At 40.8% G+C, this 1,153,433-nt stretch overlaps 1 protein-coding gene and 1 pseudogene across 3 annotated transcripts; one reads left to right on the forward strand and one right to left on the reverse strand.

The window, feature by feature from the left end:
* Nucleotides 1-166,847: 166,847 nt before the first annotated feature.
* On the forward strand, nucleotides 166,848-972,570 carry TAFA5 (TAFA chemokine like family member 5). Of its 3 annotated transcripts, none has more exons than XR_012242834.1 (5): nucleotides 166,848-168,047; nucleotides 547,592-547,741; nucleotides 811,780-811,907; nucleotides 833,058-833,198; nucleotides 969,001-972,570. XR_012242834.1 is itself a non-coding variant. In XM_073619719.1 (5 exons), the coding sequence occupies exons 1-5, from the start codon at nucleotides 167,810-167,812 to the stop codon at nucleotides 969,007-969,009; spliced, it is 570 nt and encodes a 189-aa protein (XP_073475820.1). In that variant the 5' UTR covers nucleotides 166,852-167,809; the 3' UTR covers nucleotides 969,010-972,569. The 3 variants fall into 3 exon arrangements, 2 of the variants coding, with proteins under 2 accessions (XP_073475820.1, XP_073475821.1); XM_073619719.1 differs by lacking the exon at nucleotides 833,058-833,198 and adding an exon at nucleotides 821,635-821,679 and having other exon boundaries at nucleotides 166,852-168,047; nucleotides 969,001-972,569; XM_073619720.1 differs by lacking the exon at nucleotides 833,058-833,198 and having other exon boundaries at nucleotides 166,862-168,047; nucleotides 969,001-972,569.
* LOC141134502 (lamin-A-like) lies at nucleotides 876,215-877,728 on the reverse strand (annotated as a pseudogene).
* Nucleotides 972,571-1,153,433: the final 180,863 nt, after the last annotated feature.

Genomic DNA, 1,153,433 nt, shown 5'->3' on the forward strand with positions numbered 1-1,153,433 from the left:
TACACATATAAGTTCATTGATAAAAACGGCATGGGATTTCCCCACAGGGGAACCCCAAACCAAAATTATAAAAAAAAATGGCGTGGGGGTCCCCCTAAATTCCATACCAGGCCCTTCAGGTCTGGTATGGATATTAAGGGGAACCACGTGGAAAAAAAAAAAAAAAAAGGCGTGGGAGTCCCCCTCAAAATCCATACCAGACCCTTCAGGTCTGGTATGGATTTTAAGGGGAACCCCGTGCCAAAATTTAAAAAGAAATGGCGTGGGGTCCCCCCAAAAATCCATACCAGACCCTTATCTGTGCACGCAACCTGACAGGCCGCAGGAAAGCACCTTGTCCCCATGTTGATGAGGACAAGGGCCTCATCCCCACAACCCTTGCCCGGTGGTTGTGGGGGTCTGCGGGCGGGGGGGTTATTGGAATCTGGAAGCCCCCTTTTACAAGGGGACCCCCAGATCCCACCCCCCCGTGTGAAATGGTAAGGGGGTACAAAAGTACCCCTACCATTTCACAAAGTTTTAAAAATGTTAAAAATGACAAGAGACAGTTTTTGAAAATTCCTTTATTTAAATGCTTCTTCTTTCTTCTATCTTCTGTCTTCTATCTTCCTTCGGTTTCTTCCGCCATCTTCTTATTCTTCTTCCTCCGATCCTCTGCTTCTTGCTCCGGTGTTCTCGTCTGGCATCTTCCTCCGCGGTATCTTCTTCCCTTCTTCACGGTGACCCCACCCCCTCTGATGTCACGTGGAAAGCCACAGGGAAGTCCCCATCAAGTCCCCCTGCCCTCCGTTATTTATTAACTGTCAGAAGACGAGAAGTGTCACACAGCGGGAGCCTCCCATCATGGTTGCGGAGCGGCCTGAGAATGAAGAAGGGAAGAAGATGCCGCGGAGGAAGATGCCAGATGAGAACACTGGAACAAGAAGCAGAGGATCGGAGGAAGAAGAAGAAGAAGATGGAGGAAGAAACCGAAGGAAAATAGAAGACAGAAGATAGAAGAAAGAAGAAGCATTTAAATAAAGGAATTGTCAAAAACCGTCTCTTGTCATTTTTAACATTTTTGACACTTTTTTTGTGAAATGGTAGGGGTACTTTTGTACCCCCTTACCATTTCACACAGGAGGGGTGGGATCTGGGGGTCCGCTTGTTAAAGGGGGCTTCCAGATTCTGATAAGCCCCACGCCCGCAGACCCCCACAACCACCGGGCAAGGGTTGTGGGGATGAGGCCCTTGTCCACATCAACATGGGGACAAGGTGCTTTGGGGGGGCATGTGGCCTAGTACGGTTCAGGAGGGGGGGCGCTCTCTAGTCCCCCCCTCTTTTTCTGCAGCCTGCCAGGTTGCGTGCTAGGATAAGGGTCTGGTATGGATTTTGAGGGGGACCCCCAAGCCTTTTTTTTATTTTGGCGCGGGGTTCCCCTTAATATCCATACCAGACCTGAAGGGCCTGGTATGGAATTTAGGGGGACCCCCACGCCATTTTTTTAAAAATTTTGGTTAGGGGTTCCCCTATGGGGAAATCCCATGCCGTTTTTATCAATGAACTTTTATGTGTATTGTTAGACCGACAATTCATATAGCCGCAAGTACTTTTAAATTACTTTTTTTCTTTGAAATGTCATTTTGCTGTCAGACTGTTCTAAACACGGGAAATATGCACCCCTTTACAGGCATACTATAGACACCCCCCAGGTACGAAATTAAAAGGAATATTACACTTTTATTGTTTCACTTTAAGCATTATTAAAATCACTGCTCCCAAAAAAATGCAGTTTTTTTAAAACTTTTTTTTGCATTGATCCATGTCCCCTGGGGCAGGACCCTGGTCCCCAAACACTTTTTTATGACAATAACTTGCATATAAGCCTAAAAAATTAGCACTTTTGATTATTCATGTTCGGGTCCCATAGACTATAATGGTGTTCGCGTGTTCAAACAAATTTTTTGCCTGTTCGCATGTTCTGGTGCGAACCGAACCGGGGGGTGTTCGGCTCATCCCTGATGATCTGTCACTCCTGTCAGAACAGAACAGGGAAGTGTATGTTTACACAAACTCGTCCCTGTTCTGTGTCTCCTTGTCACGATCACTCGTGGCCGGCGGTCATCGTGACCATTGGCCACAAGCATCGGCAATCCCGCTGTGCAGCGGGCGCGCGCACCCGCTATCTGTACCCCGTGAGATCACATGCAGTAATGTGATTGCGCGCAGGGGAGCCAACCTGCCACAGAAAAACTGCAGCGGCTGGTCCGGAAATTAAAACTTCTCGCGGCTGTAATGTATTGTCGGATCCTGGCAATATAGATAAAAATACCAAAAATACCAAAAAAAATGGCGTGGATGTAACCTCCAAAATCCATACCAGGCCCTTCAGTTCTGCTATGATTATTAAGGGGAACCGAATCCAAATTTTTTTAAAAATGGCGTAGGGGTCCCCCAGGCACTATATACTCTGAACAGCAGAATATATACTATACGGCCTGCCCTATATACTCTGCAGAAAATTGTATCTTAGGTGTTGGTGGTACCAGAACACTGTAAGCACTCACAGTTACACTTGTTGGGTGCAAGAACAGGCCCTGCTGTGAAAAGTTGTATCAAAAATTGTAATTACATGCCCCTGATAAACAGGGGCAGAAAAATTGGGCCTTAGGCAGTGGTGGTGGTGCCACAACACTGTAACCCCTCAAAGATACTATTGTTGGGCGCAGGAACAGGCCCTGCTGTGAAATATTATATAAAAAATTGTAATTACATGCCACTATTAAACAGGAGCAGAAAAATTGGACCTTTGGTGGTGGTGTTGCCACAACAATGTAACCCCTCACAGATACTGTTGTTGGGCGCAGGAACAGCCCTGCTGTGAAATATTATATCAAAAATTGTAATTACATGCCCCTATTAAACTGTTAAACAGGGGCAGAAAAATTGGGCCTTTGGTGGTGGTGGTGTTTCCACAACAATGTAAGACCTCACAGTTACTCTTGTTGGCTGCAGGAATGGGCCCTGCATTGAAATATTATATCAAAAATTGTAATCACATGACCCTGTTAAATAGGGGCAGAAAAATTGGGCCATTGGTGGTGGTTGTGGTGGTGCCACAACACTGTAACCCCTCACAGATACTCTTGTTGGCTGCAGGAATGGGCCCTGCTGTGAAACATTAGATCAAAAAGTGTAATTACATGCCCCTGTTAAACATGGGCAGAAAAAGTGGGCCTTGGGTGGTGGTGCCCTAAACCAAAAATATTGTTGGAAGCTAGCATCATCAAGATTGAGGAGGAATAGGATAGTCAGCATAGGCAGTCTTCAAGGGATCCCACATCCATAGCAAATTCTATCAGTTACATCAGTATCAGGTACTTGATAGCTGCTGTTCCAAGATTGATTCATTTTTATGAATGTGAGTCTATCAACGGAGTCTGTGGACAGATGCACTCTTTGATCCGTTACAAACCCTCCAACAGCACTGAATGTGCGTTCAGAAAGCACACTGGATGCAAGACAGGCCAGTAGCTTTTTTTGGGAGCAGTGAATTTAAGAATGCTTAAAGTGAAACAATAAAAATGAAAAATTCCTTTAAATATCATGCCTGAGGGGTGTCTATAGTATGCCTGTAAGTGGCACAGTTTTCCCATGTTTAGAACAATACCACAGCAAAATGACATTTCTAAAAGAAAAAAGTCATCCAAAACTGCTTGCGGCTGTAATGTATTGTCAGGTCCCAGCAATATACATGAAAATCATTGAGAAAAATGGCATGGGTCCCCCCCAGCCCATTACACGGCTCTTTGGGTCTGGTATGCATTTTAAGGGAAACCCTGCACCCAATTTTTTTTTTTAAATGGTGTGTGGGAGCCCCCAGGCACTATATACTCTGAACAGAAGTATATATATACACTATACAGCCTGCCCTAAATACTCTACAGAAAATTGGGCCTTAGGTGTTGGTGGTGCCAGAACACTGTAACCCCTCACAGTTACTCGTGTTGTGCGCAGGAACAGGCCCTGCTGTTAAATATTATAAAAAAAATTGTAATTACATGCCCCTGTTAAACAGGGGCAGAAAAATTGGCCCTTAGCCAGTGGTGGTGGTGATGTCACAACACTATAACCCCTCACAAATACTCTTGTTGGGTGCAGGAACGGGCCCTGCTGTGAAATATTAGATCAAAAATTGTAATTACATGCCCCTTTTAAACAGGGGCAGAAAAATTGGGCCTTAGGCAGTGGTGGTGGTGGTATCACAACACTGTAACCCCTCACAGATACTATTGTTGGGTGCAAGAATGGGCCCTGCTATGAAATATCATATCAAGAATTGTAATTACATGCCCCTGTTAAACAGGGACAGAAAAATTGGGCCTTAGGCAGTGATGGTGCCACAACACTGTAACCCCTCACAGTTATGCTTGTTGGGCGCAGGAACGGGCCCTGCTATGAAATATTATATCAAGTATTGTAATTACATGCCCCTGTTAAACATGGGCAGAAAAATTGGGCCTTAGGCAGTGGTGGTGGTGCCACAACACTAACCCCTCACAGTTAGGCTTGTTGGGCGCAGGAACGGGCCCTGCTATGAAATAATATATCAAGAATTGTAATTAAAATCTTTGGGTCTGGTATGGATATTAAAGGGAACCCTGCACCCAAATAAAAAAAAAATGGTGTGGGGGGGCCCCAGGCACTATATACTCTGAACAGAAGTATATGGGCACAAGAGCAGGCCCTGCTGTGAAATATTTGATCACAAATTGTAATTACATGCCCCTGTTAAACAGGGGCAGAAAAATTGGGCCTTAGGCATTGGTGTTGGTTCCTTAAACCAAAAATATTGTTGGAAGCTAGCATCATCAAGATTGCGTAGGAAGTCTTCAAGGGATCCCACATGCATAGAAAAGAATTGTAATTACATGACCCTGTTAAACAGGGACAGAAAAATTGGGCCTTAGGCAGTGATGGTGCCACAACACTGTAACCCCTCACAGTTATGCTTGTTGGGCGCAGGAACGGGCCCTGCTATGAAATATTATATCAAGAATTGTAATTACATGCCCCTGTTAAACATGGGCAGAAAAATTGGGCCTTAGCCAGTGGTGGTGGTAATGCCACAACGCTGTAACCCCTCACAGATACTCTTGTTGGGCGCAGAAACGGGCCCTGCTGTGAAATATTAGATCAAAAATTGTAATTACATGCCCCTTTTAAACAGGGGCAGAAAAATTGGGCCTTAGGCAGTGGTGGTGGTGGTACCACAACACTGTAACCCCTCACAGATACTTTAGTTGGGTGCAAGAACGGGCCCTGCTATGAAATATTATATCAAGAATTGTAATTACATGCCCCTGTTAAACATGGGCAGAAAAATTGGGCCTTAGGCAGTGGTGGTGGTGCCACAACACTAACCCCTCACAGTTAGGCTTGTTGGGTGCAGGAACGGGCCCTGCTATGAAATAATATATCAAGAATTGTAATTACATGCCCCTGTTAAACAGAGACAGAAAAATTGGGCCTTAGGCAGTGATGGTGCCACAACACTGTAACCCCTCACAGTTATGCTTGTTGGGCGCAGGAACGGGCCCTGCTATGAAATATTATATCAAGTATTGTAATTACATGCCCCTGTTAAACATGGGCAGAAAAATTGGGCCTTAGGCAGTGGTGGTGGTGCCACAACACTAACCCCTCACAGTTAGGCTTGTTGGGCACAGGAACAGGCCCTGCTATGAAATAATATATCAAGAATTGTAATTAAAATCTTTGGGTCTGGTATGGATATTAAAGGGAACCCTGCACCCAAATAAAAAAAAAATGGTGTGGGGGGGCCCCAGGCACTATATACTCTGAACAGAAGTATATGGGCACAAGAGCAGGCCCTGCTGTGAAATATTTGATCACAAACTGTAATTACATGCCCCTGTTAAACAGGGGCAGAAAAATTGGGCCTTAGGCATTGGTGTTGGTTCCTTAAACCAAAAATATTGTTGGAAGCTAGCATCATCAAGATTGCGTAGGAAGTCTTCAAGGGATCCCACATGCATAGAAAAATCAATCAGTTACATCAGCATCAGGTGCTTGATAGCTGCTGCTGATCCAAGACTGATTCATTTTTATGAATGTAAGCCTATCAATGGAGTCTGTGGACAGGCGCACTCTATGATCCGTTACAAACCCTCCAGCAGCACTGAATGTGCGTTCAGAAAGAAATCTCGATGCAGGACAGGCCAGTAGCTCAATTGCATATTGAGCAAGTTCTGGCCAGTGTTCCATCCTCAAGACCCAGTAACCCAGTGGATGGTCTGTTGGAAAGGTCTCCAAGTGTGCTCTTACCCCAAGATACTCCCGCACCAAGTAATGCAGATGCTGGTGATGGTTGTTTGAACTGATTAGACCTTGGCGCTGAGGACTGAAAAATTGTCTAAAGGCATCGGTCAGCCAGCCACCTTCTCCACCGCTCTTTCTCTGACTGAACGAAGCCTCAGCAACACGTTGTCCAGCATCAGGAAATGGTAACCTACCAGCGTCTGGAAACGCATTGCACAAACCTTTCTTCATGGTCTCCTGAAGATGTTTGATCCTCTGCTCCCTCTGTGAAGGCAGGATGAGTTCTGCAACCTTACCCTTGTAACATGGATCAAGAAGGGTTGCGAACCAGTAACTATCCCTCTCCTGATACCACGAATCCTAGGGTCCTTTCAAAGGCTTTGCAGAATCAGGGAGGCCATGCAGCTTAAGTTTGCAGCAGAGGCATTCGATTCTGAGTCCTCTGGGTCACTAAGAATCACATGATCCATAACTACCTCCTCCCAGCCACGTACAACTCCTTGGGTTTCTGGGGACTGAAAACCATCCCTTGAAGACTGCTGCTGAGTGTTATCCTCTACATCCATGCTGACACAATCCTCCTCCTCTTCTTCCTGTGTGTTTGGTGGGCCTGCAGGAATGCTATCTGGATAAAGGGGGCTTTGAGAGGTAAGGAAGTCCTCCTCTTCCTAACAGGAAAATTAGAGGGACAGTGTCACTGATGCATGCATTGTCACTGCTCACCATCCTTGTGGCCTCCTCAAATGGTGACAGGACAGTGCATGCATCTTGATCAGTAGCCACTAGCATGGCGAAAAGAAATGACAAATCACAAATGAGGTGGTTGGTGGGTAGGTTGCATTCCTTTTGAATATCAGCCAGCCAAGCACTGGCATTGTATGACCGGTGGAAATTACCACAGACTTTTCTGGCCTGCCTCAGGAGATCCTGTAAGCCTGAGTACCTGCTCAAGAACTGCTGCACCACCAAATTCAGGATGTGTGCCAAACATGGAACATGGGTCAAGTGTCCCTGTCGGAGGGTGGAGAGAAGGTTGGTGCCATTGTCGCATACAACCATTCTGGCTGAAGCTGGTGTGGCATCAACCATCTCTGAGCCTACCCCAAACCAGAGTGACAATCTTGGAGGGACCCCCAGCCATGGCCATCCCTGACACGGTCACAGTGATGGTCCCGACACCCCTCCTGCAGGTACGACAGGGAAGAGTTCTACTATCTTCCCAGCCAACTTTGTCCCAGCCAGCATCAGGAAGGACATTTTGGACAGCAAGGACGTCAACATTGCTTCCCTCCTCATTTCGGTTCATGACCTGGCAGAGAATAAATCTTATGCCTGGGGCGACGTATCAGTGGTCCTCAAGGCCAAAGACCCCAGGCTTAACCGCAAATTAACTATTGCAGAGTTTTCGTTGATCTTTGGGATGGTGAGGGATGTCCTGTGCTCAGCCAGCCTAAGCAGGAGGGAAGAGCTGGACTTATATCTCCACACCATGGTGGACCTGGGCTATAAATATGGGGGGTTCTCATTTTATGATTACCACTGTTCATTCTCAGCCAAAGCGGTAGCCAGGCTCACACAGTTCCAAGCAAGCACGGATTGGAGCTTCATGGACACAGAATTGTTCTGCCGCCACTTTGCCGGTCTACACTCACCACTCTGTGCTATCTGCCAGTCCTCCACCACCACTGCGACCTGGTGCACCAACATAGCAGTTAGATGCCCTCTCAGCTTGTTGGCCGCAGCTCAGACGCCTCAGGTGGACAAGTTCGAATGTCCCATTCTGTCAATAGGGGGAGCATCCATCTGTAATAACTTTAATTTTGGATAGTACAACTACAGCCAATGCCGGCTGCTCCATATCTGTACCATATGTCATAGAGCACATCCTAAAGCCCTATGCCAGATCAAGCAGCAGAAAACTTCCTGACTAGGCCAAGTAGATGTCCTATGGCTGAGGTTTTATCTAACTTCACACCCCACTCCCTCACTAGCCACCTTCCTTATCCAAGGATTTACATCAGGATTCCATACCGGCCTCATCACACTGCCCCACACGACTCAAGAGTGCGGGAACCTCCGCTCAGCGGCCACCAATGAACAGGCCATAGACCAGCTGTTAGAGGCCGAACTCGATCGAGGCTTCACCATTGGCCCCTTCGCTCAGCCCCCTTTCAACATCTGGAGAGTTAGCCCTATTGGGCTCATCAAGGGCAAGTTTTCGAATAAAATTTGTTTGGTGTACGACCTGTCTGCACCTCATTCTTCCCACATCCCGAGTTTGAATTCCTTAATAACTTCAGAGGAATTCTCCCTGAAATATGCTTCAGTCGACATGGCCATTCAGGCTATTACTAAAGTAGGTACAAACAAGGCCAAGGGTAAATCCATGGAAGAAAAGCTTAATTTACCACCAGCCCGCAGACAACCAAATAACCAGTATGCCTTAAAAGCAGGGGTTTAGTCTGCACACATTTGCAAATGCATGCGTAAGCCACAGAGCCTCGTCAAGGCACCCAGGTATCTGTGGTACCTAACACTAAAATATAAGTGTGAGAGCAGGTGGATTGAAAGGGAGCCACCCCTTCTTAAAGGTGCAGGGGCACACTGAACACCCAGCATGTAGCACAATGGCAGCAAAGGTAGCTATGAGAATCATTCCCCAGGGTTGATCTTTTATTTTGCGCCTCTTGGTCTTCCTCTCTCTCACCCTGATCAGATTCTTAGATTAGACACAGCAGCAGTAGCGGATTTGTCTATGTGGGATGAGAAGCCATATATATATATATATATATATATATATATATATATATATATATATATATATATACACATATACACACACACACACATACATATATACACACACGTGGTGATGGAAAGTATTCAGACCCCCTTAAATTTTTCACTCTTTGTTATATTGCAGCCATTTGCTAAAATAATTTAAGTTCATTTTTTTCCTCATTAATGTACACACAGCACCCCATATTGACAGAAAAACACAAAATTGTTGATATTTTGCAGATTTATTAAAAAAGAAAAACTGAAATATCACATGGTCCTTAGTATTCAGACCCTTTGCTCAGTATTTAGTAGAAGCCCCCTTTTGATCTAATACAGCCATGAGTCTTTTTGGGAAAGATGCAACAAGTTTTTCACACCTGGATTTGGGGATCCTCTGCCATTCCTCCTTGCAGATCCTCTCCAATTCTGTCAGGTTGGATGGTAAACGTTGGTGGACAGCCATTTTTAGGTCTCTCCAGAGATGCTCAAATGGGTTTAAGTTAGGGATCTTGCTGGGGCATTCAAGAACAGTCACAGAGTTGTTGTGAAGCCACTCCTTCATTATTTTAGCTGTGTGCTTAGGGTCATTTTCTTGTTGAAAGGTAAACCTTCGGCCCAGTCTGAGGTCCTGAGCACTCTGGAGAAGGTTTTCGTCCAGAATATCCCTGTACATTGGCCGCATTCACCTTTCCTTCAATTGCAACCAGTCGTCCTGTCCCTGCAGCTGAAAAACACCCTCACAAAATGATGCTGCCACCACCATGCTTCACTGTTGGGATTGTATTGGACAGGTGATGAGCAGTGCCTGGTTTTCTCCACACATACCACTTAGAATTAAGGCCAAAAAGTTCTATCTTGGTCTCATCAGACCAAAGAATCTTATTTCTCACCATCTTGGAGTCCTTCAGGTGTTTTCTAGCAAACTCCATGCAGGCTTTCATGTGTCTTGCACTGAGGATAGGCTTCCATCGGGCCACTCTGCCATAAAGCCCCGACTGGTGGAGGGCTGCAGTGATGGTTGACTTTCTTCAAGTTTCTCCCATCTCCCGACTGCATCTCTGGAGCTCAGCCACAGTGATATTTGGGTTCTTCTTTACCTCTTTCACCAAGGCTCTTCTTCCCGATAGCTCAGTTTGGCTGGACGGCCAGCTCTAGGAAGGGTGGTCCCAAACGTCTTCCATTTAAGAATTATGGAGGCCACTGTGCTCTTAGGAACCTTAAGTGCAGCAGAAATTTTTTGTAACCTTGGCCAGATCTGTGCCTTGCCACAATTCTGTCTCTGAGCTTTTCAGGCAGTTCCTTTGACCTCATGATCTTCATTTGCTCTGACATGCACTGTGAGCTGTAAGGTCTTATATGGACAGCAGTAGCAGATTTGTCTATGAGGGATGAGCACCTTACAAGTTGGAATGCATATCCGTGTTCATACCATCAGTATTGCCTCTATCACCGCAGGTAGTAATGGATGCCGCAGCCTCCACGGGCTTTGCTGCAATTTTTGGTCATCATTGGTTTGTAGGACCATGGCCTCCAGAGATACTTCTCATCCCCAGGTTCATCCAGTCTTCCTCACTGTTCGAACTATACCCGTTTGTGGCAGCCACTCAGGTCTGGGGGCCATAACTGGACTGGACAAACAGTGGCCTTTGCCACCGACAACCAGGCCACGGCCAATATCATTAATAAGGGCAGGTCCAAGTAACTCTCTATTATGTCCTTCCTACGCAGGCTGGTACAATTATCCCTGCAACACCAGTTCAATGTCCATTGCACATTCTTTCTGGGCAAGTGCAACATCACAACAGACACACTGTCTTGTTTTAACTTTATTTATTTTTTCCAAAAGAAACCCGGAGCCGACCCAACATCATCTCTTATCCCACCTTGGTCTCAGCTGACATTGGATTAAAGCAGCACCTTCACAGCGCGACCCAGCTCATCAATCATTATCCCGCAACACACTCAAGGCCTACCACACAGCTTGGAACACCTTCTGCAAGTTTCTGGCATCCTGCCCTGCAGCAACGTCAACAGACACTAAGCACATACTACCTTTCATTTCATATTGCCACACTCAATTGTCTCTATCACACAACACCATCAGACTATATTTAGCCGGAATCCAACACTTCCTGGCCTTACAGGATCCCGCAAAGTCAACTTTGTTTGCACCCATGCGATCCAAGCCATCCTGCGCGGCATTCAGGAACAATAGCCCATAGCCAACCCCAAACGCTTGCTCATCACGAGTACCATCTTCAGAGACATATCGACCATCCTCTCTCGTTCCCTGTTGGGCCTTCTTGGTCCAGCTTGGTCATTCAAGTGGCCATCTACCTGGCCTACTATGTTTTTTGCGACCTAGTGAGTTTACCTGTAATAGCCCTGTCAGCCAGGTACTGGCTCGCTTCCAAGGTCATTTCATTCTCGTAGTATCCAAAACCCAGCAATCTGTCTCTGGGGTCGACATCCAACTTATCAAGACAAACAATGTCTGGTGCCCAGTAGCGATACTTGACCACCTACTGTCGCTCCTACCCAATCAAACTCTAGTCCCCTACTACCTTTCCCGACCAAACCCTTGAGTGGCTGCCAGTTCATCAAGCATGTCAGGATCCTATGCGCAACCTAGGCCTTGACCCCAGTTGGTACTCTAGACACACCTTCAAAATTGGAGCAGCCCTGTACGCATCCCAGCACGGGGTTCCAGACAATATCATCAAGAGATTGGGCAGGTGGAAATCTGCCTGCTTTGCCCGGTACATCCCAAATCCTCAGGTAGAAATGCCGCAAGCATTTACCAAACTTGCTCTCAATATATAACACTAAACCAATAAAGAGCTTTCACCCTTACCTGAATGTTTTTGCCCCCTTTTTTGATATACCGACCAGCAGACCAGGGCACACTTAAGGTCCATTTCATGTTGTAAGTCTTGTGGTGTGTTTATGTGGTTCACATCCATCCCAGTTGAAGGGCTTCGACCATAAATAAGAAGGCCAGTATGGTGGCCTGGATTTATGAGAGGAGTCCGGGGGGTATTTAAGCAGCCCACACAGCTGCGTTCTTTGTCAGTTCCTGTGTGCAATACCCTCCCTCCCATCCCCTTTTTCAGGACATTTCTCAAATTCATTTCTCTCCACAAACATCTATTACTTATCTTGGGTATGCCCCTCTTTTTGGTATACCAACCAGCAGACCAGGGCACACTTCAGGACCATTTCATGTTGTAAGTCTTGTGGCGTGTTTATGTGGTTCACATCAATCCCAGTTGAAGGGCTTCGACCATAAATAAGAAGGCCAGTTCATCTTTCCTTCGATTGCAACCAGTCATCCTGTCCCTGCAGCCCTCACAAAATGATGCTGCCACCACCATGCTTCACTGTTGGGATTGTATTGGACAGGTGATGAGCAGTGCCTGGTTTTCTCCACACATACCACTTAGAATTAAGGCCAAAAAGTTCTCTCTTGGTCTCATCAGACCAAAGAATCTTATTTCTCACCATCTTGGACTCCTTCAGGTGTTTTTTTAGCAAACTCCATGCGGGCTTTCATGTGTCTTGCACCGAGGAAAGGCTTCCGTCGGGCCACTCTGCCATAAAGCCCCGACTGGTGGAGGGCTGCAGTGATGGTTGACTTTCTTCAAGTTTCTCCCATCTCCCGACTGCATCTTTGGAGCTCAGCCACAGTGATATTTGGGTTCTTCTTTACCTCTTTCACCAAGGCTCTTCTCCCCGATAGCTCCGTTTGGCTGGACGGCCAGCTCTAGGAAGGGTTCTGGTGGTCCCATCTCCCGACTGCATCTCTGGAGCTCAGCCACAGTGATATTTGGGTTCTTCTTTACCTCTTTCACCAAGGCTCTTCTCCCCGATAGCTCAGTTTGGCTGGACGGCCAGCTCTAGGAAGGGTGGTCCCAAACGTCTTCCATTTAAGGATTATGGAGGCCACTGTGCTCTTAGGAACCTTAAGTGCAGCAGAAATTTTTTTGTAACCTTGGCCAGATCTGTGCCTTGCCACAATTCTGTCTCTGAGCTCTTCAGGCAGTTCCTTTGACCTCATGATTGTCATTTGCTCTGACATTCACTGTGAGCTGTAAGGTCTTATATGGACAGGTGTGTGGCTTTCCTAATTAAGTCCAATCAGTATAATCAAACACAGCTGGACTCAAATGAAGGTGTAGAACCATCTCAAGGATGATCAGAAAAAATGGACAGCACCTGAGTTAAATATATGAGTGTCACAGCAAAGGGTCTGAATACTTAGGACCATGTGATATTTCAGTTTTTCTTTTTTAATAAATCTGCAAAAATGTCAACAATTCTGTGTTTTTCTGTCAATATGGGGTGCTGTGTGTACATTATTGAGGAAAAAAAAATTAACTTAAATGATTTTAGCAAATGGCTGCAATATGCAGTAACAAAGAGTTAAAAATTTAAGGGGGTCCTGAATACTTTCCTTCCCCACTGTATATATATATATATATATATATATATATATATATATATATATATATATATATATATATATATATATATATTATAATAGACCGTCTGAAGTGTATTAGAAACAGTACACCATGGAATACACTGTAGATATAGACTACACTGGATGCAGAGTATATATATTTAACTGTAAATATATATCAATACACTGCCTGCACTGACTGAATATCGAATAAACACTAATTATATATAGTCTATGCTAAATGTGGAGTATATATATATATATATATATATATATATATATATATATATATAGCGGCAAAAGGCGTCCGCATCTACCATTATCCATGCGGTGGGTCCTTTTGCTAGTTCTCCCGCTTGGCAGAGTCACACAGGAAAGCCACTCCAGATGTGAGCTAGGAAGCCCAGACGACTTGCGCCCTGCTTCTCCGTTCCACTCCAACACCCGGAGTCTGACGTGCGACGTGCGGTGTGCAGCGTGCTGCGTGTGCGGGTAGAAGCCACCTGGAAGTCCGGTTCCCCTGGTGGGTCACAAACCAGTCAGGATAATAATGGTGCTATGTGGGTCTGCTGGAAATGCCCACTTCACATCACCTCCGCATCACAGCCTCTCCCCCTCAAAGTAGTATACATTTTTAATATAATTTTATACATTTTTTAGAGTAAGGTCTTGGCCAACTGCCCTTTTCTAAATAGAAATGTAAAGCATGTCAAATTTCCCACAGGACATTACTCTTAAACAGATGCTAAAAAAAACAATAGATCTACCGTTTAAAGGCTCCAAATCTACACTAATATTACAATAACAGTCTGAGATACGAGTATAGCAAGTGACCCGCCAGAAAAAACAAAAAAGGAGCACATCCCTCAGAAAGTCGGTTAACTCCAGCTTGCTGATGGACCAATTTGGAGTTGAATTCTGGTCTATTAGTAAACTAGCCATCAAGAACATCCAGGTGCTTCTCTTTGTATCAGTATCCCCCTTGTGCAATATATAATTTCATACTTTAGCAGGTCCATGCACCACCTCAATATGTGTGTATAGATGGATGCATTGTATCACCTTTCTCTTATGCAAATTTGAATTTAACAAGCTAAAAATAAAGCAAACCCAACCAGTGGTTCTGTTGATGTCTTGAGTTCTATAAGATTATTCAAATTAGTTGCTATTAAGAAGGTCCAGCAATATGTTATGTAATCCATCAAACCATACACTAGATAATTAATAGGAGGAATGACAGCGTTAGAGTAATGGTGATGGCCAGCAGGTGATTAAAGAGATTGCAGTGATACAATCTTAATTTGTTGGGAGCTTTATGCATTAGTGATAGAACTTAAAAAGTAATTATGGTGTGTCATGTGAGAAACAACACATGAATAACTATCCCATATGTGAATTAATTTCTCAATAGTGTTGGAGATTGAAAAAGGGGGATTCTATTAGAAATGACCAGTTAAGGCAGGTAACCCATATTTATTGGTGTTGAGGAAATGAATTCATGACTGAGACTAAATCACAATTTTTATACATTTTTTTTTATTAGGAAATTGCTATCCAGCACCTTTTCAATAAGGTGGAAAAGGGACATTTGGCTCATGCCCACCAGGACAAAAAACATTTCCTTGAGGAAAGAGGTTTCAATAACTAAGAAGTTACAGTGTTACTAAACCCAGGAGCCTGCATTCACTATATCTGGTCTCCCACAGTACAGACAAAATGGAAATGCAATTATTTTAGTAAAAGATCTCCATATGACTAACAACTAAACATAACAAAAATTAAAAAAAAAGGTTTAATATAAGGAACATTATTGGTTGCCATGAAATTATTTATTACACTTTATTGGTAGCACTGAAAATTATTAGCTTATTTAGACATATTTCTGAAGATTCTGTAAAGCCATATTAGCACCAAGCAACACCAGAAAGAACACAGAATATAACAAAAGCAAACACTTATTCACATTTAAAACAATATATTAGCTGTGTATCCTATGGTAATGTATTTGGATATCCGCCAATCAATGTTCCCAGGGGTCAAGTCCTGGGAAAAAAAAAGTGTGGGAATTCACCCAATATCCCCCCCACCTCAAAAATAAAAACGTATGTGTGTGTGTATACATATAATACATACTCCTTTTTTAACAAATAAAGTGCAACATTTGTATGCCATGTACCTCCACAATGTATCCCCATCCCCGCCCAGAATTCTGGAGAGGGATGGATGATGCTGGGCAGGGATGGGGATACATTGTGGAGAGGGATGGATGACTCTGGGTGGGGATTTGAGTTACATAGTGAAGACAATTTAACTCTCATCCCCACCCAGAGTCATCCTCATCCATTTTCACAATGCAACTCCATCATGCCAGCTTGTCAGCCCCAGGTGTCCCATCTGAGGAGTTAAAATAAAGTGTGTCCAATATGCTGCACACACACTAACTCTGTGACTTACCCTCCATGCTGCTCTCTCACATCTGCATGCACTTGAGAGGGCTGGGTCCACTTCCACCACTGACAGGCTGACCACAACCCCTGCCCAATCAGATTACTAACAGGCTCCACCTCAACAGAGAAGGAAGTGAGTGCTGACCTGTATCACCTTTAGGTGGGGGTGAAAGGAATCAGGCGGCAGCAGAGGCTTGTATGATTCTCGTATTCTCTATTGCAGGCACCGCATGGGCCAGCGGCTGCCTGCAGTGCTAACAGTTTAAATTCATCTGCTGCTGAAGGGGGTGCAGGCAGGCCCTTGGGATGCTCAGGCCCCTTAATGGGAATGACGTTCCTGCTGTGGAAAAAGTACAGAAATGCTGTTCCCATGCATTCCTGCAGGACTCCAGCCTTGAATGTTCCTCATTTAAGAACAAAACATTGAGAAATTCAGTAAACAAGAAAATCTACACACCTCTCTGATTTTCCCTGTACTGTTATATTTCTATTATGGTGACTGCCTTAAAGGAGTTGTAAAGTATCTATGCATTAAGGTGAAAAACCTTCTGTGCTGCAGCTGCCCCCCAGAGCCCCCCCCCTTTTTCTTAATTGAACCCAATTGTTCCAGCGATAAGCATGAGCCCAGCAGCTCCAGCCGCTGTCTCGGGTCCTCATTGGATAGATTGATAGCAGTGGGAGCCACTGGCTCCCGCTGCTGTCAATCAAATCCAGGGACCCGGGAGGCGGGGGCGGGGCTCAGTCCTGCTGTCTGTGTCAATGAACGCAGCAGCAAGACTCGGGAGCGTGCCCGCACAAGTGCCCCCATGGAATGCGGCTCTCCGTGGAGGCACTAGATGAAAAGGAGGAGCCAGGAGAGCTGCCGGGGGACCCCAGAAAATGAGGATCGGGGCCGCTCTGTGCAAAACCTTTGCACAGAGGAGGTAAGTATAGACATGTTTGTTACCGGTATTTAAAAAAAAAAACCCTTTACAATCACTTTAAATTATATGCACTGGTAATGGAGATAAATTATATAAATAACTTGCTGTGCCTAAGCCAAAGATATGTAAGGCTCTAAAGCCAGTCGCCCACAAATGTGCAGTGAGGCAAGGTTGCCAATTGTCAAGTTGCTGTATATGCTGCAGGGCTATCATAAGCAAAGGCAGTGTGAAATGTGGAAGACATTGCCTGAGATCTCTTTTTCTTTTTACACCTGTTCAGGGAGTAGAGGAAAAGATTACACTGAGAGTGGGGCATTATGTAAAATTAAAGTTATTATTTAAACTCAAAGTCGCACACAGTACATTAGGGATAAAATAGATTTATACATGTACCACCAAAAGTGTCAAAAAACACATACAGTCAGGGACGTAACTAGAAATAGCAGGGCCCCATAGCAAAATGTTGTATGGGCCCCCCCCCCACAGCTGCCCTAGTGTCAATGCAGCGTGACCTGTGCCACATACAGCGTGACCTGTGCCCAATGCAGCGTGACCTGTGCACTATACAGCGTGACCTGTGCCCAATACAGCCTGGTCTGCCTGTGCCCCATACAGCCCCACCTATGCAGAGGAAGAGGCAAGCTACCCGGATCAGCAGAGAGCGGGATTGCCCACTGTAATAGCTTTCATTTGAATTTCCTATCTGCCCGGGGTTCATCGTCACATAGCCCCACCTCTTGGCCCGACGCCTTTGATGACATCACATGCCCCGCATTGGATCGGCGTTCTGTCTATCAAAGGCACCGGGCCAAAAGGTGGAGCTATGTGACGTGAGCCCCGGGAACACTGGAAGTTCTAATGAAAGCTCTTACATCGGGCAATTCAGCTCTCTGCTGATACAGACAGCTCACCTCTTCTTTTCCTCTCTCTTCCCCTGGCTGGGAGACTGTGCCGGCGGTGCTCTCATCCTCACTGGACCCCACTCGGCTGCGGGCCCCATAGCGCCCGCATGGGTCGCTATGGTGGTAGTTACGCCCCTGCATACAGTACGGATATCATATCATTTTGCACATAAACACATTGTCAGAACATTATGGGTTCTTTAACCACTTAAGGACCGGAAGGATATGCCCCTTAATGACCAGGCTATAATACATATTACCCAATTTAAAAAAAAAAAAAAAAAAAAAATGTTTTCATCAGTTTAGGCCAATATGTAATCTTCTAAATATTTTTGGTAAAAAAATTGCAATAAGTGTATATTGATTGGTTTGCGCAAACGTTATCGCGTCTACAAAATAGGGGATATATTTATGGCATTTTTATTATCATTTTTTTTTTTTTACTAGTAATGGCAGTGATCAGCGTTTTTTAGCGGGACTGCGACATTGCGGCGGACAGATCAGACACTTTTGACACTTTTTTGGGATCATTGATATTTATACAGCGATCAGAACTAAAAAAAGCCACTAATTACTGTATAAATGTCACTGGCATGGAAGGGTTAACACTAGGGGGCGATCAAAGGTTTAAATGTGTTACCTAGGGAGTGTTGCTAACTGTGGGGGGATGGGACTGCCTGGAGGAGGAGACCAATTGCTTTTCCTAATCAGCAAACCTGTCTTTCCTTCCCTGATAGAACGGAGATCTGTCTATTTACATTGACAGAGCTCCGTTCTGTCTCTGTCAGGAGTGATCTCAGGTGACCGGCGGGCGTCACGCCCGGGCGCACGTGCCTCCTAGAGCTCTTAAAGCGGCCGATATACATTTACAGTGCTTTGCCCAGGGGAGCCAACCTGCCCCAGTATAACTGCGGCGGCTGGTCCTTAAGTGATTAAAGGAAAAAACTTCTCTGCCTTGAGGAGTACATGGCATGGCTCCCTCTTTTGGCTGGTCAGCTTTGCTCTAATAAGGAGTACAGAATGCCTGTGAGCAGGAGATTTTGACTGTTAAAAAAGTGACATTTGGAAGTTTGAGCTATTTTCTGGTGAAGACAGCGATATACATCTTCTGCTCTATGCTTTGGGTGATTAAATGGTTAGTTCACCTTTACTAAAAAAAAATGCCAATGCAAATATGGGGTTTCTGTGGAAAAAAAACTGTGTAGCTTTGACTAAAGATGAATATTGCTATAGGTGTAGTCCATTTACCTACCTCACGAAGCCTGACCTGAAAACTTCCAGGACACTGCTAGGACATTGCGAAGCTAGGCCCAGCTATTGCTGTTCACCTCCACCATCACAGGAGTGAGCTCTTTCTCTGATTCAAACCCCCTCACATGCTCTTTTTCTCCCCTGATACAGTAGCTCTGAGCTCAGCATTTGAATGTAATAGCCAAGCCTCTCTTACCAACATCCTAAGGGCCCTTTCACACGTGCAGACTGTTCAGATCCGCCTGTCAGTTTTTTCAGCTGACTTGAACGGTCGCTCCATACATCTCTATGGAGCGAGATGGATGGAAACCCTTTTTTTTCTATCCGTCTGGCGGATCGGATGAAAACGGACAGGCGGTCTGTTTTCATCCGATCCCCCCACAGAGGAGCATGGAGATCTGACAGGTCCGTTTCTGCACAGTGTGCAGAGACGGACTTGTCATCTGCCGGCACAGCGGGATCAATGGAGCAATCTCTGCTGAGCAAGCGGATGTCTGATTACTGATCCCCACATGTGAAAGGGGCCTAACAGTTTCCTGGGAGTTTTCAGGTCAGGCTTCATGAGGTACGTAACTGATAAACTCCTATAGCAAGGACATTATTCAACTTTGGTCAAAGCTGGGCAGCGCAGTGGCTAAGTGGTTAGCACTTACGCCTGGCAGCAATAGGGATTTTGGTTCAAACCCCAACCACAACACTACCTGCATGGAGTTTGCATGTTCTCCCTGTGCCTGTGTGGGTTTCCTCCCACACTCCAAAGACATGCTGATAGGTTAATTAGCTCCTGTCTAAATTGTCCCTAGTATGTATACGTGTGAATGTGAGTTAGGGACCTTAGATTGTAAGCTCCTTGAGGGCAGGGACTGATGTGAATTTATAATAAATATGTAAAGCACTGTGAATATTGACAGCAAAATATAAGTACCTGTAATAAATGGCCATGGCAACCGGGCTCCATGCTGCAGGGGGCCCTTGAGGGCCCCCGTATATCTCGATAGGAGAAGCGGCAAGGGCGGCTGAGACCTAGCTCCCCGATCCTCAGCTGAACTGTAATCGGCACTGCAGGGAGCTTGTCACACTGATTAGATGTAAAGTGAAAGCAGTGTGTGCTGTGCTCTTTGTCTCCCCCTACAGTGCATTACCCGGCAGGAAGAGGTAAGGTAAAGCACTGCCAATTTTTAAAATGCTATCTGTATGTATGTATGTGAGTTTATATGTGTTTGTATGTGCATGCATGTGTGTGTGTGTGTGTGCACATGTGTTGCCCCTTCCTTGCCCCCCCCCACAGTGTGCCCTCCCCCTAAATTGGGCTGCTGGGCAGAGGTGGGTGCCTGGGTCCCGGCACCGCAACTGCCTGAATTCCTGTGGCGCTTTGGGAGATGGTTCAGTCCCCGCCCCACTTGTCAAACATGTAGCACAGAGCCAAAAGTTCTGAAACTCTTCCTTAGCTCTGTGCTACACTTCTGATAGGTGGAGACTGTACTGTGTTGGCTGCACTGCTCTGAAGCTTTTGTGAAAGGGAGAGGTAAGAAAGAGCTGTGAAAAAGTGAGGCGTAGTTATGGAGAAAGGCAGCTGTGGGGAGGTTGGAGGTGTAGTGAAGAAGTGGTAGCTGGCCATCCTAATGCACGGGCACTCTTGGGCACAGCCCAGGACTTCATGTGCATGGGGGGCCCCTGTAGTTCTTTCTGCCCTATCACTGTCATCTCTTTCTGTCCTCTCTCTCCCCCTCTCCCCTCTCTCTCTCCCCTCTTTCTCTCCCCTCTCTCTCCCCTCTCCCTTTCTCTCCCCCCATTTCTCTCTCACCTCTTTCCCCCTCTCCTCTCTCACCCGCTCTCTCTCCCCTCTCTCTCCTCCCTCTCACCCCTCTTTCTCTCCTCTCTCTTCATTCTTCATTAGTGACATATTTAACATAGGGGATTGTTTACACAGCCCTGGTGTATGCTGAAATTGCTTTAACCACCTCAGCTCCGGAAGGTTTACCCCCTTCATGACCAGGCCATTTTTTGCGTTATGGCACTGCGTTACTTTAACTGACAATTGCATGGTCATGCAACACTGTACCCAAATACAATGTATGTCCTTTTTTTCCCCACAAATAGACCTTTCTTTTGGTGGTATTTGTGCTATAAACTGAAAAAAAAAAGGACCGACAATTTTGAAAAAAAAATTTTTTTTACTTTTTACTGTAAAACATAAACAATAAAAAATGTAAAAAATCTAAATGCTTCATCAATTTAGGCCAACGTGTATTCTGATACATATTTTTGGTTAAAAAAAAACCCCAATAAGTGTATATTGGTTGGTTTGCACTAAAGTTATAGTATCTACATACTATGGGATATTTTTATGGAACTTTTATTGATTTTTTTTTTTTTTTTACTAGTAATGGCAGGGATAAGCAACTTATAGTGGGACTGCAACATTGGACACTAAGTGACACTTTTTTGGGGACCAATGACACTAATAGAGTGATCAGTGCTAAATAATATGCACTGTAACTGTACTAATGACACTGGCAGGAAAGGGGTTAACATAATTTGAAATCAAAGGGTTAAATGTGTTCCCTGGGAGTGCTTTCTAATTGTGGGGGGTGCTTGTACTGTAGGCAGGCAAAGATCAGTGTTCCTGCATAGCAGAAGCACAAGATCTCCGTCTTCTCCTGTCACAGAATGGCGATCTGCCTTGTTTACATAGGCAGACCGTCGTTCTGTCTGCCTCGGGAATGATTGGTGGCTCCCGATGTGTCCAATCACAGCAGGAGTGGGCCGCCATTGGCACACACACCCCAGACCCGGAAGAAAAAAATCATGTACAGGTACGTGATTTTGCACTAAAGGGCCTCCCTGCCGCAGTATATGTAAGTGGTCCGGTCCTTAAGCAGTTAAACTATAGAGAAAAGCTTTTGAGGGTTTTCCTCTCTTTCTGAGGTCTGAAGCAATACCTCAGGAAGATAGGAAAGCTCTTGAAAGCTTGTCTTTTAAGTGTTAGGTTAGTATTATAAAAATGTATCATTGCAAACCCAATTACTCTCGTATTCTGTAATCTTATTTATATATATTTCGTTTTTTCCAGTGGTATGATTTAGTGGTGAAAATGATTAGTGTCCCTCCAGTTTTGACTGTGGTATCTTATGTGGCCCCCCTATATATTGTTCCTTGAGTCGCCACTGCTGATGCCAAGTCAAATTCAAGTACAGGCAATCCCCTGGTTACAAACAAAATAGGGTCTGTAGGTTTGTTCTTAACCACTTTAAGACCAGCCTCGTTTTGGATTTTAGGTGTTTACATGTTTAAAACAGGTTTTTCTGCTAGAAAATTACTTAGAACCCCCAAACATTATATATGGTTTTTCTTCTAACACCCTAGAGAATACAATGGCGGTCATTGCAATACTTTTTTTTGCACCGTATTTGCGCAGCGGTCTTATAAGCGCACTTTTTTGGGAAAAAATTCACTTTTTTGAATAAAAAAATAAAAGAACAGTAAAGTTATCCCAATTTTTTTTTATATTGTGAAATATAATGTTACGCCGAGTAAATTGATACCCAACATGTCATGCTTGAAAATTGCGCCCGCTCGTGGAATGGCGTCAAACTTTTACCCTCAAAAATCTCCATAGGCGACGTTTAAAAAATTCTACAGGTTGCATATTTTGCGCTACAGAGGAGGTCTAGGGCTAGAATTATTGCTCTCGCTCTACCGGTCGCGGCGATACCTCACATGTGTGGTTTGACCACCGTTTTCATATGCGGGCGCTACTCGCGTATGCGTTCGCTTCTGCGCGCGAGCTCGTTGGGACAGGGGGGTTTTAAAATTTTTTTTTTAATTTTTATTATTTATTTTACAATATTTTATTTATTTTTACACATTTTAAAAAAAAAAAAAAATTGTGTCACTTTTATTTCTATTACAAGGAATGTAAACATCCCTTGTAATAGAAAAAAGCATGGCAGGACCTCTTAAATATGAGATCTGGGGTCAAAAAGACCTCAGATCTCATATTTACACTAAAATGCAATAAAAAAAAAAAAAAAAAAGTCATTTAGAAAAATGACATTTGAAAAAATATGCCTTTAAGAGGCGTGGACGGAAGTGACGTTTTGACGTCGCTTCCGCCCAGCAGTGTCATGGAGACGAGTGAGCGCCATCTTGGCCTCACTCGTCTCTATACACACCACGGCAGAGGACGCGATCGCCTCCGCCGCTACTGACGGCTCCGGTAAGCGGCGGAGGGCACCGGATCGCGGCGGGAGGGGGGGCCCCTCTCCCGCCACCGATAAAAGTGATCTCGCGGCGAATCCGCCGCAGGGACCACTTTTATCTGAAAGCCGGCCACCGCACGAAAACGGGGATACCGGGGTTATGGCAGCTAGCTGCTGCCATAACAACGATATCCCCATTCAAACTTAGGACGCACATAGTCGTGCGGCGGTCGGGAACTGGTTAAGTTGATTTTGTTTGTAAGTCGAAATGGGTAAATTTTTTAAGTGTAGCTCCAGCCCAAAACATTTTTTTTTTTAACGGTTTTTGGATAGCATAGGGAAGGGTTAACACCCCTGTAGAATTTGTTCTGCTGTCTGTGCCCCTGTTCAGAAGATTTTTTCTCACTTTATTTCCCTATGACAACTGAATTTTGAAAATTTTGGATTGTTGTGGAAACAAGGTTTGGTGATAAAGCTCCAGTGAAGACACCTTTTTTTTCCATAATAACTCTTACAGGAGTGAATTTTGCTTCCTAGGGGTAGATTTCCTCTCACTTCCTGTTGTCTCCCTCCGTTTGTAAGTAGGAGTCGTTTGTAAATCAAATGTTTGTAACCCGGGGACCATCTGTACTTACATTGTGTGCATACAGTATACAAATAAATACACAGTAATTATGTGTTAATAATTACAGAGCTGCAATAATTTGTACTTTTATATTTGCCTAGAGTTCAGCTTTAAGAAGGTTGATTTTCGATTGAAAATTGTATATCTCTGACAAATAGAATCCACCTTTAGTCTGTTCAAGCAAGGGGCATATTGAAGATGTGAAGATTTTGTTATAGACTCTGACATTTGTTCCTTTTTTTGGCCAGAATTAATTTCTTGTTAAAATAAAGGTATTTTTTTTTCTATGCAATAGTCATATGAACATCTGGTAACTGAAATGTAACCTAAAGAGAATCTGTATAGATTTGGGACAGATACCATTAAAGAAGAAAATAAGTGAAGGATGTTGTGAATGTGCAAAGGAATGGTCAATTTCCACAAGATGGAAGAGGGGAACCTGGGACTAAAGCTGTAATGAGTTGGTAAGCATGTCCCGCCTATGTTATGTGTGGAGGGGGGCTGCAGTATATGTATGTTTGGAAGGGGCTGCATTGTGTGTATGTGTTAGAAGGGGAACTGCATTCTATGTATGTGTCTGATGGAGGGGCTGCATTGTATGTATGTATGTATGTATACAGTGTGTGTGTGTAGAGTGGGGCTGCAATGTATTTACGTGTGAGGAGGGAAGCTGCATTGTATGTTTGTGTAAGGAGGGGCTTCAATTTATGCATATGTGAAAGGGAGACTGCAGTGTATGTATGTGTGAAGTGGGGCACTGGCGCTGCAATGTATGTGTGTGGAGGGGGGCTGCAGTGTATGTATGTGTATGTATGCGTGTGGAGGGAGGCTGCATTGTATGTTTGTGCAGGGAGGGGCTTCAGTGTATGCATGTGTGGAAGAGGGCTGCAGTGTATGCATGTGTGAAGTGGGGCTGCAATGTATGTGTGAGGAGGGAGGCTACATTGTTGTGTAAGGAGGGGGCTTTAATGTATGCATGTGTGGAAGGAGGCTGCAGTGTATGCATATGTGAGTAGAGCAACTGCATTATATATATGTGTGTGTGGAGAGAGGTCTGAAGTGTATACATGTGTGAGGAGGGAAGCTATAGTGTATGTATGTGGATGGGGAAGAGTTGCAGTTTATGTATATGTATATGTGAAGGGGGGGGTGCATTGTATGTATTTGTTGTTTGCTTTACAATAAAGAAAAAAAAATCTTTAAAGTTGTGGGCATGTTCTGTAAATTAGTTGATGCAAATCCTCAAACAATCCATATTAATTCCAGGCAACAAAACACGAAAAATGCCAAGGGGCTGAATACTTTTGTAAGGCACTGTATATATATATATATATATATATATATATATATATATAATATACACACACACAGGCACACTCACTGTTATACTGTAAATATATGTAAGCAAACATTGTAAAATGTATTAGGTAGGTCAGTAGAGCAGAAGTTGGTGTCAGTGAGATAGTGGATGGTGTCAGTCAGTAGAGCAGTGGATGGTGTCGGTGGGGCAGTGGACGGTGTCAGTCGTTTTTTTATTTTATTATTTTATTTTTGTTATTATCTTCTACAATTTTTATTTTTTGCAATATTTTTTTTATTATTTACTTACAGTTTTTTTTAGGAGCCCTGTTGGGGGGCTTTGGTAAATTATCAGGGCTATAAACAGACCCCTGATGACTCACTTTTGAGACAGAAAAGGGACTAAGGACAGAGATCCCCCAGTCTCTTTCTTTGCAGCCTCAGGTGCACTGGGCAGTGAATGAATGGGAAGTGCTCTCTGCTGAGTGGCATTCACAAACTGAAGCATAGTAAACACAGTTAAATGAAAATGTGAAATATTGTCTGTTTTTCAATTAATGTATTATTGCTTTTAACCACTTCAATGGCGGGCACTTTTACCGCCTTCCTGCCCAGGCCACATTTCAGCTTTCAGGGCTATCACACTTTGAATGACTATTGTGTTGTCATGCAACCCATATGACATTTTTATTGTTTTTTTTCTCACAAATAGAGCTTTCTTTTGGTGGTATTTAATTGTCACTTTTTTAAAAAAAATAAAATTTGCAAAAGAAACAAAAGCATTTTGAAAAAAAAACACTTTTTTCTTCGTTTCCATTATAAAAATGTTGAAAATACAGTAAATACTCTTTCTTCCCCTTAAATTAGGCCATAATGTATACTGCTACATTTTTTTGATGAAAATAACTAAAATCAGTTTATATTATTTAATCTGTAGGAAAGTTATAGAGTCCACAAACTATAGTACAATATATATATATATATATATATATATATATATATATATATATATATATATATATATATATATATATATATATATATATATATATATATCTTAAAATCGATCAATCCTAATTTCTTGAAGAACGAAAATGCCAGTACAGTACAAATAACTCCTTTTTACAATGTAGACAGCCCAAGGTATTTAGTAAGAGGCAAGGGGAGTTTCTTAACGTTATAATTTTTGTGTCACAATTTTTTGGAAAATGAAGAAATTAAAAAAAAAATGATTTTATATTTTTTTTTACATCCTTTCACCAGTGCAGTACAGCGTTATCATATAACTGATGTGGCGGTGATCAGGGAAACTGACTGGTGACAGTAGGTAAAAAAATAATAATAATAATAATATTTTTTGTTACATTTTTTTTTTTTTTTACATACAGTGACCAGAGCAATACAGTGTTACCATAGTAGGAGGTGTGGAGATGATCAGGATTTTTTTTTTTACACAGCATGGTTGCGTATAAGCAACTTTTTTTTTCTGAATGGAATCTACTCATTCAGTTTTTACTATTGTGATTACCTGTGATTGGCCACAGTTAATCACATGGTACAGATGGGCTCTGATTGGCCCTGTGTGTACCATGTGATGAGTGTGATCAATCACAGAGCTCATCACAATAAAGTCTTTCATTGTGTACAACTGTCATGTGATCTGCTGTGATTGGCCACAGTGGTACAGTGATCTGTCATTGGGTGTGTCCGGTAGACACGGCGGGTGACAGATCGTGCTGGAGTGTAGCCCATGAGGTGCATGTGAGGCATGATCCTGGGAGAACATCATATGACTTCCTTCAAGAACAACAGTGCTCCCACCTGGCCATCATTGCACAATAGGCCAGTGGGAAGGTGTTAATAATGCACTGTATGTGACACTTGAACTTTTAACCATCTCCCACCCAGCCTGTTATAATAATATGGCAAGGTGGGAGTGCCATAATCCAAGGAGGATGTTATATGATGTCCTCCCACTTGTGTGCCTCCCGCGCCCCTAAGGGGTGCACAGCAGCATGATCTGCCACCCACTATATCCACCGTGGTACAGCGGAAGACAGATTGCTGTACTGGGCCCGTCCTGGTACCATGTTGTTGCTGTGACTAATCACAGTGATCACATGTCAGTTGTACACAATGGCTTTCACTCATAGCCCTTCATTCCAAACCTATACCATGTGATATCTGTGGTCAATCACAGCTATCTATCCCTACAGTCAAGCATGAAGGTGGGAACATGATGCTATGGGGCTGTTTTTCTGCTAAAGGTACAGGCAGACTTTGCTGCATTGAGGGGCCAATGGACAGGCAATGTATTGTAAAATCTTGGATGAGAAACTTCTTCCTTCAGCAAGAAAACTGAAGATGGGTCATGGATGGATCTTCCAGCATGACAATGACCCAAAACATGCATCCAAAACTGCATGTGATCACTATGTCAGCGCTGACATTGTGATCACATGTTTAGAAATCACTGTGATTAGTTCCTAATTGTCAGTGGGGATTCCAGCTGCCTTTGACAGATATTGAGAGGCAGCCGTTATTATGCCCCGTACACACGGTCGGATTTTCCGATGGATAATGTCCGATCGGAGCGTGTTGTCGGAAATTCCGACCGTGTGTGGGCGCCATCGGACATTTTCCATCGGATTTTCCGACACACAAAGTTGGACAGCAGGAGATAAAATTTTCCGACAACAAAATTCGATCGCGTCAATTCCGACCGTGTGTGGCCTGTTCCGACGCACATAGTGCCACGCATGCTCAGAAGAAATTCCAACACGGGACAGCTCGTTCTGGTAAACTTAGCGTTCGCAATGGATACAGCACTTTCGTCACGCTGCAATGTTAAAAATGGTTTAATACAGCGCACTCTCTTCTTCTTTATAATGTGACAAGAATTAAGTTGTTTTGCTGCTCGTATTCACACACACTTCTCACAAACTTTTATTTGTGTTGTTTTAGTGGGATTCCCTGAATATATTGTTATTAGTTGTCACATCTGACAGTTTTATATATTTTTTTTTTTTTTTATTTTGGATTTTAAGCCTTTTATTTTTTTTTTCATTTAATGTTTGGATTTTTTCCAAGGCTGATCTTTGTTCAATGTTATTTTTATTTTTACTCCAGAATATTTTTGGGTGTGTTTTGTGTGTCAAGTTACCCCAACACCATTGATATCTTTTATTATTTAATCTCAAGGAGATTGTTTGTTGTTGGTGTTCCTTGTTCATTTCACATTGTATATTTGAAATGTACCTGAATCCTCACAAACAAACTGTCATTTTTGAAGTAAAACACATAGGAGAGTATAATTCCAAACAAAAATCCTTTATTAAGGGATCAGAACCAAACAAAGAGGAAGGCAACACTGGATCAACAAGAGAAATTAGCGAAGCCTGGGACCCCCACGGCAGACATCAATTCTTCAACATCAAAATTGGTGGCCTGAGGAGTCCATATGTAAGGGAGGGCAGTCTGGTCCGGGATTCACAGAGACTTGGATAGCAGCAGATGACATCTGTGTCCGCAGGCTGTGGTACCACAAGAGGCTGCATTTTTTTGCCCAACAGACTGGATCCAGGGTCCTCACTGTCTGGTCTTCCTTCCATGCTTCATTCCTGGCTGTGGCTGTGCAGTTGTGGCAGGAGGAAGAGTAGGACCTGGAGGAGGAGTAGGACCTGCAGGAGGAGGAGGAGGACCATCCCAAAGCTGTGTGTGAGGTGTAATTTGGCCCCTCATACCTTTCGCCAGAGCCTCCGATATGAGGGCCTCACACATGGCTTTTTGGCCCTCCTCCATCCTCTGCATTTTATAGGCTATGAATGCAGCAATGTTCTCCTGCCTGGTGTGTGGTGCTCCCAGGACCTCTGTAGCCCTCCAAAAGAATCTGATAGCCGCCTCCTCTAGGCCACTCGTCCTACTGCCACTTTCTGTTTTCAGGGGGGGTGGAGGGACCTTGATATCAGCCAGCCGGCTCGGCCCAGCCACCCTGGCTGAGACTTCCCTGTGTATGAAAAAGGGACATAGTTGTAATGTTTTGCATCATCAATCACAATCCTTAATTAGTACTCCCAACTAACATCTAGTTCACATCATTGATTGGACAAGCAGAAATATTTAGAGGAATGCTATACCTGGCTCAATCTGGGCTCCTCCACATGTGGCCTGGAAGGCCCAGGTTGGGCGTCAGAAGCCTCAGCGGGGGGGGGAAGGAAGCGTGGAAGGAAGACTGGAGAGGGATGGCCTGGGTTCAGTCTGGCCTGCCAGAAAGTGCAGCCTGTCGTAGTACAACATCCTGGGGACATAGATGTCACCTGCTGCTCCGGATCTCTGTGAATCCAGGACTTTATTGCGCTCCCTCAGATATGTGCTCCTCAGGCCACCAATGAAAATCTTTAAATAAGTGATGTCTGCCGTGGGGATCACCTGCTTCACAATTTCACACAATTGCTCCAGTGCTGCCTTCCTCTTTGCTTGGTTCTTGTAATGGGGGTGGGTAATCTCCCACAGACAGGGCAGCTCCCTTAGCATATCTATGAAGACTGAAATGAAGTTCTTATCTTTCAGTACCATATCCATGTTCACTGCAAGACACAACACAAGACAAAGCCTAATGTCACACAAAACTCTCCTAATCTTGTTACAATATAGGCCTCAATCTAGAAGCAGTATAGGCACAAGTTTGTCTCTTACCTTCGTTCTTACGATCGCCGCGTCCAATGCTCCTTCCTCCGCTCACAGATCAAACGTAATACGCACGCGCGTTACGCTTTATATACACTGCGCATGCGTGTAACTCCGCCCGCCCCTGACGTTCTTTCTAGTGTATTCCCCGCCCCTTTTCATTCGGCGCAGTGGGGGAAGAGCATGATGGCGGACATACAGCAGGTGCGGGCTAATTGTAGCAACGAGGAGGAGGAAGAGGAAAGCCCGGATCCAGGCACGTCCCGATCCAGAAGGAGACGTTTTAAGGCCACAAATATGTCATTTGGGGAGATGTTGGAGATGATCGACATCATGAGGAAGTCCGACTATGACGGAAAATATGGGCCTTACCCCAACCCGAACATCCGAAAGGCCAAGATCATGGCGAAAGTGGTCAGGAGTCTAGAGCGGAATTTCGGGTACGAAGGTCTAAAGATCAGCTCAGGAAGCGGTGGTCGGACCTCAAGTTGAGAGAGCCAGAGCAGTACCGAAAGATCCGGAGAGTGCTGCAAAAAAGTAAGTAGTTGTGCTGTGTTCCTATTCTTTCTGTCTTTATTACGTTTGTTCTGCTCCATATGCTTTTATTAGTTGTAACGTTTCAAAAGGTCAACTTTAATGTTCATGGGCACATTATTAGTTCGTATCAAACATTTTTCTTTCGGCCTCTAGAACACCATTGTTTAGGCCATATGCATTTTCACACATTTTTGGGGGCCTACTTGGATGCCAAATATTTGTTTGTGTAGATGGGTTTGTTACTAGAATGAAATGCAAACTAGATTGTGTGTAAGGAGAGGACACTGAGCAGCTGTTTTCACATCTGGACACTGGAGCACTAGTGTGGGACACAAGAACACCATTTTTATTAGGGGGGGCCACACAGGTGCTCCAGTGTATACTATAGGGGGGTCTCCATCTGTGAAGCTTGTACCAAACAGGTAAAGTATTGCAGCTTGACAAAGGGCAATAAAAAATATACATCTTGGAACTCTGCTAAAATAGACAATTGTACCCCACTTCCGAGCAATGTTTCCTATTTCTAGTTCTGCCATCAAATATCTGTGTGCTAAGTATACCATTTTTGTTTTACATAGGGGAGAAAAGACTCGGACACCCCTCATCCCAGGAGACCAGAGACCCCCCCCCCCTTTGGAAGAAGGGGAAATACCAACACAAGAAGAAGAGCAGGAGGAAGAAGAAGACGTGGTGGAGATTGGCACCACAACAGGTGAGTGTCTGCGACCACAGGCTCAGGTAAAAGAGATGGATGGTGGCAGATTTTTGAGACCTTTTTTTTTGTTCTTTATCTCTTTTTAGGTGATCGTGATCCAGAACGCTTTACATCTGAAAGTGCCCAGATACTGATCGGGGAGATTATGGGGTGTAATCTCCAATTGCAAAACATCCAGCAACAAATCAGTGATGTTATTAAAAAAAATAATAACATCATTGATGTTTTGGGGCAAATTTAAACCCCACAAAATCACCTGTTTTATCGTACCAAAATTTTTTAAATGTTTAGAAAAGCCAAATTTGGAGGATGCACACAGTGTGCCAACATGTGCTATCTGCCATCACGGGAGATCAATGGACGCGTTTTGGGGGTGCAACCCCTTCCTCAATTATAAAGTAGCGTTGAGGAAGGGCTTGCTCCCCCAAAACATGTCCCTTGATCCCCCCTGATGGCAGATAGCACATGTTGACATTCGTAAATTGGTGTGCATCTTCCAAATTTGGCTTTTCCAGGGGTGATTTCCCCCCATCTGAACGCTATATCAAACACAGTTCATAAATACTCATGTCTGATATAGCCTTCAGGTTTTACCATATGTGAACTTTGTAAGTTCAAGTTTTTTGGCTTTCTTGTTGGTTTTACACAGGCCTGTTTTATCTAAAATGGATATTTTGATTTTTCATAATGCTACTGCAAACATTGTTATACAACAAACATGTTGGTTTGTTTTAAAAACCTTTGGGAAATGCACATGTGATTGTGCAGGTATAAAAAAGTGCCTTACTCAAGAATGTGTGGATTATTGTCTCAACACTACAACACTTTTGGGGTGATGTAATTGCTGTTTTATGCAAAAATGGGGGTTATTTAATAAGGGCAAATCCTCTTTGCACTACAAGTGCAGGTTCAGTGCAGTTGCAAGTGCACTTGTAGTGAAATGTGTTTTTGCATTTAGGAAGTACCAGCCAACACTGTTTTTTATAAGGTTACCCAATCACGACATTTTCTGCACTCAACACATTTCTGTCAGGGTCAGCTAAAACAAACACAAGCAGTAAATGTCCACAAAGAATTTCTTTTGGTTGTTTTTTATTTGAAAAAGGTGTCACAGATTGTCTGGCATATTGATAGCCCCCCTACCCCGCAAAGAACTCCAGGTAGCGTAACCGGTCATCACGGGCATTCAGGGAGGGCAAGCCAGGACGGCCACTTTCAAACGCCGTCAGTGTTGATGGATTAGGGATTCCGGCCTCAGGCCCAACTGAGCCAGCATAGTTGGCTGAATGTTTTCTTAAAAAATTATGGAGAACACAGCAGGCAAGTATTATATGGTTCAGTTTATACTCCGCCATATGGATGGGTGTCAGAAATAATCGGAACCGGCTGGCCAGGATTCCAAATGTGTTCTCCACCACTCTTTGGGCTCTGGCCAGCCGGTAATTAAAAACCCTCTGTTTCGGGGTGAGGGTCCTCATCGGGAATGGCCGCATCAGGTGGTCCCCCAGCGCAAATGCTTCATCAGCAACAAACACAAATGGGAGACCTTCAACATTGTCCTCTGGAGGTGGCAAGTCCAAGCTGCCATTCTGGAGACGCCTGTAGAACTCCGTCTGGGCGATCACTCCACCATCGGACATCCGGCCATTCTTCCCCACGTCCACATACAAGAACTCGTAATTAGCCGACACCACCGCCAACATCACTATACTATTAAACCCCTTGTAATTATAATAGTACGACCCCGAGTTGGGTGGTGGGACGATGTGGACGTGTTTCCCATCAATTGCCCCTCCGCAGTTAGGAAAGTCCCACCGCTAGGGCAAAGTGGGAGGCCACAGTCTGCCATTCCGGTGGCGTTGAAGGAAACTGTTGAGGAAAAAAAATAAACATTACTATTTTTTCACAGAAACATGGCAAGCAGATTAGACACAAACATTATGGGGCAACCTCCAGATAGCATTTATTAAGGGGAATTTAACAAGGCCAAAGTATAAGGTACACCTATCATATTCCCCCTCCCCCCCTCTCATGGGCCATTTCTAACATTATAGGGGGGGGGGAACTCTTGGACAGGTAACCCTCTTCACTTCATTGAGAGATGAATGCCTAAATACAGGGTATTACTTGGAACAGCCCCTCCTTAGTTACACTATTGGCAGCCCACTGGACAGGTAAGAAGTGTCATAATACAAAGATATAAATACACACTGTACACATTTGAGGACATTTGAACATTCTGCTATTACCTATCAAGATAATAATAGGATACAAAAACTTTAAACAGTACCATTGAAAAGTATACAGGCAGGCCCTTGCACTACATGCTTTGGGGAATTCATCCATAAATCTGACCAGTAAAGAGATGGGTATAGTGTGTATGGGTTTGGCAAAGTCAGCAGATAGATGATTGAGGATAGAGAATTGGGATCAGCTGACTTAGCAGTTGGGGGAGGGAGGGTTACAAAAAATTTGGGGACACCACAAAAAAAAGCCTCTGGCACTCTGCCTGAATTTAAATCAAAAATAACATTTCAAAACATTTTAGGGGGTGTTTGGGGTAAAGCACTACTATGGAGCTGATAAAATACATTGTTAAGTGACTACATGAGGTGAATATAGGGCCAGGAAAGACCATGCTGGGGAGGTTAGTGAAGGGCAAATATGTATGAAGGACATAAAATAATAATGACATAAAAATCCAGCATGCATGAGAACAAAGGGGACATTCACAGCATATTACAATCATGGTAATTAGGGAATGAGGGAAGAAATACAATATATTATCAAACATTCAATACAATAAAATGTGATATAAAAGGATAAAAATCTTACCTTCATATACTCCTTCTGCAGGACCTGTATGATGGCAGAACAGGTCTCTGGGATAATGATCCCCAGAGCCTGGGGGGAGATGCCTGTCGAGAACTTCAAGTCCTGCAGGCTTCTCCCTGTGGCCAAATACCGCAAGGTAGCGACCAACCTCTGCTCCGGAGTGATGGCTTGCCTCATGCAGGTATCCTGCCTGCTAATATAGGGGGTCAGCGAAGCCAACAAACGGTGAAACACGGGGTCCGTCATCCTGAGAAAGTTCCTGAAATCATCAGGATTATTCTCACGGATCTCAGGGAGCAAAGGCATATGACAGAACTGGTCACGCTGAAGCAACCAATTCTTGGTCCATGAACTCCTCCCCACCCTGTTCATGGACTGGACTTGTGTCAAGGTCAGGACCCCAACACCAAGCCCCCGCACAGCACGAACTCTACGAGGAGTACGCATACGAAACATGGCTAGAAAACGGTCGGCTGCTCAGAACGCAGTAACAGAACGCACTGAAGAACAGCAAGGCCTGTGAAGAGCGACCTGAAAAACAGCAACGAGCAGGCAAGATCACACAGAAAACTCTGATACGAACTGACTGCACGCACTGAAGAGCAGATACAAACCCACAAGCACAAACTGAACGGCAGAAAACGATCTGAAAGCCACGAGTCTGAAAAAGCGCGAATCGTCTCTCACCAAACTTTTACTAACACGAGATTAGCAAAAGGAGCCCAAAGGGTGCCGCGCTTGGTTCTGAATCGGCCTTTTCTAGTCTCGTCGTACGTGGTGTACGTCACCACGTTGTTGGCGATCGGAAATTCCGACAACTTTGTGCGACCGTGTGTAGGCAAAACAAGTTTGAGCCAACATCCGTCTGAAAAAATCCTAGGATTTTGTTGTCGGAATGTCCGAACAAAGTCCGACCGTGTGTACGGGGCATAAGTGTTAGCTATTGGTTTTCAAAGGTGGAAGGTATATTAACAAATCCTCCACACTGGGCATCATGGCTCGAAATGTTAATATACAGATTAATGTGCAAGAAGAGGTTAAAGGATAACTATACGTTTAGTAAAGTAATCCTTATTAAGGTCAAATATCCTTCCCAAATTCTAATTCTGGAATAAGTATAGTGACCCTTGAAAATTAAAGCAAAGTCCCCCTGTTTACAGGCGTGTCGGCAAGGCTGTGATCCAAGTCTGTAATCTGTAGAGTGGGGTGCACACCCTGTCATTGCTACAGAGACCAGGATAAATAAAAAATCTGGATGGCCGCACTCCCAAAAATAGTAAAAAAAAGACTGTATTTAGCAAAAAGTTAAAACCATTGCAAGATAGGCATACAGGCAGGGGAGGAAAGGAATACTGTAGGTTGACACGTTTCACGCGATAAACGTGCTTTGTCAAAACCACATTTTTGACAAATGGTTTTAACCTTTTGCTGAATAAAGTCATTGTGTACAGTTTTTGGGAGTGCAGCCACCCAAAATTTTCGTTGACCCTTTACAATTAATTTTGGTAATATTTTACAGAAAAACAGTTGATTTTTGCCCATAAACACATTGGGGGAGATTTACCAAAACTGGAGCATGCAAAATCTGGTGCAGTTCTGCATAGCAACCAATCAGCTTCCAAGTTTTATTGTTAAAGCTTAATTGAACAAGCTGAAGATAGAAGCTGATTAGCTACCAGATTCCGGGTGCTCCAGTTTTAGTAAATCTCCCCCATAGCCAAGCATGGGATTTACTGTGTAACTAACCTTCTTCTTTAACTGAATGGATCTCATTAATAAACCTATTGTACCATATAAATAGGTCTGAGCAATAAAAATGTTCTCTGGAGTTTCAGAAAGTGTGTGGCAAATAGAATAAATGTAGCAAGATAATCTATCTGTCTTAATATAAGTGATAGTATCCCTCGCGCTATTGTGAGTATAAGGAGCGTGATGACAACCAAACATCAATTAAAATAATAATAACAAGCGTGAGTGAGTAGTGATGATGTCTATATAGACTGCAGCAAAATCAAAAAGTGTTCACATTACACTCTAAAAACTATAAAGATAAAAAGATTTTGCGCTTCAAATCTATCACATGATAAGTAAAGGAAAAACTAACATATAATGTGAAACTAGTGCATGGATGTGCAAAGAAAAATAGTCTACACAAAATAGTCCAAATGAACTAGTATCTAAATTTCCATCGTGTGGTGAAAAAGTTCATAATAAGTGCATCACATCAAGTGGGGTCAGATGTAGGGAAAAAATACGTGAATAATGATGATAATCTTCATATAGAGAGTGCCGGTCTTACCAGGCTCTCAGAACTCTCACCTTAAGAGAAGTGAATTCAGGCATCAATGGGTATCTTTTAATGGATGCTGTGTATTGTAGCGTAATGGTTGTCCAAGTTTAGCATCTGTGATGGCTGAATTATCTTCTCAGTATGTAGATACCTATCAACAAAGAGGGGGTTGCCCGCCTAGGCTTCACCAGCCCGGTGGCATAGAAAGGGGGGAGGGGAGAGAGAAAGGCCTCCAATAGTGTAGTATTTTGAGTAAAAGTATTTTATTTAACTTCTAAAAGTGGTCTCTTACATTTAAAACAATTAAAAACAGCATGAAACAGCATGAAACAGAAGGAGCGGTGTCTGAGGTGCCTCCTTACGTGACTTCCGGTTACGTCTGCTCTCTGCCACGCCCTATGCGTTACGTCACCGCTCGTGACTTCTTCTGGGGAACCAGATTGGCCCAAGAGGGATGTCATTTATATTGTGTGACCGGAAATAATGTGGCGGCCATTTTTGTTGTGGTCAATCTATGTGTATTATCACGGCCATCTTAAAGGTGGCAATCTGTACGAGACGGCGGCCATGTTTTGAAGGATCAAGCTAGATACAAATCTATCTGTCTTACTTTAAATAATATATGTTTCACTCTCAAATTGAACCTTGTTATTTTTATATTATTATGCTATTATTATAATATTAGGCAAAAGATATCTCCCATGGGACTTTGTTGCAGCAATAGAAACCACACAATTACAAATTGGTGTATAAAAAGTAACAGAACTTTTATTGAACAACAGGTTTAAAATTGGCTGGTCTAGACACTTCATGTCCTGATCTTATACAATTCCTACAATATACATATACTGCACCCCTGGTGCCCAATCACATCCCCAACGGAAACGTGGATGGCTGCTGCTGCTGACATCATGAGCTCCTCGTGCGAGGTTACCAACTATTTTGGCTGCTCTGTTTGGAGTGCATGACGTCAGCAGCAGTAGCCATCCATGTTTCCCGGGGGTGGGGGGGTGGGTTAGATGACTGGGCACCAGGGGAGATCAATGACAATGGCTTCAGCTGCAGCCAATCAAGCAGACCTGCATCACCATATATATAGAGCTCCCCTGCCCACATTCACCCAGTGGAGTCCATGCTGGAGGTGAGTATGAAAAAATCCTTTTTCTCTCAAAAAAAATACATTTTTAATGTCCCTCTACAGCTTTTCTTTTTCTTGTTTGACCATAGGGCTTTATAGTGATTGCTCTCCCCTTGCTATGGTTATCTACCATCCAACTCCACACATACATTTTGTGGCTTCTTACTCTTCCATTAGGTATGTTTCATTTGTGCATTGCTAGACTTGATACACTTTATTGGATGTTTGTTTCAAATTTATACAATACTACATCCATCCTGATTTGTATAATTAATAACAAATGCCTATAAGAACCTATAAATTTTAATTCCTTTCAAAAAATGTTATGGATCAGCTAAAGAGTGTCCCCATCCTTTGATTCAACTCAGTGAATGCGAGCAAGCCACCTCTGTTGCCTTCTCCTTGATAGCCATTGATCTTCTGTGGGGCTTGAGGTCTGGGTTGGGCTGAGACCCGTGTGGTCTGCACCACCTGTTGGTCTGGACATCCAGTCACGTTTATATCTTTGTAAGTGTATTATACTTCCTTTGAATGTCATATGAAAATAATAAAATCATGTACTATCTGGAAAAATTTAATATACATTTCATTATGCATTTTCTTTTGGTTTCTTGATGTATGTAGGATTGCTTCCACTTCCTTTATCCTGATGAAGACTTTATATAAGTTGAAACGCGTTGGGTTGACTTGGTGGATATGCACTTTATTTTAACTACTTGCTGAACGCTGCACGCCTATATACGTCAGTACAATGGCAGCAGTGGGCAAATGGGCATACCTGTATGTCCCCTTTATATGGCGGGGCTAGCCGGCGGCTCGCACGTGCGCCTGCCGCATACAGCCTGACCGTGCGGATTCAATGTCTGCCGGTGTCCCGGCGATCATGTCACGGAGCCACAGAACGGGGAGATGCCTATGTAAACAAGGCATTTCCCCATTCTGTCTAGTGACATGACAGAGATCACTGCTTCGTGTCATCGGGAACAGTGATCGCTGTCATGTGAGTGGTAGCCCACTCCCCACAGAATCACTCCCTAGGACAAACTTAACCCCTTGATTGCCCCCTAGTGTTTAACCCCTTCTCTGCCAGTGTCATTTACACAGTAATCTGTGCGCTTTTATAGCACTGATCGCTGTATAAAAGACAATGGTCCCAAAATAGTGTCAAAAGTGTCCGATGTGTCCGCCATAATGTCTCAGTCATGATAAAAATTGCAGATCGCCGCCATTACTACTAAAAAAAAAAAAAATAAAAATGCATTAAAACTATCCCCTATTTTGTAGACGCTATAACTTTTGTGCAAACCAATCAATATACGCTTATTGCATTTTTTTTTTTTACCAAAAATATGTAGAAGAATACATATCTGCCTAAACTGAGGAAAAAATTTGTTTTTTTTTAATATTTTGGGGGGAAATTTATTATAGCAAAAAGTAAAAAATATTGCTTTTTTTTCCAAACTGTTGCTCTTTTTTTGTTTATAGCGCAAACATTAAAAAGGTGATCAAATACCATCTAAAGAAAGCTCTATTTGTGGAGAAAAAAAGGACATCAATTTTGTTTGGGTGCCACATTGCACGACTGCGATTAATTGTCAGTTAAAGCGACACAGTGCCGAATTGCAAAAAGTGCTCTGGTCAGGAAGGGGCTAAAATCTTCCGGGGCTGAAGTGGTTAATAATTTCACATATTCCTGCAGTATATGTATATTGTAAGAATGGTATAAAATCAGGACGTGAAGTGTCTAAACCAGCCAATTTTAAACCTGTTGTTCAATAAAAGTTTCTCACTTTTTATACACCAATTCGTAATTGTGTGATTTCTGTTGTTGCAACAAAGTCCCATGGGAGTTATCTTTTGTCTAGTGTATCAGGGATGGAGCTGCCTTCTTCCCATGATATAATTGCTATCAAGATTGGAATTACAATACAGGCCAGATTGATACATATATGTTTGGGGTGGGACTGTAATGTGAAGTGGGGCGGTGATGTGAAGGGAGGTTCTGATGTGGAGAGGGTTGTGATGTGAAAGGGGGCTGTGATGTGAAGATGATACTCTTATGTGAAAGGGAGGGAGGGGGGTCTGATGTTAAGGGGAATCCTTATGTAAATGAGGGACTCTGATGTTAAAGGGGGAGGTTCCAATGTTGAAAGGGAATCCTTATGTTAAAGGTAGGACTCTGATGTGAAGGGGGGGGCTTTGATGTGAAGGGAGGCTTATGATGTGAAGAGGAGCTCCTGATGTGCAGGGGGGATCCTCTGAAGCACCGAGGAGATGGTGACATACTAATTCAGTGCAAATGTCAGTGTACTTCAACACCTTAATTTCAGTACTTGCCATGGGTGCTATTTTTCATAAATACTCCTCTGGTGTCTCCAGAGCTGTCAGAGCTGCAGAATGAAAAAGCAGCTCATCTGCACTAGTGTTACAATTGTGCAACTTTGAAAGGAGTCTCTCCAGAGATGTATATAAGCAGAGACTCGGGAGCTGATTCATACCTGTGGCAATGACTGCACCCCCCTGCATAGATAATGATAATGTAGAGGTTAAAAGTAGGAGCCCCCTGTCAATAGAATGAATGAACAATTTTATTTTTTTATTCCGTGGAGAGCTCTGGAGAGACTGACAAAATACTGTTGGATCAAAATACTTTTATTCATTCATACTATGAGCAAGGAGCCTAATGCCGCGTACACACGAGCGGACTTTCTATCCTACTTGGTCCGGCACACTTTCCGACGGACTTTGTCCGCCAGGTGCGCCGGACTTTAAAACGAACGGACTTGCCCACACACGCCGGGATTTTCCGGCGGGCTAAGTCCGCCCGTCTTTCCGACGGACTTTCGCCGGAGTTCCGGCGGACTTTCAGAATGAACGGACTTGCCCACACACGGACAAGTCCGTTCATTTTGAACGTGACTCAGGTGCGACGGGACTAGAAAAGGATGTCAATCTTGCCGCTTTTATCGGCTAGATTGACACCTTGCGAGCCCCGTCGCGGGGCATACCAGGCCCTTAGGTCTGGTATGGATTATAAAGGGGAACCCCGCTACGCCGAAAAAACGGCGTGGGGCCCCCCCTAAAATCCATACCAGACCCCGATCCGAGCACGCAGCCTGGCCGGTCAGGAAAGGGGGTGGGGACGAGCGAGCGCCCCCCCCCCTCCTGAACCGTACCAGGCCGCATGCCCTCAACATGGGGGGTGGGTGCTTTGGGGGAGGGGGGCGCCCTGCGCCCCCCCCCCAAAGCACCTTGTCCCCATGTTGATGAGGACAAGGGCCTCTTCCCGACAACCCTGGCCGTTGGTTGTTGGGGTCTGCGGGCGGGGGCTTATCGGAATCTGGGAGCCCCCTTTAATAAGGGGGCCCCCAGATCCCGGCCCCCCACCCTATGTAAATGAGTATGGGGTACATGGTACCCCTACCCATTTACCTAGGAAAAAAGTGTAAGTAATAAAACACACTACACAGGTTTTTAAAATATTTTATTAAACAGCTCCGGGGGGGGATCTTCCTCCGGCTTCGGGGGTCTTCTTCCGGCTTCGGGGGTCCCTCCGCTTCATCTTCTCCCGGCGTCCGGTTGGTTCTTCTCCGCTCTCCGGCCTCTTCTCCCGGTGTCGCAGGTCTTCGGCCGGCCCCTCCGCTCTCTTCATGTAGCTCTATTGCGAGTGGAGGTCCGGACTTCTGGGCTTCTTGGCTTCTTGGCTTCTTGGCTTGGCTTGGCTTCTCTTCTCTTCCCCCAGATGTTGACACGACGCTCTCTCCGGCTGGACTGGTTTCTGAGGGCTGCGTTGTGACTTATATAGGCGGAGACCCCGCCCCCATATGATGTCACAGTCCCTGGGCATGCTGGGACTGTGACGTTTTAGGGGGCGTGGTCGGGGGGCGTGGTCGACCACGCCCCCTAAAACGTCACAGTCCCAGCATGCCCAGGGACTGTGACATCATATGGGGGCGGGGTCTCCGCCTATATAAGTCACAACGCAGCCCTCAGAAACCAGTCCAGCCGGAGAGAGCGTCGTGTCAACATCTGGGGGAAGAGAAGAGAAGCCAAGCCAAGCCAAGAAGCCAAGAAGCCAAGAAGCCAAGAAGCCCAGAAGTCCGGACCTCCGCTCGCAATAGAGCTACATGAAGAGAGCGGAGGGGCCGGCCGAAGACCTGCGACACCGGGAGAAGAGGCCGGAGAGCGGAGAAGAACCAACCGGACGCCGGGAGAAGATGAAGCGGAGGGACCCCCGAAGCCGGAAGAAGACCCCCGAAGCCGGAGGAAGATCCCCCCCCGGAGCTGTTTAATAAAATATTTTAAAAACCTGTGTAGTGTGTTTTATTACTTACACTTTTTTCCTAGGTAAATGGGTAGGGGTACCATGTACCCCATACTCATTTACATAGGGTGGGGGGCCGGGATCTGGCGGCCCCCTTATTAAAGGGGGCTCCCAGATTCCGATAAGCCCCCGCCCGCAGACCCCGACAACCAACGGCCAGGGTTGTCGGGAAGAGGCCCTTGTCCTCATCAACATGGGGACAAGGTGCTTTGGGGGGGGGGGGCGCAGGGCGCCCCCCTCCCCCAAAGCACCCACCCCCCATGTTGAGGGCATGCGGCCTGGTACGGTTCAGGAGGGGGGGGGCGCTCGCTCGTCCCCACCCCCTTTCCTGACCGGCCAGGCTGCGTGCTCGGATCGGGGTCTGGTATGGATTTTAGGGGGGGCCCCACGCCGTTTTTTCGGCGTAGCGGGGTTCCCCTTTATAATCCATACCAGACCTAAGGGCCTGGTATGCCCCGCGCTCGCCGCAATAGGAAGATTTGTTTTTCCTATTGCAGCGAGCGCGAGATGCAATACCATCCCCTCGTGTCGTATTTGGTCTGTCGGACCAGCCTACACACGAGCGGGCTTTCCGTCGGACCAGCACACACACGAGCGGACTTTCCGCCCGAAACTGAGTCCGACGGAAAGATTTCAAACATGTTTAAAATCTAGGTCCGGCGGGCTTTTGGGAAGAAGTCCGCCGGAAAAGTCCGCCGCCGCCCACACACGGGCGGATTGTCCGGCACACTCTGGTCCGCCGGACCAAGTATGCCGGAAAGTCCGACCGTGTGTACGCGGCATAAGCGTTATGAGCATGAGCTGCGACAGCTGCAAGAGGAGCTGGACAATATTTGGATCTGATACTTCAGGAAGTGTTTGATTACTATTTATTTTTCAGAGCTTAAAACTAAAGGAAAAGCAGCCAATTAAAAAAACATAGCACATATGTATTTGTTATGTGTGTTTTATTAAATGCTCTGGAGACAGGGTCTTTTTGTTACTTTGCCAAAAAAGAAGGTTTCACAGACACATATAAACCTTCATGCAATCATTTAAAAAAACTGAAACTCTTCCATTGCAAATACTTTCTGCTATATACTTTCAGACTATAGACAGAAGTATAACATTTTGCCTGAGCCTACCTCAAAAAAGTGCATTAAAATAATCAGGAACTACTAGGAAGAACACAATAAACACTTTGGTAAGGAGTATATAATTACGATTGACATATACTGTAGAGTGTGGGAATCAGGAGTATTTAATGTGCAGAATGCAGTGGTCAGGAGTATGTAACATACAGTCCAGCATAAAGAGTACAGTGACCAGAGTATGTAACATTCAACACTAAGGTGTATGTGCCGTACAGCACAGAGTACAGAGTATGGTTGTCAAGAGAATGTAAAATACACTGTATGCTACAAAATCCTAACTGCTTAACCCTGTATGCTGTGCCATATGCTGTATGCTCTTAACTGCTGCATTACCAGCATATGGAGTGCAGAGGTCAGGAGTATTTAACACACAGCATTATGGCTTTCGAACAAAGATCCCCCTGATTGAAGCACTCCCCCTGTAACTCTCCCCCCCAAAAAGCTGCCCTACCTACTGCAAGCCAACCCCACCAAACCCGCAAAATCACCTCCCCAAAGGAAAATCTCTCCACCAAGCAAAATATACCCACCTCGAGCAAAATTATTTTTTCAAATGCAAGCCCTACCAAAACCACTGTCCACAGCTTTTTTTGCACCCCTCACCTCTGCCCTCACTGCACCCCTCATTCCCCTCTCACTTCTGAACCTCCTCATTCACCAATCACCTCTGCACCTCCACACTTCCGCATTCATTGCTCCCCTCTGCATCTCATCAGCTACTGCTCACCTCTGCACCACTCTTTTACTACTGCTGACCTCTGCATCCCTCCTTACATTCATAAATAATGCACCCCCCTGCCCCCCACCTCCTCAAAAATACATACAAGGCAGCACCCTGCACCCTTCCTCCTCACACTCATATACAATGTGACTCCTGATTCCCCTCACCTCATACTTATATATATTAGTGTGCCCTGCCCTGTTCCCCTTCATCACACACATATATAATGAAGCCTCTTGTCTCCTTCACACTCATATACAGTGCAGACCCCCTACCCACCCCTCACTCACAATACCGCCCCTTCCCCCTCTCCTCACATATAAATACATCGCAGCCCCATCTCACATATACACTCAATGCAGCCCATCCCCCTAAACATATAGTACGTACAATGCAGTTTCCATCCTCACATATACATACACTGGAGCCCCTTTCACATACACATACATACAATCCAGTCCTCCTTAAATATACATACACCTGAAGCTTCTCCCCCTCAACTGCATACACTGCAGCTCTGCCTTCTCCACATACATATGCTGCAGCCCCCCACCTGCACACATGCATACACTGCAGCCCCCCTTACACTTACATACAATGCATCATCCCCCCCTTCCCCCCAGCCACACGCATACACTGCTGCCCTTTTCCAAGCACATAGGTACAATGCAGCCTCTTCTTCCCCACATACATACAATACAGTCCCCTCCTCACACATACTGTATATACATACTTGCCAACTGTCCCGAATTTCCCACGACATTCCCAGGATTTAGACCCTTTTCCCAATTTTGTTGTGTCCTGGGAAATGTCCCAGGAAATCCGTTTTTTCCTGATTTTTCGCCGCTAGAGGTCTGTGGCTGGCGGAGACAATGTCTCTGCCGGCCGCCATTTTTAAGAAGACCAGAAGAACATGGGTGGCTACAATAGAAATTAAGCTGCGGGCCACCCACCCCCTCCCCGCTGCCGGTCCATCTCTGACCTGTTATGGAAAGGGGTGGGGGTGGGCGGCGCAACAGCTTAATTTCTATTGTAGCCACGTGGCCGGCTCCGCCTCTATTTTATTCGCCCTCAGAGAACAGGGAAACCGTAATGGCGGTGGAGACACCGCTATACCTGATGTAAGGGGGCTCCAATTGGGGGAATCATAATGTAAGGGGGGCTCCAATATGGGCATGCCTGATTAAGGGGGGCTCCAATGGGGGGACACCTGATGTAAGGGGGCTCCAATGGGGGGATGCCTGATGTAAGGGGGGCTCCAATGGGGGGACACATGATGTAAGGGGGCTCCAATAGGGGGACAGCTGATTAAGGGGGGCTCCAATGGGGGGACACCTGATGTAAGGGGGGGCTCCAATGGGGGGACATCTGATGTAAGGAGGGACTCCTCTGGGGATGCCTTATGTAAGGAGGGACTCCGCTGGGGACACCTGATGTAAGGAGAGACTCTGCTGGGGATGCCTGATGTAAGGAGGGACTCTGCTGGGGGATGCCTGATGTAAGGAGGGACTCCGCTGGGGACACCTGATGTAAGGAGGGACTCTGCTTGGGACACTTGATGTAAGGAGGGACTCCACTTGGAATGCCTGATGTAAGAAGGGACTCTGCTGGGGCAACTGATGTAAGGAGTGACTCTGCTGGGGGCACCTGATGCAAGGACGGACTCTGCTAGGGGCACCTCATGCAAGGACGGACTCTGCTGGGGCACCTGATGGCATCTGGTGGTAGGTGACACGCCCAGGGGTCCCACTGATTATGCAATATGGTGAGTTGAATTATTTCTTTTATATTACAATGTAATAATAGAAATAATGTGCTTCAATCATCCTGACACCATAACAACCATGGTGCCGGGATGATTGAAGCGCTAACACCAGGTGTTTGGAGTATCTTTATCTGCTGATTTGTTAAACTCTGGAATACACATTTCTATTGTGGTGTAGGATCTGAGCCTGCTGTCCCTCTATCCCTCTTTCCTTCCTTCTCTCTCCTTCCCTCTCTCCCTCTTTCTTTCTTTCTTTCTTTCTTTCTTTCTTTCTTTCTTTCCTTCTCTCTCCTTCCTTCCTTCTCTCTGCTTCCCTCCTTTCTTTCTCTCTCTCTCTCTCTCTCTCTCTCTCTCTCTCTCTCTCTCTCTCTCTCTCCCTCTCAGACTCTAACCACATCCCTTTGAGCCACACTCATTTAAGCCACACCCATTATTTCATGTAAACCACGCCTATTTTTTCTGCGGCCCGCCACATTTTTATTTTTTCTATGCCACGCCTACAAATACATGCCCCGACCCTAATTATAATAAGACTCCGCCTACAGCCAAAAAAGTGTCCCTATAATTTTTTTTTTACAATGTTGGCAACTATTTATATAAAATGCAGTCCCCTCCTCACACATACTGTATATACACAGCACTCTCCTCACTCATCTATACACTGCAGCCACTCTCCCCACTTATCTATATACTGCAGCACTCCTCCACACATGCTTACACTGCAGTCTCCTACTTGCACATACATACATTGCGGCCCCCTCACCACACACATACATACAATGAAGGCCACCTCACATATACTAAACATACACTGCGGCACCTCCTCCACATACATACATACACTTCAGCCCCCTCTCCACACATACATATACACTGTTGCTTCCCATTTACACATACATACAATGCAGCCCCCTTCACATATACATACACTGCAACTCTTCCCCATCCACATACATACAATATAGCTTCCCTCCTCACACATGTATACACTTCAGCCCTCTCTCCACACACATATATATAATGCAGTTGCTCTACTCACATATGCATACACTGCAGCCTCCTTCCACACATGCATACATTAAAGCCCCCTCCTTACACAACAATGTAGCCTCCCTCCTCACACATACATTGCAGCCCCAGTTCACACATGCATACACTGCAGCCTCCTTTCACACATGCATACATTGAAGCCCCTCCCTACACAAACATACAATGCAGCCTCCCTCCTCACGCATACATACACATACATACACTGCAGCCCCCCTCCACACACATACATTGCAGCCCAACTTCAAACATACATACACTGCAGTCTCCCTTTCACACATGCATAGATTGAAGCCCCCTCCTTACACAAACATACAATGCAGCTTCCCTCCTCACACGTAAATGCATTGCAGCCCCACTCTACACACACATATACATTGGGGACGGAAAGTATTCAAACCCCCTTAAATTTTTCACTCTTTGTGATATTGCAGCCATTTGCTAAAATCATTTAAGTTCATTTTTTTCCTCATTAATGTACACACAGCACCCCATATTGACAGAAAAACACATAATTGTTGACATTTTTGCGGATTTATTAAAAAAAACCTGAAATATCACATGGTCCTAAGTATTCAGACCCTTTGCTGTGACACTCATATATTTAACTCAAGTGCTGCCCATTTCTTCTGATCATCCTTGAGATGGTTCTACACCTTTATTTCAGTCCAACTGTGTTTGATTATACTGACTGGACTTTATTAGGAAAACCACACACCTGTCTATATAAGACCTTACAGCTCACAGTGCATGTCAGAGCAAATGAGAATCATGAGGTCAAAGGAACTGCCTGAAGTGCTCAGAGACAGAATTGTGGCAAGGCACAGATCTGGCCAAGGTTACAAAATTTTTTTTGCTGCACTTAAGGTTCCTAAGAGCACAGTGGCCTCCATAATCCTTAAATGGAAGAAGTTTGGGACCACCAGAACCCTTCCTAGAGCTGACCATCCAGCCAAACTGAGCTATCGGGGGAGAAGAACCTTGGTGAGAGAGATAAATAAGAACCCAAAGATCACTGTGGCTGAGCTCCAGAGATGCAGTCGGGAGATGGGAGATGGGAGAAAGTTGTAGAAAGTCAACCATCACTGCAGCCCTCCATCAGTCGGGGGTTTATGGCAGAGTCGCCAGACGGAAGCCTCTCCTCAGTGCAAGGCAAATGAAAGCCTGCATGGAGTTTGCTAGAAAACACCTGAAGGACTCCAAGATGGTGAGAAATAAGATTCTTTGGTCTGATGAGACCAAGATAGAACTTTTTGGCCTTAATTCTAAGCGGTATGTGTGGAGAAAACCAGGCACTGCTCATCACCTGTCCAATGCAGTCCTAACAGTGAAGCATGGTGGTGGCAGCATCATGCTGTGGGGGTGTTTTTCAGCTGGAGGGACAGGACGACTGGTTGCAATCGAGGGAAAGATGAATGCGGCCAAGTACAGGGATATCCTGGACGAAAACCTTCTCCAGAGTGCTCAGGACCTCAGACTGGGCCCAAGGTTTACCTTCCAACAAGACAATGACCCTAAGCACACAGCTAAAATAATGAAGGAGTGGCTTCACAACAACTCTGTGACTGTTCTTGAACGGCCCAGCCAGAGCCCTGACTTAAACCCAATTGAGCATCTCTGGAGAGACCTAAAAATGGCTGTCCACCAACGTTTACCATCCAACCTGACAGAATTGGAGAGGAACTGCAAGGAGGAATGGCAGAGGATCCCTAAATCCAGGTGTGAAAAACTTGTTGCATCTTTCCCAAAAAGACTCATGGCTGTATTAGATCAAAAGGGTGCTTCTACTAAATACTGAGCAAAGGGTCTGAATACTTAGGACCATGTGATATTTCAGTTTTTCTTTTTTAATAAATCTGCAAAAATGTCAACAATTCTGTGTTTTTCTGTCAATATGGGGTGCTGTGTATACATTAATAAGGAAAAAAATGAACTTAAATGATTTTAGCAAATGGCTGCAATATAACAAAGAGTGAAAAATGTAAGGGGGTCTGAATACTTTCCGTCCCTACTGTACTTACATACATACAATGCAACCCCTCCATCAGACACATACATACAATGCAGTTCCCCTTCTAACACATACACAAAATGCAGCCCCCTCCAAACATGCATATACTGCAGCCCTCCTCCACACATAACATAGGAGGGACATGCTTACCAACGCATTACAGCTTTAGTTCCAGGTTCCCCTCTTCCCACTTTTATCTTGTGGAAATTGACCATTCTTTTACACATTCACAACATCCTTCAGTTATTTTCTTCTTTAATGGTATCTGTCCCAAATCTATACAGATTCTCTTTAGGTTACATTTCAGTTACCAGATGTTCATATGACTATTGCATAGAAAAAAATGTACCTTTACTTTAACAAGAAATTAATTCTGGCCAAAAAAGGAACAAACGTGAGAGTCTATAACAAAATCTTCACATCTTCAATATGCCCCTTGCTTGAACAGACTAAAGGTGGATTCTATTTGTCAGAGTTATACAATTTTCAATCTGAAATCAACCTTCTTAAAGCTGAACTCTAAGCAGATATAAAAGCACAAATTATTGCAGCTCTGTAATTATAAACACATAATTACTGTATATTTATTTGTATATTGTATGCACACAATGTAAGTACAGATGGTCCCCGGGTTACAAACATTTGATTTACAAATGATTCCTTCTTGCAAACGGAGGGAGACAACAGGAAGCAAAATTCAGTCATTATGGGAAAAAGGTGTCTTCACTGGAGCTTTATCACCAAACCTTGTTTCCACAACAACCCACAATTTTCAAAATTCAATTGTCATAAGGAAATAAAGTGAGGTAAAATCTTCTGAACAGGGGCACAGACAGGAGAACAAATGTTACAGGGGTGTTAACCCTTCCCTATGCTATCCAAAAAACGTAAAAATAATTTTTTGGGCTGGATCTACACTTAAAAAATTTACATGTTTCGACATACAAACAAATTCAACTAAGAACAAACCTACTTAAGATACCACAGTCAAAACTGGAGGGACACTAATATAATTTTCACCACTAAATCATACCACTGGAAAAAACAAAATAAGTACAGTGCCTTGAAGAAGTATTCACCCCCTTGGCATTTTTCGTGTGCCAGATGAAGTGTGCCAGCACCTCTCCTCCCTTGCTCAAGTGGTGGAATCTCTCTGGGACAGTTACAAGCATCTGGAAGAGCGAGTGCAACTCCTGGGTACCCCAGCTAACCCTGCTATTGACCGGTCACCTTCAGAGACCTTCATCACGCCTGCAGCAATGGTGTGTTCTCCTGAACCAAGGGTCCCTACGCCGGAGAAGTTCTCTGGGGACCGGAATAAATTTTGGCCATTCCGCAATGCCTGCAAACTGTATTTCACACTACAGCCCTGGACATTCACCCAAGAGACCACCAAGGTGGAGTTCGTTATTTCTCTGTTACAAGGAGCACCTCAGTCCTGGGCCCATCATCTGCTTGAGGGTCCCCATGTTATACTGGACTCTTTGCAAACTTTCTTCAACGCCATGTCCTTACTTTATGACGATCCACAGCGATCTTCCACTGCATAGGCTGCCCTTCATGCGCTCCAGCAAGGCCGTCCTCCTATGTACAGATACTCCAGTCTCTGCTGTGGAACTCTGCAGCTCCTCCAGGGTTGCCTTAGGTCTCTGTGCTGCCTCTCTGAAAAATTGCCCTCCTTGCCCGGTCCATGAGTTTTGGTGTGCTGCCGGCTCTTGGCAGGTTTGCTGTTGTACCATTGACGTACTGCGCATGGCTCTGCAACTGGCCACGAGCACACGGGTCCATTGGGACATGTTCCAGTCCATAGGCATTCAGCAGTGACTAGACACGCACCAATGCACATGCACATGTGCAGATCATGGACGCGCGCACAGTAACACAGCTTTGGCGCCTAGTGATCCTTAAAAGGGGCCTCTTCAGAATGCATCCTTGCTGTTTGATCTGCAGCTCATCCTGTACCCGATCCTGAACCCACATCTGTTCCAGTGTTACCCGGCTTCTCCTGACCTCGCTGCTGTCTCCAGTCCTGACCCCTTGGCTTGCTTTTGACCTGCTCTGTGTTCCTGTTTGTTTGATCTCCTGTTGCCGATTCTGCCAGGACTTGACCATTCTCTGCCTGCTGCTTCTGTCTGATTGATCCGCTGCTGTGACCTGTCTTGTCTGACCCTGCTTCTGTCTGCTGTCCTGTGCCGGTGCACACTTGCCTACAAGTCCTGCATCCGTGTGCATCTGCCTACAAGTCCTACATCTGTGCGCACCTGCCTACAAGTCCTGCATCCGTGTGCATCTGCCTACAAGTCCTGCATCTGTGCGCATTTGCCTACAAGTCCTGCATCTGTGCGCACCTGCCTGCTACTTCTCAGCATTCCTGTATCCGCAGCAATCAAGCCTGTTCCTGTCTCTGCCAAGCTGACTTCATTTTCAGTCAAGCGGACCCTGCAGGCTCTCCTACTCTGCTGTGCTCCGAGGGTCACTGTTCCCACTCCAGTGAACCCGGAACCAGAGCCATAAGAGAGGTCTCCCTCTGCACGTCAGGCTCACCTCCAAGGTACGTGTCAACCATGTTCTTTCCATTTGGTTATGATAGATTTGATGGTGCTCCTAGGGATCATCAAAGATTTGGATATTTTTTTATAACCTAACCCTGACTTGTACTTCTCAACAACATTGTCCCTTACTTGTTTGGAGAGTTCCTTGGCCTTCGTGGCAGTGTTTGGTTAGTGGTGCCTCTTGCTTAGGTTTTGCAGCCTCTGGGGCCTTTCAAAAAGATGTGTATATGTAATGACAAATCATGTGACACTTAGATTGCACACAGGTGGATATCATTTCACTAATCATGTGACTTCTGAAGGTAATTGGTTGCACCAGAGCTTTTTATGGGCTTCGAAACAAAGGGGGTGAATACATACGCACATGCCAATTATCAGTTTTTCATTTCTGAAAAATAGTTGTATGTATATATTTTTCTAATTTTACTTCACCAAATTAGACTATTGTGTTCTGATCCATCACATATAATTCAGATTAAAAAAAATTGAACCAAAGGCTGTAAAGTAACAAAATAGGTAAAAAGCCAAGGGGGTGAATACTTTTGCAAGGCACTGTATGTATGTGTATATATATATATATATATATATACAGTATCTCACAAAAGTGAGTACACCCCTCACATTTTTTTAAATATTATATTATATCTTTTCATGTGACAACGCTGAAATGACACTTTGCTACAATGTAAAGTAGTGAGTAGGGATGAGCTTTCGAGTTCGAGTCGAACTCATGTTCGACTCGAACATCAGCTGTTCGCAAGTTCGCCGAACAGCGAACAATTTGGGGTGTTCGCGGCAAATTCGAATGCCGCGGAACACCCTTTAAAAGTCTATGGGAGAAATCAAAAGTGCTAATTTTAAAGGGTTATATGCACGGTATTGTCATAAAAAGTGTTTGGGGACCTGGGTCCTGCCCAGGGGACATGGATCAATGCAAAAAAAAGTTTTAAAAACGGCCATTTTTTTGGGAGCAGTGATTTTAATAATGCTTAAAGTGAAACAATAAAAGTGTAATATCCCTTTAAATTTCGTAGCTGGGGGGTGTCTATAGTGTGCCTGTAAAGGGGCGCATGTTTCCCGTGTTTAGAACAGTCTGACAGCAAAATGACATTTCAAAGGAAAAAAAGTCATTTAAAACTACTCATGACTATTAATGCATTGTCGGTCCGACAATATACATACCTTTAGAGTACATCTAAGCTTTTGGTGTTAGTTGTTTGTTACATAACTTTCACTGTGTCTAACCACACTTATTTATATATTTTTTGGGGTTTATAGCGCTTCACTTTTTTAATATTTTTTTCTTACACTTGGGTTTATAGTCGTGTTGACTGCTATTTACTTACCAAAATTTTTTACCCAGCGTCGAATATATTTATAATTTATAATCATCACATCTAAGAATTGATTAGCTGCAATATAATAAATGTTTGCTTTTGGGTTTACTGCCACCTTAAATTCACCAATGCATACTGACACTGCCAAACTTGGCCTGGGCATTTAGACATCTGTAGCGCTTACCCCCGAAGGAGCGGCTGATATTATATCCATAATTCACGTTTACCACTTGACCCATTGCAGCCCATACAACCAGACACAGTCCATAATTGCTTTTTCTCTTGCTTTTATTAAGTAACATGAACTGGTGAACTGGGATAGGAGAAGGGTTTCTTTTGAGATGCTCTTTTGTTGCTTTATCATCTTTTCTCTGCCTCACATGCAAAGACCTAGCATCATTGCGGATAATAAGAAATCACTGTGATGTGATTGTGATTTCTTGATGTGAAATGTGATTTCTTCATCAGGGAAGATGGAAGTAGATTTCATAGAGAATAATCGATGAAGAGTCACTCTGAATAACTTCTTCATCTGCAGAACTTTTTAAGGACAGTCTGTATCTCTATATGTGTGCTTGCAGCTTTACCGCTACCTTTTTACCACTACTTCCCATCTGCATGGTACTTCCAAGTTGAGCTAAAGAAAAGTCACTCTGAATAATTCCTCCCGCTTGACTGATTGGCATTGCTGAACCCAAAGTCACAGGCTATCCTGTCTCACTGACTTGCGTACCAACATCCCTCAGCCTCTGGCAGTACCCTTCCCTTGGGCTTTCACTCACGTAATCAATAGTCCATGTGCCACTCATAAACGATCGATCGCCCAGTTTCCTTCCGCTTTGTTGCTACTTCTTCTGCAATGATTCTTTGTTCCCTTTCCACTTTTATGGCATGCTCCCTTCCCCGCAGGGGCGGCCAACGACACCAGCGACTAAATGCTGTACGGTGTCATCTACTCCTCTATGGGTGCCAGTTCCCCACCCTCCTCGCAGGGGGGGTCCGTTGGCTCCCCAGAGGGGGAAACCTCTCCCCTCCAGGAACCAGGCTGGCTTCTCCAAGCTCGAACTGGAAGACCCCTCTCTGACCATGTGACCCGGCTTTTATATGAGAGTCCTGGGACATTGCCCAACAAATTAATGATTGGCAGAGACTCGCATACAAACTACCTGCCACTCAAATCCCAAATGAACAAACAGGCCTGCTGTAATGGTACAAGCCTGCCTAAATTTACCTGAAACTATAATCTAACAAAAAAGGTCACATACTTAAAAGTAAGTGCCCGCTACACATCAATTACCTATGTCATCTTTACAGACATGACAACTAAAATACAGTGGCACAAAATATATTATCAAAAAAGATCAAGCTGAAAAAACGTATAAAAACATTGTGATATTTCAGCTAATTGTTTTAATTAATGAATATGGAATGATAGTTTTGTTTTGTTTACCTTTCTTGAACTCCTTTGGTTTCTTACAACACAGCAGGATGTTAAGTAACAGGGATCAACAGCAGAAATAAAATCAGATGGCTAAATGAATCACATTTACATACTGTTCTTTATTAATATATTATTTTATTACAAAGGTATTTCACAGTGGTTCTTCAGGTTCAACTCTGATAATACAACTTCCATGATATTTCCTATTATCAGGGCCAAGTTTAAATGATGACCACTGTCGTTTAATGTATATCAATTTAACATACACATTTTGGTTTACGTATCAATATGAATTAACTATAAACTGCATACATCAAAGAAGATATTACTAAAACAAAAGGGAAGCAACACTGTATATACTATAGTAATGTCTAAATAGTTAAGTTACATCTAAAAGTATTTGTATATTGTAATTACACATTCTTCTTTAGAACATTAAATTGGAACTATTGGCAAATTGTCCACTGTGCATGCTCAAGCTACGCTGCACTTTGCAATTGGTCCCACAGCCTTCTGGGACCTGTGATGTGTCCCAGGAGGCTCTGGGCAAAGAGGAGGGGGGGGGGGGCTGAACTTCAAAAACAGCTCCTCACCCAAAAAAAAGTGTCCAAAAGTGATAGAGGGGAGGAGGAGTTGGAAAAGCAGAACTATTTTGGATGAAGTTCTGCTTTGAAGAGTAATTCCACTTTACCCATGTGTGCAACTGTGCTTCAAGACAAACCTCTCATTTCTTCTGTTTGTTTTGCTTTTTACTGAATAAAGCACCTTTTACTTTTACTGGACTGTCCCTGAGCCGGCTGTTCACCCCTCAGATCCCTTACAAGGAGTTATTTATACTGTCCTGGCATGAAATGAGGCCATCAGTACATCAGGATTAATCAATTTTAAGGTATATATTCCATAGTTTGTGGACTCTCTTATCAAAGAAATGTAGCAGTGTATGTTTTGGCCTAATTTAAAGCGGGGTTCCACCCAAATTTTGAACATTATCTCTATGCATTCTCTTCCTTGCCTAGATGCTGACATGCTGTGTAAAAAAATTTAAATCGCCGTAATTACCTTTTTTTTTTCTAATCTTCTTAGCACTTCCTGGTTTTCCTCCCATGGGAGTAGGCGTGTTTCTAGCCTCTCCCAAACCTCCCACAGTCCCCTGGGAGCTAGTCTCAGGCTTCCCAGCATGCATTGTGCAACAGCGTCATCACAACATCTCGGTGAATGCTGGGAGCACAGCATTCACCGCATCCAGGAAATACATGCTTGTGGGCTTCAAATGCCCACAATGAAGATGGAAACCGCCTTCATTGAATTTTATAAGTTATTCTTTACAACAAAATCGGACACAGGTGGACTTATTACACAGAACATGTGAGTAGATAATCATGAGAAGAAAAGTTTGTGAATGAACGCCAAAAAAAAAAAAGATAGATAGGTGGACCCCCGCTTTAAGGAGAAGAAAGATTAATGGAAATGAAGAAAACCTTGTTTTTTTCAAAAACGTCTGCCTTTTCTTGTTACTTTTGCAAAATGTCTTTTTAAAAAAAGCACCCCCTCACACAAAAAAGTGTCCAAAAGTGATGGGGGGGTTGGAAAAGCGGAACTGTTTTGCTTTAACCTCTTGCCGACCAGCCGCCACAAGTGTACGTTGGGCTCATACCTGGCTTTCTGTGGGTGCGCGCATGTGCTGATTGGCCAGTAGGGGAGCCAATCAGTGGAACAGGCGGACTCAATGTCCTCTGGCCACCCGATATCGTTCCCCGCAGAGACAGAATGGGGATCTTCCAAAGTAAACAAGGCAGATCTCTGTTCTGTCAGGGGATGACACAGATATCCTGTCTTTCTTTTATGCAGAAAGATGGATCTGTGTGTTGTCCCAGGCAGCCCATCCCCAATACAGTTAGTAAACACGCCCAGGGAACACGTTTAACCCCTTGATCACCCCTGATATTAACCCCTTTCCTGCCAGTGCCATTAGTACAATGTCAGTGCATATTTTTATTTATATGTTCACTGTAATAATGTCACTGGTTGTCATGCACCTTGGTGTCTTCGAACTCGGGTGTTCCTGGTCCAACAGCTGCAGTCTTACCTGTTGTGCCACGGATGAACTCTGGAGTTATTGCAATGTTCTCCCAGCTTGATGCATTGGATTGGACTTACTAGCCCCACCTGCTGCCAGCTGCAGACAATGTACAATTTCAGCAGCCCATAAATAGCAGCACTTCCTGTTACTCAGTGCCCATTTGTTTGGACTTGTTCCCTGGATGTATTGATAGCTCTGTGATTTTGATTACCATGTATTGAACCTCTGCCTGAATTCTTGACCACTCTCCAGCCTGCTGATTTGGTACTCCCCCACCAGCTTGTATATGACCTCCGCCTGCCTGACCATTCTTTGGATTTTGTACTGTTTTGCCTGATCTGTTGCCGACTTGAACTGCCTGACTGCGTTTTTATCTGAATCGTCAGCATACAAGCTCCACTTCAGACACTACCTACCACAGGTACCTTACACTGATTCCAAAAAAAGTGTCAAAAATGTCAGTTAGATGCCCAATCTGTCTGCCACGATGTCGCAGTCCTGCTAAAAATTGCAGATCACCACCATTACTAGTAAAAAAAAAATAATAATAAAAATGCCATAAATCTATCCCCTATTTTGTAGACGCTCTAACGTTTGCGCAAACCAATCAATATATGCTTATTGGGTTTTTTTTTTTTTTTTACCAAAAATATGTAGCAGAATACAATTGGCCTAAATAGATGAAGAAATTAGATTTTTTTTTTTTTTTAATTTATTGGGTATGTTTTATAGCAGAAAATAAAAAAAGTTTGTCTTTATCTTTTTGTTTATAGAGCAAAAAATAAAAACCACAGAGGCGATAAAATACCACCAAAAGAAAGATCTATTTGTGGGGAAAAAAAGTGACATAAATTTTTTTTAGGTACAGCGTCGCGCGACCGTGCAATTGTCAGCTAAAATAACGCAGTGCCGTATTGCAAAAAAATGGCCTGGTCATTAAAGGGGTAAATCCTTCCGAGGCTGAAGTGGTAAAGAGTAATTCCACTGTTGAGAACAAAATAATCCCCTATGGGTGATCTGTGTACATTGCAGGGATTTTAACCAACTTTGTATTGTATTCTGACCTTTTTTCTGTGAAGAAATAACTCTTTGTTTCACCAGACGGATCACATACTCATTCTGAATGGGAGTGACTGGTTCAGTATAAATCAGCTGATGCATTTTCTGTCTTCTAATGAGGAAAGCTGCAGTGTCTGCATTCCCTGCATTATTAACGCTTGGGAAGTAGTTCACCAAAACTTACATTTTTGTTGTGGGGGTGCCTAAAATCTGACTTGTGTCTTAGTAAGCTTAGTGGGAAAATCAGTAAGCCAATCACATTAGCAGAAAATTACATTTCTGGGGGGTTGTGCAGCAAGTGTATATTATATATATATATATATATATATATATATATATATATATATATATATATATAGTTGTTTAGCTCAGTGTAGAGCTTACCAGTGAGCGGAGTCCACGCCAGATATGCCGTTTAAGGGCTTGTAGGCCCACTTTTATTAAAGAAAGAAAAGGTCCATCCAGAATTCCCATGCAGGGGTTTCAACTTCACAGCAGTAATGCAGTAATAAACAAACAATGCCAAGCCACCTGGCTCTCAAGCAGCACCGCTGTTCAGGCCTATGCTTCAGCACTCTTGGCTCTATAACGGAGTTCCTGTACAAACCCTGTACCTCAGCACTCTTTTCCAGCTTCCTTGCTGTTCCAGCCCACCGGCTTGGACCCACGGTCTGCTCTGACAGACAGAACTGTGCAGACATGCACACTTCTACCTTTCTCGCCTGGACTCCTTGGGAGGGTGGAGCCCAGAACCCTGGTCCTGGCTCTGCTATAAGCCCAGGACCCACCTGCACAATCAACAAGCCAGACTCCTGGCTGTTCCCAAAACCCGGTCCCAGGATTGGAGATTCCATCCCACCCAGATCGCTGTGAAATCTCCAGGTTCTAGGTCCCCAACTGGATTTTACCAACCACAGAGGAAACTGATAAAACAGTCTCCCCAAACCAAATAATCCTCCTGGAGCCTCTCAACCTGCCTATTTGAGAATCCTGGGTGACAATCACTAGGACAGGGATCCGTACTGTCACTATATATATATATATATATATATATATATATATATATATATATATATATATTGTTCTTATTTTCTTTTCCACCAAAGTGAAGTTACCCTTTGAAGTTCATTTATAACTACATGTCAATGTAAGACTATCCTTTTCACAGGGTGACAACACTGCTGTGTGATTTCACTGCATAATGAGCCACATTGTCACCCTGTTATAGAAAGTGGGAAAAGCAGGATGAACAGGCAGTAAAACTATGTTATGCTTGAACTCTAATGTGTCAATGATTATCATTGTTATCATATATTCAATTTTTTTAACTTTTTCTATAGTTATAAGTGTGAGGTGGAGTTGCGGAAAAAAATGTGGGTTTGTATGTGTGATGCATGTATGCACCTTGCTGTTAGCTACTTTTCCAAATATAACCTTCTACAAGCTGCTCTGTTAATAGAATAAACAGGATGACACTCGTGTCCACATTTAAGTGCATGACCTAAAAAAAAAAAAATTTACTAATGGCCCTACATGTCTAAACTGTGTTTTATCTTTGTCGTGTCACTTTTTTTCCCCCTAAAATAGAACTTGGATTTATTATTTATATGTAAACAAAATGTTTCTTAGCATCTTCCCCCTTGAGTTTACATTATTCATACATTTTAAGATGCAATTCTCTTTTCAAGATTTCATACATATATTAATGAACTTGGCATGAGTAGAAAGAATACAGAAGATAGTGTGCTATAACCTATAAAAAAAAGTTACTTCTCTGTAAAAGGCAACAGAGGCTAGACATGAGATAGTATGAATGAGTCATTTTCATTGTTTGTTTTTAACCAAGTTATGTATGTTTTCCAGGGCAGAGCATTAAATTGCCTATTATATGGGTTCTTATAAATATGTAGTTGTATTCATGTAATCTGTTACCTTCTATATTGCTATGCTGCGCATCTCTGTATTCTGACACCGAATACATCTGGTAATTTCAGCACAATTGTTTTTTGTTATTTTTAGAAGTAAGAGCTGGCATGGGCCACAGTAGCCAATTCCAACTTGGAACATTTGTAATCTGGGATGCTAGGTGTGTATCAGAATCTGAATTCTCTTACCATACTACCCTGATAGTACATGCTAGAAATTATTTAGTAAGGAAGAGTAATGAGTATTTGCAAAGTGCAGCAACCAATCAGATCTCAGATCTGAAGAAATGATGGCTTGCAGGTTGCTTTGGACATTCATTTGCATTTTTATATTTATTTATAAAGAATACATTAGAAATTGGTCCTTCTAAAGTTAATCCGGGGCTATTTATGGTGCTTCACCTCAATTCTAATTCATGCTTTAGTATCCTTTAAGAATGATAGTGCAGGTAGATGGTGTTTAGAGATCAGCAAAGTACTGTCACGTGAAGGTGGGAGATAGTCCTCAGCCCTGTGTAAGCTCTGACTGAAGCAGCTCAGGGTTTACACAAGGCTTATTTCCTCTCTCCTGGCAGCTGAACAGAATAGCGGATAAGTGAAGGAAATGTGGGCATGTTCTGCTGGTAAGTAGGCATTAACACAAACCCTGTTAAAGCTTTTCTATGCTATGGACAAAACACAGGTTTGTTTAAATATGAAATTCCAGGTTTGTTGAGAAAAAAAAATGTATTTCTTCATTAATTACACACATAGCAAGAATGTTAGAAAAAAATGTAACTGATTCACAGGTCTTGCAAAAAAAAACAAAAAAATCACATTCATTTTGAAGTTGTATAATGTAATACACTGATCAAATATATATGTTTTTGCTCTCTCTTTGTTATGAGAATTAAAAGGAAAAATAGAAAAGCCACTTGCTGAGCTCAATGCATATATAACTTTGTGAATCGAGGAAAAAACCACAGTGTAAAAGGCATTGGTAAAGCTGTCTACATAAAATAATAGAATCTGAGTGCAGGTACGATCTGAAACATAGGTGAATAATTGTGATTAACATAAAGTCATGCCTGAAGTGTATTAAGTTTAGGATGTAAAGATTACACTAGAAGACTGCAGGCTCAAAGAGCATAGCCAGTTTCTTGAAGTTTGCTCATCTTATAAAAACAATTGATTTACCAACCAGTGGAAAACTGCATTATTATTGCTTCCATTTTATATGTGAAAATTATCTGGTACAATTTTCCACTGAATAGACTGTAGAATGGCACAGCCAAGTTACTATAAATTAAAATGCCATAAATGGATTTTTGCAGCACTAATATGCGGAAAAAACACAGAATCAAGGGAAACTGCAGTTACTGTGGAGCTACTATTTAAAGCAACAAGAAAGATTTCTTGTTACAATTACCAGTGGTAGATCAATTTTGGCCATTAGTCTTTGCTTGGGTTTTTACTCACACAATAATTTTTCTAAGCATATAATGTATGGGAAGGCAAGGTGGTTAAAAATAGTGGAGTAAAGAAAAATAGGGAAAAGGTCAACTAGATGTCCACGTTAATAAATTAGATTTAAATTTTAAATAAATCAATAAACCTGTTAGTAACCACTTCCCCAATGTTGCATTTGTTTTCTTTGTTCTAGTGCTTGTAATTTTGGCCAGATAAGAGTAATACATGGCCAATGGTCCTTAAACAATTACATCTGCCATGCTGGCCATTTAAAAACCATGTGGTATCTTTCAGTCTGTGTGTGTGTGTGTGTGTGTGTGTATATATATATATATATATATATATATATATATATATATATATATATATATATATATATATATATATATATATATATATATACATATATACAGTATCTCACAAATGTGAGTACACCCCTCACATTTTTGTAAATATTTTATTATATCTTTTCATGTGACAACACTGAAGAAATGACACTTTGCTACAATGTAAAGTAGTGAGTGTACAGCTTGTATAACAGTGTAAATGTGCTGTCCCCTCAAAATAACTCACAGCCATTAATGTCTAAACTGCTGGCAACAAAAGTGAGTACACCCCTAAGTGAAATTGTCCAGATTGGGCCCAAAGTGTCAATATTTTGTGTGGCCACCATTATTTTCCAGCACTGCCTTAACCCTGATGGGCATGGAGTTCACCAGAGCTTCACAGGTTGCCACTGGAGTCCTCTTCCACTCCTCCATGATGACATCACGGAGCTGGTGGATGTTAGAGACCTTGCGCTCGTCCACCTCCACTGAAGAAATTACACTTTGCTACAATGTAAAGTAGTGAGTGCACAGCTTGTATAACAGTGTAAATTTGCTCTCCCCTCAAAATATCTCAGCACACAGCCATTAATGTCTAAACCGCTGGCAACAAAAGTGAGTACACCCGTAAGTAAAAATGTGAGGCGGACTGAAGTTGCACTTTAAAATGCGTGTATAGAAATTTTGGGGGTAATAGGGTAAAGGGAGAGTTTTAACCGCTAATGGGTTACTTTTGCTGGGAACATTTCCTTTCACTTTATGTCATAGAGACACAAGAGGAAATGAGAGGAAATCTATCCAAACTGAGATACATTCTCATTTTAGATTGTTGACACCAAAGCATTTGTTCCTATTGGAATATTCCTTCTTGCCTGTTGCTCTGGTGAAAACTCTAAAGCCGCGTACACATGAGCAGAATGTCCGACAGAAAAAGTCAGACGGAAGCTTTTCATCGTCTATTCCAATCATGTCTATGCCTCATCTGACTTTTTTTTTTCAAAAATTCTGATGGACCTAGAAATGGAACATGTTCTAAATATTTCTGCTGGAACCAATTCCTATCGAGAAAACCTCTCGTCTGTATGCTGTTCAGACGGACCAAAAAGGACGCATGCTCTGAAGCAAGTACGAGACGGAAGCTATTGGCTACTAGCTATTGAACTTCCTTTTTCTAGTCCCATCGTACTTGCTGTACGTCACCTTGTTCTGGATGAAATAATGTGGGATCCTCCACTCAAAAAAGGCTAAACCAGAGTGCTTGTGTCTCATTACCTCCAGGAAAAGAAGAGCCCCAAGTGCTGCCTAAATGCTGGTGCAAGTAGAAGAGAACAAGAAGACCTGGACAGCCGCACACCGGAATGGATAAATTAATCTTTTTTATTGTTCAAAATACAGGATCATGGGGTACACAAGACACGACTGTGGGGTGGTACAAAAATACTGACGCGTTTCGCACTTACAGCAAGTGCTTACTCATAGCTAGCTAAAATGGGAATGAAAAGCCATATATATTAAAAATATTGGAACATGTGACCATGCAATGGTGAGAAAATACAAAACAGCTGAGAAGCAGCCATATGGGATTTACACACCTGTTGCTGGTAAGTAAATCTAAAATGGAAATCCCCATAACAAATAGGCATAGAAAGAACAATTTTTAGATGTAATGAAGTAAAATAAAAAAATGAACTGAGATAAGAATAAGTGTAAAAGTAATATGATATCCATGAATGTATAAGAAAAGATATACATATAATGAATAAACACATGTGAAAAAATATATGTGGTGATATGTGTTATAATATGGACAAATGAGGTAATTTATGACCCGGATGTCCAGGGTCAAAAGAATCAAAATGTGAATGTGCATCGTTCTGGACAGTCGGACTTTGGTTTGACCGTGTGTAGGCAAGACTACTTGAATGGAATTCCGTCAGAGTTCCGTCGGGGAAACCTTCGGAGTTTATTCCGACGGCAAAACCGGTCATGTGTACAGGGCTTAAAACTTCCCTTCACTTTTTAACTTGATAACACAAGAACAAATAGAGAAATAAATGTCCCCAGCAGGGCCACAGTCAGAAAAATAACACTTAAAGTGGAGGGCCACTCTAAAATAAAAAATAGCATGAAAAATCGTAAAAAAAATTAAAAAAAAAAAAACATTTGAAAAAAAAAATTTAAACTTACCTGAACCCTTGTTGCTAGGCAGTCTTCCTAATCTGCCTTTTCCTATTCTGAGGCATGTCCTGCTCCTTGGTGAGCGGCCCCGTTGCCTTCTGGGAACTGTGTGTGTTCCCAGAAAACCACGGGGCCATTCACAGCGTGCTGCGCTGCTCACGCATGCGCAGTAGGAATCTGGCAGTGAAGCCGCAAGGCTCCACTGCCTGTTTCCCATAGTTAGGATGGCGGTGCCGGGACCCGAGAGCCGAGGGACGGGTCGGCCTCGGGCGGCTGACATTGCGGGCACCCAGGACAGGTAAGTGTACTTATTTAATCTCAGCAGCTACAATGTTTGTAGCTGCTGACTTTTAAAAAAAAAAATTCCTGGCCGGAATCCCGCTTTAACATTGGGCTTTACCTTTCCACAATTAAAAAAACAATATACTTTATATAGAATTTTAGGTTAACTCTGCAATAATAACTCTTTAGTTTCCCTGTCAATGAAATTATGAACTACTGTAAATAGCAAGCAACTACAAATACTATTTTTACTTTTTATTGAGCCCTATATATTTTTTTTAAAGATATAGATTATACTGCTCCTTTTATAACTATTGTTTTTATTGTCTATAGAGTGCAGTGCAATTCTTATATTTATTGAAAGGCTTTCACAGATTTTTACAATCTTTGTATAGAGAAAGAATACTGCATCATAATAAGGATTATAAAACAAATGAGATGTATTGCCCACAGGCAATTTTTGTTTCAGTAGATGTATTGCTCATAGCCGGCTTTGTGTGACCTGTAAGACTGTACAGAGGTCCATCCTGTAAAGAACATCCACAACTCAATTTTCATAAGTTTTATACACTGATTAAAATGTATTATATCATTTACATTAGCTTTCCTTCAACTGAGCTCACCAGTTTTCACTTGGGATAACTGTGTCCTCACTTTCTCGCTGTTAATATCCTCACGTTCTCAATGTTTAAATCTAATGCCCCGTACACACGGTCGGACATTGATCGGACATTCCGACAACAAAATCCTAGGATTTTTTCCGACGGATGTTGGCTCAAACTTGTTTTGCGTACACACGGTTGCACAAAGTTGTCGGAATTTCCGATCGCCAAGAACGCGGTGATGTCAACCACGTACGACGAGACTAGAAAAGGCCATTTCAGAACCAAGCGCTGCACCATTTGGGCTCCTTTTGCTAATCTCGTGTTAGTAAAAGTTTGGTGAGAGACGATTCGCGCTTTTTCAGACTCGTGGCTTTCAGATCGTTTTCTGCGGTTCAGTTTGTGCTTGTGGGTTTGTATCTACTCTTCAGTGCGTGCAAGCAAGCTACACGTGACTTGGATTAGTCATTGTGTTCTTGTTCGTTCGTTACTGTTTTTCAGGTCGCTCTTCACAGGCCTTGCTGTTCTTCAGTGCGTTCTGTTACTTCGTTCTGAGCAGCCGACCGTTTTCTAGCCATGTTGCGTATACGTACTCCTCGTAGAGTTCGTGCTGTGCGGGGGCTTGGTGTTGGGGTCCTGACCTTGACACAAGTCCAGTCCATGAACAGGGTGGGGAGGAGTCCATGGACCAAGAATTGGTTGCTTCAGCGTGACCAGTTCTCTCATATGCCTTTGCTCCGTGAGATCTGTGAGAATAATCCTGATGATTTCAGGAACTTTCTCAGGATGACGGACCCCATATTTCACCGTTTGTTGGCTTCGCTGACCCCCTATATCAGAGGCAAGCCGTCACTCCGGAGCAGAGGCTCGTCGCTACCCTGCGGTACTTGGCGACAGGGAGAAGCCTGCAGGACTTGAAGTTCTCGACAGGCATCTCCCCCCAGGCTCTGGGGATCATTATCCCAGAGACCTGTTCTGCCATCATCCAGGTCCTGCAGAAGAAGTATATGAAGGTAAGATTTTTATCCTTAAATATCACTTTTTATTGTATTGAATGTTTGCTAATATATTGTATTTCTTTCCTCATTCCCTAATTACCATGATTGGAATATGCTGTGAATGTCCTCATGCATGCTGGATTTTTATGGGGTTTGTTTTAGTCCTTCATACATATTTGCCTTCACTTACCTTCCCAGCATGCTCTCCTGGCCCTATATTCACCTCATGTAGTCACTTAACAATGTATTTGATCAGCTCCATAGTAGTGCTTTACCCCAAACACCCCCTAAAATGTTTAGAAATGTGATTTGTGCTTTAAATGCAGGCAGAGTGCCAGAGGCTTTTTTTGTAGTGTCCCCAAATCATTTTTATTAACCCTCCCTCCCCCCAACTGCTAAGTCAGCTGATCCCTATTCTCTATCTATCCTCAATCATCTATCTGCTGACTTTGCCAAAGCCATACACACTATACCCACCTCTTTTGTGGTCAGATTTATGGATGAAGCATGTAGTGCAAGGGCCTGCCTGTATACTTTCAAATGGTACTGTTTCAAGTTTTTGTATTATATGATTATCTTGATAGGTAATAGCAGAATGTCCAAATGTGCTCAAATGTGTACAATGTGTATTTATATCTTTGTATTATGACACTTCTTACCTGTCCAGTGGTCTGCCAATAGTGTAACTAAGGAGGGGCTGTTCCAAGTAATACCCATTATTGAGGCATTCATCTCTCAATGAAGTGGAGAGGGTTACCTGTCCAAGAATTCCCCCCCCCCCTATAATGTTAGAAATGGCCCATGAGGGGGGAGGGGGGGGATATGATAGGTGTACCTTATACTTTGGTGTTGTAAAATTCCCCTCCTCCTCCTGCTGCCACAACTCCACCACCAGAGCAACAGTGTGGAAGGAGGCATGGAAGGAAGACAAGAGAGTGATGGCCCTGGGTTCAGTCTGGTCTGGCAAAAGATGCAGTCTCTTGTATGACCAAAGCCTGGGGACACAGATGTCATCTGCTGCTTTCCGGATCTCTGGGACTTCTGGACCAGACTGCACTTCCTTAGATAAGGACTCCCCAGGCCACCAATTTTGCTTGAAAATAATTGATGTGTGCCCTGGGGGGCCAAGGCTTCACCCATTTCTGCTGTTTCTCCAGCGTTGCCTCCCTCTTTGTTTAGTTGTGAGCCCTTAATACATTTTTTTAATTTTTTTATTATACTCTCCTATGTGTGTTTTCATTCAAAAAGGACAGTTTGTTGGTGACGATTCAGGTACATTTCTAAAGTACAATGTGAATTTAACAAGAGACAACAACACCAAACAATCTCCTACGGATTAAATATAACAACATATCAATGGTGTTGTGGTAACTTGACACACAAAACCCACACAAAAATATTCTGGAGTAAAACTAAAAATACAAGAAAACAAAGATCAGCCTTGAAAAAAATACAAACCAAAAAAAAAAAAAATTCTGCCTTAAAACAAAAAAACAAAACAAAATACAACACCAAAAAAATTTTGTCAGATGTGACAAATCAAAATATATTGAGGGAATCCTGATACATAGTAAAGAAATAAGCTTGAGAGAAGTCAGTGTGAATATGAGCAGCAAAACTACTTCATTCTTCTCACATTATAAAGAAGAAGAGAGTGCGCTGTATTAAACCATTTTTAACATTGCAGCGTGACGAAAGTGCTGTATCCATTCTGAACGCTAAGTTTACCAGAACAAGCTGTTCCGTCTCGGAATTTCTTCTGAGCATGCGTGGCACTTTGTGCGTCGGAACAGGCCGCACACGGTCGGAATTGACGTCATCGGATTTTGTTGTCTAAAAATTTTATAGCCTGCTCTCAAACTTTGTGTGTCGGAAAATCCGATGGAAAATGTCTGATGGAGCCCACACACGGTCGGAATTTCCGACAACACGCTCCGATTGGACATTTTCCATCGGAAAATCTGACCGTGTGTACGGGGCATAAGCATCATGGAAGTTTGTTAAAGCTGAACTCCAGACAGTTATAAAATAACAATTCCAAAATATGAAGTTGTGTGTGTGTTTTATATGAAGCTAGCATAAATACTTGAATTTGATTTAGTATTAGACTCTTGTAATCCTTTATACAGCAGTTCTAGAAGAGAGAGAGAGATAGCACTGCAAGCCAATAACACTTTGCTGCATGCACATGCTAAAAAGGGACATACTTGTAAGAGTAGAGTGAGCCTTCATTGTCCAGTCACATGCTGGAGCCAGGGAAGTGACTAGGTTGAGTAATTGCAGTAGAAAAAGTCAAATCACTAATCTAAGTCTACATGGATCAGTTTTTTTAATCAGCCAGTGTACTGATCAAAAAAAGCTGAACAGTTTCTCTGATCAACACAAGGGAGATGTGTTATTGTATTCTGCCAGTGGGGAACAAAAATTTTCCAACAAGTCCATTCTTTTTTTTTTTTTTTTTTTTTTTTCTTTTTTTCTTTCCACCTCAGTGATTATAGTTGGAGACCTGATCCACTTAGTCAGTGTCATCTATGTCTCTCCTTTTTTTCACATCATTTGTAGCTTACTAATCACGTGTGTATATCTTATATTCAATTCAGCAAAAACAAAAGGAAGAGAATCCCCAACCCCTCCCCTCCCTCCTACATCACCCCTCTCCCCCCCCCACCACCCCGCCTCCCTCCCCCCCCCCCCCGCACCTCTTGTGTACATTAGATGTTATCTCTATTTTTAATCAATTCTTGACCTCAAGCCTTCAGTAATACTCCATGATTTTTTAAACTCCTTCCAGTTTTGCCAGTTGTTCCTCCCTTCTGCTGATTCAACTTCTCTTACAGGTCCTCCTTCCTCCATGTACCGAATCCCTTCTACTACATCGACCCACTCCCATATTGATGGGCCCTCTAACTTCTTCCAGTTCTTTGCAATAACCTTTTTCGCCGCATTCAACAGGTGTGGTACTAGGGTGTTTTTATAGATTTTTACCTCCCCATTTATCCCGTGATGTAACACTATCCAGGGGTCTAGTTTAACCTCGATCTTAGTTATCTGCTTGATGTATCCCAAAATTTTTAGCCAGTACCGTTTAATTACGGGGCAAACCCACCAGATGTGAGCCATATTTCCTACACCTTTACATCCCCTCCAACACTCCGCAGTTTTATCTTTTTGATATTTACTTGCCCTTTCCGGGGTAATGTACCAGCCTGTTAGAATTTTGTAATTCATTTCGGCAACACTAATATCAGTTGACGAGCTGTGGGTGAGCTCCAGAGTTTTCTTTAATCTATTACTATCTAACTGTACTCCTAGTTCATTTTCCCATTTAATAATAAATGGTGGTTTCTCCCTGCTGCTCTTTGCCAACCCCAGTTTATAGAGTTTTGATATTATACCTTTAGTATTATTTGATGTACATATCTTTTCCAAGTCTGATAGCTCCTCTCCTGATCTTATTGGATGTGGTAGGCGGCTGATAAAATGGCTTAACTGCAGGTATCTCCAGCGATCTAATACCCAAATATCTGTTTTGTGCTTTAATTCCTGAAACGTGACTATCTTCCCCTTTTTAATAATATCTCTCAACTGTAGTGTACCCTTTTTTATCCAACTCCCCCCAATGTCCTTTTTGCCAGGTGCAAAATAATCATTCTCTGAAAGTGAAATTAACGGAGAATTATACGTGTTATTTACTTGTTTATAAACTATATCCCAAACTCTAAAAACCACCTTTGTCAGTGGATGTGTATTTACATCTAATACCCTATAATGTGGAGGGTTCCAAATCAAATGTCCTAAGTGCGCCTTACTCAAACTATTCTCAATATTTACCCATCTTTTCTGTGTGTTTTCTCTAAACCACTCTATCGCTCTTGTGACCAGTATTGCCCTATAGTAACCCTGAATATCAGGAATCGCCAAGCCCCCTTTTCTTTTTTCCTGTTTTAAGATATCAAAAGATACTCTAGCCCTTCTATTTTTCCAAACAGCTCTCATAATGATAGATTTCAATTTTTTAAAATAGTACTGAGGGATATTCAGTGGAAGCATCTGTAGTTTATAGGTGATCTTAGGTAGTAAAATCATTTTTATGGCGTTAATACGTCTAATCCATGAAAGTGGTTTAGTTGTAATCCTTTTACTCTCAGATCTTATTTCATCCAGAAGTGGGATAAAATTTACTTTATAGATCTTTCCTAATGAATTGGCCAGTTTTATGCCCAAGTAATTTATTTCTTTTTTCCATATAAATTTAAATTCCTTTTTCAACATTTTTTCCTCCCTCTTTCCCAAGTTGATATTCAGGATTTCCGATTTTGCCAAGTTGATTTTAAAGTTTGATACTTCACCATATTGCCTCATAACTTCGAGGAAATTAGGCATCGAAATTCTGGGGTTGGTCATGAACAGCAGAACATCGTCGGCAAAGGCCGCGATCTTGTGCTCCTCATCCCCAACCCCTATACCCCAAATGTCCGGATCCGCCCTAATCGTCGACAACAGTGGCTCCAAGGAGAGAATGAAAAGCAGGGGGGACAAAGGGCACCCCTGCCTCGTTCCATTTTCCATTTCGAAAGCCTCTGTAAGGGAGCCGTTAATTTTTATCGAAGCAGTAGGGTGCTTGTACAGAGCACGTATCCTATTCATCATTTTTGGACCTATACCCATTGATTCCAGTGTTTGGAACATGAACCCCCAGTCTACTCTATCAAACGCTTTCTCCGCGTCTATAGACAAGAGTAGACCTGGGGGTCCCCTGTCCTTGATATGCTGCAGCAAGAGGAGTGCCCTTACGCCATTGTCTCGTCCTTCTCTTTTTGGAATGAAACCCACTTGGTCCGGGTGTACCAGACCATTGAGGCTCTCTTTTAGTCGATTAGCTAAAACTCTGGCATATAGTTTAACATCGGTGTTGATCAACGATATTGGCCTATACCCAGAGCATAGCGTCGGGTTTTTCCCCTCTTTTGGGATAACCGTGATCTCTGCTCTAAGAGCTTCTCTACTCAAGTCATAGTCTCTACCCAACCCGTTCAAGTACTCACATAGTCTGGGAGTCAATATTTCTTTAAATTTAGTATAATACCTACAGGTAAATCCGTCGGGCCCCGGGCTTTTACCTGAAGCTGATTCTGACAAGGCTCTATCAATTTCTTCTATCGTTATGGGGTTTTCTAGGGTTTCTCTGTCTATCTCATTGATCTTCGGGAGGTTGGCTTTATTCAAAAATTCTACTGTTTTCCTATCCTTTGCACCTCTTGGCCTTGTATTTTTGGCTACTGAGTATAACTTACTGTAATATTCCTTAAAGGATTCCCCTATCTCTTTTGTTGTATGGAGCATTTCTCCTTTACTATTTTGGATTTTATCAATATAATTTCTAGTTTTTTTCTTTCTTACTATTTTGGCTAGCTGTCTACTGCTCTTATTCCGACTCTGGTAATTTTCTTTCGCCACCTTATAGAATGCTTTTTTTATTTCTAAATCTGTATGCTCCTTTAGCTCTTCCCTTTTTTTAACCAATTTTTGATAGACCTTCTTTCCTTGGCCCTGGCCCCCCTTATGTTCTTGCTCCAGATCATGTATTTCTTCTGTTAGTTTTTTAATTTTTTCCCTTATTTCCCTTTTCCTCCTTGCCCCTAACTTCATTATTACTCCCCTTATGTAGGCCTTATGGGCCTCCCACAAAGATGATCCTGAGATCCCTACTGTATCATTCGTTGAAAAATATTGTTTTAGTTCCTGTTCTATTTTCTCCACATTAGATACTTCTTGTAAAAGATCTTCATCTAGTCTCCAAGTTATTGGGGTTCTCTGATTTCTCGGTATCGACAATCTCATGCTAACTGGGGCGTGGTCTGATAAGGTAATAACTTCTATCTTAGCCTCCCGGACTCTTTCCAACAATGAGTGTTCCGTCAATATATAATCTATCCTAGAGTACGTCCCGTGCGCAGAGGAATAGAACGAAAAATCCCTCTTATTTGGGTTCATAATCCTCCATACATCCACCATTTGACACGAATGCAACTTCTGTTTTAGTTTCTTCAACTTCCCGTTCATTATCCCCTGCGCACGAGACGAACTATCCACTCCTGGAACCATACAGACATTGAAGTCACCCATCATAATCAGGTTTCCTTCTTTAAATTCTATTAGTTTCTCTAATATTGTAACTAGAAAACCACTCGGCTCTTTGTTTGGGGCGTAAATGTTTGCAAGTGTAACCTTCCATCCCTCCAAGGAGCCTCTCAGGAACATATATCTTCCTCCCTGGTCTATTAACCTCTCTTCCACCCTAAAATTTATCCCTTTTGCTATCCCTATTGCTACTCCTCTCGCTCTTGATGTTGTTGAGTCTCCATAAAACCAAGTTGGATACATATTAGACTTTATCTTAATCTTTGAGTAATATGTTAAGTGGGTTTCTTGAAGGAACACAACCTCAGCCCCATATCTCTCTAATTCCCTCAAGATCTTATATCTCTTAGTGGGCTCGTTGAGACCCTTTACATTATAAGTCATAAACTTCAATTTTCCCATCTCCTCACCTTTTTTTTTTTTATTTTTTCCCTTTGATTTGGTTGGATTCGTATTACTGAGCTATTTTGATTTCTATCTTTATTATCTTGTTTCTTTTCTCCTTCCCTCTTACTTCCTTGTACACCGGGTTCCCCTTTCCCCTCCCTTCTCCCTAGCCCTCCCTCCCTACCCTTCAGCCACCCCCTGGCTCCCCATTCGCCCAGCGCCATGGATACCATGGAACCTAACGAATCACTTATTTGAGGTGGGAGCCCGAGTTGTGCCCTTTACCCCCCCCTGCCTGGTGTTGTAAAGCAGAGAGGGGCAATCCGGATACACACAGAACCACTCCTCCTCCCTCCCGCCGCCCTTCCACTCCACTAATCTAATTTAACCCCCAAACCCATCCACCCCACCCCCACCCCCCCCCCACCACATACAGCCGATCACCCCCCTACCCAGCCCGGCAACTCCGGTACTTCCATATCAAGCCTATCGCAAAAGTCCCTTAAATCCTCTGGGAACCTCAATCTTGCCGATCTTCCATTTCTAAAGCCTCTCAGACATGCCGGGAAACCCCAGCTATACTTAATATTTAGTTCTCTCATCTGTTCTAATAAGGGCTTCAACAGCCTTCTCCTAGCGAGGGTTTCGGGGGCAAGGTCCGCATAAATTTGGAACTCTGACCCTTCAAATTTTTCCGGGGGTTTGCCTCTCATTTTGGATAAGATTCGAGCTTTGTCCTCATAAAACCTAAAACGAATTATAATATCTCTCGGCCTCTGGTGGTCTGAGTTGAGTAATTTTCCAACTCGGTGTGTCCTTTCTATTTTTGGGAATTCCTTATCCTCCTCTCCAACCAGAGGCCCCAGTATTTGGGGAATCATCCTTCTCAGATCTTCTCCTTTGTTTTCTGGGATATTACGCAGTCTTATATTTTGTCTCCTATCACGGTTTTCCTGATCTTCGATCTTATATAAAATTATCTTCTGGTTTTGTCCAGAGATTTTAATTTGTTCTTTGAGGTTCATTATCTCCTTTTCCAATTCCTCCGTTCTTTTTTCCGTTGTTTCTACCTTCTCCAATAAGTTTCCCAGGTCTGCTCTCACCAGACCTATTTCAACTTTTATTGAAAGCTCTAGATTTTTAAGCATGTCTCTCATTTCCTCCTTTGAAAGCATTGGGGCGCTTGTACTTCTCCCTTCTATCCGGTTTAGATCTCCTTCACTTTCAACACTTTCCGCTATTGAGTTTTCTTTTGATTGAATCGTTTTATCCCCCTTTTTGTCTGGAGTTCCCCCTCTTCCTCCTTGGGCTCCCTGCTCCCCTCCTTTTGGACTCCCGCCTTGGGACATAAACTGTTTTATTGAGCTACCAGCTGTCCTATCCCTCGGCGTTTTAGGTGCCCCTCCTTTTTTTGTTGTCGTTTTATTCATTCCTCCTTTCTTCCTCTGACCCCCTATTGGTTTCCCCCGGATTTTCTGAACTTCTTCCCCCCTCTTATAGGAATGGATCCTTCAGGGGTCTCGGCCCTGGGGGTTATTTCCTGAGTCCTACTCCAGATAGTACCCCACCTTTATACTATTAAAATATTCCATCCGTGGGAAGGGGGGGTAAAACACCTCCCAGAAATGACCCAGGCCCTCTCAGGACCGGTGTCTCAAAGGTGCATCACTCTTGTCAGTCCCCAGTCTGAAATTTCCACCTAAGGACCCCTTTTTTGTTTTTTTTTTTTTTTTTTTTTTTTTCACAGGTTTAAGACAAGTTTCATTGCTACGTCGGGGGAAGGTACCATCCCAAAACCGAAACCTCAGTCAGTTTACTTCTGTCCCCGATAAATCCAGCATATGTTGACAGATATTAGTAATGGCATTAGCAATAACACCCAGGCTAAGGGAGTCAATCAGCACACCTGCTCCGGACACATTATCAATCATTAACCACTCAGACTGTTATAGTAGGTTGTAAAGAGAATTTTTCCTATATAATCATGTCTGCAGGCTTCCAATACATCAATAGCTTTAGATTTTATCCTCCTTCAGATATCTTTGTCGTATAACAGATATTATGATAGATCCTGCTTACAATCCCAAAGCTAAGTGAAGTTTCAGATAGGGACAGCAGTTTCAGCTACTATCTTTAGTCATTAGCTCAACCACCGTTATATCAAGCTGTTATAGTGAGATGACACTGAGACATAAAAGCTGGTACATATGGACAGGTGTTGTATGCAGATATTATGTTCATTATATGCAGAGTTATTTCTACATTACCACCACCGGACTCTGCCGAACTCCAACGGGGTCACCAGTTGCCTGGAAAGTCATGAGGAGTGACCGAGGGGGGGGAAAGCCGGAGGGGGGGGAGGAGGGGAGAACGCCGTTGTGTGGAGCGGCGTGTGGAGCGGCGTGTGGAGCCTCCGAGTTGTCGCCCTGTTGGAATCAGGGAGCCTCAGCAGCAGCGCTCGTCGCGGCGAACAAGGATCTTCCTCCCCTCTTTAGCCACGGGCATGTCCTGAGCGGCGGCTGGAAAGACGAGCTCCGGGGATCCTAGGAGAGTCTGCTTCTCCTTCTGACACCCTCACCTCCCTCCCTCCGTGATGCGCGTTACGTCATCACGCCCCGCGGCAACAAGTCCATTCTAATGATCAAATTCTCATAACCAGGAACAGCTATAGATGGATAATACAAGAAGTAACTCTCCTGCTCTCGGATGTTATGCTCAGAGGAAGAAAGTGTATCTTAATCCTTATTCCTTAATCCTTATCCTTAATCCTTAGAGTCTTGCTGCCCTCTCAGGGGACCCTGGGTATCCAAAAGTATTAGAAGACAATGAAAACAAGAGAAGGGTGCACCGACCCAGTGTAATTCCATTATAAACATTTATTTCAAGAAGTGTGTCACTTTTTATTGTTGAATTAAATGTTTATAATGGAATTGCACTAGGTCGGTGCACCCCTCTCTTGTTTTCACAGCCATAGATGGATCGAAATTTGGCTAGTCCAGAACTGGACAAATTCTGGTCCATATTTGCCCAGCTTATCTTTTTCTGTTTGGCTTGATGGTATACAAACTAAGCTCCAATATGCACATCGTGTCTTTGGCATGTGAAAGGTAACCCACACAAGCACAGAGAGAACATGCAAACTCCATGCTAGGAACTGCATGCTGGGATTTGAATCAAGGGCACTAGTGTTGAAAGGCAAATATTCTAACCACTAAGGGGCTGTGTTGTCCATATATCCACATTTTTAAGATACATTTGTTAACTGGCTTACTTGCCAAAGTATTTGACGTTTTATTCTGCTACTATTGTGATTAATATAAGAGTAATCTGAAATTCCCTGGCTTTGCCTTACTGCTTATTGCACATAAATGATGATGTTGATGCCGATGCAATGCCCAGGCAGACAGGAGACAGGAAACTGCAAAGCTGACTCCAGACAAACGTGTTACCACTTGCATGACTATATAGGGGGCAGAGGTATGTGTAGCAAGACTGGCTAAACAGAATTACAACGCATGTGGCAGGTAAAACAACAAACAACTGTGTAATTCAATTATGTAATTAGCTATTTGCCTTGAGTTCAGTATCAGCACTATGTGAACAAGACTCCTCATGGGAGGAGTGCAGCATTTATTAACATTTATTCAACCCAAAGCAGTTTAAATATTTCAATTTCAGATTATAGCCTCCTAAAATCTCCTGTACAGCAGAACTTAGACTAAGGCCAGAAGAAACGATGCAAGGCAAATAACATAGGCCAATGTTTCTCAACTCCAGTCCTCAACAGGTCATGTTTTCAGGATTTCCCTCAGATGAAATGGCTGCTGTAATTACTAAGGCAGTGAAACTGATCAAATCCCCTGTGCAAAATAATGGAAGTCCTGAAAACATGACCTGCTGGGGCACCTTGATGACTGGAGTTGAGAAACACTAACATAGGCTTAAGTAATCCAGCTCCAGCTTGACCAGTCACAAAGCCTAAGCACTGTGACGCCATGGCAGGCAGGAGGGGTAGTGAGCCACATTCTCCTCATTTAACCATAAATTTCTCTATGATGCTGAACCATGTGGTAAGGAAGGTGAAAGAAGGTAAGGGAATGAAAGTATGTGCAGGGAGTTAAGCAAATCTACATGGGCAAAGCACTAGTTCACTGCAAGGTCAAGCTTTATAAAAATCACATAGGACATCATGCTGCAAGTGTGTGCAACACAGCAGTTTTCATAAGCAAGCTTTATGTACAATTGACAACATATGAACAGACCAGAAACCTTTAGCCTTCTCAAACGTAAAAGCAACGGAAAGCTACTTACCACTAAACAAGGTTGGTTGCTACTGGAGTTATAAATAAGCAAATGATTTGAAATAACTTATTTCTAGCAGTTTGTGCCATTGAAAGACATTTATCACATGAAAAGCTAAACTGTCACTAAGCAAGACAGTGCCAGATTGCCAAGCCAACTATACAACATAGGGTTTCACTCCAGACGCTTTAGGTAGATTTAACAATATGCAATTACAAACAACTCATTATAACTGAGCCACTAAAATGCATGCGCCTCTAGAAAAGGAAAAGTCATGCAAAGATGGTGTCTACTTGCCAAACATGCTACACAACAGGGTTCCACTAATCCATTTTGAGGTATTTTTTTTTTCACAAGAGACATTTTGAGGTATTAACATGATACCTTTAAACAATGTTTATTATATTAATATTGAAAGTCATTAACCCCAAATATAAAGGTTGCAAGTAAAATGAAACATATTGGAAATCACAGTTGGCTTGTCTCCAGCTTGAGGATTTGAGAATCATACACAGTGCTGGCTCAGAATCTACATTTACTGGAGTGTGTTAGCTGTAGTTTTATATTCACTTTTAAAGAGTATTTCCACTTTTGTAGTAAAAATTTTAGAAAACCCCACTATGTGTTATGTGTTCCCATTCATACAGCATGACTTACGTTTTTTTTTAACAATGTTAGAGTGAACTTCTCCCAGGTGTGTCCCCATTAATATACAATGCAAGAAGCCCAGCATCTACACCTTTAACCTTTGTTAGAACAGATAGTGGTCAAATCTAATTACAATTGATATTGATACAGTACAGACAGGGTTAATTATCGCAAACAAAGACCCCTTATAAATAAAGATTGCTACCTAGGATTTTTTCCTTGTTGAAGGGTCCAGAATAGAGCATAAAAAAAAGGTAAGTTGCAGTTTTTCTTTTTTTTTATTAAGTTATTATATGTATTTTATTTATTTTGTTTTATTATATTGCTTTTTTAATAAGTTATTGTATGTGAATGGGGACATGAAACAAATATAAATTAACCCATTTATTAGGCTGTCTTCATAAACTTAAAAAATCAATCCACCTGTGTAATGAGGTTTGAAAATAAATCTCTAATGCCGCGTACACACGAGCGGACTTTCTATCCTACTTGGTCCGGCACACTTTCCGACGGACTTTGTCCGCCAGGTGCGCCGGACTTTAAAACGAACGGACTTGCCCACACACGCCGGGATTTTCCGGCGGGCTAAGTCCGCCCGTCTTTCCGACGGACTTTCGCCGGAGTTCCGGCGGACTTTCAGAATGAACGGACTTGCCCACACACGGACAAGTCCGTTCATTTTGAACGTGACTCAGGTGCGACGGGACTAGAAAAGGATGTCAATCTTGCCGCTTTTATCGGCTAGATTGACACCTTGCGAGCCCCGTCGCGGGGCATACCAGGCCCTTAGGTCTGGTATGGATTATAAAGGGGAACCCCGCTACGCCGAAAAAACGGCGTGGGGCCCCCCCTAAAATCCATACCAGACCCCGATCCGAGCACGCAGCCTGGCCGGTCAGGAAAGGGGGTGGGGACGAGCGAGCGCCCCCCCCCCTGAACCGTACCAGGCCGCATGCCCTCAACATGGGGGGTGGGTGCTTTGGGGGAGGGGGGCGCCCTGCGCCCCCCCCCAAAGCACCTTGTCCCCATGTTGATGAGGACAAGGGCCTCTTCCCGACAACCCTGGCCGTTGGTTGTCGGGGTCTGCGGGCGGGGGCTTATCGGAATCTGGGAGCCCCCTTTAATAAGGGGGCCCCCAGATCCCGGCCCCCCACCCTATGTAAATGAGTATGGGGTACATGGTACCCCTACCCATTTACCTAGGAAAAAATTGTAAGTAATAAAACACACTACACAGGTTTTTAAAATATTTTATTAAACAGCTCCGGGGGGGGGATCTTCCTCCGGCTTCGGGGGTCTTCTTCCGGCTTCGGGGGTCCCTCCGCTTCATCTTCTCCCGGCGTCCGGTTGGTTCTTCTCCGCTCTCCGGCCTCTTCTCCCGGTGTCGCAGGTCTTCGGCCGGCCCCTCCGCTCTCTTCATGTAGCTCTATTGCGAGCGGAGGTCCGGACTTCTGGGCTTCTTGGCTTCTTGGCTTCTTGGCTTCTTGGCTTGGCTTGGCTTCTCTTCTCTTCCCCCAGATGTTGACACGACGCTCTCTCCGGCTGGACTGGTTTCTGAGGGCTGCGTTGTGACTTATATAGGCGGAGACCCCGCCCCCATATGATGTCACAGTCCCTGGGCATGCTGGGACTGTGACGTTTTAGGGGGCGTGGTCGACCACGCCCCCCGACCACGCCCCCTAAAACGTCACAGTCCCAGCATGCCCAGGGACTGTGACATCATATGGGGGCGGGGTCTCCGCCTATATAAGTCACAACGCAGCCCTCAGAAACCAGTCCAGCCGGAGAGAGCGTCGTGTCAACATCTGGGGGAAGAGAAGAGAAGCCAAGCCAAGCCAAGAAGCCAAGAAGCCAAGAAGCCAAGAAGCCCAGAAGTCCGGACCTCCGCTCGCAATAGAGCTACATGAAGAGAGCGGAGGGGCCGGCCGAAGACCTGCGACACCGGGAGAAGAGGCCGGAGAGCGGAGAAGAACCAACCGGACGCCGGGAGAAGATGAAGCGGAGGGACCCCCGAAGCCGGAAGAAGACCCCCGAAGCCGGAGGAAGATCCCCCCCCCGGAGCTGTTTAATAAAATATTTTAAAAACCTGTGTAGTGTGTTTTATTACTTACAATTTTTTCCTAGGTAAATGGGTAGGGGTACCATGTACCCCATACTCATTTACATAGGGTGGGGGGCCGGGATCTGGGGGCCCCCTTATTAAAGGGGGCTCCCAGATTCCGATAAGCCCCCGCCCGCAGACCCCGACAACCAACGGCCAGGGTTGTCGGGAAGAGGCCCTTGTCCTCATCAACATGGGGACAAGGTGCTTTGGGGGGGGGGGCGCAGGGCGCCCCCCTCCCCCAAAGCACCCACCCCCCATGTTGAGGGCATGCGGCCTGGTACGGTTCAGGGGGGGGGGGGGGCGCTCGCTCGTCCCCACCCCCTTTCCTGACCGGCCAGGCTGCGTGCTCGGATCGGGGTCTGGTATGGATTTTAGGGGGACCCCACGCCGTTTTTTCGGCGTAGCGGGGTTCCCCTTTATAATCCATACCAGACCTAAGGGCCTGGTATGCCCCGCGCTCGCCGCAATAGGAAGATTTGTTTTTCCTATTGCAGCGAGCGCGAGATGCAATACCATCCCCTCGTGTCGTATTTGGTCTGTCGGACCAGCCTACACACGAGCGGGCTTTCCGTCGGACCAGCACACACACGAGCGGACTTTCCGCCCGAAACTGAGTCCGACGGAAAGATTTCAAACATGTTTAAAATCTAGGTCCGGCGGGCTTTTGGGAAGAAGTCCGCCGGAAAAGTCCGCCGCCGCCCACACACGGGCGGATTGTCCGGCACACTCTGGTCCGCCGGACCAAGTATGCCGGAAAGTCCGACCGTGTGTACGCGGCATAAGCATCAGTAATTGGTTGTTTGCAAGTTCCACCATTTCTAATGCCTTTAAAATATCCATTTAATTCATGTGTTTGCAGATACTCTGAAACTGATTTAGCAAGATCAAAAATTTAGTCTTTCAGGAAAAAAGAAAAATACATTTTTACCATATCTCTGCTTTAAAGGGGAGCCTAATTTTTGGGCTTAATTGATTTAAAATTGTTATGCTTGTCTCAAACAAAGGCTCCACATTTCTGGAGGAGATCTCTGTGTTACATCATGCTTGGCAACCATTGACCTGGGGATATCATCTGAAACGGGGCACTGCTGCTGGAGTACATCACTGTGTTACATATTGCTTGGTGCCAGTTGACTTGGGAATAGATTCAGGAATAATTCTGTTGAAAATTCTGATGAAAAATTATGATTCCAAGTACAGTTTTAGACATTTCAGGTTTTATGTGGCAATACATTGCAAAAAAAAAGGTTAGGGGAATAATAAAAATACAACATTAGCTATACTACATACTGACTATTTTAAGTGTACATGCAAAATTTAAAATGGTAATTAAATTAACTTACAGCTAGCAGGTGGAGCTCTTAGCTCCCTGCCATAAGCTTTATGGCCTGGGTCCATTTCTGCCTGAAATTGTGAATTAAAAATTAAACCAGCAAATGGAACTCTTAAACTGGGTACACACACACCCAAAAGTTAGGCAGTTCAGCAAGAATGTTCAACAGAAGCTGGTCTAAGGACTGGCTTATGAAATCTCCTGGTCATGCAGGAAAACCAACATTCAATCAACACTTGCAGCCAATGGCTGATTTGTATATTCTGACTTGGGGGAAGCCCTTGCTGTCACAATATAATAGCACAGTAGGGAAGATTGCTGCATCCAAGATGCTTATGTGGATGTGGGAATCCATCGTTTTTTTTTCCTTCAGCATGAAGATTGAACAATAAAAAAACTGTGCTTGTATACCCTGCTTTTATTCATCTGATCAGTGAATGACAGAATACCTCCCCTACCCACCCACACTTCAGATCACAAATCCACCTCAAATAAGCCATCCCCAAGCAAGAAGCATAACTTTCACTTTGGTAAATTGCTAATTTTTAGATCACCTAATCCCTCAGGTCTCACCGTAAATCCTCAATATATGATCCAATTACCAGACAGTCCCATTAAGTTAAGTTTTTTTTAGTCAGTAAATTAGATATGGTTAGGTAACATGCCTCTCCCTTTGGTACTTTGGTCATTTTCGATTTATAAGCACCTACCTTATGTTATTAACCCAATTCCACAAATTCCATTGAGTGACACTGTGACCCTCCTAAATGAAATACCCAATTCCCAGACAGAGTCCCATTAGAAAGATTTAGTCAGTACATTGGAGAAGTTTAGGGTGGGTAATGTTTTTCACTTACATTGCAGAGTAGAAAATAGACACCTGTTTCCCCAATGCTGTCACATTGCTTTTTCTGCAAACCCAGCTGGTCCCAAACAAAAAAGACCAAACAGCAGGCAGATATCAATCATTCCTGACAAAGACAGCCTCCACTCATAGGTTTTTAGAATTTTTTTTTGCCCCTTATACTTCTGTCTCCTCCCTTGCTCTCTTTCATAGTAGATTGATGTAAATCTCATAATTGGATGGATGGAAATAAAACATCTTTTGGAAGGTAAAACAGCTCCACTATATGTTTCATCTGTCCGCATAGCATATATTGGCAAACTATTATCAAAAAGGGTGTAAAGATCTATTTACACATTTATTCTATTTATATATACTGTATGTATGGGGATGATAGCACTGAGAGAGTAACTGTATTGTTTTCAGTTTCACACTATTTTTCTTATTTTCCTCCGAAATAAATATTAAAGTATATTGTTTGAAAGATAATAGTCGCACATATTGTACAAAGGTGGAACAGTATGTAAGCAGCTTTGTATGGCTGCAACACAAGAGAAATGTGAAGCAGGTTTAATTTTAAAATAAACATTAGAAGCACCATAAATTAGCAGTGAATACAAAATATCTAAGAAGCTTGATTGGGTTGAAATGTAAGAATGAAAGATAAGGCAGTTTTTTTATTGAAAAAAATATTAGCGTGTATTTTTGAGAAACAATAGCCACAAATACTGTTCAGTTACTGTAAAGTATGCAAGCAGTTTGGTTAGAATGCAATATAAGAGGCTGAGACAAGGCAGGTTTTATCTTGAAAAAAATAGAGTGTATAATTTGAGAAACAATTGCCACAAATATTTCACAGCGGCTGAACAGTGTGTAAGCAGCTTGGTTAGGCTGCAACATAGAAGGGAGAGATGCGACGGGTTTTATTTTTTTTAAAGGGGTTGTAAAGGTAAAATTTTTTTCACCTTAATGCATTATATGCATTAAGGTGAAAAAACTTTTGACAATACCGCCGCCCCCAGCCCCCCGTTTTACTTACCTGACACCTTGAATCTCCGCTGCTCGTTCCCGTCATCTCTATTGCAGCTCAGCCTGGTCGCTGATTGGCTGCAGTGGATGGATTGAAAGCAGCGCAGCCATTGGCTCGCGCTGCTGTCAATCACATCCGATGACGCGGCGTGCCGGGGGGCGGGGCCGAGTGATACAGTGAGCGGCTATAGCCGCCGGCTGTATCACGGGAGCGCGCCCGCAATAACTAACCACCATGCGAGGGAGCTCGCATTAAGGTGGTTCGTTCTTGCAGGGAGGAGCTGAAACAGCCGCCGAGGGACCCCAGAAGAGCAGGTTCGGGGCCACTCTGTGCAGAACGAGCTGCACAGTGAAGGTAAGTATGACATGTTAGTTATTTTTTAAAAAAAATAAAATTACCTTTACAACCCCTTTAAGTATTATTATCTAAAGGATGAAAACCAAAAATACTGCTCAGTGACCGGACAGCCAATTGGTAAACAATCTGGCTAGGCTGCAATATAGAATGGAGAAAAGAGGTAGATTTTATCTTTAAGTAAACATTAGTGTGTGTCATCTAAGGGGCAACAGATACATATATTTTAGAATGCTTCCCTGCAGCTAACATTAGAAATTTGTCAACTGAAGTCCAGCTGAATAAACATTGTGTGGCACGTTTTCAGTGTCAGAGTATGGGAATAGGCCAGGGGAGGTGGAAGGAGCTGGTAATGGTGGCAGGTACCATTTTGCTTGTGGGGCTGGTGACAGTTAAAATCTTAGTCCGTAGCATTAGCACTGGGGTTTTGTAGCAATTAGTAATTCAAGACTAGTTCATTTTAATGAAAGTGAGCTGGTCCACATTGCTAGGGGTCAAGCAGATTAATAAAAACTCCTGCTGCACTGAAGACCCTCCCAAATAGTACACTGGCTGCAAGGCAAGTCAGAAGCTCAACATTGCGCAAGCTCAGGACAGTGGTCCAGCCAGGATACCCTACAGTGCTCTCTTCTGAAAGTGTCCACATTAGCCCTAGATCAAATGAAGCAAGCAGTCACATGGTTCAGGTGCTTTCTGTGGGTGCTGCCTGCAGCCAAACTTCACCACTATGAAAAGAGGTGCTGAGGCAGTCACCCCGCTTCTTATTTCAGGGATCAGCGAATCAGAAGCATGCTGTTCATAAGGGAGGATCCTACCATCATTGGGAAATGCTGCAAAGAGGTTCTTTCACAGCAACTTACCTTCAGCTCCCCTCCTCTATAATCTGGGGCCCGTTGCCCCAGTGACGACGCCTCTTATGACAAAACGTATATTGGGCAGAGGACATATCGTTGACGTTAGCACACTCGTTGGGGCGATGGATGCTAATCTGTATTGAATGCCTGTTTTTTAACCAGTCTTTTGTAGTTTTTTATTAAATTATTTATATGAGTGGATGTTGCACAATGGGGGTTTTCTTTCCTCTCTTTATATACATCATGCCCCATATGATCTTGTTGGGTTGATATTTGGCAAAGTGATCCTGTTATGTACCTGGTCGGAGGCCAGAGTGCTGAGAGGGCTCCCCTTGCAGCTGAGTGCAGAGCACCCCTTAGATTGGTACAGGAGATGCAGTGCCCAGAGAAGCACGGGCTGCCAGCTGTGGTAGCCTGAAGAGCTGAGGAGCTGATCACCAGATAATGGCAGGAACAAGTAGAATGCACTGTAGGGTAGGTCTCCCTCAGAAAATCCTGATGGCCAGGATCAGGAGCCAGGCCAGGGGTCATGCACAATTGATCAGTCAGGAGCAGAGGCAGATAGCAGGATAGCGGGTCATACACAGGGCAACAGCGGCGTCAGTAGTACAAGCCCAGGTCAAACACAAGTAATCAGGCAGCAGCAAAGTTGGTAGTACAGGCCAGGGGTCAGAGCCGGGGATGGAGATGAGACAGGTCAGAGGAAAACCGGGTCGGTAACAGGGAATCCAAGATCAGAATACACAGAGCACAGGCTGATGATCATCCAGCAATTTAGTGAGCAGAGCAGCAGTCTTTTACAGGATCGTGTGTGCCAGCATGCGGCCATGTAAGGTATTACCAATATTGCCAATATTTCCAATATTGCAAGTTTTCCTTTGGCCATTCTCCTGACAGATCCAGAGATTGTGTTCAAGTGAATAATGGGACTTATGGACCTTCTTAATGGGAGACACTCTCCATACTTACAGTAAGGGGTGTGCTCACTAAAGCGGCTACTTTATTCATCTTGGAGTAGAGTACGATTGGGTGATAACCTACAGCACTAGGACAATAGGATGTGCTAATGTTGAACACCATCTTTCAATAATTGCTTGTATTTGGGATTGATTGTATTTGATCAATTTTCCTTGTCAAAATAGTTTTATGGAGTACAAAGATTATGCACAAAACACATTGAATAATTAACATACATTCAATATAAGGAAGCTCATTTACATTTATAAAATAATTAATTCATTAATAACAACATAGAACAAGACAATATTTTCTAAAAGGAAATAAAGAAGGAGAGAAAAAGAACTTTGGAGTCCTTATCCATTTAGAAAGAATAAAATTAACAGAGTTATGTAAGTTCTGCTACAACGTTTGTCTTGTTTTATATCTAGGCAATAATAGAGATTATTATTTAAATATCAATTAGAGCTTCAAAATCATAGAATAAGATAGTATAAGAAAAAGAAAGGAAGTATATTAGGGAAAGTGGAAGAGAAGAAGAAGATTAAGAGAGAGAGTCCGCGAGGTCAGGCAGAAAGCCAATACAACAACCAGAGCTGAAATATAGCCCATGTCTTGTTATCACAACTACCATGGCAGTAGAACACTCTTGTCTAGGGTCGGCATGGCATATGTAATCCAAGGTTGCCATATTACCTCAAATCTGGAGATCGTGTCCAATTCTATAGCTATCATCTTGGCATGAGTCATATAGTAATTCATTTTAGCTTTTGCTTCATTTATATCTAATGTTGGTGATTTCCAAGATTTTGCTAAAGTTTGTTTAGCTGCTGTGAAGAGATATACCAACAATTTGAATTGGGTATGCGTTATAGATTCAGGTTTTAGGGTGAGAAGGGCCATTGCTGGATCGAAAAGGGATTGTTTTCTCAAACAGGTTATTTGCAATGTTAAATATTCCCTTCCAAAATGTTTGAGCTAATGGACACGACCACCATATATGAAGGCATGTGCCAGGGTCTACACATTCTCGAAAACATTGCGCCGATTAGTTCTGTACATATTTTGCTACTCTAGTAGGTACTAGATACCAACGTGTCAAAACTTTATTATTAGCCTCAACCGCCAATATATTAGGGGAGGCTGTTTTTGTTGTTGACCATATTTGTTTCCAATCTGAATTATCTAAAGTACGCTCGAGGTCCTCCTCCCATTTCTGAACATAGGATATTTTGTCTTTACTGGAATGAACCAGCAAGTGAGAGTATATAGTAGATATTGTGCCTCTAGCATGCGGATCTTTCTTATAAACTTCTTCGAAACTAGTCATGTGTGTTTAATGTGGATGTGGTAGACACTAGGGGTGTGAAGAAATTTTTAATTTGGAAGTATCTAAATAGTTCAGTCTGCGGTAGACCATATCTCTCGCAAAGGGTTGAAAAAGGAATAAATTATGAAGAATGTACAAATTTATACATACACAGTATGTCTCTAGACACCCATTCTTTAAAGGAATTAGGAAATATCCATGCTGGATAGAAAGCAGGATTTTTATAGAATGACAACAACGGGTTATGAGAAGATTGTAAATGGTTATTCTTTTTGAGTCTATCCCAAAGGGAAATGTAGTGTTTAGTAATGAGATTCTTTAATTCTATGCAATCTTTTGGTGAGATCCATAGTAAATTAGAAATTGGAATAGGATCACATTCTGTGGCTTCAATATGTACCCATAACGGGGTCTCCTGGTATGCATGATATTTAGCCAGACTTGCTATGTGCGCAGCCCTATAGTAATAAGCAAAATTAGGGCAACCTAGGCCTCCACTTAGCTTTGGGAGATATAGTGTATGTAACTGTATACGTGGTTTGGAGGAACCCCATATGTATGACAATGTTTTCCTTTGTAATACTCTGAGGTGGTAAGCTGGAATAGGAGTTGGTAGTACTCTGAATAAATACAGTAGTTTCGGCAAAAATGTCATTTTAATCAAATTGATTCTTCCGAACCACGATAACGGAAGATGAGACGATGATTTCATTAATTTTGATAGTTGTTTTAAAATTGGAGGGTAATTAACTGAAAATAGATCTGCTAACGATGCTGTAAGATGTATGCCTAAGTATGGGATTGATTTGTTCGACCATGTGAAAGGAAGACTAATTTTAGCTGAAGTCAGTTCAATGTTAGAAAGAGATATGTTTAATGCTAAACATTTTTTAGGATTTATGTATAAACCAGAAATGTTAGCAAATTTATTGAGAATTGGGATTAGGTTGGGATTACAGAAATAGGAGGATATCATCTGCAAACAAACAGAGCCTATGTTGAAATCCTCATATTTCCATACCTGTTATAGTGGGGTCAGATCTAATTGCTAGCGCGAGTGGTTCTATTAAAAGGGCGAACATCAATGGAGATAGGGGACATCCTTGTCTTGTGCCTCTCTCAATGTTGAAGAAGTCAGATTTATAACCTGCATATTTGACATATGCTTTAGGTTTGTTATATAGAGCCGTAATCCAATTTATAAAATTTGGACCGAATACCCCATTTCTGCAAGGTATATTTCAAGTAAGGCCATGCAATAGAAACAAAAGCTTTCTTTATGTCAAGTGAAAGAAAGCAAACAGGAATGTGACGTTTTTTAGCTATGTGTGCCAAAAGGGTTGCTCTACGTATATTGTCACCTGCCTGTCTGGAGGGCATGAAGCCTACTTGGTCACTTAATTTACCTTTTTTACACTTTAATGTCCATATTCAACATGGATATGGGGTGATAATTTGTACATAGGATATCATCTGATTGTGGTTTAGGAATCATGCAGATGATTGCCAATAATGATTCTTGTCTAAAGGATTTATTATTTAATAGGTCATTAAACGCTTCAACAAGCATGGGTGAGATAATGTCTGTTAAAGTTTGATAATAAAGGGCTGTGAATCCATCTGGTCCCGGCCTTTTATTTATTTTTAATGTTTTAATAGCCTCTGCTACGTCATCACTAGTTATTGTTTTTTCTATTGACAATATTTGGGATTCAGTCATTTTGGGTAGTATGATATGTGAAAAGAAGGCATTCGCTGCCTCAATGTTAATTTTATTTGTCTCTGCGTATAGGGTTTTCAAATTATGAGCTAAATTTCTGTACGATTTTAAGAGGATTACTGGTGTATACGTTGTCTGCTATTTTGAGTCTAATAGGTTTATAAGATTTGTTGATAGATTTTAATGCCCTTGCCATGAGAGTACTTGGTTTATTGGAATTCTTATAAAACATATGCTTAGTTTTCCTGAGGGATTTGTCAGCAGATTCAGTTAAGAAAAGGTTATACTCTAGGCGTGCATATAAATTATTGCGGCGCTGAAAAGTTGAAAAATGAAATTGAAGAGTGGGAGGAATCCAATCACCAAATATATTGTGCAGATGTAGAAAGAGTCACTCGTCACCACGTGGTAATGTAGTCTGCTTACCAGAAGGTATTAAGGATTAGGCATAGATGATAAATACTCAAAAGCATCCAGCAAATCCAGCCCACTGGAACCCCTCGTCAGACCACAACATCTGTGGGATTTCCTTCACATATAAACTTTTTTTTTCTCGTCACCTGTTCATGCTTTTCTGGCATTTTTTTCAATTTTTCTGCTCACTGAGAGATAGGTTAACCAATGAGGTGGCACTGTGTCATCTGTTGCTATCCTCTTTTTGTTCCTATCCTCTCTTTTTTCTGATTGGCCGCTACACGAGACACACATCTTACCCAGCTGTTAGTGATGAGTTTGATCATATCCCCTCTGATCCACCCACTAACCATACCATATATATAGCGTGCAGTTGTAGCTGTAGCCATGCCTCTGAAGACATCTGTTATGATGAAACATGTCAGGCAGGCTGACATCCGTACGCTGATTGCTGCAGCCGTTTGTGCCTATCCTTGATGCATGCTGTTTTAAGCTTCAACTGTAAGTTACTACAATAAACGTTTTTTATTTATCATTACGGGCTTCACTATGGGTCCTTCATTTTCTTTTCTCGGATATATGATGACTACATGCCTGAATGCCTAATTCTGAAGTGACCATTGGGAGAAGTTTATATGTGAAGGAAATCCCACAGATGTTGTGGTCTGACGAGGGGTTCCAGTGGGCTGGATTTGCTGGATGCTTTTGAGTATTTATCATCTATGCCTAATCCTTAATACCTTCTGGTAAGCAGACTACATTACCACGTGGTGACGAGTGACTCTTTCTACATCTGCACAATATATTTGGTGATTGGATTCCTCCCACTCTTCAATTTCGTTTTTGAACTTTTCAGCACCGCAATAATTTATATGCATGTGACTTTTTGTTTGTTATCTATGAACTTTGCTGGCCGCTTGCTTTTTTCAGTTCAGCGCGAATTTTTACTTGTTTTATACTCTAGGCGTGCCTTCTCTAAGCGAATTTTCCCTTTTTGATTAAGATGGTTTTGAAAAGCTACAAATGATGCATTAAATTCTCTTTCTAATTGTCAAGCCAATTTTACCCAATCCTGTTTGAGTACACCTGCTTGTTGCTGAAGTATTCCTCTCAGAACTGCTTTGTGTGCCTCCCAAAGTGTAAGTGAGGAGATTTCGTCACTTTTGTTATGTTCGAAGTATTCATTTAGAGCCTGTTGGATTGTTAAACAGTGGGAGGGGTGTTTAAGTAGCACATCTGGGAGATACCATGAAGGATCATGCCCCTTGGGTATAGTAGAAGCCACCGAGGTATAAACTGCATTGTGATCTGACCAGGGTATAGGGATAATTTTAGATAAAATCACTTCAGGAACCATCCCTATTGTTAAAAAGATATGGTCTATGCGACTAAATGATTGATGTGAATTAGAAAAGTATGTAGAATTTCTTTTAGTTGGATTAGATTCTCTCCAAGAGTCAATCAAATTATGTTTAGAAAGAAGTTGAGATAAAGATCTTGTATCTTGTGCTCGTGGTGGGGTATACGGGGTTTTGTCAAGAAATAGAAGAAGGACCTGGTTGGAGTCCCCACATATAAAAATTGATCCCATTTTTTGGGTGCTAATGATATTAAATAGGTGCGATAAGAAGGGTATAGGACAATAATTTGGTGCGTAGTATGAGACCACCGTTACAGCTGTGTCCATAATGTATCCCATTAGAATTAGGTAACGACCCTCAGGGTCCTTAATTTCTGAATGTAGCGTAAATGGAATAGAGCGATGAAAAGCGATTAGTGTACCATGTTGTTTAGTGAGTGCCGAAGCGGTGTAAACTTGGGGATATGAAGTACTAAAAAATTTAGGGGTTGAAGTCGGGGTAAAGTGAGTCTCTTGTAGACATACAATGTGTGCTTTTTTGGACTGGAATGACCGAAAGACTTTTACACATTTCTGAGGTACATTAAGACCCTGGACATTCAGAGATAAAATATTTAAAGGAGCCATGGCAATTGAGATAAGAATATATGCTTACCAGTTGTCTGAGTGCAGCGACTATTCGGCCTAACTTGCACGGATTTGAAACAAAGAGATAGATAGCCAGATCCATAGTGGATTAACTTAAAGAAGAAATAAGAAACAATAAAGATTGTATAGCATTTGAGTATAGTACAAATATAAGTAGATTCGAAGAGTACCCGAGTTGGGGTTAAGGACTTCCCAACTGGGGATAGGAGGCCTTCGTCCGATCCCCACATATTACTATGGGAATCCGAGGAAGGCATGGTGAGGCACATGTGAATTCCGTGCATGGGGAATCCGCCTTAAAAAATAATATTTATTACATAGATATGAAGATTATAAAGTATAAAATTATAAATTTATAAATTTACGAGCCCAAATTTCATAAAATTGGTAATGTCAATTATTTTGAAGGGTATATATTTATAGTAAATATAGAGCGAAGAGAGAAAAAAAAGAAAAATGAATAGGAAAAAGGAGTGTAGTAATATAAGGAACATATTTGAATGTCCAACCAATAGAAAAAGATAGTAAGCCTATTCCTTCCTATTGGGGTGACCAAAGAAATATAAATTAAACCGTGGAATTGAGACTGTCCAAAAACTATATATATATCAAATTAATGAAGAATTTGAAAAAACTTCAGTTGAAGGAAGATTTTCTTCCTTGGTTGTTCCCCCACAATTTTACAGAAACAAAAAAGAAGGAGGAAATATAATAATAAAAAAATAAATAATAAATAAAAAATGTACATCTATATATATATATATATATATATATATATATATATATATATATATATATATATATATATATATATATATATATATATATATATATCTATATAAAAAATAAAAAGATATATATATCTATCTCTAGCAAATAACAGTGTATAACTCGGCCTATAATACACCACTCAGAACCACAGATCCCCTAACAACACTCATCTGGAACCTTCAGTAGACGAAATGACATTCATAAAATATCTACCAGACCCTTTGAAATAAAAATAAAAACCAAGGGTATGGAGAATAAAAGCAGCTGTTTAAAAAAAACACAATGTAATATAATAAATAGTATATAGGACATATATATGGTAATAAAAATAGTCATATACTAAAACAGCGCTATGTTGAGCACATAAGACGAGAGTGTGGCCAACTACACACAGATAAAGTCCATTAGAATAGTGCAATATCAGTAGTGGTACGGAGGGTGTTCAAGTAGATCATAAAGTATGTCACAGTGTGCACCTTCCACCGATCACTCCAACTCCACCATATGTGAACACACTCCCCTCAGGGGGTCAAACTCACCAGAGCTTAAAAGATAAAAGCCTCCAAAATAAGGATAATCTGGACCACCTTAATACAGCACTTCTCTAGGTCATAGGGAGATGTAGGGGCTCCAAAGCATTTAAAAACGAGAAAAAAGCAAATAGCGTAATTCCGTTTTATTAATACAAAGCACCCATTACATTAAAACTCCCCCATTACTAACAACGTACCAGATTACACAGTAAACATAGCAGATCAAAATAATATCACCGTGCACTGCAGCGTGGCCGTCTGGAACCAGTCACTGTAATCATATAGCGAGAGTGATTTCCTCGTTCCGGGTCCGACCTCGTGCGCTCCATCGAGCGACCTTGAGAAGTGCTGTATTAAGGTGGTCCAGATTATCCTTATTTTGGAGGCTTTTATCTTTTAAGCTCTGGTGAGTTTGACCCCCTGAGGGGAGTGTGTTCACATTTGGTGGAGTTGGAGTGATCGGTGGAAGGTGCACGCTGTGACATACTTTATGATCTACTTGAACACCCTCCGAACCACTACTGATATTGCACTATTCTAATGGACTTTATCTGTGTGTAGTTGGCCACACTCTCGTCTTATGTGCTCAACATAGCGCTGTTTTAGTATATGACTATTTTTATTACCATATATATGTCCTATATACTATTTATTATAATATATATATATATATATATATATATATATATATATATATATATATATATATATATATATATATATATATATATATATATATATATATATATATATATATATATATATATATATATATATAATCAGTCCACCATATATTAGGGACTATTTAGGTGTTCAAAAAATAAATATTATCTGAACACTTACCATACCAAAAAAAATAAATAAAAAATGTGATCATAGTTATGTTCAGTTGCTCACTAGTGAGCTGGATGGAGTATTAGTTTTTGGTTTAGGGAGAATATTCAGCAATGTAATTACAGTACTGTTATCCCAATAGGTGCTGTCATAGCTGAATTGGATATATTATGTAAGGATATATTCTCAGTCCATGGCATCATCTTGTTCTTGTTGTGAGGATGCGAATTGTCCTCTTTTGTGTATATGATGGTTTCCATTTTTTGTCTCAGAGGAAGATGTTTTCTGAATGGAGGAGGCAGAAGCAGATCTCCTACGTGAGGTGGAGGCAGAAGCTGTAGGTGGTCCATCGATCAAATTGAGGTCATGGAGTACATGTTGTAGTTCTTCAGGAGTTTTGCATGCAAATCTTGTTCCCTGGTGGGTGAATTTTAGGGAGAATGGGAAGCCCCATTGATATTTGATGGCATGATGCTGAAGTTCCAGTAGATGAGGTTTCATTGCATGCCTCTTAGAAATTGTTAACTGGGATAAATCAGCAAACAGTTGATAACTATGTCCCTGAAATGTTAGATTATTTTTCCCTCTAGCCGCTTCTAGAAGTTGTTCTTTTGATCGAAAAAAAAAATTAATTTTGCTATAATATCCCTGGGGGGGCCATCAGTTTTTTTGGGCATAAGTGCCCTATGTACTCTGTCCATTTCAAGCCTTTCCACCAAAATGCCAGGTAGTAATTCCTGGAATAACGCTGTGATTGTTGATTGCAGATCTGTGATTGATTCTGGTAAGCCTCTGAATCGCAAATTTGATCTTCTGGCGCAATTTTCATAGTCTTCCAGTCTATTCTGTAAAGTAATATTTTCCTCTTTGAGGACATCTATTTTAGAGAAAGAATCCTGTGTAGAATTTTCTATATCTTCAACTTTCATTTCCAATACTTCAGCGTCTCCCCAATTCTCTGATCTCTCTAGTAAGATTACTAGTAATTTGCTCTGATGTTTGCTGTAATGCTTTATGTAGCATTTCTTCAAATTGTTTCAAAATGTTAGAAGGAATATCAGAGTTTTGTTGTGAAGAATGTAACATATTTGAATCAGGTTCAGAGTCAGAATCCCCTGAGGAGATAGCTTTTGGCTGCTTGGATTTGATTTTCTTGTCTGAGGTAAAATTACCTGAGACTGGCGCCTTTTTCATAGTATATCTTGCCTGGGTGCCGCTATTAGAGCTAGATTTGTTTCTATTCCTGGCACCTCCCAGTACCATTATTCTTAAATAATGTCCCCCTCACCTCTAGGGTGAATAGTAATACGGTTTTTACCGTTTCTGTGCGTTATTTGCAGTTTTATTCCCCTCACGGAGCGGAGCTCTAGCCTGGCATGTCAGTTGCGCTAGCCTCCGCGCATGGGCCCTCGTATTTGATCAATTTTCAATAATTTTTCTGGATTTGCACTTTATTTTTCTTGCATGATAGCACAGACTTTATGAATGTGGATTGCACTAATTGGATGAATTTTATTTATATTACTGGCTTGAGGCACTATAAGCACTTTATTATTGTTTGCTGGTATGCATTTATATGAATCTGTAAGCATTTTTTTTTTATGACAGCACAACATTTCTTTTTTTTTAATTGTACACAATGAATGGCTTTGTTTGATGTCATTCATGTGTACTATTGTGATGAGCTCTGTGAATGGTCACAGTGATCACATGGTACAGACAGGGCCAATCACAGTCCATGTGAAACATGTGATTAGCTGTAGCCAATCACAGCTAATCACAATAGTAAGGATATTTTAGCTTGCTGTCCTTTTTTTTAGCTATAAGAATATGTATCCATCTTAGAATAATATGTATATGTGACATCTATCAAAAGTTAGTTTCAAATCCTTGTAAATAACATGATTTCCCCAAAATGACGCATGAAGGTTTTTGCTTGTTTATAGTTTCTGTATGAAGAAATCATGTCTCATTTTTAGGTGTTTTTTAATCATCTGATGTATACGTAATGTCTGTATATTAATGAAAGGGTTGAACTTTTTTTGTGATGTCGTTTTGATTATATAAGTGATTATCTACGGAAGTAAAAAGCAGAACATTCCAGACATTTGACTGTTGTGTCATTATTTTCTCACTGGAATGGTCTCCGGGCCTGATTTGGGTTTGAAAGAACACTCTAGGCAGATATGCTAGAGAAGAGGTTCACTTGCTCCTAGAAGAAGATCGTTAGCCCCCTAACAGTAAACACTGAATAAATAGTTTTCATTCAAAAACGGTTGCTTATAACTGTAAAATTCACAAGTATAAACAATCATAGTGTGAAAAACTCCCCAGAGTAGTACAGCGTTACTATAGGGTGGTCACTGTATGTATAAAAAAGTATAGAAAAATGAGAAGAAAATACATGTGATAAAAAAGGAAAAAATTGTTTAAAAAAAATGAAGAAAATTATATATATATTTATTTTTTACATACTGTCATCAGTCAGTGTCCCTGATCACTGCTACACCAGTTATATGATGAAGCTGTACTGCACTGGTGACATTATGTAAAATATCTTTAAAAAATTGTGAGAAAATGTTTTTTTAAAATGTCTTAATTTTCCCCAAAATGGTGACCAAAAATGTGTCATTGGGGTCATTTGGGGTTATGTACTGTCCTGGCATTTGTTGGCCTCAAGAAATGAGGCTGTCTGTACATCAGGATTGATTGATTTTCAGATATTTATACCATAGTTTGTGGACTCTATAAGTTTCCTACAGACTAAATAACATACAGGGATTTGTATTATTTTTCACCAAAGAAATGTAGCAGTATACATTTTGGCCTAAATTTATGAAGAAAGATTATTTATTTCTAAGATGTTATAACAAAAATGAAGAAAAACACTTTTTTTTCAAAATTTTTGGTCTTTTTCATTTACTTAATTAAAAAAATAAATAAATAAAAAACCCAGTGGTGATTAAATACCACTGAAAGAAAACTCTATTTGTGTGAAAAAAAAAATATACTAATTTCATATGGGTACAGTGTTGCATGACTGCGCAATTATCATTTAAAATGTGACAGTGCTGAAAGCTGAAAATGTGGCCTTAGCAGGAAGGGAGTAAAAGTGTTCAGTATTGAAGCCGTTAAAAAGACTTGAAGTAGCATTATTCTCAGAGAAACAAAGTAGGTAAACTTTTAGCCTTTAAACTTAAGGCTAGACAAATGAAGACCAAATTATCATCTCTAATTGATCCTAAGACTCACCCAAAGATATTGCCAAGACTTTTTACTACCAACATTTGTACAATCTATCTGAAGATCCGGCCATTACCAAGCCCTCTGATGAAACTATTTCTGACTTTTATGTAAGGTGGACCTCCCAGTAGAAGACACACATTTGCTAGATCCAAGAAATAAAGACAGTAATTACATTCTTTGCTACTGGCAAATCACAAGGTATTGATGGCTCTTCATCTGAATATTACCAAACATTCTCAGATGTACACAACCCTTATCTTGAACCTATATTTAATGCAGCTGCGTCCTCCAGCATTCTCCCAGCTGAAATGCTACAAGCTGTAATTGTAACTTTGCCCAAACCAGGAAGGAGCCCGACTACCCCCAACATGTTAGACCAAATTTGCTTCCTAATACCGATCTGAAAATTTATGCTAAAATTCTGGTCAACAGAGTAGCCAAAGTTACCCCTACTCTCATCAAACCAGACCAGGTAGGTTTCATTAAAGGCAGACAAGCATCAGCTGGCACCAGGAGGATGCTTAATCTCATTAGGTATGTGGAATCCCATAAAATAACCTCTATTTTTTCATCACACTAGATGCCAAAAAAGCATTTGTATTGGGGTTATTTGAGTGCTACCATATTGGCCCTTTGCACGAAACCTTCGCCACAAGTCTGCACCTCCAATGTACTTTCAAGCAGATTCTTAATTACTAATGACTCCCACCAAGGCTGCTCTTTATCACCTTTAATTTTCTCTCTACTAATGAAACCACTCGCAGCAGCTATTAGAATTAATTATTTCACTCATGTAATAAAAGGTATTGCTATTGCAAACTACTACCATAATATTGGGCTGTTTACAGATGATGTGATACTTACATTGACCAACCCAGCTTCTTCTTTGAATGAGGGGCAAAGACTAATTACTGTATTTGGAATTGTGTCCTACTACAAAGTAAATGTTTTGAAATCGGCAGTTCTGCCGGTAGGCGTTGACCGTTTTTATCCTAGCTTTCTTGAAATGCAAGTTCCCCTATGAGTGGAATTTCAGTATAATAGCATTCACTTGGGTTTTTATCTTACTTCAGGTCAGGTTAATTATACAAGTTACTAACTACTATTAAGCAAGATATGTTACATCTGGAGAAGTTTGAAATTTCCTGGTTAGGTTTGATTGCGGTCTTTAAAATGCTACTTTTCCCAAAAATTAAGAAACAAAAATAAACATTAGTAACAAAAAATAGTTTAGAACTCTGCCTATCATAATGCCCTAACATGACCAAGCAAAAACAAAAACAATCAAGCAAGCAGAAATAGAGAAAATCTTAAATTCACCACAAATCATAGAATCCTCTAGATAGCTAACGGGATCTAGAAGTGTGCTGACCTAACTTCCCATCAGTGTTATATATCTGCTCCCATGTTGACTACCCGGTGTGGAGGCAACACAGGCCTTTAGAGATATAAGCACAAAATTACTCAGGGTTAAATAGAATAGTGACAATGTATACTACTTCTGAGATATTAGGAGTGGAAGTAGCCTTACATCTGTTGGTAATAGTTAGCCTTGTAGCAAATAGAATATGGGATACTAAAGTTCTGTACTGAATAAGGTAAGTATTAATACATAAACTTAATCAAGCAGAGTGGGTGTGTCTGTTGGCACCATTTTTGACAGGAGAACCTCAAAAGGCCTACTTTGATCTGGAACCGGATAAGGATCAGGACTATGAGACTCTGAAAACAGAGATTCTCGCACGCTTGGGTGTCATAATGGCAGTCCGGGCCCAGCGCGTGCATCAGTGGACCTACTCCAGTGACAAGCCACCCCATTCCCAAATGTTTGACCTGGTCTACCTTACCAGGAAGTGGTTGCAGCCAGAGACCTTGACAGGCCCTCAGATTGTGGAGCGTGTGGTAATGGACCGGTACCTGCATGCGCTCCCTGCTGCTCTGAGGAGATGGGTCGGACAGGGGGACCCCAAAACTGCAACCCAATTGGTGGACCTAGTGGAGAGGTACACTGCTACTGAGGACTTGGTGAACCCATCTACGCCCCACTTTGGTGTGTGACTTCAGTGTATCTAGGTGTGCAAGATCACCCAGCGGTTCTGGTAAGACTGTTCCAGTGTTCGAGCATGGGGAAGATTGATAAGACTGCTGTTACAGCTAATAAGACTGTGGGTCCTAGACCCGGAGACTGGCCAAAGAAGGCAGAAAGGTCTTTGGGACTGTGAGGGGGACTAGTGGTAGAGCACATACAGTGTTATAGTTGCCATGCATTAGGGCATATTGCTGAAAACTGTCCTATAAATGATGAATCTATGCAATGTGATTATGCTTATTTGAAAAGATGCATATCTCTTTTTGCACAGGTCGCATGTAGTGCATCATGTCAGAGTCACATTGAAAAACAAATGTGTGTTATTTCAGTGGATGGAAAGCCACTCACAGCCCTGGTAGACTCTGGTAGTGTGGTGACCCTAGTCAGAAATGATTGTGTAAACCCCACAAAACTACACCCCAGTACTATCGGGGTCATTTGCATCCATGGGGACACTTGGAACTACCAGACAGCGGTGGTTGAGGTTGATACCCCTTGGTGCAGTGTGACACATTCAGTGGGGGTGGTACCTTCACTGCTTTATGAAGCTTTAGTGGGGAGATTTTCCCCATTTTTGGAGATTATGGGAGAGCAAAGAGGCTGGTAGATAGAGCTCCCCCTGCTGGGATAGGACAGAACTCTCACCAGGCCCTTTTTGCCAAAGGGAAGGGGAGGCTGTTGGGAGGATCGAGGAAGCCGGAGATCCTCTTGCTTTCCCTGTCATGGCTGGGGAGCCGGAGGACCTGGAAGCTAGCTCCCAGCCTGAGGGTAATGAACAGAAGAATAATTCTGACCCTGACAATGAGAGTAGCCAGAATGTGGTACCCGAGGTCAGGAGAGAGGATTTCTGTACCGAGCAACAGTGAGATGTCACCCTGATTAGAGCCAGAGAAAATGTTAAGATGGTGGATGGGGAACCAGTGGATCCTAACTGGGGGGTGTCTTTCCCCTACATGGGCCTTAAAAATCATACTGTATCAGGTGATAAAACGTCGAGAGGATGAGGTAGAACAGCTACTGGTTCCCAAACCCTTCCGCAGGGTGGTGCTAGACCTGGCCCATGGTCATGTAATGGGGGGACATCTCGGTATCAAAGACCAGGGAGAGAATTGCCTAGAGATTTTTCTGGCCCGGTTGTATGCAGATGTCAGGGAGTACCGTGAATCATGCCCTAAGTGCCAAATGTCGGCACTGTCGCCCCATTTTCGCAGTCCCCTTGTCCCTCTACCAATAATCAAGGTCCCTTTTGAGAGGATTGGCATGGACCTGGTGGGGCCGATAGTAAAGTCTGCCCGGGGTCACCAGCATATTCTGGTAATCCTGGACTATGTGATGCGCTATCCTGGGTAAATACCCCTTGCATAACACCTCTGCTAAGGCTATCACCAAGAAGTTAGTCCAGGTGTTTAGTCAATTGGGGATCCCATTTATGTCCAGGGTGACCAAGGAACTGTGTAAATTATACAAAATCGTCCATCTCCGTACCTCTGTCTACCACCCCCAAATGGATGGTCTTGTGGAAAGATTTAATAAACCTTTTAAAAGTATGCTGAAAAAGGTGGTCGACAAAGATAGGAGAAATTGGGATTTTTTGCTACAATATCTCATGTTTGCCATACAAGAGGTTCTGCAGGCACCAACATCCCAGGGGGCTGCTAGATGTTGCCAAAGAAACGTGGGAAGGAGAGGCCATCCATATAGAAGCATTATAGAGCATATCTCCTTGATGCAGGATCAAATCACAGCTGTCCTGCCCCTTGTACAAGAACATAGGAGGCCCAGAGGAGGGTCTATGATCAGGGTGCCAAGGTTCGTACTTTCAGCCCCGGGGACAGAGTATTGGTACTGGTTCCCACGGATGAAAGTAAGTTCCTAGCTAAGTGGCAGGGTCCCTTTGAGGTTGTCGAAAGGGTAGGGGAGGTCAAATACAAAGTCTACCAACCAGCAGGGCCGATCCTAGGTGGGTGCGCAGGGTGCAGTTCACCCGGGCGCCACAGAAGTGGGGGCGCTCAAGCACCAGAGTGCTCCCCTCCCTCCTCCTCCTCTCCTTGTTGGTGTCCAGAGACCGCTCTCTCCACCGCTCACTGCCGCCGCTGTGTTTCCTGCCCAAGTCCGTTCCCCCTCCATCTTCCTGTCAGAAGAGATCAGAGCGGCTGTCTCTGTTCAGAGAGAGACCCATGCAGTGACGTCGTTGGGGGGCAGGGCGTTCCATGCCGTGCATTGCCTGTCATTTGTTCTTCTCCTCCTCTGTCACGATCTTCTCCACCCGGGTGTCGCGGCTGCACACTGTCCTCTCCACTCCAGCTGCCGCCCGGGTGGAGTTTGTCCTGAGGAGGGGTCTGTACTAATGGAGGGGGGTGGTTTGTGGGGGGGTCTGTACTAATGGGGAGGGGGTGGTTTGTGGGGGGTCAGTACTAATGGGGGGATGGTTTGTGGGGTGGTCTGTACTAATGGGGGGAATGTACTAATGGAGGGGGGGTGGTTTGTGTGGGGGTCTGTACTAATGGAGAAGGGGTGGTTTGTGGGGGGGTCTGTACTAATGGAGGGGGTCTGTACTAATGGAGAGGGGGTGGTTTGAGGGGGGTCTGTAGTAATGGAGGGGGGTCTGTACTAAAGGAGGGGGTTGGTTTGTGTGGGGGTCTGTACTAATGGAGGGGGTGGTTTGTGGGGGGTCTGTACTAATGGAGGGGGGTGGTTTGTCTGGGGGGTCTGTACTAATGGAAGGGGGGTCTCTACTAATGGAGGGGGGGTGGTTTGTCCTGAGGGGGGTCTGTACTAATGGGGGGGTGGTTTATGGGGGTCTGTACTAATGGAGGGGTGGTTTATGGGGGGTCTGTACTAATGGAGGGGGGAGGTTTGTCCTGAGGGGTGTCTGTACTAATGGAGGGGGGTGGTTTGTCTTGGGGGGTCTGTACTAATGGAGGGGGGGTGTTTATCCTGGGGGGTCTGTACTAATGGAGGGGGTCTGTACTGAGGGAGGGGTTTATACTTAGTGGGGAGTCTGCACTGACAGAGGGGGGTCTATACTTAGTGGAGGGGGTGTCTGTACTAATGGAGGGGGTTCTGTACTGAGGGAGGGGTTTATACTTAGTGGGGGGATCTGCACTGACGGAGGGGGGTCTATACTTAGGGGAGGGGGTCTGTACTGAGGGACGACTATAGTTGGTGGAGGGGGGGTGACACCAACCCTAGTGACGCCACTGCAACCGGGGGCTTGTAATGGATGTGGGAATGTCATGATGAAATGTCTATTCCAATATATATAAGTACATGCTTTATAGTCTGACATATAGTCTGACATATATATCAGCTTCTGCTTATCAACCTTAAAAAATATTCAGCAGATATTTGCAAAGCTTATCCCTCCCTTGCTGTGGAACTGAAGAGTTAACTGGACAGTTAACAGAAGAATCGCACCTCTTCTAAAAATACACTCAAAGATACCACCAATTTTTCAGAAGGAGCGAGAACATTGCAAGAACATAGTTACTTCCTCATATGGAAGCCTATATTTTTTGTCACAATGAATATATATATCTTGTGGTTGTTTTGTGGTTTGCATGCGCCAGCCTTATCTGACGTATCTTAATCTTAACAAAATGGTATATAAGTCTTGAAAAGAGGAAATGTTAAAGAGCGACTCAGTGTAATTACTTAGAGTGTGCACGCTCTATATTCAATTTGACCAGGGGCAGAAATGATAATACCGGACCTTGGCTGGTTCTGATCCAAATCATTCTGGTGCCCGACGTGGGGCAAAAGTTAGAAAGGCCCAAAGAAAGCAGCCTGGCCTGTGACTTGGTGCTAGAGTAGGAAGGAGAGGGTGCTTTTAAAAAGGGGAAAGGAATTGGCAAAAGTGTGTGGGGTCACCATGCATTTGGGTGGAAGGCTAGAGCCATGCTATTTTGAAAAGTAAAATGGTCTGTTGTCAGATCACGGACTGCTACGAGCAGCAGACGCTTGGTTCAAAGTTGCAAGCTATTCATGAGGAAGGGTGGACAGAGCAGGAATCAAATCAAAATGGTCATTTTGTATATGTATTTAAAAAAACAGGAAAGAGGAAGATAAGTAGTCAGCTACCACCCTATAATGGCGTCTGGTCCCCAGGAAGTAGGTACCACCCTTTGTTTCCCCCCCATCTGTTCCAAGTGACACCTCCCCCTACCGCCCCTCTGCTACAATTGACCGAGGAGCCTCTGACACCTCCCCCGCCGTGCTTAACAGTAGACAAAGCACACTTTGTACAGCTTGGGTGGTTGCTGCCACATACGCCTGACCTAATCTGTACAACCTGCAAGACCGCCCACACCGGAACCTACCCACATGTATCCGGTGATAGACCAGTCCTCAGGATCATATTACAAGGCCCACCCCACCCCATTAATGACAAGTGTTACTGACGACGGCTCTGTGGAAAGGGGGGGGACCCAGGCCCCTCCCCCACCCAAGTCTCAGGAGGCTCCTGCCCCAACAAACCCGGAACTAGGGACTCAGACTCAGCCCGATTCCTCCCCTCAAAGCCCCGACCAAAGTCGCGCCCGCCCTGTGAGGGTGCCTGGAGCTGACATGCATGCCGGAACAGGTACAATCCCAAAACGACAGACTGTTACATTTCAAGTCACACATTGAATCCATTCCCCTGTATGACTCACAAGCTGAAGGCCCAGTGTCCGGTAACCCGTTTGACAGCTTGCCAATTGACAACCCACTCTGTCTGGCCATTTAGTAGTGACTCACTTCCCTTGTTACGTCTCTCACAGCAGCCTATGGTCCCTCGGGCTGGAAATGAACCACCTCCTGCGCCATCGAGACCCTCACACCACCAAAGACAACGGCCCCAATACGGCCCCTTCATTTCACCCCTGAGAGGAATACCCACGGCACAAGGGGCTCCCCTGATGTATGTAAATTTTACCCCCTCTCAGGCTGCATCTCTTGTCGCGAGCCTACCAGACCCTGAAAAACAGCCCATGCCATTTTACAGAAGTATCACCCAAATCCAAAAGACATACGCAGCTGCGTGGCGGGATTTGGTGAGCCTGTGTGAGATAAAGGCAGGAGATGCCTATTGGCCAGTGATGGAGAAACACTTTGATCAGTACTACTGTGATGATACTTATGACTCAGGATGTGACTTCGTGAGTCAGTTAAAAATATGTGCTCAAGACCACTTGGCAGACCAAGCGACTAGTATACAAGAGGTCACACAAGAAAAAGGCGAATCTGTTGAAAAATATCACAATAGAATAGCACAAATGTTTACTGATTTGGGTTTTAGCATGCTGAACAAAGCACACAGACATATGCTAGCTCTGCATTTGTCTCAGGTCTTAAAGAGTTAATCTGAAAGGGTCTGATCCTATCACGCCCAGAGTATAGAGTAATGGAGCTTGAGACGTTGTTATTAGTAGCAAAAGGTCTAATAATCCTCACAGAGCAGTAGAAAGGTAGCTTCTCTCATGATGGCCTCTGACACACCGTATCTGCACCGTATCCCAGGAGCCTCCCTCTTGATGCAACCTCTCTACGACGCCTTGAAATCTGACCCCTTCTCGCTTTCCCCAGAAGCTGTGGACAATTTTGAAATTTTGAAGGAGATCCTCTCAGCAGCCCCTGCTTTGGGCCTCCCAGACTATGAAAAGACTTTCAAACTGTTTGTCTCAGAGAGACAAGGACATGCCACAGGAGTTTTGGCTCAGGCCCATGGCAACAGACTCAGACCCATTGGGTATTACTCCTGTCAACTGGACTCAGTGACCAGGGGAGGACCCTCTTGTCTTAGAGCCATCTTTGCAGCCCAAACCCTTTTGGACAAGACCGCTGACCTTGTGTTGGGCCACCCTCTGATCCTCCTTGCCCCTCATTACATAACTGCCATACTAAACTAAGTACAGCCCAAACACCTGTCCTCGCAGAGGCACCTCAGACTCCAGTGTGCCTTGCTTCTCCCCAACAACATCACTATCCTCTGATGTGATACCCTTAACCCATCCACTCTGCTTCCTCTTCTCAAGGGGGGAACCTCTTTGGAAAATGACCCTCATCTCACCGCTCATGACTGCTTCGAAGTGATGAAGATGGAGACATCACACCTACCAACAGTCAGTGAAACAGCCCTTGAGAATCCTGACTTGACAATTTTTGTTGATGGTTCCAGGTATGCAGACAGCACTGGACAGTACCACACAGGATATGTAGTCACCACCAAAGATACAGCTTCAGCATTACCCCCCTCCATGTCTGCCCAGGAAGCAGAACTCCAGGCCCTAACTATGGCATGTAAAGAGGCAGCTGGCAAAGAAGAGAAAGAAGTGTAGAGCCACAGAAACTGAAGGAATCATGGAATTAAACAAGAGACCGTGTCTGCCACTTGTCCCATTTGCATGTTCTCCGGATGGCCCGAAGCCCGAATCCTATCCCATTACCAACATGACGGCAAAGACCATAGCAAAAAGACTTCTAATAGAAATAGTGTGCAGATATGGTGTCCCAGAGGTCATAGAGAGCAATCAGGGGCCGGCTTTCACTGCCTCAATGACCAAGGAAATATGGGCAGCTTTAGGGGTCACACTAGCTTTCCACACCCCATACTATCCTCAGAGCAGTGGGAAGGTGGAAAGATTAAAAGGCACAATAAAATCTAGAATGCTAAAAATGTCTCAGGAAACAGGAATGAGTTGGCCAGACAGCCTACCCATTGCCGTATTCAGTGTTAGGTACACTCCAAGTGGAAACCATGGCCTGTCATCCTATGAGATATTGTTTAGTTCAGCCCCCAGACTGGGTTGTTATTTCCCACAGCAATTACAGCTCCAGTCTGATGTATTGACTGATTATGTGACTACTTTATCTCGAGAATTAACCCGTATCCATTTGCAAGTGTTTTCTTCCATTCCAGATCTTGAGTTACAGGAACACACAAGCTGGTTCCCGGTGATTGGGTCCTGGTAGAGAAGTTTGCGAGAAAACATACTCTTGAACCCAGATATGATGGTCCTTTCCAGGTTCTCCTAACAACTGCAGTCTGCAGTCTCTGACCATCTCCTGTATTATATCTACAGTCTCTGACCGTCTCGTATAATATGTCTGCACTCTCTGACCGTCTCCTGTAATATGTCTGCACTCTCTGACCGCCTCCTGTAATATGTCTGCACTCTCTGACATCTCCTGTGCTATGTCTGCAGTCTCTGACCATCCCCTGTATTATATCTGCAGTCTCCGACCATCTCCTGTGCTATGTCTGCAGTCTCTAACCATCTCCTGTATTATATCTGCAGTCTCTGACCATCTCCTGTGCTATGTCTGCAGTCGCTAACCATCTCCTGTGCTATGTCTGCAGTCTCTAACCATCTCCTGTGCTATGTCTGCAGTCTCTAACAATCTCCTGTGCTATGTCTGCAGTCTCTAACCATCTCCTGTGCTATGTCTGCAGTCTCTAACCATCTCCTGTGCTATATCTGCAGTCTCTGACCATCTCCTGTGCTATGTCTGCAGTCTCTGACCATCTCCTGTAATATGTTTGCACTCTCTGACCGTCTCCTGTAATATGTCTGCACTCTCTGACCATCTCTTGTGCCATGTCTGCACTCTCTGACCGTCTCCTGTGCTATGTCTGCAGTCTCTGACCGTCTCCTGTATTATGTCTGCAGTCTATGACCGTCTCCTGTACCATGTCTGCAGTCTATGACCATCTCCTGTAACATATCTGCACTCTCTGACCATCTCCTGTAATATGTCTGCACTCTCTGACCATCTCCTGTAATATATCTACACTCTCTGACCATCTCCTGTAATATGTCTGCACTCTCTGACCATCTCCTGTAATATGTTTGCACTCTCTGACCGTCTCCTGTAATATGTCTGCACTCTCTCACCATCTCCTGTACTATGTCTGGGGGCTCTTTCTAACAGACTCTCTAATAGAAGCCCTCTCTGTGTGCATCACAGAGACTCCCCTCCAGGTCTCATTAGTGTACGCTCTTCCTGTATTTTTTTTATTGTTAAAAGATCATGGGAGGATCCCAGGGTAACAAAGACTTCATAGGGGATCATCTCTGTGTTTGAGTCATTGCCATAGAAACATGTGTAAAGGGGAGGAGTTTGTAAGATGACCACGCCCATGTGGGGGCTCCAGAAATATTTCTACACCCAGGCATCTGTGATCCTAGTATCGGCCCTGCCAACCAGCCAAAAGGAAACCACAACAAATTTATCATGTGAATCTTTTAAGGCCCTCGAAGGACAGAGAGACTTTATTGGCCGCATCCCCGCCCCCAACAGACCGGGTACTGGTGACACCTGATGTCCCCATAATGGATTACCTGAAAGTGGCACATCAAAGTGACGTTGGGGGGTTTGTGTGCAAAATAGAGACTTTTTCTCCCCCTTACCCGGACTGACCAACGTGATCCAGCATTAAATAATGACAGAACCAGGGGTTCACATAAATATAAAGCTATATAGAATCCCAGAGGCCAGGAGAGAGGCAGTCCCAAAGGAAAAATATGTTATGCCGCGTACACACGGTCGGACTTTCCGGCATACTTGGTCCGGCGGACCAGAGTGTGCCGGACAATCCGCCCGTGTGTGGGCGGCGGCGGACTTTTCCGGCGGACTTCTTCCCAAAAGCCCGCCGGACCTAGATTTTAAACATGTTTGAAATCTTTCCGTCGGACTCAGTTTCGGGCGGAAAGTCCGCTCGTGTGTGTGCTGGTCCGACGGAAAGCCCGCTCGTGTGTAGGCTGGTCCGACGGACCAAATACGACACGAGGGGATGGTATTGCATCTCGCGCTCGCTGCAATAGGAAAAACAAATCTTCCTATTGCGGCGAGCGCGGGGCATACCAGGCCCTTAGGTCTGGTATGGATTATAAAGGGGAACCCCGCTACGCCGAAAAAACGGCGTGGGGTCCCCCTAAAATCCATACCAGACCCCGATCCGAGCACGCAGCCTGGCCGGTCAGGAAAGGGGGTGGGGACGAGCGAGCGCCCCCCCCCCTCCTGAACCGTACCAGGCCGCATGCCCTCAACATGGGGGGTGGGTGCTTTGGGGGAGGGGGGCGCCCTGCGCCCCCCCCCCCCCAAAGCACCTTGTCCCCATGTTGATGAGGACAAGGGCCTCTTCCCGACAACCCTGGCCGTTGGTTGTCGGGGTCTGCGGGCGGGGGCTTATCGGAATCTGGGAGCCCCCTTTAATAAGGGGGCCCCCAGATCCCGGCCCCCCACCCTATGTAAATGAGTATGGGGTACATGGTACCCCTACCCATTTACCTAGGAAAAAAGTGTAAGTAATAAAACACACTACACAGGTTTTTAAAATATTTTATTAAACAGCTCCGGGGGGGGGATCTTCCTCCGGCTTCGGGGGTCTTCTTCCGGCTTCGGGGGTCCCTCCGCTTCATCTTCTCCCGGCGTCCGGTTGGTTCTTCTCCGCTCTCCGGCCTCTTCTCCCGGTGTCGCAGGTCTTCGGCCGGCCCCTCCGCTCTCTTCATGTAGCTCTATTGCGAGCGGAGGTCCGGACTTCTGGGCTTCTTGGCTTCTTGGCTTCTCTTCTCTTCTCTTCCCCCAGATGTTGACACGACGCTCTCTCCGGCTGGACTGGTCTCTGAGGGCTGCGTTGTGACTTATATAGGCGGAGACCCCGCCCCCATATGATGTCACAGTCCCTGGGCATGCTGGGACTGTGACGTTTTAGGGGGCGTGGTCGACCACGCCCCCTAAAACGTCACAGTCCCAACATGCCCAAGGACTGTGACATCATATGGGGGCGGGGTCTCCGCCTATATAAGTCACAACGCAGCCCTCAGAGACCAGTCCAGCCGGAGAGAGCGTCGTGTCAACATCTGGGGGAAGAGAAGAGAAGAGAAGCCAAGAAGCCAAGAAGCCCAGAAGTCCGGACCTCCGCTCGCAATAGAGCTACATGAAGAGAGCGGAGGGGCCGGCCGAAGACCTGCGACACCGGGAGAAGAGGCCGGAGAGCGGAGAAGAACCAACCGGACGCCGGGAGAAGATGAAGCGGAGGGACCCCCGAAGCCGGAAGAAGACCCCCGAAGCCGGAGGAAGATCCCCCCCCCGGAGCTGTTTAATAAAATATTTTAAAAACCTGTGTAGTGTGTTTTATTACTTACACTTTTTTCCTAGGTAAATGGGTAGGGGTACCATGTACCCCATACTCATTTACATAGGGTGGGGGGCCGGGATCTGGGGGCCCCCTTATTAAAGGGGGCTCCCAGATTCCGATAAGCCCCCGCCCGCAGACCCCGACAACCAACGGCCAGGGTTGTCGGGAAGAGGCCCTTGTCCTCATCAACATGGGGACAAGGTGCTTTGGGGGGGGGGGCGCAGGGCGCCCCCCTCCCCCAAAGCACCCACCCCCCATGTTGAGGGCATGCGGCCTGGTACGGTTCAGGAGGGGGGGGGGCGCTCGCTCGTCCCCACCCCCTTTCCTGACCGGCCAGGCTGCGTGCTCGGATCGGGGTCTGGTATGGATTTTAGGGGGACCCCACGCCGTTTTTTCGGCGTAGCGGGGTTCCCCTTTATAATCCATACCAGACCTAAGGGCCTGGTATGCCCCGCGACGGGGCTAGCAAGGTGTCAATCTCGCCGATAAAAGCGGCAAGATTGACATCCTTCTCTAGTCCCGTCGCACCTGAGTCACGTTCAAAATGAACGGACTTGTCCGTGTGTGGGCAAGTCCGTTCATTCTGAAAGTCCGCCGGAACTCCGGCGAAAGTCCGTCGGAAAGACGGGCGGACTTAGCCCGCCGGAAAATCCCGGCGTGTGTGGGCAAGTCCGTTCGTTTTAAAGTCCGGCGCACCTGGCGGACAAAGTCCGTCGGAAAGTGTGCCGGACCAAGTAGGATAGAAAGTCCGCTCGTGTGTACGCGGCATTAGAGTTGAACGTGATAGAAGAGTCCCACAGTGATTGGTTGACCCCCATAGTGTTGGTCCCAAAACCCGATGGCACTATCAGGTTTTGAAACTAAAGAGTGTGTCCAAGTTCGATGCATACCCGATGCCTTGGGTCGATGAACTCATGGACAGGTTGGGACAGGCCCGCTACATAACAACCCTAGACCTAACTGAATCGTCCAAGGAGAAGACTGACTTGAGGGCTTGTTTCAGTACAAGCGGATGCCTTTTGGTCTGCATGGGGCCCCTGTATCATTCCAGCAAAGCAAGTTTTGAACAGGATCGCAGAAGAAGGGAGCGCCCCTTCGAAACACATCAGCTGGTAGTGATGCTTGTGTGTTCCTCCATGACCCTTGGAAGTTTTCGCTCATCATAGGAACTGTCTGCTGCAAATTGGCACAGCTTTTATATTGCGCCTCACTCAACCTTTGTTTGTGAGTAATTTCTTTTTATCACTTTAATAAATACGTTTAAAAAGATAATGCACATGGCTGGTGCACCCTCTTTTTCTTTTGTTCCAGTTGTTTAATAGGATTCCCCATCCTTGAGGGCAGCAAGGCCTGTGTCACTTTATCACTTGTCTGGTCATCCTCTTGTGCGCAGGAGCTATTATGTTTTTCTGCTACCTATAACTGTGGAGAGAGATGGGAGCTGGCAATTGGCCAACAGCTGAGCAGCCAGCTCAGAGAAGGAAGGGCTAAGCCCAGCCCTGACAGTCATGCACTCCACAAATCTGGCCTTTATGGAATAGAGGCAAGAAGAAAGCCATTGTTGAAAGAAAGCCATACAGCTTGTATAACAGTGTAAATGTTCTGTCCCCTCAAAATAACTCAACACACAGCCATTAATGTCTAAACCACTGGCAAAAAAAGTGAGTACACCCCTAAGTGAAAATGTTCAAATTGGGCCCATTAGCCATTTTCCCTCTCCGATGTCATGTGACTCATTAGTGTTACAACGTCTTAGGTGTGAATGGGGAGCCGGTGTGTTAAATTTGGTGTTATCACTCTCACTCTCTCATACTGGTCACTGGAAGTTCAACATAGCACCTCATGGCAAAGAACTCTCTGAGGATCTGAAAAAAAAGAATTATTGCTCTACACAAAAATGGCCTAAGCTATAAGAAGATTGCCAAGACCCTGAAGCTGAGCTGCAGCACGGTGGCCAAGACCATACAATGGTTTAACAGGACAGATTACACTTAGAACAGGCCTCCCTATGGTCAATCAAAGAAGTTGGGTGCACATGCTCAGCGTCATATCCAGAGATTGTCTTTGGGAAATAGACATATGAGTGTTTTCAGCATTGCTGCAGAGGTTGAAGTGGTGGGGGGTCAGCCTGTTAGTGCTCAGACCATACGCCGCACACTGCATCAAATTGGTCTGCATGGCTGTCGTCCCAGAAGGAAGCCTCTTCTAAAGATGTTGCACAAGAAAGCCCACAAACAGTTTGCTGAAGACAAGCAGACTATGGACATGGATTACTGGAACCATGTCCTGTGGTCTGATGAGACCAAGTTAAACTTATTTGGTTCAGACGGTGTCAAGCATGTGTGGCGGCAACCAGGTGAGGAGAACAAAGACAAGTGTGTCTTGCCTACAGTCAAGCATGGTGGTGGACGTGTCATAGGCTGGGGGTGCATGAATGCTGCCGGCACTGGGGAGCTACAGTTCATTGAGGAAACCATGAATGCCAACATGTACTGTGATATACTGAAGCAGAGCATGATACCCTCCCTTCGGAGACTGGGCTGCGTGGTGCAGTATTCCAACATGATAATGACCCTAAACACACCTCCAAGATGACCACTGCCTTGCTAAAGAAGCTGAGGGTAAAGGTGATGGACTGGCCAAGCATGTCTCCAGACCTAAACCCTATTGAGCATATGTGGAAATCCTCAAACGGAAGGTGGAGGAGAGCAAGGTCTCTAACATCCACCAGCTCAGTGATGTCATCAGGAGTGGAAGAGGACACTTTGACACTTTGGGACCAATTTGGATATTTTCACTTAGGGGTGAACTCACTTTTGTTGCCAGTGGTTTAGACATTAATGGTTGTGTGTTGAGTTATTTTGAGGGGCCAGCAAATTTACACTGTTATACAAGCTGTACACTCACTACTTTACATTGTAGCAACGTGTAATTTCTTCAGTGTTGTCACATGAAAATATATAATAAAATGTTTACAAAAATGTGAGAGGTGTACTCACTTTTGTGAGATACTGTATATCACCACACTAAGCAGAATGCAGCAGAATACAGCATGAAGATAGCTACAATGCTATAATAGTCAATTTACTAATTAACTTGAATAGTCAATAATCAGAACAGTTAAAATATAGTATAAAAATGTCACTAATTGACCAGAATAATAAATATATTTTAAAAAACAAAGCCTGATTGAAAAAAAAATGATTAAACATTTTAAATTAGTATGCTTTACAATCAGGGTGACAAAATTGTCGTTGACCAGAGCAGTGAGTATGATATGATGATTATCATTGCTAATTTCAAATTACATATTTAACAAGATTAATGAATATACATTAAAACCTATTTTTATAATAAAACTTGTATTAGGCTTTTTAGAAGTTTTAGCTTAGATTAGCGAGTCGCTAGAAGGCTCTGAGACACTGATCTTATTCAGATAGTACAGCATTATTGATAAACACCTTTGTTTGTCATGGCTCCTTGTCAGGATTGATGCCAGCCTCACATGCTAGCATCAGCAGAACAGGTTGTCCCTGACTAATTTCATCACTAACCTTAACTGTCAGGCAATATCTATAATAGCTAATTAATCATGACATGTCAATGTTGGCTGATGCTTCAGATAACAACCTATCAAGATCCTGAATACAAAAATATTCCTAGTTCATTTCATATAAGTAGAATATAAATATAGTCTCCTAAATAAGTTTAGATAGTAGTAGTATTTACTTTAGAAAATAGGGATGGATGGCAAAGATCATTTAGGACAGTTACAAATATGTTGAGCTGTTGAGAAGAAAGTTTGGGAACTTGAAATGTTGTTAAAGCACAACATCTTGTGCGGTCCCTTAGGTTATCGGCTGACACATTTGAGATAAACAGATTCTCTATGTCATTTTCTTTATATTTTTTCAAGTGACTTCCATCTCAGTTCTCTCCCAGAGCATATCACTGAGCTGTTCATGAATACAACCTTTGGTGGCACTAGAGATTTAGAATTTGCTGAGCAAAGGTGGTTATTACTGGAAAGACAAACAGTTGAATGGGCTATGATTGAAAACGTTCCTATGAAAACAAAATAATGTTAGAAATATAAAAATACAGAGAAACATTATTTAGAAGCATATTAATTTATACAATTATGTTCATTGGTAGGTCATATCAATTCTCATTTGTTCAATCCTTTTTAAAAAAAATCTCTAGTATCTTTTATATTTATTATAAAAGTAACCCATCACCACAAGCCATTTCGTAATTTCTTAATATTACAAATTACCTTCCCATTTCTATTTTCAGCAAGACATGATTTACTAAAACTTCCTAATGAAATAATTTCTTTTTTTTTTTTTGTCTTGGCATGGTGATAGTTTTCGGTTAGTTGACTGGATTTTCCAGAATTTTCATTCTCAGCTCCAGTAATTGGCTCAAAGTATTTCCGAGAACTCTACAAATCTAAAGTCAAATTGCAGGCATTGCTTGTAATGTCCATAGGCCTCCTGCACTGACATTTTCTTTTTATTGAGATACTGGCAGGAGGTATTGTACATCTAGAGGGCTGCCTTGGTCCTTTCTAAAAGTTCTGAGATTAAATAACCGCTTTTAGCAAAGGCTGTCCATCCTACTTCATAATGATTAAATTGGTCCTACCGTTAATTTTTCTCTTTTACCTCAATGCATTCCCTGATCAGATTCAGGTCTGGTGATAGCCTGTGTTGTGTTTTAAAGCTTCTTGCAACAGAAAAGCACCATAGCTTTCTTTACAGTTCCAAAAGTAAGTACACAAATATTATATGTTTTATTAGTACATGTTGTGCTTTGTGAAGGGTTTATTGTTGTTGTTTTGTTATTTTTTTACATAATATTTGACAGATGATATTTCCTGTTGGCCTGAAAAATACAAAATGGTACATGAACTTTATTTTCTCTATTCAAGTTTCATTGGCAGCAGACAACATTACACCCTTTTTTTAGTGGATCTTTTTTTGTCTTGTACACATACTTTAAAGCTGGCTACAAACATTAGATGATGGACAGATGTGCTTGTACTGTACAAACTAACCAACGAACGTCTTTCAATTGTTTTTGCTGCATGATAAGCATTTAAACCTAAAAGGTCTCACACCATTTTACCTCTTTATCGACCTTTACCCCTGCAAGTTATGATTTTTTACTGACCATTTCTTTGAAATTCTTTATTTTATTTTTCTCAGTACAAATTCTGTTTCCCAACCTCTTGCTCCAGTGCTCTGTGCTGGCAGAGCTTAGTAACAGCCACACCTTGTAGCAGAAGCTTCCTCACATATTCATGCTGAGAAGAGGAAGTGGTGTGTCTGACCAGGTCTGTGTGAATTACTGAATGCAGTGGGTCTATTCTGGTGCCCTTTTGTCTGCACAGCCATATTTGGACTCCTTGTATAAATACTGTAACAGGAAAAGTAAAAATATTAATGTGGTTGTAAAACATCACATTGAGCCAGTGAAGTGATTAGCCTCAGGTGATACACCGAGATGAAACAAATCATCCCACATAAGTTGTATCTGTTTATCTGCAGCCCACTTTTCTCTACAGCCTTTTAAAACACACAGGTCAAATGCTATTTTTGAGCTCCAGTAGGCAGGGGACAGGGATCTGATGTCACAACTGCACAGCATACAGCAGGGAGCTAATTGTCATCAGAGGCCTTACTGGAGGGAAAGAACACACCCCCTCACCCCCTCTACACAGTCTCACAGGGAAACATGCACAACTGAGGCTGTCAATCTCTTTCTGTGTGCTGGAGTGGGGGGATGGTCATCTCCCAAGATTCTGTTCTGAATAATCTGCCAGAGGTGACTAATGTAGACAGCAGTGGGAAGAGACAGGAGACAGAATTCACACTTGGTGCTTTGGACTGAGGCTAGTATATACTGTAGAGAGATATGCTCTGGTTTAATTTCAGAGGTGTACAACCACTTTAACCTCCTCACGCCGACTGAATACATATGTGCGGCCTCATTGGACTGAGCTTTTTGCTGTGGGGCTGCATGTATGCATATCTGTCTTTGTGCTGGGAGCACACTGCACAGTGCCCTCCTAGCACAGAGACTGGGGTTTCTCCAACAGCCACGAGTCCTGTACAAATGATCGAGACCTGGAACTCCCAATGCTGGATCACCTGATCACTGTGGTAGCCTCTGATTGACTACCACAGTGATCAGTCATTGTGAAGCCTGCCCCTGTGTTTCCCTATAAGTGAGTGGAGACCATTACATTGTATCTTTCTCTCGCCTTGCAGAGAGAAAAAAAGTGTGTAAAAAAAAAAAATAATAATAATAAAAAAATAAAGAAAAAATATCTAGTTTTGATCTAGGTCAGTGCCAGGGTTAATGTTTGGGTCAAGTAAGAGTCAAACGTCAAGGTAAGGTCAAAGGTCAGGGTCAGTATATTTTGGGCAGGATTTTTTTTTTAATTAGTATTATGCCCCGTACACACGGTCGGACTTTGTTCGGACATTCCTACAACAAAATCCTAGGATTTTTTCCGACGGATGTTGGCTCAAACTTGTCTTGCATACACACGGTCACACAAAGTTGTCGGAAAATCAGATCGTTCTGAACGCGGTGGCGTAAAACATGTACGTCAGGACTATAAATGGGGCAGTGGCCAATAGCTTTCATCTCTTTATTTATTCTGAGCATGCGTGGCACTTTGTCCATCGGATTTGTGTACACACGATCGAAATTTCCGACAACGGATTTTGTTGTCGGAAAATTTTATATCCTGCTCTCAAACTTTGTGTGTCGGAAAATCCGATGGAAAATGTGTGATGGAGCCTACACATGGTCAGAATTTCCGACAACAAGGTCCTATCACACATTTTCCATCGGAAAATCCGACCGTGTGTACAGGGCATTAGTGTCAGTGTGTTTTAGGTAGGACAAAAAAAGCAAAATGCGCACTATTGATTCTGGGCCCTACTACAGGTAGAAACAACAAATAACATACACATATGTGGTATCACTGTGATCGTCAGAAGCAGGAGAAATTATTTTGGGTTGTTCTTTGGTGGTAGGTTATGGTAGTAACAAGAAATATATAGCTACATTTTAAAAATATTTTTTTTACTATTTTGGGCCAGTTTTACTTTGATAATAATACATAAATAAATAAATAAAAAACAGGAGATATCCATTACCATTTACCACCAAATCAAAGCCCAATTTGTCCTGTCCTGTTTTACTAACATAGTCACAGTTTCAAAAGTGTGCTTAGACATTCATATTTGTTTTCGTGTTTAATGATTTTATTGAAGTTTCAAAGAAAAACAAAACATCTGACATATATAACTAAAAGTGAGAACAACCGCATTAGTGAGAATAGTTACAGCAATATATATATATATATATATATATATATATATATATACATTCAGTTGGAATTGGGTGCTGAACCAGTAATGGCTTATGTGTAGTAGGGAGTTCTGTGTGGGATAGGGAGAAAAAGGAAACTGTGAGATCAGGCACGTGTGATCCTAGGGGATGGCAAAAGAGGTCTCTCTCTACCTGTCCACCCCTAATGGGAACATGCTGTGGACAGGAGGGGTCTCTTCCGGTCTTACCCAGGAAAGTAAGGTTAAGTGCAGGAGCTAGACCTCAGGGGTAGGGATGTATAAGGCACAAGAGGTCCCATACTACATGAACTGTCAACATAAGTTCGTGTCATGCATAAATTGCGAGCAGTCACGAGTGAGGGTTCACCCTGATCCGAACTTTAACATCAGGGGGTCCAACGTAAGATGTCTCAGAGATATCAACTTTAGCCTTGCGGGAGGCTTCAATGTGCTGAGTAGAAGCAAAGGGAGAAAAGGAGAAAGGAAAAAAAAAAAGGAGGAGAGGAATGAGGGGGGGTGGGGGTTCCATGGCACGGCAGGATGGCTCCCAACTGGGGGATCTGCCAATTCGGTAAGAAAATAAAAAAAAAATAATAAAAGTAAAAAGTGAGTAATGCAGGAACAGGAAACAAGGCTTGCATATATATATGGACTGTACTACCAAGGCATAAGTAAAGACTCATCAAAGTCAGGGGGCAGATGGTGTTTTACCCAAGGGTTCCATACTTTCTTGAATTTCTTGACTTTATTAGTTTCGATAGCGGTCATTTTTGCAAAGATAAGGGCCTTATTCATTCTGTGTTTTGCTTCAGCTACATCCAATGTCTGGGTTTTCCATGCCTTAGCAATAGTTTGGCCGCAGTGGTGAGTTGGATCAATAGTCTGAATTGATTGTGGGAGAGCTGGTTTTAAGTTTAAGAGGACGGTAGCCAGGTCTATTATGACATTGGTCTCAAGAGCTTTAGAAGCCATTGTGAGAATTTTTTCCCAAAACTCCTGAACTATTGGGCATTGCCACCAAATATGCATGTGGGTGCCTGGAGTTGCACAGCCTCGGAAACAATTTCCGGGATAGGCCTGAACGTATTTTGCGATTCCGGCAGGCACAAGGTACCAGCGAGCTAAGACCTTGAAATTCGTTTCTACTGCTGAGCAGTTAATGGAGAACGATTTGGTAGCAAGCCATATAGCAGACCAATCAGCTGTTTCGAAAGTGCATCCCAGATCTTGCGCCCATTTGGTAGTGTAAGCAGGAAGTGAATTGTCGGAGTTGTTGGTTAGATGTTGGTATAATGTTGATATTAGACCTCTGATGTGTGGGTCACTCTTACAAATGTGCTCAAATTGAGTAAGCTGGTTTAACATAGATCCCGTCTTAAGATGTGGGGTGTAGAAGTTTTTAATTTGTAGATATCGGAATAGTTCAGATCTGGGGAGACCGAAAGTCTTGCATAAGGTGGGGAAAGTCAAGAGTCTATCGTGGGAGGATAGTTGGTGTAGTCTAAGTAAATTTGCTTTGGACCATGCGTTGAATGCAGCCGGGGATTCCCACGCTGGATAGAATGCGGGGTTTCTGAGAAAGGACAAGGGAGGATTATGGGGGGACTGGAGTTTGTGAGTATTTTTAAATCTATCCCATATGGATAGAGAGTGTGTAGTGACAGGATTTTTAATGTGCGTTCTATCGTCAGGTTGAAGCCAAAGCATGGAAAAGGAGGCGCCTCTGGTTGCATACTTTAAAACAATTTATTATAAAAACAGCAACAGCAAGATTTGCACTCACATTTGAGAGGAAGTTTTCAAGCATAAAATAGTCCCAAAGCAATCCAGGTGGTCCGTGGAGTCATCTCTCTCAGCTGGTGGATATGTAGCCTCTGGGTAGTCCGAAGCGCTGGATGTATGCCGGCCGACAGCGGGGACAAAAACCAAAACGAGGCTTGAATGGCAAACAATATCCAGGCGAGGGATGATGATGTCACACACTGTGCGACGCGTTTCCTGAGCTGGCTCGCCGTGAGTGACGTGATGGCGGCGCTCCTGACGTGACGGCGTCACGTCACTCACGGCGAGCCAGCTCAGGAAACGTGTCGCACAGCGTGTGACGTCATCATCCCTCACCTGGAAATGTGAGTGCAAATCTTGCTGTTGCTGTTTTTATACTAAATTGTTTTAAAGTCTGCACCCAGAGGCATCTCCTTCTCCTTGTTTTACAGTGCTTTTGGGATAATGGCTTTCACTCCCACCGGAAGGCTGCCGTGAATGTGGACTATATACATCACCCTCATCTTTTAAACTTGTTGTGTTACATCACAGACTCTACCTCCTATTTCCAATGTCATTTTTTTATCCCATTTAGAGTTCATTTATGTACATCATTACATGATTGGGTTTTCGTTGTTAATTTCGTGCGCCGAATACTTGTTTTTTTTTAAGCCAAAGCATGTTCGCTATTGAAATGGGGTCGCTTTCCACCAATTCAATAGCAACCCATAACGGAGTTTCAGTGCTTGTGTGGTACTTGGGGAGTTGGACTTGCTGCGCAGCATTATAATATGTGGAGAAATTGGGTATGCCTAGGCCCCCATGCAGTTTATGGCGAAATAGTGTAGCTTTTGAGATGCGAGGCTTTGTGGGCCCCCAGATGTAAGACATTATTCTGCGCTGCGTTAGTCATAGAAAGTAGGCCGGTAATGGGATGGGGAGGACTCTAAATAAATAAAGAAATTTTGGTAAGATGATCATTTTCGTGGCATTGATCCTACCGAACCAGGATAGCGGTAAGGCAGACCATTGTGACATTAGTGCGGTAGTATATCTAAGTAGGGGCAAGTAATTTGCAGAGAAGAGTTCGGTTATTGACGCTGTAAATTGTATCCATAAGTAGGAAAGTTTGTGCGGTACCCAAGTAAATGGTAAGGAGGTTTTGGCTTGGTGGAGATCCGAATGCGATAAGGAGATGTTGAGTGCATTTGATTTCTGAGGATTGACCTGTAAGCCGGAGATTTGGGCAAACTTGTCTAGTATTGATAAAAGATTGGGGGCAGAGATGTGGGGATGTGTCATGAATATGAGGATGTCATCCGCGAAGAGACAGAGTTTATTGTGGTGGCCTCCTAGGTCTATACCCTTGACATCAGGATCCGACCTGATCATTTGGGCCAGTAGTTCTATGAGTAAAGCAAATAGCAACGGGGAGAGAGGGCAGCCCTGTCTGGTGCCTCTTTTGATGTCGAACATTGCAGATTTATAGCCTGCATATTTAATATATGCCTGGGGATCGTTATATAAAGAAGCAACCCAGGTTAAGAAATGGCCCCCGAAGCCCCACTTCTGTAGAGTGAATCGTAGGTATGGCCATGTCACTGTATCGAATGCTTTTCTGATGTCAAGGGATAGAAAGCAGGTAGGTATACGTCTAGTTTTAGCTGCATGGGCGAGTAGGATAGCACGTCTTATGTTGTCACCAGCGTGTTGTGAGGGTATGAAACCTGTTTGGTCATGGTGGATCAGATGTCCTATAATGGGGTTCAGTCGGGTCGCAATTATTTTGGCTAGCAGTTTTATGTCCATGTTGAGGAGGGAGATGGGTCGATAGTTGGTCCAGGATGAGAGGTCAGATTTAGGTTTGGGTAGCATGGTGATTGGTCAAGGTTTTAGTTCTAAAAGAGTGTCCGAGCAGCAGGGCATTGAAGGCCTTAGTTAATAGGGGGGTCAAAATAGGTGAAAAGTTCTTATAATAGGCTGCCGAAAACCCGTCAGGTCCTGGTCGCTTGTTGGGTTTCAGCGCTTTAATGGCAGTTGAGACCTCAAGGTCTGTGATCGGGTCCTCTAATAGATCGAGCTGCTCTTGTTGGAGAGATGGGAGGGTAATGCGAGAGAAAAGGGTTTCCGCTTTTATGGGGTTGAAGGTCCGTGAGGGAGAGTAGAGTTTTGCGAGGTTAGACCAGAATACCTCTAAAATTTTAAAGAGATTGCTTGTATAGGCATGATTGGCCATTTTTAGACGTATGGTCGATTTGGGGTGCTGAATTGCCCTCAGGGTGCCAAGGGAGTGTCTGGTTTGTTTGAGGTAGTTACGATGTTGGCTTTTGCAAAGGGTTTTCTCAGTGGAGTCAGTAAGAAACAGGTCAAAGTCCAATTTGACTTTTTCTAGGCGTGCATTTGTAGTAGGATTGGGGGAGGTTTGAAACGCTGCATGGCATGCATTAAAGGTGGTTTCAAGTTGATGGAATAAGAGTCTACGTTCAGGTTTGAGGACTACTGCCTGCTGTATTAATTTGCCGCGGATGACAGTTTTGTGGGCTTCCCATAGTGTCAGGGCCGATACGTCATCTGTCGCATTGGTAGCGATATAGTCTTTAAGGGCTATTTCAATATCCATACAATTAGAAGGATGCATGAGGGTAGTGTTGTTAATGCACCAGGATGTATCATGGGTCCTAGGAATGGGGGAGGATATGGTGGTGCAGACTGCGGAATGATCCGTCCATGTAAATGGAGTAATGACCAAGGAAATGACTTCTGGGAGCATGCTGTAGGACATGAATATGTGATCGATGAGTGAAAAAGATTTGTGCGGGTGTGAGTCATGGGTAAAACGTTTGCTGGTAGGGTTGAGTTTGCGCCAGGTGTCTGCAAGGTTGTGTTTGGAGATCAGGTGTTGGAAACTGCATTTAAGTGGAGTAGAAGGTGAGGTAGGAGGAGATTTGTCAAGGAAAGGGAATATAGTTAGATTGGAATCTCTGCACAAAATTATAGTACCAAATTTGTGATTATCGAGCACCTGCATGAGGTGTGAAAGAAAGGCCAACGGGTTCCGATTGGGAGCATAATATGATATTATCGTAACTGCTGTGTCTGAAATATGGCCAGTGATCAGGAGGTATCTGCCTTCCGGATCTTTGATTTGTGAGGAAAGGGTAAATGGTAGAGAGCGGTGGAAACCAATAAGGGTCACTCTCTGTTTGGTTGTGGCTGAAGCAGTGTAGAATTGGGGGTAAGAGCTGCTGAGATATTTAGGGGAAAATGAATCTGTAAAGTGGGTCTCTTGTAGACAGAGTATGTGGGCCTTGGCAGCTGCAAAGGAACGTAGCACCTTGGTGCGTTTTTGTGGGATATTGAATCCTTGAACGTTCAAGGAGAGAATGTTTATGAGGGCCATAACATGTTCGGGGCTGGTAGAAATATGTAGAGGGCGGGTCCCGCGGGGGGGAGCCACCACCACCTTGCCAGGAAGGAGAGAAGGGGAGGGGAGAAAGAAGAAAGAATGTGACAGAAATAGAACAAAATGGGAGAGCAAAACCCAATGTGTTACAAACAAGAATGAAATATTAGGTTTCAAAAACAGGGTAGGAGAACATCCAAGGGGGGTGGTTAGCGGCCCTGTGGAGGCTCCAAGGTTGCCGTTGGGTACCTGCATAATTGTAGCAGGGGTCCAAGGGCAATAACGGAGGAGCAAGTAGTTCCGAATGGGGAACAACACCGGAGAGAACAATGCAAACCGAAAAAGGAATGACTTATAAGAAGAAAAAACAAGATAACAGCATAATTAAACAAAACGTTAACGAGCATAAATGAGCGGAGGGACTGCCAGGATTGAAAGGACTGGACAGTTTTGAACCACAGCTGCAAAATTTGTTAGGGAGTGAAAATCCAGTTATGAGTTACAAACATGGCTAACATCACCTAACCTCCGAGTCACTAATAAGGTAAGGAATGTCAGGGGTATAAAGCAGTGGAGGGAGTGTACTTGGGACAGTACTCGGGACAGTTGGGAGCAAAGTTAGACTGCCAAGCTGAACTTTAGTCCCACTGAGCCATTGGGATGAGCTATTAGTGCAGGTCGTCGAGAAAAAGGCTTGGGCCTAAAAGGTACAAAGGAGTGACCTTAAAGGATGGATCAGGTGGATCTGAGAAACCTGCTGTATATCCCAGGCCTTAAGATGTCTGTGGGTGGACTCAGTAGTAATGGCTGGATGCAGTACAGTAGCTCCAATGGGTTGGTGCCCAAGAGAGTCTCATCCATTCGGGCAGGTCAAAGTTGGGACCCGGGTAGCAGTTGTTGGATTAGCATAAAAAAAAAAAATATATAAAAAATAAATCACGGTCAGTCCATCGGATCTTCGATGGAAGGTGTGGGGTTGTCGAACCGTCCTATCTTGAAGAGATTCTGGCGTGTTGAATTTGGTTGTTCAGGACCGCCTGTTCTTTGTTTGTGGGGTGAAAAAGAAGCTGAGCGTCTGCGGGAGGAATCTTTATGCGGGGTTTCTTCAAGGAGGCCCAGGTCTGCTAGGGCTGATTGTAGCTCTGCATCCGTGCGGCAGACATATTTGGTTTCCAAGTGGGTGAACCGAACAGAAAATGGAAACCCCCAGTGATAAGCAATTTGGTTGCATTGAAGCACCTGCAGGTGGGGTTTGAGAGCCCGGCGTTTAGATATAGTGAGCTCGGATATGTCCGCAAACAGTTGATATGTATGGCCTTGAAATGATAGGGTGTCTTTGCCCCGTGCCGCTGCCAGCAGCTGTTCCTCAGTTCGGTAGTAGTGGAACTTAACGATTATGTCTCTTGGCGGGCCATTAGGTTTGCGTGCGGATAGGGCCCTGTGTACCCTGTCCATCTTGAGCCTTTCCACTGGGATGCCTGGCTGCAGCTCTTGAAATAAAGCTAACATGGTGGCTCTCAAATCAAGTACTGTCTCTGGGATCCCTCTAATCCTTATATTCGATCTGCGGTCTCTGTTTTCCTGATCTTCAAGTCGTGACTGCAGAATCAGGTTTTCCTCTTTGAGGTTTTCAAATTCTGCCGTATAATGCTGGGTATGGGACTCTAGTGCATCCACTCTGACCTCCAGTTGTGCCATCCTCTGCCCCAGCTCCCTGATCTCCTGAGTCAGTTTATCGGTGATATGATCAGATGTTTGTTTTAGGGCCCTGTGCAGCATTCTCTCAAACTGCTTAAACATGGAGGATTGTATTACTTGTGTGCTGCCTGTGTCAGACTCACCGTTGCCATCCAGTGTTTGCAGACTGTGGAGCTGGGTCTGTGCTTTAGTTGAGCGCGGCGTGCATGGCTGTGACTGAGAGGAAGAGGCGGCCGGCGCCATCTTGGTGGTGTGCATGGACAAAGCGTCTTTAATGTTTCCCGGTTTAAACTTCGATTTGGGGCCCCCTCCAACTATAGTTGTGTGCGTAGCAGTCTCTGGGAAGTCTGGGTAGCTCGCGGGAATCGTTGTGCGGCTGCTATCGCGGGTAGAAGCTCCGGTGTGGTTCCCCTTGGAGCGGGCATAATCGCTCGGTCAGGCTCTGCAGATGCGCCTGGGAGAGGGGGTTCTTTGATGAGGCCTATAGCTGTAAGATGGCCGCTGCATGTGGCCATAGGGACTAGGCCCTGGCCTCTACCTGTGTTCCTAAGTGTGCAGGCTCCACTGCAATCCCCGACCAGGGTCACACTCTGTATGGTCGGGATGTATTTGATGTGCCGTGCGGTCAGGATTGGGCCCATGATAGAGGAGGAGACTGCAGGTGTGTTGAAGGGTGTACAAAGATGACCGTGGCTCACCTTTTAAGTGCAGCCTGGAAGGCTCAGGATCAGTTTATGTAGAATCCGCCAGCCGCGGGTATAAGGCTGAGCAGCCTCGGTCCATTAGTGAGGAGGGAGACACGGGCAGGAGAGTCTGAGGTGCCTGGATTCGACTGTGGTGTTGCCACCGGGTGTAGCAAGATGGCCCCCGCTCCCTGTGAGTAGGCTGGAGCCATGGATTATCCCTCGGATGGCTGGAGCAGCGATACGCTTGGTGTGGATGGCAGCCGGTGATCACCTGGCAGGCTGAGGAACACAGAGGACCACACAGAGATCCAGGTAAGGCTGTTTGAGGTTATAACCTATTCTCTAGGCCTCTGGAAAGCTGGAGCTATTCTCTTGTACGTCTGCTCTGCACAGCGTCCGGCCACGCCCCCCATTCATATTTGTGTTATCCTTCGGTGTGAAGGGGTTAACGTGGAGATAGTTAGTACAATGTCTATCTGACTGCATATGTATTTCTATACCTTTAATCAGACTTCAATATGAGCATACTCGTTTACATTGTTCAGATGCCTAAGTCTGCAGAAAAAACAACCCCCCCCCCACACACACACACACACACACACTCCATATCAGTTAATTCAGAAACTTAGTCAGCACTGGGTGATGATCATCTCATGTATTTAGCAGCCCTAAACATCATACAAGGTGACAGGTCAGCTTTAGTAAAATGTTGTTTAAATCATTCAGTTGAGTTTAAAAAGTGTCTGAAACCCCAGCTAGAGTCCAAGTATACATTTCTGACTATTTCATCATTAGGATGAAAGCAGTGGCATATTTCCTTCTGTATGTTTCCTCTTTGGTAACTTCTCAGGTAAAACACCTTAGGAACAAAGTGCTTGTTTGTTTTGTAACAATGCTCATGAGAGCAGCACAAGTTTTTCTGCTAGCAGTCCTGTGTCCAGCAAGTCCCAAACCTTTTAAAGTGCTGCATTAAAGAAGTCACTTTAGCAATGCATTAGTTCCACTTGGGCAAGGCAGCACATTCCTACTTATTTGTATATGTGTTGTGTATTCCCCTGATGTGTACTTGCTATACATTTTAAATGAATACTATATTATGAACAAATGTTCAGAGTGACAGTGAATGTGTTTCAGAGCTTTCCCTTTGCAGAAAACCTTGTATGTGCTGTCATTTGGGACTATGCCATTAAAACAACACTGTCAGCATTTAGACAACTGTGCAGAAATATGCATTGTAAAAAGCAACATAAAGAATGCTAAAACATAACTTTAAGGTACAATTTTAGGTATGTTAATTATACGAAATTATAATTACCTTTTTGTAACAAACTGAAGTCTATTTCTAACATTATAATTGTGTAGGCATAAAGATAAACACTGCAGCAGAACAATTTATTAATCTGTTGCCATTGTCTTTTAGCTAGTTGTAAGCTTTCAGGCTAGCTGCATGTAAGAGTAGTCATTCACTATATTTTTAAAGGTAGAAGCTCTTGGGCTGTCATCGTTAAGGTTTTTATATAGTCAGTTAATGAATCAGGGCAAGTATGCAGACAGTGAAACTGGGACTTCTGATATGCGCTCCTGTCTAGGTCAGAGACTCATCAGTCATCATGTAGAATGCATTTTGGGTAAAGCAACAGTGTTACCTAACATCTTCCCCATTCACACACAACATGTGTTCACCTTTCCTTTGTTTCTCCACAGATTCATCTAGCTCTCTGTAGTAAACAAATATAGTTGGTACTTCAGAACATGGAGGCGCATGTGACTCACTCCCCTTCTCCCATGTGACAGCACTGGTGCCTAGTGATTGGGGCAGCATTGTCATATGGGTAATATGTAAACTCCAACTAATCATCTACAAGCTTCAGGCAGCTGTGGGATTAAAGAAAACAATGCTCATGAGAGCATTGTATACCAGTAGTACATACCAGTATGTACTACTATATGGGGGAATGTTAAGTAAACCTGTTGCTTTGCCCTGCTTGAGCACAACATAGACAACATAGACAACAGGCAATGTCAGCTTCCTATATTTCTATCCTGACAGGCTCCCATTAATTTTCACTTTGCTGTAACTATTACAATCACAGCACTGCCATGTAAACAAATTCACAGCTGCTATAGCAGACAAGAGTTTATTTAAATGTTTTCAACTAGCCACCAGCTTCCCTGTTAAAGAGTTTTGGGAGACTGTAAAGACAATAACTTCAACACTGTTCGGGAGGTACCCCACCCCCACCCCAGTGTGTCCAATGCTTACATGTTCCTCCTAGGTTCTTAGGACCTCCTTGACAGGTGTCAAGATAGAGGGCAATTGAATACCAGCAGACATTTATCCATTGATCTTCCCTGTAAGGTATAGACCCAGAAGTACTTAGCTCTGCAAGCTTTGAACACCTAAGGGTTCAGAGCTGTTCAACCCCATCTGTTCTGGTGGGGAAAGCAGATGATAGTTCAATCAATTTCAGCACATTCTGTGCCCAATCAGCATCAGCAGAGTGCAGGGAAACATCAGGGTCTAGTAGATCCCTGATGTCTCCTTGAAGCGTAAGATCACCTTGTCAGAAATAATTAAAAAGGTAACTAACAGCCTACATGCTTTTCACCTCCCCCAGTCCCTGCTGTACTTACCTCCATAGGTGATGAGTTTTTAGTGCAGCAGTCTGGGAATTTGAAATCCCTGCTCTTACCCCCCCCCCCCCTATACTGTATTTGCAGGGCTTCAAGGATGGAATAGAGTCCTTCTGATTGGTCAGTACTGCAAGGAGCATCACTCTGATCTGTCCCAGAAGCCCTGCATAGGGAAGAGGGAGAAGAGCAGGGATTTAAAATCCCTCAACCACTGCACTGGCTGTGTGGGTACTGACAGCTCATCACCTATTGAGCTAAATACAGCAGGGGCCAGGGGGGGTGGGGAGGATGAAGGGTGTTAGTTCATATTTAATTTTTTTCTGAAAAGGTGAACTAACCTTTAAAGAGAACTTGCACTATGCTGTCACATAGGGGGTTGTCAGTCCATATGTGATAAGTTACGTAAAAACATGCAAAACATGTTTTAAATAGTTAAAATGTAATATAAATAAATAAAAACAAAATAAACCCAAAATATTAAAAGCCCCACCCCCTGATATTCATATACAAATGCAAACACAACATGTGCAAGTGAAGCATACAAAAGCAACAGTTGCTCTGCATATATTGCTATGAATGCCAGAGTAAAGGGAATAACTCTAGGGCCAAAATGCATGGTTAACTCTAAACTAATGAGCTGTGAAAGTTTTTAAAGCATTGCCTATGGACAACTTTGTACAATCGTTTTTCACCATTTCAAGGATGTGGGGATTTTTGAGGGTTGACATCTTTAGTATCTGTTTACTCAAAGCAACCTAATGCTTTATATTTTAGCACAAATTGGGGATTATATTGTTTGTTTGCACTAAAAATTATTTGAATGTATTTTTTTATGAAAATATAGATGTGATAAACAATACTGCACATATCATGTGACATAACGAATTAAAACTGCCCACAATTTACTCTATAGGGTCATGTCCCTGCTTTCAAACAAATATATCATGTTTGGGGGGTTTAAGTGCATTTTTATATAAAACAAAATTAGCATTTTAGTATGCGTGCACAAAAATTAAAACAATGGCTCTATCAGTGAAATGGTTAAACTTTACAAAAAAAAAATCATAAATGAAGAAATATCATAATGGAAAGTTTCAACAAATTTTAATAGCTATGGTACATGGACTGTAAAAACCATGAAAGAAATAATAAAATGCATGCCAAGTATCCTGGAATCCTTATAAAATAATTATTCATACTGATCATTAGGTATTATCCTACACAAAGTTTGAGCTATTTCAACCTCATCACCATTATGAATACAGAGAAAATTTTCTGAATCATTTTCTTTGCCTGAAACATATGGTTGAATATCTGACATATGGTGCAATAGCTAATAGACTAGAATTCCTGGTAATCAGATAATTAGGAATATAGCGCCAATCCTGATGAACTATTTGGAATGAAGGAGAGTGTAAAGGTTACAGATTAGTAACACAGTCCCTGTATACTAAATCTCTACTCATCACAAGTTACCAAGAAATGGATAGGTGATGGTGTAGAGGCAGAACACTGTCAATGAGTGATTAGCATACTAGCTCACTGCATATTAGATGCTCTGTACTGTAATGTAATGTTCTGCATTAGATTTCTTATAATATCTAGCCAATTAACTAACCTTTCACCCACTTATGACATGCACACTCCAATGTTTTCCAGATGATTAGCTAGAATTGGGTTATGTCGCTTCTCCTTTCCAATTCAGTGCTTTGCAATGCATTGTCTACATACTGGCCACAGTAACAGGAGCTGTATTCAATGAACTATTCCTGGAATAGAAGCATTGCTGAGCATATGATTTTTATTAGCGGAGCCAAATGGTGCCAAGGTAGTATTTCCTCATTACTTATGCCCTATTGTATTGAATTAATGTAAATGCTTTCCTCGCCACGTAGTGTGGCTTCAATAACTAAAGAGACAAATTACCAGTAATTTTTACATGAAGCAGTGGAAATGTAATGAAGCAATGTCACAGTAAAATGTGTTTGCTATGCAGGAAACATTTAACATGTAATGTCTGTCCTACACATGTATAAAAAGGACAACCCGTTTTATTCTTTCAATATCCATTTTACATTGCAAGAAAACCAATGGATGCACTATGGATTTTTCTTCCAATATTTAATTTGCAACATATATTCAGTCTTGGAAAAAATAAGAGTAAACTTAGGAAAGTAATAAAAGTGATATAGCACACGTTCAACATAGATTCTACATATATTGATCTACATTTTATTAACTGTCTAGAGCAACAAAACAGATGTGAGCTTTAATCTTCTTATTTATAAAGGAAAACTAAAGCATAGGATCTGTATAGTTGTTTTTGGACAACAGCGCACTCCTTAGCATTCTTAAAGTAAACTAAAGGCAAACCCTTTTTTACAATATGGATAGTGTAAGGGAAGATTATAATCCCTGTTTTATTTTTGCTATCTGTGTCCCATTGGGGTGATATTTAGCAGTCATTTCACTTGAGATTGTAGGGGTGGTTAGGCACACAGTTGTGTTTGAGTTTATTACCAATGGGGAGATATACCTTAATTTCCTGTTCCATAGTCAAAACAGGAAGTGAGGAAAATTCTGCAAAGTGAGGGAATCCCTGGCTGTCACCAGAACTAGTGTCCCCACAGGGAGATTTCTCCTCTATGCCGTTCCAGATGGAACCAAACCAAACATTTGGGATTTTCTTTCACTTTGGGTGGTGACGTCAACAGGAATAATAGAGAGGGCAAATCTCCCTAACAGGGCCAAAGACAGCATTAAAGGTGTTCTAATACCTCTCAAGAGTGTACAAGTACACAATACATACAGCACTCCTAAGAGAAGTGCAAAGTCCCTTGGTCCATTGAAACTTTCATCTTTATCTGTAGACGATCAACAGGGTAGAGGAATAGATAAGGCAACTGGATGGATGGCTGAACAGGAGAAGGGACTGAGACTGGAACCTCTGCAGCTCTCACAGAAGATCTGGGTTGGATCATCTCAATGTAAAAGAAAACAAACAGCAGGGTGCTAAGGTCAGTATCAAATTAAAAAACAAGCAATCAGCAGCACACTTCCATGGAAGTTAACATGAAGCAGCATGGTTCGGGAACACCTTAGACCAAACAGCAGTGCGAGGCTGTAGGCTTCACTAAGCAAACAGAAACTGAGGATGGCAGGGAGCCAGCCAGCTCAAAGTGTGGATATTAGGTGCGGCATTCTAGGCTGCACACAAGGATGACAGCTGTCAAAATGCATGGTGGATGTCAGGAGAGGGAGGTGTGCATGACGCGTTTCCAGGGACTTTACCCTCTTTTTCAGATGCGTCATGCACACCCCCCTCTCCTGACATCCACCAGGCATTTTGACAGCTGTCAACTTCTAATGTAAGTGTGCTGCTTATTTGAATAAAGTGTTTTTTATTTGATACTGACCCCAGCTCCCTGCTGTTCGTTTTGTTCTAATACCTCTCCACTATATCCATAGCTAAAAAAAAAATTGCCTTTAGTTAAACTTTAAATCAGCCCAAAATGATGCAACAGTAGTGTTGCTCTGTAAAATGGATATTACATTTTGGCTCATTGATCAGCTTATTGCCTTGTATCCTTTACTGTACATACCATACAGTAATTAACAAAGTAATGCGTAATTCTACTAAACAATATTTAATGGAGGGAGGAAGTGCATTATGGAAATGTCACTCATTCCTGACAAACAGCAACAAACATGGTTGAAATACATAAATGGTATACTTACTGCTTTAATTTAAAAAGGGGCCATACAACATAAAGTTTGAGCAAAAGTCTCATATTGACCATTTAGGACAAAGTGATAGATTTTGTGTTAACAGCCACAACCCCCTCCAGACCTACTGATACTCACCTCTCCATTGATCCTTCACTGCTCCTTCCACGCAGTGTCAGCTGGTGTGGATGTCTAGACAAACCTGGGATGTCTCCCCTCTATCATGTGACAGCACTCAGGCCTTGCAGTCGGCCCCTGTGACAAGGGACATATCCTCCATGTTTAGAAGCAATGGGTATTTTGGGTTGGCTGAGGTAAAAGGAGGGGCACCAGAGCATCATTAGAAACGTGGGTGGTAGATTTCCCATATATATAAGCAGGGCAGAGCATAGGCAGAGAAGCAACCCACTTTGAGCACTGTGTTGTTGGGGGTATAGCTACCCACCCCTTATTATCTCTTAGTAAACCCCAATTTGCATTTAAAAAAATCTTTCATTTCCTTCTTCCTATGAAATTATCATATCATTTGCATGTAAGTTTTTTACATTTTTGTTTCTTTGTGCTTGTAGCGTTAAATATTAAAGTAAAAATCTTTTGTACCAAAAACATGAGTCTAGTGCCAAAGGGACAAATTGCGGCAGAAAATTTATAATTACCCCTAATTAGTTCTTTTAACACTAAAATGTGTAGGTTGTGTTTTCCAACACAGTGGAAATCCAGCTCACCCCCTAAAATTTCACAGTGGATAAAACGGGATGAGGATCAGGGAGATGGGCAGTCCCAAGATTTATTTTAAGGATGCAAATGCTTGACACACTGCTACATGGTTTTATCGGATGAAATTCACCCATACAGATGATTTTACATGGTTGCTGTTTGACTGAACAGTTACCCTTTATGATAATATCATCATCCTGTCTTGGTGGATGCCCCTTGTCTGACCCACCCTTCTTCCTGCCCCCTCTCCCCTCCCCCCCATTACACATCTTACCCCCTCCCTCCTTCTCTTATCTGACTTTGTCTGACTTTTCTTTGCTTGCTCATTTTTCTCCCTCTATGTCTTTTTTTGTCTTTCTTTATCTGTATTTTGTTCTCTCGGTGACAATCATATTTCCATATTTCCTATTTACAGTATCTACGGCTGTTGAATTTCACACAATTTTCATTATGATGCTTTTTTTGGATCATTGTGTTGTACAAGTCTTAAATATACAAGATCAGTTTCACTATTATATATATTTTTTTTCTGGTGTTTTCTACTTCCCTTCTCTAAACCGTTAAAACCAGACTGATGACACTGTTTTGTACTCACTCCTGGAATTAAAAAAAAACCTACTGTAAATGTATTGTACATAATCCTAATTAATGATATTAATCCCATCAATTCCTTCCCGTAGATTTTTATCGTTCAGAATTAACATTTTATTTTTGTGTTAGTTTTTGTAATGTCAAATTCAATAGCTTAGAGGGGAAGAAGCCCTTTGGTGTCATCACCTTGGGTGCCAGAGGACCTTTCCCAATGATGGATATCAGTAGGGAAGAGAAGAGTAATGCCCCGTACACACGGTCGGACTTTGTTCGGACATTCCGACAACAAAATCCTAGGATTTTTTCCGATGAATGTTGGCTCAAACTTGTCTTGCATACACACGGTCACACAAAGTTGTCGTAAAATCCCATCGTTCTAAACGCGGTGATGTAAAACAAGTACGTCGGGACTATAAACGGGGCAGTGGCCAATAGCTTTCATCTCTTTATTTGTTCTGAGCATGCGTGGCACTTTGTCCGTCGGATTTGTGTACACACGATCGGAATTTCCGACAACGGATTTTGTTGTCGGAAAATTTTATCTCCTGCTCTCCAACTTTGTGTGTCGGAAAATCCGATGGAAAATGTCCGATGGAGCCCACACACGGTCGGAATTTCCGACAACATGCTCCGATCGGACATTTTCCATCGGAAAATCCGACCGTGTGTACGGGGCATAAGAGTCAAAGAATGTTTACATGGCAATGAGAAGGGGGGGGAGCAAGGAGATGCAGCTACTAAAAGCTGTACACATGCTGCAACCACAATACTTTGCCTAAAAGGCTGCAACAAAAATTAAATAGCATACTGCCAATGAATGTGACCCATTCAGGAAAAGGGGAAGTGAAGTTGCAATTTTCAGGGCTAAAACAAGCAGTAAGGAGGCAATCTATCATCCCCTCACTGCCTGTCAAATTTCCTCTGAAAAGTAATCCACCATGGATCACTTTTTCACAGGGGCAGCAATGATACCCGCATAGGAAGCACTCAGAGTAGGATCTAAAACAGAATTATCAATTTAACTGGTGTGTTTACATACTGTTTGTGCTTTCCTCCCCTGTTTTCAATGAATGGCCAATGCCATACATGTATCAATTTGTGAACAACTTAGTTATGAGCAATTGGAAATAAGCAATTCATTATCCCTTTAAATATCAAAAGAGGCAACGCATACTGTTTTAATTGAAAATGCGATCTATTAGAAATGATCTATTAAATGATAATTTAATAGGGCTGTTATTGATTGGTTCTCTGACACACCCACAGATATTCGTTCAATTGAACAGAAATGATCATTAGAGTTGCCAGCACCAAAATCGATGTAAAGCCCTCTAAATCAACTAAATGGAGAGAGTCGGCAGTTTCAATTTGATTCTATTAGTCTCATTGAATGGTCAGTTGAATAATCATATTGATATGTGTGGCCACCTTAACATCCTTGAATTTCTAGCCAAGTATTGCCATTTCACAGCCAGTGTTGTTACTGTTCAGATATACTGTATTTTATACTGCTTTATTATATAAGATTGTCACATATTTCACTGCCTTGCTATGCAATTCTGATGCAAACATCATAACTAACCCAATAAATATAGTCTACATTGTGGACTCCTATAAGATTTATGATTAATACTTCTTTGTTTACAGAGATGGCACTTTATCCCAATTTATCATGTAAATTTCATATATTATTTTGGCACCTTACTGTGGGTGAGCCCTGGGGCCAAGTGAAATAACATTCTGCAATAATATGACATTATCTCTAAAATTTGAGATATCATCTGAGAATTCGACTATATTATCTTTTTTTTGACCCAGCAAGGAGTTGTCTGTACCTTAAGGATAATCTCGTTTTCTTGTACTGTTACATAGTTAAATTGAGGGATTTAATATTTTCTAGGATATGTTTTTTTTGCATATAAATTATCTGACGTGTAAGACAAAGAGAATGCGATGAACAGAAAGCAATTCCTTGTTGAATATACCCACAGCAGGGCATTTCACAGCTACAGTTCACTCTATTTAAATTGTTCCTCTGCCTGCTGCTTAATTTAAAGCTCCAGTTTTCCTGATGCAAAGTGTTTGTTTCTGTTATTAGTGTTGCTTTTAACATCTTCACAGTTATTGTAGTTAGGAGTGTAAATGATTGTGTACATTGTGTAGTTGCAGATTTCCTGTTATATTGTGCCTGGAAATAATTAGATGTGGCAGAAAAGGGCTTTTGTCAGCTGCTTTGTGATAATCACAGCTGTGACACATCAGCCCCTTGATGACATTTGCTACTTGTTACTTCCACTGAATATTATATTAGACAATATCTAACATGTGGGGTTAGGTATATAATAACATGAGCACTCAGCCTTTGTTTACTGCAATTTTTTATTCAGATTATGGATTGTCCAAGGGTTATTTCATAATCTGGTACTAAGAGCAATAATGTTACTCAAAAAAAACAACTTCAACCATCAACCATCAGATTTCTTCGACTTTTTTAAACATGAGCAATTAAAATGATTGCTGATAGCGTATTATAGTCAAGTCGGCTTTTTTCATGTTCCTTGTATTACTGAAATAAATTACTCATTACAGTGCCTTGAAAAAATGTGTATACCCCTTGAAATTTTCCACATTTTGTCATGTTACAACCAAAAAGGTAAATGTATTTTATTGGGATTTGATGTAATACAAAGTGGCACATAATTGTGAAGTGGAAAGAAAACGATAAATGGTTTTCAAAATCTTTTACAAATAAATATGTGAAAAGTGTAGCGTGCATTTGTATTCAGCCCCCCAGAGTCAAATACTTTGTAGAACCACCTTTCACTGCAATTACAGCTGTGAGTCTTTTTGGGGATGTCTCTACCAGCTTTGCACATCTAGAGAGTGACATTTTTGCCCATTCTTCTTTGCAAAATAGCTCAAGCTCTGTCAGATTGGATGGGGAGCATCTGTGAACAGCAATTTTCAAGTCTTGCCACATATTCTCAATTGGATTTAGGTCTGGGCTTTGACCGGGCTATTCTAACACATGAATGTGCTTTGATCTAAAATATTCCATTGTAGCTCTGGCTGTATGTTTAGGGTCATTGTCCTGCTGGACCTCCGCCCCAGTCTCAAGTCTTTTGCAGACTCTAACAGGTTTTCTTCTAAGATTGCCCTGTATTTGGATCCATTCATTTTACCATCAACTCTGACCAGCTTCCCTGTCCCTGCTGAAGAAAAGCATCCCACAACATGACACTTCCACCGCCATGTTTCACGGTGGGGATGGTGTGTTCAGGGTGATGTGCAGTGTTCGTTTTTCACCACACATAGTGTTTTGCTTTTAGGCCAAAAAGTTCAATTTTGGTCTCATCTAACCGGAGCACCTTCTTCCACATGTTTGCTGTGTCACCCACATGGCTTCTCGCAAACTGCAAACGAGAATTTTTATGGCTTTCTTTCAACAATGGCTTTCTTCTTGCCACTCTTCCATAAAGGCCAGATTTGTGGAGTGCACAACTGATAGTTGTCCTGTGGACATATTCTTCCACTTGAGATGTAGATCACTGCAACTCCTCCAGAGTTACCATGGGCCTCTTCGATGCTTCTCTGATTAATGCTCTCCTTGCCCAGCTTGTCAGTATAGGTGGATGGCCATGTCTTGGTAGGTTTGAAGTTGTGCCACACGCTTTCCATCGGATGACAGATTGAACAGTTCTCCGTGAGATGTTCAAAGCCTGGGATATATTTTTTTATAACCTAACCCTGCTTTAAACCTCTCCACAACTTTAGCCCCGACCTGTCTGGTGTGTTCCTAGGTCTTCATGATGCTGTTTATTCACTACGGTTCTCTAACAAGTCTCTGAGGGCTTCACAGAACTGCTGTATTTATACTGAGATTAAATTACACACAGGTGGACTCTATTTCCTAATTAGGTGACTTCTGAAGGCAATTGGTTCCACTAAATTTTAGTTAGGTGTATCAGAGAATTGAAAACCATTTATCATTTTTCTTCCACTTCACAATTATGTGTTCTAACTTTGTGTTGGTCTATCACATAAAATCCCAATAAAAATACATTTGTTTTTGGATGTAAAATTTTTTTTAGTAGGTGAGGTTGAAAAAAGTCACAAGTCCATCAAGTCCAACCTATGTGTGTGTGATTATATGTCAGTATTTCATTGTATATCCCTGTATGTTGCGGTCGTTCTGGTGCTTATCTAATAGTTTTTTGAAACTATCAATGCCCCCCGCTGAAACCACCACCTGTGGATAGGAATTCCACATCCTTGCCACTCTTTCAGTAAAGAACCCCTTACGCAGTTTAAGGCTAAACCTCTTTTCTTCTAATTTTAGTGAGTGGCCACGTGTCTTATTGAACGCCCTTCCGCAAAAAAGTTTTATCCCTATTGTGGGGTAGCCAGTATGGTATTTGTAAATTGAAATCATATCCCCTATCAAGTGTCTCTTCACCAGAGAGAATAAGCTTGGTGCTCATAACCTTTCTTCATAACTAATATCCTCCAGTCCCTTTATTAGCTTTGTTGTCCTTCTTTGTACTCGCTCCATTTCCAGTACATCCTTCCTGAGGACTGGTGCCCAGAACTGGACAGTATACTCCAGGTGAGGCAGGACCAAAGTCTTGTAGAGTGGGAGAATTATTGCTTTATCTTTGGAGTTAACCCCCTTTTTAATGCATGCCAGTATTCTGTTTGCCTTGTAAGCAGCAGCTTGGCATTGCATGCTATTGCTGATCCTATTATCTTGTCAGGGCTGGGCTCAGCCCTTCCTTATCTGAGCTGGCCGCTCAGCTGTCAGCTAATTGCCAGCTCCTATCTCTCCACAGTTACTCAGCTGTTGATGATATCCTGCTCGTCAGTCCTGCCTACTTAAGCCGTTCAGTCCAGAGGAGCTCTGCCTTTGCCTTGGTCATCATCGCAGAAACTATCCCCTGCGATCCTGTTCAAGGCTTGCTTTGCTGACATCCCTTCTGGCTGCAGATCCTGCTTGCTGTTCCACTACATTAATCCCTGACTTCTGGCTTGGCTGACTATCCGTTCTGGTTACTGAACTTTGGCTATGTTTTGACTACATTGTGCTTTTTACTTTTATTATTAAACTAGTGTGATTTAACTGTACTTCTGTCTCGGCCTGATTTCATGGTTTCTGACACATCTACTAGGACCCCCAGATCCTTTTCCATCTTAGATTCCCCCAGAGGTTCACCCCCTAGTGAGTAGATTGCATTCATATTTTTGCCACCCAAAAGCATTATTTTACATTTTTCTACATTAAAACTCATTTGCCATGTAGTGGCCCACCCCATTAATTTGTTCAGATTTTCTTGCAAGGTTTCAACATCCTGCTGAAAAGTTATTGCCCTGCTTAGCTTAGTGTCGTCAGCAAATGCAGAGATTGAGCTGTTTACCCCATCCTCCAGGTCGTTTATGAACAAGTTAAACAGCATTGGTCCCAGCACAGAACCCTGGGGGACCCCACTACCCACCACTGACCATTCCGAGTATTCCCCATTTATCAACACCACCCTCTGAACTTGCCCTTGTAGCCAGTTTTCAATCCATGTACTCTCCCTATGGTCCATACCAACAGACCTTACTTTGCACAGTAAACATTTATGGGGAACTGTGTCAAATGCTTTTGCAAAGTCCAGATACACCACATCTATGGACCTTCCTTTATCTATATGGCAGCTCACCTCCTCATAGAAGGCTAATATTGGTTTGGCAAGAACGATTCCTTATGAATCCATGCCGATTACTGCTAATGGTTCCGTTTTCATTACTAAAATCTGGTATATAGTCCCTTATCATCTCTTCCATGAGCTTGCATACTACTGATGTTAGGCTAACTGGTCTGTAACTCCCAGGGATGTGTTTTGGCCCTTTTTTAAATATAGGTGCTACATTGGCTTTTCTCCAAGCAGCTGGTACCATTGCGGTCAGTAGACTGTCAGTAAAAATTAGGAACAATGGTCTGGCAACTACTTGACTGAGTTCCCTAAGTACCCTCGGGTGCAAGCCATCTGGTCCCAATGATGTATTAATGTTAAGTTTCCCAAGTCTTTTTCAAACTCTGTCCTCTGTTAGCCATGAGGTGCTTCTTGTGATGTGTCATGAGGACAAACACTGCAGTTTTGGTTACTGAAGCCCCCAATTCCCTCGTGAAGATTGAGGAGAAGAATACATTCAACACCTTCACCATCTCCCCATCCTTTGTAACCAGATGTCCTTCCTCATTCTTTATGGGGCCAATATGGTCTGTCCTCCCTTCTTTACTGTTTATATACTTAACAAATTTTTGTGGATTGTTTTGCTCTCCTCCGCTATGTGTCTTTCGCGTTCTGTCTTAGCTGCCCTAATTGCACCCTTACATATCTTGTTGCATTCTTTGTAAAGTCTGAAATCTGATGATGATCCCTCAGCCTTGTATTTTTTAAGGCCTTCTCCTTTGCTTTTATATGCATTTTTACATTAGAGTTAAGCCATCCAGGACTTTTGCTCGCTCTATTATATTTATTTCCCAATAGGATGCACTGGCTAATGCCCTTGTTTAATATGCTCCTAAAGCAAACCCATCTCCCCTCTGTGTTCTTTGTTTCTAAGATTTTATCCCAATTTATATCTCCTAGCAAGGTTCGTAGTTTAGGGAAGTTGGCTCTTTTGAAATTCAGTGTCTTTGTGTTCCCCTTGTGTTTACTATTTGTGTGATTTATACTGAAGCCAATTGACCTGTGATTACTGTTTCCTAAATTGCCCCATATTTCCACATCCGTGATCAGGTCTGTATTGTCTGTATTGTTGGTAATCAGTAGATCTAGTAATACCTTGTTTCTAGTTGGTGCGTCTACCATCTGACCCATGAAATTGTCCTGCAAGACATTTAGGAACTGGCGAGCCTTAGAGGAATGAGTGGTTCCCTCTGCCCAGTCTATGTCTGGATAATTAAAATCCCCCATTATGATAACACTTCCCATCCTTGCTGCTAATCCAAATTGTGATAGGAGGTCCATCTCCCCCTTCTCCCTCAGGTTAGGGGGCCTATAGCATACTTCCAGTATTATTTTCCCCTTAGATTCATCCCTTTGGAGCTCTACCCATAAGGATTCCACCTCCTCCATAGTTCCCTTATTGATGTCATCTCTCACATTCACTTGTACATTATTCTTGTTATATAGGCATACCCCCCTTTTTTTTTACCCTCTCTATCCCTGCGATAAAGGGAATAACCTTTGATTGGTTGCCAGCCAATCATGAGAGCTGTTGAACCAGGTCTCTGAAATTCCCACAAAATCGAAATCCTCCTCATTCAACAGTATCCCTAGTTCACCCATCTTGTCTGCCAGGCTCCTGGCATTGGTGAACATACCACATAGTTTAGACCAGTCGCATACTGTCCTTTTATTGGGTGTTCCAAGATTGCAAATAGGACTTGTTACTATACTTACCTTGGGTTTATGTGCTTTAGTCAACCTACCACTAATGCCCCCTACCGTGTACGTTCCCAGCTCTCCTTTAGCATGGAGGGTCTTCTCAGTGCTTACAGTTGCTACCCTAGATTCAGAACCTGGGCTTCCAGGGAAACAATGTGCTTACATTTTGCACAGCAGTATTTGCCCTCGATCAGATGATCAAGGAACGCATACATGCCGCAAGAGGTTCACTGAGTCGCATCTCCACACCCGCTGAGCATTGTATCTACTAATTTAATCAGGATTGGGGATTATACCCGGTCCAAATTACCTAATAACTATCTTCCTGACACTAACATGCAACAATACAATACACAGGTACTCAACAAGACAATACACAGGTACTTGCCGCCCACGTGCACTCGCAGATCACATACACTCGCAGCCTACGTGCACTCACAGCCTACTTGCACTTGCAGCCTATATGCACTCGCAGACCATGTGCACTCGCAGACCACGTGCACTCACAATACACAAGTACACACAATACACAAGTATACACAATACACAGGTACTAACGATCTACACACTACTCAGACAACACTCAGGTACTCTCACTACACAAGTACTTTGACCCCTGTTATAACCTCCTGTTTTTAACTCATCACTTAGTCCTGTTCCACTTGATCTAAGTTCCAGCAAGCAAAAAGGTGGCAAGCTCAAAGATGAGCAGGCTCAAAATGAGTTCTACAGAAGTTATATAGGCTTCAAGCACCTGTGACCAATTAACCACTCTCCTTAATTAGCAGGCTGAAGGAAGGAAAGAAAAAAAAGGTTGTTTAAAAAGTGACAGAGAGGGTGTTAAAAAAAGCTACAAGGAACCCCCCCCCCAAAAAAAAAAATTAAAAATGCAACACAGCAATCACCAGCAGTCAAAAGCAAAACTTGTTCACACTCTCCACTCAAGGTCTCCACTGTTCAGCTTCCAACCAACAAGTCATGAAGTGACAAAATGTGGAAAATGTGGAAAATGTCAAGGGGTACAAATATCTTTTCAAAGCACTGTATATGGCCTCCCTTTTGTACAAGGAGGACCTGACTTATTTGAATTATTATTAAAGAGAATTATAGAGCCCATTCATTTTGCAGTAAGCTGGACTATGAGCATTACACAGAATTTGGAAAATACAATTTCTGGCATGAATTAAGCTAAGATTCCATAGGCTTCAAAAAGAAGGAACACCTGCCAAATACCCCCACTCCCTCTCACCACTAATTGCCAGGTCCATCAATATGAACTGAGTAGGTTTCATTACACAAGTCTGTGGTAGTTAACCAGTGTGTCACTTCAGGCTCTGGCATCCCATTAACCTCCCCTAGCTTCACTACCAGGAAAGCATTTTGTGTGGAGTGTTTGGTAAACTTGAGCACTGGATGTTCTTCTTTTGCATCCAGCACATGTGACGACTTAGTTTAAGAGCTCATATCATATACAAGCACTCAAGAGGATGCCCTTAAAGCGACCTTAACACTTTAAATAAATTCAAACAGCCTCAACCTGGAATAGACGTGGATAAATACTTACCTTTCCAGGGACAAGCAATCCAACATCTCTGGGTGTGTGAGATAGTGTATCCCCCACTGGAATTGTGGTTCCTCCCACATCGGCCCTGAGTCCGGTAGTGATCTAGTAGTGGGCTAGAGTAACCATGATTCACAGTGGGGGACATGCTATCTGACACACCTGAAAGGGTTGGATTGCAGTAGTGCTGTTAGCCTTGCAAGAGAATGAAAAATGGACTCACCACCCATGGGAGAGGTAAGTATTCATCCTCTTCTTTTACAGGGTGCAGCTGTCTAGGGATAGGATTGCTTTAGGTGTCAAGGCTGAATCCTTACCCCTGACATGATATAATTTAGCAAGCCACATATCAGTCACATTGCAGCAAACAGCATATGTGAGTATGATCCAAGCAAGAAAGGTGTACAGCTCAACCTCTCATTATGTCCAACCCCAATACTTGGAGCATAGACTTATGCCCTGTACACACGGTCGGATTTTCCGACGGAAAATGTGTGATAGGACCTTGTTGTCGGAAATTCCGACCGTGTGTAGGCTCCATCACACATTTTCCATTGGATTTTCCGACCCACAATGTTTGAGAGCAGGATATAAAATTTTCCGACAACAAAATCCATTGTCGGAAATTCCGATCGTGTGTACACAAATCCGACGGACAAAGTGCCACGCATGCTCAGAATAAATAAAGGGATGAAAGCTATTGGCCACTGCCCCATTTATAGTCCCGACGTATGTGTTTTACGTCACCGCGTTTAGAATGATCGGATTTTCCGACAACTTTGTGTGGCCGTGTGTATGCAAGACAAGTTTGAGCCAACATCCGTCTGAAAAAATCCTAGGATTTTATTGTCAGAATGTCCGAACAAAGTCCGACCGTGTGTACGGGGCATAAGGCTCGGTTCACACTGGGGCGACTTGGGATCCGACTTGTACGCCCTCAAGTCGCCCCAAGTCGCCCCAGAAATAGTTTTAATGGGAGTGAACGCTAGCGTCTTAATAGACGCTACTGAAGTCGCTCCGACTTCAGAGCGTACTCCCTGTACTACTTTGATCCGTCTTGGTAGGCGACCTGTACCATAGAAATCAATGGAAGTCGCCTCCAAGTCGGATCTCTCTGTAAAGTCAAGCGACTTTGCAGGGAAAACCCCTCCCTCCCCCCCTCCCTCCCAGAGAGCTGATTGGCCACAGGCGAAGTCGCCTGTCATGGAGGCGACTTCAAGTCGCCTTGTAATTTGCTAAAGTCGCGTCGAAGTCGCGTCGAAGTCGCGTCGAAGTCACGTCGAAGCCGCCGTGCAAAGTCGCGCTGAAGTCGTGTTGCCCCAGTGTGAACCGACCCTAAGGCTGTATAGGCAGAAATGCTTCAGCAGTTTTCCTGTGCACAAATGGCAAATTATAAAAAAGAATTTCTGAGGAGACACTTGAGTGGCTGTAATCGCGTGTGTATGACCTGAAAAGGAAATAATTGAACACATTCTCTCCTGAAAAAGATACACTTTTAACTACTTGGAATGGTTCTAACTAAAAATAGCCATCATGATTTTGCACATTTTAACTTGTCCACATTTTCAGCTGTAGCAATTTGTTATTTTTACTGGAGATCATATTCTTAATTCTAGACTACTAACCAAGTGAGTTTTTCATTTTCTTAGGGCAAAAATGTTTTGATCTTCTGGAAACTGACACATTAAAAAAAGTACATTATAACGTCATTGTTTCTAAATATAGGGCTAATAAAATAGCACAATTTCTGAAATACTCACCTCCCCAATTTAATAAGATGTGTGCCCCTGTACACTGTGCAGCCTATAGCACAGGGAAAGGGCCAATATTACATAACCACTTCAGCCCTGGAAGGATTTACCCCCTTCCTGACCAGAGCACTTTTTACAATTTGGCACTGTGTCGCTTTAACTGCTAATTGCGCGGTCATGCAATGCTGTACCCAAACGAAATTTGCGTCCTTTTCTTCCCACAAATAGAGCTTTCTTTTGATGGTATTTGATCACCTCTGCCATTTTTATTTTTTGCGCTATAAACGGAAAAAGACCGAAAATTTTGAAAAAAAATGATATTTTCTACTTTTTGTTATAAAAAAAATCCAATAAACTCAATTTTAGTCATACATTTAGGCCAAAATGTATTCGGCCACATGTCTTTGGTAAAAAAAATGTCAATAAGTGTATATTTATTGGTTTGCGTAAAAGTTATAGCGCCCACAAACTAGGGTACATTTTCTGGAATTTACACAGCTTTTAGTTTATGACTGCCTATCTCATTTCTTGAGGTGCTAAAATGGCAGGGCAGTACAAACCCCCCCAAATGACCCCATTTTGGAAAGTAGACACCCCAAGGAAATTGCTGAGAGGCATGTTGAGCCCATTGAATATTAATTTTTTTTGTCCCAAGTGATTGAATAATGACAAAAAAAATAAATTTACAAAAAGTTGTCACTAAATGATATATTGCTCACACAGGCCATGGGCATATGTGGAATTGCACCCCAAAATACATTCAGCTGCTTTCCCTGAGTACAGGGATACCACAATGGTGGGACTTTTTGGGAGCCTAGCAGCGTACAGGGCCCAGAAAACCAATCACCGCCTTCAGGATTTCTAAGGGCGTACCTATCACAGTTTTGAAGGCCATAAAATGCCCACATGGCACAAACCCCCCCCCCCCAAATGACCCCATTTTGGAAAGTAGACACCCCAAGCTATTTGCTGAGAGGCATGTTGAGTCCATGGAATATTTTATATTTTGGCACAAGTTCCGGGAAAGTGACAAATTTTTTTTTTTTTTTGCACAATGTTGTCACTAAATGATATATTGCTCACACAGGCCATGGGCATATGTGGAATTGCACCCCAAAATACTCACTATACCTCTCAGCAAATAGCTTGGGGTGTCTACTTTCCAAAATAGGGTCATTTGGGGGGGGTGGGGTTGTGCCACCTGGGCATTCCATGGCCTCCGAAACTGTGATAGGCAGTGAAGAGTGAAATCAAAAATTTACGCCCTTAGAAAGCCTGAAGGCGGTGTTTGGTTTTTGGGGTCCCGTACGCGGCTAGGCTCCAAAAAAGTCTCACACATGTGGTATTCCCATACTCAGGAGAAGCAACAGAATGTATTTTGGGGTGTAATGGCACATATTCCCATGGCATGTTTGAGCAATATATCATTTAGTGACAACTTTGTGCAAAAAAAAAAAAAATTTGTCTTTTTCCCGCAACTTATGTCACAATATAAAATATTCCATGGACTCGACATGCCTCTCAGCAAATAGCTTGGGGTGTCTACTTTCCAAAATGGGATCATTTGGGGAGGTTTGAACTGTCCTGGCATTTTTTGCACAACATTTAGAAGCTTATGTCACACTTGAAGTCCTTTCTGACACTTTTTGTTTACATGAAAACATTATTTTTTTTTTGCAAGAAAATTACTTTGAACCCCCAAACATTATATATTTTTTTTAAAGAAAATGCCCTACACATTAAAATGGTGGGTGTTTCATTTTATTTTTTTTCATACAGTATTTGCCCAGCTATTTTTCAAATACATTTTTTGGGGAAAAAACACACTTTTTTCAATTTGAATGCACTAAAACACACTATATTGCCAAAATGTTTGATGAAATAAAAAAGATGATCTTAGGCTGAGTACATGGATACCAAACATGACATGCTTTAAAATAGCGCACAAACGTGCAGTGGCGACAAACTAAATACATTTTTAAAAGCCTTTAAAAGCCTTTACAGGTTACCACTTTAGATTTACAGAGGAGGTCTACTACTAAAATTACTGCTCTCGATCTGACCTTCTGATACCTCACATGCATGGTGCAATTGCTGTTTACATTTGACGCCAGACCCATGTTTGCGTTCGCCTTTGCACGAGAGCATGGGAGGACAGGGGTGCTTTTTTTTTTTTTTTTTTTGCTTTTTTATCTAATTTTTAAACTGTTCCTTTCATTTTTTGTAATTATTTTTATTGTTATCTCAGGGAATGTAAATATCCCCTATGATAGCAATAGGTAGTGACAGGTACTCTTTTTTGAAAAAATTGGGGTCTATTACTAGATCTCTCCTCTGCCCTCAAAGCATCTGACCAAGATCGGTGTGATAAAATGCTTTCCCAATTTCCCAATGGCGCTGTTTACATCCGGCGAAATCTAAGTCATGAAATGCTTGTAGCTTCTGGTTTCTTAGGCCATAGAGATGTTTGGAGCCACTCTGGTCTCTGATCAGCTCTATGGTCAACTGGCTGAATCACCGGCTGCATTCTCAGGTTCCCTGTTGGGACAGGAGAATCAGAGAAAAACATGGAAGACGGTGGGGGGGGGCATTCCCTCCCTAGGATTGCTTTTACATGAAAACCGACCGCTGGCTGAAAAGAATGATACCAAGATGATACCTAAACCTGCAGGCATCATTCTGGTATAACCACTCAAAGTCCAGCAACATACCAGTACGTTGCTGGTCCTTGTTGGGCATATATTGTAATCTTTTTTTTCATGCAGCCTGTGGGCTGAACGAAAAAAAGAGATTGATCGGTGGGGATGCCCACTATCAGAATACCTCCCTTCATCCACCCACTATTAATGATGGGCGTACATGCACCGTTTATATATGCCGAAGCATGGGGGCATCCTCCCGCAAAAGGTAGGAGCAAATTGCTCCTCCACCCCTGCTGCACCCATGCTTCGGCATATATCACCTCCGCTGGAGTCACGGCTTTATATATCGTGGGAGCAAACGCTGTTGCTGTCAAGATAAATAAATCCGCACTGCAGCTGAATGGCGTACCTGAAGACAAAAAAATGGTTAACATTAAAACACAGTAAACGGTAAAGTATAAAAAATTGCATACCTGAAAAGCAAACATGATAAAACATAATAACAATAAAACATTGCAGAATAGAATACAGAAAAAAAGAGCAGAACAATAGAGAGAGAATAGAGAGAGAGAACAATTAAACAACAACTATTTTTTTTTTTATTTTATATATTTTTTTTTTTTACACTGTAACTTTTGTAACTGTAATCGGTTCCAGGTTCAGGTCTCTCAAAATGCGATGGCATCTTGGGAGACCCTGTGAAAGTATTCCTAGTCTGTGCAATGCTGTACGCTAATACTCAACTAGTGTATGGTAGCGTTCAAAACATTCACCAATGCAAAGACCAGGATTGTCAGCACAGGAGGGACAATAATAGCGGGTGTCACGCCTATATCCGCGCTTGCTGCAGACACAAAATCTTTTTTGGGGGGCTCTTTGGGTAGGGGCTTATTGCATTTGGTTGGGGAAGGTGAGGTGGAGCACCGTCTGGAAACAGAATGGCTCTGACGATCTCTTCCTGGAATTTAAGGAAGGATCCAGTCCATCCTGAAGCTCTGTATAGCACATAAGCGTTCAGCAAAGCCAATTGAAATAAATAAACAGACATTTTCTTGTACCAGCGTCTGGCCTTACGGGCAACTAGGTACGGCACCAACAACTGGTCGTTGAGGTCCACCCCTCCCATATTTTGGTTATTCATGGACACAGAGGGGTTTCTCCACAACACCAGTCGCCGTAGTAATTTGGACCGTTGTGTCTGCATGAAGGGAGGTCAGAACGAAAACATTCTTATTATCCCTACACTTCATAGCGAGCAAATTATTTTTTTTGGGGGGTTCATTGGGTAGAGGTACTCGGGAAGACATAAAGAAAATGCCTCTCATGCATCCGACTGCATTTGGTTGGGGATGTGAATGGGGGAAGTACAGGCGCTGCAGAAGTGCTGGGTTCCCAATTAGGATTGGCGAATGCTGCAAGAAGGGCATTATGGGCACGACGGGCCTGTGTTTGTCTTCTTGGTGGACACTACTTGTGCTTGCCACCTCACCAACTTGAACTGCACTTATGGAACTCGCCACATCACCAAGTGTTACTGCAGTGCTGGTTTGACTACGACTGGGGCAAAACGCAGGTGCTAGCAGGTATCTGGGCTGATCCCGCTAACACTACGTTTTTGGGAACCCTAAACTGCTGGGGATGCTAGTATAGATCTGATCGGATCAGATATTGATCCGTTCAGATACTATACCACTAAGGGAGGTGTATGGTGCGTGCGTGGGTGTTAGCGGTACTGGCACTAACCTGACGCTGCCTGGGGCGACGCAGACCCTATCTGACCCTAAAACCTAAGTTATATCACCGCCGGGTGATCAGGGGGCTAAACCTTTATTCGGTAATAAACGGCGGGTGCCCTGACACTATAAAAAATAAACTAACTAACCAGCGTCACCCGTAACAGTTATACGGTGATCACTGGTGAAAGGGTTAACTAGGGGGCAATCAGGGGGTTAAAACATTTATTAGGTAGTATATGGGGGTCCCTGACGCTATAAAACGCTGACAGCGAACCTAAATATTTATCTCCCTAACTAGCGTCACCAGTGACACTAATACAGAGATCAGAAAAATGATCGCTTAGTGACACTGGCGACGGGGGGTGATCAAGGGGTTAAAACTTTATTAGGGGGGGTTAGGGGGGTATCCTAGACCTAAAGGGAGCCTAACACTAACTGCCCTACCACACTAACTGTCACAAACTGACACCAATGCAGTAATAAAAAAAAAAAAACTGCTTGGTGTCAGTGTGACAGGGGGGGTGATTGGGGGGTGATCAGGGGGTGATTGGGGGGTGTACAGTGTGCCTGGTGTGTTCTACTGTGTTTGTAGTGTTTGTGCACTCACATCTATGTCTTCTCTCCTCGGCGCCAGAACGGAAAATACCGAGTCGAGGAGCGATGACATCACTTCCACCGTTTCTGTTTACTATACAGAAGCCGAGGAAGCATTTCATTCGCCAGGAGCGATCGCGAGGGGGGAGCCACGAATGAGTGGCCTCCCCCTCACCTTTTAGAATATAGGGGATGGCGCTGTGTAAAAAACAGAAAATGTGAATGTGAGTGTTTTTAAAGTGACAAGTGCTTTAGTGCGTGATACAATCCTTCATAAATGGAAAAAATAAATTATAAAAATCAAAAATGTGTACTGACCACAAATTAATAAATATAATAAAGTGACAGATCCTTATTTGAGTTGCCAACAATTATAACCCCATACATTAAACAAACTTAATCCTTTAATCCTTATATTATCTAAATTATAAAACATGTGTTGGTAAAATCCACTGAAAAATGTAAAGTGACAAGTGCCAAATCTAAAAGAGGTTTGGTTGGCAAACCACAGTGCAATACACTCAGTGCAATTCTGTGTAAAAACCGTTGAGAATTAAGACCAATCTATCAAATATAAAAAAAGTGCATCAAAAAATATATATATAGTCCCATATGCTATTTAGTATAAAAGTTCATAATAGTGATGCAATATGCAGTGCAATAAATCTTATAGCGTATTTCCCAGAAGATTCTTCTTTGTTAAATGGAGATCCATACAATAACTCTTAGGCCCCTTTCACACGGGACAGATCCATGTTGATCCGCCCCGTGTTTATCCGCTGCTCAGCGGGGATCGCTCCGCTTTCCCCAGCTGAGCAGGCAGATGACAGGGCGGGACCCGCACACTGTGCAGGGACCGCCCTGTCAGATCTCCGCTCTCCCCTATGGGGGATCGGAGGAACATGGACCGTCTGTCCGTGTTCCTCCGATCCGCTCTGCAGACGGATAGAAAAATAGGATTTTCTTCCGTCCGCAGAATCGGACGAGAGCGGAGGCGGACGACATCGGGTGTTAGCGGATGTACATTATAATCTTTTTGATACCAAAAATAATTGCTTTCCATCGCTAATTTTAAGGCCTCCAAAATAAAGCTGATCTGTTCTTGTTTGAGATTCCCATCTTCATGTAATGCTTTTTCGACCCCCTTGATGCCGATTGTTTTCTAAAACCACTGGTGGTGAAAGGAAGATCATATCTAAGGGATAGTACGCTAATTAATTAATGATTTGAAACATGTAACTGAGGTTAATGATTGCATTCTTGCAACAATAGATGTAAACTCCCTTTATACTAGCATTATACAAAAATACGGCATCAAGGGGGTCGACAAAGCATTACATGAAGATGGGAATCTCAAACAAGAACAGATCAGCTTTATTTTGGAGGCCTTAAAATTAGCGATGGAAAGCAATTATTTTTGGTATCAAAAAGATTATTATCTCCAGATTAAGGGCGTCGCCATGGGGGCAAGATATGCCCCGAGCGTGGCGAATTTATTTATGGACATGTGGGAAGCTGAACATATATATAAGAGATTACGCCCAGAGATAAAATTCTACCGTCGCTATATAGATGACGTGATCATCGTATGGAAAGGCACGACAGATTCCTTCCAGGAGTTCCTAGGGATGATGAATTAGAACCAATATGGTATTTCCTTCAGTGGGAAATGCGATTCTCAAGAAATAGAATACTTGGATGTACAAATTTTTAAAGAGAACAATGGACTACATACTAGAACTTTTTTTAAAACAACAGATCGCAATGGTTACATTCCAATCTCCAGTTGCCACCATCCTAAATGGAAGGAGAACATCCAGAAGGGCCAACTGATGAGACTGCGAAGGAACTGCCATAAAATGGAGGATTACTACACACAAGCTGATAATCTGATCGAGAAATTCATTGACAAAGGGTACCAAAGGGAATCCCTAATGAGGCAAAAAATGGAGATAGGTGATTTAGACTGGGATTCCCTATTGAGAAAAAAGGAAAAGGACAACAACTCCTCTGGGATGGAAACGGCCTTTATTACGGGATTCAACAATCAATACCACACAGTTGAACACATCATCAGGAAATATTGGCCGATTCTAAAATCAGACAGGGTCCTGGCGGGGTTACTTTCGAAAAAGCCAAGATTTATTTACAGAAAGGCTCCCAATTTGAGGAACCAACTGGTACACAATGTGATCGACCCACCCAAGACAATAAAACTGTTCCCTGAAATGAAGGGATTTTTTTAGATGTCAAAAATGTCTTCCCTGCAGGGTAAGCAGAAAACAGCCAAGGAAAAAACTATCTTTTAAATCTAGATCTGGGAAGGAGTACCAGATTAGGGAACTGATCACTTGTGACAGCACTCATGTAACATATGTGATCGAGTGTCCTTGCCGATTACAGTATGTGGGAAGAACCACTAGGCCTCTGTATGTTAGGGTTAGAGAACATATTAACAATATTAAAAAAGGATTCCCAAAACACAATCTTTCGAGACACTTTGATGAATTTCATAATAGGGACCCCACGGGACTGATTTTTTATGGTATTGATTTGATTAAAGATTATTGGAGGGGGGACAATAAAAGAATAAAAGTGTCCCAGAACGAAACTAGGTGGATATATCGCCTAGATAGCTTGGTTCCGAAAGGGCTGAATGTGAATATAGATCTCAATTGTTTTTTGTCTAATTTTTAAAAATGAGTGATAATCAGGTCTGATTTGTGATAATCGGATCTTTCAAAAAATGAGTGATAAGTATCACCATTAGTGAATCAGGCATTTTTTCAAGCCCTTTCTGGCCTCATGTAGATTGTTTACACGTCAAAGAATCTCATGCCCTCCATATATATCCTCTTCCTCTTATTCATCAAGTTTACTTAATATACCAGCTTTTATATAATAAAAAGATTTTAATATTCCTCAGTAATGTCCTAATACACGTTCATATATATTCCTCTTCTCTTATTCATTAATTTTGTTCAGTATACTGGTTTCTATATAAGAAATAGAATGTTAATATCCCTCAGTTACATCTTTACTGGTTTCTATATAATAAATAGAATTTTAATATTCCTCAGTTATATCCCCAATACACTACATAGGATTTTTAGATACTAAAATTATGTTTTTTTGTTTTTTTTAATTTTATTAATGTTTTCAATACATTATACATGATTTTTAGGTGCTAAAATTAAGTCCTATATTTATATATTCTAGTATTCCATTTACATATTAGTGAGCCAAGGTCACTTTATTCACACATTCCATTCAGCCTAAGGCCAATTTATTTTTATTTTTATATATTTTCTTTTATTTAATTTATATTGTCCATTAGTAACCACCTACTTCATGATAATTTTTAATTTTATTTTTTATTTTTATTTTTGTATTTAATGAAATTAAAAGTTTTTTATTTGATGTTTTTTATATTTTTTATTTTTTATTTTATTTTTTAATATTCTTTCTATTTTTCTTACTTTTAATTTAATTTATTTGCATATACATTTATTCCATTTCTCTTGGGACTACTAGAATATACAGTGTTCATATGGAAGGTTTTTTACAGCTATTTTATTGCAATCGAATGAGATTGTATGATATTAATTGTTGTTACATTATTAAGGAAGTTTGTCGTCGTTGCTGCTGCAAAAAAACGCTTCTTGTCTTATACCACTAGAGGGCCCTTATAGGGATTCGACATGTCCTTGCGATGTTGTCCCCTTTTCACCTATTTGGTTTAGTTTTAACTCTACCTAGCAACAGAGGTGCTAATTCATACCGCTGGATTGTGATTGGAACATCCGGGAGGTGATTGGCCGCAGCGACGACTACACCCTGAATATAAGACGTTGGGAGTGCCAAGATGGCAGCGCCTCCGATGACGTCCGTATGACAAAACGCGTAAGGCGGGACTATCTTGGCACGCATAACGTCACTTCCGTGTATCGTGGTTCCGGGAACCAGACCGGTGGAACGCAAGCGGTAGTTTTCCAGCAGCGCTGCGTCCCCGGGCTGTGTGGAGAGACAGTGAGCCTGTGAGCTCCCTCTCTATTTTCTAAAGCTGTTCTATATACTTTTTGAGTGGATTCAGTCGTGGTGTTGGACTGTATTACATAAATAAAACATGAATTCTAAACAAAGTTACGCTATGGAGGAATTTTTGTTTTTTATCTAAACGCATGAAAGTGGATGCCTGGCTGGGATCTGTGCTACAGCAAGGGGCAGTGAGTCCTCCTCCACGAGTGATTCACCCAGATTGGGCCTAGTGGAAGGATACATCAGAGCAATTAAAGGCTGAGGATCACCATCACACGCTCATACCCCTGCAGGGGCAGGGAGCTCCGGTGAGTGCAATCAGATTGGGGGAAATTGCTAAGAGTTATTGTATGGATCTTCATTTAACAAAGAAGAATCTTCTGGGAAATACGCTATAAGATTTATTGCACTGAATATTGCATCACTATTATGAACTTTTATACTAAATAGCATATGGGACTATATATATTTTTTTTGATGCACTTTTTTTATATTTAATAGATTGGTCTTAATTCTCAACGGTTTTTACACAGAATTGCACTGAGTGTATTGCACTGTGGTTTGCCAACCAAACCTCTTTTAGATTTGGCACTTGTCACTTTACATTTTTCAGTGGATTTTACCAACACATGTTTTATAATTTAGATAATATAAGGATTAAAGGATTAAGTTTGTTTAATGTATGGGATTATAATTGTTGGCAACTCAAATAAGGATCTGTCACTTTACTATATTTATTAATTTGTGGTCAATTCACATTTTTGATTTTTATAATTTATTTTTTCCATTTATGAAGGATTGTATCACGCACTAAAGCACTTGTCACTTTAAAAACACTCACATTCACATTTTCTGTTTTTTACACAGCGCCATCCCCTATATTCTGACTTTAACCTCCTTGGGGTATCACTGAGGTGTTCCCCTTTCACATAGGGGGGCAGCAGTGTTTCAGAAGTCTGAAGCGCGGACCCATTGATAGATTCGTTTTTTCCCCCTCACCTTTGATTGCCCCTGACGAGAATCCGACCGCCGCAGGCACTGGGGGGGTCCAATCATACCCCCCGCCCGCGGGCAGGCAAGGACGTATAGGTAAGTCCTTATGCCTGCCCGTGCCATTCTGCCGACGTACATCGTCGTGCGGCGGTCGGCAACTGGTTAAAGTATATTTTAATTACTGTATAGATAACTAGGTTATTTCTGCTTGAAGAAGCTTGTGCTTTTTTGTGCTCTTTTGCACATTTTTATTGAGCTTCTTCAAGCTTCTTTTAGCTGCTTTGAGCTTTTATGAGCTTTTTTGAGCATACGCTTTTTTTTCACAAACCCTCCCCTCAGCTCATTTTATCTTATTTGTTGTGCAGTTTCAAGCTTCTCTGAGCTTTTTCGTGCATTTTTGAGCACTTAGGCATCTTTTCTGCTCGAAAGCTCCTCCAAAAACATTAGATTGGTGGGGGGTTTTTTCTGCCTGTAAGAGCATATGCCTGTAAAATCCTGAAAAAGCCATAGTGTGCATGGACACATTGGCTAACATGGAGGGGAGTTTCCAGGCAGAAAAAAATGAGAGCTCAAAAAAACTCAAAAGCCTGTAGTAGCAGCTTCTTTGAGATGCAGTGTTGCCTGTGTCCACATTGGGGTGATTTCCACTTAATGCCAGTGTGATTTCCAAAATGGAAAGTAATAGGACACAGAAAGTAAAAAAAAACCTCATAGCCAATCTAAGCCTCCGCCACCTTTTCAAAAAAATAAAAATGCCTGGGCTAAAGTCAAAGAAGGATACGTAAAAGTATATCAAAAGAATGCCTAGTAACCAAGACTAAATTAATATGGTCTACATTTTTCATTCACTGTTGTTGAGTATCCTTTTTTCAAGGCAGTTATTCCTTTACTTGGTGTCTTTTTCTTTTTTAACAATAAAAGGGCATGCACACAACATGGGGCTTATATGCAATTAGCCTAAAATTGACACATCTAATGAATCCATGCCACTGTCCAATGCTGCTGTTTTACCTGTACGATTATTTTAGGCAGTTGTCAAAAGTAAACCCAACACTAAGGCTTAATGTACACGGGACATTTTTACAACCTTTCCTGAACGATTTAACTTGACAGATATTAACCCACGTTTAAAACGTCTGTTTTGCCGCATTTACATGCCACATTTAGCCGCGTTTGCTTTTAGAAGCGTTTGAAAAAACTAATTTTTTTTTTCAAAATACCCAAAAATGAAAAATAGCTGTAAACGAAAGGCGTCTAAATTACTGCGTTTGGCCGCACTTAGAGCTTGAAATGCCTCTAAACTCTGAACTCGTCGCTATTGGATCCATCCTGATTGCGCAGCGAATGTCGGCAGGATATTTTGTAAACATGTACGTACAGCTGCATACCTACCTCAATGGTGGGGTCATCTTGGTCAAATCTGAACATATGGGTCAAATTCCAATTAAAAATTTGATACAGCAATGCCAGTGGTGTATTGCATTGCATCAAGGGCTATATATGGTCTATGAATCATCGCAAGTAATTAAAACATTTTTAACTATTTTTTTAATGTTTTTTCATTGTTTTCCATCATATCTTTGTCTTTTCAGGTCTTAAATATAGGGTACCTTTAAAAACGCTTATAAACGAAAACGTGGCTAAACGCGGGCGTCTGAAACGTGGAAATCTTCTGCGTCTGAACCCATTTTTTTGCTTCCAAAGAAACGCTGTTAAACGCAACTGCAAAAGAACGGCAATAAACTAGACTGTGTACATGGTCACATAGGATAACAGTGAATGAGTTCAGGGGCAGTTGAAAAAAGTGTCCAACTGCCTCTGAACGCATGTTTAACAGCGTCCTGTGTACATGGGGGCTTACTCTAAAAACAATGCAGACATTTAGCTAAAATATGTGGTCTGGGAATATTGCAGCACAAGAGATGATACTGATACACACAAAATGACAGGAATTTTATAGCCTCAATGCTTTTGAAAGAAGAATCACAATGTATACAGTATATGTCCATAGTTGTTTTTTTTTTTTTTTGTGGCAAGAAAAGAAATAAAAATGCTATCTGCATTGAAGATCTGATCCTTTTTCTCTTCCGCAGTTAATCACATTTAATAGGAATTTAATGTTAGTTTACATGCCAGCTAGAATTAATAAGCAGAGATCTAATGCAAGCTCTTAAAGTAAACAGTTCATAAACCTGAATACACAATGAAAAAAATAGATAAGCCGAGGTTACACCTACATGTCATTACGATCAGAACTTTCAGCAAGGCTATGGACCTGTTAATGTTAAAGTCAGCCTCGCTGAACAATACTAATTAGGCTTGGAAGGTAGAAGGCAGCCAAGATTTGCATGCAACTTTAAAGCAGACCTTGCACTCATGCAAGGATTACTTATTCAGTGTGGGTTCCTTCTACCATCTCAACCCACTGCTCAAAAACACCTGATAGAGAAAAAAGTTAATATACTCACCTTTCTCCTGGCTTCCTAGTATTCTCTGGGATTTCAGCAAGCTTCCTGAAGATGCTGACAAGCAAAATGCTTTGTGGCTGCGCATCCGCCATACATGACGTAATTTCTGGCTTGATCTGGTTAGGACATTCGGCTGTTTGGAATGCATGCCGGCTCGGACCAAGCGGTGTGCAAGACAACATAACCAAGCTGTTTGTGTTGGTGCTGACTATAGCACCATTAAATGTAAGTGGAAAATCCTATTTCATCCTTGCTTTGGCTTTTAATAAAACGTTATTACACTATCTTGGATAATTATTTGTTTTTTCCCTGGGTCTCGACCACTTATGCCTGAGGAGAAAAGCTGTTGGCAATTTCCCATATATCACTACCAGGGTGGTGTCTGTGAATACAACATGCAAAAGGATGGTACCCTAATGCCCTGTACACACGGTTGGATTTTCCGATGGAAAATGTCCGATCGGAGCGTGTTGTCGGGCATTCCGACCGTGTGTGGGCTCCATCGGACATTTTCCATTGGATTTTCCGACACACAAAGTTTGAGAGCAGGCTATAAAATTTTCCGACAAAAAAATCCGATCGCGTCAATTCCGACCGTGGGCCAGTTCCAACGCACAAAGTGCCATGCAGGCTTAGAAGAAATTCCGATACGGAACAGCTCAGTCTGGTAAAATTAGCGTTCACAATGGATACAGCACTTTCGTCACGCTGCAATGTAAAAAATGGTTTAATACAGCGCACTCTCTTCTTCTTTATAATGTGAGAAGAATGAAGTAGTTTTGCTGCTCATATTCACACAGACTTCTCTCAAACTTCTTTCTTTATTATTTATCGTGATTCCCTCAATATATTTTGATTTGTCACATCTCACAAAATTTTTTTTTTTGTTGTTTTCTTTTTTTTTTTTTTTTTTTAAGGCTGTTTTTTTTTGGGGGGGGTTTGTATTTTTTTCAAGGCTGATCTTTGTTTTTATTTTTTTTTGTTAGTTTTACTCCCTAATATTTTTGTGTGTGTTTTGTGTGTCAAGTTACCACAACACCATTGATATCTTATACTGTTTAATCTCAAGGAGGTTGCTTGGTGTTGGTGTCCCTTGTTAATTTCACATTGTATTTTTGAAATGTACCTGAATCCTCACAAACAAACTGTCCTTTTTTCCTTTTTTAAGGAAAACACACATAGGCGAGTATAATTGAAACATAAAATCCTTTATTAAGGGCTCAGAACCAAACAAAGAGGGAGGCAACGCTGGAGAAACATCAGAAATTGGCGAAACCTTGGACCCCCAGGGCAGACATCAATTATTTAACATCAAAATTGGTGGCCTGAGGAGTCCATATCTAAGGGAGTGCAGTCTGGTCCAGAAGTCCCAGAGATCCGGAAAGCAGCGGATGACATCTATGTCCCCAGGCTGTGCTACTACAAGAGGCTGCATCTTTTGCCAGACCAGACTGGACCCAGGGTCATCACTTTCTGGTCTTCTTTCCACGCTTCCTTCCTGGCTGTGGCTCTGGTGTTGGAGATGTGGCAGAAGGAGGAGTAGGACCTGGAGGAGGAGGAGGAGGAGGAGGAGTAGTAGGACTTGGAGGAGGAGGCGGAGGAGGAGTACTAGGACCTGGAGGAGGAGGAGGACTATGTGTGAGGTCACAAATGTGGGTAGCAGATGTTATTTGGCCCCTCAACCCCTTATTGAGAGCTTCCAAAATTAAGGACTCACACAGGAGTCGTTGGCCCTCCTCCATCTGCAGCATTTTGCAGGCAGTTATCGTTGGTCCTCCTCCACACTGTGGGGGCTTCTCAGGGCCTCTGTAGCCTTCCAAAAGAGGCCTATGGCAGCCTCCTCCAGGTTACTCCTCTTCCTGCCACTGTGTCTTTGAAGGTGTAGGGGAGTGACCTGGATATCAGGCAGCCTGCTTGGCCCGGCCACCTCCTGGCTGAGACTTCCCTGTGTATGAAAAAGGGACATGGTTTTAGTTTTTGCATCATCAATCACAATCATAAATTAGTACTGCAAACTAACATCTAGTTAACATCATTGATTGGACAAGCAGAAATATTTAGAGGAATGCTATACCTAGCTCAAGCTGGGCTCCTCCACATGTTGCTGCCTGGAAGGCCCAGGTTGGGTGTCAGAAGCCTCAGCTGGGGGGGAAGGAAGCGTAGAAGGAAGACTGGAGAGTGCTGGCCTGGGTTCAGTCTGACCTGCCAGAAAATGCAGTCTGTCATAATACCACAGCCTGGGGACATAAATGTCATCTGCAGCTCCTGATCTCTGGGAATCCTGGACCTTCTTGTGCTCCCTTAGATAAGTGCTCCTTAGGCCACCAATTAGGATCTTCAAATAGGTGATGTCTGCCGTCGGGATCACCGTCTTCACAAATTCCAGCAATTGATCCAGCGCTGCCTTCCTCTTTGTTTGGTTCTTATATTAAGGGTGGTTTATCTCCCACAGACAAGGCAGCTCCCTGAACATATCAATGAAGATTGGCATAAAGTCCTTATCTTTCAAGATATCCATTTTCACTGCAAGACACAACACAAGACAAACCCTAATGTCAGCCTAAAGTCTTCGAAACTTGTGCAAATACAGGCCTCAATCTAGAAGCAGTATAGGCCCAATGTTAAATCTTACCTTCGTTATCACGATCGGCACCTCTGTTACTCCTTCCTCCGCTCACAGATCGTACGTACTACACACGCGTGTTATGCTTTATAGACACTGCGCATGTGTGAAACTCCGCCCACCCCTGACATTCTTTCTAGTCTATTCCCTGCCCCTTCTCGTTCGGCGCAGTGGGGAAGAGCACATGGCGGAGTCAGAGCAGGTGTCTGATATTTACACCAACGAGGAGGAGGAGGAGGAAAGCCCGGAGCCTGAAACGTCCCAATCCAGAAGGAGACGATATAAGGCATCAAATATGTCCTTTGGGGAGATGTTGGAGATGGTCGACATAATGAAGAGGGCCGACTGACGGAAAGTATGGACCTTACCCCAATGTCTGTAAGGCCAAGATCATGGCGAAAGTGGTCAAAAGTCTGCACCGGAATTTCGGGGTACGTCGATCGAAAGATCATCTCAGAGTGCTGCAAAAAAGTAAGTAGTTGTGCTGTGTTCCTATTTTTTTGTCTTTATTACGTTCGTGCTGCTCCATGTGCTTTTCTTAACTGTTAATCCAGTTTAAAATGTCAACTTTCATGTTCATGGGCACATTATTCGTTCGTATCAAATATTTTTCTTTCGGCCTATAAAACACCATTGTTTGGGCCATATGCATTTGCCAACATTTTTTGGGGCCTACTTGTCTGAAAATAATTTGGTTGTGTAGATGTGTTAATAGAATGAAATGCAAACTAGATTCTGTGTAAGGAGAGGACACTCAGCAGCTGTTTAGACATCTGGACGCTGGAGCACTAGTGTGGGACACAAGAACACCCTTTTTTATTAGGGGGCCCACACAGTTGCCCCAGTGTATACTATAGGGGTGTCTCCATCTGTGAAGCTTATACAAAACAGGTAAAGTATTGAAGCTTGACAAAGGACACTAAAAATTCTATATCTTGGAACTCTGCCAAAATAGACAATTGTACACCACTTCCAAGCAATGTTTCATATTTATAGTTCTGCCATCAAATATCTGTGTGCTAAGTATACCATTTTTTTTTTTTTACATAGGGGAGAAAAGACTCGGAGGACACCCCTCATCTGAGGAGACCAGAGACCCTCCACCTCTGGAAGAAGGGGAAATCCCCCAAAGACAAGAAGAACAGGAGGAGGAAGACGTGGTGGAAATTGGCACCACAACAGGTGAGTGTCTGTGACTGTCTCAACGCTACAACACTTTTGGGGTGCTCTAATTGGTGTTTTCTGTGACAATGGGTGTTATTTCCTAAGGGAAAATCCACTTTGCACTCCAAGTGCAGTTTCAACTGCACTTGGAGTGCAAAGTGTCTTTGCCTTTAGTAAATAACGCCCAACAGTGCTTTGTATAAGGTTACACAATCACGCCATTTTCAGGACTCAACACATTTCTGTCAGGGTCAGCTAAAACAAACACAAGCAGTAAATGTCACCAAAGATTTGCTTAATGTTTTTTTATTTTTATTTGATAAAGGTTTCACACATTGTCTGGCATATTGATAGCCCCCCTACCCGCAAAGAATTCCTGGTATCTTAACCGGACATCATGAGCACTCAGGGAGGGCAAGCCAGGGCGGCCGTTTTCAAATGCCGTCAGGGGTGGTTCATTTTGAATTCCGGCCTCAGGCCCAACTGAGCCAGCATAGTTTGCAGAATGTTGCCGTAAAAAGTTGTGTAGAACACAGCACGCCAGGATAATATGATTCAGTTTATACTCCGCCATATGTATGAGTGTAAGAAATAGGCGGAACCGGCTGGCCATGATTCCAAACGTGTTCTCCACCACTCTTCTGGCTCGGGCCAGCTGGTAATTAAAAACCCTCTGGTCCGGGGTGAGGGTCCTCATCGGGAATGGCTGCATAAGATGGTCCCCCAGCGCAAAGGCTTCATCCGCAATGAAGACGAATGGGAGTCCTTCCACATTGTCTTCTGGAGGTGGCAAGTCCAAGCTGCCATTCTGGAGATGCCTGTAGAACTCCGTCTGGGTGATGACTCCCGCATCGGACATCGGGCCATTCTTCCCCACGTCCACATACAGGAACTCATAAGTAGCCGACACCACCGCCAACATCACAATACTATTGAACCCTTTATAATTATAATAGTATGACCCCGAGTTGGGTGGTGGGATGATGTGGACGTGTTTCCCATCAATTGCCCCTCCGCAGTTAGGAAAGTCCCACCGCTGGGCAAAGTGGGAGGCCACAGTCTGCCATTCCTGTGGCGTGGAAGGAAACTGTGTAGGAAAACAAAACAAAATTGCACATAAACATGGAAAGCAGATTAGACACAAACATTCTTGGCCAACATCAAGATAACATTTATTTATGGGAATTTTTAAAGACCAAAGTATAAGGTACGCCTATCAGTTTCCCCCCCTCTCATGGGCCATTTCTAACATTATAGGGGGGGGAGCTCTTGAACAGGTAACCCTCTCCACTTCATTGAGAGATGAATGCATAAATAATGTGTATTACTTTGAAAAGCCCCTCCTTAGTTACACTATTGGCAGCCCACTGGACAGGTAAGAAGTGTCATAATACAAAGATATAAATACACACTGTACACATTTGAGCACATTTGGACATTCTGCTATTACCTATCAAGATAATAATAGGATAAAAAAACTTTAAACAGTACCATTTGAAAGTATACAGGCAGGCCCTTGCACTACATGCTTTGGGGAATTCATCCATAAATATGACCACAAAAGAGGTGGGTATAGTGTGTATGGTTTTGGCAAAGTCAGCACATAGATGATTGAGGATAGATAGAGAATTGGTATCAGCTGACTTAGCAGTTGGGGGAGGGAGGGTTCCAAATGATTTGGGGACCCCCCAAAAAAAGCCTCTGGCACTCTGCCTGAATTTAATGCACAAATCACATTTCAACACATTTTAGGGGCTGTTTGGGGTAAAGCACTACTATGGAGCTGACAAAGTACATTGTTATGTGACTACATGAGGTGAATATAGGGCCAGGAGACCATACTGGGGAGGTAAGTGAAGGCAAATATGTATGAAGGACAACAAAAATAATTACAGAAAAATCCAGCATGCATGAAGACAAAGGGGACATTCACAGCATACTACAATCATGGTAATTAAGGAATAAGGAAAGAAATACAATATATTAGCAAACATTAAATACAATAAAATGTGATGTTAAAGGATAAAAATCTTATCTTAATATACTCCTTCTGCAGGACCTGGATGATGGCAGAACAGGTCTCAGGGATAATGATCCCCAGAGCCTGGGGGGAGATGCCTGTCGAGAACTTGAGGTCCTGCAGGCTTCTCCCCGTCGCCAAGTACCGCAGAGTGGCGACGAGCCTCTGCTCCGGAGTGATGGCTTGCCTCATGCAGGTATCCTGCCTGCTGATGTAATGGGTCAGCAAGGCCAACAAACTGTGAAATACGGGGTCCGTCATCTGGAGAAAGTTGTTGAAATCATCAGGATTATTCTCACGGATCTCACGGAGCAAAGGCATATGACAGAACTGGTCACGCTGAAGCAACCAATTCTTGGTCCATGAACTCCTCCCCACCCTGTTCATGGACTGAACTTGTGTCAAGATCAGAACCCCAACACCAAGCCCCCGCACAGCACGAACTCTACGAGGAGTACGTATACGCAACATGGCTAGAAAACGGTCGGCTGCTCAGAACGAAGTAACAGAACGCACTGAAGAACAGCAAGGCCTGTGAAGAGCGCCCTGAAAAACAGTAACGAACGAACAAGAACACAATGACAAAGTCACGCGTAGCTCGCTTGCACGCACTGAAGAGCAGATACAAACCCACAAGCACAAACTGAACAGCAGAAAACGATCTGAAAACCACAAGTCTGAAAAAGCGCGAATCGTCTCTCACCAAACTTTTACTAACACGAGATTAGCAAAAGGAGCCCAAAGGGTGCCGCGCTTGGTTCTGAACTGGCCTTTTCTAGTCTCGTCGTATGTGGTGTACGTCACCGCGTTCTTGGCGATCGGAAATCCTGAAAACTTTGTGCGACCGTGTGTACGCAAAACAAGTTTGAGCCAACAATCCGGGCCAGCTGGTGTCTAGCTGTTTTGCCGCCCCTCATTGTGACATTATCAGGTTTCTGAAGTCTTCTGACCCTGTGAGCTCCCAGATGATGGACTACCAATGGGGAGTATTGATATCACCAGGGAGTAACATTGGCACCCAAAAAAGGAACCTTTCACTCTGCAGTTCAAAACAAAGAAGATGTAAAACCTGATGTGTCATGTGACTGCTGATTCAGGTATCCAAATTGGACTTTTAGGTAGATTGTAGTAGTGGGTACTTTAGGTAGTTAGGTGGTAGAATAATTAAAGGGGGTATTGCTGGACTTTAGCTAAGGTGTCAGACCACCCTAAACTATCAGTACGCAATTTAATAAATGCTACAGAGTTAAACTGTTTGGTGACTACTGGTGACTCTATTGGTAACATATACATTTGACTTCCTCGGTATGGACACTTACTGTGGCCATTATAAAGGGGCCCCACTATGCCTGCTAGATTTTTAATTGTATTTTACATTATAAAGAATGCAATAGAAGGTCCTAGAACATGCAAAGACGGAAAAGAACATCCAAAAGTCAGTGACGGGGATCTCATTAATGGGGTACCCAAGTCATATAGAGAAACCAGTGGCTGAATCAGCTTGTCATGCTCCACCTTTAACTAAAGCACCACTTTTGGATGGAATATCTCTTTAAATGCTATTCTCCAAAACAGGTCCGTTTATAACTAATTTTGCTTGCCTTTTGTAATGAGATAAATATCTACGTTAACATTACGTACATTTTGGGCACATTTAATGTGCTACCTCAAAGTGCAGTATCCTACAGCAACCATCCATGTTTTAGTTGTCATCAATAATTGAAACAATGAAAACTACAGTATGTCTAAAGGATTGCAGACAGATGCTGCACTAAACATATCACGTATAACAGAAGATATACTTACCTATACTTAATGACCCAGTCTTTCTTAAAAATGTGTTTGCTGACATAGAAAACGATTGCACCCTGTGTAATTTTTCCAAGCAGTCCTTCCCATTCAGGTGCTATAGGATAATGCTAGAGATCCAGTTATTCTGCCTGGCTGGCCTTTCATTGTTGCTCATCAGTACAGCACCAGCTTCAGTGGACAGCTCCGTCAGTAGCAGTTCAGCAGGGGAATTGCTACACCCTGTTATACCTCCAATCCAGTACACATCACGTCCAGGTCAGCCAAGCGTGGAGGAACTGCTAGAGCTCTACATTTTCCCAACTGAACGTCTCACACCAACACAATACAAGTGACAGCGTGTTCCTATAATTGCAAAATGAATTTATTGTGCCCCTGAAGGCTCAATAAACCAGGAAGTCGTCAGCTCTGTATTTAAAATGTTCACTTGCTTTAGCAAGCTGCATAGAGTATTTTCTTTAGGTGCCACTAAACCATAACAGAATATACTGTAGATTTGTTAATGCAATGGTTAGGTGTATGAATGAAGCTCTCCTACATGATGCCTCCATAAATATTTGTGGATGTTTGAAGACATGGAAATTGATATACTTAAATTGGATTATTTATTATCAGTGGAATGGAGCACACAATTCCTCCTAGGATGAACAGCAAAGAAATATATATAACGTGATCTCTTATTCTTAATAACAAAGCAAGAACTTTTCTAAAATTTTTTTTTAGAAATTAATTTTATTACATCTTGCTACTTATTTCTGGCAGTAAAATGGGTCACAATGATTGATTTACTAAAGGAATACAGATAGTTCCCTTTGCAAAGAATATTTACTGAGCTTAGCCAATAAGGTGAAGCTGTGTTTACCGCAACCAAGTATTTATGCTAGCAAAAAAAAAAAGAAGCTTACCAAGACTGACTTTATTTACTAACTTTCGCCATGCAAAGTGAGTATTCCTTTAAAGCTAAACTCTGGGAATTACACAAAAAACTCCCTTGCAGTGCTCCACATCCTCCCATGCAATGGTTAAATGCTTGTGTAAGTCTAGGGCTGTATAGGTTACCTTATTCCTCGTTCCATCAGTCTCTCTCTGTCTGAGCCTCCAGTTCACCTAACCCTTATTTTTAAGGCACTCTGGCCAGCAGTCACATGCTGACTATGTCAAGTACAATGCAGGACCAATAAACCCAGAAATATTTAGGATGACCCACGCACAACCCAGAGAGTCTGGGAGATGAGGAGGGTGCCAGAGAGAGGGATAAGGTAAGTACTGCACATTGTTCAGTTATCCCTAGACTTAACAAGCATTTAAAGTGGAAGTTCAGCCAAAATCGCTAATGATCGATTCACATATATGCGATGCAGGAAACGCAGCGAATCCTGTGCATTTCCCACACTGCATTGAAATTGCACGGCATTCATGCGATCTGCTGCAGGTGTCAATGTTAAATTAACGACACCCCATCATTTTAAAGTTGAACACCAAGAATTGCACAAGACTCTGTTATAGCCCCCATCCCCTGCAATGCAGCAGTTAAAGTGGAAGTTCAGCCAAAACTATGCTAAACCTACTCTCAGCCACGTTCCAAACCTAATCTATCTAACCCTGTTAAGAAAAAAATTGCCATACATACCTTTTCTAAACCCATGTGATCTGATTCTGGTGCAGCAACAGACATCACATGTGATTTGCACAGGAATGTGGTGTGATGCCTGTGTGAATCACATGCGATGTGCCGCATCGTGACACTATGAACCTACGCTCAACCTACTCTCTGCCACATTTGAATCCTAATCTATCTAGCCCTGTAAAGAAGAGACTACTTTCCTATTCAGCAGCTGCTCCGTTCCGGCCCTACTTTGAGCTGTCAGTGATGGCTTCAGTGTGCAGGAGAGGCAGCCGGCAAGGGAAGCCCCTTTGTGACTCAATAGGTGACTTCACTTCCCAGGCATTTCCCAGCCATTGTCGGCTGTCTCTCTCTACATAGCAGCCGCAGCTGGAAACTGTACTGGATCAGCTTCAGAAAAGGTATGCTTAGCAATTTTTTCTTTACAGGGTTAGACAGATTAGGTTATGAATGTGGCTGTGAGTAGGTTTAGCGTTAGATTTTGGTTTTGGCTGAACTTCCACTTAAACTACTTCATTACAGGGGATGGGGAGTGATGACAGGGGTGTGCTTTGTGCAATTCTTGGAGTTCAACTTCAAAGTGAGCCAGTCACCACAGAAAGAAAATGAAAAGGAAGAGCATACTAGGGAGAAAGTGTTATACTGACCTGTCCAGCACGAGGTCAATTACATTTCTGATCTATTGAAGAGCTCTGTGTGCCACTGCTATCTGACCCTTTGATGTGTGTGAGATAAAGAGAGTGGACTGAGAGTGTGTACTGCAGTGTGCATAAGCCATGACAGTGAATATACAAAAAATGCTAGGAATAAGGGTACAGGGTTTTTTGGAGGAGAAAGAGACATACAAAGTCCCCTCATCCAAAACAAATCTACTCCCTAGCATTTTTTTTTTAAATTTGCTGTGTACAGCCTCTGCACTTATACTACATGCCCACTCTAATTTGAAAAAAAAGTAGAAGGTCAAGTAGCCCATAGCATAGTAACTTAAAGTGGTTGTAAAGTCAGAAGGTTTTTTATCATAATGCCTTCTATGCATCAAGATAAAAAAGCCTTCTGTGTGCAGCAGTCCCCCTTTAGCCCCTCTAATACCTACCTGAGCCCCATCTTTATCCAGCGATGTTGTAGGATTGTCTCAACTGCCCAGGACTCCCCTCCTCATTGGCTGAGACAACAGTGCATTGGCTGTCAGCCAATGAAAAGGGAAAGGGGGTGGGGCCGGGATGCAGCTCCATGTCTGAATGGATACACGGAGCTGCAGCTTCAGCTCGGGTGCCACCACAGCAAGCTGCTTGCTGTGGGGCATTCGTCAGGAAGGTGGGGCCAGGAGAGCCAAAGAGGGACCCGAGAAGAGGAGGATCTGGGCTACTCTGTGCAAATCCACTGCTCAGGGTAGGCAAGTATAACATGTTTATTATTTAAAAAAAAAAAAAATAACAAAATTTTACAATCACTTTTTTATATTACTTAGTTCCTGGTGGGACAACATACAAGTAGTACTTTTCCCCATCTTCCTAAGTGCCCCTAAACACTAGTCAGACACTGCACAGCCCTTGGTGCAAAGCTGACCGACACCACAGCTAGCAAGGAGACAGCTGTCTCCAATCCCCAGCACTTGCCAGGGGAAAACATCAGCATGGGGAATGTAAAAAGAAGTGATTTGTGTCAGCCTCCTGTCCCTCTGCATTTCTTGTGCCAGTGCTTGCTGTGAGCAAGAGCTGAGAGCCAGAGCCAGCCGCGAAAAAGGAAAGCAGCTGTTGCCTTAAAATCTGCAGTGTCAGGCAGCTGTGTTCCGGGGGGGCTACTGCCTGCCATTGGGCACCCAGAAAGGTAGGGATAAGTACTACATGCAGTTTCTTCATCTGTAAATTCTTATCTATGTTCCAGTTTAAGGTGGTGCTCAAGGTTTCCTGTTTTAGGGTGGCTCTTTTCTTTGTAGCCACAATTGCATGCAGGGACTAGAGTTGTGTCTCCCTACAATGTGTGCATCAATAGAAACACACAGAATCATAGCCTAGGATGGCAAGGCTTTCCCCTGCTCCTCCCTCCTCCTCCTATCTTCTCCAAGCTGTTCCAAGCACCAAGTCCACTGTTAACACTTTCCTGTGAAGAATGGAAGTTCAGGGAAACCACATTGAGACAACAGGAGCCAGCAGCATTTAAAGTTGTAAACTACAAGTGCTAGGGTAAGAATATCATTATATAGTTTACTGGGAAATATTTATTGTGCTCAGTGTGTTAAGCTATTATTGCTGGGGGTAGATGCAAACCAGATTTAGTGGGATAGTGTTGGGGGTTATTCCAGCGCCAAGAAAATGCAAAATGTGTTGTGGTGGTGTGTGGGCGGTGTGCACTGAAAAAAAGTACTGCGTGTAGTAATTTTTTTCCAGTGCAGTGCAGTCACTGCACGCCGGCTGATAGAGCTTTATGAAATGTCACTGTGTAAAATAACAATAAGGTTTATTTAGAAAAAAGTGAACAGTGCGATGCACTGGGATCGGCGCATCAGCACTGCTTCCACCAGAGCACACACCAGCCATTGTATTGTAATGCTGGTGTGCACCACTCTTTACTCTCCTCATGTGTTTTTTGGCAGGGTTTTCTGCTTAACAGTCTCCTCCTGCTAGCAAAAAAGCAGTAAATATGAAAATGTGCATCAAAAATGGACCAAAGCGCACTACAACATATTGAAAAATGCAAGATTACACAGCAAGTGCTGGTTTGAAACTAGGCTTACTATATACGTCCAGGCAACAGTGTATATTTGATCTGTAATCCTAATGACAGAATCCCTCTTCTGGTGCTGCATGGGTTAATACCAGTGGCTGAACATCCAAAGTGCGGACTATTCTCACCTTTTCTGCTCCCCACCCCCCTCATGATCAGTTCATAGAAGCATTACTATTGCTTCCATGAACAAAACACAATATTAATGGAGGATGAATGGTCCTTCATCCATAGAATGCTTTTTATTATGGGGAAGGGATAATATGGCTTCAGTGATTGGAGGATAGAAACAGATCACATGGGCATAATCAGCACTTTTGACAAGTGCCTATGACAGGTCCAGCGGCTCATAATAACCCCTGCAGCAACAGAATATCACAGCTGTGGGGGGGAATAAAGATTTCAACCTAACACAGCAGCCACCAGCACACAGGATGCTTTTTTACAGAATGAAGGTGCTGTCCGTGGTGCTGATTTAAGAAAAAAAAAGTAACTAAACTTAAACTTTAGTTACTTTGTGACTTTACATATATTCCCTCTGGTCATGCTACCATTCACTACAGTGGGGTTTGTTTTTTTTACAAATGAAAAGGCTAAATCCCTTTTGTCACACCACAGCTACGTGGTCATGTAATACCCCTGTGCTGCCCGATCTATGGAGAGAAGCGGGGCCGAGATTCTCCTGTGATGTCAGCCGGCCACACTGCTGTCTGCTGCCTATTAAGGCTTGGGGGGCGGGGAGGGGGGTAGTTGATAGGTGGCAAAAACGTGGCTCAACCGTGTTTTGGGCGTTTGAGCTTTTTTTTCTTCTCTGCCTCCTCCAGCCTCCCCCTACTACTTACCTGAGCCCAATCTTCCTCCAGTACTGTGCACAAGAGCCTCAGCTCTCCGCGGACTCTCTCTCTCTCTTCATTGGCTAAGACAGCTAGAGCCAATTCAGTCACAGCCAGTGAGCCAATGAGGAGAGAGAAGGTGCGGGGCCAAGCCCCGGCTCTGTGTGTAAATAAACATGCATAGCTGCGGCTCGGGAGCCCCTATTGCAAGCTCCTTGCTATGGGGGCACTCGGCAGGAGGGAGGGGCCAGTAGCACCAGTGGGGGACCTGTGCTGTCTGTTTAAAACCACTGCACAGAGCAGGTAAGTATAACATGTTTGTTTTTTAAAAAACACCACATCTTCGATCACGTTAAAGAGCCTATGACATAGGCTCTTTACCACGTGATCAGCTGTGTCGAATCACAGTGTAAATAGGAAGTGCCAGTTATCGGCAATCCTCTACTCATGCTGACAGCGCGTGAGTAGAGGAGAGCTGATAAGCAGCTCTCCTGACAGTGGGGGTCTCCACTGATAATCAGTGCATTGATTAGCAGTGCAGTCCCATCAACGATGCCTGTCGATGCCCACCTGTGCACACCATTAATGCCAATCAGTGCCCACCAGTGGTACCAATCAGTGCCCATCAGTGATAACAATCAATGCCTATCAGTGATGTCTTTCAGTGTTCATTAGTGATGCCTGTCAGTGCCTCCTCATCAGTGCTGCCTATCAGTGCCCATCAGTGCTGCATAGCAGTGCCGCCTATCAGTGCTGCATAGCAGTGCCACCTCATCAGTGTAGCCTATCAGTACCCATCTGTACGGCATATGAGTGCCGCCTATCAGTGCCCTTCAGTGCTGCATATCAGTGCCACCTATCAGTGCCCATCAGTGCTGCATATCAGTGCCACCTATCAGTGCTGCATATCAGTGCCCTTCAGTGCTGCATATCAGTGCCCATCAGTGCTGCCTCATCAGCGCCCATCTGTGTGCTGAATATCAGTGCCGCCTATCAGTGCCCTTCAGTGCTGCATATCAGTGCCCATCTGTGCTGCCTATCAGTGCCCTTCAGTGCTCCATATTAGTGCCTCTTCATCAGTGCCGGTCAGTGAAGGAGAAAAATTACTTATTTACAAAATTTTGTAACAGAAACTAAAATTTTCGTTTCTTTTTCATTTGTTTAACAAAAAAATAAAAAACTCAAGTGTTGATTAAATGCCACTAAAAGAAAGCTCTATCTGTCTAAAAAATATGATTAAAATGTCATTTGGGTGCAGCGTTGCATGACCGCGCAATTGTCATTCAAAGTGTGACAAAGGTGAAAATCGGCCTGGGCAGGAAGGGGGTGAAAGTACAAAGTGAATTAAAAAAAATGGACTTTAATTGAAATGTAGCATAACAATCGAATAGGTGGTTGCCTAAGGATCGATTATGGATTGGAAAAGCAATTCCTCCACCATAGCAGAGACTGTAGAGTGTGAGCGGTGACCTCTGCAGCAGGTGACTCTGTTGGGGAAGCCCCATAATGACATAGATAAAGATAGAGATAGTATATTCCAGGAGACCCCCGGCCCTCAGCAGTCCTGGCAGGACCCGGGGAAGCTGCACCGTCACTGAGAAACTTCCTGCCACCCTTAGAACACAACACACTGCTCTCTCTTCAACGTGTCCAAGACAACCCGAGCAGCGTGCGTGTTAATGACCGAGCCGCGGAGAGGGCGAGCTGTGCATTTGCCAGGCCCGCATCATTAAGCAGTGCTGCACACTGATTGGACCCGCCGCGTGGTTGCTACGGGCAACTCCCGCCCGTGATAGAGAGTGTGTAGAAGAAGGTGGGGGGGGGGGTCTGAGGAAAGAAGGGGGGTGCACTGTGACGTCACGGAGAAAGTTGCACCGGGCTCGGGACTGACAGACGTACACCTCTATTACCATCCAGCAAACGCAGCGAGGGAGGTCAGATTTCCTCCCAGAAAAAAAAAAAAAAAAAAGAAGAAGCAGGAGGGGGGAAAAAAAAGGAGGCAGCGCAGCCCCCGCAATCAGCAGCAGACAGGGAGCCTGCAAAGCTGCAGCACTGCACGGACCTCAGCCCTTCCTTCCTTCCATCCTTCCCTCCATCCTTCCCTCCATCCATGGAGCATTGCATCGGAATGAGAAAATAAAAAAAAAGAAGAAGGAGGAGGAGGAAAAGCGTTCATCCCCAGGGCGGGCGGGAGCCTCTCCTCACTCACTCCTCACTCCTCACCATGGTGCAGAGCAACACGTAAAGAAGAAGAAGAGGAGGAAGAAGAAGAAGCCGCCGGACTCGGTGCACCTGACCCCCCGAGGAGCGCCCATGGGCGCCGGGCTCTAATTCATGGCCGCCGCTGTCTATTGCGCAACTCTGAGGAACAGAAAGCTGATTCATGGAGGGGGCCGCCTGACCATGCCGCTGTGTGAGCCCCGAGGAAGGCTGTGCTAAGGGCGGCCGGGGAGCCCCTTATATATATATGTGTGCTGGGGAGCCCCTTATATATATGTGTGCTGGGGAGCCTCTCATATATATGTGTGCTGGGGAGCCTCTCATATATGTGTGCCGCTGCCGGGGAGACCTTGATTTGTGCCGTTGCTGGGGAGCCCCTCATATATGTGTGCCGCTGCCGGGGAGACCTTCATGTGTGCCGGGGACCGTTCACTCGCTTTACTTTCTGCCTATTCGCTGACTTGGGAAGCGACATGCAGCTCCTGAAGGCTTTATGGGCACTAGCAGGAGCGGCCATCTGCTGTCTTCTCCTATTCCTCATCCACTCGCACTTCCTAAAAGAAGGTAAATGTCTAGCTCTGTCTGTCTGTATCTGTGTGTGTGTGCTGGGTGGGCTGCGGAGGAGGAATGCAGTGCTGAGCACTAGACACTCTGTAGCCGCAGGTGAGCTTAGGAACAGAGGATGGGGGGGGGGGGGGGGGCAGATCTATCAACTACCCCCAACAGGTCATGGCTTCAGGACCAGGTGCTTCAAATCTTCCAAAAACCAGATGGCTGCCAACTTCAGCTTGCCCACTAAAGCTTCCTAAGCTGCCAGCCATGCCCAGATAAATGCCCATCAATGGTTTTATTTGATCCAAACCCCCCCCCCCCCCCAAAAAAAAAAAAAAATGGCCTGTTGGAGAGGGGGGACTTAAGGACGGAGGCTCTGGCTTGTTTGGAATCCAGATCAATAGGTGCCCTCATCCCCCCCCCCCCCTTTTTTTTGATTCAGCAAGTTTTCAATAGATGGCACCAAAGTTCTATGGAAAGGGCAAAGAGGAGCGCTCAGAGGGCCCACCTCCGTTCTATAGAGCCCCAGCAACTCGCCCAAAGGAATTTGGGGTGGTGGATTTTTTTTTTTTCTCTGTGAAGTCTTTCTGCTGGAAATGCACAGTTCTAAAGGTTAAAGGAGTTAAATGATCTCCTCTTTATGTACATAGAGCCCAGTCTGCAGCTTGAAACGTAACCTGCATTGAGCGCCGCGTTTCTTTTCTGGGCTCCCAGTGGTAAATGTTCACGTTCGCTTACTGCCTAGTGATCATTATTATAGGTTCCAGCCTTTTCAAAGCAGCTCTACATCATAGCCAGCTCTAAAGTTATGGAGGCTCTCCCACCTCTGGTAATGCAACGTGGTCCATGGAGACCAGGCATCCAAAAACTCATGTGTAGCTCTGTCATTGATTTTTTTTTTGCTCCAGTTTGCTAATTATGTGTTTGCTTCCTATAGTAATGATAATGTTATAAGCAAGTGGTAACCCAGAGCAACCAATTAGACTTTCATTTTCATCAGTTTGGAGCAGGCTAAACATAGCTACTATTTCTCTTACACCTTTCATCCATGTAGCACAGGCTAAGAACAGCAGATGCTGTAACCCATAGCAACCAATCAAATTTTACCTCTCATTGGTTTAGAGTAGGCTTTAGATCAGCAGATGTTGTTACCCTCAGCAACCCATCAGATTTCACCTCTTATCAGTTTAAAGCAGGCTAGAACAGCAGATACTGTAACCCATAGCAACCAGATTTCACCTCTCATCAGTTTAGAGCAGGCTGAGAACAGCAGATGCTGTAACCCATAGCAACCAGTTAGATTTCACCTCTCATCAGTTAAAAGCAGACTAGAACAGCAGATGCTGTAACCTGTATCAACCAGCTAGATGTCACCTCTCATCAGTTTAGAGCAGGCTAAGATCAGCAGATGTTCTCACCTATAGCAACCAGTCAGATATCACCTCTCATCAGTTTAGAGCAGGCTAAAAACAGCAAATGCTGTAACCCATAGCAACCATTCAAATTTCACCTCATCAGTTTAGAGCAGGCTAAGGGCAGCACGTGCTGTAACCCATAGCAACCAATCAGATTTCACCTCTTATCAGTTTAGAGCAGGCTTAGAACAGCAGTTGCTGTAACCCATAGCAACCGGTTGGCGTTCACCTTTCATCAGTTTAGAGCATTAATACCTAAACTTGACAGGGCCATGGGGGTTGCCTTGGGATATACTGCACTTATTAGCATGCAATCTAGTGTTTTTGGAAGAAGAAAATCCAATATACATGTAGTGGGGTTTATTTTATTGGCTTGCTACTTGTGGTGCATCACAGTTTTTCTATAAAGACTGCTGCTACCGAGGAATGACAAAGCTCACATCTGTTGCTATAGCAGTATTTATTAGCAGGGCATATTGATGTAAGTCCGGATATTCTGGTATGTTCTGAACAAACATCAGAGGAAATTGCTCATGGCTTTATTGTCCTGTGAACGTGATTTTCTGTCACTATAGGCTCAACACACAAAGCTTTAGCGATAAGAGAAGGTTCATTATTTTAGCCATGTGGCCAATTTTGAAATCTCACTGGACCCCGCTGACAATAACTGTCACTTTTTTTGTGGTGTGTTATTTGTGGTGTGTAAATTGAATCTTATGTGTGTAGAAGAGATCACAGTGTATTGCCAAATTGAAATAAAATATATAATATCTATTTTTTTTTTTTTTGTCCGTTGGAGGAGAGTGACGTCTATGAAAATGTGTCAGTTAATGTGCTGGTGGTTAGTTAAGTGTCTGGGAAGAGAATATGATGATGAGCTGAGGAGGCTGCATACAGAGCCTTGTTGGGCTGTTCTGCTGCTTCACCATTAGACAGCGTTCCCACGCTGCACTTAACATAGGCTACTTTCACTGCCATCGACTGATCACTGCAACCTCTTTCCGGAGACTGGCTGCTCTTGTGTAGTCTTCTACTGTCTTCAGTTCACCAACAATACATTGTGAAATAAAAGCTCCCCCTTTGCATATGTGCTTCCCATTGCTTGTCTGGGGGGATGACTGTTGTGGTGCTGAAATTGCGGTCTTTGAAAAATGACAATATGCAAAGTTCTGGAGGAGAGTTTTCTTCACTGATCAGACACCATTTTAGTCTGGATTGCATCTGTTTTTCAATAGCACTTTTAGAGGACATTTGTCTGCTTACAGCTTTAACGGGAAATGTACAGTGGACTTTATGATGTGTTTAATGATTGCAGTTGTTGTTTAACACATCATGCATATGAAATTGCTTCTCCTTTAGAGTAGTATTGTCTCTATTGCTTAACACCTTAGCAGACCAAACTGAATTATGAGCTTCTCACTACAACATAAATGAGCCAGTATTATTTTGTTGTAAGGTATCATATTTGTAAATATTCATACTTTGCTTACATTTCATTAATGTAAAACCACTTATCTGATTATTAAATTTTGCAGAATGTCTGGAAATGCATGTAAATGAATACAGTAATTAAAGCCTAATGTTTTTATTCCACCAAATTACACAGTAATCCAGAACATTTACTTGGCATAAACATGTAGAGCCATGCTTTCAGATAAAGGGACGTTCTCTTCCTAGCCGGTAATTCATTGGTCTTTATGCATTACATCTCTATCTCAATAATATTAAATGCCATGCCTAAAAGAAGCAGCACATGTGTCTAGGAAGTTAAATGGCTGTCAGTGTGCAATTTTGCTTAACCCTCTACATGTTATACCCGACTTTTAGTAGGGTAAGGCCTGTATGCTTTTTTTTTTTCTTTTTGAAACACACAATCATTGAGGCTTGTTTGGTAATTAAGTTGACTGGGTGATAACATTGCTTGGGTATAAGCAGGGCATACAATCAAGGCTTGTTCTGAAATGAGTGGGAAAAAGCTGTTTAAATGCCCATTTTCATGAATATGTTTTCTTCAGGAAGTGAAGAATGGGTGACACAGGGTGCCATTTTTCCACACTTACGCTTTTGTACTGAAATACAGGTCGTCCTGTGGCTAATCAGTTCCCTTATGTCCGATCTGTCTCTCAATGTTTCAAAAAGATGAATAGAACTGTGAACTGGGGAAAGGGCATTGTAATTTATAATTGCAATTCCAAGGCTGCCTATGTTTTATAGAGAACATTGTAACATGTTTAGTCTTAAGGTTTTCTCTTAAGGCTAAATAAATAGCATGGTATACGTGCCTGAGATACAGCTGTCATTATCTTTCTCAGCATTACATCCTACCTGTAGACTTGAAATATAGTGATAATGTAAGAATAATGTCAGCCAAATACCATAGAGGATGCATTTCAGTTATATTCAAGAATAAGAATTGAAGCATCTGTAATTGAAAATACTGATGTAAATCTTCTCAATGTTCTTTTGAGCAGACGTGTACTTGTAAGATTGTGAGTTTTGCAGTGCTGCCACTGAGCAGGACATTCTCACCAGGTCCTTTGTGTTTGATGTCCCTGCCTTGAAATATCTCTATTAAATAAAAGTACTCTGGTAGCTAATGGCAGAAAATATGACACACATCTTCAAGTCCATTAGTTGTATGGCTTTGTTGTCAAATGTTTTTTTTTTTCTTTATCTAGTTTATTTTGAGCAACATGTTCAGAAGATGTTTGGAGACTATGCCGATAATTTAATTATATACCACGTGTTGTTTTGTTATTAACTTTTGTGCACTTGTCTGTATACTGCAATCATTTTGTAGCACAAAAATTGTCTTGGTTTCTGTTGTTCAAGAATTGGATTATTATGTAGAAAAAAAGCACAACACTGTTGGATGTGTCTCCTTCTGCTGCTTTATTTTTAATGAATGCTTCTTGATTAACATATGATGCGTGACTAATTATGTGTTGAAGCCTGCTTACAAGGGATACACTGCAGAAAGATCAGAACTGAGGTGTTTACTCACCAAAATAAACTCTATTGCCATTATCTTGACGTATGTTAATATATTCAAGATTTCTAAGTCTTTGTTGTATAAAGAAAGTTACATTATAAGTTAGTTTAATGGCGCATTACTCTTAACAAATATAGCAGCTGTTAGTAGCTTTTCTTTAACTAGTTGGTCCTAAGTTTTCCCCAGTTTAAACCCACTGTAAAGACGTGCCAGGTTTTTGTTTTTTTTTTGTATAATGGTATTTATTGATGTTAGCTATTTGATGACACTGCAACATTCCTATTATATTTTATAAGCTTTATAAGCTTCAGAACAGAAGGAAAGTTGGGGACAGTTTGATAAGCTGACAATGTTTTAATGCCTTACACAGCATGTTGTATTATATTAGGTAGATTTTATCATATAAAACTGGATAGATGGTATTGATCTCTATGATAGATACTACATGATAAGTACTTCCACTGAGAATGCTCAATGTCCATTTATCAACCAGGGCTGGTAGTTATTGCTTAATTCCAGTTCATTTTCAATATATGCAGCTTTGTTTTTATTTGGTTAGTTTTATGTGATATCTTTTATGTGATGCTGTGGTTACCAAAACAGTTCATATAGCAACGTAAAATGTGTTTCTGAAAGGACATAATAATCAGAAGTAATTATGTTACTTTTGAAAACATTCTGTAAATCTGATAATTGTGCAGTATTGTAGGCTGTGACTAGTTATAGACTGATTTATTAAACACCACGTGACAGCAGCTGGTATGCAAGGATTTGCACCTTTTATATACCCATCCATTATCATGTGCTGAAGTTATACAGTGTTTTTCTAATCATTCTTTCCTTAAGAAAGCATAACTAAATGTTATGGCTAAAGTGTACTTTAGCAAATTCACAGATCACTATGAAGGTTAGACTTATTTCATTTGCACTTCTATTTTCTGAAAGACTACTTTGTAAAATATGTGACTTTCAATGCTATATCTAATACGAGCATGCACATATTCTTTTAATGCTGTATTAACTCATGCTGCCATTAAAGTGGACATGGTTGCCAGCTTTGTTGTAGAAAGATGAGTTATTTTCTGATTTGTTCATTTATTCTTCTATTGCAATCACATCCTCATTAGTTACTTCTTTGCTGTTGACTGCAGTTTAATGAGAGGGCATAGCCTTTGTTTAGTGTCTGATGAGATTACATGACAGGTGTTTGATGCTCACATGTTACAGGGAAGCAATTTCACATTTACACCATCGACTATTACCATAATTGGCCATATGAATGACTTCTCAAGCCTGTAACCCAACTCCAGAATGTAAAGTGACATTGCACATTTTATTGGGAGGGTTAAGAAGGTGTTAGTTAGCTTTTAGACTGCTCTCCTGGCTGTCGATTATAATGCAGGTAGTCTTTAAAAAAATTTAAGTTAATTCGCGTACCTAGCTATTTTGACGAACTATGTCTCACTAAGAATTCTGAGAATATGTGGTCCTTCTCAGAGATATAACAAACAAACATAATGACTGGGGAAAGTGTGTGCCTGTGTGTATATATATATATATATATATATATATATATATATATATATATATAATATATACCTTGTCTGTTGTGCAGGCTATTTATAGTGTAGGTCTTTGAAGGCATGACAGTCTTTCAAATTCAAAAGACTACCAAAACCTTACTTGCAGTGTATAGGGGCTGACATTTACATTTTCCATGACATGTCACATGTACAATTCTGCCCCTCTTTCCAGTTGTAAAATTTGCAATGTTATATATGTTGATACAGATGCATTTACTCAAATTACTCTACTGGAAACTATTCTAATGTTATACAAGATTTTTTTTTTTTTTTTTTTTTTTTGTAGTACTAGGAGCATTGAATGACAATGACCATAATCTCTGTCAGTAAATTAAATTACTACAGTGTCATGATAACATGTGATCATTTTTATCTGCCTAACACTCTCCGATACAATTATAGAGGGAACTATACATCTATAACATACAGTGTAACATTTGTTTACGTATACAGTTTTTTTCAGATATATAGGTCAAATGTGCTGATAAAAGCAGGTGTAAGGCACACTGGAAGGAAAAAAACAAAAACAAAACATTTGGGTTGATCTATTAAAGCAGCAAATAGAAAAAACAAACTGGTATCACTTAGCGCAGGGAATGTTCATTCAGTTTAGCAAATAGGGTGAAGCTATGTTCATTTTGAATATCTAATCTTGTCAAGTGTATTAAAAATATACCTTGATTTTAATTCTGCATGCCTGGCTGAATTAGGTAGAGGTAGCTTGTTTTGCAAAGTGAAAATTCTTTATTCCTTTAGTAAATCAACCCCACTGTGCAAGATTGTACTGCTAGACAGGGCATGGACAATGCAGAGGCAGGAAATTCTTCTACTTTGTGTGCTGTGATGGTGGTGGGGTGTAGCCAGGGCTATGAGCACTCTTTAGGATTCGGCTGTCAAACTAACAGCCTGGCTGCACATATTATGCCAGTGCAGAGGCGCTCCAAGTGTAAGCTGCAAGGTTAGACTGTAAAGCCGGTGTCATTCAACAGTGATGACAGCCACACTCAATACATAGAGCATGAACAGCTGAGAGCCCAACCCCATCATTTTCCACAAACTGCAGATTACACCTGGAGAGCCAGGGTTCCATTTAATTTTTGTTTTACATTTTCCATTTGTGTCTGTTCGTGTGTTTATTTTTTTGGTTCTGCATTAAAGATACATAAAGCTAACAAAAAAGCCTATATATCATTTGCAAATAATTTCACAATGCTTGGTATCAGATTATGATTTTTGAGCTCTTATTTAAAAAGATAAAATGCAGTTAGTTCCCAGATGGTTATCAAAATGTTAATTAAAACTTGGATCTGTTATAGCATGCTTGTCTTTAGCTCACACTGGTGCTGGTTTTACTATGTCATAAAACCTCCAGCCTATTCAACTGTCCGTAGAGCATACAGTAAGGTGGCATTTTGCTAATGCTGGTTATACATATAGCAATTTTAGTCAATTTCATCTATATATAATCAGCTTTTATTTAAAAAAAAAACAATTAATTGAGTTAAGGAATCTTGCCACCAGTTCGGAATGTTTAATTGTTTTGATAGCAACCATTAGTGAAAGTTTGCCCTTTGCCAATTTTTCTGATTGATATCTGGTTACATTTGCTGTAAATTTCCATGTGTGGTTAGCAGGTGACCAAAGGAAAGTGGCTGTCATTTTGCCCCCTACACTGCCCTCATCACAGTATGTGCTAGTCTCAGTTTGAGAAGGAGTGTGTCGGGGGGGACACTTTGGCATCTTCTCCCTGGGTGCCAGAGAACCTTGTCCTGCCACTGCTGATAAGTCCATATATTTCATGTCTCATTAATTAATTGTACTCTGACAGTTAATTGGGCACAGTTATTTACTTAGTAAACAGTTATTTCTGTATATGTAAATGTATATAGTAAGCAGTGAACAGAAACGCAACTGTCCAGGATTTTCAGGAAATGAAAAAAAGTATGGATATATATTAGTGTAAAGGCCTGAACAGCTACCAATAAGTGTGTTTATATGTGATCTCCAGAGGGTACATTGCATTGTCACATCCATTAGGTACTAATAGGTTGATCATTTTGTGATTTTGTAATTACATCTAATTCATTTCTGTTTCCTGAACACACTATGCAAGGTCTTCCAGGAAAAATGTAATCAAGTGTCCAATATTTAGTATTGATCAGACTTACAGCAAACTTAAAGATAACAGTTTTTACATCTCCAATAGAGCATTTGCAACATTGTGTGCAACATTGTAACCTTCATTACATTAGTCAATAAATAATGCTATATTGTAAGCTGTTAATATTCACATTGAAACAGTAGAAAATCAAATTTGACCATTTTAGGACAGGCCTGGATTACAGTATTTATGCAACTTCCGCTGTTTTTAAACAATTATCTATAAGTTAACAGAGAATGTGGACTGACCTATTTGCAGCAGTGTCTCAAAGATTTAACCAAACGACAGTACAGAAGTGCAGAAGGTGATAGGTATTTATAAACTAGTTAAAGTCATACCAGACCATACAATGCAGTACATTTTAAGCTGAACTCCCAGCAAATAGCCAAATGCAGTTGAAATACATTTATAGGAATGGTTTGCCAATGAATGTGTGATTTTTTTTTCAGCCAGTCTTGTATTCTAAGAACTTCTTGAATAAAGCTCACCTAGGTCCGACGCTTCCTATCTCCCCACTACAGACTCTACCACAATGTAGTAATACAGCCTAGTCTAAGATCCACCCCAGATTTAATTGGACAGTTAAGTAGTAGCAGCATGCTGATGAAGATATCACTCTGCTCTCTCCTACTATCAGTGTTAGATGCACAGTACTATGAGGTGCAGTAGAGCATGATTGGCTAACACTAAGTTTTTTTTTAGTAGCTGTCAGTAAAATACAACTGGTGATTTCAGAGAGTCGCTAGCAGGATAATGGTGTGTTCATAGCTCCCTGGAGTTCAACATTAAGGAATTGTGTTTTACTGAAGTTTAGTTAGAGATGTGTAACACTTTTTAAAGGTTCTAGTTTAGTATTCTGTGGATGCTAATATCTGTTGTCAATAGCAACCATTGAACGTTAAACTGTTATTTCAACAGTCCAAAGTTAAAAATGAAAAGATGTGCTATGGGCAAGAAAAAAATGTCTTGTTAACATGTATTTTATACATAAAGGCCTCTAAGGGTACATGATTACATACACAATCACATATTCCATCTAAATACTGTATTTATTGGCATATAACATGCACCTTTTCACCCTGAAAATCGTGTGCATGTTATATGCCGATACTGCAATTTGGGCTGCCTAGGAGGGAACCGGGAGGGGGGTGGGACGAGCGCCATCAGATTACATACAGCGAGAATCTCCTGTTTACTCAATGGCCTCTGTAATAGGAAGTCCCTTCTCCTGGGCCGGCAATGGACCAGTGTTCTGTCTATCATAGGAGGCGGGACTTTGTATTAAAGAGGCCGCTGATTAAACAGGAGATTCTTGCTGTATGTAATCTGACAACGTTCGTCCCACCCCCCTCTCTGTCCCCTCCGAGGAAGCAGTAATCTGAGTTGAGGCTGCATATGGGCATTGATCAGGCTGCATTGCTGGGCAATGGTGAGGCTGCAGATTGGCAATGGTGAGGCTGCGTTGATGGGCACTGACTCTTATTTTGCTTCAAAGTTCTTTATTTAAAATTTACATTTTTTCCCCAAAACTTCCCTCCTAAAATGAAGGTGCGTGTTATATGCCTGTGCGTGTTTTATGCCGATAAATACGGTAGTAATTCAGGGTAATTAGACCACGCTTTTTTGTAGGATTTCATGTACTGTACTACCTTTTCTTAGTAATTACCTGCCCTTGCACCTTTTACTTCAAGTATCTGTCAGGATTTGCTGCTCCTTTTGTCTTCTATAAGAGGTCCCCTGCGTATTTACTTTCCTGGGACTCTTCCATAGGCCGCTTGCACACGGATGAACAAAACTCTGCATTTGTTTGTGGATCTGAACACAGGCGCATTGTTGTCTATGGGACCATGCATACAGCTCCGTAAAGATCTGTAATGCAGTGTATATGCAAATTTATATAGGCGTATATGTTAAGATTGAAACAGAAGAGTTTTATATGTGTATACACATATGAGAGTTTAGGCACTCGTAAATATGTATACGCAATGTCTATACAGAACAGAACTTGCGTTTTTACTGATGATCTTTCTAACAGGCTATGCCAGCAAGATCCTGCATATAAACATCAGTAAATTATAATGTCTGTGTGCAAAAAGTGTACATAAAGTGCCAGGGTGCCCACTGCGGGATTAAGGGTGTGGCTCAACAGACCAGCAATAAATAAAGGCATATACTTCATGCATATCAAGAGCTTATTTCCTACTATGGGTTTATTCATTATTATATATTATTAGAGATCTCACAAATGCAGAAGATTTTGGAGAATAGCATTCTTATCAGATGTATGTGATAAAATGTTAGTTTCCCAGAATGCTATGATTTGTGGCAAAAGTGTTTCTCATAATCACCTACAGAATGAATATGGAGAATAAACTCTTAAACAACATTGAGCTACCCCACTGAGCTGTTTATATTGAGATGGTAAACAACTCCTTTGATACCTTAGTAATCTTTCAAGTTATCCTGAAATCAAACTCTTTGCTAGTATAACAGCTGAAATGAACTTCATACTGCATAATGAGGTGCAACCCATGATCATTTGTTAAAAGGAAATCACTACCCTCTATTAGTCTGGCAAATGGGGTATAGAAATTATTTTGGCACTTTTAACTTTTGCAAGTGTTCCATTATACAGATTTTCAGATGAGGAAGATTCATCTTATTGAATACATCGGATCACCCTTGATGTTCCCTTGATATAGCGTCTTTTAATCTGCAAAGCAATTTAACTGTTTGAAACTCCAGTTCTCCTTCAGATGTCTTTTCTAACATTTATTTTAACTAGCACTACATGTTTACAGTTATTAATAATTGAAGTAGAAAGAAACTCTCACAAAAATATACCATAAGCCCCTGTTCAGATCGGTGCAACTTTTCATGCGATTTGACTGATCAAAATGGCATGACAAGTAGCACCCTATTTCTGACTATGGAACTGTTCAAATTGGTGCAACTCTGACTTGCACTGCCTTTGAAAAGGGTCCTGCGGTATTTTTGTCAATTTCATGTGTGACTTGCATTGACATCTGTATATTAAAGTGGGGTTCCACCCAAAAAACAAAAATACCTGTAAAAATTCTAAAAAAAAAACAAAAAAACATTTGGATATTTTTTTTTTTTTTATTACCTCTAAATGCCTGTTGCTAGGTGGTCCCTCGTAGTCTGCCTGTTCCTTTGCCTGGGCTGGTGACATCACTTCCCCCCAGGCACAGGAAAGGCTCCGCTCTGCTCCCTCCCTCCTGTCAATCATCTGGGACCCATTACAGGTCCCAGGTAATTGAGCGTCCAATCACGGCGCGCGGCGCCGCTCACGCATGCGCAGTGGGTGCCAGGCTGTGAAGCCACAGCTCGGCGCCCACAGTTGAAATGCCGACGAGCGGAGGGGGGGGGGACGAGCGGGGCTTCGATCCCCCGCATCGCTGGACCCAGGGACAGGTAAGTGTCCAATTAAAAGTCAGCAGCTGCAGTATTTGTAGCTGCTGACTTTTAATTTTTTTTTTATTTGACGGCCCCCCTGGGTGGAACTCCTCTTTAGGTTGCACAGATGTCAGCAAGCCGCACATAAAATCGCACTGACCGGTGGTTATGAAATCGCACTGAAGTTGCACGACTTCAAAGCCGCATTCGGTGTGGCCCGAGGCTAAGCGTAACAGGATTCCATTATTTGTTAGAAACAAATACATGTGTACCCGTGCACACCCTGTAGACTCTTTGCATGAGATTCCTATGAATTTGTGCACCCCCCAGCAGTTAATAAATATCACAATTGTACTGCGATATGGCAGATTGTGCCTTTGGGTGTTGGCAGCTGCATGTAGTCTAATTCAGCAGTGTGCAAAAACAATACTGTAGACTGTAGTCAGGGCCGCTCATCTGCAGGTAATTGCTTAATGCCCATTACATGGGAACAGCCACAAAAAACTAGGGGGGGCTGTTAGCCTCCCATTGTTTTGAATGGGGTTTCCTGCCTGCAGCTATTCGCAGGGAACCCTGCTGAGTTTTCTGTGGGCAATCGCATTCTGCCCCATTATGGAAACATGTGTAACAACATATTTGGCCTAAGCGTTTAGGTTTAGATGTACTTGAGGTATATCTGATTTACTATTACACTCCATTAAATTTGAAACACAATTTTGTGCAGATTTAGGATGATAGGGTTCAGATTAGTTTGTTACATGTGCATTTTTTTTTTCTCATGCTGTGAAATTTTTCCGCTATTAATTTCAGGAAACATTAGAGATGTAGAGTAAACTGCAACATACCTAAATAAGAAATATTAGCTATTTCCAGCACTGTATACAGTTGTGACCCTCTGCTATCACATAGTTCAAGCCATAAGCTGCTTTTGACACACATAATTACAAATGTAACCACCTTTAAAGATTTAACCCAATCTTTGCAACTGTGTTTACTTAGAGTTAAAGGGTCAAATGTAATATAACAGTTTGTACTTTAACCCCTTAATGCCTCCTCCCAGCAGCCCTTTCAGTGGGTTTTATTGCCCAGGAACCAGCGTGGCTTCTGTATCGTGTGAACACTGTGAATGGCTCTTACAGCAGTCACATGATTAGGAGCCCATCCTGCTGGCTGCCATTAAAAGTAAAAGCTGTGACAAAGAGCTGTTGGTGAATGGTGACAGCTTACTCAGTGTTCTAAGAGTGCACTCTCAGCACACATGCACCTGCCAGAATGAGCACATGTTTGCTGTGGCTTGAAAAGCATAAGATATGTATAAGGAGGAGGGGGGAGGTTGTGGGGGGCACTGTTTGCATAAGGTTTTTTACCCTAATGCAGAGAATGCATTAAAAGAGAAGTATGGAGGTTTTTTTTTTCAGAATCATACTTACCTAGGTGACTTTCCCCCGCCGACTCTAACACTGAGAACTGAGTGATCAAACACCACCAATCTCTCAGTTCTCAGGGCTCTCTGAGCAGAGAGCTGATGACTGTCAGTCACTACGGTCTGCTCATTCCCCCCGTCGCTCATTGGAGCACTGAGCTGTGGAGGCAGAGGGGGCGGGAAAGGCAGGCTCAGGCTCTCAGCAGTTCGCTAAGAGGCTGAGCCAGGTGCTGGCCCAGGCATGTGGACGATTCCTAACTTCAATGTCATGATCTTGCCTGAGCCTGGACTGGCACTGTGACTTCAGCCAAGTGCAGAAGGAACTACATTCCTGTGATCCACAGGAGAAGTACAGCCAAACAAGTTTTGGCTGTACTTCTCCTTTAAGGTAAAAAACTTTCTGCCTTTAGAACCAGTCTTTTTTTTTTTCTTCTTACTTTAAAGTGGATGTAAACCCTCACATTTACCCAGTGAAGTGAACAGCCTCAGATGATACACAGGGATGAAACAAATCCCCTTACATAAGTTTTACATGTATACCTGCTGTCTTCAGCTTTATATATTCTCTAGAAAGTTCAGATCGTGTTAGGAGATTTTCTCTTCCTTTTCAGCACTGCAGTGAAGCCTGGGCATACAGCCAAGACAGCTGATTGGAGGAAAGGCACACACCCCCTCTCCTCATAGGTAGAAACTTTCAGAGCTGATCATTGAATAGTTCAGGGCTCTGCTAATTTATTTATAGCATCCTCCCCAACACAAAACTCAGCCTGATTTTATCATATGTGACAGGGAACTTGTCAGGAGTTATCAGACTGATAATAGAAGAACGGAGCAGGAGACAGCTACAGGACATAGTGCTTTGAAGAGAGATGAGAAAACACTGCAGATATTTGTGCCTAGCTCAAATTTCATGAATCGGGTTTCCATCCACTTTAAGAGTCCAAGCTGTCCAAACAAAGCAGCAGTTAGGGGGTTGAGACAAACCATTTAACATTGACAAGGGTGCTTAAAGGAAAAAAACTGTTTGCTGTAACTGCCTATAAAGTGTTAGCTGAACTTCAGCTTCAATTTGTTAGTCATGTCCATCCTAATCTGCTGGTCTAATACAAAGCTCTCCCAAGACTGACAATATTGCTGTCCAAAGGTGTCTGCATTAAAACTTCACCCAAAATGCAGACACCCTAGGACAGGAAGCATGTTACTGGCATGATCAGCAGGTGAAATAAAAGAAAAAAACCGAATGCAGCTGCCTCATTTAAAGAGGAAGTAAACCATGATGGGTTTTACTTCCTCTTTTGTTCCCTCTAAAGTAAAAGCATAATGGGCTAGTATGCATAGTAAGCCTTATTATAGGCTTACCTGTAGGTAAAAGTGGTATGTAAGGGTTTATAACCACTTTAAGGGCTTTTAAGCTGCAATATACTACATGTTTTAAGCTGCAATATACTACATGTTTTAAGCTGCAATATACTACATGTTTGTTTTGGCGTTTAATACCGATTGAAGCCATTTGAACAGTTGTCTCTTTAAAACAATATACATAATTTTAATTAGCCAGGTGTTTAAAGTCTATTTATTTATCATGACATGTAGAGAATTAGATTCCATGATTTTACTGCTCTAAACTAACCTTTTTTTCTTTACAAGTTTATATGCTATCCATCAGGCTGTCATAAATCCTCATGTATTTTCTTCCATTTCCTAAACAATAGCATTAGTTATATTGTTTGATTCCATATCACCACTACTTTTAGATGGTTTTCTTTTAACTCAGAGATATAAATGCACATATTTGAGATATATTTGCATTTTGTATCTTGGGCTGTGGAAGGTCTTGAATGTATTTTGAAAAGCTTTGCTTGTTCACTTTTCTCTTTCAAATCAAGAGAAGACAGATGCAGACAGTTCTTAATGATGAAGGACGTACCCCAAACAAGGCATCAGTCTTTTCTCCAGTTTTGTTAGGTTAATTTAGGCTAGCCCTGATGACCTGAAGATGAGAGTTTCATTTTTTTTTCCTGGAGAAAAATATAATGTAAATGTATAAACTCATTTAAGACTGTGGAGCTGTATTTCATTTCATTGTTCAGTGGAGCCGATCCAAATTTCTCTCCACGGAAGCTTGCCATTTACTACAGTTACTGGATATACAGAATACATATATATAAGATCTTTTATTTTGGAAAATATTTTTTTTTTCTTAAAAAATAATCTAAAAGAAATGTCAATTTCAGAGCCTTTTTAAATTCTTTTCATATACCCTATAAATTATTTCTATTTAGTTTTCTATTTAGTTTAACACAAACCTGTGTTTAAAAAAAACCTTTTGTGCATTTGCTTAACTTCCAACTCCAGGAAATCCCTTTTGCAACCTCTTATAACATTCTGAGCAGGATCTGACCATATACTGGTGGCAGGCATGCCTACACTCCCCAAGTGAGAGTGTTTGAGCTTGCCAATTTTCTATTCAAACACACTGCATTGAGGGAGTTGACTAACTGGAGTTTTTTTTTACTACATATTTTAAGGTATACTTTGTGGATTTAATTTTCAGCATTTTATATTTTAATTTTAGATGTAATTTTTATTTAATTATTAAATGCACATTTTTCCAAAAACAATATTCTTTTAGACTTTCACTTAAAATTTAAAGCTTAGGCATAGGTCACATTGTCTCTGGAGATATGGTTGATAACATTCTGGATGCAAACAATGTACACCACACCCCCATTATTGTCAAGCTTTCTCTGGTTACAGGGATGTAATCTTTGAAAGTTTCGGCAGTTATATCAATACACAGCTATCTTCAATTTGAAATAGAAGGGTTATTTTTAGTTATTTTTAGTAACATTAAAGTACAGTGGATTGTTAATATATTTCTTTTTTGGCCTCGTTCACACCATGGTGCAGAGACATGAGTTTTTCTGCACGTGTTCTTCAAGGGCACAAAAAACAGTTGTTCTTTATGTGCCATGTTCACATCACAACACTGGTATCTGTGCAGAAATCTGGGACATCAGTACTGTGGTGTGAATGGGGCACATAACTGATGCGCATAAAAATTGATGTCAATAAGCATAAAAACTGACTGAAACGCGTATGAATGATGTAAACTGATGTGAAACTGAGTGAAATTGCAAGATTTCCCCATCAGTTTTCATGCATGTATGGTGTGAACAAGCCCTTAGTGAAGTGCCCTGCAAGTGAAAGCCCTGGATATTGTTTTTGAAACATTACATGCCTTTTTACTGAATCAAAATACCAAATAGTTGACAGTACTGTTTTGGCCTATGTGGCCATATCAGGAAATGGCCAGTATTCCTTGTCAGTGAGTACAGATAGTGATACAAACAGTCCACAAAGCAACCCATACATATATAATGATGTGTAAATAAAAATTAGATGTCCACAGTTGTGCAAAAAACAGATGATGTTTCCCGAAGTGACTCCAAGGATGATAGACAAGCAGGTTAAGGCTCCCCAAACGGCCAGTGGAAGGTAAAAATGACTGCTTGCCAAAAGTTGTTGGCTTTTAAATGAATGTAAAGCCAAAAAACACTTTTACGGGGTAAACCCCAAACAGATCCACACTGATTGGAACAGCCTCAGGCACGCATGGCTCCTTGGCTCCACTACCAATATAAGGGGGCATTTATGACATAAAGACTCATGGGGGTTATTTACTAAAGGCAAATCCACTTTGCACTACAAGTGCAAACTGCAATTGCAAAGTGCACTTGAAATTACACTGAAAGTGCACTTGGAAGTGCAGTCACTGTAAATCTAAGGGGTAGATCTGAAATGAGGGGAAGCTCTGTTGATTTTATCATCCAATCATGTGCAAGCTAAAATGTGATTTTTTATTTTCCTTGCATGTCCCCCTCAGATCTACAGCGACTGCACTTCCAAGTGCACTTTCAGTGCAATTTCAAGTGCACTTTGCACTTGTAGTTTGCACTTGTAGTGCAAAGTGGAGTTGCCTTTAGTAAATAACCCCCATAGTGTAGTATGCAATAGTAAAAATGTATTTAAAAGCACAACATATTACAATCACATGTCTGAAGATAAAAGCAAACGTTTCTGTGTTGTAAAAGCTGTAGCTTAGCAAAGAACTCGGCAACACAGTCCTTCCAGCTCATGGCTGCTGTATGCGGTGATGTCACGTTAGGTACTACCCAACACATTTCATCATACATTTGATGTCGTCAGGGGCATGCATTAAACCAGATATTATCAGAATTTTTAAAATAAAAAAGATGATACATTCTTTTGCCCTCATTGTGATGGCTATGCACCCAGACAAAATCTTCTTAAAAATGTTGAATTTTTTTTTTTTATTCAAAGTATGTGGATGGAAGGAGGGTCATTATTTTTTATTTTCAAGCTCCAAGTACTGTTGATGATCTCTTCGAGCAACAGGACAAAGGAGGCTGTTTATACAAAATTGCTGTCTGAATGTCTCAGCATTCACACTGCTGTCGTGAATAATTCCTGTAATGTGGCTAATATGTGTGAATGTCATTTTCTATTTATTTCTTGTGATATTCAACTCTATCTTGTGGCCATAATGCAGTATTTTCCCAATTACGGTCTTTCAAGAAAGTATGACACTGACCATCATAGTAATTAAATAAAAAATTACATTTCGCCTAAAATGCCTACACTGCACACATAATTTGTGACAGCTGTGCAAATGCTGAGACATTCACACGGCATTTGTTTTATAAATAGACCCCAAAGTTTTCTTTCTGTTAACTGCTACTTTTTACTTGCTTGGTAACATGTTTATACCCTCTCTAAGGCCAGCCATAGACATTTTGAATCTCGGCTGGCTGAGATTCAAACCATGTATAGGCAGGCTGAATTTACCAAGTTGATTGATCGACAACTTCCCCTGATACCCACCCCAATACAATTTCAGCCTGTGGTTGCAGGAAAGAAATTCACTCCATGTATGTGCTGCTTAAGGTGCATGTTCTTCTTTGGTTAATGGTAATTTCCTGCCCTGGGAACCAGCCACTTCACACCACTTACTAACTCTGTAAGGACTAGTCTCCTGTGTAGCTCCCCATGTCACTGAAGATTGATGTAATTGCCCTAGCAGGCAGGAGAGTGAGGCAGTGTCATTCTACTGCCACTCTCTGCACACCATCTGCAGTGTACTATCGCCTCCTCCCATCTTCCATCACCAGTTTCATTCAGTAAAAATTAAATTCATTGGTATAAGCAATCATACAAGAAAAAAATCCTGATCACTTCCCCAGAGTAGTACAGTGTTATTATGGTAACACTGTATTGCTCTGGTCCCAGTGTTATAGAAAAAAAATGTAAAAAAATAAAAAAAAATAAAGAAAAAAAAACTTTTGAAAACAAAGAAAATGTTTATAAAAATTGAAAAAGTTTTTTTTACATACTGTCACCATTTAGTCTCCCATATCACTGCCATGCCAGTTATATCACAACACTGTACTTCATTGATGACCGTATGTAAAAAAAAAAAAAAAAAAAAAAAAAAGTGAAAACATTTTTTTTTATTTCTTCATTTTGCAAATAATTGTAACAAAAAATGCCAACTTCAAAAAATTTGCCATCTGTCTTATTATTCACCTTGGACTGTCTACTTTCCAAAAAGGGATAATTTTGGGGTATTTGCACTGTCCTGGCGTTTAGGGCCTCAAGAAATGAGATGGGGTTTCAGTATATCAGGTTTAATCAATTTTCTGACATATACCATAATTTGTGGACTCTATAACTTTCCTACAGACTAAATAATAAACACTGATTTGGGTTATTTCTACCAAAGAAATGTAGCAGAATACTTTTTGACCTACATTTATGAAAAAAGATTATTTATTTGGAAAAAAATTTAACAGAAACAAATAAAAAAAATAATAAAAAATTGGTCTATTTAATTTATTTAGCAAAAGATAAAAAACCCGGTGGTAATTAAATACCACCTAAATAAAACTCTTTTGTGTGAAAAAAATTATAAAAAATTTCTTATGGGTACAGTGACCCCGCAATTGTCATTCAAAAGTGTGACAGTGCTGAAGGCTGAAAATTGGCCTGAAAGGTGGTAAAAGTGCCCAGCATTAAAATGGTTAAGTAAATTGCTTGGTACAACCAGAGAAGGGACCAGAGATGGCTTTTAACAGCCATCATGGGCTGTTAGTGGGCTTGTATGTTTATGATAAATTTCATTTTTGCAGATTAGTGCAGGTCAACTACTTTTGTGGACACTGTATACATTTTGTGTCCACCAGTGTATGAACCTGCTATGACATCTAATATGTTCTGCAATCATCTCTGTCTATTATAGAGATGAGGAGGGGTTCTCTGACAGCTGTTGATCATAGTCAAAGTTAGCACAGGACTGCAGCCAAGAAGGCCACTGATCTTTGCATTTTTTTAAAGACATTCGTGTTTTGTATGATTTGTATAATAAACATTTTTGAATTTTAGAATGATTATGGAATGATTATATAGGCTATTATAGATCATTTGTGAAATGTAAATGTCTTCAAGTAGTGAACTGTAGCTTAGAACTGCATATATTTCATGTCATTTTTTGGAGATCCTTAATAATAATTTACAGGCAAAGTTAGAAATGCTGGAGAAAACTTTTCCTCTTGCAAGTCATATCATGTGTAGACTCATAATATAAGTCCACTACTGGTAAACATATTCCAGCCAAATAGCGTTAGTTAATATTAATTTCCTATTTAATTGTACATGCACTTATTTAGCAGTCACTGGAACCTGCTGTTGTGCAAGACAACTTTAATGTACAAGTAGCTTTTAAAGTGCATTGATCAGGAACCCTTGCACTGCTTTGCCTTGTGTTTTTTATTCATATATTTTTATCTTTCCTAGTTCGTTAGCGTGGAGTATTTATCCTTGACATAAAAAGGTTCCAGTCTCAATTCCTGTGCTTAAAAAACATGTAGTGCAAGGCAAAGCTAGAAAAGAAAACTGCAACTGGGCCATTTTCAGCTGCTGCTTGATGGTAATGTTGAATAAACTCCTTGCCAACTAGGTCAGCCAAATGTCGGATTCTTCTGGCAGAAATGATTGCAAGTTTCTATTTTGTGACATTTTACAAAGAAGACAAAATGCATGTTTCTTATAAAGAACACATTTTTTATAGAGGGCAACATTTTCTTGATGGGGACAAATTATGAAGGCTCTGCTAAATATCGAAAATTTGAACAATACAAAGAACAGAAGGGGAATAAACATTGAAATAAAAACTTACTACAGCTCACTGTTTCTTCATCTTGTTTTATTTTATAACCTTTTATTATATTTTTGTATTCCCCACTGGTTTGTGTTCATTTCTCTGAAATACATGCCAACATATATATATATATATATATATATATATATATATATATATGTGTATATATACATATGTGTTACAACTACTATATTTCCCCTATGGTTTTAGATAACAAAAACATTGCAGTTTGGTTTATGTCATATTTCTTATTGGTTAATACAACATAATATTGGTAAACCTTTACATATGAATTCCACTTAAATTTAATTTAGCTATTTTAGCTTGAAATATGTCTGGCATTTAATGTTTTTTTACAAACAATGCTTCCATCTGTCATCGTTTAAGACTTTTATTTGCATCAAAATACGTGAACAACATGATAGAAGTTAAGGTCCACATTGGTGGGTAAATATTTTCACTCCTTTCATTGTTTGGTGAGCTATGGAGATCTATTGTGGGTGAGATTTCCCACCCTATATAATGTAATTGATCAAATAAGGAATCACTTAATTCTCAAATTAGGTTCTACCCTAGAAAAAAAAAAACTGGATCCCAAATAAGTCCTGTTCGTGCTTTGACCAGGTACAAGCCTATGAAATTTTTATTGAAAGTAACTAGGTGCTAGGTAACCTGTTAAGTTTACAAAGCATCCCTTTATTATGTTGCAAAAGTATGGATCATTTCACTCACTAGGCATTATTTATTGAAAACTGTTTTATGTTTATACTATTCTCAAATATTAAATGTAATGAAGACTATTTAAAGTGGATGTAAACCCTCACATATACCCAGTGAAGTGAACAGCCTCAAATGACACACAGAGATTAACCACTTCAGCCCCGGAAGGATTTACCCCCTTCCTGACCAGAGCACTTTTTCCAATTTGGCACTGCGTCGCTTTAACTGCTAATTGCGCGGTCATGCAATGCTGTACCCAAACGAAATTTGCGTCCTTTTCTTCCTACAAACAGAGCTTTCTTTTGATGGTATTTGATCACCTCTGCCGTTTTTATTTTTTGCGCTATACACGGAAAAAGACCGAAAATTTTGAAAAAAAATGATATTTTCTACTTTTTGTTCTAAAAAAAATCCAATAAACTCAATTTTAGTCATACATTTAGGCCAAAATGTATTCGGCCACATGTCTTTGGTAAAAAAAATGTCAATAAGTGTATATTTATTGGTTTGCGCAAAAGTTATAGCGCCTACAAACTAGGGTACATTTTCTGGAATTTACACAGCCTTTAATTTATGACTGCCTATGTCGTTTCTTGAGGTGCTAAAATGGCAGGGCAGTACAAAACCCCCACAAATGACCCCATTTTGGAAATTAGACACCCCAAGAAAATTGCTGAGAGGCATGTTGAGCCCATTGAATATTCATTTTTTTTGTCCCAAGTGATTGAATAATGACAAAAAAAAAAAAAAAATTACAAAAAGTTGAAACTAAATGATATATTGCTCACACAGGCCATGGGCATATGTGGAATTGCACCCCAAAATACATTTAGCTGCTTCTCCTGAGTATGAGGATACCACATGTGTGGGACTTTTTGGGAGCCTAGCCACGTACGGGCCCCCGAAAACCAATCACTGCCTTCAGGATTTCTAAGGGCGTACATTTTTGATTTTACTCCTCACTACCTATCACAGTTTTGAAGGCCATAAAATGCCCAGATGGCATAAACCTCCCCCAAATGACCCCATTTTGGAAAGTAGACACCCCAAGCTATTTGCTTTGAGGCATGTTGAGTCCATGGAATGTTTTATATTTTGACACAAGTTGCGGGAAAGTGACACATTTTTTTTTTTGCACAAAGTTGTCACTAAATGATATATTGCTCACACAGGCCATGGGCATATGTGGAATTGCACCCCAAAATACATTCTGCTGCTTCTCCTGAGTATGGGGATACCACATGTGTGGGACTTTTTAGGAGCCTAGCCACGTACGGGGCCCCGAAAACCAATCACCGCCTTCAGGATTTCTAAGGGTGTAAATTTTTGATTTCACTCTTCACTGCCTATCACAGTTTCGGAGGCCATGGAATGCCCAGGTGGCACAACCCCCCCCCAAATGACCCTATTTTGGAAAGTAGACACCCCAAGCTATTTGCTGAGAGGCATGGGGAGTATTTTGCAGCTCTCATTTGTTTTTGAAAATAAAGAAAGACAAGAAAAAAAATTTTTTTTTTCTTTTTTCAATTTTCAAAACTTTGTGACAAAAAGTGAGGTCTGCAAAATACTCACTATACCTCTCAGCAAATAGCTTGGGGTGTCTACTTTCCAAAATGGGGTCATTTGGGGGAGGGTTTTGCCACCTGGGCATTCCATGGCCTCCGAAACTGTGATAGGCAGTGAAGAGTAAAATCAAAAATTCACGCCCTTAGAAATCCTGAAGGCGGTGCTTGGTTTCGGGGTCCCGTGCGCGGCTAGGCTCCCAAAAAGTCCCACACATGTGGTATCCCCGTACTCAGGAGAAGCAACAGAATGTATTTTGGGGTGTAATTTCACATATTCCCATGGCATGTTTGAGCAATATATCATTTAGTGACAACTTTGTGCAAAAAAAAAAATTGTCTCTTTCCCGCAACTTGTGTCACAATATAAAATATTCCATGGACTCGACATGCCTCTCAGCAAATAGCTTGGGGTGTCTACTTTCCAAAATGGGGTCATTTGGGGGGGTTTTGAACTGTCCTGGCATTTTATGCACAACATTTAGAAGCTTATGTCACACATCACCCACTCTTCTAACCACTTGAAGACAAAGCCCTTTCTGACACTTTTTGATTACATAAAAAAATTATTTTTTTTTTGCAAGAAAATTACTTTGAACCCCCACACATTATATATTTTTTTAAAGCAAAGGCCCTACAGATTAAAATGGTGGGTGTTTCATTTTTTTTTTTTCACACAGTATTTGCGCAGCGATTTTTCAAACGCATTTTTTGGGGAAAAAACACACTTTTTTAAATGTTAATGCACTAAAACACACTATATTGCCCAAATGTTTGATGAAATAAAAAAGATGATCTTAGGCCGAGTACATGGATACCAAACATGACATGCTTTAAAATTGTGCACAAACGTGCAGTGGCAACAAACTAAATACATTTTTAAAAGCCTTTAAAAGCCTTTACAGGTTACCACTTTAGATTTACAGAGGAGGTCTACTGCTAAAATTACTGCCCTCGATCTGACCTTCGCGGTGATACCTCACATGCATGGTGCAATTTCTGTTTACATTTGACGCCAGACCGACGCTTGCGTTCGCCTTAGCGCGAGAGCAGGGGGGACAGGGGTGCTTTTTTTTTTTTTTTTTTTTTTCTTTATTATTTTTTTGATTTTCTATCTTATTTTTAAACTGTTCCTTTAATTTTTTTTTTTTTTTTTAATCATTTTTATTGTTATCTCAGGGAATGTAAATATCCCCTATCATAGCAATAGGTAGTGACAGGTATTCTTTTTTGAAAAAATTGGGGTCTTTTAGACCCTAGATTTCTCCTCTGCCCTCAAAGCATCTGACCACACCAAGATCGGTGTGATAAAATGCTTTCCCAATTTCCCAATGGCGCTGTTTACATCCGGCGAAATCTAAGTCATAAAATGCTCGTAGCTTCCGGTTTCTTAGGCCATAGAGATGTTTGGAGCCACTCTGGTCTCTGATCAGCTCTATGGTCAGCTGGCTGAATCACCGGCTGCATTCTCAGGTTCCCTGTTGAGACAGGAGAGCCAGAGAAAAACACGGAAGACGGTGGGGGGGCATTCCCTCCCACTGCTTGTAAAAGCAGTCTAGAGGCTAATTAGCCGCTAGGATTGCTTTTAAATGGAAGCCGACCGCTGGCTGAAAAGAATGATACCAAGATGATACCTAAACCTGCAGGCATCATTCTGGTATAACCACTCAAAGTCGTGAATGGCATACCTGAAGACAAAAAAATGGTTAACAATAAAGCACAGTAAACGGTAAAGTATAAAAAATTGCATACCTGAAAAGCAAACATGATAAAACATAATAACAATAAAACATTGCAGAATAGAATACAGTAAAAAAGAGCAGAACAATAGAGAGAGAATAGAGAGAGAGAGAACAATAAAACGACAACTATTTTTTTTTATTTTATATTTTTGTTTGTGTTTTTTTTTTTTTTTTACACTTTTTTTGTAACTAACTTTTATAACTGTAACCGGTTCCAGGTTCGGGTCTCTCAAAATGCGATGGCATCTTGGGAGACCCTGTGAAAGTGTGCCTGGTTCGTTGGGTAGGGGTACTCGGGAGGACATTAAGAAAATGCCTCTCATGCAGCCGACTGCATTTGGTTGGGGATGTGAATGGGGGAATTATGGGCGCTGCAGGAGCAGTGGGTTCCCAATTAGGATTGGCGAATGCAGCAGGAAGGGCACTATGGGCATGACGGGCCTGTGTTTGTCTTCTTGGTGGCAGCGGGACACTACTTGTGCTTGCCACCTCACCAGCTTGAACTGCACTCATGGGACTCGCCACGTCACCAAGTGTTACTGCAGTGCTGGTTTGACTACGACCGGGGTGTACTAGGCTGCTGGTGCTTGCCAGTTCACCAAAACGCTACCAAAAAAACTGTTAGCGATCGCAGGGATCAGGCCTGACTCTGCGAACGCTGCAGTTATGCCTTTAGTGTTTTGTAAGTGACAGTGATCGATCGATACTGCACTTGGGTGGGCTGGGCTGGGCCGGGCGGAGGGGCAAAACGCAGGTGCTAGCAGGTATCTGGGCTGATCCCGCTAACACTGCGTTTTTGGGAACCCTAAACTGCTGGGGACGCCAGTATAGATCTGATCGTATCAGATATTGATCCGTTCAGATACTATACCACTAAGGGAGGTGTACGGTGCGTGCGTGGGTGTTAGCGGCATTGGCGCTAAACCTGACGCTGCCTGGGGCTGGTGCTTGCCAGTTCACCAAAACGCTACCAAAAAACCTGTTAGCGATCGCAGGGATCAGGCCTGACTCTGCGAATGCTGCAGTTATGCGTTTAGTGTTTTGTAAGTGACAGTGATCGATCGATACTGCACTTGGGTGGGCTGGGCCGGGCGGAGGGGCAAAACACAGGTGCTAGCAGGTATCTGGGCTGATCCCGCTAACACTGCGTTTTTGGGAACCCTAAACTGCTGGGGACGCCAGTATAGATCTGATCAGATCAGATATTGATCCGTTCAGATACTATACCACTAAGGGAGGTGTACGGTGCGTGCGTGGGTGTTAGCGGTACTGGCGCTAAACCTGACGCTGCCTGGGGCTGGTGCTTGCCAGTTCACCAAAACGCTACCAAAAAACCTGTTAGCGATCGCAGGGATCAGGCCTGACTCTGCGAATGCTGCAGTTATGCGTTTAGTGTTTTGTAAGTGACAGTGATCGATCGATACTGCACTTGGGTGGGCTGGGCCGGGCGGAGGGGCAAAACGCAGGTGCTAGCAGGTATCTGGGCTGATCCCGCTAACACTGCGTTTTTGGGAACCCTAAACTGCTGGGGACGCTAGTATAGATCTGATCGGATCAGATATTGATCCGTTCAGATACTATACCACTAAGGGAGGCGTATGCTGCGTGCGTGGGTGTTAGCGGTACTGGCGCTAATCTGACGCTGCCTGGGGCGACGCATATCACCGCCAGGCGATCAGGGGGCTAAACCTTTATTCGGTAATAAGCGGCGGGTGCCCTGACACTATAAAAAAAATAAACGAACTAACCAGCGTCACCTGTAACACTTATACAGTGATCAGTGGTGAAAGGGTTAACTAGGGGGCAATCAAGGGGTTAAAACATTTATTAGGTAGTATATGGGGGTACCTGTCGCTATAAAACGCTGACGGCGAACCTAAATATTTACCTCCCTAACTAGCGTCACCAGCGACACTAATACAGCGATCAGAAAAATGATCGCTTAGCGACACTGGCGACAGGGGGTGATCAAGGGGTTAAAACTTTATTAGGGGGGGTTAGGGGGGTATCCTAGACCTACAGGGGGCTAATACTCACTGCCCCACCACTTCTAACTGTCACAAACTGACACCATGCAGTAATCAGAAAAAAATAAAAAAATAAAAAAACTGCTTGGTGTCAGTTTGTGACAGGGGGGGGAGGGGTGATTGGGGGGCGATCGGGGGGGATTGGGGGTGTTTTGTGTGCCTGGCATGTTCTACTGTGTGTGTTTTGTGCACTTACATGTCTTCTCTCCTCGGCGCCGGAACGGAAACTGCCGAGCCGAGGAGAGATGACATCACATCCTCTGCCTGTGTGTACTACACACAGGCAGGGGAGGATTCCCATTGGCTGGGAGCGATCGCGAGGGGGGGGCCACGATCGGATGGTCTCCCCCTCGCCTCTCAACGCTCCCAGTCACAAGCCGACCGCCGCTGGCACCGGGGGGGGGTCCGATCGGACCCCTCGCCCGCGGGAGGCAGATCACGTATGGGTACGTGATTCTGCCTGCCCGTGCCATTCTGCCGACATATATCGTCGTTAGGCGGTCGGCAAGTGGTTAAACAAATCTCTATGAGTTTTACATGTATAACTGCCATCTTCAGCTTGCTATATTCTTTAGAAAGTGCACAACATGCTTTCTTCCTGTTCAGCACTGGGTGTGAATTCTTGGCATACACTGTGTAACAGCTGATTGGAGGAAAGGTACACACCCCCACTCCACATAGGCAAAGGGAGGAAGGAATGTGCAGAGCTGTGCTGTGAATAGACAAGCTATCTGCTAATCTATTTATAGCACCCACCCTGTCACAAATTTCAGGCTGACTTTATCTCGGTTGTCGGAGAACTTTTCAGAAGTTATCATGTTGATAACAGAAGAACAACATGGGACTTAGGGCTTTGGAGAGAGATAAGAAAACACTACAGATATACGTGCTTAGGTCAAATTTCATGAATCAGGTTTACATCCACTTTAAGTATATAAAGGAATATGCCACAGAGAGTCAGTCTTTGGTTTACCTGATAGTAAGGCTGAATAGGTTCCATACATGTGGCCAGTGGGTCATGCTCACTAGCCACATGGAGTGACTCAGTCACAAAACACATGCCCATGAATCGGAGACTCATAGACATGTGTTTTGTGATGTTTTTAATTTTTTTAATATGCACTATTGTAGCCACAAGACGATGTGATAGAAGTGATTATGTAAAAGGTTGATAAAAAGGCAAAAAAAAGACATTTTAATCCAAGACAATTTGTTGTTTGGCTCACTTTTTGTAATGCTCATTCTTTAAAATCTGAGTTGGTTCTCCAGTTTTCTATATTCTTTTATTCTTCGGACTTTGACCACCATTTACCAAAAAAGCAATCATATGTAAGTAGAATTTAAAACAATATAGAATAAGAAAAAACAGACAAAGAAGGCGCATAAGAATTCTTGGGATATAGAAAACCAAATTACTGCACCTGAAAAACGTTGGAATAGCCTGAAAAATTCTAAACATCAACACATTTTTCATGGTTATCATCACAAATTGCATATTTTTTAATTTGTCATAGTACATAAAATTGTCTGAAGCGCTTCACGATAAGAAAATTAAAGAAGTCTTTTCTAGGCCTTTACTATCATTTGCTTTAGGACTCCAGAGATAACAGTTTGCATTGTTATAAAGTAATTTGAGTGAGTTAAACAGAACTTCCCCGGTTCTTAGGACTAAAAAAGTACAAGTTAATTGATACGTTTGGGCAATTCCAAACACATTTTGGCAGATAACTAGATATCAGTTTGAATAATAAGAACAAACACCATATAAGTAATATGCTGTGAGTGAAAATTAATCAAAATATGCTTTATTATCTGATAGCCTACTCAACTTTTCTTCTTGTTTTCAAACATAAATTTTAAAGTGACACTAAACTCACATTTTTTATAAAATGAATTCAATATGTTTAAATATAAGTAGAAAGAACCTTCTATATCTCTCATCCTTTGTTTCATCTCTCAAATGGGAACTTTTTTTCTGCTGTTTTCCGAATTCTTGTTGTAGGGTAGCTATGTTTATTTTACATGCCCTCCTTGTGTATCGCCGCCGAGATAAACGGCACATCTATGTTCTGATGCAGTCAGTGCTATGGGAATTGAAGTACGTATAGAGCGCAGCATGTGACCAGAAATAACAGACTCTGCTCACTCTATACTTACAGCAGTGAGTGGTTTAGGAGAGTAAACAGGAAAACAAAAAGCCTAAAAATAACAGTAAGAAAAAAAAAACAGAGCCAAGGTATAATTCATAATTTAGAATTATTGATGTAAAAAAAATGTGAGTTTAGTGTCACTTTAAGTTTGTCAAATAAAGCTTAATTTCCAAAATGTTGCCAATATGCCTACAAAACTTTTATGATAGTAAATAGCCTCAGGTACAGCTGATTTGCCTCCCATGTCGAAAACTAAATGGGGGGCTCAGGCATGAACCCACCACTCATGTTGTGCAGAGATAAGAGGAATAAGCAACTATACAGGCTATCATATGTGGTTCTCACGAATGAATCAGTTCAGTAAAAAGTTTTCATAACAATACAAACATATAAATTGAACATACAAATCAATCTATCTATCTATCTATCTATCTATCTATCTATCTATCTATCTATCTATCTATCTATCTATCTATCTATCTATCTATCTTTCTTCTAAAGTGGCAAGTATATACACATATGAGATGAAGAGCCATGTGTGTTTGAACCTTTACAGAAATTTATTGCAGAGTTGACACAAGTTTAATAAATGCTTTTATGAAAAATCATAAATTTGCTTCAGTGTTCAATAAAAAAGGATTTGTGGATTTAATACAAAACACAATGAATATTGGAGTCTACATTAAACTACTGGGAGTACTATTGTATAACCTATGCATCCACCATTCCCAATAGCTTCCAGTAATTTGAAACTGAAAAGTTTACCCACCCATAATGAACCCCTAGCCCCTAGCTAGCCATAAGGAGAGCTAATTTTTTTTTTAATATACATGTCTTTAGCTAAATATCTGGCACCACTACATTAAACATTCTGGTTTAAAGATATATTTTATTCACTCCTATATTTTTTAGACATCTGGCTGACATTTTCACACACCTACATTTTTTTAATAAGTATATTATATATTTTGAACTGCAGTTAATTTAGTGTTTTAGAGTGAGTGAATTGTCAGAGTCTAACACATTAGAAAGCAGTGTACATCTATAAAGTACTATATGTGAGATGCTGTAATATGTACATGTAGGGCATTTTTTGCTATTCAGCACTGCACTACTTTTACTGTCACTTGCGTGGTCATGCAACACTGTACACAAATTACATTTTTATTATTTTTTTTCACACAAATAGAGCTTTCTTTTTTCTTTTTTCTTTTTTTTTGCTGTATTAATAAGAAAAGACTGAAGATATTGAAAAAAAAAAAGATAATTTATATTATAAAACATATTCAATAAAATCAAACTTCTTCATACATTTAGGCCAAAATGTATTCTGCTACATGTCAGTGGTTAAAAAATCCCAATAAGTGTATATTAATTGGTTTGTGTGAAAGTTATAGCGTCTACAAACTATGGCATATATCTTTAAAAATGTATCAATTCTGATGTTTTTTGAAGTTGTAATTTGTTGTCACATAACATTTTTTTTACATACTGTCACCAGTGCAGTACAGTGTCATCATATGACTGGTGTGGCGGTGATCAGGGACACTAACTGGTGATGATATGTTAAAAAAAAAAAAAGGTAAACATTTTGTTTCTTTTTTTCATTTTCTTTTAATTTTTTTACTGTTTTTTATATACTTTCATCAGAGTAGTTCAGTGTCACCATAGTAACACTGTACTGTACTACTCTGAGGGGGTAATCGGGGATTTTTGATTTTTTTTACACTTTGTTTGATGTTACAGTAAAGATCATTGTAACTGCAAGGTTTTAGGTTACATTTATGATAGCTAGAATTAGTAGGGATCTGTAATTGGGTACAGCTAATCACATGGAACAGGTTGCTTTGATTGGCCCAGGTACCATGCCAATCACAGCATAGGAAACAGCTGTTATGACTGAATTCATTTGTAACAACTTTGTTGACATTGTGATCATGTGATTGCTATCACCAGCCCCTGGGTACTGGGATTTGTGGTTGCAGGAGTGGGGCGCTGCGCACCCCTAACCCGGAGCAGGCTGGATGACGTACATGTATGTGATCCAGTCTGCCTGTACCGGCTGCCCGCAGTAAAAATACTGTGGGCGGTCGGCAAGTGGTTAACCAATGGAATAAATAAACAGAATGAATAATGAAATACATTCTTTCCTCACCATTGACATCTACCCCTAACCTTCTTTCGACTTTGGAGCAATTTGCATCACTCTCAGGCTTAGCTGTGAACCCACAGGAATCAAAAGCACTTAATGGCTCTCTACCCCAACCTATAGTATCACATCTTCACCATACCCTTCCATTTTCATGGTCACCTCACTCAATCCCCTCGCTTGGAATTAAATTGACAGCTGACCCCGCTGCCCTGTTCTTGGTTAACTACCTACTGAAGCTAACCCATTTAACCAGCCATATGACTGCTTGGTCAGCCTTGCCCCTGGCATGGTTGGGTAGCCTCGCTGTGACGAAAATGACAACTTTACCTGAAATTCTGTACCTATTCCAGGTCCTACCGCAGAGTCCTCACCTAGATATGGGGCAAAACTAGGCCCCAAGTAGCTAGGACAACCCTGTACTCACCTAAGCTCCAGGGTGGCCTAGGTCTCTCACACTTCACCAAATATGATCAGGCAGCTCACCTCCTCCAACTGCCCAAATACCACGCCCTCCACAAAGTACCCCTGTGGCTAGCATTAAAGTCTGTGGACTGTGACCCACTCTCCATAGCCAATCTTCTATGGCTTGGAAGAGTAGAGGCTCATAAGGTCAGTATCATACAGCTTATCTCTATTAACCACTATTCTTAAAATGCCTATGTTGAACTGTATTAATATTGTTAATTAATACAATAAATAAAATGAAATATGTGAGATGCAAATAAAAACAACAACTCATAGATGTATCACTGACTGGAATATTACATGGCATAATAACAAAAGTTATTATACAGTATCTTGCTGCTTCATTAGGAACTGTGGGGTTGATTTACTAAAGCTAAAGAATGCAAAATCTGGTGCAGCTGTGCATAGAAACCAATCAGCTTCCAGTTTTTTGTCAAAGCCTAATTAAACAAGCTGAAGTTTGAAGCTGATTGGCTACCATGCACAGCTGCACCAGATTTTGCACTCTTCAGTTTTAGTAAATCAACCCCTGTATTTCATAGCTATTGTATATTGTACCTTCTTTCCTTTTTACATCTATTTATGTGAGGGACATAACAAAAAATGCCTTTTTGGAACTTCTGCTGTATACTTGATGTAGATTCCATAATGATTTGCGTTCTCTAGAACTCTGATTAACTTTGATTGCTGCTATTAAGAATTGTGATTATCTGCAGTGTTTAGCATATATTGGCACCTGTTCGTTCACATGTAAATGGATTTGTTTCATCAGTGCTTGAAATCTTGTGATTAACACAGCAATACTGTGTGAATAGTTCCATGTATTTTCAAATATTGGGCTACAAGCTATAGTTTTGCGTTGACTTAATACTATTGCTAGGCTTAGTTACATTTTCATCATAATATTTCAAATAAAAAAGAGTATATCTAAAATTTGCTTTACAAAGAACACTAGCAAAAGGGTGACCATTTATTGAACAAGCTAAATACTGAAAAGCAGGCATTGGTGTAGTGGCAAGTTAAGTAAGGACATATGGGAGAGGTGTTGAGAACACGGAGAGAGCAAGGGGCTTAGGTGCAGTGATCAGAGGGGGGTTTGGTATGCAGATGTGGTGCAGATAGAGGAGGATGAGGGTTAGTTGTGATAGTGAGAGTGTAGGAGAGTTGACATGAAGGTACAGTGGTGGGACAGTTTTAGGCATGACAGTGAGAAGAGAGGTGCAGACACAGTGATGATGGGTGGTGGGGTGGCGCTGTGGTGCTGAAGGCGGTGGTTGCAGATATAGTGATGAGTGATACCTCCATTAGGAGCTGTCAGCTTTAACTCCAGATGCTGTCTTCCCTGCCAGCGTTTGGGTGGGGTGTTGGTGGCATGAGAAGGAAGTGGCACCAGCACTTTAATCACTTAGTATCAAAAAATAATAAAGCAACGTTTCGGAGCCACACAGGACCCTTTCATCAGGCTTGCAAAAGTTTTGGACCCAATTTTGGAGACTCTGGTTTCTTCTCATGACTTTCTTCTCATGATTGCAGTCTGTTCTAGCCGTTGGTCATTTCAGCACCCAATCTAAGATACAGCCATTTGTGCAGGAACGTGTGCGTTGGGAGTATTGCATTGGGGGTTGGTGGCAGACTCACTTAGTACAGGGAGGGAAAGGATGAGGAAACATTCAGAAAACGCTGTTTGAAATTCTGTTCTGCACAGAGATACCATGTGACACACATTTTCAGGACTAGAAATCTACCTTGGCAACAAAGACCATGGCATAGGGTAGTATGCCCAGAAAGGGCTGTTGGTCTGACAGTTTATTTAACCACTTGACCTTTGGAATGTTTTACCCCCTTCTTGACCAGACCATGTTTTTGCTATTCAGTGCTGCGCTATTTTAACTGACAATTGCACAGTCATGCAACACTGGATGCAAATGAAATTTATATAATTTTTTCACACAAATAGAGCTATCTTTTGGTGGTATTTGATCACCACTGAGCTTTTTTTTCTTCATAAATTTAAGCCAAAATGTATTCTGCTACATGTCTTTAATAAAAAAAAAAAAAAAACATGAATAAGTGTTTATTAACTTCTTCGCTCTGACCGTACACAAATTTGCATTCATGATGTGAAGGGGTTATACAGGGATCATGCCTGCAGCTGCAGGCATGACCCTGATACCATTTTTTAGAGCAGGCGGTTGGCTCTTTAGTGATAACTGATGTGGCTAAAATCTGCTCGGCTGTTATCCTAAAGGAGCAGGAGGGGATACCGATACCTTTGACCGCGCCTCCCGTTCCACCGGGTGACCCGAGCCACCAGCCGGAACACCTGCTGGCTAGGCTGAGACCCGAACAAAGCTGGATTCGGCTCTGATCGGGTCTCCGATGTAAAATCCCAGAAGCAACATCACAATGTCACTTCCGGTCTACTCGGCTGCCAATGGCGCCGATTTAAAAAAAATTACAGTATTCAGAATCGCCAATTTTGGTGATTTGAATACTTTTAAGTGCAAAGGAGGGATTTAGGGTCTTTTAGACCCTGTTTCCTCCATAAAGAGTACCTGTCACCATCTATTACTGTCACAAAGGATGTTTACATTCCTTTTGACAGCAATAAAAGTGATCATTTTTTTTTTTAAAGGGACCACCCGCCACACTTGTATGTCGGCTGTTTGAAGTGGAATACCGTTGTTATGGCAGCAGATAGCTGCCATAACCCCAGTATCCTTTTCAACGGTGGACGGTCCTCTTTTAGATAAAAGTGATTTCAGCGGCAGATTCACCACGAGATCACTTTAAATGGGGGCGGATGAGGCCCCCCTACCGACGATTGGGTCCTCTCTCCTCAGGCTGGATGCTGAGTGAGGGAAAGATGGCCCCTGCTCGGCTCCACACCATTGGATGGCAGAAGCGACGTCTAATTTTTTTTTTTTGCAAAAAGAAATGACATTTATTTATTTTATTTTTTTTATTCCATTTTAGTGTAAATGTTAAATCTGAGGTCTTTTTGACCCCAGATCTTACATTTAAGAGGCCAGAGGCCCTGTCATGCTTTTTTCTATTACAAGGGATGTTTACATTCCTTATAATAGGAATAAAAGTGACCCAAAATTAATTTTTTAAAAGGACAGTGTCAAAATAAAAAGTAAAATAAATAAGAAAAAAAAATTTAAAGCGCTCCATCCTGCCGAGATGCGAACACATACGTAAGTCGCGCCAGCATAAGAAAACGGTGTTTAAACCACACATGTGAGGTATCGTTAGAGTGAGAGCAATAATTCTAGCACTAGACCTCCTCTGTAACTCTTAACTGGTAACCTGTAGAAATTTTTAAACGTCGCCTATGAATATTTTTTAAGGTTTAAAGTTTATCGCCATTCCACGAGCGGGCGCAATTTTGAAGTGTGACATGTTGGGTGTCAATTTACTTGGCGTAACATTAAAAGATTTTAACGTGTAAACACCAAGTCTGAAAAATAGGCATAGAACCTTAGGTGGTTAAAGCGCCCCCTTCCCCACGTGCTCACGCAACAAAGAAAACACATACGTAAGTCGCGCCCGCAAATGTAAACAGTGTTCAAACCACACATGTGAGCTATCGCCACGATCATCAGAGTGAGAGCAATAATTCTAGCAAAATACCTCCTCTGTAACTCTAACCTGGTAACCATTAATTTTTTTAAAACATTGCCTATGGAGATTTTTAGGTACCGTAATTTGTCGCCATTTCATGAAAGTGTCTTTTTTCCCCAAAAAATTGTTTAAAAGACTGCGCTGTGCAAATACCATGTGACATAAAATATTGCAATGATCACCATTTTATTCTCTAGGGTCTCTGCTAATATATATATATATATATATATATATATAAATATATATATATATATATATATATATATATATATATATATATATATATATATATATATATATATCAGTGTTTCTCAACTCCAGTCCTCAAGGCGCCCCAACAGGTCATGTTTTCAGGATTTCCCTCAATGGCTGTGGTAATTATTAAGGCAGTGAAACTGATCAAATCACCTGTGCAAAATAATGGAAAGCCTGAAAACATGACCTGTTGGGGTGCCTTGAAGACTGGAGTTGAGAAACACTGATATATATATATATATATATGCTTTAATGTAATGGTGGTGATCAGTGACTTATAGTGTAAATGTGATAGGATGCCCTCTAGGTAGTTCCTTATATTTGTTTTTTTGTATTTGCCATTCTACATTCATACACTTACAACCAAATAAAATATTGCAAGGGGGCGGCTCTCCTTATCCTACTCTGTTAGCAGTCCATTTACAGTGGAACCTCGGTTTGCGAGTAACATGGTTAACAAGCGTTTCGCAAAACGAGCACTGTATTTCTAAAAATCCTAACTCAGTTTGCGAATGTTGTCTTGCAAAACGAGCAGGATTCAGGCCAAAAGCGGTGTGCAGTACCGCTTTTGGCCTGAGGCGGGGGGCGCCGGAGCCGAACAGCGCCGATCGTCGGCGTTCGGAAATGCATGGAAAGGCCCGAGGACAGTTCGCCTGACCTCGGCAAACCTCGGAAAGGCTCATAAACGGAGTCTTTCCGAGGTTTGCTGAGGTCAGCCGAAGTGTGCTCGAGCCTTTTCGGCCATTTCCGAGGCTCTCCGGTGCCCCCACCTCTGGCCGCATGCGCTATTGCATGCCAAGATATCACTGGAAGTCAGCATCACCCCACCAGCACAGAAAGATACAGGATTTTAGGGAATGCTGAAAGTGTTTCATATCCTGTAAAATTCTGTTCATAGTGTTTATCATCGAAGATAATATAATTTCATGCAAGATGTAAAAAAAAAATAGTTTTTCACCTGTCCCTTTACAATCTTTAATGCTGAATGCCAGGAACAATACATTCATATTAATGTATTCTACAATAGCCAGAAAAAACATAAATTCACTTTGTATGCATCAAATGCTTTTGCAAACCCAGATTTTACCTTGTAAAAATAGCAGTGACTTGCTGTGCTGTCTGAAGGGTGGGTGGTGTCCCAGCAGGCCCCACCCACCAAGCCCCACCCACCACAGCCTGCCTGTAGGAGACTACAGGATGGTGGATACAAGACCAGCCACCCTGCCCAATGGGAGAGAGCAGTAGAGAGCAGTCTTTATTACAGGAAGCTTCTGAATAGAGGCAAAGTTTGACACTGGATGACTGCACAGATCTGGAAGAAGTACACAAAGCACACCAAGATTCAAGTAAGAATAAACATACCTCGTGTATTTAGACAGTATTTACTTATCCCGGAGTTCAGCTGTAAATGAAAAAAGTTGGGATGGAATGATTAAATGAATGCAAACTTTATAGTTTTTAGAAAATAATTATTATTGTGTATCTTTGAGAACAGACTTCTGTTTATATAGCAAACAGAAAAGCTTCATAGCATTTCAATTTCTGTTGTGTCTCTAAAAGACAAATCATTTAGTTAAAAAAAAGTTAATTATTCAGTGCAAATAGAGTGAAACATGCTTTTCTCTGCATTTGTTAACATGCAAATGTAGTAAATGATTGTAACATTTCTGGAGGAAATAGAATTGCTCCTTAGGTTTATGTTATTTAATTGCAGCTAGCTGTGATTTCATAAGGCATGCATTACTACTTCTGTACCAAAAGAACAGGTTTAATCTCAGCACAGTAAAATGTACAATGAATATACCTGTGTCTAAACTGACACTGGCAGTCTAACATTGTCAGTTTATTTTTATGAATTTTGGAAGGAATCAACTATTTTTTGGTGGGAAGTAATAAAGCCCTATTAGTGTTTATGAATAGAAATGGGCTTACACATTGCTAAATTCAATGAAAAATATGAGCATGGGTACAAAACTTTAGGGAATAATAAACTCTAGACTGGTCACTTAGCAAAGTAAATGTTGACTTTGTAAGGGAATTTTCCCTTAGATTAGTAAATGAGTTGAAGCTTTGCTGACTTTTTATCCAATCCCGTGCAAAATGAAAATACAGTTTTTATATTTCTTGTGATTGGGTATTCCTTGCACTGTGAATTTTCACCACATTCACTAAGGTAAGATAAAATTCTTTTGCAAAGTATCTTTGGAAAAATAAGCAATATGAAATAATTGTGTGCTTTTCTATGCTCACAAAAAAAAATCAACAGAATTTGCACATCATTTGTAGATTTAAAGCAACCTTTTTTATATTATCAGATCAGGTTTTTATTTTTTTTTGCCAGCAGACTCAGCAGAAAATGAGAGGATATCTTTCCAAAATGAGAAAAATCCCCTTTTAAGGCCCGTACACACGATCTGACTTTTTGACAACAAACATGCAAATTAGCTGTTTTAAGGCAATATCTGACCGTGTGTATGCTCCATCGGACAAACTTTTTCGGTTTTCATCTGACTTTTGTTGGCTGTGCGAACGGACAAACTTTTCGGAAACAAAAGTTTGATGGAGTAAAGTCCGATCGTGTGTACACAAAACCATCGGACTTTTGTACAAACTACAAACACACATGCTCAGAACCAATGCAGAAGATCAGACAACAATACAGAAGTTGACCAAAGGGTGGCGCCGGAGAATTGAACGTCCACTTTTGACATCTGTCATGGGAACAAGTTTCTTCACTGGTAGATTTCCTCTCTATTTCTGTTTTGGAGACAATTTAAAATCTTGGATTTACCTTCTGTTTTATTCCCAGTGACATTCGTGATCAGGACAATTAGAGAGAGTAAACCTCCCTTACAGGGGCACAGACAGCAATAAAAACCTGGCAGTGGTTCTAACCCCCCACCAGATATAAAAAATAGATATGCTTTGTTCAATTCAGAACTTGGGGGAGGGGGGTTATTTAAAGCATTGTTTGATCTATGAATATTCTTATCATTTGGGTACGCTAGTCCAATTTTCAAGTTTGTGAATACAACAAAGGAAATTGGATTACATGTAAGGACATTGGTCATGCAACTTTGATTACATGTGTGAAAAACTGCATAATGTTCTTTCCCCATAAGAGAAAGCAAAATCCTTCCCGCCACACTACATGAATACAGCAGGGTGTATATAGAGACACTTACTAGACAAGGGTGAAAACTCAGGGCTCATTCACACCACACTGAATACAGTAAAGCATGTTGCTATTGTTGGTGTGCTGCAGTGCCATTCATTTTGAATGCCACCCAATGCACCTTCAAAACATACATGTACTGCAACTCAACACAGTGTGGATCATTGCACAGTGTCCTGTGCGTTGTGCTGTACTGTGAAAAATGCAACCTGCTCCAGATTTTCATGCTTTGAGGTTTGTTTTAGCCCATTCATTATTGAATAGGGTTTAACACAGCATGCCACAACACACATCACTGCACAACAATGCGTGTGTTGAAGCGCTTTGCTTTCTGGCATGAATTGACCCTAAGGGAAAGTGTAGCCAAGAGTCAAAGACAAATCTTAAAAAAAAAAAATTGCTTTGGCTGGAGTTCCACAAGAGCAATTGATTGACAATTTAACATTTCAAAGCACAACTGTTTTGAGCAAAATTGTAAAACTATCTTGTTTTAATACATTAAAAGGTTAGTTATAAAATCTGATGAGTTGTGGTATTTGAAATTGATGTGCACAAATATGCAGCTCTTGTAGCTCTTGTTTTGGACGTTTAAGCTACAGTAAATTACTAGTTAATAAACAAAATTTCTATGTATTGCACAGGGATTTTGTTTAGTTACCCAGATCAAGAAACCCACAAGTGAACTTCTTTTTTTTCTGTGTAATCTATTTATAAGTCATCCCTAGAAGAATCCATCTCATATTTACCTGCTCACACCTGATAATTATACATAGCTTGCTGCAAGCCTCACAATTAATCACATTCTGCAGAGCATGGGACCGTTAATCATCTAGCAGATTAAGTCAGTCAACACTATTGAGAGCATTGACTCTTGTTACAAAAAAAAACATGTTTTCTTCTAGTATGGAATAAATAATATGTCCTTCACTATCCTAAATTGGTTCAGGAAGAATTTGTTGTGCTTTTTAAAGGATAACAGTACTTTTTGTCAATGCTAAGCCTATCATTTTCCATCACTACCTTACACTACTTACATCCACAATTACTAACCTTAGATCAGTGGTGATGTGGGCTGCATGCAGACGTCTATTCTATTGCAGGAGGCCGATCTTCAGTGCTATGCATATGTGCCCTTTTCTACACAGGCCCTAATGGAGAATCTGTTTAATTGCAGGCCTGCAAGGAGACAACCTCTGTAGGTTGGGGAAATCACAAACTTATTCACAATACAATGTGCTCAGAAGATGGTGAGATTACCGCCTGGCCCTGCCATTGGTCACTGCTGCGGAACCACTTTAATCTCAAATCTGTAGAAATAAATAGTTTTGCAAGGTTGCTGTTGAGCTTAACATTATTTAAAATACTGTTATCCTTTAAAGCAGTGGTCATCAACCCTGTCCTCAGGGCCCACTAACAGGCCAGGTTTGCAAGATAACTGAAATACTTAACAGATGATATCATTTGCTGCTCAGTAACTGCAGTAATCTAGTCTGCATCTCCCCAAGGTAATACATAAAACCTGGCCTGTTAGTGGGCCCTGAGGACAGGGTTGATGACCACTGCTTTAAAGTATTATGGAGAAAAGCTTTTAAATACTTTAGAAACATTTGCGTTTTACTTTTTATATAAATAAAGGTCCAAAGAAAAAATTAAATTGTAGGACTATTTAATCAAAAATGTTTTTTTTCTATTTTTTTTAAACTGCCATGGTGTGTAGTAACAATTAACATGATGACTGTTGTAAAAAATAAAATAAGCATCTGGTAAAAGTCACGTTCTAGATGAAGCCACATTAATTAATTATATTTTCCTTTCAAAGCTTTAGTGAAGCTAAATGATCAATTTAAAAGAAAAACTATATAAGCTTTTCTTTTTGATATATATCGGGGCAGTGGTGTAGTGGGTAGCACTTTCACCTAGCAGTAAAAAGGGTCGCTGGTTTGAATCCCAACCACGACACTACCTGCCTGGAGTTTGCATGTTCTCCCTGTGCCTGCGTGGGTTTCCTCCGGGTACTCTGGTTTCCTCCCACACTCCAAAGACATACTTGTAGGTTAATTGGCTTCTGTCCAAAAATTGGCCCTAGTATATGAATGTGAGTTGGGGACCTTGGATTGTGGGCTCCTTGAAGGTAGGGACCGATGTGAGTGTGCGATGTATGTGTGGAACGCTGCATAAATTGACAGCGCTATATGGGTACCTTAAATAAATAATAATATAATAGATGAGCATCTTAATGAGACACAATGTACAGGGATAGGGACAATTGTAGACACACACTCACTCAGGATGGACTGGTGTCTTTATTCAACCTTACTAACTATGTAACTATTTGTGAATGTAGACAGCATGAGGCACATAATCTCAGCCATGTGTGATAATGTATACATGGAGTAGCTATATTCTTTTTACATTCCCAGTCTGTGCTTTCTGCCTTGCCCTTACCCATAGTGCTGCACTATGACTATTTTGCTTTCTAAGTGCAAACCTATCAGTTGCTCAGACAGGTTAAAAACTAAACAGTTTCCATTGGCTTATCATGTTGATGGTTTTCTCCCTGAAGTTGCTGAGAAATGTTGCCAGTTGTAATTGTGCTAGCCTCTAAAGTAGAAGCTACAATCTGTAGAAATGCATTGAGGATATGCCATTGAAAACAAAAGTGATAATAAACTATTTTCAGGTCTCCTTTACAGCAATGAGTACTGAAAAAAATCACCTCTGTTTAAGCTAAAACCATTGATGACGAATATTATAATTATGTTTTTTTTTTTTTTGTTTTTTGTTTTTTACTAAATGGTAGCTATATAATTTTACAGAAGTGCAGGAATGCCTGGCTCAGTTAGAGATTATTCAAAGCAAACAATACTGTCTGTGCAAAAAACGAAATACACATATAAAATACATGAGTTATGTTTTACCTGCCAAAGGATTTGTTTTTCTGACCAGTTCTAAGTATTACACCGCTCTTCCAAACACCACAGTCTTGCCTTACCTTTCTGTGCTGTAGTTTCACTTCCATCCCACCCTGGGGCTGGACAGTGAAAGGTGAAGCGGCACATTGATAAGCTCATCGCTCTGCAATGCTGTTCTCTACTCCTATAAGCATGATCCTTGCACTGCAGCACACCTGATTGGCTCATTGTGCTGCTTCACACTCCCCTTATCTGAGCTCTTTTGTACAGTAAACTGCAAGAGGCCAATACCAGGTCAAATTCAGAGGATTACAGTTGCTTAATCAATAATTTAATCACAATTACATAACTGAACTCATGTGTGCCTTTTATACTGTATATCTACCTAGAGTTAAACTAGTCAGTGGAATTGTTAAAGAAAGAAATATATGACATTGATCACAGAGATCTTTGAGCAACCTGTACAATCTTTGCAACCCATGGGAAAGGATGTGGTCTTATTACTGTGCTTTTGTTGTAAAGGGAATTTGAAAAAACTGAGGCTGAATTGGGTGTCTGATCTCCTAGCAGTTACAAGACTGTCTGTAAACAGATATTTGCACATTATCAACAAGAAATAACATACCTGTTCATTTACAGGGAGTTTTTGTCCAAGAAATCATGCCAGTGTTTGGAGAGCATACAGATAAAATGCAGCCTATTACATGATAATATAGAACCATCATCCTTGCATAGTAATCACATAATTCAATTTCTTTATTTTACCCAACAATACCAATATTGATATATATTGTATTGCAGCCTTGTGAATTGCATTAAAAATCTTGTCAATAATCTCCAAAAGGTATAAAGATAAAATTAAGTTGAATTAGGGTTAACTATCAAATGATTATGTGGGAATTCTGTGGAACATGACCAAGTGATATGGAATATAGATAAAAAAACAAGGCTAAACAGAGAAGGATAACATGTCACTTGAATGTCAGTCATTTTTATTGTGCTGCATAAGAGGCATGATTAAAATAATTTGCTCTGAGCAAAATATGATTATTTTTACTTGCATTTAAGTCATATTCCAAGGATTTTGGATTTAGTATAGCCTCAAACTATAGCTAAATTAAATTTTGTGCAAATTAAAATGTATAATGCATTATATCTTTTCAACCTCAATAAGTGCCGAGATTATGCAGGGAATATCTAAGTTTGTTAATAGATTTTTTTGTCCAATTTGTTATAGGACAGCTGTTATCTGAGAGGGTTCTAAGAGACAAGTCATGCTTTCACTTTGTAGCATTATTGCAGAAATCCATTTTACCTATTTTTTTCCATTTTTAATAGAACATTCATTAGTTTGCATAATGTATCTTCAAAGCATATTTGAAGCCAGAGCACACCAAAAAGAAGAAAAAAAATAATAACATCTCATTTTCTTAAAAGTGCAGCTTTGGTTGTAATGCAGAATCAAATTAAATGGAGATTATGTGGCTATTATAGGTAAGACCTGGGCATTCAGCTATTATGGACTTCTTTTTATTTCATTTTCTGTTTAAATACACATAATCATATGTACAGTAATCTTCTTGCAATATTGATTTATTTTAGTATCTGCAATTCTGACTTTTCTCCCATATGGTATTGATTTTTGCTGCTTACAACCCATGGTCCAGACTCTCAAGCATACTATTAAAGGCCTCTTAAAACAAAGATTTAATGTGTTTCAAAGTACGAGTGTAGTGCTTGTTGTGGGAAAGTCTACTAAGTGGTCTAATGACGCAGGATGTATTTTCTGTGTCACTGATCTTTGTCAAACATTTTTGGAGAAGGATGACCCTTGTAAAGAGGGAATGAAGTATACATCAATGGCACGTCTGTTAAAGAGCTCAGAAGTTATTTATATAGAAGGAGTCTCAAGGGAATAACGCCTCTTGAAATACAACATCGTATTTCAAAATTTCTTAGTGTCTGGACGACATTTTAAATTAGATATCGGATGCTATGAGTGAAACAGTCACTAGTTACATTTCAGTGTTTTGTACATATATTTTTGTGACAGCACAGAACATACAAAGTATCATAAGATTGTTATTAAATAGAATTATCTCTAGCAGGTTAGATGGTTACTGTCTATACACAAAGTTTCTGTAGTATTCATGGAAGTCACAGAAACTATGTGCTATGTAGGCTATGTAGGTAGAATGTAAAACCTACATGACACAACACAAACAAAAAGGGTGCCCTCACTGGGAAGGTCACATCTGACCCAAAAAGCCCTACTCTCCGGAAAAAGAAAGCCCTTTTAAAAATAAACGATACCACTGGGAATTGTAGAATAAAGGTAAAGTGTTATAAAAATTAAATAATCTATATCCTTGCAGCTCCACAAATAGTACACAAGAGAATTATAGAACAAGTAAACAGTGAATTGAACGGGATAGTGCAGGCAAACCACTTAGTGGCAAGGGCCACCAAAACTTGTCAAACTCCACCTAGCCAGGAAAAACCAGAGCTGAAGAAATATCCAGTACTGACAGTGCTTCACTGGTTATGCCCACACTATGACATGGCCAACTCTGTCCCCCATAATGATGGGCTGAAAGAACAACTAACAATGTAAACATAAACACATGGGTGATCAGAGACGTGACAGTGTAGTGGGAGAGCAATGGTGACAGCTCAATGCCAGGGGATGTTACAGTTAGAAGATGCTAATTATAAAGTGCAAGATGCAATTCACAATCACAGGGTTTTTACTAAAACAGGAGCAGCGGAATCTGGAGCAACTGTGCATGACGTGGTATCTGTTCCAGTCTTAGTAAATTCAAATAATAATAATAATAAAAATATTATAAACATAGTATAAAATTGATAATATAATATTAATAGACCTAACAACTATACAGGCATACCCCACTTTTAAGAACACAATGGTTTTTTTTTTACTAAAGCCGGAAAGTACAAAATCAGGCTCCCCTCTGCATAGAAACCAATGAGCTTCCAGGTTTTATTACCAAAGCTTAATTGAACAATCTGGGGTTAGAAGTTCATTGGTTTCTATGCAGAAGTGAGCCTGATTTTGCACTTTCCAGCTTTAGTAAATAAACCCCATTGTGTACTTAAAAGTGGGGTATGCCTGTATCTATATAAAATGCATTACTAGAACCAGATAGAAAAAAACAGGTAGACAACCCACAATATTTAAAAAATAATAATAATGTTAAATATAAACATTAAATTAAGAACTAAAAATACACATATATAAAAATTTCTTTAAAAAAATACAATTAATGCAAAATATAAAATGCATTTAAAGATTCATCAAAAAGATCAGGACAGGACATACATTTCAGTGCTTTTGTTAAGATCAAGCGGAGACAAAATATTTACAATACAACCAAAGGCAAAACTTTTTTTTGTTTTGGATAGATTGGAGATTATTTAAAACAGCTGTCTTTTTTTATTACTGTCTGTACCCCCCCCCCCCCCCCCGTTAAGGAGATTCACTCTCTTTATTTATGTGTTTATTTGTTCACTATTTTTATTGAAGTGAAAGTAAACAAAATCCCAAATTTTGGGTTGTCCCAGAAAAGTAATACAGGGGAAATCTTCCAATGGCGTCCCTAGTTCTTTTGTCCTGGAGGTCTCCAATGCAATCCCTTAATTTGCAGGCATTTCTTCTCACTTCCTGTTTTGGCTTCGGGAAATGAAGTAAAGAGAATTCTCCACAGAAGGCAAAAATAAAATGATGGGTTTTGACCCTCCCTTACTCTATCCAAAATGAAAAAAAAAGTTTGGCTTATAGCTCTACTACAACACAAAGACTCAGGTTTTTCTTTCACAGATCTTTCTAAATCTTTCCCCTATTAGCAGAACAGATTGAATTGCTTCAATACTGAATAGAAACAACTTAGTGGGATCAGCATTATGTTTCTCCATAAAATGCCAAAGAACACTATGTTTAACTCTTTTTTAACCAATTGAGGCTATCCAGTCCTTCTACCCCACTGCCATGTTCCCCCCTACCAATTGCAGGCAATCCTGAGCTCTAAAAATGAAGCTGGAAGTTGCTGTGCACATTTAGCAGCAGCCACAGCTATCAAAAAAAGAATGTCTGACTTTAACAGCACTGTTCAGAAATAGAGAGATACAAAGTAACATTGTTACTTTTCTCTCTACTCTGTTTTGTTCATCTGCAGCTCAGTGCAGATGCTGTCAGTTAAAAGAAGCTGACAAAAGAAGCTAACAAAATCTAACCCCTTATAAACCATTAGTTAACTCTAAACAGCTCCAATTGTATTTTATTTGATCTCATTATAATTTTTCAACCCGATTTTAGTCACAGAACAGTAACCAGACAAACCATACAGTTACACATGTAACAAAAGTTACATCAGGGATGGAATACAACAAGACTCTGAGGTATCAAAGTAGTAAATACTATTGAGAGGTCAAGTCAAAGATATTAGGCATAGGTCCTCTATGAGCATATGTCTAATCAGCACTAATTAGCTCTTTTTTCCCCTTCTTTCTTCACCTATTAATTTTGCTGCTGTTATTTTTATTTCTATTTCATTAACCATTAATATTTAAACATTTGTTTTTATTTGTTTTGTTTGTTTATTTTTAGTGTCACATTTAAAAAAGCACAACATTAAAAAAATGTCTTTTATTTCATTTGTAAATATCTTTGCAATATTTTGTACCAAATTCATAATTTTAGTGTAATTTTAAACAGCACACATGATAGAATAAAATGTATTACCCAGGTCCTGCCCCCCCCCCCGAGTGAATGAGTATGGGGGTACATAGTACTACTCATTGACAAAAGAATTAAAGTGTAAATAAACACACAACACAGTTTTAACAAGTCCTTTATTTAAAAAAAGTCTCCAGATATAGATCCATCGCCAATCACGGTGTCCAGTACTGTAGATCCACTTCAGTTATGATGAATGACAACTGTTGACCCGCATAAAAAATGAAAAACCTGCCTCCAACTGAATCCGACTGCTCCTGTCGCTTGCCAGCCCCCTTATGATGCCATATATGGTCAATGACATCAGAAGTGGGCAGGAGCTCTCAGTGACTTCACTGGGTGACCCCGTCCTTTTGTTGACTTTATCAGCGGGGAGAAGCGGCAGTTTCATTCAGTGCCAGCAAGCAACAGGAGTGGTTGGGTTAGGTGGGTGGTGGATTCAGGTGGGTGGGGCACACAGACCAGAAAGGCTTGGTATGGATTGGAGGACCTCATGCCATTTTTTTTTGACTGAGTTCCCCCCTTCCAAGATCTGTACCAGACCTTAAGGGATCTTGGAAGACCTAATGCCTTTTTTTGGGCGTGAAGCCCCCAAAAACATTATGTTGTCAGTGGGGAATCCCCCTAGGGACTGCAGGGATGAGTCATGATTGTTATGATTGTTAAGAACGTCAGTGGGTGGATGTAAAAAATGGAGGAAAAACTGATGTAAAACTGATGTAAACTGAATCTGTTTCGTCTTTGAAAAAAACATGACTGAATGGATGATGTCCATATGAAAGAAGCCTACAGATCAAGCCATACACAATAAACGTGATTGTGGGGCATTTGTGGCACATCTCCATTCAAGCTTGAATGGGTCATGTTCTGCAGTGGTACTGCCCACTGAATGTGGCAGGAGTGATCATTTTTGTTACAATGAGTAAGCTGCCTTTTATAGCTTAAGAGATGTTGTTGGGGTAGTGGAGCTCTACTACGTGTAGTTTTTAGTGTCCTCATGGTACGCTCTTAAAACATCAGCCCACGGGTACAAATCAAGCCATATACCACAAACTTGGTGGAACAGGTGATAAACTGATTGATGGTGAAAATTACACCCCATATTGGTGAATTTTTATGATGTACCTGCTGTTTTGTGGTCAGAAGAAACAAGTCAGTAGTATGGGGCATAATTTCACCATCAATCACTTCATAGTGTATGATTTGGCCTATATCTGTGGGCTGATCTATGTAGGGGGTACCACAAAGTATTAACATCTATTCAAATTTCAGCTGATAAACCTTGCTTCATATTCAGTTTTATTGGCTTTGTGAAGCATTTTTTATTTGATATGATACCTGTTGAAGAGCTTTCCAGGAATGGCCCATGTGGTTCAGTTTTCAGGAATCGTCCCTGTGGAGTAACTTTCTGGAATGTTTCCTTTGGAATAGTTTTTTATTGACTCCCATATTATCATCAAATATGGCCATCAGCAAGCTTAGTTGTCATGGCAATCTGCACAAAATATAAGACGTGAGGTGCACCAAGATGGCGCCGCCTCTGATGACGTCTGATGACGAAATGCGTAAGATGGAGCTTGGAGCGCAATCACGTCACTTCCGGTTTTGAACTTTCGGTCTGTGGAACACACTCCATCCCAGACCTTTAGCTGTAACATTGTTACTGATTCTCCAGCACTATTGACAGTGCGTGTTTTAAAGCTACTTTTTTATGGATTTGTGCAAAATTATAAAATAAAGAATAAGGCGCTATAAATGTTCATATAAAAAAACTGGCACAAAGAAAACACTGCATCAAACTCAAATGTGCACATTAATGAGAAAATAAGCAAGCATAAAGTCCATAAGTGATTAAATTCCAACACCAAAACAAAATACTCTGAGCTAAAGCTTCTAGATCTTCCATCACGAGTGCTCAGTATGAAGATGGCCTTTCACCAGCACTGTTTAAACCCTTTTTACAGGATTGTCAAAAAAACTTTGGGAACACCGGATTGGTTCAACTAATGGCATGAATCCACTCCAATGGCCACTCAGGAAGGAGCTAGAATGTAAAAAATTACTCCACAGGAGACACGGATGAAAGTCTCATAGTGTAGTAATTTTTAATAAAGTAAAAACAGCAGCAACAATAGCAGTTACACTCACATGTGATAGTGTCTGGCTCTAGAGAGCATTGGTGCACACACACTGCCCACACTGCACATAAGTAGCCAACCTTACAAAGGGAACAATGAATAAACTAATACATAAAGGTATTTGTAGTCAACCATCACCTAAACAGTGATAAATGAACTATTTGGGTGCATGGATGCAATTTAGAGCTAAGGTCATATGGGTGTATTGCGGCTTGAAGGAAATAATTAGGACATCGCGATCTAGTGGTGAATATCCAAGTGACCAAAATAACCAATACAACCATGCCTCTAATCTTCTATATGAAGTAAACAATTAAGACAGCACCATCTAGTGGTGAATATCCAAATGACTGAAATAACCTATGGATTTATGGATTTACCCCATGAGTATCAATCTTTTCCATCTATCTTTATGTGAATGCACCATATGATCCAACCCACCGTTGAGGAGGCAACCTCTGCTTGAATGTGCTTTACCCCTGCAGGGGTGCATCTTTCCAGTGAGTGTGGAACTGAGAGGGGAGCACCAGTCGAATTCACCTATTTTGCACTTAAGTTGTATTTTATTCAGGCACAAGTCACTTTGAAAGCTACGTTACATAGACACTATTTTTGTTGCTTTTGGACTGTGAATTACTTGCACCTAAGCCTTAATATTTTTACTTTATGAATTTATTTCAGCTTGATTATTGGAATTATTTGATGGTCACCTTTTGCACTTTTTTGTGCACTACAAAGCACATTGCACTTTTTTATATATGAATATTTGTATTTGATGATCTTTTACCTTTAATCTTTTATCAATTTATTTCACATTGAGTATTTATATGTAAGGCAGGCACTATACACCATTTTATTACATTAATTGGCAGCGCCACTTACCCCTCGTCCATCTTCCCACATTACATACTATTAACTCCACTTAGTGAGGTTTTTGGGGTATGCAGCAGCCATATATATTTATATCTATACACTTTTAGCATAGCGTGGGATTTACATTTTTAAAAGTTTTTTGTAATAGTTCCTATGAAGTGGTCTTTTGGAATGTTCCCTGCATAGTAATTTTCTGGAATGGGCCCTGTGGAGTAGTCTTCTAGAATGGTCCCCATGGAGTAGTTTTTTTTAAATGTTCCCTGTGGAGTAGTCTTTTGGCATGGGCCCTGTGGAATCTTTTGGAATGGTCTCTGTAATAGTCATTTGGAATAGTCCCTGTCTAGAGGTCTTCTAGAATCATCCCAGAAGATACTATCTATAAAGAGGTTGCATGTTCTCCCTGTTCTGTTGTGACTCAAAACTAAAATCTTTTTTTCAGGAGGACTTTTAAGATCAAGTCTATAACTTCAGTGACAGGTCTTTAAGGTCTTTAAGGTTTTCTGTTGCTTTTAGTGAAACATAGAAAAGTGATGACTGAAAAAAGACCAGGTGGTCCATTGAGTCTGCCCTTTTTTTAAAAAAAGTTTGTATTTTTTCGTTAACTTTTTTTCTGAGTATAGATCTATGGTTGGCCTAAGTGTGTTTGAAACCATGTACTGCTGACTGACTTACTACCTATGCTGGAAGTCTATTCCAAGCATCAACTACCCTTTCAGTAAAATAATACTTTCTAAGATTAGTTTTGAACTTTCCTCCAGTTAGTTTGAAGTCATGTCCCTGTGGCTTGATTTTGGTTTCATAATGAAAATACTGCCTTCTTGAACCTTATTCAACCCCATTGATGTATTTAAAAGTTTCAGTCATGTCTCTCCTTTCCCTTCCTTCCCATTAAAGTGTAACCAAAGGCAAAACTTGTTTTCTAGTTTTGGATAGAGTGCAGAGGGATTAGAATGCTTGTCAGTTTTTATTGCTGTTTGTGTCCCCATTATGGAGATTAACCCTCTCTATTTATCCTTTTTACCATTCTCATTGAAAGAGAAAGTAAAAGAAAATCTCAAATTTTGGGTTGTCCCTGAAAAGTAATAGAGGGGAACTTTTCCAATGGGGACACTAGTTCTGGTGGCCTGGGGATCCCCAAGGAATTCCCTTAATTTGCCAGGATTTCCTCTCACTTCCTGTCTGGCCATGGGACAGGAAGTGAAGGGACACAGATGGCAAAACAAAAAATCTGACAGTGGTTATAGCCCTTCCTTGCTCTGTCTACAATGGAAAAAAAAAAGTTTTGCCTGTACTTCTACTTTAAGTACCTGATGTCGCTCCTGATATGTTTTATCCCTCATACCTTTCACCATTTTTGTTACCCGGGAGGGGGAACAGTCAGTGCAGGCTCTGAGCTGTATGAGAGAGACGCTCTCAGCTCAGAATCCTGCTGAGGAGGCACTGATAGGTGGCAGTAATGGGCACTGATAGGGGGCATTGATAAGCACTGATAAGTGGCACTTATGGGCACTGATGGGGGAATTGATGAGTACTAATATATGGCACTGATAGAAAGCACTGATGGGCATTGATTGGCAGCATTAATGGGCACTGATAGATGGCTGTGATGAGCACTGATAGGCGGCACTGATGGGCACTGATAGGAGGCAATAATGAGCACTGATAGATAGCCCTGATGGGCACTGATAGGCAGCACAGATGGGCACTGGTAAGTGGCATTGATGAGCACTGATAAGCACTGATAGGCAGCACTGATGGGCATTGATAAGTGGCACTAATGAGCACTGATATGCAACACTGATGGACACTGATAGGCAGCACTGATGGTCACTGATAGGCAGCACTGATGGTCACTGATAGGCAGCACTGATGGGGCTGCAATGATAATCATCAGTGCCCTGATTATCAGTGTAAACAATGCACTGACAGTCTTGCTGGTTAACGGCTCTCCTTTCCTCAAACAGACACATCGTGGGAAGAAAGGACTGTCGATAACTGGCAAGTCTGTTTACATGTAATCAGCTGATCACATGGTAAAGGGCCACTGTGGTTAGCCCTTTACCATGATCTGTGATCAGCTGTGTCACAGACCGCGCTGGATGCGCTCCCCAGGCCACACTCAGGAATACTGCCAGGGAGGTTAAAAAAAGTGAGGACTGATAAACCTATAGTATGTAATGATTCTGTTTCAGAGATTTGTGTGCATTTTACCTATTAAAAAAAAATAGTTATTAAACATCAGCTCTAGATTAGAAGTATGAACATATATTCTTACTTATGAATAATGGCTTCTGAAGTGCTTCAACTTGTGTTCATAAGGACTTTTGTAACTGTTTAAATCGCTTACTTTTAGAAAATAAATTAAAAAAAAGGTATTAAGGTAACAATAGCTGTATATCTTTTTAAGGCACCAGAATGTTTCCATGCCAGATCAAGAAGCATTTTAGTTGCAGTTTTAGTTTTCAATGATGGATGATGCAAAGGCTTCCTAGGGCGATATTTGTTGCAGACGTCTGTCTCTGCCAAGATGTGCCAAGTTTGTTAACACATTTTTTTTACATATTTAATCAGGAAAGGAATCAGGTTGAAATGTGTCAAAACACCTGAGGTACATGTGCAAAAATTTAGAGGGTGAGGTATATCAGTAATTGATAATGACATGATTTGTAAAAATAACTATGTTTGCAACATGGCAAAGAACAGAGAGCAAGCAGAATGTAAGATTCAGTAAAAATAAGACCCTAGCAGGGTGTGGGAAGTGACAGAACTCTTCATTCTATTGTAAATATATTTGTATATGTTTGATGTTGCTTTTTGTATTATTAATGACTGTATTAATGGACATCAACTTCAGGATTTTATTTCTATTAAGTATTATATTTTATACCATGTATTGAATTATGGTGGTGACAGTTATAACATAAATAGAAGTGAATTCAGCATTGTCTATAAAACTGCATTCATACCTGCATCTCTGACTATTTTATTCAACTAAAAGTCACCAAGTTTATTGTACCATTAATTGCACAATTGGGCATTTTTTTTTGTTATATAAAGGGAAACTTGGTTCAATTATTTTTGATAAATATATACAATAGATCACTGTGATGTAAGTATTTTTAACCAACGTGTGTATAAAAAATAGTGTGGAAACGCTATTTCTTTTGTGTGTATAATTTGTAATTTAACAGGGAGTAACCTAATTTATACATTACATTATGGTTATGTTTTACCACAGCTCCTTCGCAAAATGCAATATATGAGACAATTCTTTGAAAACCATACACTCACTATGTGGCTGATACAGAGGGGTTGATTTACTGAAGGAATGGAAATTGTTCAAAGTGAAGGTTACTTTTTTTATATTACCTTTCCACTTTTTGGGGTTATACAGACATTTCAGGGGTCCTCCTTCACCTTTTTGTTATGCATCTTAATATGAGGCTTCTGAAGTTATTTCCAGTGCTTCTTTATGTATAGGTACATAACAAACTATACATTTTCAAAGCATTGTATTATGCATTCTGTGTGTATTCAGACCTGATTCTCTTCAGTACCTTTGACTCTATATAAGAGAATACTGAGGAGATGAATTGTAGACATATCCAAGTGCTTATGTTGTAGTTGACAAATAAATTGTGGAAAATCTAATTGCATCCTGGCAGCCAAAGTGTTTTTCAGTTTCACATGTGTAACTAAGTGATGTCGTGAATGCAGTAAAGGAATACAAAACGCAAAACACTGGAAATGTTCATGCTTTTGTGAATGTAGTTTAGCCCAGTTATGTGTTTCCACAAGAAGCTGTAAAATGTGTGTATAGGGTAGAAGATAAAAACAGTGATATTATACTATTTATGTATTTAAGATGTGGCTTTCCTATAGAAAGAAGTATGTGTCTTTTCAATAGGTCTTTTGGCTAAAAAGTCAGATGTCTTCATGGATTTTTGAATTCAATTATTAATAACAGACTTGAATATTCAGATACTTGTTACATTTTTTATAGCAATGTAATTATGGCGAATGCTGAAATTGATGACCATTAACTTCAAGGCATTTTTATACTCTAACAATAACTGGAAGTGAAATCCATGTAATTTGTCTCAGGTTCTTTAATGAATTTTTGCAATATTATATAGACTCCTTATTCCCATTAGGCTTAGTAAATATTAGCATTTAAAATCTGTCCAAGTTGGTGAAAAATGTTAGCTATTTATACAATATGTTTTCTAGTCAGACTATATATACAGTATATACATATACCGTATATACTCGAGTATAAGTCGTTCCGAGTATAAGTCGAGGCCCTAATTTACCACAAAAAAATGGGAAAAACTTAGTGACCCGAGTATAAGACGAGGGTGAGAAATGCACAGCTTCTGTAAGTGGAAAAGAGGATCAACAATGCCCATTTGCAGCCTCACTTTGCCCATTTGCATGCCTCACTGTGCCCATTTGCAGCCATAGGTCCCCCGAACTTCAAACTCGGTAGTTAAGGGTTCCTAGATGCCCCCTAGCTGCAGCCAAAATTTGGGGTCTCTGAACCCAAATGGTCCCGAAAAAGTGGCCCTGAGATATGTGGCCCCAAAGTTGGTTCAGAAAATGTCAAGCACTTTTCTGCAGCAGAGAATGACATTTTCCGAACCGATTTTGGGGCCCCGTATCTCAGGGCCACTTAGTGATAGGAACCCCAGCTTTGGATATGTTGTGGTACCAGTTCCACTGGGTTTGGAGTTCCTAGCACAAAGTGGCCCTGAGATACAGGGCCCCAAAATCGGTTCGGAAAATGAATTTTTTTGCTGCAGAAAAGTGCTTGACTCGAGTATAAGTCGAGGGGGGCACTTTCAGCACAAAAAAATGTGCTGAAAAACTCGACTTATACTCGAGTATATACGGTAAGTTCCCTTTAGTTCAGGAGTACGGTGTGATTACAGATCCCTCAGGGGGCTTGCAAAGAACAGCCAGGACTTACAGGAAGTAGGTTAAAGTGTTTGTTATGCCAGCATTTCATATTCCTGATATGTGCCTGCTGTACCATGTACTTGTATGGAGAAGTCTCCTGTTCTCTTTGTATGCTTCCTTTGTGTGAAATCCCTGATGTTCCTGCCAGTCCCTCTGCTTTCCTATTAAAAACTGACCATGCTAGGCATGAGAGCACAGCATGTTCAGTTCTCTAGCCTGCTTTCCTCCAATGATTGGACTTGTCCTGACATGCCCCCCCACACAGCCTTTTACTGGGAAGACCAGTGTACTGTTGATTCTCCTCCCCCCCGGCTCTTATGCAGCTGAGAACAGAGGGAATGTGATAACTTATAAAAAACGTATTGATGATTTTTTTTTATCTATACACAGATGTTTTGCCTTTCATTTCGATTTTAAACATAATGGGTTGTTTTACAAGGTGATCATTTACAATCACTTTAAATAATGCTGGGCATAATTTAACCCAAAAGAGGGCCAGTGCTTGATAATAGAATATTAAGTCTGGGGGGACAGTGTCGCAAAAGGTGTATATTGTAGCAAAGATTGCATTCTTTTTTCAGTTGTGCTATGCTAGTTATGGAAAAAGTGAAAAAGTGAAGTTGGGTCTTGAATTGATGCAATTCCCAGGACAACAATTTTGAATTTGCTTTATCAAGAACATGAATATTTTTAACTAATACTTAATATCACTAGTGCAGTGTAGAAGTTATTTGTCAAAGACTTTTACATTTGTTTAACATTTTACTGACTCCAATAGCAGTTGCATTCAATAGCATAACGTATGTTGTTAAGGTATTTTGCATATTTTTAAACAACACAAGTGTCAGTTTAAAAAAGTCTGATGCATATATCCGCAAAACGAATTAGGTGCACTCATTGCAAGCTGTTTGGGTGAGTGTTTTAATGTCAAATTGTGACCCATTGTAGTAATAAAGTGATCTATCCCTACTCTAAACCTTTTTGTGTTCTTCCTTAATCTGGAGACTGCAAAATCTGTTCAGTAATGTCAGTTTAGTATTATATGAGAGGTTTCTGTGGTCAGATAAGAAGATTCTTTGGGGATTGCTCATGCTGTTACACAAATCATTGGCTAGATCTGCAAAATAATAAAATGACTCCCTTCCAGGTGAATGCAGTACAGTACAAAAGTGATTTAATCTCTTTTTGTGCAGTTTTAGTAAGACCTTTGATAATAATTTGCTTTACTGGGCATCAATTTAACATACTAATCAGTAACATATTTATGGAGTCCCTAGCACAGTTAAGCATGTTTTCTATAGTCAAATCCATATTAGAAAGAGCTGTAGAAAGTCTTCTGGGAAGCCCAGATGCGTAAACAAGACCACTGGGACCATTTGATAGTATAGTACTAATAGTGATTATGTACAGTAATCCATAGTTACAAGCCACACTATACATAAGGGGAGAAGACCAGTGACACCTTTGTTTCTTTTTGCACTTTATTATTAAATCATGGCTATTACTTTTATTTATATATTTTACAGCATAATTATTTACATTGGCTTTCTTATTCTAGCTTGAACATCCACATCTTTCACATTTCCCTTCTAATAAATGGAGACTAGTGTATAGTTGCAGTGGACACAAGTAGACACTTTTCAAGTTATTATTGTAGTTGATTTTTAAGTGGTCTTTTACACTTGTTTTTATATTGCTCTTCTTATACAGATTCAACGTGACATGCTTAATTTTTTTAATGCGGCTCAGATGGCACCAAAGGTCACCGCACTGCAATGCAATGCGCAGAGACTTGAATGGAGTGTAGTTTTGTACACTGTCAAAAAAAAATTAAATGGTGAGATGCACTGAAACAGTGCCTGTCTCACCACATGGCATAATGGACACCAGCCTGCACTCTAAAACATTACATTTTAGTTTGTGGTTAGTGTAAACAGCTCCTAAAGAATAACTGTACTTTTACAAGTAATAATTAATAATGGTTACTGTATAGTTTCCCCTAAAATGAATTTCAGCCCAAACATTTTAGTTTTGGACAGAACTGGAGAAAATAAATACTTCTGTCAAGTTTGTATTGCTATCCATTTCACGTCATTCCTGCCCTTCTGATAGCTTGTCAGCAAAGAACTAGAAATTAAGGGACGGGTTATATATCACTTCTGACAAGATGTAAAGGGAAAAATCTCAAATTGGAGCACGGACTGTGGTTAAAAACCTTACAGGAGTTCTATTCATTCCACACTGTGCCCAAGTCTAAAGAAGAAAATTTTAGGTTGGAGTTGATCTTAAGCGGGAAACGATATGTAGGAAGGCCAGTATGGTGGCCTGAATTTATGGGAGGAGCCCGGGGGGTATTTAAGCAGCCCGCTCACCTGTGGTGCTTGTCGGTTTCCTGTGCGCGATATACGTCACTAGGCCGACTATTCGATATACCAGCGTTCGCAAGTTCTTGCCTCGCAAGTTCCCGTATTCGATATTCCGTACTCAAAACCTTCGAAGTCCGCGTTTTTCGTTCGTATTTTGTACCACGCGTCTGGCTTGGCTGTCGCAGGTAAGGTCCCGTCGGACTTTTTCGTTTTCATATCATGTCACTAAACCGTGATTTCAAATTTTCGTTTCACTCGCATTTCACAAACTGCAATGTATATCGCTCGTACGTTCGATATGTTACCCTTTCGACAGCACCGCGACGCAGACGTCGCTTCATTTCTAGCATGTCGGTATTCAAACGAAAAAAAAAAAAAAAAAAATATGTATATGCGTCGGTAGACAGCCATAGCGAGTCGCAAATTGCAATTTATCAAGTCAGTTCGATACCAACCATTTCTCATTTCTGAAACATTTCTAAACTCATTTCTGACATTTCAAATCATTTCTCATTTCAGTCACTTACCGCGCTCCGATTCGAATCCAGTCGCACCAAAGGTGCGCCGATTCGTTCCGGTGTGCCCCAGTTATTACGGCCTCATTTCTATACATGCACCAGAGTTACGTTATTGTCAGTCAATTGTACCTCTGTCATGGTTATCATTTCATTTCCATGTATCACGTTCCGACATGAATTCAGTCGCATGAAAAAAAAAAAAAAATGCACCGATTCATCTCGGCGTGCCCCAGGATTGGCCTCATTTCTATACATGCTCCAGAGTTACGTTTATCAGTCAATTGTACCTCTGTTATGGTTATCATTTCATTTCCATGTATCACGTCCCGACATGAATTCAGTCGCATGAAAAATGCACCGATTCGTCTCGGCGTGCCCCAGGATTGGCCTCATTTCTATACATGCTCCAGAGTTACGTTATCAGTCAATTGTACCTCTGTCATGGTTATCATTTCATTTCCATGTATCACGTCCCGACATGAATTCAGTCGCATGAAAAATGCACCGATTCGTCTCGGCGTGCCCCAGGATTGGCCTCATTTCTATACATGCTCCAGAGTTACGTTTATCAGTCAATTGTACCTCTGTCATGGTTATCATTTCATTTCCATGTATCACGTTCCGACATGAATTTAGTCACATGAAAAATGCACCGATTCATCCCGGCGTGCCCCAGGATTGGCCTCATTTCTATACATGCTCCAGAGTTACGTTATCAGTCATTTGTACCTCTGTCATGGTTATCATTTCAGTCCCACGTATCACGTTCCGACAGGAATTCAGTCGCATGAAAATGCACCGATTCGTCTCGGCGTGCCCAGGATTGGCCACATTTCTGATACATGCTCCAGAGTCCGGATCATAGCTAAATCGTAGACATCGGGGGATTGACCCATATCTCTGTCATGCAATTTCTACCATTTCACTCCCACAACGCATCACCGTTTTGGAACCAGTCGCATCTGAGGCGCACCATTCGTCACGGCATGCATCACTGGTTCCGACCACATTTCATACCTACACCAGAGCTCGGTTAGTTGCCAGTCGCTAACACGGCACAACCAATTCGAGCCTCGGTCAAAACAATCATTTCTCTCATTTCATTAATACTGCACTCCTATTCGAATCCAGATGCATCAAACAAGCACCGATTCGTCCCAGGAGCACCAATATTTTTAGTTGCCTCATTCCAATACACGCTCCAGAGCCCGGTCCACGGTCGAACAAATCGTGACACGACCAGGCCGCACCTCTGTCATGCAGTTCATTCATTTCACAATCAAGGCAAAACATTTCGAATCATTTTCATTGTCACAAAATTGCAAGCACCATACAAATCATGGCTTCAAGTTACTTAGCAATCCCTTCACGAATTGTCACCTTTCATCTTCCTCAGGTCAGTCAAAGTTCAGTAGGTCCACCCTGCACCAGGTTGGACGATATCCCCCCAGGTAAAAAAAAAAAAAAAAAAGGGAGAATAAGTCGGGTAAGTATGACTCAGCGGATCAAAGAAAAAACTTGAAATTCATCTCACCCCCAATAGGTTACAGTCAACCAGGAAATAAAGCTCGAGAGATCCTCACCGGAGCAACCATGTCCCAGGCCGGCAGTGAAGACTTCACGGCCCCTCTATCACCTACTCCGGTCTCAGAAAGCGGCAGCGTGCAATCCCTCAGGGGATGGACTATCCCCAAACTGACGGCAGAGCTCAGACGCAGAGGTGTCCCCTTCCCCGCCACAGCGAGGAAAGGCGAGCTCTTCAAACTCCTCTTCCCCCCACCAGCAGCAGGACCCAGTACCCAACAGGCATCCCTCCAGTCCATATCATCGGCCATCTCACAATTACACACGATGGTGTCATCTCTATCCACCTCAGTTGCAGACGTCCAAGCCAGGGTGGCACTTCTGGAGGCCCGACCGGCCACGGCTGTCCCCGACCCAACTGCAACTCAGACCTTGACACCTCTTCCTACAGGTACCTCAGGCTCAAGCGCCATTGTCTACCCCTCCCACCTGGTCCCAACCAGTATCAGGAAGGACATTTTGGACGGCAAGGACGTCAACCTGGCCTCTCTCCTTATCTCCGTGCATGATTTGGCAGAAAATAAGGCCTACTCCTGGGGCGACATATCGGTGGTCCTTAAAGCCAAAGACCCCAGGCTGAACCGCAAGCTATCAGTCCCCGAATTTACCCTGGCCTTTGGCATGCTCAGAGATGTCTTGTGCTCAGCCACCCCTAGCAGGCGGGAAGAGCTGGACTTATACCTCCATACTGTGGTAGACTTGGGCCACAAGTATGGAGGTTTCGCCTTCTACGATTATCATCGTTCCTTCTCAGCCAAGGCCGCCGCCAGATTCTCACAATTCCAGATCACGACAGATTGGAGTCTCATGGACACAGAGCTCTTCTGCCGCCACTTTGCCGGCTTACGCTCACCTCTGTGTGCAATTTGCCAGTCTTCCACCCACACTGCCACCTGGTGCGCCAATACGGCGATCAGACGGCCCTTCGAGTTCCCCTCTACCTCAGGTACAGTACAGGGCCAGTCGATCCCTGAACCAACGCCTCAGGTGGACAAACTCGGACGCCCAGTCCGAACCGTGGGAGGGGCAGCCATCTGTAACAACTTCAATTATGGGTCCTGCAACTTCAGCCAATGCCGTCTACTTCACATCTGCACTTTATGCCAAAGAGCACACCCTAGGAATTTGTGTGAAGTCAAGCAACACAAGAGGGCATGACTAAGCCGAATCAACATCTTATGGTTAGGACTGTATCTCACTTCACACCCCACCCCTTCCCTGGCCACCTACCTTATCCAAGGCTTCACAGTAGGCTTTCACACCGGCCTCATTGCACTGCCCCACAGTACTCACGAATGCGCCAATCTTCGTTCGGCAGCCATCGACGAACAGGCCATAGATCAGCTCTTACAGGCAGAGGTAGTTCGAGACTACGTAATAGGCCCTTTCACTTGCCCCCCTTTCAGCACATGGAGAGTCAGCCCTATTGGGCTTGTCAAGGGCAAATTCTCTAATAAATTGCGTTTGGTGTACGACTTGTCTGCGCCTCATTCTTCGCACATACCCAGTCTCAATTCCCTGATCCCCTCCGAAGAGTTTTCCCTAAAATATTCCTCCGTTGACATGGCAATACAAGCGATCATCAAAGCAGGCACAGGTGCCTGGCTCTCCAAAGCCGACATCTCAGATGCTTTCAAGCTCCTGCCCATCCACCCATCCCTTTGGTGCTGGCACGGCATCAAATGGAAGGAAGCGTATTATTTTGCCACGAAACTCACCTTCGGTTCGAAGAGTAGCCCGTGGCTCTTCGACACGTTCGCACAGTCCCTCGTTTGGATACTATTACACAAGGGTCAATGCCATGAAGTCATCCATTACCTGGATGACTTCCTACTGATAGAACCGCCCAAAAAGCCCCCAGGAGATCTCGACAAACTTAGAGCAATTTTTGGAAACCTCAATGTTCCTATCGCCGAGCACAAAGTCGATGGTCCAGCAAACATCATCACCATTCTCGGGGTCAGCTTGGATACCTGCGCAATGCAGGCCAGTCTCCCCCCTGACAAATTAACACGCATTAGGGCAGTCCTTCACGACTTTACACACACCAAGGGCTGTACCAAAAAACAGTTGCAGTCTCTCCTGGGTATGCTCAACTTCGCTATGCGAATTATCCCACAAGGCCGCACATTTGTATCACGCCTGTTTAGATTTCTGTCAGAAACTCAAGACCCTGATCAGATTTTGAAATTAGACTCCGCAGCTATAGCGGACCTAGCAATGTGGGAGGAATTCTTGTCCGCCTGGAATGGCATATCTCTATTTATACCTATGGTTTCGATCCATTCACCCCAGGTGGTGACTGACGCTGCAGCCTCCACAGGTTTCGCGGCAATTTTTGGCCATCATTGGTTTTCAGGACCCTGGCCTCAACAGATACTGTTGATACCCGGCTTTTCCCAAACATCTGCCCTCTTTGAGCTTTATCCCATAGTGGCAGCCGCACAACTCTGGGGCCACCACTGGACAGGACAAACCGTAGTCTTCACCACCGACAACCAAGCCACGGCAGACATCATCAACAGAGGCAGGTCCAAGTCCCTAGCAGTCATGTCCTTCCTGCGCAGGTTGGTACAACTGTCTTTACAACATCAGTTCAACATACACTGTGAATTTATACCCGGCAGATACAACTCAGCAGCTGACGCACTATCACGTTTCAATTATCCCTCCTTTTTCAAACAGGTTCCCGATGCCGATCCAATGTCGGCCCCTATCCCCGTCTGGTCACAACTGACCCTGGACTAGTTCAACATCTACACGGAGCTACGCAACTCATAAATAATTCCCTCTCCCGCAACACACTCAAAGCCTACCAGACAGCTTGGAAGGCTTTTAATAAATTCCTCACTTCCTGCCGCAAAGAACCAACAGATATCAAACAGGTACTGGCCTTCACGGCACACTGCCACACGCAGCTGGCCTTATCCTACAACACCATCCGGTTATACCTAGCCGGCATTCAACATTTCATGGCACTTGAAGACCCGACGAAATCGTCACTGTTCTCATCTCACGCTATACGAGCCATCCTAAGGGGAATACAGAAACAACAACCAGTCATCAGCACTAAGCGCTTGCCCATTACAGGGCCCATCTTTAGGGACATGTCAAATATTCTGGCTACATCGCCATTCGGTCTGCTCCCCAGCACGGTCTTACAAGCAGCCATATATTTAGCTTACTATGGGTTCTTGCGGCCTGGCGAATTCACCTCTAACAAACCCACAGACCAAGTACTATGCAGACGACACTTGCTTCGACACCAAGACCACTTTATCCTGCACCTCGAGGTCTCTAAAACCCAGCAAACGGGCTCGGGAGTGAACATCCACCTCTACAGAACCAACAACAGCTGGTGTCCAGTCGCTGTACTCAACCGACTCCTATCTCTCCTGCCTGAGCAACCAGACAGCAGTCCCCTTCTACCATTCCCAGTCAAACCCTTAAACGCCTCTCAGTTCGTGAGTCACATAGGGATACTTCTCCGCAATCTTCACCTTAACCCTAGTCAGTATTCCGGACACTCTTTCCGCATCGGAGCAGCCTCCGCGGCGTCCCGCCACGGGGTGCCAGATCACATCATCAAAAGACTAGGCAGGTGGAAATCAGCCTGCTTCGCCCGGTACATCCCCAATCCACAAACAGAGATGGCACAGGCATTCTCCAAATTGGCTCAATAAATAACTGAAAACCAATAAAATTATAACCCTACCTGAATTTTTTTGCCCCCTTATTTTGGCATACCGGCCATTAGACCAAGGCACACTTTCAGGTCCATTTCATATGGTAAGTCCACACTTTTAGGTCTATTTCCGATGGTAAGTCTTATCTTTACTATAAGTGTTATCTATGTCCATATCGGACATAGGGCTCCGACCATAAGTAGGAAGGCCAGTATGGTGGCCTGAATTTATGGGAGGAGCCCGGGGGGTATTTAAGCAGCCCGCTCACCTGTGGTGCTTGTCGGTTTCCTGTGCGCGATACCCACCCTCCCATCCCCATTTCATAGCATTTCTCAACTATTCATTTCATTCATTTCTCTTACAGAATAATCATTTCTTAAACCAGGGTATGCCCCCTTATTTTGGCATACCGGCCATTAGACCAAGGCACACTTTCAGGTCCATTTCATATGGTAAGTCCACACTTTTAGGTCTATTTCCGATGGTAAGTCTTATCTTTACTATAAGTGTTATCTATGTCCATATCGGACATAGGGCTCCGACCATAAATGTTTAAATGCCACTACCTTTCCTGTGAGGCAATAAACAAAATAAAAACATAAATTCAAGCAAAAGGCAGTCTGTTTTTGCTCTCCCACAAGGTTGTCCTTGTAGAAGATCTGCAGGAGGGAACTAAAATTCTGTACATACATTGCACAAACTTTCTTGTTTTAGTCATACATGTAAAGAAAAATATGTGACAATATAATTGACATCTGAGGTGATCATATAAAGAATCTAATACCACCAAGTATCCAAATATCACAAAATACATAAACTGAATCTCCAAGTGGCCATACATGAAACAATCCTTCTGTTTATTCCTCATGCACACTGTATGTTTTTGGACGTTTTTACAGCAGCTGTTTTTGGCTTTGGATGTTTTTTTCATCAGTCAATAAACTCCCCATCATGTTATCCTATGTGTCCATGCACACATAGGCTGTTATGAGCAGTTTTTGGCTGGGGCGTTTTTTGACTTTAAAAAACCCCTAAAACTAGTGGGTTCTGAGAGGAGTTTTTCAGCTGTTTTCAGCTGTAAAAACGCTCTAACCTCAAAAAAAGCTGATAAACGTTCAAAAACACAGCTCACCATTGGTTTCAATGTTTTTGATCCATTGAAATAATAATAAAAAAAAACACACAAAAAAACGCTGACGAGGGAAAACGCTAAAAAATTCAAATAAACGCTAAAAAACGCTATTGCACAAACATTAAAAAACGTTGAAAAACTCACTGCAAAGCTACCGCCGTTTTTATATCATTATTTTAACGTCAAGTGTGCATGAGGCCTAATGTGTGCTCTTCCATGTGCCTAGTGGCAATACATTTTTTCCACCTAAAAGCAGACCCCCTAAATTTTATAAGGAATTCAGCTGTGTCCATCCATCTCTCAAAGAAAATGGTCAGACGGGTACAAGGCATGTAACAATCAAGTCAGATAGCATCAAAAATGTGTGGCTCCTCACGGATAAAAAACACAGGTTACTTAGCCGAGACAGGTGGGGAATAGGATTAGTATCATCCTGAAAGTGTTCAGTTTTGTGAATATGGTTTCATTGGAAATACATTCAATATAGAATGGCATGAATCGTTAAAAAAACAGCCAGGCTACAGCAACATCTGATACAGAACTCTGTTGCTCAAAAAAATGGACAATCAGTTCATGATTCTCTTAATGGGGCTTATTCCCTAAAGGAGCCATAAAATAATGTGAAACACTGCTAAACTAGAAGCAATACATTTATTTTACAAAGCATAGATTATAACATTAAAGTGGTTGTAAAAGCAGAAGGTTTTTCATGTTAATGCGTTCTATGCATTAAGATAAAGAGCCTTCTGTGTGCAGCAGCCCCCCTCAGCCCCCCTAATACATATCTGAGCCCATCTCGATCCAGCGATATTGCACGAGAGACTCGACTGCCCGGGACTCTCCCTCCTCATTGGCTAAGACAGCAGCAAAGCGCCATTGGCTTCCACTGCTGTCAATCAAAGTCAGTGAGCCAATGAGAGAGAGGGGGCAGGGCCAGGCCGCAGCTCCTTGTCTGAATGGACACTGGGAGCTGCAGCTCAGCTCAGGTACCCCCATAGCAAGCTGCTTGTTATAGGGGGACTCAACAGGAGAGAGGAGCCAGGAGTGCTAAAGAGGGACCTGAGAAGAGGAGGATCGGAACTGCTCTGTGCAAAACCATTACACAGAGCAGGTAAGTATAACATTTTTGTTATTTTTAACAAAAAAAACAAGACTTTAGTGTCACTATAATAGCAATAGGGAGATATAAGTATGTATTTCTAGTGTACAATTGGTGAGTTTGTATTTGTCCTTGTTTATACTGAATGTATTGAAATCTTCAAACACAGCATTGATACTACTACAAAAAAAGGCTATTGGAGAATAAAATCAACAATGGAAAAAAATGATATTTCTAAGTCATAGTGAGAATATTTATACTCTGAGATAGAGAAAAACAAAAGATGTAAATCTGTTTTTGCTGGGCTTAAATAACTTCTAAATTATTTACATCAAATCTTGTAGTATTGCTTCTCTAAGGGCTAGAACAGAATAAGATGTTGGCTAAAGACCTTCATCTGAAGCTATCCCTTAGAGTATACAGCTTTTAGCTTGCCATTGGATGAATCAGGGAGATTACATTGAACCTGAGCTAGAAATAGTACTGCAATTTTGAAGAAATTAAATGAGTTCAAAGCCAAAACACATCCTGCCGCTGGCTATGAGGAAAGAGAAAAATGTATCTAGTGTTGTGCAAAAATTGGCACACAAAAGAAGACAATGAGCTGTCAGAAGAACAGCAGTACATATTCTGTCTAGAGATTGTACACCCACCTTCTACATGGGCTGAACCTAAATTGCTATTCATTCACTATATTCTGTTCACAAAATCAGAACATCACAAAAATATTCTAGTTCAATGAACATCTTCTGTTTTTTTTTTAAGCTACAGCATAAGTTATCTGTAGGTGAGGTTATGTTAGATGATTGGATATGTTAGTCATTTATACTACAGTTATATTTTAAGTTGGTTGTAAACCTCAGACATGAAATATGAAAAAGAGCATGTCATTCTATACTGTGTAGTTGCCTCAAAGCACTGAGTGTCATTTCTCTCTGCTGCCTGGTTCCTCAATTATCAGCATGAGTCAAATCTGGCAGCTTTTGCCTACAGTTAAACAGATGATGGGAAGGGATCCCTAGCACTCATTATCACAGCTGTGCTTGTTCTCTGCACTGTGTGAAGGGTGGTGTGGCCCTTACCAACAATCAGGGTACAAAGCAGCTGGCTCTCTGAAGACTTCAGATCCCCACCCTCTTCTCCTAGATCGAAGAAAAAATCCTTTCTTCTTTGAGTTTTCAGATTGATCTACAGAAGAAATGGTTGCAGATACACAGCTACAACTTATTAGGGCACATTTGTTTCATCTCTGTGTATTACCTAATGCTAGTCTCTTCTGGGTGTGTGTATGGGTTCACAACCACTTTAAGTCATTTTAGCAAAGATGTGCAGACACCTGTCCTTTGTGATCAACAGTGAATGAGTTGTGTTATGTACAGTAGATGAAAGTGACAAAAGCTAAGCAGTGCTAGGTGAGGATAACGATTTAAACAATTATTACTTGCTACGTGACATTTTAAAGTAAAAGTCAAGGGTATTGTAGTCATTCTCCTTGATAAACCTATAGGGGGTGGACATTGATGGCCCTACAATATTCAGTGTGCACAATTATAATGCTGTAGCCCAAGATAAGGTTTAAAGAACAAGAGAACAAGGTCACAATAAAGCAACAGTTCATCTAATAAATTATTCTATACCAGAAAAATATATATTTTGCCAGCTTTTGCAAAAAATACCAGTTGTTCTAATCATGTAACTCCATTCACAAAATGTGTATCTTTTCTTTTTTCCTACATTGGTTTCCAGTCTCTCCCATTCCTCCAGGGAGCCCAGGACTGTGGAAAGTGGTCGGAACCTACAGAGATCTCCTCTGTGACAAATGCTGCAGGAAGCAAATGGAATTTGTCACTTCCAATTTCAGAGCCATCATTTCCTGGCTGTTACATCCAGGGAAGCATCTAACCAATCACTATCTGTGTTTGGTTTGTTACTTTGGAGTGTAGGGGAGACATCAGAGGTCTAATAGACTCCTGATGTCTAATAGGGTTCTAATAGACCCCTGAGGTTTCCATAAAATGTACTTGGCCTGCTTTTAAAACAAATGTAAAAGCACTCCTCCCCCACGCATATATGCCATGGAAAAGTGCACATAAGTCCAGTATGCATATGTAAATGGTGATTGCACCACACATGTGAGGTATCACCATGAACTTGGGAGTGAGAGCAATAATAATTCAAGGGCCATAATCACAATACTAAAGTGATAACCTGTGAAGGTGATTTTAATGTGTCACCTATGGACAGTTTTAAAGTAATTGTAAAGCATTGTTTTTTTTTCTTTTAAATAACAAAGATGTCATACTTACCTGCTCTGTGCAGGGGTTATGAACAGAGTGGTCCCGATGCTCCTTTTCTGGGGTCCCCCAGTGGTGCTCCTGGCTCCTCCTCTTCTCAAGTGCCCCCATGGAGAGCCACTTTTCATGGGGCACTCATGCGAGCGCGCTCCCAAGTCCTGCTTTACGTCCATTGACACCGACAGCAGGACTTGATTGACAGCAGTGGGAGCCAATGGCTCCTGCTGCTATCAATCTATCTAATGAGGACCCAAGCCGGCTGGAGCTGCTCTGCTCGTCCCCATCACTGGAACAATCAGGTTCAGGTAAGAAAAGGGGGGGCTGGGGGGGTGCTGCAGTACAAAAGGTTTTTCACCTGAATGCATAGGATGCATTCAGGTGAAAAACCGTGAGGCTTTACAACCACTTTAAATACCTTAATTTGTCACTATTTCATATCTGTGCACAATTTTAAATCTTGACATGATGACTATTTACTTGACACAACATCTTTTATGCTTTACCAAAAATTGAGTATTATATTGTATTTGCTTGCACTAAAAATGATTTCAGTGTGTTTTTTTCCTAGCCACCGTTTTATTCGCCAGGGCTTCTACTTCCAGTAAATGTTCATTATTTGGGGGGTAATTTTCTCCCTTGATTCCCCTATCAGCAGTCAGTGTTTATGGAGGATGCCTCCCGCACTATTGTGTTCTGCCACTGGGATGGGGGAGTGCAAGGAGCCTTCATGGCCGGGATAACACAATGACTATTGCTAGCGGATATAGCTGCCGGCTGTAATCATATGAAAAAAATCTGACAGGCTTCTATCCCATACATAAATCGAATCTCGGCCGGTCCCTGGTAAATATCGATCCATGTATGGCCAGCTTTCAAAAAAGCTATGATTGGGGCCACTATGGGTTACTGTTCACTGTGTTTTGTTTACAAACCTGTGTGAATATTTATAATACTTTTTTCTAAGGACTAGCACCATGTGCATATCTTACCTTATACTGTTGTATCATGTGCCACAGGAGTCCTGAAGCAAAGTATCAGCACTTTATGAATAGTGTGGACAACAGTAGTGTATAATCATCAGACAAGTGCCCGAAAGTGGTAAATGACAATGATAATTAGGCCCCAAAATCAAGTATTCACAAAAATAGAAACCTTCCTAAAATTGATTATTTGCTAAATGCGTTAGGTTGGTTTCATAGGTACTTTAAATATCATATTTTAAATTTTAAATGTATTATAAACTTTGTCTTTTGTTTAGAAGCCTGTCTTTACTATGGAGAGACAAGGCAGTATAGGCTTGTTTTGTGTTGATGGATACCCCCTCAAATCAGCTTAATCTTCCTGCTAACAGAAATAAATCTTTTATTCAGCTTCATGTTCCTTCCTCCCCTCTTCTATTTAGTCACTGGATGTTTCCTTATCCTAGGGGTAAGGTCTACAAATCAAACATAATCATAAATCCACAAGGATTGCTGAAAAACTACATGGTGCGATGTCTTGCAAATGTGCACAGTATATAATTCAACAGATAATCCAATTTAGCAGATAGATAGATAGATAGATAGATAGATAGATAGATAGATAGATAGATAGATAGATAGATAGATAGATAGATAGAATGTATATTGTCCTACACTTCAGAACAAACAACTCATGCAAAAAAAAAATACAAATTATCTGTGTTCTGAAAAAAAGTCATATTGATATTAATGCAAGGGCTCATATAGTGTTTAGTTCATGCCCAGTTAGAAAAGGGCAAACATCAAAGTGTAAGAGTACAATATTTGTAAATAGTTATTACACAAAATGAGTCCTTTATCTCATAAAAATGTATTGGGACTGGTAATATTGAAAAGCAAAAATAAGAATATGAGGCAGTCATAGCAAAAAAATATTATAATTATTCATTTTCTAAATTCCCTGTTTTGAAAAGCCATCTCTATTGCTTACACCTGGGTTTGACACAATTATATATCTCACCTTTGGATCCAAAAATTATTGCATAAAGTATTTTTAAATGTATATGTATTTCAGCTACTGTTGTAAATGTGATATGATGATCTTGTATACATCAACATTTTGTGTGTCAAATTTGTCATTTTAAATATAATGTTTACAGGAAATGTGCTTTTTTTTTTATTTTGTCTATCAGTCTGTATTACGAGGGGTAATATATGGAAAGATGTACAGAGAGTTTCTATCTTTCTTTCTTTCTTTCTTTCCTTCTTTCTTTCTTCAACCTTTGATTAAAAAACGTAAAAAAAAAAAAATATATATATTTTTTTAAATTAACAAATACTTAGCCAACATATAATGAGTATAGTATAACAAGCCATTTTCTAAATTACAAGTCCCAATTCTAAGTATAAGAGAAATCTAGAGAAATCTAACATAACAATTAGACAAAATTGTATTATTCTTTTTTCATAACAAACTTTTTTCAGTGGCTAACAACCAGTAAACTATGTAAATATATGCAGACAGAAAATAAGCCAAGTAGAAACTGATGATAACAGTGTGTGAATGTGAATGGATTTCCCAAAGGACAATATATTTTTTGCTTGCATATTATTAACGTTTACCTGTTTTAGCTGATTTAAACACGCTAACATTTTTTATGAATAACTTGGCTCAGTTTTGCTTGCTGCTAAGATGTGACCTTTATATACAGTAGTTATTTTTACCTTTTAGCTGATTTTGTTCAAATATGGCTAAATGCCTGCAGTTGTCATATGTCAGTGTACCACATATGCACTGGTAATGTGTCAACTATCATCACCCTTAACAGGATAACTGTATGGCTTACCATCGTCCCCTTATAGTCATTATAAAAAAAAACCTCTCTGTCAAGCCTTCAAAATTATTTATTTACAGTGTGCTCAAATAATTATGTAACCGTAGTTCCAAACTGTCCCTTATTTTGCAGGACTGGCCTCTTTTTCTGGTCTAATGTATACATCTCTATAAAAATGTGCTATTTGAGTGCCTAAGTGTTAAACTACACTAAAACTTGCATTACCCTCTAAATGATTTCATTTGGTAAAAGTGAAAAAAGCACTATATCAAGTTGGGAGTTATATCTTTTCTGCACTTTGATGTTGAACTTGATTGGTCTGTAAGTCTTTAAGTTTAGGATGGCCATTCAGTTTGCAAATAAACAAAAACACCAAGCGCAATAATGTTCTAGCGTGACATATACAATCAAATAAGTGTAAATCAAATGTATGTGAATGCACGTGCAATTAATTAAATAAAAAAAATTTGTTGGATTGACAATGATATCAAGCTGCTATCAATTATATAGTGGTCAGAATCCCTTAAAAATTAAAGCATATAACATAGATTGATGCGCTCTGATACAAAGTTCAATCAATGTGAGAAAATAATTTTTGTGCTAAAAAACCAATGTGAAAAAAATTGCTACCAAATCGCTAAAAAATCGCATATATATAAAATCGCAAATATATGAAAAAATCGCAAATATTTAAAAACTGTGTTCCTCCAGTTATACAAATCCACTGGAAGTGGTGCGATATCTCCAAAGTGAACTAAGCAACAATTGTGTATAAATATACTAAAAATGCGTTTACAAATAGTAATCAATCCAAATTAGTGCCAATAAATAAATAAATTAGATATATTCCCTGTGATAAGAGTTGAATCCTCCGTAATAAAAAATAAATAAATGATAAACTTATAAAGGTGCAATATATATACAATTGATGAGTATAAATAGATAAATAGTGCCAATAGAATCTGATTAAATATAGATGATTAAATTCATGAGATAGGATAAGTAACAGGCGACAGTTCAATCCTCAGTAATCTGGGATATCTGGATTTCTGCAGTACTTATTTGTTCACCCTCTGAGCTATTTCTTCCACAGCCACAATGAATGGTAATTTTCTCAGTATCAAGTGGTTTTATGTAAAATAAACAAAGAGAGAAAACATTACGCAATATTGTTACAATTAAAGTTCACAGGCAAAACAGCACAGTGATACACTCACATGTGCCTGACTTGTTTTAGGCATGCAGATAAGCAGATAGGCAGATCTCAGCTGGCTTGTAAGGACAAGGCTTGCTACGCCTTGAGAAAGTCACGTGTCAGTGATGTAACGCGTGGGAGGAGCCTAGGACACAGTCTGCTGAATACATTGTATCAAGCAGCAGCAGCTTGTGTAGCAAGCCTTGTCCTTACAAGCCAGCTGAGATCTGCCTATCTGCTTATCTGCATGCCTAAAACAAGTCAGGCACACGTGAGTGTATCACTGTGCTGTTTTGCCTGTGAACTTTTATTGTAACAATATTGCGCAATGTTTTCTCTCTTTGTTTATTTTACATAAAACCACTTGATACTGAGAAAATTACCATTCATTGTGGCTGTGGAAGAAATAGCTCAGAGGGCGAACAAATAAGTACTGCAGAAATCCAGATATCCCAGATTACTGAGGATTGAACTGTCGCCTGTTACTTATCCTATCTCATGAATTTAATCATCTATATTTAATCAGATTCTATTGGCACTATTTATCTATTTATACTCATCAATTGTATATATATTGCACCTTTATAAGTTTATCATTTATTTATTTTTATTACGGAGGATTCAACACTTATCACAGGGAATATATCTAATTTATTTATTTATTGGCACTAATTTGGATTGATTACTATTTGTAAATGCATTTTTACTATATTTATACACAATTGTTGCATAGTTTACTTTGGAGATATCGCACCACTTCCAGTGGATTTGTATAACTGGAGGAACACAGTTTTTAAATATTTGCGATTTTTTCATATATTTGCGATTTTATATATATGCGATTTGGTAGCAATTTTTTTCACATTGGTTTTTTAGCACAAAAAATCTTTTCTCACATTGATTGAACTTTGTATCAGAGCGCATCAATCTATGTTATATGCATTCAGTTTGCAGTATTCTACATGCTAGATCAGGGGTCTTCAAACTACGGCCCTCCAGTTGTTCAGGAACTACAATTCCCATCATGCCTAGTCATGTCTGTGAATGTCAGAGTTTTACAATGCCTCATGGGACGTGTAGTTCTGCAACAGCTGGAGGGCCGTAGTTTGAGGATCCCTGTGCTAGATGTAATTCCAGCTACAGCACTAATCTAGTTTCAAAATACCAACCAAGTCACTGTTTTCATACCTCCCAAGACCTCCTGATCTCTAGCTCCCTTGTCATCTCCTCCCATGCTCGCCTTCAGGACTTCCCCTGAGTATCCTCTGAAACCCCCTACCCCAATCTGTCCGATCATCTCCTACTCTGTCCACTTTTAGGCTATCTCTGAAAACCCTTCTCTTTAATGAAGCCTATCCTGCCTCTACCTAATAACTGTACTTTTAACCTGTATTTATACTTGTAACATACTTGTAACATTTCTAGAATTCAACCCTTAACAAACAACACCACAAAGTTAATAAGTCATGTATTTGACATGTTGGGTATATTTATATTTTACCAAAAAAAAAAAAAAAACAGACAATATATTGCTTTGTGTGTACTAAAATAACGTTAGTGTAGTTTTTACTGAAAATGTGTACTTGATAAACCATTGCGCTACTATCAAGTGACATAAAAAAATGTTAACTATTACTTTTTTTATTCTTTCATGGTCTCTGCTTTCAGAAAATATATTTTATATACAGTGGGGACGGAAAGTATTCAGACCCCCCTACATTTTTCACTATTTGTTATATTGCAGCCATTTGCTAAAATCGTTTAAGTTCATTTTTTCCTCATTAATGTACACATAGCACCCCATTATTGACAGAAAAACACAGAATTGTTGACATTTTTGTAGATTTATTAAAAAAGAAAAACTGAAATATCACATGGTCCTAAGTATTCAGACCCTTTGCTGTGACACTCATATATTTAACTGAGGTGCTGTCCATTTCTTCTGATCATCCTTGAGATGGTTCTACACCTTCATTTGAGTCTAGCTGTGTTTGATTATACTGATTGGACTTGATTAGGAAAGCCACACACCTGTCTATATAAGACCTTACAGCTCACACTACATGTCAGAGCAAATGAGAATCATGAGGTCAAAGGAACTGCCTGAAGAGCTCAGAGACAGAATTGTGGCAAGGCACAGATCTGGCCAAGCTTACAAAAAATTTCTGCTGCACTTAAGGTTTCTAAGAGCACAGTGGCCTCCATAATCCTTAAATGGAAGATGTTTGGGACGACCAGAACCCTTCCTAGAGCTGGCCGCCTGGCCAAACTGAGCTATCGGGGGAGAAGAGCCTTGGTGAGAGAGGTAAAGAAGAACCCAAAGATCACTGTGGCTGAGCTCCTGAAATGCAGTCGGGAGATGGGAGAAAGTTGTAGAAAGTCAACCATCACTGCAGCCCTCCACCAGTTGGGGCTTTATGGCAGAGTGGCCCGACGGAAGCCTCTCCTCAGTGCAAGACACATAAAAGCCCGCATGGAGTTTGCTAAAAAACACCTGAAGGACTCCAAGATGGTGAGAAATAATTAATTAATTTTGGCCTTAATTCTAAGCATGTGTGGAGAAAACCAGGCATGGCTCATCACCTGTCCAATACATTCCCAAAAGTGAAGCATGGTGGTGGCAGCATCATGATGTGGGGGTGTGTTTCAGCTGCAGGGACGAAACGACTGGTTACAATCGAGGGAAAGATGAATGCAGCCAATTACAGAGATATTCTGGACAAAAACCTTCTCCAGAGTGCTCAGGACCTCAGACTGGGCCGAAGGTTTACCTTCCAACAAGACAATGACCCTAAGCACACAGCTAAAATAACGAAGGAGTGGCTTCACAACAACTCCGTGACTATTCTTGAATGGCCCAGCCAGAGCCCTGACTTAAACCTAATTGAGCATCTCTGGAGAGACCTAAAAATGGCTGTCCACCAACGTTTACCATCCAACCTGACAGAACTGGAGAGGATCTGCAAGGAGGAATGGCAGAGGATCCCTAAATCCAGGTGTGAAAAACTTGTTGCATATTTCCCAAAAAGACTCATGGCTGTATTAGATCAAAAGGGTGCTTCTACTAAATACTGAGCAAAGGGTCTGAATACTTAGGACCATGTGATATTTCAGTTTTTCTTTTAAATAAATCTGCAAAAATGTCAACAATTCTGTGTTTTTCTGTCAATATGGGGTGCTGTGTGTACATTAATAAGGAAAAAAAATTAACTTAAACGATTTTAGCAAATGGCTGCAATATAACAAAGAGTGAAAAATGTAAAGGGGTCTGAATACTTTCCATCCCCACTGTATGTGTTAATGTATATATAATTTGCACTTGATAAACATTTGCACTAGTATCAGGTGACATAAAAATGGGAACATCCACCATTTTATTCTCTAGGGTCCCTGATTGTAAATTATCTATAATGTTTGAGGTTAACTAATCTTCAGGCCTTAAATGATTATATTTACCATGTATACCACAACAAAAGAAAGATATGGCAATGAAAGGGTTAAACTCAAACTAGTAAACTGCTGGTTGCTGCAGGGTTTGTTCATGTTATAACTAACACATGGCAATGTTCATGGCACTAATGTGTGTTAACATGCCATTTTAAATGCTCTGTGCTGAGTTTTGAAATAATCTTCTAAATGGGACCCAAAGAACATCCAAACTGGGGTTAATCAGATGCACCACATAGATGAGAATGTTCCCTATGTGAATGTAGCAGATTCTACATTACCCTGCATTTTGTCTACATTAAAAATGAACCCAAAACACCATAAATTCATTTTAACATGAGTTAAATTTAAAAAAGGAAAGAATATAGTAGAAGTAAATATAAATTGCACTGAAGCAAAATGTTACATGGTTTAATACAATTATAAGGATGTTATCAGGATTTCAGTTTTGACATAATATGCTCTTTTGTTATAAAGTCCTTATTGTTCCTCTATTCAAAATATATTATTATTAACCTTTACCAAGTGCCTGCAAGAGCTGTTTGAAGTCCACATTAAGATTAGATAATGTTTAATTAATCTGCAACCTGGTTTATTTTCATCATCTCCTGTTGTCTTCAGTAAGTTGCAGTTGTAAATCAAACCTGAGCTTAAAATATGTAATGATATTGCAAAGCAGAGGAAATGATTTATGAAATATATTATAGCGCTTTATCTGAATCATATAAAGTTCAGCAAGAAGTACAAGCAAAATGACTTTTCTTGGAGGAGACAAATTGATTTTCTTTAACCCTCGGTCATTGGTTCCTTGTTTTCACCTGTAAAGGAGCTTGTAGTAGTGTGTTGTGGGTGCATGTGTTTACAGCCATATTGCCTAAGGAGGACATTGTAAGATGTTGCCGTGGTCATTGCAATTTGTCCACAGAGTGTACATATAAGACCCCTTTCACACCGAGGGCGTTTTGCAGATGCTTTAGTGTTAAAAATAGCGCCTGCAATCCGCCCTCAAACAGCTGCAGCATTGTCTCCAGTGTGAAAGCCCGAGGGCTTTCACACCGGAGTGCTGAGCTGGCAGGACATCAGGAAGAGTCCTGTCAGCAGCTTCTTTGGAGCGGTGAAGGAGCGGTATGTTTACCACTCCTCCACCGCTGCTCCCCATTGAAATCAATGGGGCAGCGCTGGGATACCGCCGGCAAAACGCCGCTATTGCGGCGCATTGCGGGCGGTTTTAACCCTTTCTCGGCCGCTAGCGGGGGGGTAATAGCGCACCGCTAGCGGGTGAAATGCGCCGCAAATCCGACGGTAAAACGCCGCTATAAATAGTGGCGTTTTACCGCCGATGCTATAGGTGGCTCGGTGTGAAAGGGGTCTTACTGTAGATCAGTGGCGGTCAACTTGTTAAATATTGAGGATCACACAGTAGAGCCTGTACTTAAATAACAGGTAAATTGTTAGCATAATATTAAGATACAATCAAATTAGGATACATAAATGAAAATTAATAGGGTGGGGACATTTGATTGCAAAAGTTTTCATGGTGTTACATTTGCTTAAAGTGGTTCTAAAAGCTCAAGGTTTTTTACCTTCATGCATTCTCTGCATGAAGGTAAAACACCTTCTGTGTACACCAGCTCCCACAGCCCCCCTTATATTTATCTGAGCCTGATCTTCCTCCATAGATGTGCAAGAGAACCTCAGTTTATTGGCTGAGACAGTAGCAGAAGCTGTTGGCTCCCGCTGCTGTCAATCACTGGCAGTGAGCCAGTGAGGAGAGCAAGGGGACGGGCCAAGTCGTGGCTCTGTGTGTGAATAGACACTCAGAGCAGCAGCTCAGGGGCGAGCCTGCCTGAGTACTCCCTTTGCAAGCTGCTTGCTCTGGGGGCACTTGGCAGGAGGGGTTGCCAGGGGCGTTGGCGGGGGGATCCGAGAAGCAGAGGACTGGGGCTGCTGTGTGCAAAACTGCTGCACAGAGCAGGTAAGTATAACATGTTTGTTATTTAAAAAAAAATTGCCTTTAATATTGCTTAAACATACTTTTGCACAGTAAATGCACATGACATCCACAACATGTTTTCATTTTTAAGGGACTTCAAGAATTTCTTTTTTTTTGGGGGGGGGGGACTAGATCTGGTCAGTGGCATGCTGATCCAGACTCCATGCAGCTCTGCAACAACAGATAACTTTTAATAGAGATCTATTGCTGGCTTGCTTAGCTCTGTTTTAGCTACCATATTGACAAGAAGTGCCCTGATGTCACATGTGATGATGCAAACAGCACTGAACTCTAATGCAAACTGCTGACTCCATAGGCTACAACACATACTAATGAGGTACAACGCATTGAGGTGATCTGTCTCAGGTCCAGTTGTTGGTGTGCTGTCTTAACACAATGCCCTTTACTGTGCATCAGCTTGCATGCAATAATGGATTGCAAAGATGAAAAGGGGACCTAATGCACAAAATAGTTCTACACTCATAGCCAGAAAGTGTAGAGTTTAAGTGGTACTCTTAAACTTGAGTTATTAAAGATGCAAATGTTTGGGCTAACTCAGATTCTTTCATTAGACTTTATACATTTCACAACCATTAATGTAAATGTGTACTTGTAGTTGTGAATAAAATTAATCTTAAATTGTTATTAAACCCACATCATTAAAAACTATCTGTAAATACTGTATTGCATGGTGTTCATACCCATTCAGTCACTATGGGATTTGTTGTCTGTATTCTACAAAAAAAATGGTTGATCCTGCTGTTCTCTATCCCTCCCTCCTGTCCATGTTCCCACTGCACTTGGGGATTCTGCACATGCTCAGTTTTCAGTGTTTTTTCTATGCTGAGCATTTCCTCCTTGATCACATCTCAACAGCCCATGTGACTATAGAGTCACACATGTAGGCGTATACACTCTGGTAAATGACAGTCCACTCCCTCCCTCCTCTTGCATGCCCACCAACCAGCTAAACACAATGGGGATGGGATATTACATCTTGATTGATGGAGGATTCACCTCCCTCTTATTCTAAGCACATACACACAATAGACACAGGCTGGAGGGGTGCGACACAGCCTGTAATTCTGTAATTGGCAGAAATGCACTCACACAATGTTATTGTCAATAATAAAGATTTGATTTCAAATACATATTTGTATTACAATTTAAAACAGTTTATTGATAATTTATTTTTTCTCTGTATTCCGAAGGCCATTTTTTTGTGAGGGGGGGGTTGAACATGTGACCAGCAGCAGAGGACTAGAAGCTCCTCCTGCCACTGCTTCACTGCAGACTGGGGAAGAGCTGGGTCATGTGACAGCTGTAAAAAAAGTTGTTTTTTTTTTTTTAATAATTACAGTGCCATCATCCATATACAGATAGAGAAGGGATACTGTATAACTACTTGCTGACCAGCCTCCACCATTATACGGTGCAGGTTGGCTTCCCTGCACAAATCGCTGTAGCTGTACGGTGGCTGCTTTAAGGGCTATAGGGCTGCGCGACCCTGGATCCGATGCATTTGTCCGGTGGCCGCGATGTCTGCCGGCCACCTGCGATCGCTCCTCAGAGAGCCAAAATGGGGATCTGTCAATGTAAACAGACAGATCCCCGTTCTGACAGGGGGAATAGAGAGAGATCTGCTGTTCCTAGTGATCAGGAACAGCGATCTCTCTCCTCCTCCAGTCAGTACACTGTCCCTTACAGTTAGAAACACCTCCCATGGAACACATTTAAACCATTGATCACCCCCTTTCCTTGCCAGCAACATTTATACAGTAACCAGTGGCTATTTATAGCTCTGATTGCTGTATAAATGTCAATGGTCCCAAAAAAGTGTCCGATCTGGACATGCAAATACTAGTAAAAAAAAAATAAAAAGGCCATAAATATATCCCCTTATTTGTAGACGCTATAACTTTTGCACAAACCAATCAATATACACTTATTGTGATTTTTTTTTTTTTTTTACCAAAAATATGTAGAAGAATACATATTGGCCTAAACTGAAGAAGAGTTATTTTTTTTTGGATATTTATAGCAAAAAGTTAAAATACTTTTTAAAAAAAAACATTGTCGCTGTTTTTTTGTTTATAGCACAAAAAATAAAAACCACAGAGGTGATCAAATACCACCAAATGAAAGCTCTATTTGTGGGGAAAAAAGGACATACATTTTGTTTGGGTACAACATTGCATGACCGTGCAATTGTCAGTTAAAGCAATGCAGTGCCATATCACAAAAAATGACCTGGTTATTAAGGGGGAAAATCTTCCGGTCCTTATGTGGTTAAACAGTTTGTGTTTACCATCACTTTAAATAAACTTACATTCACTGTGATCTTATTTTCTTTTAAATGGCTTCATGTTCTTTAGCAATCATTTTCCATCAGCGGGCTGGGAGCTTCCTACTTCAGATATCACTCCCAGCACTACACATGCAGATCACTACCTGTGACCAAGGCTGTGCAGGAGGCTGACTTCTCTCACAGTTGGGAGCTGGAACAGCTTGTTTGGAAGCCCCTGCTGCTTCTCGCATATGTACTCTGATCTGAGGTTCTGCTGCCATGTTTGCTGGTAGGGATTGGGCTCAGCACACTAGCAGCCTCTCTCCTGCTAGACAGGGCTGTGCCGTTGAGCAGAGTTGTGCAAATCTTGAGACCGGATGCACAGAAATGTACATTCTTTGACAGGTAAAACAGATCTTATATATGTAATTAATCTATGTATGTAGCTGGTTGCCTGAAGTTCAGCTTTCATGTACCCAATTGTATCCTCAGGATCTGTATATCACAGGAATAGCTTAGTGCAGTTCCACAGCCTAATCATAATGTAACTAAGTGACTTAAGGGTGATCTCTTCTGACTAGCTTAACTAGTCAACCATAAATTAATTAAAGTTCATTCGCAAACCCCTAGTGCCCCCCATGGCGCAAGGAGCACATGGTAGGCCCTTTAATGATAACGCGTTCAGACGACAGTGGCAAATTAATCATGACATTTTACTTTTATGACAAGCTCAGGGTTCCCATGTCTATATAAAGTGTATAAATGGCTTTGCAACTGCTTGAAGATGTGAATATCTTTACAACACAAGAAAAAAGCTCCACATTTTAAGAGAACAAGGAAATCCAGTACTAAATGGACTTACTTCCTCGAATAATCTAGGAATAAAAAGCACCTGGCCAACTGCAGTCAGATTTTTTTTTCATAACACTGTGATGAAATGTGCTACTTAGAAGATTAAGATTTGAAAAATAGAACATTGTTTTTATTGATCATGCAATGTCTTTCATATTAATAAGAAAAAAAGCAATTGGGTTGACAAAGAAAATTATACATTGAGCTAATAGCAAGAAAAAATCTGTGCAAATGCGAGTGCAGATATGACGTGGCACAGCAAATCCTGCAATAATGAGCCTTTCAAACTGCAGATGTGACAGCGTAAGCCATTTTCATATGATTGCAGTACAAAGGAGTTTGGATAGAAAGCTATTAAAAGAACCCGCTTCTGCTACCAAAAGTGAAACCATACTCTGGTTTTTTTTTTCATTCTTATGTATTGAGTTTGTCTCCTCTAGACCCTTGAAAACAAAAACAGAAATTTTTACCAGTTATGCATTTTGGTGATTTGAAAGTAAAACCCAGCAAGAAGGTATCGATTGTTAGTTTTATTTTTACAGTGATATATATTGATAGGACCTCTAGTGGACAAAACAAGTTAAGCAGCTGTAAATATTTAAGCTGTTGTTATTGACTCATTAGTTTCTTGAATGTATGCAAAAAAATATGTTATACTCTATTGGGTAAAGTATACATTTCCCACTTCTGTTACTGTTTTCATGTAATACTTGCATGTCTACTAGATTCAGCTCTGCGTTAAGTACAGATTGAATCTGATTTACTAAGACAAAGGAACCAGAGCAGGGATAAATCATTAGAACATTCTTGCATTTGGGGTTTGGCATATATGAATAGATGCCTGCATGTATAGTGATCATGTCTCTAGAAGATCCTATGCTGAAGTTCAATGTTCATGCTATTTTCCTAGGTTACCATGCATGTTGAACATCCAAAAAATGGTCTATTGCTGCTTATGTCTGTATAAAAGTAAGCTATGAAATGCACACATCATCATTACTACCTAAAGTATATGTGAATTCTTATTCTGCAAAGCAACCCAATCAGTTTAACCACTTCGCTTCCAGGCCAATTTTGATATTTTTCACATACATGTTAAAGTTAGTTTTTTTGCTAGAAAATTACTTAGAGCCACCAAAAACTATATATTTTCTGAATGCAGAGGCCCCGGAGAATAAAATGGGGTTTGTTATACTTTTTTATGTTGCACAATGTTTGTGCAACCATTTATCAATTGCAAATTTCAGGGAAAATGTTAGTGCACACAAACACAATACAATACACAATTTTTGGTAAAATATAAAAGATGATGTTGTGCCATGTAAATAGATACTTAATATGCCAAAATTTTAACATTTCTCATGCATTGAAAGCATGACAAACTATTGTACCTAAAAATCTCCATAGTCGACACTTTGAATGCCTTTGCAGGCTACCAATTTAGAGTTAAATGTGAGCTCTGTTGTGTGCAGGACCTACCTGTACATTCACATTTGCATGTGAGCAGGAGGGGAAGGGGGTGCTTTAAACATTTTTTTTTTGTTCAACTTTATTGCTATCACAAGGGATGAACAGCATTCCTTGTGATGGCCAGGGCAGTACCAAGTCCTTTTATGGAGAGATTTGGTATCTATTAGACCCCTGGTGCCTCCTCTGTCCTCCAAGGCAGCTGATAAAAGAGAACAGTTTGATCAGTTGCTTCACTGGCATGTATTGGCCAGGTAAAAAAAATTTAAACTGGAAGTGACAAAATCCTCATCACTTCTGACTTTTTGCAAGGTAAAATGTTAATGTATGTGTGTGTGTTTGCTGTAGGCAGTAGGAGTCATGCAATACTGAAAAAAAAAAAAAAAAAAAAAAAATATATATATATATATATATATATATATATATATATATATATATATATATTTTTTTTTCAGTATTGCATGACTCCTACTGCATAAGGGGCTTGGAGAGGTGGGGGTGGAGACTGCAGAAAGGTGTGTCAGCAGGAAGCAGAAAAACAACAGTAAGCTGATCTTCTCTGTGTGCACTTGAGGCAGTTTTTTTTCACACAGAATCAAAAAAAATTTAGAAAAATTATTTCAAGTATCCCACTACTAAACGGGCATATGCTCAGACTCTGGAGTGTACGTTTCATAGCCAAACAAACTTGTGCTGAATCCCGCAAATGTATGCTGTGGCCTGTGAGAGCACATCATAGGTGCATAGTAAATCTGTGAACATATCATTTGCTTGTTTGTTCATAATCAATGCATCGGTATATGCCATATATAATTTAGTAAATTAGCCCCTTTGTCATTGTCATTTCTGTCTGCTCCCTTGTTCCTCTGCCCTCTGCTATCTACATGAGTCACTTATGACATGTTTTCCTGACATCAAGGGGTAAAAAGGTGATGAGTGAGGAGAGCTCTAGCACATTGCATGTGATTGACAGCCTCAGCTTTGTTCCTGTGTACTATATGATGGGGGCTTTGTCCCTTCCCTCCAATAAGCTCTCACTGAGCTCTGCAGATTGTAACTTCATTGTAACCCCCCCGCTTTCTGAAGGCTCAGACAAGCTGTGTAAATTCCGGAATTCAAATGGATATAGCAGAAAAACGAAACAGATAAACAGGTAGAACTTATGTAGGGGGATTTGTTTCATCTCTGTGTATCACCTGAGGATATTCACTTCACTGGGTATATGTGATGGTTTACAACCACTTTAAAGAAGTCTGATGCAGTGTGGTTAAAATAAGTTTTGCATTTTTTTTTCTTTTTGCTATCTCCTCTCTTATTCTTCTTTCCTCTTTATTTTGCTCTTTGTTTATATTTAGCAATTAACATAACTTTTACTTTGCTCATACCAAGATGATTTAATAACATATGTATTTTTGTAAGGTTACCCCCCTGTCCCCATCAACTTATTAATGATACAAATCAGCAGTCAATAGCTGTAAATAGGAAATGTTTTAATTGTGCCAAACTCTTCCAACGTATCTTGGTGATTGACAGTACGCATTTTGTAAAATGGGAAACTCTCATTCCATCATGGATGCGGAGCCTTGTTTCTTGGTTTAAACTTACTCATTATGACATGCTGAGCTGTAGCTACACAAAAGAGCTAAGATTCAAATCCCTGCATGTATGGATGCCATGTGGAGAGCATACAAATGAGTTGCATTTAAAGAAACAATTTTATTTCTTACATTTTAATGGGCTTATGTGGCCATTTCTTTCTAAATAGTGATTGCCACAGTTCTTTATTGGTTTTTTTTTTTTTTTTTTTTTTTACTTTTAAAAGTAAAAGTTCTTATGCAAACACCACAAAATAAATGCTGTTACCGTTATTATACAGAAAAGTCAATTTGCTTTAGGCCCCTTTTCACATGGGTGTTCCATCTCTCCATTTTGGAAAACGGACAGCAATGCATTCCTGTGGGCATATGGATGTACACAGATTACATCAGTTTTTCATCTGCTTCCATTCAGGTATGCTTTTTTAAACAGAACAAGTCTGCATTTTTCTTCCATTTAAAAAACAGAAGCAGACAAAAAATGAATGTAAACAGATGAAAAACTGATGTAAATGGAATCCCTTTTTTTCTTCAAAAAATGTGACTGAAATGCGAATGGCGCTCATGTGAAAGGGGCCCTAGATTTACCTAGGATCTGATCTTCTGTGATAAATTTCTCCAACTGTTACCTATTTTCTGATGAATGTGTCCTTCCTGACCCATGAGGAAATCTATTTGGACAATAAAATGGTAACTGGCATGAATTAGCCACAAAGTCAAGGGACGTCAGATCACAATAACAAACTAAAACCAAAAAGCATGGGTCTCTCAGGCTAATATTGGTAAGAGCAGTTATCCTTTAGTCTCTGCTTTAGTGGGTACTTTACTTTTAGTTGTTTAGGGTGAAATACAGAGTCACTTTAATGCTTTGGAATTTTTTTGTGCTAAGGTTATTATTATGTATGCAAACAACAACCATTAAGGCTAGGTTCACACTGATGCAGTGCAGGAACCAGCGCGATTCCAGTGCGGGTTCCTCGTCACATGTCACTCACAGGCAGTTCACACTGCCCTCTGCGAACAACTGTGGGTGTCAATGTAAAATTAACCACTTACCGACCGGCTTCTGTACATATACGTCAGCACTTTGAAGGTGCTGCTGCCACAACCGAGGTATCCACCTTTACAGGAGCCGGTCGTGTTTCCGATAATGGTGGTCTCTGCGGCGGGTTCGCCGTGAGATCACCGTTATCAGGGGCAGGAGAGGTGCCACCCCCCTCCCGCCGCTCTCCCGCGCCCTCCGCCACTTACCGGAGCCGTCGGTAGCGGCGGAGGTGATCGGGACCTGCCACTTCCTCAGTATGGACGAGTGAGGCTAAGATGGCCCCCACCTGTCTCCATACCATAGGAGAGCGGAAGTGACATCATAACGTCAGCTCCGCCCATTTGCCTTAAAGGCATTTTTTTTGTTGTCATTTTTTTTTTTTTGCATTGTCCAAATATGAGATCTGGGGACTTTTTGACCCCAGATCTCATATTTAAGAGGACCTGTCATGCTTTTTTCTATTACAAGGGATGTTTACATTCCTTGTAATAGGAATAAAAGTGATCCAATTTAAAAAAAAAAAAAAACAATGAAAAAAGAAATTAAATAAAGTAAAATAAATAAGCAAAAAAACATTTTTTTTAAAGCACCTTGTCCCGACGAGCTCGCACGCAGAAGCGAACGCATACGTGAGTAGCGCCCGCATATGAAAACGGTGGTCAAAACACACATGTGAGGTATCACCATGACTGGTAGAGCAAGAGCAATAATTCTAGCCCTAGACCTCCTCTGTAATGGAAAACATGCAACCTGTAGACTTTTTTAAACGTCGTCTATGGAGATTTTTAAGGGTAAAAGTTTGACGCCATTCCACGAGCGGGTGCAATTTTGAAGCGTGACATGTTGGGTATCAATTTACTTGGCATAACATTATATTTCACAATATAAAAAAAAATGGGCTAACTTTACTGTTGTCTTATTTTTTTTAAACGAAAAAGTTAATTTTTTAAAAAAAAGTGCGCTTATAAGACCGCTGCGCAAATACGGTGTGAAAAAAAGTATTGCATTGACCGCCATTTTATTCTCTAGGGTGTTAGAAAAAAATATATAATGTTTGGGGGTTCTAAGTAATTTTCTAGCAAAAAAACCTGTTTTAAACATGTAAACACCTAAAATCCAAAATGAGGCTAGTCCTTAAGTGGTTAATGACACCCCCAGATCAGTTCGTAGATTGCAGTGCAAACTGTCAAATGGTACAGGAATCTGATCGCCCATGCGATCCGATTCCAGTGCGGGACAAAAGAGTCCTGCAGCATTTTCATGAGAATATGATTCGAGTTCAGCCATACATCTGTATTCGCATCGCACAGACATCTTATGTGATGTCCACAGATATGCAGTGCAAATTACATGCAATGTCTGTGTTCACACAAGTGTGTATTGCGTGAGGAGGGGAGACTGTCCAGTTTTGTTTTTGTTTGCTATCTGTGTCCCTATTGGAGAGATTTCCCTCCCCTTTCTGCGAGAACAGGAAATTATGAGAAATTTCTCCAACAGGGACAAAGAAAAGAATACAAAAACAATATGTGTTTTTATTGCTGTTTAGTCCTCCCTTTCTCTGTGCTTGCATGGGCGTTACGAGAAGAGGAAGTGAGTAAAAACTCCCCAGTGGGGACATCGAGGGAAATAAAAACCAGGCAAAAATAATAAATCATCCCCACATCCCCACTTAACAAAATTCTTTTGGAATTGAGCATTATTGTTGTAATGATAAACTAACAATAAAAGCCTCCAGTCTTAGAAATACTGCTTGGTACAGCCTTTAGTAAAGACAAAAGTATTTATATATACTTCATCACATATTCACAAATGCAAAAATTTAGCTTTTCTCCCATTTCAGTTTGTGTTCTTTGTGCCTAAGAGCACAGCGCCAAAGAAATTGAATAATGTGCATGTCTTTCAGATATCAGCCCCTTGGAGAAGGTTTAATCTCCATATTTTTAAATTAGTGAAGAAGTGGTAATATCAGAATACTTTCTGTAGTAAAAAGGCAATATGTAATGTACAATTTCTGTAGACATTTTCAAAAAGCCCATGTTGTGGAAGTCAGACATGTGCTTTCTACTTTCTAATTAAGCACTTACAAAAATGAAGCATTTTTTCAAAATGCTATATTAAATCTTCCACAAAAAATAAATTACTGAAGAATTACTGAATATTTCCTTCAGAAACAGGGTGCTTGAGAGCACAATTAAAGTGATTGTAAACCCACAATAAAGAAAAAAAAACCTGCAAGACACAGGCATAATGAACTAGTATGCATAGCATATTAGCTATGCATACTAGGAGCTCCCGGAGTTACGTCCAGGTATCGTGGGCTCCGACGCTGTGATTGGCCGGAGCCACGATGATGTCACTCCTGCTCATGCGTGCAGGAGCCGCCGCTAATGGCACACTAGCTGAAGCAATGGCACGGACGTGCCGTCGCTTCAGTGCGCATGTGCCGATGACATCGGCACATGCTGATACAGGGGATATCTCCTAAACTGTGTAGGTTTAGGAGATATCTGGGGTAGCTACAGGTAAGCCTTATCATAGGCTTACCTGTAGTAAAAAGTGGTTTGTAAGGGTTTACAACCACTTTAAGCTTGATGCAGATTTTGCCAGTGCTAAGTGTGACATATACAGTATCTCAAAAAAGTGAATACACCCCTCACATTTTTGTAAAAATTTTAATATATCTTTTCACATGACAACACTGAATTATTTTCCAGCACTGCCTTAACCCTAGCCTTGGCCATCTTTATGTAGAGCAACAATTCATTTTTTCAGATCTTCAGAGAGGATCTGAAAAATGCCATGAGGTGCCATGTTGAACTTCCATTGACCAGTATGAGAGAGTGAGAGCGATAACACCAAATTTAACACACCTGCTCCCCATTCACACCTGAGACCTTGTAACACTAACGAGTCACATGACATCAGGGAGGGAAAATGGCTAATTAGACCCAATTCAGAGACTGGGCCGCAGGGCAGTATTCCAACATGATAATGACCCCAAACACACCTCCAAGACGACCACTGCCTTGCTAAAGAAGCTGAGGGTAAAGGTGATGGACTGGCTAAGCATGTCTCCAGACCTAAACCCTTGTGAGCATCTGTGAGGAATCCTCAAACAGAAGGTGGGGGAGCGCAAGGTCTCTAACATCCACCAGCTCCGTGATGTCATCATGGAGGAGAGGAAGAGGACTGTGAAGCTCTGGTGAACTCCATGTCCAAGAGGGTTAAGGCAGTGCTGGAAAATAATTGTGGTCACACAAAATATTGACACTTTGGGCCCAACTTGGACATTTTCACTTAGGGGTGTACTCACTTTTGTTGCCAGCAGTTTAGACATTAATGGCTGTGTTTTGAGTTATTTTGAGGGGACAGCAAATTTACACTGTTATACAAGCTGTACACTCACCACTTTACATTGTAGCAAAGTGTAATTTCTTCAGTGTTGTCACATGAAAAGATATAATAAAATATTTACAAAAATGTGAGGGGTGTACTCACTTTTGTGAGATACTGTAGATATTACTGAGTAAAGTATTTGTATTTGCAAAAAAATCTACAGAACTTCTTCTCTTTCCATTACTCCGCAAAGCACTTTGAAACACTTTGTTAAAGGGTTTGTTGACTGTTTAGTAATAGAAAAAACATTTGTATATTTATTAAATATATTGAAGAATGTTTTTATTATTTGTGCAGAGGCCTAAAAACCCGAAAGTATATTACAGTCAAAATTAGAAATTTGTAAAGACATTTCATAAGGACATTACCGCAGCCAATAAGATCAGTGGAAAATGTAACGCCATTTGAAAAATTGCTACAGGAGGTACGAAAGCACTGTACTTCCCAAGTCTAGTAGTTCTGCCTTTTGTGGAAAAATGAGTAAGGGAACTTGGTGCTCCCTGGAGCGAGCAAGAAAAAGAGAAAATACTGAAATTGGCAAGTGGTATAGCAGTAGACATAAACATGATAGAAATGATTTATAAACGTCTATCAAGATGGTACATAACACCTACCAAAGCACATAAATACCAACCAGAGAAATAATTGCTTTGTTGGAGAGGTTGTGGGAGAAGAGGAACAATGGTCCACATATGGTGGGAGTGTCCAAATATATAGAATTTCTGTCAGGAGGTTATACAACATATAAAGGAAATCACGGGAATAAGTATGCCTAAAGACCCAGGAATTTACATACTACATAACACAATAAAGCAATATAAGAAACTGGTGATACCTCAAGTAAAAAATGCAGTAAAATAGCTCATTCCAAAATATTGGCAATTACCAGAGAGTCCAACAATAAGAGACTGGGTTAAGAGAGTAGAATGCATTTACAATATGGAAGAACTGTATCATAAATGTGAAGATCACATAGAAACATTTCTAAATGTAGCAAAGTCCCAGGCCTCCTTTAGTCTAATGAGAACCTCCAGAGCCAAGAGCTGCTGACATCCTTCCATATAGAGTGGGTTGCAAGGCATAGAGGGTGTAGTGTAAAGTAGATTTATGGGCGCCAGACACTTCTTGAATGCAAAGAGATTTTATTTCTCTTAAACGGAACTGTGGGAGAGAGAGTTTAGGGCCAGGACACCCTTAGGTAGTTGCAATGTTAATTGGCAGACTCTGAGACTTCTACAGGTAGACAGCCATTCAGGGAAAAACATCCAGCAAGACACCACCTCTGCATGGGTAGGAATGCTGTCTCCTATGGCAACAATCTTAGAACAGTTCCCAACACAAGTTATAACAAACTCCTTCACTTTCTCTATAATCACTTCTTGTAAGTTCTCAACTCACTGAGCTCCCAGTCTCTCTCACTAGACTTGCTGATTCACCGCCACCGAATTCCTTGAGCTCTTCCAATCTTCACTTTAGTATCTTCCTCAAGCGTCACCCCTGCTTCCCTGCTGGTCCCTAGCTTGGAACTCCAGATACTTCTCAAGTTTTATCCCACTGGCTTGCTCGGTCCCTGGCTTGACACACAAGACTTATCTGCAAGCCTCACCTCCACTGTCTGGGTCCCTGGCTTGACACCTGCTGAAGTTTCCCAATTCTTTACCGTCCCTGGTTGGTGAGAATACTGCTCCGGTACTTGCTTCAGCTAATCACTATGGTCCCTATAAAAAATATAAACAGTTATATGTTAAAGTCGAAAGAGGGATAATGAGGGGAGGGAGGAGGAAAGGGAAAATGGGAAGATTTTTATTAGTGACAGAAAATCTGAATGCGGAGGGGGTTATTTACCAAAGGGAAATCCACTTTGCACTGCAAGTGTACTTGAAAGTGCACTGAAAGTGCACTTGGAAGTAAAGTCGCTGTAGATCCAAGGGGGACATGTGAGGAAAATAAAAACAGCATTTTAGCTTGCACATGATTGGATGATAAAATCAGCAGAGCTTCCACTCATTTCAGATCTACCCCTTAGATTTAGAGCGACTGCACTTTCAAGTGCACTTGCAGTGCAAAGTGGATTTGCCTTTCATAAATAACCCCCAGAGTGTATATCCAGAAAATTAATAAAATTTGTAAAAGTAAAAAAAGAAAATACAACGTAAAATATGTGTTACTTATATTTCAAGAAATTCAATGTACAGAACTATACATATTTAATTACTCTGTGCATTTGTATGTTTGAAAAAAAATAATGTTGTTCATTTTGAAGTAAAAAAAAAAATAAAATTTAACTTTGCATGTAGAACTTTGATATATACAGGAAGGACACCTATTCATCTAAGCCTTACTGTAATGCGGCAGTCCATCACACTCCCTGGAATTCATAAGTAGTGTCGTAGGCACTCATGAATTCTAGTGTTGGTCTATGTGAGACTTTTTTGGGGGGAAGAATTCATGTACCTGTCATAAACATACCATGTCATCTATACATTTCTGGTTACAAAGTTTATTTTGATGCATTTTTCTTTATTTCAAATCAGTTACATACATTTGACTATCATTATTTCTGGAAGACAGTGAATTGCACCAGATGATCATGCAGGTTGTGTCCAGTGGTACAACTATGTCATTTGCATCAAAATATGTAGATGACTATGTAGGGGAACACATTTTAATTATAGCTTATTACTTACTGTTTGTTTATATGAGGTCAACACTTGCATAACTGCTTATATCTGGTAGCTAGGAGTTGAAAAGTACTTTGTTTTTTTATTTGTTTATATTTTTAGAATCTGGACTAATTGGTAGTTTTTTTTTTTTTTTTTTTGAAGCAAACAAGGTGCATTTTAAAATCAATAACCACTGATGCATAAAGTACTTGCCTGTTCTATTTACCTTTATTCAATGCTAAGGGCTTTACCACTCACTGGTATGTCAATGATATTCAGTAAGTGATCTGGCCACTTTTAATTAACACGCTTTGAATAGTATTCTCGCATCTGGTATAGAAAATAGTGGTTGTTCTTGAGGTCCTTAGTATATGTAGATGCCAAATAGAGTTAGATTAAAGGGAGATAGCAGCAGATTATTCAGATGAATATGTTTCTTAATGTCAACTTAACACACAGACTTTTATTATTAGGCAGTTCTGCTATCACAAACCAGTGCACTGCGTTTAGATATGCATAGCTGATTATAGCCAGGAGTAAAATGGATGAAGCAGAAGCACAGCAGAGCTAATTTTAGATATGTTTCTTGCAAAAACACAGCTAAAGGAAAACAACTAGCATTTAGTCATTTTGACTAATATTTAGAAATGTTAACTAAATTGTCACATGGTATGCTTACTATGTCAGATCGAATATATTTATGCATAGAGACCTATTTATAAAAGGTCGAAATAGATATTTGCTTTTTTTCATGAACATATAATTTCTGACAAGTTTGCGCCTGTAAAGCTGTTCTGAGAAGTATCTGCACATATTTTCATAGCATTTCAGCAAAGGTGGAAAAAATGCAATGAAATATGTTTTGTTAATAGATTGCTTGCTTTTTAATTGAACTGTTTGATAATACTTTTTAGCACCCAGTTATTTTCAGTGGAGGGAAGTTGCGTAATGGGTGACCCCGCCCCCCTCTGATGTCACGGGGAATGCCACAGGGAAGTCCTCGTCAAGTCCTCGTGCGTCAGAGGGTGACCCCGCCCCCCATTATTTAAGAACCGTCAGAAGAGGAGAAGCGTCACACAGCGGGAGCCTCCCATCATGCCATCATGGATGAGAAGGGAAGAAGACGCCGCGGAGGAAGATGCCGGACGAGAACACCGGAGGAAGACCCAGAAGAACCAGAAGAAGAAGAAGATGGAGGAAGAAACTGAAGGAAGATAAAGAAGATAGAAGAAAGAAGATAGAAGAAAGAAGAAGCATTTAAATAAAGGAACTGTCAAAAACTGTCTCTTGTCATTTTTTAAATTTTTGACAGTTTTTTTGTGAAATGATAGGGGTACTTTTGTACCCCCTTACCATTTCACACAGGGGGAGGGCCGGGATCTGGGGGTCCCCTTGTTAAAGGGGGCTTCCAGATTCCGATAAGCCCCCCGCCCGCAGACCCCCACAACCACCGGGCAAGGGTTGTGGGCATGAGGCCCTTGTCCCCATCAACATGCGGACAAGGTGTTTTGGGGGCTACCTCAAAGCACTCTCCCAATGTTGAGGGCATGTGGCCTGGTACAGTTCAGGAGGGGGGCACTCTCTCGTCCCTCCTCTTTTCCTGCGGCCTGCCAGGTTGCGTGCTCGGATAAGGGTCTGGTATGGATTTTTGGGCCATTTTTTTTTTTAATTTTGGCGCGGGGTTCCCCTTAAAATCCAGACCAGACCGAAGGGTCTGGTCTAGATTTTGAGGGGGACCCCACACCATTTTTGTTTTTTAAATTTTGGCCGGGGTTCCCATTAATATCTATACCAGACCTGAAGGGCCTGGTATGGAATTTAGGGGGACCCCCAACGTCTTTTTTTTTTTTTTTATTTTGGTTCGGGGTCCCCTGTGGGGAATTCCCATGCCGTTTTTATCAAAGAACTTTAATGTGTATTGTCGGACCAGCAATTCATTAATAGCCGCGAGTAGTTTTAAATGACTTTTTTTCCTTTGAAATGTCATTTTGCTGTCAGACTGTTCTAAACACGGGAAACATGCGCCCTTTTACAGGCATACTATAGACACCCCCCAGTTATGAAATTTAAAGTAATATTACACTTTTATTGTTTCATTTTAAGCATTATTAAAATCACTGCTCCCGAAAAAACAGCCGTTTTTAAAACTTTGTTTTGCATTGATCCGTGTCCCCTGGGACAGGACCCAGGTCCCCAAACACTTTTTATGACAATACCATGCATATAAGCCTTTAAAATTAGCACTTTTGATTTCTCCCATAGACTTTTAAAGGGTGTTCAGCGGCTTTCAAATTTGCTGCCAACACCCCAAATTGTTCGCTGTTCGGCGAACTGGCGAACAGCCGATGTTCGAGTTGAACATGAGTTCGACTCAAACTCGAAGCTCATCCCTACATATGAGTATAGAAAATCCTTTCTTCTAGAAGAGGGGAGTTCAAAGTACCACTTACCAGTTTACTACTGGCAGTCTAGAAAGCACAATATTTGAGTGATGTCTGGTCTCCTAGCTGGTTCCAGTGGGATTCTAATGCCACAAGGGGTGTGGTTTTAGTATTCCTGCCACCTTTGAGATTCATGGCCTAATAAGGAAGTAGTATACTTCCCAATAGGAGCTGTCCTAATAGGAACAGATTTCTAGGGTGTTGAATTCCGAAATGAAGGTAAAACAACATGAAAGCAGAAATTGTGTATTATCACAGGTTTAAGATATTTTCAAACCATGAGAGTGCTTTTACAAAGGCACTAAATGCAGAAGAACAATGTCCATTGTTTTGTGGGCTCTGTTTAGTTTGTGCCGAAAAATGTGCATACAATACATACAACATGTTATCTCATTATATGATGCCATATGGGTTCCATTGTATAGCTGTTCTTGTACTACATATACAAATGTTGTTATTCAAAAATGTAACCCTATAACTGATCACAATGTTTTTTTTTTTTTTTTATCTTACCTGACATTTAAACTATCATGCACAGGAAGCAGGTATTTTAGTGGGCAGATGTTTTATCTGTAATATTGCTTCTCAGCTTGTCATTCACATCTAAAGGATGTCACTATCAACATTGTTTAGTGCCATCATGGTCATGCCTTCTTTTAGTATAGAGAAGATTATAATGTGATTGTATGACTGCTGGGGAAAAGTATTACTTCAAGTGTCACACCACAGAGTGCTCATACACAACACACGACCCCGCTACACCATCTGCCTACTAAGAGGCATGACAGGCATATAAAGCCCAATACTGGATATTTTCTAAGCAATACACTTGCAAAAAAAGCTGTCAAATACATTTATTTTCCTAAGGCTGTAGTTCTGCTTTAAGCATCATTTTCAGTAGAGAGGGATAACATGCTTTTGTGGTTGCTTTAAAACTTTACAGGATGATCAGGTACACTTATTAATTATGAAAACATGACAGAGAATAACTAAAAAGCACATACATTCAAAGTTTAGTTTTCTTTATGCTTCTTTTCTACAAGCAACAATCATAGAACTCATATGAAAGAGCTGCACTGTTATTATGTTAGTGATATATTGTAGGAGTCTACAATTAGGTTTTCCGCCAATGAAATGAAAACACACTACAGTACATAACTTAAGCCTAGAGCAACCAGTTTACTATATGGTTTAATTCAAATACTAATACTAAGACAAAACTATCAGTGCAGATGCACTTATAATTCAGTTATACAGCACATTTTTTTTAAATGGGAGTCTATAGTTCTGCTTTACAGGGTAACTCCACTTTTGTAGGGGGAAAAAAAAAACTAATAAAAAAAAAATAATATAGCGTATACAATTGCGACACAAGTCATATTGTAATAAAATGTTATTAAAAATTAACTTTCCTTTTCAATCTGCAGCTCTGTAATTTTCTGAAAATGCAATGCAAAATGGCTACCTGGAGGTGTTCTGTACACAGAATGTGTACAGGACACCCCCCAGATATGTCATTTCCTTGCTTGTGTGATTGGCCCACCAATTTTCCCAGAAGTCTGCCCTAAGATACAAGTCAGATTTCAGGCATCCCCTGCAACAAAAATGTCATTTTTGGTGAGATACTTTCAATAGGAAATCACGTATAAAGGGATGCAGGCCCAGCAGCTTTCCTCATTAGAGCCCTGCAGCTGCACAGCTGATTGATAATTGTGAAACCACTCCCATTAGACACCTTTCACACTGAGGGGATTTTCAGGCATTTTAAGCTCTAGAAATAGCGCCTGTAAAGCACCTGAAAAGCGTCTCTCATGCCTCCCCAATGTTAAAGCCGGAGTGCTTTCACACTGGGGCAGTGCGCTTGCAGGACGGGAAAAAAAGTCCTGCAAGCAGCATCTTTGTGGCAGTGTGGGAGCGAAATGAATGAATACCCACCGCTTCAGAAGCGCCTGAAAAGCACTTCAGAAGTGCCACATCACAGGTGCTTTTAACCCACTTTTTAACCCCTTCTTGGGGGTTATAAGTGCCCAAAAAGTGGCACCAAAGCGCCGCTATAACAGTGGTAAAGCGCCGCTAAAACGAGCCGCGCTTTACCACTAACGCCAGCGCTGCCCCAGTGTGAAAGTAGCCTTAGACTCACTTTCCCACAGACACAGACAAACACACAGGGATTTCTTCAGAATAACAAAAGGTAGGGATCTGCAACAAAGTTTGTTAAAATCCTTGTACTATGTACATAGATCACCCACAGGGGGATGTTTTTTTTCTCAACTAAAGTGGAGTTATGCATTAAAGAACCTTTCAAATGAGGAAAACAAGAGCAGAAAATAGTGCATTTTAGCATCAGATGTCAATTATGTTTTAGCACGTGGCCTGGTGTCCAATGTGTGGTGAAGGGCGGGGACTTGCGCCATTACAATGCAAGACAGTGTTTACCATTTTTCCTTTTCTTTTTTACTTCATTGCAATGTCACAAAAGTATGTTTTAGTCATATCTATACACCTGGACATAAGATGCAACATGTTTGCATTTTTATGCACCTTATGCACCTTATCACAACCCAACCAGCTTTACCTTGTGGTGTGAACAGAGCACATAGAAAACAATTGTTTTCTATGTGCCCTGGTCGTGAGCTTGTGTTGATCTGTGCAGATTACCATTGATGCATATGGTGTGAATGAGCCCTTAGGGTGTATTCATTAAGTTTTTATGGGGTTGATTTACTCCAACTGGAGAGTGCAAAATCTGGTGCAACTGTGCATAGTAGCCAATTAACTTCTGAATTCAGTTTGTTCAGTTAAGCTAACAAATAAGCTGATTGACAAAAAAATGGAAGCTGATTGGCTACTATACACAGCTACATTCAATCTCATGGACTGTTAGGATTCAAAAAAATGTCATAATAAACCATTCTAATGCCAATACAGGAGTTATTAGGTAATACTAAAATTGTGAAAATGCTTATAAATGAAACTAAATCAGTTTTGTTTTAGATATGCTTGCTACCATATTGCCATTTGGTTGAACCACAGTCAGATAAAATGAATCAAAGGCACAATTAAGCAAGCAAATTAAGGAAAACAGTGGGTTAATATTTGCATGTTTTCCTTCTCATTTTATAAATGACTTGGATACTGCCAGCTAGTTAATTAGTCATGTTTTCTTGGCCGGTCGGTTTGAGATGAAGCATGCATTTACTGTTTCCAGAAGCAGAAAATAAGTGCTGAAATGGTTTCTATATTTTACTTTTCTTTCAATCTTAAATCAGAATGGGCAAACTGCCGGAGATTTGAAATTATCCCTGCTTCTTATCAAATATGAATTGCAGAGAAACCGGGTATTAACTGACTGCATAGTATATAAGGACATGGCACAACTAAGTGTAGCTATATACACGCATTGAGGTGATCTTAGACAAAACAAATACACAAAGTAACAGTGAGTAATGGTGTCTATTAAATTCTTTATAGTCCACAGTTCGGTTATGTATTATGTAAAAAGTTTTTTTACACAATTATTACATATTTTTTTCCGTCCCGGCCTCGCTGCGGCAAGGTAAGTCATGTCCTCTTCTTGGCTCTGCCCCTCCTCCTTCCCCCCGCTGCCTTCTGGGACATGTGTGTGTCCCAGAAGAGGACGGGGCCATTCAGAATGCGCCGTGCGACTCGCACATGCACGGTAGGAAATTGGCGGTGAAGCCTGAAAGGAGTTGTAAACCCTCATTTTTTTTTAAATAACAAGCATATCCTACTTACCTCCACTGTGCAGTTTGTTTTTCTTGCAGCTCCTCCTCACATCGGTAAACCCCCTAGGAGAAGCGATCTCCCTGGAGGTTATCTTGTGGGCATGCTCCCGAGTCCAGCATTTGCGTCCATAGACACAGAATGCCAGACTCGGCCCCGCCCCCCGGTGCCCGCGTCATTGGATTTGATTGGCAGCGGTGGGAGCCAATGGCTGCACTGCTATCAATCTATCCAATCAAGAGCCGAGAACCCTGGGCAGAGAGGTAGAGCGCGTCTCCACCGAGGGAACAAACGGGCTCAGATGAGTAAAACTGGGGGGGCCGGAGGGCTGCTCAGTGACAGAAGTTTTTTCACCTTAATGCAGAGGATGCATTAAGGTGAAAAAACACGAGGGTTTACAACCCCTTGAAGGCTCCACTGCCAGTTTCCCTAGCTATTATGGTGGTGCCTGCACCCAATCCTTTGGACGGATTGGATTGGGGAGGCCGACATCGTGGGCTCCCTGGACAAGTAAGTGTCCTTATTAAAAGTCAGCAGCTACAATGTTTGTAGCTGCTGACTTTTAAAAAAAACTTTTTTCAGGGTGTTTTACACTAAAGGGTTTAAAGGGTGTTTTAAACTAAACTTTAAGCAAAACAAAATGGATATATTTGTTACAAACTTTAGAGCCTGCAGGTTTAAATAAAAGAAAATGAATTAGATGTAAACTGCTTCATTAGGGATTATTAAATTGTATAATATTGAGTGTGGAGATATGATTTTTCATGATTTTTTATTATTTAGTTTTGATCCTTGTTTTTTTTTTTAAATATATAATATGTCTATATATTTTTTTTAAATGTCTGTATATATTTTTTTAAATATATACTATGTCTATATATTTTTTAACCACTTCAGAAGATTTCCCCCTTAACCACTTGCTGACCGCTGCACACCGATATACGTCGGCACAATGACAGCAATGGGCAAATGGGTGTACCTGTACGTCCCCTTTATTTGGCGGGCTAGTGGGTGTGCGCCGCGTACATCGTGACCATGCCTGCGGGTCCCACGGACTCGATGTCTACCGATGTCCCGCGATCGTGTCACGGAGAGGCAGAACGGGGAGATGCCTATGTAGACAAGGCATTTCTCTGTTCTGCCTAGTGACATAACAGGGATCTACTGCTCCCTGTCATCGGGCGCATTGATCGCTGTCAGTGTTAGCCCACCCCCCCAGTTAGAATCTCCCTAGGACACACTTAACCCCTTGATCACCCCTAGTGTTTAACCCCTTCCCTGTCAGTGTCATTTATACAGTAATCAGTACATTTTTATAGCACTGATCGCTGTATAAATGACAGTGGTTTCAAAATAGTGTCAAAAGTGTCTGATGCGTCCACCATAATGTCGCAGTCACAGTAAAAATTGCTAATTTACTAACTATTAACTATTACATTACTAATAAAAAAAATTATAATAAAAATTGCCATAAATCTATCCCCTATTTTGTAGACACTATAACTTTTGCGCAAACCAATCAATATACAGTTATTGCAATTTTTTTACCAAAAATATGTAGAATACATATTGGTCTAATCTGAGGAAAAAAACATTTTTTTATATATATTTTTTGGGCCAAAAGTAAAAAATATTGTTTTTTTTTTCAAAATTGTCGCTCTCTTTTTTTGTTTATAGCGCAAAAAAAAACACAGAGGTGATCAAATACCACCAAAAGAAAGCTCTATGTGGGAAAAAAAGATGTCAATTTTGTTCTGGTATAACGTTGCACAGCCGCGCAATTGTCAGTTCAAGCGACGCTGTGCCGAATCGCAAAAAGTGCTCTTGTCAGGAAGGGGGTAAAATCTTCTGGGGCTGAAGTGGTTAATGACCAGGCCATTTTTTGTGATGCGTCACTGCGTCGCTTTAACTGACAATTGCACATTCGTACAACGCTATACCCAAACAAAATTGGCATCCTTTTTTTCCCACAGAGCTTTCTTTTGGTGGTATTTGATCACCTCTGCGGTTTTTATTTTTTGCGCTATAAACAAAAAAAAGCGTCATTTTTGAAAAAAGAAAAATATTTTTTACTTTTTGCTATAATAAATATCCCCCCAAAAATTTTAAAAAAATTCTTCATCAGTTTAGGCCAATGTGTATTTTTCTACATATTTTTGGTAAAAGAAATCACAATAAGCGTATATTGATTGGTTTGTGCAAAAGTTATAGCATCTACAAAATAGGGGATAGATTTATGGCATTTTTATTATTTATTTATTTTTTACTAGTAATGGCAGCAATCAGTGATTTTTAGCGAGACTGTGATATTGCAGTGGACAGATCAGACACCTAACTGACATTTTTGATACTTTTTTGAGAACCAGTGACATTATTACAGTAGTCAGTGCTAAAAAAAATGCACTGTTATTGTACTAATGACACTGGCAGGGAAGGGGTTAACACCAGGGGCGAGCAAGGGGTTAAATGTGTTCCCTCACTGTGTGTTCTAACTATATGGGGGACTGTGTCACTGGGGAAACACACAGATCCATCTTCCTGCATAGCAGAAAGACAGGATCTGTGTGATCATCTCCCCTGTCAGAATGGAGATTTGCCTTGTTTACACGGGCAGATCCCCATTCTGTCACTGCGGGGAATAATCGTTCGTCACCGGCAGACATCGAGTCCCATGGACCCACTGATTGGCTCCCCCGCTGGCCAATGGAAGTGCGCGCGCCACACACAAATCTCCATGCATGAGCCAATGTACACCTACGGCGATTTGCGGGATCGAGTCACATTGCCTACAGTCAAGCATGGTGGTGGGAGTGTCATGGTCTGGGGCTGCATGAGTGCTGCCGACACTGGGGAGCTACAGTTCTTTGAGGGAACCATGAATGCCAACATGTGCTGTGACATACTGAAGCAGAGTATGATCCACTCCCTATGGATGATAACGACCCCAAACACACCTCCAAGACGACCACTGCCTTGCTAAAGAAGCTGAGGGTAAAGCTGATGGACTGACCAAGCTTGTCTCCATACCTAAACCCTAGTGAGCATCTGTAGGGCATCCTCAAAGGGAAGGTGGGGGAGCGCAAGGTCTCTAACATCCACCAGCTCCATAATGTCATCATGGAGGAGTGGAAGAGGACTCCAGTGGCAACCTGTGAAGCTCTGCTGAACTCCATGTCCAAGGGGGTTAAGGCAGTGCTGGAAAATAATGGTTGCCACACAAAATATTGACACTTTGGGCCCAATTTGGACATTATCACTTAGTGGTGTACTCACGTTTGTTACCAGCCGTTTAGACCTTAATGGTTGTGTGTTGAGTTTTGAGGGGACAGCAGACTGAAACTGTTATACAAGCTGTACACTCACTACTTTACATTATAGCAAAGTGTCATTTCTTCAGAGTTGAAAAGATATAAAGAAATATTTACAAAAATGTGAGGAGTGTACTCACTTTTGTGAGATACTGTATATTCAATACACATTGCATTAACACTTGTGTAATTATATGTTTCTCTTGCCTTGAAATCCAAAGAATTCCTATGAGCCTTTTAGGCATACAGTATATATCTTTTAGGAATGCTTAATAAATACATACCAGAGTTTTGCATGGCCACTCTTGCCACCTCTCCTGTTTTGCAAATTCTATTGATTAGCATATTAATTGCAATTTTATCTGTAGACTTGCTCATTTCCTTAGCCGTTAAATAGGCGGACAAGATTTCATACATTACAGACATTTTGCTTTTTGAAGTTAAACTAGTCGACAGCAAATTTAAGAAAGATGAATTAGAATTTGGTACAGTATATGTTCTTCTTGATGAAATGACTAATAACAAACTCCTGTGTTATGATTTTCCATTGCAGAATGCTGATTCTGAACTTTTTAATACAATTTCATTAAGGACACAGAGTAGTTCACTAAACGAAGTATGCACTGCATACTGATGAACAAATAAATGAGAGAACTAGAATTCTCGAAATATTTCCTTAATTCTTTTATAAATTAAAAGATTGAAACAATGTAATAATTATACTAAGAAAAACATTATCATAGTAAGAAGAAAAGGGAACATATCTTAGTATAGCCGAAGTTAAAGCGGAGTTCCACCCAAAAGTGGAACTTCCGCTCATTTGTCGCCCCCCGTGCCACAATTGCCACCTTTCCGGGGGAAAGGATACTTGTCTTTGACAGGTATCCTGTTCCCACTTCTGGGAGCCTCAGCTGCGGGTATTGACATCATGGCTTGGCTCCCTCCTCTTCCCCGTCGCCGGGCCAGTAGGAGAGAGGAGCAGAGCTTCATGCATACGTAGTAGGGTTCCCGGCGTGAATCTGTAAGGCTACACTGCCGGTTTCCCTTACCAATGGCAGCGGCAGCACCCGACAGCTGATGGAAACATCAGCTGCGATGCCAACATTGGTGGACTCCAGGACAGGTAAGTGTCCTTTTATTAAAAGCCAGCAGCTGCAGTATGTGTGGCTGCTGGTTTTTAATTTTTGTAGCGGTGGGTGCACCTAAATAGTGTCATTCATAGACAACCAGATTTTTCTTGACGATCCAGGATCTTCTTGTCAAAACATCTGCTAAGCAGCCCAGTCATTGCAAAATCTAACATAAAAAATGTTTTCCAACGTATGTGCAAGGTAAAGAGGTTTCTTTTTTTCTTAGGAAAAGGGTAAAGGCTGTATAGTTTCATTTTATTATTTTTGTAATCAAATTATTTTGTAACTGACTCTACATTTTCATTGCTAAAGATGTGTGCTCCAAGAACTTGTATTTATTTGCCTCTCACATGATTGGAAAACATGGGATATTATATAGCCAGCAGAGAAAACAAATCCTTTCATAATTCCAGGACAAAAGCTGTTCTTTACAGTATTGAGCTGTTAGTTAATGCCATGCAGTAATTAATCAGCTTGCTGTAGATATTGCTGTGATGAAATACATGTTGCATTGTTATTAACACTTTATTACTCTTAGGGCCTGTTTACACTAGCCGAATGCAAAGACTCAATTTTAGCATGCAGGCTGGTGTTTGTTTTGCTATACAGTGAGGGAGGGGTGTTATAAGCTGTTTCACTGCACCACACTGTTTAATTTTTTTTTTTACTTTGTTGAGAAAGTTTCTAGTCAAGTCTCTGCATGTTGTGCTGATACACTGTTTAAAGTGGATGTAAACCCGAAATTTTTTTATCTTTTTATTTTTTGATGTCATAATGTAGAGTATAAGATTTCCTATCAGTTGAGCCCAGTCTTGCCACACAGAGTTAATCCATCTCTGAGCAATCCTCTTTTATTGTTCAGTGAGCTAAATCTTGACAAACAGAGAAAAACTTTGTCAAATCCTCCCCCTTGCTGTGAGTGACATGTGATTTACATATCTCGTGCACTAGCCTAAGACATGCAATATTTTTTAATTCCCACCCCCACTCCTTTCTTCAGCAGCTCTGCAAGGATTGGCTGTTCCACACCTCAGCATGATTTGGCATGCTGAAGTCATGTGGTTACTTTCCTGTCTTTTCACTGGATGTTAGAGATCATAGCAGAAGTTCAGTGTAAGAAATACACAGGAGAAAATGCATATTGACAAGGGGAGTATAGAGGTGGGCGGGGAGTCTACTGACATCACGACTCCACCCACCGAGCTCCAGACAACAGACCCACCCACAGAATCTGCAGTTTTTCAGGTCTAATAACAGACAGAGGGGAGACATTTGACAGGTAAAGATACATGCAGGAGGCATGTATATCCTTATAGATAACCCCTATGGCAGTAGTTTAGAAAGAATGACATTGGGTTTACATCCACTTTAAAGAAATACAGACAGTGTGTTTTTTGTGCACTGCAAATCACACCAGAATTAAGATGTTAATAGGGTACATAACCAGCAACTGTTTTCTATGTGCTCTTGCAGTGACTGGCGTTGATCAGGTGCAGAAAAGCACCAGTCATTTCATAGTGTGTATGGGAACCTATTAAGGTAGTATGTTGTTTTGCCCCCATTATATATTGAAAACTAGTAACAAGACAAAAAAAAAACAAGACAAAGGTAAATTAATTGCTAAGTGTTCTTTTATAAATGGCAGATTTTGATTTGCTGACAGATGAGCATAGTACAGATCAGCATTGTTTGCTCTACTCTTATGATGTGATTCACAGTCTATTTTTTACATTATTTTACTATGTTTACAATGTTAAAAATGTCCTTTCTGAGCTGTGTTCTTTGGACCACTTGCTTGTTAAAACAGATTGGATTGCAGGCGTGCATAAGGGTGAACAAATTATAATTCTACTTAAAGTGATTGTTTTATAATTTGGTAATTTTCTTCATATTGTCATGGGGTGGCAGTCATCTTTATTACATCAGATGTCTAATCTCCTATGAGGCACATGATTTAGTGATGATTACATGCTATCAGAAGTGGAGGATGGGGGAGGGGCAAATTAGAAGGTGAACTGGTAAAGGTAACGAAAGACCCATTTACCAGTTTATGTGGGGTAGAAGATTGGACCGTCTGGTGGACTGAATAGAATAAATATGTTTACCCCAATTCTGCCCAATTGTTTGAATTTGCAAAACAATCTTCATTTGTTATTCATGATAGATAAGACAACATATTGGTAAAAAGTAGAAAACCTGCAGTTGTTTGTTTTAACAATAATTTGCTTTGTAATAAATAGGTAAGCAGTTTAAGCAACAAGAGAAGGTAGCTAAGGTAACTGTTTCACTGCCTACTAAATCATTTTCCTCTTTTTTCTTTCTAAATTATAATGGAATTTCAATTCTTTTTTTTTTTTTTTTAATGTTCTCATACTACTATAATCATCACAAACACAAAGAGAGAATCTGTCTTTTAAACCCCACATTAGGGAATAATTTCAGCAAATATTCTGTAGTTTCTGGTAAGATACAAACACATTAAAAAGTTTAAATATTTTTGTTAAAATCACTGAAATTTTATTTTGAGTAGTTTCCTGTACTTGGGTATCATATGATTTAGTAATATTTACCTATGTGTATTTTATCCATACAAGCTTTGGATCTTCCTACTAGGGTTTCAGAATTTTAATACAGTATGCTCGCCTCAGTTGACCTTTCCTGATTCCACTGTTTTAAATTATGCTATAATTATTTCAAGGCATTATCACCTCTCACACGAGGGCATTGCCACTTGTCATTTGGCAAGAAATGGCCCATATGCTCCTTTTGTAACATCAAGATAAATGTCCCTTCCCCCACCCAGTTTGTTTTTTTCAAGATAAAATAGACTTATTAAATCCAAGCTGAAAATCCTGTCTTTGGTTGATAGGGAAAACGCACAATAGCTAGGAAAGTTGTGTTTGGGCATGGTTATTATTTATTATTATTATACAGGATTTATATAGCGCCAACAGTTTGCGTAGCGCTTAATGGAAGTGCATAGCAAGAATAAGATATGGGGCATTTGAACCAAAAGCTGAAGCACAACTTTTTCTCTAGTCTTTTATTGTTATAGGATACATGCATATTTTTGGTTAGACTTTGCCATATATTTTCTTAACCACTTGCTTACTGGGCACTTAAACCCCCCTCCTGCCCAGACCAATTTTCAGCTTTCAGCGCTGCCACTCTTTGAACGACAATTGCACAGTCATACAACACTGTACCCAAATTAAATTTTTATAATTTTTTCCCACAAATAGAGCTTTCTTTTGGTGGTATTTGATCACCTCTGGGTTTTTTATTTTTTGTTAAAAAAAAAGACAGAACATTTAGAAAAAAAATACAAAACAGTTTTATATTTTATTATAAAATTTTGCAAACAGGTAATTTTTCTCCTTCATTGATTTACGCTGATGAGGCTGCACTGATGGGCACTAATAGGGTGCACTGATGGGCACCGATATGCTGCATTGATGGACACTGATAAGGCGGCACTGGTGGGCACTGATAGATGGCACTGGTTGGTACTGAGAGGTGGCACTGATGGATGGCACTGATGGGCACTGATGGGTGGCACTGAAGGATGGCACTGAAAGGCATTAATAGGTGGCACTGATAGGTGGCACTGATAGCTGTCACTGATGGGCACTTAAAGATGGCAGTGATGGGCACTTTTAGGTGGCAGTGATGGGCACTGGTAGGTGACACTGATAGGCATCACTGCTAGGTGGCACTGATAAGGCAGTGATTGGCACCACTGGTGGGCATTGATAGGTGGCACTCGTGGGCATTGATATGTGCCACTGATTGGTGGCACTGATATACACTGGTGGGCACTGATTGATGAAACTGATATGCACTGTGGTCACTGGCAGGTGGCACTGGCAGGGGGCACTGGTGGGCACAGATGAGGCGGCTGTGCCTCTTCCTCTTCGGGACCGATATCCCTTACAGAGATGTCGGTGATCTGCTTTTTTCTCCTCACGCTGTCAACGTGAGGAGGTAGAAAAAAATGATTACTGATCTTCTGTTTACATCATTGGCTGACAGCTGATCATGTGGTAAGGGGCTGGGATCGGCCCCTTATTCCGATCTGTGATCATCTGAGTCTTGTTGACTCAGTGATCACAGAGCGCGTGCGGGGAGCATTCAAAGGGGAGGACGTCGGCCTCCCGGCAATGTAGGTCTGCGCTGTAGCTGTCATTCGGCTATAGCGGGGACGGGAAGTGGTTAAACTCAACCAGCCTAGCAAAAAACAAATATAATGGTTACTATTTGACTGCATAAGTAAGTCACATATCCCCCAAGGAATATTTTGTCATAAATTTGCTTCAAGTTGCATCATTATCCCGCAAACTGAAACTGGACCATTGTTATGGGTTGTTACCCATTAAGGTTAGTCTTAGCAAATACCTGTAAGTGTTGCTGAACTACTGCAAACACAAATCAGGCCTCTTCTCCTGCCAGACAGGGTTATGTGGTGCTGTAAATCTCAGAACTGGATAGACGCAGATACAAATCTTTGCATTTATCTGTTTGCCTGGAGTATGTCTGTAAATTGTCAATAGCATTGCACACAAGTGTTTTCATTGTACAAATACATATACACACTTCCAAAATATGTTAAGGTATGTATAAGGGATGTAAGAAAAAAAAAATGGGAAGACAAAATACACCCAGAGTTACCTCCACAAGAATGTATTACGCATAAATGGTGACACATCAGCACATAAAATCAAAAACGCCAATAAAAACTCCACCGCCTCACCCTGCAGACAAAAACATCTCCCGTATATGAAACCCTCCCCAGACCCACCCTCAATAGAATCCCCTCACCTGATACAGGGAGGAAAAAGGATGATGCAGCCCCGAAGAGGGAGCTGGGCCTACCCTCCTCAACAAAGGCCCCCCAATAAGCCCTAAAAGCCACCCAACCAGGACCCTATAGTGTTACCACAACCCTGCTTTGAGAAATGGCACACCTTAAAGCCACAATGGGTGAATGGGGCACTGCACCAAAGCATGGCAGGGGTACATTGGTCTATAAAACCAGCCCGTCTCAGCTGCCTGACCCAGTCACCTGGGATGCTAAAGAGCCAGTAATGGTCAGTCATACAGTCATGGTCAGGGCTAATTCACCCAGAGCAGTAGCAGGTATGGAATATGGCCAAAGCCACTAAGATGAAAATCAGGCAATGTCTGCTAATCCAAGCTTAGAGGCAATCTCAATCTAAGGCAGGTGCTGTAGTACTGGGCAGTCCATCTGTAATGAAAAAATGCCATCAGGAATTGAAGGCGTATAAGCTTGGATAGGATAGCTCCTAGTATATCGGCTGAGTACTGTACTGTAGAAACTACCACATGATAAGTGTGAGACGGCTGATATTGCAGGGAAAGTCCAACACCTGTTAGGTAACTCTCCACCTGTAAATCATGCAGCCATATGGCCGGTATCAGTTACAGTGTTATTGTACGTACTCACAGCCCTCCATACATGATAACTTCCATAAAGACCTCCTGATGTGTTAACATCGGACATGTATAAGGGATATATGGGCTGCAAGAAATGTACATAATCTAACAGTAGATCTGTTTTAAAGATTTTGAGATTGAATATCTGTGTCACAATGGGTACAATTTGCCTTTCCACACGGCATTTAGTTACGTTTAGCCTTTTTCCTAATTCCTCTCTGTAACTTTTTAGCACACATTTGATCTGATTGTTTGTAATAGGGCAATAAAAGTAGCTTGTACTTCAGATGCTTATATTAATTGCTTTTCACATTTAACTATTTAACGGCTCAGTATAACTGTTGATCTTTTAGTTAGTAATTATTACCATACCGTTTGCTAGTGGTAATTTCCTGTTTAGGGATGAGCCGAACACCCCCCTGTTCGGTTCGCACCAGAACATGCGAACAGGAAAAAAGTTCGTTCGAACATGCGAACACCGTTAAAGTCTATGGGACACGAACATGAATAATCAAAAGTGCTAATTTTCAAGGCTTATATGCAAGTTATTGTCATAAAAAGTGTTTGGGGACCTGGGTCCTGCCCCAGGGGACATGGATCAATGCAAAAAAAAGTTTTAAAAACGGCCGTTTTTTCAGGAGCAGTGATTTTAATAATGCTTAAAGTCAAACAATAAAAGTGTAATATCCCTTTAAATTTCGTACCTGGGGGGTGTCTATAGTGTGCCTGTAAAGGGGCGCATGTTTCCTGTGTTTAGAACAGTCTGACAGCAAAATGACATTTTGAAGGAAAAAACTCATTTAAAACTACCCGCGGCTATTGCATTGCCGACAATACACATAGAAGTTCATTGATAAAAAACGGCATGGGAATTCCCCAAAGGGGAACCCCGAACCAAAATTAAAAAAAAAAAATGACGTGGGGGTCCCCCTAAATTCCATACCAGGCCCTTCAGGTCTGGTATGGATATTAAGGGGAACCCCAGCCAAAATTAAAAAAAAAAATGACGTGGGGTTCCCCCTAAATTCCATACCAGACCCTTCAGGTCTGGTATGGATTTTAAGGGGAACCCCGCGCCAAAAAAAAAAAAAAAAACGGCGTGGGGTCCCCCCAAAAATCCATACCAGACCCTTATCCGAGCACGCAACCTGGCAGGCCGCAGGAAAAGAGGGGGGGACGAGAGTGCGGCCCCCCCTCCCTCCTGAACCGTACCAGGCCACATGCCCTCAACATTGGGAGGGTGCTTTGGGGTAGCCCCCCAAAACACCTTGTCCCCATGTTGATGAGGACAAGGGCCTCATCCCCACAACCCTGGCCGGTGGTTGTGGGGGTCTGCGGGCGGGGGCTTATCGGAATCTGGAAGCCCCCTTTAACAAGGTGACCCCCAGATCCCGGCCCCCCCCCTGTGTGAAATGGTAAGGGGGTACATAAGTACCCCTACCATTTCACGAAAAAAGTGTCAAAAATGTTAAAAATGACAAGAGACAGTTTTTGACAATTCCTTTATTTAAATGCTTCTTCTTTCTTCTATCTTGCTTCATCTTCTGGTTCTTCTGGCTCTTCTGGTTCTTCTGGTTCTTCCTCCGGCGTTCTCGTCCAGCATCTCCTCCGCGGCGTCTTCTGTCTTCTTCTCCTCGGGCCGCTCCGCACCCATGGCATGGGGGGGAGGCTCCCGCTCTTCTCTTCTTCTCTTCTTCTCTTCTTCTTTTCTTCTTTTCTTCTTTTCTTCTCTTCTTCTTCATTTTCTTCTCCGGGCCGCTCCGCAATCCATGCTGGCATGGAGGGAGGCTCCCGCTGTGTGACGGCGCTCCTCGTCTGACAGTTCTTAAATAACAGAGGGGGGCGGGGCCACCCGGTGACCCCGCCCCCCTCTGACGCACGGTGACTTGACGGGACTTCCCTGTGACGTCACGGGGAATGCCACAGGGAAGTCCCGTCAAGTCACCGTGCGTCAGAGGGGGGCGGGGTCACCGGGTGGCCCCGCCCCCCTCTGTTATTTAAGAACTGTCAGACGAGGAGCGCCGTCACACAGCGGGAGCCTCCCTCCATGCCAGCATGGATTGCGGAGCGGCCCGGAGAAGAAAATGAATAGGAAGAAGAGAAGAAGAGAAGAAAAGAAGAAAAGAAGAAAAGAAGAGAAGAAGAGAAGAGCGGGAGCCTCCCCCCCATGCCATGGGTGCGGAGCGGCCCGAGGAGAAGAAGACAGAAGACGCCGCGGAGGAGATGCTGGACGAGAACGCCGGAGGAAGAACCAGAAGAACCAGAAGAGCCAGAAGAACCAGAAGATGAAGCAAGATAGAAGAAAGAAGAAGCATTTAAATAAAGGAATTGTCAAAAACTGTCTCTTGTCATTTTTAACATTTTTGACACTTTTTTCGTGAAATGGTAGGGGTACTTATGTACCCCCTTACCATTTCACACAGGGGGGGGGCCGGGATCTGGGGGTCACCTTGTTAAAGGGGGCTTCCAGATTCCGATAAGCCCCCCGCCCGCAGACCCCCACAACCACCGGCCAGGGTTGTGGGGATGAGGCCCTTGTCCTCATCAACATGGGGACAAGGTGTTTTGGGGGGCTACCCCAAAGCACCCTCCCAATGTTGAGGGCATGTGGCCTGGTACGGTTCAGGAGGGAGGGGGGGCCGCACTCTTGTCCCCCCCTCTTTTCCTGCGGCCTGCCAGGTTGCGTGCTCGGATAAGGGTCTGGTATGGATTTTTGGGGGGACCCCACGCCGTTTTTTTTTTTTTTTTTTTTGGCGCGGGGTTCCCCTTAAAATCCATACCAGACCTGAAGGGTCTGGTATGGAATTTAGGGGGAACCCCACGTCATTTTTTTTTTTAAATTTTGGCCGGGGTTCCCCTTAATATCCATACCAGACCTGAAGGGCCTGGTATGGAATTTAGGGGGACCCCCACGTCATTTTTTTTTTTTAATTTTGGTTCGGGGTTCCCCTTTGGGGAATTCCCATGCCGTTTTTATCAATGAACTTCTATGTGTATTGTCGGCAATGCAATAGCCGCGGGTAGTTTTAAATGAGTTTTTTCCTTCAAAATGTCATTTTGCTGTCAGACTGTTCTAAACACAGGAAACATGCGCCCCTTTACAGGCACACTATAGACACCCCCCAGGTACGAAATTTAAAGGGATATTACACTTTTATTGATTGACTTTAAGTATTATTAAAATCACTGCTCCTGAAAAAACGGCCGTTTTTAAAACTTTTTTTTGCATTGATCCATGTCCCCTGGGGCAGGACCCAGGTCCCCAAACACTTTTTATGACAATAACTTGCATATTAGCCTTTAAAATTAGCACTTTTGATTTCTCCCATAGACTTTTAAAGGGTGTTCCGCGGCATTCGAATTTGCCGCGAACACCCCAAATTGTTCGCTGTTCGGTGAACTTGCGAACAGCCAATGTTCGAGTCGAACATGAGTTCGACTCGAACTCGAAGCTCATCCCTATTCCTGTTAACACATGAAAATTGTTTTGTGCATTACACTTTTATTTTTTTTTTATCATTGTAGAACATTTGTAATTTACTTGTAAGAAATTTAAGCTAATTAATAACTTGTCAGGCAGTATTCTCAGCAGGATAACTCTAAACAAGAGCTCTATGTTATCTAGAAGGTGTTTTTGGTAACGCTTTAACTTTTCACTTCTATGTATTTTTTAACACTGTGGTATAGATTCCTTATCAGTTATCACTTAACATAACAACTATGTTGCACTTTTACTGTCACTGCTACATTTGAATCTTGCACATGGAAATTTATTTTCATTAGATTATATTTTATCTGAATTCTATCTGTTGACAGTTGAAAGTGGAATTTCAGGATTTTTGAATGCTGTCTTGCATTTGAAAAAAATAAACAAACAGCAATACTCATTTTTAGGGTGAATTCACACTGTAACTGCAAGGACACACAGGAAACAATTGTTTCCTATGTGTCTCATTCACACTACAATGCAGCCTAGGGCTGCATTAAAATGCAGACATGCTGCATTTTATCGCAGTGCATAGTGCCAAATCACATGGCAATGTACAGCACCGCAGCACATTGTGCTGCTGTACATTGCTATGAATGAAATGTATGTTTTGTACACTTCACATAAATCTTGTATAAAACAAAAAAGGGAGCCGTGTGATGTGCTGAATTATGCACAACACGGTGCCCTACCGACAGAAAGCTACCAGAATGGTAAAGAGCTGCAGTAGCTTTCCATCCCAGTGTGAATTCACCCTTAATTTGGAGCAATATTTCTCCACTACTAGATATTGCAACTCTTCTGAGTTACATGATCCAAACTACTCTTAATGAGCCCAGGCTGTCAAGGATCTGCCTCCTGGAGCATTGTCATCACATAGCCTCTGTGGGCTCACAGTAATGATGTGCGGGAAAAAGGTATGTAGCAGGTGTTTAAGAGAAAGTAGATGTGACAGGGGCTCCAGAAGGGGTAAGGACAATTTAGGAAGCTAGAGTTTTGCATAGGGTTGTGAACTCATCCCTTTAAACCCGAACACATATTAATTACACAGGTTCTGAGGCTAAAATAGGTGGTAATTAAACTTGGTGCCTTATTTACATTAAATTAGCCTCAGAACCTGTGTAATTCATATATGTTCAGGTTTAAAGGGATGAGGTGGCAACCCTAGTTTTGCACTTAATATGGGTTTTAATTTTGTTTTGTATTCCAGTAAATTTTTTGTGAAAACTTGAAATTCATTAATCAATTTTTATAGATGAAAAGTAACTAATTCCCCAATAAATGGTTAAAGAGAATATAATTAAAATGGGTATAAGCCAAATGTTCTGATTAGACCAAAATAACATATAAAGTACGTAATCACACTTTAGAGATACCACACAAAAATGTATATAAATAGAAACGGTTACATTTTACTATTACCAACATTCATTACTCAAAACAAAACATGCAATACATCATCATTGGCACTATGTTCCACACTTGGTGAACCTCAAATGAAACACTTTTGGACAGGAATGCATGTCCTGGACTACTCAGTTATCATGATCAATGTTCCCATAATTGTATGCATGACTCTTTATAAATGAGTTTATAGATGATGTTTCTAGACACTCCTAAGACACTTATATTCTTCATATTTCTGGATTCAAAATGATCAATTGCAAAGACATAGAAGTCTTCAGTGGTTGATCTCACAGCCACAAAATGCAGGATCACTTTGATAATACTTTATGATAAAAAAAAAAAAAAAACACTCAACATTTAAGAAAGTCTGGGATCCATGGATATGCAATATACAACTTTTCACCTAGCCTGACAACTAGAAATAGATAGGGTAGAACCCCAGATGGGTCACAACTATTTCTTCTTTGCTACATTTCTTTCGAGCTGCACAATTCTGGCCAAAATGAGAATCACAATTTTTTTGCTCAGAATAAAAAGATCACGATTCTTGCAATGTAAAATCTTTCACATTATACAAAAAAATTCGCTTTTTTTTTTTTAATTCATTAAAGTAATTTTTTTTTTAAAAAATTGCATGTGAAAGACCGCTGCGCAAATACAGTGTGACATAAAATATTGCAACAACCACCATTTTATTCTCTAGGGTGTCTACTAAAAATATGTATATAATGTTTGGGGGTTCTAAGTAATTTTCTAGCAAAAAAAATGATTTTAACTTGAAACCAACAAGTGTCAGAAAAAGGTTTAGTGTTATGCCCCGTACACACGATCAGAAATTCCGCCAGCAAAAGTCCGATGAGAGCTTTTGGTCGGAAAATGTGATGGTGTGTATGCTCCATCGGTCTTTTGCTGGCGGAATTTCAGCCAGCAAAAGATTGAGAGCATGTTCTCAATTTTTTCGGTCAGAAAAAGTTCCGATTGGAAATTCCGATCGCTTGCACAAATTCCGACGTGCAAAATTCCTACGCATGCTCGGGAACAAGTTGACGCATGCTCGGAAGCATTGAGCTTCATTTTCTCGGCTCGTCGTACTGTTGTACATCACCGTGTTCTAGACAGTTGAAAGTTCAGAGAACTTTTGTGTGACCGTGTGTTTGCAAGCCAAGCTTGAGCGGAATTGGATGTTTTTTTCTGACGGAAAATCCGCTCGTGTGTACGCGGCATAAAAGCGATTAAACTTTTTTCACTTATACACAAAGTTTATTCCATTGACAAATTGTTACAATGTTTATACTTAAGTTCAACTATAAAGAATGTTTTGATTCTTGGCAGACTGCCCGTTTTTTTCCTTCCTTTCTTTTGATGGCTGTGGCTTCAGAAGAGCAGATCGAATTCTTTGCATAGAAAGAATCGGGAAACACTTTATTTAAGATCGCAATAATGATTCTTGACAATTAATCATGCAGCTCTACTCTGAAGCAAGCTGATCTTCATATTACCTGGTGTATGTCAACAGAACACCAAGCTGCGCTAATATTTTAACATCTGAAGTAAATGTGTATTGAGCCTGGGCAATCATTAGTATTAATGATTAATGGTGATTACAGAAAACTTTGCATACCCTTTTTATATATTTGCTAACTACTTTATGATCCAGACCTTGCTATTTAAATCTGTGATGGACCTACTGGGGTTTACTTACTAAAACTGGAGAGTGCAAAATGTGGTGGCGCTGTGTATGGTAGCCAATTAGCTTCTAATTTTAGCTTATTCAATTAAGCGTTGACAAAAAAACCCGGAACTGGATTAGTTTCTGTGCAGAGTTTCACCAAATTTTTCACTTTCCAGTTTTAGCAAATCAACCCCACTGTCTCTCCTGTAATGATTTACGGAGATACTTCTATAATGTATGTTTGGACAGTGCTTGCCAAATAGCTTGTGCACTTTGCATGGGAATTTGCACCTTGTCATAAGATAAAGCTGTTATGCTGACCCACTTGCTTCAATACCTTTTAAGTTTGGGCTTGGAGAAGTGTGCAGATCAGGAAAGAATTGTGTACATGACATGTGTAAATGATATGTCTTGCATGTCTGATTTCATTAACGGTGCTCATGCTCATTACGATCCAGTTATACAAATACCAATGTAAATAATATTTTTAAAAAATTGTCATGGTATTTCTCCTTAAATGCCATTGGAACCTCATGATCTAATCATGTAAAAATTTAGCCAAATCAGGCAATTACATTATAAAAGTTCCTTCAAAATTAATAAATTAATAATAGCAGTGTGAATACTGTTGGGTGCAACATGCTCCAGCCATGTAAATAATCAGAAAGAAAACATAATTGAAATAAATATGAATAAAATAATAAAAGCAACCATTTGGCTTTCAAAATACCATGTCCCCTGGTTAGTTTTAAACCTAGAAGGTAACAAAGAAATTGTGTCTTACTTTCCTTGTCTGTCAGTCTCCAAGCATGGGAAACATTAGATACAGCTATTACTATTGTGATACAGACATTTAAATACCTCAGTGGTATATTTATAGGCAAGCTAATAAAAGAAATGCTAGCAGGAAAGGTCAGGTACTAATGCGTAAATGATTTAGCACTGGAGAGTATTTCTTTCCTGGTACATAAAATATAGATGAGCATTGTGGTGTTCAGTGATACTTTTTTTTGCTGCAGTCTTTTGGAAGGAGAAGCTTCTTTTGTCAGATCCGGGGAGATACAGATCAAAGAATTCATGAAGATACCACACTGACATTTAAAGTGGACATGCTGGGAGGAATTAACATTTTATGATTTTACAGTACATTACAATGTACCTAGACATGTTGTAAGCTGTCTACAGAAACTCAGATTTTGTAGTTGTTTTCTTTGTAATGTTTGTGACATCTTAAAATATGTGGGCATTTATATTTGGAAAAGTGACTAAAGTAACATTTCAAATTAAGTAGAGCACCTGTATATTCCCTTTGAGTCTGCTGAAATGACTATAGTGCCATGGGTAGAATAAAATGTATATAGTGCATATAGTACGCTTTTACCTCTGATCACTGTCCTTTCTGCCACCTCACCAATGGTTGATGTAACTGGGTTTCTCCAATTCTGTACGTATTATGTATGGTTGAAATGAAGGTAAGGGTCATAGGTGCAAGATAATCAGAGTAAAAACATTTCCACAGTGAAGACACAATGCAGTGCACTTGCCAGATTAATAAATAAACTTCATATAAAGTTATTGCACTAAATTCAGGGATAGAATTTACAGAGCAACACTATTGTTTACTACAGAAAGCAATGAAATTAGCAGTAAGTGCTCTGACCAATCAGCTCAGTTAAGTAATACTTTAAAAAAATAATACTAGTCACCTACTCCTTTCAAAAAAGTGTATACAACTTCACTTCAAAACCAAATACTCCCTGTGCAAATTGTGCAGCTAACCTCTTAAATGTGTTAGCACTTTAAGCTGTAAACAACAAATATTTTGGGAGCTCCTACACTATGTCCATTTTCAATCATATAGAAAATATATGAGTATGGAGATCAAATAAACAACATTCCGTTAATTATTATAATTAAAGTCCCATCTACCAATGTGAGAAAAGCTGTGCTGAAATCTCTCTCCACTTCTTCTTATTGTAGCAATATGTCACTCCAATACACGCAACCAACACAATGACATGACCCCCTAAACTAAAGGAAAGATCGTCAGATCTTAAAGTGGATGTAAACCCGATTCTTGAAATTTAAGCTGGGCATATAAATCTGCAGTGTTTTCTAATCTCTCTTCAAAGCCCTGAGTCCAGTGGCTTTCTCCTGCTCTTTTCTTCTGTTATCAGCATGATAACTTCTGACAAGTTCTCTGTCAACTGTGATAAAACCAGCTGAATTTTGACTCAGGATGGGTGCTATAAATAGATTAACAGAGAGCTGGTCTAATCACAGCATGGCTCTGAAAGTATCTGCCTATGTGGAAGGGGGTGTGTGCCTTTCCTCCAATCAGCTGTCTTCCAGGGTAATCCAAGACTTCTCTCACTGTACTGAATGAGGAAGTGAAAATTCTAATAGGATGTGCACAGTATATAAAGCTGAAGACAGCAGATATATATGTACAACTTACGTAGGGAGATTTGTTTAATCTCTGTGTATCGTCTGAGGATGTTCACTTCACTGAGTATATGTGAGGGTTTACATCCACTTTAATCCAGAGACTCAGATGCACTCTCCAAATACTTTGGCCAATTGGCAGTAATCCAGCAACAGAAAATTATTCCCCACAATGTTGTTAATTCCCCTCAGAGGATATATAATGCACAACATAAAATATGAATGATCTCATAGTGTAGTATGTATTATGCCCTGTACACACGGTCGGATTTTCCGACGGAAAAAGTGCGATCGGATTGTGTTGTCGGAAATTCCAATCGTGTGTGGGCTCCATTGGACTTTTTCCGTCGGAATTTCCGACACACAAAGTTTGAGAGCAGGCTATAAAATTTTCCAACAACAAAATCCGATCGGTTAAATTCCCATCGTGTGTACACAAATCCGACGCACAAAGTGCCACGCATGCTCAGAATAATTTAAGAGACAAAAGCTATTGGCTACTGCCCTGTTTATAGTCCCGACGTACGTGTTTGACGTCAATGCGTTCAGAACGATCAGATTTTCCGACAACTTTGTGCGACCATGTGTATGCAAGACAAGTTTGAGCCAACATCAATGTCCATGGATTTTGTTGTCAGAATGTCTGATCAATATCCGACCGTGTGTACAGGGCATTAGATATAAGTGTCCATACAATTAAAAATATGCATAAACACTCACATATTGCAGTGCCCGATTCCTCTGCACCAATGAACTCCTGTGTTTGCTAATCCTCTTTGCCAGTTGGTGTACATTGTAAACACTGGAACTGGGAGTGACGTCACCACTCATACTGGATATGATGATCGTGTTATCGATTCTACATGTTTTACTGATACAGGGCGGACCAGAAAGCTTTCGGAACATATTCATATTTATTGTTTTCAAGTAATGAGCTTCTGGACATCCTCCTAAATTTGAAAAAACTGAAGAATGCTGTTGTTAAGTTTTAAGTTGTTGCAGCATTTAAATTGTCACTAAACCCACATCATAAAAAACTATCAATAATAGTGCTTAATGGTAAAAAAGTGCTGCATGTAATAAGTGTGAATATACATAAACCACTCAAAAAGAATACATAAGCTACAAAAATACAGCTAATCCTCCACCAATGAAGTAATCTCACCCTGTGTTGCCTCCACCTTGAGCAACAATGCACACTCACTCACTAGTATATAGAACAGCAAACTCGCGTGTTAAAGATAGTAAATGGTTGTTTCATACATATAGCCACCTAGAAGTCAGACTTGGAAAGAGCTCCTCTCATATAGTAAATAGTAGTTCCATCCATATTACTTCCTAGTCCGACTCAGAAAGATCTCATATATGATCTCTGTAGGTGTTACGACCATCATCCTCTCCCATCAAGCAAGAGACTGTCCATGTCAAAGATGGTGTGTGGGATAGGCTGAGGGCAGCATGGCCCCCAGCCCTCAGCCGATAAAGTAAAGTAGTAAAGTAGTATTAAGCCCAAAGCGAACATTTATTATATTGCAGTTTACCAATTCTTATGTGATGGCTGCATTTGTTTTCTTTTTAGTCTTTCTTTCCTGTATTTTCACTTGGTGATCCAGCCAGTAAGTCTGTTGTTTTTGACAAGAAAAGGCTCTCCTGCAGACGTAGAACTTACAGGGATGAGACAAGCCTTTTAACACTGACAGGGTTGCTTACAGTGATCAGCTTTTATTTATTTATGTAAAATCTTTATCCCAAAAAGAAAAACAAATGTTGCAACAGCAACATTGTTGCTGTTGCAATGTTAGCTGGGGTTTGGCTTTAATTTGTTAGTATCTAAATCTGCTAGTACATCTAACACTCTCCTCTCCCCCAGACTGACAATGCAGGTGTGCAAATGTTCATCCAGAGTGGGGGCACTCTAATACAGGAGGTGTGTTACTGGCCAGATCAAAAGGTGAAAACAGGAAAAAAGCCAACAAAAACACAAACAGTACAGCAACCACATCTAATGATTGGTAGCTGCAATATTTTACAGTTTTGGTTTTAGGTTTAATATCACTTTAAGATAATCAGTGTCAAGCATTTGTATATCTCCTAAAAATCTGATCAATAAATTCAAGATCAAGCGCCATAGAATTACAAAATGTAACCCTGACGTAAAGGCAGAGTCTTGCACTTTTAAGTTACCACTATGTGCATAAAAAGAGAAAAATATATGATAATGATGGTAGCAAAAATGTTGAGGTTTTTTTTTTGAGAGAGAGCTGTAACATTATATTAAACTGCCAACGCCATACGTGTTGGAGATCTCGCAAGTATGATATATGCGTGGGTCCTATCAGGTAGATATGACTGACAATTGAAGAACCACAAGCTCTACCACAGTCAAAGATGGATAAGAGCTCAGGTGTGTCACCACTTCATTTTGAGAAGGTTTGGAGCTCCTTTGTAAAATTTTAGAGGCTCACGATTTTGCTATTTGCAACCATAACCAGTAGTATCCCTGTGTGCATGAAAAATATGCAGAGGCCCCCACTATGAAATATATGATATCATGGAGCTATGGCAAAGTAGGGAGCTTAAAACCCACAGGACAGGTCCCTGCCATTCAAAATACACACCACTTGTCTTGCAAAGTAAGAGCAGTTGCTGGATGAGTGGAGTAAAAGCATTGCTAACTCATAGTGGATATTTGTTGAAAATGTATTAGGCCTTTAAGTCAACTGATATTGTAGGGTCTGTAAAACGTAACAGGAAGGTTTTAAACTTAAGGAATCTTGTATATGAAACATAATTTTCAATAGGATTGCATGTGAAATAAACATGCATGTAAATGCAGCAAGCAAAGTTGTAAAATTTTGTAGTTAAAAATAGTTATAATGTTAGAAAACAAAGAAACCTATAGATGTTTTCCAGCATAATACAAATAGTAGTGGATCAGGGGCTGATGTATCATACAGCAAGGAGTCGTGTGATTTCTGATGATGGCTCAGGTCCAGTGACAGAATACATTTGTAGAAAGTTGACACATAGTTTAGCAGGCTTACAATTACAAGTACATGCACTATTCACTAGTGCATCTGTATCTAACTGTGTCCAGCCCAAGCGTTTAATACTCTGTTATATGTACTAAAATGTGTGTTTTAAGAAACATGCCTAGAACAGACAGTTTTTTTTCTGCTTCTACATGGATGTGTCTTTGGAAAATGAAAATAATGTTTCAAAGATTTTTAGGTTTTTCATAAAATAAGTCTTTTTTAGTCTACATCCAGAATAATACCTTTCCCTTTAGAAAATTGGGGTTGCTGTATTGAAAAAATAATGACATTATTTTATGTCTTGTGAATGATTTATGCCCTGCCTAGTCCACTTACAATTACATGACACACATGCTAAAGCTAGAACTGTAAAGTTTCACACATTTTGTTTTGCATTGAGGCATTTTTTAAACACTTCACATTTACACTAAATGTGTGACTCTTATAAAAATGTGAAAGTACTGCAAACACTTTTCAGAAAGCTATAATTGATTCTCTTATAACTGCAAACCTTCCCATTTCTTATGACTTATGAGACTGAGCCCCAAATAAGCATTGAAAAGTATTGTGCAGGTATTGTGGTTGGTAGGTGAGACAGGGGTTTACATCTTTTGACTCTATAAACTCAGAGTGTTTGAAGGCAGCAGGTTTCCCCTAAATAAACAAGAGTGTATAAACTGCTCTTGGGGAAGAGTTGATCAGATATTTGAGTTTGGAGTTTGAGAGGCCTCAATAAACAGATAACTTTTTTTCTGTAGAGGTAAGGTTTATCCCCAAAAGGCAAAGGGGTCTCCTCCCCATTAATGTAGACTGTCTGGGTTCAGGAGGTGGCCATGAGGTGGATTGTGGTGCTCCCTTGGCTGCCCTCTGTGTGTTCATTTTACCATTGCATCTGCTAAATAAGAAACAAAGGCAGCCAAAGATGAACAGTATATGAGGACACCTCAGTCTGTTGTGCTGTCCTGAACAACAAAGCAGAGAGCAAATGATGAAGCTAAGTACATTTTATGTTATAATTCCCAGCACTTCCTGTGTAAGTGGAAAATGATTTCTATTGATTTAACTTTGGGTAGTATAGGGGTTGATTTACTAAAGGCAAATATACTGTGCACTGTGCAAAGTGCAGTTGCCCTCTGCAAGTGCAATTGCTCCAGACCTTAGTAAATGAGCAGAAGCTCTGCTTATTTCAATCATCCAATCATGTGCCAGCACAAAAGCATTTTTTTTAATTATCCTTGCACATGATTGGGTACTCTTTACAAAGTGAAGCTTTACATCATTTACTAAGCTCTGGAGCAACTGCACTTGCAGAGGGCAACTGCACTTTTCAAAGTGTACAGTATATTTGCCTTTAGTAAATCAACCCCTATACTACCCAAAGTTAAATCAATAGAAATCATTTTCCACTTACACAGGAAGTGCTGGGAAATATAACATAAAATGTACTTAGCTTCATCATATTTGCTTTAGTAAATCAACCCCATAGAGTTGAGAAACAGGTAAAGTAACAGAGTGGCAACCTAGTGACACTGTGGTGAAGAAGAAGGTACCCTTCTTCATATATTTTGGGCTTGTCTCAAACGCTTTCTGGAAGTGATGCAGTAGTGCAACAATTTACTGATTACAATGTACCGCAAAAAGCATCTTTTTTCCTGCTTCACCGCAATACAATACCGATAAAACATACAAAAAGTCTCTACTCAGTACCCTGGTAAATACTGTCAGACACTGCAGCAAACCAGGGAAAGCAAGATGCTGTAACTCTGCAGTTATAGTTTATCCAAATAAATTATACTAAAGCCAAGAAGAATCTCTTCCACCATTAATGGGAAGGAGAAATCTCTGTAAGAAATAGTTCTGTTGGAATGTTTTCAAAACACATCAGAATACCTGTAAATCTTTCCTTCAGCTAAAGTGAATCAGTCTAATCAATATTAGTAGAGGGAGACAGCAACTCCTAAATCCTTAGGAAGACTTTATTTATGGCATGACAGTGACTTTAAAAAGCAAGCTAATGCGTTTTGGTGCTTTGCCTTGTTCACAGCTTCATTTGCACAACCGATATAGAAGTGCGATTGTTGGTCCCCATTGCAAGACTTGACAATGCCCCTCATCCCTCTGACCCTGTTGCCCTTCCTCCCCCCATTCCCTTCTCACCTGCTTGTACCTCACTACCTTCCTTCCCAACCTTCTTTCCATCTCCTAATTATCCTGACATGGTACTATACAGTATAGTAGGAATGTCTGCAATAAAAGGAGACACTTCTCTACTATGTTAGCTATTCCATGTTTACCTATCCTATTATTTGTAAATGGTTGATGGTGATGAGACGTTTCTGCCAATTTTAAGTACAAGGGACATTCCATCTGTCTACCTCTTGAGAAAGTAGGAAGGAGATATTGTTAAATTTTATCAAATACTAAACCAGTTTTAAAATGTTTTTTATATATGCCATTGTGTACTGACCTGTCCTGTCGCCGGAACTCTGTATTGTGATGACAGAGGATGCTCTGTTCTCATCTGCTGTCAAGTCTAAAAATATATAAAAAAAGTAACAGTGTGGTATATTTCTAGTAAATTATTATTAGAATATTTACCTTGGTTAACCATTTGGTCATTTTTGTTTTTTTAGGGCAGGGGTAGGCAACCTTTTGAGCACACAGTGCTAAAAAAGTTTTCAAAGGCATTGAGAGAGCCGGCTACATAAAAATAAATGTCAATTCCACACTCTCAATCACAAAAGTAATTTTTATAAAGTAAATGCTGTAAACTACTTAGTACAGTAATAAGAAATGAAGACACATATAAACAGATCCAAATGCAGATAGCATTGCCAAAGCTACCTTTACCAATTTTTTCACTTTCACACCTTGGATCAGCCCAGATCCTGTACTTTCATGTGAGCTATCCATGCGCTTTCACTTGTCAGATCATCCCCAATTTCTGCACCGTCACACCTCAGATCAGCCCCAATTTTTTCACCTTCACACCTCAGTACCGCCCCATTTTCTGCACCTTCACACCTCAGACCAGCCCCAATTTCTGTACCTTCACACCTCAGACCAGGCCCAATTACTGCACCTTCACACCTTAGACCAGGCCCAGTTTCTGCACCTTCACACCTCAGACCAGGCCCAACTTTTGGACCTTCACACCTTAGATCAGGCCCAACTTCTGCACCTTCACGCCTCAGACCAGGCCCAATTTCTGCACCTTCACACCCCAGACCAGGCCAAATGTCTGCACCTTCAGAACTCATATGGGGCTCAGTTCATGCACTTTCACACCTCAGATAAGCCCTGATTCCTTCACCTTTACACCTCAGATCAGGCCCAATTTCTGCCTCATTCAGATCTCAGATCAGACCCAATTTCTACACATTTAGATGTCTTGTCAGGCCCAATTTCTGCACTTTCAAAACTCATGCGAGCCCCAGTGCATGCACCTTTACACTTCAGATCATGCCCAACTTCTGCCCCTTCACACCTCAGAACACACCCAATTTCAGCCAGCACCTCAGAACTCAGATCAGGCCCAATTTCTGCACCTCCGGATCTCAGATTAGGCCAAATTCTGCTAATTCCAGATCCCCGATTAGGCCCAATTTCTGCACCCCCAGATATTATATAAGCCTCACTGCATGCACCTTCACACCATCACTCAGGACCAATTTCTGCATCTTCAGTTCTCAAAGGAGCCCACAATTCTGCACCATTAGACCTCAGATCAGCCCCAATGCAACTGAACCTCAGGAAACATTTTTATTGTAACTAATGGTAACTACTACTTTAGAACAGCTATTGGTAACTACGGACTACATTTCCAGTAGGAACATTATAGGAACATGATAGCTTCTTTTTTTGGGATCCTGTAAAAAAATATTTTCGAAAATAAACAAATACAGGAACTTAGCCCTATTAATAAGTACAAGAGCGTGTATGGCTGCTGTTTAATGAAGAAGCTATCTAAAAGCTGGCTACTACAAAAAAAGCCATGTTTTCAGGTGCTGTGGGGTAAAAGCAGAAGCTGCAACAGGGGAACCCCCTCCCCCACACTACTTGTACTTATTAATAGGGCTAAGTTACTGCACATTTCCACTGGAAATTTAGTTAGGACTTCTATAATAATATAGGACTGGTTCTCACAGGATTTCATGGGAATGTGTGGGTTCTCTTGTGATTCTAACTCGTATGTTTTAAAAGTCTATTCATTTTAATTTGATTCAAATTGCACCAGACCACGCAAAAAATAGTGCAGTGGATTGCACAACAACACTGCACCAAAACCACATGGTACTTCGGCATCTGCGTTTGGGGTGCAGTAGGCACCCACATGCAGAGTGCAAGGGCAGCATGTTTCTGATGCAGCCTGGAGTGAGGCGGGCCAGAGCTGAAGTGGGCAGGCCAGCGGGAAGCATCCCTGCTGTTCACTATGCAGGTGGGCAGAAGCTACAGTGGGGGGGCGGAAACTGATGCTGGCAGAATCCATCCACGCTGCTGAAGAGGGCAGGCTGGAGCTGAAGTGGGCGGGCGGGAACTGTGGCCAGCAGAAAGCATCTCTGCTGGTTTCTATAAAGGTGGGCGGGATCTAAACAGGGGGCACGAACTGAGGCTAGCAGGAGCCATCCGCGCTGCCTTCTATGCATAAAACCACAGTCACCAATCTCTGTGTTGGATATTGGTTTCCCAAGTTTCCCTTTGCATGCCATCATAAATTCAGCTGCGTGCCACCTCTGGCACGCTTGTCGGGGGTTGCCAACCATGTTCTATGTTGTCGTCCTGATGCTTGTGCTTGCTTCAGAATCGTTCTTTTGAGGAAGGCTGAATTGACTAATATAGGTGGCTTATCTCCTGTGTGAACACTGTGAAAATCAGTAATGTAGATTGGTTATAATACAAGTTTTCCTCGTTTTGATTTAAGAAATGGAATTAGATTTCCTACCATATTTTTCTGTTATTATTAAGGTATGTACAATATCAATACTATACAATAATAATAATAATAATTGTAGCGCTGGTAGATCTTTCAATCTACCGCTTATAGGTAAATTTAGTGGGTTACCTGTTCATACATAGTCAGATTTAGCCTCTGTTCCAGTTTGGCTGTGTTGCATGTAGTTTCACACTGTGCCTGTGGGTGTCGTTGTCGCCATGGGTCGGTGCTGGAAAGGCAACACGTTAAAGTGTATAAGTGCTCCTCTGTCCCGGAGATAGCTCGGTGGAGGTGGTCCTCCGAGTTGCATTCTGGGAGAGGGTATTTATGGGAGAGATACCATGTTTTAGGGTTCGTTTTTTGTTCCACCTGCTGGCCCTCCTGGCTGACAGGTATGTGTTAGGAGTACTACCGTGTGGTCCTCCGACCGGGAGGCCCACGCTGCTGCAGCGTGTGGGTGGGCCCAGAAGCCTGTCTGGGGCCTACCACAGCGGCAGGTGAATGGTCCTGGGCTGTCTGTCCTACGGGAAGAAGCTGGACAACTGTGAAGATCCCAGGGGAGGACCTGTCATGGAAGGATCATGCAGAGTGCTGGTCTGGAGAGGGGCCTGGTGACTCAGTTGGAGGACGTATCCTAAAGTTAACCTACCGCATAGTACTGCCGGGTCGGCTTAAAGGTTCTAGTGCTGTGTTTGATATCCATTGTGTTTGATATCCATTGTAAACCATTACATTCTGTGGCGGAGGATCGTATGGGTTTCTATTCCATTCAAGTCTGTGGCAGAGACTTTGTTCGTGCTGCGTGCTGGCTGCTAGGTTAGTGAGAGAAACCTATCCAGGCGGGCAAAGATTGAACTCTAAGAGGAAAGTACATTCATCTACAAGATTCTAATTTCTAATACTACATTAAGAAAAGGTATTTAAACTTCCCTGCAGCTCTTCTTCTACCTCATTCCTGCTACTTCCTTCAGTTACGTTTATTAAAGCATTGGAAAAGATACTCAAGTGTCCGGTGCCTACATTGTCTGGTATTAAACTCAACGGGACCCTAGACCCGGTTCTGGTGAAATTGAGGTAACGAAGGTGACGGTAACAGCCCGATTTAAACCAGCAGCTCCACCGTGAGTTATTGCTACATAATAATAAAACATTGTACTGCTAGCTCTTCACTATAGGTACACATAAGTCAAATTATTTTTCTTGGTTTGGCAACTATAGCAGACATGCCCTGATTCTGCTTAAAGTAGCATTGTTTGCCATCTATACTATATGACACACTTTGAGGTTCTCCAGCTAACAAACAACCCTTTATCCCTAGTTACACAGTATACTAATATGTTAATAAATTAGTTGTCAGGCAAATAGACTTGTAATTAATAATGAAGCATGACTTAGCAGCAGTCATGAAATGTTGTGATTAAAAAAAGGTAGGTGGGGGTAGGCGCATAGTTATATTTTAATTACTGAACTGGGTTATTATAGGAGATAACCCTGAGAATCCTGATTAAAGATTCATTGCAGTTTCCCCTGTGACATTTTAAACACATTAATTATTCGAAGTGTATAACATATACTGGTATAACTGTACTGTACCTTTTCATTTTCCCTTGTTATTTTCTATGACTTGCTATGTGTGCTTTGATCCATGTGTCATAAATTGAGTGCTGCTTATACAGTGTGGAATCCTGAATGCTCTCTAGAGATATGGCATTTGTTTAAAGCAACGAATTGGTTGGCATATAACTGTATGTATATGACATTAGATAGTGTCATTAATTCATATTGAGCTTCATTAACTGCAAATGTGGTTTCATTTTCCCCGTTTGAGAAAGATTTGGGCTAAATCATTATATTGCTTATAAATACTAAGTACTTCCTCAATCAGTCTGTTTATGTTGTACAAACTGATGCATTAGCCAGAGTAGTATTTTTTAACATGAATTTCATGAAGCACTGCTGGCATCCAAACTTGTCACACTGCATAACCCCAATTAAGTTTTAGAAACACAATAACCCTTTTTGTGAAAAATACACTGAGCACCCCAGTATGTGGATGTTTTAAGACACATCAAGCTGATGCATCTTTCTGGCTGCTGCAGCAACGCAAATATGTTAGTGCCTTCCTCTACATGATCAAATATGCTGTGCTAGGATATGTGTCCCATGTGTATTGCAGCCTGTGTTTACTATTCAAGTAAAAACTGACTGGAGACACATTTAAAATTGCATCTCACAGCACTTTTATGATGATGTAGCACTGGTTGGAAAGATACATTTACTTTACATGTAAAAAAAATGGCATGCGAAGGGAGCCTTATTGTTGAATGCAATGCTGTCCCTCTAGCAGTTGGACAAATGTGTAACAATTTCTGAAAGTAAGAATCTGTGTGTGGATACCTTTCCTCTTCAGCATCTTGTAGTAGCTGGGTCAGTGTAAATGTGTACAATTTGCACTTGCATGATGCAGGATGTGCTTCCTTTCAGCTGCATTTAGTAAATAGGGCTATAAGCCACCAAGATGTAGTAGATGGAATAGGCATAGTTTTTTAGATTGTAGGACACTGGGCGATATATTAGCTCTTCCAATTGCCTAGAAGAAAGGTAAAAGTGCAAATTTAAGCTGCCATATACTAGTAGATCTTTGAATGAACAATCATATGAAAATTTGTATGAAAAATTCTCAGTACATGAAAACCACATTCCCTTTAACCGCTTCCAGACCGCCCACTATACATATACTGCGGCAGGGCAGCCCGGCTGCACAAAATCACGTACTTGTATGTGATTTCTTGCATGCAGTGTAGGGTGCACGTGCACCACTCCCGCTGTGATTGGACACAGCGGGAGCCAATTAGCAGGTCCAGCAGCCACGATGACCGCTGTGATCCGCCGATCGTTCTGTGAAGAGACCGATCAGCGATGTGCCTATGTAAACAAGGCAAACCGCTGATCTGTAAGGGAACAAAGGAGAGATCTTTGGGTCTCAGCTAAGCTGAAACACGATCTTTCTTTTCCTCCAGTCTGTCCCTCTCCCACACAGTTATAAAACACCTCCCAGGCACACACTTAACCAACTGATTGCCCCTGGTCTTAGCCCCTTCCCTGCCAGTGTCATTTATACAGTGATCAGTGCATTTTTTTAGCACCGATCAATGTATTGGTGCCATTGGTCCCCAAAAAGTGTCACTTAGTGTCCAATTTGTCCTCCACAATGTCACAGCCCCGTAAAAATCTCTGATCACCACCATTACTGTAGACGCTATAACTTTTGCACAAACCAATCAATATATGCTTATTGGGATTTTTTTTACCAAAAATATGTAGCTGAATACATATTGGCCTAAATTGATGAAGAAATTTGACTTTTTTTTTTAAAATGGGAATGTTTTATAGCAGAAAGTAAAAAATATTGTTTTTTATTCAAAATTGGCGGTATTTATTTATAGCGCAAAAAATAAAAACTGCAGAGGTGATCAAATACCACCAAAAGAAAGCTCTATTTGTGGGAAAAATTGTATTTGAGTACAGCGTTGCACAACCGCGCAATTGTCGGTTAAAGCAATGCAGTGCCATATCGCAAAAAATGGCCTGGTCAGGAAGTGGGAAAACCTTCCAGAGCTGATATGGTTAAGATATTAATTTGTTAAAAAAATAAAAAATTCTATCCAGAAAAATGGAGTGTCATAAAAAATTATATGTACTGTATGTATAAAAGGAAGTAAATACATCCTGTCAATTTATAGAGAGAAATTTTGGATTGAGGCTACAATGGACTTTAATGTTACCATACAAACACTTGGGATACACAAAAATAGATATACATTTTTAAAATTTTATTAAATTTACAACATATTAAAAACATACATAGTATATTTAAAAGACGAAAGCTCTGTAGGTTTAGACATATAGGGTGTAGCTGAAAAGGCTGATATTACCAATTCACCCTGTAACAACTGTATATTTGCATGCTCGACATGTTTCGCTGAAATATTCCCTGCTTCTTCAGGAGCTTTTTTGCATACATATGATGTTATAGAACAGAGATCATATATCATACTATGAATAGAAAGAGAGAAAAACATTAATCATGACAATAACAATAAGATATTTAAGGTCATTGATTAAAATGAGTATATAACATGCATGGTGTCACCCCCATGAGCCACCTTACCCTGAGCCGAATCATGTGCAGAAGTCCAAAAAAGGGGGAGCCCCCCACAGACAAAGGGGAAGGGGATGTAGCTTGTAATCTGATAAAGAGATTTAGTAGAGATTATTACAATAGATTTGGCTCTGATATAAACTACTAGAGCTGACACGGTTAGATCAGTCTAAAATAAATAACTGGTAACACACCATAGCAGTGGATGCAGCAATCCTCTCAAAGATAGAGCTCTATAAACATCTGGAGGGCCTTGACAACAGCCACCATACACTGTAAAAAAGGAAGAAAGTGTATTTCTTAGGATGATATAGGTATATACCTCATATATATCTATTTAACTGGTTCAGATTCGAAAAAGCAAAACCATGCCTTTTCCTTAAAAATCCAGTTCGCCATATAGATATCTGTAATAAGCTATGCATGTATATACCCTGTTTCCCCCAAAATAAGACCTAGCGTGAGTGTCAGTGATGGCTGCAATATAAGCCTTACACCCCAAATAAGCCCTACCCTGTTTCCCCGAAAATAAGCCCTACCCTGAAAAAAAGACCTACAAGGACTTCAACTAGGGATATTTTGGGGGGTAGAGCTTATATTGCAGCCATCACCGACAATCACGCTAGGTCTTATTTTCGGGGAAACAGGTTATATATATATATATATATATATATATATATATATATATATATACACATATACACACTTCCTTAAAGATGTTTTTGCCAAAAAAATCGAGCCTGAGCCAGGTGTGGCGGAAGCCATTGGGTCCTATGAAAATATAGGGTGCAAAGAGCATGCATCAGTATGTATCAATAAAACATAAACACTATGGTTAGCAAATAGACTCGGAAAGCTCACCTTATAATGAGTATAATAGGAGACTGAAATATCATCCCAAGAGGATTAGATAGATGTCCACTGCATCCACACAGAAATGATCCCCTAATTTAGAAAACATATAGGATCCTGGTAAGCCAAACCCTTACAGATAGTTGCAATTTTAGTGTATATGTAAGTAAGATCTTACCATCAACGAGGGGAGAGAAATCCCAGGAGTGCAGCAGTAAAATCAGTATGCAGCACAGCCCACATTTGTCTGTGTAAGGCTCCTGCCCCGCAGAGCGCATGCGTTAGAACAGTGCATGCACAATGTCCCAAAAACGGCCATTCACACCATGCAATATGTTGCCAACGGATCACCGAGAGGAAAGGCCGCAAGCCCGCAGCCTCATTCCCCCTACTGAGACACACACCCGCCAGAAAAGACCAAGACCGGGACCGCCGCACAGGAAGTGACATAATGGGTGGGCAAAACCCATGGCAACCATGATGGATAGTGGCATATCCGGCTGAAGAGGCCAGAGGGCAAACCCTAGTGGCCGACATGAAAAAAACATTCTATTCCTCTCTTTTGAAGTTTCTCATCACTGTGGTTGAAAACAAATGTCAATTTAACCCCACTAACAATTATAAAATCAAGCTAACATTTTTAAAACAAAACATTTAGAACAAAATTCTTCTATTGTATAGTGAGCTTAGGTTATTGCATCTGCTAATACTTTTTATAGCCATATCCTTCTTAGTTTTAAGAAGCAGTTTATAACTTCTTAGACAGAATTTCTTCTTTTTAATGCCCAACTCTGGGCACTATTGACCCCCTTCTACTCTACTCTAACCCATTCTGCGTGTTTTATTCCTTGCCTTGTCAAACAAGATATACCCACCTATGTCCAACATCAGAGTCCTTCTCAGGTGCCATTTCCAGGTGCAGGGAAATCCTTAACCAGCTTTGCACATGTGTATATGTCAGCTGATCCCCAATGACGCCCGCATACTAATGTCACTCCTTGTCTGGATCCTGAAAGGTTCCTCCTGCTGGTTTGCCAATAGAAAATGTCATTATGCAGATGTTGACATGGATACCCAAAGAAGACACCACATCTTGTAAACAGAATAGGAGAGACCTGGAGCTGGAGCATCACATGACCATTGAGTAAAATTGGCAATTTGTTTTTTTTTTTTTTTTTTTCTATTGCCAGTGACCAGTTAGAGGAGTTTGGGAAGGAGGTGGGAGGAGGGTTAACAGTTGCCCAGTGATTGGCTTTACCTAAATCTCAGAAAAAGTTATAACCTAGCTACATCAATCAGGGTTGTTTTTCCCATCAAAATAAATCATGAAGACATGGATATATGGGCAAGTTTACTTTGAGAATTAAGAACAAATTAAATATCATTTTCAGTTTGTCATGTTCAGATACAGTTAAGTTCCATTTTAAGAGGGTGGAATGGGATTTTAGGTGCTCACAGTGTGTGTTGCTTTGAAGTAAACCGATGGCGGGCCACTGCAAAACACATTTTTTGAAGCAAAAAAGAAACAAAAACATAAAAACAATTGTAATATATTTTGCTCTTATGCTTTATATGGGCTCAGAATTATTGATTAATAGACAAACAGGATTTTCTAATGAAATAAATGACTTACTTAAAATATAATTATATTTCTATTTTAACAAAGAACAACTATGATATGTAAACAATAAATCTTGCCAATATAAAGATGTACATGGCTATAAAAATTGTTATGAGTAAACATTATCTGCATATTTATTTGTTGGGTCCTGTTTATAAAAACTGGGAAAAATATTCTGGGAACACAACTGGAGTTACAATTTTAGCGAGTGCAGCGCTGGACTAATTAATATATATAACTAGTAAAGTTTGTAGACTACTTATTATGGATAAATAGTGAAAAATTCTGTTAGTCAATATAACAAAACCTAACAAGATATAACAAAATAGTGACAAAATCGCAATCATTCGTGATTAAACAATATATAAGAAGTGCTCCACGGTACTTAAGCACACAAACTGTAAAAAAGTGAATAAAAGTATAAAAGTCCAAATCAGTGTGTTTGTTGTATAAATATTCTATGCAGGTTTCAGGGATGAATCTTCACCATTCAGTGTTTGCCCACCACCGGATAGATAAATTGAAGGCTTACCAGAAAGCCTGTGACCGCCCTTATTCAGGGGGGTCAAAACAAGCTTAGTAGATGTAAATAGACCACCACAGGGATACTTCAAAGGGCACCGCTAGGCCAATACAACGGATCCCTTCCCGGGCAGCCAGCCAACAACAGCTATGGATGCTATGGATGCCTTCCACGATAGTATCCTGGGATATCCTCTCATAGGGCAAAACGTAGTAACACCCACGGATCCAGCAAAAAAAAATGTGGTTATGATGCCAAAAAAAAGAAACAGAGGGAGATGCTCCACTGGTGCAAATAACTTTTGGCTTGTTTATTTAGCAAAATAACACAACTGGAGTTATCGTCTATAGAAACCAGTTTCTTGACTCCATGTTTGAAAATAAACAGTACAAATAAAGTATATATTATAACACAAAGAATAACAACAACTGTTTGCAAATTTAAGTTCAAATTATTATCACAAATTACAAATGTTCATCGGTTATAACAGACTACGAGTTGAACATTCCATACATAAATGTAGTAGCTTAACCACTTCCCGACCGCTGCACGCCGATATACATTGGCACAATGGCAGCAGTGGGCAAATGGGTGTACCTGTATGTCTCCTTCAATTGGCGGGGCTAGCGCGCACGCATGCCCGCTGCGTACAGGGTGACTGTGCCCACGGAATCAGTGGACTTGATGCATTTCCCCGTTCTGCCTTGTGTCATGACAGAGATCACTGCTCCCTGTCATCGGGAGCAGTGATCGCTGTCATGTGAGTTGTAGCCCATCCCCCCACAGTTAGAATCACTCCCTAGGACACACTTAACCCCTTCATCGCCCCCCCCCCAGTGGTTAACCCCTTCCCTGCCAGTGTCATTTGCACAGTAATCAGTGCATTTTAATAGTACTGATCGCTGTGACAATGGCCCCAAAATAGTGTCAAAAGTGTCCAATGTGTCTGCCATAATGTTGCAGTCACAATAAAAATTGCAGATCACTGCCATTACTAGTAAAAAAAAAAATTAATAATAAAAATGCCATAAAACTATCCCCTATTTTGTAAATGCTATAACTTTTGCGCAGACCAATCAATATACGCTTATTGTGATTTTTTTTATCAAAAATATGTAGAAGAATACATATCGGCCTAAACTGAGGAAAAAAAATGTTTTTTATATATTTTTGGGGGATATTTATTATAGCAAAAAGTAAAAAATATTGCTTTTTTTCAAAATTGTCGCTCTTTTTTTGTTTATAGTGCAAAAAATAAAAACCGCAGAGGTGATCAAATACCACCAAAAGAAAGCTCTATTTGTGAGAAAAAAAGGACGTCAATTTTGTTTGGGTGCAATATCGCAGGACTGCGCAATTGTCAGTTAAAGCGGCGCAGTCCCGAATCCCAAAAAGTGCGGGGCTGAAGCGGTTAATAAGGGCATTGTCAAAATGACACTTTCTGTAATACATTTAGAAAATAATGCTGAAAACAAATTTATATATATATATATATATATATATATATATATATATATATATATATATATTTCTACAGTCAGCCTGCTTGTGCAGTAATCATTTTTTTTTTCTTAGCTAAATGCTGCAGTAAGGGTTAAAATAATCCTATGCTAGCAACACTAAGAGGATCACAGCAGCACAGCTGATCCGTATATTTTTTTGAACACTGCTCCAATCAACAGCTCTGCTAAAGGAGTGAGAGCAATATTGAGTAGAGCAGAGTTCAATAGGGTGTGTTGGAGTGCAAAAAAGCTTGTGTGTGAGAGCTGCAGTGGAGTCTGACCCTGCTATGCGCTGGCAGCACAAGGTTTTCTGCATCACTTGGCTGATAAACCAAGTATAAAAAAAGCCTATTTCTTATTGTATATGCATTTATGTATACATACTTTAGGAGTGTTTCTATTCCTCAAATCTCAGATCATATACTGCAGCTCTACAACGATCAACAACTACATTCCCTGCAAGACAAGGCCTGGAAGATTGTATTAACGTATACAGTACTGATTTGCGTCTCTCAAATTAGCATGAGAGATCTGGTTCTAAAAAATCTGAAAGCATTTTAACAGATCTAATGTGTTACAGATTAACAAATCTGTATGTTAAAAAAAAGATATGACATTTTTTTTTAATTTAAAATAGCTCCAGTGACCTTGCTGTAAAGGTTCACCAGATCAGTGGACCTGTGTTCAAAATCACATACATACACATAAATGCACATACATAAAATGTATATATAACTAGAGTGGAATGTGAACCAACATGTAAAACGTTTGCTGGTTGATGGATGGATAGAGAAGATGTAGTAATTTGTCATTTTTATGTTTGACATAGACAGCTCTGCCCACAGATTTTTTAATGTCAAGAATTTCTTTTGTCATTATCAGAAACATTACATACACCTAATGTCATCAACTTTTAAGTTTCTGGCGGCAGATCAGTGTTCATTAAGTGTGAATTTTTAACATGGTCTGTCACATTTGGCACATGGACCCTTGATTAACTAGATATCACTTGGAGATGCCTCATGGTGCTGTAAGCTATACTTTGTATAAAAAAATAGGATCTATGAAGTCCTTATTAACATGTATGCTTTCCTTAGCAACATGCACTACATTATTTTGCATCCAATACACAAGTATATCATTCTGCAGGGATGCTACCTTAGTGCTAGGCTTGTTTAACATGTTTTTAAATATAAACATTAAGTAAATCATAAAGATATTGTTTGAAAGAGTAGCTACTTCAGAAGCACACCTTTCTTTTTAACCATCCAAGGCAGGTCTTAAAGTGAACCTATACTCACAATATGCACATTAAAATATTACCATACAGTTCTTGAAATAAACAGTAATAGAACTTTAAAACATCATTCACCTCCTGTATCTATAGACATTGTTGAAAAATTAATCTTCAACGTTCACAGCAAAGACTTGAAAATCACAACCTATCTCTTTTTTTTTTTACAGAGATTAGAATCTTGGCAGCCTGCCAGCCCTCTAATGTAAACGCACAGCAGATGTTGATAGAAACTGACTTTATAGTGTCTGTTGTGATCCTTGAGAATGAATATGTACAAGCAGCTAGAGAGGTCAGGTGACTGTGTCACTATTTGGATGATTAATTAACTGTCAGTCTGATGGGCAGACTGGAAGGACAAACCTTCCCAACTGGGACACAGACAGCAAAAAAAAAATCTATTTTTTATAGAGCTCATCATGGATGGGTTAGAACCTCCTTCAGGTTTATTGCCAGTGTTCTTTATTGTGTCCCTTTTTGGAAGAATTCCCACACTTCCTGTTGGGTGAAGTGTGTAAGCTGAAGTGAGTGTTCTTTACCACTTTAGTAAATTAACATGTGATAATCTTACTGATCAGTGGGACGGCTAATGTCTCTATTTTTTCAAAACTCCAAAACTTATAATAGGTTGAAAACCTTTCACGCAACAAGACAGTTAAAACTAACATATGATCCCAAACATACTGAACATAATTGTGCCAAGATGTGTTAGCATTATCCTTATAAAGAATTTAACATTGTTTTATCTATTTAGTCAGTAAATTTGGACAAATGGTAAATCTGTTCTAAAACATATAAATGGTATATATATATATATATATATATATATATATATATATATATATATATATATATATATATATATATATATGAAGGCTCTATATATACAGTTGTATAGGCTTTGTTGCCAATGTTTTTAGCAAACCTGACAGGTATTACCCACTTAATTATGGCTAATTTTGTTTTAATTGGGCAATAAAACATTTGGATTTGCTCTCTGTGCATAAATAATAACTTGTTTGCATATATATCTATATATATATATGCACATTAGTCTTATATAAAATGGGGAGAGCTATAATTTTGCTACACTAAAATAGAATTTAAAACAGTGTATTTATTCAAACTATATACCTCAAGAGCTGATATATTAACAAGAGTAATGTGAACCTGCAATGTTAAAAATACAGTTGCTGACTTTTTTAGATTTTACTTGCCTGTCATGTTTATGTTTCCTATTTCACTATTTAGATAGTCACTAACCTATAACAAATATGTCTAAGACTGGGTTCACGCTATTTCGAATTGGATGCAGGTTTCCCCACATCCAATTCGTATGACAAGAGAATGTGACCGGCTCTCAAAGGAGCCGGTTCACACATCTCCAGGGCGGCTACGGAGCACACTGCAGAAGAGTCCTGTGCATCTCTGGCTCCATTTCATGTTCAAATTCAGCTAAAAATTTGGACCTAATTTGGACCTGGAATGGTGAGCAGGGAAGCAATATGGGACAACTTGGGATCTAGCAATCATAGGATGACCACATTTAGTGTAAATCATAGAAAAAGGAGGCACTACGTTTCAAGCTAGGCAATTTTTCTGAACTGCAGTCATTACTACATGACATCAATTGGGTCCAAATCCTAGAAACATTGAACACAGATGAAAAATGGGAATGCTTTAGGAGCAGCTTAAACAAAGGTATCACACAGTGCATACCAATGGTCAATAAATATAGAAGAGCGAAGGTTAAACCTGGGTGGCTAAACCGTAATGTAAAAAGGCTCATTAAAGAGGAAAATATGGCCTTTAAAAATTATGGGGAGTGTAAAAACGCAGTCAGGGTGGCTAAAAAAGATTACGAGAGACACATGGGGAGGAGAGTAATAAAAATCCAAAGAAATGTTTTAGATATATTAACAATAAAAAGGCACATTACCAAGACAAGGATGGGAGGATGGTTATAGATGACACAGAGAAGGCAACTGTACTAAATACCTTCTTCTTCTCAGTTTTTACGCAGGAAAAGGAGGGGTATACTGACTGCGACAGTACTGTTAGTGACACATCACAGGATGTAACCTTGTGGCTAACAGAGGCCAGAGTCAAGGAAAGACTAGATAAATTTAATACAAATAAGTCACCAGGACCAGTTTTCTTTCACCCGAGAGTCCTCAGAGAACCCAGTCAGGTTAGAGCCAGACCATTGTTCCTAATCTTTGCAGACAGCATACTGACAGAAATTGTACCAGCGGATTGGAGAAAAGCCAATGTGGTACCAATATTCAAAAAAGAGACAAATCCCTGGAAACTACAGACCAGTCAGCCTAACACCAATAGTGGGTAAATTATTGGAGGAGATGATAAGGGACTATATCCAAAAATTTACTGAAGAAAAAAGTATCAGTAGTAATCAGTATGGGTTTACGAAAGGTTGTTCTTGCCAGACCAATCTGCAAACATTCTACGAGGAAGTAAGCTACTATCTAGACAGGGGAAGGCCTGTGGATTTAGTGTATCTAGATTTTGTAAATGCATTTGATACAGTTCCCTATAAGCGCTTAATTTACAAGCTGAGGTCTGCAGGCATTGACCATAAGGTTTGTTCTTGGGTAATAAACTGGTTACAGGGGCATGTCTAAAGGGTGGTGATAAATAACGTGTACTCAGACTGGTCTGGAGTGGTAAGTGGGGCACCCCAAGGTCTTGGGACCAATTCTATTAAATGTATTCATAAATGATATAGAGGAGGGGATAAATAGCTCATTCTCAGTTCTTGCGGACGACACAAAATTAAGCAGGGCCATAACCTCACATCAGGATATAGAAACTTTACAGAAAGACCTGAATTTGCATAATATTCTCTTTTGTTCTCACACCTGTTACCCCCTATGTACCAGACCATATTTACACATTTCTGCTACAGTATGTGTCTATTCGTGAGTCTATGACTTTGAAATTACTTATGATACAGAACTGATACATATATCATTTTTTTTTTGGGGGGGGGGGGCAAATTGGGCTTTCTTGTGATCCTAAGGTCTTTTGAGAATTTTTTACATTTATTTGCATGTTAAGGGGAAAAAAGATTAAAAATGACACACGTACCGTCTCTATGGGGAAAACATATACATTTTATTCTGCTGCTTGTTCTATTTAGTGGAACATTAAAATTACATGTTTGGTACAAAGCATGTTAAAGTTAGAAATAAAGTTTTTTTGTTTTTTTTTAACATTTTTCTTATATTTCATTTTTCATCAGTAATTTAAAGTTCTTACTGATTTCAAATAATCAGATATACCCTAAACCACATATTTTTTAACAGTAAACCCTTAAAGGTAACAAAGTACTGTATATACAGTATGTGCTTCATAATATTTTTTTCTCCAACAAATAATTTAAAATAGAAACATGGAACAGGAGATGAAACTGGTAAATAGTGCTTATACAGAGTGATTTATTGAAATTAATGAGTTAAGTAGTAAAATAAAAGTTAAACAAGGGCATGCCCTGGTTAATTATGAGGTAACTAATGCCCTGTGCACACAATAAACAGTTTTTCTGTGTTAGCTGCAGCTCTCTCACTCACAGATCACTGTCTGTCGGGGGAACTGAGCAGATAAGACAGCTAGCTACCTTACTTTTGTTATTGTTTACAAATGTTACACTGAATGATCACTGTGATTAGCTGTCACAGTGATCATTCAATTAGGAAGGCTTCTCACTGGCTCCCAATCAGAAGATCGGTAGCTCATCTTTCTACAGACACCCGGTCTCATGGGGCTGTGCAAGGGAGGGAACCAGGGAGAGGAGAAACTTCAGGCAGTTTCCTGGGTGTACAGGAGACACCTTGTGTACAGAATAGGAGATTTTTTATGGACATGTGTAACATGCCGAAGGTAGGCAACTGCATATATAAAAATCTAAGAAGGATTTTTTTACATCAAAAGGACATTTTGAGGAGAGCAGACCTGCCATGAAACACTGAGATGTGCCCACTGCATCAGGTCCCTGCAAGTTTCACACCAGAAAACAAGGTAGTTCCTCGAGTAGAGTTCTGACAATTTAACAGGTATATGTATTCCCAGATATGTTAACGTGTCAGATAAAGGAGGAGTTTTACAGAGTGAAACTTGGTTTGTAGGAAGAGACACATTGAGGACACTAGACTTAGAATAGTTTATTTTTAGGTTGGACAGTTGTTGAAAACGTGCTAGGTCTTGAAGTAAATTAAGTAGAGTGAAATGAGGATCTGTCAGAAAAAGCAAGCTATCTGCCGCAAACATGGCAAACTTGAATGTGCGGTCCTTGACCCTAATGCCCTTAATATCTATTTTCAAGCAAAGTCTATTTAGGAAATACTCAAATGTCAAAATGAAAAGCAGGAGGGATAAAGGGCAACCCTGCCTGGTACTGTTGTGAAAGCTGAAGACATTTGACCATTGACTCTCACCCTAGCTATCAGATTTTGATAGAGCGCCCAAATATATGCACACATTCAGGGCATAAGGCTGATGGAATGAAGGACTTCTTCTATAGAGTCCCAGGTCACCATTTTTTGAAAGCCTTGTCGGCATCCAAGGAAAGAAAGAAGCCCTGTTGTACTTGAGAGGTCAACCAATGGTGCAATTTGAGAGCTTTGTCATGTTGTCACGGCCCTCCCTGCCTGGTATAAAACTAACCTGGTCCAGTAAAAAAAGGAAGAGGAGCAAGGGAAGTATTATATTTGCGAGTATCTTAACATAGATTTTAACATCAGCATTAAGGAACGAAATCAGATGATAATTGGAACTGAGTGTCTCATCTTTGCCCTTTTTTTTTTTTTTTTGGCATCATAGCTATGTGGGCTTCCAAAAGCTGGGAAGAAGGGCAAGCTCACACACAGTTTTATTATTCCAGTCATTGAATTACAAACATGCATTTTATTTGCCTTATTAGTTAGATCAGATGCCAAGGCAACCAAAGATTAGCAAAACTACTTTAGACTTAATCCCTTTCCTAAATTGCCCTTCTTTGGAAAAAAAAGTATACTAAATTTTACGCTCTCTAGCAGATGCAAACAAATATTCATCTTTGACAAAAAGTATCTGGATATGCTTTAGAAACACACTTTATCCTAACTTTACCAGAATTAAAGTAAACAATGCTAATGTTTTTTCAATGTGCTTAGTCCTAGGTACTACCAGGCACCTGAATTTGGTATGATGGTAATGGAATCTCCTTGTGGTAACTGTGAGATCAATACCCTTTGAATCATATATACCACCGTGTGACTTTATTAGCATAGTCATATGCCGTGTGTTCTTAAACACTTATTATGTATCCATACCCTTGCATTGGACTTCATTATTGGCTTCATTATGTAATGTATAAAGAACTTTGTGCTGACAACTAGTGGTACTCCAGTGTAATTTTAACTTGTAATGTAATGTCTGTAAAATAGTAATTTCCAGTTTACCTGCATGTTTGGATTAGTTGGTTTAGTCCTTAGCTAGACCCCTCCCTTTTTCTTGTTACCTCAGTTAATTTTCAGCCTTTATGGTGGGCACAAAGTGTAGAAGTTCATTAGCTATTTACACCACTTCGACATGACATGTTAACATCCTTGTACAGCATTTTCACAAATAAAACTATATTGGATTAAACTGCTATGACTTATTGGGAAGTAGAGCTGTCTGTGGAGGGTGCTTATTCAGCAGGTGATCATATTGGCTGGATAGACCGAGATCTAAGGGAGGTATGTCAGTGCATAAAGAGATGCTTGAAACAGAACACTCTTGCTATAGATTGAACATATATACAACTTAGTGAAACATATACGGTACGTGCTTGGGTATATTCCCAACACTCTTTTCATCTGAGGAGGCCACTTGGATGAGGGACAAAATGTCTTCATCATTACAGAACAATGTGACTAATTACTACTAGCTACAGCTTGCTGAACTTACAATGTTGACGTATGTGATAGACTGAAAAATAATAAATCACATGATAAGCACAATATACTGTATATTACTTTGACTGGGTTCCAGTGCAGCTGGTTAATGTTTAGTAACTCTGAACATCTACATAACATTCCTGAACACAGGGAGGCAGTTGATGATATCCAATCATAATTGGATTTATGTCTAATGAGCCCCATGCAGTCTGGTTAATTGAGTTTATTAAGGAAGAAATTGTTCACAGATGTATATGGGTGAGTTTTATTTGTACACCAGTCAGACTCTAGAGCTTGGGAATGACCAAAATATATTATTGTTGCAGCATTTTCCCCTGAGGAAATGTATCACTGTACACACACACACACACACATATTGTGTATACAACTTCCTGATGGTGGTAAATGAAAAAGGCCAAATCATTAGGAAGCAAAATGAGTCATTCCTGGTCATTTTTACAAAGCAAAGATGAATTAGTTAGCTTTTAAAATGGTTTATTGTTTAGTGACTTGATACAATCTGAAAAGTCTCTCAGTGGAAACAAACCGTATTTGTCTGATACACAGAGCAACATTTGTTTTCTTCACAGAAAATGTTTTGCAGTAATTCCTTTTTAACAGTATGTAGGACCTTTGTAACTGCATAAAACAGATGTATTTCTTTTTGTTACATTGTCGCATTCACAGGTTATTGCAGTTAAAATGAATTTTCTATGCAGAATACATAGCTATGAGTTTGAATTACTCATGAGAGAAACAATATTTATAATAAAAACAACAATGCAAAGAACTGTACTGATGTGAATACAAATGAGTATTCAGAAGATCCAAGATAATTTAGGTATATTGTAGTAGATTGCTAACACTAATTAATTGTACATTTAACTTTTTCTCTGAAATGTAACATTTCATGGCTTGAGATTTGATTTATGAAGGTTCGGATGATAGTCATTTTGGTGCCGAAGATATGATTGTGCTTTGAAAGACAATTCTGCTATTCATTAAGAGTTTATTGTTAGATTTGAACTAGCATTATGAGATTGGTGAACAAAGTCACAGAATATAAAATACTAGCCCAATATTGCAAACTTAATTACAGTAGAGGCAAGTCTCTGTGTAAGGAAGTATATTGATTTGTGTGCACCGCTCCACTTTTGCAGACTTTCCATTCTATTGGAATTCCTGAAGGTACTACAAGCCTTCTGTCCCAGATTCTTCTATGCACCCACTATTTTCTAGCTGGTAGTAAATTAGACAGAGAAAAGAACAAGTACGGGACACTATTATTTTAAACAATTCAAACTGCCTATAGTAACAGTAGCTTTACCGTTAGGGTGATCAAATATACACTAAATGAATGAAAACGTCTGGTGAAGCAGATAAAAAGACATGATAAAAAAATCAAGGAATTCTTGCTTTAGTAGAGGAAGCAATCTTTCACTGATTGCCCTTGCCCCTCTTAAACCACAGTCAACAGTGGCAGCTTCCATATTTCTCACTTCACAGGATTCATTTAACTCCTTCCCACCCATGCTATAGCTGAATGACAGCCACAGAGTGGGCTTACTTTGCCAGGAGGTCGTCTATGTGTGGACGGTACACTCAGTTATCACTGAGTCCTTTGGACTCAGCTAATCACAGAAGTAAACATAAGTCTATTATCAACAGCATGAGGAGAGAAGAAGAGAGATGATAACCAGCTTGTGTTAAAGGGACATCAGCACTATTAATCAGGGAACAGATTTTCAGTGTCCTGATTGCCCTTACAGTGCCCACCAGTGCTGCCAGTCAGTGCCCACCAGTGCTGCCAATCAGTGCTCATCACTGCTGTCAATTAGTGCCCATCAGTGCTACCAATCAGTGCCCATAAGTACCTCCTCATCAGTGTCCCCTATCAGTGCCCATCAGTGGTGCCTATTAGTGCCCTTCAGTGCCACCTGTCAGTGCCCATCAGTGCCACCTATTAGTGCAGCCTCATCAGTGCATCCTCATCATTGCCACCTCATCAGTGCCCATCAGTGCAGCCTCATCAGCGCACTGATAGCAAAAAATAAAAAACCTAGTGGTGATTAAATACTACCAAAAGAAAGCTATTTATGTGAAAAAAAGTTAAAAATTTCATTTGTGTACAGTGTTGCATGACCACGTAATTGTCATTCAAAGTGTGACAGCGCTGAAAGCTGAAAATTGCCCTGGGCAGGAAGGGGGTGAAAGTGCCCTGTAGGCAAGTGGGTAAACTGGAACTCCAGCCACAACTTTTTTTTTACTTTTGGAAGAGAGTGCTAAAAGTTTAGAACTTCTATCAGAAATGAATTGCTGTGCCCACTTCCTGCAACACAGCAATTGATTTGAAATCTACAAAATGTTTAGGGAAATTTTACAATGAAACAGTTGTCCCCATTGGGAGATTTTCGCCTACCTCCTGGTATTGGTGAGAGCTATCAGCAGTGGGATTTCCCCTCACTTTCAATTACTTTGATAACTGTTGAAGGTCAAAAATGCAGTGATTTAACTCCCATATGTATAATCCCTTGCTGTAATCAAAGGTAAAGGTGAAACCTCCCAGCATGGACAGAGACATTAATCAAAACCTGAAAAGTGGAAAAAAGGTGAGGTGCTGGATCTCTTAAAGGGTAACTCCACTTTTGTGGGGAAAAAATAGCAAATAAAGAAAAAATAATATAACGTGTACAATTGCGATACAAGTCATATTATAATTGGTAGTTATTAAAAATTACCTTTCCTTTTCAATCTGCAGCCGCTGTAATTTTCTGTAAATGCAATGCAATATGGCTACATGGAGTTTTTCTGTACACAGAATCTGTACTAAAACATAAGATACAAGTCAGATTTCAGGCATTCCTTGCAACAAAAATATAATTTTTGGTGAGTTATTTCCAATAGGAACACATCTAAAGGGATGCAGGCCCAGCAGCTTTCCTCATTAGTGTCCTGCAGCTACATAGTTACATAGTTACATAGTAGGTGAGGTTGAAAAAAAGACACAAGTCCATCAAGTCCAACCTATGTGTGTGATTATGTGTCAGTATTACATTACATATCCCTGTATGTTGCGGTCATTCAGGTGATTATCTAATAGTTTCTTGAAGCTATCAATGCTCCCCGCTGAGACCACCGCCTGTGGAAGGGAATTCCACATCCTTGCCGCTCTTACAGTAAAGAACCCTCTACGTAGTTTAAGGTTAAACCTCTTTTCTTCTAATTGTAATGAGTGGCCACGAGTCTTATTAAATTCTCTTCTGCGAAAAAGTTTTATCCCTATTGTGGGGTCACCAGTACAGTATTTGTAAATTGAAATCATATCCCCTCTCAAGCGTCTCTTTTCCAGAGAGAATAAGTTCAGTGCTCGCAACCTTTCCTCATAACTAAGATCCTCCAGACCCTTTATTAGCTTTGTTGTCCTTCTTTGTACTCGCTCCATTTCCAGTACATCCCTCCTGAGGACTGGTGCCCAGAACTGGACAGCATACTCCAGGTGCGGCCGGACCAGAGTCTTGTAGAGCGGGAGAATTATCGTTTTATCTCTGGAGTTGATCCCCCTTTTAATGCATGCCAATATTCTGTTTGCTTTATTAGCAGCAGCTTGGCATTGCATGCCATTGCTGAGCCTATCATCTACTAGGACCCCCAGGTCCTTTTCCATCCTAGATTCCCCCAGAGGTTCTCCTCCCAGTGTATAGATTGCATTCATATTTTTGCCACCCAAATGCATTATTTTACATTTTTCTACATTGAACCTCATTTGCCACAGCTGAATGATAATAATGAAACCAATCCCATTAAACCCACTCAGAACAGAGGCACAGGCAAACACATGGATTTCTTCTGAATAACAAAGGGTAGGAATCTGCAACAAAGGTTGTTATAATCCTTAAAATGCATAGATCACCCAGGGGGAATGTTTTTTTCCCAACAAAAGTGTAGTTACACTTTAACCACTTAAGGACCGGAAGGATTTACCCCCTTAATGACCAGGCAATTTTTTTGCTATACGGCACTACATCATTTTAACTGACAATTGCGCAGATGTCCAAAGTTGTACCCAAACAAAATTTATGTTCATTTTTCCACACAAATAGAGCTTTCTTTTGATGGTATTTGATCACTTCTGTGGTTTTTATTTTTTGCGCTATAAACAAAAAATGCGTCAATTTTGAAAAAAAAAGCAACATTTTTTACTTTTTGCTATAATAAATATCCCCAAGCAAGTATAAAAAACAAATTTCTTCCTCAGTTTAGGCCAATATTTATTCTTCTACATATTTTTGGTAAAAAAAATGTGAATAAGCGTATATTGATTTGTTCGCACAAAAGTTATAGTGTCTACAAAATAGGGGATAGATTTATGGCGTTTTTATTATTATTATTTTTTTTTACTAGGAATGGCAGTGAACAGCAATTTTTAGTGGGACTGCGACATTGCAGCGGACAATTTTGATACTTTTGTGGGAACAGTGACATTTATACAGCGATCAGTGTTATAAAAATGCACTGATTACGGTATAAATGACACTGGCAGGGCAGGGGTTAACACTAGTGGCGATAAAGGGGTTAAATGTGTTCCCTGGAAGGTGTTTCTAACTGTGGGGGGAGTGTACTTACTGGAGGAGGGGAGAGATCGCTGTTTCTGATCACTAGGAACAGACAATCTCTCTCTACCCCACTGTCAGATTGTGGATCTATTTGTTTACATTGATAGATCCCTGTTCTGGCTCTCTGCAGTGCGATGGTTGGTGGCCCGACACGCACATCGGCTCCAGCGCCATGCCGCGGGCACGCCCACTGTATCTATTGCACGAACTGACGTACAGCTATGGTGATTCGCGCAATAGAGCCAACCTAGAAGAGAACAAGAAGACCTGGACAGCCGCACACCGGAATGGATAAATCCATCTTTTTATTCAAAATACAGGATCATGGGGTACACAAAACACGACTGTGGGGTGGTACAAGAATAGCTGATGCGTTTCGCACTTACACCAAGTGCTTACTCATAGCTGTGGGTAAGCACTTGGTGTAAGTGCGAAACACATCAGCTATTCTTGTACCACCCCACAGTCGTGTTTTGTGTACCCCATGATCCTGTATTTTGAATAAAAAGACGGATTTATCCATTCCGGTGTGCGGCTGTCCAGGTCTTCTTGTTCTCTTCTACTTGCATCAGCATTTAGCCAGCACCTGGGGCTCTTCTCTTCCTGGAGGTAATGAGACACAAGCACTCTGGTTTTAAGCCCCTCTTTGAGTGGAGGATCCCACATCATAGAGCCAACCTGCCACAGTATAATTGTATTTTTTTTCAAAATCAACAATTATTGTATACAGAAGATAAAATACACGATAGTTATAAAATGTATAAAGTGTAATACAATGCTTTGTTACAAAGTATTAGATATGGCATTGGGAAGAGCACATTATAGGTTAGTAAGGTGTAACATGAAGAGAGTATAAACAAAAAACAAAAGTTGAACAGCAGGGGCGTATAGCCCTGAAATTAACCAAGTGGTTGTGTAATCAGCACGGTTGCCCTGTTTGGATCTGCCGCAGAATAATGATGGCGAATGGTCGGAAAGTGATTAAAGCAGAAGGTGCTTCCAGTCAGGAGTGGTGACTGAAGGTTGGCTATTTGCTTGAGTAAAGCCTGTTTGTGAAAGGGGACGAATGGCAGAATAATGTTTAAAGTCTAGATTTGATTTTATTCAGGCTCTTATAAACATCCAGAGCATTTTGGAGGTTCAATGAGGTACTTCAGGTACTGTTGAAAAAAGGGGTAATTATTTTAATTGCTCAAGATGCTGGTTTTAGGCTTAAAGTTGTTCTAATGCCAGGACATATTTTACCTTAATGCATTCCCGGCATTAAGGTATAAAATGTCCCATTAGACATATGGCCCCCTCACCTCCCTAAATACTTACCTGAGTGTTCTCTTGATCCAGAGCCTTGCCCGAGTGCAGCAGTGCTGCTGTCTCTTCCTCTTATGACAGGACTCAGTGAGAGCTGTAGGAGCCATTGGCTTCTGCTGCTGTCAATCAAATGCAGTAAAGAGGAAGCAGGGGTGGGGATTAGTTGCACTGTGTATGTCAATAGAAGCAGCTTCCTATGGTGGCACACCTAGAAGAAGAGGAGCTGAGAGCACTGGTGGAGTATTCGATTGGGGACCATTGCACAGAGCAAGTAAGTATAACATGTTTACTACTTTAATAAAAATTTCATAATCATTTTAAAATAACATGTGAAGTGACCATACTAACTGCTCTTCAGGATCCCTTCAGTTTTATTAGTCCAGTGTGCAGTTTCTTCAGCAGTACCAAACCCTAATAAAGGGGGACCCGTTGAAACCCCAAACATATTTAATTTTTATGAAATGAATGAACAGGACTTCAAATCTGAACCTTATCTGTCAAAATCTGCCAGAAGTTCTATAACTTCTACACTCTCTGCAATGCAAAAATATGTTTTGCCTGGAGTCCTACTTTAAACATAGTCATTATCATTGCTCTTGGCACAGCTCATTTTAATTAACCCAATTTGCGCTGAAAAATGCTGTATGCCAGATTGTGTGAACAAACATGAAAAACAATCTGTAGTTTCTTTATGCAGAACAAGATAACCTAGTGAAGTTTGATCCAAAGTTTTTGTCATGGTTCACTAACAGGTCAGGCTTTTTATAATTCAGGTTGCTGCACAAGTATGTTGATGATTAACATTTTAAAAGAGCTACACCATTTATTTCACTTGTGATCATTGTGAGGAGAGCTGAAAAACGTACAGTAAGTGGTCCAGAGTTGAATATGCGGAGAAGCATACATCAGTATACATTTTCTGCTTCATTAACTGCACTCGGTATATTCACATTGATAATAAAAAATACTATCCAATTTGTGAGGTTTAATATACAAACGCAAACTATCATGATTAATTTGTACATTCATTTCATTTTCAAATTCCATTTGATTTAACCCTGCTGTATGCTCCATGTTATTTGGTAACAAAGGAAATATTTAAACAGTACAGCTTGAGTTAGGATTTCAAAGCGCAATCTATCTGCACTAATGTTTTTGCACAGCACAGCTTGATAGTTTTATTACACATGTAGTCCCATTTAAAATAAGTAACCTCATGCTGCAGAACTTACTATTTCTATTTTCCACAGGGCAGCCTGAGATTGAAATGTAATTTGCAGAAAAATGATGCATTCTTGCCCTTTGATTGAATGGCTTGTATTGTTTCTAAAACACATCAATGAAACTGCACTTTTCTTATATGTAGAGATATATTCAATATATTTATATTCATGTAACCTAACTCTATTCCAGTCTGATAGCTATCATGCCAAAGGTACAGTGAACAAAGTACTTTTATTTTCCAATGGAGTCTTTGTATGAAGCACAGACTGTCAGAGTATGTTGCTGTAAATTACTGATGGTTCAGTTGGTTGCCTAATCAGTCTTAACTGACAGCCTGCAAGATAAAAATCACTTCTCTGTTAGCATAGTAACATTTGGTATTTGGATGCCATCTTGTTCCTTCAGGCAAAATTACAGTATATGTAGAAAAACAGCATATTATTCAAGTGAAGATTAAATGAATCTCATATGTTTTGTGGTATCTTTATTCTTTATTTCTACACCAAGTAGGACATTGATTTACCTAGATACATATTATGTGTTCATATAGTGCATTTACAGTATCTTACAAAAGTGAGTACATCCCTCACATTTTTGTGAATATTTTGTTATCTCTTTTCATGTGACAACACTGAAGAAATGATACTTCATTACATTGTAAAGTAGTGAGTGTACACCTTGTATAACAGTGTAAATTTGCTGTCACCTCAAAATAACTCAACACACAGCCATTAATGTCTAAACCGCTGGCAACAAAATTGGGCCCAATTAGCCATTTTCCCTCATGTGACTCGTTAGCGTTGCAAGGTCTCAGGTGTGAATTAGGAGCAGGTGTGTTAAATTTGGTGGTATCGCTCTCATACTGGTCACTGGAAGTTCAACATGGCACCTCATGGCAAAGAACTCTCTGAGAATCTGAAAAAAAGAATTGTTGCTCTACATAAAGATGGCCTAGGCTATAAGAAGATTGCCAAGACACTGAAACTGAGCTGCAGTACGGTGGCCAAGACCATACAGTGGTTTAACAGGACAGATTCCACTCAGAACAGGCCTCGCCATGGTCGACCAACGAAATTTGAGTGGACGTGCTCAACGTCATATCCAGAGGATGTCTTTGAAAAATAGATGTATGAGTGCTGCCAGCATTGCTGTAGAGGTTGAAGGGATGGGGTTCAGCCTGTCTGTTCTCAGACCATATGCCGCACACTGCATCAAATTGGTCTGCATGGCTGTTGTCCCAGAAGGAAGCCTCTTCAAAAGATGATGCACAAGAAAGCCTGCAAACAGTTTGCTGAAGACAAGCAGACTAAGGACATAGATTACTGGAACCATGTCCTGTGGTCTGATGAGACCAAGATAAACTTAATTGGTTCAGATGGTGTCAAGCTTGTGTCGCGGCAACCAGTTGAGGAGTACAAAGACAAGTGTGTCTTGCCTACAGTCAAGCATGGTGGTAGGAGTATCAAGGTCTGGGGCTGCATGAGTGCTGCTGGCACTGGGGAGCTACAGTTCATTGAGGGAATGAACATGTACTGTGACATACTGAAGCAGAGCATGATCCCCTCCCTTCAGAGACTGAGCCATAGGGCAGTATTCCAACATGATAACAACCCCAAACACACCTCCAAATAACCACTACCTTGCTAAAGCAGCTGAGGGTAAAGGTTATGGACTGGCCAAGCATGTCTCCAGACCTAAACCCTATTGAGCATCTGTGGGGCATCCTCAAACGGAAGGTGGAGGAGCGCAAGGTCTCTAACATCCACCAACTCCGTGATGTCTGCATGGAGGAGTGGAAGAGGACTCCAGTGGCAACCTGTGAAGCTCTGGTGAACTCCATTCCCAAGAGGATAAAGGCAGTGCTTAAAAATAATGGTGGCCACAGAAAATATTGACACTTTGGGCCCAATTTGGATATTTACACTTAGGGGTGTACTCACTTTTGTTGCCAGCGGTTTAGACAATAATGGCTGTGTTGAGTTATTTTGAGGGGACAGCAAATTTACACTGTTATACAAGTTGTACACTCACTACTTTACATTATAGCAAAGTGTAATTTCTTCAGTGTTGTCACATGAAAAGATATAATAAAATATTTACAAAAATGTGAGGGGTGTACTCTTTTTTTTGTGAGATATTGTACATGTGCACATAAGAAAACCATGTGCATATGATATATTGTATTAAAAGGGATTTGTGCTTTTCATTTCAAAACAATACAAAACAAGTTCTACCAAGCTGTAAAGAATGTTTTATTTTTTATTATTGCATTATGTTTGATATTTTATTATTATTATTATTATTATTATTATTATTATTATTATTATTATTATTATTATTATTATATTATTATTTTTAACTCCAGCTGCATGTCTTTATATTTTGCATAATGGTATTGTTGTGTAAGAATAATGCTTCTAAATAAAAAAATGAATTAATATACCACCAAGCCACTGCAAATTCAAAAGTTATCCATAGTCATGGAAGTGACTAGTATGGGTAACAATCTTATGTCAGGGGGGGCGTGGCCTGGCAGCTCATGGAGTAAGACGTGGGAAGAGAGAGCTCCCTCTCCCAGCGCTTCTAACAGAGATCCTGAGATAAAATCCGGGGCTAAAAAGTTCCAAATCTACCTTCCTGTGATCCAGGCTGGTGAGGAGAATGTCTCCACCGAGGAAGGCTACTGGAGCAGCTGACAAGCTGGCACAATATCGCCGGCATGAAAAAGAGATGCAGTCTGAAGATGGCGCCGGCACATGTACGGACACCGATCCTCCTGCTGACGGCACGGCTAAAGTGCTAGATGCTATAGCGGCACTGCAGGCACTCTAACAGCTAAAATCGACGAGGTAAAGATAGATATATCCCTGCTCAGACAAGATCTATCCAAAGTGAAGGACAGAGTCACGGAGGCGGAAACCCGGGTTGGAACAATGGAGGACATTCTATATCCTATGCAGCGCGCTACATAGGATATGCAGAGACAAATTCAGCTGCTGCAATCCCACCAGGACGACCTAGAAAATCGTATTCGGAGGTGTAACCTCCGGTTCATAGGCATCCCGGAAAAGGAGGAAGGCACTGACCCAGTCACATTTCTGGAATCTCTCCTTATCGCACAATATGGCAGAGAGGCCTTTTCTATGATGTTTGCGGTGGAGAGGGCTCACCGCATCCCAGCAAGACCCCCCCCCGCCTGGAGCGCCACCTCGTACATTTATTGCGAAATTCTTGAACTTTCGTGACAGCGATAAAGTTCTCTGTTTGTCAAGGGAAAAGGGGAATATTCAGCTAGGAAATACTCATGTTGCAGTATTCCCAGATTTTTCCAATGCAGTACAGAAGAAGCGAGCGCAATTTCAAGACGTAAAGCGACGCTTGCGAATATTACATCTTAAGTATGCTATGCTATTTCCCGCCAGGCTGCGGGTGGAGGAAGATGGGCGCGCACAATTCTTTGAGGATCCTAAGGCTGCAACAGCATGGCTAGATCGAAGAGGACGTCCAGCAAAATAACCGGAACCACAGCGAAGATTGAACAGATGGATAGACTCTTTTGTTATGCGGTGGGAGGTAAGGAGGAGAACCGAAGCTGATGTGCATATCCTAACAGTGACATACAGGGCACAAGGAAGTGCTTTCTCCTCCCCTGACTCCATTCCCCATAGTTATATTTCCCCTGTTTAGTATTCCACCGCAGGTATTATTGCAAATTATATGTTCTCATTATGGACAGCACTCTGAATCTTGCAATATTTCCCCCCCTTCCCTTGATTCGAACTGTACCCTGGCGGAACACATGCAAGGACCTAAATATGGCATTGGAAAATGCGTATCACACTTTTTTATGCAGACTCGGAACACGAGGTGATCCTGACACAAACATGTTCCTGATTCACATGGAGGTGCTGTGGGGGGAGCATGGTAATAACTTCGCTCCCCCTCTTGCCACCTTGCTTCGCAACTGTCAGTGAAAACTCTTTTTTATTTTCGCCCCAAAGTAATGGTTATACAAAGCAGACCACGGTTAGTGGATGCGTTAAGATTTGTGCCTCCAGCTGGTTTAAATAGCTGAATGTTAACTCTCTTTTTGAAAGTTCGGGACTACATGCTCACGCCATGTTGGGGAGGCGTGCAGCCGGGAGGGAAAGGATGGGTTCAATTCTGTTATTTTAGTTTTGGGAAATGTAACATGGATATAATCTATAGATATATTAATACACATACTATCAATAGAAATGCAGATGAATGTGATATGCAGAAAGGGAGCTGGAGTACTGGAGATATCAATGTGGATTTGATCTTATCCTGCTGGTCCAGTTATAATAAGGCTTACCCTTTGATAAAATGACCTCTATTAAATTTGTAACGTGGAATGTGAGGGGCTTGCGGGATAGGGTCAAGCGAACTGCGGTTCTAACATACCTAAAATCACAAAAAGCTGATATTACTGCTTTGGTAGAAACGCATATTACAGGACATCTGCAGACGACTTTAAAAAAAACGTGGGTGGGATGGAGCTATCAGTCTAGGGGAGTTTCAATTATTATTGCTAAAAAAGTTCAATTCGAGTTGGTATCCTTGGAATCGGACCAGCAGGGAAGATTTTTGTTTCTAAACGCACTTATAGGAGGGAATCCACTTCTGGTGCTGGCAAGCTATATACCTCCCCCATTCGCGTTGGAAGTGGAAAGGAAGGGGTTGGCATTTTTAGCCAGAAACCCGTCGACCCCGGCCGTTTGGATGGGAGACTTCAATATGGTTATGAACCCAGCATTGGACAGGCCATTGCAAGAGGGTTCCCCCAGAAGTTCATTGCAACATACTAGATTGAGCCGCCTGTTGACAGAATTTGCCCTCACGGATGTCTGGAGGTGGCATAACCCATCCACTAGGGCATATACCTGTCATTCAGTGGGTCATCATACGATGTCACGGATAGACTATGTGTTAGTGACAAATACTCTACTACCAAAGGTTACTGGGTCTGGAATTGCACCTAGAGCTTTATCAGATCACGCCCCGTGCTGGATAATGATATCTCTATTAAAATCAACTCCCACTCCTGTGTGGTGACTCAATCCCTTCTGGCTCACAGTCCTACCAAACCTCGAGGGCTTAGCGAAAGAACTACAATATACACTCAATGACAAGTGTAATAGAGATACAATAGGCGCGGAATGGGACTCATTTAAAGTACATACACGTAGACTACCGTCCTCCAGGATAAACAGATTTAAAACTTCTTCAAAATTTATTCTACAAATGTCAACTGACAAACTGGCAGAACTTGAAAGAGAATACACGTCAGACCCTAACTCTGAAAATCTCCAAAGAGTCAAACTACAAACCAGAGTAGTTAGCCATATACATATAGAAAAAGCTAGACAACAAGTCTTTTTCTGCAAACAGCGAGTATTTGAGCATGGTGAACAGGCAGGTAAACTCCTGGCGTATTTGGCACATTTGAATGATAAACCCCCAGTAATAGTCTCCCTGAGTACACCGCAGGGAGACATTGTTACGGATCCCCCTCAGGTGGCGGCCAGGTTTCAGTCATTCTATGGTGAATTATATACATCACAGAGCAATTACTCCCAGCAGGATATACATGCCTATCTACACACAATACAGTTCCCCAGACTCAACACAGAGCAAGTTGAGATGCTTGAAGCTCCCATAACACAGGAAGACATTGCAGAAGCTATATCCCACCTATCTAAATCCAAGGCACCTGGGTCAGATGGTTTACCTTTAGAATTTTATGACACCTTTTCAGAGATACTCATTCCTAAGCTCAAACAATTATACCATAATATTTTTGAAACGGGAATACTCCCCCCATCTATGCAAGAAGCACAAATAATAGTTTTACCCAAGGCAGGGAAGGATACTCGGTTCCCTGAGTCATACAGACCCATTTCTCTACTCCAGGTAGATATTAAGCTACTAGCCAAGATACTTGCCTCACGCCTTAATAAGGTAATTTTATCCTTGATACACCCAGACCAAACTGGCTTTATGCCGGGCAAAAATACGGCCATGAATATTAGGAGGTTATTTATGAATCTTCAAGCCCAACACGACAATCACAGAACCAGGGTGGTGGTGGCCTTGGACACAGCCAAGGCCTTCGACTCAGTAGAATGGTTATTTTTATGGGAGTGTTTAAAGGAATTTGGTTTTGGCCCACGTTTCCTCAAATGGGTCCAAATATTATACCAAACTCCAAAAGCAAGAGTATTCGTAAATGGGTGGCTATCAGATCAGTTCCCCCTGGAAAGGGGCACATGTCAGGGGTGTCCCCTCTCTCCCCTTTTGTATGCATTAGCAGCTGAACCGCTTGCAATTGCTATTCGAGCAAAACCAGGAATAGATGGGCTACGTATAGATAATTATACAGAAAAAATAGGCTTATACGCAGATGATACTATCCTATATCTAGCGGACCAGGGCACATCGCTTCAAACAGCATTAGGAATTATTGAAAAGATGGGAAGCTATTCGGGACTACGCATAAATTGGGATAAATCCCAGATACTCCCCATAGATCATTCTCCCCCTCCGCCTACATGCCCGGAACTCCCCTTAACTAGAGTAAACATGATTAAATACCTAGGGGTAATGGTTACGTGGGATTTAGGGGACTACATTATCAACAATGTGGAGCCATTGTTCTCCTTGATAAAAACCAAGATACAGGCCTGGTCCAGATTGCCCCTGGGGGTAATGGGAAGGATAAACATCATCAAGATGATTTTACTCCCTAAAATCTTATATATGGTATGGCATGCACCCCTATACATTCCTCTTAAGATCTTTAAAAAAATGGAAGCTATTCTTAATTCATTTGTTTGGGGGCATGGAAGGCATAAACTGGCCTGGCATATTCTTAAAAATCCCACATCTATGGGGGGAACCGCATTGCCAGACTTGCAGGAATACTACATTGCGGCACAATTATCCCACCTGCACCATTTCAACAAGACTGAAATGCAGCGTTAAAAAATGTTAGTGTGCGAGGATCCAAGGAGTCCACTGTCGACCCCCTTACAAGCTATATTTAGAGGGGGACAAATGCGTAAAGGAACCCCCAGATTTAATGTAGGAATGCTCTCACACCATCGAAAAATATGGGAAATAACTTTGAAAAAAAAAATGGGACATATACACTCCCATTCTCCCCTATGGCTCAATAATAACATGCCAGAACTCAAAAATATACCAGACCCAAATGTGTGGGCCAAGTACGGGATAATATACCTTCACCAGGTTATGACTGATATGCGGCCCAAATCCTTTCAGTCTTTAAAAGACGAATACTCAATTCCGCATCACCTATTGTTCAGGTACCTGCAGCTTCGCCATGCTCTACGTTCCCAAGCCAGAAGCATAACAGGCACTATTACTCACCCTCAGGTATTGGATATAATTCTGGGAGAAGAATCCCAGAAATTAATCTCAGGTCTATACTACACTATTCGTATACCTAGAATTTTGTCAGTAATTCAGAAAGCCAAATTATGACGGGAAAGGAATGTGGGAACTATTAATGATGCAGACTGGGATGAAATACTAGAAAATGTAAAAATGACCTCACCCAAACTGTCAGACAGGCTCACCCAGCTGTATATAGTCCACCAAGCATACCTGACACCGCAGAGGCTGGTAAAATTCCAACCTTCACATAGCTCAACATGCCCCTTATGTACCTATGGGCCAGGCACCTTCTACCACTTGATATGGGATTGCCCCATGATACAAGAGTACTGGATACAGGTGATAAAATTTCTGCATGACAACATGGGTTCCCCGGTAGTTTTAGACCCAAAGCTATGTATATTAGGGCTACTACCTGACACAGACTTAGATAAATTTCACACTATTTTCATTTATGAAACTTTGTTTATAGCCAGAAAAGCCATAACCCGCACCTGGATGCAAACCACACCTCCGAATATATCAACCTGGAAAAGGGATGTAAATAATACCCTTCCTTACAAAAAATTAATTTATATCCACAGAGGATGTACCCAAAAATACTCGAAGGTATGGGATAGATGGGTGGAAGACGGAGAAACCTGTACATGAGGAGTTCAAAACCAAACACTGCCCGCTCTTGTAGTGAAGTTCAGTTGGGTACAGGGTTTACAAAATATGACAAACTTGGGAAGCTCACATAAGCTTAATTTAGAAAGGATACACCTCAAATGCTAAAGGTCTCTCTCTAACTGTTATTCATGGTAGGCGATAGAATGTAATCACATGCATCTGTAATAATTAAGTTTGTACTTATGTACTAGGATACGTCAAATGCTAACTGTAAATCTTAAATCTATGTTCAATAAAGTTGGATTTCCCAATTAAAAAAAAAACAGTCTTATGTCAGACATTGCTTGTGTCCTGTGGAAGTGGATGTTAGTCTAGTCTAGACTAGTTAGAAGCAATTGGTTGTTAAAAACCTTCTGTGCTCACCATTGTCTTCATCTGACTAGCCATTTCCCATAAGTGACCCTCTGCATAGGCTAAACATTAACTGTTAGCTAAATGAGTAACCCATCCAGAGGGCCTTGCTAACTGAGCACCCTCTGTAACTTGATGTATGAAAGCACTAGATGGAACCCCCCCCCCACACACACACACCCTCCACTTCATGTATGCTATAACCAACTAAACTGGATATTTTATTACCCACTTGCCAACCCGCCACAGTACATATATGCTATAACCAACCAAACTGAATATTTTATCAACCACTTGCTGACCTGGTACGTGTACATCATGTGCCTGCATTGAGTTTAGGAGCGTGCAGAGTGCCCTCCCCCACATCCAGTTTTGCAGATTTCAGTACTCAGGGCCCAGTGATCATGTGATTTCTATATGATCACAATGTCAACAAAGCTGTTATGAATGAATTTGTTCATAACAGCTGTGTTGCCTATGATGTGCTTGGCCCACAGCTATCACATGGTACCTGAGCCAATCACAGCACCCTGTACCATGTGATTAACTGTAGCCAATCACAGATCACTAGAGATCACAGCTGTTATGAATGGTTAACCCATTCATAACAGTTAAAAATGTTGCTATCTTCATTGTAACAACAAACAAAATGTAACAAAAAAAAAATCCCTGATCACCTCTCAGAGTAGTACAGTGTTACTATGGTGACAATTAACTACCCTGATAAGTGCTGAATAGCAAAAAATGCCATGGTCATTAAGGGGGGTAAACACTTCTGGAGCTCAAGTGGTTAAATTAGCTTACAGGATGCTTTCTTAATGTGTGTGGTAACATCAAGCTAACAACTGAATAATGTCAGAAAATAGAAGCTAAAGTGTTCTCTGTAGGTCAGCTTCCCTGTTTCTTCTAGGATACTAAACCTCAAATTTAGTGTTAGAAAGGTTAGCAATAGATTGTTATCTTCATTGACTAGAAATGCACATTCAAAAGAGTTGCTGTGTATGACAAGCTCATACTCTTCAGCAGATATTGTGATAATCTATCTGTACTTTTCACACCAGCTGCTGCATCACAGCACAGCAGCTGGTGTGCAAGGAGATCCGACTGAGCTCGGTGCAGTGACACCATTTCTTTTTTTTTAAGACAAACTTTATTGAGATGTCAAACAAACATATCATAATGTTCAATTGCCTGCCTACATGCAGTACTTTTTTTTTCACCGCACCGTGCCCGTACACCACCGCAGTGCAATGGTGTGGATAGGAGACAAGGCATTTTGCTTTGTCCATGTGGTGGGACTGCACTGGAACGCCCAACGCAGTCCTACCACATCTGGTGTGAACCAGCCCTAAAGGTACACTGGCTTATAATATTGGGAAAAAACATTTGTTTTTGAGACCCACACAAATTTTCATAGTGTGTAATATTGCCGCTGCTGTTATACTTTGGAGCTGTTCTTTGTAATTTAAAATAAGTTACATTGCATGGAAAATTGTAGGTAGCATACACAAAGCAATGGTGAATAATACAATTCATGAACACATCAAATTACAAATATCTATGTGACTGACTGTAATGTGCATATTCAGCATAGGTATCCCACACACTCAGTTGCGGGTTGGATGCCGGAAGTGTAAGAAATATATATATATATATATATATATATATATATATATATATATATATATATATATAGTGGGGACGGGAAGTATTCAGACCCCCTTAAATTTTTCACTCTTTGTTATATTGCAGCCATTTGCTAAAATCATTTAAGTTCATGTTTTTCCTCATTAATGTACACACAGCACCCCATATTGACAGAAAAACACAGAATTGTTGACATTTTTGCAGATTTATTAAAAAAGAAAAACTGAAATATCATATGGTCCTAAGTATTCAGACCCTTTGCTTAGTATTTAGTAGAAGCACCCTTTTGATTTAATACAGCCATGAGTCTTTTTGGGAAAGATGCAACAAGTTTTTCACACCTGGATTTGGGGATCCTCTGCCATTCCTCCTTGCAGATCCTCTCCAGTTCTGTCAGGTTGGATGGTAAACGTTGGTGGACAGCCATTTTTAGGTCTCTCCGGAGATGCTCAATTGGGTTTAAGTCAGGGCTCTGGCTGGGCCATTCAAGAACAGTCATGGAGTGAAGCCACTCCTTTGTTATTTTAGCTGTGTGCTTAGGGTCATTGTCTTGTTGGAAGGTAAACCTTCGGCCCAGTTTGAGGTCCTGAGCACTCTGGAGAAGGTTTTCCTCCAGGATATCCCTGTACTTGGCCGCATTCATCTTACCCTCGATTGCAACCAGTCGTCCTGTCCCTGCAGCTGAAAAACACCCCCACAGCATGATGCTGCCACCACCATGCTTCACTGTTGGGATTGTATTGGACAGGTGATGAGCAGTGCCTGGTTTTCTCCACACATACCGCTTAGAATTAAGGCCAAAAAGTTCTATCTTGGTCTCATCAGACCAGAGAATCTTATTTCTCACCATCTTGGAGTCCTTCAGGTGTTTTTTTAGCAAACTCCATGCGGGCTTTCATGTGTCTTGCACTGAGGAGAGGCTTCCGTCGGGCCACTCTGCCATAAAGCCCCGACTGCTGGAGGGCTGCAGTGATGGTTGACTTTCTACAACTTTCTCCCATCTCCTGACTGCATCTCTGGAGCTCAGCCACATGGATCTTTGGGTTCTTCTTTACCTCTCTCACCAAGGCTCTTCTCCCCCGATAGCTCAGTTTGGCCGGACGGCCAGCTCTAGGAAGGGTTCTGGTCGTCTTAAACGTCTTCCATTTAAGGATTATGGAGGCCACTGTGCTCTTAGGAACCTTAAGTGCAGTAGAAATTTTTTGTAACCTTGGCCAGATCTGTGCCTTGCCACAATTCTGTCTCTGAGCTCTTCAGGCAGTTCCTTTGACTTCATGATTCTCATTTGCTCTGACATGCACTGTGAGCTGTAAGGTCTTATATAGACAGATGTGTGGCTTTCCTAATCAAGTCCAATCAGTATAATCAAACACAGCTGGACTCAAATGAAGGTGTAGAACCATCTCAAGGATGATCAGAAGAAATGGACAGCACCTGAGTTAAATATATGAGTGTTACAGCAAAGGGTCTGAATACTTAGGACCATGTGATATTTCAGTTTTTCTTTTTCAATAAATCTGCAAAAATGTCAACAATTCTGTGTTTTTCTGTCAATATGGGGTGCTGTGTGTACATTAATGAGGAAAAAAATGAACTTAAATGATTTTAGCAAATGGCTGCAATATAACAAAGAGTGAAAAATTTAAGGGGGTCTGAATACTTTCCGTCCCCACTGTATATATATATATATATATATATATATATATATATATATATATATATATATATATATATATATAATAATGCATACAACACATCTCTGGTAGAACTGGATGGACCAGTGTCTTTATTCAACCTTACCAACATTGCACAGATTACAACTGCTTGTTGTACAACATAATTTGGAAATGAACACTTTATCATATACAGTATAATACAAATGACTGGTTAATATGCCTGAGACATTGCGGCTTCAATTACCATTTGTAACAGAATCAGTGAAACTATCTTTGTCACAAGAATAAACAATAATATATGCAAATTATAAAAGAACAAAGTCAGACAAATGGAATTAACCAAAAGAAGAGGAAAAATAAGGTGTAAATGATACAAGAATAAACAAACAAGCCTCCAAGCAAAATGTAAATGAATATAAACACAATCTAAAAACAACAGCAGTGATAATCAAAACAAAATCTGTCTTTGAAGGATGAACATTCAGGTGAAAAATGAATGTAGTAGTAATAGTAGTAATAAATAAATTAATAATATGGAAACTAAGAGGAAATAAGCAAAATATTGATCTAAATAACTAATGTCATGTGTAGGCACAAAGGTAATATAAGTTTATAATATAAACTGTCAAGAGTAGGGGTTTTATTTTGTGCTGGAACTTGCTCGTATGCCATACCAGCATCTCCTGCAACAGTCATGTGCCCTGAGAGCTGTTGTATGGGTCTTTCTAATGACTTCTATATATGGATCTACAGTACTTCTCTTCTGCCAAAAAACACATGGTCGGATTTCACTTGCTCTTCGCTATGGCATCACTATAAACCCCAGACCCACTCTGCATGGTTTCTCTCCCATGTAGTCACCATACCCAGATACATATCCTCCTTTATATGCTAATATGAACCATTTTATTGCAGCTGCTGTACTCTATTTTTTGTTTCCCCAATGCTAGCAAATTTATCCTCATTGCTGGATCAGATCCACATTGTACTATTCACCCCAACTCCTCCCCTCCACATACTCCACTGATGATCCTCCATTTTGTCCCCTTCATGCCCTCCAGTGTCCTCACTTGATCTTTTTCTCCCCTTCTACGATTTCCTCACACATATTCTCTCTCATGAACCCTTACATTATTTTATTATGTAAGACTACATACTTCTGACAGTTGCACATTGTTTTTCCCATTCAGAGCAGCACCATTTGTTTTTGTTTCTGGCTCACATCTGCCCAACACAGTTTTCTCCCTTTAGTCCTTTCTGTGCATAGTGATGTCTAGCTCCTCACTCAGTCCTTTACATCTAAGCACCCTGGTGTCACACAAATGCACCTCACATAAGCCTCAGTTTCTACTTCCTCATCCTTTGTTTTCCCTAGCCCCCTTCAGCTTTTCTTCAATTTAGGTCCAACTCAATTCCATGCTTCTCCCTTACTCCATTAGCTTACCTCTCTGATTTCACAACTAGCTTCACTAACTCCTGCACATTGATTTTGTTTCTTTTATTACACTCAATTTCATACAGCCATTTTATGATCCACACTAAGATATACCCAAGTTTTTCCCTTTATGTTTGACCTTCTCCATTCCAGTCCCTCTTCCCCTTTTTGGTGCATGCGGAGCTCAGTGTAAGCATATTTGCAATGCTGGGATGACTGAGCTCCCATGCATGTGCGAGAAGATGTCATCTTGGCCATGTCAATGGAAATAGCCAGGATCAATACAGAAAGCCACCGGGTTAAAGATGTCAGCAGCTGGCATGGGGACATTGCAGCGCTAGAGAACAGGTGAGCATAGTTCCACTTTGAGAATATCAGGATATTACAAAATATCTCTTCTCACCCATAATTTTAAACCATGGTAGGAAAAGTGTTAAAATAGATGCATTTTTAAGTCTGTATGCTGCCTTACATCCTTACACCTCATCTATACTAATTCTCATCATGACACCTGTCTCTGGATTGTGAGAAATATTTGTGTGTCCTCGTTGCTTAGCAACTACTGACAGTGTTAGGATTACTTCTTTTGTAGCTGTTATGTAGCTGTTATGTTGGTTTGAGAGTTTATGCAATGTCTTTATCATATTTTAAACTATTTATTCAGTTGGTATGTAGTCAAATTAAATAATATTTAATAATGCTTTTCCACACACGAAAAACTCAACTTCTCATATGGAAACATGTGCTGTTAGGACTGTCTTTATTGCTCGATTCTGACAATCAAACTACTTGATTTTTCAATTGTAGTTTCTTGTAATTTAGAGAGAGGAGAGAGGCACCAAAGAGCCCAATATGGTGCAGCATGCTGGTTTATTAAGTGGGAAGAAATTATAAAACACTTAAGGTAATACACTCACATGGTGGAAAACATTATATGCATATCAGGATGAAATGCAGTCCTCTGTCCCAGCCAGGTGGATGGCCTAAGCCGCTGGCCGTTAGAGATGACAAGCCAATGGGAAAGTCCTTGTGAGAGCAGGGAGCAATGCTGGGAATGGAGCTGTGATGGTAGAAGCCACAGCCACTGAGCCCACTATGTTGTCGAAGTGAGCCAGAGTCATGCTGGGAGGAACTACCATACAGGTGGGACCTGACAGCCTGGAACAACCACCAAGAGAGTGTGTATCAATGTCAGCAGGGAACACATTTTGGAAGAACCACTACCTACATCAGCCTGCTGTCATTTTCTTGTATAAGCAGCAATTTGATTGGTTGCTTCCACTTTGTAAATATTTGTTACAACATATATACTGTAAATGCCACTAAAGCCATTTTGTACTTTTAAAGTGGTAACGACCTTCCTATAAGACCACTGAAATGACTAGCCTACAATGATGTAGCAAATCAACCCTTAAAAGCTGTACCTATTTATCCGCAATGCTTTCTCCTCCACTGACCTCTAAAATACATAGAGATGTTAATTTGTATTTCTCAGCTTCCAGGAAACAGAAAGCAGCAAGGATCCACACCAGGCACTACTAATAGAAACAAGTGCACACTATATGAGAATGTTTTTTTATTTTCATTTTGCATTTAAAATGGTTACACTTTAACTTTGCATTTTGATCTGTATGCTTGTGATGCATGCTTGTGATGTAAAGTCACTTCCTTCCAGTATGGCAACCTAGGGTATTGGTGTTCAGAATTCCCCCAGAAACCTAATTTCCTGCGTTTGTGATTGGCTCAATGTTTTTTCTAGATATCCACACTGAATGAATAGTCAGACATCCCCTGTACAAAAAAAAAATATTTTTGGTGAAATACTTTATGAGGCTCATCCACTTTTAAAGGAATACCTCAGAAAAAAAGGTTTTCTCATTACAACAATCAGATTTGCTAAGGTGTCTATATTAATGATAGATCTTCTTATTCAAAAACAATTTTAGATATGGCAATTTGAAAATGCCTTTGCTAAAAGATTTCAGATTTCACCCTTAATTCTTGTACTGAGCTTTTCTGGGTTCAAATCCAGCAATCAAACAGTAGTCCTGAGAGACATTCTTCTCAATTTTTTGTCTGCTATTAGCAGAAGTATTAGAGATCTCCTTAAACCCTAATATTTAAATAGATAGAAGCAACTTAGGTCACTTGTTAAAATTATTTAATTTTGATTTTATTTCTAACCTAATGTAAAAAGCCTGTCAGGGTCCCTATACCTGACACTCATTTAATCACACTCTGCATTTAGAATATGGTTTTAGTGTTCTCCAGTGATTTGCCATACTGTGGGTTATACTGGTACTTTTGAAAAACACACACACAAAAAGTCAACTGGGTAGAAAATGTGGATAGAGTCATGGCAGCAACAAAGTTAAATTATATAAAAAAATATATCAAAGATCTCTGTCTTAGTGACTTCCTACCAATAATAAAATCTTTAAATTCTGTGGACATGCTTCTCAAAATTGCTGTAGGATAAAGTTCTTGTTAATTATTTGCCATGCATGACATTTTTACTAAAAAGCAACAATTATTCATAATCTGGTTTTCAGAATGTCAGATCTTTATGCATAGCAGTTTTTTTATCTATCCTTAAACGTGGAAGGTTTGAGCTAAAGCATAATGCTATTGTAGGCAAAATTAAACCACATATAAAGGCATCATTTTAAAGTGACTTTAGGTTATTTTGAGGCACAAAAGTGCTTCATTTATTCATCTTACTCCCAATCCAATAAAAGAATGCAAGTACCAAGCGCAATGACGTTCCAAGGGGATATGTAAATAACCACAGTAAGGGCAGCTCCAACTACTCATCCAACCAACAAAGAGACACTAGCACAAAACAACAAATAAAGGAGCTTTTCCAGCCCTGTGGAAGTCAATAGAGCCACGCGCCCAGGAATAGATAAAATCAAAATTCACTTTAACCGCTTGCTGACTAGCTTTCGTCGTTATATTGCAGCAGGTCAGCTCACCGTAGCTGTACGGCAGGGGCAGGTCACGCAGGTGCGATAACGGGTCGGAAGTGTGCAGCCGGCAGCGCGCAGCTGGCAGCGCATGTTTTACCCATTGCACACTGCAGGAGCGTGCATGCGGGCCGGGCAGACCGATGTCCCCCGTGACCCGCGATCGCTTATTACAGAGGCAGAGCGGGGAACTGCCTTTTTAAAGAAGGCGATTCCCCATTCTGAGTGACATGACAGAGATCCACTGTTCCCTGATCGGGAACAATGATCTTTGTCATGTTCCAGTAAGCCCATCCCCCCTACAGTTAGAACACACCTAGGGAACAGGTTTAACCGCTTGATTGCCCCCTAGTATTAACCCCTTCCCTGCCAGTGACATTTACACAGTAATCAGTGGCTATTTATATATGGTCCCAAAAAAGTGTCAAAAATGTCCATTCTGTCCGCTGCAATGTCACAGTCCCGCTAAAAATCACAGATCGCAGCCATTACTAGTAAAAAAAAAATAATAAAAATGACATGCATCTATCACCTATTTTGTAGACGCTATAACTTTTGCGTAAACCAATCAATATACGCCTATTGCGGTTTTTTTTCCAAAAATATGTAGAAGAATATATATCAGTCTAAACTGATGAATGCATTTTTTTATTTTTTTTTTTGGATATGTATTATAGCATATTATATTTTTTTTTCAAAATTGTCACTCTTTGTTTATAGTGCAGAAAATAAAAACTGCAGAGTTGATCAAATACCACCAAAAGAAAGCTCTATTTGTGGGAAAAAAAGGACGGCAATTTTGTTTGATTACAACGTCGCACAACCGTGCAATTGTCAGTTAAAGCGACGCAGTGCCGTATCACAAAAATTGGCCTGGTCATTATGGGGGCAAATCATTCTGGGGTTGAAGTGGTTAATGTAAAGTGACATGCAGGAATGCCCAGATTGATACATCACCAAGCCAGTGGAGAGGAGAAACACATAATCCCAAAAGATGAAGGATGGCACATGATCCTGGACCCAACAGTAGGTTAAACCAGGAGCCTCAGGACAGTGGGAGAAGTGTGTGGATTACGGCCTGCTGGGGTCATTGAGATGGCATGTCCACCAGAAGTCACGTGTCCGGAAACCAGATGTGATGTCATACACCTGATGGCAAGCCCTTGAAACATGTTATCATGGTGACTGGCATCTCTCCTTTGGTTTGACATGGTTTGGGTGCTCTACAATGCCATGAATCTCTGTAGATCAGGCAGCTTTACATGCAACTATCTAGGCTAATCAAAAATTGTGCATTGAAGATTTTCTGGTTTGATTTATACCAATATTAATCTGCTTTTAGTAGTTACATTTGCAATACTTCAAAATCAGGCTGATGCAAATACATTTATTGGCAACAAATGACACAGTAGGGAGAGTTTGCAGTCTCCCATGTATCATAGAACTTGTAAAAGTCAAAGGGGACAAATAAAAGGTTTCTTTTTGATTCCTTTGTTTTATTATCATTTTAGATTGTACAATATGCAATGAACAAGGTGCAAATCATGATGCCCATAACAACTGGTCAGAAATGTTTCCACTGGTCCACTTTGAGTTGACTGAATACTAATTGGTGGCTGTGGATTTATTCCCTTTTTTCATAGTTCATTTGTGTATCTACTTTTTTAATGCTATTGAATATCAGAACAGTAGAAGGATTGTATCACTACGGGGCCAGTCACGGTTGCGCAGGTTATATCTGTTGTGAAGTTTTTTTCTGGAAGATTTCTGTGATGGATGTGTTTGGTTTTCACATTTCAAATGTTTAAAATTCCTTTAAGGACATGTAGAAATCCTTGTTGTAATTAAAGAAAGTACATTTTAAAAGTACCCCGTATTAGCAGTTAGTATATAATGCGGTTATACTCTTTTACTCTTTTTACTTTTAAAAATTAGCAGGTTGTTTAACTATTTACTTTATTTAGTTTAAACAAAACATGGTAAGTGTGGTTCAAATAAAATATTAATGCAAATCCAGAATGCAAATTGCGTACATTTCTTTGTAGGCTTCATAAATTTATAGAATATTTTCATATCTCACTGAAATGTGAAATTGGGATTATTTGTGTTCTACCAGTGGCATGTTTGACATATTCTGAATTATTTTAGACCATGAAAAGATGCCTTTGGGATACTATTAACTTTTCACATGCTCCCAAGTGAGGCAAACAACCGTGTTGTTTGAGATATACTGTGCTGAAAAATAGTGTCATAAATTATAAAATGTAATCAATTGGTTTTGAGCTTTGTCAACAAATGCTGCAATATGCCTTAGTTTTACAATTAAATAGTGAAATGGTACTAGATTCAGCATATTATGTGTTATCATCTCAAGGGTTTTGCTGTAATGGTGTTGCCAAATATGATGCATGTTGCAATATGTTTTGGTATGTAAATTATTTTCTGTGCCAGTCTATGACATGCAGTCATAATGATAGATCAATAATGGAAATGCAGCAAAAGAATGAAAATATCTTTTTAAACTGTTACTGGTGATAACTGCATTTAGAGAGACTCTGCAAAAGACAATAAGTAATTAAAAGCCTCTCAAACAAGATGTTGCATAATGATTTTGATGTGCAGTTCATTGTAGAAGGATATGTTTTTATTTCAAGGAAGTAAAAAGTGTCAAAAAAAAAGATTCCTCTAGGTGTTTTAATGACCATTCTTTTTCTACATGCCTGTCATATCAAGATCAGGATAGGCTAACATTATATCTCTGTCTGAAAATGAATGAACTGATGTCTTAAACCAGGCTAAATTAGTGTATGATTTAATTAAAGGAGAACTCTGGGCAAAAATTTTTTTCCATGTACTTGTTGCTGATCTCCTACCTTTACCGACTATGTCATCCATCTTCTTCTGAGCTTAGTAGTTCCTCTGTAGTAGACTGATGATTTTAAAGTAAAACCATTAATGCCCTGTGATTTCCTATTTGTAAGACCGGTGGCTGCTATTCCACCTGTACTCCCAGCCACCGATCTTGGCACTTCTAATTTATAGTTTTCTCCAGCAAGCAGGGACTCGTACCTCCATCCCTTCTTGCTGTAGTGGGCGGAGGGGTTTTGCAGACCCCCAGTCTCAACCACCCATGGAGGTGGTATCCTCCTCTGCTCCCTGTCAGCAGGCCAGTCACCGCTCCCAACCACTCCACCCACCACTGGCCACCCACCCGTCATCTGTCAGTGCAGCAGGGATCGTTAGGAGACACTGGCCAGATGACAGAGCGGGGATCTCCCGCTGTGAGAGGTCTTGTATGTGAAATGCCGGTTGCCATAAAGTCCCACCTCCTGGACCGGCTTTGTAATAAACAGCACCATGGTCCCAATGCTGGTCCAGGAGGTGGGACTTCACAGCGATTCACATACAAGATCTGTCACAGCAGGAGATCCCCCTCTGTCATCTGGTCGGCCAGTTTCTCCTAACAATCCCTGCTACACTTATGCACACTGATGGGTACAGATGAGACAGCACATATGGGCACTGATGGGCACAGATGAGACTGCATGCATGGGCACTGATGGGCAAAGATGAAACTGCACGCATGGGCACTGATGGGTACAGATGAAATTGCACGCATGGGCACTGATGGGCACAGATAGGCTGCACTGATGGGCACTTAAAAGCTGCACTGATGGGCACAGATAGGCTGCACTGATGGGCACTGAGCTGGCACTGATTATGCTGCATTTATGGGCACTGATAAGCTGCACTGATGAGGCGGCACTAATTATGCTGCACTGATGGGCACTGATGAGTCTGAACTAAGGTAGCACTGATGGGCACAGATGAGAAGGCACATATGGGCACTGATGGGCACAGATAAGACTGCACATATGGGCACAGATGAGACTGCACTTATGGGCACTGGTGGGCACAGATGAGACTGCACTTATGGGCACTGATGGGCACAGATGATATTGCACTTATGGGCACTGATGGGCTGCACTTATGGGCACAAATAGGCTGCACTGATAAGCTGCAATGATGGGCACTGATAAGCTGCACTGATGGGCATTACGTCGGCAATGATAAGGCTGCATTTATGAGCTGCACCGATGAGGCGACACTGATTAAGATGCACTGATGGGCACTGATGAGGCTGCACTGATAAGGCAGCACTGATGGGCACAGATAAGCTACACTGATGGGCACTGAGGCAGCACTGATGAGGCTGCACTTATGAACACTGATAAGGCAGCACTGATATGCTGAACTGATAAACTGATGGGCACTGAGGCTGCACTTATAGACACTGAAACTGCACTGACGGGCACTGATAAGGCAGCACTGATGAGCATTGAGGCTGCACTTACAGCGATGATAAGCTGCACTGATAAGGCTGCACTGATATGCTGCACTGATGGACACTGATGAACCACACTGATGGGCACTGAAGCGGCCTTGATAAGGCTACACTGATGGGCACTGATGAGGCTGCACTTATAGGTACTGATGAGGCTAGACTGATAAGCATTGGACACTGTCCACTGCTTTACTGACACCGCCCACTGCCAAATATCTGTAGGAGAGGTTTCCATCACCCCTGCAAAGTTTGCAGTCATGTTCTATGTCTTATTTTCAGTTCAATTTGCATTATATGTGATGTTACATATCACAGAGACAGACATTGTGGTAATATTGAAGGTCATTGAGATTATCATACATTAGAGGGTTCCACCATTATTGTATTATTGATTAGTAAGTTAGTGCTGCATTTTTTTGCAGCACTGATATGCTGCACTGATGGACACTGATAAACCACACTGATGGGCACTGAAGCGGCCTTGATAAGGCTACACTGATGGGCACTGATGAGGCTGCACTTATGGGCACTGATGAGGCTAGACTGATAAGCAGTGGACACTGTCCACTGCTTTACTGACACTGCCCACTGCCAAATATCTGTAGGAGAGGTTTCCACCACCCCTGCAAAGTTTGCAGTCATTTTCTGTGTCTTATTTTCAGTTCAATGTGTATTATATGTGATGTTACATATCACAGAGACAGATATTGTGGTAATATTGAGGTTCATGGAGGTTATCATACATTAGAGGGTTCCACCATTATTGTATTATTGATTAGTAAGTTAGCGCTGCATTTTTTTGCTTTGTTCTCATGCCGATATTTACGTGTTCCACATGCTGATGTAAAGCAGCATGTCCTGGCTCTTTCTTCCTGTGTTGCAGCTAGAGATGTGATCATATACACCATACAAGCACTGATTATATAATTTAAAAGCCAAGTTCACCTTTAAGTAAAACATAATAAATGCAGATAATGTGCATTTATTATTTTTTCCACAGGAGCCTGCAAAGCATTGAACCTGCGATCAGTGGATCATGGGTGCAATGTCAGGCTCCTGCAGACTCCCTGCATCTGTAAGAGCTTTCAGTTAGAAAGCTGGAGGAAGAGTGAATGGACTGTCAATGCACTGATCACTGCACTCATAGTCCATTGAAACTATAGGCCTGTCTGCTGTAGTGGCAGCCAGGACTTGTAGTTTTGTTTTTTGTTTTTTATTTTTTTAACATAAATATTTTATTTTGAAAGAATACAAAGAAGAGTTACAAAGAAATAGGGCACATGATAAGCTCTCTGTGAATGAATGATGCAGCTGTTTGGGCAGAGCCCCACACAGCCGTGCTTATTTTAAATGTGACTGGCTGTGGAGGAGAGGAACCCTTGTACACTGTCACAGGAGATGGAGCTCGGGGAGTGGTGTGAGGGTGCTTAGGAACATGTTATATTTTACACCCCATATTTTACACCCCAAATACAGGTGTAACATGTTCCTATTGGTGAACTTAGCCATTAAGTATTTGCTGCTGGGGATGATAGTATTCAAATGAACCTGTGGATCTGCATGGGCAAAACACAGGTTCACATAAAAAAAGCATTTCCACATATAATTAAAACCATCATCACTGTGAACATTCATCACCACTCAACAAAATCTGCAGCTGTGTCAAAAAATCTGCGTAGGTAATCTTAATCACATGTGTTCACATGTGTTGTATTATAAAAGAAAAGAAGTCTTGCGAGCCACAATAACCTTATGCCTTACTACAGAAATAAACGATATGAAAAAAATCTATATATGCATATCCAGCTGCAAACGCAGGTCACGTATTCATAGCCGTGCATTAAGTATAGATAAGGAAATACGCTGCGCTTAGATATGAAACTATATATGCATTCACCTTATCAATATAAAAGTGCCTAGTACCTGTATTTCAAATCCCAAAACCAAACCATATACCCAAAAATTAGTGCTATTATATATCCCATCCAAAAGCACAATGTGCCAAATATTGAATGGTCCTGTATAATTAAATATATTGTGCTACTGAATATCACTCCAAATATATTGCGATTATGGTAAGCAATCTTAATCATACATGAAAAAATATAAATAAAAAGTTCATATACTGGTAGATAAATAAGAAACTATAAAACGTGCCTAAAATTTATATCAAAGTGTCATATATATATATACAATCCAAAGTGCAATGTGCTAATAATAGTGATGAGTAGCGAAAAAAGCAAAAAATTATAGTAAGTAATCCTTAAGGTGATTACTTAAGGCGACTTGCTGTGGGTTGGATAGCAGCACTTGGTTTACACCCTGCTTTTTACTGTTTGGTGCACAGTAAGCACCTGCACAAGATCTTCTGGTGTCCTGATACTGAGCCCAGGGGTGGCTCCAAAGCGTGTTTGGACACAGCTAGACCCTGTGTCACACGCTCTGAGGTGAGCGTAACCACTTTGGGGGGTCACCAAGGCACATCTGGGCACCGTGGTTCAACGATTTGGTTTTTATAAGCACTGTAGTTCACCTTTGGATTTTTTCCCACTACACATCGCTGTGTGACACAGTCTTGGAGGATTTTTTCACATTTAAAGGACTATTATCACCTTAAGGATTACTTACTATAATTTTTTGCTTTTTTCGCTACTCATCACTATTATTAGCACATTGCACTTTGGATTGTATATATATATGACACTTTGATATAAATTTTAGGCACGTTTTATAGTTTCTTATTTATCTACCAGTATATGAACTTTTTATTTATATTTTTTCATGTATGATTAAGATTGCTTACCATAATCGCAATATATTTGGAGTGATATTCAGTAGCACAATATATTTAATTATACAGGACCATTCAATATTTGGCACATTGTGCTTTTGGATGGGATATATAATAGCACTAATTTTTGGGTATATGGTTTGGTTTTGGGATTTGAAATACAGGTACTAGGCACTGTTATATTGATAAGGTGAATGCATATATAGTTTCATATCTAAGCGCAGCGTATTTCCTTATCTATGTGTTGTATTATGTTTGCTTCCCAAAGACTTTTTCTCTCTGCTTGATCAAATATCACAATTTTTAACACAGGTTTGAATCAAAATGGTGGGTGTGAAAGACTTTTTCATATTGGCATATTCACATATTAGGCTTTCTGCATGTGAGAGACATCAAGGAGCCTGTAGTGCTTGTGTTTAAGAGTATCTCTTGTGCACCACAAGCAGGTAAGCATGAGATTATTGATAAAAGGCAATATGGAGGACTGTTGTTTTACATCTATGCTGGGATGAACAGCTGAAACCAGATTGGTCATATGCCCTGTGTGTATTTCAAGGGTTAATATTCAATCTTGAATGTACCATTAATGGCATAATCCTTGTTGACGTTTGAGATATCAAAGAGCTGTGACCACAGTTCATTAACCCTTACTGCTGCAGAAGGGCTAAAGTAGAGTGACAGAGTGAATTCCTCGTCTAGAACCAACAGAGTGACAACCTCTTTAAGAATAACCTTCTTGATTCTCTTCAGTCTGGATTTCACCCGAAACAATTCACAGAAACTGCTCTTTTAAAACTCACAGATGACTTACTAACAAAAAAATTCTGTACTCCTACTTGTGGACCTTTCGACTGCCTTTGATACGGTTGACCACCCTCTCCTCCTCAAAAAACCTTACTCCTTTGGTCTCGTGACTGTTCTCTTTTCGCTCTACGCTGGCTCTCATCCTACCTATCCAACCGCACCTTCAGTGTCACTTGCAATTCTACTTTCTCCACTCCTCTTCCTTTCTCTGTCAGCGTTCTCCAAGTTTTCGTTCTTGGACCTCTCTTATTTTGAATCTACACCTCCTCCCTGGGTCAACTTTATTTGGCTTTCAATATCAGTTCTATGCTGAGGACTCCAAAATCTATCTCTCCACCCCTCAGCTCACCCCATCGGTCTCATCATGCATCACTAACTTACTAACAGACATATCTGTCTGGATTTCACACCACTTCCTCAAACTCAACTTGTCCAAAACCAAGCTTATAATATTTCCTCCCCCATGTGCCTCTTTCCCTCACTTACCTGTCAAGAGCAATGGCACAACCATCCACCCATCCCCGCATACCAGGGTGCTAGGTGTTATCCTGGACTCTGAACTCTACTTTCAGCCCCATATCCAATCACTTTCCAAGGCTTGCCGACTCAACATCTCGAAAATACGTCCCTTCCTAACCAATGAAACCACAAAGCTCCTGATTCACTCCCTGGTTATCTCTCACCCTGACTACTGTAATTCCCTCTTTATAGGATTACTTTTAAATAGGCTATCCCCTTTAGTACATCATGAATGCTGCTGCCAGACTCATCCACCTTACACACCGCTCAACATCTGCTACCCCTCTCTGCCAATCCCTCCATTAAAACGTTTGTGAAATGTTCAAAGCTTGGGATATTTTTTAAACCCCAACCCTGCTTTAAAATTCTCCACAACTTTATCCCTGACCTGTCTGGTGTGTTCCTTGGACTTCATGATGCTGTTTGTTCACTAAGGTTCTCTAACAAACCTCTGAGGGCTTCACAGAACAGCTGTATTTGTACTGAGATTAAATTACACACAGGTGGGGGCGTGGCCAGAAGCGTGATGTGAACAGATGTGCCTTGTTAGAGCTCCAGGGAAACCTCTGTTATCATGCATAATCCTGACCGATTCTACGGATTTTCACTGCCTATAGTTAACCAGCAGCCTCCCGGGAGTGCCTGGCATCGGATTCTTCTATCCAGGGGCACGTTAGTGGATGGGACGGTGGAACAGAAAGCAGCCTCTGGCCAAGATGAATGGCGTTATCACACGCTCTTCCTAAGGTGGCCACTGCTCTACTGTCCAGCGTCCGTCTCCTGTCTCCACGCCGGAGCTGTTTGATGAAGCTGCAGATATTTTACAGCCTGCATCTCCATCCACCACAGGGCCACTGATGATTCTCTCTAAAATGCCTGCTAGCTCCGAGGCTCCAGAGGAGGTACAGGAGCTTACACTGTCTGATGTGCTCAAGACTATTAAGGTAAACCACACAGTTATTGCTATCCTACGCCAAGATGTACACAATGTAAGAGAGAGGGTTACTGACACTGGGAAATGGATCAGTGACCTGGAAGACACAGTTAACCCTCTTGCCCCTAAAATGGTGACGTGCAATGCCAAGCGCCAATCCCTGGAAGATAAGGCAGATGATTTGGAAAATAGACTCCGCCAGAACAATTTACGGTTGGTGGGCCTGTCTGAATGGGTGGAGGGTTCTGATCCTGTGGCCTTCTTGGAGAGCTGCTTGATACAGGAGTTTGGCAGGGACTGCTTCTCTACATGCTTTGTTATTGAACGGGCTCACAGGGTCCCCGGCAGACCTCTCCCCCCGGGTAACCCCCCTCGTCCAATTTTAATTCGCTTATTGATCTATCATGACAGGGATGCAGCCCTGCGTGCAGCCAGGGTTAAAGATTGCCTATACATCAATAATGCCGCAGTCTCTTTGTTCCCAGACTACTCCACCAACGTCAGGAAGCTTCCGGTATTGCGTGATCATTCCTTACCATACGCCATGTTGTTCCCTGCAATATTGTGGGTGACCCACCAAGGGAAAGCACATTTCTTCACGACACCCGAGAGTGTCCTTACCTGCCATGAATCTGTTCACCGTACCCTGAGGTCCTCCGCTTCATGTCCACCCACCTGATTTTTTCTCCTTTCACAATGTTTTGGTTTTCTTTTTTCTCCTTGTTAAGGGATTCCTCACTGCTTCAAATGGAGGTTCGGTGTGTTGCTGATATCACAGTGTAGGTTACCTTCACCTACCTAGTGGGCACTTTGAATCTGGTCTGTGGTTACTCATTTGATGGGAGGTCCCCTCTCCCACTCAGCTCATGTTGACTAATTTGTATTACTGTTTCTAAGTTCATTGTATGACTGTGGTCACAGTTCCCGCCATAGAAGATCGTTTCGGGATGAAGCCTGCTCTAGTTTTTTTTTTGAGTTGGGCAGGGGGTTGGGATTTTTCCTCCCCATATCAGTGTGGTGTTTTTGCTATTCTTTTCTTTCTTTTTTTGTTGGGTGAATGCGTGTTTGAATGACTGTGTATGAATGCTGTATATGATTTCTGTGTCTCTCTACTGGCAAAGCTTAGACATTGGCTCCGCCCTACTATGGATGTGGTTAAGTGCTAAGGTGGTATCCTATGGTTACTATGTTGGTCTCCCTTATGGCTATTGAACTCCAAATTCAAACATGCAAACCTTTTTAATTATCTTAAGGCACATCAACCACATGTTTTATGTCTCCAGGAGATGCATTTGATGGGCTCTAAGATAACGGCTCTCAAGAAGTACTGGGTAGCATGGGCAGTACATTCCATGTATTCTAATTATACCCATAGAGTGTCAGTGTTGATCCGCAAGGGTCTTCCATTTGTTTTCCTTTGGGTCATTTCTGACCCACAGGGCAAATACGTGATTCTACATGTTACTGTACATGCCACTCCGCTTATTTTATTTGGGCTGTACGCCCAACCTGTGCTGGTGAATGCGACCCTTCTAGAGGTGTCCGTACACTTGACCACTCTCCCTCACTGTCCTACACTCCTGTTAGGGGATTTTAATGCGGTGATGGACCCCAAGCTGGACAGGTTGTAACTCACGTCAAATGATAGTAAAAGTTTAGCTAGCTGGTGTGTGGCTTATGGATATGTTGATATTTGGTACCAGATATTTCCTGACACTAGGGAATATTCTTGTCAATCCATGACATATCGAACCATGTCCCAGATTGACTATGGTCTAGCCTCTTCTGATGTACTATCCTGGGTGCTGACCTTTTCCTATCTGCCTCAGACTTTATCGGACCACTGTCCTATGAAGTTAGAGTTGGCACTGGGACACAGACCTGCCTTTAGGGTCTGGAGGCTGAGCCCCTTATAGGCCTCTTCAGAGGAGATTATCGAAAGAGTGAGGCAGGACCTGGATGATTATTGGAAGCACAACACAGATTCAACCTCAGTAACTAACGCCTGGGACGCCTATAAGGCGGTTGCCCGTGGCTCGTATATTAGTCAGATTGCCTCCCATCAAGCATCTGTTCGGGCCCACTTACACTCATTGGAGATGGAGTTGGACTCTGCCCGCTCAAAATATGTTAAGTGTCCATCCCCCTTCTCTCACAGTGCTCTGGTAGCGGCCCATAGGACCTTTCAATTGCATACAGTAGAAACAACCTGTTAACAATAACTTTATCTAGCTGCCCGGCTCCATGAACACAGTGGCAAGAAAGGGAAGCTTTTGGCCTACCTGTCCTATTTGGATTGCCCAGACACTACTATACCTAGAATTACACTATTAGATGGCTCAGTATCCACTTATCCTATAATCATTAATGAAGCTTTTGCGTCCTACTATCAAACCCTGTATGCTGATCCCTCTCCACCTCTCAAGGAGCTGTTTGATTCCTTTTTTTGAATCTCTCAATATCCCACAGTTATCTGACACTAACTGTCAACTTTTGGAAAAGTAATATTAGAAGAGATTACGGGTTACGATCCATTCCCTTCCAGCTAATAAAACTCCAGGCCTGGATGGTCTCCCCGCTGAATGGTACCAGCTACATGTAGACCTTCTGACCCCATATTAGCTTAAACTATATGCTGGTGCGCTGAAGGAGGGTAGACTCCCACATTCTATGTCTGAGGCACTTATAGTATTGCTCCCAAAACCTAACAAGGATAAGTTGCAGTGTGGCTCCTATCTCCCCATATCGCACCTGACCTGTGATATTAAAGTTCTGGCTAAACTGTTGTGCATCCTGACCAGTCAGGCTTTATGTCAGGCAAGAGCACATTTGACAATATTAGAGGGCTGTATCTTCATGTCTTTGGGGCCGCACATCATAAACAGAGTGGACTGGTGTTAGCCTTAGATATCAAGAAGGCTTTTGACACTGTTAAGTAGTCATTTTTCTGGGAATCCCTGTCCAGACTAGGTTTTGGACCCAACTTTAGAAGATGGTTTCAACTTCTCTGTGTCAATCCATGTGCAAGAGTCCGTATGAACCACAATGTATCACCACTTTTCTCCCTCCAGTGTGGCAACCAACTGGGATGCCCCTTTTTGCCTCTTTTATTTGCCTTAGTTATGGAGATACTGGCTATCTCTATAAGACAATCCCCAGAGATTGAGGGAATTTGCTGGGGCCCGCTGGAGGAGAAAATTTAATTGTATGCGGACTACACTTTGGTGTTCTTTAATTATTATTATTATTATGCAGGATTTATATAGCGCCAACAGTTTACGTAGCACTTTACAAATTGAGGGTAGACAGTACAAATACAATACACTTTAATACAGTAGGAATCAGAGGGCCCTGCTCCTTAGAGCTTACAATCTAAGAGGGAAGGTCAAGAGATACAAGAGGTAATAACTGTGGGTGATGTGCTGATTGAGAAGATAAATGTACAGTTGTTAGGTGGGGGCCAGATCGGCTTCTCTGAAGAGATGAGTTTTCAGGGATCGTCTGAAAGTGGATGAAGTAGGAGAAAATCAGACAGATTGTGGTAGAGCATTCCAGAGGATGGGAGAGGCTCTGGAGAAGTCCTGAAGGCGAGCATGGGATGAGGTGACAAGGGAGTTTGAGAGCAGGAGGTCTTGGGAGGAGCAAAGAGCACTGAGGCTTCGTTCCGAGGGGCTCATGCTGGTGGTGGAGGAATTTGGAGTGGTCTCAGGTCTTCAAGTTGGCTGAGACAGATCCATTGCTTTCCCAATAGGCCCCCTACACTGTACGATTATTTACAATCATCTGATTTCCAAATCTCCCCTAAATTTAAGTACTTGGGGATTAACGTTAGCACTGATTTTCTAGAATATGAATCCCTGAATATCTCCCCAATAGTGTCCTATATGGAAATAAGACTTAATGTGTGGAGGTCCCTGCCTCTGAACCTCATTGTTCGAATAAATGTAGTGAAAATGATCTTCCTCCTTAAGCTTCTTTATCTTCTACGAGCCTCCCAAATTTTCCTCCCAAAGAGATTATTCTGACACATAGATTCTCTGATTGTTTATTTGAAACAAATCACATCCACGGATTGCTAGGGCCTCCCTTCAAGCCTCCACTGGGAGGGGCGGTCTAGCCTGTCCTAATTTTTACAGTTATTTCCTAGCATTTCAGCTGACTTATGTACATAATTGGTTCCACCTGGGTGCTCCTGATCCTTTCACCACCTTCCTATTAGCTCTTCAGGGTAATTCTAGGGGGCTCAGGGATGAAGTCCACTGTCAGAAGCCATTGTTGTGTGGGAGATTCTCCCCCATGGATGTGTGTTTTTAAACATGATCTGCGGCGGGGAAGCTCCTATCTGGGGGTGAGGATCTCCTTGCATCAAATGCACCACTATGGTGCAACTCTAATTTGAAGGAACTTTACAACCACCCAGATACATCTTAGTGGATGGGTAGGGGCATCATTTATTTGTCCCAAGTGTTTGAAGGTACCTTTATCTCCTTTGATGCTCTGAAGGAACGAGCGGCTATCTCCAATACATTTTTATTCAAATACCTATTACTACATCATGCAGTACAAGCGCAATTTGGACTGCTGGGTGTGGACTTGACCACATCTCCTTTACAACATCTTATGGATGACCCTTATGCTGATAAACTGGTATCCACGTTTGCTCTACAATCTGCTGGTCCCCATCCATTTGCATCTTCTTGTGTCAAGTGGCAGGCATTCATTCCTGACCTTGCAGATCTTGCAGACGAAGATTGGGAGGAGGCCACCGAAACCTTTATTCAAGATGTTAGTAGCACAGCAGATAAATTCACACATTTTAAATTCATTCACCTACTGCATTATACTCCCACTAAACTGAATTGTATGGGATTGACAGAGCAGGTTTCCAGTCCTAGGTGTGGAGAAGTCTTGCCCAATGTCATGCACATGTTTTGGTCCTGCCCAAACCTGGCCCAGTTCTGGGCTGACTTTTTTGACATGTTAACAACTAAAGCTGAAACTAACGATTATTTTCATAATCAATTAGTTGGCCGACTATTGTTTTGATTAATCGGTTAATAACCTTGAAAAGAGTGTGGTGTATAATTTAGTTAATATGTAAAGTATAAAAAAAGGCAATTTATTCTTAAATATATGCAGTGGTAAATATAAATAACCAACTATATAGTTAGGGAGTAAAATATTGAATCCACTCTGAGAATAACAGACAGAAGAGATATACTGTATATACTATTAGAGGATATATACTGTATATACTATGAAAGGGTGAATTTGTTAAATATCATCAGACTCAGAGATCAATTTTTTTTTATTTAAAAAAAAAAAAAACAATGTCTTCCTTCAAAAAAATGTAATTTTAAGAACGTTTGTTCGATTTTCTAATTAGTGGGGTCAAATCGACATTCATTTTCAACCACAGTAATGGGAAAATTTGGAAATAATAGAAAACTTCTTGGTCAAAGTAATTTTCAGACAGTGTATGTGGTTTTCGTTCAGAAATGTTAAAAACATTCATGTTAAAAACAAGTGAAAATTTCAAACAACATTATTTCATACAGCGAATGTACAAAGATTTTTCGTCTGAATATTCTCGTCTGAAAATTGGTCCATGTGGCCAGCTTAAGGCTCGGTACACACCTATGCAGTTTGCTTTTGATTTGTTTCTGCAGTGCTTTTGCTTGTGCGTTTTGACTTCTGTGCACGTGATTTTGCTGCGATATGCATTTTTGCAATTTTTTTTGGACAATTTGTTGTTGGGCAGATTAAAAAACACAAATTGCTACAAAAACGCATTACATGCTTTTCTGCAGCTTCTCTATTGAAGTATATTGAACCAAAGAAGCGCCGTTTTGCGTTAAAAAAAAAAGTCCCTGACCCTTTCCAAATACGCAGTGGCTAAAAAAAGCATAGATATGAATGTGTCCCATAGGAAACCATGAAAATGAACTGTAGTGCGTTTCTGCAAAAAACACCAAAAAAACACATAGATGTGAACCAGGTTTAAGACGTTTAGTAACATAATGGGGTTAAAAAAACTAAAATGAGCCCTTTATAGTACAAAAAAAGCAAATAATCACTACTGTAAGGGGTTCATTTTTTTTACTGTAGAACTGTGAAAGTAATATTTACAGTAGCGATTATTTGCTCTTTTTGTACTGTAAAGGGCTCATTTGAGCTTTTTTTAACCCCATTATGTTACTGGCCGATTAATCGATTATGAAAATAGTAATTGAATAATTTCATAATCGATTCGTTGTCGATTAATCGATTAGTTGTTTCAGCCCTATTAACAACCCACTTTGATCTGCAAGCTCCTAAAACCCCGGAAGTCTGTTTACTTGGGGTCTTGGATAACTATGTTGCTCTTACATGCAAACGTATTATGTTTCATTTAATTTTTTTCTACGCCAAAAAGGCCATCCTGCTACATTGGAGAACTTCAGCTTCCCCTACCCTGTCATATGTGTGCTGACTGATCAACCTGGCACTGCCGCTATACAAGCTAATCTACAAGGGGCGTGCCTGCCCAAAAAAAATTACTAAGGTATGGCAACCATGGTTGGACAGTACGGTGAATGGTGAGTTTGGTCTCCTCTTGAATGTCTCTTTAATGGGTCTGTGGTACATTCTATAAGGTAGCTGGTGAGAGCAATGTCTGTGTGTGTGTGTGTGTGTGTACAGTGGCTTGCAAAAATATTCACCCCTTGGCTTTTTACCTATTTTTCTATATTACAGCCTTTAGTTCAATGTTTTTTTAATCTGAATTATATGTGATGGATCAGCACACACTAGTCTAAGTTGGTGAAGTAAAATTAGAAAATATATACACAAAACTATTTTTCAGAAATAAAAAAACTGATAATTGGCATGTGCGTATGTATTCACCCCCTTTGTTATGAAGCCCATAAAAAGCTCTGGTGCAATCAATTACCTTCAGAAGTCACATAATTAGTGAAATGATGTCCACCTGTATGTAATCTAAGTGTCACATGATCTGTCATTACATATACACACCTTTTTGAAAGGCCCCAGAGGCTGCAACACCTAAGCAAGAGGCACCACTAACCAAACACTGCCATGAAGACTAAGGAACTCTCCAAACAAGTAAGGGACAATCTTGTTGAGAAGTACAAGTCAGGGTTAGGTTATAAACAAAAATCAAATTTTTGATGATTCCTAGGAGCACCATCAAATTTATCATAACCAATCATAACCAAATGGAAAGAACATGGCACAACAGCAAACCTGCCAAGAGACGGCTGCACACCAAAATTCATGGACCAGGCAAGGAGGGCATTATTCAGAGAGGCAGCACAGGGACCTAAGGTAACCCTGGAGGAGCTGCAGAGTTCCACAGCAGAGACTGGAGTATCTGTACATAGGATGACAATAAACCGTATGCTCCATAGGGTTGGGCTTTATGACAGAGTGGCCTGAAGAAAGCCATTACTTTCAGCGAAAAACAAAATGGCACGTTTTGAGTTTGTGAAAAGGCATGTGGAAGACTCCCAAAATGTATGGAGGAAGGTGCTCTGGTCTGATGAGACTAAAATTTAACTTTTTGGCCATCAAAGAAAACGCTATGTCTGACGCAAACCCAACACATCACATCACCCAAAGATTACCATCCCCACAGTAAAACATGGTGGTGGCAGCATCATGCTGTGGGGCTGTTTTTCAGCAGTTGGAACTGGGAAACTGGTCAGAGTTGAGGGGAAGATGGATGGTGCTAAATACAGGGATATTCTTGGGCAAAACCTGTACCACTCTGTGTGTGATTTGAGGCTAGGACAGAGGTTCACCTTCCAGCAGGACAATGACCACAAACACATTGCTAAAGCAACACTTGAGTGGTTTAAGGGGAAACATGTAAATGTGTTGGAATGGCCTAGTCAAAGCCCAGACCTCAATCCAATAGAAAATCTGTGGTCAGACTTAAAGATTGCTGTTCACAAGCACAAACCATCCAACTTGAAAGAGCTGGAACAGTTTTGCAAGGAGGAATGGGCAAAAATCCCAGTGGCAAGATGTGGCAAGCTCATAGAGACTTATCCAAAGCGACTTGGAGCTGTGATAGCCGCAAAAGGTGGCTTTACAAAGTATTGACTTTAGAGGGGTGAATAGTTATGCATATTGAATTTTTCAGTTATTTTGTCCTATTTGTTGTTTGCTTCACAATAAAAAAAAAATCTTCAAAGTTGTGGGCATGTTCTGTAAATTAAATGTTGCAAATCCTCAAACAATCCATGTTAATTCCAGGTTGTGAGGCAACAAAACACAAAAAATGCCAAGGGGGTGAATACTTTTGCAAGGCACTGTATGCAATGTGTAGTGTGCGGTTGTGTTGATTGGCTGAGGTGGGGGTTGTTTTTTTCCTTTGTTCTTTTCCTTTTTGTTTTTCTCTAGTTGCTATAGCAGGCCCAATACATTGGAAAAATGACTTGGACTTTTTCAATTTACACACAATCGGATTTCCAATGAAAATGTGTGATGACAGCCTATTGGCGAAAAATCCGACCGTTTGTATGCTCCATTGGACAATTGTTGTCGGATTTTCCGCGGACAAATGTCAGATAGCAGGTTTTAAAATTTTTTAAATGTCTGTTGCCGGATTTTCCAAGCGTATGTACACAAGTCCATTGGACAAAAGTCCAAAATACAAACACGCATGCTCGGAAGCAAGGACGAGCCAGAAGCAGTCTGTCTTGTAAACTAGCGTTCATAATGGAGAAATAACTAACATTCGTGAGGTAGCAAATTATGAAATCTCAAAATGCAGCGCACAATTCTAGTGATATCAAGAAAAATATTATTATGCTTTTTTTCTTTTATTTGGGCAAGTTACCACAACACCATTATCCCATTGTTTTTAAGATCAAAGATACGTTGGTGTCCCTTGTCAATTGTATTTTTTTAAATGTAACTGCCTACTCCCAAACTGTCATTTGAAGTAAAACACATAGCCAAGTATTAGTTTACACAATTTTTTTTATTGTGCATTAAAAAAAGAAAACAAATAAAATTAGACATGCTGTCTGCCAATAGAACTTAACCAAAAAAGTGCATTCTATGCATCCAAAAATGTAGAAAATATACCAAATTCAATCATTATACAACCAAAAAATAAAATAAAAGCCTCATGCATGTGTCCTGCTTCTTAATATAGGGGGTCAACAATGCCAAGAGTTGGTGAAAGCAGGGGGTCCGTCATCCGGAGATAATTCCAAAAATCATCTGGATTACTCTCCCGCAACAATGGCATATGACATAATTGGTCACAATTAATAAAGCAACCGATTTTTGGTCCAAGAACTCCTCCTCCTGTTCCTGGACTGGACTTGGGTCAAAGCAATAACTCCAATTCCAATAATAAATAACACATTATCTCCTCCAGTTCCACAACATGTCTGGTTGACGAATGGCCGTTCAGAAACAAACTGAAAAGCACGAAATGAAAAGCGCAAACTGAAAAGCGCAAAATGAAAAGCGCGAATCACCACTCACCAAACTTCTACTAACACAAAATTAGCAGAAGGAGCCCAAAGGATGGCGATAAAGAGCTTAAAAAACACGTAGTACGTGAGTACGTTCGTGTTTGTGGCCGACAATTCCTTGCCGTTTGTATGCAAGACGAAATCCAGGCACAAGGTTTTGTCTGCAGAAAATCCGATCGTGTGTATGAGGCTTAAGTTATCCTGATTTGTGTCTTTTTGACAAGCTCTGCGTAGCTAGCATTACCACTGCCATTGAAGTGTAAATGGCATGTTCTTATTTTCCGTTTGGTTGTTTATAAATTTACAAATAAACACCTTTAAAAAAAAAATAAAAAATTACACACAGGTGGACTCTATTTACTAATTAGGTGATTTCTGAAGGCAATTGGTTCCACTAGATTTTAGTTAGGAGTATCAGAGTAAAGGGGGGGAATACAAATGCACGCCACACTTTTCAGATATTTATTTGTAAAGAATTTGGAAAACCATTTATCATTTTCCTTCCACTTCACAATTATGTGCCACTTTGTGTTGGTCTATAAAATAAAATAAAATACATTTACGGTTTTGGTTGTAACATGACAAAATATGAAACATTTCAAGGGGTATGAATACTTTTTCAAGGTACTGTATGCCTTTTAAGGAAGGGTAACAGAAACAATGCCAGGCCACTAAAATATAACTTGTGTTGTCCAAAGTGTTAGCTTTCTGAGGATAAGCTCTATAGGAGTCCACCTAACTTCAACATATCAAGACAACCAACTGTGCTGTACCTAAAAAGATGTCCATGTATGCTACATGACAGTTGGTGCATTGCAGGCTGCAGTCAGAAAATGGAATCTGTCACACAGCTTATAGAGAAAATGGGGTGCCATGAAAACCAGAGGTTCTCTACATCTTCCCCAAGAACCACCATTCAGTGCTTAAAGTGTAAGTCCACCTATAGAGAAAAATCTGTACGTCCTCCTCATCCCCGTCAGTCCCACAGACCTATTGTGTAGTGATCTCCCGTTCTGAGCACCAGTATAGCCGTTTCAGGGATCCAGGTCTTAGAAATCCCCTCAACATTCACGCATCTTCTTCCCTGCTGACAAGACGGGCTACGCGGGTTCTGATTGTGACAGCGCCGACCAATTAGAATGCTCCGAAATGTCCCTCCTGATGGGGAACATTTTGGAGATTCAGCTGTAGGGATTTCTAAGCCTCAGACCCCTAACGCGGTAATACCGGGGCACAGAGCAGGAGATCGCTGCAATCCAGGTCAGCGGGACTGGGGGGGTGGGGGGCGGGTCCTGTGTAACTTGTAAGATCACCTTACAGATTTTTCTGTAAAAGTGAACTTACCCTTTAAAGTAAAAGGAAGTAAACCCCAGTGTTTTTTTTTCCTTTCCTCTTCCCTGCAAAGTAAAAGCATAATGTGCTAGTATGCATCACATACTAGCACATTATGTGACACTTACCTGCAAACAAAGCTTGCGCTGCCTCTGCTGGAGACTGCGTCCGTGTTCACCTCTCTACCTACCGGGGCCGCGGACTCCGACTCTGTGACTGGCCAGAGTCGCGTTACGTCACTCCGCCACCAGTCACAGCACTCGCTAGTGAAGAATCGGCATGGAGGGCCATCTCTTCACAGCTCATGCACCGATGACATCATCAATGTGGTACAAAGTGAATATCTCCTAAACGGCGCACGTTTAGGAGATATTTACTGTACCTATAGGTAAGACCTCATCTGGAATATACAGTTCAGTTTTGGGCACCGGTTCTCAAAAAGTATATCAGGGAACTGGAGAAAGTGCAGAGAAGGACAACCAAACTAATAAGAGGCATGGAGGAGCTCAGCTATGAGGAAAGATTAGAGGAACTGAATTTATTCCCTCTTGAGAAGAGGAGATTATGGGGGGATATGATCAACATGTACAAATACATAAGTGGTCCATATAGTGAACTTGGTGTTGAGTTATTCATTTTAAGGAAAAAAGATTTCATCTCCAAATATAGAAAGTTTTCTTCACAGTAAGAGCTGTGAAAATGTGGAATAGACTCCTTCCAGATGTGGTTCTGGCAAGCTCAGTAGATTGCTTTAAAAAAGGGTCTGGATTCTTTCCTAAATGTACATATTATAACCGGGTACTGACATTTATAAATAAAGTTGATCCAAGGAATATCCAATTGCCTTTTGGGGGATCAGGAAGGATTTTTTCCCCCTGCTATAGCAAATTGGATCATGTTTTGCTGGGGTTTTTCGCCTTCCTCTGGATTAACTGTGGGTATAGGATTGTGTATATGGGCTTGTATTTTTTTATCTATTTTTTTGGTTGAACTGGATGTCTTTTTTTAACCTGACTAACTATGTAACTATGTAACTATGTAAGCCTTATTATAGGCTTACCTATAGGTACAACTTGAAAATGGAGGTTTACAACCTCTTTAAGCTGCCCCACATCTTCTTTTTGCACAAAGAGGGGTGAATGTTCCCCTTACATATATTATATTATAATGTATTGAAAAAATAACAGTAGGATACCACTGTCTGTTTCTGTCTAAATTCTAAAACTTCATCTAAATTCTCTTTGGTTAATTTTACTTGAAAGACTTATCAACAAATCTTTTATGCCCTTGGGAATTTTCTGTACTTTGCTGTAATAAAACATTTAAAGGTCCTGATACATATGTTACAAAAAGAACAAGTCTAATGAAACATGCGTTGAAGCATGGGAAATCTAACATTTATTTTAAATTAGAGCATCTTGGTAGAGCAACATAATAAATATTTTTATTTCTATCCTCATTTTAACTAGAGTTCACAAATGTATAAATATTTTAATGCATTATGTAATATGGCCAGTGTGCACTTTTTCAGTAAGCAAAATTGGGCTGACAACCTACTTGATAATGAGCGGTGAACAGAATAAAACAAAAAAAATTTTAATACTTAAAGTGTATGTATAGTCAAAACTTTTTTTTTCCACTTTTTCATATGGTTATGAAGGGTTAGAGACCCTGTTAGGGGGGCTTTGGTAGAGATATTTCTACTCACTTTCTGTTCTGGTGACGGTTTCCACAGAGAGGAAGTAAGGGTTAACCTCCAACAGAAACCCAGGCAGAAATAAAAACAACTTTTATGGGAAGGCTAGAAACCCCATTAGATTTTTTTCCTTCTTGTCTGCTGAAATTGTCAACAGGACAGAAACTGAAGATAATCTCTGTAAATGAGCCACAGATATAAGGTAAAATCTCACAAGGGTTCTGCACTGTTTCCAAAACTAAAAAATACTTTTGGCTGAACCAACACTTTAATGTATATTGTAACAAGTTATTAGCATGTATCTGTGTTTTCTTCTCAGATGTTACTTGTAGATGTTCCTGAATATGTTATGTCATTTTTTGTCTTTCTAACAACATATGGATGCATTTGCGTATAGCAGACATGAGGTAGCCATTTTACTTTATACAGATTCTTTAATAGACTTTATCCACAAATGTAGAGATTGCAAATACTCAATTGACTACCAAGGGTTAACTGACTTGCGCATCATCCGATTTATCTTTATTGTCCTTAATAGAAAACCCCAGAACTAAATCCCCCAAAATTATTGGTAAACAACAACATACAATAATGATTCCAGTGTCAAACCAATGCTTTGTACTCATTAGAACATCTGCATTTATATTGGTCTGTTTAAATTTTCTCAGACCTTATTATACACAAGGTATTCAAATTTCCCTGCTTTCTTTAATATGCTATGAGTTTGACAGATGAATATGTATCACCAGCAAGAATAAAGCCCTTGTGATTGGATTTGTAGCAAACTTATGAAACAATTACATCTGTGTTAAAATGGAGCTTGTGTTGTCTGGTTTGTAAGAAACCAATATAACAATATAAATTGTAATAAAGGAGAGTGGTTAGAATCCTAGTGGAAATGGAGTTTAATAAACACTAAACTGTTATCTGGTTATTTATTTGCTACAGCCGTATTTTATGGGCAATTACAAAAAGCAATTATATTTCTTGTGAAATCATAAACCTTCTATTTTCTATTAATAGGAATGATTGTCTTTCTGGAATAAAAATTAAATTAATTGAGTATCAGCCTTTTTTCAAATTTTGTTTTCACCTGACATTATAACAGGTAATAACCCATTTTTCTATACTGAAATAATAAAAAAAAAATGTTTTAACTATATATATATATATATATATATATATATATATATATATATATATAGTGACCTCGCTCTGATTTATGTTTATTTTGTTACTGGAGCCTAATCTTCCCTTGCCAAGCTTCTCCAACTGCCACTCCCCTGTTCAATAATACTATTCTTGCTGTCACTTCAAGACATCTCATTGGGAAGAGGAAAGGCTTAGTCACGAAAGCAGGACCCAGTAACAAAGTGAAATACACTTTTCTGGCTAATAAAGGTAACATATAGAACATTGCAATCTCAGCTTTTAGGTGGGGCTTCACTTTTCATGAGGTTACATATGTCTGTAAAAATCGATTTAAGTATTTAACCAAAGTTGTGTGAATGAGATGCTAGGGTTTTTTATGACATAAATATAGGGCTAAACAAGAATGCACAGACCATATTTTACTCCAGATACTCTTATACACATCAACAAGAACATCCAAGTAGTCCAGACCTGAAAGTCCAGCATTTTGCTTTTCTAAAAAAGAAGGCAACCGTTCCTGTATCTATATTTAAAGTTATTTTTGCTTATATTTGTATCTCTTAATATAGAAATATTTGAACTGAGCTATTTATATTTACTATGCTACCTTTTGTTCTCCCAGTTTCTTTCATATGTTATTTGCTATTTACACCATTGGTATAGAAGACAGCTGGAACACATTTTTTTTCTTTCTTTTGTTTTTTTTCTTTTTTTTAGTTTACACACTATAAAAGAACACATTACTAGCTGGTATCATTCTAGTGAAAAGAGAATAGAAAGACAATCAGCAATAGACAAGTTACATTTCCCCTATAGCTACTGTAGTTCACAAATAAAGAAACTAAACATAAGAATACAAAAGACTTGTGGCTGCAAAACAAAAAAAGAATTCTTAATATTATTAATGAGGTTAAAATTAAAAAATATTAAAAACGGAGTATTTTAACAATGAAATTGCTACTGTTATTGAACAAATGTGTTTTGCATAACTGTATTTAAATCTCCAAGAGCTCAACATGGAAGTCAGCTTTATAATGAAATTCATACTGTATCACAATAGGTAAATGGGAGAAAAAAGGTTTAGACTCAAAGCAACTTGACAATTAAAGATGTATCACGTCTGTTTAATCCTTTAGTGCTGAGGGGAGTTAGAGCATATTGCCAGGCAGTAAACTATAGCCCCCGCAGCACTGAATGGCTTAATAAAAGAATGTACATTCTCTGCTACAGACTTTGCTGCTATAGAGGCAGACTTTGCTGCTGTAGGTGAAAGTCTTGACTGATCTTTAGAAAGACAGGTCTGTAAATTTGGACGTCAGTATCCCTTTCCATCAAAAACTTGTAAGAACATCACCATTTAAGTTTATCTTTTGACTTTGCTTGTAATGTAAATCTTTTGCTTCTAAAGGTTTGCTCATTGCCAACTTTAACACATTGAAAGACTTCAAGGTATTGGATTTTATTCTTGCTTTTCAAACACTCCATTGGGAATAGTGACCTGACTCCAGTGGTGCAGTAGTGGTACTTGTTTCAGTTCAAACACAGAAGGTCAGGCAGAGTGTTTTAACAGCACATGAAGTTAAGAGAATTTTTTTCTCAGTACATCAGATGTTTAATTCTACATGCAATCCAATAACTTTAACTGTGTCAACATGACTGAATCTTTCATTCTACATCAGTTTTTAACATCTTCTGAGCCTGGATGGCAGATACTATTTCATTTCTAACAGTCTTAATCTGTAGTTATTGTTATCAAATATGTTTTTCACTTTAAAAATGGATTCTGTGAATTAGTTTAAATGTATTTGTGATTTAGGTAACTAATCCTTTTCACAAACAAGGTTTTTGAATACTTTTCCTGGCCTGCATGGACATCATTCCTACACACAAAAATAAAATAAATGAAAGGTTCTCATGCAGGAGTTAATGTATATTGGTGTGTGTATTGCATATTGCTTTCTGAGGGCCTGTAAGAGTTTCACTAACAGAAAAACTTCATGCATTTAGGGCTATCTCTATTGTTAGAGACTCTCACAACTTCTTTGAAGATGAGACTGAAGATGAGACTTTTAGCACTGGCTTCCCTCAGGTGCACATTTTATTTATTTTTTTTACATTTTCAACATTTCCTTATTGGCTGACACAAAATATGGCAATGGCTGACAGAATATAGTGCAAATAATCACATTACCAAACTTTGGGTAAACAAATTAATTGACAAAAATGATCCAATCGCTTCCATACCTCCAATGACCAAGAGGAAATTAACCACTTGCCACCCAAGCCAATTTTGCCACCCAAGCAATTTTTCAAACACTTTTTTTTTTTTAGTTTTTTTTTTTTAAGTTTTTAAAAAAAAACTTTCATGAATAAAAAAAACACAATATTTACCCCAATTTTTTGTATAATGTGAAATATGATTTTTATGCAGAGTAAATAGATACTTAACATGTCATGCTTTAAAATTGCGCACACTCGTGGAATGGTGCCAAACTTCGGTACTTAAAAATCTCCATAGGTTACGCTTTAAAAATGTTTTACAGAATATTAGTTTATGGTTACAGAGGAGGTATTGTACTAGAATTATTTCTCTCACTCTAACACTTGTGGCAATACCACACATGTGTGGTTTGAATGACGTTTACTTATGCGGGCGCGACCTACGTATGCGTTCGAGGGGATGGGGGCACTTTAAATTTTCCGGCTTCTGGCCACCGAGGGTCATAGAGATGGCCGGGGACAATCTGGTCCACAGCCAGCTCTATGGTAAACCGCCGCCTCTGGTGAATTCATTCTCCGGATCCTTGATCACACGGACGAGCGCAGGGAAGCACATGTCCCCCCGCTTGTAAAAACAATCAAGCGGCTAAACAGCCTCTATGATGGCTTTTACATTGCAGGGAATTGCCAGATGAAAAAAAAAAAAAGATATCTGGATGATGCCTGTAGCTGCAGGCATCATCCAGATATCTCCACTTAAAGTCCTCAACGTCATATGATGTCAACCCGGGGAAGTGGTTAAGGAATTAAAGATGCAAATATGGCAAGTTGCTATCCTACCATTGTAGGTATAACAAAACTCCTTAAAAAGTGTTATCAAAGACTAATCCTACAAAATCCCTGACTTTTTGCAAGTGTACAAAGTGTGAAAGTGTAAGAATTGACACTGGTATGAAGCCAGTGGTAAGTCACACCAAATATTGATTTGATTTAGATGTTTCTTCTGTTTGCTCACTTTGCATTTTGTAAATTGCTAAAAAATAAACAATTAAAATACATATTTTCTAAAGCATTCTTACTTTACAGCATTTTTTTTACACCTGCCTAAGACTTTTGCACAGTTATATATGTACAGTACCTCACAAAAGTGAGTACACTCCTCATGTTTTTGTAAATATTTTATTACATCTTTTATTGTGACAACACTGAAGAAATGACACTTTGCTACAATGTAAAGTAGTGAGTGTTCAGCTTGTATAACAAAGTAAATTTGTCCCCTCAAAATAACTCGACACACAGCCATTAATGTCTAAATCACTGGCAACAAAAGTGAGTACACCCCTAAATGGAAATGTCCAAATTGGGCCCAATTAAGCCATTTTCCCTCCCCTGGGTCATGTGACTCGATACAAGGTCTCAGGTGTGAATGGGGAGCAGGTGTGTAAAATGTGGTGTTATCGCTCTCACTCGCTCATACTGGTCGCTGGAAGTTCAACATAGCACCTCATGGCAAAGAACTCTCTGAGGATCTTAAAAAAAAGAATTGTTGCTCTATATAAAGATGGCCTAGGCTATAAGAAGATTGCCAAGACCCTGAAACTGGGCTGCAGCACGGTGGCCAAGACCATACAGCAGTTTAACAGGACAGGTTCCACTCAGAACAGGCCTCGCCATGGTCTACCAAAGAAGATGAGTGCATGTGCTCAATGTCATATCCAGAGGTTGGCTTTGGGAAATAGATGTATGAGTGCCGCCAGCATTGCTGCAGAGATTGAAGGGGTGGGAGGGTCAATTTGTCATTACTCAGACCATACACCGCACACTGCGTTAAATTGGTCTGCATGGGTGTCCCAGAAATAGGCCTCTTCTAAAGATGATGCACAAGAAAGCCTGCAAATAATTTGCTGAAGACAAGCAGACTAACAACATGGATTACTGGAACCATGTCCTGTGGTCTGATCAGACCAAGATAAACTTATTTGGTTCAGATGGTGTCAAGTGTGTGTGGGGGCAACCAGTTGAGGAGTACAAAAACAAGTGTGTCTTGCCTACAGTGAAGCATGGTTGTGGGAGTGTCATGGTCTTGGGCTGCATGAGTGCTGCCAGCACTGGGGAACTACAGTTCATTGAGGGAACCATGAATGCCAACATGTACTGTGACATACTCAAGCAGAGCATGATCCCCTCCCTTCGGAGACTGGGTCGCAGGGCAGTATTACAACATGATAATGACCCCAAACACACCTCCAAGATGACCACTGTCTTGCTTAAGAAGAAGCTGAGGGTAAAGGTGATGGAATGGCCAAACATGTTTCCAGACCTAAACCCTATTGAGCGTCTGTGGGGCATCCTCAAACGGAAGGTGAAGGAGCGCAAGGTCTCTAACATCCACTAGCTCTGTGATGGAGAAGTGGAGGAGTGAAAGAGGACTCCAGTGGCAACCTGTGAAGCTCTGGTGAACTCCATGCCCAAGAGGGTTAAGGCATTGCTGGAAAATAATGATGGCCCCAGAAAATATTGACACTTTCGGCCCAATTTGGACATTTCACGTAGGGGTGTACTGACTTTTGTTCTCAGCGGTTTAGACATTAATTACTGTGTGCTGCGTTATTTTGAGGGGACAGCAAATTTACACTGTTCTACAAGCTGTACACTCACTACTTTACATTGTAGCAATGTGTCATTTCTTCAGTATTGCCACATAAAAAAGATATAATTAAATTATTTACAAAAATGTGAGGGGTGTACTCACTTTTGTGAAATACTGTATATATATTAAATGCAGTTATAGGGGCTCCGTCAGGACTCCTGTTATAGAATATATGTTGATTTCTGAATTTGTTCCATAGTTTTATTCCTCTGTTCTATTGAAAGGGTCATACAAGGCATCTGAGATCTCAGCAAACAGCACAGATTTCTGTTTTATGAATGCCTCCTGGTAATTTCCCTGCCTTGCATCCAGAGAATGGAGCCACTAATCATGATGAATTGCCTTTTTATAATTCTCTATATATTCTTCTGTCAGCTTTTTGCATAGTTTTTCAGAAAGATGGTACATTTAAGACATTACATTTCTTCTCTTTGTAATATGTTATTGTTAGCTCTTACAAACCTCATATGTAAATGGCAAATGTGACTAAGAGCCTTTTGCTCTTTAACTGGCTTCAGCAATGCTTACACGATATAAGACTATTCACTTTTTACTGTTGCGCAAATTAAATTGCAGACATGGTGGCCGCATCTGTTTCTTACAGATATCCTCTTAGACTTTCCAAAGCAAATAAAACATGACAGTCAGGTACTTTAAGTCAGAATTATGCCACTATCACATTGTAAAGCCTTTTAATTATTCTGTTTGATTCTGGGCACACTATGCCCTAAGATGTGCAAGTAGTATACTGAACACTAGCTGGAATACATTAACATATTTCCAGAATATTTATTGTTGCTATAGATATAACCTGAAATCTTTAAACACAATTACCACTTCCAGATATTAGCAACACAAATGAAGATTCATCCATGTCTCCTAGATTCATGGATTAGGGATTGCTGATTATTCAGACTGTTGACAATTTGTTCACACGTAGACCAAAAAAAGTGATGTTTTCCTTTTTGTTTTATACTGTCTTTCAGCAGGAGAAACCTGTATAAATGGTGCTGTGCCATTGTTTGCCTATAAAACTTGCTGAGCACCTGGCTTCATTAACTGAGCGCACAGAATATTCAATTATAACTGAAATGCTGACTACTGATTTTCTATTTTATAACATGCTATATAATGAAGAGAAAGATGTAAAATAAGTCTGGTGAGTCATCTCAAAATTACAGTAGATGTAGAAGAGTATTGTAGTATAAGATAAGTCATACTTAAAATGAGACATTAATTATAACTTGAAAAACAAATCATCGCAAGTCAATCATATCAGATGTTATTTGTAGTCTCAGGTCAAGAAGATTTTACAAAGTTTTATTCTGCTAAATTTCTTAAATTTAAACAGATATAATAGATATAATGAAATAGATATAGAAAATATATATTTATATATAGAATAGAGTATAGAGTATATTAAAAAATACAGAGTGGAAACCACGCGTACTTAAAATTTTATCAATCAGAACCTACACAGACAGGTAAATTTTATTCTATCTAGTCTATTCTATATTATTATGTATTAATTATATATTATTCTATTATATGTTATTACTATATATATATATATATAAAGTAATAACATATAATAGAATAATATATAATTAATACATAATAATATAGAATAGACTAGATAGAATAAAATCTACCTGTCTGTGTAGGTTCTGATTGATAAAATGTTAAGTACATGTGGATTCCACTCTTTATTTTTTAATATACTCTATTTTGTATATGCTTTGAAAGTCTGCAACCTGTACATGCATCATTGACAGTCATTTGCTGTATTGGTGAATCTTTCTTATAAAATAGAAAACAAAAAGAAAAAATAGAATAGTAAAAGATTATAAGCTGTACTGGATTTAGATGTGTCAGTGACAGCATTACAAGTACAATATATCTCCTTAATTCCTGTCCTGGATAGAGGAGGTTACCAAGTAAGACAGCGAAGTGAGGGAACTAAAGTCTTCCATGTGACATTCTAAATGAGTACCAAATCCAGTTCTTATGTAATGCATAAGCCTCAAATTGTAAAAAACGTTTGTTTTTTTACCTTTCCTTACCAAGCCTAATCCCTCTTCATTTGCTACCTCTGACAAACACTGCAGCTCAGATGTTTTCAGCAGCATAGTCAGTTCTGACCAATCCATAAAGTAGAGGGCGGGACTAGGTGTTGCCACAAGCTATACATGCTTGGATAATTGAAGTCATTATAGTTTCACTTTATCAATTTATCTAAGTGAATGTTCACTTTGCAAAGTAAACAATCTATATTTTTTTAAATCAACTCCAAATATTTAAGCTTTTGTTAATACAAATATTAACCTTTTGTAATTCCTTTCAGGGTAAAGGTTGATCGCTAGGCAAGTAGAGGTCTGTAATCTTCCTAAAGCTGGCCAATACACTAACTTTTGTTTGGTATACAAGTGGTGAGAAGATGAAACAAGAATAATACAGGACTGCCGGGAATTCTTGCCTGGAAAGTTGTCTTATATCAGCTTGGAGGGTCTGCATCTTTGGAGATAGAAATCCCTTCTGGTCTAATATTAAACTGTCCTGTCAGTATATAGATGATCTGCTGTTTATCTGCTCAGGGGATATTAACAACTTGGATGAGTTTTTGGATTATTTTAATGACAATGAGTTAAATTTGCGATTCACTCTGGACAGATGAGCAATGGATCAATCCCTTTCCTGGACGTTTCCCTCTCACACAGAGAGGGCAGGGTAGTTTCTAGTCTATATAGAAAACCCCTGTCATGGAGCACACTTCTCCGTGCTGACTCTGGACATCCCTGTGATGTCATTCGTGGCATACCATGGGGGCAGTTCATACAGCTTAGGAGAATATGCAGTGAGGATGTGGACTTTGGTAATGAAAAGATGGAGATGACTGACAGGTTCCTTTGACGGGGGTATTATAGAGGCGTTATCCATAGGGCTGTAGATGCCGTGGATACTATCCAAAGAAGTGCATTACTACAGGATAAAAAGAAAAAATGGTCGATCATTGGGATTCCAGTGTTCTCTACTCCCTACAGCCTCAAATTTAGAAAGATTAGGAGGATAATAGAACAGCATATACCCATACTGAATGATGATGAGACCTATGCCAAGATTTTGTCCAAAGGGTTTAAAGCTGTATCTTGCCAGGCACCTACTTTGGGTAACGTTTTATCACCAAGCTATTTCAGCTCGTGCAACCAAAAGAAAACATGGTTAGATTTTGTAGGCAACTATAAGTGTGAGGCGACCAATTGCCCATGTTGTCTTCGAATTATTAGAGGGGATAGTTTTCGATCCAATATTGGTGGTGGGGTTTACGGTGCCAAGACATTTTTCAATTGCAACACTAAGTTTATCATTTATTTAATAACATGTAAGGAGTGCGGTATCCAATATGTTGGACGCACCACCAGCGGTTAAGCGATAGATTGCATGATCATGTTTATGACACCGTAAAAAACCACACCACCAATGTTGCAAAACATTTTAATGAGGCTCATAATGGGGTTATGTCTTTTAATAAAGATCCAGGCTATAGAGAAGATTTTGACACCCAGGAGGGGGGGTGACCATTCTAGGGTTCTGTGCAAGCGTGAAGTCTTTTGGATCTTCACTTTGCAGACCGGAATTCCGAACTACTTGAATTTTGAGTTGGACTTGACACACTTTTATAGATGAAGGATAAATCAGATTGGATTCCAGGTGGTAATACTGTGGTTTTCTTGTCTTTCTCCCTCCTGTTTTTGTTGGTTTGATTTATTTGTCAGTGCATGCCCGCGGGGGCACGCAGCACGGCGATTGTGAGTGCGGCATGTCAGTCTGACATGCCACATCTCCGATCGTGGTAAAAAGCCTTTGACAGAGGCTTCTTACCACATGATCAGCTGTGACCAATCACAGCTGATCATAGCATGAACCAGGAAGTGCTGGTACACGGCATTCTTTGGTTCGCGCTGACAGGGAGAGCTGATCGGTGGCTCTCTCTCTCAGAGGGGAGTCTGTGCTGATAATCAGCACATTGATTATTAGCACACCCCCATCAGATGTGCCACCACAGCTGACAAAAATGTGCCCATCAGCTGCCAGTCAATGCCCCATCAGAAACAGCTATAGGTGCCCATCACAGTGTCAATCAGTGCCCATGTCAGTGCCAATTAGTGCCCACCACAGTGCCCATCACAGTGCCAATCAGTGCCCTACAGTATCATCAGTGCTGCCCATCAGTGCCACCTGTCAGTGCCAATCAGTACCGCCTATCAGTGTCAATTAGTGCCGCCTGTCAGTGCCCATCACATCCGCCTGTCAGTGCCCATCACAGCCGCTTGTCAGTTCCCATCAGTGCTGCCTGTCATTGCCCATCAGTGCCACCTATCAGTGCCCATTAGTGCCGCCTATCAGTGCCCATCAGTGCTGCATATCAGTGCCACCTATTGGTGCCCGTCAGTGCCACCTTTTCAGTGCCAACTCATCAGTGCCCATCAATGCCACTCATTGGTGCCTGTCAGTAATGGAGAAAACAAAATTTTATAATGGAAACTAAGAAAAAACTTTTTTCAAAAAATTCTGTCTTTTTTAGTTTTTTTAGCAAAAAATAAAAACCCCAGTGGTGATCAAATAACACCAAAAGAAAGCTCTATTTGTGGGAAGAAAATTATAAAAATTTTGTTTGGGTACAGTGCTGCATGACCGCGCAACTGTCATTCAAAGTGCGACATTGCTGAAAGCTGAAAATTGTTCTGGGCAGGAAGGGGTGAAAGTGCCTGGTATTGAAGTGGTTAAGATAAATATAGTGTTTCAAAAGCTTAAGTGGCGGATTAGGTGGCACTATGGTATCTGGCACCTCATCCCTATTAAATTGAGAATAGCAGCAATGGGATTGGGCTTATAGCGGTGACCACAATTAGAAAAAATACATTTTGTAAAAAAATAGACCGTTTATTAATAAAATAACAAATATTGCGTTCAATAAAGTTTGAGTATGATACAAATCACAATAATGGTCACTGGTATCCACATATAGAGGGTGATCAGTACTTGATGTTATATCCCAACATGTTTCGCCAACATTGGCTTCTTGGGGTTTTCTAAGGATCACAAATTTTCATAGAGCTCTAATAAGGGTAAGATCATGTACATAATCAATAGTTATTCAAACAATTGCAACAAATTTAATATTCACATATTATGGTTCATTCTCTCCACTCCCCTATCGAACGATAGTGTTTCAAAACATTTTAAGGAATTTCAGACAATGGGATCCCACAAGTTTTATGGTGTTGATACAATTTTCAACCTCTAGAGAGGATCTAATATAAAACAAGAACTATCTAGGAATGAAACAAAATTGCTATTTTTTATGAATATGTTGTATCCCAGTGGGTTGAACATTGACTTGGACCTGAATTGGTTAATAAGTATTATGGACTGGTTGGACCAGGGTTCAGCCCCATTCTCTGTCTCAGTCACAGGTCTTCTATCAGTCTAAATGATATGAAGTTCTATTTAGGCACAGAGGTTTGATTTTTTTCTCTATTGGGACCATCTAATGATATACAGGGCCTTGCAAAAGTATTCACCCCCTTGGCTTTTTACCTATTTTGTTACATTACAGTCTTTAGTTCAATGTTTTTTTTTATCTGAATTATATGTGATGGATCAGCACACAGTAGTCTAAGTTGGTGAAGTAAAATTAGAAAAATATATACATAAAACTATTTTTCAGAAATACTGATAATTGGCATGTGCGTATGTATTCACCCCTTTGTTATGAAGCCCATAAAAATCTCCAGTGCAACCAGTTACCTTCAGAAGTCACATAATTAGTGAAATTATGCCCACCTGTATGCAATATAAATGTCACATGATCTGTCATTACATATACACACCTTTTTGAAAGGCCTCAGAGGCTGCAACACCTTAGCAAGAGGCACCACTAACCAAACACTGCCATGAATACCAAGGAACTCTCCAAACAAGTAAGGGACAATGTTGCTGAGAAGTACAAGTCAGGGTTAGGGTATAAAAAATATCCAAATCTTTGATGATCCCTAGGAGCACCATCAAATCTATCATAACCAAATGGAAAGAACATGGCACAACAGCAAACCTGCCAAGAGACGGCCACACACCAAAACTCACGGACCCGTCAAGGAGGGCATTAATCAAAGAGGCAGCACAGAGAGCTAAGGTAATCCTGGAGGAGCTTCAGAGTTCCACAGCAGAGACTGGAGTATCTGTACATAGTATGACAATAAGCCGTATGCTCCATAGAGTTGGGCTTTATGGCAGAGTGGCCAGAAGAGAGCCAGTACTTTCAGAAAAAAACAAATGGCACAGTTTGTGAAAAGTCATGTGGGAGACTCCCAAAATGTATGGAGGAAGGTGCTCTGGTCTGATGAGACTAAAATGGAACTTTTTGGCCATTAAAGAAAACGCTATGTCTAGCGCAAATCCAACACATCACATCACCCAAAGAACATCATCCCCACAGTGAAACATGGTGGTGGCAGCATCATGCTGTGGGGATGGTTTTCAGCAGTCACTACTGGGAAACTGGTCAGAGTTGAGGGAAAGATGGATGGTGCTAAATAAAGGGATATTCTTGGGCAAAACCTTTACCACTCTGTGTGTGATTTGAGGCTAGGAGGGAGGATCACCTTCCAGCAGGACAATGACCCCAAACACACTGCTAAAGCAACACTTGAGTGGCTTAAGGGGAAACATGTAAATGTGTTGAAATGGCCTAGTCAAAGCCCAGACCTCAATCCATTAGAAAATCTGTGGTCGGACTTAAAGATTGCTGTTCACAAGTGCAAACCACCCAACTTGTAGGAGCTGGAGGAGTTTTGCAAGGCGGAATGGCCAAAAATCCAAGAGGTAAGATGTGGCAACTTATCTAAAGCGACTTGGAGCTGTGATAGCCGCAAAAGGTGGCTCTACAAAGTATTAACTTTAGAGGGGTGAATAGCTATGCACATTGACTTTTTCAGTTATTTTGTCCTATTTGCTTCACAATAAAAAAAATATATATATTCAAAGTTGTGGGCATGTTCTGTAAATTAAATGATGCAAATCCTCAAACAATCTATGTTAATTCCAGGTTGTGAGGCAACAAAACACAAAAAATGCCAAGGGGGTAAATACTTTTCAAGGCACTGTAGTTTAAATTAGTTGGAACTGTTCACAGTCTCAGAGGGTACAGGAGTGGCACCTATGTCTATATGGGAGATCTGAGTTTGAGCATCTGGTCCAAACAATTCTATTTTAGTCTTACAAATAACATATTTAATATAAATTATTTAATACTTGTGTATACAATATAACATTTGAATATAGTTTATTTGGTTTGCCAATTTTGTTGTGTTAATTAATTAATAAACAATTGTTGGAAAAAAATAACTACAAATGCTTACCAGATGTAAATGGCTAAAACATGTTTGGATTTGCTCCTTTCTAGGTAGGAATTGGTTATAAGATGCTCTTTGAATGTGACGTAGAGCACCAATAAAGTTAGGTCTTGGCACTTTATAAGGAAGCTTGTCTGGTAGTAAAGGGGTTAATATAATATTGCTGTAGGTTGGCTGTTTCTGAAGTCAATCAATCATTAATTTTATTTGGCATAGCTACACACAGTAACATCATCAGGTACTGGAGGGTACATGCATTCTGGAGAGATCTGTACTTTATGGTGTCCTGTTCCATATGCAGACCTTTACTGTCATATCCTCAGTGCTGGGTAAAGCACTGCTGTGCACTTTGGGACACAGTAACCAAATTAACTTGTGTGTAATTTTTTGAACTCATTTATCACATGTTGCATGTATACACCAGGTTTTACATAACTCATTTATTAGCACTTTTTTTGCACAATATGGTTTTTGAGTTGCACTTGGCATAATTGTATATGTTCTACATATCTCATATCATCTTATGATACTTCCAAAGCTGCTCGTGTGATAAGTTGAAAAGTTTTTTACTTTGCGGATTGGAGTTTTAAATGACCACTGATTATTGGTCATAGCTAGTCCAATGAATAGCAAGAATGATGTCTGTGAAGTAACTGGCCTACTATTTCTTTACTGAATAACACAATCCCAGGTTTAAATCATCTGTTACTAATGAGAAGCAGATTTATATAGGCATAGGCAATTAGTACTCAGTTAACATGAACCATATATAGAACATTTTACATTTCAGATTACTAAAGATGCAGAATCTTTTGTAATTATTATTCATTATCGCTATATCTGTTTAACTTGAATGAATGGATTTGACAGTTATGTTTGAAATCGTGCAACTCAGTGGTCCAGACAGACATTGAATTGTTTGCCAAGTGTTTCTGAAATAAAAACTAATCATCTATAAAGGCTAAAATTGGGATGTCAATGCTCATTTGTCTCTTTAGACATATTAATAAGTCTCAAATGTAACTGCATTTTGGTACCACTAGCTGAATTCAGTGGCATGCACAAACAAGTTGCAATGATCTAATGAATATTCCATGCAGGGTGAAGCAGTTTATCAACTTATTGAGTTGGCTAGATGAAGATTTGAAAAGACATCTCCAATGTTGTGTTATTTGAAAATAAATTGCTAATCTTAATGTATTGTATCTTTCTGACAGCTTTGATTATTGGGGGAGAGGCTATGGATGCTTGTATTGCCATGTCAGTTACAAAGGTGATATTTTATATACCAATAGTTGCCTAAACAACCAATTATTGCAAATATAAACTACAATGACCATCTTAAATACACAAATATTGATATGGTACGGGTTCACCACTACCATGAATTTTAGGTTCACATTCTCCATGAAGGTTATGTTCAGAGTCACCCAGAATAATATTTTAAACCCTAATGTACTGCATGACTTTTACTCTATGGCCAGAAGACCCAGAAGAGACAAAAAGGGGACACTTGGTTAAGCCAGACCCTTCACAATAAAAGGGGTGCACAGAGCAGCCATGGAGGTTGATTTACTAAAGGCAAATAGGCTGTTTATTTTGCAAGGGAAGTTACACTTTGCCGGGACATTTTCCCCAAATATGAAATTTTAACACATTCATAAAACTCTGGGAAAATGTCCTTTTGCAAAGTGCAACTTCCCTTGCAATGTAAACAGCCTATTTGCCTTTTGTAAATCAACCCCATGGTGCAATTGAATTGAAACCTGCTGTAGGGAAAGCTGACAAACTACATAGGTAGAGATTAGGATCAGATAAACAACTGTACTTTGTTTCCAATTGCTAGCTCCACCCCTTTGCTGCTTTCCTGTTTTTATCGGAGTCCTTTTTTTATCTTTTACTTAATTTTGTGGTTGATTTGAGGATAAAGGTTTTCATTGTTGTCCCATTCATAGAAAACTTTAGGCATTGGTATTCGTAACAAAAGGTATTGGTATTTTGGTATTTTTGATTATTTTGGGGGTATATTGGGTTTTGTTGATAGGGCTTTTATTTTTGTTTTTGTTTTTTGTTTTTTTACTGCAAGGCAGTTTCTTTTGTCAACTTGTTTATTTTCATTTGCTTACATCTGGGGTTCAAGTGTTACTGACCCTGGGACTGATTTACTAAAGGCAAACTTGAGTGTTAACTTTGCAAGGACAGTTGCATTTTGCAAGGGTTTTTTTCCCAAAGTTTAGTAATTAGGGTAAATCTCTGTCATCCAATCATATGCAAGCACAAATATTGTTTTCTTATTTTGCACATTAATGGGTATTCTTTGAAAGTGAAATTTCACCATATTCACTAAGCTCTAGGGATAATTCTCTTGCAAAATGCAACTTCTCTTGCAAAGGTAACATCCTATTTGACTTTAGTAAGTCAAACACTATTTGATAGCTTTTGTTTGCAAAAAAATAAGCTAAGGGCAACAACAGTGTGCACTTAAACCACCTCAAAATTTATCAATCTCATTTATCATACACCCCTATTCCCCCTCACCCCTAAATAGAATAAATATTTGGCATACACCAGCTAGGCCTCCAATTCCTAATTAACCTCCCTGGCGGTAATACCGAGTGTGGCTCAGGGTGAATTTCTGTTACCAAAAGCGGTAACCCCGAGCCACACTTGCATCGCAGTATCCTGGGACAGTTAACCTTGTCCCCAGGATCCTGCGATGTCCCCCTGCTGTGTCTGCGTGCTGTGTCCCTTGCTCGATATATTAATGTGCCAGGCTCCGTTCCCTGCAAGCGCTGTGACGCATGGGGACGGAGCCCGGCGGCAAATTCAAAAAAAAAAAAGTGAAAAGAAAATAACACATACAATACACTGTACTCTTCAGATTACATTACAATATCAAATCATTTCACATCCCTTTTATCCCTAATGCTTTGTCTAGTGCTCTGCCTGCAGTTTTTTATTATATATACTGTTCTTTCTGCCTGAAAACTTGAGATTGTCTATGGCAACCAAAAAGCGTCCCTTTACGTCAAAAGTTGTTTTAGACCAGCTAGAAAACAGCAATAGTGAATTAGAATCACTTGCAGAATTGAGTCATAGTGAATCATGGGGAAATTCGCCATCAAACACTGAAAGTAATGACAGCGACAATTCTGCAATTGAGCAAATTTCAGTGTTCTTGATTTATTTCCATTATTATATTATTATTTGTTATAACTATTTATAGTTTTTTATTATATTATAGTTTATGATTTTGTGTTTCAAACTTTATCATACCCGTGATGTGTACTAGACTCTTGTTTGAACAGATTTAAGTGAGTTATTCCTAAGTATTACAGGCCTACAATATAAAACGCCAACTTTCCATGCAAAACAATGTACTGCTTTGAGACGCAAAAATCTGACATAATCATACCGCCAGGGAAGTTAAAGCTCTCTTGCTGCTGGACAAATTTACAGTATTGTATCCTTAATTCTTGTAGAATCCTTAATTCTTGTAGAAAAACCACAGCCTGTGCTATTTGGTAAACTTGATTCTAGCCTTGCTCACTAAAATCATTCTGTGGCTGGCCAGTTTTACAATACTGTAACATCAGCAGTCTCCTAATTCTTGTTAAAAACCTGTCTGTACTCTTAAGCCTGCTATACATGGATCCAAATTCAGACAGTTCTGTAGGTAACGGCTACATTTGAATCCATGTATGGGCAGTCTGGTTGTATAGAAGATGATGTTGAAAAATTTCTGCACAATCAGCACCGCCAACTATAGCCAGAAGCACTAATCAGTATTTTCTAATGGCGGGGAACTTTGCCCATTGTCAGAATACAATGACTCAGCAGGAGTGATTACCTCATCCGCATTGAGTGTGTGAATGGGGGAATCGGTTCATTTATTTTTAAACAACTTGCGGTTGAAGTTAAAAAAATGACTAATGCATAGGCTGCTTTAATCTCTAATATACTTTGGCGAATTATTCCCAAATAAAAATCCTGCTATTGGCCAGTTTCACACTGCTGTATTCTATGCAGTATCCTAATTCTTGGGATAAAGCCCCAGCTTGTGTTCTTTACCTCTAGTATATTAAGACCTAGTCTTGCAATTTTAAAATCTCCTGTTGGTAGCCAGTTTTCACTGCTGTCATCTAGAGCCTCTTAATTCTTGTAGTAAAACACCTGCCTGTACTCTTCTTGTTTAGTACAGTTCAGTAAATTCCCTCACATTAGCAATGCTGCACTGTTGGCCAGTTTTACACTGCTATATCACCTGTAGTCTTTTAAATCTTAATGAGATCTTGATAGAAATTGTCCAACGGCAGGACAGTTTACCATCAGCAAGAACAGGGACAGCTACAGTACAGCAAACTACTGGGAAATTTCTTTCTGCCAGTCAAAGAAGATTTATTATCTTTTGATGAAAAAGCATGTGTCACTTTCCATGGGTACCAGAAACAAAGCAATATTATCTTTATATATGATATTTTATGTTTTTATACTACTTAATAGTTTATTTCATATAGAACAATAGTGTCCAATTCTAATACTCATGGACAGTAAATAAAAACAACCCAGCCGTAAACAAATTGTGATGTAGTTCATTAGGCAAAATAATGCTGCTTAATCAAAAAAGATAATAGCATAAAAGCAAAACTAAAGGATGTAATTGAGCACCCTTGATATAAAACATTATTTCTATTTTTTCCCTTTTGAAATGATGTAAGCCTCTGCTTTACTGCGTTTTTACATATGTACAATGCCCTGTTACCTACCAGTAGTTTATTTCTGTATATCAGGACTCATGGTTCTTTAAATTGTACCCTATGCAATAAACATTCTTTAAAATATGAAATGAATTGTATTTCTCCCTTAGATGCTATACCTTAAAATAGTTACTTTAATAGTATCTGTTTTCCAGCATTAGTAATAGAACATGTACACATAGTAAATCACTATCATTATTATAAGTTGCCATATTTCTTCCAAACAGCGTGGTGCCTTCCAAGAGTATATACTCATGATATACAACATGGTATTCTTTGTATTTAAAGGGAATAAAAGATAGGCCATTCAAAAGATTTAATGCATGACTGTAATTAGCTACTGTGAATAAAAAATAGGATGCAGTATATCATAGTTATGTCACTATGATACAGGTGTGCAGTTATGTGTGACTTGTTTATTAAAAGCTTAGTTCTTAACAGCAAATGAGAAGAATATTCATTATTCAGAATGATTGAAGGCCTTACAATGAAATAATCATGAGATAATACATGACATAATACATTGTTTTGTATTGGACATTCAGCAATTCTTTCAGGAAATTCACAAACACTGAACATGGCTCTGAACCCAACTGAAGTCTTAGGGAGCTTTAAGTTGCCTGAGAAGCGCTCTAAGTTGCTAAGGGTCTTGGTTAGGATGCAGGGTCTGAATGTTTTCTTTCAGGAAACACACTTTAAGAGGTTCAGGATTCCATGTCTCATAAACAGATGTTTCCCCACTGTCTATCATTGTACAGCCCTGCAGTCTAAGGTAAAAGAAGTTAGTGTTCGGTTTCTTGGTCTTTTATTTCTCAATACATGGATGAACAGAGCTGTTCCTTGTTAGTCAAAGGCAAGATTGGCGAAGTATTGGCCTTGTTTATTACCATGTATTTTTCCAACTCTGGTCATTGGACTTTCTTGTGCCGGCTTTCCCAAGCTATGATACTGAGGGTGTCTCCCCTCCAATGATGTGGAAGACTTACAAATGTCTGGTCAGAGGCCTTTTCATCTAACATGGTGCCCAACTAAAGAAGCACCCATTTCTTCAAATGTCAGACCCTGTTCCAGCAAATTCGCCACCTGGAATCTGTTCATAAAAAATCAATTGCAACTTTGGTGTGTCGTGGTTTTCTTGACCTCCAAGAGAGATTTAACTCTCTCAAACTTCTGTTTGACGGTGTCAAATAAAAACTCATGAAAGTACGCCGGTCCTTCTTTGAATTTTCAGACAAGCCCAGCAGAATTCTGGCGATAGGCTTTTGGGGCCTCTCCTCTATCTCATCTCCAATAGGGGTTAAATATGTTATATCTGGTTCCATAGACTGCAAACTCGTATTATCGTCAGCTTTACAACTTGCATTCATCCTCTGCACCACTGCACCATCCAGACAATCTTCCATAGTGGCATATCTCTGTGCCTTGGGCCTCCTGAGGTCCAAGAATCTTGTAATGGAGGCTACATCCCTCCCACTGGATTCTCTCTTTAGGCGCATATTACAGTGTTTCCCAAACAAGGCAAGGATCTTTCCCAATGCAGTAGTTATAGGCCCATAGCCCTCCTTAATGTGGATCTTAAGCTATTCAAAATTCTTGCTGCCCTTTATGGCCATTGTTCTCCCTGAGCAGGTTGGTTTTATTCCTCAATGTGAAGCAAGCGACAACTCTACTAGGGTCATTGACCTCACTCATTCATCTGGCCAGGTCAAGGGCCTCCCCAACTGTGCTCTTAAGGCCTTAGACCAGGGCAATTTACAATGTCTTTGGTCAGCTTTATCCTATATCTGCTTGGGGCCCCATATGCTTAGTTGGGTGTTGGCTCTTTATTTCAACCCACAAGCAGCAGTACAAATCAATGAGACACGCGCTGACTATTTTTCTCTATCAAACGACGCTACGCAGGGATGCCCACTGTCTCCCTTGTTTTTTTATTAACCCTGGAACTGTTGTTCTGTTGCGTGATCTGGGCCAAACCTAACATTCAAGGACTCCTGAGCAGGTGGACCACCATTAGGTCCTGGCCTATGCAGATGACCTTCTTTTTCTGGTCCTGAGGTGACTCTCCCAATCTGATGTCCTTTTTTCAACAATATGGGGCTCTATACAATTACAAGACTAACTACTCCAAGTCAGAAGCCCTCAGCATTTCACTACCAGTCGATCAAGTCGCCAGATTGAAATTAGCATTCCTATTTTCTTGGTACCTGGGACTTACTCCTTTTCCAGATCAATTGTTTAAGGTGAACTTCCTTCCCATCTTGACCAAGATACGCATGGATCTATAGAAATGAATCTAACCTGATTTGGGTGGTGCTATTAAGATGGCTACCTTACCTCAGATATTGTATTTGATTCCAGCTCTCCCTATCTGGATCCCTGCTACCTTCTTTGCCCAACAGATACTTCAATTCATCTGGGGAGACAGTCAACCCTGGTCCGCCTTTAACCACTTCCCTACCCAGCCATAGTAATATGACGTCCACAGATGGGATCTCCCATCCTGGGTGGACGTCATATGACGGCCTGGGATTCCCGGGCCGTCTAGGGGGCGTGCGCTCCCCCGGCGGCGTGCGCGCCCGCCGCTTTGCTCGGGACCCGGTGCGTGTGCCCAGCGGCCGCGATGTCCGCTGGGCACCCGCGATTGCCCGTTAACCGGGCCGGACCGTGGATCTGTGTGTGTAAACACACAGATCCACATCCTGTCAGTTGTGAGGAGAGCGATCTGTGTTCCTAGTACAGCGGAACACTGATCGGTCTCCTCCCCTTGTACGTCCCTGCCCCCTACAGTTAGAAACACTCCCTTAGGAAACACATTTAACCCCTTGTGTCCCCCTAGTGGTTAACCCCTTCACTGCCTGTCACATTTACACAGTAATCAATGCAATTTTATAGCATTGATCGCTGTATAAATATGAATGGTCCCAAAAATGTGTTAAAAGTGTCCGATGTGTCCGCCATAATGTCGCAGTCACGAAAAAAAACGCGATCGCCGCTAAAAAAAATAAATAAATATATATTTTTTTAAAATGCCATAAATCTATCCCGTATTTTGTAGACGCTATAACTTTTGCGAAAACCAATCAATATACGCTTATTGCGATTTTTTTTTCCAAAAATATGTAGAAGAATAAGTATCGGCCGAAACTGAGGAAAAATTTTGTTCTTTTTTTTTAAAAATTGGGATATTTATTATAGCAAAAAGTAAAAAATATTGTGTTTTTTTCAAAATTGTCGCTCTTCTTTTGTTTATAGTGCAAAAAATAAAAACCGCAGAGGTGATCAAATACCACCAAAAGAAAGCTCTATTTGTGGGGAAAAAAGGACGTCAATTTATTTCGGGTACAATGTCACACGAAAAAATGCGACAGCGCTGAAAACTAAAAATTGGCCTGGGAAGGAAGGGGGTGAAAAAGCCCTGTATTGAACCGGTTAACTCTTATCCCTCCCTAAACTGCAGGGTGGCTTGAGACTAACTGATACATTGTTGTATTACAAAGCTCTTCTTTTGGCCCGCTTGGTCAGTTGGTGTACACAGTAGTCTAAAACGTGGGTCATGGTTGAGCAAGAATACTCCCCAGTTCTTTTGTCCTGTCTCCCTTGGCTTTCTGTGCCATGTTCATCGTCTCTTCTAGCACACCCAACTGTTGGATGAAGCTGAAAAACAAATGCACTGCAGCTGCAGCTATCATTTAAGTGTGTTCCTACACCCAATAAACAATCTAAAACAAAAAAGTGCCACTGTACAGGACAGCTAAAAATATACCAAATCTATATCAAATTGCATAAACACTTACTGTGTACGTAACATAAACTCTCGTTGGAATACCAACTGCAGATTGAAAAAAGTCCTAGTGCTGTAGCAAACTTCATAAGCTTAATGCAAAACAAACAATGTTGCAAGCATAAAATAGATCTTCACACACTTAAAGAGGAACTGCAGACTGCTCTCATAATTTGTAATAAAAACATTTTTGTCATTCTGAAATTTCCCTCCAACCACTTAGCATATTATATTATATAAACTGTGATTCTGTACTTGCCAAATATGCTGCAGAAATCTCCCTCCACTGAGTCTGGCTGCAGCCATTTTAACTGTGCGCAGCTGAAACTGCTGCCTGTTCACTTCCTGGATTTAAATAGACACACAGAGGCACACCTCCAGCTCTGCAGCTCTCATTGGTCCTCTTATGACTTAACCCCCTCCCTTCCTGGCAAATGCTCACAATAGTGAGAAAGAGAGAGCTGTGCATGATGTCATAAGCCTAGGCTTTTTACCAGGCAAGAAACAGGTAGTGGGCTGTATAAGGTATTTACTGGCAGAAAAAAAATGTTTTACTATCCAAAGTTAAAGCAACAAGGGCAGAAGATTTAATAGATAGAGAGTTGAAAAAATTACTGAAGTTCCTCTTTTAAGATGTAGAAAACACAAAGTCCCAGCACTGTTAACCAAACTTTCTGCTGAATACTGTGACCACAACCCCAATGCTGGAAAAGAGCAGATCCTTAAAACAATTCCACTTTTGTGTCACCGCTGTATCACAGCTGTGTTAAGGCTTCCAGATGGTAATTAGGTTACAAATTTTGATTCTTGATAGTTCCACTTCTGTTAAATGAAAGATCCTTGACAGCTTCTGCTTGTAAACAAACTGACCAGGGATCCTGAGTGATGTCATTGGCCAAATATGATCATAACCATATTTAGACAACAATGACACCAAGGTACCCCAGCCAGTTAGTTCACATACAGAAGCCTTATTGGGATTTGTCATTTTCAATGAAATAGCAGTGAACATCATCAGACATTTAATGAAAGATTAACAAGGGGTACTATGTTCCTTATACTCAGATTTTGATACTCTAGATTCTAATAAATCCCCTGCAGACTCCCACATCCTTTTAGGAGGACAGAATGTGGTAATGAGAGCCTTGTCCCCCTCAACATGGGGACAAGGTACCTAGCAAGGGGGAGTCTAGGCCATTTCACATGACAAGGTACATTGCAAGGTAGAGTGGGGGGGTCCCTCTTAAAATTACTCATTAGTATGGGGTCTGCATTTAATTAATAAAATATATTTATATTTTCATTAAGCCTAGGATGCCAGTTGAAGGAGCCATGAGTTTGTTCCCCTTATGAACCGGCCGGACTGCAAATCTTCAACACTGAGTACCTTGCAAAGGAGGGTGGCCAACGCTTCCCCATTATAAGACGCTGTGTCCCCTCATCCTACACCCAAAAGAGATGCAAGGGTCTGTGGGGTTAGAGTAGTTGGAGTCTGGAAGCCCCCTGTAGAACAAGGAGGCTCCAAGATATCTGGCTCCTTCAGGTGAATAAGTACAAAATACATAATACTCATTCGTGAAAAATAAGAATGTAAATAAAAACACCCACACGCTGTCATAATAGTAATCACACCATTCATCAATTAACATGACTTACCACCCAATGATGTTGACCTGCCACACGACGATGTTCACTGTAGACAACTTCTGTTGCAAATGATAGATCCCCAGCCAACTTCTCTGTGTAAACAAACTGTCCGTAGATATGATCATGACATATTAGGCCAATGATGTCAACCAGGATGCCCATATGTTTTGTTTAGCAAACAGCAGCTGGCCAGGGATGTGTCATTTTGAGAGGATAGTGCTACTACCACAGACTTTTGGTAATAGTATGGCTAGTTTGGTCACCTGGTCCACAGACCTGGTCTGCAAACAGGCTGGGTTTGAGTGGAACTCATGTAAGCTCTCACAAGCAGGGCACTCCTCACCCACTTGTCTTCAAATGTAACTGCACTATCTCCATTTTTACAGTATGTATTGTGAAATGCTACTCAAACTGTTGATACAGTACTGAATAAATCATGAATGTTAATATATAATAAGTAGGGTTGTCCCGATACCGATACTAGTATCGGTATGGGTACCAATACCGAACATTTGCCCGAGTACTCGGGCAAATGCTCCGATGCTTCACCCGATACCTGGACAGTCAGGGTGATCGGTGCGGAGGGGGAGTTACAAGCACCAATTTCAATAAAGCCGACAGCCGTTTCTCCACTTCTCTCCCCCCTCCCCTATCAGCTTCTTTAGTGAAATATACACAGCGGTGATCAGTGCTTGTAACTGCCCCCAAAGCCGCACCGATCACCGCTGACTGTCCCTGTATCCTCCTTCAGTCCCCTTCTGTTTTGCTGCTGTCCCCCTCAATGTCCCCCTCCGTTCTCCCCCGTGTCCCCCCCTCCGTTCTGCTGTCCCCCTCTGTTCTCCTCCATTCTGCTGTCCCCCTCCATTCTCCTCTGTGTCCCCCTCCCCCCTCCGTTCTGCTGCCTCCCTCTGTTCTCCTCCGTTCTGCTGTCCCCCTCTGTTCTCCTCCTCTGCCCCCTCTGTTCTCCTCCGTTCTGCTGTCCCCCTCCGTTCTCCTCCTCTGCCCCCTCCCTTCTCCTCCGTGCTGCTGTCCCCCTCCGTTCTCCTCCTCTGCCCCCTCCGTTCTCCTCCATTCTGCTGTCCCCCTCTGTTCTCCTCCTCTGTCCCCTCTGTTCTCCTCCGTTCTGCTGTCCCCCTCCGTTCTCCTCCTCTGCCCCCTCCATTCTCCTCCGTGCTGCTGTCCCCCTCCATTCTCTCCCTCTGTCCCCTCTGTTCTCCTCCTTACTGCTGTCCCCCTCCGTTCTCCTCCTCTGCCCCCTCCATTCTACTCTGTTCTGCTGTCCCCCTCCATTCTTCTCTGCCCCCTCTGTTCTCCTCCGTGCTGCTGTCCCCCTCCGTTCTCCTCCTCTGCCCCCTCTGTTCTCCTCCATGCTGCTGTCCCCCTCCGTTCTTCTCCTCTGCCTCCTCCATTCTCCTCCGTGCTGCTGTCCCCCTCCATTCTTCTCCTCTTCCCCCATCCGTTCTCATCCGTGCCTCTGTCCCCCTTGTTCTTCTCCTCTGCCCCTCCATTCTCCTCCATGCTGCTGTCCCCCTCCATTCTCCTTTGCCCCCTCCATTCTCCTCTGTGCTGCTGTCCCCTTCCATTCTTCTCCTCTGCCCCCTCGATCTTTTAAGATGGAGAGCGGAGGTAGGAGCCAGCAAATCTGGCTCCATCCTTCTCCGAATAAACAGTCAGCGATGACTGACTCTGTCCATTCACATAACTGAAACATCGTAACCTGTGTTTACGATGCTTCAGTTTATGAATGGAGAGGAGCCTCTGTCTCCTCTCCATTCATTTTTAGTGCAGCTGAGGCTGCTGAGAAGGGGACTGGGAAACATGTGTCCTCAGTCCCTTTCACTGTCTCAAAGGGGAGATGTCAGGGGTCTATTAGGACCCCTGATATCTTACCAAAGCCCCCAACAGGGCTAATAATAATTAAAAAAAAAAAAGAATTGCAATAAATATAAAAAAAATTAATTGTAAAAAATAATAAAAAATAAAATAAAAAAACACACTGACACTGTCCACTCTCCCCCCCTCCCCTTAAAAAAAGAAAGCATTGTAAAAAAAAAAAACATAACAAAATAAATTGTAAAAAATAATAAAAAAAATTAATTGTAAAAAATAAGATTGTAAAAACAAAAAACTACTGACACACGTGCCACTGTCACATGACATTAAAAAAAGGAATGGTAATCGGTAATGGGGACTACTTGAAAAAAAGTATCGGTACTTGTACTCGGTCTTAAAAAAGTGGTATCAGGATAACCCTAATAATAAGGTTAAACCCCGATCATCCATAGGAACAAGTTTAGGACACTCCAAGTCGGCATTCCTTTGCAGGGAAAAAGATGGGGAAGATGTTTCCATTAGCATGTTGTCTGATGGTAGGTGGGTCTTGACTCAACAAAGAACATATTTTGACAGATTAGAAGGGCAAAGGTGTTTTCCTTTCTATGTTAAGGTAAATGTTTTTGAAAAAAAAATTGTCTTAACTATCTACGGCACCACTTTACTTGCTTGACAATCATATTATGAATCTTACATTTTTAAAGGCTAAATCTGGTACATTTTATGGGCTGAATTACTTAATAGCATACATTATGTCAATGGGCCTCCAAGAACATCCCACTGATTTATTTAGTTCTTTCATCATCACCTTTATAGAGACCTTTATAGAGACTTGCTTCTCCTGTTGTAAAAGTCATTAACTACTGGTGTACTTTTTGTAATATAAAATTCATGAAACTTCTAACAAGAAGTGTGAGTTCCCTTGACAGATGTAAAAAGTCAATAGGTGTCTTAACCTGTTGCATCCACTCAAAACTGAAATATCACCTTGGAGTTGAGTAACCCTTTAAAAGGAAACTTTATAATATTTGTTTAGCTTTTATTCATGTTTTTATGCTTGCTGAATTTACTCATCTTTTAACATTTAACGTTATTTACTATTAGACAATTATTTGTGCTGATGTAGCACTCTATGAAACTATTTTTCATTTTACAATACATATAATTTAATGAATGCAGATGTTGCACAGTGCCAGTATGTTAATTCTTATTTTCCTGTCAGTGTCTTTTGTTTCTTGGTTTGTAACACACAGTGGATTATATTATACTGTTGGTTTGAGATAAGCTAGCTGCTTATTTCTAGCTGTGCTCCGATATTTCCACTAACTAAAAATGTTATTGTTCATTAATGGATGGCAAAAGCAGTTGTTCCTTGCATCTTGAATGTTTTAGTACAACAGTCATATACTGTACAGTGTTTGTTGTAAAAGACCTCAATGCTTTTTTTAGGGGATATAAATAGGTTGTAATGCTTTTCACAAAATATAAAATGACCATAAAGTGTGCATATCTTGTAAAATGTTTAAGAAATTTTTATAAATGTGGTGATACGCACTACAGAATTATGTAAATATTGTATACACATATAAAGTATACTTCCTTATTGTTATTGGGTGCCTGTTGTGTATTTTTACATACACAGAAGTGGTGCCGCAGACACTGCAGCAAAAGAATTGAGCTGCACCTAACACTATTGTCCCTGGTCTCCTACAGAGTACACATAAGATAGCTGCTACTTTAAACTTTGACCTTCTGTTTTTTTTTCTGATTGTGGCTAGCGATGCATACACTGTACAGCTGGGGAAGGATTGTTCTGACCAACATGCAAGTAGCATCATAGAGGCCAGGTTCACACTGGTACAACATGACAGTTGTACCACTTTGGATCTGAATTTGCCCTACGACTTGAAGTCCGACATGCGTCGGACTTCAATAAACAGGGATGTGACTTTGATCCCGACAATACCAGGCACTGTGTCTGGTATGGATTTTAAGGGGAACCCCCATGCCAAAAAAAAGGCATGGGGCCCCCCCAAATCTATACCAGACCCTTATCTGAGCACACAGCCCAGCAGGTCAGGAAAGGGGGTGGGGACGAGCGAGCGCCCCCTCTCCTGAACCGTATCAGTCCGCATGCCCTCAGCATGGGGGGTGGGTGCTTTGGGGCAGGGGGACCCTGCACCCCCCACCCCAAAGCACCTTGCCCCCATGTTGATGAGGACAAGGGCCTCTTCCCAACAACCCTGTCCGTTGGTTGTCGGGGTCTGCAGGTGTGGAGCTTATCGGAATCTGGAAGCCCCCTTTAATAAAGGGGCCCCCAGATTCTGGCTCCCACCCTATGTTAATGAGTATGGGGTACATTGTACCCTACCCATTCACCTAAAAAAAGTGTAAAAAATAAAACACATTACACATGTTTTTAAAGTAATTTATTATGGCAGCTCCGTCGTCTCTTCCGACTTCTCCCCTCTCCGGCTCTTCTACCTCCTCCGCTGATGTCTGCCGGTTCTTCTCCCCTCTCCAAGTCTTCACTGCTCTCTCTCTGGTTCCTTTCAATCTGTCCGCTGTCTTCTTCCTCTGTCGAGTCTTCTCCACTGTCTTCTCACTCTTTTGCTGGGTCTTCTCTGCTGTCTTCTGCCTCTGTTCTACTTCAAATGTTGACTCGACACTCTCTCTCACTCTAATGCTGGGTGTGCGGTGTGCCACTACTAATTGACATAGGGCGGGGTCACAGGAGGCCCACCCCTTATAATGTCACCGCCCATCATGCCCCGGGAAGTGATGTCATAAGGGGCAGGGCCTCTGGATTACATCACCCGGTGACTCTGCCCCATGCCAATATAAGTAGGGGCACACCGCGCACCCGGCATTAGAGCCGGAGAGAGCATTGTGTCAACATCAAAAGAACAGAGCCAGAAGACAGCGGAGAAGACCCAGCAAAAGAGCGAGAAGGTAGCGGAAAAGACATCGCAGAGGCAGAAGACAGCAGACAGAGGGAGAAGAACCAGAGAGGGCTAGAAGACATCAGCGGAGAGCGGAGAAGACCAGGAGAGGGGAGAAGAGCCGGCAGAGGCAGAAGACATCAGCGGAGGAGGCAGAAGAGCCGGAGAGGGGAGAAGAGATTGGAAGAGATGACGGAGCTGCCTTAATACATTACTTTAAAAACATGTGTAATGTGTTTTATTTTTGACACTTTTTTTAGAGGAATGGGTAGGGGTACAATGTACCCCATACTCATTCACATAGGGTGGGGGGCCAGAATCTGGGGGCCCTCTTGTTAAAGGGGGCTTCTAGATTGTGATAAGCTCCCCGCCTGCAGACCCCAGCAACCAACTTCCAGGGCTGTCGGGAAGAGGCCCTTGTCCTCATCAACATGGGGACAAGGTGCTTTTGGGTGGCTGTGTTTGGATAAGGGCCTGGTATGCTCTTGGGGGGGACCCATGCCATTTTTTTATTTGGTGTGGAGTTTCCCTTCAAGATCATCAGAGCACAAGTCGCATGCCAAAGTTGGATCAGTCAGGATGATTATCCGACTTTGATCCGACTTCAGGGATATTCAATGGGCTGAAGTAGGATCGAAGTCGTACCAAAGTAGCGCAGGGAGCATTTTCAAAGTCGGACCAACTTGTGTCGAAGCAAGTTAAGATGGCTCCCATAGGGAAACATTGATTTTCACACATGAGCTCCCAATGTCGGAGCGTTTGTCGTACCAGTTTGAACCCGGCCAGAAGGCTTTTCTGTGTCTATAATGAGGGGAGGGGCCATTAATCATAAGTGAAAATAATAGTGATCAACTGAGAAAATCCATCTCAGCCAATTAATTGTTTTGCCAAACTGATCTAACTAGGATGCATTGAGGGAGGCCTACATAATACTGAAGCTCTATCATGTGCATGCAATGGAAATAAAAGATACAGGATATGCACATGATTGAATTGTTCAAGTGAACATAGCTTCCACCTTTAACATTCATTCAACTTACATTTTTTATTAATTTATTCCTTTGACAGCAATAGTGTGCTGTTTTTTTTTTATTTTTTGATTCATAGCTGTAGTAGGATCTGCATATCAAAGAGTGGACATTACAAACTATTTGTGGCAGCTCAGAATATGTCTGAGTTATTTGGGGGAAGTTCACTGTTATTTGTTATAACTATTTTGTTGATTAGAACTCACAGAAGTATTACGTCAGAGGTATACTTTAATTATTACTACAAGCTTAGGATTTTATGGTATTTTATTTTACCTGCAAATGAGACATTCAAAGACAAGACATAAACATGGATAAATAGCTATCCAGTTTGCATATTTATAACTGAAATCATGTTTTAGCTGGACTTTAAACACAAGAGGGTGGGGGCAATTGTCATTTCAGAACAGCATCCTACAATATCCAATTGAACAACAGTCTATAAATATGACGGCTTGACATGGTAAATGCCACTGTTAGACAAAGTCCATAAATTGGTATGGAGGAATTCACTGCCTTATCAAGTATACCCTCTATGCATATAACTATTATATATTATCTGACATTCATAGTAGAAGGCATACTTTACACAAATATAGATATCCATTACTGCCACATATATTGACGAAAGATCCCCTTTAAGCCAATGCTGCACTTTAAATGAACTGTACACAAGGCCATGCAAGTACAAAGATTTTACTTTAATATATTATGTCTATCATCACAGTAATCATTTTCTCTTTTCTTTGTAAATCAGTGTTTCACATTAATAGTGTTTAGCTGATTTTCATGAGTTATTTATGAGTTGATCCTTGAGTAAGGCTGTATACCATAATTAGGAATGAATTGAAATAGATGAGACTATATATTTCAAAGGTTGCTGTCCTATATTGAAAATAGACAAACTCTGCACAAGGTGATTTTTGAGCATCTTTATTGGTAGTTGTAAAATAGTTTTAAAAAGTTTAGTGATGCAATTTCTTTTGATTTCTCTCAGGCTGTCATTATGAATTCAAAATACATATTGTTGTATTTTCACACTGTGTTAAGCAATATAATTGCTTTATGTAAACATAGAATACAATTGACTGGTAAATGGAGGGAACACTTTGTGCTCAAGAAAACAATTTCTTCTAGGGTCTTTGCTGTTCCCTATTGGCACCTTATATGTTAGCCAGCCAACAAAGGCACCATTTAAACTTAACCTCCCTGGCGGTATGATAATTTCAGATTTTGGATGCTGAAAGCGGTACAATTATTTTGCATGGAAATTTGGCGTTTTATATTGTAGGCCTGTAATTCTTAGGAATAACTCACTTAACTCTGTCTAAACAAGAGTCTAGTAAACATCCGGGGTATGATAAAGTTTGAAAATCAAAATCATAAATTATAATATAATAAATAACTATAAATAATTATACCAAATAATAATATAATAATAATAAAAATTATTCAATATGTAATCACATCAAAAACACACAAATTTGCTCAGTTGTAGAATTATCACTGTCATTACTTTTCAGTGTTTGATGATGGATCTCCCCACAAATCACTATCACTCAATTCTGCGAGTGATTCTAATTTATTAACGCTGTTTTCTAGCTTGTCTAAAACCCCTTTTGATGTAAAGGGACGGTTTTGGTTGCTATGGACAATCTCCAGTTTCCAGGCAGAAAGAACAGTTTTTATAATATAAAACTGCATTCAGGGCACTGGAGAAACCACTAGAGACAAAAGGGAGGTGAAATGATTTGATACAGTAATGTAATCTGTAAGATTACAGTATACTGTATGTATTGTGTGTGTTTCACTTTTTGAATTTGGCACCGTTCTCCGTCCCTGTGCATAGCAGCGCTCGCAGGGAATGGAGCTCGGCTCCGTAATGAATCGAGCAGAGGACGAGCCACTCACACTGCGGGGAGACATCGCAGGATCCAGGGGACAAGGTAAGTAAGCTATTCCTGGATACTGCGATGTGATCCCAAGTCTGGCTCGGGGTTACCGCTTTTGGTTCTGAAATTCCACCCCGAGCCAGACTCTGGAATACCACCAGGGAGGTTAATGGGATTGTTTTACTAAAGGGAAATAGACTCTCTGCAAGTGCAGATGCTCCAGAGCTTAGTAAATGAGCAGAAGCTCTGCTAACTTCCATATCCAATCACATGCATGCAAAAATTTTGTTTTTTTTAAATGTCCTTGCACTTGATTGGGTATTCTTTGCAAAGTGAGGCTTTTCAATTTACTAAGCTTTGAAGCAACTTTGAAGCCTTTAGTAAATCAACCCCAATGTATTACATATTACTGCCCTGAAGTTCATAAGCTACTAAACCCTTTTATTCAGCAGCGTGTAATATTTATTTGCTTAACCGCCCTGGCAATATGATTATGTATGATTTTTGATTCTGAAAGCGGTACAATTATTTTGCATGGAAATTTGGCATTTGATATTGTAGGCCTGTAATTCTTAGGAATAACTCACTTAAATCTGTCCAAACCAGAGTCTAGTAGACATCCTGGGTATGATAAAGTTTGAAAAATGAAATCATAAATTATAATATAATAAATAACTATAAATAATTATAACAAATAATAATATAATAATAATAATAATAATAATAATAAAAATTATTCAATAATGTAATCAAATCAAAAACAATTAAATTTGCTCAGTTGCAGAATTGTCACTGTCATTACTTTCAGTGTTTGATGACGAATTTCCCCACAAATCACTGTCCCTCAATTCTCAATAAGTGATTCTAATCTATTATCACTGTTTTCTAGCTGGTCTAAAGCCACTTTTGATGTAAAGGGACACTTTTTGGTTGCTATGGACAATCTCCAGTTTCCAGTCAGAAAGAACAGTATATATGATATAAAACGGCATGCAGGGCAATGGAGAAACCACTAGGGACAAAAGGGAGGTGAAATAAATTGATACAGTAATGTAATCTGTAAGATTACAGTGTACTGTATGTATTGTGTGTTTTTACTTTTTGAATTTGGCGCCATTCTTCATCCCAGTGCATCACAACACTCGCAGGGAACAGAGTATGGCACTGTGATAGTTCCGGTGGAGGACGGCTCACACATAGAGCGGGAAGACATAGCAGGATCCTGTGGACAAGGTAAATAACCTGGATAATATTCCTGGATCCTGCGATGCGATCCTGAGTGTGGCTCAGGGTTACCGTTTATGGTACTGAAAATCCACCCTGAGCCACACTCAGGAATACCATCAGGGAGGTTAATATAGAATAAATAGCATGACGGCACTGCTGTCTAAAGGAGCACAAGATATGGTTAAAAGAATAGTAAGATAGTACTTGATATGTAGTACTGCTAGTAAACTACCCACAGTGCATTATAATGTTATATAACGCTGTGATCACGTAGTCACTGAGACTCGGGTGATCACCGATCCAAGTCCCGGCCCCTTACCATGTGATCAGCTGTCAGCCAATGACAGCTGATCACATGATCAAAACAAAAGCTCTGTGATCGTTTTTTTTTCTCCTCGTGCTGACAGTGCGAGGAGAAAAAAAGCCAATCACCAGCTCATCAGCAAGGGACATCGGTCCCGAAGAGGAGGAGGCAATAATGCCTCATATGTGCCACCAGTACCCCCTGCCAGTGCCACCTGCCATTGCCACCTGACAGTGCCCACCAGTGCCACCTATCAATGCCCATGAGCACCACCTATCAATGCCTACAATTGTCACCTATCAATGCCCACAAGTGCCACCTATCAATGCTCCCCAGTGGTGCCAATCAGTGCCACCTAGCAGTGTTGCCTATCGGGGTACCAGATCAGTGCCCATCACTGCCATCTATCAGTGCCCATCAGAGCCGCCTCATCAGCGTACATCAATGTAGGAGAAAAATTACCTTTTTTAAAATTTTATAACAAAATACAAATTTTTTTTTTTTTAATTCGATCTTTTTACACTTTTTTTAACAAAAAATGAAAACCACAGAGGTGATCAAATACCACCAAAAGAAAGCTCTATTTGTGGGAAAAAATGATAAAAATTTCATTTGGGTACAGTGTTGTATGACCGTGCAATTGTCATTCAAAGTGCATCAGCACTAAAAGCTGAAAATTGGTCTGGATAGGAGGGGGGTTTAAGTGCCCAGTAAGCAAGTGGTTAATAAAATATTCTGTAACTGTATTGTTAAATCTTAGTGCCACAGTCATCATTAACACACTTCCGGTCTATAATGAGTGTTCTGTTATAAATAAAGAAGCATTTGTTTAATGTTTACTACAAGGACTTTTGGGAATCAGAAGGATTTTGTGTTAGGAGCTCTAATTATTTTAAGGTGATACAACACAGAACATGGAAGTAATTAGATGTTACTGCAAAAATCTGTCTTGCCTGAAGATTTCTTTGATAATGTTTATTCTTCTGTGTATTATTATGACTGTGTTTTTCTTTGTATCACTCTGATCATAGCTTCAAAGTCTGGTCAGGGTCACATAACTGGAGCAAAGTCGCTGAGGAAAGTATTAATTAAAGTAATCTCCATGGTAAACAATCTAGAGCTTTAGATATCAATGGTTTAGATTGAGTGGACTTTTTTTCTGCTCTACTGAAAGAATTGTAAACCATAAGCTCAAATTTTCTGCACATATAGGACTCACATCTTTTGCTTTGTTTTTTTTTTTTTCGGGGGGGGGGGTGTTATGGAGGAAAGTATAGAATGCTAGCCTGTGATAAGTTCAAAGCATTTAAGTAAACAAAGGCTTTGATGTAAATGACCCATTTAAACAAATCTAGACTTTCTGACCTCAACTGCCAACCCATTCATTACAACCCATTTTACTAATGTTTCCTCTCTTTAAAATAAAATTCATATTTACTTTGTTGCAAAGTAAAATCTGAACTTCTTAGCACCTTCTTGTGAAGCTTACCAGGTAACTAATTGTTTGATTAGAGTACTATAACAGGTAAATGTGTTATTAATTGCCCCATTTCTGACATTTTTAGCACCAAGTATCAAAAAATGTTTATGCAGATAACATAGAAGGTGCAATTAAAAATCTTCACGAAAGAAGATTAAATTTGCTAATGCACTCTGTATTATAATCATATGTTTTTTTTTAACAATACTTGTTATATCTCAGTGCTGCTGATTTCTTGCATCTTATTTTTAGGCACTTAATTTTTACATGCATTCAGGGATGACTGCATGACATTTTTTATTTGCATGTTTTCTCATGGTGCACAACATCTGTGTAATGTTTGGTGAAACACCCATTGGTAGTATCTATCGGTAGTCCATGTGACAGGGAGAGAACACAGGATCACAACTGGGTGACAGGGACAGAACATTTCCTTCTAAAACAGATGAAAAACGGAATTACGTTTAATATATTAACATGTTAACAATTATGTGAGATTTAGTCATTGACTTAGTCATAAAGTATACATTAAAAGACTAGGTGATTCATATTGATAAAATCCAGGGCACCTTGAGGGATTTTTTTCCTGTCTGGATTCCTCTAGATCTGACACAAGTTAGTTGGCAACATTTATAAACTAGCAAATATTGTAACCAGAAAATGTAGGCAAATATTCAGCAATAGAAAGAGATATCTCTGCAGGGAATATGTGGTACATTTTCAGATCTTGCAGGACCCTGATCATTTCCAGTGGACAAATATTCACAGATAATAACACTATCCAGTGACTGATTTCTTATTATCGCATTGTTAGTTTAATAATACAATCTGCCAAGATCAGATTGGTGAGCATGAATCCTCATCCGTAGAGGAAGTAAGGGAATCATTTTGAATGTGAACACAGAAAGAAGTAGAAGCTGGTGGAAGAACTTCTATGACTTTAATTACTGTCTGAAAAAAACTGTGAGAAGAACGTTCCCCAAATTGGGACACAAACAGCAGTAAAAACCATAGTTCTAACTTTTCCACTCTATCCAAAATTTGGATAAAAATGTTCAGATATCCACTGAACATATGGAGATCATAAAGTAAAAGTTGTCTACCGGGGCATATAGTAGCATTGTAATTCTAGTAATAAATTAAGGTGGATATAAAAAAAAATCTTACCTCTAATGAAAAAAAAAGATTACAAATTCAGAAACAGTTATAAATTAGGCAAATTATGATTATTTGTAAAACTGTTAATGCATCTAAATGTAATATGCAGCATATTGAATTTTCAGTAGGAACTGAAACACTGTTGCATATTTAGACTCTATTGTAACACAGCAGTGCATATTAAGTTCCATTGGTTTTCTTATGCTTTCTAATTAGATCACTTTAATTATTTAAAAAAACACAACCAACTGCTCACTTCAGTAAAGCAACTAGGATAACTACAACCAATTTAATTTAGCCTTATGATATACATTTTTTGCATTTTAATTTTATACAAGTACTCATTTAATTGGGGATTTATCCACATTAACATCTAACTAATCATGTTTTGTCTTTAAAAAATGCTGCTTATTAAAACAGAAGGCTCTTCCAGATTCTATTACTTAATATATGCATTGTGGATACAATAAACAAAAGTGAAAAGACATGTAAAGGTTGATTAATTGATACCAGAAAAAAGAAGAAGTGAAGTTGTATAGGTAATTATGAGGTTTTCTATATCAAACAATACGCCTTGCGCTCAGTGTATGTAATACAGTAACAAACTATGATACAATGAAAAACAGTAATGAATAAAAATAAATTGAAATTACTATTATTACTATTATTATTATTAGGGGACAGGGAGGAGGGCGGGACGATTACAGCCAGTGAGAATCTCCTGTTTACTTGGCGGCCTCTGTAATAGGAAGTCCGGTCTCCTGGGCCGCCATTGGACCACTGTTCTGTCTATCATAGGAGATTCTCACTGTATGTAATCTGTCGGCGCTCATCCCGACCCCTCCCTGTCCCCTCTAGGCTGCAGATGGGCATCAATCAGGCTGCATTGAAGGCAATGGTGAGGCTGCTGCATTGAGGGCAATGGTGAGGCTGCTGCATTGATGGCAATGGTGAGGCTGCTGCATTGATGGCAATGGTGAGGCTGCTGCATTGATGGCAATGGTGAGGCTGCTGCAATGATGGCAATGGTGAGGCTGCATTGATGGCACTTGTGAGGCTGCAGATGGGCATTGATCAGGCTGCATTGATGGCAATGGTGAAGCTGCAGATGGGCACTGAACCTTATTTTGCTTCAATGTCCCTTATTTAAAATTTAAGTTTTTTTCCTGAAACTTCCCTCTTAAAATGAATGTGCGCGTTATACGCCTGTGCGTGTTATACGCCGATAAATATGGTAAATCAAAAGGAAGCTGCACACTATAAAGTCTCTAGATACCAATCACAAATACAATTGCAATACAAATATAGATGCACTGTTCCTTTAAATTATATCTCTCAGTGCAAAATAAACATACATTATTCCTTGAAATGATATCACACAGGATATAACAGATGTAATGGCACCATACAGTAATACAAGTGCTCAAAACAAATGTCGCAGTGAATAGTCTGCACTGATGAATAAATGAATATTGTGACACAGTTTTATAGCCGGTGAACTACAGTCCTCAATGCAATCCCAGTGTTGCCTCACAATAGATCAATTTCTATATGTTTACTGGAGAAACAGACTGCATATTCAAGAGGTCAATGGTGCCTGGATATGGGGTAAAACTCAAAAATAAGCCCGGTCAGTATGCAGCAAGAAGCACCAAATCCTCTGCTCCTCTACTTCAGATGTTGGATGTCATAGTGATAGCAGCCTCAAACCAATAATGGTCCCAGTGCAGTTTCCAGTTCACCATAAAATAGATAAAAATGGAGGAACTGTAGTGCATTGACTTTTTTATTTCAAATCAATTTTATTAGGCTCAGTTGTACTCACAAGGGATTGAGATTGTACAGCACAAACAATATGCTGATCGGCCGAGTGCACATTCATTGACACAGCATTCAGATTGGCAACCAGTCAGGCTGTTTTACACTAACATTTCTGTAACATTTTGTTACATTTTATTTCAGCATCACTTTAGGCAGTGAAGCAAATCATATTCTATGCTAAAAATATGTACTATTTAAAAACCTAATTTATATTCAGTAACTTGAGTTCTGCTGTATATTTGGTGTTTTACTTTGCATTGTGAAACTATATTAAAATATTATCAAAAACAGCAATTACAGGTATATAGGTAGGTTAGATTAGATGTGTTTGTTTTAATATTTGCTTTATGTTCATTCATAGCCAAATGTATGGAATGTGTTTCTCAAATCTATTTTATTAGCCTTCCATCGACTATTGTGACCTTGTGTCAGAGATTATCCACACAGTTACATATGCAATACTTTGCACATACAGTGGATAAAGAAGAATGCAACTAAATCACCCACTATATTATTGCACAATGTACTGTAAAAACCTTCTTTGAATTGGTTGTTAAAATATAAACAACCATAGAAAACAAATATCTAAGGCTATTATAACGCATCTAAAGGCACGCTTTTTTTTTTTTTTGCAAGCAAATAGTTCACCTAAATGGCACCTAGTTTCTGTGATGTATCAATAGAACTATAAACATTGGCATGCCTTTTTAATGAAATTATATTGATTTGCAATTGAGGTTTCTTTGATGAATCTCTATAGCACCACAAATAATTGCTTTGAGACGTCTTAGTAGAGAATCTGGTTGGAATTCCATTGTAAAAAACTGAAATATGACTTCCCTGCAAACTATCTAATCTGAGCTGCAAAATTTGCTGTGTATTTTTGTGCTTGGATGGTAATGACAATGCACAGCTTAATTAAAATATCCTCGCTTTGTTTTATTGAAGGAGGATTTCTGTTGTTAAGAATAATTGGTTTGGAGAAATACTTAATAAGTAGCAGTGTTTACTACATAGACTGGGCTTATGAAAAATATGTTTTCATTAGGTTTGATAGTCATGGATATATTATGGCTGTCCTCATATTTATTGAACAACATGCTGCTAATAAAACTTTTATGCTTAGATTTTCCTCATAGTGTAAAAATGGAAAATCCTTATGAAGGAAAAAAATCTGTAAGTATTATATAAGACAATCTAAAACTGTCATAAAAAGCATAAATATAAAGGTATAATTAGAGCTGTTATCTGTAAGCAGAAAAGAAAGAATTGTGATATTCAACTTTTATGTTGTGGCGATAATTTGTCTAGTGCTTTCTTTCTATTAACATGTTAAATCTATACATTAATCACAAATGTACTTCCATTTTAGCTAAAATATTCTACCAGCATAGCAAGTCACACATTTTAGCCTAGTTCTCACAACACATACAGTCAATGTATTTCCATTTTCAGGGAAGGAGAGAAACAATGAGTAAATGTAATTATGTAAGGAACATATCTATGCTTGTAATTAGTGATGAGCCAAACACACCTGGGTTCACCCTTTATATATACTCCTTACTCATTCATAGTTGTAGAGAGTTGTATCTTGGACCCCTTCTTTTTGTTAAAGGGCCTGGTATGAATTGTGGGGGAACCCCATACCAATATTTTTCTTTTAACTATTACTGTCTTCTGTGCTTACATGGCTGGGGATTCCTTGCCATGTAAGTGCATGGGGCCAGGGGATGTCACTAGTTGTCAAGGATTCAGCAGGGTCTGCACCCACTGGTATCCCTAACAACCATTAGCAGCAGGAAGTTGTCATGTATAATAGTGTAAGTAAGACTGCTATCATACATCATGTTCGGCCCCAGCTGAACTTGAATTCCGACTGAGATCATCCCTACTTGTAATGCCCGGCATTACAGTATGTTATTTCTAGTCTGTATTAAAAACCTACAAACAGAGAAAAATGATGGCAGAAAAAGAACAAGTGGTTTCCATCTAAGTGTAGATATATGTGTGTCCCAGTATGTTTAAATATACTTAAAGCGGTTGTAAACTCTGTTACACCACTTTTACCTACAGGTAAGCCTATAACAAGGCTTACTTGTACGTACCGTGAATATCTTCTAAACTTGCACAGTTTCGGCCCTCGCGCAGGAATGAAATCATGCGAGGGAGTGACATCATCGCGGCTCCGACGCTCTAATTGGCCGGAGCCGTAAACCAGGAAGTAACTTCGGTGGAAGATGTCAGCCCTATATTCAGAGTGCCGACTCCGATTCAGGGCATCGTTCTGAGGTAAGTATTTCATAATGAGCTAGTATGCGATGCATACTAGCTCATTATGCCTTTGTCTTGTAGGGTTTTTTCTTTTTTTTTATTTTCAAGGTTTACAACCTCTTTAATACTGTCTCTGCTGGATGTCTGTTTCAATCATGCCCTACTGTTTCTAACATTTCTAAAGTCAGTTTTTTAACCTTTGTTTTGCTGGTGATCCCTCTAGTTCTACACCCCAGAATTGTATTTGCTTTCCCTACTGCTTACTTCTTAAACATTCATTAAACTTCCTAAACATTCAATAAACATTCTTAAACTTCATTTTTTGTGCAGTTATGTAAATAGCTTGATAACTATTCTTTTTTTTTAACAGAAGATTTTTTATTAAACAAATCACTATTGTTTAGAAGTGCCAGTAATTAGGTTTTAGCTTGAAACATTTATTGAACAGTTGCTAAAATAATGCATGCCATAAAAACAGCCCCTATATTCATACAGAAAATCAAAGGAGGTTATTTACTAAAGGCATATACATTTTGCACTACAAGTGTACTTGGTAGTGCAGTCTCTGTAGATCTGAGATGGACATGCAAGGAAAATGAAAAAAAGCATTTTTGCTTGCACATGATTGGATGATAAAATCAGCAGAGCTTCCCCTCATGTCAGAGCTCCCCCTCAAATCTACAGTGATCTACGACTGCATTTCCAAGTGCAGTTTCAAGTGCAGAGTGGATTTGCCTTTAGTAAATCAACCCCAAAGTATGTTATAACCCTATAATAATGTGTTCAGTTCCCTTATGGAATGAGGTGAATATATGTTAGAACAATGAAATACCATTACATGAGCTACAGTATAGTGATGCCTCATCCACATGGAAGTCACAACACAACCTATACTTTTCAGTGGAAAATGAAGAAGAGACATTTCTATAGCACACCATTATGCTTTTTAACTAAAAAGATCTACCATCTCAGAAATTGTTAAATCCCTTGCATTAAAAATATTTGCTGTCTTTTTCTACTGAGGTAAATGACCAAATTGGACAACAAATTTATGACTAATAAATCTTGAGAATGCAGGCCATTCTGGGCAGAACAATGATGATTACCTGTTGCACATGCATAAAACATGAAAAAAAAGATGCTCCAACACCAGCTTACAAATGTTGTAATCAGCAATCCACACAATGTTTGGGACTGGTGTGCCATTGTTTTACTATTCAGTTCCAAGGCGAAGAGTGCTTCCACCAAGATGTGTACCCAAGGAAAAATAGAAAGTTTATGTCTATATCTTTTGTGTGATTACAGTATTCCCTTTGTGTTTGGGACAAATCAATACACATCTGAAAACATTTGACCTGGTGCTTAATCACTTAATCTGAGCCTGCAATGATAAACATGCTCACCTAATATTAGTGGCAGAGAATCAAAAAAGCTGGCACTCAATTACAGGCAAGAAATCATAGTTAAATATCTGAAGACACTCAAATTGTGATCCTATAAACAGAGTGATATTGAACTGAAAACTTTAAATCTAAAGCTTATCAGCCTAATTGTCCCAGCAGGAGGCTCCTTAATATGTAAATAAGTATAAGAAACCAGTAACTGTGTATTTATGGGCTAAGCTGATCAGTATTAAAGTGTTTGTTAACCCCCCCAAAAAATGGATCCTGATCCCTTAAAGCATGTTATACAGCACAGTGCTTGTGCTGTGTCATTTGGCCCTCTGTATCACCTGAAATATCTGGCTGATCCTGCCAGTTTCTACCCTCCCCTCTGTACAATAACAATGATATATCATGGCTGCTGAGCCCTGACACTGTGGTCAGCGTAGTGCCTCCATCATCCGCTGCTATCTGCAGCTCTTTTGTGTCTCCCTGTGTCCTCCATCCCCCTCATCCCAGCTCTCACTAGCGCTGCTCTGCTCCTCTCCCTGCTGATGCAAAACTACCTGACCTTTATATCATCCCCTCTGTCAGATAAAAACCTGTATCCTAGCACCTGTGCTTTATTTTAAAAATAGCTGATTTCTACCTGTTTTAACAGCATCTCCAAGCAACCGCGTGCCTCCAGGCTCTCTCCTCCTCTCCTCCCTACCTCCCCGACTGACATCAGCAGGGAAATCTTGGCCCCGCCCGCTGGAGCTATCAGACGGGGAGAGCAGAGAGCGCGGAGTCATGTGATCAGTGGGAGATGGTGGTAAAACAGGTAGAAATCATCTTTTTTTTAAATTAAAGTACAGGCATTAGGATACAGATTTTTATCTGACAGAGGGGATAAAATAAAGATGAGATAGTGGCTTAACTACCACTTTAAAGAATAAGTTCACCTTCAATACATGTTACATGTTATACCCGTATTTAAACTATAACATGTTTGACATCCCCCTTCCCTATGCCAGTGGGCGGGGGGTTCCTCTCCTCCATATTCACTGTCAGAAATATAAAATCAGCATGGTTCCACCCACACAGCCATGTCATTCACAGAGATCTGTGTATGAATAAACTATAAGTCCTGTCTGTCCATACAGAGGTATAGGCACAGAGCTGTAAGAAGAGTCTTCAGGAGTCTGACATTGCACCCACAATCCACTGATTGTGGGTTCAATACTCTGTAGACTACTGAGAAAAAATAAAATGATGGGCACTTTTTTTTTTAAAGATGAACTTACCCTTTAAATGCTTCATTAAATGTGTTTTGTTAGCCTTTCATGAAAAAACTGTCTCTTTGTTTAATTTATGCTAAGTTGCAGCAAATATTCTAATGTTGGCTGTTTAGAGCTAAATATTGCCAGTCTAGTACACATCGAGTGCTGTTCTTTGAAGTGTTGGAAGCAAAGACTTTATGGAAGATGTGAACATGGGGAGGAGGGACTGGCACATACCCCCCTGAAAGATGTAATTTTGTAGACAGCCAATGAAGTGGAGATTTGTCAGGAAGGCTGGCACTACTCTGCTAAAAAAATTCACAAACAAAAAGAGGTTGTCAAAAGGTTGTGCAGAGTAATCTATGAGTCTAATGCCCCGTTCACACCGTTGGATTTTTTGACGGAAAATGTTCTATGGGAGCTTGTTATCGGAAATTTCCGACCGTGTGTAGGCCCCATCGGATCTGGATCTCAAATTTTCCGACAACAAAATCCGTTGTCCCAAATTGTGTGTACACAATTCCGATGCATAACGTTCCATGCATGCTCGGAATCAATCAGAAGAGCCACACTGGCTATTGACATTTTTCTCGGCTCATCGTATGTGTTGTTCAGCACCGCGTTCTTGACGTTCGGAATTTCCGACAAGATTTGTGTGCGTATGCAAGACAAGTTTGAGCCAACATCCGTCGGAAAAAAAAACATGGATTTTGTTGTCGGAAAATCCTATCGTGTGTACAGGGCATAAGGGAACAAGTGTAAGGACGTGTGGTGAATCATTTGAAAATTAAGGCATTTAGCAGCATGGCATTGTATCAGTCATGATTGGTGTAGTTGAACGGATATGGGTGTCTTAGGAAGGTGAAAATTTTAAGAAGAGAATACGTGTTTTGTATTATGTAATACAAAAATGTATTGTGCAATCATAAGATGGTATATGCAAGAAAATACTAGATAGGAGCAGAGAGGTATTGGTAAAACAGTTCCAGTGCAAATAATTCATTCTGAACCTGTATGTAGGATAAACTGTAAGCTGTAAATGTTTTTGGGGTATAGGCTAAATGTACAGAAATTTCTGTCGGAGCTTTGTATAACTTTGGTGGAAAATACAAATTTAGGAAAAAGGAAAATGAGAATAAATCAAACACTCTGCACTCTACTTATACTATAAGCAAGGAATTGTAGAAGACTAGTGTGTAGTGATTTTATCCTTACAAATTGTTGCGCTTGGAATATTGTAATTAGAAATGTAACAGCTTCCCTTTGCACCCCATACAGTTGTACACACTTCTATACTTAGACACTATCAGCAGTTGTAGCATCTGTTAAAATACTGTGCCATAATTTCACTGTGTATGAGGTTGGAATGCCTTACTCAGGAGACCAGTGTTAAAATCCTGTAGAATAAAGACCCCTGAATGTTTGAGCTGTTCCAGTTATCCATTATTGACAATACTGAACTATTCCAAAATTGTAATTACTTACATGGAGATGGTGTTGCATTCAGTAATATGATTTTCAATATCAAGTAAAAATGTATAAAAAAATGTAAAAAGTTTTCACTTATGATGATTATGTTTTGGATGCAATAGAGTTTGCAAAGTGTTTAAAGTTCAAGCAAATATTCTCAAAATAAAGGATCATTTTAAAGTGAACCTGTGCTCACTTAATGCACAATAAATTATTTCTATTATTGGATCACACAGTAAAAGCACTTTAACCACTTGACCTCTGGAAGATTTACCCCCCTTAATGACCAGGCCACTTCTTGCGATATGGCAATGTGTTATTTTAACTAACAATGACACGGTCATGCGGCACTGTACCCAAATAAAATTTGTAATTTTTTTGCCACAAACACATCTTTCTTTTGGTGGTATTTGATCACCATTGCGTTTTTTATTTTTTGCATTATAAACAAAAAAAGACCGACAAGTTTGAAAAAAATATATATATATTTTTTTTACTTTCTGCTATAAAACTTATCCAATAAAAAAAATTAAAAACTCAAATTTCTTCAGAAATTTAGGCCAATATGTATTCTGCTACATTTTTTTGGTAAATAAAATCCCAATAAGCGTATATTGATTGGTTTACGCAAATGTAGCATCTACAAACTATGGGATATATTTATGGAATTTTTTCTTTATTATACTAGTAATGGTGGCGATCGGTGACTTATAGTGGGACTGCAATATTTTGCAATATTTTAATAGACACTTTTGACACTTTGCAGGAACCAGTGACACTAATACAGTGATCAGTGATAAAAATATGCACTGTCACTGTACTAATGACATTGGCTGGGAAGGGGTTAAACATTAAGTGTGATCAAAGGGTTAACTGTGAACCTAGTCAGTGTTTTTGTGTACACTGTGTGATGCTTTCACTAGGGAAAGAGACCGATTCTAATCTCTGGTTTGCAAAGAAATGGGATCGCCCCCCCCCATCAGAACTGAGATATGCCTGGTTTACATAGGCATATCTCAGTTCTCTGTGTTTTACTAATGATCGCTGAGTGCCGGAGGACATAGAGTCCCCAGGACTCCCAGATCAGCTTCTGTTGTGGATTATCACAGCAGAAGCATCCCGCCGGTGGCGTATGTATGCTCCCTGCAGGCAGAAATGCAGAATAGCGTATATATATATATATACGTGATTCTGCCCAATGTGCTGCCCTTTAGCAGTAAAAGTGAGCCCTTAGTCACCTGCCAGCCCTCTGATCTAAACAACCAGCAGGTATGTCTAAGCTTTTAGAAACTACTGAAATCCAACTTTTTTTTGGACCTTGTAAATGAAAAGGTTTACATTAAAAGTAGATAGATCAGGGGTGGCTTCTTTTAGATCTTGATCACATGGCTGTGGAGGGCAGTAAAAACAGGTGGTTTATTCATGCTTCTACCACACCCTTGCAATGATTGGAATATATAGTATATATTTTTGAGGCCATGATGCTTTGCTTCGCTGCACAGCAAATTTATACATCATGTTATATTTGACAGGCAGTACCATCACCAAATGTGACCCATGGAAATAAATGGGGCCACACTACAACTGTGAGCCAAGCGCCCAACTCTGCAGACAGTGTTAAGTTTGCCTCACTGCTACTAGAATTCAGGCAATTGGGAAGTGGCAAAACATTGCAAAAAATACAGCAAAAACTCCTGTTTTTGATGCCTGTGTGAATGAATCCTTACTGTTTGATAAAATATGTAAATAATTTAATGTCTGGGCACAGGTGTACTTTACAGAACATTTTGCAGGTAACATCCACAACCCACACTCCCAGACTTTGCCTATCTGCCTAAAGACTGTCATTACTGCTACTGTGGCTTACAATGCGTGATGAGCATATTGATTGTCAAATCAGGTAAAACAATTACAATATATATATATATATATATATATATATATATATATATATATATATATATATATATATATATATAAATAATATTTTTTTTTTCACTTTGTCAGATGATATGCATGCAGATTTGGCCAGTCTGCAGAGATTCATAGAAAGCACAAATCATTACTCCATGGGATTCCTGAATTGTATGAGTTGTCACAGTTCTCTTGATTTCATCATCACTACTAGGATCCCTGCAGAACCTTATCATACTCTGTCCAGAATGTATTATTCTATATAGCACATATTTATAGGAAATGTTTTCTTTTTGCACTTACGGAACAGAAATAGCAAAATAGTTTCAGTTATGTGTTTAACAGATCAAAATAACAAAGATAAATCCATTGTTAGAGTTTACATACACCTAAACATATACATTCTTAAAAGGTAAATAACAAACTAAAGATACATTTATTATAAGATCTTTTAAAAAGTCACATTTTCAAAAACAAGACCTAAATGCAATATGTAGTCTACATTCTATATTTAGAATTTAAGTATAATAAGCAAATTAGGTATTGTGCTATGGTGTGTTGGAAGGATGTTCTGTTAACTGAGTTACAGTAACCTCAGTCATACAAGAACATATGCTCACTTACCCTAGTGGGGTTTCAACCTGCTAATGACAATAGCCTCAAAGGGCCAGTTAATGTGAAAGTCATGTTTACAGATGTATAGAAATAACCAGCACAAACAGATGTAACTAGACGAAGATCACACAATTTACATAAGAAACAATATGTTTCACAATAAAATATATTGTTTGTAGTTTAAGCTTTTGCGCTGAACATATGTATAGTGACATAGGCAGGGGAAAAAAATAACATAGCTTTTAGTCCTCCTCCACTCTAACCATATGTAAAAAAAAAAAAGTTAGGAGTTGAAAGTAAAAGTGCACATGCCTATAAACCCTTAGGCTACTTTCACACTGAGGCACTTTACAGGCGGTACAGCGCTAAAATTAGTGTCTGCCTGTAAAGAGCCTCTCCTGTCTCTCCAGTGTGAAAGGCCAAGGCCTTTCACACTGGAGCGGCACGCTTGCAGGACGGTAAAAAAAGTCCTGCAAGCAGCATCTTTGCAGCGCTGTAGGAGCGGTATATACACTACACCACTAAAGCACCCCTGCCCATTGAAATCAATGCGCTAATCCATTTTACATGCCTGCTTTTAACAGATATTTTGTAAGTACCCAATCTTGTGTAGAATACATTTTTTAAACAGTACTTTCACTATCAGCTCCTTTTTTCATCTCCCTTGGGTACCTGGCATTTGTACTGAGAACCTTCATTAAGAATTTCATTGATCTGACGTGTACTTCACTTCTCCCGAACACCTTTGGTTATCATCATTTAAGCCTGAAGCGACCCCCAGATTGCAAAACTGGGGGTCATCACAATCTGGTGAGTGGGGACACATAAGGGGGTGTTGACTTGCACCTGAAAAGCTCTGAAGCATCCGTGTTTATTTGCACCTGAAAAGCTTTGCAGCATTTGTGGTTCTTTTTCATTATGGATTCAAACACTTTTGAACACTTTATTACTTCATTAGGACTTTATTTTGTCTAATATTACCGTATTAATCGGCGTATCACACACACTTTTTCCCCCTTAAAATCAGGGGAAAATCGCGGGTGCATGTTGTACGCCGACCCCCCCGCTGACTGTCAGCGGAGTGAGCGTCGGCCGCCGATATACATAGATAGCCGAGTGTATTCGGCTAGGTTCGGCTAGCTCCGCTCACAGTCACACCAGTCCCGCCCTATGATGGACACAGGGACTGGGCGTGACTGTGAGTGAAGCTAGCCGAACCTAGCCGAGGCTATCTATGTATATGGGCAGCGCTCGGCTCCGCTCACAGTCACGCCCATCCCGGGCGGGATTACAAGAGGAGCCAAAAGCGTTAGAGAGCCGCCGAGATACACAGGACCGGCTCTGTGTACTCGCCATTTTCAAACTGCAGTGACACTGACATGTCACTGCAGTTTTACTGCAGCCTGGGCAAGGCTGCAAATGGACACTGACAAAGCTGCAGATGGGCACTGACAAGGCTGCAAGGCTGCAAATGACTGCAAGGCTGCAAATGACACCAAGGCTGCAAATGACTGCAAGGCTGCAAATGACATCAAGGCTGCAAATGACACCAAGGCTGCAAATTACACTGACAAGGCTGCAAAGGCTGCAAATAACACTGGACAAGCATGCGGATAGACGCTGTGCAAGGCTGCAGATGGACACTGATAAGGTTGCATTGATGGGCATTTAATGTAAGTTTTTTTCCTTAAAACATTTTTTTCCTTAAAATTCTCTTCTAAACTTGCGTGTTATACGTCGGCACGTATTATACGCAGATAAATATGGTATTTATAATTATTTACATCTGCGAGTGCCGCATTTATATATTTTTACATTTGTCTAGTGATTTGCACTGCTTGTGGCAGCTGCTTTTGTTTTTTATTTTCACTGTTTTTTTTTCACCATTAGTGCGAGTATTTACTTCAGTATACATTTTTTTCAAATTTTTTTCTCAAATTTTGAGGGCACTCAGCAGCTATGGATATTTGTAATTTTGTCACTAATCGTGTTATTAATGCAGACAAATTTTTCTCATACTCCAATGTCAGTTCTGATCTTAATCATGATTTCAAGGTTCTTAAAGCACTCTGGATAAGCAAATCAGAACCTGGTGGGATGTGTTCACTTTGGCTAAATATGTTAAAGATGGCATCACCCCCAGGAGATTAAGATGGGACGTAGCTCCCAATGATGGTATGGTTGGTAAAGAATTAGAGGATGAGTGGTTCACATTTTTCAACCTTACTGAGTGCAAACTATTAGAACTTTTGATTTCACAGAAAGATAAAAAATTTAAAAATCTAGACACTAATATTAATTTGGTTAAAGCCAAATTGGCTCCTTTTGAAGGTACACCAGAGTTTAAAGAAAAAATGAAACATTTACAGGACTTTGTTGGTAAAGTCGACAAAGAAACCCAAAAGAAAAAGATGAAAAAATATGTGAGAGATACGAATGACTACAAAACCAACAAAGTATACAAGTGGCAAGATGCCATATTAACTGAAGAGGTCACTCCTCTAAATCCAACTGAGGATAGAGAGACCATTCCTGTAACCTTCGTATACCTCACATAATGTATCAGCTCCTCAGACATCTCAACAGAGCAATAGCAATGCTAGGTCCCGGGTTGATTCCAATGTCTATGGAGTTTCCATTTATAACAGGTATGAGCCCTTACAACAGGATGAATACTTTGCCTCTGATGTTTATTATCAGCAGGACTATGGCAATAATCGAGGTTGGAACAGCCCTGGTTGTGCTCCATCCCACTCCAGGGGGGGTCCGCCCTCAAGAGCACAAAGAAGACACCCTAGTACCAACTATAGGGGGGATTTTCACAAAAGGGGGTTTGGTGGTCTCCCATGGAGGGGGATAGGATCCACACACCCCAGAGGGAGAGGGAGAGGCCCACACCCTCAGGAGAACGGTGGGGGGATTGGAAACTGTGGTATCCCATGGGACCCCCCAGACCCTATGTGGCAGAACCAGGTACAACAAATGGAGAGGCTGCAGATTAGGTAAAAGGAAAAAAGAAAAAGAGAAACCTAATGCAGGGCATTTTCAATCTAAGTGACGCCACCTTTACATCAGATGAGTTAAAAGTTTTAGAGTTGGGCCTTAAATTTGCCCCAGATAGGGATCTTAAGAAGTTTGACATTTTTATTGATCTTCAGAAATTCATGAGAAAAGTTAATAGGGATCTTAAGAAGTTTGACATTTTTATTGATCTTCAGAAATTCATGAGAAAAGTTAATATTAAGAAACATTTTAGTAAAGTAGCACCCACAATAGGTCAGGAATCATCTATTTACAGTCATACTGATTTGAGGAATAACTCAGTTTTGAATCCCAGAAATCCTAACAGCCACTTTCTAGAGGTTTTTAGATCCTTGGTTCAGCAGGACCTAGAAGGATTGTCAATTAAACCCAGCAGGCGTAAAACAGACATTGAAAGTGGTATCAAATCCCTAGAAGAAAATAAACCGATTGTCATTGGAAGTGCGGATAAAGGGGGGGCTTGTTTTCCTTAATAAATCTGACTATTTAGCCGAACTTAACAGACTAGTCCATGATGCTGACACATATGAAAAACTAGGAGGTAACCCTATCAATAAATTCAAAGCTAAACTGAGACATCTGGTAAAGGATGCCCAAGATGAAGGCATTGTCACCAAAAAAGAGGCAAGATATTTGGTACCAGATGCCCCACGAGTGCCAGTCATCTTCCAATTGCCCAAAATCCATAAGAATCCAACTAAACCAACCAGTAGACCCATTGTAAGTGGGGTGGATTCTTTGTTTGCCAGAATTGGTGAATACTTAGATTTTCTACTTGTTTTCTACAGCCGCTGGCACAAAGTTGTCCAGCCTACCTCAGGGATAGTAGACACCTTACTGAATTACTACAGCAGGTAGAAGTAGATGATGGCCATATATTATCTAGTATTGACATTAATTCTTTGTACACCAATATTCAACAGAGGCATGCTGTTGAAGCAATGGTTTGGGCCTTAAACAATACAAAAATGAAAAATAAACAAAAGGATTTTCTTATTCATGCCCTGGATTTAGCCATGAGTCATAATTTTTTCTGGCATGATAAGCAATATTTCAGGCAGAAAAAGGGTGTTGCTATGTGGGCCAAGTATGCCCCCTCAGTGGTGAGCTTATTTATGAGCTTTTGGGAGAAAGATGCCATTTTTGGTGCTAACATTCCTCAGCTTAAGTTTTACAAGCGTTATATTGACAATATTATTATTATTTGGGCAGGATCAAATGAGTCATTTTCCCAGTTTTTGTTGAAAATTTGTGAGAACCAGTATGGTATATCATTCTCGACAACTTCTGACAATTACAGCATCAATTTTCTTGATTTAGTTATTTTCAAGGATAACCATTCACTGTCCACTAAAACCTATTTTAAGGAAGTGGACAGAAATGGTTATATTCCTCAGGGGAGCTGCCATCACCCCCAGTGGCTTAGTTCCATCCCTAAAAGCAAATTTTCGAGTCAGGCGTAACTGCGCAAAAATCAAGGATTTTGACTTATAAGCGCAGGTTCTGTTTGACAGATTTTTGGAAAAAGGTTAGGATACACGTAAGTTAAGCAAAACCCTATCCATAGTAAGAGGTATGAATAGGGGTGATCTGCTCAAAAAGAAGGATATTGTCAAAAGAGATTTTGGTATAGCTTTTATGTCAGGTTTTACCCGCCAACACGTGGAACATATCATTCGCAAATATTGGCATCTTTTGTTGAAAGATGACAATTTAGCCAGTTTGCTACCCAGTAAACCACAGTTTATTTACACTAAGCCCCCTACACTACGACTCAAGCTGGCACCCAATATTGTTGGCCCCCTGAAAAAGCTATGCACCTTTTTAGACCAGGTGGGTTTTTTCAGTTGTGGGAGATGTGTTTTGTGCAAAACATCTAAACACAGGGTAAGGAAAACAACTGAGTTCACAGCATACTCCACTGGTCAGTCCTTCAAAATGAATACATTTATCACATGTGGAACTACCCACGTTAAATACTTATTGTCCTATCCATGTGGGTTACAATATGTAGGCAGGACTACCAGAGCACTGGGAGTTAGATTGCAAGAACATGTCAATAGGATCAAAAAGGGTTTTAAACACCACAGTTTATCCAATCATTTCCGACTAGTTCATGGAAGGGACCCCAGTGGCCTCACCTTCTGCGGTATAGACAGAATTGAGGGACACTGGAGAGGAGGTAACTTCAAGCGAGCCATTTCTCGCAATGAGACCCAATGGATCCATCGTTTGAAAATGATGAGCCCTCAAGGGTTAAACATTGAATTGAATCTGAACTGTTTCCTGTTGAATGTTTATAATAAAATAGTGCTATTAATTTTCTCGATTTCCTTGTTATATGCATTTTTTGACATATTTTTTCTTATTTTTTCTTTGTGTTCACATTTTTCCTTTATCTTTATTTTTAGTTTTTAGTTTTATTTTTATATTTATTTATTTTTATTTTTTATTTTCATTTTCATTATATTCTTTTCATCATTCTGATGTTTATTTTTATTGTTAATTTCATATTTATTTTTATTTATTTTTATTTGTATTACTTTTTATTTTTTATTTTTATTTCTCATTTTTCATTTTTATGTTTATATTTATATTTATTTTCATTTTTATTTTTTAATTTCATTTTTATTTTTTATTTTCATTTTTATTTTTTATTTTCATTTTTATTTTATTTTATTTTATTTTCATTTTTGCAGTTGAATCTTATTAGTCATAAGATTGAGCTGGAACTGACGTCTTCAAATATTTGTGGTTGTGTGCTCTGCCTCTGGGTTTGACCTTCTTGCTTCAGCGTTGGCATGGTTGCCATGTCAATTGTGATTGGTTTTCTCTTTGGGGGAGGTTCTTATCTCCACTCTATTTAATGACAGTTCAGTGGGCCAGTAACTAGGTCTTTGATAACGCCCGGTGGGAGGATGAAATGCGTCGACGCACGTCTGGAGGCACTGACGCCATTTCCAGCACTGTGGAATACATTTCCTGGTCTGTGGAATGCACACTGCGAGCAGCACCCGGATACATCTGCTAATCCATTTTACATGCCTGCTTTTAACAGATATTTTGTAAGTACTCAATCTTGTGTAGAATACATTTTTTAAACGGTACTTTCACTATCAGATCCTCTTTTCATTTCCTTTGGGTACCTGGCATTTCTACTGAGAACCTTCATTAAGAATTTCATTGATCTGACGTGTACTTCACTTCTCCCGAACACCTTTGGTTATCATCATTTAAGCCTGAAGCGACCCCCAGACTGCAAAGCTGGGGGTCATCGCAATCTGGTGAGTGGGGACACATAAGGGGGTGTTGACTTGCGCCTGAAAAGCTCTGAAGCATCCGTCTTTATTTGCACCTGAAAAGCTTTGCGGCATTTGTGGTTCTTTTTCACTATGGATTCAAACACTTTTGAACACTTTGTTACTTCATTTAGACTTTATTTTGTCTAATATTATTTATAATTATTTACATCTGCATTTATATATTTTTACAATGGGGCAGCGCCGCCAAACCACTGCAGCGGCACTTTGTGGGCAGTTGTAACCCTTTTTCGGCTGCTAGCGGGGGTTAAAAATGCCCCGCTAGCGACCGAATAGTGCCACTAAAACGATGGTAAAGCGGCGCTAAAAATAGCGTCACTTTACCGCCGATGCTCGCCCACCCCAGTGTGAAAGTAGCCGTACAAAACAAATCCCTTGTAAGGAAACTATTGCCAGACTGTTCTCTGGACTTTTTATGAATGGCCACAGTTTTGAAAGTAAAAAATGGATTTTTAACTAAACTAAAAATAATGTAATTTATCAAGGAGCATATTGAATTGGCATCTTATAGCATATCCTATAAGTATACAACTGTTAGCACAGTATGTAGTTTATAATCTAATTTACCATACATTTCACAATATTACTGCAGTTAGTCATCAGTCATAGCAATTCTTATCTAATTATAGAGAGATAATACTTGGCAGGAACATTTTTCCATTCTATGTTTTTTTTTTTAGATTATTAATATCTTATTCTTCTGATTTCAGATCCTAAAAAGGTTTTCTGTGTAAGGAATCTGCATGCTGTAGCAGTCTGACAGCTGGATGTTGTAAAATAACATCTCAAACTGTTTTCAGAGTGCTACTCAGAATGATTCAAATCTCAGTATCCATAGACTGCCTGTAACATAAGGACTTGTGGGCTGCCAGAAAATATTACAGTCTGTGTTGAGATGAAGTCCTTGACCTGTAATCAAAGTTGCAGGATCTGGGTCACTTCAGCTAATTTAAACTCTTAAAACTACTTGTGACTAAAGTGACTGGTTATAATAGAAGAAGGTTTAGCAAAAGTACCCGCTCACAAAATAGGTATCTAAATAAACATGCAGAGAACTTCTAACTCATTTCTTACTTTAAAATGCTGGAAAATGCATTTCTACATTTTTTAAATAAATGTGTACTTTCTTAAAACCAAACTGGTTATGTCCCGTAAAGTTACCAGATTATCTTCCTACATTAATGCATATTAAATCCCTTAACAGGGCAAAAACCAGGATGTGCTATTGCTTCTACAATTAACACCCTAGCCACACACACACACACGCACATAGAGTACTTTGGCAAGACAGAATACTTTTAAATCCCTCTACAATCTCCCATACACATTATGGTAATCCCCTTAAATTCCTACCACCTACAAGAGCACCAATACACACAGGACTGGAACAACATTGAGAAAAGGTTAAAGGTAAATAAGGGGTTAAATAGGAACACTTTTTTTTTGTTGTCAGGTTGCTTTAACTGATGTCATATACAGGTCAAAGATCTTCTTAAACTACATATGAAAGAAACATAGTAATTTGATGGTAACAATACAGTGCTATATCGCACATCCCAATGACAAATGCAGAAACTGTCTGCAAGTATCATTTTACATAAAATTGGCTACATTTGACAGCCAGGATTTGCCAGCAATATCAGCTGTAAAGACACGGAAAGGAACAGAGATCAGGGTGTAGGAGTTGCACTCTAGAAATTGGTTGACTTTTTTTTAGAGCAGATCTCCCATGCCCAAAGTCCTAAAGTGGTGGAAGCAATATATTGGTTAAGTAATGTTCTTTGTCTTGCCCTCTGCTTAAAAACAGACTTTTACCAAAAGAAAGTGGACATACAGTGAGAGAAAAAAGTATTTGATACCCAGCTGATTTTGTATGTTTGCCCACTGACAAAGAAATGATCAGTCTATAATTTTAATGGTAAGTTTATTTTAACAGTGAGAGACAGAATAACAACACAAAAATCCAGAAAAAATGCATTTCAAGTACTTAGTACTTGGTGGCAAAACCCTTGTTGGCAATCACAGAGGTCAGACATTTCTTGTAGTCGGCTACCAGGTTTGCAAACATCTCAGGAGGATTTTGTCCCACTGCTCTTTGCAGATCCTCTTCAAGTCAATAAGGATTTGAGGCTGACATTTGGTAACTCAAAGCTTCTGCTCCTACATATTTTCTATGGGATTAAGGTCTGAAAACTGGCTAGGCTATGCTTCTTCTTGAGCTACTCCAAAAAAAAGAAAGAAGAACCCCCTGATGGGGCTTTAAAGCAGCCAATAAAAAACAAAATGAATGGTCAAAACGTAATTTTATTAGTATAAAAAAGATAATGAAAATGAATAAATAAATTCTGACCTATAGAGTCAGGACATGAACTGGATTACAATATTAAATAAGCAAAAATAGAATAAAAAACACACACAGCGGACGGTGCCCGTTGTTGGGAACAATGTGCAATACAATGTATTATTGACCACAAGATCATAGATATTGGAAAACTGACGCGTTTCGACCCTGTTTGGGTCTTCTTCAGAGGATAATTGTTAACTGTGGGAATATAAGCATGTATCAAACCAAATATAAAACTCAGCAATAACAGGCTTGCATATGTAACACAGCATATCTACCAAGATTGTATAATTACCAATCACAAGGTTTCTGATAGTTCAAAGTGTTCATGACCAAAAACGAGTATAGTCACTCCTGTGTCTTCTGTCTCCCCAATAACCGGTCAGCTCCTCAGGAAGCAGATGGTAGACCAACACATGCCTTACGAGGGATCACGCATATATTACCCCCCACAAACACGTGGGGGAGGAAGAGTAGGAAGGCGAACAGCGAAGGCATACACTGCACCCAGGGTGGAATGACGGTGATGCTAAAATCGAATTAAAAGCAGGAAAAAAATGATTTTCCTAGATAAATGATGGTTCCCTTAATACAGAACAGTTTGTTGATATTGGAGTGTGGATGCAAAGGCATGCAGGGGAGCAGAGGTATGGCAAAGATAGAGAGAGGAACGAAAAGGGAGGGGGAGGGGGAAAGGGGGGAAGAAAGAAGTGGGGGGGAAAGGAATGGGAGGGAATGGGGGAGGAAAGACAAAATAAGGTAGGTGAAGACAAAGAAGTGGAAAAGAAAAGTGAGATTAGTGAGAGGGTGACATGGTGAAACAGACAAACACCAGATCCCCTGCAACCCCTACAGAGGCATAAAGTAACGATGTTAGAGATGTTAGTACTAGCCATGCACCAATGTGAAAAAACCAATATACAAGGTGAAGGAGACCAGCCTAGGCTGGAGAAAAAGAAAAAGAAAACAAAAAAGAAAAGGAAAAGAAAAAAGGGGTGAAAGTGGTGCAGTGATAGGGTAGAAAAAGAAGTGAATGGAAGTGAAGTGATAGGACGCAGTTATGTAAGTAAGACCCTACAGCAACAACCACCCACAAGATATTGTGAAATAAAATCAAACAAAACAAAGTGAAACAAAAACAAAACCAAAAAGTGCAAAGTGTATAGTGAAATGAAGGGGTGCATGAGGTGACAGCAGTGCTTGTTACCTAGTACTATGGACCGGGAAAGCTTGAATTAATTAGTCCGGTTCTGAAACATATAATGTCAGCATCAGACATCAATTGGATACAAGAGGGGGTATAATGATACAGTGCTCCTAATGGCGGTGGTCTACACCACACCTGAGGGAAGGCAATTCCAAACATTTCAAAAGTACTTACCACTCAATATGAGCGGTGGTTGTGTGCCTGCATATGCCAGGGTGAGGAGAGGATCAATTAGCCTCCCCTGTGCCTGGACTGCTTTATAAGGAAGTGCTAGTTAATTGACTCGTCAGGTGCGGGTGCCTCGCCGATCCCCTCCCCCCTCCCCACCCACCTATTAAGGTGAAGAGCAACACAGAAGTGTGCTCACCGCGTGACCCACCGGCATTCCGGAAGAGCGATAACTCTTGGGTCCCCCGTCGCTTCCGCCGCAACAGACGTGCGCACGGGGTCTGGAAGGGATCCAGGATGCCGCTGGCAGGCAAGAAGCGCCCAACCCAGGTGCTGACACCTAGTGGGCGCATTATATAGACGCAGGGCCCAAGTGTCTTCTCTCTTGTCCTGCCAGGAAGGCATGTGTGGCGTAGCTCCGCCCCCTAAAGGAGAACACAACCCCTCAAGGGGAGATAAAAGTATATACAGGAGGAAGAAAAAACAAGATGGTTATAAATAATATTCAAAAACGTCCACACCTGCCATCGTCAAAACATTAACTGGGCATCTTGTGTGGGATATACTAGGTCCTTATTGGCCTTAATGATATACACCTTATTGCACAATATTACAATCGCATTTGAGAAAATTACATAAACTGCAATAACACAGATCATTATAATGTTAGATAGAAAATAGAAAAAACAGACATAAGAAACCTTTCAATCAAATAATGGAAGAACTGTAAACTGTTTTTCCAGGGCTGTATCGTATAGAGAGTGGGAGGATTGAACCAAGACAAATACCTGCTTTTATACATTATGCTTCGAACGGGAGAGTATATCCCACTATCATGGATATTGCGAATGTTAGTGGTCAGATTGTGGTTATACAGTGGCCCAACCACGGGTAAACCATGAGATGAAAAAAGCATGGTTTCTCCTGTTGGGGAATTAACGCCAATATTAAAGGGAATTTTGGTGAAAAGAGAAAGGAAAAAGAAAAAGAAAAAATATGTACATATATAAATATGTATATGCGCATATGCACATACGCATACACATCCATACATATATAGTGGTAATGTGATCCATAACACCCATAAGGACAGTAACCTTGGAGATTGGAAATGAAAGATTCCTTCTAGTTAGTTCATTGTGTCTTACCAGAGGGGAACCCCTGAAGGAAGGGAGCGAACGAAATGGATTCATTGAGGCCTGGTGGGGAGGTGGCCTGTAACTGGAATATCCATCTCTGCTCTTTCTGTAGCAGAGACTTATTCCAATCGCCACCTCTGGTTGGAATATGCATTCTGCATAGGGCCACAAAAATGACTCTTGGGGTCCTATAATTGTGTGTTGAGATCATATGTCTCCCAATGGGGAGGTATGGGTTCCCCACTTGCATACTGTATACATGTTGGGAAATACGCTTCCAAAATTCCTGCCTGGTCTTTCCCACATAGTAGGCGCCACATTCGCATTCCATGAGATATACTACTCCCCGTGTATGGCAGTTCACAAATTGTGTAGGAGTAAATGTATTTCCATTGGGAAGAACAAAGGTTTTGTCTTTTTTGATTAATGAACAATATGAACAGTGTCCACAGGGGAAGGAGCCCACTACGGAGCAGTGTTTTAGTCTCCTATTCTCATTGGTGTATTCGCTCTGGACAAGCTTATCTCGTAGTGATATAGCTCTTCTATAGGTTATGGTAGGATGCGTATGGACAAACTCACGCAGTTTGGGATCATCCGTGAGGATATTCCAGTGACGTTTGATAATTTTATTAATAGCTCTGTGTTGTCGCGAATAGCGCATAATGATACGGGTCATATTGCCCTCAAGGCTCTTAGGGGGCTTTGATTTAACCACTTGACCACTGGGCACTTAAACCCCCTTAATAACCAGACCAATTTTCAGCTTTTGGTGCACTCACATTTTGAATGACAATTACTCAGTCATGCAACACTGTATCTATATTAAATTTTTGTCCTTTTTTTCACACAAATAGAGCTTTCTTTTGGTGGTATTTAATCACCGCTGGGTTCTTTATTTTTTGCGCTATAAAAGAAAAAATACCGAAAAATCTGTAAAAAAATACATTTTTCTTCGTTTCTGTTATAAAATTTTGAAAATTAGTAATTTTTCTTCATATATTTTGGCCAAAATTTATACCGCTACATATCTTTGGTAAAAATAACCCAAATTAGTGAAAATTATTTGGTCTTTGTGAAAGTTATAGCGTCCACAAGCTATGGTGCCAATATCTGAAAATTGATCACACCTGAAGTACTGATGGCCTATCTCATTTCTTGAGACCCTAACATGCCAGAAAAGTACAAATACCCCCCAAATGACCCCTTTTTGAAAAGAAGACATTCCAAGGTATTTAGAAAGATGCATGGTGAGTTTTTTGAAGTTGTCATTTTTTCCCACAATTCTTTGCAAAATCAAGTTTTTTTTTTTTCCTTTTTTTTTTTTTCACAAAATTGTCATATTAGCAGGTTATTTCTCACACACAGCATATGCATACCACAAATTACACCCCAAAACACATTCTACTATTACTCCCGAGTACGGCGATACCACATGTGTGAGACTTTTACACAGCGTGGCCACATACAGAGGCCCAACATGCAGGGGAGCACCTTCAGGCGTTCTGGAGCACCCAGGCCAATTCTGACATTTCTCTCCTACAAAAATCATCATTTATTTGCTAGAAAATTACATAGAACCCCAAAACATTATATATGTTTTTTTTAGCAAAGACCCTAGAGAATACAATAGCGGTCATTGCAACTTTTTATCTCGCATGATATTTGCGCAGCAATTTTTCGAACGCGTTTTTTTTGGAAAAAAAACAGTTTTTTGCTTAAAAAAAAACCAAAACAGTAAGGTTAGCCCAATGTTTTTGCATAATATGAAAGATGAAGTTACACCGAGTAAATAGATACCTAACATGTCACCTTTCAAAATTGCACACGCTTGTGGAATGGCGCCAAACTTCGCTACTTAAAAATCCCCATAGGCGACGCTTTAAAATTTTTTACTGGTTACAAATTTTGAGTTACAGAGGAGGTCTAGAGCCAAAATTATTGCTCTCGCTCTACCGATCGCAGCGATACCTCACATGTGTGGTTTGAACACCGTTTTCATATGTGGGCAGGACTTACGTATGCGTTCGCTTCTGCATGCGACCACACGGACAGGGGCGCTTTAAATTTTTTTTTTTTTTTTATTGTTCATTTTACTTTATTTATTTTAGTTTGACACTTTTTTCCCCAAAAATTTTTTTTTGATCACTTTTATTCCTATTACAAGGAATGTAAACATCCCTTGTAATAGGAATATGGCATGACAGGTCCTCTTTACAGTGAGATATGGGGTCAATAAGACCCCACATCTCACCTCTAGGCTGTGCCTGAATTAAAAAAAAAAAAAAGATCCTGGCTTCGATCGTAGCGGTGAGTCGGTAGAAGCACTGGAGGGTGGCAGGAGGGGGGACGTCCCCTCTCGCCTCCCGTAAGAATGATCAAGCAGTGTAACAGCCGCTATGATCATTCTTATGGTGTAGGGAATCGCCGGCTGAAAAAGCTGATATCTGAATGATGCCTGTAGCTGCACCCATCATTCAGATATCCCCACACAAATTCAAGGACGTCGTATGACGGAAGGCGGGAAGTGGTTAAAACGCTTTTTTTTTTTAACACAAAGTTGTCCATTTATACAATATTTCTAACACATAGCATGTACATACCAAAAATGACAACCCAAAATAGATTCTCCTACTCCTCCTGAGTATGGCGATACCACATGTGTGAGACTTCCACAGCCTGGCCACATACAGAGGCTGGGTATGGCTGAGCATGGCAGGGTATGGCTGAGCATGGCTGGGTATGGCTGAGCATGGCGAGTATGGCCGAGTATGGCTGAGCATGGCCGAGTATGGCTGAGCATGGCCGAGCATGGCTGAGCATGGCTGGACATTGCAGAGTATCGCTGAGTATGACTGGGTATGGCAGAGTATGGCTGGGTATCACTGAGTATTGCAGAGTATGGCTGGGTATTGCGAGGTATTGCAGAGTATGGCTGGGTATGGCAGAGTATTGCAGATTTTTGTGGGGTATTGCAGAGCATGGCTGGGTATGGCAGAGTATTGCAGAGTATGGCTGGGTATCACTGAGTATTGCAGAGTATGGCTGGGTATTGTGGGGTATTGCAGAGTATTGTGGGATATTTTGGGGTATTGCAGGGTATGGCAGAGTATTGCGGGGTATTTCGGGGTATTGCAGAGTATTGCGGGGTATTGCAGGGTATGGCAGAGTATTGCGGGGTATTTCAGGGTATTGCAGAGTATTGTGGGGTATTTCAGGGTATGGCAGAGTATTGTGGGGTATTGCAGAGTATTGCGGGGTATTGCAGGGTATGGCAGAGTATTGCAGGGTATTTCGGGGCATTGCAGGGTATGGCAGAGTATTGTGGGGTATTGCAGAGTATTGCGGGGTATCGCAGGGTATGGCAGAGTATTGCGGGGTATTGCAGGGTATGGCAGAGTATTGCGGGGTATTTCGGGGCATTGCAGGGTATGGCAGAGTATTGCGGGGTATTTCGGGGTATTGCAGGGTTTGGCAGAGTATTGCGGTGTATTTCGGGGCATTGCGGGGTATGGCAGAGTATTGCGGGGTATTTCAGGGTATTGCAGGGTATGGCAGAGTATTGCGGGGTATTTCAGGGTATGGCAGAGTATTGCGGGGTATTGCAGGGTATGGCAGAGTATTTCGGGGTATTGCAGGGTATGGCAGAGTATTGCAGGCTATTTCGGGGCATTGCAGGGTATGGCAGAGTATTGCGGGGTATTGCAGGGTATGGCAGAGTATTGCGGGGTATTTCGGGGCATGGCAGGGTATGGCAGAGTATTGCGGGGTATTTCGGGGCATTGCAGGTTATGGCAGAGTATTGTGGGGCATTGCAGAGCAGTGAGGGATGGCTGAGCATGGATGGATGGATGTCTCTGTGCAGCTCTGTGGGCACTACAGATGCAGCCCACAACGCATCCATCCCCCTCTCCGCTCACCGTGTACCGATCGGTACACAGGAGGGGAGGAGAGGAACCGGCGTCATCAGATGACGCCGGTTTGTTTACATGTGATCGCTCCGTCATTTGATGGCGCGATCACATGGTAAACGGCCGCGATCAGAGGACCCGGCGGTCACGGATGCTCTCGAGTGCGCGCCCTAGGGGGCGCGCAAGAGCCGAATTCTGGGAGGACGTCCCTGGACGCCCTCCCAGAGTTAAACAACCGCACTGTAGCCGTCATTTGGCTATGGGCCGGTTGTTAAGTGGTTAAATAGCAGCTGGGATCTAGATTGACCTATGGCTTGGTTGTATGCCTTCTTAAGACAAGAGCGACTGTATCCCCTTGCTAGCAGTCGGCTTTGAAGCCCCTGGGCTTCTTTTTTAAAAAGAGCGTTGTTCGAACAATTGCGACGAAGGTGCAAATATTGTCCGTAGGGGATTGAGGACTTAAGTGGTGTCGGGTGGAAGCTGTCTGAGTGGAGAACCGTATTGCCCGTGGTTGTCTTTCGGAAAAGGGTGCTAGATAACTTTCTTTCAGCATTGACAGAAACAGAGACATCTAAAAAGGTGACACTGGGGAGATCATATGTCATCGTGAATCTCAGATTGCGTTCATTTGCATTAATCCGATTCAGAAATTTGATTAATTTGGCCTCGGGTCCCTCCCAGATGACGAAGACGTCGTCAATATACCTCAGCCATTTGGTTATATGGCTGGTGTATATGACAAGGCCCTCATCCTCCAGGAGGGACTTCTCCCACTCCCCCAGGTACAGGTTGGCGTAGGAGGGGGCACAACAGGTCCCCATAGCCACACCCTGTACCTGGAGGTAGTGGGAGTTGTCAAAGCAAAAATGGTTGTGGTATAGTATATATTGCAAACCATTCAAAATGAACCCGATCAATGCCGGATCATACTGAGATTGTTGTTGCAAGGCCCTCTGTACTGCAGCCAGGCCCAAGGAATGGGGAATGCTGCTATACAGTGCCTCAACGTTGATGGTCACCAGAATGGCATTGTCTGGTATCCTTAACTCGTTGATAAGCTGTAAAAATTGTATTGTATCCCTCACAAATGAGGGCAGGGACAGAACAAGGGGTTGCAAATGAGCGTCGATGACCTGACTTAAATTCTCGGATATAGCCCCATTGCCGGAGACAATGGGACGACCTGTAAGTTTTGTAGAGTTTTTATGAATCTTGGGTAGGCTATAGAAAGTAGCCACCCTGAGGTCCTCTCTCTATCTTTGCCATACCTCTGCTCCCCTGCATGCCTTTGCATCCACACTCCAATATCAACAAACTGTTCTGTATTAAGGGAAACATCATTTATCTAGGAAAATCATTTTTTTCCTCCTTTTAATTTGATTTTAGCATCACCGTCATTCCACCCTGGGTGCAGTATATGCCTTTGCTGTTCGCCTTCTTACTCTTCCTCCCCCACTTGTTTGTGGGGGGTAATATATGCGTGATCCCTCGTAAGGCATGTGTTGGTCTACCATCTGCTTCCTGAGGAGCTGACCGGTTATTGGGGAGACAGAAGACACAGGAGTGACTATACTCGTTTTTCCTCATGAACACTTTGAACTATCGGAAACCTTGTGATTGGTAATTATACAATCTTGGTAGATATGCTGTGTTACATATGCAAGCCTGTTATTGCTGAGTTTTATATTTGGTTTGATACATGCTTATACACCCACAGTTAACAATTATCCTCTGAAGAAGACCCAAACAGGGTCGAAACGCGTCAGTTTTCCAATATCTATGATCTTGTGGTCAATAATACATTGTATTGCACATTGTTCCCAACAATGGGCACCGTCCGCTGTGTGTGTTTTTTATTCTATTTTTGCTTATTTAATATTGTAATCCAGTTCATGTCCTGACTCTATAGGTGAGAATTTATTTATTCATTTTCATTATCTTTTTTATACTAATAAAATTACGTTTTGACCATTCATTTTGTTTTTTATTGGCTGCTTTAAAGCCCCGTCAGGGGGTTCTTCTTTCATTTTTTATGCATCTTTATGGGGTGCACAGCCCATTGGTCTGTACTCATGTGAGTGTCTCCTGTCGATCATTCTTGAGCTACTCCTGTGTTGCCGTGGCCATGTGTTTTGGGTCATTGTCATGCTGGAATACCAATCCATTACCCATTTTCAATGCCCAGGCTAAGGGAAGGAGGTTCTCACCCAAGATTTGATGGTAATGGCTCCGTCCATCATCCCTTTGAAGTGAAGTTGTCCTGTCCCCTTAGAAGAAAAACACCCCCGAAGCACAATGTTTCCACCTCCATGTTTGACAGTGGGGATGGTGTTCTTGGGTCATAGGCAGCATTCCTCTTCCACCAAACACAGCGAGTTGAGTTGACACCACAGAGCTCAATTTTGGTTTCGTCTGACCATAACACTTTCACCCAGTTCTTATAGTTACATAGTCAGGTTGAAAAATGACACAAGTCCATCTAGTTTAACCATAGAAAAAAAAAATTCTACAATCCCATATACCCAATCCTATACCCACAGTTGATCCAGGGGAAGGTGAAAAACCCCAGCAAAGCATGAACCGATTTGCTACAGCAGGGGAAAAAAATCCTTCCTGTTCCCTGCGAGGCATGTTAGAACCCAGTTATTTCTTGTACATTTAGGAAAGAATCCATGCCTTTCTTAAAGCAATCTACTGAGCTGTCCAGAACCACCTCTGGAGGGAGTCTATTCCACATTTTCACAGTTCTTACTGTGAAGAAACCTCTCTGTATTTGCAGCCAAAATCTATTTTCTTCTAGGCGTAAAGTGTGCCCCCTTGTCCTCTGTGTTGACCGTAAAGTGAATAACTCAACACCAAGTTCACTATATGGACCCCTTATATATTTGTACATGTTGATCATATCCCCTCTTAATCTCCTCATCTCAAGAGAGAATACATTCAGTTCCTCTAATATTTCCTTATAGCAGAGTTCCTCCATGCCTCTTATCAGTTTGGTTGCCCTTCTCTGCACTTTCTCCAGTTCCTTGATATCCTTTTTGAGAACTGGTGCCCAAAATTGAACTGCATATTCCAGATGAGGTCTTACTAATGATGTGTACAGGGGCAAAATGATATCACTCTCTCTGGAGTCCATACCTCTCTTAATACAAGAAAGGACTTTCTCACTTTGGAAACCGCAGCTTGGCATTGCATGCTATTATTGAGCTTATGATCTACCAAAACCCTTCTCTACTACGGATCCCCCCAGTTTTACTCCCCCTAGTATGTATAATACATGCATATTCATAGCCCCCAAGTGCATAACTTTACATTTATCAACATTAAACCTCATCTGTCACGTAGTTGCCCAATTGGACAGTGCATTAAGCTTGGTTTGTAAATTGGAGACATCCTGTAAGTACTTTATTTCACTGCATAGTTTGGTGTCATCTGCAAAGACTAAAATGGTACATTTAATCCCAGAACCTATATTATATATAAGGGTATTAAAAATTAAGGGTCCCAGCACTGAACCTTGGGGTACACCACTGATAACCTTAGATCATTCAGAGTAAGAATCATTAACCACTACTCTCTGAATTTGGTCTTTTAGCCAGTTTTCTATCCATTTACAAACAGATCTTTCCAAGCCTGTAGACTTTACCTTATACATTGGTCGTGTGCATGGGAATATACTTTGCAGTGAGTTCACAAACTTCTTTTTGAAGATTTCCTATTTCTGTTCTGTGTTCATCAATGCCAATATTCCCTCCCAGTCTAAGCCCTGGAGAGCAGCCCTCATCCTTGGGAAATTTGCTCTCTTAAAGTTATGTGTTTTTATCTTTCCCATATGTGTTTTTTTGCTTACAGCCAACATTAAATGAAATCATGTTATGGTCACTGCTACTCAGATTTTCCTTTATATGAACAATAGTAATAAGCTCTGCATGGTTTGAGATTACCAGGTCCAACAGAGCATCATTTCTAGTTGGGGCCTCAATAAACTGGACCATAAAGTTGTCTTGTAATAGGTTTATATATTTTTGCCCTTTAACTGTTCCAGCAGTGCCATTACTCCAGTCAATTTCCGGGTAGTTAAAATCCCCCATTGTTATCACCACCCCAGCCCTTGCAGCCCTTTCCATCTGTGCAAGGAGCTGAGTCTCCACCTCCTCATTAACATTGGGTGGTCTATAACAAACCCCAATGATTAACTTTGAACTACGCACATCTATATGCAGTTCCACCCATAATGCTTCAGTCATATCACACTCTCATCAATTAGGTCCTCATTCACACTCGCTTTGAGATCACTTCTCAAACAAAGACAGACCCGGCCACCTTTCCTTTTTACCTTGTCTCTCTGAAAGACTGCATAGCCAGGAATATTAATAGCCCAGTCATGTGAGGAAAGAAGCCAAGTTTCAGCAATACCAATTACATCATATCTCTCCTCGTGCACCAGAGCTTCCAACTCACCTATTGCTTGGCAGACTTCTGGCATTGGTGAACAAACACTTTAATGCATTATTAGATTTTGTTCTGGTGTTTTGCATATTTCTTTTAGTAGTACAAATGGCAAATGGCACTATAATTTTCCATGTTTGTTTGCAACATGGGAACTTTCTTATAGAAGAGAATAATCACCGCTCCAGGAGCATTAAAAAGACAAAGGCAAATCTTTCTTGGTTCGGAGGTTGTAGGTGCTGGCTATTGCTGATAGCGATAAACAGGAATGAATTCTGGACAGCCGCACTCGTAGATTTGCCTTGTTTATTTAGAAAATGCACATCAAATTCAAAGTAACAACAGACAGGAAAAGAGCTGACGTTTCGCACTAACGTTAGTATGAAACGTCAGCTCTTTTCCTGTCTGCTGTTACTTTGAATTTGATGTGCATTTTCTAAATAAACAAGGCAACTCTACGAGTGCGGCTGTCCAGAATTCATTCCTGTTTAATGGGAACTTTCTTGTCACCTGCCATAACCCTCCCCCCATCTATCCCCATTCCATTAATGTCTGATCCCTTATTGTTGTATCAGGGCAGTATGTTTTCTTCCTTTGTTTCTCCTGGCTTTGTTTTTGAAATTGAATTACTCACTCACTTTCCTCGTGATTTGTTGTTATGGTTGTATTTTCACTGCTATTACTACTGCTGACTCTCCTATTACCCTCTGCCACCTGCTCCCAGTCAGCTATAACTTTTTCTGCCCCCCCAACACCTAGTTTAAAAGCCCCTCCAGCTTTGTGGCCATCTTACTTCCCAATAGAGCTGTACCATCCCCATTAAGGTGCAGCCCATCCTTACTAAAGAGCCGTTAACCGACTGAGAAGTCAGTTCTCCAGGAACCCAAATCGCTCTTTCCTGCACCAGTTCGTCGGCCACTTGTTTAGTTCCCTAAGCTCCTGCTGCCTCTCTGGTGTGGCTCGAGGTACAGGCAGTATTTCAGAGAAAACTACCATAGAGATGCTTTTCCTCAAGCTATTCCCTAAGTCCCTTAAATCGTTTTTTAGGACTCTCCACCTTCCTCTCACTTGGTCATTGGTACCAATGTGTATCATGACCACTAGGTCCTCCCCAGCCCCTTCCAATAATTTGTCCACCCGATCCATTATGTGCCGAACCCTAGCACCCGGTAATTAACACACTGTTCGGTAGCCCGGGTCTTTCTGACAGATTGCCCTCTCTGTCCTTCTAATAATTAAGTCTCAAACTACCAGCACTTGTCTGACCTTACCTGTATCACTGCTCCCCTCCTTACTGGAGCCGTCACTCCCCTGGTGGCTAGGGGAGGGCGCTTGCTCCAGTACTGCCACCTCTAAGCTTGTATCCCCATCATCATGCAACTTGGCACATTTGTTGGGGTGTAGAAACTCAGGACTGGCCTCCCTAGTGCTCTTCCCTCTACCGCTCCTTCTTTCTGTCACCCAACTACCTACCTCTGGTTCCTGTGCTTCCATCTCTCCAACCTCCTCTAGGATGGCCCTTGCCAACACCTGCTGGGTAATGTCCAAGCTTCTCTCCAGGTAGCTAATGCTTCTCAGTGTTGCTACTTGATTCTCCAGATCCAGGATCTGGGCTTCCAGAGAAACTATTCGCTCACATCTCACACAGCAGTATTCACCCTCGATTGGCTTATCAAGGAACACATACATGGTGCAGGATGTACACTGAGTGGCATCACCAGTCCTGTTAGACATTTTACCCTCTATTCTATTGGGGAGATTGAGTAAGACTAACTATTTATAGCCTACCCTATTTGTAGCTATCTACTCCTAGTGCACTCAGAATACACAGGGACTCACAACACACAGGGACTCACAATACACAGGGACTCACACCACACGGGGACTCACACAACACATGGATTCACACCACACAGGGACTCACAACACACAGGGACTCACAACGCACATGTACTCACAACACACAGGTACTCACCACACTCACAATACACAGGTACTCACACTACTCAGGTACACACAATACTCAGGTACTCACATACACTGTCAGTCAGTCAGATTGTTTGTGACTCTCTCTGCACAGCCACCCTCTGTAATCTGACACATGTATCAGTCAGTCAGAAGCCTTCAGTCCCGTTCCTCTGGTCTGTCAGTCACACTCCCTCTGGTCTGCAGTTCACTTACCTGCTGCCTTTCCCAGTCAGCCTTCCACCTCCCGATCCCACTGGAATTACTCCCGCCTCCTCTGATTGTGTCCGTGGGGTGAGACTGTCCTCCCAGTTACACCCGCTCACACCTCCACCGCGATGTCCCGCTTCTGCCTCTGCTCTTAGTCCCTGGGTTACCCGCTGCTGCTCTCGGTCATGGGGGGGTGAGTCCGGTCCTCTGTCCTTACACTGCTTCAACCACGCTGTCACTCTGCACTTCTGCACCCAAAAAACCCTCTGCAACTGTGAATCATTAAGATGTTCATTATCAAGCTTCAGACGGGCCTGTACATGTGCTTTTTTGAGCAGGGGGAACTTGCGGGCACTGCAGGATTTCAGTGCTTCATGGCGTAGTGTGTTACCAATTGTTTTCTTAGTGACTATGGTCCCAGCTGCCTTGAGGTTATTGACAAGAATCTCCCGTGTAGTTTTGGGCTGATTCCTCACCATTCTCATGATCATTAAAACTCCACAAGGAGAGATCTTGCAGACTGAGGGAGATTGACATTTATTTTGTGTTTCTTCCATTTGTGAATAATCGCACCAAATTTTGTCACCCTCTCACCAAGCTACTTGGCGATGGTCTTGCAGTCCATTCCAGCCTTGTGTAGGTCTATAATCTTGTCCCCAATATCCTTGGATAGATCTTTGGTCTTGGCCATGGTGGAGAGATTGGAATCTGATTGATTGCTTCTGTGGACAGGTGTCTTTATTTCAGCTCATTACCTGTATAGAAGACACCTGGGAGCCAGACATCTTGCTGATTGATAGGGGATCAAATACTTACTTCACTCATTAAAATGCAAATAAATGTATAACTTTTTTGAAATGCGTTTTTCTGGATTTTTTTGTTGTTATTCGGTCTCTCACTGTTAAAATAAATCTACCTTTAAAATTATAGACTGATCATTTCTTTGTCAGTGGGCAAATGTACAAAATCAGCAGGGGATCAAATACTTTTTTCTCTTACTGTAGATTCTCTATTTAGACGAAGTAAATATTATGACCACGTTTGTCTAGTTTGGATTAATAGTTATGATGAATATACTGTAATACTACGTTTACTCTGGGTGCAGCCATGTCATATATATCTATGCACTGTCAAGGCACAGAGCAGTGTTGATATATGTTATTCCATGCTGCTTCTTTGCCACTTCCTGCAAGAATTTTAGGGATTTGTAGAAAAAGGCACCACAATTGCCGATTGCTCAGAAATGGCAATAGGAAGTTTAAAAGTAAGTTTTCTACAGTGCCTCAGCTTTCTCTAGAGTGCCCTTAGCTTGCCTAACTTGTAACAGATCAACTTTAAATGTCCATTTCCATATATACAGTACATGATAAAATGTTTGAGTGAGCAACATACTTATGTTCACTGCAGCCATGAGAACTGTACAAGGGCGGATAAGAAAGAAGGTTGGATTGTTTATCATACAGCTGTGCCAAAAGTAAAAGCTGAATGAATGATATGGAGATTAAAACCAGTAGTCTGAGCCTGTATTCAATCATTGCAGTCACTCTGTTTGCCTGCTGCATGCTGATGAAGTGTCATGAATGGTCCCATGTACTTTCACTCCAATATATTTCAGGCAGTAGTGATTACTGCTTGTATTCTACTAACACTTGAGATAAATGGCTTAGTAACTAAATGTCTGTTTTGTAGATCTCTGGGGGTGACTACCACAAGTGTGTAGTAGAATATAATTGACACAGGTATACGAATGCTGTTTTTATAACTTGTTCTCGTTGTGTGATGCATTGCCAGTATAAGTGGCACATGCTACAGTTACCTTGGTACAAATTTGTAAATTTTTAAATAAAAAAAGATTGCCTAAAATTGTCACTAAAAATAAGCCTTCGAAAAAGGAGAATGGATTTTTGGGTACATTGTTTTTTCATATGGCAGACGTGAAGGTGAATACCCTTTAGTTTTTTAACCTCCCTGGCGGTATGATTATTTCAGATTTTTTATGCTGAAAGCGGTACAATTATTTTGCATGAAAATTTGGCGTTTTATATTGTAGGCCTGTAATTCTTAGGAGTAACTCATTTAAATCTGTCCAAACAAGAGTCTAGTAGATATTCCGGGTATGATAAAGTTTTAAACACAAAATCATAAATTATAATGTAATAAATAACTACAAATAATTATAACAAATAATAATAATAAAAATTATTCAATAATTTAATCAAATCAAAAACACTGAAATTTACTCAGTTGCAGAATTGTCACTGTCATTACTTTCAATGTTTGATGACGGATTTCCCCACAAATCACTATTGCTCAATTCTGCAAGTGATTCTAATTTATTATTGCTGTTTTCTAGCTAGTCTAAAACCACTTTTGATGTAAAGGGACAGTTTTGGTTGCTATGGACAATCTCCAGTTTCCAGGCAGAAAGAATAGTATTTATAATATAAAACTGCATTCAGGGCAATGGAGAAACCACTAGGGGCAAAAGGGATGTGAAATAAATTGATACAGTAATGTAATCTGTAAGATTACAATGTACTGTATATGTATTGTGTTTTTTACTTTTTGAATTTGGCACCGTTCTCCGTCCCCGTGCATCGCAACGCTCGCAGGGAAAGGAGCTTGGCTGTGATAGATCTGGCCTAGGATGGCTCGCACACAGAGCGGGGAGGACATCGCAGCATCCTGGGGACAAGGTAAGTGAGCTGTACATGGATCCTGCGATGCAATCCCGAGTGTGGCTCAGGGGTTACCACTTTTGGTGCTGAAAATCCACCCCGAGCCACACTCGGGAATACCGTCAGGGAGGTTAAAGGATTATACATCCTTTGCACGTATAGATCACTAACTAACAAATTACACTTTTTCATCCTGCTGGGCCTCATCAGCACTGGCCTTACTATTCCAGTCAGCATGTTAAGTGCCATTTTATTGCCATTAATATTTTAAATTAATCTCACTTTTAGCATTTAGAATCCCAAGCAGGTACACTTTTTTTCTTGATGTGGAAAGACATTTTCATTAAGCATCATGTACAGTTATTAATAGAGATATCAAATAATACTCTGCTGTTATAAAACATATACCTAGAATTATCTTTCATTTTTCAATGTGTTAGAAAGGAGAAATACACTACATTACCAAAAGTATTGGGACACCTGCCTTAGTCTAGAGGGTTCAATATTGAGTAGGCCCAACTCTTCTGGGAAGGCTGTCCACAAGGTTTAGGAGCGTGTCTATGGGAATATTTGACCATTCTTCCAGAAGCGTATTTGTGAGGTCAGGCACTGATGTTGGACAAAAAGTCCTGGCTCACAGTCTCCACTCTAATTCATCCCAAAGGTGTTCTGTCGGGTTGAGGTTAGGACTCTGTGCAGGCCAGTCAAGTTCCTCCACCGCAAATTCACTCAATCGTGTCTTTATGGACCTTGCTTTTTGCACTGGCCCAAATCATTTGACGGAGGGGGATTATGGTGTGGGGTTGTTTTTCAGGAGTTTGGCTTGGCCCCTCAGTACTAGTGAAGGGAACTCTTATGACGTCAGCATACCAAAACAATTTGGACAATTTCATGCTTCCAACTTTGTGGGAACAGTTTGGGGATGGCCCTTTCCTGTTCCAACATGACAGTGCACCAGTGCAAAAATAAGGTCCATAAAGACATGGATGAGCAAGTTTGGGGTGGAGGACCTTGACTGGCCTGCACCTCAACCCGGTAGAACATCTTTGGTAAGAATTAGAGCAGAGACTGCGAGCCAGGCCTTCTTGTCCAACATCAGTGCCTGACCTCACAAATACAGTTTTAGAAGAATGGTCAAACATTCCCATAGACAGACTCCTAAACCTTGTGGACAGCCTTCCCAGAAGTTGAAGCTGTTATAACTGCAAAGTGTGGGCCAACTCAATATTGAACCCTATGGACTAAGACTGGGATGCCATTAAAGTCCATGTGCATATAAAGGCAGGCGTCCCAATACTTTAGACAGTATAGTGTATATACCTTTACTTCTAGAACCGGAACATTTGTTTTCCTGTATATTCATTACCGATAAAATTAATATACAGGGAAAAGTTTCAGCCAATGTAATAGCCAACATATTTATTGGATACAATTTTACTGAAAAAGAGTGCAAAAATGATTTTAAAATAATTTTACAGGGCACCAGTTGAAAATAATCAGTTTAGGTCAGCGTTCAATGGCTGTGTTTCCGGACAGTGAGACAAGCGAGTCACCAGCAGCAGAATCACCTAAGCAAGGGTACAACTTCTGCTAATGGAATGTCTACCTAACTGGCCTGGAATGCTGCAGAATCACAGTCACTAGTGAGAGAACAGTAATGCCCCGTACACACGAATGTAATTTCCGTCAGAAAAATCTTGGATGGTTTTTCCGACGGAATTCCGCTCAAGCTTGCCTTGCATACACACAGTCACACAAAAACGTCAAGAACGCGGTGACGTACAACACTGCGACGAGCCGAGAAAAGTTCAATGCTTCCGAGCATGCGTCAAATTGTTTCCGAGCATGCGTGATTTTTTAGGACGTCCGAATTGCATACAGAAGAACGCATTTTCAGATAGGAACTTTTTCCGACTGAAAAATAGAGAACCTGCTCCCAATCTTTTGCTGGCTGGAATTCTGCCAGCAAAAGTCCGATTGAGCATACACATGGTCGCAATTTCCGACCAAAAGCTCTCATCGGTCTTTTGCTGGCCGAATTTCCGATCGTGTGTACGGGGCATTACAGAGTGACAGTTCAAATCCCTTTGTCTCAGCAGAAGAATAAAGCAGCATTTGATAGTTACAGTATGTTACAGATTACTCTCACTTCTTTGTCTAAGTGAATAGGATATTTTTATATTGGATTTCTGCTTGTCCCATGTGAAAGCCTAGTGTGTAATTACTTTTTTGTATGTTTGAGGGAGTTTTTCTTAAGAAATACATTGGCTTGTTATGTATAATAATCAGGAAGGAATTTTACACTGCCTCAAGTTAGAATTGGTTAAAATTAATTAGTTTTATCTTTGCAATGAAAGTATCATTTGTTTTGTGGTACATAGTGCATGTATTTAGGGTTGAATATATTTTAGGACCTACTGTAAATGGTTGCAATTTGAGTTAGTATCTTTAGCAATTGTTGCACAGAACTAGAAAACAGTGACTTTATGCACCATGATCTTTCTGTTTATACTAATTTAAAAGCATTTGATTAAACATTTGCATTGCAATCATTTCTCTAACTTGTAACAAATCACTTTACAGGCAGTGCTTGTTTCTGTGGAAATGAAAATGTGTACATGCAAGTTATGTCTTCAGGTACAGAAACTACAGGAGGGGCTCAGATGGTTTCCAAACAATCAGGCTCTTGGGACATTCCCTTTTCAGATTGGGATGGTCCTTATTCTTCTGCTCAGTGTTCTCATTTGAGCTGTCCCTTAGGGAATGCAGTACACTTATCTCTGCTGTATCTGAATCTTCTGTATTAGGTAGGCAACAATCCTTTAAAAACTCTACAATTGTCCTCTATTGTGACTGTTTGTATAATGCTTATCAGTGCTCGTAAGACAGTTGTATTGGAATAGCTTTCTCCTGCATCCCTGGAGCTAATTTACAAATAACAAGCACAAAGAAAACAGGAGCTGTTGACCAAAAAAAAAAAAACAATCACTTTTGTTGATCATTTTAAGATGGAATCTAATTGATCTGGCATTTTCTCCTTTATGGCCCTTACAATGCCTATTCCTATACCACTTGCAATATTGGACAATATTTTTCTTTGAAAAATCAGCACAATATTTGCATAAATTTCATTTTCAGAATGCCAATATAGAATATTTTATACAAATACATGAAATACTTTCAATTGTTTTAACAAGAGACAGGGGAAACCAAAAGCAATTCTAATTCAATCTATATCAGCTAGCACTGTAAGCAAACAAGGGCAGAATATTTCTCTAATTGATCTTGTAATATCCTATCTCACTTTGTGTCCAGTGTTATTCTATTTTCACTTCCAAAATGATTTATGATGATCAATCAGTTGCTTGACAATCCGTAACAACATTCTAATTATTGATTCTTTTCCTGGGGGGGGAATCTTCTCTTGCTCTGCACACAGCATGACAGATGATCATAAATTGCATGCTTTTCTTTATATATAAATGCACTTTTTTTTTTCTTGTGATGTCACATTCTATTTTTAGTGTTCAAAGACGTGAATTATTTATATTACCTAAGACACAAAAGATGGGTTCAGTGATGATGGACCATAATCATTGAGGTTAAGAGGCCAGACTTTACATTTTTACAAGGATGTGCCCAAAATGCTGACAAGGCTTTTGATCATCTTGGTATTTCCTATTTCTGCATAAGACAATTATGTTCAATCATACAATAATATGGAAAAGTGCTTTTTTCTTTTTTTTTACCATGAAGGATTCATCTTGCCTAAGATATTAAATGTACTATGACAAAATAGATATAGTTTGTTTCCAAGATGTTCCATTGTTCCCATTGCAAATTTGTTTTATCTCTGCCAAGCATGTTTTATAGTACGTTTGAGCCATATTATGAACATTTCTTATGCAAATTAGTATATTCATACAAAGATATATTTTCATCTTTATTTTACTGTGTATTTAGGTGACATAATCACATACATTCAATTCAGCATTCAGAATACTCACATTTCATCAATTAAAAACAGGCTTGTTAGGAACCCGGGGTGGAGCCTGGAGATCTGACATCGCGACCATATTGATGGTTGGAAATAATTGAAACCAAGGACCGATTTTAGTTCCTGACATGCCTGTTTTTAATTGATGAAATGTGAGTATTCTGAATGCTTTTTATGAAATAAATTTGCCCTGATTCTATATACTGCACCATGAGGTGTTGCTTTTTTTCTATTTAATGCATGAACCTGCAGATCCATAATATGTTAAGACTATACGAGAACCAGCTATCTGTTACCCGAGTGAAGGGGAGTTGTGATATTATGGATATATTATGCCTATCTGACCACCTATAATTTAGTGGTCCACTGTTTGCGGTAAGAGGCTCCCAGCTGGTGTTCGGTGGAGGATATAATTAATTCACCTTAGTTTGTCCTTTATACACCGTGGGTGGTTTCAGTTTGTCTGAACATGGACTCTTTAATTGCATATTTTTATACTTTTATTGTTAGCGCTGCATATACCTACCTTTTCTTTTATCCTATTGTTATCTACATTTTTATGCCAGCTACTCTGTAGATATTATAGCGCAGTGATTAATTTTTATTTTATAATTTCTGGTAATAGCAGTGGAGGGAGCAGTGTCAGAGGGAGAGGAGCTGGATTTATGAGATGCATTCCAAAAATGTTTTTTTTTCTGAAAAGTTTTTTTAGGATGTACTTCTTAAATTGTGTCTCCCCCATTGGGAATATTTACTATCTCTATTTGTCCTGTTGTCACCAGGACAGAAAGTGATGGAGAAAACAAAATTTTAGATTTGTCACAAGGACAATAGAGCCACTTATTCATATGATAACTGTTTACAAATTCCCCTCACTTTCGTCTGACTTCCTATTGCCCCTTTAGGGAATTTTACCCATAGGAGAAGAAGGTATATTATTAGTTAGGTAGGCAGTGGAAATATAAAGTGTCCTTAGAATTTACCTTGTTCCAAATTTACCTTATAATATTTAATTGTTAAAAATTTGAGTCTGCAATAGGGACAATCAAATTAGTAGAATAGTAGAAATGACAATTCCATACTTTCTTATTTTACAGAAGAAGACTGAGCAAGACTTTTTAAACCAAGCAATCATAATTTGTGAGCTGTTTGATTCCCTACAGCGTGGACACATTAGCATGTGTATGTTCAGGAGTACATTAATCTGCAAATAAACCAAAAAGTTATATATAGATATTCTATGAGTGGCATATAGTATATGTGAAACAGTTTGCTGAAATAACATTTTTCCTGTTGATAGTCAAAAATGTACACATCCCTATAAATGAGAGTGTATGTGTATGTGAACTGAAGTGGTAAAGAGTCAATCTTCTTATTAGATCAGGTGGAAGAACAAGTTCCTGGGGCTCTACATTTTTCAGCCATCTAGTAGACTTTTATCCCAGTTAATATAATTAAAATGTTTGTACACTCTTGCGTAAATTTACAGGTATTGAACAACAGGGGTCTTTGAACAGAGATGATTATTTGAGTTACACTTAAAATATACTTTGAACTGTGCAGCCTGTGGTTAATCAGTTCAATACATTACAGTTGTTCACATTAGACTTTTTTGAACCAAATATTCCCCCTCTCATTTTTCAGTGGCATTTGACAGCCTGTGATGAGGTGATATGCCACCTCCTCACTGGTGTTTTAAAGAGGATGCAAACCCAACATTTCATATTCCTGATATGTGCCTACTGTACCATGTACTTGTATAAAAAAAATATCCTGCTCTCTTTGTATTACTTCCTTTGTGTGAAATCCCTGGTGTTCCTGTCAATCACTCTGATTTCTTATTAAAAACTGACAACGCTAAGCAGAAGAACACAACATGGTCAATTCTCTAGCTATGCTAGGAACTCAGCCTGCTCTCCTCCAATGATCACACTTGTGCTGACACCCCCCCTTTCCCCCACCCCCGCACAGCTTTTCACTGGGAAGCTCAGTGTGTTGCTGTTTCTCCTCCCCCCGCTCTTATGCAGCTGAGAACAGAGGGGATGTGATCACTTATACAATAGGGAAAAAGGTATTTCATTTTTTTTATATCTATACACAAATGTATTTCCTTTCATTTCTATTTTAAATTGAATAGGTTGTTTTACAATGTGAGGGTTTACAATCACTTTAACCCTGTAAATACAGTGGCTGCATAGGACCATGACCTCAGCATGTGTACAACCTCATGTGGATGGCTTTGCAGTCTAAGGGGGCAGTCAGGGGGCTCAACTGTCTATTTTATTTCCCCTGATTGAAAGTGTAAAGGAGCCCTTGTAAATGAGTCCTTAAACCCTCAGTTTTGATCTTTAAAATATATTCTAGGTGCAAATGTTCAGTGTTTCTTTTTAAAGAAACCACAGCTGAGGAAATCCTGTCTACTGCCAGCAACTGCAGAGTGAGACCCTTGCTCTCTGTAGAAAGGCAGTGGTCTAGAGGTTTCACATGCCCCCTACAAATACTGAGTCAGACCTACATCTCTGCCAATGACATAGCCCTAATGACTGTACATTCTCTACATTGGGGAGAGCTGTAGTTACACCTGCCATTTGCAGATTGAGTCCAAAGGAGATCTATACTGGGGTCTACATACTGGGAGGGGATAAGGGAGTCAAACTTCTCCTCAGAGAATAAGTGGTGCAATACCTGCAGAGCAGCAGGTTTTGCTTCTTGTAACTCTGCAGAACCCATTCCACACATATTGGTAAAATCTGCTTCACCCGGCAGGACCTAAGACATTCTCCATTTCAATCAGTCTCCCTTGGCAGGCTCACGCTATAATACTGCAAACACAGCTACTTTATTTTTAACAGATGCGAAATGTTGTAGTAGGAGGGTATGGAGTGAATAGAGTAGGGAGCAGCTCGTGTCAGGCACGGGCAAGTCAGCAACCTGACAGAAAACTCCATAGCACAAGCTGCACAGCCCTGGGCACTACTTTTAGGGAGTTCCTGCACCTTGAATGGCCTATGCACTCCCAAAAGGAAGTAGGAGCAAAGGCAAGATATTGATCACAAGGATATTATGGCAAGTTGAGGGTGAAACTAGGGGTAAAAGTGAAAGAAGAAAGAAAGCTGAAATAATGGGGCAAGATGTTTTGAGTTTGGACTTATTGCAGCATGAAAAGAGTGGAAAAGTGAGCCTGGGCTAAAAAATTGCTTTTTTTATTTTATGCAGTAGGCTATGGGCTTTAGGACTTGTTAACCCCAGGTGCACTGAGGTCGGATAATCAGCATTGATTAACAGAAGCTAAATGCAAGGTAATTGTTTTCTATGTACCCTGCTCACATTATACTTGTGTGGTGGTGTGTGATGCAAAAGATACAGCAAATCTGCATTTTTTTATGGCTCACATTATTTGGAGCAGAACCCTCACCCACTGGCATGAATGGGCATTTAATACTGATTTCTACCACAAGAAAAAAAAAATATCTATGTCCACATGCTGGAACTATACCTGTTGTCTAAAGGAGTTACTGGAGTTATCTATGTACTTAGGCAACATACCATGGGCCAGGCCTTTCCCTCTGCAAGCTGTGGAAGATGTGCAGCCAGTAGATGGGAGTAGGGGCAGGGCCTGTTTCAGGAATCTCACCCTGGCTCCAACACCACAACACCTTGTTCTTGCCCTCATATCTCTCTCCACAGCTGTATCACAGCAGCAGTGAGAGGAGGCCAAGAACCAGCAGCAACAGCTGCCGGGGCGACGAGTTTATGTATATCATGTTCCTTAAACATTAGCTCATCAAAATAAACACCTGCAGCTGGACTATATCAGGGGCTGTACATAATAAGTCCAAGAGCAAGGAGTAGAGGAAGGATGATGTAAACTGTGACTACCCCTGACTGCTTATACCTTGCAAATGTCTATATTTTTATATGGGATCCAGCCATGGATTTCCTTCATCTATTCCTCTGACTGTCTGTAGCTGTCATTTGTGGGACAAGTACGTCTTAGGGCTTGTTCACACCATTTCAGATGACCTATGTTTATCTGCAGAGATCAACAGAGGCATAATGCCAGGGCACATAGAAAACAGGTGTTTCCTATTTGAATATAAAGGTGCTGCACTTATTATAGGAAAATCTAATATCAATACTATGAAATAAAAGATCAATTTAATGTTAATGATTTTGTGTGTCACTGACAGATAATAGTAAACAATCCAATAATGTGATCAAAATTCACAAATGCACAGGTACAAGTATAAATATTATCAAGTAAATGTATCAGTGTTACAAAACAAACATCAATAGTCACTGACCACAACAATTAAGAACTAAAAAATAAATCGAATGCATAGAAATATGCTTAAGGTCTATAGAAACACAAAATGTGAACCAGTGTTGAAAATGCTAAAGTGTGCTTTGAAAAAGTGTAGTCAATCTTCCACCAGGTCCATCAAGGGTGTGCGCTCACCTGACCATCTGACCCTCACTACAAAGGTCAAAATCACATAAAACAGCACATACACAGGTCAACCAGATGGATCCAGTCAGTGGAGGAAAGGTGCACAATCAGGATGTCAGTCCCCAGTAGCTAACTAGATTTTGAGCTCAGTAAAACAAAGGACAATTGAAATTGCTCTCTGACAAACTGATTTTATTTTTAATAAATGCATATGCACTCACATGGATATTCAAAAACAAGCACTTAAAAAAAACTGACACTATATATATATATATATATATATATATATATATATATATATATATATATATATATATATACACAGATAATAGATGTGCTGTTGAAGCTCTGTTGAAGACACACAATAAAATGGGATACAGTGAGGACTGTAGACACAGTGGTCTGCCAGGGAAACTTAAAGTGATTGTAAACGATCACTTTGGAAAACAGCCCATTCAGTTTAAAATTGAAACAAAAGGCAAAACATTTGTGCAAAAATCATTATAAATACCTTTTTCCCCACTTTTAAGTGATCACATTCCCTCTGTTCTTAGCTGAATAAGAGCTGGGGGGAGGAGAAGCAACAGTACACTGATGGTAATCGCCCAAAAGAAGCTCCAGAACTTTTTTTGGAGCAGACCTTGGTGCATTTTTTACTGTGATTTTTGTTGCATTTGCAATGCATTTGTCACATGGCAGACGCGAGCCGTGCTTGGGGTGACAAAAGATCAGAGATTAGGAGGGGTTTGGGAGAAAGGGGCTGGAGCGCTAGTTGTTAGAGAAAACAAATCTTTGGCTTCAAGCACCTTAAGAGTACTTTCACACTGGGGCGGGGGAGCATTAGCGGTAAAGTTAACGGTGCTTTACCGCTGTAATAGCGGTGTTTTTCGGTCACTAGCGGGGCGCTTTTATCCCCCCTAGTGGCCGAATAAAGGGTTAATAGTGCCTGCAAAGCACTGCTGAGGTGCCCATTGATTCCAATGGCAGGGGCAGTGGAGGAGCAATGTATTCACTGCTCCCGCACCTCCCAAAAGATGCTGCTTGCAGGACTTTTTCTAATGTCCTGCAAGTGCACCACTCCACTCGGGCTCTCACACTGGGGCTGCAGGGGAGGTGCTTTTCAGGTGCTTTATAGGTACTTTATAGGCGCTCTGAAATAAATAATGATAAATCCTTCACGCTACTGGGAGTAATAAATAAAGATACCTGGTATCTAAATGACAAAAGGTGATGAATACCAAAATTATTCTGCAAAATCTAGTAGTGTTCACAAAACCACAAAGCAAATATAAAATTAAAGTGATCTCGCACATAAATAAATATCACTAAAACCGTAAAGATAGAAATCAACCGAATAAATAAATAGATAAATAAAATGGTGATAAAAAGTGTCACTGTGCAAACTGGATGTCAAAATATGTGCACACTAATAAGTATATAAATAAAGTATCACTTTATAAGTAAGGCACATATAAAGTGTGATACCAATCACTTCAAACATAAGATAAAAAAACTCTTCATAAACAAAAATGTGGTCTCACAAAACTCTCACCTTACAGCTGTGTAGTATCTCGCATCAACAGATAATTGGTGTAAACCACATCCTTCTATCTGGGTCCTAATGGGTTAATGAATACTGCGGGTGTGCTCATGGATATTTCTCCCCTTCATGGTCCTCCACACATATGTCATGGATTAATCCGGTTTCACCACAGCATATAAGAGAGAAGCCTCCACTAGTGCAATATGTTTAAAATGTGGTTATGTTTATTAAATGCCAACAAAGTGAACTCTTACAATGTTGTAATTAAAATCAAGCAAAATAGAAGGACAATCAAAGTGTGGCGTTTTAAGCGCCCTCTCACATCTCCTCCTAGTGTACGTCCGACTCTGGACACTCCCTACGCGTTACGACACATCACGTGTCTTCATCTGGGGAACCGGATTGGTAGTGTTCTCCTAGTTTATATGACGTGAAAACCGAAAATTCAAGCGCAGCCATATTTTTGGTGGTGGATTCTTTATTTACATTGCGGCCATTATACTGGTGATCATTTCGGTGTGTACAGCGGCCATTTTGTTGTAGAATAAAACAAATCACAAGGGATATAAAAAGTGTATCTGCTAAATAATGCAAGTGAAAGGGATAAAAAGTTTAAGATATATGTCCCGCTATCACAACCATAATAACTAATAGGTCTAAATAAATAGATGTTGCAGTGGACTATAATAGAAAGTGTCATGTGTAAATGCAATAGGTTTTATATTAGACTACATCAGTCGTACATCTAAGATAAGACAAAAGAGTGTCCTAAAAGGCCTGTAATACAGTTTCTATAGATGCATGTATTACAGTTTCTAGAATCTTAAAATTAAGTAAAAAAATATAATGTAAAAAGCATCGATCAACAATAAAAATATTTGAATAAAATAATGTTAAAATAAAATAGGCAACATAAAAGTAGGTGTAAAAAAACTAATTTGAAACCAAAAGAGGCTAATATATAGTAATGCTGGAAACTTGGTTAAAAGTTACTAAAAAAAAATCACCTTTTGTCATTTAGATATCTGGTATCTTTATTTATTACTCCCAGTAGCGCAAAGGACTTATCATTATTTATTTCTAAGCACTCACATTTTTTACCTTTGTGGCCATGATGAATGTTTTTACATTCATGGAGAATAGAAAAGTCAATCTAGATGAGGTATTTAACCCACAAATAAATCACACAATACAGACTTGGAAAGTTTGGTCAGAAAGCTAGGGCACCACATGGAAAAAAAAGTCAATTCATAGTGGGACACCAATACGTTTGAAAGATACCGGTATATAAGAGAAAATATTGTCCCTAGAAGATTATGGTGGGAGTTAGCACCTAATGATGGACTAGTAGATAAGGAATCAATGGAAGAATGGTTTGAGTTCTTCAATAATAAAAGTGTAGAAGGCCTTAAATTCCTATTAGATAGGAAATTAAAGAAGACTAGGATACTAGAACAACAAATTGAGGAAATCAAACAGTAACTGGAACCACATAAAGAGTCCACAGAATTTAAAAAGCTTGCCACGCAATTGAATAAAGATCTTATTGCGAAAGATTTAGAAGTCCAAACACGCAAAATGAAAAAATACCAACGACAACATGACAGACTACAAGACGGATCAAGTCTTCAAATGGCAAAGTAAAATAGAACAGACACAACCAAGTTCCACATATTCAACACGGAAAGAGAAGTGAGAATTTAAGACCCCACTACATCCCATATATACAATCCACCAAGATGGGATGATAGTAACACATATATTGAAACACCAAGATCACAACAAAATCAACAAAATTATAGTGGATATGGATATCAAACCCTGAAGAAAACAGGGAAGAAACCTTGTAAGAAACCTTTTAAAAAAAACATACAATCACCTAGTTTATATTTTCACGTCATATAAACTAGGAGAACACTACCAATCCGGTTCCCCAGATGAAGACACGTGATGCGTCGTAACGCGTAGGGAGTGTCTGGAGTCGGACATACACTAGGAGGAGATGTGAGAGGGTGCTTAGAACGCCGCACTTTGATTGTTCTTCTATTTTCCTTGATTTTAATTGCAACATTGTAAGAGTTCACTTTGTTGGCATTTAATAAACATACCCACATTTTAAACATATTGCACAAGTGGAGGCTTCTCTCCCTCTTCCTTCCCCCTTATATGCTGTGGTGAAACCAGATTAATCCATGACATATGTGTGGAGGACTATGAAGGAGAGAAATATCCATGAGCACACCCGCAGTATTCATTAACCCATTAGGACCCAGATAGAAGGATGTGGTTTACACCAATTATCTGTTGATGCAAGATACACACAGCTGTAAGGTGAGAGTTTTGTGAGACCACATCTGATGAGAGAATTCATGGAATTTAACATGAATATTATCTTTCACCAACTTTAATCTACACCACCTAGTCATCCATCTGGATTTATTATCTACTTTCCTTATATACCTGGAGGATTACATACACATTAATTATTTATTTATTTCACTTATTTGGACTATTTATTATCATTGGCCATCTACTGACTTTTTGGAGGAGATTTTCACTGCTTTTTACACCATTTTTGTTTATGAAGAGTTTTTTTATCTTATGTTTGAAGTGATTGGTATCACACTTTATATGTGCCTTTATGCATCACGCTATTTAGTGATACTTTATTTATATTCTTATTAGTGTGCACATATTTTGACATCCAGTTTGCACAGTGACACTTTTTATCACCATTTTATTTATCTATTTATTCATTCGGTTGATTTCTATCTTCACAGTTTTAGTGATATTTATTTATGCGCGAGATCACTTTTTTTTTTATCCAAGAAAAAGTTTTTATTGAAAAACAAGTACATACAGTCCAAGAAATCCAAAATTAAATTGTACATAGTAGCCTAATCAGGCATGGTTCCATAGAAGAATCAGGCTCATACAAAAGTATAATGTACATCCCACTGTTAGAAAATAAGATAGGAATTGATATCACTGCCTCCTACTTATGGAAATTCCAACCCTCTATCTGTAACCATCCCGAGCCCAGAGCTCCAATCAGGGCTAATGCGGGGTGCACCATGCCTTCAGCCGTTATTAAGGCGCAGTAATCTATCCATGACCAGGTCCTCCGGAGCTAACCCAGGAGTGCCTAGCCATGGTTTCCATAGTTTTTCAAATTTTCTTGAACATCCCCTGTGTTGGTATATAATTTTCTCCATTCTTAATATATGTCCTAGTGCGGTAATCCATTCCTTGACTGAGGGAGGCGTTTCAGATTTCCAGTGTACCATGATTAGCTTACGGGCCACAAAAAGGGCTCTAGTTAAAGCTTCCCTGACGTGGGGTTCCCACTCTAGTTCATCTAACACATTCAAAATACAGTGTCTAGGGTCCAGCGGAATTGAGACCCCAAACACTGCGTTCAGCGTGTCCACCACCCCCCTCCAGTACACATGCAATCTGGGACATCTCCATAGCATATGTATTAAATCTCCATGATCTCTCTTACATCTAGTACAGGATGTGGTGGAAAGAAGTCCCATATTATGTAGCCTATGGGGTGTATAATACGCTCTCAGAAGTGTATATAGTTGCGTTAGTCTTTGCGTTACATTCAGTGAACATATGGAAACTGACTGCAGGACCTCCTCCCATTGATCCTCATCTAAGGGTCCAACATCCAACTCCCATTTCCCCTTTACTGTCAAAGGATGCTTTAGAAGGTATTTGTGGAGCAAGGTGCTATAACTCTGGGAAATGAATCCTTTAGAGGTCTCCGCCCCTTTAAGCAAATCGACCAAAGGGTTCGAGCTGGTATGCCAATCAGAGGTTTTTGACTGTGCTTCAAATGCGTGTCTAAGTTGCATATAATAAAAAAGCATGGAGGACGGAAGACTATATAGGTCCCTTAAATTGTCAAATGAACGCAATTTGCCCTCACTTATGATTTGCTTTAGGTAGAGAATGCCAAACCTCTTCCACCTTTCCGCATGTTGCAGTTTAGCAAGTTCTGGGTAGGATTCATTTCCCCATATAGGACTATACTCGTTGATACCTGTCGCCTCCTGAATGTACTTAGTTTTGTTCCATATTTTTTGTATGAGGGCATAAGTGGGGAAACATTTCTGAGGCTTGCTAAAGGCCGCGGCCTCTAAAGCCGTGGGAACGGATTTACCCCCTATCGTATGTAGCATTATATATTCTGAAGCGCTAGGGACCCTGGCCGTAGACTCCCCCTCCACGGCCATGGTGCCTATTAAATGTTGCATTTGCGATGACAAGTAATAAAGCCATGGATTTGGCAATGCAAGTCCACCTTCATCTTTAGGGCGTTGTAAGTTTTCTAGTTTTATCCTTGGTGGGCGGTTCTTCCAGATCAGTTCACGAAAAATGGCATTAATTATTCTGAATATCTTAAGTGGGATGACTACCGGTGAATTATGTAGTATGTATAGCAGTTGAGGCATTAGAATCATTTTAATTAGGTTCACTTTGCCTGCAACCGACATAGCCAAAGCATTCCAGGTTTTAACTCGTAGACGAAATCGAGCCAGTAGTGGGGAAATATTCAACTGACTATATTCCCTAATCTTAGGAGAAACCTGTATCCCCAAGTATCTGAAGGAAGCGGACACAGGGATTCCCCCAACTTTCTCTTCATTTAATAATCTTGCATCATCTATTGGCATTAGGGCTGACTTGGTCCAGTTTATTTTAAGGCCCGAAAAATCCCCAAAGCGAACCACTGTATCCATTGTGTTTTTTAGGGAGTGGTCAGTATCACCCAAAAGAATCATAGTATCATCCGCATAGAGCATCACCTTCTCCTGTCTGTCACCATAGCAGAAGCCGATGATATCTCCGCAGTCTCTGATCCGTATTGCCAACGGCTCTATGGCTAGAGCAAACAGCAGGGGGGACAAAGGGCACCCCTGCCGTGTACCCCGCCCCAGAGCAAAGGGCATTGACATTCTACCCGCCTCTCTAATTATCGCCTGAGGGCAATGATATAATAAACGCACCCAAGAAATATATATCTCTCCAAAACCAAATCTCCTCATTACCTCCCATAGGTATGGCCATTCCACACTGTCAAAGGCTTTCATTGCGTCCAGAGACAGCAATGCCCTCTTACCTTTATTATCCGGTGGGGACTGCATGTTAAGATATAATCTCCTAAGGTTTATTGCTGTTGATTTGTTGGGCATAAATCCCGCCTGATCAGAGTGTATAATTGAGGCAACAGCCTTATTCAACCTGATAGCCAAAACCTTTGCCAATATTTTGATGTCTGACTGCAATAAGGATATCGGTCTATATGAGGCCGGGTCTACGGGGTCCTTGCCTGGTTTTAAAATTAATACAATGTGGGCTCTAGACATGGAGGGTGGTAGGGTATTATGCTTCCTAGCGGTAAGAAATACGGTTAAGAGCTTGGGGAGTAATATCTCAGAATAGGTTTTATAGATTTCCATAGGGATACCATCCCCCCCGGGGGCCTTACAGTTAGGGAATGCAGCCACCGCCTCCTGCATCTCATCAAGAGTCAGAGGGGCGTCTAATTCTTTCCTCTGGGAGTCCGTAAGCTGTGGAAATACAATGCCATCCAAGTAACTGGACAGCTCCTCGGAGCTATATCTGGAAGAGGAGCAATATAGCTGCTCATAGAACTCTGCCAACGTCTGGAGTACCTGATCTGGGGAGTGTACCAGACGCCCGTCAGCCCTCCTTATGGACCCGATTGCCGGAGATCTCTTATCAGAATTGGCTATTCTAGCTAAAAGGCGTCCGGTCGTTTCCCCTTCCTCAAAAAAGGCAGTCTTAGAAAAAAAACTCTTTTTGTCCGCCGAGGAGGTCAGCAGGTGCTCATAAGCTGATTGAGCCGACTGCCAAGCCTCCCTTGCGGAGTCAGTTGGGTCTTGGACATACTTTGCCTCAAGGGAGCAGGCATGGGATTCCAGTGTGTCCCGCAGCGCTTCAGAATGTTTCTTAATCTTGGTAACCTCATTACTAAGTATTTTCTTAAGGTGTGTTTTGAAGCCCTCCCATTCTGCAAGGGCAGACAATGAGCCCGGTTGACATGAAAAGAACTTTTTTATGTTGCCTTCTAAGTTCTCAGGGGAGGTAAAAAGCTGAAGCCAAAAGGCATTAAATTTCCACGGTACCTTAGGGAGTGTGGATTGGTGGGATACAATAAGGTTTATCACCAAATAGGAGTGATCAGATACACACCGAGGTTTGTACGAAATGTCTAGCACCGAGGAGAGCATAGCCGGGTTACCCACTGCCAAATCTATTCTAGATAAGGAACCGTGTGATTTCGAAAAACAGGAGAACTGTTTAGCAGTGGGATTCCGGTGTCTCCACAAATCCAGCCATCCCACCTCCTGTAGCAATCTAGCCAGCGGAGTTAGCCTATAAGGAGCTGGGGTGCTCGGGCCCGGGTGGTTATCCAGGGCCGGAGCCAGCCATCTGTTGAAATCGCCCACCAGCAGTAACGGGAGATCCGGCTTCCCCTCCAGAAATTCCAGGAGGAGCCGGAGTACCCGAGCATTAAACGGGGGAGGGATGTACACACAAGCCAGAATACATTTCAGGATACCAATGCGACAATGCAAAAATACAAATCTACCCTCCTGATCTGTTTTGGACTCAAATTCCTGATAGTCCAGGGAGCTGTGTATCAGTACACTCACCCCCCGAGAAAAGGAGGTGTGAGTGGAGTGGTACGACCACCCGATCCATCTATATCTCATACAACTTATAGAATCAGACGTTAAATGTGTTTCCTGCAAGCAAATAACCGCAGGATAAAACTTTTTCAGACATGAGAAAATCATAGTGCGTTTCAGGGGGGAGTTCATGCCCCTAACATTCCAGGAGATCACCGGTGAACCCGCCATGGCAAAAACACTGTTAGTTGTGAGGGAAGGTTAGAGGGTGGCTTGCCTGCACAGAGACCACCGAAATCCTGTTGGGAGAGATTGCAGTAGGCTTGAGTGAAATCAAAATAGCAGATGGTTAGTGAGAGTGAGATTCTTGGACTGTGGTAAGAAACAGGCTGTATAGAATAACATAGCACAATGGTGCCAACAAACAGCAGTGCAACTGCACTGAGGTATTTCCTTTTGTGATTTGGCGCTCTCACTCCTGTGAGAGAGCAGGCAAAAATAAACAAAGTAGGCATCCTGATGAGCCATGCCAACGGGGTAGGCCCATAGGGCCCAACACGGCCTAAGAACAGACCAACTAATACTTCAGACATCACAAGTCAAATAAAGGGGGTTTCACAGTTCAGTTCCTTTCACTGAAGAAATATGGGATGATTCCCGGCACTTGGGTAACTTTGAAGAGGTCAGTTGAGTTGGTAGATTATGGTAAAAAGGTGTAAAAACAAAGAAAAACCAAAAACGGCATGGTAGTGACTTTGTGGACCAAAAAAGACAGCAAAAAAGAGAGAGTGTGGCATCTCAATGTGTGGACAGCGCTCTTACCATCTGGAAGTGTGTCCTGTTTAGTCATCTTCCACCTCAGCGCGGTGACGACGCAGTGCTTGTTCATTATGGTCCAACCAGGCGGCAGCCTCTCTGGCAGAGTCGAAGAATTGTGCATGTCCTTCCGCAGTTACTCGGAGCTTCGCCGGGTATAGCATAGCGTATGGCAGTTGCAAAGCTCTTAGGCGCCTCTTCACATCGCTGAACTTAGCTCTATTTCTTTGCACCTCGGCCGAAAAGTCTGGAAAGAAAGACACTCTTACGCCATTGAACTTCACTGTGGCCTGTTCTCTTGCGCAACGTAGCACTGCCTCTCTGTCACGGTAGTGTAACAGTTTGGCCAACATTGATCTGGGGGGAGCACCCTGTGGGGGAGGTCGCCCCGGTACTCTATGGGCCCTCTCCACTGTAAAGAATGGGGAAAAGGCTTCTCGGCCAAACAGTTCAACCAGCCAGCTTTCCACAAACGATGTGGGATCTCTACCCTCCGATTTCTCAGGGAGGCCGACTATACGGACATTGTTTCTGCGCAAACGATTTTCCGTGTCTTCTGCTCTGTTATACGTATCTTGGGCCATGCGGTAAGCTGCCTTTGCTTCTCGCGCCACCGGGGGTAACTGCTCCTCCAAATCGCTTACTCTGCTCTCAACTGCAGTTGCTCTCTCTCTAAGCTTCTGAAGGTCTTGTCTAAGTAGTGAGACCTCTTCCCTCAGGCCCCCAAACTGCTCCTTCATATCAGTGACTGTGGCCGTGCACACATTAACAGCCTTCAAAATATCAGCCAGGGTGGGCTGCTCCAGGGTTTCAATTATCTCATCTGATGGTGGGGGGGAGGGAGGATGACTAATGTCCTCATGGAGCTGCTCAGGCATGGTGTCTGTATCAGGGCCCCAGTCAGCTTGTGAAAAAAGATCTGCAGCTTCCCCGTTGCTTATAGTCCCCTCCGCTTCCTCCGGGATTTGTATTTTCTGTGTGTAGTATGTCATGTCTCTGTACTGCTCCTTACCCTGTCCTTTCAGCTGCTTCTTGCTGGTGTTATCCCTGGGCTTGTCCGTCGTTCGCGGCGTGCGCTGTGCTTTGGCTGCTGCAGCGGCGGCGCCATCTTGCGAGTCCGGTCCCGCCATCTCTAACGGGCCTCGGCGGGTCTTTGCTCTCGTGCAGAGGGCCGGTGGTGGGTCCGGATGATAGGGGGTCTCGGTAGCCAGCTGGGGGGCCGAAAAAATCAGGATCAGGGGTGCCGGAAAAGGATCAATCTGAGGATCAGGCAGGAGCTGTGAGAAGTGCGTCCTCTCACATGCCGGTCTTGGCCACGCCCCCCGCGAGATCACTTTAATTTTATATTTGCTTTGTGGTTTTGTGAACACTACTAGATTTTGCAGCATAATTTTGGTATTCATCACCTTTTGTCATGAAAGCCCGAGTGGAGTGGTGCACTTGCAGGACGTTAGAAAAAGTCCTGCAAGCAGCATCTTTTGGGAGGTGCGGGAGCAGTGAATACATCGCTCCTCCACTGCCCCTGCCATTGGAATCAATGGGCACCGCAGCAGTGCTTTGCAGGCACTATTAACCCTTTATTCGGCCACTAGGGGGGTTAAAAGCGTCCCACTAGCGACCGAAAAGCACCGCTATTACAGCGGTAAAGCACCATTAACTTTACCGCTAACACTCCTCCGCCCCAGTGTGAAAGTACTCTTAAGGTGCTTGAAGCCAAAGATTTGTTTTCTCTAACAACTAGTGCTCGAGCCCCCTTCTCCCAAACCCCTCCTAATCTCTGATCTTTTGTCACCCCAAGCACGGCTCACGTCTGCCATGTGACAAATGCATTGCAAATGCACCAAAAATCACAGTAAAAAGTGCACCAAAAAAAAATAATTCAAAATAAACGTACAGAATTCACAGCTACAAATATACAAATACAGGACAAATATTTAGTATTAGAGATTTCATAGGTTGTCACACGGAGGGAGTCATTTATGTATTACAGTGTAGTTATAACCTCCAATATGTAGGTAGGACCAAAAGGGCCCTCAAAGTTAGACTACAGGAGCATGTACAGTACATCAAAAATGATTTCCCCAAACACAATGTATCAAAACATTTTGCTCAGGTGCACAATAAAGATCCCTCACAACTCCAATTTTTGGGTATAGAGAAATATAAAAAAAGCATGGAGGGGCAGTCATATGGTTAGAACTATTAGTCAAAAAGAGTCCAAATGGATCCATACCATGCGGACTCTCATACATGGAGGTATGAACGTAGAATTTGACCTCAATTGTTTTTTGCGTAACTTTTAACCAGTTTCCAGCATTACTATATATTATCCTCTTTTGGTTTCAAATTTGTTTTTTTACACCTACTTTTATGTTGCCTATTTTATTTTAACATTATTTTATTCAAATATTTTTATTTTTGATCGATGCTTTTTACATTATATTTTTTTACTTCATTTTAAGATTCCAGAAACTGTAATACATGCATCTCTATAAACTGTATTACAGGCCTTTTAGGACACTCTTTTGTCTCATCTTAGATGTACAACTGATGTAGTCTAATACAAAACCTATTGCATTTACACATGACACTTTCTATTATAGTCCGCCACAACATCTATTTATTTAGACCTATTAGTTATTATGGTTGTGATAGCGGGACATATATCTTAAACTTTTTATCCCTTTCACTTGCATTATTTAGCAGATACACTTTTTATATCCCTTGTGATTTGTTTTATTCTACAACAAAATGGCCGCTGTACACACCGAAATGATCACCAGTATAATGGCCGCAATGTAAATAAAGAATCCACCACCAAAAACATGGCTGCGCTTGAATTTCCAGTTTTCACGTCATATAAACTAGGAGAACACTACCAATCCATTTCCCCCGATGAAGACACGTGACGTGTCGTAATGCGTAGGGAGTGGACATACACTAGGAGGTGACGCACTAGTGGAGGCTTCTCTCTCTCTTCCTTCCCCCTTATATGCTGTGGTGATACAGTGGTGATGCTGTGGTGATACCGGATTAATCCATGACATATGTGTGGAGGACCATGAAGGGGAGAAATATCCATGAGCACACCCACAGTATTCATGAACCCATTAGGACCCAGATAGAAGGATGTGGTTTACACCAATTATCTGTTGATGCGAGATACTACCCAGCTGTAAAGTGAGAGTTTTGTGAGACCACATCTGATGAGAGAATTCATGGAATTTAACATGAATATTATCTTTCACCAACTTTAATCTACACCACCTAGTCACTCATCTGGATTTATTATCTACTTTCCTTATATACCTGGAGGATTACATACACATTAATTATTTATTTCACTTATTTGGACTATTTATTATCATTGGCCATCTATTGACTTTTTGGAGGAGATTTTCACTGCTTTTTACACCATTTTTATTTATGAAGAGTTTTTTTTATCTTATGTTTGAAGTAATTGGTGTCACACTTTATATGTGCCTTTATGCATCACGCTATTTAGTGATACTTTATTTATATTCTTATTAGTGTGCACATATTTTGACATCCAGTTTGCACAGTGACACTTTTTATCACCATTTTATTTATCTACTTATTCATTCGGTTGATTTCTATCTTCACAGTTCTAGTGATATTTATTTATGCGCGAGATCACTTTAATTTTATATTTACTTTATAGGCGCTATTTTTAGCCCAAAAGCACCTGAAAAATGCCCCAGTGTGAAAGGGGTCTGAACATATTTAGCAAATTTATAGTGTTCACTTGAGCTTTAATGATGCTTTGGACTATGATCTATTCTGACAAAGAAAAAAATACAGCTGCTATAGCTGCTCTAACATATTGTAGGTCAATAAAGGGGGACAAATCCTCTAATAGCATCAATTGCATTGATGAAGTCAGTTGAACACTTGTTTTTCTTTCTCTTTGCTCTGTTTTTTAAACGAATGTGTGACGGCTCAGCGTGATACTATTTTTATCATATGGCTAGCTGATTATAAAGCATTATACTCAACAAATACCTGTTCTGCTAAACATCTTAAGTGCATTTATTTTATGCTCAGTTTTGTTTTCATGATTTCTTTACTTGAATATAGTGAAATTAGAGTGGGTCACATGAATTCCATCACTTTTCGAGCAGTGAGATAACATTGAGACTCAGCAGGAGAAGCAATCACTGCTAGGTAACATTGGAATACATGCAATTCAGGAGAGTGTCTGTGCTGTCCTAATTATATATCTTCACTGAATGAATATACTATGCAAATATATTAAAATGTTTATTTAGAGCTGCTTGGTATAATTGCTGACCTGTGTCCTTGTTTTGCTCTATTACTTATATTATTTTACAGTTGTACCTTCCAGTAAAAACGTGCTATCTGTGAAAACAAAACTAGAAAATAGACAGCTAGTACATCTGATTAAAAGCCAGCATATGCAAATGTACTATTTATACCCTGATCTACAGCCATCAGTAAAGCTTCCCAAGGAGCTGTTTGCATGTAAACATAATAAAACCATTTCATGGCCCTGGTCATTTGGGGGACATTTATTGAACTTTCATCTTTACCTCTTGCTAATTAGAAACTGGCATTGATTGAATCATGTTTCTGTGAATGATAATGCAGTGTGCTTCGCTATAAAGACTAATTGTATTGCTATGTAACTATGTTAAGGAGGAGGAAGAGCCCATTTGGTTATGTATGCATCCCAAAATATAGTGAATTAGCCAATTAGGTTATACATGCATCCTGAAACAAAGTAAATGAGCCAGTTAGATTATGCATGCATCCAATTTTTTTTTTTAATAATTGAGAAAAAGGTCATTTTATGAACACATGCCAGTTCTATCCAAGTCCTGCTTCAAATATTTGGTAAACACAGTAACATAACCTGTTGAACACCAAGTGGCTCCATAACAAGGTGTGCACAATCTGAAAGTTAGCAGTTGTTGTTTAAGGAGGTAGAGCTATTTTAGTATTGTTAGATGTTGAGTATACAGTTTGGATGTATGAAGGTTGTCTACATGCCTCCAAATACCAAATAAATGGGCAGAATTCAGCTCCAAAAACCTTAACATAATATAGTACCAACATCCCTAAAGTTCAAAAGAAGTACATACAGAGTAAACATACTAGAATCTAAAAGTTAAATTAGTTATTTCAAAAAATTCATAAAAAGTGAAGAGTACAGTGTGTAACACAGTCATAGGTACATACTCATTTGCCTATTGAGTGACAGCGAAACAGACTGTAATCACATACAAATAAGTAGATATTATGTCCACAATTTTCAACATGTTTCGCCGATGTGACTTCATCAGGAAGGGGACATAGTACTTTATTTAATAACCATAAAAACATACATTCTTCCAGCTCTTGGTGTATGAAAAGAGAAAAGAAAAGAGTATAAAGTTAATGAATAATGTCTTTGTTCTTTATTATCGACATACACATAACAATAGAGAAAAAGAAAAAAAAAGGGAGGGAGGGGGGGAGGGCAAGCCACCTCCCATACCTTGAAAGGCGTGAGGGTGTGCTCAAATGATGTTGCTCACAGATGATTTGACATTGCTTATCCACACCTTGGTCCCAAGGTGGCCAGATCTCCGTGGGGAGGGGGATGTTGTTTTTATCCAAAATCACATAATGGTGCCTGTAACACATAACGTGTATTCAATATTTATAGGCTTTAGAAAGGAAGAGGGCATGTTCAAAACAGGCTACAATTGAACATGAACTCACCTCCAGAGTAGAAAAGTCTTAGATAGAATATTTGCTGGGAGCTCATATGGGCGGGATGGAAGGATTATCCCTAAATTAATATGGCTGTTTAAAAATTGCACTTGTATTGAAAATATTTAAAACCGGTGATGATACCCACTTTTCAAAAGCCCTCAATGCCCAGCGGTCATAAGGAACCGCAAGTCATTGGAGGTGTATACGGCAAGACGAAAAAATGGTCAGCTAACACAGCCAATAACCAAAGAATGCAGCCTCGAGATCAAACCTATCAGAAAAGACAACAAAGAAAAAGGAAGATTGTAATACTATTATTAAAATAATAAAGGCTCAGCCATGGTGTTCAGACTTTGGTCCATATTCAAGGGAATTAGCATATTAGTGACTAAAGCGTTTTATTACCTGTAACAGCCGCCCATAGTACATGAGCTCCCAGAGACTCCCAACATGGCAAACGCCATGATGGGTTTAAGTATCTCCCCCGTTGGCGGCAAATCACAGCCTGTGACGTCACACCATGATGACGCCAACGTGGACGCTATGGTGAGAGTGCGTGAGGCACAGAAAAAAACCCGGAAGTTGAAAGTGACAAACTGCCGACACACGCCATGAGACCCCACCCCACACATGCAGTGCAGACACCGCCCGGAGATGGAACTTCCCATCTGTGAGTGGACATGTCTGTAGGCTGTGTTGATTGATGTATTCACGGGATACTGTGTCCCATATGCACCCACAAGGGGGGCATGCAGCAGAATATGGAAACCCCATAGAAGGGAGTACCAATCCTGCTGCACACCCTTGGGTGTCCGTACGGGGATCCATGGCCGAAAAAAGGGGAGACCATAATGTGGATAGAGCAGCACAAATGGATGTGTGCGTATGTATAAAAAAAAAAAAAAAGGAGGGGGGGGAAAGGGGGAAGAGGGACAGTAGGGTAAATAAGTAATAAATATAAACATAGTCACGTGTGTGCGACATATCTCCCTAAAGAAATTCTACATCAACTAACTAAAATCAGTACCATCAAACATGAAATATTTTTTACACACAATGTATACTACATATTGATTGATAACAATACCTCATTGTAAGAGGAAAAAAACTGGCAATTTCGTGACAGAAGGTTCCCCTCCGACCTAGGCCTGGTGCATGCACATCAGGCCCTCCAAACTTTCAGGGTAAATTGAGGGACGAGACAACCAGGAAGATGTGATGGCATAACAACAAAAGACATGCAGGCCCGTTACAGAAATGGTTTGTAGCTAATTCCCTCATTAAGCACCGGATGCCGAGTTGCCTGTAATGAATAAATCCATCTGGTCTCCAACTGTAATAACTTTTTATCCAAATCACCCCCACGTCCCTGTTGAGGTAAGTGTTCCAAACTAAAAAAGCCAATGGTTTTAAGATTAAAATTATGATATAGTCCTACATGGTGACTGATAGGTGTCTCCATCCTATGTTTTGAAATTAGAGAGACATGGTCTCTTATCCTACAATATAAGGGACGTTTCGTTTTGCCTATATAGAAGGCTCCGCAGGAACACTTCATTAGATAGACAGAAACCACTGACTGGCAATTCGTCCTGTATTTAGGGGTCCATATTTTATTGTCCAGGAGTACAACACTTCTCCCCTCAAGAATAAAGGCGCAAAAATTGCACCTACCACAACGGTAAGAGCCAGGTATTTGGGGCCTAGCTGTGTCTATATCTTGATAGTGTCTAGCCACCAAAATGTCCTGTAATGACCAGGATCTTTTGTACGTAATTTCCGGATACGGTTTGACAAACTTTTAAATTCTTTGATCTACTGTCAGCAAATACCAAAATTTGTTGTAGATGTTCTATATCTTTCTATGTTGTCGATTAAACTTGGTTATGATACGTGTTGATGTTGTTGTTAGGTTTATACAGCAGGGCATGCCTGTTCTGGCATTTCACCCTGTTGAATGCCTTCTTCAGGCATATGTAACCCCTAGTAAAAAGTCAATCACGCAGCATGTTTGCCTCCCTCTGAAAGTCTTCCTGCTGCATGCAATTTTGTCTGATATGTAAAAATTGACTATACAGTATGTTCTTGATCAGTCTGTGAGGGTGAGAGCTCGTGGCATGTAGTAAACCATTACCTGCTGATGGTTTTCTATATAAGGTGGCATATAAGGTGGAGCCCATAGTACACAAGCTCCCAGGGAGTCTCTGGGAGCTCATGTACTATGGGCGGCTCTTACAGGTTTGATCTCGAGGCTGCATTCTTTGGGCATTGAGGGCTTTTGAAAAGTGGGTATCATCACTGGTTTTGAATATTTTCAATATAAGTGCAATTTTTATACAGCCATATTAATTTAGGGATAATCCTTCCATCCCGCCCATATGAGCTCCCAGCAAATATTCTATCTAAGACTTTTCTACTCTGGAGGCACCATTATGTGATTTTGGATAAAAATAACACCCCCCCTACAGGAGATCTGGCCACCTTGGGACCAAGGTGCGGATAAGCAATGCCAAATCATCTGGGAGCAGCATCATTTGAGCACACCCTGATGCCCTTCAAGAGCTGGAAGAATGTATGTTTTAATGGTTATTAGATAAAGTACTATGTCCCCTTCCTGATGAAGCCACATCGGCGAAACATGTTGAAAATTGTGGACATAATATCTACTTATTTGTATGTGATTACAGTCTGTTTCGCTGTCACTCAATAGGCAAATGAGTATGTACCTATGACTGTGTTACACACTGTACGCTTCACTTTTTATGAATTTTTTGAAATAAATAATTTAACTTTTAGATTCTAGTATGTTTACTCTTTATGTACCTTAAAAGTCCCCTATCTCCATTTCTTGCTTCTTTTGAACTTTAGGGATGTTGGTACTATATTATGTTAAGGTTTTTGAAGCTGAATTCTGCCCATTTATTTGCTTTTTAGATTCTAGTATGCTTACTAGAATCCAAATACCAAGCACATAAATTACTTACATATAATTTTACTAAGCCCTTGCACTTTTTGTAAGCATATCATTTTGGGTCTAAGAAATGTATCCTCCCTCAGAACAGGAGCATATATTAAGTGTGGCTCTATATGTGATTTCAGCAGTATGGTACTTTTTTTTACCATGAAGAAACACAATATATTAATGCATAAATAAAGATAATCATCTCAATAGACCAAAATGTGATGTGCAGTTGAAGTATATAGTGGGTGTATGCTACAGGCCCCCTACCCTAAATGAGGAGAGTGTTCTCCTTTCACAGTTATAAATGGTGGCAAGGCAGGACAATGTAGTCATCATGGGGGACTTTAACTCTCCAGATATCAACTGGGATGATGGAACTGATCACTCCTCAAAGGCTGGACACTTCTTAAATGTCTTGTGGGACACTTTTATGTGTCAGTTGGTGTATCCCCTGACTAGATACAAGGCTCTGCTTGACCTGCTAATTACTAATAACCCAGAGCTGATAGTGGATGTGGAAGTACGTGATAATTTAGGTGATAGCAACCACTGGACAATTACATTGACTGTAAGGCACAGGAAAAGCAGACAGTAAGGTGGGACAAGTACAATAAATTTCAAGAGAACTAACTTTACCAAACTGTGCTCCATAATTCATGACACTAAATGGGAAGGCATTCTAGAAACGAAAAACATAGAGGAAAAGTGGGAGTGCTTTAAGAACATTTTAGGTAAAGGCATTAGCCAGTGTATTCCAAAGGGCAACAAATATAAAATAACTAAGGCTAAACCTGGGTGGCTAAATACAAGTGTGAAAAGTATATTAAAGGAAAACAAAACAAAACAGACCTTTAAAAAAATATAAGGCCAAGGATATTGAAACGGTACAGGAAGACCTCAATAAATTGGAGGGGTGGGCAACCACATGGCAAATGAGGTTCAATGTAGGGAAATGTAAAGTAATGCACTTAGGGGTTAAAATTATGAAGGCAAGTCACACACTAGGAGGAAAACCTCTGGGAGAATCCAGGATGGAAAAAGACCTGGGGGTCCTAGTTGATGACAGACTCAGCTATAGCATGAAATGCAAAGCTGGAGCAAGCAAGGACAGCAGAATATTAGCATGCATTAAAAAGGTATTCACGCATAAAACAAAACTATAATTCTACCACTTTAAAAAACTCTGGTTCGGCCACATCTTGAGTATGCCATCCAGTTCTGGTTACCGGTCCTCAGAAGGGATGTGCTAGAACTCCAGAGAGTCCAGAGAAGGGCAACAAAGCTAATAAGTGGGCTGGACGATCTCAGTTATGAGGAAAGACTACAAGCATCAACCGATTCCCGACCGGCGCACGCCGATGTATGTCGGCAGAATGGCACGGCTGGGCAAATGGGCATACCTGTACGTCCATTTGAATTCCCCGCCTTGCCATTGCGTGCACACCGCCGGCCGGGAGCTTCGTGAGTCGGGTCGCTGGTTCCATGGACTCAATCGCCGCGGGGATACCCGCGATTGCCTCACGGAGAGGATAAATGGGGAGATGCTGATGTAAACAGCATCTCCCCGTTCTGCCTAGTGACAAGTGTCACTCTAACTCTGCTCCCTGTCATTGGGAGCAGAGATCAGTGACGTCACACACCAGCCCATCCCCCTGACAGTTAGAAATCACTCCCCTAGGACACACTTAACCCCTCCCCGCCCCCCAGTGGTTAACCCCTTCACTGCCAGTGTCATTTACACAGTAATCAATGCATTTTTAATTGCACTGATCGCTGTATAAATGACAATGGTCCCAAAAATGTGTCAAAAATGTCCGACATGTCCGCAATAACGTCGCAGTCACAATAAAAATTGCTGATCGCCGCCATTACTAGTAAAAAAAAATTTTTAATAAAAATGCTAACTAGTAGTAAACGCTATGACTTTTGCGCAAACCAATCAATCAACGCCTATTGCGATTTTTTTTTACCAAAAATATGTAGAAGAATACGATCGGCCTAAACTGAGGAAAAAAAAAAATTTTTTATATATTTTTGGGGATATTTATTATAGCAAAATGTAAAAAATAATGCGTTTTTTTCAAAATTGTCGCTCTTATATTGTTTATAGCACAAAAAATAAAAATCGCAGAGGCGATCAAATACCACCAAAAGAAAGCTCTATTTGTGGGAAAAAAAGGACGTCAATTTTGTTTGGGAGCCACGTCGCACGACCGCGCAATTGTCAGTTAAAGCGACGCAGTGCCGAATCGCAAAAAACACTCTGGTCACGAAGGGGGGTAAAACCTCCTGGGGCTGAAGCGGTTAAACATATTCTCCCTGGAGAAGAGACGATTAAGAGGAGAAATAATAGTGATATATAAATATATTAATGGTGATTCCAGCATTGGGAGGAAACTGTTCAGTTTTAGGTCACTCATATAGACACGTGGCCACTCAATGAAGTTGGATGGAAAAAGGATCAACCTTAAACTGCGTAAACGGCTTTTTACTGTATGGATCTGGAACCCCCTTCCACGATCAGTGGTTGCAGAAGGTAATGTAGCTAATTTCAAAAATTCCTTAGATAGACATCCTATTGAACACAATATTCAATAGGATTTATTTAGAAAATATTTCCAATATTTTTGGAAAGTAGACACCCCAAGGAAATTGCTGAGAAACAATATTTTATTTTTTTGTCAGGAGTGATTGAAAAATTGCAAAAAAAAATTACACAAAGTTGTCACTAAATTATACATTGCTCACACATGCCATGGTTATATGTTGAACAACACCCCAAAATACATTCTGCTGCTTCTCCTGAGTATGGGGATACCACATGTGTAAGACTTTTTGGCAGCCTAGCCGCGTACAGGACCCCGAAAACCAAGCACCGCCTTCAGGATTTCTAAGGGCATAAACTTTTGATTTCACTCCTCACTACCTATCACAGTTTCAAAGGTCATAAAATTCCAAGATAGCACAAAACCTCCAAATGACCCCTTTTTGGAAAGTAGACACCCCAAGCTATTTGTTGAGTCCATGGAATATTTTATATTTTGCCACAAGTTTTGGGAAATTGACAAACATGTCATGGACATATGTTAAATTACACCCCAAAATACATTCTGCTGTTTCTCCTGAGTACGGAGATACCACATGTGTGAGACTTTTTGGGAGCTCAGCTGTGTACAGGACCCTGAAATCCAATCACAGCCTTCAGGCTTTCTAAAGGTGTAAATTTTTTATTTCACTCCTCACGGCCTATCACAGTTTCGGATTGGGGGGGGTGCTATCTGGACATTTCTGGGCCCCGTAACTGTGATAGGTAGTGAGGAGTAAAATCACAATTTTATGCCTTTTGAAAGCCTGAAGGTGGTGATTGGCTTTTGGGGTTCTGTACGTGGCTCTCACACATGTGGTATCCCCATACTCAGGAGAAGCATGTATTTTGGGGTGTAATTCCACATATAACCATGCCATGTTTGAACACTATATCATTTAGTGACAACTTTGTGTAAAAAAAAAAGTTTTAATTTTCCGGAAACAAGTGGCAAAATATAAAATATTCCATGGACACAACATGCCTCTCAGCAAATAGCTTGACATGTCTACTTTCCAAAATGGGGTCATTTGTGGGGGTTTTGTGCTATCTTGACATTTCATGGCCTCCGAAACTGTGATAGGTAGTGAGGAAGTAAAATCACCATTTTATGCCCTTAGAAAGCCTGAAGGCGGTAATTGGTTTTAGGGGTCCTGTACACGGCTAGGCTCCCAAAAAGTCTCATGCATGTGGTATCCCTGTACTCAGGAGATGCAGCAGAATATATTTTGGAGTGTAATTTCACATATGCCCATGGCATGTTTGAGCAGTATATCATTTAGTGACAACTTTGTGCAAAAAAAAAAAAGTTTGCAATTTTCCCAAATATTTTTGGCAAAATATAAAATATTCCATGGACTCAACAAATAGCTTGGGGTGTCTACTTTCCAAAAATGGGTCATTTGGGGGGGGTTGAACTGTCCTGTTGTTGCACCTCAACAACAGCAGAAGAACGGGGTTGGGTACGCCTGACCTTGGCAGGGACCACGACTCCGTCATCAGAGCTATCTGTCAGGAAGCCGCTGCTGTCTACAGGTTGGTATTCTGAGCCTGAATCTGACAGATGGGTGACTTCCTCTTCACTCTCATCTGTCATGCTCAGAAACGTGTAGGCCTCTCCACTAGTGTACCTTCGATTGGACATTTTTGCCTCTAAATTTACTGGTACAACTAGTGAGACTCGCAGGAAAAAAGAGCACCTGACCATCAGCGACTGCATCAAACACTACCAAAGAACCTGTTAGCGTTCGCAGGGATCAAGCCTGACTCTGCGAATACTGCAGTTATGTGTTTAATGTTTTGTAAGTGACAGGGATCGATTGATATTGCACTTGGATGGGCTGGGCGGAGGGGCTATACACAGGTGCTAGCAGGTATCTGGGCTGATCCTGCTAACGCTGCATTTTTGGAAACCCTAAACTATTGGGGACGCTATAGTTTCAGGTTCTGAAATGAATCCGATCGTCACGGCCACCGTAAAGTAGCGTCGATTCGCCCACCCGTGCCATTCTGCTGCACTAATACTGTGCGGGTGGTCGGGAACCGGTTAAAAACACACCCACACAGGTTGAACTGGATGGACTGATGTCTTCATTCAACCTTAACAACTGTGCAACTATACGTGAAGCCAACATGTTTAAATGTTTTTCATTTCTGGATAGAGCAGTAAAGGGTTAAGTTGTTACTGCCATACGGGGCAGTGTTGAAAAGATTTCCCAGTCCTGTTAAAAATGTTTACAGAAAGTTAAGGACAGTCTCCAACAACAGAGACATTAATAAATCCTTTTTTTTGAAGAAACATAGGGGAATACTAGCACCCCCTATCAGATTTGCATTTCTGTCTGTGTCCCCTCTTTTAATATTCTACCTCACTTACTTTGTCTGTTAAAACCATTGTCACCAAGGCAGAAAGTTAAAGACAGATCTTGATAGTGGAACTCTGCATAGCGTTTGAAAACTAACAAGTATTCTAAACTTATCTGTTGAAAACTGAAGAAAAAAACTTTTGGCTTGATCACGGGCCAGGTTTACTAATGTGTAAAGTTAGCTAAAGTGAACTTGTGTTTACTTAAAGCATCCACCCATGTGCAGGGAATCTATAAAAATAGTTTCTTCTATAAAGGATTGAATGTTTAAAGTAAACATGTTATGAGAGAATACTTATCTCTGTTTCTGTGGGAAGGTGCCATTGGAAATGAGGTTTAATTTAAAGCAGTATTAAACCCAAATGCAAACACTTATTATATTGCAGGTTACCAATTCTTAGATGTGATGCATTTGTTTTCTTTAGGCTTTCTTTCTTTAATATTCACCTGGTGATCTAGCCAGTAAGTGTGTTGTTTCTCCAAAGAACAAGCTCTCCTGCAGATGTATCAGTTAGAGACAAACCTTCTACCACTAACAGGGGCAAGCTTTTATTTATTTATTTAAAACCTTAATCCCAAAAGGAAAAATACTGATTGCTGTAACTGCTTATAACATATTTTCTAGAGTTTGGTTTTAGTTTGTTTTTGTATTTAAATCTGCTAGTACATCTAAGAGTACCCTCCCCTCAAATTAACAATGCTGGTGTGCAAAGGTGCCCCTGTGCTCTTTCATCCAGAGTGGGGGCACTCTGATACAGAAGGTGTGTTACTGGCCAGATCACAAGGTGAAAACAGAGGGGAAAAAAATCTTTAATAAAAACAAATTCAGCCACCATATCTAATGACATATCTAATCTAATGACAACATCTTAGATCTTAAAGGACACCAGGGAAGAAAAAGGGGGTACTACTGGAGGTACTACCTATAGTCGGACTTTATAGGCCAGGAAACAATGGAGAAAAAAAACAATATAAAGCATCACATTTATTGAAAAAATACAAAATATAAACATAATTGTTGAGAAGAGTAAAAAACATCATACATATGCATTTATGCAATTTGTACAGTGAGCCCTTGTGCATCTACGAGTTTCGCCATTAGGCTTCCTCAGGACACGACCAAGGTTCAAAGATGCAACAGATAAGAGAACAAATCTCACTATCTTAAGTTGGAGTACGTTGTGATATATAACCGCAGCCTGGATAGGCAATGGGTTTCCAAATAATTAGTGAATTTCAAATTTTATAAACAGGGGCAGATAGACCTTCACTCCAAAACATGTATCGGGCCAGCTGAGCAAAACTATAGGGTCCGATACATATACACAAAACAGATCCTTATTAGGATTCAGTAATGCTCATGGCTAATAAAGCCTGAAATAACATGCTGTGCATGAAGGATATAGTAAGAAAAACATGCCCCTGGGAGACAGCCGGGCGCTGCACACTAAAAGGACACCACTTTTAAGGATTTTAGGGAGGCATTTAAAGTGATTATAAAGTTTCCTTTTTTTTTGTAAAAATAACAAACATGTTATACTTACCTTCTCTGTGACCCAAGCCCCATTCCTTTTCTTGGGTACCCCACTGGTGCTCCTGGCTCCTCCTCCTCACTGCTGCATGCTACAGGGGACACTATGCATGCTTGCTCTCGAGCCACACTCTGTGTTTCCATAACACACGCACACAGCAGGGCTTGGTCCTACCCCCTGCTCCTTTTTCCTTGCTTGTGACTGTATCTGAGCCAATGCTGGATTGAGATCGGCTAAGGTACGTATTTGGGGGGCTGTAGGCAAAAAGTTTTTACCTTATCACATTAAGAAAAAAAACTTCTGTCTTTACAACCACTTTAAACAAATGCATATAATCTCATATCCTGTCTGCTGACAATGAAGAAAGCCCTAATAGAGCATTAACAAAATTAAATAGATGATAATGTTAATTTGTTTGCATAACTATGTTTAAGGACAGGTGGCCTAAAGTTCTGGAAAGTTTTAAGGTTATGTTTATCCATGTGGGCATGCTTATTTTGGTCATGTACAAATTAAAAAACATATTTTATCTAAATTACTCTGCTGCATATGTCCTTTTGGCAGATGTTGTTATTACGGCTTAGAGAGTTTTACACTGCAGCATTTTATACAGTTTACCACATTGTGCAGCTGCTGTGTGAGCTTGGTTTTTAAACATTTAGGTATGTATTATGTATGCATTTTGAAGAATGTAACAGTAAAAATATTATCATATTATCTTGCTAAACATCTTCTCTAAGGGATTGTCTATTTATATGGTGATTCTTTTCACAACAAGTTTTATTAGGCAAATAATTATATAGAAAATTAATATAAACACATTGCAAAAAGAGTTGAGATAAAAGTTTTGGAGTGAAAAGTAATACATTCCAGCTAATTGTTAAAATATATTTAAACCCAATAACAGCAAATCTATTTATTACAGCTTTCCAGCCCTTAGATGAGGCGGCTGCATTTGTTTTTTTTTACTTTACTTTTACCTGGTAATCCTATAGATATCACACTTCCTGTACCTGGGTGGCTACATTTATTTCTCCACTGTATCTGTGAAGGGAACTATGATTGCCACACAGGCTGCATACAGATATGTCTGCTTTTGTTCATCTCCATTACATGAAGGGTGATGGCATTACTGTTTACAGAAGAAAGATACGGTTGTTTTTTTTCTTTCTGTTCAGTTCTTTTAACCAGTTGCAGACTCTGGGTGTACTAGACACACTCAGAACATGTTATCATTGTACATAGGCCATGTCTAGTATGTCCAGCCTTCTGCCTTGATCCCGGATACCCCCCTGTCCCCATACACAGCAATTCAGATCTGAATAATCACAGCTGCATTGCCGAGTATACAGAGAAGGTTCTTGCAGCAGGAGCTGTAAAAAAAAAGCAGTCTGGCAATGTTTATCAACAACATTGCACAGCCTGTATACAGAAAAATACAATGAAACATTGTTTCATTTTGTAACTTTCTGTTTTTTCATCTACAGATTAGAGGGATGAACTTTGATCTGCAGATGAAGTCAATTAAAGCAACCTGACAAGTTTTTTTTTAATTAAATGTTTCTCTGTTAAACCCCTTATTAACCCTTAGTTTACTCTAATCAGCTCTAATTAACTCCTTATTCTCCTTCTCCATTCAGTTATTATTTTCCTAGTGATTTTTTTCTATTTTATTAATGTTAAAAAAAAATTAAATCATATCTTTACACGTATTACACTGAAAAAAATGCAAAATTAAAAAAAAAAAAACTACTTTATTTCATTTCAAAATAACTATACATTGCTTTGTACCAAAATCATAATTTTCATGTTGTTTTAAACAGGACAAATTACAGAATAAAATGCATACTTTTTATGTGCAGTAACACTATTTATTTTTAAATTAACACTGCTCAAAAAAAGAAAAAGTGTCTTTGTTTAGTTTTATTATGTTTAATTGTCTAAAGATTGTAAGAAAAAATCATTGTTGCAGGACGATATTCACAAAAAGAAAGCCTTGTTTGTCCTTAAAGTGTAAGTTCACCTTTACAGAAAATCTGTAAGGTGAACTTACACTGGAGTCCCTTCCCATTGCACCAGGTCCCGCTAACTTGGAGTCTGGTGATCCACCACACTGACAGATCGTATCGCCAATGTACCGGTCTGGGGGTTTGAAATTACTGTGGCTTTCTCCCCTCTTCGCCTGCAGTAACAGGACGGGCTATGCAGGTTCTGATTGGTTGGAGACGCCCATATGACAGTGCCGACCAATTATAGAATGCTCCTAAACATACTTTCTGATGAAGTTTTGGAGATTAAGCTGCGGGGGATTTCTAAGCCTCGAACCCGGTGAGGCGGCGACCCAATGTCTCCTAGCGAGTGATCACCATACTCCAGGTCAGCGGGACTAATGGGGGGTGAGGAGGGAGTCCTGTGTAAGTTCACCTTACACATTTTTCTGCAAAGGTGAACTTACTCTTTAAAAAACAGTATATGTATTACATTGTTATGTTACGTAATGATAAAATTATCACCGAATAAACGGGCTCACAGCAGAACTTTAAAAACTGCTCTGGTTCATAAGGGGTGAACAGGTGTGAGAGCTGAAGTGAAAGATCTACAGGTGTTTATGTAGTTTCATAAATTGCTCTTAAAGTGTTTGTAAAGATCAAAGGTTTTTTACCTCAATATGTTCTATGCATTAAGGTAAAAAGAACTTCTGTGTGCAAGCCCCCCTTATACTTACTTGAACACTATCTCGATCCAGCACTGTGCCGAAAACCATCATCTCTCTCCCTTCTCACAGGGCAGAGAGGCAGCAGAAGGAGCCATTGGCTTCTGCTGCTGTCAGTCAAATCCTGTGACGAAGAAGCGGGGGGCAGGTGGAGCCCTGCTGTAACGGACAGCAGACAACACTGCTTGGGATCAAGCCTGCATATATGTCACAGTAGGAAGCAGCTTCCTATGATGGCACATCAAGAAGAGGAGGAACCAGGTGTGCCAGCAGGGGACCCAAGAAGAGGAGGATTAAGGCTGCTCTGTGCAAAACTGTTGCACAAAGCAGGTAAGTAGAACATGTTTATTATTTTTTTTTAAATGGATTACAATCACTTTAATGACAAATGAAAGCTAATACAGTCAAGGGTGCATCATGGGTCTGATAATTAGCAATTGTCTCCCTTCTTAACCACTTGCAGACTGCCCGTCATCAATTGACAGTGGCAGAATGGCACTCCTGCACGAATCGCCGTAGCTGTACGGCGGCTGCTTTAAGGAGTAAATGAGAAACCGATGCACTTGCATCGCGGCCGCCGGGCACCTGCGATCACTCCTGTAAACACACAAATCCAAGTCCTGTCAGGGGTGAGGAGACTGATCTGTTGTTCCTAGTGTATAGGAACAATGATCGGTCTCCTCCCCAAGTCAGTCCCATTCCCCCCACAGTTAGAACACACACTAAGGGAACACATTTAACCCCTTGATTGCCCCCTGGTGTTAACCCCTTCCCTGACAATGACATTTATACAGTAATCAGTGCATTTTTATAGCACTGATCATTGTATAAATGTCAATGGTCCCAAAAATGTGTCAAAAGTGTCCGATCTGTCCACTGCAATACCGCAATGTTGCAGTCCTGATAAAAATCGCAGGTCACCACCATTACTAGTAAATAAAAAAAATAAAAATGCTATAAATCTATCCCCTATTTTGTAGACGCTATAACTTTTGCGCAAACAAATCAATATACGCTTATTGCAATTTTTTACCAAAAATATGTAGAAGAATATATATATCGGCCTAAACTGATGAAGAATTTTTTTTTATTTTATTTTGGGATATTTATTATAGCAAAAAGTAAAACATTACTATAAGTAAATAGGGAGGGTTTTTTTCACTTTGCTAGTAGTGAGTGATAGATAGTGCAATAGGTAGTCAGGTAACATAGAATTGAATAGAACCATTTCACTTTTTTATCCTACCATGTGCAGAACAGCCAATTGCCCGCAAGTGCTGTTATTGAACACTTTTACTTCTTCTCCACCCCCATGTGGGCATATCATCCATTTATGTGGACTCCTAATGTGGCCTGTTCTTCCTCCTACTGCATAGCAACCATGCTGTTGGGCCCGCTAACGCACCCTTTTCCATTTCTTCCTCCTCCTGTACATAGTTACATAGTTTATAAAGTTCAACAAAGTCACTGGTCCATCGAGTTAAATCAATTTGTGTATATGTGTGTGATTTTTATCCTCTAACAGTTCCCATAGCCCTGTATATTCTGCCCTGTATATTTTGTATATTCTATGTTTTTTTTTTAAGTTGTCGATACCATCAGCTAGTACCATTTTGTGGGGGAGGGAGTTCTAAATTTGTACTGCTCTAACAGTTAATAACCCTTTCTGTAGTCTAAGCTTAAACACCTCTATGGACTCCTAACACAGCCTCCTTCTTTTTTTTCCATAAATGTTTTATTGAATTCACTGCAACAAATTGCAATAATTGACAATAGGTACAGTTCCAACAAAATTTGAAATATCAAATTAGTGCATATATATAGGACCACAAAAGAATACATAAACACCCCATAGAAACCTCCCACACACAGTTAAACAATGTAATATATGGCAAACAAAATGCAATGTGTTGCAGTGCAATGAAACCTTGGGAAACTTTGCCTTTTAAAATAGTCTAAAGTGGGGTTCCAATGAAGTCCAAGAAATTTAAAAAGGGGAGAGAACAGGAACCAAGCGAAGGAAGGGTTGAAAAGAAAGAAAAAAAGGGGGGTAGGGAGGAAAGAAAGGAGAGGGGAGGGGACTAGGGTGAAGGGGGATGAGAAGAAGGTTAGGGAGGGGAAAAGAAAAGGTTGTCCCATTCCACCCTCCACAGTCTGACCACTCCAAATTAATACACCAACAGACACTACATTATAACCCTTAGTAATAGGGCCTAGGAGACAACTCTTATAACAGGATCATAATCTTCTTCTAGAAGTAACTCTCATATTGCTCTGTAGTTTTAAAATGGGACTAGCAGGATCACATGCTCGTAAATTTGTGTAGTTGATCTTGGAAAATATAGATTAATTCTGCCATTTCTTCGATTGAGTTTATTCTTGTAAACCATTCCTTGACCATTGGAGTGCATGTAGAGTGCCAATGAACAGGAATGCATTTACCATGTGCATGGCCAAGGATTTTCAGAGGATCTTTCTAGAGAAGGAAGTATAATGCAGCAGATATTGTGCAAGAGTAAAGTCTAAGCTATAGGTAGTAATTTGTATGATAACCTTGTGAACTGTTTGCCAGAAGGGTCTGATCCCCTCACAGGTCCATCAGATATGTAGCATTGTCACCACGTCTATACTGCACCTCCAACAGGTGTTCAGTATTGAGGAAGAAAATGTGTGTAGAAGAGAAGGGGTTCTTTGATATCTTGACCAGATTTTGTAGCAATTCTCTTGGATTGTCACATTCAAGGAACCTTTATGGGCATATTCGTTTATAACGTCCCACTCCTCCTTTGTAAACAGACGCTGCAGCTTTCTTTCCCAAGCCTGCCGTGTGGGGTCTAGGAGCGTGGGAGGGTCATGAAGCAACAGAGAGTAAATTGTAAAGATCAAATGATGGTGAGGGGGTCTGCTTTGTGCATGGGTTCTCAAATTGCATGAGGGGCCTATTCCAGAGCTTAGCAGAATCTAGTTTGGATAGGAAATGTCTCAGTTGTAAATATGCCCATAGTGGATAAGAGCCTATTGGATACTGTGCAACTAATTGTTCGTAAGTGAGAAATTTTCCCCTTGAAAAGAAATGTTGAGCTAGGGCCTCCTTATGCGAACAAGTAGAAGCCAAATAGTGATTGGACATTCCTGGTAAACATTCTGGGTTTTTCCAAAAAGTCATCAGAGAACCCGGTCTAGAGGATTTACATGCCTGGCTCAAGGGTCTCCACTAGAGCTGGGCATAAAAGTGCCATATACTTCTAAAGCATCAAGGTAAAGCAAAAGAAGGGAGGATGAGTAAGATATGCTTTCCAGTGCAGACCCAGACAGACCCCCCCCCAACCAACCCAAACACACAGTGTAATAGACATCAAATCAGTCAATCCAATAGTTGGCACACCAAACATATCACTAGGGAAGGCTAGGTATGAGAGTGTAGGAAAATAAAAGGGGGGGTGAGAGAGGGGGAAAGGCAGGGCAAGAGAATGAAAGAAATAAGGGGAAATAGAGAGGAAGAGGTAAAGGGTAATGGTTTTTCATGATACTCCAATAGATATGTGACCATCTCTTCCTCAAGGATCATATATGACAAAAGTGAAACCTGGACAAGGTGGTACCCCCCCATACTAGAGAATCTGGTTAAGACAGCATAAGGCACACACAGTTATCAGAGACACAAGCCTAGTTAAAGGGCAAAAACAGGAAATGTCAGGGCATGATCTAGCAATGAATTCAGTTACCAGTTCAAAAGGTTGCAGGCCTTGTTGCGGGGGGGCTTCATCTGATTCCCATCCCAGAAGTGCTCCAGTAGCTTTACATTTCTGAGGCACTATTCTAGTATCACTTAAATAGAAAGAAAACACCAGCCAGCACCTTAAAGTAACATACAATATCAAAAATGGCAAGTATGCGAAAAAAACAGACAAAAAAATAAATACAATTAGAGAAAAAATAATACAAAATGTCTGAGCTCCCCACCCCTGCATGCACAAGATAGGTGACCTGTAAATACTATATCACAAATTATGCATATAACTACATCAATCATGAAAGCTCCTTGAAGCAAAGGAAAATAGCTGCTAAAGCAGTGATCATCACATGGTTGAGTTAATGCAAATCAAGCATCAGTGTTACAAAGGAGGAAGTCCCAATACAAAGAAGTTTTATAGGGATCCAATATGAGAGAAAACTCCTCATAAAGAATTTAGAAGGGTTCAATGGGCAATGCAGACAGATGTAGGATAGCCAATCGACTCCACAAGGCTAGGCTGATGGTAGATCCATTAAATTTAGTCAGAGCTATTGCAGAACAAAGCTCCTATTTACAAAGGAGCACAAGGCAGGAATAACGTGTGCTCTTCAGGCAGTCAGAAAACTGCTGTTAACTCTGCTCAAAGAGGTAGGAAGCTTATAGATGGCAGGATGAACAAATAGCCACTCTATACAGGCAGTACAGAGGTTAAGGGCTTTATCTTCATTAACTGGAGAGTCTTGCATATATCCCCTGAGTGCCAACAGAGCACTGAAAAATGGGAAAAAAAGAACAAGACAACATAAAACCAGTATTTATCTGAAATGCAAAGAAGTGGTAGAATATGCAGCATGACTTAGTGATCAGCAGGAGGACCCAGACTGCAGTGGTCGAGAACCCTTCTGGCAGATAAGGAGGCTTTAAAGATGGGATCTGTTCGAGATTGTTGCCTCTGAGCCTTGTGCGATGAAGTACAGGATACAGACTAACATGGCCCTGTCGGAAAAAAAGAACAGGTACCAATCAGGCAGCTCTAGCAAATGAAGATCAAGAGCCTTATAGAAGTTTGTAAGGTCTTCAGGTGTCTGCAGGAGTATCATGCATGGGCAAAATAGAAAGCTCCACCTATAATTAATGCAAAGTATTCAAAGGGCATCTAGCAAAGCACACAAAGCTCACCAGTTTTTAAGTGTGATTTGTAAGAGGTCTTAAAAAAGTTTTATTTTGGAATCATTATAAGTAACCAGTGTGACCTCGTTCCCTGTCTTTGCAAAGTATTTTTTCCTCGAGAGGAAAGTAAACTAAGCAGCAAATCACATCACACGATGGATCTGTTTCTCGGGGACTGGGGCTCAGGGCTCTGTGAATCCTCTCCATTTCAAATGAGGAGTCAGGGGTAGGGATGAGCTTCGAGTTCGAGTCGAACTCATGTTCGACTCGAACATTGGCTGTTCGCAAGTTCACCGAACAGCGAACAATTTGGGGTGTTCGCGGCAAATTCGAATGCCGCGGAACACCCTTTAAAAGTCTATGGGAGAAATCAAAAGTGCTAATTTTAAAGGCTAATATGCAAGTTATTGTCATAAAAAGTGTTTGGGGACCTGGGTCCTGCCCCAGGGGACATGGATCAATGCAAAAAAAAGTTTTAAAAACGGCCGTTTTTTCAGGAGCAGTGATTTTAATAATGCTTAAAGTCAATCAATAAAAGTGTAATATCCCTTTAAATTTCGTACCTGGGGGGTGTCTATAGTGTGCCTGTAAAGGGGCGCATGTTTCCTGTGTTTAGAACAGTCTGACAGCAAAATGACATTTTGAAGGAAAAAACTCATTTAAAACTACTCGCGGCTATTGCATTGCCGACAATACACATAGAAGTTCATTGATAAAAACGGCATGGGAATTCCCCAAAGGGGAACCCCGAACCAAAATTAAAAAAAAAAATGACGTGGGAGTCCCCCTAAATTCCATACCAGGCCCTTCAGGTCTGGTATGGATATTAAGGGGAACCCCGGCCAAAATTAAAAAAAAAAAATGACGTGGGGTTCCCCCTAAATTCCATACCAGACCCTTCAGGTCTGGTATGGATTTTAAGGGGAACCCCGCGCCAAAAAAAAAAAAAAAACGGCGTGGGGTCCCCCCAAAAATCCATACCAGACCCTTATCCGAGCACGCAACCTGGCAGGCCGCAGGAAAAGAGGGGGGATGAGAGTGCGGCCCCCCTCCCTCCTGAACCGTACCAGGCCACATGCCCTCAACATTGGGAGGGTGCTTTGGGGTAGCCCCCCAAAACACCTTGTCCCCATGTTGATGAGGACAAGGGCCTCATCCCCACAACCCTGGCCGGTGGTTGTGGGGGTCTGCGGGCGGAGGGCTTATCAGAATCTGGAAGCCCCCTTTAACAAGGTGACCCCCAGATCCCGGCCCCCCCCTGTGTGAAATGGTAAGGGGGTACATAAGTACCCCTACCATTTCACGAAAAAAGTGTCAAAAATGTTAAAAATGACAAGAGACAGTTTTTGACAATTCCTTTATTTAAATGCTTCTTCTTTCTTCTATCTTCCTTCATCTTCTGGTTCTTCTGGTTCTTCTGGCTCTTCTGGTTCTTCCTCCGGCGTTCTCGTCCAGCATCTCCTCCGCGGCGTCTTCTATCTTCTTCTCCTCGGGCCGCTCCGCACCCATGGCATGGGGGGAAGGCTCCCGCTCTTCTCTTCTTCTTTTCTTCTCTTCTTCTCTTCTTCTTTTCTTCTCCGGGCCGCTCCGCAATCCATGCTGGCATGGAGGGAGGCTCCCGCTGTGTGACGGCGCTCCTCGTCTGACAGTTCTTAAATAACGGGGGCGGGGCCACCCGGTGACCCCGCCCCCCTCTGACGCACGGTGACTTGATGGGACTTCCCTGTGACGTCACGGGGAATGCCACAGGGAAGTCCCGTGGCATTTTTTTTTTTTAATTTTGGTTCGGGGTTCCCCTTTGGGGAATTCCCATGCCGTTTTTATCAATGAACTTCTATGTGTATTGTCGGCAATGCAATAGCCGCGAGTAGTTTTAAATGAGTTTTTTCCTTCAAAATGTCATTTTGCTGTCAGACTGTTCTAAACACAGGAAACATGCGCCCCTTTACAGGCATACTATAGACACCCCCCAGGTACGAAATTTAAAGGGATATTACACTTTTATTGTTTGACTTTAAGCATTATTAAAATCACTGCTCCTGAAAAAACGGCCGTTTTTAAAACTTTTTTTTGCATTGATCCATGTCCCCTGGGGCAGGACCCAGGTCCCCAAACACTTTTTATGACAATAACTTTCATATAAGCCTTTAAAATTAGCACTTTTGATTATTCATGTTCGTGTCCCATAGACTTTAACGGTGTTCGCATGTTCGAACGAACTTTTTTCCTGTTCGCATGTTCTGGTGCGAACCGAACAGGGGGGTGTTCGGCTCATCCCTAGTCAGGGGGCAGCCAAGTAATTTGTTAAAGATAGCACATACGGTTTGCTCTAGGGCAGTTCCACAGATTCTGAAATCTAAGATCTGTGATTGCAGCCATTAAGGTGTTCAATATCTTAGGCCACTTTTTGGAAATCCAGCAGGCTAGGCGAATGGCTGGTGTGTACGTTGGCCTTATCCCCGCTGCCCACTGCAATGTCTGACTCACTGCTAGGTGAGCACGGGACTAAGGCCTGTGAGACTACATGGCCATCTGATAGTGAAAAAGCTCCAAGATGTTCTGACGCAACTGGGTACCGGTCTCCTGTTGTGTGCAGGGGGCAGAGGCACTTTGACCAACCTTTCCTATTGTGAATAAAAGCAGGTGACTCAGAAAAAAGCAAGATCTCATCTGGTGAGTCCAGGAGCTCCTGGTTCAAGCAGCCATTTTAGACCATGGTCAAGCCACGCCCCATCAACCTCCCTCTTAAGGGCACATAGCAGTTATTTTTTATTGGACTGCAAATGCTCCCTTTTTTGGTGTCTTTTTCAACACCACGGTGGCAAAAACCCAGCCCTTTATTTGGAAAAGAGGCTTTGACCAGAGTCATTATTTTGCAGAGAAGGGTATATCTGCCTCCCGCCACCATGTGGAAAGCCATAAGGTAGCAGAAGGCAAAGGAGGAATACTAGGAAGAGTAGTGTTGGGGTGCTGGTGATTAGAAAGAGTGTTAGATGTGCTTTTAAAAAAGGAAGAGGAAATGTTTGGGGAAGCTTCAAGGGTGACATTTCATGCCTTCCCAATACAGTGGTAAAATTAGTGAAATCTACTGCCACCAGAGTGAGTCCAAATAATCCACCTTGTTCCCAACCCAACCCTTTACCTCATTCCCTGATGGTGGCTGGATCCTCTGCATATTAGGTGTGGCTGCAGGTAGAGAAGCTGAATTTTAATAATCTGGTGTGAGTATGTGTGGTTTAGCATACTGTTGGCAACAACTGTCTGATATGGTCCAATCACCCCAAGCTTAAAAGGTTTGCCAGCAGCAGGAAAACTTGAAATGCACAGATAATGGTTTTACTGCAGAAGTTAAGAGGCTTCAGAGGATACAACAGTGAATAACTGGCCAATAGAGTTGGGCCGAACACCCCCCGGTTCGGTTTGTGCCAGAACTCTCGAACAACGCAAAAGTTTGGACCCAAACCCTTTTAAAGTCTATGGGACCCAAACTTGAAAAATCAAAAGTCCCCATTTTGAAGGCTTATATGCAAGTTATTGGCCACAAAAAGGGTGTGGGGGCCTGGGTACTGCCCTGGGGGACATGTATCAATGCAAATTTATTTATTTATTTTTTATTGTTTTTACAGGAGCAGTGAGTTTAATGATACTTAAAGTGAAACAATAAAAATGAAAAATTCCTTAAACCATAGTGCCTGGGGGTTCCCTTTAGTCTGCCTGTAAAGTGGTGCATCTGTACTGTGCATAGAACCTGCTGCAGCAAAACTGACATTCATTAAAAAAAATGACATTTAAATTGGCGGCAATACAAAAATGTAAAAAAAATGGCGTGGGTGTCCCCCCAATCCATACCAGACCCCTCAGGTCTGGTGTGGATTTTAAGGGGAACCCTAAGCCGAAATAAAAAATGGCCTGGGGTCCCCCCCAAATCCTTGCCAGACCCTTATCCAAGCATGCAGCCCAGCAGGTTAGTAAAGGGGAGGGCGAGCAACCACCCCTCCTGAACCATACCAGGCCACAGGCCCTCAACATGGGGGGTGCTTTGGGGCAGGGGGGCCCCAAAGCAACTTGTCCCCATGTTGATGGGCACAATGGCTTTTTCCCAACAACCCTGGGCTGTGGTTGTGGGGGTCTGCGGGCATTGTACACCCATTCACAAAAAAAAGTGTCAACAATAAATAAAGGCAGAAGGCAGTTTAGGACAATTCCTTTATTAAAAATATAATAAAAACAATGTCCCAGTTGTAGATCCATCGTCAATCACAATGCCCGCCACACCAATAGACCCAAAAAAACAAACAAACAAAAATTATCTGCCCCCATGACAAAGGTTAACCACCAAATGCCTGCTCTGCCGTTTGAGAGTTCTTAAACTGGTAAGGGGTGGGGCGTAATGACCGGTGCATGCTGGCTTGGTGACATCACAAAAGGGTGGTGCCACCAGGTGACATCACCAAGTGCCCCGCCCCTCACCTATTTAAGGACTGTCAAACGGCAGAGCCGTCATTTAGGTGGAGAACTTTTTTTTGGGTCTGGAGGTGCAGTGGTTGTCGTGATTGACAATGGATCTACATGCAATTTTTTTTTTGGTGTCTGGTATGGATTGCAAGGGAAACCCTCACACCATTTTTTTCACTTTTTTCTATTGCTGGCAATGTTTTATTTTTCATTCAGCTGTCAGTGGGGAAGCCCATTGACAGCTGATGACTCATCCGTTGTTAAGGATGCAGCAGCCTGCTTCCTGGCCCGCTCCTTAACAACCATCTTTGCCCAATCAGGGCTTAGAATGCTCTGTGCAGCATTGTGGGGTGCTCGGCGGGCAAACATCCCGTATGGGCGAACAGGCGATGTTCGGGCCAAACTTTTGCTCAGCTCAAACTGTTCATTTACTGGCCAGAAGCAGATCAATTTTTTATAGCAAGGCTAGACCGAATTTAGTAGAGACAATGAGCACGGGCTGGAGCTTTACTACAAGAGGGAATATACCAGTGTGATACAGCAGTGATACATGAGAATGTAATTTTTGTCATTTTCCCATCCTTTGGTTTCGTGAATCATGGACATTCTTTATGCAACAAAGTTTAGGATGTGTACTATACTCATATGGAAGATACTGATGAAGTAATTTAAATGTTTTAACAACCAGATGTGAGGGATATCTGGCTGTCACTTTTGTCTCCCCATTAATCAATGGAGTTCATTTGGCTGCTCTGGCTTGCTAGGTTTCCCCTTCTTCCCACACTGTTTCATGTGTGCAAGAGGATGGCCATACCAGGTAGAGAAACATCAGTCTAAACCACAATGCAAGAAGAGACCAGGGATTTTTTATGTTGAAATAATTATTGGAGTGTATTATTTCAGCATGCCAGAGTACTGGAATACACCGCAAACTAGGAGACACAGAGCATGATTTACCCTGCAGCAAACACTGGCTGCAGGAGCAGGTAATGGCGATAGGCCAACAGATGTTGCAAAAGCTGGTAATGATGGCAAGCCAATGGAAGAGGCAAACGTTAGTAATGGGGCAGTCCAGGAGAGGTGGCAGGAACTGGTAATGCTGTCACTCCAGAAACAGTGGCAGGAGCAGGTAATGGTATATGGTACAAGAAAAAGATTATTCAGTATCATCAGCTGAAGGGGTTTTGTAATCATTGATGATCTAGGGTTGGTTCAGTTTTATAAAAGTGTGCCAGTTTACAGAATCAGATGACTCTCTGTCAAAAAATCTCCTGCTTCACTCATAGCCCTCTCAAGCCACACAAGCCAGGTTATACTGTGAAAGCTCCACCCAGTGGTCCAGTCTGAACACTTAGTAGTCCATGTGGTCCTTGCTTGAAAGATTGTCCACAACAACCATAGACCCCAAGTTGTTTGCAATTATAGTTTAGACACTTGCATGACTGCTGATGGATCTGTCTGATGTGGTTGTAAAAATGAATTAAAAGTGGCACTGATCCAGCAACCGTTGCTTCTTCTTTCAGACATTTGAGGATATGAGGCATATTGGTCATGAGATGGGCCCTAGCCACTCTCTGGAAATGCAACCTGTTCAATCCCTACTACATGCAGAACCTCTGCATCTATCCTTTAGGCCTACCTGACATTATGAATACTGGGGGCTGCCTAACTTTATTTTCAGCTATGGAAATAAGGGCTATGAAGGTGTGGTGCTTTGGTGGTTCATTTAAGAATGTGGTAATGTGGTGCAAACAAAGGGCAGCTTTGCCTCTCTCTTTTATCTGGCTGACATTAAAAAAAAAATGAAAGTGTGAAAAAAAAAAGAAAACTCCAATAAAACAAGGGACAAGAGATACACAGCTACTGAAGATATTGCTGACACACCCAAAAAAAGTCATCCAAAAAAGGGCTGTTTGGTCTATGCACTGTGACTACAGTGGTGGTGTGTGTTTGTGTAGGGGGGGTATTGGCACACTAATATGTAGCCCAGCAAACTGAAATTCATAGTAACGTAGTAAAACACAACAGGGCTGTGTATAATACTATATAGCACTGTATATCAGCTACTATCTTTCCCTGCAAAATGTTGCAGCATGGTATATAGCACTGTATATCAGCAACTTTCGCTTTCTTATAACACACTGTCAACTCTCCCTATAGACTTGAAGTCTCCAACCACACTGATAGAAAATGCTATTGTTGAGCCTTGAACTCATATTCCCTACAAATTCGAGTTTAGCTCATTGCTAGTCTTCAGGTAGCATTAAGTATCCTGTCACTGAGGAGCTAAAAAGTTTTCACCCAAACTGTCATTATTTTACCAAGATTGTTGTGATTAAGTCACACTAGTAAATCACATCTCTCTAAGCTGAATATGCCAGAAGGTTGGGAGGTATGTATACTGACTAAGATAAAGAAACTAAATGGTGTGCCATAAACATTAGACATTTAGAAAAAATGTTTATTAAAGTATGTCAGAAAAGTAAACTTGTAATATCTTCAAACATCCTTTAAAAATATTTTTCTGTCAATTTGTTTGAAGCAAACATAGAATTGCTGGTCTAGCTAACCCTTTACAATTCACCCCTTTAGTACACTTATTTTAGCAAAAATGGATACAGGCTGGTTGCTGCTTATCATTCAGGTGTGGGCATAGGGCAGACCTTTTCAGAGTAATCCATTTCACATAAAGCATTATCAATCTAATTAATTGAAACTGAATGTCATTTAGGCAATGTAAACTGTAATCAATTTAGGACCAATAAATAGGTCAACATAATGTTTTGCTGAATTACTGAACCTGTGACCTTTCTTAAATTAATCATGGAATGATTTACAGTCTGCAAGTCTGCTAAATCTCCCAGGTTCTTGAGAACCACTGACTGCTTGCCTGCAGCAATTTGTGCACAACGGCAGAAAAACCAATGGTCCAGGTGAGAAAACTACATATGTTTTTATTCCCTTGACATTCATTAAGATTACTGGTACAGGATGCCTAGTATGGCCTTCTAAAGCAATTCATGTCATCCATTAGCAGAAGAGATAAACAGTAGCAACAAATGTTATGGAATGCACTAAATAATAATATGGCATGTAAAAGAGAGTGTTATTTAAAATATATGTGTTTAAAATAGTTAAACTAAAAAAGCAGAAGAATCTTAGAGCAAAAGATGATATTTGTTATTGTGTATCATTTCAGAGAACAAACTGCAATGTTTCACTTTCACTTGTTTTTGAAGTCCCATGTTTTATAGTTATGGAAACCTATAAATTAAAACAGAGCTGACTACAAATTTGATATGCAATCTTTATTCATGATGTCCCTTATACATACACTAAAGATTTCTTGATAATAGGGTTGAGTGAATTGCTTTGCACATCAGTGAATTAGCAAATTGTGAACTTTTTGATATATTCAGACTTGTGCAAATTGTGGAAGATTATAGAATTTTATTTGCGTGAGTCTTGGTCCTGAGTTGTGTGATTTTATGCACAATGTGTTTTGCACAGAGTCTTGTTTTGCTGGCTTATAAAGTTGAAGCATAATTCCAGTTTGCTTTCTTCTCCTCATTCTTTTTCTCTTCACTGAACATCCCAATTACGTATTAAAAAACAGCAACTTGCTAACTTAAAATTCAGATTTTTTCCAGTTAGTCCTGTGATGTTCCTTCTATTCCTTTCTGGTGGCTGCAGGAGTTGTGTGTGGGTACCATTCTGAACCTCAGTACTTTAAAGCAGTGGTCATCAACCCTGTCTTCAGGGCCCACTAACAGGCCAGGTTTTTATGTATTACCCTGGAGGACGCAGACTAGAATACTGCAATCCCTGAGCAGCAAATTATATCACCTGTGATATATTTCAGTTATCTTGCAAACCTGCCCTGTTAGTGGGCCCTGAGGACAGGGTTGATGACCACTGCTTTAAAGTGGTTGCAAACCTCAGAGATGAAATATGAATAAAGCACATCCAGTTGTGTATGTGATTTCTCTTTGCTGCAGGAGAGCAGGGGGAGGAGAGCTCCAGCACACAGCCTGTGATTAACAGATTAACAGTGATTAACATCAGCTGTACAAGTTCCCTGCGTACTGTGTGATGGGGTATGTCCTTTCTCTCCAATCAGGGCTCAGAGCTCTCCTCACTGAGCTGTGTAGTGTGTGACATTAAATCCCCACCCCTGCTTTTCAGAGCTGAGAGATTCTATATAAAATCTGTATTTTGTAGGAAAGAAATGACTGCAGACAAAACAGGTACAACTTATGTAGGAGAATTTGTTTCATCTCTGTATATATTGTAAACATATATAAAGTTTAAAAGAAACAGATTGAAACAAATATGTAAGCAGCCATTGCTGATTTCTCCTTCAGAAAATGCTAGTTTCTTGGTTATCTTGCTGATCCAATGATATATTCTGAGTCACTGGAGTTTTCACATCACTTGCTAACTCAGGAAGTACTGAAATTAAAGACAACCATAAAACTAGCAATCTCAAAAGGTTTTAGCAATGGAAACCCACATGTTTCTTTTAGTTTAAGGCATCATTCACACTGGCGCTGTCAAATATGCATTTATATGTGAATTGGTGACATTTCTAAATGCATGTAATGATTTTTAATGGTGCCATTGACATGGTGCATTTACCAATGTTTAGGTGCAGTCAGTTTAGCTGCGTTACACCTGGCAATCCTATGTTTAGCTTTTCTAAACACAAGCAAAATCATCTGTATAAATACCTATGCTTCCCAGATAAGTTTTTTCTGTGTTCAGACAGTCCTGCTTTAAAGCAGTGTTAGCTGAATTTTGCTGCATTCACATCCATTGATACAAGTTTAGCCTTGCCTAGAGTGTATAACAGGATCCTAGGCGCACAGCATTCTTTCTCTAAATGCAGCTAAAGTGACTGGTATCAATAGCATCATTGAAAAATCATTACCTGTATTTATATGCATTTAGAAATGCCTCTAAACATAAATAAACACAGGTTTGACAGTGCTAGTGTAAGGGAGGGGCTTATAGACTTAGGGACATGTACTATTCACCAAATATTAACTGCTGATGAGTCTTCCCAGTGCATGAACCGCTTGAATACTAGCTTGTATATACATCATACTTTTAAATTTCCGGACCAGTTTTCAGTGCTGTACTAGTTTGACTGACAATTACTCAATTACTTGCAATATTGCCAAATGTATTTTACAATTTTTAAAGACAAATAGAGCTTTCTTTTGGTGCTATTTAAATCTAATTGTATTTTTTACTATATAAAGGAAAAGTACCAGAAATTTTGAAAAAAAAAAAAAAATCTGTTTCTCTAACTTTCTGCTATAAAGCATAGACATGTGCAGAACGGAAAAATGTGTTTTGTTTCGGATAACTCGTTATGTTACTAATTTTGTTTCGTTGACTCATTTCAGAATTAATTTAGTTTAGTTTTGTTTAATTTTGTTTTGTTTATTAATTTACTAACAAATTCCAAATTTTCGGAGCGATTTGAATGCGGAAGCCGGCTGCCGCGTCCTCAACAACCGATGACTCATCAGTTGTCAGTGGGCTTCCCCGCTGAGAGCTGAAATGTAAATAAAAGAATGCCGGCAATAGAAGAATCACAAAAAAACAGTGTGGGATACCCCCCCACTCCCCCAATCCATACCAGACTCTTCGGGTCTGTTATGGATTCTAAGGGGAACCCCATGCTAAAAAAAAAAAAAAATTGTGTGGGCCCCCTAAAATCCATACCAGACCATTATCTGAGCATGCAGTCTGGCAGGCCAGGAAAGGGGGGGATGATTGAGTGCCCCCCCCTCGAACCATACCAGGCCACATGCCCCAAAGCACCTTGTCCCCATGTTGATGGTATGAGGCTGACAGAAATAACATGATTACACAATGTGGAATACAGTAAATTCTATTAATGGCATAATTCTGTATCATTATATCCTACTGCATGTTAGTTACTATGTACACTATCTTATTGCTGCCTGTGGAGGCTTAAATTAATTTTTATTTTACTTTCGAGGACAAATGTACAAGTATTAATCAGGTATTCCCAATATTGTATTTAGTTATAATCAGAAACGGGAAAACATTTCTGCTGAATTGTACTGTAGAACCCAGAGTAAACAGTATGCAAATATTTGAGAGCAACCTTTCATGTACTTGTTTTATCAGTTGAAATGCATTTTATCAATCAGCTTTCACTGATATTATGACTTTGCAAATGCACTGTGTGATAAGCATAGCAGTCACAAATCCAGATGAATGCATACTGAGTGCTAAATTATAATTGCACCTATCACAATCAAAATGTATTTTTCAGTGAACTCTTTATATAATTGTTTCATGGTATGCTGAGTCTCGTGGATGGAAAAGAGTCTTGGCGGGAGTTATTAACTTTTTGTTTACTTTAGATTTATTTTCACCAGTGCCCACTGTATTCAAGATATAATTATTAATGGCTACAAACCTCAATGAAAAATATTTTTCTCATTGCCAGTGAGTCTGCTTGTATGTGAATGCCTATGCTGCATTGTGCAAAATTATTATAATTTGTTTATATACTTCTCAATGCAAGCAGTAGTGCATGTTTCTAATATATGATATGGTAGGGATTGGCCGGGATAGTCGCAACCGGGATGTGAGAAGGCAAGGAACAATGCCAAATTTGTTCCCTGTGCTATTTTTAATAATACTATGTAAGAGTCCACTTTACTATGCTTTAATAAAGACGTTTTTAGCCCTGACATATTGAACTATTGGAGGCTTCTTCCCTTTTTGTCCCCATCTCACACTGAGGCACCCCCATACCATTGAGATCTGGGAGCATAGCGCTGTACCCTTAGGAGGAGCATTACCACATCTACTACCCAGGGAGGCCACATCTACTACCCAGGGAGGCCAGTGGAGATCCCAGATGGTGATTGCCTGCTATTTATAGCATTGAGGTGAGAGTTCTTGGAGACTTTAATATTTAAGAAACCACAGCAGGATCATTTATGGGTAATCATCTCCATCAATCCTAACAGCCACAGAATTTCATCACTTTTATTCACTTTAGGAGATTTTGGACATTTATTAACACTTACTTTATTTATTTATATTTATTTTTTGGATGTTTGCTTTTCCTTTACACAAGGTGGTACACACCTATTTTCACATGAGTTTATAATAGGACACATTTGAAGTATATGCGGCATGATTGAGACTATATGACCTAGGCGTGTAATTTTGTAAATAATACATTGTCCCTTCAGTTGGATGGTGTAAAAACACGTATTTATTTATTTATATTTATATCTCATCTGTGACGATTTTTTTTATAGCATTCCATTGCAATTTGCGCAAAATCACTTTACTCACCATGTTTCTAATATGGGATTTTTTTCTGTTTTTGTGCATATTTTAGTGTGTATTGTAGCATGTTTTGACTTGACAAAGCCATTTGCCCCCCTCCCCCCACTCCCACTGTAAGCTAATAAAGGAATCATGTGGACCTCTTATTGGGAGAACAAGATAATAAAGTTTTTTGGGGCCTCTTATCAGTTTATAAAAGGATCCAATGGCTCCCTAATTCCACGTACACACAGGCAGACTTTTCGACGGACTAGGTCCGGCGGACTTTTCAACTGACTTTCCGAAGGACTTTCCGATGGACTTTCAAATGAATGGACTTGCCTACACACGAAAAAATACGAGAACCCCCTATCGGGGCTTTTAAGCAGCCAATAAAGTGCAATATAGGTAGTTGAAAAGATTGAGTTTTATTAATACAAAAAATGTAAATAACACATTAAAAAATCACTAAAATGAATACTGACTGTTTGAGTCAGGACATGAACTGGGTATGGCGTACAATTGCAACGGACAAAGCCTACGATTAGAACCAATGCAAGACACAATGTATTATAGGGCAACCAAAGTTTTCCCAAATATTGAATCCTTAAAATTGGATGACAACAGATAATGCCTATAAATAAGGACAATATACAATACGGTGTATGTGGAACAACCTAGGTTGTATGTAAAAATCCTGACGCGTTTCGACCCTTCCCGGGTCTTCTTCAGAGGATGGTTGTCCACTATCGCCAGATTTATGACGTTACAAGGTCATTTCTAACATTGCAAAGTATTTGGGGTGATGCGATTCCTCCTCTGCTCCCCTGTCTCCCCCGTGTCGGACCAGCTCCCCAGGGGGCGGGTGGTGGACCGAATGTATCTTGCGAGGGATCACGTCTACCAGCCCCCCATACAGGAGAGGGAAGGAAAGGAAGGGGCAAATAGGCAATCCAAACTGCACCCAGATAGGTTCACGTTAGTGCCAATCAGGCAGAACTGAATAAAAGAATTGATATGTTCGTAATTCAATCTGATAGATCAGTCAGTGCCTTGCCTAGCATCTCCAAGTTGGAAAGGATCCTTTCCAACTTGCTGTCACCTAAGGGTATCTGCTTTTGATTTCTGAGGTAGTTGAGATACCTGTACACCATGGCAGGGTAAATAAAATCAAACAATAGCTATCTGTGCTCTGGTTGAAAAGGATACAAATGTTATAATCCATGTTGTTCACCGATCACTGTAAAACATCTCAAAGCAACTGAATATGGAATAGGAACCACAATCTTGTAGCTTTCTTCAGATGACTGTGAAATCCTTTGAAAACACTGTGAAATTAATAGAGAGCACAATGGCATAGTGTAAAATTCCCAGTAAAACTTTAAATAGTAAAATGTATGCAAAAGCACTTATAAAATACAAAATGTCTCTTAGCAACAAGCCTAGCTGTCTGACTTTCAGTGCCTCCTCACTAAATTAGTTTTGCACCCTGGTTTGTGCATTTTGAGGGAGTGTTTTGTACTGTGAGAGGGAACTTACTTAAAATGCGTAACCCAGCATGCAAAACTTAAGGCCCTTTCAATTTATTTTGAAATTAAAGTGTACTTCTGATTGTTTTTTATGGGTTACAGCCCATATTATTATTATGACTGTGTTAAGGGCTGTGATGGGCAATAATGGCCAATAACCTACAGTGGACAGTTCGATTTCACTTTAAACAAATCAGAGCATTCAAGCAATGGAAAAACCAAAATGATGAATTTTTGTACTTTAACCACTTAAAGACCTGCCGCCGCAGTTGTACTCTCCTGGGCGAATCGCTGTCATTGTATGTCAGCCGGTTTAAGAACTCTTGGGTGGCCCACGGCGCGATGCCGGAGCCTATACACGTGGCCGGTGGCCATGATGTCCACCGGCCACCCGTGATCGCTTCCGAGAGAGACAGAACGGGGATCTGTCAATGTAAACAGAAAGATCCCATTTCTTTCAGGGGAGGAAAGACAGATCTGCTGTTCCTAGTGATTAGGAACAGCGATCTGTCTCCTCCTCCAGTCACTATCCTCCCCCCACAGTTAGAAACACCTCACTAGGGAACACTTAACCCCTTGATCACCCCCTAGTGTTAACCCCTCCCCTGCCAGTGACATGTATACAATAATCAGTGGCTATTTTTAGCACTGATCACTGTATAAATGTCACTGGTCCCAAAAAAGTGTCAAAAGCATCTGATCTGCCAACTGCAATGTCGCAGTCCCGCTAAAAACCGCTGATCACCACAATTACTAGTAAAAAATAAACTTATAATAAAAATGCCATAAATCAATCCCCTATTTTGTAGACGCTATAACTTTTGCGCAAACCAATCACTATAGGCTTATTGCAATTTTTTTTTTTTACCAAAAATATTTAGAAGAATACATATCAACCTAAACTGATGAAGAAATTTTTTTTTTACTTTTTTTGGATATTTATTATAGCAAAAAGTAAAAAAAAAAATTGTTTTTGTTAAAATTTTTTGGTCTTTTTTTGTTTATAGCGCACAAAAAAATGCAGAGGTGATCAAATACCACCAAAAAAAAGCTCTATTTGTGGGAAAAAAAGGACATACATTTTGTTTGGGTACAGCGTTGCACGACTGCGCAATTGTCAGTTAAAGCAACGCAGTGCCATATCGCAAAAAATGGCCTGGTCGTTAAGGGGGCAAATCCTTCCGGTCCTTAATTGGTTAAATAATGCTTGTTGCTTTAAGATTACACTTACTGCAGCTTAGTAAATGACATGACTGATTTCTATCACACACTTATGTGCAAGCAAAGCTCCTTTTTTCAAAATTTCCTTGCAAGTTATTTGGTATTCTTTGGAAAGTGAATTATCATATAGCTTCACTTCATTCACTAAGCTAAGTGAAAACACATGCTACTCCTTTAGTAAAACAACCCATTTTTATACAGTTCATCTTCTATGGGGCATAGGGTATTTCTATTGAACTCTCATAAAAAATACTTATTTTTTTAATATACCATATTAATTAATGAAGAAGTCTTCTTCTGTATCCCTGTGACATCATCTTTACTCAGTGCCAGGAGGTGACCAACTTGATTATGTGACCAGCACTCATTAGCAGCAAAGGAAGTGTTATTAATGGTGACAACGCTGATAACCATTCTTCTCAGCATACTTGAAGAAGAGGTTTGACTGAGTGAATTCTCTGCAGGGAAAATAGTATTGTCACCTTGTGGAGAAAGCACTGGCAGGGTTAGCAGGTATTTATTTCTTAGATAAAATGAAAAAATGAAAACTGACATTCATATTTATTAGTGTTGCAATTTACACCGACTGTTTTCATTGATGTCTAAAGTTTTACTCTAATGTAAACAGTTTATAATAGAAGTGCACATGTCACTATTGCTAATTTGATTCTACTAATAATGCTCTATCTTCACAACTCAGTGAATTACCGGGGCTGTTTTACCAAATTTGGGGCAAAGAAAACTAGATTAAAAGTTGGGCATTTACCCATAGCACCTGAACAAGTTTTATGTTTGTAAACAATGAACATTGTTGCTATAGCTTTACAACTAAATGCATATACCAGCTTTGTCAAAGCAAATTAGCCACAGCAACCTAAAACAAGGTCACTTTAAGAATATTCATGCTTAGTAGTGAAACCAAAGGATCAGCATGACAACTGGGAAACTAGCATCTAATAAACAAGGTTAGCAATAGCTAAGTAGCTATGATGACATCTTCCTTTGAGTAAATTAGAGGTCACTTCTTATAATGGAACTTAACAACTGATACCAGTGTGTGTTCTCTTTTTCTATTGCAGTGAACAGGAATTAGTACTGGGGTCAGAAATAGGAAATTGGTGGTCCTCAGAGATATACAAGCGGAATGATATCACTAGTGAGCTTTGGATGGGAATAAGTCTACCTTCTTAAAATTCTAGTCCTGCTCCAGCTTTCCAGTGGAAGGAAGAAAAACATTAAGAGAGATGCCAGTTTGATTTTCTCCAGGGGAAATTTCATTCCTAACAGCATTAAATTAGGACAGATTAATTGCCTGGATCAATCACCTAGTTGTGTAACGTTTACAACTGCTAATAACTTATATCACGCTGTGTGAAAGGGATTTTTGATATATTTTTGTATGTTATTTTTTCTGACTTACCACTGATCAGTAGTGGTTACATGACATTGTACAGATTCACAGTCATATTCCTGCAATATTAAAAAATTGGTGGTTAAGCACCACAGATCACATGAATATATATATGTGATGAAACAAATCAGTGATTATAACGTGATAATCAAACCAGCTGCAATGTTAACATAAGCTCCTTGGCAGAACTTCTACAATAAACATAACCATATATTGCACTTGGTAATAATCATTAGTCTATGTCAATCCATAATCAAATTGAACCAAACAGATAGATAAGTCCCAATAATGTGATATAAAAGTTATGAAGTGCTCATGCTCAAAATCTTCAACGTAGGACAGATGCTCCTCTAGTGCTCAATTCAAGTGCCCCACATGGATGTACACTTCACCCCAGTTGTGGACCACCTATCTCTAGTGTGGTCATTTGCGCTTAGTGGAGGATCCACCCCTGGGTGATGTCTTGGTGGTAGCCTTCCCAAAGGATTAATCACTGGACCTCCTACTTCTACTGTGTGCTCTAGTCCCTTAATAGGGGATCCATCACTGGATAGAATTCTTATTAGCAGGGACCTCACTGGGTTATTCCTCGGATGGAAGTATGGAAAAAAAAGGAAAGTTTATTTAAAGGTAAAAAAATCACATTTTAAGGTGCCTAAACCTGGCACCCAGTATATGCAGCATGTATGTCTCAAATTCGCTCCAGCTGGCATACAGCAAATTCTGCAATTTGTGGCTCAGCTCAGTCAGGAATTAGAGCTTCTTGGTGATGGCCCATTCTGATTGGCCGAAATGCGCCAAGGTTTGATCGCGTCACCGCAACATCACTTCCACCAGTGATACGCCTGGGACCAAGCTTATCGGCGAATTGCTGTATGCCGGCTGGAGCGAATTTGAGACATATATGCTGCATATACTGGGTTTCAGGTTTAGGCACCTTAAAATATGCGCAAGTGACTACACTAGAGGTAGGCAGTGCACAACTGGGGTGAGTGCACATCCATGTGGGGCACTTGAATTGAGCACTAGTGAAGCACCTGCCTTACGTCGAAGATTATGAGCATGAGCAACTTATAACTTTTATATCACATTACTGGGACTTGCTTATCTATTTGTTTGGTTCAATTTGATTTATGGATTGATATAGATTAATGATAATTACCTAATGCAATGTATGGTTATGTTTATATTCCTGCAATAACATACTGTAATATGATCCAAATTAGACTGATGCTACCAATTTCTCTATATATTTATGACAAATTTACTTTAGGGTGAATTCATTAGTCATTTTCATTGTATTTGTTATTTTAGCTGACTGGAATTGTCATATAATCAGATCACAAGCATAAATGCTGTACAGATGTGAAATTGGTATTTTTTTTACATAAAATTAATATTTAAAGTAGCATTGTCCGTTTTTTTTTTTTTAAATTAAGACCAATGAAACGCTCCTCAATAAAGTATTTTCTCCAAATATGTGCATAAGCACTTACATTTTGTACTCTGAGCTACTGGCTCCAGATGCTCAGTGCCCCTTCTCTGAACTCCCAGTGGCCATGTCACTTCCGCTCTCGCTCCGATGTCAACATTTATGCTAGTAATGGTTTCTGTGTGTACCGAAGACAATTTTCCTTGGTCCAATACAAATCACAGGAGTGACCGTTCCTTAGGTTGATCTTGACATGGCACCCTCTTGACTCGCACTAGTGAAATATTTCTCATAGTCAGCTGGTATCAGAAACAGTCCTCTAGTAAAGAGTGACTGGATATGACATTGCCGCAAACATGGAAGCAATCTCCTTCACTTGTTATGATATGTATATACTGTATATGCTATGCGTTTGTGAGTATAACACTTATTGTTTTGTATAAAAATGTATTATCGTAATGCGCTAGGTTGGTGAGCCCTTCTCTTGTTGTTTTTTTTTGTAGTATATACGGATTGTGGAGGAACCTGCGTGCAATTTTTAAAATGTTTACTGTCCAAGCTTTTCTTTACATTCTGCCGGCTGATAGTTTAAATGAGTGACTGGTTGTTAAAGATAAGCAGGTGGCTCCTTAACAACCTGCTAGTTAGTGCAGAAAAAGCACATATTTTACAACTAAAATACCACACTTTCCTTACTATTTTCTAGTGCAGGAATAGCATTTGGCATTTTAGGAATATTTTTTAATGAATTAACAATGTTTTTGAAAAATACCACATGGCTATTTTACCATGATTTTTGGTGTGGTATTTTAGTGTTAGTGAATTGAGCCCACAATCCAATATCTATCAAACTACTGTGTATGTGATACCAAGTCAACATTAATATGTATTGCTGTTGCATGATAATTAAAAAAAAAAGTAAATAGAAGCTCAGTTATTTTAAACTTGTGTAATTTTATATGTACACAGTATTAGGAATGTTTGGTGAGTCACTAGAAGTGAACATTGACAGCACTTAATAATAATAGGTACATACAGTATATGCCCTTAAAATGATGAGAATATGTGTAGAATGAATACTGGTCTTTATTTAAAATGATATTATTATGAATGTGGAATTACATTCCCTCCTTCTGGTTCTACAAATATATTTATAGCATGCTGTTAGCCATAACCACCAATGAATGTATTATTTCCAGTACCATTAGTTACAATTTTTTCCCTCTATATCTACTTTCTAAATGGTCACTGAAGAAATGAGGACCCACGGGCATTTTGTATCAGCTTGGCTTCTTAAGCTAAAAATCCTTACTGTTTCCAATGTGTATTTCACCTGAAGCCATTGTTCTAGGGACCTCAGAGCATGCAGTGTAGGAATTGTCAGTGCTCAGCAGATGGCCAAGTTGACAGTTCTTGATTAATGTCCTGACCATTTCTATGTCCTCTCTATATTCATGTAATCCACCTATTTTCTCAGCAAAATAATTTCAGCCGTTATGATCTTTTATTTTTATTTTTTTCAGTATTTCTTCTTTCCTTAAAGAATAGGTTCACCTTTCTGAAAATGTTACATTACATCAGTGTTTAGGGTGTAACATGAAACATGCTCAGCATCATCCCCCCACTCTGCCGACCCCCCCCCATTGTGACAGTAGGCGAGGGATTATCTCCCCACACCCACTGTCACAATTTGAAAACAGCACAGCCATGCAGGGCTCTGCCCACACAGATGCATCATTCATTTACACAGATCTGTGAATGAACTATAGGCCCCATCTGAACTACACTGGCAAGTGCTCTTGTACTTCATTGATTCTTCCTGCTCTCTAGTAACTGTCTGCCTGTATGGAAGGTATTAGCAGACAGCTATCCTGAGAGTCTGCAGGAACCTGGCATTGCACCCACAATCTGTTTATTGCACTTGCATTGCTCTGCAAGCTAAGAAAAAATAATAATAAATGCACATTTGGTATCTGCAAAAAAAAGTTAATTTGTTTTTTTATTTTTTTGTAAAATGAACCTTTTTTTAAACTGTAACATTTTCAAATACAGTATATTTAAAGTATATGTAATACCAATTTGTTTTGGTTGTTTGTTTAAAAAAAAAAACACATGAAAGGGTTAGTACCTCTATCAGTTTTTTTTTTTTTTTGCTGTGTCCCTGCTTGGGGAATTCTCCCTCTCTATAAAACATTTTTTTTATGAAGACTTCTACCTGGTACAGTAGAGCATGTCAAGTAATCTGTGCCCAGTCTTGCCACGAAGAGTTAATCCAGCTCGTAGCAATCCTCTTGTCGTTTATTTAGTAAGATAAAAAAACGCCACACAGATAAGTTTGTGTTGCCACATCCGCACTGCTGTGACTAATACCTGATTTCTTTATCTCATGCACAGCATGAGAGAGCAAGAGAGTGTTACAATTCCAGCTTCACATCCCTCCTCCTTTCTTTTCCAGTTCTGCCAGGATAGGCTGCTCCACACCTCAGCATGATTGGCCATGCTCAAGTCATGTGGTGCCTTTCTTGAGTTTTGACTGGATGTTACTCAAAACTCAGGAATAGGAGAGTAGGAGAGTGTAGAGGTGGGCGGGGAGTCTTGTGACATAACGACTCCGCCCACAAGCTACGGCAAAGAGACCCACCCACTGATTCCATATGTGGGGCTCCTACTGCTGAAGGGAGTAACATTTGCAAAGTAGGGATACATGCAGCAGCCTTGCATGTATATGTACATTAATACTGTGCCATTATTTTATACTGGGTGAGTTGAGGGTTTACATCCACTTTAACAGTGCAATCAGCTAGAGAGGTGAGTAAAGGCTTGTTTTAAAGCTTTTTTTCTTAAACGTACAAGATGAGGTATCCTGGAATCAATGGGTTATACTGCCACCTTCAGGAGAATTGGACACTGGTAAGCAAGGCTTTAAGGACAGCCCAGAATAACTCCTCATGCTTCCAGCATGCATATTTTTTTTGCAAGTGTCCTTAGAAAAATGGACATCATCTCTCTGTGCTAAGAGAAGCAAAATCTTTTTCTTTTACAATGAATTTCTAGTAGCCTCCCTGAAGGTATTCCCGAGTGTGGCTCGGGCACCATTAGCAGTAACCCCGAGCCACACTCAGGATTGCATTACAGGATCCTGGTGCCGGTTATTTACCTTGTCCCCAGGATCCTGCGATGTCCCCCGCTGTGTCTGCGAGCTCTGTCCTCCTTCTGAAGCCTCTCTGGGCTCCGTTCCCTGCGAGCGTCGCGACGCACAGGGCGGAGCCTGGCGGCAAATTAAAAAAACTGTAAAAATCATACCACATACAGTACTGTAATCTTACAGATTACAGTACTGTATGAAATCATTTCACATCCCTTTTGTCCCCAATGCTTTGTCCAATGCCCTGCATACAGTTTTGTATTATTTATACTGTTCTTTCTGCCTGGAAACTTGAGATTGTCCATAGCAACCAAAAAGTGTCCCTTTACGTCAAAAGTGGCTTTAGACCAGCTAGAAAACAACGAAAGTAAATTAGAACACTTGCAGAATTGAGCAATAGTGAATCGTGGGGAAATTTATTTTTTATTATTATATATATATATTTTCTAAATTATTTATATTTATTTATTATATTATAATTTATGATTTTGTGTTTAAAACTTCATCATACCCGGGATATCTACTAGACTCTTGGTGGACAGATTTAAGTGTGTTATTGCAAAGAATTACAGGCCTACAATATAAAACGCCAAATTTCTATGCAAAATAATTGTACCTCTTTGAGACGCAAAAATCTGAAATAATCATATCGCCAGGGAGGTTAATAAAAAACACATGAAATACAAGTGATAAATCATCAGTGCTTTACAGTTAGACACCACTGTTCCAGAGTTTCACAGTGATACTGAAATGCAATTACATGGATAATTGTGTGAGCAATATAAGTTCCCATTCTTGGGATCCCTATTAATAAGACTGCTGAAGAAACAAACATACATTGTGGAGAAAGGCAAATGATGGCACTGTTCTCTTACATTGATAACATATTAATTTAAAGCATCTGTACAGCTGAGACGACCCCCCTCTTATAGCCAAAACATGTTTCCATCAAGATTCTTTCAGCTGCTGCAGATTGAGTGGGGAGTCTGTCTGCAGCTCCTGAATCAATTACCTCTTTGTGTTGCCCTGGGGGACCATTCCCAGACTTCACCAGGAAGAAAATTCTGGACCCAACATCACCTCACAGCACTTAAACCGGCATTTAAGCTCACTTAGGCACATGGTACAGCATGTTGAGTTAGCCACAGGGTGCTTTACAGGTCCAGGGCTGATATCCACCTATCTAGACCCTGAAGACATCTAATCACTAGGGATATTTGCCAGCTCTTCATTCAAGCTTATGACCTCAGGGGCAAGGTTCCCTCTTTTCTTTTCAAAAGCACACTTAACTAGATCAATGGGCTTTTCAGCTTCAAGCATCTATTGCTCTTAAGTAAGGCTGCTATCTAGACTTCTGTTCACAAGTTTATTGAGTTTTACTAGATTAATGTTTACGTGGCACTGTAGTCTCACTTGTGACTTAAAGTGGTTGTAAAGGCTGAAGATGTTTTACCTTCTTGCATTCTATGCATGAAGGTAAAAATCCTTCAGTGTGCAGCTACCCCCTAAGCCCCCCAATACCTACCTAAGCCTGATCTCAAGCCAGCGATGTTCACGAGAACCGAGGCTCTCCCGGGTCTCTCCCTCCTGATTGGCTTAGATGCAGGAGCCATCAGCTTCTGCTGCTGTCAATCATAGCCTGTGAGGCAGGGGCGGGACTGAGCCATGCTCTCTGTGTCTTATGGAGGCAGAGTGCCATCTCGGGAGGGAACATGCACGAGTGCCCCCACAACAAGCTGCTTGCTTTGGAGGCACTCAGCAAGGGGGAGGGGCCCAGAGCGCCTGCGGGGGGCCTGAGAAGAGGAGGGTCTGGGCTGCTCTGTGCAAAACCACTGCACAGAGCAGGTAAGTATGACATGTTTGTTTATTTGTTTTTTTAATATTTTTTCCTTTACAATCACTTTAATTATAAATATCATATTTCTGCAGAAAGTTACAGTTTGAAAAGAAAATGCAGAAGGTGTCTTGGGGGTAGGGGCTCAAGGAGTGAGGTAGAAATAAAAAGTAAGAAAAATTAATTCTCATAAATATCTTTATTTATTTTTTGTATTTTTTAATCGTGATCTACTTTTTATTTAATACAGATAATCTGCTGTATCAAAAATTATTAACATTTTGTTCTTTACTTGAGCTGAGATGTTTGTGTTGCTGAAATAACATTGGTTTTTCAGCAATAAAAACAATACCTTTTCTGTTTGTGTTTTTTTTTCCTTTTTGGTGCTGTAAAATGTTACATTTGAGACAACAATGCAGATCTTGTTTTTCACACTCAAGCCGGATAAGCATTTATATGCCAAGAGTTCATATTGCAATTTTGTCCTTACAATTGAGGCCAAGTGAATGCCAACTGAATTGCCATTTCATAGCTCTGATAATGGCTAGTTTCTGATCCTGTGCTGCCATATACTGTCTCTTGAGAGACTGAACCAATACAAGCATGTGTCTTATTATTTGTATAGAATTACACAATAACAGTTACCTTAGCTTGCCATTTTTCAAAAAGCTAAGTCACTTGCCATTAGCAATAAAAAAAACATTTAAGGTTCATTATTTTATTCTAGGACCATTATTATAATGTTTGCTGTAATATGTACTTTTAATACAATATGAGGGGTAATGACAGGGCAAATGTCTTTAATACTTGACTATAATAAACAACGTAATGAATATTTTATAATAAAATATGTAAAACGACATCTAAACAAATCTAGAGAAAACCCTCTTGCCAATTTATCAAACAGTGAAAAACAGTGTGTTGATCCAGTTGACTATTCCCTTCATCAGCTGCTCTAGGAAAGAGAGCTATAGTGTACGCTAAACTGTACTGCATTGTTTTGACATCTTTTTATCATTAAAGTGGATGTAAACCCACTCTCATCCTTTCTAAACTACTGCCATAGTGGTTATCTATAAGGATATACATGCCTTCTGCATGTATCCTTACCTGTCAAATGTCTCCCCTCTGTCTGTTATGAGACCCAAAAAACTGCAGATTCTGTGGGTAGGTCTGTTGTCCGGAGCTCAGGTGGAGTTGTGATGTCAGTAGACTCCCCGCCCACCTCTACACTCCCCTTGTCAACATGCATTTTCTCTTGCGTATTACTTACACTGAACTTCTGCTATGATCACTAACATCCAGTAAAAACCCAGAAAAGTCACCACATGACTTCAGCATGCCCAATCATGCTGAGGTGTGGAGCAGCCAATCCTGGGAGAGCTGAAGAAGAAAGGTGGATGGGATCTGAAGTACACAGTATTTCTCTCTCAGGCTTGTGCATGAGATACGTAAATCACCTGTCACTCACAGCAAGGGGAAGAAACAGACTCCTGAATTTCTCTGTCTGTCAGTCTGTTCATTTTTATCTCACTAAAAAAGATAAGACGACTGTTCAGATTAACTCTTTACGGCAAGACTGGGACCAGATGATTTGAAATCCTATACTGTACAAGGTGCAAGCCTTAATTAAATACTTTTTGGGGGGATTACATCCACTTTAAGAAAAAAAAATGGTGCAAGAAACATTTACATAAAATCTGTTAAGAAACATATATAAGCTACAGTAAAATAAAAAGGTTTGATGATGAAATGTATTTAAGTAGAATCTGCCAGGTGTTTGGCACAGTGCAGAGTCACTTGATCACTTGTGGCAAGAGTCACTGGCCCTCATAGAGTGACTCTCTGTAAACTTTAGTAGTTGTGATAGTAAAATCAGAGTTTCAGCAGTTAATGCAGCTATTTTTTCTTGTCCCTAAGACAGAGCTTCACATGCCAAACAAAGGATCAGAGGGGTGTGTTGTGATACATTTGTTTGGTGTCTGTGCTGCATTTTCTTCTACATTAATTTAATCACTGTTTAGGAGGAATATTCCATTCCGTGGGAATTATGTAATTTTTATGTACAAACTGGAAAAGGTAATTTTACTGCGCTATCCTAATAATTGAAAAAAGCTGCAACTATAATGTGAGACACACACACTAAAATAACTTATAACAAAGGAAGCTGCGCTGTATGATTATAGTGATCAAAAAAAATATATAGTGACATATAGGTGATATGACTAACTAATACATAAATTATATGCAACCACAAATGACATGTGCAATAATAAAAAATAATGAATAATAATAGAAGAAGAAAATATTATGGCAAAAGTTCTCCAAAAAGATCTATTCCACTTTGACGAGTTGTTTAAAAAGAAGTTCAACTGTGTATACAGTTCTTAATAATATTCCAGGTGATAATTTCTCAACCCTCTATTCAGTAGTGGCATACCACCACAGTACCAAAGAAGATGTGATGAAGTACGACAGGAAAGTGCCTCCACCAATAATAATACTGCCGCTTACCAGCTTGTTAGATCTCTTGCTTAAGGAGATCGTAAATGCCTGTGGCTTTTATCCCCAGCCCCATAAAAGGGCATAAAGGCTTCCATAGTGTAATTTGTTTTCCAAATGTGAAAACGAGCCGGCCAGCTCACAATAGCTGCCCGTTGCTTCTTCCCAGGGAGGAGCGGTGTGCGGTGTGCTGACGTCACCACATACCATGCTAGTCCCGGAAGAAACGGGCAGCTATTGTGATCCTTTATGTCCTTTTATGGGGAATAAGTGAACATCATTCGTACAGAGGATACCCTGAGTAGAGAGTCCAGGAACACCTAGCTATCCAAGCACAATTTATTTACGATCTCCTTAAACATGAGATCTAACAAGCTGGTAAGCGGCAGTATTATTATTGGTGGAGGGGTGAGGAATTATCACCTGGAATATTATTAAGAACTGTATACTCAGTTGAACTTCTTTTTAAACAACTCATCGGAGTGGAGTAGATCTTTTTGGAGAACTTTTGCCATAATATTTTCTTCTTCTATTATTATTCATTATTTTTTATTATTGCACATGTCATTTGTGGTTGCGTATAATTTATGTATTAGTTAGTCATATCACCTATATGTCACAATATATTTTTTTTGATCACTATAATCATACAGCACAGTTTCTTTTGTTATATGTAATTTTTATGGTTCTGGGAGCTCAGTTCATAAGCTGCACACCACAACATTTAAGACGTGTTCATAAATTTTTTTGTCAAATATTTCAACTCCACGAGTGCTTAAGAATAGACAGGAAATGTTTTTATGAGTTTCTTTACATATTTTGGGGAAAGTAAGGGTCGAATTATGTACCATTGGAAATGGTACCATTTTCCTGTTCTTCCACTTTGGGGTTTGTCAGACCTCACTGCTGTCCCATTGTACTAGTTACTGTAAACCTTCATATTGCAGTGCCCCCCCCCCCCCCCACACACACACACACACACACACACACTCACACACTCAGACTCACAGACTGCAAAAGGGAACAGAAGCAGGTTAAAATATTTATCTTATTTCTTGCTTTCACAGGCTTTCCCCTCTCCATACAACATATCCCCTGAAGCTACTCCTTTTTGCTGCTTGACAAGTGGCAGCTTTTTTATATCATCATGTACAGTGCAGAACCAGTAGTGCTGCAGTGTCTGTGAGGACAGTAAAGGCCCATCAACATCTCAGTAGCATTAGAGAGTGAGAGGAGAGCATCGGCTGCCACACACTGTCAGACCAGCATGACAGCTGGGCTCACAATAGATTGGCGTGCCGCTCAGGCTTATGTGGCGATTTGGGGAGCGATATAAATGATGTCCGCTTCTGCAGGAGTGCCGGGGAGAGAGTGGAGCTTGTCCCAGCTCCTGTGACCACTGAAGCAAAAAGAAGCATGCAACAGGGGCCACCCCCTTGGACTTTTAAGGCAGAAATAAAAATAACGGAGTATATAAAAGGCAACCATGTGCCACTTTTATTGCGTACACAGTATCTGATAAATTTTGTAGTCATAAACAATCACATTAAAATATACATAAAGTACACCAATGAACCAATTAATACATAGACATATATATATCAAACCCATAGCTAATAATCCAGGCACTGCCAGAGTCAAGCTGAGGTCAGTCCATGAAGTTTTGTAGCATACATCCAAACATTTTTCGGAAATTTTATTGGTACATGTGTTCCTTCATGAGGCGAGATTTATACTTGAGTGACTTTATCTGCAACATAGATATAGTTACATAGTATTTGTACAATAGTACATAAAAAACAAGTGATTTTACCTAATGAGCTATATAGTATTTAGGCTTAAAGGTACTTACATATAGAGTTCATTGAAAAGACATTGGGAAATGGTAAAAACAATTGCAGGGAATCCACGTTGGCTCAAAGAGTCCGCATGGACACAAAGATGGACAAGCATGCAACCCAGAGCTTGCCACCAATTCACATCCACAAGAGATGCCCTAATGTTAAACCAGCAAAAGAGTATTGCTCCTTTCAGAAGAAGAAATCAGCAATTGGAGCCTCAATACTATTTCAGTGCAATGGTTGAGACTTTTTAACCCATGTACCTTTTATTTAAAAAATACTTTGGGATTATGTCATATAAGTTGCTGTTCTCACACTTTTTTTATAACAGTCATCACTTTGCTTTGAAGACTCATATAGCTTACCTTTCACCTTAAGGGACAAAAGTGAGGCTTATGCCGCGTACACGCGGTCGGACTTTTCGGCTACAAAAGTCCGACAGCCCGTCCGACAGACTTTCGACAGACTTTTGCCGGACTTGCGCCGGACTTTATAACGAACGGACTTAACTACATACGATCACACAAAAGTCCGACGGATTCGTACGTGGTGACGTACGACCGGACTAAAATGAGGAAGTTGATAGCCAGTAGCCAATAGCTGCCCTAGCGTGGGTTTTTGTCCGTCGGACTAGCATACAGACGAGCGGATTTCTGGGTCCGGCGGAGTTACGACGTAAAGATTTGAAGCATGTTCCAAATCTAAAGTCCGGCAGATTTGCGACTAGAAAAGTCAGCTGAAGGTCCGGTGAAGCCCACACATGATCGGATTGTCCACCGGATTTGGTCCGTCGGCATCCGTCGGACCAGTCCGGTCGAAAAGTCCGACCGTGTGTACGCAGCATAAGAAGGTCACGGGGAGATGGGTCTGAGCTCCAATTGTACAGGATGGGTTAGATTTGTATGTAGCCCCAGCTTTATATCTATCTGGGTTTCATGATAATTATCATATGCTCAGTTTGAATTGCCCAGATTTGTGACAGGTTTGCTTTGTTTATAAACAGGAGATACCACTGTCGGTAAGGCTGGCCACACATTAATATTTTTTTTCATTCAACCAGCAGGTTGAACAAAACAAAGTGACCTCAATCACTCCTGCTGTGCTATTGTGTTCTGACGGCTGGGATGTTTCCTCACTGTCAGAGTGTAAAGATCAGTGCTGCCGGCTATAGCTGGCGGCACTGATCATTTGAAAAAAAATCCAACAGGCTGGTTGTACACAAGGACAGGACAAATTTTGATCCACGTATGGCCATTCTAAAAGTCTTTTGGCTTAGCTGAAGACATTCATCTAATAGCTAACTGTTTTGTAGTTTCTACAAAACATCTTATTTTTACCCTGTCTATCATGCTTGACAAAGTAGAGCATCTACCGCATCACTCGTAGCACGCACGCTGGGAAATGTGTTTCACTATAGTGATGTCATCCTTTGCCATGGCGCTTGCGATCCAAGCCTCGTTTTGGCTCCCACACTGCATGGCTGTCCTCCATCTTTGCGGGGACCAGACGAGAGGTCTGAAGCTACAGCAGGGTTACTCTGCAAGGACCTGATGACTCACTGCCCTCAACGCCCCTTTGATTTGATGTGCTGCTTCCTGCCAGCAAAAAGGACTCTCTGCTACTTGTAGTTCCTACTCATCCCAGTGATGCACCCAACGTCATTTACTTCCATGTGAGTGGATATTGTTCTTTACAGTAAAGAGTTTTTGATATATACTCAGAGGCGCCCCTCTCCTTGTTTCTAACAGTTAAATGTAAACAAAGGAGCCGAGGCATAAGTTACTCAAATATATCAATGCCCATATGTGAGAGACTTGTCATTGGGTAGGTGGAGCCTGATGGGGAACTGAGAAACTAGTTCCTCATCAGGTCTGTTTACTTTTGAATGATAGTACATAAGCAGTGGGAGGATTTGAAAGTGGTTGTTGGACTAACTAATGTCTATCCATCCACCCACTGCCGTGTCCTGTCAAACAAAACTAAAGCAGATCTACTGGGGAAATAGTCTCTCAGTTTCTTATCAGGCTCTGCCCACCCCTACTAAAAAAACTCCTCAGCTATATGTCAGTATGATGGGTGCAGTGGCCAGGGAGGGCAGGCAGAGTGAGTGCACTAAGGAGGTGTGTCTAGTGTGGACATTGCAACTTCATTGCTGATACAGACAGGTTCATCTACCTGTCTGCCATAGGTACATAAATCAGACAGAAGCAAGGTTACCCTTTATGAATCCCCCCGACTGTGTCTCACCCCTGCCTCCTAGGATAGTTGGGTGCTTGAAATCCTGCAAACATGTGACCCTACAATGGTTTGTGTGCAGTTTTTCAAGATTTCAAGCTTTCAGCTATTCCAGGAGGTAGTGACATGGCACGGTGGTTTCACTCATGCCACCTAGAAATGTTGGATGCTAGGACCAAGGGAAGTTTTTTTTTAGCAACAGCTTTATCTTTCAAGCGCCTTTGCAGGTGATTTGACTATGAAGGGTGGTGGGCTTTCAATAGAACAGACCTTCAAGTAACATAAAATCAGCAATACATGTGTACAATGCTTTTAAAAAGAGAGCTATTGTGTTCATAACACTGTAACCATGAGAACAAGAAGAATTATAGGAATGGAGCAATAATATGGGCAGTGTGTGGACACTGTCTGAAGCAAGATTCATTATCCTGAATATTATACTGAAAATACTTAAGTTTGCACAGAAAAGTGAACAAAGGCTATAAATAATATACTGTATAAATACATAACTTTTTCTTTTTTTTACTACAGTGCCATTCCTATGGATGTTATTTATTTACAGTATATAAAAATGTACATGGTTGTAGTCATTTTTTTACTAAATACAAAAACACCCAGTGTTTGTTTTTTTTTTGAATGACAAATCTTCTATACTATTGTACAGGCGGCACAGTGGTGTAGTGGATAGCACTTTCGCCTAGCAGTAAGAAGGGTCGCTGGTTTGGATCCCAACCACGACACTGCCTGCCTGGAGTTTGCATGTTCTCCTGTGCCTGCGTGGGTTTCCTCCGGGTACTCCAGTTTCCTCCCACACTCCAAAGACATGCTGGTAGATTAATTGGATCCTGTCTAAATTGTCCCTAGTATGTATGAATGTGAGTTAGGGACCTTAGATTGTAAGCTCCTTGAGAGTAGGGACTGATGTGAATGTACAATGTATATGTAAAGTGCTGCGTAAATTGACGGCGCTATATAAGTAACATAAATAATAATAAGCTGATAGAAAGATAAATGTGTAACTAGACGGAACATCCATGCAGATGAAATATTTATTCTATTTGCCCACAAAATTGTTTGCAGCCTTATTTGGTATGATACAACAATAGGAAGTAATGTGCAGTATTTCTTAGCAAGCATTTTTTGTTGTTTGCATCATTTTATGCATGTTTTTCAGGTGCTCCCATTTAATACTTAGTGTGGCCAAAAATAAACAATGCTGCTTCTGTATAGTCATACATAAAAAAAGAGCACAAAAACACACATAATAAAAGCCTCTAAGGATGCATTCACACTGGCATACTATTGTGTATGCCTATGTTAGGACCATGTTTCTCCGCATGGGGATGCACAGGTGTTCTGTGCACCCCCATGCAGTCAGTCCCATTCATTTCAATTGAGATGCACTGGCTGAATGGAAACAGCTGTTGTGAGTGTGGGTGCATGGTCCCCAAATGCAGACAGTGTGCATATGGGGCCGTGCACTTGCACCAACACAGCTGTCAAATTGGGAGCCACAGCTGTGTCAGTGAAGCTGCATCCCAATTGAAATCAATGGGACTGCATGCACTGGCGTGCATGGAACATCTGTATGCAGAGCACTTGCACAGGCATGTGCTATAGTACACCTATGTGAATGAAGCATAAGTGACTTGGCTATGCTCGCGCTAGGTGTGAATATAGGTTAATGAAATTTAAATTTAATTCTAAAAGAAAGTGAAGCACCATACATGATTTTTATGCAAGAAACAATAGGCACACTGTTAACTTTTACAAAACAGATTGAAAGTAAGCAATCAATTTCATTAAAGCATCTATTGCCATTTTCTTATTAGCAGTTATTATATTTACCTTATACAAATTGCCTTAGTTAAAACTAATGCCACTACGTACATCTATATAGGTGGCTTGCACTGGTCTGCGGGCCAAATAGTATGATTATATATGGTATGTTATCCTTCCTGGAGACTGATTGTGAGCCTTTTATTGAAGACCTATTTATCTGTTATATCTGTTATGCCCCGTACACACGGTTGGATTTTCCAACGGAAAATGTGTGATAGGACCTTGTTGTCGGAAATTCCGACCGTGTGTGGGCTCCATCACACATTTTCCATCGGATTTTCCGACACACAAAGTTTGAGAGCAGGCTATAAAATTTTCCGACAACAAAATCCGTTGTCGGAATTTCCGATCGTGTGTACACAAATCCGACGGACAAAGTACCACGCATGCTCAGAATAAATAAAAAGATGAAAGCTATTGGCCACTGCCCCGTTTATAGTCCCGATGTACGTGTTTTACGTCACCGCGTTTAGAACGATCAGATTTTCCACAACTTTGTGTGACCGTGTGTATGCAAGACAAGTTTGAGCCAACATCTGTCGGAAAAAATCCTAGGATTTTGTTGTCGGAATGTCCGATCAATGTCCGACCGTGTGTACGGGGCATTAGTGTGTTGAACTTCACCACTGTTGTACTATACCTTCTCGGTATTCTTTTTCTTCGAAATTCTCAATAAAATTTATATTTGGAAAAAAAAAAAATACTAACGCCAGGAAAAATATTTTTCTTTTAGTTTTATATAGAAGTGCTCTCAGGATTGTATTTCTGCCTGTATCTCTATTGGAGAGAACATATGTACTTTTCACCAGCGCTCCATCACTACTCAGACATTATTCAATCTTTTAGAACCACTTACAGTAAATATACTTTATCAAGGCAAAAGTGACCCTTTAAAATGAATAATTTGCTTTTTTGTGCTAATGCCAGGGTGTCACAAGGACAGAAAATTATGTTAGATCTATCCAGTTAGGTTACAGACTCTAAAAAAAGTTTTTAGTAGAGTAGCTGAAGGTTAGAATTTCTCTCAGGTTTTTTTGCCTGTCCCATTGACACCTTAATTTTCCTGTTATTTACAGAAAGTGTTGGGAAATTCCCCTGCAGAGACATTGGCACAAATAAAAACCTGACAGAAGTTCTAAGCCTTCCCAATGATATCCAACACAAAAAAAGTTTTCGATGGATTTGCGCTTTAATCTTAAAAAATTGACAGCATTCTCTGGATAAAAAATAAAAAAACAGAAGCATTTTTTTTCTTCTGTTATAAATAGTATGCCACTGAAAAACAAAATATAATGTCCATATATACACAGTGATTTGATGAAACAATTATGTCCTGTCTGGAAAACTAGCATGTTGTCATTTTTCTCTATTGGAGCAGAAACAAACCTGAATTTGAAGCAGTCATTTCTTTCTCTCTTTTTTATCTCTCACATACATCTTTTGCACAAAGACCCATTTCTTTCCCTACCTACATACCAATTATTATAAAAAGCTCAGCTTTTGTCTCCTTTCCCTGCTCCCTCTAGAGAAACATAATAGACAAAGTAACTCTCTATGGCTCTTTGTACCACAGCAAATCTGGTATGGAGGCAGTTTTTGAATATTTGATTTACAGCAGTCCATAGGTATATGACCTTCAAATACACCAATCATGCACCATGGATTGTTTGCAAGTCCACTCTACAGACTGCACACATGTTTTTTCAAGGAAGATCTATATAGATTTTTACATTGTGAGTTTAATAGGATTTAAATAGTTGCTTGGTTGCTCTAGTCTTTTTAACAGAAGAAGGTACAGCCTGTTCTTACTTCTCACAGGACCTGTTCTTACTTCTAGCTCACCTCTCCCTTGTAAACTACAAGACATTTCTTGAACAGAGTTTAGTGATGAACAGTCCTTTGTTGGCTGTGTTTAAGGTTATATAATAATAATTTGACACATTTGGTTATTTATTGTAAAACTATCATTTTATCAGTGTTGACATTTGAAAAACCTAATTTCCTTGTATAGTTTATGTGAATAGTTTCTGTAGTATACTGGACAGCCATGTTTCCTTATAGTGCACATTGTGCTTAGTTATGCTGCAAAGTGATTGTGTGGGTTTACCTTAAAAGTGAACGAAACTGTATGTGAGCACCACAAACAGAAATTGCTATTTAATTCATTTTTAATATTCAAAGCAATCCCACCCATCTATCGATTTCTCCATGCTTTATTTTGTTGAGAATCCACTTTGAAAAACACAGTCCGAACATTTCTAGCCACAGCCATCTTGAGTAAGGGTAGATGATTCATGTAGTATTTGCTTCCTGGAATCCATCTTCCCTTAGCTGACCTTAGCTCAGGCATGCAGACAGGAGAGCCTATGAAGACTCCAGGGATGTTTTATCATCATTTTCATTTTTAAATGATCAAAGTATGAAATCAAGTGTATACATGTGTAATACATAAAAAAAAAAATAAAATGTCACATACTAACAATACAGTATGTAACCATCATAATGAAAATGTCCTCAAAAAGCCACACATTATTGATATCATTATTACTTGCCTACTTTTAAAGCTCAGCATGGAGATACAATTGGGACCTGCAATATAAAATGCAGCTCAGCATATGAAAGCAGAGAGGAATCATTTATCAATCCACCTTATGCCAAACATGTTGTAGTAATCTGAGTTGTGAATTGGATTGGCAGTTACAGTGGTATTAAAGACAAGTAAAAAATAGAAGAAAAAAAAAAAGAATAACAAACATTTCATACATACCTGCTCTGTGCAATAGATTTGCACATTGCAGCCCTGATCCTCCTCATCTTGGGTCCCCTGCTGATCCTCCTGGTCCCTCCCTCTTGCCAAGTACCCCCAGAACAAATAGCTTGCTCTGTGGGCACCCAAACAGGCTGTGCTCTTTAGCCACTGCTCTGCACGTCCATTCACACACACAGAGCCATGGTTCGACTCTGTGCCCCCTCTCTTTTCATTGGCTCACTGGCTGTGATTGACCACAGCGGGAGCCAGTGGCTCCTACTGCTGTCTCAGCCTATGAGGAGGGGGAGTCCCTGGAGAGCCAGGGCTCTCATGCACATCCCTGGTTCAGGATGCAGCTCAGGTAAGTATTAGGGGTCTGGGGAAGGGCTACTGCACACAAAAAACGAAAAATTGTATACTTACCTTCCGTAATTTTCCTTTCCTGACGCATTCCCATGGCAGCACACACAATGGGTTGTGACTCCGCCTCCACAACCTGATAGGACTGGTTAGCTATAAGTTTTGAAGAGGAGCCCACCGCTGCATTCTTAGTAACTATCACCTTAGAAGAGTGGGATTCCATGTGCTGCCATGGGATGCGTCAGGAAAGGAAAATTACGGAAGGTAAGTATACAATTTTCCGTTTTCCTGACGCATCATGGCAGCACACACAATGGGAAATAACTCGCCACATGGGTGGGTGCTTTTAGAGCATTTTATTTACTCAGGTACAAGGTATAGAGGAGTTAGATTGAATGATTGATCTTCCGAACTCAACCGTGGTTAATTGAGCCGGATCTATTTTGTAGTGTGACATGAACGTGTTTTTAGAAGACCAAGTTGCTGCCTTGCAAATAGTTTCCGCTGACACTCTGCAGTACGCTGCCCAGGAGGTGGCCACTGCTCTGGTCGAGTGGGCTTTTAGACCATCCGGTATTGGGAGCGATTGTATACTGTACGTCCTCTTAATGATTTTAATCAACCAGGTCGCTATTGTTCTAGGGGAAGCTGCTTGCCCTTTTCTAGGGCCATGCGGAATGACTAGGAGGTTTTCGACCTTCCTGAATGGTTCAGTAGCTTCAAGGTAGGCAACAATGGTAGACTTGACATCTAGGGGGTGTGGATGTCCTTCATTAGAGAGAAAAACTGGAAGATTGATTTCCGAGTTAAAGTGGAAGGTAGACGTCACTTTGGGTATAAATCGTTCTGATGGTCTGAGAACAACTCTATCCGGGTAGAGAACTAGATGTGGTTCTTTAATTAATAGAGCGTGCATCTCCGAGACTCGTTTGGCAGACGTTATTGCGATCAGAAATGAAAATTTGAGCCTCAGATCCCATAAGGATACTGATTGCAGGGGAAGAAATGTTTTTTTTGATAGAGCTTCTAACACGGTGGACAAATTCCAGGTTGGAAAGACTGGTTTTCTGGGCGGCCTTATCTTCATGCATGCCTTCAAGAACTGAACTGAACTATGAGCGGGTCTAGGGCCCATCTAGTTCCCATCATTGCGGACAGTGCCGAGACTTGTACTTTAAGAGTGCTCGCGCCCTTTTCCAGGCCTAGCTGCAAGAATTCCAGGATATTATAGACTGAAGGGGATAACGGATCCCAAGAATGTTGCTGGGCAAATGCGGTAAATCTTTCCCAGATCCTGCTGTACGTGCCATTTGTTGATCTTTTTCTGGCCTGTTGCAGTGTGGCCACTACTCTGAGTGAGCATCCCTTATCCAGCAGCCTTTCCCTTTCAACCTCCATGCCGTTAGGTGTAAGCGTTCTGGTGCCGGGTGCAGGAATTGACCCTGAGAGAGTAGCTCCGGGCTCAACGGGAGCGGAAGCGGCTCTTCTGTGTTCAGTTGTAACATAGTCGCGAACCAAGGCCTCCTTGGCCAGAAGGGCAGTACTGCTATGACCGTGGATGTCGAGTTCCTCAGCCTGGCCAGAAATCTGGCTATTAGGGGAATTGGAGGAAAAATGTATCCCAGGTGGAATTCCCATGGGTGGTGAAGGCAATCGATCCCTGCTGCTGTCGGATAATTGTTCCTCGCTAAGAATTGAATACACTTGTTGTTCTCTGGGGTTGCTGCTAGATCTATGTCGGGCATTCCCCATTTGTGGGTGATGAGAGCAAAGGCTTGGGAACTGAGAGACCACTCGTTGTTCGATATAAACTTCCTGCTCAGGTCGTCCGCTAGTTGGTTTTGTATACCCGGAACATAAATCGCCTTCAGATCCGTCAGGTAGATCTGAGCCCACTCGAGTATGGGACGCACTTCCTCCATGAGCGTTTTGCTCCTGGTACCTCCTTGTCTGTGGATGTAATTTACCGCTACTTTATTGTCTATACGTAAGAGAACACTTTTCCCTTCTAGGTATGGTCCGAATGCTAGAATAGCCTGCCAGGCGGCTCTGAGTTCCAGGACATTGGAGACTATGCCGTGTGGGCGGAAAGACCACTGTCCCTGTGCTCCGTGATGTTGGTAATGTGCTCCCCATCCCTGAAGACTGGCATCCGTCGTGACCACTTCTGGTAGTGGAGGAACTATGGGACGACAGCGTGATAGGTTGCTGACCCGTGTCCACCACCATGCCGATCTTTTTACTGCCTGGCTGATGATTATTCTCTGCTTCATAGAGGACCCGTTCCATTGAGACAGGAATGCGTTTTGAAAGACCCTTGAGTTCCACTGGGACCACTGGATCATTAGGAAGGTCGAGGACATGGAGCCCAGGATGCTCAGACACATTCTGGCAGGAAGATGTTCTGCCGCCAAAAGGTTCTTTATTTTGTGAATCAATGGGCCTATCTTCTCTTGAGGCAGTCCGACCGTATTGGAACTGGTGTCCAATTCTGCGCCTAAGAAGACCATTCTTTGCGTTGGAACCAGACTGCTCTTTCCCCAATTTATTACCCAACCGAACTGTTGAAGTGTAGAAATTAGAATTGCTCGATGTTGGAGGGCAACTTGTTGGCTGTCGGCCAGGAGGATGATGTCGTCGAGATGCAACACCCTTAGACCTTTTTCTCTTAGGAGAGCTATGATCGGGAGTAAGACTTTTGTAAAGGTCCTGGGAGCCGTCGATATGCCAAAAGGAAGGCTTTGGAACTGGAAATGCTGATGACCTATTGCAAAGCGTAGGTATTTCTGAAAGGTTTGGTGCACCGGAATATGTAGATAGGCGTCGGACAAATCGACCGAGAGCATCCAGTCCTTTGTCCCTATTACTAGTAATATGGACTGGAGGCTCTCCATTTTGAAGGATTCGACTGAAATTGTTTCGTTTAGGTCTTTCAAGTCTAGCACTGGCCTCAAATCTCCCGTCTTTTTTGCTACTAGAAAAAGCGGAGAGTAGAATCCTAAACCTCTCTGTTCCTGAGGAACCTCTATGATTGCTTGTTTCTGCGATAGTTCTTGAATATAACTGGTCAGGATCTTTCGTTTTGGTATAGAAGATGGTGTTCTGGTCAGTCTGAAGTGGTCTTTTGGAGGTTTGTGTTTGAATGACCATCTGTGACCCTCCTGGATGGTGGAAATCGCCCAGGCATCTCTTATTTGATTTTCCCAAGTCTGAGTAAATCGCCTCAACCTCGCTCCTACTATCGCGGGTTGGGCGTGCACGCCATCAAAATGACTTCTGCTGCTCTCCTGAATTGGGGACTTTAGGTTTTTGCACCCTCACAAAGGACGACTGGGGATTTCGCCAGTTTCGCTTGAATTCCCTTCCTGGTTTGTAAGATCTTGCCTCTCGGTATCTTTCTGGCAACTGGCGTCTAAACGGTGGATTTCTTTGTTTGGGCCTTCTATCGGAAGGGATGAGGCCAGACTTCCCTCCAGTAACTTTTGAAATCGCTGTGTCTAGTTTAGGGCCAAATAAGTTGGTGCCGTCGTAGGGAATCCTACACCAGGTCGACTTAGAAGTTGCATCTGCGACCCATGGTTTTAACCAGAGTGCTCTCCTTGACATTACTGAAGCCAACATCGCCCTTGCTGAAGATCTTATGATATCCACGTCCGCTTCAGCCACAAAGTCTCCTGCTAGGCTAAGTTCTTGCATAGCTGATATGATTTTTTCCTGATCCGCTGCCTCTAGCAACAATTTCTCAATGTTGGCTGCCCAAAAGGTAATCGCTCTGCCGACCGCTGCCAGAGTGATCGCTGGTCTGCATGCTCCTCCTGCTGCTGAATAGGCTTTCTTAAGATCGAGGTCTATTTTTCGATCCATTACATCCCTAAAGGTAACGGCATCCTCGATCGGGAGAGTTACATGTCGCGCCAAACGCATTAGTGAGGAATCTACTACAGGAGCTGAAATTAGAGGGTTCACCATTGGTTCCCTTAATGGGTAGAGTTTTGCTATCCTGTTGTTCAGACTGTTTTTTTTATCTGGTTTCTGCCACTCATCCTTTATTAGCTCTTCTAGCTCTTCAATAAAAGGAAAGGTTTCAGGGTCTCTTTTCAGGTTAGGAAAATACTTTCTTAATTTGCGTGGTGCCTCTTTGTCCTCTTCCCAACCGATTGCCTCTTTTACAGATTTTGCGAAGGGATCTATAAGCACAAAATCAAACGAAGTGGGCATTAGAATTTCTTCCTCTTCTGGGGAGTCTTCCTGAAGAGTATGGGAGGCTGACGGGGAGAGATCTTGCGGCGTATAAGAGGTTGAGGCCATTGAAGCCTGTCTGATGGATTCGTGGGCTGCCACTTGCATGATAGACTCTTTCACAGATTCTTTTATTATATTGGATGCTTCCCTTGCATCCGCTTCTTTTTCACGGGTTGCTTTATCCAAACAGACTTGGCAGACTAGCTTAGCAGGTAGTGCTACTGCTCCGCAAACCCAGCAGGCGTTTGCCGCAGGATGGGTGCGATGGTCATCGCGAGCTTGACGGGATGAAGTCTCATCTCTATGGTGGTGGGATGAGGTTCTTGACCGACTTCGTCTGGACTGAGAATGTTTTGAAGGTGATCGGTCCTTGCGTTTGGAGTGCGTTGATCTTGATGATCTGCCAGAGCTATTAAAATAATATAGCATTAGTGGCAAGGCTCTCTTTTACTCCTCTTCACTACTTACCTAATGTCTGTCCCCCCTTACCTTGTAGCCCGTGGATGGTCTGCTGGAGCAGCGGCCTCCATAAAAAGGAGATAGAGTGTATCTGAAAGGAAAAAAGTTTGTATGTGTTTTTTTTTTTTTTAAAAGACAGGAGGTGCCCAGAGAATAGAAATGCAGAGTTTTAGCAGAGAGGTTGAGAGTTCCAGACTTACCAGTGTCAGGGATCAGAAAAACAAACACAAGGCAGCACTGTGGTGATGTTCTGGGGCTCACAGAGGCAAAATGACAGAATTCCTCCGTTTTTAAATATACCGCCGTCGCTGTGGCTCTGACGTCATGGCCGGGCATGCGCAGTGGCCATTTGCGGCGTCCGGCGCCATCTTGGAATCTGGCGTGCCCTAACACCGCCTATGTCAGATCCTGTGCGCCCTGGAGCCAGTGCTATGCATAGCTATGCATAGTAGGAAGACGCTGTGGAACTACAGCGCCCAGCGCACCTGGAGCCCACATTACACAGATGTGTATAAAGAAATACAGCATGTCAGGAGAGGGCAGAGAAGGAAGGAAAGCTAGTACCTGGAGGCTGCTGCAGATGTCACCGAAAAAACCTCTTTAAGGTTTGTAAGGCACAGGTGGATTGTTTGTTTTTAACCCCTGAGACCACCAGAGTGGGGTTCCCTTGCATAAAGCTCTTTTAGAGACTGTACAGCCAGGGCTTCCAACTAGGAGAGGCTTGAACCTAGCTGGGGTGAAGCGGTAAGGGGTTCTTCAGCTTTTACCGGTCCAACCATCTAGGTGAGGAAAAAAAGGAGAATGCAGCGGTGGGCTCCTCTTCAAAACTTATAGCTAACCAGTCCTATCAGGTTGTGGAGGCGGAGTCACAACCCATTGTGTGTGCTGCCATGATGCGTCAGGAAAGTTTTTTACCTTCATGCATAGAATGCAAAAAGGTAAAAAACCTTGTGCTTTAGAACCACTTTGAGATTAACAGAGCAAATTCAACCAAATTCATACATTAATGGTGTTTCATAAATGAAAAAAAAAACCCTACAAATTTGTACATGGCGCATAATTCTAAAAATATAACACATCAAGCAATGAAACCATAAAATATATGTCATATATTATTTTTAGAGATAATTAAAAATGTGTAGTCACTGAAATACACAATAGAACAATATAGTACTGCTAAGTAAATTCTGGTTGAAATGGGTTACTCCAATTTTCATCGTGGGAAAAATCAACACCTTCTATTTAAATCTTTACCACTGTACAGAAAGCATATGCATACAAGATGCATGGAGTTGGACTTGTTGCATGATTATGCTAAAAATAATCATGCAATGTGGCAGTGGCCAGAATACATCAGACTATTATTATTAAAGAAACATGTAAACTTAATTTTGACACTGAGACACTCGGCATAAAAATGTTATGTTTTACAAATATTGTATTGCTGTATACCTAAGCATTGTTTTTAGGGGATTTGTTCCCTTTAAGTATGATGTCAAAACAGTATATGCTTGGAAGAAAATGTAAACACCTGTGTATGAATATGTGCAAAACACCTAGTTTTGTAGTACGATACATTTAAATATTTGCAAATGTATTCAAATATGTACTCATATATTTAGGAAAGATATATCAAAATTGTTAAAATGCTTGAGTCATATTTTTTTTCATATCAGACAGAAAATTTATGTATGTTGATAATTTAAAAGAGATTTTGCTGTGAGATCGACATCAGAAAAGTAGTGCCATGCTAGTATATACTGTACAAATACATTGAAAGTATAACTGAAACATTCATTGGATAACAGTTGAAAGATTAACTGTGTAATGGTGTCTTGTGACACTGATACAACATGTTTGAGAGGAAAGAATGCAGTAGTGATTCATTGCTTTACTAACCCTGAAAAGCATCTTTGATTTTCATGTTCTCCAGTAGAGACAGCTGCCCTTTTCATTGCTGATCTTGTTTAATTCGGTAGACTTACCATGCTCTGTACAGCACAGATAAATTTTCTGGAACAAGCCTTTTATAGATATAACTCAAATTAATTTCTTTGTATCTGTTGGAATAATTTAAATCTCTCTGAGTTTTTAAGCTGTTACAGAGACCTTCTGGAACTGGCTACCTCTTAGTGTTGAACTGCTGTAGTGATAAAGTTTTGTTCTTCTCCTAAAGTGGATTATTTTGAAGTATATCCAAGGTTATTTCTAGGTTAGAGCCAAAAAGACACACCTTTCTGAAAAAGTAGTCTGACCATCCAAATCTGTGGCATTTAAAAAAAAAGAATATGCCACAATAACATATTTCTTTCTCTTCATACTTTAATATCTAATGAGTAAGTCTTGACATGTTAGAGAATAGACCAATTAGAACATTGCCTGTTAAAATCAGGTTGTTGGGCTAATACATTTTAAATAACACTTGATCCTCAGCATTCTAGACAATCTCAGTGACTAAGCAACTAACCTTAAAGTTGGTAATCCTGTCACTGTGCATACAGTACATGCAGCATTTTTTTAACCAAATAGGAGTGCTTTTTTGAACAATATAAAATCATACACAGTGACATGATACAATGCCTGACATATCCCACACATGGTACACATAGAGGAAAAGTATAATTGAATTGAAAACACAATGATGTTACCAAGGGTATAATAGGTAAATAACACAACAACTACTTGTTTCATATCTTGCAGTAAGGTTGAATTATACCGACGGGGGGAGGGAGAGGGAGGATAAGGGGGATCAGAGGGGGGGCAGAGATGAGATTACCCAACCCCTCACCCTGTCCAGTGCACCCCAAAACAACATCTACAAGATGTAACTACTGACACCTCAACCAGAGGTCCAAGGGGACCATACTTTATAATACTTCCAAGGGGAACCCCTATTCATATAATTGATTTTATACGTGAGTAGGGCCGCATCCAACATATCTTCCCAAGAGCATGGTTTTGGAAGGGTAGGTGAAGACTATTTCCTTTTTGGCATAAAACAGAAGATAGGAAATCAATAACTTGGAGTGGTGGTAGCATTGGCTATCCTCATGAATGCCTAACAGTGTGAATTCAGGGTAAATAGAGAGAGAGAGAGAAAGCTGCAACCTTAGATTCATCTCTGAAAAAATGCTAGACAAATAGGACGCTACTATAGGGCAATCCTAGAACATATGAAGATATGAACCTGGGTGTAACTGACATCAGGGGCAGCTAGGGTCACAATCTGGGTAGATTCAGTGAAGTCTCAGAGGGGTATAATACACCCTATGAAGAAATGTTATTTGAATTAGCTCCAGAAGAGATAACAAGCTTGGGGCCTTGCTCCAAACCATCCTCTCCGTCTTCTCTATCCAAGGAAGGGAGATCTATTTTCCATAGTTCCCACAGACGGTCAACCTTAAAGAAATCAACCCCAAAAGTGCTACATATAAGGACGAAAGGGGCTTTTCTAGGTATCCTGGGGTCGACAGCTCCTCAATAGGATCAGCCTGGAGGCAATTACGGAACCAAGTTCTGGCAGCATGTTGTAATTAAAAATAGCGAAACTGCATCCAGGCAGGCAGATGAAACTTGCTAGAGAGCTGGAAATATGACATAAGGGCAAGGGCAGTGACATAAACATAGAGTCCTGATTCCATAACATGCCCAAACTTGAGGGTCTGGAATAGTACGTAAATGCAGTAGGAACAGATCACCCCATATTAGCTGAACAAGAGACCAAACCACGTAGCAGGTGTCAAACCTGGTACCTCCTCATAGGCTCTTGGCTCCCTATACACCAAATTACGTAGGTCAGACAGGGATCCTAGATTAGCTGCCTCTAAACATGTTGCCACATTAAATCTGGATCCTACAAACCAAATATACTGACACTTACACCGCTGCCCAAAAATATACCTGGAAGTTAGGAAGGGCTAACCCCCCAGACTAGCAGGAAGCCAAAGAGTGGATTCTGCCAACCGGGGAGTCACACCATTCCAAATGAATGAACCCACACACTTGTCAATGTCAAGAAAAAACAAGTTGGGGACCCATATCGGGCAGTTTCAGAAAATGTAATTACATTTAGGTAGCATCATCATTTTGATAAGATTGATCCACCCCAGAATATTCAAGGGGAGTCTGGCCCAGGAGGAGCACTGCGTCCACAGTGCCGATAACAGGGGAAGAAGATTCTTATTAAAATATTTGGGCAACTGTCTAGTCACCTGAACCCCCCAGGTACCGGAACTCATCTATCCAGTGCAGAGAGGAGGAACACCCCGACACAACTGCCCCTTCATTAAGGGGGGAAAAGAAGCAACTTGGACTAATTGATTCTAATACAAGAAAAGGTTCCAAAGGTGTCAAAGATCCGCAGGGCAGCCAGGAGCGACAGACCCACATCATTTATGTACAAAAGGGCATTATCTGCGTACAGAGATAGTGTCTCCTCCAAGTTCCCTACCCGCAGGCCCTTGACTTCTGGAGATCTCTGAATTAAAATAACCAGAGGTTCCAGAGCCAAGGCAAACAGACTGGAGGACAGTGGGTAGCACTGGCGTGTGCCATCGTGGACAAGAAAGGAGTCGGAAAGCCAGTTATTTATGCAGACCCGCACCCTTGGAGCCCTATAGAGTAATTGAAGCCCATGGAGGAACTTTGGGCCAAAGTGACAGGGGACCTCCCAAAGATAAGTCCACTCAGCCGAATCAAACGCCTTTTTGGCGTTGAGTGAGGCGATGGCCGTGGTACCAGAGTTATCATGGGGGATGGAGAGATTAAAAAAAAGACATCTTATATTGATATCAGTTCCTTTGCCCAGCATGAACCCAGTCTGATCCACATCTATGAGGTCCTCAATCGCCCAAGCGCCTCCTGAACCTGCTCCAGAGTAATATCTGCTTCTAGCTGTTCTCTATCCGAATCTTCCAACTTTGGGAGGGTGATATCATCCAGGAAGGCGTTCAAATCAGGTAGCAAAAAATCAAAGTGGGAGGAGTAGATATCCTGAAAGAACTCAAGGGAGCAAGCATTAACAACCTCTGGGGATAAGAGCATATGGCCCTCTTTCTCCCTAATGAAACCTATAGGTGGAGTTGGGGTCTGACCCTTAGCCAACCAGGCCACATACAGTAATTTTAGTGTTATCTGTGGCAGAAGAAAACATTTTCATTTTTTTCTGTTGTTTAATTGATCATTGTTGTGGTATATCTAAGGTTATTTCTATGTTAGAGCCAAAGAGACATACCATTCTGAAAAAGTAATCTCACCATCCAAACGTTCACTGTTTTAAAACAGAAACAGGGGTTGTTAGTCGGCTTATTGACTGCAAGTTGTGCCACATCCTATGATTAAATATTTAAGCAAGAAAAAAGTTCCCCTAACGGTGGACTTTAAAGGCACATGTGGAAAAACATAGAAAAAGATGTATAGTATATAAACAATAATTTATTCATTTCAGAAACATCATAAAAACATCAATAACAATATAACAAACAATGAAAGGAATGCAATTCATGCATTTGTACATGTATGGGATATTGATACCAATGTACTTGCACCCGACGCGTTTCAGAATTGTTTAGCCTCCTTCTTCAGGGGTGGATGTAAGTTTTAGCAAGGGTTTCTAAATTGAAAATAATGTGTTTAACAAAGAAACAATGAGTATATGTACATATCAGGCCATATGGACATAAGTACATGTTGTATTTTCATTCCATTTACACTTACATTGGCAATATGTAGGCTAGCTTCGCATTCCAAAATAGTTTAAAAAACAAAGGCACTGACATTATCTGCCCATCCAGCGTGTTTCCCGATTGTGATAAATAAGGGTTGATTAACGTACCCAAAATCTTATTATTTCATGCGTAGCAAATGAAAATGACTAGGTATGGATGTATATAGATAGTTTGATTCCTCACAATCAGAGGAAGAGCCCACATATGTGGGGCGTAAGGAAATTTTGGATCTGAGATTCCACTGAGGCCAAATGCGGATCCTGTAAATGTGAAAATATAGAGGTATGTAATAACCAGTCATTGGTTGAAGAGTTTAAATAAATCTACTTGTTTGTGAAAAAAAGAGGGTCTTTTAGTGGTAAAGGTACAACATACCTGATACAATTACTGTGGAGGGTTCAAAAGAAAATGATGAAGGTAGCTGATGTAGGCTGAATGTATCTTGAGTAACTGGAAAATATTAGCATAAGGGGGAGGGGAATGTGGAGATATCATTAGATAAATATGTGATTTATCCAATTGGGAATTATTAACAATTTGAGATGTGAATATGCACATATATTTCAAGGGTTAATATGATCCAGATACATCTGGATTATCCTTAGTAAGGTGGTAATAATTAGTTAGATGATATTCGAATTGGTGAAGGGGGGGAGAGAAAGTCCCAGTTGCAGCTATAGAATGATATCTTCTAGCTGCAGCGGTACACTTGTAAAGGGTAAAACAGCATCAGGATTTAAATATAGACATAGGTTATATGTAATTAGAATTAGTGTCACTTACTTTTTCTATAGGCTTACTGGACATCAGCTCAGACCGACAGCGTCCTGCATACACGAACGGACGCTCGGTGTGAGCAGTGTTAGGGTATATAAAGCCCTCCTCACCAATCAGCTGCTGGTGTAAAAGCCAACAGCTGATTGTGATAGAGGAGGGGCGGACACGCTCAGAATGGCTCCCCCGGTGGAGCGAGCGCCTGTGCAAGCATTCGCGATGAGGCGTGGCCACGCCTACTACACCCGCCAACACGTCTGGCTTCCCCGGCGGTCTGCGCATGCCCGCCGGGGTCGCAAGATGGAGGACAGTGTAAACAACACTGTAGCCTTACACAACGCCGCCATGAGCCAGGATCGCTCAGGCGGCGTTGTGTGCCGGGCAAACCTCAGATCACTGATAGAAATAGTAAACAAAGGCACAAGTAACCGTGCAAAAATAGGAATAATGTAAGTTTATCACAATTTCCGAGAAAACATCGCTGACTGACAGTTTTTACAGGCTGGGATTTTTCATGTAGTGAGAAACAAATTATAGATAACAATCAGCACAGATACATATGAGAATTATACTATTCAATATATATTACATAGGTTGGGGTGACAAGGCTATATAAAAAGGTCATAGTATACATTAAGCATATATGTACGCAGTAAAGATATTGTAAATTCATCACAGTTTCCAGGACATTTAACATGCAGTGAAAAACAAGTTACAGACTGAGATTGTATATACAGTGGAAACACCAGTTGTGAACAATGACCAAAATAAACATATATGGGGGTTGCACTACTTGGTGGATGTTATATAGGCTGGGGTGACAGATATTAGTGGAAATTCTATTTCTGGGGCCTCGACTGAATAAAGGCAAACGATTGCATAAAGGGGGAGTAAACAGGTTAGGATGGCATATAGGGGAGGGAGCATTGGTGCCAAAGGGATGTTTGTATAGTCAAAAAAGAGGGGCAGGTGGTAGCCCAGGTTTATAGAGGTGGTCATTTTACTAATTGCTCCCTACCACCTGATGAGAAACCTTCAAGGAAAGGCTTGAACCAGATGGTTTTGTTCAAGCCTGGGGGTTGGGTAGCTCTTAGGTTGTATATCCAGCGGGATTCTAACTGTAACAGTGTCTTGTTCCAGTTACCTCCCCTAGGCCCCGGGTGTATTCGGTCTAGAATAAGGAATTTGATCCTTGGAATTTTGCCCTCATGCACTATTGTAGTATGTCTCCCAAGTGGGAGGTCAGGATCACAGGTTTTCATGCTCAGTATGTGTCTATATGCTCTCTTCCAGGAATTCTGTTTTAGTTTTTCCTATATAAAAACATGTACACTCGCACAGGAGCATATAGATCACACCGTATGTTTTACAATTAGCGAAGTGTTTAGGATGGAAGAGCTGGCCGTTCGGGAGGGTCGGGTTTCTATCTGTGAGCATGTATTTACAGTAGTTGCAATCTCCACATCTAAAGGTTCCCTTGTATTTGCAGTGTGTTTTATCTACTTCCCCCTTGAATTCACTCGTAGTGACTTTATCTCTCAAAGAGGAGGTTCGTTTAAAGGTAAAGAGGGGTCTCTGTGGGACAAATGGCCCCAATGTCGGGTCATACTGTAGCATATATCAGTATCTTTCCACAATATTCCTGACTTGTCTATGTCGGTTACTGTATTTTGTAATGATCCTAATGGTGTCCGTATCGTTTTTGCTGGTTATCTTTACTTTTTCAGAATACAGTAACTCATTTCTTGGCTGCATGAGGGCTTTTTTAAAAGAGCGTTTAAGTGATGCATGGGAGTAGCCCCGTATTAATAGTCTGTCGCGTAGCTTGTTTGCTTCCATTCTAAAGGTGTCATCATTGGAGCAATTGCGTCTCACTCTAAGATACTGGCTATATGGAATTGAATCAAGGAGGCGTTTAGGGTGGAAGCTAGTAGCATATAAAATTGCGTTACTCGCAGTGGGTTTCCTGTATAATTTACTCATAATAGTCCCTCCCTCTCCTCTGTAGACCTCCACATCCAAAAATGTGACACATTGCTTGTCAAATGACATTGTAAAGTTAAGGTTGAATTCATTCCGATTCATTCTCAACAAACATTGTTGAAGGAGATCGTTCGATCCATCCCATATAATAAACAGGTCATCGATGTATCGGTACAATCCGCATATGTGGTCCGTATACATCGATAGACTTTCGTCACCCAAAAACATGGCCTCCCACTCCCCCAGGTACAGGTTGGCATACGATGGAGCACAACATCCCCATCCCCATCGCAACCCCCTGCACCTGGAGGTAGTGGGAGCCATTAAAAGTAAAAACATTATGACTGAGAATGAATTCTCGTAATGAGGTGACGAACTCTCCATATGTGGGATCTATGTCTCTAGCTGTGCGAAGGATATGTTTGATAGCTGCTACACCCTTCTCATGGGGGATGGAGCTATACAGAGATTCGACATCGATTTTCACAAAAACTGCATATTCAGGAATTTCCAATTTATCAATAATTTGCAGGAAGTGCACTGTGTCCTTGACGAAGGAGGGTAGGGAGTAGACAAATGGTTTCAAGACTTCGTCTATCAGTCTGCTAGTGTTCTCGCTAATCGCCCCTATCCCGGAAATGATTGGTCTGCCGGGGGGGGGTTTTATGTCTTTATGGACTTTTGGTAGTGAATAGAATACCGGTGTATGAGGGAAATTGTTCCTAATAAATTCCCATAGGGACTTTGTAATTGTCGAATTGGAATAGGCCGTATCTATCAATGTGTAGAAATCCTGATTGTATTTTTTAACCAGACTTGCCGGTATCCGGCGATATCACTCTGGGTTGTTTAATATTTTATTGCACATAATGTAGTCCTCATTATCAAACACCACAATGTTTCCACCCTTATCCGCATTTTTTATTGTAATTCGGTCATTATTTGACAGTGTTTTGAGTGCTGCTGTTTCACTTCTAGTTAAATTCCTGGGAAGTTTGGTATGAGTTTTTATCTTGTCTAATTCTTTATCGACTAGTTTGAGGAAAGCCACTGCGTTTGGATGGGTACTGGGTGCTGGGCAGAAGTCCGATTTTTTTTTTTTAATGTGGATTTATTACCCCTGAGGTGTTCATTGGGTGTTTCGATTGACTCTAGAATTTGGGAGAGGTTGATCTCATCTATGAGGTCAGTTGGATTATTTTCATCAAGAAGGGACACCAGTTGCTTTATTGCTTGGTGTTCTTGTGGAGTAAGGTCGTTTGGCCCTTCCTGTCTATGGTAGAGTTTTTTTAGGATCAACTTTCGTATAAAGAGTTGGAGATCCTTGTAGATCTCGAATTTATCCAGATCTTGATTAGGACAGAAGTTTAAACCTTTTTTGAGGACAGCAATTTCATCATGAGGAAGTTTGTAAGATGAAAGGTTAATTATATTTAAATCATTCGGCTCTTGTTCTTGACCAACAGTTGGAACAATTAAAGTGCTATTTGTGTGTAGGTATTGGGGTTGGATTGGGTGGGTTGCACACCCATCAAGATCTTTTCTAAAAAAGATGGGTCATTGGTAATAGTGTCTAGTGATGTGACAGTTGAGGGGTTTGGCTGGGGAGTGGATTCCCTTATCGGGATATGTGTATTAGTTTGTGTATTTGGTGCTTTAGTGGTTGGCTCATGTGTGGGTGTAGGGGAATTGTTTTTTTTGGGGATGTCAATAGTTAATTTCTTTGCCTGTTGTCCCTCATTAGGGTCTCCACGAAATGTACGTTTAGTGCTCTGTCCTATATTTGGTTTCTGAAAAATTTGGGTATGGGTTTGAGGTAAGTTGGAGGTGGATTGTGAGGGAGTGGCTTGGTGTCCCTGCTGTTGGTAGTTTTTATTCTGGTTAGTTCTATTTTGGGTCCATTTGTATGCCTTCCCCTCTCTGAAGGCATTTCTGTCCCGAGTGAGTTTCTGTTGTTTTTTTATAAGTATATCCTTATTAAATGTTTCTAAATGTAATTTAAGTCTGTCCTCTTTGTTAGTGAGGGGTCTCTAGATTTTTAACTGTTGTAATTTATTACAGAGAACTTGAACGAAACCATCTGGTTCAAGCCTTTCCTTGAAGGCTTCTCGTCAGGTGGTAGGGAGCAATGAGTAAAATGACCACCTCTATAAACCTGGGCTACCACCTGCCCCCCTTTTTTGACTATACAAACATCTCTTTGGCACCAATGCTCCCTCCCCTATATGCCATCCTAACCTGTTTACTCCCCCTTTATGCAATTGTTTGCCTTTATTCAGTCTAGGCCCCAGAAATAGAATTTCCACTAATATCTGTCACCCCAGCCTATATAACATCCATCAAGTAGTGCAACCCCCATATATGTTTATTTTGGTCATTGTTCACAACTGGTGTTTCCACTGTATATACAATCTCAGTCTGTAACTTGTTTTTCACTGCATGTTAAATGTCCTGGAAACTGTGATGAATTTACAATATCTTTACTGCGTACATATATGCTTAATGTATACTATGACCTTTTTATATAGCCTTGTCACCCCAACCTATGTAATATATATCGAATAGTATAATTCTCATATGTATCTGTGCTGATTGTTATCTATAATTTGTTTCTCACTACATTAAAAATCCCAGCCTGTAAAAACTGTCAGTCAGCGATGTTTTCTCGGAAATTGTGATAAACTTACATTATTCCTATTTTTGCACGGTTACTTGTGTCTTTGTTTACTATTTCTATCAGTGATCTGAGGTTTGCCCGGCACACAAAGCCGCCTGAGCGATCCTGACTCATGGCGGCGTTGTGTGAGGCTACAGTGTTGTTTACACTGTCCTCCATCTTGCGACCCCGGCGGGCATGCGCAGTCCGTCGGGGAAGCCAGACGTGTCGGCGGGTGTAGTAGGCGTGGCCACGCCTCATCGCGAATGCTTGCGCATGCGCGGTGGGGGCCTGGTGGCGTTCGCTGCACCCGAGGGGCCATTCTGAGTGCGTCCGCCCCTCCTCTATCACAATCAGCTGTTGGCTATTACACCAGCAGCTGATTGGTGAGGAGGGCTTTATATACCCTAACACTGCTCACACCGAGCGTCCGTTCCTGTATGCAGGACGCTGTCGGTCTGAGCTGATGTTCAGTAAGCCTATAGAAAAAGTAAGTGACACTAATTCTAATTACATATAACCTATGTCTCTATTTAAATCCTGATGCTGTTTTACCCTTTACAAGTGTACCGCTGCAGCTAGAAGATATCATTCTATAGCTTCAACTGGGACTTTCTCTCCCCTCCCCCCCTTCACCAATTCGAATATCATCTAATTATTACCACCTTACTAAGGATAATCCAGATGTATCTGGATCATATTAACCCTTGAAATATATGTGCATATTCACATCTCAAATTGTTAATAATTCCCAATTGGATAAATCACATATTTATCTAATGATATCTCCACATTCCCCTCCCCCTTATGCTAATATTTTCCAGTTACTCAAGATACATTCAGCCTACATCAGCTACCTTCATCATTTTCTTTTGAACCCTCCACAGTAATTGTATCAGGTATGTTGTGCCTTTACCACTAAAAGACCCTCTTTTTTTCACAAACAGGTAGATTTATTTAAACTCTTCAAGCAATGACTGGTTATTACATACCTCTATATTTTCACATTTACAGGATCCGCATTTGGCCTCAGTGGAATCTCAGATCCAAAATTTCCTTACGCCCCACATATGTGGGCTCTTCCTCTGATTGTGAGGAATCAAACTATCTATATACATCCATACCTAGTCATTTTCATTTGCTACGCATGAAATAATAAGATTCTGGGTACGTTAATCAACCCTTATTTATCACAATCGGGAAACACGCTGGATGGGCAAATAATGTCAGCGCCTTTGTTTTTTAAACTATTTTGGAATGCGAAGCTAGCCTACATATTGCCAACATAAGTGTAAATGGAATGAAAATACAACATGTACTTATGTCCGTATGGCCTGATATGTACATATACTCATTGTTTCTTTGTTAAACACATTATTTTCAATTTAGAAACCCTTGCTAAAACTTACATCCACCCCTGAAGAAGGAGGCTAAACAACTCCAAAACGCGTCGGGTGCAAGTACATTGGTATCAATATCCCATACATGTACAAATGCATGAATCGCATTCCTTTCATTGTTTGTTATATTGCTATTGATGTTTTTATGATGTTTCTAAAATGAATAAATTATTGTTTATATACTATACATCTTTTTCTATGTTTTTCCACATGTGCCTTTAAAGTCCACCATTAGGGGAACTTTTTTCTTGTTTAACAGTTTTAAAACAGATAACACTATAACGTACCATATTCTCCTCATTCTTTAATACCTGAGTGAGCTTTGACACGTTAGACAATGGATCAATTAGAACATTGCAACTTAAATGAGTTGTAAAGGCAGAAGGTTTTTTTATCTTAATGCATTCTATGCATTAAGATAAAAAACCTTTTGTGTGTAGCAGCCTCCCCAGCACACCCCCCCCCCATTACTTACCTGAGTGCCATCTCTCTCCAGCAATGTCCACAAATGTCTAAGCCATCCGGGACACTCCTCCTGATTGGCTGAGACACAGCAGCGTTGCCATTGCCTCTCGTAGCTGTCAATCAAAGTCAGTCAGCCAATGGGGCACTCGATAGGAGGGAGGGACCAGGAGCAGCAAAGAGGAACCTGAGAAGAGGAGGATACGGGCTGCTCTGTGTAAAACCAACTGCACAGAGGAAATAAGTATGGCATGTTTGTTATTTAATGAAAAAATAAAAATGAGACTTTACAATCACTTTAAAATGAGGTTGTTGGGTTAATCAATTATAAAGAGCATTTTGTCTACACTGTTATGGTAAATTTCAGTGACTTAGGTCGGCTATACACGGTGCAAATGTCTTTCCTGCAACCACATGTTGCAGGAAAGAAATTTGCACAATTCCCCCAACCACACAGACAGTGCTAACAGGGGAATCTCTCTTGCTGAGCTATTGTCTTCTCCCAGCAGCGAGGCGGGAGAAGACAGTGATTATTGCTAGCGGCTATAGCAGCCGATAGCGATAATCGCAAGGGAATCTGGCAGGCTGGTTGTACCCAAGTTAATTGATCGATAAACTTGGTATTTTCAGCCTGCCCATTAGTGGTTCTAATATTGGCAGGTACCTGCTGAACCAGCCGAGATTTGAACCGTGCATGGCCAGCCTAAGCAACTGACCCTAAAGATTACTTCTCTTTTTGCAAAAGAAAGGTAGTAATGTGAACATACAGCAAATATAGTGTTATATCTAAATCAGAAGATGAAATATAGTTTAGTCCAGCTGTTTATCTGATCAGTGTTCTGGTGACATGTGTTGGGTATCATTTTCAAGTCAATAAAATAAAATTTCAGCCAAAGTTATAGCTTTATACAAGAAGCCTACTCTAGATGCTGAGAATGGACTTTTTAATTGAGACACTGCTGTACTACACTAGTGCATCACACTCCTCTGTACCTGTAACCTAGTGATACTGAAAAATATCTGCATATCATTTTAGAACATCTTTCTTGCTGTCTTTCACATACGAATCATCAAACTTCCAAAATTAAAACAGACCATACATTATGTAATTTTCTTTCCTTCAACCACAGGTGCCAGTTCCTGCTAAACCAGCCAATTTTTGATCCGTGTTTGGCCGGCTTAAGATTTTTCTAACAGCCGCAAATCAGATTCAGACATTTGTTGTAAGTTGGTGAAGTGGGAAGCGGAGGTAGTGAAGAGGTATAGGATAGACTTACCATTTTTACTGAAAATCATAGTTTCCCTGAAAAAGGGAGACAATAATTGTTTTGGGTCAGATTTTTTATTTTCATATATTTGTTTTTAGGATAATATACAAACTTTTTTACAGTATATACAGTATATATTTGTATTTTTCTAAACTATGTGCAAAAATGCTCTATATGAGCATTTTTTTCTGCCAAGGGAACAAACTTAATTTTAAGCCCAGTGTGCATGGAGTCTTAAATGCTTTTACTCCTTGCCTAGACAATGAAACTAAAAAAGACAATGGGTTTGATTTACTAACGGTAAATAGATTGTTCACTTTGCAAGGGAAGTTTCACTTTTCAATGTAACTTTCCCCAGAGTTTAGTGAATGAGGTGAAGCTCTGCTAACTTCCATAATCCAATTATGTAGGTAAAAAATACTTTTTTTCCTTGAACAAGAATGGGTATTCTTTGGAAAGTGAGGATTTTCCACTAAGCTCTGGGGAAAATTCCCTTGCAAAGTGCAACTTCCCTTGCAAAGTGAAAAGTCTTTAGTAAATCAGCCTCAAAGTGTTAATTTCCAATCTTTTAAACTCTAGCCGACCAGCCGCCGCAGTTATACTGCGGCAGGTTGGCATGGCTGCACAAATCGCTGTAGGTATACGTCAGCTCTTTAAGACGCTATTGCAGGCACGGTGTCCGCCAGGCACCTGCGATCATTTGTGACAGAACGAGAACGGTTCTGTCAGGGGAGAGGAGACAGTTCGTGTGTTCCTACTAAGTAGGAACAATGATCGGTCTCCACCTCTAGTCACTCCCATCCCCCACAGTTAGAACACACAGTGAGGAAACGCATTTAACCCCTTGATCGCCCCCTAGTGTTAACCATTTCCCTGCCAGTGACATTTATACAGTAATCAGTGGCTATTTTTAGCTCTGATCACTGTATAAATGTCAGTGGTCCCAAAAAAGTGTCAAAAGTGTCCGATCTGTTTGCCACAATGTCACAGTCCCAATAAAAATTTCAGATCACCACCATTACTAGTAAAATAAAAAATAATAATAAAAATTACACAAATCTATCCCCTATTTTGTAGATGCTATAACTTTTGCGCAAATGAATCAATATACGCTTATTGTGATTTTTTTTTAACAAAAATATGTAGAAGAATATATATCGATCTAAACTGATGAAGAATCTTGTTTTTTTATGAATCTTTTGGATATTTATTATAGCAAAAAGTACAAAATAGTGTTTTTTTTCAAAATTGTTGCTCTTTTTTTGTTTATAGCGCAAAAAGTAAAAACCGCAGAGGTGATCAAATACCACCAAAAGAAAGCTCTATTTGTGGGGAAAAAAGGACAGGAAGGGGGCAAATCCTTCCAGGGCTGAAGTGGTTAATACATTATGTTATAAAAATCTATGTGGATTAGGATCAAGTGAACACATTTTTACTTACGTAAAAAAGTCCAAATAATTTTTCAAAAATATTTTCTTTAAACAAAGACTGTAAGTGAAAGTTATGTAAATAGAAGATGTAGTAAGACGTTGTGTCAGTAAACTCTAGTGCCAGTAAAATTCAATTAAGTACATTCAGATTTTTGCTACTTATTGTCTATTATCTTCTGACTAGGTTAAATGCACCATATTTTCTATATATGAAGATAAAATAACATATTTCGTTTTTTAAAGGCAGTTATTAGATTGCAATTAGTTACTTATGCTAAGTTCAGTCTTTGCATGCTAATTTTCATAGGTAAAATTTGGTCTAACCCTGGAAAACCAGCACATGTTAAATTAAGTTCAATTATGCAATTTCATAAAAATACCAGTACGATTCTAGAGAGTAAAATACCAGTATGATTCTAGAGAGTAAAGATTAGCTGGGGAGATGATGTTTTGGAGCTCTAGAGAATTCAACAGTATTCATACTAAAGATAACAAAATCAGTCTGACATTCTTTGGTTTAACCCCTTCTCGCCGACCGTACGCAGATATGCGTACTCGGCTTTCCCGGGTTATACCGGGATGATGCCCGCAGCTGCAGGCATCATCCCAGTACCGTTGTTTATAGCGGGCGATCGGCTACCCATGTATAACAACCGATGCGGCTAAAAGCCGCTCGGTTGTTATACCGGAGGAGCGGGAGGGGACATCCTCCCCCTCCCGCCGCCTCCCGCCACTGTTACCGGGCCTCCCGTGTGATCGGGAGGCCCGGTGTCCAATCGGGTACCTTCTGGGGCTGGGGGCAGGCTGGAACGAAGCTGTGAGCCTTCTCGTTGTAAACGCGGAAGCGACGTCATGACGTCGCTTCCCGTTTACTCGGCTGCCAATGGCACCGAATTTAAAAAAGTACACAGCATTCAGAATCGCCGTTTTCGGCGATCTGAATACTTTGAAGTGTAAAGAAGGGATGGGGGGTCTTTTAGACCCCCCATCCCTCCATAAAGAGTACCTGTCACCACCTATTACTGTCACAAGGGATGTTTACATTCCTTGTGACAGCAAGAAAAGTAAAAAAAAAAAAATTTTTTTAAAACACAATTTATAAAGTAAAAAAATAAATTAAAAAAAAAAAAAATTTAAAGTGCCCCTGTCCCCGCGAGCTCGCGCAGCGAAGAAAACGCATATGGAAGTCGCGCCCGCATATGTAAACGGTGTTCAAACCACACATGTGAGGTATCGCCGCGATCATCAGAGCGAGAGCAATAATTCTAGCCCTAGACCTCCTCTGTAACTCAAACCTGGTAACCGTAAAAAATTTTTAAAGCGTCGCCTATGGAAATTCATAGGTACCGTAGTTTGTCGCCATTCCACGAGTGCGTGCAATTATAAAAGGTGACATGTTTGGTATCTATTTACTCGGCGTAACATCATCTTTCACATTATACAAAAAAATTGGGGTAACTTTACTGTTTGGATTTTTTAAAATTCATGAAAGTGTCCCTTTTCCAAAAATTTGCATTTAAAACACCGCTGCACAAATACTGTGTGATAAAAAATATTGCAACAATCGCCATTTTATTTTCTAGATTCTCTGCTAAAAAAATATATATAATGTTTGGGGGTTCTAAGTAATTTTCTAGCAAAAAATACGGATTTTAACTTGTAAACACCAAATTTCAAGAATAGGCTTAGTCATGAAAGGGGTAATAGGCAGATTAATGGCCAGCAAATATCTTAAATTTCTTCCTGGTCAGTCTGGATTGTGTAATATGGGGACAAGTTCATGCTATTTTTTTAATTGTATTTAAAAAAGAAACCTTAAAAAAAAGTTTTAATAAGTTAATACATCCCAAGTCAAATATGTTAGTTATTAGTGCTTTAAACCAATTGACCAATTCAAACCAATTCAGCACTGATCTTTAGGTGCGAATATCAAATGTGAAATATTCTGTAACCACACAATTCCCCCTATCATTTATCCCTGGAACTAACTCTCATCCTTATATCCTTACATATCCCTTTCTATCCTCTCTACCCTTGACACCTAAAGCAATATTAAATCCTAGCAAAAAATGTAATATTTCGCAGCTTATAATTCTTAGTCTTTAGACTTTTGTTTTCCTTTATCTTTCATTTAGTTATCCACCCAGTTCTTCAACTTCTTTTAACAGACCAAGCTGTCCAGCAAAAGTGGCATTAGGACAAACCATTTATTGCTGACACGGTTGATTACAATATAGTCATATTGTATTCATTTATGTAAAATCTTTATTCCAAAAGAAAACAAAATTGTTGCTGTAACTGCCCTAAAAAGTGTTAGCAGGGCTTCCACTTTAATTTGTTAGTCAAGTCTAAATCTAATCTAAATCTGCTAGCACTTCTAACACTAACCTCTCCCAAAATTGACAATGCTGCTGTCCAAAGGTGTCTTCATTGCTCCTTCAATGGAGTAGAGACACCCTGAGACAGGAAGTGTTGCTAGCCAGATCTCTGGGTGAAAATGAATGGAGAAACAGTCTAAAAAGGAAAACTAATGCAGCCACCACAATTAGGGATTGGTAATCTGCAATACATAAGGTTTGTGCTTTTGGGATTAATACTGATTTAACCTATCCACCAGTGTGGATTTAAATCAAGTCAATTTAAATCATAATTTTTAAAGCGCAACTGTCATCTCTTTCCCGTAGCGGCTCCTCCTCTGACCCGCTGTTGACTCACCAACAGTGCCATTCACTTTAATGGGACGGCTGGTGATGCGGCAGTGGCACAACAAAGTGAGGAGCGTGGCAGCTTCAGGGGAGTGAATACCTGCTAACAGGCGCTGCCATGATGGATCTGAAATGACAGGTGCTCTTTAAATGTAAGCACTACTTGCTGGTAGTTAGAATCTTTATTAGTTGCAAATAAAATGAAGGTTTCTTATTTAGAATAATGTCAGGTTAGTAAAACAGTGATATCAGAACCGATTCAATCATACAGTTTGTATTGTACATAGATTTGCAAAATAATGGGATAAAGGAATAGTCCTGAACTTTGTTTTATCTCATGGTTACTGTGAAGTTGTGTGAATGCATCAATGCAGTGCATGTTATCTCAGCTTGCAGAGCTTGGATTCATTGAATGAGTTTACCAAAAATATAAATATTGCAGAATATACAGCCTCATGCTACATAACTAAGCTCAATTTCATGCTGAATAAACTAAATTAATAATGTATCTTAAATAGAAAACTATCTTTAGACAATCATCATGTCATTTTTTGGGGGGAGGGAGTGTGTACCTTCTTTTAAGTGGAACTTCTTGTCCCACTTCCTCCTCCCTCTTCTTGGTGGCCTAGGCAACTCCTCATCTCGCCTTAGGTACCCCCTCCCTGCCAGCGATCTTCTGGGACATGTCACAGGTCCCAAAAGCAGAACAGCCAATAGCAGAGCACAGCGCGACTCAAAGGGTTGACGTTGGATGATGTTTCCTCACTTCTTTCTTTGGTGACAACTTAAAAATATTGAATTTCCCTTCATTTTCTGTTTCAGAATCTGCCCAGTAGGGACACAAACAGCAATAAAACCTGACATGAATTCTAACTCCTCACCACTACATCCAGACTGACAAAACATTGCCTTTACATACACTTTAAATCTCATGTGCGCAATAAGCACATATGATACTGCACCATACTTACTAAAGTGTAAGGCGAGCTGGGGTGAACTTGTGTTCAATTCAAAGATCCAGTCAAATGCAAAGAAATTTGAAAAAGGGAGTTTTTTCCTTCATATGACTGGATGTTTGAAATGAACATAAGTTCACTTAGGCTTGCTTTTTACTTCAGTAAGTCAGGCTCAGAATCATCTTTTAACTTAAAATCATAAGCAGGTAGAATTTTATGGTAAAGGATAACGTTTATGTAAATGTGCTTCCATTCCAGCTTACAAATTTACTTTAATTGTGTAATGATTATGGTGCATGCATAGTGCAGTGTACAATACAAGCTTCTGTAAGAGGTGAGGGATAAAAAGTGGGTGACGGGACTATGTAATGACAGTTAGGTTATCAGTGACTTAGGAATGGCTGAAAAAAAAGACGCTAGAAGAAAACTAGGAGAAGATGGAGATGAGGGAGAGCTATGCACACTACGCATACTAAAACTGATGAGTGCAAATCTGGTGCAGCTTTGCATAGAAACCAATCAGCTTCCAGGTTTCTTGTCAAAGCCTAATTTAACAAGCTGAAGTTAGAAGCTGACTGGCTACCATGCACAGCTGCACCAGATTTTGTACTCTCCAGTTTTAGTAAATCACCCCCTATGTGGATTCAGTTCCTCCTTATTGTGAAATTAACCCCATTCCAGATAAGACTATCACTGTTTAGGTATCTATTTTATGTACCTAAATTATGCTATATTAATAAAAGATTACACCATAAATACACTATATTACCAAAAGTAGTGGGACTCCTGCCTTCACACACACACATGAACTTTAATGGCATCCTAGTCCGTAGGGTTGAATATTGAGTTGACCCACACTTTGTGGGTATAACAGCTCCAACTCTTCTGGGAAGGCTGTCCACAAGGTTTAGGAGTGTGGCTGTAGGAATGTTTGACCATTCTTCCAGAAGCACATTTGTGAGGTTAGGCACTGATGTGGACGAGAAGGCCTGGCTCGCAGTCTCCACTCTAATTCATCCCAAAGGTGTTCTATCGGGTTGAGATCGGGACTATGTGCAGGCCAGTCAAGTCCCTCCATCCCAAACTTGCTCATCTATGTCTTTATGGACTGTGTTTGTGCACTGGTATGCAGTCATGTTGAGACAGGAAGGGGCCATCCCCAAACCGTTCTCACAAAGTTGGGACCATGAAATTATCCAAAATGTCTTGGTATGCTGACTCTTTAAGAGTTACCTCCACTGGAACTAAGGGGCCAAGCCCAACACCTAATAAACAACCCCACATGATAATCCCCCTCTCCACCAAATGATTTGGACCATTGCACAAAGCAAGGTCAATAAAGATATGGATGAGCGAGTTTGGGGTGGAGGAACTTGACTGGCCAGCGTCAGAGTCCTGACCTCAACCCAATAGAACACCTTTGGGATAAATTAGAGTATAGACTGTGAGCCAGGCCTTCTCATACAACAGCAGTGCCTGACCTCACAAATGTGCTTCTGGAAGAATGGTCAAACATTCCCATAGACACACTTCTAAACCTTGTGGATAACCTTCCCAGAAGAGTTGAAGCTGTTATAGCTGCAAAGGGTGGCCCAACTCAATATTGAACCCTACGGACTAAGACTGGGATACTGATAAAATTCATGTGCGTGTAAGGGCAGGCATCACAATACTTTTGGTAAAATAGTGTATTTTAACCTCCCTGGCAGTATGATTATTTCAGATTTTAGGTGCTGAAAGCGGTACCATTATTTTGCATGGTAATTTGGCATTTTATATTGTAGGTCTGTAATTCTTAGAAATAACTAACTTAAATCTGTCCAAACCAGAGTCTAGTAGACATAAATTATAATATAATAAATAACTATAAACAAATAATAATATAATAATACTTTTTATTCTATAAATTTTAGTAAATAATGTAATCAAAAACACTGACTTTTTTTTGCCCAAACAAGGGTGCAATATTAGTAGTCATATTGCTTCAGTAAACGTCCTGGGTATGGAAAATTTTAAAACATGGTACAGCACAAAGTCCGACGTCACAGTCAGGACAGTAGAACCTGGTTTCTTTTCTGATTTTCCTTGTGTCGTCACGCTTAGAGCAGCAAACCACACACATCCTTGTCCTGACTTCTTTTCCGTTGGTGGAATGTGGTCCATAAAGTGACGACCAGTCAGGCGTTCCGGGTTCACAATGCCAGCAGCACAACATGCAGATCTATTTACAGTCGTTGGTGTTTGGTGCCTGAGAAATATAAGTTTGGCAACTTTCCAAACAAAGTCTCCATGAACCACAGGCTTGTCATTCTTTTTTTTAGAAGTATGAAGACATTCCACAGGTACAAGAAGAATGTTCAAGAAGATGCCTGAAGATTTTTTTGTAATTTTTTTTTGTTGCTTTCTCATGGCTGGATAAAAAGTCATGGCCTGGTCAGCTCTGTCAACACCTCCCATGGTGTTGTTGTAGTCCATCACGACTTGTGGTTTCATTACGTCTTTTCCACCTTTTGTGTGTACCATGACAGTAGAGGTGTTGTGAATAGTACTCATTAGGCACACATCTTTTTTGTCGCGCCATCATTTTGCCTTTCTGAAAGGCAACTATTTCTCCTGCCTTGAGCTTTTTATTGCCAAAGGTTGGCTCTTAACTGTCCCATATGCATCCATCTTGTGCTGTAGAAGAAACTCATAGAGTTCTGGAGAAGTGTAAAAATTATCTGTGGTTACACAGTAGCCCTGATTCAGCAAAGGCTCAATCAAAGTAAAAATGGAAGCGGTTGCCATTCCATAATTACTGAATCTTTCCTTGAATTTGGTTCCTTTCCAGGTGTAAAGGACCGGATTCCATATGTAACCAGTGCTGGATTCACAGAGCATGAATGATTTCATGCCAAATCGTACTCTCTTAGATGCGATATACTGTATCCAGCTGAGTCTTCCTTTCTAGGCCATTAGACTTTTGTCGATACTTATGTCTCTATCTGGTACATAGCTCTGCTGGAAATTTTTCTGAATCATTTGCTATACCTCCCAAATCTTTTTCAGTTTTGGTGCTTCATTATTTTGAAAGTGCAAATATTTCATTATCAGAGAAAATTTGTACTCCGTGCCAAAAAAAGGAGTGGCTAGTAATTTGTTGGTTGTCCAATACCATTTTTGCAGGCATTTCCCCACCACTTGCTGAAGAATTATGAGGCCCAGAAACTGTCCTCTTTGGTCACTGGTTCCCACTTTTTGCTCCTTGCAAACCTCTGATGTGTAGCAGCATGTTGCTCCTGGTACCGATTTGTCTCCGTAACAATTTTTTCTATAATCTCATTGGTCAAAAAGAGTTGGAGGTATGCCAAGGGGTTGTCATCTTCAACCTCCACTTTGATACTGGGTGCTCCAGTAAACAGGAATCTTGGGGGCGCTGTGTGCTCCGTACCGCAGTCAATCGAGCACCAAGTCCGCACATCACTGGGCACAGTCGCAGGATCATCGCTGAAATCACTTTCCGTGCCTGATGACGAACTTCCCCACAAATCGCTATCACTCAATTCTGCAAGCGATTCTGTATCGCTGTCGCTGTTTTCCAGCAGGTCATATGATGCTTTTGAGGTAGAGGCACGCTTTTTTTAATGCCATGGTCGCTCTGCAGTTTCCAGACAGAAAGTACAGTAAAACTGCAGGCAAGGGCACTGGATAAAGCACTGGGGGGGCAAACTAAGGTCAGTTTTATTTTAGTTAGTAATGTAATCCAATAGGATTACAATGTATCAGTGTGTTTGTGTTTTATACTGTTTGAATTTGCCGCCGGTTCCACCCCCCTGCGTCGTGACGCTCGCAGGGAACGGAAGCCAGGACACACAGTGCATCGGGCGGAAGATCCAGCCCCAGTACACAGCGGGAGTACATCGCGGGATCCCGGGGACAAGGTAAGTAACCTCTTCCAGGATCCAGCAATGCGATCCCGAGTGTGGCTCGGGGTTACCGCTAATGGTACTGAAATCTTACCCCAAGCTACACTCGGGAATACCACCAGGGGGGCTAACTAAGATGCAAATTAGGTATCAGGGGAAAGAGTTGGGGGCTTGCTGTGCCTAGAACATTAAATAGATTGGAACTTTGTGGCAAGACAGAAACTATTTGCAATGTGAGAGTATTGTATCTTTAACTGACTTGTTTGTTCTTTGACCTTTTATGCTGATCAAAGCACATTTGAGTATAGTATCTACATATATTTTGGAAAGAGCCATTTACAATACATCTCAGAAAATGCTGCACATATATTTGTAAATAAATAGCTTTATAGAGAACATTTTTTTACAAGGCAAATTGGCTTGAAATGACCTAAAAGCTTCCATGAATCTAGGAACTGATATATTTTTATTGCAGCAAGCATGGAAAATTATTTTATGCTTTATCTCAGTGTTACTGTAGTTATCTATTAGCCTTTGTTTGACAATCTACTATACTGAAATTATTAGGCAGCATCTACTTTTCACTCTGCAATTTGGCCTTCTGATGTTTTCTTTTTTCAAATCAGCCAGTGAGTGATTATCCTTTTCTTGTTGTGAAGATTATAATTTTCTGCATGTCTGGTGTAGCTAGAAGGGATAAAAGGATGTTTTCAAATCCATTTAAATGGAAAAAAAATCACAGGAAAGTTGATTGTATGGAAATAAACAATGGGAAAATACATCTTCGCATTTTTTTTCCCACAGCTATGAATAGATGACTAAAATCTCTTTTGTGCCACAGTGAATTAGCAAGTGGAGAGTTTTAAATGGTGATTCCTTCATCACTAAATAGTCTTAAGGCTTGAGAAGTAGACTGTCTTTTGTCAGTCACTTAAGTCATGCGCTTAAATGTGAATTTTTATGAAGCTTGAGGAGACTTTTAGCTTTTAATTTTTATTTGCACTGTTAATGAGGTGTTTCCTCCTTAAAGCTCTTATTTAAAGAATGATGGTAATTGTGTTGCCATCCTCACAGCATGTTTAAGGAAAGCTTTCTAGACAAGACACAAAGAAAACAATTATCAGTGATAATAAGAGGTCCATCTTGCATTCTAATGGCTTCTCACCAACATCATGCTCTAAAACTCTTTTCTACAGCAATTCCAGCGGCCAGTACATTAAAACCTTTGTTTAATTGGTAGTAAAATGACCTTTCAATTGCCCAGGGATTCTAAATAAAGATGTAACAGGGTCAATATATATTGGACTGGGGTGGTTAAATTCCAGCCATGAAAATCAATCTATATCCACTTTTCCCCACGAATGTGTCTTAGTACATCAAACCAATCTGTCCTCCATTTGACCTTTGAGCTTTGACTAATGACATTGTTTATTGCATGGATTTTACTTATGCTTACATACACAACAAATCAAACTTTTTTCTTTATGGAAATAATTGAAAGGATTTCGTTAGGAAAGAGTTCATACCAGTTTTTGAATCTCTGGTTTCTTGAAGTGAATAAAATTAATGAAGCCTCCAAATCCTATTCCTACCTTTATTAAAAGGCATGTAAATTCAGGTCATCCACATCAGGCCCTGATCTCTTATGAGCTGGATTCTATTTTTTCCACTCCAAGTTAGAAGCTGAAGTGGAAGTTCAGTCAAAAGCTAACTAAGGCTCCTCTTCTGGTAGTGTTAACTAGTGAACAGAACCTTGTAAGAACACCTATGAGGACCCAATTTCTCCACAGCCAATAGACAGTGTCCACATCACTAGGAAGGCATATGAGTGCTGGAAGAAAGAAGCTCTCACACTCCAAAGCAGAAAAAAGAAAACTTGGGACTTAGCCCATCATGTAACTGAAATAGTTGGGTACATGATTAATGCTTTTATTTAATGTAGACCTTTTTAGTATAAAAACCTAGTTTATATACAGCTGTGTGGAGTAGGGAAGGACATTTTTTTTCCTGCAGTACAAGTTTAATTGTTATAAGTTAATATATAAGGAGTTCTCCACCTAGATCAACCAAGTGGTGAGGTTTAAGGAATAAGAAGGACATTTCATATATACAGTTCACCATTTCCTGTTGATATAATATATTGTTTTTAAACAGCTGGCTTTAGGTGCTGAATAATGCTACTCCTTCTACTTGTGCTCAAACATATGGAGGACCTTGGCATTATGAACTATTTCAGTCCAGTTTTTTCTACTAATTGCTTTTGTTCTTCATATTTTGATTTCTTTTGTTCTCCCTTGAGGATCTTCCAGGATTTTTTTCATCTGTTGTTTCACCAGCTACCCCACTCTGTTAATTTTTTTTTTCAGATATATCAACTGATTCAAGAGTGTATTTCTCTTCCAATATCCCGGGAGACTTCCACGAGGTTTAAGAGTTTTAATATAATAATAGTTTCATAAACATAAGCAGTAGTATGTTTGTTACCTATCTTTTACATGCTGTTGATCATCTACCTCTCTGATAACTTTTCATAGGGCAAAATTAAACAGCATCTCATTGTACTCAGCTGTCACCATTTTTAAATAAGTATCCCGGTATGTCAGCTTTGTTAATTAAGCTTGTATTGCCTTCTAGATGGTTATTTGGAATGGTCCCATGAACTTACCTAGCACACCTAGCTCTCCATTTACAGAACCAGATCACACATGGTATTTAGATGTGTTCCCAAATACCACATGTAGTCCTGAAATTGTCAATTCACTTTGCTTTATGCAGTACTTACCACATAAAGCAAAAATGCTTGGTAAATACCGGATACTGCCAAATTCTTAGCGACTGATAAGTCATAAGCTGTCAGCGGGATTGCCAGCTGACAGTTGAAAGAAAAAAAATGCTGGCAATGAAAATTTAAGAAAAAAATTGCATGATGTCCCCCCCAATGCTTACTGGGCCATTTGGGTCTAGTATGGATTTTGAGGGGAACCCCAATGCCAAAATTAAAAAAAAATGATGTGGGCCTCCCAAAATCCCTACCAGACCCTTATTCGAGCAGGCAGCCAGGCAGGTCACTCCATACTTTTACTACTTTTAAGTATAGTCTTTTAGCTGCATGCACTCCTATAATAGGCACAAACTGACTGGCTTTTACAAATTCTGATTAGACATCTGGTACATCTGCCAATAGTCACCCTAACACATGCTATATCTGCTTTGAAGAATATTATTGCTGAAGCAGGGAAGACAGAGTTGGGGCGGTGTTTAGATAAATGTAAATTAAATGTTGATATGTTTTAACCAATTGACCTCCTGAAGGCTCTACCCCCTTCACCAGGTCATGTTTTTCTATTCAGCACTGTTTAACCAGCAATTGTGTTTTAATGCAACGTTATATGCAAATTAAATTTATATATATTTTTTTGCTATATAAACAAAAAATTAAAAAAAACAACAATATTTTCTACTTTCTGTTATAAAACATATTCAATAAAATCAAATTTCACAAATTTAGGACAAAATGTATTTTGCTAAATGTCCTTGATGAAAAAATCCCAATAAGTCAATATTAGTTTGTTTGTGTGAAAAATATAGCGTCTACAAACTATATATTTTAAAATTCGTCAATCCTGATGTTTCTTGAGGCCCTTAAATGCCAGGACAGTACAAATACCCCAAAATGACCCAATCTTGGACAGTCTGATTTATTTTTGTAGGAGTGTTTTTTTGAAGTTGTAATTCCTTGTCACAATTTTTTGGAAAGTGAAGAAATGAAATAAAAAAATCACTTTTTTTTTTACATACTGTCACCAGTGCAGTACAGCATCATTATAAATTGTGCTGCAATTGCAGCACACCACATCTCATGAAGCTTGTCACTCAAAAGTAGCTCCTGAACTTTTTTCACTGCTGCTCTCTCTTCTTATGTAGGGTGAATGGACTTGTAGCCATCCTCTTGTAGTTTTTTGCAAGTAGTCTGCAGTGGGTGGGCCTGCTGGGAATATGTGCAGCACAACAATGATGTCACTGCTTTGGAAGATAATAACTGAGTTTGCAAAGGCATTTGATGCACACACAGTGAATCTATTTTCCATTTGTTTTTTGAGTAGTAAATGCATTTTAATTAAAACATTTTATTGATGGAGCTCAGCTTTATTGTTGTTTTAATTTTGTGTTATTCTAAGACAATATTTGGGATTGCTTTTTTACTCTCTTCCTCACTATTCATGTTCTTGTCCTCTTAGTATACTGCTTACCTATGGTCCCACGTTCCATATTTTTAATCAGATTATGCATGTACTCAATAAGAGGTTACATGAAGGGGTGAACGCATGTACTCAACCCATGAACTGAGAATATACCTTTCTCCTCCTATAAAATGCCTCTCCTTATCTTTATGGATGGTACCACATGGCTTTTCGTCCCTCGTATACATTTTCTATCTTCTTCTGTCTGAGCACAGCAACCCCACTGTTTTTATTCTCTCATTATAGCCATTCATGTTGGCTCTGTTCTTTCTTTACCACTTTTATCTTCTATTTTCATTTATCTGTTGCACATTCATCTTGTCTCTTTATCAAACCCGTTTTTACTGGCTTTTTCACCTTTTAAGCTCTGTCCAAATTTGTTACATTTCATAAAAACTTCTGTCCATTTCCACTTTGTATCACTTAGTCCTTTCCACATCCTCTTTACCATTTAGGTTAATATAATTTTTCTCTTAACAATTCTGTAGAAAGCTAATTAGTGTTTATATTTCACTGTTTGTATTTCAATGAAGGACATTGCCAGGGTCTAATATTTCATGTCTACAGCTAACAAATTGCAATATATTTGAAACATACTTTTGATCCTCATGTATCTGAACCATTTTATTCCACACAATTTTATCAGGGCAGCTTTATTATTGATTTTCCTATTGTGCTTTTTTTTTTTTTTTTTTACTTCAGATCATATGCTATTAATGATTATGACTGTTAAGCCTCGGTCGGATTTTCCGCCAACAGCCTGTCATCACACAATTCCCGTCTGAAAATCTGATCGTGTGTATGAGGCTTAAATTACTCTACTTACTATTTGAAACTCAATGAAGACTTTTTTGTCTAACAATATCCTATAAGGCACTAGCAAAAGCAGTATACATCATATGTCTCCTCTGATAGTATATACATTGTATCTCTTCTAATAGTATATACAGTATATCTCTTCTGTCTGTTATTCTCAGAGTGTATTAGATATTTTGCTCCCAAACCATATAGTTGGTTATTTATATTTACCGCTGCATATAGATATTTAAGAATAAATTGCCTTTTTGTAAACTTTACATTAACTAAATTATACACCACACTTTTTTTTAAGGTTATTAACTGATTAATCGATTAATCAGAACAATAATCAGCCAACTAATCGATTATGAAAATAATCATTAGTTGCAGCCCTAATGAACTCCCATGCATATAGGGCATTGACATAATATTGGCCCGTCCAATAAAAATGGCTAAAGATTGCTGCCTGGAAGCTGACAGGTCAGCGGGGAACTTCAAGACACCACAACACTGGAGAAAAAGGTATAGTTCTCTTTTAAGTAATAATTATATCTCCTTTAATCTCTTTACCCAAAGGCTTTTATATTGTATGCTTGGCTATTTAGTATAACATATGGTATAGTATACCATGATACTTGCCACAAATTTGTGGCAGTGTTGAATTTTAAGTCTGTTAACTTGCTGACCATATTACTGGCAAGTTGTACACTTGAAGCACAAGTTCTAGTTGACACTTCCATTTTTTTGCAAATTTGTGTACCAAGTCTCTAGCAAGAGAAAAATTGCAGTGGTGAGTCTACAGCAAGAGCTCTGCAAGTCTCCAGCATGAAAATTCAACCACAGTGACCCCTGTGGTGGGATGACTATTGCACAGCATAACTGAACAAGAACTTGCAGCAGACTTCCAGAATGTTTGCAAAGAAAGTTGATCTGAAGTCATGCAATGTGGACTTGCTGCAATTGTGCAAAAAACTTGTAAAGCCTGAAAAGTCTAGCTGTAGCTTAGCAAATCAGTTTCAAAATTGCAGCTCAATTGCTTGCTTTCTGGGTTGCAATTAAACAGCAAGAAATTTGATCATATTTAAAGCAAAACATATTCTAAATAAGGATAATCTAGCAGGAAATTAATATCACATTTGGTTCTATGGTGGAATTTTCACGGGTTCAGTAGTGCACAAGATTGTTCTAGCAAAGGCTGTAAACAATGGCCAGTTGTAGGTAGGTTATCACAACAAGAATCCAGTTTGAATTGCTATTTGATTTTTTTTTTCTTTTTTTTTTTGCTCAGAGAAGGGAACGTTTTCTTTCCAGATGTTTAAAAGTGCTAAAATACTTTTAATTCACCTAAAAACGAAATAATAAAGGAAAATTTTAATAATTCAATATTTGATTTTTTTTTTGTAGTTAAAAACCTGAAGCATTCATACAGTTAAGGGAGTATTTATTTTTTCACATTGCTTGAGAGAGACAGACATAGCTAAAAAAAACTACTTGCATGTGCTTAGAAATTTATTAAAAAAGAATCACAATTTCATAGGACAGAAACATAATAAGCAAATTAGTGGTAAAACGTACAAACCTCTAAAAAAAGAGACAGGATAATATGGCAAGAAATTTCAAATAAAAATTGGGACATTCAAATGAGGACTAGTTGAAGAGAATGTGATATGAAAATCACATATATATTTGGTAAAATTGTTGGGTTAATATATGGATTTAGTTTGGTGGGCAATTTTGTCTATTAGCATTTGCATAAAAAATTCTTCAGTGAGCATGTAATAGAATGAGGTGACCTACATTAATATATATAAATATATGTCCTATATGTAGTGCTGCTTTCAATGCTAAATGATTGTCTAAAATGAGAAGAGACTCCAGTTGCTTCCCTCTGTGAACATTTCATGCATAAATTTAGATAAATATGGAATGTTTTATGCGTAGATAGCAAATACTTGGAAGAATTATTACCAAATAATGCCAATGCAATAAATATTTTAAATATATTCAGTATACCAATATATCTTTTTAATGTTTTGCTATTATTTGCTGTACAAATGTAGAAATGTGAAATAACTCATAGTATGTTATACATTACTCAATTTTAAATATTATATTCAGTCAACTCTTCTGAAGTTAATATGAAGTTATGCATATGGAAACTGATCTTTTAATTTTTATTTTTTACTTTTTATTCTAAATAAGACATTTTTTGTTTCCATTTAGGAAATCATTCTATTTTTTTTTTATCAAAACATGATAATCCTATGATAATCTATCAAAATGTGAGGGCATTAACCATACACTCAGGTGGGCTCAAATAGAAGGTTTTCTTAAGAATTATTTTAACAAATAACATAAAAAGGTCAAAACTGCTTCTTTTTTTTAGAAATACATTTTTAGCTAAATGATGGTGTACCAAGAATTGTTACTCCATTGTTTTCCCATTAGGCTTTGTTATTGACATTGAAATCTAGGAGATCCAACCGGGTGGGCTGTCCTCCATCTTACCTCTTCATCTCCCCAGTCCAGGTAGCAGAAAATATTCTAAGCTATAAAAGTAACCCTCATCAATATCTTTTCTCAGTCTGTGAAACACAATATCAAACTGTATTATACCTTTTTTATTGCAATGTAAGTGTTAGTAAGTAGTAAGCAAGCTTCTAAACACAATTGGCATGAGTTGTTGAAACTGTGCATCTGCCATTAACATAAACACATTCTGAAATGTACAGAGGGGTAGAGTTCATTTAGGGTACTGTGCCAAATTTAATAAAACATTGTCCCCTTCATAAATCTATTATTTACAAAATACTCCTAAAGCTTGTCAGCTTATATATCAACCCCTTATTAATATGTATTATTTTATTTATTTATTAATGTATTTAATTTATTAAAAGTGCTGTTTTATTTTTGGTTTTTGATTCTTTATTTGTTTAAATTGTATACTAGTATGACATGCATCATTTAAAAATAATTATAGGTTTTAAATATTTCTAAATTGAAGGTAACTTAAGTGTACATGTTTTATACTTAATTCTGTTTCAAGAAATCTGGAGATCTTCATCTGTAAAATACAGGAGTTGACATGCTTATGGTCCTTGCATGCCACTCTCAAGCCTGTCAGAATTACCTGTCAGTCCAAAACAAACCTGTGGGGATTTTGCTGACAATAGGCATGCTGTAGAGCATTGCATTATGAATTGCATTATGAACTGTGCAGGTTATCGGATTTTACACATGAAGGGGTCTCCAATCAGGAAAGTGAAGATAAGTGTAATGTATATATCTATACTTAACGCTGTCAAAACCTGAGACCTTTAAAAAGCTCTTTCTTTAGCGAGAAGAAGTATCTGCGAACCCATCTGCATTACCCCTAAGGTATATATACCAGAATTTGTTAATTAGCCCTTTAGACCTATAGCACCTATAGCATGGAGATCATTTATTGCTTATCTGTTAATTGGCCCAAGATGTGATTGGATAAGTAAAGTAGTAAAACGTGATTTAAGCATAACAAATAGAACTAACTGCTGTGGTATGAGCCACAGTACAGCACAGTTTATTCACATGGATACTCTGGGTAATGTACCACATACTATACTGTAAATTTCACATGTGTGCTTTACATGATTTTTATCCTGCTTTGTTTATCAGCCATATGAGGAGATCATGCGGTGGGCAACCCCTTCAAGTTGAATATGCTTGTGTTGCAGTTCATTATTGAAATGAAATGTCCATTTATAGGGACCCCATGATACTGAATCTGGTTATTTTGCAGTTAGTTTTATTGAGATGTATGGGTGTTTGTGGTTTCCTGTAAGTTCAGAGACAAAATGTTTTTGTTTTTGAGTGAGCACTTTTAATGAAGCTTTTTTGCTATGTGTTTGTGGGTCATGATTGTTCACTCACAAAAATTGAAATGCCTTTTTCACCTTTAGGACATTGTCTTTATATATGCAGCTACAATATCATTGCACACATATATTTTCAGTGTGAAAAACAGGCACAGTAGCTTCAAAAATATGGAACGTAAAAGCTCCAAAGTAGAGTTGTTGTGTTTAAATCATTTCTACAATCAGTGTTCAATAACCAAATGCAAATAGCATCAATGTTGTTAAAACTACATGTAGTAAACTAGACCAACATCAGATTTCAGGGTACTGAATCGGACCAGATTAGATTTGTATTTCTTATCCTCCAATCAAGTCACAGGACTAAAATTTTTGTCACATCTTTAGCCGTTCATATGCATCCTCGTGTGTGCCCTCAGGGGAGCACAGCAGCATGATCTGCCCACAGGATACAGCACATCACCAATCCGTGGACTGGGCCACTGTGCTCCACCCTGGTACCATATGATCACTGTGAGCAATCACAGCGATTACATGTCTAGTTGTAAAACATGGCTGTCATTCATGATGCTATTGTTTACTACTGTGATGTCTGTGATTGGTCACAGGGATCACATGGTACAGTGCTAATCACAGTGGCTCTTTATCATTTAGTATCTGTGCCAATCACAGCTATCACATTAATAAACAATGGCATCAGATGCCAAGCACAGTGTAAATGATTGGTTATACAGTGAGCAGCATTTTAAATTGCAACCATAGTGTAAATAAAAGCCTGATCACCTCCCTAGAGTTAGTACAGTGTCACTTTGGTAATACTATGTTGCTTTTTTAAAAAAAATGTAGAAATAAAAGTATTTTTTTTATAGTGCAGTGTCATTATGGTGTGGCGGTGATCACGTACAATGGGTGGCTGCTCTGATGTAACTCTATGTCAGTGCTGCCAGCCTTTATCTTTGATAACCACCAATGAGGCCAATGCTGCCAGTCAGTGTCCATAATCACCGCCATCCACTCACAGTGTCCCTAAACACTGCCGCATCACTCACAGTGTCCAAGATCATGGTCACACAAGTCATATTGTCCCTGATCACTGTCACACCAGTCATATTATCGCTCATCACCGCCACACCAGTTACAGTGTCCCTGATTACTGCCACACCAGTCATATTGTCCTTCATTAACACCAAACCATTCATATTTTCCCTGATCAGCGCCACCCCAGTCATATTGTCCCTAATCACTGCCCCACCACAGTGTCCCTGATCACTAGTTACAGTGACCCTGGTCACCACCACACCAGTTTTAGTTGTCCCTAGTCAGAGTCACACCAGTTACAGTGTTTCCTGTTTACTGCCACACCAGTCCCAATGTCACCAGACCAATGTATGCCAGCAACAGTGTTCCTTATTACTGCCACACCAGTTGCAATGTGACCAGACCAGTGTAAGTCAGAAGCAGTGTTCCTGATTGCTGCTACACTGGTCTTCAGTGTCTCCAGACCAGTGTAAGCCAGCAACAGTGTCCCTGATTGTCGCTACACCAGTACCAGTGTCACTGAACCAGTGTATGTCAACAGCAGTGTTCCTGATTGCTACCACACTAGTCTTCAGTGTCACCACGTGTCTTCTGGCTGTCTGGACCAATCTTTTTCCTGTTTGCTGACCATGTCTCTGCTTGTGGCCTGATTGTTTTTATACAATTGATTGATTTGTGTGATACATAAGATACAATGTCCAGTACATATTCAGTCCAGGCACTGAAAAAGTCTCACACATGTGGTATCATTATACTCAGAAGGAGTAGCGGAATGTGTTTTGGGATACAATTCTAAGTATGCCCATGCTGTGTGTGGGAAATATCTTATTAAAATGGCAACTTTGTTTAAAAAAAAAAGATTTTCATTTTTTTTCTGCATTTTCCAAAAGCTTGTGCTAAAACAATGACATCTTCAAAAGACACACTGGGGTTAATTTACTAAAGGGAAAAAGACTGTGCACTTTGCAAAGTGCAATTGCCCTCTTCAAGATCGGTTGCTCCAGAGCTTGGTAAATGAGCAGAAGCTCTGCTAGTTCTATCATCCAATCATGTGCAAGCAAAAATGCAGTTTTTTTAATTTTCCTTGCATGGGATTGGGTAATCTTTGCAAAGTGAAGCCTTACCTCATTTACTAAGCTCTGGAGCAATTGTACTTGCAGAGGGCAACTGCACTCTGCAAAGTGCACAGTTTTTTTGCCTTTAGTAAATCAACCCCATTATGTCTTTCAGAAAATACCTTGGAATGTTTTCTTTCCAAAATAGGGTCATTTTGTGGATGTTTCCACTGTCCTGGTGCTCCAGGGAATCCAAAAATGTGATTAGTAGTCAGGAAATTAGATGCATAACTTATGCTCTTTGAAAGCCCAAAGGTGCTCCTTGGATTTTGGGCCTATCTATGCATCTGTGAAAAAGTCTCACACTTGTGGTATCCCCATACTCAGGAGGCATAGCAGGATGTGTTTTGAGGTTTTAATTATATGTATGCCTATGCTGTGTGTGAGAATGTTGTTAAAATTACAACTTTGTGAAAAAAGCTAATTTTATTGAATTTCTTAATTTTTCAAAAAAAATTGACAAACAATTACAACTTCAAAAAACTCACTGTGCCTCTTATTTGATACCTTGGACTATCTACTTTTCAAACAGGGGTCATTTGGGAAATATTTGTACTGTCCTGGCTTTTTAGGGCATCAATAAAGGAGATAGGCAGTCAGTACTTTAGGACTGATGATTTTTTAAAATATATACTGCATATACAGTACAATACAGTACAGTAGACTCACTCTATAACTTTGACACACACTAAATAATATACACTAATTTGCCTAAATGTTTGAATAAAGATTATTTATTTGCAACATTTTATAAAATAAGCTAAGAAAAACATTTAATTTTCTGTATTTGTTTTCTTATATAGCACAAAATAAAAACAGTGGTAATTAAATACCAACAAAAAACAGTCTATCTATCTATCTATCTATCTATCTATCTATCTATCTATCTATCTATCTATCTATCTATCTATCTATCTATCTATCAAAATGATAAAACATGTATTTGGGTACAGTGTTGCATGAAGGGGCAGGAAGGGGCAAAGTGTCATGTCTTCAAGTTGTTAAACCTAATATGCCAGCTGCCTGACTTTTTCTGGCTTCAATACTTTGAGACACTGACTCAGAACAGGTAAGCAGATCAGGAAAGTAAGAATGGACAAACAACTTATTATCTGTATACTTGTACAGAATCAGTGACCTAGAAATTACTACTTATACTGATTGACAGTTAGATAATTAGTATTTTTAGAAGAAATTATTGGTAATTGCAGCCACCATACTACCTCACGTAGTGCCGTTTCACACCAGCACGCTCTGCGAGATCGCATGTGATTCGCACCACACTGCAGTGCAAATCACATGCAATGTCCGTGCAATGTGATTTCAGCTATACAGATGGTATGGCTGATATCACATTGCATTCGGACAAAACTTGCACAGGACCCTTTTTTGGTCCACACCAGAATCAGATCTCATGGGTGTTCATGCGATCTGATCCATGTCCGAACTGTCAGTTCACAATGCGATATGCGAGCTGAAATGGGGGTGTCATTAACAATGTATCCACACTCCCGGCAGTTCACATATGGCAGTGTGAACTACTGTGCGAGTCGGGTGCAACGTGGGAACCCACAGTGGATTTGCAGGGTTCCCGCATTGCACAAGTGTGAACCGAGCCTAAAGGCTTAGGGTTAATTTTAGGGTTTGGTAAGTTTTAATGCTTGGCTTAAAGTGATACTAAACTTACACTGTTTAATATACATTGTCCCTTCTGTTTCTGTATATAGATAATGGCACTGTAATTATTTTAATAAAAAATAACTACCTTCTTTTCTAATTGATATACAGCTGTCACATGACCAAACAAAAAGAGGGGAAGAAAACAAGTCCTGCTGTACCACAACCCACGATAGGGGGTGATCTATATACACCCTAGTACAGCTTACTTAAATATAGTACTGTTGCTATAGCCAAAGCAACTATGCATACAAAGGAAAATCCTGGTATCTCTACCAGGATCTAAAAGCGGCTACTTCGGCAACAAAAAGTCTATATCTGGGTATGTTTCTATAAAAATACAACATTTATTGAACCCATTTCGGGCACGCGCTACAAGAATTAAAATGCACCTGTAAATAATAATGCAGCTTCACACTACAAACTTCTCAAGGTTCTCTAAAGGAAGAGAGGTTCCCCAAAGAAGGGTAATCTGATAAACACATTCAGAAAAAAGGAAAAAAGAAAAAACACATATTCTCTCTGGAGAAGAGACGCTTGAGAGGGGATATGATTTCAATTTACAAATACTGTACTGGTGACCCCACAATAGGGATAAAACTTTTTCGCAGAAGAGAGTTTAATAAGACTCGTGGCCACTCATTACAATTAGAAGAAAAGAAGTTTAACCTTAAACTACGTAGAGGATTCTTTACTGTAAGAGCAGCAAGGATGTGGAATTCCCTTCCACAGGCGGTGGTCTCAGCGGGGAGCATTGATAGCTTCAAGAAACTATTAGATAATCACCTGAATGACCGCAACATACAGGGATATACAATGTAATACTGACACATAATCACACACATAGGTTGGACTTGATGGACTTGTGTCTTTTTTCAACCTCACCTACTATGTAACTATGTAACATAAACAAAGACATACACAAACATGATCAAAAAACTGTCACATGTCCAGATCTTTCCCAGCCTGTCGACAGGGAAACATAAGCAGGAGGAGCTTCTAGTCCTCTGCTACTGGTCACATGTTCAAGAAAAAAAAAAGAAAAAAAACGCCTTTGGAATACAGAGTAAAGATAAATAAATAATATCAATAAACTTTACATTGGAATATATATATATATATATATATATATATATATATATATATATATATATACCCCTCACATTTTTGTAAATATTTTATTATATCTTTTCATGTGACAACACTGAATAAATGACACTTTGCCACAATGTAAAGTAGTGAGTGTACAGCTTGTATAACAGTGTGAATTTGCTGTCCCCTCAAAATAATTCAACACACAGCCATTAATATCTAAACCACTGGCAACAAAAGTGAGTACATCCCTAAGGGAAAATGTCCAAATTGAACCCAATTAGCCCAATATATATATATATATATATATATATATATATATATATATATATATATATATATATATATATATATATATATATATATTTGAAATCAAATTTTTATTATTTTGTGGAAATGGTGTGGGTGGATTTCTGTCAGTCACAGGCTGTGTCACGCTCTCCAGCCTGTGTCTTAGAATAACAGGGAGATGAAGCAAGATGTAATATCCCATTGACATTGTATTTATATGGTTATTTACCACTGTGTATATGGCCACATGGGTCACATGGGCTGCTCAGATGGGAGGAAATGCTCAGCATAGAAACTCACTGAAAACTCACTGAAAACTGAGCATGTGCAATGTTGCCACCACAGCTGCAAAATCCCTAGCTGAATTGGGGGCATGGACAGAAGGTGGAGATAGGGAACAGCAGAATCAACCAGGTTTTTTGCAGAATACAGAAAATGAATCTCATAGTGACTCATGAGTGAGTATGGACAGTAATGCCCCGTACACACGGTCGGACTTTGTTCGGACATTCTGACAACAAAATCCTAGGATTTTTTCCGACGGATGTTGGCTCAAACTTGTCTTGCATACACACGGTCACACAAAGTTGTCGGAAAATCCGATCGTTCTAAACGCGGTGATGTAAAACACATACGTCGGGACTATAAACGGGGAAGTGGCCAATAGCTTTCATCTCTTTATTTATTCTGAGCATGCGTGTCACTTTGTCCGTCGGATTTGTGTACACACGATCGGAAATTTCCGACAACGGATTTTGTTGTCGGAAAATTTTATATCCTGCTCTCAAACTTTGTGTGTCGGAAAATCCGATGGAAAATGTGTGATGGAGCCCACACACAGTCGGAATTTCCGACAACAAGGTCCTATCACACATTTTCTGTCGGAAAATCTGACCGTGTGTACAGGGCATTATACAGCATTTATTGATAGTTTTTTATGACGTGGGTTTAGTGACACTTTAAGTTTCATTCTATAAAATGTTGCACAAGGGATGAAAGTCAATGGCTTCAAGGTGAGATTGAGGGGAGTAATGTCAGAGTTTTTGTTAAAGGATATGTAAGCCCAAGAACAAAATTGTAATATATTGTAGCTTTCCGGGACTTAGATGGGATAGCTGCATACATTTTGTTCATTTTGACTTTTTTATTTTATTTTCACATAGTGAGCCTGCCTCTCACAAACTACCTGTACTAAGGTGACAAAATGCATTTGCCATACTGTAGCTATGGAGTATCAGCGTTGTCACTCTTTTGGACTAAAAACATCTCCAACTTCCGCCCTCCAGTGTGCTTATCTCCATTTTGTGGGGGAAGGGGGAATTCTGTAGATCACAGAAGATAGCTGATAACACTCGTCAGTTCAATTACAAGGACACTGGATTTCTAGAAGTATCAATAGGTATTTTTCTGCACTTAGAAAATGTAAATAGCTTTAGGGAAAAACATCAATGCAGCCAACACATCTAATGGTAAGCTGTATATATATATATATATATATATATATATATATATATATATATATACGCACACATATTCTGTATGAGTTAAACCAACGATCACAGAGCCATGGGTATATTTACAACAAGAAGAAATCCTTGGGTGAAACACCTGCTAGTTCCTTCTGATAAACACATAAAAGGGAAAACATTTGGTTTATAATTAACTATAACATTGCTTCCTAAACCATTTATCCTCAAAAATCCACTGAGTTAGTATATCCCAGGTGCCAAGCTTCACAAAAGAGGAAGATAGAGGTAGTGGTTAGTCTACAGGACTCAAAAAAGAATTGAATAAAGGCATGTGGACTTGTGGAATATAAAACCACAGGAAAATAAAACCAAGGACTTACAACAAAGAAAAAATAGATAGGAAGAGCAGGAGATGGGAAGAATGTCTAGCAGAGGGCAAGAGGCAAAAACAGATCCTTCCTGGAGAAAATGGCTCAAACATAAATGCACTACTCTTTCCAGTTGCCCCAAAGATATTATCATGATATAGTACTGGAGTTTTGAGACACAATTTTTGGTCCAGGTATTGGTCCATGTAAAGTACCACAAAGGTCTCCAGGTTGTCTTGAACCTCCCCTCTGAATTATGTAGGGTGGATCAGAGATCTTCCACATAAAGAATCTTGTTAAATTTAGTGGACCACATAGATTTGAAAGGTAGAAAGGATTGTTTCTACAATTGGGGTATACAGGTGTTGGCTGTATTTAGCATATGGCTAGTGAAGAATGCCTTATATTTTATTTTCAGTTGAGCCTCTCTGTGAGATGAAGGCAAGCTATGACAGCTGTAATGTATTTAGCTTTTGTTCTTTTATTAGATATATTGTAAAGGGTAACTCCACTTTCATGGGAAACATATAGTAAATAAAAAAATAATATAGCATGTGCAGTTGATAATATTAGTTAATGTAATCAAAATGACCTTTCCTTTTCAATCTGCAGCTGCTGTAATTTTCTGTAAAATTCAGTGCAATATGGTAATGTGTATGGAGGTCTTCTGTACACAGTTGGTATACAAAACTTTCTCTATCCTATTTGTGGGATTGGCCTACTAAATTTCCCAGAAGTCTGCATTAGGATGCAAGCTAGCTTTTTGGTGTACTCTGCATCAAAAATTTCATTTTGGTGAGAATCTCCGAAACAGTTAATTATCTGTAAAGAGATGCAGACCCTGCAACTTTCTTCATTAAAATACTTAAGTGCATCAGCTGGTTAAAAATGAAAAAGTCAGTCTCATTCACATTCACTGTGTACACTGATATAATCAAGCAAAGAGTAGAGTAGAAACAGGTAGGAATCTGCAACAAAATTTGTTAAAAGACTTGTAATGTACATTGATCACCCAGAGGGGATTGTTATTTTGTTTTGTTTTTTTTTTCAAATCTTCCTACATAGGTTGTACCTGTTTATCTGCAACCCTCTCTTCTATACAGCTGTTCAAAGTGTAGACTTTATACAGCTTGTCTGAGCTTTCAGAAAGCAGTTGATGGGAGCTGAAGTTACACTCTGCAGAGCTGAGTAAGAGCTGATTTAAGGGAAGAGACACACACAGCCTTCACACAGCACACAGGAACAGAGCTGATGCTGTCAATCACAGGCTGTGTGCTGGAACTCCTTCCCCATCACCTTTTTTCTCTTGCTGTCAGGAAACTCTGTCAGAAGTGATTCATGCAGATAGCAGAGGAATGAGACAACAGAAAGAAATGGCAGTTAGTGCTATTGATAGAGACAAGTATACACTGTAGAAGGATATACTTTGTTCATATTTCCAGCCTCGGGACTTGGCGGAGTGGCAATGCTTGACATTTCACATGCTGTAGGCTGTATTCATGCCAATTTGGCACCCATAATCTAAGGGCACATCTGTATGTTTGTCTCTCTTTTTTTGTTTGCATAAAAAAATTCCTACACTATGATCACTTTTCTATCCCTCTGGTTTATCCATATATGAGGATGTGGTGATGTTATGGTGCAATTATCCTGTGTTAAAAACAACAAAGGGCTGGACTGATCCTGACATAAAGTGGAGGTTTAATCAAATGCATATTGACCACTTTCAGCCAAAGCGGTTGCATGCTATCTGGGGAGTGTTCTGTGTTTTCACTGGTCGCCGGTTGATTTGCAGTGGAAAAATATGTTTTTTTTGTGTATCTAGGGACTTATGTTTATGGGTTTATAGAGACTGGTTTGCACTATTGGGAATTTAGTGTTACTTGTGATATTATATGATTGATATAGTTAACCAATTGGAGGCAATAAAGCTTTGTATTATTATTTTTATTTGCACATGTGTATTTATTTATTTCAGTTTGGGTATTTATATAATTTTTTTGAGGGTTATCATATATAATGAACACTAGCACCCCCCCTATTTTACATCATTTAGGCAAGTTTTTTTTTTAACTTCATAGGATGTCAGCGGTCACAACAAATATATTATTTTTCTTATTCTTTAAATTTGGCGCACAGATTTTATTTTTACATTAGAGCAAATGTATACCAAAGTTAACAAAATAGTTAAAAAATGTTTACCTATTTACAGTGCTATTGTATCTCATGTACAAACAATACGCTTTTTAAACAGTCAACAAACAAATTTGTAGCACAAAAAAGCTTTTAAAGGCAACATTTTAAATAGCATTTCCAACTTAAGTACTGTAAGTTAAAGATACTATACCTTTGCATGATTCTCTGAAACTTGAAAAGTTCAAGTGCATGATCATATAACACTTTAATGTTTAATTTGCAGTTTAACAACTTCACAAATGCTGGTGAAAATTCTTAACTGAAAAGCACAACAACAAAGATAATGACATGTAAAATAGATGCAGCTTTATTTTATGACCTACTTAAAAGCTGGTTCCAAACTTTCAGTGGCAAGTGCTGAAACTCACATATACTTCACATCCACAATTGGGATGCTTTCAGCTGTAATGGAAGTGTTAGTGTAGCGTATATAATTTTGTTTGATTGGTTTCAATCTAAAAAGCATATATCATAATATATGAGTGATTCTAGCTCATATTTAATTTTGTGTCTTTGTTTCCTTTCTGATGATATTGTTTCCTCCAGTACAGAATAGATAAGAAGCTGCTGTTTTTCAGTTTTGACATCATGTCAGGCTGATGTCTCTGTGTTTTATTTGCAGAAAAAAAAGAAAGAAAGAACAAAAGAGAAAAAAGTAGCCTTACAGCTGACAGTTAGTAGTTACTATTAGCTTTTAATTTGGCACAAAACAAAAGCATAAAACATTGTTTTGGACTTTGGAACAATTTAGGTAAATTAATCAAAGCATTACTTTGACAACCTTAAAAAAACTTTTTATGAAGATTATCTGTTATTAATGCCCATTTCCAGACAAAGATGGAGGAGGGTGTGTGTCTCTTTTGAATTATTCAGCAGTGTAATCTGATCTTCTGCTATTAACACTATTCACATAGCAATAAGTTAACAAGACAAAAAGCTGAAGCTGTATAGGCTCCACCTGCTGGCAGCAAGGGGTACATATTAAATATTCTACTGTGATGTTTCATATTTCCCTGAAAACAACTTTCACTAATATAATTTTTGTTTTAGCCATAGTAAAAAAAACACAATACATTACCTTTGAATTATTTGTGAAAGGTCTAACATTATTTAGTAAAGTATCATTTAGCACAGTTCGGTGGCTATTTATGTGATTTACTACCATGGACCTGCTGCATTGAAGTAATACATCTTGTGCTGCCAGTGTGACTTTTTTTTAGCTGTAGCACAACTAGGTGAAAAGCTAGTATTGTTAAAGTCCAGCAATGCTCCTGTTATAACACAGGAACCTAAGGGCCTTTGTTATTAGGCTTTGGACTTCTTTCCATGGCATCTGTTTGACATAAGTTTGAGATGTTTCTGACAGGTGAATCTGACCTGCAGGTAACCTTACTTGTGATCTTCATTTGACCTGTTTTAAGCAGGTTTTGTATTCCTATGGACTTGTACAAGAATTCAAAACCTGCTTGAAGTGTACACAAGCCTTTTAACACAGGCCCTACAATTATTTTTCCTTTTACAAGTATAAAAAAAAGTTTCTACTCAGAAGCAGCCCAAGATCCATGGTTTACAAACCATGGATCCTTGCTTAATCAGTGGAAATGTGCACAACTTTTAGAATTTGGGTTGTTTATTGCCCAAAAGGAGGTACAGGTATTTTCAGACTTCTAAATTTCTCTCTCCGTCATCAGTTTACTCTGCTCATAAGAGTTTAAACAGTTAAAATGCCATTTCCTCCAGTTCTATACTGTCCTCTCATTGCTGCCCCCATTGAAGTTTTAGGGTGGCTCCTTTCCTTTGCATGGTTCTATGGATCCACCCTTAGGGTATTAGAGCTGTGTCTCCCTATGCTGTGTGTATTAGTATAAATACACAATCATAGTTTGGGGGTTACAATATATATATATATATATATATATATATATATATATTACAGTGTCTCACAAAAGCGAGTGCACCCCTCACATTTTTGTAAATATTTTATTATATCTTTTCATGTGACAACACTGAGGAAATTACATTTTGCTGCAATGTAAAGTAGTGAGTGTACAGCTTGTATAACAGTGTAGATTTGCTGTCCCCTCAAAATAACTCAACACACAGCCATTAATGTCTAAACCACTAGCAACGAAAGTGAGTACAAGTCCCTATGTGAAAATGTCCAAATTGGGCCCAAAGTGTCAATATTTTGTGTGGCTACCATTATTTTCCAGCACTGCCTTAACCCTCTTAGGCATGGAGTTCACCAGAGCTTCACAGGTTGCCACTGAAGTCCTCTTCCACTCCTCCATGAGGACATCACAGAGCTGGTGGATGCTAGAGACCTTGCACTCCTCAACCTTCCATTTCAGGATGCCCCCACAGATGCTCAATAGGGTTTAGGTCTGGAGACATGCTTGGCCAGTCTATCACCTTTACCCTCAGATTCTTTAGCAAGGCAGTGGTCATCTTCAGGTGTGTTTGGGATCGTTATCATGTTGGAATACTGCCCTGCGGCCCAGTCTCTGAAGGGAGGGGATCATGCTCTGCTTCAGTATGTCACAATACATGTTGGCATTCATGGTTCCCTCAATGAGCTGTAGCTCCCCAGTGCCGGCAGCACTCATGCAGCCCCAGACCATGACACTCCCACCATCATGCTTGACTGTAGGCAAGACACACTTGTCTTTGTACTCCTCACCTGGTTGCCGCCACACATGCTTGACACCATCTGAACCAAATACATTTATCTTGGTCTCATCAGACCACAGGACATGGTTCCAGTAATCCATGTCCTTAGTCTGCTTGTCTTCAGCAAACTGTTTGCAGGCTTTCTTGTGCATCATCTTTAGAAGAGGCTTCCTTCTGGGATGACAGCCATGCAAACCAATTTGATGCAGTGTGTAGCCTATTATTTGAGCACTGACAGGCTGAGACCCCCACCCCTTCAACCTCTGCAGCAATGTTGCCAGCACTCATACGTCTATTTCCCAAAGACAACCTCTGGTTATGACGCTGAACATGTGCACTCAATGTCTTTGATCGACCATGGTGAGGCCTGTTCTGAGTGGAACCTGTCCTGTTAAACTGCTGTATGGTCTTGGCCACCGTGCTGCAGCTCAGTTTCAGGGTCTTGGCAATCTTTTTATAGCCTAGGCCATCTTTATGTAGAGCAACAATTCTTTTTTTCAGATCCTCAGAGAGTTCTGTACCATGAGGTGTCATGTTGAACTTCCAGTGACCAGTATGAGAGAATGAGAGCGATAACACCAACTTTAACACACTTGCTCCCCATTCACACCTGAGACCTTGTAACACTAACGAGTCACATGATACCGGTGAGAGAAAATGGCTAATTGTTCTCAATTTGGACATTTTTACTTAGGGGTGTACTCACTTTTGTTGCCAGCGGTTTAGACTTAATGGCTGTGTGCTGAGTTATTTTGAGGGGACAGGAAATTTACAGTGTTAAACAAAGCTGTACACTCACTACTATACATTGTAGTAAAGTGTCATTTCTTCGGTGTTGTCACATGAAAAGATATAATAAAATACTTACAAAAATGTGAGGGGTGTACTCACTTTTATGAGATACTGTATATAGCACCGTCAATTTACATATTGTACATTCACATCAGTCTGTATCCTCATAGGGCTTACAATCTAAGGTCCCTAACTCACATTCATACATATATTAGAGGCAATTTACCCACCAGCATGTCTTTGGAGTGTGGAAGGAAACTTGTGCAGGCACAGGGAGAACATGCAAACTTTGTTCAAGCAGTGCTGCTTAGCAGCTGTTAAGTCAAAACTAAATGGTGTTGAATTAGAAACCATCAAAGTACAAAAGAAATACGGAATTATTGTAGATTCCCATGCTGTACGTGTTACTTGATCATTTCATGGAAATGAAACCTTTATGATTACAAAGAAGAAAAATGTGGCAGTCAGTTTACCTAGACTTTTAGAAGGGTGCAGGTATAGCTCTCATAATAATCTGCTGGGTTGTTATTTCTGCATGCAGGACTAATTATTGTTTAATATGTGATTTTCAGTAAAGATAACCCCTACATATGCAATTTTTCATGCTTAATTTTACCAGGTTTGTCACGTTTGTGTAAATCAAAACTGATAATGTCAATACAGTTACACAGCTACCGCTTCCGTGTATCTAAAGCAGTATTTGGGACTGGAGTGCCGTTGCACCCTGGGGTTCCATCTGGGTTCTTCAGGGATGGCATGGCAAAATGCCCAAAACTGCCCAAAAATTGTAAACAAGACAGCAGGTTGGATCATGCCTGCCTTTTTTTTGGTTACACAAAGCCACGGGTTTTTATTGTGCAGCATTACAACCTTAGGCACAACCAATGATGTCATCATTAGATAAGGAGCACATTGGTTACCTGCATAGTGTCCTTGCTTGCCCCTTCCCTCTCTGTCAGCACTCTGTCAGGTTCATGTTAATGACATGAGGGAGAGAAACTGAGGGAGAATAGAAACACTGAATACTAGTCAATACCAGTGTGCAAAGGTATATTTGCTTCTTAAAATAGTCATATAAGGGCCTACGTGTGTGGATGCTGCTGCATTATGTAAAACTATTAGTTTAGTTGTTTACATTTAAGAATGGGGTGCCTTGAGCTGTACATAATTTTAAAGGGTGGTTTGGCTGAAAAGAGGTTGAGACACACTGATCTAAAGAAAGTTTAAAAAACAGTTGCATTACGTCTCCAGCAGTTGTTATTAATAATAGCAGTTGCCTCATTAACAACAGTTTTTCACCTTCATTAGCTACTGCATAATTTATCAATTTCACACCTGGGAAGATAACAATTCACATTTAGGATAGCATTTGAAAATATAGGCAAAGCATGTTAATGCAGGAAAAAAAAAAGTTTTAGTATATTTATTGCGGCCAATGGCATCCCTCTTTAAAACCTGCATCATCTACTAACAGGTTTATCTATACATATAAATACAAAATAGCATTTAATATTTACTAAATGAAACAATATACCCTTAGTTCAAAGCCTGTCTCTCTGTACTTGCGTTCTACATCAAAGTAACTCTGACCTGATTGACCCAGCTCTCCTTCTGTAGGCCAATAACAATTTTCTTGACAGCATCACTTTGCTGGGTTTTGACATGTCCAGCTCTGAGAAAAATTATATGTCATCTCAGTTTGATTACATCCTCCAGCTTATTTCCCATTTGTAGAGAAGTGGCTTTTGCTGCATTGGGTCTCACTCTGTTTACCTATAATTGATTGCTTGTAGTGCATTCTCTGACATTGCTACCTGTTGCTGCCTTTTTTTCCAGGTCAACTGGCTGCAGGTACGTGTGAGGTTGTTACATACGACAGAGATAGCAGTCAGCCCCGAAGGACTATAGCCCGACAAACAGCTCGCTGTGCATGTAGAAAAGGACAGATTGCCGGCACAACAAGAGCAAGGCCAGCCTGTGTAGATGGTAAGCATCCTTTATTAATAAATATTTTTTAAAAAGTATTGAAATTATGAAGATATTCAAATGTGTTGAGTGTACAGTGGTTTAAGAAATGTCCTAATTTCTTGAGTAGGCCCAGCTATAACTCAGCTAAAGGAATTCTGTCATTAGAGTAATATGGGCCCACCACAGAGTTCTTAGTTCTGAACATGCTTGTTGTTAGATCTTTTATTCTTACAGGACTTTTTTATGAGGACTATTTGTAAATGTGACTATTTTTCTCATTGTTGTTGTTTTTATTGTGGATATGCCATAGGAACCAGCTTCAGCTTCAGATTTAACATTAAAGGCCTAGGGTTGTTTAGTTATGTCTCTTTCATGATTTATGAAAGATTCACGGAGGAACAGAGGACACTTGTCATTGTTTGCAATTGTCTCTTTTGTAGAATCAAGTTTTTTAAGCCCCTACTTTGGAATTCTAAGGCCACATAGACTTGTTAAATAATAGCTTGCACAGTGTGTGTGTGTGTGTGTGTGTGTGCGTGTGGGTATACAGACACACATTTTAACAGTCTGTTGTATTTTAATGCTTGTATACTTGATCCAGTATTGTATGTAGTGCACACAAAATGTTTATAATGCATGTATGCATTTCAAAACATGTTTATGCTCTCCAGTGTTGTGTAACAAAGTGTTGTTTTACTGCCGTAGAGCTGAAGATAAAGATGTAAAATAGTAAGCCAGACATTTAATGGAGCGTTCTAATATTCCTTGAATCCTGAATAACTGGACTCAAAGCATTTTTGAATAATACAAATGAAAAATGTAGCTTATGAGATGTACCCACTGCTACCCGATTAGTAGCTTAAAAAATACATTTTGCTCCAATTCAGACTCAGAGTTTTAATGCCACCCTTAGGCTAATGTGACTTTTCCTGCGTGAAAGTTAATGTAGTTGAAAAAAAAAAAACACTTGCAGTATTGTTAGAATAGTATTTTGTGTTTTCCTTTTTGTTTCTAGTATTTTGTCTCTCATTAAAATGATTACTGCATATGACTCACTGCCAAAACAGTAGCAGCCTGGAGCCTTCTCACATGCTAATTCTGTGAGGCAAATGTTTGTCTTTGGAAAAAAATGCAATTTTAAGTCACATAAACAAATTGCATCCTTTTGCAGGTACTGTCATGTCAAACAAAGTTTCATTTTTGTAGCTTATGTACAAAGACGTGCTTCTTGAGAATAATCATCATAATGACCTATGAACAGAGCTTGTATTGCATTACAATTAAACCATGATTGAGTTAGCTTGCTTCAAGGCTATTAATGCCAAAGCATGTCAGATATTGCCTGTAGTTTTATGAACTAAATTAAAGAAGATATGATACAATAATGTTTTTATTTTATAACAGCTTCACTAAGGTTTAGTAGGGTGTCTATGGGAATGTTTGACCATTCTTCCAGAAGCACATTTGTGAGGTCAGGCACTGATGTTGGACAAGAAGGCCTGGATCGCAGTCTCTGCTCTAATTCATCCCAAAGGTGTCCTATCGGGTTGAGTTCAGGACTATGTGCAGGCCAGTCAAGTTCCTCCACCCCAAACTTGCTCATCCGTGTCTTTAAGGACCATGCTTTGTGCACCAGTGCATAGTCATGTTGGAACAGGAAGGGGCCATCCCCAAACTGTTTCCACAAAGTTGAGAGCATGGAATTGTCCAAAATGTCGCCTTAAGAGGTCCCTTCACTGGAAATAAAGGGCCAAGCCCAACCCCTGAAAAACAACCCCACACCCTAATCCCCCCTCCACCAAATGATTTGTTCCAGCGCACAAAGCAAGGTCCATAAAGACATGGATGAGCGAGTTTGGGGTGGAGGAACATGGCTGGTATGCACAGAGCGCTGACCTGAAACCGATAGAACACCTTTGGGATGAATTAGAGCAGAGACTGCGAGCCAGGCCTTCTCATCCAACATCAGTGCCTGACCTCACAAATGACCTCCTGGAAGAACATTCCCATAGACACACTACTAAACCTTGTAAACAGCCAACTGGGCCAACTCAATATTGAACCCTACAGCCTAAGACTGGGATGTCATTAAAATCCATGTGTGTTTAAAAGCAAGCGTTCCAATACTTTTGACAATATAGTGTCAATTCCTTGCTAAAGAACATTATTTGTTTATCAAATTGTTACCAGTAAAGTTCCACTTTAAGCAGGTTAAAGCTGCTGAATGTGTATTTAGATATGGATCAATGTACAAACTTCTATAAGCATTCATGTCCTGGCACAGAGGCAGCTGATGGGTTTGGTAAAACTCCCCACATTTATTTAAACCACACACCTCAGTTAGCACTGTCACTCACCCTCTTTAATGCTATCTTTGTCTTTGACAGTATAAGGGATCTGATGAAGCATTTCCCAGTCGGGGGGGCTGAGCAACACCATGAGATGTATGTTGTTGCTCCTAAATGGCCAACAGTTTCCAGTGTTGATTGCTGGACAACTGCAGTGTGGGCAGGTGTCAACATGGTGCTATGTGTTTATCATGTGATACATGTGTTATTTGGCTGTTGATTGTTTATAAAGTTACCCTAGGCTGAACGTTTAATTAAAAGGTTAGGTTTAGGAGTTGGTTAAGCTTTAGGTTTATTTTTTAGGTTTTGAGCTTATGTAAAGGATTACATTGAGATGATAAGATGGAAAAATGCCTCATTCTCTATTGTCAATACATAGTACTGCAGTTTCCCCTGGTGCCCAGAAATTTGGATCAGACTGGTATGCAAATTTTACTAAGTATTTACATCATAAACCTTGGTAACTCAACCTATTGCAATGATGAAGCAGTAGTATGACTTTGGCAATGTGAGGGAGCAAGTCCAGGCTGTATCCCGTTCTAACCTGGAATTCCAGGCACCCTGTGAGCTAAAAAAAAAGAAAGTGCACCAACACATACAGGTTTTTATTGTATTTGTTAGCATTAATAGTTGTGTTTATAGATATTTTTGAAGTTTAAAGCTAGCTGCTAGGTTCAGGGTAATAGTAAATTATTAATTTACCTTCACAGTCTTGTATGCAATTTGTTTTACTTTTGAGTGTGGTCATTTTATTTATTTTTTGGGGGTTCTTTTTACCTAATACTTTATGTATGATTTTTTTTAGCAACAAGTTGACATGCACATAATGTAATGCGCCTGTTGTTTAACTACTAAATGATGACATAACATTGTTTAGTAGACAAGTTATTCCAAAAACAACTTTATTTGACAGTGGAAGGAGCAACAATATATGCCCCGTCTATTTTCTAAATTCTTTGCTAAACTGAAGATGTTAAAATCTTTAGAACTTTTCCACATTACTCAGAAAACTAGGCAATGGGGGTTATTTACAAAAGGCAAATCCACTTTGCACTACAAGTGCACTGTAAGTGCACTTGAAAGTGCACTGAAAGTGCACTTGGAAATGCAGTCGCTGTAGATATAAGGGGGACATGCAAGAAAAATAAAAAACAGTACTTTAGCTTGCACATGATTGGATGATAAAATCAGCAGAGCTTCCCCTCATTTCAGATCTTCCCCTCAGATCTACAATGATCTATAGCGACTGCACTTGTAGTGTAGAGTGGATTTGCCTTTAGTAAATCAACCCCGATGTGTAGTTAGCATTAAACATTTTAAGGGGAATTTTTTAAAATAGATTAGTAGTTTAAAATGGTTGGTAACAGAGCAGATAATGTTGTAATCATCATCAATAAAACATCTGTGGTTTTTTTTTTCATTATATTTTATATAAATTGATACAACTTTTTTTTAATTGCATACTGTATATAATATAATTCTTAAAATGAAACTTAAACATGCAAATATAGGTTATTTACTTTTTCAAAGGACCCAACAATTCTCCACTATGTTTAATGGTCCACTATCATCCTTTTATTCTAATAGTTGTACAATGAACTGCTTATTGTCTGACCATTAAGAAATATAAGCCCCAAGAGCCACTTTGTTAATTTACTCTGTACACCCTGGACTCAATTCTACCATTTTCTTTGTTGACCTATTGGGTGAATAATATATGCTTCATTGATCTTTGCTGTCACATCTAAAGAAAGGTAGGATGTAGCCTGATAGTCAATGTAATGAATTAATATAAAACATCTAGCTGGTTCAGCAAAATCACTGGCACAACATTGCAGTAAGCAGCATCTCTTCTATTATATTAATATATAACATAGGAATATATATTTTACCTTTTAACAGCAGAATAGAGAAAATGTTCTGACAGCCACATTGCCAGTACACAATAGATGTTTAGCTCTTCTACTCAGTAACTTTAAGGGAAATGTTAGGGTCATAAATTGATTTATACAACAGAAAAACAAAGTTCCAAACCTATCTGGCCTCTACAAATGTTATTCAATGGCATGTCTATTTTTGGAGATGGAATTGACTCTGTGCAGGAGGTAGCTTAGGCAGAACAAATTTATGGTGATAGATGATGTGCCTTGAATAGATCAGTGATGTGTCTCTACTTACTGTACTGTATAAGAGGACTAGTTAGTCCTACTACATAAAAGAGATATGCAGTATGTATGATTGTGGTAGCTACAGCATGGGTACTATCTTGTGAAAATAAGGGGGTCTTCCTGTGTAGCTGAATTCTTCTTTGCCTTCTGACCATTTCATTAATCGTCTGAAAGTGGTTGAAAAGGCTAATACCGCGTACACACGATCGGATTTCTCGTTGGAAAAAGATATGACGGCTTTTCCGACGGGATTCCGCTCAAGTTTGCTTTGCATACACACGGTCATGCAAAAGTTCGCTAAACTTACGACCGTCAAGAACGCGGTGATGTACAACACTATGACAAACCGAGAAAATTAAGTTCAATGCTTCCGAGCATGCGTCGAATCGTTTCCAAGCATGCATAGGAATTTTACGCGTCGGAATTACCACAGACGATCGCATTTTCGGATAGGAACTTTTTCCGACCGAAAAATTAAGAACATGCTCTCAATCTTTTGCTGGCTGGAATTCGGCCAGCAAAAGTCCGATGAAGCATACACACAGTCGCATTTTCCAACGGAAAACTCTCAATTCCGATCGTGTGTACATGGCATAAAGGTTTTTTACCTTAATGCATTCTCTGCATTAAGGTAAAAAAAACTTTTAGGTGCAGCTCCCCCCTCCCCAAATACTTACCTAAGCTCGATCTCGGTCCAGCACTGTGACGGAGTGTGGCATCGCTGCTCTCTCTCTCTCCCTTCTGGACTCAGTGAGAGCAAGGGGAGCCATTGGTTCCTGCTGTGTCAATCAAATCTAGTGACGCGGGGGCGACGCAGAGCTGCACTGTGTGTGTTAAAAGATGCACACAGTGCGGCTTGGGAGTGAGCCTGAACAAATACCCTCTAGCAAGCAGCTTTTCTAGGGGGGTACTCATAGGGAGGAGGAGCCAGGGCAGAGACTTTAATATGACTTGAAAGCAGGTCTCATTTGAGCATCTTGGTATATTTTCAATATAATGCTATCAGTTTATAGAACCCCCAGAGCAGCCTTCAAATTTTCCACTCGCCTACGAATGAGGGCTGGGGAGGAGCTAGGATGAATGGGAGTGGGGGCAAGCACCGCTGGCAGGTGGTGTTGATCAGGAGCTGTTCTCCCAGTGATCGCCCTGGGGGAAGAGAGCATGGAGGAAGAGAGCATGGAGGAAGAGGAAAGCCGTGGGATCACAGAGTGGGATAGCACGCTGTAACAGCTTACATTACAATTGCCTCCACTCTGCTCACCATCACACACAGCCCCGCCTCCTCCATCCCCACGGTTCTTCTCTTCCTCAAGTCATGATCCAGCCACCCTCTTTCTTCCTCTGCCCAGGCAAGGCTGCAATGGTGGGCAGTTTGGCTGCAATAGTGGGCACAGTGTGGCTGCAATGGTGGACACAGTGTGGCTGCAATGGTGGGCACAGTGAGTCTGCAATGGTGGGCACAGTGTGGCTGCAATGTTACGCAAAGTGAGGCTGCAATAGTGGGCACAGTGTGGCTGCAGTAGTGGGCACAGTGTGGCTGCAATGGTGGGCACAGTGATGCTGCAATGGTGGGCACAGTGTGGCTGCAATGGTGGGCACAGTGAGGCTGCAATGGTGGGCACAGGTGAGGCTGCTGATGGGCACAGGTGAGACTGAAATGGTGGGCACAGGTGAGCCTGCATTGATGAGCACAGGTGAGGCTGTGCTGAGGGGCACTGATAAAGTTGTTGTTAATACCTAACTCAACCCTGAACTACCTTGGTATCCAACTAACCTCTCCCTCCACAAGACTTCTTCATGTAAACCTGCAAGACCCAATGTTCAAACTCTCTCACATATCACAAGGTCTTCAGAAGACTGCTGCTTCCTGGGCAGGCCAAATGGCTCTGACAAAAATGTTTATGCTTCCACACGTGCTGTATCTATTTAGATCACTACCTGTGCCCATCTTCTCCTCCCATATCGCAAAACTCTAAGCCATATTCAACACCTGCATCTGGAAAAACAATTGCCCCAGAATTCACCGCAAACTATTATGCATGCCAACTAAATTTGTTGGCCTGGGCATCCCCAACATTGGAGCCTATTACAAAGCAACCATACTGGACCCAGCTAAAGTATGGTGGACCCCCCTCCACCAACCAACCTGGCTTCAAATCGAGCATACAGCCATGACGACATCCCCAAAAAGTCTACTTAGCACCATCCCCCCAAACATGCAACCACCTAGATCCTTTTTGGAAACTGTCACAGCTACGGCTCGAGTATGGATATCAATTTGTCAAAACTCCAATGGCATTCCAACTGCATTACTCTCCTACATTACCCTAAACACACTGAAACTTCTTATCCCAAATACATCCTTTACCTTCTGGACTAAAGTTGGCCTCGACAACCTAGGAGCACTTTATGCTAACTCTGTACTCAAATCGTTTAAACAACTATATCGGTCATACCCACTCAACCCCAAACAATTTTACATGTACCTTCAACTACAGTCCGCACTTCATCGCATATTGTTTATCTACAAACTCTTCTGAGCCCCCTTCTCCACAGTAAATCCTCCTCTATGTGTTGTTGGGAACAATGGATAAACCACACCTACACCACGGAACAATGGCACTCAGCCCTGAACTCCACTTCTAAAACCTCTTAATGCATCTCCTATTGGGAAACTGCACAAAAAATCTTTCATAGCTGGTATCTGACCCTGGCTAGACTGGCTCACATGTACCCGACGGCTCCATCCACCTGCTGGAGGCAGTGTGGTCACCAAGATTCACTGTTTCACATTTGGTGGAGCTGCCCGGCGCTGAGGATATTCCAATCGTATATAGCAACATATCATGTCCTCTACAGGCCTATCCCTCCCTTTGACTCCTCAGATGTTATTACTCAGCATGGACCCTCACCTTTGGCCTCCCAACCTTAAAACCTTTATAACACATATCTTAATTTCCATTTGCTTAGCCATTGCAAGAGAATGGAAAAGTACTCAGCCCCCTACAATAGCTGAAGTAATTCTTATTTTGAATGAAAACTGGCTGCTCAAATATGCCTATGCCAAGGCAAATATGAAAATCCAATCTTTCACAGAGAATTGGAAATTCTGGCTTCTACACCTGAAAGGTCCTGTTGAACTTACAGTAAATGACCAACAGTAAAAACTCCCTTAAAACATATTTTCATCCACCTGAGGTCTCATTCCTGCTGGGTCCCCACCTAAACTGTAATTCCTTTACACTTAACACTCTAACTTTTTACTCCAGTCAACTACAGTTTGAACTCAAATCCTGCCTCCCATTTGTTATCATGTTGTACACTAACTTTATAAGCTCACCATTAAGCGTAATTACCCTCTCTTTTATATAAGATCTCGCTAGACCAAGTTACAGTTTGATGAGATTTGTAAATTCTTATATGCATTACTGTGTTGTTCATTCTCTTGCATTTTGTAATGCTATTAAAAGTTAATAAAAATGCTTAAGTTAAAAAAAAAAAGTTGTAAGAATTTATTTTTGTGATTTAATTCTGCATAAAACATTTAAGTGTCATTTCATGAGATAATTTATGAGGGCGTGATTAGGGGTGAGGCAGGGAAGGGGTTGGGTGGGGCTACTGGTGGCAAGTAACCCTTGAGGCCTGGCTAGTAGCTCAGGACCTAAAATTTTGAGCCCTGCCCTAGAAGATATGCACGACTGTATCAGAATATGTTTGGAAGATATTTTACAATCATTATGTATGTAATTATTTTATATAATCCCATTTTCATTGATTAAGTGTATATTGTTTATTGTTTTTCATTGTTTAAGTACTTGCCGCCTGCCCTCCGTAGTTTTACCGCGAGCGGCATGGGCAAGCTAGACAATGTACCTGTGTATTGCCAGCTTGCGTCCGAGTTTGGGGCACGCATATGTGCGCCCCCTTTAATCTGTGGTGAGATTGGACACAGCACAAATTTGCAGCTGATTTTAGCCAAAGATTTTTACTGAAGTCAGACACAGAGTTCTGTGTTTACAAAAATACAGAACTTTGTGTACTGTGAACAGTGATCTGTCTGTTTCTTCTCCCTGAAAAGTAGGGAGAAAAAACAGCCAGATAGTAAAGTAAAAGCAGCAAACATTACACACATTACAACTTGTTAGGCATGCAGTTAACCCATTGATTCTCCTTAGATGTTAACTCCTTCCCAACCAGTGTCATTATTACAGTGTCAGTGTACATTATTATCACTGTATTAGTGTCACTAGCGATGTCAGTAATGTAAATGTCTTCTACATACAGTGTTGCATTACTGCATGATTGCCAGTTGAATTAGCGCAGTGCTGAATAGCATGGTCATGAAGATGGTAAAATCTTCCGGAGGTCAATGCAGATGTATTTTTAAATCACAGATTACACGTTCAGATAATGCATAGGATGTTAAAAGCATGAGAAATAAAGTCAATCTTCAGGTAGATCTAAACTCTAAACTGAATGACATTTAGTTAAATAAAGCGCTGTATCATAAACCATTTATTATAAAATACCTTTTCCACCCTATTTCATCAATGTTTTTGAATCTTAGGGCTACTGATCTCCTCAGGCTTTTTTGCCACCTTCTGCCTACATCATCGACCTTGATTGACTTCCAGATAGAGACAGCAGTGTCAGCAATGTCAGCAAAGTTCGTCATCAGGAGAACATGTGATGGAGGGTGACAATGCAGGGGCACAATTAGGGATCGTTGTCACCCTATAACAGAAAGTGTTTCAACAAAGATATCCAAAGCAAGATCAAAAGGTGTTCTTTAGGTACCTATTTAATAGAAGCACATTTTGGAATGGCATTAACGTGTTAAAACATATGCGATAATTTAGTAAATGGGTTCTAATTTACTTTAAAATATGAGGATCACATATAAAGAAAGATGTATAAATAAAATAGTATAGTATAAACGTGTAATAAAGTATGGAAGATTTTAAAGACATGGGACATAATGTGGCATATAGGATCTAAAACAAGGGTCTCCAAATTTTTAAAACAAAGGGTAATTTTGTTGTCCTTCAGACTTTGGGGGATTTTTTTGCCCTGACTATGTCCAGCAGGAGTGGATATTTTCCTGGCATCAGTGGGAGTGAACATTGGCACATTTGGTATTAGAGGGAAGAACAGTGCCCTGGTGTCAGTGGGAGGAATAGTGCCCTATTGTTGGTGTCATTTGGCAGAATAGTGTCTCATATCAGAGGGAGGAATAGTGCCGAAGGGTCAGATAAAGGCAAGCAAAGGGCCGCATCCAGCTCCCAGGCCACAGTTTGGAGACAACTGGTCTAAAACCATGCATTCTACCAAAATACTTGCTAAGACTATGGACACCTTATAAGGGAATTCTGCCTTCCCTAAGGCAGCCCCATACATTCATATTTTTTTTTATTCAACCAGCGGGTTAAATGGAAACAAAAAATATCTCCCTTCCACACATTCAATGTGGTTGCAAGGAATCCTCCCTCTGTGCTATTGTGTTCTGATGGAGGTAAGCCTTTCCCAACATCAGAATACAATCATCAGTGCTACCAGCTATAGCTGGGAAAACCTGACAGAAGTCTACTGATCAACTTCTGTACAACCGGGATGCCCATATATGGATAGAAATTTGGCCTGTCCCTGCAGAACCGGCTTTAGACTGATACTGTATAGGTCACTATGTATTTATCACTGCCTTCCCATATTTTCATAAAAATAAGCTAACTACAATATCTAGAAGTCACAGTGGCTTGTGTATACACTGTAAATCTTTAGCATATTCTCTAGAGTGATTTATTTTTTCCTGTTAACTGATCCAATAAGGAGTAAACCCATAACTCTTCTTCAGTTTATTAATAACAAATCATAATTGCCAGGAGAGAAAAAACATTATATTATTCCAATACTTTTAGTGACAAATGTAGCTGTTAATTGCAAATTATTTAATACCACCTGCAGAGACATTCATCACTTTTCTTCCTCCATGTTAAACAAATGATTTTCTTTCCAATGATTAATTTGCTATCCAGCTTCAAACAAATCATTTTATGCTGAACAGTGTATCAATGATATTTAACCACTTACGGACCGCCTGCCGTCGTTATACGTCAGCTGTTTGAAGAGGGATATCGTTGTTAGCTGCCATAACCCCAGTAGCCTCTTCTTCAGCTGGTGGTCCGCTTGCAGATAAAAGTGGTCTCTGCGGTGGATTCGCTGCTAGATCACTTTTATCGGAGGCGGGAGAGGCCCACCCCCCTGCTGCTCTCTGGTGCCCTCCGCCGCTTGCCGACAGCAGTGGAGGTGATTGTGTTCTGTCTCCTGTTAGGTAGGGAGATGAGTCCCCACCCGTCTCCATACCATTGCAGTGCGGAAGCAATGTCAAAACGTCACTTCTGCCCATGGCTCTAAAAGCAACATTTTTTTTCTTTTTTTTTTCAAATGACATTTCATTTTTTTTTATTGCATTTTAGTGTAAATATGAGATCTGAGGTCTTTTTGTGACACATGTGAGGTATCGCTGTGATCGTTAGAGTGAGAGCAATAATTCTAGCCCTAGAACTCCTCTGTAACATGCAACCTGTAGAATTTTTTAAACGTCGCATATGGAGAGTTTTAAGGGTAAATGTTTGTCACCGTTCCATGAGCAGGCGCAACTTTGAAGCATGACACATTGGGTATCAATTTACTCAGCGTAACATCATCTTTCACAGTATAAAAAATATAAAAAAAAAAAAATAGGCTAACTTTACTGTTGTCTTTTTTCTTAATTCAAAAAAAGTTATTTCTTTCAAAATAAAGTGTGTAAGACCGCTGCGCAAATACAGTGTGACAAAAAGTATTGCAATGACCGCCATTTTATTCTCTAGGGTATTAGAAAAAAAATATATAATGTTTGGGGGTTCTAAGTAATTTTCTAGCAAAAAAAAATGATTTTAACTTGTAAACAACAAGTTTGAAAAATAGACCTGGTCTTAAAGCAGAGGTCCGCCCACCACTGCAAAAATTAAAAGTCAGCAGCTGCTGACTTTTAATAATCACTTACCTGTCCTGGAGTCCAGTGATGTCAGCACCGCAGCTTCTTCCCCCACCCCAAAGCACATTGTCCCCATGTTGATGGGACAAGGGTCTCTTCCCCACAACCCTGGTCTGTGGGTGTGGGGGTTTGCAGGCAGGGAACATATCAGAATATGGAAGCCCCCTTTAAGAGGAATCCCCCAGATCCCCCCCATGTGAATGGGTATGTGATACATAGTACCTCTATCTATTCACCAAAAAAATGTCAAAAAGTAACAAAAACAGAGACAGTTTTTGGCAATTCTGTTATTAAAAAATGAAAAATAAAAAACAGTGTCACCCGATGTAAATCCACCGTCAATCACACCACCCGCTGCACCCAAAAACAAAAAATAAATTCTCTGTACTCATTGACGGCTGACTGCCAAATTCCTCCTCCACCATTTGACAGTTCTTATATAGGTAAGGGTGGGGCTACCTAGTGATGTCACCTGGTGGCACTGCCCCCCTTGTGATGTCACGGACCAGTGCATGCTGGGTCGGTGACATCACAAGGGGTGGTGCCATCACCAGGTGACCCTGCCCTTACCTATATAAGAACTGTCAAATGGTGGAGGAGCCATTCGGTGGTCAGTCGTCAATGAGTCCAGAACTTTTTTTGTTTTCTTTTTCCTTTTTTGGGTGCGGCGGGTAGCGTGATTGACAATGGATTTACATTGGGGGACATTTGTCAATAACTGTCTCTGTGTTTTTATTACTTTTTGACACTTTTTTGGTGAATGGGTAGGGGTCTGGTATGAGCTGGGGGGGGGGGGGGCACGGTGTTTTTTTTTTAAACTATTTTTTACCAGCAGTTTTTTTTTTTTATTTAGCTGTCAGCAGGGAAGCTCATTGACAGCTGATGACTCATCTGTTGTTAAGGACGCTGCGGCTGGCTTTCCGTACTGGCTCCTTAACAACCAGATTTTACTGTGCCCTGATTGGCCATAGCTTTGCCTAATCAGGGCGCAGAATGCACTGAAAATGTGGGTGGCACTGAAATGTTAGGCCCAAACTCATGCTCGGGCTAAACCGTTCATCCAACTCTATTCAGGAGGTGTCACAGTTTGAATCTCCTATATGTTTTAATAGGAATCCATGTGTGGTGTAGCAGAAAGAATGATGAACTATTAGGTATGGTAAAATCTGTGAATTTTTGGGTAATCTTCCTTACCAGAACACTTGTAAGGTTGAACCTTTGTTTTTGTTGCACCTCCAACAAATGTCAGTACAGTCTAGGAATTGTTTATGAAGTATTGTAGGTGATCTACCATCTGAATAGTATCTTGAAATGTGTTCCTTGATGTTGTGTGCAGAAGGAAGACTTTAGGGCTGGATGTAGAATCTTTTGTGATTGTTGTGGGGAAAAGGACATGTTTAAGTCCTGTTCCCATTTGGTTAGGAAGTAGGGTTTGTAGTCCTTTTGAAGTGCAGAGATAAGAGACTAAAAAATGGAGAGCAAGTGCCTAATGGGGTTCTGATTGGAACAGAGCTTTTTAAGGATGGTAAAGAGTCTCTTAAATGCTGAGGGAGGAGGTAGGGTGTTGAAGAAATGTCATAAATGTGAGGCTCTCCAGGCATACAACTGAAAGGGGCCTGTGGGGTCTGTAAGAATTTCAATGGAGGGCCAACAATTTTCCTTAAAAAAGTGAGATGCTTGAAAAAGATTTTGGCTGATGAGATATCTAAATGATCTGAGGTAGGTATTAGGAGGAAATGCTGGATTGTTTAGGATAGGATAAAGAGGGGGATAAATGGTAAAGCTTTTGTATTTAGGTAAGTTTGCGAACAGTATTTAAGAGTGGGTCCAATCAGCGGGTGGGTCTTGATTGAGATGGTATATGGGGTGGACACCAAGGTAGGTGTCCACCCCATCAAGCATCAAGTGTCAGAAAAAGGCTTAGTCTTTAAGTGGTTAAACGGACCTCATTTACTGACCAAAGTTCATCCCTGTGATCTAAAAGAACCAAATGATACATTGTTTATAGTTCTTTCTCAGCGCTGAGCAATATTGATAAACATTTGCCAGCTTTTTTTTATAGCTCTGTGCAGAGAACAGCTCTGCACTTGTTACATAGAATCGTGGAAATGCCAGATTAAGATCATGAGGGGGGTTGAATTGAGATCACAGCTTTCTAACGATTAATCGTGCAGTTCTACCATGTGCTTTGCGGGAGAGTAAAATAAAAAACTATAAATGAAAAAAAAAATATTTTGCTTGAATGGTCATTTTAGGTGTACTGCAGTGGCCAAACCAGTAAAAGACCTGAGTTCCATTTCTGTTTTAGTGAGGAGAGGGGGAAGTTTACGACAAATCTTTCAGATCAACTGGGATGTGGGTGCCAAGGTATTAAAGGGCTTTAGCGGCCCAGTGGAATTTAAAATATGTTTTGAGAGTGTGTGTTAGAGGGAAGGGTATGGAAACTCCCATTGCTTCAGATTTCTGGAAGGTGATCTTAAATGAGGTTATATCTCAATAGATTTCAAGTTCTCTCATGAGATTGGGTAGGGACATATTTGGAGAGGTGATAGAGAACAGGAGGCTGTCCGCATACTCAGAGATCTTGTGTTGACTGTCACCCCCGGCAGACCTTTGATATTTGTATTGCCTCTCACTTTGAATAAGAAGGGTTCTAAAGAGAGGATGAATGGAAGAGGGGAGAGAGGGCACCCCTGACGTGTCCCATTTGTGATTGGGAATGGGTCTGAGAGAATCCCATTAACTTTTACTGAGACAGTGGGAAAGGAGTATATAGATTGTATCTATTAAAAAAAATTTGAACCAAGTCCAATTAAAACTTTAATTTTAAAAGTATAGAATTAGGTGAAGTTGAGGACCTTGATCCATGCTATTTCTTGAGGATACAAATAAAAATCACCTAGCATCATTACAGGAATCACTTTGAATCCTAAAGGATGTCATACTAATTTACTTTTGACTATAAAAAAATAAAGTTCTTTTAAGAGGCGTAAAAGTATCCAAGGGGCAAACATGTCCTATTTGTACACCTTTATCCCCCACATCTTTAATTGTTAGTTGAAGAGGGGTAATAGGCTCTAGGCCGTAGTTCAGCTGACTTTCATCATTCAATTGCGTACAAAAAAATGCTGTTTTTTTTATTTTCTTGGGTATTGGGTAGTCAATCGCACATTTAAAATTTTTTACCACATTCACTAAGCTAAGAAACAATTCCCTTTTAATGTGAACAGTAGGGATGAGCTTCGTGTTCGAGTCGAACCCATGTTCGACTCGAACATCGGCTGTTCGCCCGTTCGCCGAATTGCGAACGATATGGGCCGTTCGTGCTAAATTCGTGTGGCGCGTCACGGCCCATAATTCACTGCGGCATCGCAGTGCATTGCTGGCTGATGATTGGCCAAGCATGCACTATGACCCGCATGCTTGGCCAATCACAGCGCCGTCAGTAGAGAGAGCTGTAATTGGCCAAAGCCAGGGTGGCTTTGGCCAATTATGGCTCAGGGGATTTAGTACACACCCCACACTATATAAGGCCGCCTGCACGGCGGCCCTGTGTAGTGTGTGTTCCGGTGTGCTGAGAGATAGAGAGAGAGAGAGACAGTGTCATTTGATTTGAGTTAGATAGATTAGGCAGAACAGTCAGTCAGTTAGCTGCACTTACAGTGTATTGTGTATATATATGCATCCCAGGTGTTGCATATATATATATACACTGTATTCAGTTTAGCTAGATCCGTTCCTGTTATCTTCTATCTAGACTATTTACATTTAATGCAGTGCGTCCTGCTCACAGTGTTCAGCTAGATCCGTTCCTGCTATTTACATTTAGTGCAGTGCGTCCTGCTCACAGTGTTCAGCTAGATCCGTTCCTGTTATCTTCTAGACTATTTACATTTAGTGCAGTGCGTCCTGCTCACAGTGTTCAGCCTGATCCGTTCCTGCAATTTCCATTTAGTGCAGTGCGTCCTGCTCACAGTGTTCAGCTAGATCCGTTCCTGCTATTTACATTTAGTGCAGTGCGTCCTGCTCACAGTGTTCAGCTAGATCCGTTCCTGTTATTTACATTTAGTGCAGTGCGTCCTGCTCACAGTGTTCAGCTAGATCCGTTCCTGCTATTTACATTTAGTGCAGTGCGTCCTGCTCACAGTGTTCAGCTAGATCCGTTCCTGCTATTTACATTTAGTGCAGTGCGTCCTGCTCACAGTGTTCAGCTAGATCCGTTCCTGCTATTTACATTTAGTGCAGTGTGTCCTGCTCACAGTGTTCAGCTAGATCCGTTCCTGTTATCTTCTAGACTATTTACATTTAGTGCAGTGCGTCCTGCTCACAGTGTTCAGCTAGATCCGTTCCTGTTATTTACATTTAGTGCAGTGCGTCCTGCTCACAGTGTTCAGCTAGATCCGTTCCTGCTATTTACATTTAGTGCAGTGCGTCCTGCTCACAGTGTTCAGCTAGAGCCGTTCCTGCTATTTACATTTAGTGCAGTGCGTCCTGCTCACAGTGTTCAGCTAGATCCGTTCCTGTTATCTTCTAGACTATTTACATTTAGTGCAGTGCGTCCTGCTCACAGTGTTCAGCTAGATCCTTTCCTGCTATTTACATTTAGTGCAGTGCGTCCTGCTCACAGTGTTCAGCTAGATCCGTTCCTGTTATCTTCTAGACTATTTACATTTAGTGCAGTGCGTCCTGCTCACAGTGTTCAGCTAGATCCGTTCCTGTTATCTTCTAGACTATTTACATTTAGTGCAGTGCGTCCTGCTCACAGTGTTCAGCTAGATCCGTTCCTGTTATCTTCTAGACTATTTACATTTAGTGCAGTGCGTCCTGCTCACAGTGTTCAGCTAGATCCGTTCCTGTTATCTTCTAGACTATTTACATTTAGTGCAGTGCGTCCTGCTCACAGTGTTCAGCTAGATCCGTCCCTGTTATCTTCCTACTGACAGGCAGGCTTGTCTGGTTACAGTATATAAAGCTACCTGAAGAAAATTACAGGTGTTCTATTTGATCCTATTAGTACCACGGTCAGGCAGCTAGACTATTTACATTTAGTACAGTGCGTCCTGCTCACAGTGTACAGCTAGATCCGTTCCTGTTATCTTCCTACTGACAGGCAGGCTTGTCTGGTTACAGTATATAAAGCTACCTGAAGAAAATTACAGGTGTTCTATTTGATCCTATTAGTACCACGGTCAGGCAGCTAGACTATTTACATTTAGTACAGTGCGTCCTGCTCACAGTGTTCAGCTAGATCCATTCCTGTTATCTTCCTACTGACAGGCAGGCTTGTCTGGTTACAGTATATAAAGCTACCTGAAGAAAATTACAGGTGTTCTATCCCAGCTTAGTGCAGCTACAGGCCATTAGTATGTCTGGAAGGCCAAGAAGGAGAGGCAGACAGTCACAAGCCAATAAGAGAGGGCAAGCAGGCTCTGTGTCTAGTGCTGGTCGTGGAGACGGTGCATCCTCATCAGCACGTGGCCATGGGACACGCTTGGCCTTTTTTTCGGCAGCTGGCCGTGTTGAGCCGCAACATGCGGAAGACTTGGTCGAGTGGATGACCAAGCCGTCCTCATCCTCCTCATCCTCTCTCACCCATGCCCAGGGTGCTTTGTCTGGCAAAGCAGCGGCCTCTTCCCTCAGCTCAATGTCATCAGTGACTCCTTCCCTAGCTCCACCATGTCCTCATGAGGATTCCCTCGAACTGTTTGACCACAGTGTTGGGTACATGCTCCAGGAGGATGCCCAGCGTTTGGAAGGCTCTGATGACGATACTGAGCTCGATGAAGGCAGTAACATGAGCACGGACAGAGGGGGTGCCCAAGAAGGACAGCAATCTGGCAGTCATGCTCCCCCTGCTGCAGCATACTGCCAGGTTTGCTCCAGTGATGAGGAGGGAGGGGATGATGAGGTCACTGACTCAACGTGGGTGCCTGATAGGAGAGAGGAGGAGGAGGAGGAGGAGGAGGAGGAGGAGGCGGCGGCACATCACCAACGAGGCAGGATGCCCTCCAGGGGCCAGCCTAAGGGCAGCACATTGACTGCATCACACCCCAAAGCTCCACATGTGCAGGGCGCTGCAGTCTCTGCGCGTTATTCAAAAAGTTCTTTGGTGTGGGCCTTTTTTGAGACGAGTGCATCAGATCGCACCGCTGCTATTTGCAACATATGTCTCAAGCGTATCTCGCGTGGCCAAAACATCTCCCGCTTGGGTACCACATGCTTGACCAGACATATGTTGACCTGCCATGCAGTTCGTTGGCAAGCGTATCTAAAAGACCCACACCAAAGAACAAAGAGGATCTCTCCTTGCTCCTCATCAGCTGAGATTTCCAACCCCACTAGAACTTCAGTCCTCTCTGAGACCTGCAGTGAGAGGAATGAAGGTGTAGAATTGGGTGTGTCACAGCCAAGTACTTGTGGGCAATCTGCTTTTGGTACACCGACGTCAGATTGTACCAGGCAAATTTCCCTGCCCCAGCTGCTGCACCGCCGAAAGAAGTTTGCTCCCAGCCATCCACATGCCCAGCGGTTGAATGCTAGCTTGGCAAAATTGCTAGCACTTCAACTGCTGCCTTTTCAGTTGGTAGACTCTGCCCCCTTCCGTGAGTTTGTGGAATGTGCGGTTCCTCAGTGGCAGGTACCCAAACGCCACTTTTTCTCACGGAAGGCGATTCCGGCTCTCTACCGGCATGTGGAAGGCAATGTCCATGCCTCGCTGGACAGGGCGGTCAGCGGTAAGGTGCATATTACCGCTGACTCATGGTCCAGCAGGCATGGACAGGGACGTTACCTAAGTTTCACGGCGCATTGGGTGACTCTGCTGGCAGCTGGGAAGGATGCAGGACAAGGTGCAGTAGTGTTGGAGGTTGTTCCGCCACCACGCCTCCAAAATGCTGATTGTGACACACCTCTCTCCTCCACCCCCTCCTCTTCTTCTTCCTCCATGGCCTCTTCCTCGGAACCAGCGGTGCTCCGTAGGCGTTCAAGGGGCTACGCAAGTACGCAGGCCAAAAGATGCCATGCGGTGCTTGAGCTGGTGTGCTTGGGGGACAGGAGCCACACTGGGGCAAAGGTTCTGTCAGCTCTGCAGGGGCAGGTTCAGAGGTGGTTGACGCCACGCCAACTTAAGGCAGGAATGGTGGTTTGCGACAATGGCACCAACCTCCTCTCTGCCCTCCGACAGGGACAAATGACCCATGTGCCCTGTTTGGCTCACGTCCTTAACTTGGTGGTGCAGCGGTTCTTGGGCAAGTACCCGGGCTTACAGGATGTCCTGAGACAGGCCAGGAAAGTCTGTGTGCATTTCCGCCGGTCATATAATGCCAGTGCTCGGCTGACGGACCTCCAAAAGGAGTTTAACCTGCCCAAGAACCGCCTAATCTGTGACATGCCCACCAGGTGGAACTCAACGTTGGCCATGCTGCAGCGGCTGCACACGCAGCAGAGGGCCATCAATGAGTACCTGTGCGACTATGGCACCAGGACAGGGTCAGGGGAGCTTGTTTTTTTTTCCCCACGCCAGTGGGCCATGATCAGGGATGCATGCACTGTCCTGTCACCATTCGAGGAGGCCACGAGGATGGTGAGCAGTAACAGTGCATGCATCAGTGACACTGTCCCCCTTGTCCACCTGTTGGAGCACACGCTGCGTGGAATAATGGACAGGGCACTTGAGGCAGAACAGAGGCAGGAAGAGGAGGACTTCCTTAGCTCTCAAGGCCCCCTTTATCCAGACAGTGTTCCTGCGTGCCTGCCGATCACACAGGAAGAGGACGAGGAGGAAGAGGAGGAGGAGGAAGATTGTGTCAGTATGGAGGTGGAGCCTGGCACTCAGCATCAGCAGCAGTCTTTAAGGGATCAGTCCCAAGAAACACATGGACTTGTACGTGGCTGGGAGGAGGTGGCTGCGGACCATGTCGTTCTTAGTGACCCAGAGGACTCCGGACCGAATGCCTCAGCAAACCTACGCTGCATGGCCTCCCTGATCCTGCAAAGCCTGCGTAAGGATCCTCGTATTCGTGGTATCAAGGAGAAGGACCAATACTGGCTGGCAACCCTCCTTGATCCACGTTACAAGGGTAAGGTTGCGGACCTTATCTTGCCATCGCAGAGGGAGCAGAGGATGAAACATCTTCGGGAGGCCTTGCAGAAAGGTCTGTGCAACGCGTTCCCAGAGACTGGGAGGTTACAAACTCCTGTTTCTGGACAACGTGTTGCTGAGGCTTCGGTCAGTCAAAGAAGGAGCGGTGGAGAAGGTGGCCGTCTGACCGATGCGTTCAGACAATTTTTTGGTCCGCAGCCCCAAGGTATGATCGGTTCCAGCAACCATCGCCAGCGTCTGTTTTACATGGTGCAGGAATACCTAGGGGCAAGATCAGACTTGGACACCTTTCCCACCGAAAATCCTCTGGGTTACTGGGTCTTGAGGATGGATCACTGGCCAGAGCTTGCACAGTATGCAATTGAGCTACTGGCCTGTCCTGCATCCAGCGTTCTTTCGGAACGCACATTCAGTGCTGCTGGAGGCGTGGTAACCGATCACAGGGTGCGTCTGTCCACCGACTCGGTCGATCGGCTGACCTTCATAAAAATGAATGAGTCTTGGATCACCACCAGCTACCAAGCACCTGATGCTGATGTAACCGAATATTTTTTTTTGAAATCTCAGATCCCTTCAAAGACTGCCTATGCTGATGCTGAGTGACTATCCCTGAGTAATTATCCTCTTCCTCCTCAATCATCACGCTGATAGCTTGTAAGAACATTTTTGGTTCTGGGCGCCACCACCAGTGCCTAAGGCACAATTTTTCAGCCCCTGTTTAACAGGGGCGTGTAATTACAATTTTTGATGTAATACTTTGCAGCAGGGCTCGTTCCTGCATTCCAACTAGAGTGTCTGTGAGGGGTTGCAGTGTTGTGGCACCAGCACCAGTGCCTAAGGCCCAATTTTTCTGCCCCTGTCTAACAGGGGCGTGTAATTACAATTTTTGATGCAATACTTTGCAGCAGGGCTCGTTCCTGCATTCCAACTAGAGTGTCTGTGAGGGGTTGCAGTGTTGTGGCACCAGCACCAGTGCCTAAGGCCCAATTTTTCTGCCCCTGTCTAACAGGGGCGTGTAATTACAATTTTTGATGCAATACTTTGCAGCAGGGCTCGTTCCTGCGTTCCAACTAGAGTGTCTGTGAGGGGTTGCAGTGTTGTGGCACCAGCACCAGTGCCTAAGGCCCAATTTTTCTGCCCCTGTCTAACAGGGGCGTGTAATTACAATTTTTGAAGCAATACTTTGCAGCAGGGCTCGTTCCTGCGTTCCAACTAGAGTGTCTGTAAGGGGTTGCAGTGTTGTGGCACCAGCACCAGTGCCTAAGGCCTAATTTTTCAGCTCCTGTTCAACAGGGGCATGTAATTACAATTCTTGATCTAATATTTCACAGCAGGGCCCTGTGAGGGCTTACAGTGTTGTGGCCACAGCAACACCTAAGGCCCAAATTTCTGCTGAGTATATAGGGCAGGACCCTACTTTCAAACATCTAACTTACAAACGACTCCTACTTGCAAACGGAAGGAGACAACAGGAAGTGAGATGAAATCTACCCCTAGGAAGGGAAATTCTCTCCTGTAAGAGTTAATATGGGAAAACAATTTCTCCTTTCCACTGATGCTTTCCAATCCTTGTTCCACAAAAAAACCCAAATTTTCAAAAAACATTTTTCATTGGGACAAAAAAGTGAGGTGAAATCTTCTGAAGAGGAGGAAAGACAGCAAAACAAATGTCACAGGGGTGATAACCCTTCCCTATGTTTTCCAAAAAGCTTAGAAAAAATTTTTTGGCTGGAGCTAAACACGTTAAAAATGTTCAAAATTACAAAGAGATTCTACTTAACAACAAACCTACAGTCCCTGTCTTGTTTGCACCGCCTGTATACTGCTGTTCAGAGTATATAGGGCCTGGTGGCCCCACACCTTTCCTTATTTTAATTTGGGTGCGGGGTTCCCCTTAATATCCATACAAGACCCAAAGGGCCTGGTAATGGACTGGGGGGTACCCATGCCGTTTGTCTCACTGATTTTCATCCATATTGCCATGACCCGACATGACATTAAACCCGCAAGCAGTTTTAAATGAGATTTTTTCCTTTAAAAATGACATTTGGTGCAGGGACTGTTCTAAACATGGGAAACACGCGTCACTTTACAGGCATACTATAGACACCCCCCAGGTACGATATTTAAAGGAATATTTCACTTTTTTTTTTTTACTTTAAGCATCATTAAAATCACTGCTCCCGAAAAAACGGCCGTTTTTAAAAGTTTTTTTTGCATTGATACATGTCCCCTGGTGTAGGACCCGGGTCCCCAAACCCTTTTTAGGACAATACCATGCAAATTAGCCTTTAAAATGAGCACTTTTGATTTCGAACGTTCGAGTCCCATAGACGTCAATGGGGTTCTAACGTTCGTGCGAACTTTCGGTCCGTTCGCGGGTTCTGGTGCGAACCGAACCGGGGGGTGTTCGGCTCATCCCTAGTGAACAGCCCATTTCCCTTTAGCAAATCAACCCAGTCAGTGACAGAGGGAATATTATCTTGTAAGAAATGTCTTTTGGGAGGCTAAATCAGGTAAGAATTTATGTATGTGAGACTATGATCTTAACCAAAGCAGGGGTGCCAAAGAGAATGTATTGACTTTAACTTTGATGACCATAAATGCTCAAATGAGTTTAACTAAAGTTTGTAGATTCACATACTGAAGAGCAAAATCTGATTGAAAATACAATAAAGTCTTTTGAATCTGCCTGGTATTACCCATTGTTGGGAGCCTCTAATCTGGTATACATTTGTTTGAAAACATATGTTTAAGTAGCAGTTCCCAGGTCATAAATCTGCACAAACAGTTTCATCCTGTCTGTAAATAGTACTTATTTTCCTGTTATTTTCACTGTAAATATCTAATAAGTGGTAACTTTACAGACATGTTGGTATTAGTTATGATTAACTGGAGATTATAATGTTTTTGGTGCTTTTTGTTATATTGTTAGTGGGTCCGGTGGGTAAAGTGGCCGCCTTTTTAACTTTTCTATTTCCAGTCACCGTATTAATTTTAGTTTTTGACAAATTCAATTTTTACATATGATATATACAACTTTCACTCCAGGTTTACACATTTTCCTAACTCAGTCTTGTGTGAAAGCAAAACTCTCAAAATAGATATTGAGGTTAATTATCATTGTTTAATTGTTTTTGGATGGCATTTTTGAGAACTGGTTTTAAAGTTGCAGGAGCAGAAAATGTTTCAATCTAATCAATAAAACTGTATAAAAAGAATAGTGCAGTGCTATATCATATTAATAACAACAGTATTAAGTGATGATGTGTTTATATGTTCTCAGAAAACAATTAAAATAAAAAAGGCAGTGTCTCAACAATCAAACTTTTTAATGTGATCCATTGACTGGGGGTTGGCCTCATTATCCCTGCAAGCACTATTTGACCATTTACTGATATAGAGATGGTCATGGTTATCTTGTAAGCAACTGATTTCTCTTGCTTCTGCCCATGGGTGTTTTGGAATCCATTGGAAGACTGGGTCTGCAACATTGTGTGATCTTTAGAAAAGGTATATGTTCGGTGGATTTCTTTCTTTGCACTTGCACTATGATATTTCTTCTTTTTCAGATTTACTATGGGACTTTATTTATGCATCACTGTTTTTGAGACACTGCTTATTATTTATTTTTGTTTGTTAATTGTTTTCTGAGAACATATAAACACAGCATCATTCGGAGTCGGTTCACACTGAGGCAGCACGACTTGCAGCGCGACTGCCTCAGACGACTTGAACACGACTGCAGCGGCTACTTGCAAAACAACTTCTCTATAGAAGTCAATGCACGTTGCCTCAAGTCACCCCCAAAGTAGTACAGGAACCTTTTTCTAAGTCGGAGCGACTTGCATCGCTCCGATTAGAACGGTTCCATTGTACAGAACGGGAAGCTACTTGTCAGGAGGCTAAGTTGCCTGACAAGTTGTCCTAGTGTGAACCAGCTCTTAATGTTGGTATTCATATGCTATAGCGCTGCACTATTCTTTTATACATATTTATTCTGAGCTTAGTATCACAAACATCGTTGGTGTTAGCAGCTACACTGTAAGGATATACCTAAGCGCAGAATTTTTTTCTGTTTATAATCAATAAAACTGCACTCAACCAGTTATCCATTTGTTAGTTCTTTTGTGATACTACCTTAGCCTGACAAATATTCTTTATGCAAGTTGCTGTTTATTATTTTAATTCTCAGAGGGGTTTCTTGGAATTTGTTTCCTAGTTTTGCTTGTTTTAGTGGCTGCAAGATTGGGTACTTATATTGATTTCCATTTCAAGATGAAAACATTCACTTTTTACTGCACCTTTAATGCCATTATATAACAGATCGTACTACAGCTTTTAATGCTGAAGTACTGGAAAGGGTTTAATTTAACTAAGCTAATTATAATGACTGCATATACAAATTAAACTGCATGCTATATTCACCTTTCCTGATGGTCACCTAATGAACTGCCAGTAATTATGTTACATTATGTGAATATCAAAAACACCTGTAGACTTTATATATATATATATATATATATATATATATATATATATATATATATATATATATATATATATATATATACACACACACACACTCACCGGCCACTTTATTAGGTGCTAATCAACAATCCTGTTCAATTGCTTGGTAACACAAATTGCTAATCAACCCAATCACATGGCAGCAACTCAGTGCATCTAGACATGGTGAAGACAACTTGCTGAAGTTCAAACCGAGCATCAGAATGGGGAAGAAAGGGGATTTAAGTGACTTTGAATGTGGCATGGTTGTTGATGCCAGACAGGCTGGTCTGAGTATTTAAAAAATGGCTGATCTACTGGGATTTTCACGCACAACCATCTCTAAGGTTTACAGACAATGGTCCAAAAAATGCCTTGTTGATGTCAGAGGTCAGAGGAGAATGGGCAGACTGGTTCTAGATATTAGGCAACAGTACCTCAAATAAACACTCGTTACAACCAAGGAATGCTGAATACCGTCTCTGAATGCACAACAAACACAACTTTGAAGCGGAGGGGCTACAACAGCAGAAGACCACATCAGGTGCTACTCCTGTCAGCTAAGAATAGGAAACTGAGGCTACAGTATGCACATGCTCACCAAACTTGGACAATAGAAGATTGGAAAAATGTTGCCTGGTCTGATGAACCTCCATTTCAGCTGTGACTTTCAGATGGTAGGGTCAGAATTTGGCGTAAGCAACATGAAAGCTTGGATCCATCCTGCCTTGTATAAATGGTTCAGGCTGGTGGTGTAATGGTGGGGGGATATTTTATTGCCAACTTTTGGGCATCTTCATACCAGCTGAGCATCGTTTAAACGACTTGGCTTATCTGAGTATTATTGCTGACCATGTCAATCTCTTTATGACTACAGTGTACCCATATTCTGATGGCTACTTTAAGCAGAATAATGCACCGTGTCACAAAGCTCAAACTGGTTTCTTGAACATGACACTGAGTTCTTTTTTGGGGTGTGGTGGAAGATTCTCATCATGGATGTGCAGCCGACAAATCTGCAGCAACTGCATGATGCTATCATGTCAGTATGGACCAAAATCTCTGAGCAATGTTTCCAAAACCTTGTTGAATCTATGCCATAAAGAATTAAAGCAGTTCTGAAGGCAAAAGGGGGTCCAACCTTGTAATAGCAAGGTGTACCTAATAAAGTTGTTGATGAGTACACAGTATCTCACAAAAGTGAGTACACCCCTCACATTTTTGTAAATATTTTATTATATCCTTTCAAGTGACAACACTGAAGAAATTACACTTTGCTACAATGTAAAGTAGTGAGTGTACAGCTTGTATAACAGTGTAAATTTGCTGTCCCCTCAAAATAACTCAACACACAGCCATTAATGTCTAAACCACTGGCAACAAAAGTGAGTAAACCCCTATGTTAAAATATCTAAATTGGGCCCAATTAGCCATTTTCCATCCCCAGTGTCATGTGACTCATTAGAGTTACAAGGTCTCAGGTGTGAATGGGGAGCAGGTGTGTTAAATTTGGTGTTATCACTCTCACTGTCTCCTACCAGTCACTGGAAGTTCAACATGGCACCTTATGGCAAAGAACTCTCTGAGGATCTGAAAAAAAGAATTGTTGCTCTACATAAAGATGGCCTAGGCTATAAGAAGATTGCCAAGACCCTGAAACTGAGCTGCAGCACGGTGGCCAATATCATAAAGCGGTTTAACAGGACAGGTTCGACTCAGAACAGGCCTCGCTATGGTCGACCAAAGCAGTTGAGTGCAAGTGCTCAGCGTCATATCCAGAGGTTGTTTTTGGGATGTATGAGTGCTGCCAGCATCGCTGCAGAGATTGAAGGGGTGGGGGGTCAGCCTGTCAGTGCTCAGACCATACACCGCACACTGCATCAAATTGGTCTGCATGGCTCTTGTCCCAGAAGGAAGCCTCTTATAAAGATGATGCACAAGAAAGCCTGCAAATATTTGGTTCAGATGGTGTCAAGCGTGTGTGGCGGCAACCGGGTGAGGCGTACAAAGACAGTGTGTCTTGCCTACAGTCAAGCATGGTGGTGGGAGTGTCATGGTCTGGGGCTGCACGAGTGCTGCAGGCACTAGGGAGCTACAGTTCATTGAGGGAACCATGAATGCCAACATATACTGTGACATACTGAAGCAGAGCATGATCTCCTCCCTTCAGAGACTGAGCCGCAGGACAGTAATCCAACATGATAATGACCCCAAACCTCCAAGACGACCACTGCCTTTCTAAAGAAGCTGAGGGTAAAGGTAATGGACTGGCCAAGCATGTCTTCAGACCTAAACCCTATTGAGCATCTGTGGGGCATCCTCAAATGGAAGGCGGAAGAGTGCAAGGTCCTTAACATCCACCAGCTTCGTGATGTCCTCATGGAGGAGCGGAAGAGGACTCCAGTGACTCCAACTTGTGAAGCTCTGGTGAACTCCATGCCCAAGAGGGTTAAGGCAGTGCTGGAAAATAATGGTGGCCACACAAAATATTGACACTTTGGGCCCAATTTGGACATTTTCACTTAGGGGTGTATTCACTTTTGTTGCGAGCGGTTTAGACATTAATGGCTGCGTGTTGAGTTATTTTGAGGGGACAGCAAATGTACACTGTTATACAATCTGTACATTCACTACTTTACATTGTAGTAAAGTGTAATTTCTTCGGTGTTGTCACATGAAAAAATATAATAAAATATTTATAAAAATGTGAGGGGTGTACTCACTTTTGTGAGATACTGTATATATATATTGCTCAAAATTAAAGGAAAACACATCAGATCTCAATGGGGAAAATATCATGCTGGATATCTATACTGATATGGACTGGATAACTTGTTAGGAACAAGAGGATGCCACATTGATGGTAATTGAAATTATCAACCTAAAGAGGGCTAAATTCAAAGACACTCCAGAAATCAAAGTGAAAAAATGATGCAGCAGGCTAGTCCATTTTGCTGAAATTTTAATGCAGCAACTCAGAATGGTACACAGTAGTTTGTATGGCCCCCACATGCTTGTATGCATGCCTGACAACATTGGAGCATGTTCCTAATGAGACGACAGATGGTGTTCTAGGGTATTTTCTCCCAGATCTGGACCTGGGCATCACTGATCTCCTGAAAAGACTGAGGTGCAACCTGGCAGTGTTGGATGGAGCGAAACATAATGTCAGGCGAGCATGGGGGCCATTCAATGGTATTGATTCCTTCATCTTCTAGGATCTGGATGCACACTCTTGTCACATTTCTTATCCCATCTATTGAAAGGATGTTTGGGGATGATGAAATCATTTATCAAGATGATAAGGAAATCTTGCCATAGAGCAAAAACTGAAAAAATTCCTTGAAGAAAGACACATAAGGTCAATGTCATGGCCTGCAAACAGTCCAGATCTCAATCCAATTGAAAATCTGTGGTGGAAGTTGATGAAAATGGTCCATGACAAGGCTCCAACCTGCAAAGATGATTTAGCAACAGCAATCAGAGAAGGCTGGAGCCAGATTGATGAAAAGTACTGTTTATCACTCATTAAGTCAATGCCTCAGAGACTGCAAGCAGTTAAAAAAGCCAGAGGTGGTGCAACAAAGTACTAGTGATGTGTTGGAGTGTTATTTTGTTTGTTTGTTTTTCATGATTCCATATTTTTTCCTCAGAGTTGAGTGATTCCATAATTTATTCCCTGTGCTTGTTCTATTAATCTAACTGTTACTGGCCACCACAATTATTTTTCTTGATTTATTTTAGTGTTTCTTAAAGCCAGAAAGTTGCCATTTGAAATGCCTTTAATTTTTGGCCATGTCTGTGATCTGCTTTTTTTCTACAACAATAAACAACTGAAGGAACATCCTCAGGGACTGGTGATTCCATCATTTTTGCCAGGGGTTGTAGTCCCACCAGGAGATCCAAGCTACCAGCTAACTCGTCCGCTGGCTAGTCGGACACCCAAACAAAGCTGGGATTGGTTTGATTGGGTCTGCACTATGATAACCAGGAGTGATGACCTGACTGGTTTACCTGGATGACATCAGCGCCATTTAAAAAAAAAAGTATTCAAGAACACAGATCTTGGTGTTTTGAATGCTTTTAAGTGCAAAGGAGGAATTGGGGCCCAGATCCCTCCATAAACAGTACCTGTCACATGCCTATTGCTGTCACAAGAATGTTTACATTCCTAGTGACAGCAATAAAAGTGATTACAAAAAATGAAAGCAACAATGTAAAAAAAATATATAAATAAATATTAATAATAATAAAAAAAAAAATTAAGTGCCCCCCCATGCTTGCTCGTAAAGGCAAACGCATGTATCAGTCCCGCATGCACGCAAACAATGATCATCTAACATATGCGAGGTATCACCACAAATGTCAGATCATGGGCAGTAATTTTTGCACCAGAACTTCTCTGTAAATCTAAAGTGGAAACCTGTAAAGGCTTTTAAAGGGTTGCCTATGGATAGTAAAATTTATGTCATTTGTCGCCGCTGCACGGGTGTGCGTAATTTTAAAGTGTGACATGTTTGGTATCTATTTACTTGGTGTAACACCATCTTTTATATTGTACAAATGTTATGTATTGTTTTTTTGCATTAAAATTATTTTTTTCCCCAAAAAATTGCATTTGAAAAACTGCTGCGCAAATACTATGTGACATATAAAAATTGTAAAACCCACCATTTTGTTCTCTAGGGCATCTGCTTTAAGTAAGTATATAAGGGTTGGGGGTTCTAAGTCATTTTCTAGCAAACAAAATGATTGTTACATGTAAACTAAAAGTGCCAGAAAGCCTGGTCCTTAAGTGGACATAAAACCACATTTAGACACAAATGTATAATAAACCAGACTGTACACATATATAATATACCAAAGTGCATTCTTCTTTGAATGTGAGTGGTAAAACTTAAGAACATTTGAGGTTATTATACAAATGCAGTGATCATCAGTCACTGTTGTTGATTAATCAAGATCAGGATAGTGAAGATTAAGATGTGGTTTAGACACATTTTGATGAGAGGTTGGAATTAATGTCTGTGAATGATATTTTAAAAGAAGTAAAGTGGTGATATACATGCTGCCAATATCTCTAGTAGAATTTACATGAAAATTACTTTCATCATTGTATCTTATTGTAATGGGTCTCCTTTTAGGTACCAGCAACAACATTTATGTTAATTGCATTTCAAGACCAATAGTGCTCCAACATGTAGGCATAGCCTGAAGCTGAAAAGTATTTATAGCTGCCTGTCTTCTGCAACACAGTAATATAAAATAATACGTTTGAAACAAAATCAACTACTGAACAATATAAATCATTGTGCAAATTCTATTGTTAAACCAATTTTATTTATCATTAATTAGAATTCTAAGTCAGGTTAACCCCCAGTGGGTAGGAGAATTCAATAATGTTACAGTATGTATGTTCCTATTACTACCAATCAAAATTAAACCTATATTCTTCCATAATTTTACAGTGCATGTTTTAAGCCTAAACCAGCATCTAGAGCAAGCATACTAATTATTCCTTAACATCACCCCAATTTTATCAGTCCAGTACACATTTTGTTCAACAGTACCAATTTCTGATGAAATGCCATGGCTTTTTATGACATGAGTCAGAATAAAATTGAACTTGGAATGTATACATTTTGTTTCTGGCACTTTCCTGCTTGCACACCCAGTCCTTAAACAATGCATGTCATGTATTATGAAATGAGACCTTTGAAAATATAAGATCTGATTAAGGCTCCATTTCACACTTGTGCGACTTGGGACTGCAAAGTCGCATGACAAGCCATACCCCATGATTTCCAATGAGTACCGTTCATATATGTACGACTTCATGTCGCAGTGACTTCAAAATAGTCCCTGCACTACTTTGGTCTGATTACACAGGCATTGCTTCAAGTCACCTTAAAGTCATGCCAAATTGCATCAAAGTCGCAACATTCAGGTTTATTAGTGTGAAAGGGGCCTAAAAGAAACACATGTAGAATATTTTTTTTTCTTAAATTCTGCACATGATTGGGTTTACGTTACCTTACGTCACTTTACCTTTTCGCCACTAGGGGCGCCCGCAGCGCATGCCCGCAGCACATGCCTAGAGCCGATGTCAGTGCCCGGCGCATGCGATGACCGCCGCGATCGCTCGCGATCGCTCGTGACAGAGTGAGAACCGGGATCCTGCAGTGCATGCCCAGAGCCGATGTGAGTGCCCGGCGGGCACGATGACCACCACGCACCCGTGATCGCTCGTGACAGAGCGAGACCCGGGATCTGCATGTGTAAGCACACAAATCCCGGTCCTTTCAGGGGAGGGGAGACAGATTGTGTGTTCATACAAAGTATGAACACCAATCTCTCTCTTCCCATCGCCCTCACAGTTAGAACACACACTAGGGAACACAGTTAACCCCTTGATCGCCCCCTAGTGTTAACCCCTTCCCTGCCAGTGACATTTATACAGTAATCAGTGCATTTTTATAGCACTGATCGCTGCATAATTGTCAATGGTCCCAAAAATGTGTCAAAAGTGTCCAATTTGTCCACCACAATATCACAGTCCCGATAAAAATCGCAGATCGTCGTCATTACTAGTAAAACAATTAAAAATAATAAAAATGCCATAAATCTATCCCCTATTTTGTAGATGCTATAACTTTTGCGCAGACCAATAAATATAAGCTTATTGCAATTTTTTACCAAAAATATGTAGAAGAATAAAAAAAAATAGTTTTTTTTTTTTTTAAATGTGGGATATTTATTATAGCAAAAAGTAAAAGATAGAGGGGGGGTTATTTACTAAAGAAAAATCCACTTTGTACTGCAAGTGCACTTGAAAGTGCACTAAAAGTGCACTTGGAAATAAAGTCTGTGTAGACCTGAGGGGGACATGCAAGGAGAATAAAAAACAGCATTTTAGCTTGCACATGATTGGATGATAAAATTAGCAGAGCTTCCACTCATTTCAGATCTACCCCTTAGATTGAGAGCGACTGCACTTTCAAGTGCACTTGCAGTGCAAAGTGGATTTGCCTTTCATAAATAACCCCATTGTGTTTTTTTCAAAATTATCATTCTTCTTTTGTTTATAGTGCAAAAATAAAAAATAGCAACCACAGATGTGATCAAATACCGCCAAAAGAAAGCTCTATTTGTGGGAAAAAAAGGACGTCAATTTTGTTTGGGTACAGTGTCACACGACCCCGCAATTGTCAGTTAAAGCGACACAGTGCTGTATCGCAAAAAATGGCCTGGTCATTGAGTAGTCAAATCTTCTGGGGCTGAAGTGGTTAATGCAGCAACAACATAGTAGTTATAAAATCGCATATTTATTATACAAATATAAGAACATGTACATGAAAGCATTGGGGGTTATTTACTAAAGGCAAATCCACTGTACACTTCAAGTGCACTTGGAAGTGCAGTCACGGGGCAGGAGGCGGAGCCTAGCAGAGCAGACATGCATTGTTAGAGCTCCACACCGCTGAGGAGAGAAGAGAAGGACAAAGCGGAGCCTGCAGGCTCAAAAGGTATCCATTTGAACCTTTTTGCCCCAGGGAACAAACTGTGAAAGTTTGGGCGGGAAATATGGTACTGGGAGGAAACCGTGGCAGAAATAAAAATCACCTCACAAAGAGCTCACAGGCACTCACTGCAGCTGAAGCAGCTCCAGTCACCTCACAAGATACAGCATCAGGGCGCTCTCACAGACAGAAAATGTCACAGCAAGACTCTCCATTTGAGTCAGATACAGAACAAATTCTCTCACAAACTTCTCCACAAGCCTCCTCAGTATCCCCAGTAATATTATTACAATTTGAAAAGATGCTTCATAAGGCTTTAAAACAAACCTCAGACCAAATAACAAAAAGCCTAACCAAAGAAATAAGAGAGCTGGGAAACCGCACCGCAGCCTTAGAAATAAAAATGGATGAAATTGAAATTACAACCCAAGAAAATATAACAGAATTGGAACAATTAAAAAAAGAGAATTTAATACTTCAAACTAAGCTCGAAGATTACGAAAATAGAGCCAGACGTTCAAACTTGCGCATAAGGGGAATACCTGAAACTGTGACAGACCTGCAATCTACTATTACTGCTCTATTACAAGAACTAAAGCCAGATATCCCTATTGAACGTTTAGAACTGGACAGAGTACACAGAGCCCTCACAGCCAAAAAGAAAGATGGACCCCCACGTGATATAATCACAAAATTTCATTATTACAGAACGAAAGAACAAATACTAATTGCTGCAAGAGAAAAAAAGGAACTTAATTTTCAAGGACACAATTATCAATCCATGAAACCCCAACTAATGGAACTGCAACGCCACAACATTATGTATCAATGGGGCTTCCCCTTTTCAGTCAGATTTAACTACCAAGGTACAATTTACAGAAGCAGATCAGCAGATGAACTACAACAAACCCTTTTAAAATTAAATCTGACAGAACCCACAAGCAGCAACACTCCCACACGCAGAAAAATGGCATAATTTTCACCTTCAGGCAGCACCCAGAAAATTTCAGAACAAAATGGGAATCATCATTCTCACAAAAGAGGCCGTTATGCCACATCATCCATGGACCAAGAAGATTCAATGGACTGACATCCTAATTCCTGATATCTCTTCATTTATTATACTAAGAGATGGTTCTCTATAAAAAACCTGTATTTATAACTGAATGTAACTGCATTCTGATAGTCACACACTGTGTGGGATCATGTTACATTCCAGTTATATTTCTTATTACTTCTGATTCATATAGCATTAGAATATATAAGTGAAATAAGGAAATTCTTGTTCAGTTATATATTATCAGGTAATAACAATAGATTTATTACTTTTTAGGACAAATATGTTCAATAATCCAGAAGTAATGGAAGCTTTTTCTTTCTTTTCTTAAAACAAATATATTATTACCTAACTAGTTCCTAGAATTATGTTTTTGTTTATTCTAATCTGAAGCAATACAACCTCAATTTTATGAGTTAACATATCTAAACAGTTACATATGAATAAAATATGTAATTGTTTACTCTAAAAGGGTTAAAATCCCAAAATAATTCAAACTATCCTCATCAATACCAAAGTTATTAACAGTACCTTTCTAACTGAATTATTTAGCCTAGGGCAAGACTAACCATATACAACCACCCTGGAATAAATAATTTCAACAAAAACTATATTCTGCACTCCAATTAAGGAAACATCATTTTGATGTCTTTTGACATAGCACTTCTCTCCTGTAAGCGGAAGATCCGTGTACCCCCATTAGCCCTCCTCATTCTCCCAACCATATTATGTGGGAGTGTGACGAAGGCACTTATTCCCCTGAGAGAGATATTTATTCTCTTTCACGGGTAAATTGTGATTACTTGCAAAAAATAATTTATACAATGTATCATCTAATCTCATATGTTTTTTGTTTACTCTTTACTCCAGAATTCACTGGTTTCTTTTCTATCTATTCATCTCTTCAGTCCACACAGGTTGATCTGCGCAGTCAGCTCTGCATAACAAAAAGTAAGTCAAAACTATTTGATCTATTGCCATGGCACCACTGAATATACTTTCCCTGAATGTTCAGGGAATAAATGTCCCTCAAAAAAGGACCAAAGCCTTCCGTACTTTCCATAACAAGAAGGCTCACATAGTATGCCTCCAAGAAACACACTTCACCAAAGATTCTACTCCAAAATATATTTCTCCTTTTTATCAACAAATTTACACGGCTTCTGCCTGTACCAAGCAAAGGGGAACTCTAATTGCATTTCACCGATCCACACCATTCACCTTATCATCAGAAATTAAAGACCCAGAAGGTAGATACCTGATACTCATGGGTTATATAATGGATGCAGCAATCACGGTGATTTCCTACTACGCTCCTAACAAACAACCTACACCATTCCTCTCACATATATTACAAGTGATTAATACACACAAAATAGGAACAGTGATAATGTGTGGGGATTCAAACCAGGTCCTCCTCCCATTTCTAGATAAATCACCTTTTACACCATCCAAAATAACCTCTAGATTACCTTTTTCTCAACTCCTTTCCAAATACAATCTGGTAGATTCATGGAGAGAAAGTAACCCAATGAAAAAGAAATTCACTTATTTCTCGCACCCTCATCAAACCTTCACCAGAATAGATCATATTTTTCTAACAATAGGAATGATACCAGAAATTATTGCATCAGATATAATTCCGATTCCGTGGTCTGACCATAATGCAGTATACACTACTATAGCCTCAGCCATACCAAAAGCGCATGACCCAACGTGGTACTTACCGGACATAATGCTCAAACACCCACTACATCAGAAGGCCATTGAACAAGCTTTAAAGGAATACATATCAATTAATAATACAACAGACATCTCCCCAATAACACTGTGGGAAGCTCATAAGCCTGTCTTGCGTGGTACAATACAAAGACAAATGGCACTATTTAAACAGGAACGCAAAAATCTAGCAAAAAAACTAGAACACAATTTTAATGCAGCCTACATATCATTTCAAGATAATCCATCCCAGAGTACAAAATCTCATCTGGAAAAATCTAGATTGGAATACGATCTATTTCTCACTGAGTCAGTTGATAAATCCCTCAAACGCTCCAAACACAATTTCTACATGAATACAAACAAACCAGGTACATATTTGGCTCGGGCATTAAATTCAACTAACAAATCTTTCAAACCAATACGTTTGAAATTATCAAAAAATGTTTACACTTGTAATCCAGTTAAAATAGTCCATAAATTTCACTCACATCTCGCAACTTTATACAAGACAAACAATGAATTTAATCCTACAGAGGCTGAATCCTTCTTCTCAAAAATAACCTTACCTGAGTTATCTCAGAATCAAAAAAGCAGTTTGGATGAGCCTATAACTATAGATGAAGTTGCTAACGCCATAAAAGACCTAAAACTTAACAAAAGACCAGGCCCAGATGGCTACTCGGCTTTATACTATAAAACATTCTCAGAAATACTCTCTCACATTCTCACTGAAACTTTTAACAAACTTCTAGATGGACATTCTTTTCGGCAAGAAACACTAATGGCAATTGTTTGTATGATCCCAAAACCCCTTTCTGATGATACTTCCTGTGTGAATTATCGGCCTATCTCTCTGTTAAACCTCGATATTAAATTATTAGCAAAAATAATAGCAAAACGCCTCAATAGCATTATAGGAAAATTAATACATAGAGATCAAGTAGGCTTCATGCCAAATAGACAGGCAGGCGATAATATACGCAGGGCAGTGTTATTGGCACATATTGCTAAAAAACGGAAAATCCCTTTATGTTTTCTATCTCTCGATATTAAGAGGGCATTTGACACAGTATCCTGGCAATATATGCAATATTCATTACAAAAATGGGGTTTTGGACCCCACTTTTTAACATGGATCAAAGCATTATATAATAAACCCAAAGCCTATATAAAATATGCTGGATACAAATCTGAAGCCTTTAATATCGAAAGAGGTACCCGACAGGGTTGCCCATTATCTCCCTTATTATTTGCCCTTATACTCGAACCCATGGCCCAATACATCAGAACAAACCAAACTATAACTGGCATTGAAGTAGGAGGTATTACACACAAATTATGTATATTTGCAGACGATATATTACTTTTTTTATCATCACCACAGGTCTCTGGTCCTAACTTAATACCAGCTCTTGATGGATTTGCAGCCCTATCCGGCCTTATGATTAATCCTAAGAAATGCCTAGTGCTTAATATTTCACTCACAAACATGGAATTGATCCCGGCTAGGGCTGCACTCCCATTCACATGGGCAGAAAAATCAATCCCATATCTTGGAATTCATTTAACAGCATCTCATTCTGACTTATTCTCAACCAATTATCCTCCTGTATTAAGACAGATCACAAATCTAATAAAACAATGGTCGCAACTTCCTTTATCCTGGATAGGGAAGATTAATGCAATCAAAATGACTATTCTACCCAAATTGCTTTATCTATTCAGAGTCCTCCCTATTCCAATTCCTTCCTATTTTTTGAGAATAGTACAAAAAAGAGCAACTTCGTTTATATGGGGCTCTTCTAAACCACGTATACCTATACACACACTACATCTTCCCAAAATAAAGGAGGCCTGGGATACCCTAATTTTACTAACTACTACAGAGCAGCACATTTGGCCAGTCTGTCCAAATACCATGCAAAACAGGAAATCCCATTATGGGTATTTATAGAGGCTTCAGAAAATGACCCTCTATTAATATCAAATTTATTATGGCTTGATCCTAAAGACCGCTTTAAAATTCATAATCCCATAACTAAACACTTCTTATCTCTCTGGGATAAACTAAAAACCAAATATCAGTTACAATCTCCACACAATCCTCTCCTTTCTTTTATCAGAAATCCGGCCTTTTATCCGGCATGGATCTACCCAAATTCTTTTAAAGCTTGGACAACATCAGGCATTCAGACACTAAATGACTTCATAGCATCTAAATCATTCCTTTCATTCCCATCGCTTAGAGAAAAATATGATCTACCAAACTCTGAGATATTTAGATATCTCCAAATCAAAAATTTCTATACACCATTCCTAAAGGGGGATACACCATTATCCCAATTATCCATTTTTGAATCAATCTGTACAAAAGATCCATTTGCTAAAGGTACAATTTCATCACTTTATAATCAATTATATGGAGTAGCAAATCTTAATAGACCCTCTTACGTTCAGAGGTGGGAGGAGGACCTGGGACGAACTTTAGAAGACACGGACTGGTCTAACATATGGCTCACATCTAAGTCATCTTCACCCAACATCTTAGCACTGGAGACAAATTATAAAGTCCTAACTCGCTGGTACCTTGTACCCGCTAGAGTGGCAAAATATTCACCTAATACCTCAGCTCTTTGTTTTCGAGGATGCCCAGAAATAGGCACATATTTACACATATGGTGGACGTGCCCAGTAATCCAAACCTTCTGGAAGGAAGTCTTTGTGATTGCATCTAAAATATTTAAAAAAATAATACAACCAGATCCATATTTAACTTTACTTAATCTAAAACCGGAATGGTTAACACTCTCTCAATTCAAACTTATGATCCAACTAATAACGGCTGCAAAACAAACAGTGGCCAAGGCATGGAAATCTCCTACATTGGTACTAGCAGAAACAATTCACAGAATGAATAATACAATGTCCCATGCTAAGATGGTAGCCATCGATCAAAATCAAATTCCAAAATTTGAAAAACTTTGGCATCCTTGGATAAAACAGTTCCTGTCAAACTTCAATGACTCTGTCCTGTTGCCATGGTAACAGATTAAATGACTTACAGTGACACCCATTCTCAGGCTTTAAAGAGAACTAAAAAGAATAATAAACTGACGAGCGGGACAACCTTGTGGACCATACCTCTACCTTTCAACCCTTTTTCTTCTTTCTCTTTCCTTTTCTCCACCTTACGATTAAAGCTCATTATCAGAATGTATTTGACCTATATACACTCTACTTGTAAAAAATATGTATAGTAGGTATAAATCATTTAAATACCTACAAAAGTAACTAAGGAAATGATATATATCTTTAATTTAGGTTTACGTGAACCCAATGTTTAATATTTGAAATTTCATGATATTTACCTATATAAACCCTACTGTAAAACAATGAGCTTACTTTATAGATCCTTGTAAACTTACTTTATGTATCTTTATAACATTGTATACTCAATAAACTTCTTTTGACAAGGAAGTGCAGTCACTGTAGATCTGAAGGGGACATGCAAGCATAATTAAACACTGCAATTTTGCTTGCACATGATTAAATCATAGAAATCAGCAGAGCTTCCCCTCATTTCAGATCATCCCCTCAGATCTACAGCGACTGAACTTCCAAGTACACTTCCAAGTGCACCTGCAGTGCACTTGTAGTGTACAGTGGACCTGCATTAGTAAATCAACCCCAATATGGCTAATAATTGTATAGAAGGATTGAAAATGACACAAAATACAAAACCCCTGTGAGATAAGGCAAAAGGTGTTACAATAAGATATGCCAGATGAGCTTTGCAATTTTCCTCAGGGCAGGGGGTAACAGGGGTAGTAATTATATAAAGCAATATAGAATAGGTAGGGAGCATATACAAAAAATATCTATTTCAAACCAGTAATCAAGCATTACATATCAATTACAATATCTCTACACTTACAGAGTCACCAATCGTGTTTAGAGAGCTAGACAGAGGTGAGCCTAATGATTTGTCGTCTATTGAACAAGCTGGATGCAGGATGACATAAGAAGCTGCACCACTTAACTATGAAATAAGTATGGCTGTAGTGTGTGGCAGATGTGTGTAGGCCTGTGTCAATAGGCTTTTGGCTTGTATTGAAGGCATCAGTTTGAAATATTTCCAAAATGTGAAACTTGTTGCCAGGTGTATTTGACCTGCAGTTGCCCTTTATTCTGCCTTACATTTTACCTGCTACAAGCAGCTTTTACATGCCTATAGACCTGTTTAGAGTGAACTAAAGCTGACAAAATAAATAAATATAAATTTGAAATGCCAGTGATTGGATAGAACTGGACATGCATAGAGATAATTTTAGCCAAGATATGTCTAAAAGTCAAATTTAAAGGTCATATCTAAAAGTCAAAGCTTAAACCAGTGCATGTGATATATTCATTTCTTAGTTAAAATAAATGGTCATTTTTTATAGGTTTGATTGGAATCACCTGTCATGTTAGTTGCTTGCCCTAAACGGTGCTAAACTTTCAGAGTAAAATTTAGTATTGTAGTTCATGACATTCATCACATTTATCTAATTGCATTTTTTCTTCTTATTTTACTTTCTGATTGTCTTTTTTTTATATGCTTATGTTTGTTTAGGGAAAAAATATAAAACTGTAGGAATAAAACACAGGCATGCTTAATAAATATAAAGCTATATATACAGTGCCTTGCAAAAGTATTCACCCCCTTTGGCATGTTTCGTGTTTTGTTGCCTCACAACCTGGAATTTACATGGATTGTTTGAGGATTTGCATCATTTAATTTACAGAACATGCCCACAACTTTGAAGATTTTTTTTTATTGTGAAGCAAACAGCAAATAGGACAAATTAACAGAAAAATCAATGTGCATAACTATTCACCCCCCTAAAGTCAATACTTTGTAGAACCACCTTTTGCGGCTATCACAGCTCCAAGCCGCTTTGGATAAGTCTCTATGAGCTTGCTACATCTTACCACTGGGATTTTTGCCCATTCCTCCTTGCAAAACTGCTCCAGCTCCTTCAAATTGGATGGTTTGTGCTTGTGAACAGCAATCTTGATGTCTGACCACAGATTTTCTATTGGATTGAGGTCTGGGCTTTGACTAGACCATTCCGACACATTTATATGTTTCCCCTTAAGCCACTCAAATGTTGCTTTAGCAGTGTGTTTGGGGTCAATGTCCTGCTGGAAGGTTCTAGCCTCAAATCACACACAGAGTGGTATTGGTAGTGGTACTGTATTAAGCACCATCCATCTTTCCCTCAACTCTGACCAGTTTCCCAGTCCCGACTGCTAAAAAACATCCTCACAGCATGATACTGCCACCACCATGTTTCACTGTGGGGGTGGTGTTCTTTGGGTGATGTGATGTGTTGGGTTTGCGCCAGACATAGCGTTTTCTTTGATGGCCAAAAAATTAAATTTTAGTCTCATCAGACCAGAGCACCTTCCTCCATACATTTTAGGAGTCTCCCACGTGCCTTTTCGCAAACTCTAAACGTGCCATTTTGTTTTTTGTTGAAAGTAATGGCTTTCTCCTGGCCACTCTGCCATAAAGCCCAAATGTATGGAGCGTACGGCTTATTGTCCTATGTACAGATACTCCAGTCACTGCTGTGGAACTCTGCAGTTCCTCCAGGGTTACCTTAGATCTCTGTGCTGCCTCTCTGACTAAAGCCCTCTTTGCCCGGTCCGTGAGTTTTGGCAGGTTTGCTGTTGTGCCATGTTCTTTCCATTTGGTTATGATAGATTTGATGGTGCTCCTAGGGATCATCAAAGATTTGGATATTTTTTATAACCTAACCTGTACTTCTCAACAACATTGTCCCTTGCTTGTTTGGAGAGTCCCTTGGTCTTCATGGCAGTGTTTGGTTAGTGGTGCCTCTTGCTTAGGTGTTGCAGCCTCTGGGGCCTTTCAAAAAGGTTTGTATATGTAATGACAGATCATGTGATGCTTAAATTGCACACAGGTGGACATCATTTCACTAATTATGTCATTTCTGAAGGTAATTGGTTGCACCAGAGGGCTTCATAACAAAGGGGGGCGAATACATACACACATGCCAATCATCAGTCTTTTATTTCTGAAAAATAGTTTCATGTAAATATTTTTCTAATATTACTTCACCAACTTAGACTAATGTGTTCTGATCCATCATGTATAATTCAGATTAAAAAAAAACCCATTGAACTAAAGGCTGTAATGTAACAAAATAGGTTAAAAGCCAAGGGGGTGAATACTTTTGCAAGGAACTGTATATATATATATACACAAACACACACACACACAGACAGAAGAAATAGGATGTTGGAAAAACATTTAAAATAGATGCATGCCAAGAACATTCCTTGGGTGATGATTTTCTTTGTTACCTGAATGTCCAAAACCTCTTTCTAATGAGCTGTTTTTGCACAGCAAATTCTAGAATAAGGTTATATACATCTTCAGTGTGAAAATGGGTGTCACACAAGTGGTTATTGTATGACAAACACCTTCTGCCTTGTTTCTCAGCTTTGTTGCCTCAAAAGACATGAAAGACCAAGGACCAGATGGCTTGATACAATGAACAAGGACTCAGGAGATGGGAACCATAATGTTGTGAGGATGGCATGCAGCCGGAAGATGATTAGACAGGTGAAGCATAGTGCATACTGAGTTAAAAAATGAGAGGATTTAAAATAGTAGAAAGACATTTGGCAACTAAGATCAAATCTTCCACAAAGAATATCTTAAAAGTATTTTAAAAAAATAGTCAACTGCAATTCCTGTGGCAGATAACAATAGCAGATTTTAAATTTTTTGCATATATTTTGTGAAAAATGTTACCTTTACATCCACTCATCACCAAAAGAACTGCACATATAATACAGATATTAGAATTACATTACGAATACGCTTCGCCGCTTCACACCTTAATTGTTGTGCTGGAAGAATCATTGATTGAACGCGCAAACTGGCACACGCAGACACGCAACACGATAATAAATATGTAAACTGCAACTGGTGCTAGGGTAACTGTGGTTTTCTCATTAATAATAGTGCACGCCCAATAAATTGGCTAATTTCATCTCATTGGATGTGTCTTGTTAGGCAATTAGTAGGTGTTCTCAGTGAATTAACCCCTTTGATGCTAATCTCATTCCTATTACTTCTAATATATCTTTGAAATGTTTTTTTTTCTATTTTTACCCAAATCTTTCAATGCATTACAAAGAACAATTTATTGGGTTTCTAAACCCAATAAATTAATTTTTTCCGATCTTGATCTTTAAAGGTGACCATGCACTGCAATCAGTTAGATCTTAAAAAATTAGATTTAGTGCAAGAGCCTGTTTGATGTCCTATAATTTGAATTAATTGTAAAAGTGTGTCTTCCTATTACCTATTTTGCCGAAATATTGAGTTATACAGAGATTGGCCAATCAGATTGCATGACCATCTTAAGTCCCAAATTCGGAATTTAGATGTGCCATGACCCACTTGTATTTTCCTATTGATATTTCTCGGGCATTATACAAGGCACATGAGAAACCACCTTTTTTCAAGACATGCTAGAGTGATCAGGAATCTTCAAACTACGGCTCTCCAGCCGTTGCGGAACTTCACATCCCATGAGGCATTGTAAAACATTCACAGACATGACTAGGCATGATGGGAATATAGTTCCTGAACAACTGGAGGGCCATAGTGTGAAGACCACTGTGCTAGACCATTATTATGCCTCCAGAATTGGGAGTGTGGCATCTACCCTACTTCTCACTGCTGGTGGACACAAGAACCTATATCTATGATATATATTTGGACAGCACAGTGGTCTAGTGGTTAGCACTGTCACATAGCAGCAGAAAGGGTCGCTGGTTCAAATCCTGCCCATGACACTATCTGCCTGGAGTTTGCATGTTCTCCCTGTGCCTGCATGTGTTTACTGCAGTTTCCTCCCACACTCTAAAAACATGCTGGTAGGTAAATCAGATCCTGTCTAAATTGGCCCTAATATGTCTGAATGTGTTTTAGGGACCCACACAAACACCACCCACCCCATGTTAAAAAAAAAAATTATTAATTTGCAAATAAGGATTGTCTCTTTCTCAGAGAACAGTGAGTGGGGCATGGTGGTGGGAAGAAATTAGCAGCAGTACCAGCAACTTCCTGTAGGGGTGTATTGTCATTCCTGTGTGCTGTCTGCCGCTTCTGGGAACCAGATATGCACCACGGGCACATACCTATGCGCACACAGCACTCGTGCATCTCACATAGACAGCGGTCGCGTATTTAGCTGCAGGAATCCATATTTTGATGTAAATTAATAGTAAAGCAGATGCAGATTTCCAGGACTGGACTAACAAATGTTTCTAATGAAAGGCAACTGGTGTTTTCTATTAAACAAGGTCTAAATGGACCAATGGCATGCATCACAGTTGAACTTAGGAATGTGTGTTTGCAAAGTTAAACTAAATTAAATCCTTTATTTTTGCTTGGGGATAGAGTGCAGAGGAATTAGAAGTCTTTTCAGTTTTGGGGGATGTCTGCACCCCTGATAATAGTTTCCCCATTAGGTAAATTGCACTCTAGCATTTTGCTCTGTGTACCCCACATCTTTAGGTATCTTGGACTTTGGAGTTTATTTACTAAAGGCAAATCCACTTTGCACTACAAGTGCACATGGAAGTACAGTTGCTGGAGATCTCAGGGGGACATGCAAGGAAAATAAAAAAAAAAACATCATCTTTGCTTCTACATGATTGGATAATAAAATCACCAGTGCTTCCCCTCAGATTTACAGCAAGTACACTTGTATTGCAGAGTGTATTTGCCTTTAATAAACCCCAAAATACCTAATAAAGTGGGGTGTAAACAACAAAGTGCTAGAGTGCAATTTGCCTAATGGGGACACTAGTTAGATTGACCTGTGTGTCCCCAAAGAAAGACATTGGTAGGGTTTTACCCTCACTTCCTGTTTGGCTATGTGACATGAAGTGAAGACAATTTTCAGAAAAGGGACACAAAGCCCAACCTAAAAAAGACAAGCAGGGGTTCTAACACTCACTTGGTTTCCCTCAAATGCCCACAATTAGAATAGGATTGCCTGGAGCTCTATTTTATTTCAGTGCTCTAAATCAGTGGTACTTGAGGACTGAGGCTGAGAACCACTGCACTAAAATGGAAAATTGAATACTTACCTCTCTGTGATTTTCCTTTCCTGGTGCCTATCCATGGCAGCATATGCACAATCCATGCATATGCTACCATGAAGGCACCAGGAAAGTAGCTTGTAGACAAATCACACCTTTTTTTGTTTTGCCATGCCAATCAGCCTAGATAAGCTGCAGCTGGGAAATCTTTTGCATGAAAATTAATACAACACATAAAACATAAAAATCGTCTATAAATGTTATGGTCAACAAAACAGCACTTGGAAAAGAGCAAGGAAAGCAAAAAACATGTGTATGTTAATTTGAGACACTAACAGAATATGGTCTGAAAATTTTGCAAAGGAAATTAACAGGAGCGTGCCCACAAACGGACATCTATTAAGGATTAAATTAATTTGTCACAGCGTCTTGAGGAAGGCAGTGAACAGACGCATTTGAACGAGCGCACAAGCCGCTTGCACATGCACAGTGCTTTCATTGATATTGCACAGTTCTAAATGTACTTGCAGGCACAGCAGGCTTGCTCGGAAAAAGTTACTTTCTTATTCTATTTTGGGCATATTTGTTACTTGGGCAGTTGTTAATAAACTTCCTCACATCACCCCATAATATTGGCACCTCCATCTTCTGTTAATAATGAATTGAAGATGCCGTGCGCTGTGTCAATAGTGGCACACAGATTGCATTCTCTGATGCGCCAAGATCAATATAGTAAATGGGGGATTCACGCTCTGTTCCCGGTGCACCGTTTTGTAAATATGAAAATGTGCTTTGCGACTCAGCGTGTGCCTCTACTGATGGCGCACAGCTTTCGTAAATCAGCCCCACTGTCTTAGACGGTTGATGAGTGTTGGCTCTTCAATTGACTGTTTTAATTATCATTGTGCTATCTTTGTCAAATAGGGATGATCATATAGTTTTTTTAAAAGGGTTAGCATTTTCTACATTGAATGTACTTTTATTTGTACTTTAACTGAAATAAATAAAAGATGCATAGGTGCACATGTGTACAGTATGTGTGCCTATAAAGATATATGTACATTTTCAAAGAGAATGTAGATAATTCAAGGGTGATACATCTTTGTCTTTTTCTGTTTACTCTTGTTCTTTTTTGGTTTTCTTTCCTTGTGAAATTTTGTCTCCTAAACAACCTAAATGTTCTTATCATACATTTGTATTGATATAATGAATAATTTTGCTTCAATGTTAACCCCCCTGGCGGTATTCCCGAGTCGGGCTCGGGGTGAGATTTCAGTACCAAAAGCAGTAACCCCGAGCCAGACTCGGGATCGCATTGCAGGATCCAGGAAGAGCTTTCTTACCTTGGATCCTATAAACAAAGCAAAAAAAGAAAAGGCAAAATGCCAAAAAGAAATCTCAACTACTCCTAAATACCAATGCCTGTAGTCCCTCCAGGAAATGTAATGGCCTTACCTTGGCCTGAACCTTAAATGGGGATTTTTTTAAAAAAGACAGTCACACCGTCAAAGTTCGGTATCTCGGATTATGAATAAAAATCAGAGACACCAGGACTTATTTGTCCTCTGAGTTATATGTAATCCTATAAGACAATTCGTGGAAACCACAAAGACACTCTTCCATGAGGACAAATCGGTGATGAAGGTATACATTTTTATTAACAACTATCCAAAAGATTGAAAATACTACATTTTAAATATATAGATATCACTAAACAACCCTATTTCCCAATTTACATTAAAAAAGACCTAATGTCTAGAGAAGGTATAGGTGGCCACCAATATCTAAATAAAGCTCATGCAGCACTCATTCTCACGTACACACACACTGAGAGATCTTGATCGCTCATAAGATCTGTTTAAGTTGTGGATGTGCACATCAGGTGATCAAAAAGGTTAATCATTAAAAAAGACTGATATAGATAGTGTTAATGAGCAGTCTCGATCACGGATGATATAGTAACAGTTTATGGCAATCTTATAGATAATATAAAGTGCGAGTGTGATGAGGTAATTCCTTATTGCTTCCGTGAAACTAGTTTATGACATTTGCAGCTTCAGTTTCACCATATAGCAAAAGTCTGTTCAAAGTTAACCAGAAATTAAAATGGCACAGCAGATGTTATACAGCATCTAAGCGAGATTTAAGAAATGAATCTGACTTTACCATCAGCTGGAGCTGTTCATCAAGCAGCCCATCATGTCAGATATCAGAAGATCCAGTATACAGAGGGCGATATTCAAAAGAGACCTCACCGGTCTATAAGTAGCTGTCACTGGAGCTGAAGTGAGGAGTCCCGCATACTGATCTCTGTGCAGCTTCCCGCTTTCACAATGCTTTCACAATAAAAATGTATACCTTCATCACCGATTTGTCCTCATGGAAGAGTGTCTTTGTGGTTTCCTCGAATTGTCTTATAGGATGACCTTGGATCCTGCGATGTCTCCCCGCTGTGATCTGCGAGCCACCGTGTCTCGTGTCTCGCTCAATTCACAGTGCCAAGTGCTGTTCCCTGCGAGCGTTGCGACGCACAGGGACGGAGTTCGGTGCCAAATTCAAAAAAGTAAAAAACACAGTATAGATACAGTATACTGTAATCTTACAGATTACAGTACTGTATCAAATAATTACACATCCCCTTTGTCCCTAGTGGTTTCTTCAGTTCCCTGCATGCAGTTTTTATTAAAAACACTATTCTTTCTGCCAGGAAACTGGAGATTGTCCATAGCAACCAAAAAATGTCCGTTTACATCAAAACTGCTTTTAAAACAGCTAGAAAACAGCGATAATAAATTAGAATCACTTGCAGAATTGAGCGATAGTGATTTGTGGTGAAATTTGTCATCAAACACTGAAAGTAATGACAGCGACAATTCTGCAACTGAGCAAATTTCTGTTTTTTTTATTTGATTACATTATTGAATAATTTTTATTATTATTATATTATTATTTAGTATAATTATTTATAGTTATTTATTATATTATAATTTATGATTCCGTTTTTCAAACTTTATCATACCCAGGATGTCTACTAGACTCTTGTTTGGACAAATTTAAGTGAGTTATTCCTAAGAATTACAGGCCTACAATATAAAATGCCAAATTTCCATGCAAAATAATGGTTTTTTATGAATCCCTGCCCTAGAGTTTAATGTCCAGAGTTTTTTTTTTTTTTTTTTTGCTATACAAAAGTGTTGTTTATTGCATGATACAAGAATTTCTGCTGAAAAACCCTTTCCATACATACAGTATTAATAATTCCACCAACGGCTAGAAGTAAAGCAGTGTCACTACTAATGGGGTGTGTAGCATTTTTTCTTTCCTTTCAGTCTTTTCCTAATCTCCAGGAAGAGGAATAGACATTCCTTCTAGGTAATTATTGCAGTTGCCTAGGAAGATAAAGAAGGATCACCCAAAAAGTATTCTGGTGGTCTAAAACTTAATTGCAGCTAGTGAAACATTTCACTTACTTCATATGAAACCAACCAGACAATGAGCTCTAGGATTGTGCAAACAAAAATTATTACAACGATGGTAAAACATCTAACTCACAACATTTATAACAAACTGCATCAGCAGGATTTGCTGTCAGAATCTCCTGCTCTTGGTTCTCTTTTAATATGTAAAATAAAAATCTTGGCGTTAATTTACTATTGGAGTAGTACATTGGACTGTTCTCTTGACAATGTGAATACAGGTAGTGGGTGTGGTTTGGCAATTTTGGTATGAGGACACATTTTCTGTGATCTCTATGAAACCACACCTTTCCCTGCTTCAGCTAATGCTGGAGAAATACAAATCCTAGCCAGTAGCTAGCTGCTTACATTCATTTTTTTTTTTTGCCACCCAGAGACAGACTCACTTGAAACAACCCTGTTACTTTTTAAACAGCATTCCTTGCTTACGAAAATATGTATCAGCCACAATCCACTCTTAGCTCCTGTTGCTGTGTTTATTATTTGACAGCAAAATGATTGCATAAAGCAATGTATCGACCTAGGAACCAACCTTCCTTAATGCATTTCACCACTCTTTGCTAGTGGTGGCACCCAGGTTGTCCATGTCCATGAGTCTTGAGCAGAGCTGGGGGTTTGAGCACTCCTGGAATACCAAACTCCTGTTTCACAGCTTGCACCACAACACTGCTTAGTGGCTTCTCCTGCAGAGGCTTCTTCCCCGACACTGCCCAGAGACTGCTCTCCACAACCCCAATTACAAGCCTTAACCAACAAACATCCACACAGCTCTATTAGAAAACCAGACCTCCCACAAACATCAGTTTTTGGCCCACTAACCACTCCTTGGCAGTATGAAAAACTGCAGTTTATGGAATAACATAAAACTTAGAGACATTCCACACACTCTTGGGGTTATTTACTAAAGGCAAATCCACTTTTCACTACAAGTGCACTTGGAAGTGAAGTCTCTGTAGATCTGAGGGGGACATGCAAGGAAAATAAAAAACTGCATTTTAGCTTGCACGTGATTGGATGATAAAATCAGCAGAGCTTCCCCTCATTTCAGATCTTCCCCTCAGATCTACATCGACTGCACTTCCAAGTGCACTTTCAGTGCAAAGTGGATTTGTCTTTAGTAAATAAACCCCTCTGTCTGTCATGCACTTAAAGAGCAGGGTAACCACTCATAATTATTACTTACAAGACAGACTAATTACCACTTAACTTAGGCTGGATAAGGTATACAGAACTCTGAGCCACATGCAAGCTGACCCTCCTAGATTCTGAGAGGTACTGTATATGCTTGAAGGTGCATAACAGACTTTGTCTGGTTTGGAGGTCAGACATATTTGCTTATTTAGAATTTTGTATTTCACACACAGTTTTTTATGAATCCCTGCCCTAGAGTTTAATGTCCAGAGTTCTACTTATTAATGAATTTAATTATCATGTATGATGAGTCTTACTTTGCCTTAAAGAGATTCTGTTTGGGTCAGATGTAATGTACAGACTTTTTTTTCTTTACTTAGAGATTTTACCATAGACATGGGTGTGTCATCATGCCATTAAATGTCACATGTATACAGTATACATAACAGAACTCAGGAGAACAGTCAGGACAGCTGAGGTCCATGTATCAACCAAAAAAGAAAACTTATACCAGAATAGGCATGTAGATGAGTGATGTTGTATCAGCATTCGGGGGGGAGTATATAGAGGGAGGGTATGAAGGACTGCTGAATGATAGATTTGCATTCTATTAACAGGCCTTCTAAGAAAGCTTATAGTAAAGTGAGATATTCTTCCAGAAATTTAAGTTGGGCCTGGTTAGGTACTGTAAATACACAGATGCATGGCATGCAACCTCCTGATCATTCAAGTCTCACTTGAGGAACTGACTGGCTAGGCATGAGAAAGAGGGTAGGATGGAATGTCATTGGGTTGCAAGGACAGAAAAGGAGGAGCAGCATTGATCTTGCACTTCCATCACACAAATGTCACCAAGAATGATCTTTTCCAACAGATCTAACCCTAACCCTTGTCGCCCTACGAATCACAGTAAATTGTGCAAACAGAATCGCAGGACACCTGTTGCCCAAAAGAAGTACCTGAACTTCTTTTGGCAAAATCGCGCAGCAATTTGGGTTCCATTGAAAGTAACAGGGATCGCAAGCGCACCCTGTGTTTTGTGATGATTCAGAATCGCGACCAGAATTGCGGTGATACCGCCTGCTACCCTGAACGTTATGGTGTGAATGGAGCCTTAGAGATGCACTTTAAACAGGCACATAAAAATGGCAGCGTGCCCATCCTGCTTTCTCATATTGACCAACCCAGAAGGTTACTGTGCCCACTGACATTTTGGAAGTTTATTCCCAGTTCTATAAAAAACTTTTATTACAGTTTCCTGCGACCAACCAGTCATCTTCTCTATTGGATGAGGTTGCACTGGGCTGGCTATCTGATGTTGAAGCTTATTATCTCTGAAATTTGAGGCAGCCATTATCTCCTTCCCAACTGGGAAGGCTTCTGCCTGACATGGCATCTTTATAGAATTTGATAAGTAGTAAAGTACGCCACTGTATTAGTCCTTAGGAAGATGCAGTTCAGTTGTGGGCACCAATTCACAAAAAGGATATCAGAGAACTAGAAATGCAGTGAAAGACAATCAAACTAATAAGAAGCATGGAGGCACTTGGCAATTAGGAAAGATTAGCTGAACTGAATGTATTCTCTCTTGAGAAGAGGTGATTGAAGGGGTTATGTTCACCATGTATAAATACATGTGGTGAACTGGGTGTTGAGTTATTCACTTTCAGGTCATTACAGAGGATAAGGGGGCATTGTTTACATCTGAGCCAAAAGAGATTCAACCTCCATATACTGGAAGGCTTCTTCACACTAAGAGCTGTGAAAATGTGGAGTAGATTCTCAAAAGAACTAGTTCTGGCCAGCTCAGTAGATTGTTTTAAAAAAGAGTTGGATGCATTCTTCAATGCACAAAATATAAATGGATACTCCTGCAGCTCCCTCTGGACCTGCTTCTGTGGCTGCTCCTCCCCTGGTTCCTTTATACACACACAAGGTGTGTCTATTAAATAACGAGACTGATTAAATAACTCACCTTTATTTATATGTATTACAAATTTAATTCTTGTCCCCTTCAATTTATTCCCCATTTGCACTAGTACATTGCTGCTGTCCAGTTTTCCACTGATCGAAAGGTATGGAGAAAATCAATTTCTGTCTGCTGTTTCAACACATCCACCGTTTTCTTCTTTACAGCATCAACTACTCAAAACGTGTCCCTTTAACCACTTCCAGACCGCCCACCGTCGTTATACGTCGGTACTTTGAAGGAGGATATCGTTGTTATGGCAGCAGCGGGCGGTCCGGCTTATGATAAAAGTGGTCTCTGCGAATTCGCTGTGAGATCACTTATATCGGCAGTGGGAGAGGGGCCCCCCTCTCCCGCCTCGATCTGGTGCCGTCGGCAGCGACGGGCTGCAATTGGCCCAAACGACCAACGGGGGGGGTGCATTGTCAAAATGTCACTTCCGCCCATAGCTCTTAAAGGGCCTTTTTTTCATTTTTTTAAATGACAATTTTTTTTTTATTGCATATTAATTAAATATGAGATCTGAGGTCTTTTTGACCACAGATTACATATTTAAGAGGTCCTGTCATGCTTTTTTCTGTTACAAGGGATGTTTACATTCTTTGTAATAGGAATAAAAGTGACACATTTTTTTAAAAAAACAGTGTTAAAATGTAAAAAAAAAAGGTAAAATAAATAAGAAAAAATAAAAATAAATGCACCTTGTCCCGACGAGCTCTCGTGCAGAAGCAAGCGCATATGTGACTAACACCCGCATATGAAAACAGTGTTCAAATCACACATGTGAGGTATCACCACGATCGGTAGAGTGAGTGCAATAATTCTAGCTCTAGACCTCCTCTGTAACTTAAAACATGCAACCTGTAGAATTTTTTAAACGTCACCTATGGAGATTTTTAAGGGTAAAAGTTTGTCGCCATTGCACGAGCGGCCATAATTTTGAAGAGTGACATGTTGGGTATCAATTTACCCGGCGTAACATTATCTTTCACAATATAACAAAAATTGGGCTAACTTTACTGTTGTCCTATTTTTTAATTCAAAAAAGTGTATTTTTTCCAAAAAAAAGTGCGCTTGTAAGACCGCTGCACAAATACGGTGTGACAGAAAGTATTGCAACAACCGCCATTTTATTCTTTAGGGTGTTAGAAAAAAATTTATAATGTTTGGGGTTTCTAAGTAATTTTTTAGCAAAAAAAATGTTTTTAACTTGTAAACAACAAATCTCAGAAAGAGGCTCGGTCCTTAAGTGGTTAAGCACTGATTTAATTTTTGGGAATTCATTCTCACATCCCTTGCTGAATCTTTTGTGCCACTCAAACACGTGCATGAGACAGGCCATCATTCCCATAAGCTGTAGTAAGCATTTGAAAACATTCTGTTGGTGTTTTGTGCAATATTACAAAAAAATTCAAATTGACACGTTGTTCAACTTTTAAACTTGGCTACTTAAACTTAAAAATGGCTACTCACAATCAGCTGAACGTCATAGAGTGTTGCTGCTTGTCATGCAGGTTAAAACATGTTCAAAGTCACCACACATGCAGTTATAACTGGTACTGACTGCTTTGTTTACTAGGTGGGATCACAGTCTCATTATTTAATAGACATACCTCCATATATTCTGATCTTGTGAAAAGGTGGCTCCAATCTGTAGAGAGGTGTCTAATCTATCTACAAAATTTGTTGGTACACCTGCCGCTCTAATGACAGCAGAGTGTTATGTTTTTTTCCATTCTGGATATATTGTATCCAAATGGGAAGCTTATGCATACACTTGTGTTGCTGCACAAGGAGCAATTGATTTTAATCGGAAAACCCCCATGTTTCCCTTTTCTCAAGTAAATGCTAGGATGGACTCTATCATGCTGATGGAAACAATACTTCATTCTGTACATGATTCTATGTCTCGCTTTTCTGAGAAATACTCATGGTTCTTGTTCCGTCTTCCTACCTCAATCTAAACCCACAAATTACACAATTTATACCCAATTTATAAAAAGTGTTCCTTCCTACATATATCATTGTTTAATAAAACAGAGTGCCTACAGGCGGCCTAATAGCACTGCTCAGTGCCAAAGCAAAACACCCCTGAATACAGTTTAACTTTAGCTTAAATGTAATATAAACACATTATCCTATGTATCTATAATAGCAGCTACTATAAAATGAGTAAAAACATGAAAAAATGATAACATTAAAAGTCCAATGTGATTTGTGTCCTTAGAATGCCATAGCAGCGCTTGTGTCACTCAATCCAATTATGACGCACTTTTATAAAGTTCAGCACATATAAGAATGTAAAAAGTAAGTGATTTCTTTTAGAGGTATAGAGTTCTTGTTACTGTGATCCTAGTTCCTGTCACTCGTGTACCTCATCCCAAGATTGCCACCACATGAGAAAACGATCACCTTTGGCAATAAACTCTCCAGATAACAGATATTCAAAGTTTTTTTTGTAATAATCTTTAGTTGTCACTTCATATGAACATCTCCTGGCTCTGCTAGGATTCTTTACTGGGTATAATTGGCTCCAATGTAACGGGATCATGTGAAGGAATAAAATAACCACATAGCGTAATCCCGTTTACCACAGTTTTATTGTAAGAGTGAGCGATAGCATAGTCACCGGCCTGGCTGCGGAGAAAGCTGTCTGTATCAAACAGTAACTCTGTCTCCTTCCTAGTAATTCCAGCTGGCTGTGGACCGCAAACGTCACTTTCGGTTTGTTGTGGAGATCACGCACTGATGCGTTTCCTCACTTTCGACTTCAACTGAGGGTGTGATCTCACAGCGTAACACCCACACTTTAATAGGACAGGTTCCACCACTCCTGTTAACTATTTGTGTACCAGTCACCATTCCACCAATGCACATACTGAAATCAGTCTGGCATACAGGGAAAGATAGGATTGTGATACCAACAACCGGGCAGCAAAATCCGCCACCATATATTCATAAATACAGCAATGCACAAAGTAGCCTTTGAGCTGTGGCAATACTAATATCATACTTTGCTAAATAAATCTGCAAAGACAAATAAAATTCCACACATCTGCTAAGATCGTAAGTTTCTTTCAATCATATCGGTGGTTGGCAAAAAAATTTAATATTTTTTATAAAAATACTTCAAACTTATTTGTAAAAATACATTTTGCCATGTTTTTATGCACTGATTAAAGACAAAAATTTGAATACTATATACAATTAATTACTAAAAAATTAATTGATGGACAAATAATCACAATTTATGAAAAAAATTGATCTAAAAAGCAGGAAATATACAAACTCTTATCCAATTATAAGTTTCAAATAGTATTTTTTTTTATATCATTCAAAATGAAAAGTTTGCTCAATAATAAAACATTAAAAGGATTTGGTCAGGAATAACATTTCATCTAAAACAATCGTTATACAGTCATGGCTGAAATTGTTGGCACCCCAGAAATGTTTCCAGAAAATCAAGTATTTTTCACAGAAAAGTATTGCAGTAGCACATGTTTTGCTATACATATGTTTATTCCCTGTGTGTATCGGAACAAAACAAAAAAGGGAGGAAAAAAAAAGCACATTGGACATAATGTCACACAAAATTCCAAAAATGGGCTGGTCAAAATTCTTGGTGCCCTTTCAAAATTGTGGATAAATAAGATTGTTTCAAGCATGTGATGCTCCTTTAAACTCACCTGGGGCAAGTAACAGGTGTGGGCAATATAAAAACCACACCTGAAAGCAGATAAAAAGGAGAGAAGTTCACTTAGTCTTTGCATTGTGTGTCTCTGTGTGCCACACTAAGCATGGACAACAGAAAGAGAAGAAGAGAACTGTCTGAGGACTTGAGAACCAGAATTGTGGAAAAATATTAACAATCTCAAGGTTACAAGTCCATCTCCAGAGATCTAGATTTGCCTTTGTCCACAGTGCGCAACATTATCAAGAAGTTTGCAACCCATGGCACTGTAGATGATCTCTCTGGGCGTGGACGGAAGAGAAAAATTGATGAAAGGTTGCAAGTTGCAAGACAGTCCGGATGGTGGATAAGCAGCCCCAAACAAGTTCCAAAGAAATGCAAGCTGTTCTGCAGGCTCAGGGAGCATCAGTGTCAGCATGAACTATCTGTCGACACTTAAATGAAATGAAACGCTATGGCAGGAGACCCAGGAGGACCCCACTGCTGACACAGCGACATAAAAAAGCAAGACTACAGTTTGCCAAAATGTACTTGAGTAAGCCAAAATCCTTCTGGATAGAGCTTTTTGGTAAAGCGCATCATTCTACTGTTACCGAAATGGAATGAGGCCTACAAAGAAAAGAACACAGTAGCTACAGTGAAATATGGTGGAGGTTCAATGATGTTGTTGGGTTGTTTTGCTGCCTCTGGCACTGGGTGCCTAGAATGTGTGCAAAGCATCATAAAAAAATCTGATGATTACAAAAGAATTTTGGGTCACACTGTAGAGCCCAGTGTCAGAAAGCTGGGTTTGCGTCTGAGATCTTGGGTCTTCCAGCAGGACAATGACCCCAAACATACCTCAAACATAGATAGTGTGGTATCTATAATTTTGGAGCCGGAGACATTGGGTAGGTGGTGTGTGGGCATGAAAATATGGTCTATTCTAGCATAGGATTGGTGGGGGCTAGAAAAGTGAGTGTAATCCCTCTTCAATGGGTTTGTCTCTCGCCAAACATCTGCCAGGCCTTGTGAATGGACCAATCTAGCGAATTTGAGGCTGGCCCTAGTTGGTTGGGTCAGGATTATTTTGGATGGGTTGGACTTGTCCAGCCCTTGGTTAAACACTACATTGGAGTCCTCTCCAAGTATAGGGGTCCCTTCTATGAGGGGGTTCAGTGTTGTTATCATTGATTGAAAAAATTTTTTATGTTGGCCCTTGTTGGGCATGTAATAGGAGATAAAGGAGGATACATGGCCGACTATGAACCCTTTAACCAGGATAAATCTGCCTTCCGGGTCTTTATATTCTGCCTGCCAGGAAAAATTACAAGTTTTGGAAAATAGGATGGCTACACCTTTAGACTTTCCCTCTGCCTTCGCCAGGTAGAACAAGGTAAGTGTGCAGGTAAGTGGGCCTGTACCAGTCAGGAAAGTGGGTTTCTTGAACCATGATAATATCTAGTTTGAGGGAGCTCTAGCTGTCAAATAACTTTCTTCTTTTGAGGGGAGAGTTCAGGCCCTGGGCGTTATGTGTAGCTATGTTAAGTGTGAATTAAAAAAGGGGGTAATATCCGTGCTTGGTAAAAAACAGCATGCAGCAGCTGAACACTATAACCCAGATATGAGTTATAGAATAAATGTGTAGAAAAAATGCAGCGCTAAAATATATGAAGAAAGTTCTTGGGCACAACTTACAAAAAAGTGCAAATTAGTGACCATATAATGTGAACAGTGTTACCATAAATCACATATAAACAAGGCAATGCTAAATACTGCCAAAAATTTGCATAAATCGCATATAAGATCGCATATAAATAAGAAAATGCTAAATAAATTAAAAAACTTGCACAAATCAAGCAAAACTGAAAAATATACAAGACCAAAAGATCATATATATATGGAAAGTGCTACAATAAAAGTGCAAAAAATATGGTGAAAAAAAAATATATATAGTGAATATCCAAAAAAAGTCCATAAAAGTGACTAAAAAATCTTCATATGAATATGTGACTTGGTGTGATTGCTTGACTTCGTGATATTGTATCTTCTGGATCTGGTTTCTAGCTCGTTGATCCTAGAGAGGACATAATCGAGCCTGTCTTGCAGTGTCTGAATGTGGTCAGAGTTTTGGTTAGTGGTTGCCACCATCATCCCCAATTTGCTCTGGATGGCTTCCATTCTTGAACCCAGATTCTGGAAATCAGCTTTGATGTCCCCAGTTATCTTTGCCTCTGTGGAGGAAAGCCCTCTCTTCAGTAATTCTGATAGCTTCAGGAAGAGGTCACCTGGATGGATGTAAATGTTCCCTGAGCGGGGGTTGCAGGGAAGGAAACCCCCTGGTGTGGTGTTAGAGCAGGCCCCGCCGGGGAGAAAGCACTGTCCCCAAAGCCCCGGCCAATTAATGATTCAGTGAATGCTGGTGAAGGTGTGACATGCTGATGGGCCATATTCTGGCTTGCAGGGGTGCGTGTGAGGGGAGCAGGAGCAGTCACTTGCCTGAGGTCTGCTTGTCCTTCCGCACCTGAAGCATGCTGCTGGGCTGGGTCGGCCATCTTGGTACACCCTGCCAGCACTGACCGATCAAATTGCAGCCCAAGGTCTCTGTGGACCTGGATCCCAGTCATACGGGGGGTGTCCCTGATCGATTTGGAGTCCGGATCACAGAAATTGGATCATTTGTAGCTGCTCTGTGTGGCGCTGTAGGCACTGCTGGGTCTGGGTGTGTTGGAGCTCCCGGCTCAAGCGGCCGTCTTGAAAATCTGCACATGCGCACTCGTAAATTATATATTTTTTCCTTGCTAATTGCTTTTCACCAAGTTGCTGCTTATTGGGCTTTGATGCATACACACCTATACTGCTTATGTTTTTAGCATATACCTCTGTGACCATGTTGTATTTCAGTTGTTTCTCCAAGGACATTTTTCTCTGCCTTTCCTATCCACCCTTTCCACCCACCCCCATTTAATATTCATATTCCTTCCAGTTTCCCTGTTGGTAAATTTTTGGGTTTAATAGCTCTTATTTGTGCATACAACTTTTAGTTCTGCCCTTTTGGCAAAGTGCTGGGATGATTCCTTGATTTTTTATTTTACTTTGAGCCATGCTATGTGACTGGCAGCTGGAGACTTTGTCATGTCATGTCAAAAAATCTCAATTGGAAAACCAAAATAAAATCCCATTTCACCTATTTTATAGTTTTTGTAAAAAAAAAAAATCTATTCTCAATCCCTCCCTTTAAATCCAGTCATGTGACATGTAGGTTCCAAGGTCTGCTTTCTTCTGCTCTGTAGTGTGGGAAGGTCCAGTCTACACTGCCCTCATCTCATCCTGTTGACATTGGTTCTGGCCTTTGGATGTTATAGGGGTCCATTACAGGGTGCTGGGGACTGGTGAAGAATGTGTTGACAAGAAGCATGCTAATAATAACAAAAATCTGAATAATGGAGAGATGAGCTTATCACTGTGCTACTTCTTCTTTTATTGTATAGTAACAGGGAAAGGGAAATGCTAGGGAAATCTCTATGAATTGAAGGTGAACATTGCAGCAAAAACTGTTATTTTATATTCTAATGTGCCATTCATTTATCTTGCTGTTTTTTCTGAAGTTCTTTGTTCTATTATTTATATATATCTATATCTATCTATCTATCTATCTATCTATCTATCTATCTATCTATCTATCTATCTATCTATCTATCTATCTATCTATCTATCTATCTATCTATCTATCTATATTTATAGATATACCTATATATCTATAGATATATAGATCTCTCTCTCTCTCTCTCTCCCCCCCTCTCTCTCTCTCTCTCTCTCTCTCTATTCGTTTTCACATTCCAAAGAAAAGGAACAGCATTCCATTAATGCTAGTCAGCATTAAAGTATACAGTATGTGTAGCATCTACATAGCAGCTGAGTTCTGTAATTTGCTTTATATGCACATACAATATTTTATTTTAATTAAAATACATAATACCAATAAAAATGACTCCACTATTGTTTGAAATGTCTTGTTACATTGTCCCTTGCTGTCCCTTGTGTTAGGTACAGGAGAATGTAATAATTATACGTCAGTCTTCCATAACAAGATTAGTGAATGTCAGTCATACTTAGAAAATCACTCCCAAGTGCTATGAAATGGCATTTGTCACTTGTACGCAGAAAAAATAAATCCAGATAAGACTAATTTCACAAAGTGTGTGACATTTGATCCTTAAATCTATTGGATCTTGTATTTGATCTGTATCCTCTCAAGTAATATTGCTTTTTTATTTTTTTAAGAGTAAATTCACATTTTCCAGACAATACATAGCTTATTCAATCAAGGGATCCCAGTAGATATTAAAATACTGTGGAGATTTGTTAAATGTTAATACATGCTATTGCCATACCTGATGGTCATTTATACTACCCACACATCCTGTCCTTTTGCTAGGACATGAAAACCATTGGTCACTCTCTTCCAATATTACAGGTGTGAAAACCAACTAGGCAGGATGTGGGGGTTGCAAACTGGTCTGAGTCACTCAGCTAATTTTCCAGGGGGGCTAAGTGGCCTACAGGTATGAAAATGCAGAACATAAATAGTTTATTTGTGGATCTCTTTGTTATCATTAACTAACTCAGCATCTTTTTTTTCTTTTTTTTATAAAACCCAGGAGATTTGTGATATAAGAGCATGCACAGATCAGCTGAAGTGCAAATTGGATAATATCTTGGTGTTGAATTCTCAAGAAAAGAATTTGTACACAGTGAAAACATATTTATTCTCTGCCCTTCTTAAATAGAGGATCTTAAAAACAGGGTTAGAAGGGGGAACTTAGGAATGGGAGGTCCCCCAACGTCCATAGAGAATCTAACTTCCAATGTTACAGCCTTGTTTCATGAATTAAAGCAATCAATAGCTCCTGATGGGTTTGAATTTGATCAGATACATGGTGCCCTCACACAAAAAAGACCAAATAAGGTCCCAGGGACATTATTGTAAAACCTGCATTCTACCAGACAAAAGAGACAAAAAATCTGTCAGCTTTTTTGCAAACTTCAAGTGGGCTTTCATGTGTTTTGCACTGAGGAGGGGCTTCTGTCTACCCACTCTGCCAAAAATCCCAGATCGGTGGAGGGCTACAGTGATGGTTGCCCTTCTGGAACTTTCTTCCACCTCCACACAGGATCTCCGGAGCTCAGTCAGAGTGATCATCAGGTTCTTGATCACCTCCCTTCTCCCCTGATTGCTCAATTTGGCCGAGCAACCAGCTCTTGGAAGAGTCCTGGTTGTGCCAAACTTCTTCCATTTGAGAATTATGGAGGCCACTGTGCTCTTGGGAACCATCAGTAAAGCAGAAATGTTTTTGTAGCTATCCTCAGATCTGTGCCTTGCAATAATCTCTGAGCCCTGCAGGCAGTTCACCTCATGGCTTTTGTTCTGATACAGTATGGATTATCATCTGTGAGGCCTTCTATTACTGAGAGGTGTGTGCCTTTCCAAATCATGTTCAATCAATGTCATTTTACTACAGGTGGACTCCAATAAAAAATGCATTAAAGAAAGTGCAGCGCAAACCACCATATGATAAACCAAATGGCATGCAAAACAACGCATGCAAATAATAATATACTGATAGACTGTGTATCAATAGCCCAAATCAATGAGACATGTATAACAATGATGACATGATCACATGAATTGCATTAACCTAAAATATAACTCAAAATACAGTGCCTTGAAAAAATATTCATACCACTTGAAATTTTCCACATTTTGTCATGTTAAAAACAAAACCATAAATGCATTTTATTGAGATTTTTTGTGATAGACCAACACAAAGTGGCACATAATTGTGAAGTGGAAGGAAAATGGTTTTCAAAACTTTTTACAAATAAATATCTGAAATGTGTGGCGTGCATTTGTATTCAACCTCCCTGAGTCAATACTTTGTAGAACCACCTATATTATAAAAAAGGGGGAAAGGGGGGAAATACCCTTTCTCCGAATAAATGGGATTTTAGAGGAAAGTACTGAGTCTAGTAGGTGAAAATCAAACAAGTTTGATAAAAAATTGACAATGTTTATTTATTTTGTTTATTTTAATAAACATTGTCAATTTTTTATCAAACTTGTTTGATTTTCACCTACTAGACTCAGTACTTTCCTCTAAAATCCCATTTATTCGGAGAAAGGGTATTTCCCCCCTTTCCCCCTTTTTTATAATATATGTTGAACAGGGATTGGAAAATTTATCTGAGCTATCCCCTGGCATAGTCCAACCATCTTCCTTTAATTTTGTAGAACCACCTTTCGTTGCAATTACAGCTGCAAATCTTTTTGGGTATGTCTCTACCAGCTTTGCACATCTAGAGAGCAATTTTTTTTCCCCGTTCTTCTTCTTCTTCAAGCTCTGTCAGATTGGATGGGGAGCATCTGTGAACATCAATTTTCAAGTCTTGCCACAAATTCTTAATTGGATTTAGGTCTGGACTTTGACTGGGCCATTCTAACACATGAATATGCTTTGATCTAAACCATTCCATTGTAGCTCTGGCTGTATGTTTAGGGTTGTTGTCCTGCTGGAAGGTGAACCTCCTAGTCTCAAGTCTTTTGCAGACTCTAACAGGTTTTCTTCTAAGATTGCCCTGTATTTGGCTCCATACATCTTCACATCAACTCTGACCAGCTTCCCTATCCCTGCTGAAGAAAAGCATACCCACAACATGATGCTGCCACCACCATGTTTCACAGTGGGGATGGTGTCTTCAGGGTGATGTGCAGTGTTAGTTTTTCACCACAAATAGCGTTTTGTTTTTAGGCCACAAAGTTCTATTTTGGTCTCATCTGATCAGAGCACCTTCTTCCACATGTTTGCTGTGTCCCCCATATGGCTTCTCGCATAGGGGTATCAGAGTAAATGAAAACCATTTATCCTTTTCTCTCCACTTCACAATTATGTGTCACTTTGTGTTGGTCTATAACATAAAATTCCAGTAAAATACATTTACGTTTTTGGTTGTAACATGACAAAATGTGGAAAATGTCAAGGGGTATGAATACTTTTTCAAAAATCCGCAGAGAAAGTTCATAAAAAACCCAGTGAAATTAACTGAAAATAAGGAGAGACTTGAGTAATAATATAGTGATCGATTATTATGTCATCACAAGAAGAGGATCCCACCACTATTCACTCTCTCCTGGAAACGTGGACCTATTTATTGTTGATAGGCCAATCAGCGCCTTTCCCATTTACTGAAGGATAAATAAAGCCATTGTTCCCAGCCACTGAACAGGCAGATGCCTCAGCAATGATCCATGAGCTGAAGGGCATAACCAGGCTTATTCACTCAAGGCAAAGACAAAACTTCACATAGTGTAATGTGAAGTTAGAGTGTGCCAAGAAAGCAGTGCACAACATCAAGAGCTTAATGGCAGTCAAGCACATGTAGTTTAAAAAAAAAAAAAACCTCCCTACTCCATACACCAGCTCAATAGTCAGGCTACCTAGATAGCTCAATGGCATCACTATGCTCCATCCCTTGACAAGCTTTTCCATGCCCATGTATAAATATCTCAGTTACGATCAAGGGAAATGGAAGGCACCAGAGCTAAATTTCAAGTGTTGTTGCAAAGGGTCTAAATACTTATACCAATGTGATATTTCAGTTTTTTTATTATGTAATAAATTCACATATGTTGTGTAGATTAATGAGAAACAACCATAGTATCAGGCTGCAACATAACAAAATTGACAAAGTGAAGGGGGTCTGAATATTTTATGAATGTGTGTGTGTGTACATATACATATATATAGATATTAAGTAATACTAAAATCTGGGCAGATAATCTGAAAAGGAGCTCTATAAAGAGTTATCTATCGACCTTTCCCTAATTGGTCCATCTTGGATCTACAGAGAAAAATCTTATTCAAATTTTTCATAACTGAGATATCTGAAAACACTAAAAAAAAAGAAAGAAGCTTTATTTGGTGCCTTGAGCTTCCCAATTCTAAAAGGCAAAAAAGGCAATAATGAAAGCTGTTCTGAACAGTGAAGTCTCAAATGAGGAGAAGAAAACTGATTCCAGTGCAGATATCAGTTTCGCCAATAATTTAGAAGAAATTGAGTGTCTACTGTCAATAGCTGGGGAGGATCTTCTGAAACCTTTCAGAACATGTTTGACTGGAAAAAAGGAAGAAAGAGCAGGAAGTCCAGAGGTTTCTAAAAATAATGAGACCCCCGCTAAAATGTTGGTAACTGAAGAAGGACTATAATGCCTCGTACACACGATCAGATTTTCTGACAACAAATGTTGGATGTGAACTTGTTGGCTGAAAGTCCAACTGTGTGTATGCTCCATCGAACATTTGCTGTTGGACTTTCTGCCAACAAATGTTTGATAGCAGGTTCTCAAATTTTCCGCCAACAAAACTTTGTTGTCGGAATTTCCGATTGTGTGTACACAAGTCCAATGCACAAAAGTTCACGCATGCTTGGAATCAAGCAGAAGGAGCCATACTGGCTATTGAACTTCCTTTTTCTTGGCTCGTCATACGTCTTGTACGTCACCACGTTCCCACGTTCGTAATTGTTGGCCAACATTTGTGTGACCATGTGTATGCAAGACAAGTTTGAGCCAACATTCTTCGAACAAAAATCCACGGTTATGTTGGCAGAAAGTCCGATTGTGTGTATGGGACATTAGTCTAGCTTGGGTGAGAGCGGTAACAAAATGTATAGGCATTAACTGAATTGAAAGAAAGATTAGACTCTAAACAAAAATTACACCATTTAGACCATGCTTGTAAGTATTCTTCCCAAGTTTTAGGAGCGATGGAATGCCTTAAATTAGCCTTGATTAGTCCCAAATCAGGCCCCAGAGAAATTCCAGGCATGGAAATCCTTCTTGATCCGCCTCTGGAGCGAGCTCCCGAAACCTCCGGAACTGCGAATGAGACATTAGTAAAACCAGGGACATGCTTTGCTTTAAGCCAAATGTTGTAAGCCATACATTGTAGAGCCAAAAAAAGGAGTAGTTTTATTACTGATTCAGATTTTGATGATAAACAGTTTACAGCAAAAAATACCCCTTTATTATCCGTATGAAGAATAACACGTTTATTCTCAAAGAATTGGTGCCTGATGGTAATAGCTACCACTACAGGGAATAATTCTAACAGAACCAAATTACGGTTAATATCGGAAGACCTCCAAGACTCAGGCCATTCATCAGCACACCAATGACCATCCAGGAAAGCGGCAAAGCCAACCGATCCGGATGAATCAGTAAATAAGTGAATATCAAAGTCTCTAATGAAATTGCTCTGCCATAAAGCATGCCCATTGAAATTGATCAGGAATTGGTCCCAAACCTTCACATCCTCCTTAATGGGATGGGTGATAGAAACATGGGAAAGAAGATTTTTTACATAGTTACATAGTAGGTGAGGTTGAAAAAAGACACAAGTCCATCAAGTCCAACCTATGTGTGTGATTATGTGTCAGTATTACATTGTATATCCCTGTATGTTGCGGTCATTCAGGTGATTACCTAATAGTTTCTTGAAGCTATCAATGCTCCCCGCTGAGACCTGTGGAAGGGAATTCCACATCCTTGCCGCTCTTACAGTAAAGAACCCTCTACGTAGTTTAAGGTTAAACCTCTTTTTTTCTAATTGTAATGAGTGGCCACGAGTCTTATTAAACTCTCTTCTGCGAAAAAGTTTTATCCCTATTGTGCGGTCACCAGTACAGTATTTGTAAATTGAAATCATATGCCCTCTCAAGCGTCTCTTCTCCAGAGAGAATAAGTTCAGTGCTCGCAACCTTTCCTCATAACTAAGGTCCTCCAGACCCTTTATTAGCTTTGTTGCCCTTCTTTGTACTCGCTCCATTTCCAGTACATCCTTCCTGAGGACTGGTTCCCAGAACTGGACAGCATACTCCAGGTGCAGCCGGACCAGAGCCTTGTAGAGTGGGAGAATTATCGTTTTATCTCTGGAGTTGATCCCCCTTTTAATGCATGCCAATATTCTGTTTGCTTTGTTAGCAGCAGCTTGGCATGGCATGCCATTGCTGAGCCTATCATCTACTAGGACCCCCAGGTCCTTTTCCATCCTAGATTCCCCAAGAGGTTCTCCCCCCAGTGTATAGATTGCATTCATATTTTTGCCACCCAAATGCATTATTTTACATTTTTCTACATTGAACCTAAGTTTGCCATGTAGTCGCCCACCCCATTAATTTGCTCAGGTCTTTTTGCAAGGTTTCCACATCCTGTGGAGAAGTTATTGCCCTGCTTAGCTTAGTATCGTCTGCAAATACAGAGATTGAACTGTTTATCCCATCCTCCAGGTCGTTTATAAACAAATTAAATAGGATTGGTCCCAGCACAGAACCCTGGGGAACCACACTACCCACCCCTGACCATTCTGAGTACTCCCCATTTATCACCACCCTCTGAACTCGCCCTTGTAGCCAGTTTTCAATCCATGTACTCACCCTATGGTCCATGCCAACGGATCTTATTTTGTACAGTAAACGTTTATGGGGAACTGTGTCAAATGCTTTTGCAAAATCCAGATACACCACGTCTACGGGCCTTCCTTTATCTAGATGGCAACTCACCTCCTCATAGAAGGTTAATAGATTGGTTTGGCAAGAACGATTCTTCATGAATCCATGCTGATTACTGCTAATGATACCGTTCTTATTACTAAAATCTTGTATATAGTCCCTTATCATCCCCTCCAAGAGTTTACATACTATTGATGTTAGGCTAACTGGTCTGTAATTCCCAGGGATGTATTTTGGGCCCTGTTTAAATATTGGTGCTACATTGGCTTTTCTCCAATCATCTGGTACCATTCCAGTCAGTAGACTGTCTGTAAAAATTAGGAACAACGGTCTGGCAATCACTTGACTGAGTTCCCTAAGTACCCTCGGATGCAAGCCATCTGGTCCCGGTGATTTATTAATGTTAAGTTTCTCAAGTCTAATTTTAATTCTGTCCTCTGTTAACCATGTAGGTGCTTCCTGTGTTGTGTCATGAGGATAAACACTGCAGTTTTGGTTACTGAAGCCTCCCGATTCCCTCGTGAAGACTGAGGAGAAGAATAAATTCAATACCTTCGCCATCTCCCCATCCTTTGTAACCAGATGTCCTTCCTCATTCTTTATGGGGCCAATATGGTCTGTCCTCCCTTTTTTACTGTTTACATACTTAAAGAATTTCTTGGGATTTTTTTTGCTCTCCTCCGCTAATTGCACCCTTACATTTCTTGTTGCATTCTTTATAAAGTCTGAATGCTGAGGATGATCCCTCAACCATATATTTTTTGAAGGCCTTCTCCTTTGCTTTTATATGCATTTTTACATTGGAGTTAAGCCATCCAGGATTTTTGTTTGCTCTTTTAAATTTATTACCCAATGGGATACATTGGCTAATGCCCTTATTTAATATGCTCTTAAAGCAAACCCATCTCTCCTCCATATTCTTTGTTCCTAATATTTTATCCCAATTTATGCCTTTTAGCAAGGTTTGTGGTTTAGGGAAGTTGTCTCTTTTGAAATTCAGTGTCTTTGTGTTCCCTTTATGTTTCCTATTTGTGTGATTTATACTGAAACTAATTGACCTGTGATTGCTGTTACCTAAATTGCCCCGTATTTCCACATCCGTGATCAGGTCTGTATTGTTGGTAATCAGTAGATCCAGTAATTTTTTATTTCTAGTTGGTGCGTCTACCATCTGACCCATAAAATTGTCCTGCAAGACATTAAGGAACTGGCGAGCCTTAAATGAATGTGTGGTTCCCTCCGCCCAGTCTATGTCTGGATAATTAAAATCCCCTATTATGATAACACTTCCCATCCTTGCTGCTAATCCAATTTGTGATAGGAGATCCGTCTCCACTTCCTCCCTCAGGTTAGGGGGCCTATAGCATACTCCCAGTATTATTTTCCCCTTAGCTTCATCCATTTGGAGCTCTACCCATAAGGATTCCACCTCCTCTCTAGCTCCCTCAGTGATGTCATCTCTCACATTCGCTTGTACATTATTCTTGATATATAGGCATACCCCTCCCCCTTTTTTACCCTCTCTATCCTTGCGGTATAGGGTATACCCTTGAATGTTTGCCAGCCAATCATGAGAGCTGTTGAACCAGGTCTCTGAAATTCCCACAAAATCCAAATCCTCCTTGTACAACAGTATCTCTAGTTCACCCATCTTGTCCGCCATGCTCCTGGCATTGGTGAACATGCCACATAGTTTAGACCGGTCGCATATTGTCCTCGTATTGGGTGTTTCGAGATTGCAACTTGCTACTATACTCACCTTGTGTTTTTGTGCTTTGGTTAACCTACCACTAATGCCCCCAATACTACCCTCTGGAATATCTTCCACACTGACTATCTCTGTCTCCGGACCCTCCCCCCATCGCCTAGTTTTTTTTTAGCCCCTAGTGGCTAGAAGCAAATCTCCGGGAAAAGATTCTGGCTATCGAGATTACCCTAGACGCAAACGTGGAGAGTCCTAACAAGGACTGAACATCACACAAAAGAAACTTTCTTTTTGACAAAAACTAGAAACTAGTAATCTCATTTTTATCATTTTAGACATTGGCAAACAGAATTTAATTGCGACCAAATCAATTGTGATACCCAGAAATCCAATGACCATCACTGGACCCACTGTTTTCTGGGCTAGGGGAATACCAAAAGACTCACAAATGTTGAAAAAAAAAACCTATTTAACATATCAGAACAAACTTGAACTTGAGCTGGACCTATAAATAAGAAATCATCTAAATAATGGATAGTGCCACCCTGGGGGGAATTCTTTGACAAAATCCACTGTACAAAAGTCGAAAAGGCCTCAAAATAAAAAAACAAGACTTGGAAAAAAACATGGGCATGCACTTATTAAAATAAAACTGATCCTCAAAATAGAAACCAAGGGCATTAAAACCCATGGGATTGACAGGTAAGAGGCAGAATGCTGATTTTATCTCCACTTTTGCCATTAAAGATGATTCGCCATATCGTTTTAACAAGTACAAAGCTTCGTCAAAGGAAGCATTTGAAACAGCTGACTCAAATTCTGCTATCTCATCATTTAAGTAATTTCCACGAGGAAAGGATAAATGATGAACCAGATGAAAGGAACCTAGTTCCTTTTTTGGGACCAGGCCTAAAGGGGATAAACGAAAATTTAAAAAGGGGGGGAGAGAAAGGTCCAGCTTTTCTACCTTCTTGCAATTATTTTAAAATCTTCTCTTTAACTATGTAAGGGTGCTCAAGAACAGAACATATTTTTTTACAGGAAGACATCCCTGACCTGCAAAAGAAGGGACTAGAAAACCAAACTTGAATCCTTCATACATTAGATCCGCCATCTTGCGGTCTGGGTATTGTTCTAGCCAGAACTGCATTTTTGACAATTTCACTGGTGTCTATGCTTTTTGCATTACCGTCTCTTGACTGAGATGTACTAGCCGATTTTTTTAAAACAGCAAGATGCTGGATGGGTACCTGCACAGAATGAACATTTGTGCTTGTACCTGCAGTTAGATAAGAATCTGCATTGGGAATCATTATATGAAAAGCACACTCCCTTACAAAATGTAGGCTGGGGATTGGTTGTTTGAGGCCTCTGTGTATATTGAGGTCTTTGTGGCAGCATCAGGTTCAGCCAAAGCCCTACATCTTTAACCCCCCATCGGAGGGATGGGTGAACCGAGAGCTTTTGTCTAAAGCTCTCGTCATAGCTGAACCAAGAAATGCCTCCAAAGTGGCGTTATGCCTCAGCCACTATATCCAGGTGTTGGAACAATCCTGAGCATTTTTCAGGAAAACGCTCACCCATCACAGAAGAGAGAATACAGAAGGCCTGAAGCCAATTCTGAAAGGTTCGGGGAATTGCCCTCCTCCTGTTCTCCTCAGACCTGTCATCAATGATTTTATCAGTTTTCAACAAGAATTCCTTTGATGACGGCAGCAAGGATAAAATATCTATGAATTCTCCATGCCATATTTTTTCTTTAACAGCAGAAGATAAATGATAGCCCAGAGGAGACAGTTCACAGGGGAGAGCCTCCTTAAGACATGATTCAGAAACAGAAGCTTTAACAGGTAAAGGAAGTGTAGAATTTAAAACAGAAGCAGGCATAGTAGAAACAACACTGGTATTATTATCAGTAACAGGAAATGTATCAAAATTAGAAGCAATGGTATTCAAAGGGTTAACACTCAATGGAGTGGTGGGGTTACCCTGTGAAAAAACAGCATTATCTAACATAATTATACCACCTGAGCCACCGCCATTCCATACAGTACCAATATTATGAGATTCATTCAATTTAGCAAGTACATTGGCTAAAGAAACAAATACTTTACCCAATTCAGAAAGATTTAAATCACTTCTCTCACCAGAACTGTGGTCCACGCTAACAGGTTGCCCAGACATTGCCACCTCACTGGAAATGCCCGCAGAAACTAGCTGAGGTGATCCATTTCTGGCTCTGTTTGAGGAGCGTGACCTTGCCTGCTTTAATACATTTCTTACAGGAGAAGAGGGAGAATCTTCCCTTCTCAACCTCTTTCCCCTGTTACCTTTGCAACCTCTTTTCTAGGTGGTAGGGGGAGCTGGGCGACTGCCATTCTTCATAACTTCAATGGGAACAGACTGGGCATGCTCCAAATCAGCAGAGGCTGATAGAGATGGGACTGCTTCTTCTTCCAAACATCCCCTCAGCCACTCCGCCCCTCCGCAGCCCTCAGCTTTGTAAATGAGGTAGCGCAACAGCCCTTTTATGTCTCAGGCAACACTGCCTGCAGCAGCACGGGGCTCCGTCTTCAGCGGGGGTCTCCTCTGGCAGTGAACAGAGCGGGAAAGCCGGCGGCTTTCAATCCCGCCCAATTCAGCCAATCGCGACCCGTTGCTATGGTGTACCACATTCTGGCATAACTCAGATCAACCTAAAATGAGAAGAGGGGAGGGGGGAGAGAATGGGGAAAAAGGCAGCCCTCTGTACTGCCCATAGAGCCCCGCATAAGTGCTAGGGGTTCAGTCATTCTTTACCCCAACTGTGTATAAAATGTCTCCATGTTGCTATATTGCTTTGCATTTTTCAGAAAATTACAGCACTGCAGATTGAAAAGAAAAGGTAATCTTTAATAACATTCAATTACAATATGACATGTGTAGCAGTTTTATATGTTATAGTAATTGTTTTGTTTGCTATTTTTTCTCCAAGAAAGTGGAGTTACACTTTAACCTTCCTTAACCCCTAATACTATTTAATTCTATGTTAGATACAATAAAGTTACCGCTGCTTTAGAGGTTTTGGTTATATTAATAGTTGGAGTGCAATTTTTGGGCAAAAAAATCAATTGTACCAGCAACAGGAATCCTGCACAATAAGATGCAAAATAACATTTTTTCTTTATTAAAATTGCCTGGAGGACCAATTTCAATCCTGACATGCTTCATGTTAGGCGCAGTACTTTCACAAAGAATCAGCTTCCTCAGTGGTCCCTCATGTATGAGATATGCTTACTTACATTGGTCTAAGCTGGACCAATGTATTTATGCAACAAAGATCACACCTGCTTTATATATGAAACTTTCTGTATTAATTAATGGCAAACCCAGCACAATACTCTACAGCTGCAATAGTTTCATTAGGACATTTTTAGTGACTTTTATGATCTACCAATTTGTTAATTTAGTCACACCATCCACTCAAAAAAATAAAACTGCAGTTTATTTTGCTAAAAACCTTTGCATGATATCTTTTTCAAAATATGTATAAAAAAGGGTCCCTATAAAAGGATTCAGTTTAAAACTTAAAGTTAATCAGTTCTCACACATTCTGAAATGTTCTGTTGCTCCAGGCTATTTTAGGGAACAAAAATACTCAGTAGCAATTTTAATATGGCAAGGCTACCCTAAGTACAGCTGTGTAGTAAGTTAATTGCTTCCATATATATTATTCATTGATTTATAATTGCACAACTGAATCTTACTGTGATAAGCTGATACAACTGGGATCATGCATTATCCCAAAGGTCTCATATATTAGGATGAAATCCCAGTTCCCACCATTTTGAATAATCCAGTATTAATTTAAATAAAATGCAATTTTATTTTCATTGCATAGTTTATACATATGACATTTTGCTGAATCTGCAATGGTAAGTGCATCATTTAGAATAACTGTTTTTTTTCAGATACTGTAGCATTCAAAACAAAATAATATGTTGATGAATTTTGAAGTAAATTAGTGATTTTAAGTAAAACTTCACTTGAGTGCAGGAGTTGCATTTAACATACTTTACCACTTCACTTTCATCACCTTTTAATATTAGTATGCCTACGGTGTAAATATACTGTATATATACACATATGTGTGTGTGTGTACAGTACAGTATATATACAATGTTAAAAGCCAAAAAGACATGGATGAGTGAGTTTGGGGTGGAGGAACTTGACTGGCCTGCATAGAGTCCTGAGCCCACCCCGATAGAGTACCTGTGGGATGAATTAGAGCAGAGATTGCGAGCCAGAGTTTCTTGTCCAACATCAGTGCCTGGTCTCAAAATGCTCTTCTGGAAGAATGGTCAAACATTCCCATAGACACACTCCTAAACCTTGTGAACAGCCTTCCCAGAAGAGTTGAAGCTATTATAGCTGCAAAGGGTGGGCCAACTCAATATTGAACCCTACGGACTAAGACTGGGATGCCATTAAAGTTCATGTGTGTGTAAAAGCAGATGTTCCAATACTTTTGACAATATAGTGTATATACTGTATAATAAAGCCATTTAGGGGCTTGATCTGTATTTTTTTTATACAATTCTATATTAAAATAAAATAAAAACCTTTAGGAATACAGCATTGAAAAGATACACTGAGTAAAGTCATATGTTAAAGCAAGATACTCAGAAGAATGCAAAAAACAACCAGTTCTGAACAAATGTATGAGGTTGCGAGAAGGTTAAAGTTTTTTGACAATGGAAACAATGGATTTGTTGGCACTGTTGGAGGGGACAGGGGGGGAGGGAAGAGTAAGAGAGAAGGACAGAGGGAACAAGGAGGGAGGGGGTTGGAAGATAAGGGTAAAATAGGGAATAGGTGTAGGGAAAAAGGACGTGCACTGTGGGCAGCCAACCAGCAAGTTTCTGCAACACATGGAGTGGTGGTTTAGTAATAGTATAAAGTGGAAGGTTTAATTTACTGAGATGAGAGAACAGAAATCCTCCATGTGGGTGAACTCAAACCAGTAAAACCTTGTGACCAAGCATCCTCCCAGAAGCTGTGAATTTGTGGGCATTGCAATAAAATGTGTAAAATGCTGCCTACTTCCTGATTCCATCACCAACAGCTTAGGGAGGAGTGAGGAAAGATTGTATGTAGGATCGAAGAATCTCTTTTCAACGCTAAAGGTTCACTTTTAGGGGCGTGGCCAAGATCGGCATGTGAGAGGACGCACTTCTCACAGCTCCTGCCTGATCCTCAGATTGATCCTTTCCCGGCACCCCTGATCCTGATTTTTTCGGCCCCCCAGCTGGCTTGCGAGACCCTCTGCCATCCGGACCCACCACCGGCCCTCTGTACAAGAGCTAAGACCCGCCGAGGCCCATTGGAGATGGCGGGACCAGACTCTCAAGATGGCGCCGCCGCTGCAGCAGCTAAAGCACAGCACACGCCATGAATAACGGACAAGCCCAGGGACAATGCCAGCAAGAAACAGCTAAAAGCACCGGGTAAGGAACATTACAGAGACATGACATATTATACACAGAAATTACAAAACCCAGAGGACACGGGGGGGACGGCGAGCAATGGGGAAGCTGCAGATCTTTTTTCACAAGCTGACTGGGGCCTAGATACAGAAAATATGCCTGAGCAGCTCCATGAGAACTCTAATCATCCTCCCCCCCCATCGTCAGACGAAATAATAGAGACCCTGGAGCAGCCCACCCTGGCTGATATTTTGAAGGCTGTTAATGTGTGCACAGCCACAGTCACTGATATGAAGGCGCAGTTTGGGGGCCTAAGGGAAGAGGTTTCACTACTTAGACAAGACCTGCAAAAGGTTAGAGAAAGAGCAACTGCAGTTGAGAGCAGAGTGAGTGATCTGGAGGAGCAGGTACCCCCGCTGGCACGAGAAGCAAAGTCAGCTTATCGGTTGGCCCAAGACACATACAACAGAGCAGAAGACACGGAAAATCGTTTACGCAGGAACAATGTTCGGATCGTTGGCCTCCCCGAGAAATCAGAGGGCAGGGATCCTACATCGTTTGTGGAGAGCTGGCTGATTGAGTTATTTGGCCGTGAAGCTTTTTCCCCATTTTTTACAGTGGAGAGGGCCCACAGAGTGCCGGGGCGTCCTCCCCACAAGGGGCTCCCCCCAGATCAATGTTGGCCAAATTACTACACTACCGTGACAGAGAGGCAGTGCTCAGATGCGCAAGAGAACAGGCCAATGTGAAGTTTAATGGAGTGAGAGTGTCATTCTATCCAGACTTTTCGGCTGAGGTGCAAAGAAATAGAGCTAAGTTCAGCGATGTGAAAAGGCGCCTCAGAGCTTTACAACTGCCATACGCCATGCTATATCCGGCGAAGCTGCGAGTAACTGCGGAAGGACATGCTCAATTCTTTGATTCCGCCAGAGAGGCGGCTGCCTGGCTAGATCATAACGAACAAGCACTACGCCATTACCGTGCGGATGTGGAGGGCGACTGACCGGGACACATTTCCAGATGCTAAGAGTGCTGTCTACAAAAAAAAAGGTTCACTTTTAAGGTGACTTTCACTTGCAGACTGCTACTAAAATAACTTGAATATATGATGAAATGTCTTTAGGGTTTTGCAGCAAGTTCAGTAGATTCTGACCACTACTAGAAAGATATATATAAGAATCTACAGTATATTATAGATTCCTTTTAAAAGCTAGTAGCTTTCTACATGCTTGAAACACTGAATTATTAAGAGGCTGATAGGAATAGTAGAGCATATTACCTTGACTGCTGAAGGACTCGGAAGATGGATATACCTCTTTCCTCTCTCCTTAAAGAGGTTGGACCCCGTGGAAATATTTTAGCAGATTGCTAGCAAGCTGTTTACATGTTTTTTGTTTTTTTATATATATTAGAGAACCCAGCATCTACTATATAAGATTCATGGATGTATCCTGTATTCATTTTTGTTTGTAAAACAAAGAATACAGGTAACTAGAAATCACAAGGCCCCTTTCACACTTATGCGACTTCAAAGTCGCGCGATTTACAGCGATTTCGCGGCCGTGATTTTGCCGCGATTTGGGAGCAGTACTACTTTGTACGACTTTGCCACATTTTTGGCATTAACAAATGAAAACATACAGTAGTTGGTATGAATCATAAGGGGGAACTCCACGCCAAGTTTTAAATAAAAAAACTGGCGTGGGTTCCCCCCAGGGGCATATCAGGCCCTTAGGTCTGGTATGGATTGTAAGGGGAACCCCCTACACTGAAAAATCGGCATGGGGTCCCCCCAAAATCCATACCAGACCCTTATCCGAGCACGCAGCCCAGCCAGTCAGGAATGGGGTGGGGATGAGCGAGCCCCCCCTCCTGGACCGTACCAGGCCACATGCACTCAACATGGGGGGTGGGTGCTTTGGGGCATGGGGGCGCCCTGCGGGCCCCCCACCCCAAAGCACCTTGTCCCCATGTTGATGAGGACAAGGGCCTCTTCCCGACAACCCAGGCTGTTGGTTTTTGGGGTCTGCGGGCGGGGGGCTTATCGGAATCCGGGAGCCCCCTTTAATAAGGGGGCCCCAGATCCCGGCCCCCCACCCTATGTGAATGAGTATGGGGTACATGGTACCCCTACCCATTCACCTAGGGAAAAAAGTGTCAATAAAAAACACAGTACACAGGTTTTAAAGTAATTTATTAGGCAGCTCTGGGGTCTTCTTCCGACTTCGGGGGTCCTCTTCCAACTTCGGGGGTCTTCTTCCGACTTCGGGGTCCTCTTCCGACTTTGGGGGTCTCTCCGGCGTCTTCTCCCGGTGTCCGCATCTTCTGCTGGCTCCACCGCTATCTCCTGCCAGCGGTGGCCCGGACTTCTGGATCGTCTTCTTCTCTCTTCTCTTCCAGAGATGTTGACACGACGGTCTCTCCAGCTGCAATGGTCTCTGACCGCTCCGCAGCGGACTTATATAGGCGGTGACCCCACCCCCTTATGCCGTCACAGTCCCTGGACATGCTGAGACTGTGACGTTTTAGGAGGCGTGGTCACCGGGTGATGACCACGCCCCCTTATGACGGCACAGTCCCAGCATGCCCCGGGACAGTGACCTCATAAGGGGGCGGGGTCATCGCCTATATAAGTCCATTGCGGAGCGTTCAGAGACCATTCCAGCTGGAGAGAGCATTGTGTCAACATCTCTGGAAGAAAATAAGAAGGCAGAAGGCAGAAGTCCGGGTCACCGCTAGCAATTGAGCTGCAGAAGATAGCGGAGGAGCTGGCAGAAGATCAGGACACCGGGAGGAGACGCCGGAGAGACCCCCGAAGTCGGAAGAGGACCCCCGAAGTCGGAAGAAGACCCCCGAAGTCGGAAGAGGACCTCCGAAGTCGGAAGAAGACCCCGGAGCTGCCTAATAAATTACTTACTTACTGGTATGGATTTTTTGGCGTAGGGGGTTCCCCTTTGATCCATACCAGGCCCTTAGGGAACCCACGCTGGTTTTTTCATTTAAAACTTGGCGCGGCGTTCCCCCTCAGGATTCATACCAGACAGCTGTCAGCACTGCCTGTTGCTCATCGCGAAAGGAAAGAAAGTTTTCCTTTCCCGATCAGCGAGCCAGGCTTGTGCTTGTAAAAGTCGTACTGAAATCGTGTCTATATTATTCAGGCACGATTTGCATGCTACTTGAGGGTTTAACATTGAGGTCTATGGAGTACAACTTGCATAGAAGTTGGACCAAAGTAGTGCAGGGACTACTTTCAAGTCGGCACGACTTAAAGTCGTGCCAATATGAATGGTAGTCATTGAAAATCATGGAGAATGACTTGTCATACGATTTTGCAGTACAAAATCGTGGGACAAGTCGTATAAGTGTGAAAGGGGCCTAAACAACTTCTGTTTATTAATGTTTGAACATAAATAAAGCCATCCTACCCAAACATCCTTCAAAAATGTTAAGGTCTCTTCTGCCAATTTTAACCCTTGTCTATTAAAAAGTTTTAGCAAGGCAGTTGTTGTGTAGTTGTTCTTAATATTATTATTTAAATGGCAAGCATTTGAATTTTCATGTCAAAGCAATGATAGAAAGGAGAAGAATGTTTCAATGGTACTAATAATTTTGAAGAACGTTCGTGAAAAAAGTGATTGCTTCTTTAAATTGTATGTCAATAATTAATTTTTATTTCATATTAAACCTCCACTTGAAATACTTTCTGCCTATGAAACACCACATGAAAATCAAATGAAAAAAAAAGCAGAGTGCAGGAATGAAAGGTAGACCACATCTGGAGGGTCCCAGAATGAAAACTTGGGTGCTAAAAAAGAAATATGAAGGGAATAATAAAGCAAATGTACAGCCCAAGGGAAGCATTACCCATGTGCAGAGTTGAGAAAATATTTTCAGAAAAAGACTAACTAAATTTGTCAAGCACACAAAGCTTCTTTGTGTGCTTTTATCTACTTATAGATATGAAGATATCCTGGCCAATAACTAAGACTTTTTCCAAGAATAAAATAGATTCATGACATGTCAAATACAGTGTAGTGTGTCAAGTAAAAATAATAATACATAATAACTTAAATAAATATTAGCATTGATTTGGATCAGCCTCAAGTAAAGATATCTGGAAAGCAGCAATTAGCCACATTATCCAAATATGTTTGGCAAATATGAATTTGGTATTAGGCAAAACCAATCTAAAACATAGGCAGTCGTTTGGTCATTTTCTTATCCTTTTCACCCCTTCTCTATACGCACATGTACATGTCTGAGATAAAGAAAACTAGAGGTCCATTTATTATACAAGTAATTTTCATCCTAGCCTACCTTCAGTTCAAATATGTAATTTAGTTCAGGGAATTAAAATAAGAAGGACATGTAAATTTCCTGTGATGCTGACTGGGTATTTGAATTGATTTCAAACTGGGATAAAAACAACTCCATTATAAATGATATAATGCCCCCCACTTTCATTAAATGCATGCTTTCCAATACCCTTTATACAAAAACACATATTCTAGCATACAAATGTCTACAACATACAACTTTGAATTCTAGGGAGAATTTCAATGAGATCTGACCTGAATCAGACAAAATCTCCTTCTTTAAACCATCACTACCAGTCCAGCACTCTAGGCATGTAGGCTAGTTGCCCCCATCCCTACACACACACACACACACACTCACTGTTAAAAGGACACCAGCACATTTGTTTGGTCTGTCAGATAGCAACTTTATTTTACTTGAATTTTATTAGGAATAATAAGAAAAATGGACACTTACATAGTGCAAGAGTATTATGCAATAACAGAAACAAATTCAAAAGCAGTTTCTCTCTGCAAATATTGAACCTTGAGCAATGATGCAGAAATAAAAAAGAATAATAACCAAGCCCAGCAGCATTAAATTGTTAAGTTAAAAAATGCCTGAGCTTGCAATGCGCTTGATATACAAAGAGGGGGGCCCTTCAGCTGGGGACAACAGAGTTAAAAAAAATAATAATATAGTCATCTATGGGACCACTTTCACTTGTGAGCAAATATCCAGTTCCAAGGCAGAGAGAATCAGAAAAAAAAGTGAGGGGGGGGTGGAGAGGGTAGGAAAATGAAAGGAAAAAAGAAAGAAAAGAGAGGAAAAATGGGAAGCAGAGGAGGGGCAGGAGACTATCCCTGTCCCAGGGGCTCTCTATAAAAATATTAACATGCTGTACTAGATTACACCGGATAGTAACGTTCAAGAGAAACCCTTACACTTGTTCTTAGTTTAAGAAAAAAACTAAAATAAACAAGAACATCATAATGGCAGATTGGTGAAAGAGATATGAGTATTTGTCATCTTTTGTGGACAAGGGACCTACCTCCCTTTGCCTCGTGACATTCCCAAGGGACAGAGGTTGCACACATGTGGTTACTACCATCTTTCCCTTTTATGAATATAAAAAAAGCATCAGTACCATCACACTGATTTTCTAGCATGATGTCTAGAGCTCTCTCTCTATGATAACATGGATTTCTGACAGTGGAAACACTTTTTAGGTAGTCCTATACAACCTGATCCTTGCATGTGCTTTCCATTGGGCCATCATATTGGGTGCATGATTCAGCTGTTTATGGTCATTCTAATAGCTGAGTAAAGGTTTGCTAATCGCAGCTTTTTATAGATCAAAAATAATCAGGAAGAAGTTAGAGTAGGATTAAGGAAAACTTTTTCTTGTATGTATTGCTCAGTGGATAGTAGATAAATGTAACAATAGACAATGCTGTATATAAAATGGGACCACAGACTGTAAATGGCAAAGCACTCTAAAGAATTACTAAAGAGTTACTAAAGAGAGACTGTATTTCTGAAGGTCTTCTCCATGCAATCCTTTTTAGTATGCCGGAACTGATGATATGTACAGAAGAAAAAGACCATAATTCACTCCTGGAATTAGGTTTGTGCAATGTATGTTTAAAGTAACGGGTGTGAAGATGAAGCAGTCTGTAGAGCAGGGGTCTCAAACTGGTGGCCCTCCAGCTGTTGCAAAACTACAAGTCCCATGAGGCATTGCAAGGCTGACAGTTACAAGCATGACTCCCTCAGGCAGAGGCATGATGGGAATTGTAGTTCCGCAACATCTGGAGGGCCACCAGTTTGAGACCCCTGCTGTAGAGCATCACTTTGAGCAGTCAAGGCAAGACTGATTATAGAACAGAGTATGAAGTAGGATAGATTTATAATAATCTGTAGTTTTTCCAATTACAATTCCATTGTTTAAAACAAAAACAAAAATAGATAGATAGATAGATAGATAGATAGATAGATAGATAGATATCATTTTTTTGCAAATGAAATATTGGCAGACTTAGTAAAACTGACACTGCAATTATTTGCAGTATTACAGTAAAAGTCTATGGAAAAAGTGAGCAAATTAGAAGTGCTCCTTTATAGAATAACATAAGGTGCCAGGTCATACTTTCAGCATGGCTCCCATAGCCTTCAGGGTACTGCAGCAGCACTTAGAGGTATTGTACACTTTCTAATGTCTCTGTGGTTTTAACAAGGTATTATGGTTGTTTTATTCCCTGTGCTGTTTGTTTGCCTTACCTTGCAATGATGGGCTCACATGTTGTGGCTGCAGTTTGTGATGTCATGGCTGATTGATTTCCTATATCTAAAGATTCCTACAACTGGCCTGTATCTATTAGCCAAAGAGAGGATACAACCGTTTCATGTTACTCAGGATCCAAGTCATGTTTTGCCATGCGCTCTGTGTCACATAAATGCCGGTGTTGCTAATGTAATGAAAAAAAAAAAATCTTCCAGTTGCATGGTGAACAAATAGACACTATGTACATATTATGTTGGTGAACAACTCACCGTGGAGGGAGAAGTGTAATGCCTTTAAATGATTTTTGGAACTTCCAAGAGGGTATTTTAGATGCATATACAGGACCACCCATTTGAAAGCATTCAGGTTTAGAAATGTGTAGGATATTGGTGCTGCATGAACAGCATGGAGGAAGGGTCATGCTTTCTTTCTCCAAAACTCATTTTCAGTAAGCTGTGCCTGTGCTTCAAATGTAATAATAGTAACACAATCATGTGTGATCTGGCGCCTTATACATGAGAATTTTCAGTGTGAATTTTTTTTAACTTGACCTAAAACTGGACTCCAGTAGAAAAATATATAAACAAACAAATAGCCCAGCAGTTATTCCAGGTTTCACTGGAATAACCACCCCCTACCCTACCCACTTCCTGGGAAAAGGTTATGTATATTAAAAAATAAAAAAAGAAGGAATTTAAAGTGGTTCTAAAGGCCCAAGTTTTTTTTTTTTTTTTTTACCTTCATGCATAGAATGCATGAAGGTAAAAAACCTTCTCTGTGAAGCAGCCCCCCAACCTCCCCTAATACTTAACTGAGCCCCATCGTGATCCAGCGATGTGCACGACAGGCTCGGCTCTCCGGGGACTCTCGCTCCTCATTGGCTGAGGCAGCAGTGGGAACCATTGGCTCTGGCTGCTGTCAATTACAGCCAATGAAGAGAGGGGGAGGACCTGAGCCGTGGATCCATGTGTGAATGAACATGCAGAGTAACAGCTCAGGAGCACACTTGCTTAGTTCCCCCCATAACAAGCTGCATGCTCTGGGGGCACTCGTCAGGAGGGAAGGGCCATGAGCACAACTCTGGGACCCGAGAAGAGGAGGATCTGGGCTGCTGTGTAAAAAAAAAAACACTGCACAGAGCAGGTGAGTATGACGTGTTTGTTATTTATTTTTTATTTCTTTTTATAACAAGTCTTTACTATCACTTTAAATTTTGTACTGCTTGAACCTAGTATACGAAGGGCTTACTAGGGACCACCTTGAAGAATAGCATGGGCATTTCCAGGCACTATAGGGGTTAAAATTATCCTTTAGTCCAGGGGTAGGCAACCTCAGCACTCCAGCTGTTTTGAAACTATAAATCCCATCATGCCTCTGCCTCTGGGAGTCATACCTGTGATTGTCAGGGTCTTGCAATGTCTCATGGGACTTGTAGTTTCACCACAGCTGGAGGGCCGAGGTTGCCTACCCCTGCTTTAGTCATTATCAGTTAAGGCAGGATCCCCACCATTAACTTTTCTGTTCAGAAATGCCTCTTCTGTGTGCCTCTTTTAAACCTCCTTGACCTAACTGGATCCTTAGAGCACACTAAAATGTAGTAATGGGAATAAGTGATGACAAATTGACAGGTCTTAGTCCAGGGATCAGGGAAATCAAGCCCCTAATAACAAAATGACACTAAGCCAGCGGTGCACAGAAGAGGGTTATCAGGCAATAAATGTTATAGCAGATTCCATTTTTAAGTCTCACAGATTTTCCTGAAATAGAGAGTGATAATATATTGTAAGAAGCACTTACTTACACATAACTGCCTAAGAGTTAGGTTAAAGGTAAGGGGTGAGGAAACACTTTTTTTTAAACACTCTTTTTATTTGATTTCTAGTAAGACAAATTAATATATAATAATCTTATCTTCACTTGGAAGTTTAAATTTGTAAATTAATTATCAGTCTTCCTGAATACCCATCTCACTGTTATACCTGTAATGTTAGAATTTAAACCTGTTCATAAAAGTAGATACCAGACTTGAGTAATAGTGCACATAATGCATAGAGATAAATTAAACAAGTTTCATGCAAAAGATTAATAAAAAATGCAGCCACGACCCTTCTGGTTAACTATATATAGAACAGCAAAGGTCTGGTAAACTATTTATAGAACAGCAAAGGGCTGTGGGAATCTGGATTCATGCCCTTAGAGGGATCAGCTTTCTGGAAATTTTTCTATCATTTGGTGCTGACTGTCATAAGCTTACAGTGCACTTTTCAATCTATGGGGAGTAATGATATGCTCAGCTTAAATCAACTGAAATATGACTAAAGAATATCGATCTACTGGTTACTGTTAAGAATTAATGATTAGATCTTTCCATGCAAGTCCAATCCTAATATGACTAAAGAATATCGATCTACTAGTTACTGTTAAGAATGAATGATCAGATCTTTTCAATCCAGTCCAATCCTATGCCGACAACTGTTTAGGAAGTAATGATAATGTGAAAATATAGTACACCACATTAGGCAGTCACTTGTCCCTATGCTGAATTCAGAATTAGTAACACATTTTATTTAAATAGTTTATATGAGCTATTCTGTTTTGCACATTACTGTTCCCTGTGTTCCTTTACTAAAAAAACACTTTAATATTGTAAACCAATTATTGAATAAAATGAACCCCTTCCCGCCAAGCTCTGGCATCCCATTAACTGTTTCCTGAGGTCCTGGAGCAGGATGGATTGCCCAATCACTTGGGCCACTGCGGTTGGCTATCACAGTGGCCTGTCTTGCCAACTCCCAATCATTACTGGAGCCTGAGTACTGTCTATGATCTCTTTGTCATTCTTCTGAGAGCGCATAGTGAGCACACTCCCAGCACAGAAATGTTAGATGTGCAGCATAGAAGGCATTAAAATCCACCTTCTTTGCAGACACACATATGCAGCAAGAGGTTAAAACTCTTTAAAATCTTTTGACAGCAAGAGGTTAAAATTGTTATATGTATGCTTGTGTGCATCTGTCTCCAGAGTTCTGTGTACTGTACAAAGCTGTGCCAAGCCACCAAGTTATTAATATTCAATCCCTCATCCCACTTATCCTGATTTTGAGCTATAATATACATTGCTCTGCATGTAATAATTATGCTCTTTATATTAATTTAGTTTTGATTAATTGCCAAATTATTTTCATGACATTTAGTCATTAGCAAGAAGCACTGGTCCTGGGAAAAAAAGCTGGTTTACTCTCTAGAATGCTTACCTATATTTAATATTAGATGCCACACAGAAGAACCCTTATACAAACATATTTATTGTTTGTTTGAAATTGTTTTGGGTAGTATTTTAGCTGATAACAGCTTGCTTTCTCTGCATGCTTTGTGTTTGCACATAATGAGAACATTTTCTCACTGTTGATGACTTTGTCCAGTTTTGTACTCAGCACTGAAATGTTTACTGGAGCATAATTTGCTTCATCAGTAAAGAAAAATCTAGGTTTCCAATTTGAACTCTAATCCCTAGGCTTACACCACTTTCTCTTAACATTGCAGACTCGTTAATCAACTTATCAGAGTCCTGGTTATATGTGTATGTGCATCTGCTGCCTATGATTAACTTACTCTTACAGGTTTTCAAGGTGATTCTCCAGAAGGCAGAGCCTGAAGTATTAACTTTAATGGATTAATCAAGATTAGATAGAGGGAGAAAATGATCTGTTGAAATGTGCATTGATTCATCTCCAAAACATGTTAAAATGAGAGTTCTATGTAAAGCCCAGGCAATGCAGCTATATCACACAGTTAAACTGAAATTCAATCCATTCTAAAATGGGGAAAACAGTATTGCTCGATTAGTGTTTCAGACCATATTTTCCAACCAATCTGATGTTACTTCATTGAAAGTCACTGCAGTTAGGGCAGATGCTATCACATTCTTTACAACCACCTCCAAGATTAGTGCTCAGAACTAAATTGATTCATTATGTTATTAACATATCAATAGAAAATGTACCTATAATGGTGAGAATAAATGACATTTCATGGCATTATCTGCTAGGCTATTTATTTCAGGAACCTGCATTATTAAAGTTACCTTTTGTTTTCCTGTTGTGACAGAATCATGTCAATTATATTTTAATCTATACATGTACTAACTGAAACTAATGAAATATTGTCAAAAAAGTTAACATTTATTTTCTCCGTTATTTCAATACAATTTAAAAGAAAAAATATGGTTAATATAATTATATTTAAAGCAGAACTCAAAATGAGGATAAACTGAACATCAAATTAATATATAAAATAACCAAACCATGTTCTGCCACAATATTTATCTTCAATCTAGACATTTCCTACTCAGTACATTTTTTGGCCACTAGATGTCCTCAGTCTGATGGTCAGCATCTATCAATTCACTTCCTCTGAGTCCAGGTTGCTCTGGACCTGCCCCACTCTGTGATGGAACAATGAAAGGAGAAACAGCACAGTGATACACTTATCCTTCTATCACTCTGCTTTCTCCTCCTAATAGCATGCATCTTGTCAGCACTGATTTGCATCTTGTATTGCATCTTCCTCTCACACTCCAGCTCTGCCATACATGTATCACATCTTTTTTAACACCTTTTCTTTTCATTTTAGGATTATGGTAGGAGAAATTTTACTTAAATAAAAAGAAGTTTGCTGTGCTCGAGCTCAATCAATCAAATACTAGAGCTGCCAGCACTATAAATCAAGATACTTGAATTCACATAATTTGAAAAAGACCAAAAATGCAGCGCTAAAATAAAACAAATTATTAAGTAAGTGCAAGGAGTTATGTGTGTATAATTCACATCAGATAATTCCAAAAAGAGCATATACAGAAAAGCATATTGCAGTTTCACAATCAACAACCCCTATACAACAGATGGTCAAACTTCGCTTAAGGAGTTAAAGAGTAAGTCCACTTTTGTTGAGAAAAAAACATTTCTTTCTGGGTGAGCTATGTACTGTACTTTACAAGGATGTTTAAAAAACTCTGTTGCAGATTCCTAGCTTTTGTTATTCTGAAGAAATCCCCGTGTTTGTTTGTTTGTTTGTGCCCATGTTCTGAATGAGTCTGAGTGGTTTCATAATTATCAACCAGCTGCTGAACCTGCAAAGCTCTAATGAGGAAAATTGCAGGGTCTGCGTCCCTTTAGACATTATTTCCTATTGGGAGTATCTCACCAAAAATGAAATTTTTGTTGCAGGGGATGCCAGGAATCTGACTTGCATCTTAGTGCAGACTTCTGGGAAAATCAGTAAGCCAATCACACAAGCAGGAAATTACATATCGGGGGGGGGGGGCGTTCTTCACACATTTTGTGTACAGAAAACCTCCAGGTAGCCAAATTGCATTGCATATTACAGAAAATTAGAGCTGCAGATTAAAAAGGAAAGGTAATTTTTAATAACATTCAATTATAATATGACTTCTGTTGCAATTGTATATGCTATATTATTTTTTTATTTGCAATTTTTTTTTCTCCACGAAACTGGAGTTATCATTTAAGGTCTCCCTTCAACCTGTCGGCTTCCCCCGCCAGAGCCAATATGAGATATGCCACCAGGTTTGCTCAAAGATAAGAAATAAAAAGCACTCTCATAGTGTAGACTGTACATCAAAAATGTATTAAAACCCTAGTAGCAACACTTGCATTAAAATCATGCCAAAAGGCTTCATAGGCATTAGCTAAGGGTTGTTGCACTCTTTGTATAGTTTACAAATCTCTTCCTATTCTGCCAAATGAGTTGAAAAGCATTACTGAATAATAATACTGTAACTATGACTAACAATGCAATTTAATCTTACAAAAAGTTTGTGATTAGCTTAAGGATTGGCTGCCTTGGTACCCTTTCTATCAGCACTGATAAATAGGAGTCAGACTTCCAAGTGTGAGTGTGCCTACCTCTACCAAGCTTCCCTCTCAACACAGGGATAATAAACAAGGCATATTAAAGGCTTTTTTTTTCTAATTTCCAGCTCCCTTATGTACCAATATAGCATTAGTGTACTTCTTTTACAAACATATCAAAGCTTTCCATTAATCCTACATACACTTACTTCACTGAATTCATGGATGTTTCCCAAATGTATCCATTATTAGGTGTGTCCTGGGTTCTGTAAAGACAACCATACACTATACAATCTGATTGTACAATCTCCTTTAGATCTACCATCAACTCTGTAGTTCAAGGGTCTGTCTGGATACAGAGTGAATGGATAGATACGTGGGTACTCCTAATCCACAGTTCTGGTAAATCTAAACAAAATTGTACAATCAGATTGCAGAGTGTATGGCCATCTTTATACAAGTACATAGGAGGGAGTGGACATAAACACTCAACTGTCAAGCCCACATTTCTGCATAGCGGGAACTCACATTCCCACATGCGTTTTTTTTTGTGGGGGGGGTGTTTTGGAGCATTTTTACTCATCGCGCATAGGGCAGCCGATCCACCTGAATGGGCTACCCTATACACAACAATCGCCCCAAAGAAGCTTCAGAGCATTTTTTTAGATTTTGGTGTGTTTTTTATTGTGATTATTGGTGCAGCGCATTTCTGAAATGCAAGGAAACGCACAGATGTGAATGGAGCCTTATTGTTGTGTAAATGCACCATGACCTGCCTAGTTGGAATAGAAAATGTGTCTCTTGCTCTCCCTGCTTGCCTTTTTGGCACATCTTCCATGGTTTGAGTCATCCTTAACAGTACCATATGAATATAAAAATATAGTTGTATTGGCATTTTTCAACACTGTTTTCTGTATCTGATGAGAAACATGTTTGTGTATTTAGCTGTAGCAAGGGACATTTCTTCACCTTTCAGTTTAATAATTTTTGTACACACAATGATAGGGATATGTTAAAGTATAACTAAAGACAAAACTTATTTTTTTTAGTTCTTGATAAGCAAGGATGAGCTCCGGCGTGTTCGCACAGCCCACGTGCAGAGCCTGCCAGGGAGTCGGCACTGCGCTGCGCTAATCACAGGAAGTGAGACATTTGCCGATCTCTGCAGCCGCGCATTGGGAAAATGTCTCACTGCCTGTGATTAGCGCAGTGCAGTGCCGACTTCCTGGTGGGCTCTGCATGTGGACTGTGCGAACACGCCGGAGCTCATCCTTATTGATAAGGTACAGTATTCTGCGCCTCCATTAGGGATACTCACCCTCTCTATCAGTCCTGTTTACCATTATCACTAAAGTGAACAAAAAGATAATCCCACATTTTTAGTTGTCCTCAGAACAGGAATAAAGACAATACTTCTGGTGACCCTGGGGACAGCCAGGGATTCCCTCATTTTAGAGAGATTTTCTCTAATTTCCTGTTTTGGCTGTTTTATAGGACAGGAAGTGAAGGAAAATCTCCACAGAAATAAACCTTACAGGGGTTATAACCCTCCCTTAGTATATACAAAAGGAAAAACAATGTTTTACCTGTAGCTCGACTTTAATAAACATAATTCCTTTTAAGAGCCACTACTTCCTGCCACTGACAACTTAGGTCTCCAGCGATGAGTTGTCCTCAATCAAGAAATCACAGTCTTCTGCATAGTGATAACATGCAGGTTAAAGACTTCATTAAGAAAAAAAAAACCTTCAGCCTATAGATGAACATGGTCACCTTCAGGCTATAGTATTCATCTGCAGTGCCCCCTATTTTATAGGGTAACTGAGAGTTACAGTTGCAATTAAAAAAAAAAAAAATAATAATTAAAAATAACAAAAAGACGAAAAAATAATTTTGGTTTGCATTTTCCTGCATTTTTTTAGTTCATAATAAAACAAGGCAGATTTCTTTTTAATTAGACAGTGTGCCAACTAAACAAAATCCTTTTATGCCCTACACCCTTCACTGATAACATTTCAGTAATAGTGGATACCTATGTAAAAGGGCATGGATTACTAAAAGAGCAAGTAGAATTTAATATTTATATACCACTAACAAAATACACAGCGCTTTACATACTGTAAATTCATATCAGCCCTAGCCCTCATCGGGTTTACAATCTGAGGTCCCTTTATAATACCTCGGTTTAATCAGTTCAGCCCCAGAAGATTTGGCTGCTAAATGACCGGGCCATTTTTTGCGATTAGGCACTGCGCCGCTTTAACTGACAATTGTGCGGTCGTGCGATGCAGCACCCAAACAAAATTGACGTCTTTTTTTCCCACAAATTACAGTTTTCTTTTGGTGGTATTTGATCATCTGCGTTTTTTATTTTTTTTGCGCTATAAACAAAAAAAGAGCATCAATTTTGAAAAAAAAAAACACAATATTTTGTACTTTTTGCTATAATAAATATCCCCATTTTTTTTTTTGAAGCAATTTTTTTCTTAGTTTAGGCCGATATGTATTCTTATACATATTTTTGGTAAAAAAAAAATTGCAATAAGCGTATATTGATTGGTTTGCGCAAAAGCGTCTACAAAATAGGGGATAGATTTATAGCATTTTTACTATTCATTTTTTATTTTACTAGTAATGGCGGTGATCTACGATTTTTATCATGACTGCAACATTATGGCGGACACATCGGACAATTTTGACACATTTTTGGGACCATTGGCACTTATACAGCGATCAGTGCTATAAAAATGCATTGATTACTGTAAAAAATGTCACTGGCAGTGAAGGGGTTAATACTAGGGGGCGATCAAAGGGTCAACTGTGTTCCCTGATTCTAACTGAAAGGGGAGGGGACTGACTAGTGGAAGTGACAGATCGTGGTTCCCAGCTAATAGGAACACATGATCTGTCACTCCTCTCAGAACAGAACAGGGAAGTGTGTGTTTACTCATCACTGTTCTGTCTCTCCTGTTCGCGATCGCTCATGGCCGGCGGTCATTGCGACTGCCGGGCACGAGCATTGGCACCCCTGCTGTGCAGCAGGTGCGCCTGCTACCGCGATCCCGCAAACCGATGTATAGCTATGATGGTTTGCAGGATCGTGTCAACCTGCCACCGTAAAATGACAGCGGCTGGTCGGCAAACGGTTACACAGGATTCTATTAACCTATTAGCATATCTTTTGGATGTGGGGGGAAACCCACACAAGCATAGGAAAAACACGTAAACTCCACGCAGATAGTGTCCTGACTGGGATTCAAACAGGACCCTAGTGCTTCAAGGCAGAAATGCTAATCTCTATGTCACTGTGTTGATTAGATGGGGTCTCATCAAAGTCAACTGGCTCTAGTATGTGTCTTTATGCATGTGAGACAGGGGCCTTAGATTGCAATCTCCTTGAAGGCAGGGATCGATGTGAATATACAATATGTAATGCAATGTGTAAGGCAATGTGTAAGGCTGGCCATAGACAGTGCAAATTTCTTTCCTGCAGCCACGGGTTGCAGGGAAGAAATTTGCACGATTCCTCCATCAGCACTGACATGGGAATCCCTCCTGCCAAGCTATTGTCTGCTCCCAGCGGGGGAAGCCGTCTCCACAAGGAGAAGACAGTGATTATTACTAGCGGCTATAGCAGCCACTTGCGATAATCAGAAGCAAATGCGGCAGGCTGGTTGTACCCAAATTGATAGATCAATCAGTTTGGTACATTCAGCCTGCCCATTCATGGTTCGAATCTTGGCCGGTTCAGCAGGATTTAAACCATGTATAGCCTGCCTTAATTGTCAGAGCTATACTGTATATAAATGCCTGTAATACTTCCAAATGGGGGAAAACTACTCACATACATACTTTTCCTGGAGTAAGTGTGTATTTTGTATAGAGTTATTCTGAAGAGCACAAGAGTTTAGGAGAGCAAGCAGCAGAAGGATCTGTATATCAGGGCTCAAAATTTCAAGTCCTTAGCTATTAGCCTTAAGAGTTACTCGCCACCAGTTGTCCCACCCAATCCCTACCCTGCCCCACCCCTAATCCCACCCCTAAATACGCCCTCGTAAATTATCTCATCAAATGATTGTTAAATGTTTTATGCAGAATTAAGTTACAAAAAGAAATATTAACAACAACTTTAACAAAAGCATATATCATTGATCTGACTCATAAATAAAATAAAGATAAAATATGATTAGCTACTCTAGGCACTGTGCACATCATTACTACCTTGTTAAGTAAATATTTTAATGCTATATTACATATAGCATTAAAAAAAAATAAAACCAATGAATGACACTTTCACTGATTTAGGATGCAGAGAGACTTACAGCGGAGCCCAGCACTGGACAGGGGAGCGGGAGATGCCAAAGTTACCTTTCCCTGTTAACAAGCTGTTGATTGGTTGCTAGGTGGTTTGAGCAACCAATCACCAGCTTGTTAATAGGAAAAGTAAACTTTGTCAAAGCTGATAGCTGAAATCACTACAAAGAAATGTTAAAACTTAATTACGCTTACAATTTTGCACCTATGGTGCCCATTTCGGTATAATTCACATGGGTGTCTTTGTGAATGAGGCCTTAGAGGTCACATATAGCCGTGTAGTTAGATTTACTCCAACCACTTAAACAGGGCAACACTGGCCACCAAAATCCAATAAAACTAGTTATAGTTTATTGTTATCAAAACATCAGTTGACTAATTTATTTTAATCGGCCAGTTGATTTTTTTAAATTTTTTAGAATCTGACATTATAGTGCATAGTTAACTATTTTTGCTAGTGTGGGTGATCTCTATTGCAACGGGTTGTTGCATAAAAGTATATGTAAATTTGCTGCCATGTTTTAGTATAAATTCATAAAAATTCACTTAAGCAATGTTACAAAAAAAAGTCAGATGGCACATGAGGGCAATTGTTACATTCATAATTACTAAAATTTAGTGTAAGTGACTCTGGCAATTTAAAAGAGCAGATTGTGATTACATGAGACCTTTATATCATAATGACAGTTATTTTACAGAAATAATGAATTATATTAGCATTTATTAATGTGGTAGGGTGGAATTTTGTATATACTGTTTAACAGTATCTTTCTCTAATGCTCTTTCCCATCCAGTTTTTAATACAAATTCACTTTAATGTTTACTTCTACCTAGGGCTGTCATAATTGTCACATGCTTACTGACGCACACTGATAATTTGTTGCATTAATGTACAAAGAAACATGCTTTAAGGCAGCCCATTCATTTTGAATGGTGTGCCAGTGCACCTGAAATGATTCTGTTACAAGAGATGTATGGGTACTGCTATTGTAGGCCTTTTTTTTTAATGCTAGATGCCTGGCTGTGTCTGAATTCAGTATGTTTCAACCACAGTCCAAAAACAAGCATGCTGTAAATGATTGTCAGAAAAGTGTCCAAAAGACTTATCCTTATACATATTCAGGTTTCTTATTGCTGTCTGTGCCTGTGTGGGAGCGATTTTCCTTCATTTCCTGTGAGAAAAAGGGACAAAAATAAAAAAAGTCTGTAGTTCTAATTTAAATATTTTGAAATCACTAGCATTTAAATTATATTGTGGGATATGTAGCAAAACACATTTAAAAGATGAATTCTTATACTTACCTGCCTCTAGCCTTTCCTCTGATCTTCACTCTGAGCTTCAGCCACCTAAACAATCTTCACAATTAACACATACAGAACTGTCTGTTGCCTACATCCCTGCTGTACAGTGTGGTTAGTTATGCTGACCCCTCTGTCACTACTGTGCCCTGTAGTGAAGCTGGGTTCACATCGCATGGCGGCTCACAGCAGGGGTCCAATGCATCTTTGTTCACAGTTTCAGGTCTGATTTCAGTCTGAATTTTTGGCTGAGTTTGGACCTGAAATGGACCAGAAGATGCACAGGACTCCTGTGCAATTCACTCTGCAGCCGTCCGGGAGCTGTGTGAACCGACTCCATTGAGAGCCATTCACAGACTTCTGAAATGCAAATTGGATGTGGGGCAACTCTAATCCAATTTGCAATAGTGTGAACCCACCCTCGATGTAGGAGTTTGTAAAAGGAGCCATATCATGCAGTGGGGGTGCAGGCACCAACAGACTTAAAACTGTGTTGTATGTGAAAGGCTGTTGCTCTGCATAAGTGTGAAGGCTGAAGCACTTTTGTATTGTAGGCGGTGTGCTTTTCTACATAATTTTAACCAACAACAGACACGCTTTGATGACCGCAAAGTAATAAGCTAGAATTCATAACCATTTTCTATGTTTATTTTCCATCTGATATTATAAATCTAATACATTGGTGACACAGACATATACTGGGGAGGTATTATCAGCTGGGTGTGAGCCAATCTTTTCAGTTGGCTGAGCAACCACATTAGAATATTGTTGACATGGCATAACTTCACTAGAGAAGGGATGCTCATTTTGATTGAGTTGAAACTTACTGCAAAACCGCCCAGTTCACTTTGCACCAATATTTGCATATAATGAAGACTCTGTGTTGTGACTTGCACCATTTTTGAAGCGCAGATGTATTTGTTGTCACATTACTGAGATTACCTGTCATTTCTAGCATTACATCTGACCCAGAAAAAGCTTGTGCTCCTCCAGCAGCAGTCAATAGGCAGCGATAAAATGCATGGGTACTTCACCCTTATATAAACACAGCACATAGACACAGGATTTTAATGTTTTGTGTGAAGGACAGAGTGAGAAAGAGCAGTATATGGAGATGACAGATTGCAGACACGTTCACTTATTACTTTTTTTTAAAAAGAGACAGGTGCAGATATATTTACTCCGTTAGTCAAACTAAGACACTAGCATGTTACAAGGCTACCATAGTGTTCAGCCTCTTTGTCAAGCTGACTGAACCTCTTGTTACTATTTGCTCATTTTTGCAAAGCACAATTGTTTTTCTAATAATAGCTGCAACAGACTTTTTCCAGTGTTGGGCCATTGACTCTGTTCTGCATTGTTTTGTGCATGTTCATGCAAGGTCTGCTTAATTAGTAAAGGCCTCCTCCCCAAGTTAACTGGCTGCAAAAAAAAAATCACCTATAGGGAAAAAAGTCAAAATACAGCACAACATTACATCACAATACTGTAGCGTCTGTGAGATTTGAGCTGCTCTGGGTGTTGCCTGAAGAATGCTGACATCACCCTTGGCACCACGGGTGAAAATGGGGATAAAGTAAGTATGTTAGCTTTTTACCAGTTAATAAGTTTTTTACTTTTTTTTTTTCATTCAGTTTTAGTATTTTGAGATGGGGAGGATGTGACTAATGCCCCGTACACACGGTCGGACATTGATCGGACATTCCGACAACAAAATCCATGGATTTTTTCCGACGGATGTTGGCTCAAACTTGTCTTGCATACACATGGTCACACAAAGTTGTCAGAAAATCTGATCGTTCTGAACGCGGTGACGTAAAACACGTATGTCGGGTCTCTAAATGGGGCAGTAGCGAATAGCTTTCATCTCTTTATTTATTTATTCTGAGCATGCGTGGCACTTTGTGCGTCGGATTTGTGTACACACGATCGGAAATTCCGGATTTTGTTGTCGGAAAATTTTATAACCTGCTCTCAAACTTTGTGTGTCGGAAAATCCGATGGAAAATGTGTGATGGAGCCTACACACGGTCGGAATTTCCGACATCAAGGTCCTATCACACATTTTCCGTCGGAAAATCCGACCGTGTGTACGGGGCATAACAGAATAAGCGAACCTTGCAGTTTTAGTGCAAGGTCCACTTTAAGTTGAAGAAGCAAACAAAGATTTTTTAAACTCAGTGCACTAAGATAGAGTTTTGGGGAAACAATTTAGGTTTTTTTTCTCAAAATAAACAGCTGTTTAGGTTTCAGAGGATGGTTTTATATTCCTAATTTCAATGTATTGCATTTTGTAATTAAATTGAAGCCTATTTATTTAATATACATTGCTACTTTAGTTATAGGAGCTGATCGTCCACACCTAGCATGGTAATGTTTTCAAGGAAAAAGTAGAGGTTTGTTTTTACTAAATTCCTTGCTGTTCTAGTCCCAAGAGCTGACAGTTTTTTTTCTGAAATTGGTGTACTAAAGGCTGCATCACCATTGCCATTTAGCATAGCAATTGGCTTCTCACTCACAACTGCAGCAGACTGACTCACAAGAGTAGGGATAAGCAGTGTGGCAAAAAATTGAAATTGCCTGTTTCACAATCTTGCTTGAAAAAAGAAAAACAGCATTGAAGTAGGAGGTATTACACACAAATTATGTATATTTGCAGACGATATATTACTTTTTCTATCATCACCACAGGTCTCTGGTCCTAACTTAATACCAGCTCTTGATGGATTTGCAGCCCTATCCGGCCTTATGATTAATCCTAAGAAATGCCTAGTGCTTAATATTTCACTCACAAACATGGAATTGATCCCGGCTAGGGCTGCACTCCCATTCACATGGGCAGAAAAATCAATCCCATATCTTGGAATTCATTTAACAGCATCTCATTCTGACTTATTCTCAACCAATTATCCTCCTGTATTAAGACAGATCACAAATCTAATAAAACAATGGTCGCAACTTCCTTTATCCTTGATAGGGAAGATTAATGCAATCAAAATGATTATTCTACCCAAATTGCTTTATCTATTCAGAGTCCTCCCTATTCCAATTCCTTCCTATTTTTTGAGAATAGTACAAAAAAGAGCAACTTCGTTTATATGGGGCTCTTCTAAACCACGTATACCTATACACACACTACATCTTCCCAAAAATAAAGGAGGCCTGGGATACCCTAATTTTACTAACTACTACAGAGCAGCACATTTGGCCAGTCTGTCCAAATACCATGCAAAACAGGAAATCCCATTATGGGTATTTATAGAGGCTTCAGAAAATGACCCTCTATTAATATCAAATTTATTATGGCTTGATCCTAAAGACCGCTTTAAAATTCATAATCCCATAACTAAACACTTCTTATCTCTCTGGGATAAACTAAAAACCAAATATCAGTTACAATCTCCACACAATCCTCTCCTTTCTTTTATCAGAAATCCGGCCTTTTATCCGGCATGGATCTACCCAAATTCTTTTAAAGCTTGGACAACATTAGGCATTCAGACACTAAATGACTTCATAGCATCTAAATCATTCCTTTCATTCCCATCGCTTAGAGAAAAATATGATCTACCAAACTCTGAGATATTTAGATATCTCCAAATCAAAAATTTCTATACACCATTCCTAAAGGGGGATACACCATTATCCCAATTATCCATTTTTGAATCAATCTGTACAAAAGATCCATTTGCTAAAGGTACAATTTCATCACTTTATAATCAATTATATGGAGTAGCAAATCTTAAATGACCCTCTTACGTTCAGAGGTGGGAGGAGGACCTGGGACGAACTTTAGAAGACACGGACTGGTCTAACATATGGCTCACATCTAAGTCATCTTCACCCAACATCTTAGCACTGGAGACAAATTATAAAGTCCTAACTCGCTGGTACCTTGTACCCGCTAGAGTGGCAAAATATTCACCTAATACTTCAACTCTTTGTTTTCGAGGATGCCCAGAAATAGGCACATATTTACACATATGGTGGACGTGCCCAGTAATCCAAACCTTCTGGAAGGAAGTCTTCGTGATTGCATCTAAAATATTTAAAAAAATAATACAACCAGATCCATATTTAACTTTACTTAATCTAAAACCGGAATGGTTAACACTCTCTCAATTCAAACTTATGATCCAACTAATAACGGCTGCAAAACAAACAGTGGCCAAGGCATGGAAATCTCCTACATTGGTACTAGCAGAAACAATACACAGAATGAATAATACAATGTCCCATGCTAAGATGGTAGCCATCGATCAAAATCAAATTCCAAAATTTGAAAAACTTTGGCATCCTTGGATAAAACAACAGTTCCTGTCAAACTTCAATGACTCTGTCCTGTTGCCATGGTAACAGATTAAATGACTTACAGAGACACCCATTCTAAGGCTTCAAAGAGAACTAAAAAGAATAATAAACTGACGAGCGGGACAACCTTGTGGACCATACCTCTACCTTTCAACCCTTTTTCTTCTTTCTCTTTCCTTTTCTCCACCTTACGATTAAAGCTCATTATCAGAATTTATTTGACCTATATACACTCTACTTGTAAACAATATGTATAGTAGGTATAAATCATTTAAATACCTACAAAAGTAACTAAGGAAATGATATATATCTTTAATTTAGGTTTACGTGAACCCAATGTTTAATATTTGAAATTTCATGATATTTACCTATATAAACCCTACTGTAAAACAATGAGCTTACTTTATAGATCCTTGTAAACTTACTTTATGTATCTTTATAACATTGTATACTCAATAAACTTCTTTTGACAAGGAAAAAAGAAAAACATCTACAAATGTACTTAGGGGTATTTTAGTTTATTTAATTGTTATTCAGTTATTTGTGTTTCTTCTTTTCCTTTACTCTTGTATATTTGATTATCTGTATACTGTTATATATAAATATATATATAAAATATAAACTGGTGAGCATTTATCATATGAACTTTGTACATGGGGTCATTCTAGCGCTGGAAATAGGACTATTACTTTATATTTTACTACACTATATATTTCTTTCTATGAAAAAATATGTCAGTTTTAGCACAGTAATAGGTCCAGGATAAATTAACCACATCAGTACTAGCTTATAATACCCTTCATTACCAGGCCATCTTTCAGTTTTTGGTGCTGTGGTTGTTTGACTGACAATTACTCACTCAAGCATGATTGTACCCAAATCAAATTCTATATAGTCTAACTGATGGTCAGCAAGTTTAACACACCCACACTTGAAGCCTTAGCTCCACTGCACCCCTGGGAAAGATTAGAGATTTGATTAAAGCTGCCACTCTAAATAAATCAAAATGAAGACTGTATTTTACCCTCTACCTAAAATGTAAAAGTAAATAGTGGCGCTGATATTGAAATATGACAATCAATACTGTAACATAAATGAACATAAATGAAATAACAGCAGTAAGAACAGCAGTAAGAACAGCAGTAAGAAGGGTTGCTGGTTTGAATCCCAACCACGACACTACATGCCTGGAGTTTGCATGTTCTCCCTGTGCCTGCGTGGGTTTCCTCCGGGTACTCCGGTTTCCTCCCACACTCCAAAGACATGCTGGTAGGTTAATTGGATCCTGTCTAAATTGTCCCTAGTATGTATGAATGTGAGTTAGGGACCTTAGATTGTAAGCTCCTTGAGGGTAGGGACTGATGTGAATGTACAATGTATATGTAAAGCGCTGCGTAAATTGATGGCGCTATATAAGTACCTGAAATAAATAAATAAAAATAAAAAAATAACACCCTATGACAAGTGAAAGTCTCTGTGAATATTAGTGACAAAAGCGACACAAATTAAAGTCCATAAAATAATTCAAATGTCTCTATGTGACTTCAAAAATATCTTTCCATAGCAGTTGTAATATTCCAGATCTTCCACCACACCGCATGTGAAAGTGCCCCTGCTCCCCTTAAGAAATGCACTCACCGGCTTTAGGTGCCTTGCACTCTCATGCTCGGCATATACACTTAAATCACCCCACCGATACCCAACCATGCGGAATACGGAATAGGGAAAAAGATCTCTCCACATGAAAATAAAATAAGTGCTCCAATAGTGTGATAACATTTAAAACAATTTAATGAATAAAAGCAAATCTCCAACTATTGCACTCACATAGATCCAAATAAAGTAAGCATAAAAACAATCCTCCTGTTATCAGCAAGTGGTGGTATATTGTGGTCACAGTGGACCCGCGGTGTACGATCTGTATCTAACCCTCACTGACTCATCAGACTCTTGTCTGCAGGATGTTTAAAATCTTGTCCGTTTGTTCGTATTTTGAATTGATTTTCAGATTTCATCACTTCCTCTAGCTTGTATCAGCCTTCACTTCCTGTTAGGTCATCTCCCAGAAGCCTTCACTTCAAATTCTATATTGTGTTTAAACAGATAGAGCTTCCTTTTGGTAGTATCTAATGCCCACTGTGTTTTTTTTTATTTTTACTATATAAAGGAAAAATAACATGTTCCCCTTACTGTCTTGCCTACAACATATCAAATAAAAATTCCAGAACAGTATAAACACCCCCCCACATGCCCCCTTTTTGGAAAGTAGACACCCCAGGGTGAGCTCATTTGTTGCCACCATTTTTTTAAATGAAGGAACATGCTGATATTGAGAGGATTAAAACATAAAGCTTGATAATAGTGTACTAAAACATTAAATGTACAGATCATACAAAGTGGCAAGGGGTAAAGGGGTTATTATTCAGTTGAAAGATAACAGTGCTGAAAGGGATTAATATACAGGTCACTGCAGAGACACAGATTCAAGATATACAGGAGAGGAAGGGGGTGAAAAGATTAAAAACTATCTATAACCTTTAATATCTGGGCTCACCTAAGTTTACATTTTCCATTGCTGTGCTTGGTCATTGCAGCAATCAGATGTTACATACAGTAACTGCTCAACTTGGCTCTGTACACTTTGTCTGTGAATCGAGCCAAGGACGGCTCTGTTCACAGCCATTAACATTCGCAGTATCCATCCAAAGGTGATTTCTGCAGTGCCATTTTTAATAAGCTTCCACCACTTCTCCATTCAAAAAATAAATGGTGGTAGATACATGGTTAAAGGAGCTACTATAACCCCCCGGGAGACATTTCAAGCTCATTACCTTAATGAACACTGCATTAATTTTGCCTTCCCATTGATTACAATACTTTTTGAGATCTGGAAAGGCAATAGTTTTCTGCTGCCTGTTCCTGGTGCCACACAGCAAACAAAGATATCACCATTACCATTGTTTTCACCAACCAAAACCACCAGTAGCTACTATTTAAAAAATAATCTCCAATATTATAATAATCTCCAATAATCTGTTTTAGCTAGGCAGTTCCACCATGCCTTCCAGCCTTACAATTTAGCAAATTTCAAATGTATGAACATTTCTATGTAACAGAAAATAGTATTTGTTTCATTTTGAAGATGTAGTCATTGTTCGACAACCCCCCGATCCCCCCCTCCACTTGACTCCTGAAAATATTTAAACAACATATTCCCCTGAGTCCGTCAATACAATTTACAATTTCTACCATGAAGTATACAAAAAGCATACACAAGCATAAAAAGTGCATAGTAAATCATTTACATATTTTTCTATTAATGGGATGAAGTTTTTCATCCATAGAGTGGGTTTTGGAAGTGAAATTCCAGATTGCTTTTGTTTGTTTAGCTCTAAATATGAAATTTAAAGAATACTTACTCACAGCAGACTCAGCAGGGATCTATGTTAAAATGTGCAGGCAGGAAGCCCCCTTGAAAGCAGGGGCAGTTTAAAAGCTCTCACAGCTATTCACGGCCATTCACATGCCTTGCCTGTTGGCCCGGGACAGGTATGGCTGGTGTTATGGGTAGAGTGGAGGGAAATCATCCATTCATTAACCCACACTCCACACTTCTGCTTAACCCAGAAGTGATGCACATTCAGGAATGATGTGCATCACTTTTGGGTTAAACACTGACTTTCTCCAGCAGCTCTGGCTGGTTAAGCAGCTAAGCATGATCTTGCTCAATAAGCTGCAAGAGAGATATCTGAATAAAAAAGTAACATGCAACAAACTAAGCAAAAATTTTCAAGCCCCCATCAGCATGCACAGACACTCAAATACATAAATGCACGCATTGAGTGCACCTACATTTGAAATCAGCCCTAGCTCAGCTGCAGTGCATAGAAATGCAATGTGTGGCAGAGAGCTGTGGTGCAGCGCAAAATAATGCAGACATGTTGCAGATATCCTCATTTCGCATCTACCACCTGAATTACAGTGTAAACAGGGCACATAGAAAACTGTTGTTTTGTTTGCATCCTTGCAGAGACCAATGTTTATTTTCTAGTGCAGAACAACTCTGACCTTCACACACGTGTGAACTAACCCGCCCAGTGGGAATTTTTTTTTAAGTAGTAGCATTGTGATAAGGACAATGCATATAAAAAGATCTCAGAAATATAATTAATATCACTTTACACTGTGATTTTTAAAAGACCAAAATATTCAGCAGGTCCTAACCACTTGCCGACCGGCTCATGCCGATCTACATTGGCAAAGTGGCACAGGTGTACAAAACAACGCACCCATACATTGCTGCATCATCCGCTGCTAGCGCGATGTCTGCCAGTGGCCCGCGATCATGGCACGGAGAGGCAGAACAGGGACATGCCTATGTAAACAAGGCATTTCCCTGTTCTGCTTAGTAACATGACAGGGATTTACTGCTCCCAGTGATCGGGAGTAGTGATCTCTGTCATGTTCTAGTGAGGCCACCCTCCTACAGTTAGAACATGCTGAAGGAACACAGTTAACCCCTTGATCGTCCCCTAGTGTTTAACCCCTTCCCTGCCAGTGGCATTTACACAGTAATCAGTGCTTTTTATAGCACTGATCGCTGTATAAATGACAATGGTCCCAAAATAGTGTCAAAAGTGTCCGATCTGCCCGCCGCAATGTTGCAGTCACGATAAAAATCGCAGATCGCCGCCATTACTAATAAAAAAAAAATATTATTAAAAATGCCATAAATCCCCTATCCCCTATTTTGTAGATGGAATAACTTTTCCGCAAACCAATCAATATACGCTTATTGCGATTTTTTTTACCAAAAATATGTAGAAGAATACATATTGACCTAAACTGTGGAAGAAATTTGTTTTTTTATATATTTTTTGGGGGATATTTATTATAGCAAAAAGTAAAAAATATTGCTTTTTTTCAAAATTGTCGCAGAGGTGCTCAAATACCATCAAAAGAAAGCTCTATTTGTGGGAAAAAAAGGACGTCAATTTTGTTTGGGTACAACATCGCACGACTGCGCAAGTGTCAGTTAAAGCGTCACAGTGCCGAATCGCAAAAAAGGGCTTGGTCAGGAAGGGAGTCCTTCTGGGGCAGCAGTGGTTAAATCTATTAGTGTACTCCTAAATCATTTTTGTGATTGGTCTTGATATTCATTTTTTTAAATGTGCTTTTCATTGTGCATTTCAGCCAATTTATTATAAGGAAAGGTTACAGACTATGAACTATTTGTATTGGTTTTGAAGAGACCAATGCACATTTCATTTATATCCGTAAAAACAGTAGTTGCAAACCAGCGTTGTGGACATGTAGGATGAAATGTCACCTTTAAATGTTTAGCTGCTCAGCAGTCCAATTAAAGGTCACCAGACAGAATCTGACAACTCCCATATTCTTTGTGGTAAAAAGGTAAATAAAAAATCAATGTATATGTACTTATATTATATGGAATAGACATATAGTTGATCATACGTTTACATACCCTGGCAGTATTTATGATTTCTTGGCCATTTTTCAGAGAATATAAATGATAACACAAAAACATTTGTTTCACTCATGGTTAGTGTTTGGCTGAAGCCATTTAATATCATTCAACTGTGTTTAATCTTTTTAAATCATAATGACAACAGAAACTACCCAAATGACCCTGATCAAAACTTTACATACCCTGGTGATTTTGGCCTGATAACATGCACACAAGTTGACACAAAGGGGTTTGAATGGCTATTAAAGGTACCCATCCTCACCTGTGATCTGTTTGCTTATAATTAGTGTGTGTGTATAAAAGGTCAATGAGTTCTGGACTCCTGACAGGACCTTGCATCTTTCACCCAGTGCTGTACTGACGTTTCTGGATTCTGAGTCATGGGGAAAGCAAAGGAATTGTCAAAGGATCTGCGGGAAAATGTAGTTGGACTGTATAAAACAGAAAAGGGATATAAAAAGATATCCAAGGAATTGACAATGCCAATCAGCAGTGTTCAAAATCTAATCAAGAAGTGGAAAATGAGGGGTTCTGTTGAAACAAAACCATGGTCAGGTAGACCAACTAAAATTTCAGCCACAACTGCCAGGAAAATTGTTCGGATGCAAAGGAAAACCCACAAATAACTTCAGGTGAAATACAGGACTCTATGAAAACATGTGGTGTGGCTGTTTCAAGATGCACACTAAGGAGGCACTTGAAGAAAGATGGGCTGCATGGTCGAGTCACCAGAAGAAAGCCATTACTATGCAAATGCCACAAAGTATCCCACTTACAATACGCCAAACAGCACAGAGACGAGCCTCAAATCTTCTGGCACAAAGTCATTTGGAGTGATGAGACCAAAATTGAGCTTTTTGGCCACAACCATAAACGCTTCATTTGGAGAGGAGTCAACAAGGCCTATGATGAAAGGTACACCATTCCTACTGTGAAACACGGAGGTGGATCACTGATGTTTTGGGGATATCTGAGCTACAAAGGCACAGGAAATTTGGTCAAAATTGATGGCAAGATAAATGCAGTATGTGATCAAAAAATACTGGAGGAACATTTGCATTCATCAGCCAGGAAGCTGCGCATGGGATGTACTTGGACATTCCAACATGACAATGATCCAAAACACAAGGCCAAGTCAACCTGTCATTGGCTACAGCAGAATAAAGTGAAGGTTCTGGAGTGGCCATCTCAGTCTCCTGACCTCAATATCATTGAGCCACTCTGGGGAGATCTCAAACGTGCAATTCATGCAAGGCAGCCCAAGAATTTACAGGAACTGGAGGCTTTTTGCCAAAGAATGGGCAGCTTTACCATATGTGAAGATATAGAGCCTCATCTACAAATACCACAAAAGTCTTCAAGCTGTAATTGATGTTAAAGGGGGCTAAACACAGTATTAGGAACTGGGGTATGTAAACTTTTGATCAGGGCCATTTGGGTAATTTCTGTTGTCATTACGATTTAAAATGAATAAACATAGTTGACTGATAATAAATGGCTCCAGCCAAACACTAACCATAAGTGAAGAAATAAAAGTTTCTGTGTTATCATTCATATTCTCTGAAAAATGGAAATCAAGAAATCATAAATTCTGCTAGGGTATGTAAACCTATGAACACAATTTTATATATATATATATATATATATATATATATATATATATATATATATATATATATATATATATATATATATATATATGTGTGTGTGTGTGTGTGTGTGTGTGTGTGTGTGTGTGTGTATATGTATATATATATGTCCATGCACTTTTCTGATAACTGTCAAACTGCTTAAGCCTGCAAAAGATGCTAAAAGATCAGCTTGGAACACTGTGACATAGGGATAATTACAGGCAGTGTGGGACCAGCATTTGAAATAATTAACATTACAATGAGCTACATTTGTGCTGTCTTTTTTCTAGTCACGGTGTTTATCCACCCCCATACTACAATAGCAAAATACTATTTTCTACTATGTGTGTTGCCAGGGATATTTAACTAAACATTCCCTGCGGGGGTGAAATTGATTTGTTTTTGGAACAGAAATACATAAGACGCATTAATGTAATACGTTTTGTATTTTTTACATGTATTGTATTCAATATATGTATTGTATTTAAACTAGGTTTAAAGAGAGTTACTTTTTCATTGGTAGATAAAAATACAATACAGTATGCTGTGCTTTACCCAAAAAACTCAATTTATAAATATGCGGCTAAATTTAGATAGCACCTACTTTTTATTTGTTATATTTTACCATTCTCATTCTAAAAAATAAAAACATGCTGCTTACCTTTTTGGCTGAAAAATCCTATAAAGTTTACTTAGCTTCCACCTTTAATGTACCATATTTATCGGCATATAACACTCACTTTTTTTGTTATACGCCGATGCCCCGTTGATCTCCGCTGATTGTGAGCGGAGAGGAGCGATCGTGCCGAGATACACATAGCCAAGTGTACTCGGCTCTTCTCAGCTCCGCTCACAGTCACGCCCAGTCCTGCCATTGGACCCGTGTTATGTCCATCATAGGGCCGGACTGGGTGTGACTGTGAGCGGAGCCGAGAAGAGCCGAGTACACTCAGCTATGTGTATCTCGGCTCCGCCCAGTCCCTGCGATCTCTGTGGCGCTCGCTCTGCTCCGCCGAGTCCCTCCGTGCAAGGTTGCACTGAGGCAAGGCTGCAAGGCTGCACTGGGGCAAGGCTGCACTGACAAGGCTGCACTGGGGCAAGGCTGCAATGGACACTGGGGAATGCTGCACTAACAAGGCTGCACTAACAAGGCTGCACTGACATGGCTGCAAGGCTGCACTGGGGCAAGGCTGCACTGACAAGGCTGCACTGAGAAGGATTCAATGACACTGACAAGGCTGCAGATGAACACTGATAAGGCTGCATTGATGGGCATTTAAATGTAAGGTTTTTTTTCACTTAAACTTCCCTCCTAAAAGTTTTTTTCCTTAAAATTCCCTCCTAAACTTGAGGTGCATGTTATACGCCGGCGAGTGTTATACGCCAATAAATACGGTAATTTTAAGGAGGAGGCTGGAGAGGTATGTCCACATTATCAGTTGATGATCAAACTTGATGTGCACATTGTCTGTCTTAACAATGAGTTATAGATATCAAGGCCTAGATTGTATATTGTAGGTTAATGCACTTAAAAAAAAGAAAACTGCCCCTAAAGTGTCCATATAGTGTATTGTTTAGCATGTTATTCTGAACAATTTAAGTTACCTATAAGGTCATGTATATATTCCTACTCCAAAAAAAAAAAAAAAAAAAAAAATAGAAAGGTAAAAAAACATTTTATTTTATACATTATTTTCAGGTGTATATGTAAATGGGGACATATAACAAACATGAAGTGGGTTTTTCAAAATAATTGTCTGCAAAAGTGGAAATACTCCTCAAAGTCGAATTCCAGCCTTATCTTCAGTCTTCAGTTTTACAAACTCCTCTTTGTACTGCTTCTGCTTATTCTGATTTCACTGCACACTATGAACTTCTCACAGTGTGATTTAGAATCTGCACCAAGTCAGATATAACCCTCCTCATTTCTAAGGAAGAGAATGCCTAGCATTCTCCAAACCCTTTTCTCCCAACTTATTACCAAAGCTTAATTGAACAAGCTGGGGTTAGAAGCTCGTTGGTTTCTATGCAGAAGTGAGCCGGATTTTGCACTTTCCATCTTAAGTAAATAAACCCCATTGTGTATTTCAAAGTGGGGTATACCTGCAGTCACAAGTAAGTGAACTTAAGGTCATGGGACAAACATAGATTTATGCTCAGACAAAATGGTAGAAAAAATAAAAAATAGGGCCGATTCAATGAAGCTTATTCTGCTCTCACTCTTTTATGTTTCTATGTAGCAAAAGCAAGGCTACTACTTGTATCAAGTTGTAGTGAGGTTGAGTGCTGTTAGGTTTTGTACAGCACCCTACGTTGTATGAAGAAGCACAGAGGCCCAGTGATGACATCACAGGGTCCAAAAGAAGGTATCTAATGAAAACAGAAAATTTGTATTTAATAATTGTATTGGCATTTTGATGGATGGGTGAGGGAGAAACCAGTGAAATTAAAATATAAGCAGATTAAACTTCAGTTTTAATTCTCAGCTGATCAACTCAGCTATTGGGTGTGAAGACAATACATGCTCCACTCTCCTTCCTCACAAGTGATAGTGTTGGTGCGTGGTGACTGGCCAACAATGTCACATGGGCTCAGGAGAGTGCCCACTGCCCCATGGAAGCTCCAACTCAATCTAATCAATGTACAAGGCTTTTTTCACTCCCATCGGCTGAAATGAGCAGCAAGGGAGTGAAAGGATGTATTGTTATAGTTAATTATGCTTGACAGCATACTATCTGTATAAGATACATATCATTCTAATGGAAGTTTAGGAACAAGTACTGTATTTTTAAGTGATGTACATAGGAGTCTGAAAAAAAAGATATAATGTGTAATTTTAGAGAATTTCACAGAAAGAAATAGAAGCACAACATAGCACTGATGTACATAGCAGTTGTATTTTGAGCATTAAAATGTTTAAATATTCACATTTCAGTAACAGAGCTTATGTGCACTTAAATGTTCTGTCTTTACCTCTGACCTTGTTGTTACATATTTATCTCAATTTATATGTCAATTTCTGCAATACTTCCAGAAATATTTTTAACGTACTGTATATTATGTCTGGAAAATATGAACAGTATGAGAACTGAGTCTGCTAGTTGTTCTAAAATTATGCCAGTGGAGACCCAAAAGAACTTTCAAACCAACAGGAATGGGAATAGTTTGGGATTGTAACAAGAGAACATGTTTTTAAATATCTACACCTATACTTACAGCATGTTAGATCCAAAAATAGTGAATACACCATTTGGGGAAAAGCTTTGTTTTATTGACATCAGGGAAGAATCAACCAATGCAACAACAGATGCAAAAACAGACCATTTGTCTGTTTACATTCGTTTAGGCCTGCTTCCGTTTTTTAGAGAGAACAAAAATTGAGACTTGTTCAGTTTTAAAAAAAGGACCTGAACGGATGTGGATGTAAACGGATGTGAATGGATAATTATCCATTTATATCTGTTTGCCCATAGGAATGTTTTTCATCTGTCAACGGATGGATAAAAAAACAGACGGATGGAACACCTGTGTGAAAGAACCCTTAGGAGTCTATTTATAAATGTGTTCCTACAAGACTGACACAACTTTCACCCAAGAATCAAACATTTTTCCTATTGGATACAATTTAAAAAATGTGTAAATACTAGGTGAAAGTTGTCTAATGTGTGTGTGTGTGTGTGTGTGTGTGTGTGTGTGTGTGTGTGTGTTAGCGCTGTACCTGTGGTGGGTCTGTTAATTATGCTATGAACTTGGTAATCATTTATGGGTGTTAGTACGTCAGGGTTTCAGGCTGCTTGCCTCTCTGTAGGCAACAGAAAAGATGCTCCACAGAGGTGCACTTGGTATAAAAATTGTAAACACTTTTTGTGAAAACACAAACCACTTCAATAAAATGCACTTTTACCCAATTCCTACCAAAGCCAATTTTCAGTTTCAGCACTATTGCACTTTGAATGACAATTGTACGGTCATGCAACACTGTACCCATATGCCATTTTTATTATGTTTTTTTCACACAAATAGAGCTGTCTTTTGGTGGTATTTAATCACCACTGGGGTTTTAGTTTTTTGCTAAATCCATGAAGAAAGACTGAAAATTTTGAAAAAATGCGCTTTTCTTCATTTCTGTTATAAAATTTTGCAAATAAATAATCTTTCTTCTTAAATTTAGGCCAAAATATATTTTACTACATTTCTTTTGTCAAAGTAATCCAAATAAGTGTTTTCTTGGCTAATCTGTAGGAAAGGTATAGAGCCCACAAACTATGGTATATATTTTTGAAAATTGATCAATCCTGATGTACTGATGGCTCATCTCTTTTCTTGAGACCATTACTATGATAGTACAAATTTCCTTCAAATGACCCCTTTTTGGAAAGTACACTGTTTGAGGTATTTAGTAAGAGGCATGACAAGGTTTTTGAAGTTGTAATTTTTTGCCACTTTTTTTGGAAAATGAACAAAATTTAATAAATTGTTTTTTCACAATTTGTTTTTTACATAATGTCACCAGTGCAGTACAGCATCATCAAATAATTGGTGTGGTGATCAGGGACATTGGCTGTTGACAGTATGTTAAAAAATATATGTACATATATTTTTTTATTCCTTTTTTTAATACACTTTGGCCAGAATAATACAATGTCGCCATAGTAACAATGTACTACTCTGGGGAAGTGATCAGATTTTTTTTTCACATTATGATTGCTTATACCAGTGAATTCTATTGGTAAAAGCAACAATTTTTATTGAATAAAATTGTTTCATTCATTGTCTATTGTTGTCATTAGCTGTGATTGGCCACAGCTAATCACATGGTACAGATGAATTGTGATTGGCCCTGTCTGTACCATGTGATAGCTGTGACCAATCACAGTTAGCAACACAATTGTACACAATGAATGGCATGAAGGGAAGCCATCCATTGTTTACAATAGTCATGTGATCTGCTGTGATTGGTTACAGCGATCACATGGTACCGGCAGTGGGTTGGTACAGTGATCAGTCACAATCGGTGACAGATTGCACCATAGTATGGCACCGGAGAGTGTCATATGACGTCCACCCGGAATGTCAATGATGGCATTGTTTTTACTTCATAGAAAAAAAATTGAAATACCTTATTTCATAATTGATATACAGCTGTCACATGACTCATTCCCAGGTCTGCAGGGAAACATTAGTGGGAGGACCTTCTAGTTCTTTGCTGCTGGTCACATGTTAAAAAAAGCAACCTTTGGAATACAGAGAAAAAATACATAATTAATATCAAATAACTTTTTTAACCACTTCCTGCAGGTTGACGTCATATGCAGCTACAGGCATCATACAGAGATCTTTTTTTTCAGCCAGCAATTCTCTGCAATGTAAAAGCCATCATAGCGGCTGTTTAGTCACTTAATTGCTTTCTTTTACAGGTAGTGGGAGGGGATGCCCCCCCTCACTGCCTTCCAATGCTACTCCGGTGCTTCTCTGGGCTCGCTTGTGCATTCAAGCTCACCAGTGATGGCGGTTTACCATAGAGCTGGCCATGGACCAGATGGACCCCAGCCATCTCTATGACCTTTGGAGGCTGGAAGCGATGTCAAGATATCACTTCCAGTGCTGGCAGATGTAAGCACTGACATTCTTTTAGCTGGAACGCCTGAGACCGTTTTTTTTTTTTTTGATCTCAGGCTTTCCAGCATAGAGGAGATAGATGTGGGGACCTATAGACCTAAAGACTTAAAGAGAACCTGTCATGCTCTATTCCTATTACAAGGCAAGTTTATATTCCTTGTAATAGGAATAAAAGGGATCAAAAAATAAAACAAATAAGGGAAAGTGTAATAACAAAATAATAAAAATAAAATAAACAATAAAAAAATAAAATAAATTAAAGCTCCCCATCCCCTCACGCTCACACGCAGAAGCGAACACATACGTAGGATGCACCTGCATATGTAAACAGTGTTTAAACCACACATGTGAGGTATCGCCGCGAACATTAGAGTGAGAGCAATAATTCTAGCACAAGAACTCCTCTGTCACTAGAAACTGGTAACCTGTAAAAAAAATTCATGCGTAGCCTATGGAGATTTTTGAGTAATGAAGTTTGGCACCTTTCCATGAGTGTGTGCAATTTTAAAGCATGACAATTTAGATATCTATTTACTTGGTGTAACATCATGTTTCACATTATACAAAGAGTTGGGGTAATTATTTTGTTTGTTTGTTTTTTTTTTCAATCATAAAAGTGTTTTTTTTATCAAAAATATGAAAAACTGCTGTGAAAAAACAGTGTGACATAAAAAAATTGCAACAACCGCCATTTTATTCCCTGGGGCCTCTGCTAAAAAAAATATATATAGATAATGTTTGGGGGTTCTGAATAATTTTCTAGCAAAAAAATGATGATTTTTACATGTAGGAGAGAAATGCTAGAATTGGCATGGGTGGTAAGTGGTTAAATTATTATACAAATATATATTTTAACTTAAGTCTTTATTATTTTTGTGCAAAAACATGGTGTGGGCTGTCTGGGGGAGATGCCGCTAATCACAACCTGTTTCCTGCCCCTTCAGCCTGTGTCTGTTGTTTATATGTGCTTAGAATTACAGGGAGTTGATGCCTCCATCAATCAACATGTGATATTCAACCTCCATAGTGTTTAGCTGTTAAGTGGGGAGAAAAAAGGAGAAAGAGGGCTGTCATTTATCCTTGTGTAAAAGTCCACATGTGTGACTGTATAGTCACATGGGCTGCACAGAAAAGAAAAAAGGGAAATCAATAGCATAGAAGTGAACTGAAACTATGCTCAGTAGATGTGGCAATAGCTGGCATACACAGTCTCAGTGGGGACACAGGAGGGAGGGACAGTGAACAGCAGGATCAACCAGGTTTTTTGTAGAATACAGAAAATGAATCCCTTAGTGACTAAGTGAATATGAACAGCATGTTTATAATGATGTGGCTTTAATGACATTTTAAATATGAGTTCACATCAGGGTCATCTATCTTCTGTGCACAAGCCACATCCAGCCTTCTACAAGATTTTACCTGGTTCACAGCAACGTATCCCATATTTGTGTCATGTGTTTACACGTTACTGGTTGCAAGTACCAAAACAACCAGGGTACACAGGGTACACAGAGTCATTTGCTACTATAGTGTTGGAAGTGGACCTGACCACACAATAGAAATGCAAGACCCTGAACCAGCGTTAAATCATCCAGGGTTACAACATCCAGGGCCACCCCAGCATTGAGAAGAGGACCTGATCCACCTTCTTCTCCCCACTCAAAACTGCTCCACCTTTTGCCCTGTGCCATGTTGCCACTGTGGTGAAGATTGTGACGTAGGACTGAGGACTCCGTAGGGAGGACTGTGGAATTGCCAACTCTTATGTAAAGCTGGGACTCTGGTGTGAAAGGGGGCTCTGATGTGGAAGGGGTGCTATGATGGTAAAGGGGTGGCTCCAATGTGAAGGAAGAGCTCTTATATACAAGAAAAGCTTGTAAAGGGAGATCTGATATGCAAGGGGGCTCTAATGGGATGGGAAGTCTGATTTTAAGGGGGAACACTTATGTGTAATAGAGAATATAATATGATTGGGTGTCCTTATGTGGTGTGGGACTTCTGATGTGATTGAGGTTTCTGGTGTGAATGGAGGACAATGATGTAAAATAGAGTCTCTGATGTGAAACGGGGCTCTGATGTAAAGGAGGGGCTCTGATGTGGAGGGTCTAATATGAATTCATTTCTTAAAGCTTGTTTATTTCTTCATTTAAATCTATTAATTTTTCATAAAACTGTTTTTTTCGCCTTGCAAATACTTATAAAATATACAATATGACAATCATGCTGAAGAGATTGGAGACCCTTGAATTATATCAAACAGTGGTTCATGACTTGGAGGTAGCTCTTGGTTCCCTCTGATGACCCACTGCACCCAGTTTTCTTATGAGTTGATCTACTGAAGGAGTAGAGACTGTTCATTTAGTAAGGTGAAGAGTCACTGAACTTAGTAAATAAGTTAAATCTGTCCAGTTCAATTAACCAATCATGTGTTACCATGAAAAAAGTTGAATTATATGCATATTATCACTAGTGATAGTACACAAACTAATAACATTACTATTTTTTGTTGCTGTGTTTTGTTTTGTTTTTTGTTACTTCTGTAGGACAGACAGCTGTACATACAGGCTTTAAGGTGGCCAGTCCCTGCTGAACTGGCCGTTTTTGGCTGGTTTTTGGCCTGTGTGTACAAGGATTTATTGGAAAAAAAAGCTCAACCCAACAATCTTTACTATAAAATAATGGACACAAAGCAATTTCCCTGTGTAAACCTTCTTTAAAATGCCCAATTCAGAGCAGCATGGTTCTAATAAAATCACAATTTGTTTTAATCATTATTAATTACCGTTTCTATATCATACTCACTTCTGGAGTGGATATTGTTATAGCTCTAGAAAGTTAGAAAAATGCCTATACACATATCTCAGTTACTAGGTAACAAAGACTTTTTTGTGGCTAATTTATTGCACAATCAGAAAATAAACAGCAGGAGACAATTCATCTGCACCTGTTTCACTGTGAGCTTTTAATATTTCAGTCTGTTGTGCTTCTTTCAACATGCTTGTAAGCTGTGTATGTGTAAATAAAATATCCAAGTGCACTGCAGTCTGTATGGTAATTATTCTTTCCATCAATGCAGATTTTCTTCAATTCAAGTAGTGTTTCACCTACAAAAAAGAGCCTCTAGTCTACCTCTTTAAGTAACTGTCTGAATAATGCATTTGTTTTACTTATTTCTCTGCAGAATACTAGTTTGTGATTATTGCTGATTTTATGTCTCTGATTTCAAATAAATTGGTCATCTGCATAGTTAAATTATTTCTGGAACATTGGATTAGGTTTGCAGGATTAAAGGAACATACTGCTGAATACCATCTTAAGCCACTGATTAACTCTGTTGGAAACATTAAAAACGTTCAAAATATGTGTCTGAAATGTGTAAAATGCTGTGTTAATTCAGACAAACTAAAAGCCTTGATAATCCAGTGATATGAAGAGTGACTCCTGGTTAGGGGGGGGGGGGGGAGTATCCAAGTGTCCCAGGTCACTGTAAAGTGTTTAAATCTATTTTGTGCATGCTTAAAATACATTATGATAAATATTTATTTTAAGTTGAAATACAGTATATTAATGGCACATGGGTTAGATGAGAACAGAACACTTCAATAATTAATCGGCATTGCTCCTTTACATTGTGCCTAAAGCTTGGTACACACTAATGATCCAATGTTAGTACAGCAATCTCCCCAACTGAGCTGTTGTGTTCTGACAAGGGGAAGGACGCTCTGTCAGAACATTCCATCAGCACTCTCTGCCATTGGCTGAGAGCACTGATCGGGAGCTGGTTGGCTGCTGGTTTTCCTGCATGCTCGTTCGACAGAAGCCAGCTGACATACACACGGGCTGAATGTCGGATGATTTTTATCTAACCAACCGATGTAGTCCGACATTCAGCCCATGTGTACGAGGCTTAACATTTGTCTCATAGAACTTGATTCAGATGATTCAGCCATGTTTTGGCTTTCTTTTCAGTTTAGTAAAGCATTTTTAAATGTGCTGGGGTGAAGTAACAACAACGAAGGTGAAGTAACAAATACAAAATATGTTGCTTGCTAGCTGTATAACTATCAATAAATGATTAGTCTAATAGATTTCACTGAGAACTTTGATTGGTAGTAATCTTGCGACTGGAAGTTGGATAAATAAACTTAACATGACTTCTTATGTACATATGTAACTGTTCTAATGTTTTTTTTTCGAAGACGGTGCGTAAAACACTAAAATGGATATTTTAATTCACAGCTACAAGCATACATTGTTTTTCTTTAATGTGATCCTGTTGAAAATGTTTTCATGTCCTTTTACCTGTTAAAGAAGGCAGAAAATTCCTTTCCCAGTGTCTGTACTGCTGAAATCCTTTCTGGTCATTAAAACTGGAACTGAAGTCTCTCTCCTGCAGTGATGTGAAGTCTGCGGGAAGATCCAGTGACAGCTGCAAGGGACCATAGAGAACTATGTTCCCGGAAGTGTCGTGATTGGAACTGAGTTTGGGGCAGGCACTGGTAAAATTAAGTATTACTGCCTCTTTCTACAGGAAAAGGGGCTTTAGAAAGTCACAGAAGAGTTGTTTTAAAAAAAGGAACTTCCTCTTTCTAGCAACAACACCTGACATATGACTGTAATATTGCCCATCTAGGTCAGTTTAGACTTAACCCTTTCATGCCTAAGCCTATTTCTGACATTTGTTGCTTAGAAGATAAAATCTGTATTTTTTGCTAGAAAATTACTTAGAACCCCCAAACATTATATATATATATTTTTTTTTAATAGTGACCCTAAAAAAAAAAGGCGATTGTTGAAATATTTACAGTAAAGTTAGCCCAATTTTGTTATATAATGTGAAAGAGGATGTTATGGCAAGTACATAGATACCTAACATGTCATGCTTTGAAATTGCGCACACTCGCAGAATGGCGACAAACCACGGTACCTAAAAATCTCCATAGGCAATGCTTTAAAAAAAGTTAACGGTTATCAGGTTACAGTTGCAAAGGAGGTCCTTTGCTACAATTATTGCTCTTACTCACATGATCGCAGTGACACCTCACATGTGTAATTTGAACACTGTTTACATTTGTGGGCACGACTTACATATGCGTTTTGTTTGCTGCGCAAGCACACAAGGACAGGGGCGCTTTAATTTTTTTTTTTCTTATTTATTTTATTTTATTTTATTTTTTTACATTGTTCCTTTATAAAAAAATGTGGATCATTTTTTTTGCTGTCACAAGTAATGTAAACATCCCTTGTCACAGTAATAGGTGGTCACAGGTACTGTTAAAAGTATTGAGATCGCCAAAATCAGCGATTCTGAATACTGTCATTTTTTTTTTTAAATCGGCACCAATGGCAGCCGAATAAACTGGAAGTGGCGTTGTGACGTCGGTTCCAGGATTTTACATTAGAGACTCGAACAAAGCCAGATCCGGCTTTGTTCGTGTCTCAGCCTAGGTGGTGGACACGCCGTCTGATGGCTCGGGCCTCCCGGTGGGATGGGAGGCCCCGGAAGAGTGACAGAAGGCGGCCCGCTCCTTTAGGATAACAGGCAAACGGCTTTTAGCTCCATTGGTTGTTATCACTAAAAGCCATGAACGCAAATTTGCATACGGTCGGCGTGAAAGGGTTAATCTGCCAACAACAACCCTAGGTTGGATACAGAATACACCATTTGAATGACACCAATGAAATATGTAACAACTGGCATGATAGGCTTTGTAGTACATCTGTTAACGCATGTGACAGGACAGGCTGCTTAAATTATTACTAATTAAAAATGTAAGAGGTAAGGCTGTATGGCAAGCATAGTTGATACATGTTCAGATTTTCACATATATACTGTGCATATACTGTAAATATGTGTATATCTTTGATCTATACTGTACATATTGTGAGAATACACCTTTAGCTGGCTATAATTCTTTATTTATAAATAGATAAATAATGATATTAAAAGGTATAATAACTTTCATCAGATCACTTAAATGTTGCTTATCTTTGGCATAGAAGTTTGTGGTTTGTTACAGTGCAGATTTTCAGAGACTGTTACTAGTGGATTCATATGGCTGGTGAATATTTGTTGCTTAAAATCCTAACACAGCAGTGCATATGCACGAGAGCTCCGTGATGGCCGCCTGAGTCCAGAGCTCCGCATCACCCCGGACCCACGAGCCATACAGCCATCACCATACCCCCCTGGGATGGCCACCAGCACACTGCCCTGCTTCAGGAGACCCCCGAGAATACCCCTGGGTACCCTGACCCCCCATACGTCAGGATCTCGAGCCGCAATTAAACAAAGCATGGGAGGACAGGTGTACCAAGATGGCTACCGTCACCGCTGTAACCCAGCCACATGCAGCCTACGCAGAGAGGACACAATAACTCAGGCTAGTCCTAGCCCCTGTGACCCTTACCTATTCTTATGTGGCCCAAGGCAGCCCACAGCCCCCCCAGGCTCCTTCTCCAGAATCCACAGAATCCCTCCTGGGCCACACCTTGGAGGAATACACCATGTCACTGGCCGGGCCTTCTCTGCCCCACCTCCATGCATCCCCTTCCCCAGGCATGCTGGACCATGACCCAGCCACGCCGCAAGCAGACCTTTTCTTTAAACTCTCTGACCTTCTAGAGAGGGGACTGGCCAACACAGCAGCCCAAATAACAAGAAACATCAAACCTGACTTCGCTAACCTAGGATCCAGAATGGAAGCCATAGAAAATAAACTAGACATTACAGTATCCAGAACCAATCAGAACGCAGCGCATATAAAGGGTTCTACAGGACCAGCTGGATATGGCCATCTCCAGGATTGATGACCTTGAGAACAGGTCCAGAAGATATAACTTCAGAATCCGTGGCCTACCAGAAACCATTACAGAAATACCCCTAACTGTGCGCGACATTATCACTGAGTTGATACCTAACACACCTCCTCACCGCCTGGAGTTGGACAGGGCCCTGGGACCCCCAGAAAAGATGGCTCCCCAAGAGATGTCATTGTCAAACCTCACTTTTATGCTATAAAGGAGGAGGTCATGAGACAATCACGCACAAAGTTGAAACTGATATTCCAGGGGCACCAAATACAAATATTTGCAGACCTCTCCCCCTCCACCATCCAAAAATGAAGAACTCTCAAACCACTTCTGACAGTCCTCACTCAACAGAACATCAAGTATCGCTGGGCCTTCCTGTTCACGGTGAAATTCTCAATCCAGGGTAAGGCACACTCCTTCTCAAGCTTACCGGACAGCAAGAAACTCTTCCTACACCTCAAATTAATATCGCAGGAAGCGCCCATGGACTTCTCCACTACTTCAGCTGGATCCCCTAAGCGACCCCCCCAGCGAGCCCAGTCTCTCCTCTCTGGAACAAAGGAAGGATCAAGAAATACAAAGATGGAAGACCCCCATAAGACAGCGTACCAAGTCTAACACCACACCGCCTTTAACAGAGCACTCGTTACCGGGACAGCAGTCCCTTCTGATAATGGAGCTACCAGCTCCAAACCTAAGTTGCCGTATTGTTGGTCCCCAGTTGCTTAACCTCCAAGTTTTTCAGCAATCCTTGTTCACAAGCCACCCGAAGGTCAAGGCGGAGAGACTTTCCTACCCACTTATCTACCTGTCCCGTTGGCACTTTGGGTCTTGATGTTTTATTTCCCCAGGGACTCGGAGCATAGTCGGATCCCTCCCTAAAGAATATTCACCGGGAGCCCGAGGAAAGAAACGCTCTAACTAAGGGACCCATGGTGAGTTTAATTCCGGCGGTCCCCAATGGTCAGACACAGAGCCTCGAACTTGAACTATCCCCCCTCATATCCCCCTCATATTTTACTAGGTGCCAAGCTGACAATAAGCAAAGCATGGAAACAACCCAGGGTCTCCTTCTCGGCGGCCAATCGTAAAATATTGAGGATTATGTCCCAAGAGAAACTGACTAGCATCCTATTAAATACCACAGCTTAGTTTGAATTGACCTGGGAACCCTGGGCCTTACAGATGGGCATTTCCCTCGTTCATGGGGTATGGACATAACTACTATCCATCCTCGCTGATCCTTCACATCATTTCCTGTTGATTGGCTTTTCTTCCTCTCTTCTTCTACTCATGCCTCTAACCTATCCCTCCTCTCCTCCTTTGCCCTCTACAATATGGCCCTCTATGACAATTGGAGAGACCCTCCGGACTAAGCGCCTTTAGGCCTACTTGCTAAAGGGCTCTCCCTTTGGGATGTACCAGCTAGGCTCCTGAAATCCCTATCTTTATGTATGTAAGGCTCTAGGCTAGACTGAAGTGCATGTTAATCTCTGGTTATTTGGGGGGACCCTCCAGGCACAGTGTGTTCCCTTTAGGGGTGCCGGGGGTTCCCGGATACAGACACCAAAAAACTGGAGTGTAACGCAGGGAATACAAGGCTGACCCAGAGTTAACAACCCCTCCCTTCCACATCAGTTACTATTACCTGTATTAATTTTGGTTTTTATTATGACTCACTGGATGTAATGTTAATTCATGTTTTTTTGTGCTGAACAAATAAAAAAAAATTTGAAAGAAAAATCCTAACACAGAATGAGAAGACATGTTAAATTGCAGTTGATTTGAAAGAAGCCAAATTCCATCCACAAATCCAGTGTGAAGTACAGCATAGCTTTCCTAAAACAGAAAGTACCGTACTTTCATGTCTGACTTCCATCACCAGCAAAAAAAGGGGGTATGTTCCTCATTATCGGATGAAGGACAGTGTCATGCAAATCATTTATGTCCGATTGTGCATTCATGACTCTCTAATATTAGATTAAGTCTCTGCTGTAGGCAGTGCTTCTGTTATTACAGTTAGATGATATGGAAAGGAATTTGCATGTCTACCCACTATCCTAAAATGAGAAATACATTTTCTATTTTTTTTTTTTAATTTGTGATAGAATTGAGATATGCAGATACTTTCTGTTTAAAGAAAGCTATACGATTCTTCACCCAAATCCTGTCATCTAAAAATGAGTCATTGTGAGCATAATATAGTCTGTTAAAACTTAATGTAATACTATATCTGTGTCATATAGGTGGATATTAATATTGACAATACATTTACTTTCAATAAGCCCTGCAAGGTTTACAGAAAATATATATTGAAAATAACAACATGCTTTATTAAGATGGTTTTAATAAAAAGGTATCATAGGTCAGGACCTACACTTCAGAAGTGGCATATTACCCCCTGTGTCATCTTTATTTAGATTTTTATGTCACATATGTTGCAAAGTTGGCCCCAACTTTGTGGGACTGTGCCCCCCCAACCTTTAAGTCTGCTCCTGAGATTTAGTTATATTTAAATATTAATATGTGTCATTTTGGGCATACTGCCACTTTAATAAACCAAAAGTTTTGTGCCTGTAAATGCCAGCCAGTGGGAATAATTGGAATTTTCTGTAAAATCTTGTGAGGTTATATAAGGTGTGAATAGACTGGAACTTGTCGTCTGTCGGGGGGGCATTGTTGTAATTGGGTAAACTCTGCTTGAGTCCTAATAACTGGACACAAATGTTGATAATATTGAATGAATTCTTTATTTATTAACCATTTCCAGCCGCCGCAGTTTTACTGTGGCAGAATGGCATGGGTGGGTGAAACGATGTAGCTGTATGTCGGCTCTATTAAGCGGGATTGCAGGCGGAGGCACGATCACGGGCACGAGAGGCAGAACAAGGACGTGTGTGTGTAAACACACAAATCCCTTTTCTGTAAGCTGAGGAGAAGAGGAAGATCGTGAGTTCCTAATAGCTAGGAACCATGATCTGCCATCTCCTATAGTCAGTCCCCTCCCCCCACAGTTAGAACACACAGTCAGGGAACACAGTTAACCCCTTGATCGCCCCATAGTGTTAACCCCTTCCCTGCCAGTGACATTTACACAGTAATCAGTGAATTTTTTTAGCACTGATCTCTGTATAATTGTCAATGATTTCAAAAATGTGTCAAAAGTGTCCAATGTGTTTGCCATAATGTCGCAGTCCCGATAACAATCTCAGATCCCTGCCATTACTAGTAAAAGTAAAAATAATGATAAAAATGCCATAAATCTATCCCCTATTTTGTAGACAGTATAACTTTTGCGCAAACCAATCAATATACGCTTATTGTGATTTTTATTACCAAAAATATGTAGAAGAATACATATCGGCCTAAACTGAGGAAAATATTTTCTTTTTTTTTTTTTTAAATTGGGGATATTTATTATAGCAAAAAGTACAAAATGTGTTTTTTTCAAAATTGTCCCTCTTTTTTTGTTTATAACGCAAAAAATAAAAACCGCAGAGATGATCAAATACCACCCAAAGATAGCTCTATTTGTGGGAAAAAGGGACGTCAATTATGTTTGGGTACAGCGTCGTGTGATGGCGCAATTCTCAGTTAAAGCGACGCAGTGCTGAATCGCAAAAAAATGGCCTGGTCATTGAGCAGCCAATTCTTCCGGGGCTGAATCCGTTAAATAAAAGATTTCTAGCTATTAATATTTGTATGAATATTTAGTAAACCAATAAAGGGCTGCAGCTATTTAATGCCATTAATATTGTCCTGGTTTATTTATTTGCTAATAATGATTATGTATTGGTCTCGGGGGATTGCAGCTTTTAGCCCCAAGCATTAGAGATAAAATTAGACACATTTAACAAGAACAACAGTTATCAAACAGAATAAAAGGAAAAGTGATTATACAAAAATGAAATGCTAGATATACCAAATGTATGGGTATCGATAAGCCAAATGAATAAGCAGAAACTCAAGCAGTGTAATAGAAAGTTTGTTCATGTTCTCGGGGTAACCATCTATCTCCTGAATTGTGTATAAATCTCTGCAACTGAGAAGCTCAGCCTGTTAACATTTGGTAGATAACATAAACACAATAATGGAAACAATTACCAGATACTTTGTAGAGAAGATAGAGGTTCTGTCTTCAGGAAAATATTAATCTTTTGGTACAGATGTACACTGCTCAACATAAGCATTTGATAAGCTTTTACTTCCATATTGCCAATGAAAGCAACTACTTGTTTTGACTGACCACTGTTGAAGAGGGCTGCATCTGGTTTGGCTAGTTTTCTACAAATATAAAAATATGTTTGGGATATATAAAATAATTTTTAAGTGGTTTTTAAATTAAGATTTGATCCATAATATAACGTTTTCAGCAAATGTATGCACCCTTTAAGATTATAATTCTCTATAGAGCTGACAAAGAAAATCTGAACACATTTTACTGTCAGTTTAGGTAATATACTATACCTGCTTTGATCTCTGAAGTCCCTTACAAGATATTTGATCATTGATCTGTAAGGGATAGGTCCATTGCACTTTTCACACTAAAGCCTAGTACACCCAGGCCAAATGTCATTGACCAAATGTTTCAATAGAAACTGGCCAATGTTCGGCCCCTGTGTATGCCAGCTGGTCTGACAGAAGCCGACTGAAGACTCATGACCAAAAAAGGTCTGCCGACCGGCTCTCGGTCAGCACTCTCATCCAATAGCTGAGAGCGCTGACCAGAGTGTTCTGGTGAGGGGGCCATCCCCTGTCAGAACATTATAGCTCAGCAGGGAAGATCATTGTACTAACATCAGATTGTTAGTACAGCAGTTCCGACCTGAGCTGTCAGCATACAGATTGGGGGCCTAGCAAGTTGGGTGTATTTTCACAAACAGGCACAAACAAGGTACATATAATGGAGTTACAAGGCATTAACAGTGAAAGTGTTTTCAAAATATGTCCTTTCTTAAACTCTTTGAAAGTTCAAAGATATGGATTCCAGTTCCTTTGTGACATTGCTCTTTTCCTTTTTTCGGCAGCTTATACCTCAGAAAAAAACCTACCTCTTCTAGCTTACAGAGAATACAGAGAAAAGCTAGCCGGCAAGGAAAAAAAAACCCCATAATTTACAAGGTTCCTGCTAGTTCTGGTTTCTGTATTCTAATTATTGAGTAGTCTTGACCTATAAAGCATTAGAACATCCCATGCATCCAAACAGGTCAAATTCCTAACCTGTAGATACAAATTACAAAAAAATGGTCTGTTTAATTAAAATCCATATGACTTACCTAATTAAAACACATAATTAATAAAACACATAATATTTCAAAAGATAGCTGTGGTACTTTTGCACTGCCTGAAAACATATTATATGCTGTCATTTTCCTTTTAGCAAATCTTTACTTTATTTAGAGTATTGCTTCAAAATGCATAATCATAATAATCATAATACTCTATTATTTATATTATATTATTAAGATTACCATTATGATAACCAGAGAAAGAAAATACATTATGTACTTTTTGGTTTTTGTAGTTTTACCAGTTAGTTTTGGAAAGATAATTTTCATAAATTTGTGCATATACCACCAATCACAAGTCTTACACACTCTCTGGAATTCTGGCACAGATTTTGTGAAAGTGTCTCTCATGCGTTCTAAAAGTTGTGCACCAAATTCATATACCTGTCTAGAACTTGTAATTGAATTTGGCTGCACCACATTTAGAATGCATGAGACGCTTTCGTAAAATATCTCTGCCAGTTTCTGTCTCTGTATGTCATAAGAGAGTTGGTCTTAATAAGTTCCAGTTTTGTAAGATATAAAGTGTTGGTATTTTATTTTGAATTTGGTGAATTAATTGTGCCAAAATGTAAAAGTGGCGCATATTAGAACTACCTGAGTGCAAGAGTCACTGTCGGAACCAAAAATGTTGCAAATGCTTCAAAAAATCAGCACAATAAATTAACAAGAGGGATTAACATCAGAAAAGTGGTGCAACAGCTTTATTGAATTTGTGAATCAGTACTGCTTGGACCTTGAAGAAGGGGACATACCCCGAAAGCTTGTCCTGAAAAATTGTATGTTAGTGCAAATAAAAAAAGTATCACGGACAGTACTTAATTTTCTCTGTCTTGAATTCCCACAAAATGTTTTCTCATATTTTTGGATGTTTGAATGTATCCAGTTTATTGAATCAACATACTTTAAAGTGTTTTAGAATTACATAGCAAGTGAAAAAAGTGCATTAGAAGTGGTTAAAGTGTTAAGGCCCTTTGCCTTAATGAATTCTATGTATTAAGGTAAAAAACCTTCTGTGCCGTGGGATCACCTATGCCCCCCCTTATACTTACCTGAGCCAGATCTAGTTCCAGCATTCTGCATGGGAGCAGCAGCTCTCTTGGCTCTTACTCTACTCACTGGGCAGGTTGATATCAGTGGAAGTTATTGGCTCCTGCTGCTGTCAAACAAATCCTGTGATGAGGGAGCAGGGGGTGAGGCCAGTCTGCCCTGCCTGTAACTACAGATGCAGACAAGGCGGCTCAGGAATGAGGAGGAGCCAGGAGCAGTGGCGTCTCCAGCTTTCAAAATTAGGGGGGGCACATGGGGGGACAGGAACAAAAGTAGGGGGGCAACTATAAAATGCATATATATATATATATATATATATATATATATATATCCTGGGGCCCTTTACTACGACCCCACAACGGGCCCTTTCACATGTTCTGCAGTGAGCTCCCTTCCTACTGTATTGGGGTCCCCCAGGGTGGCAGAAAACAAGAGATATATGTCACCAGCATATCAAGAAAATATAAGGATCCAAAGCAGTGGGAGAACTATCAGGGTTGCAAAGGTTGTCTTGCCTCTGGGCCCTGGTGTTCTGCCACTGTGGGGTTCCCCAGCCTCCTCTTGCTGTCCTGCCCCTGCTATTGACAGCTCTGGTCTGGCATCTCTTGGAATTTACAGGCTGGTCCTCCTGTCCTAAGGAAGGGAGAAATCAGTCTGTTTTTTCAGTAACTGAAAGTCCTGGTGGAGTCCTTCCTGCAACTCGCTCTTCTCCCTGCCAATGAGGATGCAGGTGAAGGAGCAGATCAGGCGGCCGTGGTTGTGTGAACGCTCGCATTATGCAGTGTCAGCGAGCAGGGGTGGGGGGAGGAATCACCCGCAGGAGCTGACTGGGGACTCTCTCCCTCTTAGACATTGATTTTTTGTAAAAAAAAAAAAAAAAATTTTTTTTTGGGGGGGGGCACATGGTGGGGCACAGCATAATGTTGGGGGGGTCAGGGCCCCCTCTGCCCCCCCCCCCTAGGGTCGCCATTGGCCAGGAGTGCCAAAAGAAGAGGATCAGGACTGCTCTGTGCAATACCATTGCATAGAGCAGGTAGCTATAACATGTTTATTGTTTTAATTAAAAAAAAAAAAAAAAAAGCTTTAATATCACTTTAACCACTTCCATACAGGGCATTTTCACCCCCTTCTTGCCCAAGCCAATTTTCAGCTTTCAACACTGTCACATTTTGAATAATAATTGCGCGGTCATACAACACTGTACCCAAATGAAATTTTTATCATTTTTTCCCCACTAATAGAGCTTTCTTTTGGTGGTATTTGATCACCCCTGCGGTTTTTATTTCTTGTGCTATAAACAAAACAAGAGTGAAAAAAACACAATATTTTTTACTTTTTGCTATGATAAATATCCAATTTTTTTTTTAACAAATTTTTTCCTCAGTTTAGGCCGATACACATTCTTCTACATATTTTTGGTAAAAAATATTGCAATAAGCGTATATTTATTGGTTTGCGTAAAAGTTATAGCGTCTACAAAATAAGGGGCTAGATTTATAGCATTTTGCATTTTTATTATTATTTTTTTTTTACTAGTAATGGCGGCGATCTGCGATTTTTATCGTGACTGTGATATTGCGGTGGACACATTGGACAATTTTGACACATTTTTGGGACCATTCACATTTATACAGTGATCCGTGCTATAAAAATGCATTGATTACTGTATAAATGTGACTGGCAATGAAGGGGTTAACCAGGAGGGGGCACTGTAGGGTTAAATGTGTTCCTAAGGAGTGATTCTAACTGTGGGGGGAGGGGATTCACAAGGGGAGGCGAACGATTGGTGTTCCTCTGTACAAGGAACACACCATCGGTCTCCTTCCATCTGACAGGAAACACACAGATCCATGGTCCTGCTCGGTTACCAGGCAATCGCGGGTGCCCGGCGGACATCGCGGACACTGGGCACGCACACTGGGACCGGAGTAACGCGGCGGGCCCCCTAGGGATCCTGGAAGGCAGCGCCATCATATGACGGCGGCCCAGGATAACAGCTGCACCGTCCCGCCGTCATATGACAATGGGCGGGCAGCAAGTGGTTAAACTATTCCCTGTATGTTATTCCAATATGCTATTAATGGGCTGACCATTATATTGGCAATGGATGTCATGTAGAGAACCTTAGAAATAGGTGTTCACTACAGTGATTCTCATAAATGTAAAACATAATTTATATTAATGAGTAGCATCATTGCTTTTCAGCAAAACAAATATGAATTTATTTGCCATTACCTGTACCATGCAGTTATAAAATAGCATGTTTAACCAAATCTACAAAAATATATTTAAGGTGGAACTATACTCACCTCCACTCCAGTGATGTATGGTCCATGAGCACCTTTGCCAGCCTTTGACATCTTCATGCTGTTTTCCAGTTTTTGATCTTCTGCCATCTTATTGACCAGGATGATGTCATTCCCAAGCATGCACAGGAATTAATCTCAACAGATGCCAACATTGTACACTGAGCCATACGTGTGACATATGAACAAGTAGCTAAGAACACTTTAACATAGAAGAGTCAAAATTTGTCTCTGCTTCATTAAAAACCCTGCCTGTTCACAAATATTTATTTTTTAGGCAAAGTTCCTCTTTAATTGTAATTTTGGGGTTTTATTCTAATGTGTGTACTTGATACAACAACAATGACCTAATTAGTCATTAGATCCTGCAGTGAGTTTACACATTCAGGGGAAGTAGCACTTTAAGCATTACCATAACATGAAAAAGATTTACAATTAAAAATATGCAAAAGATGCTGGTTAAGCAAAATAGCTAAATATGCCACAGGAGAGTTCAGGTATTAAAAATTCCACTTATTTATTCTCGCTTAGGAAAACTTGTCATCTTTTTGTATGCAGCCATCAAATGTTGAAGGATTGATTCACAAAGAAATATGCAGTCAGCATCTTTAAATCTGTAGCAAAATAATGATCATCATTTAACATGCTGTCTGTACTGCTCCCTATCAATAAATAAGGAAAGAAACCAAAATGCAATGATATTTGCCTGGGTATTATATTTCATAAAAAAATACAATCATGCTAATATAGTACATGCAGTGTGTATGCGGAGGTACCCTAAAGGCAAACCTATGGCGGTAATTGGGGTAAAATGTGGAAACAGATGTTTGACAATATGATACCTCTGTACTGATTCATCACAAGGATAAAGTGCATTTTGTTAGATTCTTTGCATACACTTTTAGACCTTGTTCACACTGGTGCATCTATGTGTACACCTTGTGAAGAGCTGTCTTTGTCCACACAAGAAGCACTACATCCCTGCATCCATTTGCAGACATTCCCACTTAAGCCTTTTTTTATTTGTATTTTTCTTCACATCCATATTTTTTTCTAAAGCATTAAAATGTATGGCCTAATACCACTCTCTGGGATTACCTAAAGGCAGTAGCAAATAGAAAAAGTTTTGGGCTGCTTAAAAAAGTTGTTATTCCAAAAAAGTGGAAAATGTGACAAACCATTATACTAGAAGTGCATCATTCTGCTTGTCTGCTAAGTCATAATTTACAGAGAAGGGGACTTGGTTAGTTTGAAGTGTGGGCAGGTTTCTTACTGCCTATCACTCCTAATTTTTTTCCTCCTGTAGCTGCCCCGAGAGTGACCTTGGTAAGAGGCATTTTTAAAATATTTAAAAAATAATTTTAGGCCTGAAGATTAGTTACAACTCACCAAAATTATATATTCTCTGAAAGCAGACACCCTGGAAAAAAATAGCGGAAATTCAAAATTTTTATATCACATGATATTTGCACAATGATTTATCAAGTTCACATTTCCAGTAAAAAATATACTAGAGTTAATTTTAGGGCACAAAAATGCAATATAATACACAATTTTTTTGTAAAATATATAAGATGAGGTTGCATTGACTAAATAGATATCCAACACATCCAAATTTAAAATTATGTGCAGCCATAAAATGACAACAAACTCTGATACCCTAAATTTTCTATAGGTGACACTTTAAAAGGCCCTGCAAGTCATCACATTTTTAACCATGAATAATGACCCAAACATTATTGTTTTTCACTCTGACATATGCAGTAATACACAGTATAACATGTGCAACACAAGTGACATTTTCGTATGTAGGTGCCCCCAAATGGTGTGTTTACTGTATGTTCATATGTTCATGTACCATGAGAGTGGGGGGACTATGTTTTTTGGGGGGTGTTTTAAGTGGTTGGTTATAACTTTATTTTTTCACACTTTTTTCCCTTACAATTTATTTATATCACATATGTGATATAATGTCTTTGTAACATATTCTTTTTAACCTCTTGCCTACTGGGCACTTTCACTTCCTTCCTGCTCAAGCCAATTTTCAGCTTTGGGGCTGCACTGGTAATCAGGACACTGATGATCAGTGCCCTGATTATCAATGTAGATGTCCTCTGTGTGGATTGCTGATTACCATCTTTCCTGTCCTCACGCTCTGTCAGCATGAGGAGAGGACTGCCGATAACCGGCAAATCCTGTTTACACTGTAATCAGCTTATTACTGGACATAGCTGGACATGTAGTAAGGAGCCTCTGTGATTGACACTTTACCTCAATCTGTGATCAGTTGTGTCTGGAGGACACAGTGATCACGATCCCTGCCAATGAACACTGCAGGGGGTGCGTGGGAAGTGCGATCAAGGGAGGGCATCAATAAACGCCCTCCTGGAAATGTGCGACTGTGCTGTAGCTGTCATTCGGCTATAGTACAATCGTGAAGAGAGACATCTACAAGACACCTGATTTCTCACCTGCCCTCCATTGAAGCTGATAGAGTGTAGCTCATGCTCTGTTAATTTAATGGCAGCATGGGAAAGGGATACCTGATACTTATTGCTTATGGGTTCTTTGCAGCCAGGGAAGATCAGTGAACAGACATTCTCCTTCCCATCCACCCAGTGACACCTGCCATGTGGTTCCTGGACCCACAGGTAGGACAACAGAGCCAGGAAAACATGGTAAGAGAGGTCAAGTGTAGGGACACATTTCCAGCTAGCAGTCAGCCCCCCCCCCCCACACACACTGATATAAATGTAAGCTTTCTGATGGTGGCAGTGAAAGGGTTAAAAGCATATATGTTATAGATGTTATCTTGCTACATTGTTTATACTAAATTTGCATAAATTTATATTTTAGATAAATATATTTTATATTTTTTTATATTTTATCTATATTTTTAAAGGTGATCAACATGCCAGGTAGTTGCAAAGTGAAGAGAGGAAGAGAGCCCATTGCTTTTAATTAGAAAGTTCCTTCCCCAATGCTCTTTAAAAATATAATTGCTATTATGTAACTGTCAACTTTCAAACATATAAACAGGTATAATATATCTTTCTTAAGTGCGATGCCGTGGTGTGCATTAAAAAAATTTGGACACACAGCATTTATGAGTAGCGCATTCTGACACTCTGCAACATGTCTCAATGCACTGCTGCACACAGTAAAAGCATTGATTCAGAAAAGGGGTAATAAAAAATGCACTGCAGTGTGTGTTAAAAAAAACTTTGCAGGATATAGCAGCATGAATTGAGAAATGGCAACATTATGGTGTAAAGACAGACATTGCAAAAAAAAAAGAAGAATGTGCTAGATACAATCACACACATTTAAACAATAACTTGCAGATCATGAAAACTCCCCGGTGGATTACTCATTATTCCCCTGTGGATTACTCATGTAGGTGAAATTTTCAAGCTTTACTCCATAACTGACCAAAGCATAAGACAAAATTCATTTCATCCTATAAAAAAAAAAATATATATATATATATATATATATATATATATATATATATATATATATATATATATATACAAGCTTCACAAAAAACACTTTAAGATTATCATAAGGCTGCATCCACACCTCAGCGCATTGAATCGCAGGCAGATTTGCTGTGATTTTGCCTGCGATTTCAAAGGCGCCGAGGTGTGAATGACAAATTGCAGAACACACATTTCAGATGCCATTCATTTGAATGGCACCTAAAATCAGAGGATTGAGGCGTGATAAATTACGATGCAATCACGCCAACCCGCATTGCGTGAAGCATGTCGTCCAAAAGTAGTACCTAATCTTTTTTTGGGGACAAGCTTCATGAGATGCAGGTTGTCACTCACTCTGGCATGCACAGCAATATGTAACACATATCACAATCATCATTTTCATGCATAGGCGCCCCCAGCGCATGTGTTTACATTTGAACGTGTGTATATGTGGGGGGCCTCATTTGGGGGGGGGTATTTTATGTGCTTGGGTATAACTTTATTTATTTGTTTGCTTAACTTTTTTTTTCATTTTTTTTTCTTCACATAGGGGACAAAATGTCCCTTATGTGGTGTTCTTTAGGTGACAGGTTCTGTTTAATGAGACATGCAGGGTCTAAAACTAAAAGACTCTGCATGCCTCCTCTGGGCTCCACAAAATGTATTGCAATGTAGATCGCATTGCAATACATCCTCCCGTGGCTATGGTAACCGGGGACACTGAGAGCTTAACCTGGAAGTGACATCATACATGTTGCTTTCCAGGTCACAGCAAGAAGACGATGAGAACAGATGTGTGTTAACTCTTCTCCTTCCCCTCCACCCACTGACACGTGTCATGTCGGTCCCCGGGCCCGCAGATGGGCAAGCAGAGCCCAGAATATATGGCGGGGGAGGGCATGTGCGGGTGGCGCCGGTATTAGGGGTGTGTGGAGGCAATTGGGCAGCAATGCTACTGGATTGTGTGTGAAACCCCCCCCGCTGTCAGATTCCTTCGACGTATGGACCTCGCAGCGAAAAGGTTAATGCATAATACAGCATTCACCCCATTCTTCTGTATTTTGTTCACTCAGCTGAGTTGAGTTCTTTAACCGCTTGCTGTCCGCCCGCCGTTGCTTGATGGTGGCAGAATAGCTCCCCTGCGTGAATCGCCGTACAGCGTCTGTACGGCGGGCGCTTTAACCCCCCTAGCGGTATTCCCAAGTCTGGCTCGGGGTGGATTTTCAATACCAAAAGCGGTATCCCCGAGCCAGACTCGGGATCGCATCGCAGGATCCAGGAAGAGTTTACTTACCTTGTCCCCTGGTTCCTGCGATGTCTCTCCGCTGTGATCGGCGAGCCGCCGTGTGTCGCTCGATTCACAGTGCCGAGCTCGGTTCCCTGCGAGCGTTGCGACGCACGGGGACGGAGTTCGGCGGCAAATTCAAAAAGTGAAACACACAGTATAGATACAGTATACTGTAATCTTACAGATTACAGTACGGTATCAAATAATTACACATCCCCTTTGTCCCTAGTGGTCTGTCCAGTGTCCTGCATGCAGTTTTATATTATAAATACTGTTCTTTCTGCCTGGAAACTGGAGATTGTCCATAGCAACCAAAGCTGTCCCTTTACATCAAAAGTGGCTTTAGAACAACTAGAAAACAGCGATAATAAATTAGAATCACTCGCAGAATTGAGTTATAGTGATTTGTGGGAAAATCCATCACCAAACACTAAAAGTAACGAAAGCGACAATTCTGCAACTGAGCAAATTTCAGTGTTTTTGATTTAATTACATAATTGAATAATTTTTATTATTATTATATTATTATTTGTTATAATTATTTATAGTTATTTATTATATTATAATTTTTTATTTAGTTTTTCAAAATTTATCATACCCGGGATGTCTACTAGACTATGGTTTGGACAGATTTAAGTGAATTATTCCTAAGAATTACAGGCCTACAATATAAAACGCCAAATTTCTGTGCAAAATAATGGTACCGCTTTCAGCACCTAAAATCTGAAATAATCATACCGCCAGGGAGGTTAAGGGGTTTAGGGAGCGTGCACCCACCGCAGTACTGAGGAGCCGATGCATGTGCCGACGGCTGTGATGGCCGCCGGGCACACGTGATCGCTCCTGACAGAGCCAGAACAAGGATCTGTGTGTGTAAACCCACAAATCCACATTCTGACGGGGAGAGGAGACAGATCATGTGTTCCTAGTATATAGGAACACCGATCAGTCTCCTCCTCTTGGCAGTCCCACCCCCCAGAGTTAGAACACACTGAGGGAACACAATTAACCACTTGATTGCCCCCTAGTGTTAACCCCGTCCTTGCACGTGACATTTATACAGTAATCAGTGGCTATTTATAGCTCTGATCGCTGTGTAAATGTCAGCGGTCCCAAAAAAGTGTCAAAAGTGCCCGATCTGTCCGCCGCAATGTTGTGGTCCAAATAAAAATTGCAGATCGCCACCATTACTAGCAAAAATAAATAAATGAATAAAAATGCCATAAATCTATCCCTTATTTTGTAGACGCTATAACTTTTGTGCAAACCAATCAATATACCCTTACTGCGATTTTTTTTTAACCAAAAATATGTAGAAGAATACACATCAGCCTAAACTGAGGAAAAAAATCGTTTTTTTTTTTTTTTAAATTGGGGGATATTTATTATAGCAAAAAGTAAAAACTAATGTATTTTTTTCAAAATTGGGGCTTTTTTTTTGTTTATAGCACAAAAAATACAAAAACGCAGAGGTGGTCAAATACCACCAAAAGAAAGCTCTATTTGTGAGAAAAAAAAAGACGTCAGTGTTGTTTGGGTACAGTGTCGCATGACCACGCAATTGTCAGTTAATGTGATGCAGTGCCGTATCGCAAAAATGACCCAGTCAGGAAGGGGGTAAATCCTTCCGGGGCTGAAGTGGTTAAAATGTATGAAACACTCACATGTTCTAGCAGGTGTAAATTCATTCTTATTATTCTTGGAGTGGTAATAAAGCCTTAGACAAAAAAAGACATTTGCCCAATCACAGCATACCCAGTTTTCAAGGTCATATCTAGTTTCTTTCCAAGCTAAAAATTACCAATGGCAAAAATAGAACATAATATTAACTGTTAGGACTGTTCATTGTAGTTGAAGATGTCTAGGAGATATATTGCATGATAGAATGCCTGGATTACTAACTCTTGTGTTTACCAATGATATACTGTGCTGTTCCAAGTGTAACTATTTATTTTAGAACACTTTTAATTATACTTTGATCTGTTGTGAAAGATTATTTTTCATGCGAAAAGTGAAAAGTAAATTACTTTTTGCAATGATCATTTCTTTAATGTAACCATTTCTAACAAACAGCATATGTATTCTAAATAAGGAATTACTTAAAAATTACTAAGAATAATGTTTTTTACTTTTGAAAGTGGAATTCCAGCAAATAATTTCACTCTTTTATTTAGCATAGCATAGGAAAGAGTTAAAACATCTGACAAATGTGACTGCTGTCTAGGCCCTACTGGTAAGATTTATCAGTAGGGCAAAAACAGAAAAAGTGTGCAAAATCTTTTTCTGAATAAACAGACAACAAATAAAATTAGGTTAATTGATGATTTCATTCTTTATGTACTAAGTGGAATATATATATAAATATCCACACACAAAAAAAGTCTCTTTCCCCTTTCTTCAAACCTAGAAAAGGTGTCTGGATCAAAATTAAAACAAGCAGTCCTGATTGTAGGTAATGTTAAATGTGATCCAGGGTGTCAAACTGGTATCCATGTTGGTACACCTAAAGCCAAAATGTCCAAGGAAATGCTGGTGCTCCTCTATACTGAAATTAACCCATATGCCACTCAACATCAGACTTCTATTTTTTGAGGCCCAGCCTCAATTTTTTCGCCTCAGGTGGCCAGACCATTTTTTTCACATTTTTAAATCTTACAGAGATACTAATGAAACTTTAAAGTTAAAACTGTATTAATGTTAATATAATTTCTGTATTTATAAAATATTTGTAAATTTTTGCAAAATAGTGAAAAACAAAGGAACTAAAAACTGTCAATCAGCAACTTAGGCTAAAAAGGATGGGGCTAACTTCACACCTACATGTTGTTGTACTGCACGATCTGCAGTGCAGTAACTTGCAGTGCCATTCATTCTCAGTGACACTGCAATGCACCTTGGCAGTGTACCTCAATGCACGTGTGTTTCTTCAGCCCACAACAATGCAGAGATAGGAAACCAATGTGAACTGTGGTGTGGTGCATTGAAGAAATAAAAAACATGTTAGGGAGCTGATTTGTAAGCTCTTCTTTTTAACAAGGAACAGAAAATAGCAACATATAGTCATCATAGTGCGTAACAGTGCATTGTGTCAAAAATTTTGTGGCACAACATTTTGGTGTGTTGGCAGCTTGTTAATTTAATTGGCCTGCCCTAACACATTGCATGTTTACATGTAACATACTTGTGTTAATGCACTGCTCAAATGTAAATGTACCCTAAATATCAAGGCAGAGCTACACCCTCTGAACAGACTTTCCTCCAATACACTCCTCCTCCCCTCCACTACATGAATAGCACTGTCTTTTTTTTTTTTTGCATACTTATTTTTTTTAAAGCAAAAAATGTGCAAACCCACCCTTCCATGCACTTCACTCGCCTGGGCAAATCACATGCACGGTGCGCACTGTGCCTCCTGAAATATGCATGTCACATATCACAGGGCGCATAGCCCTTCATTCAGAAAGGAGGAGGGTAAGAAATAGGGGGTTACAGATCCACTTTAATGCTTATAAAAAAACAAATGCACACAAAATTACAGCTAATGCACACAAAATTCAGAAAGGAGGAGGGGGTGTGTCTAGCAGCTCATCATCGGGAGTCATGCTGGCTGAACAAGGAAGGGCCAGTGGGACTCTCAATGATGTCACAAGCAACATGGCAGCATGGGACTGAGTGGTGGCAGAAGACAAGAAAATCTCAGCAAGAAAATCCTGGATCCTCTGGGTGGGTGAGTATCTGAAATAAAAAAGATCACCCGGTAAACGGGAGTAAGAAATAGGGGGTTACAGATCCACTTTAATGCTTATAAAAAAACAAATGCACACAAAATTACAGCTAAATAAAGAAGAGGGTAAGAAGTGAAATAGGGCTTTGTGATAACTAAGGGTTAAAAAGGGGGTTTAACTGATAAATAATTTTACTTTAAAATGTTACTTTTTATTTGTAAGGTTGTTTTAAATGACATATGCAGAGCAAAGACAAGTCCACATTTGACTGTAGCTACTTTATTACTCTACAAGTCCTGAGAATCATTTTGACAGTCAGGAAATGGCAGTAAGAGTCAGGTGGCACTGTAGGAAGGGGACAGGGGTTAGAGGGGGGAAATAGCTGCAGCCACATGGGTGTAATTGGCATCTATTTGGCAAATCACATCAATCACAATGTATGATGTGAGATACCCAGCAAGAGAAAAAAATCCTGCTGACTTATGGACACGTCTAATCACATCGCTGACTGTCTTCAAATGACATTTCCCACTGCTAGAAGTAAACAAAGGGAGAGGGTCAATGTCATTTCCCAAACATGGTCATGTGCCCATATTTGGTCATTGATGACATGCTAACCCCACACCATGTGACATTGCAGGTTGCTAAGGATGCCGTGGGTGCCAGAACCTGCTGCTTCCTTAGCAACCATTGACAACAAAAAAGCTGTCATGTACTGTATAGTAGTATTGAAAATTATTGTGGATGCGATTGGCAGCTATTTTGCTGCCCAATCACATTCACAAAGCTGTGCAGGAGAGTCACTTTGGAGTTATCAAGTTTACATACAGTTTGGATGTAATTGGCAACTGGTTAGCTGCTGAATACATCCATTCAGTAAACAGACTTATAAATGCAGCCAATGTTAGGCTTGAATATATAATGTGCTTCACTAATCAAATAGTAACAAAATATAATTGTATAACAAAAAACAAATAACACAAGAATAAATATGGATTAAATTGGTAATATGTGCAAAATCACCAATAAAGTGTCCAATTAGTAAATAAAGTGCCACTTTTATTCATAAAAACTACATAAAAGTAATTGGTGCTCCCTACATCACATTGTTCAAGCCACCTACCGAATGTGTATGACCAAAGATTAAAATGGTCACGCATGCATATTTCCCCACAAAGGGTTAATGGCTCCACTGGCAAGACTAATCTGCAGGAATGCTGCTGATTGTTTTGACCGCAAGCGTTGGAGTAAATGTTTTATTTTTTTTTTCAAAAAACTGTTTTTATTAATTTTTATCAAAAGAAAAACAGAGAAAAAAGACATTCGAGATTATAAGCACAATGTTCAAGAAAAAACAAAACAAAAAAACCCACTTATCATACAGTAAAGGGATGTTGAAACAACCATAGCCATAACAACTGCAAATAGCAGTTATTCAGTCAAATCAATAATTCTGATAGAACCTTATAGTGCAAAATAAAAAATATTTAACTTTTAATGAAGCTTGAAAGGCAAAGAACAGAAAGAAAGAAAGAGAAAGAGTGAAGAGACATCATAACAACTTATTAGTGGATCCTCAAGATGGATCCTCCTGGAGATGCCACAATTCCCAGACCCGATTGTGAACCTCCAATCTGTCTTGTATTCTAGCAGTCATTTTCTCCATCAGCTCCACATCCTTAATTCTAGCATACAAGTCCTCTGAGGTAGGAGGGGACAACGCGCAGCCGTAAGAATATGGCAGAGCAGCTTCTTATAGGGTTAAGGCATTTTCAGTGGGGAAAGGCCCAGCAAAAAATGTTTTGGTGACATAGGGATAAATACCTCAAAAAGTCCACCCCCAGCTGTTAAATTGAGTGCCAAAATGGGGTAATCAGTGGACAACTCTAGTATATATGGAGGAGGGTACCTTTATCCCTGTTGCAATGCCAACAACAATCAGAACTAGTAGGGTAGATGGTGTGAAGCACGTCCAGTGTCAGAACTTTTAGCTGCCTGAGACCAGATCACCTGACGCACCTCCAGAAGAATTTCCTCACCTAGCACCCTCTCCCAACGGAGCATGTATGAGTGTTTACCTTGGGCTTGTATGAAATAGGCATTCATTATCTGATAAATGTCAGAAATCAGTCCCTTCGATACAGAGCCTTCCAAAATTATACATTCAAAGGAGGACAGAGAGGAAAATTGCAAGCTTGTGGTTATACTTTGGGCATAATGGCGAATCTGCAAATATCCATAGAACACCTGGCAAGGCAAATTTAATTTATCTTGAAGTTCAGCAAATGGCAATAGTTTGTGAGACCTAGGGTCTACTAAATGACCAAAATGGAACAGGTTCCCCTATGCCCAGGGAGAGGGCATCAAGAAGGTGAGGCTGTCAGGCATCTTAGGGTTGTAGATAAATTAGGTTATCAAAGATTTTTCAGATTTAAGTGCATATTAGTGGGAGAGCAAGTGCCAAATTGTCCTAAGCAAGCAACTGGGATCCACCTCCGCATTCGCATTTCAAAGTAGGTTATTAGGATGTATAGGTGCTATCCATAGATTTTCGATTTCCATCCATTTGTTGTAGGAACGCTGAGTAAACCAAGTGGCAACCAGACATATTTGGGCCGCTTGGTAATAATTTATAAGGTTAGGGAATGCTAGGCAACCCTCAGAACGTGATGCTATAAGTACCGAGCAGAGTATCCTATGCCTTTTGTAGTTCCAAACATATTGTAACAGATCTGCTTGAAGTTTTTTCAGATGCGCCAGGGGGGAAGGAATGGGTAATGTTTGAAATAAATACAAAAGTGTTGGAAGAATGATCATCTTAACAGAGGCAATATGCCCCAGAAGGGAGATACAATGCTTCTTCCACTGTTGCACCGTTGACCTAATTAGCCGATAAAGGGGGAAAGTTTTCCTAGTACAGTGTAGTGAAAGACGGGGTAATAAAGACTTCCAAATATTTTAAGGCAGTGGATTTCCAAGCGTAAGGAAAGCATCCTCAGGGATGTTAACTAGGAGGGCTTCCGACTTAGCCGTGTTTATTTTATATCCTAAAAGGTCTCCGTATCAGAGTGGATGTTTTTTAAACAGAAGACTTGAGGTGGCCAGCTGCAATGGGCTGAAAAAAATATGTTCCACAAATGGTCCACTCCTTTCTAAAAGACACCAGCCTGGTCTGCATGTCACAGGGCTCTTCAAACCTCAGTGTCCAAACTTTTCTTTAAAACCCTGTGCAAAATAATACTTTGAAAACATATCTATAGCAGAGTGAGTGTTGTGTTTTGTTTTTATCAGCACTGACAGAAGTCATTGTCAGTTCTAGGCTCCAGTCAGCCAAAGATGTAATAGGACTTTTTATACAGCATGGCAATGGCAGGGCTTGCCTTATGTCATTAACCAATCAAATCAGAATCAAATACCTCATATACGGGTTGAATATAGTTTGGCTAGTTAGAGCTGAAAATATGTGTATAAAGCAAATACTTGTGTAAACCTTCAGTTTAAAAAAAAAAATAAATAACCCTCAGATGCTTGCACATGTACATTGTTTTCTACTCCCAAGTCACCTTGAAGCTCTGAAACATAGAACATTTATGTAAATACTGACTCTGAAAAGCAAAGTCAAGGGTTGCATTGCTCCCTTTCCAATTTCCACATATCTCGTTTCAGCTCTGTAAACATGACGAGTGGGCAACAGCTAGGCAAATGATGCAGGAAAGGGCTGTCTTACCCTTGAGTTTGCTTCTTTAAGTTACTATCTATATATCAGGGCTCCAAGAACAGGTATTGATTGGCACTAACAGGCATGTGCAGGAACTTGAGGTTGTGTTTATTACTTTCTGTGCTTAGATGATATGTAAATGTTGGTTTCTTAGTCCTTGCATGTTTTTTTAGGGAAAAAAAATAATAAAATTTGCATATAACACTAAATAATATTGAAGGTGGAAGCAAATATTATTACTAAAACAGAGTTATAATTCTGCCGTTTAGACTAAATATATGTGTTAATGTTTGCTTTGGATCCACTTCTAATATTGCAACCGTTTGAGGATAATGCAAAGATGGAAGTAAGTGTGACCCTAAATAAAGAAAATCATAAAAAAAATGTAAAACATAGATTAGAAAACATTAAAGCTTGCTGTATCTAAAATAACCATCCCTCAAATAATACATATGAATTTAGTTGATAGCTAACTAAAAATAATCAGAAACTGAGGATGTAAAAAAAACCTTAAGATTTTTAAGTAGAATTCTCAGTCTTGCATTTATATATCGGATGCGCATATTAAACAGTTAGATTACATATGTGTTATGCCCCATTAAACAGATTCTCATGATGTGTTAGAATAGCTATTTTGGTATACCTTATTAGTCTACACTGAGTTACCCCAGGGAAAATAATGACCATCCCTGTGTCAGTTAATGAAGTGTTCACTGATTTAATCCTATTTGGTAAAGCTGTATATGCTTGTAGTATGCAATTTCAATTTACAATTTACTTTGTAAACACTGAAAGATAGATAGATAGATAGATAGATAGATAGATAGATAGATAGATAGATAGATAGATAGATAGATAGATAGATAGATAGATAGATAGATAGATAGATGTAACAAACAAAAATAGAAAAAACGCGAGTGTAACTAGTGATAAACACAGCTGCTGGCAACCAATAGTAAGACAAACTAAATAAACACATCTATCGTGTATCGTTTCGTTTTTAACTATTATTTTTTATTTAATAAAATTGTGTAACAAAATGCAATCAAAATCTGCACATTTCACAGTAGCGCAATTAATGTCTATAAATATTTTGAAAAATCTGTGCTGGTAACACTCCCTTAGGAATAAAGCTTACCAAATAATGTTGCCATTCACTCTCGTGTCTGGCCAATCTCACTTTTTGCTGTTAATCTTTCCAAGAGTCATTTAGACACCTTCAAACTGCAACCAGGTAGTATAAATCTCCACAAGATAAAGGGTTAAAAGGTGTTTATGGTAAGGTGGTCTGCCTGGGATGTAGTACCGTCCTGCTGGCCACCACGGCTGGGTCCTGGTTGACCATTTACTGCAAGTGACCAGGACCCAGCTGGTGGAGCCTGCAGGACAGTACTACATCCTGGGCAGACCACCTTACCATGAGCACCTTTTAACCCTTTATCTTGTGGACACTTTTCCATTTTTTGTTTTTTTTATTTTATTTTTTGGTTGTATACTTGTGGTTGTGATTTTTCACAATATTTATACACATTAATTGCACTACTGTGAAATGTGCAGATTTTGATTGTATTTTATTTCACCATTTTATTTTATATATTTTTTTTTAAAGTAGCAGCACAGATATATTTTGTTTAAGGAGTGCAGTGCTTACATATTGTATTAGATTTTTTTATTTATTTATATTTTATTAACTATTAATGTTATTATTTTTGCTTTGTTTGTTAATATTTTTACATATTTAACATAAATAAATGAAAACAGGTTGAAAATTTTGAAAAAAAAGTGTTTTTCTTCGTTTCTGTTTTAAAATTTTGCAAATAAATAATTCTTCATAAATTTAGGCCAAAATGTATTTTGCTACATTTCTTCGGTGAAAATAACCCAACTCAGTGTTTATTATTTAGTCTGTAGGAAAGTTATAGAGTCCACAAACTATGGAATATATCTGAAAAAATTATCAATCCTGATGTAGTGATGGCCTATCTCATTTATTGAGACCTAAAAATGTCAGGACAGTAGTACAAATATCCCTGAAATTACCCTTTTTTGGAAAGTAGACAGTCCAAGGAATATAGTAAGAGGTATGGCGGGTTTTTTGAAGTTTTTTTGAAGGAATTTTTTGTCCTACTTTTTTGGAAAATTAGGAAATAAAAAAAAAAAAAAAAACAACTTGTTTTATTATTATTTTTTTTTTTACATACTGCCACCAGTGCAGTACAGTGCCATCATGTAACTGTGTGGCAGTGATCAGGGACACTGACTGGTGACAATATTAAAAAAATAAAATCATTTTTGTTGAATATTTTTTATTACATTTTCTTTCATATTTTTTTTTTACGATTTTTACACACTGTGACCAGAGCACGATAATGTTACCACAGTACCATTGTACTACTCTGGGGAAGTGATCAGGATTCTTTTTACACATTATGATTGCTTATAGCAGTGCATTTTAAAATGGATTCATTCAGTTTGTTTTGTTGTGATTAGCTGTGATTGGCCAGAGCTAATCACATGATACAGATAGGCTGTGATTGGCCCTGTCTGTACCATGTGATCACACTGGCCAATCACAGCTAGCAACACAATTGTACACAATGGATGGCATGAAAGGAAGCTATCCATTGTTTACAACTGTCATGTGATCTGCCGTGATTAGTCACAGTGATCACATGGTACCGGCAGCGAGTCCGTACACTGATCAGTAATCGGCTGTGTCCTGTGATTCAACTCTCCATGAGCTGTGTCCAGTGACAGACCGCTCTGCTGCACGACATCTTCTGAGAAGATATCAGGTGTTAATGAATTTTAATGCAAAAAAACACAATATATAACTCAATTGTTTGGTAAGATATAAAAGACGAAGTTACACCGAGTAAATAGATACCTAACATGTCACACTTTAACACTCTAACTTTCGAGATGATACTTCACTTGTTTGGTTCAAACACCATATACATATGAGTGCGTGACTTACATATGTGTTTGCTTCTGTGTGTGAGCACAGAGGGATGGGGGAGCTTTATTTTTTTTCCTATTTATTTATTTATTTTGTATATTTTTACACTGTCCCTTTAATTTTTTTATCACTTTTATTCCTTTTACAAGGAATGTAAACATGCCTCATAATAGAAATACGGGGTGACAGGTTCTCATCTATCTCTGAAAGCAAAAGATAAAAAAAAGATCTTTTGCTTTAAAAAAAAAAGAAAAATAGTTACTTCTGTCCTAGACCAGAAGTGATGTCATGACCTTGCTCCGGTCCTCCTAGATCATAGCGGTAATCAGAGATGATCTGGTTTCTGTTCACCTCTATGGCCAGCTGAGCAAATCGTCAGATCATTTCCCCGGCTCTCTGGTAAGAGCGGTAAGCCAGAGAAACCCCGGCGAGTGGTGGGAGCGGCTGTTATCCTCTCCTGCTGCTTCTAAAAGCAATCCAGCAGCTAATCAGCCAAAAGTGGCTAATCAGTCACTTGGATCACTTTTATGAGAAACAGAATTGCCGTCTTAAAAAAAAAAATACACAACAGCTTCAGCCATAACCCCAGGAAAGAAATGAAGGGAGGTCAGCGCTCAATGGGTTAATGGGATGGATGAGTAACAAGCCAATGGAACTAGGAATTGATTATCTTGAAAACACATTCAAGGCTTGCAATAAAATAGTAATAAGGATTGTAAGTAAAAAGAGCCTACAGTAACACTAATTAACCCACTGAGCTGACCTCCCTTCATTTCTTTGCCAGCCACATTTCCAGATATCTTTGGTCAGCTGCACTGGGTCCAGCTAAACAGCTAAAGTACTTATCAATTGATTATCTTCTATGATTACATCCACGGTTTAGCGCTTATATGACTTTTTCTTTTACTTTATTACCATAACCCCAGGAAACCACTTCAAAACCACAACATATATTTACGTATTGCGGTCAGCATGTAGATCATTTTAGTATCATTTTAAACAAGACAAATTACAGAAAAAAATACACACATTTTATGTGCAGTAACACTATTTATTTTTAAACTAACACTGCTTGTTGTGTTTTATTGTCTAAGGGTTATGAAAAAAAAACATTGTTAAAAGGCAATATAATGAAAGGAAAGCCTTGTTTGTCCTTAAAGTGTAAGTTCACCTTTACAGAAAATCTGTAAGGTGAACTTACACTGGACCCTCTCCCCCCCCCCAGTCTCGCTAACCTGGAGTCCGGCGATCCATCGCACTGACTGATCGCCGCTGTATCGGTCCGGGGATTATAAATCCTCATGGCTTTCTCTCCTCTTTGTCCGCGGTGACAGGATGGGCTACGCGGCTTCTGATTGGTCAGCGCCGCCCATGTGTCAGCACCGACCAATTAGAATGCTGCCAAACGTACCTCCTGACGAGGTAAGTTTTGGAGATAAGCTGAGGGGGATTTCTAAGCCCTGGATCGGTGAGACGTCGACCCAATGTGTCAGTACGGGTGATCGCCATGCTCCAGGTCAGCGGGACTGGTGGGGGGTGAGGAGGGGGGCCTGTGTAAGTTCACCTTACAGATTTTTCTGTAAAGGTAAACTTACCCTTTAAAAAAAATATATGTATTATTGTGTTATCTTTGGAAAAGAAGTGGTTAAAGGAGTTACTGGTTTACAGTGGTGATTTTCATACACTTAAAAACTCTACATGATAAAAGATACCATTACCTGCATTTAGGTGGTTTGCTGTACTTTCAAAGGTGATGGATCCATACAAATCTGATACTTAATGTAAATGATATTGTTATTTAAATCTAGTAAAATCTACTTTGAGTTTTTTTTTTTAAGTTTTGTATGACTATTTCATGTTAGGTCAGGCTCACACTATTGAAGGTGCGGGAGCTTGTTTAAATTGCACGTTTCCACACCCGCAGACAAAATACACCGGTCTGTAGCCGATGTGGGGGTGCCATTAATTCTCAATGGCACCCCATACATTTGAAATGCAGTGTGTTTCTGGGTACACGAAACAGCATGGTGCTATAGCACCATGCAGTTCCATATGGCGGCCTCATGGGGGTGGGGGGGAGTTGCTTGGAAAAAGTGGTGGGGGCCTTTTCTCAGTGTTTCTCACAGGTACAGCAGCCCTTCAAACCTAGCTTTAGGGATACTTGGCAGATGTAGAAGTATGTCTTTGTTGTATTATAATAAAACAAAGTTTATGTAACAGTGCCTGTGTATTTGTGTGCACACACATGTAGGCCTTTGTAGAGACACACACATACAAAGACATACTGTATAAACAAATAGATAAACAATGAGGAAGACAGATTGCAAAAGTACATTATTCCTTTTGCTAGTAGGGTGCATTGATTTCTAAAACATTCCATTGCTTTTTAAAATGTTCAAAATTGTAAAGTGGAACTATAATCAACACCAGAAATGACATAAATGATCCCATCTTTCACTAGCCTTACATAATTTTATAGTCAGTCAGGTTGATAAAAAAACATGTGTCCATTAAGTTCATCCAAAGACACAGCAGTATAGTTTTATGCCTGTTGATCCTGTATGGTAGATCTGTTTTTTTTTCACTTAAGGTCCTTCCTGTCCAGTCCATTTTTCAGCTTTCAGTGCTGTGTTTGACTGACAACTGGAGACACCCAAAATTGGAAATGAAGAAACATTATGGTATTGCATTGCTTAAAATATAAATTAGGGTATGCATAACCTTTAAGTCACCCACAGAATCCAAGTGCAAGTCTCCCATAATCAGTGGAAGAAAACTGAAAGGCATTGCACTAAAATTTAATTGTGTGTAATTGCTAGAAAACATGGATAAACTCAAAACATTTCAAACCTACCCAGAAAACAAACCCACAATTACTGGTGGTCAGTAGCACTTTAACTCCCCCCACCCAAAAAAAAATCCAACAATCAACCATGGCCAGTGCCATTTCAAACACCCCCACCACCCCAACCCATTGATTGTCAACAGCATTTTAACACCCTCTCAAACAATGTTACAAAATGAGTGGTCAGTGGCATTTTGAACGCCTCCAAAATGATAACACAGTCATTGGTGGGAAACAATCCACCTCCTTCCCCATGATCAGTGATCTTTGGTGTTTTAAATATCCCCCAAAATATTACTATAACATTGGGAGTCAGTGGCCCATTAACCCTGCCCTCCCACCTTCGATTACAGATTTTCTCCACCAAAGCAGGTGGATTTAATGAGATGAATCATTCAACAAAATCCTCTGTTATCCATTCAGTGTAGTACTGATTTGGTGTTGAGCCCTCCCCTACCTCTCACTATAGAGGAAGTGGGGGCTTACCCCTAAACACAGCAATCACATGGCACAGAGTCACTCCATTCAGCTATTTAGCTGATACTTTCCTCTAATGGCAGTGGGTACAGCAGCTTTGTGCATATGTCAGGCATCCACATAAAGGTAGACAACAAGGATGGATGGCTAACAAAGTGAAAATGTGCTTTGTTCTGCTGTGAAAGTGTGCAGCAGCATTGTCATCCTGTGAACAGGGTAGTCTTAGATGGATATTTGGCTTTAGATGGACTTTAACCACTTGCCTACCAGGCACTTACACCCCTTCCTGCCCAATCCATTTTTCAGCTTTCAACGCTGTTGCACTTTGAATGACAATTGCGCGGTCCTGCTACACTGTACCCAAACACATTTTTTGGCATTTTCTTCACACAAATAGAGCTTTCTTTTGGTGGTATTTAATCACTCCTGGATTTTTTATTTTTTACAAAAAAAAGACCAAAATTTTTGAGAAAAAAATGTTTTTCCTTTTTTTTTCTGTCAGTAAATTTTGTAACTAAGTAATTTTTTGCCTTCACTGATGTGCGCTGATGAGGTGGCACTGGTGGGCACTGATAGGCTGAACTGGTGGGCATTGATGAGGTGGCACTTATGGGCACTGATGAGGCGGCACTTATGGGTACTGATGAGGTGGCACTCATGAGGAGGCACTAATATGCCGCACTTATGGGCACTGATAGGTGGCACTGATAGGTGGCACTGATGGGCACTGTTAGGTGGCACTGATGGGCACTAATAGGCGGCACTGGTGGGCACTGATAGGCGGCACTGGTGGGCACTGATAGGCAGCACAGGTGGGCACTGATAGGCAGCACGGATAGGCGGCATGGTTAGGTGGTACTGATGGGTGGCACTGGTGGGTGACACTCATGGGTATTGATCGACAGTAGTGATGTGCATTGATGGGCGGCACTGATTGCCAGCACTGACTGGCATCGCTTATGGGCACTAATTGCTGCCACTGGTGGGCACTGATTGCTGGCATTGGTGGGCACTGTAATGTGACAGTTTTACTATACTGTATTCAGGGCACTGATGATCAGTGCCCTGATTACATTCCTACATGTCCCCCTGCGTAAAGATGCTGCTGATCAGCTCTCCTTGCCACACACTCTGTCAATGTGAGGCGAGGAGCGCCGATTACTGGCACTTCCTTGTTTACATGTGACCGGCTGTGTCCAATCACAGCCGGTCACATGGTTAAAGAGCCGGCATGGTTAAAGAGGCGGCTCTTTACAGAGATCAGGGTCTCGCCGTTCCTAGCAACACGGCATTGCCGCAAACGCCGCGTTGCGCGCCCCACAGGTGCACGAGAGCGGCCATTCTGGGATGCCATCATATGACGTCGTCCCAGAACAAGAGCCACACTGCCCCGCCCTCATTTGACGGTGGGCGGGCGGCAACCAGTTAAAAAAGTGATAAACAAATTAAAACCTAACTAGAGCTAACAGTTTTGAAGATTTACAGCAACAGTTTATTTTACCTTTAGGAAAAAAAGCCTAAAATTATATGAATAAAAACTGACTGTTATAAGTTCCCATGGCAGTGTTATATTTTTTGTCCCAGCCTTTGAAACTGTGATTTTTTGCTATAGTGGGCCTTTAAGTAAGTAAAAAAAGATTTACAATGAATGTCTAACTCATAGTTACCTAGAAGACAAACATAAATATAAAAAATGATTACAGCTCTGATCATCAGGCTGTTAGTCTGCTAGACAAGAGCTAAACCTGCTGGTAGAGTTGCCAGTGCCATCTGGACGGTGAAATTGGGAAATGATGCCAATGTTATTAATAAGAAAAAACCTGAAAGACAAAGGAAGACGTAGCAACAAAATATTCTCCCATGTTACACATCAATGAAAGTGAAAAGTTTGGAGTTAAAGTGAGACCAATTATTGATCAAATCTTTGGGCTGAAAAGCAAACTTTGAGCTTTGAAAGTTTTATATGCCACTAAAATTTCTTTTAAATGAGGATAAAAAAAAAAATTGTGCAAGAAATTAGGTTGAATGCTGTACTTTACAGAGGTTTATAACACATATAGCGTGTATTAGTAAACTCATTAGTTAACGCTCTCTCATAACTGATTGTTCAGCTCTGTATATGTAATGTTAAGGGTTAATAGATAACCAGGTAAAAAGTTAAATACACAGTTGAACGGCCAACTCTGCCTTTCAGGCAAAAAGAAAAACAGTGGCATAGAAGTAGAGCTGCACAATTATTTGTTAAAAGATCACAGTCTTGATTTGACCACCCTCACGATGTTAATCAAGCATTTCCACGATTCATGTAAAAAGTGCAGAGCCGTTTTTCCCCATGTTCACAGCTGACAAAAAGCAGCCGGTGATGTTTATCAACTATATTGCCCAGCACTGAAAGAGACAGATATAAAGAAACAGTGTATCTTATCTGTCCTTCTGTTTATTCATTTACAGATAAAAGGGATGAACTTTGGTCTGCAAATTAAGTCAGTTTAAAGCAACCTTGTCAAGTAAAAAAAATATATAGATATATATATTTTTGTTATTTATTAAATTGTTCCTCTGTTTAACCCCTTATTAACCATTAATTAACTCTGAACAGCCTTATTAACTCCTTATTCTCCTTCTCCATTTAATTATTATTTTCCTGCTGATTTTTTTTTAAATTTGATTCTATTTTATAAACTATTAATAATTAAAACTTTTTTTATTGCTTTCTTCATTAATATTTGCACACCTTTGGCATACATCTACACGTCTCACATTGAAAAAAGCACAAAATGAAAAAAAGTAAATTTATTACATTTGCAAAATAACTTTTCAATGCTTTGTACCTTTGCTGACAGCTGAAATGTTAACAAAAAAGTTGTGATAGGTATCGGTAATTGGTATTGGTGAGTACTAAAAGAAAAAAGACCCTAATATAACTTAATGGTATTTTTTTTTATTTCTCTACACACTACATTATTTTTCATTACATTTCTTTAAATTTGATTGAAGCAAAGAGTATCATGTCTTATTTTATTACCATCGTGTTTGATAACCTAATGTTCAGGGGTTGTAAATCTTTAAAATAAAAAAGTTTTTCAGAATCGTGAAAGAATTGTAATCTTTATTCTAAGCAAAAAAATTGTGATTCTCATTTTCTCAGAATAGTGCAGCTCTACTTAGAAGGTGTAAAAAAAAAAAAATGTACTAGCTGCAAAGCTCATCTCCTTTTTGGTGCTGTTCTTCGCAGGTGCAATGCTCTGCAATATAGTGTTAGTCCCCTTGTTGGCTGAATAACGCCTAGCATCATCCATCTCGCTTTCTGCTAGGCCACATCATCATGCCAACTCGTGCAAACAGAACTCCTGGACAGCATGACAATTATTCATTATTATGGTAGATATAAGCTGCCACTGGCTAGGAAATACTTGTGGGGGTACTGTTTTATCAACCAGAGGTTTTGAATCCCTGTTCAGCCCTGTGTAATTCAGGAAAGTGAAGCAACGGTTTCCTATTTTTCATAGTCCTTGCAGAGATGCTGGGACCACAAGTCCATAGTTTAACCACTTGCCGACCGGCGCACGCCGGTTTACGTTGGCAGAATGGCACGGGCAGGCAAAAGGGCGTATCCATAGGTCCCTTTGAATTTGCCACCTTGCGGGCACACACGCTCTCTCGCCGAATGCCGCGAGGGCATGCCCGCGGGTCCCGCGAGCTCGATGTTCACCGGCGGTCTGCGGCTGCGCTGAGGAGGGGCAGAACAGGGAGATGCCTATGTAAACAAGGCATTACCCTGCTCTGCCTAGAGACATGACAGGGAGCAACATTACTGCATTTTTTTTCACTTGCAAGATTTGTATGATTGTATACATGCATGTTTTGGTACCTTTTTGTAATTGATGGACACTCTCATTTACACATGTATTTATTTTAAGTTGATATCTCACCTTTATGTATATACATTTATTAATTAGGAATCACTAGGTCACATCTTGGACAACCCTATTAAGGAGTTACTGTGTATAGTAGCTCACCCACATGCTACTTTGAGGGTGTATGCCATCTATATTTAGACATCTGTACACGCTCCTAAAAAGTACCCCCCTTAGAGGGCCTGGTTTGATATTTTAGGCTGGGATAGCAGGTGCCGCGGTCTGGTGTACACTACTTACCCCAGGCACAGTCCCATTCTTTTACAACCTGTGCCCTTATTTATTAGGTAGTGCCACGTAACCCCACTTTTTGTATGTCTGTTACTAGGAAGGAGATGATCCAATAATGGCTCCACCATTCCACCATAGAAACCAAGAAATAATAGTATACAGTATAGTGTGTATATAGTAGTACTATACTATATATAGTATATAGTATAAAGCTGTATGAAGAGACAACTGGAACTTTCATTTCATATGAAGTCTGATTCCCACTCTCTTCTCACTAACATAATACTTTACCTGTCCTATCTACCCCAAAGCTTACACATATGACCCTCACTACTACCCTCTCCCTACTACTGCACCCATCACCTCCTGCAAATACTGAACCCACATGCTGACCTAGCAGTGAGATTGTGTGCTCATATACATCCCACCCCATCTTCATTTCCTCACCCTCCTTCTTCTAATCTTTGGAGATATTTCCCCCAATCCTGGACCTCCATTTTCTAACTTCAACCCCCGCACTCTTTCTCTTCTGGTACCATCCACTATCCACTCAGTTTCATTTCTATCCCCCTGCTTCAAAAAAACAGCTCTTCAATCTCATGTGCCTTCTGGCATTACACACAGAAACAGGCCCTGGCCGTAACATCCCATGAAAACTGAAAACACCAGAAATCTCAAGAGACATTGTAGTGCTCTTGAACAACTGTGGTGTAAAACCAGGCTGCCAAACAAACCTACTTTGTCACTCTTATTAATACCTTGTCATCCAGTTCTTGTCGGCTCTTCTCTACCTTTAACTCTCCACATTGTCCCCCACCTCATCTACCTACTAACTTACTCACTGCTCAAGAGATTGCCAGTCACAAAAAACAAGATTGATGCAATTTTTGAGGACACCTCCACTGTACAGATATCTACTTAACACACTGTACCTTGTCTAACAGCACAATTAAAACTTTCCTCTTTTGAACAGGCTACCGCTGAAGAGGTTACCAAATTTTTCTCAGATGCACACCTAACCAATTGTCCCTGGATCCTGTTCCTTCGTAGCTACTATGGTCACCCTTTTCTTCTTTCCTATGCTTTTTCACTCACATCTTCAATCTCTCCTTTTTTACTGGAACCTCCCCCTCCCCTCTAACTATAGTTAAACTAACTTGGTTTAACTATAACCATTGACGATATTAAAAGTCAGTGGTGGGAGGAGTTTTTTCCAATTACCATTTGCCTTGGGAGTAGAATCACATGGACTATATAAGGCTTCGACAATATGGTAACCAGATTGCTTCCTGATGTCGCCTGTGTGACGAAATATGCGTCAAGGCGAATACAGATACCCTATCCTTGTGTGAGCTGAGTAGGATCCTAAAGTAAAAAGTGCATAGTGACCTTATTTTACTTAAAGGGGTAATTTTGGTCTGGTGAGGGATTTATTCAAATGAGCACATCGGGTATGTAACCTTTTCACTTCATGGTGGAGAGAAACAGTAAAGAACTATGAACTGTTGTATTAATTTCTTATAGACATTATGAATTATATATGAAGAAATGTTATGGTTTAACGTATAGGAGTATTTGACTGACGTTTTTCTGCTTAGATCATTTTCTTTCTAGAGCAGAGGAAGCAAGGGAGATATAAGATATTTTTTGGTGGTTTTTGAATTTGAAGTTTTTATTATTAATTTTATTTATAGCCTTCCCTACAAAATGACAGCTGTTATACAAATGGTAGTTGTAGGCCCCAGATACATAAAGTATTGGAAAGGATTCTAGCATTGGTCTCACAGTGAATTTTGTGTTTCCTAAGATTTTTAGACATACTTTTCAGTCTGATTGTTTCTGCTGAGAATGCCATATCCTTGGAATTACAGAACAAGGACAAACTGATTAAGTTCAATAAATATAGGAATTCAAACTGGAGCCTCAACATGAAAATGCTTGAGTACCTCTGTGATAGGAAGTATGAACCTGTAAGTTAATTGCCTCATTGTTTGTCTTCCAGCAATAGATGGGAATTTTAATGTAAACTATGACTAAAAAAAGCAAGAATAAGGAAGACAAATGTATGTGATTCTGTAGTTTTTGGCCTGCGGTGCATTTCAAACTATTTACCATTTTAGCCCCTAATCACAACCTGCCTGGGTAGAAATATTTGATTGTCATCACTGAACTAACTACCTTAAAAATACAATCCTAAAATTCTAGAGCACAATTTTCAATACTAAAAGAATGATAAACTGCAATCCAATGGTGAAGTAGCTGCACAAACCTTTGTACAATATGATGTCATTGACAACTGTGGGTCTAAATCTTTCTATACACTTTTAGTTTTTTTCTTTCAGCCAGCTGACTGAAGGATTCCATCTATCCACACAAACAGGTGGAGAAAGGAATCCCCCCCACCCAACTGGGACATTGTATTCTGTCAGTGGGACCCACCAACTGGCCACAGCCACTGATTGACAAAAGTTTTCTAGCATGCTCTTTTGACAGAAGTCAATCAAATTATTGATTTCTGTCGAGCATTGACAGCCACACTCTGATCTATATGGGACCTGAACCAGTTGAATTTCAATCAATGTATGGCCATATGTAAGACTGGTGATTAGCAAGCAATCAATGTGGTTTTCAATCATGGGATCACCATGACAGCCAGCCATGGTAATGGTTATCTAGTTAGGAGTTTTATTTTATAAACTTCTCTGGCTTCAGTCATTCACACACTTATTACGCACATAGAGAAGTATTAAAAACCTTTACATTGCAGCAAAACATAATAACTTTTTAATTAAAAACTGTTATCTACAATAAATGTTTGTCCATTTTGCCCTATTAAAAAATATAAGCAGAATATTTATTAAATCAATTTACCAAATACAGTAAAAGCTTTGTATGTTCCTAAAAATGTATAAAAGTTATTAATGTCAACAAATTAGTCATAGAAGTATTGTCAAGTTGGCTGATCCATATAAAGTCACTATATTTGGTCTGGTCATCTAGGATTCAGAGGCATCAGGGCATTCTTTATGGAGCAAAAGGGTTACAAATCTTATTTTATCACAGTGTGTAATTGAGTTGTTCATAATTCTTACAATAGATTTCCAAAGTAGTACCCAAGTAATATTCCATTTATTGAATGCAATGAACTAAATATTTTTGGTCAAATAGATGGTATTTCCTCTAATGTTATATACATTTTCTTGTTCTGCACAGTGGTATATATTGATCTGCCATTTACAGTTTGACAATAAATTACTGGAATCCATGTATTTTGAATGATTAAAAGCTCTTGGTTAAGTGTTTTGGGCAAAGTACTGTATGTTTGGAAGAACATCATTCAGCTTATCTGGCATTTTCTATTACCACATCAAGGAAGGTTTAAAGATGCCTTTATAGGTAGTATAGGTAGTATAGCAAACCTATAATCAACAGTTATGTCCTAATTTTCAGGAATTATAAATGTAAGCAATCTATTTTTTTTTTCTTTGTGTGTGTGTGTAATTGATCAACCCTGATGTAGAAATGTTGTACGGCGTTTTGACAAGAAAACCTGAATCCGTATGTTTGTACAAAGTGTAATTTAATAACCAATACAGGTTATAATATTATTATGTATCTTTTATACATTAAATGTGTGATATATTCCATAGCTTTTTGTTGTAGGCTTTAATGTCAATAAACATACAGAACAACTACAATAAACATCAGAACAGAAAAAAAAATAGGTTCATTCTGACATATGTAGTAATAATATTAGTGTAACAAAATAATTGAGAGGATGATTTGACCATTTTTATATCCATAGCTGATTACCTGACTAGACATCTCATTAAAGTGGAACTTCAGTCAATTTTTTATCTATTAAATCTTCTGCCCTTGTTGATTTAACTTTGGATAGTAAAACATGTTTTTTTTTTTCTGCCAGTAAATCCCTTAAACAGCCCACTTCCTGTTTTTTTGTCTGGTCATTAGCCTAGGCTTATGACATCATGCAGGGCTTTCTCTCTCACTCTTGTGAGAGTTTGCCAGAAAGGGAGGGTGATGAGCCAAAGGAGGGCCAATGAGAGCTGCAGAGCTGGAGGTGTGCCTCTGTGTGTCTGTGTAAATCTAGGAAGTGAACAGACAGCGGCTTCAGCTGCCCACAGTTAAAATGGTTGCAGCCAGACTTAGTGGAGGGAGATTTCTGCAGCATATTTGGCAAGTACAGAATCAAAGTATATATAAGATAATATGCAAAGTGGTTGGGGGGGGAAGCTTCAGAACGGCAAAGATGTTTTTATTACAAATTATGTGAGCAGACTGCAGTTCCCCTTTAAATGACATAGTAAACAGCATCTGGTAAAGCTGGGTACACACTGGAACCAGCCAACTTTCAGTCAGTGTCCCCCCCCTTCCCGTCTTCCCCTCCCCCATTTTTCCTTCCCCCCTTTTCCCTCCCCCCATCTTCCCCCTGTAAAATTGTTCAGGATTCCCGATAGTTTTATCATGGGATGCTGATGGGGGTACTAACTTAATATCCATGATGTGTAGCGGTGTGAATACTGGCGAACGCAGATTCACACGGCTACACAATAACCTGTGGTTCATGTTATGTCTTTCCCCCCCTTCCCCCTCATAACTATCCCTCTTTCCATTCCTGTGTCTCAGGTCTATCATCTTTAAATTTAATGTACAATATCACTTTGTTTGCAAACCAATGCAAGGGAACTGTTTTGCACTATGGTTTGGATATTTGGTAATTCTGTGTCCTTTCAACATTGGAATCCTAGTACTATACTGTCACGGAATCCCCTATCCAACTCTTTCCTTTTTTCTTCCATTCAGTATCTGAGAAACCTACTAACAGAGTAGTAACTTAGAAGAATAAGAGATGATTTTTTTGGGTAAATGATAACTTGATCATTACACAGGCTGGGTGTAGCTCCTTTGACATCTCCTGCCTGGTGGGCGTGTACGAGGGATTGACATCAATAAGAAGGAGCCCTCACACGCCACCTTTACGTCCAGATGAAGCTACACACCCTGTTAATGTGAAACGCGTCGATGTCAGTTCCGTTCGGACGTTACGCCGCGGCGTCATCCCCCATGGAGGCTTGCGGGTCCACACACTAAGGGATGGAATACGACTGGTAAGTCAAAGCAATCACAAGGGAGGACTTCCGAGTGCACGCCTATGGACTTACATCTGCTAGCACAACGCACTTTCCAGTGACGGTACGCTTATGTCACGAATACCTAGTGGGAGCAGAACATAGTGGATGATATGTGCGGCCTCCGTAGTGTCTGATGGTACTCACCCGCGACCCGGAAGTAGTAATGTACTACGATGTCCCCACTCTCTGTTTGCCACTGACATTGTTACCAAAGTTGCTTGCTGTTGATGCCGATTGCTGATTGAAAATATCCATTCACCACGGTACATGTCAGCACTATACATGTATGAATAGACTCTGTCATTGCCAACACCTGATTGGTTCCTTCAACTTACTCAGCAATGTTAACAGACTATATACGGGACTATCGCCCCAGTGTGATCCATATAGGATTATAGCACCTTTATTTCCTTTCCCCTCTTGCCTCCTCCTCCTTTCCCTACTTGGCTCGAGCCCTTCCCAGGGAGTTGATGTCAGCCTAAATTGCCATACTCAGCAATAGCTGGATAATCCCATTGGGGGTTGGCTGGGCAGACATCAATTTCCTTTGCATCCGGACGCTGTTGTTTGTCACTTTTTGTTGTATGTTGTATTGTTCCCCAGTCTGTGGCTGTACCGATTGACCCTTATAGGCCAATCGGCAATCTATATCAAGGGTAGTTGAACAAACGGTTGATACTCTTTTATCCATGTGTTTTATTTTTTGTACCACTTTAATACATTTTTGAATAATTAATTTTCACGTGTATTGCTCCTCAATAAGCCCCATTTTTTTCTTGGCCCCCCCTCTGTTGGGGACATATAGTTTTTTGCAGTGTGTACAACAGTCTGTCCAATAGAAGCCAGTCTAATGACTGACTTTGGTTGAAGGGATATGCTGAAAAACCAGCATCCAATCAGTGCTTGCAGCCAATGGCTGTGAGCATTGTTCAGTGTGTTCTGTTCCGGGGGAGTCCCCCTTGTGATGGATGTGGCATCAGACCCCAGCCACCCTCACCCCTTGTGACAAATGGCTGGTTAAACTCTCACCACGTTGTAACTGGTAATCAACAATGCCACTCTGAGCCTTACCGTGCACAAAGTGTTTCCACAATTTGAGGGCCAGCAGACTGAGATAGATTGTTACTGGGTTTAAATTTATCACACCAGATAGGGTTCAGCCTATCAACTGTTCACAATAGTAGCAATAACACTTATAGGGCGTACACACGGTCGGACTTTGTTCGGACATTCCGACAACAAAATCCTAGGATTTTTTCCGACGGATGTTGGCTCAAACTTGTTTTGCCTACACACGGTCGCACAAAGTTGTCGGAATTTCCGATCGCCAAGAACGCGGTGACGTACAGGCCGGTTCAGAACCAAGCGCGGCACCCTTTGGGCTCCTTTTGCTAATCTCATGTTAGTAAAAGTTTGGTGAGAGACGATTCTCGCTTTTTCAGACTCGTGGCTTTCAGATCGTTTTCTGCCGTTCAGTTTGTGCTTGTGGGTTTGTATCTGCTCTTCAGTGCGTGCAGTCAGTTCATATCAGAGTTTTCTGTGTGATCTTGCCTGCTCGTTGCTGTTTTTCAGGTCGCTCTTCACAGGCCTTGCTGTACTTCAGTGCATTCTGTTACTTCGTTCTGAGCAGCCGACCGTTTTCTAGCCATGTTTCGTATGCGTACTCCTCGTAGAGTTCGTGCTGTGCAGGGGCTTGGTGTTGGGGTCCTGACCTTGACACAAGTCCAGTCCATGAACAGGGTGGGGAGGAGTTCATGGACCAAGAATTGGTTGCTTCAGCGTGACCAGTTCTCTCATATGCCTTTGCTCCGTGAGATCCGTGAGAATAATCCTGATGATTTCAGGAACTTTCTCAGGATGACGGACCACGTATTTCACCGTTTGTTGGCTTCGCTGACCCCCTATATCAGCAGGCAGGATACCTGCATGAGGCAAGCCATCACTCCGGAGCAGAGGCTGGTCGCTACCCTGCGGTATTTGGCGACGGGGAGAAGCCTGCAGGACCTCAAGTTCTCGACAGGCATCTCCCCCCAGGCTCTGGGGATCATCATCCCAGAGACCTGTTCTGCCATCATCCAGGTCCTGCAGAAGGAGTATATGAAGGTAAGATTTTTATCCTTTTATATCACATTTTATTGTATTTAATGTTTGCTAATATATTGTATTTCTTTCCTCATTCCCTAATTACCATGATTGTAATATGCTGTGAATGTCCCCTTTGTCCTCATGCATGCTGGATTTTTATGTAATTATTATTTTAGGTCCTTCATACATATTTGCCCTTCAATAACCTCCATAGCATGGTGTCTCCTGCCCCTATATTCACCTCATGTAGTCACTTAACAATGTATTTTATCAGCTCCATAGTAGTGCTTTACCCCAAACACCCCCTAAAATGTTTGGAAATGTTATTTTTGATTTAAATTCAGGCAGAGTGCCAGAGGGTTTTTTTTGTGGTGTCCCCAAATAATTTTTAGTAACCCTCCCTCCCCCAACTGCTAAGTCAGCTGATCCCAATTCTCTATCATCAATCATCTATCTGCTGACTTTGCCAAACCCATACACACCATACCCATCTATTTTGTGCTCAGATTTATGGATGAATTCCCCAAAGCATGTAGTGCAAGGGCCTGCCTGTATACTTTCCAATGGTACTGTTTAAAGTTTTTGTATCCTATTATTATCTTGATAGGTAATAGCAGAATGTCCAAATGTCCTCAAATGTGTACAGTGTGTATTTATATCTTTGTATTATGACACTTCTTACCTGTCCAGTGGTCTGCCAATAGTGTAACTAAGGAGGGGCTGTTCCAAGTAATACCCTGTATTTAGGCATTCATCTCTCAATGAAGTGAAGAGGGTTACCTGTCCAAGAGTTCCCCCCCTATAATGTTAGAAATGGCCCATGAGAGGGGGGGGGGGATATGATAGGTGTACCTTATACTTTGGCTTTGTTAAATTCCCCTTAATAAATGCTATCTGGAGGTTGCCCCATAATGTTTGTGTCTAATCTGCTTGCCATGTTTCTGTGAAAAAATAGTAATGTTTATTGTTTTTTCCTCAACAGTTTCCTTCCATGCCACAGGAATGGCAGACTGTGGCCTCCCACTTTGCCCAGCGGTGGGACTTTCCTAACTGCGGAGGGGCAATTGATGGGAAACACGTCCACATCGTCCCACCACCCAACTCGGGGTCGTACTATTATAATTACAAGGGGTTTAATAGTATAGTGATGTTGGCGGTGGTGTCGGCTAATTACGACTTTCTGTATGTGGACGTGGGGAAGAATGGCCGGATGTCCGATGGTGGAGTCATCGCCCAGACGGAGTTCTACAGGCGTCTCCAGAATGGCAGCTTGGACTTGCCAGCTCCAGAGGACAATGTGGAAGGTCTCCCATTTGTGTTTGTTGCTGATGAAGCGTTTGCGCTGGGGGACCACCTGATGCGGCCATTCCCGATGAGGACCCTCGCCCCGGAACAGAGGGTTTTTAATTACTGGCTGGCCAGAGCCCGAAGAGTGGTGGAGAACACATTTGGAATCCTGGCCAGCCGGTTCCGACTATTTCTGACACCCATCCATATGGCGGAGTATAAACTGAACCATATAATACTGGCGTGCTGTGTTCTCCATAATTTTTTAAGAAAACATTCTGCCAACTATGCTGGCTCAGTTGGGCCTGAGGCCGGAATCCTACATCCAACAACACTGACGGCGCTTGAAAGCGGCCGTCCTGGCTTGCCCTCCCTGAGTGCCCGTGATGTCCGGTTACGATACCTGGAGTTCTTTGCTGGTAGGGGGGCTATCAATATGCCAGACAATATGTGAAGCCTTTTTATAATACAAAAACAAAAGAAATTCTTGGTGGACATTTACTGCTTGTGTTTGTTTTAGCTGACCCTGACAGAAATGTTTTGAGTGCAGAAAATGTCGTGATTGTGTAACCTTATACAAAGCACTGTTGGCTGTTATTTACTAAATGCAAAAACACATTTCACTACAAGTGCACTTGCAACTGCACTGAACCTGCACTTGTAGTGCAAAGTGGATTTGCCCTTAGGAAATAACCCCCATTTTTGCATAAAACAGCTATTACATCACCCCAAAAGTGTTGTAGTGTTGAGACAATAATCCACACATTGTTGAGTAAGCCACTTTTTTATAACTGCACAATCACATGTGCATTTACCAAAGGTTTTTAAAACAAACCAACATGTTTGTTGTATAACAATTTTTGCAGTAGCATTATCAAAAATCGAAATATCAATTTCAGATAAAACAGGCCTGTGTAAAACCAACAAGAAAGCCAAAAAACTTGAACTTACAAAGTTCACATTAGGTAAAACCTGAAGGCTATATCAGACATCAGTATTTAGGAACTGGGTTTGATATAGCGTTCAGATGGGGGGAAATCACCCCTGGAAAAGCCAAATTTGGAAGATGCACACCAATTTACGAATGTCAACATGTGCTATCTGCCAGCAGGGGGGATCAAGGGACGTGTTTTGGGGGAGCAAGCCCTTCCTCAACGCGACTTTATAATTGAGGAAGGGGTTGCACCCCCAAAACGCGTCCATTGATCTCCTGTGATGGCAGATAGCACATGTTGGTACACTGTGTGCATCCTCCAAATTTGGCTTTTCGAAACATTGCAAAAAATTTTAAAATATTGAACCACAATACAAAAAGTGATTTTGTGGGGTTTAAATTCACCCCAAAACATCAATGATGTTATTATTTTTTTTAATAACATCATTGATTTTTTGCTGGATGTTTTGCAGTTCGGCATTACACCCCATGATCTCCCCGATCAGGATCTGGGCACTTTCTGAAGTAAAGCGTTGGGGATCCACAACCTCACGATCACCTAAAAAGAGATAAAAAAAAATAAAATAGGTCTCAAAAATCTGCCACCATCCATATCGTTTACCTGAGCCTGTGGTCGCAGACACTCACCTGTTGTGGTGCCAATCTCCACCACATCTTCTTCTTCTTCCTGCTCTTCTTCATCTGGGGGTATTTCACCTTCTTCCATAGGTGGGGGGTCTGTGGTCTCCTCGGATGAGGGGTATCCTCCGAGTCTTTTCTCCCCTATGTAAAACAAAAATGGTATAATTAGCACACAGATATTTGATGGCAGAACTAGAAATAGGAAACATTGCTTGGAAGTGGGGTACAATTGTCTATTTTAGCAGAGTTCCAAGATGTATATTTTTTATTGGCCTTTGTCAAGCTGCAATACTTTACCTGTTTAGTACAAGCTTCACAGATGGAGACCCCCCTATAGTATACACTGGAGCACCTGTGTGGCCCCCCTAATAAAAATGGTGTTCTTGTGTCCCACACTAGTGCTCCAGTGTCCAGATGTGAAAACAGCTGCTCAGTGTCCTCTCCTTACACACAATCTAGTTGGCATTTCATTCTAGTAACAAACCCATCTACACAAACAAATATTTGGCATCCAAGTAGGCCCAAAAAAAATGTGTGAAAATGCATATGGCCTAAACAATGGTGTTCTAGAGGCCGAAAGAAAAATGTTGGATACGAACGAATAATGGGCCCATGAACATTAAAGTTGCCCTTTTAAAAGTTACAATTAATAAAAGCATATGGAGCAGAATGAACGGAATAAAGACAGAAAGAATAGGAACACAGCACAACTACTTACTTTTTTGCAGCACTCTCCGGATCTTTCGGTACTGCTCTGGCTCTCTCAACGTCAGGTCCGACCACCGCTTCCTGAGCTGATCTTTCGTTCTTAGAACCCCGAAATTCCTGTGAAGGCTTTTGATCACTTTAGCAATGATTTTGGCCTTTCGGATGTTGGGGTTGGGGTAAGGCCCATATTTTCCGTCATAGTCGGACTTCCTCATGATGTCGACCATCTCCAACATCTCCCCAAAGGACATATTTGTGGCCTTAAAACGTCTCCTTCTGGATCGGGACGTGCCTTGATCCGGGCTTTCCTCCTCCTCCTTGCTATAATTAGCATGCACCTGCTGTAACTCCGCCATGTGCTCTTCACCCACTGCGCCGAATGAAAAGGGGCGGGGAATAGACTAGAAAGAACGTCAGGGGCGGGCGGATTTACACGCATGCGCAGTGTGTATAAAGCGTAACATGCGTGCGTATTACGTACGATCTGTGAGCGGAGGAAGGAGCATTGGACGCGCCGATCGTAAGAACGAAGGTAAGAGACAAACTTGTGCCTATACTGGTTCTAGATTGAGGCCTATATTGTAACAAGATTAGGAGAGTTTTGTCTGACATTAGGCTTTGTCTTGTGTTGTGTCTTGCAGTGAACATGGATATCTTAGTGAAAGACAATGACTTCATGTCAGTATTCATAGATATCTTAAGGGAGTTGCCCTGTCTGTGGGAGATTAACCACCCCCATTTCAAGAACCAAGCAAAGAGGAAGGCAGCACTGGTGCAATTGTGTGAAATTGTGAAGCAGGTGATCCCCACGGCAGACATCACCTATTTAAAGATATTAATTGGTTGCCTGAGGAGCACATATCTAAGGGAGCGCAAGAAAGTCCTGGATTCACAGAGATCCGGAGCAGCAGATGACATCTATGTCCCCAGGATGTTGTACTACGACAGGCTGCACTTTCTGGCAGGCCAGACTGAACCCAGGCCATCCCTCTCAAGTCTTCCTTCCACTCTTCCTTCCCCCCCGGCTGAGGCTTCTGACGCCCAACCTGGGCCTTCCAGGCAGCAACATGTGGAGGAGCCCAGATTGAGCCAGGTATAGCATTCCTCTAAATATTTCTGCTTGTCCAATCAATGATGTTAACTAGATGTTAGTTTGGAGTACTAATTTAGGATTGGGATTGATGAAGCAACAACTAAAACCATGTCCTTTTTTCATACACAGGGAAGTCTCAGCCAGGAGGCGGCCGGGCCGAGCCGGCTGGCTGATCTGCAGGTCCCTCCACCCCCCCTGAAAAGAGAAAGTGGCAGTAGGAGGAGTGCCCTAGAGGAGGCTGCTATAGGATTCTTTTGGAGGGCTACAGAGGTCCTGGGAGCACCCCACACCATGGAGGAGAACATTGCTGCCTTCATTGCATATAAAATGCAGAGGATGGAGAAGGGCCAAAAAGTCATGTGTGAGGCCCTCATATCGGAGGCTCTGGAGAAAGGTATGAGGGGCCAAATTACACCTCAGACACACCTTCGCGATGGTCCTCCTCCTCCTCCTGCAGGTCCTCCTCCTCCTCCTCCCTCTCCTCCAGGTCCCCCCAGTCCTCCTCCAGGTCCTCTCAGTCCTCCTCCTCCTGCAGGTCCTCCTCCTGCAGGTCCTCCTCCTCCTCCTCCTCCTCCTCCAGGTCCTACTCCTCCTCCTGCCACATCTCCAACTGCACAGCCACAGCCTGGAATGAAGCCTGGAAGAAAGACCAGACAGTGATTGCCCTGGGTTCAGTCTGGTCAGCCAAAAGATGCAGCCTCTTGTGGTACCACAGCCTGGGGACACAGATGTCATCTGCTGCTATCTGGATCTCTGCGAATTCTGGACCAGACTGCCCTCCCTTACATATGGACTCCTCAGGCCACCAATTTTGATGTTCAAGAATTGATGTCTGCCGTGGGGGTCCCAGGCTTCGCTAATTTCTCATGTTGATCCAGTGTTGCCTCCCTCTTTGTTTGGTTCTGAGCCCTTAATAAAGGATTTTTGTTTGGAATTATACTCTCCTATGTGTTTTACTTCAAAAAGGACAGTTGGTTTGTGAGGATTCAGGTACATTTCAAATATACAATGTGAAATGAACAAGGGACACCAACAACAAACAATCTCCTTGAGATTAAATAATAAAAGATATCAATGGTGTTTGGGTAACTTGACACACAAAACACACACAAAAATATTCTGGAGTAAAAATAAAAATAACATTGAACAAAGATAAGCCTTGGAAAAAATCCAGACATTAAATAAAAAAAAAGGCTTAAAATCCAAAAAAACAAAAAAAAAAAATTATAAAACTGTCAGATGTGACAACTAATAACAATATATTCAGGGAATCCCACTAAAAAAACACAAATCAAACTTTGTGAGAAGTGTGTGTGAATATGAGCAGCAAAACTACGTAATTCTTGTCACATTATAAAGAAGAAGAGGGTGCGCTGTATTAAACCATTTTTAACATTGCAGCGTGACGAGAGTGCTGTATCCATTGCGAACGCTAAGTTTACCAGAACAAGCTGTCCCGTCTCGGAATTTCTTCTGAGCATGCGTGGCACTTTGTGCGTCGGAACAGGCCACACATGGTCGGAATTGACGCGATCGGATTTTGTTGTCGGAAAATTTTATCTCCTGCTCTCCAACTTTGTGTGCCGGAAAATCCGATGGAAAATGTCCGATGGCGCCCACACACGGTCGGAATTTCCGACAACACGCTCCGATCGGACATTTTCCATCGGAAAATCCGACCGTGTGTACGGGGCATTATGACTTAAAACACACTTGTAAAACACACTGTCACCACAAATAGGTATATCAAGAAATTTACACTATAGTAGCACTTTTCAAGGAGACAGAGATTCTTTAAGTTCTGCATTTGTGCATTACAAACAATATTAACACTTTTCAGAATATTTAGTATATAATGACTTTCAACGCAATCAAAAATATGTGAACCTAATAAACTATATAATTCATATAAGTAGCTCAAAATAATTTTAAAATTGTTGCAAGCTGAACACTTTGTGATCTCACAACACCAAACAGTAATGTATACCTTCATACAAATGTATATGTATTAGTACATTCTCTTGCAAATAAACAATAAATATTATAGTGTCATTCTCTCCATTTGTGATAGTTTCACAAAAAAATCTAAAAAAATAAGCATAATCCTTTCCACTCATATAGAAGTGTCCATCTAAATCTTGTCTTCCACCAACAGTGTTCAGTGATAAATCTTTCCTCTTGTGTTGCATTTGCTTCCAACACCAGGTGAAAAAAGAAATAATAAGGCCCATCATCAAATATCACTCTGCTCCTCGGGAGAACTGCTTTCTTTCCTCTTGAGTCTCGGTTATCTCTCATCCTTGTGTTAATGTTCAACAACCGGACCATAGTAAATAAAGAGGGAGATACACAGTATTTTCCTGTTTGACTATTTATTAAAACTCCCAATGGAATACACTAACAAGATAAAACAGTAAAAAGTGCCTGTAACAAATCTACATCAGCTGGCTCACCACTCTCCTTGTACACAGGAGTGGCAGCGTAATTTCACAGGCTAGGCTCCTCCCTCTTAGACATGTAGCACCCTCCAATAGGCTTCCCGAATACAGGAACACATTAACAATATTAAAAAAGGGAAAAAAAGATCACAGGACATTTTAGAGAGGTCCATGGGAGAAACTCCAAAGGGCTACAATTATGGGGAATAGAGAAGGTGTGTGATCATTGGAGGGGGGGTGGGGGAATCATGTTAGGCATCTTAGTCAGTGTGAATCTTTTTGGATATTTGTAACCAAAGTTTTAGCACCTAGAGATCTTAACATTGACTTCAATTTCAATTGCTTTATAAGCAATAATTAAGTTCAGAATTAAGGGTACTATGTAGTTCATAATAAGATTTTAGATATTATAGGAGGTTGCCGTAGAGGCATATTATTAGGATTTATGGGAAAGTTTAGTAGTTTATTAGTTGGTCATATGCGGAGAGGGATTTCATATTATTTATCTTATTAAAAGTTATATCCGTTTATATTTTGTGTTATGTTATCTTATAGATTGGTACATAATGCATAGTATTTAGAATAAATGTATGTTTTTTAACCGTATCAGGATATATTAGATAGGGATTATTATGTATGTCTTATTTTGATAAATATGCTTTGACAGCAGTGAGCAATCCCTGGAATGTACCTGATGTTTATAAGCACAAACATATACATAGTGTTGTGTTGATATACACTGCAGTAGTTTCCTATGCAGTGTCACAGATAGGAAGTGAGTTAATTGATAGCTTCCGTAGTCAGATGGAAGTGGGCGTGTTAACATGAGGTTATCCGGTGGCCACAGCTGTGTTGTATCAGATTGTTATGGTAGTAGCAGGGAAGTTTATATAATGGCTCAGGCTGAACGGCTCCCCTACCTACTGAGGAAGCCTATTGGAGGGCACTATGCATCTAGGAGGGGGGAGCCGAGACTGTGAAATCATGCTGCCACTGCTGTGCATGAGTAGAGTGGTGAGCCACCTGTTGTAGATTTGTTACAAGCGCTTTTTTACTGCTGTATCTTGTAAGTGTCTTCCATTGGGGGTTTTAATAAATAGTCAAACGGGAAAGCACTATGTATCTGCCTCTTTGTTTCCTATGGTCCGATTGTTGAATGTGAACAGAAGGGTGAGAGATAACTGAGACTTAAAAGGAAAGAAAGCAGTTCTTCCAAGGAGCAGAGTGAAATATAATGATGGGCCTGATTATTTCTATTTTGAGGTGAACAGGTTTTTCACCTGGAAGCACATGCAACAAAAGAGGAAGGATTTATCACTAAACACTGTTGGTGGAAGAGGAGATTTAGATGGACACTTGTATATGAGTGGAAAGGATTATTATTATTATTTTTAGATTTTTTTTTTTGTGCAACTATCACAATTGGAGAGAATGACACTATAATATTTGTTTATTTGCAGAAGAATGTACTCATATATATGCATTTGTTGCTGCACTATGAAGGTATACTTTTCAGAATATTGTTTAATAAAAGAAAAGGTAAGATAGTGCAAACAATATATTTTCATTCAAAGGGTATTATAAATAAACAAATTGACAATAAGGCAACAGAGAAATTAAAATAAATTAAGGGTGAAAACTTAACAATGTCCTGGTTCTGTGCATTCAGTCAATGAGCATAAGATGGATTAGTGGCTCTCAAAGATCTTGGCTGATGTTCCTTGTTTTGATGGTTAAAGGAGAGCTCCAGACTGACATCTGACCAATGCAAACGTCTGAGGGGATGGGCTGTTACTGTGTTTATAGTCCTGTAGTGGTAATAATATCTTTGAATACTTACAGGTTGCATTCTGGCAACTTGTATATTATTGTCAAGCATTAAATTACCTTTTGAATTATATTATGGGTATTGGATGGCTACTTCACCTAGGTGATGTGTCCAGTTTGCTTCTGGCACCTTCTAATATAGTGGTGTCTGGGCTTAAAATGCTGCTAATTTACTGATACAGGTAAATATACCCTTGTTCTGGTTGTCCTATTATCAGCTCAGGAGTAATTAAATATACAGAAGTTTGGATTCTTGTAATGGCCAAATGAAAATGCATATTCAGCTGTGCTACCAGCTGAGCTATTTACTACAGGTGATAAATCCAATACTATTCGCAAAGAGGTATGTCTGTTAATCTTTTACTTACTTAAACCTGAGAGATTGAAAGTTTTATGATAGCTGGGAGACAGAGATATGGATTGTGTTAGATTCTGATAGTCCTATCAAAGTACTGAAAAGGGTGTTTGGAATGCAACTAAAAGTTTGTTAATTGTACAATATGCCTTCCTGGGAATATGTAAAGGGAATCACTGCTGTTATGCGTATCCTAGTGTTACAAAACATGGCTGCCTTGGCCCTCTCACACAGCCTTTTGGGGTGCCCAGTCCGCAATATTATCACACCCCTGTCAGAATACAAAAGCAAAGTGGGGGAGATCGCCACACCAGCATCACTTGTGTTGGTACGGCAATCTGTCATTTTTTATTTTTTTCAAAAAGCTTGCAGTGTTATGTCCCATTTTTGTAATTACATTTATAGTTAGTGGAAGTTATGTGTAAATTATATGTGGAAATTTTTACTTACATATTCGTATATGATTAAGATCAGCATATCTTTTGGTAAAGCTAATCTGATAGGTTTAATGACTACAAATGTGTGAATATATCAAAATCCTCACAATCCACATTGCTCCTGATTTGCTTATGTGATCTTTAGGAGTTCAACCTGCTTATCCTTCAATATTTATTACTGCTTACAATTTTGTGCTTTCTCTTATTTTAATAAAAAATAAGAGTGAATTTTCTTTTAGCAATTCCAGTTTGGCACAACTGTTTTTTTGATTTTGTAGACCCCGCGGTATTTACACAAATGTTTATCAAACCAATATGGTCGCAAAAAAATACACTAAAACCATTATGAGCAGATAGAAACACAGCTAATTTTACAAAATTCAAATATAAAAACTTAACCTGTATGGGGTTAATAAATAACAAAAAACAATACATTTTTACATTGCTCCTTTTTGCAAAATGGTGAAAATCAAACGTGCGCAAAAATTTCAAATATCCAAAATTCTCTAAAAATCTGAAGGTTTTAAAAGCATATGACCTCTAGAATAAAAAGAAAGTGCTACTGATTTTTTAGATCCCACCGTATTTGCTCAAATGTTTATCAAACCAATATATTTGCAAAAAATACACTAAAACAATTATTAGCAGTTAAAAACACAGCTAATTTTACAAAATGCATGCTAAATCCCTACTAAGTATATAAGCTTAACCTGTATGGAGTTAATAAATAACAAATATTTGTACATTTTAAATTGCGCCTTTTTGCAAAATGATGAAAACATACCCAAAAATGTCTCTAACAATCTGGAGGTTTTCATTTTTCACTTACAGCTTTCAGAATTTGTAAAGACCCCCCCCAAACCATACATTTTCTGAAGGCATATGGCCAGTAGAATAAAAAGAAGGTGCTAATAATTTTTAAGGCAGCGCAATATTTGCACAAATGTTTATCACATCAATATTTTCGCTAAAAATACACTAAAATCATTAATAATGTACATAATAAACACAGCATAACAAAATCCCTGCTAAATTGCTACTAAAGCATCATTCACATATGGCATACTAAAGTGTTCGTCCATGGAGGGCCATGGAGAGCCATGGAGGGCCATGTTTACCCATACAGGAATACACAGGTATTCCATGCATCCCCGTACAGGCAGTCCCATTTATGTCAATTGGGATGCAACGGCTGCACAGGCATAGCTGCTATTCCCAATCTGACAATCTGGGTGTGGGTACATGCATGTGGACCTAAATGGATGTAAAATTGGGAGCAACGGCTCTGTTTGTGCAGGTGCTACATTCCAAATGACATCAATGGGATGACCTGCATAGAGATGCATGGAACACCTGTGCGTCCCCGTACGCTGTGAATGCCCTGTGTGAACAAGGCCTTAGGCCCCTTTCACTCAAGCACACTGATTGGGTCTGCCTGTCTGTTTTTCAGCCGGGCCCAATCAGACCACCCATTGTTCTCTATGGCGAGACATGTGTCCGTTTACACCCACCTGCATCCGATCCAGTCCAGTCCGCTAAAAACAGATGGATGGGGATTCTATTCCCCATCCATCTAGCAGATCGGGCAGTATCGGATGGAAATGGACAGGCAGTCCGTTTCCATCCAATCGCACCACAGAGAATAGCGTGCTGTGTTGATGTCCGCTCTGCATCAGCGGAGCAGACACGGACCTGTCATCCGCCTGCTCAGCGGGAATCAGCAGACAGATCCCCTGCTAAGCAGGCGGATCTGCTTGACAGAGTCCGCTCCATGTGAAAGGGGTCTTACCAGGAGCAGCCGGTCCATTAGGGGTGCAGGGGCGATTGTATGATTTTTTTTTCAAACCGCATGATTAGAGCCTTAGGCTCTAATTGGCCTGAAAAAGGTTGGGCTCAGGGCGCAGAGCATTGCATTCCGAACCCACCCACTTGTGACAATAGCGAAGTAATATTAGCTATTGCCTTCTGGCTTCTCCCCCTGGCCAATTAGGATGGAGGAGAAGCTGAGGAAGCCATGGAGGGGTGTGGGGTGGGGGGGACAGTCATCGTGGAGGGGTGACTGCAGGGGAGGGGACTGTTACTGTGGAGGGGTGAGTGCAGGGGGGACTGTCACTGCGGAGGAGTGAGTGCGGGGGGGATTTTCACCATGGAGAGGTGAGTGCGGTGGGGGGACCATCACCATGGAGAGGTGAGTGCGGGGGGAGTGTCACCTTGGAGGGATGAGTGTGGGTGGACCTGGGGGTCTTACTATGTTTATGTTTTGTTTTGTTTTTTATTTTACTTTTTACATTTTTTGGGGGGGTTCTTTGGTGAGCTATCAGAGGTCTAAACCCCCATATCTCTTTTTTTGAGACAGAGAAAGGGACTAAACATAGTCCCTTACTCTGTAGCACTTTACATGAATTAATGGAATAGAGATTCCATTCATTCATGAAATGACAGTCTGATACATTGTAACACTTGCGTTCACAATGATCAGCTGTCAGTGGATAGCAGCGATCACTGCCTATATCCATTGTACAGGGGGATTTGGTATACACATGTATACCACCCCCCCTCAAGCCACAACTTCACCCCACCCGCACCGCTCTCCCCCGCTGCGATCTCCAAGCTGACAGATCACAGAGATCTGTGCAGGGAGAAGCTGCAGGTGGAGGGAGGGAATGAGAGATGCCGCTCAGAGCAGCCATGGATCGGGGGTGTGGGGGCAGCATGAGGGGTGATCAGAAGTATTGAGGGGACACATCTGAACCCCCCAAGCCCCATGCAGCACCTGAAACCAGCAGGAGCGGCAGAGGAGGGATGCCGGCTAATGATGGTGGCTGCGGGGAGCGGGTTTGCTGGGGGGTTGGATTGGGTGGAGGGGGGGTAGTTAGTGCTGGGGGAGAAGAAGGGGTGTGAAAGGGATAAGAGAGGGAGAGGAAAGTGGGGGGAGTAGTTGCAAGTGAAAGTTAGCGGCAAGAGGTGGAGAGGCAGGGGACAGGGAGGCGGCGGCATGGGTGGGGGAGACAGTCAAATTAGGGGTTAATAACTCTGATCCGCGGGTTGTAATGCGCTGATCAGAGTTATAGAATTGTTCAGCAGAGTCTGCAGAACAGTTCTGATATAAGCTTATGGTCATTAAAGTGACCATAAGTTTTAGGAGAGGGATATATGCGGTCCGTACAGCGTACGGACTTGGCCACCTGTGGGCACCTATTAGGTCCGTACGGTGTACGGACCTGGCAGTGAAAGGATTAATGATTTATTCTGTTGTGGTAAGCATGTAATTGTGAAAAACCATTATTGCCACAATATTTACTACAACATGAGTACATTAATTTAATATCAAGAAAACTGGGCCTTACTCATTCTGCATTATTCTTCATTATCGTTATTATTTTATGAAAAGGAGAGTGCGGGTGTTTTTAATATAAAGCTAGTTATACTAAGTCTATTTCTTCTTTTTCTATGCCATAGTTCATAGTTAAGGGCCTAGCTGTACTTCTATACTACTGGAAATGTAGCATCCTACCTGTCGCCAAACTGAAATAATACACCTTTTTTAGCATTTTTAAACTACTATGTTGGTTTTCATATGTGGATAGTCTCTAGAGTGAAGTGAATATGGTTATTTTAGTAAAACATTTTCAATGATGAGAATACCATTGCATCTTTGTAGAAAAAAAATTGCTGTAGAAATGTAAAAAAAACTTTCGCACAACAAAAAAAATGCTGTGTTATATCTAATATGATTATTTCCTATGATCATCAGCACCATCTGACAGCTTTTATGTGATATTTTCCTAATTGAGGTATTTCAGGAAAAATATCACATTATGGCCACTAGATGGTGCTTTCAGTCATAGGAAATAATCCTATTTGACAAAATACAATAATTATTTATTGAGGCTGTGTAAATGTTTGTCACATTTATACAGCATGTTTTTTGTATAAATAGAACCCTGTGTGTCCTCGAGGTAAATAGTTGTCAGGGCTTGGACCTGATGCTCTACTGTGTCTGGCAGCAACTCATCTAACCTGAGCCATCTGAGATGCTTGCTGGACAATTCCTTGAATGATCCTGCCTTGAATCTTGTTTCTCTTGCACTTTGAACCCTTTGCTCCTCCCATGAATTTTCTGAATCAAGACATGTCTCTGCACTCTCTGTTTGCTACATAATTGTGCTTTCTCCAGTCAATATCTCATTCTTGTCACTCCTGCTACCATCTGTATATTCGCTACTGATCGTTACCAATGTTTAGCTTATTCCCCGACTATGCTTCTGCTTGATCCCAACCGGCAACCACTTGTTACTGACCTTTGGCTTGTTTAGTGACTATGCTTCTGGTTATCCCTACTACTATATCTGCTACTGGACCCCAGCTTGCTCACCTCCTGGTGGGACAATCCAGGGGATCGCGACCTGGTACTAACATAGAGTAAAACCTGTCTCCATCATCAGGAGCTCTGGTGAATATTGGTTAGTACTTAGACTCCACTTTTTGGGTGAACCTGCATCATTGCCAGGGTCACCTGCTTGTATACCTGTCTTGCTGGTCTGTGGTAGCCTCTCACCATATTCAGTTACTTCTGCTATAGCTACTGGACTCCCAGCCTGACTCAAGACCGTGACAATAGAAGCCAGTCAAATCTAGCCACCTAAGGGTCTTGCAGGTTTCATAAATCCACAAGGCATTAGAAAAAACACAAAATAATGAAGCGCAGAAAATCCTTTTAATGTAAAACCAAAAATCTCAGTAAAAATAATGCACTTACATTTAGATGAATAAAATAATCACATCAAGACAGATAATGGAGTCAGGTGTAGCTAGCCGTAGGCTGGCCACTGCCCAAAACACTAGAAAGAAAAAAGAAATATTTTTTAGTAAATGCCAGTCATGCCAGATTAGCAGTCCAGGACAACAGATCATTACAATATGCAGCACAGTAAAAATATTCCTATTATTATTACTATTTGTTCAAATATTTTTTTTACTATTTTGTATTATTTAATTTAGTGTAGTGATTTACTTAAGGATTAAAATGTTCACTTCAGTCATCCATTTATGTCACAGTGGAGTGGTTTACTAAAACTGGAGAGTGCAAAATCTGGTGCAGCTGTGCATGGTAGCCAATCAGCTACTAACTTCAGCTCATTCAATTAAGCTTTGACCAAAAAAAAAAAAAAACATGTAAGCTGATTTGTTTCTATGCAGAGCTGTGCCAGATTTTGCACTCTCCAGTTTTAGTAAAGCAACCTTACTAACCTCTAACTCTGGGGAGGTGATCAGGTTTTTTTTTTTACAATGTGATTGCATTTACAGCGTTCCTGCAGCCATTGAGAAATACTTCAATAGCTGAGATTGGTCACAGCTATCACATGATACAGGGCTGCTGTGACTAGCCTTGTACCATGTGATCTCTGTGACCAGGAAATCTTGTTTACTACTGTCCATGTGATCGCTGATTGCCTACAACGATCATGTTTCCAGGGCCACCCATAGTGGCCCAGTACAACGATAAGTGTTCCTCTGGGTCTGGTGGACACAGGAGGCACATATTGAGCTGCTGCGTGCTCCTAGGGAATGCGCAAAAGCGGCAGATACAGGGGGGGCGTATGGGTATTAGATGATGAGGCTAGGGTTAGGGCTTGTCAGGGCTAGTGGTGAAATTATCTCATCAAGGGCATAGAGTGGTTATGCACACTGTGCCTGCAATTATTCCTGAAGCCTGCATACATTGGAAATGTCCACTCACATTTCTATATATAGATGCCCTATAAGCAGTATAGTTTACAAACATATTTTGTTGCAATAGTTTCACCATAATAGCAAATAGATCTGCAAAACTCTAGACCCTCCAAGGTACACAAACTGATTGATGACAGATCAATGATATAACAAAAGTAATTGATCTCTATTGTAAATATATAATGGTTAGTGATTGATGACTCTCTATGTATCCAGATCCTTCCCAGCTCTTTTTGAGTGTGTTTGCTAACAAGAACTAAACCAATTAAAATATACAGTATTTATGCATTATTTGACCAGTAATTTGTATTGTAAATGTATTATACTTGATACTATATTGTCTAATATGTTGTATATGGAGCTTTTTGTTCTGTTCTTTAAACTTTGCAGCAATAATTACACATCCTTTTCTTAACTTTGTTCTGTTTTTTGCAATCAAATGGAAGAATCAATATCCTTTTGTTAAAAACCTGTTAATGGGGCACTATAACAAGGCTAACACCACTAGGACCTTGGAATTGTCAAGGGAATATGAATTGTATTAAAATAGAGTCCCTTTAATCAATTTGTACACATGGATAAAAAAAAGGTATAAAACCAAACAAAAAATAGCTTGTTACTTACAAAAGTGAGAGATGTTACATTTCTTTTTTTGTGATGCATTAACCGCTCAAAATATGTTTTCTAAATATGTTTTTCTATGTATTCTATTTATTGTATATCATATTTTAGTTATGCAACCGGAAAAAAGACAATAGCATGCTACTACCCATTGTTTGAAATAAATTGTTTTATAGAAGCCATTGCTTTTTGTTCTCATGTTTGGACCTATGTGCTCAATGCTTAATAAAACATCTATCAGTTTGTTTTAATGTTTACAACAGCAACTGTCCAGCAGTGATTTGATGATTGACAGTAATGATAACTGCTACTGCAGTGTATTCTCTGCTATGTTCACATATGCATTCATTTGTAAAAACTAGAAAACAATGAAAGCTCTGAGAATGCAATGAACATCATGCACAGTAATAGCAGGTAGTGTTTGTGGTGATGGAGAAATAGTGGCAGCAGAATTACATTATGTGGTGGGCTAATAAAAGTACTTCTCCAACCTGCAAGACCTATTTTATGTGGTGGACCTGAAAAAATACATATGAAGTCCAATGTAGCCAACTGAGAACAAAAATGCAGAATCAACTATCTATTTAATGATACCATTCACTTCATCTGAGCTTTAGTTCATGGCCTCAGGTCTTGTTAGTTATTATAAGATCCATTACGTTTTGTTTTGTCTTCTCTTCTGCCTGGGTCCTTCAGGATCCTCAGTACTGTTAAGTGTCTGTTGCCTTATTCTGTCTTGCCATAGGCAGAATTTGTTCAATATAACCGTGCTTCAGACAATGGCTTTTGCAACAATATATTTATTTGGACAACAAAAGTAGCTATAATGCTTATTATGACATTGTTACTTTATGTCTTCCTTTGGTCATACTGAACATTCGATGAAAGTTTTCACTAGAAATTGTGATTTTTTTCTTCTGATACAAACATCATTGGAAATATGTAACCATTAATTTCTAATAAAGTAGAGCAGTGCATAGATCAAATGTCGGGAAGCTAATAGACCATAACAGGACTTCTGAACCTAGGGAGTTTGTATCCTCAGGAGTAGTCACGATATGTACTCAGGATACTCCTATGTCTGTTGAGGTTAAATTAAAGTGCCAAGCTGATACCTTGTTCATAGCAAAGACATATAGTAGCAAAGTTAATTTTATGGTGTGTTTTCTTTGTTTTCACACATGGTACAGTGTTTTGTTCAAGTTCATTTTGCCACATTTCATCTAGAAACCTGTAATTCAAAGATTAAATAAAGTTTGCAAATTAAAGTTTATATTTTGCGTTTAAACTGATTTAGCGGACACTACTTACCTGCTGAGAGCTTTTCATTTTCATTCTAGGTATCTTCTATGCCTAGCTACCCACTCTTTATTTTGCTGTCATTACTAGTATTCTGCAAAAAAGCAGACTGTCATGTTCTAAGTAGGGACAGGCGAACTTTCGCTGTTCAGTGAACATCCGAGCAAACAAATCGTTTAAATGTTTGTTTGCCCCCCCGAACTGACCATAATGCATTGCGGTGCTGAACAGTGCATTACAAGCCCTTATTGGCTGAAGCAGTGAAAGTTTCAGCCAATCAGGGCACAGAGCACTGTCAAAGTCATGATTGGACACTGTCATCATGACTTTATCCAATCATGTCTCATTCCCGCCCCACAGTATAAAAGTATTCTTTCAATGGCAGCCATTTTCACTGTGATTTTGGAGATTTTTGGAGAGGGATAGAACAGGGCTCTGTTCAGTGCTATTAGTTAGTTAGTGTGCTATACTGTGCTATTTTGCTTCAATTGTCAGTGTAGAATATTAGTTTAGTGTCAGTCTAGGGATAGTGCGAATGTAGTGAGGAGGACCATCATTTAACTTTGCCTAGTGTGCAGCTAGAGTAGGGACAGCTCAAATAGTTTCACTGTAGTTTAGTGAAACCATGTCAAGCATACATACATTAGTGTAGAGTAGGGACAGCTCATATAGTTTCAGTGTAGTGTAGTGAGACCGTGTCAGTAATCTTTATATTATTTATTTATAGTGTTGGTACCGAATATGGGAAAAACACCCTGAGTAATAGGCACCACATCCCTGAACAGAAATATAAATACAGAAAGGACTAAAGGGATTTTAACGGTGCAAGCAAACTATGCATAGAGAAAAAAGTTTTTTTCTAAAAAAGACAGTTTATTATTTCAACCATTAAAAAAGAACGTACAAATTATACATAGTATCAAAAATTTATACACAGCTCCATCCTTCTGTTCCCTGTGGTTGCAAATTTTGGCCGCATCGCTGCCCCAGTTTGGGTGTGTACGCGCTGTGGCTGACGAGGCTCTGTGTTGGGTGAACATGGGGGTAAGCATTACAATTAATGCTGGTTCAGTGATGACAATGCGTAGTAGTTTGTGTGTTACATTTTTCTGTGTCTTTTCTTCAATATAACAGTACATGTCAATTATGCAATTTCTCTATCTTTTAGAATCAATAAGAGTGTTGGATGATATCACTACCAGTTTGCATATCCCTTGAAAAAGCGACAATGCGAAACATGTCGGGCTAGTATGCAATAAGTATCATCTGCCAAACTACAATACACACTCCTATCCCATCTGACCACTATGTTTTTAGAATTGTAAATTTTTGATACCATGTATAATTTGTACGTTCTTTTTTAATGATTGAAATAATAAACTGTCTTTTTTAGAAAAAAACGTTTTTCTCTATGCATAGTTTGCTTGCACCGTTAAAATCCCTTTAGTCCTTTCTGTATTTATAATCTTTATATTAGTTTACAGCTAGAGACGATTGAACACCGTCTATTTGATTATGTTACTGCCAGTTTAATGCTATTTACTTCTGTGTGCATTACTGCCAGTTTAGCGCCATTTACTTCTGTATGTGTTACTGCCAGTTTAACGCCATATAGTTCTGTGTGCGTTACTGCCAGTTTAATGCCATATAGTTTTGTGTGTGTTACTGACAGTTTAACGCCATATAGTTTTGTGTGCATTACTGCTAGTTTAACGCCATATGTGTGTGTTACTGCCAGTTTAACACCATATAGTTCTGTGTGCGTTACTGCCAGTTTAATGCCATATAGTTTTGTGTGTGTTACTGCCAGTTTAACGCCATATAGTTTTGTGTGCGTTACTGCCAGTTTAACGCCATTTGTGTGTTTTACTGCCAGTTTAACGCCATATAGTTCTGTGTGTGTTACTGCCAGTTTAACGCCATTTACTTCTGTGTGCATTACTGCCAGTTTAAAGTCATATAGTTCTGTGTGCGTTACTGCCAGTTTAACGCCATACAGTTCTGTGTGCGTTACTGCCAGTTTAACACCATATAGTTTTTTGTGTTACTGCCAGTTTAATGCCATATAGTTTTGTGTGTGTTGCTGCCAGTTTAACGCCATATAGTTTTGCGTTACTGCCAGTTTAACGCCATATGTGTGTGTTACTGCCAGTTTAACGCCATATAGTTTTGTGTGCGTTACTGCCAAATTAACACCATATAGTTCTGTGTGCGTTACTGCCAGTTTAATGCCATTTAATTCTGTGTGCATTACTGCCAGTTTAAAGTCATATAGTTCTGTGTGCGTTACTGCCAGTTTAACGCCATACAGTTCTGTGTGCGTTACTGCCAGTTTAACGCCATATAGTTTTGTGTGCGTTACTGCCAGTTTAACGCCATATAGCTCTGTGTGTCACTGTAGGTTTGGTGCATTATATTGCAGCATATATTGCAGTATATTAGCGTGTATCCGTGGAGTGTGTCTGTGTAGTGTGAGTTTTCAAATTAAAGTGCACCAAACACCTCTTTACATTGATTAAAGTGCATCTACATACAGATTTCAACTTCTTCTTTACATTTGCTTACAAGCACCACCCCCTCCCTCCCAATAATCTCTGAGAGGACAACAAGTAGAGGCAGATGTACCCTTGGCTCTAGGTGGACATGGTGGACGTAGTGGTCAGTTCCCAGGCAAGGCATCATTTCCACTGTTTAGTGAGTTTGTCCATGCTATCCAGCCACAGCATGCAGAGGAGGTGGTGCACTGGCTTACTAAACCTTCCCCATCCTCCTCATCCTCTGTCACCCAAGCAGAAACAAGTGTGCAGTCCCCTGCAGTTGCCAGAGTGGATAAACCTGCCTTCTTGTCCACATCTATTTCTGTCATAGCCCCAACATCAGCCATTGAGGAGTCAGCTGAGTTATTTGACCACAGCGTCAGCCACTTGCTCCTTGATTTTGCCCAGCCATTATGTGCATTCTGAAGTTGAGGATGACAGGAACATGAGCCTAGAGAGAGGGAGGACCGCTGTTAGACAAATTGTCATTCATGTTCCCCAAGCCACAGCGTATTGCCATGTTGTCTCCGGTGGTAATGATGAAGATGGAGGAGATGGAGATGATGATGATGATGATGAGGTCACTGATGCGATTTGGGTGCCAGATAGAGCAGAGGAGGAAACTGAAGGTGAGGCCGCACAACCCCAAGGAGGCTGACATCAAGAAAGAGTACTCCCTAAAGCTCAGCTGTCTGTGCCTTTTTCATCACATCTACAGCAGATTGCACTGTTGCTGTCTGCAAACTGTGTCTCAGGCGCATCAAATGTGGCAAAAACACCAACCATTTAGGTACCACATGCTTAACAAGGCATTAAACATCCGACCACTCAGCCTGTTGGCAAGAGCACCTAAAAGCCACACAAAAACGACACAAATCTGTCCCTCCTCCTCCTCCTTACCCACTGCAGTCTGCCCCTGCTATACCGAGTCATTACCTCTCAGCAGCCTCCACTGACAGGGATGATGGTATAGCACAGGGTGTCCCAAGTCCTTGCAGCACATCTGCCAGCAGCACACCACCAGCTATAGACTGTAGCTGGCAAATTTATCTTCCCCATCTGCTGCAGCAGAAAAAAAAATACAGTCCCTGCCACCCACATGCCCAGCATCTAAATGCAAGCTTGTCAAAGCTATTGGCTCTCCAACTTCTGCCTTTCAACCCGGTGGATTATGCCTCCTTCCGTGAATTTGCACAATGTGCTGTACCACAATGGCAGGTTCCTAGTCGCTTACGTAAGGCCATTCCATCTCTCTACTATCACATGGAAGGGAATGTTCTGGCATCGTTGGGCAAGGCAGTCAGCTGCAAAATCCACCTAACTGCTGACACGTGGTCCAGTAAGCATGGGCAGGGACAATATATATGTTGTTCACAGCACACTGGGTAATGCTGCTTGCAACTCGAAAGGATGCAGGACAGGGCTTGGTGCTGCAGCTTGTTGATCCCCCACGTCTCCATACAGCTGGTAGTGATGATGCCAGACCTGTGAGTTCTATCCCCTCCTCCTCCTCCGCCACCTCCATGCCCTTCTCTGCAGAATTGTCCAATAAACATCAGGTACCCCCTAAGCAATCAAAGGTCTTTTCCAGAGTCAGGCTAAAAGGTGCCATGCAGTGCTTCAGCTGGTGTGTTTAGGGGACAGGAACCACACCAGAGCAGAGATTTTTGCAGCTCTGCAGGGACAAGCCCAGAGGTGGTTCACACCACGCCAGCTGGAGCCAGGAATGGAGGTTTGCCATAATGGCTCTAACCTCCTGTTCACCCTTAGACAGGGAAAGTTGACACATGTGCCATGCCTGACACAAGTCCTCAATTTGGTGGTGCAGCATTTCCTAAATACGTACCCAAGGTTGCAAGATGTGCTAAAGCTAGCCAGAAGAGTCTGTAATCATTTCAGGCAGTCATACACAACCAGTGCTCAGTTGGCTGAAATTCAGTGGGAAATCCACCTGCCCGTAAACCGCCTGATTTGTGACATGCCCACCAGGGCCTCTGTCAATGCTGCAGCGGCTATACATGCAGCAAAGGGCCGTCAACCAGTACCTGTGCAAATACGGCACAACAACAGGCCTTGGCTTTTTTTCCCCACGCCAATGGCTGGTCATTAAAGATGCATGCACTGTATTGTCACTATTTGAGGAGGCCACAAGGATGGTGAGCTGTGACAGTGCATGCATCAGTGGCACTGGAGGCAGAGCAGCAGGAGGAAGAGAAGGACTTCCTTTCCCCTCAAGGCCTACTTTATCCAGACACCATAATTCCTATGTCACAGAACACACAGGGAGAGAGGGGGAGGAGGATGAGAATTCTGGCACTTTCATAGGCTTCAAAGAAGAGCAAGACATGCGTCAATCTGTAAGCGATGGCTTTCCAACCCCAGGACCCTTGGGAGTAGTACGTGGCTGGAAGGAGCAAGTTCCAGATGCTGTCATCCTGAGTGACCCCAAGGAGTCTGCTTCTCAAGCCTTAGCAAATTTGAGGCGCATGGGCAACCTCATGCTTCAAAGCCTACGAAAGGACCCAAGAATACGTGGCATAAAGGAGAAGGATGATTACTGGTTGGCAACCCTCCTTGACCACCGTTTTAAGAGGAAGGCCTCAGAACTCATCCCGTTCCACAGAAAGTGCAGAAGATAAAATCTCTTGAGGACACATTAAAGTGGATTTTATTGAACATTTTTCCTGACTCCAGTAGGTTACATTGTTATGGAAAATGTAGTTTTGAGCCTCCTGTTGAGAGGAGCGTCGGAGAAGGCATCCACCTAAGTGAGGCAATTCAGAATTTTTTTAGTTCTCGCCTCCCAGGGCTGTCAGCTTCCACATCCCATCGGCAATGTCTGCATCACATGGTGGACCTCAGGGCCAAAACAGAGATGGAGAGCTTTCCAGCTGACGATCCACTGACTTACTGGGTCATGAGAATAGACCACTGGTCAGAACTTGCCCAGTATGCTATTGAGTTGTTGGGCTGCCCTGCATCCATCGTGCTTTCAGAACGGCATTCAGTGCTGCAGGAGGTTTCATTACTGATCATAGAGCACATCTGTCCACAGACTCCATGGACCGTTTGACTTTTATAAAAATGAATCAGTCCTGGGATACCAGCTATGAAGCCCCTGATGCCGATGTCACTGATTAAGTCTTTTTATGATGTGTAATCTCTGCAGCCTGCCTAGCTTTGAGGGTGTTCAATCATTTCATCTGGAAGAATGTTTTTGGTATAGATTTCATGGGCACAATTAACAGCCAAAGACCAATTTTTCTGCACCTGTTTGACAGGTGCATATCATTGCAATTTTTTTTGCCTTCATCAAGAGCACCTCTATAGGGTTACAGTGGGAAGGCGCTCCCGACACCAAAAGAGTAATTTTTCTACACCTGTTTGACAGGTGCATGTCATTGCAATTTTTTACAGCAAGGCCAATTTTATGTTTTCATCAAGAGTACCCCTATAAGGTTACGGTGGGAAGGCGCCACCGACACCCAAAGACCAATTTTTATGCACCTGTTTGACAGGTGTATATCATTGCAATTTTTTTACAGCAAGGCCAATTCTTGATTTCATCAAGAGAACCTCTATAGGGTTACGGTGGGAAGGCGCCATCGACACCCAAAGACCAATTTTTACGCACCCATTACTTCTATCCAAACTCAAAGTGACACCAGAATGTATCCAAAAAATCTGTAATCTTATTCCCAGTGCACTACATTGTGGCCTCATCATACACACTGGCTCCCCAGCTGTTGCTGAGCAAAATAAAGGCAGCTTGCAGGGAAAATGTAATTTTTTTGGCTTTATAAATGCAGTTATTGCTGCAGCAGATTCTGGACATGGTACAGATCTTCCACTTTACAGCTAGACTAAGGGGACCCCCCAGGCACTATATTGAAAGGATTTTTTCATTTTTAAGCTTTCACTTTAAAAATCTAAAAAACACTGCTCATTTAAAAATTAAATTTTTCACAAACTTTTTTTTTTTATTGATACATGTCCCCCAGGGCAGGACCCGGACCCCTATAACCATTGTGTGCCCAGTTACTTGCATATAAGCCTTCAAAATGGGCACTTTTGATTTTTTATGTTCGGGTCCCATTGACTTTATTGGGGTTCGATATTCGGGTCCGAACTTTCGCAGTGTTCGAAAGTTCTGGTGCGAACCAAACAGGGGTCCGTTCGGCCCATCCCTAGTTCTAAGTTTAGCAAAATGCTTATTTTATTTGTGTTTGTGATTAGAGTCTCCTGGCAGATTTGATACATATATGTTGTTCCAGATTTGAGGTACACAAAGGACACCAAAATTCAGAAAGATTGCACACACCTTTTGTATTTAGACAATATGGGGTTTGAGATACTAAAACTGGAGAGTTTAAAATCAGGTGTAGCTCTGCATAGAAACTAATCAGCTTTTTTTAAAAAAGCATAATTGAAGAAACTGACGTTAGAAGCTGATTGGCTAACATGCACAGCTGCACCAGATTTTGCACGCTCCAGTTTTAGTAAATCAACCTGAGTATGTTTATCCCAGGGTGTACCTGTGAGATTTCTATTGGTTGTTCTCATATGGAATTGCTCACATTCTGTAATAAGTGAGTTGTAGCAATGCCTGAAGGCTATGTCTGAAGATGTAGTTCTGCAAAGGACTATACGAGTGAATACTCCTTAAACTGTACTGAAGTCATCCTAATACAAGGAAGGAAAAAAATACATATATCTGTCTTCTATGCTGTATATAAGCACACCTAAGACATTTTGATGACCTGTCTACATTCTGTTAATGCTAAAGAATACTGAAAAAGATATTATCCACTTGACCTCCGTAAGATTTACCCCCCTTCTTGACCAGGCCATTTTTTGTGATACAGCACTACGTTATTTTAACTGACAATTGCGTGGTCATGCAACACTGTAGCCAAATAAAATGTATGTCATTTTTTCCCCTACAAATAAAGCTTTCTCTTGGTGGTATTTGATCAGCACTGTGTTTTTTATTTATTGCACTATAAACAAAAAAAGGCCGACAATTTAAGAAAACAACTTTTTTTTTTTACTTTCTGCTATAAAACATATTCCCCTGGTAGGCAGGAGTGCAGAATTATATATATATATATATATATATATATATATATATATATATACATATATATATATATATATATATATATATACTGTATATATATATATATATATATATATATATATATATATATATATATATATATATATATATATATATATATATATGAGAGTCAACTGATACAAAAGGTAATAACTGTGAAGAATGAGCTGATGGAGAAAGTAAAAGTACTGTACAGTATAAAAGTAAAGGTGGGATAGTCTTTCCTTAAAGCCCCACTCTGGGAAATCTGAAAATGTTCCCTTTTAGTGGGGCTGGGCCTGCACTGCAAGTGTTAACTTCTCCTTTATACTAGGTTAGAGTAAATGCACTTTTAATTACCTGATCCTCTGTTCCCCCAGCAGACAACACTCCCCTGTGCTCTAGTGGCAGACTGTTCCTTGACATCATAACATCCATTGCAGGGCTAGGCTATGAACCCTGCATTGGTCTTTATGGCATCAGGTCCTTAGACTGCTGGAGCATGGAGGTGAAGGTGCTGTGAACACCAGTCTAGCAGTGCAGAGGAAAAAAGTCAATAAATCTGCTTCCTCGCTGCAAAGGATCATTTTCCAGGAGATCACTTTAAGATATATGTTTTTAGGGGCTGCTTAAAAATGGACAAAGTAGGAGATAGCTAGACAGATTGTGGTGTTGCAAAGGATGGGATAGGCTTCTAAGTCCTCATTTACCTCTTGTAAAAAACTTGTTTTGATTTTTTGTAAAGATTTTGGTTTGACATTGGGGTTTATTTACTAAAGGCAAAAGCCACTGTGCACTATAAGTACACTGCAAGTGCAGTTAGAAGTGCAGTCACTGTAGATCTGAGCGGGACATGCAAGGGAGATAAAAAAACAGCATTTTTTCTTGTACATGATTGGCTGATATAAATCAGCAGAGCTTCCCCTCATTTCAGCTCTTCCCCTCAGATCTACTGCACTTCCAAATGCAATGCACTTGTAGTGCACAGTGTATTTGGCTTTAATAAATCAACCCTATTGCTTTGTGATCATAAGCTCAGTGCTTTTTAAACTATGTAATAAACAGATGAAATTGCTATAATTCTGCACATTTTTAGCTTAGTAATTTCTGCACCATTTCATTTGCTTCTAGATAATATTTGCCGTGCATTGTGAGGTTTTATTTTTAAGTGTATCTGTTTTAGGAATAAATTAAATATGCAAATACCACATTTGTCTGTAATTATCCCAAAAAATATTCGTAAAATGCAATAGCTAGGCATGTAGTCATATTATTTACATTTTTTGTTTACTGAAGTTCTGGTGAAGGATGTAATAGCACAGTCAGTCAAAAATGAAAGGAAACCAACACCACAGGTAGCATGTAACCTGTCATTGCTGATTTCTCCTACTGAAAATTGTAGTTACCTTACTGTCTTAATGATCCAAGGGCTTTAGTGCTTTCTGAACCATTGATAGTAAACAAGCATGCACAAGTCCTGGTTTTACTGTGACTTCATTAGTTACATTCTCGTTCCAGGTCAGTAAGCATATCTAGGATAAATTCAGCAATGGCAACCTATATATTTCCAGGGGTACCTATATCATAGAAGTAAGACCCCATCTGTAGAAGGTTACTGCACAGGCGCAGGCAGCATGACATAGAGGGTCTAAACACTCTGAGAGACCTACCACCATAGAAGAGAGATGCATGTGCATCTAGTTGGGTTGGGGAAGTTGGTAGTTAAAGAGGACGTCCAGCCTCCTTCAAAAAAAAATAAAAGTCATTAGCTATAAATACTTTAGCTGCTGATGTTTAATATTAGGACACTTAGCTAGCTCTCCAGGGATCCCGCAGTGTCAGCAACCCAGCCGATTTTTCCATCGGGTCTCGGGTGCTGCCGCTGCTATTGCTTCTAAGACAGTTGTTCTCAACTCCTGTCCTCAGGACCCACTAACAGGCCAGATTTTAAGTATTACCTTTGGGAAATGCAGACTAGAATACTGAAATCACTGAGCAGCAAATGATATCACCTGTGATATATTTCAGTTATCTTGCAAACCTGGCCTGTTAGTGTGTCCTGAGGACAGGAGTTGAGAACCACTGTTCTAAGGGAAACCAACAGTGAAGCCTTGTGGCTTCACAACTGGTTCCCTGCTGCGCATGCGCAAAGCATTTTGCATTTTCTGAATGGCCCAGTGGTGGGGGGGCTAAATTTCCAGGTGATCTCACCCAGACGTGGGGACAGGTACCTGTCAAAAACAGGTTCCTCCCCTCGAAAGGTGCCAAATGTGGCATTGGAGGGGGGGGGGGAGGCAGATAAGTGGCGCTTCAGCTTTTGTTTGGAGCTACACTTTAAATTAAGCTGCCCATAGCTGGATGGAAATTGGATCAGTTCAGTGGAGGAACACGCATTTGTCATTTTTAACAAGTGTGTGGCTCTCCCTATTCAACAAAAGTCAATTGTTAGTTAATTGAATAGACAAGTTGTAAAACCTTTGTTGATCAGTGGCTGCAGATGTTGATCAGTGTGTTATGACAGTGGTGTGTCTCACTGTCAGAATATAGTTTTCCATCAGGGGGCATTCCTCCACCCACCTTATTTGTGTGGACAGTGGAATCTACTCAGCTTTTTTCATTCAGCCAGCTAGTTGTCTATGGCCAGCTTAAGATTAACTTAATGGGGTATGGTGTGGGGGCTGGTAATTTTTTAGACAGGGTGTTTGACTTATATGGAGGCATAAAATGTACTGCAACATCTACCTAACTGTGTAAAATCGCTGTTTTGCTAGAAATATGGTTGTTTTGCAAAGTATTTTCAATGCTTGTTAAAAATGTAAGTATACCTAATCCCACCTACTATTGGCCCCTTGTTTTAATCATAGATAAAAAAAAAAGAGGAAAGTACAAAGCCAGATTCTCTCCAGACGTATATGCAAAATCTAGGATTAGCAATGAGATGGGTTATCTAAAATTCCTGTTTACGTACTGTGGGTGAATTTTATGACTTTAGCATAGTTACAATAATTATTTGTTAATATTAGCAGCTTACAGATTAATTTCTCTTGTTTCACAAGATTTAAAAATGGCCACATTTCCCCTGATTATGTACATAGGCTACACCATCACTTTTCTATACAGTATTTTTCTACAGTATTTTTCTAGTTTTATGTTTTTGCTGAGTTCCTAAAAAAGGGTGACCTATGAATTTGTGATAAGTTTTCTGGAAAAGATGATATAGGGAATTGAATACATTAATATAAATTAGTGAACACAACACTTCTAATATATGCAAAAATTACCTTCTGAATTGGGAATTAAAAAAATTATTGTGGGAGCTTTTTTGACAAGTACTCATTACTTTTTTGGCAAAGAACGTAAATAAATAAAGCTCTGTGTCAGCTTCTGTACGGGTCATATACAGAATATGAAGTTAATACAAGTGATGTCTATAAATAAGTCAAGTTTTCTAAGAACACACTTCTTGTGCCACTACAGAATGTCTAAAGGATGGAAATTAAAAAAAAACTGAATTTACAGCATGCGGTCTTCCAGCTCTCACATGGCAGTCGTAGAAATATATTTAATGCATATATCTGTCTGTCAAATTTTTAGATCATTCTTTGTTTCCTACTCTGCACACATGTACATAAAGATATTTATTCATTCTACAAATGCACTGAATGTAATATCAGCCTACCAATGACTCGAGTGATTGCTTTGCTTACTACCTGGTGGCAAAATGCATGTTCATAGGTAAAAAATGTAAACAAAAATAACTTTTAGTTTAGAAGTAAGACTATGTATCATAAAAAGAGATATACATTCAATTATTATGTTTTTCAGCAGAGGCACAAAAAGCTATACTAAAAATGATATAAATACATAAATTGTGAAAAAAGTAAAAAATAATATTACCAATAACAAAATGCTGTCACCTTTCCTGAGATCTATGGACTAAAAAGTGCAGTGAAAACCACTAGAAAAAAAAAAACATCTTATATTATATTTACTGCCCTTAACATTCTGCTGAATAAGACAAATACACAGACCAGTGAGAATACAGTCAAATAAATGTTAACTACATTGTAGATCAATGTCTTGTTGACATCCATGCTGTCATTTACAAAAGACACTAGGGATGATTCAAAATGTCCAAGCAATCAGAATCATGAACATATAAGATCATTTTCATTTTTTATCAGTTGCAGTGTATACAACATATGCACCATGTTCATAGGGAATTAAAGTGATAGTGATTGCTCAATTTATTTTCCTAAAATAATAAGCATGTTATACTTACCTGCTCTGTGCAATGGTTTTCAACAGATCAGCCCGGATTCCCCCTTCTCTTCAAGGTGTGCCACCATAGGAAGCAGCTTAGTATGGTGACACACCTGTGGGCTCATTCCCGAGCTGCGCTGTGTGTGTCTTTAGACACACATAGGGTGCCTCAACTCTGCCTCTCTCTGCTCACAGGATTCAAATGACAGCAGCAGAAGCCACTGGCTCCCGCTGCTGCCCAAGTCCCTGTGAGAAGAGATAGAAAGAGGAGAAGACTGCAGCCTGGCACAGCCCTGGATTATTGACAGGCTCAGGTAGGTGTTTAGAGAAGGGGGAAATAGTGTTTTTTTTTTTTTTTTTACCTTAATGCAGGGAGTGCGTTAAGGTTAAAAAACACCAAGGCTTTAGTACCACTTTAGGGGTTTCCTGTCTTATCACGATGGGGGCTATGTTGTACAAAAGCCTCTTAACACTGGTGATGTCAGGTTAGGACCCAACCTCAAGGTTGGATTCAACATCAAGGAGATGCAAAGCAGTGGATGGACAGAACTTTCCTGTGAAATAACAGCATTATCTAGGGAGAAACAGAGCAGAAAATCTATTTCACTTAATTTCAGCACATAAAATTTTACCTACTGTTCACACAAAATACTAATGTCCAAGAATGTATCCAGGTCTTTGCATAAAGACTGATATATTTCAGAATGTGCTACTTTGCCCTTTATTGTAAAACAGACTGTGCTCATAGCCTATGCTAAATTGCAATTCATCCAATGCTAGTATCCTTTCTGGCATTTTCCTCACTCACTCTAGTACATAAAATAGGAAATGAATAATAACATAAATATGATTTTACACTTGTATAGTTATGTTATATTCATTTTGAATATCCATGCATCATTTTATTAAGTTGCTGGCATTCTGCTGAGTCTGCCACAGTTCAACCTAATTGATGCATACTTCCATTAAGAGCATTCCACAGCATATGTATTTTGCATTAATGATACATGTAAATGATTAGGTTAATGTGCCAAAAGGACTTAATACTGCAGTCCTCTGAAATAAATAATTAATTATGTAATTTAAATGTCATGGATTTGTGTTTCATTTTACATAGACGCATATGGGAAAATTGTCTGAAAATCCTCTTGTATCATTGTTTTGAACTGAATTAATTTCCTCTTTGTGAAATAAAAGCTGAAGTTGTTCTCTGTATAACTTTCCAAATGTATAATAAATGTTGCTTACAGTGTTCACAATTGTAGTATACTCATTTATATATGAAATTGAAAGTGTTTGTGTACACTATCAAGATCTGATTAGCTGCCATGATACCAGTGCTACAAAGGCAGATGGATAACATAGAAAAAAGCTGGAAATATTTGTGTATCTTTTGTTGGCTGATATGTCTCACCATACTTCAAACAGCATCACCCAGCAACAGTGAAACATGATATTTTGATTTCAGCATGTTTCTTTTAATGTTTTTTGTCCTAGATAGATTGGCATTGTTACACTGCTAATAGTCATGTGCATGCAAAAAGAAAAATGCTCTTGACCAATCAGTATCAGTTTGTAATGGAGAGCTTGATTATCACATTACCAGGCAGTTTATATTTCCATTACCTCTACTCATTTCTGTGTGATATGGAGATTTAGCAGGGTGTTGAACATTTGGGTCAACAAATATGGCAACAGTGGCCACATTTTCTAAGGTTCGGTCACCATTGGACAAGTGGTTGATAAGCCAGTGTATTACTGGCTTTATTCTTTATCATCTTATACTTTTTACATTGAAAATATACTCCATTTACATTTGTAAACAGGTGTGTTCTTCAAAGGACACATCATACCCTTGTCATTTAGATGGTCCTCGATTAGAATATGAAAAAATGCAGTCCTTAGTGTTTTCTGGTTTATGCATTGCCCTTTATCTAAGCCCACTAAAAGCCTCTTGGTATACATTTTTGAATGAAATCAATGTGAAATTCTTGTTGCAGTGGATTTAGTGGATTGTAATTTAAAATAAACCACCTCAAAATGTCTGTTAAATGGCAACCAGGTAGATGCCCGAACTTTCCTTTCATTAAATTGCCAAGTATACTGGGATTCGCAAACCTAGTAATCTCTGATATGCAAATTTTCAGTTTTTTTTTTCTTGCCTTAAGTCATTTGCTGTACTCTCCTGCTTTAAACTAATCCTTATTGCTTTGTTAATGGGCATTGTCAGTGTCCAATATAGGGTCGCAGAAAATGGGAGTAAGCATGCTAGACTGCAATGTTGGATGCAAAAGTTGACAATCAGTGCTCCAGATTTCAGGGATTCTGGAGCTTATGGGAAGATAATAAAAGGTACATACCAACATATAAAGGTGCCTGTACTCAACACAGAATGCAGGTTAGATTTTTAGAATAGAAATACTTAAGTGTATCTAAAGCCAACATTTATTTTTATAGCTATCTGTATTCTAGTTAGGAAGATCAATCCTTTTCAATTGTCCTAGTTATTTTTGTCACCAGGATTGAAAGTGAGGGAATAGTCAAAATTTTGAGTGTCACCAAAATAGGAATCAAGAGAAAATTTTCCAATGGGGATATTGAATTAGGTGACAACTGTCTAAGAGTGGATCTACCTAAATTTGGAGAGATTTCCACTCACTTCCTGTTATGTCTACAATTAGCAAACCCCCCATCCAAAACAAATAAAAAATCTGACATGGATTTTACCCATTCCCTACTGTATCCAATTTAAAAAGAAACATTGTATCTGTACATACACTTTATTGTATAGATGTGGACAGATATAAAAAACTTCTATTAAATCCAGATCACTGATGTATGGAAGCCCAGATCAAATTTTATGGTGACGGTATGCATCAATTAACTTGTCTATACCTTCATGACAATTGTCCTACTTAAATATATTCAGATTTTTACGTTTTTTTCAAGGACACATAAGCAGGGTGGATTTTATTTAAATCAAGTTGATTTAAATCATGATTTAAATCATGATTTAAATCATTAGTAAAAAGGCTTGATTTAAATCAACTCGATTTAAATCATTAATTTTTAATGAGCAACTGTTATCTCAGTCCTGCAGCCGCTGTTCCTCTGAACCGCTGTTGTCTCACGAAGTCCCATTCACTTTGATGAGATGGCTGGTGATGCGGCAGTGACACAGCAAGGTAAGGGACGTGGCGGCAGCAGGTGAGTGGATGCCCGCTAACAGGCACTGGCATGATGGATCTGAAGTGACAGGTGCTCTTTAAATGTAAGGACTTATTCTTGCTGGTAGTTAGAATCTTTAATATTTGCAAACAAAATTAAAGTTTCCTATTTAAAATAATAAGCTGTCAGGTTAGTAAACAGCGATATCAGAACCAATGCAATCATAGTTTGTAGTGTACATAGATTTTCAAAATAATGGGATAAAGGAATATTCCTGAACTTTGTTTTATCTCATGGTTACTGTGAAATTGTGGGAAATCATCAATGCAGTGCATGCTATCTCTGCTTGCAGAGCTTGGATTCATTGAATGAGTCTACCAAAAATGTAAATGTTGCTGACTATACAGCCTCATGCTACATAACTATGTTACATTTCATGCTGAATAAACTAAATTATTAATGTATCTTAAATAGAAAACTATCTTTAGATATGTTTTTACCCCAAAAGCATTTTATTAAAATAAATTTGATAAAAATCAAAAAAATTGATTTAAATTTAAAAAATCTGATTTTTAAAAAAAAAAAATCGAATTTTTAAAAAAGAATTATTGATTTATATCCACCCTGCCCATAAGGCTATTTTTCTGTAAAATGTAAGGTTTGGCCACACTCCTTTCCATATCCCAAGCCACCTTTGTGTCACATTAAAGTAACATATAGAAAGCTTGGGGGATTAAAGAAATGGCCAAACAATTGCAGTAAACACTAGCTATAAAGCTAATAGCCTCATTATCAATATGCTAGGATATGCAAATACAGTCACTTATTCAACTACTTGTGTCTACAACAGCTGGCAGCCCCACAAACAGAGAGAATCACAGCACACTTTTCTCCATGGAAATGTCACTTTTTTTAACGACAACAACAACAGTTACAAGAACCTTACCAGCCACTGTTTTATCCACACACCTTACCACACCTGGTAAATTGCACTGTTTGTTCTCTCTTAGAAGGTCCTCACTATGTGATCATCCCCATGATTAATAATAGTGTCCAGGTGAAAACAAGAGCTGCAAGTGAACAGTAGGGCAGACCAGATGACACTGAGCAAAATATAGCAATTTATCATATAGGAATAAGCAGCCAGTTTGGTGTAAACCTAGGTTCAGGCTGTATTTTGCTTGCTCAGAAGTTCATCAAACGGTCAAACTAAATTGGTGTTCAACTGAGTCAAGCCTCTGGCGGCAATGGTAAGTAATTAATTTAGCAGTGGTAATGACAGCTTTCCTTAAGGCTGGTCATTAGGAATCCATCAGCTAACAGCCTCCAGACAACCATGACTCAGCCCTGTCTGGCCCATTCAGCAGTCACCCAGGGTGAAAGTGAAATGATGTAAACAAAGGGGTAGAGATTGTGTATAAAAAAGGCATGCATCCCCCAATATTCATACCCTGTCTGGTATGAATTTTAAGTGGGAATCACATAAAAAAAAGTGGTGTCCCCTAAAAATCCACACCAGACCCTGATCGGAGCATGAGTGTGCCCCACTTCCTGAACCATATCAAACTACATCAACTTAACATAGGTACCTTCCCCATTTTTGAGACGCCCTTTAATTTTAAAAAATAGTGTTTTTTTCATTTGTTGGTTTGGAGGGCATCAGTCATCACGATTGATGGCATTCCTGGATGACATGAATAATGGTTTACATTGTGAGATATTATTTTGTTGTTTGTTTTTTAATTAAAGGATTTGTCAAAAGCTGTGTATATATTTAATTACTTTTCACTTTTTCGCGTGAATGAATCAGGCCACATGCCCTCGACTTGGGGGGGGGGCTTGCAAAGCACCTTGTCCCCGTGTGAAGGAGAATAAGGGCCTTCTTCCCATAACAATAGCCTTTCCATAACTGCTACCTGGAACATTTGTCCAGGTAGCAGGCAGAGATGTCCAGGCAGAAACACTGTCCATAATCAGTAGAGGCAGCAGACAGAGATATGGTCAACACAGCCAAAGTACTGGTCCAGGCAGCAGGAAGAAACATGGTCCATTAATTCCTGGGTCATTACAGGCAGCTATATGGTCCGCACAGCCAAAGTATGAAAAAAGATGAAATGCAAATTTTTTATACCAGTAACGGGACTTTCGGGTAGATAAATACGATTGTATCATCTGGTCATTTAAATCCACCCCCCCATGAACATAATTATAATTATAATCATGGACACATTCAGGCTTTACAATGGGCCCATGTCGTCTCTGAATCTCCACCAAGGTGTCATTGTAGATGGTAGACATCATGTGAACATCTTTCTTGTCCCACCACTTCATGGCCAACACTTAGTCATTTCTCATAAATGTGGATTCCCTGCTTTGTAGCATTTTTAATAATAAATTCTGTTGGAAGCCCTTCCTGTTTTTTTTTAAGGTACCGCAGGCCAGGGTTTTTTTCATGATATAGGTGATGAAAAAGGGGCAAGCTGCTATAGTAATTGCCTACATATAAATGATATCCGGGGGCGTGGCTTGGCACGCAGCGTGGATGGACGCTGAGTGAAGGAGCTCCGGTATTCCGTGAGACCCAGGAAGCTCTTTTGACTGAAGCAAACAGAATATGTCCTCCCTGATAAAGAGGGGAACGCACAACAGAACCCTGCGCTCGTTGGGGACCCCAAGGAACAAAACATCACAGGCAAAACTTAATAAATACTACTACAGCGGTGAGGAGAGCAACTCCAAGATGGTGCCGACCCACAGGATGATGGGGGCTGAGGAAATGGAGGATGATGAGATCTCCCTACATGCTTCTGAAGACTCCAGAGCCCTGCTACCGATCCCCCCTGACTTATTCCACTATGACTGAGAATGCTGCAGATATAAAAAAACTAATTCTCTGCTGCCATTACTGACATAAAAACTGAGTTACTTAGAATGTCAGCGCAAATGGCGATCAATGAGAGAGCAGGGAAGAGGAGAGACAGGGCCCTTCTCAGACTGGATGACATCACCACTTCTCACTCACAAAACCTCATTACCATGAATAGACAGATCGAGGATCTGGACAATAGACAAAGGAGACACAACATCAGAGTGAGGAGTGTCCCAGAGTCTGTAACCCCTGAGCAAATAAAACCAGCCCACTCCTCCATTTTTACAGCCTTCTGGAAAAACCTGAAGATTCCCCTATTGAATATGATAGAGCGCACAGGGCCCTCAGACCCAGAACACCAGATAACAACCCAACATAATCTGCTGCCTCCCTAATTTCTGTTTAAAAGAAGAAATCCTGCAAAAAGCCAGAATAAATGAACAAGCCACATTTAACGGAATAGATGTCCAATTATTCCAGGATTTATCCCCAATTACACTGAAAAAACAGGAGAGCTTTAAGAGCATTACTTGAAATCCTGAAGGAGAAAATAATCAATTAAAGATGGAAATTCCCCTTTGCATTACAAGCTCACCATAATGGCAGGCAACACATGCTCAGGGTCCCTGAGGATCTTCAGAAATTCTGCGAAGACGTGCAGATAGCCCCGGTAGAACTGCCAGAATGGTATGAAGAGTTCCGCATACCTCCAGCCATCAACAACACCCCTTTTCTACAAGGCATTTCTCCTGCAAAATCTCCTTACCAACCTGGGAATCATCGCAAAAATACAAGCAGAAGCAACCACAATTCCCCTGCTTCCAAAAACCCTGGCATAAGTGGTCCCAGATAAACCACAAGACTCCCTACTCACTATCAAACTGATGTCCTGGATGTTATTACTTGTTGATTGATCTGTTAACAACACTATGCAAACACCATTTTAACCACTCACAAATAAAATGGATGTGCTGCTTAAAAATTAAAAGTTTCAAAGTTTACAATTCCTTTTTCTAACCACTGGATGGCACCACTGCCTTAACAATTGCTCAAGAAAGATCACCGACAAAGTTGTCACTGCAATTTATTTTTCCCACCACCAAAGGGAACCATCCCACTAAGAACAGTTATACGAGGATTGCTCTCACTAATTTTTTCTACTTTGTATCACAACTAAACTTTTTCTTTCTTACATTGAGATTATCAGGTAGAAAAGCAGGTTCTGACTACTCCTCCTAAAGAAGACGGACCACTACAGAACTACTACCATAAAGCTTCATTAAACTTCTTTGATCGCTACTGAAAATTTATAAAGATAACTGTGAGTAATTTCAATGACATGCACTCTGTCACAAACACAGAGAAATGATCTGCAACACTCTGCAAAAGAAATGATTACTCACTACCCAAAAGCAAGGTCTCTTACCTACCTCATCCCAAGGTTAACCTCCCTTGCTTTATGTTTCATTCCAACACTGATAAAAAGGACTGCCATAAGTCCCAACAAACCTATGCAAAAACTAGCAGCTTCAACTGTTCGTTAGAATTTATTATACAATAGTTATATGGAAATGTTTGCATAAACAGTACAGTTTATTACAAATCATTTAGATTCTTAATAGACAAATTTTACTATAACTTTGTCGTGGGACACGTCTCTAGTGGGACCTATGAGTGGTGAGGCCTACTGGTGGGGTGCCCAGCGACAAAAAAATTATCTGTAAATAGGATAGATTTAAGTATTGTTATATCTTAAGTTTAAGATAAGGTTTATACATCTTTTATGATACCACTATATACTAAACTCCTGAATGATGCGAATATGTGACAGATTATAAATATATAATCGCTTGTTCTAATTGATACCTAAACCCTCTAAATTAACACCCTAAATTCTATATAGCAATGCTAATTATAACTCATACAAAAGTCAAAACTGAATAATTAATGGATCATGTTCTCCAAACCTGGTCTTCACGAAGCTCCCAATCGTATCACTAAATCTCTAATAATATATACAGACTCTTCCTGTCCATTAGTGTGCCTCCCACCTACCTCCTAGAGTGACTCACAACGCCTTTCAGACGTATATTTGAGCTTAGACTTATCAATTGTACCACCAGTAAAAGCACACCCCTCCTAACCCCCCTCAACCTTACCCCTTCTTGTCTTCCGTAGCTTTCCTTCCACCCCCCTTGCACCTCCCTCAACCCCCACTTCTCCAGATACAATTTCAAGATGACTTATTTTCATTTAGGGAAAACCCCTACACTTATATCACACAATATCAATGGCCTTAATATCCCAGAAAAATGATCCAAACTACTAAGAGAACTTAAAACAGCAGGCCCATTGATTGTTCTTCTTCAAGAAACGCACGTCAAAGGCCAAAACATACCTAAACTCACTAATAACTTCTATACAAGAGCATACCATGCCACAAACCCATTAGCCAAAACTAAAGGAGTTACTGTTCTCCTAAATAAAGATTCCCCGTTTGAACTTGAGCAACAACTCACAGATCCTGAAGGTCGCTACATTTTCCTCAAAGGAAAATTAGAAGGTTCTCCCATCACCCTAGCAAATGTCTACTTTCCCAACAAAGCCCACAACACATTCTGTGACAAAATAGTGAATGAACTTAAGTGGTTTGCCAAGGGTTGCATAATCTTGGGAGGGGACTTTAAATATCCCACTCGCACCACTTCAGGACACATCAACGGGTCACTCCCATGTCTCATATACAGTAAAATCCTCAAAGGCATCAAAATTCTACTACAATCTTTAGCCCTGGTTGAATCATGGAGAGCAAGTCACACAACAGACCAAGACTACACATACTTCTCACCTCCCCATAAAAGATACTCGAGAATAGATCTAATTTTCATTTCCCAACGATATCTACCTAACTTAGCCAAGGCTAAAATTGGAATTATAGCTCTATCAGACCATGCACCCACTTCCGTTACTCTAAAATTCAACCCTTCCAAGCAGACAACCTTTAACTGGAGACTTAATGCGGCCTTACTTACTGACCAAACAATACATGACGATATTTATGAATCCATTAAAAACGACTTCACGATTAACGTAGACTCTGATACAAACCCCCTCAATAACTGGGAAGCTGATAGGAGTGTCATCAGAGGGGATTTAATTAAATGGGGAGCAAGAAGGAAAAAAGACAGAGACAAAGAAATCATCACCCTTACTAGCACAATTGCTAGATTAGAGATGCTACATAAACAATCTCTAGCTTCCAAGGTAGAAAAGGAACTCACACAACATAGGAATACCCTAAAACAAATTCTAAACCTCAAAAACCAAAAATCTCTTTTTTTTCCGGAAAAGTGTTTTTTACGAACATGGTGATAAAAGTGGAAAACAGCTGGCTAGAGCTCTAAAAGAAGCGACATCAGCAAACCACATACACGCCATACGCAACAAAGAATGAAGACTTGAATACAATTCCAGAAAGATAGCAGAAATCTTCCACAAATTCTATTCCAAATTATATAATCTGCCTTCCCAACACAAACCACCCCATGTAACCCTCACGAAAGAAGATGATTCAAAAATTCCTAGAAGAAAGTAAAATCCCTTCTCTAAGTCCTGAGGATATGAACAGGCTAGAAGACCCCATCACCATTTTAGAACTACAGGCAGCTATCAATAATTTAAAAACAGGGAAAAGCCCCGGCCCGAATGGATTTACATAAAAATACTACAAAATATACACACAACTCCTTTTTAAACCCCTCTTAAAGGCATTTAATCATTTAGCAAAAAACAATGACTCCAACACACTTTTAATGGTGCACATCGTTGTTGTCCCCCAAACCAGAAAAAGACCACACAGATTGTGCAAATTTTAGACCAATATCTCTTTTAAATATAGACATTAAGATCCTAGTAAAAATTATTGCCAACAGAATAAAGCCCCTCTTATCAAAAATAATAGGCCCTGAACAAGTTAGCTTTATGCCAGAATATAAGCCGAGGCACCTAATTTTACCACAAAAAACTGGGAAAACTTATTGACTCAAGTATAAGCCTAGGGTGTCCATCTGCATGCCTCACTGTGCCTCATTTTGCCTTACTGTGTCCATGTGCGTGCTTCACTGTGTCCATGCCTCACTGTGTCCATGCCACACTGTGCCCATGCCTCACTGTGTCCATGCCTCACTGTGTCCATGCCTCACTGTACCCATGCCTCACTGTGCCCATGCTTCATTGTGCCCATGCCTCACTGTGTCCATGCCTCACTGTGCCCATGCCTCACTGTGCCCATGTCTCACTGTGCCCATGCCTCACTGTGCCCATGCCTCACTGTGCCCATTCTCCCTACCTGATCTCCAGTGCTGTGTCCATCTGCAGCCTTACGATCTCCCAGCGCTGTGACATGCATGCAGTCAGTCTAGTCGGCGGCCAGTGTAACAAAGCCCCGCCCCCGCCTCCTCGTCCGCGACAGAACACTGATTCAGTTCTTCAAAGCAGTGAGTCAGTGTCCCACCTATCACAGGCGAGGAGGAGGCGGATGTGGCACTTTGTTACATTGCACGGCCGTCTCACTGTACCCATTCTCCCTACCTGATCTCCAGCGCTACGTCCATCTGCAGCCTTACGATCTCCTGGCTGTGTGACATGCATGCAGTCAGTCTAGTCTGCGGCCAGTGTAACAAAGCCCCGCCCCGCCTCCTCCTCGTCCCTCGTCCGTGACGGAACACTGATTCAGTTCTTCAAAGCAGTGCATCAGCGCCCTGCCTATCACAGGCGAGGATGGGGAGGAGGAGGCGGCGCTTTGTTACAATGCACAGCCGTCGACTAGACTGACGTCACAGTGCCGGGAGATCAGGCGCACGAGGCTGCAGATGGACACAGACTCGAGTAAAAGCCGAGAGGGGCATTTTCAGCACAAAAAAATGTGTTGAAAAACTCGGCTTATACTCGAGTATATACGGTATACCTCTTTAATGCATTACCTATACCAATCCAGACTATTACAGATGCAGAGAAGGTTTCTGTGGGCTGACAAAAGACCTAGAATAAGCTTTAGACTCCTCACATTACCCAAAAATAAAGGAGGAATAGGCCTCCCAAACTTTAAGAAATACTACAATGCTACCCACATCACCAGATTAATTGACTGGCACTGCCATAGCCAAAATAAAGACTGGGTACATCTTGAACATTTACACAACAAACAACAACTACTGTACTACCCATGGTCTACCCATTCCAAAAACACCAGAAACATAGACCACCCCCCTGGTGGCCACCGCATTAAATATTTGGCACAAAACCGCAACTCAGCATAAACTACCTTCAATCCCTGGCCCTCTGACCCCAATTGCTAAAAATCCGGACTTCCTACCAGGTCTTAACCAAAGACCACTTATGTCCCCAGACTGTGACTTCAAACTTCTCGCCATTCACTGTCTCAGTGGCAACAAGATGAAACCTCTAGACACTTTAAGGGTAGAGTTTGGGGATCCTTTCCCCAACTTCTGGTTTTATATGCAACTTACAGATTTTCTGCTCAATAGTAAACATAAGACCTCATACTGCCTGCAGCTGACGCCCTTAGAACACATTTGCCATAAGAGATCTCAGATCCTAAAAACAACTTCACCTATTCTTGGCTGAATCAATCAACTCAAGATGAAGACAAAAACACAAAGATAAATGGGAAGTTGACTTGAGCATGAAAATCAGCGAATCCCAATGGCAAAAAGCATGTATTCTGGCACATAAATGTTCATTGAGCACAAAATACCAAGAAATATCATATAAAATTTTAACACAGTGGTACGTGACTCCACTAAAAGCTAAAAAAATGGTTTCACAGAGCATCAGACACGTGCTGGCGATGTGGTGAGAAAATAGGGTCCTTTTTAAATATATGGTGGAGCTGTCCCCAATCCATGACTATTGGAAAAACATTTCATACTGGATTAAACACATCACTAATACTAAAATTAATTTGAATGCTGCGGCATGTCTGATCCACGTTAATTCTTTTACACTAAGTAAATATAAGAAATCCCTTACCAGACATCTACTAACAGCAGCAAAATCTCTTATTCCTTTACATTGGAAACCACTCATTCACCGTCAGTCAGGGATTGGTTGGACAGAGTTCAATACTTATACAAGATGGAGGAGATTCTTGCGATGAAAAAAGAAAATAGCGAGCGCTTTATCAAAACGTGGCAGCCATGGTTACTTTACTCAAGTAAAGCAACCAATATGCAATTCCTACATTATTTAACCTATAAGTCTATATGATGTAAGTTCATTAGTATGTCCTCAATATCTCCCTCCACCCTACTATTCCACCTCCTCTCTCCCCTCTTCCACTTCCTCCCTCCTTCCCTTCCCCCCCACCTATTTCATTTTCTTATACATGTTCAGATGAGTATTTTAATGAGTATATTGAATTAGCTATATGTTACTAGACAAACTGTTAAACTGTTAACCAACGTTAATTTCAAATATTGCTTTATAATCATACAATGCCAATGTAAACCACATTTTCTTCAATAAAATCCTTGATTGTGAAAAATAATAAATAAATGATATCCTTTTCTGAACAGGGGGTATACAAGGTCCCAGACCACTGGTTCCAATATTTGTTGGGTAATTAGGGGGATGGAGCTGGGAGTCTTTGCCTTCATACACATGGAAGGTGTACACGTAACCAGTGGCTCTATCACAGTTCAGTTTTAACCCATACCTGTCTCTCTTACTGGGAATATACTGTTTAAACTGCAGCTGGCCAGTAAAGTGGATAAGGTATTCATCTACACAAATATTTTGGTCTGGAACAAACACTTCCGCAAATTGCTTGGAAATCAAATTTATTAGGGGGCATATTTTGTACAATTTGTCATGGTTGGGATGATCTCAGGGAGTGCACTGCGAATTATAATTAAAATGTAGGAAATGCATAATCATGTCATAGCGTGTCCTTGACATGACAGCAGAATATATTGGCATGTGGTGGATGGGGTTGGTGGACCAGTAGGCATGCAGTTTGTTCTTCTTTGTAAGCCCCATATTAAAAGCAAGGCCCAAAAACAATTTGAATTTGTCTAGTGTGAGACGTCACCATTGGAACATAAAGAGGAACATAAAGAGGAAATAAATTGCTCTGCATAGAGATTTGTTTGGTCCACCATATACTGCAGCAAATCTTCAATGAAAAACAAATAAAAATGATCTAATTAGGAAAAATTTGTAGTGCTGGGCTGCACACCTGGCTGTGCAGTGAAAGGGGGGATTATAGTGGACCCTGAGCTGGCAGGCAACCTTAAGGGGTTTGCCAGGGCATCGGGAAGGCAGGACTGTGCCCAGATTCTTTGAGTTGGGTGTGTAATTCCAGTACTGGTATTGAGCTCCTCTTCCTGTGGTCTGGCACTGCTGGTGGTTGGCAGGTCTTCTGATCTTGGTCCCGATTTCCTTATTCTTTTAGGAGGGATGGTTTCCTCAGCTGACTCAGTTTCCGATCCACTATCCTCTAGTGGCTTGTATTCTGAACCAGAATCGGAAGATGAGAGCTCCCCGCTGCTCTCATCATCTGACATAGTATGTTATATGCCTCCTCAGGTGTGTAAACTTGTTGAGACATGATGATGGTACTGATGACGGGCCTGTGTGATGGTACTGACAGGTCACTGTTGGTAGGCCTGTGTGACGGTACTGATGGCAGTACTGATGGTGGGCCTGTGTGGCAGTACTGATGGCGGTACTGATTGCGGTACTGATGGCAGTACCAATGGCGGTACTGATGGCGGTACTGGTGACAGGCCAATTGGTGTGTGAGGAGAGGAAGCAGGGATTGCCTGGAAAAGGTTCTGTTGTTTACCCTAATCGGGGATGGGCTATGTACAAGGGACATGCGGCATCCCTGATCAGCGTGGTACACCCCCCCCCAACATGGTACGCCCCTGACGTCCGGTCAGGATAATTTAACCACTTTGCGCACGTCATTTTGTTATATGGCGGGCAGGAACTGGAAATTTAGCTGTTCCACACCAAACTGGACCTTTTCAAACTTTCTTTTGCTCTGATACATGTTCCCCAGGGCGGTTCAGAGACCTTCATGCCATTTGTTTGACAATTACTTTCCTTTTAGCCTAGAAAATGGGCATTACCGTTTTTTTAACATTGATTTTAGTGGGGTTTGGATTTATTACCAGAACTTTAGTGGTGTTCTACAAACTTGCCGTGAACCAAACCCAGGAACGTGTGATGCATCCCTAATCATGAAACTATATACATATATATATATATATATATATATATATATATATATACAGTATCGCACAAAAGTGAGTACACCCCTCCCATTTTTGTACATATTTTATTATATCTTTTCATGTGACAACACTGAAGAAATCACACTTTGCTACAATGTAAAGTAGTCAGTGTACAGCTTGTATAACTGTAAATTTGCTGTCCCCTCAAAATAACTCAAAACACAGCCATTAATATCTAAACCGCTGGCAACAAAAGTGAGTACACCCCTAAGTGAAAATGTTCAAATTGGGCCCAAAGTGTAATTATTTTGTGTGGCCACCATTATTTTCCAGCACTGCCTTAACCCTCTTGGGCATGGAGTTCACCAGAGCTTCACAGGTTGCCACTGGAGTCCTCTTCCACTCCTCCATGGCAACAGCATGGAGCTGGTGGATGTTAGAGACCTTGCACTCCTCCACCTTCCATTAGAGGATGCCCCACAGATGCTCAATAGGGTTTAGGTCTGGAGACATGCTTGGCCAGTCCATCACCTTTACCCTCAGCTTCTTTATCAAGGCAGTGGTCATCTTGGAGGTGTGTTCGGGGTCGTTATCATATTGGAATACTGCCCTGTGGCCCAGTCTCCAAAGGGAGGGGATCATACTCTGCTTCAGTATGTCACAGTACATGTCAGCATTCATGGCTCCCTCAATGAACTGTAGCTCCCCAGTGCTGGCAGCACTCATGCAGCCGCAGATCATGACACTCCCACCACCATGCTTGACTGTAGGCAAGACACACTTGTCTTTGTACTCCTCACCTGGTTGCCACCACACACGATTGACGCCATTTGAACCAAATAAGTTTATCTTGGTCTCATCAGACCACAGGACATGGTTCCAGTAATCCATGTCCTTAGTCTGCTTGTCTTCAGCAAACTGTTTGCAGGCTTTCTTGTGCATCATCTTTAGAAGAGGCTTCCTTCTGGAAAGACAGCCATGCAGACCAATTTGATGCAGCATGCGGTGTATGGTCTGAGCACTGACAGGCTGACCCCCATCCCTTCAACCTTTGCAGCAATCCTGACAGCACCCATGTATGTCTATTTCCATAAGACAGCCTCTGGATATGACACTGAGCATGTGGACTTAACTTCTTTGGTCGACCAAAAGATATAATAAAATCATTACAAAAATGTGAGAGGTGTACTCACTTTTGTGAGATACTGTATATATCAGCGGATTTAGGTTCTCTCAACTTCCTTCTTACTACAAGAGGAGGCTATGCTCTTACACACTCCTGCATAGTTCCAAGTGCCTATATATATATATATATATATATATATATATATATATATATATATATATATATATAATAACTACTGATCATTTTTCATGTGATTTTTCACTGTATGCAAATTCTGCTTATGCATGTTTGCATCATACAATGTAAAAAAAAAATAAACATTTCATACCTTTGAAATGTATACATTCATTATTAATTTGGAACACTTTTGACAGATTTCAAAATTCTTCTTTTACTTCTATCCTTCCTTGAAATTTTTAGCCAGGTTTTAATAACATGGGTGTTTGCTCTACTGCTATGGAAATAAATTTCCTTTCATCCTATTGCAATGATTCTTTATTTTACTATGTTTGTCCACTGAAATGCACCTCGGTTCTTATGCCATATAGAGTGATGGAAGCCAGTGCTTTTGTTATGTCTCAAAAAATGTTTTTCTCTATCTACTTTGACACATTTGTTATTCCATAGCAAAAACACTTTACAATTTCTGAATAAAAAATATACACAGATTTATTTTAGGAAGCACAATACAAAATGCATCTGTATGTTCAAATTCAGACCCTTATTGGCTTGCTGAAATATCTTCAAATACCAAATACATGCTTTTTGTTGCTAAGCAACAGGAATGTTGCTAAGCAGTATGTGGAAACTGAAATTGCATAACCAAATAAAGTAGTTTTATTATATACTTTGTGTATGAAATGAAGCAATGCATGAACATTGAAATATAGATTAATGAGTGATTGCATTCCATACATCAAGTGTATGAACTTTTAATATGATATTACTTCCAAATAGCTGCATGGTTAAGCCCTGCCAAGTATTTATCAACATTCATTTGTCATTGTACTTTAAAAACTTTCAGAGTGCACAGTGGATCCAGACACTGCGCTCGATGAGTGATCTGTGCCACAGATCTTTGTGTTATTTTCCTGCCAAGTTTTTAATTATTTATTTATTTATTTATTTACATTGGATGTCCTCTCTACCGTGTTTCCCCTGAAAATAAGCCCGGGTCTTATATTAATTTTGGCAACCAAAAACACACTAGGGCTTATTTTTAGGGGGTGTCTTATTTATTTACGGTATGTACAATGATCTTAAAGTGGTTGTAACCCTAAAAAAAAAAAAGAAAAAATCCTTTTCCTTTAAAGCATGATAGATTGCATAGTGCTTCTGCTGTGTCATTTATCCATCTCCTGTGTCCCCTGTCTTTTCCCCCTCCCTGTCTGGTCAGGAGTCAGTATTTTGACATAAAAAGCATCTTAAAATCCAACCTTATAGAATTATGTAATTCGTTTTGTAGGAATTGTGCCAGTGTGGGGTGCAGTGTGTCTCCCTTTGTGATTTTTTTGTGGGAAATACCTTTGTTGCAGCTCCCCTGGGTGTCGCATGGTCTGCCTGGGCTCTTCTTCTCTGCTCCGGGATCCCCACTGGGGTCGGCCCACTCCGTGCACTGGGGAGGGGGGCGTGGGCATTGGGCGGGAGGAGATTGGAGAAGGAGGAAGCCGGTCCCCCGCTGGCGTCGGCCGCTCCGTGCGCTGAGGAGGGAGGGGCTGCGGGCATCAGGCGGGAGGAGAGCAAAGGGAGGATTCACTGTCCTGCTGGCATCGGCCCGCTCCGTGCACTGGGGAGGGGGGCCGCGGCGTCAGCCAGGAGGAGAGGAGAAGACCTCCAGTGAGTCTGTAAATAGGGTGTTTTACACGGTGAAGTTAGAAAAGGGAGACACACACCTTATGGCGGTGTAATCATTCTGCAAGGTGGAATAAAACATTTTTTTACAAATTTTACTAGGGCTTATTTTCAGGGTAGGGCTTATATTGCAGCCCTCCCCGAGAATCATGCTAGGTCTTATTATCGGGGTAGGTCTTATTTTCGGGGAAACATGGTATCACACTCAGCATCTCCTCTGTCCTGGAAAAGAGCTTCAATGTTTTCTGTAGCAGCTAGTAAGCAGTAGTCCATGTACAGGAATTCCCTCATATAAAACCCTTAGCAGAAAGAAGCAAAATGCCATTTCATATGCTGTGAGCTGGAAGATGGGTGGGAGAGTGCCACCACTAGTCAATGTCTAGTCTTGTGAAGATCTGATTTTTCTGAGTTCATGCGACAACACTGAAGAAATGACACTTTGCTGCAATGTAAAGTAGTGAGTGTACAGCTTGTAAAACAGTGTTAATTTGCTGTCAACTCAAAATAACTCAACACACAGACATTAATGTCTAAACTGCTGGCAACAAAAGTGAGTACACCCCTAAGTGAAAATGTCCAATTTGGGCCTAAAGTGTCAATATTTTGTGTGGCCACCATTATTTTCCAGCGCTGCCTTAACCCTCTTGGGCATGGAGTTCACCAGAGCTTCACAGGTTGCCACTGGAGTCCATGATGACATCACGGAACTGGTGGATATTAGAGACCTTGCATTCCTCTCCTTCCATTGAGGATGCCCCACAGATGCTCAATAGGGTTTAGGTCTGGAGACATGCTTGGCCAGTCCATCACCTTTACCCTCAGCTTCTTTACCAAGGCAGTGGTTGCCTTGGAGGTGTATTCGTTATCATGTTGGAATACTACCCTGCAGCCCAGTCTCTGAAGGGAGGGGATCATGCTCTGCTTCAGTATGTCACAGAACATGTTGGCATTCATGGTTCCCTCAATTAACTGTAGCTCCCTAATACCAGCAGCACTCATGCACCCCCAGACCATGACACTCCCACCACCATGCTTGACTGTAGGCAAGATGCACGTGTCTTTGTACTCCTCACCTGGTTGCCGCCACACACACTTGACACCATCTGAACCAAATAAGTTTATCTTGGTCTCATCAGACCACAAGGCATGGTTCATGGTTCCAGTAATCTGTTTACAGGCTTTCTTGTGCATCATCTTTAGAAGAGGCTTCCTTCTGGGACGACAGCCATGCAGACCAATTTGATGCAGGTGAGGTCTGTTCTGAGTGAAACCTGTCCTGTTAAACCACTGTATGGTCTTGGCCACCATGCTGCAGCTCAGTTTCAGGGTCTTGGCAATCTTCTTATAGCCTAGGCCATCATGTAGAGCAACAATTTTTTTTTCAGATCTTCAGAGAGTTCTTTGCCACAAGGTGCCATGTTGAACTCCCAGTGACCAGTATGAAAGAGTGAGAGCGATAACACCAAATTTAACACACCTGCTCCCCATTCACACCTGAGACCTTGTAACACTGAGGAGTCACATGACACTGGGGAGGGAAAATAGCTAATTGGGCCCAATTTGGACAATTTCACTTAGGGGTGTACTCACTTTTGTTTCTAGCGGTTTAGATATTAATGGCTGTGTGTTGAGTTTTTTTTGAGGGGACAGCAAATTTCTGGTCCTGGGCAAGCATCCGCAGGGGGGCAGCCGATCGGCTCTCCTCTACTCGCGTCTGTCAGATGCAAGTGAGGAAAAGCCGATAAATGGCTTTTTCTGTTTAGACTGTGATCATCAATACCTGTTGATTTTCCAAAACGCCACTTTGTTCCTAACTTCTTGTTTTATCTGACAATGCTGCCCCTTCTGCAAATTTACACTGTTATACAAGCTGTAGCAAAGTGTATTTTTTTCAGTGTTTTTACTGAAAAGATATAATAAAGTATTCACAAAAATGTGGTGGGTGTACTCACTTTTGTGAAATACTTTAGGTTTTTCTTTGTGTGAACAATTTTGAAAATTATCTGGAAAGATGTTCACTACATAAAACTTATTTTTGCCTATTTGACACAGTGAAGGGGCAGATATTCACAACAGGGTATTTATGGTTCATACATTCAGGTTTTATTTATAGTTACATTTAAATGTAATATCAAATTGTGTCTCTTTCCTTGAAATGATCTTATCCACTACTGTGCAAAAGTTTTAGGCAGGTGCTCTAAGATGCTCTAAATTAAGAATGCTTTCAGAAATAGAAGTGTTAATATTTCTTTTGTTGTAATTGTAATTTTTTTTTTTTCAAATAACAATTTTTTTTATTAAGCATAGAGACATATGTATACATAGAACAGTAATGTCGCTTGTAATTAAGTGCAATTGGTAGACAGTCAATCCAGAAAACAGTGAGCCTCTGATGATAGTCATCCACGTACAGTAGTGGTGTAATACATTCCATATCATCTAGGGCTGTCAACCAGCAAGTAACATCATTGGACTGAATATGTTTTAGCATTTTACAGAAGGAAAGAAGATAAAGGAGGATAGAAGAAAAGAGGGATAAGAAGGGGAGGGGGAGAAGGGGGGGGGTCTGGCCGCAGGCCTAGGGTGGGTCCTCTCGCCTGTGCCATTCCTCCCAGACCATGTCATGAGCCTCCAATCTGTTTTGTATCCTGGCTGTCATTTTCTCCATCAGCTCTATGTCCTTTATTCTGGTATAGAGGTCTGTTTGGGAGGGTGGAATCTGTTTCTTCCAATACAGGGCTACCAGGCATCTCGCTGCTGTAAGAACATGGCCCAGCAGCTTCCTGGAGTGTCGGGATATATGTAATCCAGACACTCCTAGAAGAAACAGCTTCGGGACTTTGGGGACCTGGACGCCCAGTAGGCGATTCAACAATAATTGCGTTTCCGTCCAGAAAGGAGCTATTTTGGGACATGACCAGTAGATATGATATAAGGTCCCTCTGTCTTTCATGCACCGCCAACATCTATCCGAACTAGATGGGAAAATGGTGTGGAGGACATCAGGTGTCATATACCAGAAAAAAAGAACTTTGTAGGCATTCTCTTTATACAATGTGCATAGTGAGCTTTTAGCCGCCTGGGACCAAATCGTCTTCCAGGTAGATTCTGGGATCTCTTCCCCCAAGACCCTCTCCCAGCGGATCATGTATGGATGTTTGCCGTGATCTGTGATGTTGTAAGAATTTAATATCCGGTAAATATCGTCTGGTCGAGCCTTCCAACATCAGTCCCTCAAAGGGCGATGGGGCAGAGAACTGTAAATTCGGGGCGATTGATTGAGCATAGTGCCTAATCTGCAAGTACCCATAGAACACTTGCCTCGGTAAATCAAATTTTTTCTGGAGTTCTGTGAAGGACAGCAATCTGCGCGTGCATGGGTGCACCAAATGACCAAAATGGAACAGATTCCTCGTCGCCCACGGAGAGGACATCTGGTGAGTAAGACCTGCAGGCAGTCTGGGGTTGTAGAGGAACGATGTGAGGAGTGAGCTTTCTGAGCATAGCTTATAAAGCCGTGATAGTTTGCGCCAAAGTGTACTAAGGGGGAGCATGGGGCCCAAAAGCTGAGTGGACCCCACCTTCACCTCTGCATTCCACAGCATGCTGTTTGGGTGGACTGGGGCCATCCATAGCTTTTCTATTTCTGTCCACTTATTATAAGAGCGTTGGGTGAACCAAGAGGCCAGGGTTCGCAATTGGGTGGCTTGGTAGTATTTAGTTAGGTCAGGGAATGATAATCCGCCGTCTGATCGCGCCGCTGTCATGACTGATTGTGAGATTCTGTGTCTTTTGTAGTTCCAAATAAATCGTGTTAGATCCGCCTGCAGTTTCTTCAGCTCCGCCTGTGGTATTGGGATGGGGAGAGTTTGGAATAGGTACAGCAGCTTCGGCAGGATAGCCATCTTAACAGAAGCTATCCTCCCTAGCAGGGAGATATGATGAGCCTTCCATTTTAGTAGAAGGTCCCTTATGGTTTTAAAGAGAGGAGGATAATTGGCTCGGTATAGGATGGAATAGGAGGGAGTTATCTGTACTCCCAAATATTTCAGTGATGATGACTTCCAGTGGTAGGGGAAACAGTGTTGGAGATGTTGGGTCTCCTGTGTTGGAATATTAATGGGTAGGGCTTCTGATTTAGCTGCATTTATCTTGTATCCTGACAGGGATCTATATAAGTCGAGTTCAGCGTGCAAATTAGGGAGTGATATTCTGGGCTGGGTCAGGGTGAGAATAATATCATCAGCAAATAGGGCCAACTTAAATTCCCTATCTTTCAACGGGATACCGTGGATATTCGGATTTTTTCGAATGGACGCCGCCAGAGGCTCAACACACAGCGCAAAAAGTAACGGTGAGAGTGGGCACCCCTGGCGGGTTCCATTCGCGATTGGGAATGCCTGCGAAAGGGCAAAGGGAGTTTTTACTTGAGATGAGGGGTTAGTGTACAGATGCCTGATAGCTTGCAGAAATGGGCCCTGAAATCCCATGCAGTTCAACGTGGCGAAGAGGAAGGACCAGCCAAGGCGGTCTAAAGCTTTTTCTGCGTCTAAACCGAGAACTAACGCCTCCAGCTTATTCCTGTTCGCCACGTCTATTAGGTCAATAATTCGTCTCGTGTTATCTCCCGCCTGACGCAGGGGGACGAATCCCACCTGATCCTTGTGTATTAGCGAGGGAAGTATCAGGTTCAGTCGCATTGAGAGGAGTTTGGTAAAGATTTTTAAATCAGAGTTTAGAAGTGCGATTGGCCTGTAGCTGGCACATACAGAAGGATCTTTGTCAGGTTTGGGAATCAACGTGAGGAACAACCTCTGCATATCAGCGGGAATAAGGGTTCTCTGAAAGAAGGCGTTAAACATCCTACACATATAGGGCAGGAGAATCGGGAGGAATGCCTTATAATACTCATAAGGAAGGCCGTCTGGTCCAGGGGACTTATGTGAGGGCAGAGTTTTGATAGTGGCCGTTAACTCTTCCTCTGTAATTGGAGCATTAAATGACATTAGGTCCGTCTTCTGTATTTTGAGGAGTCCACTATCCTCCAGGTATTGTCTCATACGGTCTTTTATATCAGGAGGGGGCGGATCTTGGGGAATTTCAGGATTGTTGTATAGGGTTGTGTAAAATTCTCCAAAGGCCCGGGCTATGTCTTGGGGGTGTGACAGGAGTGCCCCCTTTTTATCTTTAATTTGGTGGGGTGTGGACATGTGAGAGCGCTCCGACAATTTACGCGCCAGGATGGTATGGGCCTTATTACCTTTATCGTAGTATGTTTGTCTTAGTCGAGTTAGTGCCTTCTCTACATGTCCTAACGCCAAGTCTCGGAGGGTGTTTCTGAGGCAGACCACTTTTTTAAGAAGGGTTAGGGATGGTGATACCTGCAGGCGGAGTTCTACAGCCTTGAGGTCTCTCTCAGCTTGAATTTTGGATGCCATCGCATTCTTCTTCATAGCCGAAGAGATCGCTATGCACCGTCCTCTGAGGACTGCCTTGTGAGCCTCCCATAGAATGGGTAGGGAGACTTCAGGGGTATTATTTTCTAAGAAATAGTTCTGCAAAGTTGTCTCTAATTCTGATCTGGACGGGATGTGTTGTAGGAGGAAATTGTTTAGCTGCCAATTACTGGGTTTGCGAGTAGGGATGCCTATTTCTAGTGATATAAGAACTGGAGCGCGGTCGGACCAAGATATGGGAAGGATCCGGGCGGTTTTGGTGGCACGTAAGGTGTTATTGTTAACGAAAAAATAGTCTAAGCGGGAGTGCATGCGGCGAGGGGCAGAATAAAATGTGTATTGCCTATCTCCTGGGTGTAGAGCCCTCCATGCATCAAATAAAGCATGACGCCTGGTTAGTTGACGAAACAACTTGGAGTCACGGGCGGCCCGGGTCTGATGGGTTGTGGAATTAATCACATGGCGGTCTAGACCTACCGAGTGCACTAGGTTGAAATCTCCGCCAATGATCAAATAATCATTGGGTTGCCTAAACAGGCGTGCAAGGACCCTAGACAGGAAATGTATTTGATGGGTGTTAGGTGCGTAAATATTGCAGAAAGTTACCGCCTGTGTTTGCCACTGACCTCTCAAAATGATATAATGTCCTCCCGGGTCGACGTAGGATTCGGAGCATTTAAATGGAGAGCCTCTTTTAAATAGGATGGCCACACCCGCACGCTTACGAGGACTAAAGGCCTGATAAATCTGGGGGTACTGTTTGAATGCAAAGGCGAAAGCGTCCCCTCTATTAAAATGTGTCTCCTGCAGCATAGCGTAATTGTAATTTTTATTGCCATTTTTTTTAATTATTACAAACAAGGAAAGAAAGAGAATTTTTATAGTGATTGCCACAAAAGAGCATTAAAAAAAAAACTAGCACATTAATCAATCAATTAATGAACCAATCAAGAAGATACAACGGTTTCACATAGTTAAATCCAGAGTGTCTGGAAAGCTGTTTAACAAAAAAAAAAGAAAAAGGAAAGCATGCATTCAACGTAATAGTTTATTTTTTATTAAATAACAAAATGGAAGTAAATGAACAGAAGGGAAATCCAAATCAGATCAATATTTGGTGTGATCAGTTTTTTGCCTTCAAAACAGTATCCATTCTTCTAGGTGCACTTGCAGACAATTTTTAGGGGAACTCAGCAGGTAGGTTGTTCCAAACATCTTGGAGAACAAACTGCAGATCTGTGGATGTAGGCTGCTTTAAATCCTTCTGTCTCTTCATGTAATTCCACACAGTCTCAATGATGTTCAGTTCAGAGATCTCTGGGGGCCAAATCATCGCTTCCAGGTCTCCTTCTTCTTCTTTATGCTTTAGATAATTAAGACATTGGCTGTATTTTTGGGATTGTTGTGTTGCCGCAGAATAAATTTGAGGCCAATCACACGCCTCCCCGATGGTATGGCATGATGGATAAGTATTTGCCTGTTTTCTCAGAAATGAGGGCACCATTGATTCTGACCAAATTTATAATAACTCAATTTGCAGAAATGCAGCCCAAAACTTGCAAGGAACCTCCACCATGCTTCACTGTTGCCAGCAGATACTCATTATTGCATTGCTCTCCAGCCCTTCGGGGAACAAACTGCCTTCTGTTGCCACCAAAGATTTCACATTTTGATTCATCAGTCCAGAGCACCTGCTGCCATTTTTCTGCACCCCAGTTCCTATGTTTTCATGTATAGTTTCCACATTGAAGGTATGGATCTTTGGCTGCAATTCTTCCATGAAGAAAACTTATGGTCAGATTTCTCCAGATAGTAGATGGTTGTACCTGGGTCCCACGGGTGTCCATCAGTTTTGTGCTGATGGCACTGCTGGGCATTTTCCAATGTCAAAGGGAAGTAAGCATGATGTGTCCTTCATTTGCTGCATCAAGTTTTTCTTTGCCAACCACTGGACACATTGGTTTCTATTGTGACGAAAAACAAGCACCAGTGCAACAAAAGGCAGCCAGGTGTAAACAAGGAGGGTGGGACTTTAAATGAAGCTCATGATGACAAAATAAACAAAATGGTGGGAGGTAAAAATTGTTTAATATTGCATGGAAACATGTTTGACATACATAAAATTGCACATACATAGAGATGCACCCGTTGTCCAAGCGCCAATTTCTACACCGGCAAAAACTGATAATAACATGTTTTATTATATACATGATAATACATGTTTGAATGCATGCAGAAATTAAGTAGTGGTCCAGGCATGCAGTATTTGTGGAATGTGTACTGTTTGGTAAGGAGTCGGTGGCTGCCAAATCCTTAATAACCAATGAACCAATGAGTCATCAGCTGTCAGCTGAGATTCCCCACTGTCAGCTGAAAGTAAAAACAAAAAGTGGCAATTAAAAAAAGTGATTTTTTTTTGTTTACAAATTTCTTCTTTTTTAACCATTTTTACATACTGTCACCAGAGTAGTACAGTGATACAGTACTTCTCTGGGGAGGTGATCCGGATTTTTTATACATTATTATAAACTATTTGTTTATTACAATGATGATCAGTGTATATGCAATAATATTTACTTTGTGAATAGTATCCATTCCTGTGCCATTGTGTGCTATTGTGATAGATGTGATTGGTTACAGCTATCACATGGTATAGGTCCACTGTGATTGGTCATGTGACGTGTGATCGCTGTGACCAATAACAGAGATCCCAATAGTTCACAATGAATGGCTATGAATGAAAGACTTGTGATTACTGTGATTGGTCACATCAATCACATGGTACCAGGGCTGGCCTGGTACACAATCTGTGGGTTTCAGATTGCACTGCTGCCTGGCCTCTAGGTTATGCATGAGGTGTGTGACTGGGAGGACTTCATATGACGTCCACCCAGGATAACAGTAGACAATCAATTCTGTTTTTATTAAATGGTGTGAAAAAGATACATAGAAAGATACACCAAATTATTGGCAGATATTGAAATGTTTACTTATCTTAGATTACTTATCTAAGATTAAATTATCATATGAGGGACTCTATGATGGTAGATGGAATTTTTGGATGTTAGTGAACCAAAGTCTGTTTCCCCTTGAAAAAATACAATTATAAAATTGTAACACAATTCTTTTATTTAACATATTTAGTGAGTCATTTTGTAAGTAATATTGCAGTGCCAAAAACGAAGAAAAAGAAAAAAAATACTGAATTGTTATATGACATAAAAATATGATGATAATACAATTTTGAATGCTCTTATAGCAGTGCCTTTGGTTTACTGTTGATGTTGAAATACAGACACATAATCGTTTTATTTCTGAATTTCAGTTTTGTTTTAAATTTAGAGTTTGTTTTGCATAAAGAGTTATTATTAAAGAATTAGGAGAGTTTACCTATAATAGACCTCATACTGTTTTTATGCTACATATACATTTGAAGAAAAATTCCAGTTTATGTGCTGGTCTATTACACTCATTAGACTCTGTGGATGCTGCTTATTTACTAAAGTGAGGTGCAATGCATATATGCACAATCAAGGGAGTTAAGTGCTGTACTGTTCACTGCTTGCTACTATTTAATTCATGCCTCTCTAGACAAATTATCATTTGACTTGTGATATGCAGCTTGGGGCTGTGTTCTACACAGCAGTTGGCAGGTCAAAGGTATACACCAATGTGCTGGAAGTACAACATTCTTAACGACAAAAGCAACAACAATTAGTTCTGCTTTTTAGCAGGAGCTCTGTGCCATAACCCAGCTTGACATTGTAGTAGCTACTGTTTGCTTTCTGGAATGTTTTCTGATCAATTTACTTTCATGTCATGAGATACAGTATATATATATATATATATATATATATATATATATATATATATATACACACACACATATGTATATATCTTGGTGCATTAAATGTAATCCAAATCCGTAGAATGTTTTATGTATGTTTGATTAATATCAAAATTAGTCTTGTTGTTTTGCTGACACTAGCCCCAAGACCCTTCAGCCCACCCCCCACCCCCCATCAAAGTACTGATTATTGATGTTGAGAGGACCAGAAGTAGGTGCTTTGTACAAATGGCCTCTTTAATGTCTTCAGAGGTTCACACAAACCATGCCACATAAAATAATAGGCTTGAATGCGTATAGTTTATGTTGCATGTAGAAATTTGGTAGTGTGTTTTACACTAGTTACAAACTAGCAATGTTTTGCTATGTTTCTCAGCATATTTTAGGTCTGTCCTGGTTCTTACTAGCATTTGATGTGTTTGGAACAAGTCTAGGTGGAGCCACCCTTGAGAAAACTCGAATGCCCCGTACACACGGTCGGACTTTGTTCGGACATTCCGACAACAAAATCCTAGGATTTTTTCCGACGGATGTTGGCTCAAACTTGTCTTGCATACACACGGTCACACAAAGTTGTCGGAAAATCCAATCGTTCTTAACGCGGTGACGTAAAACACGTACGTCGGGACTATAAACGGGGCAGTGGCCAATAGCTTTCATTTCTTTATTTATTCTGAGCATGCGTGGCACTTTGTCCGTCGGATTTGTGTACACACGATCGGAATTTCCGACAACGGATTTTGTTGTCGGAAAATTTTATCTCCTGCTCTCCAACTTTGTGTGTCGGAAAATCCGATGGAAAATGTCCGATGGAGCCCACACACGGTCGGAATTTCCGACAACACGCTCCGATCGGACATTTTCCATCGGAAAATCCGACCGTGTGTACGGGGCATAAGAGATATATAAGCTGTCTCTTCTCAAGTTATAAATCAGGATGTATTACCCCCCACTCCCTAACCTAATGTGTCCCTCACTTCTAACTTGTGTCTGATGGCTGCAAACAAAAAATTGTATTCCCACAACTAAAAATGAAATACAATCAAAAATGTTGGCTGCGCCTATCTCTGTGCAAACCAATTAATGTTTTTAAACCAAAACCTTACTTTCAAACCACAAAACTGCTTATATTATTCACTGACAAACTTCCTTGTGTACAATAAAATAAAACAAATGTGACAGTCCCAGATGACTATAGTTCAATTAGTAGTGCTTTTCTTCTTTCAAATATGTTTCCTTTTAAAGGTGCTTCTCATATCCCGCAGTTTTTCCACCTTCACCCTTGTGGATTTCAATTAACACAATTGTGCAGTGACTCCCACCACCTTTTCACCACTGTGCTCACCTCCAGTTTAGACCTATTTCCAGGCCTAAAATAGCCTTCCCCTGCTGGGGCTAATTCCAGGCTCCTCAGCTGTTCAATCTCCTTCCACTCTCCTCTCTCCTCACTGAGCTTGTGTAGTATATAAAGGTTTCACATGTATTGCATAATATCCACTTACATTAAAACTTGAAACAGTGCACTTTAAAAGATCATCCAACGGGGCAGCAGCTCTGTTGGATGCTCTCGTATGTTCTTCAAACACAGTACTTCCTCAGTGCTTATTTGTTTCACTGATCCCCAAAAAGTGTCAGTTAGTGTCTCGATTTCTCCACTGCAATATTGCAGTCCCACTATAAGTCACTAATCGCCGCCATTACTAGTAAAAAAATAAAAATAATTATCCCATAGTTTGTAGACACTATAACTTTTGTGCAAACCAATGAATATACACTTATTGGAATTTTTTTTACCAAAAATATGTAGCAGAATACATATTGGCCTAAATGTATGAAGAAATTTGATGTTTTACGATTTTTTATTGGATATGTTTTATAGCAGAAAGTAAAAAATATTGTTTTTTTTTTTTTCAAAATTGTCTTTTTTGTTTATAGCACAAAAAATAAAAACCTCAGAGGTGATCAAACACCCCCAAAAAAAGCTCTATTTGTGGGAAAAAAAAGGGCAAAAATTTTATTTGGGTACAGCGTTGCACGACCAAGCAATTGTCATTAAAGTAACAGTATCGTATCACTAAAAATGGTCAGAAAGGGGGTAAACCCTTCCGGAGCTCAAGTGGTTAAAGAATAGTCATAAAATGTTCTCACAAACATTTATATAGAAAACACTCATTGAGCTACTCCTCCGTAGCTTAACAGTCAGGAACACAGAGCACTCCAGACTACAGGGGGACCCTGCGGGGGTCCAGTCTTGCTGGCACATTACAAAGATTGCACCTTCTTCATCAGAGCCAAACCATACAAATGTCATCAACTGAGTTTACATATCTTATCTTACTTGGCATGAGAATCCCATGCCAATCAACATTTGACTTTCTGTGCCTACGTGTAGAAGCAGTATGCTAGACTAGTGCAGCCTTCTATATTCATTTCTTGTAGTGACTTCAGGATATCCGAGTCCTAAAGGGCAGCAAAACTTGAAGTATATCCTTGTGATGTGAATCCATCTCCAATATTTTCACCAGGCTACCACATTATAGAAACACAGAAACATAGATTAATACGCAGGAGGCGCATATATTCAAGCACAGGAGGCATTTTCTCTGACTGTTTCACACATAAACACATGCTCCTCTCTCTGCAAAAGGATTTTAGGAAAGATATTCACAAATATACCTCTCACATGCAACATCAGATAGATGACCTAGGGGAGTGCACTGACACAGTAGAAAGGCAGCTTAATGAATATGTTTGTGTTTACAATAAGCTAGTGGATACCTATCAGACCCAAATGGAGGAATTACACTGTGTTACTGCTAAACTTACAGATTTAGAAGACCATTCCCAACCTTTAAAATAAGGGCCTTCCCAAATTTTGTCCTGCCAACCAAGCTCTTCTCTTATTTACAGCAGCTCTTTAAAGCACTAGTACCATCTCTATCCACATTGGATCTTACTATAGATTGTGATCATAGAATTTTCTAGATAACCTATCTTCCTGCTAATGTGCCTCAGGATGTCTTGACACGCATCCAATTTTTTCAAACCAAAGAGCGAGTTCTTAAGACTGCTAGAAAAGTTCCCATGTACCCTGAGCATTATGTAGGTCTTTCCATTCACGCAAACATTTTAGCTGCAACAGCTCTATAATGGCAGGAATTTGCCCCAATCACCTCTACACTCAGGGCTCACAACATTTCCTACAAACGAGGCTTCCCACCAAGCTCTTTGATACATTTCAAGGCAAGGATACCACAATCATAAATCTCAAGCAGGGGCTCAAGCAGCTCTAAAACTGGGTCCTAACCCCACCTTCGAGCTCAAGCTCAATATGCCACAATTCTCCATCTTATGTCTCCGAATCCTGGAGCACAATTAATCATATATATGGCGCATGTTTTCTTTATGAAATGTCATAATACCACATGGCCTGTAAGTGCATTCCAAAATGGTTCCCCTGTGCAGGGATTATACAAAAGTCTAGCTGCTATTTTGTTGTTTGACTGTTATTTTACCTGTTGTATTTTTGGTGCTTTTTTTTTGCACTCCTCAGAGTAAGTGTGTGCCATGCACACCATCATATTTTTCTCAATTGCTGTTCTCTTCCTTCTTTTCTACCCATGTTCTCATCCTTCCACTACTCAAAGCTGGTATGACAAGACCTGTTCTTAGTTTAATGTTCACTCCATAACCTTAGGTGATGTATAATTTTTATCTCTCATTGCTATGGATGTATCCTGTAGCTATTGTAGATATTTGCAGTCACTTTAAATATTTTCTTTGAATGTCACGGAGGGGTTAAAAATGCTCTCTTTTCTGGAAGGAAGGGGTCTCTTTCAAATCTGGCATTATTTGTATTCAAGAAACACACTTCTCTGCTTCATGAATGCCAACACCCGAAATGTCCCCTCTATTTTTTGCACATGCAAGAATTTTTTTTGATGCTTGGAGATGCCTCATGGCAATGTGAGAGACTATACTTTCTTTTTTATACTTTCTATTATTCAGTTCATAAAGTATATTTCAGAATCGACCTCTTGTTGACAAATTTATACTAAAGCACATCACCTCTGCTCGTATTAGTCTGGTCTAACTACTGTATGTACCAACCATATTTCTAAAATTCAGCCTCTTGGAAACCCAAAATAAGGTGGCATTTGACCACCCCATAGGTACTGAACTCTGAACCCTCTGTACCCAACTTAGCAACCTATTCAAACCACTCTACAATTTTTATGTCAAACTACTTTGTTTTTCCTCCTACTCCCTGGGCAACAAAACCAGTACACTCCTTGCCAAGCAATACAAATGCAAAACCGCTTCATCGTTATTGGGTATTTAATAGATGATACAGGTTGTAAAATCTTTAATACCTCAGATATTGCTGAACAATTACGCAAATTCTACTCATCGCTTTATAAAATAAAAGAGCTTATGAATGCACCCACTCCTGACTCACAACAGGGTGATCTCTGGATCACTTTCACAAACTATCCTCCTCATTTTCCACCCCTGAGGTAGCCGAGGCAATTAACCCACTCCCCCTACACAAAAACCCAGGCCCAGATGGCTTCTCAAATGAATATTATAGACTTTTCTCAAGCCAGTTAACTCCCTTTCTCACTGCTTCCCTTCACTGCTCATTTATATTAACACTCACAACTATGTTAATTCCAGGATCTTCGCTCCACCTACTCCATAACCAGCTCAAAATTTTACAAATACTTACAAGTACATTGTGCCTTACAAGGTCTACCCCTTTGAAACTCACGCATCCTTGACTTTCTCCTCACACTTTTTGAACCTCTTCGATATTAAGTAAAGGCATCTCCCCCATTTATGCCATTCTCTCCCAACATCAGCTGCACAGAAAACTGCTACTACTATGGTATACTGGGAAAAATCGCTTAACTTTTCTACCCCTACATTTTTCTACATCTTAAACACTCCCGATGCATGACACACTGGAAATCCCTGCAGAAGTTATTGCATTACTATTAATATACTTCTGTGAAATTAACCTTAATATTCCCAGACCAATCTGCTGTTAGCTGGAGACAATGTGGATCCCATTTTTGGTGGTACTGCCCTCAAATTCAGCAATTATAGGCACAAATGTTCTGATTCGCTTCCTCTGTTATTGGTATTTCCATTTTAATGGATCCAAAATTATCCTTGCGAGACATAGCCATGGATTCTTGGCCTTTTGAATTCCACATTATCCTTACCCATATCTTTATAGGGGCCATTTCTCGCCATTGGATACAACCTCTGACACCAGATCTTGGTTCAGCGGTTCATGGTCTAGATGACCATGTTTTCTACAATTATATGTTTGCTAAAGCTCATCTGTAAATACCAAAATTTCTCCACAACTGGAACATCTGGCTACTACATCCTAGCTGCACTTTAACTAATTATCTAATTTGCTGAAAATCCCTTTAACAGGATATATCCATATTGACGCCTAAGAATCCATGGACGATGCCTGTACATTTACCTATAGGATTAGACATATACCTTTAGCAAGTTTGTATTTCTCCTTGCTTCTAAACAGCTAAGAATCATTAAATGGTTGTACCAGCTACCTTCTTCCTATCTTTTACCCTTTTTTTCCTTTTACATTTCCCACTCTTTAGTTTCCCTCCATGCTCCTGTCCTCTTCTCTCCCTTAGAAATGTCAGAATAACCAAATTATGTAAGATATGTATGCTCATTCTTACAACTCTGTATATCATTTTGACTTGGCAAATGCTTTTGTATTCACAAGTTTCTTAATAAAAACATACTGAAACTAAAATTGGCACAAAGTTACCACTTGCAGACTTATTCAACAAGGCAGTCAAAAAAATTAAATATTTACTCATTAAAGCCAAACAGATTTCAGTTTTTAGTCATCGGTGCATTTAAGTGATATTTGATTGGTTGGTATGTGTTACTGCACTTTACACATCCTCATTCCTTTTTACACTGTCTTGCAGAATATGCCTGGCAGTCTCTACTTTACAAGATTTGTCTTTATATTAAGCAGTGTAGACAAGATGGCTCTTATTAAAGTAATTTCTTGCTTTATTATGCATAGGCAAGATATTTGATAATGCAAGCAGGCTGGGCCTAAAGCAAGGAGAAGGTACAGCATCTATTTTAATATGGATTATGTGCTTTTGAGTTTCTCATGCAAAGAACAAGTCATTTTTTTGCCCTGGGAGAATGTTGCAATTTATCTGATATGCACTATTTTGTGAGAGATTGCAGATCTCTGTGAACTTATTATAATGTTTAAATGAGATGTGTAATGTATTCATCTAAAGTTGTAAATGGAGTTATGATAATCCATCCTGCACTAATATGCTAAGAAGATTCCTAAAGCATCTCATTGTTTGGGTTCATTAGTAGCACAGTGAATAGATTGCATTTACAAAGCTATACTCTTTAAACCCGAGTTAAGTCACACAAAGGACAACCTATGAAAAGTGTTTTCATTATGTAAGCAGTGACATATTCATTGGTCAATTAAAGATGCATTATTGGGTCATCAAATATCCTTATGTAGCCTTGCTATATAGTTTGTGATTTAAATGACAGTTATGTACTACTGTCAACTATGCATACAACTTTTGTTTGTACTAAAATTGGTAAAGTACAGGGATAGTATTTTTTTCTTAGATTTCTTTTTTAAGAGAGGGAAAAGAAAAATAGGGGACAGTGTTTGATGGCAAAAGGAGATGGGAACTATTTTCACTTGGACAGAAGTTGAGGCCCTGTAGTTAGCTTGGGTCTGATATTCACAGAGAAACCACAAGACAAAACATTGATTGGAAGATAAACAGAGGTGCTCCCTGGAAACCATGAGGTGCCTGCAGTTCAGCAATAATTTTGATTTTAGGGCCATTCACGCTGGGTCAGTCTGTTGTGGTGTGTTTAACACACATAAACATGCATCACATCAGGGCAGCACATTCCTTTGAATTGGCTGCCTAGGGCACCGCAGTGGACCAAAAATTGGACCTGCAATATTGTTTTTATTGCAGCGCACCACTATGCACCATAGTACATTATTTTATGTTGCAGTATGTTGCTATGCAGGTTGGCAAGGTATGCTAGGGTTCTATTCACAATGAATGGCACCACAGCACACCAACACACATAAGTTATGTTGGGCGTGCATTACTGCACATCAGTCATGTATATGAGTCCTTAACACCAATCAAACCTTCCGTTTAATTCTGCTAAATAGATTCCAGGTGCTTCAAACAAATGCAAAGTTCATTTAGAAGCCTGTCCCCTGCCAGCAGCTGCAGAATCTGACCCATGCTCTCTTTCTCTCTCATTGCAGAGATCAAGCATGCCCCCTATTGAGTTTGACCCATAACTTCAGAGTCAGCAAAGCTCATGCTATCTGCAGACTGGAGAGCTTTGGATCACTGCTTCCTCACAGAGAGCAAGAGTCTCCCATTAAAAATTCTCACATCTCCCATTAAAGAGTGTATACTCAGGGTAGGGTTATCCTTTGTCCCTTTGATCCCTTTTGATGAGTTTAAGTTTAATGTTCTCAATAAATCTAACAAAATGCTGGCAATGAAAAAAAAGATGCATAAGCAATTCCTTATTCAATGACTTTTCGTTTGCTTTTTTCTTAAAGGTAAAGAGCTGTGTAAATGTGCTATATATGTAGCTGAAATAAAGTAATATATACAGTAATATATACAGTATATTTAACAATGTGTGTGTATATATATACTGTATATATATATACACACACACACCTTTTGTGTGCAGCAGCCCCACCTAATACTTACCTGAGCTCCCTCTAAATCCAGCGATGTGTATGATAGCATTGGCTCTGCATGGGGCTCTCCCTCCTCATTGACTGAGACAATGACTCCCACTGCTGTCAATCTCAGTCAGTGAGCTAATGATAAGGCAGAGGGAGCGAGGCTGAGCCATGGCTCCATGTCTGAATGAACATGCAGAGCAGCTGCTCAGGACTGCACCTGCTTGGATGCCTCCATTGCAAGCTGCTTGCTCTGGGGGCACTCAACAGGAGTGAGGGGCGTGGAGCACTGGCGGAGGATCTGAGTGCAAAACCGCTGCAAAGAGCAGGTAAGTATGACATGTTTGTTATTTTTAGAATAAAAATGTTTTGCCTTTAATATCACTTTAATATGGGAATTCAGCAAGGTATCGTGGATGCTTTATTTACTAGGTCTCCCTTACATGGGTGGGTTATTGAAAATAAGTTGAAGTTCCTGATCATTTAATATCCTGAGTATTCCATTATATATACACTACCAAAAATTCATAAGGATTCTACACATCAACCTGGATGACCTTTTATCCCTGACTGCCTCAGTATCACAGCCCTTGCAGTTTTTGTGAATTGGTTTTTAAAACCAGTAGTTGCCAACATGCCACTTGGGATTCTACTTGTGTGATACATATAATGCTCAACCATCGTCCCACTTTTTCTGATGCATACTTGTTTACTCTAGACATTTAGGTGTTGATTTACTAAAGGCAAACAGACTGTGCACTTTGCAAATGCAGTTGCACTAATTTTCCCAAGAGCTTAGTGAATGTGGTGATGCTTCATTTTGTAAAGAATTCTCAATCAGAAGCAACAAAAAAACCTGCATTTTTTGCTCACACACGAATGAATGATGGGAATCAGCAGAGCTTCCCCACATTCACCAAGTTTGGGGAAAATGTGGGCAACTTACTTGAAAAGTGCACATTCTATTTGCCTTTAGTAAATCAACCCCTTAAAGTTTATATACTTTCACCCCCCCCATGTTGAAAGATGGGCTATAGATTAAACAATGTGGCTACTCCACCCAGATATTAAAACAACAATGCCAAGCTACGACAGTGATACTTCTGCATATTGGATGTAATGTTATGTTAATGTAGTCTCTCTCATGGTTTAACCCACCTTACCCTCTCATGTCTGTTATGATTTTTTTTCAGTGCATTTATTTAGAGGTTGGTTGCCAGTCTCTTGCTTTCCCCCTTAGCTGTTTTTTTTTTTGGTCAAACAATTTTTTTGTGTTTTGCTCTTTGTATTTTTTTAATGATTGTCTTTGATTTTATATTGATTACTTTCTTGATTTTGTTTTGATTATTGTATGATTATGTTTTTTTCTTTAAATTTTGCTAATTTCTAATTCTTTTTTCCTTGGTTTTTTTAATTTACTTTTTTTTATCTTTTGTTGGTACTACTGTTTACTTTTCTGCTGCTTGCTATTATACTTCATTGCTCATTTCTCTGCTGATGCTAATCATCGATTTTGTTTCTACAAATTGTGCTAGTTGTGGCCTAGCAATGGCTGTGCCCCAATTCATCATATTACTTTTGGCAATCTGGGCTGCCATGACAATGTCCCATTCTGGTTAGATGTTTTTTCAGCCACCGATGTTTGCAGCATGTGGTAACTTGGACCTATGGCACCCTTTGAAGAATGAGTGTATTTTATATTTAATGCATCTGTAGGGTGTATAGTTTAAATTTAATGTAAATGTTGTATATTACTTGTGACCACACTGCGGCAATGGATTATTCACAGTTATGCACTGTTGCTATAGATTCTCCACAATGGTTTGGGGGTGTGAATCTATTATGCTGGAGTGGTGTTTCAGTAGTGGTATATTTGCTGCCTTGAGAAAGGTAGGCCCTGACCTGCTGAAACATTTGCCTAATAAAACAACTTGATAGAAGAAATCCCAGAGGATATCTGTGGACTGAACTTTGCTCTCCCACAGGTGGAGTGTGTTGATTACAATCAATTAACCATGTGCCTCACTGGGAGGAAAATGTTTTTTTTTTTAAATCATACAGTGTTAAGAATTTGGCATACACAAAAAACAATAATAGCATATAAAAACCAAAAATCGGAAATAGAGTGACTAAAAGAGTATGGGGGAGTGTACACTCCAAAAATAAAATGAGTGGGTAGTAATAAAAAATAAAAAATAATAAAATCGGAGTGAAGAGTACATAATGAGGAATAAAAACAATCCTATGGAAACTGAACACTGGGAGTGTTGCTGCTGTTGGGCTGCTTGGGAGAGCACTGAAATCTATGTGGAACAAGACAAAAGAAAAGAAAAAGCGCACATCTTATAGTGCAGTAACATGAAAGAGACTTATGAAAACCAATAAAATATTACACTCACAAACGAATGAGAGGAGAGGAGGAGATGACAGGAGCCTCCGGGGTCCAGGAACCGTCCAGAAAACCAACTGTGGTGCACCACAATGCTCCCCTGGTAACAGAAATGCATTTCAAAGCAATCCAGCTTCTTTTTCAACCTCTTGATGAAGTTGATAAAGAAGCTGAATTGCTTTGAAATGTGTTCCTGTTACCAGGGGAGCATTACAGTGCATCACAGGTGGTTTTCTGGACGGTTCCTGGACCCCAGCAGTTCCAGTCATCTCCTGCAGCATCGGTATCTCCAGGCATTGCTTCTCCCCCGCCTGTGGCCAAGGCAGGAAGTCAGACGTCCATTACACAGAGTTTACATCAGCTCTAGCATCTTCAAACTGCACCCCCTCTATCATTTGTTTGTGAGTGCAATATTTTATTATTTTTCATAATTAAATCTCTCTCATATTACTGCACTATGAGATGTGCACTCTCTTTTTTCTTTTGTCTTATTACTAATAAAACAACTACTATTATCTTCATTTTTTTGGAAAAATTAAAAATGCCTGCTATATCCTATAGTAGATTGTACTAAGTGCTGGTACCACCACCCATCAGGGCCTCTGAACATAAAATATTGCATTCAATTAACAAATTGAAGCTTAACCACTTCAGCCCCAAAAGGATTTACCCCCTTCCTGGTCAGAGCATTTTTTTTGTGATTCTGTACTGTGCCGTTTTAGCTGACAATTGCGTGGTCCTGCGACGTTTCACCCAAACAAAATTGACGTCCTTTTTTTCCCACAAATAGAGCTTTCTTTTGGTGGTATTTGATCACCTCTGCGGTTTTTATTTTTTGCACTAGAAACAAAAAAAGAGCGAAATTTTGAAAAAAAAGCAATATTTTTGCTATAATAAATATCCCCCAAAAATATCTAAAAAAACAAATGTCTTTCACAGTTTAGGCCAATATGTATTCTTCTAAATATTTTTGGTAAAAAAAAATCACAAGAAGTGTATACTGATTGGTTTGCACAAAAGTTATAGCAAAAGTTATCTACAAAATAAGGGATAGATTTATGGCATTTTTTTATTATTTTTTTTTTACTAGTAATGGCGGCGATCTGCAATTTTTAATGGGACTGCGACATTATGGTGGATATATTGGACACTTTTGACACTATTTTGGGACCATTGTCATTTATACAGCGATCAGAGCTACAAATTGCCGCTGATTACTGTATAAATGACACTGGAGGGGAAGGGGTTAAACATTAGGGAGCAATCAAGGGGTTAAGTGTGTCCTAGGGAGTGATTCTAACTGTGGGGGGGGATGGGCTCACTACAACATGACAGGGATCACTGCTTCTGATGACAGGGAGCAGTAGATCCCTGGCATGTTGCTAGGCAGAACAGGGAAATGCCTTGTTTATGTAGGCATCTTCCCATTCTGCCTCTCCTCGCCGCAATTGTGGGCCTCCGGCGAACATCGAGTTTGCGGGACCCGCAGGCACAATCCCATGGCGCGCAGCAGGTGCGCGCACCCGATAGGGGGCAAATTGAAAGGGACGTGCAGGTACACCCTTTTGCCTGCCTGTGCCATTCTGCCAACGTATATGTGTGTGAGGTGGTCGGCAAGTGGTTAAAGGAGAAGTACAGCCAAAGCTTGTTTGGCTGTACTTCTCCTGTGGATCACAGGAGTGCAGATTATTCTGACAGTCACCAGCTCTCTGCTCATGGAGCTCTGTGAACCGAGCGATCAGTGGTGTTTAATTGCTTGGTTCTCAGCTTTAGAGCCAGTGGGTGACACATGCAACATCGGACTGATGCTGCATCCACCTAGGTAAGTATCATTCAAAAATAAAAAAAATTCCCATACTTCTCTTTTAATGTGTTGTTGATAAAAAAAGAACCAAAAATAATGACTTTTTCAAAACCCAAGAAAAATAATACAGAAAAGGTTCTTTGTTTGGAATTTCAGTAATTTTGCAGCAAAATGTGACAGTACAATAAAGTGCAGATATCCTGCTTATTCAGTATATCTGCTTTCAACAATAGCTGTAAAAAATTACACTAGGGCCATTCTGCAAATGATCTTGCATTTATTTTATGAAAGCTGTATGTAATTTCTTAATAGCTCATATGGATGTTTTATGAATACGGAAAATCTTTAGGTTAATTTTACAAAAAAAAATTCAATATCAAGGCATATCTCAGAACAGTTAGTATTCTTCATTTTTAATTAAAGTTTTATGAAGCATAAAGACTTGAACTCAGCACTACTAAAAATTGCCTTATTCTGCTTTGCATAGCATTGAGGTAATGAATTTTTCAGCTATTGTTTGCAAGCACTTGTTCTTAGGATGTGCAAAGTCGCTTTCAATTTGTTACTTCTTGGTCCAGGTTTATATCAGGTTTATTGCATCTCAATCAAGTTCTGTATGGTTGGTGGTGTGAATTTACCACAGTTCTCTCTTTTAAGTATTATAGGGCGTACACACGGTCGGACTTTGTTCGGACATTCCGACAACAAAATCCATGGATTTTTTCCGACGGATGTTGGCTCAAACTTGTCTTGCATACACACGGTCACACAAAGTTGTCGGAAAATCCGATCGCTCTGAACGCGGTGACATAAAACACGTACGTCGGGACTATAAACGGAGCAGTGGCCAATAGCTTTCATCTCTTTATTTATTCTGAGCATGCGTGGCACTTTGTCCGTCGGATTTGTGTACACACGATCGGAATTTCCGACAACGGATTTTGTTGTCGGAAAATTTTATCTCCTTCTCTCCAACTTTGTGTGTCGGAAAATCCGATGGAAAATGTCTGATGGAGCCCACACACGGTCGGAATTTCCGACAACACGCTCCGATCGGACATTTTCCATCGGAAAATCCGACCGTGTGTACGGGGCATTAGAGATTTCAGTTGTGTAAAATGAGTAAATTATTGACTTTATCTTACTTTGTATAGAACAACTAAACAAACATTGGTCGCCTTATCAGTGCCTGTCAGTGCAGCCTCACTAGTGCCCATCAGTGAAGGAGAAAACTTACTTTTTAACATTTTATAACAGAAACAAAAAAAACTTTTTTTTTTATTTTTAGGCCTTTTTTTATTTGTTTAGCAAGAAAAAACTCAGAGGTGGCCAAATACCACCAAAAGAAAGCTCTATTTGTGGGAACAAATTAATAAAAAAAATGTGTTTGGGTACAGTGTAGCATGACCACGCAATTGTCATTTAAAAAGTGACAGCACTAAAAGCTGAAAATTGGTCTGGGCAAGAAGGGTGGAAACTGCCTGGAATTGAAGTGGTTAAGTTTCATATACATATGTTTTGTAGTTACACTATAGCTCTATGCCAGCATCAAAAACATAAAACAAAATATCCAGACAACATGGAGCTTCATGAAAAATATAAATTAATATATAATTATTCACTATGGCCAAGGGCAGTGCAAACTTTTCAGGATGATAAATAATATATGCTTAACGCAATCTTAGCATATCTGCAATTGTTGTTTCTCTAGTCTTGTAAAGTTACATAAAAATAAACATTAGGTGCTTGTTCACACTGATGTGGTACGGGAAGTTGCACGCAATTCTTTGGAGTGCGGTTTGAGCCTATTTATTTTGTATAGCTAAATCTGAGCCACACGCATGCGAAAAAGGTACATGCAGCTTTTTTTTTTGCCATACTGGAATTCAGTCAATCACACTGTGATTTGCGACCCACTTTTTGGGTGTTGCTAATTTACCTTGACATTCGCAGTGGTTTGCATAAATGAAGTGCAATTGTGATGTGATGTGGGAAAAGCACAGGAATCACTGCAAATCCCTCACCGCATCATTGTGAACCAGGACTAAAGGAGAACTTCAGGGAAAAAATAACATTCAATAACAACCATTTAATGTGAAGAGTTAACTGTGCCTTTCTGATTTTGGATGCACTGGGTGAAAAATGAGCTAATACCACACAAACTGGGGAATTTATAGAGAGTGTCATGGATATTCTTTAGAATTCTCTTGCTCCTCTGTACAATAAATATCAGTAAGGTCGACAGATTCATGAGTCTGTTGGGAACAGGTACATGAATCTGTTACATGAAGGAGGGGCAGCATTGAGGCAGAAGTGTCCATTTCAGGGAGACCTCAGTGCATGTTCAACCCTTTGTTAGCTAGGACACTATTGGCTGTATAGTAATGGATGATTTGTCCCAAGACAATGATGTCAGCCAATACCTGTCTCTGTTTACTTTCAGCTGTCGGCAGTGGAATCTCTTGCATGGCAGAAGAATGGTGCTGGCAATGCATAGCTGATTAAAGTAATTTATAATTAAATCAAATACATTTGTTTGATAATTTAGCATCTTTATGCTCCAGATTACACATCTTCGCTGAGATTGTGCAAAGGCTCATTTGCACCACCATGTTCCCTAGGGCAAACATAATTATGCATGCACAGATACATTAGCAAATAGCAACACACACTTTGTTTAGATGTCTATAGCAAAGAAAGAGAGTTCTATGTACAGTTCCAACCGAGTTGTTGTTAGAGCTTACACAGGACTGAGGGCTTTCTCTGCACCTCATGTGACCATATTCTGGGTCAATCAGCATTCAACAGTGACCATATTCCAATATTCCATGCTTAGAAGTGCTGGTTACTTCTCTGCCCCAGTTACCAAAATAAGTGATGTAAAAGTGAAGAAAAGGTAAGTATGTACTATTTGGGAGGGGGCTTTTAATAACTTTTGGGCGATGCACAGGGTCAATTTAATTGTTACTCTTTCAGCAAGTCAACCCATAAAACATCAATAAGAACTGATCACACTCACGGAGCTCGCTGCAGGGTCGCGAGACCACGCGGCGGCAAATTTAATGGGATGTACCTGTACACCCATTTGCCTGTCCGTGCCATTCTGCCGACGTAAATGTTCGTGCGGCGGTCGGCAAGCGGTTAAGTGAGGAGAGCCTGTATGCTAAAAAAAAAAAAAATTCGGCAAACAACTGCAGATCATTCTTTTTTTCTTGTTTAAGAATGGAAACATCTCTTCACTGTATCAAACATAATATCAGACAGCACAAGTGTGGTAGGTACAGATGGGCTGTGATTGCAGGGGTGGGCAGGTTTCTCATTGCCTGTTTTTAATGCTACCACATCTGCTTTTCTGCTTTCTGCCCGCAGCTTAGTTAAATAATTTTTCAAACTGTTCTTTATAGGAATGGCCTGTATTACCACACAGCAGCAAATTAGACTCAAACCTGCACTGGGAAATGACAGTTAGGGAATAAGTGGTTGAGGTTAATTTGTTGCTGTGAGACAATAAATACAGTTCTTGTGAAAAAGACATAAAGAAAGAAGTCCCAAAGTTCTTCATCAAAGAATCTACATTGCAAACGCCTCTACCCTGTCTTGCTTTTATTTGAGTATTATATTTAAAATATTAATAGGAACACAAAGACAGCTGTATAGCTTCAATTTTGAGACTTGAACATCAGACTAAACACAGCAATAGATTATGTTGCTTTTGCAATAATAAAAAAGAGCATTTTTGGTAGATTTTGGCCGTGTTTACAGCATTTCAGTGAAGATGATTGCGATGATAAGGGCCATGATGATAAGACACTTGCCATTTTAGCCATTTCTATGCCTGGTAAATACGTTTAAATTAAATTGAAACCTGCTGTTGGGCTGTAGAGAGATGAATTAAGCAATATGTTTGCTATTCGCATAGTTGGACAAGCTAAAGGAAGTCAATTACACTGCTAAATTATATACATAACATTTCATGGGGAATCTGGGAAAGTGCTACTAATTTAAATAAAGGCCAGTAGATTAATGGAATAGCTTCCAGCAAAGGTGAGAGGCTAATATAATAAGAAAAACAAAATGCTTTGGCTAGGCATATGACATGTGCTGAATATTCAGTGGGGTGAAGGGTCAAACTAACTCTAAAGTTATAAAGTTGGGAGGAAGGAAGAGCAATAGGTGGGGCAGATAGCACTTTTAGATGGTTCTACAGTGGATTTTTGTTTCATTGTTGGTCAATAGGGGTGACTTTATAACTTACTGATATTGGAATGAGTCTGTGGAACTGCCAGTGCAAAAACAGTACAGTGAATAATTCAGTTGTTAAAGCTGAACTATAGTCACAAAAACATTCATTTATATATCTTCATCAATGGCCAAAAATTACTTTCTGTGCACCAAATGACTTTACAAACCTAGGTAGTACCAAGTAAAAAGGAGAAGTGACATCATCACTAGTTTGCAAGTAGCCCATGCAGCCATGGGATGGATCCACCTGCTACAGACCACCTGCAGAAAGCAACAGGAGGGTGCATACAAGAACAGTTACCTAACACAAGAAAAAAAAAAAGAACAGCACTGACCTGTCTTTATTTCATAACACCACTGCAAAGAAGCAAAGTGCAGGAATTGTTTCATTCTGGTTTACTTTACAGATCTTGAAAAAATACACATAGAACACAAAGCACTATACAAGCCTCTTGTATTTAGAGAGCATTTGTTGCGCCTGGAGTTCAGGTTTATGTTTAGGTTAAAGCGTATCTCTATCTTTAGGGGAAGTTGAAATAGTTAATTTGGACCAAGCTGGTCCAAACATACTCTTTCCTTCACTACTAGATGTGCCCGCTGTGTGCACTGTATAAGTTGTATGTAGCCTCACCTACATACAGTATACAGCAATGTACTCTGGCAGTGAGATGGGGACTTTTTGTCTCACGCTTAGACCAAAATCGAGTTGGGCTGAGCACTGCTCAGCCATTCACAAGGAACATTGTATTCTATGAATGAATACAAAGCTTCTTCTGATTGGCTGAGGCAGAGAGGCAGGTGTATGATGTCACTAACTCTGACTCAGCCATTCAGAGGAAATTTTGTATGTATTCATAGAATACTAAGCTCCATGTGAATTTATGAGCAGTGCTCAACCTGACTTGATTTTGTTCCAGGAGTGAAACATTTAATTGTATCTGAGGTTACATATAGCTTATTCAGTGCACACAATGGCAACAACTTCTCTTTTTCAGTAAAGAATGCTGTTTTGACACCATTTGGGTCATACACATGAGTTGCAGGTTGCTTAGTCCCCTATAACTGATGGACCTAAGAGCAGTTGCATCCACATGAAGACCTAGTGCACAGTTATTCATATACAGGTCAGTTATTCATATATAGGTAATGATTTCACTACTATCTGAATGTAAGAATGCATTCTTTTTTAATAAAACTTACATACAGTATATTAATGCTGTCTAAGCATCACAAATGATGGTGATTGAACAATTATCATGTACTGAATGTGCAGCATAGTAGGGATGAGCTTGATGTTTGAGTCCATTGTGTGTTCGCCTGTTCCCCCGAACAGCGAACATTATGTGGTGTTCGCAGCAAATTCCAAAGCCGTGGAAAACAGTAAAAGTCTATGGGACATTAACATGAAAAACCAAAAGTGCTCATTCTAAAGGCTTATATGCAATTGTTGCCACAAAAAGTATTTGGGGACCCAGGTCCTGCCCCAGGGGACATGTATCAATGCAAAAAAAAGTTTTAAAAACTGAAGTTTTTTCGGGAGCAGTGATTTTATTAATGCTTAAAGTGAAACAATAGAAACTAAATATTCCTTTAAATATAGGGCTTGGGTGGTGTCTATAGTATGCCTGTAAAGTGGTGCAGTTTTCCCGTGTTTAGAACAGTACCACAGCAAAATGACATTTCTAAAGGAAAGAAGTCATTTAAAACAGAACGCGGCTGTAAGGAATTGTCGGGTCTCAGCAATATAGATAAAACTCATTGGGAAAAAATGGCATGGGTTCCCCCAGTCCATTACCAGGCCCTTTGGGTCTGGTATGAATATTAAGGGGAACCCCGAAAAAAAAATTGTGGGGGGTCCCCCCAAAATCCATACCAGGCCCTTCAGGTCTGGTATGGATATTAAAGGGAACCCTGCACCAAGTTAAAAAAAATCGCATCGGGGTCCCCCCAAAATCCATACCAGATCCTTATCAAGCACGCAACCTGGCAGGCTGCAGGAAAAGAGGGGGGATGGGAGAGCACCTCCCCCTCCTGAACCGTACCAGGCCACATGCCCAAAACATGGGGAGGGTGCTTTGAAGTAGCCCCCAAAAGCACCTTACCCACAACCCTTGCCCGGTGGTTGTGGGGGTCTGCGAGTGGGGGCTTATCAGAATCCAGGATCTGGGGGTTGCCTTGTTAAAGGGGGCTTCCAGATTCCGATAAGCCCTCCGCTCGCAGACCCCCCACAACCACCGTGCAAGGGTTGTGGGGATGAGGCCCTTGTCCCCATCAACATGGGGACAAGGTGCTTGGGGGCTACTCCAAAGCACCCTCCCCATGTTGAGGGCATGTGGCCTGGTATGGTTCACAAGAGGGGGGCCGCTCTCTCATCCCCCCTCTTTTACTGTGGCCTGCCAGGTTGCGTGCTCAGATAAGGGTCTGGTATGGATTTTGGGGGGACCTTTACGCAATTTTTTTTTTAATTTTGGTGCAGGGTTCCCCTTAAAATCCCTACCAGTCAGGTCTGGTATGGATTTTGGGGGGACCCCTATGCCATTTTTTTAAAAATTTGGCTCAGGGTTCCCCTTAATACCCATACCACACCTGAAGGGACTGGTATGGATTTTGGGGGGACCCCCATGCATTTTTTTTTAATTTTTGGTTTGGGGTTCCCCGTAATATTCATACCAGACCCAAAGGGCCTGGTAATGGACTGGGGGGGAACCCATGCTGTTTTTTTCAATGAGTTTTATCTATATTGCCAAGACCCGACAATACATTATAGCTGCGATCAGTTTTAAATGACTTTTTTTCCTTTAGAAATGTAATTTTACTGTGGTACTGTTCTAAATATGGGAAAACTGCGCCACTTTACAGGCATACTATAGACACCCCCCAGGCACAATATTTAAAGGAATATTTCATTTGTATTTTTTTCACTTTAAGCATTATTAAAATCACTGCTGCCAAAAAAACAGCCATTTTTATAACTTTTTTTGCATTGATACATGTCCCCTGGGGCAGGACCCAGGTCCCCAAACACTTTTTTATGGCAATAACTTGCATATAAGCCTTTAAAATGAGCACTTTTGATTTTTCATGTTCATGTCCCATAGACTTTAATGGTGTTTACGTGTTCGCCCAAATTTTTTGCCTGTTCGCATGTTCTGGTGTGAACTGACCCGAGGGGTGTTCGGCTCATTCTTACTGCATAGTATTTGTTGCAAACTGATGCTTAATTATCCCTTTATTATTCTAATGAACACATAATATTAGTATATCTTACATAAAGTTACTCATACAAATAGAAAAAGTACAAAAGGGCAGTGTAAAATCTGTTGAGCTTCAGAGACAGCATATGAGAAATATGTAGACAAATGATATAGCTGGATGTCCTTTGTACAAGTACAAATTTAGTAACCATTTAGCTTTTTGTAACCAAGGAGATGTACAAAGAAATAGAAGATAAATAACAGGGAACAAAATTTAAGGGAAATACAATCATAATAGATGCTTCTGCAAAGTATTCTCACACCTGTTGTCTTTGCGCATGATGAATCTGGGCTTTTATAGTTGAACATCTTGTTTTTGTGTCATGTTGTTCATGCAAGAATTCTAATTGCTGTGTTGTTTACTTTCTGCATATTGATACTCCACAAATTATATTTACATTGTTTCTGTAGTTTTCGAGTATACAAACAATTTTGTTATGGCAGTAATGAAGAAATGATGAATTTTATGCAATATTTATTATGTTGTATGGATAGCCCATATGGGTAGCTTTGTATTCAACATTTTGCTTCAACACAGTTACATTTTTTGCCTGGCTGTTATTGTTCCTATGCAGATTTTAGGCACAATAGATTCAGTTTCTTCTAAATAAACTGATTTTAATCTATTCATAAGTAATCAATGTATAGTGAGATAGGAAGAATATTTACATCTGTACTAAAAAAGCACACAGTTTATGCAGAGTTGGACACATATTTCTATATAAATCTATTTTATAAGCCTGCACTTGAAGCAGTAGAAAAAAATGAGGACTGCAGCATCAGTAAAGACTGAAACTGCTCTCCGTATTCATATTATACTACATTAGGTGGATACTTTACTAATCACATTTATACTGAACCATTTGACTTACTACAGATTTAAATGAAATGCAGTATATAGATGTTTTGTGCATATTTCCTTTATTTGTTATGGTCAGAACTAAAATAAATAAATAAATAAATAAAAGCTAATTTTCACATGTTTACAGAGATAAAATGCTCAAGATGAAATTTACAAACATAACAAATATACTAATTACAGTGACTCATCTCTTATTTCAAGGCATAGTTTAAAAAGAGAAGTATGAGATTTTCTTTTTTTATTTTCAGAATCATACTTACCTAGGTGGATGCAGCTATCAAGCACTGCCAGTCACTCGGTTCTTAGAGCTCCCTGAGCAGAGAGCTGGTGACTGTCAGTGACTGCTGTCTGCTCTGCTGCATTTTGCTGTCCAGGAATACAAAGGGTCTGTAAACCTGTCCCAGAGACTTATTTCTCAGAACATTCACATGTTGTTGGACAGTTGTTGGCCCATTAATTGATCTTTTTAATTAATCTCCTCTAACAGGAAAAGCTTCACATGACTGGTGGACAGCTAATATTGTACCTAATCACAAGAAGTGTAGCAAGGTAGAAGCTTCAATTACAGGCCAGCGAGCTTAAAATCTGTTGTGGTCAAGTTATTGGAATCACACCTAAACACACAATTTGCTGAACCCATAGCAGCATGGCTTTACTGAGGGAAGATCATGTCAGACTAATCTGATTTAATTTTTTACTATGCCACTAATGTTTTGGACCAGGGTGGCCTTGATTTCAGCAATGTATTTGATACAGTTCCACATAATGGCCTAATAAATCATTTGAACAAGCGAGGACCTAACCCTTGGGTGATTCAGTGGATATGCATTTGGCTAAAGGATAGATACCAGAGTGTGGTTGTAAATGGAGACCAACCACTAGTGGTGTACCACAAGGCTCTGTACTAGGTCCTGTGTAATCTATTTTAAGTAATATAACTAAATGTTTGGTGGGTAAAATTTGTCTTTTTGCTATTGACACAAAGGTGTGAAATAGGGTTGTTACTCTTCCGTTTCTTCTCTAATGTTTACATCTGGCATATTTAGTACTTTACCCTATTTTTGACAGCCCCTTCTGGCTTATTATAATATTGCGGTATTTTTACATTACATGTCTATTATATTGAATCCCCTACCCTATTTATAAAAGAGCAAAACATATATTACTAGAAAATGCATTTCCTGGGGAAAATGCGTGGGAATGCTGAATAGCTGAATTGCTAAAACGGCCGCCATCAAAACTGCCCCATCATACTGTCATCAAAACTGCCCCATCAGAATTGCCCCATCAAAATTGTCCCCATCAAAACTGCCCCATCATATTGCCACCATCAAAACTGCCCCATCAGAATTGCCCCATCAAAACTGCCCCATCATATTGCCACCATTAAAACTGCCCCATCATATTGCCACCATCAAAACTGCCCCATCATATTGCCATCAAAACTGCCCCATCAGAATTGCCCCATCAAAACTGCCCCATCAAAACTGCCCCCATCAAAACTGCCCCATCATATTGCCACCATCAAAACTGCCCCATCAGAATTGCCCCATCAAAATTGTCCCCATCAAAACTGCCCCATCATATTGCCACCATCAAAACTGCCCCATCAGAATTGCCCCATCAAAACTGCACCATCAAAACTGCCCCATCATATTGCCACCATCAAAACTGCCCCATCATAATTGCCCCATCAAAACTGCCCCATCATATTCTTCTATTATAAATCAGTACATGGTGTGTCTGTCCCCTCCCCCGGGCTCTGTAATCAGAGCTGAGATGCTCCAGCCACCTCCCCCCTGTGTATAACAGAAGCTTTGGTAACCATGGCAACAAAAGCAACACAGTACACTCTGATTAATGGCTAAAATTTCCTGAAATGACCTCTAAACAAAAAGCTTTTTCACAAAAACTGTAAAAGATATCAAACTGAAAAGATATAGCCAGATAGCTGAATATTTTGTGAACATTTTAAAGTTTGTTTGGCATCTGTAGGTGAAAGTATGAAGGAGCTGAAACTTTTGGGAGCGGAAGAAGATTTTAAGGATCTGAAGCATGCTCCCATTGACTTCAATGTTAAAAAAAAGTGATAAAAAGCTCAATATTTTAAAAAGTGTAAATGGTAGAAAAAAAGTTGAAAAAGTCCCATCATCAGCTGAAAGAGACGAATATTTTAATAGTTGAATGGTTTTAATAGCTAAAAGTATGCAGAAGTAATGCAGAGCCAAAAAACGTACGGAATAATAAAGAAATAAAGAAATAAAAATAAATACAATCGAATAACAATAGTGGGACTGCTAAAGCAGTCCCACTAATTAGAAAAATGGTAATAAAGCAGTAAAGTGAACTGGAGTCCTTATCAGTTCGGTATCAGCCACTCCTAGACTCAGTATAATCGTCAGTTTAAACGTTGTTGAGTTTTAAAGTGTTTTTATTTCAATGGTTTTTTTAAACAAATAAACTGGGACATTATCCCCCCTCCCCCACACACAAGTAAGCATAATAAGGGATGCTTACAGTAGACCTCACAGTAACTATCTGCATAAATACATTACTGACATGTCACACAATATAGCAGGTTATATATAGATCAGTAAAACAGTATACGTTCACAAAATAAAGCTCTAGCTTTTATCATTAGCAAGCAGTCCTTGACCTCCAGTATAGTGGCTTTGCCTTTACTGTGATGTCTCCTGCACGCAGTAAGAAGCATTTTCTTGGTTTCCTCTCCCCCAGTGTTCAGACTGCAATATTGTAACTGTATAGCATTCCCAAACTGCACAGGCACTAACTGATACTTACACTGACACTAACTGACACACTGACACTGACACTAACTGACACTAACAGTAATTGGCACACTGACACTAACTGACAGTAACTGGCACGCTGACACTAACAGTAACTGGCACACTGACACTAACTGACAGACTGCAACTAAATGGCACTAACGCTTACACCTACACTGTCCCTAACATTGATACCTATACTCACTAAGCTAGGGAAAGCACTGAAGGAGTTAAAACTTTTCTTTTTCTTTAACAGGTTTTTTTTCAGACATGTCCTCTAGCAAGGAGAAAAATATACAATGTATCTTCCCCTCCTCGCTAAGGCTTGTTTCATACTGGGGCAGCTTCAGAGTCGCCCAACTCTGAAGCCGCCCCGTACAGCGTGACTTGAGTGTGGCTTGCAAATGACTTCTTTAATAGAAGTCAATGAAAGCTGCTTCAAAGTCACCCCCACGTAGTGCAGGAACCTTTTTCCAAGTCAGAGCAATTAGAATGGTTCCATTGCATTGAATGGAGCAGAACTTGTCAGGCAGATAAGTCTCCTGACAAGTCACCCCGGTGTGAACTGAGCCTTAAGGGAAAGTGTGTTGTATATTCTCTTCACAGAGGAAAACAAAAACAACACACGGGTGGGCTACAGATTGAATAATCACTGTGATAGCCAATCAGAGGCTATTACAGCAATCATATGATCGGGATCCAGTTTCCCTGGATCCTGATCATTAGTAGGAGGCCCTGGTCTGTCACCCACAGCACAGTCTCTGTGCTGGAAGAACAGAATCAATCGCATTCCCAGCACAAACACAAGAACATATATATGCAGTGCAAAGGTTTAAAGCCCACCTCCTGGACGCCACATATATGTGTATTGCAGTGTGGTAAAGGGGTTAATCAGTAATAATATTTACCACATTAATATAACAAATAAATAATGATACAAAATTCAAAATCTATTAACTTTGATAACTAAGACACTGGGTCAACTTATTAGACTATGGGGGAGATTTACCAAAACTGGTGCACACAGAATCTGGTGCAGCTGTGCATAGTAACCAATCAGCTTCTAGGTTTTATTGTTAAAGCTTAATTGAATGAGCTGAAGCATATCAGTGCCCTGTCATGCACCTCTATTCAGGCCATAAGTTATGATGGATTGGTTTTCTGTCTAATTGTAAGCTAAAAAAGTAAATAAGAGCAATACTTGGATACCTATAGTCATACCTTTTAGCCAACTGCCAACTACAGTCTAAGTGTCCTTGAGGTCTTGTTGGTAACCAAAGTGATGCTTGCATATGTTAGTGGAAGGAAGACAGAACATACATCATTAACTCTCATCATCCATCTAACCACAAAGACTGTTTAAGCATACATAAAGTGTGCAGCCTTCCTCATTGTTTCCAAGAGCAATTTTTATTAAGCACCATCATAGGGCATCTGCAAGCCAAAGAAATTCATTTTGCTGTCAAACAGCATGTGTAAGTGAAGTTGCATTTTCTTGCAAAGATTACTGCAAATTGATATAAATTAAGGTCTGGTTTCTGCAGAGGGGGAAGTTAATCGAAGCAGGATTAAAGCTATGGGTTGCTTTCATTCTGTGGAGGTGCTTCACTGATTTGTTAAATAATGGATTATTTGATGTACTGTACTGGGACTTATGTAGGTCACTTTCAGATGAAAGTGTTTTATACATAACAAGAAAGAAAATATATTGATACATTACTTAGGCTGGGCGACTATACACCCAGGCTATTTCAGATATCCATATATATCAAAAATACTTTATTATTTTTAGGCTAGTACAATTTTTCAACTTTAGAGTAATTTAGGATTGTGAAATGTATTCAAATTACAACTTGGACGTTTTATAGACCATGGAAATGAATGTAATTTATTTTTAAGTTTTGAACTACTTTCAAACTGCCAGTTTTTTACTGACTTTTTTCAGACTAGACACCACTCACTCTGCACAATGCATAGTACAGGAAAAAAACTTATAAAAATTACCTGGGATCCAAATGAATGAGAAGCAAGGGATTCTCTTTACTCCAGATTCCAGTAATCATCCTCCCCTGCAGACCCCCCCACATTGGCAAAAGAGGGTACTTGTGAGTACATGTGGTCACATTTCTGATGATAAAGCATTAGATAGAATATTCTTTTTCACATTTTTAGAAGCAATGACTTCAGTTATTATAGAACCTTATGTATTAATGGAAATATTAAGTACAATTTCATATAATCAGAACTGTCAAACCACAAAAAGGACATTTGGGAGATGTGAAATTTGGGAGTTTACCTGAAAATGTGTATACAAAAACTTTTCTAACTTCAAGTTTAATTCAAAGTCTAACATTTCTCTATAACAGTCTGTTTAGAAAGATGTTTATAATTTGGGGCATTTAATTCATTACTAGATTTCAGATATTATAAATTGCAATGTATGTAATGCCTTCAAAGAATTATTTATATATATGTCAAAGAGTAACTGTATGTCATATTATAAATACATAAGGGTTGATGTACTAAAAACTGAAGAGTGCAAAATCTGGTGCAGCTGTGTATGGTAGCCAATCAGCTTCTAACTTCAGCTTGTTCAATTAAGCTTTGACAAAAACCTGGATTGATTTCTGTGTAGAGCTGCACCAGATTTTGCACTCTCCATCTTTTGTAAATCAACCCTATAGTGTGATCTGATCCTTTCTAATGTAAAACAAAGAATGAATTGACGGCTGTAATAAAAAAAAACTGGTGTGTTGCTAGTCTTAAGCCTCGTACACATGGTTCGATTGTTGGACGACCAAGCGTCTGATTTTTGTCAAAAGGGTGTGTGCAGGATTTTGTCTAGCATACTAACTATCTGCAAATTGTTGTTTGATAACCACGAATAAAGTGACGTACTATGAGAGTATAAAAAGGAAGTTCATTTATCAAGCGCCACCCTTTGGACCCCTTCTGCTAATTTCATGTTAGTTGAAGTTCGGTGAGAGCTGATTCTCGATTTTCAGATCGTACAAAACAAATGCCTTTTAAAATACATTTGGCATAACTACATGCAAAACAGCTTCATTATTATCCCATTAAAGAAAATGAGAATTTTGACATTTCATCAATTGCCACATCATGAATGTTAATTCTTGATTACAAACAGTAGTTTACAAGACCGAACTCTTCCCAGTCGTTCCTTGATTCTGAGCATGCGTGTTTGTACTTTCAACTTTTGTGTGACGGATTTGTGTACTGATCATCTGAAAATCAGACGTGGAGCCATCGTTCACCAAAAATTTACTAGCCTGTCAGCCAATGGTAAGAATTTCGGACAACAGCCTGTCAAACAACAATCTCCTTCTGAATTTTGCATCGTGTGTACGAGGCTATACTTTCTTGATTAAAACCAGGCATTCCACATCATTTCAAAACAGTACACATCTTGTGTATGGAACCATGCACATATAAAACTGTGCTAAAGATAGGGTGGGGAGAGAAAGACAAGAAATGTTTTCCATTGTCATATGAGAGAAGTATCCATTTTCTCACTGCAGTCAAATGTAAATGTGAATGCACAAGGCACTTGTTATCTATATTTGAGAATAGAACTGTGCAGTTTCCAAGATCGGCCCTGCTGGCAAAAGAAGAACCTGAGGATCTCAGCTTATGTATCTGACCTTTTGTGAATAAAGTGAGGTAACAGCGCTGGGTGAACCAGTCAAGGTACTCACTATGACTCTTTTTAAATTTTAAGAGACTACTGCTACTAAACCTGGCCCAAATATGTATAGATTAAAAGAACGATTAATGTACTGATTGCATTTCCTTTGAAGCATATCCAGAGTATATATATATATATATATATATATATATATATATATATATATATATATATATATGAAAGTCTAAGACTGTAAACAAGTTAAAAGTCTGCACCCTGGATGTTTTTTTAACTTTTTTTTAACGCTTCTTTAAATATTACATTTCTTTTCCACAAAAAGGATAATAACCTAGAAAGACAAGCAAATAGCTACTGTATGGTACCTTGACGGTGAGAGGGTCACACGAATGCACAAACTATCCTTGAAGCATCAGTCTATGCTGTCAAGAAATGAGTTGACAATTCTATGGTCCAGGAATGTGCATGTGCACACGTGTGTGTCTGTGTTTGTGTCTGTGTATGTGGTGAGGAGGTGGTTGATTTCATCCCTTGTGCTCCAAATACATTGTGAACTAAAAAAAAAAATATTCAGTTTAAAAATGTCTTATTTTTAAAAAAATATTTTCAACAATTTATTATTGAAATGGTTATTCCCCACATCTTGGTTTCACAATAATGTTTGGTCTATTTTTTCTTTTTTTTTTCAAAATGGCGTTAAATATTAGCTCAATACTAGTATCCACATAACAGCATTGTGTTAAATTGCATCTCTAGGAAAAATCCTTTTTTTGTTTTGGATAGCATATGAAAGGTTTGTAGCATCTCTCAAGTTTTTTGTTGTCTGTGTACACATTGGGGAGATTCACCCTTTTATTTGCACTGACAACCATTGTCACCATAAAAGAAACAACACAACACAACTGTCTAACAGGGGAATTCCCTGCACTTTAGAACAATACCTCTAACTTCCAGTTGCAGGAAATATACCCAATAGTACACAGACAGCAAAAAAAAAAAAAAAAAAAGACAGTAAAATAATAATAAAAATGTCATAAATCTATTCCCTATTTTGTAGACGCTATAACTTTTGCGCAAACCAATCAATATACGCTTATTGTGATTTTTATTACCAAAAATATGTAGAAGAATACATATCGGCCTAAACTGAGAAAAAAAATTAGCTTTTTTTTTTAAAAAAATGGGGATATTTATTATAGCAAAAAGTACAAAATATAGGGGGTTATTTACTAAAGGCAAATCCACTTTGCACTACAAGTGCAAACTACAAGTGTAAAGTGCACTTGAAATTGCACTGAAAGTGCAATTGGAAATGCAGTTGCTGTAGATCAGAGGAGGACATGCAAGGAAAATATAAAACAGCATTGTAGCTTGCACATGATTGGATAATAAAATCAGCAGAGCTTCCCCTCATTTCAGATCTACCCCTCAGATTTACAGTGACTGCATTTCCAAGTGCACTTTCAGTACACCGTCAGCTTGCCAATTTTGTCACAACACAACAAAATTGGCAACACGAGTCGCAGATCAGATGTACTCTTATGGAGTGATCAGGATACTCTGCCTCTCATGAACTCTGCCCTCTATAAATTGCTTGAGGCGTCTAAGCTTAGTTCATCAAAGAATGGGAACATGTTTTCCAGTGTGAGTTTACCAATGAACAACTGAACTATTTATATTATTTGACACATTCTAGCTTAGTAAAATCTAAGACAAAAGAGAACAATTGGAAGCTGCTTGCACGTTGGTACCGGGTACCAGCAACTTTGGCTAGAATTTATCCCTCGGTTTTAAAACTTTGTTGGAGGGGGTGTGGACAGAAGGGCACAATCCTACACATCTGGTGGGACTGTCCGCTGCTGCAACCTTTTTGGTCATCAGTCAGGAAACATGTTTCTGATGGTCTCTGTGTGGTCCTCCCTGATTCCCCGATACACTTCCTTTTCCACGCCCCTCCCATGCCTGTATCTCGTTATAAGCAAAGTGCTCTACCCCACCTTCTCAATGCGGCTAAATGCCTTATACCAAAGTACTGGAAAAGATTGTGAATACCGAATGAGATGGAGTGCATTGCGAAGGTGGAGGAGATCATGGTGGTGAAGGAGTGGCTTGCCACCTGTAGGGACACTCGAAAAAGGTTTGACACCACTTGGGCATCCTGGAGAGACCACATCTCGGACACAGCCTCAGTCTCTTCTAGCTTGGATAATGCCTTACTAGCCCTGGCTGATCCCCAATTTGAACAATTGGTCCGAGCAAAACACAATTCCACCGATAGCAACCCTTTGGTTGCTGTATATAATTAAGTGTTGAGTCCAGTGTGAACAGTAAGTTCCTGTTGTGTGAACTACAGTTTATATATATTTTTGTAATATTTCTAGTCATCTTTGTTTTGCTTGTCTTTGAGAACTTTCAGTATGTCAGTTAAGGTGGTGCTTGATTTAAGCAGAGATCCCATACTCTCTCCTTGTAGGAGGAGTGGTTTTGTCCACAGGGACAGATTGTCCAGGACTTAGGGGAACCCTCATGGATCCTACAACACTGATATGGCTCACAGTCTTCGTTAATATGTAACAGTATGTAAATGATGACTATTGACTATTTTTCAGGCTTTTATTATTATTATTATTATTATTATTATTATTATTATTTTTTGCATTTTATATATTTTTTGTATATTTGAAAACTTTAAATAAAGATTATACAAAGAAAAAAAAACCCTGTATAGAACATAAAGTAGATCACTGAATGTTATAAACATAGAGAAAATAAAAGATGCTCAACCACCTTGATCTATATTGGCTCATAGAACACTGATGCCATGGCCAGACAAACCAAAATTCAACTTACAGAAAGCCAGAACTCCTCTGCATCTGCATATCAAACGTTTATTATTTTAAAAGGCATATAAAACCATACCTAGCCAAAGTACTAATGTGTTTTGGCTGTAGAGGCCTCAATGGCCAAAGCACGTTACCTCCGCAGTCATGTATAGATTTATATGACTTTTAAAATAATAATGTTTTGATACAGATATGCAGCAGAGGGGGAGCTTTCTAGATTTTGGGTTACTAAATATCTTTGTAGATTTAAACACTTACTTTAACAGATAAAGACATGCATAGTTTCATTATATATTATTAGTTAACCAGTAGTCCTACACAGCCAACAGCTTTATTTCACCATCACACATTCTGAATGGCTTTATTGCATTGCTATTATATTATCTGGTAATAGATAGGTATAGTTATTTTATATATGTTTGATTATTTATTATGGTCAGAACTGTGAAAATAAACTTCCAATTGCTTTGGGAACCTTTTACAAAGTATTCAATGCTTATCTGCAAAACAAGATTGTATACATATAAGTCAAATACAAAAAAAATTATTTTAATTCATTAATATTTCTCTTTCAAGAGGAAGATTTCTTTATCAGAGTTTGTTTAACAAAAATTATTAAATTTTTTATTTTGATTTTATTTATTTCCCCATGAACAGAAAATTGCAAGCAGTACTTTGTCCCATCTACCTAGTGCCCTGCAATGTTGAAAAGGTTGCCTCCCCGTAGCACATACCCGCTCATCACCAGAGCTAGCAAGGAGATGGCTGTGTTGATAGCGACTGACTGACTGTCTTCCTGAAAAAAAATACTTGCTTCTACTTCTAGTAGTAGTACTACTCAAATTTCCTTGTTTCATATTTAAAATGTATGTAAACATTGACAATGAACTTTATTTATTTGCTCCCATTGGTGTGTTAAATGTACCATTGAAATTTCTTTGTTGTATCTATTTGGTAAGTATGAAAAATACCTGCTGATCCCACCAGAAGTCTAGTAAACTGAATGTCCTATGTTTTATACCTCTACTGACTGTTAACAGTTAGTATTGTTCCTGTTGAATCCGGATGCAAACACTCCAGTCAGAAAGCATAGCAAGCAAATGTAGCTTCACCTTTAGCAGCCACCCCATACCAGAGTGCCCAAAAAAATGGACACTCTGGTATAATAAGCCCAATGGCAGACTGCAGGTGTAATATGTGGACGTATACAAATCAAGGCAAACAGCAGGGTTAATCGGGAAACATAGAAAGGGTCAGGACAGGAGGAATAAAGCAGATAGATCAGGTGCACATGGTAAGATTGATGAGGTTTAAATAAGATGTCTAATGCACAAGGTGCTAATCCCAGAGCCAAGGGCATGTGCCATGAGGGATTGGCAAGCAATTGACCAGGGGGCTGTTTAATATACAGGATGACAGCATGCAAATATTGGGAGAAGCTTGGAGGCTGTGTCCCATTGTTGAAAAACCAGGATGCAAGATGGTAGAGGAGGAGCAGTGCCACGTACCATTGCACATCAACCAGAATGCATGCTAGCAGCATGAGAAGGAGATATGTCATTGTCCATTGGCCGCACAACCAGGACAGAGTGGAAAAATACAGAGGGTCCACAAACACTTAATTACTGGCTTCTCACAATGAGACTGATATAAAAGATCTGTATGAATCAAGCAGACCATGACCCAGGAGTGATCTTCAGGGCTGTAGCCCTTTCATTAAATTATGATAATTTTTGACCTTTCTGGAGTCCAAGATCATTTGTACCTCATATTCTTCTTGCCCATTCATTAGTAAATGAGATCTGGAGGTCACAGCATGCCATGGGTACACAGGTTTCAGCATGGAGATATGAAATAAACTTGATGGAGTAAGGCAGTATTAGATAGAAAGAAACAGGGTTTATTTTCTGAATATTCCCGTAGGGGTCAATGAGTCTGAGTTTCTGCAAGGATATTTTGAGAACATTTTATTTTGAGAAAGTTTTATAGAAGGATGCTTTTGATGTCAGATTACATTGAACTGTCTTCCAAAACTGGGCAAAGTTTTGGACCACCATGGTGGCACGGGACACTGGAAGACAAATTGGTGAGGAGCAGAATTTTGAATGTTCTGAATCAGTAGATGCAAAAGTAGCGTGACACCCCAGACGATGGATGAGGGGGAAAATTAAGAGCACATATTGCCCATTGCAAAAGGGATCCCCAGTCTAGTTGGTTATCTGATTGAAACCCTGAAGAAAAAGATGCGGGGGCTGATGTTTTTTCAATCAAGTCATTAGAATGGGGGTTATAGATGGAAGAAAGGCAAACTGCTAAACCAAGCAGAAAGCAAAAGGGCTCACCAGAAATTGGAGACTAATTGTGAACCTTTTTTGTCTTTCTATCTGTGGGTGGATGTCCCTGCACCACGCATCAACGTTACGCTCTTTGCAACGGAGGTACAGTGTCACGTAGTGTGGCTCTGCCTCTCCGGTGTCATTTACATCCAGTGGCTAGATGGAGGAATGAATTTGGTGCCGATGGTGGGCGACTTGCCCACCCAGTTGATGTCGCCTCCCTCCCACAGTGCACGCAAGCGTGACGTTGGTGGGAGTGTGGTGGCTGTGCCCTTATAGGTTTCATTTAGCGGCGGCTGATTTTGGTGGTTTTATCTGTGTCTTATTTGAAATTCACCATTCACTATCAATTTTAATTGGCACGCTAAGGTATTGATCCCGATCTTTACTTATCTTTGGTGATTTTGTTTCTTGTCTCCCACCAATTTATTACCTTTCACTTTTACTAGCTTGGACCTCACTGACACCCTTTATAATCTTAACTGTCCTGTCCTTTACCAAGTACAGGACCCATAGCACGTTACTTTTTTAACAAACATACCATTGCCTTAGAAGTCCTCTCCCATTGGTTTCAGCACTCAGGGTCACTTATGATTACTTCCACTTCCTGGAAATCTGTCCTCCCTGGATGCTATCCTTTCTGGGCTTCAGGCTGTCCATACCACCTCAGCTCCCGGTAGTGATGACCCTTTTTGGGGGGTCTCCGATCTTTAATGTCACACTCCTATCATGACGCTACATTTGTAAGTATTTCAGAGAGGTGAGCTTTCATAGTTAATTTTATTCTTATTATTTTTTCATATTTATCCTTTTTCCTTGATAGGGTCAGACCATATGGAAATTCTTTCTATTATATTACATTACTCATCTAATCCATGTGCATGCTCCTGAGGAGTGGATTAATCCACGAAATGCATAGAGCTACTATATGCCGTGTTTCTATTCATCCTGTGTTTTAATTCATATTCTTTAGTATGTGTATTATGTGATATTAACTGTCTGCAATCATATGGCAACTTGCCTTTATTGTATGTACATGTACAGTATATAAACATATATATGAATTGTATTGGATACTGTATATTTATTCATGAATACCATTATGTACTATTATTATGCAATAAGTTTGATCTTTTTACATCTACGTGCTTCATTCAAAGTTCCACTTCCTTTTTTCCTCCTTTTTTCACCCAGATAGCAAGCAATTGTGCTCCAAGTTTGAAAATGACTTGCAAAGATATTGCTAGACTTGACAGGCTTCACAAGTTTTTTGGATAATTGCAGCAAATCCGTATTGCTTGACTCCAGATCAACTTTCTTTGCAAACATTTTGCAAGTCTGCTGCAAGTTCTGGTTTAGTTTTGTTGTGCAATAGTCATCCCACCACAGGGGTCACTGTAGCTGAATTGTCATGCTGTAGACTCTTGCTGTAGACTCACCACTGCAAGTTTGCTCTTGCTAGAGACTTGCCATGCAAATTTGCTACAAATTGGAAAAGTGTCAATTTTAACTTGTGCTTCAAGTGAAGCTCTGCAAGTGTACGACTTGCCAGTGAAAATGTGCAGCAAGTTAGCAGACTTACAATTCAGCACTGCCACAAATTTGTGGCAAGTTATCCTTGCTATCTGGGAGCAAGAGAACAAGGGAGGTCGATCATAAAATGCAGTCTGCAGACTTGGACCAGGCACAGGTTTCATAAGATGGATGTACAGAGTTACATATTTTCTTAAAAAGGGCAACTATAATTCACACAGTATTGAAAATACCAGAGTGCCCTGCTGCTCAGGGACCATAAGCCTTAAGGAGAGCTGTGGGTCTGAGGCAAAGGGGTAGAAACAATTTGCCGATTGTGAGGCCCTTCAGAACACACTGGTAATGGAAGAAGAAAGGCCAGAAAAAATTGGGGCCTATGTGGGAGTATTAACCTATAGTTAAAAGCTACAGGACATAGTGTTTGCTTTTACATTTTTGCTTCTGGGTTGTTTTTGCATTTTTTGCACATGTCAAAATGCACGTTTTAGTGGAACCCCCAAAATTGTTGCATATTGTTCAAAAGCTGGGATGCTACAGAATAAAATGGTGGTAGTTGCAATTTTTTTATTCCACTTACAATATTAGCACAATTGTTTATTAAACCTAAACACTAAAGTTAATTTCATTGCGCACAAACTTTGGTACCCAATATCATACATAGGTGATGCTTTAAAAAACTTTATACATCACCAGTTTAGAGATAACCATGACTCATGGCCATAGAATTAATGCTACCAGCACATGCGGGTTGTGTGCACCATAACACATGCACACTGATGTGAATGGGCCCGTAGTGTATCAGTTCCCTGAAGTGTATGTGTGGGTGTTTTAGGCCTCATTCACACAGCCACACAGGGCTTTATAGTGCCAAAAAAGGAGCATTTTTATATGCCCAGGAGTCATAGGCGCTTATGTACCCCTGTAGACAACAGCATGTACAAGTCATTTACAGTCTGGCAGAACTCATGGCTGTATGCTTGTATCCACACAACTCAGTTTGCACCCAGGATATGCAGTTCCATACATACAACCATTGTGTCTGTCCGTCTGTCATTGATTTGTACAGGCTATTGCCTATGTCTCTCGGGCACAGAAGTACTCTCTGTGTGTTAATGAGGTCTCAATGTCAATTCACATGGGCCTATATGGCATGAATAAGCAGCATGTTTATGTGACTGTAGCCACCTGGAGCTGCATGCAGACAACCTATGTTACTCTATGGGGATGTAGTAGATGTATGAATACAGTAGCATCATAATATGGCAGGCGTGTAGGTGCGAGTGCATGGCCCTGAACACAGACAGTGTACGTTCAGTGTCAGTCACCTGCACCTACATGCCTGTAAAATTATGACCTCCAGATGTGTCTGTATCCTATAGAGTAACCTAGGCTGCCTGCATGCAGTTTTAAGGCTTATTCACATTGTATGGGTCATGGCACCCATGTGAATGAGGCATTAATTATGTTTTTTTTATTATTATTTTTTAAACTTATTTATTTATTTTACTTTTTAACAGTCCTGTTGGAGGAGGAACTTTTGTGATCTATCAGGGCGTCTTAACCAACCCTTGATTTGAGATAGAGAGATGGAGGACACAGAGTCCTCTGTCTCCTTCTCTGCAGCTGCAGCAGCACTGAATGCAAAAAAAGAAAATTGACTGTACAGGGGCTTCTTGATCATTTACAAACTAAAAACATGGTAAATACACATTTTTTGATGAATTGCTGCAATCAGTAAGGCCGCTTTCACACTGAAGCGGCGGCCGCATTAGCGGTAAAGCGTTGCCAGTTTTAGTGGCACTTTACCATCGTTTAACCCCCTGCTAGCTAAAAGGGTTAAAAGTGCCTGCAAAGCGACACTGTCAAATTGCTTTTTGAGGCGTTTCTGCATCGCTGGCTATTGATTTCAATGGCAGGGGCGTTTTGGGAGCAGTGTATTTACTGCTCCCACAGCGCCCCAAAGATGCTGCTTGCAGGACTTTTTTTCCTGTCCTGTAAGCGCACCGCCCCAGTGTGAAAGCACTCAAGCTTTCACACTGGGGCTGCAGAAAAGGCAGTTTACAGGCACATTCAAGAGCTATTTTTAGTGCAAAAACTCCTGTAAAATGCTTCAGTATGAAAGTGGCCTGACTTTTCAGCCATGAGTTTGTAGCAGAAGGGGGAATGCAGTGGACATAAGACATTATTATATTTTCCCCAATTAAATTCAAAGCAGTATAAAACTGAAAGTATGAAAGTGAATGTCATATAACAATAAGAATATAACATTTTAATAAGCATTTTTCTGTATGAATTTGGCTCAGCAAAAGATTTATGTTTTTGAACATATGAAATAACTTACAATGCCTGTAGAGATAGCAGTAAACTGTCATTTGCAAACTGCTTACACTTTGTTAAAGTATACATTGTAGCCACCATATACTGCTGATGTTTTGTTCACACAATTTTGTAACTAGACTGTAATTGAGGGTATGAGTGTGTTCTCTGTGTGAGCTTTACATGTGGGAGAGGAAAATATTTCACGCACAATGTTAACCTAATAGCAAAGTATATGTACTTTGTCTTTCACAATGTTCCTGTCAAATTTTAAGGCTGACAAGGTACACTCATAATTATTGTACATTGCCTAATATTTGTCACAAACACAATAAGATAGATTATATTTGTCAGAGTTAACAAAATAACTCCACATAGCCCTAACAAGCTGGCATACATATTCATATTGTTTTTTTCTTCTTTTTCATTACTACTTTACTTGGTGCAGAAAAAATATTTAACTTTTACTCTCATTTTGCATTATTGTTCAGTTTTCATGAGAGATATTTACCAATAACACAATAAACATAAAGATTTTGGCGTAACTAGAATCTTCTGGGCCCCAATGCAAGAAACCACGAAGGGCCCCTGATCAGTAGTATGATGGGGGGGTATTGTGACAGGAGGGGGCAGTGTGACGGGGCAGTATGATGGGGAAGATTGACAGGAGGGGGCAGTATGACGTGGTATTGCGACAGGTGGGGGGGCAGTGTGACTGCAACATAGCAGTTTTACTGCTACAGGGGAACTGCGCTGGGCAGAATCATGGATATTCTGCACTTCCAGGTAGGGGGCACGCGCACGTGCCACCGCTGCACCCTTTCTGCTGTGTCTGCTGCACCTCACGCAGCAGCCCATCAAAAAATACAAGGCTTCTCTTAGCATTCAGCTTTTAAATGTGGCCAAGGCATGCATCCCCTTGTGCTGGAGGTCTGTGCACCCACCCACGTGGTCTCTGGTTCTCTAAGATCAATGAACTCAGGGTCATGGAGGACTTTACGGCTACCTTCCACAATCGGGAGTAAACCTTCTGCGACACATGGAGACCGTGGCAACCCTTCATTTTCACTGAGGCCTACCTGCAGGAGGTCTCGCAACATGGCTGATTTCTTTTGGACTGTTGCTAGGCTCTGTGTGAGAGAATCCTCCTTTCTGTATCTCTTGGCTCTTCAAGTTCTTGTCTTTTGCCCCTTTTTTTTCCCTCTTTGTATGTGTTTTCTTGTCTTTGTTCCCATCTATTTGTCCCATCCCTTTATCCTTACTGCTACTCTTTACCCTTCTGTGTGTATACATTTGGCTCGGATACCCCTCCCTTGTAGTTTCCTTGCTGTTCATATGTATCTGATTATATGTGATAGAATCTGTCCCATTATCAAGTTATGTTGGCCACCAGGGGATTCCTTTTGACCTCGGCACCTTGGGATAATTATTATTACGCCCTTCCAGTCGAGAATATTTAGCATGCCATGTAACTTGTCATTTTGTGTATGCTTTGGATCTGTTGAGTTGTCTTTGTCTTGCTAATGCAGATCTTTATTAATTTGTTTTTAGCATACTTGTTGTAATTGTTTGTAGTCTTATCCATACCTTACCTTGTATAATGCGACTGTTGATTAAATAAAGGAATTACAAAAAAAATGTAGAGGTGACCAACTTATCATCTTGTACCTTAACCACCCTGGCGGTATGATTATGTCAGATTTTTGAATCTCAAAGCAGTACATTGTTTTGCATAGAAATTTGTCATTTTATATTGTAGGCCTGTAATTCTTAGTAATAAGACACTTAATCCTGTCCAAAAAGAGTCTAGTAGACATCCCGGGTATGATAAAGTTTGAAACACAAAATCATAAATTATAATATAATAAATAACTATAAATAATTATAAAAAATAATAATATAATAATAATAAAATTAATTTCCCCACGATTCACTATCGCTCAATTCTGCAAGTGTTCTAATTTACTATCGCTGTTTTCTAGCTGGTCTAAAACCGCTTTTGACGTAAAGGGACACTTTTTGGTTGCCATGGACATTCTCAAGTTTCCAGGCAGAAAGAACAGTATATATAGTATAAAATTGCATGCAGGGCACTGGACAAAGCACTAGGGACAAAAGGGAGATTAAATTATTTGATACAGTAATGTAGTGTACTGTATGTGTTATGCTTTTTGCACTTTTTGAATTTGGCACCGGGCTCCATCTTCATGCGCCGTGATGCTTGCAGGGAACATAACCCGACACAGTGATAGATTGAGCGGAAGACACGGCCACACACTAAAGCCCCATACACACTATCAGATTTTCTGCTGATTTTTGTCTTCAGATTTACCAAAACCATGTAGTGCAAGGACCGGCCTGATTGCATACAAATTGAAACTCCTAAGGTTTGACCTCATATTATATGGTTTTGGTAAATCTGAAGGAAAAAATCAGCAGAAAATCTGATAGTGTGTATGGGGCTTAAGAGACATAGCAGGATCCTGGGGACAAGGTAAGTAACTTAGGGAGGTTAAGCTGGGTATGCACTTTAATTTTTTTTTTTTTAGTTTAACCCAGTGGGCAGACAAGCAATGTTATTGTGGCGATCTCCCCTGCTGAATTATTGTGTTCTGACAGGGGGACTACCCCCCTCCAGAGCACACTGATCAGCACTCACAGCCATTTGCTGCAAGCACTGATTGGATGCTGGTTTTGCAGCATGCTCATTCAATAGAAGCTGATCATGAGACAGTCTGCTATCAGACAGGGAGCTGTGCACACAGGCCAAAAGTCGGCCTGTTCCTGCAGAACTGACTGTTTTTGGCTGATTTTTACCCTGTGTGACCTTATCATTGTTTTTACATTTTTGGTGGTGCTCTTTAATCACTTCAGCCATGGAAGGATTTGCCCCCTTAATGACCAGGCCATTTTTTGCGATACAGCACAGCGTTGTTTTAACTGACAAAACTGACAAAAAAAAAAAAACTTGATGTCCTTTTTTTTCCCACAAATAGAGCTTTCTTTTGGTGGTATTTTATAACCTCTGCATTTTTTATTTTTTGCGCTATAAACAAAAAAAGAGCAACAATTTTGTAAAAAACGCAATGGAGGTTATTTATGGAAGGCAAATCCACTTTGCACTACAAGTGCACTGCAAGTGCACTTGGAAGCGCAGTCGCTGTAAATCTGAGGGAGACATGCAAGGAAAATAAAAAACAGCATTTTAGCTTGCACATGATTGGATGATAAAATCAGCAGAACTTCCCTTCATTTCAGATCTACCCCTCATATTTACAACTTGTAGTGCAAAGTGGATTTGCCTTTTGTAAATAATCCCCGATATTTTTTATTTTTTGCTATAATAAATATCCCCCCAAAAAATATTAAGAAAACTAATTTCTTCCTCAGTTCAGGCATATATATATTCTGCTACATATTTTTGGTTAAAAAAGTTGCAATAAGCGTATATTGATTGGTTTGTGTAAAAGTTATAGCTAAACAAAATAGGGGCTAAACAAAATAGGGGCTATATTTATGGCATTTTTATTATGATTTTTTTTTTTTACTAGTAATGGTCGGCAATCTGCAATCTTTAGCAGGACTGCGACATTGCAGCGGACAGATCGGACACTTTTGACACATTTTTGGGACCATTGATATTTATACAGTAATCAGTGCTATAAAAATGCACTGATTACTGTGTAAATTGTCACAGACAGGGGCGAGGTTAACACTAGGGGTGATCAAGGGGTTAAATGTGTTCCCTCATATGTGTTTATAACTGTGGGGGGATGTGACTGACTAGAGGAGGACCTGTTTCTAAGTAGTAGGAACAGACGATCTGTCTCTCCTCTCCTGACAGAATGGGGATTTGTGTGTTTACACACACACACACATTCCTGTTTTGGCTCTCCTGCCTGCGATCACGCGTGGCCAGGGACATCATGCCCGCCGGCCACGTGCATCGGGTCCCCCACCATGCAGAGGGCACGTGCGTGCACCTGCTATAGCTGTTTAATGGGCCGACGTACAGCTATGGCGATTTGCGCAGGAGAGCCGACCTGCGGCAGTAGAAAGACGGCGGCTGGTTGGCTAGTGGTTAAGCCAGTGTAACTTTTTTAATTACATAATTTAGGTAATGCATTAAATAAGTGCAACAAGCAGATTCATTGCTTGTTTTTCTTTTGAAGTAGAGATTTTATCATATTATGTTAATAAAGTCAAATGTTCTGTTGAGAGTGCACACATAAGACACTCAGTAAATTTACCATTTTATTGTAATTCTACGATTGTATGAAAGTTTGATCCATGAACTTATTCCTGCTCCCTGCTGTGCGTATTTTAAAGTGAAGCATGAAGGGTATATGGATTCTCAGCGGGATGAAGCACTTTGAATCATGCTTTTCAAGACACAAAATAAAGACCCCCCACCAGTCAGCACAGTACAGAATAAGTATTCATAAAACCCCCCATGGATTTTCAGGCTCATAAAACCACAAAATTAATGTGTTTTCTAAATGAGGTTCTTATCTGTCAAAATCATTGTTAAAATATGACAATGGTTTGTTGTCCAATATAAAGTTTATGCATCTCTGATGTTTTGTTGCCTTATGAGGCAGACACCTCACATTGTCTTGGGAATTTTAGTATACTTTACAATATGCATTTCCAATAATCATTGCAAGTGCAATATGTTACCTTATACAATGATATATTTGTTAGCTCACATCTATGTTTGCACATTAGGGGTGACCTCCACAGCTAGTGGACTAGAGCACTCTCAGTGACGAGGTCATCTGTCAGAAGGGGAGATAAATTTTGTATCAATAGAGCCACTAGTGATATGTCACACTTGATTTATATAACACTTGGCATTGTATGTGAATGTACTATATCAAGATTATTAGATTATAGATAATTTAAAAAGGCTGTAAGGACCTTTTGAAAATTTACAATAAGTACAGATATGAGCCGCACCATTGCCTGTGAAGACACAGCGTTGCGTTGAAATATAGAATGGTAGTCTAGGATTAGGCAGCTTTTACAGAGTAAAGGAAATACTGGAATAAGCAAAAGTTGAATGTGTGATGTACTATGCTGTTATTTTAGAGCTTCTACAAATCAAGGGGAAAAAAGTCCTATTTAGGGGTAGCTATTATATCTTGAAAAAAAGCATTTTCCCTCACTGCCTAGGTAGCTAAATGAAGGCAATAACAATAGTTGACTGGTCTGATCTGTGTAAACTGTATTTGTTAAACAGGGATTATTGTTTTACTGCATTAATCCCTGCTAATGGTATAAAAATGCCGTTCACCGCATTTAAAAATAAAATAAAAAATCTCTTGCAATGACAACGTAATTTTGCAAAGTCCATCATTGCTTGTATTTGGTCAGAAACTGACAGTTAGACATTCACTTACTCTGACCCTTTAATTTAAATTTCAGGCCTATATAAAACATGTATAATAAACATATCACCATTTGGGGAGGTGGGAACTAGAAATTATGTTATATTTTTATTGCTGTATGTATCCTTGTTTTTGGACATTTATCTTCCTATCCCAGTAACAGATCATGGATACAATATTGACACATGCAGCAAAAAAGAAACACATCTTAAAATGTATGTTAGTTTTTAAGTTCTTGAATTCACATCTTGTAGGTTCTCCTTACTTCCTGTCACTGTTGTCAACAAGACAAAAAGGGAAGAGAGAGGAATAGTTATAGTTATAATACCTGATAAAATGGTTAACGCTTCAAAGCGCCACTAAAAGTTTTCAAAAGTTATAGGTAGATTTACACTTTAAAATACAGTATATTTATGTAAAAACACAAAAAAAGAAATGTTAGTACTATTTAAAGGTCCACTTAGTTGGTTTGTGATTGCACATGCTAGAATGTTAATATTGAGCTATGGCACTTGAAGCCATTTGTTGCCTGTTAGCCATCTCCCTACCTCAAAGAACTTGATGAGGCTGTACTGTGCATGCGGGCAGCAGAAGAAGAAGACAGCAGTCAAAATGTAAACAATGCAGCGGAGCCCTAGGAAAACCTGTTACCAGAACATATTAACTATTCAGATGAGGAAGGGGGGCTAGATTAGTACAGTTAGGTAACGACTTGAGTACCAGCTTGTAATACTCTTTGATACATAAGAGCTGAAGATCCCAGAGGCGCACATCAGAACAAGACCTGCTGTGTATAGACAAGTGACAGTCTCAGCCTGGAACCCTGCCAGGCCACGCCCCCCAATGTGCCCAACTTCCCCCACTGGATGGCAGCTCTTATCTGTCATTGTCTGGAGACTCCTTCCCGGCAAGCACTCACAGCAGAAAGCACAGGACTACACTTCCTAGCAGCCTGAGCGGCTCACATACACACTATGGGTTCGCTGTAATACTCTTTACCAGCCTGTAATACTCTTTCAGTCTGCAATACTCTTTCATTGTCAGGCTATTTTTATTGCAGTGATAGTTTGACGGACAAGGAAAAATGACCAGCTATTTTTAAAAACCTGAAGTATCACATTTCTTGAGGTCCTAAAATGTTCCCAACATTTTTTTGTTTAGGACATGCAGAAGTCAGAATGCAGGGGCCAGGACCATATAATGCGCAAAACAGTTTACATGTTTCGGTGGACAAAAGTTAGTACCCCCTCATGGTGGTGGTCAGTGATGAGTGCCCCTTTAACCACTTGCTTATTGGGCACCTAAACCCCCCTCCTGCCCAGACCATTTTTCAGCTTTTAGCGCTGTCACTCTTTGAATGACAATTGCGCGGTCATACAACACTGTACCCAATAAAAAAAGGCGGTTTTTAAAAAAAAACAAAAAAAATGTTTTAAATTGTGTTAATAAATTTTGCAAACAGTTAATTTTTCTCCTTCATTGATGTACGCTGATGAGGCTACACCGGTGGGCACTGATAGGCACTGATAGGCTGCACTGATGGGCACCGATAGGCTGCATTGATGGGCACTGATAAGGCAACACTAATGGGCACTGATAAGGCGGCAATGATGGGCACTAATAGGTGGCACTGGTGGGCACTGATGAGGTGGCACTGGTGGGCACTGATAGGTATCATTGGTGAGCACTGATGGGTGGCACTGAAGGGCATTGATAGCTGGCACTGAAGGGCACTGATAGGTATCACTGATGGGCATTGATGGGTGGCAGTGATGGGCACTGAATGGCACTACTGGTGGGCATTTATAGGTGGCACTTGTGGGTATTGATATGTGGCACTGATTGCTGGCACTTATGTACTGGTGGGCACTGTGGGCACTGATTGGTGGGCACTGTGGGCACTGATTCATGGCACTGGCAGGTGGTACTGGTGGGCACATATGAGGTGGCTTCGCCTCTTCTTCTTCGGGACGATGTCCCTTCAACAGAAGCCAGTGATCGGATTTTTTTCTCCTCACACGGTCTACTGTGGGGGTTCTTCTCCCCCACACTAGGTGTCACTTTTGAAATGTACATGGCTGTATAAGCTCCAATACATTAGTCACTATTCTTCTATTGCTTACAAGTTTATGAATGTGCTTGGTAGCATTAGGCTGGGTACATATGGATCGATAATTGGCCAGTTCAGCAGGGGCTGGCTGAATTCCGATCTGTGTGTAGCCCTCCCGGTTGAAAAGAAGCCAGATATTAGATCAGCCTCTGTTGAATGGTCCTGCTAGAAAATATCCTTCAATCAGTGTCTTGCAGTTATTCAGCTACAATGCCTATCAGTGTATTCTGACAATGGGGATAAAGCAATATTGCTCTAGGAGCCTAATCCGAATATCTGTTTTATTTCACTAGTTTTTTTTTTATTGAATTTTATCAAAAGGAAGATACAAAAATATACCATAAAAAGGTATAATATAGTCACAAATGATACAAACATTTCAAAAGTAGCATCTGTGTTTTAACTTTGTATATAGCCTAGCAGTATGTAAGCCCTTGTACAGTGTAAACTGTAAAAGTTAATGGGATATCATGTGGTATCTCCAAATCCTTGTTTACTATGATTATATTAAGATAGGGTGAATCCCCCCCTTCCGACACCCCTTCTGGGTTCATGCTGTGCCCTGGGAGGGGGAGACTCAGCAACCCTGTGGATGGACTATCGCTTGGTACAGGATTTGCAAGGTTTATAAACTTACCCATCTTGGTTAGGGTGTAGTTATTGTTTTGAGCAAGAATTACTGCTATTTGAGACAGATTTCACTGCGTATTAAACATTAATGAAAGAATAAAAGAAAATTAAATAAAATTAAATAAAACTAAATAATAATTGGAGTCAAACAAGATGTGTGTGTACATAGCTCTTCAAGTGTGATTGTTCGTAAATCATCAACAGTAGGGATGAGCCGAACACCCCCCTGTTCGGTTCGCACCAGAACATGCGAACAGGAAAAAAGTTCGTTCGAACATGCGAACACAGTTAAAGTCTATGGGACACGAACATGAATAATCAAAAGTGCTAATTTTAAAGGCTTATATGCAAGTTATTGTCATAAAAAGTGTTTGGGGACCTGGGTCCTGCCCCAGGGGACATGGATCAATGCAAAAAAAAGTTTTAAAAACGGCCGTTTTTTCAGGAGCAGTGATTTTAATAATGCTTAAAGTCAAACAATAAAAGTGTAATATCCCTTTAAATTTCGTACCTGGGGGGTGTCTATAGTATGCCTGTAAAGGGGCGCATGTTTCCTGTGTTTAGAACAGTCTGACAGCAAAATGACATTTTGAAGGAAAAAACTCATTTAAAACTACCCGCGGCTATTGCATTGCCGACAATACACATAGAAGTTCATTGATAAAAACGGCATGGGAATTCCCCAAAGGGGAACCCCGAACCAAAATTAAAAAAAAAAAATGACGTGGGAGTCCTCCTAAATTCCATACCAGGCCCTTCAGGTCTGGTATGGATATTAAGGGGAACCCCGGCCAAAATTTAAAAAAAAAAATGACGTGGGGTTCCCCCTAAATTCCATACCAGACCCTTCAGGTCTGGTATGGATTTTAAGGGGAACCCCGCGCCAAAAAAAAAAAAAAAAAAACGGCGTGGGGTCCCCCCAAAGATCCATACCAGACCCTTATCCGAGCACGCAACCTGGCAGGCCGCAGGAAAAGAGGGGGGGATGAGAGTGCGGCCCCCCCTCCCTCCTGAACCGTACCAGGCCACATGCCCTCAACATTGGGAGGGTGCTTTGGGGTAGCCCCCCAAAACACCTTGTCCCCATGTTGATGAGGACAAGGGCCTCATCCCCACAACCCTGGCCGGTGGTTGTGGAGGTCTGCGGGCGGGGGGCTTATCGGAATCTGGAAGCCCCCTTTAACAAGGTGACCCCCAGATCCTGGCCCCCCCCCTGTGTGAAATAGTAAGGGGGTACATAAGTACCCCTACCATTTCACAAAAAAAGTGTCAAAAATGTTAAAAATGACAAGAGACAGTTTTTGACAATTCCTTTATTTAAATGCTTTTTCTTTCTTCTATCTTCCTTCATCTTCTGGTTCTTCTGGCTCTTCTGGTTCTTCCTCCGGCGTTCTCGTCCAGCATCTCCTCCGCGGCGTCTTCTATCTTCTTCTCCTCGGGCCGCTCCGCACCCATGGCATGGGGGGGAGGCTCCCGCTCTTCTCTTCTTCTTTTCTTCTCTTCTTCTCTTCTTCATCTTCTTCTCCGGGCCGCTCCGCAATCCATGCTGGCATGGAGGGAGGCTCCCGCTGTGTGACGGCGCTCCTCGTCTGACAGTTCCTAAATAACGGGGGGGGGGGGCCACCCGGTGACCCCGCCCCCCCTCTGACGCACGGTGACTTGACGGGACTTCCCTGTGACGTCACGGGGAATGCCACAGGGAAGTCCCGTCAAGTCACCGTGCGTCAGAGGGGGGCGGGGTCACCGGGTGGCCCCGCCCCCAGTTATTTAAGAACTGTCAGACGAGGAGCGCCGTCACACAGCGGGAGCCTCCCTCCATGCCAGCATGGATTGCGGAGCGGCCCGGAGAAGAAAATGAAGAAGAGAAGAAAAGAAGAAGAGAAGAGCGGGAGCCTCCCCCCCATGCCATGGGTGCGGAGCGGCCCGAGGAGAAGATGATAGAAGACGCCGCGGAGGAGATGCTGGACGAGAACGCCGGAGGAAGAACCAGAAGAGCCAGAAGAACCAGAAGAACCAGAAGATGAAGGAAGATAGAAGAAAGAAGAAGCATTTAAATAAAGGAATTGTCAAAAACTGTCTCTTGTCATTTTTAACATTTTTGACACTTTTTTCGTGAAATGGTAGGGGTACTTATGTACCCCCTTACCATTTCACACAGGGGGGGGCCGGGATCTGGGGGTCACCTTGTTAAAGGGGGCTTCCAGATTCCGATAAGCCCCCCGCCCGCAGACCCCCACAACCACCGGCCAGGGTTGTGGGGATGAGGCCCTTGTCCTCATCAACATGGGGACAAGGTGTTTTGGGGGGCTACCCCAAAGCACCCTCCCAATGTTGAGGGCATGTGGCCTGGTACGGTTCAGGAGGGAGGGGGGGCCGCACTCTCGTCCCCCCTCTTTTCCTGCGGCCTGCCAGGTTGCGTGCTCAGATAAGGGTCTGGTATGGATTTTTGGGGGGACCCCATGCCGTTTTTTTTTTTTTTTTTTTGGCGCGGGGTTCCCCTTAAAATCCATACCAGACCTGAAGGGCCTGGTATGGAATTTAGGAGGACTCCCAAGTCATTTAATTTAATTTAATTTAATTTTGGTTCAGGGTTCCCCTTTGGGGAATTCCCATGCCGTTTTTATCAATGAACTTCTATGTGTATTGTCGGCAATGCAATAGCCGCGGGTAGTTTTAAATGAGTTTTTTCCTTCAAAATGTCATTTTGCTGTCAGACTGTTCTAAACACAGGAAACATGCGCCCCTTTACAGACACACTATAGACACCCCCCAGGTACGAAATTTAAAGGGATATTACACTTTTATTGATTGACTTTAAGCATTATTAAAATCACTGCTCCTGAAAAAACGGCCGTTTTTAAAACTTTTTTTTGCATTGATCCATGTCCCCTGGGGCAGGACCTGGGTCCCCAAACACTTTTTATGACAATAACTTGCATATTAGCCTTTAAAATTAGCACTTTTGATTTCTCCCATAGACTTTTAAAGGGTGTTCTGCGGCATTCGAATTTGCCGCGAACACCCCAAATTGTTCGCTGTTCGGCGAACTTGCGAACAGCCAATGTTCGAGTCGAACATGAGTTCGACTCGAACTCGAAGCTCATCCCTAATCAACAGTACTCAGAATTTTTTGATTTATACCAGTCAGTCCATGGTTTCCATTGTGTATGGGATGCATGAAATTTGCCCTGGGATGAGGCGAACATAATTTCATAAGTGACATGTGTGTTAGTTGTTAGAATTATTTCTTTCATTGTAGGGGTTCCTGATCTTTCCAATGCCTTGTAATTACTAGTCTGGTGCTCAGTAAAACGTGGGACGCTATCATCCTGGTGTCTTTAGGAAGCGAGTCTATACCCAGAGATAGAATGGCTAATCCTGGAGTTGTGTGGAATTGTTGTTTTACTATTTTTGTAAGCATATCAAATACTTTGTCCCAAATTAAACGTACTTTTGGACATTCCCATAATATATGATATAAGGTACCTATATTGTTACATTTCCTCCAACACAATGGGGAGGTATTAGGGTCAAATTTAAATTTTCTATATGGTGTTAGATACCATCGCATTAGGATCTTTTGCGTTAATTCCCATAAATGAATGCATTTAGAGGAGGCATATGTAGTTTGAAGTGTGTGTTGCCATTGATCACGGGTATAGTGTTCATTTAGGTTCCGTTCCCAAGCCTCGATATGAGAATGTTTAGTAAATGTTAGTTTATCGTTTAGAGCATTATAAAAGAGAGAGATACCTTTCATGTTAATGGAGTGTTTGGTAAGGTATAGCGTTATTTTCCAGGGAAGTTGTATGGAGAGGGGAGGGTTGGTTCAGAGGAAATGATGAATCTGGAGGTATCTATAATGTTCAGATTCCTCCAAATCAAATTCAATTTGTAGTGCTCTAAACGTCTTCATTGTGGGTCCTATCATAAGATCCTCTATATTCATGATACCTTTTTCTTTTGGAGAGTACCCCTGAGATATACACTCGGGGTGAGGGTTTCTAGTACAAGGCCATTATTGCCATCAAGATGGTTCCAGAGAATCCAAATTTCCTCAGGACCATGTTTACGTATCCCCAGTGGACTCTATCAAAGGCCTTCTCTGCGTCCAACGCCAGAAGCACAGAAGGCCTTCGTTGGGCTTTGGCAATGTGAATAATGTTTATCAGCCTCCTAGTAGCATCAGAGGTCTGACGCCCCCTAGTAAACCCAGTCTGGTCCGAGTGAATTAGTTGGGGCACAATATCTATCAATCGGTTAGCTATGATTTTAGCATAAAGTTTTTAGTCGGTATTTAATAGTGATATGGGTCGAAAGTTGGCTGCGGTGATTGGTTCTTTCCCTGGCTTGGTAAAGTCACTATCAGAGCGTTCCGCATTTCTGGAGGAAAGGAGGAATAGGCCGCGGCTGCATTGAAAATTATGCTAAAATGAGGCGAGAAGAGACGTTTGTATGTTTGATAATATTCCCCTATAAAGCCATCCGGGCCCAGGGATTTGTTAGCAGGGAGTGAGTCTATAGTTTTGTGGATTTCGTCTATAGTGAATGGTGAGTTTAGATACTCTATTTGCTGCTGGGACAGTATTGGTAACGAGATCTGTTTTAAGAAATCAGTTATCATTGCAGTAGTAGGTTGGATTGTTTCTGCATCATCTTTGAGATTATAGAGGGCGCCATAATAATTGCTGAAGGCGTCCGCTATATCTTGTGGATGTTGCATTTTGGTTTTGTTTGTGGGGTGCAGGATATAGGGAATTTTGGTTTTACGTCTATGTCCCTTGAGCTGTTGTGCTAATAACTTCCCAGCCCTATTTCCATGTACATAATGGGTCATTTTAAGTCGTTTGGTGTTTTCTTCAAATTCCTCCAGTAAGAGGAGTCTGAGATCATATCTCAGTTGGTTTAATCTCTTGGATAATGAGGGGGATGATTGCTGTTTATTTTTGGACTCTAAATTGAAAATTTCGTCTGTGATATCCTGTAGTTTCTTTTGCCGCTGCCTCTTTGCCCTGGCCTCCAATTTTATGAATATCCCCCGGATATATGCCTTATGGGCATTCCACAGAGTAAACTGGTTTTGAACAGAGGGTTCATTTATAGAAAAAAACTCTTGCAAGTGTTCCTCAATAATTCGCTTGGTTTCTGGTTGCTGCATGAGAAAGGAGTTAGCCCTCCACATCGGAATTGCATTGACTGTAGAGGTGTCTGTTATGGATAGCGTTATAGAGGCATGATCACACCATGTAATGTTGTTAATGGTTGAAGAAACCGATTTGACTAGGGTGTGTTGGTCCACTAAAAACAGGTTGATTCTTGTGTGTATATACAATGTGGGGTGGAGAAGAACGTAAAGTCTTTTTCTCCAGCATGCAAGCACCGCCACACATTATATAAGTCCTCTTTGTGTAGAGTTTCCTGAAGAGATGTGGTTGGGCATTTCTTCTTCATTGTTGTGTCTATGGATGGGTCAGGTACTATGTTGAAGTCTCCACATATCACTAAAAGTCCTTTCCTGAGGGTGTTAATTTTCCTCATAAGTTTGTGAAAGAAACGAATGTGATGTTTGTTTGGGGCTTACACATTCACAATAGTATAGGTTACCTGGTTGAGGTCACACACCAGAACCAAGTAACGCCCTTGAGGATCTGCAAGCTTTGTATGTAAAACAAATGCTACAGTGTCTCTTATTGCAGTCATTACTCCTCTGGCTTTTGAGTCTGCATTGGCAAACAAAGTGTGTGGAAAGTTCATATTTTGGCACAGTGAAGCGGACGTGTCACAAAAGTGCGTTTCCTGAGCACATAGGATGTCAGATTTATTTGTCAATGCTTGTTTCCAAAGGGATTTTCTTTTCACAGGGTGATTAAGCCCTTTGGAGTTAATAGATAAGAATTGGATAGCCATGAGGTTGATTTTGTAGGTATGATGAATTTGATCTGTGTATGAACATAAATAAGACAAGAGCTCCCTCTTGTGGGCATTGTGAGAATTGTTTTATCCTTCTTATGGTAAGAGTACTCACTGTGAACCTGGGAGAGATTATGAACATCCCGTACACATATTCATTCAGATCCTTGTGCTGACTGTTTTCAGTGGATTGAAAACATTTCGGCACAATGAGCTGGAGACTTGACAGGTGGCTGTGTAACTCCAAAATTAAAAGGAAAAAAAACAGGAAAAAAAGCCAAACATAGAAAAAATAGCAAGTTAAGTAACATTGCAACTTTCCATAAACTTCAAAGTATACCATAAGGGAAAATTCCTCCATATGGAACTTAGTGGGTTTCACCCGTGTGCAGCTAATTACTGCTCAAGTAAGTTAAGGAATGAGTTCAAGTCTAACGGCTACCCCGGTTCCCTCTATAGGGACATATATTAACTCCTATTCTGCAAGGGATGTTATTTATGTGATTTGGCGTTCCTTTACGTTACTGTTTTCCAGTCTGGGATTGACATTCATCGATTGGTTGTGTCGTTGCTGTCATCACTGGGGTCTAGAAGAATCTTCCAATCCTTCAACAGGGAGATACCCTTGTCCAGGGTGTCCACCATGTATGTTTGATCCTGCTTGGTGATGGTGATTTTAGTGGGGTAACCCCATCTGTAGGGTATGTTATGGTTCCTGAGCACTTTTGTGATAGTGTTCAGATTCCTTCTTTTTTGAAGTGTATGCTGAGACAGGTCAGCGTAGAATTGCAGATGTTGGTAGTGGGATGGGATGTTTTCCTGCTTGCGCATCGTTTGCATTAGCTGTTCTTTCACATGAAAAAAGTGCAGGCGCAGAATCACATCTCTGGAAACTTTATCAGGAAGATACGATGGTTTAGGTAAATGGTGTATTCTGTCAATGGTAACGTCTATGTCAGAGAGGTCAGGCAGAAGGGAAGTAAATAGATCTATCGCGTATGAACGCAGGTCTGATGGTTGCACCGATTCAGGGATCCTCCTAATTTTAAGGTTGTGCCTTCTGGACCTGTCTTCAATATCTGCAATTTTGTTTTTAATCCAAGCAGATTCCTCTTCCCGTTCCTCATTAGCGTCTACCAACTCGTTTATGGTGGAGGCATATTCCCTCATCTTGCTTTCAATATACTCCACCCTGGTCTCCACTGCACTTAACTCCTCACTGAATCTATGCATACAGTTCATCATGTCTGCCTGCAATGTGCTTCTGAGAGATACAAGCATATCCTTAAGGACAATGTCCATCACAGGCTGGTTCATAGTGGGGAAGGTAGTAATGGAAGCAAGGAGTTCTCTGGTATCTCCTGAGTCTGTTACAGGACTCATTGTGGGGATGCATCCAGCACCATCCAGCTTTAGCTTAGCCTTAGCAGGGCTCCCTGATGGTGAGTAGGAAGGGAGGGAGTGCTGGCTGCCGTAGGACTCATTATTTTTAGGGGATGATGCTGCTGTGTGCGGAGCGGGCTTGTGTTTGTGAGTCAGGGTGGGTGAGGGTCCGGCACCATTTTGCCTACCTCCATGCTGCAGCTGTGTGAAGTAGACCGTCAGCCGTTGTGGCTTGGATGAGCCTTTTCGTTTGCCCATCATGCTCTCCAAGGGTGCCCGGACCAGATCGCCAGCTGGGGAAAGAAAAAACTGGAGTGTTTTGAGCCGATTCTAGCCGCTATCTCCACAAGGGTAACGGAGCTCTGGAATTAAGCTGCCATTTGGCTCCGTTACAGGCCACGCCCCCCCCAAATATCTGTTTAACACGCTAATGAAAATGTTTAAAAGTAAGCATGTAACATATTTACCCTAGCCATTGGTACCATACTCCTGCTTTCTTACATTTAGGGATGAGATTTGAGTCATGTTTGACTCGAACATTAGCTGTTCGACAGTTCACGGAACAGTGAACAATTTGGGGTGTTCGCGGCAAATTCGAATGCCACGGAACACCCTTTAAAAGTCTATGGGAGAAATCAAAAGTGCTAATTTTAAAGGCTTATATGCATGGTATTGTCATAAAAAGTGTTTGGGGACCTGGGTCCTGCCCCAGGGGACATGGATCAATGCAAAAAAAGTTTTAAAAATGGCCGTTTTTTCGGGAGCAGTGATTTTAATAATGCTTAAAGTGAAACAATAAAAGTGTAATATCCCTTTAAATTTCGTACCTGGGGGGTGTCTATAGTATGCCTGTAAAGGGGCGCATGTTTCCCATGTTTAGAACAGTCTGACAGCAAAATGACATTTCAAAGGAAAAAAAGTCATTTAAAACTACTCGCGGCTATTAATGAATTGCCGGTCCGACAATACACTTAAAGTTCATTGATAAAAACGGCATGGGAATTCCCCACAGGGGGAGCCCAAACCAAAATTTAAAAAAAAAATGATGTGGGGGTCCCCCTAAATCCCATACCAGGCCCTTCAGGTCTGGTATGGATTTTAAGGGGAACCCCACGCCAAAATAAAAGAAAAAGGCATGGGGTCCCCCCAAAAATCCATACCAGACTCTTATCCGAGCAAGCAACCTGGCAGGCCGCAGGAAAAGAGGGGGGACGAGAGAGCATCTTCCTCCGCGGCGTCAGTGTCTTCTTCCCTTCTTCTCCTCAGGCCGCTCCGCATCCATGATGGCATGGAGGGAGGCTCCCGCTGTGTGACGCTTCTCTCTTTATCTTCTTCTCTTCATCTTCGTCTCTTCATCATCTTGTCTTCTTATTCTTTTCGGGCCGCTCCGCATCCATGATGGCACGGAGGGAGGCTCCCGCTGTGTGACGCTTCTCCTCTTCTGATGGTTCTTAAATAACGGGGGGTGGGGCCACCTGGTGACCCCGCCCCCCTCTGACGCACAGGGACTTGATGGGACTTCCCTGTGGCATTCCCCGTGATGTCAGAAGGGGGCAGGGTTACGTAACAGCAAATTTTTTGCCTGTTCACATGTTCTGATGCGAACCGAATAGGTGGGTGTTCGTCTCATCCCTACTTACATTCGTTCAAGCCTACAATCCCAGATCATTGCTGGAGATATTTACAATGCCCAAGAACATTGTTCCATAAAGATTGGACATGCCCAGGGTTATGCCCCTTTTGTTTAGAAGTAGAATCCCTTTTACATTATCTCTTACAAATAAAAGTTAAGCTTGATCTAGCAATATTCCTGCTTGGCATTCCACCACCCAGTATTCCTAAGAATGCTAAAAAACTGGCCCAACATGTATTAACAGCAGCAAGTTGTTGGTAATATTCACAAGGATCATCTATACTAGAGTTCCACTTCTGTATTCAAGAGATTAAACTCATGGAAGCTCTTATGGCCAGAGATAAATAATATGTTCTCTATTTATGAATGGGTTTAGGACCCTTGGACCTGCTTTGGGGGTTCTACTTGAAATGTTTTGTAGCAGCTGCCCCACCCATCCCAGTGATCCCTTGCTGTCTACCCCTCACCTTCCCTTCTGTACTCTACCTAAGTTTCCTTCTCCCCTTATTTTTTCCCTCTTTTTTCCTCTTTTTCCCTTTCTTAAAACTCTCTTCTTTATTTATATGATAAAATACAGCCTTTGATTATACTATAAGAATGAGAAACCCAGACTCATGTTCTGTGTCCTACTATTCTGTAACTACATGCTGTTCATACGGGTTAATTGCTGGTTTTGAGATTATCTGTACTTATGTACTGTGTAGTTACCAAGTGATTCTATTGTGCTTTCTCATTGATGGATTGTTATTACCTCTGCCTCTACCTAGGGTTACTGAATATCAGACTCTTTGTTCATCTAATTTTGACTGTGATGATTGTAACACAAAAGCCTAATGCCGCGTACACATGATCGCACATTCTGACAACAAAATCCATGTTTTTTTTCCGACAGATGTTAGCTCAAACTTGTGTTGCATACACACGGTTACACAAATCTTGTTGGAAATTCCAAACGTCAAGAACGCGGTGACGTACAACATGTACGACAAGCCGAGAAAAATTAAGTTCAATAGCCAGTGCAGCTCTTCTGCTTTATTCCGAGCATTCGTGGAACCTTGTGCGTCGGAATTGTGTACACACGATCAGAATTTACGACAATGGATTTTGTTGTCGGAAAATTTGAGATCCAGGTCTCAAATTTTGTTTAGCAGAAATTCCGACGGAAAATGTCCGATGGAGCCTACACACGGTCAGAATTTCTGACCAAAAGCTCCTATCGAACATTTCCCGTCGGAAAATACGACCGTGTGTACGTGGCATTAGTATGTGATAAGTTTGGACAAAGTTTTTCTAATTTTCCAATAAAAATAATTTAAAATAAATTTACAATAAAAAATGCACTTACAGAAAATACGCTATACAGCTCTTTTTATGTATGCAGGACAAATAAACGTATGTATATCATTGCAATTCTTTCAATACCTGTAGATCTGCCAGAAATGCACTCAGTTCCTAATTTCCTCTTGTGGACTGACCAGGATGAAAATACAACAAAAGACATCAGCCTTCCCCATTTTTTTTCCTTAGCTACTGAATACTCCCTCCTTTCCTTATCTCCACAATAACTAATTAACAGATTAATTAAAGATTGACAAGGCATAGAACAAGAGGAGTTGACATATGATCTAAGTAATTTAGCCCCCCTAGCTTCAAAAGAATTTAAAATATATGCATTGCTTACTAAAGTAAATGGATTAATGACGTTTGTGAACTATAATATTATTATTATTATACAGGATTTATATAGCGCCAACAGTTTATGCAGCGCTTTACAACTTGAGGGTAGACAGTACAAATAAAATACACTTTAATAAAGTAGGAATCAGAGGCCCTGCTCCTTATAGCTTACAATCTAAATAGCAATAGCAATCAAAATGCAATCTATAATAGCTTAACTATTACTCTTGGTTTTCTGAATAGAAAGGCTTTGATTTATTTGTTTTCATTTTAGAAATCTCCTAACAGGTTACCCTTAAAAAACACATTGCCATACAAGGTTTTAGATTTTAATGCCTTAGCGTTTCAGTTGTCACCACATGTAACATGCAATCTTCCTATTTCCTAGTCAGATATTGAAAGCAGGATTTGGAGAATATTTTCATGTATATTTCAATCATTTCTATTTTACATGAAGCTAGGAATGTTCTGATTTATGGCTGTCACACAAGTTTTACCTCACTTTTTGTTGTCAAAATGTTTTTATGTATCCCACTTGGGAGATTTACCATGTTTCTGGCAGTTGGTGACTGTATGAATGAATGATCAGCAAATGCAGTGTTCAGAGCAAACCAAACACACATATTTTGACAACACCAGTTTAAGAATTAAGCAAGATGGTCAAAGGGCTCAAGTGAAATCTGGTGCCATATGGTGCTTGAAAAACACTGTTTGCAGCATATCTTCAGCTAATATGAGATATATTGGTTAACTGAAATGAGGATTGAATTATTTTATGTTACTATGTACTGTTTACATCGTCAGCATGCAAGCTGTAAATTACTAAAGAAACATATTGTCTTTCAAATGTGCAAAGGGATAGTTTTGGAAGATTGTCAGATAAAAATTGTGGAGAAAAAGAAGCTATAAGGCTGAGTTCACACTCACATTTAGAGCAGGCATTTGAGAGGCATTTGACAGGTGATAAAAACTCCCCTCAAACTCCTTTGCACAAGATATAATAGACAGCACATTGTGCTGTTCACACTAAGTGTTGCGTTGCTTCAAAATTGAAGCCTTGTGTTGAGTCAGGAGGTGTTTAAAGTCTTTCAACACCTCCCATTTAAGTCTATGGTAATGCTCTGCAAACGCTCTGGCAGGCGTTTTCGGCGTGCTTTTGGTGCGGTTGTGGCGCATTAAAATTTGTCATTTTCCATTGTGGAGCAGTTTTAACACTCATCAAATGCTACGAAACCACGCATTTTTAACGCTTGTACAACGCCCCATTCTAAAGCTCATTGACGCCTGTCTGACGCCCATACTAATGCCATACATACAGTATAGGAGCATTTGTTGAGTGTCAGAAATGTAGTCAAGTGTGAACAAGCCCTTACGCTATTTTAATACCTTATTCTAATTAAGCAATAACATGTATGCTGCATGTTCCTATAGAAATTTTTTTTTTAAAGTTACATTTCGGAATATAAGTTATATTTTAGAATATAAAATGGAATACATTTTATACACAAACTCTAAAATGTGTTAATTGCACTAAATAATTGTAATTATGATTTGTAATAATTTTTTTTTTAATGCAACAAGTTATACAGAAAAGCATATAATCAGAACAACAATACTTATGTCATTTTTTCTTCTTTCTACAGCACGTATTATAAGAACAAAACAGTGGTGTGATATGCTTCCATGTTTAGAAGGGGAAGACTGTGACTTATTAATGAACAAATCAGGCTGGACCTGTACACAGCCGGGTGGGCGAATAAAGACAACTACGGTAAATAAAAGGTGTCAAAAGTCAAAGCTTTATGCTGTATGCTGATATCTTATAAATCGCATCACATTAGAAAAAGTGACTAACACCACAGAAAATGCCATTTTGTACATATAGCTACTTACAAACACAATAGTTGTTTACATTAAAACAAACCCATGCTTTCCCCATTTATCCTTTTAACCCCACTCCACTCTCCCAGCAGCACATACTAATGTCAGCCACTGGAAGTGACAAAAATACCTCATAGCAGTATTGAATTTTGAATTCAATTTCGGTATATTTTTTTACTAGATATGTTTTTTTCTGGAATTATACCCAGGTATCTGTTTTTCCATGTGTTAGCTAAAAATAACAGCAAACAATAAGTGGAAAATGCATTTTTTTTTTAAAAAGTCCTGAAATAATTTCTACAGAGCATACAGTATACCCTTAGTCTTAGTATTATAAATCTTTTCCAAAATCTGGCCCTATTCTTAGCTTTAACCCTCAATTTAGCCCATAACCTAAACCATAACCCTATCTCTTAGGACTTGTTCACACTTGTATGGAGATTGCCACATATCTGCACTAGAAAAACACGGGTCTCCATAAAGGGCACACAGAAAACAAGTGAGCTTGGGTGTGAAAATCTGCAACATGTTTGCATTTTTCTGTCCTACACCACAGCTCACTCATAGTTCCATTTGTGTCTATTTTTAGAAATACAAAAATTAATAAAATACCACACTGTGACATTTCAATAAAGTTAAACAAGTAAACAGTCATGTGTGCTTTAAAAACACAAGTCACCACTGCCCAGAGCCCTGGCCAGAGCCAGAACCTCTGCATGGAAAAAACCTGGTGTTTTACCATGCAGGTAGTGGTAGTGTGAACCAGCCTTTAAAGTGGAAGTACAGTCTGCTATACTTATTTCCTTGCCACTGTCTATCTTACCACTGCTATCTTGATTAGCTGACCCAGGATGACAGCTCATCCTGGCACCCAAGAATGCTGAGAATGTACGCTGAGCTGAACATTTAGGAAACATATTGCTGGCAGGCTGAGCAGAAGCTTTTATTGCAGAAGAAACATACAGAATCTCTTCTGCAATAAATCCTACCTGGCAGCAATTTTCTATATATCCATTTAAATATTAAAGAAGAAGATTGGTCACTTGCTGCTGCATGATTCTTTTAGATCAGGGTAGCCAGGTAATATTCTTATCGATATAATAAAAGGACTACACTCAGTAAAAAAAAGATATGTTTCCTAATGACACTTTAAAGCATAGACTGGGAGGAAAAATGTTTAAACTGGCATACCAGCTAAGCAAACAAAACACAGCAATATATGTGCCTTATTAACAATGGCACTGGGGCCTGCACTGCTTGAGTAAGTCATTCATTTTTGTCTTTAACCTTCCAAAGCTGTGTGAAAGAGGTCTACGGAAGCAATTTCAGATGCAGCACCGCATGTCAAAATTTCACTGGTATGCAGGAGTGGGTGCATGTCTTTGAATGTAGACATGGAAAATTTTGACATGTGGCTGTGTCTGTATACTGTAGCTGCATCTGAATTCATTTCCATTGGTTGCCTACATGCAGCTCAGGAAGGTTTCAGATGCAATAAGAACAATTGAGTACTGTCCCAGATACTTTTTTTATTTGTACTAACATCCAAATTTTTGGGACAACCTTTTGGGGTGTTTCTCCTTCTTCAAGACCCAAGCAGTACTAATACACAAAGTTTTGAGCAGAATATTAAGTAAGACAATCTTTGAGAAACAAAAAAACAAAAAACTTATACAGCAATGGTAAGTAAACTTGGATAGTTGGTGAGATAAGGCAGGAAGAGCGTGAGCAGAAGTATCAGTCACTGAGGTGCAAAAACAATGCCTCATTCATATAGTATGGGTGCAACCACACATGTGAATGAAGCCCTAACAGTGTTTTAAATTAATACTACCAGTAATAAGCAAATTAAAATTTGGGGGTACTGAAAAAGCTCTTCCTATTTTAAACAAATCTTGTCTAAAATAAAGATCCTCTTTGACCCCTTTCACACTGTTGTGGGGGCGGCGTCGGCAGTAAAACAGCGCTATTTTTAGTTTTAGCGGCAGTATTCGGCTGCTAGCAGAGCAGTTTTAACCCCTGCTAGCTGTCGAAAAAGGGTTAAAACCACCCGCAAAGTGCCGCTGCAGCAGTGCTATGCCTCATTGATTTCAATGGGCAGGAGCAGTGAAGGAGCGGTGTATACACCGCTCCTTCACCACCCCAAAGATGCTGCTAGCCCTCGGGGCTTTCACATTGGAGAGACTGCAGTGGCTGTTTCAGGGCGCTTTGCAGGCACTATTTTTAGTACTGTAGCACCTGCAGAGTGCCCCAGTGTGAAAGGGGTCTTTATGTGAGTATGCATTCACTGTTAATTTGTAAAGCATTTAGATAAAGAAAAAGGAAAATACTGGCCAAACATGTTACTCTTTGCTACAGGTGCAGAAGTAGCTCCCATGTCCTATCTTTGTCAGAGACTGCCAGAAACTGTCAAAGACAATAGACTATATATTAAGGGTTGATAGATGCTTTGATGTATAACTGTCTTTAAAGATACCATTTTTACCCAGGACTTTTTCCATTTCACAAGATTGATGTATGCTTCAGTTGAAAGTAGGGATGAGCCGAACACCTCCCGTTCGGTTTGCATCAAGAACATGTGAACAGGCAAAAACTTTGTTCGAACACGCGAATACCGTTAAAGTCTATGGGACACGAACATAAAAAAATCAAAAGTGCTAATTTTAAAGGCTTATATGCAAGGTATTGTCATAAAAAGTGTTTGGGGACATGGGTCCTGCCCCAGGGGACATGTATCAATGCAAAAAAAAGTTTCAAAAACGGCCATTTTTTCAGGAGATTTTAATAATGCTTAAAGTGAAACAATAAAAGTGTAATATTCCTTTAAATTTCGCACCTGGGGGGTGTCTATAGTATGCCTGTAAAGTGGCGCATGTTTCCCGTGTTTAGTACAGTCCAAGTGCAAAATGACATTTCTAAAGGAAGAAAAGTCATTTAAAAGTGCTATCACTAGCGCCGGCTATAATGAATTGTCCGGCAACACACATAAAAGTTCATTGATAAAAATGGCATGGGATTCCCCCACAGGGGAACCCCGAACCAAAGTTAAAAAAAAAAATGTACGGGGTTCCCCCAAATTCCATACCAGGTCCTTCAGGTCTGGTATGGATTTTAAGGGGAACCCCGCGCCAATTTTTTTTTTAAAAAATGGCGTGGGGTCCCCCAAAAATCAATACCAGACCCTTATCTGAAGACACAACCTGGCAGGCCACAGTAAAAGAGGGAGTGATGAGAGAGCGCTTCCCCTCTGGAACCATACTAGGCCACATGCCCTCAACATTGGGAGGGTGCTGTGGGGTAGAGCCCCCCCAAAGCACCTTGTCCCCTTGTTGATGGGGAGAATGACCTCATCCCCACAACCCTTGCCCGGTGATTGTGGGGTCTGCGGGTGGGGGACTTCCCTATGGCTTTCCCCGTGTTGTCAGAGGGGGGGCAGGGTCACTGGGTGGCTCCACTCTCTGTTATATAAGAACTGTCACCTAAACAGAAGCGTCACACAGCGGAAGACTCCCACTGAGGCAGATCGTGCGGAGGATGAAGCAGAGAAGAAGCCTTAGGAAGATGCCGGACAAGAAGACCAGAAGAAGAAGCGGAGGAAGAAGCGGGGGAAGAAGAAGATGGAGGAAGAAGAAGAACACAGAAGGAAGACCAGAAGAAAGAAGATGGAAGAAGAAGTGGGGAAAGGAGAAGAAATTAATAAAGGAATTGTCAAAAACCGTCTCTTGTCTTTTTAACATTTTTGACATTTTTTGTGAAATGGTAGGGGTGCACAGGGGGGGCAGGATCTGGGGGTCCCCTTGTTAAAGGGGGCTTCCAGATTCCAATAAGCCCCCTGCCCGCAGACCCCACAACCACTGGGCAAGGGTTGTGGGGATGAGGCCCTTCTCCCCATCAACATGGGGACAAGGTGCTTTGGGGGGGCCGCTACCCCAATGCACCCTCCCAATGTTGAGGGCATGTTGCCTGTTATGGTTCAGGAGGGAGGAGTGCCACTCTCTTGTCCCCCCCTCTTTTCCTGTGGCCTGCCAGGTTGCGTGCTCGGATAAGGATCTGGTATGGATTTTTGGGGGGACCCCATGCCATTTTTTAAAAAATTTTGGCGTGGGGTTCCCCCTAAAATCCATACCAGACCTGAAGGGCCTAGTATGGAAATTAGCCACGCATTTTTTTTTTTTTTAATTTTGGTTCGGGGTTCCCCTGGAGGGAAATTCCATTCCATTTTTATCAACTGCTCCTGAAAAAACGGCCATTTTTAAAACTTTTTTACATTGATACATGTCCCCTGGGGCAGAACCCAGGTCCCCAAACACTTTTTATGACAATAACTTGCATGTAAGCCTTTAAAATTATGGGTGTAAGGAGGTTTTTTAAAAAAATCTCATATTTATGGTGATAGTAACGAATTGTATTGTAACAAATCAGCACATCAATGTTTCATTTTATTTTAACTATGTCTAAATAAAATTGTTGTTATTATATTACTCTTGCATATTTCTAAGAATATCATTGGCTGCCTTAAAAGTCCACTTATGGGAACCCCTCCTTTCTGTTCTATATATTGGATGTGGCACCTTGAGCACAGACTAGCCATCCTTCTATTTAGTTTCATAAGCCTTTAAAATTAGCACTTTTGATTTCTCCCATAGACTTTTAAAGGGTGTTCCGCGGCGTTTGAATTTGCCGCGAACACCCCAAATTGTTCGCTATTCGGCGAACGGGCGAACAGCCAGTGTTCGAGTCGAACTCATGTTCACCCCGAACATAAAGCCCATCCATAGTTGAAAGTAACATTTGTAAATGTAAAGCAAATGCAGCCAAAGATGTGTTAGCATGAAAAAAGTCTGACCATGTATTGTACAGTTTGTAATAGGAAATTATTTTGTTGAAGTGTAGTAGCACAGTTAACAAACATTCACCAACTCTATTCCAACTTCTATTTTCTTTTTCTTGTTATTTTTTCCTAACATGATTAGATGGAAGAAGCAGACATAAGGTTCCGTGCTTTGTCATTAAAATTAATTTCTTTTATTACTGCATTATCTCAATATCAACAGACCAATAAAAATTAATTTCAAAGTTGAACAGCTTTTTAGGCCTGCTTCACACAATAGAATTGACATGCTCTATTGCCTTCAGCTTTCAGCATTCTGTACTTCCACCAATAACTGTCAATCTGTGTCCATTGGAGAATGTGACGAAGCTAGGATATCATGGGTCATCCCATATTACTGGAAATAGCACCTAAGATATCCAATAAAACTATAATGCAAAGACAATATTAGACTGCTCTAGGCTCAGTTTTGTTTTTCTGGTGATGATTTTTCAGTTGACAGGCAAAAGTTACTGCCCAGCATTTTTATTGCATCTATTGAAATGTTCTTGCAATTTCTAAAATATAAAACAAACTTTCCTTAATGTAACTTGTATATCATATAAGTCCTAACTAATAACTCCCTGTATGGACCAGTGTAGTAATTTTAATGTTTTAAAATAGTGCACGCATAAGACCACAACAATTTCTACTTATATAGTGGCTCAGACATCTGGTTTTATGATCAATCATCTCTTTTTTGTATTGCAAATATCACAGATTAAATGAACCTCAAAAATCTAATTTTATTTGTTGCATTACCAAATGCTCTATGCAGTTGAACAAAAAATAAATTAATTTTACTATCAAACTGTATATATTTTATCACTGATCCATTTCTGCCTAATTGTTGTTTAATGAGTTCATTCTTATAGATGATACGATTTCATTGAATTGAACTTAAAAGAACATTCATGCTCCAATTGCTTAGTAGCTAACCTCACTAAACCTCTGTAATTTTATTGCTAAATTAGCTGAAGTGGGAAATTAAAGAGTTTCAAGAACCTAAAAAGAGATCTCACAGTGAATAAAAGGTGTAATCACTCTGACACAGATTCCCATGCTTAGCTAGTAAAATATACCAACGATCTACATTCGACAAGGGAAGTGAATTTCTTAATAGACTTTATTTACAGATAAAGCAACAAAGCACTCCTCTCTATTAGCACAATTACATGCTATTTGAGCTAGAAATTAAATTAGCTTTACCCATAGATTGAATAGTTTTCATATTGCAATTGGCAGAAGTAAAGACATTTCTCTGTATACAATGTGTATATATATATATATATATATATATATATATATATATATATATATATATATATATATACACAGTATATTTATTTATATATTTGTAGCCACTATCATAAGCTAAATTAAATAAACTAGTCGTAAAACAAATGTTTTACCAGTACACAATAATATCAAAATATTAATATACAGTAGATAGTAATACAGTATCTCACAAAAGTAAGTACACCTCTCACATTTTTGTAAATATTTTAATATATATTTTCATGTGACAACACTGAAGAAATTACACTTTGCTACAATAGAAAGTAGTGAGTGTACAGCTTTTATAACAGTGTAAATGTGCTGTCCCCTCAAAATAACTCAACACACAGCCATTATTGTCTAAACTGCTGGAAACAAAAGTGAGTACACCCCTAAGTGAAAATGTCCAAATTGGGACCAAAATATCAATATTTTGTGTGGCCACCATTTTTTTCCAGCACTGCCTTAACTCTCTTGGGCATGGAGTTCACCAGAGCTTCACAGGTTGCCACTGGAGTCCTCTTCCACTCTGGTGGATATTAGAGACCTTGCGCTCCTCCACCTTTCATTTGAGGATGCCCCACAGATGCGCAATAGGGTTTAGGTCTGGAGACATGCTTGGCCAGTCCATCACCTTTACCCTCAGCTTCTTTAGCAAGGCAGTTGCCGTCTTGGAGGTTTGTTTGGGGTCGTTATCATGTTGGAATACTGCCCTGCGGCCCAATTTCCAAAGGGAGGGGATCATGCTCTTCTTCAGTTTGTCACAGTACATGTTGGCATTCATGGTTCCCTCAATGAACTGTAGCTCCCCAGTGCCAGCAGCACTCATGCAGCCCCAGACCATGAAACTCCCACCACCATGCTTGACTGTAGGCAAGACACACGAGTCTTTGTACTCCTCACCTGGTTGCCACCACATACGCTTGACACCATCTAAATCAAATAAGTTTATCTTGGTCTCATCAGACCACAGGACATGGTTCCAGTAATCCATGTCCTTCATCTGCTTGTCTTCAGCAAACTGTTTGCAGGCTTTCTTTTGCATCATCTTTAGAAGAGGCTTTCTTATGGGACAATAGCCACGCAGACCAATTTGACCCCCCCAACCCTTCAACCTCTGCAGCAATGCTGGCAGCACTCATACGTCTTTTTCCCAAAGACAACCTCTGGATATTATGCTGAGCATGTGCATTTAACTTCTTTGGTTGACCATGGCGAGGCCTGTTCTGAGTGGAACCTATCCTGTTAAACCGCTGTATGGTCTTGGCAACTGTGCTGCAACTCAGTTTCAGGGTCTTGGCAATCTTCTTATAGCCTATGCCATCTTTATGTAGAGCAACAATTCTTTTTTTCAGATCCTCAGAGAGTTCTTTGCCATGAGGTGCCATGTTGAAATTCCAGTGACTAGTATGAGAGAGTGAGAGCGATAACACCAAATTTGACACACCTGCTCCCCATTCACACCTAAGACCTTGTAACACTAATGAGTCACATGACACAGGGGGATGGAAAACAGCTAATTATGGCCCAATTTGGACATTTTCACTTGTACTCACTTTTGTTACCAGCGGTTTAGACATTAAAGTGTAAGTTCACCTTTACAGAAAAATCTGTAAGGTGAATTTACACAGGTCCCCCTCCTCGCCCCCCCCAGTCTCGCTGACCTGGACCACGGCAATCTTTGGTTCTAAGCCCCGGTATAGTCACGCCAGCAGTCTGGGGTTTAGAAATCCCCTGAGCTGAACAAAATGTTATCCTGATGGGGGACATTTTGGACATTCAGCTCAGGGGATTTCTAAGCCCCGTACTCCTGGTGCAGCTATAATGGGGCTTAGATCCAGAGATTGCCGCATTCCTGGTCAGTAGGATCATGGGGTCGAGAGTGAGGACCTCTGTAAGTTCACCTTACAGAGTTTTCTGTAAAGGTGAACTTAGCATTTAATGGCTGTGTGTTGAGTTATTTTGAGGGGACAGCAAATTTACACTGTTATACAAGCTGTACACTCACTACTTTACATTGTAGCAAAGTGTAATTTCTTCAGTGTTGTCACATGAATAGATATGGAATAAAATATTTACAAAAATGTGATGGGTGTTCTCACTTTTGTGAGATACTGTATATAGTGATATAAATCAATGGATCCCCCACAGCTCCCACAGTTCCAGTTGCAGCATTTAGCATCAGGAATAAGAGGGCAAAGAGAACCTGTCATGTCAGAAGACCTATCCAATAAAGCTTGGAAAAGTTATATATATAAAACACACTTGTGCTTCCTGCCTAGCTCCACTGACCTAAAGCAATCCACACGTCTCAGCCTCTGGTGCATACCTAGCCTAATCTCTATAACCAGCTTTAATGTTGACAGTTTTTTTAAAGGGTCTCATAGAGGTTTACATGGATAAACTGCATAGGCATCTACCAATGTTGCAGCATGCCATGCCTCTAAGATTAAGATAAGTAGGCATCTGAGGTCAGGGACGGTGGGGTACTTCAGGTTAGTGGCTAGGCAAGAAAGATAAATGCACTTTATGTGAAAATGAACTTGCTCTTTAAGTTGGCCTTACCCATTAAGATTTCCTTTTATATGTGATTTGTGATATTGTACCAACATATATATAGTGTGAATGCTCGCCTAAAGAAAATTAATTTAATAAAATTGACAACACAATTGATATTGGTAAATATTGCTGACCTGACAGATCTTATTAAAAACAAAATTTCATTGTGCATTGCCAGCGTAAGTTAAAATCTAAAAAATAGTGCCTACTTAATTCAGTTGCTGCTTTTAAAATTAGTATAACTCTGAAAATCCATTGCTGCTGTTATGGACCTTGGTTCAAGCAAAAGCAGCCCATTAACTACTTGCAGACCTACCAAACCATTGCAGATGTTTTTGGCTATTTGCCTGCCTGAACTCCCAATACTTATGTAATGTAAACACAGTGTTTATTTTGAATGACATCACTGACCAAATATTGTCATGACTTTATTTGGCCAGTGACCTCATCTGGCATCCCCACCACGTTATTTGTGACAGAAGTAGCGGTGGGGAAGCATCATCATGGTGACAATCTGATGCTTACCAATGTACATTTGCTGAACTACCACCACTAAATGACAGATCCCTGGTGCAGTGGTAATGTCAACACAATGGGATAAGATTGCCAGGTGTTCAGTTGTCCTGATTGACAAATCAGTTACATCTGTGGATGCCATGATTGATGGTTTCACATTGCTGAAAGCTGTGGTTGACAATGGATTTACATTGCTGGATGACATGATTAACAATAGATATATATATATATATATATATATATATATATATATATATATATATATATATATATTTTTTTTTTTTTTTTGTAATCATTTTTCTGGGAGTGGAAGAAAATCTGTAGCCCTGGCTTCCAAATTCTGCTACAAGTCCTCCCCAATAACCCCCACATTCTTTTTGTTCTTTTTTGGTAGACTGGATGCAGAGAAGAGGCCCTTGTCCCTCAGCAATGGAACAAGGTACCCCCCAATATTGAAAGACATATGATCTTGCTAGTACAGGAGGGAGGAAGGGGACACTAGCTTCCCTCCATTTTCTGGCCACCCATTTTGCATGCCTGGATAAGGGTCTGGGTGGAATTTTAGGGGAAACCATTTTTGTTAATGTGTACTGTACTGTATTTTTTTAAAGGACAACATTGTACTGTTCCATAACACCAAACACAGAAATCCCACAGCTATATTATTTAAAGGATTTGTGTATTTTCAATGCTCCCTTTAAACTGCATACAATAATGTCCTCTCCCTGCTGCATGATAGGTTTTTGTTTATTTTATTTCATTGAAAGATAGGAGATACCCCCTCAATGGGATTTTAACGGCAACAACACCACCAATGTAGAATAAAATCAAATGTATATTGATACATATATAATGGATCAAACACACAGATGATGATTATGTAAAAACAGAGCAAAAACACAAATTTGATTCATTGCAAGCATAAAAAAATATGGTCTATATAGTATTAGTCTCCAAAGTCCAAAAACAACTCTTCGGTACCCAACACATTTCAGGTTCAAGCCTTTGTCAGGGGTATTTAGATAGGATAATATATATTCAATTGTTTCTCTAATGAAAAAAAGGAAAAACACACAATAACATTGTGACATAAACAGTGGCAAGCATATAAGGTATGGACACAGACCATGCTGATGGAGCACCTGCCAGAGTTAACTAGAATAAATGGTGCAGTGTTCAATAAGCTATGAAAACAGGAATCACAAGAATCACTGCGGAAGTTGGCCTATGTGGAAACTATCTACCATCTTCTGACATGGTGGAAACATCTCTATTTTTTTGCATTGGTACATGTTACTTCATGGCAGTACCCAGCTACCCATGTCCTTTTTTTCAACAAAATGTCCTTTATTAGCATCAAAAAAGGCCAGGTAAAATAGTTAGTTTTTCTTTTCATAAACATCAGTGGGGTTTAGGGCTAATTTTGGGCATGTGGACTTCTTGCTGGGCCCACCAAATCCAGCTCAAACTGAACTCCACCAAGTTTGCCCCTTCCTAGATGTTATGTGTATTCAGGTAACACTGATGACATTAAAGTGTGTTGGATTGTTGTCAAAGTAAGATCAAAATGTTTAGCTCACTATATCATCCATTAAAAAAAAAAAAAAAAAAAACAAGCAAGGGCTACATGAGCAGTAGTATATTTAAAAATGTACAGGCAATTCAATGAATGAGCTACTGGCCCATTATTAATATTCTTTTCCCATTCAACTATATGAAAGAGAGGAAAAGAAAAGGCTTTTCATTGTGTATATGAATTGTTGCATTGCAGCATTAAACCATGTAGACCTATTTTGCAAATGCAAATGTGATCTCTAGTTGTGCAATTCAAGTCTCTTATAATCAATCTCTTATAATGTTCATATTGCATTCCTCTTAATATAAGCTGCTATAGTAGATTTGAATTGCAATTGATCACTCACAACCATCCAACGTTTATATGTCATTGTTAGTATTTCCTTATTGGATATTTTTTCCATTTCTAGTATGCCTCTTTAACACTAAAGTCCAGCTCCATCCAAAAGCCTTTTTATTTCTGTCTGTGACTCCATAAAAATGTTTTCTCTAGGAGACGAAAACATAGACAGCAATTATACACTGTTAAAAGTTTGAACCCTTTCCCACTTTACTAAAAATGTTTTTTTTTCTGTGCCCCACTTGAAAGATGTTTAATAATTTTGTCAGTTTTTTTTAAGTAGAAGATAGCAGGGCCACCATAATATTGCGAACCAAGGATATGTGTACGTTTAGGCTGTATTGGAATGAAGTCCTGTGTCCGCCCCTGTGAGTGCTGGCCAGGAAGGGAGCTTTTCTATGCTACAAACAATGGAAGAAAATAACTGGATGTGCCGGGAACCACACAATAAGTCAAGGCCCGCTGTATGACAGTAAGTGGCAGTTTCAGCCTGGACCCCAGCCAGGCCATGCCCCAAGGTGGGTCTCTCTGCCCCCCGGAGCTTACTCATGATCCCAATAAACAAGGCCTGCTTGCCTTATGGGAAAGCGGACTGCAAAAGGTGAAGAACACAGAGTCAGCTATAGTGCCTGACTATCAAGACAAGGGGTAGCATGACATCTGATTAGATCGTATCTTTTAATTTGAGTACTTCAGCAGCAGTCTAAGATCTTACATAGGCCATGGGTCTTTCAGAATTACAGATATAATCTAAGACCTCTAAGGTGGCTTTTATTTTGTTTTGTTTTTTTATTGTAGGTAACACTTGGGATAGTGTATTTGCTGGCTGCATCCCAAAAGGAGGGCACAAACTACCATCAGTTTATAATCTAAGACTTATTTCTAAGTCCTACAAACTCAATGTTCTGTTTTATTTAGTACATATTAGTAAAAATAAAATGTGCATTGTTGTGTTGTTACTGCAGTATAATAATATATAGTACAGTGAAGTAAATCACAGTATACTATAGTAGTAAATGTTTAGATTAACAATTCCGACTGTAATGCAATGGGGGGGGGGGGGTATTAAAGAAAGCAAGAATACTGTACATGCACACAAAACTTATCATTTCTGTACAGCCTGTCCTTTATGCTGGGTACATAATATAGAATTAACCAACCATGCAATGTTTCCACTTAGTGTGTATTTTAAATCTTTTGATCTTTAGCAGGTGCTAACATCTTGCTTTATGTAAACATAATCAATATTCAAGAAAATCTGTATGAAGGAGCATTTGTATAAAAGTAATAAGGCTGACTGTGGCTAATTCATAGAACATCTGTGATTTACATATGACATGCAACACATGACAAGTATCACATCATAGTCCCAAATAATCAAACCACTCAGATCAACAACAGGCATACCACTTGGTCCTTTCTCTAATATTAAAAATATTACCAGATTTTAATATATTTCAAATAATTCAAACAGCTGCTATGTTTATATTTATTATTTACATCTTGTAAAAAGTCATATTATAACATTGATAGGTACAGTCAAACAGTAGCAGAATGGTTTTCCCACAATAAAACTGCACAGCGTTGTGTTCCTTAAGTGTGCTTAGTGCTAGTAAAATGTATAATATCATTAGATTCCCAACATACCACATCTGTATAGTTACCAAACCATATCTTCAATTAGAGAAACATGAATGTTACTCAACAATATCGGAATTTAAGGGTACACCATGAGGGGGCACATAATTACCACAAAAACATATAGTTTATTTTCAGCATATTAAAAAAGACACTCAGACTGATTTGATAAAAGGGGTTAGCTGTACACATAGTATTAAAATAAAAACATATAGTATTCACACCATCTTAAAGATGCAAAAAAGACCCCTCTATACATATAGATGAACCAAGGTATAAACTCATATGCATTCATAAAATATGAAAGTATATATGATGGCCTACTTTCCATATTATCTCTTGATGCATATCACGTCCTGTGCTGATTCTTCAGGTCAGAATGGTGTTTGTACAATGCTAAATATAATCAAAACACAATATAGTTAGACATTATGAAAAGTAACCAGATATCAAAAAAGTATACCATATATAAAAACATGCCCTCACATGGAATGACAATGCACGACAGTGTACAAAAAACTAAATTGGCTTAGACAGCGAAAGGGTTAATGTGTCCACTTGTTTCCACCATTGAGAAAACACTTCCTTGCTCGCATTTTTGTTCTAAAGCTTAAAGCTAAATTGTACAGAAGACCTTTCTTTCTAGGTTTGGAAGATAAAACAACTATTCTGCATTTGCAGCTAACTGACCTTACAGCCAATCAGTTCATATATCTGTAAAGTGGTTCTTTCAACCAGCTACTAATTCAGTATAACTCTGTTTGTGTTTAGCTTGTGTTGCTAACTAAAATATGTTGGTAAGCCCTTGTTCACATTGGAGCGACATGTAATGCGATTTGACAAGTCAAATCGCATAACAAGTTGCAACCTATTGTCGGCAATGGCCATGTTTAAGTACTTTTGGCGATTTCGGGGTGCAACTTGAATAGACATCTGCAGGTAAAAAGTGTAAGGGTAAAAGGTGAAAAGTTCTGCAGGTAGCATTATTTTAGGCTTGTCACAATGCAAGGCAACTTACACACATGCAGTGTATGCCTGAATATCTGAATATTATGTACAAACCAAAGCAGATTTATATATCTATGACCCTGTTTTTCACCTAAACTGGCTCTTAGAAAATGGCGCTTGTATTTTGTGATCTAGTGTTTATAATTGTAGTACTGTCAGACTACAAGAAAATTGTGCTGTTTCCTTTGAAAACTTAATTATTACAAATTGGCACCCACATGGAATGGGTGAAGTGCATGAATCCAGTTATAGGCTGCATAAATAGGGCGGCCTGTATTCACAACTTTGGATGCGTGTTTACGTGAAACATGTTGGGTGGAGCTTGGATGTGTTACGTCACACCTCAATGGTAGTTCAGTACTGTCTTGGCCATTGATGTAAGTTAGGAGCAGCTTTTCTTAGAAAATGGCGCTTGTATTTTGTGATCTAGTGTTTATAATTGTAGTACTGTCAGACTACAAGAAAATTGTGCTGTTTCCTTTGAAAACTTAATTATTACAAATTGGCACCCACATGGAATGGGTGAAGTGCATGAATCCAGTTATAGGCTGCATAAATAGGGCGGCCTGTATTCACAACTTTGGATGCGTGTTTACGTGAAACATGTTGGGTGGAGCTTGGATGTGTTACGTCACACCTCAATGGTAGTTCAGTACTGTCTTGGCCATTGATGTAAGTTAGGAGCAGCTTTTATTGATTTTACTGTTCTGGCATTTTTTTTATCTACTATTTATAGATGTCTCCTTTAGAAATATTTTATGCAATTCAAGCGTGCAATAAATTACTACACTATAAGTTCATATTGTTCTGCTTGGGCTTGTTGATTTTTCATGAGGCAAAAAAGGTGAAAAAAGTGTGGCGCTATACACAAATATCAAAAATAAAAAATATTGACAATAATAAAAAATTGAGGTGATTAAAAAATCAAACATGTGAATATTTTATCAATGACAAAAATATTGAGAAATACAATAACATATACTCGATGAAAAAATAAAAATATTGAGGAATATAATGACATATACTCAATGAAAAATAGTGTCCATGTGTGATAATGAGGGACCTCAAGAGGTCATAATAAGTCCCAAAAGTGTGTAATCCAATACAAATAAGTGATAGTCACTGAAATCTTGAACAAGCATCAAAGTAAGTAGTGAGTAACATAGAAAATCCACCACCAGAGCTACCAGTCTCTTACCAGAAAGATTGGACTTATACAGGTGTACACCTGATAAGCCAATCAAGCTTTAGGGGTATCCAAAAAGGCAACTATTCATAGCATGGGATGCAACCTCTAGGTAAACGTTCCAAAGTGATGGGTTCAGCAGAATAGATGCAGATTATATCCAGACGCAGGTCAGCCAAACCATGAGAGTAAAAAGGAAAAGAGGGGGCACATAGCGTAATTCCGTGAGGGTTATTTATTGTGAAAAAGAACATAAAAATTACACTTACATTTTCCAATGTTAAAACAAGCGATTCAGAACAGGACAGTAACTGTGGACCAGCATGGAAACCCGATGCGTTTTGCCTAAACAGGCATCATCTAGGGTGCTGGTCCCCCACAGTCACTGTCTATATAAAGATAAAAGGAGCCCCATAATGAGCAACAGGCCTGGCGTTCGTATCCAGCTAATCTGTATGTACTTCCAGTTTTGGGCAAGATGGCACTGCCGCGTGCGTCTCAAGCCTCGTTCTGAAAACCGGAAGTGTAACCAGACTGTTATCTAGACTACTTCCAGGTATTTGGACAAGATGGCGCGGCTGCCTGTGTTCCAAACCTCATTATGACCGGCCGGAACAGGAAATAACCATGTACAGGGGGTCCCCAGGTTACAAACAAGTCAGGGACTGTAGGTTTGTTCTTAAGTTGAATCTGTTTGTAAGTCGGAATAGGTACATTTTTTAAGTGTAGCTCCTCCAAAAAAACTATACGTTTTTTGGATAGCATAGGTAAGGGTTAACACCCCTGTAACATTTGTTTTGCTGTGTGTGCCCCTGTTCAGAAGATTTCACCTCACTTTCTGTCCCAATGACAATTTGATCTTGAAAATTTTGGGTTGTGGAAACAAGCCTTGGATAAAGCATCAGTGGAGGTACCTTTTCCCCATAATAGCTCTTACAGGAGTGAATTTCCCTTCCCAGCCTCGCTAATCTCTTCATGGCCAAGTGGGAGGAGGATGTCGTCTATTCTGAACACAGACCTTCTTTTGTTCTGTGGGCCAGATATATAGACAACATCCTCCTCCTATGGAAAGGCACCCCTGAATCTCTCAAAAAAAATTTACGTATCTCAATAATAATGATCGTATGAGTTCAGTTCTACTAAAATACATTTCCTAGATCTTGAGATAGAAATCTGTTCAGGACAGTTTAAGTTTCAGACTTATTTTAAGAGCATGGATCAATACAGCTTTATACCCACAGACAGCTGTCATCATCGATCATGGCTTAAATCTGTTCCTCACAGTCAATTCCTTAGGCTGCGTAGAAATTGCACAGATGTTGACACCTATGTAGTCCAAGCATCCATCCTCAAACAGAGGTTCATTGAAAAGGGATATGATGAGTTATCACTTAATTCTGAGATACAACAGGTGGCAATGGTAAACAGATGTTCTCTTCTTACACCAAAACCTCCACGTGAATCAGACAATACTTACAAGTGTTCTATGCTTACTACATTCTTCGTTCAGCATAAAGAAATCAAAAATATTATCAATCGTCGTTGGGGAATCCTTAAAAATGACCACATCTTGGAAACGTTGCTTCCTGAATGACCCAAAGTCATCTTTAGAGGTGCACCCTCACTTCGAGCTAAAATTTCCCCTAATACCATTAATCCCCCTACACGTCCCTCTTTTTTTCATAACATGGTCGGATACTTTCCTTGCAAGAAATGTGTGGGTTGCCAACACAACATCTGTGGAAGACGTAAAAGTTTGGAATTTAAATCTAATGTTACTAATAAGGTTTATCCCATCAAATCATTTTGTACCTGTGCCACTACATAGGACGTACTATCCATGCATTTTCCGTAAGGGTAGGAGAACACATCGCAAGGATTAAGGGTGGTGACACCAAACATAATCTACCCAGGCACTAGAGAAAACATCATGGTCGGGACCCTAGAGGTTCCCAACTTGTCATTATTGACAAATATACTGCCCCATGGAGAAGCAGTGCCAAAACTAGGGGAGTCTCCGTTTAGAAACTTACTGGATATTCCAGCTTCAAACTCAACTCCCCCTATGGTCTAAACATAGAGTGGGATATTAATGCTTTTATTAATCAAGGTTAACATACTCCTGTACAGATCATCTATCCTAGGTGCACGTCATTGGTCTCTCTCACTTTTTCAGTGTATTTTTATTTTATTTTTTAACATTTTTTGTTCTGTCTTATTTACATATGTACTTACATTTGTCTATATATATTTACATTTGCCCATACGTACAGTATTGTTTATTGATCTTAATGTGTTTACCATTGTAATACTAGTATATGGGCAACTATTGTGAGCACCAGCTCTGAGTAGTTACAAAATTTTTAATATATATTTTTTAATTTTTTCGTTTTTTACTTGTATGGTGTCACTTTTTATGCTTCGGAGATAGTATTTTGTCTCCTTTAAGATGGATGCCATAGTTTTTAATTCTAGTTATTAAATTCATTTTTTTGGTTTATTTTCCTTTAGGATTAATATTAGACATAACACTAATGCTTTTTTTTTTGTTATCTTCATTTATTTCCTTCTTAGGTATGCCCTTAATATCGTTAGTAACATCCCTGTGCTTTCCATTGCACTGTTTGTTATTATACGTGGTTATTTCCTGTTCCAGCCAGTCATAATGAGTCTTGGAAAACAGGCGGCCACTCCATCTTGCCCAAATACCCGGAAATAGTCTAGATAACAGTCTGGTTACACTTCCAGTTTTCAGAACGAGGCTTGAGACGCACATGGCGGCGCCATCTTGCCCAAAACTGGAAGTACACAAAGATTAGCTGGATATGAATGCCAGGCCTGTTGCTCATTATGGGGCTCCTTTTATCTTTATATAGACAGTGACTGTGGGGGACCAGCAGCCTAGATGATGCCTGTTTAGGCAAAACGCTTTGGGTTTCCATGCTGGTCCACAGTTACTGTCCTGTTCTGAAGCGCTTGTTTTAACATTGGAAAATGTATGTGTAATTTTTATGTTCTTTTTCACAATAAATAACCTTCACGGAATTACGCTATGTGCCCCCTCTTTTCCTTTTAACTCTCATGGTTTGGTTGCTGGTCCACACTTACTGTCCTGTTCTGAAGCGCTTGTTTTAACATTGATATTTTTTTGCCATATTTTCACCCTGCTGTGCTGGCTGCTTTTTTACGTTTGTGATAGCGCGGTATATTTGGTTCCATGACTGTTCATGAGGACAAGTGTATGAGGACCGCTGCCTCCAGTGGAGGAGAAGAGGATTGATGAACCAGATTTATGATGAATTTACTTGCAGTACTTCTTCTGCTATTGTGCTGCTTATAATTTCGTGCCATACATTTGGGTGAGTGTGCTCCTTTTACCATACACAAGTTTGGGTGGAGTGTATATGCTATTTTTTTCTGCTTATTACTTGGCACCATTTATTTCTGGTGACTTTTCACTTCAGCTGATTAGTGAAAAGATACTGCTAAATTTCTTGGTGTAAACAAACTGCAAGGTGGAGGATGTTTTTCTGATCTCATTTGCACATTTGGACTAATATATCTGCTCGTATGTGGGCTATGTTGACACAATATTTTGTGATTTTTCACTATAGTTTGTTATAGTGCTGCATAAATTATTATTATACCTTGATTATTGGCTGTGTGTACATAAACTTAATTTGTGAGCTGCTTATATTTTTATTAATGCCGGCATATCTGTTTTCTGTAAACACATGTATGTGCACAGCTGTTTCCAAACTGCATTTTAAAATAAATGAAGATCTCTGCTAGGCGGTCAAGGAAGAGCAAAAATGTGGCCAGACTGCCTGTTTTTTGTTTTTTTCCATCTGCGAACCAGACCTAGGAGTTTTCTAACATTTACTTGTGTCAAAATTGTGTCTCTAGTTAACAGTTTTTGAATATTATGCCTCAAGATATTTACAGAGAGTTGGTGGAAGGTTATCCTGGACTTTTGCTACTACATATAGATCTTAAGTTTAGTTTCTGAATTGATTAAATGCGGGGTTAAGTGTGGGTCAAACTCAAAAGATAAAACTTTTTTTGATAAGTTGGCATTTCCCCAGGGAAAAGATTGATAAAGATTTGATGAAAAGATTTTGAAATATTTCCTCTATTTCTGGAGTAAAATTCAGTACTTATAGTTGCATCCCTAAAACAGCTACATCTAGATAAAAAAAGTCTTAGGCTGGCCATACACTATACAATTTTCTTATTCAATTTCCTTTAGATTTACCTTTAACTATGTAGTACAAGGGCCTGCCTGATTGCATACAAATTGAAAGGGCTTAGGTGTGACCTCATATTATATGGTTTTGGTAAATCTAAAGGAAAGTTGAACAAGAAAATTGTATAGTGTATGGCCAGCCTTACATTATGTTGATGTTCCTTTCAAGCATCCAGGAACAATTATATTTGGAATCCTTTTAGAATACAAATTACCCATATGTTTTAGTTATAATTTATGGTGAGACGTAAAAATGCCATGACACATATTCACATACAGAACCAATTTAATTTTAAAGTGAACTGTTTTGATTTCTTGAAATAAGCTTGGGGATGTCAGGGATTGGATTATTATTGGATGAACAAATTACTAACAGGAAGGGGGAGAGTAGGTATTCTGTCATGTTTGCCATTTTGGCAAAGGAAAGAATCACTGAAACAACATTTTCATGTTGGCAAATGAGTAACAATTGCACCTTGAAACCCCATAATATTCAACACTTTTCTGGGCCAAAGCAAAGATACATTGTAGAAGGCCTTCTCCACATTCAAAGCCAGAATAGCCAGGAACATTGGTAAAAAGCTTAAAAGTGGAAAATGTCTGCATAGTGATGCATAGTGATGCTGCTTAATACAAAGCCCATTAATAAGGTTATAGAGAGTGTAATACGATAAACTATATCTAAAACATTTTCTCAATGCATTGAATCTGTAAAATTAACTTTGTACACCATTTTAGAATACATGCTGAACACTAATATATTCCAAACATTAGTATGTAAACTTAGTTGCTAATTAGTAGGGATGAGGTGGGTTTAGCCTAAACTTGGCCTAAATTTGGCAGAACCCACGGAAAGCTGCCACTGGCCTAATCTTCTGTGGCTGGGGCTTTCCTCAACCCACAGTTTCACATACAGGGATGCTTGTGAGATCATTGATCATGTGGTCATATTAGGTCAATGACAGCATAAGCATCCATGAATCTTTGTGTACGTGAAGCTGCGAGGTGGGAATTTTGCCACAGCAGATTGGTCTGATGAGGATACGATAATGTAACAACTTCCCATGTGTGCTACTGATTGTGGTTCGGACCATTTTCAAACCAAACCCAGCTCATCTTTAATTTTTAGTAATATGCCTAATACATTGAGCAGATTGAAGTGTCCTAGCCATGATGTTAAGGAGATGTTAAACTTATGTTGTAGATTGGATGTGTATAATCATTTTTGTTAGTCATAGATTGTAAATTGTTTAATATTTTACATGGTAAATTGGCTGCACACATTTGATTATATCATCTCTATAATCATCTTCAGTTTTCCACTCAATTACAGTATGTAGTGTAATAGCCTGCCTAAACAATGCATTCAATTTATATCTGGTCAGTTAGGCTATTACTATATATAGCTGTTGGTAAATCTAAAGTAGATAGTTCAGTTACACTAAAATATGTTTGGCCACCTCAAAGTGGTATCAAACCCAAAAACAAACAATTATAATGCTGCAGCTTACAATTTCTTAGAAGTAATGGCTGCATTCATTTTCTTTTTTTTTAGACTTTCTTTCATCTTGTGATCTGGCCAGTAAGTCTATTGTTTTAAAAAAAAAAAACAAATTCTCCAGCAGAGTGTATCAGTTACAGAGATAGGACACTAGCAGCGGTGCTTACAATAATCAGTTTTTAATAATTTATGTAAAACCTTTATCCCAAAAGGAAAAGAAAAACTGTTTGCTGTAACTGCTTATAATGTATTAACCGGAGTTTTGTTTCAATTTGTTAGAGTATCTAAATATGCTAATACATCTAAAACTCCCTATCTCCCAGACTTCTTGCTCCCAGTCCTTGTTCATCCAGAGTGGGGGCACTCTAATACAGAAGGTGTGTTACTGGCCAGATCACAGGTGAAAACAGAAGGAAAAAAGCCTAAGAAAAGAAAACATATGCAGCCCCCACATCTAAGGTTTGGTAAGCTGCAATATATTACATTTTTCGTTTTGGCTTTATTACCACTTTCGGTTTTGCTTGTCCTGTTGACATGTTGTTTCTATCAAAGCTGAGTCATGCTAACTTTTTGAGAGTGACCTCAAAAGACAAAAGCTTCCACACAAAATTGTTTTTGTAGTCTGACAGAAAAGAATAGATTTATCTTTATAGTGTCATGCTGAATGCATTGGCATCACAGACCCTTTAAATGGAAAAAAATATATAAAATAATCTGGGAACCTCCAGATCACAAAAGTTCTTTTTGCTTACATATAATCACTTCAAAATAAATACTGACTTATTTCACCAGGGCTGGATGACTCCTATTTACCCATTCATTAAACAAACCAATACAAACTAAGAGTAGCCGTGAAGAATATGATCTCCCTCCCATTCTACTCAGGCAAATATCACAGTGTTTATAATTGTACACACTAAAGGCATGAATGATTACTTTTGAATTTGAAAGTAATAACAACCTGAATGATCCTTCCCCTTTCTCACTCAATGGAAACAGTGAACCACACAATCACTGTTCCAATCAGAAAGGCAAGCTGTGTGATTTCATAGGCAGGTCCAAGTGCAGTCCACTTGTCAGTCTCAAGGAGACATCTACCCATCTACAGACAGTCTTCTGTATTGCTGATCCCATGCCAAATCTCCTTTCTTTAAAAAAATAAATAAACATCTACTGGCTATGACTACATGCACTCAGTGTCAAATATACAAAATGGTAGATAGTTTGCTTATTTTGATCATAATCCTCTGAATTAATCTTGTTTTGGAGAGGGAATGATTGAACAGATTAGATTATTTCACACTTCTTTAAAAATTGTCATTGTTAAAGTCATTAATAAAAGTGCATTCAGTCTTGTTTACAAAGAAAAGAAATATGTTAAGCTGTGTTTCTATGGTATCTTGGAATTTGTCCCAACATCTGCTTCTTCCCTCACCTCCTGTCTCGCTTCATTATTCATATACACAACATATGTTAAAAGTATATTTTCTTTACTTGTAATCAAATAAGTGCACATTTTTGAAAAAAAAAAAACCTTGATAACATTTCATTTTTTGAAACCTACTGACAAAAAAGCTACCTTGAAGAAACACTTCTTTATGACCCTGAACGTCTACTCTTCTCTACAAAGATGATGCATTATTATAACATACTTGACAAAAATATTATACAAAACCTCAAGTTGATGAATCTTTTATTTTACTGGAAATCAATAGATTTTCAGTCAAGTTTTATGGTAATCATGTATTCCTTGCATTCTCACTTCAAGGACAGTGATTCAACTATCACAAAGTGTGGGGAATGGTTCCCTTCAGTTTTGTAATGACGATATTGTAGAATGTACACTGTTTAAATGTAATAAAAACTGCTAAGGTCTCAGAAATGAATTACGCAATCATCTATCCTCCTTTAGTAACTAATTATCTGGAGATTTAGTATTTATCTTTACTAGCAAAATTACAAAACCTGGTCACATCCCATACTTAAATGAGTGAAATGTTTATGGAGATAATCTATTCTCATTATGAATATCTAGAACATGAAGAAAGATAACATTTAAAATGAATTAATTTTATTGACACCGACACCATCTGCACTTACTTACATTGCTTTTATTTCCTTATTGTACTAGTTAGCCATTGGGAGGAAAGAAGAACAACCATCTGCAAGCACTGAATCATTGAAACTGGTGCATACACACCATGTGACAGCCTGGGCCAATCACTAACCCTTAGCACTGTCAGGTGCTTCTCCATATCTTGAATTAATGGGTGTTTATTTTGTGCCAGTGATTAAAATGAGGGGCAAGGGAGAAAATAAATGAGTATGTTCAGTGGTGTATAATAATGCCAACCTGTTAGTTTTAATCACAATGACAGAACACAGGTTTTATTTAACGGAAACATTCTAGTGGAACTAATAATTATTCTTTCTGTGTGAAGAATAGTGTGAAGAAAATGTATATATTTTATGCATCTAGGACTTGATTTAGTGCATAAAACAGTTCCATGCAAAATATTGATTGCTTATTTACACTTTCACATGCACACACATGTTATTAACAACCAATAGTTCCACAAGTTACTATTTAATGCTATGTACAGTTTAACTAATTTGGCTCTTTGGAGGTACTATGTGCATTCAAAGACTTTTTTCAAAAATTAAGCACAAGCTGATGGCTGCAGTAGCAGTCATCAGCATGTGCCAGTTTTACTCAGCCGACTCCCGGCTTGAAAGTGAAAGAGATGCTGACCACTTTCACCTGCCAATCACCCCATGTGGTTCCTCTGAAAGAACGGCCACCCTGTGCTGTAAACAGCCACACATGGGAGTGATGTCATCATGGCTCCGGCCACTCACACAGCCAGAGTCCACGAACCCGGAAGAAAGGGTGAAGATGGAAGCCTTGAGAGCGGTGACAGCTCATCACTGGAAGGCTTCGTTCTAAGGTAAGTTTCACATAATGTGCTAGTATGCGATGCATACTAACATATCATGGCTTTGCCTTACAGGTTAAAAAAAACAAAAAAAACACTGCGTTTTACTAGCACTTTAAGTAAAACTTCATCCATCAAAGTCCCTGATTCCTAGATGAAGTTTACAGCAGATTCTACTGTTCTATAAGAATAGGACTTTGAAATTACTAAAGTATATTACCATATTATGTATAGCAATGCAATATTTGATATCTGGTATATGCTTACCATTTTCTCTTTTCTAAAGGCTTCTATGCTCCTAAAATCTTTACTTGGTGAGTAGGGCAATGATGTGCCAAGTGCAGGAACTCCTATGAACCAGTCAGCTTTATATTACTGAGACAGTACAAAGAGCAATGTTGTGCGCAGCAATCAAAAGAATCCAAAAAACAGTAGTCAGATGTTATGGGATAATTTTTGATTTGTTGCTGTTTGTGCTACCTTAATAAAAAAACTGTATGGTGAGTTCATATGCTAAATTCCAGTTTTTAGGGAAAGCTTTTGTGCCTTGAAAGATTCCTAGTTACCATTGTGTCTGCTATTACCAATTGGTATTTGCTTTTTAAATGAACCTTGAATGTATGGAACATGTGTATTACCCCATGTTTCTGCAGCAATAGATAATAAACAACATGCTTTAGCCTGGCACTTGCTCACTGCAGTAAAGGACAGTTTTTCTCCTCCATTCATTTTATCTGGCATCAGAGGGTTTAAAAAAGGGATGTGCACATATCTTGTTTTTCAGATTTCAGCTCTTCATAACATTGACCCTTAGAGGTACATGCATGGAGACTGCATATTTCTTGTTAAATATATTTATTGAGTTTTCACAGAAGAAGAAATAAAATGATACAATACATGGATACATATCAATCATCAGAAGATCTTTGCAGTATGATAAAAAAGATAAATAAATAAGTTATTAAAATAAAGTAATTTTAGAGATATCTTACAACCACATTTACTATACACTAGTTGGGATTCTAGATGTAAGATTAGAGAAATAAATCAAGTTATTAGACTAAGTATCCATAGGAATATTTTAGGAAATAATAAAAGAAAAGGAGAGGGAGGAGAGATAAAGATGGAAAGAAGGAAAGAAGAGAAAAAAAAAGAGAGTTTCCCGGGATGATGATCCAGCTCTCATTAGGTATACAAATATAATATATATTTCAGTAATAATATGATATATATCTTAGTGTGGTAACAACAGAGATTGGTCAAAATCTGTAGGGAGGTAGTTTTTAACCCATGGTTGCCAAATTTTGCGAAATTTATTTATTTTATTTTCTTCAATAGCTGCCATCTTGGCGTATAAAAGTGCTCTGTTCATTCTGTGTTTAGCTTCAGCAAGAATTTGATTTTGGGACTTCCACGCCTTGGCAATCGCTTGTTTAGCTGCAGTGCTAAGTTGGATAAACAATTGGAATTGAGTATGGGTGAGTATTGTGGGTTTAAGGTTTAGGAGTGCCGTTGCAGGATCTGGAGGAATCGTGATTTCCAGGGCTTTAGAAGCCATAAGAAATATATTTTTCCAGAATTCTTCAACTACGGGGCATTGCCACCATATGTGAAAATGTGTTCCTGCTGTGTCACATCCTCTAAAGCAATTAGGTGAATATGTGGGGACAAATTTAGCTATTCTAGCTGGTACAAGGTACCAGTGTGCTAGAACCTTGTAATTAGTTTCTACAGCAAAACAATTTGGAGAGGAAGTTTTGGTGGCTGACCATATATTCGACCAATCTTGTTTATTAAACACTCGATTCATATCTTGTGCCCATTTAGTTGTGTATGAGGGTAGAAACTCACTAGATATCATATTAAGTTGGAAATATAATATTGAGATAAGTCCTCTAATGTGTGGATCACTTATACAAATCCGCTCAAATTGAGTCATTTGATTAAGAGTTGAGCCTGTACTAAGAAGTGGTTCATAAAAATTTTTAATTTGTAAATATCAAAATATTTCAGTTTTAGGTAACCCAAAGGTTTCACATAGTACAGGAAATGTATAAATAGCTTTAGTCGAGGAAAGATTGTATAAACGAGTCAGGTTCGTAGAGGTCCATGCAGAGAATGATTTTGGGAATTTCCAGGCAGGATAAAAGGCTGGATTATTAAGAAATGAAAGCAAGGGAGTATGTGTTGATTGAAGATTATGTGCAAATTTACATTTATCCCATACTGCTAGGGTCTGTTTCATGATAGGATTAGAAAGATGTATTCTATCAGCAGGACAGAGCCAAAACATATTTGCCACTGAGATAGGGTCCCTTTCCACTAGGGATGAGCCGAACACCCCCCTGTTCGGTACGCACCAGAACATGCGAACAGGAAAAAAGTTCGCTCGAACACGCGAACACCGTTAAAGTCTATGGGACACGAACATGAATAATCAAAAGTGCTAATTTTAAAGGCTTATATGCAAGTTATTGTCATAAAAAGTGTTTGGGGACCCGGGTCCTGCCCCAGGGGACATGGATCAACGCAAAAAAAAGTTTTAAAAACGTCCGTTTTTTCAGGAGCAGTGATTTTAATAATGCTTAAAGTCAAACAATAAAAGTGTAATATCCCTTTAAATTTCGTACCTGGGGGGTGTCTATAGTATGCCTGTAAAGGGGCGCATGTTTCCCGTGTTTAGAACAGTCTGACAGCAAAATGACATTTCGAAGGAAAAATTTCATTTAAAACTACCCGCGGCTATTGCATTGCCGACAATACACATAGAAGTTCATTGATAAAAATGGCATGGGAATTCAACACAGGGAAACCCCGAACCAAAATTAAAAAAAAAAATGACGTGGGAGTCCCCCTAAATTCCATACCAGGCCCTTCAGGTCTGGTATGGGTATTAAGGGGAACCCCGGCCAAAATTTAAAAAAAAATTACGTGGGGTTCCCCCTAAATTCCATAACAGACCCTTCAGGTCTGGTATGGATTTTAAGGTGAACCCCGCGCCAAAAAAAAAAATGGCGTGGGATCCCCCCAAAAATCCATACCAGACCCTTATCCGAGCATGCAACCTGGCAGGCCGCAGGAAAGGAGGGGGGGGACGAAAGTGCGGCCCCCCCTCCTGAACCGTACCAGGCCACATGCCCTCAACATTGGGAGGGTGTTTTGGGGTAGCCCCCCAAAACACCTTGTTCCCATGTTGATGAGGACAAGGGCCTCATCCCCACAACCCTGGCCGGTGGTTGTGGGGGTCTGCGGGCGGGGGGCTTATCGGAATCTGGAAGCCCCCTTTAACAAGGGGACCCCCAGATCCTGGCCCCCCCGTGTGAAATGATAAGGGGGTACTTACCCCTACCATTTCACTAAAAAACTGTCAAAAATGTTAAAAATGACAAGAGACAGTTTTTGACAATTCCTTTATTTAAATGCTTCTTCTTTCTTCTATCTTCCTTCATCTTCTTCTTCTTCTGGTTCTTCTGGCTCTTCTGGTTCTTCCTCCGGCGTTCTCGTCCAGCATCTCCTCCGCGGCATCTTCTATCTTCTTCTCCTCGGGCCGCTCCGCACCCATGGCATGGGAGGAGGCTCCCGCTCTTCTCTTCATCTTCTTCTTCATCCTCTTCTCTTCTTCCTTCTTCTCTTCTTCATTTTCTTCTCCGGGCCGCTCCGCATCCATGCTGGCATGGAGGGAGGCTCCCGCTGTGTGACGGCGTCTCGTCTGACGGTTCTTAAATAACGGGGGGCAACCACCGGCCAGGGTTGTGGGGATGAGGCCCTTGTCCTCATCAACATGGGGACAAGGTGTTTTGGGGGGCTACCCCAAAGCACCCTCCCAATGTTGAGGGCATGTGGCCTGGTACGGTTCAGGAGGGGGGCCACACTCTTGTCCCTCCCTCTTTTCCTGCGGCCTGCCAGGTTGCGTGCTCGGATAAGGGTCTGGTATGGATTTTTGGGGGACCCCACACCCTTTTTTTTTTTTTTTTTGGCGCGGGGTTCCTCTTAAAATCCATACCAGACCTGAAGGGCCTGGTATGGAATTTAGGGGGAACCCCATGTCATTTTTTTTTTTAATTTTGGTTCAGGGTTTCCCTGTGTTGAATTCCCATGCCGTTTTTATCAATGAACTTCTATGTGTATTGTCGGCAATGCAATAGCCGCGGGTAGTTTTGAATGGAATTTTTCCTTCGAAATGTCATTTTGCTGTCAGACTGTTCTAAACACGGGAAACATGCGCCCCTTTACAGGCATACTATAGACACCCCCCAGGTACGAAATTTAAAGGGATATTACACTTTTATTGTTTGACTTTAAGTATTATTAAAATCACTGCTCCTGAAAAAATGGCCGTTTTTAAAACTTTTTTTTGCATTGATCCATGTCCCCTGGGGCAGGACCCGGGTCCCCAAACACTTTTTATGACAATAACTTGCATATAAGCCTTTAAAATTAGCACTTTTGATTTCTCCCATAGACTTTTAAAGGGTGTTCTGCGGCATTCGAATTTGCCGCGAACACCCCAAATTGTTCGCTGTTCGGCGAACTTGCGAACAGCCAATGTTCGAGTCGAACATGAGTTCGACTCGAACTTGAAGCTCATCCCTTTCCACTGATTCAATAGCTACCCATAGGGGAGCTTCTACAGAAGTATGATATTTGGGTATAAGTGCTAGCTGTGCAGCGTAGAAATAGGAGGAAAAGTTGGGCAATCCCAAACCACTACTCAATTTATTAAGGTAAAGCATAGATTTAGGTATACGAGGTTTGGTGGTACCCCAAATGAAGGACATAACTCTACGTTGAGTAAGACTAAGAAAGTAAGATGGTAAAGAAATAGGGAGTACCCTAAATAAATATAAGAATTTCGGCAGGATTGACATCTTTACCGCATTAATCCTTCCCAACCATGACAATGATAGAAGAGCCCATTGTTTCAGGAAGCCGGAAGTTTGTTTAAGGAGGGGTAAGTAATTTGCCGCAAAAAGGTCTTTAAGAGAGATTGTGAGTTTTATTCCTAGGTATGGAAGCTGCTTTGGAACCCAAGTAAAGGGTAAGGAAGTTTGTGCCTGCCGAAGTTCTAATTGAGATAAGGAAATATTTAATGCATTTGATTTTGTTGGATTAACATGTAGTCCTGATATTTGGGCAAAATTATCTAGTGTTTTTAGTAGATTAGGGGTGGATATGTGGGGATGAGACAAAAATATGAGAATGTCATCCCCAAAAAGACATAGTTTATGGTGATAACCACCTAGTTCGATACCTTTAATGTAAGGATTGGTTCTAATAAGGTGTGCCAGGGGTTCTATTATTAGGGCAAAAATTAGAGGGGAAAGAGGGCATCCTTGTCTAGTGCCTCTTTTGATATCAATCATTGTTGACTTATAGCCTGCATATTTGATATATGGTCTAGGATTATTGTATAAGGATGAGACCCAGTTTAAAAAATTGTTTCCAAATCCCCATTTACCAAGGACATTATCAGGCTCCTACTTACCAGACTGGCGAGTCCTGTCGGGCAGAGGGTAGGCTCCCTTACCCTCCGACTATCGGCCCCCTGATAGAGTAAACAGGGGGTACAACAGTACGGAGTGGTATGAAGGCCAGTATGGCTGTTCAGGTATTGCTGTCCGGGTGTCACAGGGTTAACTGTAGCAAAGACTGAGTAGACTGGAGCACCTTCACTGAGCGGAGCAGGCTGGTGTGGACAACAGGCAGGAAGACTGCAGACAGGCTGACAGGATCCCAGGGAGAAGGCAGATGGATGGTCAGGAGACAGGCCGGGTTTGGCAACAGGCAGACGGCAGAGGTACAGTGGAACAGGCAAGCGGATGGTCAAACAAGCAAAGGTCGGTGCAGGCAGAGTTCAGGGAGTGGTCGGGGGACAAGGCCGGGTCAGTAGGTATAACAGGAACAAACAAGGTACACGGTCAGGCTCTGGAACTACTAGCTGTTGATTAGGCAGCACTGGTCACCAGAACTCACTGGCTTAAATAGGGCTTTTGGCGCCAAACGACGTGCACGCGCGCGCCCCGGCACACACAGGCACGCGCGCCCGCCAACGCCCGCACGCGCGCCCCCGCGCACCGGCGTGCACAGTGGAACGATCCTGGACACACACCGGCGCCGCGAGGAGCCCGCACGGCGAGGTCCGCAGAAACGCGCGCGCCAACGCGCGCCGACGCACCCTGACACACACCACCGCGGGCGCCCCGCCTGCCAAGGTAAGAACCCTGACAGTGCCCCCTCCTCAAGGGCAGCCTCCGGATGCCCAGCTGGGCCAGCCTGGGAGCATGGGAGTTACCCCTTCCATTTGATGAGGTACTGGAGCTGATTCTGCCTTTTCCTACAGTCCAAAATTGCCTCGACTTCGAACTCCTCCTCATTGTTGACCAAAACAGCCTCCGGTGGCTTGGCCTTACGGTCAGGAAAAGGATCGTGGATAACTGGTTTCAGTAATGAAACTTGGAAGACCGGGTGGATTCTAAGGGACTCTGGCAGACTAAGTTCAAAAGCAACATCATTCACCTTTCTCTTCACCCGAAATGGGCCCAGAAACTTAAGTCCCAACTTTTTGGAGGGACAAGCCAACTTTAGATTAGTTGTAGAGAGCCATACTTGGTTGCCAGGTTCAAGGACGAGTTCTCCTCGCCTTTTCTTATCGAACATCCTCTTGAAGGAAGCCTGGGATTGGGCCATGGTTTCCTGCAAGATCTTACAGTTACTAGAAAAGAACTCCATTGTTTCCGTTACTGCGGGTAGAGAACATTCCGGGATAGAACTGGGAAGGAAAGAAGGATTGAATCCATAATTCGCAAAGAAAGGAGTCTGGTTGATGGCAGAGTGTAGGGAGTTGTTATATGAGAATTCGGCGACTGGTAACAAGGACACCCAGTCGTCTTGAGTAAATACAGAAAAACAACGGAGGTATTGCTCCAGCGTCTGGTTAGTTCTTTCTGTCTGGCCGTTCGTCTGAGGGTGGTAGGCCGAGGAGAACGCCAATTCAATTTCCAAAGCGGCACACAGTGCTCTCCAAAACCGGGAGGTAAATTGAACACCTCGGTCGGATACGATATTCGCGGGAACCCCATGTAACCTTACTACTTCCTTGACGAATATCTTCGCTGTTTCTACGGCTGTGGGAGTACCCTTCATAGGGATGAAGTGTGCCATCTTGGATAGCCTATCAATCACCACAAAGATGGTTGAGAAACCTTCAGAGGGGGGTAACTCCACAATGAAATCCATTGATAGCATTCTCCAAGGCCTGTCAGGAATCGGTAAGGGTCTCAATAAACCCCAGGCCTTTGAGCGGTTGCATTTATTCCGGGCACAAGTGCGGCAAGAACCCACATACCTCTTACAGTCCTCCAGAAGACATGGCCACCAAAAGGTGCGTAGTACCAATTCTGAGGTTTTCCGGGCTCCGAAGTGACCCGCCAGCTTGTGGTCATGACATAGTTCCAGTACCAGTACCCTACATCTTTCAGGTACGAAAATCTTGCCTTCATGCCAGAGCAACCCATCATTTAAACTGGTTCCAGTAGGTAGAGGAATTTCAGAGGAGGCCTGTTTAATCCTGGAAATTAAATCTCCCTGGAGAAGTAAGAAACTACCTGCAGGCAGAATAGTATCAGGAGGAGTACTTTCCTTGGAGTCGTGGAACATCCGTGATAGAGCATCAGGTTTTCCATTCTTGGATCCGGGCCTGTACGTAATATGAAAGGAGAAGCGGGAAAAAAAAGTGCCCATCTAGCCTGTCGTGGTCTGAGTCGCTTGGCTGCTCTTAAGTATTCCAAGTTCTTGTGGTCGGTAAAGATGAGAACCGGATGTACCGCACCCTCTAGTAGATAGCGCCATTCTTCCAAAGCCGCCTTGATGGCCAACAGTTCCCGGTCTCCTACATCATAATTTCTCTCAGATGATGAGAGTTTACGGGAAAAGAATGCTACAGGAAACAAGAGGGCCTTGGGGCCCTGACGTTGAGAAAGTACTGCCCCCACTGCGATCTCCGAAGCATCCACTTCCAGTACAAACGGTAACGCAGGATCCGGGTGCTTGAGAATAGAGGCAGAAGTAAACAGTCCCTTAAATTTCTCGAACGCTGCCTGTGCTTGGGATGACCAACAGAATCGTGCCCCCTGTTTAGTAAGTTCCGTTATTGGTGCAATGATCTTAGAAAAGTCTTTAATGAATTTCCTGTAAAAGTTGGAAAATCCTACGAAACGTTGGACTCCTTTCTTGTCTGTAGGAGCCGGCCAGTCCAGGATGGCCGATACTTTTTGTGGGTCCATCTTGATTCCTTCAACAGAAATAATGAGTCCCAAGAACTGAATACTCTGGCGTTCGAACTCACATTTATCTAGTTTAGCGTATAAGCCATGTTGCCTGAGCCGGACGAGAACATTCCTGACGTGCCTGCGATGATCCGCCAAAGAAGAGGAGAAGATGAGTATATCGTCCAGATAAACGATGACATAAAGGTCCAGGATATCTCTAAAGATGACGTTCACAAAGTGCTGGAACGTAGCCGGGGCATTACAAAGACCAAAGGGCATGACCTGGTACTCAAAATGCCCGAAACGAGTGCGAAACGCAGTCTTCCACTCGTCACCCTCTCGGATGCGGATTAAGTTATAAGCACCCCGGAGATCCAGTTTAGTAAAGATTCTGGCAGTGCCCAGCCTTTGGAATAACTCAGGTACCAGAGGGAGCGGGTAGCGATTTTTAATCGTGATCTTGTTCAGTTCGCGGTAATCAATACATGGCCGCAGGGAATGATCCTACATGGCCGCAGGGAATGATCCTACATGGCCGCAGGGAATGATCCTTCTTTTCCACAAAAAATAAACCCACACCGGCCGGAGAGGTGGACGGGCGGATAAATTTCTTTTTCAGATTTTCATCCAAGTACTGCTTCAGGGTGCCCAGTTCCTGCTCAGTCAAGGGGAAGATCCGGCCAAAAGGTACCTCGGTTCCAGGAAGCAATTCAATTGGGCAGTCGTAGGGCCTGTGTGGTGGTAGTAATTCTGCCCCCTTCTTGCTAAACACATCCGCAAAGTCTTGGTAAGGCTCAGGAATAGCTTGAAGCAGATCAACATCTGGATGTAGACAGAGGAGTTGGGCAACCTCACGGCCTGTCCCTTGCAAGCAGTGTTGAAGACAGTATCCAGAGAGGAACTCGACATTACCTGAAGCCCAGTAGATTTGGGGGTTGTGCCAAGGTATTCCAAGAATAACTGGAAAGAGGGGGGATGAGATGGCGTCCAGACAGAGATATTCATGGTGTTGCTGGCCCATGATGGCTTCTAAAGGGACAGTCTCCTGAGTGACTGGGCCGGAGCGGAGAGCAGAACCGTCAGCGAGATGAACAGCAAGGCTTTGAGTTTTGGTTTGGAGAGGAATGGCATGTTGAAAGGCAAAGGTCCGGTCAATAAAACAGCTGCAGGCTCCAGAATCAATGATAGCTGGGACTTGGATGGCCTTTCCGGGAAGCTGTAAAATGACAGAAATGGTTAGGTGCGTGCCCAAAGAGGGTACAATAGTAGCACAGGTACGAACATCAGAATGACACTTACGCATCTTGTTGGGGCAACCGCTGGCGTAGTGCCCCGATTCCCCGCAGTAGAGGCAGAGGTTGTGTGCCCGCCTACGTGTCTTCTCCTCTGGGGTCAAAGAAGGACGGAACAGACCAAGCTGCATTGGTTCAGGTGCATCATAGGTTGAGGCAGGTGGAGGAGCAGGAGATCTACTGGGAGGACAGGGTACTCATGCCAACTCATCTTTGAGAGGTTCTGACAACCCCATCCTGAACTGATGGCGCAATGCAGCGTCATTCCAAGCCGTGTCAGAACTCCAGCGTCTGAACTCGACGGCATAGTCTTCAGCTGCTCGGCGGCCTTGACGAAGGGCCTGTAAGGAAGCTTCTGCGGTGGCAGTGAGCTGGGGGTCTTCGTATAGTTGGGACATGGCTCCAAAGAAGGCCTCCAGACTATCCAAGATGACAGATTTTTGCTCCAGGAGCCGGTGGGCCCATGTTTGTAGTTCACCAGACAGTAAGGAAATAACAAAGCCCACCTTAGTGGCTTCCAGGGAGAACGTGCGTGGCTGAAGGGCGAAGTACAGGTTGCAAGCATTCCGGAAGGCACGATACTTACTCCGGTCTCCGAGAAATCTTTCGGGTACTGGTACTTTGGGCTCAGGAGGTAACATGACCACAGAAGGTGTTGAGGTGGCTGCTGCGGACCCTGGTGGACTGGTAGGTGCGGACAGAGCCTGCACCCATTCTTCCAGGCTGGAATATCCCTCTTGTAGGCTTTTCACTGCCTGGGTTAGACCCGCCAAATGTCGGCAAAGTTCATCCATGGGGGAGGCCCCCTGCCCGGACTCGGTCATGGCTGCCTAATACTATCAGGCTCCTACTTACCAGACCGGCGAGTCCTGTCGGGCAGAGGGTAGGCTCCCTTACCCTCCGACTATCGGCCCCCTGATAGAGTAAACAGGGGGTACAACAGTACGGAGTGGTATGAAGGCCAGTATGGCTGTTCAGGTATTGCTGTCCGGGTGTCACAGGGTTAACTGTAGCAAAGACTGAGTAGACTGGAGCACCTTCACTGAGCGGAGCAGGCTGGTGTGGACAACAGGCAGGAAGACTGCAGACAGGCTGACAGGATCCCAGGGAGCAGGCAGATGGATGGTCAGGAGACAGGCCGGGTTTGGCAACAGGCAGACGGCAGAGGTACAGTGGAACAGGCAAGCGGATGGTCAAACAAGCAAAGGTCGGTGCAGGCAGAGTTCAGGGAGTGGTCGGGGGACAAGGCCGGGTCAGTAGGTATAACAGGAACAAACAAGGTACACGGTCAGGCTCTGGAACTACTAGCTGTTGATTAGGCAGCACTGGTCACCAGAACTCACTGGCTTAAATAGGGCTTTTGGCGCCAAACGACGTGCACGCGCGCGCCCCGGCACACACAGGCACGCGCGCCCGCCAACGCCCGCGCGCGCGCCCCCGCGCACCGGCGTGCACAGTGGAACGATCCCGGACACACACACCGGCGCCGCGAGGAGCCCGCACGGCGAGGTCCGCAGAAACGTGCGCGCCAACGCGCGCCAACGCGCGCCGACGCACCCTGACGCGCCCCGCCTGCCAAGGTAAGAACCCTGACAGACATATTCCATATAAGGCCACGTAACTGAATCGAATGCTTTCCTTATGTCTAAGGATACAAGGCAAGCTGGGATTCGTCTAATTTTAGCCGCATTAATAAGTAAGAGTGCTCTCCTGATATTATCCCCAGCTTGGCGTTTAGGCATAAAGCCTGTTTGGTCTTTATGGATTAGTAGGCCAATAATATTATTCAGTCTAGTGGCCAAAATTTTAGCAATTAATTTTATATCGAGATTTAGGAGGGATATAGGACGATAATTAGTCCAGGAGGTGGAGTCAGAATGTGGTTTGGGGATCATTGCTATTATAGAGGTGAAAGTCTCTGTTCTAAATGAGTTACCTTTAAGGATCAAATTGAAGGCTTTAGTTAAGACAGGTGTTAAGATTGATGCAAATTGTCTATAAAATGTTGCCAAAAATCCATCTGGGCCTGGTCTTTTACGTAATTTTAAAGATTTTATTGCGTTAAGGACTTCAGTATCTGTAATTGGACATTCAAGAAGATCTTTCTGTTGTTGATCAAGGTTAGGAAGCGTGATATTGGAGAACAGTGTGTCTGCTTTAGTTTTATCAAAATTTGAGGCAGAAGAATATAGTTTAGATAACTTAGAGCGAAAAATTTCAAGTATTTTCACTGGGTTACTAGTGTAAGATTCCCGGGATACTTTCAATCTGATAGGCGTATGTATATGTTGTGAATTTTTTAAAATTCTAGCCATAGGTGTATCAGGTTTATTTGCCCTGCGATATTGAACATGCTGGAGTTTACTTATAAGTTTATCTGCGGTATCAGTAAGAAAAAGATCTAGATCCAGGCGGGCTTTTTCTAGTTTGGTACTGTTGGTAGCATTCAGGGAGGTTTGAAAAGTTTGATGACAGTCATTAAAGGTAGATTCAAGTTTTGCAAACAACAGTTTGCATTCTCTTTTAAGGTTAGTTGCTTATTGTATCAGTCTACCCCTAATGACTACCTTGTGCGCCTCCCATAATGTAATAGCAGAGACATCGTCTGTATCATTGGATTTTAGGTAATCAGAAAGTGCTTTTTCAATCTCAACACGATGAGAAGGGTGGGTCAGAATTGAATCGTTTATACACCAAGTGGTATTGTGTGATCTAGGAATTGTGGAAGCAATGGTAATGAATACTGCGCAGTGGTCTGTCCATGGAAAAGGAATGATTTTGGATGATATGATTTCTGGTAGCATACTTGACGGGATTAGAATATGATCTATTCGTGAAAAAGAGTTATGCGGATAAGAATAATGAGTGAGGCGCCTACTAATAGGGTTCATCTCTCGCCAAGTATCTACCAGGCTATGAGTGGTGAGTAGATGTTGAAAAGTTAGGTTTATTGAGTTTGTGGTAGGTCCAGGGGGAGATTTATCTAAGAATGGGAAAATAGTAGCATTAGAATCCCCACAAATAACAACAGTACCAAACTTATGTACTTCTATAAGTTGAAAAAGGTGGGATAAGAAAGCAGTTGGGCGTTTGTTAGGGGCATAATAAGACACAATAGTAATAGGATTATCAGAAATAAATCCTGTTAGAAGAACATATCATCCTTCAGGGTCTGTTATTTTGGATACAAGGTTAAACGGAGTGGAACGGTGAAAACCAATGAGAGTTCCGTGCTGTTTAACCGTAGCTGAAGCAGTATAGAATTGTGGATATGATGATGAAAGAAATTTGGGATAAACTTTGTCAGTAAAATGCGTTTCCTGCAAACATATAATATTAGCTTTTTTCATAGCAAAAGAGCGTAAAGCCTTGGTTCGCTTATGTGGAGTATTAAACCCCTGTACATTTAATGACAAGATATTTATAGGAGCCATAAAACAACGAATGTGAATATTATAGCATAACAAGCAGAGTACTCACCGAGAGCCAGGATCACCAACCCGAGAGTCAGGAGGGAATAGCAAAGATTAAAGAAAGAAGCAATAGAATAGAAAAAGAAAAAAGGAGAGGAGAATCGAACAAACCCAATATGAAGACAATTTAGCAGTATATAAAGGCTAAATAATAGGGTGTAGGAGCATCTCAGGAGAGTTTTTAGAACCAATAGAGACCCCCATAACAATGGTAGGAGTCCTTAGGTGGAATAAAGGGCAACAAGAAATTCCTAAGAGATGTATAACATCGGAGGACCACAGGAACTATTCCATTACTATCATGGAAAAATTTCGCTTAAATTGTTACAAAAAAAGAAAAAAGAAAGTTCAAAAACTTGAGAGGAAAAAAAAACAGAAAAAAGTTAATATAAAAAAATTAAAAAAAAATATTAAAAAAAAATATATATATTTTTGTAACATAACAGTAGTATGTAGCCATAACTCATTTTAGTCATGAATATGGCCAGTTAATTAACTCTGTCAGCATACTGTGCTGGAAAAAAGTAGCAAGGACAAATAACTAGTCTGGCTTAGATTGTCAGTCCATTGAATCCTCATTGTTTGGTGGTGAATGTTCATATCGACCTCGCTTGTTAAGATTTTGATGGGAAGATGTGGAATAGCTGGGTTTTGGGCCTTTGTTTTGCTGTGTAGAACGAAAAGCTGAGCGCCTATGAGACTGGTCATTTGGTAAGTTTGCTTCGGCTAGGCCCATATCAAATAGGGCTGACTTCAAGTCCTCTGAAGAGCGACAAACATATTTTGTTTCCAAATGAGTAAATCTGAGACAAAAAGGAAATCCCCATTGATAGGAAATTTGATTTCTCTGGAGTACCTGGAGTTGAGGTTTAAGTGCACGTCTTTTTGCAACCGTTAGTGGGGACAAATCTGTGAAGAGTTGATAGGTATTGCCCTGGAAGCTAAGAGATTCTCTCCCTCTGGCAGCTGTTAGTATCTGTTCTTTGGTTCTGTAAAAGTGCAATTTAGCTATAATATCCCTCAGGGGACCATTTATTTTGCGTGGGGCTAACGCTCTATGCACTCTATCCATTTCGAACCTGTCAATAGGGGTTCCAGGTAATAATTCTTGAAAGAGCGCCGTGATATTAGCCTGCAGGTCTAGAACAGATTCAGGGATTCCCCTGATTCGCAGATTTGATCGACGATCTCTGTTCTCTTGGTCCTCTAAACGATTTTGTAATGTAAGGTTTTCCTCTTTTAGTACCTTTATCTCAGACATGTAGTTCTGTGTAAAATTATCAATTTCATCAACCCTCAGTTCTAAGTCAGCTGTTCTCTGACCTAGTTCTCTAATTTCTTTAGTCAGTTTGTCAGTTATATGATCAGAAGTCTGTTTGAGGGCTTTCTGAAGCATACATTCAAATTTTTTGAAGATGTCAGACTGTGTAGCAGCTTGTAATTCACAGTATTCATATTCAGACTCGGACTCACCGTTAGCAGCCTGTCTTCTGACTGTGAGGTAAAGATTTTTCAGTGTATTCACCGCTGTGCTGACTGTGAGGTAAAGATTTTCCAGTGTATTTACCGCTGTGCTGACTGTGAGGTAAAGATTTTCCAGTGTATTCACCGCTGTGCTGACTGTGAGGTAAAGATTTTCCAGTGTATTTACCGCTGTGCTGACTGTGAGGTAAAGATTTTCCAGTGTATTCACCGCTGTGTTGACTGTGAGATAAAGATTTTTTAGTGTATTCACCGCTGTGCTGACTGTGAGGTAAAGATTTTCCAGTGTATTCACCGCTGTGCTGACTGTGAGGTAAAGATTTTTTAGTGTATTCACCGCTGTGCTGTGGGGGAGAGGATGCCGCCGCCATTCCAGCCGCCAGCATGTGTGCCGTTTCCTTCGTTTTTGCTGCTTTAATTTTCATTTTAGGAGCTCTCAAGACCATTGTCAGTGAAGCTGACAGTATTAGGTAGGATTTTCTGCAGTTTTGGGATACTTGCTGGTTCACTGGGACCTGTAGTCCTCCGATGAAAACCCCCAAGGAGCGGAGCTCTAAGGTAACATTACCTTCACCTCAGGCTGCCACACATGCGCCCACCGTGACTGCATATTTCTAAGATACTGCTACTCGGAAAAGGCAGAGCTAGATAAACACAATTGCAGTCACTTCAGTTTTCGTTTATTATTTGTAACTTTGTACTCTTTAAACAATGGAATCTTTAAATGAAGTACAATTATTGAGTGATATATATTAACAAAATTCCCTGCAGCATCTCACTTGCTTAGCTTTACTTTTTACATGCATTGCTGCTTTAATATAGAGTGCAGCCAAGAAGATTAAAAACTATAATCCCAATAATTATCTTCTTACTATAATATCGCTTCATTAAAATGAGGCAAACACTCAGCATGTACCATGTAATCCGATAAAATAATAAAATAGGGGATTTTTTTTAAGCGTACATTCAGAAGCTGATATTGTATACTCTTTTCTTTTTTTTATGTAAGTATTAATGAGTAGACATTACAAAATGGTTCAATGAAGATTGAAATATATAGCAAAATAGTGCTACATGCAGTCTTTGATTCTTCAATAAAATCACTACTTTATGTCAGATGTTTGGAGAAAAATAGAATATATATGAAATTGAGTCATTTACTCATTTACAGTGCTTCAGCAATGCTGGCAGAACTCATACAGTGCCTTGCAAAAGTATTCACCCCCTTGGCTTTTTACCTATTTTGTTACATTACATTTACATTTAGTTCGATGTTTTTTTAATCTGAATTATATGTGATGGATCAGCACACAATGGTCTAAGTTGGTAAAGTAAAATTAGAAAAATATATACATAAAACTATTTTTCAGAAATAAAAAAATGATAATTGGCATGTGCGTATGTATTCACCCCCTTTGTTATGAAGCCCATAAAAAGCTCTGGTGCAACCAATTACCTTCAGAAGTCACATAATTAGTGAAATTATGTCCACCTGTGTGCAATCTAAGTGTCACATGATCTGTCATTACATATACACAAATTTTTGAAAGGCCCCAGATGCTGCAACACCTAAGCAAGAGGCACCACTAACCAAACACTACCATGAAGACCAAGGAATTCTCCAAACAAGTAAGGGACAATGTTATTGAGAAGTACAAGTCAGGGTTAGGTTATAAAAAAATATCCAAATCTTTGATGATCCCTAGAAGCACCATCAAATCTATCATAACCAAATGGAAAGAACATGGCACAACAGCAAACCTGCCAAGAGATGGGCGCACACCAAAACTCACTTACAGGGCAATGAGGGCATTAATCAGAGAGGCAGCACAGAGACCTAAGGTAACCCAGGAAGAGCTGCAGAGTTCCACAGCAGAGACTGGAGTATCTGTACATAGGACGACAATAAGCCGTATGCTCCATAGAGTTGGGCTTTACGGCAGATTGTCCAGAAGAAAGCCATTACTTTCAGCAAAATAAATGGCATGTTCTGAGTTTGCGAAAAGGCAAATGGGAGACTCTCAAAAGGTATGGAGGAAGGTGCTCTGGTCTGATGAGACTAAAATGTAACTTTTTGGCCATCAAAGAAAACGCTATGTCTGGCGCAAACCCAACACATCACATCACGCAAAGAACCCCATCCTCACAGTGAAACATGGTGGTGGCAGCATCATGCTGTGGGGATGTTTTTCAGCATTTGGGACTGGGAAACTGGTCAGAGTTGAGGGAAAGATGGATGGTGCTAAATACAGGGTTATTCTTGAGCAAAACCTGTACCACTCTGTGTGTGATTTGAGGCTAGGACTGAGGTCCACCTTCCAGCAGGACAATGACACCAAACACACTGCTAAAGCAACACTTGATTGTTTTAAGGGGAAACATGTAAATGTGTTGGAATGGCCTAGTCAAAGCCCAGACCTCAATCCAATAGAAAATCCGTGGTCAAACTTAAAGATTGCTGTTCCCAAGCGCAAAGATCCAACTTGAAGGAGCTGGAGCAGTTTTGCAAGGAAGAATGGGCAACAATCCCAATAGTAAGATGTGGAAAGCTAATAGAGACTTATCCAAAGCGACTTGGAGCTGTGATAGCCGCAAAAGGAGGCTCTACAAAGTATTGACTTTAGGGGGGGAATAGTTATGCACATTGACTTTTTCTGTTATTTTGTTCTATTTGTTGTTTGCTTCACAATTAAAAAAAAACATCTTTATAGTTGTAAGCATGTTCTGTAAATTAAATGATGAAAATCCTCAAACAATCCATGTTAATTCCAGGTTGTGAGGCAACAAAACACAAAAAATGCCAAGGGGGGTGAATACTTTTGCAAGGCACTGTATGTCTATTTCCCAAAGACAACCTCTTGATATGATGCTGGGCACATGTACTCAACTTCTTTGGTTGACCATGACAAGGCCTGTTCTGAGTGGAACCTGTCCTGTTAAACTGCTGTATGGTCTTGGCCACCATGTTTCAGGGTCTTGGCTAGGGATGAGCTTCGAGTTCGAGTCTAACTCATGTTCGACTCGAACATTGGCTGTTTGCCAGTTCGCCGAACAGCGAACAATTTGGGGTGTTCGCGGCAAATTCAAAAGCCGCGGAACACCCTTTAAAAGTCTATGGGAGAAATCAAAAGTGCTAATTTTAAAGGCTTATATGCATGGTATTGTCATAAAAAGTGTTTGGGAACCTGGGTCCTGCCCCAGGGGACATGGATCAATGCAAAAAAAGTTTTAAAAATGGCTGTTTTTTCGGGAGCAGTGATTTTAATAATGCTTAAAGTGAAACAATAAAAGTGTAATATTCCTTTAAATTTCGTACCTGGGGGGGGTGTCTATAGTATGCCTGTAAAGGGGCGTATGTTTCCCGTGTTTAGAACAGTCTGACAGCAAAATGACATTTTAAAGGAAAAAAAGTAATTTAAAACTACTTGCGGCTATTTATTAATTGCCGGTCCGACAATACACATAATGCCCTGTACACACGGTTGGACATTGATCAGACATTCCGACAACAAAATCCATGGATTTTTTCCGACGGATGTTGGCTCAAACTTGTCTTGCATACACACGGTCACACGAAGTTGTCGGAAAATCTGATCGTTCTGAACGCGGTGACGTAAAACACGTACGTCGGGACTATAAATGGGGCAGTAGCCAATAGCTTTCGTCTCTTAATTTATCCTGAGCATGCGTGGCACTTTGTGCGTCGGATTTGTGTACACACGATCAGAATTTCCGACAACGGATTTTGTTGTCGGAAAATTTTATAGCAAGCTCTCAAACTTTGTGTGTCGGAAATTCCTATGGAAAATGTGTGATGGAGCCTACACATGGTCGGAATTTCCGACAACAAGGTCCTATCACACATTTTCCATCGGAAAATCCTATCGTGTGTACAGGGCATAAGAGTTCATTGATAAAACGGCATGGGAATTCCCCACAGGGGAACCCCAAACCAAAATTTAAAAAAAATGCGTGGGGGGGCCCCCCTAAATTCCATACCAGGCCCTTCGGGTCTGGTATGGATATTAAGGGGAACCCCGGCCAAAATTTTTTAAAAAAATGGCGTGTGGTCCCCCCAAAAATCCATACCAGACCCCTATCCAAGCACCCAACCTGGCAGGCCGCAGGAAAAGAGGAGGGAACGAGAGAGTGTCCCCCCCTCCTGAACCGTACCAGGCCACATGCCCTCAAAATTGGGAGGGTGCTTTGGGGTAGCCCCCCAAAGCACCTTGTCCCCATGTTGATGGGGACAAGAGCCTCATCCCCACAACCCTTGCCCGGTGGTTGTGGGGGTCTGCGGGTGGGGGGCTTATTGGAATCTGGAAGCCCCTTAACAAAGGGACCCCCAGATCCCGGCCCTCCCCCCCTGTGTGAAATGGTAAGGGGGTGACCCCGCCCCCTCTGACATCACGGGGAATGCCACAGGGAAGTCCCCATCAAGTCCCCATGCGTCAGAGGGGGTGGGGTCACCGGGTGGCCACGCCCTCCATTATTTAAGAACTGTCAGAAGACGAGAAGCGTCACACAGCGGGAGCCTTCCATCATGGTGGATGCGGAGCGGCCCGAGAAGAAGAAGGGAAGAAGACGCCTCGGAGGAAGATGCCGGATGAGAACACCAGAGAAAGAACCAAAAGAACCAGAAGAAGAAGAAGATGGAGGAAGAAACCGAAGGCAGATAGAAGATAGAAGAAAGAAGATAGAAGAAAGAAGAAGCATTTAAACAAAGGAATTGTCAAGAACTGTCTCTTGTCTTTTTAACATTTTTTACACTTTTTTGTGAAATGATAGGGGTAAAAGTACCCCCTTACCATTTCACATGGGGGGGACCTAAAGGGTCTGGTATAGATTTTGAGGGGGACCCCACGCCATTTTTAAAAAAAATTTTGGCCGGGGTTCCCCTTAATATCCATACCAGACCTGAAGGGCCTAGTATGGAATTTAGAGGGACCCCCGCGCCAATTTTTTTTAAATTTTGGTTTGGGGTTCCCCTGTGGGGAATTCCCATGCTGTTTTTATCAATGAACTTTTATGTGTATTGTCGGACCGGCAATTCATTAACAGCCGCGAGTAGTTTTAAATTACTATTTTTCCTTTTGAAATGTCATTTTGCTGTCAGACTGTTCTAAACATGGGAAACATGCACCCCTTTACAGGCATACTATAGACACCCCCTCAGGTATGAAATTTAAAGGAATATTACACTTTTATTGTTTCACTTTAAGCATTATTAAAATCACTGCTCCCGAAAAGACAGCTGTTTTTAAAACTTTTTTTGCATTGATCCATGTCCCCTGGGGCAGGACCTAGGTCCCCAAACACTTTTTATGACAATAACTTGCATATAAGCCTTTAAAATTAGCACTTTTGATTATTCTTGTTCGTGTCCCATAGACCTTAACGGTGTTCGCGTGTTCAAACAAATTTTTTGCCTGTTCGCATGTTCTGGTGCGAACTGAACAGGGGGGTGTTCGGCTCATCCCTAGTCTTGGCAATCTTCCTTTAGCCTAGGCCATGTTTATGTAGAGCAACAATTCTTTTTTTTCAGATCCTCAGAGAATTCGGAGCCATAAGGTGCCATGTTGAACTTCCAGTGACCAGTATTAGTTAATGAGAGTGATAACACCAAATTTAACACACCTGCTCCCCATTCACACCTGAGACCTTGTAACACTAACAAGTCACATGATACCAGGGAGGGAAAATGGCTAATTGGGCCCAATTTGGACATTTTAACTTAGGGATGTACTCACTTTTGTTGCCAGGGGCTTAGGCATGAATGGCTGTGTGTTGAGTTATTTTGAGAGGGACAACAAATTTACACTGTTATACAAGGTGTACATGCACTACTTTACATTGTAGCAAAGTGTCATTTCTTCAGTGTTGTCACATGAAAAGAAATAATAAAATATTTACAAAAATGTGAGGGGTGTACTCACTTTTGTGAGATACTGTACATTGTATACTATAACAAGAGTAACTGAGGTGAGTACAAGAATCTCTCATCTCTGTGTTTTCATCTGACACTTAGGAAAATAATTAAATATATGCTGCACTGCACTGTGCTGGAGCAGTGCTAAAAGTGTTTCCCCATCCAACAAAAAGAAGAAAATAAATACATATTATGGAGCTTATTTGCTCCTTTGGCTCATTAAATATACAATTGAATGTGTTTTTTGTAACTGTTTGATAAGTTAAAAAGAGAAACCTGTTAATCCTGCTAGATGTTCAGAGTGAGCTCATAGGTTTCTATGCACTTTGTGGTGTTGTTTCAAGTAGTCTTACCATCCCTGCCCAGTTCAACTTTATAAACTAAGCAACACATCACCCCTATGTAATGAAAATTGAAAATGAGGAAAGGGGGAGTTTTGTTGTAGAACTAGCACACTTTATGCTGCCGTAGGACAGGATGTGTGCCATTTGGTGGATCATCAGGTGGGCAAAAAGTTTAATAGCTTGAAAAATGGTGTATAGGGCGGCACAGTGGTGTAGTGGATAGCACTTTTGCCTAGCAGTAAGAAGGGTCGCTGGTTCGAATCCCAACCACGACACTACTTGCCTGGAGTTTGCTTGTTCTCCCTGTGCCTGCGTGGGCTTCCTCCGGGTACTCCGGTTTCCTCCCACACTCCAAAGACATGCTGGTAGGTTAATTGGATCCTGTCTAAATTGTCCCTAGTATGTATGAATGTGAGTTAGGGACCTTAGATTGTAAGCTCCTTGAGGGTAGGGACTGATGTGAATGTACAATGTATATGTAAAGTGCTCCGTAAATTGATGGTGCTATATAAGTACCTGAAATAAATAAATAAAATAAAAAGCAAATGATTGCAGTCACCACACACAAGGACAGGTAAGTTCCAATATATTATACTTTTGTTTTATGGTTTAAATACAAGATCTACCCCCTCTATAATTTCCATTACAGTAAAACATAGTTGAGAGATCAACAGAAAGATAACACGTGAGGGTTTACTATAACTGGAGAGTACAAAATCTGGTGCAGCTGTGCATGATAGCCAATCAGTTTCTAATTTCAGCTTGTTCAGTGAAGCTTTGACAAAAAAAAGAAAGCTGATTGGTTTCTATGCATAGCTGCACCAGACTGTGCACTCTCCAGTTTTAGAAAAACAACCCCATAGTATTGTCGCTGCTTATTTTCTTGTTTGCATTTATTTTTGTAGTCTAAAAAAATCAAAAGATGCATAAAAAGTATTTCAAAGAAAAAAATAGACATTCTTGCAAACTCATGTGCAAGCTTAAGGCAATAGCCATCTAAAATGCATTGTCAGCAGTATGAAAATGTACAAAACCAAGAAAGCTGATTGGTTTCTATGCAGAGATGCACCAGCTTGTGCACTCTGGAGTTTATAGAAAAGCAACCCCATAGTATTGTTGCTGCTTATTTTCTTGTTTGCATTTGTTTTTGTAGTCTAAAAAGTCAAAAGATGCATAAAAAGTATTTCAAATAAAAAAATAGACATTCTTGCAAACTCGTGTGCAAGCTTAAGGCAATAATCTAAAATCCATTGTCAGCAGTATGAAAATGTACAAAACCAAGGTATGTTATTTATGATAGATATTTGTGATAGGCTGCTGTTACAGCAGCAATGTAAATACAGTCCTCTCCTGAAAGAAAATGTGATGGCTATGGTTTTCAGGATATGGTGTTCTTCGGATGATGTTAATGATAAATGGATCTAGCAAGGTTTGGAAGTGCATTATAAATTCATGTTCACATACATACTTCCTAATAAGTGACATTCATTTTAGAAACACCTATAATAATTTACAACTTGTGCAGCCTACAAAATGATATGCAATTTACAAGTAATCAATCTAAACATACTGTATATGAGTGTGTTGTTTTGGTCAAATCTGTAGTATTTATTGGTGATGTAAAGTAACAGTACATTGCTTTAGCTACAGCCCTTGATTTTTGAAAGAATGTGAAAGAAAGTTTTTCCTATAGAGGGCTTATTTTTAACTCTTGTTCAAACTGGAATTTCTAAATGTTACCATTGCAATGAAAATCCTATGCACACACTGTACAAATAATTGCAAAGGTCGACTAATGTTTTTACAGGCAATGACTGTATCAGTCTTTTTTTGTGGCAGTTACCTGACAATTTCTGTATTTCAGACACAGTCCACCTTATGTCCCAAATAACTTGATCCCCTGTTTGTTCATATTTGAGCAAACTTGACACAGACTCCAACACTAGAGTAGCTGAAAAGTGTATGGGTGTGAAAACAATGGAAACCGGTTACCAAGAACACATACATTCATAAAAAGGGTATACCTAAATGAAAATAAAGAATATGCTGCACAAAAGAAGCATTTAGGAACTAACACCAGAAGCATGGCAGAACTAGAGTATAAAACATTGATGGTGAAATAAGCAAAAAAAAAACAGGATTACTTCATGCATGGAGTTTGTATGTTCTCTTGTTGGGCGACATTCCTTTAGGTGCTCCAGGTTTATCCATCAAGCCAAATTCATAATAGTGGGTTAAATGACATATTAACACATTAGGCCTAGAACATGTATTTGTGTGATAGGGACTTAAGATTGTAAGTTTCTTGAAGCACAGGTTATGATGAATTCAGTAATGCTCTATAATGTATGGGAAATATGTAACACAATTTTCAAAGTTGCAAATTGGAAAATGTAAAGGAAAAAGATTTGAGTCACATTTAACAAATGTAAAGTATGTTCCTATTGTTTATTTAGTTATGATCTTTTCAATAAAAATGTGTTGTTTTCATTGATTATTCCTTGAATTGTAGTTGAATGTTCAATGAACTTTTGTTATATTCTCAACAAGCAAAACAAGTATGTATCTGAAGCAATAGTCCTAATTATTAACACTAGTATCCACTGAAGACCTTTATTTTTTCTGGGGAAGATGTAAGCCGGTCATAGATGGATCAAATCTCAGCCAGTTCAGCAGTCACCGGTCGAGATTCAATCCATCTATGGGCAGGCTGGTTGTGCCCAAGTCAATCCATCAATCAACTTGGGTACAACCAACCTGTCTGATTATTTTTTTGCAATTAATGCCAGCAGCTATCACCGCTAGCAGTAATCATTGTGTTCTGCAGGCTGAGAAGGCTCCCCATCCGCAGAACACAATAATGCTGCTGGACCAATTCCCCCATTAACATCAACTGTGTTGATGAGGAAATCAAGCTATTTTCTTTCCTTCCACTCATAATGGTAGGGAAGAAAATCACATAATCTATGGGCTGCTTTAATCATACCCTGTGTTGGAAAGCACTGAGTACACAGACACTTAGAATAGCTTTGGGTGCTAAAGCAGAGAAAGGCTTTAACAATTTAGCAACCTTTATTCATAAACATAATAATAATAGCAACATTTTTCCTTGTCAAAAGAAGTTTATTGAGTATACAATGTTATAAAGATACATAAAGATACATAAAGTAAGTTTACAAGGATCTATAAAGTAAGCTCATTGTTTTACAGTAGGGTTTATATAGGTAAATATCATGAAATTTCAAATATTAAACATTGGGTTCACGTAAACCTAAATTAAAGATATATATCATTTCCTTAGTTACTTTTGTAGGTATTTAAATGATTTATACCTACTATACATATTGTTTACAAGTAGAGTGTATATAGGTCAAATAAATTCTGATAATGAGCTTTAATCGTAAGGTAGAGTAAAGGAAAGAGAAAGAAGAAAAAGGGTTGAAAGGTAGAGGTATGGTCCACAAGGTTGTCCCGCTCGTCAGTTTATTATTCTTTTTAGTTCTCTTTGAAGCCTTAGAATGGGTGTCTCTGTAAGTCATTTAATCTGTTACCATGGCAACAGGACAGAGTCATTGAAATTTGACAGGAACTGTTGTTTTATCCAAGGATGCCAAAGTTTTTCAAATTTTGGAATTTGATTTTGATCGATGGCTACCATCTTAGCATGAGACATTGTATTATTCATTCTGTGAATTGTTTCTGCTAGTACCAATGTAGGAGATTTCCATGCCTTGGCCACTGTTTGTTTTGCAGCCGTTATTAGTTGGATCATAAGTTTGAATTGAGAGAGTGTTAACCATTCCGGTTTTAGATTAAGTAAAGTTAAATATGGATCTGGTTGTATTATTTTTTAAAATATTTTAGATGCAATCACGAAGACTTCCTTCCAGAAGGTTTGGATTACTGGGCACGTCCACCATATGTGTAAATATGTGCCTATTTCTGGGCATCCTCGAAAACAAAGAGTTGAGGTATTAGGTGAATATTTTGCCACTCTAGCGGGTACAAGGTACCAGCGAGTTAGGACTTTATAATTTGTCTCCAGTGCCAAGATGTTGGGTGAAGATGACTTAGATGTGAGCCATATATTAGACCAGTCCGTGTCTTCTAAAGTTCGTCCCAGGTCCTCCTCCCACCTCTGAACGTAAGAGGGTCTATTAAGATTTGCTACTCCATATAATTGATTATAAAGTGATGAAATTGTACCTTTAGCAAATGGATCTTTTGTACAGATTGATTCAAAAATGGATAATTGGGATAATGGTGTATCCCCTTTTAGGAATGGTGTATAGAAATTTTTGATTTGGAGATATCTAAATATCTCAGAGTTTGGTAGATCATATTTTTCTCTAAGCGATGGGAATGAAAGGAATGATTTAGATGCTATGAAGTCATTTAGTGTCTGAATGCCTGATGTTGTCCAAGCTTTAAAAGAATTTGGGTAGATCCATGCCGGATAAAAGGCCGGATTTCTGATAAAAGAAAGGAGAGGATTGTGTGGAGATTGTAACTGATATTTGGTTTTTAGTTTATCCCAGAGAGATAAGAAGTGTTTAGTTATGGGATTATGAATTTTAAAGCGGTCTTTAGGATCAAGCCATAATAAATTTGATATTAATAGAGGGTCATTTTCTGAAGCCTCTATAAATACCCATAATGGGATTTCCTGTTTTGCATGGTATTTGGACAGACTGGCCAAATGTGCTGCTCTGTAGTAGTTAGTAAAATTAGGGTATCCCAGGCCTCATTTATTTTTGGGAAGATGTAGTGTGTGTATAGGTATACGTGGTTTAGAAGAGCCCCATATAAACGAAGTTGCTCTTTTTTGTACTATTCTCAAAAAATAGGAAGGAATTGGAATAGGGAGGACTCTGAATAGATAAAGCAATTTGGGTAGAATAGTCATTTTGATTGCATTAATCTTCCCTATCCAGGATAAAGGAAGTTGCGACCATTGTTTTATTAGATTTGTGATCTGTCTTAATACAGGAGGATAATTGGTTGAGAATAAGTCAGAATGAGATGCTGTTAAATGAATTCCAAGATATGGGATTGATTTTTCTGCCCATGTGAATGGGAGTGCAGCCCTAGCCGGGATCAATTCCATGTTTGTGAGTGAAATATTAAGCACTAGGCATTTCTTAGGATTAATCATAAGGCCGGATAGGGCTGCAAATCCATCAAGAGCTGGTATTAAGTTAGGACCAGAGACCTGTGGTGATGATAGAAAAAGTAATATATCGTCTGCAAATATACATAATTTGTGTGTAATACCTCCTACTTCAATGCCAGTTATAGTTTGGTTTGTTCTGATGTATTGGGCCATGGGTTCGAGTATAAGGGCAAATAATAAGGGAGATAATGGGCAACCCTGTCGGGTACCTCTTTCGATATTAAAGGCTTCAGATTTGTATCCAGCATATTTTATATAGGCTTTGGGTTTATTATATAATGCTTTGATCCATGTTAAAAAGTGGGGTCCAAAACCCCATTTTTGTAATGAATATTGCATATATTGCCAGGATACTGTGTCAAATGCCCTCTTAATATCGAGAGATAGAAAACATAAAGGGATTTTCCGTTTTTTAGCAATATGTGCCAATAACACTGCCCTGCGTATATTATCGCCTGCCTGTTTATTTGGCATGAAGCCTACTTGATCTCTATGTATTAATTTTCCTATAATGCTATTGAGGCGTTTTGCTATTATTTTTGCTAATAATTTAATATCGAGGTTTAACAGAGAGATAGGCCGATAATTCACACAGGAAGTATCATCAGAAAGGGGTTTTGGGATCATACAGACAATTGCCATTAGTGTTTCTTGCCGAAAAGAATGTCCATCTAGAAGTTTGTTAAAAGTTTCAGTGAGAATGGGAGAGAGTATTTCTGAGAATGTTTTATAGTATAAAGCCGAGTAGCCGTCTGGGCCTGGTCTTTTGTTAAGTTTTAGGTCTTTTATGGCGTTAGCAACTTCATCTATAGTTATAGGCTCATCCAAACTGCTTTTTTGATTCTGAGATAACTCAGGTAAGGTTATTTTTGAGAAGAAGGATTCAGCTTCTGTAGGATTAAATTCATTGTTTGTCTTGTATAAAGTTGCGATAGCAACATTTTTCAACATAATTATCAATTTAGGTTCTTCCACTTTAACTGTTGTGTCCATGGTACGTTAGAGGCTAAACCATTTAAAAATACACCTAGGTGTTTACAGATAATGTAAGCATTATTCCATTATTCAGTAATGTGCTATACACCAAATAACTGTTTGACAGTCCCACACATCTATATTTCTTACCTTTTCTCTAATAGTCACTGCATGATGTTCATCCATTATTGTTATTCCACATTTACTAAACAATAACATATGACCTTTGCATATCTATTACAAAAGTGAAATTATAAACCTTTTGCTACCTAAATGTGTGCAGAAACGTATATGATATTTAGTATTTATAGCCACTGGCTTCCTCTTGATGTAGAGTAAGAATGGCTCATTTGACATTTCTGAAAGTAATTTTCAGAAAACCAGAGTAAAATCTAATTTAGAAATTCTATAGCAACCACACATTTCTTTGTATTAATACAATCAAATTCCAAATATGGAATTTACTGGATTTCTCACATTTTTCAAAATTGATGCAGGTAGAAATAATTTTATAAAAAATGTTCTCTGCGTTATACTTCTGTACAGCAATTTGTTTTTACTATTGCCACATTTCCGAGGACATGTACACAAACATACCATTATTAAGTACTGCTGTTGTATGGTTTGCTGCTGTTCTTTAAATCTGAGTAGTCTAGCATGCAAATTATTGATTTACACATTTCAGTATGGTAGAATGGCTTTGTCAGGCTGCATCCTCATACTCTAATGGGCTCTGAGGGTTATTAATGAAATTGTTTTATACCCTTCTTGTCCATTGAAGTAGCAAAAGTTGAACAACAAAAAAATTATGTAACTCACTAGAACAACATAAAAAATGAAAACTGTACTCCATTGGTAATAACATCATATATTTTCTTACTAAAAAGTAAGAGGAAACTATGATCAAATTGTGTTGACTTGTGGAATACTTCATTTCAATAAGATATCTTCCATGTTTACTTAATTGAATGCATTAATAAGAAAATATACAAGTGCTCTGACCTTTTAATTAAGGACTACTGTAGTGTTGGTGGCTATGATTGAAACATGGATTTTTTATGGATGTCGTAAAGAGCCGCTGTGATTGGCTCTGTACCCTGTGTTCCCGGCAAAGTACTGCCATGCTGTAGCCATCATATGGCTATAGCATGGTAGCAAAGGGGTTAATCACCACTGGATTTTTCTTTATTACTTGCTATGTGAATTTAAAAATACAGATTTTTTTAAAAACATGTTTTTCTTAGTTTCTATTATAAAATGTTGCAAATAAATAATCTTTTTCATAAGTTTAAGCCAAAATGTATTCTGGTACATTTTTTTGGTAAAAAAAATTCCAAATCAGTGCATATTATTTAGTCTGTGTAAACGTTATAGAGTCTACAAACTATGGTATATATATTTGAGAATTGACCATTCCTGATGTATTGACAGCCTAATTTTTTGAGGCCCTAAAATGTAAAATACTAACAGTGAAATGCAAAGCCATCCAGCATTTTCCAGTCTTCTTTGACTATCGTCTACTCTTTCTGTCTTTAGGTGTTCCCTGAAAGCTCATCTCTTCAGGGAAGCCTATCTTGCCTCCACCTAAAAACTGTACTTTACTTCCCTCATCAGCTCATCCCGCAGAGTTATTACCTTTTGTATCTCTTGCCCCTCCTTTTTAAACTGGCCTTCCTAATCATCTTTTTTAATTGTATTGCAATTGTATTGCCTCCCTTTACTTTGTGAAGCACTGCGCAAACTGTTGGCGCTATATTTATTTTGTATAATGGCAATAAAGTTTTCCAGGGAGATCAGTCTTATAATCACTCGTGGGCTTGGATGAGTTTTACCCAGCAGCTCTATAATGAGAAAACTCACAAAGGTTCACTGCAAATTATTGTGTTTTGATATGGCATACATTATGACATATAGAAATCTCCATAATTGTAGCCACCCTGGTGGTATGATTATGTCCGATTTTTGTGTCTCAAAGCGGTACATTATTTTGCATAGAAATTTGCCGTTTTATATTTTAGGCCTGTAATTCTTAGTAATAACACACTTAAATCTGTCCAAACAAGAGTCTAGTAGACATCCCGGGTATGATAAATTTTGAAACACAAAATCATTAATTATTATATAATAAATAACTATAAATAATTACAAAAAAAAAATAGTATAATAATAATAAAATTAATTTCCCCACGATTTACTATTGCTCAATTCTGCTAATGTTTTATTTTACTATCGCTGTTTTCTAGCTGGTCTAAAACCGCTTTTGACGTAAGGGGACACTTTTTGGTTGCCATGAACAATCTCAAGTTTCCAGGCAGAAATAACAGTATATATAATATAAAAGTGCATAAAGGGCACTGGACAAAGCATTAGGGACAAAAGGGATGTGAAATGATTTGATACAGTAATGTAATCTGTAAGATTACAGTGTACTGTATGTGTTATGAATTTTGTACTTTTTGAATTTGCCGCCGGGCTCCGCCTCATGCATCACAACGCTTGCAGTGAACAGAGTCCGGCACACAGAGGCATCGGGTGGAGGTCACAGCCCGCAGACACAGTTAGGGGACATCTCAGGATCCTGGGGACAAGGTAAGTAACCTGCACCAGGAGATGCAATCCCGAGTGTGGCTCGGGGTTACCGCTAATGGTACTAAAATTTAACCCCCAAGCCACACTCAGGAATACCGCCAGAATGGTTACTATGTGGTAGAAAGAGTCAACGCAAAAAGGCCTTTAGGTTGTTCGACTGGCAGAGGTGCTGTGGTTGTTCAAAAGATAGGCATGAGTCATCTGCTTTAGTAAAACATCCATTGCAATGGACGATCATTGCAATTCTTTATGTCATAGGGTATTTGCACAGCCGTTTTGCAAACAAAATGGCGGGCAATATTTACAATGCATTCACTAGTTGTAGTGATATGTTGCACTACAACAAAATGGCTGCTGGACTCCAACATTATGGCAGTCACATTGCTTCTATTTCGATCTATCTCTTTTGTATTTAGCCTACGACAAAATTGCCACAGGACTTCAGCAATATGGTGGCTTATTACAACTCCATTTGGGGCTTATTGAGACTTCTATATATATTATTTATGTAACAACCAGCACTCTTTGATCCCTGAGGATGCTCTGGAGCACAAAATGCACTGGGTGAAGCTAAGAGTGCTGACATCTAGCCACTGCATGGTACTTGCATGTGGCGACCATCTTTGCAAGTTTTTGTTATTTTCTTTTACACTGATGTTTGCTGAACTCTTTTAATACAAATTCTACACTATGTGAGTACTTCTGGCTCCTGTGGTGAGCACCTCTTCCAGCTCCACTGTACTCCCATTTACCTATGCCATTACCAAAAGTCATCTGCCTTAAAGGGAGCCGCTCATGATGATAAGAAGCTGTGACCTATTCGTTTGAGAAATATGATAATGCCTATGTGCTGCCTATAACTTAACCACTTAAGGACCGAGCCTCTTTCTGAGATTTGTTGTTTACAAGTTAAAAACCTTTTTTTTGCTAGAAAATTACTTAGAACATGTCGTTTTTAGTTTATTTATTTGCGCAATGAGGTATGTTCTTTCTTTTATTCGAGCGATATTGATCTATGAAGGATTGAAAGCAATGAATGTATGAAAGCAATCCACCACATGTGAACAAGAGACTACACACCTGATCATGTGGGTATCATTGTCCGTTTGTATTTTATCTTACAAATGAGTGGTATTTGACTTTTTTTCCAGCATCTCCAAAAATCTACAAGCATTTTGGAAGAACAGTAATTAATTTATATCTAGTGTGGTTTACTGGACACTTATATATGATTAGTTTATTTATTCTTTATAGGATCTCATCCTTTATTGGATCACATTATTTATTGGATCACTGTGCTATATTAAGGTTGATTGTAGTGCTTTATTAACTTTTTTTGTGATATCAGCACATAACACAATAATAGCAGTCACTATCATTTGTTCATCTTAATATAATTTTTGGTTCACAATTTGATACAATCATTCACATCAGCGATTTAGTAATTTTTACACAAGCTATACCATTTGCACAAACCAATCAATACATGCTTATTAGGACTTTTTTTTACCAAAAATATGTAGCAGAATACATATTTGCCTAAATTGATGAAGAAATTAGATTTTTTACATTTATTATTGGATAGGTTTTTTAGCAGAAAGTAAAAAATATTGTATTCTTTTCAAAATTGTGAGGAATTTTTGTTTATAGCGCAGAAAATAAAAAATGCAGAGGTGATCAAACACCACCAAAAGAAAGCTCTATTTGTGGGGGGAAAAATAGAATTTTTTTGGGGGTAAAATGTCACACAACCACGCAATTGTCAGTTAAAATAAAGAAGGGGGGAGGAGGGAGGTAAATCTTCTGCAGCTGAAGTGTTTAAAGGGACACTTGTCAGTACTACTATTTTTCATTGTTCCGCAAATTCACACTTACTCTGGGTTTGAGTGCTGTTTTTACTTTGAATTTTTTTTCTTCTTTTTTTGTTCCCACTTTATTTTATTACCTTTATTTCTTTTACATATTGAACAATAATATGATATATGGATCAGTTCAACTGCATATTTGCTGTTCAGTGGTATTTAAAGGGGCATTGCTACACTTTCTTATTTGGTTGGTTTATATTTAATTCAGTGTTTGAGCGCTGCATTTTTTTTTTTACTGAATTGAACTGCATAGTTGCCGTTTGTTGTTCCATGTTATTCAAAGGGACACTTGTCACTGCCACTGCCTTTTTTTCAATTTTTGGCTGCACTTCCTTTACTTTTATTTTAAACCTCTATCACCTGCGAAACATGTCGAGAACTGGCTAGCCATATATCCACTTTTTGCCTCCATGCATTAACATCACTTTGATGAGTATATACATCATATTGGAGCTATAGTAGAGCCAATCAAGAAGGAAGTTTTGTTAACAAAGTTTTAAACAATAAAATGTTTATCATATCTGAAATTTGTAATAAAGAATATATGCTTTTAATTTTTTTGTAATGTCTTTGATGGTACCAAGAAAAATCCTGCCCCTGTATTTTTTATTCAATTTAAACATCTATCAGTTTTTTTCTTTAAACACTTGCCAACCAGTGCACGACCATATACGTCGGCACAATGGCACAGCTGCGCAAATGGGCGTACAGTTACGTCCCCTTTAAGAAGCAGCATTGTGGGCACGTGCCCGCTGCATGCTCCATGACCGTGCCTGAGGGATCCGTGGACTTGATGTCCACCGGTGTCGCGCGATCGTGTCTTAGAGCAGCAGAATGGGGAGATGCCTATGTAAACAAGGCATTTCTCCATTCTGCCTAGTGACAGGACAGAGATTTACTACTCCGTCATCGGGAGCAGTGATCGCTGTCATGTCCTAGGTAGCCCATCCCCCCACACAGTTAGAATCACTCCCTAGGACACACTTAACCCCTTGATTGCCCCCTAGTATTTAACCCCTTCCCTGCCAGTGTCATTTATACAGTAATCAGTGCATTTTTATAGCACCGATTCCTGTATAAATGAGAATGGTCCCACAGTCATGATAAAAATTCCAGGTCGCTGCCATTACTAATAAAAAAATTATTAATAAAAATGCTATAAATCTATCCCCTATTTTGTAGAGCTATAACTTGTATGCAAACCAATCAATACACGCTTATTGCCATTTTTTTTACCAAAAATATGTAAAATACATATCGGCTTGAACTGAGGAAAAAAATTTTTTAAATATATTTTTTGGGGTTATTTATTATAGCAAAAAGTAAAAAATATTGCTTTTTTTTCAAAATTGTTGCTTTTTTCTGTTTATAGCGCAAAAAATAAAAGCCGCAGAGGTGATCAAATACCACCAAAAGAAAGCTCTATTTGTAGGAAAAAAGGACTTCAATTTTGTTTGGGTGCAATGTTGCATGACCCCACATTTGTTAGTTAAAGCGACGCAGTGCCGTATTGCAAAAAGTGCTCTGGTCAGGAAGGGGGTAAATTCTTCCGGGGCTGAAGTGGTTAATTTGCCACCATTGGTATTTATATTGGGTAGATTTCCCCTTACTTCCTGTCCCAAAGATGTACAAGAATAACCGACAAATTACCTCTAAGTGAGACTTTAAAACGGCAGTGAACAACTATAAGGTCACAAGGGAGTACAAAAAAATTAAGTTTTAATTGATTAAAGTTAAAAGAAATGGTTACATGTGTAATACATAGAATATGCTGGATGCAGATACAAAGATGCCCAATTATACAACAGTTGACAACCACCATTATTCTGTTGAAAAGATGATGAAGACAACAGAGATACCCAACGCGTTTTGAGTCTGCGGTATTGATTCTCTTCTTCAGGGGTAGGAGGTTACAACAGGACGTGAATATGTCTATAATTAGTAGAAGAAAAAGTGTAAAGATATATATGCATTGCAGCATTGTGATAAACAAGCATAGAATCAAAAATTATTACATTTCACAATTGTATGTGCACTAATCATGTAAATTGCATAAACATTCAAAATATCTTCCATCCGATTAAAATGTGCTAGGAACAAACTGCGGCTAAAAGCCCACCCATTACAGTCCAGAGAGAAAAGGCTGCAGGTCAAGGCGCATCGAGGCCCAACAAAGGAGTCACTATATATAATATATATATATATATATATATATATATATTAAATAAATGTAGCGCTAAATCAACATGTATAAGTGATTACTGTGCACGTGCATATAATGTCCCAAAAAAATGCCGTGTTGCTGTAAACACAAAAGTCCACAATCAAGGTAAGTGATCCGTGTGGCAATACATTCAACTTCTCAACGATGTACTCAGAAGTCTTCAAGGTAAGTGAAAAGATGGAATACGCTTACCGGCTGGGTTGGATTCTATTGCCATAAGCATAGAATCGATAAAGCTTTGTGCCTCCAAGGGCAAAAACATGAGGTGATGGAGGCAAGGGTAGAGCCTCTATGGTGGAGGCAGGGGTAGAGCCTCTATCCGTTATGGATGTCCCTTCTGGTCCACTAGAACTGGGTCAGAGATGGTGTCCACAGATCAATAGTTCCGGACAATAGGCTCCAGGTGATACAAGAATTTCTGAGGGATTCAGGCCTCCCTTCCCTCAGGGCAAAGGATATTACTCAACTTGAAAGTCCCAATGGGACTTTCAAGTTGAGTAATATCCTAAAACTGGGACTTTCAAGTTGAGTAATATCCTAAAAAAGTTGGGACTTTCAAGTTGAGTAATATCCTTTGCCCTGAGGGAAGGGAGGCCTGAATCCCTCAGAAATTCTTGTATCACCTGGAGCCTATTGTCCGGAACTATTGATCTGTGGACACCATCTCTGACCCAGTTCTAGTGGACCAGAAGGGACATCCATAACGGATAGAGGCTCTACCCCTGCCTCCACCATAGAGGCTCTACCCTTGCCTCCATCACCTCATGTTTTTGCCCTTGGAGGCACAAAGTTTTATCGATTCTATGCTTATGGCAATAGAATCCAACCCAGCCGGTAAGCGTATTCCATCTTTTCACTTACCTTGAAGACTTCTGAGTACATCGTTGAGAAGTTGAATGTATTGCCACACGGATCACTTACCTTGATTGTGGACTTTTGTGTTTACAGCAACACGGCATTTTTTTGGGACATTATATGCACGTGCACAGTAATCACTTATACATGTTGATTTAGCGCTACATTTATTTAATATATGGTATTCATTCTTGTCACATGGTTTGTAGCAGCTTATCCACTCACTGTCCATCCTCTTTTTTTAGGGCAGCGCAATAATTATTCCCTTCCTTGATATATATATATATATACAGTGGGGATGGAAAGTGTTCAGACCCCTTTAAATTTTTCACTCTTTGTTATATTGCAGCCATTTGCTAAAATCCTTTAAGTTCATTTTTTTCCTTATTAATGTACACACAGCACCCCATATTGACAGAAAAACACAGAATTGTTGACATTTTTGCAGATTTATTAAAAAAGAAAAACTGAAATATCACATGGTCCTAAGTATTCAGACCCTTTGCTCAGTATTTAGTAGAAGCACCCTTTTGATCTAATACAGCCATGAGTCTTTTTGGGAAAGATGCAACAAGTTTTTCACACCTGGATTTGGGGATCCTCTGCCATTCCTCCGTGCAGATCCTCTCCAGTTCTGTCAGGTTGGATGGTAAATGTTGGTGGACAGCCATTTTTAGGTCTCTCCATAGATGCTCAATTGGGTTTGAGTCAGGGCTCCATCTGTCTCTGACTCCTTCGTTATTTTAGCTGTGTGCTTAGGGTCATTGTCTTGTTGGAAGGTAAACCTTCGGCCCAGTCTGAGGTCCTGAGCACTCTGGAGAAGGTTTTCGTCCAGGATATCCCTGTACTTTCCCTCGATTGCAACCAGTTGTCCTGTCCCTGCAGCTGAAAAACACCCCCAACCCCCACAGCATGATGCTGCCACCACCATGCCTCACTGTTGGGACTGTATTGGACAGGTGATGAGTAGTGCCTGGTTTTCTTCACACAATCCGCTTAGAATTAAGGCCAAAAAGTTCTATCTTGGTCTCATCAGACCAGAGAATCTTATTTCTCACCATCTTGGAGTCCTTCAGGTGTTTTTTAGCAAACTCCATGCGGGCTTTCATGTGTCTAGGGCCACTCTGCCATAAAGCCCCAACTGGTGGAGGGCTGCAGTGATGGTTGACGTTCTACAACTTTCTCCCATCTCCCGACTGCATCTCTGGAGCTCAGCCACAGTGATCTTTGGGTTCTTCTTTACCTCTCTCACCCAGGCTCTTCCCCCCCGATAGCTCAGTTTGGCCGGACAGCCAGCTCTAGGAAGGGTTCTAGTCATCCCAAACGTCTTCCATTTAAGGATTATGGAGGCCACTGTGCTCTTAGGAACCTTAAGTGCAGCAGAAATTTTTTGTTACCTTGGCCAGATCTGTGCCTTGCCACAATTCTGTCTCTGAGCTCTTCAGGCAGTTCCTTTAACCTAATGATTCTCATTTGCTCTGACATGCACTGTGAGCTGTAAGGTCTTATATAGACACGTGTGTGGCTTTCCTAATCAAGTCCAATCAGTATAATCAAACACAGCTGTACTCAAATGAAGGTGTAGAACCATCTCAAGGAAATTGACAAGAGTTAAATATATGAGTGTCACAGCAAAGGGTCTGAATACTTAAGACCATGTGATATTTCAGTTTTTCTTTTTTAATAAATCTGCAAGAATGTCAACAATTCTGTGTTTTTCTGTTAATATGGGGTGCTGTGTGTACATTAATGGGCAAAAATGAACTTAAATGATTTTAGCAAATGGCTGCAATATAAACAAAGAGTGAAAAATTTAAGGGGGTCTGAATACTGAATACTACCATCCCCACTGTATATATATATATATATATATATATATATATATATATAGAAAGTATATATAGAAAAAAGCATGGAATGTACCTGCCTGGCCCCACTCTCACACTCTCATGGGTTCTGGAGACTGACAGGAACCTATTATAGGTAAAACAGCCACAGGGTACAAGAAAGTTTCTAAATACTGCCAGAGAGCAAGCAACCTATAATGGGGTAAAGGGGATAGAGAAGCAAAATAAGAGGGGAAAGGTCAGATCACCTAATGAAAAATAACTGGTGTCCCCTCTAAGGACTATAACAGAACAAGAGGCTTCTAGATGGATGCCAAGGCAGTTACCTGAAATGTGGCTGATGGAGGGACTAGTCCTGGGTGCTTCCATTCATGCAGTATGAGAGTGTCAATGGGCTGGTGCCATGTTTTAAACAGATGGATGGGGGTTTATTAGCCAATCCCAGAGGAGGATATAGGAGAGAGCGGGGTTTCCAGGGCGCCCCCCCAAGACGATAGCGTGCAAACAGCGCCTCCACCATGCTGTCTCGGGGAGATGGAGGGAAGGGGGAGATATCCGGCATTCTGAGACGCCGGACATGGCATGGTGATGTCACTAGAGGCAGCATGGCAGCGCCTGATGTGATGTAAGGTGACGCCATCCCGCACCATCCTCCCGCGGTGCACGCACAGAACCATGGCAACTGGACATTGCCTGGTGCCACACCTAAGTAAATAAAAGGCCGAACACATCACTGGAGGCAAGAACGTCCCCGTGCACTGAGTGAGGGACATATTGGGCATGCTGAAAGATCATTGAAAGTAACAGCAGAGGAGCTGCCTTGGGTGATTTCCTACCATCTGGTGTCTGCTTGCCGTCCCATGGAGCCGGGGTTTAGGACAATACATGTATTCCCTGATCCTCTGTGATGGGGGATCATGGTATTCCGGTAAGGGCGCATTCTCGTTGATTTGTGGTGGTGGATCTCACTTACTATTGGGAAACAGGAACCGATTCACCGATTTATGCTAATTTGTTGGACTTTAATTTTTATTTTCACTAGTGCTCACTACACTATATTATCCATTGATTACTGATCGTTTGCCGATTTATGTTTATCGATCTTTGGACATTCTTCATGGTTCATGCCGTATATTAATTCACCAATTTAACTGATCACCTGTATGTTATTATTATCACGCAGGTTTTCACATATATATTTTCACAGTACTATATATATTTTTTAAGGGTAGCTCAATTTTTTATATTTTTTCCTATTTGTATGTGTATTGATGTGTACATATTAATTGCTGCTCCCTACATGTGGGTCGGGTATCAATCATCCTGCTACCACTTTTTCAAATTAGTTTAATTTAGTTTGGTTCTTATAGCGTGGTTTTTTTACACTATTTTCCATATTGGGCATGCGCCAAGGTGCATACAAGACTCCTTAACTGGAACATGGGGTAGACAAAGCCACAGGGGACACAGAGACATCGGTTCTTACAAGAAAATCCCATACAGAGAAGGGGAGGGGTTTTATGATAGAGATCGCCCCAAATAACCTAATAGAACAACAATAGAGAGAATGATGACATGATTTTAAAAGACCTACAAAAGATATGAATATATGTAACAAATCCCCACATACATTCACTTATATATTACAATGTTGTAAACATTAAGAGAATTTTACAGGTATTAAAGAACCACCTGTCCTAGAAAGGAGGGTCAAGGTAACATTAATCGTCAGTAAATTTAAAAATATTTTATTTATTTTATTTATGAAAGGCCCTATGAGATATTGTACTTGTTCCTCTCATTACTCAAAAAAGGGGTCAGACGGCTCCCATTCAGATCCCTCCGAGGTGAACCCCTCCAGGAAAGGTCTGAAGGAAACAGATCCATTGAGTCCAGGTGGTTGAGTGGCATTGAGGTGGAAAATCAACCTTTGTTCATGTTGTAACAGAGTCTTGTTCCAGTCGCCTCCCCCGTATACCAGGGTGTATATGGTCGAGGATCAGGAAGGAGACTCTGGAACAAATTCCATTGTGTACACGTGTCATTGTGTACATTGTGTCACGTGTCTGCAAAGGGGTAAGCTTGGATTACACGTCTTCATTGAACCAATGTGGCGATAAGCTCTTTGCCAGAACTCTTGTATCGTCTTGCCCACGTAAAAGCATGCACATTCACAGAGGAGGAGCTGCACCACCCTGGGCATTTGGCAATTGGCGTAGTGTCACGGTTTGTACCGTTCGCCATTGGGTAGCACAACTTTTTTTGATGTATTACGGAAACGGCAGTAATTACAGCCACTGCAGGTGAAAGTTCCTGCACGTTTGCATGGATCTTTTCACCATCTGCTTTAAATTCACTGAAAGTCAGCTGATCTCTAAGAGATCTGGCTCGTCTAAACATAAAGGAGAGAGTATCTGGCACAAAAGGGCCTATAGTAGGATCTAAGGTTAAAACATGCCAGTATTTTCCCACAATGCGTTTCATTTTTTTATGTTGGTTTGAAAATTTTGTTATAATGGATATTGGATTCTTCTTATTTGTCTCTGAAGGGGGATTGTAGAGTAAGTCGCTCCGAGTCCTAGTACAGGCCCTCTTAAATCCCTTCTTCAGGCATGTGTTGGAAAAACCTCATGCCAGAAGCCTTGCTTTCAATAAGTCGGCCTTCCTCTTAAATACTTCATTATCCGAGCAGTTTCTCCTCATCCTCAAGTACTGGCTATAGGGGATGGACGAAATCAATGCCTGGGGATGAAAACTACTTGCGTGTAATATAGAATTACTTGCCGTTGGTTTCCTATATAGGCTGCTACTCAATAAGCCATTTTCATCCTTATGGATGGTTACATCAAGAAAGGTAATGGAAGACTTATCCCATGTCATGGTAAAACCGAGATTGAAGTCGCTTTGATTAAGTTTGTGCAAAAACGGTTGTAGTAAATCTATGGGTCCATCCCACATGAGAAAAATGTTGTCGATGTAACGATACCATACGACAATATTACTCATGAAGGGGGTAATTTCCTCTGATGGGTTAATCATATATTCCCACTCCCCCAGGTACAGATTGGCGTACAACGGGGCACAGGAAGTCCCCATTGCAACACCCTGTACCTGGAGGAAGTGGGAATCATTGAAGGCAAAAGAATTATGATGGAGTATGAACTCTAAGGCGCCTACAAGAAAGTCATTGGTCTTTTTCTCAAAACGGCTGTTCTGAGAGATAATGTGCTTTAGGCAGGCCAGCCCCCTATCGTGTGGGATGGAGTTGTACAGAGCCTCCACGTCTATAGCCACCAGGACTGATGTGGAGGAAATGCACAGTCCATCGATGTTTCACAATAGTTGCATAGTGTCATGTATGTAGCTGGGTAAATTAGCCACATAAGGACACAGATGTCCATCCAAAAATTCAGTAAGCCTTTCAGTAATTGACCATTGCCTGCTATAATGGGCCTCCCTGAGGGTCGGTGCATACTTTTATGTAATTTTGGCAATGAATAGAATGTGGGCATGTGTGGTAATTGGGTTTGTATATAATCCCATTCTGTTTTAATTATTACATTTTCAGCATATGCCTGATCTACCAGATCGTAGAATTCCTGATGGAATTTCACAATTCTGGTGTATGGAAGTTCAGTTTGGTCAAAATGCCCAGGAAAGTTTTCGAGATCAATCTGATCAATTAGGTCTGGGGAATCATTTTCCTCCAGCAGGTCAATCAGGTATCAAGGGCTTTAAGTTCCTGCAGTTCAAACTTTGGTTTACTAGGTATGTCCTTTGAGTACAGCTGTTTGAGGATTAATTTCCTAGAAAACAGCTGCAGGTCCTTGATGACTTCGAATTTGTCTAAGTCTTGGTTTGGGCAGAAACTCAGGCCTTGAGCCAAAACCTGTGTCTCAAGCGTGGTGTGTTTGTAGGAGGACAGATTAATAACATTTAAATTAGGTGTAGAAAGTCCAGCGAAGGAAGTGCGAGGATCCATAGTTCATTGTGGTTCGATGTGATCAATGGGTTTGACCAAATGATCATCATGAGAGGCATTAAGCGGAGGTGCTTTGTTACCTAATGGTAGAAGTCTAGAGAGAAGTGGATTAGAATCAGGAGTGAGATACATTTACTCAAAATGATGGTGTCACTCTCAGATGACCCCTGACAAGGGTTCTAACCCTTCTCTACTCTATCCAAAACAAAAAAGTTTTAGATGCATTATACAACTTTATTGTGCCCTACATAATCCTAATAATACCTAATTACTTTCTTCTAGTGCTTAGCTACAGTCATTTCATTTGTTTTTGTTTTTTTTCCCATGGGATTAGCTTTAATAGTTGGCATTGTCACCGGATGGGATGAGGTTACATAATGGCACAGCTCTGGGGGGTGACCTGAGCACGTTGGTTGTTCCCCAGGAAGTAGGAGCGAGGTGTCAGACTCTCTCTGAGGCCACTGCTCCCGCTGGCTCCCCCTGAGCTGCGGTATGTGCGGGTGACGGTAGTGAAAGAGCTGGATGAGGAGGACGCTCTGCCCCAACAGAGGCACTGATGCCTTTCTCAGCCGGCTGTCCACAGGCAGTGCAGGTGATGTCGTGGGAGCGCAGGTTGTACTCAGTGGGGTCTCCGGAGTGACCGTCATGTGGTGGTGGTGGTGGTGCTTATCATCTTCATCATTCTCATTGTTCACCAAAGATCATACAAGCTTATACATCGCAACCTCCTCATTGCTGAATGTAAGCAGAGCAGTGCGGATGCTGTCCCCGGTGACCCAGGAGTTGGTGAACTTATTGACAAAATCAGAGGGGGGGTTGTGTGCCACTCCGGCCCCAGCTGCCCAGATCGTCAGGGTCTGCCCAGTCTTCAGCATGACTCTGGGGGGAAATGGTAAATAATCGGCTTATCCTCTTCAATCTGGCACTTGATGGTCCAGTTCCCCAGGGACTGATCCTCATTGGACTTGTTCTTCAGTCGGATAAAATTGCCTTCCAGGTCCACCTCTTCTACGGCCACCTACAACCTGTCCCGAGGACTGCCCTGTCCTGGCCATCCTCTTCTGCCCGCTGGGGCTGGATGAAAGTCAGAGTTTCTCCTCCTCTCCCTCCAGCAGGGTGCGGTAAATGTGGATCTCCATGTCCAAGGCCAACTTGATGTCCAGCAGCTCTTGGTACTCATCAAGCTGCTGCTGCATGTGGGCCCTCATCTCTGCCATCTTGCAGTCCTTGTCCACCAGCATCCGGCGGTTGGAGTCTCTTTCATCGCTCAGCGCGTCCTCCAGGTCGCGCAGCTTGGCCTCCTTAGCAGCCAGCTGCTTCTGGAGCTGGCTCAGCTGGCTGCTGAGGCTGTCTATATGAATGCGGCTCTGCTGGATCTCCTCGTGGGCCTCTCCTACCATGCTGCTGTTCCTTTCTGCAGACTGCTTGGCATTCTCAAGCTTTGCATTGTAAGTCTTCTCCAACTCCTCCTTATACAAACCGAACTGACCTTCATGCTGGGAGCGTAGTTCCAGGAGGGCTTCGGAGAACTTGCTCTTGAAATCCCGCTGGCTCACTGTAGATGCTCTTCTGGAACTCCAGCTTCTCCCTCAGGGTCTGGTTGTGATTCTCTGCATCGACACGGCGAAGCATCTCATCCTGAAGCAGTTTCTTTGCATCCACAAGGCTTGCTTCCAGCTTGGCAAACTGGCCTTTCAGGTCCCGCAGCTCAGTATCCAGGTTGCGTTTCTCACCCAGAGCAGTGGAAAGGCTGGCATCCTTCGAGTTCAGAAGTGCCTCCAAATCCTTCAGGCAAGCCTGAGCTTTCAGCAGGTCTGCTACCTTCTTCTTGTTCCTGAGCAAACCCCCGGGGGGCGGTGTGGCCTATCCTCCAAATGTCTCCTATTGAACCCCTTGGCACAGATCACATGACCTCTGGCTACCAGAACCATTGTGAGGGCTTCACATGACTAAGGACTGCAGGGAGACTGTTGTTTTGTCTGGGAGACCGGTCAGGTCAGGACTAGTCTTTTCATTTGTTAATTCATTTACTGTTCACACTCAATTTTGTTTTTGTTCATTTGTTTTTTGTAGTGTTTTGTTAAAATGTATACAAAACATTTATAATTTATTTTTCATTTGGTGATAATATTAATAATTATAAAAATAATGGAGTTTTGTACCAGAAACATAAGGTTAATATCATGATAAACTGGGCAAATTACAAAGTGAATTGCACACTTCAATAACTCTGGTTGTCCTAAAATTATCAAATTATCATTGGCCAAATTTGAAAAAATTATATTTTTTATTAATTTCTATTATTTTTTTCTTTAGCTTATATAGGTCATTTTTAAACAGCATACTGTATGAATCACTTTAATTTCATAAGTAATGAATAGTTATTTCCAAATCAATATGTCCAAAGAAAATAACCATTTTTGTCCCTAAAAGGTAAACAGCTGCAAGAGATAAAGGTTCCCCATTGAGTGCTTTAATAAGTTTAGCATTTCATACAATACTTAGTCATCTGTCGTTATGTACAGTATCTGTGGTAGTTGCTCCAACATTTTGGTTTCTGTGGAAAAATTAAGTTCGTATGGCAATCTCTATGGTTATGTACAAATCATATTACATTTTCCTTGTGAAATAAGTTCTTGGAAAACCAAACATGACCCATCATTAATAGAAGTCCATTGTACAATAGCTTTATACAATGCAGGGCACTTATTGATGTCTAGGACCCATATGGGGCAATCTTCACTCATACTCAGTTCTATTATAGTCAGTGCTCTGCTATGAGCATATTTTCCTTGCTGTCTCATTGAAATAATCCTCATGTCACCAACCTCCTGCTGCCATTGCAAAACCAATGGTATAGAGATATGTTGCTGTTGCCATTGCAGATGACATTGAAAATCTTAGAGCAGAAGAAACCATAAAATGTACAGCTTCATCTTGCCTATCAAGTTTGAGACCCAGAACTTGTGAAAGATGTTAAAAACCAGATGAGAAAACAACATGGAACCTCCAGCCAATATGCACAAAATAAATGCATATTCCAACTTTTATTGGCATATTTTGTCAGAATATCTGGCTTTTTTAAAAATGTGTATGTATTTATTGTTCAAGAAAATTATAATTCTGAAATGTTAATCATTTTAATTGGCAAATCTAGACAATGCAATTATCAAAAGACTCATTAGTTACACATATAATACCGGAAATTTGGGAACAGTCCCCTAGAGCATTTGATGCCCTTCTACAATTCCAATGCTCTGTATAAAGCAAAGAGCTATTTTTGGTCCTCCTTCTTGTCACTCATGTTCAAAGCATAAAAATATTTTTATCAATAGTATTTATAAATATTTATAAATATATAAAGTGTGGTGATAATTATAACTATAATGTATTTTGTGATTTCCCAAAACATTTGGCAACATCATGCATTTGTCAACACAGGTAATTAGTATCTCTAGGACATTTTACCTTTCGGGCTTCTCCAGCAGATTTACATAAAAAAATAATTCCACTGTTTGTAGTTTCTGCAGTGTTCTGCAATTGTTTTCAGGTCATTACCATGAAGCTCTACCCCAAATTATTATTTTGTTTTTGTTTTAGATGGAGTAAAGTAGGGTTTGATTCCTGCAGGGCACTTATTGATGTCTAGAACCCATATGGGACAATCTTAACTCATACTCAGTTCTATTATGATAGTGCTCTGCTACGAGCATATTTTCCTTTCTGTCTCATTAAAATAATCCTCATGTCACCAACCTCAAAGTGAATTCAAATATTTGATGAATGCCCTCTTAAAAGCAATTTCAGAATGTTACACTCGTAGTGGTGCTCATGTTGCCATTGCAAAACCAATGGTATAGAGATATGTTGCTCTTGCCATTGCAGATGGCATTGAAAATCTTAGAGCAGAAGAAACCACAAAATGTACAGCTTCATCTTGCCTATCAAGTTTGAGACCCTGAACCTCCCTGACCGTATTACCGAGTGTGGCTCGGAGTGGATTTTCAGTACCAAAAGCGGTAACCCCAAGCCACACTCGGGATTGCATCACAGGATCCAGGGAGAGGTTACTTACCTTGTCCCCAGGATCCTGCGATGTCTCCCCGCTCTGTGTGCGAGCCGTCCTCCGCCGGATCTATTACAGTGCCGAGCTCCGTTCCCTGCGAGCATTTCAACGCACGGGGACGGAGCATGGCGCCAAATTGAAAAAGTAAAAAATACATATAAAGTACACTGTAATCTTACAGATTACATTACTGTATCAATTTATTTCACCTCCCTTTTGTCCCTAGTGGTTTGTCCAGTGACCTGCATGACGTTGATGGATGATGGTTGATGATGGAAACTGGAGATTGTCCATAGCAACCAAAAAGTGTCCCTTTACGTCAAAAGTGGTTTTAGATCAGCTAGAAAACAGTGATAATAAATTAGAATCACTTGCAGAATTGAATGATAGTGATTTGTGGGGAAATCCGTCATCAAACACTGAAAGTAATAGCAGTGACAATTCTGCAACTGAGCAAATTTCAGTGTTTTTGATTTGATTGCATTATTGAATTTTTTTGAATTATTATTATATTATTATTTGTTATAATTATTTATAGTTATTTATTATATTATAGTTTACGATTTTGTGTTTCAAACTTCATCATACCCGGGATGTCTACTAGACTCTGGTTTGGACAGATTTAAGTGTGTTATTCTTAAGAATTACAGGCCTACTATATAAACCACCAAATTTCCATGCAAAATAAATGTACCGCTTCAGGACTTAAAATCCAACATATTCATACCACCAGGGAGGTTAAGTTGGGTCCAATGGCATCGCAAATCCTTGTAGCTTTTTTCTTCCTCTGATGTTAGACAAGTTCTAAATGCTGTATAGAGCGGTGCCTTGTAATGACGTGGTAATGCTCTCTGCAGTATTCTCCTGTGATTCAGGTCAGGGAGCCAAAACACCAGGGACTCACAGGAAGTGAAGCTAAGCCACATTGCTGAATTGGTAATTTTAGGGTGGCAATTGGAGATCGGGTGAGTATAACTGCCAGAGCTGCTTTTTATATTTTAGCCAATATTGGGGAATCTTTTTTTTAGGTTAATTGCCAGAACTAAACTGAGCTTTATTTTAATAAGTGTTTTGCCAAGCAAATCTTATACTTTCATTGGGGAGAGTGAAAAATTATTGATCAGGGAATGCATAAACAAAACTGAGTATAGTATGGGATGGTTCTATCATTGTACATCCTTCTCCTTTTCTGTCTTTCACCAAGCACTTAAAACTTTCTGTTCTTAAACCTGGGAAAGGATTTATGGATTGTTTTCCATTCTGAATGTATCTGAAACTGACATCTTCATTAATGTACTGAGAATGACATAGCGGGGACAATATTACTTAACATCGTTGCAGACTGAAGGACATGGAGAGGACCCATAGGAGGACGTGTTAACTAGAAGAAAATAAATTGTGAGGCGGATTGAAAATATATAGGCAGGAGCAAAATCAAGTTGTCAATACTCTGTTTTGCTTATAAGGTCATTTCATGCTGAATGTATTTATGAAAAACAAATATCCAGAGCAATGTGCATTTTAAACTCCCATGGACTTTTAGTGACTTTGTAATTGTTCGCAGTGACATTAAATATGCCCTGATTAAGATTTGACATTTCAGAAAGTGACATGTTTTCCCTTATGTATATCTTTATGCTAATTAGGACATTGAGATGATTAAAACTGTTACAGTTTTTTTCTGTCTTTGAAACTCATTACATACAATTAGTAGTTTGGTTAGTAATTGTTAACTGGGAACTAGTGACTTATGCTTGGTATATATTATAATCTGCAATGCTACTGGTACATCATGAGCAGTGTTTATTTTTTTGCCCTTTTAGTAAATATAATGATGGTGACCTCAGAACATTCTGACATCAAATCAATTGCAAATGACACTGGTAATTTTCTATCTCACGCGACACTCACACTGACATCTCCCTCAGTGAAAGATTGAAATTGAGATTGTTTTGGTTTTATTGTCTCAGTGCCATTTGAAAAGACTCAGATTTTGATTAGTTAATCACTGAAGCATTAGTAAAAGAAGTGTTTGTCTATCATTATGATATTTGCAAAAGACATGCACAAATCAGTAACTGTAATAACATTTTTGTTTATTTGTGTAACTTTTGCATTTTCCTTCCTTGTTTTCTATGGAGCGCTCATCCAATAATTTCAAAGCTTCAAACACAACTTACCTGGAATATAGTCATTTGAGTTATTAATTAATGCATGTGCTCATGTTCAGGGCAAGCATTGGATCAAACCTTATCTACACCCTTAGTACTAAATGTTTCAAGTTAGTTTTTGCCTGCTAATATTGCACTGTTGGCATATGCACATAAGAACCTAGAGTTTTAATTAAAGGATTTTGCAAAGCTTTCGAACCATTCACCAGGCTTTATACAAATATACAATTGTAAAATGCTTGACAAAAGGATATGAGGCATCCCCAAAATTTGCATCTTTAAAAGTTAGCCAAAAAAGGGTATCACTTAAATGCCAAGTTTTCTGCACAGAAGCAATAAATATCACACTGTTGTACTTATCTCTTCCCTTTCTGCAAAACGTGTTCACAGTGGGGACATGCCCCTATACTACCTGTCTTGGTGAAAGGATACAGGAAGTGTTAGTAAATCCAGTGGACTAAGAAGCAGCAGCATACATGCTTTTTTTAGTTGAGTGGGGAGAGATCTGCGCCTCTATGTGGCACAGCAGCAGATTGTTAATGTCATAGCTAAGGTATGTATTAGGTTACAAATATATTGTATATCTTTTAAAAATTGGAGAAACACACTAAGGCTGATGTATTAAAGGAAGAGACTGTGCACTTAGCAGACTAAATGTTGTCTTGGTAAAGAGAACAAGAGTAAATATAGGGAAACTGTGTTAACTCTAAATACCCAGTATGATAGAAATATAACAAATAACAGTAACAAAGGTTGGAAATTGAATATAAAAGAGACTTTTGCTCTTTTGCTAGCAGAAGATTTGGTTTGTCTTATTTAGTAAGCAAAGTGAACATGAACTTTTCTATTCCTTTAGTAAATAAACCCCCATGCGTATTACATTTGACTGGCTACAATTTTGTTTGACTGAAATAGATATTTTTTAAATAATACTGCTACATCCTTCAATGGCTGTTTTATTATGTTCAGTAGAATATGATTACAGAAAAAAACGAACACAAATTCAAAAGGCATTAGTTGCAATGCTTAATACAAACATATACTCAATTTATTTCACTAAGTCTCCAAGATCCTTAGCAAATGAAATGTGCTTAAAATAAGATTATTGTGTATAATACCATCTGCAGCAAAATGGCAAAAAGTAACATTTTAATTAACTGCTCAATTTGTTACATGCACAACTATCTTTTTGCTGCTCTTAAAATTATTATCTCCATTGTGTCCTGTTAAAAAGAAATATTTGGCAGTTTTAGTTGCATAATCAGTGGAAGTAATAAAAGGAAACAAAAATGTACATTGTGATATTGTTTCACATTTACAAGTAAATTTCGGTGAAGGAGAACTGCACAAATTGAAACTATAACAGCCGTATAAATATGCCAACAAAAGCAATTGATATTACAAATAGATATAAATTTGTGGTTCTATGATTACAGCTTAACATTGTTTAGTAGCATTACATTTAAACTGCAAATAACTTTAAGTATACTTTTTTCCCTGTTAGTATTTTTCAAGTGAGGATATCAGCAAGGAATGACTGTAAAAATTAGGGAACGCTGTAGTTGATCAGTATGATGACCTGCTGGTTATCACTGTGGCCTTTAGGCAGTAGGTTGCTGGGTTCATTAGCTACCAGGCTCACTTTTTGCTTGGATTATCTGCAAGTTCTGTTTTTTTCAAGAGTATTTTTCTGAGTTTTCTGCATAAGGTATTTAGAATGTGAATGCTTTTGGTTGTAGAAATCAACATGAATTGTCCTATTCATTTTGGAAAATCTTTGCCAGAAGAGATATTTAAAGCTGAACTCCAGTCTTGAAGTGGTTCTAAAGGCTGAAGTTTTTTCTTTAATTTTATGCATGAAGGAATAAATGTTCAGAGTGCAGCTCCCCCCACAGCCCCCTAATATTTACCTAAGCCTAATCTCGATCCAGCAATGTGCACTAGAGCAGCAGCTCTCCTAGGTCTCTTCCTCCTCAGTGGCTGGGATGCAGCAACAGGAGTCATTTGCTCCCACTGCTGTCAATCATAGCCAGTGAGGAGGGAGCTTGCTCAGGAACGAGCATGCACTCAGCAAGGGGAAGGGCCCAGAGTACTGGTGGGGAACCCCAGAAGAGGAAAATTGGGGCTGCTCTGTGCAAAACCATTACACTGAGCAGGTAAGTATGACACATTTGTTGTTTTTTTTTTTCCTTTACATACCCTTTAACTTTAGGATTGCACAGTTGTACAGACTCCTCTTCTGTACTGAAAATGCTTACTCTGATTTCACTGTGTACTATGAGCTTCTCACAGTGTTAATTAGAAACTGCAGCAACCTAGAGCCCATCTCATTTTCTATCTGGAGGACATTCAGAATCATTTTGTACTTTCCACGCCAGCCTTACTATCCCCGACTCATGCATTCATTGAATTTCTGTTCTTTCCATCCTGGAGGCTTGGCATCACTCAGGTGATTGCCAGACCGTTGTTCCTAATTTTTACAGACAGTCTATTGACTGGAATGGTACCAGCTGATTGGAGAAAAGCCAATGTAGCACCAATATTTAAAAAGGGCCCAAAAAACATCCCTGGGAATTACAGACCAGTTAGCCTAACATCAATAGTATGTAAACTCTTGGAGGGGATGATAAGGGACTATATACAAGATTTTAGTAATAAGAATGATATCATTAGCAGTAATCAGCATGGATTCATGAAGAATCGTTCTTGCAAAACCAATCTATTAACCTTCTATGAGGAGGTGAGTTGCCATCTAGATAAAGGAAGGCCCGTAGACGTGGTGTATCTGGATTTTGCAAAAGCATTTGACACAGTTCCCCATAAACGTTTACTGTACAAAATAAGGTGCGTTGGCATGGACCATAGGGTGAGTACATGGATTGAAAACTGGCTACAAGGGCGTGTTCAGAGGGTGGTGATAAATGGGGAGTACTCAGAATGGTCAGGGGTGGGTAGTGGGGTTCCCCAGGGTTCTGTGCTGGGACCAATCCTATTTAGTTTGTTTATAAACGACCTGGAGGATGGGATAAACAGTTCAATCTCTGTATTTGCCGACGATACTAAGCTAAGCAGGGCAATAACTTCTCCGCAGGATGTGGAAATCTTGCAAAAAGACCTGAACAAATTAATGGGGTGGGCGACTACATGGCAAAGGAGGTTCAATGTAGAAAAATGCAAAATAATGCATTTGGGTGGCAAAAATATGAATGCAATCTATACACTGGGGGAGAACCTCTGGGGGAATCTAGGATGGAAAAGGACCTGGGGGTCCTAGTAGATGATAGGCTCAGCAATAGCATGCAATGCCAAGCTGCTGCTAATAAAGCAAACAGAATATTGGCATGCATTAAAAGGGGGATCAACTCCAGAGATAAAATGATAATTCTCCCGCTCTACAAGACTCTGGTCCGGCCGCACCTGGAGTATGCTGTCCAGTTCTGGGCACCAGTCCTCAGGAGGGATGTACTGGAAATGGAGCGAGTACAAAGAAGGGCAACAAAGCTAATAAAGGGTCTGGAGGATCTTAGTTATGAGGAAAGGTTGCGAGCACTGAACTTATTCTCTCTGGAGAAGAGACGCTTGAGAGGGGATATGATTTCAATTTACAAATACTGTACTGGTGACCCCACAATAGGGATAAAACTTTTTCACAGAAGAGAGTTTAATAAGACTCGTGGCCACTCATTACAATTAGAAGAAAAGAGGTTTAACCTTAAACTACGTAGAGGGTTCTTTACTGTAAGAGCGGCAAGGATGTGGAATTCCCTTCCACAGGCGGTGGTCTCAGCGGGGAGCATTGATAGCTTCAAGAAACTATTAGATAATCACCTGAATGACCGCAACATACAGGGATATGTAATGTAATACTGACACATAATCACACACATAGGTTGGACTTGATGGACTTGTGTCTTTTTTCAACCTCACCTACTATGTAACTATGTAACTATGTAACTAGTGGTTATTTTTCTAGATTCCAGTAATGTAATCTCCCTGTCACATTTTATGGCACAGTACCTACCCATCCTATAATGATAATGATAAAATAGCTGCTAATACATTAACTGCAGCATATTCCATATTTTTTTCATTTTTAAAAGTGTGTGTCCAGCCAATTTTGGATACAGTCAGGGAAGGTTAGTCCCTGTCAAGTTTTCACTGCTATTGTGAGCTCCATTAGAAATATATCCTGTCCTGCTGGCAATGTTTTAGGAGATAGGAAGTGAGGGAAACTGTTCAACAGTAACACAGACAGAAATTTAAAAAAAGTTCCTTTAGAATATAGGGAAAGACTAGAATCCCTGTCAGATTTTTATTTCTGTTGCCGTTTTAGATATTCCCTTATCTTCTGTTTGGTGAAACTGTTGTCAGAAGGACAGAAAGGGAGGGTAAATCTCTCTAGTGTAGTTCCAGATAGGAGTGAAAAGAACCCCACAAGAGTTGTAAAACTTCCCCATTCTGACCAAAACTAGAAATTAAAGTTTTGTGTTGGCATATGCTTTAAAACTTTATGTGCATGTCTGTATGATTACATTCAGTATAAATCACAGGAAAAGGAAACACAAGTACACTGGTTTTCAAAAGAGCCAACTTCTTTAAACTGTGCTCTATGCTACATGATGCTAAATAGGATAAAATCCTATGAACATTGAACACTGAGGAAAAGTGTGCACACATTACACACATTGCACATTGTTAGACACACATTTAACTCCTCGATCACCCTAGATGTTAACCCCAATGTCATTAGTACAGTGACAGTGTATAGTATTATCACTGATCACTGTATTAGTGTTACTGGTGATGTCAGTGGCAGTTGGATCCCCCCAGCATCAGTTAGTGTCAGTCCCATTGTAAGTGGCTGATCACTGCCATTAGTAGTTTAAAAAAGAAAATACAAATTCCAAAATATACATGACCACGCAATTACCTGCTAAAGTAGCACAGTGCTAAATAGCAAAAATTGGCCTGATGGTGGTAAAACCTTCTGGAGCTGAAGTGATTAAAATATGTCTGTTGTTTTGTGGCAAAACATAATGGGGGAGAGATAGAGCAAGAGACTCCTGCGCTGCTCGCGGACTCCTAAACTAACAGGGGGGCACTGCTGCAACACCTAAAAACTGCTCCACACAGACAAAAACGCATATGAAATAGAGGGGGGTGGTGGTTGCGCTGTGATGGGGAAGGGGATGGGAAAAAAGGGGGGGGGAATCTACACTAGAGTGTATCTGGCAAATATGCCAAGTGACCTGAAGGTAAAATATATAAAACAAAACACAGCACACTAGTGTATAATAAATGACTAAAAAAGTGACAAGTGCATATAATAAACGAATGGATAGAAAGCACTAAATAGTGTAGGTATAAAAGCAAAGTGGTAATGAATCACATAAAAATGAGCAATGCACATGATAAGAAGGGCAATCACACTGATGACATATAATGCATATCTCACTAGGTGCACAAATAAGCTAGTGAGTAAATCTTAAACATAAATCAGAAACGCTTGACCAATAAAATACATCAATAAATAATGATAAATAGTGATGGCAAAAGGAAATATAATACCAGAAAAATATAGAAACCGTGGATCTCCAAATGTATATAAAAAATATAATGATGGTGTTGAATATAGACGACAGTCCCACCACCAAGTGTAATAATGCTGGGTCACAATTCAAGTAGACATCCAAACAAATTGACAGGTGAAGGAAGGGGGGTGGTCTTTGATGGGGGCACCTCAGTGAACACAGGCCCCTTACCTTACAGCTGTAAGGTATACAGCATAAAAGACACTCAGTGGAATATGGAATCCAGAATGGTTGCGGCTGCCGGTATGGCTTGTGAATGCAGAGGTATCACATACGGAAAAAACATATAGACAGCATATAGTGTGATACCATATGACACTGGGGGGATGGACGAGCTGAAGGAGGAGGGGGGGTTGCACTCACTTTGTGGCAGATGAGCGCAAGCCTCAATCCACGAGTGCCGAACTCGTATAGTCCACACTGCTGGCCGTAGACCCCTCTAGCATCTCATATCTCCTGTGGCTCTCCACCCGTCATCCGTCATAAAGATAATGTGGTAGCAAGACAAGAAGACCGCATATAGCGTAATCCAGTACAGTAAACACACTTTATTTATGTTAAAAACAGTGGTACACTTACAAAAAACAGACAGCTGGGGGGTAAAACTCCGCGAGCGCCGTGCTCGTAACATCAGCTGTTGTGTGGCAGCGTCCCGTGCTCCTAACGCGTGTCGTCACGTCACGTCGCGTTAGGAGCACTTGTCTTGCTACCACATTATCTTTATGACGGATGACGGGTGGAGAGCCACAGGAGATATGAGATGCTAGAGGGGTCTACGGCCAGCAGTGTGGACTATACGAGTTCGGCACTCGTGGATTGAGGCTTGCGCTCATCTGCCACAAAGTGAGTGCAACCCCCCCTCCTCCTTCAGCTCGTCCATCCCCCCAGTGTCATATGGTATCACACTATATGCTGTCTATATGTTTTTTCCGTATGTGATACCTCTGCATTCACAAGCCATACCGGTAGCCGCAACCATTCTGGATTCCATATTCCACTGAGTGTCTTTTATGCTGTATACCTTACAGCTGTAAGGTAAGGGGCCTGTGTTCACTGAGGTGCCCCCATCAAAGACCACCCCCCTCCCTTCACCTGTCAATTTGTTTGGATGTCTACTTGAATTGTGACCCAGCATTATTACACTTGGTGGTGGGACTGTCGTCTATATTCAACACCATCATTATATTTTTTATATACATTTGGAGATCCACGGTTTCTATATTTTTCTGGAATTATATTTCCTTTTGCCATCACTATTTATCATTATTTATTGATGTATTTTATTGGTCAAGCGTTTCTGATTTATGTTTAAGATTTACTCACTAGCTCTTTTGTGCACCTAGTGAGATATGCATTATATGTCATCAGTGTGATTGCCCTTCTTATCATGTGCATTGCTCATTTTTATGTGATTCATTACCACTTTGCTTTTATACCTACACTATTTAGTGCTTTCTATCCATTCGTTTATTATATGCACTTGTCACTTTTTTAGTCATTTATTATACACTAGTGTGCTGTGTTTTGTTTTATATATTTTACCTTCAGGTCACTTGGCATATTTGCCAGATACACTCTAGTGTAGATTCCCCCCCCCCCTTTTTTCCCATCCCCTTCCCCATCACAGCGCAACCACCACCCCCCTCTATTTCATAATGGGGGAGAGTTACTAAAACAGTTGCACACATAATCTGGTGCAGCTATGCATAGTAACCAATCAGCTTCTAAGGTTTATTAAGCAAAACAATGAAAAGGAAAGTGCTAACACATATGTGATGATTGCATGTGAACAAAGGATAAAAAACAATTCAAATATACTTAAGAGTCCAAAGGTGAAAAAAAATTTCAAACCAGATTAAAAACCGGAAATGACATCGCATATGGCGGACTGGCAGCCTGTGCGTCCGCCATACATGACGCCATTTTTGTTTTTTCATCTGGTTTGGACATTCACCATTTGGAACTCACACTGGCTCGGACCTTGCAGTGTTCAGTATAATCAGGCTGGTTGTGTTAGTGCTGACTAAAGCACCTTGAAATGTGAGCAAATTTATATTTTTAATTCTTGTTTTGACTTTTAATAAAACATTATCACACTATCCTGGATTATTTCTCCTTGGGTCTCGGTTATTGATGTTTAAGGAGATCAGCTGGGGGTAGTTTCCCATATACCATTCTCAAGGTGGGAAAACAATGTACAAAAAGGGTGGTACCCTATGACACCAAAGGTGCATATCATATATGCTGTTGTTAAGTGTGCATTTTGTACACTTTGCGTTGGAGCACTTATATGAGGAGTATCCGAGGTGCCTTTAAGACCAGGAAAATGGTGATTGAAGCTTTCTTCAGCAAGATTTAGGAAAAAAAATTTGGACTGTGCAATATTTGATAATAATTCTTATAAATACATTTTTTTTCACTTTTGGACTCTCAAGTATTTGGATTGTTTTTTTATCCTTTGTTCACATGCAATTATCACGTATGTGTTAGCGCCTTGCTTTTTATTGGTTCGCTTTTAAGAGGTTGTTTATTCACTTAAAGGGACAGCTTCACATTTTTTAGCATATTGTCATTTTTGGTTGGCGTCAGAGCTTAATAATATTTATCATACTTCTAAGTTTTATTGTCAAAGCACTTGAACAAGCTTAAGTTAGAAGCTGATTGGTTACTATACAATGCTGCAGAAGATTCTGTGTGCTACGCTTTTAGTAAATCTTTCCCAATGTGTTTTGTTTTTCCTTTTACTGTGTAAAATCTCATTGCCTAGTGCAGTGGTCACCAACCCTGTCCTCAGGGCCCACTAACAGGCCAGATTTTATGTATTACCTTGGGGAGATGCAGAGAAGAATACTGCAATCACTGAGCAGCAAATGATATCACCTGTGATGTATTTCAGTTATCTTGCAAACCTGGCCTGTTAGTGGGCCCTGAGGACAGGGTTGATGACCACTGGCCTAGAGTGATTAACAGCCGAGCAAAACAATTATTTTTTCTTGCTGCCCTATTTTTTTAACACCTGTTTTTTGGGTTACTTGGGGCACTGATTCAGAAAATTACATTAGCTAGACTACATCAGTGCTAGTTTCCTAGATATGGTCAAATTTAAATTTAATAGTATTTAAAAAGATCTTGCTGATTGTTCTTTAAGTAGAAGTTAGCAGATATAGTGGGAGTGTTTATGTACTTCCAACTGTAATTTTACATCAAACACACTGGCGTCAGGGACTAGATTTGAACCCAGAACCTTTGCTGTGTCAGGTCTCTTTTTGTTGAACCACCTGGAATGCTGGACAGCTCTCTGAACAATTCCTTGGATATTCCTCCTTGAGCCTTGTTTGCCTTGAACCATGAACTCCTTGTTCTTTCTATGAAATTCCTTATTTAAGGAATGTCTCTGCACTTCCTGCTTGCCAGAAAAATTGTGCTCTTTTCAGCCAGTATCTAGCTTATGTCTTCCCTGCTGCTATCCATATTTTGCTACCACTCATTATAAACCCTTGACTTGTTTCTTTACTACGCTTCTGCCTGATCCCAACCTGCAACTACTCATTACTGACCTTTGGCTTGTTTACTAACTACAATTCTGTTTGATCCTTACCTCTTTATCCACTACTGGACCCTGGCCTGCTCACCTCCTGGTGGGGAGATCTGCGACATGGTACTAAAATGCAGAAAAATCAATCTCCACCATCAGGAGCTCTGGTAAACACCAGTTAGTACTTAGACTCTGCACTTTAGGTGAGCCTGCATCATCTGCCAGGGTGACTGCCTATGCACCTATCCTGCTGGTCAGTGGTAATCCCGCTACTGCTATAGCTACTGATCTCTGAGCCTGACCCCTGATTGTGACAACTGGATTCTAAAGTTATTACCTGTATTGTGGTTATGATTGTATAGGAGGTGTGTTCATATTGCCACTCATATTGTTTCAGATTGAGCACATAAGGTTATGGCTACTTCACGATGGTGCTGCCTGAATCATCCCAAGTATTTTGCTAAATTTATATCCTGATTTTGACAGGCAACCAGAGTGAAGAGTGGTGTTTGGTATTTATGCTGTATCTCAAAATCTAGAGCTAATAGGGAAAAAGCAGTGCAATTTTTCACATTCAGAAGGTTGAATATACCCAGGAACAGGTCTAACATTCTAGGCACCAAAATATGTGTTGGCCTGTGATCCTATCCAGTTTAGATTTTATATCCTTTTTTAATAAGATAAAGAGCATGCAGTAACCTTTAGCAACCTACCATCATTCATTGTTATGCTCTAAATTGCAGAAAGGTGAGGCTTTTCATTATTATGCAAAACTAAACATTACACCATATCATTGTTTAATACACTGCCCTAATAAAAAACATGTAAAGCCACATCATGTAGATACTAATGATTATATGTGTGGTTACATGATTACATATGCGATTACATGGGCAATTAAAGGGGGTTGTAAATAAAATATTCCAAAAATAAAGTTGCGCTAAACTAGTGAATAAATAAATAAAAAACGGCAAACATGCTGCAAGCAAAAAGTCCACACAGTGATGAAAGAAACAGTCCCATGGTGCATTACTAATCATTAGAATAGTGTGTGAATTCCAAAGAAAAGCATCCACCTTATGAATTGGCCGCTTACCAGCTCTTTATGACCTCCTATTACAGAAGGTCTATCCCGCTTGTGGCTATTATACCCAGCCAAGGCCTTTTTTTCTTCAAGAGAAACCAGGTTGAAGAGCACCCGCCACTCAAGGGAGGACCCCCAAAAAAGATAAGGCTTCCATAGTGTAAAATCTTCAACATTAAGTTTAATATAAAAAATGGTTGCACTTTCAAAAGTAGTTAAAAACATGCATGAATAAGCCGGCTGGCTCGAATGTAGTAGCCTGTCCTTCCGGGACCTGTACAAACGTGGAGACATCAGCACGTTGCTTCCCCCTATGTGTTTTGTCACAAGATGACATTGTCCTGGTATTAGTAGGGTCTCTGTTATGGTGGATGGCATAGTGTTTGGACACTGAATGATGTTTGAAACCTTTTCTTATGTTACTAATATGTTTATTTAGCCATACTTGTAGGGCCCACTTGGTCCTACCCACATATTGCAACCCACACAGACACTGCAGCAAGTAAACAACTCCCGTAGTGGAGCATGTGATGAATGGTTCAATCTCAAAGCAAGCTGATGTGCTGGCCGAAACAAAGCCATTCATTATCCTGCTCCTGTATCCATTCAAGGAACACACCTGACATCTACGGCACTGGTAATAACCTGTAAGATTTTGAAAAAAAGGATACTTGCTTGATAGGAGAGTTGAAAGCACTGGGCGCAATCCTATCCCACAGGGATGGGTCACCCCTAAAAAAAAAAATACTTCGAACATGGTTAAGAATACAAGAGTTTAAAAATATGAGCTCCGGTTTTACACATAACGAGACATAATGGGTACATATGTAAATTAATATCACTTGTGATTATAATGATGCTTGCCAATAATAGAGAAGACCCCAATGCATTTCGACGTTTATAATGTCATAGTCTTCCTCAGAGTTTCAAGGACCCCCTGAGGAAGACTATGACATTATAAATGTCGAAATGCATTGGTGTCTTCTCTATTATTGGCAAGCATCATTATAATCACAAGTGATATTGTGAGGAGTATTATTATATATACACTCCTAGCGATCAATTATGTGATAATCTTTTTGCTTAATTTACATATGTACCCATTATGTCTCATTATGTGTGAAACCGAAGCTCATATTTTTAAACTCTTGTATTCTTAAACCATGTTCAGAGTATTTGCTAATAAAAACATATTTTTTTACAAAAAACCTTTTTGATGATTACTGCTAGAAAACCCCACGGGGACTTTCCACAACTTTTTTAGGTACTGACCTAAGCCATGGGTCATGATGGCAACTGTTCAAAGGGATGTATTAATTCCTTTCCCATGGCTTAAAAAACGCAGATGTAATGAAACTCTCTCCTTTACATAGATGACATCCTCCTCCCACTTAGCCATAAAGAGGTTAGCAAGGCTGGGGGCATATTTTGCCCGTAGGCTACTCATCTATCTTGGCCAAAAACGTGGCTATTAAACCAAAAATAATTATGCATTGCCACAAATTCTAAAAGTTCCTCAATAAACCTGTTGTGAACATGCATGGTTCTTTTTGTGTGAAACGCGTGAACTGATTATCATTGCAATTTTGTCTGGCTCATGACAATAAAGAAATTTCTACAGCATCTTTTGGATTCAAGTGTGCGATCAATCTTTTCTTTTCTTCTTGATATTGCCTACGGTGATGAGCCAGGATTAGCACCTTGGATCGGGTGTGTCCATTTTTTGCCTGAAGCGGGGGGGGGTGCACCCTTGTTCTGTTTCCACAATAAACCTTACTTGCTCTACTGGTAAGTCTGAATCTCGTTCCAAATAATTGTTTACAGCTGCTAGGCCCAAATTATGGGATATAATCGTATATAAAGAAGTGACGTCTGCCGTCACCAACCACATTCCTTCTCTACAGTAGGTGTATACCTGGAAAGTAAATTGCTGACATGCCTTTAACATATGAAGGTACTTTTTGCACTAAAGGTTGCAAGAAAAAAATTGATGTACGGGGAAGTAACAGAGTCAATACCACTGACTATAGGACGCCTGAGGGCAGGTAAGATTTTTATGGATCTTGGGCACATAGCAAAGGATTGGGGCACACGGTGCTTTAGACACTAAATGTATTTTCTCCTTTTTGTTTAAAATATTAGATTCAAAACCTCTCTTGACCATGGTTTCCAATTATTTTTTATACTTATACATCGTATCTCCATTCAACCGGGATATAGGTATCATGATCACCTACAATGCTTCTCTGCCAAATAGCTACTTCTTCATGTATGTTTTTAACTACTTTTGTAAGTGCAACCATTTTTTATATTAAACTTAATGTCGAAGATTTTACACTATCGAAGCCCTATATTTTTTTGGGGTTCTCATTTGATCGGGTCCTCCCTTGAGTTGCGGGTGCTCTTCAACCTGGTTCCTCTACAAGATAAAACCTTGGCTGGGTAAAATAGCCACAAGCGGGATAGACCTTCCATAATAGTAGGTCCTAAAGAGTTGGTAAGCGGCCAATTCATAAGGTTGGCTGCTTAGAAGTTAGAAGATTCAGACGTTTTTCTTTGGAATTCACACACTATTCTGATGATTATTAGTAGGTCACCGTTCATCACTGTGTGGACTTTTTGCTTGCAGCGTGTTTGCTGTTTTTCTTTATTTATTCACTAGTTTAGTGCAACTTTATTTTTGAAATATTGACTTTAGCTGTGTGTGTCCCACAGAATAAGTTGCTGCTGAGAGGTCACTGTATTCATGTTTATTTTTGGATAGCGCAGTATTCACTATTTATTATTTTGTAAATAAAAACAAAAAATATATATATAAAACATTATATCTATTATTTTATATTATTTTTTCAATTTACTGGTTAGCTCGCTTGAGCTGTTGTGATCATAAATGCTGCTAGAAGACAATAGTCTTTTTGACTGTAATCTTGGAGAATGATATACTTGCAAGTGTTGCTACTCAGGGAGTAAACACAAAATCAGTGAAGATGATAACAAAGCAGAAGTATATTTTATTTAGTACTGACCGCTGTATCAATTGGCAACCAACCCTTTTAATTTTGTGATCACCATGAAATGCATTTATTATTTATTCTCATACTTGCCAGAACATGTAAAGTGTCTAGCTGGAAAAAAATGCCTTAACTAAGATCTTAAAACAAAAACTACACTAAGCATTATTATACAGAGAAGGAATAGTTTATATGTAGTTTTGTTTATACTGTATGTACCAAACTTATAACAGCAAGGCTAAGTCGTTCTTTATATTTCATTGCAGTAGAATCCAACATTAGAAATATTGTTTACTTAGAATGGTTGCTTGCACAATATATAGTAAAAATGAAATGCAGTTTCTATCAATTATGTAAAAAAAAAAAAAAGAAAGAAAAAAGAAAACAAACATATATCTGAGGAAACAGATGTGTTAATTACTTCTACAGTCTGCTACCATATTGAAAGTATACATTATTAATGTTATGGCATGGCAGAATGTATACAATTAAGTAGGTATGCTGTGTACTTGATTGCATAACTTGCATACAGTACTTAGGACAATATATAGACCTCCCTGGAAATGGTCAACATACACATAAGAGAGATTTCTATGCTAACTACATAAGTTGTGAAAGTGATCTGCTTTACCAATTCATGTGCATTTACTATGCAGTAGAGATTGCCGCATATAGCCTGGATCCAAGACTCAGATTCCTTTGAGATTATTGCTAAAATAACTATAGTGCTGAGCTTATAGTCTCTTGTTTATTGTTTATAGATCCAAATGCTTGCAGCTTTCATATATATATATATATATATGAAAGATAAGAAGAAGTTGCACCAGCCTAGTGCATTATAAAAAAAAAGATTTTTTGGAAGAGGCCCTCATCCTCATCAGTATGGAAACAAGGTGCTTTGTCAGGGGGGGTCCCTCCTGAAAGTACCACCCCCCCATGTTGAGAGCATGTGGCCTTGTATGGTTCATACTGCATGCTTAAATTAAGGGTCTAGTATAGATTTTTAATGAGTCTTTACACTTTTTTGTGTAGGGATTTTCATTCAATTCCATACTAAACCAGAAGGGTCTGGTATGGATTTCCTGGGGGACCTTTTGCTCTTTTTTTTTTCTGTTAGGTGCCCCCTGCATTTTGTGGGGACTCTAAACTTTTTTTTTTTAAAGGTAAATAAAGCACCTGGACCAGATGGCATCCACTACATGTCTTTAAAGAGCTGAGCTCTGTTATGTAAAAGTTATTGTTTCTTTTTTTTTAGACGCTTTAAAACAGAACGTCAGTCATGTTTTTCAACTTTCTATCTATTAAATCTTCTGCCCTTGTTGTTCTAACTTTGGATAGTAAAACATTTTTTTTCTGCCAGTAAATACCTTAAGCAGCCCACTTCCTGTTTCTTCTCTGATAAAAAGCCTAGGCTTATAACATCATGCACAGTTCTCTCTCTCACTCTGCTGAGAGTTTGCCAGGAAGGGAGGGGGATGAGTCATAAGAGGGCCAGTGAGAGCTGCAGAGCTGGAGGCGTGCCTCTGTGTGTCTGTGTAAATCCAGGAAGTTAAGGGGCTTCAGCTGCCCACAGTTAAAATGGTTGCAGCCAGACTTAGTCGAGGGAGATTTCTGCAGCATATTTGGTATAGAATCACAGTATATATAAAATAATATGCAAAGGGTTGGAGGGAAGCTTCAGAATGGCAAATATGTTTTTTATTACAAATTATGTGAGCAGACTGCAGTTCCTCTTCAATAACTGTAATGGTCAAGAGAATAAAACAAGAGAAAAAAATGAAAATCGCCTCTAAGTGCAGTGTTTATTTAATAGTATAATGACACAGACAAGGGGTCACTCACATAAAGAGTGAGGAATAAGGCTCACCTGGTAGTGGTCATACAATCTGGTGGATCACACCAGCTCTGATAGCAGCAGGAGCCATTGCTTCCTGCTGCTGTCAATCACATCCTGTTATGGGGGAGCAGGAGGCGGGGCCAAGCCACCCTGTCTGTGTCAATAGATGCAGAGCCCACATGAGTGCTCCCATAAAAAGCAGATTTCTATGTGGGCACTTGCCGAAGAGGAGGCTACCCATTCATTTACGAGCAGCCTGCAAATTTCAGCCCATTTTCAGGCAGCCCGTAAATGCCCATTACGGGCAGAGGTGCCCGTAAAAAGATGGCTGCGGGCCAACAGTGCAACTCTGCATGGGGCTCGGGAAAGCTCTTATGTGCTTGGTCAGGCGGGCACATGCACAGTGACGTGATGGTGCTGCCAATTTTTAATGGAAGGCATTGCCATAGCAGAGGAGGTCAGACTCTGTCTGGAACAGAACACTGACTGCGAACATCCAGGGCGGACATGCGTATTGTGCTGATCAGCCTCCCCTATACTGAGCCAAGTATGGAGGAGGAGGGAGGACAACAGCAGCTAGAGAGAGCAGAGCCATCCACAGAGACAGACCCGAGCCTATCACACAGCAAGGTCACTCCACCAATGGAACACTACACAGACCTCAGAATAAAGGAGACACATATAGGTTTGGTATATACATACATTGAGAGGAGGAGTGAGGACACTCAGGGTAATATAAAGGGGGTAAAGGAGGACACTACTGTGGGGGTTGAAGGGGACACAGGAGGACACTGATGTGGAGAGATGAAAGGGGCACAGGAGGAGGACACTGATGTGGAGAGGTAATAAGAAGGGGGACAGAGGAGGAACCTACTGTGATGGGCTGATGAGGACACTACCATGTCCGCGCAGCCTCTGACCCCCTCCTGTACCATATCCACGCAGTCTCTGACCCCCTCCTGTACCATATCCGTGCAACCTCTGACCTCCTCCTGTACCATGTCCATGCAGTTTCTGACCCCCTCCTGTATCTTGTCCACACAGTCTCTGATCCCCTCTTGTACCATGTCCGCACAACCTCTGACCTCCTCCTGTACCATGTCCGCGCAGTGTCTGACCCCCTCCTGTACCATGTTCGCGCAGCCTCTGACTCCCTCCTGTACCATGTCCATGCAGTCTTTGACCCCCTCCTGTAGCATGTCTGCATCCTCCGACCCCCTCCTGTACGATGTCCACGCAGTCTCCGAACCCCTCCTGTACCATGTAAATGGAGAAATATGTTTTTTGACATTTGTTTAAGGTAAACACATTTCTAATAGTGCTAGCTACATGTTTATAGTTTAAGCATTAATATTTGCACTGTTTAGCACTGAAAACTGACATTTTAGGTACTTTTTTTGCAGTGTCAGTAAAAAATGTGGCTCTGCCAGTAAATGTCATGATTTTAGCCAGTAAACAATTGGTGCCGTTTGTGAATTTTGGCCTCCTGACAATAAATTTCACTTCGGGGGGGGGGGGGCTGGCAACACTGCTCTGAATGGACTAAGGTTATTAGTGCTAAATCCCAAAGTTTAGTGTTGGGACCCTTACACCAAGTTATATAGTTCAATAATGTCCTTACAGGATGTCTCCAATTTACAGGCACACCTGAATGCACTGTTTGGTTCAGCAATTGAGATGGCGAATAAAAGTAAAGTTATGCACTTGAGGGCTAAAAAAACATGCATGCATTATACATTCTGGGGAAGTCAATGATCGAGAAGGATATTGCTGTTCTGGTAGATCATTGACATTGTACCACTATGCAAAGCATTATATGGAATATGCAATTCAGTTTTTGGCACCGGTTATTAGGGAAATGGACGGTTATTGGGGAACTGGACGGAAGTGCAGAGAAAGCAGCTAAATTGACAGGAGGCATGAAGGACCCAAGCTATAAGGAAAAAGTAGTTGATTTGAATGTATTCTCCCTTTTTTTCTAAATTCCAGCTCCCCTATCTACCAATATACCATTAATGTACTTTTGCAGGAACAAAATAACGTTTTATTAGTCTTACACACCCCTTACCTCAGTGTCCAGCTGGCTGTATAAAAAAAACTTCTCTATTACTTCCTTGGCAGACCTTGGGATGTGACACAGGAAGGAGTTTACTAGCTGACCTCATTAGCACACACCCTGCATTTGACCTCCCCTATCCAACATATCACTACCACCCATCTCATCAGGTGCAAGTTTTTCCAGTGCAATTAGTGAATACCATTCTCACTAAATACACAGGCAGTGATCGTTCATTCTTGCAGGAGCTAAGCGACCGGATAACAGCCTATGTGGATAGAGCTGTAATATTGAAAACAGGAGAAGTATGTCTTAGGTTCTTTAAAGCTCACCATACACTATACAATCGGATTGTACAATCTCCTTTAGATCTACCCTCAATGTAATGCAAGGACCTGCCTGATTGGATACAGAGTGATTGGATAGATGGTGTGTCCTCCTATTATACAGTTGTGGTAAATCTAAGGAAGATCGTACAGAGATTGTACATTAAGACTGTATAGTGTTTGACCACCTTTATACACCTAAATTTAACTAGAATGCTTTTGGTGCCATTAATTGTTAACAGCACCCCAAAGACACAAGCAAACACACATTTTGCCACATGAAAAAACAAGCGAAAAACACTGCAAAATGCACAGTAAAAAATGTGCAACCTGCAACATGCCCAAATGTCCCATGAGCTACTTTGCCACATGTAGCTTAGCTTATTGAAATTAACAGGCTGCCCTATGCGTGTCACAAAAAACATGCACTCCCACCAAGTGTGAATAGGGACTGAAAGTGAAATGTGAAGTGTGTTTACACAAGAACAAGGAAGCTCCATTGAAATCTGTGCGTTTCTGAACACATTACAAACTTCACAGAAAATGCGTGCTTTACCTTGCATTTAGGAAACACACTGGAAGTGCATGGTAAAAAATGCATAATGCCCTGCTCTGAAAAAATTAGCTTCTTTTCAAGTGAATGGGCTGCTCTATGTGTGACGAGAGAGAATGCTCAAAAACTTCCAAAAAAAAATGCATGCAGGAATGTGAGTTCTTGATACGCAGAGATGTGAACGGGGCTTGAGTGTCAACATCCACTCCCTTCTATGTACTTGTATAAAGCTGGCCATACACTATGCAATCTGAATGTACAATCTCTGTGTAATTTCCTTTAGCTTAACCAGAACTATGGAATAAGAGAACCCACCTATCTATCCATTCACTCTATATCCAATAAGGCAGGCCCTTGCACTACATAGTTGATGGTAGGTTCTAAAGGATTAAAGCGGTTCATTCTGCAGGGGAATCTTCATTTTAAAAGAGAAAGAATACTCAACCACATGTAGAGAAAATGAGAAAGAAAACCAGATATTTTGCATGCTCACGATTGGATTAATAAAGTTAGCACACTGTCCCCAAATTCACTAAGCTAAGTAAAAACTCACTTGTAAAGTGAACATGCTTTTTTACTGTAGTAAATCAATCCTTGGAATTTATACTTTGTCAATTCCCTATTTCTAATTTCCCTTCATTTTCATTGCAGTTGTCTCTGTGGTGATATAGACAATAATTTCCCTGGGGAATACACTTGGTTTTCAATAGGAAAAGTTATGTTAAGAAAGAACAGTGCGCATTAGGCTATAATCCATCAATACAAAGTGAGAAGTCATATTGACTTGTAATGAAATGGTTATTCTACAAAAGTCAAACATGTGTCAGCAAATTTGGCAATTAGAGAAGCCTATTAAAGTGATATACTTTACACTTCTTCCTTTGAAAGCAAAAATTTCCTAGAAAGCTGTTTTGCAGATATTGAAAATCTTTGTACTCTTCTTTTAATAGCATCCCTTTGGAAGTGCCATCGATTTATCTCTTCCTTGTCTATAACTACAGCATTGATCATACTTTATTTTTCCTTTTTTCATTTGTATTGGAAACCTCCACATACTTTTTGAATGCTTAGAGCTAGTGTTTCCTTATTTTTTAATCTGTGTGAAATATTCATAATGTGCAGACATTAAGAATCTATAAGTGAAAAATGTGACTCAATATATGTATATACAAATTCATATACCAAAACATTGTTAACATAAAATACCAAATGAATTTAGTATTTTATGGTAAAGAATCTATAAGCTACTCATTGCATTTTATTGGGACATTTCAGTGAAGGATGCATTCTAATTGCATCTGTGGGTTAAACCACTTGATGCATTGCTTTTTGCCTGTTTGAATATACCTTTATATGTTAGGAGATGTTTTGCAAAGCAGAAATGCACAATCTTTGTACAACATGCATGTTTTTAGGTCCAGATTCTTTGAAAGGCAACATACAATAAATTACCAAAAGTATTGGGATGCCTACATTTACATGCACATTAACTTTAATGGCATCCCAGACTTAGTCCGTAGGGTTCAATATTGAGTTGGCCCACCCTTTACAGCTATAACACCTTCAACTCTTCTGGAAAACCTGCCCACAAGGTTTAGGAGTGTGTCTATGGGAATGTTTGACCATTCTTCCAGAAGCGCATTTGTGAGGACAAGCATTGAAGTGGACGAGAAGTACTGGCTTGCAGTCTCTGCTTTAATTCATCCCAAAGGTGTTCTATCGGGTTGAGGTCAGGACTTTGTGCAGACCAGTCATGTTCCTCCACCCCTAACTTGCTCATCCATGTTATTACGGGCCTTGTTTGTGCACTGGTGCGCAGTCATGCACTGCAACATAGTGACATGCAGTGCGATGACGACGAGTTGCGCTGTGAAAAAATGTCTGCATTTTTTGCAATGTACCGCAACCCATCTTAATGTAGCATTGTGGTGTGAGCAGAGCACATAGGAAAAACATATATTTCAATGAGCCCTTGTGTTGAGTCTGTTTGATCAATGTAGATCAACACAGCTCAGCAGAGAGATTGTGAATAAGCCCTTACCCTTAACAACCATTTCAATAGAGTACTTATCATAAATCCACTGTCAGAGAGGTCTGGGTGGAGACCAAACCTGATTTAAGCTAGCCTGGAGTCTCATGCTTGTGATAGTGTGTGTAATACCTAATAGGGATGAGCCGAACACCCCCCTGTTCGGTTCGCACCAGAACATGCGAACAGGAAAAAAGTTTGTTCGAACATGCGAACACCGTTAAAGTCTATGGGACACGAACATGAATAATCAAAAGTGCTAATTTTAAAGGCTTATATGCAAGTTATTGTCATAAAAAGTGTTTGGGGACCTGGGTCCTGCCCCAGGGGACATGGATCAATGCAAAAAAAAGTTTTAAAAACGGCCGTTTTTTCAGGAGCAGTGATTTTAATAATGCTTAAAGTCAAACAATAAAAGTGTAATATCCCTTTAAATTTCGTACCTGGGGGGTGTCTATAGTATGCCTGTAAAGGGGCGCATGTTTCCTGTGTTTAGAACAGTCTGACAGCAAAATGACATTTTGAAGGAAAAAACTCATTTAAAACTACCCGCGGCTATTGCATTGCCGACAATACACATAGAAGTTCATTGATAAAAACGGCATGGGAATTCCCCAAAGGGGAACCCCGAACCAAAATTAAAAAAAAAATATGACGTGGGAGTCCTCCTAAATTCCATACCAGGCCCTTCAGGTCTGGTATGGATATTAAGGGGAACCCCGGCCAAAATTAAAAAAAAAAAATGACGTGGGGTTCCCCCTAAATTCCATACCAGACCCTTCAGGTCTGGTATGGATTTTAAGGGGAACCCCGCGCCAAAAAAAAAAAAAAAAAACGGCGTGGGGTCCCCCCAAAAATCCATACCAGACCCTTATCCGAGCACGCAACCTGGCAGGCCGCAGAAAAAGAGGGGGGGACGAGAGTGCGGCCCCCCCTCCCTCCTGAACCGTACCAGGCCACATGCCCTCAACATTGGGAGGGTGCTTTGGGGTAGCCCCCCAAAACACCTTGTCCCCATGTTGATGAGGACAAGGGCCTCATCCCCACAACCCTGGCCGGTGGTTGTGGGGGTCTGCGGGCGGGGGGCTTATCGGAATCTGGAAGCCCCCTTTAACAAGGTGACCCCCAGATCCCGGCCCCCCCCTGTGTGAAATGGTAAGGGGGTACATAAGTACCCCTACCATTTCACGAAAAAAGTGTCAAAAATGTTAAAAATGACAAGAGACAGTTTTTGACAATTCCTTTATTTAAATGCTTCTTCTTTCTTCTATCTTCCTTCATCTTCTGGTTCTTCTGGTTCTTCTGGCTCTTCTGGTTCTTCCTCCGGCGTTCTCGTCCAGCATCTCCTCCGCGGCGTCTTCTATCTTCTTCTCCTCGGGCCGCTCTGCACCCATGGCATAGGGGGGAGGCTCCCGCTCTTCTCTTCTTCTTTTCTTCTCTTCTGTTCTTCTTCATTTTCTTCTCCGGGCCGCTCCGCAATCCATGCTGGCATGGAGGGAGGCTCCCGCTGTGTGACGGCGCTCCTCGTCTGACAGTTCTTAAATAACCGGGTGGGCGGGGCCACCCGGTGAACCCCGCCCCCCTCTGACGCACGGTGACTTGACGGGACTTCCCTGTGACGTCACGGGGAATGCCACAGGGAAGTCCCGTCAAGTCACCGTGCGTCAGAGGGGGGCGGGGGTCACCGGGTGGCCCCGCCCCCCGTTATTTAAGAACTGTCAGACGAGGAGCGCCGTCACACAGCGGGAGCCTCCCTCCATGCCAGCATGGATTGCGGAGCGGCCCGGAGAAGAAAATGAAGAAGAACAGAAGAGAAGAAAAGAAGAAGAGAAGAGCGGGAGCCTCCCCCTATGCCATGGGTGCGGAGCGGCCCGAGGAGAAGAAGATAGAAGACGCCGCGGAGGAGATGCTGGACGAGAACGCCGGAGGAAGAACCAGAAGAGCCAGAAGAACCAGAAGAACCAGAAGATGAAGGAAGATAGAAGAAAGAAGAAGCATTTAAATAAAGGAATTGTCAAAAACTGTCTCTTGTCATTTTTAACATTTTTGACACTTTTTTCGTGAAATGGTAGGGGTACTTATGTACCCCCTTACCATTTCACACAGGGGGGGGCCGGGATCTGGGGGTCACCTTGTTAAAGGGGGCTTCCAGATTCCGATAAGCCCCCCGCCTGCAGACCCCCACAACCACCGGCCAGGGTTGTGGGGATGAGGCCCTTGTCCTCATCAACATGGGGACAAGGTGTTTTGGGGGGCTACCCCAAAGCACCCTCCCAATGTTGAGGGCATGTGGCCTGGTACGGTTCAGGAGGGAGGGGGGGCCGCACTCTCGTCCCCCCCTCTTTTCCTGCGGCCTGCCAGGTTGCGTGCTCGGATAAGGGTCTGGTATGGATTTTTGGGGGGACCCCACGCCGTTTTTTTTTTTTTTTTTTGGCGCGGGGTTCCCCTTAAAATCCATACCAGACCTGAAGGGCCTGGTATGGAATTTAGGGGGACTCCCACGTCATTTTTTTTTTTTAATTTTGGTTCGGGGTTCCCCTTTGGGGAATTCCCATGCCGTTTTTATCAATGAACTTCTATGTGTATTGTCGGCAATGCAATAGCCGCGGGTAGTTTTAAATGAGTTTTTTCCTTCAAAATGTCATTTTGCTGTCAGACTGTTCTAAACACAGGAAACATGCGCCCCTTTACAGACACACTATAGACACCCCCCAGGTACGAAATTTAAAGGGATATTACACTTTTATTGATTGACTTTAAGCATTATTAAAATCACTGCTCCTGAAAAAACGGCCGTTTTTAAAACTTTTTTTTGCATTGATCCATGTCCCCTGGGGCAGGACCCAGGTCCCCAAACACTTTTTATGACAATAACTTGCATATTAGCCTTTAAAATTAGCACTTTTGATTTCTCCCATAGACTTTTAAAGGGTGTTCCGCGGCATTCGAATTTGCCGCGAACACCCCAAATTGTTCGCTGTTCGGTGAACTTGCGAACAGCCAATGTTCGAGTCGAACATGAGTTCGACTCGAACTCGAAGCTCATCCCTAATACCTAATAAAGCTACCTGTTTGTCTGCCCTGCTCTGCTAGATTGGATTACCTTGTTGATGATATCAGATCAGATATTGACTATTCTCTGATCTCTGCCTGCCACCTCGCTACAGGCCACCTCTCCAGCCAATTACCACAGTCTAAAAATTTTCTATATAATCACTTAACACCAGGCGACTCACCGGTATGTTGCCCGACTTTGAGTGGTTATACTATAATGAGGGAAAAGGGAAAGGGAAAAATGGAACTTTAAATGAGGCCATGGCCTGATAAGGCCATGCGCCTCCATCCCTATTAGGGATGAGCTTCGTGTTCGCGTCGAACGCATGTTCGACTCGAAGATCATGTGTTAGGTCGTTCACTGAATTGCGAATGTTATGGGCCGTCCGTGCCAAATTCAAGTGGCGCGTCACGGTCCATAATTCACTGTGGCATTGCAGTGCATTGCTGGCTGATGATTGGCCAAGCATGCACTATGACCCAGATGCTTGGCCAATCACAGCGCTGTCTGTACAGAGAGCTGTTATTGTCCAAAGCCAGGGCGGCTTTGGCCAATTATGGCTCAGGGGGTTTAGTACACGCCCCACACTATATAAGGCTGCCTGCACGGCGGCCCTGTGTAGTGTGTTCCGGCGTTGAGAGAGCGATTGATAGACAGAGAGACAGTGTCACTTGATTTAAGTTATATAGAGTAGGCAGGTCTAGTCAGTTAGCTGGCTGCACTTACTGTGTATATATATATATATATATATATATATATATATATATATATATATATGCATCCCAGGTGTTGTATATATATATACACTGTATTCAGTTTAGCTAGATCCTGTTCTTCTCTTCCTAATATACTGACAGGCAGGCCGGTGTTTTTACAGTATTTCCAGTTATTGTACTGTGTACCCTGCACAGTTGCTTGTGTAGGCTCTTGAAGTATTTCCAGTTACTGTAGTGTGTACCCTGCACAGTTGCACCTACAGTATAGCTACCTGAAGCCAGGTGCTTGTGTAGGCTCTTGACATATTTCCAGTTACTGTACTGTGTACCCTGCACAGTTGCACCTACAGTATAGCTACCTGAAGCCAGGTGCTTGTGTGCTTCTTGTGATCCTATTAATAGCACAGGCAGGGTCTTGAGTATTTGCAGTTACTGTACTGTGTACCCTGCACAGTTGCACCTACAGTATAGCTACCTCAAGCCAGGTGCTTGTGTAGGCTCTTGACATAATTCCAGTTACTGTACTGTGTACCCTGCACAGTATCACCTACGGTATAGCTACCTGAAGCCAGGTGCTTGTGTGCTTCTTGTGATCCTATTAATAGCACAGGCAGGCTCTTGACGTATTTCCAGTTACTGTACTGTGTACCCTGCACAGTTGCACCTACAGTATAGCTACCTCAAGCCAGGGGCTTGTGTAGGCTCTTGAGGTATTTCCAGCTACTGTACTGTGTACCCTGCACAGTTGCACCTACAGTATAGCTACCTGAAGCCAGGTGCTTGTGTAGGCTCTTGAAGTATTTCCAGTTACTGTACTGTGTACCCTGCACAGTTGCACCTACAGTATAGCTACCTGAAGTCAGATGCTTGTGTGGGCTCTTGATGTATTTCCAGTCACTGTACTGTGTACCCTGCACAGTTGCACCTACAGTATAGCTACCTGAAGCCAGGTGCTTGTGTAGGCTCTTGATGTAATTCCAGTTACTGCAGTGTGTACTCTGCACAGTTGCACCTACAGTATAGCTACCTGAAGCCAGGTGCTTGTGTAGGCTTTTGATGTATTTCCAGTTACTGTACTGTGTATCCTGCACAGTTGCACCTACAGTATAGCTACCTGAAGCCAGGTGCTTGTGTGCTTCTTGTGGTCCTATTAATAGCACAGGCAGGCTCTTGACGTATTTCCAGTTACTGTACTGTGTATCCTGCACAGTTGCACCTACAGTATAGCTACCTGAAGCCAGGTGCTTGTGTAGGCTCTTGAGGTATTTCCAGTTACTGTACAGTGTACCCTGCACAGTTGCACCTACAGTATAGCTACCTGAAGCCAGGTGCTTGTGTAGGCTCTTAAAGTATTTCCAGTTACTGTACTGTGTACCCTGCACAGTTACACCTACAGTATAGCTACCTGAAGCCAGGTGCTTGTGTGCTTCTTCTGATCCTATTAATAGCACAGACAGGCTCTTGACTTATTTCCAGTTACTGTACTGTGTACCCTGCACAGTTGCACCTACAGTATAGCTACCTGAAGCCAGGTGATTGTGTAGGCTCTTGACATATTTCCAGTTACTGTACTGTGTACCCTGCACAGTTGCACCTACAGTATAGCTACCTGAAGCCAGGTGCTTGTGTAGGCTCTTGACATATTTCCAGTTACTGTACTGTGTACCCTGCACAGTTGCACCTACAATATAGCTACCTGAAGCCAAGTTCTTGTGTAGGCTCTTGACGTATTTCCAGTTATTGTACTGTGTACCCTGCACAGTTGCACCTACAGTATAGCTACCTGAAGACAAGTGCAGGTGTTCTCATGCTAATACTACAGGCAGGCAGTTGATTCTGCTAGCTGCAGTATAATCGGTATATACATACATCTATATACATACATCCCAGTTTTGTGCAGCTACATCTCACTGCAGGCCAATAGTATGTCTGGAAGGCCAACAAGGAGAGGCAGACAGTTACAAGCCAATAAAAGAGGGCAAGCAGGCTCTGTGTCCAGAGGCAACAGTGCTGGTCATGGACACGGTGCATTCTCATCATCACATGGCCGTGGGACACGCTTGGCCTTTTTTTTCGGCCTCTTCCCTTGGCTCAATGGCGTCAGTCACTCCTTCCCTAGCCCCACCATGTCCTCCTGAGGAGTCCCCCGACTACAGTGTTGGGTACATGCTCCAGGAGGATGCCCAGCGTTTTGAAGGCTCTGATGATGGTACTCAGCTAGAGGAAGGCAGTAACGTGAGCCCAGACAGATGGGGTGCCCAAGAAGGACAGCAATCTGGCAGTCATGTTCCCCCTGCTGCAGTAGACTGCCAGGTTTGCTCCAGTGATGAGGAGGGAGGGGATGATGAGGTCACTGACTCCACATAAGTGCCTGATAGGTGGGAGGAGGCACATCACCAACGAGGTAGGATACCCTCCAGGGGCCAGCCTAAGGGCAGCACATTGACTGCATCACACCGCAGAGCTCCGCATGTGCAGGGTGCTGCTGTCTCTGCGCATTATTTCAACAGTTCTTTGGTGTGGGCCTTTTTTGAGATGAGTGCATCAGATCGCACCACTGCTATTTGCAACATATGTCTCAAGCGTATCTCGCGTGGCCAAAACATCTCCCGCTTGGGCACCACATGCTTGACCAGACATATGTTGACCTGCCATGCAGTTCATTGGCAAGCGTACTTAAAAGACCCACACCAAAGAACAAAGAGGATCTCTCCTTGCTCCTCATCAGCTGGGATCTCCAACCCAACTATACCTTCAGTCCTCTCTGAGACCTGCACTGAGAGGAATGAAGGTGTAAAATTAGGTGTGTCACAGCCAAGTACTTGCGGGCAATCTGCTATCGGTACACCGACGTCAGATTGTACCAGGCAAATTTCCCTGCCCCAGCTGCTGCACCACGGAAAGAAATTCGCTCCCAGCCATCCACATGCCCAGCGGTTGAATGCTAGCTTGGCAAATTTGCTAGCACTTCAACTGCTACCATTTCAGTTGGTAGACTCTGCCCCTTCCGTGAGTTTGTGGAATGTGCGGTTCCTCAGTGGCAGGTTCCCAAACGCCCTTTTTCTCATGAAAGGCGATTCCGGCTCTCTACCGGCATGTGGAGGGCAATGTCTTGGCCTCGCTGGACAGGGCGGTTAGCGGTAAGGTGCATATTACCGCTGACTCATGGTCCAGCAGGCATGGACAGGGATATTACCTAAGTTTCACGGTGCATTGGGTGACTCTGCTGGCAGCTGGGAAGGATGGAGGACAAGGTGCAGTAGTGTTGTAGGTTGTTCTGCCACCACACCTCCAAAAGGCCACTACTGGTGATTCTGACATACCTCTCTCCTCCACCCCCTCCTCTTCTTCTTCCTCCATGGCAGACCTCCAAAAGGATTTTAACCTGCCCAAGAACCGCCTAATCTGTGACATGCCCACCAGCTGGAACTCAACTTTGGCCATGCTGCAGTGGCTACACACGAAGCAGAGGGCCATCAATGAGTACCTGTGCGACTATGACACCAGGACAGGGTCAGGGGAGCTTGTTTTTTTCCCCACGTCAGTGGGCCATGATCAGAGATGCATGCACTGTCCTGTCACCATTTGAGGAGGCCACGAGGATGGTGAGCAGTGACAGTGCATGCATCAGTGACACTGTCCCACTTGTCCACCTGTTGGAGCACACACTGCGTGGAATAATGGACAGGGCACTTAAGGCAGAACAGAGGCAGGAAGAGGAGGACTTCCTTAGCTCTCAAGGCCCCCTTTATCCAGACAGTGTTCCTGCGTGCCCGCCGATCACACCGGAAGAGGGCAAGGAGGAGGAGGAGGATTATGTCAGCATGGAGGTGGAGCCTGGCACTCAGCATCAGCAGCAGTCTTTAAGGGATCATTTACAGTCCCAAGAAACCAATGGACTTGTACGTGGCTGGGAGGAGGTGGCTGCGGATCATGTCGTCCTTAGTGACCCAGAGGACTCCAGACTGAATTCCTCAGCAAACCTATGCTGCATGGCCTCCCTGATCCTGCAAAGCCTGCGGAAGGATCCTCGTATTCGTGGTATCAAGGAGGGAGATCATTACTGGCTGGCAACCCTCCTTGATCCACATTACAAGGGTAAGGTTGCGGACCTTATCTTGCCATTGCAGAGGGAGCAGAGGATGAAACATCTTCGGGAGGCCTTGCAGAAAGTTCTGTGCAATGCATTCCCAGAGACTGGGAGGTTACAAACTCCTGTTCCTGGACAACGTGTTGCCGAGGCTTTGGTCAGTCAAAGAAGGAGTGGTGGAGAAGGTGACCTTATGGTATGATCGGTTCTAGCAACCATCGCCAGCATCTGTTTTACATGGTGCAGGAATACCTAGGGGCAAGATCTGACTTGGACACCTTTCCCACTGAAAATCCTCTGGGTTACTGGGTCCTGAGGATGGATCACTGGCCAGAGTTTGCACAGTATGCAATTGAGCTACTGGCCTGTCCTGCATCCAGCGTTCTTTCGGAACGCCCATTCAGTGCTGCTGGAGGCTTTGTAACCGATCACAGGGTGTGCCTGTCCATCGACTCGGTCGATCGACTGACCTTCGTAAAAATGAATCAGTCTTGGATCACCACCAGATACAAAGCACCTGCTGATGTAACTGAATACATTTTTTTGAAATGTCAGATCCCTTCAAGACTGCCGATGCTGAGTGACTATCCTGTTATGCTGAGTGACTATCCTCTTCCTCCTCAATGATCATGTTGATAGCTTATAAGAATATTTTTGTTTCTGGGCGCCGCCACCAGTGGCTAAGGCCCAATTTTTCAGCCCCTGTTTAACAGGGGCGTGTAATTACAATTTTTGATGCAATTCTTCACAGCAGGGCTCGTTCCTGTGCTCCAACTAGAGTATCTGTGAGGGGTTGCAGTGTTGTGGCACCAGCACCAGTGCCTAAGGTCCAATTTTTCAGCCCCTGTTTAACAGGGGCATGTAATTACAATTTTTGATGCAATTCTTTGCAGCGGGGCTCATTCCTGTGCTCCAACTAGATTATCTGTGAAGGGTTGCAGTGTTGTGGCACCAGTGCCTAAGGCCCAATTTTTCTGTCCCTGTTCAACAGGGACATGTAATTACAATTCTTGATCTGCTATTTCACAGCAGGGCCCGTTCTAGCGCCCACCAAGAGTAACTGTGAGGACTTACAGTGTTGTGGCAGCAGCACCACCACCACCAAAGGCCCAATTTTTCTGCCCCTGTTCAATAGGTGCATGTAATTACAATTCTTGATCTAATATTTCACAGCAAGGCCCACCAAGAGTAACTGTGAGGACTTACAGTGTTGTGGCACCAGCACCACCACCATCACCAAAAGCCCGATTTTTCTGCCCCTGTTCAACAAGAGCATGTAATTAGAATTCTTGATCTAATACTTCACAGCAGGGCCCTGTGAGGGCTTACAGTGTTGTGGCAACACCAACACCTAAGGCCACAATTTCTGCAGCGTATATAGGGCAGGCCCCTACTTTCAAACATCCAACTTACAAATGACTCCTACTTGCAAATGGAAGGAGACAACAGGAAGTGAGATGAAATCTACCATTAGGAAGGGAAATTCTCTCCTGTAAGAGTTATTATGGGAAAAACGTTTCTCCTTTCCACTGATGCTTTATCACCAATCCTTGTTTCACTAAAAACCCCAAATTTTCTAAAAACATTTATCATTGGGACAGAAAGTGAGGTGAAATCTTCTGAAGAGGAGCACAGACAGCAAAACAAATGTCACAGGGGTGATAACCCTTCCCTTTGTTTTCCAAAAAGCTTAAAATAGATTTTTTGGTTGGAGCTAAACATGTTAAAAATGTACCAGTTCAAAATTACAAACAAATTCTACTTAACAACAAACCTACAGTCCCTGTCTTGTTTGCACCGCCTCTATACTGCTGTTCAGAGTATATTGGGCCTTCCCTTTTTTTTAATTTGGGTACGGGGTTCCCCTTAATATCCATACAACACCCAAAGGGCCTGGTAATGGACTGGGGGGTACCCATGCCATTTGTCTCACTGATTTTCATCCCTATTACTGGGCCGGACATTACATTAAAGCCTTAAGTAGTTTTAAATGACTTTTATTCCTTTAAAAATGTAATTTTGTTGCAGGGACTGTTCTAAGCACGAGAAACACATGCCTTACAGGCATACTATAGACACCTCCCAGGTACGATATTTAAAGGAATATTTCACTTTTTTTTCACTTTAAGCATTATTAAAATCACTGCTCTTGAAAACACGGCCGTTTTAAAACTTTTTTTTGCATTGATACATGTCCCCTGGGGCAGGACCCGGGTCCCCAAACCCTTTTTAGGACAATATCTTGCAAATTAGCCTTTAAAATTAGCACTTTTGATTTCAAACATTCGAGTCCCATAGACTTCAATGGGGTTCTAATGTTTGTGCGAATTTTCGGTCCGTTCGCAGGTTCTGGTGTGAACCGAACCGTGGGGGTGTTCGGCTCATCCCTAATCCCTATCGATATGCGAGAACAAAACCAAACAAAGGGTTGGGACTTTGAATGAAGCACGTGATTGCAAGAGAATAACTTGATGAATATAGGATGTTAATTAATTCATATACATTGTTTAATTCATATAAAATAGTGTACAAACATGATCTCGATGTCTAGTTGAAAACAATTGACATGATACTAACACAGGTAGCAATAGATATCACAAGGTTACAATTTCATAATTCATCAAAATGAATATATATACACATATAATTATTATGAGCAATGCCTGCCTGGCCATGGCCTCATGGATCCCTATCATAATGGGTAAAAGCATAAAGTAGATATAAACTATAAACTCAAAGAAGTTTTATGGGAAATGCGGCATATATTAACTCTATGTGTTTCATGGCTATTGGCCAATCTTCAGGAGCAAATGCATTAATGTATCTGAAATTAAAAAATGATTTTATATATATATATATATATATATATATATATATATATATATATATATATATATATAAAATATATATGTATGTCTATATAGTAGGCCTATATCGACAAATAAAGGAGGTAGAGTGAAGACACTGGTGACTTACATAAGTCTGCGCAGTTGGGGGTATAGTGCCAACAGCCGCAAGCCATCCAAAGCCATCAACTAGACATCGATATCATGTTTGTACACTATTTTATATGAATTAAACATTGTATATGAATTAATTAACATCCTATATTCATCAAGTTATTCTCTTGCAATCACGTGCTTCGTTCAAAGTCCCAACCCTTTGTTTTGTTTTGTTTTGTTCTCACATATCGATTGGGATTAGGGATGAGCCGAACACCCCCCGGATCCCACTGGTGGAACCCGGGTTTGCAGCTGGCAGTCCCACTGGCTGACCATAGAGCTATTTGGGGACCAGAATGGCCCTGATCATCTCTATTGTCTAAGAAACTCGATGCAGCGCCAGTTTTGTTGGTTGTAAACAAACCATAAGTGCTTCGTAAAAAGCATGGGATCATACTGATCTTGGTATGATCTGAAGCTGTTAAGGGCAGAGGAGACATCTGGGTTCTAATAGACCCCAGATGTCTAAGTAAAGAGGAACTGTCACTACATATTGTTATCACAAGGGATGTTTACATTTGTTGTGATAACAATAAAATAAAAAATAAAATGGAAAGGTACAGTGTAAAAGAATAAATTAGAAAAAAAACTGAAAAAAAAGCACCCCCGCCACCCCCATGCTCACATGCAAAGGCAGATGCACACATGGGTCCTGCATCATATGTAAACAGTGATTGCAACACACATGTGAGGTATCACCGCTAAAATCAGATTGAAGCAATAATTCTAGCACCAGACCTCCTGTGTAAGTTGAAAGTGGTAACCTGTAAAGGCTTTTAAAGCATTGCATGTGGATAATATAATTTAAATTTTTTGTTGCTGTTCCACAGGCGTGCACAATTTTAAATTGTAACTTAAAAAAATAACTTCCTAGCAAAAAATACAGATTTTTATGTATGTATTGTCTGATGTATGAGAGAAGTGTCAGAAAAAGGCCTGGTCTTCAAGTGGTTAAAGTTCAACTCAAAACATGTTTTGGAGTTTTGGATTCAGTGAGTAAAGGCCTTATAATTTTTAATGTCACATTTATCTACATTGGGGACATACATTCTTACTTTCTACCTTGGTGACAATTATTACCAAGTTCAAAAAGTGATAGAAAAATTACAGTTGTCACTGCTGTCAAAGGTATGATTTCACTCTGCTTTGGAGAGATTCCCTCTTCCTCTTGGGTTTCTGGAGTGGACATGGAGGAAAAATGATCCTAGTGAGAACACAAACCTTACAGATGCACTAACTCTTCATCATTCTATAGAAAATTATTTAAAAAAGATTTTGGTCTGGAATTGCTTTTTAATGTGTGTATGTAAAGGACATATACAGTATAATGACAATCTTGCTTTAATTATACTGAAATTATAATTATACACTGTCCATATAATTGTTAATATAGAGAATGAACAATGTTATAAAATATTCTCTTGTCTCAGATTTGTGTTGCAAAGTCTGTATTTTGTATATGTATTTTGAAAAATGTAAACTACCCTGAACTGCATTGACTAGACAATAGTGAGAAACACATTTTTTAAAGGTAATGTCCCTGCATTAGGCCTTAATGCTGTGTTTGGAATTTATGTTTTAGAAAAGCCGGAATGATTTAATTTATTATTTATGTAGCAATAACTCTCGGTGGAGCTACTGGTTTAAGCGGGCTTGTTACCTTCACTCTCCTTCCCTCTGTTTTACTGGCACCGGGTCTAGGGTTCCGTTGAGTTTACCTCTGGACGATACACGCACCAACTCTTGAATACGTTTTCAATGCTTTATTAAACGATTTACTAAGGAAGTAGCAGGAAAGAGGCAGAAGGGAAACTGCAGAAGAAACTCAAATATCTTCTTATAAGGTTCTTGACAAATGTCCTGGTAGAATTTGGATAATATAATAGAATGCGCTCCCCTTGTGGGACACACTCTTTGCTCGCCTGGATAGGCCTCTCTCACTTGCCTAGCAGCCAGTACGTAGCACAAACAAAAGTCTCTGCCACAGACTTGTTTGGGATAAACCTGTACGGTCCTCTGCCACAGGATGTACCGGTTTTTCTTGTAGTGAATGTCAGTCACAGTGCTTGAACCTTTAAGCCAACCCGGCAACACTATGCTGTATAGTTACTTTTAGGATACATCCTCCAACCGAGTCACCAGGCCCCTCTCCAGACCAGCACACTGCGTGATCCTTCCATGACGGGTCCTCCCCTGGGATCTCCCCGGTTGTCCAGCTTCTTCCCTTCTGGATAGACAGCTCAGGACTATTCCTCGGCTGCTGTGGTAGGCCCCAGACAAGCTTCTGGGCCCACCCCTGTGCCGCAGCGGCGTGGGCCTTCAGAACGGAGGACCATGAGATTGCTCTCTAACGCATACCTGTCGGCCAGGAGGGCCAGCAGGTGGCTGTAAAACGAACCCCTAATATGGCGTCTGTCCCATAAATACCCTCGCCCAGAATTCAAGTCGGAGGACCACCTCCTCTGAGTTGTCTCCGGGACAGAAGAGCATCCATACGCTTCGACACGTTGCCTTTCCAACACTGACCAGTAATAACAGCAACACCCACCGGTCAGTCTGGAAACACACACAACGTCAGCCAAGCTGGAACGGAGGCAAACTTAACCTATTTAACGAACAAATTACAAAATTTACCTAACATATGGTAGATCGCAAATCTACCAGCGCTACATTTAGTAATGACTAAAACTTACTGCAGTCAAAGACAATCAAAACAGTACATTGATCTGTTTGACTTAAATTAATCCTTATTGTATTTTTAAAAGTTAAAATTCACTCTTTCTTACTCTTTAAAACTGAAAATGATGAATTTGTGTCTTTAGCTTGCCCACAATGGAATGTGTTTCTCTGTTTCAATAGCAAGCTGCACTGTAATTTAGACATTTGCAATCTCTACATTAGCCAGTAGATGTCTCCTTTGTCTGTAAAAGTCCTGCAAGCAAAGCAAACGGCAAATGGCTTTAAAATAGCACAAGATTTTAGAAATTACCATGAACTTGTTACCTCAGTTTTTAAACAGTCACATTTCATTGATTTAATGTCTATTCAAAATTCATCAGACATGTTTTCTTTTTTTATCAGGAGTTCAAACACTTATATCTGAGAAAAGTTATACAACAAAATGTTTGAATTGATGTCAAGTATTTTATTTTTTCTTCGTAAGACTAGGCTACACTTTTAACAGGACTAAATAAATAAGCACACAATACCATTTTTGTTCATTTTGTACATATTTGCATGAAGAATTCAATGATTTGCATTACTCTTCTCACTGTTTTAAAATGTAGAATGCTCCTCTTATTTTTGAGTATGTGATGTAATAAGACTTGTAAATGCCCCTCACATTTTTGCAAATATTTTATTATATCTTTTCATGCAACAACAGTGAAGAAATTACATTTTTCTACAATGTATAGTAGGACTGTGCAGCTTGTATAACAGTGTAAATTTGCTGTCTCCTCAAAATAACGAAAAACACAGCCATCAATGTCTAAACCGCTGTTCAAATGTCTAAAACAAGTCATGTGACTTGTTAGTGTTACAAGGTCTCAGGTGTGAATGGGGAGTAGGTGTGTTAAATTTGGTGTTTTTGCTCTCATTCTCTCATACTGGTCACTGGAAGTTCAACATGGCACTTCATGGCAAAGAACTCTTTGAGGATCTGAAAAAAAAAAAATTTTTGCTATACATATAAATGGCCTAGGCCAGTGATGGTGAACCTTGGCACCCCAGATGTTTTGAAACTACATTTCCCATGATGCTCATGCACCCTGCAGTGTGGTTGGGCATCATGGGAAATGTAGTTCCAAAATATCTGGGGTGCCAAGGTTCGCCATCACTGGCCTAGGCTATGAAAAGATTGCCAAGACCCTGAAACTGAGCTGCAGCATGGTGGCCAAGACCATACAGTGGTTTAACAGGACAGGTTTCACTCAGAACAAGTCTCACCGTGGTCGACCAAAGAAGTTGAGTGCACGTGCTAAGCGTCATATCCAGGGATTGCCTTTGGGAAATAGACGTATGAGTGCTGCCAGCATTGCTGCAGAGGTTGAAGAGGTGGGGGGGGTCAGCCTGTCAGTGCTCAGACCATATGCCACACACTGCATTAAATTGGTCTGCATGGCTGTTGTCCCAGAAGAAAGTCTCTTCTATAGATGATTCACAAGAAAGTTAGCTGAAACCAAGTAGACTAAGGGCATGGATTACTGGAACCATATCCTGTGGTCTGATGAGACCAAGATAAACTTATTTGGTTCAGATGGTGTCAGGTGTGTGTGGCGGCAACCAGGTGAGGAGTACAAAGACAAGCGTGTCTTGCCTACAGTCAAGCATGGTGGTGGGAGTGTCATGCTCTCGGGCTGAGTGAGTGCTGCCAGCACTGGGGAGCTACAGTTTATTGTGGAAACCATGAATGCCAACATGTACTGTGACATACTGAAGCAGAGCATGATCCCCTCCCTTCGGAGACTGAGCCGCAGGGCAGTATTCCATCATGATAACAACCCCAAACACATCTCCAAGATGACCACTGCCTTGCTAAAGAAGTTGAGGGTAAAAGTGATGGACCAGCCAAGCATGTCTCCAGACCCAAACCCTATTGAGCATCTGTGGGGCATCCTCAAATGGAAGGTGGAAGAGTGCAAGGTCTTTAACATCCACAAGCTCCATGATGTCATCATGGAGGAGTGGAAGAAGACTCCAGTGGCAACCTGTGAAGCTCTGATGAACTCCATGCCCAAGAGGGTTAAGGCAGTGCTGAAAAATAATGGTGGCTACACAAAATATTGACACTTTGGGCCCAATTTTGACATTTTCACTTAGGGGTGTACTCACTTTTGTTGCCAGCGGCTTAGACATTAATGGCTGTGTGTTGAGTTATTTTGATTGAGGGGACAGCAAATTTACACTGTTATACAAGCTGTACTAACTACTTTACATTGTAGCAAAGGGTCATCTATTCAGTGTTGTCACATGAAAAGATATAATAAAAAGTGAGATACTGTATATATATATATATATATATATATATATATATATATATATATATATATATATATATATATATATATATTAGTAAAATTGCACACGCTGAGTGCTTAGTTCATCTGTAGCATGACAAAATATCTTTGGGTGAAGAGTGACCTTTGACCTTTGTGACAACATGTAAACTAGTGAAGTCTCCCATATCAGAATATGTCATGATATACACATTGGCACCAATGACAAAGTGAGAGGAAGGTGGAGAGTACTAAGAAATTATTTCAAGGGCTTAGGGAATAGATTGAGGAGAAGGACCTCTAAGATGGTTTTCTCTAAAATACTACCTGTGCCTTAGAGCCACACCAGAGAGACAGCAGGAGATTAGGGAACTGAACGAGTGGCTGAGGAACTAGTGTAGGAAGCAGGGGGTTGGGTTCCTGGAGAACTGGGCTGATTTCGCAGTCAGTTACCAGCTCTTAAGTGAGGACGGGCTGTACCTTAATGGGGATGGTACAGCTCTATTGGGAAGAAAGATGGCCACAAAGTTGGAGGGGCTTTTAAACTAGGTGTTGGGGGGAGGGGTTAGAGGTAGTGATAACTCGCAGTGAGCATAGGACAGAGGGGATTAGTGGAGACACTAGTGGTATTATATCTGTAACATTTAATCCTGGGGTTGAGTTACCATTTCAAAGATGAAGCCTGAGAAATCATATGGAGATAAAAATATGCACCAATACAAAACTCAGGGGAATGTTCACAAATGCCAGGAGCCTAGTCGATAAAATGGAGGAACTGGAGTTGTTACTACATGAGGAGGATGTGGACTTCATGGGAATATCAGAAACTTGGTTTGACAGCTCACATGACTGGCTGGCAAACATCCAGGGGTATTCCTTATATTGGAGGGATAGGGAGGGTAGGAGAGGGGGAGAGGTGTGTCTATATATCAGAAATGACTTAAGGATAAAGAGCATAATGACACCAGTGATGGGGCAAGGGGGGAAGTGGAGTCCGTATTGGTGGAACTCCAAAGGGTGGAAGTAAGCAGGAAATTACTAGTGGGGTATGTTACAGGCCCCCTAACATGAGGGAAGAGGTGGAGTTGGACCTCCTATTACAGTAAGAAACGGCAGCAAGACAGGGGAATGTCATCATAATGGGGGACTTAAACTATCCCGACATTAACTGGGCGTAAGGGACAGCCCACTCATTAAAAGCCTGCCATTTCTTAAATGTACTACAGGACAGCTTCATGTCCCAATTGGTGGATTCCCCGACTAGGAATAATGCATTGATAGATCTTTTAATTACAAATGATACAGATCTGATTGCAGATGTGGAAATATGAGACAACTTGGAAACTAGTGACCACAAGATTATTACATTCTGCATAAATCATGGGAAAGGGAGGCATGAGGGGTGTACTAGAACACTACATTTCAAAAGAGCAAACTTTTCTAAACTGAGCTCAATGCTGCTGGATATTAAGTGGGACCAAATCCTTGAAACATTGAACACAGAGGAAAAATGGGAATGCTTTAGGTATATATTAAATTAATGTATCACCGAATGCATTCCAAGGGGTAATAAATATATAAGAACAAAGATTAAACCTAGGTGGCTCAACAGAAAAAGTAAAATGTCATATGAAAGACAAAAAAATGGCCTTAAAAAAGTACAAAGCGGGGTCAAAAAATACAAGGAATGCAATATGGGGTGTAAGTTCGGAATCAGGGTGGCTAAAAAAGGCTATGAGAGACATATAGGAGGAGAGTAATAATAATCCCAAGAAGTTTTTTAAATATATTAATAGTAAAAAGGCGAGGATGGAACACATAGGCCCCATAAAGGACGAGGAAGGGAAGGCCGTTACAAATGACAAGGAGAAGGCAGCTGTGCTAAATACCTTCTTCTCCTCAGTCTTCACACAGGAAAAGAAGGGGTATTCTGACCACGATAGTATTATTATTATTATATGTATTATTATACATCACAGGATCTACCTTTGTGGTTAACAGAGGCTTGAATCCAAAAAGTATTAGAGAAGCTTAACATAAATAAATCACTGGGACCAGATGGCTTACACCCGAGAGTCCTTAAAGAAATCAGTCAGGTTATAGCCAGACCACTATTACTAATCTTCATGGACAGCTTACTGACAGGATTGGTACCAGCTGATTGGCGAAAAGCCCAGGTGGTACCAATATTCAAAAAAGGGCCAAGATATATTCCTGGAACTATAGGCCTGTCAGTCTAATGTCAGTAGTTTGTAAACTATTTGAAGGGATGATAAAGGACCATATCCAAGAAGTTGCTGATGAAACCAGTATAATTAGCAGTAATCAGCATGGGTTTACAAAGGGTCGCTCTTGCCAAATCAACCTATTAACATTCTACGAGGAAGTGAGCTCCCATCTGGACAAAGGTATGCCGTGGATATTTAAGTGTTACCTATTTTGTTTTTTATCAGCCATGACTAAGGACTAATGTCCGAAACACGTAGGCTGTTTTACAGCTCTGTACATGTATTTAATAAAGGAATACTATTTTAGATGTCATCCTGAGTGCCAGTCATCCCTTTCCTTATTCAGGCCGTGGATGTGGTGTATCTGGATTTTGCAAAAGCATTTGATACAGTCCCTCACAAACACTTAATCTACGAGCTGAGGTCTGTAGGCGTGGACCATAGGTTATGTACCTGGATAGAAAACTGGCTACGGGGGCATGTCCAAAGGGTCATGATAAATAGCGTGTACTCAGAATGGTCTAGAGCGGTCAGTGGGAATACCCTGGGCTCTGTCCTGGGACCAATTCTGTTTAATTTATTTATAAATGACATAGGAGTTCAGATAAATAGCTCAATCTCAGTGTTTGCTGACGACACAAAAATATGCAGGGCAAATGCAAGACAATAACAACACACCAGGATATAGAAACTTTACAAGAGGACCTGAATAAAGTAATTGAGTGGGCTACTACTTGGCAAATGAAGTTTAATACTGGTAAATGTAAGGTAGTGCACTTGGGAGGTAAAAATATAAACGCAAGTTACTCTTTAGTGGGAGAATCTCTAGGGGCTTCCAGGATGGAGAAGGATCTAGGGGTCCTAGTAGAAGACAGACTGAGCAATAGCATGCAGTGTCAAGCTGCGGCTTCCAAAGCCAGCAAAATATTAGCATGCATTAAAAAGGGAATTTACTCCATAGATAAGACGATTATTCTGCCACTTTATAAAACTCAGGTTTGGCCACATTTGGAGTATTCCGTTCTGGTCACTAGTCACCAAAGGGCAACTAAATTAATATGGGGACTGGAGGACCTCAATTATGAGGAACGACTACAAGTGCTAAATTTATGCTCACTGGAGAAGAGACGCTTGAAAGGGGATATGATTGCGATGTACAAATATTTCAATGGTGATCCCAGCATAAGTACCAAACTTTTCAGTCCCAGGGAGAGTAAGAGGACACAGGGCCACATGATGAGGCTGGATGAGAAGCGATTTAACTTTAAGCTGCGTTGGGGGTTTTTCACTGTAAGGGAGGTTAGGATGTGGAACTCTTCCACAATCAATGGTCTCGGTAGCAAGTATGGATAGTTTTAAAAGACTCTTGGAGGTGCATCTTAACGTAAATTATTTAAGGGGATATTGGAAATTATTTTTCTACACCTACACAGGTTGAACTGGATGGACTGATATCTTTATTCAACCTTACCAACTATATTACTATGTTACCAATTTACCCGTTCAGCCAAGCCTGCTCTATCTGTACCTTTAAATTACAATTTTTGTAAAACTAATTTTTAAACTTGAAACAAATATTTGTAAATACATGTTGCTCATATCTATAAGAAGAAGGTGGTTACTTAAAGCAGAATGATCTTTTTTTTTTCTCTTAAATAATCTTTATTAACCACTTCAGCCCCGGAAGGATTTACCCCCTTCCTGACCAGAGCACTTTTTACAATTTGGCACTGCGTCGCTTTAACTGCTAATTGCGCGGTCATGCAATGCTGTACCCAAATGAAATTTGCGTCCTTTTCTTCCCACAAATAGAGCTTTCTTTTGATGGTATTTGATCACCTCTGCTGTTTTTATTTTTTGCGCTATAAATGGAAAAAGACCGAAAATTTTGAAAAAAAATGATATTTTCTACTTTTTGTTATAAAAAAAATCCAATAAACTCAATTTTAGTCATACATTTAGGCCAAAATGTATTCGGCCACATGTCTTTGGTAAAAAAAATGTCAATAAGCGTATATTTATTGGTTTGCGCAAAAGTTATAGCGTCTAAAAACTAGGGTACATTTTCTGGAATTTACACAGCTTTTAGTTTATGACTGCCTATGTCATTTCATGAGGTGCTAAAATGGCAGGGCAGTACAAAACCCCCCCAAATGACCCCATTTTGGAAAGTAGACACCCCAAGGAAATTGCTGAGAGGCATGTTGAACTCATTGAATATTTATTTTTTTTGTCCCAAGTGATTGAATAATGACAAAAAAATAAAAAATAAATTTAAAAAAAAAAAAAAATTACAAAAAGTTGTCACTAAATGATATATTGCTCACACAAGCCATGGGCATATGTGGAATTGCACCCCAAAATACATTCAGCTGCTTCTCCTGAGTATGGGGATACCACATGTGTGGGACTTTTTGGGAGCCTAGCTGCGTACGGGGCCCCGAAAACCAAGCGCCGCCTTCAGGATTTCAAAGGGCATACATTTTTGATTTCACTCCTCACTACCTATCACAGTTTTGAAGGCCATAAAATGCCAAGATGGCACAAAACCCCCCCAAATGACCCCATTTTGGAAAGTAGACACCCCAAGCTATTTGCTGAGAGGCATGTTGAGTCCATGGAATATTTTATTTTTTGACACAAGTTGCGGGAAAGTGACAATTTTTTTTTTTTTTTTGCACAAAGTTGTCACTAAATGATATATTGCTCAAACATGCCATGGGCATATGTGGAATTACACCCCAAAATACATTCTGCTGCTTCTCCTGAGTACGGGGATACCACATGTGTGGGACTTTTTGGGAGCCTAGCCGCGTACGGGGCCCCGAAATCCAAGCACCACCTTCAGGATTTCTAAGGGCATAAATTTTTGATTTCACTCCTCACTACCTATCACAGTTTTGAAGGCCATAAAATGCCAAGATGGCACAAAACCCCCCCAAATGACCCCATTTTGGAAAGTAGACACCCCAAGCTATTTGCTGAGAGGCATGTTGAGTCCATGGAATATTTTATTTTTTGACACAAGTTGCGGGAAAGTGACAATTTTTTTTTTTTTTGCACAAAGTTGTCACTAAATGATATATTGCTCACACAGGCCATGGGCATATATGGAATTGCACCCCAAAATACATTTAGCTGCTTCTCCTGAGTATGGGGATACCACATGTGTGGGACTTTTTGGGAGCCTAGCCGCGTACGGGGCCCCGAAAACCAAGCACCGCCTTCAGGATTTCTAAGGGCATAAATTTTTGATTTCACTCCTCACTACCTATCACAGTTTTGAAGGCCATAAAATGCCAAGATGGCACAACCCCCCCCCCCCAAATGACCCCATTTTGGAAAGTAGACACCCCAAGCTATTTGCTGAGAGGCATGTTGAGTCCATGGAATATTTTATATTTTGACACAAGTTGCGGGAAAGTGACAATTTTTTTTTTTTTTGCACAAAGTTGTCACTAAATGATATATTGCTCACACAGGCCATGGGCATATGTGGAATTACACCCCAAAATACATTCTGCTGCTTCTCCTGAGTATGGGGATACCACATGAGTGGCACTTTTTGGGAGCCTAGCTTCATACGGGGCCCCGAAATCCAATCACCGCCTTCAGGATTTCTAAGGGCGTTAATTTTTGATTTCACTCCTCACTACCCATCACAGTTTCGAAGGCCATAAAATGCCAAGATAGCACAAAACCCCCCAAAATGACCCCATTTTGGAAAGTAGACACCCCAAGCTATTTGCTGAGAGGCATGGCGAGTATTTTGCAGCTCCCATTTGTTTTTGAAAATGAAGAAAGACAAGAAAAACTTATTTTTTTTTTCTTTTTTCAATTTTCAAAAGTTTGTGACAAAAAGTGAGGTCTGCAAAATACTCACTATACCTCTCAGCAAATAGCTTTGGGTGTCTATTTTCCAAAATGGGGTCATTTGGGGGAGGTTTGTGCCATCTGGGCATTCCATGGTCTCCGAAACTGTGATAGGCAGTGAAGAGTGAAATCAAAAATTTACGCCCTTAGAAAGCCTGAAGGCGGTGCTTGGTTTTCGGGGTCCCGTACACGGCTCCCAAAAAGTCTCACACATGGGGTATCCCCGTATTCAGGAGAAGCAACAGAATGTATTTTGGGGTGTAATTTTACATATTCCCATGGCATGTTTGAGCAATATATCATTTAGTGACAACTTTGTGCAAAAAAAAAAAAAAAATTGTCTTTTTCCCGCAACTTGTGTCACAATATAAAATATTCCATGGACTCGACATGCCTCTCAGCAAATAGCTTGGGGTGTCTACTTTCCAAAATGGGGTCATTTGGGGGGGGTTTGAACTGTCCTGGCATTTTATGCACAACATTTAGAAGCTTATGTCACACATCACCCACTCTTCTAACCACTTGAAGACAAAGCCCTTTCTGACACTTTCTGTTTACATGAAAAAATTATTTTTTTTTCCAAGAAAATTACTTTGAACCCCCAAACATTATATATTTTTTTAAAGCAAATGCCCTACAGATTAAAATGGTGGGTGTTTCATTTTTTTTTTCACACAGTATTTGCGCAGCGATTTTTCAAACGCATTTTTTGGGGAAAAAACACACTTTTTAACATTTTAATGCACTAAAACACACTATATTGCCCAAATGTTTGATGAAATAAAAAAGATGATCTTAGGCCGAGTACATGGATACCAAACATGACATGCTTTAAAATTGCGCACAAACGTGCAGTGGCGACAAACTAAATACATTTTTAAAAGTCTTTAAAAGCCTTTACAGGTTACCACTTTAGATTTACAGAGGAGGTCTACTGCTAAAATTACTGCCCTCGATCTGACCTTCGCGGTGATACCTCACATGCATGGTGCAATTGCTGTTTACATTTGACGCCAGACCGATGCTTGCGTTCGCCTTTGTGCGAGAGCAGGGGGGGACAGGGGTGCTTTTTTTTTTTTTTTTTCCTTATTATTTTTTTGCTTTTTTATCTTATTTTTAAACTGTTCCTTTCATTTTTTTTTTTGTTTTAATCATTTTTATTGTTATCTCAGGGAATGTAAATATCACCTATGATAGCAATAGGTAGTGACAGGTACTCTTTTTTGAAAAAATTATTCTATTAGACCCTAGATCTCTCCTCTGCCCTCAAAGCATCTGACCACACCAAGATCGGTGTGATAAAATGCTTTCCCAATTTCCCAATGGCGCTGATTACATCCGGCGAAATCTAAGTCATGAAATGCTCGTAGCTTCCGGTTTCTTAGGCCATAGAGATGTTTGGAGCCATTCTGGTCTCTGATCAGCTCTATGGTCAGCTGGCTGAATCACCGACTGCATTCTCAGGTTCCCTGTTGGGACAGGAGAGCCAGAGAAAAACATGGAAGATGGTGGGGGGGGCATTCCCTCCCACTGCTTGTAAAAGCAGTCTAGAGGCTAATTAGCCACTAGGATTGCTTTTACATGAAAGCCGACCACTGGCTGAAAAGAATGATACCAAGATGATACCTAAACCTGCAGGCATCATTCTGGTATAACCACTCAAAGTCCAGCAACATACCAGTACATTGCTGGTCCTTGTTGGGCATACATTGTAAACTTTTTTTTCATGCAGCCTGTGGGCTGAACGAAAAAAAGATCTTGATCGGTGGGTATGCCCACCATTAGAATACCTCCTTTCATCCACCCACTTCTAATGATGGGCATACATGCACCGTTTTATATATGCCGAAGAATGGAGGCATCCTCCCACAAAAGGCAGGAGCAAATCGCTCCTCCACCCACTGCTGCCCAAACGCTTCGGCATATATGCTGAAGTATGTAACTGTGGTGGTGAAATCACCTCCGACAGCGCTGGAGTCACGGCTTTATGTATCGTGGGAGCAAACGCTGTTGCTGTCAAGATAAATAAATCCGCGCTGCAACTGAATGGCGTACCTGCTAAGCAAATGATGGTAAACAAAGTAACATTACAGTATAACAGTAATACTTACCATACCTGCAAAGCAAATACAAAAAAAAAAACATAGTAAAAAAAAAAACATTTAACGCAACCTGTGCCTACCTAAAATATATATGTGCCGAAGCATGGGGGCATCCTCCCACAAAAGGCAGGAGCAAATCGCTCCTCCACCCACTGCTGTCCCCACGCTTCGGCATATATGCTGAAGTATGTAACTGTGGTGGTGAAATCACCTCCGACAGCGCTGGAGTCACGGCTTTATGTATCGTGGGAGCAAACGCTGTTGCTGTCAAGATAAATAAATCCGCGCTGCAACTGAATGGCGTACCTGCTAAGCAAATGATGGTTAACAAAAAACAAAGTAACATTACAGTATAACAGTAATACTTACCATACCTGCAAAGCAAATACAAAAAAAAACATAGTAAAAAATAAAACATTTAACGCAACCTGTGCCTACCTAAAATATATATATGCCGAAGCATGGGGGCATCCTCCCACAAAAGGCAGGAGCAAATCGCTCCTCCACCCACTGCTGCCCCCACGCTTTGGCATATATGCTGAAGTATGTAACTGTGGTGGTGAAATCACCTCCGACAGCGCTGGAGTCACAGCTTTATGTATCGTGGGAGCAAACGCTGTTGCTGTCAAGATAAATAAATCCGCGCTGCAGCTGAATGGCGTACCTGAAAACAAAAAAATGGTTAAAACACATTAAACTATAAAAAAATTACATACCTGAAAAGCAAACATGATAAAACATAACAATAAAACATTGCAGAATAGAATACAGTAAAAAAGAGCAGAACAATAGAGAGAAAATAGAGAGAGAGAGAACAATAAAACGACAACTATTTTTGGTTTTTTTATTTTATATTTTTTTTGTGTATTTTTTTTTTTTTTTTACTTTTTTTTTTTTTTTTTTACATTTTTTTTTTATAACTGTAACTTTTAAAACTGTAACGGTTCCAGGTTTGGGTCTCTCAAAATGCGATGGCATCTTGGGAGACCCTGTGAAAGTGTGTCCTAGTCTGTGCAGTGCTGTACCCTACGCTAAAACTCAACTAGTGTATGGTAGCATTCAAAACATTCACCAATGCAAAGACCAGGATTGCCAGGACAGGAGGGACAATAATACCGGGTGTCACGCCTAAATCCGCGCTTGCTGCAGACACGACATTTTCTTTGGGGGGCTCGTTGGGTAGGGGTACTCTGGAGGACATAAGGAAAATGCCTCTCATGCAGCCGGCCTACTGCATTTGGTTGGGGAAGGTGAGGTGGAGCACCGTCTGGAAACAGAAGGGCTCTGACGATCTCTTCCTGGAATTTAAGGAAGGATCCAGTCCGTCCTGAAGCTCTGTATAGCACATGAGCGTTCAGCAAAGCCAATTGAAATAAGTATACAGACACTTTTTTGTACCAGCGTCTGGCCTTACGGGCAATTAGGTACGGCGCCAACAACTGGTCGTTGAGGTCCACCCCTCCCATATTTTGGTTATATTCGTGGACACAGAGGGGTTTCTCCACAACACCAGTCGCCGTAGTAACTTGGGTCGTCGTGTCTGCATGAAGGGAGGTAAGAACGAAAACATTCTTATTGTCCCTCCACTTCATAGCGAGCAAGTTATTACACTGCAAGCAGGCTCTCTCCCCCAGCCTAAGACAGGAATCTACAAGCCGCTGAGGAAAGCCCCGGCGATTAGGTCGCACGGTGCCACATGCTCCAATTTGATGATCAAAAAGGTGACTAAAAAGTGGCACGCTCGTGTAATAATTCTCCACGTACAAGTGGTACCCCTTTCCGAATAAGGGTGACACCAAGTCCCACACTATCTTGCCAGCGCTTCCTATGTAGTCAGGGCAGTTTGTCGGCTCTACATGACTATCTTTGCCCTCGTAAACCATAAATCTACATGTATAGCCTGTGGCCCTGTCACAGAGCTTATACATCTTGACCCCGTATCTGGCACGCTTGCTGGGAAGGAACTGTTTGAATGACAAGCGGCCAGAAAATTTAATCAGGGACTCATCAACGCAGACAACTTGATGGGGAGTAAACAAGTCTGCAAAACGTTGGTTGAAGTGGTTTACGAGGGGCCGAATTTTGTAGAGCCGATCGTATTCAGGGTCTCCACGAGGACGACAGAGTTCATTGTCGTTGAAGTGCATGAACCGCAAAATCTGCTCGTATCGTGCCCTGGCCATGGAAGCAGAGAACACGGGCATATGGTGAATTGGGTCAGTGGACCAATATGACCGCAACTCACTCTTTTTGGTTATGCCCATGTTGAGGGAAAGGCCCAGAAAGATCTTAAATTCGGAGACCGTAATTGGTCTCCAATCTCTGGCAAGGGAGGACTGGGGAATAGTGGCGATGTGTTGACCAGCGTATAAATTGCTTTGGTCCACAATAGATCTATAGAGATCTTCGGTGAAAAACAGTGAATAAAAATCCAGTGGCGTAAAATCAACTGTTTCCACCTGAATTCCGGGTTGGCCAGTGAATGGGGGCAATACGGGTGCTGCAGAAGTGGTGGGTACCCAATTCGGATTGGTGAATGCAGCAGGAAGGGCACTATGGGCACGACGGGCCTGTGTTCGTCTTCTTGGTGGCAGCGGGACCCTACGAGTGCTTGCCACCTCACCAGCTTGAACTGCACTTATGGGACTCGCCGCGTCACCACGTGATACTGCAGTGCTGGATGTACGACCAGGGTGTACTAGGCCGCTGGTGCTTGCCAGTTCACCAGAAGGAATAGCGGCACTAGTACTGCTCTGCTCCATACGAGGGACCTGCGGTTCTTGCACTTCAAGGACAGAAGAAGAAGTTCGGGGTCTGGTACGCCTGACCCTAGCAGGGACCACAACTCCGTCGTCAGAGCTATCTGTCATGGAGCCGCTGTCCTCTACAGGATCGTATTCTGAGCCTGAACTTGACAGATGAGTGACTTCCTCTTCACTATCTGTCATGCTCAGAAACGTGTAGGCCTCTTCACTAGTGTACCTTCGATTTGCCATTTTGGGCTCTAAATTTAGGGGTACACTAGTGAGACTCACAGGCAAAAAAGCTCCTGACTGTCAGCGAATGATTCAAAACGCTACCAAAAAACTGTTAGTGATCGCAGGGATCAGGCCTGACTCTGCGAACGCTGCAGTTATGTGTGCTTAGTGTTTTGTGACAGTTATCGATCGATACTGCACTTGGGTGGGCTGGGCAGGGCTGGGCCGAGGAGCAAAACGCAGGTGCTAGCAGGTATCTGGGCTGATCCCGCTAACACTGCGTTTTTTTGGGGGACCCTAAACTGCTGGGGAGTATAGATCTGATTGGATCAGATATCGATCCGTTCAGATACTATAGCACTAAGGGAGGTGTATGCTGCGTGCGTGGGTGTTAGCGGTACTGGCGCTAACCTGACGCTGCCTGGGGCGACGCAGACCTTATCTGACCCTAAAAACTCAACTTATGTCACCGCCGAGCAATTAGGGGGTTAAACCTTTATAAGGTAATAAACGGTGGGTGCCCTAAAACTATAATAAACTATAATAAACTATAATAAACTATAAAAAACTACAAAAAACAAACCAACTAACCAGCGCCACCCGTAACAATTATATGGTGATCACTGGTGAAAGGGTTAACTAGGGGGCAATCAAGGGGTTAAAACCTTTAGAAGGTATTATATGGGGGTCCCTGTCGCTATAAAACACTGACGGCGAACCTATATACTTACCTCCCTAACTAGCGTCACCTGTGTCACTAATACAGCGATCAGAAAAACGATTGCTTAGTGACACTGGCGATGGGGGGTGATCACGGGGTTAAAACTTTATTAGGGGGGTTAGGGGGGTACCCTGGACCTAAGGGGGGGTACCCTAGAACCTAACTGCCCTAACACTTATAACTGACACAAACTGACACCAATGCAATAATCAGAAAAAAAAAAACTGCTATTGGTGTCAGTATGTGTGGGGGTACAGGGGGGTGATCAGGGGGTGACTGGGGGGTGACAGGGGGGTGACAAGTGTGCCTGCGTGTTCTACTGTTAGTGTAGTGTTGGTGCACTTACTTGGATGTCTTCTCTCCTCGGCGCCGGATCAAAAAGACCGGCTCGAGGAGAGATGACATCACTTCCTCCGCTTCTGTTTACATTCACAGAAGCCGAGGAAGCCCATCATTGGCCAGGAGCGATCGCGAGGGGGGAGCCACGAATGAGTGGCCTCCCCCTCACCTTCGATCGACCCTGACCTGAATCCGACCGCCGCTGGCACCGGGGGGGGTCCGATCGGACCCCCCACCCGCGGGCAGGCAAGGACGTACCTGTAAGTCCTTTTGCCTGCCCGTGCCATTCTGCCGACGTACATCGTCGTGCGGCGGTCGGCAAGTGGTTACCATTTCTTAATTTTACATACACCATATTAAAACATCCGTAAGTTCATGTAGACATACTCTGCTAGAAGGGGGGCCTTGTATCCCTCAACCGTTCCACCCCCACTCCCATTACATCTACATATCTTATCCAACAGATAACTTCATAGGGTATAATAGGGCGACAGGTAGCTATTTTCCCCCCTACCCTCCCGCCTTCCCCTTGCTTTCGTCCCACCCTAAGCCAGAACCTCCCTTTTATTCCTGACACCCTACGCTTACTAACCAGGGGTTCCACATCTTTTTAAATTTTTTTAGGTTCCCTCTTCTAATATATAGGGCTCTCTCCTTCCATATTACGTCATTTATCGTTTTAACCCGCTCATCAACTGCCGGGGGGAGGGCTGATTGCCATCTCTGCATAATAAGCTTCCGAGCCTGGTATAGGCATCTCAAAACCAGAATGATCTTAAAGGACCCCTGGGGATGCTGAAAATCATTGTAGTAGTTTGCACTACATACAGTGCAGCATCCTGGCATCCCCCTTGGCCCTCTGGATATCACACATTTATATTTACAGTACACCAAGTAAAACTGGACTGATTTAAGCATGTAAAAAATAATTCTGCGAGTTCCACTTTTAAGTGATTGTAAATGCTCAATCTTTTTTCTTTTTTTATTAAAACAACAAACATGTCATGCTTACCTTCTCTGTGCAATAGTTTTGCACAGAGCAGCCCTGATCCTCCTCTCAGGTCCCCACCAGTTCTCCTGGCTCCTCCCCCCACCCAGTGCCGCTATAGCAAGCCACTTGCTCTGGGGGCACTCATGCATTCTCGCTTCCAAGCCCCACTCTGTGTTTCCATTGACACACAAGGCATGACTTGACTCTGCTCCCCGCTCCCTCTTTACTGGCTGTGATTAATAGCAGCAGGAGCTGAGTGCTCCCCCTGCTGTCTCTGAGCCAGTGGGGAGGGAGATAGCCGAGATAGCCATTGCTCTCATGCACATAGCTGGATTGAGATCAGGCTCAGGCAAGTGTTAGGGGGGCTGGGGGGAAATCGCAAGCAGCAGGTTTTTTTTGCCTTAATGCAGAGAATGCATTAGGGTAAAAAACCTTCTTCCTTTAGAAAGGCTGACCACTGATATAAAGACAGTTTTTCTAGACATAGAGTTGATAAAAATGTTTTACTAAATTTTTTTCTACCCTGCCATGTCTCACATAATTTATTTAAAAAGGGGTGCAATTACACTTAACATTTCAAAGAACTGAACTAATAATAGTAAATGTTACTACGGTGGTTCATCTACATGGTAATTATAGCTCTAATGCTCCTAAAATAAAAGAGTGCACATACACACACACACTTACCTTAAAGTGTATCCTAAGCCAAAAACAAATGTGTTCTATATTGCATCCTAGAAGCTCTTTAATGTGGTAGCTGCATTCATTTTTTAGCCTTTTTTTCTCCTTTATATTCATCTGCCAGCAAAACGTTGCTATGAAGAAGCAGCATTATAAGCCCAAAACAGGAACACAAATGACCTTCCCCTCTCTTCTCTATGTCATACAGGGTTGTTTTATAGTCCAGAGACATCACTGAGAACAACACTAATGCCCTGTACACACGATCGCACATTCCGAAAACAAAATCCATCGGATTTTTTCCGACGGATGTTGACTCAAACTTGTCTTGCATACACACGGTCACACAAAGTTGGTTGGAAATTCCTAACGTCAAGAACACGGTGACGTACAACGCGTACGACGAGCTGAGAAAAATGAAGTTCAATAGCCAGCTCTTCTGCTTGATTCTCAGCATGCGTGGCACTTTGTGCGTCGGAATTGTCTACACACGATCAGAATTTACGCAAACGGATTTTGTTGTTGGAAAATTTTAGATCCAGCTCTCAAACTTTGTGTGTCAGAAATTCTGATGGAAAAAGTCCGATGGAGCCTACACACGGTCAGAATTTCCAACAACAAGCCCAAATGTGTGTACAGGGTATAAGGCTCCATGCACACTGGAGCTCAAAAAAGCCTTTTAAGGATGCCAGATTGCTGGCAGAAAATGCTGGTTGAAAACTCGCTTTTAACAGCATTTTGTACTAGTGTTTATGATCGTTCATGCGCGTTTTTTTAGCGTTAGCGTTTATGGGTGTTTTTAATAAAAATACACAGAGGACACTCCAAAAATTCCACAATGCATTCCCAAACTCCCACAATGCATTGAAAAAAAAGAACGCCAAACACTAATTATTTTTTATGCACGTTTATGAGCGTTTATGAGCGTTTATGCGCGTTTATCGGCGTTTGGCGTTTTTTACCATTTTTTGTGGTCAGAAAAAGGGCACTTTGAACACGATTTTATGACGTCCAGAGAACAGCCCATAAACTCTACTGCTGATAAAAGCTAAAAAACTTCCATGTGTGCATGGACACCTAGGATAACATTGAGCGGAGTTTATGGGCTGTTAAAAAAAATGCCCAAACTCCAAACAATGGCAATTTATGAGCTCCAGTGTGCATGAAGCCATACAGATAGTGCAAACAACGCTAAAAGATGCTGTTTTTGTTTACGCCAACAGATAACAGTCAGCACAGATATGTTAATGATAAAAAGAAGGGGAGCAAGGAAAGTGGGACTTTATACCCTTATTTATGTCCCCAATAATCATTGATTATTTTCTTATTCTAGACTACCACGTGCATGCTCCTGATGAGTGGCGTATCAGCCACGAAATGCGTAGAGCTACTTGATGCCGTGTTTCCACCTTTCTATACTCAGATTTCAAGCTACTATGCAGCTTCTACCTCTACAGGTTCAGTGAGGCCTTAGGTCCTGCAGGCATTACCCTGTAACAACATGTTTACCCAACCTTGCTTTGCTGCATAATGGAATTGTATTATGGTCTTATTCAAGACATTATTGCCATTATTCTGCTTATTGTCTATTATCATGCATAATTCATTAGTGACATCAGCTGCTACATTTTGAGACAATTGTGTTATCATCATAGCTACTGCTGTAACAGTGTGTAACAGTGTTTACCTTTTTACCTTTTTACCTTGATACCAATATTATATGTATGCTTACAAGTTTTTTATAATAATACAATTCTTTTATTCAGCTAAATTACCTTCTTGCTACCATGTGCTTCATATGAAGTCCCACTTCCCTTGCTCCCCTTCTTTTCATATATTAGGGATGGAAATACATGACCTTACCGGGTCATGTTTTCATTTAAAGTCCCATAGGGATGGAAATACGTAACCTTACCATGTTTTGGCTTCATAAAAGTCCCTAAACCCCTCCTCCTTTGTCGTTTAATGTTAATGATAAAACCATGCTTTTGGAAGGCATAGCCAATTCAGGTGGCAGTAGTTGTTTCACATTTTTTAATGTATTATTCAATAGGAAAATGTATCTAGTGCTGGGGCATCTAACAACATTAATTAGTTAAAAAGTTATTTTTACACCATGTTGTATTATTGCCTTCAGTTACATGTTGTTATTCTATTGGCGATATGCTTCATTAACATTTTTGACTTATGTACAGTATCTATTCATGTACAGACAGGGTTAATCTGCACAAAAGCTGTGTTTGGTAAACAAAGTGCCTTGAGGACATTTGTCCTTATCTCAGAAGCTCTATAAAATTTGGCATCTTTCAACACAAATGTCAGTTTTTGATCAAGGAATCTGTAGAGTGGAACAGTATTATTATTGTAGGTCAGAGCTGAGGAGCCTTGCAAGAGCAGTGCAAAATATCTTAACCATACAACAGTGCCTACATCATTAAATTACAAACTAAATTAAAAAAACAAAATACAATGAATTACTCTGATCAATATGTACAACAAGGCTGCATATATTTTCAACGTTAACCTTTTTTTCTTAAATATAAATTTGTGTGCCTGTAATATTGAAGTTGGGGCATTTATAAATGAGAGAGATTGTCACAATGTAATGATACTCCATACTCACCATTAAAAGAGAACCATGTTGGAAAATCTTCAGGGCATGCTATAATATCCCTGCTCTATAACTAATACAAAAGGTAAGTGAAGAGGGCTTCATATTTTATGCATAGTTCTAGTGATGTACTTCTGAAAAAGGGCTGTGGTAATCAATATGTTTTTTATGATTTGGTTTTGAATTTTTGTTTGATTTTTGATTGTTTGTGAATGGTCTAGAATTAAGCATCACACACATTTTGGAGAATCACCACTTTAAATCTTCTTTAACCACCTCAATACAGGGCACTTACATCCCCTTCCTGCCCAGGCCATTTTTTAGCTTTTAGCGCTGTCACACTTTGAATGACAATTGCGCGGTCATGCTACACTATAACCATGTGAAATTGTTATCATTTTCTCTTTCAATATGTTTATTGAGAATTTTAAGAGAAAAGTACAAATGGTCATTATACAATCATTATCTTATAACCTGGGCCAACATGACCCTATCAGAAAGGACAAAGGCATATATAGTACAATCAATCAAAAAACAATAAAAAAACTGTATAAGAGAGCACAGCTTGGGATTTTTAATACCTCTAAGTTGAACAGCTATTGAAGATGTTTCAGAGATCTATAGGGAACAACCTCTCTAAAACAATGTAACAAAGAAATGTAGTTAGCTCGAGGATGTATGTTAGGGACAATGGGAGTTGATTCTGGAGAGATCGGAGGAGTCAGTCTCATACCAAATCGGTACCAGAGAGCCTCACGGGTCACCCCCTTGGGATCTCACTGTGACCCCTTCGGCTTTTGCTGGGCCCTTTAAACATCTCCTAACTTCTCTCCCATAAATAAATGAAGGCATACCCAGACCCTGTACTCAGGCTACTCATGCTACTCGTGAGGCACCCTTTCCGCTTGTTGAGGTTACCTCTGTTCCTGGGGACATCTTCATTCTACAGTCCCAGTATATGTTCGTCTTGTGCTAAATAACAGGTATCAGCCCTTGATGGCCCTTCATGTCAGGGGCTTACCTGGTAGTGGGTAGGAAGGAGAGAAGAGAAGAAGAGGAGAAAAGAAAGAGTGGGGGGAAGGAGGGGAGGACTGGAGAGGTCACCTCTAGTGGAAAGGCTGTTTAGGGCGAAATATGACCTGGATATAGTGGTGTATATTGCCCAAAGTTCCCATATGGCAACAAACTTTTGGGTCCTGTCTAGGAGTGTTGCTGTCATCTGTTCCTGGGTCATTATCCAGGAGATCTTGCATTTTTTCGCTTGGATAGAACCCTGGGTTTCTTCCTGGCCCTTGCCAGGGATATTTTGGCACCCAGTAACATAAAGAAGATTAAGGCTTGCGTGTGTTTGTGAGTGTTATTGATTCTATGGTTCAGTAGTGCTATTTTAGGGTCTTGGGGGATCGGTGTCCCTGTGACTTTTCGTACTAGAACAAAAAAATGATTCCAGAACCCGCGGATCCGCGGACACGTCCACCAAATATGAAGGATGGTACCCAAGTGAACACAACCCCTGAAACATAGGGGTGAAGCATCTGGATAAATCCTCGCTAGTCTTGTGGGGACATAATACCACCTGGTGAGTAACTTAATATTTGCTTCTACTAAGCCTGTGTTCAATATACCTTTATAGGAGCGTCTGAAGGAGAAGAACCATTCCTCCGAGTCCACGTGGAGGTCCAGGTCAGACTCCCAAGCTCGGGCATAGGCAGGCATGGTCTAGTTATGAGCTAGTGAGGCATAAATGAGTAAAATACCACCTCTCTGATCCACGAGGTTAGATCACCTCTATTCATAGATGGTGGGGTTGGGTGGGCAATTTATCCACCCAGAGGGAGTGAAGGAAGTGCCTGATCTGGGAGAGGCGAAACCTCTTCATGTGAAGCATCTCAAGCTTACTAAGGCAAACCCCTAGGGTGATAGGGCCCGAAGAGGTAAAGAAGTGACCAATTCTGAATAAGCCCTTATTCAACCACCATCTAAAGGCTAGAATATTCATCCCCGGTTGGAATTTTGGATTATGGAATAGGTGAGACAGAGGTTTTAGAGTTGAGATTAAGGAGGCTTGTTTATGTAGAGTGTCTGACAGGGACATTGAGTGGGAAAGGGTAGGGGCTAATATTGGGGGTCTTAATTTTGGTGAGCACCACAGAAGGTAATCTATTGTGTTGTGAGGGACCGCTTGTCTCTCCAGTGCAATCCAGTCATGCTTGGAACCCCTGGAGTATACTGTAGATAGCTGGGTTTTGTGCCACTTGATAATACCACCAGACATTTGGTAGGCTCAGACCCCCCTGGTTTTTATTTCTGAAAAGGATATCTCTAGAGAGACGGTGACCTTTCTTTCCCCAGACAAAGTCCACTATTTTAGATTGAAATTTGGTAATTTCCTTTTTGGGAATGGGAATTGGTAGGGATTGGAATAGGTAGAGAATCTGTGGCATCAGGGTCATCTTCACTGCATTTATCCTACCAAGCCAGGACAGATCACATATAGCCCAGATTTTGAGGTCATCCTCCAATTTCCAAAACATCGGAGGGTAGTTAGCTTTATAAAGTTTATTAATATTATCTGGTAGAGTAATCCCTAAGTATGGTATCGAAGTGGATGCCCAGGTAAAGGCTAGATTGTGTTTTAGTTGATTTAGAAGAGGTGGAGGGATTGAAATGTTGAATGCTAGTGACTTTTTATTATTAATGGATAGGCCCAAGACCTTGCTAAATTGTTGGAACATTTCGAGAAGAACAGGGTTGGAGACCAAGGGAGATGTTATGAATAGTAACATATCATCCGAAAATAATGCACATTTGTGTTCCTGGGAACCACATGAGACTCCCTTGATGTCTGGGTTTGATCTGATAGCTATGGCTAAAGATTCAATGACTATAGCGAAGATCAGTGAAAGGGGACAACCTTGCCTGGTGCCTTTTCTGATATTTATGGTTTCTGAGTAATGACCCTAAGTCGGACTTGCGCATTGGGGGTAGAATAGAGTGAGTGAATGGTATCCATGAAATGGGGGCCAAATCTCCATATTTCCAGAAGGCCAAGCTACAGAATCAAAGGCCTTCTCCAGGTCTATTGAGAGTAGCATGCCAGCTTGCGGAGGGCCTCCATCCCATTGGGAATTCAATAGAGAAATGATATCTATAGCTCTTCGCACCTGATTAGGGCCTTGCCTCCCCAGGATGGTCTTTGTGTATATCCTGCACTATAGGACTAGACAATCTGGTAGCCAGAATTTATGTCATGATTTTGATATCATTGTTTATAAGGGAGATCGGCGGTAGTTCCCAACCTCACTGGAGTTCTTCCCTGGTTTTTGGATTACTGAGATAAAGGCAGTGTTGAGATCTCTTTCAATGGGGGCTCCACCCCGTAGTGAGTTAAAAAATCGTGTCATATAGGGGGCTAGCAGGGGGCTAAATTTTTTGTAATAACCACTAGAGAAGCCGTCTGGGCCCGGAGCTGAGCCTTGTTTAGAAATTGTTATCATTTTCTTCACACAAATAGAGCTTTCTTTTGGTGGTATTTAATCACTCCTGGGTTTTTTATTTTTTCCTAAAAAAAAAAAAGACCAAAAATTTTGAAAAGAAAAAGTTTTTCTTAGTTTCTGTCAGTAAATTATGTAAATAAGTAATTTTTCATCTCTCCTCTCCTCACACCCTGTCAGTGTCAGGCGAGGAGTGCTGATTACCAGCATTTCTGTGTTGAAATGTGACCGGCTGTAATTGGATAAAGCCGATCACATGGTTAAAGAGCTGCAGCTCTATATACAGATCAGGGTCGCGCCGTGTCCTAGCAACATGGCGCGGCTGCGATCACCACCCTGCATGCCCCGGGGGCACGCGAGAGTGGTCATTCTGGGGGGCCGTCATATGACGTCCACCCAGAACAAAAGCCACACCGCCCAGCCGTCATTTGACGCTGGGCGGGTGGCAAGTGGTTGAATCATATTTTACCCAAATAACAAAGAAGAATTGTAAGAACATCCATATATAAGTGTTGTACATTCCAATATAAGGACTTAAGCAGGATTCAGCATAAAAATATGACAACAGACTAGTAATGACCATCAGGGAGTCTATCTACTGGGTTTCAAAATAATAATGGGATTCCCGATGTTCTTTGCAGGTGTCATATGTGCTTGCAAGAATAAGACATGCACAATCTTGAGGGTGTTATTTTACTTTCTGTTTATAGAAGTTTTTTTTTAAGGAAATACAAATGTAAATAGTTACAGGGGATATGGATGCACAATAAACAATCATTCCAGTAATAGAGTAGATTAGCAAGAACAGATTAGCAAGGGATGCCATAAATCAGAGGTAAAAAATGTAGTACGTTGGCAGGAATACACTCAAGTATTATTAACTGAATAACATTTAGGTTAAACATTTCCCTGGAGTAGTAATGCTATTACCCTGAGGTTATATAGCGAGAGAGAGAGAGCAAGCATACTTTTTAACACTGGAGTAAGTGAAGGTAAATAACCAAGGTTCGTCATAACAGAAATAGTAGTTACATCTTAAATAAAGGAATAGTAGAACAGGAAAGATAAGGTAGAGAACAAAAAAAAAAAGAGAGGAAGAGGTAGGGAGGATAAAATGGGGGGTTGAGGTTATATGTGACCCCTCCTGATGGATTGTTCCAAATATCCTTATATAATACAATGGGGAACAGATGGTACATCGCTTCATATAGGATTAGAGCAAGGTTATAATGTGCCAGGGGCACCATATTTTATTAAATGTAGGAAAGGTGTTGTTGAGCCAAGCTTTCAAATATTCCATGTTATAAACAACATGAATATGTTGTTACAGCGTTGTTACAGCTCTAACAAGTGGGAACTATTAGTGGATTCTTCACATGGAGGGTTTCTGGTGTAAGGTACCAGTGAAATAAAATATTGTATTGGTTTAAAGTACACAAAGAAGTCTTGTTAGTGCTATCCCAGATATCCTCCCACTCCTCTAAATCCAGGGTGCTGCTGAGAGCTTTTTACCAATTAAGCATATAATTATGTTTAGGAAAAGGAAGAGCGTCAATAATAAAGAAGGGTCTATAGATTTTGGTAATAAGGTGCTGACACGTAGTACCTTCCAAGAGAATTTTCTCAAAGGTATTTCATTTAGCAAATGTACAGTAAATTCATCAGCAAGTTACTGTGCATAGTGTTTGGTTTGTAAATAAGTAAACAACTTTCTAGGCACCATAGAGGTGATAATAGAGGTGATTAGGGATGAGCTTCGAGTTCGAGTTGAACTCATGTTTGACTTGAACATCGGGTGTTCGCCAATTCGCCGAACAGCGAACAATTTGGGGTGTTCGCGGCAAATTTGAAAGCCGCGGAACACCCTTTAAAAGTCTATTGGAGAAATCAAAAGTGCTAATTTTAAAGGCTTATATGCATGGTATTGTCATAAAAAGTGTTTGGGGACCTGGGTCCTGCCCCAGGGGACATGGATCAATGCAAAAAAAAGTTTTAAAAATGGCCGTTTTTTCGGGAGCAGTGATTTTAATAATGCTTAAAGTGAAACAATAAAAGTGTAATATTCCTTCAAATTTCCTACCTGGGGGGTGTCTATAGTATGCCTGTAAAAGGGCGCATGTTTCCCGTGTTTAGAACAGTCTGACAGCAAAATGACATTTCAAAGGAAAAAAAGTCATTTAAAACTACTTGTGGCTATTAATGAATTGCCGGTCTGACAATACACATAAAAGTTCATTGATAAAAACAGCATGGGAACTCCGCACAGGGGAACCCTGAACCAAAATTATAAAAAAATGACGTGGGGGTCCCCCTAAATTCCATACCAGGCCCTTCAGGTCTGGTATGGATATTAAGGGTAACCCCGGCCAAAATTAAAAAAAGAAAATGGCGTGGGGTCCCCCTCAAAATCTATACCAGACCCTTCAGGTCTGGTATGGATTTTAAGGGGAACCCCGTGCCAAAATTTAAAAAAATGGCGTGGGGTCCCCCAAAAAATCCATACCAGACCCTTATCCGAGCATGCAACCTGGCAGGCCGCAAGAAAAGAGGGGGGGACGAGAGAGCACCCCCCCTCCTGAACCGTACCAGGCCACATGCCCTCAACATTGGGAGGGTGCTTTGGGGTAGCCCCCAAAACACCTTGTCCCCATGTTGATGGGGACAAGGGCCTCATCCCCACAACCCTTGCCCGGTAGTTGTGGGGGTCTGCGGGCGGGGGGCTTATAGGAATCTGAAAGCCCCCTTTAACAAGGAGACCCCAAGATCCCGCCCTCCGCCAAAGATGAAATGGTAAGGGGGTACAAAAGTACCCCTACCATTTCACAAAAAAACTGTCAAAAATGTTAAAAATGACAAGAGACAGTTTTTGACAATTCCTTTATTTAAATGTTTCTTCTTTCTTATATCTTCTTTCTTCTATCTTCTATCTTCCTTCAGTTTCTTCCTCCATCTTCTTCTGCTTCTGGTTCTTCTGGTTCTTTTGGTTCTTCCTCCAGTGTTCTCGTCCGGCATCTTCCTCCGCGGCGTCTTCCTCCCTTCTTCTCCTCGGGCCACTCCGCATCCATGATGGCATGGAGGGAGGCTCCCGCTGAGTCACGCTTCTCCTCTTCTGACGGTTATTAAATAACAGGGGGCAGGGCCACCCGGTGACCCCGCCCCCCTCTGATGCACGGGGACTTGATGGGGACTTCCCTGTGGCATTCCCCGTGACATCAGAAGGGGGCAGGGTTACATAATGTGTGACCCCGCCCCCCTCTGACTTCACGGGGAATGCCACAGGGAAGTCCCCGTCGAATCCTTGTACGTCAGAGGGGGACAGGGTCACCGGGTGGCTCCGCCCCCCCGTTATTTAAGAACCGTCAGAAGAGGAGAAGCGTCACACAGTGGGAGCCTCCCTCCATGCCATCATGGATGCGGAGCGGCCTGAGGAGAAGAAGGGAAGAAGAAGCCGTGGAGGAAGATGCCGGACGAGAACACCGGAGGAAGAACCAGAAGAACCAGAAGAACCAGAAGAAGAAGATGGAGGAAGAAACCGAAGGAAGATAGAAGAAAGAAGATAGAAGAAAGAAGAAGCATTTAAATAAAGGAATTGTCAAAAACTGTCTCTTGTCATTTTTAACATCTTTGACAGTTTTTTTTGTGAAATGGTAGGGGTACAAGTACCCCCTTACCATTTCACACAGGGGGGAGGGCTGGGATCTGGGGGTCCCCTTGTTAAAGGGGGCTTCCAGATTCCGATAAGCCCCCACCCGCAGACCCCCACAAGCACCGGGCAAGGGTTGTGGGGATGAGGCCCTTGTCCCCCTCAACATGGGGACAAGGTGTTTTGGGGGGCTACCCCAAAGCACCCTCCCAATGTTGAGGGCATGTGGCATGGTATGGTTCGGGGGGGCGCTCTCTCGTCTCCCCTCTTTTCCTGCGGCCTGCCGGGTTGCGTGCTCAGATAAGGGTCTGGTATGGATTTTTGGGGGGACCCCACGCCATTTTTTTTTAAAATTTTTGCACGAGGTTCCCCTTAAAATCCATACCAGACCTGAAGGGTCTGGTATAGATTTTGAGGGGGACCCCATGCCATTCTTTTTTTAATTTTGGTTGGGGTTCCCCTTAATATCCATACCAGACCTGAAGGGCCTGGTATGGAATTTAGGGGGACCCCCACGTAATTTTTTTTTTTTTAATTTTGGTTTGGGGTTTCCCTGTGGGGAATTCCCATGCTGTTTTTATCAATGAACTTTTATTTGTATTGTTGGACTAGCAATTCATTAATAGCCGTGAGTAATTTTAAATGATTTTTTTTCCTTTGAAATGTCATTTTGCTGTCAGACTGTTCTAAACACGGGAAACATGCGCCCCTCTACAGGCATACTATAGACACCCCCCAGGTATGAAATTTAAAGGAATATTACACTTTTATTGTTTCACTTTAAGCATTATTAAAATCACTGCTCCCGAAAAAATGTCAGTTTTTAAAACTTTTTTTGCATTGATCCATGTCCCCTGGGGCGGGACCCAGGTCCCCAAACACTTTTTATGGCAATAACTTGCATATAAGCCTTTAAAATTAGCACTTTTGATTATTCATGTTCATGTCCCATAGACTTTAACGGTGTTCACGTGTTAAAACAAATTTTTTGCCTGTTCGCAAGTTCTGGTGCGAACCGAACAGGGGGGTGTTCGGCTCATCCCTAGAGGTGATACTACCTAGCCAGGATAATCAAAGGCATTTCTGTTTAGATAAGGTGTTGTTAAATTCCTTGAATAGCAGAGAGTAGTTAGCGCCATAAAGAGATTTTAGGTGTTAAGTAGACCCCTAGGTGTTTGAGTTTATCTGTTTTCCAGTGGTAAGTAAATCAAGGCTGTAACAGTGAAAAGGTGTTTAAGGATAGGGTAATAGTTAAAGCCCCAGTCTTTGTCAAGTTCAACTTGTAACCTGACATGTGGGATAAAAGTTGCATGTTCCCTATCTTGAGGGTGTTAACCACTTTCTGACATTTCAAGAGAAGAAAAACGGGGCTTGGGCTTTTTAGGCACAGTCAACACATATTGAAAACAAAAACATAATTTTATTTTAATATAACGTATAAAAAATATATGATCTAAAAATTTCTAGATCATGTATTTTTTTTATATGTTATATTAAAATAAATATGTGTTGACTGTGCCTAAAAAGTCCAAGCCCCATTTTTCTTCTCTTGATATTTCAATTTCATAGGACGTGGCACTTTGTACTGCTACTGTATCCACAGGACCACTCTGTGGCTTGATACAGATAATTATTCCAACCACTTACTGACCACCCTATAGTACTTTTACTGCTACAGGGTGGCAGCTGTGGGCAGAATCACATAAGTAAACATCATTCTGCATTTCTGCCTGTAGGGGTTGCAGGCGTACCGCCGGCCTGGTTCTTCTGCTGTGATAATTCATAGCAAGAGCTAATGTACGAGTTCCCAGGAGCAGATCTCCTCTGGCTCTCCAATGATTAGTAAATCACTATCAGCTGAGATATGCCTGTGTAAACAAGGCATATATCATTTGCGGCAGGGGAGGAAGGGACAATCCTGTTTCTCTACAAAGCAGAAGTAAGCATTGGTGTTTTCCGTAGATAAAGCAGTAAACAGTGTACACAAAAACACTGCCTAGACACACATTAAAACCCTTTGATCGCCTCCAATGTTTAACCCCTTCCTATTCAGTGTCATTAGTACAGTGACAGCATATATTTTTAGCACTGATCGCTGTATTAGTGTCACTGGTTCCCAAAAAGTGTCAATTAGTGTCCAACAGTCCGCTGGAATATTGCAGTCCCGCTATAAGTCACTGATCGCCCCCATTACTAGTATAAAAAAAAATCCATAAATATATCCCATAGTTTGTAGACGCCATAATGTTCACGTAAACCAATCAATTTACGCTTATTTTTATTTTTTTTTAGCAAAAAAATGAAGCATAATACATTTTGTCCAAAATTTATGAAGAAATTAGAATTTTTAATACTTTTTTATTGGATATGTTTTAAAGCAGAAAGTTGTCATTTTTTTTGTTTATAGCGCACAAAATAAAAAACTTAGTGGTGATCAAATACAGTACCATCAAAAGAAAGCTCCATTTGTGGGGAAAAAAGACATATATTTTATATGGGTACAGTTGAGTGCTATTGTCAGTTAAAAGTAATGCAGTGCTGTATCGTAAAAAGTAGCCTAGTCATGAAGGGGGGTAAAACAACGGAGGTCAAGTGGTTCATTTCAATAGAAAACTTTTTCCTATGTTCTGATTATTCCTTAGAGGTATCTCAGTGCTTAATGTTTCTTGTTGGCCGTGTTAGTCTACATGGTTAAAATAATATTAGCCATCTGAACCTGCTAGTAAGTTTAATCACCTGGCATTTAAATGCCCTCAAACGTTTTGGTGTCTTAAAAGTGAAAACATGTCAGCTTAGTAGAAGCCTCATAATTACTTTTTTTGTTAATATATATGTCCTTTTTGATTCTTTTGTTTTATGCATGTTTCAGGACTTCAGCTGCTCTGGGTAAGAAACAGTTTCATGCCACAAAATTGCAAATGTAGCACATATCCATGATAATTTTAGAGTGTGTAGGGAATTCACAGCAGTGTACCTTTAGAGTTCATTTCAAACCAAATTGATCCCAGTTATTCTATAGTCCATGTGAATATAGTTTTCTCTGCTGCTAAGTTGGCACTACACTTTACTCAGCGTGAAAAGACCATCCATTTTCTGAAAACAAATGATAAGATTCCCTTGTATATGAATAGCATTTTAACTTACCTTTTCACTTTTAACTGTTTGCTTTGAATACGATAGAAGGACAGAAGGACAATCTATATGTATGCTGCATGTTTGCAGCTGTGTTCACTCAAATAATCAGGAAAACAATTAGGTGAATATGTTCCACTTATCCTCTGCCTGTTATGGAATAAAAGATAATCATAATTAAAGTTGTTCATTTTAGTTTAGGAGAAATCTGACTTCAAGTAACTCTGCAAAAAACAAACGTTGGGTTATTCAATAGCAGAATTTGAAGAAATACTTTTTTTGCTGACAGTGCAACCAGATAACTCATTTTTAGCTAAAAGGAATATATTATAAAAGTTAAGACTACAAAATAGGTAACAACATAAGCATAAGCATAAGTTACCTATTTAAAAGTTCCAAGGGGTTGCTCAAGCATCAGGCGTTGTACTGTGTGACAGGGGTACCTGGTCCAATCTATACTATATAAAAGTAGAGAGAATTCAGAAAATTCTCTCTGTTACACTGGATGCGTAATAGACCCCTTATTGTTGTAGACATGTAGGCTTGCACAAATCAGTCTAATAAATAGGTAAAGACCAGCACACGAACCTGGGATCACTTGAATGGCCTTTTTGAACACAGGATAAAATTGCCATGTACAGTGCATCTGGAAAGTATTCACAGTGCTTCACTTTTTCCACATTTCGTTATGTTACAGACTTATTCCAAAATGGATTAAATTCATTATTTTCCTCAAAATTTTACAAACAATGCCCCATAATGACAATGTGAAAGAAGTTTGTTTGAAATTTTTGAAAATTTATTAAAAATAAAAAAGGAAAAAATCCCATGTACATAAGTATTCAAAGCCTTTGCCATGACACTCACAATTAAGCTCAGGTGTATATTGTTTCCACTGATCATCCTTGAGATGTTTCTACAACTTGATTGGAGTCCACATGTGGTAAATTCAGATTATTGGATATGATCTGGAAAGGCACACACCTGTCTATATAAGGTCCCACAGTTAGCAGTGCATGTCAGAGGACAAACCAAGCCATGGAGACAGGATTGCACCGAGGCACAGATCTGGGGAAGGGTACATAAAAAAATTTGCAGCATTGAAGGACCCAATGAGCACAGTAGCCTCCATCATTGGATGGAAGACGTTTGGAACCACCAGGACTCTTCCTAGAGTGGGCTGCCTGGCCAAATTGAGCGATCGGGGGAGAAGGGTCTTAGTCAGGGAGGTGACCAAGAACCCAATGCATTTCTCTGTAGAGAGGGGAGAACCTTCTAGAATAACCATCTCTGTAGCATTGCACCAATCAGTCCTATATGGTAGAGTGGCCAGATGGAAGCCACTCCTCAGTAAAAGGCACATGACAGCCCGCCTGGAGTTTGCCAAAAGGCACCTGATGGACTCTCAGACCATAAGAAACAAAATTCTCTGGTCTGATGAAAAAAAAATTGAACTCTGGCCTGAATGGCAAGCGTCATGTCTGAAGGAAACCAGGCACCGCTCATCACCTGACCAATACCATCCCTACAGTGAAGCATGGTAGTGGCAGCATCATGCTGGGGGATGTTTTTCAGCGGCAGGAACTGAGAGACTAGTCAGGATGGAGAGAAAGATGAATGCAGCAACGTACAGAGACATCCTTGATGAAAACCTGCTCCAGAGCGCTCTGGACCTCAGACTGGGGCGAAGGTTCATCTTCCAACAGGACAACTACCCTAAGCACACAGCCAAGATAACAAAGGAGTGGCCATGGGACAACCCTGTGAATGTATTTGAGTGGCCCAGCCAGAGCAACGACTTGAACCATTTTGAACATCTCTGGAGAAATCTGAAAATGCCTGTGCACCGACGCTCCCTATCCAACCTGATGGAGCTTGAGAGGTCTTGCAAAGAAGAATGAGAGAAACTACCCAAAAATAGGTGTGCCAAGCTTGTAGCATCATACTCAAAAAGACTTGAGGCTGTAATTGGTGCCAAAAGGTGCTTCAAATAAAGTCTGTGAATACTTATGTACATGGGATTTTTTTTTGTTTTTTTTATTTTTAATACATTTGCAAAAATTTCAAAAAAACTTCTTTCATGTTGTCATTATGGGACATTGTTTGTAGAATTTTGAGAAAAAGAATGAATTTAATCCATTTTGTAATAAGGCTGTAACATAACAAAATGGGGAAAAAGTGAAGTGCAGTGAATACTTTTCGGATACACTGTATGCTTCCACATTTATGCATTTCAGCCCAAACAGGGCCTATTTCTTAGCAAAGTTGGACAGCATACCTCATGCCTACAAAAAAACACAACCACCAAAAGGTGGCAGCTTTTCACAGAGTTAAAGCATACTAATCATTTTACATATCAAAAGCAAAACATATACAAGATAAATTAAAATTTTATAACAAAAAAATAAATAAAACCATATTACCATACATAAAAAAAGACTATAAAAAAATGAAAAAAGGTAGAAGAAAATCATATACTGTAATCCACAAAATAAAATAAAAACCTCTTTTTTAAAAATAAACTAATGTCCCACCTCTAGTTTTGCCCTAGAGGCATGTAAGTATTCAGTTTGTGCATCTACCATTTCTCTTCTTCCAGATGTTTTCAATGACAGTTTCCTCCCCTCACGAATGTTACAATTTTCTCCATGCAATAAAACTGACATGTAGGCTTGTACAAATCAACTTAACAAATAAGTTAGCTACAAGCGTTGTACAAAATTGTGATTTGACAACACCAGCTGTGTGAATCAGAGCGTTGTGGTCTTGGTAAATAACACTGTCTTCAGGAAACAATGTCTGCACAATGGGGTTTTAACATGGTCGGCCAAAATTTGTACATAGTTGCAGGCAGTGACTCTACCTTTCAAGATGATGATGGGGTCTGCAGAATACCAAGATATGGCTGCCAAAACCATAATTGCACCTCTTCCATGCTTTACCATTGGAACAAGACAGTCCTGGTCGTAAGCTTGGGATGGAGTTCGCCATACATAAACATGGCTGGTGGTTGGGAACAGTGTGAAGCTCGATTTACTGGACCATATTACAGTCTTCCATTGATTGATAGTCCACGATTCATGGGTGTTGCACCATTCTCTCCTCTTCTGAGCATTAAAATGAGTCACTAGTGGCTTGGCAATTGCAGCTCCCTATGAATGTTTTACTTATGGAGTTCCCTCCGCACAGTTTTTGTGGACACAGGCTTTGCAAGACTGAAATTGAGCTCTGCAATTACTTTTGCAGCAGTTGTTTTCTTATTCTGGGTCACAATTCTTCACAATGTCCTTTTGTCTCTTTTGATCAATTGACCATGTCAACTGTGCTTATGCTTATTGGACAACGTTTTCACAGAAACTGTATATGCCATTATAACCTTTGATACTTTACCTCACGACACCGCAAATAAATTGGCATCTTCGGTCACAGAGGCAAAAGCTAAGCAGGCACCAATAAATGGCCCACTTTGAAACTCAGTAAGCTCTGACCCTAATTATAGGCCCTATAATTATGTATGGACCTTTTGTTTCGCTTTTCTCTTTTACTTCAGTAAAAGGTTCAGGTTTCAGCATACTTTCCAGCCAATTATTTGTCACTCTATAGATATTCTTGTATAGTTCTCTTCCTTAATTGTAATGAGAAAGATAGAGAAAGATATTATGCTGCTTGGCTAAAATTTGAAGTACATGGGTAATTTTCATTTCAATCACCTAATTTGATGTCGCTGGGTTCTAATTTTCTTGTTAACCAAGATTCATACAATATTCAACCACAGTTCACCTACTTTTCTGATTGAATCCTATGTGAAGATGTGTGAATCTTCAGTGAAAATGTGACATATTGGGTGAAAACATTGGTGAATAGAACCCAATGTGTTGCAAATGATGTAATTGCCACTAAATAGACTGAAAAATATATTGTAATTAGCTATATTATGCACATAAGGCCATCTGTTTTTCTTAAGGCATACTGTATATGAACTCTGATTCCTGTTTTCTATACAATTTTTATACAGCTCTCATAGTACAAGTCTGTGGATTTGTCAGTTCTCTGAAAACAGTGTCTTCTTTTGTGGTCAATATCTTTTCTCAAATGTTGTTTACCAGGAACGCTGGGGGATGCAGTAAAATGCAGAGTGACTATCTGTATTATATTTAAATAAACCTGTCAGTACCATAAAGATATTGTATAAGAAGCAGGAGTTCATTGCATGCACCTAACAGTACCTACTGGTTACTTAACATGACCCCACTAGCACCAGTAGTTTCCCAATTTCCAGGCCTTTAAAAAAAGTCAGTGTTGACACATCCTCATAGTGCCTGAAGTAAAATCGGAGCTTGTTTTTCCCCCCATGGATCACCATGTGACTTTAAAAAGAAAAACAATAGACATACCCTTTTCTTGGTTTGTTCAACCATGTCCACTAACATCAGAGTTCCTCATTTCTATCTCGTACTCTGCTGGTGGTTGAATTCTAAATGATGCAGAGTTGAATAATGCTGAGTGAATGAGTTTGGGGGGACAGTCAGTGCTTGAGAGCAGTTAAGTATAGCAGCAAGAGCTTCTTTGTTATATTTAGGAAATGCCTTTGACTGAAATTTGTATTTATTGCTTAACCTGGAGCTAAGCATTACTACCTCGTTCTGCATGTTTATATTATTCAGCAAGTCTGCTCATCAAAGTGGTTGGGCAGTCAGAACATTCAGGAGCTTGATAAGTCATGTAAAGGTATGTGCAGTCATCACAAGGTGCCTAAATTCTGTGGCATCCTGTTCTGTACTAAAATGTTTATTCTAATTCAATAACAAAAATTTAGAAATTCAGGTATGTAAAAGGTGAAAGTAGTTTGACCCTAAAGGTTCTTCATCTTGATATCCATAAAAGCTAAAAACAACAGTAATTGTATGAGTTTATTTGAATAAACTTCAATGCCAGCTGTATGCTGTCATACAATTAAACAGCTGCACATTCATATTTCAGACAAGTTATCCAATTTCCATGATTCTGGGTCATTAAAGCATTGCTGCATGTTGACTTGATTAAGTACTATTTATAGTCAGACAACTAAAAATAAAGCTGAGTGGCATAGAATATCAAAATACAGTATGCTTCATTTTTAATGGGCAATGAATATAAAATGCTATTTGATGTATTTTGAGGCAGCGTGTACATTTTTGCATATACATTTGATTTTTGCATATCTACCTGTCTATATTATGGATCAAAAATCTATCATAATCTCAAAAAGCAAAACATGTGCTCCAGGGGTAGGCAACCTTAAAGAGCTGGAGATCTACTTGAACAATATGGGAGAAGTCGAACATCACCGGGCACAGTGCCGTCTCCTCACACCTGATTTAAACCTCTAATTGCAGTACTACCGTGTCACAATTTGCATGCATTACAAGGCAATCATGGGTTTAAATCAGGTGGGGAGGAGGCAACATATTGCCTCCTCACCACCTATCAAACACACTTGGATCGCTTTTCAAAGAGCAGCAGTGCCCCCTGTACTTGTGAATGAGCCCCTAGTTGGATTCTGCAGTGGCACACTTAGGGCTTGTTCACACATAAAGCTGTTGGGGTAAAACCCTGCAGTTGAGTCAGTTTTACAGCACCCAATCCCTACCCTCCTTTAGCTGCTGAGGCAGCAGCCAAAGGTGTACACATGCCGCATCAGGAATTAAACCCCCTTTTGCTTTTGGTGGGTGCTACCGCTTTCCAATAGTGACCCATTCAAGTAAATAGGGCCACTCTGCAAGCACCCTGCAACTGCATGCTTCTGCAGGTTCCAAGGGGTTAAAACAAGTGGTGAAAAAGCAAAACAATGCTGCCTGCTTGAACCGCTTGCTTGCTGTACTGCAATCCATGACACTTGCAGATTGGCCTCATTCACTTGAATGGTTATTCTTGACACTTATCAACCATGTGTACACCCCTGGCCACTGCAGCTAAAGGGGGTGCAGTAGATGCAAGGGTGTTAAAACATGTCTTAACTATGGGATTTTATCCCCAATCTGCAAATGTAAATGAACACTTACTGCACTGAGCCCCATATAAGGCTGCTTTCACACTGATGTGCTGTGGTTTACTTGCACTGTGGGGGCAAAGTAGTGCATTTGTGACTTTCTTGGGTTAGCTGAGCTTTGCCATAGACTTCTATTATATCCTGAAGCTGTGGTGCACTTTCTGAGAGTGCACCAAAACTCCTGCATTCAGGAGATTTTGTGCTCTTAATGAAAGTGCTTCAAACCCGCAGAATATAAAAGAGGTCTGTGGCTATGCGCAGCAAACCCGCAGGAAAGCTGCTGGTACACTGCACTGCATCCACGGTGCGAATAACTTACAGCACATCAGTGTGAAAGCAGCCCTATACTATTATGCAAAGCCTTTTGCATTGCACTCCGTTTGATGCTCTGGGATGGTGGGTTAGCCAGCCCAGACCACGATCTACTACTCACCTGGCCGTAATCTACTGGTAGATCATGATCTATGGGTTGCTGACCCCTGATTTAGTGCTAGACATGTGTAGAACGGAAATTTGTTACGTTTTGGATAGATTAATTATGTTACTAATTTAATATTGTTTATTCCTTTCAGACTTAGTTTAGTTTAATTTAATTTTGTTTAATTTCATGTAGCTTATTATTTTTCTAACAAATTCCAAATTTTCAGAACAATTTGAATTTGGATCAGTCGAAAAATGATCGACCGGTTCGAATTCTGTGCGAAGAATAGCTGGTTGTAAAACCCCTTGCAAACCTTTGGCATTTTTCAGGCACTTTAGCACTAAAAATAGTGCCTGTAAAGCGCCTGAAAAATGCCTCATCTGCAGTCCCAGTGTGAAAGCCCAAGCGCTGGCAGAAAAAGTCTTGCAAGCAGCATCTTTGGGGTGGTTTGCAAGAGGTGTATACACCACTCCTCCACCACCCCTGCTCATGGGAATGCATGGACAGCACTGCCAAAGCATCTGCAAAGTGCTTTGGCAGTGGTGCTACACAGGCGCTTTTAACCCTTTTTAACCACTTCTAGGGTGTTAAAAGTGCCCGCTCCCACCCGAATAGTGGCACCAAAGTGTGCTATAACAGCATTAAAGCGTCGCTAAAACTAGCGACACTTTACCGCTATCCCCCACCGCCCCAGTGTAAAAGGGCTCTTAGAGAGAGGGCCAAGAAGCCAGCTACTGTGTCCTTAACAGCCGATGACTCATCAGCTGTCAGTGGGCTTCTCAACTGACAGCTAAAATGTAAAAAAAGAATTCCAGCAATAGAAAAAAAATGTGGGGTCCTCCCCAATCCCCCAATCCATACCAGGCCCTTCAGTTCTGGCATGGATTCTAAGGGAAACCCCATGCCAAAAAAAAAACGTGCGTGGGTCCCCCCTCAAAATCCTTACCAGACCCTTATCTGAGCATGCAGCCCGGCAGGTCAGTAAAACCATACCAGGCCACATGCCCTCAACATGGAGGGTGCTTGTTGATGGGGACATGATCCTCTTCCCCACAACCCTGGGCATGGTTGTGGGGGTCTGCCAGTGGGGGATTATTGTAATCCGGAAGCCCCCTTTAACAAGAGGGCCCCCAGATCCCAGCCATCCCCTATGTGAAAACATGTGTATTTGACAACTTTATAAAAAATAAAAAACAATGTCCCCTGATCTAGATCCATCATCAATCACGCTGCCTGCCTCACCGCTGGATCAGGAAAAAGAGAAAAAAAACCTCCGGCCTCGTCTGACATTTCTTAAATGGGTAAGGGCAGAGTCACCCGGTGGCAACAGCAGGTGACCCGCCCCCTTGTGATGTCACCAACTGGGGCATGCTGGGTTGATGATGCCACAAGGGGGCGGGGCCGCCAGTTACCTATTTAAGAAATGTCAGACGCATACATAATGTCAGGCTTAGACCGAGCTGCAGCCAGTCCCGGTCCCTATAATTAAGGAACCGGAGCAAAAAATTATGCGGTGGTGCTCCCGGTCTCGGGGGAGCTGGTGGAACCCTATGAGCTCGCTCGATGACAAAGGTAGGTGGCAGGTCGGTCAGGCCAAACAGATCTATGAGCAATTTCTCGGCAAATGCAGTGGAACATGAGCCTTCTGCTCACTCAGGAAGGCCTATAATTCGAATATTGTTCCTCCGATTTTTGGTATCCATAGCCCAATTTTGTAGAGCACATACCTGTAGTTGTAGAGCCATGAGGTCCCTAGAGTCTGACCTGACCTGATCCTCCACACCTGAGATCCAGTCTTCCACCTCAGTGATCTGCGTCTAAAATTTGTCCAGATCCTGACGAACAAGGCTGACATCTGTTGCTACAAAATCAATCTTTGATGTTAATGCTGTTTTACACTCAGCAATTGCTGCAAGGATAGCCGCATCTGAGGAATGTACTGTGTCTCCTGTCTCTGTCAGAGGCTGCTTGCTGACAGGCATAATGCTGGCCGGCCCACGTATGGTTAGGATGATCGCTGACTGCGGAGGATGAGGCAGCTGAATCTGTCTGAGCAGAACGGGTCTTAGGTGGGCCCAACTGCTCTCACGATTTTGCGGCCAGTCAGTCACGATATATTCCAAAAGTCTGGCAAACAGCGTTGTCTGGCAGGCTCTCCCAGATCGTACTATGCTGTGGCTGCCGCAAGTGCACCCCTCGACCCGGAGCGATTCAAAGCGATCAGATGGAAGCGAATGAGAGGGGTGGATGAGAAGGATGAGAGGGACAAATAGGAAAATCTCACCGCACAGTCTAAGCTATAGCCAGCCAGCTCGCTCACACCAGCAAGATAACAGCAACTGCAGACTGGACACCCCCCCCACGGCTCCTCGGATAGCAGAGGCACTGTCTTCACTCGAGGTCAGCCCAAGACTAAGAACTGAGGACTCAGCATACAAGAGAGGAAGGTAGGTCAGTTGATGGCAAAAAATTGTATTCGGCATACATTCAGGATATTCGCAGCCTCCCCCAGTCTCCTCTCCTCTCGAGCACACCCACTGCTAGTCACATCCAGACACGCCTCCTCTGCATATCATAATTGTTTTTTTTTCTGATTATTCTCAGGAAGTACAACTAAGGCGTAAATCCTTTACGGAGGCTCGCAGGAGGCTGAAAGACTAAGGCTTAAATTTTAGTCTCCTATATCCAAGCAAGATGAGAGTTATCGATGGTGACAATACACTTTTTTTGATAAACCAGAAGCTGTTTTAGCTTGGTTGGACACTCGTTGATGACTGTACAACCCTTTTTTGTTTTCTCCTCTTTTTTTGTGTCATATATTAATTAATTATTTTTCTTTGTTTTTTTCTTTTTTTTTCTTTTTAATTATTTTTTTTCTTTCATTAGGTTTTTCATTATGGCGTTATTATTGTTTTATTATTGTTGCATTACTGTTTTATTACTTTGATGTGTATGTATGTTAAATGTTTGCCTATCTCACCCCCCCTTTTTTTTCTTTTGATAGGCAGTGTATCTATGTATATATATATATATATATATATATATATATATATATATATATATATATATATATATATATATATATGAGGGTATATATGCTTCACATATATTGTATGCTTAATAATTTTCAGGGTTTTTTTTGGGTAATGTTGCTGGTTTTTGTATTCAATTTGTATCAAATTCTACTATTATTATCATATTATATTATTTTGCATTCTAAGCCGGCTTGTTGTCGGTCTTAGTGTAGAAGCCCCCCCCCCCTTTTTTTTTCTTTTTTCTCTTTTTTGGGACTAGCTGAAATTAATGGCAATAAGTATTAAAAAGTCAGATTTTTGAACCAGATTTCCCCTACCTAGGTGTTGGACTACAGCACCAAGCGGTTATTAATGAACTGTTGCTAACTAAATTTTTTAGGGCTTCCTTTTTTTTTTTTTTTTTGGGTAAAAGCCTGATCTAGCTACTCTCCAAATTTTGGAAGATGCCACCAGATGAGGGCAGGATAGATACCCTTTTGTCATCTTGGGTATTGTTTATTAGTGCTGCATGTGTATACGTTTTTTATGGTTTTTTTTTTAATGATTGGTCAGGCATTGGTTATGCTTCTACTAGGTATAGGTTCCTTGGATTGGTGCTGCTCCTGAGATGTACATTAGGATGTACACCTAGGTTAAATCCGTTTTTTACTTCTCCTTCTCTCATCTATAATTCGCTGTATAATGACGGCACGTGATGTTTCCGCTTTCAGGATATTATCCTGGAATGTTCGGGGACTTAATTCTAAATTTAAGAGGGCGATACTTTTTAGATACCTCAAAATACATTCTCCACATATGGTGCTCCTTCAGGAGACGCATCTCAGGGGCAGCAAGTGTTTGGCACTAAAAAAGCCATGGATTCAGTAAGCCTTTCACTCTTCTTATTCTACATACGCAAGAGATGTAACGACATTAATCAGTAAATCTTTTCCATGTATAATGGAACAGGGCCATACTGATCCTCAGAGCAAATATGTAATAATAGCATTCACGGTGTGGGGTACGCGATATATAGTAGTAGGGGTGTATATTCCCCCTCCTTTTTCTTCATCCACCCTATCCTCAATCTTGGAGAAAGTAATCTCTTATTATCCGGCAAAGCTGTTGTTGATGGGTGATTTTAATGCCATTATAGCCCCTGACCTAGATAGACCTGTTCCCCCACAACAATTCTCTACAGATTTACTTACCTGGGCTCAGGTAATGGGAGTAACTGAGTTCTGGAGTTGGAAACATCCTGAGACTAGAGCCTATTCCTGTTTTTCCTGCCACATACAAAACCTCTTCTCGTATTGACCTCGCCTTTGCTAACCCAACTATGTTATCTGATGTACTAGATGCATCATATCTACCCAGCGGGCTCTCAGACCATTACTTCTTAAGATTCCCGCCCCATCCTATAGAACCGCAGCTTTATGGCGCTTGGGGGCCCACTGGCTTTCTCATGTTGACCCAACGACCAATATTTCACCACGATTGGCGGAATATTGGAGTTTAATGAGGGATCCTCCTCTGTCGCAATGATATGAGACACCTTCAAGGCCTTCTCCAGGGGACAATATATCTCCTCTATTGCTGGGATTTGCAGGGAACAGGCAGCTGTTGAGACAGCATTACAGCTAGCTGTGCAACGTCAGTCTGATATTTATACTACTGACCCTACCAACACTCATTTTGACCTCCTGAATGCCGCAAAACGTAAGCTACATCTCCATCTCACATCGGAATAAAAAAATGTTCTTTGAACAGGGGGACCATAATGATTGTCTTCTGGCAATGTTGGCACAGTCTGATTATCCTCCAACAGTGATTTCTAATGTGGTGTCTGCCTCAGGTGTATCAGTTTCTTTATTACCAGATATACTAGAGGCCTTCCGTCAATATTATAGCCCCTTTATACCTCTGTGTTGCCCTCTGACTTTCAGCCCAAGGATTTGGCATCCTGGCTAGACCCATTGGCACTTGGCTGGCTCTCAGATAAAGAAAGAGAGTCCCTGATGGGGCCAATAACCCCGGAGGAGGTACTGAAGGCAAATGATTAATTTCCACGGGGGAAGTCTCCGGGTCCAGATGGCCTTCCCATAGAGTTTTATAGGACACATGGGAATATATTAGCCCCCAAGCTAGCACAACTCTATTCTCAATGCCTGACAGATGGAGCCCTCCCAATGTCTATGAGCCATGCCCATGTTATATTAATTCATAAAGCTCTAAAAGATCCTACCTTGTGTGCTTCCTATAGGCCAATTGCCCTACTTAATACAGATTTTAAAATTCTGACTAAACTACTTACCATCAGACTACAGCCATTATTACCAACTGTTGTAGATATTGACCAAACTGGCTTCATGGCCAACAGGTCAACCGATGTAAATTTGAGACGTTTGTACACCAATATACATGCAAAGCATCTGAATGAAGGTAGGGTGGTGGCTTGCTTAGATATTGAAAAGGCCTTTGATACTATCGATTGTTCTTTTCTTTGGCAGGTCCATAGAAGGATGGGGTTCCCCCTGATCTATATTAAATGGATACAGATACTTTATCAAAATCCCACTTCAGCTATCAAGTTGGGAGGTAGCCTATCACAGTCTTTTTCTCTGTCAAGAGGTACTCGACAGGGCTGCCCTCCCTTTACAGCCTTGTTTGCCATAGCAATGGAACTGCTGGCGGAGGCTCTCCGTACTTCCCTCTATGTTGAGGGATTGCGTGTTGGCTGGCTGGAGGAAAGGGTCGCTCTGTATGCGGACGATCTACTCCTCTTTCTTAATGACGCAGGACCATCACTTAAGGGGGCCTTACAGGTGCTCAATTCTTTTTCCTCAGTCACAGGTCTTAAAGTAAATTGGAAAAAGTCACTTCTGTTTCCTATAGACTCTGCGGCTCATGCCACTGCCTATACGGATACTCCCCTAAGATGGGTGGAGCATTTTAAATATCTAGGGGTGGTGGTTTCCAGACAGGTTTCAGACTATATATCTCTAGATTTAACACCTGTGATCTAGGAGACTCAACAACGGCTGAAGGCATGGGAGTCATTACCCCTTTCATTGTTAGGACGCATAAATCTAATAAAAATGAATGTATTACCTAAATTTACATATTTATTTCGACACTCTCCCCAGTGGATCCCCAAATCTTTTTTTGCACGGCTGCATCGTATTTTCTCAGCATTTATATGGAGATCAAAGCCCCTTAGGTATAGCTGGGCGACATTGGTACGCCCGACCTCCCAAGGTGGCCTGGCATGTCCAGATTTCCATAAATATTACTTGGCCTCTCAGCTAGTAACTACGGCCTGGTGGCTTAATCCAGATACCTCAAATTCCGCTACTCAGATAGAAGCAGCAGTGTTGGGATCCTTAGAGGCGTTGAAATTTTTGATTTTTCGGGGCCCTCGTGCTCCATATTCATTGACACCATCTATGTGCACCACGCTACGCGCATGGGGAGAGAGTCTTAAAATTGAATGATATCCCCTACAGGCAATATCATCCAATGCTCCCCTTTGGTTAAATCCCACTCTGTAGCATTTCTATTCACTGCCCGACTAATTTCAAGATAAAAACAGTGACACAGATCATCTTGGATAGATCCTTGATTTCTTTTTCCAAACTAATCTCCGACTTTAGTATTCCTCAGTCGTACTCTTTCCGTTTCTTTCAATTCTCCCATGCCTTCAGTTGTCAATTCTCTGGCTCTCCTCTACAACTAGTTCAATCTGCCCTAGAGAAGCTTCTTAGGTTGGACTGTACAAAGAATGTCGCCTCTAAATTGTATTTTCACTTAACAACTGTTTCTATCCCAAATTTAGAGAAATTAAGACTTAAATGGTCTAAGGATATCCCCGAACTTGACAATGACAACTGAGATGATATATGGGATTCTCCTTTCAATTCTCTTGTCTCCCTGAGAGACCGACTGATTCAGTTTAAGATAGTCCACAGGACATATTACACCCCCCATATATTAAATAAAATTAATTCAGACTCTGCCCCTGGTTTTTGGCGATGTGGGGAGATCCCTGGAGACTTTACTCATATATTCTGGACCTGTCCAGCTATAGTAAGGTATTGGGAAGAAATATTAGCTTTTATATTCAAAATAATATATATCCCACTGCAACGATCAATGGCAATATGTATTCTAGGTCTGATAGAGCAATTTATTCCCATGACAGCAGGGCGTATTTTGGTGGGGCTGCTTTTGTTCTATGCTCGTAAAGCTATAACTCTCAGCTGGAAGAAAACCACCCCCCCCATCGCTGGCTTTGTGGAAACAACTCATTAAAAATAGCTTACCACTATATAAGGAAACATATATAAATAGGGGTTGCCTCCTCAAATACAAAAAGGTTTGGTCCAAATGGCTCATGGACCCCTCTACAGCCTCAGTAACCTCCTAGAGGAATATGACTCTTAGCCATTTCTTCATTAGTTACTGGGCAAGGACTCATGATTATGCAAAAACTCTAGGTGGGCATATGTACCATAGGATTACACTTTTTTTTTATCAAGCTGGCATAGAAACCATGTATGAACAATGTATGTATGTATGTATGCAGGTTTTTTTTTGTGTGTGTTTTGTTTTGTATGTATATAGCTTCTCTAATTGCTAAAATTATTCATTCTTTTTCTTTTGGTTTGTTGTCTGTTTTTTGAAAATGAATACAAATGTATATATAAAAGGAAGGAAGGGAAGAAATATCAGACGCAGGAGCAGGCAGTTGGCGAGGAGTCTTTGATGAGAGTTTTTTCTCTTTTTGGGTCCAGCAGTAAGGCAATTCAGCGTGATTGTTGATTCATCTACAAAGGGGGCTTCTAGATTCTAATAAGCTCTCTGCCCACAGACCCTCACAACCACTGACCAGGGCTGTGGGGAAGAGACCTTTGTCCCCACCAACATGGGGCTGAGTGAGGGGTGACAACGTGGACTACAGGGGCTAACTTTCCTGGATGCATACCATCTTTATGGAGAAAATCTTCTACCATTAAATCCTGGAAGACTCCAGACTTCCATCGGTGTGGACCCTTAAGGCTCTTCTTCCATTTCCGGGGGCAATACAAGCACATTTGACTCACAGAACGTATGTTCTTTTGAGTCCACAGTCTCTGGTAAGCCTGCAATTCACTTGGGTGGCGGTATTATCACAAATTACCTTTCATCTGTTCCATTGATACTCATGAGGTGAACAGGATGGTTTATTTTGAATATGGACTGTGAATAAACATCACATGGAACAGAACATAATTTTGAACACTAGAGACTTTTTTCTCTTTTTTCCCTTTTTCTTTTTTCATTTTACTACATGAAATGTTCACTGTATTTGGTCATATATATTTTTCACAGATTTATGTTGAAATCATTTGAGGTTATTTAATGTAATATTATAGCGCTACACTTTGATGCACATGGGATTTTGAACGAATTATCTATTTGTTGTGTCAGCTGCTAAATTTTGAGCAAGTGCAGGGTTTTCGATTTTGGTTTATTGTTCCCACCAACATGGGGACAAGGTGCTTTGGGGTGAGGGGACTGAGCTCCCTTTTACCCTAAAGCAAGCATGTGGCCTTGTATGGTTCTGGTGGGGGGCACTCCCTCATGACCTGCCAGGCTGCATGCTCAGACAGGAGTCTGGTATGGATTTTGGGGGGGCCCACACAGTTTTTTTCTGACTTTTTTATTGCTGGAATTCTTTTTTTTACATTTCAGCTCTCAGCGGGGACTTCCGCTGACAGCTGATGAGTCTTCAGTTGTTAAGGATGTGACGGCTTCTTAACAACCACCTATTCTTCACACAGACTTCGATCGATAATTTTTTGACCAATCCGAATTTGAATTGTTCCCAAAATGTAGAATTCGTTAGCAAATGAATAAACAAAACAAATTTTAACGAATACATCCGAATCTCCGAATAACCAACAATTCATCCAAATTTACATTCTGACTGAAACAAATTGCACATGTCTATTTAGTGCATATGTTGGTGTTTTATTGGGTTAGCACAATTACTAAAACAGACAAAGGAAATGTTTGTATTGCTTTAGTGAGCTAATCATTGCAATTTGCACATTGCCCTTGTTTTAGATTGTATGAACCTACATATGTTTACGTACTGTATATACATGTTATACGGATAATCTAGTAAGTCAAGATTCTATCTATTTATCTATCTATCTATCTATCTATCTATCTATCTATCTATCTATCTATCTATCTATCTATCTATCTATCTATCTATTTATCTATCTATCTATCCCTACATTGGGCTCTTTCATTTTCATTGTATAAAATTCTTATAATCGACAGATAAATTTAAATATATCAATGATTGAATTAATAAAAATTATAACTTGATTTTATATTATTACTAAAAATAACTAATTCAAAAACTAGTTAATTTTAGTGTGCATACAAAAAAATAACTGGTATAATAGTTGCAATTAATGTTGGTATTTTTGCTACTATTTACCATCCATCTGTGCTATGATAATTATGATGATGGTGGTCATAATGATAATGATCAATAGTAGTAGTCCCAGTTGTAATATTAATCCTAAGTATTCTTTTCTCACGTACCCTCTGTTTTGTTGTGACATGCTAACTACAGTACTTGTACCACACAGGATTAAATATATTTCTTTTACACCTTTTATAAGCCATACTTAATCTTTTAAAGTGGTTCTCTATGATCTTGAAAGCTTGTGAACAAAACCTGTGTACAATGCTTTTCCTGTTAGAACAAATGTAATCCCTCTCAATGTCACTGTCTGTCTGCAATTTTGTTGGTATTTCCTTTTAGTCATGAAACCTGTCAGTTATTGCTTTGTTTTCCTGCTTCCTTGCAGGGAGCACATCTTTCTTATTTCTGCTTCCAGATGCCTATATGGAGAAAGAATTACAAGGTCATAAATACATTTTATGATAATTAGTTTAATAGCCTGTAACATCAGCTCCTGTAATAGGAGCTGATGGTCATCCTTGGTTATTCTATTTTTCTGGCTCTTGAGTTAAAATGGTAGGCAAAAGCACAATTAATATTTAATGTGAAATAGAAATAAAACAGTAACTGAAATACGGATATTTCTATTTGTTTTATTTATTTAAATTATTGCTAATACATTATTTAAGTACATTAGTTAAAGGATAAGTTCACGTTTTCGGGCAGGATTTCACTTTTCATAATAAATAGAAGCATTTCTGGCCCAGCTATCTCAGTGTGCTTTCTCTCACTTACCTTTTCCACAGGAGGTTTAGAATCTTTTCAGTTTATTAGAATTTTTAAAATGAGTTTCCGATTCCATCACTTCCTGTAGATTCTCTTAGCATTCACTTCCTGTAGGCCATCTCCCAGAAGCCTTCACTTCCTTGTTGCATCACAGAAGAGGGTATGCTATAGGGTGTTTACCACTCTGGACCACACCTCATTACAATGCTACCTTCCACCCACTTCCTATACAATCTGATTGTACAATCTCCTTTATATTTCTTATCAGCTATATAGTACAAAAATAAATGAATAGATTGTTCAGGTGTGTCCTCCAATTCCATAGTTCTGGTAAATCTGAAGAAAATTGTACAGAGATTGTACAATCTGATTGCATAATGTATGGCCACCTTTCTACAAGTACATAGGAGGGAGTGGATGGAGACACTCAGTTGTTAGGCTTCATTCACATCTCCACGTAGCGAAAACTCACATTCCCGTGTTTGTTTGTTTTGGTTGTTTTGGAATGTTTTCACTCATTTTCACTTGAGTGGGCTGCTCTACACACAACAATCACCCCACAGAAGCTCCAGGACTTTGCAGAGCATGGTGCGTTACCACAGTTTTTGGTGTGTTTGCCACACTTGTGATGCCTTTAACATGTAATGACAACACAGTGCACATTTGCAGCATTTCTGAAATGCATGGCAAAGTGTGCATTTTCTGTGCAGTATTCAATGTGTTTGGGAACACACAGATGTGAATTGAGCCTCATTGTTCTTGTGTAAACACACTAATTTCACTTTTAGCTCCCATTTACACCTAGTATATTGGGAGCGCATGTTTTGTGGCTCATTTTTCCCTTGATATGCCTAGGGTAGCCCCTTGATTTCAATGGGCTGCGCTACACGTGGTTAAGGTAATTAATGGGACATTTTGCGTGTTTTTTTACTGCATTTGTCATATGTTATTTCATGTGGCAAAATATGTGTTTGCTTCTGTGTTTGGTGTGTCATTAACAATTAATGACAATGGGAGTGCAACTAGGTAATTTTAGATGTAAAAATGTGGTCATACACTATACAATCTGATTGTTTAAAATCTAAAATCTATACCAGGGAGTCTGCGACTTATGTATGTGCTCGCTTATGTGTGCAAGCACAGAGGGATGGGGGTGCTTTAATTTTTTTTCTTATTTTTTTATTTTTACACTGCCCCTTATTTTTTTTTTGATCACCTTTATTCCTATTACAAGGAATGTAAATACCCCTTGTAATAGAAATAAGGGATGCCAGGTCTTCTATATGGAGAGATCTGTGGTCTATAAGACCTCAAATCTCTCCTCTACCTTTAAAATAAAAAAAATAAAATAAACTATTGATTTTATGCTTTAAAAAAATGTATTTACTTTCGCCCTAGACTGGAAGTGGCGTCATGACATCGCTCCGGTCCTCTTAGGTCATAGAAATGATCTGGTCTCTCTTTACCTCTATTGCCAGCCACACGAAGCATCGTATTGTAAGAATGGTGAGCTTGAGAAACATCCAGGTCTAATCAGCCTCTTGAATCACTTTTATGAGAAAGAGAATTGTCGGCTGAAACAAAAATACCAGGGTTATGACTGATAGCCTCAGCCATAACCCCGGTAAACCATTTCAAAATCATCACGTATATATTCATATTGTGGTCATAACAAAATGAACAAATGGCTTCCAATGGTGTAACCTACACAAAAATAGCATAGTAGTGTCATGAATACCTGTTAAGATGTCGGTAGGAACACTCCACCAAGCGTGGATATCCTTCTTTATCTTACCTAAGGCCTCAACTCCTATCGTTTTGGGTCTTCCTTGGTTACGGCTCCATTTTCCACATATTAACTGGACTGCTGGGCAGATTCTGGCTTGGGGTTCCTCCTGTTGCTCGTCCTGCCTACTCAGGGCTGCCCCAAAAGAGAAACGTCCTGTTGCCACCATCTCAGTATCTTCTGCTCTTCCCGCTGCGTATAGCGATTTCTGGGATGTGTCCTGCAAAAAGTCTGGCTGATGCACTCTCTAGGTCATTGGACACTCTGGAGGAGGAGCCCACCTCTGAACCTGAGCCGGTCATTCACTCCAGTTTGCATAACCATTTACCTTTGCCTGTCCCTAAACTCCCTTGGACGCACAGCCAGGCTAACTTGTTTGCAAGTTCGACAGTCGCTACGCCTTGTGATGCGATTCAGGTAGTCACTACACCTAAAATAAAAAAACCCAAAGAGAGGGTTAAACGCTGCGCTAGAACAATAAAAAATGATATGTGAAATGTAAGAGCTGCCAGCACTAAAAGTCCAATACTAAACTCCAAACATCAAATAAATAAAAGTGAGTGCAGCGCTAAAACTGAATGAGTAAAAAAACATATGCTAAAGAACATAAATAAATAATTGACCCATCACACATTATATTATCAAACCAACAGGTCTCCTATAGAAAATAGAGGCAAATGTCTCTGCATGTGTCATATGTGAGAAAAAATCATATAACTTAAATTAAGTGATCCCAAAAGAATAGCAAAAAAAAGTCCATAAGTGAAGTAGGTGGATGATCAAAATTAAATTCCAACGAAAAATTGTGACACAGGTGATTCCAGCATCCAAAGTGACTTGCACCCAAGTGAGGTATGAGGCTCCTTACCAGCTCAGGATGACCACCATAACAGTGGTCCCACCAGGCGTTTGGGAAATTAACAGGTCACCCACAAACCTATGCCGATCATTCCAGTGTGTAGAACTCAAAAGACTGCACGGCTAATATTTTCTGAGAATTCTCCTGAGAGGCAGCCTGGAAGTGAGCCAGCCCGGCCTGGTTATAGAGGCCTCGTTGTTTGAAAAACTCCACCAGAGCCCGGTGCATCCTGCTCTGCAGTACTGAGATATGGTAAATCTCTGTACACCATAGAACCGTTACCAATGCACACTCTCCATCAAGCACTCTCCATCAAGCTGTGCTTGATGGAGAGTGTGCATTGGTAACGGTTCTATGGTGTACAGAGATTTACCATATCTCAGTACTGCAGAGCAGGATGCACCGGGCTCTGGTGGAGTTTTTCAAACAACGAGGCCTCTATAACCAGGCCGGGCTGGCTCACTTCCAGGCTGCCTCTCAGGAGAATTCTCAGAAAATATTAGCCGTGCAGTCTTTTGAGTTCTACACACTGGAATGATCGGCATAGGTTTGTGGGTGACCTGTTAATTTCCCAAACGCCTGGTGGGACCACTGTTATGGTGGTCATCCTGAGCTGGTAAGGAGCCTCATACCTCACTTGGGTGCAAGTCACTTTGGATGCTGGAATCACCTGTGTCACAATTTTTCGTTGGAATTTAATTTTGATCATCCACCTACTTCACTTATGGACTTTTTTTTGCTATTCTTTTGGGATCACTTAATTTAAGTTATATGATTTTTTCTCACATATGACACATGCAGAGACATTTGCCTCTATTTTCTATAGGAGACCTGTTGGTTTGATAATATAATGTGTGATGAGTCACTACACCTGGCGATGCGATTCAGTCAGCCTCTGCACCAGTTATGCCAGTCCAGCCCATGCCCATTGAGCTTCCTGCTTTTTTTATTTAGGACCTTCTATAACTTGGCCTTACCCTACTATTACTACATCCATTCAAACCTATGTAAGAGGTTCAATCAATCCTTTGGATAGACTGCCTCATTCGGCTAGGTGGGGCATTCAACCTTTTTTTCAGGGCTTTCGGCATTCTGCTTGTGTTTCAGCTATCTGGCTTGACTCCTGTGACACGACACCTGCTAACCAACCTGACCTCACAGATCCACTGACATCTGCCCAGTCTGATGTCCTGTGCTTGATGTCCAGCTCAAGGGTCTTGGGGCCTCTCCTCAGGCTCCTGCTGGTCTTGTCATGCCCTCGCCCATTCCTAAGAAGCCTTTAGTCCTCAATAAGTCCTCTCGTCCTCCCCCTACCTTGGTTCCGGTCTCTGAGGATAATCTAAAGTACGAGATTAGTCAAATTCTGGATTCCCAGCTCTGTAAAGGCATTCTTTAGTACCCCGTGCATTGGAAAGAGTTTGGTCCTGAGGGGAGGTCTTGGATCACTGCATCTTAAATCTTCGCATCTCATCTTCTGAGGAAGTTCCATTTGATGTTCCCCTCCAAGACTGGTCCCAAGCGGGGGAAGTCTCATAAGAGGGGAGGGTACTGTCATGAATCTGCAGTAATACTTTAATGCCATGTCTGTCTGCTTTCCTCTGGTTGTGTATCAGCCTTAGGGCCTGCACTCTCACACCTGTCTGCTTAAGTAATCTTCCCTCAAGTATGGCTCCACCCCAGCTTCTAACTGGGAAGACTATATTAATCTGTGCACTGCAAGCCAGCCTCGCTGATCAATATTGTGTGTTTGAATTTGTGTGTGTGTCTTGCTGTGTGCTCTATGTCTGATTCTGTTTACCGTCTTTGGCTTGTTCTTGACTATCCTTGTCTGCTTCATTCCCTGACCTTTGGCATGTTCTTTGACTACCCCTGTCTGCTTGTTGCCCCAACCTTTTGGCTATCTCCTGACTATCCCTTGTTGTCCCGGTCTGCTGCTTCCTCTCTATCCTTCAGTAGCCTACCGTGAGCATAAGCTGGCAGACCCTAGGGGCCGCGACCTGGAGCCAGTTGCAGCAAAGTCCATCCCCACCACTAGGGGCTCTGGTAAACACCTGCTTGCTCTTAGACTCCGTGCCCTAGGGAACCTCATGCTCTAGCTCCCAGTGTGATTCATGTCGGTGCTCCAGAGGACCTGCTTTCCTGAACCACCCAGAGCCCCATCCACGGCAGTTAGCCTTAAGATCCACTACCTTAGCAGTGCACTCCTGACCCCAATGGTGTGCATCTGCCACCTGGCCTCAGGTGACCTGACAAGTAGAAGTTATTCACACATGACAATGCTGAGCGGAAATTTTGAGCACTTAATTCCTACTACATGCTACATTTGTAGTTTACACCATCCAGAGCCATTTGTTTGGTGTTACCATGATGGTCACTATTCAGTTATCATGATGATCCTGACTCACAGATGCTACTAATAGTTCCAAGTTTTCTATTGATGTTCAGCAATAAATAAATGTATTTTGTTCCATTTCTAATGCAATAATAAAATCATCTACACAGTGGGTAGGAGAAACTTTGATGAAGCTCAGGTTCCCAATCCAAACTCCATTGTGGTTATTGGGAGCTGAATATTAAAACCAGCAATGGCATGTTGTTCAGCAATGCAGATGCACATCAATCTTGACGAATCATTCTTACTGTCCCGCAAAAATAAAATAAAACAGCTGACTGCTGACACAATCTGCTTGTGTCACTTACTCTTGCTAAATGATACCTCCCAGACTTTCCACTAAATGAAAACAATGGCAAGGGGTCTCCCAGGTCATGTCATTGACCAAATATGGCTATGGTCATATTTCATCAATGTCATTGCCCAAACTTAACTATCTGGCCATACATGGTCAGTGATTTTGGCACTATGTTAATTTTTATTATTATAAATGATTAATATAGCACCAACAGTTTGCGCAGGGGTTAGGAAGGCCCTGCTCCTGGAATCTTACAATCTAATAGGGAGGGGCTAGTGGAACAAAAGGTAATAACTGTGAGGGATGAACCGATGGGAGAAATAGAAGATTTGGTTATTAGCTAAAGGCACGATAGGCTTCCCTGAAGAGATTAATTTTCAGGGATTGCCTAAAAGTGGTTAGCGTAGAAGAGAGCTGGACAAAATGGGGTAGGGAGTTCTGGAGGATGGGAGAGGCTCTGGAGAAGTCCTGGAGATGAGCATGGGAGGAGGAGACAAGGGCGCTAGAGAGCAGAAGCCTTGGGAGGAACAGATATGAGATATTTAAAGACAAGATTGGTCATGTAGTTTGAGGCAGAGTTGTAAATGGCTTTGTATGTTATTGTTAATGTTTTGAATTTTATTTGTTAGGCGATGGGATGCCAGTGGAGAGATTGGCAGAGAGGGGTGGTAGAATGGTTGGTAAGGTAGATCTTCACCCATTTGTTTACATGCCTGGGGATTCCTGGCCAGTAAATGAATGGGGCCAGGTGGCATTGCTGGATGCTAAGAATGCAGTCTGTGTCAGCACCCACTGCTCCCCTAACAACCATTGACAGCAATTAAGTTGTCATATGTAGTAGCAGTAGGAATACCACAATATACAGTATAACATCCTGCTCCCACTAACCAATGGCCAATGTTTGGTTGAGAATTGTAATCAGACTGGACCTTGAGCTCAACCCTACTTCTCAGATAACTTTGACTTATATTATTATTATAAACAGTTGTGTACTTTGGGCATATGAGATGCCTCCACTAAGACCAGCTGTCAGCTTTTGCCTCTGTGAGCACTAAAATGAAACTACTAGCAATAGCAATGACCACATAGTTTAATGAAAGTGATCGAACTGTTTTTTTTTACATACTTTACCATTCAGAATTAGCATCATCTTAGAAAAATGGAAATAGCATACATCAACATCCTTCTCCCATGTAACCCAGGGAGAATTAATTGTTAAACGTGGACCATTTACTCAAATTATTTCAGTTTTACTATCCAGGTTGTGTTGTCCACCTTACTGTATTCTGGTTCCTTATACTCTTAATATTTTTTTCATTTATTTTGCTATTAATCCAACTCGCTGTTGTTGTTGTTTGTGTGCTTTAACACACCTAAAAGTGAAATTGGAAACAATAATACTTTTTACCCTAATTGTTTTAACAAAATACCATTTTCTCATAATGTTTTTGTGACACCTTACTAATGTTGGACCACAAAATGAAGAGATATCTCAGAGACCTGTGGAAAATCATTAGAAACCTGTATTTTGATTTTCTACAGCAAAATGCAATAAAAGCCCTTAGTAAGTTTAAAAAATAACAGCACTGCATTTACACTTCAAAATGAATCAAGGGGTGGCTTAGAAAAAATATTAGTAGAATAAAATGTAAGACATTTACCAATTTCCTCTGTCATGTACATAGACAAAAAGAGTACCCATAATTTTAGGGATAATGCACACAAAAGAAAGCATTATAGCAAGGTGTCACTATTACTGTGTTTGATAATGATATAAAATTATTATTTGTTTTTTTATAAACTTGCATTCAGTAAAGTAACAACTTGCTAACAGATAGTGGGGTGACATTCGTGTTTTTTTCAATAATTTCCTAATTATTTCTGACAATATAAAAGTCCTTATCTGCATCATATTTTCTGAGTATATTTTCCACTGTTGGAAAGAGCATTGTTTAGTTCATTATAGGTTCCTTTGAGATGTGAGCATACTTACAAAAGGTTACATTTAACAGTGAACAATAGAGACTTGAAAGTAAAATATTGACTTACAGTGTGTGTGTTTATTGATCTACAGGTCTCCTGACAAATGCAACAACAGTACCCTGCAGAAGGAGTTCAAGCTTGTGAGAACAATGTACTTTAGACAATTTCACTGCTGTGGATCATCATCTTGTATGTCATCAACTCCGTCTGTTCCCCGGTATATCATAAAAGACTGCATAATTTCTCTACATTATGAGCTAAATTTTGTCCTTCCATGTAAAGGATCACAAGAGATAAGGATACTCTACACTGGTTCAAGATACGCTTGGGCATTAGCAATACAGTTCATGGTTAACATTTCATCGATGGTACGTGTAGACTTGATGTTACCGACTTGTTTGAAATTGAATATTCTATCAATTTGAAGGGTATTCGACCACCCCAATCAGCCTTAGAAGGAAGACTGTTTTGTCTACAAGAGGACTGAGGTGCAAAAGAGATTGACTTCTTGTGCCCTGGACTGTGTGAATTTTCTTATGTGTTGGATTTAAATAAAATAGACCAAAGAGTACAGCCTATGTTAAAAATGGACAAATACTTAATCTCATCAAGCATATTGGGATTACTTGTAAAAGTTTAACATGAATGCTTACTTATGATTTAACAAAACACACGTTCTCAGCATTTCCAAAACTGGGGTTTTACTATCCAGTGGACATCTATTGGGACATCTGCAGCAAAATGGATGCAGAATATAGCTCTTCAAAAAAAACTAAGAAACCTAATGGAGCATGGAGAAACAATAACAGCCTATGTTTTAAAACACATTTCACAAAACAGAAACTGTCTTAATGATATCTTTATTCCTCTGTACTTAGAATGACATTCCCATACTAAAACTCATTTTCACTTTTAACCAGTAAAATAGGCCTCTTCTACAATTCCATTTTGATAGATGAAATTGGATAAAACAGTATTTGCAAAAGAGCATGTTAGGTCACCTGTGGCCTCATTCGGTATACCATTTAGCACCAGAGAGAAAATTAAAGAACAAAAGTGACACTTGTTTGAAAGAGATCATTAAATGTATTTTGAAAAGCCTAAAGTTATATATTTAACAGTTTTTATATGTTGTATATTTGTAGAAAATCCTATTTAACAATTAACGTGGTAACTCTGCGATCAATGCCAGAGTTCTGTTGTGTTTATTACTTCAGTTGTCTCTGAAGTCACCAGTGTAGTTTGCTTTCTTCCATAGGGACGTTTTGGATGTAAAGCATGAGCAGAGAGGACTCTGTAGAAAAAGCAAAGAATAATGTTTATATAATATAAATGCATTCAACCATTGCACTGTTGAAAAGCATTTTCTTTTTTGGTTAATGCGTACTGGTAAAATTGTTGAATACATATCTATGTTGCTTTTCCACATTACTTTTAGCCCTGCTTACGAGTGCACATATTTTATGGCTTATTGGGATATATATGAAAGGTACAAGTCTGCCTTTAAAATCATATCATAAGTTATATCCAATAGGTAAATGATGAACTTAAGTAGCCTTAAAGAAAAAAAATGGGCAGATGATAGCTAGTATGAAAACTTCATCATGTTAAAAATGATGACCTTGATAATATCTTCATGTAGAAGATTCGTTTTTAAATTGGAGCAGATTAATATAGACACCTGACTTACATTTTTACTCCAGTCAAAAAACTACACTATGTTATTTTTGCATAGCGTGGAGCACCATAGGTACAAGGAATTGTTTCATGAATGTTGTAGTTCCATGTGCTGATATAAGCAAATATGCAGTGACAGTATTTAGGTTGGAAAAGAATTGTTTAGTAAAACATTAACTGTATTTGGTGGAATAAAGGCACTTGACAAAATTATTTGCTGGTACTGCTGCCACTTCTTTTTTGCCTATATCAGCAACTGGGAGCCAAAGGATGACTGTCATCAATAACACGTACCTCTGCAAAGCAGACCCATTTAGAGTGGGGGTTCAACTTATATAATTCTTGTTCTAAACTCACATTATAGATAGACAAATAGAAAGATTGGTGTTGATTCACTAAGATTTACCGCGTGTGATAAGGGTATCATGTTGCTCATTTGCATAAATGATTGCATGCGGTAAACTATGTACAATTCAACCAAAAAATAGCAATTATGAGGTATTTACCAAAAAAAAAGTGCCAGTAAATATTGCATAAAAAGCTCTTAAGTCCAATTCAAAAACGAACCAGACCGTTAAAAAGCTTGTGATAATTACCGTCAGAGTTTAGCTGGTGGTATCACATGTGGTATTTGTCAAAAAACCGCCTGGGGGTCCCCAGGCGGTTTTTTGACAAATAGCTGGTTGCTAAGCAGTGGGCTGGGAAGCCGGCCACCAGGTCCTTAACAAATGATGAGTGGGTTTCCCCACTGACAGCTGATTGTAAAAAAAAGCTGACAATAAAAAAAATGGTGTGGGGTCCCCCCAGTCCATACCAGACCCTTATCCGAGCATGCAGCCCAGCAGGTCAGAAAAGGGGGGGTGAGCAAGCACCCCCCCTGAACTATACCAGGCCACATGCCCTCAACATGGGGGGTGGGTGCTTTGGGGCAGGGGGCTTATTTAAGGGAGCTTCCAGATTCCTATTAGCCCCCTGCCTGCAGACCCTCACAACCACCGGCCATAGTTGTGGGGATGTGGCCCTTGTCCCCATCAACATGGGGACAAGGTGCTTTAGAGTGGGGGGGCAGAGCCCCCTGCCCCAAAGCACCCCCATGTTAAGGGCATGTGGCCTGGTATGGTTCAGGAGGGGGGCACTCATCATCACCCATCACCCCCCTTTCCTCACCTGCTGGGCTGCATTCCCACATAAGGGTCTGGTGTGTATTTTGGGGGGCCACACCGTTTTTTTTTTTTTATTTTGGCGTTTTTTTTTGTTGGCTTATATTTACAATTAGCTGTGAGTGGGGAAGGCCGATGACAGCTGATAAGCCATCTGTTGTTAAGGATGCAGCAGTCGGCTTCTCAGCCCGCTCCTTAGCAACAGCTCAATGCTGTAAATTACTGCATTAACTAATGCGGTAATTACCGCTAAATCTAACAAATACTGCATTCGGTATTTAACTACAAATTCTTAGTCAATGGAACACTTGCAAAGTGAAAAGGGCAGCAGGGGACAGGGACTGCAATAAAACCTGTAATAAATATGATGTTTTCCTTTTATCAAGTATAGCAAACAATCACAAAAACACAAAATTTGACAATTTTACATCTTTATCTATTCTGTAGACCAAGAAAACTGCTTGACACGTCACTTTTGGTGATGCATTGCAACCTGAAACAGAGCTGACTGTGGAAACCTACACTAATTAGAATGGAAAAATAAACAAGAATATTTTTTTACCCTTAGCGACCAATCATTTTTGAAATCTCTATTCTTGAGATTGCTTTAATAAGTGATAACTACTATGTTAACGGTCGGTTGTTGTTTTATTACTTTACTTTTTCTTCTGCAGCAGTCACATTTTGTTAAGTCAGCCTTGTTTCGGGGGCCACAGGTAAGGTAACATAAAGTTTGGGTTGGCTTTCAGGTGGATATTTCTAAATAAAAAAGCATATGCCATTATTCCCTGAATCAGAAAACGCTGTTTATATATATATATAGATATATATATATAGATATATATCTATATATATACACATATATATATCTATATATATATATGTATATATATATATAGATATATCTATATATATATATAGATAGATATATATATAGATATAGATATAGGTATAGGTATAGATATATCTATAGATATATTTATATATCTACATATATATATATCTATATATATATATAGATATATAGATATATATCTATATATCTATATATATATATAGATATATATATATATAGATATATATCTACAGTATATATATATATATATATCCCACTTGTACCTGAATATATATTGCCAATACTCTATATAATTTACCTCATCTATAGACCTAGTTTTTAATTCTACAGTTTCATGAATTAAAATATTAAATTTTAATTTTGTGACGCTTATTGCACAAGGTTTAAAACAGAGTTATTTTTGTGTTTTCCAGAGATTCTAGTGTGTTTCATATAAGTATGCTGTCTTCCTGACAGATGTTATTTTTTTAAGTATACCGTATTACATTACATTAGTCTTGCAACTATACATAATTACCACAATTAACCCTTTGATATTCATATATTTTGATTTTCTTTTAGATATTGCAAATAAACTAGACATTGAACTAAAGGCTAAAAATAGAGAACTCCTCTGTGGTCGACACTTATCATAAAACAAATAAAGAACAATACAGATACACCATTTGCAAACTGAAAAACCTTTGAAGATTGGAGAGATGGATAATTCAAATCATTTTATTGTAGGGCTGCTGTTGCAATTTTTTTTTAAGTTATCATGAGATTAAATATATTTTATCACAATTTGTTTTGTTCAATTCGTTTGACTAATATTGAAGTTATAGCTTTTTATTTTTTTTATTTTTTTTAAAGCACCATTTTAAAACATTTTTTAGTTAAAACAACATGCAATAAATGGTGTTAAATAATTATACCTTCCAGTGATAAGACTACAGACAATATTTACTGAAAGGTACGAGCTTTACTGTATATCAAACCTGTGTTCACTTTACATACCATATCAGAAAAAAAAAAAGAAAAACATTCAAAATAGCAACAAATTACTCATATATTTACTGCAGGTTTGGAGCAAAGACCGATTTGTTTTCTTTTATTATTAATCATCTGCTATTTTTCAGCTCATTGTATTAACTCCTTCACCTCACAGAGTTAGCCAACAGCATTTCTGACAGTAAAATAGCATTGAGTAGAAACTCCATACCATTTTTAAATTCATATACCACAACTTCCAAACAGTTGAGCCAATAGTTTTTGTCATTTAACATTTGCACTGTTGAATTGAGGTGCCACCTAACTGGTATTTTTCTGCCCTAGACAGTAAAGACATGACTTGATTGCAAAGACAGTGCTTTTCCCAGATAAAGTGGGGGCCTACATGGCATGTAATATCTTGCAGCATGATAAGTCCTGTCCATACTGTTTATTTTGATTCACATTTTCAGAAAACTAATGCCTTTTTTTAATACATTTTGTTGCATTCTGCTAAATGGCTATTAGATTATAATACAGAAAAGTGTGAAATAGGACATTTGTTTAGTTTTTTCTTCCAACTAGTGTATATGAATTTGAAAAAAGGTTTGGGTGGACATCTTAATAATTAAAAGCTAAATTTGCATAATGTGTCACAATTTACAGTAAATTGCCACAGTGTGCATTTTTTAAATTCATTATAATGGATGATAATAAATACAAGATATTTCTTGTAGATTTTAAACTCAGGGATGAAGGGGTTAATGTACATAAAATGAATCAAGTACTTATATTTTATGCACTCTGAACAGCTAAAGGTGTCCATTTTTATCGCTTTAAATTGTTTGCTGTTGTGCTGGTATAGCTAAATTATGAAAATAAAGATAAGACTTTTTTATGGAGCCTTTTGGTCACTAAAACATAATATGAAATATGCTTTCTGCACAAACTATGGGGATGTTGCAGTAAATTTGTGGGTGCCTTTTATGATTTGAAAGTACTTGAATTATGTGAAAGAGAACCCTGGTTAGGAAATAGCAAAACAGCCAGTTGCTAACAATCTGTCCTTGTTGATGCATGATAAATAATAATTTTGAATATTGTCACAATGCTAAATGCCAAAAAAAAAAAAAAAAGTGTTTCTTTGGCCTTGAATTCATGTCATCCATCATGAAATAATAAATGTGAGCTTCAGTGCAAGAAGAAAGCAAGGAGTCTTCTGGAAACATCTGACATGATACTTGGTATAATCGCATAAATGAACAAATGGATATTTCTAACTACCTAACCTATACTTAAACTAAGGTAAGTTACATTTTGTTTTATAAACATTGCAAAAGAGCTTTCTTTAACCACTTCAAAACTGGACCAATTGTGATATTTCTCACATACATGTTAAAATCTGCATTTTTTGCTAGAAAATTAACCCAAAATATTATATATATTTTGAAAGTAGAGATTCTGGAGAAAAAATGGTGGTTGTTGCAGTTTTTTATATCACACAATATTAGTGCAGCCATTTTTAAAACTACATTTTTCAGAAAACAAATATTTTAATTAATTTTAGTGCACACATACACAATATAATACCCATTTTTTTGGTAAAATATAAAATATGATGTCATGCAGAGTAAATAGATACCTAACATATCATGCTGTAAAATTGCACATGTCCGTGGAATGGTGACAAACTATGGTACAGTAAGAATCTCTATATTCAACACTTTAAAAGCCTTTTCAGGTAACAAGTTTAGAGTTAAATAGGAGGTCTGATGCTAAAATGCTCTCACTCTGACGTTTGCAGTGATACCTCACCGTTGTGGTGCAATCATCATTTCCATATGCATGTGGGACCTACAGTATGTATGCATTCGCATTTGTGCGACGGGGAACTTTATTTTTTTTAAATATTATTACTGTATATATTTTATTAATTTTTTTTCTACTCTGTCTCTATGATTTTTTTTATCATCTTGACTGCTATCACAAGGGATGAACAACATCCCTTGTGATAGCATGGGCAGGGACCCCAGATCTCTCCTCTGCCATCAAAAGCATCTGATCAAACATAGATCAGTTTGATCAAATGCTTTGTACATCGGTAATGGCTTGTAATCATTAAACCAAAACCAGAGGCGACAAAATCTTCTCTTTTGGTTTCTTACGTGGGGGGAACAAGTATGCAGGTATCTTCGTTTCTTCTCTGTTCTCCAGGACACCCAGCAGGAGTGGTCTTGGGCTCCCTGATTGTACTGGAGAACCTGGTGAAGGTGGTGGCTGGTGGTGGGGGCTCCCTCCAATGCCCTCTATAAGTGATCGGCCATCTGAAGAGCAACTCAGATCACTTCTACATAAAGCCCATTGACAGAAAATTTTGCTACTGTAATCGGGTCTGCAACTGCAGCCATGATCCTGGTACAACCACTTCAAATGTGGACGTACATGTATGTTCTAAGGCTGTAAAGTGGTTACAGAAAAACTGCAGTGGGGAAATATGACTTTCATTGCTGAACTCCCCTTTTGAAATACTAGTTGTCTGGCAATCACACTGATTCAATGAGTTCAGTAATTTCAGAGTCACTGACCTGGAACAAGCATGCAGATCAAGAATTCTATCATACATTGTGAGTTTTGAAACCAGTGGTAGAGAGGCAATTAGCATTTTCAAGCAGTCAGCAACTGCAGCCTTCATGTTTCTCTTAGTACACGTTCCCTTAAAATTCAATTTTACAGGTATTTGTAATTTATGCAGATAGGTTATGCACCAAATGTTTCACTTAAGGCAATACTTTGCTGCATTTTAGTGACTACATATTAAGAGTTACTTTAACAATGTTTAACTGAATATACCTTTTATTTTTTACTTCAAATGTGTACACGCCAAAGATTGATTACATATTTTTATGATTGTAATTCATATATAGATTTGTAGATTCTCCATCTAGTGGCATCTTTATTTAAGGAAATATGTTCAGGATCTCTTCAGAACAGCACCTGGGGTCCATTATATAAGTCACAAAGAGAGTACTTTGTTTTTAAATGGTCTGAATTAGACTTGATGTTAGATTTGGACCATAGTTCATGAATGTGGCTGTCCCAAATCAAATCCAATGTTCAGTGTTACTTTTGGAAGTACCAGTTCACAAAAGGGTACTGGGCCAAATGTGCTAAAGTCTGCTCATAAAATGATGCATCTCTCATCCACTTTTACTTCTTATATCTGTCCAAGCACTTCCAGCTTGAGTGTTGGTACCATCAGATATCACCCTTCTATCTTAGTATCCCTAGTTGAATTTTTATAGGCTTTGGATTAGACCTGTTTTTCTTGAATTGTATGGAATGGATACTTTCATTTTCCCAGAACTTTTTTTTTTTTTATATCTGGTATTAACTATAACTTTTCAGGACATTAAACTACTTTAACTACCTATGTGCCGGTATCCTAACATTACTAGTTCTGGGTCATGTATATATTCAGATCAGGTATTTCTGACTCCCACCGTAGGTTTATGTGCCGTTTCTGAAATAGAGAAAGAAGGCAGTTTCATAGCACAGGATTATGTAATACGAGGTTTCAGTCCTACGTAATTTTAAAATTGACATTTCTCAACTTCTTTAATAACTATAAGCCTTACTGTATATCCTTATAGTTTCCTATATATATCATTAGCAGTCTGTTTACATCTAGGCGTTGCTATTTTACAGGCATTTTTCGGGTGTTTTTTCAAGTGTTTTTGCAGTGTTTTTGTACAGTCATTTTGAAGTTCAAAGGTCACCAATATAAAAGCCTAAAATGCCTGTAATCTGCCAAAAAATAAGCTTGTGTACTTTTTTTGAGCAATGGGCGTTTCCATTTAGGCAACAGAATGCTTAGATGTGAACAGGGGCCATTGAAATCAATGGGATTTGTCTTGTTGGGCGTTTTTAGAGCTGAAGCTTAGAGCAGAAAAACGCCCCAAAACACCTATATGTGAACAGAGCCTTAATGCTACTATTGCTGACATATTTTGTGCCCTCTTCCTAAAGCACTCTTTTGATGCTAAAGTGCAGGAGAGCTGCTATTACACATAAGAGTACTTTCATATTGCACATCTCTATGCAGATATCAGCTTGTGTGCTTCATGTGTTTAACTGATATTTTAGATATTTTTTTTAACAGATATGCAACTGGTCTCAAAACCCCACCATGTTGTTGTGCTAGAATTCCTGCAAACGCTGGACCTGACACTACACAATATAAACAGAATAGTTTATTATGGTCAGGTAGACCTTGAGAGGGATGCAGTGAGGGTGGCAAATGCTTGTAGCATTTCCTCAGTCCAATTAATCATTTTTGGATAGCCCAACAACGTAGCTGCTCTAAGGATCGAATCCTAGTGTGAGCAATCAGGTATTCACTGTCTGCAGTAGACAATCAAGCTGAGGAAGGAGAGAAGCGCGGCTTTCTCCTTCGGGGGACTGAGGCATGTAAGTACTTTGACCCAAGCCGGTGACACCAAACGTTCCCCTTGTTTGAATATACACCCCAAATACTCAACCTGCAGTCTGCATCACTGGATCTTTTTGCAAGACACCAAATGACCTTCTGATGCGAGGCGATGCTCAGAGTTGGACTCACAGCGTCCCTGGCTCTCACTACACAGCAGTAGGTCATCTACATATTGAAGCAGTATGGAACCCTGAGGAGGTGTTCAGTCGTCAAAGGATTGTTTCAATACCATAGAGAAGGCTGCTGGGTTGTCAACAAATTCTTGTGGGAGCCGTGTCCAATTGACCCGGCCCCAAACAAAACCAAAGATCCCTTGTGTGTCCTCCCCAACCGGTACACTAAAAAAAAATGTGTTCCATGGACTATTTCCTTTAGTATTGTTAAGCCGCCCCTATTTCTCCTTTGAACCCGGGTTGGACCTATGGGTGTATGGATAGAACTCTCTGATCAATTGGGTAATCAAGACACACACATGGAATGGTGAATCAAAATTACAATGGTTTACTGGGTTTGCATATATCTTATACACTTACACAGAGAGAGAAAAACCTCCCTCTTATTATCAGCCAATGAGATTGAAGCATAGACTTTATGAAAAAATAAGCATAAAACGTCATAAATTGCATATTCTGCCTAGAGATATCCCTCTGGCTATATCTAAATATAAGTTTATATATATGTGACCACGTATGCTAGGCAATCTGCCAATGTTCCAGACACCCAACTTCTAACATGTTATAACCTTGTTATTCATTGTCTATATTAAAATGTCAGGCTAACCACATGTACATCCTGTTCAAGTACATAGCTCGCAAATAAACTTTGCACTTCTAATTTTCTGCATAAGAAAGCAAAATACATTTCTTCTTGTATAACAGGGGTACATTGTTTACAGGTTTATTTTGGGAGGTTGTACCTGTCCACCTTTGTTGCTGGAAGTCAAATGGAGGATGATAATGAATATTGTGGCTCTTTAGCAGTGTTGAACCTAAAAAGCCCAGTATGACATGCTGCTGTGACCCATAAACATTATTTTCAGTTGAAGGTTAAAATAACATTACCTTTTACCAGTTAACCTATATACAGAAACACTTATATCCTACAAGCTTTCATCAATTTGACAACATATTTATTGCAAATTCAATTTTATACATGTCTCTCCCTATCAAAATTTACCTAAACTGTAGTTAGTTACGGACTAGGTATTTTGTAATATATACACAATATTTAATTTGTACATATAATGATATGCTTTCATATCATTTAACACAATGAGGAGATATAAAAAGAGAACACTGGGAGGACATCGTAGACTGCAACATATAGTTCAAGTACAAGTCTGGAAAATGCAAATCTTGAAAGAAGACCTACAATTTCACATGTAACCTACAAACTGTTTCTTAGAAATCTCAAAGTTTTCATCTTCATGAAAGATCAACTTCCACTATTCTGGAGATGAAACACTCAAAAGGGTGTTTCTGTAAAAAGCTACAGTATAATGGATACAGGAAACCTCATAACCTCTCTAACATTTTGTGAAGTAAATGGCATCAATCCAGTGCAGATGTCCTAGCAAAACTGAAGTAAAACATCCACTTAAAAATAAAAAATATTAGGTTCTAGAATACAGATTATATACAACAAAAGCCTATAAATGTACTTGATTTTAAAACAAAAAATCTTTCAGTTCATGCATTTTCATCTATCCACAATGTTCAGTATGCAAATAAACCCTTTAGACTGAAGTTAAGATAACATTTCTAAACCAGGGCTTCCAAACTGATGCTATATCCTGTCTACTATTTAACAATTTGAGTGTCGGTCTGTATATACCCCTTCATTACAAGGCCATTATTCAGTGCTGTGGTAGTTTGACCATTACTCACAACAGTGTACACAAATGCATTTTTTATAGTTTTTGGGACAGATATAGCTTTCTTTTGGTGGTATTCAACAAAGTTTTTTTTGTCATATAAAGGAAAACAACAAACCATTTTGAAATAAAAACCCTGCTAAACCCAGCTAAAAATCCAGAACAGTATGAACACTACGAAATTACCCCTTTTTTGACAGTAGTAGTAATCTAACCCCTAAAATGTAATTATGTAGGAAGAGCTGAAGCTAACCATTACCTGAGCCTTAAACAGGTTGTTACCCTCTTACAAATTATCAGTAAAGACACAGAAATAATAATAGTACTTTATATGCTTAATTTCAGCATTTTCTATCTCCATATTTCTTTCTAACTTTATTTACTTGCAATGTGCTTTTGATCTTGCTAGGGGACTCTACTACTCCAGGAAACAGTTGATTCTCTAGCAAAGTCACAGTTCCCCCTCCCTCCTGCCACATCATAGCCTTTTCCTCTTCTCCAAGTGTCTAACTACTCTCTGTGATGGCTTAGCTCTTCTATCCTTCACCTCATACCTACATAATCAGGGGGAGGGTGATGAATAATATATATTGTGACTTGAGTGACAACTCTGAATCTGCTGTGGCTGCTGACAACACATGAAATATAGTAGCATCCATCAGCAGGTAAATAACATGCAAAAAATACATGACATACAGTGCCTTGAAAAAGTATTCATACCCATTGAAATTTTCCACATTTTGTCATGTTACAACCAAAAACGTATATTTGTATTTTTTTGGGATTTTATGTGCTAGACCAACACAAAGTGGCACATAATTTGTGGAACATAATTGTGAGGTGGAAAGAAAAATGATAAATGGTTTTCCAACTTTTTTACAAATAAATATCTGAAAATTGTGGCGTGCATTTGTATTCAGACCCCTTTACTCTGATACCCCTAACTAAAATCTAGTGGAATCAATTGCCTTCAGAAGTAACCTAATTAGTAAATAGAGTCCACCTGTGTGTAATTTGATCTCAGTATAAATACAGCTGTTCTGTGAAGCCCTCAGAGGTTTATTAGAGAATCTTAGTGAACAAACAGCATCATGAAGGCCAAGGAACACACTAGGCAGGTCAGGGATAAAGTTGTGGAGTTTAAAGCAGGGTTAGGTTATAAAAAAAATCTCAAGCTTTGAACATCTCATGGATCACTGTTCAACCCATCATCTGAAAATAATGGAAAGAGTATGGAACATCTGCAAACCTACCAGGACATGGCCGTCCATTCAAGCATTAATCAGAGAAGAAGAGGCCCATGGTAACTCTGGAGGAGCTGCAGAGATCCACAGCTCAGGTGGGGGAATCTGTCCACAGGACAACTATTAGTCGTGCACTCCACAAATCTGGCCCTTATGTGAGTGGCAAGAAGAAATCCATTGTTGAAATAAAGCCATAAGAGGTCCGATTTTAAGTTTGACAGAAGCCATGTGGGGGAGCAATCATGTGGAAGAAGGTGCTCTGGTCAGAGGAGACCAAAATTGAAAGTTTTTACCTAAAAGCAAAACACTATGTGTGATGGAAAACACTGCACATCACCCTGAACATACCATCCCCACCGTGAAGCATGGTGGTGGCAGCATCATGTTGTGGGGATGCTTTTCTTCAGCAGGGACAGGGAAGCTGGTCAGAGTTGATGGGAAGATGGATGGAGCCAAATACAGGGCAATCTTAGAAGAAAACCTGTTATGCCCTGTACACACGACCGGTTTTCCTGTCAGAATAAACTCTGAAGGTTTTTCCGATGGAGTTCCGACGGAATTGAACTCAAGCTGTCTTGCATACACATGGTCACACCAAATTCCGACCATCCATAACGTGGTGACGTACAACACGTAGGACGGGAATAAAAAACAGAAGTTTAATAGCCAGTAGCCAATAGCTTCTGACTCGTACTTGCTTCAGAGCATGCATAGTTTTTTCAGAAAAATTTAGAACATGTTCTCTTTCTAGGTCCGTCAGAATTTCTGTCGTAAAAAGTTAGATGGGGCATACACACGATAGGTATATACAATGAAAAGCTCCCATCTGACTTTTTCTGTTGGACATTCTGCTTGTGTGTACACGGCATAAGAGTCTGCAAAAGACTTGAGACTGGGGCGGGGGTTCACCTTCCAGCAGTAAAACAACCCTAAACATGCAGCCAGAGCAACAATGGAATGGTTTGGATCAAAGCATATCGATGTGTTAGAATGGCCCAGTCAAAGTCTAGTCCTTAATCCAATTGAGAATCTGTAGCAAGACTTGAAAATTGCTGTTCACAAACATTCTCCATATAATCTGACAGAGCTTGAGCTATTTTGCAAAGAAGAATGGGCAATAATTTCACTCTTGAGATGAGCAAAGCTGGTAGAGACATTCCCAAAAAGTCTTGCAGCTGTAAATGCAGCGAAAGGTGGTTCTACAAAGTATTGACTTGGGGGGTGCTGAATACAAATGCATGCCACAGTTTTCACATATTTATTTGTAAAAAAAATTGAAAACCATTAATCATTTCCCTTCCACTTCACAATTATGTACCACTTTGTGTTGGTCTATCACATAAAATCCCAATAAAATACATTGATGTTTTTGGTTGTAACATGACAAAATGTGGAAAATGTCAATGGGGTATGAATACTTTTTCAAGGCACTGTATAATGTTATAGGTAGATTTTTGTTGAAATTAATGATCTGGCAACAGGATTTCTGTAACATACTCTTTAACCTAACCATTTCCTAAATATCAAACTTCTCTTTATCAAAACCCCTAAAGGCTTTATAACAAAATGGTTAATATGCAAAAACATTACCAATATAAGATTAAAATTATTGCATGCAAAAAGGGATTGCAATAGATTGGGTCCTCGCTGTAGTGAATGGTGAACATGGAGAATGAAGTCTGAAGTTTCTGCACTTAAGCATGGTCTATGGGACAGTTTCCACTATGACACATCAGGGGTGGGCATAATGCGAGGTTTCTTATATACAAAAATTGTATGCAGAGGTTTATTATTAAAAAAAGAGGCAACTGAAATGACATAATCATTCATCTGTTCAATTTAATCTCCTGGACTCAAGCTGTGTGAGATACAATTTTGGTTGCTATCTGGTTAGTGCCCAACAGATTATAAACAGGGATAAGTGAATCTGCTCAGGATCGGTTCATTGGAGGTTTGTAGGACCCAATGTTAATTCTGTGAACCCAAATTTAGTGCCAAACCCCACTAATTTTCATAGAAGGGTAATATTGTTATTTTGTTCTGCCGATTTTGAAGACTAAGACCACTTTCACACTGGGGTTAGTAGGCATCAGTGGTAAAGCGGTGCTATTTTTAGTGGTGCTATTTGTCTGCTAGCGGGTGGCCTAATGCCCCGTACACGCGGTCGGATTTTCCGATCGGAGCGTGTTGTCGGAAATTCTGACCGTGTGTGGGCTCCATTGGACATTTTCCTTTAGATTTTCCAACACACAAAGTTTGAGAGCAGGCTATACAATTTTCCGACAACAAAATCCGATCACGTCAATTCTGACCATGTGTGTACAATTCCGACGCACAAAAGTGCCACGCATGCTCAGATGAAATTCTGAGACGGAGCAGCTCGGTCTGGTAAAATTAGCATTCGCAATGGATACAGCACTTTCGTCACGCTGCAATGTAAAAAATGGTTTAATACAGCACACTCTCTTCTTCTTTATAATGTGAGAAGAATGAAGTAGTTTTGCTGCTCATATTCACACAGACTTCTCACAAACTTCTTTCTTTATTATTTATCGTAATTCCCTCAATATATTTTGATTTGTCACATCTGACCAAATTTCTTTTTTGTTGTTTTATTTATTTTTATTTTTTTCAAGGCTGTTTTTTTGGGGGGGGTTTGTATTTTTTTCAAGGCTGATCTTTGTTTTATTTTATTTTTAGTTTTACTCCATAATATTTTTGTGTGTGTTTTGTGTGTCAAGTTACCACAACACCATTATTATCTTGTATTATTTAATCTCAAGGAGATTGCTTGGTGTTGGTGTCCCTTGTTAATTTCACATTGAATTTTTGAAATGTACCTGAATCCTCACAAACAAACTGTCCTTTTTTAAGGAAAACACACATATGCCATGTAGCACTAACTCACGGTGCAGCTGCTAGTTTAAGCGGGTCTGTTACCTTCACCTTGCTTCCCTTGGTTTCCGTTGAGTTTACTTCTGGACGACACACGCAAGAAACACTGGAGTACGTTTTCAATGCTTTATTGAACAAACAAACTTTAGGAAGTAGCAGGAAAGAGGCGGAAAAGGAAACTTTCAGGAGAAACTCAAATATCTTCTTATAGAATCTTAGCGACAAATGTCCTGGTAGAATTCAAATAATTAGGTGGAATGCGCTCCCCTTGTGGGACACACTCCTTGCTCGTCTGGATAGGCCTCTCTCACCGGTCTAGCAGCCAGTACGCAGCACGAATCAAGAGTCTCTGCCACAGACCCGTTTGGGGGGTAAATCCGTACAATCCTCTGCCACAGGATATATCAGATTTTCTCTGCAGTGAAAGTCAGTCACAGTGCCTGAACCTTTAAGCCAAACCGGCAAAACCATGCTGTATAGTTACTTCTTTTGGATACGTACTTCGACCGAGTCACCAGGCCCCTCTACAGACCAGCACGCTGCATTATCTCTCCAAGACGGGTCCTCCCCTGTGATCTCCCCGGCCGTTCAGCTTCATCACACATGACCTACAGCTCAGGACCATTCCTCAGCCACGGTGGTAGGCCCCAGACAAGCCTCTGAATCCACCCCTGTGTCGCTATATCGTGGGCCTCCTGATCGGAGGACCACGAGGTAGCTCCTTAACACATACCTGTTGGCCAGGAGGGCCAGCAGGTGGCTGTAAAACAAACCTAGAACATGGCGTCTGTCCCATAAATACCCTCTTCCCAGAATGAAACTCGGAGGACCACCTCCACCGAGCTTGTCTCCGAGACAGAGGAGCATCTATACACTTCGACACATTGCCTTTCCAACACTGACCAGTGGTAACAGCGACACCCACCGGTCAGCACGGAAACACACTACGTCAGCCAAGCTGGAACAGAGGCGACATTTTAACCTTCCTAACACACAATTTACTAAATTTACCTAACCTGCGGTAGATTGTAAATCTACCAGCGCTACATACTCCCCCCACTACAATAGACGTTGTCCCCAACGTCTGTCCCAACGCAGTAACAGTAACTCTCAAGCCTGAGAGTAGCATTTGACTTTCTCATATCTTTAGATAGGCAAAGAGAGAGAGAAAGGACAATATAAAGACATTATAAGACTTATATCTTATAAAACATTATGTTCACAGCCGCGAACAAAACCACAATACAATTTTACACATCCTCACTAACTAACTAGCTGAAAAGCCTCCCAGCTATACATATGATCCGATGATCCCTGAAAAAGAAACACATTTAAACACACATATATACATCTTGCGCAACAGCAGGAGCAAAGCCATTTAAAATGAGACTCTTTTCCCATGATTCATACCAGAAAAAAAATATATTTTAGGAGTCCATCCCGGGGTAAGAACTTTTCTTTTTTTTTTTCCCTATAAAAGAAATCCGGCTAGCAAACAGAAGTCCTTGGATTTAAACACAGAACAGGATCTGTAGATCTTGATCACGCAGATCTCTTTACCCTGACGCTATCTAACTAGGCAACTTCAAAGTGATAGTGTCCATAATTACCAGTAAAACCGAGGATCTGGTAAAGTCACATATTTTCCTTCTTTATCCACAGTGGTAATAAAGTACACAGCATTGTCCTTTCCCGGTCTGCAGATTACCACTTTATCAGCATAGATATGCCGACCATAGTTCCAATGATCAAAGCATCCGTTGAAACGTTCATCCATCCGGACAGAACATCCAATCTTTCTAAAGGGCTTAGGCACAGACAAGTAGTCCCAAACAGCGTCACTATACCAAAGCTCCCGATTAGCTTCAATCTCCCGCATGACATCCTGGGGCACATAGGGGAACTCCAATGCATACTCTGCGGCCACATGCTTGTTTAACATCCTTTGCAAGCGAGCAAGTTTTGGCAAAGGTCTGTCTCTCCCCATACCAGGCGGTACACAGGAATCAAATGACTTTTTCACCATAGACCTAGCCAGTGTCTGTAGCGAATCAATAACTTTTGACAAAGTTCCAGCAATGGCACTGTGCGTCTCCACACAGGGTGACGTCTTCCCAGAACCCATGGCAGCCCATTCAGGAAGGGTCATTGTGGAGGCAACATCCTCGCCTTGTGACCACAATAGCTCTTGCGACATGGTTTCAAACAAGTTATCATCCCCGGAAAGATCTGACATTGATTCTATTTCCGAGTCCCTTAATTCTTCCGCTGGCAAATATTTATTTACAGTCCCCAACAGTGGCTTACCCGTCCCAGGCGTAGACTCTGGTAGCTCTGGCTCAGGTAACTTCCGGGGTAGGCCTCGACCATGGCCGCGGGAAGCCCACTTTCTTCTGAGTAGGTACTACAGGAACAGGCGTAGTGGACTCAGAAATCAAAGCAATGTCTCCTGATGAGACGGCAGCAACAGTGTCTCTTTCTGAAACATTTTCAGTAGCAACAGGCAAAGCAGCGGCCCCTCGCTCTCTCTCTGCAGCGGTAGCAGCTTCCACTGTAGCGATACCTGTCACCCAATCCATCCGATAGGCATGGGGTGGCATAGTAGGTGGCTCCACCACAAACAAGTACTCTCCACACTGCGGACATCGGCTGAATGGACGAAGATGCATGGCCAATCCTCCACATCGATGGCAAGTCATGCCCGGTCCCTCAACATCTCCGAGGTATACAGGACAAACTTCCCCTGGGGCTTCATTCGAACTCCAGTATCCGTGAGCAGAGTTCCAGATTGCACAGTATTCATTATGGTGCTTGCAGGGAACACTCTGGGTCCCACAACCGATTGCAACGTCGGAAAAGACATGGCCACACTCTGCTCCTTCAGCACAATCACAAGGCCTCTCTTCTCCTCTGGCACCAAGCACACTACATGCGTCCCACACGGTAGCAAGTAGGGTAACTCTTCCCACTTGTTCTTTCAGTCACATAACTCCTGGGCCTCTTCTGGCGCCCAGCGTCTACACACTCAAAAGCAAAGTCCCGCAGTTTAACCTTTCCTCTTCCTGAAAATATTTTTTCTCAAAGTCCAGCTCTCTCTGTAAACTCCCGGTAAAACACTCCACTGGGTTGCAACAATTGTCGGTCAACAAATCCTGGACGACTCCCCCACATGTAGCATTAACACACGGTGGAGCTGCTAGTTTAAGCGGGTCTGTTACCTTCACCTTGCTTCCCTTGGTTTTTTTCACTGGCACCGGTCTAGGGGTTCCGTTGAGTTTACTTCTGGACGACACACGCACCACCACTGGAGTACGTTTTCAATGCTTTATTGAACAAACAAACTTTAGGAAGTAGCAGGAAAGAGGCGGAAAAGGAAACTTTCAGGAGAAACTCAAATATCTTCTTATAGAATCTTAGCGACAAATGTCCTGGTAGAATTCAAATAATTACTTGGAATGCGCTCCCCTTGTGGGACACACTCCTTGCTCGTCTGGATAGGCCTCTCTCACCGGTCTAGCAGCCAGTACGCAGCACGAATCAAAAGTCTCTGCCACAGACTTGTTTGGGGGGTAAATCCGTACAATCCTATCATATCAGATTTTCTCTGCAGTGAAAGTCAGTCACAGTGCCTGAACCTTTAAGCCGAACTGGCAACACCATGCTGTATAGTTACTTCTTTTGGATACGTCCTTCGACCTAGTCACCAGGCCCCTCTACAGACCAGCACACTGCATGATCTCTCCACCCCTGGGATCTCCCCGGCCGTTCACCTTCGTCACACATGACCGACAGCTCAGGACCATTCCTCGGCCGCGGTGGTAGGCCCCAGACAAGCCTCTGGACCCACCCCTGCACCGCTGTATCGTGGGCCTCCCGATTGGAGGACCACGAGGTAGCTCTTTAACGCATACCTGTCGGCCAGGAGGGCCAGCAGGTGGCTGTAAAACGAACCTAGAACATGGCGTCTGTCCCATAAATACCCTCTTCCCAGAATGCAACTTGGAGGACCACCTCCACCGAGCTTGTCTCAGAGACAGAGGAGCATCTATACACTTCGACACATTGCCTTTCCAACACTGACCAGTGGTAACAGCGACACCTACCGGTCAGCAGGGAAGCACACACAACGTCAGCCAAGCTGGAACAGAGGCTTTTAACCTCCTAACACACAATTTACTAAATTTACCTAACCTGCGGTAGATTGTAAATCTACCAGCGCTACAGCGAGTATAATTGAAACAAAAAATCCTTTATTAAGGGCTCAGAACCAAACAAAGAGGGAGGTAACGCTGGAGAAACATCATAAATTGGCGAAGCCTTGGACCCCCAGGGAAGACATCAATTCTTTTACTGCAAAATTAGTGGCCTGAGGAGTCCTTATCTAAGGGAGTGCAGACTGGTCCAGAAGTCCCAGAGATCATGAAAGCAGCAGATGACATCTATGTCCCCAGGCTGTGGTACTACAAGAGGCTGCATCTTTTGCCAGACCAGACTGGACCCAGGGTCATCACTCTCTGGTCTTCTTTCCACGCTTCCTTCCCAGCTGTGGCTCTGGTGTTGGAAATGTGGCAGGAGGAGGAGTAGGACCTGGAGGAGGAGGAGGAGGAGGAGGAGTAGTAGGACCTGGAGTAGGAGGAGGAGGAGGAGTAGTAGGACCTGGAGGAGGAGGAGGAGGAGGACTATGTGTGAGGTTACCAATGTGGGTAGCACATGTTATTTGGCCCCTCAACCCCTTATTGAGAGCTTCCAAAATTAAGGACTCACACAGGAGTCATTGGCCCTCCTCCATCTGCATCATTTTGCAGGCAGTTATGCCAGCAAAGTCCTCCTCCACACTGTGGGGGCTTCTCAGGGCCTCTGTAGCTTTCCAAAAGAGGCCTATGACAGCCTCCTCTAGGTTACTCCTCTTCCTGCTACTTTGTCTTTGAAGGTGTAGGGGAGGGACCTGGATATCAGGAAGCCTGCTTGGCCCAGCCACCTCCTGGCTAAGACTTCCCTGTGTATGAAAAAGGGACATGATTGTAGTTTTTGCATCATCAATCACAATCATAAATTAGTACTCCAAACTAACATCTAGTTAACATCATTGATTGGACAACCATGAAGATTTAGAGGAATGCTATACCTGGCTCAAGCTGGGCTCCTCCACATGTTGCTGCCTGGAAGGCCCAGGTTGGGCTTCAGAAGCCTCAGCTGGGGGGGAAGGAAGCCTGGAAGGAAGATTGGAGAGTGCTGGCCTGGGTTCAGTCTGACCTGCCAGAAAATGTAGCCTGTCATAGTACCACAGCCTGGGGACATAAATGTCACCTGCAGCTCCTGATCTCTGGGAATCCTGGACCTTCTTGTGCTCCTCAGGCCACCAATTAGGATTTTCAAATAGGTGATGTCTGCCGTGGGGATCACCGTCTTCACAAATTCCAGCAATTGATCCAGCGCTGCCTTCCTCTTTGTTTGGTTCTTATATTCAGAGTGGTTTATCTCCCATAGACAAGGCAGCTCCCTGAACATATCAATGAAGATTGGCATAAAGTCCTTATCTTTCAAGATATCCATTTTCACTGCAAGACACAACACAAGACAAACCCTAATATCAGCCTAAAGTCTTCTAAACGTGTGCAAATACAGGCCTCAATCTAGAAGCAGTATAGGCCCAATGTTAATACTTACCTTCGCAATTATGATCGGCGCCTCCGTTACTCCTTCCTCCGCTCACAGATCATACATACTACGCACGCGTGTTATGCTTTATAGACACTGCGCATGCGTGAAACTCCGCCCGCCCCTGACGTTCTTTATAGTCTATTCCCCGCCCCTTCTTGTTCGTTGCAGTGGGGAAGAGCACATGGCGGAGTCAGAGCAGGTGTCTGAAAATTACACCAATGAGGAGGAGGAGGAAAGCCCGGAGGCAGAAATGTCCCGATCCAGAAGGAGATGATTTAAGGCATCAAATATGTCCTTTGGGGAGATGTTGGAGATGGTCGACATCCTGGAGAAGGCCGACTATGATGGGAAGTATGGATCTTACCCCAACCCCAATGTCCGAAAGGCAAAGATCAAGGTGAAAGTGGTCAAAAGTCTGCACCGGAATTTCGGGGTACGTCGATCGAAAGATCAGCTCAGGAAGCGGTGGTTGGACCTAAAATTAAGAGAGCACGAGCAGTACAGAAAGATCCGGAGAGTGCTGCAAAAAAGTAAGTAGTTGTGCTGTGTTCCTAGTCTTTTTGTGTTTATTACGTTCGTGCTGCTCCATGTGCTTTTCTTACCTGTTATCCAGTTTAAAATGTCAACTTTCATGTTCATGGGCACATTATTCATTTGTATCAAACATTTTTCTTTCGGCCTATAAAACACCATTGTTTTGGCCATATGCATTTGCCCACATTTTTTAGGGCCTACTTGTGTGAAACTAATTTGGTTGCGTAGATGGGTTTGTTACTAGAATGAAATGCAAACTAGATTCTGTGTAAGGAGAGGACACTCGCTGGAGCACTAGTGTGGGACACAAAAACACCCTTTTTATTAGGGGGCCACACAGGTGCTCCAGTGTATACTATAGGGGTGTCTCCATCTGTGACGCTTGTACAAAACAGATAAGTATTGAAGCTTCACAAAGGACAAGAAAAATGCAACATCTTGGAACTCTGCCAAAACAGACAATTGTACCCCACTTCCAAACAATGTTTCATATTTATAGTTCTGACATCAAATATCTGTGTGCTAAGTAGACCTACTTTTTTTTACATAGGGGAGAAAAGACTCGGAGGACACCCCTCATCCGAGGAGACCAGAGACCCCCCACCTCTGGAAGAAGGGGAAATCCACCCAGAACAAGCACAGCAGGAGGAGGAAGACGTGGTGGAAATTGGCACCACAACAGGTGAGTGTCTGTGACCACAGGCTCAGGTAAGACATGGATGCCGGCATATTTATAATACATGGTGTTTTTTGGTTTCTATCTTTTTAGGTGATTGTGATGTTGTGGATCCAGATCCTTTCACCTCGGAAAGCACACAGATCCTGATCGCGGAGATCATGGGGTGTAATAGGGACTTGGAAAACATCAAGAAAAACATCAATGATGTTATTCAAAAAATGAAGAACATCATGGATGTTTTAGGGAGAGTTTAAAACCCTTCAAAATCCCTTTGTTTTTTTATGTGCTAAAAATTGACATTTTGTGACAAATTTGAGAAAAGCCAAATTTTGAAGATACACACAGTGTGTCAACATGTGCTATCTGCCATCACGGGAGATCAATGGACGCGTTTTAGGGGTGTAGCCCCTTCCTCAATAATCAAGTAGCTGTGAAGAAGGGGTTGCACCCCCAAAACACGTCCCTTGATCCCCCGTGATGGCAGGTAGCACATGTTGACATTCGTAAATTTGTGTGCATCTTCAAAATTTGGCTTTTCCTGGGGTGACTTCACCCCACCTGAACGCAATATCAAACACAGTTTGTAAATACTCATGTCTGATATTGCCTTCAAGTTCTACCAAATGTGAACTTTTTAAGTTCAAGATTTGTGTCTTTCTTGTTGATTTTAAACATGCCTGTTTTATCTTAAATGGACATTTCTACTTTTTCTAATGTGACCCCAAAAATTGTTATACAACAAACATGCTGGTTTGTTTTAAAAACCTTTTCTAAATGCACATGTGATTGTGCTGGTATTAAAAAGATTGTCAATCAAGAATGTGTGGATTATTGTTTCAACGCTCCAACACTTTTATGGTGCACTAATTGATGTTTTCTGTGACAATGGGTGTTATTTCCTAAGGTAAAATCCACATTGCACTACAAGTGCAGTTTCAAGTGCACTTGTAGTGCAAAGTGTCTTTGCCTTTAGTAAATAACACCCACGAGTGCTTTGTAAGGTTACACAATCACGCCATTTTCAGGACTCACATTTCTGTCAGGGTCAGCTAAAACAAACACAAGCAGTAAATGTCACGAAAGATTTGAGTAGTTATTTGTTTTTTTTTTATTTGAAAAAGGTTTCAGACATTGTCTGGCATATTGATAGCCCCCCTACCTGCAAAGAATTCAAGGTATCTTAGCCGGACATCACGGACACTCAGGGGGGGGCAAGCCAGGACGGCCAATTTCAAGCGCCATCAGGGTTGTTTCATTTTGAAGTCCAGCCTCAGGCCCAACTGAGCCAGCATAGTTGGCAGAATGTTGCTGTAAAAAGTTGAGCACGCCAGGATAATATGATTCAGTTTGTACTCCACCATGTGTATGGGTGTAAGAAATAGGCGGAACCGGCTGGCCATGATTCCAAACGTGTTCTCCACCACTCTTCTGGCTCTGGCCAGCCGGTAATTAAAAACCCTCTGGTCCGGGGTGAGGGTTCTCATTGGGAATGGCCGCATAAGATGGTCCCCCAGTGCAAACGCTTCATCAGCAACGAAGACGAATGGGAGTCCTTCCACATTGTCTTCTGGAGGTGGCAAGTCCAAGCTGCCATTCTAGAGACACCTGTAGAACTCCATCTGGGCGATGACTCCACCATCGGACATCCGGTCATTCTTCCCCACGTCCACATACAGGAACTCATAAGTAGCCGACACCACCGCCAACATCACAATACTATTGAACCCCTTATAATTATAATAGTACGACCCGGAGTTGGGTGGTGGGATGATGTGGACATGTTTCCCATCAATTGCCCCTCCGCAGTTAGGAAAGTCCCACCGCTGGGCAAAGTGGGAGGCCACAGCCTGCCATTCCTGTGGCGTGGAGGGAAACCGTGGAGTCAAACAAAAAAAAAATTTAGTAATTTTGCACATAAACAGGGAAAGCAGATTAGGCACAAACATTCTTGGCCAACATCAAGATAACATTTATTTGAGGGAGTTTTTAAAGACCAAAGTATAAAGTACACCTATCAGATCCCCCCCCCTCCTCATGGGCCATTTCTAACATTATGGGGGGAGCTCTTGGACAGGTAGCCCTCTCCACTTCATTGAGAGATGAATGCCTAAATAATGGGTATTACTTTGAACAGCCCCACCTTAGTTACACTATTGGCAGCCCACTGGACAGGTAAGAATTGTCATAATACAAAGATATAAATACACACTGTACACATTTGAGCACATTTGGACATTCTGCTATTACCTATCAAGATAATAATAGGATACAAAAACTTTAAACAGTACCATTTGAAAGTATACAGGCAGGCCCTTGCACTACATGCTTTGGGGAATTCATCCATACATCTGACCACAAAAGAGATGGGTATAGTGTATATGGGTTTGGCAAAGTCAGCAGATAGATGATTGAGGATAGATAGAGAATTGGTATCAGCTGACTTAGCAATTGGGGGGAGGGATGGTTAAAAATGATTTGGGGACACCCAAAAAAAGCCTCTGGCACTGTGCCTGAATTTAAAGCACAAATCACATTTATCAACATTTTAGGGGGTATTTAGGGTAAAGCACTACTATGGAGCTGACAAAATACATTGTTAAGTGACTACATGAGGTGAATATAGGGGCAGGAGACCATGCTGGGGAGGTAAGTAAAGGCAAATATGTATGAAGGAGAAAAAAATATAATTACATAAAAATCCAGCATGCATGAGGACAAAGGGGACATTCACAGCATATTCCAATCATGGTAATTAGGGAATGAGGAAAGAAATACAATACATTATAAAACATTATATACAATAAAATGTGATGTTAAAGGATAAAAATCTTACCTTAATATACTCCTTCTGCAGGACCTGGAGGATGACAGAACAGGTCTCTGGGATAATGATCCCCAGAGCCTGGGGGAGATGCCTGTCGAGAACTTCAAGTCCTGCAGGCTTCTCCCCATCACCAAGTACCACAGGGTGGTGACGAGCCTCTGCTTCGGAGTGATGGCTTGCCTCATGTAGGTATCCTGCCTACTAATATAAGGGGTCAGCAAAGCCAACAAATGGTGAAATACGGGGTCCGTCATCCTAAGAAAGTTCCTGAAATCATCAGGATTATTCTCACGGATCTCATGGAGCAAAGACATATGACAGAACAGGTCACGCTGGAGCAACCAATTCTTGGTCCATGAACTCCTCCCCACCCTGTTCATGGACTGGACTTGTGTCAAGGTAAGGACCCCAACACCAAGCCCCCGCACAGCACGAACTCTACGAGGAGTACGTATACGCAACATGGCTAGAAAACGGTCGGCTGCTGAGAACGAAGTAACAGAACGCACTGAAGAACAGCAAGGCCTGTGAAGAGCGACCTGAAAAACAGTAACGAATGAACAAGAACACAATGACAGAGCCACGCGTAGCTTGCTGCACGCACTGAAGAGCAGATACAAACCCACAAGCACAAACTGAACAGCAGAAAACAATCTGAAAACCATGAGTCTGAAAAAGCGCGAATCATCTCTCACCAAACTTTTACTAACCCGAGATTAGCAAAAGGAGCCCAAAGGGTGCCGCACTTGGTTCTGAACTGGCCTTTTCTAGTCTCGTCATACGTGGTGTACGTCACCGCGTTCTTGGCAATTGGAAATTCCGACAACTTTGTGCGACTGTGTTTGAGCCAACAAGTTTGAGCCAACTTCTGTCAGAAAAAATCCATGGATTTTGTTGTCGGAATGTCCGATCAATGTCTGATCGTGTATATGGGGCATTAGTCTTCAAAATCGGCAGAACAAAACAACAATATTACCCTTCTATGAAAATTAGTGGGGTTTTGCACTAAATTTGGGTTCACAGAATTAACATTGGGACCTCCAAACCTCCAATGAACCAATCCTGAGCAGATTCACTGCCGACGGTTTGGCGGCGCTGCCCCATTGATTTCAATAGGCAGTGGCGCTTTAGGAGCGGTGTATACACTGATCCTACAGCGCTGCATAGATGCTGCTTGCAGGACTTTTTTTACCGTCCTGCAAGCGCACCACTTCAGTGTGAAAGCACTCGGGCTTTCACACTGGAGAGACAGGAGAGGCTCTTTACAGGCACAATGCAGGCGCTATTTTTAGCGCTGTAGCGCCACTAAAGTGCCTCAGTGTGAAAGTAGCCTAATAAGTAAGTTATAGCTACAAAACTTTTTTTTGGTCCAATATTTCTTTAATAAGATTTTTAAAAAAGTAAATATACAAAGGAACAACAAAATATAATTTGTATTACAAAAAGAACTGGATAACATAGTCTCTTGAGCGACAGAAATTCAATAATACTGATAATTAGGGATGATTGGCCAAGCATGCACTATGACCAGCATGCTTGGCCAATCACAGCACCGTCTGTACAGAGAGCCGTAATTGGCCAAAGCCAGGGTGGCTTTGGCCAATTATGGCTCAGGGGGTTTAGCACACGCCCCACACTATATAAGGCCGCCTGCACGGCGGCCCTGTGTAGTGTGTTCTATATATATATATATATTTATATATATATATATATATATATATATATATATATATATATATATATATACACACACTGTATTCAGTTTAGCTAGATCCGTTCCTGTTATTCTCTTCCTACTACTGGGTGTTTTTACAGTATTTACAACTACCTGAAGAAAATTGCTGGTGTTCTTCTGATCCTATTAGTCCTATTAGCTACAGTATAACAGAAAAAGCGACCAACTCTCCTAGGAAAGAGGAAAAAGCCGTGCCACATCCAATGAATCAGTAACATAAAACAACGGGTTCCCCTAAGTGGACTTTCCCGGCACTTGCACAGAAGTAGAAAATATAGAAGTATAAACTAGTGTGACGTATAAAAGAATATTTTTATTTAATGAAAAAATACATTTGTTAAAAACAATGTGGATTTCCTAGGTAGCATAGTGGTAATACATAATAAACATAATAAACGTCAAACAGTAAGCAATGATGAAGTATACAGAGAGACTCTTTTCAAGCCAGACGCGTTTCGGGGTACTTAATATTTTTTCGGTCCTTCTTCAGGGGCATGATTGAAAAGAGGGGTTCATCTGGATTAATTGAAAAAAGTGGTGCATAAATCAGATGTTGTAAAAAACTACCACTGGATATCTGTTTGAAGGTTTAAATGATCAATTGATCACCTACCTGAGAGAGTTTCATTGGTTACTCTGAAAAGGGTTTTTTTTTTAAAAGACCACATGAAAAGGCAAGATGGGATGGTGGGCGGTTGTAGTGTAGTGGGTACAGGTGCTGTTCTTAGGCGATAAAAGTTAGATGTTAGTAAGCAGCAGTCTCCACAGAGGGATGTACCGGTTCACCTATCCTGCCCGACCCGGGCGCGCATAAGCCAAAGCGATATACTGGGGTCGAGAGAGGCACCCCTAAAAATAAAAAAATAAGGTACCATAAGTATAAAAGGATCCGTTATGAATGCCTTAGGAAAAGGTTAGGGGACAAACTGATGTGGGAGAAACTTGAAAAATAGAGTATATGTTAAATACTTAATGTACAAGCAATATTTTTAAAGGCTCATTGCAGAGAGGGTATACTTAATATAAGCCAATGAGTATAAATTTTGTACGGCTTGTAATGCTCAGAGTATTTAATGTATGAACAGTATTACAAAGACTCATTGCATAGGGAGTATATTTAGTATGTGCCAATAAGTACATGGTTTATATGGGTTATAAATAATTGTGTAGTTCCTTGTTTAGGAACTTTAAATGGTGTTACCAAATTTAGTTATAAAAATGCTGCTGCCAAACAATAACATACCAGAAGGTAATACAGAGGTGAATGACATATGGTTAGTATGTAGGAAGTAAGTCTGTTACTAGATTCAGCCGTATATGCTGTGTCTAACTTTCAGGAAACACAAATATTGCGGACTGGAAAGCAGCAAGATGGTGTCAGCACACAAGGATGTAACTATGTAGATACAACAGTGAGAAGGGGCATAATGAAGATATAGCAATAATCACAGTTATAGGGGTTTAAGAGTGGTGAATAAATACCTTGAGTAGATTGTTTACAAGTTCGGCTAGCCACGCATCCCAGCATCCGGCATGTAGAGCGCCTTATCTGGGAATGAGTGGGGCCGATTTAAGTAATAGACGGGCTCCAATCAGCTGGCGTCGGAGCGACGCACAGCTGTGTTTACGGAGCTCGTCAGCTGGGAAGCCTCATAGAAACCCCCCGAGGCGAGGATGCACGGCGCCGCCCCTACCGCACATGCGTGAACGTCATGACGTTGGGGCGACGTCGCGCACACCCGCCCCACCGACACGGAAATGCCCATCCGGCGAACTGAGCGTGCTTGCCGGAGTGGCAATATGGAGGCAGTGGGCATGGATGGAAGGACACCCTAGTACCTCCTATAACGCCACCCTGGGAAAGTTATCCTGGGCGGCTTTCCGTGCCGGGCAATCGCTCGGGCCACACGCACCCCGGGAGTGGCAGGAAAAGGGGTATAAGAACATATGAACATAAGAACATATGAACATAAGAACATATAAGTGCAAACTCCTGAAGGATAGAGATATTAATTACATAATCACCACCCCAACACAGGGGTGGTGGTTAAACCCCTATAACTGTGATTATTGCTATATCTTCATTATGCCCCTTCTCACTGTTGTATCTACATAGTTACATCCTTGTGTGCTGACACCATCTTGCTGCTTTCCAGTCCGCAATATTTGTGTTTCCTGAAAGTTAGACACAGCATATACGGCTGAATCTAGTAACAGACTTACTTCCTACATACTTACCATATGTCATTCACCTCTGTATTACCTTCTGGTATGTTATTGTTTGGCAGCAGCATTTTTATAACTAAATTTGGTAACACCATTTAAAGTTCCTAAACAAGGAACTACACAATTATTTATAACCCATATAAACCATGTGCTTATTGGCACATACTAAATATACTCCCTATGCAATGAGTCTTTGTAATACTGTTTATACATTAAATACTCTGAGCATTACAAGCCGTACAAAATTTATACTCATTGGCTTATATTAAGTATACCCTCTCTGCAATGAGCCTTTAAAAATATTGCTTGTACGTTAAGTATTTAACATATACTCTATTTTTCAAGTTTCTCCCACATCAGTTTGTCCCCTAACCTTTTCCTAAGGCATTCATAACGGATCCTTTTATACTTATGGTACCTTAATTTTTTATTTTTAGGGGTGCCTCTCTCGACCCCAGTATATCGCTTTGGCTTATGCGCGCCCGGGTCGGGCAGGATAGGTGAACCGGTACATCCCTCTGTGGAGACTGCTGCTTACTAACATCTAACTTTTATCGCCTAAGAACAGCACCTGTACCCACTACACTACAACCGCCCACCATCCCATCTTGCCTTTTCATGTGGTCTTTTTAAAAAAATCCCCTTTTCAGAGTAACCAATGAAACTCTCTCAGGTAGGTGATCAATTGATCATTTAAACCTTCAAATAGATATCCAGTGGTAGTTTTTTACAACATCTGATTTATGCACCACTTTTTTCAATTAATCCAGATGAACCCCTCTTTTCAATCACGCCCCTGAAGAAGGACCGAAAAAATATTAAGTACCCCGAAACGCGTCGGGCTTGAAAAGAGTCTCTCTGTATACTTCATTATTGCTTACTGTTTGACGTTTATTATGTTTATTATGTATTACCACTATGCTACCTAGGATATCCACATTGTTTTTAACAAATGTATTTTTTCATTAAATAAAAATATTCTTTTATACTTCACACTAGTTTATACTTCTATATTTTCTACTTCTGTGCAAGTGCCGGGAAAGTCCACTTAGGGGAACCCGTTGTTTTATGTTACTGATTCATTGGATGTGGCACGGCTTTTTCCTCTTTCCTAGGAGAGTTGGTCGCTTTTTCTGTTATGCGATTTTTGGTAGTAAATACCACCCCCCGCCTGACCAACGAATCCTAGGTCAGTACCATTTATTATAAATAAATTACTCTCTCAAGGGGTTTCATTCCTCTTTCTCTCTAAAATATCACTTCCTTTGTCTCTTGGTTCTGAAAACCACGAAGACAAACCCTACGTTGACAACAAACCACTGTAAAATGGCCTCAGAAATGGAGAATGCACACTTTGAAAATATATTTGTGGGGCAAGACTGGGAAGCTCTAATGCAACAGTATTTGGACAAATTTGGCGACAGTGACCGAACTGAAGCAGAGATCTCTTCTCTGTTTTTCAAACTTGCCAAGAATTTAGAAAAAAAGTCCTTGTTCTTTTGGCACATCAGGTCATTCCAGGACTATCTAAAAAGCAACATGAACCCATTGGGACTCCGCGTCCAGATCTTCCCCACTTTGGAGGATCTGGACGCGGACTTCAAGTCCACATGGGAGAATGTTCTGCAAACATGTTCACGTAATCTTATGCAGATACTAATCAATGAATATACGAAAAGATCCAAAACACTAGACATTGAAATCACCAAAACCTGTGAACAACTTCAAAAATTCAAGACGCACCAATCAGTCACAAATAAAGAGAAAAAACTCAAAACCCATCTCGAATCTTTTAACAAAAATATTCTTATTAAAAAAAATTTCAAATTCCATAGAGACAAAAACACATTCGAAGCTGGAAAGGCATACAAATGGAACCAAAACAACAAGACGAATAGGAACACCAACATACCCCATAATTCCTCTTCTAACAAATCCTCATCTCACATCCCCCCTCTTATCACTTCTAAAGCGAAACCCACTCTAGGCACTAAACGCCAATTCCAAGGCGATTCCACTCAAGATCAGAAATCTAAAAAATTAATTCCAGATAGGAAATCAAATTTGCCACACCCTAGCCCTGCACACTCCGATAAAATCACTAATGGATCTATGCCTCATCACTCAGCACAGGCACACCCACTCCCCACCCCTCAGGATACTACCATCACACATGAGCCAAGTCGTAATGACTCATCTTTTTTAGACCTGGTATTGGCCGGTCTCAAACCACCCCCACCCAATCTCAATACTTATACACAAATGACACTGTGAACGTCCATCCTATCACATCCACACATCCGGATACTGATCTGAGTATCATAAACTTATCCTCTTATTCCTTATCAGAAAATGAAAAGTCAATTCTTAAAAAAGGATTGAATTTCTGTCCCAACTACAAGTTAGACAAATTCGAGCTCTACAAAGATCTCCAATTGTTTATCCGTAAAATAATTTAAAAAAAACTCTACCAGAAACAGGACACCAGAACCAATTTTACCCCCCAAGAAAATCGAGCTTTGGACCAGCTTGTCGCCCTGTTGGAGGAGAGCGATACAGCCGATCTAATTGATCAAATAGATCTCCCCCGAATCCTCCAATCAATAGAGGATTCGGATGACCAATCACACCCTAGAGTCTCCAAATTAAAGAAAAAATCTGATCTTTGTCCGCCACCTAGTACATGTCCTAACGCAGCAGCCTTTCTGAAACTTGTCAATAACGACCTAGACAAACTTAAGATACAAAAGAAAGGACCTTCTAACCTCAATCCAGGAGAACTAGAGGCATTAAAATCCCTAACGACTAACAATAAAATCACCATAAAGCCATCTGACAAGGGAGGAAATGTGGTTGTCTTGGACAACGACCAATACATTAATATTTGCAAAAAAATTCTCAACAATACGGACTGGTACCGTCGTATGCCAGCCTCTATTGTTGAAAAATACAATAAAGAATTTTATACGTTGGTAGACTCTGCATTCTTGAATAACACAATCAGTAAATCCACTTGGACCTTCATCAGAAACAACTTTCCCAAGACCCCTACATTTTATGCACTTCCCAAAGTGCATAAAAATTTGACAGATCCACCTGGTAGGCCAATAATTTCAGGCGTTGGCTCAATAAGTAGGTAACAGCGATCACAGGTCAATTAGTTTCAGTATAAATCACACAAATAGGAGACATGAAGGGAACACAAAGACACTGAATTTCAAAAGAGCCAACTTCCCTAAACTACAAACCTTGCTAAAAGGCATAAATTGGGATAAAATATTAGGAACAAAGAATACGGAGGAGAGATGGGTTTGCTTTAAGAGCATATTAAATAAGGGCATTAGCCAATGTATCCCATTGGGTAATAAATTTAAAAGAGCGAACAAACATCCTGGATGGCTTAACTCCAATGTAAAAATGCATATAAAAGCAAAGGAGAAGGCCTTCAAAAAATACAAGGTTGAGGGATCATCCACAGCATTCAGAATTTATAAAGAATGCAATAAGAAATGTAAGGGTGCAATTAGGATGGCTAAGATAGAACATGAAAGACACATAGCGTGGGAAAGAAAAAAAATCCCAAGAAATTCTTTAAGTATGTAAACAGTAAAAAAGGGAGGACAGACCATATTGGCCCCATAAAGAATGAGGAAGGACATCTGGTTACAAAGGATGGGGAGATGGCAAAGGTATTGAATTTATTCTTCTCCTCAGTCTTCACGAGTGAATCGGGGGGCTTCAGTAACCAAAACTGCAGTGTTTATCCTCATGACACAACACAGGAAGCACCTACATGGTTAACAGAGGACGGAATTAAAATTAGACTTGAGAAACTTAACATTAATAAATCACCGGGACCAGATGGCTTGCATCCGAGGGTACTTAGGGAACTCAGTCAGGTGATTGCCAGACCGTTGTTCCTAATTTTTACAGACAGTCTATTGACTGGAATGGTACCAGCTGATTGGAGAAAAGCCAATGTAGCACCAATATTTAAAAAGGGCCCAAAAAACATCCCTGGGAATTACAGACCAGTTAGCCTAACATCAATAGTATGTAAACTCTTGGAGGGGATGATAAGGGACTATATACAAGATTTTAGTAATAAGAATGATATCATTAGCAGTAATCAGCATGGATTCATGAAGAATCGTTCTTGCCAAACCAATCTATTAACCTTCTATGAGGAGGTGAGTTGCCATCTAGATAAAGGAAGGCCCGTAGACGTGGTGTATCTGGATTTTGCAAAAGCATTTGACACAGTTCCCCATAAACGTTTACTGTACAAAATAAGGTGCGTTGGCATGGACCATAGGGTGAGTACATGGATTGAAAACTGGCTACAAGGGCATGTTCAGAGGGTGGTGATAAATGGGGAGTGCTCAGAATGGTCAGGGGTGGGTAGTGGGGTTCCCCAGGGTTCTGTGCTGGGACCAATCCTATTTAATTTGTTCATAAACGACCTGGAGGATGGGATAAACAGTTCAATCTCTGTATTTGCAGATGATACTAAGCTAAGCAGGGCAATAACTTCTCCGCAGGATGTGGAAATCTTGCAAAAAGACCTGAACAAATTAATGGGGTGGGCGACTACATGGCAAATGAGGTTCAATGTAGAAAAATGTAAAATAATGCATTTGGGTGGCAAAAATATGAATGCAATCTATACACTGGGGGGAGAACCTCTGGGGGAATCTAGGATGGAAAAGGACCTGGGGGTCCTAGTGGATGATAGGCTCAGCAATAGCATGCAATGCCAAGCTGCTGCTAATAAAGCAAACAGAATATTGGCATGCATTAAAAGGGGGATCAACTGCAGAGATAAAACGATAATTCTCCCGCTCTACAAGACTCTGGTCCGCCCGCACCTGGAGTATGCTGTCCAGTTCTGGGCACCAGTCCTCAGGAGGGACGTACTGGAAATGGAGCGAGTACAAAGAAGGGCAACAAAGCTAATAAAGGGTCTGGAGGATCTTAGTTATGAGGAAAGGTTGCGAGCACTGAACTTATTCTCTCTGGAGAAGAGACGCTTGAGAGGGGATATGATTTCAATTTACAAATACTGTACTGGTGACCCCACAATAGGGATAAAACTTTTTTGCAGAAGAGAGTTTAATAAGACTCGTGGCCACTCATTACAATTAGAAGAAAAGAGGTTTAACCTTAAACTACGTAGAGGGTTCTTTACTGTAAGAGCGGCAAGGATGTGGAATTTCCTTCCACAGGCGGTGGTCTCAGCATTGAGCATTGATAGCTTCAAGAAACTATTAGATAATCACCTGAATGACCGCAATATACAGGGATATGTAATGTAATACTGACACATAATCACACACATAGGTTGGACTTGATGGACTTGTGTCTTTTTTCAACCTCACCTACTATGTAACTATGTAACTATATAAGTGACAACGCAAGCAAACTGATTGATGAATATCTTAGGCCTCTTGTAACTTCATTAACATCCTATGTAAGGGACACAAGCCATTTCTTGCAAATCCTGGACCAATTATTTGTATCAGATCAAGCCCTCCTAGTCATGATTGACGTGGAAATGCTCTACTGTTCTATCCCACATGAACGGGGACTGGCAGCAATCATGCTATCACATACTTCAACAAAACTTGAGTTCAGATCCCATATACAACGAGTTCATCATTGCACTGCTCGAGTACATCCTCGCCCATAATGTCTTCACCTTTAACGGCTCCCACTACCTCCAGGTGCAGGGGGTAGCGATGGGGACATGTTGTGCCCCATCGTATGCCAACCTGTACCTGGGGGAGTGGGAGAAGGCCCTCCTTTCTGATGGGGGCCTCACCCAATACACCAATCACATTGTGGGGTGGTACCGCTATATAGACAACATTTTTGTCGTCTGGGAGGGCCCCCCGGATGTACTCGAGCAGTTCATATCTAGGATGAACAAAAATGAATTTAACCTGACATTTACTATGTCTTTCAATAAAACTCATTTAACCTTCTTGGATATTGAAATCTATAAGGATGAACAAGGTAAACTTTCCAGTAAGTTATTCAGAAAAAGCACTGCAGGCAACACCATACTGCATGCTGCCAGTTTTCACCCCCAACCCTTGATCGATTCCATACCCTACTCGCAATACATCAGGATTAAGCGCAATTGTACAGACAATGAAACTTTTCTAAAAGAAGCAGCTGCCTTACGAGACAGACTATTAATACGTGGATATTCTCATAGATCTTTAAAAAAGGCTTTCAAAAAAGTAATTAATAAACCTAGGCAAACGCTCCTTCAAACAACTAAACAACAAAAAGATACACACCAATTAAGTATTATCACAACGTACAATCAGCAACATCACCAAATCAGAAGAATAGTTGAAAAATACTGGCACTTGTTGGCCCTTGACCCTGGCCTCGGCCACCTAGTGCCAGAAAAACCCCACTTTACATTCAGGAGCGCTACTTCCATTGGCGACAAGATCGTAAGTAGTGAGTTCAAATCAACGAGAACACATTGTAAATACAGGGGCACATTTGCCTGTGGTTCTTGTCATTATTGTGGATACATGTTGACCCAAAAAAATCCCACCCTTCCAAATGGAAAAATATTCTTTCCCAAACATTTCGCAAACTGCAGAACTACTGGAGTGGTTTATCTACTCCAGTGCAACTGTGGTTGCTTTTATATAGGAAAGACCAAACTAGAATTTTGGAGAAGAGCATACAGACACATTGTATCCATGAAAACGGCCGACCCTGATCTCCCCCTAGGTCGACACGTATCACTGGTACATGGAGGCAGGTTTCCCAACATTAAATTTCTAATTTTGGACCGAATACACCCCAGCCCCAGAGGGGGTGACTGGAATAAAATCTTACTCCAGAGAGAATTAAAATGGATCCACCTACTGAAGGCCACTGTGTCCCCAGGCCTAAATGAGGCCGTCTGTTTCAAACCATTCCTAGAGGGTTTCAACTCCGGTGGAATGGAAAAATAAATCATGATTAATAACACATGTACCTGCCCCCCCCCTTAGTTTATAACTTAACAACAGAGGTCAGCTGGATGTCACTTGTTTCTCTTTCTCTTTTCCTGTGTACTGTAGGGACTATTTCAATTCTACTCTCCCAACCATTGGCAATATCAGTTAGTTGTCTTTTTTGCTGTGTTTGATGTGTACACTGAGCTGTGCGTTTTGTCACACACGTGACCCCTTTTTTCCTATTGTAAATCCCATAGGCATGCCGTATTACCGGTTTTATATGCCTTTATTTTATTGGCTCACAGCTCTGTGACCTTGAGGTGTGTGGTGGTATCCACTACCCTCCCCCCTATTGTTCCCATGGACACTTAACCATTGATAAATTGTATACCCAAACTATTCAATGTACTATGAATTATAACATCGTGAATTATATGGGGTCACGAGTTTGACTTATACAATCAGCTTGGGGGTTCCTCATAGGAACTATCTATTTGTTAACATACTACTTGCCAGTCACTGCTTTACACCCTGATTTATCAATTTATGTACTCCTAACCAGGGTCAGGTTTTCTCTCTATCAATGTCAGTTTCTTATTCTTTTTTAAAAAATCCTGGTATGGTCATGTATAACAAAATAACTACATATAATGATTGTCATGTTTATCATGTCATGATTTGAATGGATTTAGTGTATAGATCTCTGTAATGCCAATTGACAATATATTATATTATGTCTGCTTCTGCTAAGTATTCACTATCTCCTATTGCATTCCAGTCTCTGCCCACTTCAAAGTGACCACCCTGATTAGGTACTGGTGAGCTTATAATTATATCCTATCCCCACGGGTTTAGAACTCCTTTGTGCTGTTCCTTATTAACATTTTTTTATTATTAATTCATACCTAATACAACTGCCCTGTGTTGGGGTGGTGATTATGTAATTAATATCTCTATCCTTCAGGAGTTTACACTTACATGTTCTTATGTTCATATGTTCTTATGTTCATATGTCCTTATCCCCCTTTTCCTGCCACTCCCGGGGTGCGTGTGGCCCGAGCGATTGCCCGGCACGGAAAGCCGCCCAGGATAACTTTCCCAGGGCGGCGTTATAGGAGGTACTAGGGCATCCTTCCATCCACGCCCACTGCCTCCATATTGCCACTCCGGCGAGCATGCTCAGTTCGCCGGATGGGCATTTCCGTGTCGGTGGGGGGGGTGTGCGCGACGTCGCCCCAATGTCATGATGTTCACACATGCGCGGTAGGGGCGGCGCCGCGCATCCTCGCCTCGGGGGGTTTCTATGAGGCTTCCCAGCTGACGAGCTCCGTAAACACAGCTGTGTGTCACTCCGACGCCAGCTGATTGGAGCCCGTCCATTACTTAAATCGGCCCCACTCATTCCCAGATAAGGCGCTCTACATGCCGGATGCTGGGATGCGTGGCTAGCCGAACTTGTAAACAATCTACTCAGGGTATTTATTCACCACTCTTAAACCCCTATAACTGTGATTATTGCTATATCTTCATTATGCCCCTTCTCACTGTTGTATCTACATAATTACATCCTTGTGTGCTGACACCATCTTGCTGCTTTCCAGTCCGCAATATTTGTGTTTCCTGAAAGTTAGACACAGCATATACGGCTGAATCTAGTAACAGACTTACTTCCTACATACTTACCATATGTCATTCACCTCTGTATTACCTTCTGGTATGTTATTGTTTGGCAGCAGCATTTTTATAACTAAATTTGGTAACACCATTTAAAGTTCCTAACCCATATAAACCATGTACTTATTGGCACATACTAAATATACTCCCTATGCAATGAGTCTTTGTAATACTGTTTATACATTAAATACTCTGAGCATTACAAGCCGTACAAAATTTATACTCATTGGCTTATATTAAGTATACCCTCTCTGCAATGAGCCTTTAAAAATATTGCTTGTACATTAAGTATTTAACATATACTCTATTTTTCAAGTTTCTCCCACATCAGTTTGTCCCCTAACCTTTTCCTAAGGCATTTATAACGGATCCTTTTATACTTATGGTACCTTAATTTTTTATTTTTAGGGGTGCCTCTCTCGACCCCAGTATATCGCTTTGGCTTATGCGCGCCCGGGTTGGGCCGGATAGGTGAACCGGTACATCCCTCTGTGGAGACTGCTGCTTACTAACATCTAACTTTTATCGCCTAAGAACAGCACCTGTACCCACTACACTACAACCGCCCACCATCCCATCTTGCCTTTTCATGTGGTCTTTTTAAAAAAAAACCCTTTTCAGAGTAACCAATGAAACTCTCTCAGGTAGGTGATCAATTGATCATTTAAACCTTCAAATAGATATCCAGTGGTAGTTTTTTACAACATCTGATTTATGCACCACTTTTTTCAATTAATCCAGATGAACCCCTCTTTTCAATCATGCCCCTGAAGAAGGACCGAAAAAATATTAAGTACCCCGAAACGCGTCGGGCTTGAAAAGAGTCTCTCTGTATACTTCATCATTGCTTACTGTTTGACGTTTATTATGTTTATTATGTATTACCACTATGCTACCTAGGATATCCACATTGTTTTTAACAAATGTATTTTTTCATTAAATAAAAATATTCTTTTATACTTCACACTAGTTTATACTTCTATATTTTCTACTTCTGTGCAAGTGCCGGGAAAGTCCACTTAGGGGAACCCGTTGTTTTATATTAGCTACAGTATTTACAAGTTAGTGTAGTAGGTCCTCTGCACAGTGTGCACCTAAAGCCACCTGAAGAAAATTACTGGTATTCTTCTGATCCTATTAGTACAGTACCGCAGGCAGCTGCAGTATTTACAAGTTAGTCTAGTGCATCCCCTGCACAGTGTGCACCTAAAGCTACTTGAATAAAATTGGTGGTGTTCTTCTGATCCTATATTAATACCACAGGCAGGCAGCTACAGTATTTACAGTTAGTGTAGTGCATCCTCTGCACAGTGTGCACCTAAAGCTACCTGGAGACAATTGCTGTTGTTCTGCTCCTATTAATACCACAGGCAGGCAGTTACAGTACAGTTAGTGCACTGCATCCTCTGCACAGTGCACACCTAAAGCTACAGTAAGTAAAGTTATAGCTACAAAACTTTTTTTTGGTCCAATATTTCTTTAATAAGATTTTTTAAAAAGTAAATATACAAAGGAACAACAAAATGTAATTTGCATTGGTACGGACATCGGGAACAAAAAGAACTGGATAACATAGTCTCTTGAGCGACAGAAATTCAATAATACTGATAATTAGGGATGATTGGCCAAGCATGCACTATGACCCGCATGCTTGGCCAATCACAGCGCCATCTGTACAGAGAGCCGTAATTGGCCAAAGCCAGGGTGGCTTTGGCCAATTATGGCTCAGGGGGTTTAGCACACGCCCCACACTATATAAGGCCGCCTGCACGGCGGCCCTGTGTAGTGTGTTCTGGCATTGAGAGAGAGATAGATAGACAGAGAAACAGTGTCATTTGATTTAAGTTAGATAGAGTAGGCAGGCGAGTCAGTTAGCTGCACTTACAGTGTATTATGTATATATATACATCCTAGGTGTTGTATATATATATATATATATATATATATATATATATATATATATATATATACATATATATATATACATATATATATACATATATATATATATATATATATATATATATATATATATATATATATATATATATATATATATATATATATATATATATATATATATATATATATATATATATATATATATATACACTGTATTCAGTTTAGCTAGATCCATTCCTGTTATTCTCTTCCTACTACTGGGTGTTTTTACAGTATTTACAACTACCTGAAGAAAATTGCTGGTGTTCTTCTGATCCTATTAGTCCTATTAGCTACAGTATTTACAAGTTAGTGTAGTACGTCCTCTGCACAGTGTGCACCTAAAGCTACCTGAAGAAAATTAGTGGTGTTCTTCTGATCCTATTAGTACAGTACCGCAGGCAGCTGCAGTATTTACAAGTTAGTGTAGTGCATCCCCTGCACAGTGTGCACCTAAAGCTACCTGAATTAAATTGGTGGTGTTCTTCTGATCCTATATTAATACCACAGGCAGGCAGCTACAGTATTTAGAGTTAGTGTAGTGCATCCTCTGCACAGTGTGCACCTAAAGCTACCTGGAGACAATTGCTGTTGTTCTGCTCCTATTAATACCACAGGCAGGCAGTTACAGTATTTAGAGTTAGTGCTCTGCATCCTCTGCACAGTGCGCACCTAAAGCTACCTGAAGAAAATTGGTGGTGTTCTTCTGATCCTAATAATACCACAGGCAGGCAGCTACAGTATTTACAGTTAGTGTACTGTGTCCTCTGCACAGTGTGCACCTAAAGCTACCTGAATACAATTGGTGGTGTTCTTCTGATCCTATATTAATACCACAGGCAGGCAGCTACAGTATTTACAGTTAGTGTACTGTGTCCTCTGCACAGTGTGCACCTAAAGCTACCTGAATACAATTGGTGGTGTTCTTCTGATCCTATATTAATACCACAGGCAGGCAGCTACAGTATTTACAGTTAGTGTACTGTGTCTTCTGCACAGTGTGCACCTAAAGCTACCTGAAGACAATTGCTGTTGTTCTGCTCCTATTAATACCACAGGCAGGCAGTTACAGTATTTTCAGTTAGTGTACTGCATCCTCTGCACAGTGTGCACCTAAAGCTACCTGAAGGCAATTGCTGGTGTTCTCATACTAATAATACTACAGGCAGGCAGTTGATTCTGCTAGCTGCAGTATCAGTATATATATACATCCCAGCTTTGTGCAGCTACATCTCACTGCAGGCCATTAGTATGTCTGGAAGGCCGACAAGGAGAGGCAGACAGTCACAAGCCAATAAAAGAGGGCAAGCAGGCTCTGTGTCTAGAGGCAACAGTGCTGGTCATGGAGACGGTGCATCCTCATCAGCCCGTGGCCGTGGGACACGCTTGTCCTTTTTTTCGGCAGCTGGCCGCGTTGAGCCGCAACATGCGGAAGACTTGGTAGAGTGGATGACCAAGCCGTCCTCATCCTCCTCATCCTCTCTCACCCAGGCTCAGGGTACTTTGTCTGGCAAAGCAGCTGCCAACGTGGCCTCTTCCCTCAGCTCAATGGCATCAGTGACTCCTTCCCTAGCCCCACCATGTCCTCCTGAGGAGTCCCCCGAACTGTTTGACCACAGTGTTAGGTACATGCTCCAGGAGGATGCCCATCGTTTTGAAGGCTCCGATGATGGTACCCAGCTAGAGGAAGGCAGTAACATGAGCCCAGAGAGAGGGGGTGCCCAAGAAGGACAGCAATCTGGCAGTCATGTTCCCCCAGCTGCAGCATACTGCCAGCTTTGCTCCAGTGATGAGGAGGGAGGGGATGATGAGGTCACTGACTCCACGTGGGTGCCTGATAGGGGAGAGGAGGAGGAGGAGGCACATCACCAATGAGGCAGGATGCCCTCCAGGGGCCAGCTTGAGGGCAGCACACCAACTGCATCACACCACAGAGCTCCGCATGTGCAGGGCTCTGCTGCCTCTACGCGTTATTCCAAAAGTTCTTTGGTGTGGGCCTTTTTTGAGACGAGTGCATCAGATCCCACTGCTGCTATTTGCAACACATGTCTCAAGTGTATCTCGCATGGCCAAAACATCTCCCGCTTGGGCACCACATGCTTGACCAGACATATGTTGACCTGCCATGCAGTTCATTAGCAAGCGTACCTGAAAGACCCACACCAAAGAACAAAGAGGACCTCTCCTTGCTCCTCATCAGCTGGAATCTCCAACCCCACTATACCTTCAGTCCTCTCTGAGACCTACACTGAGAGGAATGAAGGTGTAGAATTAGGTGTGTCACAGCCAAGTACTTGGGGGCAATCTGCACACCGATGTCAGATTGTACCAGGCAAATTTCCCTGCCCCAGCTGCTGCACTGCCGAAAGAAGTTCGCTCGCAGCCATTCACATGCCCAGCGGTTGAATGCTAGCTTGGCTAAATTGCTAGCACTTCAACTGCTGCCTTTTCAGTTGGTAGACTCTGCCCACTTCCGTGAGTTTGTGGAATGTGCGGTTCCTCAGTGGCAGGTTCCCAAACGACACTTTTTCTCATGGAAGGCGATTCTGGCTCTCTACTGGCATGTGGAAGGCAATGTCTTGGCCTCGCTGGACAGGGCGGTTAGTGGTAAGGTGCATATTACTGCTGACTCATGGTTCAGCAGGCATGGACAGGGACGTTACTTATCTTTCACCGTGCACTGGGTGACTCTTCTGGCAGCTGGGAAGGATGCAGGACAAGGTGCAGTAGTGTTGGAGGTTGTTCCGCCACCATGCCTCCAAAATACTACTAGTGGTGATTCTGCCACACCTCTCTCCCCTACCCCCTCCTCTTCTTCCTCCATGGCCTCTTCCTGTGCTGATTTGTCTTCGGAACCAGCGGTGCTCTGTAGGTGTTCAAGGGGCTACGCAAGCACGCAGGCCAAAAGATGCCATGCGGTGCTTGAGCTGGTGTGCTTGGGGGACAGGAGCCACACTGGGGCAGATATTCTGTCAGCTCTGCAGGGGCAGGTTCAGAGGTGGTTGACGCCACGCCAGCTTAAGGCAGGTATGGTGGTTTGCGACAATGGCACCAACCTCCTCTCCACCCTCCGACAGGGACAACTGACCCATGTGCCCTGTTTGGCTCACGTCCTTAACTTGGTGGTGCAGCAGTTCTTGGGCAGGTACCTGGGCTTACAGGATGTCCTGAGGCAGGCCAGGAAAGTCTTTGTGCATTTCCACAGGTCATATAATGCCAGTTCTCGGCTGGCTGACTTCCAAAAAGAATTTAACCTGCCCAAGAACCCCCTAATCTGTGACATGCCCACCAGGTGGAACTCAATGTTGGCCATGCTGCAGCAGCTGCACATGCAGCAGAGGGCCATCAATGAATACCGGTGCAACTATGGCACCAGAACAGGGTCGGGGAGCTTGGTTTTTTTCCCCACGCCAGTGGGCCATGATCAGGGATGCATGCACTGTCCTGTCATCATTTGAGGAGGCAACGAGAATGGTGAGCAGTGACAGTGCATGCATCAGTGACACTGTCCCCCTTGTCCACCTGTTGGAGCACACGCTGCGTGGAATAATGGACAGGGCACTTGAGGTGGAACAGAGGTAGGAAGAGGAGGACTTCCTTAGCTCTCAAGGCCCCCTTTATCCAGACAGTGTTCCTGCATGCCCACCGATCACACAGGAAGAGGACGAGGAGGAGGAAGAGGAGGATTGTGTCAGCATGGAGGTGGAGCCTGGCACTCAGCATCAGCAGCAGTCTTTAAGGGATCATTTACAGTCCCAAGAAACCCATGGACTTGTACGTGGCTGGGAGGAGGTGGCTGCGGATCATGTCATCCCTAGTGACCCAGAGGATTCCGGACCGAATGCCTCAGCAAACCTACGCTGCATGGCTTCCATGATCCTGTAAAGCCTGCGGAAGGATCCTCGTATTCGTGGTATCAAGAAGAGGGATCAATACTGGCTGGCAACCCTCCTTGATCCACGTTACAAGGGTAAGGTTGCGGACCTTATCTTGCCATTGCAGAGGGAGCAGAGGATGAAACATCTTCGGGAGGCCTTGCAGAAAGGTCTGTGCAATGCGTTCCCAGAAACTGGGAGGTTACAAACTCCTGTTCCTGAACAACGTGTTGCTGAGGCTTCGGTCAGTCAAAAAAAGAGGGGTGGAGAAGGTGGCCATCTGACCGATGCATTCAGACAATTTTTTAGTCCCCAAGGTATGATCGGTTCCAGCAACCATCACCAGCCTCTGTTTTACATGATGCAGGAATACCCAGGGGCAAGATCTGACTTGGACACCTTTCCCACCGAAAATCCTCTGGGTTACTGGGTCTTGAGGATGGATCAATGGCCAGAGCTTGCACAGTATGCAATTGAGCTACTGGCCTGTCCTGCATCCAGCGTTCTTTCGGAACGCACATTCAGTGCTGCTGGAGGCTTTGTAACCGATCACAGGGTGCACCTGTCCACCGACTTGGTCGCTGCACTCAACTAGAGTATTTGTGAGGGGTTGCAGTGTTGTGGCACCAGCACCAGTGCCTAAGGCCAATTTTTCAGCCCCTGTTTAACAGGGGCGTGTAATTACAATTTTTGATGCAATACTTTGCAGCAGGGCTTGTTCATGCACTCCAACTAGAGTATGTGTGAGGGGTTGCAGTGTTGTGGCACCAGCACCAGTGCCTACGGCCCAATTTTTCAGCCCCTGTTTAACAGGGGCATGTAATTACAATTTTTGATGCAATACTTTGCAGCAGGGCTTGTTCCTGCGCTCCAACTAGAGTATTTGTGAGGAGTTGCAGTGTTGTGGCACCAGCACCAGTGCCTAAGGCCCAATTTTTCAGCCCCTGTTTAACAGGGGCGTGTAATTACAATTTTTGATGCAATATTTTGCAGGAGGGTTCATTCCTGTGCTCCAACTAGAGTATCTGTGAGGGGTTGCAGTGTTGTGGCACCAGTGCCTAAGGCCCAATTTTTCTGCCCCTGTTCAACAGGGACATGTAAGTACAATTCTTGATCTAATATTTCACAGCAGGGCCCGTTTCTGCGCCCACCAAGTGTAACTGTGAGGACTTACAGTGTTGTGGCACCAGCACCACCACCACCAAAGGCCCACTTTTTCTGCCCCATTCAACAGGTGCATGTAATTAGAGTTCTTGATCTAATATTTCACAGCAGGGCCCATTCCAGCTCCCACCAAGAGTAACTGTGAGGACTTACAGTGTTGTGGCAACACCACCACCACCACCACCAAAGGCCCAATTTTTCTGCCTCTGTTGAACAGGTGCAAGTAATTAGAATTCTTGATCTAATATTTCACAGCAGGGCCCGTTTTTTCGCCCACCAAGAGTAACTGTGAGGACTTACAGTGTTGTGGCACCAGCACCACCACCACCAAAGGCCCAATTGTTCTGACCCTGTTCAACAAGGGCATGTAATTACATTTCTTGATCTAATATTTCACAGGAGAGCCCATTCCTGCGCCCACCAAGAGTAACTGTGAGGGCTTACAGTGTTGTGGCAACACCAACAGCTAAGGCCCCAATTTCTGCAGAGTATATAGGGCAGGCCCCTACTTTCAAACATCCAACTTACAAACGACTCCTACTTGCAAACAGAAGGAGACAACAGGAAGTGAGATGAAATCTACCCCTAGGAAGGGAAATTCTCTCCTGTAAGAGTTAATATGGGAAAAACGTGTCTTCTCTCCACTGATGCTTTATCACCAATCCTTTCACTAAAAACCCCAAATTGTCAAAAAACATTTGTCATTGGGACAGAAAGTAAGGTGAAATCTTCTGAAGAGGTGCACAGACAGCAAAACAAATGTCACAGGGGTGATAACCCTTCCCTATGTTTTCCAAAAAGCTTAAAAATAGATTTTTTGGCTGGAGCTACACTTTAAAAATTTACCAGCTCAAAATTACAAACAAATTCTACTTAACAACAAACCTACAGTCCCTGTCTTGTTTGCATGGCCTGTATACTGCTGTTCAGAGTATATAGGGCCTGGGGGCCCCACACCTTTCCTTTTTTTTTAATTTGGGTATGGGGTTCCCCTTAATAACCATACAAGACCCAAAGGGACTGGTAATGGACTGGAGGGGGGGTACCCATGCCGTTTGTCTCACTGATTTTCATCCATATTGTCGGGACCCGACATTACATTAAAGCCGCAAGCAGTTTTAAATTACTTTTATTCCTTTAAAAATGTAATTTTATGCAGGGACTGTTCTAAGCACGGGAAACACGAGCCACTTTACAGGCATACTATAGACACCCCCAGGTACGATATATATATATTTTTTTAAGATTCTTTTTATGTATTTCAGAAAAAGGAAAGTTACATAACAGAGCCTCTGGGCATTCCCGGCTCAAGGTGCATAAAAAACATTAGGCAAGACATGTCCTACCTTAATTACTGGCCAAGACCAGTTAAACAAGTTGAACAATAACAAAACAACCCCATAGCTTGCTGCTAAAGAATAACAGGATAAGTGTAATGCTTAGCAATTTACATAGAAATGTGATATACAACAGGTATCTTCTGAAAAAATGGTCTACGACAAGTGGGCGGCTACAGGCGCGCTGCTAGTCAGAATACACTCCAGGGGGGGAGCAATCATAGGAGCTATCATCTAATCAGCAAGATCGAATCAGACAGATAGTCCTACAGGGTCTTCTTGTTCTACAGTTGTTGTTTCAGACTCAAGCCATATGTTCCAGACCTTTTGAAATTTTAGAGGGCATCCTCTATTAGAATATGTTTCTTTATTTAAGGGTACTGTAGGGTTGACTAATAATTTCCATGCATTTAGGGTAAGGGTAGACGTGGGAGCCCTCCACTTGAGTACAATAAGTTTCCTAGCATAGAAGAGAAGTAGTCCTATCAGTGTACTAACTGCCCTCGAGGGGGTAAGAGCATCCACCAGACCAAGCAGGCAAATCTCCATCTTTTGGGGTATGGGAATTGTGATCAGTTCAGTAATAAAGGTAGTCATTAATGACCAGATCATGTGTAAGAAACCCGCAGATTCAGCTTGACAGCACCAACACTGCGACGTGCAATCAGGTTATATTTTGTGAAGCCTGTATGGGGTGTAATAAAACTTGTGTAATTTTTTTAATTGGATCAATCGATCTCTAGAAGAGACCAGGTGTCCAAACGGGGAGTCCCAGACATCCTCCCAGTCCTCCCCATCGAACTCCGGCAGCTCTGACACTCAAAAGTCATGAAGTCTCTCCAGGCCTTGATGTACGGTAGGCTGCAAAGCCTTGTAAATTGTGGATAAAGGTTTAATTAATGTCTCTTGATGTAGAAGAGACTCCATGCTTGACTGGTAGAGGGTCAGGGGAGAGCCCCCGAACTGTACCCTGTAGGCGTGGTGGAGCTGCACGAACCAGAAGAAGTACACATTGGGTAAGTCAAATCTAGCTTTAAGTTTGTCAAATGACAGTAGTGCACCATTCTCACAAAAATTGTGTAAATAATGAGTACCCCGTGATGCCCATAATTCCGGGTCCGGAATGGAATAGAATTCAGGCAGGGAGGGATTAATCCATAGCGGAGTATTTGGGGAACGCACCTGGGAATCAGTCGCTCGAAGGTTGGCCGCCCCAGACCATGCTCTAAGCACCGTTTTCATTGAGATAGTTAGGGGATGTGGAGCTCTAGCACCCCGGAATAAAACATTCCGCAGTGCTTCATATGACCCCATGACGGCAGCCTCCAAGGCAACTGCTGCATGTGAGCATGAGTAAGCATCGCCGCAATAAAATAAAGGAAGAAATTGGGCAGGCCAGGCCCCCCTGGGTCCAGGGTCTTTGAAGAATGTATAATCGGAAACGAGGGGGGCCGGAGCCCCACAAGAAACTGGATATATGTGAATTTAGCCGCTTAAAAAGTGCCTTAAGTATCCACATTGGAGAATGGCTCACTATATATAAAAGAGGAGGCAGTAATTTCATTTTGATTAAATTGATCCTTCCAATCAATGTGAGGGGGAGGTTGGCCCACGCTTTCAACCTGTTCTGGAATTTTTGTATAAGAGGGAGAAGGTTAAGCTTGCAGAAATCCAATACTTTGGGAGAGATATGGATAGCAAGATATTTAATACTCTCAGCCCATTGAAGTGGGAGTGACGGATCCGCCAGCCGTGAAGCATTCGGATTCACTGGCATGATCTGGGACTTGTCCCAGTTAACTCTTAGTCCTGACATGCCAGCAAAGTGTGAGAAGAGCTCCAACGCTGCCCAGAGGGAGGGCCCCGGATCCTGGAGGAAAAGGATAATATCATCAGCATAAAGTGCTATCTTTTCCTCCAGGGATCCAACCCGCACCCCCCCGACAGCATCCGAGGACCGTAGTGCGACAGCCAGGGGCTTGACCATCAGGGAAAAAAGGGCGGGGGATAGAGGACACCCCTGTCGGGTGCCTCGCTCTACAGGGAAAGAAGAGGATAACACCCCTCCAAGTTTAATCTGTGCTGTCGGTTTCTGATATAAGAGCTGAATCCATCTCCTAAAAATGGGGCCAAAACCATATAGCCTGAGTACCTCCTCCATATAGGGCCAGGCAACAGAGTTAAATGCCTTTTCAAGGTCCAAGGCAACCAAGACTCTGGTACTCTGTTCTGTAGGAGGGATTTGTAAGTGGGTGAACACCCTGCGAATATTAACATCCGTCGACTTACCCGGCATGAAGCCAGTTTGATCCATATTTACTAAGAGGATCCCCATCAGCCTGGTGGCTAGCACTTTTGTTAGCATCTTTAAATCATAATTTATAAGAGATATGGGTCTATATGCTGAACAGTATGAGGCATCCTTCCCTGGCTTTTGTATCAGGACAATGTGAGCTTGCGACATTGAGTCCGGTAGGCTTCCTGCTTTTAAACTAAGGGCGTACAATTTTTGGAGACATGGGGCTAAGTCAGCTATGTACATTTTGTGCCAGTCTCCTGGGAGCCCATCAGGGCTCAGTGTTTTGTTAGGGGGAAGTGAGTGAATTGCCGTTTCAATTTCGATCACCGAGATCTCCGCCTCTAGGGAGGCAACGTCTTCCTCTGTCAAGGCCGCCAGAGTCAGTTTACGGAGATGCAAGAGGTGGTCAGGGGAGATCTGTGAGGTGGTATGGCTATACAATGAGGCGTAAAAATCTTTAAATTCATTAAGGATGGCAGACGGGTTTGAAGTGACCCCCCCGCAGCAGTATGTATTGTGGGCACAACTGTTTGAAATTTGGGGTCAGCCACCAGACTGGCTAAAAGCCTCCCGTTCTTGTCCCCAGACTCAAAGATTCTGGCCCTGAGCAACCGCTCTGACGAGACAGTAGAACCAGAAAGGTGCAAAGAGAGTGCCCTTCTAGCCTGTGCCAGGGAGGAGTATGCTCCTGATGCAAACACCTCCTCTGCCGTACTCACCCAAGACTCAAGTTCTTTAATCTCAGAGGCATAGTCCACCCTGGCAGCTTTAATTGCAGAAATGTAGTCCCCTCTTATAGTTGCCTTAAAGGCATCCCAGGTTACCTGTGCATTGGTCACATTGTCATAACAGTCCCAATATTGGGCAATTTTCCCCTGCATATTCTCCTCTACTTTTTTGTCCCTTAGCCAACGCCTTGCCAGTCGCCAGAAACCTCTGCGCTCCCCCTCTCCAAGCTGCAGAACGACCTGGTAGGTCTGGTAGGTAGGTTGCCGGTAGGTAGGTAGGTTGCCGAGGCCACATATGGAAGTGTAGCCGAAGAGCAAAAAGCCAGGTCAATTCTAGAGCCCGAGCGGTGAACCGCAGATAGGTGGGAGTAGCGATGCGTTTGTGGATTTTTCCATCTCCAGACCTCTGTGAGTTGCAGGGCCGAGGCCCATTGCCCCAATTCGGGGTCCGGCAACCTGGTTGGGTTAGAGGTGTTCAAAGTCCGGTCCAGAATGCCATTAAAATCCCCTGCTATGATGAGTCTAGTGACCATATAGGGAGCCAGTCTGTCATACATTGTGTAGAGTATAGATGTAGAAAAGGGGGGTGGAACATAAATATTAACAAAGGCAAACATCTGGGTCTCTATGGACAACAGCAATATGACAAACTGTCCCCCAGGGTCTGAAATAACATGTTCCACCTGGCAATTTAGAGATCTGCTCAGGAGGATGGACACCTCTCTGGCATAGTTAGAATATGAGGCATGGAAAGATTGTCTCACCTATCTCCTGTGGAGGGCCAAATGTCTACTGCCCATCAGGTGGGTCTCCTGGAGAAATAGAATATGTGGCTTATGTACCTGTAGATATTTAAACATGAGTGGTCTCTTGAAGCGACTGTTCAAACCTCACACATTCCACAATACCAATTTAAGCTCCATCTAGCATAGAAGTGTGAATTGGGACCACCCACCAGAGGAGGGAGGGGGGAGAAGCCAACCGCTCCCCCCTTCCCCCCAGGACAGCCACCCCATAAAAGGATAAGAGAACAATTACCTATATGAACCCAGTGTCACAATCACAAATGCAGATAAATCGTGTCAATGAATAGCAATATAGCAGCAAGCAAACAACCCCTGCCAACCCACCAGAACCATTAGGACAGGTCAGCTTCATCCCTAAACAGAAAAACTGGAACAATCTGTAACCCAAGCTAGTTGCTAAACTAAGAGAAACTAGTCAGTCATATTCTCCTATAAGTTTGTGGTGCAACAACAGTACTTTATAGTGGAAACAGCCTCAAACTCGGTAGGGGGCAACATCTCAGGTGTAGAGATCTTCCATTCTGTGTTGCTTCAGTTACAAAAGTAGTGTAGAGGAAATAACCTCTAGTAAGTGCCAGGATGTTCAGACCCGTTAGGGTAGGATAATGTATCAGCCAGACACCATTTTACATTTCAGTTAACAATTTATCTAAGAGTAGAGAACCAGGAATCAGCCTCCTCCGGGGAGTCAAAGAATTTTGCAGTGCCCACATGAACAACTCTCAGGCAGCTCGGGTACAGCATACTGTATGGCGAGCCTTTCTCTCTGAGGCATCTGCGGATATCTTGGAAGGTTTTCCTCTTCCTCTGTAGGTCTGCCGAGAAGTCAGGATAGAAATGTATGTCCGCATTTTCATACTTTAGGTTAGGACGTCTTCTGGCTTCACTGAGTATGCGGTCGCGATCCCGATAATTGAGGAAACTTACCAGGAATGGACGAGGTGGTGCCCCAGGAGGTCGACGGCCAGTGGGAACTCGCTGTGCATGCTCGACTACATAGGTTGGTGGAACAGACGCCAGCTAAAGAATGTCCTTGAAAAAAGCTTCAGCGAACTCTGCAGGTCTCTCGCCCTCTGTTCCCTCCGGCAGGCCAAGCACCCGCACGTTGTTTCTCCTGAGGCGATTCTCGGCATCATCGGATTTAGCTACCAGTGATTTGACCGTATGCTCTAGCACTTCGATGCGATGGTCGTGACTGGCGGTCAGGTCCTCTGCGGCTGATATACGTGATTCAGATTCTATGAGGTGGCCTCTGAACTTATCTAGATCTGCCCTTATGCAATTGCATTCCTCTGTGAGCTTATCAGTACGGGTCAGCAGTGAGGATCTGCTGTTTTCTATGGCCAGGAGGATCACCGCCGTGTCTCCAGAGGTGGAGGTCTCTGGGACCGCTGGATCCATCGGTTCCCCCTGGCTCGTAGCCATGTTTAGCTCAGCCAGAACCGCGTGGAGCCTGTCAGCTAAGATGGCGTCCGGCTGTCTGACCGGCGGTGGCGGTTGCTTTTTACTGGAGTTTGGGGCTGTGGCTTTCCCTTTTGCTGGCATGGATGGAGGTGCAATGACAAGTGTCCGATCTGGGTACCAGTGGTCACCTGAGCAGAGTCCTTGGGGGAGGATGGTGTTATTGCAGGATGACAGAAGTTCCTCTCAATGCAGCCTTCCCCCGCCACCCCAGATGCAATTCCAAGAGGCAGCCATATGCGACCCAAGCTGACCGCATCATTAAAATCACTGCTCCCGAAAAAACGGCCGTTTTTAAAACTTTTTTTTTGCATTGATACGTGTCCCCTGGGGCAGGACCCGGGCCCCCAAACCCTTTTTAGGAAAATACCATGCAAATTAGCCTTTAAAATTAGCACTTTTGATTTTGAACGTTCGAGTCCCATAGACTTCAATGGGGTTCTAACGTTTGTGCAAATTTTCGGTCTGTTCGCAGGTTCTGGTGTGAACCAAACCGGGGGGTGTTTGGCTCATCCCTACTGATAATACACTCATAGATTTATAAGTACCAACATCTATTGGAAGTAAATGGTTTACATCTTGTTGGTGGAGGGGAGTAGAAAGGGGCAGTTGGGAAGAATAGGGATAGGGAAATAGAGATGGTGTTCCAAAGTTCAAGGGGAGGGAGGGTAGAAGGAAGGAGGTCAACCAGGTACAGTACAGTAGATGAAGTAAGCAATAGGTGTCAAATAAAGAAAAAACACACAATGAGTGTAGCGCTGGTGAAAATGAGAAAACGTCCAGTATGGAAAACGTTAAAACCACAGTTCCAAGTGTAAATATTGTAGAGGGATCATCAATATGTACGTGGAGGAAAGAATCTTCAAAAAAATGCTCCAAACAAAGATGTGTATTATCTAGGATGAAAAGCAGACACACCACCACCAATTTTGAAGTGGCTTACCGGATGAAGTGGACCTAAAGGGACGTAAGCTGGATTGGGTCGGATACGCTTAGGTGATGGGTGGCTGGGGATGGCCCGGGAAGGCGATGGTGGTGGATGGACCCACACGTTGCTCTGTCACTCAAGGCGATGCAGGAACCCAGAGAAATGTGTAGACCAGAACGTACATTGTTGTCTTACTCAAAATGATGTTGAAGGAGGCAGGTAGAGGATGGAAAGAAAGGAAAAGGCCATATAGTGTAAATCCGTTTAGGGAAGAAATTTATTAAATAAAAAGGATGTACACTCACTTGTAAAATGATGTAAAAACAGTGCTGAGAATAAATTGTGGCGACAGTGGGGTCCTACCCGACGCGTTTCGTCTTCATAGACGTCGTATGTATGTATGTATTTTGTGGCTAGGCGTAGGTGAGTGATGGTGGAAGAAGGTAATGAATTGATCATTACCTAAGTGCAAAACTGCTAGGGCCAGATTATGGGTTAGTTTATCCTGTAGGATAGAAGAAATTAATGAGAAGACTTAATTCCAATAACAGCATATAGATTTACGCAGCCAAAGGATATGGTAGAGTGATCCTGTTCCTCCGCAGAATCACCCGCCCTTGTGTAGGAAAAATTCGGACAGTTTATAGTGGGTAAGATACCAGCGATGGAGCACATTATTGTAGAGTTCCCAATGATTAGAGCAATGGGAGGCTTTGTGTGTACAGGAAAAAAATTTCTGTGAAAGAAAAAAATGATTGAGTGAGTGGGGTCTCGGCCTATTTGTGGAGGATTTGTCCATGGCAGCATCCCCAACTGTGTTAAAGTCTCCTTCTATGAGTAGTTTGCCTTGTCAGATTTTGTTAACAGAATTGACTAGATTTTTGAGGAAGCATAATTGCTTCATGTTAGGGGCATATATGTTTACCAAATTATAGATAATGTTGTTGTCATGGTTATGCAATAGAGTTTTGTCTGTCAGCTTACCTGTCTCTGTGTGTTTATTTCTAGAGACCAGCTGACTCTCACCTGCCTGCTTTTATAATCTCTCCTCTAGCATGGCTCCACCCCAGCTCCTATCAGAGAACTCTACATTAACCTCTGCACTGCAGGCCAGCCCTGCTGATCAACCTTTGTGTGTTTGGCTTCCTGTTTCCTGCCTGCCGTGTGCTCTACATTTGTTTCTGTTACCCACCTTGGCGTGTTCTCAACTATTCTCAACTATTCCTGTCTGCTCGTGACCCTGACCTTTGGCGTGTCCCTGACTATGCCTGTTTGCCTGTGACCCTGAACCTTTGGCGTGAAATTTGTTGTCCTTGTCTGCTTGTGGCCCCGACCTTGGCTTATTCCCTTACTATCCCTATCCTCCTGTTGCCTACTGTGGGTGTGAGCTGGGGGACCCCTGGGGGTCATGACCTGGAGCCAGTTGCAGCCCAGTCCATCCTCATCACTAGAGGCTCTGGTAAACACCTGCTGGCTCTTAGACTGCACGCCCTACTCTCTAACCCCAGTGGGATCCGTGTTATTATTATTATAATTAAGGTAATTATATAGCGCTGTCAATTTACACAGTGTTGGTGTTACAGCGGCCCTGCCTTCCTTACCACCCTGACTCCCATCCGCAGCAGTCAGCCATAGGGTCCACTACCTTGCGGTGCACTCCTGATCCCAACAGTGTGCATCTGTCACCTAGCCTCAAGGTGACCTGACAGAAACTACTCTTTATATTGGTAGTCGGTAAAAAAATTTGTATTGCCATTGATCTTGTCTCTGGAGCAACTTTGCCCAGGGGTCGTACCTACCCTCTGTCCATTCCAGAGACCCAGGCCATGTCTGAGTATGTCGCCGAGAATCTGGAGAGAGGTTTCATCTGGAAATCCTCATCGCCTGCAGGAGCAGGGTTCTTTTTCATTGCCAAAAAGGATGGTACCCTCAGACCCTGCATCGACTATCGAGGTTTAAATGCAGTGACTATCAAAAACCTCTAATATCTGAGCTATTCGACAGGTTGAAGGGGGCTTCCATTTTCACCAAGTTGGATCTCAGAGGTGCATACAATCTCATTCGAATACGGGAAGGTGACGAATGGAAGACTGCGTTTAACACTAGGGATGGGCATTACGAATACCTGGTTATGCCTTTTGGTTTGTGTAATGCTCCAGCTGTGTTCCAGAACTTTGTCAATGAAATCTTCAGGGATCTACTGTACCAGTTTGTTGTCATCTATCAGGATGACATTCTCATCTTTTCTGAAAATCCGCTTGCTCACAGAAACCATATCCGCACCGTACTTCAGCGACTTAGAGAGAATAATCTCTATGCCAAGCTGGAGAAATGTTCCTTTGAATGTCCTGAGTTTCTGTTTCTGGGATGTTTTGTTTCTAGTTTGGATCTTCACATGGATCCCGGAAAGGTCTCGCCCATTACCAACTGGCCCCTTGATGCTAGCCTCAAGGCCACACAGCGCTTTCTTGGCTTCACAATTTATTATAGGCAGTTCATAAGGAATTACTCTTCCATTGCAGTGCCTTTTATCGATTTGACCAAGAAGGGTGCGAATGCCAAAGACTGGCCTCCTGAGGCTGTCTCTGCGTTTCACAATCTGAAACAGGCCTTTGTTTCTGGACCTCTCTTGAGGAGACAAAATCCTGGGGACCCATTTTTTATTGAAGTAGACACTTCTTCGATGGGGGTGGGAGCTGTGCTTCTTCAGTTCTTTGAGAAGAGATGTCAACCATGTGCGTTCTTCTCCAAAAAAATTTCTCAGGCAGAGAGAAATGATGCCATTGGTGATTGGGAACTTCTCGCAAGTAAATTGGCGTTGGAGTGGCGTCATCTCTTGGAGGGTTCCCCTCACTCCATAACGATCTTTACTGATCATAAGAATCTACATTACCTACAGAATGCTAAATGTTTGAACCCCAGACAGGCCAGGTGGAGTCTCTTCTTTCCTCATTTTAAATTCACGATTACGTACAAACCTGGTTCTTGCAATGGTCGGGCTGATGCGATCTCTAGGTCATTTGACACTTTGGGCGAGGAGTCCACCCCTGATCCTGAGCCGATCATTCTGATCTCATGCATTGTTGCCCATTCTACCACCCTGGAATCAAAAATTCCTCCTGGCAAGACCTTTGTTCCCATGGAGCTAAGAGCTAAGATTCTTCCTTGGGGACATGATTCCAAGGTGGCAGGTCATGCTGGGTTCCTCCGATCCTTCCTGCTCATCAGTCGTCACTACTGGTGGCCTAATCTCCGCTCAGATGTTAAAGAGTACGTTAAGGCTTGTCATGTCTATGCTCAGTCTCTGTGTCTTCCACACAAGCCCCTGCTGGTCTTCTCAAGCCCTTGCCCATTCTTAAGGAGCACTGGTCTCACATCGCCATGGATTTTATCACCGATCTTCCACTGTCGGAGAATTATATGGCCATTTGGGTGGTAATCGATCGGTTCTCCAAGATGGTCCATTTTGTTCCGCTTCCTGGTCTCCCTTCTGCCCCTACCTTGGTTCCCATTTTTGTAGGAGAGATTTTCCGCCTTCATGGTGTTCCTTCCCATGTCGTTTCAGACAAGGATGTTCAGTTTACGTCTCGTTTTTGGAGAGCCTTTTGCAAATCCCTCAACATTACCTTGGATTTTACCTCTTCTTACCATCCCCAATCCAATGGCCAGACTGAGAGGGTTAATCAGGAGTTGGAGGTCTTTCTCTGTACCTTGGTATCGGCTCATCATGATGATTGGGCATCACTACTCCCGTGGGCAGAGTTCTCCCACAGTCAACGTCAGTTCTCCGAAAACACCCTTTGTTACTGTTTATGGAAGACACCCTCAACTTCCTCTTCCTATGACCTGTTCTTCCGACATTCCAGCTTTGGCTACTGTTCAGGAATCATTCAATTTAATGTGGGTTGACGTTCATGATTCCCTCCAGAAAGCTGCCAACAAATTCAAGAGTTTTGCTGACTGTCGCAGGCATAATCTGCCTTCTCTTCAGCCAGGAGACAAAGTCTGGCTCTCCACCAGGAACATCAGACTCCGAGTTCCTTCTCTCAAATTTGCCCCAAGATTCATTGGTCTGTACACCATAACTTCTAAACTGAATCCGGTTTGTTTCAAGCTCCAGATTCCCAAAAGCCTCAAAATCTCTAACTCCTTCCATGTTGCCCTTCTGAAGCCTTTAGTCCTCAATAAGTTCTCGCATCCTCTCTCTACCACAGCGCTGGTCTCCGAGGATAATCAGGAGTACTAGGTGTACGAGCCAAATTTTGGATTCCCGACTCTGTAGAGGCATTCTCCAGTACCTCGTGCATTGGAAAGGGTTTGGTCCTGAGGAGAGGTCATGGATCACAGCTTCTGAGATCTTTGCATCTCGTCTGTTGAGGAAGTTTCATTTGAAGTTCCCCTCTAAACCTGGTACCAGGCGCGAAAGGGGGAGGCCTTGTAAGAGGGGGGTACTGTCATGGTTATGCAATAGAGTTTTGTCTGTCAACTTACCTGTCTCCATGTGTTTATCTCTAGAGACCAGCTGACTCTCACCTGACTGCTTTTATAATCAATCCTCTAGCATGGCTCCACCCCAGCTCCTAACAGAGAACTCTATATTAACCTCTGCACTGCAGGCCAGCCCTGCTGATCAACCTTTGTGTGTTTGGCTTCCTGTTTCCTGCCTGCCGTGTGCTCTACATTTGTTTCTGTTACCGACCTTGGCGTGTTCTCAACTATTCCTGTCTGCTTGTGACCCTGACCTTTGGCGTGTCCCCGACTATCCCTGTTTGCCTGTGACCTTGAACCTTTGGCGTGAACTCAGTTGTCCTTGTCTGCTTGTGGCCCCGATCTTGGCTTATTCCCTTACTATCCCTTTCCTCCTGTTGCCTACTGTGGGTGTGAGCTGAGGGGACCCTGGGGGTCGCGACCTGGAGCCAGTTGCAGCCCAGTCCATCCTCACCACTAGAGGCTCTGGTGAACACCTGCTGGCTCTTAGACTCCACACCCTAGGGAATCTTATGCTCTAACCCTGGTGGGATCCATGTTGGTGTTCCAGCGGCCCTGCTTTCCTTACCACGCTGACTCCCATCCGCAGCAGTCAGCCATAGGGTCCACTACCTTGCGGTGCACTCCTGATCCCAACGGTGTGCATCTGTCACCTAGCCTCAAGGTGACCTGACAGTTGTTTATTCTGCAGAAAAGGATGATGAAATGTCTGAGAGGATCTGTGGTATCTTAGATGTGTTTAAAAGACACTGAATCTTTAGTGGATATTAGGACTCCCCATTTCTTTTTGGAAACAGTGGCCATGTAAACATGAGAAAAATGTTGCATTTTCAGTGGGTTTTTAACAGTTGCAAAGTTGGTTTCTTGTGCAAATAGGATTGTGATGATCCTTGGAATACTGAAATATTTCTCCTTAATTCTATTACACAGTTGTGGGTCCTCCAACCTGTCTTAAAGCTAACCCACTCCAGACGGCTTTGTGGTCTGGAAGGAAGGCATTGTTCTGTGTTTGTCCTTTTTTTTTCTTTATGTACTTTATCTCCTGGGACTTCTCTGTGTCATTACACATATCAGCCCTCCTATTCAAGCTATCAGACCAATCCCTACTGACCCTGTTTCAAGTCCTCATTTGCATGGCCAAGAAGTGAAGACTAGAGTGTACTTTACAATTGACCAATAGGAAATTGGTTGTTTGGGCGGGGTGTTCAAACTGCTATGTATAAAAGTGTGTTGTATGCATCCAATAAACATGAGATTCCTGTTTGAACTTACATACAGCCTGCCTGGTGTTTGTTCTGAGCTATAACAACTGGATTTGAAGGGCACATAGCTGTAGTTCGAATCCCGGAGCATCGATGACTGAACTTTCAGACTATGCGATCTGCAATCTGATCCAATAGCAGCAGAGGTGTGTCACGAGAGTGGAACTGAGCGAGCAGGGGTTCATTACAAGGATATTTCCTTTAGGGAATGGATATCCTTTTGCAAAACTGAGCACTTAAGAAGTATTAAGACTCCTTACATTTATGGAAATTGTCAGGGCTGGGCTCAGCCCTTCCTTCTCTGAGCTGGCCGCTCAGCTGTCGGCTAATTGCCAGCTCCTATCTCTCCACAGTTACTCAGCTTTTGATATCCTGCTTGTCAGTCCTGCCTACTTAAGCTGTCCAGTCCAGAGGAGCTCTGGTATCGCCTTGGTCACATCACAGAACTAGATCACCGAATGGATCAGTTTGCCATGGTGTTACAAATGCTCCTCAGTCACATGGCTCACCTGGAATCTCCCATTGTGGCTTTCCCAGTACAACCTATGTTGCAGGCCACCCTGCTGCTGCTCCAGTCTCTGTGCAGGCACCCTCCTCTAGTATTACCTCCATAAGAGGTATGTCTGGTTCTGCTCTGTTTCCCCAGTGATTTGGGGTGATCCAGTCCAATGCAAAGGGTTTCGCAACCAGGTTAAGATATACTTTGAGATGCTGCCCCAGGCATTTCCCACGGACAGAAGAAAAGTAGGTTTTGTGATATCTTTGCTTTCTGAGAGAGACTTGGCCTGGGCAAACCCTTTATGGGAGACACAAAAACCTGCTGTCTTGAGCTACCCTGAGTTTGTGGCTTCGTTTAAAAGGGTATTTGACGTCCACTTCAGCTGCCAAGTGTCTCATGTCTATCGAACAGAGTACGAGAACTGTTACCGACTATGCCACTGAATTCCGTACTCTGGCAGCAGAGGTTGCGTGGAACAATGAGGCTCTCGTGGCTGCTTTTTCTCATGATCTCTCAAATACCATCAAGGATGAGATAGCAGCCCGAGATATACCCACTGAGCTGGAGAAGTTGATCAGGTTTGCCATCCTCATTGACTCCAGACTCAGAGAAAGACTCTCTTTTAAAGTCTTTAAAGTCCCACCCATGCCTCCCTCACCTCCCATGCCTCCTGGTACTGAGTCGGTCAGTGAAGGTGAACCCTTGCACTTGGGTTTCACGCGTCTCATGCATGGATGAGAGAGCCTTTAGGAGCAGGAAGAGATTGTGCCTTTATTGTGGCAAGGCATGTCACTTTTTGAAGTCTTGTCCTACCTGTCCAGGGAACGCCCGAACCTTGAAGTCCTGTCATGGACTGACCTTAGGTGGTGTTGTTTCATTCCCAGTTATCCAGAAGGGTAAGCCCCTGGTTTCGGTCACCCTTTCTTGGGCTGAGTCGTCCATCGAGATACAGGCTCTAATCGACTCTGGTGCTGCAGGCCTGTTCATTGATGCTGCCTTTGTATCGAAGCACTGGATTCCACTGCAGCTGCATGATACTCCACTTGCCATTGAGGCTCTTAATGGGAGACCTCTACAGCCTGAACATGTGACTCTGTTGCCCATGGCCGTAGGGGCTCTTCACCATGAGATAATCTAATTCCAAGTTATTTCCTCATCTAAGTTTCCGCTGGTTACTGGTTATCCTTGGTTACAGAGGCACAACCCTTCTTTTGATTGGCTCTGTGCGGAGGTTCTCTCCTGGTCACCACAATGCAGTGAGACATGCTTCCAGAATGTAGCCAAGGTCCTGTGCACCTCTTCACTCTCCTCCCTGCCAGAAGAGTACCACGATTTTAGTGATCTCTTTGACAAAGGTCAAGCCGGTAGTTTGCCTCCACACCGGCCGTATGATCGTGCAATTGGCCTTCAACCTGGTGCCATACCGCCTCGTGGCACGGTTTACACTTTGTCGGTCTTGGAGGATAAGGCCATGGAGGAGTATGTTGCAGGCACAATTTCTCGAGGTTTAATCCGCAAATTCTCATCTCCTGCTGGTTTCTTCTTTGTGAAGAAGAAGAGTGGTGACCTGAGGCCTTGTATTGATTATAGGGATCTCAATCGTTTCACGATTCACAAGAATGCCTATCCAATTCCATTGATTACGGAATTATTTGACCGCCTCAAGGGAGCAATGGTTTTCACAAAGTTTGATTTGAGAGGGGCATACAATCTCATGAGGATTAAGAAGGGCGACGAGTGAAAAACTGCGTTTAGTACCAGAACAGGCCATTATGAGTACCTCGTAATGCCTTTTGGCCTTTGTAACGCCCCAACAGTTTTCCAGGAATTTAATAACTATGTGCTCTGAGATTTGTTGCAGTTATGTGTGGTGGTTTATCTCTATGATATCCTCATATTTACCAAGTCCCTGGAGAGCCACCACACAGATGTCTGTCGTGTGCTTCAGAAACTAAGAGAGAATAATCTCTATTGTAAACTGGAGAAGTGCGATTTTCATCGTGAACAGGTTAAATTCCTGGGTTATGTCATTTCCACTGCTGGTGTTTCGATGGACCCAGAGAAACTTTCGGCAGTTCTGCAGTGGCCCCAACCCGTGGGTTTATGCATTGTTTCCTGGGCTTGCCAACTATTATCGGAAGTTTATTCTTAACTTCTCATCTCTGGTCAAGCCCCTGACTGATATGACCAGAAAGCACGATAACCCACAGAGTTGGTCTCCGGAGTCCATTAAGGCCTTTGAGAGTCTCAAGGCTGTCTTTGTTTCTGCTCCTGTGTTGGAACATCCTGATCCTATGTTACCTTTTATCCTTGAGGTTGATGCTTCCGAGACTGGTGTTGGTGCCCTTTTTTCTCAACGTCCTACCTCTGAGAGCGCTATGCACCCTTGTGGCTACTTTTCCAAGAAATTGTCACCTGTGGAGTGCAATTATAAGATTGGTGACAGAGAGCTGTTGGCAATCATTTTAGCCCTGAAAGAATAGAAACATTACCTCGAAGGTACCACTGTGCCGGTTCTCATTCTTACTGACCATAAGAATCTCACATTCTTGTCTGAGGCGAAACGCCTCTCTTTCAGAAGAGCGCAATGGGCTCTTTTCTTGTCAAGTTTCAATTACATTGTCTCATTCTTACCCGGTACTAAGATATCAGGGCTGACACCTTGTCACGACAATTTTCCTCCACTTCCAAGTTGGAGTAGGTTCCGGTTCCTGTGATTCCTCCTGATCGTATTCTGACTACGGTTCGCACCATTTTCACTTCTCCTTTGGGTGACAAAATTCTTGCTGCTCAGGTCCATGCTCCTCCTGAGAAACCTTGTGATTGCTGCTTTGTCCCAGAGAGTCTCCGTACTGCAGTGCTCCAGACTTACCATTCTCCCAAGGCTGCTGGCCACCCTGGGAAGAATCAACTATTTTGGGCCATTTCCCAACAGTTCTGATGGCCTAGTCTACGTGCTGATGTAACTGCCTTTGTAGCTGCCTGCTCAGAGTAAGACTCCACAACGCCTTCCAGTGGGCCTCTTACAACCCATACCCAATGAAAAGAGGCACTGGACCCACCAGTCTATGGATTTCATTGTGGAGTTACCCAACTCCCAGGGCAAAACAGTTATCATTATGGTGGTTGACCGGTTCTCAAAGATGTGTCATTGTATTCCACTTAAGAAGTTGCCCACTTCTAAGGAACTGGCTTCCATTTTTGCTTCCATGGGCTACCCAAGGTGATTGTCTCAGACACGGGTAGTCAGTTTGTGCCCCAGTTCTGGCGAGCCTTTTGTGCACAGTTGGGAATTCAGCTTGCTTTCTCCTCTGTGTATCACCCGCAGTCTAATGGGGCTGCAGAACGAGCCAATCAGTCCTTGGAGAAATTCCTACATTGCTATATTTCTGACCATCATAACAACTGGTCAGACCTATTACCATGGGCAGAGTTTTCTCACAACAGTGCCTTGAATTCTGCTCCCTGATTGTCCCCGTTTATGGGAATTATGGTTTCCAACCTTCCATGTCAGCTGACTCGTTTGTTCCACAGAATATTCCTGCGTTAGAGGAGCATCCTGATGGTCTTCGTTCCACTTGGTCCAGGAGGTTTTGCGGCATGCCAATGATAGGTACAGACTCCATGCTGACCGCAGACGACTGCCTGCACCTTCCTACCAGGTTTGGGACAGGGTCTGGCTATCATCTCACAACCTCCGACTTTGTGTTCTCTCACTAAAGTTCGCACTTCGGTTTATTGAGCCTTTCCGTATTCTTTGCAGGATTAACCCAGTGGCTTGCGCATTAGACCTTCCTTCTAATATGCGTATTTCAAATATATTTCATGTCTCCTTATTAAAACCTTTGGTCTGCAACCGCTTTACCACCTCGGTGCCACATCCTCACCCTGTACAGGTTGAGAACCATGAGGAGTATGAAGTACAGTCCATTGTTGACTCCCAAAGGTTCCATGGGTGCATACAGTACTTGGCACATTGGAAAGGGTATGGTACAGAGGAACGGTCTTGGGTCTCTTCCTCGGACGTACATGTTCCTGTCCTCCTCCATGATTTCCAAAGATGTTTTCCCCCAATCCTGGTGATCCTCTGAGGGGGAGGGGTCGTTGAGGAGTGGGTACTGTCAGGGCTGGGCTCAGCCCTTCCTTCTCTGAGCTGGCCGCTCAGCTGTTGGCTAATTGCCAGCTTCTATCTCTCCACAGTTACTCAGCTGTTGATGATATCCTGCTCATCAGTCCTGCCTACTTAAGCCGTCCAGTCCAGAGGAGCTCTGCCTTCGCCTTGGTCACATCGCAGAAAATATCTCCTGCGATCCTGTTCAAGACTTGCTTTGCTGACATCCCTTCTGGCTCCAGATCCTGCTTGCTGTTCCACTGCATTGATCCCTGACTTCTGGCTTGGCTGACTATCCGTTCCGGTTACTAAACTTTGGCTTTGTTTTAACTACATTCTTTTTACTTTTATTATTAAGCAAGTGTGATTTAAATGTACTTCTGTCTCGGCCTGATTTCATGGTTTCTGACAGAAATGACTTTAAACAGCATAAGGTGTGGGATTGTGTAAGTTAATTGGAGAATTCAGGTCTGGACAAAAGACTTGGTGAAGGTCACAGTGTTGTGGAAACATAGGAAGAGAGACAAATGTGCCTGAAGTGACTAGATCAATATGAAAGAACAAAAAAAAACAGTTAATATCATACTACAGGGAGGAAAAAATACAGGACCAATGAGCAGCCAAAGCTGCTATAGCCCTAATAGGGGGGCTGGGGGGGGGGGGTTGAGGTAACACTGAGCGCTACTCAGTATAAGTAGGAAAAAAATACATGAGAAGATTACACATAAGCCCCCTCCAATGGGCACACAATGATGTAGTATTAGGGGCAACAATTGTAGGGTTGGGAGGAGTAAGCCTATAGATTGTATCAGGTCGGGGTAGAGTCCAGGTGCCTCGATAATTACGACTAATGCGTTTAGTATGTGCTTTGTCAAAATGGTTTTGATAACATTTTGATAAACTGATAAATGATGAAGTGATTACTGGTGTGTGTGTGTGGTGGGAGGGGGGTGTGAAGTGGCAAATAGAAAGGTGCAGAACACACTGATCCATACACAGCAGTAGCACATGGGCAGGAGACAACAATTAGCAATGGGAGAGGTGGACAAAATACAGAATAAATTAAGTAGGAGCAGGGATGTCCTTGTACTACATGCCCTTGGGTACAGCTCTCTCCAGCAGACTCTCAGAGGTACAATGAGCAGAACAGTAGTTATTTTGCCAATTGTCCATACTGTGCTCAGAGATATCATCCAAGTACCATGAGTTATTTACTAGTCATCAGAGTAAAGAGTGGGTGTGATATGGCTTTGATCTCACCCTTAGACACCAGAGTTTCTGTGCATTATCACCCCAGGAAGTGCACTTCAGATTTTTGGGCACTGTTTATCTACAATTAATCTAACCAGGTATTACCTTTATGAAAGTAAATATTCACCTTTGAGTATAGGTCTGACCATATCCTACCCATTCCAAAAATCTATAGCATTTAACTCCTAAGTCATGACCTAGTACAGAATGACTTCCATTGCACAGATTTGCCAGCAGCCTACACTACCTGTAAATCACATAAATATAATCAACAGTTCAGGGTAGCCTGTGCCTACCATAATTGTAATGATATCAGATATGTTTTATCCCTTCCCTTCTTTAGCTCTACATGTTAAAGTGAATGTAAAGTTTCATTTTTTTTCAATAAAAATAACAATCGTGTCATACTTACCTGCCCTATGCAATGGTTTTGCACAGGGCAGCCCAGATCCTCCTCTTCTCTGGTCCCTCTTTGGTCCTTCTGGCCCCTCCCTCCTGGTGAGTGCCCCCACAGCAAGCAGCTTGCTATGGGGCACCCAAGCCAAGTCACAGCTCCCTGTGTCCATTCAGACATGGAGCTGCGGCCCAGCCCTGCCCCCTCTCTCTTCTGATTGGCTGACTGACTTTGATTGACAGCAGTGGGAGCCAATGTCACCACTGTTGTGTCTCAGCCAAGCAGGAAGGAGAATCTGGGACGGCCGAGACACTTGTGAACATCGCTGGACAGAGATGTGGCTCGGGTAAGTATTAGGGGTGCTAAGGGGGCTGCTGCACACAGAAGGTTTTTTATCTTAATGCATAGAATACATTAAGATGAAAAAACCTTCTGACTTTTACAACTCTTTTAAAGTGTATGTAAATCCAAAATCTATTTTTCAGTAAATTTGGCATCATGGCTTTCTGTATACAGTTTTCTTAACCACTTTAGGTTCACCCTATAGCAGTTTTACTGCTACAGGGCGGCACCTGTGCGCTGGATTATGTATATATACATGATCCGACACTTCCAGGTAGGGGGCGTGCACCGCCCGTGACTCGCTTCCATTGTGATTACACACAGGGGAAGCTGATCCGCAGGTGCAGGGTACTCAATGTCCTCCAGAACCCGCCGATCGTCAGTTTACCTGCCTATGTAAACTGGGCAGATCACCGTTCTGACAGGGGGGAAGGGATGGAGTTTGCGTCCCTGTAAATCAGGGAATAAATTCCATCTCTTCCCTTGGAAAAGCACCTCACATAGTGAAGTAAAATACTGGCTAGGCATTTAACCCTTTGATCACCCCTGATTTTAACCCATTCCCAGCCAGTGTCATTAGTACAGTGATCAGTGCTAAAAATATGCATCAATTAGTGTCACTGGTCCCCAAAAAGTGTCAGTTAGTGTCAGAATGTCCACCACAGCATTGCAGTACCACTATAAGTCGCCAATTGCTGCCATTACTAGCAAAAAATGTATTAATTAATTAATTTAAAAAACCCATAGTAAAAAACCCCATAGTATTGATTTGCGCAAACCAAGCAATATATGCTTATTAGGATTTTTTTCACAAAAAATGTAGCAGTGAGTTAGTTTATTGGATAGGTTTTATAGCAGAAAGTAAAAAATATTGTTTTTTTCTTTTTAATTTTTAGTGTTTTTTGTTTATAGAGCAAAAGTTTCTTACCTGGAGATCCAGCCAGTAACAGCACTTGCTGTTAGACGCTGACAACCTTAAGCCACTATCGATTGCAGTTGGCCGTTGCACTGCCTCACAGGAGCAGACTTGATAGCCAGCCTAACAGCCAAATGAAGGCGAGCACAAGGCATGCTAAACATGCTTCTGCTAATTGTAAGGCAGTGACTTGGCATTGTTATCCTGGAACAGAAAGTACCCTTACTGGAAGGCTCTCTCATTAAAAAAAATATAGCAACAAATTTATACAAAAAGATTTTCTGTGAACTAACTGTTTACAGCAAATTTTTTTTAAATAAATCTGTTGCTATATTTTTTCATCATGCCAAAAATACTAATCATAGATACTGTATTTACACATACACCGAGCAGGGGCGTACCTAGAGCATTTGGCACCCGGGGCGGATCCTATATCTGGCACCCCCCAGGCAGGTGGCGCACCACGCATTGACATCAAGTCAGGTCACCTGTAGCACCTCCGCGCACTGTGGCCCGAAACCTGGAAGGATCCTCCTCCCTTTGCTCTCCCGGGTGGCCAGGCCCCTCCTTCTCCTCTGCAAAAACGGCTCCAACCGACCCAAGGATTGTCATCATCGGGTGGCCAGCACCAGACAGCAATACATGTAACTGGCAGCGGCACACTTACTGTGTGCTACTGCCAGTGGCATCACCAGGGTTGGTGTCACCTGGTGCATTAAAACATGGTGTCACCCCCTCCCAAAAATATATATTTTCCTGTTTTCTGAAAGTGCGCCAAAGATGGAGCATGCAGGACTTTTGGTGCACTTTCAGAAAATGCAGAAAAAAACATGCAACCTAATAGAAATCTATAGGCCTGCAGCTATAACTGTGGGTAAAATGTAGGAAGTCCCCCTTTACATTACCCAGCCCCCACACACCTCTGGACCCCTTTACATTACACAACCCCCCCACACCTCTGGACCCCTTTACATTACACAGCCCCCCCACACCTCTGGACCCCTTTACATTACACAGCCCCTACCCCCCAACAGCTCTGCCTCTTCCTATTTTATTCAGGCATGCTGAGCGGGAGACACAGGAGAGTGAAGCAGGGGGCAGAACAGGAGAGAGACACAGCAGAGCTTAATAGACAGCGGGAGCTGCCGGAGTTAACAATCAGGGGATTGGTTTTCCTAGGTGGTCCTAGCAACCATTCACTAGCTTGTTAATATGAAAAATTAACTCTGGCAGCTCCCGCTGTCTATTGAGCGCTGCTGTGTCTCTCTCCCGTTCTGCCCCCTGCTCCGCTATCCTGTGTTAGTGAGTGGGGTGCCCCACTTTTCCCCGCTTGGCCCCCCCATTGGTACGCCAGTGCCCCAAATACAAATCCTGCCCCTTTATAGTACAAATAAATCAACACTACTTCCCAACTGTCCCACTTTTTGTGGGACATTCCTGATATATGAAAAAAATCCTGCAAAGCCGGACTAAGGGCCAGTTCACACCAGTGCACAGTGCGGGAAACGTGTGTTCCTTGTGCGTTTCTTGCACTGCATTGAAAGTGCACTGCAGTTGTGATCTGCAGTGGATGTCGATGTTAACTTAATGACACCACAAATGCAGGTCCCAAATGCATTTACCTGCATTGGATTGTATGGTACAGTAGTACCATGCGATCCATTTCCTTAAAACTCTTGGTGCGGTCCAGCACAATTTCAGCTCACTAAAATGAATGGGCTGAAATTGTAATGCACCTGGAACACATGTGAATCGCACACAGTGTAATCCTGTACAATTTAGACATGTGCATTACGTTTCGTTCATTATTCGGAAATTCGGATGCATCCGAATTTCCGAATTACAAAAGTGATTAATTTAAACGAACCCGAAAAAAGTGAACAAATTCGAATCGAATTCGAAAACAAATTCAAATCGAATTCGAAAACAAATTCGAATCGAATTTGAAAACATATTCTAATTCGAAAACATATTTGAATCGAAGTCAAAAACATATTCGAATCGAATTCGAAAACATAATAGAATTCGAAAACAAATTTGAATCGAATTTGAAAACAATAGAAATCAATTTTCTAAAAAATACAATAAAATAGAATATAAAATCATAAAGCAATAGAATACATATATATCATATTTTTTTTATTCTGTTTTATTGTTTTTCTATGCTTTTCTTTTCTTTTCTATTATTTTCTATTCTTTAATAGTCTTTTCTATTCAAATTCATTCTATACGAAATTCGAATTTCGGAACGTGGCTTCTGAAAATCGAATTTCGTATAGAATGAATTTGAATAGAAAAGATTAGAATAGAAAAGAAAATAATAAAATTGAATAAACTAGAAAAACATATATTGTATTTTATTCTATTCCGTTCTATTGTTTTTCTATTCTATTCTTTTTTATTATTTTCTATTATATTCTAATCTTTTCTATTCAAATTCAAAATCATTCTATACGAAATTTGAATTTCTGAAAATGGTTGCTGCACTTAAAAATTTGTTGCTTTATTCCATCAAATCTTTAGAAAAAGATTACAAAGCAAGTAGAGTCATTCCAAACAGAATCATTACAATCATTTGTTCAGACAAAGATTACGTTTCAGGCTGATTTGTTCGCACCCTTCCTTAGATCAGTCAGAACACATCTGAACTTTATTTTTATATATACAAGGTCGGTGGGAGGACCTGTTTGCTGACACTAGATTGAAAGCTGTGTGTGGTTCTCCTCTACACTTCAATCTACATATATATAGTATATTTTTTTCTATTCTGTTCTATTGTTTTCTATGCTATTCATTTCTATTACTTTCTATTCTATTCTAATCTTTTCTATTCAAACATATATATATATAGATAGATATATATATAGATAGATATATATATATAGAGATATATATATAGATATATATACCTCTATATATATATCTCTATATATATATATATATATAGATATATATATCTATACACACACATATATATATATATATATATATATATATATATATATATATATATATATATATATATATATATAAATATATATATATATATATATATATATATATATATATATATATATATATATTTTAAACTTTTCTATTCGAATTTGAATTCGTTCTAGACGAAATTCGAGAATGAATTTGAATTTGAATAAAAAAGATTAGAATAGAAAATAATAGAAAATAGACTAGAAAAACAACAGAATAGAATAAAATATTATATATATATATATATATATATATATATATATATATATATATATATATATATATATATATATATATATATATATATATATATATATATATATATATATATATATATATATATTATGTTTTGTTTTATTCTATTCTGTTCTATTGTTTTTCTAGTCTATTCTTTTCTACTCTATTCTAATCGAATTCAAATTCATTTTATACCAAATTCGAATTTCGGAAGATGGTTTTATATGTATATATATATATATTTTTTTCTAATCTTTTCTATTTGAATGCAAATTCATTCTTTAAGAAATTTGAATTTCAGATAATGGTTATATAGAAATAGAATGAAATCGAATTCTAATAGAAAAGACTAGAATAGAAAAAACAATAGAACAATATATATAAAACATCTTCCGGAATTGGAATTTGGTACAGAATGAATTCGAATTTGAATAGAAAAGATTAGAATAGAATATATTATATTTTTTTCTATTCTGTTCTATTGTTTTTGCATGCTATTCTTATTTTCTATTCTATTTGAATCTTTTCTATTGGAATTCGATTTCATTCTATATGAAATTTGAATTTCGCAAAATGGTTATATATAGTTTACTTTTTCAAATTCGGTCAAATTTTTTTCGAATGCGGTAGAAGTTTTTCGAATTTGATAGTTTTTTTTTTCGAATGCGGTAGAATTTTTTCGAATTTGATAGTTTTTTTTCGAATGCGGTAGAATTTTTTCGAATTTGATAGTTTTTTTCAAATTCGGTAGAATTTTTTTCGAATTTGATAGTTTTTTCGAATGCGGTCGAATTTTTTCGAATTCGAATACGAAACTAAACGAATCCCGAGAACGAATGTAATGAATGCAACTAATTTAACTAAACAAATTTAGTTACAGTACCTGACCGCGAGATTGTGTTTCCAGCGCGATACCATCGCGCTAGTTCTCGGCGACAGGGTACTGTGAATGTCGCGCTGGCTCGCTCATCGGGAAAGGAAAACTTTGTTTTCCTTCCGCGATGAGTGACAGGCAGTGCTGACAGCTGTCTGGTATGAATCCTGAGGCGGGAACACCGCGCCAAATTTTAAATGAAAAAGCCGGCATGGGTTCCCCCCTCGGAGGCATACCAGGCCCTTAGGTCTGGCATGGATTGTAAGGGGAACCCCCTATGCCGAAAAATCGGCGTGGGGGTCCCCCCCAAATCCATACCAGACCCTTATCCGAGCATGCAGCCCGGCCGGCCAGGAAAGGGGGTGGGGACGAGCGAGCGGCCCCCCCTCCTGAGCCGTACCAGGCCGCATGCCCTCAACATGGGGGGGTGGGTGCCTTGGGGGAGGGGGGTGCCCTGCGGCCCCCCCACCCCAAAGCACCTTGTCCCCATGTTGATGAGGACAAGGGCCTCTTCCCGACAACCCTGGCCGTTGGTTGTCGGGGTCTGCGGGCGGGGGGCTTATCGGAATCCGGGAGCCCCCCTTAATAAGGGGGCCCCCAGATCCCGGCCCCCCACCCTGTGTGAATGAGTTTGGGGTACATGGTACCCCTACCCATTCACCTAGGGAAAAGTGTCAATATAAAAAACACACAGTACACAGGTTTTAAGAGTAATTTATTAGTCAGCTCCGGGGGTCTTCTTCCGACTTCGGGGGGTCCCCTTCCGACTTCTCCCGGTGTTCGGCCTCTTCTCCCGGTGTTCGGCCTCTTCTCCCGCTGTTCGGCCTCTTCTCCCGGGCCCCACCGCTATCTTCTTCCAGCTCTATTGCCAGCGAGGGGCCCGGTCTGCTGCCGCTGTCTCGCCGCCGCTGTCTTGCCGCCGCTGTCTCGCCGCCGCTGTCTCGCCGCCGCTGTCTCGCCGCCGCTTCTCTTCTTTTCTTCTTCCCCGATGTTGACACGACGCTCTCTCCGACTCGAATGCTGTGTGCGAGCTGCGGAGCCATTTATATAGGCGGTAACCCCGCCCCCTTACGACGTCATGGTCCCAGCATGCGCAGGGACTCTGGCGTCATAAGGGGGCGTGACCCCAGAGTCGGAGAGAGCGTCGTGTCAACATCGGGGAAGAAGAAAAGAAGAGAAGAGGCGGCGAGACAGCGGCGGCGAGACAGCGGCGACAAGACAGCGGCAGCAGACCGGGCCCCTCGCTGGCAATAGAGCTGGAAGAAGATAGCGGTGGGGCCCGGGAGAAGAGGCCGAACACCGGGAGAAGAGGCCGAACACCGGGAGAAGTCGGAAGGGGACCCCCCCAAAGTCGGAAGAAGACCCCCGGAGCTGACTAATAAATTACTCTTAAAACCTGTGTACTGTGTGTTTTTTATATTGACACTTTTCTCTAGGTGAATGGGTAGGGGTACCATGTACCCCAAACTCATTCACACAGGGTGGGGGGCCGGGATCTGGGGGCCCCCTTATTAAGGGGGGCTCCCGGATTCCGATAAGCCCCCCGCCTGCAGACCCCGACAACCAACGGCCAGGGTTGTCGGGAAGAGGCCCTTGTCCTCATCAACATGGGGACAAGGTGCTTTGGGGTGGGGGGGCCGCAGGGCGCCCCCCTCCCCCAAGGCACCCACCCCCCCCATGTTGAGGGCATGCGGCCTGGTACGGCTCAAGTTCTGCCACCTGGCTCCACTAATTTGCCTGGCAGGGGGCCATTAGTGTGAGCACCTGGGGTGATTAGCATGCATCTCTAGAGGGGTGCCCAGGGTCCCGGATGCCATGATTGTCCCCTGTGTAGCAGCCAGTAACTCTTTGAATTAAGGGTCGGGGAGAGGGAACTGCATGGGCACTTTGGGAGGAGAGAGGACTTGTGCTGGGGTGGGGGGCAGATTTTATATCCAACAACATACCCCAAAACACCCCCTAGCACATGCAGTACCCTCTCCCCCACACCCAAATCACTACAAGTATTAATTTATGTCAGCCCCCCCCCGCGAGTGCCATCTATAGTGTGTTTGTGTAATTATCACAGACCTCAGATGAGCAGCACATGTACAGCAGTGTCTCTCCTCTTCCCTGGCTCCTCCTCCTGTCTGTGTACACAGAAAAAAAAGGAGAGGAGGTATGGTAGGGTTCATTGGCATTGCACTTCTGTATTCATAGTAAGAAAGGCAGCTGACAGGGAGCAATGCCAGCTGCCATAGAGAGTTGATATTGCCTGGGACAGCAAAACACCATGCACAAGCTGCAGTGCAGGTTTGTGCCCACATTTACATAGACATAGTTGGTGAGGTTGAAAAAAGACACAAATCCATCAAGTCCATCCTATGTGTGTGATTATATGTCAGTATTACATTGTATATCCCTGTATGTTGCGGTCATTCAGGTGCTTATCTAATAGTTTCTTGAAACTATCAATGCCCCCCGCTGAGACCACCGCCTGTGGAAGGGAATTCCACATCCGTGCCGCTCTTACAGTAAAGAACCCTCTATGTAGTTTAAAGTTAAACCTCTTTTCTTCTAATTTTAATGAGTGGCCATGAGTACTGTTAAACTCCCTTCTGTGAAAAAGTTTTATCCCTATTGTGGGGTTACCATTAACGTGCCCCTCCCGGGAAATTCACTGCTCCAGTGCTCCAGCAGGATTTAACCTGCATTCACTGGCAAGCAAGGGGCGGCTAATCAAGGAGACATGGCTGACACCTGGGGCGGACCACCCCCCCGCCCCCCCTGTTGGTACGTCACTGCTCAGGAGTGTGTACTGCAAAGGGTGTAGTGATCAGCCATATATATCACACAGGAACCAGGGCTTAGGAGTGCATTTTGTGATGGATTCATGAAAACATATTACACAGGGAAAAGGTCTCAGGAGTACATAATGTACTGGGTATAAGGACCAGAAGTGCATATTGCACAGGGCACAGATCAGAAATATTTCACAGGAAGCAGAGCTCGCAAAAGCATATTGTTCAGGGCACATGAATTAGCAGTACATACCACACATGTATCAGAGCTCAGGAATGAGTAATGTATGAGGGTGTAGAGATCAGGAGTGTGTATCATGTTGTTATCCTAATTTACCCTTTATTGACTCACAACTAATAATCAGCCTATAATCAAAAGAAGGCCGCACTCTGTACTTGATCAAAATTCTTTTATTCAGAACAAAGTGTTGACAGAAAGCTGGTAGATGCATTTTACAGACTCCAAGTGTGCTTAGTCATTGGGTAATGACTAATGACTAAGCACACTTGGAGTGTGTGAAATGCATCTACCAGCTTTCTGTCAACACTTTGAGATGTTCTGAATAAAAGAATTTTGATCGAGTACAGAGTGCGGCCATTTCTTCTTTTGATTATATACGGAGGCGAGCCGAGGCGGGCACCTGTCCAGATCATCTGGCTTTTAAAACCTCACCTGGAGCAGTGAGTCTTCTTGTTTGAATAATCAGCCTACATTAACTGCTTTTTCCACTTTTCTTAGTTATATTCTGAATGTAAATGCGGTTTATTTTAAAGAAGCACAAACCCAAAAAAGCCTTTATCTCAGTCATAAAAAAGTTCAATATGCTTTATACCAGAAATAAAATTTAGGAGGTCTATTTATGCAGAATTCATTGTAATAGAGATGTTTGCAGGTTTTATATTTTGGTGGGTCTGGGGCACGTGCGCACGCCGCTGGCGCCCCACTCCCACTGTTATTGGACTCGGGACTTGCGGGAGCCAATCAGTGGGTCCTGTGGACCCAATGTTCCCCCGTGCCCAGGGATAGTTCCCGAGACAGGCAGAAAGGCAGATTCTGTGAGAGGAGAAAATGGAGATCCTGTGTTTCTGCTAAGCAGGAACATGGATCTTTGTCTTCCCCCAGTCAAAGCATCCCCACAAAGTTAGCAAGCACTCCCAGGGAACACATTTAACCCTTTGATCACCCCTGATGTTAACCCTTTCCCTGCCAGTATCATTAGTACAATGACAGTGTGTATTTTTTAGTACTGATCACTGTATTAGTATGACTGCTCCCCAAAAAAGTATCAAAAGAGTCAGTTAGTGCCCAATGTGTCCGCCACAATGTTGCAGTCCTGCTGATTGTCGCCATTACTAGTAAAAAAAAAAAAATGAAGAAACATTCCATAAAAATATCCCATAGTTTGCAGACACTGTAACTTTTGTGCAAACCAATCAATATATGCTTATTGGGATTTTTTTACCAAAAGCATGTAGCAGAAAACATATTGGCCTAAATTTATGAAGAAATTAGATTTTTTACATTTTTTATTGAATATGTTTTATAGGAGAATGTAAAAAAGATTGTTTTTTTTTTTTTTTCAAAATTGTCAATCTTTTTTCGTTTATAGTGCAAAAAATAAAAGCCACAGAGGTGATCAAATACCACCAAAAGAAAGCTCCATTTGTGGGAAAAAAAGACATACATTTTATTTGGGTACAGCGTCGCATGACTGTGCAATTGTCAGTTAAAGTGCAGTATCACAAAAAATGGCCTGGTCATGAAGGGGGGTAAACCTTCTGGAGCTGAAGTGGCTGAAGTGGCCCTTTACAATCTCTGTCCTTTATTCACCTGTCAACTTGGAATCCCCAGCTAATAGCTAATTGAGCCAGAAGGGGGTGACTCACCGGTTGTCAGGACCCTGGCAGCCACTAGCTTCCTAAAGATAAGGAGCATTTTGCTACTGCCATTTACAACACAGCTAAGGCTGGCCATAGAGACCAACCCGTTCAGAAGGAACCATACAAATTTCGATCCATCAATGGGCAGGCTGGTTGTACTGAAGTCGATCTATTGATTGGCTTCAGTACAACCAGACTGTTGGGTTTTTCTTTTGTGTCATCAGTGATCATTGTATTCTGATGGTGGAAAAACCTCTTGTTGTCAGAATACAATAGCGCAGTGGGAAGGTTTGCCCCATCAACTAGCTTGCTAAAGACCAAGAGCCCTGACCAGAATGCTGTCACATTTAGTAGAAGTAGTAATACAGCTGGTAAATGTATTACCTCTCACTGTAGCAAAAGACTGGAAAAGGCTAAATACCCATTTAGTTTGGCTGTTTGCCAAACCTCTAAACCAGACTGAACTGACAGCTGATCCCTACTAATTATATGCAAATAAGGGACTCTCTGACTTCTGAATTTCATTAAACCCATTACAGTAGTTATATTCACATTTTTATAAAAATAAGGGGATATTAAAATATTTGACCCAAATTAGGAATATATACAACCTTCCTTATTACTCCTTCTCTGTTTTATCATCATTAGCCTTATCATCCTAATTTAGTCCATTTATTTTATGACTGCTACTTCATTAGATTTGTTGTCTTTTTCACCACAAATTGAAGCATTTTTCAGGTCTTATCCTTATCCTTTATTTAGTGCCTAAATTTAATTTACCTTCAAGTAAACCTGCTTATCCAGGTGCAGTCTGTCCACCAAGGGTCTTCCCAATATCACTTTTTGTATGTACTGATGCCCCCACTATCATCACTGACAATGTCACTTGCAGTAGCTTGAGGTATAAAGAATATTTGGCTCTTGGGAAAACTCCCCTTTTTCTCTGGAAAAATACAATTTTGGTACACTGATTGTGGAAAATAGGTTAGGGGATTACAACAGCAATGCACTTTACCGAAAGAAACCTAATTTTTTTAATACACATTTTAGTACATTTAGTACATTTTAGTACAGGCCCCTTTTTGCTGAAAACACTGCAGCTTTTAGTGCACTTATATATTATAAAATAAATGGTCAACATTTGGTTGAATAAACATGGCTGATTTAATTGGCTAAATATATTCAGATATATTGTATAAAATAAGCTCAGATCATCCAAATGTACAAGCTTGTGCCTGCACAAAAAGATGGAGAATTTCCAGTTGCGTCTGGTGTCAGCCTTATTTCAGTGGAAACAATAGAGTCACAAATACCCAACGCTACAAACTGTTGTTTACAATACCATACAATCAGTAGCTGTGGTGGTCTACCACTGTTTGATGTTACCATAATACACAAGTATGATTACCTTATTCAATGTTAATAACCCCCATCCTTGGCATTTATTCATTTGTAATAATTTAAATATGTTTCCTGTTATTTTTATAAACTGACACACTTACCTCCAGCAAAACAGGTAAATATACAATTAGAATACATACTATACATACTGAAGAGTTGTTTTACCTGAAGGAGGTTGCCCACCCAGTCCTGTGATTTACACAGCCCTAACTAACAACACAGCCAACCTGGTGACCTGACTTTTTTCTACTGCCATTTACAACAAAGCTAAAACCAGCCGGTTCAGCAGGAACTGTCCGCATTTCGATCGGCTTCAGTACAACCACCCTGTCGAGTTTTTCTTGTGTGGCTATGGCCACCAGCAGTGATCATTGTATTCTGATTGCAGAGAAACCTCCAATTGTCAGAATACAATAGCTCAGTGGGAAGAATTTCCCTATCAACCCTGATTGTGTTGATGGGGGAATCAAGCAATTTTCTTTTTTTCAACCCATGGTTGAAGGAAAATTGCATAATCTACTTTAAGCTACCATATCCTCTCTCGATCGGTGTCTGCCTGCTTAGCTTTCAGATAACATTTCTGTGTTTAAGCCTGTTTAACAGTATACTTGTTTTTTTGAGGGAATTTGAAAATTTCATGTAATTTATTGTTACTAAGAAAGTTAAGAAGTAAGCAAAACTATATTTTTCTGATTAATGTTTCAGCAACGCAAGGATTAGGTGACCTTGTGTTATGTTATGAAGGAATTAGAAAGCATATTCTTTGTTCATTTGAATAAACCACATTACAATTTTAAATTACTATGCATATTACATTGATCTAATTGTTTCATTCATGTTCAGTGCACTGCACCAATAAATTATTAAACAAAACATATAATATAGCAATAAAGCAAAGGCATTTCCTCAAAGCCTTATAATTAAAAAAAAAATCTGCATTATATGTTTGAAAGTAACCATTTGGATTAAATATAAATTACAAACACCTGGTATGCAGATAATAATGGCTGGATTGTAACTATAGACATTGTCTGTAGTCTAAATCTAATTAAAGACTATTCAAGAGTATGTGGAAAATCAATACCTAATATGTTTTTCACAGCTGCTTTGCTCAGCTCTGCTAACATTGAGAGGAAAATGCCAATAATTTGAACTCATACATGTTCTTTGTTGTTTTTCCAATGATAGAGGCAAGGACGGAGTAGATAAAATAGGTTCCAAAATCACAAGTTCCTTATTTAATAAAAGATTAGTAATCAGCATTATTAGTGGTAACTGCCATGGGAACTTTCAAGTTTTACCCGGAGTGTCATGGCTGTTTCAGATGATCCATAACAGGCTGTGTCAAGGGATTGTAACTTCTAGTTAGTCTTGGGTAGAATGTGTTTTCTCACTTTGACATTGAGTCAAATTGTCTCCTGAGCTCCCTTACTTACATTGTAATATATGTTTGTCACTGTTACTTACCTATCATGTTCCAGTGCCGGAACCTCCTCTGTCTCTGGCTGTGTGCACTTCTGAGCTTTAGGCCGGGCTCACATATATGCAAATTGCAGGCAGTCCGGAGGCCATTCCAGGAGGGGGGTGGATTGCAACACAGTCAGGGAGGCTAGGAGAACTCACCAGGGCCGCTGTCGGGTGGAGCAAGATGGCCGCCATTCCAGGAGGTAGGCCGGAGCCGCAGCTTGTCCCCAGGGAGATACAGGGCACAGATACACAGCAATAGCAGCCTCAGGTAGTCCGGAGGTGAATCCAGAAACGGAGCAAGCTCTGTACAAGCAGGGAGGCCCGAAAAACTTGCCTGGGCCTCTGCCAGGTGGAGCAAGATGGCCGCCGCTCTGGAGACTAGGCCGAAGCCGCGGCCTTTCCTAGGGCCAGTGCTGAGCCAGTCATCTTCACCGTAGTGGTCCTGGGCAGCGTTCTAACAAGCTGACAGGCTCCAGGGGCAGTGGGGAGAGCAGGACAAATCCCAAGTGCAGTGGATGGTGTCCGATGGGCAGGATGCAAGTAGAATGGTCAATCAGGAGTTTTGGGCAGTGGAACTCACACAATCTGTGACCTACTCCATTGCTCTCCAGGCCACGCCCCTCATATATGCTAAATTGAATGCGTGGTTTCCCGCATCCAATTCACATGACAGAAGAGTGTGACCGGCTCCCAATGAAACTGGTTCACTCAGCTCCGGGGCTGCTGCATCTGCATTGAAGAAGGGTCCTGTGCATCTTCTGGTCTAATTCAAATGCAAATTCAGGCAAAAATTTGGACCTGATTTGCAGTTGATTTGGTGAACAGGGACGCACCGGACCCCATGCTGTGAGCCACAGTAACAGCATATGTGAACAGAGCTTCACATGTCATGTGATGTACAGCTTATATTTAAGCTCAAGCAGAATGTGAAGTCACCACTCAAACATCGGGGTCGATTTACTAAAGTCAAAGATGCTGTGCACTGCAAGTGCAGTTGCTCTAGAACTGAAAGGAAGCTCTGAAATGAGGGGAAGCTCTGCTGCTTTCTAGCATCCAATCATGTGCAAGCAAAATGCTGTTTTTTTATTTTCCTTGTATGCGATTGGGTATGCTTTGCAAAGTGAAGCTTCACCTCATTTACTAAACTCTAGAACAACTGCACCTTGCAGCGCACAGTATATTTGCCTTTAGTAAATCAACCCCATTAAGTGAAATTGCTTCCTGAGCTACAGTTACCTGTGCTGCCTGACTTACCCTAAGCCAGTGGTTCTCAACCTGGGGGTCAAATGACGATTTGCCAGGGGTCACCAAATCCTGGGCTGTTCCTGAAACTCGCACCACTCTCCTAGCCTTTTCGCGGCCACCCACTCAGCCTCTTCCCAGTTGCTCATTCAGTTCACGGCATAGCTGGGGGCAGAGACTAGAAGTCGACTGACTGGTGAGGAATGTGAAGTGGGAGGGGCTGTAGGAGACCCCATCTCCTGATTTCGGCATAGGTGTCACTGCTGCGAGACACCACAGAGCTGGAGACACAGTGAGTAACACTACCTGTGATTAGATTTGCCATTAAAAGTCCCCACTACAGTTCTCAGATCAGCAGATGACCTTGATTAAGAGTGCGCATTTGCATTTGCTAAGAAAATTAATTAACGTGAAAGTCCTCTCATCCCACAATTATATTCAGTGCAATAATCCTTATTTCCTTGATGGCAATGTTCTTAGTTTCATTGGTGCCAGTGCTATTAGGATCTTGTGCTCTTAATGTGCAAACACTCACCAGCTGTCTTCACCCCTGCTGGGGTATCAGACAGTCACAGTCTGTGCCACTGTGCGGCAGCTCCTGGCAATCTCCAGATCGTGGTAGTATTTCACATAAAAAGAGAAGGGATGCCCATAGTGTGAAACCGTTTAAAAGAATTTTATTTCAAAAATAAACAGAGCGGTATTCACATTTTAAAAGTTCATATGTGCAAAAAAGTGAAAACCAGTTCGTCTGCTAGCAATCCTGTATTGTTTGGGAGACGCAGATTAGGCCACGCCCTACGCGTTTCATCATTGGACGTCTACGGGAGCCTTAACTACACAGCACAGTTCAAATGCATCCTCCTGTGCAGAACCTTTGCAACTACTACAGACTCTTCTGCTTCTTCACTGTACATTCATCCGCCCTGCACCTCAGCTTTACCTGCAGTCTCTGCTGCATCACTGCTGAATCCAAGATATGATTCCCTGGTGTGCCGCCTTAGCATCAGCAACCTACAGACTTACCCCTCCTTCTAGCTTCATGGTGCCCCATGCCTCTCTCACATTCCAGTTCCTTGTTACCCAGCACTTATCCTTCTGCATATCTGTACCTATTGGGTGACAGGGGGTAGTTTACAGCTTAGCCCAAAGTCCCTTGAAGGGATTCCTAATGGAACACCAGCTACACCAGAAGGATCCACTCTCAGGGTAAGTAGCTGCCTCAATGAGTAGGGTCTACATCACCTGATTTCCAGAGTTCTAAGCTACCTTTCACCACATGCTCAATGAATCAGGGCATGCCTTCTCAGCTGCTAGTGTCCTTCTATACTTATGCCAATGAAGCATGACAGTGGGTCACCATGCAATTCATGTTCAGACCCTGGAGGCCAAACTGGTCCAAAAAGGAGGACCTTGATGGACACATTTTGCAAGGGCTTTCTGATTGCATCAAGGATGATTTGTTTTACAGAAAACTACCCTACTCTCTGGATGATTTGATTGTTCTCTGCTTCCAATTCAATGTCCATTTCTAGGAGTGCTTGCAGGGAGATATTTTCTAGCAGCACTTCTACTGAGCTTCCCATCCAACTGTATCCAAAATAGGCAGATAATTCCCAGGAATCTTCATCTGTGGCTTGACTGTCCCATGAGGAAAGAATGTTATGCTGGACCCAGGGCCTCTGCATATATTGTGGGTCTACTAGACTGCCATGCTCCACCCTCTGTGGAGATCTTACTTTCTGGAGAACTATGAGAGTTGTGTGGAGGTGTAATTACCATTTCAGCTCTGCATGCCCATCATCATAGATGTGAGGCATTGAGTTCTGATGAGTCATTGAATTAACATTGAGTGAGTGGTGGTCACAAGCACTGCATGAAAAAGGAAATTATTTGAATATATGTTGACAATATTGGTGATTCATAATACACACTGTTGTGGAAGATTTTTTTGGGACTTTCATTTAATTCTACTTTTTAGTGTCTTATTAAAGGTTGTTAGTTGGGTGTAGTTGATTCAATTGTTTATGTATTCATATTGTATTTATATGGGAGGTATGAAGATTTGCAGCGCCACCTAATGTCTGTTTATTTTATTTTTTCACACACTGGTTTGATTTGTTTGATTTTTAAAGGGGCAGCAGCACCACACATTGTTTTCTTTTAATATAGATTTTTTTTTGTGTTTAATATTTACACATAGTAAAAGGTTTTCCTGTAAATATTATATTTTTACACATTTGCACATGTAAGTGTTTCGTCTGTGGCACGGTGTAAGTGTGATTTATATACAGTACAGCGGGTATAATAAATATTGAACACAGCACCATTTTTCTAGGTAAGTATAATTCTAAAGGTGCTATTGACATTACATTTTTACCACATGTCGGTAACAACCTATGCAATCCATACATACAAAGAAACCAACACAAAAAATTTCAGGAATTAAGTTACGTGTAATAAAATGGAATGATACAGGAAAAAAGTATTGAACACATGAAGAAAGGGAGGTTCAAAAAGGCATAGAAAGCCAAGACACAAGCTGAACTCTATCAGTAATCAGAAAGCAAGCTGGCTCCTTGTCAGTGGAAATTATTGTCAGCTGGTTCAGTCTCAACTAATGGCCTATAAAAAGGTGTCTTATTTCCAAAGTGTCACATAAAAAACATCTGATGATGGGTAAAAGAAAAGAGCTTTCACAAGACCTTTGCAACTTTATTGTTGCAAAACATACTGATGGCATTGGTTACAGAAGCATTTTTAAACTTTTGAATGTTCCAGTGGGCACTAATGGGGCCATACACCGGAAGTTGAAAGAACATCCTTTCACCATAAATAAAATCAATTGTGCTTGCGCTAAAAATGTGAATTGAAAAAAAAAAAATATATATATGAATATATATAAACTGAGTATAAAATATAAACTAATTGTGCAAAAATGTTAAACCATAATTAGTATGCTAATAAAAACATACATGTAAAAATATATATATATATAATGTGCAATCCTTATATATAAAATTCACAAAGTGCATCCACATAAAAGTGCAATCCTTATATAAAATGCTGAAAGTGCATCATGCATGAATATAGACCTAATTAATAAGTGCAAATCCTGTGACAATCAAGTGTCCAAACAAAATACGATCAGTAGATTCAAACTGAAACAAAAAAGTGCAAGAAAACAGTGTCCATGAATGAAGTGTTCATCAAGCTTCTCCTGAAAAGTGTCCAAATCACAACAAGCCGTGATCCCCCACTTGTGCTTACGCTCACCTCTATTCGTGTGACACGGTAGTTAAACAGTGTCAAAACACGCATTGGGGCCACTCCTGGGCTCACTCAGGATGCAATGATGTATGTCCAATCCTCACAGGTAAAACATGATTCATAAAAGAGAAAAAGAAAGCTCCATGGTGTAATATAGTAAGGGATTTATTTAAAGTAAAAGAAGTTCCTCCAGGAGGGTACTCACAGTATGCAGGTGCTACAGTGCACCAAACTATACAGGTGTATTTCGTTTAGCAGCGGCTCGTATGGCGTGCGGTGTGGTGTATATTCCTCTCCTTCCCTGCTGACAGCTCCGTCCTACCCCTCCCCGACGTGTATTCGGCACAGGGATCACGTGCCTTCCTCTGGGGGATATCATTGGACGGACTCTCAATGTGAATTTTATATGCTGCTGGCAGCCATTTTGCCGAGGACCACAGACAGCACTAGTGTGGAACTGCAGCTGAAATGAGCGGCCAGTGGCCATTTTGCCTAGGACCAACCATTTATGTTGTAATAGGCTTCAGCTGTGTATAATATTGCAATGGAGAGCCATGTTTCACATCACCCATCATCCAATAGAGTTATATCGGCGGCCATATTGCCTAGGTCCGCAGACAGCTCTAGTGATGGGCTACATTAATAAGCAGTTAATTAAATCAAATAAAATAAAATAAAACAGCAACTGACAGCGCTATAAAATTAGATCTATCACAAAAATAAACGGCCATGAATACCATAGCGGACAGTGATGGTATATGAAAGTGATCCTATACAGTTATATTGTGTTTGATAATCAAGGAAAGAGCTGTGCATCCAGGGGTCACCACACCGCACCTCATATACAATATGAAAGAGCCTGACCAAATTAAAATAAATCTGAATTGCCTTTAAAAACACATGCAAAAAGTTTAAAACATAAATTCCATAACTAAAATGAGAAATCTACTCGGATGACCTTATATTTCTCCTAAACGGAGTAATTTAGAAAACCCCCCTATCAAAGAAGATCCGTATCTCAGGCCCCTATTAAGGAATAAAATAAATTTTAATATAATATGTTAAAACCAATATACACCCCTAAACCCAATATCATATCAGTAAATATTTATGATATATAATATAAAAATATTAAAAGTATTAAAATTTTTTTTTTTTAAATGTTATAATGATATTAAACCACCATAACAATGATAAGAACCTACAAAAAATGGTAATATTACCAACATTAACAGGTGTTAACAGGGAATCCAACACATAAATTTAGGATTAACCTAAAAACCAACCTGGATAATATATCGGAATAAACATACAGAGAAATAAAAGAAATTATTTATATTAAGTTCGTCGCTACCCTGGCATCCTCATGTGAAGTCATCTTAATATAAAGCCCCATGGTCGACCTGACCATCTGTCAAACCGACCATAGTCCACAGTGGGTCTTTATCTAGAGTGGGAAACTCGATACCGTTAAATACATAGGAACTAATTAAAAATTACTGAGGAAACATGTTAAATCAAAGTCCCTATTGAGCCCCCCAGGGGACAGAGAGCCCAACTGGTGTATCCACCAAGATTCTCGTTTACTAATTTCTCTTGTGAAATTGGAACCCCTCCAGTGGCGTTTGGGAGCCTCTATCCCCCAAAATTTCATCCCTACCGTGCTTTTATTGTGCATTTTCTCAAAATGGATATAAAAATGGTGCTTGTCTGACCCTTTGCGGATGTTTCGTACGTGTTCCTCTAATCTGTCTTTCAAGGCTTTAATGGTGCGGCCCACATAGATAAGATTGCATGGGCACTTTAATGCGTATACGACACCTATAGTGTCGCATGATATAAAGTCCCTGATGGTATAGGACTGGTGATTTATAGGATCCGAGAACTCCTTTACTCTTTTGTCATTCCCCGGAACCCTCACACAACTATAGCATCTACCACACCCGTAGAAGCCCTTGAGGTCCCAGAACATCTTAGGATTTGGGGGGGCGGTTCAACAACATTGTGTACCAATTTATCCCGTAAATTAGGCGCTTTTTTGAAAACAATTTTAGGTTTATCCGGGAGCACTCCTTTGAGGTGAATGTCCTGCTTTAGGACATTCCAGTACTTGCGTATAATTCTTTGTACTTCATTGTTTTGTAAAGAGTAGTTCAAAACGATACTGATATTGTCAGTGGTAACACTTCCCGTGGTTTCAATATTATCTCTTAATAAGCTATCCCTATCGAGACGTGCAACCTCCAACTTTTCCTTCTGTAAGAAGTCATTATGATATCCCTTGTCTAAAAACATGCTACTTAGTTTGTTAGACTGCAGCTCATAGTCCTCAATTTTCGTGCAGTTTCTTCTCATCCTCATATATTGGCCTCTGGGTATGTTTTCCAGCCAGGGTTTGTAATGACAGCTGGTGGTGGGTATATAAGAGTTGCGATCTGTCGCTTTAAAATACGATCTAGTAATGATACCTTCATTGGTGTTAAAAATTTCTAGATCTAAAAAATGGATGTTTTCTCTATTAACATCCCAAGTTAGGGAGATGTTGAGATCATTGTTGTTCATGGAATCCAATAAATCCCTTAGTGTTTCCATACTCCCTTTCCAAATGATCAACAGATCATCGATGAATCTCTTGTATAATAAAATATTATCGCACTCCATTTAAAATTCCCTCCTCTTCCCATTTGGCCATATATAAGTTAGCCACGCTGGGGGCAAATTTAGCTCCCATAGCGACACCTTTTGTCTGCAAATAAAACTTATTCCCATACCAAAAAAAATTGTGTCGTAAACAAAAATCTAAACACTTAAGGATAAATATGATAAAATCTCCATCCACATGTCCCTCTTTCATAAGAGCCCATTCCACTGCTCTCAAGGCCCCCTCATGCTCATGTTTGTATAAAGTGAGGCCACATCGCCCGTGGCCATAATAATATTATCCCGTGCATTACATTCACTCAATAGTTGTAACGTATGCTTAGTATCCTTGAGGTAGGCCTTTGTTTTTTTCACCAGTGGTTGCAGGTGGATGTCTATGTATTCCCCCAAGCGGGATGTCAAAGATTCAATGCCGCTCACTATCGGCCTCCCCGGGGGTTTATACTATCCTTGTGTATCTTTGGTAGGAAATATATCACTGGAGTCTTACTAACCATAGGGACAAGGTATTTCGCTTCCTGCTTACTAATGAGTCCTTCTTCCTCACCATTATGAACGATAGTTTCTAATATTCTTTTGAAGGATTTAGATGGATTCATATCCAGTAATCGGTAAGTATCAGTATCACTCAGTATCCTTTCCATTTCCTCCTTATATTGTTGTAGGGATAGTATAACTATCCCCCCGCCTTTATCCGCTGGCCTCACCACTATATCTGTCCTTTTATCTAGTAGATTCAAACCTTTTGTAAAATCCCTATGTTCATAAAATTTCTTAATGGGTAATTGCTCTAGTTCAGTGGTCACCGACTTCTTGAACAAATCAACATATTTGTTGTTGGCTATGTGGGGGTTAAATACTGAGTTGTTCCTCAGATTGGTATATTTGGTATTTTCAATAGTTTTTTCAATAGGATTAAGGGCATAATATTTTTTGATGTTCAGCTTTCTAATAAACTTCTGTATCCCAATATACTTCTCAAATTTGTTGAGTCCTTTCTTGGGGGCGAACTTAATACCTTTGTCGAGTACCAGCAGTTCTTCCCTTGACAGCGGAGCCCCACTAAGGTTAAAAATCCCCTCTCCTAATCTTCTCGCCTTCTTTTTCTGCTGAACTCTTCTTCCAGCTCTCCCTCCTCTTTTCCTTGGTTTCTTATCTCGCGGGAGGGCCCTCCCCTGGTCCCCCCTAAAAAAGACTCATCAAAAAATTGATCCTCATTGTCCTCCAGAGGTTGGTAACTATTATATGGTATCCTATATTGGTCTTGCGGGGGGTTCTCATACCTCCCTCTCTGAGGTTTTGGTGAGTAATAAACAGCACCCCTTTGTGTGTTCCTATATGAATCTGAGGGATAACCCCTCTGTTGATATTGATTCGGTGGGGGACCTCTGTATGATTGATGATTCCCTCTATATGGTGTTCCCTGTTGGTACCCATAATTGCCTTGAGATCTATGTGGGGTACCTTGCTGGTATCCGTGTTGTTTTTTGTGGCCATAGGAATTGTATTGTCCACCCCGTCGTGGAGGGGGGGGATTTGACTGGTATCCCTTATCATAGTAATTAATTGGTCTTCCATCATACCAATTCCCCTGGCCTTTTGGTGGACCATAGCCAGAGTACTGGGCATTGCTGCCTGCATAACTCGGACGTTCCTGTTGATCATAATATGCTCTCCTTGGTGGTTGATGATGGGGGGTATGAGGTTGTTTGTCCTCTTGATGGTGTGAGGGTAGTCCTCTACCCGGTTGTTTGGCATTCTGTTGCTGATGGTGTTGCTGTCCTTGTGGTTGCGATGCTCTCGTATCGCCCGAACCATTAGTTGCTGTCTGCGGCTGCATGCTAGCGCTAGCATTAGCTAATAATATAGATTGCCAATGAAAAACCTGTTTGTTTTGATAATCCTCAAAATCCCTCAGATACTTTTTCCTTTTAGTGTTTTTATTCTCAACATCCTTTTTCTGCATACTTTTATGCAGATCCCCCATGAGTCTATCATACTCAGGTGTGTTGTTAAAAGGAGCTAGTTTTTCCCTAATTTCTTTGATCTGATCCTCTATTAATGATAATTTGCGTTGTTTGCGTTTGAGGAGAAATTCCATAACCTCTCTTCCTTTATTTAAAAAGAAGGAGTACCATTCTTCTATATCCCCTTCACCTAATAAACCATCATTTATGGGAACATCCCATCTTAATTTCCTGGGGACCATGCCATCTTTTAAATATTTATCCATGGTGGAGCGATCCCACCATATGTTGCTTTTTTTGTCCATACAATGCCCCAGTTTTCTAAAAAGGTGTGTGATGTCATTTTCTTTATTACTACTAACTGAGAATAGACCTTCCAGGTCTATCTCCCTGTTTTCAAAAAAGGCAAAAGGATCCATAGGCTACTAGCAAGTGTATGAAATCAAGATACAAACAAACAGGTGGGGTTCTTGCGAGCCACAAGTGGACCAATGCCTCTAAGGAGTAAAACAACTATATTTAAAGCAGCAAACACTTCACCACGTTTCATTCCGTGTATTTGAATACGCGTCGGGGAGGGGTAGGACGGAGCTGTCAGCAGGAAAGGAGAGGAATATACACCACACCGCATGCCATACGAGCCGCTGCTAAATGAAATACACCTGTATAGTTTGGTGCACTGTAGCACCTGCATACTGTGAGTACCCTCCTGGAGGAACTTCTTTTACTTTAAATAAATCCCTTACTATATTACACTATGGAGCTTTCTTTTTCTCTTTTATGAATCATGTTTTACCTGTGAGGATTGGACATACATCATTGCATCCTGAGTGAGCCCAGGAGTGGCCCCAATGTGTGTTTTGACACTGTTTAACTACCGTGTCACACGAATAGAGGTGAGCGCAAGCACAAGTGGGGGATCACGGGAGAGCACATCCAGCTTGTTGTGATTTGGACACTTTTCAGGAGAAGCTTGATGAACACTTCATTCATGGACACTGTTTTCTTGCACTTTTTTGTTTCAGTTTGAATCTACTGATCATATTTTGTTTGGACACTTGATTGTCACAGGATTTGCACTTATTAATTAGGTCTATATTCATGCATGATGCACTTTCAGCATTTTATATAAGGATTGCACTTTTATGTGGATGCACTTTGTGAATTTTATATATAAGGATTGCACATTATATATATATATATTTTTACATGTATGTTTTTTTTTTTTTATTTCAATATTTTTTATTGAATTTTTCACAGGGTATCAGTACAAACGGTTGATGTGATAGCAAAGTTACATGGTTCAGTACCTAGTGCATTAACCATTGTTGTTCTGTAACAAATGCATATAGCGAATACATAGCGATTAAGTTGAAGTTCGATGAATGGAGGCACCATCTCCAATCCCCGGCACCCCATCTTGGTACTTACTGTGCCATGGGACTAGAGGCCGCGCCTCCAACCATCCACCTGACAGAGCTAGGTAACTTGTAGAACTACTAACATTCTAGATACGTAAAACTGAAAAGAAAAACAAAAAAAACTGTAAAGCAAAAGCAACTTGTGGGCCTACTTGTTATGAGTATAGGACATGTGTGCATGTCCCACCCTAAGTAGTAACTGAGAGAAGTGCCCCCAGGCGGAGCGGTGCAAGGCGAGGGGTTCCTACTTTCTGTGCATGTTAGATATGCGGGGTTGTAGCAAACTACGGGGGTAAAGATGAATAACCTTAGATATGACACAACATAAAAGAAGAAGACCTTCAGGGTAATGTGGTACTCCTCGGGTCAGTGATCCAGGGTTCCCAGTTGAGACGAAATGTTGCGGTATACATGTTGGCCTTAGCAAAGGAGAATTCCATTAGGAAGTGGTTGTTTAGTAGAGCGATGAGTTCCGATCCAGAGGGGGCTTGTGAGGCTTTCCATTTTTTCGTTAGAGCTAAACGAGCTGCAATGAGTATATGTGTCGCCAGGACTCTGATATTTTTGGGCCAGTTGGGGATGTTAAGACCCAGGAGGAGGTCCAGTGGGGATAGCGGTACAGGGATTTTGCAGAGCTGTGAGATGAGGTCGGAGACCTCCTTCCAGTATTGGTGGATGTTAGGACAGTCCCACCAAATGTGTCTCAGGGTGCCTTTGCCTGAGCAGTTTCTCCAGCATTGAGAGGAGGTAGCCGGGTAAATATTTGACAATCTGGCTGGGGTGTAGTACCACTTGTGGAATAGTTTTTGCGTCGATTCCCAGTGAGATATGCATTTTGAGGCTTTAAGAGGGATGGTCAGGGCTTTGTGCCACAATGGAGGCTTTGGTGGCGAGCTTGTGAATGTGGACCAAAATGTGATGGATGAAGAGGTGTGATCTTTGGAGAGCGTTGTTAACAACTTGTAAATCCATGCAATGCCTTTAACCGCTGGGTTCGGGGTATTGTAGAAATTCAGGATGTCAGTCATTTGGGAGTCACGCGCTGTGAGATCAAGTTTACCGATGATAGAGCGGAGCCTCATATACAAAAAAGATGTATTAGCAGGGAGATCAAAAGCTTGTTGTAAATGTGGGAATGGGTGGGGTCCAGACGTGGAAATGAGTTGTCCCAAGTTGGTAAGTCCTTTTTGTATCCATACTCGAAAGGATAAGTTAGGAGAGATCAACTCTAATGCTTGGAGGTGTATTCTAGAGAGGATAGCTTTGGGTATGCCCATGGATTTTTTTGCAGTGGCTGACCACACTCGGATGGCTGCGGTTACCGTAAGTAGGAAGTGTCGATGTGGTTGCAAGCTGAGTAGTGCAGCCATTAGAGTGTGTTGTGGATTCGCGTTGAGGGCCATGGTTTCAATTTGTGTCCAAGTCTTGGTGGAGGTGGGCGCCCACCATTCCCGTAGTTGATCCAGTATGACTGCCTTGTAGTATGCGTGGACGTTGGGGGCTCCCATTCCTCCATTTTGTACAGGAGACAAGAGGATTTCTTTTTTGAGTCTGGGATGTTTATGTTGCCAAATATGTGTATTGAGTATACTTTGTATTTGCGCCAGTTGCTGGGGTATCATGGGTATCGGTATTGTGCGAAACATATACAAAATATGTGGCAGTAAATACATTTTGACTTGAGCTATTCTACCCGCCCAAGAGACAGTATAGTTACACATATTTTTGGAGATGCGCAGAAGCTTTTCCTGTAGGGCAGCATAGTTTAGTTGAAGCATAGATTTACTGGGGAAGGTTAGTTGGATACCCAGGTATGGGAGCGAGGAATTTTTAGCCCAAGTGAAAGGAGTGGTTGTCGAGATATGATGTGAAGTTTGAGGGTCTATCCCTAGGTTCAGCATGGTGGATTTGCTGTGATTTATTTTATATAGGGAGATTGAACTAAATTTTTCCAATGTTTTTTGTATATTGGGAAGGGAAGATCTGGGATTTGTGAGGGTAATGATAACATCATCCGCGTATAGACCGATTTTATGTTCAACCGTCCCCACAGTAATGCCCGATATTGCTGGTGTGGATCGAATGGCTTGTGCAAGTGATTCCATTACCATGGCAAAAATCAGGGGGGAAAGTGGGCACCCCTGCCTAGTGCCATTAGTGATGCGGAAGGGGTCTGATATTATGCCTGAGGTCCAAACTCGGGCACTGGGGGAGGAGTAAAGGTTGAGTATAGATTGGAGGATATTCCCTGTCAGTCCGAACTTGAGCATGACCTTCTCCATGTATTTCCAGTGCACCCTTTCAAACGCCTTCTCTGCATCCAGTGAGAGGAAGAGAGAAGGCGTTTGACTGTGCTCCACCCACTGGATCAAGTCAATAAGGCGTCTGGTACCATCGGAGGCCTGTCTGCCAGGCATGAATCCGACTTGGTCCGGGTGTATGATGAGGGGGACGACTTTGGATAATCGTTGGGCTAATATTTTTGCATATAGTTTGGTATCAGTATTCAAGAGTGATATCGGGCGGTAATTGGCTGGGTTATCAGGAGATTTGCCTGGTTTGGGTATGGTGACAATGAGGGCCTCCAGGGCTTCTGTGGGGATTTTGCCTGTGTGAATATATTGGTTAAAGGTAGTGCATAAGTGCGGGGTGATCACGTCCGAAAAGTGTTTGTAATATTCGTTCGGGAATCCATCGGGTCCTGGGGCCTTGTGTAGGGGTAATCGTTTGATGGCCGTGCGAATTTCCTCGGGAGAGAAAGGCTCAGAGATGGAGTCTAGTTGCTCAGTGGATATTGAGGGGAGGTGAATAGAGGAGAGAAACTCATCTATGTCTGCTAATGTTGGCTTGGTTTCGTGATTTAGGTCATTGAGATTGTAAAGTTTGGCGTAAAAGGTACTGAATTCATTTGCTATATCTAGAGGATTATGAACTTTTTTACCTTGGGAGTTGGATAAGTATTGTATCTTATTATTGGCCCGGTGTTTTTGTAGTTGCTTGGCTAGGAATGCACCTGACTTGTTGGCTGAGGAGTAATATTGTAGCTTAAGACGTTTAACATAATAGTCAAATCTTTTGTGGAGGTGTTCGCTAAGGTCGTGTCTTAGGTTTTTGAGTTCTAGGGATAATTTGGTAGATGGAGTTTGCTTATTGGCAAATTCCAAGGCCCTGATCTGTTTTAATAGAGTTTCTGTGGTGGCCGTTTGTTGTCGTTTAGTTTGTGCTCCGTATTTAATTAGGAGGCCCCGTGAGAAAACTTTATGCGCATGCCAAACCATGGATTGGTCAGCAGTAGAATGTACGTTGATATCAAAGTATGTCTCAATCTTGGATCGAAGCTCATTCTCAAAGGATGGGTTGGTGAGGAGGGATGTGTTTAGTCTCCAAATAGTATGACTAGTAGTCTTTTTGCAATTGAATAACGTGATGGATATGGGTGCGTGGTCCGACCACGTGATTGTACCTATGCGTTCTTCAGTGATTGATTGGAGGCGAAATTTGTCTGTGAGGAACATATCGATCCGAGAGTAAGACTGCTGGGGGCTGGAGAAGAAGGTGTAATCTCGCTCAGTGTCATGGGTACATCTCCACGGGTCATAAAGATCTTCTTTATGTAGGAGGGAGGACAAGGCAGAGGGCCTACGTTTAGTCGGGTTGGATGTGTCTAGGGTTGTGTCGACAATTTCATTAAAGTCTCCACATAGTATAAGTGGATCGCATCTATACGGTGTCAGTTTAGAGATCAGTGTGTTGAAAAATTTCTTTTGGCCAGTATTAGGGGCGTATAGATTTAATAGGGTGAGGCGTTGGTTTGCGATCGTGGCTGAGAGAATCAGGTACCTGCCGTCTTCATCAGCTTCACAGTGGTGTAACTGAAAGGAGACAGAGAAACTAACCGCAATCATTACTCCCTTTTTTTTGGTGGGGGCACTGGCAAAGAAACAGTGTGGGTATCGCTTATGCGAGCATTTTGGGGAGTTATCTTTAGCGAAATGCGTTTCTTGTACGCAAAACACGTCAGCGTGCTGGGACAGTGCCTCTTTCCAGAGGAGGTTGCGTTTGAATGGGGAATTCAATCCCTTTACATTTAAGGAGGTGATTTTGAGGGCCATGATAGTGGGGGATGACCCGGTTGGGAATGAAAGGAGCGAGATTACACACTTCTTCTGTTCGCCCTGACCAAATATGAATCAAACAGTAGAGTAGGCAGCTATACAGAGTACGTCTGTTAAAATACAAAAATCGGAGAAGAGACACTCGTTACAGCTACTCAGGACTGTTAAATATGTTATAATGCTGTAGTAGGTCAAATGGTAAATAGAGTATACGTTGAGTATGAATGCGTAAACACTGTTAGGAGAACCAAAAAGAAAAAATAAGAATAAAAAGAGAAAAGCAATATATATCTCTTTAGGAACAGAAGGTTAATAAAACAATTATAACAGTGTGCTTAGCACACTATAACCTTAGGGAGTGGATGTGTTTCAGTAACTGCGCCCATCAGGGATCTTAGTGGTGCGGAGGACCGAGGGCCTGTTTGTTGTTACGGACCTCGCCTGGATCGTATATCCCATTCCTTGCAGACGGAGGACATGAATAGGAGCCCCTGTATTCTTTTTGGTTGGCAGATACGGGTAGAAATCCCCAGTTGGTCAGCTTTTTATATCCATCTTTGGGAGTTAGAATGGGAATTATCTGTTGCTGGTATGTGACTAGTAACTTGGTAGGGAAGCCCCATTTGTATGTAATTTTCTTCTCCTGTAACACAGAGGTTACAGGGGTGAACGCTCTTCTCATCTCCATCGTGGCCTTGGAGAGGTCACTAAACATGAGGACATTAGTGTAAGGTGCTGGCAGCGGTTTAGTGGTTTTGGCAATTTGTAGAATCTGCTCTTTAACTTGAAAGTAATGCACTCTCGCTAGTATGTCCCTGGGGGTGTCAGGGGGGAGGTGTGCTGACTTGGCAATCCTGTGTGCTCTATCAATCGTGATGTCTCGTGCGTTTAGGTGAGGTAGTAAGCTAGAGAACATCTCTCGCAGGTAGGGCGTGATTTCATTCGGCTTAACAGATTCGGGAACACCCCTGAATTTAATGTTATTCCTTTTGGAACGATCTTCCAAATCTGCTAATTTCAGCTTTATATGGTGTATTTCAGATGCATGGTGTTCATGTGCGTCTAGTAATTCATTGTGGGCCCTGACGTGGTCCTGCATATTATCCTCAAGCACAGTTGTTCTCTCTGCCAGGTGATCTACTCTGCCATGTATCTGAGAGACAGAGAGTTGCAGTTCTCTGTGTAGGTCTCTCTGCAGAGTAAGGAGCATGGCTTTCATCATTGATTCTGTCACAGGGCTGTCAGAGGCAGGGATGGTTGCTAAAGCTGGGGTGTGTGCTGTGACAAGCACTCTGTCAGCCCATTGATGGCGTTTGTGCTGTGGCTCCTTACTGGGGGAGATGGCTGGGGAGGAGGCCAGTCTCTTACCTCTATCTGTGGCAGGTTGTGAGGAGGAGGCATCTGGCGATGGGAGGGTGTCCATATCCTCTCTGTATGAGCGATCAGGCGGCTGGGAGAGGAGATCGTCGTGAGGAGAGGCTGTCAGCTGTGTCTCAGTGTGTGCAGCGCGGGACGCTTCTGAGGTGAAGCTCCCGGCGCCGGCGCCATCTTGGGCCTCGTTCATAGCTGCAGGGGGATAGTAGTCTGTGAGGCGGCGAGGTGCTGGCGGCTTATTCCGCCTTCTAGACATGCCCAGGATGGTCCTGCTGCCTTCCCCCCTCCGTGGGATCGGAAAGGGGTCGGATCGTGGCGGAGAGTAGCTGTAGATCCCGTCAGCGGCACGGAGCTCAGGCTTTAGGCATCCATCATGGTCCGCGTCAGGCCACGCCCCCATTTACATGTATGTTTTTATTAGCATACTAATTATGGTTTAACATTTTTGCACAATTAGTTTATATTTTATACTCAGTTTATATATATTCATTTTTTTTTTTTTCAATTCACATTTTTAGCGCGAGCACAATTGATTTTATTTATATTCAAATACACGGAATGAAACGTGGTGAAGTGTTTGCTGCTTTAAATATAGTTGTTTTACTCCTTAGAGGCATTGGTCCACTTGTGGCTCGCAAGAACCCCACCTGTTTGTTTGTATCTTGATTTCATACACTTGCTAGTAGCCTATGGATCCTTTTGCCTTTTTTGAAAACAGGGAGATAGACCTGGAAGGTCTATTCTCAGTTAGTAGTAATAAAGAAAATGACATCACACACCTTTTTAGAAAACTGGGGCATTGTATGGACAAAAAAAGCAACATATGGTGGGATCGCTCCACCATGGATAAATATTTAAAAGATGGTATGGTCCCCAGGAAATTAAGATGGGATGTTCCCATAAATGACGGTTTATTAGGTGAAGGGGATATAGAAGAATGGTACTCCTTCTTTTCAAATAAAGGAAGAGAGGTTATGGAATTTCTTCTCAAACGCAAACAACGCAAATTAACATTAATAGAGGATCAGATCAAAGAAATTAGGGAAAAACTAGCTCCTTTTAACAACACACCTGAGTATGATAGACTCATGGGGGATCTGCATAAAAGTATGCAGAAAAAGGATGTTGAGAATAAAAACACTAAAAGGAAAAAGTATCTGAGGGATTTTGAGGATTATCAAAACAAACAGGTTTTTCGTTGGCAATCTACATTATTAGCTAATGCTAGCGCTAGCATGCAGCCGCAGACAGCAACTAATGGTTCGGGCGATACGAGAGCATCGCAACCACAAGGACAGCAACACCATCAGCAACAGAATGCCAAACAACCGGGTAGAGGACTACCCTCACACCATCAAGAGGACAAACAACCTCATACCCCCCATCATCAACCACCAAGGAGAGCATATTATGATCAACAGGAACGTCCGAGTTATGGAGGCAGCAATGCCCAGTACTCTGGCTATGGTCCACCAAAAGGCCAGGGGAATTGGTATGATGGAAGACCACCTTATCGTGGGGAAGGGAATAGAGTCCAACATAATTACTATGATAAGGGATACCAGTCAAATCCCCCCCTCCACGACGGGGTGGACAATACAATTCCTATGGCCACAAAAAACAACACGGATACCAGCAAGGTACCCCACATAGATCTCAAGGCAATTATGGGTACCAACAGGGAACACCATATAGAGGGAATCATCAATCATACAGAGGTCCCCCACCGAATCAATATCAACAGAGGGGTTATCCCTCAGATTCGTATGGGAACACACAAAGGGGTGCTGTTTATTACTCACCAAAACCTCAGAGAGGGAGGTATGAGAACCCCCCGCAAGACCAATATAGGATACCAACATATAATAGTTACCAACCTCTGGAGGACAATGAGGATCAATTTTTTGATGAGTCTTTTTTAGGGGGGACCAGGGGAGGGCCCTCCCACGAGATAAGAAACCAAGGAAAAGAGGAGGGAGAGCTGGAAGAAGAGTTCAGCAGAAAAAGAAGGCGAGAAGATTAGGAGAGGGGATTTTTAACCTTAGTGGGGCTCCGCTGTCAAGGGAAGAACTGCTGGTACTCGACAAAGGTATTAAGTTCGCCCCCAAGAAAGGACTCAACAAATTTGAGACGTATATTGGGATACAGAAGTTTATTAGAAAGCTGAACATCAAAAAATATTATGCCCTTAATCCTATTGAAAAAACTATTGAAAATACCAAATATACCAATCTGAGGAACAACTCAGTATTTAACCCCCACATAGCCAACAACAAATATGTTGATTTGTTCAAGAAGTCGGTGACCACTGAACTAGAGCAATTACCCATTAAGAAATTTTATGAACATAAGGATTTTACAAAAGGTTTGAATCTACTAGATAAAAGGACAGATATAGTGGTGAGGCCAGCGGATAAAGGCGGGGGGATAGTTATACTATCCCTACAACAATATAAGGAGGAAATGGAAAGGATACTGAGTGATACTGATACTTACCGATTACTGGATATGAATCCATCTAAATCCTTCAAAAGAATATTAGAAACTATCGTTCATGATGGTGAGGAAGAAGGACTCCTTAGTAAGCAGGAAGCGAAATACCTTGTCCCTACGGTTAGTAAGACTCCAGTGATATATTTCCTACCAAAGATACACAAGGATAGTATAAACCCCCGGGGAGGCCGATAGTGAGCGGCATTGAATCTTTGACATCCCGCTTGGGGGAATACATAGACATCCACCTGCAACCACTGGTGAAAAAAACAAAGGCCTACCTCAAGGATACTAAGCATACGTTACAACTATTGAGTGAATGTAATGCACGGGATAATATTATTATGGCCACGGGCGATATGGCCTCACTTTATACAAACATAGAGCATGAGGGGGCCTTGAGAGCAGTGGAATGGGCTCTTATGAAAGAGGAACATGTGGATGGAGATTTTATCATATTTATCCTTAAGTGTTTAGATTTTTGTTTACGACACAATTTTTTTGGTATGGGAATAAGTTTTATTTGCAGACAAAAGGTGTCGCTATGGGCGCTAAATTTGCCCCCAGCGTGGCGAACTTATATATGGCCAAATGGGAAGAGGAGGGAATTTTAAATGGAGTGCACGATAATATTTTATTATACAAGAGATTCATCGATGATCTGTTGATCATTTGGAAAGGGAGTATGGAAACACTAAGGGATTTATTGGATTCCATGAACAACAATGATCTCAACATCTCCCTAACTTGGGATGTTAATAGAGAAAACATCCATTTTTTAGATCTAGAAATTTTTAACACCAATGAAGGTATCATTACTAGATCGTATTTTAAAGCGACAGATCGCAACTCTTATATACCCACCACCAGCTGTCATTACAAACCCTGGCTGGAAAACATACCCAGAGGCCAATATATGAGGATGAGAAGAAACTGCACGAAAATTGAGGACTATGAGCTGCAGTCTAACAAACTAAGTAGCATGTTTTTAGACAAGGGATATCATAATGACTTCTTACAGAAGGAAAAGTTGGAGGTTGCACGTCTCGATAGGGATAGCTTATTAAGAGATAATATTGAAACCACGGGAAGTGTTACCACTGACAATATCAGTATCGTTTTGAACTACTCTTTACAAAACAATGAAGTACAAAGAATTATACGCAAGTACTGGAATGTCCTAAAGCAGGACATTCACCTCAAAGGAGTGCTCCCGGATAAACCTAAAATTGTTTTCAAAAAAGCGCCTAATTTATGGGATAAATTGGTACACAATGTTGTTGAACCGCCCCCCCCAAATCCTAAGATGTTCTGGGACCTCAAGGGCTTCTACGGGTGTGGTAGATGCTATAGTTGTGTGAGGGTTCCGGGGAATGACAAAAGAGTAAAGGAGTTCTTGGATCCTATAAATCACCAGTCTTATACCATCAGGGACTTTATATCATGCGACACTATAGGTGTCGTATACGCATTAAAGTGCCCATGCAATCTTATCTATGTGGGCCGCACCATTAGAGCCTTGAAAGACAGATTAGAGGAACACGTACGAAACATCCGCAAAGGGTCAGACAAGCACCATTTATATATCCATTTTGAGAAAATGCACAAAAAAAGCACGGTAGGGATGAAATTTTGGGGGATAGAGGCTCCCAAACGCCACTGGAGGGGTTCCAATTTCACGAGAGAAATTAGTAAACGAGAATCTTGGTGGATACACCAGTTGGGCTCTCTGTCCCCTGGGGGGCTCAATAGGGACTTTGATTTAACATGTTTCCTCAGTAATTTTTAATTAGTTCCTATGTATTTAACGGTATCGAGTTTCCCACTCTAGATAAAGACCCACTGTGGACTATGGTCGGTTTGACAGATGGTCAGGTCGACCATGGGGCTTTATATTAAGATGACTTCACATGAGGATGCCAGGGTAGCGACGAACTTAATATAAATAATTTCTTTTATTTCTCTGTATGTTTATTCCGATATATTATCCAGGTTGGTTTTTAGGTTAATCCTAAATTTATGTGTTGGATTCCCTGTTAACACCTGTTAATGTTGGTAATATTACCATTTTTTGTAGGTTCTTATCATTGTTATGGTGGTTTAATATCATTATAACATTTAAAAAAAAAAAAAAAAAATTTAATACTTTTAATATTTTTATATTATATATCATAAATATTTACTGATATGATATTGGGTTTAGGGGTGTATATTGATTTTAACATATTATATTAAAATTTATTTTATTCTTTAATACGGGCCAGAGATACGGATCTTCATTGATAGGGGGGTTTTCTAAATTACTCCGTTTAGGAGAAATATAAGGTCATCCGAGTAGATTTCTCATTTTAGTTATGGAATTTATGTTTTAAACTTTTTGCATGTGTTTTTAAAGGCAATTCAGATTTATTTTAATTTGGTCAGGCTCTTTCATATTGTATATGAGGTGCGGTGTGGTGACCCCTGGATGCACAGCTCTTTCCTTGATTATCAAACACAATATAACTGTATAGGATCACTTTCATATACCATCACTGTCCGCTATGGTATTCATGGCCGTTTATTTTTGTGATAGATCTAATTTTATAGCGCTGTCAGTTGCTGTTTTATTTTATTTTATTTTATTTAATTAACTGCTTATTAATGTAGCCCATCACTAGAGCTGTCTGCGGACCTAGGCAATATGGCCGCCGACATAACTCTATTGGATGATGGGTGATGTGAAACATGGCTCTCCATTGCAATATTATACACAGCTGAAGCCTATTACAACATAGATGGTTGGTCCTAGGCAAAATGGCCACTGGCCGCTCATTTCAGCTGCAGTTCCACACTAGTGCTGTCTGTGGTCCTCGGCAAAATGGCCGCCAGCAGCATATAAAATTCACATTGAGAGTCCGTCCAATGATATCCCCCAGAGGAAGGCACGTGATCCCTGTGCCGAATATGCATCGGGGAGGGGTAGGACGGAGCTGTCAGCAGGGAAGGAGAGGAATATACACCACACCGCACGCCATATGAGCCGCTGCTAAACGAAATACACCTGTATAGTTTTGTGCACTGTAGCACCTGCATACTGTGAGTACCCTCCTGGAGGAACTTCTTTTACTTTAAATAAATCCCTTACTATATTACACCATGGAGCTTTCTTTTTTTCTTTTATGAATCATGTTTTACCTGTGAGGATTGGACATACATCATTGCATCCTGAGTGAGCCCAGGAGTGGCCCCAATGCGTTTTTTGACACTGTTTAACTACCGTGTCACACGAATAGAGGTGAGCGCAAGCACAAGTGGGGGATCACGGGAGAGCACATCCAGCTTGTTGTGATTTGGACACTTTTCAGGAGAAGCTTGATGAACACTTCATTCATGGACACTGTTTTCTTGCACTTTTTTGTTTCAGTTTGAATCTACTGATCGTATTTTGTTTGGACACTTGATTGTCACAGGATTTGCACTTATTAATTAGGTCTATATTCATGCATGATGCACTTTCAGCATTTTATATAAGGATTGCACTTTTATGTGGATGCACTTTGTGAATTTTATATATAAGGATTGCACATTATATATATATATATATTTTTACATGTATGTTTTTATTAGCATACTAATTATGGTTTAACATTTTTGCACAATTAGTTTATATTTTATACTCAGTTTATATATATTCATATTTTTTTTTTTTTTCAATTCACATTTTTAGTGCGAGCACAATTGATTTTATTTATATTCAAATACAAGGAATGAAACGTGGTGAAGTGTTTGCTGCTTTAAATATAGTTGTTTTACTCCTTAGAGGCATTGGTCCACTTGTGGCTCGCAAGAACCCCACCTGTTTGTTTGTATCCTTTCACCATAAACCGGCCACGACCAGGTGCTCCGTGCAAGATTTTTGACAGAGGCATGAAAAAATTATCCGAAGAATTGTCCAAGAGCTAAGGACCACTTGTGGAGAGCTTCAAAACGACCTGGAATTAGCAGGTACAATTGTTTCAAAGAAAACAATAAGTAATGCACTCTACCGTAATGGCCTTTGTGCACCCTCACCATGAAAGACTCCATTGTGGAAGAAAAAGCACGTTGAAGCTCGTTTAAAGTTTCTTGCACAACATTTAGACCACCCTGTGAAATACTGGGAGAATATAGTCTAGTCAGATGAGACCAAAATTAAACTCTTTGGATGCCATGAAACAAACCATGTTCGGAGGTTAAATGGCACTATACATCACCCCAGCATACGGTACTGGCAAACTTCATATCATTGAAAGAAGGATGGATAAAAAAATGTACCAATACATTCTTGATAAAAATCTGCTGTCATCTACCAGAATTATGAAGGTGAAAGAGGATGGACATTTCGGCAAGACAATGATCCCAAATTCAAAGTCAAGGAAGCTCAATTGCTTTCAAAGAAAGAAAATTAAGCTGCTAGAATGACCCATCCAATCACCCAACTTGAATCCAAAAGAAAATCTATGGAAAGAGCTAAAGATCAGAGTTCATAGAAGAAGCCCAAGGAACCTTCAAGATTTGAAGACTATTTGTGTGGAAGAATAAGCCAAAATCACACTTGAGTAATACATGCGACTAGTTTCTCCATACAGGAGGCGTCTTGAAGCCGTCATTATCAACAAAGGATTTTGTATGAAGTATTAAATACATTTCAGCTAGCATGTTCAATACTTTTCCCCTGTGTCATTCCATTTTTATTAAACATAACTTAATTTCTGAACTTATTTTTTTTTTTGTTTCTTTGTATGTATGCTTTGCATGGGTTGTTACCGATATGTGGTGAAAATGTCATGCTAATAGCACCTTTAAAAATATCTTTACCTAGAAAAATGGGGACCTGTTCAATACTTATTTTACCCGCTGTATATAGGAACATTAACATCACAAGCGCCGGATATAGCAGAGGAGGTTACTGAGGAAGAGGTACAATATGTTTGAGGAGATCTTCTCGAACGTCTCTTCTCCAAGGAAAATACATTTAGCACTTCTAGTCGTTCCCCATAGTTGAGGTCCTCCAGCCCCCATATTAATTTAGTTGCCCTTCTCTGGACTCTCTCCAGCTCCAGCACATCCTTTCTGAGGATTGGTGACCAGAACCTCGCACAAAAGTCCCCCTAAAAATACATACCAGACCCCCAATCCAAGCATGGCTGGCTAGGAAAGAAGGGGGAAGGAGCATGCACCCCACTCCCAGAACTATACCAGTCCACATGACCTCAACATGGGGGTACCTTGCCAGGGGGTCATCTTGTCCCCATGTTGTTGAGGACAAGAACCTCTTTCCCACAACCTTGGTCTGGAGGTTGTGGGTGTCTGTGGGTGGGGGACTTATTGGAATCTGGAAGCCCCTTTTAAAAATAGGAGAGCTCCCAGTTATGGCCCCCTATGTAAATGAGTATGGGGTACATTGCAGTCATTGCCCATATATGGTCATATCCACATATGGTCAATGATTTTCCCCTGGACACCCCACTCCCTTGTATATAACAGCTGTCATCCACCGGATTGCCATTTGGTGAACATGCAGGTTGCGTCTCGATGCCAGCATTTTTTACTATAAGGGGATTGGAGATCATCGGGCATCTTGATTGCCATTTTTTTTTAGATTTTTATTTTTTAATGTAGGACTTGTCAGATGTCTGCATGTCTTTATTTCTAGGTTACAATATTTTTTGTGAATGTGTAGGGCTACTATGTACAACATACTTATTCACATGAGGGTGGTGTGTAACTGGGTACCCCCTTATTGTTAAAAGGAGCTTCCAGATTTCAATAAGCCCCCAATCTTAAACTGGGGCCCTTGTCCTCATCAACCTGGGGACAAGGTACTTTGCCATGTTGAGAGCACATAGCCTGTTATTGTTCTAGGAGGGGGGAGGCACATGCTTATTCCCCCTTTCCTGGCAATCCAGGATGCTTGCTCAGATAAGGGTCTGGTATAGAATTTGAAGGGGGGATCTCATAATTTTTAAAACAATTTTGAATGCTGTTCCTCCTTGATATCCATACCAGACTCAAAGGGTCTTTTATGTAATTTAGAGAGACCCCATACCTGTGTTTTTTTCCCCTATTTTTCCTGTTTGTTTACATTCACCCGCCAGTTGGAAATCCCCAGTGGATGGGGATGAGTCATTGGTTGTTAGGATACCAGTGGGTGCTGGCTGCCATATTTAGCAGTGGTAATAAAACTGTATCAAAATAACACTGTATCATTCAATTTTGATATATGTGGTGCAAACCTCTAGTGTTTTCTGGTGTTCTGTCAAAAGAGCCAACTCGTCAAAATTTCCAATTATGTCACTTCTTGTGACTCTCCAGCAGCAGTAATTGCAGATTTCAATGACTTGGCTGTTTTCACAGAACGTCGGCAGTGTATACACTATGGTAGACAATATTATGGGTGAACATTGTTAGTCTGCCCACTAGTAACCAACAACATGGCCACCTCCAAGGCGACGACAACCTTTTTACTCCTTAGTCAGTGTTTTGTCAAAACAGCCAACTCGTCATGTACCGTAGTGTAGTTGCTGCCGGTGTTCTGTGAAAACAGCCAAGTCATTGAAATCTGCAAATACTGCTGCTGGAGAGTCAATGTAAGTGACGTACCGTAATTGGAGATTTTGACGAGTGGGCTCTTTTGACAGAAAGTCAAAGAACATCAGTCTTCAGTCTCTGAAACAAAACATTCATTTTTTAATTCCAGATGCAATACTCTTGTTCTCTCCCTCAGAAATTGTGGCCTAGTCAATACATTCTTCAAAAGGTGTGGTGCAATTATGCATAAATAAAATAAAATAAAATGCATAAATGTACATGCCATTGATAATAAAACTAGCATAGTTAGTGAGATAAGACAGAGGGAGAGCTTTAGACTGGGAGGGGGGGGGGGTGACAGTCACAGAGATGGCCATAAAACTGTTGGATAAAGAGTAATTGAGCCAATATCTAAATTTAGACTGTAATTTTTTGTGTTAAATAGAACTATAATTCTTAGTTTAAAAGTTTGCATTTCCTGAATAGTTTTGAAATTCCCTTTAAGAACTAAGACATTGCGGTCTTCCATAGTGTGGTCCGGTTATGAGAAGTGCTAGCCCACAGGTGTGCAGACACACAAAAGGGACCTTCAATATCCCAGGATCGTGCAACTGCACTTCCAGTAATGTGTACCTCATCCAATGCAAATGATGTAGCAAATGATCTTATGTTAGCGAAACAGGACAGAAGTTGCGAACAAGGTTCTGCATACCTGTGGGATATCACTTCTCACAACTGGACCACACTATGGAAGACCTCAATGTCTTAGTTCTTAAAGGGAATTTGAAAGCTATTCAGGAAAGGAAAACTTATGGACTAAGAATGATAGTTCTTTTTGACACAAAAGATAATGGCCTACATTTAGAAATGGGTTTTCTTACTCATTATCACTGTCATCCCCCCCACCAGTCTATAACTCTCCCTCTGTCTTATCTCACTTACTATTCTAGTTTTATTACCATTGTCGTGTACATGTTTTTTTCCTTTCCCTCAGAGAGTGTCTTATTTTAACATTCTGCTAAATCTTTTGTGAATTTGTACTCCTCGGAGTTCCACCCAAAAATGTCATCTTTGCTGCAATTGCTACAGTCCTGCAACTTGAACAACATTTGGCTTTTTTTTTCTAGCTCTGTGTACCTTGTTGCTAGGGTGTTTTGTGTTTTCTTCCTCCTTCGGGGGCCTTTGTGATATACGTCATTTCCTGTAGTGCCTCTGCTCCTGGAAGATTTGTGTCATCATTCCCAGGAGTCAGTGGGCATCGCCGCCTGCGCTATGCTCTGTGTGTAATGCGAATGCGCGAGATCGGGAGGTGCATGCTGGGAAGCTAGCAGCACCTTATCCCGGAAAACAGTCCTAGTGGGCTTCACATGCCCACAATCAAGATGGAAGCGCTCAGCAAGGAGAAAACAAAGGTTAGTTTAAAAAAAAGATGTACTAGAATGGTGGATTTTGCAACAACATCCTTTACAGAATTGTAATTAATACCAGCAAAACAGGTGCCTTAACCACTTAAGCCCCGGAAGATTTGACCACCTTCCTGACCAGAGCACTTCTTGCGCTTCGGCACTGCGTAGTTTTAACTGACAATTGCGCTGCCATGCGACGTTACACCAAATCAAAATTGACGTCCTTTTTTACCCACAAATAGCGCTTTCTTTTGGTGGTATTTGATCACCTTGGCAGTTTTTATTTTTTGCGCTATAAACAAAAAAGAGCGACAATTTTTAAGAAAAAGGCTGATATGTATTCTTCTAGATATTTTTGGTAAAAAAAATTGCAATAAGCGTATATTGATTGGTTTGCACAAAAGTTATAGCTTCTACCAAAGCGGGGATAGATTTATGACATTTTTATTATTAATTGTTTTATTAGTAATAGTGGCGATCTGCAATTTTTATTGTGACTGCAGACACTTCGGACACTTTGACACTATTTTGGGACCATTATCATTGATACAGCGATTAGTGCTATAAAAATGCACTGATTACTGTGTAACTGACACTGGCAGGGAAGGGGTTAAACACTAGGGGGTAATCAAGGGGTTACGTGTGTTCTAGGGAGTGATTCTAATTGTGGGGGGATGGGCTACAAAGTGACATGACGGTGATCACTGCTCATGATGACAGGGAGCAGTAGATCTCTGTCATGTCACTAGGCAGAACGGGGAAATGCCTTGTTTACATCTCCCTGTTCTGACGTGATCGCAGGCACCCGGTGAACATCGAGTCTGCGGGACCCATGGGCATGGTCACGCTGTATGCTGCGGGCGCACACACCCACTAGCCCTGCCAATTAAAGGGGACCATTTGCCCACCGCTGCCATTGAGCCGACGTATATCGGCGTGCAGTGGTGGGCAAGTGGTTCAAAAATGTGGGTGGAACTCCGCTTTAAAAATTGTATTAATGCAAAAAAGTATCATGGACAGTACTCAATTGTTTTGCCATGAAAAGACACTATTTTTTTTTTAGTTTTAAGGTGCAATATGCCTGCTCAGTCACTCAGAAATTTTAGCCTGACCATACAAGCTTAATATCTATGCTACAAACTTGTAACCTTTTCCCATCTTTAATGTCCTAAATAATTCATTTTTATATTTACGGATAAAATGCAATTGCTTTCCCTCCACATTGGTACCTTGTTTGTGCACTGGTGTGCAGTCATGTTGGAACAGGAAGAGGCCATCCCCAAACTGTTCCCACAAATTTGGGAGCATGAAAATGTCCAAAATGTCTTGGTATGCTGATGCCTTAAGAGTTCCCTTCACTGGAACTAAGGAGCCAAGCCCAACTCCTGGGAAACAACCCTACACCATAACCCCCCTCCACCAAATGATTTGGACCAGTGCAAGGTCAATAAAGACATGGATGAGAAAGTTTGGGGTGGAGTAACTTGAGTCCTTGCCTCAACCCAATAGAACACCTTTTGGATGAATTTGAGCGGAGACTGCAAGCCAGGCCTTCTCGTTCACATTAGTGCCTGACCTCACAAATGCGCTTCTGGAAAAATGGTCAACCATTCCCATAGACATGCTCCTAAACCTTGTGGACAGCCTTTTCAGAAGAGTTGAAGCTTTTATACTGTAGCTACAAAGGGTGGGAAAACTCAATATTGAAACCTGCGGACTAATGCCCCGTACACACGGTCGGACTTTGTTCGGACATTCCGACAACAAAATCCTAGGATTTTTTCCGATGGATGTTGGCTCAAACTTGTCTTGCATACACATGGTCACACAAAGTTGTCGGAAAATCCGATCGTTCTGAACGCGGTGACGTAAAACACGTACGTCGGGACTATAAACGGGGCAGTGGCCAATAGCTTTCATCTCTTTATTTATTCTGAGCATGCGTGGCACTTTGTCCGTTGGATTTGTGTACACACGATCGGAATTTCCGACAACGGATTTTGTTGTCGGAAAATTTTATATCCTGCTCTCAAACTTTGTGTGTCGGAAAATCCGATGGAAAATGTGTGATGGAGCCTACACATGGTCGGAATTTCCGACAACAAGGTCCTATCACACATTTTCCATTGGAAAATCCGACCGTGTGTACTGGGCATAAGACTTGGATGCCATTAAAGTTCATGTGCATGTAAAGGCAGGCATCCCAATACTTTTGGTAATATAGTTTATATGTATTTCCACATTAACGAAAGTGGTTAATTGATAAAGGGAACTAGATTAGCTTCGCTGTTAATATCCATTAATATAGCTCAGTTATTAAGTGCTTGACTGTTGAACTTTGATTAATTACATTGTTGAACATTGATTAGACAATAACGTTCTATTTTCCAAAGACAGCCTACTTAAAGCTCAACTCTTGCAAAATGTACAATTATGCCTTGCATTGGTGGTGCAATACCCCATCAGATTGCACTCAATCACAATCCAATGGTGGACAGTCCCTTGGCATCATCTCATACAATGCAAGACTATGGACCTGGCTTTGGTCTTGAAAACAGCAGGACCCTAGACTGCTGAAGCACGGTGTGATGACCAGTATAGCCTTGAGGAGGAGCAGAGGATTGGCTAAGTAATTTTTTGCTCCCCTAGCCCAAATGAGCAAATAACCTCACAGTGCAGGCACAGCCCAACTGCAAGGAGTATTTTTCGTTTTAGTTGCCCAGAATTTGGCCTACCTACTCTCTAATCTTAAATCTGTATACTGCATTATACAGTTTGTAAAATCAGTGCTCGACATTGTGAACAAAACAAGTTGGGTAGGGTATAAAGTGAACATATATTGATATTAAATGACCAGTGAGGTTCAATTTGGCACAGCACTTTACTGAAAAATATTCAAAAAAATTAGAATTTTGATCATTGGCCCTAAAATGGTAGTATGACAGTATCAATTGTATCATAATTTCTTGTTATGGAGAGAAAAATCACCAGTTTACAGATGGGTAGTTTTTTGTATGCTCTAGCTTATGCTATTGATTATTAATGGCCTACATATAGTTGTACAGGAATAAACTGTATCTTCAATGTAGGAGTACAAAAAAGGTTTTAGACACCACTGTCTTTTGCAAAGTTCCTCATATCAAAATTTTGTATTCCTTATTTTATTGCAATCCCATCTCAAACTGTGTAAAACAAATATACTTTCAAACATAAATAGTTAGATGTTATTTTCAAAACACAGTTTTGAAATTTTCATTGTTTTATGAAGGGTAAAGCTTAGGTCAAAAAGTTAAATGTGATTCTTATCTTTAAATTAATCGATGTTGGAATGCTTAAAGTTAAAGATTGCATGTCACAACAAGATGATGGAAGTGTTGATACTGTTTCAAGCTTCAGTAGTTTTGTAGATTAATGGCTGGAGACCTTGTGTTTTTATTGTTCTATGCCACTGATATAACACATTTTGTTCACAATAGCAATTACTATACATTTTGTTTTATATCCTTTTAACATATCTTTAATAAACAGAATCTGCAATATTTTTAATTTGAAATATCATTTGAAATATCTTTAATAATTAAGACAGCATTTTATGAAAATGTAAACCTTTTTTTGTTCCTAAATGTGTATTTTATTTACTGCTTTACAAGTATATTAAATTGATTTTTAATGTCTGCAAATACAAATGTAAAACAAAAACTGCAACTTGCTAATATTTTGCCTAAAGGAAACCTGTCATTCAAAAATTATTGTAGATTGATCTCCCTCAAAAGAGGCTGGTCACCTAGCTGTAATGTTCATGCTTTGGCTTCAATGATCTCTGAGTAATTTACCTGGAAATAGGTAAAAAACCTTCAGTGTACAGCTTCTCCCTCAACCCCCCCCATACTCTCCTTAGCCCGATCCTGATCCAGCAATGTGCACAAGAGCAGAAGCTCTCCCTGGTCTCTGCCTCCTCATTGGCTGAGACACAGCAGTGGGAGCCATTGTCAATCACAGCCAGTAAGAAGGGAGCGATGGGTGGAGCTGAGCCGTGCTCTGTGTGTCTCATAGACACACACAGGTAGACACACAGAGGTGGCTCGGCAGCAAGCATGCACGTGTGCCCCCAGAGCAAGCAGCTTACTATGGGGACACTAAACGCGGGGGGGGGGCAGGAGCTCTGGCAGAGGACCAGAGAAGAGGAGGGTCAGGGCTGCTCTGTGCAAAACCACAGAGCAGGTAAGTATGACATGTTTGTTAATTAAAAAAAAAACTGAACTGCTTTAAAAATTACAATTTTTCTTTAACTTAAATATAGCTCTTATACTGACTCTGTACTTGTAATCAACCATATAAACATAATTTTTAGGAGGAAAACAACAACGGCAAGCCACATATTATTTTCATGACAGGTGTATTTTAGCCAGCCCACTCCAATTGTGGTAAACATCTCGTTGGGTTAAAGAAAAGTTTAGTTTATTGAAGCTTAACAATTTTCTTTAACTTAATTTGTTATGAAAGCGAAACATACATACTATATAATTGGCCTGTTATAAAATCCATGCCCCTGTGGTTAAGTACCCCTTTAAGGATATGTTCACCTTTTTGGAGCATGTTACACATTACACTGGTAAGGTGTAACATGCTCCAGCACCTCTCCCAATACTCCCAATATTGTGCTGCGTCTATTTAGGGTGACTGGTAGGATGTGTTTAATATACTGGGGTAAAACCTGAGGAATGCTTTTTGGGGTCCTACCCTGGCTGTCTGTACAGCCTTACTAAATAGCTGAAAGAAGTCCTATACATAATAAGTAGGATTAGCTGCCAACTGCTAAGACAGGGGGTTATGCTTCAGAATATAGGGAGCATATGTAGCGGATTGCTAATGCCTGCTTTTTGTACACCACCCCAACCCCCCAGCCCTGGCTGAAGGTTAACAAACGATTATTTTTCAGAAGTAGTCAAAATACTGAAACATAGAAGCATTCCAATGTTCTTATAATAGTCTCATAAACCAGGAATTTAGCATTGACAAAATTATCAAGAAACAAACAATAATAGCTAGCCCCATTAGTACCACTATTCTGTACTAAATGACCCTTTCAGGATTTTTTACCCTTGACAAACTCAAATGTTGTTTTCAAGATCAGGGTAAACTAATAGAAAACTAGAATCTTTTCTGCAAATTCTGCCTTATATACACTTTTTTCATTTTTAGTACCAGTTGTCATTGTTATTCTATTCTATTAAAGAACATAAGGATAGGGGACCTCAGTGTCATGTATTGCTCACTAAAATGTACATACATTTTGTGCTGTTTAAAAGCTAGAGTGAACTGACTTAACTTGGAATATTATGCAGATATTTTCTCACAAGCAGCAGATAGCTGTTCATTGAGAGTAAAGCCCCCTACATACTATTATATTTTCTGCAGATTTTTGTCTTCAGATTTACCAAAACCATATAATATGAGGTCATACCTTAACCACTTCAGCCCCGGAAGGATTTACCCCCTTCCTGACCAGAGCACTTTTTCCAATTTGGCACTGCGTCGCTTTAACTGCTAATTGCGCGGTCATGCAATGCTGTACCCAAACGAAATTTGCGTCCTTTTCTTCCCACAAATAGAGCTTTCTTTTGATGGTATTTGATCACCTCTGCCGTTTTTATTTTTTGCGCTATACACGGAAAAAGACAGAAAATTTTGAAAAAAAATGATATTTTCTACTTTTTGTTCTAAAAAAAATCCAATAAACTCAATTTTAGTCATACATTTAGGCCAAAATGTATTTGGCCACATGTCTTTGGTAAAAAAAATGTCAATAAGTGTATATTTATTGGTTTGCGCAAAAGTTATAGCGCCTACAAACTAGGGTACATTTTCTGGAATTTACACAGCCTTTAATTTATGACTGCCTATGTCGTTTCTTGAGGTGCTAAAATGGCAGGGCAGTACAAAACCCCCCCAAATGACCCCATTTTGGAAAGTAGACACCCCAAGGAAATTGCTGAGAGGCATGTTGAGCCCATTGAATATTCATTTTTTTTGTCCCAAGTGATTGAATAATGACAAAAAAAAAAAAAAAATTACAAAAAGTTGTCACTAAATGATATATTGCTCACACAGGCCATGGGCATATGTGGAATTGCACCCCAAAATACATTTAGCTGCTTCTCCTGAGTATGGGGATACCACATGTGTGGGACTTTTTGGGAGCCTAGCCGCATACGGGGCCCCGAAAACCAATCACTGCCTTCAAGATTTCTAAGGGCGTACATTTTTGATTTTACTCCTCACTACCTATCACAGTTTTGAAGGCCATAAAATGCCCAGATGGCACAAACCCCCCCAAATGACCCCATTTTGGAAAGTAGACACCCCAAGCTATTTGCTGAGAGGCATGTTGAGTCCATGGAATATTTTATATTTTGACACAAGTTGCGGGAAAGTGACAATTTATTTATTTATTTATTTTTTTTTGCACAAAGTTGTCACTAAATGATATATTGCTCACACAGGTCATGGGCATATGTGGAATTGCACCCCAAAATACATTCTGCTGCTTCTCTTGAGTACGGGGATACCACATGTGTGGGACTTTTTAGGAGCCTAGCCGCGTACGGGCCCCCGAAAACCAATCACCGCCTTCAGGATTTCTAAGAGTGTACATTTTTGATTTCACTCTTCACTGCCTATCACAGTTTTGGAGGTCATGGAATGCCCAGGTGGCACAAACCCCCCCCAAATGACCCCATTTTGGAAAGTAGACACCCCAAGCTATTTGCTGAGAGGCATGGTGAGTATTTTGCAGCTCTCATTTGTTTTTGAAAATGAAGAAAGACAAAAAAAAAATTTTTTTTTTCTTTTTTTAATTTTCAAAACTTTGTGACAAAAAGTGAGGTCTGCAAAATACTCACTATACCGCTCAGCAAATAGCTTTGGGTGTCTACTTTCCAAAATGGGGTCATTTGGGAGGGTTTTGTGCCACCTGGGCATTCCATGGCCTCCGAGACTGTGATAGGCAGTGAAGAGTGAAATCAAAAATTTACGCCCTTAGAAAGCCTGAAGGCGATGCTTGGATTTCGGAGTCCCATACGCGGCTAGGCTCCCAAAAAGTCTCACACATGTGGTATCCCCGTACTCAGGAGAAGCAACAGAATGTATTTTGGGGTGTAATTTCACATATTCCCATGGCATGTTTGAGCAATATATCATTTAGTGACAACTTTGTGCAAAAAAAAAAAAAAAAAAATTGTCTCTTTCCCGCAACTTGTGTCACAATATAAAATATTCCATGGGCTCGACATGCCTGTCAGCAAATAGCTTGGGGTGTCTACTTTCCAAAATGGGGTCATTTGGGGGGGGGTTTGAACTGTCCTGGCATTTTATGCACAACATTTAGAAGCTTATGTCACACATCACCCACTCTTCTAACCACTTGAAGACAAAGCCCTTTCTGACACTTTTTGATTACATGAAAAAAATTATTTTTTTTTGCAAGAAAATTACTTTGAACCCCCACACATTATATATTTTTTTAAAGCAAATGCCCTACAGATTAAAATGGTGGGTGTTTCATTTTTTTTTTTCACACAGTATTTGCGCAGCGATTTTTCAAACGCATTTTTTGGGGAAAAAACACACTTTTTTACATTTTAATGCACTAAAACACACTATATTGCCCAAATGTTTGATGAAATAAAAAAGATGATCTTAGGCCGAGTACATGGATACCAAACATGACATGCTTTACAATTGCGCACAAACGTGCAGTGGCAACAAAATAAATACATTTTTAAAAGCCTTTAAAAGCCTTTACAGTTTACCACTTTAGATTTACAGAGGAGGTCTACTGCTAAAATTACTGCCCTCGATCTGACCGTCGCGGTGATACCTCACATGCATGGTGCAATTGCTGTTTACATTTGACACCAGACCGACGCTTGTGTTCGCCTTAGCGCGAGAGCAGGGGGGACAGGGGTGCTTTTTTTTTTTTTTTTTTTTCTTTATTATTTTTTTGCTTTTTTATCTTATTTTAAAACTGTTCCTTTCATTTTTTTTTTTTAATCATTTTTATTGTTATCTCAGGGAATGTAAATATCCCCTATGATAGCAATAGGTAGTGACAGGTACTCTTTTTTGAAAAAATTGGGGTCTATTAGACCCTAGATTTCTCCTCTGCCCTCAAAGCATCTGACCACACCAAGATCGGTGTGATAAAATGCTTCCCCAATTTCCCAATGGCGCTATTTACATCCGGCGAAATCTAAGTCATAAAATGCTCGTAGCTTCCGGTTTCTTAGGCCATAGAGATGTTTGGAGCCACTCTGGTCTCTGATCAGCTCTATGGTCAGCTGGCTGAATCACCGGCTGCATTCTCAGGTTCCCTGTTGAGACAGGAGAGCCAGAGAAAAACACGGAAGACGGTGGGGGGGCATTCTCTCCCACTGCTTGTAAAAGCAGTCTAGAGGCTAATTAACCGCTAGGATTGCTTTTACATGAAAGCCGACCGCTGGCTAAAAAGAATGATACCAAGATGATACCTAAACCTGCAAGCATCATTCTGGTATAACCACTCAAAGTCGTGAATGGTGTACCTGAAGACAAAAAAATGGTTAACAATAAAGCACAGTAAACGGTAAAGTATAAAAAATTGCATACCTGAAAAGCAAACATGATAAAACATAATAACAATAAAACATTGCAGAATAGAATACAGTAAAAAAGAGCAGAACAATAGAGAGAATAGAGAGAGAGAGAATAGAGAGAGAACAATAAAACGACAACTATTATTTTTTATTTTATATTTTTGTTTGTGTTTTTTTTTTTTTTTTTACACTTTTTTTGTAACAGTAACTTTTATAACTGTAACCGGTTCCAGGTTCGGGTCTCTCAAAATGCGATGGCATCTTGGGAGACCCTGTGAAAGTGTGTCCTAGTCTGTGCAATGCTGTACCCTACGCTAATACTCAACTAGTGAATGGTAGCGTTCAAAACATTCACCAATGCAAAGACCAGGATTGACAGGAGGGACAATAATAGCGGGTGTCACGCCTATATCCGCGTTTGCTGCAGACACGACATCTTTTTTGGGGGGTTCGTTGGGTAGGGGTGCTCGGGAGGACATAAAAATGCCTCTCATGCAGCCGACTGCATTTGGTTGTCAAGAAAAAAGGGGGAAGGGGGAAGTGGGACTTTAAATGAGGCACCGGAGGTGCCTCCATCCCTGTATTCGAAAAATAATAATAAGAGTTGGGACTTTATATGAGGTCATGGAAGAAATGTAGGTACCAGGGGTAATAATGCAATTTTATTGGTCAAGTAACATGCATAAAAACAATACAAACCAGGACCACATCATGTAAAGAAAGACATTGTAATAAATATCATTCCAAAATCACAGCACATGTATTTGTGCATAGGCGATCGGCATCAAGGATACACTCAACTTGGCACCACACGGTGATCTCGTTGAGCGATTAAATACATGTACAGAGATTGCATAAAATATACAAATAACGATACCACAGCACAACAAGAAAGACAATTAAGTAAAAACCATGTAGATTGTTCCTGAGAAGTTGCAATGTAAACATATGTTGGTGTCCCAAATGTCCGACGCGTTTCGTGTGGAGTACACTCATCAGGGGCCAGATGGTCAGGGATTTCTACAAAAATGATGCAACATAAAGTGAGATTAAATGGTAGCGCATACTCACAGCGAAAAAGGGGTTGATTCACCCTAAAACACTTACATGTGAGTATTGCGGTAGGACATGACAAGTACAGAGCCAAGACCAACAGGCATCTCTCCCGGGAGCTGAGGTGCAGCGGCATGCGCGCTGGCGAGCCGGATACACAGAGTTCCCCCCGAAGAAACAGCGTGGGACCCCCAGAACCGACATAGATAGGATATCAGAGAGAAGTGCCAATATAGTCTGCCTGGGGAGAAATTGATGGAAACAATGTATCAGATTCAGTGTGGATAAAGGGACCAATACTGTCTCTCTAAGGAGCATGGTGAAATAAGGGAGTCTATGCCAAAAGAGATAAATAAATGTACTAAGGCTGTTACAAGTATCTACATCCAACCATGGTGGACTGTGCTATATGATACAAAAACAGGAAATTAAACAACAAAGGCAAGACCAATTTCAAACAGCCACATGGATGGTAAAAGGTGACAATGTATGAGCTTACATGTATCCCAGGCAGGAGGGAAGGCACTGTGGATGGAAAGTAATGAAGATAAACCATCTCGGAGCAGAGGCACCCACGCTGTGTCGGGGGAGACCAGATATACCCGCCGAACACCACGTGCACGCTGGCCGCGTACACCAGCGTCACCCAAGCACGGCAGAGAAAGGGGAGGGGCTCTGGTCCTGACGATCAATGGCGTCAGTGAACAGCGTCCGCACTCCCCATCTGACTGGCTAACTGGAGGAACTCAAGCACCACGCCGTGACGCCAATAAGGCATCCGACGTGGGGCAGGGGGGGGTGTTTACGCCGATGCGCCGTGGGCGCCCACCCAATCCCCCTAGAGGCAACGAAGTGCACTCCCTCCTGCACACAAAATGGGGCGGGGGGAGGGGGGCAGGGGGGACACACAGGGCGCATCACAGCTCCCGAGTATAAGATACAGAGTCAGTAGTGGATGTAATATGGTCACGTCACATCCCAAAGGGAAGACATGTCAAACAGCTGTGCTGCCTGATCTCATGGACACCTGAGGGTGTCAGGGATCAGCAGAACCTGAATATGGAAATCAGCCATTCAGGTGCGAGGATACCAAACATGTGGGCGGCAGGGGAACACTGCCGGAGCCTATCCAAAAACCTCCATCCCTAATTGGAGTCAAGAAAAAAGGGGGAAGGGGGAAGTGGGACTTTAAATGAGGCACCGGAGGTGCCTCCATCCCTGTATTCAAAAAATAATAATAAGAGTTGGGACTTTATATGAGGTCATGGAAGAAATGTAGGTACCAGGGGTAATAATGCAATTTTATTGGTCAAGTAACATGCATAAAAACAATACAAACCAGGACCACATCATGTAAAGAAAGACATTGTAATAAATATCATTCCAAAATCACAGCACATGTATTTGTGCATAGGCGATCGGCATCAAGGATACACTCAACTTGGCGCCACACGGTGATCTCGTTGAGCGATTAAATACATGTACAGAGATTGCATAAAATATACAAATAACGATACCACAGCACAACAAGAAAGACAATTAAGTAAAAACCATGTAGATTGTTCCTGAGAAGTTGCAATGTAAACATATGTTGGTGTCCCAAATGCCCGACGCGTTTCGTGTGGAGTACACTCATCAGGGGCCAGATGGTCAGGGATTTCTACAAAAATGATGCAACATAAAGTGAGATTAAATGGTAGCGCATACTCACAGCGAAAAAGGGGTTGATTCACCCTAAAACACTTACATGTGAGTATTGCGGTAGGACATGACAAGTACAGAGCCAAGACCAACAGGCATCTCTCCCGGGAGCTGAGGTGCAGCGGCATGCGCGCTGGCGAGCCGGATACACAGAATTCCCCCCGAAGAAACAGCGTGGGACCCCCAGAACCGACATAGATAGGATATCAGAGAGAAGTGCCAATATAGTCTGCCTGGGGAGAAATTGATGGAAACAATGTATCAGATTCAGTGTGGATAAAGGGACCAATACTGTCTCTCTAAGGAGCATGGTGAAATAAGGGAGTCTATGCCAAAAGAGATAAATAAATGTACTAAGGCTGTTACAAGTATCTACATCCAACCATGGTGGACTGTGCTATATGATACAAAAACAGGAAATTAAACAACAAAGGCAAGACCAATTTCAAACAGCCACATGGATGGTAAAAGGTGACAATGTATGAGCTTACATGTATCCCAGGCAGGAGGGAAGGCACTGTGGATGGAAAGTAATGAAGATAAACCATCTCGGAGCAGAGGCACCCACGCTGTGTCGGGGGAGACCAGATATACCCGCCGAACACCACGTGCACGCTGGCCGCGTACACCAGCGTCACCCGAGCACGGCAGAGAAAGGGGAGGGGCTCTGGTCCTGACGATCAATGGCGTCAGTGAACAGCGTCCGCACTCCCCATCTGACTGGCTAACTGGAGGAACTCAAGCACCACGCCGTGACGCCAATAAGGCATCCGACGTGGGGCAGGGGGGGTGTTTACGCCGATGCGCCGTGGGCGCCCACCCAATCCCCCTAGAGGCAACGAAGTGCACTCCCTCCTGCACACAAAACGGGGCGGGGGGAGGGGGGGCAGGGGGGACACACAGGGCGCATCGCAGCTCCCGAGTATAAGATACAGAGTCAGTAGTGGATGTAATATGGTCACGTCACATCCCAAAGGGAAGACATGTCAAACAGCTGTGCTGCCTGATCTCATGGACACCTGAGGGTGTCAGGGATCAGCAGAACCTGAATATGGAAATCAGCCATTCAGGTGCGAGGATACCAAACATGTGGGCGGCAGGGGAACACTGCCGGAGCCTATCCAAAAACCTCCATCCCTAATTGGAGTCAAGAAAAAAGGGGGAAGGGGGAAGTGGGACTTTAAATGAGGCACCGGAGGTGCCTCCATCCCTGTATTCAAAAAATAATAATAAGAGTTGGGACTTTATATGAGGTCATGGAAGAAATGTAGGTACCAGGGGTAATAATGCAATTTTATTGGTCAAGTAACATGCATAAAAACAATACAAACCAGGACCACATCATGTAAAGAAAGACATTGTAATAAATATCATTCCAAAATCACAGCACATGTATTTGTGCATAGGCGATCGGCATCAAGGATACACTCAACTTGGCGCCACACGGTGATCTCGTTGAGCGATTAAATACATGTACAGAGATTGCATAAAATATACAAATAACGATACCACAGCACAACAAGAAAGACAATTAAGTAAAAACCATGTAGATTGTTCCTGAGAAGTTGCAATGTAAACATATGTTGGTGTCCCAAATGTCCGACGCGTTTCGTGTGGAGTACACTCATCAGGGGCCAGATGGTCAGGGATTTCTACAAAAATGATGCAACATAAAGTGAGATTAAATGGTAGCGCATACTCACAGCGAAAAAGGGGTTGATTCACCCTAAAACACTTACATGTGAGTATTGCGGTAGGACATGACAAGTACAGAGCCAAGACCAACAGGCATCTCTCCCGGGAGCTGAGGTGCAGCGGCATGCGCGCTGGCGAGCCGGATACACAGAATTCCCCCCGAAGAAACAGCGTGGGACCCCCAGAACCGACATAGATAGGATATCAGAGAGAAGTGCCAATATAGTCTGCCTGGGGAGAAATTGATGGAAACAATGTATCAGATTCAGTGTGGATAAAGGGACCAATACTGTCTCTCTAAGGAGCATGGTGAAATAAGGGAGTCTATGCCAAAAGAGATAAATAAATGTACTAAGGCTGTTACAAGTATCTACATCCAACCATGGTGGACTGTGCTATATGATACAAAAACAGGAAATTAAACAACAAAGGCAAGACCAATTTCAAACAGCCACATGGATGGTAAAAGGTGACAATGTATGAGCTTACATGTATCCCAGGCAGGAGGGAAGGCACTGTGGATGGAAAGTAATGAAGATAAACCATCTCGGAGCAGAGGCACCCACGCTGTGTCGGGGGAGACCAGATATACCCGCCGAACACCACGTGCACGCTGGCCGCGTACACCAGCGTCACCCGAGCACGGCAGAGAAAGGGGAGGGGCTCTGGTCCTGACGATCAATGGCGTCAGTGAACAGCGTCCGCACTCCCCATCTGACTGGCTAACTGGAGGAACTCAAGCACCACGCCGTGACGCCAATAAGGCATCCGACGTGGGGCAGGGGGGGTGTTTACGCCGATGCGCCGTGGGCGCCCACCCAATCCCCCTAGAGGCAACGAAGTGCACTCCCTCCTGCACACAAAACGGGGCGGGGGGAGGGGGGGCAGGGGGGACACACAGGGCGCATCGCAGCTCCCGAGTATAAGATACAGAGTCAGTAGTGGATGTAATATGGTCACGTCACATCCCAAAGGGAAGACATGTCAAACAGCTGTGCTGCCTGATCTCATGGACACCTGAGGGTGTCAGGGATCAGCAGAACCTGAATATGGAAATCAGCCATTCAGGTGCGAGGATACCAAACATGTGGGCGGCAGGGGAACACTGCCGGAGCCTATCCAAAAACCTCCATCCCTAATTGGAGTCAAGAAAAAAGGGGGAAGGGGGAAGTGGGACTTTAAATGAGGCACCGGAGGTGCCTCCATCCCTGTATTCGAAAAATAATAATAAGAGTTGGGACTTTATATGAGGTCATGGAAGAAATGTAGGTACCAGGGGTAATAATGCAATTTTATTGGTCAAGTAACATGCATAAAAACAATACAAACCAGGACCACATCATGTAAAGAAAGACATTGTAATAAATATCATTCCAAAATCACAGCACATGTATTTGTGCATAGGCGATCGGCATCAAGGATACACTCAACTTGGCGCCACACGGTGATCTCGTTGAGCGATTAAATACATGTACAGAGATTGCATAAAATATACAAATAACGATACCACAGCACAACAAGAAAGACAATTAAGTAAAAACCATGTAGATTGTTCCTGAGAAGTTGCAATGTAAACATATGTTGGTGCCCCAAATGCCCGACGCGTTTCGTGTGGAGTACACTCATCAGGGGCCAGATGCTCAGTGATTTCTACAAAAATGATGCAACATAAAGTGAGATTAAATGGTAGCGCATACTCACAGCGAAAAAGGGGTTGATTCACCCTAAAACACTTACATGTGCGTATTGCGGTAGGACATGACAAGTACAGAGCCAAGACCAACAGGCATCTCTCCCGGGAGCTGAGGTGCAGCGGCATGCGCGCTGGCGAGCCGGATACACAGAGTTCCCCCCGAAGAAACAGCGTGGGACCCCCAGAACCGACATAGATAGGATATCAGAGAGAAGTGCCAATATTGTCTGCCTGGGGAGAAATTGATGGAAACAATGTATCAGATTCAGTGTGGATAAAGGGACCAATACTGTCTCTCTAAGGAGCATGGTGAAATAAGGGAGTCTATGCCAAAAGAGATAAATAAATGTACTAAGGCTGTTACAAGTATCTACATCCAACCATGGTGGACTGTGCTATATGATACAAAAACAGGAAATTAAACAACAAAGGCAAGACCAATTTCAAACAGCCACATGGATGGTAAAAGGTGACAATGTATGAGCTTACATGTATCCCAGGCAGGAGGGAAGGCACTATGGATGGAAAGTAATGAAGATAAACCATCTCGGAGCAGAGGCACCCACGCTGTGTCGGGGGAGACCAGATATACCCGCCGAACACCACGTGCACGCTGGCCGCGTACACCAGCGTCACCCGAGCACGGCAGAGAAAGGGGAGGGGCTCTGGTCCTGACGATCAATGGTGTCAGTGAACAGCGTCCGCACTCCCCATCTGACTGGCTAACTGGAGGAACTCAAGCACCACGCCGTGACGCCAATAAGGCATCCGACGTGGGGCAGGGGGGGTGTTTACGCCGATGCGCCGTGGGCGCCCACCCAATCCCCCTAGAGGCAACGAAGTGCACTCCCTCCTGCACACAAAACGGGGCGGGGGGAGGGGGGGCAGGGGGGACACACAGGGCGCATCGCAGCTCCCGAGTATAAGATACAGAGTCAGTAGTGGATGTAATATGGTCACGTCACATCCCAAAGGGAAGACATGTCAAACAGCTGTGCTGCCTGATCTCATGGACACCTGAGGGTGTCAGGGATCAGCAGAACCTGAATATGGAAATCAGCCATTCAGGTGCGAGGATACCAAACATGTGGGCGGCAGGGGAACACTGCCGGAGCCTATCCAAAAACCTCCATCCCTAATTGGAGTCAAGAAAAAAGGGGGAAGGGGGAAGTGGGACTTTAAATGAGGCACCGGAGGTGCCTCCATCCCTGTATTCGAAAAATAATAATAAGAGTTGGGACTTTATATGAGGTCATGGAAGAAATGTAGGTACCAGGGGTAATAATGCAATTTTATTGGTCAAGTAACATGAATAAAAACAATACAAACCAGGACCACATCATGTAAAGAAAGACATTGTAATAAATATCATTCCAAAATCACAGCACATGTATTTGTGCATAGGCGATCGGCATCAAGGATACACTCAACTTGGCGCCACACGGTGATCTCGTTGAGCGATTAAATACATGTACAGAGATTGCATAAAATATACAAATAACGATACCACAGCACAACAAGAAAGACAATTAAGTAAAAACCATGTAGATTGTTCCTGAGAAGTTGCAATGTAAACATATGTTGGTGTCCCAAATGCCCGACGCGTTTCGTGTGGAGTACACTCATCAGGGGCCAGATGGTCAGGGATTTCTACAAAAATGATGCAACATAAAGTGAGATTAAATGGTAGCGCATACTCACAGCGAAAAAGGGGTTGATTCACCCTAAAACACTTACATGTGAGTATTGCGGTAGGACATGACAAGTACAGAGCCAAGACCAACAGGCATCTCTCCCGGGAGCTGAGGTGCAGCGGCATGCGCGCTGGCGAGCCGGATACACAGAATTCCCCCCGAGGAAACAGCGTGGGACCCCCAGAACCGACATAGATAGGATATCAGAGAGAAGTGCCAATATAGTCTGCCTGGGGAGAAATTGATGGAAACAATGTATCAGATTCAGTGTGGATAAAGGGACCAATACTGTCTCTCTAAGGAGCATGGTGAAATAAGGGAGTCTATGCCAAAAGAGATAAATAAATGTACTAAGGCTGTTACAAGTATCTACATCCAACCATGGTGGACTGTGCTATATGATACAAAAACAGGAAATTAAACAACAAAGGCAAGACCAATTTCAAACAGCCACATGGATGGTAAAAGGTGACAATGTATGAGCTTACATGTATCCCAGGCAGGAGGGAAGGCACTGTGGATGGAAAGTAATGAAGATAAACCATCTCGGAGCAGAGGCACCCACGCTGTGTCGGGGGAGACCAGATATACCCGCCGAACACCACGTGCACGCTGGCCGCGTACACCAGCGTCACCCGAGCACGGCAGAGAAAGGGGAGGGGCTCTGGTCCTGACGATCAATGGCGTCAGTGAACAGCGTCCGCATTTGGTTGGGGATGTGAATGGGGGAAGTACGGGCGCTGCAGAAGTGGTGGGTTCCCAATTAGGATTGGCGAATGCAGCAGGAAGGGCATTATGGGCACGACGGGCCTGTGTTTGTCTTTTTGGTGGCAGCGGGACACTATTTGTGCTTGCCACCTCACCAGCTTGAACTGCACTTATGGGACTCGCCACGTCACCAAGTGTTACTGCAGTGCTGGTTTGACTACGACCGGGGTGTACTAGGCGGCTGGCGCTTGCCAGTTCACCAAAACGCTACCAAAAAAACTGTTAGCGATCGCAGGGATCAGGCCTGACTCTGCGAACGCTGCAGTTATGCGTTTAGTGTTTTGTAAGTGACAGTGATCGAGCGATACTGCACTTGTGTGGGCTGGGCTGGGCCGGGCGGAGGGGCAAAACGCAGGTGCTAGCAGGTATCTGGGCTGATCCCACTAACACTGCATTTTTGGGAACCCTAAACTGCTGGGGACGCCAGTATAGATCTGATCGGATCAGATATTGATCAGTTCAGATACTATACCACTAAGGGAGGTGTACGGTGCGTCCGTGGGTCTTAGCGCGACCGGCGCTAACCTGACGCTGCCTGGGGCTGATGCTTGCCAGTTCACCAAAACGCTACCAAAAAAACTGTTAGCGATCGCAGGGATCAGGCCTGACTCTGCGAACGCTGCAGTTATGCGTTTAGTGTTTTGTAAGTGACAGTGATCGATCGATACTGCACTTGGGTGGGCTGGGCTGGGCCGGGCGGAGGGGCAAAACGCAGGTGCTAGCAGGTATCTGGGCTGATCCCGCTAACACTGCGTTTTTGGGAACCCTAAACTGCTGGGGACGCTAGTATAGATCTGAACGGATCAGATATTGATCCGATCAGATACAATACCACTAAGGGAGGATACGGTGCGTGCGTGGGTGTTAGCGCGACCGCCGCTAACCTGATGCTGCCTGGGGCTGGTGCTTGCCAGTTCACCAAAACGCTACCAAAAAAACTGTTAGCGATCGCAGGGATCAGGCCTGACTCTGCGAACGCTGCAGTTATGCGTTTACTGTTTTGTAAGTGACAGTGATCGATCGATACTGCACTTGGGTGGGCTGGGCTGGGCCGGGCGGAGGGGCAAAACGCTGGTGCTAGCAGGTATCTGGGCTGATCCCGCTAACACTGCGTTTTTGGGAACCCTAAACTGCTGGGGACGCTAGTATAGATCTGAACGGATCAGATATTGATGCGATCAGATACTATACCACTAAGGGAGGCGTATGCTGCGTGCGTGGGTGTTAGCGGTACTGGCGCTAATCTGACGCTGCCTGGGGCAACGCATATCACCGCCGGGCGATCAGGGGGCTAAACCTTTATTCGGTAATAAACGGCGGGTGCCCTGACACTATAAAAAATAAACTAACTAACCAGCGTCACCCGTAACGGTGATACGGTGATCAGTGGTGAAAGGGTTAACTAGGGGGCAATCAAGGGGTTAAAACATTTATCAGATAGTATATGGGGGTCCATGTCGCTATAAAACGCTGACGGCGAACCTAAATATTTACGTCCCTAACTAGCGTCACCAGCGACACTAATACAGCGATCAGAAAAATGATCGCTTAGCGACACTGGTGACGGGGGGTGATCAAGGGGTTAAAACTTTATTAGGGGGGTTAGGGGGGTATCCTAGACCTAAAGGGGGCCTAACACTCACTGCCCTAACACTGTAACTGTCACAAACTGACACCAATGCAGTAATCAGAAAAAAAAAAAAAAACCTGCTTGGTGTCAGTTTGTGACGGGGGGGGGTGATTGGGGGGGGATCGGGGGGCGATCGGGGGGGGGATCGGGGTGTTTTGTGTGCCTGGCATGTTCTACTGTGTGTGTAGTGTGTTGGTGCACTCACATACCTGTCTTCTCTCCTCGGGCCGGAACGGAAATTACCGAGCCGAGGAGAGATGACATAATTTCCTCTGCCTCTGTGTACACTACAGAGGCAGGGAAATGATCCCATTGGCTGGGAGCGATCGCGAGGGGGGGGCCACGAATGGATGGCCTCCCCCTCACCACCGATCGCCGGGGGAGATTTGCCGACCGCCGCAGGCACCGGGGGGGGTCCGATCGGACCCCCCACCCGCGGGCAGGCAAGGACATACCTGTAAGTCCTTTTGCCTGCCCGTGCCGCTCTGTCGACGTACATCGTCGTGCGGCGGTCGGCAACTGGTTAAGAGTTTCAATTTGTATGCAATCAGGCAGGCCCTTTTACTACATGGTTTTGGTAAGTCTGAAGACAAAAATCTGCAGAAAATCTAATAGTGTGTATGGAGTCTTAGGCCTCGTACACACAATATGAAAATCAGAAGGGAAAATTCGTAAGACGAGCTGTCTGTGGATTTTCAGATTGTTAGTACAGTGCTTTTGACAGCCGATTTGACATTTTTATCAGACAAAAGCTGGATGTGCAGGCTATAAAATTTGTCGAAAGTACAAACACGTATGATCGGAATCAAGGAATGACTGGGAAGAGTTTGAACTTGTAAACTACTGTGCGTAATCTAGAATTAGCATTTGTGAGGCGGCAATTGATGAAATGTCGAAATGCAGTGCACAGTCTCATCTTTTTTAATGGGATGATAATGAAGCTGCTTTGCTGGTGATACTGATGTAGTTATGCCAAACGTATTTTAAAAGGCATTTGTTTTGTATGATCTGAAAATTGCGAATCAACGTTCACCAAACTTCTACTATTAGCAGAAGGGGCCCAAAGAGTGGCGCTTGAGAAATTAACTTTCTCTTTATACTCTAATAGTACGTAAATGTATAAGTGTATATTAATTGGTTTGTGTGAAAGTTATAGCTTCTACAAACTATAGTATATACTGTATATTTGAAAATTGATCAATCCTGATGTACTGATGGCCCTTAAAATGCCAGGACAAATACCCCTTAAATAACCCCTTTTTGGAAAGTAGAAAGTCTAAGGTATTTAGTAAGAGGCATGACAATTTGTTTGAAGTTGTAATTGTTTGCCCCAATGTGTTGTAAAATGAAGAAATTAAAGAAAATTAGTTTTTAGATTAGATTTTTTTTCACATTTTTTTTTACATACTGTCACCAGTGCTGTACAGTGTCATTGTATGACTGGTGTGGCAGTGATCATTGATTGGCTCACAGCTATCACATGGTGCAGGGTGCTGTGAATGGCCCAGGTACCATGTGATAGCTGTGGGCCAATCACAGCATGACATCACTAAGCACAGCTATTATGAATGAAACACATGCATAAAAGTTGAGTTTACATTGTTATCATGTGATTGCATAGCGATCATGTGATAACCCAGCTCATCAAAGTGGGCCAGTACCAGGAGTCGCAATCCGCTGTGTCTGTGGAAGCTGGTGATGTACATGTGAGTGATCCAGCCTGCCTGTGCTGCCCACCCACAGTAAATTTACTGGTTTAATCAGAACTTGCTGTGTCAACATAATAACTCCTGAAACCAGCAAACCATGAGTATTGAGAGCACCATAATGGTTCATTCATGGAGATGGTAATCTGGAAATCCTCATATTTAAATAAACTATTTTACCAAACGGGTCCAGCTTAAAGACATAGGATCTCCATAGACATAAAGATTGCATTCAAATGTTATCTAGGCCAGTGTTTCTCAACCTCAATCCTTAAGTACCCCCAACAGGCCATGATTGCAGGTTTTCCTTTATCTTGCACAGGTGATTTAAATCAGTTAATCAATGAGTCAATGGCTTGGTATTTTGGACAGCTATTTTATCTAAGAGAAATTCCCAAAACATGGCTTGTTGGGGGTATTTGAGGACTGAGGTTGAGAACCACTGGGCAACCCCCTTGGGTTTGTCAATGACAGCAAACAGAATCCCAAAATTCAGTAATTGTATCCCCATTAGCATGAAGAGCACATCCAAATGTATATTTAGCAAACACTCGGGGTTGTCTGTAACAGCACCAACTTGAAAGGCTAGAAATAATCATTTAGAACTCCTCAGGGTGAAAGGAAGTAAGGGCCACAACACAAACCTTTGGAGGGGACATTTGGAGCCGAATAAGTATATATAATCCTAACTTCTTGTATATGGTTTCCTGAACTGCACATATCTTGCTGTGTTTCATTTCTTCCTTTTCCCCAAGGGGTCCTACATTTTATATATATATATATATATATATATATATATATATATATATATATATATATATATATATATATATATATATATATATATATATATATATATATATATATATATATATATATATGTGCTTCTTGCCTCCCATTTGAAATAAAATGGTGTGTAGCCTTAATGTCACCACTGCTGTGTGTTAGATCCCTAAAAGCGGAGGTGCTCAAGGAGTGTCCAATTTTGTTTCCAGGGGCATGAATCATATGAATTGCTACCACACTGTTCTGTTGGAAAAGTACATTGGCAAACAACACCAAGCTCTTTGCCCTTTCATCTTTTTTTAGCTTCCTGTTCACAGCCTTTTCACAACTCAGATAATATAATAATCTGTTGCTTGCTTAAAGCACCCAGCCTTCTTGAAGGCAAGAATTCTTCATTGTCTACTACAGCAGAGAAGGACTTACTGCAATATAAATAAGGAGTTGGCATACAATGACTCATTTTCATTCCCACAAGTGACAATATCATTCTCCTTTTACTGTTGCTGGTCATCCTATGGGAAGTGTCTTAAGCAGAAATTACATGCTCATTCATCTAGTAAGCTGGATTTCATGTCTACTTGGCCAATCTACTGGTGGTGCAATCGCTATTTAGTCAATTACTCCATAGGGGACTTAGGAGTTGCTCACTGCCTCCTTTAATAATACCCAGTCACTATTATTTAACAATTAATGTTGACCCTATGGTGAGCACTCCTGTGGCAGACTCCCTGAAATTCCAACTGTATATTCATGTTATCAGGGAATTTCTGTTAGCCAGCTGGTTCAGAGAAATGTGCAAGTGAAGGTGCATGTACATGTGCATACTTCTGCACAACCGTGTGTATATATGTGTGCATGCCCAGAATTGTCATTGGCAGCCTCTTTAGCCTCTTTAGGGATGCTCTAACACACTGTCAGTGCTCATTGGTCTTCAGCTGTATCCCATGCTCTGATTGTGTCCTGTATATGATTCCTGATACCGACACAATGTATTCTGCCTGTACTGTTGCTTCCTGAACTCAGCTCTGTCCATTACTCTAAATTGGCTTATAACTGTACCGTGATGCCTATCACAGAGTGTATCCAGCATCAGCTCCAATCATCCCTGTGTGTTCCAGTCACAAGCTCACTAGGAGTGCTAATGGACTCCACTTTCTGAATCTGCAGCGCAATCAGAATTCCCTTTTATTCTCAGCTAGTTCTTCTCTTAGTACTACTGTTTCTTACTAGATGTTCTATTGGACCTTCTGAGTCTGCATCTTCAGTCCTACCATCAACACCTACCAGAACTCATGTTCCTCTTGTCCTTTGGCACAATCTGTCTCACTTCCTGTGGTGCTTGGGTCAGAGATAAAAGAGAGGCCAACCTTCTAATTTCAGTCTCCTGTCAGGTATGTAAAACATGTGCATGCCACTACTGAGCCCTGGAACAGTGGTGAAAGCTAAGGTCAATACATATGTATTTCAACCCATTGGGTCAATTTTTTTTGAAAAATATTTATTGAGTTTTACAGAATACAGTAGTATAAAACAGAGTACAGAATATTTATAAAGCACGTACACGTAAATTCTCTAACCAGTAAGATAGTTATACACTTAAATACAGGTAAGGGGGGAGGGGGGAGGAGAGGGGACAGAAATTCACATTTACCATCTTATCATCATTATTAAGCAAAACAGTGCCTGAGAGGCTGAAACTTTACATCTTTGTACCATCAGGAGTGGAAGCAACGTTTGGACATACAAACAGCAAAACTAAATCATAATACTGGCAACGACTAGAAGAAAATAGTGGATGTCAAAGAGCAGCATGGGCTTGCAAACATCTTATGGGGGCTCAGAGGGGTCAGAAGTGTGAGATATTTTGAGGTTGCCAAGGGAATTGGTAAGATCTCTCCTTAGGTACCAATCCGTAAAACGGAATGGGTGCATTATATCTGACATTGTTTGTTGAGTGAATGTGGATTCCATATAACTTCTCCATCTCTTAAAAAAGCGTGAGGTAGAACGAAAGTTCAGTGTGATGGTGTCTAATCTCTCCAAGTAGAAGAGTGAGGTCATGGCTTTTTTAACCGCCGTTAAATTAGGTGGTGTTGCTGAGATCCAGTGAGACATAATAGTTCTGCGGGCAACTAGAAGACATAGATGAGCCCATTGCGGAATATTTGGTAGGTCCATCTCTAATGAAGAGGATGATGGTGGTATACTGAACAGGCATAAGAAACAGTTTTTAGTTATCTGTGTTTTATGTAAGCTTTCACAGCGTTCCAATAAGTAGTGATAATAGTACAGTCCCAAAGTCATTGAAGCAGTGTGGGACGAGGTAAGGAACACCAGGGACATTGCGCTTGAGTTGGGTCCGCTTTATTGAAGCGAAACAGGAAGTAGGCCCTGTGGATAATTTTGAATTGCGTTTCCCGCCATGTTTCAGATGTTATAAGTTTGCGGATATGCCTGTATCCCTCAAGGATTTTTTCCGGTAGCTGTGTTGTATGAGGTAGGAATATATGTTGGAGATAGAATAATTATTGCTTTGAAGTAGAATGTCAATGAAGGATGTTTGAAGGGGATCTGACTCAGACCCACAGCAAGACTTTAAATAATCGGTGAGTTGGTGATAAAAAAAGATGTGCGTTGGTGGTAGCGAGAATTCCCACATCAAGGTTTGAAAAGGGTTAAATTCACCAGGTTTGTCGTGGTAGATGGATGTTATGTTCGTAAGGCCCCTGAGTTTCCATTGGCCAAAAGCTTTATGTAGAGTGGAAGGGAGGAACATGGGGTTACCTTGGGTTTTTAGGTGGCGGGAGATGTTAGACGGCAGTCTGAGTAGTTTTCTGACCTCTCTCCATGCAATGACTGTATCCCTGAAAAGTACATTGAACTTGAGGTGGGGAGGCAAAGTATTAAGATTAGAATGAAGGATGGCTGAAAGGTCATAGGGGGAGACTATAGCGCCTTCAAGTGCAAAGTTGGAGTATTTAGATCCTCCAGTCAACCAATCTAGGCCCTGCCTAAGTAAACAGGCTAGGTTATAAAAACGTATATTGGGTAGTCCCACCCCGCCCTCGCTCTTCGGGAGACATCATTTTTGTAGCGCGATGCGTGGTTTCTTGCGAGACCATATAAAAGCAGTTAAAGCTTTCTGGATTTTTTGAACATCAGAGTGTCTCAATAATAGAAGTATGGTCTGCATTGGGTAAAGCAGGCGCGCAAATTACACCATTTTAAAAAGGTGGCATCTCCCGAAAAGCGAGAGGGGGAGGGCCCCCCAGCTTCCAACTCCTTCACAATTTTGGTTATTAAGGGGGGATAATTGAGTAAATATAAAGAAGATGGTTCACGTCCTATACGAATGCCCAAGTATGTGATATGTTGAGTTGCCAGGGCAAGTGGAGATAGATGTCTCCATTTAGTAGATAGGCGTGGGTGTAGTGCTAAAACCTCACTTTTGTCAAAATTAACGCGGAAACCTGAGCAAAGTCGGAAGGCCGCAAATAGTTGTTTGAGTCTGTCAAAGTCAGATATGGGGTCGGTAGAGAATAAGAGTATGTCGTCTGCGAACAGGGCGGAGCAGAGAGTTTGGTTGCCTAAGGTGATGCCACTGACCCCATTAGCTGAGTTGAGTATTCTAGACAAGGGTTCAATCGCTATGTTGAATAACAACGGGGACAGGGGGTATCCCTGCCTCGTTCTCTTTGCTAGGGGGATTGTGTCAGAGACAAAGTCAGGGGTGACAAGACGTGCTGTTGGGAAGGCATACATTTGTGATAAAAATCGCATAATTTGACCCGAAAAGCCGAATTGTTCCATTACTCTGAAAAGCCAGGAGAAACTGATGTTATCAAAGGCTTTTTCCGCGTCGAGAGACATAATGGCTACGTCTTGGTCAGGGTGAGTTTTAGCGTATTCTAAGGCCATTAAAACCTTGTGAATGTTCAGGGTAGCTGACCGTCCTGAAACAAAGCCAGATTGGGCTGGGTGTAATAAAGATGGAAGTAGGAGAGCTAATCGTGATGCAACTATTTTGGACAGGATTTTTACATCAACGTTAATTAATGAAATTGGACGGTATGATCCTGGTAATAGGGGATCTTTGCCTTTCTTGGAAATTAGTTTGATGTGAGCCTGCGTCACTGTGGGAAGATAGGGGCCTGCATTCCACATGGCTGCATATACATGTTTCAGGGTGTCGGGGATAAAGTCGTTTGTCAGTTTGAAAAATTCCGCCGTGTAACCGTCGGGTCCTGGGGCTTTGGCAGATGCCATGGATTTAATCGTATGCCGGAATGCCGGATGTCATCCACAGTAATAGGAGCATTGAGTGCCGCTAATTGTGCATTTTGGAGTTTGGGCAGACGTATCTTGGCCAGCAGAGCTTCTGCCGTAGGTTGGTCATTTGGGTCAGCTCTATATAAATTAGTGTAATACTCTGCAAGTAGTTTACTAATTTCAGCAGGTGAGGCAACCAGAGAGCCGGCCGCATTCCTCAGGGTAGAAATATGAGTAGGATGTCTTGGTCCTGAACATAATGTAGCCAGCAGCCTGCCCGCTTTGTTACCAAACCTGTGGAAATGAAGATTAGAGTATGATGTTTTGGCCGCTTCATGTTGTTCCGCCCAAAGATCAAAAGTACGTTTAGCCTGTCGCCATTCTTTTATTTTATCAGAGGTATGGTTTAGTGTTAGCCGCTCATGAGCCAAGCGTAGACCTTCACTGGCCTGCCTATATTGTTGTCTGGTCCGTTTTTTAAATTGGGCGGTATATGAGATGATTTTACCCTGTAAAAAGGCTTTGCCGGCTTCCCAAAAAAGGTTCGGGTCCGAAATGTGAGCTCTGTTTGTGGAGATGTATTCTTCCCATGCTTTGTACAGTGTGTGTTGGAAGTCTTCACTGTCTGCCAGGTATAAAGGGAAGTGCCAGGTAGAGGAGGGAGATGAAGGTTTAGCCTGCGTTATGTGTACAGCAATAGGGCTGTGGTCTGATATTCTGGCGTTATGTATGTCAGGGGCACTTATTGCGGAGATTAGAGCAGGGGAGGCAAAAAAATAATCTATGCGTGAAAAAGTGCTATGCGGGGGGTGAAAAAAAGGTATATTCTCAATCCGTAGGGTGCATTAAACGCCAAACGTCGACGAATTGCATGGAAGCGATGGATTGCGCTAGGAGAGTAATGTTCGGTGCAGGGGGGGTATAGGTACCCGGTTTATGTGTTGAGTGATACGTGCGATCTGCCAGCGTGGACATAACGGAGTTAAAGTCTCCACCCACTAGGTGTAGCATCTCAGGGGCAGTTAGCACCCATTGCACCAGATCTTGAAAGAAGGAGGCGTCAGGCGAGTTAGGATCATAAATGTTGGTGACAGCAACAGCTTTGTCGCCTAAGGTCAAACGTAGGGTTATTTTGCAGCCTACCGAATCAACCCTGACATCTCTGACAGTGTGACGTAAGTTTTTGTGCAATAGGATAGCAACTCCCGCTTTTCGGCCCACTGCCGGTGAGCCATAAACAGACCCCACCCACATTTTTCGAAGGTGTGTTAAATCGTCTGTGGACAAGTGTGTCTCCTAGAGCAGAGCCACATCTGCCCGGAGGCTCTGCAAGTCCCTAAGGATTGACATGCGTTTATTTGGAGATTGAAGCCCCTTAACATTCCACAAAACCAACTTTAGGTGACTCCCGTCGGTAGATGATGACATGGCTGGAAATAAGCAACGTTTTGGGTTCGAGGCTTGCAATGGAGAATCTCTGTGAGTAGAGTATCAACCATTCGGGAGTCACCAAAGCGCTGTAGATCTCCTGAGAACATAGGTACTAGATAGGTAAACATGAATTTCAAATCTTCTAACCAACAACAGAGAACAAACATTAACAAAATGGATTTTCAGTTAAGGAAAAACAAAATAAACACAGTGGACTTCACTTTTTTCCACATGAGGTTCAACTACCTATCATATCCCCCGCCGGTCGCTAGTTCCTCACGTAGGGGCAGGGTGTAAGCTATGGGGAGTGGAGGGAGAGAGGAAAAGAAGGGTGAGATGGGAGGGGGGGAGATGGGCAGAGGGTAACAGGGAAGGGTAGTCAGAGGGAAGAAGGTCAGGAAAGGAGCAGCTCACCTTCAGACACTGGGGTAGGCTCAGATGAGTGAAGGCTCAGCTAATGGGCCTAAACTACGTAGGTACAGTGACTGCGATTATTGCATGGGTCCCTAGAATGATCTTCTAAACAGACAGCATGCGGCCTTATTGGTGACTGGGGTAGTAGGATGTAGAGCAAATAAACTTTTAAGCAACAGGCTGACATAGGTACTGCGTCAAAAAAGTTCAGTCATGATAAGTTGAAAGAACAATATAAGTCGGGTCAATTTACAATGTAGTAATTCATAGTAATGTGGCACAGTAACAAGAGCAAAAAGCAAGCCAGTGACCCAGCTGGTTGTGGTGAGGTTATCAATTGGGGTATCATCATGCTTGTCCTTTTTCCCTGCACTTTACTTACATAGTTCCCCAACAACAGAATGAATCATTGCTTCTTATTATTTCAATCACATATATAATGGGAATCACTGGGATGTCACACTGAACCTGATAAGTCTGCAGAAGAGAAATCACACAGTGGGTAAGCTGATGTCAGTCACTTAGCAGCAAATAGCCTTCAGATGTTCACCCAAGTTCCCTAAATGGGTGTTATTACTAAAGTTTAACAGGCACTGACTTTTTTTAATTTGCCAGTAAAGTTAACACATTTTTTACAGTTTCCAGCCTGATAATGAGAGAGAATACTGACAATAGTGCCAGAAAGACTGCCAGGACATGGCTTTGGTATTTAAATTGGCAGCAATGTTGAAATACCGTATTTATCTGCATATAACACGCACAGGCGTATAACACGCACATTCATTTTAAGAGGGAAGTTTCAGGGAAAAAACTTAAATTTTAAATAAGGAACTTTGAATCAAAATAAGGGTCAGTGCCCATCTGCAGCCTCACCATTGCCATCAATGCTGCCTGATCAATGCCCACCTGCAGCCTCACAAGTGCCATCAATAGAGCCTTATTAGTCCACATCAATGCAGCCTCACCATTGCCATCAATGCAGCAGCCTCACCATTGCCATCTATTCACTTCCTATTACAGAGGCCGCCAAGTAAACAGGAGATTCTCACTGTATGTAATCTGACGGCACTCGTCCCGCTCCCCCCGTTGCCTCCGAGGCAGCTGAAATTGTAGTATTGGCGTATAACACGCACACTCTATTTGCACCCGATTTTCATGGTGAAAAAGTGAGTGTTATACGCCAATAAATACAGTATATGTTATCAAATTTTAGTCTAAAAAAACCTCTCAGGCACCTACAATTTATTATACCTACAAATATTTTATACAACTTGTATTCTGCTCAAAAGGGTTTCCCAATTAAGTGAAACACTGCTTCAAAGAGACAGATTATTTCTTCATCGACACTTACTTGATCCATGCCAAAGCTGGGCATTTAAAAAGAGGAACACAGAGGATCAGAATCTGCTGACATACAGAGCTACTTCCTTCCAATGGCTAAGTGCACATGATAGGTCTCCCAGGAAAACATGGCTCCAGTGTCTACCTCCTGAGATGGTGCGACCCCCCCTAGTCCCAGACACATGGTAGGACGGACTCCCCCAACACTACCTACTCTAGAGACATGTCTCCAATAGACTCTCCCTTATCTAACGCACTGCTTTTTTTGAGAGATAATCCTTCACTCAGCTATGTATATTTAGCCTATGCTGGTCTCTGAGACCAAAGGCACATCAGCCGAGGCAACTGGCTCCATACTCTCTCCAGCCAAAATGTTGGCCATACTGTTCTTTCTCCCCACCAGAGAAGACATGAAAGCCACAGCCACCAGAATAAAATGTTCTCTTAGATTTTCTATCTCAGCAGTTAAACATACTTGTCACGTACCTGGTCAGGGGCCAGAGTACTGAGAGGGCTCCCCTTGCAGCTGAGTGCAGAGCACCCCTGAAGGTTATATAGGAGATGCAATGTCCAGAGAAGCACAGGTTGCCAGCTGCGGTAGACCAAAGAGCTGAGGAGCCGATCACAGGATAATGGCAGGAACAAGCAGGATGCATTTTAGGACAGGTGTCCTTCAAAAGTTCCGGGTGTACTTGGAAGCAGGGCGAGACAGGAAAGAGGATCAGTCAGGCCAGGGATCATGCATGGTAAATCAGTCAGGGGCAGAGGCAGATAGCAGAAACAGGAACAAGCCACGGTCATACACAGGTAGTAGGCAGCAGCAAAGTCGGAAGAACGAGACAGGGGTCAAAGCCAGGGATGGAGATGTTACAGGTTAGAGGCAAGCTGGGTTAGTAACAGGAAATCCAAGATCAGAATACATAGAGCACAGGAACACGATCATCCAGCAATTTAGTGAGCAGAGCAACAGTCTTTTATAGGTCAGTGGGCACCAGCATCTATCACGTTATGCTTGTGCCACTGCACATGCACATTCACTGATTCAATGGGCTTCCCTGCTACCATTTGCCGGTAAAGAAATAGTAAAAGAAAAAAGGCATGGGGTCCCGCCCTTAGGGTCTGGTATGGGTTTTAAGGGGAAACCCATGCCAATATTGTTCTTAAAAAAAGTCTTAGGGTCTCCCCAAAATCTATACCAGACCTTTATCTGAGCATGCAGCCTGGCAGGTCCTGAACCATAACAGGCCACTTGCGCTTATCATGGGGGGCTCTGCCCCCCCAATCCAAAGCACATTGTCCCTATGTTGATGGGGGCAAGAGCCTCATCTCCACAACCCTGGCCGGTGGTTGTGGGGGTATGTGTGCAGGGGGCTTATTGGAATCTGGAATCCCTCTTTAACAAGTGGGCCCCCAGATCCCGTCCCCCCTATGTGAATGAATAAAGGGATACATAGTACCTCCTACCCATTCATCAAAAAAAGTGTCAAAAAGTAAAAAAAAAACACAGAGACAATTTTTGACAATTGCTTTATTAAAAAATTAAAAAACAGTGCCCCTCGATGTGAATCTATTGTCAATCACACCACTGCTCCTACCACTGGACCGCCTACTGCAGGATCTGCCATTTGACAGCTCCTGGTGGCCCCTCCCCCTTGTGACATCATCGACCCAGCATGCACCGGTCTGTGATGTGACAAGGGGGTGTTGCCACCATGTCATCAGGTGGCCCCGCCCTTACCTATATGAGAACTGTCAGATGTCAGAGGAGGCAGTAGGCGACCTTCATGGACAGTGGGAGTGTTTTTTTTTTTTTTCAGGTGCATCTGGTGGCATGATTGATGACAGATTTACATCGGGGGGACACTGTTTTTTTATTTTTTTAATACCGGAATGTCAAAAAACTGTCTCTGTGTTTTTATTTTATTATTTATTTTTATATTTTTATTTTTATATATTATTATTTGTTTTATTTTTGACACATTTTTGGTGAATGGGTAGGAATACTATTGACACGAGAGGGTCAGAATCTGGGGGCTCCCTTGTTAAAGGGGGATTCTGATAAGCCCCCCTGCCCACATACCCTCACAACCACCGTCCAGGGCTGTGGGAAAGAGACCCTTGTCCCCATTAGGGATGGGCAAATGGTTCGGCCTGAGTATAAGTTCGGGCCGAACTTTTGTTGTTCGGACGTTCGGAGAACAGCCGAACAAATGGGTCGTTCGACCGTTTGTTCAGCCCCCGAACCGACCACAATGCATTGTGGCATTGAACAGTGCATTGCAAGCCCTGATTGGCTGAAGCAGTGAGAGCTTTAACCAGTCAGAGCACAGAGCACTGTCAGAGTCAAGATTGGACACTGTCATCATGACTTTATCCAATCATGGCTCATTCCCACCCCACAGTATATAAGTATTCTTTTAATGGCAGCCATTTTCAGTGTGATTTTGGTGTGGAGAGAGATAGAACAGGGCTCTGTTCAGTGCTATTAGTTAGTGTGCTATACTGTGCTATTTTGCTTAAATTGTCAGTGTAGAATATTAGTTTAGTGTCAGTCTAGGGATAGTGTAAGTGTAGTGAGGAGGACCAACATGCAGCTTTTCAAAGTGTGCAGCTAGAGTAGGGACAGCTCAGATAGTTTCAGTGTAGTGTAGAGAGACCGTGTCAGCAATCTCGACATTGGTATATAGCCAGAGTAGGGACAGTTCAGATAGCTTCAGTGTTGAACACCATCTATTTGATTGCGTTACTGCCAGTTTAACGCCATATCATATTGCGTGCGTTACTGCCAGTTTAACACCATATAGTTTTGCGTGCGTTACTTCCAGTTTAATGCCATATCGTTTTGCGTGCGTTACTGCCAGTTTAACGCCATATCGTTTTGCGTGTGTTACTGCCAGTTTAATGCCATATAGTTTTGTGTGCGTTACTGCCAGTTTAACGCCATATCGAATTGCGTGCGTTACTGCCAGTTTAACGCCATATAGTTTTGCATGCGTTACTGCCAGTTTAATGCCATATTGTTTTGCGTGCGTTACTAAGGGGGCCAGCAACAAATGTGTCCACAGGCAAAGGTGAACTTGGTGGTCAGTCCTCAGGCAGGGCATCATTTCCTCTGTTTAGTGAGTTTGCCCGTGCTATGAAGCCACAGCATGCAGAGGAAGTTGTGGACTGGCTTACTAAACCTTCCTCATCCTCCTCATTCTCTGTCACACAAGCAGAGACAAGTGTGCAGTCCCCTGCAGTTGCCAGGGTGGATAAACCTGCCTCCTTGTCCACATCTATTCCTGCCATAGCCCTAACATCAGCCATTGAGGAGTCAGCTGAGTTATTTGACCACAGCATTAGCCACTTGCTCCTTGATGATGCCCAGCCATTACTGGATTCAAATGCTGGTTCTGAGGTTGAGGATGACAGGAACATGAGCCTAGAGAGAGGGAGGAACACTGGTAGACAAATTGGCATTAATGTTCCCCAAGCCACAGTGGTAATAATGAAGATGGAGGAGATAGAGATGATGATGATGATGATGAGGTCACTGATGCGACTGATCACACTGATGCGACTTGGGTGCCAGATAGAGCAGAGGAGGAAACTAAAAGTGAGGTGGCACAACCCCAAGGAGGTCGGCATCAAGTAAGAGTAGAGAGCAGCCACCTTATTCCATCACATTCTGCAGCTGTTATCTCCCAGTTCACTCCCCACAGCTCAGCTGTCTGGGCCATTTTCAGCACATCTGCAGCAGATCGCACTGTTGCTATCTGCAAACTGTGTCACAGGCACTTCAAACATGGCAAAAACACCAACCATTTGGGTGGCACGTGCCTAACAAGACATTTAACGTCCAACCACTCAGCCCGTTGGCATGAGCACCTAAAAGCCACACAAAAGGGGCACAAATCTGTCCCTCCTCCTCCTTACCCACTTCAGTCTGCCCCTGCGATACCGAGTCATTACCTTTCAGCAGCCTCCATTGACAGGGATGATGGTATAGCACAGGGTGTCCAAGGTCCTAGCAGCTCATCTACCAGCAGCACACCACCAGCTGTAGACTGTACCCGGCAAATTTCTCTGCCCCATCTTCTGCAGCGGAAAAAAAAAATACAGTCCTTGCCACCCACATTCTTGCTTTCATCAAGATTATCTCTATAGGGTTATGGTGGAAAGGTGCCCAAAGACCAATTTTAATGTACCCGTTACTTCTATCCAAAGTCAAAGTGACACCAGAATGTATCCAAAAAAATCTCTTATCTTGTTCCCAGTGCACTACATTGTGGCCTCATCATACACACTGGCTCCCCAGCTGTTGCTGAGCAAAATAAAGGCAGCTTGCAGGAAAAATTTCATTTTTTTGACTTTATAAATTCAATTATTTCTGCAGCAGATTCTAGACATGGTACAGATCTGCCACTTTACAGTTAGACCAGTGGCAGTTGGACCCCCCCCTGGCACTATATTGGAAGGAATTTTTCATTTTTAGGCTTTCAGTTTAAAAATCAAAAAATCACTGTTTATTTAAAAATTACGTTTTTCACAAACTTTTTTTTATTGATCCATGTCCCCCAGGGCAGGACCCGGACCCTTATAACCATTGTATGCCTAATTACTTGAATTTAAGCCTTCAAAATAGGCACTTTTGATATTTGCCGTTCGGGTCCAGTTAATTTTAATGGGGTTCATTATTCGGGTCCGAACGTTCGCGGTGTTCGGAAGTTCTGGTCCGAACCCAACAGGGGTCCGTTCGGCCCATCCCTAGTCCCCATTAACATGGGGACAATGTGATTTGGGGTGGGGGGCAGAGCCCCCCTACCAAAAGCACTTCCCCCATGTTGAGGGCATGTGGCCTAGTATGGTTCAGGAGGGGGGCACACGTTTGTCTCCCCTTTTCTGACCTGTCAGGCTGCTTGCTCAGATAAGGGTCTGGTATGGATTTTGGAGGGACCTCCCGCAACCACTGGTCAATTTAAATGTGATTTTACTTGTTTTCTTTTTTAGAAATGTCACTTTTGCTACAGCATGTTCTATGCATGCTACATATGCACTACTTTACAGGCAGACTATGGGGACCCCCAGGCACTATATTTAAAGGAATTTTTCCTTGTCAAAAGAAGTTTATTGAGTATACAATGTTATAAATATACATAAAGTAAGTTTACAAGGATCTATAAAGTAAGCTCATTGTTTTACAGTAGGGTTTATATAGGTAGATATCATGAAATTTCAAATATTAAACATTGGGTTCACGTAAACCTAAATTAAAGATATATATCATTTCCTTAGTTACTTTTGTAGGTATTTAAATGATTTATACCTACTATACATATTGTTTACAAGTAGAGTGTATATAGGTCAAATAAATTCTGATAATGAGCTTTAATCGTAAGGTGGAGAAAAGGAAAGAGAAAGAAGAAAAAGGGTTGAAAGGTAGAGGTATGGTCCACAAGGTTGTCCCGCTCATCAGTTTATTATTCTTTTTAGTTCTCTTTGAAGCCTTAGAATGGGTGTCTCTGTAAGTCATTTAATCTGTTACCATGGCAACAGGACAGAGTCATTGAAGTTTGACAGGAACTGTTGTTTTATCCAAGGATGCCAAAGTTTTTCAAATTTTGGAATTACCAAATTAACCAAATTAATTGGCTACCATCTTAGCATGGGACATTGTATTATTCATTCTGTGAATTGTTTCTGCTAGTACCAATGTAGGAGATTTCCATGCCTTGGCCACTGTTTGTTTTGCAGCCGTTATTAGTTGGATCATAAGTTTGAATTGAGATAGTGTTAACCATTCCGGTTTTAGATTAAGTAAAGTTAAATATGGATCTGGTTGTATTATTTTTTTAAATATTTTAGATGCAATCACGAAGACTTCCTTCCAGAAGGTTTGGATTACTGGGCAAGTCCACCATATGTGTAAATATGTGCCTATTTCTGGGCATCCTCGAAAACAAAGAGCTGAGGTATTAGGTGAATATTTTGCCACTCTAGCGGGTACAAGGTACCAGCGAGTTAGGACTTTATAATTTGTCTCCAGTGCTAAGATGTTGGGTGAAGATGACTTAGATGTGAGCCATATGTTAGACCAGTCCGTGTCTTCTAAAGTTCGTCGCAGGTCCTCCTCCCACCTCTGAACGTAAGAGGGTCTATTAAGATTTGCTACTCCATATAATTGATTATAAAGTGATGAAATTGTACCTTTAGCAAATGGATCTTTTGTACAGATTGATTGGGATAATGGTGTATCCCCCTTTAGGAATGGTGTATAGAAATTTTTGATTTGGAGATATCTAAATATCTCAGAGTTTGGTAGATCATATTTTTCTCTAAGCGATGGGAATGAAAGGAATGATTTAGATGCTATGAAGTCATTTAGTGTCTGAATGCCTGATGTTGTCCAAGCTTTAAAAGAATTTGGGTAGATCCATGCCGGATAAAAGGCCGGATTTCTGATAAAAGAAAGGAGAGGATTGTGTGGAGATTGTAACTGATATTTGGTTTTTAGTTTATCCCAGAGAGATAAGAAGTGTTTAGTTATGGGATTATGAATTTTAAAGCGGTCTATAGGATCAAGCCATAATAAATTTGATATTAATAGAGGGTCATTTTCTGAAGCCTCTATAAATACCCATAATGGGATTTCCTGTTTTGCATGGTATTTGGACAGACTGGCCACATGTGCTGCTCTGTAGTAGTTAGTAAAATTAGGGTATCCCAGGCCTCCTTTATTTTTGGGAAGATGTAGTGTGTGTATAGGTATACGTGGTTTAGAAGAGCCCCATATAAACAAAGTTGCTCTTTTTTGTACTATTCTCAAAAAATAGGAAGGAATTGGAATAGGGAGGACTCTGAATAGATAAAGCAATTTGGGTAGAATAGTCATTTTGATTGCATTAATCTTCCCTATCCAGGATAAAGGAAGTTGCGACCATTGTTTTATTAGATTTGTGATCTGTCTTAATACAGGAGGATAATTGGTTGAGAATAAGTCAGAATGAGATGCTGTTAAATGAATTCCAAGATATGGGATTGATTTTTCTGCCCATGTGAATGGGAGTGCAGCCCTAGCCGGGATCAATTCCATGTTTGTGAGTGAAATATTAAGCACTAGGCATTTCTTAGGATTAATCATAAGGCCGGATAGGGCTGCAAATCCATCAAGAGCTGGTATTAAGTTAGGACCAGAGACCTGTGGTGATGATAGAAAAAGTAATATATCGTCTGCAAATATACATAATTTGTGTGTAATACCTCCTACTTCAATGCCAGTTATAGTTTGGTTTGTTCTGATGTATTGGGCCATGGGTTCGAGTATAAGGGCAAATAATAAGGGAGATAATGGGCAACCCTGTCGGGTACCTCTTTCGATATTAAAGGCTTCAGATTTGTATCCAGCATATTTTATATAGGCTTTGGGTTTATTATATAATGCTTTGATCCATGTTAAAAAGTGGGGTCCAAAAAAAGCATATATTGCCAGGATACTGTGTCAAATGCCCTCTTAATATCGAGAGATAGAAAACATAAAGGGATTTTCCGTTTTTTAGCAATATGTGCCAATAACACTGCCCTGCGTATATTATCGCCTGCCTGTCTATTTGGCATGAAGCCTACTTGATCTCTATGTATTAATTTTCCTATAGTGCTATTGAGGCATTTTGCTATTATTTTTGCTAATAATTTAATATCGAGGTTTAACAGAGAAATAGGCCGATAATTCACACAGGAAGTATCATCAGAAAGGGGTTTTGGGATCATACAAACAATTGCCATTAGTGTTTCTTGCCGAAAAGAATGTCCATCTAGAAGTTTGTTAAAAGTTTCAGTGAGAATGGGAGAGAGTATTTCTGAGAATGTTTTATAGTATAAAGCCGAGTAGCTGTCTGGGCCTGGTCTTTTGTTAAGTTTTAGGTCTTTTATGGCGTTAGCAACTTCATCTATAGTTATAGGCTCATCCAAACTGCTTTTTTGATTCAGAGATAACTCAGGTAAGGTTATTTTTGAGAAGAAGGATTCAGCCTCTGTAGGATTAAATTCATTGTTTGTCTTGTATAAAGTTGCGAGATGTGAGTGAAATTTATGAACTATTTTAACTGGATTACAAGTGTAAACATTTTTTGATAATTTCAAACATATTGGTTTGAAAGATTTGTTAGTTGAATTTAATGCCCGAGCCAAATATGTACCTGGTTTGTTTGTATTCATGTAGAAATTGTGTTTGGAGCGTTTGAGGGATTTATCAACTGACTCAGTGAGAAATAGATCGTATTCCAATCTAGATTTTTCCAGATGAGATTTTGTACTCTGAGTTGGATTATCTTGAAATGATATGTAGGCTGCATTAAAATTGAGTTCTAGTTTTTTTGCTAGATTTTTGCATTCCCGTTTAAATAGTGCCATTTGTCTTTGTATTGTACCACGCAAGACAGGCTTATGAGCTTCCCACAGTGTTATTGGGGAGATGTCTGTTGTATTATTAATTGATATGTATTCCTTTAAAGCTTGTTCAATGGCCATCTGATGTAGTGGGTGTTTGAGCATTATGTCCGGTAAGTACCACGTTGGGTCATGCGCTTTTGGTATGGCTGAGGCTATAGTAGTGTATACTGCATTATGGTCAGACCACGGAATCGGAATTATATCTGATGCAATAATTTCTGGTATCATTCCTATTGTTAGAAAAATATGATCTATTCTGGTGAAGGTTTGATGAGGGTGCGAGAAATAAGTGAATTTCTTTTTCATTGGGTTACTTTCTCTCCACGAATCTACCAGATTGTATTTGGAAAGAAGTTGAGAAAAAGGTAATCTAGAGGTTATTTTGGATGGTGTAAAAGGTGATTTATCTAGAAATGGGAGGAGGACCTGGTTCGAATCCCCACACATTATCACTGTTCCTATTTTGTGTGCATTAATCACTTGTAATATATGTGAGAGGAATGGTGTAGGTTGTTTGTTAGGAGCGTAGTAGGAAATCACGGTGATTGCTGTATCCATTATATAACCCATGAGTATCAGGTATCTACCTTCTGGGTCTTTAATTTCTGATGATAAGGTGAATGGTGTGGATCGGTGAAATGCAATTAGAGTTCCCCTTTGCTTGGTACAGGCAGAAGCCGTGTAAATTTGTTGATAAAAAGGAGAAATATATTTTGGAGTAGAATCTTTGGTGAAGTGTGTTTCTTGGAGGCATACTATGTGAGCCTTCTTGTTATGGAAAGTACGGAAGGCTTTGGTCCTTTTTTGAGGGACATTTTATTCCCTGAACATTCAGGGAAAGTATATTCAGTGGTGCCATGGCAACAGATCAAATAGTTTTGACTTACTTTTTGTTATGCAGAGCTGACTGCACAGATCAACCTGTGTGGACTGAAGAGATGAATAGATAGAAAAGAAACCAGTGAATTCTGGAGTAAAGAGTAAACAAAAAACATATGAGATTAAATGATACATTGTATAAATTATTTTTTGCAAGTAATCACAATTTACCCGTGAAAGAGAATAAATATCTCTCTCAGGGGAATAAGTGCCTTCGTCACACTCCCACATAATATGGTTGGGAGAATGAGGAGGGCTAATGGGGGTACACGGATCTTCCGCTTACAGGAGAGAAGTGCTATGTCAAAAGACATCAAAATGATGTTTCATTAATTGGAGTGCAGAATATAGTTTTTGTTGAAATTATTTATTCCAGGGTGGTTGTATATGGTTAGTCTTGCCCTAGGCTAAATAATTCAGTTAGAAAGGTACTATTAATAACTTTGGTATTGATGAAGATAGTTTGAATTATTTTGGGATTTTAACCCTTTTAGAGTAAACAATTACATATTTTATTCATATGTAACTGTTTAGATATGTTAACTCATAAAATTGAGGTTGTATTGCTTCAGATTAGAATAAACAAAAACATAATTCTAGGAACTAGTTAGGTAATAATATATTTGTTTTAAGAAAAGAAAGAAAAAGCTTCCATTACTTCTGGATTATTGAACATATTTGTCCTAAAAAGTAATAAATCTATTGTTATTACCTGATAATATATAACTGAACAAGAATTTCCTTATTTCACTTATATATTCTAAGGCTATATGAATCAGAAGTAATAAGAAATATAACTGGAATGTAACATGATCCCACACAGTGTGTGACTATCAGAATGCAGTTACATTCAGTTATAAATACAGGTTTTTTATAGAGAACCATCTCTTAGTATAATAAATGAAGAGATATCAGGAATTAGGATGTCAGTCCATTGAATCTTCTTGGTCCATGGATGATGTGGCATAACGGCCTCTTTTGTGAGAATGATGATTCCCATTTTGTTCTGAAATTTTCTGAGTGCTGCCTGAAGGTGAAGATGATGCCATTCTTCTGCGTGTGGGAGAGTTGCTGCTTGTGGGTTCTGTCAGATTTAATTTTAAAAGGGTTTGTTGTAGTTCATCTGCTGATCTGCTTCTGTAAATTGTACCTTGGTAGTTAAATCTGACTGAAAAGGGGAAGCCCCATTGATACATAATGTTGTGGCGTTGCAGTTCCATTAGTTGGGGTTTCATGGATCGTCTTTTAGTAATAGTAAGTTGGGATAGGTCAGCAAAAATTTGATAATTGTGTCCTTGAAAATTAAGTTCCTTTTTTTCTCTTGCAGCAATTAGTATTTGTTCTTTCGTTCTGTAATAATGAAATTTTGTGATTATATCACGTGGGGGTCCATCTTTCTTTTTGGCTGTGAGGGCTCTGTGTACTCTGTCCAGTTCTAAACGTTCAATAGGGATATCTGGCTTTAGTTCTTGTAATAGAGCAGTAATAGTAGATTGCAGGTCTGTCACAGTTTCAGGTATTCCCCTTATGCGCAAGTTTGAACGTCTGGCTCTATTTTCGTAATCTTCGAGCTTAGTTTGAAGTATTAAATTCTCTTCTTTTGATTGTTCCAATTCTGTTATATTTACTTGGGTTGTAATTTCAATTTCATCCATTTTTATTTCTAGGGCTGCGGTGCGGTTTCCCAGCTCTCTTATTTCTTTGGTTAGGCTTTTTGTTATTTGGTCTGAGGTTTGTTTTAAAGCCTTATGAAGCATCTTTTCAAATTGTAATAATATTACTGGGGATGCTGAGGAGGCTTGTGGAGAAGTTTGTGAGAGGATTTGTTCTGTATCTGACTCAAATGGAGAGTCTTGCTGTGACATTTTCTGTCTGTGAGAGCGCCCTGATGCTGTATCTTGGAGGTGACTGGAGCTGCTTTAGTTGCAGTGAGTGCCTGTGAGCTCTTTGTGAGGTGATTTTTATTTCTGCCACGGTTTCCTCCCAGTACCATATTTCTTGCCCAAACTTTCACAGTTTGTTCCCTGGGGCAAAAAGGTTCAAATGGATACCTTTTGAGCCTGCAGGCTCCGCTTTGTCCTTCTCTTCTCTCCTCAGCGGTGCAGAGCTCTAACAATGCATGTCTGCTCCGCTAGGCTCCGCCCATCTCCCCCTTAAAGGAATTTTTCATTTTTATTGTTGCACTTTAAGCATCATTAAAATCACTCCTGAAAAAAACAATTGTTTTAAAAAAAATTTGCATTGATACATGTTCCCCCAGGACAGTACCCAGACCCCTATACCCCTTTAATGAACAATTACTTACATATAAGCCTTCAAAATAGGCACTTTCGATTTTTCCTGTTGGGCTCCAATAGACTTTAATGGGGTTTGCCGTTCGGGTTAGAACTTTTTCCCTGTTCGAGAGCTCTGCTTAAATATCACCAAAGAAAAGCTCTATTTGTGTGAAAAAATGATATAAATTTCATATGGGTACAGTGTTGCATGACTGTGCAATTGTCATTCAAAGTGTGACAGCGATGAAAGCGAGGGGGTAGGCACCTATTTTTGAAACTTGCCTTGAGCAGTAAGTCGTATACATTAGCCAACAAGTATATCCCCAACCAGGATCAAGTCAATCAGATTATTCAATATCTCCATAGACTATTGGGCTCTGCAGAGGAAGTCATCCTCCATGCTGGACATCTCTTTTGATAGGAGTTTTGTTTCCTACTCACAACTCAATAGACTAAAAAAACTCCTACAGCAATGGATGTATGGCAACTTACTCATCCCAATATAGATATTATACTTTTTTCTCTGCAGCTCATGAACGATTTTTTCCTTTTAAGTCAATATACTCTGATACTAAACCTGTGGTGTACCATAGGCAACATCCTGTGGTCAGATCATTCTTTGGTATTCTTGTCCCTGTCCCTCAACAGTGCCAATAGTGCCCATCCCAAAGCACTGGTGCATAGCATTCCCTACGGGCAATACCTTAGGCTCAGAAGAAATTGCACTAAGGTGGAAGATTTCCTCATGCAAGCCAAAGAACTTCAAGAAAGGCTTCTCAGCTATACCAAGACCTACCTGAGGAAGAACTTTAATTGGGCAAAAAAAAAGTAGACACTCATTGATCCACTCAAAAAGACTAGACAATCAATCATCACAAACGATACTAATCACAAGATTTTCTAAACATTCACAATTTCCTGCCATTTTGGCAAAATATTGACATCTTCTCACTGATGATGAAATTGTGGCTAAATATGTCAGTGAAAGACCAACTATCACCTACAAAAGGGCCAAATCACTTAGAGACCACTTAACCAGGAGCCGCCTTCAAAAAGTTCTCCATCTTAACAGCTTAGGCCCACAAATAGAGGGACATTTTGTTGTGGGAAATGTGAGTTCTGCAAGTGGATAAGATCGAACAATTATATAACTTTGCCAAATGGCTCTACCTGGACCCCCCCTCAATATCGCATAGACGGCAGTCGGAGTGGTCTATATTATAATATGTACAGTATCTCACAAAAGTGAGTACACCCCTCACATTTTTATAAATATTTTATTATATCTTTTCATGTGACAACAAGAAATTATACTTTGCTACAATGTATTATAATGTATAATGTATTATATATAATGTAAGTAGTGAGTGTACAGCTTGTATAATAGGGTAAATTTGATGTCTCCTCAAAATAACTCAACACACAGCCATTATTGTCTAAACAGCTGGCAACAAAAGTGAGTACACCCCTAAGTGAAAATGTCCAAATTGGACCCCATTAGCCATTTTCCCTCCCTGGTGGCTGTTAGTGTGACTTGTTGTGACTTGTTAGGTTTACAAGGTCTCAGGTGTGAATAGGGAGCAGGTGTGTTAAATTAGGTGTTATCGCTCTCACTCTCTCATACTGGTCACTGGAAGTTCAACATGGCACCTCATGGCAAAGAATTCTCTGAGGATCTGAAAAAAAGAATTGTTGCTCTACATAAAGATGGCCTAGGCTATAAGAGGATTGCCAAGACCCTGAAACTAAGCTTTAGCATGATGGCCAAGACCATACAGCAATTTAACAGGACAGATTCCACTCAGAACAGGCCCCGCCATGGTCAACCAAAGCAGTTGAGTGCACATGCTCAGCGTCATATCCAGAGGTTGTCTTTGGGAAATAGACGTATGAGTGCTGCTAGCATTGCTGCAGAGGTTGAAGGGGTGGGGGGTCAGCCTGTCAGTGCTCAGACCATACGCCATACACTGCATCAAATTGGTCTGCATGGCTGTCGTCCCAGAAGGAAGGCTCTTCTAAAGATGATGCATAAGAAAGCCCACAAACAGTTTGCTGAAGTCAAGTTGACTAAGGACATGGATTACTGGAACCGTGTCCTGTGGCCTGATGAGACCAAGATAAAATTATTTGGTTCAGATGGTGTCAAGTGTGTGTGGCTGCAACCAGGTGAGGAGTACAAAGACAAGTGTGTCTTGCCTACAGTCATGCATGGTGGTGGGAGTGTCATGTTCTGGGGCTGCATGAGTGCTGCTGGCACTGGGGAGCTACAGTTCATTGAGGGAACCATGAATGCCAACATGTACTGTGACATACTAAAGCAGAGCATAATCCCCTCCCTTCGGAGACTGGGCCGCAGGGCAGGATTCCAACATGATAACGACCCCAAACACACCTCCAAGACGACCACTGCCTTGCTAAAGAAGCTGAGGGTAAAGGTGATGGACTGACCAAGCATGTCACCAGTAGGGATGAGCTTCGAGTTCGAGTTGAACTCATGTTCGACTCGAACATCGGCTGTTCGCCAGTTCGCCAAACAGCGAACAATTTGAGGTGTTCACGGCAAATTCGAATGCCATGGAACACCTTTTAAAAGTCTATGGGAGCAATCAAAAGTGCTAATTTTAAAGGCTTTTATTAATGGTATTGTCATAAAAAGTGTTTGGGGACCTGGGTCCTGCCCCAGGGGACATGGATCAATGCAAAAAAAGTTTTTAAAATGGCCGTTTTTTCGGGAGCAGTGATTTTAACCGGTTCAATACAGGGCATTTTCACCCCCTTCCTTCCCAGAGCAATTTTTAGTTTTCAGCGCTGTCGCACTTTAAATGACAATTTCGCGGTCGTGCGACGTTGTACCCAAACAAAATTGACGTCCTTTTTTCCCCCACAAACAGAGCTTTCTTTTGGTGGTATTTGATCACCTCTGCGGTTTTTATTTTTTGCGCTATAAACAAAAGAAGAGCGACAATTTTGAAAAGAAACAATATTTTTTACTTTTTGCTCTAATAAATATCCCAATTTAAAAAAAAAAAGAACTAATTTTTTCCTCAGTTTCGGCCGATACGTATTCTTCTACATATTTTTGGTAAAAAAAATCACAATAAGCGTATATTGATTGGTTTGCGCAAAAGTTATAGCGTCTATAAAATACGGGATAGATTTATGGCATTTAAAAAAAAAAAATTATTATTTTTTTTTTTTTTTTACTAGTAATAGTGGTGATCGCAATTTTTTTTCGTGACTGCGACATTATCGCGGACACATCGGACACTGTTGACACATTTTTGGGACCATTCACATTTATACAGCAATCAATGCTATAAAATTGCATTGATTACTGTGTAAATGTGACAGGCAGTGAAGGGGTTAACCACTAGGGGACGGGGAGGGGTTAAATGTGTTTCCTAGGGAATGCTTCTAACTGTAGGGGGAGGGGACGCTCAAGGGGAGGAGACCGATCAGTGTTCCTCCATTTTGGGAAAACAGATCGCTCTCCTCTGAGCTGACAGGACGTGGATCTCTGTGTTTACACACAGAGATCCACTGTCCGGCCCAGTTAACGGGCAATCGTGGGTGCCCGGCGGACATCGCGGCCGCCGGGCACACGCACCGGCCCCCTAGGCGGCCGGGAACCCGAGGCCGTCATATGACGTCCACCCAGGATGGGAGATCCCATCTGTGGACGTCATATGTACATACGCGGGTAGGGAAGTGGTTAATAATGCTTAAAGTGAAACAATAAAAGTGTAATATCCCTTTAAATTTCATACCTGGGGGGTGTCTATAGTATGCCTGTAAAGGGGCGCATGTTTCCCGTGTTTAGAACAGTCTGACAGCAAAATGACATTTCAAAGGAAAAAAATTCATTTAAAACTACTTGTGGCTATTAATGAATTGCTGGTCCGACAAAACACATAAAAGTTAATTGATAAAAACGGCATGGGAATTCCCCACAGGGGAACCCCGAACCAAAATTTAAAAAAAAATTACGTGGGGGTCTCCCTAAATTCCATACCAGGCCCTTCAGGTCTGGTATGGCTACTAAGGGGAACCCCGGCCAAAATGAAAAAAAAAATGGCGTGGGGTCCCCCTCAAAAATCCATACCAGACCCTTATACAAGCACGCAACCTGGCAGGCCGCAGGAAAAGAGGGGGGGATGAGAGAACATCCCCCTCCTGACCCGTACCAGGCCACATGCCCTCAACATTGGGAGGGTGCTTTGGGGTATTTGGGGTAGCCCCCCAAAACACCTTGTTCCCATGTTGATGGGCACAAGGGTCTCATTGCCACAACCCTTGGCCGGTGGTTGTGGGGTTCTACGGGCAGGGGGCTTAGCGGATTCTGGAAGCCCCCTTTAACAAGGGGACCCCCAGATCCCAGCCCTCCCCCTGTGTTAAATGGTAAGGGGTTATAAAAGTACCCCTACCATTTCACTAAAAAAGTGTTAAAAATGACAAGAGACAGTTTTTGACAATTCCTTTATTTAAATGCTTCTTCTTTCTTCTATCTTCATTTTTCTATCATCTATCTTCCTTCAGTTTCTTCCTCCATCTTCTTCTTCTTCTGGTTCTTCTGGTTCTTCCCCCGGTGTTCTTGTCCGGCATCTTCCTTCCTGGCATCTGCGTTTTCTTCCCTTCTTCTTCTCGGGCCACTCCGCATCCATGATGGCATGGAGGGAGGCACCCGCTGTGTGACGCTTCTCTCTTCATCTTCTTCTCTTCATCTTCTTGTCTTCATCTTTTTTTCGGGCCGCTCCCCATCCATGATGGCATGGAGGGCTCCCGCTGTGTGACGCTTCTCCTCTTCTGACGGTTCTTAAAATACGTAACCCCGCCCCTTCTGATGTCACGGGGAATGCCACAGGGAAGTCCCCATCAAGTCCCAGTGTGTCAGAGGGGGCGGGGTCACTGAGTGGCTCCGCCCCCCCATTATTATCAGAAGAGGAGAAGCGTCACACAGCGGGAGCCTCCCTCCATACCATCATGGATGCGTAGCGGGCCAAAAAGAAGATGAAGACAAGAAGATGAAGAGAAGAAGATGGAGAAGAAGATGAAGAGAGAAGCATCACACAGCGGGAGCCTCCCTCCATGCCAACATGGATGCGGAGCGGCCCGAGGAGAAGAAGGGAAGAAGATGCCGACGCCACGGAGGAAGATGCTGGATGAGAACACCGGAGGAAGAACCAGAAGAACCAGAAGAAGATGGAGGAAGAAACCGAAGGAAGATAGAAGATAGAAGAAAGAAGATAGAAGAAAGCAGAAGCATTTAAATAAAGGAATTGTCAAAAACTGTCTCTTGTCATTTTTAACATTTTTGACAGTTTTTTTGTGAAATGGTAGGGGTGTACCCCCTTACCATTTCACACAGGGGGGAGGGCCGGAATCTGGGGGTCCCCTTGTTAAAGGGGGCTTCCAGATTCCGATAAGCCGCCCGCCTGCAGACCCCCACAACCACCAGCCAGGGGTTGCGGGGATGAGGACCTTGTCCTCATCAACATGGGGACAAGGTGTTTTGGGGGGCTACCCCAAAGCACCCTCCCAATGTTGAGGGCATGTGGCCTGGTACGGTTCAGGAGGGGGGCCACTCTCTTGTCCCCCCTCTTTTCCTGCGGCCTGCTAGGTTCCGTGCTCGGATAAGGGTCTGGTATAGATTTTGAGGGGGGCCCCACACCATTTTTTTTATTTTAATTTTGCCCGGGGTTCACCTTAATATCCATACCAGACCTGAAGGGCCTGGTATGGAGTTTAGGGGGACCCCCACGTCATTTTTTTTTAAATTTTGGTTTGGGGTTTCCCTGTGGGGAATTCCCATGCCGTTTTTATCAATTAACTTTTATGTGTATTGTCGGACCGGTACTTCATTAATAGCCGCGAGTAGTTTTAAATGACTTTTTTTCCTTTGAAATGTCATTTTGCTGTCAGACTGTTCTAAAAATGGGAAACATGCGCCCCTTTACAGGCATACTATAGACACCCCCCAGGTATGAAATTTAAAGGGATATTACACTTTTATTGTTTCACTTTAAGCATTATTAACCACTTCACTACCCGGCCAATGTCAAATGATGTCCACAGATGGGATCTCCCATCCTGGGTGGACATCATATGACGGCCTGGGCTTCCCGGCCGCCTAGGGGGCGCGCGCGTGCCCGCCACGTTGCTCGGGACCCGGTGCGTGTGCCCGGCAGCTGCAATGTCCGCAGGGCACCCGCGATTGCCCGTTAACCGGGCCGGACCGTGGATCTGTGTGTGTAAACATGCAGATCCACGTCCTGTCAGTTGAGAGGAGACCGATCTGTGTTCCCAGTACAGCGGAACACTGATCGGTCTCCTCCCCTTGTATGTCCCCGCCCCCTACAGTTATAATCATTCCCTAGGAAACATATTAAACCCCTTGTGTCCCGCTAGTGGTTAACCCCTTCACTGCCTGTCACATTTATACAGTAAGCAATGCAATTTTATAGCACGGATCGCTGTATAAATGTGAATGGTCCCAAAAATGTGTCAAAAGTGTCCGATGTGTCCGCCATAATGTCGCAGTCATGAAAAAAAATCTCGATCGCCGCTATTACTAGTAAAAAAAATAAATAAATATTTTTTTTTTAAATGCCATAAATCTATCCCGTATATTGTAGACGCTATAACTTTTGCGCAAACCAATTAATATACGCTTATTGCAATTTTTTTTACCAAAAATATGTAGAAGAATACGTATCGGCCGAAACTGAGGAAAAAATTTGTTTTTTTTTTTTTAAATTGGAATATTTATTATAGCAAAAGTAAAAAATATTGTGTTTTTTTTGTTTTGTTTCTTTTGTTTATAGCGCAAAAAATAAAAACCGCAGAGGTGATCAAATACCACCAAAAGAAAGCTCTATTTGTGGGGAAAAAAGGACGTCAATTTTTTTTGGGTACAACGTCGCACCACCGCACAATTGTCGTTTAAAGTGCGACAGCGCTGAAAACTAAAAATTGGCCTGGGAAGGAAGGGGGTGAAAATGCCCTGTATTGAACCGGTTAAAATCACTGCTCCTGAAAAAACTGCCATTTTAAAACTTTTTTTTGCATTGATCCATGTCCCCTGGGGCAGGACCCAGGTCCCCAAATACATTTTATGACAATAACTTGCATATAAGCCTTTAAAATTAGCACTTTTGATTATTCATGTTCGTGTCCCATAGACTTTAATGGTGTTCGCATGTTTGAACAAATTTTTTGCCTGTTCGCAAGTTCTGGTGCGAACCGAATAGGGGGGTGTTCGGCTCATCCCTAGTCACCAGACCTAAACCCTATTGAGAATCTGTGGGGCATCCCAAACGGAAAGTGGATGAGCGCAAGGTCTCCAACATCCACCATCTCTGTGATGTCATCATGGAGGAGTGGAAGAGGACTCCAGTGGCAACCTGTGAAGCTCTGGTGAACTCCATGCCCAAGAGGGTTAAGGCAGTGCTGGAAAATAATGGTGGTCACACACAATATTGACACCGGGGAGGGAAAATGGCTAACTGGGTCCAATTTGGACATTTTATCTTAAGGGTGTACTCACTTTTGTTGTCAGTGGTTTAGACATTAATAGCTGTGTGTTTAGTTATTTTGAGGGGATAGCAAATTTACACTGTCATACAAACTGTACACTCACTACTTTAGAATGTAGCAAAGTGTAATTTCTTCAGTGTTGTCACATGAAAAGATATAATAAAATATTTACAAAAATGTGAGGGGTGTACTCACTTTTAGGCTGACCATACATTATACAATTTTCTTGTACAATTTTCCTTTAGATTTACCAAAACCATATAAATGATGTCAAACCTAAACACTTTCAAATTTTATGCAAACAGGCAGGCCCTTGCACTGCATACTGTAGTTGAAGTCTATTTATAGTAAATCTAAAGGAAATTGAATAGGAAAATTGTATAATATATGGCCAGCTTAACACCTAGAAGCTGATTACTATGGTTACTATGCACATGCAGTAAATCCCCCCATTGTCTAGATGGTACTGTTGCCCAACAATCTTACATAAGATGAACCCATCTATTTTGGATACATGTTGGAGCTGTTTATAGGCCCCAGACACTATGTCTGATATCTGCAGTAAATGTCCACGGCTAACCCCTTTTTGGGACAAGATTTTACAGCTGAAAAATTAGTGGGGGAAAAATGTATTTCTAATCACTTTATTATTTATCAGGCACCTAAAAGCAAATATAATAAAAAAGCCTAATTAGGCATTTTCTCACAGTGGCACGGTATGTGATAGTGAGACATTGACCCAAAATGAATCCCACCTCACTGGCCAAATTGTTATGCGAACTGGAAAAAAATTAGTCATGTGGAAGGCATGATTGTTTGGGATGAGGATAAAATTGAATCATATACAGTAGGCCCATGTGGACTGTATGGTCTCACTTTCGATCCTTGATGGAGTTTGCATCTTTTGTGTTATGAAACTCTGGATGGTCTAGCCTGCTTTGACATGTTTTTCTCTTACCCCCCCCCCCCCTATACATCCTCCCTCCCCCCTCACAGTTTTTTGTTTTTTTTTACACTGTCCTGCTAAGAAAATAATATAAGATATAAAATAGGATAAAACATAAATCATAGTGGCTTACTTTTTGTGTAATCCAAGAGTTTCTGCCCCAGTGACGTCATGATATCCCTTAGAGAACTGTGGTCCTTCCTGGTGCTGGGAGGAGTACTTCCTTTCTTGCTGCAGTCTACATTTCCTATGATGCAAAGGGAAATGCAGGAAGTGAGTAGCAGCATGTGTAGTGATCCTGAGGAGGTGCAGGGGGATTGGAGGGTGGAGTTGGTGCTTAGGACTGTATCTCAGGTACGCCCACATAGACAGCCACTATCCTGATACACACAATGGGTGGCTCAGACTGGGAGTCTCAGACTCCCGCATCCACTACAGCGAGCAGGTATGCAATTACATCACCACTTACTGTGAAGAACTACAGCAGAGCAGAGACAAAACTGGTGGCCAAGGGAAAACAGCATAGCAGCCACTGGTCTTGCTACATTGATGTTACAGGGAACGAAGACCTGATTCAAATAATGTACCCTGGATTTCTCAAAAATGATGTTGTGGGGAAAGAAAAAGCATGCAAATAACACCAAGGTATGAAAGCTTCAGTAGTGACAGCTAATATATTTTCTGCCAGGAGTTCAGCTTTAAGGACTAAAACATAGATAGCACGGTGGCCTGATTATTGCCCAGCATTAACACTGGAAAATATGCAGGAACAATGTGCTTAGTAAAAGCTTTAGGTGCAGAGTGTTCTTTTTAAAATCTTGTTCATATCAGTAGCTATTATAAACAAATGTAATTTATAATTTAAAAATTTCTAAAAATACTAAAATTGTTAATGACTCCTAAAAATAAAAATATATAATGTATAGTGGCATCAAAGAATACACAACCTCTACATAACAAACGGATAATTTTCTGTATGCTATGTTCTTTGTCTTTAGTATTATTTCTTTTTTTTATTTTAACTATGCAAGAGTTCAGTCTCAAGTAAAAAAAATGCAACTCTATACAGCAACTAAAAAGACAACACATAATGATAATGGATGAGGAACAAGTCCATCTGAAAGGGCTTTCATGGTGAAAGATCACAGAGGACAATAAAAAGTACAAAGGTTGTTAAAAATGCTGCAGTAGTTTTTTGAAGGATGAAATGACATCTACAAGGAAAGAGCAGATGACAGGTAACAGATGTTCTATATCAAATGAAAATGTGAAAACTGTTATGAGTACAGACAATGGTGTCTGAGCAAAAGCAATATTTTACAAATACATTGCACACTTTGCTAATAGAAAAATCTGAATATCAAGAACACAGAGATATGTTACTAAGGATGCATAGTGTTAAATCATACTTTAAACAGTTATGCCCTGTACACACGGTCGGATTTTCCGACGGAAAATGTGCGATCGGAGCTTGTTGTCGGAAATTCCGACCGTGTGTGGGCTCCATTGGACTTTTTCTATCGGATTTTCTGACACACAAAGTTTGGGAGCAGGTTATAAAATTTTCCGACAACAAAATCCGATCGCATCAATTCTGACCGTGTGTGGACAATTCCGACGAACAAAGTGCCACGCATGCTCAGAATAAATTCAGAGACGGAACTGCTCAGTCTGGTAAAATTAGCGTTCGGAATGGATATAGCACTTTCGTCACGCTGCAATATTTTAAATTGTTTAATGCAGCGCACTCTCTTCTTCTTTATAATGCTAGAAGAATTAAGTAGTTTTGTTGCTCATATTCACACAGAGTTCTCACAAACTTCTTTCTTTATTATTTCTCGTGATTTCATCAATATAATATTTTTATTTGTCACATCTCCCGAAAAAAAAATCTTTTTGGGATGTTTTTAGATTAAATAATTTTTTTGTAGTTTTTTTAAAGCCTGATCTTGTGTTTTATTTATCTTTTTCTTTTTTTAATGCAGCATATTTTTGAGTGTGTTTTGTGTGTCAAGTTACCACAACACCATTATTATCTTGTATTATTTAATCTCAAGGAGGTTGCTTGGTGTTGGTGTCTATTGTTAATTTCACATTGTATTTTTTAAATGTACCTGCCTCCTCACAAACAAACTGTCCTTTATGAAGGAAAAGACACATAGGCGAGTATAATTGAAAAAAAAATTCCTTTATTAAGGGCTCATAACCAAAGAAAGAGGGAGGCAACGCTGGATAAACAGCAGAAATTGGCGAAGCCTTTGGCCCCCAGGGCACACATCAATTATTTTACAGCAAAATTGGTGGCCTGAGGAGTCCTTAACTAAGGGAGAGTACAATCTGGTCCAGAAGTCCAAGAGATCATGAACAGCAGCAGATGACATGTATGTCCCCAGGCTGTGGTCATACAGGACCCTGCATCTTTTGTCAGAATCACTGAACCCAGGTCATCACTCTCTGGTCTTCCTTATACGCTTCCTTCCTGGCTATGGCTCTGGTGTTGGAGGTGTGGAAGGAGGAGGAGTAGGACCTGGAGGAGGAGGAGGACCTGGAGGAGGAGGAGGACCATGGGTGAGCTCACAAATGTGGCTTTGGCATGTGAGTTGGCCCCTCAACCCCTTATTTAGTGCTTCTAAAATGAGAAACTCATATAAGAGGCATTGACCCTCCTCCATTTGCAGCATTTTGCATGCTGTTAGGTCAGCAAAATCCTCTTAAACACTGTGGGGTGTTCTGAGGGCCTCAGTAGCCTTCCAAAATAGGCCAATTGCTGCCTCCTACAGGTTACTCCTCTTCCTGCCACTTTTTCTTTGAAGGCGGAGGGGAGGGACCTGGGTATCGGGTAGCCTACTTGGCCCGGCCACCTCCTGGCTGAGACTTTCCTGTGTATGAAAAAGGGAAATTGTTTTAGTTTTTGGTTCATCAATCACAATCAGAAATTAGGAAACCAAACTAACATATATTTAACATCATTAATTTGACCAACAGAAATATTTAGAAGAATGCTATACCTGGCTCAAGCTGGGCTTCTCCACATGTTGCTGCCTGGAAGGCCCAGGTTGGACGTCAGAAGCCTCAGCTGAGGGGGAAGGAAGCGTGGAAGGAAGAGTGGAGATTTCTGGCCTGGGTTCAGTCTGACCTCCCAGAAAATGCAGTCTGTCATAGTACCACAGCCTGGGGAGATAAATGTCATCTGCTGCTCCTGATCTCAGGGAATCCTGGACCTTCTAGCGCTCCCTTAGATAAGTGCTCCTCATGCCACCAATTAGGATCTTCAAATAGGTGATGTCTGCTGCGGGGATCACCGGCTTCACAATTTCCAACAATTTATCCAGCGCTGCCTTCCTCTTTGTTTGATTCTTATAATGTGGGTGGTTTACCTGCCACAGACAGGGCAGCTCCCTGTACATATCAATGAATATGGAGATAAAGTCCTGATCCTTCAATATATCCATTTTCTCTGCAAGACACAATACAAGACAAACCCTGTCAGGCTAAACTCTCCTAATTTTGTCCCAATATAGGCCTCAATCTATAAGCAGTATAGGCCCAAGTTTAAATGTTACCTTCATTATCATGATCGGCGCTTCTAAAACGCCTTCCTCTTCTCACAGATCATACGTACTACGTTTTATATACACTGCGCATGCTTGAAATTCCGCCCGCCCCTGACGTTCTTTCTAGTCTATTCTCTGCCCCTTCTCATTCGGCGCAGTGGGAAAGAGCACATGGCGGAGACACAACAGGTGCATGTTAATTACACTAACAAGGAGGAGGAAAGCCCGGAGCCAGAAACATCCCGATCCCGGAGGAGACGATTTAAAGCATCAAATATGTCCTTTGTAGAGATGTTGGAGATGGTTGACATACTGAAGAGGACTGACTATGACGGGAAGTATAAAGTTGTGAAGAGTCTGCACCATAATTTTGGGGTACGACGATGCAAAGATCAACTGAGGAAGCGGTGGTCAGACCTCAAATTAAAGGGGTTGTAAAGGTAAAAATTTTTTCACCTTAATGCATTCTATGCATTAAGGTGAAAAAACTTCTGACAATATCGCCGCCCCCAGCCCCCCCGTTTTACTTACCTGACGCCTCGAAAGTCAGCTTCTCGTTCCCGACATCTATTCCTCCGCTCACCCTGGCCGCTGATTGGCTACAGTGGATGGATTGGAAGCAGCGCAGCCATTGGCTCGCGCTGCTGTCAATCACATCCAATGACGCAGCGCGCTGGGGGGCGGGGCCGAGTGATACAGTGAGCAGCTATAGCCGCCGGCTGTATCACGGGAACGCGCCCGCAAGCACTAACCACCATGCGAGGGAGCTCGCATTAAGGTGGTTAATGCTTGAGGGGAGGAGCTGAAACAGCCGCCGAGGGACCCCAGAAGACCAGGTTCGGGGCCACTCTGTGCAGAACGAGCTGCACAGTGAAGGTAAGTATAACATGTTTGTTATTTTTAAAAAAAAAAAATTTTACCTTTACAACCCCTTTAAGGGAGCACCATCAGTATAGAAGGATCAGGAGAGTGCTGCAAAAAAGTAAGTAGTTGTCCTGTGTTCCTATTCTTTATTTTTATTACGTTTGTGCTTCTCCATGTGCTTTTCTTTACTGTTGTACAGTTTGAAATGGAAACTTTCATATTCATAGACACATTATTCGTTCGTAGGAAACATTGTTCGTTCAGCCAATAAAACACCATGTTTTGTCCAGATGAAGTTCTATGCATTTTTTCTGGCCTACTTCTCTTAAAATTTATTTTGGTGTCTAGATGGGTTAGTAACTAGAATGAAATGCAAACTAGATTCTGTGTAAGGAGAGGACACTCAGCAGCTGGTTACACATCTGGACGCTGTAGCACTAGTGTGGGACACCAGAACACCCTTTTTATTAGGGGGCCCACACAGGTGCTCCAGTGTATACTATAGGGGTGTCTCCATCTGTGAAGCTTGTACAAAACAGGTAAGTATTCAAGCCCGACAAAGGAAAACAATATTTCTTCTTCTTGGAACTCTGCCAAAACAGACAATTGTATCCCACTTCCAAGCAAAGTTTCATATTCCTATTTATGCCATTTAATATGTGTGTGCTAAGTATACCTATTTTTTTTACATAAGGGAGAAAAGACTCAGAGGACACCACTCATCAGAAGATACCACAGACCCCCCACCTCAGGAAGAAGGGGAAATCCCCCAAAGCCAACAGGAGGAGGAGGGAGACGTTGTCACCAAAACAGGTGAGTGTCTGCGACCACAGCCTCAGGTATGAGATGGATGCTGGCATATTTATAATACATGGTGTATTTTTTTTTCATATATTTTTAGGTGATCGTGATGTTGTGGATGAAGGTCATTTCACCAGTGAAAGTGCCCAGATCCTGATCGGGGAGATCATGGGGTGTAATAGGGACTTGGAAAACATCAAGCAAAACATCAATGGGAGAGTTTAAAACCCCTCGAAATCCCAAATTATTTCTGTTTTTTGCTCTGGAGAATTTTTTGTGCTTTTTTTGACATATTCTCGAAAAGCCAAATTTTGAAGATGCACACAGTGTGTCAACATGTGCTATCTGCCATCACGGGAGATCAATGTATGTGTTTTGGGGGTGCAACCCCTTCCTCAATAATAAAGTAGCTGAAAGGAAGGGGTTGCACCCACAAAACACGGACCTCGCGTGCACTTAGGGGGCAAGCCAGGACGGCAGCTTCAAGCGCCGTCAGGGTTGGTTCATTGAGATTAATAACTCCGGCTTCAGGCCCAACTGAGCCAGCATAGTTCACAGAATTTCTCCTTTAAAAGTTGTAGAGAACAGAGCAAGCCAGGATGATGTGATTGAGTTTATACTCCGCCATGTGTATCGGTGTAATAGGCGGAACCGGCTGGCCATTATTCCAAACATGTTCTCTACCACTCTTCTGGGTCTGGCCAGCCGGTAATTAAAAACCCTCTGGTCAGGGGAGAGGGTCCTCATAGGGAATGGCCCCATAAGATGGTCCCCCAGCGCAAACGCTTCATCCACAACAAAGACGAATGGGAGTCCTTCCGCATTGTCTTCTGGAGGTGGCAAGTCCAAGCTGCCATTCTGTGTATGCAAAACAAGTTTGAGCCAACATCCGTCAGAAAAAATCCATGGATTTTGTTGTCGGAATGTCCAATCGTGTGTACAGGGCATAAGATGATGGTAGATAAAGAATATTAAGAAAGGAGGACCAAATTGTGCTACATTTGTGGTCTACAATTAAAATGTTTAAGAAATGTGATTTTAAAAAAGTACAGTACAGGAAATTGTTAAAGTGTGTTGATTGCCAAAACTTGCTGCATGTGTCCTGCTGGCAAGATCTCCCTTCAGACAGTTGTCACAAGAACAAATCATATTCTGTTTTAATGGTAACCAGGACAATTAGTGTGAATAGATCTTCCTGGTGGGGGAGTGAACTTTCCTTTCTATACAATACCAGTAGAGCATACACTCATGGTGTAACGTATAATCCCAGATTAAATTAAAAGCAACCTATTTACCCAGCAACTGATCACAAACTCATTCAAGGCTACAAATCAAATAACCTTATAGAATGAATGCAATCAATTTGGTTGTACAAATAAATAAACAATTAACAAACATAATAAATTAACTATTAAAATAGAAAAAAAATCAATGAGACAATGATGTAGCCTATATAACACACTTCATCCTCCACTGCCTCCGCCCACTAACTCACTTACTGCCCAATCACTTCAAAAATAAGATTGATACAATCTGTGAGGATATCCCCAATGCACAGATACCATCCCCAATTAACACCCCGTGTCCACAGGTACAACCATTACATCCCTCATTCAACCCTGCTACTATTGACTAGGTTGCTAAACTTTTTGCTAATGCCCACCTAACCACCTGCCCCCTGGATCTTGTTCCCTCGCAAATGCTACGCTCACCCTCTGGCTCTATTCTACACTCTCTGACTCAAATCTTCAACAGCTCCCTTTCTTCTGGCATCTTCCCCAACTCTCTTAAACATGCACTAGTCACCTCCATCCGTAAAAAGCCCTCACTTGACCCCATCAATCTTAACAACCTACATCTAATCTCCCTACTCCCTTTCTCCTCCAAACTCCTTGAATGTCTGGTCTCCAACCAACTGAGTGACCATCTAAACAAGAAGTTCTTGAGCCCCTTCAGTCTGAATTTTGCCCTAAACACTCTACGTAAAATGCTCTCCCTAAACTCACAAATAGGGATGAGCTGAACACCCCCCTGTTCGAATTGCACCAGAACTTGCGAACAGGCAAAAAATGTGTTTGAACACACAAACACCGTTAAAGTCTATGGGACACGAACATGAATAATCAAGTGCTAATTTTAAAGGCTTATATGCAAGTTATTGTCATAAAAAGTGTTTGGGGACCTGGGTCCTGCCCCAGGGGACATGGATCAATGCAAAAAGAAGTTTTAAAAATGGCCATTTTTTCGGTAGCAGTGATTTTAATAATGCTTAAAGTGAAACAATAAAAGTGCAATATCCCTTTAAAAGTAAAGGGGCACATGTTTCCTGTGTTTAGAACAGTCTGACAGCAAAATGACATTTCAAAGGAAAAAAGTAAAACTACTCGCAGCTATTAATGAATTGCCGGTCCGACAATAAACATAAAAGTTCATTGATAAAAACGTCATGGGAATTCCCCACAGGGGAACCCCGAACCAAAAAAAAAAAACGGCGTGGGGTCCCCCCAAAAATCCACACCAGACCCTTATCCGAGCACGCAACCTGGCTTCAGCCGCAGGAAAAGAGGGGGGATGAGAGAGCGCCCCCCCTCCTGAACCATACCAGGCCACATGCCCTCAACATTGGCAGGGTGCTTTGGGGTAGCCCCCAAAACACTTTGTCCCCATGTTGATGGGGACAAGGGCCTCATCCCCACAACCCTTGCCCAGTGGTTGTGGGGGTCTGCGGGCAGGGTGCTTATCGGAATCTGGAAGCCCCCTTTAACAAGGGGACCCCCAGATCCCGGCCCTCCAAACCGGTGTGAAATGGTAAGGGGGTACCCTACCATTTCACAAAAAAACTGTCAAAAATGTTAAAAATGACAAGAGACAGTTTTTAACAATTTCTTTATTTAAATGCTTCTTCTTTCTTCTATCTTCTTTCTTCTATCTTCTCTCTTCTATCTTCCTTCAGTTTCTTCCTCCATCTTCTTCTTCTTCTGGTTCTTTTGGTTCTTCTGGTTCTTCCTCCGGTGTCCTTGTCTGGCATCTTCCTCCACGGCGTCTTCTTATCTTCTTCTCCTCGGGCCGCTCCGCATCCATGATGGCATGGTGGGAGGCTCCCGCTGTGGGACGCTTCTCTCTTCATCTTTTTCTCTTCATCTTCTTCTCTTCATCTTCTTCTCTTCATCTTCTTCTCGGGACGCTCCACATCCATGATAGCATGTGTAAGGACACCCCGAGTATGAAAGGGGTTAAAGTCGTTTAGGACATTTCATACCCAAACACAAAGGCAGCTACCGAACACTCCAATCAGCCGAACAAGGAACCCATACAAATAATTCACCCCAAAAACGAGACACGGTTCTGTCTTCAGGTTTCAAGCAGGAATCAACTCATTTATTATAACACATGGAAACAACAGATAAAATAACTCAAAGACTCTTTCCCCCCCACCCTTGGAAAAGAGGGCGGGTTAAACTGTCCAATGACAATGGACACACAGGTCAGGTGTGTTTAACGTCTCATCAGTACATAGTGTTAGCAGGGAGAGCTGTTGGAAGAATCCCCCTCCCTCCAATGCAATACACATCCTGTGATCCAAGACAGACAACCACAAACCCTCCAATGCAATACACATCCTGTGATCCAAGGCAGACAAACATAATAGAACATTGGTTTGCAGGAGGCTGGCATTCAGTCCCCTCCAAAAGCCTTTTTTACGGCTAGGTCTGTCACATTTCTCCCCTTTCAGCAGGAGACTAACACAGGAGGAGACTCCAGACGGGTTGACTCTGAAGTTAGTCAGTAGTTCCAGTCCTCTAATGCTGGTATCCACACCGTATCCCAAACAAATTGTTCCAACCAGATCATTACTTACCCAGCCAACCTCTGCCTCTCTCGGAGAACACGCCCGCCACTGGGGAGAGGCCTGGACTGGCCCTTCTCCCTGTAGTCTTTTCAGCCGCTGGAGAGAAGACAGGGTGACTAGGCTCACGCCATCATGCTGTTGGGGATCTGGGCACAGGTAGTCACTGGGTTGGCTTCAGCGGGGCCTATCAGGGCGTAAGCAGAAATGAGGGGGGCCAAATCATTCCCCAGTAGTACATCCGCTGGCAAATCCTTCATCACCCCCACATTCACGTGTCCCGAACCAACCCCCCAATCCAGGTGAACACGGGCAACGGGTAGCCGGAAAATGGTGCCTCCGGCTACCCTTACGACTACAGTGTCCCCGGTGTACATAAACAGAAAAAACTTGCACTGCACTTAGGTATGTGTCATTGTGTACGTTCACCCTAATGGTGCCATGTACATTCAATCAAAAAGTGCAATGTGCAAATGATGCAGATAATCAATTATGCATGTGTGAATCAATACACCAAAGAAGCGCAACAAAGTGCTATATACAATAAATTCAAAGTGCAATGTGCAAATAATAAGGAACTAAATAAACTCTGCATATATAAATAAATAAATACAATAAACATTAATTAATTGATGATGCTCACTAAAAATAAACGTGCACTATAAGTATCACATGCAAAAAACTCCAACAAGATCATATAAGTGACAAGTGATAAGGAAATATATATATACATATAACCATATAAGTGATATGTGATGCTTGAGATAACGAATTGTCCTTATTCGTGAAAAATCCTCCAACACAACATCACACAGCAATGTGCAGTGAAGAGTTCCAAAGAAAACAATGGTGCATGAAGTGTTCCACAGGAAAAAAAAAAAAAAAAAAAACAATTTGCTGAATCAAAGTGCCCAGATCATGCCGTGATGTGCCTCGGTGACCCCCAAAGTTGTTGCGCTCACCTTAAAGCGTGTGACACAGTGTTCAGCTGCGTCAATACACGCTATGGAGCCACCCCTGGGCTCAATGATAGATAACAGATGATCTCCCAATAGGCTCTCTATGGCTCCACAGGCATCATACCAAGAAAATAAAAGGACTATATAGTGTGATATCGCCACATACTTTATTAAAAATAACCCAATCCCCACACTGGGGTACTCACATTTTACAGGTGTTATTGTGCACCATACAATACAGGTCAAAATAGCGCTAATCGGCGTGCTGCGGGGTGTAAGAAATCCTCAGCCCAGCTCTGTGCTGATCGCTCCGTCCTGGCCCCTCCGCTACGCGTCTTCGACACAGGGAGTCACGTGTCTTCATCAGGGGGATATGATTGGACGGACGCTCTACAGTTCAAATACACTAACGGCGGCCATTTTCCCTAAGACCGCAGACCTATATGCGTTGGGCTCCGCTCCTCTATTTACAGCACCACAACTAACATAGAACGTTCTTTCACTGTAACCTTTTTAATTATGTTAATCCTAAGGGGAAAAGAATATTAAATACAAGTACATACCCAGGACGGAGCTCAGAGGGGAACCAAAACACCGCACAGCACTCCTATAGCCAATATTAAAAAACTAAAAACGATCTCATATACATTGATCATTCAGTCTGTATTAAAGCTACATAAAAATGCTAAAATTGCTATAAAATCTCTAGTAATGAACTTGCTGGCTATATAAAGAAAAATATCTATATACAGCTCTCCATCAAACCCTATATCTCTCCTATTGGTGAAGTGAATGGTGTATACAGGTATGTGTAGTAAACCATACCCCCATATCTGTAAATATACATCTTATGTAGAAAAAAACATTTAATATATCTAATGTATAGAAAAAACATGTTTAAATTTATATATAAAAAAACATTTATATAAAAAATATGACAATAAACATAAATACCTATAAATGGAGACCTTAAAAAATCAGCCCTATATACCTATTGTGTATCCTCAAAAAGGGGGGTACTCCCATCTAGAGTGGAGCCTATATACTTCAAACAAGGGGGGGTAAGAGGAAAGACCCCAATATGTGGGACTCGTAGAATATATCCAAATATTTGTACTTTGAATCTATATGGTAAAAACATCAGACCAGCCTCACTATGGATAAAGCATCAAAATAAATATAAATAAAAATACAAAAACATAAAAACATATAAAAATAAAAATAAAATAAAATTTAATAGAAATAATAAATATGAAAAGCGTACATGATATTTACGGGATAGATCAAGGATATAAAGCGACATAGATCAATCTCCCAGCTGACCCAAGCCAAACTGGTATGTAGAGGAATCAGTCACATATCATACAGTATAAAAGGTCAAAAATTACTCAAAAAACATGTGAGATCAAACTCTTTATTCAACCCACCAGGTGACAAAGAGCAGAACTGGTATATCCACCAGGATTCACGCTTGCTGATATCTCTGACATAATTAGAGCCTCTCCAGTTACGTTTTGGAGCCTCTAATCCCCAAAACCTTATGCCCTGCGTACTTTGGTTGTGCACATTTTTAAAATGTACATAAAGGTAATGGCTGTCAGATCCATTGCGTATGTTCCTAACGTGTTCCTCCATCCGATCTTTCAAGGCCCTGATAGTGCGCCCGATATAGAATAAATTACAAGGACATTGAATCGCATACACCACTCCAATGGTATCGCAAGATACAAAATCCTCTATAGTGTTTGTCTGCTCTTTATGGGGGTTATAAAACTCTTTGACTTTCCTGATATTAGATGGTACTCTTACACAACTGTAACATCTCCCACAGCCGAAGAAGCCCTTTAAGTCCCAGAACATCTTAGGCTTTGGTGGGGGTGGTTCCACTACGTTGTGCACCAATCTATCGCGCAAACAGGGTGCTCTCTTATAGATGATCTTAGGTTTATCAGGTAATAGATCTCTTAAATGACAATCTTGCTTTAATACGTTCCAATATTTTTTTTAAATTCTCTCTACCTCTTTGCTTTGTAAACAATAATCCAAGGCTATACATGTACCATCATATTCATCATTACCCACAGTTGCACTTTTGTCCTTCAGCAAATCATCCCTTTTAAAGCTCTTCACCAATTTTTTTTCTCTTTCTAAAAACTCCTCCTTGTAACCTTTATCTAAAAACATATTCTTTAATTTATCCGACTGGGATTCAAAATCGTCCTCCCGTGTACAGTTTCTCCTCATTCTCGTAAACTGGCCCCTGGGGATATTACTAAGCCATGGTTTGTGATGGCAGCTGGTGGTGGGAATGTAGGAGTTACGATCAGTGGCTTTAAAAAAGGACCTGGTAATAATACCATTAGTTGTAGCCAGAATCTCTAGATCGAGGAAGTGTATACGGTCCCTATTGACCTCCCAAGTCAAGGAGATGTTCCGATCATTGATATTCATGGACTCCAATAACTTCATTAACGATTCCAGATTTCCCTTCCACATAATCAAAAGATCGTCTATGAACCTCTTGTATAATAATATATCTCCATACTGTTCAATCCGCACCGACTCCTCTTCCCATTTGGCCATATAAAGGTTCGCCACACTGGGGGCGAACTTAGCGCCCATAGAGACACCCCTTATCTGCAGAAAAAACCTATTGTTGTACCAGAAAAAATTATGGTGTAAACAAAAATCCAAACACTTCAAAATAAATCCACATAAGCCCCTATCGATTCCTTCCTCTTTATCCAAGGCCCATTCCATGGCTTCCAAAGCACCCTCATGGTTAATATTAGTATACAATGATGACACATCACCCGTAGCCATGATTATATTATTATCCGTGATGTGTTCATCCAACAATTGGAGGGTATGTTTAGTGTCTTTGAGAAAGGCTCGTGTTTTCCTTACCAGAGGTTGTAGATGGAGATCAATGTATTCCCCCAATCTGGAAGTTAGGGACTCAATCCCACTCACAATGGGCCGTCCGGGTAGATTTAAACTGTCTTTATGAATTTTTGGTAGATAATATATCACTGGAATCCTGCTAACTGTGGGAATTAAATATTTGGCTTCTTGTTTATTCAGGAACTCATTATCTACACCGCATTTTATAATTAAATCCAATTAATTCCTAAAATTCCTGGAAGGATCAGCATTTAGTACCTGATATGTGCTGCTATCATTTAATATCCTATCCATTTCATCCTTGTATTGCTGTAACGAGAGCACCACAATGCCCCCTCCTTTGTCCGCCGGTCTTATAACTATATCTGTTCTTTTCTCTAAAGAATCTAATCCCTTCTTAAAGTCCCTGTGCTCATATACTTTTTTTATGGGTAATTGTTCAAGCTCTGTGTTGACCAATTTTTTAAAAAGGTCCACATATTTGTTGTTAGCCACATATGGGTTGAAAACTGAGTTGTTTCTTAAACTCGTGAACTTCTCATTGATAATCGTTTTTTCAACCGGGTTCAGGGCATAATATTTTTTGATGTTCAGTTTCCTTATAAACTTTTGTACCCCAACATAGGTTTCAAATTTGTTGAGTCCCTTTTTAGGTGCAAATTTTATACCCTTATCAAGTGTCAAAATTTCTTCCCTTGATAAATTCCTGCCACTTAGATTATAAATCCCTTCACCTAATCTTCCCGCCTTCTTTTTTTGCTGTAACCTTCGTCCGGCTCTTCCTCCTCTCTTCCTAGGTTTCTTACTTCGCGGGCATATCCATCCCGGTCCTTCCCTAAAAAAGACATATTTGCGTATCGGTCTCCATTATCTGCAAGTGGTTGGTAGCTATTATACACAGGCACCCCATACTGGTCCTGTGTGTGTCTGTCGTATCTTACTCTCTGGGGTTTGGGTGAGTAATAAACTCCGCTTCTCTGGAAATCATCCCTATACTGAGGAAACTGTCCATAACCCTGGGGTTGGGGTGGTGGGGCTGCTGGAGGGTCCCCATATGGTTGACGCCGGTCACCCCTCCTTGGTGTCCCTTGCTAGTATCCATAATTCCTGTTTTGTTGTGGTCCATGGGGACGTTGCTCCCTCCGTTGTCCTCCCCTCCTATTCGGTGTATGGTTAGAATAGTATCCTCTTCCATACTGATTTCCACCTTGATAGGCCCTATGACCATTACCCCTATTGTACGGTGCCCCATAGCCCCAGTTTCCTTGGTTGGCCGGGGGGCCCTGATATGGGTTATTGTACCTATTTTCAGTCGGTCCATAGTATTCATTATGACCGTTCTGTGTTTTTCTAGGGGGTTGACGGTGGGGTGTATGTGGTTGTTTGTCTTCATATTGATACGGTGGATATCCTCTATTCGATAGTCTTCTATCCTGTTGTTGTTGGTTCTGTGGGTGCGGTGTTCTGGCACTTTCAATCTGGTCTCTTGTGGTCTCTGTTTGTGAGACAGTGGTACTGTTATTTTCCAACGTTGATTGCCATCTGTAAACCCGTTTGTTCTGATAATCATCTAAATCTCTCAGGTATTTCTTTTTCTTCTCATTTTTGTTCTCCAAATCCTTCTTTTGCATATTCTTCTGTAGTTCTCCCATATGCCTATTATATTCTGGTGTCTCTTTAAATGGAAAAATCTTGTCCCTGATCTCTTTAATCTGGTTTTCTAATAATCTCAATTTTCATTGTTTTCTTTTAATCAGAAATTCCATGACCTCTCTCCCTTTACTTTCAAAGAAGGTATAACATTCCTCTATATCCTCATTCCCTAACAGGCCATCATTAATTGGGACATCCCATCTTAATTTTCTAGGGATCAAATTGTCTTTTAGATATTTCTCCATTGTGGACTGGTCCCACCAGACATTGCTTTTTTTATCCATACAATGACCTAATTTTCAAAATAAATGTGCAATGTCATCATCCTTAGTTTTCTTATCAGAGAATAGATCCTCCAGATCTAATTCCCTGTTATCAAAAAAGGCGCGTGGAACCATAGGCTACTAGCAAGTGTATGAAATAGGATACGGAAATAGAGAACAAATCTTGCGAGCCACAATGATCCAATACCTTAAATGGAGAACCAACTAAATTAAAATATAAATGCTCAGCTGCAAACGCAGATCACGTATTCATAGCCGTGCGGTGAACATAAACAGAAAAAACTTGCGCTGTGCTTAGGTATGTGTCATTGTGTACGTTCACCCTAATGGTGCCATGTACATTCAATCAAAAAGTGCAATGTGCAAATGATGCAGATAATCAATTATGCATGTGTGAATCAATACACCAAAGAAGCGCAACAAAGTGCTATATACAATAAATTCAAAGTGCAATGTGCAAATAATAAGGAACTAAATAAACTCTGCATATATAAATAAATAAATACAATAAACATTAATTAATTGATGATGCTCACTAAAAATAAACGTGCACTATAAGTATCACATGCAAAAAACTCCAATAAGATCATATAAGTGACAAGTGATAAGGAAATATATATATATACATATAACCATATAAGTGATATGTGATGCTTGAGATAACGAATTGTCCTTATTCGTGAAAAATCCTCCAACACAACATCACACAGCAATGTGCAGTGAAGAGTTCCAAAGAAAACAATGGTGCATGAAGTGTTCCACAGGAAAAAAAAAAAAAACAATTTGCTGAATCAAAGTGCCCAGATCATGCCGTGATGTGCCTCGGTGACCCCCAAAGTGGTTGCGCTCACCTTAAAGCGTGTGACACAGTGTTCAGCTGCGTCAATACACGCTATGGAGCCACCCCTGGGCTCAATGATAGATAACAGATGATCTCCCAATAGGCTCTCTATGGCTCCACAGGCATCATACCAAGAAAATAAAAGGACTATATAGTGTGATATCGCCACATACTTTATTAAAAATAACCCAATCCCCACACTGGGGTACTCACATTTTACAGGTGCTATTGTGCACCATACAATACAGGTCAAAATAGCGCTAATCGGCGTGCTGCGGGGTGTAAGAAATCCTCAGCCCAGCTCTGTGCTGATCGCTCCATCCTGGCCCCTCCCCTACGCGTCTTCGACACAGGGAGTCACGTGTCTTCATCAGGGGGATATGATTGGACGGACGCTCTACAGTTTAAATACACTAACGGCAGCCATTTTCCCTAAGACCGCAGACCTATATGCGTTGGACTCCGCTCCTCTATTTACAGCACCGCAACTAACATAGAACGTTCTCTCACTGTAACCTTTTTAACTATGTTAATCCTAAGGGGAAAAGAATATTAAATACAAGTACATACCCAGGACGGAGCTCGGAGGGGAACCAAAACACCTTACAGCACTCCTATAGCCAATATTAAAAAACTAAAAACGATCTCATATACATTGATCATTCAGTCTGTATTAAAGCTACATAAAAATGCTAAAATTGCTATAAAATCTCTAGTAATGAACTAGCTGGCGATATAAAGAATAATATCTATATACAGCCCATATCTATAAATATACATCTTATGTAGAAAAAAACATTTAATATATCTAATGTATAGAAAAAACATGTTTAAATTTATATATAAAAAAACATTTATATAAAAAATATGACAATAAACATAAATACCTATAAATGGAGACCTTAAAAAATCAGCCCTATATACCTATTGTGTATCTTCAAAAAGGGGGGTACTCCCATCTAGAGTGGAGCCTATATACTTCAAACAAGGGGGGGTAAGAGGAAAGACCCCAATATGTGGGACTCGTAGAATATATCCAAATATTTGTATATTGAATCTATATGGTAAAAACATCAGTCCAGCCTCACTATGGATAAAGCATCAAAATAAATATAAATAAAAATACAAAAACATAAAAACATATAAAAATAAAACTAAAATTAAATTTAATAGAAATAATAAATATGAAAAGCGTACATGATATTTACGGGATAGATCAAGGATATAAAGCGACATAGATCAATCTCTCAGCTGACCCAAGCCAAACTGGTATGTAGAGGAATCAGTCACATATCATACAGTATAAAAGGTCAAAAATTACTCAAAAAACATGTGAGATCAAACTCTTTATTCAACCCACCAGGTGACAAAGAGCCGAACTGGTATATCCACCAGGATTCACGCTTGCTGATATCTCTGACATAATTAGAGCCTCTCCAGTTACGTTTTGGAGCCTCTAATCCCCAAAATCTCATGCCCTGCGTACTTTGGTTGTGCACATTTTTAAAATGTACATAAAGGTAATGGCTGTCAGATCCATTGCGTATGTTCCTAACGTGTTCCTCCATCCGATCTTTCAAGGCCCTGATAGTGCGCCCGATATAGAATAAATTACAAGGACATTGAATCGCATACACCACTCCAATGGTATCGCAAGATACAAAATCCTCTATAGTGTGTGTCTGCTCTTTATGGGGGTTATAAAACTCTTTGACTTTCCTGATATTAGATGGTACTCTTACACAACTGTAACATCTCCCACAGCCGAAGAAGCCCTTTAAGTCCCAGAACATCTTAGGCTTTGGTGGGGGTGGTTCCACTACGTTGTGCACCAATCTATCGCGCAAACAGGGTGCTCTCTTATAGATGATCTTAGGTTTATCAGGTAATAGATCTCTTAAATGACAATCTTGCTTTAATACGTTCCAATATTTTTTTAAAATTCTCTCTACCTCTTTGCTTTGTAAACAATAATCCAAGACTATACATGTACCATCATATTCATCATTACCCACAGTTGCACTTTTGTCCTTCAGCAAATGAATCCCAGTCGGATAAATTAAAGAATATGTTTTTAGATAAAGGTTACAAGGAGGAGTTTTTAGAAAGAGAAAAAAATTTGGTGAAGAGCTTTAAAAGGGATGATGAAGACACGTGACTCCCTGTGTCGAAGACGCGTAGGGGAGGGGCCAGGACGGAGCGATCAGCACAGAACTGGGCTGAGGATTTCTTACACCCCGCAGCACGCCGATTAGCGCTATTTTGACCTGTATTGTATGGTGCACAATAGCAGCTGTAAAATGTGAGTACCCCAGTGTGGGGATTGGGTTATTTTTAATAAAGTATGTGGCGATATCACACTATATAGTCCTTTTATTTTCTTGGTATGATGCCTGTGGAGCCATAGAGAGCCTATTGGGAGATCATCTGTTATCTATCATTGAGCCCAGGGGTGGCTCCATAGCATGTATTGACGCAGCTAAACACTGTGTCACACGCTCTAAGGTGAGCGCAACCACTTTGGGGGTCACCGAGGCACATCACGGCATGATCTGGGCACTTTGATTCAGCAAATTGTTTTTTTTTTTTTTTTTTCCTGTGGAACACTTCATGCACCATTGTTTTCTTTGGAACTCTTCACTGCACATTGCTGTGTGATGTTGTGTTGGAGGATTTTTCACAAATAAGGACAATTCGTTATCTCAAGCATCACATATCACTTATATGGTTATATGTATATATATATTTCCTTATCACTTGTCACTTATATGATCTTATTGGAGTTTTTTGCATGTGATACTTATAGTGCACGTTTATTTTTAGTGAGCATCATCAATTAATTCATGTTTATTGTATTTATTTATTTATTTATATATGCAGAGTTTATTTAGTTCCTTATTATTTGCACATTGCACTTTGAATTTATTGTATATAGCACTTTGTTGCGCTTCTTTGGTGTATTGATTCACACATGCATAATTGATTATAGATCTGCATCATTTGCACATTGCACTTTTTGATTGAATGTACATGGCACCATTAGGGTGAACGTACACAATGACACATACCTAAGCGCAGCGCAAGTTTTTTCTGTTTATGTTCACCGCACGGCTATGAATATGTGATCTGCGTTTGCAGCTGGGCATTTATATTTTAATTTAGTTGGTTCTCCATTTAAGGTATTGGATCATTGTGGCTCGCAAGATTTCTTCTTTATTTCCGTATCCTATTTCATACACTTGCTAGTAGCCTATGGATCCATTCGCCTTTTTTGATAACAGGGAATTAGATCTGGAGGATCTATTCTCTGATAAGAAAACTAAGGATGATGACATTGCACATTTATTTTGAAAATTAGGTCATTGTATGGATAAAAAAAGCAATGTCTGGTGGGACCAGTCCACAATGGAGAAATATCTAAAAGACAATTTGATCCCTAGAAAATTAAGATGGGATGTCCCAATTAATGATGGCCTGTTAGGGAATGAGGATATAGAGGAATGGTATACCTTCTTTGAAAGTAAAGGGAGAGAGGTCATGGAATTTCTGATTAAAAGAAAACAATGAAAATTGAGATTATTAGAAAACCAGATTAAAGAGATCAGGGACAAGATTTTTCCATTTAAAGAGACACCAGAATATAATAGGCATATGGGAGAACTACAGAAGAATATGCAAAAGAAGGATTTGGAGAACAAAAATGGGAAGAAAAAGAAATACCTGAGAGATTTAGATGATTATCAGAACAAACGGGTTTACAGATGGCAATCAAAGTTGGAAAATAACAGTACCACTGTCTCACAAACAGAGACCACAAGAGACCAGATTGAAAGTGCCAGAACACCGCACCCACAGAACCACCAACAACAGGATAGAAGACTATCGAATAGAGGATATCCACCGTATCAATATGAAGACAAACAACCACATACACCCCACCGTCAACCCCCTAGAAAAACACAGAATGATCATAATGAATACTATGGACTGAATGAAAATAGGTACAATAACCCATATCAGGGCCCCCCGGCCAACCAAGGAAACTGGGGCTATGGGGCACCGTACAATAGGGGTAATGGTCATAGGGCCTATCAAGGTGGAAATCAGTATGGAAGAGGATACTATTCTAACCATACACCGAATAGGAGGGGAGGACAACGGAGGGAGCAACGTCTCCATGGACCACAACAAAACAGGAATTATGGATACCAGCAAGGGACACCAAGGAGGGGTGACCGGCATCAACCATATGGGGACCCTCCAGCAGCCCCACCACCCCAACCCCAGGGTTATGGACAGTTTCCTCAGTATAGGGATGATTTCCAGAGAAGCGGAGTATATTACTCACCCAAACCCCAGAGAGTAAGATACGACAGACACACACAGGACCAGTATGGGGTGCCTGTGTATAATAGCTACCAACCACTTGCAGATAATGGAGACCGATACACAAATTAGTCTTTTTTAGGGAAGGACCGGGATGGATATGCCCGCGAAGTAAGAAACCTAGGAAGAGAGGAGGAAGAGCCGGACGAAGGTTACAGCAAAAAAAGAAGGTGGGAAGATTAGGTGAAGGGATTTATAATCTAAGTGGCAGGAATTTATCAAGGGAAGAAATTTTGACACTTGATAAGGGTATAAAATTTGCACCTAAAAAGGGACTCAACAAATTTGAAACCTATGTTGGGGTACAAAAGTTTATAAGGAAACTGAACATCAAAAAATATTATGCCCTGAACCCGGTTAAAAAAACGATTATCAATGAGAAGTTCACGAGTTTAAGAAACAACAACCCATATGTGGCTAACAACAAATATGTGGACCTTTTTAAAAAATTGGTCAACACAGAGCTTGAACAATTACCCATAAAAAGAGTATATGAGCACAGGGACTTTAAGAAGGGATTAGATTCTTTAGAGAAAAGAACAGATATAGTTATAAGACCGGCGGACAAAGGAGGGGGCATTGTGGTGCTCTCGTTACAGCAATACAAGGATGAAATGGATAGGATATTAAATGATAGCAGCACATATCAGGTACTAAATGCTGATCCTTCCAGGAATTTTAGGAATGAATTGGATTTAATTATAAAATACGGTGTAGATAATGAGTTCCTGAATAAACAAGAAGCCAAATATTTAATTCCCACAGTTAGCAGGATTCCAGTGATGTATTATCTACCAAAAATTCATAAAGACAGTTTAAATCCACCCGGACGGCCCATTGTGAGTGGGATTGAGTCCCTAACTTCCAGATTGGGGGAATACATTGATCTCCATCTACAACCTCTGGTAAGGAAAACACGAGCCTTTCTCAAAGACACTAAACATACCCTCCAATTGTTGGATGAACACATCACGGATAATAATATAATCATGGCTACGGGTGATGTGTCATCATTGTATACTAATATTAACCATGAGGGTGCTTTGGAAGCCATGGAATGGGCCTTGGATAAAGAGGAAGGAATCGATAGGGGCTTATGTGGATTTATTTTGAAGTGTTTGGATTTTTGTTTACACCATAATTTTTTCTGGTACAACAATAGGTTTTTTCTGCAGATAAGGGGTGTCGCTATGGGCGCTAAGTTCGCCCCCAATGTGGCGAAACTTTATATGGCCAAATGGGAAGAGGAGTCGGTGCGGATTGAACAGTATGGAGATATATTATTATACAAGAGGTTCATAGACGATCTTTTGATTATGTGGAAGGGAAATCTGGAATCGTTAATGAAGTTATTGGAGTCCATGAATATCAACGATTGGAACATCTCCCTGACTTGGGAGGTCAATAGGGACCGTATACACTTCCTCGATCTAGAGATTCTGGCTACAACTAATGGTATTATTACCAGGTCCTTTTTTAAAGCCACTGATCGTAACTCCTACATTCCCACCACCAGCTGCCATCACAAACCATGGCTTAGTAATATCCCCAGGGGCCAGTTTACGAGAATGGGGAGAAACTGTACACGGGAGGACGATTTTGAATCCCAGTCGGATAAATTAAAGAATATGTTTTTAGATAAAGGTTACAAGGAGGAGTTTTTAGAAAGAGAAAAAAAATTGGTGAAGAGCTTTAAAAGGGATGATTTGCTGAAGGACAAAAGTGCAACTGTGGGTAATGATGAATATGATGGTACATGTATAGTCTTGGTTTATTGTTTACAAAGCAAAGAGGTAGAGAGAATTTAAAAAAAATATTGGAACGTATTAAAGCAAGATTGTCATTTAAGAGATCTATTACCTGATAAACCTAAGATTATCTATAAGAGAGCACCCTGTTTGCGCGATAGATTGGTGCACAATGTAGTGGAACCACCCCCACCAAAGCCTAAGATGTTCTGGGACTTAAAGGGTTTCTTGGGCTGTGGGAGATGTTACAGTTGTGTAAGAGTACCATCTAATATCAGGAAAGTCAAGGAGTTTTATAACCCCCATAAAGAGCAGACACACACTATAGAGGATTTTGTATCTTGCGATACCATTGGAATGGTGTATGCGATTCAATGTCCTTGTAATTTATTCTATATCGGGCGCACTATCAGGGCCTTGAAAGATCGGATGGAGGAACACGTTAGGAACATACGCAATGGATCTGACAGCCATTACCTTTATGTACATTTTAAAAATGTGCACAACCAAAGTACGCAGGGCATGAGGTTTTGGGGATTAGAGGCTCCAAAACGTAACTGGAGAGGCTCTAATTATGTCAGAGATATCAGCAAGCGTGAATCCTGGTGGATATACCAGTTCGGCTCTTTGTCACCTGGTGGGTTGAATAAAGAGTTTGATCTCACATGTTTTTTGAGTAATTTTTGACCTTTTATACTGTATGATATGTGACTGATTCCTCTACATACCAGTTTGGCTTGGGTCAGCTGGGAGATTGATCTATGTCGCTTTATATCCTTGATCTATCCCGTAAATATCATGTACGCTTTTCATATTTATTATTTCTATTAAATTTAATTTAATTTTTATTTTTATATGTTTTTATGTTTTTGTATTTTTATTTATATTTATTTTGATGCTTTATCCATAGTGAGGCTGGTCTGATGTTTTTACCATATAGATTCAATATACAAATATTTGGATATATTCTACGAGTCCCACATATTGGGGTCTTTCCCCTTACCCCCCCTTGTTTGAAGTATATAGGCTCCACTCTAGATGGGAGTACCCCCCTTTTTGAGGATACACAATAGGTATATAGGGCTGATTTTTTAAGGTTTCCATTTATAGGTATTTATGTTTATTGTAATATTTTTTATATAAATTTTTTTTATATATACATTTAAACATGTTTTTTCTATACATTAGATATATTAAATGTTTTTTTCTACTTAAGATGTATATTTACAGATATGGGGGTATGGTTTACTACACATACCTGTATACGCCATTCACTTCACCAATAGGAGAGATATAGGGTTTGATGGAGAGCTGTATATAGATATTATTCTTTATATAGCCAGCTAGTTCATTACTAGAGATTTTATAGCAATTTTAGCATTTTTATGTAGCTTTAATACAGACTGAATGATCAATGTATATGAGATCGTTTTTAGTTATTTAATATTGGCTATAGGAGTGCTGTAAGGTGTTTTGGTTCCCCTCCGAGCTCCGTCCTGGGTATGTACTTGTATTTAATATTCTTTTCCCCTTAGGATTAACATAATTAAAAAGGTTACAGTGAGAGAGCGTTCTATGTTAGTTGTGGTGCTGTAAATAGAGGAGCGGAGCCCAACGCATATAGGTCTGCGGTCTTAGGGAAAATGGCCGCCGTTAGTGTATTTAAACTGTAGAGCGTCCGTCCAATCATATCCCCCTGATGAAGACACGTGACTCCCTGTGTCAAAGACGCATAGGGGAGGGGCCAGGACGGAGCGATCATCACAGAGCTGGGCTGAGGATTTCTTACACCCCGCAGCACGCCGATTAGCGCTATTTTGACCTGTATTGTATGGTGCACAATAACACCTGTAAAATGTGAGTACCCCAGTGTGGGGATTGGGTTATTTTTAATAAAGTATGTGGCGATATCACACTATATAGTCCTTTTATTTTCTTGGTATGATGCCTGTGGAGCCATAGAGAGCCTATTGGGAGATCATCTGTTATCTATCATTGAGCCCAGGGGTGGCTCCATAGCGTGTATTGACGCAGCTGAACACTGTGTCACACGCTCTAAGGTGAGCGCAACCACTTTGGGGGTCACCGAGGCACATCACGGCATGATCTGGGCACTTTGATTCAGCAAATTGTTTTTTTTTTTTTCCTGTGGAACACTTCATGCACCATTGTTTTCTTTGGAACTCTTCACTGCACATTGCTGTGTGATGTTGTGTTGGAGGATTTTTCACAAATAAGGACAATTCGTTATCTCAAGCATCACATATCACTTATATGGTTATATGTATATATATATTTCCTTATCACTTGTCACTTATATGATCTTATTGGAGTTTTTTGCATGTGATACTTATAGTGCACGTTTATTTTTAGTGAGCATCATCAATTAATTCATGTTTATTGTATTTATTTATTTATTTATATATGCAGAGTTTATTTAGTTACTTATTATTTGCACATTGCACTTTGAATTTATTGTGTATAGCACTTTGTTGCGCTTCTTTGGTGTATTGATTCACACATGCATAATTGATTATAGATCTGCATCATTTGCACATTGCACTTTTTGATTGAATGTACATGGCACCATTAGGGTGAACGTACACAATGACACATACCTAAGCGCAGCGCAAGTTTTTTCTGTTTATGTTCACTGCACAGCTATGAATACGTGATCTGCGTTTGCAGCTGGGCATTTATATTTTAATTTAGTTGGTTCTCCATTTAAGGTATTGGATCATTGTGGCTCGCAAGATTTCTTCTCTATTTCAGTGTCCCCGGTGTGTTGGCTCTCTGGGATGAGGTTCTTCCGTAGTAGGGTCATGGTGGCGCTAGTATCACGTAGGCCATTGGCTACCTTTCCATTAACCAGGACGGTCTGCCTGTGTTGCTGCCGGTTGTCCTGGTTAGCTGCTTGTACTAGATCAGTCTCATGCAGGACGCCCCAACGTTCTTCCTCCTCAATGCAGTGAGCCGCAGGCATGGATGTGCGAGGATTCCCCCCTGCTGGCTTTCTCCACGAGTGGGACTGCCTGGCTGGATTCAACGGACAGTCTGGCTTTTTGTGCCCTATCTATTTACACCCGAAACACCTGAGGGGTTGTGAGTAGTCCTGGGAGTTGAACCTGGGCTGTCGAGAATAAGTGGCCACTGGAGGTGGTGCTGTAGGGCGGTACAACTGTGGTTTGTAGGCACCAGCTGGAGGGGGTGCCACTGATTGATAATCCACCTGAGCTGTTGTCTTGACCACAGCGTTATCCAGTTTGCGGGCGTCTGTGTATTCGTCCGCCAGGCAAGCTGCTTCAGGCAAGGTGAAAGGTTTTCTGTCCCGGACCCACTCTGTGACTTCCGGGGACAGCTTGTCAAAGAAGTGCTCCAGCAGGACCAGCTGCAGCACCTCTTCCCCAGATACTGCTTGGCATCCAGTGACCCAGTGGGATGCCGTGCGGTGTAGGCGGCATGCCCACTCGGTATATGAGTCTCCAGTCCGCTTGCTCATCTCTCGGAACCGCCTCCGGTATGCCTCCGGTGTGACGGCATACCTAGCCAAAAGTGCTTCTTTTACCAGCCCATAGTTCATAATATCCTCGTCTGGGATGGCCCTAAACGCTTCACTGGCCCAGTCGGACAATTTCCCAGACAAAATGGTAACCCATTCCTCTGTGGGCACCCGGTGTAGGGCACATTGCCATTCAAAATCTGCAAGGTACCCATCAATCTCCCCTTCTGCTTCAATTAAATTTTTAAAAGCAGCAAAATGTACCTTTCTCCTTTCAGTTGGTGCTGTTGTGACTCCCGCTGCTGCAGCACCTCTTTGCTGTAGCCAATTTGCATCAACAGCAGCTATAACTTGGTCTATGATCTCCGCTGTAGGGTTAGGGCCATAATGTGCCAGTCTTATGTTAACAGCCTGATCAAAACTTGCCTCTTCAGGTGTCCTGTCTGTTACGCTGGACCTTTCAATTATGTTGGGTCTTTCAGCTCTATCCATTTTGACTAGTTCTGCGATAATGTCCCTCTTCTTACGGTTGTTGGCCGGTCGGCCCCGGTTCTCCAGTAAGTCCTTGAGGGTAGAGAGCTTTAGCCGTCCATACTGTGCTTCCATTGTCCTGTGTCCTCTTGTAGCTGTCCTTCTGGGCTGTGGCAATGATCCTGCTGCTAGCCACCAGTGTAAGGACACCCCGAGTATGAAAGGGGTTAAAGTCGTTTAGGACATTTCATACCCAAACACAAAGGCAGCTACCGAACACTCCAATCAGCCGAGCAAGGAACCCATACAAATAATTCACCCCAAAAACGAGACACGGCTCTGTCTTCAGGTTTCAAGCAGGAATCGACTCATTTATTATGGAGTGCTGACAGTCAGCACTACCTCTTCACAGGTGAGTAGGGTGGGGGTGGCAGGCACACACCTGCGATCTATCATCAGCAACCAATCAAAACTAGAGGCTGTTACTTCTTAAAGACTGCAGGTCCCCCACAAGGCATCTGCATTTGATACCCAAAGCTCTATCAGGAAACACTACTTCTATAAGAGGCTCCTGAAACTCAGGTATTTATCAACTCTCATATTAGACTAACTTTTGCATTGTTAGCCTGTTTGTAACATACTTTGCAATCTCATACACAGCCACGATATCCTCTTTGGTGCAACTTCCCAGATTGTCTTTTGCACATGGGGCACTGCCGTTTGTCTGGCACTTAGAGGTAAATCTCAGATTCGCATTCTAAACACTTCCATAATTTCTCACTTACCATATTTTTACCCTCACACACCGTTATAGTTTTCCTCCATCACCCACTTATCACTTATTTGCACTATATTCCTTTTTTCATTTCTCACTTATTTGCACTATATTCTCAATTGTTTCCTTTTTAGCAGTCTCCTTATATTATATCACAATTTCTTCTAGCCATTGCACCTGTTCACACATTTTTTCCTTTAGCACTACCCCCATCCATTTAACCCTTCCCTCTCCCCCTGCTCACTTCTGACCATCCTTTTCTTTCTTTTCTTTCTCTATCCTTTTTTCCTTTCCTTCTTCTATCCCCCTCTTTATCCTAGGCCTAGGTATACCTTCTTCCCTTTTCTCTTTTTTTTCCCTGTTCTTTCAGTGTTCTTTGTTTCCCCTCTGTTCTTTCCTCCCCCTTTTCTCCTCTCCCCCTCTGGTCCCCCCATTTGTTTTTCCTTTCCCTGCCCCTCTTTTTATGTCCCTTCCTCCTCCACTTTCATTCCCACCCTGGGGTTCCCCCTCCCCCCCTTTCCCCCCCCCTTCCCCCCCTTCCTTTCCCACCTTCCTTTCCCACCCCCCTCCCCCCTCTCTTCCCCTTCCTTTTTTTCTTCCTTGTTCCTTTTTGCTCCTTTTCATTTCCTCAACTGGTCTGTATATATATATTCTTTTTTTTATTTATCCTTTTAACGTAAATGCTCATACACTTGCTTTAAAAACCTTGAAAATATATAAAGAATTTTACTCTGATACAATTCACGTCCACCAGCCTGTAGAGAAATTTTATAAATACTCTGATACTTTTATCATTGATCGATATAAATTTTCTAAAAACCTCTACATGCTTCCACTTATGTCGCTGCTTGGTGTTTAGATCGCGGGTACTGCTGATCCACATGCCCCTTACCAGGCGTGGGGGTTCTTCCTAAGTGTAAGCCATCGTAAGTCGCACAGCTGCTGCTCAAGCTCCCCCCTGGGGGTGGTGGCTGACCGTGGGGCCTTGGTGTTGAAATCTGATGGTAGAGGCGACTTCTAAAATCGCAAGCTCAGAAGATACAGCTATACGCATACCCTTGGGTAATTATGCTCAAAAAGTTTTATCATATATAACTGTGCTCATTGTTTACAAGTATATACAACCATATTGGTACCATTGTTTCATGTATCCAAAATTCTCCTTCTTTCCTTTGAAGAAAACCCGATGGGGTCGAAACGCATCAACAATATACAAGCGCTTTTTCAACACATCACTTATGTATAGCTTATTATATACTTCTGTGCCCCTTTTATAGCTCAATGTACACAGTTCATGTTTTTACTTCGATGTTCCATGCACTAATAAAGCTACTTTTTAAACCATACAACATCTTCATTGTTGTCTGCTGCCTCCAAAAGCTCCTTTACCTTTTGGGGGTAAATTCCTATTTTTATGATTTTGGGGTGGGCAGCCTCTCCTTTTCCCAGGTGTTTCCCCTCTTTTTGTAACTCAGAGACTCTTTCCCCCCCACCCTTGAAAAAGAGGGCGGGTTAAACTGTCAATGGACACACAGGTCAGGTGTGTTTAACGTCTCATCAGTACACAGTGTTAGCAGGGAGAGCTATTGGAAGAATCCCCCCTCCCTCCAATGCAATACACATCCTGTGATCCAAGGCAGACAAACACAAACCCTCCAATGCAATACACATCCTGTGATCAAAGACAGACAACCACAAACCCTCCAATGCAATACACATCCTGTGATCCAAGGCAGACAAACATAATAGAACATTGGTTTGCAGGGGGCTGGCATTCAGTACCCTCCAAAAGTCTCTTTTCCAGCTAGGTCTGTCACAGCATGGAGGGAGGCTCCCACTGTGTGACGCTTCTCCTCTTCTGACGGTTCTTAAATAACGGGGACGGGGCCACCCGGTGACCCCACCCCCCTCTGCCACACACTGACTTACTGGAGACTTCCCTGTGGCATCCCCTGTGACGTCAGAGGGGGCGGGATCACCTGTTACGTAACCCCGCCCCATTATGACATCACGGGGAAAATAAACAAATATCTTGTTTGTCTATCGTATGGATTCTGACCAAATCCTTTTGGGTGAGGAGCACCACACTTCCTCATTAAGTAAGTAACTCTCATTAAGTAACTCTCATTAGTGTCCACTTGTGTCATGGGTGGAGACCTCAAGATTCTCCCATTTAGAAGAGTGTATTGCTGTCATGGTTCAGAGAAGCAGGATCTCCCAATCTATGGATAGTGTAGGACCCACTAATCATGGGGTACTTTGTCACAGTAAGTGGGCTTAGCACCATATAGCAATATGGTGTGACCAAATCCCCATATTTATCCCCGATCCACGAGTGACATAGGAGGAGCGGCGCATGAGAAGGGGCTGGCAGCGATGCCCTCTATACTCCAGAGCATGCTGGCAATGCCATCCCAGGAGACTGGGGGTCTCCTGGGAGTGCAGAGGAGGAGGGGGGCTTTATAATAAAAGGGGTCTGTGTACCATGCGGGGGTCTGTGTGTTAAGCAAGGGGCTCTGTGTACTATGCAGGGGGTCTGTGTGTTATGCACGGGCCTCAGGGGGCTGTGGAAAGTTTTTTTCCTGAAACTTCCCTCTTAAAGTTAAGGTGCGTGTTATACACGGATACATATGGTGTATATATATATATATATATATATATATATATATATATATATATATATATATATATATATATACAGTATGTCACAAAAGTGAGTACACCCCTTGTGACAACACTGAAGAAATGACACTTTGCTACAATGTAAAGTCGTGAGTGTGCATCTTGTATAAAAGTGTAAATTAAAAGTAAAATAGTATAAATTGTAAGTAAAATAACTCAACACACAGCCAATAACAGCCATGTCTAAACCGCTGGCAACAAAATTGAGTACACCCCTAAGTGAAAATGTTCAAATTTGGCCAAAGTGTCAATATTTTGTGTGCCTACCATTATTTTCCAGCACTGCCTTAACCATCTTGGGCATGGAATTCACTAGAGCTTCACAGGTTGCCACTGGAGTCCTCTTCCACTCCTCCATAAAGACATCATGGTGCTGGTGGATGTTAGAGACCTTGTGCTCCTCCACCTTCCATTTGAAGATACCTCACTGATGCTCAATAGGGTTTAGGTCTGGAGACATGCTTGGCCAGTCCATCACCTTTACACCCAGCTTCTTTAGCAAGGCAGTGGTCATCTTGGAGGTGTGTTTGGGGTCATTACCATGTTGGAATACTGCCCTGTGGCCCAGTCTCCGAAGGGAGTGGATCATGGTCTGCTTCAGTATGTCGCAGTACATGTTGGCAATCATGGTTCCCTCAATGAACTGTATCTCCCCAGTGCCGGCAGCCCCAGACCATGACACTCCCACCACCATGCTTAACTGTAGGCAAGACACACTTGTCTTTGTACTCCTCACCTGGTTCCCGCCACACACGCTTGACACCATCTGAACCAAATAAGTTTATCATGGTCTCATCAGTCCACAGGACATGGTTCCAGTAATCCATGTCCTCAGTCTGCTTGTCTTCAGCAAACTGTTTGTGGAATTTCTTGTGCATCATCTTTAGAATAGGCTTCCTTCTGGGATGACAGCCATGCAGACCAATTTGATGCACTGTGCAGCGTATGGTCTGAGCACTGACAGGTTGACCCCCCAACCCTTTAACCTCTGCAGCGATGCTGGCAGCACTCATACGTCTATTTCCCAAAGAAAATCTCTGGATATGACGCTGGGCATGTGCACTAAACTTCTTTGGTTGACCATGGCAAGGCCTGTTCTGAGTGCAACCTGTCCTGTTAAACCGCTGTATGGTCTTGGCCACCATGCTGCAGCTCAGTTTCAGGGTCTTGGTAATCTTCTTATATCTTAGGCCATCTTTATGTAAAGCAACAATTCTTTTTTTCTTGAGTTCTTTGCCATGAGGTGCCATGTTGAACTCCCAGTGACCAGTATGAGAGAGTGAGAGTGATAACACCAAATTTAACTCACCTGCTTCCCATTCACACCTGAGACCTTGTAACACTAACGAGTCACATGACACCGGGGAGGGAAAATGGCTAATTGAGCCCAATTTGGACATTGTACTCACTTTTGTTGCCAGCCGTTTAGTCATTAATAGCTGTGTGTTAATACATATTGAGGGAACAGCAAATTTACACTGTAAGCTGTACACTCACTACTTTACATTGTAGCAAAGTGTAATTTCTTCAGTGTGTCACATGAAAAAGACATGAAAAGATATGATAAAATATTTACAAAAATGTGAGGGGTGTACTCACTTTTGTGAGATACTGTATACTGTATGTATATATTATACCAACTAAAATTAAATGTTTTCATGAAACTGGTTATTTGTAAATTGTATGTTTTATTTTACATTTTACACACACTCCTTTAATATGCAGCAGCAGTAATAATAGTACACACTTTTATTAAAATAAGACAAAAAATTAAACAGCATTGAAAGTTAGACTACTTTTTGCAAAGTTACTGCAGCTGCTGTTGATCTGATCAAAGAACAAAAGACATGTATTGAGTACCTGTCCAGAAAAAAGTCCAAAGTCTGTCTCTATGGGTTTCCGGATTAATGGAGCCCATTATAACTGCCATGGTGCTTCTCCGATTCTACTGTTGCATAATGGACATTCAATGAAGTTGGGTGAGTTGTACTCTTTCAATGAAAACCACAATTATTTAACACTATAAGTTTAATATTCTAATTATTTTTATTATTATTGCTGTTACTTTTACCAGTATATGGTATGTTCAAGCCAAATTTTGTGCATTAAGCTTTTATAAGAGATATGACAACATGGGGTTTGTAGAATTTGGTGCGTTAACAAAGGATTGAATTATAAGCATTATTTTTGGTGTGGGTTCAATTAATCATTTAATTTAATTCAAACTAAATTATTATGGTCTACACTATTATTAATTCAGTAGATAAACATGTGATCTATTTATTAATAATATGGTACACAGATTCTCCGCCCTCTCCTGTGTGCCAAACGCTGCGCTTAGGGGATTAAAGCCTCACTCTAAGCAGCTGCTTGAATAATAAAATAGTGCAAAATAATAAATGATTCACTATAAACACGCCCTCCCAAATAGTAAAATCAAATAGCAGCGCTAATGAAATTCCCTCAAAAACTATATGTGAAAATTAACTGTAACAAAATAATTGTGACAAATTAATTAACACCACTCTTTGACAACACAATATGACCTTGTGCTCATAATCAACATATAATGTATATAACATCTATGTGATAAATTATAACAAAACCTACTTACAAATATAAAAATCAAATATAAAAATCAAATATAAGAATCAAATAATCAGTGTGACATAGTGATATTTGTGATAGTCCATAACATAATATAGTGCAGATCTTCAATGACAAAATCTTCCACCACACCGCTGTGACTGTGAAATCCACTCCCCTTCAGCGAGCACACTCACCAGCTACTTTTGCCTTACACTCTCGTGTTCGGCTCACAGGCTTTTCCCACACACTATGGGGCAGAGTAATGACCTCCAATGACTCCCCGTTTAGTATCCAGAGTGTATATGCATAGCTCTCTCCACTGTGGAACTTACGGGGTTAATCCTCTGCGTTGTATAAAAAGGCTCTTTGACACTATATGAACAGATCCTTCCCTCCT

This window comes from Aquarana catesbeiana, linkage group LG03 (genome assembly GCF_042186555.1).
Source record: "Aquarana catesbeiana isolate 2022-GZ linkage group LG03, ASM4218655v1, whole genome shotgun sequence".
In the NCBI taxonomy this organism is placed as follows: domain Eukaryota; kingdom Metazoa; phylum Chordata; class Amphibia; order Anura; family Ranidae; genus Aquarana; species Aquarana catesbeiana.

Excerpts from the sequence above, each read along its gene's own strand:
- TAFA5 (XM_073619719.1), top strand. The coding sequence starts at position 167,810 with ATGTGTGCCGCTGCCGGGGAGACCTTGATTTGTGCCGTTGCTGGGGAG. Across the intron at positions 168,048-547,591 it reads CTCGCACTTCCTAAAAGAAG|GTCAACTGGCTGCAGGTACG; the intron begins GTAAATGTCTAG and ends CTTTTTTTCCAG. Across the intron at positions 547,742-811,779 it reads AAGGCCAGCCTGTGTAGATG|CACGTATTATAAGAACAAAA; the intron begins GTAAGCATCCTT and ends TTCTTTCTACAG.